Below are 1,017,310 nucleotides of genomic sequence, written 5' to 3'. Positions count from 1 at the left end.
ATGGCAGAAGAAAACGGCCTGAGCGGAGGGTGGACATCACCCCCTGGCCAACATCAGATCGACAATAGGAACAGGAGAGTGTGCTAAACACTGGCAAGGGGAAACTGACTATAATACCCATAAGCCCACCCCAAATGATACACTGCCTCCAGGAGGCTTTAAATTCCAATTGCCATTAGCTGAGGAAACTAGCTTTCAGAATACCTAAGTTTATGGGGGACACCTGAGTCAAACCACCACATTCTGCCCCTGGCCCCCACAAACTGATATCCATACGTGATGTAAAATACAATGCATTCAGTATGACTTTAAAAGTCGCTATAGTTTTTGTCCTTCCTAATGATGTTCAAACATCCCCATAATCCAAGGTCTTTTAACTGAGCCATAATAAAATCCCCCCCCCAAAAAAAACCACAATGACACCGAATAAACACACTGCAAAAGATGGCATTGGACATAGCAAATAACTATTCAAACAATACAAGATTTAAACAGGGCAAACAACAAACTATAATTCCAAGTCTAACAACTCTAGTCAGTGAAAAGGCCCCCAAATCGGATAATTCTAACCAGCAACAAGTCTCTGGCATTCCAATTCCGCCCCTCCAGCTAGGCTACTCACAGTCCTGGGAAACTTCACCCAGAGCCAGCAGCTCTCGTTTGCAGCCATCTTGTGATCCTGGCATCTCCACTGGGTCTCCACTGCAACCCATGGTTCATTCTCATGGGTCCATTGGGTCTCCATGCAGGCAACTAGCAAACCTGCTTCACACTGCCCATGGACATTTCCAAAACACAAGACCGTGTTGCAAACTCAATGACCCTCTCTTTTCTGAATTTCTTATTCTCCATAATACCAAGTAGAGTGTCAATTTGCTAATCTGGGGGTGGGGGAGGAATAAAGCAGACTTTGAAGAACAGGACACTCCTTGAGCATTCAGGCTCCTTCAAGAGTACATTCTTCTTGTGGCCCCAGTGCAGGTCAGCTGGCCCTATCTCAAAGGTTGTAATCTCTCCATTGTAGCTGAACAGACAGCAGTTTCGGCCTAAATATTTCATTTTGGGCCATATCCCTTTTCACACCCCAGTGCTGCCCAAATTCTCAGGATGGGGTATAACATCAAGCCTCTCAACAAACTGCTTCTAGCCTAGTTTAAGCAAAGCTCTCTCTCATCCTCATAAGCCAAACCTCACAGTCCTCATAGACCTGCACTCAGGTCTTTCAACTCTGACAAGAATAGTCCATCAAGCTGCTCCAAATCCTTCCACATTCCTCTTGAAAATCAGCTCCAAAAGGCCAAAGCTGGGCACAGTGAGGTATCAGCAGCAGTCCCACTCCTCTGGTATAACTGAACTATTATAGTCAGGTTCACATTGCTGGCAGAAATCACCCTTCCAACAGCAACTTGTAGGGGGAAAGGTTTATTTTGGTTAACAGGCTCAAGGGAAAGTTCCACGATGGCTGGGGAAAACGATGGCATGAGCAGAGGTTGGACATCACCCCCTGGCCAGCATCAGGTGGACAACAGGAACAGCGTGCCAAACACTGGCAAAAGGAAAACTGGCTACAACACCCAAAAGCCCTCCCCCAACAATACACAACCTCCAAGGGGGCTTTAATTTCATTTCCAATTGCGATGAGCTTGGGAAACTAGCTTTCAGAACACCTAAGTTTATGGGGGACACCTGAATCAAACCACCACGGGGGAGGAGCTTACTTATAAAAATCAGTTCTTTTTCTACTTCCTGACTGCTGTGAGGTGAGTAGCTCTGCTTTTCCATGTGCTTCTGCCTCCCACAGGCTCCGAATCAATGGAGCCATGATGTGGTTCTTGACATTTATGTATGTGTGCATGCACATATGCATAAGTACATGCATGTGGATGGACGGACAGCATCAGTTTCATAAAAACAGCCTGTTATTTCAATAACCTAGAAATCACTTTTTAAAAATCTTACCTCCATGCCCGAAAATAGATTCTTTGCTAGCAGCTGAAATTTATTTAGCAATTTTCTGGTTGATAAACATATTTTGGTCCTCTTTTTCACCATGAAAGCCAAATGTTTTGGTCACAGTCTTTGGTTGTCTTTTTTTTCTTTTTCAAGTTAGCATCTTACTCTAGGCAGGTTAACCTGGAACTCACTCTGTAGTCCCAGGCTAGCCTTGAACTTACAGTGATCTTCCTCCCTGTGCCTCCTGGAGTGCTGGGGTTAAAGGCATGTGTCCCCATGCCAAGAGGTTATACTCTTCCAGGCTAACTTTAGAATCAGCTATTCAGTCCTGGGACAATTTTGGGGGACTTTGACTGTACTAGGATTAAATGAATACATTCATGTAGGGAACATTGATATAATATCAAGCAATGCCTTCCCCTGGAAACTGCCGCCATGATAAGAGCAGGGTTGTGAGACTTCTGGTTAAGATGGCGGCGTAGGTACCACGCCAAAGCAGCCTAGGGGGGGGAAAGACCGAAAAAATTCAGCAAAATACACACTTTTACTAAAAAGTGAGGTGTATAGGAAATCGAAATGGCAGTGGAGAAGTAGAAGAGATCCAGAGCCCGCACAGGCCAGCTAAAGCGGACCTGGCAGTTCCGCTAACCACGGTGGCAGCAGCGCAATGGAAAGCCACTAGGTTCGGCTCCAGCTGCAAGAAAAGCCAGGTGAGGGGAGCTTCCGCAAACACTGGCGCTCTCCACTACTGGAGAAACGTGAAGGGAGAGCGGCAGTGAGCAACGGAGGAGCAGATCACAAGGTAGAAGGACACGTGGAACAGCGAGAGAACCAGAGCAGCAGCAGCTCCCTCCCCACCCCACCGCCTGTGCCCACCTCCAGCAAACAGAGCAGCAGTTCTGGGACTGGCCATGCCAACTTGAGCGAACAGCAGGACCCAAGCAGGAGCAGGGTCCCACAGCAACATCAGCGGCTCCAGCACAAGCAGCAACGGCCCCAGCAGCAGCAGATCCAGTAGCAGCAGCACTGGCAGATCCAGCAGCAGCAGCTTCAGAGGCAGCAGTCACAGATCCAGCAGCAGCAGCAGAAGATCCAGCAGTGGCAGCTAAAGCAGCAGCAGCAGCGGCAGCAGCAGTGGTGGACCCAGCAGAGGCGACAGACCCAGCAGCGGCACCTTCAGGAGCAGCACTGGCAGTTCCAGCAGCAGGGGTGCCGTTCTGCAGGGCCACAGTTGCCAGGCTCAGTTTGCCCTGCAGGAAAAGACAGTGCCCAGCTCCATAAATCAGAACAGCAGCCCAACAACACAGCCAGCAACTTGACTGAGACCAAATTCATCCAAAAAGGTAACTGGGATTGATTGCATCAGGGAAGGGTCTCACGTGGTCACAAGCTGACTAGGATCCCTCAACAGACCAGAAATCTTAACCTCTTTGTTGATAGAGGATCTGGTTGTTAGAATAACTACTCTTTGTCTTTTTCTTTTTTCTTTTTTTTTAATTTTTATTAACATTTTCCATGATTATAAAAAAAAATCTCATGGTAATTCCCTCCCTCCCCACCCACACACTTTCCCCTTTGAAATTCCATTCTCCATCATATTACTTCCCCATTACAATAATTGTACTTACATATATACAATATCAACCTATTAAGTATCCTCCTCCCTTCCATTCTCTTCCCTTTAGGTCTCCTTTTTTTTAAAATTTTACTTATTTATTTATTTGAGGGCGACAGACACAGAGAGAAAGACAGATAGAGGGAGAGAGAGAGAATGGGCGTGCCAGGGCTTCCAGCCTCTGTAAACGAACTCCAGACACATGCGCCCCCTTGTGCATCTGGCTAACGTGGGACTTGGGGAACCGAGCCTAGAACCGGGGTCCTTAGGCTTCACAGGCAAGTGCTTAACGGCTAAGCCAACTCTTCAGCCCTTATGTCTCCTTTTTAACTTACTGGCCTCTGCTACCAAGTATTTTCCTTCTCACGCAGAAGCCCAATCATCTGTAGCTAGGATCCACATATGAGAGAGAACATGTGGCACTTGGCTTTCTGGGCCTGGATTACCTCACTTAGTATAATACTTTCCAGGTCCATCCATTTTTCTGCAAATTTCATAACTTCATTTTTCTTTACCGCTGAGTAGAACTCCATTGTATAAATGTGCCACATCTTCATTATCCACTCATCAGTTGAGGGACATCTAGGCTGGTTCCATTTCCCAGCTATTATAAATTGAGCAGCAATAAACATGGTAGAGCACGTACTTCTAAGGAAATGAGATGAGTCCTTTGGATATATTCCTAGGAGTGCTATAGCTGGGTCATATGGTAGATCAATCTTTAGCTGTTTTAGGAATCAGCACACTAATATCCACAATGGCTGGACCAGATTGCATTCCCACCAGCAGTGCAGAAGGGTTCCTCTTTTTCCACATCCCCACCAACATTTATGATCATTTGTTTTCATGATGGTGGCCAATCTGACAGGAGTGAGATGGTATCTCAATGTAGTTTTAATCTACATTTCCCTGATGGCTAGTGATGTGGAACATTTTTTTAGATGCTTATATGCCATTTGTATTTCTTCCTTTGAGAATGCTCTATTGAGCTCCAAAGCCCATTTTTTGATTGGCTTGTTTGATTCCTTATTATTTAACTTTTTGAGTTCCTTGTATATCCTAGATATTAATCCTTTATCAGATATATAGCTGGCGAAGATTTTTTCCCATTCTGTAGGTTGCCACTTTGCTTTTTTTACTGTGTCCTTTGCAGTGTAAAATCTTTGTAATTTCATGAGGTCCCAGTGATTAATCTGTAGTTTTATTGCCTGAGCAATTGGGGTTGTATTCAGAAAGTCTTTGCCAAGACCAACATGTTGAAGGGTTTCCCCTCCTTTTTCCTCTAGCAGTTTCAGAGTTTCAGGTCTGATGTTAAGGTCTTTAATCCATTTGGACTTAATTCTTGTGCATGGCAAGAGAGAAGAATCTATTTTCATCCTTCTGCAGATATATATCCAGTTTTCAAAACACCATTTGCTGAAGAGGCTGTCTCTTCTCCAATGAGTATTTTTTGCATTTTTAGGAATATCAGGTGGCTATAGCTACGTGGGCTTACATCTGGGTCCTCTACAAAATAACTACTCTTGCATAAATATTCGGCGATGTTTTTGATTGAATGTGTACAGTGTTTAGTTAAATTTTAGAATCTACCTGTATTTTATTCCACTCAGCCTACATGAATACTTCCATAGCAGGGAAACTCAACCCCTAGGAACACCTTTGGAGACACTCTGAGAGCCTTAAGAGCCACACCTAACAACCTAAGTTCCTATCCTGAAGATATATAACATCAAATTAATTGATAAAGCTAAGAATACCTATCTAGATAGACAATACAACCATTAACTTAATCCAAGATGCAAAAATATATACATTATAACACAAGAAATACTAAAAAGCAAGACAATATAAATCCACCTAACAGTATTAATGCATCAAAAATGACCTCCAGTGAGAACAAGCTAGAGGAAATGCCTGAGAAAGATTACAAAAGAATGATTGTAAATATGCTCAAAGAAGTCAGAGAACAAATCAAAGGAGTCAAAGAGGAACTCAAAAGGATATCAAAGGAATCAAAGAAGATGCAAGACACCAATTTCATGAAATAAAGAAGGCAATATGGGCTGGAGAGATGGCTTAGCGGTTAAATGCTTGCCTGTGAAGCCTAAGGACCCCAGTTCGAGGCTCGGTTCCCCAGGTCCCACGTTAGCCAGATGCACAAGGGGGCGAATGCGTCTGGAGTTTGTATGCAGAGGCTGGAAGCCCTGGCATGCCCATTCTCTCTCCCTCTATCTGTCTTTCTCTCTGTGTCTGTCGCTCTCAAAAAATAAATAAAAATTTTAAGAAAAAGAAGGCAATATAAGACATAAATAAGGAAATAGAAATAATAAAGAAAAACCAGTCAGAATTACTAGCAATGAAGAACACAGTTAATGAAATAAAAAACTCTGTAGAAAATCTCACCAGTAGAATGGATGAAGGAGAGGGCAGAATATCTAAGCTAGAAGACCAGGTGGCAGATCTAATACAGTCCAACAAAGAGAAAGACAAACTTATAGAAAACTATGAGTGGGAATTTCAAGATATTCGGGACACTATGAAAAGATCAAATATAAGAATTCAGGGCATAGTAGAAGGAGAAGAATTCCACTCCAAAGGGATAGTAGGTGTCTTCAACAAAATCATAGAAGAAAACTTCCCCCAAATTGGTAAAGAGGTGCCAATGCAGATACGGGAAGCCTTTAGAAACCCAGCCAGACAAAACATGGAAAGAACCTCTCCTCGTCATATTATAATCAAACTACCAAACACACAAACCAAAGAAAAAATATTGAAAACGGTTAGAGAGAAAAATCAAGTTACCTACAAAGGCCAGCCCATCAGGATTACAGCAGATTATTCAACACAAACTTTTAAAGCCTGAAGGGCTTGGAGTGATGTATTCCAAGTTCTGAAAGATAACAACTGTCAACCAAGGTTACTTTATCCTGCAAAGTTATCCATTCAAATAGACGGAGAAATAAGGACATTCCATGACAAAAGCAGGTTGAAGGAGTATTTAAAGACAAAACCAGCTCAACAGAAAATACTTCATAGAATCCTCCATGCTGAAGAAAAGGAAAAGCACTCATATAAGAACCTGGAAGAAACAAGCAATACTCAAATACTAGTTAACACAAGAAAGCAAAGGTAGAACTGGAACCACAAAAAAAAAAAAAAAAAAAAAGGGCAAACATAAATACACACCTTTCAATAATATCTCTTGATATCAAGAGCCTCCATGCCCCAACAAAAAGACATAGGTTTGCAGACTGGGTTAAAAAGCAGGATCCTACAATATGTTGTCTCCAAGAAACTCACCTTTCTACAAGGGATAGACATTATCTTAGGGTGAAAGGCTGGAAAATGGTGTTTCAAGCAAATGGGCCTAGAAAACAAGCAGGGGTTGCTATCCTAATATCTGAAAAGATAGACTTCAGTCTAACCTTGGTCAAGAAAGATAAGGAAGCCGGGAGTGTTGGTGCATGCCTTTAATCCCAGCACTTGGGAGGCAGAGGTAGGAGGATTGCCGTGTGTTTGAGGCAACCCTGAGATTACATAGTAAATTCCCGGTCAGCCTGGACTAGAGTGAGACCCTACCTCAAAAAACAACAACAAAAAAAAAAAAAAAAAAAAAATAAAAAGAAAGATAAGGAAGGTCACTTTATATTGATTAAGGGCACACTCCAACAGGAGGATATTACAATTCTAAACATATATGCACCTAACATGGGGGCTCCCAAATTCATCAACAAACACTATTAGAACTAAGGTCACAGATAACACCAAACACAGTGGTGGTGGGTGACTTTAACACCCCACTCTCATCAGTTGACAGGTCATCCTGGGAAAAGATAAACAGAGAAGCATCTGGACTAAATGAGGTCATAGAAGGAATGGACCTAACAGATATATACAGGACATTTCATCCAAATGCTGCAGAATATACATTCTTTTCAACAGCACATGGAACATTCTCTAAAATAGACCATATATTAGGACACAAAGAAAATTTTAACAAATTCAGGAAAATTGAAATAATTCCTTACATTCTATCTGACCACAATGGAATTAAACTACAAATCAGTTGCAAGAAAGGCTATAGAGCATACACAAAATCATGGAAACTGAAAAATGCACTACTAAATGATGAATGGGTCAATAAAGAAATCAAGAAGGAAATCAAAAAATTTATAGGGTCAAATGATAATGAGAACACAACTAGCCAAAATCTTTGGGACACAATGAAGGCAGTTCTAAGAGGTAAATTTATAGCCTTAAGTGCCTATATTAAGAAATTAGAAAGGTCACAAGTAAACGACCTAATGCTTCACCTTAAAGTCTTGGAAAAAGAAGAACAAGGCAAACCAAAAATCAGTAGACGGGAAGGAATAATAAAGATTAGGGCAGGAATTAATGAAATACAAACAAAAAAAACAATCCAAAGAATAAGTGAAACAAAGAGTTGGTTCTTTGAAAGGATGAACAAGATTGATAAACCCTTAGCAAATCTGACCAAAAGAAAGAGAGAAGAGACACAAGTTAATAAAATCAGAGATGAACAAGGTAACATCACAACAGATTCCAGAGAAATTCAAAAAATCATAGGGACATACTATAAAAGCATATACTCCACAAAGTATGAAAATCTGAAAGAAATGGATGATTTCCTTGATCTATATGAACTACCTAAATTAAATCAAAATAAGATTAATCACTTAAATAGACCTATAACAAACAAGGAGATCCGAACAGTTATCAATAATCTCCCAACTAAAAAAAGCCAGGCCCGGATGGATTCACTGCTGAATTTTACCAGACTTTTAAGGAAGAGCTAACACCATTGCTTCATAAGCTTTTCCAGGAAATAGAAAAAGAAGGAATTCTACCAAACTCCTTCTATGAGGCCAGCATCACCCTGATACCAAAACCAGGCAAAGATAGAACAAAAAAAGAAAATTGCAGACCAATCTCCCTCATGAACATAGATGCAAAAATTCTCAACAAAATATTGGCAAACAGAATACAAGAGTATATCAAAAAGATCATTCACCCTGACCAAGTAGGCTTTATCCCAGAGATGCAGGGATGGTTCAACATACGCAAATCTATAAATGTAATGTATTACATAAACGGGTTGAAGGACAAAAATCACATGATCATCTCACTGGACACAGAGAAAGCATTTGACAAAATCCAACATCCCTTCATGATAAAAGTCCTACAGAGATTGGGAATAGAAGGAACATATCTCAATATAATAAAGGCTATTTATGACAAGCCTACAGCCAACATATTACTAAATGGAGAAAAACTGGAAGCTTTTCCACTAAAATCAGGAACAAGACAAGGGTGTCCACTGTCGCCACTTTTATTTAATATAGTTTTGGAAGTCTTAGCCATAGCAATAAGGCAAGAGACACACGTAAAAGGGATACAAATTGGAAAGGGAGAGATCAAGTTATCATTATTTGCAGATGACATGATTCTATACATAAAGGGCCCTAAAGACTCTACTAGCAAACTGTTAGAGCTGATCAAAACCTACAGCCATGTAGCAGGATACAAAATAAATACACAGAAATCAGTAGCCTTCATGTATTCTAACAACAAACACACAGAGGATGAAATCAGAGAATCACTCCCATTCACTATTAAATCAAAAAAAGTAAAGTACCTTGGAATAAACCTAACCAAGTAAGTAAAGAATCTCTACAATGAGAACCTTAAAACACTCAAGCGAGAAATTTCAGAAGACACTAGAAAGTGGAGAAACATCCCCTGTTCCTGGATTGGAAGAATCAATATTGTGAAAATGGCAATCTTACCAAAAAGCAATCTACACATTTAATGCAATCCCTATCAAGATTCCAAAGGCATTCTTCATGGAAATAGAAAAAACAATCCAAAAATTCATTTGGAATCACATAAAACCTCGAATATCTAAAATAATACTGAGCAACAAAAAAGAGGCTGGTGGTATCACCATACCTGATTTTAACCTGTACTACAGAGCCATAGTAACAAAAACAGCATGGTACTGGCACAAAAACAGACATGTAGATCAGTGGAACAGAATAGAGGACCCAGAAGTAAGTCCAAGTAGCTATAGCCACCTGATATTCCTAAAAATGTAAAAAATACTCATTGGAGAAAAGACAGCTTCTTCAGCAAATGGTGTAGGGAAAACTGGATATATATCTGCAGAAGGATGAAAATAGATTCTTCTCTCTTGCCATGCACAAGAATTAAGTCCAAATGGATTAAAGACCTTAACATCAGACCTGAAACTCTGAAACTGATAGAGGAAAAAGTAGGGGAAACCCTTCAACATATTGGTCTTGGCAAAGACTTTCTGAATACAACCCCAATTGCTCAGGCAATAAAACTACAGATTAATCACTGGGACCTCATGAAATTACAAAGATTTTACACTGCAAAGGACACAGTGAAAAAAGCAAAGAGGTAACCTACAGAATGGGAAAAATCTTCGCCAGCTATATATCTGATAGAGGATTAATATCTAGGATATACAAAGAACTCAAAAAGTTAAATAATAAGGAATCAAACAAGCCAATCAAAAAATGGGCTATGGAGCTAAATAGAGAGTTCTCAAAGGAAGAAATACGAATGGCATATAAGCATCTAAAAAAATGTTCTACGTCACTAGTCATCAGGGAAATGCAGATTAAAACTACATTGAGATACCATCTCACTCCTGTCAGATTGGCCACCATCATGAAAACAAATGATCATAAATGTTGGTGGGGATGTGGAAAAAGAGGAACCCTTCTGCACTGCTGGTGGGAATGCAATCTGGTCCAGCCATTGTGGAAAACAGTGTGGAGGTTCCTAAAATAGCTAAAGATTGATCTACCATAGGACCCAGCTATAGCACTCCTAGGCATATATCCAAAGGACTCATCTCATTTCCTTAGAAGTACGTGCTCAACCATGTTTATTGCTGCTCAATTTATAATAGCTGGGAAATGGAACCAGCCTAGATGTCCCTCAACAGATAAGTGGATAATGAAGATATGGCACATTTTTACAATGGAGTTCTACTCAGCGGTAAAGAAAAATGAAGTTATGAAATTTGCAGAAAAATGGATGGACCTGGAAAGTATTATACTAAGTGAGGTAACCCAGGCCCAGAAAGTCAAGCGCCACATGTTCTCTCTCATATGTGGATCCTAGCCACAGATGTTTGGGCTTCTGCGTGAGAATGAAAATATTTAGTAGTAGAGGCCCGTAAGTTAAAAAGGAGACATAAAGGGTAGAGAAAGGAAGGGAGGAGGATTCTTAATAGGTTGATATTGTATATATGTAATTACAATGATTGTAATGGGGAGGTAATATGATGGAGAATTGAATTTCAAAGGGGAAAGTTTCGGGGTGCGGAGGGAGGGAATTACCATGGGATATATTTTATAATCATGGAAAATGTTAATAAAAATTTTTAAAAAATGCAAGTACAAAAAAAAATTGTGTTTGGAGACTTGGCTTATAAACTTTCCAAAAACTACAAAGAACTTTGTTAAAACTGGGCTATTGACCTAAGGGCTGGCTATGTTCTACTGCCTAGGCCCAGAGAGTTTAGTCAAGATACATTTGTAATAAATTAATATACTTGGCTAAATATATTAAACTGAGAGATTTAAGATTTTAAGTTTAAAAACCTCAAACAAGCCAGGCATGGTAGCACATGCCTTTAATCCAGCACTCAGAAAGCAGAGGTAGGAGGATTGCTGTGAGTTTGAGGCTACCCTGAGACCACATAATGAATTCTAAGTCAGCCTGGCCTAGAGCAAGACCCTACTTCAAAAAACCAAAAAATTAAAAAAAAAAAAAAAAAAAAAACCTCGAACAGGGGCTGGAAAGATGGCTTAGTGGTTAAGGCACTTGCTTGTAAAGCCTAAGAACGCATGTGTGAATCTCCAGGTCCCACATAGCCAGACACATGGTGACACAAACATACAATGTCTTACATGTGCCACAAGGGGGTACACACATCAGGAATTTGTTCACAGTGGTTGAAAGGCCCTGCCATGCCCATTATCTCTCTCTGTCTCTCATTCAAAAAAGTAAAATAAGATAATTTAAAGATATATATATTAAAAAAAAACTCAAACAAGTGAAAAATACAGGCACTGAGACTGATTTTAGGTTGCTGAAGCTGCTATTGTCAAACACATTAACAATCTTAAGAAATATGGTGGGCTGGAGAGATGGCTTAGCGCTTAAGCACTTGCCTGTGAAGCCTAAGGACCCCGGTTTGAGGCTCGGTTCCCCAGGTCCCACATTAGCCAGATGCACAAGGGGGCACACGTGTCTGGAGTTCGTTTGCAGAGGATGGAAGCCCTGGCGCGCCCATTCTCACTCTCTTCCTCTATCTGTCTTTCTCTCTGTGTCTGTCGCTCTGAAATAAATAAATAAATAATTTAAAAAAAAAAAGAAATATGGTCCAACTGCTTTACATTAAGACAGTGGAAAGGATGCCTGAGGAAAGACTGTAATAAAAATACAAGCTCTTTTAGAAAAGAGTAGACTGAAAAATTTAAAAAAAAAATCTACTTTTCAAGGTTATGATTTATTTTGCCCCTAAATTAAAAATATGGCTGTTTCCTACATACCTGATATTGATTTTAAAACATAAAAAATACATAGAGTGGTCATAATTACACGTGGTTCCAGGAGCTATTGCTGAGATACAACATGAGGCAGGACATGATGATCCTCACAAATAGACTGAAAGAGCCTTTAAAGATGGACCATGGTTTACATGGAGACTCCAAAAATGTTTTGGATATACGAAGTCTATACAAGGGCTACTAGGGAGACTATTGGGTGGCTACTCAGCCCAGCTGGAGGGGCGAAATTAAAAAATCCAAAGACAGGCTGGAGAGATGGCTTAGCGGTTAAGCGCTTGCCTGTGAAGCCTAAGGACCCCAGTTCGAGGCTCGGTTCCCCAGATCCCACGTTAGCCAGATGCACAAGGGGGTGCACGCATCTGGAGTTCGTTTGTAGAGGCTGGAAGCCCTGGCGCGCCCATTCTCTCTCTCCCTCTACCTGTCTTTCTCTCTGTGTCTGTCGCTCTCAAATAAATAAATAAATAAATAAATAAATAAATAAATAAATATGCAGGTCAAGACCCTTAATCAAGATGCGGGTTTAAATAAGTTACCTTAAAAAAAAAATCCAGGGCTGGAGAGATGGCTTAGCGGTTAAGCACTTGCCTGTGAAGCCTAAGGACCCCGGTTCGAGGCTCAGTTCCCCAGGTCCCACATTAGCCAGATGCACAAGGGGGAGCACGCGTCTGGAGTTCGTTTGCAGAGGCTGGAAGCCCTGGCGCGCCCATTCTCTCTCTCTCCCTCTGTCTTTCTCTCTGTGTCTGTCGCTCTCAAAATAAATAAATAAATTTTAAAAAAAATCCAAAGACTATCAGTCACTGGTTATCTCAGACTTAAGCTACAAAAGTTTAATTTTTGCTTAATGGTTGTTGAGTTTACATTATTCCAGTATGTCCTCGCTTTGCCTTATAACAGTTAAAAATGTTTACTCTGTGCCTTTATATGTTGAAGGTATATAGCTTGTTTGATTTTACAAGACTCACAGGTATCAGACAATCTTAAATCTCAAGAGACTTGGGACTTTAGAACTATTGGGACTTTAGAACTATCTTAAGTTGGTAAAAACTATGGAAACTTTTAAAATTAAACTAACTGCAATTTATAACGTGAGATGGTTATTGGGGGCCAAAGACAAAATGTGGTAATTTAAATAGATGGCACCAATATATTCAATGTTTTATTAGTTTGTAGTTTGGATATATAGCCACCTGGCTAAAAAAAAATAAATAAATAAATAAAATGTGCCATTGGGCAGGTCTTAGGGTATAGCCCTAAGATATAATGGTAGATTCGTAATGCCAATCTAAAGATATACAAAACACCTAGAATTTCTAAGTGTGCTTGTATATGATATGGCTGTTTTTTTTGTTTTTGTTTGTTTATTTGTTTGCTTGGGACTTCTCTCTCTCTGCTTGGTCCTTTAAGAGGAGTTCTGTTTCTTCTGCAATTATAAAACTTCCCCTAGATCTGCAAACTTCAATAAATATCCTTTCTTCCATAAATGTTCCTGATTTAAAAGTTCATGTTAACCACCTAAAGCTGTCTACTACACTGGTCCTTGTCATGTAGAGACCTGTGAATCTGATTCTTGGCACACAACAACTGGTGCAATGTTCCATAAAAAATCCTAATTAAAATGACCCACTGAGTTTACCTCCTTCCTAGATACTCACTCAGATAGGAGTCTTTCCTTTTTTATCAAGCTCTAATAATCATCTAAACAATCTAAAAGAAAAAAACTCAAAATCCTATTTTTTTAGGGATTTTGTAAATTATGTGCATGTATGCATGTGCACACACATGCCATGGTGTGCGTGTGGTCAGAGGACAACTTCAGGTGTAGGTCCTTGCTCTTCAACTTGCTTGAAGCAGGGTCTCTCATTGATCACTACTGTGTTCACCAGCTTCCAGGAGCTTCTTCCGCCTGCTTTACTTCTTGCTGTGAGCATAGTAGGATTATATATCTAGCACTGCTATGTCTGGAGAGCTTGTTTTAGGCTTGTGTGGCAAGTGCTTCACCCATTGGACCATCTCTCAGCCCCTGACAGTATATTGTTGTTCAGTAGGACAAGGGTCCCAGGATAGAGTCAAGATGAAGGAGGAGAATGACTGCAGCCTTATTGATGTAACTTCTGATGTTTACATTGCCTAACCTTTACTCCCCTTACCTAACAGTGCCCTCAGCCACAGTTTTCCTGCTGATACAACCTGGCTTCTCTTCTGATGGCAATACATTCTCTGATTACCTCCTCAGCTTGATCTGTGGTCTCCCCTGATTTCTTCAGTCCTTTGTCTTTTATATCCCCCTTGCAAAAGACAAACTTTATAAAAACCCAAACTATCTAGATTTGTGCCAGCTATTCTCTCTCTCTTTCTCCTAACATGAGACAGCCTGGTAGGTTAGGCTCTACTAAACAGCTCTTTTCCTGCCTCAGAGTGGTCATGCATGATCTTTGGTCATTCACAAACCTTACCTCTTGTGCCATAACTCAGACCTCCTTTCCTCTGACCTGGCCAGCCACTGACCCTTTGATGGGCACAGACCATCCGCCAGGTGCAGGCTCCCGCACTCACCATGATTCAGCTTCACTTCTCCTCCTTCCATCATCCATTCCTCTTTGGGAACTGTCTCTCACAGATTGGCCTCTCTAAATTCTAAATTTCCATCTACATTTTGACCTTTTAATTGAGTCGGTAAGGCAATTTAAAGTCAGAGTTGAATTTTGGAATTTTTGTACTTAAAAGCCTCTGGCTAGGGCTGGAGAGATGGCTTATTTGTTAAGGTGCTTGCCTGCAAAGCCATTGGTTTAACTGACCTGCAAAATTACAATATAAGGGCTGGAGAAATGGCTTAGTGGTTAAGGCATTTGCCTGCAAAGCCTAAGGACACCAGTTCAATTCCTCAGGGCCCATATAAGCCAGATGCACAAGGCGGCACATGTGTCTGGTATTTGTTTGCAGTGGCTGGAGGCCCTGGCATGCCCATTCTCTCATTTTCTCTGCCTCTTCCCCCCCCCCCCCCGTCTCTCTCTCTCTCTCTCTCAAATAAATAAATAGAATATATTTTTTAAATTACAATATGAAATTAAACTTTGGCCACCTACTTAGTCTTAAACATTGAGTAGAAAAAAATATATAGCCAAAAAGTAAGGTATATCTTAAAATTTTTAATCACCACAGCCCAGACTATAACTTTAGATAGAAGTGCTCACTGTGACAAGAACAGATATAGACCACATCATTTGGTAAATTTCTAGATCTTCGTGATGATCATGCCTGTCATTTTGGGTAATAATTCTTCTAATTTTGGGATTGTGTATTTTACTAAAATCTTAGCCTTGTAGTTAACTCACACTCAGATGGTTGTGTGACAGTCCAACTCCAGCTACCTGGGACCTCCAAGGCCTAACATACTAATGGAAACCCTGGGTTCGAAAAGAGGATACTTGTAGTAGACAGCTCCAGACCAAGCACACTTATGAAGGAAGGGATTTATTGAAGCTAACAGATCCAGGGGAAGTTTTATAATGGCAGAAGAAGCTAGCCTGCTTTCACAGGACCAAACAGAGACAGAGAAGCACAAACCTAAAAACCAAAAGCCACACAGCACAGCACACTTCAGGAACTCCAGCTGGGCACACTTTGTATATCTTTAGATTGAAATCTCAAACCCACCACCACACCTTAAGATCTGCCCAGTGAAACTGCCTCCAGCCAGGTAGCTGCAGATGTAAACTACAAATAAAACACTGAATATATTAGGGGCTGTCTATTCAAGCTACTACATTTCCCCCCTGCTCCCCAATAGATTTATAACCATTGCACACTGTAAATTGTACTTAGTTCAATTTCTAAGGTCCCCACAGTCTTGACCAATTTAAGATAGTAAGTCCTGTAAAATCAAACAAGTTAAATACTTCCAGCAAATATAAGCACAGAGTAAACATTTTCAACTGGTATAATGCATAGCAAGGAGAGACTAAAACAATCAAGCTTAACCATCATCAAACAAACATCAAACTTTTGCAGTTCAAGTTTAATATAACCACAGAGTGACAGTCTCCAGATTTCCCAATTCCACCCCTCCAGCTGGGCAGAGTAGCCAGGGAACAGTTCCATCCTGGGCCAACAGTGCATTCTATGGCAGCCCTTGCATAGTCCTGGCATATCAAAAACATCTTCAGGTTTTCATGCAAACCATGATCCATCTTCCAAAGGTTCTTTCAGCCTATCAGGACATCACTCCCTCCCTCATGTCACATCTCAGCAGCAGCTCCTGGAACCATGTGTAATTTACTCATGACCACTCTATGCATTTTTATGCTTCTGAACCTAGTACCATGTGTGTGAGACACAGCCATATTCTTAATTCAGGGACAAAATAAATCATAACCTTGAAAAGCAGGTTCCTTCTCTAGTCAACTCTTTCCAAAAGAGTTTACATTTTTATGATAGTCTTTCTTCAGGTACCCTTTTTGTTGTTTTAATGTAAAGCACTTGGGCCATCTTTCTTAAGATTGGTAATGTGTTTGACAATAGTAGCAGGTTCAATAACCTAAGACCAGTCTCAGTGCCTGTAATTTTAACTTGTTTGAGGTTTTCCATCTTAAAAATCTTAAATCTATCAGTCCAATTATCTTTAGCCAAGCACATCACTCCATAACAAATTTAACCTTGATCAAACTCTCTGGGTGTTGGCAGCAGAATGCAACCAGCCCTTATGCCAGTAGCCCAGTTCCAACAAAATACTGTGCAGTCTTTTCTTCCCCTTAGAAAGTTCATAAGCCAAGCCTCAACATTCAATAGTGCCTGCACTTAGCATTCTCAAACTCTCTTCAGAATAGTCCATAAAACATGGCTTACTACTCCAGAAGGCATCTTCATTTGTAAGCACCAAGCCCATGTCTATTCCTCCAAAATGAAAGTTCCAAAAAACCAACATCCACATGATCAGGTTCATTTCAGACCACTTCTTTTTTTTTTTTTTTTTTACCAGAACATCACATAAGTTTATTTCAGATGTAACAGTAATGTTAAAATTGACAAGTTTAATTCTGAACTGCACCAAATAAACTTAGCCATTTAAGTATTTTTAAAGTTTTCCCTCCAAAAACTGAGGGAGCTTTTGTTTTCCACCACCATACACCACTGTTTCCCAATAGTTCTCTTATTGGAGGACTTTCAATTAATGAGCAAACTGCTTTGAGATGCTTCAGAACTCTTCCTTTCCTCAAATGAAAACTAATCTGGACAAATTATATATTGCATAGATTTCTCTATAGTCTTTTCTTTATAACCTAAATGCAAATACCATATAATAGTATAATTTTAACCTATTTGCCCAACAGTAAAAACTATTTGTCCTGAAAAATATGACAGATATAGCCTTCCAGTTAATAGAACTACTGTTTTACCTCAAAAATTTTTATCATTTACCAAAAAACAAAAATATGGGACAGGAGTCTTTACTGACTCATATGATCCTACATGGAGCAATGGCCAGCCTCTACCTCTCTACACCAGCCTCTTCTGCAAGTGGATGGAATTATTTGATACAGGGTTGATGAAGGATAACTGACCTTTACACACACTTAAAATTTAGGGTAAGTCACTGAGTACTGTGGAAAAAGAAAATGTAGTGATAGGGAGCCTACACACTCAATTCAAACTTTTAATGTTTTCCTACCTTTAAATAACATGTACTTAACTGTCGTGAGGCAGCTATTCGGTTTTCAATAACCACATTTAGGGATACATTCATTGGACTATTTTAAATAGTCCAGGTGAAATGGTTATAGAAATAGAGGCAGTGTCATCTCAGAAAACTTATTTATATATCAAAATCTATTATGATACCTGGAAGTTTACAAAATGGCTGACTTGTTAAAACTAATTATGCTTTCTGTTTTAAGCACTCTTCTCTTGGCAAGATCAAGCACAAGCTTATTCATGAATGTAAAAGTATTTAAACACTAAATTTTTCTAAGCTTAGGTTTGGACTGTTTACGAAACTGATATGCAAGAAACCAGCATGTCCTTTCTACATTTTCACTATTTTAAGATTATAACTCTACAAACTCATTCATCAATCATACTCCCTTTTCTATATTGTTCTTGGCACTCAAGGCTCTTTAAGTCCATTTTACTTTGTACTTTCACATTCTCAAATAAAAACTTAAGGTTGTAAAGTATGCACAAACATTTGTAAAATTTTTTTATCACTTAACCTATTTGGAAATGAGACTTTTATACCACAATTTTACATGAGGATAAATACAATGAGTCAAGTATTTTTAAAATCAAATGACAGAAAACTCAAGTTCTGTGTACAGTTACAAAGTGTAATGACAACATTTCTTGAGCTATAGACAACCACTGACAATCTAAAACACTAATGATTGGAGATGAGACAAAGGGAAGAAAATATAAGTATTTCATGTGTCACTCATCTTACAAAACACTATCAATCTGTCAAAGCCACTCCCTATGTACCAGAAAATGATTGGGCATAAACTAGACCTGTCAGTAGAGGAGGCCACAGTGATATTTGTATCAACACTTTATACTTCTACCTTCCCAAGAATAGAAGCAATTTTTTTAAAGATTCATCTTATTTCAAATTTAAGCTCAACATTGTAGGCACAGAGTGTAAGCAAATCTGGGATGTTCTCCACCAGATAAGCAATAGTATAGCTATGTAATTTTCAAAAATACTGTCTAGAAATTCTTTGATATATTATCAATGCTCAGTGGCCACACTTTTCACAGCCTGAACTAGTTGACATTAAATACAATTATTGTGCCACAAGTCCATCTAAGCTTTTTATGTACTTTTAAAATATGTCCAAGAGAAAACACCTGCTTCAGGTTTATTTAGGGGTATGGACCTATAAGGACCTAACTCCATTTTTTTAAAATTTCACTATTATTGGGCTTACTGGGGAAAAAAAGTGAAAAAAACTTAATAAGAAACTTCTTTAGGTCAGTCAAAGGCCTTATCTCTAGCTGGGATATTATAATAAAATTAACCTCACCAGCTCACACTCTAAAAGTTAAATGCCTTTAGTAATAATCAACGGCAGGAAAAAGAAGCCTGCCAGGAACCAGACCACTCATTAATAAAAATGCAGTTTAACTCAAATACTTGACCAAAGTTTAGCACTACCCAAACTGCCCCACCCATCAGCAAGTAGAGAAAAACGCTTTAAAAACCTAAATAAGCTTAGCATTTCTTACAAGGATAACAATGGTCCAACTCTGGACAGAGTGCTCAGAAGGACTAAAGGTAGAGTGAAGGCAATGTCTAGGGATTGACATCTCACAGATAGTCTTTACATTTAAACTCAAAGTACCACAAATACACTAAACTTGTCTATGAATTGAGAACAAGATATTGCTGCTGCTTCTTTTTGTCTTTTGAAATAAACACTATTGTAGGCTCTGCCCTTCAATGTGAAAGCAGGACATTAAAAAAAAAAAAATCAGCCAAAAATCTGAAGTTACCTGACACCTAAATTTTTGGGACCAGATATCTTAACTGAAACTACAAAGAATGTATTTACCTTCTCTTCCTTCCAATCCAACCATCTCACAAAAATAAGAGAACTAAAACAATCCAAACATGATCATTTTTAAGAGTCCTTGAAAGAATTAAAACTTTTAGAGGAAGGGTGGGGGAAGGAAAAAAAAAAACCAAGAACAAGGAGGGAAGCTTAAGAAAAGGGAAGGAGAATAATGGGCCTCTTTTATTTGGCAACAAGCAAGTGCAAGAAGTTTGTGTAATTTGTTTAGTTGTCTGTCTTTTGTGTGTCTGCGCTCTGACCAGAAGGGACTTTGAGGTTTTTCTGAAGCACATGAGCATCTGCAGGTTCTATCCTCTTATAGTATTTCTTCTTTGTCTCAATAATCTCAAAGCCAAACTTCCTGTAGAAGTCAATTGCTGATTCATTGCTGATCTGGACATGCAGATAAATGTTGTCAGAAGTGCCATCTTTCTCACAGATGTTCAGGACATGATTTAACATTTTAGTTCCTATTCCTAGTCTTCGGTAAGGTGCAAGACATCCGAGTGTCATGATGTAAAGTCGTTTCTGATTCTGTGAGTGATCCACCCTGCAACACACTGCACCTACAGCTATATCATTGAAATAGGCGAGTTTTGCAAGCTCGCCGACCTCCAGTACGTCCTTGTAGAACTTGTCATTATAGCTGACTGGGAAGATGACCTGGTTCAGTCTCTTCAACTGTTTAATATTGTGTGGCGTCACATCTCCCAGCTCCTTAAGATCTTCACAGTGACACCACCTCCAGCCAGGTGGCTGCAGATATAAACTACAAATAAAACACTGAATATGTTGTGGGCCATCTATTCAATACTTAAATACTTGAACTCTAACCCCATCCAAAGTTCAACTTTTTCATGTTACTTTTCTAGACAACCCAAATATTGCTTTAGACACCTGCTCCCCACTTAACCCAACTACCATTCTACCTCTACCTAAGCAACTTACACACTCCTGTCTTTAGAAGATCTTACCTACCACAACCCCAGAATTTCACTGTCTCCCTTCCCTGACCCTGACCACACATGGTAAATATAGATGGAAGCTCTTTTACCACTCCACACAGGGTCCCTGATTACAAGACATTTTATGGTTTCCAATGACCAGCTAATAGAGACTGGCCCTTTGCCTAAAGGAAGTATATCCCAGAAGGTTGAGCTTGTCACAGTCTATTTACTTATACTTTTACTTATAGTAATAAAAATACCTTGCCTTCTCTATAACAGCTACTGGACTGACTGCAATTAGGCTAGGACAACAGCCTTCCACAAAACTGAGTACAGCCATTAATGACTCTGCTGTGGCCCTTTACCTGCAACAGCAACAGGTGACTTCATTTACATCAGTAGTCCTTCAGAACCATTAAATTCTTGACTTCATCACAGCTGAGAAGGGAGGAACCTGTCTCTTCCTCTTCATGTAATGTTGCTATTTTATAAACCAATGAGGTAAAATAGAATTAGAGATTAAAAAACTCTAAACTCTGGCTGACAGACTCTAACCTGATGCCCCACTGTCTTTGAAACTATTTGGCCTTGGCTACTACTATTACTCAGGCCATTAATGGGGATATTTTATTTAACTCTTGATAGCCCCCTCTCTTTGAGAACACACCCAAAACCACCTACATAATCTCACACATCACTCATTCAACCAACTTTTGGTAACCTATACTTCTTCAACTCAGTATCAACTTTTAGCCACCTCAGACTCAATTCCCATCACCTTCTCAGAAGGGACTTGCCAGCTGCTGACACAGTATCCCATGAAATACTTCACAATGTCCCCTCACAGCAGGAAGCAGTAATAAGAGATGACCATGTCCCTATCCTTAACAAAATGCTGGAATGTTAGGTAGGACAAAGGTCTCAGGATGGAGTTGAAATGGAGGAGAACGACAGCAGTCTGACTGACACAACTTCTGATGTTTACATTGCCTAACACTTACTCCCCTGACCTAACAATGCTCTTGGCCATAGTTTTCCTGCCAAGACAACCAGGCTCCTCTGACAGCAATCCATTCTGTGATTGATTACCTCCTCAGATTGGTCCCTGCTCTCCACTGAATTCCTCAGTCCTTTGTCTTCTGTATCTCCCTCCCCAAAAGAAAAGCTCTATGAAACCCCAAACTATTCAGACTCATGCTGGCTGTTCTCTCTCTCTCTTGTCCTGTGAGACAGCCCAGCAGCCCAGGCCTCACTTTTTTCCTGCCTCAGGGTGGTCGTGCATGGTCTTCAGTCATTCACAAACCTTATAATTATTAGCTACAATCATCCTATTGTCTAGAGCACTTGGTGGTAGCCTTTCCCCCTTCCTCTCCACCCCTATTTGGTGTTGCATTTGAGTAGTGATGGTGATCATCTGTGTCTTGTCCCTGACTTCAGTGAGGTTGGATGGAAGGCTTTGCTACTTGCTACAGACTCCCAAGCAGGATAGCACTCTGTTCAAAATATGTCATAGACAGGTCGCTTACTGCCACACTCCCAGCTATTGCCTTTCTCCAGCCAGCAATCACTGTCACTGGGATGAATATATAGGGAGCTGGAATTCTTATTTTCCCCCACTCTCACACTTCACAACTTCCCCTTCCTCCAAGAAGCTCAAGTTATCTCACAAAATTATTTCTTTTTAATATTTTATTTGTTTGCAAGCAAGGGTGAGGGGAGTGTGAAAGGACATGCCAGGGCCTCCTGCCACTGCAAGTGAGCTTCAGGTGCATCTGGCTTTATGTGGGTAGCAGGGAATGGAACCCAGGCCATCAGTCTTTTCAAGCAAACACTTTAGCTGCTGAGCTATCTTTCCAGCCCCCAAACAGCTTTTTGCTCACAGCTGGCCCATGGCTTTTTCATCTCAGCCAGCATAAACTCCAAACTCCTTTTGTCACAACCTCAGCAAGGTGGCTGTGGGGCAGACTCTCTGGAAAAGATGCTGAGATGGAGGGTGGGCACATGCAGTTTTGTGGTGCTTCACTAGGAAGGATGGGCTGAGCAAATATGGGCAATGGAGGAAGGAAGTCCTATGCTCCAGCCAGCCTGGGGTCAGCATCAAGCATTCCTACAACCATGTATCACCCAGACTCTGACTCCCTTGGAAGAGGTAAGAACATGCTATGGGGGTGATTACAGGCTGCTTGTTATTTCTCCTGTGTTTTTCCCTCCTCCTGGACTCTATTTATGCCTTGCTGGAGTGTAATGACACCTTTTTCAGACACCCTTTGGACATCTGAAAATGGCTATCTTTACCCTGATTGTGATTTACCTGCAGATAGCTCTCCAGGTCACAGATGTTTTCTACAAAGGTCACAAACACAGTGTAAGTGTTTCATTCCTTTCAGGTTTTGTGGTCTGTGTCACCACCCTGAAGTTTCAGTGTAAAGTTGCAGCCATGGACCTCTCATAAATGGATACCACTCTGTTAAAAACAAACAAACAAACAAACTTCATTTACCAAAATACATGATGGAAAAAAAGTGATGACACCAAAACAGAAGAGAGACTAGTTGGGAAAAAGGCATTCAATGGAGAGGAGATTAGGGAGGGAGAAAAATGGAGGGTGTGGGAGGAGATTAGGATCAAGGTATGTTGTCAATATGTAGAGATGCTGTCAATAAAAAGCTAAAAAAAAAAAAAAAATACATGCCAGGCCAATTTTCCTGGGAAGCCACATTTTGCTGCCCTTTCATGCAGGATTTTGTTGTTATTACTTTATTACTTTAATTTCTTCCCTTGGGTTTTTATTTGTTTTTCCTCAGCTGCTTGCTCTTGGGCTAATCTTGGGGGTCATGGTTAAATTGACTCCAAGCGCACTGTTGGTACTTGACATTGCTCCATCCTTCCTGGAGCCTGGCGACTTTCCTCCCAGCTTTAGGTTGGACACCTGTTCATGGTCATCTACCCCTGTTGTGCATGTCTGCAGCGGGCAAGTGTTTTATATCACAGTTCTTCATGTCACCTTCCCAGAAGTCCCTATAGCTGCCTTTCTTCCAGTGGGACCAAAGCATGAAGAAAAAGGACTGGTACATGAGGCCTAGTGCTGCCATGCTGGTCTGGATTCTGCTACCTCTGAGGCCACATGCTCCTGCCATCTACTCAGCGACCTGGGGCCTCAGTGCAGGTCAGCTTGACTTTTCTGAGACCTACCAAGGTTTCAGGAGTCATTCAGAAGAAGGAAGGAGAACATTTGGGACTCAGGTTTTCACACTTGCTTGGTCTTTTGTAATTAGATGTAATTCAAAGCCAGACATATTGGCACATGCCTATAGTCTTAGCACCAGGAGGCTGAAGTATGAGGATTGTTAGCTTGAGGCCACCCTGGGCTATGTCTCAAAAAATATGCAGTGAAAGCAATTATTTATGTAACTTAGCCAAGGTATAATAGCTGCGTTTGGAGTTTATCCATCAAAGTTTATGGTGTACCTCTTATTTTAATTGAATTTCTTCATAATGACTCTCATTCCCTTTGCACTTGGCTGATGCTGACATGGCTTTAATCTGCAAAGTTCCTTCCAGCCCTGAAGAGCTTCAGCAATTCTGGGTCACCTCTCTGAGGTGGAAAAGACAGTTTATCTGAGAAAAAGCTCACTCGCAAACAAATACATGTTACAGAGATGGGCCTGACCTTTTAAACCAATTACCTGTACTTGCACAGCAAGCTGAGATAACCACCACCTATAGACCCACCATGTAGGTTTTGGAAAGTGAACCTGACACCTTGATCCATGTTGCCCTTTAGACTAAGAAGCTGTGGAGGGTCCTGAGATGCCTTCCTCCTAAAACCTATACCTCACCACAGCCTGTCAACAGATGACACAGATGTCCTCAACCAGACCCATCAGGAGGGGTGGCAGCTGACCTTGAACTGGGCTTCTCCTTGCCCAGCAATTGCCACTAGGACATGTGCTCATTTGGAGAACTTTAGCCTAGCCCTTCACAATGATAGCCATTCTGGGTTCTGGGCAGGAACAATTCTCACTAGCTTGCTATAGTCCTAAAAGAATCATGGCTTCTGAGGTGTGTGGCCTCAGGAGGCTATGGCCATGGGTAGAAGAGAAGTGCTGAGGTGCATGCCTGTTTTATGAAAGCCATTAGCCTCATCACCTCTGCTGTCCCACAGCCTCCAGGACCAGCCTCTGTTTTCAAGCTCATGTAGGGAGAACCTGTGTCCAGCCTGCTGCTGAGTACGCCCACTGCTGCTTGCCACTTCAGATAAGTGAATGTTGGTCTTTTGGATGTAAGATCAGGGCTCTTCCCACAGGTCATCAGGGATCCTAGATAAACAGAGGATTTGCTATTGGACAGGTGACCTGTAGGAAAAAGATCCCTCAGAAGGATCACAAGTTGCTGTTGTGTGTGGCCACTGACCAGAGTTGGTCCCAGACCTTACTGCTGGGGACATAGGATGGGCAATTTTTGGCTATTCCCAAGCAGAGAAGAGGTCTTTTCCCATGGTGTCCTCAGTACTATACTCTAGGCTCCTGGTGGTGGGAAGTGGTCAGAGAATGGGAACTATGGCTCATTCTCCTCAGTTGTGGGAAGTACTCCCAGAAACAGAAACATTGGCCAGTGGCTGAATGGTAAGCAAGCAGGTGGATAGACATTTTTACACAGTCAGCAGTTAACTAAAGCAAGCTGCTGTGACCACAGGTGTTCCAGGAGGGGTGCTCAGGACCTCTTTGATGCTGCTTCCTCATCTACCCAGGTCCTGATTTCATCTCCCTGTCATCACCCACATGTCCCTCATGGGCCACAGAGGAGCACTGGTATGTTTTGCACACAGCTCTGTAACTTGACTGCTCCTCTTCATTGTAGGCTCTCTATCAAGGAGTGCCCCTTTCTGCGTGTGTGTGTGTGTGTGTGTGTGTGTGTGTGAGAGAGAGAGAGAGAGAGAGAGAGAGAGAGAGAAGAACATATGCCTCTGTGTATTTGTGTTTCCTCATGCATGTTTCTGTGTGTCATTTACATGCATGTCTGTCTCTGTGTCTTTGTGTGGTCTACACTGGGCTCCTCACAATTAGTGTGATGGTTAATATTGATTATCAACTTTCTAGGATCTAGAAATACCTAGGAGATAGCTCTCTGGGTATATCTGAGGGAGTTTCTAGATTGAGTTAATTAAAGAGGGAAGATCCACCTGAACTATGGATGACACTATTTCATGGGCTGGGTCCTGGACTGAATAAAAAGGAGAGATGGAACTGAGCATCTGCATTCATCTCTCTCTGCTTCCTGACTGTGGACCAGCTGCCTTCAACTCCTGCCATCATGCCTTCCCATTATTCTGAACTAACTGTACCTCTCAAACTCTTAGCCAGAATAAACCCTTCCTCCTGTCAGTTGCTACTTGTCATATATTTCATCACAGCAACAAGAAATTAATATAGAATTTTGGTACCAAGAAGTGGGGCCATAGCTGTGACAAACCTAACTATGTGGTTCATAGGCCTTTGGAACTGGTTTTGTGAAAGAATGTAGAACTTTATGCTAGAATAGCCCTAGAATGCTGTGAGCAGAGATTAACATTTCTGGGATTTTGGAAGATCAGAATGCTGAGACAGATGAGGAGGATGGAGGCCCAGCTTACCTGGTTTCACAGAGGGGTACAAGGATTCTATGAAGAGTCCATTCATGTTCTGGCAAACAATCTGGTTGTATTCCAGTGTGTCTTGAGAACTTGGGTGAGGATGAATTCTAAGGTAGTACACCAATTTGTTTAGTGGAGGAAATCTCAAGACAGAATAACATTCAGACTATGTGATGGTTATTGCTCAATATTATATTCTGATCCAGGTGGAGAGAGAGAGAGAAAAGGGGGAGAGAAAATATATGAAAGATGTGCCATTTAGCAAGAAAAAACACAAATTTAATATTGCAGACAGGACATATGTGAGAGTAGCTGTAATTGATAAAGAGATTTGTATCACTGAAGAGAAATCTGGCACTATACATTGGGACAACAGTACAAGTGCACTGAGGGTAAGACCCCCATCAATGGCAGGCTTCATTTTATGAAAATGCAAAATTATGTGAAAGGAGAGACCCTAAACTGAGAATGTTGCTGAAGGGGTACCCTTATCAAAAGCACTTGCCTGAGAAAGTGTTTCCTCAAGGTCAGCCTTGCATCTGTGGTCCATAGGAGCCAAGCTCCAATCCAAGCAAGCAACAGAACTTGGCAGCTGTTGTAAGACAAATTCCTCCACATTGAAAGCAATAAATGATGAATGTCAGGTTTATCAAAAGCCACTGGGACAACTCATGAAAGACTTGCAAGATTGGGCCTGTTGGCATTCCTTTATGGAAGGAGAGGTGTGGGAGAGCCGTCAGGCTCCCACCTGGGATCTCAGGTATATGCAATGATGCTCAAGGTCTTGGGGCCTCAGGGAGAGTTAGAGTATATAGACTGTAAAAGATCAACAAGGGACAATGAGCTCCACTGAAGCGGCTACTTTGGGCTCTTCATGCTCTATAAGGAAGCTCTCACTCTGAGGCTGTGAGCAGAGCCTATGTGGGGGTAATCCTGACACAGGGAGCTCCAACCAACAATGTGGAGGTTGTCATCTATGCATGGATGAGACTTCTTGATGATATGGCTGTTTAGGGGGCTCCACATTTCTGTAAGTAACCCCTCTCCTGCTCTGAAAGTAACTCCATTAAACTCACTGGTTTACCAAAACTGGTTTTGATGTAATTGTGCTTTAGTCTGCCATCTGTGTCCTTTGTGGGGTGAATAGATGTGTGTTTGCATCTCCCTGTTTGACACAGCAGCAGCATTGTTCATGTGGTACTGGTTATTTTAGGTAGGAAAAATATAAAATTGATGGGGCCATGGGGTCTTTCTCTGTGGTTTGAGAGAGTCACTGTGGCTAGGCAGTGTGTTGCAGGTTCAGAGTCTGCAAGGTGACTGTGAGAGGTCACTGAGTGAAGTGGTGAAAGTAAAGTCCAACTTGTAGTGGAAACTCCAGGATACTAGAGATACTAGAACCACAGGATGTCTACTGAGCAAAAATGCAGGCATGGAGCGAAGCTGGCTCAACAGAGATGCTGTATACGCTAGTCAGCAGAGCTGGAGAGAAGAGGCCACCCAACGCCCTTGGAGCCCCGGTGATTCCACCATAAGAGCTGGACATGGAGCTGTAGGATTATGTGTTTATTCTGCTGGGTTTTGGTGTGGTTTGGGGTCTGATCTTTCTTGCTCTGCCCCTATTCCTCCCTTTTGAAATACGAATGTCTCCTCTATGCCATGGGATACTGGTACTATGTAACTTGTTTTTGCTTGTACAGATCCTCACAGTTAAAAGATTGCCAGAGTCTCAGAAGAGACGCAGCAACTTACATTTTAGAACAATGTTGAAACTGTCTTTTAAAAAAAAAAAAAAACCAAAAAACCACTATGGCCAGGCATGGTGGCACATGACTTTAATCCCAGCACTTGGGAGGCAGAAATAGGAAGATTACCATGACTTCGAGGCCATCTTGAGACTTCGTAGTGAATTCTAGGTAAGCCTGGGCTAGAGCAGACCTTACCTCAAAAAACAAAACAAAACAAAACCAAAAAAACAACAAGTATGGATTTTTGAGTTTGGGCTGTTGACTGAATATATTTTGCATTATGAGATGGCTACCAGCTTCAGGAGTGGAAAGTTATGGCTTAAAAGTGATATGCTTGGGCTGGAGAGATGGCTTAGCGGTTAAGCGCTTGCCTGTGAAGCCTAAGGACCCCGGTTCGAGGCTCGGTTCCCCAGGTCCCATGTTAGCCAGATGCACAAAGGGGCGCATGCGTCTGGAGTTCGTTTGCAGAGGCTGTAAGCCCTGGCGCGCCCATTCTCTCTCTCTCCCTCTATCTGTCTTTCTCTCTGTGTCTGTCGCTCTCAAATAAATTTTAAAAAAAAAGTGATATGCTTGAGGGGCTGGAGAGATGACTTAGTGGTTACGGCGTATGCCCGTGAAGCCTAAGGGCCTCAGTTAGATTTTCCAGGTCCCACATTAGCCAGATGCACAAGGGGCATATGAGTCTGTAGTTCTTTACAGTGGCTAGAGGCCCTGGCATTCCCATTCTCCCTCTCTCCCTCTGTCTCAAATAAAATTTTTAAAAAGTGATATGCTTGAGGACTGGAGAGATTGTTCAGTGGTTAAAGGTGCTTACTTGTTAAGTCTGACTACCTCGTTTTGATACCCAGAACCTACATGAAGCCAGATGCACAATGTGGCACATGCATCTGGAGTTCATTTGAAGTGGCAGGAGACCCTGGCACATTCATGCACACACACGCATGCACGCGCACACAGACACACACACACTCTTTATCTTTCTACTTATTTCTGTCTCTCTCAAATGAATAAATAAAAATAATTTTTAAAAACTGATAAACTTTGGGCTGGAGCAATGGTTTGGCAGTTAAATGCTTGCCTGTGAAGCCTAAGGACTTTGGTTCAAGCCTAGATTCCCCAGGACCCATGTAAGCCAGATGCACAAGATGGCGCATCTGGAGTTCATTTGCAGTGGCTGGAGGTCCTGGCACATCCATTCTCTACCTATCTGCCTCTTTCTCTCTCAGTTTGTCTGTTGCTCTCAAGTAGATAAATAAAAATAAACAAAAGTGATAAGTTTGGATGTCAAGTTGACAAAGGCTGGAGTTGTGATGGTTTATACTGATTTTAACTTGACAAGATTTAGAATCACACAGGACACAAATCTCTGGGCATGTCCATGATGCAGTTTCTAAATTAGCTTAGTTGAGGTGGAAAAACCTATTATAACTACGGTGTGGCACCATTCCATGAGCTGGGTTATCAGACTGAATACAAAGAAGAAAGTTAGCTGAGCACTAGCATTCATCTCTCTCTGTTTCCTGTGAACCCAGTGTGACTAGCCACTGCTTGCTTCTGACACCATGACTTCCCTTTGAGGCAATATAAGCCCTTGAGTTGCATCTTACCAGGTATTTGGTCACAGCAATGAGAAAAGAAGCTAATGAACATGGCACTCTTCAAAAACATGACCCACATCTGCTTCCTGCCAGGTTTTGGGCTCCCAGATGAAATCATGCTGTGCTTAGGACACAGGGAGCCAGTCCTGATGTGCTGTAACTGCTGGACTGTCAGGCTGCTGCATGTGTACTCTCCAGTATAGTCATCCAGTGTGGACATCACTGCTCTCCTAGGGAAACAGGAAGGGATCCTCAGCCCTGGGCACCCTCCCCAGGAAGACACAGGGAGGAGGGGGCCCTCAACCCTGGCATCCCTGGGTACCCTTTCCAGGGAATGGGTCTATATTTCCATGAGATACACATTGGAAATTAACAGGCCACCATCCCAACTAACCTGTCAGATGATCAGGTGAGCTCCTAATGCACAGTGCTAGCTCATTTGGGGAAAGTCAAGGACACTTTTGACAAGGGATTCTACTCCCTGGTACACTTCAAAAGAACAGAGAAGCTGGCTCCACTAGTAATTCATGTGGAGTGTGCACAGCAGCAGCACCTATGCAGGAAAGAGATGGAAGCCCTGCTCCAAGTGGTGAGGGGAGGGGAGAGTGACAGGCCCTATAGGGACGTGGCTCAACCTGTGGAGGAAGGGTATGTTGACAAGAACTGCAACCTCTTGAGGACATTATGCCAAGTGAAATGATCTAGTAGTAAAAGAAGAAATAGAATTTGACTTATATGAATAAGGAGAGAGAGAAAGAAAAGGGAGGGAGGAAGGGAGGGAGGGAGAAGAGAGTGAGTGAGAGAGAGAGAGAAAGAGATCCCTGGGGTAGAGGAGAATTAGTGTTCAATGCTCAGTGGGGACCGTTTTGGGAGATGGAATTTTCTGTAGATGGGGCACGTGATGGTTGCATGACACTGTGCCTGTACTCAAGGCCTCTGTATTGGACTCTTAACTGTGATTAAAATGACAGATCTTATGTTTTTATATATTCCCACAAGTAAAATGTTAGTAATGTGAAACAATGCTTGCCTTCTAGACACAAATTGGCCTTGATATTCATAACTGTACAGTGCCTGACATTATCTACACAGACCTTCATAATAGGAGGGGAAAATGATATCAGAATAGAAAAAGAACTAATTGGAAAGAAGAATAGATTCAAAGAAGGGATTTAATGGAAGATGAATCTGGGAGGTAGAAAATGCTATACTTGTAGAAGTTATCAATAAAAAGTTGAAAAAGGAGCTTAGTGGTTAAGACACTTGCCAGCAAAGCCAAAGGACCCAGGCTCAATTCCCCAGTACCCACATAAAGCCAGATGCACAAGGTGGAGCATGCATCTGGAATTCATTTGCAGTGGCTAGAGGCCATGGTGCACCCATTCTCCCCCCCATCAAGTAAACAAATAAATGCATAAAAAATAAATAAAATATTTTTAAGTTAAAAAAGAGGCAGAAACATACCTGGATGAGGCTGATGAGATTGCTCAATGGTTAAGGCACTTGCCTGAAAAGCCTAATGAACTGGGATTGATTAGTGCCCACCTAAAGCAAGACACAGAAAGTGGCACTTGTGTGTGGAATTTGTTTGCAGTGGCTAGAGGCATTCTCTGTGTGTCTGTCTGTCTTCTCTCTCTCTCTGTCTCTCTGCATGCAAATAAAATAAAATTAATAAAATATAAAAAAACACACCTGGCATAAATCTGTAAAAGTCTGTCAGGAGCAGAAAGAGCTTTGACCACTCTGGCTAAGCTGGAAGGGTAGTCTAAGCTCCTGGGCAATTCTAGCTTCTTCTAAGTAGTGATCAACAAACTCAAAGCCTCTCACAGAAACAAGAGTGATAACGTGTTTGGTCCATTTGCATAGTGGGTTTTTTTTTTTATGTGTTCACTTTTTTTACTTTATTTTTTTAAAATTTTTATTAGCATTTTCCATGATTATAAAAAAATATCTCATGGTAATTCCCCCCCCCACACACACTTTCCCCTTTGAAATTGCACGGTTAGTTTTTAACCAAGATGAGAAATAAGGGGTTGGGGATAAAGCTCAGTGTGTAAAGAGTTTGACACATAGGCATAAAGACCTGAGTTTAGATCCCCAGCACCCATGTAAAAATGCTGGGCATGGTAGTGTGTGTGCCTGTAATCCCAGAGCCAGGGAAGCAGAGGAATCAATGGAGCTTGCACCCACACTTACAAACAGGTACATGTAATGTACTCATAGTATATATACATGCACCCCCCCACAGAGAGAGAGAGAGGGGGGAGGGAGGGAGAGGCAGGCAGAGAGAGAGAGAGAGACAGAGAGAGAAATAAACCAAAGTTGGAAACCTGAACAGATGCCATGGGTGAACAGTGTCTCCTTCATGTGCCAAAGTTGAAGTCCTCAACCCCAGTTCCCTGAATGTGACCTTACTTGGAGATAATAAAGCCACTAGTAATTCCTGATTAAACACATGGATGTCCTCATGAAGAGGACCATTTGGACACAGATAGCATCCATGGAGAAGACTGGACAACACTGAAAGCAGAGACTGCCTTGATGCCCCAGGGATAAACAGCAGTCACAGAGCTAGAGAAAGGAGGGGGCAGACTGACTCCCCTAAACTTAATGATATCCAAATGCTAAATTTGTGTGCTTTCTTATTGGGAAAAGTTTTTATTTGCTCAGTAGAAAACTTATTATGGCTTTTTTTTTTTTTTTTTGAGATAGGGTTTTACTCTAGCCCTGGCTGACCTGGCACTCACTCTGAAGTCTCAGGCTGGCCTCGGACTCACAGTTATCTGTTTACCTCTGCTTCCTGAGTGCTGGGATTAAAGGTATACCACACAACCAGCTGTGAAAACCCATTCTAACAGATAAAAACTTAGACCAAATTATACAAAATTTCATTTACCTATGATCTTTTATCCTCTATAATGGAGGTTGCATAAACAACTGATTATAATAAATTGTTCCAATTAAACAGTTTTTAGCTTTCTCAACCTGACACACTTTCTTTAATTCCTCTAAATCTAAGATCTCTTTGATCTCTGAACAGGTAAGTAAAAACGACGAGCTTTCTCCATTAAAGACTATTATAAAAAACTTAAACCTCATAACTAAGAACTTAAAAGTTGGTTAATTTCTTAAATTCTTTTCAAGGCATGTTAAATGTCTCTTGATATGTTACATGTCATGTTAGATACATAAAAAATATCTAATTAAGACCTAAGTCATAATGGCTAATTAGATTAGTATGGTCCAGGAGTTTCTTTTATAACAACATTGTAGATTAAATTATAACTTTTCACTGAAGAACTACTGTAGTAGTTTAAATGTGTGGCTCCATAGATGCAGGCTTGAAATTTGAGTCTCCAGTGAGCAGAGCCCTACTGGGGAAGAGGTATGTCACTGGGCAGATCTTGAGTCCAGCCCTAAGGTTTGTGAAGAGCAGTTTAAGTTCTGGCTGTTTGTGCTTGCTGCTATTGATGTTTGCTGGTTGTTTGGTGGTGTCCTTCTGCTTAGATCTATGGAAGTGAGACAGCTTCTTCTGCCCTTGGTGGTGTTCCTCTGGATTCTGTAAGCCTGAAATAAAACCCTTTCTCCCATAAGCTGCTTCTGGTCACCTGTTTGTCCCAGCAATGAGGGGCTGACTACAAGTGCCTTTCTGCCTCTTCAGCTTCATATGGCAGACCCTGGGAGTAAGCTTCCTAGTAACATGGGACAACATACTTGGCCAAAAGGGAACCAAAAGCTGAGGGTCCCAGAAGCCACACTCATGTTATTAGAACTTCAACAACAAACTCTAGTAATTGTGGAGTTAAATGATATAGATCCAGAGCCAAAATTATCTTGGGTTATATTAGCCTATTTTTTTACATCATGTATGTATGTGAGATGTAGTATATGTATGTGTGTGTGCATTGCACACACCTCATACACATGCATGCATGCAGAGGTCAGAGGAGACACTGGGTGTCCTTCTTTTATCACTCAACCATTTCCTTGAATCTGGGTCTCAACACAGAGCTGCTGTTTCTCAGTAAATCCCAGTGATTCTCTGGTTTCTGTTTCCTGTGGATTGGGGTTACAGATATGCATGGCCACACCTAGCTTTTCACAAGGGTTCTGGGGAGTTGGAGCTTGAGGTCTATAGCCCAAGGGGCCTTCATGCTTAGGTAGCAAGTGCTCTTAACTGCCAAGCCATCTGTCTAGTCCTATATTAGCCTTTAAAAATAGTCAGTATGTTAGCTTTTCCTGTGTATGATTTGACATCTCTGTGACCAACTGAGACACCCCCTAGTCTTGAGTTATATTTCTAAATATATTCCCTGTCAAGCTAGACTATCTATGAAACCTTGCTGATGTCTGCTGAGATAAAATCATTCTTTTATTTACCGGGGCTCATATTTGCTGAGATTTTTCTGGTTTTCAGTGTTATGAGTATGTACACCATGTCCCAGTCATTTCAGTCCTTAATTTGCCTATTTAACTTATACAATTCATTTTGGCAATTCCAAATGGTTTTAAAAATACTCACTACTTCCTTAATAATAATTTAGATCCTTGTATTCATAGGCCCCTTTTTATCCCTCAGCTAATTTGATTCATCCAGACCACTCCTCAGCAGGCTACCCTCATCTTCCTGATGTAAGACAATCAGAAAAGAGGAAGTCTCCTGTCCCTACCATGCCCCAATTCAGCCTAAAGCAATTAGGAATATGATCACATTGTCTCCCACCAAGCTACCCCTCTTCTATTCCCTTTCCTATAAAATTGTTTGTTCTTTTAAAAAATGTTAACAAAATGTCTGGAATATAAGAGACCCAGAGCTCTCTTCTCTCACCCCCTTAACTCCCCTCTCCCATATGGCCATGCTCAGATTAGGTCTGGAATTCTGGAATTCTCTCCTGCTATGGTAATTGAGTACCCCTGAGCTGAATAGGGAGGATGCCATTTTCTCTCAGCCTCTACCTCAGCACATCATTCAAGTCCCCTCCCTTGCAGAGCAGTTCTCCTCCTTTTCCTGTGATCCTTAACCCCACCTTCTCCCTCTCGTTCTCTTTGGTCCTTTGTTATTTTCCTGGTGTGTGTGTGTGCCTTCTTCCCTCCTCCCCCCACCTGTCTTCCTCACCCTCTCCTCTTCTCCTCTTTGGTTCGATGCCTCTCTCCCTCTATGGTTTCAGACCCTGCCAGTCTCTCCTTAGATGGGCTGGAGAGATGGCTCAGTGGCTGAATGCACGAACTTGCAAAGCTTGTTTGCCTGGATTTGATTCTCCAGTACCCATATAAAGCCAGAGGCACAAAAAGGTGCATGTACCTGGAGTTCATTTGCAGTGGCCTTGGTGTGCCCCTTCCCTGTCTCTCTCTCATTCTTACTCTGTCTGCTTGCAAATAAATAATTTTTTAAAAAAAGTTTTAGACTCAAGGAAACTGTTTTGGTGTCTCTGCCTTGGACCCAAAACTGACAAATAAAATTGCTCAAAGTCCTATGAATTCCAGCATCGACTGTGAGTCCAGACTCTAATCCACAGCAATCCACAGCATCCCAGGGCTCTTCTATGAGCCCAGGCTCTCCTCTGAGAGGGAGTAGGCAGGTAGGGTGACTGGGCCCCTGAAAGTAAAAAAAAAAAAAAAAAAAAAAAAAGACAGGAAAGCCTGCGTTTCCTAGAAATCAATGATGATCTGATTTACTGCCTAGTTCTGTAGAACTGTTTCTCCACAAGCAACCTGGACCCCTCCTGGGAGGGAGGTCTTTCCTAGGAAACATTGTGTTGGTCAAGTTCAACCCCTGGCACTTGATGTCCGGACTAGCCTTTTCCTGCGACAGCCTCTAGCCTTAACCAACCAGCTGACCCTCTGGTTCACCTGAGCTGAAAGGTAGGGCCCACCACCATAAGGTTATAACTAAATTTGTGAGGGGAGGGCAGGCTCTCTGTGCTGCTTGACCACTTGGGAACTTCCAGCTGTTGGTGAGTTTCCCCTCCGCTAGGCCCTGTCAGGCTGAGCCCAGGGGAAAGCCCCCTAGTCCTTACTCTCCACACTGGCTCTTTATCCCCTCCAGCTCCCCAGAGGGCAGGAGCTCTTGAAGCTTTCTTTTCTCTCTTTTCTTTCCATGGTTTTCCCATGAGGGTGCCTTTCCTTGGCTTTATACTTCCTTCAATAAATATAATAACTTAATAATTATCTTTCTCAGTCTTTTTTTAGTCAAGTCTTTGATTAAAATTAGAAATGAACCTAGGGTTTAGGATTCAAGGGCTTTCCTGAACCCTGAGCACCCCATTAGACATCCACACACCATCCATGCACTATCCCAGGGCTCTTCTATGAACCCAGACCCTTATCCACACAGCATCCCAGGGCTCTTCTCTGTGGCCAGGCCTTGCATAGATTCAGTTGATGACTGATGGACACAGAAGCCCACATCAGGTCAGGTGTGGTTTCTGTACTACTTTCTTTTTTCAGTGCAAACCAGAACAGTCCTCACCACAGCCATTTATTCACTTACCTACTGTGAGCTGATCCTGGGGGTCCTGTGACAGGTCAGTCATGTCCCCTGAGCCTAGCAGTGAAGAATAAAGCAGAAACAAATCATCACAATAATGCTGCCAGGCGTGGTGACACACACCTTTAATCCCAGCTCTCAGAAGGCAGAGGTAGGAAGATTGCTCTAAGTTCAAGGCCATAATGGAGCTACAGAGTTCTAGATCAGCCTTGACTAGAGTGCGACCCTACCTTGAAAAAAACAAAATACAAACAAACAAAAAACCCCAAAAGCTAGAGAGATGGTTCAGTGCTTAAGGAGCTTGCCTGCAAAGCCTAAACTCAGGGTCCATTTCCCCAGTATCCATGTAAAAACAGATGTACAAAATGGCACATGCATCTGGAGTTCCTTAGCAGTGCCCATTCTCTCTCTCCCTCTGTCTCTCTATGTGTGCAAATAAAAAAATAAAATATTTTTTAAAAAGAAAAGAAAAACAATAAATATGTGCTAAGGTTTGTGACTCAAATGTCCTCCAAAGCCCATATTGAAGACTTGGTCCCCAGCCTGTGGTGCTATGGTAGTGAGACTTTCAGGGGGTGGAGTCTATGAGAGGAAGTTAGGTCACTTGAGCACGCCCTTCAAGGAAACATCTTGTCTTGGCCCTTCTTCTTATCTCTCTGCTTCCTTGCTGCCAGAGGTGAGCAGTTTCTTCTGCCATGTGCTCTTGTCATGATGTTCTGTGTCACTACAGTAGCCAGGTTGAAGGACTGTAGACTGAAACCTCGAAATCACAAGCCCAAACAAACCTTTCCTCTTCCAGAGCTATCTCCCGTAGCATGTGGCCCCTTCACTTGCTGTTCTGTAATTCTTTGCCTCAAACAACCTGCACAATACATGAGAGAGAGGGTCTTCATTCTGTGAAACAAAGCAAAACTGTCTCCTTGAACTTTCACCTCCTTCCTGAGACTGCACCTCTCTAAGGCCTGCCCAGCTGGGCTTTATTAGAGGTACCAGACTTGGGTGTTTAAAAATGTCTGTAGGGGGCTGGAGAGATGGCTTAGCGGTTAAGCATTTGCCTATGAAGCCTAAGGACCTTGGTTCAAGGTTCAATTCCCCAGGACCCACGTTAGCCAGATGCACAAGGGGGCGCATGCATCTGGAGCTCGTTTGCAGTGGCTGGAAGCCCTGGCGTGCCCATTCTCTCTCTGTCTGTCTGTCTCTCTCGATCTGCCTCTTTCTCTCTATCTGTCCTCTCAAATAATAAAGAAAAGTAACAAAATAAAATTTTTTTTTAATGTCTGTAGGACTAGAGAGATAGCTTAGCAGTTTAGGCACTTGTCTGCATAGCCTAAGAGCTCAGATTCGATTCCTCAGCACCCACATAAAAAATGTACAAAGTGGCACATGTGTCTGGAGTTCATTTGCAGTGGCTAGAGGCCCTAGTGTACCCATTATCTCTCTACTTCCAAATAAATAAATAAAAATTTGGCCAGGCATGGTGGCACACAGCTTTAATCCCAGTACTCAAGAAGCAGAGGTAGGAAGATTATTGTGAGTTTGAGGCCATCCTAAGACTACATAGTGAATTCCAGGTCAGCTTGAAACCCTACCTGGAAAAAACAAAAAGAAAATGTAAAAAAATAAGCAATGTATGATAATATTCTCCCTCCTTCCTGATATTGGTAACATGTACTTTCTCTTTTTGCCTAATCAGTCTAACCAGAGTTTGTGAGTTACCAACTTTCTCAAAGAGCCTGCTTTTGATTTTGCTGATCTTCACTGGTATTTTCTGCTTTTTAGGCATGAATTTCCACTTTGTTTCTGTTATTCCTCCTAGTTTAGTCTGGTTTCATTAGATCTTGTTTTTCTAGCTTCTGGAGATTAACATTGAGGTCAGTGATTTTATGCTTCTTTCTTTAAACATGTTAAAAACAGTTTTACTGAGGTCTAATACACATACACTTCACTCCTTTAAAGTAGCAAATTTATGGGCTGGGAAATGGCTCAGGGTACTTGCTGTGCAAGCTTGAGTGCCTGAGTTCAAGTCTCCAGACCACACATAAAAGCTTGAAGCCATGGCTAGTTTCTGTAATCCCAGCACACTGACTATAAGATGGGAAGTGGAGATAGGAGAATTTCCCAAAAGTTCTTGGACTACCACAACAGTGAACAAGAGACCCTGCCTCAAATGAATGACCTGAAGTTGTCCTCTGACCTCTGCCTGCACACTGTGGAACCACATACACATGAACATACACACATATGCCACAAACTATTCATATTCATTGCCTGTCACCCACTTCTCCTCCCCAGACCCTGGTACACTAACTTAGTTTCTCTCTGTCCTTGTAGAGTTCCCTGCTCTGGACCCTGCATGTCGATGGGTTTTTGAAATCCCTGCCTTTTTGTGACTGGCTCTTCCTCTTGGCATTAGGTTTTATGAAAGTTTCAGAACATTACTCCTTTCTAAGACTTAAAAATATTCCACCCTATCCCACTGTCTGGATAGAACACATTCTCTGATGAACATTTGGGCTATTTCCACATTGTGGCTGCTGCGGACAACTGTGCATACATCTTTGATTTGTTTTGTTTTTTGAGGTAGGGTTTCACTGTAACCCAGGCTGACCTGGAATTCACTATGTAGTCTCAGGGTGGCCCTGAACTCAACGGTGATACTCCTACCTTCTGAGTGCTGGGATTAAAGGTGTGCACCATCACGCCCACCTTCTGTGCATACATCTTTGTCAAAACATGTTTTCAATTCTTTTTTAAAATTTATTTTCCTTTTTATGAGTGAGAAAGAGAGAGAGAGTGAGGGAGAGGGGACAGAATTAGCGCACCAGAGCCTCTAGCCACTGCAATCAAACTCCAGATGCATGTACCACCCTGTGCATCTGGCTTACATGGGTCCTAGGGAGTCAAACCTGGGTCCTTAGGCTTCACAAGCAAGAGTCTTAAACACTAAGCCATCTCTCCAGTACTGTTTTAATTTATTTTTTAAGAAATATTATTTATTTATTTATTTAACAGAGAAAGAGAGAAAGAGAATGGGTGCGCCAGGGCCGCCAGCCACTGCAAATGAACTCCAGATGCATGCACCATCTTGTGCATCTGGCTAACGTGGGTCCTGGGGAACTGAACCTAGGTCCTTTAACTTTGCAGGCAATTGCCTTAGCCACTAAGCCATCCCTTCAGCCCCTATTTTCATTTATTTAGGGCATTGTCTTACTTTTCTCATTATTATGAGCAAATATATGACAGGAAGAACTCATGGAAGGAAGGGTTTATTTTGACTCACAGTTTGAAGGTATAACTCTTCATGATGGGGAAGGCATGACATAGGAGCATGAAGCAGCAGTTAGGAAACAGGAGTGGATGATGGTGCTCAGCTAGCTTTCACTTTCGTATTCAGTCTGGGACTCTAGCCATGGCATAGTGCTGCCCACATTTCAGATGAGTCTTCACTGGAAGTTAAACCTCTCTGGAAACACCCTCATGGACATGTCCAGAGGAGTGTCTCCTAGGTGACTCCAAGTACATTCAGGAGACAGTGAAGAGGAGCAATGGCAGGTAAGTATCTAGAACTGGAGAGCTGGGGGAGCTGCTTTTGTGGAGTGACCAGACTGGCTTACAAAGAAGCTGCCATTCTCCTCAGCCATGGAGAGGTGTCCTTATGCTTCTTTTTCTAGTTATCACTTGTGATGGTCTCATTGTGGTTGGATTTGCTTTTCTCTGAAGGCTAGTGACTTCTAATGTGTCTTCATACACTTCTGGGAAAGCATTTATTTAAACCTTTTGCTTATATTTAAAAATTAAGCTCTCTCCGTCCTTCCTCCCTTCTTTACTCTAGAACCTTGTCCTAATCTCCCTTTGTCTGGCTGGTAGTCATCTTCCTATTCAGGTGCCAACTTGGCTGGCACCTCCTCTGGGCAGCATTTCAGGAATGCCTAGTGAGTCCACTTCAGGTATCTCCTCTGTGTGTTGCTCATCAGGGCCATGCTGGGAGATCACTACCTTCTCTGGGCTGCAGGCTGTTGCCCCTGGAGCTCTGACTGAGCTGTCTTTCACCTCTGCCCTCCCTTCCTTGCTGAGAGTCTTCATCCTCCTTGCTCTGCTGATTTCCCACATGCTGGGATAATTACAGAGCTGGCAGAGAGCTCAGCAGAGCCCAATAACCCGCTGAGTCCAGCCCCCTCCATGTCTTCCATTCCTTCAAGCCAGCCTGATTTACTGGACTTGCTGGGCCCATTTGACAGATGTCTGGCTCTGTCTGGAAGCAAGTGGTTTGCTTTGGGGTGATAAACGCCTTCCAGTGGGGCTCGGCTTGCACACAGCAAGCATGAGTGGTGCAGCCCTAGCTGCCTCTGTGTCTGATGGCAGACTTCAGCCAAGAGTGACAGTTGAAATATACTCCCCCAATTCTTCTTTGTTCCTGGAAGTATCCTGCACATACTATTTGTTTTGAAAAATCAATGTGGCAAATTGCATTCAATATATTCTTTAGCCAGGAAAGATGGAATTCTTTTGGTTCCTCTGTTTGTATTCTTCCCAGAAGATGAATACTGACCTCGAGAGTGACCATAGCATGGCAGAGGGCGTCCTCAGGAAGCTCAGGAGGGGCAGGGCTTAGGCTGCTTTGTATTGTGGGGTTCCCCGGAGGGGTCCCCGCTCAGGGCTGTCTACGGGACCCCAAGAACACTCACGCAGGACGCTCTCAATGCAAACCGCACGAGGTTTATTGATTCCGATGCATCGGGGCTCAACACAGATTCCTCTCGCAGGAGGAAAGGTGAAGAGCCCCTAGCCACGTGTTTGGTCAGCTTATAAAGGCTGAAAACTATAGGTATGCAGAGTCATAGGGGCTTTTCAGCCGTGGGTTCCCCTGATTGGGTGGGGCCCACGAGGCGGGCTCGTGAGGGTCCCTCTGATTGGGTAGGGCGTACAAAGGGCCAGGTCCTTATGGTATACTTTTTACAAAATGGAGGTAGTTGCATACTTTTTACAAAATGGAGGCAGTTGCAAAATGGCAGTTCTGTGATTCAGTGCAGTAGCAAGCAAGCCATATTACAGAAGCTTAAAAAGGCAAGTTAGCAAAGCAGCTAGAAAACAGAGCAGCAGAAATATGGCAACTTTTATCCTTTCATTTCCCCCTTTTCTTTGTCATAATTCCAATCATGGAATTTCAGTTTCTGCAAGAGACTGGTACTGTTGTTTAAGTATCATGACTTGGACAGTGCTGATCCTTTCTCTAATAAAGGTAACTAATCTATTTATTATTCATGGACCAAAGGTGAAGAGGAGAATTAAGATGATAAGTGGCCCTAGCAAGGTGGAGATCAAAGTAGTCATCCAGGGGGACCTGGTGAACCAAGATTCATACCAAGACTGGTTCTGTTGTGTCTCCCGTTTGCGTTGTTCTAGGCTTCCTCGTACTTTCTGCAAGCTGTTTTCTACTAATCCAGTCTTGTCTGCATAGAAGCAGCACTCTTCTTTTAGAGTTGCACAGAGTCCCCCCTGTTGTAAAAATAATAAATCTAGGCCTCTTCTATTCTGTAACACAACCTCTGAAAGTGAAGAAACCGAGTCCTTTAGGTTCTGCACTCCTGACTGTAACTCTTGTAGATCCTTGTCTATTGCTAAGCTGAGTGGTTGGAGGTGACAAGGGAAGCTATGCCGGTGCCTGCTCCTGCAACACCCAACCCCATTATTAAGGGTCGAGATGGGGGGTTGTCTTGTTCTTTTGGCAGGTCAGCGGCAGATGTTTCTTCTGTGCGAGGCGATGGTAGTAACCAGCTTGATTGCAGAATCTACCTGACTCTTAATGAAACTGGTTAGTCATCTGAAGTCCCAGGGGCCAAAGGAGATAAGCAAAAGGAATCCAACAAAAGGGCATAAAAGACTGGGAAGCAAAGTAGTTAGCCAGGGAGATGTGGAAAACCAATTTTTCCTCTAGATTTTTTTTTTTTAACTTTATCAAGGCTATTTTGTATTAGCCCAGTCTTATCTAAGTAAAACAACATTCTTCTTTGAGGGCTACACAGAGTCCCCCTTCCTTTAAGAATACCAAATCTAGCCCTCTCCGGTTTTGAAGTACAACCTCAGAGAGCGAGGCCAAAGAATCTTTGAGATCTTGTATCCCCTCATGTATGAGGTTAAGATCTCTGTCCACTAAGGCACTGAGTTGTGAAAAATGCTGTTGGGAGGTTACCAGCGAGGCAATGCCTGTTCTTGCTCCCATAACACCAAGTCCCAGGAGCACAGTCAGGGTGAGGGCAGTTAAAGGCTCTCTATTTGGTTTAATGGCAATGCCTTAATCTATAGTAGATGTAAAACTTTCAGAATCATGAATGAAAAATCGTGGCAAAACTATAACTACAACACAATAGTCCTTAGTCTGTAAAAAGTCCTTGTTGACAATAAAGGGAGTCAGCCCCATGGAACAAGCAAGATAGGAGTTACTAGGGGCTTTAGTATATATAAAGGAGTCATTGATAATAGCAGTTTGGTTGCATACCGGTTCAAGAGTCAGAGGAGGGAGCATATCAGGGCCTAATAGACACAGTCCGAGGCCGGAAATGGATGCAAGAGTAATACCCCCCTCTGGGGCAGAGTGCCAGAATAATCCCTCTGCACTGTTAGTAGACACAGGAGATGTAAGGATGGCAATTCCCTCATAAAAGGGAGGTCCTAATCTGTATGGCATTTCAACCAAGCTCTATAATTTTATTTGAGGAACTTTAAATAAACTTATTTTAAGTAAACTTTATCTATGACAACAGGAACGTATGGTATAGACAGTCTATTTCCCTTTTATTTCTCCCTCTCATGAGAAGACACTCTAACTGCTTTAGGGGACTGGGTCGAAGACATCAGATCATTTACTACTTCCTGCTGAACGGGACATGAAGTGGAGACTTGTTGCAGTTAGAGAATCTCTCCTAGAGAGGGGAACTATTTTAATGTACCCCAGAGTGTAGGAAGATAATCTTGAAAGATAACTTTGGAAAGAATAAAAGTAAGGAGTTACTGAGAAGTGAACACACAGCAAACTGGTCTTTTTGCAGGTCGAGGGAATCCAGGTAGACAGGCTTGGATCATCTCAGGACCATCTGAGGATGAGCTGGCTGAGATCTTCTTTCCGAACTGTTCATTAAATGGCACAGTAGTATTTAACATGGCTTGTAAAACAGATGTGATGCTAGCAGAGTTATCAGAAACATATACATAACATTTAATCTTAATAATAAAGAGCTATTTTTTTTTTAATCTTTGGTTATACATTTCTCTCTGAGTGTTTAAGACCTTGTAGATAGCCAAAAGTTAATTAAGGATTAATTTTGGAGGTCATTAATGGCTCTCCAAAGAGACTTTAGGGACACAGGAGTAGCCCCATAGCTTACTGGTGTCTTTTGCCTGTTAGGATGAGTCAGGGCCATGCTGGCCAGGTAGTTTTCCCTTCTTTGGGAAGTCAGGAGGACTGATTGCTCCTCAATTGTGACTCTCCTGTTTTACATTGTACACCACTTTTGTTTGGGTCTCCATATCCTCCCTGCTCAGGAAGACAGGTGACTTACCAGGGGGCCAGTGTAGAAGTGTCCCATCATCTCCAGTGGCCTCATGACATGGGAGCACAGGCCAAAATATTGACACTTTTTACTCCGATGATTCCAATTGGCTTTGGCTTCTACATAGGTGATTAACACACTTAGAAAGGAAGTTACACCAGCTTGGATGTACATACATATAGAGCACATTTAATTACTGAAATAGACTTAACTAAAGAATGGCACAGGGCTTCTAAAATCATTTTGTCCTATCTTTAAAATTTTTGTTGTACTGTGGTAGCATAAGTCATATATATATCTGAGGTATAGAAAGTAGGCACATCTCCCATTTTAAATATCCAACATTTATAAGTATAGGCAGAACCTGTTACCAGTCTTGAAAACAGTACCAGTTGATTTACAAACTTAATTCATTTAACGTAGAAAACAAGTAGGACAATATAACATCTTAGCACCTGTGTGAAAACATCTTTGATTAGTTTAGATACCTGTGTGGGTACAAATTACCCAGAGAACATTGGAAACAGAACCGTGGAGTTTGATTTTTTTTTTTTTTTTTTCATATGAGGACCATTGTTTGAGCATGAGGCTGTGCCCTAAAGTAGGGAATATATCTTAAGGGTTAATTTTGTTATAAGCACTGGACTTAAGATGCCAAAATTGAGATAGTTACTTTACATACAACAAAGTAAAATCTGGTCTTTTCTGAGCCCAAACAGCTAGCTAAATATTAATATAACCCTTGATAAATCTTTTTGAAAGAAAAAAAAACATTATTTTACAACCAATGATTTTGGCTTAAACTTGATAACTATTGATTTCATGCACCACAGAAATTTTTATTAACATAAAACAATTTTATGTTTTACCCATGACTTAAATTTGATAAAGCTCAAGCAAACTATCCCAACATACTTCAGCCTGAAAATATATTTTTTATATACACATATATATATATATATATATTTTTTTTTATATCCACACATCTTTATTTACATACTTTAACATTCTGATCTAAGTACCACTCAAAAGACATTTTTAACAAGCACTCTATGTCCCAACATTGAAAAATTCCTTCCCAGTTTCTTTCCTTTTGGGGCATTCGCGAACCCAACATCCTCTTTCCTTGCAATACGTACATTGATCCTTCTCAAGGGGCTTCCTAAAGCCCTCGGGTTTTTTTTTTTTTCTTTTTTTTTTTTAATCACTGTAGCCAATATCCTATCTAAGTTCCTTTCTTGTCTTGCTTTTAATGTCTGGAGTGGACTGCCTTATCTATGTCATTGTTATCACTGCCTGTTGACCGGGAGAAGTAAGGTCAAAAGGAGTATATCTCTGGGAAGCCTCCATCAAGCATTCTAAAAAGATAGAGGGAGGTTACTTTAGCCAGATTCGTGGGGCAGCAAGCAGCCTCCCCTGAGACCTGCCATCAGAGCCTGGTGGTAGACTGTCAGTTGCTCCCTACCTTCTGCTGAGTTGTAATTCCATTCAGGTCGGGTGAGAGGGAATCCCACATCAATCTCATTTGGGAGCTAGGTAGGCTGCTCATTTGGGCCTGAGACATGCTAGGTCAGGGGGAGGACCAAAGGCTCATACGGTAGAATCAGGTCCTTCAGTTTCTAGTCCCTTCAGTGGGCCCATCTCCTCCTCCCTCAGCCAAAGCTGGAGCGGGGAGAGCAGGGGGCTAAGGTGGGGGAGATGGAATCGGGGCAGAGGGCCACTCGGGAGGGTCCTCTATTTCAGGATATATTTTGGGCTGAGCCGAGGGGTCTGTGGCCATTCGGCTTGGTTTTCTCGTGGCTTGTTGGGCCACTGCCAGGACTTGGGAGCCTGACCGTGGCGGGGGTGGATCCAGGGCTTGACCCATGCCGGGGGATCCATCATTAGGCTCTCCCAGACCAGGATGTATGGCTGTTGATCTGGGTGAGAATGGGTCCCTTCTGAAAAACAATATTCTTAACAGCAGAAATAATGGTTAGCTCAAATGCTCCCTCTGGCAGCCACTCAAAGGAGCAGAAAGTCTGTTATTTACCTTTTTTAATTTTTACAGATAAGTTATGAGCCTTACTTCTAACTTCAGAGAAATGAGATACCGTCAGAGTTAGGGGGGTCATCACAGTCTGTACCATAACTAGAAACAAGAGTCCACAAACAAACACAAAATAGATACTGACAAAAAGAAACCAAAAACCGTGACACCTCCGAGGCGTCCAGAACAGAAAACCAAATGCAGTTTCAGATGGAAGATGCCTCCGTGGTTTCTCCTGAAGGAGAAATACACAATCTTCCTTTACCAGATAGGAGACTGTCAGCCACCCTGACTCTCCTCAGATCCTGGGGCATCCCCCAGGATTGCAGCCTGTGGTCCTGCCAACCACCATTGTCAGGTCCTCACGGTCCTGAACAACAGCTGCCCAAACCGAAATTAAAACAGATCAGAGCAACAGAAATCACTCAAACACTCAGACAAACACTCAGACAAGCACTCAGACAAACACTCAGACAAACACTCAGACAAACACTCAGACAAGCAGCGCTGCAGACATTTACATTGTTTACCTCCAAGGGGGTCTCCGGAGTCCTGGGTGGACGTGCAAATCCCTGGACGAGTCCTCAATTGAAAGGCCCCCAGAGGGAGACCTTCACTCAAGTCTCGAGATAGCATGCACCCAAAGACACACAGGAGACCCAACTTGCTGCAAAAGCATGAGGCTTTATTCAGGAAACCAGAGCTCTGGGGTCGACACATATCTCACACAGGAGACAGAGGTGTTGACTCTTTGCCATTTTTTCAGTAGTAAGTTTTGTCATTTCTTGGGATGAATGTTAGGTCCATCAATCATAAACCATGGACATGTCTTATCAACAAAAATAAAAAACTGTATAAGATCCTTTTTCTTTACCCGTATTCCTTGCTCTCTGAGAGAGGCTTTTAAATCCTTTATGAAAGAAGCCTCTTTAGACAATGAATGGCCCATCTTGATGGGACGGAATGAAGAGGGAAAACTTACCAGGTCTTGCCGTCTTCTTGGGCGGAGAAGCGGTGACCCCGGAGCTCATGTGCTGGGGGCTTTCCGTCCAGCAGGGGTCCGTGCCTCGAGCCGCCACGTTGGGCGCCCGTCGTCACCAGGGACGTTCTTTCTGGCTTCCAACAGGATACGTTCCCTCTCCTCGGTCGTGAAGAGGGTCTGGAGTAACTGCTGGCAATCGTCCCATGTGGGCTGGTGGGAGAAAACTAGGGATTCCATGAGTGCAGTTAATTTTGAGGGGTCCTCCGAGAAGGGAGGGTGGTTGGCCTTCCAATTATAAAGGTCTGCGGAGGAGAAAGGCCAATATTGTAGGGGTGGCAGAGGTCTCTGAGTTGGATCATCCCCTGGTAAGATCTGGGTTAAAGGTCCCTCCTCGGGGCCATCCAACATTAAACATAGTCCCTTCTCCCTCACATAGAGTTTGCCATTTTCCTTTCTTTATTTCAACAGATAAATTATGAGCTCAGCTCTTAACGTCAGTCCAGTGAGCTAAAGTCAAGTCCAAAGGGGTTGAGATAGTCTGTCCCATGTTGGAAGGGGAATAAAAGAGATAGGAGAACAAAAGGATCTGGAGAACACCGAGAACAAAGAGACAAAGGTGGCCCGATCGCTGCTCGAGTAAAAACGAAACTGAAGCAGATGGCGGCGAGCGGGACCCAGATGATGCTTCCCGACAGAGGCGAACTCGATCCGAGTTCTTCAGATAGGAGACAGAAAAACCTGTCTCCTGGGGGCAATCAGGAGCGTCCTCCAGATTGCTGGGTGGTGGTTCTCAGGCCCGTCAGCCCCAACTCAGAGCACCCAAAGGGAAGGCATCCAGATACTGAAACCGGTTGAAATCGAGAATTTTTCCAGAGGACAGATATAAAAGTACAGACATACACAGACAAGACGGGAGGCGCCTCTTACCTCTGAGGGGTCCTAGATGAGGTCTGGGGTCCTGTAGAGACTCCTGGCTGGCTCGCCAAATGTGGGGTTCCCCGGAGGGGTCCCCGCTCAGGGCTGTCTACGGGACCCCAAGAACACTCACGCAGGACGCTCTCAATGCAAACCGCACGAGGTTTATTGATTCCGATGCATCGGGGCTCAACACAGATTCCTCTCGCAGGAGGAAAGGTGAAGAGCCCCTAGCCACGTGTTTGGTCAGCTTATAAAGGCTGAAAACTATAGGTATGCAGAGTCATAGGGGCTTTTCAGCCGTGGGTTCCCCTGATTGGGTGGGGCCCACGAGGCGGGCTCGTGAGGGTCCCTCTGATTGGGTAGGGCGTACAAAGGGCCAGGTCCTTATGGTATACTTTTTACAAAATGGAGGTAGTTGCATACTTTTTACAAAATGGAGGCAGTTGCAAAATGGCAGTTCTGTGATTCAGTGCAGTAGCAAGCAAGCCATATTACAGAAGCTTAAAAAGGCAAGTTAGCAAAGCAGCTAGAAAACAGAGCAGCAGAAATATGGCAACTTTTATCCTTTCATTATCATGGGAAAATTCTGATGCCCTTGGCTCATGAGTGATTTGGGTGGAAAACATGGTTCTTTGGTGCCCAGAATGTACTCTTACTGGGACTCTGGGCTGGTAGAGACTCTGCTGAGGAGGGCCTGCTAAGGGAGGAACCCCTCTGCCAGCCCTTCCTGGGCTCTTTTCTTTTTTTTCCCCCAAGGTAGGGTTTCACTGTAGTCCAGGCTGACCTGGAATTCACTATGTAATCTCAGGGTGACCTCCAACTCACATTGATCCTCCTACCTCTGCCTCCCAAGTGCTGGGATTAAAGGCGTGCAACACCACGCCCGGCTTATTTTTTTTTAATATTTTAATTATTATTTTATTGTGTGTATAGGGGTGTGTGTGTGTGTGTGTGTGTGTGTGCACGCGCGCGTGTGTAGGGCACTAGTCAATAGTGGGTGTTTTCCTCAAGTCCTCTATACTTTCTTTTTGATGCCAAGATTTCTTACTAAAACTGAAACTCACTGATTCAGCTAGACTGGATCCCCAGTAAACCTTGGGGATCCTCCTATCTCCACCTCCCCAGTGCTGAAATTATAGACAAGTGCTTTCACACACAGCTTTTTTTTTGAGATAGGGTCTCACTCTAGTCCAGGCTGACCTGGAATTCACTATGTAGTCTCAGGGTGACCTTGAACTCATGGTGATCCTCCTACTTCTGTCTTCTAAGTGAGGGAATGAAGGTGTGCACCACCACACCCAACTTTTTGGTGGGTGCTGGGGATCTGAAAACAGATTTTCAAGCTTTCATAGCAATCATTTTATCAACTGAGCCATCTTTCCAGCCTGTAACATTTTCCTTTGCTTCTTAATCCTATTGTGGTCTCCAAGAAGGCCCCTAAAGGAAGTGTGATAGTTTGAATCAGGTGTCCCTCATAAACTTATGTGTTCAGAATGCTTAATCCTCAGTTGATAACAATTTGGGAGGTGGAGTCTTGCTGGGGAAACTGTGTTGCTGGGCGGATCTGATGGTTTATTAGCCCTAGCTTGTCAGTGTTAGTTGGCTCAGTCTCCTCCTGCTGCTTTCTCTCTGATGTTCCAGAGGTGGCGTTCAACCTCTGCCCATGCCATGCTTTTCCCTGCCATCATGAAGCTTTCCCTCAAGACTGTAAGCCACATAAATCCATTTTTCCCATCAGCTGCTCTGGTGCAGTGTTTCATCTCAGCAATGTGAAGATAACTACAATAGGAGATTTCTTCTGTCATGCATTGCTCCTCTTAAGAGGGGGCTAGAGTTAGGGTGACTGGGCCCTCCTCCCCCAAGGTGAAAAGTGCAGGAAAGTTTACACTTGCTAGAAATCTGACTAGACCTGTTTTTCCACAAAGAACCAGGACCTCTCCAGGGAGGGAGGTCTTTCATAGGATTTAAACGTTGTGGTTGGTCACAACCTCTTCCTGAGATAGCCCCTAACCCTAACCAACCAGCTGGCCTTCTGGTTCACCAGAACTGGAAGACAGCCCACCCCCATAAGGTCATAAATACCTTTGCAAGGAGAAGGCAAACTCTCTCTGATCACTTGATTCCAGCTATGAGTGAGTTTTTCCCTTGGTTGAGTCTGGGCTGGCTTGGCCCAGACTCAGGCCCAGCCAGAAGGGGTTCTGCCTAGGCCCTAGCCCAAGCCCAGCAGGGAGGTCCCCCTAGCCCTTACTCTCCTCATGGGTTCTTTATCCCTCCCAGCTCCCCACATGGCAGGAGCTCCTTGAACTTTCTTTTCTCTTTCTTTCCATGCTTTTTTTCCAGGCCCTCCATGTGGGATCTCTAGCCACATGGGTACCTTTCCTTGGCTCTGTACTTCCCTCAATAAATATAATAATTTAATAATTATCCTTTTCAGTCTTGCTTTTTATTCTTTGATTAAAAATTAAAAGTGAACCTAGGGTTTGGGGTACAAGGACTTTCCTGGACCCTTAGCACAATCTGATCTGGCGTCATCACCCCTTTTCCTCTAATAGCAGTTACAGTGTCTTCTCATCAGAGGAGGAAATGCTGGGGGGGGGGGTTGCCAGAGTAGGCAGATTAATTAGACAGGACCAGGGCAGCCCTTAAAGGGAGGGGGCTTAGGATGCCACACCTATTCAGCTTGTCCCACCTGCGCCAGTCTTGGGATTTAGTGTTTATCCATCCAACCCAATTAGATCTCTCTCAAGTGTGCACCCTGCCCAGGTATGGGTGGATTTCTCCTCTAAGCCAAGGCTGATTGGCTAGGACACCTTGTGTAGGTGTGCTCAGGTGGGATGACACAAACTGTATCCCCCTAGATCCAAGGAAAGAGGGGCTCATTTTTCTCTCTCTTCAGAGGTGGCAGCAACATTTTCCTGATCTTCGGATGGGTAAGAGCTCTTTCCCACCTGGGTGGGAAGATCCTTCTAGAAACTCACCTTAGTTTTAAAATTCCCTCTCACATTTTTTCCTCTAAGATCCCTATCTGGTCACATGGACTCCTGAGCTACACGTGGCCCACATGGGATTTTGGGCTGTGTACCACATGTATACTTTTCTTCTTCCCACTTTATCTCCCCTTACCTCCCAGCCTTTCCCTTTCACCACTCCTTTATAAAATCTAAATAAAATGTGACATTTAAAAAATCATTCTCTTAAATCTGTAATTGCCAATATGTTGGGTTAGTTTACAGATAAGAACTCTGGACTTGAATTCCAGGAAGCACCCCAGAACCCTAATTCCCCTCTGATTCTAAGACCATCAGAGAGGCAACAATTCTGGGGCAGCTCTGCCAGCCTCCTAGTGATAATGATGTGCCCTATGATGGAGAAACAAGAGGGGAGGCAGGTGGGGGGTGTCTTGGAGATAGATGGCACCAGGGATAGTTTCCTAGGTGCAGAAGTGGCTTTATTCATGCTGCCCATGCACCTGAATTTGAACTCTCTTTTTTCCCCACCCTGAGTCACAGGCAAGCTCAGACTCTCTCAGATTTTTCTGTTGTAGTTACCTTCATATTACAAGGACAAAATACTCAACCAAAATCTGTTGGTGAGAGAAAAGGGTTTATTTTGGCTTATAGTCTCTAGGGGAAGTTTCATCATGGCAGAGAAAGGATGGCAGAGGATTGGCATCACATCTTGCCATAGCAGCTGACAGAAAACAGTAAGAGTGAACTGAATTCTGAAAAGGAGGAAGCTGGGCTATAGCACCCCAAAGTCTATTTAGCAACACACATCCTTCAGCAATATACCACCTCCCAAATTGCCACCAGCTGGGGACCAAGCATTCATGAGGCTATTGTGATAGTTAAGGTGTTGTCAACTTGATCTGTTTAGTAATCCACAGGCTGCTTCTAGGAAGGATCAACTAAAGGAGGAGGTCTTTCTCCCAGGGTGAGCCCTTCCCCCAGAGTGGGCGGCCCCGCTCAGAGAGGGACTTGATATAAGGAAGCTCTGGGTAGAAGAGTTCCCTTTTTTCCTTCCTTCCTTCCACTTGGTTGCCGGAGCTGCTCCCTACCTTCTAGCGTGGATTGAAGACCAGTACGGACTAAAGACCAACTTCAACTGAAGACGCACATGGATCGAAACCCAGCGGCTCCTCAGGAAGCCTCCAGGCTTTCCGGCGTCATCTGCAGTGCCGGGTTGGGACTGCTGAGGCATCCAGCCACGTGGACTGAGCAGCTACCAGGTTCAGTGATTCTCGGGCCTGCAACTGCTATTGGACTACTGTAAGCTAATCCAATAAATCCCCTTTTTAAAATAATTCATTCTAGTAATTCTGTTCCTCTAGAGAACCCTGACTAATACAGCTATGAAGACTATTGCAGAAGAAAGGACATTCTTTTTCACAACTTACTTTAATTTATTTATTTGAGAGAGAGAGGAAGAGAGATAGGCAGGTAGAGAAAATGGGCACATCAGGGTCTCCAGCTATAGCAAACAAACTCCAGATGCATGTGCTCCCTTGTGCATATGGCTTACATGTGTCCTGGGGAATTGAACCTGGTTCCTTGGCTTTGCAGGCAAGTGCCTTAATTGCTAAGTAATCTCTCCAACCCCAAAAGGAATTCTTATTCATTCATATTTTTCCCCTGGCTCCATAGACTCATGATTATCTCATGTGCAAAATGAATTCAGTCTAACTTTAAAAGTCCCTATAGTTTTTATCAGCCCCAATACCATCCAAAAGTCCAATGTTCAAAGATTTATCTGAGACAGTCTCTTAACTATAAGCATGCAAATTCAAAATGTAAGTTAAATACTTTTAGTATAGAGTAAAAATTTCCCCTGTAAAAAGAAAGCTTAAAAAAGTGACCCACTCCTGGCACCAACTTTTTATAGTTATTTTCTCATTGCTGACATAAAACACTCAAAAAATAAAATAAAAAAGCTGGGCATGGTAGCATACACTTTTTAAAAATTTTCTGTTTTATTTTTATTTATTTATTTGAGAGAGACAGACACAGAGAGAAAGAGGCAGATAGAGAGAGAGAGAATGGGCACGCCAGGGCCTCCAACCACTGCAGAACTCCAGATGCTTGTGCGCCCTTGTGCATTTGGTTAACCAGGGTCCTGGGGAATAGAGCCTAGAACCAGGGTCCTTAGGCTTCACAGGCAAGTGCTTAACCACTAAGCCATCTCTCCAGCCCAGTGTCATAAACCTTTAATCACAACATTCAGAAGTAGGAGAATCACTGTCAGTTCAAGGCCAGTCTGAGACTACATAGTGAATTCTAGGTCAGCTTGGGCTAGAATGAGACCCTACCTTAAAAAAACAAAAACAAAAACAAAAACAAACAAAAAATAAAAATAAAAAAAACAACCAAAAGCATCTGATGGGAGGAAAGAGTTTATTTTGATTTACAGCCTTAAGAGAAAGTTTTATTATGGAAGAAAACATGACAGAGCAGAGGCTGGGCATCACTTTTTGCTCCAGTAACTGGCAGAAAGCAGCAAGAATAAGTTATCTGGCCCTGGCAAGCTATAGACTAATAAATCTAAGGGTCCATCCCCACTGATACACCTCCTCCAGCAAAGCTCCACCTTCCACGTTGCCACCAGCTGAGCGTATACCCAATAGAAGTATACAAGGCACATGAGGCTATGGGGGACCTCTCATTCAAACCACCACATTGGTGAACATATTTATTTATTTATTTATAAATATATATTTTTATTTACATAGGTTTTGGACTTGTGTCCATTACCCTGAGGGTTCTCTTCAGTAGATTCCTTGGTGTTCATTGTGAGGTAATTAGGGCCTTTGTTAGTTTCTGTCGGAGGGGGAGGGGAATGGTGTGCCTCAGTATTCCTACCCACTCTCTTCCGCAACACTAATGTCATTATTTTTATGATCATTTGCCTTTAAAAAATGCTGTACTGGATGGGATACCTCCAGTGAGTTGTTGGCCAGGGAGGTCCTGATGCCCCCAAAACATTACAGGCCATTGCTGAGGCCTTTGTTTTTCCACCAGGAATCGATGGTAAGACCCTATTGCTGAAGACTCCACATACTTGAGCTGCAAGGCCACTGAAAAATCCTGCTGGAACTGAGCTGATAACCTCCTCCAAGTAGATCAGCTGACAGAAAGCTGGAAGAAGCCATTCTACATGTAGTTCAATGGGAGAAAGAGATAACACCAGTGAAGACACTCAACAGTGGACACTGCAAGCCTTATAATTGGCCAGCAGGCCAAATGAGCCAATGGGTGCAATAGAGGCACATCTGTCTTGGTGGAAACCAGCTGCCCTCCAATTGGACTGGAGGCCTGCTCCATGGGAGGGAATACATCGCTGATACTGAAAACTTAAATCAGGGGTAGTCATGAGCCCTAGGGGTGTAACATCTGCTGATGTCTGGATAAATGTATATTCTATGCTTATCAAACTGCCCAGTAAGCACTTCTCACTTTGGGTAGAGAATCTTCTCTTTTCAGATGGCAGTGACCTTGGGATGACTCAGAAGGTATCATGGTGCTGGAAAGAAGTGACTGGAGTACTGAGTAACATCTCAATCACACCTTCCAAGGCTCAAGGTCCAATGCAAAAGAGGTGGCGGAAAGAATATAAGAGCCAAAGGAAGAGTAGGACTCCTTTCAACATGCTCCTCCAGACACAAAATGTCCTATATATCAATGACCTCACCATGCCTGACACTACTTACACAAGACCATCATAAGAGGAGGAAATGATCATGACATCAAAATAAAAGAGAGACTGATTGAGATGGGGAGGGGATATGATGGAGAATGGAATTTCAAAGGGGAAAGTGGGGCGGGAGAGAGAGGATATTACCATGGGATATTTTTTATAATCATGGAAAATGTTAATAAAAATTGAGAAAAAAATGCTGTACTCCTGTATTTCTGCACTGAGATCATTTTCTGGTGTGAGCCCCCTCTCAGTTGCTGGCTTAATAAAAAGGACTCCCAATTGGCTACAAAAAACGTAGTGGTCAGTAATTCTCTCATGTGGACTATAACACTATAGAACTCTAGACTGCTCTGGGTGAGAGACCCATGGTGTAAATGGCTGAAGTTATGGAATATGGGAATCTTGCAGCCCATGGTGGGCTGGGAGAGGAGACAAGGTCAGGCCCATGGCCTGGGAGCTCCTAGGGCTATAAAGAGCCATATGGCCTCTTATGTGTGGCCCTCATCACCAGCAGTAAGCAAGTGAGGTTAATGGCAAAGTCTCTTCTCTCAGCATGAGTGAGCCAGATCATGGGATGTGTTCTCAGCCTAGCCCAGAATGCATCTAACCTCTGCTTACTAACCCTTCCACTGCAAATGAGGAAACTAATGCTGGTTGGGCTAAGTGGCCTGGCTAGGTTACACCACTGTGAGGCATAGGCTGGAACTGAGCACACATGTGTGCTCTCACATGTGCACACACACAGTACAGCACATGTGTGCATCTCATGTGTGTACACATATAGACTTCACATATGTACTCTCTTATACATGTGCATATACACAGCAAACATGTGTGCTTCCACACATACATACAGTACACATATCTGCACCTCTACACATGTGCACACTCAGAGAGGACCTGTATGCATTTTCTCACACATGTGCACATGCACACAGCACACATTGTATGCCCTCACACATATGCAGACACACAGCACATGACTGCACACCCAAACAGCCCACCTGCACATATACCCTCATACATGCATGTACATTCACACACCCACACACAGACCTCAAACAATCTATATTTTTAGCCGCCAGTAGCAATTAAGATGAACAAGAAACACACACTTGTGTAATAATGGCACACAGCCCATGTGGGTAACCAGTTGCCCTCTGATTGAACATGAGACCCACTCAGTGGGTGAGAGCTCATATTTGGTGCTGGGAACCAAGCCAGTGCCCCAGGGGTAGGAAACTCACAACCCCTAGAGAGAAGCCCCCATTGTTCTTTGGACAAAGTTGAGTGAGTGTTCTCATCAAATTGTCTCCAAAAATTACAAGCATAGCCTCCTGTGGTGGTTTGAATAGATGGCTCCCAATATATTCAGTTGTTTATTTGTCTGTAGTTTGCATCTGTTGCCACCTGGATGGAGGCAGTGTCACTGGGTGGATCTTAAGCTGTGGTGGTAGGTTTCAGATTTCAATCTAAAGATATGTAAAGTGTACCTAGCTGGAGTTCCTGAAGTGTGCTGTGGCTTTTGACCTTTAGGCTTGTACTTCTCTCTCTGTGCTTGGACCTGTGAAGGCAGACCAGCTTCTTCTGCCATTTATGGAACTTCCTCTGGATCTGTAAGCTTCAATAAATATCCTTTCCTCCATAACTGTGCCTGGTCTGGAAGTTCATCTCAGCGAACCTGAAGCTGTCTGCTACACCTCCTTAATCAAAGCTGCTCTCACCATTGGTTGGAGAATCTGTTTTATTTTACAGATGGTAGAGAATACTGGGGACACCAAAGATCCACCAAATTCAACAAGAAAAGATAGCTGACTTCTTACCACGAGATGTGCCACCTCTGCCACATTCACCAGGGTCCAGGAGAAACTGCAAAGGAAGCAGCAACAGGAATATTGTTCCTAATGCTAGCCTGATAGCTGCTTCCAGGGAAATAGCAAGAAACATGGAGATGAACAGAAATGCACTGTGTCAGAAATACAGAGTCTACAGTGAATTCAACACTAAAAACAGTCTGCTAACACAGCCAAAGCACAGGTCATCACACAAATCTAAACATTCAAAGCACAGCCATTGTGCCCCCTTCAGTGTTGAAAAGCATCAGTGCTATAAAGAAATATCAGTGAGCACTCAGGACTCAGTGGTCCCTGGAGCTGTGGTCTCACCCTGAGCATAGCTCTGGCTCAGCTGAGAACATGTGCTGAATCACTAGCAGCGACTGATCAGAGGTTCCTTGGGCCCCTCCCCCCTCAGTGATGGGTTTGGCCATTGTCCTCACCATGGTGACCTTTCATGTTGCAAAAGGCCACTTGTATGGTTTTTCTGAGTCAGACCCTCTCTGGATTTGGCCAGATGATGCTAGCCAACAGCTCATTTCTTTTTCTTTTTAAAAATATTTTTATCTATTTATTTGAAAAGTGAGAGAGGGGGAGAGGGAGAGAGAAAGAATGGACACACCAGGGTGTCTTCAGCCACTGCAAATGAACTCCAGACACATGCACCACTTTGTACATCTGGCTTTATGTGGGTACTGGGGACTCAAACCCGGGTCATTAGGCTTTGCAGGCAAATATCTTAACCACTGCTCTATCTCTCCTGCCCCATTGAAGGCTGAGGTCAGTTTCATTCCTCAGATATAGTCAGCTGAGTGGAGAAGGTGGGACACTCAGGTGGCTACACTGACAGCAAGGGTCCCTGAGCTGACAATGCTGCCTCTGTCCCTCACACCTGCAAGCAACATATCTGTTCCAGGCTCAGTGGCACCAGGAAGGTCCAGGCCTTTCCTTGTCCTCACAATTCTTTGGGAGACTGGCATGCAGACCAGAATGCAGTCTAGATTGTATCTGGTAGGAGGCAGGGAGGGAGTCCCTCACACAAGCCAGGCTCTGGTGAAGGCAATTAAAAAAGTGTTTAGGGGGCTGGAGAGAGATGGCTTAGTGATTAAGGTACTGCAAAGCCTAAGGACCCAGGTTCGAGTCTCCAGGTCTCACATTAGCCAGATGCACATTATGGTGCACGCATCTAGAGTTTGTTTGCAGTGACTGGAGGCCCTGGCATGCCCATTCTCTCTCTCCCTCTGTCCCTTTGTATCTAATATATAAATAAATAAAACAATAAAAAAGATGTTCTAAAAAAATAAGCATTTAGGGAAACGAGCCTAGGAACTACACCAAGGCCAGAAGTACACCTGCCCAGCTTCTCTGATTTCATGTTTGATCCAGCTTGTGGCTGGCAGCAGGGTCTTGCATCTCCAGATTGTCCTTGATCATGAAGAATACGCAGATCCCAGGTGCTTAGAAGAGCAATCAGTCTCCCTGGCTTCTTCTCTCCCTTACTTCCCATCATTCTACATACTTCCCTTCCTTTCTTCCTTCCTTCCTTCCTCTTCCTCTTTCTCTTTCTTGTCTTATTCTTCTACCCCCAAGCTATAAAAGAATCTTAATGAGAAACACCGTGAGAGTTTTCAGGGCCTGAGCTGCTCTCCCCAAACACTGCAGACTTACAAAATGATCTGTTGGCTGGTATCATCTAGCTACATCCAGGGAGCATCTGAGAAAAGAGCTCCCTCAGTCTCCATCCTTGTCTACTGCTAAGGACAGAACCTGCACCTCAGGAAGGTCTGAGGAAGCGACATAATTCTTCAGAGGGTGCTGTGTCCAGAGCTCCTTCCCGAGGGCATGAGAAAGGGATGCTGCTGTCCTAGGATGGAACATGACCATCCACCATCTTGCTCAGACTCTGCCAATGCTTGTGCTGTTGCCCCCTCTGCCAGGGTCTCATTACAGGGCCAGACTCTACTGCTGATGGTCCTAGGAAATGACAGGATGCCAAGCACTGAGGATGATGGAGAGGGAGAGGACTGGCTACATGTCTTTGGCCAGCTCATGGTGCAGATGGAGCCCTGGCTACAGTCTTCCTCCTGCTGTTGCAATAGCTTAGGTTGTTCAGCCTAAGGCTTTGCTTTCCCTCTGTGCTAAATGGTGCCCAATATATTCAGTGCTTTATTAGTTTGTACTTTGCATCTGCAGCCACCTGGCTGGAGGAGGTGGATCTTTGGGTCTAACCCTAGGGTGTGGTGGTGGCTTTGAGATTACAGTCTAAAGCTATGCAAAGTGCCTGAGTTCCACCTGGAGTTCCTGAAGTGCACTGTGTGGCTTTTGGCTTGTGGCTTCTCTCTCTCTGCTTGGACCTGTGAGAGCAGGCCAGCTTCTTCTGCCATTACGGAACTTCTCTTGGATATGTAAGCTTCAATAAATATCCCTTCCTCTATAACTATGCCTGGGCTGGACGTTCATCTCAGCGAACCTGAAGCTGTCTGCTACACCCTCCTTTCCTTTTCCCTTTGCAAGACAGAGGTGGGCTAAGAAGGGAAGCAGCTCTAGGGGCCACCTAGCCTGCACCTTCTAGCCTGTGGCCTCAGGTTCCTTCCTTGCCTCTTTGAGATAAGAGCTCATGTCCTCCCCTGCCCCTGGAGTAATTAATAATCATCAGTGTGGAAGGCGGCATGGGTGGGACAAGTCACCCCTTTCACCCACAACCTTGAAGCAAAGGTTGACTTTTGCTCCAACTCTGGCCTTGTAGGTCCATGGCCCTGTTTCTTGTCTTCTCATTCCTATCTGAGGTGGGCCCCACAACAGCTGACCTTGAAAAAGCTCTCTGTGTTAGCAGTGTATGGACAGATAACCCAAGACATGCCAGAGGGAAAGTAAACAAATTAGACAGACCACAGAGTGTGGCTGGACCCCTGTGGACTGCTGGGGCCCTGGGATACAATGCACTTTTGGCCTCATCCAAGGACAAGGAAGCTGGGGACGTTCGACCAACACTGCCAGGACCTGACTCCTATACTTGCAGCCCATTTGGCACAGAAGCACAGGCCCAGAGGGCTCAGCCAGGTTTTGGACTATGGTCTGTCCAGCCTGTCACCCATAGGTGGCCATGGTCTCATTCCAATGCTGTCTTGAAAGCTTTCACATGCTATAAGACAAAACAACAACAGAAAATACTTATAAATCCAGGTTCCTAACAACTTTGAAATCTGCAAAAACTGGGTTGTTTTTATTCCTACAGCCTCAAAGATGAGCCAGAGATTTGATACAAACTTCAAAGAACTCATAAGAGTTGATGTGTGGAGCCAGGTGTTGTGGCACACACCTTTAATCCCAGCACTTGGAAGGCAGAGGTAGGAGGATTGCCGTGAGTTCAAGGCCACCCTGAGACTACATAGTGAATTCCAGGTCAGCCTGAGCTAGAGTGAAACCCCACCTCAAAAAACCAAAGGGAAAAAAAAAAGTTGATGTGTGGACCTGTTGCCAAGTGGTCCTGCAAAACCATCACTGAACACCAGAGACATTGAAACTACAAATCCAGGAAGTCCCAGGAGTCTGAACTGCTATTTTAAATAAGTAAATATTGCTTCTGTGTCAATAACGACCAAAAATTGTTGCCCTAAGTCCTAGAGAGCTGAAGATGTTTTACAGTTGAGAGATCACAATCAGTGGAGCCAGTACATGTAGCTGGGGAGATCTTGGCTCTTGGGACCTTGCTTTGAAACCACCGCTGCTGTTTCCTCCTATCAGTTAGATTGATAATGAGCCCTTATGTGCTATATTCTCTCAAAAGTCACAAATGCTGGCCAGGAGGTGGGGAAATGGCTTAGCCGTTATAGGCACTTTGGGGGTCTGGAGAGATTGCTCAGTGGTTTAGGTACTTGCCTGCAAAACCTAAGGACCCAGGTTTGATTCCCCAGTACCCACATAAAGCCAGATGCACAAAGTGTTGCATGCATCTGGAATTTGTTTGCAGTGGCTAGAGGACCTGGTGTGCCCATTCTCTATCTGTCTGTCTTCATTCTATCTTTCTCTTCTCGCAAATAAATAAATAAATAAAATATTTATTTATAAAAAGGCGCTTGCTCTATAAGTGCCACCCAGCAGCCATGACTCACCAAGGCCTGCTGAGATTCTAATGTGTGACCTAGGATGTCCAAGGAAGAGAAGACATGGTGAGCAGCATCACTCTAAATCCCTTGGTCACATTCTCAGTTCCATTGGGAGGACAATAAAAGGCAGGAATCCTTGAAGAAAAATAAAAATGGTGGTCATTGTTCAAAAAAGCCTCGTGGTCAACTGCTCAGAACCACACAACAGAAGCCAAAGCCTTCCCAGTTTCTATAAGACAAACTCTGATCAGAACCAAACTCAAGAAGTTGCTTTGTCTTTCCCAGCAAGCTTCACTGAACTAAACCACTGGCTATAGACAGAACTGTTCAACATTCCTACTTGCCTTAAAAGGAAAAATTGAAAATAGCCAATCATAGGAAAGGGCACATCCTCTTCCTTCCTCATGTTGTACTGTAACTTGTGAGTGGGCGTTCTTGCCATAAGGTTTAAATTGCCATTTTTGAAATCTATTCATTTTTTTTTTGTTTGTTTTTTGAGGTAGGGTCTCATTCTAGCCCAGGCTGACCTGGAATTCACTTATTAGTCTCAGGGTGGCCTCAAACTCTCAGTGATCCTCCTACCTCTGCCTCCCAAGTGCTGGGCTTAAAGACATGTGCCACCATGCGTGGCTGAAATCCATCTTTTTGCCACACAGTAAACTTGCAATTTCTAAATGCAGTCAGACATCATTTATGATGGTACTAAGTGCTGGAGTGCTAAGTGACCCTGCTGACAGCTTTTGTTGATTTTCTTGAGTCTCATGCTGCTTTTGATATGTAAGCCTGGATGCTCTGCCTTAAATGCTTCACAGATTCCAAGACCTATCTCTGGGCTCTGAACAGCTTTGGATCCTGTCTGAAAACTTGTCCCCTTCATCTTCCAACCCCCCATATCAGATCTTCTAGATGCTGCTTGCTGTGCCCAGTGGGCCCCTTAGTGCATGTGGCACTGATGTGTCCTGCATGCCCAGGGGAGGTTGAGTAGCATGGTTGCTGAGGAGGAGGCTGGGAGCTGAGCCACCTTGTTCAAGATCTGGCTCAACAACAGTGGGTCAAGAGGGTTTGAGCATTCAGACATCTCTGTTCCCCAGTTTCTCTGATTCTGTAAAGGGCATCCCCTGTGAGGGTAAAGTGAGAGGGCATCACATGATTCAGTTCTGCCCCTGTGATACCCACAGGTGTTCATTCCTCAGGAGCACAGCCTGTACTGTGCTGGCCACCAAGACACTCACCGTCACTGTCAGCATTGCTGTCTGTCCTACCCAGCCCCTAGAAAGTATACTGCATGGCCTGGTGGGAGCCAGGGCTTCTGACGAGTGTGCTGAATCAAAAATAAACCACACCATCCTCACTGCAATGCGTGGAGCCTCTGTCTAGGAGCGAGGGCTTTGGAGAACACACATTTTGTAACAGGTTCTCGGAGTCCAGGAAAGTCCTTGAACCCCAAACTCTAGGTTAATTTTTAATTTTAATCAAAGAATTGAATAAAAAAGATGGAGAAGTATAATTATATTTCTTTAGGGAAGTACAAAGCCAAGAAAAGGCACCCATGTGGCTAGAGATTCCACATGGAGGGCTTGGTAATACCATGGGGGAATAAAAGAGAGAAAAGAAAGTTTAAAGAGCTCCTGCCCTGTGGGGTGCTAGAGGGGATAAAAAACCCATATGGAGAGTAAGGGCTAGGGAGCTCTCTCCTAGGCTCAGCCAAGGGAAAACTCACCAGCAGCTGGAAGTTACCAAGTCCTCCTTTGCACTTTCTCATTGTTGAGCTCAAATACCTGACAAAAGCAAGTTAGAGAAAAAGGGTTTATTTTGGCTTACAGTTTGAGGGGATTCAGTCCATCATGGTGAGGAAGGCATAGAGATGGGAACATGAAACAGATTCTCACATTATACTTGAAGTCAGGAAGCAGAGAGATTGCATTAATTACTTTCTTGTTGCTGCGACCAAATGCCTGACCAGAAGCAGCATGAGGGAGGGTTTATTTCAGCTCCTGTCTGAGGTCGCAGCTCATCATGGCAGGGAAGGCATGGTAGCAGGGGCTTCAAGCGACTGGTCACAGTCAGTTGTGAGGAAGCAGAGACTGATGAATACTGGTGCTCGATTTGCTTTATCTTTTTTTAAAAAATAATATTATTTATTTATGAATTTATTTGGGAGAGAAAAGGGGAAAGAGAAAGAAAGAGAGAGAGAATAGGCACTCCACAGTCTCTAGCCACTGCAAACAAACTCCAAACACATGTGTCAGCTTGTGCATCTGGTTTGCATGGGTAGTGAGGAATTGAGCCTGGGTCCTTAGGCTTTGAAAACAAGTGCCTTACCCTCTAAGCCATATCTCTATTCCACTACTGTGATAGTTAAGGTGTTGTCAACTTGATCTGTTTAGTAATCCACAGGCTGATTCTAGGAAGGATCAACTAAAGGAGGAGGTCTTTCTCCCAGGGTGAGCCCTTCCCCCAGAGTGGGCGGCCCCGCTCAGAGAGGGACTTGATATAAGGAAGCTCTGGGTAGAAGAGTTCCCTTTTTTCCTTCCTTCCTTCCACTTGGCTGCCGGAGCTGCTCCCTACCTTCCAGCGTGGATTGAAGACCAGTACAGACTAAAGACCAACATCAACTGAAGACCCATGTGGATCGAAACCCAGCGGCTCCTCAGGAAGCCTCCAGGCTTTCCGGCACCATCTGCAGTGCCAGGTCAGGACTGCTGAGGCATCTGGCCACGTGGACTGAGCAGCTACCCGGTTCGGTGATTCTCAGGCCTGCAACTGCTATTGGACTACTGTAAGCTAATCCAATAAATTCCCTTTATAAAATAATTCATTCTAGTAATTCTGTTCCTCTAGAGAACCCTGACTAATACAACTACCTTCTTATTTTTTAAATTTATTTGTAAGCAGAGAGAGATAGAAGACATACAGACAGAGATAAAGGGTGGGCCAGGGCCTCTAGCCACTACAAATGAACTCCAGATGTATGTGCCACTTTTTGCATCTGGCTTTACATGGGTACTATGGAATCAAACTGAAGTCATTAGGCTATACAGGCAAGCACCTTAACTGCTGAGCCACATCTCCAGTTCTGCTTTCTTCGTTTTATTCAATCTAGGAGCCTAGCCTATGAAATTGTATTACTGATAATTAGGTTGAGTCCTCCCCCTTCACCCTAATATAGACATTCTCACAGACATGCTCAGATGTTGGTTTCCATGGGGATTCTATATCCAATCAAGTTAACAGATTAACTACCCCATTAGCCATCATTCTTTGGTCAATGCTACATGACAGTGGTCTCCCAATCCTCCTCCTTTCTTTGATCCCCACGCTCACTTCTGGCTCAACTCTTTTAGCATTTATTGGAGCCTCTCCCCCTCCATCTGAAGTTGGCAGAAGAAAATGAACCTTTGCTCATATCTGGCTCTCACAGGAAGCAAGGTTCATGAGGCTATCCCATTCATGACCACGTGTGAAGGAAGCAGGGAGGTGAAAGGTAACCAAGTAACCAGGGAGAGGCCCTGAGTGCTGTCAATTCCTTACTCTCTAGCTGGGACATGATTCTGTCTAGCCCATACTCACTCCCATCTCTGAAACAGTCCTGTGTGCTCCGTCCAGTGTCAGTTGAAAGACTAAATCAAACAACAGCTATAGGAGATCTCTAGAAATAACATAGACCTCTTGAGCCTTTTGCTTCATTGAACCGAGCCTTCTCTTGTAACACTTAAAAAATACAAAACTGAAACACACACATTGAGAAAAGTTGAACCACATACAAGTTCATAAAATCCAAAGCCTCTGAATCTCAAATTTGGCTGCTGATCACATTTTACTCACTGCAAACATAGATACATGTAGAAGTGAGGGGTCACAGGCAGGGAGGCCATGTTTGTTCTGGCTCTAACCTCTCACCACATGTGTGTTCACAGCCTCCTAGGTAGGCCAAGGACCACCAGCTATATTGCTCCATGTGGGTGACCCACCCCGTCCCCAGGCTCTCTGACCATGGGCTCTGCTTCAATGCTACAGGTACAGTTTCATAGCCGGGTTGTGTTTTGCTGAGCCGGTGCCAGCCATGACTAGGGTTTAGCAAAGGCCAGCCTCCTGTTGGAGTTCCAAGAACAATTTTCCTGGCAAATAAACTGTGTTTTGGGCTGGCCTGTCTGGTTTGCTGAAGTTACTCAATGTGATTCATCCCATATATTTCAAGTCATGCTGTCCAGAGATTTTTTTTCTAAATTATAATAAAATACACATAAAATTTTCCATCATGGGCTGGAGAGATGGCTTGCAAAGCCAAAAGACCCAGGTTCAATTCCCCAGGACCCATGTAAGCCAGATGCACAGGTGGTGCATGTGTCTGGAGTTCATTTGCAGTGTCTGGGGGCCCTAGTATGCCCATTCTCTCTCTCTGTCTGCCTCTTTCTTTTTTTCTCAAATAAATAAATAAATATAAAATATTTTTAAAAATTTTTCATTATGACCCTTTTTAATGTTCTGCCCAGTGACATGAATCACATTCATACTGTGCAATGAGCACCTCCATCACTCTTTTGTTGTTTTGGTTTTATGAGACAGGGTTTCATGTAGCCCAGGCTAGCTTCACACTCTCTATGTAGCAGAGATGACTTCAAACACCCGAACTTCCTGCTGGGTTTACAGGTACATGATACCAGTTCTCTAGAATACTCTTTAATCTTGCCAAACTGCAACTGTCTTTTTTCATACTAACTCCTCACTGTGGCCTTGGCACCTGCCATCCTACTGAACATCGATTCATTCTGGCCCAGGCCTGCTCTCACAGCTTCAAGCAGATCACACTGGGTGCAGAGGAGCAACTGTGCATATCGGCTGTACTTTTTAGGTAGGGACACTGAGCCACAGAAATAGTCATGGAGCTGGTGTCAGAATTCAGTTCATTGAGTGGCTCTGGAACAGACAAACCTGAAATAGCTGCTTTGGCAGTGGCTGCCTGCCTATGTGCCAGGAAGGCAGCACACATTCGTGCTGCTCCCATTGTAGGGAGTCCATGGCTCATGTCATGGGGAGGTGCAGGTGCAGGGCTGGCATTAGGTTCTGCCAAACTGGGCTGTGTGTTGCCTCTGCTCCCTCACTTCCCAGAGATTCCTGCCTCTCATCCTGGTGGCTGGGGAAGCTGTCTGCCTGCAGGTCAAACTCCAAGGTTACTGGAACTCAGAGTCCAGAGCCAGCAGGCATCTCTCACCCTCCCAGGTCCACACACAGATGTAGGAGGAGTACCTTCTTTCCGGATGGATTGTTGCTCAGGCTCTGAGTCAGTGATGGAGCTGAGGGGATGGCTGCACTGGGGAGGTGGCCAGCAGTTGGCAGGCCCACAAAGAGTAACCTGAGGACCTGGGTGAGGGTGGAGAAGCGGGCTGGTTGTGGCAGGGAGTACAGAACCTGATTGAGGATGGAGTTTATATCTGTTTGGGCAACCAACACTGTGAAATGTTTCATCTGCAAACCAACTGAAGTAAAAACACCTCCTCTTTAAAGAACTTTGTGATGTTTTTCATGGAAGGGAGTTCTTTAGGGAGGACCCTGCTCTCTGTGGTACTTAACTTGGTTTATGTAGCACCCAGTTGCAGCCTTCTGCTGGCTCCTCGCACCGAAGAGCTTCCCAGGCCTTTCCTGTGTGTCATTAAAGGACTCAGTGCCACTCATCCCAGCAGACCTGGGCAGACAGCTTGGAGAGTGCACATGGCCAGAGGTTTGGCACAGGTTCTGCACTGCGCTAAGATGCTGGCTTGTGGTTTGTGAGTGGCCTGTCCATACCCAGATCTGTGTATGCAAGTGCTATAAATAGCTCATTGCAATGAGGCCTCAATCAAAATAATATCCCAAGTACTTGACAGGCTGGATGGAAATCCCTTCAATTTTGATCTCTCACGCATTCTCTCCAGGGAGTCAGGACCTTATGCCACCTTGCCTGGCTTCTATTTTTCAACTCAAGGCTGACACTTTTGATTCCCCCTCACCATTGCATTACTTCTGTCATCCCAGCACTCAGGAGGCCAAGGAAGGAGGCTCATTAGTCTGAAGCCAGCCTGAGCTACATAGCAAATTCCTACCCAGATTTAGCTATATAATAAGACTTTGCCTCAGGGCTGGAGAGATTGCTTAGTGGTTAAGGTGCTGACTTGCAAAGCCAAAGGATCAAGGTTTAATTCCTCAGGACCCATGTAAGACAGATGCCCAAGTTGGTGTAGGTGTCTGGAGTTCGTTTGCAGTGGCTAGAGGTCCTGGTGCGCCAATGCTCTCTCTCCCAAATAAATAAAAATAAAATATTAAAAATACTTTGTCTCAAAAAAGGGGAATAAAACCAAATGAACAAACCCAGCAGCCCTGCAGGTAGGTTGGAAGATTGACAAGCTATGCCTTTGAGCTCTGAACTTAGGGTGACATTCATTTTTCCTTTTAACATCACAGTAATGTCAAAAGACCAGTACATCATTCCCTGATGTTAATGTTGGGTGCCACTTTTAGAATAATTATTTAAACATTAAAAGAATAATGTCTTGGAATGACACAGAATTCAAAATGCACAAAGGTATCCACAAGAAGTGGTGTTCCTCTCTCTTAGCCTATCCATCAAGACCTTTTTCTTAGGGGCAGCTACGGTCAGTTTCAGAGCCTTGTATAATCCCTTGGTCACCAGCCCAGGTTCTCCCAGCCTGGTTTGGAAAGGATTGCCCGGCAAGATGAGTCTCCCTCTGCCAGGTCTGAGCTTTAGGTGACAGTGAGGACCTATCAATGCAGATGCCTCTTCCCCTGTGGTGGGTCTCATCTGGATTGTTGCTTTCCATCACTTTGCACGGCTACTTACGGCTTGAAGGGATACACGTTTGTATGCATAGTTCTGGAGGCTCAAGTCCCTATTTGGAGGCCCCATTGACATGGAAATGTGGATGAGTTGAGCACATCATAACCAGAGTACATGTCAGAGTGAATACTCACATCTCAAGTAAGGTGAGACTGAGAGAACTGGGTTCCCATAGTCCCAAGTAACCTGAGGACCTTCCACTGGACCCCATCTTTTCAAGGTCCCAGGTACCTTCTACTGTCACAATCCTGAGCCCAAGCCTTCCCAGATGAACCTTTGGGAGACATTTACAAGGCTCAGCACCATCAGGTTGAACATACCCTAATCTGGAAATGAATTTAACATACCTGACTGATGGCACAGGATGCTTTGATGTCACCTGGCCTCTGGTTGCTGTGGTTTGCTGCCATCACCTAGTATCTCAGAAGCATGACACATGTTTCTAGCTTTGGAAAATGCCCAGTTTCTAAGTACTGTTTCCATCAAATGGATACTAATCTTGCCACATTGTAAAGCCAAATATTACAAGTTGAACATTTGTAAATTGGGAACTGTGTAAAATTATATCTTAAATAATGTGTGGGATATACTTATACCAAATATTTTACCAGAAATTCAAACTCAACCAGGCATCCTGGATACTTTTTCTATTTATTTATTTATTTGCACATGTGTGCTTATGGGCACATGGATCCCACGAATGCATGTGGAGAACAGAGGACAACCAAGAAGTGTCTGTACTCTTCCACCTTCTCTGAGACAGGGTCTTTTGCAGTTACAAACAAATGGCAGTCTAGCTGGCCCTGGGACTTCAGATTCTCTTGGCTCTACCTCCCAAGTTGTAGGCTAGGTGTGTTGGGACCACAGATACATGTGCTGTTTTGCATCCTGCTTTATATAGGTGCTGAAGATTGAACTTGGACCAGCATGTTTTACAAGCAAGCACCTTTAACTGCTGAGTGATGTCCCCAGTTCCATTTTTTTTTTTTTTTTTTTTTTTTTTTTTTGCCTCTTGGTTTGGAATTTTGGAAATAAGGTTTCATAAACCACAGGTTGACCTTGAACTTGCTATATAGCTGAGGATGAACTAGAAATTTTAATCCTCCTGCCTCTTAGGATTACAGATTTGTGCCACCATGCCTAGCAAAGCGTTGTGTCTCCTCCCCCTCCTTCTTGTCAACTGCTATGTTTGTGAGTAATGACATGTACATGGAGCTCAGAAGACAACTTCTGGGTTGCTCCTTCCCAACGCCTCGTTAGAGGCAGGGTCTAGCATCAACAGCTCCGTTTGTGAGGTTCCAAGGAATTTTCCTGTCGCTACCTCCATTTCAGGAGCCCACCAAATTTTCTGGCTTTTATCTAGGGTCTGGTGATCTGAACTCCGGTACTGAGTTGCAGCTTCTCTTTTGTTTTTACTTATTGACTTTGACAACCCCACCAAGGCGAGGAAGAGGCCTGTGAGTAGTTGGGAGCTGGGGAGATGGCTCAGCAGGCAAAAGTGTTTGCTTGCATCGCCTGCTGGCCTGGGTTCAACTCCCCAGAACCCACATAAAGGCAGATGGGCATTTGTTTGCAGCAGCAAGAGACCCTGGTGCACTTTCCCCACTTGCTCTTCCTGAAGCCCTGGGGGCTGATGGTATTTCCTCCTCACCCTCCACCTCACTCTCCTCCACCACTGCTCTTGCCTCTCCTTTGGGTCCCTACTTCCATGCTGAAGCCCCATGTTTGCCCACTCCATATTACCTTCCACTGTTTATATCCCGAGAACCCTATTTCACATGGAGTAGCATTGTGATCATATAAAATACAGACGCCCTGGGCTCCCTGGCCATGTGACCCAGTGCTAGCTCCCAAAATACTGTGAGTTATGAGTGGATCTTCTAGAATATCTTCTGTCTTTGACTTTTTCTCTTTCTTCCTTAGAATGGTGATGTGATGTTTAGCATTCTGGTGGCCATCTTGTGACCATGAAGGGAGAAGTCCATGTTGAGGACCCTAGAAGAAGGTAACAGGAAGAACCTGGGCCCTTGAACACAGACTGAAGTCTACTGCACCTGGGACTGCTGCTTTCTAGTTTGCTTGCTACCTGAGAAAGGACAGCAGGACAGCCTTCTATGGCCTTTGTGCACAGGAATGGAGACAGGACTAGCAGTGCCAAAGACAGAGAGAGGGCATGCCTCCAGTCCCCTGGCTCCTTGCCCAGCACTCTGTCTGGCAAAGTTCCTCTTTTGCCCTTTTTATCCCTCACCAAATGCCATGGATGGGACCAGTCTGTCCCTAGCCACCACCTACCCTGCCAGTCCCCACATCCTTGAAGGCCCTCACTGCCTGTGATAACTCTGAGGCCTCTCTTGAACACCCCTTGTCCCTGATCACTGGGACCCACTGCAACCCTGCTACACCAGGCTGTCACTGCCAGAGCCAGGCTCCTAGCCAGGGATGTGGCAGATATTCAGGGCAGCGGAAACCTGGTAACAAGAGGAGGGTCACTCACCAGTCAGGAGTGGTCAAGCAGGGGGCACAGGTTTGCTGAGATCCAGTACTTGACGACTGATGATCATGTACTGAATGGAAGTCCCCAGGATGGCGTCCCTGTGCAGCCAGCTCTAGGTCCATACCCAACATGGAGAGAGCTTACCTGATAACCTCAGGGTGAGAGGGGCAGGCAGACTAGGTTCAAGGGCTTTACATCCCCTTGCCAGCTCTGTCAACAATGCTGTCATGGTTGCCCTGATCCCATTACCCACTCCCTTTATTGCACCACACAGCACAGCCACATTGTCCTTGTTGAGTGTGGGGAAGAGGTTTCTGCAGCTTTGGCCTGGAGCTGCTGGTCCCATGTGGAACCTATACTTGCCTCTGATGTCTGACTTGGTCTCTTTTTTCTAGTGTTCACAGCTGAGCACCCCCCCGTGCCACTTGGGAAGTGAATGTCATGTGAATGTCGCATCTGCATGTTGGCTGTGCTTTCTGGGAGGCAGACTGAGACTGGAGTGGGTAGTGCAGGCTCTGCTCAGGAAGTCCCTGGGAAATCAACCAGGGGTGTTGGGGGGGGGGCGTAGAAGGAGCAGCTCTCAGCAGGGGGAGGAGCCAAGCAGGATGCTGTCTGTGCAGTGGGCTGGAGCTCCAGGGCCCTTTTGGATTATGACGAGTTGGCTCTCATGGTCAGGCTGCCTTGTGAGGGGTGGCCTGAGTTTCAAGCACCTAGAACAGCTATGATTGTCCTTCAGAATATGAGAGAAGACGACCCTTCCTTCATAGGAAGGTTGCAGGGCATCCTCACACTCCCCAGTGTCCTCTGAGAGCCCACTTCCTCTTAGATCTGGGACCCTAGTACATGTGCTGCCCTGTGGGATATCCAGCCTGGTTGGGTCCCATCTTGGGGCTCTGATCAGTGAAGACCTGGCCCAAGAGGATTTTGTCACCACAAACTGACCACCCTAAGTCACCAAATCAAAATGTAGAGTTGGCTAGATGAGGAGAGGGAATGTGGCATTGTCCAGGCTTAGCACAGATGAAAAAGCTGTTGACTCCTGCTGTGCCATGGTGAATATTTACCTAAGTGTCCCCTGCTGTGCTCTAGGACTATGGCTATGTGCTGCTTGAGGTTGTATATGGAGGATGGAGAGAAAGGTGCTGATGGTACCTGAGGTGTCTTGCTCTGGGGCCCTAGCTCATGACAGACCTCTAGCAGCCAAGTGCAACAGTACACTTGTGCTTCAGACAGCTGCTGGCTTCATGTCCTATGATAGTTTGTGATGGTCAAACTCTGGTAGTCAACATGAAGAGATTTGGAATCCCCATGGAAACAAACCTCTGGAAATGTCTGAAAGAGATTTTCTAGATTAGGCTACTTGAGAATGGAAGACCCATTTAAAATGCAGGTGGTGGCACCATTCCATGGACTAGGGTCTCCGACTGAATAAAATGGAGACAATGAGGGCTGGAGAGAAAGCTCAGCAGTTAAGGCTCTTGCTCGTAAGCCTAATTGATCAGAGTTCAATTCCCCAGTATCCACGCAAAGTCAGATGCACACAATGGTGCATGTACCTGGAGTTCATTTGCAGGAACTGGAGGTGCTGGTGCACCCATTCTCTATCTCTGCCGGGCATGTTGGCCTGTGCTTTTAGTCTCAGCACTTTGAGGCTCATTGTGAGTTGAGGCCAGCCTGAGATTACATAGTGAATTCCAGGTCAGCCTGGGCTAGAGTGAGACCCTACCTTGAAACACACACACACACACACACACGAGACAATAAACCAGTGCTGCTTGTTTTCTGACTGCAGACTCACTTGACTACTATATTAAACTTGTGCTGCCATGTAACCTTGGAGTGTAAGCTCAAATAAACCCTTTCTTCCTTAAGTTGCTTCTTGTTAGGTATTTGGTCACAGCAATGAGAAAGTAACTAATACATTCATTGGCCAACACAAATCACAGACCAGGCAAGGTTAGGAGAGGGTGGTGGGGCAGAGCCTCTAGTACTCAGCTGATTTGCTAACATCTTCCCTGACTGCACTTCTCCAGGTTGCTCTGGTATGATCCCATTGCCAGTGAAGAGGAGAGTGGGAGCCCAGTCATGAAGCTCTGAGCCACCCCTGCTCCTCCAGGTAGGTCACCTTCCTCCTCACTCTTGCCTTCTCATGGCTGGCTCTGCCACATAGGGCCTCCTTCACTGGGCATGCCTTTAAGTGATGTACTGTCTTCCTCATCTGTCTTGTTGCTCAGTGTTGGTCTCTCTGAGCTAACTAGTTACTCTCTGATATAAGAGACAAACTGCTTCTCTTAATGGGAGAAACCAGCCAGCCATCAAGTATAAGTCCTTCTCTGTAGGGTACACTGGGGCATCACACATAGAGTAGGTATCAATTGTGTTGGCTGGCTGCGAGACAGAGCTAGGATGTGAATTACCAATTGGTTTGAGGAATTTTGCATGTGTAGAATGGGTGGTGCTGGCACATACTGGGGGCTTTATTAATGTTACCAGTTGAAAGGTAGAACTGGAATTCAAACCACTGCCTGTATTCAAGCACTTTAGGCTACTCAGTGAGTGTGTGGATGGGTCAACACAGTGTGTGCACACAGTGGGAGCTTTATCTTGTTGGCTAGCCGGGATTGATGCATCATGTGCTTCAAGAAGTCCTGAGTGTGGGTTCCCAAACCGGAAGTACCGGGTGCGGCTTGCACTCAGTAGGCACGAAGTGGCCCTTGCCTATCTGAAGCATAACCCTTCTACCCTGTCCCCTGTCTCTGATTGACATGCGCTGCTCTCCTCTGAGAACATCATTTCCTTTGAATGCTGAGGGACTCTGAGCAGAGGATGGATGAGGCTGCCAAAAATGCCGACTTGAAACCAGAAATGTTTTTCAAGAAGAAAAAGAATCTTAAAATACCTATGCAAGAGTTTCTTATAAGAAAAGACTCAGTTCAGCATGTGGCTCCCTCTTTTGGGATGTGGTGTGGAAACAAAGTGTGCCTTCATTTGTAAGCTTCTGTTTTGAGATAGGGTCTCATACTGCAGCCTAGATTAGCCGTGAACTTGGGGCAGTCCTTCTGCCTCAGCCCCCAGAGTGCTGGGATGACAGGCTTGTGATATCATGCCCAGATTTAAGTGTGTACTCTGGCCTCCCAGGAGAGCCCCGCGTGACCTCCCAGGCTCCCACAGCACTCAATGTCTGGGTGGGCATCACTTGCAGAGACCACGGGTCATCTCTGGCCAGGTTTAGTGCCAGGCTGTGTCCCGCTCTCCACAGCAGATGTGTGTAAAGGTGGGAAGGACATGAGTACAAGTTCCTAGCTTAGCTTGATGAATCAGAGCAGGCAACAGAGCTTAGCATAATGAGCAAGACATTCTCCACCAGAGGCCACTGCTGGATGGACTTTTCTGGGAAAGACTAATGTGGAAACCCATGGAGGGGATCAAGAACACCCCTCACTATCTGAATTCAGGGCCAGGGCATGTCACCTGTCTGTCTTGACACAAAGCCCTGCACTCAGTCTGGTCTTGACACCTTGGCCGCCCAGACAAAGCTGCTTGGGATCCCTGAAGACCTGTGTGGCTGGCATTGATTGCCATTCCTAGGAGATAGGATAGAGTTAGTCCAAACCCATACAGAGCCTGATCTTAAATTCAAATTCTCCTAAACAGAAAATTAATATGGATTTCATGTTTCATTTTCACAAGCCCAGCTGTGCCTCATGTCAGCCACTATGGCAGCCACTGTGAGGTCCTCCTAACGTCCCAGCGCAACTCCACCCACATACTTGGAGTTTAGGTTGGAGGAAGTCTCTCCTCCCCTTGTATTCCTTGTAGGTACAAGCAACAACTCAAAACCCCAGTACAGCCAATCTGCTCAGAGTAGGTACAGAGACATCTGGGGAGGGGCTCATGGGAGCTCAGTGCAGCAGGCCTGTTCCTTAGGTTTGCCTGGGATGGGCAATGGGCAGAGAGGGAGAGAGGAGACAGCTGCAGATGTACGGCTAGGAGGCCCTGACTAGGCCTGGGGTTGGAGCTGGGGAGTCCACATAGCCCCAGTAGAAGGTGTGGGAGATACCTTCAGAGGCTCCCAGAGTCTTCAGGGTGAGTGTGTCCATCTGTGGTATGGCTGTAGTCCTCATGTCACCTGTCTGTGCTGCCCCACGCTGTTCCTTACTGCCCCGGAACAAAGTTGTGCTCAGGTCTGCCGCCTGGTGTCTGGTCCCATCTACCATCTCTTCTGCTCTTAGCACCATGCAACCCAGCCACTCTCACACTCAGTGACCCTCAGTGGCCCCCTAGTGCCCAAGAGGTAAGAAAGTGTCAATACAGAATGCAGGAGCTTTGGGGGTTAAATCTTGGCTCAGTCATTTTATTGGCTCTAGATGAATGTAATAGACTCTGTGCCTGTGTCCTAGTCAGTTAGGTGGGGCTCAGAACACTCACTTCACAGGTCTGCTGGGGGGGGAGGTCAGGTGAGTTGGTGGGTGGGAGGCTCTGGGAAATGTGGTGCCCTGAGCTTGGCTGCTAGATTTCTGGGGAAGAAAGTGTTCTCACCATGTTGGCTGCCACGGCCCTGTTGCTTTTGTCTTTTCCTCACTGTGGACTCCTGGAGTACAGGGTCCAGATTCTCTTTACTGTCTCTGCCCTCATCATGCACCTGCTGTACACTTGGCAGTCATTAGGTCCTCTGTGGCAATTTCTATCTTTGTCTTCTCAAGCCGGTCCTCATGGAGGTGAATACTGAAACCCCAACCTCCCGGGCCCTGCTGACATCTGAGCACCTGAAGCAGATATTTAGGATAGGAGCCCTGAATACTACCCACTTCCCATTGGCCCTGCATCCTGGGCTCACCAGCTAGGGCTTGGGCCTCCTGGCTTTGAGCCCTGGTGCTATGCTGGGAGCTGCCACTCTGCCCCATGTGCAATGAAAGCAGGTGTCTTTTGTTCTTGGTCCATCTTGGTACAGGTAGGGACTGGATTGGTGGCAGAACCCATTTGCATGATGGGCTCCTCAGGGCAGGGAGCAAGGCCAAGATCTCTTCTTTCCTGCATGTCCTCATGACCCACCTGTGCCAGGCACTAGCAGGTGCTCAAAATGAGTGATGACAAGATTGGTGATGTCTCTCAAAAGCTATCTCCACTGTCACTTAACTGCTTAGGGTAGAGTGGGACCACATGGTGTCTGGGCAGAGGCAGAGGTGTTAGGGGATGTACACAGGGGGCAAAACTTGCTCCACCTGGCACTTGTCCCTTTTCACCCAGAAGCCCCTGCTGGGCAGAGGTTGCACTTTCCTGCTGTCCCCAAGGCTGCCAGCCAGCGGTATTTTCCTGATGTGTCATTAGTTGGTCCTCAGAATTGAGCTCCAGGATAGAAGGAATGCCTCCCCAGGGCCCAGAGCTTCACAGCCTCACATGGTTTTGGTGGCAGCCTCTGGTAAAGAAGGGCAGCCTGCCACTCATTCATCCTGAACTTGCCTCCCACTGGGGTATTCCTCTCTCAGGGTGGCCCTTCCCTCCTGCCATGCCACCCCTTCCTGGCCCCTGCATTTTAATTATGGACGCTCCTAAGTCCTTTTGGACTTGGCATGGACTGTCAGCTGCCCTGCCAGAGTGCATCCTGGCCTTGTTGTTCTCTTGTTCTCTGGCTGTGGTGCAGCCTTATCGTCTTGCACTCTTCCAGCTTTCAGAGGCCAGAGTGGGGGATGTCTGCCTTCTACAAGACTTACCATGGTCTGGCAACAGAGATGGTGGCAGGCCTCTTCAAGGCTCATGATGCATCCTATGTACCCATCTGTCTCTTTCTATATCCTCTGGGAAGCTCTTACTCCCTATCTGTAGAGGGCTGGGATGGAGAAGCTAAGGGTGGCAGGGGCAAAAGACAGAGTTGGGAGAGATTTGCTGTTGAATCCAGTGGATTGATTTCTAGGTAATATTTTTTTGTTGATGTTATGCATAGTATCTTTTTGGATTCTATTACTGCTTGTAGCTGGTGTATAGACATGTAATTATTTTTTCTATGTATAGTTTAAGTTTAGAAACCTTTCTGCACTCTTTTAGCACTTCCAATAACTTGATTACATGTTTTGTTTGTTTGGCTTCCTTCCTATGAAGCCTGCTGGCCTGGGTTCAATTCCCCCATATGCACATTAAGTGTAATGTGGTTCATGCATCTGGAGTTTGCTTGCAAGAGACCTTGGAGCACCCATTATCTTTCTTTCTGTCTGTTTCTCAAATAAATAAAAAAGATTTTTTTAAGAGATGGGGTTTAGTGGGGAGTCATCAATGGGAGTATGCCCTTGGGAAGGATTAAGGTTCTGGTAGAACCTTGATTAGGTTTCATGAAATGATTTTTATAGAACAGGCTGTCCCCTCCCTGGCTTATTGTCCCAACATCTACAGTCCCTCTTTCTGTCTCAGTCAGTTTCATGGTGCTGGGATGAAGCTCAAAACCAGACATAGTTATGGGAGGAATGGGATTTATTTGAAGCTAACAGATCCAGGGAAGTTTTATAATGGTAGAAGAAGCTGGCCCTTCGCACAGATCCACACAGACAGAAAAACCACCACTAACACCACAAGCAAGTACACTTCAGGAACCCAGACAGAGCTCAAGCGCTCTGCATATCTTTAGACTGGAATTTCAGAACTGGCCCCAAATACACCTTGGGCTGGACCCTACGATCCACCCACAGTTGACACCGAGTTATCAGCTTGAATAAAACTCCTGAATCTATTGGAAGACAGTGGGGTCTAGTGTGGAGTGGTCAGTGGGAGTGTGCCCTTGGAAGGGATTAATGTAGTTCTGTTAGAACCTTGATTACTTTTCATGAGAAGGTTGTTATAGAACAGGCTGCTCCCTCCTTGCCTTATTGGCCCAACATCTGCTGTCCCTCTTTCTCACACAACTCGGCCATGTTTCATTCACTGTGAAGCCTTCACCGGAGGCCAAATTAATATCTACCTGACCTTAGATATTCACCCTTCAAAACTAAGCTAACTAAACTTTTTTTTTTTGCTTACATATTACTCAGTCTGAGGTATTTTGCTATAGCAACAGAAAATAGCCCAGGGCTTGTGAACAGCTGCAAACTCTAGAATCAGTAACAGACTCCATCTCAAGGAAAAAATGGTGGGTGATGAAGGAGGACATCCAGTGTTCTCCTCTGGCCTCTGCATGTGCACAGAATACCATACAGCACATACATCACACACACACACACACACCACATATTACCTACTCCCTAGCCCACAAAATTCTACCTTGCGAGCTAAGGAAAGAAAAAAATCCTTAAGATACAGAGAAGACAAGCCAATGTTTGTCAGAATCACAAGAGGGAAAAATTCAACACAATAGACTATAACACAGGCTGCCCGGGCCCTGGGCGCGCCGGGGCTGGCTCAGGGCCGCCCGGGGCCGGCTCGGGGCTCGCCTGGTCGCCCAGCGAGGGGTGTCGCCGCGCCGCGCCCCGGGCTTCCTGCAGCCGCCGCCGCTGCGCCAGCCCCGGACGGCCCCGCCGCCGGGGGCCCAGAGCCAGGCCCCGGCCGGCCCAAGCGGCCCCCTCGGCCCCGGGCGCGCCCAGGACAAACGAGGCCCCTGAGTGCTCCGCCTGGTTCAGAGGATAAAATCCCCAGCAGGACTCAGAGTCAGCAAAGGCTAAACCCCAGGTGGTGGCGGCTCCACTGCTGATGTCTAAGCTGTCTGCGAACGCCCCCGAATTTTACCCGTCAGGTTACTCCTCTAATTACGCAGAATCCCACGAGGATGGTTGTGAGGATTATACAACACTATCAGACTATGTGCAGGAGTTCCTGGGTCACCTCACAGAGCAGCCCGGCGGTTTTGAAGCCGAGATGGCACAGTTTGCAGAGACCCTGAATGCCTGGGTCACTGCCGAAGACGCCCTGCAAGAGCTTGGGGCGCTCTTCTGTCAGCAGGCCACGTCGATGCCAAATTTCTCCTACATGGAAGCTCGCCTGGGTAATTACCTGTCCCATCACCTGACAATTAGCCCACAGAGTGGCAACTTCCGCCAGTTACTACTTCAGAGGTGTCGCGCTGAATATGAAATTAAAAACCAGGCTGCAAAAAGGGAACGAAGTGACTCGAAAGCGATTCCATGCATTTGTACTCTTTCTGGGAGAATTTTATCTTAACCTGAAGATCAAAGGAACAAATGGACAGGTAACAAGAGCAGATATTCTTCAAGTTGGTTTACGAGAATTGCTGAATGCTCTCTTCTCTAACCCTATGGATGACAACTTAATTTGTCCGGTAAAATTACTAAAGTTGACAGGGTCAGTTTTAGAAGATACTTGGAAAGAAAAGGGAAAATCTGATATACAAGAAATTATTCAGAGAATTGAAAATGTTGTCCTAGATGCAAACTGCAGCAGAGATGTAAAACAGATGCTCTTGAAGCTTGTAGAACTCCAGTCAAGTAACTGGGGTAGGGTAGAGTCCATGCAACTTCAACATACAGAGAAGCTACACCTGAAAACGACCCTAACTACTTTATGAATGAACCGACATTTTACACATCTGACGTGTCCCTTTCACTGCGGCTGATCCAGATTACCAAGAGAAATACCAAGAGTTACTTGAAAGAGAGGACTTTTTTTCCCAGATTATGAAGAAAATGGAACAGATTTATCAGAGGCTGGTGATCCATACTTAGATGATATTGATGATAAGATGGACCCAGAGATTGAAGAAGCTTATGAAACGTTTTGTTTGGAATCAGAGCCTAAGCAAAAACAGTAAAGTTAAATTGTTGTGCCAAGACCCCTGACCAGGAGCCAAGACCCCCGGTCACCCAGGAGTCACCTAGAGGACCGCCACAGAAGCTGAGACACTGGAATGTAAAAGCAACAGGTTTCTTTTAATGTCAAGCTTAAGCAGGGACTCAATCCACACAGACCGACGCAGCGGGAGTGGGAGAGAGCCCCGACCTTCTAAAAGTAGGGGTTTATAAAGGAAAAGAATGGGAAGGGGAAAAAGGGGTTACCTCACATAGCATCTTTTAAAATGATTGGTTCCAAGAAGGCGCGCGCGGGAACATTTCTAGTTGCTCATCTCTGGTCAGCAGACTGCTTGTAGATCGATCCTATCTTTTGCAAGGGACCGGAGGCCCCTTGCAAAAAAAAAAAAGTATTTCTGGAATGTCCTATTGAGCAAGTGAGCATGAGTTACAGAAGCAAAGGTCGGCACTTTAATCAGTTAGTTCCTTATCTGAGCCGAGCCCGGGATCCTCCTTTGTTCACAATGGTTTGTCCTACAATGGCAGTGTCATTGTTTAATTAGTTACGTGTCATTTCTTTTTGGTCTCTCATTTCCCCCTCTCTGTGTCTTGGGGAGCCTATCTAGGGCCCCTATTTGAGTGTTTAAATATTACCTGTATCTATGTTGGTTGTCACTGGTTGGTAGGAGTAATTTCTTTGTACCATCAATTGGATGGTGCCTAGCCGTTGTTTCATAAACTGTACCAGCTTATTTAAAATACAGGGGCCAAAAGTAAGTAACAGTAGTAGCATGAGTAGGGGTCCTAGGAGGGTGGATATCAAGGTAGTGAACCAGGGGGAGCGATTGAACTATGATTCAAACCATCCTTCTTGAAGTATGCATTCACGTTGCCGCTTCTCTAATCCCTCCCTTATTTTAGTCATTGATTTTTTAATTACTCCAGAATGATCAACATAGAAGCAACATTCTTCTCCTAAAGCTTGAAATAGTCTCCCTTGTTGTAGAAGGAGTAAATCTAGACCCCTTCTATTTTGAAGAACTACCTCCGCTAGGGAAGTAAGTGACTCTTGTAAATGGGAGATTGACTTTTCTAACTCTTGGATGTCTGAGTCTATTGCTATTCTGAGGTCAGTGTACTGTTGGTTCTGAGTCACTATGGAAGCTATTCTTGTTCCTGCTCCTGCAAGTCCCAAACCTAGTAGTAAACTAACAGTTAGGGCGGTAATCGGCTCTCTCTTTGTTCTGATTAAGTCTACACCTAGATAGCGGTCTATCTCTTCAGCTGAGTAGTAGGTTATTTTAGGGATTAATCGTACCTGAACACAGGAATCCTCAGCAGTGGTTAGCACGGCTGCATTAATGCAGGGTGTGAGCCCTGTATTGCAAACCCACCAAGAGTCTTCAGAGGGAATAAGATAGGAGGAAGAGGCATTGAGAAAAATGGTCTGATCACATAAGGGAGAGGGGATTGAGTTAGATTGGGCACCAGTGACACATAGTCCTTGTCCAGATACCTATTGGAGGGTAAGTTTTATATTTCTTGGCTGTTGCCATCTGCATTTGTTTATATCTGATGATACATTATTTGAATCAGAGACTGCGACCCCTTCATAAAATGGGGGCCTCGCATTATAGCATAACCAACAGGATTCGGTGAGATCAGGTCTAGAGGAGTTAAGGAAACGATAGGTAGAGTCTAAGAGTGAGAGAAGAGGGTTGTGTTCTTCTTGTATCAAATCCCTGCTAGGGTTTCTTTCTATGTCATCTATTTGTGTTTTCTTTTTATTGGCTTGTGATGGGGGGGATGGGGCTTTGAAGAAGGTAGGGTCCTGGTGTTATTATGTGGGGCAAGGGGTTTGACCTGTGTGGCTTGAGTTAAAGCCTTATTGGGTCCTATAGCCTGGGGTGGCTGTAGGGGTGTAATTTTTAAGAGAATGGTGAACAGGACTCCATTTTTATATCCTGACTGGTAGAGTCGCAATCCCCAAGTAATCCCTGCATCCCATTTTGTCTCCTTTTTTCCTGCTTCAGTAAAGGAAACAATAATGGGATTACATGTAGGTTGCCTCGGGGTACATTGAGTGGCCTTGCTCCTTTGGATCTTAATGAGGCTCGAGGGGGATGGCTTTACCCAAAAACAAGTCCCTGTCTGTTCACATCCCCACGCTTTACAATAAAAATCTGCTTCTCCCCCACATTTTGAGATTTTCCTCCTATCTGTGGGGACTGGACATACATAAAAGCAGGTGCCCTGTAAGGTTTGCATGGCAGTGTGAGTTCCACATCCTGGGATTCCTATCCTGCCTTGGTGATGGGGGTCCTATTTAAAAAGGGCACATTAAGTCTTAAGCCAGATTGGGCCACCAAGTTCCGGGGGGATGTGTTTCCCAAGTTTGCATTACCACCTGTTTGGAACTAGGGGTGATGATCTGCCAGAAAATGTTATGTGGGAGATGAGGGTTTCTAGCAGCCCAGCAAACCTGGCTATTAATTAAGCAAACAGTAAGTAACAGTAGCAGTACTTGTTTCAATTTGGGTCTTTCCGTTGGAGGTGGAGCTTCAGTGGGTCCTCTGGGTCAGGATGGCTCATCCATGTGTCTCCAGCCTGCCAGGGAAGCGGCTTTATGTGGGCCCAATGGGTCCATGATGTGATGCCATCTACCTTTATGGCTGTGGGAGTGGTCATCAGCACGATGTAGGGGCCTTTCCATCTGGGTTCTAAGGACTTCCATTGGTATCTTCTGACGAGTACTTTGTCTCCTGGTTGGAACCTGTGGGGTTTTGGGGGAGCAACAGTCTCATATACAGCCCTTAAATGTGGCCAGATCTCTTTGTGAGTGAGCTGTAAACGCTTTAAAGAGCGAATTAGGTCCTGGTCATCCATTTGTGCTAGAAGGTCAATTTGGAGGCTTGGGATAATAGGAGGCGGCACTCCAAACATTATCTCAAAAGGGGTCAGACACATATGATATGGGGAGTTCCGAACTCGGAACAAAGCAAAGGGAAGGAGAGACACCCAGTCAGCACTGGTCTCTAAAGCTAATTTAGTCAAGGTCTCTTTTAGAGTTCTATTCATTCTTTCTACCTGTCCTGAACTCTGAGGGTGATAAGCACAGTGCAACTTCCAACTGGCCCCCAGTGCAGTGGCTATTCCCTGACTTCCCTGAGATATGAAAGCTGGTCCGTTGTCTGAACCTAGAGAGATTGGGAAGCCATACCTGGGCAATATCTCTTCTAGTATCTTCTTAGCAACCACCTGCGCAGTCTCTGTTTTTGTAGGGAAGGCTTCTACCCAGCCTGAAAATGTGTCTATAAACACTAGGAGATACTTATATGCTGTTTTTCCAGTCCTAATTTCAGTAAAGTCTAATTCCCAATAGGCTCCCGGTCTGGTTCCTCTCAGTCTGGTTCCTGGATTGGAGCTGTAGCATTAGTCATACAGCAAGGCTGGCAATTAAATACAATTTGCTCAATGGTCTGACTGGCATTTTTTATTTTGAGGTGGGAGTTAAGCAGTAACTCCTGCATCCGCTTGATTCCTAGATGGGAAGAATGGTGGATCTTTTTTAGAATTCTCTGTCCCAATCTTTGAGGTAGAATCAGGCGGCCATCCTCTGTTTTCCACCAGTCATCAGACTGTTGGGCTCTTTTAATTGTTTAATCCATGTTAAGTCTTCTGAGGTGTATTTTGGAACGTCTGGAAATTTTCTGCCTCTGGGGTCTACCAGGACGGGCTATCCTAGTTGCCAGGGCCACACGTTTGGCTGTCTGGTCAGCTAAGTTGTTTCCTTGGGGAATTAGTCCGTCCCCTTTTGGTGTCCTGGACAGTGAATGATAGCCACCTGTGGAGGGCCCCAGAGGGCTTGGAGCAGATCTAGGATCTCTTGCTTGTTTTTAATGTTTTTTCCTTCAGCTGTCAAGAGCCCCCTCTCTCTGTATATTGCTCCATGGACGTGTGCCGTAGCAAATGCATAACAGCTGTCCATATATATGTTTAGTTTTTTATTAGCCCCTAGTTGTAAGGCTTTGGTGAGGGCTATAATTTCTGCCTTTTGGGCTGATGTGCCTGCTTTAAGAGACTCTGCCCAAATGACATCTGTCCCTGACATGACTGTGGCCCCCGCGTACCTGTGTCCATCCTGGATGAAGCTGCTGCCATCTGTAAACCAGGTTACTTCAGCGTCTTTGACGGGGGTGTCCTTGAGATCTGGCCTTATGCTATACATGTGAGCCAGTATCTCCACGCAGTCATGGAGAGGCATCTCCAAGTCCGGATCAGGAAACAGAGTGGCGGGGTTCAGAATAATGGGCGTCTGGAAAGTTATTCTGGCTGGATTCAGGAGCAGAGTCTGATAGTGGACCATGCGGGCATTGCTGAGCCAGCGGTCCGGCGGTTGCTTTAGCACCCCCTCAATGGCGTGAGGGGTGGCAACCGTAAGGTTTTGTCCCAAAGTCAGCTTGTCTGCATCCTTGACTAGAAGGGCTGTGGCAGCTATAATCCTCAGACATGGGGGCCACCCTGCTGCTACAGTGTCCAGTTTCTTTGACAAGTAGGCAACAGGGTGCCGCCAGGGTCCTTAGCTTTGGGTGAGGACTCCCTTTGCTATCCCATTATGTTCATCTATGAAGAGCATAAATGGCTTAGTCACATCAAGGAGGCTTAGGGCCAGGGCTTCTAGAAGGCGTACCTTTAAGTCATCAAAAGCTTGTTGGTGGGCTGGAGAGATGGCTTAGCGGTTAAGCGCTTGCCTGTGAAGCCTAAGGACCCCAGTTCAAGGCTCGGTTCCCCAGGTCCCACGTTAGCCAGATGCACAAGGGGGCGCACGCTTCTGGAGTTCATTTGCAGAGGCTGGAAGCCCTGGCGTGCCCATTCTCTCTCTCTCTCCCTTTATCTGTCTTTCTCTCTGTGTCTGTAGCTCTCAAATAAATAAATAAATAAATAAAATTTAAAAATAAAAAGCTTGTTGGTGATGATCTGTCCATTGGAAAGGCTGGTTTTCCTTGGTGGCTTCATATAGAGGTTTTGCCAGCTCCGCGAATCCAGGGATCCACAGACGGCAGAAGCCTGCTGTGCCAAGGAATTCTCTAACTTGCCTGGGTGAGGTTGGTGTCGGGATCTGGAGAACAGTCTCTTTCTGGGCATCTGACAGCCAGTGTTGGCCATCCCGGAGGATGTATCCCAGGTATGTCACCCGCTGCTTGCAGATCTGGGCCTTTTTAGCAGAGGCCCGGTATCCCAGATTGCCCAACGTCTGTAGGAGGTCTCTGGTTCCCACCAGGCATATCTCTTGGCTGACTGCTCCTATTAAAAGATCATCCACATATTGTAACAGAGTAAGTCCTGGGTTATGTACCTGGAAGTTTGAGAGATCTTCATGTAAAGCCTCATTGAAGATTGTAGGAGAGTTTTTGAATCCTTGAGGCAGCTGAGTCCAGGTGAGTTGATTCCAATGTCTGGATCATGCCATTCAAAAGCGAAGTATGGTTGGCTCTGTGGGGCTAAGGGTAGGCTAAAGAATGCATCTTTTAAGTCCAGGACAGTATACCAAATGAGCTGAGGTGTTAGGCTTCCCAACAAAGTATAAGGATTAGGAACTGTTGGGTGGATATCCATTGTTCTTTTATTTATTTCCCTCAGATCCTGGACTGGGCGGTAGTCGTTTGAGTTAGGCGTTTTCACTGGTAGGAGGGGAGTGTTCCAAGCTGACTGGACTGGCTTTAGGACCCCAAACTGGAGGAGCTGTCTGATGTGGGGGGTGATCCCCTGTTTGGCCTCCATTGGCATTGGGTATTGTCATACCCTGACGGGTGTGGCTCTGGGTTTTAGTTCCACCAGTATGGGGGGCCTGTGTTGTGCATATCCCATCCCACCAGTTTCTGGCCAACCTTGTGGATATTCCATCAACCAGGAAGAATCTAAAAGTTCCCCCTCCTTTGCATGTTTTTGGAAAAGTCTGTATTCTTCTGTTAGATTGGTAGATACAAGAACTTGGGCTATTGCAGCCTTTAATTTGGGTGAAGATCCACCCATGGCATAAACTTGTGCCCCTGTTCTGAAAAGGATATCTGGGCTTTCATTTTAGATAACAAGTCACGTCCCAACAATGGATATGGACATTCAGGTATGACCAGGAAGGAGTGGGTCACCTGGTTGGTGCCTAAATTAACAGTCCTCCTAGTTGTCCATTGGTAAGGTTTGGTGCCTGTGGCTCCCTGGACCCAGGTAGTTTTCTTTGTCATTGGCCCCTCTGCTTGTAATAGTACCGAATTCTCTGCCCCAGTGTCCACCATAAACGTTATTTTCTTCCCCTCCACATCAAGGGTTAGCCTGGGCTCAGGGAGGGGAACTGAGCCCTGTCCCCCTCAGTCACTGTCTTCTTGACTGGCTGCCAGAATATTAGTCCGTTTTTATTTTTGGGACAATCTTGGACCCAATGTCCTTCCTCCTTACAGTATGCACATTGATTCTTTCTTACCTTAGATTTTGTTCCTTTATTGTCTCCCTTCCAATGGGGTCTCCTCATGCAGGTGGTGTCCTAGGTGGTGAGATTTCCAGTGGCAGCCAGAATTTCCTTACGATCTTGACGATGCTTGGTCTGTTGTAGTTCTAAGATCTTAGTTAAATTTCTTTCCTGTCTCCTTTCTCATTTAATTTCTTTTCCTCTATGCTTTCTCTTTTATCAAAGACCTTTTCCGCCCCTGCTACTAAGTACCTAATATTTTTCTCTCCTGACCTTTCTAATGACTGTAACTTTTTCTTAATATCAGGGGCGGCCTGATTAATAAAAGCAAACATGACAGTGGTAGCCGCTTCCTCTGACTCAGGCTCATATGGAGTGTATCTACGGAAGGCTTCTTGGAGTCTTTCTAGGTAAGTGGCTGGACTCTCATCTGGTCCCTGTCTGACATCATATACTTGGACATATTGGCAGGCTTTCTTGCTGTTGCCCTGAGACCTGCTAACAGAATCCAGCAATAAATCAGGAGTCTCTCCCTACCTTGTGCCATATTGTAGTCCCAGGTGGGGTGGGTAGTCGGGAAACTGCCATTTATTATGGCAGGATCGGTGGTGGGATCTCCTGTAGGCCCTGGAACGAGTTTGCGGGCACTTTCAGTGATCCTGCCTCGCTCCTCAGTGGTGAACAAAACCTGTAGGAGCTGCTGACAATCATCCCAGGTGGGCTGGTGGGTGAAGAGCACAGTTTCTAACAGATTAGTCAGTCCCCTAGGATTCTCAGAGAAGGGAGCATTCTGAGAACGCCAATTGTACAGGTCACTGGTGGCAAAAGGCCAATAGTGAAAGGGCTGATTCCCATCCACATCAATGGGTCCAGCAGGGTGGAGCGGTAGAGCCACTGTCTGGTCAGGGACTTGTGGGGTAGCTTCCCTCCGGCTCCGTGTAGCCTGAGCTGGTCCCTGTGGATTTGAAGGCAGGCTGGCTGGGGTTGGGGCCTCTAATGGAGGTTGGGGAGGATTAGAGTCGGGAGGAGGTATATAGGGAGGAGGGAAGATGTCAATTTCCTCATTTCCTCCTGTGAGGATGGGGGCTATCACCTCTGCAGTGGGTTTGGTATCTCTTTTAGGAGAGGCAGCCAACACCTGTGAAGAAAGGGGTAGGGGAGGAAGGAAGGGCTTTATCCAAGGAAGAGGTTCTTCTATCAAATTTCTCCAGGTCGCAATACAAGGAATTTGGTCAGGGTGTCCACTCCTAGGACGAAAAACAATTTTTTCAACTTCTAATATGGTATTCAGGTGAAAAGTTCCCTCTGGTGGCCATCCTACATTAAAGGTGGGCCACTCAGAGGTACAGAGCATGATCCATTTGCCTTTCTTAACAGCTATTCCGTTCTCTTGGGCGACACTTTTGACATCCTTCCAGTGTGCCAGACAGGGTCCTAGAGAAGAAGAAGGTGTCTGTCCCACGTTATAAACATCCAGGGAAAAGCGTCCGTAGGATCAGGGTGAACGTAACACACAGACATACAAGTACAACACAAACACAGAGGGCCCAATAGAGAGTTATGTGCACTTCAGAGCTAAATTCAAATCTGTGATAGCCAAACGAGTCTGTGCCTTAAGGGACGGCTCAACAATACCAAACATGATACAAATGGGAGCTGGTCTCCCCAAATCTGTGATGGCCAAACGAGTCTATGTCCTTAAGGGATGGCTCAACAATACCAAACACGGTACAAATGGCAGCTGGTCTCCCCAGTAGGTTGTCTCTGTCCCCCGGGACAGGGTCCCCACTCAAATGAGGGGCAAGACGTCTCAAGCCTCCTCCAGGTCTGCCCTTATGGTGCATCCACCAGGGACATAAGACTTGTTCAAAATTACAGGATTACAAAGGCCATGAATGTGGCTTGCCAGCAAACTGAAAGTAAAAGGGAAGAAAAAGAAAAGGAAAAGGAGCGCTCAGTTACTCACCCGGCTGGTCAGAGAAGAAACCTTTGGGGTCTCAGGTTCGTTGGGGGTCTCTGGGGATCCTGGACGAGCCCCCAAGATGTTGTGCCAAGACCCCTGACCAGGAGCCAAGACCCCCGGTCACCCAGGAGTCACCTAGAGGACCGCCACAGAAGCTGAGACACTGGAATGTAAAAGCAACAGGTTTCTTTTAATGTCAAGCTTAAGCAGGGACTCAATCCACACAGACCGACGCAGCGGGAGTGGGAGAGAGCCCCGACCTTCTAAAAGTAGGGGTTTATAAAGGAAAAGAATGGGAAGGGGGAAAAGGGGTTACCTCACATAGCATCTTTTAAAATGATTGGTTCCAAGAAGGCGCGCGCGGGAACATTTCTAGTTGCTCATCTCTGGTCAGCAGACTGCTTGTAGATCGATCCTATCTTTTGCAAGGGACCGGAGGCCCCTTGCAAAAAAAAAAAAAAAGTATTTCTGGAATGTCCTATTGAGCAAGTGAGCATGAGTTACAGAAGCAAAGGTCGGCACTTTAATCAGTTCGTTCCTTATCTGAGCCGAGCCCGGGATCCTCCTTTGTTCACAATGGTTTGTCCTACAATGGCAGTGTCATTGTTTAATTAGTTACGTGTTATTTCTTTTTGGTCTCTCAAAATTTGAGTTTATCAATTTTGTAAAGGTTTAGGTATGGTGATTTAGCAGAACATGGGAAAGCAAGAAATGTGTTACACTTATACCAAATTAAGGATGTTGAGTTATGTTACTAATGTATGCAACTTTAATTTTGTTTAACACTATCTGCCATTTTTTATATATATAAAATTTTTTATATATATAAAAGTTTATTATGTAGAGTTAATTCCATTGTTTTGGCTGCAATAAAGTCGATTTTAAAATAAATGTTGCAAGTAAGTTTTGCTAGCTGGTTAGGTGCTTATTGTTTAGTTTGTCCTTTTCTTGAGGGAAAAAGTCTTAGCCTGGAAATACCTATTAATGCAAAAGTGTAGCATTCTTTTTAGATGTGACTATTATAGCTTTTATTTTAATTTGACATTATGTATCAAATAATAATCACAATCATGAAAATCTTTAGCACCAAAGTCTTGGAATATATCAACAACTGAGTTACACATGTAGATGCGATTTGATACCAAGGGCTTTTAAACTGACAGTAGCAGGATGGGGTGGGTATTAGAACTCCAGCTAAGCAGCCAAGACTCTGCATTGGAGATTTGTTCCAGTTCAAGAATGGTTTTTTGTTTTTTTCACCTGACTAACTTTGTTACCCTCAGTCCTAGTATATTATTCTGCTTTATAAGCTTTCTCATTTTACTTTGTAGCATGGGTTACATTGATTTTTTTTACTAGAGAATTTTACTAGGTATTTGTCATTCAAGTTTTCATCTGCTTTATAACTCATATACCTTGAGGGTCACTTTTCTAATACTTTTACTATAATGTACCACCTCAGCCCTATTTAAGTAATATTTTTACCTACTGTCAAATCTTTTTTTCCAACTGACTAAAAGTAAAACTTATGTGTAAAAGGGTTGCTTGTAAATATGCATGTAAATAGTTGTTAATAAGCCATTGTCTTACACTTGGCGCATCTGTGTCTGCTTATATGGAGTTAGCTTCCTCACTTTTCCGCTTGTTTGTTCAGTCTGAATTAAAATTAGACTTTGAAAATAAAAAAAAAATTAAAAAAGACTATAACACAGAAATGACATTGTCTACATGCCAGAAGATTTGGGACCATTTTCACAAAAAACAGTGTAGTAGCACCTTTTAATGCATGCGTGTACAACTTAACTGCTAAGCCATCTCTCCAGCCCCTGCTCTAGCAACTTCACTAAGTCAAATGAGGGTCCCTTAAATGCACACTGATAGCATAATAGCAATGTGATAACTGACATAGCTACCAAATGACTAATGGGTGGGTTGTGTATACAGTGTGGATGCCCTGGAGAAGAATGAATGGATTATGTTTTATTTGGGACAGAGCAAGACAATTTGAATTCTTGGTCTACTTAATCAAAAAGCTCATTTCCACTACGAAATTACCCTATCTGGAAAGTTTTATTTAAAGTTTTTGGACCAGAAATGATGGAGGATAACTGAAAGTGTGGAAAGCCAACCTGTGGACATGAAGGGACTTGTATACATCCCTCTTATTTGTTCTGTTACTCCATAGAACTCTGACCTGTAATGGGGTGCCCGGGGTCCAGGAAAGTCTTTGAACCCCAAACCCTAGGTTCATTTCTAATTTTAATCAAAGAATTAAATTTTAAAAATACTGAGAAGGCTGGGCATGGTGGAGCACACCTTTAATCCCAGCACTCGGGAGGCAGAGGTAGAAGGTTCGCCGTGAGTTTCAGGCCACCCTGAGACTACATAGTGAGTTCCAGGTCACCCTGAGCTACAGTGAGACCCTACTTAAAAACAAAACAAAACAAAAAGAACACAAACAAAGATTGAGAAAAATAATTACTAAATCATTCTATTTATTGAGGGGAGTACAGAGCCAAGGAAAGACACCCACATGGCTAGAGATCCCACGTGGAAAGCCTGGAAAAACCATGGAAAGAAAAGAGAGAAAAGAAACTTCAAAGGGAAAAGAAAATTCAAAGAGCTCCTGTCATGTGGGGATTTGGAGAGATAAAGAGCTCCTGTGGAGAGTAAGGGCTAGGGAACTCTCCCCTTGGCTCAGCTCAGCTGGGCCTGGGAAAACTCAACAGCTGGAAATTCCCAAGTGGCCAGGCAGCTCTGAGAGCATGCCCTCCCTTGTAAAGGTATTTATATAGCCTTATAGTGGTGAGTCCTGTCTTTCAACTCAGGTGAACTAGAGGGACAACTGGTTGGTTAGGGTTAGGGTCTGTCTTAGGAAGAGGCTAGTCCTGACACCAAGTTTGGGGGGCTGAACTTGGCCAACCACAATGTTTAAATGAAAGACCTCCCTCCCAGCAGGGGTCCTGGTTGTTTGTGGGAAAACAGGTCTAAGGAGCTAGGCAAGAGATAGGAAGTCAGAACGTCTTTGATTTCTAGCAAGTGCAGACTTTCCTGCCTTTTTCTTACTTTCAGGGGCCCAGTCTCCTTAACTGCCTATCAGACCCAAATGGGCCCTTCGATGGCTGGAACATCACTGTTCCCTGGGCCCTGTGTCCTCTGTGGTCCCTCCGTAGGAGGACTGGACCTCCTACCCTGGCCATTGCACAGGTATTCACATGTTAAGTGGCCTTGTGGAGCCAGGGGCTGCCTGTTCTTGTTTCTCATGGGGCGTTTCTCTGTTCCCTGGCAGGAGATCCCAAGTTGGAATCAAAAAGCCATTTCTGACATTCCAACTGTGTGTTCATTTATCATTTTTTCTCCACAGATCAGCCCCTCAGTGGAATTTCTCTGACCTGGTGTTCCTTCAGTTTGAGTTCCTCTGGTTGACATCACTCTCCCTCTAGCTACTCAGATTTGCTTTTCCTAATCTCCCCTCATAAATCACAGCTCAGTTATTAATCATTCTTGTCTCTCAGAGCAGTCTCTCTGCTTTCTCCTGAGGGTAACAATGCTGATCCCCCTTCCCTACCCCAAATGGAGATTGATTTTCTGCCTCTGGGCATGGGTGGATAGAGGTCATGCCCTATACTCCCTGGCTCTGGTCCGCACAGGCTCAGAGGCTCACTGGGGTGGAAGACTCCTGTGGCACTTGCCTTCCATAGCTCTCATCCACTCACTGCCTGGGTATGGGAGGTAGGAGCTCACTTTCCAGGGCGGAGGCCAGAGGACACAGATGGAAAAGATACTCCCAGTGTGTCTTGGCTGCTCTACCAGGCACCATTTCCTGCTGCTTCTCCCTCCCAAATAGCCCTTGCCTCTGTGGTATGCTCCTGTGTCCCATCCAGGCCAGGCAGCCACCATATACACCAGGTCCCATGTCCTCATCCCTCTTCTCGCCTCTCCCACTTCTGTGTCCTTCACACTTTAGTCAGAACAGTCCCACCACAAGCCCATCTGGGTGAAAGCCACTGTGCTTAGGAGGGTCCAGGTATGAAACCTGACTCTGAGAGGACCATCTTGGCCACATTCATCCACATCCCTGCTCTAACCAGGCCCAGCCTGGGGCCTGAACCTGCTGAGCTGCCCTCTTTATTCCATTCACAGACTCCTTCCCTCCGGTCTGAGCTGCTCCAGAACTGGTGTGGTAAATGGGTCTGTTTACTGAGCCCCCAGCACCAGACAGCTGCTGGAACTGGCTCTAGAGTCTTGATTTGATCCCAATGGTCATAGAAAGGGTGGGTGTCAAAAGCTACCCTACCTTGTATTTTTATTGCCAACTGTTAAAAAGTACAGACAGCAGGGGGACTCAAGGCTCTGCCTGACTAACCCTGACAATATTCAGGATGTCTATGTGGCATGAACTGTGTCCTTGGTGGTTCTAGCATTGTTCCCAATAAGTGTCCTTGATGGAGTAGGAATGCGACCTCCAGGCTAACAGCAGGGTGTCCAATAGGCCCTTAATGGGGTATGTTGTGAAGGCTGAACTTGCTTGTACATTTGGTTGGATTAGTAAATTCTTAGGAAATTAGCAGAACACAACTTTGGGTATGTTTGCATTGGGGCTTTGAACTACATTAATCCCTCCATAGATATACAATATGTTGGTGAAAAGTAGGAGACAGGGCCTAGTTAGAGAAAAGAGGTCATTGGAGGAGGGTCCCTTAAGGGCTATATATTGTCTTTCCTGGCCTTTCTTCAATCTCCCTCTCTCTGCTTCCTGGTTGCCATGATGTGAGCTGCTCTATTCCATTGTGCCCTCCAAGATGAACTAACACCCCCAAGAATATCTTATGCCATCTCAGCCTCTGTTTCTTTGGTTAAGTACCTCTTAGAGCCTTAGTTTCTTCATCTGAGAAATGGGGTGGTGATGCTTGTCACCTAAGACTGGAGGTGATGTGTCCAGGGCTGGCCTGCATGCAGCAGTAGAGCTAGTTCAGTAGAGACCCTGGCAGGTCCGGGGGTGGTCATATTATTCTCCAGCTGGAGGTTAGGCTGTGAATGGGTGGCAATTGTAGGCTCTTCAAACCACTCCAACTTTGTAGATAATGCATTCCTATTTGTGCCCAGAGCCTGGGACAGTACTAAGCCTGCAGGGGTGGGCCCAGCAAGGTTCTTGCTGAACTCAGTTCCATAAGTACCTGTTAGGCTGCTCTGCACAGTCTCATGTTCTTCCCTGCAGGTCATGTTCCAGTGGGGAGATTAACATGCACACAGACAGGGACCACAGAGTGACAGGACCTGCAGGAGGCTGCAGGATGGAGGAGAGTCACCCAAGAGTGAAGGTGTCATGACAGACTTCCTGGAGGAGGTGATGCTACAAGAGCGTGTAGCCAGGGGTCAAGGGCCAAGAAAACATGAGCAAGGAGATTTCTGGGAATGAGGATTGGATGTGAGGCAGTCTGAGAGGGGTGGTGTTGGTTTCTTTTAACCTTGAAGACTTCCTGGTGAGTGGCAGAGAAGTCTACTGCTCTCCTGTTGAGGTGACAGTGTCCTGAGATCTCATGTTAGGGCAGAGATGAGCTTGGGTAGCATAACTTAATACCTACCACTGATGGGTGGCTTAAACAGTGGCATTTATTTCTCTGCCTTCAGGGAGAGAAAAGGTATCTCTGTTTATAAGGACACTAATCCCATCATGAGGACCCCACCCTCAAGACCTAATCAAAATTCTATTCACTTACCAGTGGCCTTATCTACAAATCTTATTATCCCAGGGTCTAGGGCTTCAACATTTGAGTGTGTATTATGTCAGGGGACACACCTTTCCAACCATTCTAGGTTAGGTCCAGCATTCAGTTTGCTTGGCTCTGGGCCCCTGTGGCACTGTGAAGTCAGCCTTCTGTTGTTCTTGTACTGGAAATATGCCAATTTTGCTGGCTGTGATCAACCACTGGCAAACCATGACCCCAGATTCCCCTCCACTGGTCCTGTGATCCACACTGATTGCCAGTGTGGATGCAGGGAGTTGCACGCTGTGAAAGACCTGTGCTTTTGAGAGGATGAAACACCTGCTAAATGCATGTTATTGTTATTTTTATTATAGGCATCTGAGCAAAACTGCCTGATCAAAAGAGCTAATTTAGTTAGATCAGGAATGAGTGCTACTTGAGTTGAAACTCATTCTCCTTTGTGATATATCTTGGGGGTGGTATAAATCATGAGAAGGGCTTTTAAATATTTTTAGTACAAATGCATTTCAATTACATGGTCAGCCACCTCAGCATAGTTACTGAGCAGGGGATGCCTGTGATTATGGAGAATGGCGTGCCTTGATGTTCAACAGTCCTTTTCCTCCATTTGCACAGTATTGGATTCCATCCATCTGAAAAGGAAGATGGAAACTCACCTGTGACTTTGCATGGAAAGCTGCATGTCTTGTGGTGTGGTGGGCAGTTCTGCTGGAGACCTGTCCTGAGCCTGGAATTGGAACTAACTCTGCAGATGAAGGCTCTGTGAGTGTCCCCTCTCCTTTGTGTTCCTCCTGAAAAAGGCTTTTCCTTTTCATGTCACTCCTCAGCCTCCTATTAAAGTCAGGTATCCCTGTGAGGACGAATGTCTTAAGCCAGGACTGAAAACCACACTACACAACTGCAGGTCCCTCAGCCCATGGCAGATATTGCTAACCACAGACACAATTCTACTCAGTCTTGGTCTTGACTGGCCTCTTCTGGCAGACATTCCCACCTGGGATGGTTGATCTTGGTTTCCAGTTTAATTGGATTGGGACACACCTGATTGGTAAAGCACCTTCTGGGTGTGTCTGTGAAGACGTTTCCTCAGAGGATTTGGTCAAGGCTCTTGGTTGATGAGTGGTTTGATCCACTGATAGATTCAAAATCAGAGTAGAATACTGGAGATGGTGAACCCATGGAAGGCACCATCTGCTTGGAGGAAGTGGGTCACTGGGGGGGGGGGTGTCTGAGGGCATATGTTACCCTGGACCCTTACTGTTAACACCTGTCTGCTTCTTGGCTGTCATGATGCCTGGCAGCTGTGCTTTTCCACAGTCTACTGTTTGCTCCTGCTGTGATACTGTGTCTTACCACAGGCCCAAAGCAATGGGATCAAGGGATGGATGGGTGGATAGCTAGCTAGCTATTTTGTTTGCTCTGTTTATCTGGTAGTACTGTGACACAGCACTGCTTCTCTGCAGTTCCCTGGGAGGCTCATCGCACAGAGAAGCAATGCTGGGCCAGCCGGAAGCTAACCTTTCTGGTCCCCCACTGCTCAGTGGCATGAAAACCCAGCTGCTCTTAATTTTTTTCTAAAGCATTGTTTTGGGAACACAACTGCAGGGGCTTCATAAGGAAAGACAAAATATTTGATGATGGGTTCTGGGTATTCAAACTCACGTCCTCATGCTTGTATGGCAGGCACTTTCCCAATGAGCCATTACCCAGGCCTAATGAGAGATTTTAACCCTTCTCCTGGTTGTTTCCTCAGGCATTTTGTCACAATGATGAGAAGCTGACACAGCATCCCAGCCTGAATGCACAATAGGATTGATGAGGAGTTACAGAAGGTCATGGAGACAGTCACTCTGTGAGAAACACTGGGTGTGGTGGTCCTTATCTGTAATTTTAGCACATGGAAGGTGGAGACAGGGGGATTGTGAATTTGAGGTCAGCCTATGTAGTCATAGTGAAGTCCAGGTCAGCCATTCATCTATCCATCCATTTCTATTATCTATCAATGTATCTATTATGTATTTATCTACTTGCCTTTCTCCAGAATGGGATTTATTGTGAGGACTCAGTTTATGCAATTACAGAGACTGAATAGATCTATAGGTGCCACCTGCAAGCTGGAGACCTGGGAGAGCCAGTGGTATAGTGTAGTGCCCTGAGAACAGACAGTGGTGTGGATTACAGCTTGGGTCTCAAGGCCTAAGGGCCAGGAGCCATGAGGGCAGGAAAAGGTCCAAGTAGGTGCAGGCAGATAACCTTCCTTCTACCTGTTCTCTCCAGACCCCTGGGCAGTAACGAGTCCACCAATTCAAATGCTGTTCTTGTCCCAGACAAACCTGAAACAAGGCTGAACCAGCTATCCCTGCTTTCCTTAGCATAGCTGTGCTGGCATGGAACTCTTGTTATGAAGGTGCTAGGATGAAAATGCGCAGCAAGGATTGGGGAGATAATCAGTGTAGGTAAAATGGTTGCCATGCAAGCCTGAGAACCTGAGTTTGGACCCCTAGCACCCACATAGAAGCCAGTGGTTACACGTGCTGATAATCCCAGTGCAGGGGAAGAGACAGAAGATCCCCAAGGCTTGATAGCTATCTAGTCTAGCTGAATTGGTGAGCATCAGGTTCAATGTGAGATCTCATCTCAAAAAAAGAAATTAAAATAGACTGGACAGATGGTTCAGTGGTAAGGCATTTGCCTGCAAAAGCTGAGGACCTGAGTTTGATTTTCCAGTTCACATGTAAAGACAAACATGCAATGTAGCTCATGCATCTGGAGTTTGCAGTAGCTAGAGGCTCTGGCTCACCCACTCTTTCTGTCTTTCTCTCTCTTTCTGTCTGTTCACAAATAAATAAATAAACAAAAAAATTAAAAAGTACAAAAAAACTAAAATTAAATGAGGAAGAGATCAACTGAGGAAGACACTGATGTTGACCTCCGGCCTGAACACATACATGTACACAGAGCACAAATTCCTGCACAACATATACATCTCCACATGCCAAACAAGGAGAAATGTATCATGCTATCACAGACCTTTGTTGGAAAAGTTGATTCTAGTTGGATGTGAAGCATGTTATAAGTTAGGGAAAACTATTTTATGTTCATAATTCTTGGCTCCTTTGGAACATTTTTTAAATAGTTATTTATTTATTTGAAACAGAGAGAAAGAGAGAAAGAGAGAGAGAGAGAGAGAGAGAGAGAGAGAGAGGAAGAGAGAATAGACTCACCAGGGCCTCTAGCCACTGCAAACAAATTCCAGATGCATGTGCTAATTTGTGCATCTTGCTTTACATGGGTACTGGAGAAATGAACCTGGGTCCTTTGGCTTTGCCAACAATGCCTTAAATGCTAATCCATCTTTCCAGCCTGGAACCTTTTTGTTTATTTTATTTTTTAATTTTTATTTATTTATTTTGGTTTTTCAAGGTAGGGTCTCACTCTAGATCACTATATAGTTTCAGGATGGCCTCAAACTCATGGCAATCTTCCTACCTCTGCCTCCCGAGTGCTGGGATTAAAGGCGCATGCCACCACACCTGGCCTGGAACCTTTTTAAAAAGGCACTTGTGGGCTGGTAAGATAGCTCAGCAGTTAAGATGCTTGCCTGCAAAACCTAATGACCTGGATTTGATTCCCCAGTATACACAAAAAGCCAGATGAACAAAGTGGCACATGCATCTGGAGTTTGTTTGCAGTGGCTAGAGACCCTGGTGCAGCCATAATCATTCATTATCATTCTCTCTCCTTGCAAATAAATAAATAAAATATTTTTTTAAAAAGAAGGCACTTATGGTGAGGTACAGCTGTGTTGATCTTCACAAACTAAGCACACCCATGTAACTGCCCCAGAGCAGGAAGTGAGCCTCAGTTTCCACCCTTGCTTTCCTGGCTAGTTCATTTCACTTTGTGCTCAGAGTTCGTGTGTGAGCTCCTTCCCCAGGCTAGCCCTTTCTGATTTCTGCTCTGAGTAGGACTCAGCAGAGTGGTCTTTCTGTTAGTCCTGCTTTTACTCTGGTACATGAGCCTTTTGTAAAAGTGGGAAAGAGACCATAAAGATGGTACAGTAGAATCTGGGCAGGTAGGCTGGAGGGCCACTGTGCAGCAGCTGATTTCCTGGAGATGGTGAAACCCTCCATCATGCATTCCTGTCATTTCAGGGAGGGGCTCTGGCAGATAGACCAAAGAGGGACTGAGGTTTGGCCCCAAATCACATATGGTTTCTCTGGGCAAAACTGGCATGTGCTGAGCCTAAATGGGGACGAAGAGTGGGAAGTTTAGAGCCCTTTCTTTCCCAGGGACACCACAATAAACAGAAACCCCCTCTATCAGTTATGCAGGATAGAATGCCAAGGTCAAGATGTGAGCAAGGCCAAGTTTTCTGAGGCTGTGAAGGAGAGCCTGCCCAGGCCTCACTCTTTCCTGGACTCTGCTCCCTTGCTGGTGAGCCTGTGATCCTTAGGTTGTATGTACATTACCAGCCTTGACCTCTGGCTCCATGTGACCTTTCTCTCCTGACTTTTCTGTGTTTTATAAGGCTACGTGTCAGTCAGGGATTGAGGGTCCATCCTAAACGAGGTTGCTTGAATCTTGAAATCCTTAGGTAATCACATCCACAGTACCCTGCTTCTAAATAAGGGCATACTTAAAAAAAAACAAAACATTAAATTTATTATTTATTTGCAAGGAGAGAAAGAGAGATTGCATGGGCATGCCAGGAACTTTTGTCAGTGCAAACAAACTCCAGATGTATGTGACACTTTGTGATTCTGGATTTACATAGGTATTGAGACCATCAACCTTGGTAAGGAAGTACCTTTAACCCCTGAGCCATTTCTCCAGCCCAAGGGCGTACTTTTTTTTTTTAATTTTTATTTATTTATTTATTTGAGAGCGACAGACACAGAGAGAAAGACAGATAGAGGGGGAGAGAGAGAATGGGCGCGCCAGGGCTTCCAGCCTCTGCAAACGAACTCCAGACGCGTGCGCCCCCTTGTGCATCTGGCTAACGTGGGACCTGGGGAACCGAGCCTCGAACTGGGGTCCTTAGGCTTCACAGGCAAGCGCTTAACCGCTAAGCCATCTCTCCAGCCCTCAAGGGCGTACTTTTTGAGGGATGCATGTTAACTACTCTAGACTCCTACTGCTTTGGCCAGCCCTCTCGATCAGAGTAGACAAGCATCATAACAGCCAATGGCCAAGCCTGAGACCCAAAGGTTAAAGGAACCAGGAAGCTTAGGGTGGGAGGAGGGATAGGCCTGTTTTCAAAGGGTGGTTGGGAGCCAGAGAGGCAGAGGTCAGAGAAGTCACACCAGTAGTTGAGTGGACCGTGGGCACCAGCACAAGGGTGTGAGGAGAGGTGTGGGGTGCAGCAGAGGATTCCAGCTCCATCTGCATGACAGAGTGGGCTTATATCAGGAGAAGCTGAGAACCAGAGCTTCTGAAGGCTGGGGCACAGGGGGCGAAGGCAGGCTGGCTGCAGGCTGTGGAGTTTAAGGTGAGACTTTGAAAGCAGGTACGTGACCGAGCACAATCACTCAACATCTCAGAACCTCACTCTGTTCATCTATAAAATGGGATGAAAGTTCACAGCTCCCACAGATGTGAGGGCTGCTGGAAGGCAGAGGACACACTGACCAGCTGGCCATGTCAGCTTCTGGTGCTATTATTCTGCTCTGTGTCCCCGCTGCTGCATGGAGTGGACACAGGCATAACCATGAAAACTGGCAGCCAGACAAACCATGAAAGCCTCAGGCACATTTCTGTCTTAAAAAAGACACCAAAGCTTTATTGAGGCATAACTTACACACCAGAAAACCCATCCATTCTAAGTGTACCCTTCAATGGTTTTTAGCCAGTATATAAATGTGTGCATCCATCCTGTAATCCAGTTTTAGAGTGTATCCATCACCTCACCTTTTCCATTGGCAGCCAATTGCCATGCCCCCCTGGCCCTGGGCAAACACAAACCTGTTTTCTTTGTCTGCAAATTTCAAATAAATTCAGTCATACAAAGTGAGGTGTGGTATTTTCTGTCAGATTTCCTGTCACTTGCAAAACATTTTTGAGGTTTACCCCTGTCACAGCCTATTTTCTCATTTTTGTTGACACATGGTACTCAGTTGTATACATCTGCCTCGGTGGATCATTCCTTGTGCTGGGTATTCCCTTTGCTGTCTTCCAGGCTGCTGGGATCTGCACAGACAGTTGAGTAGGGCTCATGTTTCTATGTTGGTAATGCTCACGTTAACTTGAAAAAATATTTTATTTATTTATCAGAGAGTAGGAGGAAGGGAGAGAGCAAGAGAGAGAGAGAATGGGTGCACCAGGGCCTCCAGTCACTGTAAACAAACTCCAGATACTTGTGCCACCTTGTGCATCTGGCTTTATGTGGATATTGGGAAATACAACCTGGTCCTTGGGCTTCACAGGCAAGCACTTTAACTACTAAGCCATCTTTCCATCCATGATGTTAACATTTAAAACTATCAATTTCCCCCCCACCCAACGTGGTTGTGCCATTACACATTGCTATTAGCCATGCATGATGTCATCATCTCTACTTACTTATTTTTTTTTGCAGTTCTGAGGATTGAATGCAGGACCTGGCATTTGCTAAGCAAGTGCTGTACCATGCCACTTCATCTTTTCCCTAGAAGTCCTGTCATTATGATAGTTGCTTTAGTGGGTGTGGGGTACTTTAATTTGTATTTAATTTTTTTTATTTAAACCCAAAAAAAGCTGGGCATGGTGACACGGCTTTAATCTCAGCATTCAGGAGGCAGAGGTAGGAGGATTGCCTTGAGTTTGAGGCCACCCTAAGACTACATAGTGAATTCCAAGTCAGCCTGGGCTAGAGCAAGGCCCTACCTCAAAAAACAAAAATTATTTTAGACTCTGTAATTAATACACTTTGATCTTATTCTGAATTACTCTCTCTTATTGCGCTCTCACTAACACCCTTCTTCTTCCCCATCAGTCCTTTATTTTATTTTTCAGTTACTTACTTACTTATTTGAGAGTGAGAGAGAGAGAGAGAGAGGCAGATAGAGGAAGAATGGGTGCATGACAGGGCCTCTAGCCACTTCAAAGGAACTCCAGACACATGTGCCACCTTGTGCATCTAGCTCATGTAGGTTCTGGGGAATAGAACCTGGGTCCTCAGACTTTGCAGGCAAGCATCTTAACCACTAAGCCATCTCTCTAGCTCCCCTTTCTTGAAATGACTGAGTTATATTAAGGAGGATTTCATGATCATGGATTGTTTACTGTGGAATGAACAATTTACCAGTGGCTACATCACTAATAAACACGACACCTTCTCCCAGCACTTAGTAAGATTCCATTAGCTAATTTGGGAGGTGTGAGGTTTTATGAACCCTTCTCCATCCATGATGAAATATTGATAGCTTAGTTTTATCCAGGATAGCATAGCAGCTATGAATTCATGAGTGTAATGGCCATGGTGTATCCAAAAGCAGAATTTTGCCAGCTCTCTTCCCCCATTCTCTTGCTCTTACTCCACTCCTATTCAACATAGTACTTGAAGCCTTAGATAGAGCAATAAGACAAGAGAAGGGGAAAAAAGGAATGCAAATAGGAAAGTTCATAGAGTTAAAGTATCCTTATTCGTAGATGATATAATCCTATACATAAGGGACTCTAAAGACTCCATTTTTTAGTAAAGTGACATGACATAATTTGAATTATGTCCACTAAGGATGTTGAGTGTCTTCCTATTGTTAGTGGCCATTTGCATGTGTTTTCTTGGATGAAATATCTACTCTATTCTTTTTTCATGTTTAAGTTGTTTTTTGCCTTATTAAGTTTGCAAAGTTCATTGTATGCTGTAGATACATTTATGTCCTTTCTCTACTGAAGTTTTGGAATCTTTGCCAAAAATCACCTATGCAAAAACATTTGGATTGAATTCTTAATTTTTTGAATATTTTAATTTATTTATTAATGAGAGAGAGAGAGATAATGGGCACACCAGAGCCTCTAGCCACTACAAACAAACTCCAGATGCATACACTTACCATGTGAATCTGGATAATATGGGTTCTGGGGAATTGAACCTGGGTTCTTAGGCTTCTCAGGCAAGTGCCTTAACCAGTAAGCAATCTCTCCAGCCCTGAACTCTTAATTTTATTCCACTGGTCTGCATGCCTCATTATCTTTATTACAGAACATTGATAGTGATGCTGTCTAGAGGTTTGGGGTTCATTTTCTCTACTGATTAAGGAATTAAAAAGCAGAAAAGGGGGCTGGAAAGTGTTCAGCAGTTAAGGCACTTGCCTGGCATACCCATTGTCTTTCTGTGTGTTTCTCTTGGTCTTTCTCTGCTTGGAAATAGATTAATTTTTTATTATTGTTTTGAGAGAGAAAGAGAGAGAGATTGGGCCTGCCAGGGTCTTCAGCCTCTGTGAATGAACTCCAGACACATGTGCCCCCTTGTGCACATGTGTGACATTGCTGCTTGTGTCACTGCATCTGCTACGTGGGACCTAGAGACTTGAATGTCAGCTCTTAGTCTTTTTTTTTCTTTTTTTAAACAAATGACAGATGCTTTAGTCACATATTTACTTGTTTATTTGAGTGAGCGAGAGAGGGAAAGAGGCAGACAGAGAGACAATGGGCACACCAGGGCCTCCAGCCAATGCAAACGAACTCCAGATGCATGTGCCACCTTGTGCATCTGGCTTATGTGGGTCCTGGGGAATTGAACTGAGGTCCTTTAGCTTTGCAGGCAAATGCCTTAACCACTAAGCAATCTCTCCAGTCCCTGAGTTCTTAGTCTTTACAGGCAAGCACCTTAACTGTTAAATCACCTCTCCAGCTCGATAAAAATATTTTAAAAATATTTTATTTGTTTATATATTTGAGAGAGAGAGAAAGAGAAAGAGGCAGATTGATAGAGACAGAGAAAGAGAGAGGCACACCAGGGCCTCCAGTTACTGCAAACAAACTCCAGGTGCATGTGTCATCTTGTGCATGGCTTACATGGGTCCTGGGGAATCAAACTTGGGTCTTTAGGCTTTGCAAGCAAGAACCTTAACCACGAAGCCATCTCCCCAACCCTTAAAGAGTTTTATTTTTATTTATTTATTTAGGAGAGAAAGAAAGAGACAGCTAGAGAGAGAGAGAGAGAGAGAGATAATAAATAAAAATATTTTTAAAAAGCAGGAAAGGGTTTAAAAGAATAAAGTATATTTCAAAGTAAGAGGAAAAGAAAGCCGAGAGAACAGATTCCTCAGTGAGAAGGGGATACCAGAGCTGGGAAACCTGTCAGCCCTAATGGAAGCTGCACTTTCTACCATACAAGGAAAGCTCACCTGTCCAGAGTCCATGACTTGTCTGCTTAAATAAAGGTGAAAGTGGTGGTCGGTTCATGATCCATGATACATCCAGTACTGCAGAGGTTCCAGAAAGCCACATACACTTAGACCAAGAGGAAGTAAAGTCACCCTCTTTGCCATCTTGAGTTAGAATATAGTCATTTATCAAGGGGCCTTTCCCCCCATCTGTCCACCTATCAAGGAAATTGCCTACCATCTACAGTGTTTCAATAGTAACTTTGAAATGAGGTATTATAAGGCTTCCCTAGCCTTGCTTTTTCTTTTAAAAATGTTTTGACAATTCTTTCTTTTTTTTTTTTTTTCATTTAAAATTTAGAATCAGTCATTCAATGTCTGTTACAAAGCCTGATGAAACTTTGGTAGAGCTGGAACTGAACTTGTTGGCCACCTTAAGAGCTTTGCTCTTCTGGCTCACAAACAAGACTGTTTCTTAATTTAGATCTCTATCCATTTCTCATTACAGTATGTGGTCAATTTTTGTAGAGACCTTGCATTTGTTTTGTCAAATTTCTTCCTAGTCATTTTATTCTGTGTAATGGCACATGGCTTATTTTTTTCAATCCCAGTTTAAGATGGTATGTAAAAATACAGTTGGTTTTCACACATTGTTTTTGTGTGGTACAACTTTACTAAGCCTGCTGATTTGTCCTAATCATTCTTAAATTGATTTCTTGGGAATTCCTACACAAAGGGTCAGGTCATCTGTGGAGACCATTAAACTTCTTGGTGTTGAATGGCGATGGCTTTTATTATTTAATTTGCCTCATCATATAATTTAGGTGACTTGACAAATCATATTCATTGCCTGTTCCTGTCTGAGGAGCAAGCGTTCTCTTTCCCCACTGAAAGCCGTGCCAGTTGTGAGTTTTCTCTACATGCCCCTTACAAGGCTGGGAAACTTCTCTTTTTTTTTTTTTTTATTTATTTGAGAGCGACAGACACACAGAGAAAGACAGATAGAGGAAGAGAGAGAGAATGGGCGCGCCAGGGCTTCCAGCCTCTGCAAACGAACTCCAGACGCGTGCGCCCCCTTGTACATCTGGCTAACGTGGGACCTGGGGAACCGAGCCTCGAACCGGGGTCCATAGGCTTCACAGGCAAGCGCTTAACCGCTAAGCCATCTCTCCAGCCCTTTTTTTTTTTTTTTCTAATCTCTCAATATAACCTCAAAAGAGAAGTTTCCGGGCTGGAGAGACTCCAGCCCTTTTTTTTTTTTTCTAATCTCTCAATATAACCTCAAAAGAGAAGTTTCCGGGCTGGAGAGACTCCAGCCCTTTTTTTTTTTTTTTTTCTAATCTCTCAATATAACCTCAAAAGAGAAGTTTCTGGGCTGGAGAGACTCCAGCCCTTTTTTTTTTTTTTTCTAATCTCTCAATATAACCTCAAAAGAGAAGTTTCCGGGCTGGAGAGATGGCTTAGTGGTTAAGCGCTTGCCTGTGAAGCCTAAGGACCCCGGTTCGAGGCTCGGTTCCCCAGGTCCCACGTTAGCCAGATGCACAAGGGGGCGCACGCGTCTGGAGTTCGTTTGCAGAGGCTGGAAGCCCTGGCGTGCCCATTCTCTCTCTTCCCCTCTATTTGTCTTTCTCTCTGTGTCTGTCGCTCTCAAATAAATATATAAAAAATGAACAAAAAAATATTTATAAAAAAAAACTTTAAAAATGTTTTGTCATCAATGGTACGGAATTATCTTCAAATACTTTTTCTTTTAATATTTTTGTATTTATTTATTTATTTGAGAGTGACAGAGAGAGGAAGAGGCAGATAGAGAGCGAGAGAGAGAATGGGCATGCTAGGGCCTCTAGCCATTGCAAACGAACTCCAGACGCGTGCGCCCCCTTGTGCATCTGGCTAATGTGGGTCCTGGGGAATCAAGCCTCAAACTGGGGTCCTTAGGCTTCGCAGACAAGTGCTTAACTGCTAAGCCATCTCTCCAGACTTCAAATACTTTTTCTTTGACATAAGTATGTGTTTCCTCCCCTGATGATATATGTATATTACAGTATTTGATATTCTAATGTTAAGATAGCCCTACATTTCTAAGACAACCCTCACTTAGTATATAGTTTTTTTAAATATATAGTACTGACTCAGTTTACAGTATTTTGTTAAGGATTTATTTTGCAGCTGTTTAATGAGGTATCTAATTCTCTGGCTCTCTTGCAATGTGTTTGCCTAGTTTTACTGTCAGGATAATATTGGCCTCATGGATGACCTGGAAAGTGGTCCTTTATTTTCAGTAAAGTTGTAAAAGTGTTTGACAGAATTCACCAAAGAAGCCATGTGGGTCTAGACTTTTCACTGTGGAAAGATTTTAAATTATCAAGTCAATTTTCCTCTCTCCTTCCCTCCCTTTCTTCCTTTCTTTGTGCCTGTGTATGTGTGTAATGTAACATGTGTGTGGTGTACATGTGATATATGCATGTATATGTGTCTTTCTGATAGCTCATTCATTTGTCTGTAGTGGGGTGCACACATCCACATTGGCTTGACTGTTCCTGCTCCCTCATACTTCTGCCATTCTTGTTTTGAGCCAGGGTCTTACTGATCCTAGAACTTGCCTTTTTTGGTGAGCTCTGTTAATTCTCAGGTCTCTGCTATCCTGTGGGACTGGTATTACAGGCACACATGGTCACACCTAGCTGTTTATGTGGGTTGGTTCTGGAGATTCAAGCTCAGTAGTCTCAGGCCCCTCCAGGCCCTCAATTTACACAGAAAATAGCCAATAGTTGAGCCACCATTTTAGCCTCTTTTTTTTTTTTTTTTGGTTAGTGTTTCACTCTAACCCAGGCTGATCTGGAACTGGCTTTGTCAGCCCAGTTTAGTTTTGAACTCATGGTGATCCTCCTACCTCAGCCTCCTGAGTGCTGGGATTAAACCACTACGGTCAGGTTTTAATTTCTTTTATTGCAGGTCTATTAGATTTGGGGTGTCATCTTGAGTTAGTTTTGGTGACTTGGGCATCTTTAGAAATGTGCATATTTATCTAAATTGTCTAATTTGTTGTTGGAATTAAGTTGGTTATAGAATTACCTTTTTTATTTTTATTTATTTATTTTGGTTTTTCGAGGTAGGGTCTTACTCTAGCCCATACTGACCTGAAATTCACTATGGAGTCTCAGGGTGGCCTCGAACTCCCGACAATCCTACCTCTGCCTCCCAAATGCTGGGATTAAAGGCGTGCGCCACCATGCCCAGCTTTTAGAATTACCTTTGTTTTTCCTTTCCTTTCCTTCTCTCTATCCCTCCTTCTCGTCCTTCACTTTCCTATATAGCTGAGGCTAGCCTCAAATTTGCAATCCTCCTGTGTCGGCCTTATAGCTGTGGGATTACAAGCCTGTGCCACCATACCTGGCTCTGTTTATTGAACTGTCTTATGATTTATTTAATTTATATATAATTCGTAGTGATGTCTCCTTTTGCATGCCTGTATTTTTGTGTTCTTTCTTTCATCTAGCTAATAGTTTGTTAAAGTTATCAGCTTTTAAAAATATTCTATTAATTTATTCAGTTGAGAGAGAGGCAGATAGATAGAAAGAGAGAATGGGTATGCCAGGGCCTCCAACCACTGCAAATGAATTACAGATGCGTGTACCACCTTGTGCAACTGGCTATATATGGGTACTGGGCAACAAAACTCAGGTACTTAGGCTTTGTGGGCAAGTGCCTTTAACTGCTGAGCCACCACTCCAGACCTGAGTTTCTCATCTTTTTAAAACATTTATGTATATATATATACATTTTTTTTGAGAGAGAGACAGAGACAGAGAATTGGTGTGCCAGGACATCAGCTTTTGCAATCGAACTCTAGATGCTTGCACCATCTAATGGGCATATGCAACCTTGAGTTTGCCTCACCTTTGTGCACTGGCTTATGTGGGATCTGGAGAGTTGAACATGGGTCCTTAGGCTTCACAGGCAAGAATCTCAACTGCTAAGCCATCTCTCCAACCCTAAAAATATTTTTATTTATTTATTTGCAAGGTGGGGAATACTACTGCAAATGAACTCTAGATAGATGCACCACTTTGTTCATCTGACTTTTTGTGGGTACTGGAAAATCTAACTTGAATCTTCAGGCTTTGCTATCAAGCACCTTTAACTGCAGAGCCATCTCTCCATCCCAAATTTCTCGTCCTCTTAAACATCGTTCTTTTGGTGTTACTGATCTCTTTTTTATCTAACATGGATGTTTATATACTGCACACATTTTCATTTATTGTGTTCGTTTTACATGTAGTTCAGAATTTCTCTCATAATTTTTTATCTGCCTTAGCATTATTTAGAAGTGTAGTGTCCAACTTTGCAGTCATTGCCTTTTGCAGATTTCTTTCTATACTATCTGTTTTACTGCTTGTATGGTGAGAAGCCATGTTTTTATGCCTGCAGTCTTGTTACACTCATCAGGGCTCATTGTTTGTGTTGCTTACCTGCAACACCTAAGAGCACTCCAGGTGTGCTTGGGGAGAATGTGTCCCTGAAGTCCTGGGTTATTTGGATAGGGTAGGCAATGACACATTTTGGTTTTATGTTCCTGAGGAAGTTTTTCTTACTTAATTGCCTCATCAGTTACTGAGAAGGGATATTCTCAAATATTGCTGCAGAACTGCCTGCATCTTCTTTCAATGCTGCTAGTTTTCACTTCACGTATTTTGAGCCTACCTTATTCTGGGTGGATATGTTTATAAATTTTGTATCTTCTTGATGTTTTGATTCATTGATTATTATAAAATTACCTTTGGGCTGGAGAGATGGCTTAGTGGTTGAGCGCTTGCCTGTGAAGTCTAAGGACCCTGGTTCGAGGCTCAGTTCCCCAGGTCCCACGTTAGACAGATGCACAAGGGGGCGCACGCGTCTGGAGTTTGTTTGCAGAGGCTGGAGGCCCTGGTGCGCCCATTCTCTCTCTCCCCCTTTATCTGTCTTTCTCTCTGTGTCTGTCGCTCTCAAATAAATAAATAAATAATTTAAAAAATTACCTTCTCTGTTGCTAGTAATGTTTCTTGTCTTTAAGTTTATTTTGTTAAGTATTAAAATTATCACTCTCAGCTTAGTTGTGGTTATTGTTTTCATGCTATATAACGTTTTCATCCTGTTACCTTTAATATACTTGTGGTTTTAAATCTGAGCAAAGTCTCTTGTAGAGAGTATGTAGCTGTATCTTGCTTATTTTTCCCAACCTAAAATCTCTGCTTTTGATTGGGGGGTGTTTTGGCTATTCACATTTAGTGCATTTATATATCACTGCATTTACAGTCACCATTTTTGTTGTCCTTGTATACGTCTTCAATTTTTTCTTGTTTTTCTGTTCTCTTTAAATTTTTTGTTGTTGTTGTTGAGTGTGGTGGCACATGCCTTTAATTCCAGCACTCAGGAGGTAGAAGTAGGAGGACTAAATAGTAAATTCCAGATCAGCCTGGGCTTAAGTGAGACCCTACCTTGAAAAACAATTTATGTGGGCCTGGAGATCTAAACTCAGGTCCTCATGCTTACACAGCAAGTTCTTTATTCAGTGAATCCATCTCTCTATCCCCACTATTGTTTTTAAATGCTTTTAAACTATTACTTATTTATTTGCAAGCAGAGTGAGAGAGAAAAGAGACAGGTGGAGAGAATGGGTGTGCTAGGGGCTTAAGCTGTTGCAAACAGACTCCAGATGCATGGGCTACTTTATGCATCTGGCTCTAAGTGGATACTGGGGAATCAAACTCAGGTCTTGTTAGGCTAGGCAGGGAAGTGCCTTAACCACTGAGCAATCTCTCCAGCCTTTCTGCTATTTTTCAAGATAGAGTCTTGCTCTAGCCTAGGCTGGCCTAAAACTCACAGTGATCCTCCTACCTTGACTTTCCGAGTACTGGGATTAAAGGCATGTGCCACCGTGTCTAGCTTTATAACCTTTCTTTAATTTTTTCTTTTGTATTAAATAAATGTTTTTGAGGTCCCATTTTAATTATTTTTTAAAAGACCACATATTTTTGTTTCTTCTTGATTACTTTAGGAACTACAAAACACTTTATTATTATTACTGTTATTTTTTATGTGTGTATAAAGTATATGAGGTATGTGCACATGTGTGAATGTGTGCATGCATGTGTAGACATCAGAAGAGAACTTTGTATGCCATTCTCTATTGCTCATCCATTGCTTCCTTGAGATGGAAGGATTTCCCTTTGGTGGTTTGAATCAGATGTCTCCCATATACTCTTGTGTCTTCAATGCTTGGCCCTCAGCTGATGGCAACTTGTGAGTGGAACCTTGCCAGAGAAGGTATGTTGTTGGGGTGGTCTTTGGGGTGTTACAGACCAGCTTTTTCTAATGCCAGAGCCCAGCTCACTTTTGCTAGTATCTTCTACTTGTTGTGGTTAAATGTGATGATCACCTTCTGCTCATGCCATGTTTTCTCTGCCACTGTGAAGATTCCCCTATTACCCTTGAGATAGTAAGACAAAATAAACCCTTTCCTCACATAAGCTTCTTTTGGCCAGGTGTTTTGTCCCAGCAACCCAAAGGTAATTACAACACTCCCTCAACCTAGTGTTGCCATTAACTAAACACTTTTAACTTGTCATCATCTACTTTGGATTAATACTAACTTATTTCTGATCACATGTAGGGACTTTGTCCCAATGTAGCTGGATTTTTTGCTTACCTTTGTGCTACTATTGGTACATTCATTGCATCATTTTGTTACGAACTCTACAATGTACTGTTATAATTACTGCTTAGTCTTTAAATGATTCAAAAGGAGTATTTCACATTAACCTTCACATTTATCATTTTTAGTGCTTTTCATTTCTTCTTGTGGATTTAACTTACCACATCAGTTTTCTTGCTTTGTTTTCACTTTCATTTTTAATTTCAAGGTAGGAGCTCACTGTAACCCAGGCTGACTTGGCACTCACTCTGTAATCCCAGGCTGGCCTTAAACTCACAGCAATTCTCTTATCTCTGCCTCCCAAGTGCTGGAATTAAAGGCATGCACTGCCATGCCCAGCTTTACTTTCATTTTTAAAGGATAGTTTTTCTGGGTGTTGAATTTTTAGTTAACATACTTTTTTCCTTGGTATTTTTTTTTTATTTTTAAATTTTTATTAGCATTTTCCATGATTATAAAAAAAATCCCATGGTAATTCCCATCCCTCTCCCCCCACACTTTCCCCTTTGAAATTCCATTCTCCATCATATTACCTGCCCATAACAATCATTGTACTTACATACATACAATATCAACCTATTAAGTAACCTCCTCCCTCCCTTTCTCTTCCCCTCCTTTTTAACTTACTGGCCTCTGCTACTAAGTATTTTCATTCTAACGCAGAAGCCCAATCATCCTCCTGTTGGAGTGTGCCCTTAATCAAAAAAAAAAAATCAAAAAAAGTGACCTTCCTTATCTTTCTTGACTAATGTTGGACTAAAGTCTACCTTATATTAGGATAGCAACACCTGCTTGTTTTCTAGGCCCATTTGCTTGAAACACCGTCTTCCAACCTTTCACCCTTAGATAATGTCTATCCTTTGTAGAAAGGTGAGTTTCTTGGAGACAACAAATTGTAGGATCCTGCTTTTTAACCCTGTCTGCAAACCTATGTCTTTTTGTTGGGGCATTGAGGCCGTTGATATTAAGAGTTATTATTGAAAGATGTGTATTTATGTTTGCCTTTTTTTTTTTTTTTTCTGTGGTTCTGGTTTTACCTGTGCTCTCTTGTGTTAACTAGTATGTGAGTACTGCTTGTTTTTTCTAGGTTCCTTATATGTGTGCTTTTCCTTTTCTTCAGCATGGAGGATTCTATCAAGTATTTTCTGTAGAGCTGGTTTTGTCTTTACTCCTTCAACCTGCTTTTGTCATGGAATGTCCTTATTTCCCCGTCTATTTGAATGGATAACTTTGCAGGATAAAGTAACCTTGGTTGACAGTTGTTATCTTTCAGGACTTGGAATACATCACTCCAAGCCCTTCTGGCTTTAAAAGTTTGTGTTGAATAATCTGCTGTAATCCTGATGGGCTTGCTTTTGTAGGTAACTTGATTTTTCTCTCTAACTGCTTTCAATATTTTTTCTTTGGTGTGTGTGTTTGGAAGTTTGATTATAATATGGCGAGGAGAGGTTCTTTCCAGGTTTTGTCTGGCTGGGGTTCTAAAGGCTTCCTGTATCTGTATTGGCACCTCTTTCCCAATTTGGGGGAAATTTTCTTCAATGATTTTGTTGAAGATGCCTACTATTCCTTTGGAATGGAATTGTTCTCCTTCTACTATGCCCTGAATTCTTATATTTTATCTTTTCATAGTGTCCCGAATATCTTGAAATTCCCACTCATAGTTTTCTATAAGTTTGTCTTTCCCTTTGTTGGACTGTATTAGATCTGCCACCTGGTCTTCTAGCTTAGATATTCTGTCCTCTCCTTCATCCCTTCTACTGGTGAGATTTTCTACAGAGTTTTTTATTTCATTAACTGTGTTCTTCATTGCTAGTAATTCTGACTGGTTTTTCTTTATTATTTCTATTTCCTTATTCATGTCTTGTATTGCCTTCTTTATTTCATGAAATTGGTGTCCTGCATCTTCTTTGATTCCTTTGATTTCCTCTTTAAGTTCCTCTTTGACTCCTTTGATTTGTTCTCTGACTTCTTTGAACATATTTACAATCATTCTTTTGAAATCTTTCTCAGGCATTTCCTCTAACTCGTTCTCACTGGAGGGCATTTCTGATGCATTAATACTTTTAGATGGATTTATATCATCTTGCTTTTTAGTGTTTCTTGTGTTATAATGTATATTTTTGCATCTTGGATTAAGTTAATGCTTGGATTTTCTGTCTAGCTGGGTATTCTTAGCTGTATCAATTGATTTGATGTTATATATTTTCAGGGTAGGAGCTTAAGGTGTTAGGTGTGGCTCTTAAGACTCTCAGAGTATCTACAAAGGTACTCCTAGGGGTTGAGTTTCCCTGCTATGGGAGTATTGAAGTAGGCTGAGTGGAATAAAATACAGGTAGATTCTAAAAGTTAACTAAACACTGTACCCATTCAATCAAAAACAGCCCCAAGTATGTATGCCAGAGTAGTTATTATAATAACCAGATCCTCTATCAACATGGAGGTTAAGATTTCTGGTCTGTTGAGGGATCCAAGTCAGCTTGTGACCAAGTGAGACCCTTCCCTGGTGCAATCCCAGTTACCTTGAATGATTTTGGTCTCAGTCAAGTTGCTGCCTGGGTCGTCGGGCTGCTGTTCTGATTTCTGGAGCTTGGGCACTGGCTTTTCCTGTGGGGCAAACCGAACCTGGAAACTGTGGCCCTGCAGATCAGCACCTCTGCTGCTGGAACTGCTGCTGCTAAAGGTGCCTCTGCTGGGTCTGTCAGCAGCTGAAGCTGCTGCTGCTGGGCCCACTGCTGCTGCTGCCTCTGTTGCTGCTGCTGCTGTAGCTGCCACTTCTGGAGCCACTGCTGCTGCTGAAGCTGCTGCTGCTGGGTCCACTGCTGCTGCTTCCACTGAAGCTGCTGCTGCTGGGTCTGCTGCTGCTGCCGCTCCTGGGTCTGCTGCTGCTGGGGCCACAGCTGTTGATGTTGCTTCCGGACTCTGTTCCTGCTTGGGTCCCGCTGTCGGCCCAAGTTGGTGTGGCCGGTCCCAGGACGCTGCTCTGTTCGCTGGAGCTGGGCTCAGGCGGTGGGGGAGGGGGGGAGGGAGCCGCAGCTGCTCTGGTTCTCTCGCTGTTCCACATGTTCTTCTACCTTGTGATCTGCTCCTCCGTTGCTCACTGCCACTTTCCCTTCACGTTTCCTGAGTTGTGGAGAGTGCGGTGTGAGGGGAAGCTCCCGCACCTGGCTTTTCCTGTGGCTGTAGCTGAGCCTGGTGGCTTTCTGGTGCCCCGCCACCGCCCTGGTTGGTGGAGCTGCCGGGCCGCTTTTGCCAGCCTGTGCGGGCTCTGGATGCTCTGGATCTCTCCTACTTCTCTGCTGCTGCTTCAATTTCCTATACACCTCACTTTTTAGTAAAAGTGTGTATTTGGCTGAGTTTTTTGGTCTTTTTTCCCCCCAGGCTTCTTTGGCGTGGTACCTATGCCACCATCTTAACTGTAAGTCCCTCTTTTCTTGGTATTTTAAATAGTTACTTTACAACCCTCTGCCTTCCCACTTTTTTTTCCTGATGAAAAGTTAACTGTTAGTTGTAGTCTTATTCCCCAATATATGATTTGTTTTTCTCTTGCTTCTTTCATGGTTTTCTGTATTTTAATTGCTTATGATGTACTTAAGTACACACCTCTTTAACCTATTTGGGAATTGTTGAATTTCCTGTATGTTGAACATTTTATTTTTCTTTCTTTCTTTTTTTTTCAAGGTAGGGTCTCACTCTGGTCCAGACTGACATGGAATTTACTACATAGTCTTCAGGGTGGCCTCAAACTCACAGTGATCTTCCTACCTCTGTCTCCCGAGTGCTGGGATTAAAGGTGTGCACCACCACACCCGACTTCTATTTTGTTTTTCATGTAATTTATTAACTGTTTGAAGTTTCATTAAGCTTAGAACAAGTTATAGAAAAATTTTAATTAAGTCTTATGAAAACACTTCAACATTATATCGTAGCCATTTTGAGGGACAGTAGTAACCTCAGTTGTCCTTAAGGCTCATAAAGTGGCATCACTATTGCCAGTTGTTTCTAACTTTCTGCAGAAATACCTTCACATAAGCAAATTAATTGGCTGGCTATAAGTCTTAGGATATTTTCAGTATAATTCCTTTATGTTTATCTTGGCTTCTTCCTCCCTCTCCTCTATTTTTCTCTCCTCTCCTTTCTTCTGGAATCCCCATTACTTGTATGCTGGTGTGCTACATTTTGCCTGATAGGCAGCTGAGGTAGATCAATTTTCTTCACTCTTTCATTTGCTCTGTTTTTTTAAGGTAGGTTTTATTGTGTAATTTCACTATTTGTCTGAAATCTCAAATCTGTTGTTGAACCCCCTTAGTGGTTTCCCCTGTTGTTGGATTCTTCAACTCTATAATTTCTAATTTATTTGTTTATATTCATTTTCTTCTTTATTGAGACTTATATATTATATCATATATGCTTTTATTGACAACTTCCGTAATTATAGACAATAAACCATGATAATTCCCTCCCCTATTTTATTCTTTAAAAATCCATCCTCGGGCTGGAGAGATGGCTTAGCGGTTAAGCGCTTGCCTGTGAAGCCTAAGGACCTTGGTTCGAGGCTTGGTTCCCCAGATACCACGTTAGCCAGATGCACAAGGGGGCGCACGCATCTGGAGTTCGTTTGCAGAGGCTGGAAGCCCTGGTGTGCCCATTCTCTCTCTCTTTATCTGTCTTTCTCTCTGTGTCTGTCGCTCTCAAATAAATAAATAAATAAATAAAAAAAATCCATCCTCCATCATATCCCCTCCCCCCTCAATTAGTTTCTTTTATATTTTGATGTCATCATCTTTTCCTCCTATTATGAAGGTCTTGTGTAGGTAGTACCAGGCACTGTGAGGTTATTGATATCCAGAACATTTTGTGTCAGAAAGATTGCATTGTAAGGAGTCCTGCCCTTTCTTTGGCTCTTACATTTTTTCTACCACCTCTTTCACAATGGACCCTGAGCCATAGAAGGTGTGATAGAGATGTTTCAGCGTTGAACACTCCACTGTCACTTCTTCTCAGCACCATACTGTCTTCTGAGTCATCCCAAGGTCACTACCATCTGAAAAGAGAAGGCTCTATAACCAAAACTTAGAGTAGCATTAATATATGGGATGAACATTAAGAAAAGTGCTTATAGGGTAGTTTGGTGAGCATAATATATGCATCTAGCCAGGTACCAGCAGGTGTTACCCCCTAGGGCTCATGACCTCCCCTGCCTTTTGGCTAGGTTTTCAGTACTGGGCCTCTAGTCCACTTAGAGAGTGTTTCCTTTCTCCCATAACAGAACACAATTATTGCACCTGTTGGCTAATTTGGCCTGGATGGCCAGTCTTAAGGCTTACAAGTTCTATTGTGGTTTATCTCTGCTGATGACTTCTCTCTCCCACAGGTCTGCATGCAGCATAGTTTTTTCCAGCTTTTGTCAGCTGGTTCACAGGGAAGAGGTTTTCAGTTGAGCTCCAGCTTGATTTCTCAGTGATCTGCAGGCCAAGCATGTGGAATCTTCAGCAATAAAGTCCTGCCATCTAGTTCTGGTGGGAAACCAAGAGCCTTAGCAATGGCCTGTACCACTTTGGGTGCATCAAGGACCTCCCTGGTCAACAACTCACTAGTAATTATCCCATCTCTGTCACTAAATTTTTTCTAGTAACAATCTATGGTTTCTGTCTGCATCATTATCCAATAAAGTAGGTTTCTATACTGCTTATACATAACATCTTAAATTTTGATTAACACTTGCCCATCCTTCCTGAACTCAATCTCTTTCACTGACCTCACTTAGGCCATTTCACCTCTAATAATCTGTTCATCTACTTACATATATACAATACCTTCTCCCTAAGGCCTTCCCTCTCCTCCCTCCCTGATAGCCCCTTTCTAGCTTACTGGCCTCTATTACCAATTTTCACTCCAACTCACATACAACTGTAAACATTTGTAGCTAGTATTCACATATGCTAAAAAACATGTTGTATTTCACATTCTGGGCCTGAGTTACCTCACTTAGCATAGTCCTTTCCAGATCCATCCATTTCCCTGCAAATTTCATAATTTCATTTTCCTTTATTCTTGAATAGAATTCCATTGTATAAATATACTATATCTTCATTATCCATTCATCATTTGAAGGATATCTAGGATGGTTTCATTTCCTAGCTATTGTGACTAGAGCAGCAGTAAAAATGGATGAGCATTACCATGGGATATTTTTTATAATCATGGAAAATGTTTAATAAAATTGAGGGAAAAAAAAGAAAAAAATGGATGAGCAAGTTATCTCTAAGGCAGTAAGGTCTACTGCCATACCACCCTGAGTATGCCTGATCTCGTCTAAGGTAATGAGAAGAGTCCTTTGGATATATGCCTAGGAGTGGTACAGTTGGTTCATATGGTAAATCTATTTTTAGCATCTCAGGAACCTCCACAGTGAATTCCAAAATGGCTGTACCAGTTTACATTCCTACCAGTAATGTACAAAGGTTCCTGTTTTTCCACATCCTTGACAGCATTTATTGTTATTTGTTTTCTTGATGATAGCCATTCTGACAGTAGTGAGATGGAATCTCAAAGTAATTTTAATTTGCATTTCCCTGATGACTAAGGTTGTAGAACATGTTTTTAGATGTTTATAGGCCATCTGTACTTCTTTTGAGAACTCTATTTAGTTCCATAGCTGTTTTTTAATTGAGTTGTTTGATTTCTTATTATTTAGTTTTTGAGTTCTTTGTATATGCTGGATCTTAATCCTCTGTCAGATGAATAGCTGGCAAAGATTTTCTCTCATTCTGTAGGTTGCCTCTTTGCTCTATTCACAGTGTCTTTTGTTGTACAAAAGCTTTTTAATTGCATTAGGTCTCATTGATTGATTAATGGTTTTATTTCCTGAGCAACAGGGGTTACATTCAGAAAGCCATTGCCTATGCCAATATTTTGAAGAGTTTATCTTACTTTTTCCTCTAGTAGTTTGATATTAAGGTCTTTGATCCACTTGGACTTAATTCTAATGCATAGAGAGAGAGATAAGGATCTATTTTTATCTTTCTACATATAGATATATAGTTTTCCTAGCACCATTTGTTGAAGAGGCTATCTTTTCTCCAATGAATATTTTTGGCTTTTTGTTGAAATTAGATGGCTGTAGCTGCCTGAATTTATATTTGGGTTCCCTGTTCTATTCTACTGATCAATGTTTGTTTTTGTGCCAGTGCCATATTGTTTTTGTTATTATGGCTCTACAATATAGGTTAAAGTCAGGTAAGGTGATACTGCCAGCCTTATTTTTGTTGCTCAAAATTGTTTTGAATATTTGAGGGATTTTGTGCTTCCAAATGAATTATTTTAGAATTGTTTTATTTTTCTATTTCTATGAAGAGTGCCATTGGAATTTTGATGGGGATTGCATTAAATGTGTAGATTGCTTTTGATAAGATTGGCATTTTCACAATATTGATTCTTCTAATCCAAGAACATGGCTTTCCATTTCATAGTATCTTCTTCAATTTCTCTCTTGAGTGTTTTAAAGTTTTCATTGTATAGATCCTTCAACTTCCTTGGTTAGGTTTATTCCAAAATACTTTATTTGGGGGGGGGGCAATTGTGAATGGGAGTTTTTCCCTGATTTCATCCTTAGCATGTTTGTTAGTGATTTCTGTGTGTATATTTTGTATCCTGCTATGTTGCTAAATGTGTTTATCGGCTCTAACAATTTGCTGGTAGAGCATTTAGGGTTGTTTATGTATAGAACATATCATTTGCAAATAATGATAATTTGATCTTTTCCTTGCCAATTTATATCCCTTTTATGTGTCTTATTGCTTGCCTTATTGCTATCGCTAAAACTTCCAGTATTATATTAGATAAAAATGGGGACAGTAGACACCCTTATCTTGATCCTGATTTTAGTGAAAAGCTTCAAGTTTTTCCCCATTTAGTATTATTTTGGCTGTAGGTTTGTCATAAATAGCCTTTATTGGGCTGGAGAGATGGCTTAGTAGTTAAGTGCTTGCCTATGAAGCCTAAGGACCCCAGCTCGAGGTTCGATTCCCCAGGACCCACGTTAGCCAGATGCACAAGGAGGTGCACGCATCTGGAGTTTGTTTGCATTGGCTGGAAGCCCTGGCACGCCCATTCTCTCTCTATCTCTATCTGCCTCTCTCTCTCTCTCTCTCTCTGTCACTCTCAAATAAATAAATAAAAATGAACAAAAAAAAAATAAATAGCCTTTATTATGTTGAGATATATTCCTTCTATTCCCAGTTTCCTTAGAACTTTTACCATGAAGGTATGTTGAATTTTGTTAAATGCCTTTTCTGCATCTATTGAAATTATCATGGAGTTTCTGTCCTTTGGTCCATTTATATACTGCATTACATTTAATGATTTGCATATATTGAGCCATACTTGCATGTCTGGGATAAAGCCTATTTGGTAGGAATGGATGAATTATTTCTTATTTTTTTCAAGGTATGGTCTCACTCTAGCCCAGGCAGACCTGAAATTCACTCTGTAGTCCCAAGGTAGCCTTGAACTCATGGCTATCCCCTTACCTGTGCCTCCCAAATGCTGAGATTAAAAGTGTGCACTACCATGTCAGGCTTGATAGTTTTGATATATTATTGTACTCTGTTTACCAGAATTTTGTTGAGAATTTTTGCATCTTTGTTCATGAGGGAGATTGGTCTGTAATCTTTTTGTTGTTATTGTTCTGTCTTTGACTGGTTTGTGTATTAGAGTAATGCTGGCTTTATAGGAGTTTGATAATATTCCTTTCTTTCCTAGTTTATGGAAAGTTTGAGAACCACTGATGTTAGTTCTTCCATGAAAGTCTGGTAAAATTCACCAGTGAATCCATCTGGGACTGGACTTTTTTGGTTGGGAGATTTTTAAATATATAACATGCTCTCCATGCTTGTTATAGGTCAGTTTGAATGGTTTATCTCATCTTGATTTAATTTTGGTAGGTCATCTAAATCAAGGAAATCATCCATTTCTTTCAGATTTTCAAACTTAGTGGAATATATATGTTCTTCAAGTATGTCCTTGTGATTTTCTGAATTTCATTGATGTCTGTTATAATGGTATCTTTTTCATCTCTAATTTATTAATTTGGATCTTTTCTCTTTTCTTTTGGTCAGATTTGCTAAGGCCTTATAAATCTTAATAATCCTTTCAAAGAACAAACCCTTCATTTCATTAATTCTTTGTATTGATTTTTTTGGTTTCTATTTCATTAATTTCTACCCTAATCTTTATTATGTCTTACCATCTACTGATTTTTGGTTTGTCTTGTAATTTTTTCCAAGGTCTTAAGGTGGAACATTAATTTGTTTACTTGCAACCTTTCTAATTTCCTAAATATAAATTTCCCTCTTGGGACTGCCTTCATTTAGTTTCTTAGGTTTTAGTATGTCATGTTATCATTATCATTTGGGTCTATGAATTTTTGATTTCCTTCTTGATTTCTTCAATGATCTATTCATCATTCATTCAGTAGTGTACTGTTTAGTTTCCATGATTTTGTATATGCTCCATAGTTTTTCTTGTTGATTTGTAGTACAAGGTATTATTTTAATTTTCTGGTACTTGTTAAGATTTGCTTTGTGTACTAATATATGGTCTATTTAATAGAATGTTTCATGTACTGCTGAAAAGATTGTGTATTCTGCAGCATTTGTATGGAATGTTCTGCAGGTATCTGTTAGGTCCATTTATTCTAAAACATCATTTAATCCAGATACTTCTCTGTTTATTTTTTGTGAAGATGACCTGTCAATTGATGAGAGTGGGGTATTGAAGTCACCCACTACAGTTGCGCTTGGTGTTATCTGTGACCTTAAGTCTAATAGTGTTTGATGAAATTGGGAGCACCCATGTTAGGTGCCTATATTTTAGCATTATAATGTCTTCCTGTTGAATTGTTCCTTTGAGCAATATAATGTGACCTACTTTACCTTTCCTAACTAATGTTGGTTTGAAGCTTATCCTGTCAGGTATTACGATAGAAACACCTGCTTGTTTTCTAGAACCATTTGCATGAAATGCTATTTTCCATACTTTCACCTTAAGATATTGTCTGTTTTTTTTTCCCCCTGTGGAGAGATGAGTATCTTTGAGGCAACAGACAGAAGAATCCTGCCTTTTATTCTACTATGAAAAATTGTGTCTTCTCATTGAGCCATTGATATTAAGAGTTATTATTGTAAGGTATGAATTTATTCTTTCTATTCTTTTTATTTTGTAGTGCTTCCTGTTTTTCCTTTATTCTCTTGTGTTAACTATTATTTCACTATGGTTTATTTTTTCCTATTTTCTCATGTATGTTTTTATTTCTCTTCAGTATAAAAGATCTCTTAAGTATTTTCTGCATAGCTGGCTTAGCAGGCATATATCCCTTTGTCTTGTTTTTGTTATGGGATGTCCTTGTTTCTTCATCAATTTGGATGTATAGCTTTCCTGGATAAAGTAATCTTGGTTGACAGTGCTATCTTTCAGAACATGGAATACATCATTTCAAGCCCTTTTGGCTTTTAATCTGCTGTTATCCTGATGGGCCAGCCTTTATATGTGAGTTGATATTTCTTTTTTTCTTTTTCTTTTTTTTTCTTTTATTTTTTTTTAAAATTTTACAATTTTTATTAACTTTTTCATTGATTATAAAAAAAAATCCCATGGTGATTCCATCCCTCCACACCCCCACACTTTCCCCTTTGAAATTCCATTCTCCATCATATTACCTCCCCATCTCAATCATTGTACTTACATATATACAATATCAACCTATTAAGTATCCTCCTCCCTTCCTTTCTCTTCCCTTTATGTCTCCTTTTTAACTTACTGGACTCTGCAACCAAGTATTTTCCTTCTCACACAGAAGCCCAATCATCTGTAGCTAGGATCCACATCTGAGAGAGAACATGTGACACTTGGCTTTCTGGGCCTGGATTACCTCACTTAGTATAATCATTTCCAGGTCCGTCCATTTTTCGGCAAATTTCATAACTTCATTTTTCTTTACCACTGAGCAGAACTCCATTGTATAAATGTGCCACATCTTCATTATCCACTCATCAGTTGAGGGACATCTAGGCTGGTTCCATTTCCCAGCTATTATAAATTGAGCAGCAATAAACATGGTTGAGCACGTACTTCTAAGGAAATGAGATGAGTCCTTTGGATATATGCCTAGGAGTGCTATAGCTGGGTCATATGGTAGATCAATCTCTAGCTGTTTTAGGAACCTCCATTCTGTTTTCCACAAGGGCTGGACCAGATTGCATTCCCATCAGCAGTGTAGAAGGGTTCCTCTTTTTCCACATCCCCGCCAACATTTATGATCATTTGTTTTCATAATGGTGGCCAATCTGACAGGAGTGAGATGGAATCTCAAGGTAGTTTTAATCTGCATTTCCCTGATGACTAGTGACATAGAACATTTTTTAGATGCTTATATGCCATTTGTATTTCTTCCTTTAAGAATGCTCTATTGAGCTCCAAAGCCCATTTTTTGATTGGCTTGTTTGATTCCTTATTATTTAACTTTTTGAGTTCTTGTATACCCTAGATATTAATGCTCTATCAGATATATACCTGGTGAAGATATTCTCCCATTCTGTAGGTTGCCTCTTTGCTTTTTTCACTGTGTCCTTTGCAGTGCAAAATCTTTGTAATTTCATGAGGTCCCAGTGATTAATCTGTGGTTTTATTGCCTGAGCAATTGGGGTTGTATTCAGAAAGTCTTTGCCAACACCAAAATGTTGAAGGGTTTCCACTACTTTCTCCTCTAGCAGTTTCAGAGTTTCACGTCTGATGTTAAGGTCTTTAATCCATTTGGACTTAATTCTTGTGCATGGCGAGAGAGAAGAATCTATTTTCATCCTTCTGCAGATATATATCCAGTTTTCAAAACACCATTTGCTGAAGAGGCTGTCTCTTCTCCAATGAGTATTTTTGGCATTTTTATCGAATATCAGGTGGCTATAGCTACGTGGGCTTACATCTGGGTCCTCTATTCTATTCCACTGATCTACATGTCTGTTTTTGTGCCAGTACCATGCTGTTTTTGTTACTATGGCTCTGTAGTACAGGTTAAAATCAGGTATGGTGATACCACCAGCCTTATTTTTGTTGCTCAGTATTATTTTAGATATTCGAGGTTTTTGTGATTCCAAATGAATTTTTGGATTGTTTTTTCTATTTCCATGAAGAAAGCCTTTGGAATTTTGATAGGGATTGCATTAAATGTGTAGATTGCTTTAGGTAAGATTGCCATTTTCACAATATTGATTCTTCCAATCCAGGAACAAGGGATGTTTCTCCACTGTCTAGTGTCTTCTGCAATTTCTCGCTTGAGTGTTTTAATGCTCTCATTGTAGAGATTCTTTACTTCCTTGGTTAGGTTTATTCCAAGGTACTTTTTTTTTTTTTGATGCAATTGTGAATGGGAGTGATTCTCTGATTTCATCCTCTGTGTGTTTGTTTTTGGCATATATGAAGGTTACTGATACCTGTGTATCTATTTTGTATCCTGCTACCTTGCTGTAGGTTTTGATCAGCTCTAACAGTTTGCTAGTAGAGTCTTTAGGGTCCTTTATGTATAGAATCACGTCATCTGCAAATAATGATAACTTGTTTTCTTCCTTTCCTATTTGTATCCCTTTTATGTGTGTCTCTTGCCTTATTGCTATGGCTAACACTTCCAAGACTATATTAAATAAAAGTGGGGACAGTGGACACCCTTGTCTTGTTCCTGATTTTATTGGAAAAGCTTCCAGTTTTTCCCCATTTAGTAATATGTTGGCTGTAGGCTTGTCATAAATAGCCTTTATTATATTGAGATATGTTCCTTCTATTCTCAGTCCCTGTAGGACTTTGATCATGAAGGGGTGTTGGATTTTGTCAAATGATTTCTCTGCATCTAATGAGATGATCATTTGATTTTTTTTTCTTCAACCCGTTTATGTAATGTATTACATTTATAGATTTGTGTATGTTGAACCATCCCGACATCTCTGGGATAAGCCTACTTGGTCAGGGTGAATGATCTTTTTGATATACTCTTGTATTCTGTTTGCCAATATATTGTTGAGAATTTTTGCATCTATGCTCATGAGGGAGATTGGTCTGCAATTTTCTTTTTTTGTTCTATCTTTGCCTGGTTTTGGTATCAGGGTGATGCTGGCCTCATAGAAGGAGTCTGGTAGAATTCCTTTTTTTCCATTTCCTGGAAAAGCTTATGAAGGAATGGTGTTAGCTGTACCTTAAAGGTCTAGTAAAATTCAGCAGTGAATCCATCTGGGCCTGGGCTTTTTTTAGTTGGGAGATTATTAATAACTGTTCGAATCTCCATGTTTGTTATAGGTCTATTTAAGTGATTAATCTCATTTTAATTTAATTTAGGTAGGTCATATAAATCAAGGAACTCATCCATTTCTTTCAGATTTTCATACTTTGTGGAGTATATGCTTTTATAGTATGTCCCTATGATTTTTTGAATTTCTCTGGAATCTGTTGTGATGTTACCTTGTTCATCTCTGATTTTATTAACTTGTGTCTCTTCTCTCTTTCTTTTGGTCAGATTTGCTAAGGGTTTATCAATCTTGTTCATCCTTTCAAAGAACCAACTCTTTGTTTCACTTATTCTTTGGATTGTTTTTTTTGTTGTTGTTGTTGTTGTTTGTATTTCATTAATTTCTGCCCTAATCTTTATTATTTCTTCCCATCTACTGATTTTTGGTTTGCCTTGTTCTTCTTTTTCCAAGGCTTCAAGGTGAAGCATTAGGTCGTTTACTTGTGACGTTTCTTTTTTTTTTTTATTTTTTTATATTATGATCTCTTTATTTATCTTGCTGAAAATGAGAACAACATTCCAAAATAGGTCAAGAAAATTAGTGACAAATAGTAGAGAAGATGTTCCAACTCTCATTTCCTGGCTCAATGTGCTCATAGTGAAAGCAAAAAAGGCAAATGCATGTTTCATTTTATTTTATTTTATTTTATTTTTTTAAATTTAATTTATTAGTTTTCTTTTCAGTAAATACAGGCAGTTTGGTACCATTATTTAGGCTCATCTGTGATCTACCCCCTACCATTATACCCTCCTTGTTAATGAAAATATAGGCACCTAAGGCTATACATTTACCTCTTAGAAGTGCCTTCATAGTGTCCCAGAGATTTTGGAATGTTGTGTTCTCATTATTGTTTCACTCTATAAATTTTTTGATTTCCTTCTTGATTTCTTCATTGACCCATTCATCATTTATTAGTGTATTGTTTAGTTTCCATGATTTTGTGTATGCTCTATAGCCTTTCTTGCAACTGATTTGTAGTTTAATTCCATTGTGGTCAGATAGAATACAAGGAATTATTTCAATTTTCCTGAATTTGTTAAGATTTGCTTTGTTTCCTAATATATGGTCTATTTTAGAGAATGTTCCATGTGCTGCTGAAAGAATGTATATTCTGCAGCCTTTGGATGAAAGGTCCTGTATATATCTGTTAGGTCCATTCCTTCTATAACCTCATTTAGTCCAGATGCCTCTCTGTTTATTTTTTCCCGGGATGACCTGTCAATTGATGAGAGTGGGGTGTTAAAGTCACCCACCACCACTGTGCTTGGTGTTATCTGTGACCTTAGTTCTAATAGTGTTTGTTTGACGAATTTGGTAGCCCCCATGTTAGGTGCATATATGTTTAGGATTGTAATGTCCTCCTGTCAGAGTGTGCCCTTAATCAATATAAAGTGACCTTCCTTATCTTTCTTGACTAACGTTGGACTAAAGTCTACCTTGTCTGATATTAGGATAGCAACCCCTGCTTGTTTTCTAGGCCCATTTGCTTGAAACATCATTTTCCAACCTTTGAACCTGAGATAATGTCTATCCTTTGTAGAAAGGTGAGTTTCTTGGAGACAACAAATTGTAGGATCCTGCTTTTTTTTTTTTTTATTTGAGAGTGACAGACACAGAGAGAAAGACAGATAGAGGGAGAGAGAGAGAGAATGGGCGCGCCAGGTCTTCCAGCCACTGCAAACGAACTCCAGACGCGTGCACCCCCTTGTGCATCTGGCTAACGTGGGACCTGGGGAACCGAGCCTCGAACCAGGGTCCTTAGGCTTCACAGGCAAGCGCTTAACCGCTAAGCCATCTCTCCAGCCCAGATCCTGCTTTTTAACCCTGTCTGCAAACTTATGTCTTTTCGTTGTGGGCTCTGTATGCTCTGGATCTCTTCTACTTCTCTGCTGCCGCCTCAATTTCCTATACACCTCACTTTTTAGTAAAAGTGTATATTTTGCTGAGTGTTTTTGGTCTTTTTCCCCCCCTCGGCTGCTTTGGCGTGGTACCTACGCTGCCATCTTAACCGAAATCTTAAAGTGATATTTCCTTTTAACTGCTTTCAATATGTTTTCTTTGGGTTGTGTGTTTGCAGTTTAATTATAATATGGTGGTAAGAGGTTCTTTCCTAGTTTTGTCTGTTTGGTGTTATAAAGGCTTCCTGTATCTGTATTGGCATGTCTTTCCTTATTTGGGGGAAATTTTCTTCTATGAATTTGTTGAAAATGTCAGCTGTGCCTTTAGTGTGAAATTCTCCTACTATACCCTGAATTTTCATGTTTAATCTCTTCATAATGTCCTGAATGTCTTGGAATTCCCATTCATACCTTCCTATTAGGTTATGTTTCTCTTTGTTGGACTGTACTAGATCTGCTACCATGACTTATAGTTTAGATATTCTGCCCTTCCTTTTTATTCTATTGCAGAGATTTTCTACAGTGTTTGTAGTTGACTTACTCTGTTTTGCATTTATACTATTTAGGATTGGTATTTCTCCATTATTTCAATTTATTATCCACGTCTTGTGTTGACCTCCTTATTTGGTTAAGTTGGTTTCCTATGATTTCTTGGGATTCTTTTCGGTTTTTGTTTTCTTCTTTGATTCCTTTGGTTTCTTTAATTTCTTTGTACATAGATATAATTATTCTTTTGAATTCTTTGTCAAGCATGTCATCCAGTTTCACTGGAGGTCCTTTCTCATGGATTCATAATTTTTGATGGAATTAACCTGTCTTGATTTTTTCATGTTTCTTGTATTATATTGTAGAGATTTTTTGTTTATTTTTATTTATTTAAGTGCAACAGACAGAGAAAGAGGCAGAGAGATAGAGAATGGATGCACCAGGGCCTCCAGCCACTGCAAACAAACTCCAGATGCATGTGCCACCTTGTGCATCTGGCTTACATGGGTACCAGGGAATCAAGCTTTGAACCAGGATCCTTAGGCTTCACAAGCAAGCAATTAATTGCTAAGCCATCTCTCCAGCCCCAATGTAGAGATTTTTGCATCTTGAGTTAATTTGATGCTTGGGTTTTCTAATTATCTGCTGTATTCTTAGATATGTAAATCCAGTGTAATATATCTTCAAAGTAGGAACCTAAGATACCAAGGATGCCTCTTATATTACTCCCAGAGTAATAGCAGAAATTGCCATGGGCTGGCAAAGCTGGGACCACCAGTCTGAGGGAAAACAGGGCCTTGGGAGGTGGGCAAGGAGTCGGCGAAGTGACAAACAGATACACACACAGAGAAGGTTAATGTATCTGAGTATATTTTACTTAAGCAGAGCATCAGGTTATATACAATTCTGGCTGCATAAGCTTAACCTTTGTTTGGTACAGTTTTTATGAATAGCCTTTTCCAGAAATTGAGGCACAAATACATGACTAAAGATTACAATTACAAATTTAATAGTTAATATCTCACCAAAATCAGTGTTAGTCAGTGGTTACAAATGACGTTAGATTTTTAGCCTGCTTCAAGCATCAAGTATTTTTAACAAAAGTTCTAACAGGGCGACTTCAGAACTCTAATATATTTTTTTCCTTGAACCATGCCATAAAAATGTAAGCAAGCACCAAAGTGGCTTCGACCTAGCTAGTCTGTCCACAAAATTAAAGATTACCAAGAAACATGTTTCCCACCATTATTTACTAGTGTATCCCCATCCCTATACACTCCTATGTAAGGTAATGGTTCATCGATGGGTTCTGGTCCTGGGAATTTTGACTATGGCTTGAAACAACAGCAGGGTCTTTGGAGGAAGTGTCACACCATCAGGTGACTTGATTTTTGGAAATTGTTCCACATCTAATTTTTACTAAATTGTGAAAGAACATCGTGCTGCTGTCATGTGTCAGGAACAGAACAGTAGTAATGAAGAAAACAGCTATCAGAGAGCAGCAAAAGGCACTACAATCCTGGAGAATGCACATACTTCCATGAGGCTTTTGTCCTTGAAGCTTTCACCTTGGCCTGGTGAACAGGTCACGCAGACTCCATTGGAGTTGGCGTGGCAAGAAATGACCCTAGGTTGAGTTCGTCTGCTACACAAGTATTCTAGCAAAATATAGGCAAATTCTAAAATTCAACTGAGCAATATACACATTTAATCAAAGCCAGCAAAGAGTATTTATGCAAGAGTGGGGATTAAAGCAAACAGATCATCTAACAAAGCCAAAGTCTCCAAGGATGTGTGTTGATCCACTCCCGTAATCCTGTCAATTGGGAGGGTGAGATTTGTGGTCTAAAATGGGTTGCAGCCTGGGACTGAGTGAGACCCTACCCCCAAGAAAGACGGAAGAGAAAGGCACTATAATTCAGGAAATATCAAAAACAACACAAGTCAACCCCCAAACACAGCTTATTTAAGAGTGGTAAAGCTGACCACTAGTACATCAGTCAAATCTAACCCACAATCTGCCCTAACATGAAGGTGCAACTAGCACTGCCAGAGCAGGCCTATATATCTGAATTTGGGGCGGGTATTCATCCAGAGTATTCTGGCCCTGTTACCTTTTGAGATGGCTTTTGGTCTCACTTATGCTTTGTACTTGGCTAAGCTGGTTGGGCCAGTGGATCTGCTGCTCCAATTGGCTCTGTTAGAAGCAGTGTGGCTGAGATCCCTTGTCTCCAGTGGCTGCTGGTGCTGACAGCTGGGAGAGGGGAGGTTGTGGAGAGGGCCTACGTTCCAGAGCTGCTCAGTGGGTCCCATTTGTCTTCCCCTTCAGGAGCTGCTCAGTTGGTACCTGCTGTGTTCTCTTTCAGATTTTTTAAAAAAATTATTTATTTGAGAGCAACAGACAAAGAGAGAAAGAGGCAGACAGAGAGAGAGAGAGAAAATGGGCATGCCAGGGCCTCCAGGCACTGCAAACGAACTCCAGACGTGTATGCCCCCTTGTGCATCTGGCTAACATGGGTCCTGGGGAGTTGAGCCTCGAACCGGGGTTCTTAGGCTTCACAGGCAAGCGCTTAACCACTAAGCCATCTCTCCAGCCCTCTTTCAGATTTTTTTTGACTTTGTGGAGCTGGTGTGAGTGTAGAAACCCTTCCCTGTGATTCTGCTAGAGCTGGCTCAGGCAGGACCAGAGCATGTGTAGCTCTTTCCAATGGACCAGGACAACCAGCCCTCTGGTGGGAGTTGCTCATGTGATTGGTAGAAGCTCTGGATCTGTTCTGCTTTTCTGTTGTGGTTGATAATCTTATACACCTGCACATTTTGGTAGGAGAATCTATTGTGTTGCTTTCCTGCTTATTCCCCTCCCCCCAGGCTGCTTTGTGAGGCTACTACACTTCCATCTTACCAGAAGCCATCCTTGTCATGATAGAACCATTCATCATGGAGCTGCTGGTCGTAATCTGTGACTTCGTTGATAGGCAACAAGTCCTGGTTCTCCAGAATCTCTTCTCCAGAGAGCTTTTGGTCAACATTTAAATCCAGCTCCTCAATTAGCTGCAGCACCTTCTCTTGAGGAATGCTTGATGACTGAGCACTTCCCACCATAACAGCCCTTGGGGAGTAAAATTGCCATTATTATCTTTGTCATACTCATTCATGAATCTGTCTTTCTCAACAAGTCTGGTATCTTCATTTGCAGTTGGGTCTTGTCGGAAATCACCAAGAAATTCTTCTAAACTAACAGATCCATCACCATTTTTGTCATGCTCCTCAGAAGTCTGTTGAATGACAAATTCTGCCATATAATGAACTTCTTTGGGGTACTCAAAAGCAATAACTTCAAGCTCCTGGCTAGCTTTTTCAAATCTCGTCTTCTCCTGTTAATGAAGCTACCTATAGGATTCCTCTTCTGCATCATCTGGAGCAGTGTCCCCATCCAGTCACACTGTCATACATCTGGATGTGGTATGATAAACAATGTCACAGTGCATCACTGTGTCTATCATACAAGGTAGATGACTTTTTTGCTTCTTGCATACCAGAATTCTTAAGACATCTGAATCTACTAAGCTTGCTTTCGGTGGAAAGCCATCTGAGTCCAAGTCATTTTTTTTTAAAGTAGGGTCTCACTCTGGTCTAGGCTGACCTGGAATTCACTATGTAGTCTCAGGGTGGCCTTGAACTCACGGCGATCTTCCTACCTCTGCATTCCGAGTGCTGGGATAAAGGCGTGTGTGTGCCACCATGCTCAGCTCCAAGTCAATTTTAATTTGATAGCATTTTTTTTCTTTTCACAATTTTTATTAACATTTTCCATGATTATAAAAAATATCCCATGGTAATATCCTCCCTCCACCCCCCCCCCGCACTTTCCCCTTTGAAATTCTATTTGGTAGCATTTTTAATTGGTAGCAATTTTAATTTGGAAACAAATTATTGATTTCTGAAATCAGTCTTACAGGCAACAATACTGTGGAGAATTGTTAAAATGGAAGGCCTTGGAAGCCTCTCTTTCAGAGAAATCTAGAATGGCAAGGTCTTGGCCTCATGGTGAATGGCAGGGCCTGTAGAGTGTTCATTCACTTGCCAGTTGCATTCTGTTGTCTGTGTGACTCCAGGTAACCAAATGGGAACTAGAAAAACTCAGCAAAGGATGTGGATTTTTTTGTTTGCTTGTTTGAAAACAAATGACTGCATCTCTGGAAACGGGAGTTTTTGGCTAAATCTTGAATCATTCTCTGGAAATCCCTAAATACAACCTAGGAGAAAATTAGGGGGCAGTGCATCATCTTCTTGTTGAGTTCAGTCATCATGGTCAGGGTCAGGTCTTCACCCACTAAGACTCCTGAGCTCCCTGGAGCAGTGATGGTTGGGACCCATCCAATGTAATGTGCTTATGTATGACTCAGCCTCCTGCACAGGTTGGTAGAGGTCATGAACCCCAAGCTTTGGACAGTGCAAGGCCAGCAATGCTGAGGCTTCCAGATCCCAACTTCTGAAACATCCTGTGCTTTCTCTTCTCTGTCATGTGACATTGGGGCCACTAACTCCAGAAGGCAAGCGTACATATGGGTAATGGGCATTTCACCTGCACTAGCCTTGGGGAAAGCTTGGGTGGGGAAAGCATTGGGGAGAACAAGCAGAGTTGGGGCCAGTTTGGCACTGCAGCCACTTGTCATCTCTGATCAACTGACACCTTAGGCTACATGGTCAAAAAGACTCGGGCACTTTTATTACATTTGTAACATCCTAAAGAAGAGCAGCATCATGTCCCCAAATACCACAGGGCTTCCCAACTGCTCCCTCATTCTTACCCTGTGTCTCTTGGGTAATATGGCCCAACTCTCCCTTGTTTGTATAATCTGGACCTGACCCTGGTACACTGGCTTCTTTCCCTCCAGCTTTTAAGAGCTGCCAAAACTCACCCATCACTCCTTTTCTTGAAAAACCTAGGAAGTTCTCTTTGACATCAGAATAAAGTACAGGCACCTTAATATGGAGACCTGCAGCCTTTGGGCCCATTTTCCCCACCAGCCTCTATTTTGTGCTGTTGCTTCTTCCAGCATGGGCTGGAAACTTCCAGCCCATTCCTGTGTGGGCCAGGCTTTGCTTCCCCTGACTCATCACTCCAGGCCTTCAAGGATGTATTTTTCTCAGATGCTAGCACCTTAGGCAGAATGAATTCTTTCTTCCCTTCCTTCCACTGTACTCAGCACATATTTCTATAATAGCCTGTGTTCTCCAGGGTGTTCATAGCTGTTAAGCAGAAATAAAGAGCTACAGGGTCAAAAAGTTTGGGAGACAATAGGATTTATCAAAGTCAAACAGAGTTTTATTTTATTTTTAATTTTTTATTAATATTTTCCATGATTATAAAAAAATCCCATGGTAATTCCCTCCCTCCCGCCCCTCCCCCCTGACATTTCCCCTTTGAAATTCCATTCTCCATCATATCAAACAGTTTTAGACTGTAGAACCTTGCTGTCCTGATCATGCAATGTCATGCAACTGTCAGGAAGGACACGGAGTCCTGTTGCATTTCTGAAGAGTGCCTTGTGGAATAGAGTTCTCTGGGAGTCCTAAGAGAGCCCACCCTCTCATTAGACAGGAGGAAACTTCCCAGAGCACAGCTGGAGAATGACCCAGCTGAGAGAGGTAGAGAGGAGGCTGCTGCAGTGGCAGCAGGATTACAGCAGATTATTAAACACAAACTTTAAAAACCAGAAGGGCTTGGAGTGATGTATTCCAAGTTCTGAAAGATAACAACTGTCAACCAAAGTTACTTTATCCTGCAAAGCTATCCATTCAAATAGATGGAGAAACAATGACATTCCATGACAAAAGCAGGTTGAAGGAGTATTTGAAGACAAAACCAGCTCTACAGAAAATACTTCGTAGAATCCTCCATGCTAAAGAGAAGGAAAAGCACACATATAAGGAACCTGGAAAAAACAAACAATACTCAAACTCTAAATACTACTTAACACAAGAGAGCAAAGGTAGAACTGGAACCACAAGAAAATGGCAAAAATAAATACACACCTTTCAATAATATCTCTTAATATCAATGGCCTCAATGCCCCAACCAAAAGACATAGATTTGCAGACTGGGTTAAAAAGCAGGATCCTACAATATGTTGTCTCCAAGAAACTCACCTTTCTACAAAGGATGGACATTATCTTAGGGTGAAAGGTTGGAATATGGTGTTTCAAGCAATTGGGCCTAAAAAACAAGCAGGGGTTGCTATCATAATATCTGACAAGGTAGACTTCAGTCCAACATTGGTCAAGAAAGATAAGGAAGGTCACTTTAAGTTGATTAAGGGCAAACTCCAACAGGAGGATATTACAATAATAAACATATATGCACCTAACATGAGGCTCCCAAATTCATCAAACAAACACTATTAAAAGTAAGGTCATAGATAACACCAAACGCAGTGGTAACGGGTGACTTCAATACCCCACTCTCATAATAGACAGGTCATCCCAAGAAAAAATAAACAGAGAGGCATCTGGACTAAATGAGGTTATAGAAGGAATGGACCTAACAGATATCTACAGGACATTACAGCCAAGTGCTGCAGAATATACATTCTTTCAGCAGCACATGGAACATTCTCTAAGATAGACCATATATTAGGACACAAAGCAAATCTTAACAAATTCAGGTAAATTGAAATAATTCCTTGCATTCTATCTGACCACAATGGAATCAAACTACAAATCAATAGCAAGAAAGGCTATAGAGCATACACAAAATCATGGAAACAATACACTACTAAATGATGAGTGGATCAATGGAAATCAAGAAGGAAATAAAAAAATTTATAGAGTCAAACGATAATGTGAACAAAACATACCAAAATCTCTGGGACAAAATGAAGGCAGTTCTAAGAGGTAAATTTATAGCCTTAAGTGCCTATATTAAGACATTAGAAAGGTCACAAGTAAACGACATAATGCTTCACCTTAAAGCCTTGGAAAAAGAAGAACAAAGCAAACCAAAAATCAGTAGATGGGAAGAAATAATTAAGATTAGGGCAGAAATTAATAACATAGAAACCAAAAAAAGAAAAAATCCAAAGAATTAAAGAAACAAAGAGTTGGTTCTTTGAAATGATAAACAAGATTGATAAACCCTTAGCAAATCTGACCAAAAGAAAGAGAGATGAGACACAAATAATAAAATTAGAGATGAAAAAGGTAACATTATAACAGATATCAGAGAAATTCAAAAAATCATAGGGACAAACTATAAAAGCATATATTCCACGAAGTATGAAAATTTGAGAGTAATGGATGATTTCCTTGATTCATATGACGTACCTAAATTAAATCAAGATGAGATTAATGACTTAAATAGACCTATAACAAGCATAGAGATCTGAACAGTTATCAAAAACTGCCAACTAAAAAAGCCCAGTCACCGATGGATTCACTTCCGAATTTTACCAGACCTTCAAGGAAGAGTTAACACCATTGCTTCTTAAGCTTTTCCAGGAAATAGAAAACGAAGGAGGTCTACCAAACTCCTATGAAGCCAACATCACCCTGATACCAAAACCAGGCAAAGATAGAACAAAACAGAATATTACAGACCAATTTCCCTCATGAACCTAGATGCAAAATTTCACAACAAAATATTGGCAAACAGAATACAAGAATGTATCAGAAAGTTCATTCTCCCTGACCAAGTAGGCTTTATCCCAGGGATGCAGGGATGGTTCAATACACACAAATCAATAAATGTAATATATTATACAAATGGATAGAAGGACAAAAATCACATGATCATCTCCTTAGACGCAGAGAAAGCATTTGACAAAATCCAACATCCCTGCATGATAAAAGTCTTACAGAGACTGGAAGTAGAAGGAACATATCTCCATATGAGAAGCCTACAGCCAACATATTACTAAATGGGGAAAAACTGGAATCTTTCCCACTAAAATCAGGATCAAGACAAGGGTGTCCACTGTCTCCACTATTATTTAATATAGTACTGGAAGTCTTAGCCATATCTATAAGGCAAGAGACACACATAAAAGTGATACAAGTCAGAAAGGAAGAGATTAAGTTATTATTTGCAGATGACATGATTCTATATATAAAAGACCCTAAGACTCTACTAGCAAACTGTTAGAGTCCATAAAAACCTACAGCCCTGTAGCAGGATACAAAATAAATACACAGAACTCTGTAGCCTTCATATATGCTAACAACAAATACACAGAGGATGAAATCTGAGAATCACTCCCATTCATAATTGCATCAATAAAATAAAATAAAATAAGGTACCTTGGAATAAGCCTAACCAAGGAAGTAAAGAATCTCTACAATGAGAACTTTAAAACACTCAAGTGAGAAATTGCAGAAGACACTAGAAAGTGAAGAAACATCCCTTGTTCCTGGATTGGAAGAATCAATATTGTGAAAATGGCAATCTTACCAAAAGCAATCTTCACATTTAATCTAATCCCTATCAAAATTCCAAAGGCATTCTTAATGGAAATAGAAAAACATCCAAAACTTCATTTGGAATCACAAAAAGCCTCAAATATTTAAAATAATATTTAGCAACAAAGATAAGGCTGGTGGTATCACCATACCTGATTTTAACCTATACATAGTAACAAAAACAGTGTGGTACTGGCACAAAAGCAGACATGTAGGTCAATGGAACAGAATACAGGACCCAGATATAAGTCCAGGTAGATATAGCCACCTGATATTCGATAAAAATGCCAAAAATACTCATTGGAGAAAAGACAGCCTCTTCAGCAAATGGTGTTGGGAAAACTGGATATGTATCTCTAGAAGGATGAAAATAGATTCTTCTCTCTCTCCATGCACAAGAACTACAAATGAATTAAAGACCTTTAACATCAGACATGATACTCTGAAACTGCTTGAGGAAAACGTAGGGGAAATCCTTCAATATATTCATCTTGGCAAATACTTTCTGAATACAACCCTAATTGCTCAGGCAATAACCACAGATTAACCACTGGGACCTCATGAAATTACAAAGAGTTTGTAAAACAAAGGACACTGTGAATAAAGCAAAGAGGCTACCTATAGAATGGGAAAAAAATCTTCGCCAGCTATATATCTGATAGCGGATTAATATCTAGGATAAACAAAGAATTAATAAAGTTAAACAAAAAGATATCACAGTAGAATGGATGAAGGAGAGGACAGAATATCTAAGCTAGAAGACCAGGTGGCAGATCTAATACAGTCCAACAAAGAGAAAGACAAGTATGAGTGGAAATATCAAGATAATCAGGACACTATGAAAAGATCAAACATAAGAATTCAGGGCATAGTAGAAGGAGAAGAATTTCACTCCAAAGTCATAGTAGGCGTCTTCAACAAAATCATAGGAGAAAATTTCTCCCATATTGGGATGAGGTGCCAATGCATATACTGGAAGCCTTTAGAACCCGAGCCATACAAAACCTGGAAATAACCTCTCCTTGCCATATTGTAATCAAACTTCCAAACATAAAACCAATGAAAAAATATTGAAAGCAGTTAGAGAGAAAAAATAAGTTACCTAAAAAGTCAAGCACATCATGATCACAGCAGATTATTCAACACAAACCTTAAAAGCCACAGGGCTTGGAGTGATATATTCCAAGTTCTGAATGATAACAACTATCAACCAAGGTTACTTTATTCTGCAAAGCTATCCATTCAAATAGACGGAGAAATAAGGACATTCCGTGACAAAAGCAGGTTAAAGGAGGATTTGAAGACAAATCCAGCTCTATAGAAAATACTTGATAGAATCCTCTATGCTGAAGAATAGGAAAAGCACACATATAAGAAAGCTGGAAAAAGCAAGCAATATTCAAATACTATTTAACACAAGAGAGCACAGGTAGAACCGAAACCACAAAAAAAAAAAAAAGGCAAACATAAATACACACCTTTCAATAATATCTCTAAATATCAAGAGCCTCAATGAAAAGACATAAGTTTGCAGACTGGGTTAAAAAGCAGGATCCTACAATTTTTTGTCTCCAAGAAACTCACCTTTCTACAAAGGATAGACATTATCTCAGGGTGAAAGTTTGGAAAACAGTGTTTAAAGCAAATGGGCCTAGAAAACAAGCAGGGGTTGCTATCCTAATATTTAACAAGGTGGAATTCAGTCTAATGTTAGTCAAGAAAGATAAGGAAGGTCACTTTATATTGATTTAGGGCACACTCCAACAGGAGGACATTACAATAATGAACATATATGCACCTAACATGGGGGCTCCCCAATTCATCAAACAAACACTATTAGAAGTAAGGTCACAGACAACACCAAACACAGTGGTGGTGGGTGACTTTAACACCCCACTCTCATCAATTGACAGGTCATCCCGGGAAAAAATAAACAGAGAGGCATCTGGACTAAATGAGGTCTTAGAAGGAATGGACTTAACAGATATATACAGGACATTTCATCCAAAGGCTGCAGAATACACATTCTTTTCAGCAGCACATGGAACATTCTCTAAAATAGACCATATATTAGGAAACAAAGCAAATCTTAACAAATCCAGGAAAATTGAAATAATTCCTTGCATTCTATCTTAAACTACAAATCAGTAGCAAGAAAGTCTATAGAGCATATACAAAATCATGGAAACTAAACAATACACTACTAAATGATGAATGGGTCAATGAAGAAATCAAGAAGGAAATCAAAAAGTTTATAGAGTCAAATGATAATGAGAACACAACATACCAAAACCTCTGGGACACAATGAAGGCAGTTCTAAGAGGTAAATTTATAGCCTTAAGTACCTATATTAAGAAATTAGAAAGGTCATAAGTAAACGACCTAATGTTTCACCTTAAAGCCTTGGAAAAAGAAGAACAAGGCAAACCAAAAATCAGTAGATGGGAAGAAATAATAAAGATTAGGACAGAAATTAATGAAATAGAAACAAAAAAAAAATCCAAAGAATTAATGAAACAAAGACTTGGTTCTTTGAAAGGATAAAAAAGATTGATAAGCCCTTAGCAAATCTGACCAAAAGAAAGAGAGACACAAATTAATGAAATCAGAGATGAAAATGGTAACATCACAACAGATTCCAAAGAAATTCAAAAAATCAGAGGTACATACTATAAAAGCATATACTCCACAAAGTATGAAAATTTGAGAGAAATGGATGATTTCCTTGATTTATATCACCTACCTAAATTAAATCAAGATGATATTAATCACTTAAATAGACCAATAACAAACATGGAGATCTGAACATTTATCAATAATCTCCCAACTAAAAAAAGCCGAGGCCCAGATGGATTCACTGCTGAATTTTACCAGACTTTCAAGGAAGAGCTAACACCATTGCTTCTTAAGCTTTTCCAGGAAATAGAAAAAGAAGGAATTCTACCAAACTCCTTCTATGAAGCCAGCATCACCTTGATACCAAAACCTGGCAAAGATAAAAAAAAAGAAAAAAGGAAAATTACCGACCAATCTCCCTCATGAACATAGATCCAAAAATTCTCAACAAAATAATGGCAAACAGAATACAAGAGTATATCAGAAAGATCATTCATCCTGACCAAGTAGGCTTTATCCCAGAGATGCAGGGATGGTTCAACATATGCAAATCTATAAATGAGATGCATTATATAAATGGGTTGAAGGACAAAAATCACATGATCATCTCATTAGATGCAGAGAAAATATTTGACAAAATCCAACATCCCTTCATGATAAAAGTCCTACAGGGACTGGGAATAGAAGGAACATATCTCAATATAATAAAAGCTATTTATGACAAGCCTACAGCCTACATATTACTAAATGGGGAAAAACTGGAAGCTTTTCCACTAAAACAAGGACAAGACAAGGGTGTCCACTGTCCCACTTTTATTTAACATAGTTTTGGAAGTCTTAGCCATAGCAACAAGGCAAGAGACACACATAAAAGGGATACAGATTGGAAAGGAAGAGATCAGTATCATTATTTGCAGATGACATGATTCTATACATAAAGGACCTTAAGACTCTACTAGCAAACCGTCAGAGCTGATCAAAACCTATAGCCATGTAGCAGGATACAAAATAAATACATAGAAATCAGTAACCTTCATATATGCTAACAACAAACACACAGAGGATGAAATCAGAGAATCACTCCCATTCACAATTGCATCAAAAAAAAATTACCTTGGAATAGACCTAACCAAGGAAGTAAAGTATCTCTACAATGAGAACTTTAAAACACTCAAGCGAGAAATTGCAGAAGACACTAGACAGTGGAGAAACATCCCTTGTTCCTGGATGGGTAGAATCAATATTGTGAAAATCACAATCTTACCAAAAGCAATCTACACATTTAATGCAATCCCTATCAAAATTCCAAAGGCATTCTTCATGGAACTAGAAAAAAAAATCCAAAAATTCATTTGGAATCACAAAAAACCTCCAATATCTAAAATAATACTGAGCGAAAAAGATAAGGCAGGCTGTATCATCATACCTGATTTTAACCTATACTACAGAGCCATAGTAACAAAAACAGCATGGTACTGGCACAAAAACAGACATGTAGATCAGTGAAACAGAATAGAGGACCCAGATATAAGTTCAAGTAGCTATAGCCACCTGATATTCGATAAACATGCCAAAAATAGTCATTGGAGAAAAGACTGCTTCTTCAGTAAATGGTGTTGGGAAAACTAGATATATATCTGTAAAAGGATGAAAATAGATTCTTCTCTCTCTCCATGCACAAGAATTATGTCCAAATGGATTAAAGACCTTAACATCAGACCTGAAACTCTGAAACTGCTAGAGGAGAAAGTAGTGGAAACCCTTCAACATATTGGTCTTGGCAAACACTTTCTGAATACAACCCCAATTGCTCAGGCAATAAAACCACAGATTAATCACTGGGACCTCATGAAATTACAAAGATTTTGCACTGCAAAGGACACAGTGAACAAAGCAAAGAGGCAACCCACAGTATGGGAAAAAATCTTCGCTAGCTATATATCTGATAGAGGATTAATATCTAGGATATACAAAGAACTCAAAAAGTTAAATAATAAGGAAGCAAACAGGCCAATCAAAAAATGGGCTATGGAGCTAAATAGAGCATTCTCAAAGGAAGAAATATGAATGGCATATAAGCATCTAAAAAGTGTTCTACATCACTAGTCATCAGGGAAATGCAGATTAAAACTACATTGAGATTCCATCTCACTCATGTCAGATTGGCTACCATCATGAGAACAAATGATCATAAATGTTGGCAGGGATGTGGAAAAAGAGGAACCCTCCTACACTGCTGGTGGGAATGCAATCTGGTCCAGTCATTGTGGAAATCAGTGTGGAGGTTCCTAAAACAGCTAAAGATTGATCTACCATATGACCCAGCTATATCACTCCTAGGCATATATCCAAAGGACTCATCTCATTTCCTTAGAAGTAAGTGCTGAACCATGTTTATTGCTGCTCAATTTATAATAGCTGGGAAATGGAACCAGCCTAGATGTCCCTCAACTTATGAATGGATAATGAAGATATGGCACCTTTATACAATGGAGTTCTACTCAGTGGTAAAGAAAAATGAAGTTATGAAATTTGCAGAAAAATGGATGGATCTGGAAAGGATTATACTAAGTGAGGTAACCCAGGCCCAGAAAGCCAAGTGCCACATGTTCTCTCTAATATGTGGATCCTAGGTACAGCTGACTGGGCTTCTGCGTGAGAAGGAAAAATCTCAGTATCATAGGCCAGTAAGTTAAAAAGGAGATTTAAAGGGAAGAGAAAGGAAGGGAGGAGGCTAGGTAATAGGTTGGTATTGCTTATATGTAAATAGAATGATTGAGATGGGGAGGGGATATGATGGAGAATGGAGATTCAAAAGGGAAATTGGGGGGAAGGTTGGTATTACCATGGTTTATTTTTTTATATTTTATTTTCAAGGTAGGAATTCACTCTAGCCCAGGGTGACCTGGACTTCATTATGGAGTCTCAGGGTGGCCTCGAACTCATGGCAATGCTCCTGCCTCTGCCTCCTAAGTGCTGGGATTAAAGGCATGCACCACCATCCCTGGCTTTTAAGGATATTTTTTATAATCATGGAAGTTGTTAATAAAAATTTGGAAAAAAACCCAAAAGATATTATCACTTCAATAATTTAAGAACTAAGGACTTCTAATGAGGAAGTTGAACAGACAATATACCTCTTCTCCTTCCTGATGTAGGATGTTGTCATAAGACCAGCAGATGAGTGGCTCTGTGACAAAAAAGTTTGCATCAGGTTCAACAAGGCCCTATGGACCTCTCACAGTAGGCATTATTGTTGGGGTTTACTATATGCTGGGTTTTTGCATCTATTTTCTCTTGAATCCTTTAACTTTCCTAAATTAATTTTTCACCCCAAGGCAGGGTCTCACTTTAGGCCACGCTAATCTGGAATGCATTCTGTAGCCCCTGGCTGGCCTTGAACTCATGGTGGTCTTTGTACCTCAGCCTACCAAGTGCTAAGACTAAAGGCATGCTTTTTAATTTTTTTTGGTATGTGTATATAGTATGAATGCATTTGTTTGTACATGTTCACATGTATGTGGGCACATATGTGTGCATGTGTGTGTACAGGCAAGATAATGACGTCAAGTGTTCTCCACAATTTCTCTCTACCTTAATTTTGAGACAGGGTCCCTCACTGAACCCAAAGCTCACCAGTTTGGCTAGACTGTCAGCAAACCCCAGAGATCCCTTGTTTCCACCTCCCCAGCCCTGGGATTATAGGTGTGTACCACCACACTTGGCATGATCATCCTTGTATAGCAAGTGCTTTATCTCTTGAGCCATCTCCTCAGAGCCTACTTTAAAATTTTTATCTCTTCTTGTTCCTCTTCCTTTCTTTCTTTTTGATGGGATGTGAATGATGTGTAGCCCAAGCCTGCTTCAAACCTGCCATTCAGCCTTCCAAGTGCTGAAATGCCAGCCTGTACCATCAAACCCACTCTTCTGACTCATGATAAAGCCATGAGTGGGGGCTGGGTTGTGGCTCCATGGTGGGCACTTCCAGTCATGTGTGAGGCCCTGAGTCACATGGGAAAATAACCATGGTTAGGGGAAGTGAGTTGTACTGGCTGCCCATTTGAATTATCACAGGGATTTATAGATCATTGAATATAGTGGGGTTCTGGCTTCAGAAAGGCTGAGGGCAGGAGAGGAGTCTGGGAGTGGGGGTTTTCCTAGTGTTCCTGAGGCAAATCTAATGTGCAACCTGGGATACTGAGTGGCATTTAAAGTTGATATGCACCAGAGCTGTCATAGAGTATGTTAAGATGCAAATTCCTATGCCCCACCTGAGAGCTATTGGTTCCAGAGGTCTGGATGGGCCTGGAGTCAGCATTTCTAATCAGTTTCCTGTTAGAGCTACTGCTATGGTTCAGGAAGGACAAGTTGAGAATGGCTGCATCAGGACAGGATGGGCCCAGTTAACAGGTAAGGCACATGAGACAGGTGGAGGTGTGGGACATTGGGAAGCAGGTCATCCAATCCTTAAAGTTCCTTGCTGCATGCTGCATGCCTTCTTGGGGAAACAATCCTTACTGTCTGTGATGTGTGAGGTCAGTGATAGTGTCTACCTGGAGCTGAGTTGGCAGGGGAGGGGTCATGACTTAGCAACAGGCACTCCCTTGGACCCCTGACAGCCAGGTTCTCCCACTGGAGCACCTGCTTCCTTGGTGTCTCTGGTGAAGCTGTGAGGTCTCCCAGGAGGAGGAGGCACCTATGATCCCAGTGTGGGATACAGAACAGGGAACAGAACTGATTGGACAGGATAGTTTTTTGAATAGCTATAACTTCACAATCCTGGAGAGGATTTGGGTTGGTATTTGACTGGGTCCTGAGGCACCTGCAGAACTTCATAAATGACACTTTCAAAAAGCCCTTCATGCCCATGTCTGCTGAGTAGCTTGGTAGGCACTACATAAAGTATTCTGTAGTCTCTAGAAACATTCACTATTTCTTCCATCTGAGCATGTCAGATGCAACACGCAGAGGTGGCTGGCCTGCTCCCCTGGCTGTCTGTACTTTCCTGCATTCCCCTTTGACTTCTGAGTCCCTGGTGTATGTCACTGAGGAGAAGGGAGTGCAAGGAAGTGGGAGGCACCTGGAAGTGGAGTGATGAGTCTGCAGGGCTTCCCTCTACTCTTTTCTCCATCAGATCACCACAGACTCTCTCTGGACCTTTGGAGGAGTAGGTTCCTAAGGGGCTTCCCACACTTGCCCTTGGTGGCCAGGATGACAGCTGTAAAAAAGCCAATAATCTTACTCCCCCATTTAAAACAGTCCAGCAACTCTCCATGAGCCTGTGAATACCAATCAATCCCAGACTGCTGCCAGCTATTCCTGGGTATTCCAGCTCCCAAGATGGCATTGCTCCTCTGGGTTGGCTCTTCCCTCCACTGGGAGGGCTCCACAGTGCCCTTGACTGGCTTCCTCTCTTCACTGCTCCTCCTTGGTTTATAGCTCCATACTCCCTCCAGAGGACTCAGGCTTCTTTGATACCCAGAGTCCCTTCACCCTTCATTTTATGCAGATTCCTTTTCTACGGGAGGCATGCTAGTAGCTGAGATTGGCTTTCTTGAACATTTGTCCGTCCACTGTGACCAAAATGGTTTTCTTCATGTCTGTGTCTCTGTGTGTCCAGCCACAGCTGTGAACTGAATGTCCCAGCAGCTTTGAGCTCTACATTCACAGAAGGGATGAATCAACCCTGCTCTTCCTAATGCCTGCAGTCTCATTTGAATAGATGAAAGATTGTTATAGAAAGTTCTGGATGAGAGTTGTACCACCTGTATTCCAGACCTCTATCTGTGGGGGACCTTGACCAAGTCTTTCACTGCTCTGAGTGAGATGGGATGGCAATGGTGGCTCCCATCTCCTCTCTGCCTGGCCAGGCAGCCTGGATCCTGGCCCTAAAGTGGGAGGGGTGTCACATCCAAATGACAGACAATGCAGGTGGTGCCAAGAGTCCCCCCTCTGGTCAGAGATCTGGGTTGGAATCTGGCCTCTGACTTGTACTGGCTGGGTGACTTCAAGTGGTTACTCAACTTCTGAACTACTGAACTGAGTTTGTTGCCTCACCTGTGAATGGGAAGAACTGTACAGACTGCTCAGCATGTTCATGGTGTGACACATGACAAGATGCAGTGGCAACCTGCCAGGTTCAGCGGCTCTGAAGAAAATGATTAACACATTTTAGGTTTTCAGTAATGTTTTCATAGTCTGAGGCCTTCTTTTTATTGCATAGAGACCCTTTAAAATTTAAAACAAGATAAAACAAGTGAAGATGGTGACTCCTAGACCTGAGAAAAGCCCCAAGCGAGTCTAGGCTGGGCTGGGCTGGGCTGAACTAGCTGTCCCTTCCGACTCTCCCTGCCAGGTATAGCCCATCCTCTCCCAAGTCCCCTTTTCCTTCCCCCTCCCTTCAGCCCCACACCTACCTCCTTTTACTCTGCCTTCTTTGCTACACCAGATGTTCCTACAGGGACACACTCAGCCTCCCTTCCCTTCCCACCCCCCACTCTGGCACCTGAATGGACAGGTGGGGGGACAGATCACATTCCACAGACGGTCTTCTTAGACACCTGGCCAGAGCTTCCATCCTGTCCAATGCTGGGCACAGGGGCTGTACTGAAAGGGATCTCCTGGGCAGGGTGCTGGGGTTCAACCTTGATCTCCATTATCTTTGCTCTTCTGCTCTGTTTAGTACTCTCTGGAGTGAAGAGACCTAATGGGAGGCAGGGTGTGGCCTGGCGGGGGGTGTGCCTGGCAAAGGGTACAAGGATGACTCCAACCTCTGGCCTTGCCTGAGGAGACATTTGTCTTGGGTGTGCTCCCTGATGCCAATGTGGAGCACACTGTGGGTTAGTTTTATAGATAGGTGATTTTGTCTGGGGCCTTGATGGACTTTCTATCTCAGTGTCTATGGTGCTTTGCTGGTACCTCTTCACACTGGCCACAAACAGGCACTATCTGCTGTTGGGTGGGGGCGGTTCCTCTGTGACTTTTGAGGGCCGGAAATAATGTCACTGCCTCAGGTCCCTGAGCGGGAGCAGATGGAGTAGTGCTGGGCCATTTGGCACTGGTCTCCTCTGCCTGGAAGATCTTCTTTCTGGTGGCCTTCAAGCCCGTCCCAGCTCCACTCCAGAGGCGCCAAGGAGAGGGCCCTTACAACTCACCTGGTGGGTCACTCTGAATTTGTTTGGCATTTACTGTGATCTGTCTTCATCTGCTGTCACCATTGTATCCTCATGCTTGGAACTCAGGCTGGTCTAGAGTAAGGTGCTCAGTAAATGCTCAAAGAGAGGCAGGGAGACATAGGGAGGCAAGGTGTGCGGTCCCTGAGGTGGGGGTCCTTCAAGACCTTCTTGCTACGCACGCCCCTGAGCACTGGTGCTACCCCGGGCTGGACTGGGCCGGCCGGCAGGTGGCGGTGCGTCCTCGGCTGCGCGGCGGCGGCGATCCGGAGAGTCCCCTCCTCCCGCCGCTCCCTCCCCTCGCCGGCTCTTTTCTCTGCGCTCTCGCTAGGGCTCCCAGCGCCCTCCCACTCTCTCGGCCGCGGGCTCCCTCGCCGCGCCGCCCCGCCGCCGCCCCTCGGCGTCCATGGGTTACCCGGGCCCCTCGAACGCCCCGAAGGGCCGGGGCCTTGGCGCCCGAGCCCCGACTCTTCGGTCGCCGCCGCTACTGCGCTGGCCGCGCTGGCGGCCGCTCCTGCCGCCGCCGCCGCCGCCGCCGCTGCTGCTTCTGCTGCTTCTGCTGCTGGCCGCCTGCGGGGTGGCGGGACGCTCCCCGCAACCCGAGCGCTCAGGTCCCCGCGCGAGGCTCACCCGGGTGCCGCGGAGCCCGCCCGCGGGGTGCGCGCAGTCGGGACACGGCGAGGACCGCCGCGCGCACGGTGGGGAGCCCGACGCCCCGGGTTGCGGTCTGGATCCTGTTCTGGGTTCTGCGGAAGACAGCCCCCGAGCTCCCGGCCAGGGACGCAAGGCGCGGGCGGCGCCCGTGGCCGGAGCGGCTTCGCGGGCGCAGGTCTCGCTCATCAGCACGTCGTTCGTGCTCAAGGGGGACGCGACGCACAACCAGGCGATGGTGCACTGGACGGGCGAGAACAGCAGCGTAAGTGACCTACGCGCACCCCACAGCCTGCCCCACAAGTCTGGACACCCGGGAGACCCCCACAAGCCCCCACTTCCGGACCACCCGCAGGCACTCCAAGGCGTGTGTTCTCAGCTACTTGGGGGATGCGGGTCACTTAGGCTGAGCCCCTGGTCACCCACCGGTTACTTAGGGACTCAGAGCTACCCTGACCTCCATATGTACTCCATGGTACTGTGGGGAGGTCCCTGGTGACTTTAGGACTTGGGCAGCATGAGGTGCCCTTAGGTCCATTAGAGATACTGAGCTTTGTGTTGTGTGCTTGGTGGGTCGCCCTCATGCTGCGTGGAGCAGCTCAGTGTTCTTCTGGGATTTCTGGCTCTGGAGTCCTCCTTGCCCTAGTCCTACCCATGTACTCCAGGACATCCTGATCAGCTCCATGCCCTGCTGTGGGACTCTGTTTTGGGGGTCTGGGGGACTTTTCTAGGACTGCTCCTTTCCTGGGATTCTTCTAGTGCCTCCTGTGCCGTGCGGTCTTGTTTGACCCTGGGTGGGAGCAGGGAAGAGGTATGAGTTCATCATCATTATGCTGACTGTAGTGCAAAAGATGTGACCCCCCCCCCCCGCCTTCCCCTATACCTGCCCCCTTGTCCAGTCCCTTCAACCACCAGCTGTGGTCCCTACCCCTTCCTGATCCTGCCCTGTTCTTTAGTAGTGCCCCAGGGGCTTTGAAATGTGACACCCTTGGGCAGTCCCAGGTGAGGCCTTTCTAGGTTTGGCAGTGTGTACTCTCCAGGGAGGTGGGTTTGCTCAAGGACGGTGGAAGACTGGGATCCCCTTCAGTTGCTTGCATCACTATCCCCTCAGTGTCTCCTCTTGGGTTTCTTCCAATGGGGTGACTCTTGTCTTGCAAGTTTTGAGGAAGCTGCATAATACCATAGCCCTTACAAGTATTGGAAGTGGAATGGGTGGGATCTACCCTCTTGGCAGTCAAGAAGGTATAACCCAGTTGTGGGTGGTCACTTGGGCACTTCTACCCTCGTCTCTTCTCCTGGCATCCCTGAGTGGAATCCAGGTAGCTTCCGTTTATGTTGGAGAAGGGCCAGGGGAAGCACCCACTGGATTGGGTTTGCCATTTGTTCCCCGACCAGCTGGCTGCTCTCAGGGTGCAGGTACCTTTTTTGGTCTGGGTAGTCTTTGGCATCTCCAGGAAGACTAGCAGCCCTCAGAGGGCAGAGCTGATGCTGCGATGTGGCTGGCCAGCAGGGGGCAGTCAGGGCGCTGACTGGGGTGCCTTGCAGGAGATGGAGCATGCCCCTCCCTAGAAGGGCCTGCAGGTACTTTTCTCATGTGAACCTTGAGCAAAGGCTCTGTTTGCTGTGAGCGAAGACCTTCAGTACTGTGGACAAACCGGGTTCCCCAGAATTGAAAGGCCTTGAAATCAGGACGTCGAATAAACATTGAAAGTAAATCCTGTGGTTCTGGAAAGAGCTTGCTCCCCCCTCCCCTGCCTCCATGCTAAGGTTGTTGATCCAACATGATGACTCCTATGTCTTTGTCACTTAGCTTCATGGGGGAGGTGTCCAAGAAGGGCTGGTGCCCAGCTGACCCCCTTCTGGGCTCAGGGCCTGGACCCCTACGCAGCCTCCTTGAATAGATGAGGATGGAAAGTTTCTGGCCATGGAGCCAGAGAGGAGCTCTAGGGGCCCTTTCCTGTAGCCAGTGGGAAGCTGGGTGAAAGCCTATGTAGTGGACAGCAGCGCACAGCTTGGTGCTTAGCAGATGCTTTGTGGGCAGAACAAGCTCATTCTGGTGTCTATGGGTATGAGCAGGGTCAAAAGAAGGGGGCAGTGTGGAAGCACTGCCCAGGCATTTGGCTTGAACTCCGTCTCTCTTCCTCCCTACTCATCATGCTCTGCCCTGGGCAGTGGGAAATATGGGGTCCTCTCTGAAAAGCCCAACACTTGTGGCTGGGGACACTTTCAGAGGCTTATGTTGCTTGAAGGCTTACCTTACTCAGAAGTAGTGGAGGAAGACAGGTTAGGGCTGTGACCAAGATTGCCCCAGTCAAACTATTCCATATGCAGTTGACCTCACCTCTACTTGAAACACCATCTTCTCAAGCTCCCAGAAAGAAACTGACCTGAGGCTTCTGCTGACATTTTATTTCCACCATTTTGCTACTGCCCTCTGCAGATGTGTGGCCCACAACAGTGTTTACTTCATCCGCCCAGGTGCTGATCAGAATTAAAAAAGATCTGGATGAGGGGTTAGACTTTTGAAAATGGCATCTGAGAGTGTCCTGCTAAAGGCATAGTGAGATGCAAGCTGGTTCCAAGGCAGTCCTGTTGCTGCAGCTCTCTGTGAACATATGTGAGTTTTCCTTACAACAGCTTGATTCTTCCTGCTGCCATGGAGATATGGAAGGGGACTTGCTTGGAAGTTCAAATACTGCCTCTCCAGATGACGGTTAGCTGTAGAAACAAATAGTTATACGTGAGATTAATGTTTCACCAAAACAGACCTAGGTTTCCTTTAGATAGGCTCAGAAAGGGCTATGTACACAGTACTCTGTGTGTCCAGTGCTGCCCTTGGAGGCAGCAGGGCTATTTGATGGTAGATAAATACTGAGTGCCCTGGGATCCTGTTAGCGTGATGGGAATGTGGGGTGCCCTGACCCAATTGTACTGCTTCTGGGAAGTCTCCTGTTGATTTGGCTTATTTTAAGCACAACTCTTCCTGTATGGCACCTGAGCCTTAACTTCCTTGCATCCTTTGACTTGATCTTGAGCTTTTCCTAGCCAAGGTCCCACCCTTGCTCCCCACACTGACAAGCACTTCCCTCTCCTGCACATTCCTGCCATGTTCTGTGTTTCCTTGCTGGCTAAGATACGGGAGTACAGATTATCCTGAGCAGATTAAACACACTCTACTCTGGAGTCCTGACAGACTCCCTCTGGGCTACTTTATAGAAATTCAGAGACATGTCAGAAAGTGGGTTTCTCTGTGTTGGAAGGTCAAGGAAAGTTTCTTTTTTTAATGGCCAAATTGAAGCAAGCTTTTAATTTTGCCCAATAGAGCCAGTCCAGGACCTGCCTCCCTAAGACAGGGTGCCGAGAGCAGCCCAAGTCCTAAGTCAGTTTCTTGTGTGGAAATACTCTGCCCCCTCCCCTGAGTTGCAGGGGAATTTGATCAAGACTCCTGCAGGGCGTCCCTCCAGCTCCTGAGGGCAGCCTCTGTCCTGGAGGCTGGACTCCTTGGCTTGCTGACAGTGTCTTTTCTGTGTCCTCACATGTTGCCCCTCTCTGTGAGTCTGTGGTCTGATTACCCTTTCCTGTAAGGACATCACATCCTGTCCCACCACGATGAGCTCATTGTAACATAATCATCTTGTGAAAGCCCTTTCTCCAAATAATACATTTTGAGGTGCTGAGTTAAGACTTCAATTTGCAGATCATTTCAGGGGTGATGACACAATTCCCTCTTTAATAGCACCCCCTTACCTTTGTATTCTCCTGAGCTTAGCATGATGGAGCTCAGTCATCCAATGGGAGAAGTGAGACAGCTAGGTACAAGGAGGACATCACCAGGGAAGACTGCATGGAAGAGGTGGCACTGAGTATGAGGTAGAGCCCATGATAGGAGGGACAGCCTGAGTGAGGACTGGAGGTGGGAATTTGAAGACTTAGTGTATCTTGTGGAGACAGTGAATGCATCGTGTGGTGACAAAAACCCCAGGAAAGCAGCTGGGAGAAGAGTGAAGTCAGTTCCATTCCAGCAGACCCTGCAGTGCAGCCCAGGAGCTCCTGTGGCTGTGTGGGGTAGTGGGTAATGAGGCTTTCTAGCTACTTCGCCTGGCTTGTGTCCCAACCCCACCCCTTCTGGGTCTGGGTCCCCAGACAGATGGAAACCATTCTCTGGGCCTCACTGTCCACATCATGGAAAGGAAAGTGTGCAGTCTCATAGGTCAGTTTTGTGGGTGAGATATTCTGTATACTATATGCAGTCAGAGTATGGTGCCCAGGAAGAGATCAGCACATGGCATCCTGGTAGGGTGTGTGGGGGTGGGCAAAGTGTGGGGCTAGGGCTGGTGGAATACTGAACTGTGAAGGGAGGAGGCCTTCATCTGGGCTGTTGGAGGGAGAGGTCTAAGGGAGGTCTCTGGGTGGGGGGGTCACTGTGCCCCCTGCTCTACCAGCCTCTTGCTTTCCTGGGCAGTGCTGGACTTCAAGGTTCCATCTGAGTCAGCTCTACCCTAGGAGACCTGCAAGGAACAGGTCTAAACTTGGCCAAAAGCAGACCTGCAGCCTTGCCTGTGAGCTGTGGCTTTTTGGTGTCAGCTTGTTTCCTATTAACCACAGTTTGGTGCTCTAGGGCACAGAAATTCCTGAGTTCTGGCATCCAGGTGCTGGTGAGGTGGAGGTGTGGCTTTCCATTGGCTCTTAGCCTAGTGGCCCATAAGCACTGGGCATCTTATCTGCTCAGTGAAAGTGCCTCAATGTCCTGATGGCCACCACCAAGGTGTCCAGTGGCTACCAGGAGTGAAACAGAGGTCAAGGGACACTGTGGCTGGTGTTGACTGCCTATTATAGTGGCTGTTGGGAGCTGGCGGTTGGCCTGTCAGCCTGCTGGAACCCTTGGGTCTGGGGTGTGCATGCAGACTGATGAGGGAGACTGGGAACTATGTGCTATCGGATAGGTGACAGTGACAGAGCCTTTTGCAATATATAGGTTTATGTGAAGTCCTGGGTTTCTCTCCCACTCACCCTCAGTCACAAGCCACCCTTCCAGTGCCTGCCCCATTGAAAGTATGGCTTTCCTTCCATCTTTCTGACTGCATTTACACTTACTCGGGTCTCAGCTTCCTATCTGTAAAACAAGTGGCAGGGTCAGGTGATGTCCCTGTGGGTTACTATCAACCATGCTGTGTACATTTTGTATATATTTATTAATTATTTGCTCTTAGTTCATAGACTTGGAAAGCAGGGTTGCAGGGGAGGAGAGCTTGCAGGGCCCAGGGTGATGCACACAAGCATCCTTTTCTCAATGACTACTGTGAAGGCCTTGATTCTCAAGGACCCCTGCAGACACCACTTCAGGTGCAACTGGTCTCATCCTGCACCCGCTGTTCACTGTGAATAAGGACAGACCTTTCGAGCATGTCTTCAGTTGTAAAGCATGTTTAGTGTCCATGTGGTAAGGCCAGGTCTGGCTGGCATATTGCCAAGGTTCTCTTTTATTTTGTAGTTTTTCAGGACCTTGAAGTCACTTTCTCCATCATCCTCTTGTACCAGCTGGCTTAAGACTCACCTGCTAGTAGCCTCTTTCATGTGCTCAGCCCAGTTCACTGCCAGGGCTGCAGTGCTTCGCCTGCCCAAGCCCCAGGACTGGTGAGACTCTGAATTGGGATGAATTCTCAGCATGTCCTTGTGGGCTGAATGTGCTGGGGAGAACAGAGAGACTTCCTGGAGGGGGTACAGTGGGAGCCCATGTGAAGAACCTAGAGAGGAACATTATTCAACCTGAGGTGGAGGCTGGGACAGTGAGGAGGTGAGGGTGGGGGAGACAAAGGATCAAGAAGCCTCCTCATGGCAGAGTAAGGACACATCCTCCATCCAGGAGTCTGGCTCAGAGGCACCTGCACAGCTCTTTAGTGATGTTCTCTTCATGTCTTCCCAGCCCACTTGTGCTTTAATGAAGGAGCTGTTTAATCTGCCCTCGCAGAAGATTCCTGAGTGCCTGTTAAAGAGGTCATAAATTAGCTTGTCTGGGGCATACCCTTCGGGTTAGAGAGCACCTGTCCTTGCACTGGTCTCTCCAGAGTTGCTGTTATTTCAGTCGGGCTGAGACTTGCCAGGGAGCACCAGGGAAGACAGAATTAAAGCATGTGGACAAGCAGCCAGAAGCTGGGAGCTTGTACTCTGCCTTCTGGCTGGGCCTCCTGGACTTGGCATTCCTCTGACTCTGAGTGAATTCCTTATAGACTTTTACCAGTGGTGTTCATGGGCCTTAGTCCTGTGAGACAGGGAGGGAGGCCCTGATGTCACTGCAGTCTCTGCTTTGGGCCCTTGCCCTCCCTCTGGGGGAGTAGGAAGCAGAAACCTGCTGGACCCTCAGGGCAGCACAGCAGTTGTCCATTGCATTGGATTGCCTGGTGCACTGCTTTTGCTGTGGAAATACCTTGGGAGTCTTGTGTGGCGGTGAGCTGGATTCTGTGTGTGAAAGAAGCCATGCATACCTGCAGCCGTGGCTGAAGTGGTGGTGGGGACAGGCATGCCCTGCACCCCACCTGGCAGGCTTCCTCCAGTGCAGATCCTCCCAGACCTGCCCTGCAGGGCTGGACTATGCAGACTCTGGCATAGCTGGGTGATGGTGACACCCCAGGATCAGGGCTGCTGCAGAGTACTGAATCCCGGTCAGCTTCATTTCTCATTCTAAGCACTGACCAGGGATTTGGGGCAGATAGAAATCAAGAAATGAAAACTGTTCTTTTGAGGTGAGGAAGCCCCTTCCTAGCTTGCACTTCTGTTGCAGTCACCTTATTTGCACAGAAAATTACAATTTCTTTCACACCAGCTTGAACGTTGGAAAATAATAGCACTCTTCTTCCATAGCAATTTTCTCACAGAAGTGGATAATTTGCTCCAACATTGAGCTTGCCGTGACTCAAGCAGGCACATCTCTTGTGGACACCATTTCCTAATGCTCAGAGATAAATTAAGTAACAAAAGAGGCGGGCATAGTGTATCACTTTTATTCAAATGCATTGTAAGTGAGAGAGTTCTTTACGAGTTTTCTTGCCTATGTGTCCTTGTGAAGCATCAGATGTTGATACCGTTTTCTGGGGAGTGGTGGCCTCTGCCTGCGAGTGTCACCTCTGTGCCTCTGCCCCCATGCATTCCTTGCTGTTTACATAGTTAATAATCATGGCCCTCTCTGAGCCCACTGTCACCCAAGCGGGTCTCATGCATTAATACATGCTGTATATTATTACACACATCTTACAGATGAACACAAGTATGCACAGGGGTTGCCAGGACTTGCTCTGTCACTGCTATTAAACACCCCAGGTATGATTTGAATTTTATTACTCGAGTCCCAGCTCTTTTTTTAAAAAAAAAATTTATGTATTTTCAAGGAGAGAGAGAGAGAGAAAGAGAGAAAATGAGAATGGGCACTCCAGGGCCTGCAGCCACTGAAAATGAACTCCAGAGGCATGTATCACTTTGTGAATCTTGCTTTATGTGGGTACTGGGGATCGACCAGTCTGTGGGTACCAGTCTGGTCATTAGGCCTTGTGGGCAAGTGCCTTAATTGTTGAGCCATCTCCCCAGCCCTCTTTTTTTTTTTGGTTTTTCGAGGTAGGGTCTCACTCTGGTCCAGGCTGACCTGGAATTAACTCTGTAGTCTCAGGGTGGCCTCGAACTCACGGCAATCCTCCTACCTCTGCCTCCCGAGTGCTGGGATTAAAGGTGTGCGCCACCACGCCCGGCACCTCTTTCTTTTTTTAAGTACAAGACATTTTAAGTTTTCTTTGTTATTTAAGTTGTGGTAAAATGCAAGTGGCATAAAATTGAGTATAACTGTTTGCCTGTGCATGTATGTGTATATCTGTATTCACATGTGCATGAATGTGTGGTGTGCGCAAGTGGAGACCAGACTCAACTATTCTCTATTTTTTGGGGACAAGATCTTTCACTGAACCTGGAGCACACCAAATTGTCTATACTAGCTATCCAGAAAGTCCGTGGAGCCTCCTGTTTCTGCCTTCCCAGTGCTTGGATTATGCTTCACTTTTGTGTGGGTGCTGGGATGTGAATTCAGTACCTCACACTTGCACAGCAAGCACTCTTTACCAGCTGAGCTACCTCCTCAGCCTCATAATTGTTTTTTTTATTTTTATTTTTTATTAGCATTTTCTAAGATTATAAGAAAAAATCCCATGTTAATTCCCTCCCTAAACCCCACACATTGTCCTTTGAAATTCCATTCTCCATCATATTAACTCCCCATCACAATCATTGTACTTACATATATACAATATCAACCTATTAAGTACCCTCCTCCCTTCCTTTCTCTTCCCTTTATGTCTCCTTTTTAACTTACTGGCCTCTGCTACTAAGTATTTTCATTCTCACACAGAAGCCCAGTCATCTGTAGCTAGTATCCACATATGAGAGAGAACATGTGGCGCTTGGCTTTCTGGGCCTGGGTTACCTCACTTAGTATAATCCTTTCCAGGTCCATCCATTTTTCTGCAAATTTCATAACTTCATTTTTCTTTACCACTGAGTAGAACTCCATTGTATAAATGTGCCACATCTTCATTATCCACTCATCAGTTGAGGGACATCTAGGCTGGTTCCATTTCCCAGCTATTATAAATTGAGCAGCAATAAACATGGTTGAGCACGTATTTCTAAGGAAATGAGAAGAGTCCATAGGATATATGCCTAGGAGTGCTATAGCTGGGTCATATGGTAGATCAATCTTTAGCTGTTTTAGGAACCTCCACACTGATTTCCACATAGGCTGGATCAGGTTGCATTTCACCAGCAGTGTAGAAGGGTTCCTGTTTTTCCACATCCCCGCCAACATTTATGATCATTTGTATTCCTGATGGTGGCCAATCTGACAGGAGTGAGATGGTATCTCAATGTAGTTTTAATCTGCATTTCCCTGATGGCTAGTGATGTGGAACATTTTTTTAGATGCTTATGTGCCATTCGTATTTCTTCCTTTGATGCTCTATTTAGCTCCATAGCCCATTTTTTGATTGGCTTGTTTGATTCCTTATTATTTAACTTTTTGAGTTCTTTGTATATTCTAGATATTAATCCTCTATGAGATATATAGCTGGCGAAGAATTTTTACCCATTCTGTAGGTTGCCCCTTTGCTTTTTTCACTGTGTCCTTTGCAGTGCAAAATCTTTGTAATTTCATGAGGTCCCAGTGGTTAATCTGTGGTTTTATTGCCTGAGCAATTGGGGTTGTATTCAGAAAGTCTTTGCCAAGACCAATATGTTGGAGGGTTTCCCCTACTTTCTCCTCTAGCAGTTTTAGGATTTCAGGTCTGATGTTAAGGTCTTTAATCCATTTGGACTTAATTCTTGTGCATGGAGAGAGAGAAGAATCTATTTTCATCCTTCTACAGATATATACCCAGTTTTCTCAACACCATTTGCTGAAGAGGCTGTCATTTTCTCCAATGAGTATTTTGGGCATTTTTATCGAATATCAGGTGGCTATAGCTATTTGGGCTTATATCTGGGTCCTCTATTCTGTTCCACTGATCTACATGTCTGTTTTTGTGCCAGTACCATGCTGTTTTTGTTACTATGGCTCTGTAGTATAGGTTAAAATCAGGTATGGTGATACCACCAGCCTTATTTTTGTTGCTCAGTATTATTTTAGATATTTGAGGTTTTTTGTGATTCCAAATGAATTTTTGAATTGTTTTTTCTATTTCTATGAAGAATGCTTTTGGAATTTTGATAGGGATTGCATTAAATGTGTAGATTGCTTTAGGTAAGATTGCCATTTTCACAATATTGATTCTTCCAATCCAGGAACAAGGGATGGTTCTCTACTTTCTAGTGTCTTCTGCAATTTCTCGCTTGAGTGTTTTAAAGTTCTCAATGTAGGGATTCTTTACGTCCTTGGTTAGGTTTATTCCAAGGTACTTTATTATTTTTGATGCAGTTGTGAATGGGAGCGATTCTCTGATTTCATCCTCTGTGTGTTTGTTGTTAGCATATATGAAGGCTACTAATTTCTGTGCATTTATTTTGTATCCTGCTACATGGCTGTAGGTTTTGATCAGCTCTAACAGTTTGCTAGTACAGTTTTTAGGGTCCTTTATGTATAGAATCATGTCATCTACAAATAATGATAACTTGTTTTCTTCCTTTCCTATTTGTATCCCTTTTATGTGTGTCTCTTGCCTTATTGCTATGGCTAAGACTTCCAAGACTATATTAAATAAAAGTGGGGACAGTGGACACCCTTGTCTTGTTCCTGATTTTATTGGAAAAGCTTCCAGTTTTTCCCCATTTAGTAATATGTTGGCTTTAGGCTTGTCATAAATAGCTTTCATTATATTGAGATATATTCCTTGTATTCCCAGTCTCTGTAGGACTTTTATCATGAAGGGATGTTGGATTTTGTCAAATGCTTTCTCTGCGTCCAATAAGATGATCATGTGATTTTTGTCCTTCAACTCATTTATATAATGTATTACATATATAGATTTGCGTATATTGAACCATCCCTGCATCTCTGGGATAAAGCCTACTTGGTCAGGGTGAATGATCTTTTTGATATACTCTTGTATTCTGTTTGCCAATATTTTGTTGGGAATTTTTGCATTTATGTTCATGAGGGAGATTTGTCTGCAATTTTATTTTTTTGTTCTATCCTTGCCTGGTTTTGGTATCAGGGTGATGCTGGCCTCATAGAAGGATTTTGGTAGAATTCCCTCTTTTTCTATTTCCTGGAAACGCTTAAGAAGCAATGGTGTTACCTCTTCCTTAACGGTCTGGTAAAATTCAGCAGTGAATGCATCTGGGCCTGGGCTTTTTTTAGTTGGGAGATTATTGATAACTGTTCAAATCTCCATGTTTGTTATAGGTCTATTTAAGTGATTAATCTCATTTTGATTTAATTTAGGTAGGTCATATAAATCAAGGAAATCATCCATTTCTTTCAGATTTTCATACTTTGTGGAGTATATGTTTTTATAGTATGTCCGTATGATTTTTTGAATTTCTCTGGAATCTGTTGTGATGTTACCTTTTTCATCTCTGATTTCATTAATTTGTGTCTCTTCTCTCTTTCTTTTGGTCAGATTTGCTAAGGGTTTATCAATCTTGTTTATCCTTTCAAAGAACCAACTCTTTGTTTCACTTATTCTTTGGATTGTTTTTTTTTTGTTTGTTTGTATTTCATTAATTTCTGCCCTAATCTTTATTATTTCTTCCTGCCTACTGATTTTTGTTTTGCCTTGTTCTTCTTTTTCTAAGGCTTTAAGGTGAAGCATTAGGTCGTTTACTTGCGACCTTTCTAATTTCTTAATATAGGCACTTAAGGCTATAAATTTACCTCTTAGAACTGCCTTCATTGTGTCCCAGAGATTTTGATATGTTGTGTTCTCATTATCGTTTGACTCTATAAATTTTTTGATTTCCTTCTTGATTTCTTCATTGACCCATTCATCATTTATTAGTGTATTGTTTAGTTTCCATGATTTTGTGTATGCTCTACAGCCTTTCTTGCTACTGATTTGTAGTTTAATTCCATTGTGGTCAGATAGAATTAAAGGAATTATTTCAATTTTCCTGAATTCGTTAAGATTTGCTTTGTGTCCTAATATATGGTCTATCTTAGAGAATGTTCCATGTGCTGCTGAACAGAATGTATATTCTACAGCCTTTGGGTGAAATGTCCTGTATATATCTGTTTAGGTCCATTCCTTCTGTGACCTCATTTAGTCCAGATGCCTGTCTGTTTATTTTTTCCCGGTATGACCTGTCAGTTGATGAGTGTGGGGTGTTAAAGTCACCCATCACCACTGTGTTTGGTGTTATCTGTGACCTTAGTTCTAATAGTGTTTGTTTGATTAATTTGTGGGCCCCCATGTTAGGTGCATATGTGTGTAGGATTGTACTGTCCTCCTGTTGGAGTGTGCCCTTAATCAATATAAAGTGACCTTCCTTATCTTTCTTGACCAACATTAGACTAAAGTCTATCTTGTCCAATATTAGGATAGCAACCCCTGCTTGTCTTCTAGGCCCATTTGCTTGAAACACTGTCTTCCAACCTTTCACCCTAAGATAATGTCTATCCTTTGTAGAAAGGTGAGTTTCTTGGAGACAAGAAATTTTACGATCCTGCTTTTTAACCCAGCCTGCAAACCTATGTCTTTTCATTGTGATATGGAGGCCATTGATATTGAGAGATATTATTGAAAGGTGTGTATTTATTTTTGCCATTTTTTTTTTTGTGGTTCCAGTTCTACCTGTGCTCTCTTGTGTTAAGTAGTATTTGAGTATTGCTTGTTTTTTCTAGGTTCCTTATATGTGTGCTTTTCCTTTTCTTCAGCATGGAGGATTCTATCAAGTATTTTTGTAGAGCTGGTTTTGTCTTTAAATAAATACTCCTTCAACCTGCTTTTGCCATGGAATGTCCTTATTTCCCCGTCTATTTGAATGGATAACTTTGCAGGATAAAGTAACCTTGGTTGACAGTTGTTATCTTTCAGAACTTGGAATACATCACTCCAAGCCCTTCTGGCTTTAAAAGTTTGTGTTGAATAATCTGCTGTAATCCTGATGGGCTTGCTTTTGTAGGTAACTTGAATTTTCCCTCTAACTGCTTTCAATATTTTTTCTTTGGTGTGTGTGTTTGGAAGTTTGATTATAATATGGCGAGGAGAGGTTCTTTCCAGGTTTTTGTCTGGCTGGGGTTCTAAAGGCTTCCTATATCTGCGTTAGCACCTCTTTCCAAATTTGGGGGAAATTTCCATCTATGATTTTGTTGAAGACGCCTACTATGCCTTTGGAATGGAATTCTTCTCCTTCTACTATGCCCTGAATTCTTATATTTTATCTTTTCATAGTGTCCCGAATGTCTTGAAATTCCCACTCATAGTTTTCTATAAGTTTGTCTTTCCCTTTGTTGGACTGTATTAGATCTGCCACCTGGTCTTCTAGCTTAGATATTCTGTCCTCTCCTTCATCCCTTCTACTGGTGAGATTTTCTACAGAGTTTTTTATTTCATTAACTGTGTTCTTCATTGCTAGTAATTCTGACTGGTTTTTCTTTATTATTTCTATTTCCTTATTTATGTCCTGTATTGCCTTCTTTATTTCATGGAATTGGTGTCCTGAATCTTCTTTGATTCCTTTGTTTTCTTCCTTAAGTTCCTCTTTGACTCCTTTGATTTTTTCTCTGACTTCTTTGAACAATCATTCTTTGAAATCTTTCTCAGGCATTTCCTCTAATTCATTCTCATTGGAGGTCATTTCGATGCATTAGTACTTTTAGGTGGATTTATATCATCTTGCTTTTTAGTGTTTCTTGTGTTATAATGTATGTATTTTTGCATCTTGGATTAAGTTAATGCTTGGATTTTCTAGCTAGCTGGATATTCTTAGCTGTATCAATTGATTTGATATTATGTGTTTTCAGGGTAGGAGCTTAAGGTGTTAGGTGTGGCTCTTAAGACTCACAGAGTATCCACGAAGGTACTCCTAGGGGTTGAGTTTCCCTGCTATGGGAGTATTCAAGTAGACTGAATGGAATAAAATACAGGTAGATTCTAAAAGTTAACTAAACACTGCACCCATTCAATCAAAAACAGCCCCAAGTATGTATGCCAGAGTAGTTATTATAACAACCAGATCCTCTATCAACATGGAGGTTAAGATTTCTGGTGTGTTGAGGGATCCAAGTCAGCTTGTGACCAATTGAGACCCTTCCCTGGTGCAATCCCAGTTACTTTGGATTATTTTGGTCTCAGTCAAGTTGTTGCCTGGGTTTGCGGGCTGCTGTTCTGATTTCTGGAGCTGGGCACTGGCTTTTCCTGCAGCGCAATCTGAGGCTGGCAACTGTGGACCTGCAGATCGGCACCCCTGCTGCTGGAACTGCTGCTGCTAAAGCTACCTCTGCTGCGTCTGTCAGCAGCTGAAGCTGCAGATGCTGTGCCCACCGCTGCTGCTGCCTCTGTCACTGCTGCTGCTGCTGCTGCTGTAGCTGCCACTTCTGGAGCCACTGCTGCCACTGAAGCTGCTGCTGCTGGGTCTGCCGCTGTTGCCGCTACTGGATCTGCTGCTCTTGGGGCCTCTGTTACTGGTGCCGGAGCCGCTGATGTTGCTACTGGTCTCTGCTCCTGCTTGGGTCCCGCTGTTGGCCTAAGTTGGCATGGCCGGATCTGCTCTGTTCGCTGGAGCTGGGCTCAGGTGGTGGGGGAGGGGAGGGAGCCGCAGCTGCTCTGGTTCTCTCGCTGTTCCATGTGTTCTTCTACCTCGTGGTCTGCTCCTCCGTTGCTCACTGCTGCTCTCCCTTCACATTTCCTGAGTTGTGGAGAGTGCGGTGTGAGTGGAAGCGCCCGCACCTGGCTTTTCCTGCGGCTGGAGTTGAGTCTGGTGGCTTTCTGGTGCGCTGCTGCCGCAGTTGGTGGAGCTGCCGGGGCCGCTTTTGCTGGCCTGTGCGGGCTTTGGATGCTCTGGATCTCTTCTACTTTTCCACTGCTGCTTCAATTTCCTATACACCTCACTATTTAGTAAAAGTGTGTATTTTGCTGGGTTCTTTGGTCTTTTTTCCTCCCAAGCTGCTTTGGCATGGTACCTCTGCCGCCATCTTAACCAGAAGTCCCCCATAATTGTTTTTAAATGTCCAGCCTAGTGGCATTAGGCATACATGTCATTTTGTAGCCATCACTACCAGTTGAAACTTTGCCTTCGTTAAGTACTAACGCTCTTCTTCTTCCCCATCTCCCAATAACCATCATTCTGCATTCTGTGCTTGTGAGTTGGCTCATGTAAGCAGAATCCTGTAGTACTTGTCTTTCTGAGATTAGCTTAGTGTTAGCTTCATGTCCTCCAGGTTCACCCACATTGTAGCATGTGGCAGCATATCCTTCCTTTAAAAACAAATTTTTTTTGTATCCTTCCTTTTTAAGGCTGTATAACAGTTCATGGAATGGGCAAGAACACATTTCGTTTCTTCATGCATATATGGGATAAAGGGTTTTGGGTTTTTCCACCGTTATGAATAAAGTTGTGGACATAGGAGTTCAGTTATCTGTGTCTCTGCTTCCACTTCCTTTGCATGTATTCCTAGAAGTAGAAGTAGAATTGCTGGATCATGGGGCTAAAGACATGGGTTAGAAGTTAAGGTGCTTGCCTGCAACGCCTAAGGACCCAGGTTTGATTCCCCAGTACCTATGTAAAGTCAGAAGCCAGATGCACAGGTGGTGCATGTGTCTGGAGTTCATTTGCAGTGGCTAGAGGCCGTGGTGCGCCCATTCTGTCTTTCTTTCTCTCAAAGAAATAAATTAATAAATAAAATATAAAAAAGAATTTCTGGATTATATGGTGATTCTTAATTAAAAAAATTATTATATATAACAGGCTATACTCTTATATCACCTCACCCTGACTCCCATTACCCTGGTGGCTTTCCTCAGTGGGGTGGGTTATGGTATTCACTGCGGGGTCATGAAGGCCTCACTCCCCTCACTCCCTATGGGGTAGCAGAGGGACAGTTCTTATTTTAAAAAAAATATATTTTTTAATGTATTTATTTGAGAGCGACAGACACAGAGAGAAAGACAGATAGAGGGGGAGAGAGAGAATGGGCACGCCAGGGCTTCCAGCCTCTGCAAACGAACTTCAGATGCGTGCGCCCCCTTGTGCATCTGGCTAACGTGGGACCTGGGGAACCAAGCCTCGAACTGGGGTCCTTAGGCTTCACAGGCAAGCGCTTAACCGCTAAGCCATCTCTCCAGCCCTAAAAAATATTTTTATTTATTTATTTGCAAGCAGAGATAGAAGAGGGACAAAGAGAATGGACATACCAGGGCCTCCAGCTGCTGCAAATGGACTCCAGATGCATGCACCACTTAGTGCATCTGACTTTACATGGGTTCTGGGGAATTGAATACTGGTCGTTAGGCTCTGCAGGAAGATGCCTTAACCACCAAGCATCTCTCCAGCCTTTAATTTTTGGATTTATCCTAGAGTTTGACTTGTGGTAAAGTCCCTCTAATAGCTTCCTTGAGTTTGTACACTTGTCAAACAGTTGTATGGCTACAGTCCCCAAAGAAACCTCAGGGTTGGAGAGGAAATGACACCACAGCCATCCTGTGTTTAGAAAGGGCAGTGGCGCAACTGTCATGGCAGTCATTATCCTTCTGTTTTGTCCTAACCTCTGCATTCTGTCATGTGTGATCCAGGACAGGTGGAGGGGCTGTTACTGAGCTCAGGAAATCCACTCTGTCCACTAGGAGAGGAGAGCAGGAGGTAGACTGATATGGTGCTTGGCTCCTGAGGGATACAGGTTGTGTCTCAAGCTCATGCCCACTCTCCTCATTCCCTGCTCTTAGGCACTTTTTTCCTATTGACTTCCTTATTGACCAGCTAAGTAACTCAATTTTTACTCCATAAAAATAAAGCACTCAATAAAAACCCTATGTTTTTCTCAACTTATTCCCATCAATACCACTTAACCTCATCTAAGTTTATTTTCTGATTTATCATTTGATGGTTGAATGGGGCTTCTGGGTGTCTATTTTGATTCCTCCAAACCAAATAATTCCTAGTTGAGAATTTGTGGTAGCTTCTGAGTACCTCCTCAGAATCAGGTACCCTGGGGGACCTCAGCACACACACTGGGGGATTCTGGTCTTGGTGTACTCCCTCACATCTGGCATGGTAGATTTTAGATCTTTGTGTATAGATCTGTCTGTGAAGAAGCCTGTGGAACTTTCTCAAAATGTAGATTTTTTTCTTTCTTTTTTTTTAAATTTGTTTTAAAGAGAGTGAGAGAGAGAGACATAGAGAGGGAAAAGATAGAGTATTTGCCCAGGGCCTCAGCTACTATAATCTAACTCCAGACATTTGTGCCACCCAGTAGGCATGTACAACCTTGTGCTTACCTCACCTTTGTGTGTCTGGCTAACATAGGCTCTGGAGAGTCGAACATGAGTCCTTAGGCTTTGCACGCAAGTGCCTTAACCTCTAAGCCATCTCTCCAGCTCTTGAAATGTAGATTTTATAATTAGCATAAAAAGCATAGATTCAAAGGAGACATTATTTGGCAGTGAAGTCACTGAACTATCACAGCTAATTTCTTTAATATCACCACAACAAGAGCTAGTAGCCCTTCATGGTTGCTATAATCATGAAGTTGTAAATGTGTGATTAGTGTTTCTTCGTGTGTGAATGATGATACTTTGAGATGCATACCTACCCAGTGAAGCCCTGCAGTGCTCATTGGTGATGGAGGCTCAGGTCCCAGTGATGCTGTCATGACCTGCGGCCTGATTCATAAAGGGAGCAAGTGCTCATTGCACTGAGAGTCTATGAAAAGAAAGAGGCCATTGTTTCTCCATCCAAGTTCATGGGTTGCCAGAAGAGCTAGCAGAGAGGGAAACATGCAGAACTAACAGTCAAACAGGGTGGGATTAGGTTAGTGGCAAAAGAGAGGGAATAGACATTTCTCTCCTCCACCCAGAGTCCCAGAATTTGCTCTATATAGTCTCCTGCCTCCCCCAGGCCTCTCACTGCTTGGGGAGGAGTGAGCTCTCTGGAAGCAGGGACTGTGGTCATTTTGATTCCTACTGTCCTCTGGCATGGTATGTGGTAGATGCTTAGTAAACACCAGATGACTTACCGTGTGAAAACACTGACCCAGCACAGAGGCCTAGCCCATTGGTATAAGAGCAAGGATACAGAATGGAGTCCTGCACAGCCAGTGTGCCACAAGGCTGGGCTCCCTGGCTGGTTGCCCACACCATGGTAATCTCAAAAGCTGTTGGAAGCATTAATGAGTCTCCACCCAGTGCAGTGAGGCCCATGATACACCTCTGAAGAGAAGAGCAACTGACAGAAACACATGCTTCTGACAGGAGCCCTGTTGGAGTACAGAAAAGTTGGCAGTTCCTGACCTGTTGGAGGCTGTTAAACCAGGCCACAGTGCAGGCTGGGCCCCCATGGGCACAGCCTCTGTCCTCCCTCCTGACCAGGTCAGCCAGGACCCAGGACATTCATCAGGGAGAAAACACTAGTTCTGAATGAAGTTGGGGCATTTAAATAGCGTCCTTGTTCCCAGCCTCATCTTACTTACAAAAGGCAGAGCAAACCAGAAAACCCAGGGGGTGGGCCTATCCAACTTTCAACAAAGAGGGTCAGCAGGGAGAGGCTGTGGGGCAGGTGGAGCCACAGAAGAACTTTATTGGGAGAGCTGATGAGAGGAGAGGAGAGGAGAGGAGAGGAGGGGAGGGGAGGAGAGGGGAGAGGAAGGGAGGGGAGGGGAGGAGAGGGGAGGGGAAAGGAAAGAGAGGAGAGGAGAGGAGAGGAGAGGAGAGGAGAGGAGAGGAGAGGAGAGGAGAGGAGAGAACTTCCACTAGAGGTCTTGCTAAGTGTAGCTCATCTGCTATTTGCCTGCCTGTTCAGCCACCTTCAATCTTTATCCTGGACATGTCCTTGTAGCCAGCTCCCAGGGAAACCCATTTCTGATATCTCAGAGAGCCCTCTGGGGAGAGACCCCCACAAATGACCTTAGTATGTGCCTGAGGCCTCGCCTTTATTCTGTGTCACAAATCAGTTTGACAAATTCACAATGACACAAATCTGAAAAGGCTGAAAACATGCCAATCTTGGAACTGTGGTAGGGACACTTGCTGCTCCCCTTCCCACCCCCACCACTTGCTATGTCTTCTGGGCTGGGTGCTATGGTGAGTCACCTTGGTGGCTTTTATGTGCTGGACTGTGGTCTCCATAGTGGCTAGTCAGGGCTCCTCAAAAACAGCTTGGGCAGTTGTGCATGAGGCTGTGATGAGGAGCTCAATCCTTGAACTTCTGGGCCTCAGTTTCCTGGTTTGATAAGCTGCTTTGGTCCCATCAGGGGAGGGTCTGATGGTACAGTTGACAGGAATCAAAATTCACAGTCTTCTTATAAGGGGACTTCACACCCCACCTCTGGTGTAAAACAAAGGCCAGAGCTCCTTTGTGAGACATTCTTTGACTAGTCGGCCTTTAATGGAGACTCTCATTGACATCTGGTTTTTCACAACTTTCCTGATGTGCATTATTGCTTGAAACGCTGCCTCTTGTGAACCAGTTAGAATTTCTTTCCCTCTTGCCTAAAGCTGAGCAGAGGCCTGGCAGTGACCAGGAAATCGGAAACCTGGGACTCATAGGCCTTGTCTAGGGCCGGATGGATGGGCTTCAGGGCTGAATTTGCTCAGGATGCCTTCCCAACACTTCCCTTGACCGTGGGTTGGCGACTGGCTTTGTAAAGACAAGCAGTGACAGTAAGGTAGCTTCACCCCTGGCCTGGTTTGGCTTCTCTGGCCTAGCAGTTAAATCTGACCCCCTGGGCTTCTGAGCTGTGGGGATGGTCAGGACTGGATGTTGTTCAACCATGTGGCATATCAGGAAAAGTGATATATTGATCCTCTTTTTCATGACACAGGAGATCCCTGCTTCCTACTGCATTTCCCAGTGATCTCCCATGTGCACTGTCTGGTAGAGAATTTGGGCATGGTCTAGACAGGGAAAGCAGGGCCAGGGCTGTTCTCCTGCCTACTGCCTTCTTTCCTGCTCTTGAGATACAGTGTGTGTCAAGCTTTGTTAAAAGTTTGCTGAGCACAGAGAAGCAAAAGACCTTCCTGGCTCATGTGACTCACTTTTATAGGGCGGGGGGCGGGGGGATGTGATGGGCCAGGACACCATACATGGGAACATGGGGGCAGCAGTAGGGCTCTAGAATGGGTTCATTAACACATAAATCACAGACTTCCACCTGGGGTGTAGCATCCTTGATCCTAGTATGTGAGCTTCCACACTGGTTACTTGGTCTCCCATGTCATCCCTGGCATGAGACCACACTACCATTCTCCGTGGCTCAGGTTCTTCCTCCAAGAAGCCTCTGAAGCTTCAGATTTGCAGAAAGTCCCTGCAGGCCTGCTTCTGGCCTAGCCAGTGCTGCCTGGGGGCTGAGGCAGATACTGTGGGTGGCTCTGTGCTCAGGATACCTGTTGTGCCCTGACAGTGTCTGCTGCCTATAGCCACAAGGAAGGGATGACGAGGCTGCCATAAGGATGTGAGGTGTGGCTCTGTCCTCTGTGTCTCTTTGGTCCCGCATGGAGCTTTCAGAGTGCTTCTGTCCAGTTGATGCAGGATTTGGGGGTCCAGGGAAGAACTCCATAAAGATGCAGGAGATCCCAGGCTTGTGAACCCCAACTTTTGGGTCCTTATCCTATTTAGCAAAGAACTAAAATAACAAAGTACAAGAATGGTAAATTATGAATGACGAAATTCATTTTAAAGACATTAGGATACAAGGAAAGGCTAGATGAAGACTCAAGCCAGAAAGGGAATTCTCCTCTTTGCCTGGCTGGAGAGGGGATATTGGAGAGAATCTCCTCCATATAGAGAAATCTCCAAGGAAGGAGCCTTTGGAGAGGGCACATGCACATGTGCACGCATACACACACATACACACAGAGGAAGCAAAACATGAAAGCACAAGCCATTCACCTTCACATAGGGGGTTTGTGAAAGGATTGGCCAGGGCTGGAGAGATGGCTTAGTGGCTAAGGTGCTTGCCTGCAAAACCAGAGGACCCACATAAGCCAGATGCACAAGGTGATGCATTGTGTCTAGGGTTTATTAGCAGTGGCTGGAGGCCTTGGCATGTCCATTCTCTCTTTCTCTTTCATCTGCCTCTCTCTCTCAAATAAATATATAAAATACCCCCCCCCAAAAAAAAACAAGATTGGCCAGTGATTGGATAATAAAGAACTTAAAGAGAATTGTACATATAGCAAGGTGAAAAAGCACATGAAAACAAAATAGAAAGTGCCTGGACAAGAAGAACTCTTCCCCCAACTTCCTAGCTGGGAAGGGGAAAGAGCTTACTAAAGCAAGAATCAGGAGATTCAGGGGCCAGAGGAAAAGGAATGTAGAGAGAGTTAGACATACACATGCCAGGCCCATTGTATGGGTCAGACATCCAATCAGGATGAGCCTTGGCATCAGATTCAGGTGTGTGAGGGAGAGACCTGCTTGGTAGACTCAACAGGCTGACTCAGGAGAGGTCAGCTCATCCAGGTGTGCAGAAGAAGGAAGCTGCTCTGGGGAATGTTGCTTGCAGCCATCTTGGGTAAGACTAGGTCAGGTATGGGTTCTAGTCCTGCTAGGGCAGCCAAGGTGGCATTCATGTCCTCCTTCTTGGGCCTTTGTCCTTGGCTGACTATAATAAAACTATATGTCTCCAGTTTCTTCTCACAGCCATGACCTAGAATGTTTTGAGCACAGAAGGGGGCTCCAAGGCTGCCTGGGAGCCAGGTCCATGGTCTGTGTGCTCTCGATAGGCCTTGTAGAGGGGCACCTAACCCTGTCCATGGATAGCCTGTCCTGTTTGCCCCTGTGGCCCTGCTGCCATCATCTTCTGGGTTCACACTGTGCCCTTCTTGCTGTGTAGTATCTCGTAAGTTGCTATCCTCATGAACTGTTCTCTATCTACAGGGGACCAGTGATGAGACTGACCAGGTTTGGGGACCCAGTGTAGGTTACACTGTGCTGAATGGACATCACTTGCTCACCATACTGCTACCCTGTGCTTCAGGGCTGCCATGACTTGCTCTTGTCCCTGGGTGGCCTGGCCTAACCTGGGGTCCTAAGACTATCATCTCAGAGATGGCCGACGTGGGATGTTCAGGCCAGGCATTCTGTCTCTGTGGAGAGCTACTGAGCACTACCTACTTGAAAGGTCTTTGCCTTAAATGTCTGAGTGGGGCCAGCTATCTTGCCTGCCTCCTGATGCTGGAAGTTTCTCTGATGGAATGTTCTGGAGGCTGAGACCTTCACACTGTGTCTGGATCAGGTGGCAGCCAAGCTTTTGTGGTGAAGTGGCCTGCTTCATCTTTGCAGGCACTGGCTGATCTGTGAGTTTTGAGATCAGTTCTATCTGGTTTTTCTTGTCTCTGAGCTAACTCTAAGCTGTGGGGTCAGGGTTGGGCCTGCTGGGGGAGAATACCAGGTAAGCTCTCCAAGCCATGAGGCTTTGCACATTGGCTATACTTGGGTTTGGCCTACATGTGGGTTTGGTCCAGACATTGGTTCAGAGTGGTGGTTTGGAGTGGCTGATTCATCCATAAAGCAATGAGGGATAGTCTGGACCGGACCATCTGCCTGGTGCAAGAGATGACATATCTGGGTCAGTTCCTCCCTACCTGTGGCTACAGCCCAGTGTGAGGGCCTGGGCAGAGGCAGGTAGCACCTGAGAGGAGGAGGGTATAAAAGAACACAGTGATGAGGTGGGCCAGAGAGGGACCCTGGACAAGAACATGACAGTGTAGGAGGACATTCAGAGTCATTGTTAGGCTGAGGCCTGGTCACTCTACATACCTACCAGTCCCCTGCCTGCTGAGGATCATGGTCTTACTCCTGACCTTGGTACTAGATCCCAGGTGACCACACTGTTACCAACCCAACTTGCTGCCTTGGGCTAGCTGCCTGGCCTCTTTGAATAGATTTTCTATAACATAGGAATGTGAAATATCCACTTGGGAAACTATTGTGGTTGGGAGGTGTTGCAGTCAGGTTCGCATTGCTGGTAGAAATCACCCAACCAATAGCAGCTTGTGGGGAAAAAGGAGATTTATTTTGGCTTACAGGCTCGAGGGGAAGCTCCATGATGGCAGGGGAAAATGATGGCATGAGCAGAGGGTGGACATCACCCCCTGGTCAACATCAGGTGGACAATAGCAACAGGAGAGTGTGCCAAACACTGGCATGGGGAAACTGGCTATAAAACACACAAGTCTACCCCCAGCAATACACTCCCTCTAGGAGACATTAATTCCCAAATATCCATCAGCTGGAGAACTACATTCAGAACACCTGAATCAAACCACCACAGGAGGGAAGCTGGTATCCATGGTGGTGGGTTCCAAGCTAGGTACTCCTTCAGTGTGTGATCCTTGTACTCCTGGAAGGGACCAAATACCTATGTTCTGCTGAAGTCAGTGGCCATTCATGAGCCTATGGCCAATGAGTCCTTTGAGAGGGGCTTAGGCAGCCACCAACACTGCTGTGACCATTGGCTGTGAAGAGTGGAGCCGTACTCATAACTCCTCAGATCTCTGCTGGTTCATAGCCACAGACTTTTTTATGCAAGAAATTTCACATTTTTACATTTTTTTTCTCAAGGCAATGAATTCCCATGAATTCTCATTTTATGTCAGGAAAGAAAATCCCCAGTCATCTTGCTCGGAGAAGCCTGGAAGCTTTTAGAGATGATGAGAATGGGGGAGGAACCTAGAAGGGCATACCTACAGGGCAGGCAAGTAGTGACTTGTGTGATACTAACATTTGCTGTGGTGCTTTTAAAGGACATAGAACATTCTTGTGATATTCTACCCAGTGGGGGCATATCCTGATGGGCCATTAATAGGGAAGCAGGTGTGATGAGGTGGGGGCCACAGCCAGACAAGCATGTGTGACTAAGACGCCATCCCTAATCCTCTCATTCTTAATCCCCTTTATTCTTTCTCATCTGGAGGAAATTGAAAGGGAAATTTTATGGTAGTGAAAGTAGATAATGAATGTTATCAGGTGTCAGTTTCTACATAATTCTATCAAGAATGTCCTAGTCATCTGGGTAAGTCACTTGTCTTCTGTGGCCCCAGTGTCTGTGGTCTTCTGTTTATGTGGTGGCAGTGGGCTGGGGGGTGGGTTGTGGAAGAGGTATTTTTATAGAAAGAAAAGATGGGTGCAATGTCCCAGGGTTCCTTGGCTTTTGAAGTCTATCCCTAGGTGCCACCTCCTTTCACTAGGCTCAGTTCTCAGGTCTTCCTCTTATCTAAACCTCTGTTAGGATTTATGGTCCACATCTGCACTTGGGCTTGGGCCCCAGTTTGGTTTGAAGTTAAGTGAAGGTGAGGGGTTGCTTCCATTTTCTGCCACTCCTGAGTATCTCTTGAAGGCTGTGCAAAAGAGGTATTTTGGTCACAGATTCCAACTAGCTCATGGGAAAAAGTGGAAATCATAAGCACTCAGAACTGGAATGCCCTGGTATTGGCTTCAGGACTTTGGCTATAGACACCAGCCTAGATCCCTTTGTCCACATCTGAGCTTTGCCTTCCTTCTCAGCAGCCCTGCTGGGTACTTGCTCCAAGAGTCAAGCTAAAGATGGCTGTGTCTACTGCAGTTTATGGAGAAGCCCTGTTCTCTTCTTGTTGGCCAGAGGCTAAAATGCTGGGTGGCCAGTCCAGGCACATGAAACCTACCCAGGAACCATATGGATACAGGTTCTGGAGATGGACTTATTCTCTAAGTGCAGATCAAGTACTGCTACTGGAAGAGGATATTCTGGAAAGGACCCTATGTGGGAGGCTTAGCAGCCATCTTCCACTCCTACTGGCTTCCCCATTGAGTATCTTTGCTGCCTTGGGACAAAGCCAACCAGTACCTTGGAGGATGCCACCCCTCCCCACCACACTGAGGTGTCAGCTGTGGGCTGTGACTGCTGTTGGGAAAGGGGGCATGTGAGTAATCACATGCCCACCCCCCTTTGCACCAGCTCTTATAGTGTGCCCCTGGTGGTCCCCAAACCTGATGTTCTGAGATCATCCAGCCCAAGTGGAGGAAGCCCATTTGTGGTCCCCCAGCTATCTGTCTGTCTTGTTGTCTTTGGATCAGCATGCTGTATGGATTTGCTGTGGTGACACATTGATGGGGTGAGGTATAGTTGAGGTGACATGCATGCCTGTGGAGAGTTTTGTGCCCTGGGCATGCAAGACAGCCAGCAGAAGGTGTTGCAGTCAGGTTTGCATTGCTGGTAGAAATCACCCAACCAAGTGCAGCTTCTGGGAAAATGAGGTTTATTTTGGCTTACAGGCTCAAGGGGAAGCTCCATGATGGCAGGGGAAAATGACATGAGTAAAGGGTGGACTTCACCCCCTGGCCAACATAAGATGGACAATAGCAACAGGAGAGTGTGCCAAACACTGGCATAGGGAAACTGGCTATAACATCCATAAGCCCACCCCCAACAATACACTCCTTCCAGGAAGCATTAATTCCCAAATCTCCATCAGCTGGGAACCTAGCATTCAGAGCACCTAAGTTTATGGGGACAACTGGATCAAACCACCACATTCTACCCCTGGCCCCCATAAACTGATAACCATACATGATGTAAAATGCAACGCATTCATTTAACTTTAAAAGTCCCCATAGTTTTTATCAATTCCAATGATAGTCATACTTTCCCATAGTCTAAGATTTTTTAACTGAGCCATAATCCCCAAAAATATCCCCCTAAAGCCCATAATGGCACATTCACACTGCAGAAGATAGCACTGGGCATAGCAAAGAAACATTCAGCCAATACAAGATTTAAAACAACCAGGGCAAACATCAAACTCTGTAGCTTCAAGTCCAACAACTCTAGCCAGTGACAAATCTCCAAGTCCGATAATTCTAAACCAGCAACAAGTTTCTGGCATTCCAATTCTGACCCTCCAGCTAGGCTACTCACAGTCCTAGGAAACTTCATCAGGGCGGCAGCTCTCCTTGGCAGCCATCTCGTGGTTCTGGCATCTCCACTGGGTCTCCACTGCAACCCACGGTTCATCCTCATGGCTCCATCAGTCTTCATGCAGGCAACCAGCAAACCTGCTCCACACTGGCCGTGGCCATTTCTAAAACACAAGACCGTGTTGCAAATTCAATGACCCTCTCTTTCCTGCATTTCTTATATTCCACAATTCCAGGTAGGATGCCAATTTGTTAATCCGGAGGGGAATAGTGCAGACTTGGAAGAACAGGACACTCCTTGAGCACTCAGGCCCCTTCAAAAGAGTCTACATTCTTCCTGTTACCCCAGTGCAGGTCAGCTGGCTCAGTCTCAAAGGTTGTAATCTCTCAAACTATTTGGAGGTGAATGGGCAGCAGTTTAGGCCAAAATATTTCATTTTTCTGTGCCATATCCCTCTGCTCACACCAGTCCATTATATTAGACCTATTATATTAGAAACTAAGCTTTGTGTTGGGGGGAAGATTTTGCGGTTCCGGTTGTACGTGGGATAGTTATACCATGTTAAGCAGAATTATGAGCTTGTTACTGTTTTCATTTGGAAATTAAGTATGATGTAAAGAGATATGGTTTGGTGTCAACTTGACAAGGGGTAGACTTGTGATAGTTAAGATGTTATCAACTTGATCTGTTTAGTAATCCACAGATACCCCTTCTGTGTTGGTCTCTGAGGTTGCTTCCAGGAAGGATTAACTGAAGGAGGAAGTCCTTCCCCAGAGTGAGCCCTTCCCCCAGACTGGGTGGCTCCTCTCAGAGGGAGACTTGATATAAGGAAGCTTTGGGTGAAAAGAGCCCCTTCCTTCCTCCCACTTGGCTGCTGGAGCTGCTCACTGCCTTTCAGCGTGGATTGAAGACCAGCGTGGACTGCAGATCAGCATCAACTGAAGATCTGCATGGATCGAAACCCAGCGGCTCCTCAGGAAGTCTCCAGGCCTTCCGTCACCATCTGGGGTGCTGGGTCGGGACTGCTGAGGCATCTGGCCACGTGGACTGAGCAGCTACCAGGTTTGGTGATTCTCGGGTGTGCAACTGTTATTGGACTACCATAAACTAATCCAATAAATTCCCTGTTTAAAATAATTTGTTCTAGCGGTTCTGTTCCTCTAGAGAACCCTGACTAATACAGAAGGTGTCAAGGAAATGGGTTAGATACTGAGCATGCTTGTCACAGCTCTGGAGACAGAAGTACCTTGAGGCTTTGTTTAACATGATTGATGTATTTTGGCAGTTTCTGGTATACCCCTAAGATTACTGCATGGAATCAGTGAAAGTTGCTGCCAAGAGTCTCAGAGCCTGGATTTTCCTCTCATCAAACTGAGAATAGCCCCAAATCCTACTGATACTATGGGTATCACATCCATGATAAAGTTTAACTTATAAATAAAGTAGATACAGCAAGAGAACCTCAGCTTCTAGATGCCCATCTAACTGTGTACACGGCCACCAAGAGAATACCTCACACATGGGGAAGTCAGGCCTCAGAGGCCACCTACCCAGTGTCACTCCACTGACCATGTCAGAGGCAGGCCTGGCACCTGTCCCTGCAACTCCAACCAGCTGAGCTATCCCATCTCCCAGCCTCTCTGACTGTACACCCTAAAACACAGACATCCATGGAAGCCCTCAGATGTCTTCATTGTCCTTACTCAGAGCATTTCACCCCACGTGCTTCCAAATGGCCCAAAGGCCTCTGTCCTAATGAAAAGCAGGGAGTGCTGAGCCTCATTCTGTGAGTCTGCCCTACAGAACCACAGCAGATCTACAGTTGGAGGCTAGGCGAAGAAGCCCTATAACAGGAAGCCTGCTCAACGACTTCAAAATTTCCCTCTTTTCATTCAGTGGCAGCTCATTGTACCCTGAGCCATTTGCTAAGCACCACAGTGTCCATGTCCATAGCATGAATTGGTCTTCAGGCCTCAAGGTGGGCACAGAATGCAGAGGAGACAGCAAAGGCAGAGTGTCACTGTCTCCCATGTGCAGGACCATGGTAGGGCAAGAGTAGGGAGTTCAAAGGCTAGGAGGCAGGAAGCAAGGCAGCAGGGGACCTCAGTGCTGGCCAGTGCAAGGCCAGGAAGGCATGAAGGCAGTGTGGGTCAGAGGAAGGGAGGACTTGCTCCTAAGCCAATTAGAGAGAACAACTTGGAGGGATTTTAAGCCAAGAAATGATGAGACCCACTCAAAAGTTACTTGCAGTGTGGACTGTGGGTCACCAGAGGTGCTCAGGCCCAGAGTCCCCAAGAGAGGAATCATGGTAGCCACGTTTACCAGATTTTTGGTTTAGTCACTGGAAGGTTGTGGCAGATAGATAATATCCCCAAAGATGTCCACAGCCTACCAGGTACATCCAACGTTTGGCCCAGGATAGCTATGAATACAACACAACAAAATCCAAAACCATAAACTTACTTAAAACACTTTTAGATTTTATCTTGTAATTCAATTACAGTTCTCAAGCACAAACTTTGTATATGATAAAGTCATGGCACAATGTCAAAAGGTTGGACACATCTGGGTGCAGGAGGCCTACTGTCATCACAGAGTCCTTCCCAAGGGAGGCAGGAGAGTTAGCATCAGAGAAGGACCTGTGATGCTGGCAGCAGAGGTAGGAGGAAGAAAAGGAAAGGGCACAAGACCAGGAACTGGAGAGACCTCCAGCAACTGAGCCTCACCACCCCTCAGAGCCTCCAGAAGTTGCCAGCTCTGCCCACACACTGACTTTCGGCCTCAGGACTGAGAGAGGCCATGGGAAGAATAATGAAGATAATGCTTACTTCACGTAAGCAGCCTGATATTTATCTGACGGTTTCAGAGCAAGGCCACTATTCAGTATGACACCATACCCACCTCCAACTGTGAGCTCACTAGAATGGGGGTATGAGGCCTTATGTATTCATGTCCTGGGTTAGTGGGTGAAGCTCTGTTGGGGAGGCTGCTCAGTGCTAAGGACATGATGTCAGTGCTAGGAACTATCCTCACAGTCTCCTTAAGTAGAAACCAAGGCTTGGGGATGACAGGTGACAGGCTGCCCTCTCCCTGGTGTGTGTATAGTTATGTAGTGTAATCTCCTGCCCTCTGTGGGCAGTATGTGGTACAGATACCTCATCTTGTTCCGCTCTGTACCTCAATACCCAATTCAAGTCCTGGTGCATAGTAGGGTCTCAGAAACAGGGCATGAATGTGTGAAGGCATCATGAAGAGGGAGGAGAAGGAGATGGGCATGACGCTTTGCCAGTTCCTGGGTCTGGGTAGGGCTTGTATGGCACACTGTGGGCAGGGCCAAGTATCGAACTGGTTTTCTGGAAATTACTATTTAGTGTTCATTTAGATAGGTGGGCCTGGTTTAGACAAGAGGTGGGGGTACTTTCTGGCTCAGAGGCAGTGGGACCAATTGATACTCCCTCAGTTCTGGAAACTTCGATGTGCAGACTTGAATTAGGTACACCACAACTTCTTCCATTGCTACTTCTGCAATTCGCAAGTGGCCACTGTGGATATGCAGCTGACTGGCTTCTTCCTCTGTGTCAGCTTAGGCTCTGAGCAGTAACAAGCAAATTAAAGGGGAGTTTATGTGACATTTCCTATATGCCCAAGATGTTTGTGTTAGGGTCCTCTAGAGGAACAGAACCAATAGAAGAAATATATATTACAAAGGGATCTATTTTATTAGATTGGCTTACGGGCTGGGCAGTCCAACAATGGCTGTTTGCATGCTGGAGTGGCTGAGAACCGGTACCTTCTCAGTTTACAAAGCTGGAGGCCTTAGTAGTCTGATGCTGAAGACCTAAAGGATTCCTGAGAGCTGCTGTGTTCAGATTGTGTTGGAAGGCTGAGGAAGATGGGTTCCAGTGTCTTCAAAGGATGGCAGTAACAGGGATGATGCATTCTCCAGCAAGGAGCAAAAGCAGCAGACTTTTTCCTAATAATCTCTTGATGTATAAACTGCCCCCAGAAGGGCTGCCCACTCTGAGAGAAGGTCTTTCCCAGTTAATCTGTCCAGGAAAGCCTCTCATTGACCTGCCCAAAAGGCATGTCTTTTACTTGATGCCTGATCTGATCAAGCTGACAATAGAAATGTAATTGTCACATCATATTTGTTCCTTTTCTTTCCAAATTGCTATAGAAAGTAAATGATTAATTAAGTGGTGCCTACATAGACCTTCTGTTGTTGTTTAGCATATATTCTTTTTTTTTAATTTTTATTTATTTATTTATTTATTTGAGAGCAACAGACACAGAGAGAAAGACAGATAGAGGGAGAGAGAGAGAATGGGCGCGCCAGGGCTTCCAGCCTCTGCAAACGAACTCCAGATGTGTGCGCCCCCTTGTGCATCTGGCTAACGTGGGACCTGGGGAACCGAGCCTCGAACCGGGGTCCTTAGGCTTCACAGGCAAGCGCTTAACCGCTAAGCCATCTCTCCAGCCCTAGCATATATTCTTTAAGGGGTGTTTTATTTAATGACAAAGCAGGGGTTGGAGAGATTTCTCAGTGGTTAAGGTGCTTGCCTACAAAGCCTAAGGACCCAGGTTCAGTTTCCCAGTACCCATGTAAAGCCAGATGCACAAAGTGGTGCATGCATGTGGAGTATGCTTGCAGTGGCTAGAGGCCCTGGCACATTCATTTTCTCTTTTGCTGTCTCTGTGTCTCTCTTTTTCTCTGTCCCTTTTATCTCTCTATGCTTGCAAATGAATCAAGATATTTAAATGAAAAAGAAAGACAAAGCAATGCTCCAAAATTTGTCAGAGAGGGAGAAAGCTTGAATAATTTCAATAAATCACAATTACTCATGTGGGCAAACACATCAGGCCCCATTAAACATATTAGTGTTGACTTTGAGCTGGCCACGCCTCCAGGGGTGTTCGTGTGGGCACATATTGACACTTCTTTGCTCTTCTCCCTTGTCGTTGAACTGATGCCCTTGTGGAGTTAGGGTCTCCCCTCCAGAATCTCCTGGGACTTGTTACCAAGTTGGAGATCAGGACCACCTCAGCTGTCCCAGGGAGGGAGAGGACAGCATCCAAATGTGACTCTGGTCAGCTGTGTCTGCCTCTAACAATGTGGTTAGTGGCACAGGAAACTCTGCAGTGACTTTATGTGTGGCTGGCTTTTTTTCTTGTCTTTCCATCCAAGGTGTATGATAGTTACATGCAGCTGAGGGTCAGACAAGGGCCACCCCCAGTGAACACAGCTATTTCAATGGGAGCCATGTTGGGTATAACAGAGGCTTACCAGTGTTCTGTGCTGGGGTAGTCTATGCATGAGGGCCATAGGCCCAATCCCCTGCAAGTGGAATGGTGGCTGCTCCTTCCAGCAGCTTCCTGGAAGGGGAGGCCCCTTACTGAGCCTTGGGTTGGGGGTCCTGTGATGTTAAGATCACACTGGCCTGTGGAAGGAGATGGTAGCTCAATCAGGCCCTGTCAGACAGATACCTATCCTGTCTTCATGGAGTTGGATATGATATGAAAGAGAGACCTAAGAACTCCAATGAGATAAACTTGGCTGCTGTGTGGGGGACATCCAGCAATAGTGACCTGTAGGGCCCATGTGGTCAGGATGGCTCAGGAGCCTGCCATTTGAGGCCAGGGAGGCAGATTTCTAGGGTCTGAGGAGTGGGACACACTGGGGAGACAGAAAGTATGGCAGTGTGTTACCTGATATCCCCCCGCCCTGGCACATACCCCAGAGAAGTCAAAACCATGTTTATGCTGCAACGCGCTCAGGCATGTTCCACCCTACTTGTAATGGTTAAAAGGTGGAAACAGCCTTAATGTCCAGCCACAGGCATGTGGTATGGTCACACAATTGAGTGCTACTTGGTCATGAAAAGGAGCAAAGTGAAAACAGCTGCTATAACATGATGGAACTATGATAACCTCATGCTAAATACAAGTCACAGAAAACAACATAATGTTTGATTCCCTCCATGTGAAGCATCACAGTACAGAGCTCTAGAGACAGAAAATAGAGGAGGTGGGACTTGATAGCTGAAGGATGAGGATGTGGAAGGACTGTGGAATGGTGGCATGTGGGATGTGTGGATGCACTCAAAGCCTTGGACTCTACACCTCACTGTGGGGATGATGCTGGAGCCTCTATACATGGTGAAGTGACTCAGTGTGGCTAGGCCAAGGGGTGGTGTGACAGGCAAAGGGGGATCTGCATAGGGTGGGGCAGGCACAGTGGTACATTTTCCCATGGCAGCCCTAGGCTGCTGAGAGGGTCTCTGCTCCATTGTGCCTTGGAGTCCCTCACTATACCCACAATGGCTTTTTGTTCTTTTTGGCCTTGGCTTGAAACCCAATAGGATTCTAGAATGCTAACATCTCTGAACTCCTGAGCTCCGAGTTTATCCCAGCTTGGTGCTTTTTGCAAAACCACCATGCAGCCAGCCACAACCTCAGACTCACAATTGGATTAGGCCTGAAGGTAACATTCATTTTAGACCTTGCAAGAGGAAAGAGTTAAGAAAAAAGAAACCTACAGGATGTCAAATGCCAATGACAGCCTTTGGGAACTTTTGTTAACCATGGTTTGCCTGTGCAAAGATTAGGGCCTTGTGTGGGTAGAATCCTCTGGTAAATTGGGGTGGGCAAGGGCTTAGTGGCAGAATGCTGGGCTAGCACATGCAAGGCCCTGGGCTCCATCCACAACGTAGTATTTAAAAAAAAATAAAGGCTCCCCTGCGCATTACACCTAACATCCTTTCATGGCGGGTGCTTTCTACATTGGCAAGAGATCTTAGAAAGTGACTGTACTGTCACCTCCCCATGACTTCCATTGGCATGTATAACCAAACCAGTGCCCTTGAAAATTTCTCTGTCTTTGAAACTGGTGGATTCCTAGGGGTCCCTCCTGGCTTTGCATTGGAGGCAGTCTTGCAGCATCAGTGGTGGAGGTGGCATGATCTTGTAGGAAGCTAGATGTAGTAAGCTGAGGCTGTGGTCCCAAGTTGAGTGATCTGCTGTGGATGGGCAGATTGGGGCCACACTCATCTTTCCCTGTAGCCCACCTAAGCCTCCCTGTGAGTTCTGCAACTGCAGGTGGAGTCTAGCTCACATAGGTGTGGTATCTCCCTGTAGGGTTTCCATCTGAGGATGGCCTGTACTCATAGAAAGTTGTTTTTCACTTTTCTTTGAGACAGGGCCTCATGTAGTCTAGTCCGGCCTTAAACTTGCTATGTAGCCAGAGGTGACCTTGAATTCCTCATCCTCTTGTCTTTACTTTCCAAGTGCTGGGTTACAGGCATATGCCACCATGTCCAGTTTTTTTTTTTTTAAGTTTTTATTTATTTGGGAGAGTGAGAGACAGAGACACACACACACACAGAGAATGGGTGCACCAGGGCCTCCAGCCACTGCAAACGAACTCCAGCCGCATGTGCTCCCTTGTACATCTGGCTTACATGGGACCTGGGGAATCAAACCAGGGTGCTTTGGCTTTGCAGGCAAGCACCTTAACTGCTAAGCCATTCCTCCAGCCCCCATGTCCAGTTTTTAAATGTGGTACTAGAGATTGACCCCAAGGCTTGTGCATGGTACTGAGCTATACCCCTAGCCCAGGAGGCTGCTCTTTAGAAAAGAAACAGCCGGAAGTAGGGTTTGAGATTCCATAATCATGTTTCTCTAAGGCCCACTCTAGCACCTGTGTCTTCACCAGTACATTAGCAGGGATAGAGGAGAAACCTAGGAACCTGGTTCATTGAGGCCCTGTGACTTGCTGAGCCTACCCTGTGTACTGGTGTGTTGAGAAGTTACGGAGAACTATCAGATACAGCCTCTTCCATACAAAATGTGTGCATTCAGTGTCCACATCTGGTCAGCAGCTGGCCTAGTGAGTGACCATGTATCACAAAGCCCCTCCCTCTTCTGCCTGATTTCTGTCAGGCTTCTCTGGCCCTCTGAACCTGCACATGTGACCCATGCTCACCTAGCCCTTCCCACATATAGTTCTGTAGTCTCTCACTGGCTGGCTGAAGAAGATGGTGCCCTGGAAGGATGGTGGGGGCAGAACTTAGGTACTCCCCCAGCAGGTCCCTGGCTTCCTCAGAACAGCTAGTAATGTGCCAGGTCAGCAAGAGGCATGTTGGATGTTGTTGTGGGGCATGGCAAGGCTCTGATGGACCCAGGTCCCCTCTGTGCTTTGGAGGGCACAAACCATGTAGTCTGGCTGGGCTTCACACCTATGCCAGTTCTCCCCATGGCTCAGACAGGAGCTCTGAACCTGAAAGCTCATGCTTGTCACACTCACTGTAGCAAAAGTGTGAGAAGAAGCTTTGCATGGGACCCAATAGAGCCTCCGTAGAATATGTTCTCTGTAGAAGACCCTTTCGAGGCTATTGGAATGTAGGGAGTCTACAGGTTGGAGTGCAGCTGTCTCTGGGGTCTGAGTGTATTGTAAGGGACCAAGAAAGACCAAGCTTGGGGACACCAGTGGCAGGCCCCAGTGATCACAGATGACCTGGTAGGGCTGTTGGCTCCCTGTCAAATCAACATTCTAATATTCCCGCATTAGCATTTGCTCAGCCAGGCTGCAGGAGCAAGTTGATTTGACCCAAAGAGGCAAGTACTGTTCTCACCCCAGTTGCTGATGGTAGAGCCAAGATACAGAGAAGTGAAAGAACTCACACCAGATCACATAGCCCACAAGTGTCCATCCCTGGAATTGGAACCTGGCTGTCCAGAGGGGGGAAGCTGGCTTCAATCAGGCAACTCCAGGCCTGTGTGGCCATTGCTGTGGGGTCAGAACTTTGAGCCTTCAACCCTCCAGCCACAACAGTTCTGTGGTGGCTACTGAGTCATCAGGCATCCACCAGAGACCTTCTGCTTATATGACCCAAGGCCACTACTCTCTCATGGATGCTGCAGCTGGTCTGGCACTCCTGTAGCTAACTAGGAGTCTTCCACCTGCTGTTCAGGTCAGGGCTAAACACCTATGCCCTGCCGTCCTGGTCCTTGACGGGACTCATATGTAAGACCCACTCTGCCCTGCTCTGCTCCACACCTTACCTGCATGCAAGGTCCTTGGGCTCTGTGGCTTCTTTGGTTTTGTCCCTTTTGTCCTCCCCAGGGTCTAAGACTGGATCTGCATATGGGAGTGTTCTGCTTCCTGGATTTAGGAGATAGGGTGCCCTTTCTGTATGGGTGGGTCCATTTTTTTCTGTTTCCTCCAACCAGGACATAGCAATAGCTGTCCTGTGCTGTTGTGCCTTGGTAACTTAAGCCAATCTCACATCCTCACCAGATGCGAAGGACCTGAGGACTGTGTCTTCATTCCCCTATGCTAATGAGTCCAAGAAGACTTATATCATGTGAAGGTTGCTCTCTGGTCCAGAAAGCTCCACAAAGTGGTCTGGCTCCTCCGGGTACTGGTGTGTGTGAAGTCCTTTGGGGGTCTTCTCTGGTGTCTACTTTACTCACCCTTGGCTATAGAGTGAGTCAGTCACTCAGCAGACAGATGGCCCAAGGGTGGCTGTGGCCATCATGTTAGGTTCATATGTTATGTCATGTTCACATCTGTGCCTGGAGGTGGGAAACATGTTACCATGTTTATGTATGAGGGAAACAAAGACCCTGGAGTATCAGTCAGATTCTCCAGAGAAGTAGGACTTTTGAGAGATGGATAGATAGATGGATGGGTGATTGCAGACACAGTATGCATATTTTATTTTATTTCTTAATATTTTATTTATGTATGAGAGAGGAAGAGACAGAGAGAGATAAAGAGAGAATGGATACATCAAGGCCTCTAGACACTGCATACGAACTCCAGACACATGTGTTCTCTTGTGCATCTGGTATGTGGGTCCTGGGGAATCAAACCTGGTTCCTTAGGCTTTGCAGGCAAATGCTGTAACCACTAAGCAATTTCCCCAGTCCCCAACATGCATATTTTTATACATATACAAGGAAAAGACTTATTATCAGGATCAAGCTCACAGAATTATGAATGCTGCAAAGTCCACATGCAGTACAGCTAGTGTCCCAGTGTGAGCCCACAGTTGGCTGAGCCAGAAACGGTAGATGGTCAGGAGCTGTTGGTGGGAGAATCATTTTATAATTAGAGGAGGTCAGAATCCTCTGTTTGGTCAAAGACTGCCCACAGTATGGAGGGCAACCTGCCTCAGACAGCCCACTGATTTAAATGTTAATCCTATTCAAAAACTTCCTTATATGCCAGGCTTGCTGGCACATGCTTTTAATCCCAGCACTTGGGAAGCTGAGGTATGAGGATCACTGTGAGTTCAAGGCCACCCTGAGACTACAGAGTGAATTCCATTTTAGCCTGAGATAGAGCGAGACCCTACCTCAAAAACAAAACAAAACATACACACACACAAAATAAAACAACAACAAAAATCCCTCCTTGCAGAAACACTCAAAGTAATGTTTGACCAGATATCTGGGTGCCCTATGAATCAGCTAAGATCATACATAAAATTAATTACCATACTTTGTCATTCTTTCCATCTACCCATCCCTATATCTGTCATTCTGTCTGTCCATTTGTTCCTCTATCTATCCATCCATCCACTTATGCACTCACTCATCCATCTGTCTGTATATCTTTCCATCAATGCTGTGGTTTGGGTGGTCAGCAGATGTATTCTAAACTGATGTCATAGCAGAGGCAGTGACCAGGAAATATACATGGTATCTCTGGGTTTAGCAGTAGGGTCACTAAGACTCTTTGGGCTATGGAATGGTACTGGATCAGGGACATGGGCTGGTGCTAAGACACAGAACAGATAGGGTGTGTGTGTGTATGCTGCAGTGTGTGCATCTGGTTTTCTATAACTTGGCTCACAAGGGCTGTAGATGTGTGGCATCAGTGTCACCCAAGTGCCCTGAGAAATGGTGCTGCTTGAGTCCCCTCCATGACCTGTGCTCTGTGGAGGGCCAGTGGCTTCAGCAGGAATCTTAAGGTTTGAGAAGCAGAGCTTAGGCACTGAAGCAACAATGGCATCTAGAAAAGGTGAACTGGAGCCATTATCCCATATGCCCTAGCACTCAGCATAGAGAAGGACTGGGTGAGAGGAGCCTCAGGCTATGAGCCTTGGGGTAACTGTAGAGCTCTGAGAACTACCCAGGGCTTAACCCAGACTGATGAAGGAGAAGGCACAGAAAAAGTCATGTGGAGCCGGATGTGGTGGCATACACTTTTAATCCCAGCACTCAGGAGGCAGGGGTAAAGAGGATCACTGAGAGTTTGAGGCCACGCTGAGACTATAGAGTGAATTCCAGATCAGCCTGAACTATAGTGAGACCCTACCTTGAAAAATCAAACAAACAAAAGAAATGTCATGTGGAAGCTGAGAGGGGGGACACACTCTGGCACCACGTCTGCCTGGGGAGGCTGCTGTAGTCTAAGCCAGTGCAGGACCAGCTCCCCTGGGCCTCTCTCTGGGTACCAGTCCAACTCCAGTGTCCTCATTATGTCAGGGCCCAGGCAGTCCAGGATGGCTGGTTTATTCTTTTCATCATCTCTATGGCCCCCAAGGTTTGGGTCTCTTCATTTACTTTCCTGCCAGGTTTTGTAGTTCATGACCTTTAGATCCCTCCCTGCTTGTCTCCAGCATTTCATTTGGAGCCCATGGCTTGGGAGCTTTGCATAATGTGGGGACTTGTGCCTGCATCAGCTGCTGCCATTCCTGTAGGAGGGCGCCCTGCCATGCAGCTGCCCTTTCCTCATCCTGCCGCAAGCCACAGTGGACTCCTTTTAGCGGGGAGGGGTGTCTTTGGGCCTGCTAGTATTTAGTCTAAGCTCACCCAGATGGCGCAAGCCCAGGCCTGAAGCCCAGGATAGATAGGGCCCTGGTGACCCCTGCTCATGAGGACACTGGGCATGGTATTACTGATGGGGCTGTCACTCTAGGGACAAAGATCCCATCATCCTATAGCCCATGGGTGGTATTCTATAGATACAGACAAGTTAAACACACCTGCATGCTTTCATATGTGTGCAGCCCAATGCATATACATGTATGTCCAGGTACCCACATGACAATGGACATACATATGTGTGTGCAACAGAGGAAATGAATTAGGGAAAAGGACTCAGAAGCATCTGGACATGAAGGGAGTTGGCAGTAGGGTGGCCAGAAGACGTCTCACTGTAAAAGTGTCCTGAGATTACCTATGGAAGAAGAGGGGAAAGGAGCCATGGGGGGAATTTGGAACCCCAGCATTCCACATAGTGTCCCAGGAGCTGCAAATGTCCTGAGGTAGACAGGAGAACCAAGAGTGTGTCCCTTGGCAGCGAGCTGTGAGTATGTATGTGTGGGGATCTTAGCACAGTGATGGGCAGGAAGGCCGATGGCATAGGTGAAGGGCACTGACATGAATATACCTGGCCTCTTGGCTTCCTGCTGCCTGGCACACACTAAGTCCTTATGGAGGTTTAGACTCTAATCCAGGTTCATGTATCACAGAGTGAGAAGCTCCCTGTACTTTCTAGATGGACACCTGGCCTTAGGGGACTTGCATGATTTGGCTGGGGACAGGATCACTCATGAAGGGCAAAAGACCCTGTACTTGGTTTAGCCATGCTCACGATGCTGGCCTCTCTGGCCTCTGTAGACACAGACAGCTATTTTTAGTCCCTGGCAGAGGACATGAAAGAGTTTTGTCCTCAAGTCCAGGCAGGAACGGAAATAGAAATGTGAGGTTTCTGACAAGCGGCAGATAACATGGGCAATTTTCACCATCCTCTTTAGTAAATCCAACTCTAACAAAATTGATTGCAATAAAAATAGACGGCCTTTCATGATGCCCAGAGAAAGCCTGTGCTCCAAAGGGATTCCTGCTTCAAACAATTTTCCTTTGTTAGTAGGAAAAGGACTTTTTCTTGCAGCAGCTTTGCAGGTCGTGTCTAAGAGTGACTCTTTCTAGAAGAGATCTTGACTTCTGGCCTCTGGCCAATAGAGATGCTCCTTCCAGGAGCATTCCCACTTCTACATCCGTCTTCATAGTCTTGTTGGAGGAACCAGGATGAGCCCTAGACCCCACAGCTGGGGTCTGACCTTAGCATCTAATGCTTTTATTACTTCATTTATTCAGCCAAATTTCATGAGCACCTACTATGGGCAAGTGTGCTGTAGGATCTCTCAAGCCATTGTAGCAGATACCAGTTGCATGGGTGAGGGTTCCATGCAGCTTCTGCCCCTAGGAAGCGGCCAGTGTGAGAAAAGAGAGTGAAATTCTACATCCTAGAGTTGTCAGGCCTTTTACCACTACTTGGATGAGCCTTTGCCATTCCATCTGTAGCGCAGGAGAAATCAAACCTGCCTCAGAGGTACTAAGTTATTATGTGGAAAGCCCAAGGGGGACCTCATCCCCTGTTTGTTTTTTAAAAATATATATATTATTGACAATTTCTATACTTAAAGATAACAAACTATGGAATTTCCCTCCCCTCCTCCACTTTCCCCTTCAGAGCTCTGCTCTCCAGCACATGCCCCTCCCTCTCTCTATTAATCTTTCTTTTAATTTGATGTCATCATTTTTTTCTCCTATTATGAGGGTCTTGTGGGGTATTGCTAGGCACTGTGAGGTCTTGGATATCAAGGCTAAGTTCTGTCTGAACAGTTGTATGTAAGGAGTGGTGCCCTTCCTTTGGCTCTCAGATTCTTTTTTGGTTTTTCAAGGTAGGGTCTCACTCTGGTCCAGGCTGACCTGGAATTAACTCTGTAGTCTCAGGGTGGCCTTGAACTCACGGTGATCCTCCTACCTCTGCCTCCTGAGTGCTAGGATTAAAGGCGTGTGTCACCACGCCCGGCTTGGCTCTCAGATTCTTTCTGCCACCTCTTCCGCAATGGACACTGAGCCTTGGAAGGTGTGAGATGTTTCTGTGCTGGACACTCCTCCATCCCTTCTTCTCAGCACTGTTTTGCCTTTTGGGTCATTCCAGTGGTCATAACCATCTGAAAAGAGAAGCTTCTCTAAGCAGAAGTGAGAGATGCATTAACATATGAGTATGTACATTAAGTGTAGTACTTTCAGGGCAATTTGGTGAGAGTAATATAGGCATGTATCCAGACAAGAGCAGGCTTTATATCCCTAAGGCTCACGACCTCCCCTGCAATAGGCTTTTGATTAGGTTTTTAGTACCAGGCATGTATTCCTCCCATAGAGTGGGCCTCCAGTCCAATTAGAGAGCAGTTGGTTTCCCCCAGCGCAGACATGCCACTGTTGTGCTCGCTCAGTCATTTGGCCTGTCTGGCCAAACTTGAGGCTTCCAGTGTCCACTGTTTTCACCACTGATGACTTCTGTCTCCCATAAGGCTGCATACAGTGCAGCTTTTCCCAGCTTTCAGTTGGCTGGGCTGCAGGGAGAAGGTTTTCTGCTCAGCACCAACTTGATTTCTCAGTGACTCTGCTGCTCAGGCATGTGAAGTCTTCAGCAATAGGGTCTTACCATCTCTTTCTCATGGGAAACCAAGGGCTTTGGCAAAAGCCTGCGATGTTTTGGAGGCAACAGGGACCTCCTTGGCCAACAACTCACTGGAAGGTATCCCATCCCTGGCACTGAAAATTTTCTAGTAACAATCTGGCTTTTGGATGTGCCATTATTCAAGAAAGTAGATTTTCATATGTCTTATTCGGAATATCTTGAATTTTGATTGACCCCCAACCTTTCTTTTATACAATCTCTTCCCCTGACCTTGCCTTTCGCCTCTGTGTAATCTATTCTACTTCCATATATACAATACCATTCCCTTAAGACCTTCCCTCTCCTCCCTCTGCTTGGGTTGTTTTGTTGGGGAGTTCTTTAAGATTTTATCATGATCTACTCAAAATATGGGGGCATCACCTCACTGTTGGCCAGGCTGGCCTTGATGATGGGGTCTTCTTGCTTTCACTTGCATAGGGTTTGGATTCCAGGTGTATGTAGTCATACTTGGCCCAAAATGGTATTTTTGTTTGTTTTGTTCTAACTTAATAGTGAAAGAGGTGGATCAAGGTGTCTCATCTCAAAATGCTTATGGGTGGTGAGGTGGATAGGCTGAAGGATGTCTTCCACCTGGGCCAGGAGATGCTGCCCCTCTCAGACATAGCCTGCTCTCTGATTCTCAGCAGGAAAAGATGGAATTCTTTGAGACTTGTAGCTTATAGAAGGAATGAAGAGTCCATGTTTGTGGGGACAAGATGCAATTATCATAATGCCACTGTTCCATGAGCTAGATGAACTCAGAGGAATAAACAGTGGTTTTATTAATTTGGATGCTGGAACCAGATTAAAAATGGACTCAATTAGTTGTAATTACAGGAGGCTTTGGAGGTGGAGGAGGGTTTCTACTGAGCCCCCGGGGTGGGGAGGAGTGTCCTTGGGTACCAGGTGATGCTGTCCTTTATTTTGTGTAAAACCCAGTCCACATGTAGTCAGTCCTTTCTTAAAACTATCATAATTCTGTTGTCCAAGCTCGTGTCAAACTGAGGGTCTAGATGGAAGACCAATAGCGAAGCATGAGTAAGGCCATTCATTCTTCATAGTGGCCACTGAGAGGCGCTGTGGCACAGAGTAGCTTGGTTGTGCTCAGGTGTCAGCCAGGCTGGTGTGTGTGTGTGTGTGTGTGTGTGTGTGTGTGTGTGCATGTGCGTGCACATGGTGCACATGTGGGTTGGGGTGGGTAGAAGTTGGCTTGGACCAGACTCATGTTTTTGTGACAGTGACTGGTGTGAGTTGGAGCTTCCCCCTGGGCTGTGTCTGGATTTAAGCACAGCTCCTTCCTGTATCCAGCCAGGAGCTTTAAGCCTTTGCCTAGAGAAAGTAACTCCTTCCTTTCCAGTACTATCAGCACAGGTACTCTCATGTCCCCTCTCAGGTCTGACCTGGTCCTCTGGCTATACTCCATGTCACTGAACCCAAGTTCTTGTGCTTGGGCAGTGTGTCAGTGTAAGCCACTTATTGTGACAAATACCTGGCAAAAGTAACTTATGAAGGAAGAGTTTATTTGGCCTATAGTTCATGGAACTATAGGAACAGGAGGCTTCTGCTGAGGATGCAGAGAGATGGATGCTAGTTTTCTCCTTTTTATTCACTCCAGGACCCCAGCTTATGGGATAGTGCTGCCCATATTCAAGGTGGGCCTTCCCTCCTCAGTCCAACCTGTCTGGAAACACCCTCACAGACATGTTCAGAGGTTTGTCTCTTGAGTGATTCTAGATCCTGTAAGTCCTATTTCTCATGCTTGGGCTGTACCTGGAGACAGTGTCATCTTCTGGCTTCTGGAGAAAGGCCTGAGCCTGGCCCTGAGGTCCTTAGGGCAGGACTGTGTCCACAAGTGGTTCTGCTGATGAAATCCACCTGCCTGAGAGCCCCAGGCCTCGGCCCAGTCTGTGTGATCTCCCCGTGCCCTTCCTCTCTTTGTCTTCCTGCAAGACTTCTATGTTTATTAATCTTCCTGGCCATATCCTCTCCTAGGTCAAAGTCTCTCTATTCCCAGGTGGCAGATCCTGAGCCTAGAATCTGGGATGAACTTAGTGAAGACAGAGGGAGGTGGAAGCAGCCTTTGGGGAGCAGCCAGTGATGCTCTTAGGGCAGGATCACACTTGGCCTGGAAGCCCTCAAGTATGACTTCTCTCCTGTGAAAGAGAAAGTGGGAACTTTGGCTGAGAAGTTCTGAAGAGAATGCTGAGAGAGATAAAGGAACCAAGAAACAACCCTTTGATTTCTTTGTCTTTGTCAAAAAGGGTAAGGTCTCACCTGTCCTTTCTAGCTGAAACTGCTTAGGGAAGGTGGGTATTGTTGGGATGGTTTTTTACCTGGCTCCAGTGAGGAGGGCATGTGGCTTTGATGCCATGGGAAGGGACCACAAGTTGTCTTGGTGGGTGTAAGCTCCAATTTTACCCCTAGCCCATCAGAATGTAGGGATGGCACGCAGTGTCACTAGGCTGTGGGAATGGTCCTGACACCACAGGATGTCTTGTACCCTGAAGAGAATGTGTCATGCTGACAGGCTGTAGGTGGCTGTGTCTATCATTGTCTCTGTTATCAAAGAGCCTCCCATGTCCTGGGAGTGGGCTCTGGTGGTAGCCGAGGACTGGGCTCTGAGTGGGCTTGGGTTTCATCGGTTCTGGGAAATGGACTGAGGAGTGGAGCCCACCTGGCTCCCTGTCTAATAAGGTTTTATTCCTGTGAAAAATGTTTCACCTGCAAATTACTTTGACGGATCCTTCCTAGGGACTCATAATTTGTTTGATACAAAATGTGGTGTCATTTGGAATGAAAGATAAACTCTAATTTATTGGGAAATGCACTGCTGGAGTGATGATAATTAGAAGCCATTATCCACTCCATGCTGCGACACAACTGCCCCACTCAGAGTGGAGGTTGGCATCCCGCAATGGCCGGATCACAGGGCACTGCGCCTGGCTACCCCAGCAGCTGGGTCCTGCTCTTTCTCCACTGCCTAGGCCACTTTATAGCTGGGAGCTGAGGGGCACTACCTTCTAACATGGCCTTAACCTCTAAGCCCTGGCCCCTTCAGAGTCCTGAAATGGCAACTTACAGATGTCTCCCTGGCCATACAATGAGAATGACTGTGACTATCTCAGTTAGTGGACTCATGGGCCAAGCTTGCAGAATGACTTTGTGGGTACCTCTGGCATGGGAAGATGTGTTTCATATCAACCTTGACCATTAGCCTCAATTGCCAGGCACAACACAGAATGCTCAACAGAATCTTAAGTTTCATATAAACAATGAATTTTTGGAATAAGAATATCCCAAATATTACCAAGGGACAGACTTAAAGTAAAAAATTATTCACTGTTTATTTGAACTTAAGATTCAAATATCACATGGGATGGATGTTAAAATGATGTTAAAATGCATGACATCGTTTATTTGAAATTCAAATTTAAATATCACATGGGACATACTTACACTAAAACACTCTGAACAAGCTGTTGTTTGTTTGAAGTCCAAATTTCCCCATGCCTCCTGTGTTTTTATCTGCTATCCCTGCAACCTGGACCTGGATGGCCCAGGCCCTTGGCTCCCTCTATTGCTGCCCCAGAGCTCCATCCTTACTAGGTGGGACCAACTGTGACCCTCCACTGCACTGAAGGTCTTAGAGTGGCTGGAAGCAGCAAGTGAGTTAGCCAGCCAGGGAGGTCTGACTGCACACTTATTCTGCTGCTCTCTGCTCTGCAGGTGCTCATAGTCTCAGAGAAATTTCTAGTCCCTCAAGTTATGCTGGGAAGTAGATTGAAGCAGGCTGGGCAGGGGCTGAGCTGATAGTCCAAGTGTGCTTAGCTTTGCAAGGTCCTAATTTCTTCTACTTCCAAAGCTTTACCACTCTTTACCTCCTGTGGGACCCTGGTTAGTGCCATGAGAAGGGGCATCTGGTCTCCCATAAACTCCAGAGGGTCCTAGACATCCTATCATTGTGTCACACATACTGAGGAGTGAAGAGGGATGAGGAAGGAGAGCAGGCCCTCTGCCCTAGGGTGGACACAACAGGCTGCCTGTTTCCTTAGGGAAGCTTGGTGCTCAGCCAGTGGTGGGGAACCTAGGGTTGATGGGAGGGCTTCCTGTGTCTCTGTTGGCTGTGTAGATAAGGTGGCTCATGCCCACACCTGCTTTCCTTCAGGTAGCCTGGAATTTTTGTAGAGGGTACTTGCATGACAAGTAAAATCTCTGGACACCAAGTCTCAACTGGGTCTCTGGCTGGAGGAATTAAGTGCTTCTCTGTGACTCCCCACAGAGAACATTCTAGAAGCCTGATTTCCTCTGCTGATTTGCTCTGTCTTCAGTGGAATGAACTACAGCTATGATTATGACTGTATGCCTTATTTGGAGTCTCCTAAACAGTCATCCAACCTGGAGGTAATTTTGGGGAACCCAATACAGAAGCAAGCCACCACTCTCCTTTCTCTGAATCCTAGCCCAGTATAAGTAGGAGGATGCTCAGGGTTTGCCTGAAGCCCAAGTAACACACCTAAATCTAGCTGCTGCTCTTTCCTGGCCCAGAGAGAACAGCTCTCCATCAACAGGACCAGAACCGTTCATATGACAATTGAGCTCACTCCAGTGTGCACACTTGAGGGTGAGCACTGACCTTGCACAGGCTCCACAGGGGACCACTGCCAACAGCAGGGCAGAGATCCATACCTGGCATCTTTCAGACCTCACAGTGATATGCTGCTGCTGTTGCTGCTGTCCTGAACTCCCTTCCCACCAGCACTGCCAGGTCCTGACCTCAGGACAAGTTATAATTAGGGGGGCTTAGGGATGGTGAGGCATGGCTCCTTCCCAGTGTAGGGTGACAAGCCAGGGTCTAGACAATTTTATAACTAACTCTGATAGAAGCCCAACTAAACATGAGCTGGATCCCAGGGAAAGTCAAAGCAGCACAGCCTGAGCGGCAACTAGCAGGGTGGAGGAGAGTCTTCCCAAGAGCTGACTGAGCTACTACTGGGTTTGAAGTATAGGCAGGCTTGGAAAAGCAGAACAAAATTAGGACTTCAATCCAGAAAGGTGGAATAAAGGAAGGAAGAACACCGTTAGATGGGACATGGGGGTGGGATGAGCAGACTGGAAGTTAGACTGAAGTTTCAGGTCTCATTTAAGGTTCCAGAGACCACAGAACCAACAAGATGATCAGCATAGGTCAGGGGAGACTGAAGGGTGACAATATGCTTATACATTGCCCCTCGGGATCCTAGACAGTGCATCTGCACTATGCAGCCTGAGACACCATCAATTTTTCCCCTTATACACTTGTCTCTGGACACCAGAACACAGCACAGTGCAGTCCCTCCTCCCAATGGTGAGCTCATGACACCCCATCCAACTGTCATGAACGGAATTCATTTGTGCACCAAGCTTCCGTAAGGAAACAGGCAGCCTGTTGTGCCCACCCTAGGGCAAAGGGCCTGCTCTCCTGTCTTCAGGCACAAGCTCCTATCTGAGGCTTGGGTACATTTGGCCAGTGGTAGGGCTCTGGAGGGAACTGATGGTGGGCTAGGTGGGCTTAGGCTCATGTCAGGAGGGACACACATACTCTTTCCAGTTTGGAATTGCCCCTCTCTACTATGCTGAGCCCTGTGCCATGCTTCTATTTCCCCTTGTTTCCTTGGAGCAAGGAGACCCCCCCAACTTCCCAAGCACAGGGACAGGGAATCTGTGGGAGCCAGACTCTCCTCCTGGCCCATAAGGTGGGCCATTCATCCTTGAAGCTGGTAGTACCACAGGGGACTCCTGAAGTCTCCCCTCCCCCTGTGGAGGTTTGTGGAGTTTGTGACTTCCATGCCAGAGCCTCTGCTGTTGCCTGTGGCCTGGTGCTACCCATGAGAACAGCCTGCTGTTCTGCCATAGTTTCTAAGTGGTGTGTTCCTCCAGGATAAAGATTGTCCATCCTTAACTGAGGGCCTTGCTGCCTCCCTGCCCCAGGCCTCCATTCTGCATATTAACTAACACAGGGAGTAGCAGGCTTGCCAGGTCCAGTCAGGGCCCTGTTCCCAGGGTTGATGGAAAGTGGGGAGCAGGCACTATGGGGGATGGGTCTGGCCCTGCGCCCTTGGCTTTTATCCTTGGAGACCCCATAGAGCCACAGGGGAGCTGTGAGCCCTATACCCACTGTGTGCTGTTGCTCAACACTTCAGTGCTCCACACCTACAGACACTGCCCTTTGTTAACATCAGGGGAAATCTTTCTGAGCAATTAGGAAAAGTTCTGGAGTCAACACAGGCTCCGTCAGCAGGCTTTTGTTCTTGGGAGTTGGCAGTGTTGGCAAGGGAACAGTGTACTTTAATATGCAAGGTGGCAAGGCCTGGACTATGGGGCCAGGATGCCCAGCAGGCCCTTTGCCCTTCTTTGGCCAACTGAGTGGGAAGCCCACAGAGGAGAAGAAGAAGCCATGGGAACTAAGGTGCCATCTGCTTGGGGCCCTGAATTCAGGGCCAGCAACTGCGGATGAGGACAGAAGGCCAGGATCCTTTCCCCTGAAGAACCTAGAGGTTGGGCCTCTTCACCACCCTCAAAAATTCTATAGATGCCTGCAGGCAACTCCTTTCCAGAGTAGTGGTGGGGTGTGTGTGGTGGTAGGGGATTCGAGGTATGAGCCACCGCAGCTGGCTGCAGCTCCCTTTCAAATCATCACTTGTTCCTCGCTCCTTGGCAGCCTTGCTTGTGGCTGTCTTTACTGTAATGAAGGCAGAGTCACAGTAGTGCCCTCAGCCCTGTGCAGAGCAATGAAGAGGGTATTTGGCTTCGTAACACTGGTATTCTGTAAGTGTGGACAGCATTGTTCTTGTAACAACTTCTTGGGGAGGCAGCTGGCATTCCTCAGACACCTGTTTTGGAGCTGATGGGAGTCTTCATTGCAGAATTAATGGGTTGACCTGTCCTGATTTTATTCAATTTATAATAACCTGAGCCTTAGGCTCAGACAGACCTTGACTCAACACTGCCTTGCAACACATGTATTACCATGGCTCACTCCCCTTAAAACAAGGATAGTGTCAGTGCCTCCCAAGCTGGCTGGTGCTGTACAGTAGAATACACACAGGGTATTTAGAAAATGCCTTAACACTCAGATATATGTCAGAAGATGTGAATATTGGTATGTATACTCCTAGTCCTGAGGGGCAAAGCAGGGCCTGGTGAGTAGAGTTGAGGTGAGGGAACCTTTGCTGCTTGGGGTTCAAGGATGTGGGCTCTGTCCTTGCTATGGGGCTGGGAAACCCTTTATAGATTAGGGAATTGATGTTCAGAGATGGGTAGTAATTCACCTAGAGCCACACAGTCAAGCTCCAAGTGTTAGGACATGATGAGATGACACATGTTATGGCTATGACGTTGCTATCCAGAGTGTGTGTTGATGGTGATGTGGGATAGGAGCAAGCAGTCTATCTCCATGCTTACTGTACGCATAGGTGCATAGCTGCTGTAGGAGATGTGTGCAAGTTCATGAGGTTCCACACAGTTTAGATCCCTGGAAGGCCTCACTTCTGAGACTCTTGAACTCTGACTCTCCTTCTATAACTAGGCCTGCATGGCCTCTTCCTGCTTTTTGGAGACCGTAAGCAAGCCTAGTCACTACAAGAGAAGCCAGAGGTACTCTTGGTTGGTAGAGTTGTTCCTGGCAGGAGGGATGCAGAGCCCTAGGACACACCAAGTTCTCTGGGATTGGAGGCTGGCCTATGAGGCTGGGAAAGGTCTGTGAACTGTATGTGTGGCCAGAGGAGCAGCTCTAACCCAGGTAGCTGTATAGACAAATGTGGGGACCCTGGGGGTGACTGCAGGTCAGCAAGTGTGATCCAGCTTCATGGAGGTGGAGGCTGCTCCAGACCCTTGGAGCTCAAGTGGGGTGCCTCCATATCTTTTTGTAGCCCTCTCCACACCCTCACTTCTGAGGGTCTCCTCGGAGGAAGGAACCCCCAGCAGGTGGATATTGGCCTGTCATTTCCCCGTGCCCCAAGGCTACCAGGTTACTTGGCCTGGCAGCAGTAAAGGGACAGGTAGAAACCTGGTGGGATCAGAACCCAGAGCTCCATTTCTACAGAATATTCCATGGGCTAGAACTTCATAGCATAATTAGAAAGCAAGGGGTGAGCTGGAGAGATGGATTAGCACTTAAGGTATTTGTCTGCAAAGCCTAAGGACCTAGGTTCAATTTCCCAGAACCTACGTAAGCCAGATGCACAAAGTGGTACGTGCGTCTGGAGTTTGTGTTATAGTGGCTACAGGTCCTGGCATGACCATTCTCTTTATTTCCCTCTCAAATAACTAAATAAATAAAATATATAAAAAAAACACCCACCCTGGGTTCAAAGCCAGGAATGGTGGCACAAAAAAGAAATTAAAAAGAAAGCAAAGGGAGACTGAAGGGTGTCGACAGAGCTGTGGGAGCAGGGCCTGATATCAGACCAGTGTTGGACTGTGACAGCAATCTTGAGGCCACTGGATGAACAACAGTGAGCCGATGAGCGATGAGCTGCTGTGTTTGGGATCAGGGCTTGGGAACTCACCAGGGGTTATGAAGCATCCATTGTAGGGACTAGCTGCCCCAAAGTTGTTCCCAGGCTCTTGTGCTTCCTCCAATATGCTGAGAAGCAGAGAGACCCTAGGCTGTAACGAGTGCCACAGATGGGATGTGGGGGCCTTTGGTCTGTCATTGTAAGAGGATTGTTTTCAAAAGAGGGTTTGGAAAATTTGCCAGTTAATGTGCCTAGTCATCAGTTGTATGCTTAGTAAGGCTATTGGCTATGAGGAGGAAGCAGAGGTTCTGAGAGTCATAGTCCCACAGACTTGACCATTCCTGCTGCAGATGCTAGGGAAGGGCAGAGTAGTCTGGGAAGTCTTCCTGAAAGAGCACACGTAGCGGGGTGATGTTGTGTTGGTAGGAGAAGGATGGTGAGGTATGTCCAGTGAGGGGCTAGAGGTGCTGTGACAACAGGTCTGCTGGGTGGCCACATCTTCCCCATGCCTATATGTGCAAGGGTCATAGACCTGCTAGCTGTCTCCTCTGGAAGTATGGCTGGTCTTCAGACTCAGCTCCTGGGGTACTCAAGGAGGCTGAGGATAGCAGCCTGAGGCCAAAGCCTCTGTGCTATTTCAGCTTAGGCCTGCTGTACCAAAGCAGATTGGTCTGGGGTTCGGCAAGGTGCCCAATACAAGTAAGGCCTGCCTATCCAGCTCATGTCCTGGCATATGACTTCAATGTCTGACTACCAGGGAATGCTGGCCTGGCACATCCTCAGTGTCAAGTATGGTGCTCAGAGCTGTATAGACCTCACTCATTCTGTCACAACAGGCTCCCATGGCAGGGATGTTTCTATTTCAGAGAAGGTGAGGTGGCACTCTCTTGGTCCAGGGCACAAATGTAAGTGGAAGACCAGATTGAGTTAAAGATGTGCTGGTGAGTGTTTCCTCCCTGCTGAAGAGAGGCACAGACCATAGAGGCAATTACTCTGTCCTATGAGTGGCAAAAAGCCAGCCACACAGCATTGGGAGAAGGTGGATGTCCTGAGATCTGTGCTCTTGGCTATATAGTAGATGCTACAGCAGCCCTGTCCTCAACCTGCTGCAAGTTCAGGGCCATTTGTGTTATCCACAAACCCTTCATGGAAGCACAGTGTCTGGCAGGGGTAAAAGTTGTGATGGTTTATATTGATGGTCAGTGTGGCAGGACCTAGGATCGTCTATGAGCATTCACTGCTCTCTGCTTCCTCACTGTGGGCCTGCCCTCTCAAGCTCCTACCATGATGGATTGTAACCTAGAATAAACCGTTCATCTTTAAACTTTTTTTTTTTTTTTGGCCAGGTCCTTTGTCTTAGCAATGAGAAGATAACTAATACAGAAGTGAAGATTGCCAGGAGATGAGGGCATGTACCAGATGGATTTCTTGTGAGATAAAGATCACAGGAGATTATGGCATGGTGGGAAGTGAGGACAGAAGGTCCTGGTGCATCCAGCACTCTGTCCCTGTCTGGAAGGCATGTATGGGACATGGTCCCGGAAGCCTACAGAAGTCCCTTACTCAGCACTACCTCTACTGCTGTGCTGAGAACCCAGTACCTGACTGCAGGTTACACCGCACAGGTGAGGGGCAGTGTTTGAGAGAGTAGCGATAGGTGTTAAGGAGGCTATGGGACTTCCAAAGCCATGGGTCATAGGTTTGGTGTTGTGGGTCTGACTCCAGTTGTAGGACCCAGAAGCCCTGCCTGGCATCTGGGGTCATTGCCAGGCTGGTTCTCAGCACATATCTTCTGGGTAAAGAGGGGAGGGCTGCTGTCTTGGGCCTCCTATGGTCCCCAGAGTATGTGCACCTCTCTGCTCTGCTATTCTTTTTCCAAATCTCTGGGTGACTGGCAACTCCCTGAGGCTGCCTGGTAGTTTCAGTCCTGGGTGAGCATCCACAATAGCCTCGAGCAGGTGGAAGTGCCAGGGCTGAATACCAGCTCCGTCCATGTTGGGGTGCTCTGTGCACAGACCCCTTGGGGCTGATTATGGGGCACTTGGCCATATAAATCAGAATTTCTGCCCATGTCCTTACCCTTTGTGGACCCTAAATTCCTGTGTCTACCCCAAAGATATCAGGATCCAGAGGCCATGGGTCATGTGACATCATCATGACATTCCACCTCTTTGCTGGCACTCTGAGCAGACACACCTGGCCCTTCCATGTGTTGCTAGGAAACCATATCACCAGAGGCTCCAATGACACCCAGATCTCACCAGCAGCTCCAAGCTAAAGTGCTATGCCTGGGAGACAGTGGGGTCTGTCTCTGCTGACTGAGGGCCTTTGTGCTCATGTCAGAGGTGGTAGGTGTTCAAGACACTGGGAAGGGCCTGCATGCTGAGGTCCAGACGTCTTCCCTGACCATAGGAGAAGGGCTTGTCATGTGTGTCATTCGAGCTTTGGGTACTCAGTATCCATATGACATGTTGCTGAAGACGAAGGACTCTTCCTTCCCTCCAGTGCTGTGTCTGCTGCCCACTTTCACCCTACAGGCATGTCCTCTACTCTGGGGAGCCCTCTCTGATGCTCCCAGCAAATATATGTCCCCTGTCCTGTCCCCAGGAGTCTAGTGCTTACTTATCCTGCAGGAAGTGATGCTAGGGTGGAGCCACTTGAAAAGCTAGCTGGGATAGTGCAGGCTTGACACTCAGCAGAGTGCTGGTGTGCCCTGATAGCTTTCCGAGCAGTGTGTGGTTTTGTCTCTGGCGTGGATAGCTTTACTGGCAGCTCTAATGTTTCTGGGTAATGAAATCATTACCAGGTCTGTGGCAGAGAGAACACTATTGGAATGAATAAACAATGCAATATTTGTACCTCAACATTTCTTTAGAATGAAAAAAGCATTTCTTCCTTACTTCCTCTATGGGCTTGGGTGACCATGTGAGACACAACCAACTTTGGCTTGTTGTCTTCACCAGGGAACTCCATGCATGTTTTGTTTGGTAAATTTGGGATGGACACAGTGTCAGGAAAGCTGGTGGGTCAACTGGGTACATCGTCTTGTTATGGGGGCAATCTGGCTTATCACCCCAAGGGCCTGATCAGGCTATAGATTCCAGACCTGGAGAACCATTGTGGGATCAGTGAGAAGGTGGTGAGGAAGGGCTTGAGGAACCTGAGGGCTGAGCCACCACTGTTGACAACTCTACTATTACCAAAGAGAGTGTGACTGTCTTGTCACCAGTGAGCCCACCCAAGGTGCTTAAAAAGCAAGTTTTCCCTCCTGACGGGGTCCTCAGGGAAGAGGTACCCTGGGAAAGGGGCCCTGGGACTGGGATGTCTACCTCTGAGAAATGAACCCCATCACTTATGCTCTGATGGCATGGGGACTGGGCAATGTTCTCCAGATGGAGCCCAGGGCCAGTTTAGCCATACAAGCTAGGGAGCCTCAATCTATAAACCAAAGTGGTTCTGTGATTGTACAAAGTCTTAGTAGGGCTAGATAGGGAGGCGGTTCATGGAGCACATTCCTTGACTGGAGAACGCTTTACCCTTGTTAAGGTTGCAGGCCAGGTTCCCATTCTGGCAATGAGCAGAGCAGTGTAAGTGTAGTGGGTAGCTCAGAGTCCACAATCACAGCACTTGCTTTATGTCCTATTTATGCCTCTTTGGACAAGTTACTTGACCTCTCTGGGACTCTAGTCCCTAATCTGTAGAAATAGGATGGTAGCCATTCCTTGAAGATTTCTTATGAGGATTAGAGACTGCTTCCAAGAAGTTTCCTGCATGTGGAAAGTAATATAGGTCATCATGGAATGAAGACAGCTCATAGTGGAGCCCAGACCTAGTGGCTGGGCCTGGGGCAGAGGAGACATCATGGGCCTCAGTTGTCTCCTGAAGGGCCATGGGCCCATTCTGTGTATTATGGCCCAGTTTGGCTGTGGTGTGAGGGATTATGTGATTTATATCAGTTAGGTAACACTGCAATAACACACATCCCCAAATCTCAATGGCATAAAGTGATTGTTTGCTATTATTACTATTCATGGAGCTGTGGATTGGCTGTTTCACCTGCATGGCTCTTACTTGGTTTTGGGGGTCAGTGACAGGGACTGAGTCCTCCTCTGAGGGCTGAGGTAGCTCTACAATGGTGGCTCTTCTTTTTCTCTCTCTCTCTCCTTCAGATGGCTGTGCTATCTTCACAGCAGGGTGGGCCTAGGAGCCTGTGTTCCTCCAGACACAATGGAATTTGGTGTGTCATTGGAACCAGAAGCTAGCATGCTGTCCCTTTAGTTATCTCCTATGGTTAGAGTTGGCATGGAGTTCCTCTTAGGAGAGTGGACACAACCTTCAGCTCCTGATGAACATGTGGCCATTTATGATCAGCCACAGTTACCAGTTGTGAGAGCTTACAGGGGCCAGGAAGTCTGTGACTGGCCCATGTCACCTTGTTGAGACCTTAGACATGTCCTAGGAGACTGGTGCTACTGTGACCTCCACTTTACAGATGAGAAGATGAAGGTGGAAGAGGAGGGACTTTGCTTTGTACTTGACAGTGTGTGATGGAGCCAGACTCAGACCTAGAACCCTCCCTGCTGCAGTTTGGACACAGAGATGCTGGGACCCTCATTTCACCACTCTAGTAAGAAGGCCCACTAGTCACCATTCTGCCCTCGGCAGGCAAGGCAGGAATGCATCTTCTGTGAGAAGGAGCTCAGGTCTGCAAACATCCTGCCACCTGGACCTTGGCCTTTCAACCACACTGTGCTGTCGCTAAAGCAACATGGGTCCTGGATCCTCTGCCACAGGAAACTTTTGGCTCTCCTGGTGGGATTTCAAGTAAGCCAGCATGTTCCAGAGCGGGTGCACTGAGGGTATTAATAAAAACAATATGCGTTTTTATGTGTTTCCATAGAGACTTCCCAAGATTTTTGTCCCCAAGATGTGTCTTTGGAGTCTGTAGAATAATTATATCCCTGGTGTCCCCTGAGATTCTACAGATTTCCTGGACCAGGAGGCAAATGTTATGGCTGTTTGTGTGAGAGGGAGAAAGAATGGACTCAGGTGCCCTTGGCTTATGTGTGCCACAGGGCACCAAGTGCCACATAAAGAGGCAGAGTGGCAGCCTGCCATCAGCAACGTCTGTCTGCTTTACTGTGGAATAGAGGAAAGCCTGGCCTCTGCCAAGGCCCCAGAACAGCCTAGCCAGTGGACAAGAGCCACTGCAGTGGGAACAAGGAGTATAGAGTTCTCTTATCTGCCACTGAAGGCTGAACACTTAGGAGAAGACTGAGCTTGTTAAGCCCTAGTTTCCTTGTCTGCAAAGTGGGTTCATTAATGTGATAGGCCTTTTCTGCTGGTGATAGAAGCTGTGCTCACACTAGCATAAGATAGGCTGAAGCTCCAGGAGAGGATGCCTTGAGGCATGGCTCCATCTAGGGACTGCAACAGTATCTTCTGAGTTCTTTCTCTTGTCTCTGGGCTCTGCAGTGTGGAGGGCTTTTATTCTGAGGGGAGTAAGGGGTCCTCATAAAATTGAATTGGGAACTGAAAAGACAAAAAAAGTTAAACACATCCACACCCCATGGAGTATCTGAAGACCACTACTGATTTTTGCCTCACATAGCTGTTAGAGGAACCTGTATTGGGGGTGACAAGCTTCATGCTAGCCATATTGTTGGACTCACCGGCCAGGGAGCAGTGACTGAGGATCAGGGTGGTTACTTCATGGGGCTGAGAGGAATTCCTCTCTCCCTGCCTCATGATGGCCTACTAGTGCCTTAATGACAGGCTGGGAATACCCAGGGACATGGTATAGCAAGCTCTTCTGATCTTGCATCTGTCCTTGAATAACCCTTAGTCCTTTGACCCTTTTAATTTCCACTTTCTTCTTGTCCACATGACTGAATTTCTGTTCAGCCCCTGCTCTGGATGATGATCAGCCTCTGGTAGCTCAATAGGGCAGGAATTCATTCATCTTACATTAAAAGCTGCCTGGGATCCGCTCACTAGTCCCAGCATGGTGGCTTCTATCCTGGACTGTTCCTGCTTTCCTGCTCTGCTTTCCTCAGTGTGTAGCTTGTCACCTTGTCACAGGATGTTGCCATATCTCCTGGCTCCCTTCATGCTGCACACTTATTTTGGACAATTGAGATATGGGGGTGTCCAGAAAGGGTCTGCATTAGCGGCCCCAGACAGACACTGAATCAGGGAACATGGAGTCCTTTTGCATAAAGAGCAGGGGCTTGATCTGGCTATGGTGGATGGGTCCAGGCTGGGGGGGTGGGGCTGAGCCTTCTTCTCAGGGTTCAATTGGTTCTCAGGAATCCTGGATGCCCTGACTTCCTCTGCATGTGACTGTCCTCAACCAGAACTGTGTTGTCATCAGAAGCAGTGAGTGGTGGCACATCTTTCCTTCAGGCCACAGTGGGCTTATATAGAACCTGGTCATCTGGGAGATTTGAACCCAAACCTTCCATAATGAGGGACAGAAGTCCCTGTGCCTGCCATGGTTCCCTGAGGAAGGGGGCATAAAGCTGTCTCATGAGCAAGGGCTGTGCCAGTGACTATGAGGGCATGCAGGGAGAGGTGGAAAAGGGTGACCTTACCCCTCATCCAGGGAACCAAGTCTTGTATTAAAAGTGTCAGTTTCTGACTCAGTGGAATGAGGATGATACTCTCCTTCATGAAGTGTGGGGGTATCTTCCCAAAGGTGCACAGCCCCAAAAGGGTTATTACAGAATCCCCACTGAGGGACATTGGTATACCCCTTTCCCTGCTCCCCACAGCCACAGCCACAGGGTGGTTCTTATCCAAATACTGACACCCAGTGCCAGCTGCTGACCCCTTCTAGAGATTTCTTTCTTGCTTGTTCTTATAAGGGGCTTAAAGGATGGAAGTATGGAATGACCCACTAAGCCCTCACACTCCCTCAGGGGCAGGTGCTATAATGATTCTAGTCTTTATATGTATTGGGAAATTGAGGTACAGTTTTCCTTGAGCCACCCAGCTAGTACTGAGTGAGCTGAGCTTTGAGCCTAGACAGCTGCTTCTAGAGGCCACCATGGTGGTCATCAGTGTGATAGACACCTTTCTTGTGAGGCCTTGGCCTTAGTCACCATGTGTAGCAGTGCTGGCGAATGCTTTCAACCTGTAACCAAAAGATACAAAAAGGCTCTGTTTCCAGCCACTATTCGAGTTGTTGCCCAACTGGAACGGTGTACCTCCCTGCTGGACACCGCTGACCACGTGTGGTGCGTGTTTTACACAGACTTTAGGTGCTCACTGATGAGTGTAAGCACTGGCCCCAGACACTTCTTCCCAGCACTGTGTGCACATGGATCTCAGCAGAGCCACAGTCATAGACTCAGGGCTTTCCTCTAGTGCATGGACTTGTCACTAATTTTCAGTTCAGGTCTGGGGCAGCTCAGAAGGATGGGTTTAGCTGATGTACCTTCTGGGGACCTATGGGGCTAAAAGCAAGGACATTATTAGAGCATGTCGGTGGGGGAAGATTATTGGCCATTTTCCCTTAACCCTGATGTGGGCAGCAGGCCAGAGGACAGTGATATTTTTGGGCAGGTTAGTGAATTCCTATTGTCCACTCCCTTGCAGAACAGCAGGACACACACAGCTCAGGGTTAGCACCCACCACTTGGCCTGGGGGAGATCCTTGAAGAGGCCATGTCAGTATACTTCCATCTTTCAGAAGAGCCAAGGCTCTGAGAGAAGTCAGTAAAAGTGTGGTTCTGAGATGTAACAGGTTGGGATGACCCTCCCCAGCTACTGGCCACAGAGCAGTTCTTTCAGTGTTGGGTTGAAATGGGAATTTTTGGGTTCCTTGCCAATATGCCAAAGTACCAATAAATTTAGGGTACCCTGGATTCTTGTCTTGTGAATGTAAAGAATTAAAATCCATAGACTAGAGAATCAGGTTTAGAGAGACTATATTAAATTAAGAGAAGGAAAGAGAGAAGTACAGAGAGCTCCAAGCCCATGTGGGATTAGGGTGGGGAGACTTGCCAGGAGCTGGAGGTTCAGGAATGGTGCATGGGCAGCCAGGAGACCTTTCTCTCCCCCTGGAAATGGCTGCTTATCACCTCACTGTGGTGAACTTCACCTTCAGGCTCAGGGAGCCAGCGTGAGGGCTGAGTGGTCTGGGCTAGGGGCTGGCTCAGGAAGACGCCAGCCTTGAAGCCAAGTTTTGGGGCTGAGCTTAACCAATCACAATGCCAGGATCAGATTTAAATTCCAGGAAGGGGAAACTCCCTCCCAGGAGGGGCTCAGGTTGTTCATGGAAAAACAGGTCTAGGGAACTCCTTTAGTCAAGAGATAGAGGCGAAATCCTTCTCTTGAGCTCTAGTAAAGTAGAGATTGCATGGGCAGACTTAGGACATTCCTGCTTCTTACTTTTGGGGCCCAGTCACCCTAAACTATCTAACAAAGCTACCTGACTCCTTCCCAAGGTGTCTGGTCTTCTGTTCTCCCCTAACTGTAGTGTGTTTGGGGGAAACTCCTTCAGCCTTTTTGAGCTCCAGGTTTGTCACTTGTAAACCAAGGTGATAAGAAAAGTGGGCATGTTGGAAGCTATTGGGAGGTAGCAAGAGCTCTGTGCTTTGCACGGTGACAGTATGGCTCCCCAGCACTTGTCCCCTTGGTATGTGCCTTGGGAGGAGTGTCTGCAGCCCATTCCTCAACCTGCTCTCCCAGCTACAGAAGCCAGACCCACTGCAGGGCTTACCGCTTAGCATGGTGCAGCAGTCCATGGGCTCAGGTGCCCTGCCCAGGTCCATTGGCTGCTTCTCTGCTATGGAGCCCACCTCTGGGTCTCCACTGCACTAGGGAGGTATTGTGGGCCCTGTGAAGCTTTGTGTTTCCTCCAAGTTCTAAGCTTGCTTATTCCTTGCACCCCATGTGGGTTCATCACATCTCTGTGATGACAATGATCCTGGAGTGACAGGGAAGTCTTGGCTCAAGTGTGTGACCACAGCTCCTCCCTGAGCCGGAGATAGAGTGACGCAGTCCCTGTGATGGCCCCTGCTGGTGCCACGAGCGTGAGGACTGGAATGGGGTGTGAGGTGTCCAGGAAAGTCCTTGGACCCCAAACTCTAGGTCCATTTCCAATTTAAATCAAAGAATTGAATTTAAAAAAGACTGAGAAGGATAGTTATTAAATTTATTCAGGGAAGTACAGAGCCTAGGAAAGGCACCCACAAGACTAGAGATCCCATATAGGAAGCATGGGAAAACTGTGGAAAGAGAAGAGAGAAAAGAAAGTTCAAGGAGCTCCTGCCATTTGGGGAGCTGGAGAGGATAAAGAACCCATGTGGAGAGTAAGAGCTAGAGGGCCCTCCCCTCAGCTCAACCCAACTGGGCCTGGGTTGAACCAGTCCATGCCCCAAAGAGGGAAAAACTCACCCACAGCTGGAAGTTCCCTAGTGGTCAGAGAGCCTGCCCTTAGCCTTGCAAAGGTATTTATAACCTTATAGTGGTGAGTCCTGGTGAACCAGAGGGACAACTGGTTGGTTAGGGTTAGGGTCTGTCTCAGGAAGAGGCTAGTCCTGACACCAAGTTCTGGGGGCTTGAACTTGGCCAACAACAATGTTTAAATGAAAGACCTCCCTCCCAGGAGGGGTCCTGGTTGTTTGTGGGAAAACAGGTCTAGGGAACTAGGCAAGGGATAGGAAGTCAGAGCATCTTTGATTTCTAGCAAGTGCAAACTTTCCTGCCTTTTTCTTACATTCAGGGATCAAGTCACCCTAACTGTACTCCCTATCAAGGACCATCAGGGGAAAAGATAAGTTTGGCATGTGTGGAGTCAGTGTTGCTCACCCAAAGCCCTTTCCAGCCCTAAGCCTGGTGGGAAAGGGCAGGATAAGCTACCCTTCCCTTTCTCAAGAACTGGACACACAGCGAGAGCATACAGGGATAGGAGGAGAGTGGGCAGCCAGAGTGGCATGGGAGCACACTCTCTTGCTGCTAATTACCTCCAGGCTGGCTTTTCTCCCCTACGTGGCCACCTAAGGCCCTCCGTGTGGCTCAGTGATAGGAGGGCAAGGGCTGCATTACTCCCGAGAATGTGAGCAGAGCCTGCTATTAGGATCCTCTATCAGGTCAGCCTGTGGTGGGTCCAACACATGTGTGTTGCTCTCTGGGCCAGTGTGCAAGAGCCTCAAGGATGACAACTCACCTCAGTGTCCCCCTTCCCGAAAGAGTTTCTTTCTCTTTTTCTTTTTTACTAAAAATGCTCTTTTGTAGCTGGGCATACGCCTTTAATCCCAGTACTTGGGAGGTAGAGGTAGGGGGATCACCGTGAGTTTGGAGCCACCCTGAGAATACATAGTAAATTCCAGGTCAGCCTGAGCTAGAGTGAGACCCTATTTCGAAAACCAAACCAAACCAAAACAAACCAAAACAAAACAAAAAGCTCGTTTGTCCTTTAAATATATATATATCATATATATATTTAAAGGACAAACGAGCTTTTTGTAATTACAATGATTGTAATGGGGAGGTAATATGATGGAGAATGGGAAAGTGTGGGGGTGGGGAGGGAGGGAATTACCATGGAATATATTTTATAATCATGGAAAATGTTAATAAAAATTAAAAAAAAGAAACAAAAACAAAATAACATACAAACAAAAAACACTTAAACAGAAAAAAATATATATATATCTTTTAAATATATATATATTTTGTTTGTTTGTTTTGTTTTTTGAGGGAGGGTCTCACTCTAGCCCAGGCTGATCTGGAATTCACTCTGTAGTCTCAGGGTGGCCTTGAACTCACAGCAATCCTCCTACCTCTGCTTCCCGAGTGCTGGGATTAAAGGTGTGCACCACCATGCCTGGCTTAAATATTTTATTATTTATTTATTTGTTTATGTAAGAGAGAGAGAAAGAGGCAGATAGAGAGAAAATGAGAATGGGTGCACCAGGGCCTCTAGCCACTGCAGATGATCAAACTCCAGGCGCGTGCACCACCTTGTGCATCTGGCTTTACATGGGTATTAGGGAATTGAACCTTGTTTCTTAGGCTTTGTAAGCAAGCATCTTAACCTCTGAGCTATCTCTCTAGCCCTGAAAGAGTTTCTGGGGAGAATGTGAGAGGAGAGGCTTGACAAGCTACACCATGCCTTTCATGTTTCCCCTCTGTGCCCTACATAGTAGGTTTGAGCAGGTGTTTGTGGAGTACCAACATTGAACCCTAAACCAAGCAGGGAAGCTTGGTGTTTCTTACAGACACACAGAGTGGCTTTTGAGGGAAAGCTGGGTGAGCCCAAGGAGGCAGAGTGGGGGCTGGGGATGAGGAGGCTTTCTGGTATATTTCAACCTGGCCTTGGAGTCTCATAACCCATCCCTAGTGTGGATCAGTAGGATCAGATGCTGGGGTGGGGCAGGGGTGGGACCCCAGTGTGTGGGAATTAAAACTGGACAAGTTGGAGCTCAGTTCTGGTTTCTGAGAGAACTGAATGTGACAGTCTGGGAGTCTGTGCCTGGCTGCCTCCTGTTTCACTGTCTGAGCTCAGAAATAGAGACACTTGGCTTCAGACTCTGCAGCGCCTCTTTGTAGCAGGATGACCACTTATCTGGTGAAAACCTTAAGGTGACAGCGTGGGATCATGAGGATTGGCGGTCCTATCACATGCCTATTCCTAAGTAGGCTGTTGATGCCTGGCAGCAAGAACCACCCCCCCCCACACACACACACACACAGGCAGTGTCCCAGTCACCTGGTTGGAGTGCCTTGGCCTCCAGGCTGCTTAACATTTTCTTTGCCCTTTTCCTGCACAGCCCTGGTCACAGTTCTTTGGCTTACCACTCTGGGCCTGTTGTTAACTCTCACACTGTGACCCATGCCGGGATCAGGATGACTCTATTATGCTGTTGAGGGTGTCAGGCAGGTTGAATGACCAGCAGGGGAAGCCTGAGTGGCTGCTGGTCACTCTGTCCACCGACGTTTCTTGGTGCCCTTTGCCATGTGGAAAGGCTGTCACCAGGGTGACCCCTGGCATGTTAGCGTCCTGGTCTCTGAGCCCCCATGTTGGGCCGGCTTGGCTGTCTGTGGGGCGAGAGGATCCCTGTCTAGACTCTGCCCTAGGCTGACTAGCCTGCCAGGGCTCTAGAGTCTGTTTCATGAGCCAAATCCTCCCATCGATGCCTCTAAGAGTTCATTTTCCCACAGGCTTTCATTGCTTTCCATGGAAAGAGAGGCTCCAACACCCTACAAGTAGGTTAGAGAGGGCAATCTTATGGCCTTTGGTGGCTCCCATTTCTTTCACTGGCATCTCCAGGGTTTCACTGGCATCTCCAGGGTAGCTCTAAGGAAGCAGCTCTGCAGTCTCCTATTGGATTTGGGAGAAAGGCTGGGAAGGCTGTGGACATGTCTCAGAGTCTTAGTTTGCATAGTGGCCTTTAATAGCTCTTAAAAGTCATGCAACAGGTGGCCCTGGAGTGCCAATTCATTCTCTCTCTTTGTGTGTACTTGCAAATGAATAAATAAAAAATTTAAAAGTCCTGCAACAAAGAAATTTGCTAACTTTTACAGGTCAAGTGTGGGAACACTTAAAACACACTAACTCAGCAGTCCAAAGGTCAGGACACCCCATCGAGGGCTCTTGAGAAAGCTGTCCTTGGGAGATCTTGGTGTCCAATAGATATTAATAGCAGAGCATCTATTAACATGTACAGGACACTGTCTTACAGATTAAGTTATAACTTATGCATACTCTATGGATGATACTGGGGCATGGTAGCCTTTAATACTCTCATGTAGTTGGCAAGTGTTTGCTCTAGTATACTCTATGGTGCTAATTAAAAAATATTTATTTACTTATTATTTATTTATGAGAGGGGGCAAAGAGAGCATGGCATGCTTCTGGCTGGTGCACACGAACTCCTGGTATGTTGCAGTTTTCTTTGTATTGCTGGGACAAAACACCCAACCAAAGCAGCTGATAGAAGGAGAGGTTTTATTCTGGCTTACTGTCTTGAGAGGAAGCTTCAGATGACAGGGGAAAGCATGGTGTGAGCAGAGGCTGGACATCACCTCTGCCACAGCAGGGGAAAATAGCAGCAGGAGAATGAGCTGAACTATGGCAAGGGGGTGCTGGCTATAACACCCTCTAAGCCCGCCACCAACAAAACACCTCCTTCAGAAAGGCTCTACTTCCTAAATTGCCTTCTGTTCAGGACCAAGCATTCAGAAAACTTTAGTTTATGAGGGACATCTGATTGAACCTATCACAAGATGCCTGCACCACTTTGTGCATCTGATACTAAGGAATTTAATCTGGGCCAGTAGGCTTTGCAAGCAATTGCCTTTAACTGCTGAGCCTCCTTAGTGCCAATTTGTACAGGTAGGCCTTTGATCCAGTCTGTAGGGACCAGAGGAGCTGGTAGCCCCTCAGTGGCAGACTTTGGAGCTGCTCAAAAGGAAATTGATCCCCTGAGCAGCCCCATGGAGTATCATGACTTCCATAGACAAGTGATATTTAGCCGTTGACTTAGGCAGACTGTATGGCTGTGTTAGTAACTGGGCTGTGTCTGTGAGGGACGGCCCGCATGGCTGAGGAGCGAGAGTGTACATACTGAATGCAAGGCATGCCAAAGAAATGCATTTCCCTGCTCTGCCATTTCCTCCCTCCTCCCCTTCAGCCCAGATTTATGAAACACAGGGGTCTTCTCTTTAAACAACCCCTCAACAGCTCTGACTTGCAAATTAGTTCCTTGAATGATCAGCTGTATATATTGTGCATTTAATAAATTCAGTTATTAAGGAAGAGGAAATTGGTTATTCAATTATAGTGGATCAGGAGTGAGGTTCCTCCAAGAGCTGCCTGGGGCACTGGGGTGAGAAATAATAAAATGAGAAAAAAAACACCCTTGAACCAATCTTCATGCAGGCATTCCCTGGGGCTGAGAGAAGGCGCCAGGCCAGGCCCAGCACTGGGTCCTTGTGCGCTCAGTCTGGATGTCTTTGTAAAGACATCTGTGAGCACACTGACTGAGGATTCTTTCCATTTGATTTGTGTGGATTGGGGAATTTGCATTATGTATGGAATACAAGTTACATTTCATTCCAGAAAAAAGAACAATATTGATAAATATATTTTTGTGTATATAAAATAGATTTGAGCAAGATATGGGGGTCCTGGGAAAGGAAGCATATGTGAGGAAATTAGCTTTAATGTCAGTACTGTGGGAAGGAGGATGGAGACTCCAAAGAGCCCAGCAGAAATAAAGGGTATGATCCTACCTCCCCACTCTACCAAGCTGGTCTGTGCACAGTCATTCTGGGAATATCTCAAAGATCATCTCCTCCAAGGAGCTTACCTGACTTCCCTATCTTGCCTTTGAATTGACACAGCACTCTGGGAGTTGTTTTTGTAAAGGTGGCTGCAGATGCTGTTGTGCCATCCATTCTCCTCACTTCATTATACCTGTCTACTCATCTGTCTACCCAGTGACATGTCCTGGATGGGAACCAAATGCATCTATACATATACCCAATCACCTATCTTTCTACCCATCTATCCACAATGCATCCACTCACCCACTCATCCATCCAACAACTCACCCACTATGGCAGTGAATTCCATGACAACCTTTAATTGTGGTGACGCCCTGACTGCATTTTGTGTCTTGTGTGCCGTCTAGCCTGTCCTTGCCCAGCTATCCCCTGAGAAGGTATGGGAAAGTGGTCTTTGCAACTCACAGACCAAAAGTTCTTGGCAAAACTGTGCAGAGTGCAGGCAACCAGGGTAGGATTTGGTTGTCCAGAGCTAAGGAGCTCTCGAAATTGTCTCCCTGTGGTTTCTGCCTGCCTTGCTTTCAGGAGTTTGTCTTAACAGCTGTGCTCTCCCTCACTGTTCACAGAAGGCTTCAGAGAGAACAGGTGCTTTGAAACTAGAACTCTGGGATGATCTGTCACCCAGTAAGTCTTTGTGAAAGGTACACAACACCTCAACTCACCCCCAGGGCAAAGGCCTATGGGGACCCTCACACTGCTTTAGAAGTCAGCAACAATGGCAGGGTCCTGGTGGCATGTGACCTGTGACAATTCTTGTGGAACCCTGTGTAGTGATGTACTAGGAGTGAATGGATCACGATTTTGGGAGAGGTAGGTAGGAGTGCTGGGTCTCTTCTGCTGGCTGCAGGGCCTGCATAGGTCACATCCCCTCCCTGGTCTCTGAACTGTCACCTGGGAAAAGCCCCACCAAGAGGAGGGGCGAGGACCTTGTGCAAGAGAGTGCCTGACATTCTGTCCTTGGACACTGTAAAGTTGGGTGGTATGCCACCAGCTTGGGTGTTTGTCACTGTCTTTCTGATAGATTCCTGAAGGAGTCTGTGCTTCTGACCTTCCTGGCTACAGGAAGCTTTAGCTTGTTAACACTCTTTCCTGGGTACTGCTTTCTGTTGAACCCATAAGATCTGCTGACCAGCTTTGAAGTGGCCATGGATGATCACGAAGGTCACAGGCTGGTCTTCTGTACTAGAATCACAGGGTTGGAGAAACTCCATGATGGGCACCCCAGATGGAATTCCTTGATGACCAGGGCTTGCTGAGGGCCTGTGCTTAAGTTTTTATTGGATCTTGATGCCGTCTATAAGCAGGGTGTTGAACTCATGAATGCTTAGTTTCGGTGCTTTGCATAAAATACCTGCATGGGTACTTGGGGAAACCTCATGAGATAACTTATTCCAGCTCTGAGGGTCAGTTTGAGGTGGGGTCTGCAACCCCAACCTACCTGGAATAGATAGGAGAGATACATGGAGGGAAGATTAAAAGGTGGATGCCAGTTGATATCTGGGGCTGGGGCCTCTACAGTAGCCACATGGGCAGGCAGCAACTTGCATGGGGGACATTTATACCCTCCCTTGCTGGCCAGGGCCTGGATGCTGGTCATTTTGTTTCTGTGTGGAGAAGAGGTTTATGGACGGGATCCTGGTCTTCTTGTTTGCCCAAAACATGATGTGAGTGGTGGGCCTGATCCCCATAGGGATCCTCATATCTTAAGATTTTTTTCTGTTCTCCTGATGGCAGACTGGTGTTGGTGCCCCCTCCATGGGCACAGAGGGGCTGAAAACAGGAGGGATCAGGTGCAAGTTCATACCCTTAGAGTGCCTCCCTGTGGCTCCTGGCACATTGTTGAAAAGGCCTCCTTTTCTTTTCCTCCCTCCTTCCCTCCTGCCCTTTTTCTTTTATTTATTTATTTATTTTTTTGGGGGGGGGCTAGTGTATATTCACTTATAGAGATGCATGTTCTAGTGCTGCTTTTATTCAGCTGTATCAAGAGCTTTGTCCATATTCATTTCCTATACCTTCTCCTGCCCAGTGCTCTTGCTAGATACCATATTCTTCCCTATCTATTGTGCTATGTGTGTGTAATACCTAGGTTTCATATATGAGACAACATGTAAACAAGCTCGCCAGCAAGCCTTGAAATCTCCTGTCTCTACCACCCCAACCCTAGAATTATATGCTGCCACACTTGGATTTTGTTTTTATTCAATGCTCATGGTCTTCCTGCTTACATAGCAAGCATTTTATCCTCTGAGCCATCTCTCCTCTCTCCATATCCCCCCACCACAGCCGGCACGGTGTTATGTTGCTCATGATAGCCTAGGACTCCTGACCCATCTGCCTTCGCCTCCCAAGGGCTGGTATTACAGGTTGATGCCACCATGCCCAGCCCAACTCCTTGGTTTCTGCCAGTGATTCTGAGTCCAGACTTCTGCTCTCAGAGTGGTGAGGAAAGGAATGCCTGTGGGTCTCAGGTGCTTTACTCTTTGCAGCCCTTGGAACTAGTGGGGTTTAAAATTTCACCCAGACATCTGCCTTGCTAGGGGTCTCTACCCACCAGTAGGGCTGCAGAGAGGCTGCATGAGCTGAGTGGGCATGTGTGCATGTGCCCACAAGCATGCATGTTCAGGAACCAATGTGAGCATAGCCTGTGGTCCCTTCCTCTGGTGTGGGTGGTACCCTGCCCTACTTAAGATGGGGACGGCCCACCCCTCAGTGAAGACTCTACCATCTCTTGGAGTTGGATATTTTTAAAGTCATGTCTGGAAACTAATTGTTGCTGAGAAAATTGTGGCTTACAACACTTAACCTAAAATTAAAATGTGCCTTTGCATTGGAGAAGGATCTGGCACAGCTCTTCACAGCTCCTGTGAAGCCACTGTCAAGGAGGTGAAGACCAAAATAGTTTTCCTCTCACTTTCACAAAGTGCTTGCCAGTTGGAGAATGAGTAGAGCAAGCTCAGGACTTGGAGGGTGTCAGGAAGGAGGGACTACCTTCGGAGATAGAGCCCTGTTCCCCCAGAGAAGGAAGTCCAGGGTCAGACCAGCCTCTGTACTGGCCTTGCTTGGTCTGCCTTCCAGCCAGACATGGGACAAACTAAAAGGACAGTGGTATCTCTGTGCTGTCCAGGGTGCATTCCTTTGTTCATCCATTCATTCACTCACTCATTCATTCATTTGTGTCAGTGAATGAATTCACACTGTTGGATGGCTGGCAGACACAGGAGAAGTACAGAATGGGGATGAGACATTTTCATGATACCAGCAGGCCACACCACCATGATGTGCAACTGTGCAGCAGCTGCACAAAGCCCTGTAAGAGATGTTGGTGGAACCTAGCCAGTTTCTTAGCCAGCCTCCTGTTCCCACCTTGTCCCCTTCCTCTCCTCTGCCCCAGCAGCAGCTAGAGGAATCCTATAACCACTGCTCCTCTGCTCTGAACCCTTCCCCCAACCCCCTGTCATCTTAGAGAAAGTCATATGGTCTCAGTGGCTCACAAAGCTCAAAGAATCTAGCCCCCCTTTTCTCTTGATCACATCCTGGGTCCTTTCTCTGGCTTCGCCTCCTCACTGTAAACCTGTGAGCTCTGTGAACCTACAAGGTTCCTTCTAGCCACAGCCTGTGTATCTAGTGTTCCCTGGGCCTGGAATGCTTTTCCCCTTGTAGCTCCACAACCTCTCCTTCCTACTTCCTTCACATCTATGACATCATCTGCTCTAAAATGCCCCTGGCTACTCTAATGTGTTGTCACCTTGGATCCCATTTCTGCTCTTTCCTAATGTTGTTAACTCCAGAGTAGTCAGCTAAATATTAGGTGCCTGATCAAAGCATTTACCTCATGGTTCCTCTAAACTTCAGACTCTGTGGGGGCAGAACTCTGCCCGTATGGTTTGTGGCGTCATCCTCCATGCTTGAGACAGGTTTTGGCAGTGATAGAAGCTAAAATGATGACTGGTACACAAGTGAGTAGCCTGAGGTCTTGAGGGGTGAATAAGAGTTCACCCCTGGGTGGAAAAGAGCCTAGAGATGAACATATGCAAAAGGACTGCGGTGGGGAGAAAGTGTGTCCAGGAAACAGGGAAGTGGGCCCTGGGTGGGGGCCATGGCTACAGAATCTGGTCTGGAGGGTGGTGGGCTCTGGATGTTTGCTAAGGAGGCCTGGTCTGGCCTGGCCCAGAGGAAACAGTGAGGTCTCTGTGTTTAAGCCTGGCAGCAATGTGATTAGCATGTGGAAGTATGTGTGAGCAGATGTGTGCATGTGGAGGACACACACAGGCTGGAGGAAGGGAAGGACTTTGAGGACTCACAGAAATTGTCCCGGCAAGCTGACAGACCATTACTTATAATTCTTTTTCTCCAGTGAAGTCCATTGAAAAGGCATCTACTCTCCTTACCAGGAGGGAAGATAGCCTTAAAAGCCATGGCAAGTTTGTCCAGGCAAAGTGAGGTGGGAGGTCAGCAATACAAGGAAGTGCAGTTTTGCTTTGCCATTTTTAAACATTTCATCCAAGTTGAAAACTCACTCTCTGAATCCATTGTTATTTTGTTCACCAGTGAGGATCCCTGTTGATCACTGCATCATTATTTTACTCACCACTGAGGGATGGCATTGATCATCAGCCACAGTCTGACTTTAAAGATGTTAAAATACCAAACAATGTAGGTCCAAGAATCACTGAAATAGGGGACCATTGGAGCACACAGACACACCTTCTGGCACGCTTGCTTCTGCTGTTAAATGCGTGCAGTCGGGTTCATGCTCCGAGGCCAGTGGAACAGGCAGGGATGTGCCTAACCCCTAGGCTGGTGGAGGTGAAATCTCTGTGTGTGTCCAGAGAGCTAGACTTGCAGGGATGTCCCACCCATGTGAGCTGAGACTTGGCTCTTCTAGCAGAGGAAGCGTGGAGAAGCAGCCCTGCATTCTGGAGGCCCCAGCCTCAGATCATCACAATCAGATTAGATCCTGTGCTTGGGGATATAGGCTGAACTCTGAGTTGGGAAGGAATGTGCCTTCAAATAGAAGCTTGCAAAAGTTTCCAAAGTGTTTCCTCACTGACATCCCTCATCTGCAAGGCTTTCCAATAACCTTATGCTCTGTAATCATTTTTACTCACCCCTGAAGGCTGGTATTGCCCACCCAGTGAGCCTCTGATCACCATGGCAGAATTCAGGGACCTTCCATGTGGCAGAGCTATAGGTGGAGTGGAAGGCTACAGAGCTTCCTTCTCAGGACCAAGTCTCTCCTGTCAGCAGCCTTAACTACCTCTTAGAACACATGCTTTTGGAGTGAGTTTTGGGGCTCTGGGTTTGAAATTGAATCTTCCTGGCAGCTTCTGATGAGATTACCAGCACCTCCTATAAATATTTAGGAAGATGTCAAACAGATGCAAATATACAATAGTAAACCCACACACTAGCTGGCAGCATTACCTGAGTCAGGGAGGACTGCCATGAAAGGGGTAGAGACCAGAAATGCAAGTCGTTGCTTCAGGTACCATGCAGAAAGTCTCTTTTCCCCTCCTGCCTTGGGAGCCCTCTTAGAAACTATGTCTGCAGTCCTGTCTTCCATACCATCTAGGTCTGGGTCTCTAGAAGCAGATCCTATGATGAGGCAGGGGTGAGGTGGGAGGGCCAATCTGCCCGACATGCAGTATTTGGTTAATTTTCCCCGTGGGCAGTTGGAGCTTAGGTTCTTTGGGGGACTTTGGGATACAGTGGGGATAGTCATGGCTGTTATCTCACCTTGGTAATGAGGAAGTTGAAGTGCTTCATCTGCCCTCTAAGTATTACTGGCAGAGTGGTATGCCCAGGAGCACAGTCTCTCGGGCATGTGGATTCTGCCCAGGGGAGCTGAGGGTGGGTGTGGGAGACCCACTTTGGTTAGGAAACAGCTCTCCTCATGAGGAGTGAGTCTCAATGAGAGCCAGAGACTTCCAATAAAGAACAGGGCAAGATTAGGGTACCAGGGAAGTGTGCTGCCTGTTAGAAAAGTACTTTCAGTGGATAGAGCCCCAACTGTGGCTTTAATAGGTTCCTTGAATCCAGGATCAGGGGCAGGTGTGGGGGTGGGTAAGGCTCTGTCCTGAGGGAAGAAGTGCTCCAGATGGATGGCCACATGCTGGGTTCCAGGAAGTAGGTGGACCTGAGAGCTAGACACTTCCAGTGTGTTCCACACACATACCTCATACACCTGAGAGCACTTAGATCTTGCTTCACTGAAGGAAAAGGAGGAAGAGGAAGAGGAAGAAGAGGAAATTCAAGGTGTTGCCCAATACAAGGCAGGGAGGTATGCTTCTGAGGGTTTGGAAGAAGGGAGGAGCTGTGATCTACAGCAGCCAGAAGGGGAGGTAGTGGTCTTTGGTCTCCTAGAGTTCTAAAACATGTGGCCTTTGACTGGGAAGGACTAGGTGAAATTGCAGAGTGACCTAAGCTCAGGTGAAAAGAGCCTTAGGGAGAAGGAAGGACCATCACAGTAACTGCTGTAGCTGTGTCTCCCTACAGGGACAACCTTGAAGTGCTCACGCTCTTCAGTCTCTTTTGAAACAAGATTTCTTGGCACTGAAGATGAACACCATTCTAGCTGGCTCACAATATGTTATTAGGGAAAATGCCATGGTTTGAGTGTATGGACTCCTAAACATCTGGTGGATTCTAGCCCACTGGTGCCACCTTTCTGGGAGAGGCTGTAGCCTGAACACTTGCCATGCAGAAATGGTAGGGCTCATTTGCTTGGGAACCCCAGGCGGGGATGGATGAGGAGCTCAGGGTGACTGTATAAGCACACTAGGGTTGTGTCATGTGACTACTCTGCACCATGCTCCATGCTGACTGAATGAGGACGTGGTTGTGTGTTGCTAGGACCATCTGAACAGTCTGGCCTGAGCATCTGTCTCAGCTCCCCAGTAAGCGCAAGGGGCCCTAGGTGGGACTGATAGGGCAGGGCAGCAGAGCTCTCTACTCCAGAGCTTTCTGCTGTGTTACATAGCCAACTGTCTAGCTTCACACAGCCCACAAGTGGTGGGCCAGGGCAGCTGGGGCTATTAAAGTGCTTGTGCTGGGTGGGCCCAGGAACTTACCTGGTGTTGCAGTCATCTCCTTATTGCTGAGACAAACATCCAACCGGAAGCAACTTATGGAAGGGAAGAGTTTATTTCAGGCTTACAAATCCAGAGGAACACCATGAATGGCAGAGGAAGCTGGGTCCCTTTTAAAAGATCCAAACAGAGAGACACCACCAGCAGCCAACACTACAAAACCGCTAGAGCTCCAACTGCTCTCTACACACCTTAGGGTTGGATTTAAGATCCCCAAACACACCTTGGAGATGGACTCCAAGTGTCATGCCTCTAGTGACATGCCTTTTCCCAAGCAGGTCTCCACCCACTGGAAACTTGAGATTCAAGCCTGAGTCTATGGGTCTGCACATTGTACACCCAGCTGGGAAAGTGGGAGGCACAGAGAGCTCTGTGAGTTCATAGCCACAATCATGCAGCAGGAAGTGAGTTGATATGTTCCACTATTCTCTGGAGAGAAAGTCCAGTTTCATAAGTTTACAGTGCATCTGCTGCAGTCAGGTTTGCATTGCTGGTAGAAATCACCCAACCAAGAACAGATTGAGGGAAAAAGAGGTTTATTTTGGCTTACAGGCTTGAGGGGGAAGCTCCATGATGGCAGGGGAAACCAATGGCATGAGCAGAGGTTGGACATCACCCCCTGGCCAACGTCAGGTGGACCATAGCAACAGGAGAGTGTGCCAAACACTGGCATGGGGAAACTGGCTATAAAGCCCATAAGCCCACCCCCAACAATACACTCCCTCCAGGAGGCATTAATTCCCAAATCTCCATCAACTGGGAACCTAGCATTCAGAACACCTAAGTTTATGGGGGTCATTTGAATCAAACCACCACAACATCTGATTTATGTGTCTTTTAAAAACAAAGATACAACCCTGGTATTGACATTCTGTGATTTCACACTTGAATGAGAAGGAAGAGCATAGCTTCTTGGTGATGTTGGGTATATTGATTTAGCATTGTAGGTGGCCTGGGCTTATGGCTTCCCTGTTTGAGGGAATCAAAGAGCACAGGACGAAGGGATTTGCTCTTGCTGTGATGGTAAGGCTGCTTGCTTCTGTTACTTTATATTTTCCTGTTTGGAGGAATAGTTTTAAAACTGTGCATCAAAGCTAAGGGCTTCCCATCTCCAGGCTCTTCCCACTGTTTTGTTCAGCATCTGGACCTGTGAGGAAAGGAGGTGGGTTATTGGGGCACTAATCTGTCCCATGACAGTAGGGGGCTTTTATGAAAACCAGTCCATGCCATTGGCTCAGCTGCTGATTTCAGACAGCATCCCTGGGTTCTGATGTAGATTTGAAGACCTCTAAAGCATGGGTGCTAATGAGTTGTTAATCTGAGGAAATCCCCATGAATTGGCCACAGTCTTCTGCCATTGTCTTCAAGGTGAGCCCCCAAAGGAAGAGACCATGAGAGCCTGGACCTTCCATAGACTCAGAGCAGAGCCTCCTCCCTGCATGCAGGGGCCTTAGAGTGGGTCACCTTGCGGTGACAAGGTCTTGCCTTCCCATTTTGGAGGCCACTGGGAGTAGAGAAGGGAGCAGGGGGCTGTGGTAGCTGCCCAAAGAGGGGTTTCACAGTGGGAATCTGGTTCTCACCTGGAGAGTGAGAGGCTGGAGGTCTGAGGCCAAGGATGAAGGTTAGAAGAGCGAGAGTCTGGGTGACCCTCCTCTGGCTGGAGATAGCTGCCTTCTGCCTGTGTGTTCACATGAGAGAAGAGAGAACTGTTTGTGTGTGTGTGTGTGTGTGTGTGTGTGTGTGTGTGTTCATGCAGGTGCATGTGCACATATGTGCCTGTGCATATGGAGGTCAGAGGACAACAACTTTGGGTGCTATACTGAGAAAGTACCTATCACTGGAGCACACAATTAAGCTAGGCTGGAGTAGATGGCCAGTGAACCCCAGGGATTTTCCTGTCTTCACTGCCCCAGCATTGGGATTACAGGTATGCATCACCATGCCTGACACTTAAAAACTTTCATTAATTTATTATTGTTTATTATTTTTATTTAAATTATTAATTTTATTTATTATTTTTTATTTTCAAAGAAGAGAGAGAGGGAGAATAGGCACATCAGGGCCTCCAGCCGCTACAGTCAAATTCTAGATGCATGTATCACTTTGTGCATCTGGCTTTACGTGGGTTAGGCTTTGCAGCCTTAACCATTGAGCAGTCTCTTCAGCCCCACACCCAACATTTTATGTGGGTTCTGGAAATTGGACTCAGGTCCTCATGCTTGCAAGACAAGCATGTTACCAACTGAGCTATCCAGCCCCTGCTTTCAGTCTTATTAGGCTGGGCCCTACTGTCATGACCTCATGAGACCTTCAGGACCTCTTCATAGTTTGCCATTGCAGACAAACTCTAGACTCATGCACCACTTTGTATGTATGGCTTTATATGGGTACTGGGAGAATGAACTCAGGCCAACAGGCTTTGCAAGCAAGTACCTTTATCCACTGAGCCATCTCCCTAGTCCTAGTTCCCATCTCTTGATGGTCAGATGTGGATTGAGTGAAGGGGTTACAATTCTACACTATATGAGCCCTCCTTACTTGGGGTATCTATTGTCAGCCAGGTGCCACCTTCTTTAGGATGTCTTCTCTCCCCCGCCCCCCTGGGCTTCCATACTGTTGCAATGTCTGCATGGATCTGCTGGCCATTAGTCCTTCCTCTTTGGGGATGGTACTGAGATTAGACTGAAGGACAGTAGAAGATAATCTGTCTAGTCTGTCTCTGTAGAGGTGACACAGTGAAGTCTCTCACCTAAGGAACTAGGTATAATTGGACAAGCACTTCTGAGGACCTGGGTAGTTACCAGGGCTGTAATTGAACCATGTGAACAATCAGTGGCTCTCTGGACACTGTGAGGTTCCCTCCCCTTGGGCTTTCAGGTGGAGCTGTAGGTCTCTCACCTGGATGTCCTGCTCCTCCTTTCTTTGTCTGGATGTGTCCTGGGGCTTCCTCCTGCAGGAAGCCTTCCCAGAGCACATGGCTCGGAGCCCACCTCACCATATCTGAGTTGCTCACCGACCAGGCTGGACACACACCCCGCTGCTCCATGTACCTGCCCCCTAGCCTAGCACTGAGTGGGAGCTCAACAAGCATTTGTTTATGCAATGAGGCCTCCTGGTGTCTGGAATGGTGCTGGTGCTAGTGGCAGCGCTGGACACCTAGCCTGCATGTGATAAATGTTTGATGAATTAGCGTCATTGAAGTCAGCAACGTGGATCAACAGCAACTGCCAAAGACAGCAAGCCGCAGTTAATAAAGCCCTCGCAGTCCGGGGACCTGAGTGAAATATCACAATGTATATAAAGCTTCTCATCATAACTCTGGGGGGACTTTCCTCTTGCATTAGCATTTTCCAGATCCGTATCAGCAGCACTTCAAAAAGCTGGAGCTGCAGAAAGCGACAATGGCACAGGAGAACAAACACAGGCTATTTGCACATCCCTAATAGAGGGGACATGGTGCCAAGCTGCCCCCAGAGATGTAGTGGGGCCTTGCCCTGAGGTCACCTCATCATCATTACCATCTGGGGGTCTAAGGCAGGGGTCCTTTCCAGGCCTAGGACCCTGGGGTGAGGGAGGGTTTCCAGAAGGGGACAGCTGCCTTTGTCTCTTCTAGTGACTACTTTGGAACTGAGACATGGACCCCAGACAGCTGTGTGGCCCTGGGTGACAGGAAATGATGGGTACCACATTCCTTCCATGTGGCCCAGCATGCATCCCAGTGAGATGTGGACAATTTGATGGGCAGTATGGAGCTATTGTGCGCAGCACCCATTGGCTGGGAGACTGGCAGGACATGCAAGCCCTTAGCTTAGGGATCCAGCACAATGACAACCCTAGGTCCCCACAATGACATTTTTCTCTTCGACCCCTCCCACCGTGTGTGTGGGAAGGTTAGGCCAGCATTGGGTATTTTACTCCATTGGTTTCCACCTTATTCTTTGAGATGGGGTTTCTCACTGAACCTGGAGCTCAATGATTCAGCTAGACTAGCTAGCTAGTGAGCCCAGGGATTCCCTGCCTTTGCCTCCCCAGTGCCAGGATTACAGGTTTATGGCACCACACTTGGCATTTACATCGGTTCTAGGGATCTGAACTTAGGTCCTTGTGCTTGAGCAGCAAGCCCTTTTATCCACTGACCCATAGCCGTAACTCTTTACATTTTTCTTTAATGTCCTTTCACTGGAACAATCCTAGTTCCCTGTAGACATCCAGAGGGGGGAAGAAGATCCAGGATCTTCTTGTTCTGATGCCTAGCGGGTCCTGTGTGCTGATCTCACCCTTTTACTTGTTTCCTGTTTAGGGACTGGGAGAGAACCGCATTTTGGTACCAAAGGAACTTTAGCCCCTCCCTGGGACTGGACTTTCAAGATATTGAAGGTGTCTTATTGCTGGGCTCTGTCCAGGGCTGTGACCACGCCTTTCTCACAGACCTTGTTCATGTGTGCATGATGCGGGGTGGGCAGGGGTGCGGCTCAGCAACCAGACCTAATACTAACAGGGAGATATTGGCTGCTTCCAATGATTGCGGGCTGCCCTGCAGGACCTGGATCACTGGCGTCAGCCTGGGTGACAGTATGCAAGCCACGGCTATTTGTTTGCAAGTTTCTTTGAACAGTCATGAGCCCTGATCCCCACTTGGAATTATCTGCATTGTTTTGACATTCTGAGCATCACCTCACAGCTTGCCCATGCTGTGAAGGGAAATGGAATCACATGAACTATCTATCTGTGCTTGCTATGTGGCCTTGAGGAGATATTCTCTCATTTGAAGCCTCAGTTTCCCTATTTGTGTATACTCTGTGACATTGCTATGAGGGTTAAGGCCAACAATGGCTGTAGTATGGCAAGCCCACAGGGAGGGCACCATCCCTAGCCTTTATGGTCACTATCATTCTATTGTGTGTTAGCAAAGCAGTTTCCACTGCTGAAACACACCTCAGTGTATAACACAGTAATAATTTCCCTTGCTGTCATGAGGCCAGGCTCTTCTGAGCAGTAGGCCAGAATCTGTCAAGTATCTCCCCTTCTGTTGCATGGTCCCTCCTATGTCTTTCAACCTCAGCCTTATCATTAAGATGGAGTGGACTAGAGGGGAATGCTCACAGAGCATCACAGGGGCAGGGGCCCTGGGAGTTCTTAGACCTGAGCTTTTCTTCCTGTGAAGTAAAACATGGAGCAGGGTGGAAATGGGATGGCAATAACTGGTAAGGAGATTCTGGGGCATCACATGTGGTTATACTTGTGGGTAAGTCTCATCTATGCTCCCTCCAATGCCTCCCTAGACCCTGGGTCACCCCACTTACCCACTCCTTCAGTACTTACTTGGCTCCAGCTCCTGCAGGGCAGTGTCTTCCTGGCACCTCTGCTGCTGTGGCACCATGTCCTTAGGTTTCCCTACCACATATTTCCATTGACCAGATGGGACAATCAAAAGGCCATTCAGCAAATGTGATCCCTGTGGAGACCAGGCTTCAGATCTCAAGCTGATGCTTCTCACCTGTTGCTGTGCATGGATGAACATGTGTGTGTGTATATATATGCTTGTGGGGGTGCAGTTGTATTTATGTGCGCATGCACATGTGTGCTTGCATGTGTGCATATTGGGACTGAGGCTACCCTCTGAGTTGACATCTTGACTGTATGTGCTGTGTTCACTCACCCATTCCATGGTGGGCCATGGGATCTAACTGTGCTCATGACCTGGGGACATCACAAGGGACCAGGAAGACAAAGATGGCCCAGGTGGCATTAGTTGTCTCAACAGACTCAGCAGGTTCTGAGGAGGATGGGACCAATAGGAGATGGCTGAGTAAAGTGAGGCACTTAGAGGAATTCCCCAGAGGTGCAGCATGTGCAAAGACACTGAGGTGGAGAGAGGTCAATGCAGAGGTGCCTGGGACACAAGGAGAGGTGAGGCTGGGTGCACTTGATGCTGCAGAAGGGATGCAAGGATGACGTCACTGCTGAGCAACGGGGGGAGAGAAAGGGGAGAAGTTTGCACTTCACAGGAGCCCTGTGCTGTGGAGCCAGGCCTGACACAGCTGAGCAGTGAGCTGGTGCCAAAGCTTGGCTCGACATAGAGGCCCGGGGCCAGGATGAGGGAGCAGAAGACAGAAAACTGCCAGGACTGCTTGTGGCTCAAGGTGAGGGCAGGTGTCCCCAGAGGACTTCCAGGTGTCTTGCCAGATAGCTGTGGTGATGGTCCATTCTGTTGTTGTGAGTTTCAGAACCTGGCTACCATGTGCACCTCTAGGCTTACACATGGCCTGCAGTGTCTCAGTGTGAACACAGTCAGTAAACTGAGTCAGAGTGGGCATGAGGCCTGGATAAGGCCTACTCACCCAGAACCCAGTGTATGGAAGAATCTCTAATGGGAAGGAGCTGAGGAAGGCAGCCCAATGTTGCTAGCAAGTACAATGTGTGGCCAGCCACTCTTGTGTATCAATCTCACCAGATCCCAGAGAGCAACATTTTGTCTTTGCATTGGAGGTAGCTGATGTGTGGGAAGGAAGGTCACATGGGTTGCTGAAGGTCACAATGTGTAAATAGCACAGCTTGTTCCCACTTGAGTGGGACAAGCCAGACACCATCATTCCTCCAAATCCACAGAAGGGTGGAGGAAGTGGCTGCCTGGGTCTTCAGGCTGAGGTGAAGCAAGCAGAAGCTGGTCATGGGAGACAGAATTTGTAATTTATCAGGGGACCTGCCCTGCTGTGTGGAGGAGGCTTGGATCTTGACTGTTGGTGCCCCAGTGTGCCCTAGGGTCACAACTATCTTGGTTTTCACTTTGAGGTAGTTTCACTCTGGCCCAGACTGACCTAGAACTTACTATCTAGTCCCACGCTGGCCTCAACCCCACATCAATCCTCCTACCTCTGCCTCCTAAATGCTGGGATTAAAGGCATGTGCCACCAACACCAGGCCAGATCACAGCAATCTTTAGGGGAGTCTGCTCCTTGCAGAAAATCTACCTGCTCTTCCATGGCTCCTATCAGTGCAGTACCCAGGCTGCATTGATCAGGAAACCCAAGACACAGCCTCAACTATAGAGTGAACCAAACAAATACTCCCCCACCCCACAAAGGAAACCTAAGACAGTGGTGTCACACACACTCACTAGGAAGGTGGGGTAGTGGCCTTGTTTCTGGTTTGTGTGCTCCCAGGGGCCTGGTAGGAGGGAAGGGGGACTCACCCGCTGGCAGGAATCACAGGACATGGCTGTGCTGTGTATGGCTTTCCTTAGTTTGCTCTGCTGACATGATACTGAGAGGAGGCCTGGGCGGCCTTCAAGAGCTAACAAAAGCGAGCTCTGGGGTCTTTGATGACCTCTGTATACTGCCTGTTTGCATCCAACAGAGCTGGGTGAGCTGAGTCAGGTACAGCATCTGTGGCAGCTAGGATCTGTGACTTTTTGTCCAAGGTGCCTCTGTGTGCTGATGAAGATGACATTGGCGTAGAGCCCACACCCTGCCATGGATTTTGGCACCCTGCTGAATTTTTTCCAGAAGGCATTATTAATTAAAAATGAAAATAATGCATGCTCATTAGGAAACTCAGAGAGGCAGGAAGAAGAAAGCTGGTCCAGGAAGATAGCCACAGCTGGTTTCTCTGCTCAATTTCCCCTCTGGCTTTTTCAGAACAGAAGTTGGTAACTTGAACTGAGGTTTTCCAGACCACATACCTTTGTTTCTTGATCTACTTCTCTCTTGACTTAATGTCACACACCTTCTCTTTGTCCTCCCATGGTCCCTGGAGATGTGGCTTTTGAGTGTGGCCTAAATTTTCATTGAATGGCTATTCTGGAAAGCACTGGAGTCCTCCTTTGCTCTGGGTTATTTTGGTTTCCCATGTGTGGGAACATTTGGCTTCTGATTGAGGTATTTCCTTAGCAGATACTTCCAGAAGCTGAGCCCCAGTCAGAGGGGATGGGAATTTGGGGGATCAGGGTGAGGCCAGCCTCTTGCGTTCTGCAGAGCTGTCAGGCAAGGACAGCTGGCTCAGTGGGGGCAGCAGACGATGACCCCAAGCTGCTGGATGGAAGCCAGCGTTTGGAATTCTGGGACAGGCAGCCTCCATCAGGCAGAAACATCCTATGAATGGTGCACAGTGATGGATGGATGGCTCGCTAAGATGCTTCTTTGCATGCACCAGGGCACACCTGTTTGGGCTCATTTCCATGGCTTATGGCAGTAACTTCTTGGAGCATTGTGAGAGTCCCTATACAGGGAGTGGGGGGAGTCACACTTAGAGCTTGGTCCACTGGGATTTTTCCTGTATTCCACAGGTGCATCAGCATATCTGAGTTAATTGCGGCTCATTTTTCCCTTCTGCTCATGCTGTCTAGAGCCCCTACTGCCACAGCACAGGACCACGCTGAAGGCTGAAGAAGGGTGACATTTTGCTAGAGTGGGGTGCCTGGGCAGACAGGGTTTTTGTAGGCAAGTGTGGGGGCCTTCTTAAATAGGGAAGACTGGAGCAAAGGCACAAAGGTACAGATGAGGGAACTGAACATCTTGGGCTATAGGACAGTGGCTGGGAGCTGAAGGGAAGTAGGGAGGGTGGCTGGGATCAGACTCAGGGGCCAGTGGGAGGGGCTGGAATTTTATTGTATAGGGCACACTGAGTTCCTCTGCAGATGTTTAAGAAGCTGCCATTGAATAGAATCTGGCCTGATTTGATTTCATTCCTTACAAGTTGGCAAAAACAGTAGTAACACATGCTTATTTCCATATTATTTTCTGCCACCACCCTGTGTCATTCCCCCTGGCTGTGAGGAGCTTGGCTGAGGGGAGGTGGAGGTGGTATGTGGCAATCCAGCCACCCTGGGCTGTGCCACCTGTAGTCTTCTTCTCTCTTGTCTCCCACCATCTGAAGTTCCCCATAGAGCTCAGGCCTGCGATTTAGCCTACTCTGTGTGTTGGGACTGGTGTTTCTCAGGAAGTGGGCCTCAGTCCTGTGTGCCTCATGCTTTGAGACCGTAGGACTTGTCTTCTGCTGCCTGAATCCTGTGTGCCAGGCTCCACTCGTCAGTGTTCCATCCTGCACCAGGATGTTGTGCGGCCTGGGCATCACAGAGGCTAGTGCCTTTCCCTCCTCGCCACTCCCTGCCAGGAGCTCCCATGAAGCCCCCTTTTGGCTCCTGGGAAGTCTTTCTTTTACCCATGTTTGTTCCTTCCTTTGTCTGTGGTCCATCTATCTATTTCTTCACACACACACACACACATACACACACACTTGTTTATTGACAGCTTTCATAATTATAGACAATAGACCATGGTAATTCCTTCCTCTACTTTCTCTGCGCAACTCCACTCTCCATCATATCTCCTCCCTCTCTCAATCAGTCTCTTTTATTTTGATGTTATCTCTATCATACATTCCTTCTTTTTCCAGTTGCCTTAGTAGAGCTGTGTGCACTGCCCACTGCTGAGAAGAGCATGTCAGCTTCTGCCTGGAACCCAGTGGCCATCCTAGGGTGGCCCTTCTGCTTGTGCCAGCCTCTTGAGTGGGTGAGGGTGGCGAGTCAGAAGAGAGGGAGAGGCTTTGGGAGACGGTTTGATCACCTGATGCATGCCAGCTACTTCTCACCTTCCAGGTCATATACAGTTGACATCTCTGAGTTGGAGATAGAGAAACTTAGGCCTTGGTAGGTTGAAAAATGTGACTAAGAGCGGGAGAGATAGCTTAATGGTTAAGTCGTTTGCCTGCAAAGCCAAAGGACCTCAGTTCAATTCCTCAGGACCCACATAAGTTAGATGTGTCTGGAGTTCATTTGCAGTGGCTAGAGGACCTGGTGTGCCCATGCACTCACTTGCTCTCTCACTGCCTCTTTCTCTCTGACTTTCTCAAATAAATAAATAAATAAATAAATAAATACATAAATAAATAAATAAATAATTTAAAAAAAAAGTTAACTTAAAAAATATGCCTAAGATCTGAAGCTTGTCAACTTGAGTCTGTGGCCGCTGGGAGCTGCTGCCTAGCTGAGCAGTCTGGGGAGGACAGATGCTGCCCATTGTGCAGCTGGGGAGACTGAGGCTTCTTTGGGACTACTCGTATTGTGCCTGCTGGTTGTGGTCTGGGAGATCCCTCCCTATGGCCATCCTTCCAAGAGGTGATCAAAGAGATTTGCATGTCATCACAGTGCCCTGGGGCAGTGAGCCGGGAGCATAGCCATCGGGGACCACTCTCCCTATCCCTGGGAACTTGGCTTTTGAAGGAAGGGACTCCAGTCCCTGAGCCCAGTGGTAGCTGCTCTGTGCCTCCTTCCTGCACCCTCCTGCCTCCTCCCTTGTCCTCCCCTTCGTGTCCCTTCCTCCTTCAACCTCACATGTTCTTCTCTTCCTATCCCTATCCTTTCCTCCTACTCCTACTCATTTTCTTTTCTTTCCCTTAAACCCCAGCCCTTCTTCTCCCTCCTCCCCTCCACAGAGCCATCATGCCCCCCTATACAATAAGGGAATTGTGAACATGAGCCCATGGAAGGCCAGGGACATGGTGGGAGCCTGGTTTTCATGAATGACTAGACTCCCAGCCAGGACCCTGCAGGCAGCAACCTGAGCTCAGGCAGCCGGCTGGGTGGTTTGCTTCAAGCCTTTGTCCGAGAGTGAAGAGTTCCTGGCAGGGTGCCACGTTGCCTTGGCAGTGGGGAGGAAAGGCAGCGATGGCTGTGGGGTGTGGAGGGCAGCTGTGCTGTGGAGGTGTGAGTCACTCTGTGCAGGGTGGTCCAGGGGGTCAGAGTCTCTGCCTCTTGGGTTGACACTAGTTTTTCTTTCTGATGGTGTGTCATCATGAGCCTTGTATTTGATGGACATACTCTTTTTTTTAATTAAGATTTTATTTGTTTATTTGAGAGGGAGAGAAAAAGAAGAAATAAAGACAGAGAGATTTGCAGTGGCTCGAGGCCCTGGCTTCCCATTAGCTCCAGACACAAGTGCCACCTTGTGTATCTGGCTTTATGTGGGTACTGGGGAATTGAACCTGGGTCCTTTGGTTTTGCAGGCAAGCACCTTAAGTGCTAAGCTATCTCTCCAGCCCTGATGGGCATACTCTTATCTTTAGCTTAGGAGCCAGGACTAGGCTGCTGGGCACAAGCTCTGTGTCCTCTACAAAGGCTATGGGGTGGGCCTGGAGCCACAGCCCTGCACCCTGGGAGACCTCTGTCTCTCTTTGTCCTGTTCTATCCAGCAAAGACACAGGGCTCCGTGTGGCTAAGGTCAGTGGAAGGCCATTACAAGGGTAGACTGGGGAGCTACTGTCAAATGAGAGTCACAGAAGCCTCAGCTTCTCAGAACTGTGAGGGAGGATTACAGATACTAAACAGACCTCTCCCCAGTTATGCACAGAAACTCTTTGGGAGAGGCTGTAGGCACTCTGTGTTGTGGAGAAGCCTTCTTCCTTACCATTAATCCCTCTTCACTGCCTGCTGTTGGGGCCTGAGGGGCATGGGTAACTCCACTAACCAGTGTCCCTTTAGGTAAAATTTACCTGCCTGGCCTCTAATGTCTTTGCCTTGTGGCCATCTCTCCCCAAATGCCACCTTCCAGCCTCTGGGGATCTGTTCATATACTTGGGTCTATCCCTAAGGTGTCCATGCCCATTGTCCTGTTTATAGGATTCAGCTGGCCTTGTGTATCCATGGCCTGAGGGGCCATGTCCACCTCCTTTGGATGCCCATGGATCTTTGTGGGCTCTGCATCATGTGGCAAGGGCAGGATTTTACAGTATGCCTTCTTGATCCTTTTTGAAAGACACAGTCACCCTCATTCTCCTAAGGACACAGTGGCCAGAGGAGGAATCCATGAATGCTGCCTCCCCCCCATCTCCGCCAGGCTGGTGGGAGTAGCCATATCATTAGGGTGTGGCCCTGTCATCAGTATGAATGCCACTTTTGTGTTCATTCTGCCAGATCCTGCCCCTCCTCCATGCCAGAGGCCCAGCTCCATCCTTCCTCTGGCCATGACCTTTGTTGAGGGTCAGAAAGTCTGTGGGGCCAAGCATCTGAACCATCTAGAGCGGACATCTCCCCTTCAAATACCTGGACCCTGGAATTCTGTATCCTGTGGACTGAGCTGGCTTGCAGAACCAGAGGCTTGTGTCCTCCAGGGCTGTCCTTCAATGGGCAGTGTGGCCAGTGTGAAAACTTGGGGACTTAGGGCTGCCCAAAGCAGTTTGAGAGGGACAGGCCAGAAGGACAGAGCTTGGCTGTGAAGGCTGGCATCTACATGCAGGCCTATGATGTCCCTGGGATGGAGGGTGGGTCCGAGGTGCTGAAGGAAGGGGAGCTGGAATCTTCTGCTTGTATCTCATCCAGCAGGGATGAGTGAAGAAGGCTTGGACCACATACAGAGAGTGGGATATTGGGGTGTTGGAGGCCTCATCTTTGGAGGGTCTTACTCTGGAATCTGAGATGATTTCAGAGACCAGGACACAGACTTTTGTGGAAGATGCCAGATGCTTTTCCAGCCAGATTCCTGTCAGAACTGCAGGTCAGGACACACTGGTGTGTTTGGAGCTGGATGCTATGGACATGCACAAAAGATGAATGTCTCCCTCCTACATAGAAGGGAGAGCACTGGCTGCTCTGATTCTAGCCTCAGACCTGTCAGCTGAGAGTGTCATGTGGAAAGAGGAGGCCATGAAGTTATTAAGTGATAGAACTTGGCTCACTGTCCACATATGAGAGAGAGCATGTCATTTGACTTTCTGACCCTGGGTTACCTTGCTTAAGTATAACCTTTTCCAGATCCATCCACTTTTCTTCAAATTCAATTCTTTCATTTTTCTTTATAGTTGAATAAAATTCCATTGTATAAATATACTACATCTTTATTATCCATTTATTGGTTGTCGGACATCTAGGCTGGTCCCATTTCCTAGCTATTGTGAAGAGTACAACAGTAAGCACGGATGAGCATGTACCTTTATACTAATGAGTGGAGTTGTTAGGGTGTGTGCCAAGGAGTGGAATGGCTGGGTCTTATGGTCAGTCTGTTTCTGCTGTCTGCGTTCCCTTCACACAGACTTCCACAGTTGGCTGCACCAGTTTACACTCCCACGAACTGTGGAGAAGGCTTCTTCTTTTCCCACACCCCCGCCAGCATTTATGGCCATGTGATTTTTGTGACGATAGCCATTCTGACAGAGTGAGATGGAATCTCAAAGTAGTTTAAATTTAAATTTGCATTTCCCTGATAGCCTGATAGCTAAGGATGTAGAATGTGTTGTTAGATGCTTATTGGCTGTTTGTATCTCTTCTTTTGAGAACTCTATTCAGTGCTGTAGCCCATTTTTTGATTAAATTGTTTGATTTCTTATTATTTAGTTTTTTGAGTTATTTGTAGATCCTAGATATTTATCAGATATATAGCTGACAAAGATTTTCTATCATTTTGTAGGTTGCCTCTTTGCTCTGTTCACATTATCCTTTGCTGTACAAAAGCTTTTTAATTTCATGAAGTCCTAATGGTTAATTAGTGGCTTTATTTCCTGAGTGGCTGGGCTTCTATTCAGAAAGTCCTTGCCAATGACTATATGATGAAGTGTTTCCCCTACTTTTTCCCCTAACAATTTTAGAGTTCTGGAAAGATAAGGATCTATTTTCATCTGTTTTCATATACATAACCAGTTTGCCCAGTACTATTTGTTAAAGAGACTGCCATTTCTTCAGTATTTTTGGCTTTTTTTTTTTTGTAAAAAATCAGATTGTTGTAGCTGTCTGAGTTCACATCTGTGTCCTCTGCTATTCTTTTCTGGACGAGGCACAGGTTTTCATGAGCTCAGGTCCAAGACAAGTCAGAAGCAAACATTTGTGAGCTTGAGACCCTGGGCACTTGTCCTGCTCAGGCCTGTAGTAGTAGGGTGTTGCACATTTTTTGACTTGGAATCCTATCCCATGCCTGCTGTAGGTAGTTTGAGAATCAGGCTACAGATGTGGCTTCCATAACCACCTCTATAAAACCTGTGTCCTTCCTCCTCTGAGATACATGTTGTAGAGTTGTGTAGCCTGTGTGCTTGAGCAGGAAGCCTCACAAAAGACTGCCCTGGCTTGTTACCATTCTCTGTCCTCCAGGTGGGCACAGAAGCTGAGAGTGGCATATGACAGAGTGGGAGGGGAGCAGAGGGGTAGCAGGAAGAATTAATGAAACAGTGAGCTGAGCACAGGCCACAGGCTTTGCAGCCAAACGGGTCGTTCCTGGTGGTGTGCTGTGGAGTAGGTCTCAATGGTTGCAGGCTGGGTCCTTGTGAGGGAGCATGCTGTGGTCCCAGTAGTGGCTCAGGGCTGGATCCCTTCCTCCATGAAATGCTGGTCTGCAGAGTTGCCCCCATAATGATGCTGAGTTCTTTGATATGGATTGCATAGCCCTTGATAAATTGCTCTGGGAGACCATCTAGACTAGAACTGTTTCTCTTTCCTTCCTAAACAAAGTGCAAGTGAGCTCCCCCCACCCAGTCTAGAAGCATAGTAACTTGGATGCTGGGGCTTGCTTTGGGTAGGACCTCTTAAAGGTGTGTGCAGAAAAATTGCCCAGGGCCTTGGGACTCAAAACTGTGCTCGCCCTAGCGGTCTTCTCATCCCGACACAAGAGCCCTGGTCGCCACAGTGTGCGCTGCAGGAATGCTGGGATTTCAGGTATGTGCATGAACCACTTTGTGTCTGACTTTACATGAGGGCTGGGGAATTCAGATACAGGCCAGCAGCTTGCAAGTAAGTGCCCCTAACCACTGAGAAATTAATCTCCTGCCCCCTTTGCCTTATTTTAAAAAAACATACTATTTATTTATTTAAGAGAGAGAGAGAGAGCGAGAGAGAGAGAGAATGCCAGGGCCTCCAGCCATTGCAAATGAACCTAGATGCATGCGCCCCCTTGTGCATCTAGCTTACTTGGGTCCTGGAGAGTCGAACCGGGATCCTTTGGCTTTGCAGGCAAACGCCTTAACCACTAAGCCATCTCTCCAGCCTGTGCCTTATTTTTTGAGAGAAGGCCTTGCACGGAATCAGGAGCTCAGTAATTTGGTTAGACTAGGTAGCCAGGGAGCCCAATGGATCCTCCTGTCTCCACCTCCTCAGCTCTGTGTGTGCCATCACACCTGGGATTCATGTGGATACTGGGGAGCTGAACTCAGGTCCTTTTGCCTGTGTAGCAAGCACTTTACCCACTGAGCCAGCCCCTCTTTCTGTTTTTCTGTGTGATGTTTACCACAGATGGACCCGCCTGTGTCTTGTACCTATTGATTTTCATCTTCCTGTACAGCACTGTAAGCACACATTTGCCATTTTGTTCATGGTTATATCCCCAGCTTTTAGAACAGTGTCTGCACACAGGGCAATAAATAAATGTTTTCTCTCTCTTGTTTCTGTATTCTCTGATGCACTGAAGTAAGTATTGCATTGTATTTTATAGTGTCAGTAGACATAAAATTTTCACCTGCTGGGCACTTCCAAGTCTCCCTCATCATATGTGATTAATCTTAGCATGTGTCCCCCACTGCAGGAGGCCCCTGTACTGCCTTCACTTGAGTGCTCATCCTTGGAAGGGGAGGGTCTCCACACCTGGGCCGAGGTGTTAACAGGACATGCCCTTCTGGCTGCTCCTCCATGTGCAAGCATCAGAGCTCAGGCAAGGCAATAAACAGCAAGGCTAATTTGAGTTTTCAAAATGACTGTCCTTGCAGGACTTTTTTTGTTTTTAAAAAGCTGGCTTGGGGTCAAGGGGCAGACAGTCACAGTGAGGAAAGGGAGTTATGAAAGGAAATACAATATTTCATTAGGCATTCCCAGCTATGCTAAGTAAGAGATGGAGGCCTAACTGGGTTAGAAACCCCCAGGTCGAGGTGTGGCTAATGGGTGTCTTCTGTTGGCCACAGTGGTGGTTTGTGATGGGTCTTGTGCTTTTTGTGGTCGCTGTTCTCTGAAAAGAAAGTAGTCTCTTTGCTTCTCTTGCTCACTCCCACTTCTCTCCGCATGAGGACAAGTGCTACTCTAAGCAAACCCCTGTGCTCCCAGTTAGCTCTTGGAATGTCTTAGCATTGTTTGCCTATGCTCCATGAGCCACTGCTACTGTCACATTTAATGCCACTTGCTTTTCTTTGTAAGCCCAGAATAGCTTTGAACTTGCCATCTTATGACCTCTGTCTCCCATTGATGTGACTTTCAAAGGAAAGAGTTAATTCCTGCCTTTGGTGGTGGTCTCAGGACCCAGCAAGCCTCTTTGGGAAGCGTGGATTTATAGTGCTTTGTTCTAGGGGATCTATTTAGAGGGTGAGGTACCCACCAGCTGCTTTGCATTTCTATGGCCAGGAGCAGCAGCTTATAGTGAGCCCTTACTTACTGCTGTTGAATGCAGGGATGGAAAACACCTGTCAAGCCAGCTGGACCTCACTTCCAGGTGGTGACAGCAGCACTCACTATGGACCATCCTGGGAGTACTCTGAAACATGGACATCAGGGGCAGGAGGGGGAGGGCCCCCACAGCTGGGTACCCCAATGCTGGCTCCACACACGCGTGGGATCCTCCCAAGAGCTGTGTGTCACAGAACCTCATAACCTCAGTTCATATGTGGAAACTTGAGTGCTGAGATGTCCCACCATCCATCCTTTCCCTCATTCACTCACTCATTCGTTTATTTGTTCCACTTGTGAGTACCTACTATGTGACAAGCAGAGTTCCAGTGTGGACAAATGGTCAAGGGCACATTTAACTTTCTAGATTTCTCCACTGGCCCTGTTTTCTCATCTGGAGCTGCAATGACAGATAAAAACCAAGAGGCAGCAGGAATATCCAGCAACCTGGCAGAGGGGCATCTGTTTGCCTCAAGCTCTGTTTCATGACAAAGATAGGCAGGGTCACAGTCAATTCGTGTAGAGAGGGGTCCTCCCATGTCCATCCCTCCTTTGGTCCCTCTCTTCTCATCTTCCTCAGTGCACCTTTCCTCCTTCCTTCATGCATTATTCTAGAGTCTGCAGGGAGTGTGAGGGGGTGGGGAATGCAAGGGAAAGCTGGCCTTCAGCTTACAGTCATGAGTGCTGTGTGCTTATGGAAGGAGTGCTCATAGGAGGGTCTCGAGGTAAAATAGGCCTTGTTCCCAGCCTGTGGGGCAGGGCAGATGCTGTGGGCCATGATACGTCACGAGTGCAGTAGGCATGGATGCCTTCTGAGCTAGTTGTTCCTCAAAGAGCTGGCCTTGCCACTGGGAGGGGAGAGCAGAGTGTTCAAGGCGAGCAGGGCAGGAACAGCTGGCAGCCAAGAGCAAGAGCCTAGAGGATGGCAGGAGCCTGCTGTAGGCAGAGGCTGTGAGGAGCTCATGGGCTGGTGAAGGACTAGCCATAGAGGTCAGCAGATGCCTGAGGTGTGGGTGTGACTCAGTGGTAGAGCACCTGCCTGGCCCTTAGACGGCAATAGGTTCCATCCCCAGCACCGTACTCACAAAAAGCCGGTATAGCTCACTGTGTCTTGTCCCCACTTGTTCTTAACCTGAAGTTACAATGTTTGCCATGGGTGTAGCTGGGCTAGCCCAGCTGGGAAACACAGCAAAGGTTTTGTGCTAAATTCCCGCCACCAGGGTAACAGCTAGCTCAGGTACTGTTACCCTGCCTGGCAGCTCGGGAGTCAGGCTGGCCCAGGCCACCGCTGTCTGTCTGTCTATCTTTTTGTTGTTGTTGTTGTTGTTTGAGGTAGGGTCTCGCTATAGCTCAGGCTGACTTGGAATTCACTCAGTAGTGTCAGGGTGGCCTTGAACTCACAGTGATCCCCCTACCTGTGCCTCCTGAGTGCTGGGATTAAAGGCATGCACCACCATGCCCCATTATCTATCTATCTTTGAGAGACAGGATCTTTTCATGTAGCCTAGTATGGCCTGGAACTCTAAATCCTCCTGCCTCAGCCTCGTGAGTGCTGGAATGACAGGAGTTGCACCATCATACCTGACTTCTCCCCTTTCCAGCTTGTTTTCCCTCAGAATGGTCTTCTGATAGAATCCATTCCTGATCAGGAGGGTTGCTTGGCCAGGTCTGGAAATACAAATAGGGTCCACACAGTACTCATGGCTGTGAGAGAAGAACGCCACCTTCCCTGTGCATCCCTGCTCCCTCTAAAAGAGCCACGAAGATGTCGGGAATGATGCATGAAGGAAGGAGGAAAGGTGCACTGAGGAAAATGAAAACGGAGGGACCAAAAGAGGGAGGAAGCAAGAGAGGACCCCCCATGAAGCTTAGTCACCTGTGGGTTCTGTTTCCCTTTCTCTGTTCCCTGAAAGGGATAGCACGTAGTAGATGAGGATGGCAAGTGTGTCATCAAAGCTGTGGTTGCACCCAGTGTCTCAGAACAGAGGACAATAGAAGTGTTTTACTGGCTGGTGTACATGGCTCAAAGGGGCTGTCTTGCCAACTGCTCCCTAAGGCTATTTAGAGGCCTGGGACCTGTTTACCTACCCTCAGGTCATAATGGCTTCTGAGCCAAGTGGTGGACAATGGAAGAGAGTGGCATGATTGTGTGAAAGTGCACTTGGGCTGGGCCTGGACATGCCTGTGGTGTATTTCTGGACTGTAGAGTTACCCACCAGGCCCTTATGCAGTTCCTCAGCATCTCACCACATTCTTCAGGTCACTGGACAAACACAGATAGATGAGATGTGACCTCAGTGTTCTATTCCAGGGGTGACAAGACTTGTGCAGAGCATGCCCAGAACGGGGCAGTTAGAGGATAGATCAGAAACATCAGAGATTCCGAGCTTGTGGAAGTGGCTCTGGGGCTTGAGGTATAAGTGCCTCTGTGCTGGCTTGAGGCTAGCAGGGACAGGTCTCCCTTCATGCCAAGTACAGAGCTACTGGGAGGTCTCTGTGAAGCTGTACCTGGAGGAATGGACCAAAAGTGCAAGCCTGTCAGCTCAGGGGAACAGTGGAATAAGGAGTTGGAGAGATTTCTGAAATGGGGCTACAACCTTTTTTATGTAAAGCACCTAGAAACAATTCTTAGGTAAAATTAGGGTCTGCACCCCACCCACTGTGTGAGCCAGAGCAGGCTCTGTCCATGAAGTTTTGAGACATCCAATTCTTGAGGGCCTACTGTATGGTAGGGAAACCGAGGCTGAGTGCTCTCCCCAGCTGGGCTAGAAGCTAGACTGTGATTCTGAGACAATATTAGCCATATAGTGAGTCATATCCTACCCTTATCCCCTCCCCAAGGCCTTTCAAGGCCAGACAAAGGCAGTGCTGTGTCTGAGAAGGACTGTTCACAGGTCCTGGGAGGTCATTATGGAAGATCCATGCCACTCTCCACTTGCAAGCAGTCTGGAAATTCCTTCCATAAGGAATTCATTCAGAAAAGAAGAAAAAACAGCCCCTTCCTTGTTTGTGATCTGCATGCGTCCCAGGTTCTCACTGGGCTCAGAGTGTGTGCCGGGTTCTTACTGGGCTCAGAGTATGTCCCAGGTTCTCATTGGACTCAGAGAGTGTTCCAGATTCTCACTGGGCTCAGAGTGAGTTCCAGGTTTTCACTGTGCTCAGAGTGTGTCCTAGGTTCTCACTGGGCTCAGAGTCTGTTCCAGGTTCTGACTGCTCGGAATGTGACCCAGGTTCTGATGCCATCCCTTCATGGGCTTACAAGAGGGAGCACTTCCCTCACTTTGTGGAGCAGGATTCTAATATCTGGGTATTAGGTTGCTATACTGGACAGAAGGGACAAGGACTCAGCCTTTATTCCTACCTGGGCTTGCAGACATGGTTTCTTCCCTGGTCTCAGCTTGCTAGCTAGCATTGCTGGCATCTTCCATCTGAGGGAAATTTCTCAGGGTGGGTGCCAACTGCTTTTCTGTAAATAGCCAGGGAGGAGAACAGTTTAGAGGCAGCTGCAGGGCAGGCAGTGAAGCTGTGAGTTGGGAGTGTGTGTTTGTGTGTGCTCATTGGCATGGGTGTGTGTATGAGGGAGTATGTGTGTGCACATTTGCATGGATGCGTGTGTGAGGGAGTGTGTATATACACATTGGTGTGGGTGAGAGTGTTAGTGTGTACTTAGGCCTGCATATGTGCGTGGTGTGTGGTGTAGGAGGTGTTTTGCTACTTGTCAGAACCTGTCTTTAACTCCCTGGGGCCCATCTATGTACGTATCTGGTACAATAAAGACATGGGGAGCCTTTATTTTTCAGTTGCCAGTGACTTTCTACCAGTCCCCTTTAGCTAGCCAAATCCATGGGTGCTTCCTCAGCCTTGTCCCAGGTTGGTCTCTGCCAGAGCCCCTACTGGCTCCATGATCTCCAAAGAGGTCAGTGTTCACTGACCCCACAGTGTTGGGCCCCTACCTCACACTGTTTTTAACATACCTTCTTTGCTCTAGCCTTCCTGGCAACCTAGGGCTATTATGGTTGGAGTTCTGTCAGCTCAGAGGCCCTTTACTGTCCCTAGAGCCAACACTTGGTAGGGACTGGGATGTCAAGTGCTATTGGAAAGCACTGTGGCCTCCTTATCTTTATAGAGTTCTTTCTCCAGGGTGTAAGCATGGAAGCAGCACCAGAGAGGTTAAGTGATTCACTACAGGCTGCCCAGCAAATCAGGAACATTGGGTTCCTGACTTTGTCCTGTTTCTTAGCAACGGGACTCAGGGATTCAGTGCACTTTCCATGTGTCTGCTAAACATGCTGGAGCTGTGGTGCTCCGTGGAGCAGATTATGTTTTCCCAAGGTTGAGTGTGCACCACAGTGTGCTCCTGGGTGTCCCAATCAGAAGCTGGATTGGAAGTGGGCAGAGGGTTTGGACATCAGGATAGCTGAGTCAAGAACTCGTTGTCCAAAGCATTTTGACTACATGCATGAGCAGGCCTGCCCTGCCACAGGCCTGCAGTTCCAGCCCACAACTCAGTGTTCTTAGCTGTTCTCGTTATTCTTGGTTCTTCTGAAATGCATGTGACAGGCAGCAGGAATGGAGCTGGGCTGCCTCAGTGTCCACGCCACCTTCCTCTCCCTGGCTCCCACTGGCTGTTAGAAAGTGGACTTGGCCTGCCTGTACCCCTATGCAGATCCAGGACAGGGAGAGCAGAGGCAACCCAACTTCCCTGTGCTGACTTGACCTGGCCCATTTCAGTAGCAGCTCTGTGAGGCCACACTTGTGTTAGAACTGAGCATAGGGGTTCATGGAGGTGCTGGTCCTCAAACTTGCAATTTTCTACTTTGGAAAGCTTCTTAAAGAAAGGGACAGGGCAGCCACTAGGATTTCCAGGGCTCCTGACCCAGTCCACCAGAAAATGCCTTGCTCAGCTTGGTCCAGGAGCCAGTGACCCTAGGCCTCAAGAATAGCATATACAATTGGGCCCTGCCACCCATGTGTGGGGTTGTATTGGACTCTGGGGGCAGCCTTGTGGATGACTCCCTGCTGTGCATAGGGCCCAGATAGTGGGTACAGAATGATGAATGTCACTCAAGCAAATGACTACTGTGAGAGTCTACTTCCCACACAGTCATTAATCCACCCAATGCCCAAATAAACCCTTGGGGGTGTGGTCTGGTGGGATGCTCATGCATAATGCACTCAGACATTAGAGAGTCCTGGGATACTTGCTGAAGGCTAGGACTAGGGACATGAGGCAATGACATCATAGTCCCCTCCTGAAGCCCTCACCATGTAGGAGAGGGCAGAGAAGAACTTGCCTGTACTAGGGAATTGTTCTGAAGGCTAGAGAGGACTGGCTGGAGGTGTTGAATTAGTCCGGGTGGGCACTGGAGAGGATGCTCTAGGGGAGGGAGATCTGTATCTAAGGGTAGGGGAAAAGGGGGCCGAGCTGGATTCGTCCAAGGACTTCAAGGACAGCAGATGAGATGGACAGCCTAGGCAGTGTCTCCCAGGAATTTGTGTGGTCTTGACTGTTTGAGCTGCCTCACCACTGGCATTGCTGCCTGTGAGCCTCCTCGTCTCATCTGATGGTCATAATCTTCCAAATTGTGCTGCCAGAGAGGATTCTCAAACTCCTCCTGTGGTTCCCCATGCTCTGAGATCAAGTCTGAGTCTCTGCAGATGGGCCCCATTTGGCCTTTAGCCCATCTCCCCTTGTTGTTGCAGGGACCCTGTTCCTTTGGTCTTGAAGGCCCTTCTTCCTCCTTGACCTAGCACATCCCAGCACCTCTTTTCAAAGCTGGCTCCCACATCCCCTCCTCTGTGGGGTTTCTGAGTCCTCCCAGACAGTGGGTCCTATCCCCATTGCTTGGTTCAGCCGAGCCCACTGACAGCTTACCTGCTATGGATCTTGACCTTTCATGGACTGAGTGCTTGTGTCCCCCAAAATTTGGATGAACACCTTGTGAGATAGTGGGGTGAGGTCATGCAGTAGAGCCTTTAGGATTAGAAGCATTGTTGAAAGAGACTCCAGAGAGATGGGCTGTCTGATATGTGAGGGCACAGCAAGAAGATGGCTGTCTACAAGCCAGGGCAGGAGTGGGTGTCTTGTTCTTGGACTGGGGCCTCTTGGAGAGCAGCCTAAGCCGGGGGTGGCAATTGGGAAGGTGCCCATTTCCTGTCATGCTGCTCACCTGATCACATTGCTGCAGCCAGGCCCCATAGCCCACCCTACAGCAGGGCTAAGAATGGAAGTGTGAGCTCTCTTTGGGAGGCCCATGAGCTAGTAGCTGGGATTTTGTCCAGGAAGCTTCCAGAAACTAGAGGCTAGAATTCTCAGAGGTCCATCTTAAGGTGCTTTCCATGGCACAGCCACCTTCTAGTTTTTGCTTGGAGTTATACAGTGATATTGGTCAGAGATAGAGACCATGGCTCAGGGCCAGCCTGCTGGCATCACTTGGAAGGGGCTTGGGCAGGGTGACCTCACTCAATGACCACTGTGGCATCTCACAAGTGACAAACAAGGCAGCATGGCACAGTGTGAATGAGTCAGTTTTCACTCAGTCACTCTCTTCAGCTGAAGAAAATTAAGGGTTTTCTTAGTGCATCTTAACTAGTCATTTAAACATTGCATGGCTGGGGAAGGTGGTAGGTACATATCTATAGTCTTACTACTAGGTAGGCTGAAACAGGAGGAAACAATGGATTGAGGATTTGACTCAGTTGGTAAAGTGCTTGCTGTGTAAGCCTTAGGACCTGAGTTTGGATCCCTAGTGCCCACACAAGAACCAGGCATGATGGCATGCGCCTGTGATCCCAGTGTTAGGAAAGCAGAGACAGAAGTATCCCTGGGACGTGTTGGCAGCTAGTCTAGCCAAATGGGTGAGCTCAGGGTTCACAGAGAGAACCTGTCTCTCAAAAAAAAAGTGGAGAGTGGTAAAGGAACACCCAACGTTGGTCTCTGCTCCTGGCCCATGCTATGTCATGCCAGTAAAGCCAGCATCCCCACCTGTGAGTGTCAGGTGTGACCTTGCAGATGTCACTGAGATCTTGAATTTGGTGGCACATAGCAGGGCCTCTGCATTTGTGCAGTCCTGGTTCAGTTCATACTGCTGTCATTCTAATCAGCGGATGAGCAGCTGGACCTGAACAGAGCAGACACTCCCAGGCCTCAGCTGGTGTGCAGGCAGAAGGGTCCTTGACCCAGTGGAGTCCTTGACCTAAAAGAGCTCAGGGTTGCTCAAGGAATTAGATGAGGATATGAGGTGCCAAGGAGGTACTGGGTTCTTCCCACCTGTCACTTGCTCATGCCCTCCTTCCAACATGGGGATGTCCCAAACCTCCCAGAGGCCACTTCTGTTTGGAAGCCTCCTTTTTCCAGTGGGAACCCCCTTCCTCACATTCCTTAGCTCTTTCTTGTTTTCTCTAGTTATTTATGTCTATAGAATCTTTCCTCAGAAACTTGCTGCGGTTTCTGTGTACTGGCATCTCTATCTCCCCTAGCATGGACGAGTGATTGCCATCATCCACCTATCCTGCCATTTATGCCTCTACCTGCCACCATGTACCCACCCAGCCACCATCTTTCCATTAATCATTCCACTCCTCCCTCCCTTCTTCCCTCCATCTGTCCCTCCTTTCCTTTGGTACTTCAACCAGACAATAAATATTTGTTGAATATCTCCAGAATCCCTGACATTATGTTGGTTTTGAGACACAGGAAAATATAAAGACTTCACTGAGTTTTTTTGAGCACCTACTCTGTGCCAGTGTGTACACCTGTGAATGCAGACCAAGGGCTTAGAACAATCCCCATGCATGCTGGTGAGAGTGGGCCTCATTTGTATTTGGTAACATGACCCTGGACACATTAGCTGACCTTCGCATGAACTGGATGAGATGAGGAATATAAAGTACTTGGCTTAGAAAATGTCCACTCTTATTATTTGCTATGAGGGATGACAGGGTGAAGTAAGGGCAGTGGTAAAATACTCTGTTCATACAAGGAAAGACTGGGCTTGAAAGGCTTGAGTTCCTGCCCAGCTGCCAGCCATTCTGGATATGTTCCCAGAAGCCCAGTCCCCAGTTTTCCTGTGGAGGACCCATAAAAGGGTAGAGGTGAGATGCCACATCTCTTGGAAGGGAGGGAGATCCAAGGCTTTTAATGACTCTCAGACATGAGCCTTTCAGGGAAGGGAACTGAATTGGTCCCTAGAGCTCCTGTTTCTTCCTAGACCTGGGGTCCCAGGAGGTAGACAGGTTTCCACACACCCCTCTCTGTGGCTTTGCCAGTCACCCAACAGAAGCTGCTTGAGGACCTGGCACTCTTCCCAGGTGGCCAGGGGACCTGAGGCTTTTAGGGCCCTGAAACAAAGCTGGAAATCTCTATTCCCCTGAGATGAGTTTGTAGTTCATGAGTTGATGCATTTAACACATCAACAAGTGGCCACTATGGGCCTGGGATATCTCTAGGGACCCAACTGTGACAAAGATGCCAGAGACACCAGTGACAATAAGGAGTCCCCAGTGCCTGAGGACTGTGGGCCCCCATTCTGGGGTAGAGGGAGGGAGGGGCCTCCAAACTAAGACTCAAAGGATGAGTAAGGAGGGCTCAGAGTCAGCATGTATATATGTGTTGCATCCACACAACTGAAATGCTTCTGGCGCAAAGTATATCTTGCTGTGTGCCTGGGGTGGGGACTAGTTGGTATCTGGGGAGTGGTCTGTGCCTGTTCCTGGTATGTCCACTATGTCTCCTCTAGGGAGGCTATCATCATCCTCAGCCTGCCCAGTGCCTGGTCAGCTGACTTCCCAGCCTTGCAGCCCACACTCCCTCCAAATACATCCTCCTTACTGTGACCTGTAGCCCATCTTTTTCTCCAGCTGTCTCCCTGCCACATGGAGGGTCTTGTAGCTTCTTTATCCTCAGGAGCCCAAGTCTCCCTTTGCATAGGCCTGCTGTAGGACAGTGCCCTGTAAATGTCACCCATGTCATTTGCAGGTTTATAGAAGCACTATGTGAAGGTGAGGAGGGCTGTCAATGGGCCATTGACCCAGCCCCACCTTCACGATCCACTTGATTCAGCATGAGTACCCAGTTGCTCTGGGCAGAGTTGAGTCCCCTCAATCTATGTATTGAGACTCTGACATCAGGACCTCAGCATGTGGCAGAAGCTTTGCACATGTGATTAAGTAAAATGAGGTCACCAAGGTGGGCTCCAATCCAAAATGGCCTTCATAAGAAGAGGTATGGACATAGACACACACTGGGATTGCCAGTGAGGACCCAGGGAGAAGATACCAACTGTGAGACAAGGAGAGAAGCCTCAGGGGGAGGTGGACCTGGTGCACATGGGACTGACTAGGCTCTGCAGTTGGGGCAGTAGTAGACTTGTTCTGTGTGAGCCATCTGCCAGGGTTGTTTTGTTATACAGTCACACTCATTGCTACACCAGAGCTCTGCAAGCCCTTGCTCTCTGATGGTCAGATGAGCTGTGGGTTGAATTGGAACCTACTCACAGCTTCTCTTGGATGCCCTGTCCTTATGCCAATGTCCTCAGAGATTTCCCCTACCCACAACCCACTGTGCGGTAGAAATTATGATTCTCATTTTACACAAAGGCAATAGAGGCTCACATAGGTTCTGTCTTTTGCACAAGGCCACCCAAGCAGTGAACAAGTTGGGCAGATGGAGGACTTCACTATTGCAGATTCTATCCTGCCTTCCACCCCACCATGTCCCCAGACACCCTACATAGCTGGGAACCCACTTGGTCTCAAGTCTCCAATTGTAGCAAAGTTGCTATACCCACTGGTGACACATGGCTGGGCTGGGGACTTCCTCCCTCTTCTTGTGTGCTGTAATGGGAAAAGAATGGTAAAAATGGTCTAATCCCTAGTTCCTAGATCACATGTGGCAGGTTGTGCCTAATGGAGTTAGCCCCATGGCTGTGGGAGCACCTTTCATGTGAACTTCAGAGACACTGAGAAACACCTCAGTGAAATAGAATCTCTTTGTCTCACAGATGGTAAAGACAAGCCCAGGGAAGGCGGGTATAAGGACCCAGAGGAGAGAGGCTCCCCACAGCTTGCCTTGGGCATCTGGCCTCCCCGTCTATCTTGCTGCTGCAGCACCTCAGCAGGTGCCTCAGCTCTGCGTGCACCTTACTTAGCAGTTTGCAGACATGTAATGCACATGCTCATCTGTCTCGGGGGTGTGAGTCCATGTTGTTGCTGAAAACGAAAGGTCATGGCCGTCTGCATGATTTGCACCATCCAGAGAGACAGAACAACCTGGCTTCTGATCATGGCTTCGCTCATGGATCAGCCTTATAGGAAATTAACATTTCTGTCCTTACCTTTGAATTTCCAGGGTGGAGAGCTTCAGTCTGCATGAAGCCCAGGAACCCAAGTCAGTCTAAGCCACCCATACCAAGTACACAGCCGGGCACTATTCATCTACTGCATAGCACAGCACTCACCAAGCACCTACTATGTTCGGGCGCTGCTTGGTTGGGGGCCACAGCAGTGACTTCATCCCCACTCTTATGGAAGAACATTTCTAGTGGGTGGGGAGAGGTGGTGCACATAGCTGGCCACAGGACAGGCATCCAGGAAGTAAACTCTGGGAATAGGGAGGGAACAGGTAGCCATAACCCTGGAGGAGTCTCCCTGATTAGACTTCATGCTGCTGGTGCCTAAACATTGTTCCAACTGGGTGGACTGCTGGTGTGCGGTCCCTTGTAGGGTCAGGACACTGGGCTGGATACCAAAGATGTGGTGCAGAGCCCACCCTGCCCTCAAGTTCCCATTGATCTCACCCTATAAACCCTAATGCCTTCTAGAGTCCATAAAGTGTACGTGTGCTAAGAGAACCTGACTTCAGCTCCCTCTTGTGAGCTTGGGAACTCACTTTGCCTCTTTGGTGCCTGGTTTTGTCTTGAGATGTCTTTAGAATTTCTACTTTGGGCTGTGAGAGGATTAAATGAGTCTGGCAGCTAGCACTTGACTGGTCTACTCAGTGGCAGATAGTACTGAGAAGTTCCCTTTAGAGACCCTTTAAGGCAAGGTGTGGTGTTTTGAATATAAAATGTCTTTTGTAGACCCATGTGTTTGAATTCTTAATCCACAGCTCGTGATGCTGTATGTGATGTTTGTGGAGCCTTTGGGAGGTGGACCCTGGTTGAAGGAGCTATGTCACTGGGAGAAGGCCTTGGGGTATTAGAATCCAGCCTTGCTTGGTGTTTTTGTATTTGCAACTTCCTCCTTGCTGATATGAAGCAGTGACAGCACCTGTCTGCTCCTGCCATACTTTCCCCTGCCATCATGGTCACTTTCCTTTAAAGCTGTAAGCTGAAATAAACCTTTTCCTTTTGTAAGTTGCTTCTGGTTGTGAATTTTGCCCCAGTAATGAGAAAGTAACTGATATGCCAGACCATACACTCCTTTCTCTCCCAGTCTGCTGAGCATACCACCTCCTGGAAGGTGTGCTGGTTTTGGGTACTGTGATGGCATTAGACCAGAGTATGTCATCATGTCAACACAACCACCACTGAGATACAAACCACTTTTTTGCTTCCCCAGATTCCCTTGTGTGTCCTTGTTGACATGACTTGGTGTGCAACTTTAGGAGCAATTCTTTAGTGACTGTAGATGAGATTTACCTGTGTCATGAGTCTATCATCTACTCTTTGGTCTTATGTGAAAAAACCAGTTTGTTTCAAGCTTTTGGTAATTTCAGAGGTATATGCTTAGAAGAGACATTCCCACTTAGCAGGCTCATCCTATGGAAGTAGGCTGGGAGGGGGGTCTTTCCAGGTTGAGCTAGGTTAAGGTTTTGTGGCCTCATGACTGTATAAGTACTAAATGCTGATTGATTGCACAACGGTAGCTTTCCTAATGACTATGTTGGATCCTCTGACTTATCAGACTTATGTGGCATTTTCTAGTATTCAAAAAGGCAAATCTGGGATTCTGACTTCTCTTCAAAAGTAGAAGTTGGTGGGACTAGAGAGATTGCTTAGTGGTTAAGGCGCTTGCCTACAAAGCCAAAGGACCCCAGTTTGATTCCCCAGGACCCAAGTAAGCCAAATAGATACACAAAGTGGCACATGTGTCTGGAGTTAGTTTTCAGTGGCTGGTGGCCCTGGTGCACCCAGTCTCTCTCTCTCTCCCTCTCTCTCTTTCTCAAATAATTTGCAAGAAAAAGAGTAGAAGTTGGGCAATTATGGTGGTTCTATTTTGCCAGAGGTCAGAGGTTGGCCAGTATAGAGCAGTAGCTGCCTGCCTTTGGCACTCTGCTTTTCTTCTCAGTCCTTTATGCCTCAGGCTTCTCCCTGTTCCTGAAGGTGGTTGACTATGGCATCTGAATACTGAACAGTCATTGACATATGTTTTTTTGATAAGGAAATATATGCATCAGTTAGAGATAGAGTTTCATGCTAGTGATGAGAATTAAGTCAATAGCTGGAGCCATGCTGTAGGCTTTGGGGAGACTTAGCTCCAAGGAACATGTCTTCAGGGGTAGCTCCATGAAGTGTGACTTTTCTTGGTTCCTCATGGCCATGGCTTGGCTCATGGGCAGATATGCCTGCCACTAGGCAGATGTGTAGTTTCAAAGATGGACAGGGAGCCCTCTGGGAGAGAAGGTATTGCACAGCTGCATAAAAGGGTGGATGCAGAAGGCCAGGTTTTCCCATGTTCGCCTATAGCATGTGATGTAACCTGCTGGGAAGATTCACATTTGACATTTTATTTTGAGGACACAGTTTTCTGAGCCTGTTGCCAGATGGACGGAGAGACAGATGACATTCCCCAGACCTTCCTTGGCTCAACATCTAGATATGCAAACATGTCTGCACATTTTTCCCAGCAGTGTTTCCACACAAGAGGACCAGGTATGTGATTTCAGTGAAGTTGGCAAAAGCTCTGTGGAGCACTGCAAGCGGGCCCAGGTCACTGTCAGTTGTCTGTGGAAGCTGGGGACGGTCAGGGTGGAAGGAGTCACAGTGAAAGAAGCCAGGGTGTGGCACTCTGTTGATTATACTCAGTCAGTTCTGTGGGCACCAGTGGGTGGAGGCACTGGGGATGGGATGGTGAACAAGAGAAAGTTCCTTCTGTTATAGAACTGATACCTCAGCAGGAGGGAGGACAGTACTGAAGTGGGCACATCAGCGAGCATGGTGACTTTCAATGGACAAAAGGGCTGGGGCCACATGGAAGCAGAGCTGACTGGCTGGGAAGTGGAGAGGAGGGAGTGTTGATGACTTTAGACCCTGTGATGGCATCAAGTGGGGAGGGACATAGGAGACAAAGGTCCTGAGATGAGGACATTCATGTATCTGGGACCTCATCCGATGGGAAGGATTAGCATGGTTGTCTTGTGGCCAAGGCCAGGGAAGGTGTTGGATTCTACTGAAAGGAGGCTGTAGTGGGGATGGGGTTGTGGTTTCCTATATGGCTGGTAGAGGTCAAGCTCTGTTGACCTAGCTTGTGACCTTGTTTGATGAAAATGATAAAGCCATCCTGCCCATTAGTTTGTTCCAAGGACTCTACCACAAAGCAGGCCTTGGCTTCCTAAGCCATGAGCCACAGTGCACCTCTGCCATGAGACAGGCTGAGTTAGAGTCAGCTGTCCAAGGGAGTGGCCACTCTTCTGGCCCTGACCCTAGAAATACAACAGGTCCTCAGGGGTAGGGACAGACATGAGCACCCAGCCTTGAGAGAGAGCAGAGATGTCGGTAAGGACACAGGCTTGGTCCCAATCCCATCCTCCTTGGCCTTCCAATGTTTCCCCGGGAAAGAGTGAATTTCCTCCCCTGCTCCCTGTTGTTCTGATCTTGGTATAGCATGGCTATTCTTAGTGTTAGCCCCGCCTTCTCCAGTCCTACAGCAATGGTGTTGGAACAGGAGTCCAGGAAAGTCCTTGAACCCCAAACCTTAGGTTTGCTTTTAATTTTAATCAAAGCACTGAATAAGGGCTGGAGAGGTGGCTTAGCCATTAAGGTGCCTGCCTGCAAAGCCAAACAACCCAGGTTCGATTCCCCAGGACCCAATTAGCCAGATGCAGAAGGTAGCACATGTGTCTGGAGTTTGTTTGCAGTGGCTGGAGGCCCTGACATGCTCATTCTCTCTCTCTCTCTCTCTTTCCCTTTCTCTCTGTCAAATAAGTAAATAAAAATAAAATATTAAAAAAAGAATTGAATAAAAAGGAAGACTGAGAAGGATAATTATTAAATTATTGCATTTATTGGGGGAAGTACAGAGCCAAGAAAAAAACATCCATGTTGCTAGAGATCCCATGTGGAGGGCCTGGAAAAAAAAAGTGTGGAAAGAGAAATTTCAGGGAGCTCTAGCTATGTGGGGAACTGAAAGGGATAAGGAGCCCATGTGGAGAGTAAGGACTGGGGGAAAACTCACCCACAGCTGGAAGTTCCCAAGTGGTCAGAGCCCTTCCCTTCCCTTGCAAAGGTATTTATAACTTTATAGTGGTGGTCTGTCTTCCAGCTCAGGTGAACCAGAGGGACAGCTGGTTGGTTAGGGTTAGGGGCTGCCTCAGGAGAAGGTTAGCCCAGACACCAAGTTCTGGGGGCTAAATTTGACCAACCACAATGTTTAAATCCTATGAAAGACCTCCCTCTCAGGAGGGATCCTGGTTGTTTGTGGCAAAACGGGTCTAGGGAACTAGGTAAGAGGTAAATCTGATCATCTTTGATTTTATTTTTATCTTTATTTTTTTTAATACTTTTAAAAAAATTTTTATTTATTTATTTGAGAGTGACAGACACAGAGAGAAAGACAGATAGAGGGAGAGAGAGAGAATGGGCGTGCCAGGGCTTCCAGCCTCTGCAAACGAACTCCAGACGCGTGCGCCCCCTTGTGCATCTGGCTAACGTGGGACCTGGGGAACGGAGCCTCGAACCGGGGTCCTTAGGCTTCACAGGCAAGCGCTTAACCGCTAAGCCATCTCTCCAGCCCATCTTTGATTTTTTATCAAGTGTAGACTCACCTGCCTTTTTTACCCTCAGGGGTCCAGTCACCCTAACTGTACCCCTCTCTCAGTGTCTGATGTGCCAATTCCTCTACCCCATGCTGCCATGACCCCTGCCTAGGCAACAGCTATTCTCACTTCTACCAGTGTGCCTGGCATGGGCCTGGGGCCTGGCCTCTGATTCCTGGGAGAGTGCTGCTGAGTGACTTATAAAAGGGTGCTGAGATGGGCTGGAGAGATGGCTTAGTGGTTAAGTGCTTGCCTGTGAAGCCTAAGGACCCCGGTTCGAGGCTCGGTTCCCCAGGTCCCACGTTAGCCAGATGCACAAGGGGGCGCACGCATCTGGAGTTCGTTTGCAGAGGCTGGAAGCCCTGGCGTGCCCATTCTCTCTCTCTCTCCCTCTATCTGTCTTTCTCTCTGTGTCTGTCGCTCTCAAATAAAAAAAAAAAAAAAAAAAAGGTGCTGAGAATGCAGGAAGAATGGCTTTGGTCCAGCCCTCCACCACCTGCCCCCACCTACACATTCTCTACTAGTATTGCAAAGGGGTGTTTTCTGGGAAGACCTGATTCTCTGAATTCAAATGAGAAGACCTTCTGTGACTTGGAAATGCTGCAGTTTCAGGCCCTGGGGAGAGAGGACCAGGCAATGGGAGAGCACTGCTCTGTTGAGGCCTTCCGACCAGCTAGCCTCCTATTACCTGTCCACAAAGGAAAGGACTTGTCCTAGCTATAACCTTGAGGTCTGCCCTCCCCTCTTCTCTTTACAATCCTCTGCTTGTTATAGTTTGATGGGTGTTGGAACATATGGGAAAGCCATTATAAATCGTGTGTTATTACTCAAATCACTTAGCAATGAGGCAGATACCATTTATGCTTTCATAACTGCCTAGTTGTACAAGTGGCTTTTAGGTAGTTGGCTTAAAATATGTGTTTGTATTTCACTAAAATAATGAGTCACTGAGGGAATTAGCACCAAAGACACATTGTGTTCAGAAGAAAACCCAAGAGCAAGGTGGGCATGGTGGTTTTTGCCTGTAATCCCAGCATGTGGAAGCTGAGTCAGGAGGTTTGCTGTGAGTCCCGAGTCAGCCTATGCTAAATTGTATCCATTACTTTTATCCCTCCTATCACCATGTACCTGACAAAAGTGATGGATGCATGGAAGAAAGGAAGGGTTTATTTTGGCTCACAGTTTGAGGATTGTAATGGTTACTCCAGAATGTCAACTTGATTGGATCTAGAATTGCCTAGGAGACAGGTGCTCACACTCAGTCTGGTCAGGAAGCAGAGAGCAATAAATGCTGCTGCTCAGCTCACTTCTGCCTTGTATTCAGTCCAGGACTAGTTCATAGGATGGGCCCCCCCACAGTTAGGGTGGGTCTTCCCATCTCAATTAATCTGCTCTAGAAACTCCCTCACAGATATATAGACATGCTCAAAATTTTGTCTCCTAGCACAAAGGATGCTGGGTTGAGTGCAGCAGTCTGGCAACCCACAGGTAAAGCAGGCACATGGCCTGGAGAGGCAGGCCTTTCTCTAGATTCCAGGTACAGAGACTTGTGCTATGGGTTTCTGTGTGAAGCAGCTCACGGTACATGCTGGCTCAGGGGTTAAAGGTGACTCTATCCTGTCCTACCTCCTGCTGGTGTCCTGACTTGCTTGTCATTTTCACATTAACTCTCCCCCTTGAGTCTTGAGTGTCTATCTCCCCATCTGAGAAGCAGGAGCAGGACCCCATCTCCCAGGATCCCTGGGACCATGCGGGACAGCACATTGCTGACTCTCAGCTGGGTATGCCATCCCAGCATCGATTGTGTGAAGGTCTGTGCTTTTAGTTTTGCACCCCCATTTGTGTAGTGTGTGTGGCATGTGTATGTATGTATGCATGTATGTTGTGTGTGCAGATGTGTGCACTCTGTGCATGTGAATTCAGAGGCCAGAACAGGATGTCATCCTCCTCCTCTTGTTCTCCACATGCTTCCTAGCTCTTTTTTTTTTTTTTTCCAGGTAGGGTCTCCCTCTAGCCCAGGCTGACCTGAAATTCACTATGTAGTCTCAGGGTGACCTCAAACTCATAGCGATCCTTCTACCTCTGCCTCCCAAGTGCTGGGACTAAACGCAAGCACCACCACGCCCGGTATAGACAGTCTCTTACTGAACCCAGAGCTACTGTTTTCTGTCAGGCTGACTGACCAGCAAGCCCCAGTGATTCTGCTGTCTCTGCTTCCCACAGGATTAGGGTTATAAGCATGTGTGGCCACACCCAGCTATTTACATGGGTGCTTGGAATCGAACTCAGGGCAGATCAGGACCTCTCAGGCCCTTATGCTTGCTTACCTGCTGAGCCATCTCCCCAGACTTTAAAGGCCTCTATTTTTGACATGGTATATACCATGCAGTCCATGGTAGGGGTAGCTGGAGATGGACATTACCCAAGTTCCTTTTTGTACTCCATGGTGTACCTGGTTCTGCCACTCGAGGCATCCATCATGGGTGTGTAGCACATCTGCCATAGGGACCACCTTGTTGTTACAGGTTCTGGAAGTACCCAGACCCATAGGTGCAGGTGGCAGGTTGGGATTCTAACCCAGGAAGTTTGGCTCTAAAGCCCATTCCCTTTCCGCTAAGCCAGGCTGCCTAGGTGGAGTATCTGGCATGATGGGGCTAGTGCTGGGCTCTGCTTCCCCTCCCACCCAACATCCAACAGTGATGGTCAGGTGACTGTAGGGTGCCAAGCAAGCTGCTGAGAAACTGGGCCTTTGGAGGCATGGAGCCTTTATCACTCACTGAAGCTCCCTGCATAGTGGGTGCCCTGAAGCTTAGGCAGGGAGAGACTGTCTACCACATTCCCACCCCTGCCAGCCTGCCCAGCTGTCAGGAGGGAACATTGCTCCCAGCCACTGTGCTGGGAGCCCTTCTCAAGTGATTCAGCTCCTGGTGCTCAGACTCCTGCACATTTTAATTATGGTAGAATGGAGGGGAGAGGGGGCTCTTATTACCTAGGATGTCCTTGGGGCCCTCCTGGCATAGCTGGCTGGACAGCTTTTCCAGGTCATCAGACCAGGTGACTGACTTTGCCAGGAGGCTTTGTCATTCCATACCCAGACCCATTTCTACTTCCATTTACTTCAGAAGAGGCCTCAGAGCAAAGGTGTGGTGAATGACACAAAACTGTCACCTGAATGTCTTTTAAGCAAGGGAGCTCCTGTCACTTTCCTAGGCTATGCCCAGGAACCCTGTGGTTGACAGCACAGTGACTGGACCCACAGAGGGGACATCCACTTCTTTGATTGTGCAGGGCTCTACTGAGCTGCTAGACCTGGGAGAAGCCATTCTGTGGAAATAGGGGTATGGAAAGCCATTGTTCCTGCCACTTAAAGTGAATTCTTGTGTGGATCAAAGGACTGCAGTAGTATCTGGCCACTGTGTGAAGACATAGACCAGTGTGCACTCTCCCCTTAGGTCCCTTCAGTCCCTCTGGGATGGACAGAGGTATCAGCCCCATTTAAAATGAGTAGGTTCCCAAGGAGGAAGAACTAGGGGTGTTATATTGGGTCCTCTTCTGGAATGCAGATTCCTTCAGGTGTAGATGAATTTAACACCTTTATTTCTTTCTCCTGTATTACTGTTTGGGGTAGTACTTCTAGTACTATGTTGAAGAGCAGTGGTGAGAGTGGGCACTCCTATCTTGTTCCCGATCTCAGTAGGAATTCCTTGAGTTTTTCCCCATATAATTTGGGCTTTAGGACCTTTATATATAGCCTTTATTGCGTTGAGATATAAACCCTTCATGCCTATTCTTTCCAGTGTTTTGATCATGAAGTGGTGTTGGATTCTGTCAAAAGCCTTCTGTGTATCAATTGAGATGCTCATGTGGTCTTTATGGCTCAGTTTATTTATATGGTGTATTACATTGACCAATTTCCATAGGTTAAACCATCCCTGCAATGAAGCCTATTTGATCAAGGTGGATAATGCTTTCCTTTCACCCTGAGGAGGTATCTTTCTTTAGTTGAGGTAGGTTTCTTAAAGTCAGCAGATAGAAGGGTTCCTTTTTTTTTTTAATCCACCCTGATAATGTATCTTTTGTTGGGAGAGTTAAGACTATTAATATTTAAGGTTATTATTGTGAGGTTTGAATTAATCCCTGCCATGATGAGGTGTTTTATAGGGCTTGGTGCTTTCTTGTGTTTTGTACTATGTAGAGCCTGGTCTATTTTAGTTATTGTGATCTTCTTCTTGTTGGCTCTTGAGACTGGTTGTTTGACTGTTCTATGTGTACTATTCCCTCAAGTATTCTCTGTAGATTTGGCTTTGTGTTCATATAGTCATAGAGTTGAGTTTTTTCATGGAACGTTTTTCTTTCACCATCCATTATAGGGATGTTTTTCCTGGATAATGTAGCTTGTGTTGGAAGCCACAGATTTTTAGACTTTGAAATATTCCATTCCAGGCCCTTCTGGTTTTTAGGATTTCCATTGAGAAAAGTGATGTTACTCTAATTCTCTCTTGCTACTTTTTTTTTTTTGTTTGAAACTAAATACATTTTAATAGAAAACAAAATAACTCTTTTCAGAAAACAGAAATATTTAATCCGTTTCCACACATTAGAACTTGCTTTGTCCTTAGAGCATGGTCTGATATGCTGAGTGCGTGCTCGTGACTCACTACAGAGAGGCTGCAGTGGGGGCGGGAGCAGGTCACGGGGAGAAAGACACCGAAGCCACTTCTCAGCCATCAGTCGCTTGAAAGTCAACATTTCCTCAATCTGATCTGGTGACTTATTCCAAATCCTTTTTTTTTTGGTTTTTCAAGGTAAGGTCTCTCTCTAGCCCAGGCTTACCTGGAATTCCTATGTATGTACTCTCAGGCTGGCCTTGAACTCAGGGCGATCCTCCTACCTCTGCCCCCTGAATGCTGGGATTAAAGGCGTGTGCCACCACACCTGGCTCCAAATCAATTTTACCATATTTTTTTTCATGTGAGTGTGTGTTCACGCGTGCACGTGCTAGGGATGGAACCCAGGATGCAGCGCAGGTGAGGCAAGTGCTCTCCCACTGAGGGTCACTCCTTGCCCACCATAATCCTTCTCTCCAGGGGAGAGAATTACCATTGGAAGTGTAGTCAAGAAAGAATCTTTCCTACCATCACTGTATCTCTTGCTACTTTTAACATACTCTCTTTGTTTTCATTGTTGAGAGTTTTAACTATGATGTATCTTGGAGAGTTTCTTCTTTGGTCCTGTGTGTTTGGTGTTCTATGGGCTTTTTGTATCTGGATGGGCCTCTATTTTGAGAGATGCAGGAAACTTTCTTCAATAATTTTGTTGAGTATATTCTCTATGCCTCTGGCCTGAATTTCTTTTCCTTCTGGTATACCCATGATCTGGATGTTTGGACATTTTAGGGTGTCCCACAGTTCCACCATATTCTCTTCACTTGATTTTTTTGAACTTAGTGAAGTTTTTGGCTTCTTGATCAATTTCTTCTGTCTTATCTTCCAGGTCAGAGGTTCTGTCTTCTATATGAGTTGGTAAGGGGGTCTAGAGAGGTTTTAATAATTTCTATTTGATTTTTGTTTTCTGTTGTGTTATTTTGCATCATGTCTATCTCTTTTTTGACATACAATTTCAGTTTTCTGATTTTTTTTTGATGTTTCCTGGAATTCATTCTTACATTTGATCATTGCTTCATTAAGCTTAATTAGCCAGTTGTTGGGATCTTCCATTTCTTGACTCACTTTCAATTCATTCATATCTCTTTTGAGGGTTGTAATGTTTTCTTCAATCAAGTTAAGTCTATGGTCAAAAGCTGAATGCTCTAAGATATAATTCTGTTCAATTTCATTGATATGATTGTTGGCTCTCTGATGGTTTCCTTCCAGTTCAGCGATTCTTTTGATCAGGGTCTCATTGGTTGTTGTGGTTTCATTTTGGGATTGAATTTCTGTTGATTTCTCTATGATTTCATTGGCAGCTTCCATTGTAGGAACAGGCATCCTTGGTGGAGATCTCTCTTTTCTGACTTTTGTTGACTTTTTTTGCATTGTTTTTGCATTTTAGGGATACTCTTTATTTTATTGAGGAAGAAGCAAGCTTTTTTCCTTTGGCCTGTTCTCCCTCTGACTCAGGTGAACAAGGATGTTGGTACTCAGTGGCCAGTCAGGATGACAGAGCAACCCTGATTCCACAGCCCACAAAGGGACCAGGCCTCCCCAAGCAAGGTACAATGGGACCTACCAAGACAAGGGGACTAGGAGGAGCCAGGGAACAGGGATCTGCCTACTCACTCCTTGCAGTGCCTGCCCGCACATCATCCTGTGCAGGGAACCTGGACCAAGGAACTGGGAGGAGCAGGGAATCAGGGGTCTGACCTACTCACTCTGTGCCCACCGCATACTGTCCCTTTCAATTTTGTTCCTTTTTACTTACTGAAACCCAGTCTTTCATTTGAACCCCGAGCTTGCTAATTCAGCTAGACTGGCTATCCAACTTGTCTTGGGGATTATAGGTACTGGGATTATAGGTAGGCGGGCTGTTATGACTGCCAGCCATGTTGGGTTTCTGATGTGACCTCCCTGAGTCCATGGCCACACTAGGAGAAGGACTGTTTTTATTTCCATTTTACAGAGGAGGAAATGCAAGCTCTGGGAGCTAAGCCACTCAGAGCTCTGTAGTGGGTAGAACTCATATCTGCATGGGGCCTTGTAATGGCTGATCCAGAGGCAATCAAACATAGCACATCAAAACTAAAAGCCTACTGTGCTTGGCTCAACCTGGCCCTTAATACAGGGGTGGGCTGAAGTCCTGAGCCTATGGATCCCAGATTGACAATGACAGCTAGTCAGCAAGGTGAGTTCTCCCTGGCCCAGACCGAGAGAATCCAGTATGCATGAAGGAGGCACCAGAGGCTGTCCTTCCCTTATCCTTTATGTTGTCTCTAGGCGAGGATAATGCACCCTTTTCCTGTCTTGTGACTCACAACTCCCAAGCAGGGAGTCTGGGTCAGCACCTTTTCACTGAGGCCCTGGGGCTTGGAGCTCCCCTGTAGGTGGCCTGGGGCTAGGAAGGTAAGTGGTCAGGCGGTCTGTGCAGGCAATGAGACAGTTAGCCATTGGCCTGCCTGGAAGATCTGCTTCCTGAGGAGTGGAAACTTGGTTGGGCTTCAGACAGAGCCAGTGGTGAGAAAGAGAAATCCCACCAAGGCTATGTCCTGTTAGCCACACCTTGAACCTGGGAGGTGGGCTTTCTTTTGTAAAAACATCTAGCTCAGAGCTCCAGCCAGCCTCATTTCAGGGGACAACTGTAAGTGAATGCATGAGGGCTGTGTGACTTCTGTGGACATAGACTTAGTGTCTTGAAACAACATACCAGTGTGTTAACTCATACTTGTGGAGTCCAGAAATCTGCAATGCATTTTCCCAGTCTAAAACCAAGTTGGGGTGGTGAGTACTGCTGCTCTGAGGGAAAGCCCCATTCCCTGCTTTCCTCAGTGGCCAGAAGTCACCTTCAATCCAGCCCCTGGCCTTCCCTATCCTTATCAGTCACCTTCCCTCCAACTCTGGTGATATGAAAAAATCTTGATGTCATCTCCCCATCTAGGATTCTGAACGTGGTCATGTCGGCAGATGCCCCTTTGCTGTGTAAGGTGGCGTCACAGCTTTAGAGAAGAACATATTTGAATCCCAAACTCTAGGTTTCTTTCTTTTTTCGTTTTTTTTTTTTTTTTTTTTTGAGGCGAGCCCAACAGACTGGCCTTTTCTTAAAATGTGGGGCTGCGGGCAGGGTGGGGGGAGTTGGCCAGGGGAGAGAATTGGTGCTCCAGGGCATCCAGACAGTGCAATCAAACTCCGGATGTGTGTGCCCCCTTGTGTGCATGGGCAACCATGTGTGCTTGTGTCGCTGTGATCTGGCTTACGTGGGAGCTGGAGAGTCTATCATGAGTCCTTAGGCTTCTCAGGCAGGTGCCTTAACCACTAAGCCCTCTCTCCAGCCCTTGCTTCTAATTTTAATCAAATAATTGAATAAAAAAAAACCTGAGAGCATGCCTTTAATCCCAGTACTTGGGAGGCAGAGGTCGGAGGATCGCCATGAATTTGAGGCCACCCTGAGACTACATAGTGTATTCCAGGTCAGCCTGGGCTACAGTGGACCCTATCTCAAAAAACCAAAAAAAAAAAAAAAAAAAAGGACTGAGAAGGATAATTATTAAGTTATTATATTTATTGAGGGAAGTACAGAGCCAAGGAAAGGGACCCACATTGCTATAGAGGGCCTGGAAAAACTTGGAAAGAAAAGAGAGAAAAGTAAGTTAAAGGAGCTCCTGCCATGTGGGGAGCTGGAGAGGGTAAAGAACCACCCACGTGGAGATAAGGGTTAGGGGGCCCTCCCCTCAGCTCAATCCAACTGGGCCTGGGCTGGGAAAACTCACTCACACCTGGAAGTTCCCAAGTGGTCAGAGAGCCTGCCCTCAGCCTTGCAAAGGTATTTATAACATAGTGGTGTCTGTTTTCCCACTCAAGGGACCCAGAGGGACAGCTGGTTGGTTAGGACTAGGGTCTGTCTCAGGAAGAGGCTAGTCCTGACACCAAGTTCCAGAGGAGAGGGGGCTGAACTTAATGTTTAAATCCTATGAAAGCCCTCCCTCCTAGGAGGGGTCCTAGTTGTTTGTGGAAAACAGGAACTAGGCAAGAGATAGGAAGTCAGATCATCTTTGATTTCTAGCAAGTACAGACTTTCCTGCCCTTTTTTACCTTCAGGGGTCAAGTCACCCTAACTGTACTCCCTATCAAGTGGTTATGCCAAAGACTTCTGTGTGTTTTGGGAAGCAGGGCATTCAGCTGAGCCATGACTCCCACCTGCCCACTTACCTGCCTCCTGACCCAGGCAGCAACAGAGTCAGACACATCACAGCCAGCTCAATGGGAGCTTCGCAGCCACTGTAGCTGAGATTTCACTAAGGCCTCCTGCTCCTCCTACTTGGCACAGTAATCCTGGAATTTAGAAATGAGGCAAAAACTTAGCAATAATGCAGAATTTGGAAATACAGCTATTTGTTGCCACAGATAGCCCCACTTATCCCAGAACTTTGTAGAGGTTTCTTTTGGCTCAGATGATTCAGAGAAGAGCAACATCGAAGGAAGGAATGTTCCAGAGGCTTCCTGGTATCCCACAGTAAACTGAGGAGTCCCCAAGGACCCCAGGTGTCTCTCACCATGCTTATTTTACAGGTAACTTCAGAGCCAACCTGGGAGGAACAGTTCTTGTTGATGGGGTGTATCTATGAACAAAGGCCACTGCCCTGGCCCAAGGGTTCCCATGGGGGAAACAGATGGTGAGTGCTAAGCAGGGAAGGCAAGGAGACACAGGGGGGCACCTCTAGTCCCGAGGGATGATGGAGACAAACCCAGGGCGATAGTGCCAGAGTGCTCTAGGGACAGAGAAAGCTGGTGGCCAGAAGATGAGGAGTAGGGTTTAAGAATGGGGTAGGGAGGGTCAAAACCACGTTTTGGGAGCTTCATTCCTACGGAGGAGTTCTAGGTTTCCTTTTAATTGGGTTTAAGACCACTGTGGGAAGGTTAAGCTTGGGGCTCACATGGCTTTAGCCTGTCCTAGTCATGGTTGGAGATGGTCAGGTTTGGGGGATGAGATTGTCTTCTCAGACCCTGGCTGCCTAAGCTCAGGGTTGGTGGGATGGTGCTGGGTTAGGGTAGCTCAGATCTGGTCCACAGTGAAGCTGAGGTGTCAGCAGGTGACAAGCCTTTACTGTGAACCCCACAATATATGTCTTTGTGCAGCTGGGGACCAACAGAACCTACAGGCAATATAGGAATAGGGGTTCCTAAAATGCCTTTCCAGAAGGATCAGCTGAATCTTGCCACAGAAGGAGGAAAGGGTGTTGAGAGGAGAGGGAGCTGGAGTGAACTAACCCAAGTGGTGCATGGAGGGGCCTCCTGAAGTGTCTGTCGCAGCTCTTCCTCGTGGTGGTCCAACTACGGCCCCCGGGACCTTGTTAAAATGCTGGCTCTGATGCAGTGGGTCAGAGTAAAGCCAGAGTCTGCTTCTAATGAGGTCCCAGGTGACCAATGATGCTGGTCTGTAGAGTGCTGAGGGAAACAGGGGTTAATGGTTTACAGCTGTCATCTCTGTTATCTTCTCAGACCCTGCCTGGCTAATGTCTGTACCCCCATGTGACAGATGGGGACATTAAGGCACCCCAAAGGGAAGCACATTTGCCTGAGGCATCATGGGAAGAAAGGGGCTTAGGGTGCTCACATCATGAAGGTTCTTCCCAGAGGGTGAGATGAGGGTATAATTTTTTTTGTTCATTTTTTATTTATTTATTTGAGAGCGACAGACATAGAGAGAAAGACAGATAGAGGGAGAGAGAGAGAATGGGCGCGCCAGGGCTTCCAGCCACTGCAAACGAACTCCAGACACGTGCGCCCCCTTGTGCATCTGGCTAACGTGGGTCCTGGGGAACCGAGCCTTGAACCGGGGTCCTTAGGCTTCACAGGCAAGCGCTTAACCGCTAAGCCATCTCTCCAGCCCATAGGGTATAATTTTTTAAAGCATGAGCATCTTATAAGGCAGCTGTGCTCAGGAGGGACAAGAGCCTGTGTCTGGTGAGCACCTGGCTATGTGCCAGAAACTGCTGGGTCCTCAGTGCAAGTCAGCATCCTGCCCTTGCTCCCTTGGTGCCAATAGCTCAGAACCTCCCAGCCAGGCTAGAATGACTTTGGCACCTGTTAATGATGGAGTGCTGCTCCACATGGAAGCCCTGGGGACTTGGCCATGTTTTTGCCTCCTCTGAGACTGTCTGCTTCCTGGAAGCATGACCACAGAGGTACCCCGGGCCCTGAAGGTGAGGGGCTTTTCAGGTGAAGATGTCATTTTTCATGGTGGGCAGCTTCCATATTCACACGGCCTCTGCCAGGCTCAGGGTAGTGAAAGAGTCAGGCCAAGTCTGGGAGGTCCCCAGGGTGTCACTCTAGGTTGACCATGCAAAAGCATATCTTTATCCCACAGAGGCCATCTCCAGGACAGAGGCTGATGGACTAACTGGCACAATCACAGTTCTCTCCTCCAGAGTCACCTCTGCATGATGTAACCTGGCCTGTGCTGGGGCTTGGCTGCTATCATCTAGAGTCAAAGCTGATGGAGAGGCCAAAAGCTCTGCTTTTTGCCATAAGTGGTGCTTGGGCCAGACTCCATTCCCCCATTGGTGAGATGAAGAGAATCCTGCAGACCTGGCCACGTTTGCTGAGGGCTCAAACCCACACTGCCATGGCAAGCTCCTGGTAGAGGGCGGGTGCCTGGGGTGAGGTCTGAACTTACAGGGTACACTGGTATAGTGTAGACAGTCCTGACAAGGCACGGCAGGAAATGCAGTGCAGAGATAGCCAAGGCCAGCAGGCAGGAGGGTCAGCTGTCCCTTCTTGACCCCTCTTTAGTCCTCCAGGGCCCCCATAACCTCTGGCCTGGCTTTATTTGGGGGTTTCAAAGAGTTAATTGGGCAGGGGTTCTGGTGCCCACACCAGAATTGGGTATTGTCTCCTCTGCCCTCAGGACTCTCTTTTCTCGCCCTGCCTTTTTTTTTTTTTCCCTGAGGTTAAGATCTCACTCTATCCCAGGTTGACGTGGGGTTCACTATATAGTCTCAGGCTAGCCTTGAACTCGCAGCACTCTTCCTCCAGAGTGCTGGGACTAAAGGCGTGTGCCACCATGCCCAGCTTCCCCTACTTGTTCTTTACACTGAAACCAAGGGAAATTGGCTAGGCTTGGTAGGTCCACTGGGGCCTGAAAATCTATTCTGTCCTAGTTGTCAGTGGTGTTTAGTGGGTTCCTGGGTGTGAAGGAGTTTCCTGGTATCCCTGGACTCTGAAGGTGTCTGGGTGGGAGACAGACACACAGTGGTGCTCACCTGGGAGACCTGGGTCAGCCCCCGAGGTTCAAAGTGGGGAGACTGAGGGTCCATGCTGTCCAGCTTTAGCTCTGTGTGCTGCGCCTCTTGGTCAGAGCCCAGCAGCCTTCCACACTGGCTGTTTCCAACCATCTGTAAGTAATAATGGAGAAACGAGGGATGAAATACCTTTAACATGAAGTTTTATCTTGAGGGCTGTGCTTCTTGCTGTCAAAATACTTCTCCTAGTCCAGCTGCTGGGGGAAGGGTCAAGGAAGCTGCCTGTCCCAGGCTGGGCCTCACTAGGAGCAGCCAGCTGGAGCCTCTGTAGACAGCTTCTTACTTGGGGAGGGGCTCTTGACCTCTCTTCCCCACCTCTTACCCTTTGTGTCCCCTTCCTTGCACTGCTGGAACAGCTTCCTTAAACCAGAGTCCTTGGGCTAGGTGTAGTTCTGAACCTTCTGTGGTTCATCTTGCTTGTGGATCTGGTGTGGCCATAGGAGATGCTCCTGAGAGCTTCTCCCATGCAAGTGGGCCTGAATAGGGGTCTATTTAATTTTAAACCTTTCCTCCCCACCAGTTCCAGCTCTCTCTTCTTTCTTCCCTTGCTACAGAATCCTGGGTGACCTATGGCCCCAGCCTTCCTCCTTATGTACTATCTTCTGCTCTGGGTCCTGACCAGTACTCACCTTTCCCCAGGCTTCAGCAAACTCCATGGCCTCAAGCACCCCTCACATCCCATATTCAGAGTCTGCCTAACCTTCAAGGCCATGAATTCTGGTGACCAGGCCTTGGCTGTATTTATTACTGTGTCTCAGAGCTATGCTCACAATAATATCTGTAGCTGGTGACAGGGTCTCATTGCTGACCCTTTATTTGGAGCTAGTTAGAGCTCCTCACAGACACAGGAGGCCCAGGCTCAGTCCAGTCAGGTAGGATATTTGGATATTCCAAGCAGGGGTTCAAAGGATGCACATGTCCCTGAGGACAGAGAGAGGAAGAGGCCAGACAGGGCCTTGCCTTTAGTAGGACACTGATTGGGTGATGTTGATGCAGAGGTTGAAGTGCCCAGGGCACAGAGAAGGGACCTGTTCTGCTAGCTGCCTTGGGGAGGCTTTGGAGAGCAGATGGCCATTCATGCAGGCCTTGCAGGATGAGTAGGCATTGGCCCCTGGGGTGGGCGATGGGAATTCTTGGCAGACAGAGTAGCAAGTGTTGGAGTGCTGGGAATTTTCTGACAGCAGAGAGCAGGGTTCTGAGGCTGAAAGTTTAGAGATAGGGGGAGGAGGAAAGTGAAGGAGGTGGATTGAGATGCAGTGTGCTGGGCCAAGCTTCAAAGCTGGTCCAGGCATTAGTGGGAGCCATGGAGAGTTTTGCAAGAAAGCGTCCATCCATTTCTTCCCTTCAGCTCTGCTTCTGCAGCACCCAGGCTGAAGCTGGTTAGCTGTGCCATGGTCACATGCACATCTATTCCTCAAGTTTTAGGCCCTGTAGGTTTGTCTTTAGTGATCTGTTTGGGTCTCTACTTATTGTGGGAAAGGGAAAAAGAGAAAGTGCTTTTGTCTTGGTCCCTCCCTTGAGACTGAAGGGGATCTTGGGGGAAGAGGAACTTTGAAAGCCCAAATGTTTAACAGAGAACTCACAAACATGCCAGAAAAATTCCTCAGGCTCCTTTAGCCCCAAACAGTCTGGGGCTGCCTTCCTGGACAGCTCTGCTTCCTCCCCCGCAGGCTGGCCTCACACTTCCCTCTTGTTCTCATATCCTTTCTGCTCTTCCCGGACCCACAGGGTTGAGGTGTGGTGTTTCAGGGGCAGCTGTGGTCTTGCTTGGGTGAGCCAAGGCAGTTCCCAGGGCTGCATCCCAGGGCCGATGACCCAGGGTGTCAGCCTCAGACACACAGCTGCACTGGCTTTGAGTCCCACCTTAGGCCTTATTACCCAGGCAGAGGTCCCAGTGTGGATGGAGGGGGAGATGGGCTAGGGGGATATGAGTGGGGTGCAGACAGGGGGTTTCATGGGAGACCAGGACACTTGGGTTAGACTGTTCACATTTCAGCTCTGCCCCCTCCTGGTGGGGCTTGGCCAGTGTACCAGCTCTCTAGTCTGTGACAAGGTAAGGGCATCTTCTCCACCAGGCTGTGCCCAAGGACTGGCTTTCTCACCTAGACTCCCAGGAGGCAACTTCTAGATTCCACATATCAGTTTGTGGTCATCTGAGGTGCAGGATGAAGGAGGGTACAGACTGCCAGGCAGGGAAGTTAGGGTCGGCCCCAGTGTCTCTATACCTGCCTGCTGTTTTCCTCATCTATGGACCCTGGCTGTTCCCCATGGTCCTTAGTTCCCAGTGAACCCCTTACTGGAAAGTCAGGAAACTCCTGATCTGTTGCAGGGATGTGAGGGTGCATGTCACAAGAAGGTTGGTGCTGTGATGGTTAATCTCAGTTGTCAACTTGATAACATTTAGTATCACCACATAAATAAATCTCTGCACTGTACATGGGATTTTTTTAGATCAGATTAATTGAAGAGGTCAGACCCATCCTACCTGTGGGATGCACCCTTCTATGAAAATGAGCTGAGCACCAGAGTTCATCTCTGTGTGTCCTGACTGTAGACACAGTGTGACCAGCTGCTTCACAATCCTGTCACCATGCCTTCCCCACCATGAAATGAAGACTCTCTTCCATAGGTTGCTTTTTTTGTCATGCATTTCTTGTAGCAACAAGAAAGTAATTAATATGGCGATAAAGGCTAGTGGACAGGTAGAGTCCCAGGGCAGCTGGCAATTTGTCGTCTTGAAGGAACACTTTCTCCTGAAATCTAGAATCTTTTTCAGAAGGGCCAAGCACAACTCACACAGACAATGTCCGGATGATGAGAGGTGAGCTGTGCAGACCAGTGTGCTTTGGTCTCGGGAGTGAGGGGCTGAGGCTGCATTCTTGGAGCTGAGTTCTGCTTAATGGACCAGGGTCAGTGTGCAGGTCCTGTGAAGTCTCAGAGTTGCCACCAAGCTGCCTGGAGCCCCCAGGTCTCATCTGAGAAGTGGGACCAAAACTCTTACAGCCCAGCATGGGTATGAGGACTTGTGAAATTGATGTGTTTTAAGGTAGTGGGTACATGCCAGGAATTTAATAAGTGACCTTGGCTCAGTAGTGAATGGTTGACTCAGTCAGACAAGACACAGCTCTCACATCAGAGTCCTGCCATGCTTCCCCCTACCCAGGAGGCCCCAGAGGGAGGCAGAATCCCAAAATGTCACCCAAAGGACTTTGGCCTTCATGGGAATTCATCAGCTAGAAAATGACACTTGGGTTCCCAGTCTGTCTGGGATGTGCTATACTGGTGGGGAAACTGAGGCCCAGAGTCACCCATCATAACTGAGGAGGGGCACCCCCTCTGGTGCTCGTTCACTGTGCTTCCTGCCCATGTCCTGGCCCATCCCTCAGCTAGCATATAAAATGTTAATGCTCTCGTTTATTCTTTAAAAATTAATCTAAAAATATTTTATGCAGTGCCTCGATCACAGTTGGAAACCATTTAATTAATCCCAAGTGGAAGGGCACTAGACAGCTGCTCTAATTTGGTTACAATCCTATGGCCCATGCCGCCTATTTCAAAGCTGCTGTTCCTGCGAAAGGAAGGCACCATGGGTCCCAGCGCTCAGAAGTTACTTCTGCAAGGCAGGGTTTTCCAGGGGCACCTCCTTTCTGCCAGCATGGGCTTGCTCACCCGTATGTCTGGAAATTTATGAGATACTCTGCCTTCCCAGGCTTCTGTCAACCCACTACAGAGCTTTCTAGGGAAGTTAGTGTGTGTGGCTCTGACTTCTTGAGAATGACTCTGGGATGGACAACCTGGTATCACATAACATTTGGGGAGCTCAGATTGAGTTGTGCATCCCATGATGATGGAATGGGAAGGGCCACCCAGTGGGGATTGATAGCTGCTATCCAGGGGAGGGAGGCATTAAGGTGATTGGCAGGTGCTATCCAGGTGGAGGAGGCATAACTGGCAAGTGTCAGGTGTGATCCAGGTCCACTAGAGAGAGGCATCATGATTAATGACAGGAGTTGTCTAGGGGAGCAAGGCATAGGATGATTGGTAGGACCTTTGTCATATGAGCCAAGGATGTAGGCAGGAAGACTTATTTCCTCATCCAAATGTGAGGGCCGAGGGCTTGTGGCATGTAGCCAGGGCTATGTATGGGAGCACCAGATGTGGGCTTCAGCACAACATGTTCTTCTCACAGTTCTGAAGACCATGGCCTGAGATGGAGGCCTGGGAATGGCTGCTCCTGCCCCTGCCCTCCCCCACTGCCCTGTGATAATAGCCATCCTTAGTGCTCCTTGGCTTGTGGATACATCATCTGCCTCTGCCCCATCCTGCTGACTCTCTCTGTTGTGCTGGGCCAGTCTTAATGACTCCTTTTGCTCTCAGCATTTTCATAATGACCTGTCCAAATCTCCACCATCTTCTGGCTGTCAGGCTTCAGCCTATGGATTTGGAGATACAAGTCAACCAGTAAGTTGCAAAGGCAAGAACCAGTGCAGACCCTTTCATATTTGCCAGTCCAGGATGGGACACCTTGGGACAGGGGTTCCTAAGGGCTGAGGGACCATACACCTGAAAGATTGCCCTGAACCACGGCTGAGTCCAGTCCAGTGACTGCCACATGTCTTGAATACTTCTCACAATGATGTGTCCCATTAAGGGCCTTGAGGTCCCACTCACTGTGCTTAGCCTGCCAGGCTGTGGGTACAGGACACAGAGGGAAGTGACTACTTTTGTCCTTAATCCTCTAGCTGTGGGAAAGATAATAATGCTTAGGGATCTCCCAGCTAGAAAGAGATAGATCCAGGACTGGAACCCAGACCCATGTGCCCCCTTGCTTCTCTGAACACACCAAGCTCTGCCTCATGTGAAGGATAGTGAGGAGGCAACCGACATTAGAGGCATTGAGAGAGGCAGGCCTGGGGCTGGTGACTGAGTGATTCTCAAGATGTGAGACATTTGGTGCTAAAACTCGGGTGGGTGCAGGCAGTAGGGCTGACTACTTGCCCTTGCTGAAGCTGAAGAGACTCCTGATTTTCCCTGTACATGTGGGGAGGAGCCCAGAGCTCACAGACCTGGCTGTGGGCCATGCTGGCTCTGCTTAGGAAAAGAGGGGGGCCCCTGACAGCTGAGGATAAGTCAGCCTCTTCCTGAGGCAAGAGCTTTATGGACTCCCCCTACTTGATGGAGATACCCTGAGCCCATCTCAGAGCCAGAAGGAAGGCTGAGGGCAAGAGGAGGTGCCCATCAATGGAGCCCTGGAGATACCACATCCTGGTCTCATTTGAGACCCACTTGAGTATATGGGTGGCTTCTACCTCCTGTCTATTATAGCTGCTTTTTAGAAAAGTGGAGGTCATAGAAGCTTAGTTACTTGTCCAAAGCCCTGAGCCCCTGAGTAGCTGTGACCTGGTGTGTGGGACCCACATGTTGCTGACCCCAGAGGGTTTCTAGAGACGAGCATTAATGAACTCAGGGTTCCTTAGATCCTATGGTACCTCCCTATGCTGGGCACCAGGGGTCCCATCTGGAACCTCACTCTTCATGCCCTGGAGGGCTGGAGCTCTGAGGAGAGGAAGCTCAGCAAAGAGCCGAACAGGTGGATGCTAAGATCCAAACGCTCACAAGCCAGTGGTGCTGGAAAGCCACTGCATCTCCCATAGCCTCAGTGTTTTCAATTGTAGAACGGGACTAAGTTTGTAGGACTAACCTTTTCCTATAGGGTGGTGTGGATCTGCACAGTAGTGTTGTCTTTGTAGGCCTTAGGTAAAGGCCTTGTTACTGGGCTGCTATGAGGACCATCCTGGAAGCAGAGGGCTGAGCCACAAATACCTTTTTCAGAAAACACATCCTGCAAGGCCACTTGGAGACTAAGACCCAGTGAGCTGACATCAGGAGCTTCTCAGGGACTTCATGGGGTAAGTAAGACAGCCAGAGCTTCCAGAAGAGCAAGTGCTACATTCAGCCATTCCTGGGGAAGGACAGGGCATAGTAGGTGGGGCTGGGTAATCCTGGTCCTTGCAAACATTGGACCCTGTGCTTGTGTCCCACTTCAGACTCCAAAGTGGAGGCACTGGGGATGGCCATCCTGGTATCACAAGAGTCTTTATTCAGATTAAGGGCACACCTGCCATGTGTAAAGCTCATACACCATTGACTAGAACCCCCTCCTTCCTCCAGGTAGGGCAAAGCAGTGTCTTGAGTTGAGTGGGGCATGACACTTCCATCTGAGTGGTCAGAAAGGCCTTCATGGACAGAGTGCTCACCTCATGTCAAGCCCAGTGCTCAGAACACAGATCCTCAGCTTTCAGGCAGAGCTGAGGTGGGGTGGTGCCTCAGGTCATGGTAGAAAGAGGCCACTGGGTTTTAAGGCTCTATGATTTCCAAAGAACTTCCTTGGGGCTGGGATTAGGCAAGGGCAAGAGGTGGCCTGTTTTTCCTTTCTTTTTGAATATTTTATTTGAGAAAGAAAGAGGGAGATGATAGATAGATAGATAGATGGAGGTTGGGGGAGAGAATATGGATGTATAGGGCCTCTAGCCACTGCAAACAAACTCCAGACGCATGTGCCACCTTGTGCTTCTGACTTACATGGGCACTGGGGAATTGAACCTGGGTCTTTAGGCTTTGCAGACAACCATTAAGCCATCTCTCCAGCCTGTTTTTTCTTTTTGATAAATGCTTGTGTGTGTGTGTATATGTGTATGTACATGCAAGTGTGTGGAGATCACAGGACAACCTTGGTATTGCCTTCAGGAGCATTGTTCACTTTTCAGAGACAGGGTCTCTCAATAGCCTGGAGCACACCAATCAAGTTAGACTGGGTGGCCAGCTAGTACAGGGATTCTCCTGTTTCTGCCTTCCCAGTTCTGAGATTATGCTACCTCATCCAGGAATTTTATATGGGTCCTGGGGACCAAACTTAGGTCTTCATGCTTGCAGGGCAAGCACTTTACTAAATAAGCCATCTCCTTTGGGGTCTCCTTTCTATAGTGGACTGTGGCCAAAGCATGGTTGCTAAAGCCTGGTGTTCAAGGTGGCCACACTTCTAGGGGCTGCTTCCTGGCCCTCAGTGAGTCCTGGCTTCTAGCTGAGCCTGAAGGCCCATGTGGGCTTGCTGGTGCTGCTGTATTTTAATGTTTGGAGTCACTGGACATGGGGCTACATCTTGTTTTCCACCTAGCCTTCCCATTCTGCAGCTGCCCCTGGGCTCTTGGGAGTCCAGTGGGGAAGTCTGTTTTATTTCTTGCTGGAGAGGCTTCAGGGGCTCTTTTACAGGCTCATATATGTCCTGTGGTCCTTGACAATAGGGTCTGAAAGGGAAGTAGAGACACCATTGGCAGACACCCCTAGACCCAGCCTACTCTGTGCTCCTAAGCTAAACCTAAGAAGAGGCCACATAGTGACTCCGAGCTACCCTACGTGAGGACTTCTGCAGTCAGGGCAATGAGGTGTCCCTAGAAAGTTCCACATACAATGAAGTCCCTTCAAGAATGCTCAGGTGGCTAATTGGCCACTGATGTGGACAGTGATTATAAAGGCCATTAACTTCCCAGCTGAGGGTGGGCAGATCTACTAACTGGATGTCTCCTATTGTAAATAGCAGTTGGCCAAGGTAGAAGGAGGAAGCCCTTGAAGGTGGCAATGCCCTCTTCCCTGGTGCTGGCCTAGGTCTCTGCTCCAGCTAAACCGCCTATGTGTACATAGACTCAAGGGATGTCAGGTAATGCTATGGAAAGGTCTGTGAAGGTGATGGCAGGAAAAGGAACAATGTGATGGGTGGTCCCCTAACCCCCAGCAAGGTGAGCATGTGTGCGCGCTGCCTGTCCTTCATATGGAGATGTTAGATCTTTATCCAGGCTCTCCTCTTTGCAACTTTGCAAACAGGCTTCCCTGCTACTCTTAGACTGTGGTGGGAAGGTCCATAGCCCTGGATTCTGGAGACTTCTGCAGGCTCATGAAGGCCAGAGATGTATGTGGCCACCCATTCCATTGTCAGCCTATGGTACTAAAGGAGACACTTGGGTCTTTGTGACAGGCCCTCTGAGGATCTGCTTCCTGTCTGAAACTCATACTGCTGGCACTAGGCAGAGCAGGTGACAGGTCTGAGTCTCATCTTCTCACATGAGGTGGGTGACTGGACCTCCGAACTGGAGCATGGCTCCATGCAAGTGCTTAGGCCTTGGTGTGGTGCTCCTATTGGCTCCTGTTCTTCTGATGCACAGGACAGTGAGCTGGAGCTGAGGTTCTGTGTGGGGGACAGATGCTTGGCTTCAGAGTCCAGTGCGGCTGTCATTGCCTTCCACCTGGGTCATCTGCCTACCTTGGTTTCCTCCTCTGGATAAAAGGACTTGTAGGTCAGGAGGTCTGTGCTGGATGGGAGGTAACACCTCACTGGATCATTTGAGGGGCTGCCCTAACACACAGTACACAGTAAATACTGAGAAACAGTGGCTGCCGCAGCTTACGAGGCATCCATGGGGAAGGTTGGGAGGTCTCGTTAAGGTTCAGAGATCTTGGGGTATAGTAACTTGACCAAGGCTCCTCAGCCAGGAAGCGGCCCTTTGCATGTGATGGTCATCTGTCCTTATGTTCCTTGATAGCATATCTTGGGGAGGTGGCTGATGGGGTGCAGTGATCCTCTGGGACCTGGTGTAGATTGCAAGCACCCAGAAAAGTCTTTTTCCAGGCCCACACATATGGACATAGAGGGTTATGGGTACAGTTTGGCTTGGGTCCTCATTCCCACTGCCTTATCTGTAGGGATGAAGGCAGGGTTGTATTGTGTGTCCCTTGTCATTTTGACTGAATTATTAATCAGGCCAGTGCTCTCTCTGCCATCAAAATGGGGCTGGGACTCAGATTTCCCTGTCTTTAGGGTCCTGAGCCACTGGGTCTTCTTTTAGATAGCAATCAGTCACATCAGTGTGAGGCCATGGCTTCCCAGGAGGCCAACCCAAATATCCCATGGAACCTTTTAGAAGTCAAGGAAAACCAGCCAACCTGCCAATATCCCTAGGCTTTTACTGCTGCTGCTGACTGGAAGAGGAGCTATACAGAGGGCTGATACACTGTTCAGCTGCAACAGGGGCCCTGTACTTTAATCACCTGGGCCCACAGAACAGACCACTAGATGACCCCTAATGGAGGGCTGCAAGGGGGCAGGACAGGTGCTCATATTTCATACCACGAGGGCACATGGGCAGAGAGGAAAACATCATGTGGGGGTAGGACTGACTTTGACCCACTAATCCTGTTTCAAACTGGGACAGGAGGTCAGGAGGATATGCCAGGCTGGAAGGAGCTGGTTCGTTCTCAGAAATGAGGCTTGGATGGCAAAGCTAATAGATGTGTCTTGACTCCCTCCCAGAAACTCATTGCTTATCCTCACAGCCAGTGCACAGCCCACACAAGACTGTCCAGGGGAGGCAGTGGGAGTGGAGAGCTATTTGGAAGCCTGTGCCTTCCAGGGATGGGAGTCACCCAGAACCCCAGCTCCTTGCCACCATGGGAAGTGGGTGGCATGGTAGCCCTAAATCTCATTCAATATGCTTTTCCAAGGCACACTTAGCTCCCCAGTAAGTCCAGGGGGGAGTACAGCATCTTCTTTCCCTTGTTGCTCTAGGGGACTGGGGTGCTTGCTGTGGGTTCCCTTCCAGGAATGTGGATGGATCAGATGGGGATGGGTAGAATTTATGCAGTGATAAAAATGCCATGCATACCATGCTAGCAGATAGTGTTCAAAGCCGACCCCTAGAGCTGAGTGAGCTTGCAGGATTTATTTCTTCTCGGCATCTGACATGAAACCCTAAAACTTCACAATGTTGTGGCATGGAAAGATTGAGTTGCACTGTGCTCACAGACCCATATTAAGTATAGAAAACATGGATTAAATGTGATTTCAGGGCAGCAGGAGAGCGCCAACATGTCTCCTTATGCAGAATTATATGTGCTGTCAGGAGAGCCCACGGGGGAGGGGGGGCTTTGCCTGCAGCTGTATCCATTGGCAGTGGGGTAACAGAGTTCAGTGAGGGAGACTCTGGGTTCTCCTGGTCCCCCACCATGCTGTGCTCTGCAGGATGGCTGGATTGGATGTAGTCAAGTCAGAGCTCCAGCAATGTTGCTGGCTCATTGGCTGACCTGAGGTGAGTCCCAAGTACCTCTCTATGCCTCCGTTTCCTTTCTGTAAGCTACACTGACCTTAAAACGTGATATCAGGGCTGGAGAGATGGCTTAGCGGTTAAGCGCTCGCCTGTGAAGCCTAAGGACCCCGGTTCGAGGCTTGGTTCCCCAGGTTCCATGTTTGCCAGATGCACAAGGGGGCGCACACATCTGGAGTTCGTTTGCAGAGGCTGGAAGCCCTGGTGCGCCCATTCTCTCTCTCCCTCTATCTGTCTTTCTCTCTGTGTCTGTCGCTCTCAAATAAATAAAAAATAAAATTTAAAAAAAAAAAAACCTCATATCAGATCTGGTCCCTTCTAGTTAACATCTTGGAGTGATGGCTTGATGCTCTTGAGGTAGAACCTAGGTGTGTCAGCAAAGCCCCCAGGATCTTCAGTAACCCTGCTTTACAGACCAGTCTTCCCTCCACCACTACCCCTGCCACCAAACTCCAGTTTCTGGGGTATCTCTCTTTGTCAACCCTCTCCCATCTCTGGGTTTCCTCCACATGGAATGCTTTCTCCCTTCTCTGCCAGCTTGCCTCTAACCAACTCCTCTTCTCTAGTCTGGAGTTCCCAGGCCTTATACACACTGGTCTCTCAATTGTGTATTCCCAGGGTTTCTTGCTTGTCCATGGCCACACTCATCAAGCTGTATTATATTTGCTTGAAAGTACTGTAGGTCAGGGAGCATGTCATACCTACTCAGCTCTTTATGGCCAGCACCTAATACAAAGCCTATGCCCCTCTATACTAGTAAATCTTTGTTGACTAAATGAGTTAAGTTCATCCGCATGAGGAATGTCACGTTAATAGTTGGTGTGTGTGTGTGTGTGTGTGTGTGTGGTGTATGCCCAGGCATTCTGCCCATGCAGTGTCCCACATGCTTACCTGTGTTGAGCTGTACTCACCTGGAGAGTCTAGAGCTGAACATGTGGTATCCTGCTCCATCATTCTTCTGCCGGTTCTTATTTGAGCTGGAGTCTCTTACTGATCCCATAGATTGCTGTAGCTGCAATGATGCTCTTTTCTCTGTACGGGACTAGGGTTATAGATGGGTGTGGTCATGCCCAGCTGCTTATGTGGGTCCTGGGGATCAAATTCACATAGTCTCTCAGGCCTCAAGCCCTCATGCTTGCACAGGAAGTACTCTTTAATCCTTTAATCTCTTCAGCCCAATAGTTGTTATTTTAAAGCTTAGTGCATGCAATCGCTTTGACCCAGAATAAGGTGCCACATATGTGCTCTTGAACATGATTGAGTTAGTACACAACCAGGGAAGTGGTCAGGACAGCTCCCCCAAGTTCCCATGTTTGATCACCTGTCTGAGGTGGGGCACCTATCTTAGTTCTGCTTTCTCTTTGGATTTGATTTGGCACTGGTGAAGTTGCCCATCTGTTTATTCACAAGTGGTCTTGGTTTCCCTTGATCTATATATGATGGACTGCCTGTGTTCCACTTCTTGTATCAGATGTTGAGAATCAAACAGTGAATAAGAATAAAAGGCACCTACTATGTGCCAGGCCTTTTATTTTAGCCTCCTGCAATCTAATGAGCTATGGGCTCCCATGAGTCTATGCAGATAAGTAACTTCAAGCCTAGAGAGGGTAAGCAGTCTGCCCAAGACCACATAACACTGAAGTCAGGCAGAGCTGAAAAATTCATCCTTGTCTTCCAAATCCCATACTTAGCTCCTTTCTTCTCCTCTAAGAGGTGAGGATGCCACTCCAAATGTGTGGGTATCTGTGGGCACTGCCTCTCAAGATCAGAGCCCTGTGTATTTAGAGCCCAGTGTCACAGATGGAAATGAGAAATTCTGTAGTAGCTACATTTTAAGGCAAATTAACCTTGATAAGATCGTCAGTGTCATGTATTAGACTATTTCCCTTTGTAATGCATTAAAACTGTCAAACCCGATATGATTGCACAATTAATGAGATTACACATGATGTAAATTTCACTTCATTATGACAGTGTCTGCACTAATAGACTTGCGATTAACACCCGCAAACCACACTGGTTCAGAAGGACAAGTTTCTGTGAACCACAAAGAGTGAGCAGGCAGTGGCAAACACAGCATTGATGAACGGAAGTGGGGATGATTTCTGTAATTCTCTAATGACTTACATAGATAACAGTTAATTAAGAATGTACCTTAGTCGACCCTGGGCAGGAGAGCTGATGTGAGACACCATGGTTGGTCGTGGGTCTGAATTCCTGGGGAAACTGCACAGCATGAGTTCTGTTTCTTCATTGTTCCAATCCTGATGGCTTTCTCACAAGAATTATGGAACCGGAGTTCAGGCAGAAAGCATAGTCTTGCAAGGAAATTGTTCTGTGAACTTAAAGAATTGTTAATGCCTGGCTTTTGCTTTCGCACAATGCGCCTGGTGTGTTTCATAATTGGCTTTCTTCTTCATGGGTTAATTTATTCTGCCCTCCCTATACCAAGGCCACTGCATCACCCCGGTGCATAGAAGAGGAAACTGAAGTTCTAGTGGAAGAAGCTAGTTGAATAACACCACATGGCTAGTTGGGAAGGAACTCCAGTCAGGTCTTAAATGTTTGTGGTTTCTGCCACTGTGTTGTGGGTAAATGGGCCATCCTGGTGGGATAGTCTCACCTGGACAAAAACATGTTTGGGATATGACCCACTGTGCTCCCTGGTTACCGGGACTGCCACTGGGATTGTGGGTTAAATGCTACTATTTTGATGCTGATGTAGGAGGAGTGCAGCCATGCATAGACAACTGAGTCTACACCTTTGGCCTGGGGCATTGGATGCCATGCTCTAGAGATCTGGTCCTTCATGTCAAGAGTTATGCCTGAATGCCAGAGGACAGGTCACTTTTAGGGGAGTGGCATGGCAGGGCATGCGATTCCTGGTGTCCATTATAGTGCCAGGCACAGTGACTACTGACAGAATCTAGGACATGTGCAAGTATGACTCTGAAGGTTGGGACTTAGAGGGGCATCAGCTGTACATGGGTAGGGGTATCTTGCATTGGGGTGATAGGGCTGGTGAGAAGGGTGGACCAGGGAACTTTTAGCACAACCTCTTGGCAGCCCTTTTCTTCTGCTTTCCTAATAAAGTACCACCAGCCAACATTGCCTTTTTAATTTGTCTATGAATAATTTCTGACTATTAATTGCTGCTATAATGGCTGGGCTCCTGGGCAGAGTCAGACACACTTTGGAGCACACCCAAGGGGTGGTTCCTTCATCCGTGTTCACTCTGCACATTCATTCTATGCTGTGCCGGCAACTTATACCCTGCATACATCTCCCCTTGCTGTGCTTCCTGGAAGCTTGGCTGGGATGCTGCTGGAGTGCTCTCTTGGGACCAGTGTGTGTGTGCACATGTGTGTGTTCAAGGCTGGTGTTTTCAAACTGGAGTCTGCATGATCACATCTGCCTATGGCTGTATGCAGCCCTGCCTTACTCAGGCTGCCAACAAGAGCAAGTGGTCCCCATTCACAGGCAGACCCCTGCCTTGTGGTCAGCACATGCTGTGTCCATCATTCTTAGCCTCTCATGACCCCTGGCTCTTGGCTGGCAAAGGCCCTGGCCCTCTGCTGGCTGTGTATCAGTCACTTACAGTATTTTGAGAGCACAAAACAGCTTGACCTGCTCAGAATGGGACAGTACTCAGCACTCAGATGGCATTGGGGGCAACCATCATTTACCACCTGGCTGTGCCCTCCATGGCATAAGCTCTCTTCTTTTGGCTTTTCTTCCACCTGTTCCAGGCTCTGCTCTTTCTGCCTAGCTCGCCTTCATCCACTGTCCCTCTCTGTACATTCCCCTCATTTCTTTTTGTCTTGGCTTATTTTCCCTGACCTCTGTCTGCCCGACTCTCTCATTAAATGGGTTCTAAATCTCAGATATAGCCAGGCCTTGCTGAGGGAGTGTGTATGAGCCATAAAGAAGGAAGTGCTGATGGTCCTCTAAAGAGTCAGTATGGCTCCTGCCCATCCATTTTTATCTACCCACCCATCAAATCACTTGTCCATTCAATCACCCATCTACCAACATATACATTAGTCTACTCATCCATTTATCCAGTCATCTATTGCTCACTCACCCTTTATCCAACCATATACATGCCCAACTACCCACCCACACACCCATGAGTTCTCTCATTCACCCACTTATCTATTCATCTGTCCATCACTTCTACCCACCTAACCACATATTCACTTGCTTACCCATCCAGTCTCCCACTCAAGGTTGCCTGAGCACTTGCTTTGTGCAAGGCATTGGCTATTCAGTGATAGACCAGGCTCTCAGTCATAGTCATTCTAAATGTGAAGTGCTGTGTACAGTTCTGTATTTCTCACCATGCATCGAGCAGCTTCAGCTGAGCCAGGTCCTTATTCCCTCACCCCCAGAGCCAAGAACTTAAGTAGTAGCTAGCCCACAGTAGTTCTCAGTGTGCCCTAATTTGGGACAATGGATGAAGCAGCATCATATGTGATCTCAGAAATGCTTGAGGGCTACACCACAGGTCCAGAGTGAGGCTAGGACTCCCTCAGTCCTGAGTCCTCTTCCTGTGCTGTCTGCGGCACCCTGCCATCTCTTTTCAACTCTGAGGTAGGGCTGAGTGCGAATTGCAGGCATTATCCTGGGCTTAGTCTCCTACTTAAAGTCCTCTTCAGCTTGGCTTACTAGTGCTCTGGGACAAAGAGGAGGCTGGGCATGGAGTTGCATGGGCACTGCTTCTGAGTTCAGTCATGCCCCCTGAAAGGAGCTATCTCTGCTTCCTCCTGAAAGGCTTGCTCTGCACCACCTGACAAGATCTGTCTGCTCCCAGAAGCTCTGGCTTCCAGGGCCCGTGGTCTCATTTTCCTAGGGGAACTGTTCTGAGCAGCAGCTTTCTATTGCATATCACCAGCATGAGCTGAGGCCCAATTTTCTTTATTCTCAGCATGAATCTCTCCTTCTCTTGGCATTGGGGTACCCTTGTGAGTAGGCTCCCTGAGCAGAGGACAGAGGCCCTGCAGGTGGACTGGCAGCGGGTGAGGCCCCAGTGGGAAGCAGATTATGCATGTCAACCTGTAATGGGGGAAGACCTGCCTGTGTTCCTGTGACCTCCCACAAAGATCTCACTAGTGGGTGGCTAAGAGCTTTACAAGCTGGAGCTGGAAGGAACATGTATGGATTAGAGAATAAAGGTAACCCTACATGGGATGAACAAGTGACAGGATGAGTGAGGGAGGAGGAAGGATGATGTGGGCAGCAGCTGTGAGCTGGGCCTGGGCCTAGGTCCCATCACATGCACAGCCCACAGTGCAACCCAGACTGCCCTGCATCCACACCAAGCCATTGGTTTCCTCTTCTTGTGTGATAAGGAACGTTATTGAGCACATCCTTGTATTTATAAGATATAATGTGGCTTTTACTGATGTTTTCCATGTTGCTCTCATCTTTTGTTTCCAAATAGTTAAAAGTGATAGAAAAACACAAAAAAGTCCACGTTTTGCTGACAACACAGTATCCAATCCATAGATCTATCCAGCAATATTGTTTCTGTTTGTTAGTATGATTCTGGACTTGGAAGGAAACCTGGCCTTGGAGGAGGAATATGGGCCATTCCGCCCTCCAAACAAGCTCCAGAGCTATGTTAGTGTGAGACCTCTTACCCTTCACGCTCCTTCCCCACCAGACTTGTAAGTTCTGGGTGCATGGTGTCTCGAGTGCCAGCCCCTGACTAAGGACACATCCCCTGGCCCAAGGCCACCACAGAACTCTTTGGGACAAACAACTCTGATATACACTGTGCATAATCAGAGGAGGTTGGCTGCTGTTACGAGGCCTCCCCAATTATAGGCTTAGCACCGAACACTTGTTTCTTTGTTCATGTAGCCAAATAAGGCATGGTCCTGGTGGGTGGGGCTCTTGTAATGGTGACTTGAGGACCTTTGCCTTGTGATGCTGGTGTTTCCAGGGTCTCCCATGTGTGAGTGGGCAGAGGTTTACAACAAGGGGGCAAAAGATGAAGTGAGTGACAGCTTCAAACACTGGGGGCTGGGCCAAAGAGAGTCAGAATCCCATGGCTGAGAGGTGGGTGCTGCTTTAGGTTCCCAGGGAGGCTGGCAGATGTGGCACTGTGAGCTGGGAGGGCAGATCAGTAGCTTCTGGCTTCTGAGGCCCAGATGGAAGTGTGGGCTCTCTTTTGATAAAGGGGCCATAGTAGGGTCATTTTCCTGAGTCCTCAGTGCTTGCCTGAAATGCTGCAGCTGGTGAAGCAACCAGGGTGTACCCAGGCTGGGGAGTGGGCCACAGGGAGCTGAGGCCTCACAAGGGACAGGCTTGTGTCCGGCTCTCAGGAGACGCCAGCCCCACCCTCCCTGCTAATGCTGTGGCTCCTCAGTGCATGGAGTGATTCCAGTCTTCCAAGGTGGTTTAACCTGGCCAAGGCCAAGGTTGTCTGAAAAATTCCAAGAGATCATTTGAGCTCTGGTGGAGAAAGGAGAACTAGAATCACTCTAAATCTTTGCCTTAGTTTAAAGCCGGGAGTTTCCTTTCAGTGTGATGTCTGCTTCCCACATGGGCTCCAGGACTGGTCTGAGGATGGGGAGAGTCGTGTGTGAATGCCAGATGGCCTTCAGGCATTTTTCCTCTGCTCTCCCCCGGGTGGACGGCTCTTCTGTAAGCAACAAGGGTGGTGGTTAAAGGGGACTCAGCGCCTCACAACAGGTTCATGTGAAAAATCTGAGAGGAATGCAGTTCCTCTGGTTCAGGCTTTCAAGGCCTATAGAGCATCTGCTGCTCTCATGCCCCACCCCTTGCTGACAGCATTGTGTGCCCAGTTCCCAAGGAGGGGAGCAGCTGGCTTGGGTTTCCAAGATCAGCCAGAGAGAAAATAATACGGTAACCTCAAGTGTGTGGAATGCATGCTCCTAAGAAGGGTCATAGGGGCCACTTTTTCTCAGTACCTGTGCCATTTCAGATCTGTGGGAAGTACCTGGTCAAAGCATGAGGAAGAGGTTCTGAGAGGAGCGGGCCATCAGCAGACATTTGGGGAGCCCTAGCTGCATACCAGGCACCTTGTTTACATTACTTCTAGTCCCAAACCTCCTCAGTTAACATAAATATTCCAATAACCCATGTTACAGGTTAGGAAACAGGCTCCTGGAAGCTTCCGTGAAATTCCAGAGTCAAACAGCTGTTGAGGCCAGTATTTACTGACTGACTGGTCAGTACTCTACTTCATAGAAATGGAGGTAGAGGTACAAAGCAATGAGTGGCTTGTCCTGTGCACTCCTAAGTTCCTAAAGCAGTTTGTTCATCTTTCAAGTTACATTTCTGTTATCTAAATGGGGAGTCCAGTGTGCTGTCCCCCATGGGTAAGTGTCCTGGCAATCAAAGAGCAACTCTTGCCTCAGCATCTGTGAGGGTGGGGTACTCTTGAGGATAGTGAAGTTCATTTTTCTACAAGGAATTTTGGTACTTGTGGAGACTCCTCCTTGGAGGTTTCCCATGGATATCCCAGAAGGTACTGGCTTAGATTCAAGTTGTGAGTCAGTGCAAGGTCTTGGTAATACTGTTTAGCAGGACATTACAGGGCTGCGCTGCTCTGTGAACAATTGTTCCTTCTTTCCTCTCTGGAGTTCCTAGTTGACGAGTGCTGATTCTGGGTAGATTTGGTGACAAGATCTTGACTATTGCCTCTTCTTCATGAATTATCCCTTTGCGTCAGTCGTCTTTCCCTCTCTGTAACAAAAACATGAGGTGGACAGTTCATACAGGAAAGATGTTCATTTTGGCTCATGTATTTTGAAGCTCCATTCCATGGTTGGTTCTGTTGCTTGGGAACTGTGGCAAGGCAGCAAGTCATGGCAGGATCAAGTGGCTGAGTAAAACTACTTGCCTTATGGCCAAGGAAAAGCCAAATTCCTATTATCTTCATCAAGGCTGTGTTTTTTCTTTGTTTTGTTTTAAATATTTTATTTTTATTTATTTGAGAGAGAGAATAAGAAAGAGGCAGAGAGAGAAAGAGAGAGAGGATGGACACCAGGGCCTCCAGCCACTGCCAATGAGCTCCAGCTGTCGGTGCCACCTTGTGCATCTGGCCTATGTGGGTCCTGGGGAATTGAACCTGGGTCCTTTGGCTTTGCAGGCAAGCTTTTTAACTGCTAAAGCTATCTCTCCAGCCCATCAGGTGTTTTATTAAAGCTTGTAACTTGGATCTCTAGCTGCCTGGCTGGAGGAGGTGTCACTGTGGGAAGATCCTGGGGTCCAACCCTAAAGTGTGTTTGGGGGTAGATCTGATTTCTAGCCTGAAGACACGCAGAGCGGTCTGAGCCGAGGCAGGTCCCTGCTACTTGCTGCCCATTCGTCTTGCTGCTTTTGTTTTTTACAGACTGGTTGGTTGTTGCTCTGTGCTTAGATGCGTGGAAGTAGCTTCTTCCATCCGTGATGGAACTTCCCCCAGATCTGGAGCTTGAAATAAACCCCTTCTTCCTAAAACTGTTCCCCGGCAATGTGGAACTCAGTATAACAAAGGCCCCAATGACCTGAAGACCTCTGCCAAGCCTAACTCTTAAAGGTACACTTTTTTTATGTCACCTTGAGGACCCAGCCTCTAATACATAGCCTTGGAGGGCATTCCAAATCCAATCACTACAGAAAATGTTGAAAATGCACATACATAGTAGATGCTTCTCCTGCCTTGGTGCCGTTATCCCAACCCCACCAGGGAGGTGTTGTTTACTTGGGAGCAGGAGGTATCCAGGCTTAGAGTAGCAGCTAGCTTTTCAGGCTAGGTTCTATGAAATGACACATTGGTGTTCCCTGTGGGCTTTTGGGGGCCACTGACTTAGAACATAGGCATTGAGTTCTGAGACTGCTATTCCCTTATAGGAAGAGGCTCCAGTCTGGGACTTATCCTTTCTCCCACAGACTCTCATTACACCAGAGTGTCCCTCAGAAGTCATTGGAGGACAGACAAGGCAAACCCAGGCCACACTGCTATGTGTCACACAAGGGTTTCAGACCTCTTAAAATGAGTTGTTGTATTAGCCTGCTGAGATGGCTGTGACAGACTCCCACAGCTCAGGTGGCTCTAGAAAAGGAGACTCTCAGCCTCTGTCCCTAGTGTGAGCATAGTGTTTTCCCTCTGTATGCCCTATGTGTTTGTGTCCTGAGCTCTTCTTCTAAGGACTATTCAGGCTGGATGAGGGCCACCCTGGTGACCTTACTTACCTCTACAAAATCCTATCTCCAAACAGACACATTCTGAGTTCTGCATGTGGGTTTTGTGGAGACAGCTCAAATCATCACATTAAAAAGTAAGTGCTCTTACCTATGAGTCTGGGCAATATGTCTTGACCATACAGAAGGTGCCACCATGCAGGACATCATCTCATCCCAGTCCTGTCCAGTTCACCACAGGCCATCCTTTCTTCTTCTTGGGTCTGGCAGATCTTAATTCAAATCCTGGGTGTCCTCTGACCTGGAGATGTCTAGCAGGTTATAGAACCTCTGGCAGGCTGTGTATTAGCCAAGCACACTGTACCCTTTCCTGACTGATGCTGAGTTAGACCTGTGTGTGGTGCATAGGCTGCACCTAGGTGCCAATTTTATTAACACTGATAGCATGTCCAGGCCCTGGAATGGGTGAAGGTTAGGGGTTACAGCTAAGTGTTCAGGTACCCCACTGAAGTGTACTCCATTTAAAATTCACACATTGACATTTTTCCTCAATATATATCTGACAGTTGTGAATACCCACAAACACCAGGTCCAAAATACTGATAATTTATTTTTAGAACAAGCTACTCAGGATGTGGGCTGGGGCATCTTGGCTTGTTTAATTGCCTTTATAGAAGCAGAAGAATTTGCAGGATCTAAAAATACCCAGTCCACTTCCTCGTCAGTGTCCATGCATAGGAAGGCTCTATGGAGTTTCTGAAGACCTGTGCCAGAGACTCCTGTATTCCTTCAGTTGGCAGAGAACACACTCTGACTTTGACCTCTGCTGCAGGAGCATCCCTTTGTAAGAGTGGATCAAGTCTCCTGCTCACCCACTGAATGGCTGCAGGCATTAGGTAGCTAGGGTGAAAATCAGGTAACAGGAATAAAAATAAATAGCTCTTTGACCTGAAGAACACAGGTGGTCACCAAGGGGCAGCCTTCATTAAGAGGCCATTGTTCTGATGTCAGGATGGTGTATCCAGGGGCTCACACTGCAAAAGGTGACCATGGGCAGGTGAAGAGGGCCCACCTGAGACACAGGGGAGTCTGCCCCAAACACCACTAATGACTGCTGTGTTGTGAGGTGGCTGCTATGGAAAGAGCCCACTGCAACTGCTGTGATATGATGACAGTTGCATGCACAATTTAACAAATCCTTGCAGTATTATTTCAGCAATGCTCATGAGGTGCATAATTACCCTTTTAATATTCCCACCATCAACCATCTATTAAACACCACTGATTTGTTTGCTGCGAGTCTGGTGGAGCAGCTCTGTTTAGAGCAGCTGCTACCATCTTCACAGCTGGGCTACCTTGTTGCTGCAGCCTCTCCACTTCTATCTGATGGGCAAGTGTCAGAGAAGTCAGGTCATATGCCCCAGTCTCCCTGTGATACTGGGACAGTGAAGGAGTCTGGTACTACCTGACATCCCTCCACTCCTCATTCTGGTTCTGCATGCCATCCCTGGGGGTCCTACCTCTTGAGGCAGAAGGTAGCCCCTGCAAGACCCAAGCATCTTGAGCAGCCCCTCCTCCTCCCTCTGGATTCCAGCTATGGAAATATGCATTAGTGAGCACCTGAGCTTGGGAAGCTGTGGTCTGCACCTGACTGCTAAGTTGGGGACAAAGTGGGGGATATGGAGCCCTGCACTGTGGACAAGAAGTTTACGAGTGCCAAGCTCAGCTCAGAGCTATTGCTCTTAGAGTCCATCTTGTGTTAAACAATATCTGTTATTTATTTATTTATTTATGAGAGACAAAGGTAGGGAGAGAGAGAGAGAGAGCATGAGCCCATCAGGGCCTTTAGCCACTGCAAACAAACTCCAGATGCATGTGCTACCTTGTGCATCTGGCTTACGTAGGTACTGGAGAATTGAACCTGTATCTTTAGGCTTCAAAGTAAGTGCCTTAACCACTAAGCAATTTTGCCATCCCTCTGTTTTTGCCCTCAAAGGCAGCATTTGGATTAACAGACTGTTCTGAAAACTCATGTCATACATGGTATGGGAGGTAAAATGGGTAGTAGGGACATAAAGACAAATATGTCTCCAAATGGCATGATACAGCACCATTCATGGTCTGTGGCACCTCTGATTCCATAAATGCTGATAACCACTTAATCACTGGCTCCCTGGCTTGCTCTTGAGGCTATTGACCCTCCTGAGGCTGAGAGACAATAAAGGACCTTGAAGCTCAGGAGACTATCAACATATCAGTGGTGTATGTGTGTGTGTGGGTGGGGGGGTGTAAGGGACTGAGTTTGTGTGGGAAGAAATGCTCTCAGGGAACCGGTATTAACGTCTTATGATGGTTGCTTTTCTGTTTGTTTGTTCTTTTTATTATGAATATAGTTTGTATGGACACATCATATGTTGGTACCATCATTTCCCTCCTCCCTGCCCCTGTTCCGCTGAGGATCTGCTTTAATGGGGTTGCTGGTATTTATCATGGGGTTGTGGGTTATGAGTTGTGAAAGCAGCAGTCAGTCACTGGAGAGGGGCAATGCCTCTGGGCATGACATCCCAACTTGTGGCTCTTACAGTGTTTCTGCCCCCCTCTTCTGCAAACTCCCTGAGTCGTGGTGGGCGTGTTTTAAGTCTACTTCAGTGAAAAGCTCTCAGGAGCTTCTGGATCTCTGCTTTGGTAGGTGTTGAGTGTCCTCGGGGTCTTTCTGAGCAAGAGTGCTGCTTCTATCACTCTTCTGTCCTGATTAGTGGGTTTTGTTGCAGATTGATGTTTTCTGTCTGGATTCTAGTGTTTCCTTTCTTCCCTGAAAATGGAGCATCTGACTCTGTCTAGGCCTCTGGCAGCCGCCTACTGTACCCGGGAGCCCCAAATCAGTCAGTGCAACAGAAGTCTGAATGTAATTAAGGATTGAGGTCAGTCTTCTCAGGAGTTGTGGGCACATATCTACCAAAACAGGAGCTCAGCAAACAAGCAAAAGAGAGGGGTATTAATGTCAGGTAGTCTCCCCACTGTGTCCCCACTCCTGGCTTGAGCTCACTGTGGCTCTCCACGTCATCTTAGTCTAGGATGGAGAAGGCGTGAGCTCACTAGTCGAGCTTCCTACTTTGTTTTCTGTTTCCAGCCTGGAAACCTGATGGAGGCTAGGTGTGGGGAAGATGCTGCTTCCCTGCCCACCTGCCCTTTCTCTGTGCATCTTTTCTCTTTTTAAAAAAAATCTTTTATTTATTTATGTGCAAGCAAAGAGAGGTAGAAGAGAAAGACTGACAGAGAGACTGGGCATGCCAGGGCCTCTGGCCGCTGCAAATGAGCTCCAGATGCATGTGCCACATTGTGCATCTGGCTTTAGGTGGGTCCTGGGGAATTGAACCCAATTATTAGGCTTGCAGGCAAGTACCTTAACAACTGAGCTATTTCTCCAGCACTTCTCGTGCATTTTAACTCTGCTTTGGAGATGAGAGCCCAGATCCCAGGCAGTGCTGCTTCTGCCCACCCCTTTCCCATGGTTCTTGTCCTGACTCCTGGGTCCCTTTGCAACCCAAGCCCCTGAGCAGCAGTGCTAGCACAGAGCCTCTCCCATCGCTTTCCTGATCACTTTTTTTAAGTTTTTTAAAAATTATTTATTTATTTGTTTGAGAGCGACAGACACAGAGAGAAAGACAGATAGAGGGAGAGAGAGAGAATGGGCGCGCCAGGGCTTCCAGCCACTGCAAACGAACTCCAGACGCGTGCGCCCCCTTGTGCATCTGGCTAACGTGGGACCTGGGGAACCGAGCCTCGAACCGGGGTCCTTAGGCTTCACAGGCAAGCGCTTAACTGCTAAGCCATCTCTCCAGCCCTCCTGATCATTTTTAACCAGCTTTTCTCAGGCCTTCTCTTCATCATTCTTTCCCTTCCCCACACATTGCCATCAGCAGATTCATAATTTAGTGAACAAAGGTAACTTCATCAGGCTTAATTGTACCACATAGGTGCCAAGTGGCTTCAGAAGTGATGATTGATGTGAGTTTTCTTCTGGAAATATTACTAACATGATGACTTTGAAAATGAGTCCGTATCTTGGTGACTGCTGCCCCCATTAAAGTCACCTCTTGCCAAGCAGGAGAAAGTCAAGGTAGTGAGGGCTGATTTGGATATGATGTGAACGCCTACAGCTGTTACCCAAATTAGCAGCAACTCTTCCTGAGCACATGTGGCAGCCTTCCCTGGGCTGACCTGGTGTGTGTGTGTGGGGGGGTCACATGCCTTCTGTCCTGCTGCTTAATGTGGGCTGGACGATGGAGTGGCAGTAGGCCCCACCTCAGTTATTATCATCCTGGGAGTCATCAATTGTGAATAGCATTTGTTTACCAAGGGGAAAACTAGAACTTGCTTGCTAGGTTCCCACACAATAGGAGACATGCTCACACAGAGCCGGCATCTGTGAGGCTGTGATGGGACTGACCTGCCTGCAGCGGCCAGGGGAGAGGAGGGCAGCAGTGTAGCATACAGGCGGAGGCTGATACTGCAGGACTGGTGCTGGGACAAAGTAGGTTCCAGGCCCTGAGGACTACAGAGACAGGGGTACAGGGAACCAGGCTTGGTTCCTTTGTTGGAAGTGGCCCTCTTGTGACTCCTGTTGGTGCTGAGGTGATTTTAGGACATTTGAGACCTGTTCTCACCTGCCTACCAGCAAGATGGGTGTTGCAGTAAGATTTGCATTGATGGTAGAAATCATCTGACCAAGAGTAGCTTGTGGGGAAAAAAAAGATTTATTTTGGCTTATAGGCTCAAGGGAAGCTCCATGATGGCAGAGGAAAATGATGGCATGAGCACAGGGTGGACATTACCTACTGATCAACATTGGGTGAACAACAGCAACTGGAGAGTATGCCAAACATTTACAAGGGGACACTGGCTATAATACCATAAGCCTGCCCCCAATAATACATTGACTCCAGGAGGCGTTAATTCCAAAATCTCCATCAGCTGGGAACCTAGCATTCAGAACACCTAAGTTTATGGGGGACACCTGAATCAAACCTCCACAATGGGCTCAAAGGGGTAGTCTGGATTGGTCCTCCCTTTGGTCAGCTCTATGATCTTGAGAGTGATGGTTAATTTCCATTGTCAGCTTGATTGGATTAAGGACATTAATGAGACACAAGAGGCATTCCAGAGGTTAACTGGGAGGAGATGACCTACTCTGAATGTGGGTGGCCTCATCTTACAAGCTGGAGGCCAGGAAGGAAAGAGAAAAGGGGGCAGGCAGCCGAGCTCAGGTACCCCCTTCCTGATCTGTCCAGACGTGAGCAGGCAGCCTTGTGCTGCTACCAACTCCTGCTTCCATGTTCTCCCCACCGTGATGGACTGTATTCCCTGACCAGTGAGCCAAAATAAACCTCTCCTCCCTTCTAATCAGGTATTTGATCACAATGACAAGAAAAGAAATACATTGAGCAAGGGAGATAAGGTGTGGAAGGACAGAGGGAGCCATGTATATAGGCAAGGTCATAGAAAAGTTAAACTTATGTCTCTGATATCTGCCCATAGCTGTGGCCACCTCGGAATGCCCATCTCAGCCTGTCAAAGCATTATAACAGGTAAGCTATGGGGCTTGCCAAGAAATGGTATTCCTTTGTGCTAGAGCCCTCACATAGCGAGCCCCTCTTCATCTCCACACCTCTTCCAGACAGTTAATTTACCAATCTAGTAGATCTGACCCTCTGATCCCCAGGCCCAGAAAAGCCACCACCAGCTTTCTCTGCCACATTGGTCCTTTCATGAAGAAACCATTGGTAGACACTCACTGAACATCTGCTGCCACTGGCCAGCTCCTGGGCTTCTGGGACAAGCATGTCAGAGCCATTATCAGCTCCATCACTACCACATCATCATCATCATCATCATCACAACCACTACCATTATCACCATCACTACCCTGCCTCCTGCCTGCTCTCTTGGCACTATTATTGCTGTCACTGTTGTCACCACCTCACAGTGAATGCTTATTAAACAGCATCTGTGATCTTTGCACTCAGTAGATGGCATAGTCAAGTAGGGACCAGGATACAGCTGTGGATGGGTGGCCAGGACCTGAGAGGGATCATATTGATTGGCCTTTTGGAATTATGGCTCTAGTTGTAACAGAAGGGGGATCCAGATGTCCATGAAGATCAGAGAGTCCATGTGGCTGCCGTGGCCTCTGAGAGGGAGAGGCCCCACTCCAATGGAGCTGGAGTGGTATGGAAGGCACACAGGACTGAGGGAACTCTGGAATGGAGTGGGTGGCATAGAGTGTCAAGGGAGCTTAGGACTTTTTGAGGTCACCTGAATAACTGGAGTACAGGCTGAGATGGGCAGCTGGCCCAGGACTGGATTTCAGGCATCTGACATCATCAGATCTTTCAGTCTGGATGTGTGGCTAGCAGCTCTCAAATGTTCTGTTGACTGGAGTACTTTCATATATAGGTCTTAGAAAGTTCTGGTGTGTAATATAAGGCAATAGACTAATGTAGAGAGGGACAGTGGCCTGTATGCACTGTAGCACCAGGCACTGGAGTTCCCTAGAACCCCCATGTGTGGTGACTGCAGCTGTTGAGCCCAACACCTGGAGTTATGACTGTGCCTCCTGCCCGGGCTACTCAAATAAGCAACATGCACTCTGTCTTCAAATGTCCCAGGTGACTTCCTTGGCAGGTGCCAACTCAATTCACAGTAGCCCCCCTTCTACCCCCACCATCTGCCTTACTTCCCAGAGATCAGAGGTCTAGCCAGAACACCAGCACAGTGGGTACAAGACACAAGCTTACTGTCTCTCTCGCGTGTGCTGGGGGTTGGGCGGCAGCACGTGTGGAAGTTGGAGGCATAGAAGGCTAGCCAGGAGGAGTTGCCTTCTTGGTGCCTTCAGTCATCTGTGCATGGGACAAGGGAAGGTCAGAGAGCCTTTTGGTACTTTTTCTCCTTTCTTCCCTCTTCTTCCTTGCTCTGTCTCCCTTCTCCCACCTTTACGTATGTGGACAGTACTAACCTAAGCTGGGCCTCTCTATGTGGCCACTGGTAAGTCAGGTCCTGTGCAGGCCAGTTAGCCCTTTCCCCTCAGGCATGGTTTGATCACAGTGTTTGAATCTCCTGCTGACCCCGCCCCCATGTCCTGGAGCCCTTGTTCTGTGCTGACTTCTCTCACCTTCTTTACCACACAGCTGGGTCTGGCAGGCCATATGATCTATATGAGCCCAAGAATGAGTCTTCCACCATCATGGTGATAGCGTGGCATTAAGCTGTCGCTGTCCCTCCCTGTATAGTGGACATCTCGCCAGTGTCCTGCATCTGCCTGGATTCAAGAACCCCACTTTCCTCTGAGGTCTGACAACTGGGTCAGGCATTGATGCCCATTGTCTTTGAGGGGTTCCCTTCCATAGGAGGGCCAGGCATTCCAGGCCTCTTCCCCACATTTCTTTCTCCAACCAGAAGACCAGAAACAGGTGACAAGCTTTGCTGAGGGTATCCTTGGAGAAATGCCCCAAGAATGAGCCAGGTGATGTTGCCCCAGCAAGGACACCATCACCTCAGGCTGTATTAATGCACATATAGGGTCTCCAGTAACATAGGTGGTATTTCTGTGGTACCTGGGACTGACTGACCATTTAGGTGAAGTCATTCATTGGAGAAGGACATAACAACTTTGAGTGTGTTCAGAGAAGGAAGAACTGGTAAATTCACAGTGAAGTGCAAGAACCTGACAGTCTGCTTTGTGTTTCTGTTTGAGTTTCTGCTTTGTGAACCTGAGCAAGCTACTTAACCTCCCTGAACTCAAGTTCCTCCTCCAAGCAACCTTATCTAGGTTGCAGGGTTGAAAAGAGCTGCATTTAGCAACCTGTCTAGAGGAGTTGATGCAGTACCAGTGAGTGGGGTTCTGGGTGTATTTTAATAGCGCCCTGCTTTTTAGGTTGGTTGTTCAGGCTGTGCTTCTGCAAGGATGTTGTCTGCTCGCATAGGGCATGCTGCCAGCCTGCTCCTGAGTCTGTGTTGGCTCCTACTCTCCCTAGGAAATTGCTCATTACTGGCCATGAAAGCATGCATTGAATTCACACAGTTTATTTTTAAATAAATTTGGGGGAGTGGGAAAACAAAAAGAGACGATTTCAAAAGAATGTCCTCCAAGCATAATGAAGACATTGGCAGGGCCCCAAAACCTGACCCCAAATTGCAGCTCAGGAGCACCAGCCAGTGACAGATACCTCCCGCCCTACCAATGCTCTGGGCTGTGTGTCAGCTGATTTTCTTCTTTGGCTCAGCATAGTGAGCTTCCCCAGCCCTCCAACCCTGCCTCTGGCTTGGGAAAGGCTCCAGACTTAGAGCTCTACTGGGATCTTTTCTTCCACCCAGGGCCTGTAGCTTTTTCAGCAGGCGCTTTTATTAGGGATTTATCACAGCACCAGGGACCAGGCTTCAGAAGGACTTGGGCTTGAGAACTGCTCCTGGCCCCATAAACATCTAAGCTTGAGAGGCCAAGGCTGGGTGGAAAGGGATAGCTCAGTGAGTTGGCTCTGCCTGGGTCTATAACAGGTCCCTGCTCATTACCTGGACTGCTGGCTGTAAAATGAGGAAACTGAGGCTGAGAGCAGTGTGGGGTGACTAGGCTACACCTCATGCTACTCACAAGCCTTCTCTGTAAACTGCCTGCTTCAGAAATCGCATTTATAATTTCTAAGGGTTGGAGAGGTAGCCTGGGGAAATCATGCCCACTTCTCCTAGTGGGCTCAGTGAGCAGATGCTCGCCATACAAGCATAAGGACCTGAGTTCAGACACCAAGCACCCAAGTAAAATGCAGGGAGTGGTACCATGTGCCTGTAATCCCAGTGCTGAGGAGACAGAGACAGGAAGATCCCTAGGGCTTGCTGACTAGCTAGTCTAGCTGAATTGGTAAACTCTAGGTTCAGTGAGAGAGCCTTCTCAAAAAAAAAAAAAAAAAAAAAGGTGGAGAATGATTGAGGAAGACACCCTTTTGAACACATATATATACACATGCATATACATAATACACATGTACTTATGCAAAGGAAAAAAAACCCAAAACAAACAAGCAGGCGTGGTGGCACACACCTTTAATCCCAGCACTAGGGAGGCAGAGGTAGGAGGATTGACAGGAATTCAAGGCCACTCTGAGACTACATAGTGAGTTTCAGGTAAGCCTGGGCCAGAGTGAGACCCTACCTCAACCCCCCCCCCCGCAAAAAAACACCCAAGACAACAACAACAACAACAAACCAAAACAACATCAACAAAAAACCCTATTTTGTGGATGGGTTGGAGGAAGGGCCTGGCCTGGTTTGAGTTTACAACCCTTCTCCTCTGAGCTCTTTCCCTAGGCTTCATATCTCTGCTTTTTTTTTTTTTTTTTTTTCCTATATAGGACAGCCTCCTTCACAGCCCTGCACCTTCTCCCTATTCCTGTCTCCTCTGCTTCTAGAAGGCAGGGAGCAGAGCAGCTGTTTGGCCTTGGGCAAAGTCACCCTTCTCTGTGAGCCTTGGTTAGTTTCCTCACTAGTAAAGTTGGGTCACAGTCAGCCTCGCCAGGGCAGGGACAGAGTGTGGAGGCACACCCAGGGCAAGCACTTTCCGCTCTGCTCCTATGGGTTCAGCCCCACCTGCACCTGCCAGCTTTCTTGGTCCTCCATTGCTGCCTATCACTCAGTCCCTGGGCTCTTTCTAGGTAACTGTGCAGATAAGGCTAAAACCTCAGAGGTTACCAGCTATGACAGTGACCGGTTAGGTCCCTTGGGCTCTCTGGCTTTGATATGTGAACCTGGATGGAGCATGCAGCTGTAGCACTGGCCCTGAGGTTGTAACGGGCCCTGAGTTTGCAGATGGCTCTATCTAGGGAGGAGGGGAGAAGTATATTCAGGGGACAGCAGGGTCACCTGGGTCCTTGTCAGTAACAATTCTTGTGATGATTTGATTCTGGTGTCCCCCATAAACTCTTGTGTTCTGAATGCTGTATCCCCAGCTCATGTAAATTTGGGAATTGGAGGCTTGCTGGAGGAGGTGTGTTGTTGGGGATGGCCTTAGGGGTGCTATAGCCAGTTCCCTCTTGCCAGTGTTTGGCTCACTCTCCTACTACTGTTTTCCACCTGATATGGCAGAGGTGATATCCAGCTTCTGCTCATGTGCACTGTCTCCTGTCATTGTGGAGCTTCTCTTGCAGACTGTAAGCCAGAATAAACAACTTCCCATGAGTTGCTTCTGGTCAGGTATCTCATCCCAGCAGTGAGAAGGTTACTGTAGCAATTCTCAATGAGTTGTAAGAAAACTGAAAATAGAATTACTTCAGTGAGACTTACTTGAAATTAGGGCTGTCATAAGTCTATCTGACTAGTTTACCACTAGCTTGTTGGCCAGCTATTCTATTTTTATTTTTTAATTTTTAATTTATTAACTTTTTAATAAAAAGTTTGCAATCTTAGACCCCCTTTGCCCCCACCCCAATGTTGCTGAGGGTTTTCTTTGGTTGGGTTATTGGTATTCAATGTGGGTGCTAAGAGGTCTCAGTCAGTCTTGGGGGGGAGACACAGTGCCTCAGGCTGTTTCTACCCACCCTGAGACTCTTGAAATCTTTCCACCTCCTCTCTGCACTGTTCTCTGAGCCTTGGTGGTCAAGATAGGGATCTGATTTAGTATTGCTTTCTCTGTAGCCTCTGTATCTCTGGTTTTTCAATATTTTATTTTTATTTATTTGACAGAGAAAGAGGGAGTGAGGGAGAGAGGGAAGGAGGGGGGAGAGAGAGAGAGAGAGAGAAAATGGGCACGCTAGGGCCTCCAGCCACTGCAAATGAACTCCAGACACGTGTGCCCCCTTGTGCATCTGGCTAACGTGTGTTCTGGGGGAATCGAACCTGGGTCCTTTGGCTTTGCAGGCAAATGCCTTAACCACTAAGTCATCCCTCCAGCCCATGGATCTCTATTTTGATGGAGTGTGAGTGATCACAAGAAGAGAGCTATCTACTATGAGTTGGGTCACCTCCACCTCATCTGCCAGGATCCAGAAATCACTACAGAGGAAGTGGTGGCATGAATACTGCCCTTACAGCTAGCCTTAAAACCAATTCCAGGGAAACTTTTCATTTATTTTGATTTTTTCACTTTTAATTTTAATTTAATTTTATATTTATTTTAACAGATTGTACTTTTTTATCCCCGCATCCCTACTCCCATTACTATGGAAACCCTCCTCAATGGGTTAATGATATTCACTGTGGCATCCTGTGGAGTGGGTGAGGAGGCACCATGCCTTGGGGTATTCCTACCCACTCTGTGGATCTTACAATCTTTTCATTGCTCTTCCACAATTTTCCCTGAGCCATGGCAAACCTATTGGCAGTCTGATTTAGTGTTGAGTTCTCTGTGGCCTCTGTATTTCTTTGAGAGGTTTTGGTTAATCATTGTGTCTATCACCATCACCCTGGAGCTGGTTGTCAAGCTAGTAGTAAAAGCAGTATTCATGTTACACTTTCCCCTGCAATTTCTTCTGGGCCTTGGCCATTGTGGTAGAGGTGGCATGTCTGATGGTGGACAGTCAGCTATCTTTCTTGTCTTATTTATGGATTATGATTGTCCTCCATTTTCTCTGCCTTCTGTAAAATAAAGCAGGTTCTCCAATAAAGAGTGAAAGCCACTTTGGCTAAAGGTGATATAGAAAGTTATTTGAGATATTTTTAGTGTACAAGTATATACTTCTTCTCCAGAGAGCAGTCAGGGCTTCCCTCTGAAGTCTGAGTTTCCTGACCGTGGGATTCTGACTTGGTTTCCAGTACCAGGAATGAGTTCTCTCCCACTGAGCAGGCCTCATGTCCAATCAGAGAACAGTTGGTTACCCACAGAGGCTGTGTGCCACTAATGCACAAGTGTGTACTTCTTGTACAGCTAGTTGATTTTTTTTAGTCTGCAGGGTACCCTGCTTATTCATGCTGTTGGTGACTATTGTTTTCTAGCAGCTCCCATAGGGCTTTCTAGCACTATAAGTCTAGCTAGGAGGGAGCTCGTTTCCCTTTCGGTTCCAACATGGTGTTCTGATGCCCTGTGACTGCAGCCTGTGAGGTCTTTAACAACAGGGTCTTACCATTTCGCTCTCGCAGGTAATCACAAGTTTTGGCAATGGCCCACATTGTTTTGGGGACCTCATGGGTCTCCATGGCCAACAGCTTACCATGGGGGGAAACCCAGTTCCAGGCCTGGGATTTAGTGGCCATAGTCCATGATTTTACAGTTAAGCTCCCCCCCCATCTGTTCTGTCCTTCTTCCATCTTTATTGGTGGTTATATTTTATAGAATTCTAGGAAGAAGGAGGGTTTATAAAGAACTGACTCATGTTGTCTTAAGGTTTGTGTAATTCCTCCTTACCCTTCTAAGTCCCTGACACATAATCTGTCCTTCCCCTAACCTGTCCAGTAACTCCCCCTCTCCTTATTTCTTCTCTGTCCTCAACTCATTCTAGTTTCATGCCCATATTCCTGGTGCTAGCTCTCATTTGCACTCATCTCCAGTTGATCCCAGTTGGGAATTGCAAATGAGAGAATACATTTTTATTTATTTATTTATTTATTTGAGAGCGACAGACAGAGAGAAAGACAGATAGAGGGAGAGAGAGAGAATGGGCGCACCAGGGCTTCCAGCCTCTGCAAACGAACTCCAGACGCGTGCGCCCCCTTGTGCATCTGGCTAACGTGGGACCTGGGGAACCGAGCCTTGAACCGGGGTCCTTAGGCTTCACAGGCAAGCGCTTAACCGCTAAGCCATCTCTCCAGCCCGAGAATACATTTTTTAATTAAAAGAAAAAGTTTTATCAAATCATTTACATAATCCTCTCCTACCACCATTTGTCTTCCCCTCCACTCAAAATAGGAATTTTTGGGTTCCTTGCCAATACACCCATGCACTAATAAATTTAGGGTATCCCAGATTCTTGTGAATTTAAAGAATTAAAATCCACACACCAGAGGGTAAGGTTTAGAGAGACTTTATTAGATTAGGAGAAGGAAGAGGGGGAAGTAGAGAGCTGCTGCCAGTGGAGGCAGGAGGGGGAGGAGAGCCCCTGGGCGAGTAGGGAGGCTATCAGAATCGGAAGCTGGAGGTCAGGAGATGAACAGCCAGCAAGGAGAGCCCTCCCCACCTGGAAAGTGGCTACTTATCACCTCACTGGAGAACTTCACCTTCAGGCTCAGGGAGCCAGCGTGAGGGCTGAGTGGTCTGGGCTAGGGGCTGGCTCAGGAAGATACCAGCCATGAAGCCAAGTTTTGGGGCTGAGCTTAACCAACCACAATGCCAGGATCAGATTTAAATTCTAGGAAAAGGGAATGCTCTCCCAGGGAGGGGCTCAGGTTTTTTATGGAAAAAACAGGTCTAGGGAACTCGTTTAGTCAAAAAATAAGAAAGATCTTTCTGTTGAGCTCTAGTAAAATGGAGATTGCAATGGCAAACTTAAGATATTAAGATATGCTTTTGGGGCCCAATCACCCTAAACTACCTAACAAAGCTACCTGACTCCCTCTCAAAATTGTTATTTTTTTATGTGGTATGTGTGCAATACACATGCATATATATATTCTTGTTTGTGTGTGTATGACACATGTGTCTCCAGCCCCTAACTTCTAATGGTACAACTAAACAGGTATGCTATTAATGCAATCTGAGATTTTCCAGAGTGAGGAGGCCCTGTGGTCACCACCCTGTTTCTCCCTCCTGTCCCTTCTTGTCGCTGCACATACCTGCTCACTGGGCGGGGAGCCACCATGAGGATACCAGGGTCACTGTTCATTTTATCGCCATATCTCCATACAGCTCCACAGACCCAATGGTGTTCTTGCATGCCTCATTCTCAGGCCATTTCTCACATGCATGGGCAGTTACCTGCTCCAGATCTTCCCTGGCTGGACATCACTCCTTCTTGCATTCTAGCTGTCACTTCTTCTCCATGCCATCTATTTCTTTGTACTCCCTTGCCAGTAGGTGCCCATCTGTCCTCTACGCAACCATTGCTTGTCCTGCCAGACCTGCCCCAAAGCCTCTCTTGCAGGAAGATGCCCTCTACTGGCCTGGCAGCCCAGAGTACAACCTCTTTCTTCCCTAGAGCTGCGAGGGCTTGCCCAGGATAATATTGGGCAGTTGGTGTCCTCCTCTGGCTCTTGGGAGCAAACTATAGGAGGTTTCAGACACCAGAACCTATGCCAAGGCTACCATGTTCATAGTGGAGGCTAGGGCTTACATGGTTCTGCTTGCCCTTCTGTGGGACCTGCCATTCTTTCCTGGTTTCCATGGCAATGTCAGTTTCCCATGCTGTCTTCAGAGGGATTATAACTTTATTCATGGGAGTCTTGAACTTTGCCTGTTTCTGCTTCCAGATTTCAGTGTCTTGGCAGGGACTCTAATCATTTGTTATCTAATGAGGAAAAACACCAACAAGAGTCAGAGCCCAAGTGAATGTTTCTCCTGTGTAGTCTCAGATAAGCCAGCAGACCTGAAGGTGCCTGGTCACTGGTATGGAACCCCATGTCTCTGGAGCTGTCAGTTTTAATGACTTATAGATGAACTGAGCCTCCATACAGCCACCTGCATAGGGTCCTGCGAGCTGTTTGGAGGATAGGGTGTGGGGCTAGAGCTGAGCTGAGGCATCAGCATGTCACATGGGAGCCACACGCTCCATAGAGGAGGCAGCACTGACTTCGCCTCTTTGAGCCAGTTTACATGTGCACTAGCAGTGATCATAGCAGCTCCTTGCCTTACTGTTGTGATGGCTGAACAAGATGACAGAAATAGGGCATCTGCACCCTGGAGGTCCCTCGAAGGATGGAGTCATCTCTGGCTCAAAGCCATGGGTGGTGGGGGAGTTAGTGGTGTCTGGTGCTGGCAGGTGGTGAAGGACAGGGGACAGGAGGCGGTCAGCATGGGAAGCCTGCACTGACAGGGTGACCAAGGAGACAGTGTAGAGTAGATTTTGGATTTCCAGTCTGGCTATAGAGTGAACATGGGCTTTTGTACTCAGACTTTGATGATGTGATACAGCCAGTTTACCTCAGCTTTGAACATTCCAGAGGCCAGATAGTCAGAGATTGTGTGTGAATCTGGTGTTTGTAAATTGGGTGTTAATGGTTGAATGCAACAATAATGCTTTAGATTAATTAAAGGTGGGGTTGTTTGGGTATAATCTGTATGTAATTAAATGTGGCTTTAAACTATTGCTTGGGAGCTTCCAGTTAAGATGGCGGCGTAGGTACCACGCCAAAGCAGCCTAGAAGGGAAAAAGACCAAAAAAACTCAGCAAAATACACACTTTTACTAAAAAGTGAGGTGTGTAAGAAATTGAATTGGCAGCAGAGAAGTAGAAGAGATTCAGAGCATCAAGAGCCCACACAGGCCAGCAAAAGTGGCCCCAGCAGGTCCACCGAATGCAGTGGTGGCGGCGCACCAGAAAGCCACCAGGCTCAGCTCCAGCTGCAGGAAAAGCCAGGTGCGGGAGCTTTCCCTCATACCACCGTCTCCGCAACTCAAGAAACGTGAAGGGAGAGTGGAAGTGAGCAACGGAGGAGCAGACCACGAGGTAGAAGAACACATGGAACAGCGAGAGAACGAGAGCAGCTGCAGCTCCCTCCCCTCCCCCACTGCCTGTGCCCAGCTCCAGCGAACAGAGCAGCATCCTGGGACCTAGCCACACCAACTTGAGCCGACAGTGGGACCCAAGCAGGAGCAGAGTTCCGCAGCAACATCAGTGGCTCTGGCACCAGCAACAGTGGCCCCAGTGGCAGCAGATCCAGTAGCAGCAGCTTCAGAGGCAGCAGTGGCGGTTCCAGCAGTGGTAGCTACAGCAGCAACAGCAGTGGTAGCAGCAGCTTTAGCAGCAGCAGTAGCAGTTCTAGCACCAGGGGTGCCAATCTGCAGGGCCACAGTTGCCAGGCTCAGTTTACCCTGCAGGAAAAGCCAGTGCCCAGCTCCAGAAATCAGAACAGCAGCCCAACAACCAAGCCAGCAACTTGACTGATACCAAAACCACCCAAAAAGGTAACTGGAATTGATTGCACTGGGGAAGGGTCTCACTTGGTCACAAGCTGACTGGGATCCCTCAACAGACCAGAAATCTTAACCTCTTTGTTGATAGAGGATCTGGTCGTTATAATAACTACTCTTGTATAAATACTCGGTGCTGTTTTTGATTGAATGTGTACCGTGTTTAGCTAAATTTTAGAATCTACCAGCATTTTATTCCACTCAGCCTACTTGAATACTCCCATAGCAGGGAAATCAACCCCTAGGAGCACTTTTGTAGATACTCTGAGAGTCTTAAGAGCCACACCTAACACCTTAAGCTCCTACCCAGAAGATATATAACATCAAATCAATTGATACAGCTAAGAACATCCAGCAAGCTAGAAAATCCAAGCATTAACTTAATCCAAGACGCAAAAATATATGCATTATAACACTAGAAACACTAAAAAGCAAGACAATATAAATCCACCTAAAAGTATTAATGCATTAGAAATGACCTCCAGTGAGAACGAGTTAGAGGAAATGCCTGAGAAAGATTTCAAAAGAATGATTGTAAATATCTTCAAGAAGTCAGAGAACAAATCAAAGGAGTCAAAGAGGAACTCAAAAGGATATCAAAGGAATCAAAGAAGACGCAGGACACCAATTTCATGAACTAAAGAAGGCAATACAAGACATAAATAAGGAAATAGAAATAATAAAGAAAAACCAGTCAGAATTACTAGCAATGAAGAACACAGTTAATGAAATAAAAAACTCTGTAGAAAATCTCACCAGTAATGGATGAAGGAGAGGGCAGAATATCTAAGCTAGAAGACCAGGTGGCAGATCTAATACAGTCCAACCTAGAGAAAGACGAACTTATAGAAAAGTATGTGTGAGAATTTCAAGATATTCAGGACACTATGAAAAGATCAAATATAAGAATTCAGGGCATAGTAGAAGGAGAAGAATTCCACTCCAAACGCATAGTAGGTGTCTTCAACAAAATCTTTCAAAAAAATCATAGAAGAAACCTTCCCCCAATTTGGGAAAGAGGTGCCAATGCAGATACAGGAAGCCTTTAGAACCCCAGCCAGACAAAACTGGGAAAGAACCTTTCCTCGCCATATTATAATCAAACAATCAAACACACAAACCAAAGAAAAAATATGGAAGCAGTTACAGAGAAAAATCAAGTTACCTACAAAGGCAAGCCCATCAGGAATATAGCAGAGTATTCAACACAAACTTTAAAAGCCAGAAGGGCTTGGAGTAATGTTTTCAAAGTTCTGAAAGATAACAACTGCCAACCAAGCTTACTTTATCCTGCAAAGCCATCCATTCAAATAGATGGAGAAATAAGGACATTCCATGGCAAAAGCAGGTTAAAGGAATATTTGAAGACAAAACCAGCTCTACAGAAAATACTTGATAGAATCCTCCATGCTGAAGAAAAGGAAAAGCACACATATAAGGAACCTGGAAAAACAAGCAATACTCAAATACTAGTCAACACAAGAGAGCAAAGATAGAATCAGAACCACACACAAAAAAAAGGCAAACATAAATACACATCTTTCAATAATAACTCTTAATATCAACAGCCTCAATGCCCCAACGAAAAGACATAAGTTTGCAGACTGGGTTAAAAAGCAGGATACTATATTTTTTTTGACTCCAAGAAACTCACCTTTCTACAAAAGATAGACATTATCTTAGGGTAAAAGGTTGGAAGACGGTGTTTCAAGCAAATGGGCCTAGAAAACAAGCAGGAGTTGCTATCCTAATATCTGACAAGGTAGACTTCAGTCCAACGTTAGTCAAGAAAGATAAGGAAGGTCACTTTAAATTGATTAAGGGCACACTCAAACAGGAGGACATTACAACCCTAAACATATATGCACCTATCATGGGGGCTACCAAATTCATCAAAGAAACACTATTTGAAGTAAGGTCACAGATAACACCAAACACAGTGGTGGTGGGTGACTTTAATACCCCACTCTCATCAATTGACAGGTCATCCCGGGAAAAAATAAACAGAGAGGCATCTGGACTAAATGAGGTCATAGAAGGAATGGACCTAACAGATATATACAGGACATTTCATCCAAATGCTGCAGAATATACATTCTTTTCAGCAGCACATGAAACATTCTCTAAAATAGACCATATATTAGGACACAAAGCAAATCTTAACAAATTCAAGAAAACTGAAATAATTACTTGCATTCTGTCTAAACACAATGGAGTTAAACTACAAATCAGTAGCAAGAAAGGCTATAGAGCATACACAAAATCATGGAAACTAAATAATACACTTCTTAATGATGAATGGGTCAATGAAGAAATCAAGAAGGAAATCAAAAAATTTATAGAGTCAAATGATAATGAGAACACAGCATACCAAAATCTCTGGGACACAATGAAGGCAGTTCTAAGAGGTAAATTTATAGCCTTAAGTGCCTATATTAAGAAATTAGGTCGCAAGTAAACGACCTAATGCTTCGCCTTAAAGCCTTGGAAAAAGAAGAACAAGGCAAACCAAAAATCAGTAGACGGGAAGGAATAATAAAGATTAGGGCAGAAATTAGTGAAATAGAAACAAAAAGAACAATCCAAAGAATTAATGAAACAAAGAGTTGTTTCTTTGAAAGGATAAACAAGATTGATAAACCCTTAGCAAATCTGACCAAAAGAAAGAGAGAAGAGACACAAATTAATAACATCAGAGATGAACAAGGTAACATCACAACAGATTCCAGAGAAATTCAAAAAATCATAGGGACATACTATAAAAGCATATACTCCACAAAGTATGAAAATCTGAAAGAAATGGATGATTTCCTTGATCTATATGACCTACCTAAATTAAATCAAAATGAGATTAATCACTTAAATAGACCTATAACAAACATGGAGATCCGAACAGTTATCAATAATCTCCCAACTAAAAAAAGCCCAGGCCCAGATGGATTCACTGCTGAATTTTACCAGACCTTCAAGGAAGAGCTAACACCATTGCTTCTTAAGCTTTTCCAGGAAATAGAAAAAGAAGGAATTCTACCAAACTCCTTCTATGAGGCCAGCATCACCCTGATACCAAAACCAGGCAAAGATAGAACAAAAAAAGAAAATTACAGACCAATCTCCCTCATGAACATAGATGCAAAAATTCTCAACAAAATATTGGCAAACAGAATACAAGAGTATATCAAAAAGATCATTCACCCTGACCAAGTAGGCTTTATCCCAGAGATGCAGGGATGATTCAACATACGCAAATCTATAAATGTAATACATTACATAAACAGGTTGAAGGACAAAAATTACATGATCATCTCATTAGATGCACAGAAAGTGTTTGACAAAATCCAACATCCCTTCATGATAAAAGTCCTACAGAGACTGGGAATAGAAGGAACATATCTCAATATAATAAAGGCTATTTATGACAAGCCTACAGCCAACATATTACTAAATGGGGAAAAACTGGAAGCTTTTCCACTAAAATCAGGAACAAGACAAGGGTGTCCACTGTCCCCACTTCTATTTAATATAGTTTTGGAAATCTTAGCCAAAGCAATAAGGCAAGAGACACACATAAAAGGGATACAAATTGGAAAGGAAGAAACCAAGTTATCATTATTTGCAGATGACATGATTCTATACATAAAGGACCCTAAAGACTCCACTAGCAAGCTGTTAGAGCTGATCAAAACCTACAGCAATGTAGCAGGATACAAAATAAATACACAGAAATCAGTAGCCTTCATATATGCTAACAGCAAACACACAGAGATGAAATCAGAGAATCACTCCCATTCACAATTGCATCAAAAAAAATAAAATACCTTGGAATAAACCTAACCAAGGAAGTAAAGAATCTATACAACAAGAACTTTAAAACACTCAAGCGAGAAATTGCAGAAGACACTAGAAAGTGGAGAAACATCCCTTGTTCCTGGATTGGAAGAATCAATATGGTGAAAATGGCAATCTTACCTAATGCAATCTACACATTTAATGCAATCCCTATCAAAATTCCAAAGGCTTTCTTCATGGAAATAGAAAAAACAATCCAAAAATTCATTTGGAATCACAAAAAACCTCGAATATCTAAAATAATACTGAGCAACAAAAAAGAGGCTGGTGGTATCACCATACCTGATTTTAACCTATACTACAGAGCCATAGTAACAAAAACAGCATGGTACTGGCACAAAAACAGACATGTAGATCAGTGGAACAGAATAGAGGACCCAGATGTAAGTCCAAGTAGCTATAGCCACCTGATATTCGATAAAAATGCCAAAAATACTCATTGGAGAAGAGACAGCCTCTTCAGCAAATGGTGTTTTGAGAACTGGATAAATATCTGTAGAAGGATGAAAATAGATTCTTCTCTCTCGCCATGCACAAGAATTAAGTCCAAATGGATTAAAGACCTTAACATCAGACCGGAAACTTTGAAACTGCTGGAGGAAAAAGTAGGGAAAACCCTTCAACATATTGGTCTTGGCAAAGACTTTCTGAATACAACCCCAATTGCTCAGGCAATAAAACCACAGATTAACCACTGGGACCTAATGAAATTACAAAGATTTTGCACCGCAAAGGACACAGTGAAAAAAGCAAAGAGGCAACCTACAGAATGGGAAAAAATCTTCACCAGGTATATATCTGATAGAGGATTAATATCTAGGATATACAAAGAACTCAAAAAGTTAAATAATAAGGAATCAAACAAGCCAATCAAAAAAATGGGCTATGGAGCTAAATAGAGAGTTCTCAAAGGAAGAAATACGAATGGCATATAAGCATCTAAAAAAATGTTCTACGTCACTAGTCATCAGGGAAATGCAGATTAAAACTACATTGAGATTCCATCTCACTCCTGTCAGATTGGCCACTATCATGAAAACAAATGATCATAAATGTTGGCGGGGATGTGGAAAAAAAGGAACCCTTCTGCACTGCTGGTGGGAATGTAATCTGGTCAAGCCATTGTGGAAAACAGCTAGAGATTGATCTACCATATGACCCAGCTATAGCACTCCTAGGCATATATCCAAAGGACTCATCTCATTTCCTTAGAAGTACATGCTCAACCATGTTTATTGCTGCTCAATTTATAATAGCTGGGAAATGGAACCAGCCTAGATGTCCCTCAACAGATGAGTGGATAATGAAGATGTGGTACATTTATACAATGGAGTTCTACTCAGCGGTAAAGAAAAATGAAGTTATGAAATTTGCAGAAAAATGGATGGACCTGGAAAGTATTATACTAAGTCAGGTAACCCAGGCCCAGAAAGCCAAGCACCACATGTTCCCTCTCATTTGTGGATCCTAGCTACAGATGACTGGGCTTCTGTGTGAGAATGAAAATACTTAGTAGCAGAGGCCAGTAAGTTGAAAGGAGACATAAAGGGTGGAGAACGGAAGGGAGGAGGATACTTAATAGGTTGATATTGTATATATGTAATTACAATGATTGTAATGGGGAGGTAATATGATGGAGAATGGAATTTCAAATGGGAAAGTGTGGGGGTGGGGAGGGAGGGAATTACCATGGGATATATTTTATAATCATGGAAAATGTTAATAAAAATAAAAAAAAAACAAAAAAAACCTCAGAAATAAAAATGATTTAGATGAAAAAAAAAAAAAAGAAAATAGAAAGGTCACAAGTAAACGACCTAATTCTTCACGTTAAAGCCTTAGAAAAAGAAGAACAAGGCAAACCAAAAATCAGTAGATGGGAAGAAATAATAAAGCTTAGGGCAGAAATTAATGAAATAGAAACAACAAAAAAAAAAAAACAATCCAAAGAATTCATGAATCAAAGAGTTGGTTCTTTGAAAGGATAAACAATATAGATAAACCGTTATCAAATCTGACCAAAAGAAAGAGAGAAGAGACACAAATCAATAAAATCAGAGATGAACAAGGTAACATCACAACAGATTTCAGAGAAATTCAAAACATCATAGGGACACACTATAAAAGCATATACTCCACAAAGTATGAAAATCTGAAAGAAATGGATGATTTCCTTGATTTATATGACCTACCTAAATTAAATCAAAATGAGATTAATCACTTAAATAGACCTATAACAAGCATGGAGGTCCACTAAAATCAGGAACAAGACAAGGGTGTCCACTATCCCCACTTTTATTTAACATAGTTTTGGAAGTCTTTGCCATATCAATAAGGCAAGTGACACACATAAAAGGGCTACAAATTGGAAAGGAAGAGATCAAGCTATCACTATTTGCAGATGACATGATTCTATACATAAAGGACTCTAAAGACTCTACTAGCAAACTGTTAGAGCTGATCAAAACTTACAGCCATGTAGCAGGATATAAAATAAATACACAGAAATCAGTAGCCTTCACATATGCTAACAACAAACAAACAGAGAATGAAATCAGAGAATCACTCCCATTCACAATTAAATAAACCGAACCAAGGAAGTAAAGAATCTCTACAATGAGAACTTTAAACCACTCAAGTGAGAAATTGCAGAAGACACTAGAAAGTGGAGAAACATCCCTTGTTCCTGGATTGGAAGAATCAATAATGTGAAAATGGCAATCTTACTAAAAGCAATCTACACATTTAATGCAATCCCTATCAAAATTTCTAATCCATTCTTCATGGAAATAGAAAAAACAATCCAAAAATTCATTTGGAATCACAAAAACCTCGAATATCTAAAATAATACTGAGCAACAAAAATAAGGCTGGTGGTATCACCATACCTGATTTTAACCTATACTACAGAGCCATAGTAACAAAAAAAACGTTGTATTGGCACAAAAACAGACATGTAGATCCGTGTAACAGAATAGAGGACCCAGATGTAAGTCCAGGTAGCTATAGCTACCTGATATTCAATAAAAATGCCAAAAATACTCATTGGAGAAAAGACAGCCTCTTCAGCAAGTGGTGTTGGGACAACTGGATATATATCTGTAGAAGGATGAAAATAGATTCTTCTCTCTCTCCATGCACAAGAATTAAGTCCAAATGGATTAAAGACCTTAACATCAGATGTGAAACCCTGAAACTGCTAAAGAAAAAATAGGGGTAACCCTTCAACATATTGGTCTTGGCAAAGACTTTCTGAATACAACCCCAGTTGCTCAGGCAATAAAACCACAGATTAATCACTGGGACCTCATGAAATTACAAAGATTTTGTACTTCAAAGGACACAGTGAAAAAAGCAAAGAGGCAACGTACAGAATGGGAAAAAAATCTTCGCCAGCTATATATCTGATAGAGGATTAATATCTAGGATATACAAAGAACTCAAAAAGTTAAATAATAAGGACTCAAACAAGCCAATCAAAAAATGGGCTATGGAGCTAAATAGAGCATTCTCAAAGGAAGAAATACAAATGGCATATAAGCATCTATAAAAATGTTCTACGTCACTAGTCATCAGGGAAATGCAGATTAAAACAACATTGAGATTCCATCTCACTCCTGTCAGATTGGCCACCATCATGAAAACAAATGATCATAAATGTTGGTGGGTATGCGAAAAAAGAGGAACCCTTCTACACTGCTGGTGGGAATGCAATCTGGTCCAGTCATTGTGGAAATCAGTGTGGAGGTTCCTAAAACAGCTAAAGAGTGATCTACCATATGACCCAGCTATAGCACTCCTAGGCATATATCCTAAGGACTCATCTCATTTCCTTAGAAGTATGTGCTCTACCATGTTTATTGCTGCTCAATTTATAATAGCTGGGAAATGGAACCAGCCTAGATGTCCCTCAACTGATGAGTGGATAAAGAAGATGTGGCACATTTATACAATGGAGTTCTACTCAGCAGTAAAGACAAATGAAGTTATGAAATTTGCAGAAAAATGGATAGATCTGGAAAGGATTATACTAAGTGAGGTAACCCAGGCCCAGAAAGCCAAGTGCCACATGTTCTCCCTCATATGTGGATCCTAGCTACAGATGATTGGGCTTCTGCATGAGAATGAAAATACTTAGTAGCAGAGGCCAGTAAGTTGAAAAGGAGACATAAAGGGAAGAGAAAGGAAGGGAGGAGGGTACTTAATAGGTTGGTATTGTATATATGTAAGTACAATGATTGTTATGGGGAGGTAATATGATGGGGAATGGAATTTCAAAGAGGAAAGTGCAAGGGGGAGGGTATTACCATGGGATATTTTTTATAATCATGGAAAATGTTAATAAAAATTGTGCAAAGAAAAAAAAGTTAAAATTAACAAAAAAGTCTATTGCTTGGTGCGTTTGTGATCATGTGTGCAACATTAGCATCCACCCTGGGAGACTGGGGACAGTCCTAGCACCCCACGAATTTTCTGGTGTTCTTTTTACTTCATACTTTCCTCCCTGTTCACCCTGGTGAACAAGGGATCTGTTTCCCACTAGAAATTGCTGCCTTTTCCACAGTGTCATACGTGTGGACTCATACAGCATGTGCAGCCTTCTGAGCCATGCTTCTTCTACTCTGTGTTGTCATTTTTTTGGTTTGTTTTCATCACCATAACAAATACCTAAGAGAACCAACTGCAAGAAGGAAGTTCATGTTGGCTCACGGTTCCAGCTCCTGCTCTGCAGTCTGGTGAGGTGGAGCATAATGGCGGATCAGCATGGTGGAGTGGAGCTGGTCACTGCATGGCCTCCAGGAAGAAGAAAGAGGACAGCACCAGGGCCCTGGCTTCCCATTTAAGGATATACTCCTAATGGCTTTACTTCCTCCCAAAAGCCCCAACTTCCAATGTTTCCTCTTGGAATAGCACCACTGGCCAGACCATGCCTTTACCATATGCACTTGTAGGGGACACACATGGCGTCACATGTGTCCTGAGCTTGTTCCTCTGTGGTGTGGCTTGGTCTTCATTTGTGTGATGAACACAGTCTGTTCATCCTTCCTTCAACTGAAGGACATCTTGATTGTTTTCATTTCCCTCCCCCTTAAGCTTAAGCTGCTATGAACAGTGAGTAAAGGTCTGTGTGTGGACATAGCTTTCTTTGATCTTGGATAATACCTAAGGTGGGATAGCTCCAGCATGAGATAGAGTGTGTTTCATTTTGTAAGACATTTCTAGGTGCTTTCCAAAGCCACTGTATGGTTTTGCAACCACAGAACCAAGGCATGAGAATTCTAGTTGCTCCCTGTCCTTGTTAGCACCCTATATTGTCAACTTTTAAAATTTAGCCATTCTGCTAGGTGTGTACGTTTGTGTTTCACTATTATTTAATTTACTCCTCATAACTAATGATATTGAGTATATCTTCTATGGCTCATTTACCTTCTATACATTTTTTTTGTTCATGTGAATGTTCAGATTTGGGGGCCAGTTTTCTTTCCTTGTTATTCTTTGTATTATCTGATTGTGAGAGGCCTTTTCTAGTTTGCAGACAAATCCTTCAGTTGATGTGCACTGGTAAGCATGCTCTTGTAGACTGTGGGTTGTTTATCCTCTCCTCCTCTCTTCCTCTCCTTCTCCTTTCCCCTTCCCTCTGTCCTCCTCCCCTCCCTCCCTTCCTCTCCCCTTTCCTTCTTTCCCCTTCCTTTCTCTCCCCTGCCCTACCCTCTCCTTTCCTGTCCCTCTTTCTCCCACCATGCTGGGAATGGAACCCAGGCCTCCCGCATACTATGGATGCGTTCCCCACTCAGCCTTATCCCAGCCTTTCTATTTCTTAATTGTCACTCAAGCCCAGGTTTTCAATAGTGATATATCTAATTTATATTTTCTCATGTGACTTATGTTTTGTCTTATCTGAGAATCTTTCACTAACCCCTAACCCAAAGTCATGACTTTTGTGTCCCATTATACTGTGATTTTACAGTTCCACAATTTACTCTGATCATGATACTTTCTGAGCTATATTTTGTCCCAGGTACAGATGAGGAATAAATCTTGTGTGCAGAGCTGAGCACCTCACATTTGTTCAGATTTTTAAAATAATTTTTATTTATTTATTTGAGTGACAGAGAGAGAAAGAGGCAGAGAGAGAGAGAGGGGTGGGGGGAGAATGGGTGCACCAGGGCTTCCAACCACTGCAAATGAATTCCAGATGCGTGTGCCCCGTTGTGTATCTGCATGTGGGTCCTGGGGAACTGCACCTTGAACCGGGGTCCTAAGGCTTCACAGGCAAGTGCTTAACCACTAAGCCATCTCTCCAGCCCTTGTTCAGGTTTTAATGATCACCTCCACAGGGTGAGAAAAGATAGGGCCAGTTCCTTGGCAGTAACAGAGTGCTGGCTCAGGAAAGGCAGGTGGTGTGGACCAGCCTTACCCTAAGTGGGAGGAGGAGAGGTGTGTGGTGCTGTGTCCCTCCTGGATATGGCCAGCTGTGCATAGCCGCCTGTCTGGGGAACAGCACTGGCCTCTCACTCTGGGCCCTGGTTTCTCAGATATGCTGGTGTGATATACCTGCGTTTCATCCCCTGCCACATACTACCTTTGTTGGCAGGATGGCCAGACCCTGCCCCTCTTGCTCCTGAGGCCAGGTGGGCATCTTGGTGACCCTGGGACTGGGCATGATCCCTGAGCAGCCTTGTCTTCTCAGGGGGTATCAGAGGTAGCCTTGTAGTATCTGTTACTCCCTGACAAAGATTTGGGCTCAGGGTCCTGAAGGTTCATCCAGCTCCACAGTGCCTCCTTCTCTGGCCTGCCTTGGTCCAGTGGGTCCAGTAGCCAGAGCTAGGTACATAGCTGGACAGGAACATGAAAAAAAAGAGCCTACCTTCTCATTGGTAAGTTACAAACTCCTCCTCATCAGAGAAACATAGGAATCTAGGTATAGTGAAGAGGAGGGATGCCCAGGATAAACTAGAGAGTAGAGAAGGAAGGCCCTATGAGGTGACCCTCCAGGGTCACATGTGAGGTTCCTTGCCACCATGATCAGGTCACCAGGTCAGCATAGGTTTGCTTGTCCACCCCATACCCCATGATATGGCTCGGTCTTCTCTGATCAAGGAGAAACAGACTCAGTTGAACTACTGGATCTTTTCCCACCCATGGACCAAGGGTAAGGATTCAGGACTGTTGGATGGGTGCTCAGCATTTCATTTACAGGATGCATGGAAAGTTCTGGACTATCAAGGCCACTCCATGGGACTACAACTCAAACATGGAAAGGCTCATATTTTGGGTCCTTGTGTGGGATGAGAGATTGCAGGCCCATGACCCTGGACCTCACTGCACAGACTGGACTGGCCACTGCAATGTGGGTTATGAGGCTAGTTCTGGTCTCGCCAGTGCTGAACAGTGAAACTGTTCTTATGTGTGTTCAGTTCATGTTAACCACAGTGTGGGCAGCTGGCAGGTAGGGTAGCACATCTGAGTTCATGCCAGATTGTCAAAACCTACCTGGGCTTGCCCTGTACAAGTGGCAATGGTAAGTGGAAGCAACATAACAAACAAACAAAAAACAAACCACTACCACCAACAAGAAAAACCAGAATCTCAAAATGCATGTGCAGTGTATCTGCAAATATCCACCACACAGAACCCATGGCTATTCCTGCAAAAGTGAAGGCTGTTAGAAGCCTCTGCAGAGTAGTGGAGAGGGATGTGCGTCTATGCTTGCCCTGGGGCCACAGCTCCTCCATCTGTCTCTTTGCAGTGCTCTCCCTGTGGTCTGTGTATGGCATCCCTTCTCTCTGAGCATCCACTGTGGACTGTGGATCATATCCCTAATTGGGGAACTGTCATGTAGATTAGTTAGGTGGATGTTTATAACTTAGAAGGTTCTAATAAGTGCTTGTGACATAAACATGTAGGCCAGGTGACTGTGATGATTACATACAGGAAGGTCTGGAGGCAGTGCTTGGTGCAGAGTAGGATCACATCTTTGTGCAGCTGTCATGAACACAACCTCTCTTACTGCATGGCTTTTCCCCAGCATGCTCACCATAGAAACCAGGAAGGGACACAGAAGAGCGAGAGGCCAATGCACCATGGCCAGATGCCTCTATTTCTCACCCAGACACCATTTTTGCCTGTTTTCTTTTGGTGTACCTGTCTGTGTGCATACATACATGCCTCTGTGTGTTCTTATGGAGATGCACACACACACAGCTCTGTGGGTTCCTGTGGAGGTATGCACACAGAAATCTCAGTATGCCTATGGAGGTGTGAATGTATGCATGCCTTTGAGGTTCCTGTGGAAGTGTGCACACACACATGCCTTTGTGGTTTCTGTGGAGGCATGCACATGCACACATGCCTGTGCTCTGCGGAGGTGTGCACGCATTGCTGTGTTCTTATGGAGTGTGCATGTTCATGTCTCTGTAGGCTCCTGTGGAGGTATTCATGCACACATATGTCTGTGTTCCTGTGGAGGTACACATACAAGTGTCTGTTTTTATCGACGTGTGCTCACATATCTCTGTGTTCCTGTGAAGGTGTATATAGACATGTCTGTGTTCCTATAGAGGTGTGCAAGCATACATGTATGTGTTCCATGGAAGTGTGCACACACATCTCTGTTCCTATGGAGGTGTGCACACACATGCCTCTGTGTTACTATGAAGGTGTATATGTACACATGTCTCTGTAAATTCCTATGAAGGTGTGCATATATACATTTCTTTAAAGCTACCATGGAGCTGGGTGTGGTGGTGCATGCCTTTAATCCCAGCACTGAGGAGGCAGTGGTAGGAAGATCACTGTGAGTTTGAGGCCACCCTGAGATCACATAGTGAATTCCAGATCAGCCTGAACTAGAATGAGACCCTACCTTGAAAAACAAAACAAAAATGGGGCTGGAGGTATGTCTTAGCTGTTAAGGCATTTGCCCTGCAAAGCCAAGGGACCCAGGTTTGATTCCCCAGGACCCACATTAGCTAGATGCACAAGGGGGCACACTCATCTGGAGTTTGTTTGCAGTGGATGGAGGCCCTGGAACACCCATTCTCTCTCTATCTCTCTCTCTTCCTCTTCCTCTGTCAAATAAATAAATAAATAAATAAAATATTTAAAAAATAAAAATAAAAAAAAATGCAGAGATCATGCACTACATTCCACTTTCATTTACTATTCTGCCTCCTGGACCCTGACTCCACTCTACAACTGGGAATGAACGTGGTCTGTGCTCTTAAAAAGGAGGAAATATGTCAATAGACACACTTCCATTTCTGTGTGGAAGAGCAGGGAGGGCACACTGTGTATATAGCGTCAAGTGGTTTTTCATGTCATACTGCACCATGAATGTTTTCTCAGATCATTGCTTGCCATTTTCTCCATGATTTCTGTTTGTTGATTGAGTTAAGTAGCTCTGCTAGTTTCTGGAACAGTCCCCAACTAGATCGTCTCTGACTTGTTATTATAAACAAACAGCGCAAATGAGCTCAGAATTCAGCCTGGGATGTTGACAAACAGATGTGTCAGCCTGACCCCCAAGCTGGGATGTGATGGTGGTGATAGATCAGACTTCTGCCCAGGGTCTGATGCAAAGGAAGAGGCACATCACAAAGCCACATGGCTGGGCACGCTGTGGGATCTCGGAGACATCCTTCACACAGCTCACATCATGATGCATGCTGAAATAGTTCTGCCAAATTTGCTCCATCATTAACTTTCCATCATTGTTAATTTTAGACAGGGCTCTTAATTTCCATTTTTTATCTATGTCACATTGATAGAAATGGCTCTGTCTTTAGCCCCAGTGGGAAGGCAGAGGGACCCTCCTTCATCCTGGGGGTAGAATGCTTTCTGCCCCAGCTGGTGATGACATACCAGGCTTATGATTTATCTCAGTCAGCCCAGGAAGTTTATTTGGGACCCTGATTAGATGGGTCTGCTTTGTATCAGGTTACACTGTCCAAACCTTATGGGGCCTCAGCAGAACCTTTCCTAGCCCCATCCTTTGGTGGAAGATACATTGAATATGCCCTGGGAAAATCTTGTAAAGTACACTTAAGAAATTATTTTTGTGTGTGTGTCTTAAAACTACCCTTCTACCACCTTCTTTTCTCCTGGCAAGTCATAACATGTTTTGTGAACTCCAGTGTTCTGTGTATTTTTTCTGGTCTTTTAGCAAGAACTAGACTACTACACTACCCTGACCAACTTGGAGAAGTCGGGGCCACCATTGTTAATTACAAGTATGTTTATATGGAATACTAAAGGCTAGAAGTTGGCTCTGTGAGTAAAGTTCTTGCCTCTCAAACATGTGGACCCAAGTTCTGACCTCAGTATCCATGTAAATGCCAGGCATGGTGACATGTGCCTGTAACCCCAGTACTGGGGAAGCAGAGACAGGAGGACCCTTGGAGCTTGCTGGCTAGCTAGCTTGCTACTTGAGGTTGTCTTCTGGGCTCCTCAAAAACACATAAACATACATGTACGTGCACCCCTCCCACATATGTATACCTATACACATATGAATGTACATACACATGCATGCACACATGTACAAAAGTTAAAAAAAAAATACAAGGGGGGAGTGGTTTTCATGGCCAAGAAAATGGCTGTTGAAAGTTCTTCAATGTGTCCTTGCCTACTGCTCTCATGCCCGTAGGTCCTTCTGGGTAATCACCTTTCTGGGTGCTTCTGCCTCTGTGCTGTAGGTGCAGATGTCATCTGCTGTCCCTAGAGCATCACCATCCATCTTCACCACCCGCCTCACTCCATCACCCGGGTGGCTAAGAGCCAGTTGTGGTTTATCTTGTCTGTGTTGGACCTGCTCTGTGGCTGTTAGAGGAAAGCTCTTCATTCCCTCTTCCCCAGCCCACCACAGACAATACAGCAGTAGTTATAACTGGCCTTGGCTGAAATAGGCATCAAAAAAGCTTCATGTCAGACCCCTTTAATTCTCTAGTACTATATGTCCCCACTTTGTGTCTGCTGTCTGTATACTGTGTACACTGAAACAATTGAAACAGAAGTGTGCAGTTGTTGTGAGGTCCTGTCACCTCCTAAATCCTATGGTTAGACATGGTGGTAAGGATGCCAGCTTTCTGGGAACCCATTCTGGGTGTGGGCCAACTCTTCTTGCAAACCTGCTTTAATAATGAGGATTCTCATCTTACCAAAATAAACAAACAAAAAGATGCATTTAGACATTAGACATTGAATGCATGCTATAGTTTACTTCATTTATTGGTTTGTAGCATGTCTGTCAAGATCTGGGCAACTTGAGCTATGGATGGAGGGTGGTCGCAGGTACTGTGGGACTCGTATAGGACAGGACGGCGGGGGCGCAGACACAGTCTATGTGGTCTGCCACACAGAGTTGGGGCCGCTGTGTAGAACCACAGACAGTTCAGGTAGACATGCTGAGGGGATCCAGGAGGTAGGTAGTGCCTGTCTGAGGTGTGCAAATGGAAAGGCTGCTGACCTGGGGCACATCAAAGAGGCTTCTCTGTCCATAGGTGAGCCTCACGTGGTACTCACCACCCACTTAACCGTCTTTCCACCACAGGCAGGAGGATGTTCCAGCTGTCCACTTTACCACATATTACCAAAGGCTTGGAGAGATGGGTCACATGCCCATAGCCATGTAGTTGGGGAAACAGAACTTTCTAGGCCCTGAGGCTTTTGGATTCTTCTTCTGAGCAGAGGCAAGGGACTCATTAGAAGCATGCTGGGTTTGTCCCCAATCCCCTCTGAAGTGCTACATTCCTTTAGGCCACAACATGCTGCAGACAGCTGCAGAAACTTGCTTTTTAGAAACCACCAAACATTGTTTTAAAAAAATGCTCTTAAAATACTGAGTCTCAGGCATTCAGCGTGTGAATGTGATGAGTTTCCTTCTCCTCCTGTCCAGTATTCTGGCTACATCTGTCGCCCTGGCTGCCTTAGGCTTGGTTGAGGACATAGAAAGATTCCCAGGTCCCCGAGGCTCTCAGTAATGGTGACCTCCAGAAGCAATGGAAGCATCAGCACAGCCCAGAGAATTGGTCACCAGGAATGTCTCCCTCAAAGAGGCTCAGTGGTGACCTTCTAGAGAGGCTCATGGTTATGGCTACACAAGTATCATGGGCTCTTATTCACAAAGGCATGCTCAGCACCAGCGAGGGACTGGGGGCTCAGTGCGAGCCTCTGTGCAGGTCTGGTTCCATCTGAGATGAGCCTCCTGAGTTTGTGTGTTCTGCCTCTGAGCCAGAGACATTTGGTTTAAACAGCAGCAGAATTCCAAAGTGTATAGTTACTTTCTTATTGCTGTGACAAAATACCTGACAAGAGCAACTTAAGGATGGAGGGGTTTGTCCTGGTTCACAGTGTGAGGCAGCTTGTCACATTCCATTTAAAGTTAGGATGGAGAGAGAAAACGAGAGAGAGAGAAGACACAAACATTGGTTCATTTTTTTCCCCCCTCTTTATTTAGTCTGGTTTCCCAGCCCATGGAATGCTACCACACCCACCTCGATTAATTCAGTCTAGAAACTCCCTCACAGATATGTCCCCTAGGAGATTCCAGACCCTTCTAGCTGATGGTCAATATATATATATATTTTAAATTTTTTATTTATTTATTTGAGAGCGACAGACACAGAGAGAAAGACAGATAGAGGAAGAGAGAGAGAATGGGCGCACCAGGGCTTCCAGCCTCTGCAAACAAACTCCAGATGCATGCGCCCCCTTGTGCATCTGGCTAACGTGGGACCTGGGGAACCGAGCCTCAAACCGGGGTCCTTAGGCTTCACAGGCAAGCGCTTAACCGCTAAGCACTGATGGTCAATATTAATCATCATACCTGCAGATATTGGTGATGGGCTTTGGTGGGGGGGATGATGGGCTTTCTGCAGAAGGTACAGATGCCAAGTTTTGTCAGTCTTTCCTTAGAGGGACTCTAGGCACGTAGTGAGCTACTGCATCATTGGACTCATGGGTGCTGGTATAGTTTGTGTGGTCCCTGAGTGAGGATCTGGATGAGGTGCCGGGCCCAGCCATCTGATGACCCTAGAGCCCAGGGAGAGGACATCCATCTTATCCTTGACCTTCCACTTATGTAAGGAGCAGCCAGGCCAGGGCTAGCGAGTGCTGCTGTTCCTTCTTGGTGACACAGGGTGGCTCTTTCCCTCATTTGTCCCAGGCAATCTGCTGTCCTTTGTTTCTGTGGTAATGTCTAGGTTTGGTAAGTCATGCTTTTTCTCTTGTTTTTGATATTGATATGAAATTTCCTCTTCAAGGAAAAGAAACCAGCTAATTAGGAATGGAAGCTGTCAGTCAGCTCTGTTATTGTAACAGATGCCTGAGAAAGCCTTACCAGAAGAAATCTTTATTTTGTCTCATGGGTTAGAGTTTTCATTCCATGGTTATTTGGCCCTGTTACCTTGAGCCTGACGTGGCATCATGGTGGCATATGTGGACCTGTGGTGGCATCATGGTGGGAGCACCCGGTAGAATGAACCTGCTCAGCTCATGAACAGAACCAAAGGAGAAAGAGGAAGAGGTTGAACTCCCACAGTTCAAGCCCCAATGCCCTAAGGACTTCTAATTCTTAAAGGCTCCACCAAGTACAAATGGCTCACCCTGGGGACCGAGCCATTGACACATAAGTCTTTAGGGAACATTCAAGGGCCCAACTATAGTAAAACTTCCTAATATGCTCTCCTAGCCAGTGATTCTGATACAGGTATTTGAATAAAGTGGCTTTCTTTTTTTTCTTTTTTGCATATGTGTATGTATGTAGTGTGCATGCATGTGTACCTGCATGTTTTTATGTATGTGGGCACATCTGCGAAGGAAGATGTGTTCATGTGTGTATGGAAGCCAGAGGGAGACATCAGGGGTCTTTCTCAGTCATTCTCCTCCTTATTTATTGAGATAGGATCTCGCTAAAACTAGAGCTCACCATTTTGGCTAGTCAAGCTAGCCAGTGAGCACCAGAGATTCCCTGTCTCTATCTCCCCTGTGCTGGGATGAATCACATGCTGCCCCACTGGGCATTACATGTGGGTTCTGGGGATCCAAACTCAGATCCTCAAGGCAAGAACTTTACCCACTGTGCTTGTCCCCTCCTCCATATACTAGGTTTCTTGAGCTGATTGGTTATTCACTGTGATAATGACACCTGGCTATATGTGGAAAAAGTGTCTACTTTGACCTGTAGCCCAGCTGAGTGGGCATTCCCATGCAGGAGTTAAAAATACAGGCACAGAGAAGAAGGATGGGGCCCAAGGCCATAAGCATCCAAGGCCAGTCTTTCTTGGTAGGTAATATCAGAGCCCTCCATCGTTACACCCGAAGGACCCATTCCTTCAGGAAGCCTCCACATCCCTATGGCTTCCTGTCCTCCTTGTAGTAGGGCAACAGCCACAAGTTTCTGTCTATAGAGAGCTGGGATCAAGGACTGGGGGAGAGGCATTCCTCCAGCTGCCCCCCCTTCTGTAAAAAAATCATTTAAGCCTTTTCTTTGAAAGCATTTCCCAGAAAGCTGGGACTTCTGATCCCACACTTCTCCCCCGTCTGTGGGAGAAGCACCGTCATTCCCTAGGGCTCTGTTTCTGCCACCCAGCCAGTGCACAGGCCCCAGCCAGCAGCCATGCATAGCCTGGGGAGGTGCTATGTGGCAGAACTGGGTCCCAGGGCTCGAGAGAATGCAGTGCTAAGGGGAGTCTGGGAAGCAACTCAGAACCATCAGAGGGGATGATGTGGCACAGGCAGTGAGGGGATGGCCCAGTGAGGAACCCCATCCTCCCCCCACCCTTGCAGTTGGGGCCTGGGCTATCCCCTCTGCCTCTTCCCCATCTGGTACTGAAGCTTGCATCTTCCTGACCAATGTTCAGAGGCTGCTGTGACCAAAATCACACTCCTTCTAGCTACCTACAAGATGTCCACTTCTACCCCCACATTCTCCTCCAGCAAGCTACAGCCTGCATCTGCCTGGTAGTGGGCCCTCAGTTCTCACATGACAGCTTGTCTCACAGAAAGACTATAGCAGCAGGAAACCATATGGTTGTCTGGTGGCTACCTGCTAGGGTGGGTAGGGATTTCTGGTTTGAAACTGGATTTAGCAACCTCCACCCACCTGCAGGAGATCCCCAGGACACCTTATGTCATAGCAGCTGAGCAGAAACAGCACTACAGTTTGTCCAATTACTTCAGACCACCATTAATAGACACCCCCCCACACCCACCAAAAGAAACTCCAGCCCCTCCAGCCTTCCAGGTTGGAGACCAAGAGTGCCAACTCAAGCAGCAATGACCAAAAGGAAAAAAAGAAGGCCATGTAATTTCACTTGCAGTGACTATTAAAAAGGAGTGATGGGTGAAATCAAATCCAATCAGGTTATGGGAAATTGAGAGTAAATAATATTTTCAAAGGGCAGTTGGGATAGGAAAAGTCGGCTGAAACCCACCTATTAAAATACACATTACACCTTAAACAGGTTCACTGTAAAAATGCAATTTTCCACAGATCAGTAACGCTCAGACATTTTTTTATGCTGACTGATTTTGATTTATGGGGTTCTTTCCTAGCTCATTCTCAGCACTTTTTTAAAGTGCTGCTTTCATGAAAGGTACATGACTGATGGAGAACCAGGCTTTTGTGTTCTCTGTGCTTGGGGCTCCTCAGTCCCCCAGTGTCTTCCTCAGGAGGACATGGAAAGTGAGTGGGCAACCCCAACTTCCATCAGTTCCTGTGACTGGCCATTACCCAGGGAAAGGGGGCCTATATTTGGAGTCAGACATTTGCCAGTAGGTTGGCACCCCTGTTAGTTCCTGGCTGTACCACCACCGACAGGCTGAGCCTCAGTGTCACCATTTGTAAAACAGGTGGAACATTTTTATCAGTTTGTGAGAGCTATCCAGGCAAAGGACCCAGACTAGCAGCAGGAACAGATAGTACTGTCTCGCAATGCTGGGGCAGGGAGTCTGATAGCTGGTGTACCCGGGCTGGCTCCCTGTGGATGCCAGAGGAGAGAGTGGGCTCCAGGCTTTGTGGCTTTGGGTAGTTCTAATAACTCCTAGCGTTGCTTGGCTGTAGACCCCTCACTCCCTCCTTTGTCTCTGTTCCCTGTGTGTCTCTGATAAAGATACCTGTCAGGGAGTTTAGGATCATTTCATCTTAAGATCTTAAGTGACATGCACAAAGACCCTTCCAAACAAGATCACATACATTGGCTCAGGGCATACAGACCTGGAGGCACTGTTCTGTTCATCTCATCCAAGAACCACAGGACCCCAGAGGTAGCACCACCCTGGGTGAGGTGAGGAGCATGTCTTAAAGTCCTCCCAAGGAGAGTATGCAGTACAGTGAGCCTGGGATGGGTGGGGCAGAGGGAACAAGCTGAAGGCCCAGTAGATGGAAACCCCAGCTGTGGAAGGATGGAGCATGCTCAAAGTGAGCTGTGTGTCTGTCCATTCCCACGTCTGAGTAGAGCTTCAAATGTGTGCATTTGTTCATCTTTCTAGTTCCCAAGCATTTGTGAGTGACTATTAGCAATGCCAAGATGGAGGCCCATGGCCAGTCTGACCAGGGGCTTCCGGGATCTGGGAAGCTGGCCAGCATGCTACTTATGTGAGTGGGAGGGCATGACCTTTGCTTGACCTGCTCCTCGGAACTGCACTGGGGATGCTGGTACCTCCCCAGTCACGCTGAATGCAGACTTTTGGCTGTCAGAGGAATGGGAAAATAAGGCCCCACGTCCACTTAAAACTAGCACTGTAGACTCATTTTTGCAAGCTGATGGAGGCCTCATTGGTTCCTCTCCTGGGGCTGTTAATTTTCCTAGAGCAATGGAAGGGGAGCAGGTGCCATCAGTCCTAGGACCACCCAGAGAGACCCTGACCCACTGACCCTCACGGACCTTCAAAGGTCACATGGGATCCCTAAAGGTGTGTGCCTTGGGTACTGCCCTATCTGCTTAGAACTACTGTCCACTGTGTTCCCTTTTTGTCTTGTCTAGAGCATGGCAGTTTAGTATGTACATAGGACAGGCGTCCTTTATGAGGAGGTAGCATTGCAGAGGCCAAAGCCTGGTTATAGCAGGGGCTCAGTTTGCTGTTCCCTGGTCTACCACCTTGTATGAATGTGCCCAAAAGGCACTGTTTCCCCAAGGTGTCCTTACAGAGGATAGAAGAATGTGTTCTTTATTTTCACTGCAGCTCCAGGATGCCAAGTAGAGCACACAGTGGGCACTGGTGAGGCCCCTGACACACAGGGGCTTTGAGCAGCGTTCCTTGGTGATATATTGGAGGAGGGTCTGGTAGTGGAGAACCCAGGTGTTCTCTTCTGTAGACAGTTCACCAAGAACTCTGACTCTGGGGAGGATCCTGAGGTGTGTGTGGATGGCAAGTTGGAGACCCAAAGGGGCTTTAGGCTGTAGGGAGTGATAGGGCTTCTGGGGGTGGGGCTTTAGAGCAGGAGAGAGTGAGACAGCAGGGGAGAAAGAGAGCCCTGGAGGGTATGGGGCTTGCCACGGTGTTGACTGAGCATCTCTGCCTGGTTTTCTGAGCCTGGCTGGATTTCTCTACCTCACTGTTAAGCAGGGAGGAGTATAATTCCTCTTGCCTGTGAAGAATGCCCAATCAATTTATCTTCTAGCTAGCTAGATATTCTTAGCTGTATCAATTGATTTGATGTTATATATCTTCAGGATAGGAGCTTAAGGTGTTAGGTGTGGCCCTTAAGGCTCTCAGAGTATCTACAAAGGTGCTCCTAGGGGTTGAGTTTCCCTGCTATGGGAGTATTCAAGTATGCTGAGTGGAATAAAATACAGGTAGATTCTAAAATTTAACTAAACACTGTACATACTCAATCAAAAACAGCACCGAATATTTATGCAATAGTATTTATTATAACAATCAGATCCTCTATCAACAAAGAGGTTTAAGATTTCTGGTCTGTTGAGGGATCCAAGTCAGCTTGTGACCAACTGAGACCCTTCCCTGGTGCAATCAATTCCAGTTACCTGTTTGGATGATTTTGGTCTCAGTCAAGTTGCTGGCTGGGTTGTTGGGCTGCTGTTCTGATTTCTGGGGCTGGGCACTGGCTTTTCCTGTGGGGCAAACCAAGCCTGGCAACTGTGGCCCTGCAGATCGGCAAGCCCACTGCTGGAACCGCTACTGCTGCTAAAGCTGCCACTGCTGGGTCTGTCACCACTGCTGGGTCCTCCGCTGCTGCTGCTGGATCTGTGACTGCTGCCTCTGAAGCTGCTGCTGCTGGATCTGCGGCTGCTGGGGCCACTGCTGCTGGTGCCGGAGCCGCTGATGTTGCTGCAGGACCCTGCTCCTGCTTGGGTCCTGCTGTTCGCTCAAGTTGGCATGGCCGGGTCCCAAGACTGCTGCTCTGTTCGCTGGAGCTGGGCACAGGCGGTGGGGGAGGGGAGGAAGCTGCTGCTGCTCTGGTTGTCTTGCTGTTCCATGTGTTCTTCTACCTCGTGGTCTGCTCCCCCATTGTTCACTGCCGCTCTCCCTTCACGTTTCTCGAGTTGCGGAAAGCGCTGGGTTGAGTGGAAGCTCCCCTCACCTGGCTTTTCCTGTGGCTGGAGCCGAGCCTGGCGGCTTTCTGGTGCGCTGCCACCGCCGCGGTCGGTGGACCTGCCGGGCTGCTTTTGCCGGCCTGTGTGGGCTCTGGATGCTCTGGATCTCTTCTACTTCTTCTCTGCCGTTTCAATTTCCTATACACCTCACTTTTTAGTGAAAGTGTGTATTTTGCTGAGTTTTTTCAGTCTTTTTCCCTCCAGGCTGCCTTGGCGTGGTACCTAAGCCGCCATCTTCCAATCAATTTATCTTGACTGGAATTGATTTCTTTGTTGAGGAGAAGTGAGGAATCTTGGCCAGACGGGTATTCAGGTCCTAAGCTAAGCCCAGCTGCCTTCCTAGGTGTGGGTCTGTACTGTTGGGAGCACAGGCAATGGGAAGGACCAATGTTGGGAGTCAGGCCAGGAGAGCCCCAGGGCCTAATCCACAAAGGGTGGCCTTGACCAATGGGGTCTAAGCCTCTTGATGTGTCTGGGATGGCCCATGGTCTCCTGATGGGTGGGTGGGGTCATTCCCTCTTGGTGCTTTGGTTTTTGATCTGGAAAGTAGGGACTATGTTTTCATGACCTCAAAAGTGTCCCATTCTGTTCAACTACTCACCTCTAAGCCACAGCAGGAAACCTGGGCTTCTTCCTAGGTCCCCAGCTGTCCATGCATTGCAAGTGGATGTCCAGTTAGGGTTTAGCTGACCTCTTGATAGGAGAATAGCCACAGCTGCTTCAGGCCTGCACTGAGGGACAGATGCCAGCTTCTGGGCTCCTGCCTAAGTGTGCTCTCATCTAGACCAACCCTGATTCCACTTTGTGAGTGTATGTGCTTTACAACCATGTCTCTAGACCCAAGTTTGCAAGTGGCCAGCACTGGAAGAGAAAGGAGGCTGTCGTTTATTGAGTGCCAGCTGAATGCTTTCATTCAGATTCAGTCTTCCCCTGTCATGGCTGCCAGTGCTACTGCAGAAGACAAACATCTTCTCATGTTTCGGAGATCAGGAGGCAGATGAATGCTAGCTTCATTCATGCTAGCTCTCTGTCACCACAGACACACATCCTACCTCTGGAAGCAAGAAGGTGGTCTGCTGAAGGCTGTTCCAGCTTGCTTTGACCCTGGATCCCACCTGAGCAGCCACAGTGACCAGAGGGAACAAGGCTCCAGGAACCTCTTGGCTAGATTGCCTGTGGCTCATCTTGGTGGATCTTACCCAGCAGCAAGATTGACCTTGGGTGGTTTGGGCCAGAGAAAGAAAGCAACTTGCATTCTGGGGCTTCCTTGCTAGAGAAGGAAGTGATGGAGACCTTGGAAGGGGGCAGCCTTCTGATGTGCAGATTTTTCTTTAGCAAATGGAGCCAGTTCATGGTTAAAATATGGCAAGTGTCAAATGTTGTCTAGTAAAAATTTCCCCCTGCCTCCCTCAATGGTGTTGAGTTGGAAGGTCTTTCCCAGCATTTCTAAAGCACCTTTCAGAAAAAGAAAAAAGGGATCCTCACTCACGCTTGCAATTTTAAGCTGCGCTCAACACAGAGGCTCTTCCTACCCTGTGCTCCGTCATGAAAGGGGCACAGCATGGCCTTCCTAGGCCTTCCTCTTAACCCAAATCTACATCTAACCTGGGGGTCCCTTTTTGTCTTGTATAGCATTGTGGTGCTTCAGGCAAGGGTGCTTTCTCCCAGCTCGGGCTAAATGTGGCTTATTTTGAGTCTTAAGCTGTTACTACCATCATGGCTGGAGTCACTGAGAATCTGTATCTCATGTGGAGGGACACTCACAGAATAGCGTTAGACATGGAGTTGCCAGGACACAGGGCAGACAAGTTTGAGATTTCCTTAGCTGTTCTGTGTGTGTGTGGTTTTTTGTTTTTTTTTTTTTTTTTTTTTGGCATTACTAATTTTTGCACTGACTGCCTGTGTAAGGGTCTTGGAAAGAGCCTCATTGGTGGAACAGGCCCAGCTCTTCCATCCTGCCGGTGGCTCTTCAAGGTATTTCACTGCATTGAGGTGGCCCAGTGAGGGGGTTCCCTAGAATACCCTAGTTGGGCAGCTTCAAGAATAGTCTTAGTGGTTGGATGTGACATTGCTAGTTAGGGCTCTCAAATACAGTCAAGTCCTGCACCAGCTCCTGGATGGATGAAGACAGGTGCACAGAGGTCAAGTGTGTGGCACCACATACACCTGGGTCAGTGGCAAACTGGTACCTTACAGATGTGCCCTGCTGACAAAGCTGCCAGTCCTGGTGCCTCTGGAGTGATAGCCAGCCTGCTTTGTGTAGGAAGGAAAGAGTTGTGAGGGGCATTCTTACTCCCCAGTGACAGCTGCCTCCCTGGCAGGCAGTGGCTATTTGTGTGTCAGATGTGCCTTTGCTCCTTTGCAGGGGGAGGTAGTGCCTCAGTAAACTTAACTAGGCCGTGTCTAATTCTCTCGGGGCCTGGAGGGGTCTCTTGGAGCCCAGCAGCCCAGCACCCCCGTTTTGCTTTGAATGTTTGGGTGAGTGCTCTTTCCGGTCAGTGCAATCAAAGCAGTCTCCTTCAGTGTTCTGACGGCCAGCCCCTTCCCTGGGGACAGCACTTCTGTGTGCAACATCCTTGCAAAGCCATTCTCTGAGGGTCAGCAATCTTTCAATGAGGTCACCATGGAGCAAAGACTCCTGTGCTCAGTTTTACATGAAAAAATAGGGACTGAAGGAGCAGAGAATTTGCTGATTGTGTGAACAGCTACAGCTATGTAAATATGCTATGGCCCCATGCAGGGCCCAGGGGCCTCTTCTGTGGTGGCCCCAGAGGAGCCCAGGCCTCTCTGCAAGGGCTGTTCCTTTTGGAATAGTGTAGAAGGTACAGAGCTAGGGGAGGTCCCTGTGGAGACCCTTGCTCACCCAGAGCTCGTGGCTCACAGCTTGCTACAGAAAGCTCCCTCGTGGAGGGACGGGGTTTCCACAGCTTCTCCAGGACAAAGTGGTGAAGACCCTAGGTATGGGTATGAAAGATGTATGGCTAGAGAACCCATGTGGAAGGCCTGGGAAAACCATGGAAAGAAAAGAGAGAAAACTCAAAAAGCTCCTGCTATGTGGAGAGCTGGAGAGGATGAAGAGCCCATGTGGAGAGAGTCAGGGTTATGGGGCTCTCCCTTGGCTCAGCCCAGTCAAGGGAAAACTCACCAGCAGCTGAGAGTTCCCAAGTGGTCAGGTAGTTCAGAGAGCCTGCCTTCCTCTTGCAAAGATATGTATAACCTTACAGTGATGGGCTTTGTCTTCCAGCTCAGGTAGGGCTAGGGGCTGTCTCAGGAAGAGGCTAGCCCTGACACCAAGTTTTGGGGGCTGAGCTTGACCAACCATGATGTTTAAATTAAAGACCTCCTTCCCAGGAGGGGCCCAGGTTGCTTGTGGAAAAACAGGTCTAGGTAAGAGATAAGAATTCTAGCAAGGACAGACCATTCTGCCCTTTTTTACTTTCAGGGGCCCAGTCACCCTAACTATCTATTCCCTCTCAGAACATGAACACAAGTTCAGCTTCTTTTCTGAGTTTCTGTGTCACATGCAGATTCTGAGCCTGGGTTGGGTGGTCTGACCAGGTTGTGCATAGTCAGAAGCTCTGGGAATCCTGGTAACAGGTACTAGACCAGGGGAATGAAGTCCCAGGCTAGACTAGACCAGAGGTGTCACTTGGTCAGGTGGTTGCTGATGCAGGGGCCTCTGGGGCAAATGTAGGGGCTCTGGCCTCTCTTTTCCAGGGATATCGATTGCATGGTACGTTCTTGCTGCCTTTACTTCTTTCTCTCTTTTCCTTTTCTCCCTCTACTTCCTTCCCTTCTTTCCTTCCTTCCGTTCTTTCTTCCTTTTCCCTCTCCCTTCCCGGTGTCCCATGTCTATTAATTTATAATGGTGTTCTTAGGGTCCAGGAATATCCTTAAACCCCAAACCTTAGTTCTTGCCTGATTTTCATGAAAAAATTGAATAAAGAAGAGTGGAAAGATAATTGTTAAATTATTATGTTTATTAAGGGAAGTACAGAACCAAGGAAAGGCACCCACTTGGCTAGAGATCCCACATGGGGGCCTGGGAAAACCATGGAAAAGGAGAGAGAAAAGAAAGTTCAAAGAGCTCTTGCCATGTGGGGAGATGGAGAGGGTAAGGAGCCCATGTGGAGAGTTAGGGCTAGGGGGCTCAGCCCAGCTGGGCCTGGGTTGAGCCCAGGCTTAGCAGAGGGAAAACTTACCCACAGCTGGAAGTTCCCAAATGCTCAGAGAGCCTGCCCTCCCCATGCAAAGGTATTTATAAGCTTATAATAGTGGGATGTCTTCTGGCTCAGGTGACCCAGAGGAACAGCTTATTGGTTAGGGCTAGGGGTTGTCTCAGGAAGAGGCTAGCCCTGACACCAAGTTCCAGGGGCTGAACTTAACCAACCATGATGTTTAAATCCTATGAAAGGAGTGATCCTGGTTATTTGTGGAAAAAACAGGTCTAGGGAATAGGCAGAGATAAGAAGTCAGATCATCTTTGATTTCTAGCAAGTGCAGACTTTCCTGCATTTTTAGTTTTATGGACCCAGTCTCCCTAACTGCCTACTCCCTCTCATTCCCCACTCTCTTGAGAAGACACTCTAACTGCTGTTAGAGGAAAGAGAAAACTGGTTGCCTTCAGGGTTGTCCTTCTTGTGGACTTCTAAGCCTTGGGGAACATTTGAGGGAACCCAAGCAAATGGAGTTGTATTGTTTCAGGACCATCTGAGCATGAGCTGGCTGAGATTACCCCCCAGAACTGTTCATTGAATGGCACAGTAGTGTCTGACATGGCCTGAATCTGTTTCTGTATGGCTTGTAAAACAGATGAGATTTTGGCAGAGTGAAAAGGAACATATACACAACATTTAATCTTGATTATGGTGAATATATCCTATTATATGTAATAGCTTTCTAGACTGTATCTTTTTAATTTGTCCTGGAGATAACCAGGGCCAAAGGCTGGTACCCTAGTGCCATTGGGTGCCAGTAGGGGCTGTGCAATATATTTTTGGCCTCGGGACTTATTTAGTGATGTCATAGCACAAGTTAGAAAGGACTCACCATTATTCCCAGTATAAGGAAGTTTTTAAAACTAAGCAACCCTTGGTCAGAGTCATCCATATTTACTTTAGATTTGAAAACAACTGTCTTGACATCTATGGTTGTTTTTCTTTACTGTAGAATTATAACCATTAGAGAAGGGACAACATGCCTTAAGGACTTGTTTGTTTCCCCTCTTGGAAAGCTCTTGTTGTATTACTTAATAGGTCATTTACATAGTATTTGAGGTTTTCCTTTATCTTTGGTTATACGTTTCTCTCTGAATGTTTAAGATCAATTAGATAGCCAGAAATTAATCAAGGATTAATTTGGAGGTCACAATGGCTCTCCAAAGGAGACTCTAGGGACTTGGCTTCTCCAGTACTGGTGTTGTCTGTCAGGCTGAGTCAGGGCCATGCTGGCCAAATTCTTCCCTCCTTTGGGAAGCCAGGAGGACTGATTTTTCCTCAGCTGTGACTCTCCTGTTTCAGACTGTACACCAATTATTTTTGTTTTGTTTCTCTGATCAGGAAGACAGGTGACTTACCAGAGGGCCAGTGTAGAAGTGTCCCATCATCTCCAATGGCCTCATGACCTGGAAGCAGGGGCCAAAATATTGGCATTTTTAGCTGCAGTGAATCCAATTGACTTTGGCATCTACATAGGTTATTAGAACACTTAGAAAAGAAGAAGTTACATCAACCTTGAAGGGTGGACAGATGTAGCACCTTTTATTAGTAAAACATAACCAATCAAAGAATGACACAAAGGCTGGAGAGATGGCTTAGCCCCTAAGGCACTTGCCTGCAATGCCAAAGGACCCAGGTTCAATTCCCCAAGACCCATGTAAGCAAGGTGCACAAGGTGGCAATATGTCTGGAGTTTGTCTGTAGTGGCTGGAGGACTTGGTGCACTCCGTTCTCTCCCTTTCCCTCCTCCCTACTCGCTTGCTCTATCTCTCTCAAATAAATAAATATAATATTTTATATACAAAAAGAATGACACAAATGTTTTAAGTTATTTTGTCTAACCTCTAAGTTGAGTTATCTTGTGATGGCATAGACCATACCTGACTCATAGACCATACCTGAAGCATAAAAGAAGGCATGTTTTATCCTTTAAATGTCTAGTAGCTATAAATACAGGCAGAATCTGTTACTAGTCTTGAAAATAATACAAATCTAAACCAATTAGTTTAACCTAGAAATTGTCAGCGAAAAGACAAGTTAGACAGTATAAAGTCTTGTCACCTGTGTTTGAAGACATCTTTGATTAGGTTAGGTACCTGTGTGGGTACCAATTACCCAGGGAACACTGGAGGCAGAACCACAGAGCTTGAAATTATTTTTCTCAGATGAGGACCTTGTTTGAGCACAAGTCTGTACCCTAAAGTAGGGAATATATCTTAATTTTCTAATAAGCAATGGATTTGGGATATCAAAAAAGGAGACAGTTGGAGCAAGGTGTGGTGGTGCACACCTTTAGTCCCAGGACTCGGGAGGCAGAGGTAGGAGGAACACCATGAGTTCGAGGCCATCCTGAGACTCCATAGTGAATTCCAGGTCAGCTTGGGCTAGAGTGAGACCCTACCCCGAAAAAGAAAAGGCGGGGGGGATAGTTATTTAAACAAAATATTGATTTAAATTATTTGATTACGCATCATAGAGTAGAAACTGGTTATTGTTTAGCCAAAACAACCGAGCTCTAATACAACCCTTGACAAATCTGTCTTGAAAGAGAAAAGGCTATTTGATAACCAATGTTTTTGGCTTAATCTTGGACAGCACTTAATCTGATGTACATTAGAAATTTTTATTAACATAAAGTAATTTTATGTCTTACCCATGACTTAAAATTGATAAAGCTTAGGCAAGCTATTCCAACATATTTTATTTAACAGGAGGATAGAAGTTACAGTGACTGAAATTAAATCATTTAACCCTGGGAATGCACACCCTTTCCCAAAGGCTGTTCAGTAGGAAAGTTCAGGCCTTCAGAGGCAAGGACTGCCCTGGTTTACTTAGTTTTTTGGTTTTTTTTTTTTACTTAGTTTTACCTAAGTTTACTGGGTGCTAAGGAGGCGGCCAGGCTTACTGCCTACTCTCAGGAACCAGGCTGCTGGGTACTGGGTTTCTGGTCTCCTTGTTGTGAGAGGGGCCTCTGGAGCACAGCAGGCACAGGCTCAGGGCTTCAGGTCACCATGCACTTGGCCTCAGCAGTGAGGTTCTGGGAAAGCCCTCTGCTCAGTGCTCTGGAAGTAGCTGACCTGGTGGGGGATGGTGTGAAGCAGGAAGATGGACTTGATGGACTTGTACATGGTGATGGTATATTGAACAGGACATTGTTAGTGAGGAAGTCATTCCATCTAGCAAGTGGAGAAACAGACTCAGAGAGTTTAACTACACCACACTTGTTTTATTCTAACCAGTCTGAGGAGATCTAACTGCCCAGATGACCTGACAAAGGAAACATGGCATTCTCCCACCCCACCAAAGCTGTGCCCAGGGCAGACCTTGGCTATTCAGTCTTGGCCTTCATCAGTCCAGGGTGGAGGCTCCCTTGGTTCCTGCTATCCTCTCCACTGTGTGACCGAGATCTATTAATGTTGCTTAAGGACCCTGGACTTATGGCAGCTTCGTATGAGCAAGGAGCAGAGAAGCCATCCACCCTGGGCCTGGCATTGAATTGGTGTTGTAGGCAGAGTGGGCTGTGGGGACCAGGGCCCTGAGGCACTCTCCATGAATGAGTTGAGTGTGGACTTAGGGGTTCTTTCCCTTTGTGGGGAGAGGGCCCTTGGTGGCCACCCTGGGCTGGAATAGACCATTCCCTGGAATGCAGCCAGATTCAGTGGGTGCTAGGGTACATGCTAGATGGGATCTTGGGTGACTCTACCATTTGTGGTCCTTTCCAGAGGCTGTGGGTCAGATCTGGTAAGCACCCACACTTCCTTCCCTCCCTGCCCTCCATGGCCATGCTTTCTCCCAGGAGCAGGTGGGTGCCTAGCAGGATGGGTGAGGACTAGCATCTGGCAGACATGTGCTCTCATACCAGGTCAGTCCAGGGAGGTGTGGGGGGGGGTGTCACTGTCCTGTGAGGAGCCTGCAGGGACTGAGTTCCTCAGGACTAGCTGCCTGGTTGACAGTGTGCGGGACAAAGTAAAACCAGAGACCTCAGTTTAGATCTTGGTCAGAATTTTGGGATGGTGACAGCAGAGGCTGATAATCAGGTATGGGTGCTGCATGGCTGCCCAGCTTACAAACCAGTTGTCTCTCTCTGGCCTCTGGGGACTCTCCAAGCAGGGAGGCACCCGTGTGTAAAGAGGGCAGGGCCCAAGGCCCCCTAGGCCCTTAGGTCCTCAGTTTGGGTACAAGAGGTCCTCACTGTGCTGTGTGTGATGTCAGGCAGACCCTTTGGCAGCCTGATGCCTCAGTTTCCTCAGCAATAGAAGGAGAACAGTTGTAGAAGCTTCTCCCTGTGAGGTCTGATAGTGCCATGCCAGTCAAGGTTCAGGACCATGATGTGTGACCCACAGAGCAGGTATCCAGTAGCTGTGAACCAAGTACAAAATGGGGACAAATGGTTGCTCTGCACCTTTGGAGCCCAGAAAACTAAAAGTGAGATGAGATGCAGGGGTGACAGTAAGGAGTGATCAGTGATCCCTCTGCTGGAGTGAGTTACTGTTACTTCCCTGTCTTCTTGGTCAATCCTGCCAATGTGGGCAGGGCTTCTGTGGGCTGTAGGCATGGCAGCCTCAGGCAGGGGATCCCCATGATTGCCGTTCCCTGGGCCCACTTTCACATTCCTGCTTCTTTGCTACCCAGGTGAAAGCATCCACAGCTGTGGAGACCCACAGGGGCCTAGAGACTGCTTCTTGGAGGCTTATTTCCAAAGCTGTTAGCCAGGACCTTAGGAGGGCATGTCACAAATTTTACTTCTTTGAACCCTTCTAATACAATTTCCTCTGAAGCCACTTTGGGCATGGTGCTGAGGTGCCCTCGTTTGCATTCAGGGGCTCGGGATTGCATCCAGCTTGGTGGCTTATGGTGGCCTGTGGTTTTGGCAAAACACTTGTGTTCTCTATGCTTCAGTTTCTTCATCTGTGGAAGGGACAGTAAGGCCACTCACGGGCCCAGGTGTGAGGAATTAGGTGGGTAGGCCCTGTGGGTAGTTCTGGCACATTGGGGCAAGCCCATCACTTTTGGCAGTTATGCCTTTGGTGATGGGTCTCCCTGTGCTGCTTTGTCCCCACAGACCAGGGAAGTGAGCACATGAGGGTGGCAGGTCATGGGCCAGGGCCGTCCTGATGTTTATCTTCTCAAGCTCTAGATTGCATGGTGCCCTATTTGTTGTAATTCCTTCACATGGGTGACCCAGGTCTCCAGGCTTGGGAGCTCACACACTCATTTGGCTTACTGAGACAGGGATTAGATGGTGTGTTCTCTTCCTGGCAGGAGAGCAACTCATGACTACATGGTCAGAGTTTGTAGTATTGATTTTTGTTTCTTAGAGTAAAACAGCCCATGTTTCTTTGAAGAAGTGATGTGTTTGTTATGTGGCAGACACCGTACCCAGTACTGGGAACATAAAATCAGACAAGGTCCCCACCCTCATATGCAGGAAAGAGCTATGATCTTGATGACGTGAGAGAGCATAGGGGTGCTAAACCTAGTGTGGAGTCTGGGAGCCATCCTGGAATCAGCATGGTATAGACAGAGATGTGAAGATCATGAGGAATGACCAAGAGATGATGGGGTGGCATTGGGATGAGGGTCCTGTGTGACACACAGCCTGCGCATAGGCCTGACTGGCCAGAGTGTACCATGAAGTGTGGTCCCTAGTCAGGACTCTCCCTGGGTGGGAGCATGGAAGTAGACTTGCTCAGGAACCATTCCCAGCAGCAGAATAAGTCCACACAGGCAGGAGCTCTGGGGAAACCACTTACCTCCCCAAGGGCCAGCTTCTATGTTGAGCAAGGCCTGGGACCACAGCAGAAGGTAAGCTCTAGAATTTGTGTCTTGTTTTAAAATTTTATTTATTTATTTCCAAGGAGAGGGAGAGAATGGGCCTGCCAGGGCTTCCAGTCACTGTGAATGAATTCCAGGTGCATGAGCCAATTTGTTCATCTGGTTTTTACATGGGTTTTGGGGAATCAAACCCAGGTTGTTAGGCTTTGCAGACAAGCACCTTGACTGCTTGGCCATCTCTCTAGTCCTGGAATGTGTGTCTTAATAGGGCATTCTGGACAGGCAGGTAAAACCTACTTTGAGGTCCCTTCCAGCTGTCACACTCTGGCTCCTCAGAAACCCCCTGGGGATAGCATACCATATGAACTATAAACTAGTAGGTTAAGAACACACTTGTCTCCTGCCGCTTGGTGCTCTGTCACTCCCCCCTGCCTCCTCTTGTCTCTGACTTAGGCAGGCCATGAGAGGAAATCGCTTTGTTTGGCCCAAGGCACAGCCAATCTCGCCTCTGTTGACAGGACCTTGCTTTTCTCTTTAGTCATTAGTGCCTCGCAGCTGTGCACTGTCCTGCTCTGACACCCTCTCCTCCTAGCTTCCTGCTCTAATGATCTGGTAAATATAGACACTTAATCAGCTAGCTGGCTGGGCTGCCACAAAGATGTCCCAAGGACCTGGTTCCCAGAAATTTCTACTCACAATGAGGGAAGAGCACCAGATGGACATAACCTAATTAATTTGGGGTCATCATATTGGCCAATGGCCACTGTGGGAACCAGGGGGGTCCCAGTTCATCTTTCAGGGTTCCCATGACAACAGAATTGTGAGGTGCTACTAATATGGACTAGTAGTGGGTAAAATGCAATTTGATGTACATGAGGATTCTGCAGCTAGAGAAGTAATTGTGGATCAATCTCTCTTTCCCACTGGCTGATGACTCCTCTTTCCCCTTTTCTTTTGCTCTTGCACTGGTTTTGAAGAACATTGAATACTTTTAAACACATTTATTGCCATTTCCTAAACAGTTGTATTTTCTGCTTAGCTTTGTTGTGGCGGGGGTGGGAGTTCTCCATGAGTGTTGAGTAAATTGAGAACAAAATAAGTATATATTGCTGATGATGTATGGACCTTCTCTGGCTGCCTCCCCCACCTCCCAGCCCCGGTCATCACTCTGCAGTCCAGGACACGCAATGACAGCATGTTCGCAGGGGCTGACTTTTCTCTGGGGTGGCAGCCTCCTGCAGACAGCTGTTTCTGTGAGTTATAGGGGTACTGATGCATAAGTGGGGACAGCCTGTCTTTAGATGCTCACCAAGTGAGTTTGTGCTCATACCGGGATCAGAGCCTTGTGAAAACTTTAGCCACAATTCAGGATTGTCCAAGGTTAAGTTTAATGATTACTGGCAAAAATAACTGTGTGGAGCCCATCAGCTGGGATGTCCTCAAGTTATTCTGAAGAGAAGAAAGAAGTTACAGAGCAGAAACAAGCCTGTGTCTAAGCAGGGCCTTTGGGGAGCTGTATTTGAGAGGCCCCAAGAATGTGTGTGTGTGTGTGTGTGTGTGTGTGTGTGTGTGTATGTGTGTGTGTGTGTATCCCTTTCTGAGAACCTCAAAACCTGCTGATATCCACTTTCTTTTCTCTTGACATAACAGGTCATCTTGATCCTGACGAAATACTATCATGCAGACATGGGAAAGGTTCTAGAAAGTTCTCTATGGCGGTAAGTCAGCCCAATTGTGAGCCTTTCTCCTTCTACACCTACCTGTCTGTCATCATCTCCTGAGCTAGTGGCTAAGGACAGAGTCCCAGCTTGGCTCAAGCATCTCCCTACCACTGATAGCCCCACCAATTTTCTGTGACTAGAAAGGCATAAAGCAGATGTTGAAAGCAGATTAGGAATTTTGTCAGTGGGACAAAGGACGCTGGCGGATGAACAACTATTCTGAAGGCTGCTTTGCTCACTCTCCTTTTCTTTCTGTTGTCCTCTCTTCATTCCTTTGTCTCCTCCCTGGAGGAGGAGGCTTGTGTTGTGAATTCAGGTCAGTGCACAATTCTCTTACTCTGCTCTGGGCTCCACAGGCAGTTCCTGAACCCCTCAAAGCTTTGGCTGGCCTCATTGTTGGGATGGGCTTTCTTTCTTTTGGGATTAGCCAAAGAGCTGTAAATAAATAGCCCACCAAAGCAGGATATCTTTTTATATGTGAAGTGTGAATTCAGCCTGAGGACATTAGGCCTTCTTTGATGTCTTCAAGAGAGGAGGAGAGGAAGATTGGAGAGACCATTTTGGTCACTGTCATTGTCATTGCAGAGGGGAGGGCCTTCGTGATCTGTGCCATTGGTGTCCTCTTCCCCTGAGGATTTTGCTTCTTTTGCCATGCTCAGGGTGGAACTATTTTGGCTTTCAATGTGTATTTTTTCTAGTAGTGATTAAATTGTTTTTAATTCAAATTTAGAAAATACCTACTGATCAGTATTGTTTATTTATTTGTTTGAGACAGAGTCTTACTCTAGAGCCTGGGATGGCTGCAAATTCATTATCGTTCTGCCTTTGCCTCCAAAGTACTGGGATTACAGAACTGTGTACCCATGCCCCCACTCCTCAGAACTGAGAGAACCACCACACCTAGCAGAAATGGGTTTAGTTTTAGCTTTTCTTTTTTAACCTCTTTCAAAGTAGTTCCAAAACCCATTCAGTTGGGTTCTGCTAGAGAGACCTCTCTGTGATAGATATTGGGAAGATGTTGAGATGTTGTCTTGAGTTAGGGTCTTTCCTATGCAGGGAAGAGTGTCACCTGGGGCCAGGTGGCCAGTCACTGTGGGGCTCAGGCTACTTAGAGTCCTAAGTTTTTGTCACTCACCTCCTGACATAACATATTGCTCCTTCAATTCCATGGCCAACTCCAGGAAGTGGGGTATGCCATTGTCACATTCTGACATAGAAGACAAGCTCTCTTGACATGATCCTATTGTTTTCTATGTTCAGATGCTGACTCTCAAAAGGGTCTTGCTACTCCTGCACAGGGAGGCAAGTCTACTGTTGCTGTATAAGAGCTGAAGTAGCACAGAAGTTAAGTTCCACTGGTCTCAGCTTCTCTGAGGAGCTGCACTTGAGGGCTGGTTTGGGGCCATCACCACAGGCAGGGGCAGGCACAAATACCCCTTACTGGTAGGTGGATGGTTCATGGAAAAATGTTCCCCTTGGCTATGTGGATGGAGGTAATTTAGTCTTTTCCTTCCCTAAATAATATTCCTTAGTTACCTTATTGGAGGACTTGGCATTATAGTCAACACCTCAGGGGTGCCAGTATTTGGCTGTTTTACCGAACCCATCTGCTTGGATGCCTTCCCTAGGGATTTCCAGCATACTGGCTTCCTCCACTATGGCATCCATCTCATCTGGCTGAGGAACAGGAAATAGGACTGTCTGGAATGATGTTTGTGACGTGAGCAGCCTTGTTGGTGCAGTTGGCACTTGGTGTAATTCATGCCTCTATGGGACTTCATAAGGTGTAGGGGATGGTGGGAACAGGCTTCAGTGAGCACCCCTGAGTGACAGGCTCCAGGAAGAATCCTTTAGAATCAGGTGAGGAAGCCCTGGGGCTATCCCGCAACCCAGAGCTGGAGCTGAGCTCTGCCTCCTCAGTCTCCTTAACTATGGAGGGGGCCGAAAGGCAAGAGAGGGAGGCTATAAGACTGAACGAGAGATGAACAAAACATCCGAGAAGAGCACATCATCTAAATATGGATTTTTCCCCAAAGCGAAGCAACAGATTTTAATTTTCAATGTTCCTTTTTCATCACTGTCTCTCTATCCAGACGTTTCCTCGCCTTTATTAAAAATGCATGCAAAAACATTAGTCATTTCAAGAAACTTCTCCCACATCCTTCTCCACTGGCACAATTACTTTCTCTGTTTATATTATCTTTTTTATGCTGACATAGTTACATAGATGTAGATTTAGACTGAAATTCCTTCTTTTTCACTTACAGACCAACCGTGCTTCTAGCTTTGCCACTTTGCCCCTCTTGCATCATCATTTCTTGTATGGCTGCATACAGACCCTCGAGCTGATACTCAAAAACTCAGCCACGCTCAATTTGAAGCTCCTCTAGAGGTGAAGCCTACAGCTTTCCTTTTCATTTGTACCCTGAAATGTATCTAGCAACTTTGGCTCCTAAGCCTGACAGAGTGGCTTGACAGGGCTGCTGAGCACCAGCTCCTTCTTGGAGAGCAGTGGGGCTGCCACCGGGGCAGGACCCTGCACCCACAACGTCGGCTGGACACCTTGTCTGAAACTTGCCAGTGTGTTATTATTCTGGCTTGCATTTGCTTGACTCCTGGTGAGGAGGAGCCATTTCCCTGCTTAGCTACTCATCACTTTGGAGTGTTGTCTGCTCTTGAGTCCTTTCTCCCAACCTACCTTAGGATGGGAGATGGGAAGTCAGCTGTGGGTTATTCCTTGGTTTCCATACACCTCTATCTGCCTTTGAGGCCCTTGAGATGGAGTGTGCAAATGCCTATGTCTGGTGAGCATATATTAAATGGGATTATTAAAAACACACTTATTGAATGCACACAGAACCTTCCAAGTATTCTCCTGTGTAATCACAATAAATACATTTTTAATGACAGGTCTGGTATTTGCACTAGAAATGGCTCTAGGAAATCTAAGCTGAATGTATTTTTAATTGTCTTGTGTTTCATGGGTCTCACGTCAGCAACATCTCCCTTCTGGCCTCCATGACAGTGCCAGACTCCTCTTCCTGCAAGTCCTTTGTCAGCATCGGGCTTCTAGAACAGAACAAAGGGTTTGGCAGTGTGGAGCAAGACCCTTCACCTTGGAAGGCCCTGGGTACCACCAGTAAATTGAAAGCTTCCCACTCCTCTCTCCCTGGCTTCATGAGGCCTGGCTAAGCCCTCCTCACTTAAACCGGGACTGGCAAGAGAGTCCACACTGTCTAACTTGACAGCTGTCTGGGTATGCTGGACAGACCACCACCTAAGGAACTTAAACAACAACTGTGGATTCTTAAAGGCCTGAGGGTCAGAGGTCAAAACCATGGTTTCACAGGGTAGCACTTCCGCTGGAGGTTAACAGGGAGGCCTTTCCAGTCCCTGGCAGTTCTCAGTGCAACATCACACATCCTTGCCTCCATGCTCATGTGTCCCGTCTCAAGACACAGATTCAGGGCCTAGCCAGATAATTCAAGATGATTTTATCTCAAGACCCTCAACTCAGTCGCATCTGCAAAGACCCCAGGCACAGGTGTGGGGTCCAGAATGTACATACCTCTTTTAGGGGTCACCATTCTGCCCATGATACAGCCCATCACTAGCCTCTGGGGATTCCACCTGGATTGCATTTCCCAAATGGCCCATTTCATTCCATGTCCTCTGCCCCTCAACCACACTCTTTCTGCCTCTTCATCCACAGCTAGATCCGTCCACCCTCCCCAGCTTCCCACCTTACCACCACCCACCCTGTCCTAGCAAGGCTCAAGAGCTCAACATGTACATGTCAGCTCGTCCTGCTGACTCTGCTTCAGTAGCTTCTCATGGCCCACACGATTCCAACTCTTCCTCTATCCAACCTATAGTCCCCAGGTGAGGGGTTGGCAGGCAGAGTGTGGAAGAATGGGGGTACTCCTGGTATTTCTGGAGAGTTTATGTGACATTTGTATTGGCTTAGTAGGAGACCTGTAGCAGTTCTAGGATAGAGAAGCAGCATGAACTACAGAAAGTAAGATCACCACGTTCTATGACTGCCCACCCACCCTGCTCCACAGGGAGGGACTGTTAGGTAGGTCCCATGGCTCAGGTACTCAGGCAAGACGCAGAGGCATTCACTGTGGTGAAATGAAGACACCTAAGACTCCAAGTATTCAAACTAGGGCCAGCTTTAGGGACAGCTTGGTCCTCTGAAACAGAGGAAGACAGCCCTGCAGGCAGGCAGGCCCTGAACAAGTGCTCCATGCCTGAGATCTGGGTTTCTGAACCTTATTCTCCTCTATTGTCCCCAAGCTTTTTAGACATCATTTTCCTAATTGCCTCCCACTGAACTTTGGTCTTGTTGAAATACCACTCTGTGCGTGTCCTTTATGTCTGCAAATCACCAGATCTTTCACCCCCCCAGGACCAGTGTTGGCCACCTGGGAGTGCTGTTGTCAACAGGTAAAGGGCGTATCTTAGAGAAGCAGGCTCCCGTCTTCCCTGCCCAGAAAATGGTCTGGATGAAGTGTGAATTCGTTGTTTGGGTCTGGGCAGTGGCCTGAGACTGTGTTTTCAACAAGTTCAGGAGATACAGGTGCTGCTGGTCCATAGGGTAGTAGGTTGTGTTGGTTATGGGTCACCTAGAAGTCTCTACAGTGCTAAGCAGCCGTCTGTTGTAACTTGGATCAGACTAGACTCTGCCCACACAGGGGCCTGGGCATCCTGCCTCCACCTGCCTGGCATGCATATGGCATTTAGTGCTGACTCCTCACCTTCATTCAGTTCATCTCCTTTAAGAAGCCACCCCACCAATCAGTGTAGAGATCTGCCAGGCATTCTTTATCCCTTCTGTCACTGAAGTATTGATGTTCTTGCTTATGGTGTTCCGATCCATTAGGACATAAGCCAGTTGAGGATGGAGACCATCTTGTTGAGCACAAGATGTCAGAACCAAGCACTGAACTGGTACAACTGATGCATGCTGTGCTTGGGATACATGGACAGATGGAGAGGTAGATGAAATGATGGATAAGTGGGTGGTGGTAGACAGATGTATATATGTATGTGTGTGTATGTATGTGTATGTATGTATGTATTATGGTCAGCTCCACATTGCTGACATGAACATTGAAACCAGGTACAGTTTGTAGGAGAAAGGGTTTATTTCAGCATACAGATCCAAGGGGTATTCCATCAATGGCAGAAGAAGCTGGCTCCTACTCATAAATTCAAGCAGAGAGACACCACCAGCAGCCAGCACCACAAGCAAGCACAAAGGACAACAAGGGCCCCAGTCAGAGCTCAGAATCCTTTCTGTATACCTTTGGGCTAGAAATCAGATCCACTCCAGGTGATTCCTTAGGGCTGGACTCTAGGATCTACTCCTAGTGATACCTCCTCCAGCCAGCAGTGGAAGCAAGCTTTAATACAACTCCCAAGTCTATTGGGGGGCATACACTCAAACTACCACAGTATGTATGTGCTGGTAGGTGGGTGGGTAGTATGTAGATGGATGTATGGATTAATGGGCTGTAGGAAGATGGATATATGAATAGATGGATGGGTGTGCTGGGTGGATGGATGGATAGGTGGGTAGACTGATGTATGGATAAATGAGTGGATTGATGGATAGGTGGTATGATTTGGGGAAACATTTCTGGGATCTTGAAGACCCTCATGTTCACATGAAGCCAGAAGCACTGAGTTGGCTCTGATGTTGTCATAGACAGGCTGGGCATGTTCTGAGCCAGGCAGAAAAGTGACTATGACCCACCTTCCCATGTGCTCCCTCCTTCTTGGGAGATAGGCTCCAGAATGCTGGCTGTCTCACACTGAAGGTGGCTGTTGGGCAAAGTGGATTTGAAATAGGGACATGTTCCTACAGCTCAGAGGACTCTACGTGTGCCATGCCTGGACTAGGGTAGCATTAAAACTTTGTCAAGGCAGGGCGTGGTAGCACACGCCTTTAATCCCAGTACTTGGGAGGCAGAGGTAGGAGGATCGCTGTGAGTTTGAGGCCACCCTGAGACTGCATAGTAAGTTCCAGGTCAGCCTGGGCTAGAGCAAGACCCTACCTTGAAAAAGCAAAACTAAAAGAAAAAAAAAAAAAACTTTGTCAAAAACCAAAAAAAAGAAGAAGAAGCCGGGCATGGTGGTGCACGCCTGTAATTCCAGCACTTGGGAGGCAGAGGTAGGAGCATTGCTGTCAGTTCGAGGCCACCCTGAGACTATATAGTAAATTCCAGGTCAGCCTGAGCTAGAGTGAAACCCTACCTTGAGAAACAAAAACAAACAAACAAACAAACAAAAACCAACTTTGTCAACCCATCATGCCACAGTCACATTTGATCTTGGACAGGGCCTTTAGCCAGGGAGCATTGGGGTAGGATGGCCCCAAGTTTCTTTCAAAATCATGTGGCTTGGTTGTGTCCTGTTCTCTCTTCTAGTGCTACTTTAATTATGGAGTCTTTGGTATTTACAGAATTTACTCCAGTAGATCACATGCTTAGGGCCATTTAGTAGAGCAGACTAGTACTCATGAATGTTCAGTGATTCCCCTGCTCATCTCCCTTGTTTGGGGTCATATGATTGATGTGGCCAGTGGATGGTAATTGGAAGTAACACAAGGCAAGCACTGGAATTTACAGTGTCATTAGTTGCCATAGTGGAGCTTAGTCCAGCTCAGCTGGTTATGTAGCTTCTCAGTTTTTTCATCTTTGTGAGATCTCACCCTCTTTTGAATATGATGTATGTATGTGCATGTTTGTATATGTGTGGGTATACATATGTGTGCCTGTGCATATGTGCTTTTACACATGGAAATCAGAGGACAACCTTGTTGTCCTCCTCAGGTACCCTATCCACCTATTTATGAGACAGCGTTTCTAATTGGCTTTAGCTCACCAGTTAGGCTAGACCAGCTGGTCAGTGAGTCCCCAGGAATCTTCTATCTCCACTTCTCCAGTACTGGGATTACAGGCACATGCCATCACACCCTATGCTTAGAGATCAAATTCAGGTCTTTATGCTTGAGAGGCAAGCGGTTCACCTACTGAGCTACATCCCCATGCCCTTCATCTTTTTTTTTTTTTTTAAAGAAAAATACTATGATTGTAATGAAATGCACACTGTGTCTTACAACCCCACTGCCTACCTAAAAACAATCTCAATATTGAACTTGGTGTGGAACATTCCATTTATGTTTTGTATCTTATAAAACAAGAATTTACAAACATGAAACAAGATGTAAATCATGATTTATATTAATTCTGAACAAGTTCCTATATTCTGTCTGTCATTAGTCGTTCTCTGTTCAGCTCGCTTTAAAAGTTGGTATGAATGACATCATCCCACTCCTGGTGTTTGATTTATATTCCTAGCTTTCTTCTGGTGATTTACCCATGTAGTCATGTAACCTTGCTGATTTATGCATTCTCCTGCATGGGAGCAGATGGGTGATTTGGATTCCCTTGAGATGTTGCTATTCTAATCAGGAATGCAGCCAGCTTCAAGCCATGTCTGCAGGTAGGTATTGGGATGGGGTTGAGGGCCAGCTCAGCTTCCTCTCCTTCCCTTTCTAGCTTATCAGTGAGCTACTCCTCTTCCACATCCTTGAAGTCACCAGACTTTGCATGTTTGGACTTGTGCTTTGGGGCTGTGGCTCAGGGTCTGATGTCACATTTACTCCTGAGATGATGCACACCTTCCCATGTTCACTGGCAAATGGGTCTCCTTGGTGTGATATGCACAAACATGCACAGCTGGTCCCCATCCCCTGCTATTGGGCTTCTTAGCTCTTTCTTGATCCCTACTTCTCCTTGTGAGAGGTCCAAGACTTCCCAATCTCCTGAATATCAAGATATATCTCCTCTGAATGTGACCTGACTCCTCACCTACCACACTCTGTCCCTCACTCTTGCCCAGCACCTCCATGGAATGTTGTTTTTATTTTTATTTTTTTTTATTTTATTTGAGAGCGACACACACAGAGAGAAAGACAGATAGAGGGAGAGAGAGAGAATGGGCCCGCCAGGGCTTCCAGCCTCTGCAAACGAACTCCAGACGTGTGCGCCCCCTTGTGCATCTGGCTAATGTGGGACCTGGGGAACCGAGCCTCGAACCGGGGTCCTTAGGCTTCACAGGCAAGCGCTTAACCGCTAAGCCATCTCTCCAGCCCCATAGAATGTTTTATTATGCCACAGTTATGACTCCAAGTGCCAGTCTGCAAATAGTAATTTTGTGGGGCAGCACATCTGTCAGTATTCTGCCAATTAGGCCACGTAACAAGACACCCCAAACTCAGCTTTTTATTTTCTCAGCCCTTGGTCACCCACTCGAGGAAGGGTGTGGTGGGGCTTTCACTTTAAGCCATTGGCTTTGGCCTCCTCCTCCATGGGTGTTCCTCACTGACAGGGATGGGACAGAGGCAAGACATTTGTCCTCATGTGTGACCCTGGAGCTCCAAAGCCAAGGTGGCCACTGAAGCACAGGTTCATGGCTTCTGCTCACTTGGCATCTGCAGGAGTTCCCTGGGCCAGAGCAGCTTCAGGGTCAGGCCCATAGAAATGGGAGCAGGGCAAGGAGATAATGAGGATGAGGAAAGTTTTCTGATCGAAAAATATCATAGGTACATGGAACTGTTTCCAGAAAAAATAGTCCATGCTCTGTGCCATATTAACATGCTTACATGGAAGAAAGGTGACTGGTTTCCACAGAGAAGTTTGCAAGCTCTCCCAGGCCCACTTGATTTCACAGTCTTTAATTTTCATTCCATTGCATTTTAAAATCTTAACTTTAATTATTTGTTGATTTTTTTTTTCTATGTAGGGTCTCAGTCTATCCCAGGCTGACCTGGACTCACTACGTAGCTTTAGGCTGGCCTCAGACTCAGTGATCCTCCTACCTTAGTCTGCTGAGTACTGGGACTACCATGCCCAGCTACTTGTTGAATTTTTGTTTCTGTGTAATTTTACTTATAAGCATTAACACTTAAGTTTTATTTTTCTTCTGTTGATCATTTCCTGAGTCAGAGTTACACAGAACATGCACTGGGAAACTGTCTTCTTGAGTAATTCTGTCTTCTAAAAGAGCTGACATCTGTTGTTTACAGACCACTTTTAGTCCCCTTTTAAGGTTACCATGTTGTTATATCTTTGTGTTTAAAATTAGATTTGATCATCTTTCTATAGTGTCTCCCCTGATATTGTGTTATAGTTTGAACCCAGGGCCCGACACACACATAGCACACAGTCTGCCCCCTATTTTGATAGAATGCATCTCAGCATCCTGTGACATGGATGCCAAATGGGAGGCATTAGAGAGGTAAAACCCAACAGCGTGCCAAGACTACTAGAGCTGTCTGCTATCAAATTCCAGAGTCCTCTGTGGAGACAGATATCATCGAGGGGAAGTCCAGGGCTCACCAGTCTTGAGGATTAGGTAAACAGCTTTGAGGGCAGGGTATGCCCGCTGGGCATCTGAGACTCCCAGAGTATCCAGCATTGCCCAGAGTGCTGGCAAGGCCTTGGAAGTACTGGAAACTGAGTTCATGGAAGCCGTAGTTCTTAGAGGGAAGCATGGAAGGGTCAGGGTGAATTTGTTCTATGCTATCAGACAGGTGACAGTCATTGTCTGTTCCCTTGGGGTCAGGCTTTGGTGTGGTCTGTGCCCACACACACAGCTTGTCTTTTCTCGTGTTTCTGTCACTGCCCATCATGGTAAACTTTTTCCCTGGGGAGACACAAGCACTTGTCTTCACCCCCCATAGGGCTCATACAACAGACCAAAGTACAATTATGCCAACAGCAGCGTGGTGAACCAGTGAGTTTAGGGGGGTTACTTACAGAGCAGGGTAAGGGGTTGCTCACAGAGCAGGGAGACCCCAAAGCAGCTACTCCACCATGAAGTCTCATCCCAGCGCAGTGGCTACCACCCACCACCCCATCACCACTTCGGTGTTGCTCACTGTTGGAGGAGCCCTGTCACTGTCTTCCCTCAGCCTCGGGCGAAAGCTTGCTTACAGAATACAGAGACCTCAAAGCAGTGCTTCAGTGGGGCTCCTTGTCCCTTGACCTTTTATCCTGTATATACTCTACCTCCCCCTGAGGCCATAAAACATTGTGTGCTATTTCATAGAGCTGGCATGGGGGATGCCTAAGCTCTCATGTGGGGTCTGATGACTCTCCCCATGCCCTTCCCTCTATAGGGCAATGTCAACAGGCTCAATTTCAAAAGTCTCCTGTGAGTGGCCCCAGCTGCTTTTGATAAAGCTGGCAATAGTTATTTACTGTTTTCAGTGCAGAGGAATTTGCCATACAACACTGCCCTGCCTGGTGGCCTCATGAGCTTCCTATACAAGGCTCTGACTTGGATACAGACCCTATGGCTATTACAAAGATGGCTTTCCAAGCATACATGCACTTTTGAGAAGCAGTGGAGAGGTGATAGGGAGGCAGGAAACAGATCTGTGATCCCTAAATAGTAATATTTCTTGAGCATTACCAACACAAAGTTTGATTCAAAAAAGACTTGGGGCAGATAGGAATCACAAAAGAGGCCCTGACTTGAAAGCTTTTGGTGTTTGAGCCTAATCAATTAATAATAATTCAGTATGAAAAAATAATAATTCAGTATGAATCAACTATATGGGCTTTGTTCTGAGACTGTGAACTGGGTGTGGCAGTGCACACCTATAATCTCAGCACTTGAGAGTCTGAGGCAGGAAGATCACCAGGAGTTGGAGTTCAGCCTGGGCCATACAACAAGTATCACGCCAGCCAGTGATCAGGATGACTGAGAGGTGATAGGACTTTGTACATACCTATAGTGTCCCTGGTTTGTCAGCAATATCCTAGCTATCATGTCTTTTTATGTGGGGACAGGGGTGGTGGGGAAGGGGTTTTTGAGGCAGGGTCTCACTGTACCTAGGCTGACCTGGGACTCATTCTGTCATTCCATACTGGCCTCGAACTCACAGTGATCCTCCTACCTCAGCCTCCTGAGTGCTGGGACTAAAGGCATATGCCACTACACCTGGCCTATCATGTCATTTGCTTTGTTTGATTATTTGTTTTTGTGGCAGGGTTTCACTCTAGCCCATGCAGCAACTGACATAGTGTTCACTCTAGCTCGGGCTGGTACTGAACTATGATTCTACTTCAGCCTCCTGGATGAGTGCTGGGATTAAAGACATGAGCCACCATGCCCAGCTCTAACATTTTTGCCTGCTGAAGCTTTCTCCTTCTTTCATTCCTTCTTCTCTCCTTTTTTCATGCCCTCTATCGTCTGTTTGTCCATCTGCTCAATTATCAGTGTTTCCTTTCTCCTTAACTTCCCTTAGTTCTACTTTCTTCTACCTGTTTTCTTCCCCTTTACCTATCTATTCATCTGCCACTGCCACCTATCCATTACCTGCCTTCCATCATTCCACTCATCCATCTTTCCAACTTTCATTTACCCATCCATCATCCCTCTACCCATCCTTCCAGCTATTTGTCATCCATCCATCTATCTAGCCATGTCCTACCCATTCTTGCTTTACCTTTGTTCCATCCATCTATTCACACACCCGTTCATCTGTCCATCATCTACCCATCCACACATTCACCCACCATCCATCCATCATTTATCTATCCATCCATCATTCATCCATCCTGATAGTTGGAGTAAACCATAACTGGCCCCCACAACTCCTAGTTCATGATGGTACAGATGAGGGACCAGTCCATGATAGTACAGTGCAGTCCACACCTCTCATGAAGCTAAGAGAGATGTCCCACGGCTGGAGTAGAGAAGACGGCCATCAGGAAAGACTTCCTGGAAGAAGACTGTCCCCTGGCCTCATATACCACAGCCTCTGTTTTCCCCCAGGACAGATCTATCTGTGTGGTTTCCAGTGCAGCTCCTCCCTCCTGTCCCTGCCAGCTCTCCTGCAATGCTCTGTGAAATCTGCACAGCAGATGCCCCCAATCCTTTACTTTCCCTACACTGCATCTCAGAGGAACAGTGGGGGCAGCACTGGCCCTGGAAGGTGATGACATTATGTATCCTGGTTCTGGCTAGACTTGTGGTCTGGCTTCTCCATAGGGCCTTTCCTGAGACTCAGATCTGGAGGGTTCACTCTTGCCTTGGGTAACCTGTCCATTGTCCTCCCTCACCCTCCTGTGTCTTGTTTACTGGCCCAGATTCCGTGGACCACCCAGGGTGCCAGAAGTGCTCAACAGGGAAAGCTGTCCTGAGAGCCAGCAGCTGTCTGCAGGCAGAGAACTTGCCTAGAGTTAGCTCCTGGTAGGCGACTGGTTTCTCTCTTGCTGGGATGGCAGCAGGCCCAGGCAGGTGACCCCGCCTCCTTCCAGATCTGTGAGACCATCCCAGATGCTTTTCTGAGAAGACATCAGATGCTGCTAGAGGGAGCTGGTGGCTATATTGAGACCAGATCCTTCTTCTTCTTCAAGGCTTCTTCCTCTGGAGTTGTCCCATCATAGTCCCCCATCTCTGGGCTGAGTCCTTCCGGTAGCCTCCGTTCCTCCTTCAGGAGCCCTTCTTCAGCCTCACAGCCCACCCTGGCCAGCCAGGCACCTCCTCTGGGTCTTTCAGGCCTGAGGAACAGTACCCCTTCCTCCTGCATGTCCCTTGTGATATCAGGTCTGCCTCCCTGGAACTGTTTTTCTGTGCTCTCTGCTCTAGCAGAGGTTTGGACCAGATTTAAACCTGGGGTCTTGCTGAGTTGAAAGACACACACAAGATACCCCCCTGCCTTCCAGTATCAAGGCCTCTCAACTTTCCACACAGAGTTTTGTACAAGGCAGGGAATCTTTAAAAGGTCCTTGATGCAGTGTTAGCAAATTCTTCTTGAGATAATTCTCCCTCAAAAAATTCCTTGCTTTTAATATGACTCATGATTATCACAGGAATTTTGGAAACTATAAAACAGATGAGGCATAAAAACAATCCTCCAGTTAATCCCACCCCATGAGATTAAAACTATTAATATCAGAGATGAATATTCTTGCCAGGCTTTTTAAGATGCAAATATATACATGTTTTATAAATTTTGAATCCCAAAGGAATTATGTATTAAACATTTTCTTATGCTCCAACATATTTTCACAAACGCTATTGTTAATGGCTATATAATACGCTCTGGCCTGAAGAAGACATTATTTATTTAACCAAGTCCTCAACTTCAGATATCTAAGTCATTTTCAATTTTCGTTATTGTAAAGATATTTAAAGAAATAGCTGTAGTTACTATCTTGCATTTCAGATTCTTTTCTTGGGCTAAATTCTCAAGAATGAGAATTTCTCTTTTGGGCATTGGGTTTCTGGTGTGTATTTGAGCACATATAGGGTTCATCTTATGCTGCTACTGGGGAATGAAGAAATGGAAGAGCCCTTCAGGCAAAATGAAAAGAAGAAAGAAAAGAAGAAGAAAGTCTTGGCCTCCTTCCCTCTGTGGCTGTATCTTTTACTAAAGAAAGGCTTGGCAAGGCGAGACAGTTGCATTTGTGGCTCTTTTTCTTTTTTCATTACCTACATTGAAATATCCCTTGTGATGTCAGGTCTGCCTCCCTGGAATTGTCTTTCTGTGTTCTTCCAGGAAGTCTTTCCTGATGGCCGTCTTCTCTACTCCAGCCGTGGGGCGTCTTTCTTAGCTTCATGAGAGGTGTGGACTACACTGTACTATCATGGACTGGTCCCTCATCTGTACCATCATGAACTAGGAGTTGTGGGGGCCAGTTATGGTTTATTCCAACCCAAAACATGGATGACTGGATGATGAATGGATAGCTAAATGATGGATGGATGGTGGGTGAGTCTTTGTATATTTCTCTAGCCTAGGCTGACTTGGAATTTACTATGTAGTCTCGGGCTGACCTCAACTCATAGCAATCCGACTTGAGCCTCCCAAGTGCTAGAACTAAAAGCATGTATCACTATGCCTTGGGGGGGGGGGAGAGAGAGAGAAAGGGAGGGAGAACATGGCCATACAATGTCCTCTAGCCACTGCAGACAAATGCTAGATGTATGCACCACTATGTGCATCTGGCTTTACATGGGTTCTGGGGAATCAAACTCAGGTCATCAGGCTTTGCAGGCAAGCGCCTTTACTGCTTCTCCAGTCCCATGTGTGGTTCTATCTACTCCTGGAGGGAGGCCTCTCTATGATCACCTATGGCCCAGTCATAGGTCAGTCACTCTCTAGGGTTCTGCACAGACCTTAAAGAAAGGGTGATGAGGGTGAGCCTGCCCCCCTCAAGACTTCACAGAACAGCAGCAGCAGAACAGATAGTCCAAGGTAGCATCCATACCTGTGGGGTGGAGGTAGCATGGTAGGATATCAGAGGGTGTGGGTCCAATTCCTAGCAATCTTGGAAACGGGTTATGAGGGATGAACAGAAATTCACCAGACAAGTGGAACAGAGGAAGGTTATAATGGGGCAACAACATGGAGCTTGGGTCATGCCCAGGATGAGGGGCAGAGGGAGGCTCCATGCTGTCTAGCCAGGCTTCCAGGGAATGTGTGCCAGGATTTTAGGGCTTTGGTAACAAATCCCCATAAACTCAGTGTTTAAGGAAACACCATTTGTTATTTCACAGGCTGGAGGTCAGAATTCCAATGGTTCTCACTGGGTTAAAACTAGGTAGATGGAGTCATGTTCCCTTCCCCAGGTTCTGGGGAGAAGCTATCTTCTGCTTAGTTCAGCTTCCAGGGTGGGGTGTCTATATCCCACCCTCAGCTTATGTGCTTCCTTATATAACCGACCCCCCCCACACACACACACAGTGAAGGCCTTCCCTCTGACCCGCCATACTGTGCATCTTGTTCTCTAAGACCGACAGGTGCCTCTTAAGTGCCTGCAATAACATGGACCCTGTACTGATGCAGGGTAGTCATCCTACCTCACATCTCAAAGCTGAATACACAGGAATTAGATACATTTTTGCCCAACTCCATAACTACATCATTGATTATGAATGAGGCACCAATGTAAGGCAAGAGCATGGGACTTCTGGAAGCTAGCCTTCTAGCAATGAGGAACTCATATAAGAGTGGGGGGCCTCGAATGACATTTGAATGGGCTTTGAATGATGGTTAAGAATTTGCCAGATAGACAAACCAGGAGAAAGAAACGCAGTGTACAAAGACACAGAGGCCTGCAGTAGCTTGTGTAGAAGGAATCCTAAGGAATTGAATATAGCTAGAAAATGAGATGGGCAGGGGAGACAGTCTGGTGCCCATTAGGGATGAGAGTAAGAAAGCCTTTTGTGCCATATAAGAGCTTGAGCTCTGCATTGGAAGTTAAGGGTGCTATGCATGGGGATTGAACAAGGAGGGCCTGTGACATGGGCAAGTGCTGGGCTGAAGCATTCCCAGTAGGTGGCAAGAAGAAAAGGAGAGGCCATGGAATGAGACAGGTAAACCATTCAGAATTGAGCAGTTAGCCCCTAGGAAACAGCTTACTTCACAGAGCCCTGCCCCTCCTCACCCTGCAGGGCTGAGTGCAAAGGCCTTGTCCTTGAGTCCTGGGACTGTCTTCTCTCCTTTCATGTCCCATGTACATGCCTTTGCCTGTGGTCCACAGGCAAACCTGGATTAAAGTCACTGCCCTCCAGGCTCACTGCATGGGAATCACTGAGTGGGAATCATGAGGCAATGTTTATCAGTTACTTTCTCATTGCTGTAAATAAATGCCGGACCATAAACAACTTAGGGAAAGGAAGGGAGTTTATTTCAGCCTACAAGTTAAGAAGGTAGAGTCCATCATGGCTGAGAAAGCATGGCAGGAGCAGGAAGGCAGCTTCTCATCTTCACATAGGCAGGGAGGAAGTAGTGAGAAAGAGAACTGCAGGCAGGGCCAGGCTCCCACCTCAAGGCCACCCCCAGTGACACACTTCCTCCAGCAAGGCTCTACCTTCTAAAGGATCCACAAGCTTCCCAAATAGTGCCATTTTGTTGGCAACCAAATGTTCAAACACATGAGTCTATGGGGGGGGGGTCAGTGCATTCAAAGCACCACAGAATGGTTTTCTGTATGTAATGCAGCTCCCTTGACTGGCTGGTAGAGTCTGAGATTGCTCGCTAGCTCCAGGCTCCCAGTGCTCCAGACATTAGCAGTTCTGTGAACTTTCATCATGGGCCTGTAGGGTACTCCTGAAAGAGTTGGCTTAGCACAGGGGTCTAACACATGCATTTACTTTATTGACCCCACGTCAGCAGCTTTCTGCTCTGGCCCAGGGGTTTGGCTGAGGTATGCACAAGGGGAAAGGGGAGCTAGCTGCCCAGTGGTCTAGAAGCTTAGTCCCTAGAATCTTACAAGGAGGTTCTCTCTGGACTGCTCTCTGAGCAATCACCAAGGCCCAGGTTCCTGCTATCCTATGTCTCCACAAACTCCCTGCCCCCACTAGGCTAGAGGTCCAGTCTAGACCTGCCTTGGGCAGAGAGAGACTACCCTCACTCCATCAGCTACTTCCATGGCTGGGAAGAGTGAATAAACAGATACCTGGGAGCAGCCTGGCTATGACAACTTGGCCTCTCTGCTGGAATCCAGTAGTGGCATCCTATACCTTGGAGTCAGTAGTCCCAAATACAAAACAGGCTGTCCCACAAACTGGCTGCAGGACCCTGGGGAGTCTCCCGGAAGGACCGGCGTTCCTATCTGTACAGAAGCATGATAGGCCCTGCAGGGTCCTTTGGCTTCTGATGCACAAAGCTGTGGCCTAGCTAAGCACAGACCCTAATGCTCAGGGCCAACACAGAGAAAGTACCCTGATCTGTGGTCTTATTAGCAGAACAAGCCAGTGGGCATCTGAAGTGCTTGGATATGTTCTATAACTTTCTCTTTTGTCCAGCTAGAGGCAGATACCACGGGCTGCAGAAGGCAGTTGTTGAGCCTGGCTGTAGTGTCATCTACCTGCTTGCTGGCTCCTAATCTTACCAAGCCCGTCTCCTTGTACCTCCAGAGCCTCCCTCACCAGCTAAACACAGCTGCAGCACCCCAGGGAGTGTGTTGGGATTCAGGACTTGCAGTCAGCCAGACCTGCATGGTGTGCACAATGCCACATGAAGCTTAAGTAGTTCGTAGGCTTGGCAGAGAGCCACCAACAGCCTCCGTGCGTGCCATGCCGAGGACAGCAGGGGACCGCCTGTTCTTTGCACTCACCAGCCATCACTTCTGTTCGGTTTTGTTTCCCTGTGTGGAGAGGGAGCCCCTTTGGGTCCTGTTCCCAGTCTCTCTGGTGCATTCAGGCTCACACCTTTGTGCTGTGCCTTCTCTTGCCCACACAGCATTTGGTTTAAAATTCTGCTCAGGTCCCCAGTAGTTGCTGCTGGCCAGAGTCATTTGAAGGCATGGGTTATGTGGGGTCAGAAAGAATAGTCTTGCTCCTTACTGCATGCCTAGGACATCAAATGCGTTTCTAGGGACTTCCCACTCCCACAACTTCTGTCACCTTCTCTCTCCCTCTCTTCTCCTGAGAAATGTACTGAGAGATAGGCAGTCAGAGTTCAGGCTTTCCAATAGGAAATCTGAACTAGAGACTGTCCTACCTTTTTTTTTTTCCCCCCCTCAAGGTAGGGTTTCACTTTGGCCCAGGCTGACCTGGAAATCATTATGTAGTCTCAGGCTGGCCTTGAACTCATGGTGACAGTGATCCTCCTACCTCAACCTCCTGAGTGCTGGGATTAAAGGCATGTGCCACTGCACGCGACCTTTCCTCTTTTTTCAAATGTTATTTATTATTCACTTGAAAATAAAGAGAGAATATGAGAATGGGCCTTCTAGGGCCTCCTGCCACCAAATATGAACCCAAACATGAGTCACTTGTGTATCTGGCTTTACATGGGTACTGGAAAATGAAATCCAGGCCATCAGGTTTTGCAAGCAAATGCCTTTAACCACTGAGTCACACCTCTAGCCCCCTGGCCCTGCCTCTTATAAGCTGTGTGGTCATGAGGCAGTTGCTTTCCCTCTCTGAGCCCATGTCTTCTATGAAATGAAGAGGCTGATACGGCCTTGGTTCTTGAGTCAGATCAGTGGATGTAGAATAGACATCCTGGTGCTTGACCTCAGGGGCTGCCTGGCACCATTTCATGCCATTCTTTGAGCAGCATCTATTGCTGGTAGTGTTGGGACAGAGGTCTAGGTTTCTAACTCATGTGTCTTCCTCTATGTGGTGGTATAGGCTTCAAGGCCACAGGCCCTGCGTCCTCCCCACTGGCGGCAGTCAGTGACTGTGCCTTGCCCTGACCTTCCAGGGCTCTAGAGCCCCTGAAACTGGCCCATGTTCCCCTCACCTCTGTGAGGACAGTCATGTCTGTCATGCTTCCCTGTGTCCTCTTTCATCTCCTCTAGCCTGGGGGATCTAGATGAAGGTTGGCTGGTGTCCTCATGGCCTTCTTCACCTTGAGGATAGAATCCAGAGAATCACTTGCTGAAGAGGAAGGCACTGAAGGGGGACCAGGGCAGAAGTTCACATGTTCCTCCTGTGACCTTGGCCTCTGGCTACTTTCTTGATCCCTGACTTCTCATTTGTGAAATAGGGAGACAGACTAGAAAACCCAGCAGTGTCTAAGCTTGTTTTGTGGTGTTGTGACAAACACCTGAAACTAGGCGAGTCACAAAGCAGGAAAGTATTTAGCTCATGGTTCTGGAGCTGGTGGGGGTAGGGTCCCAGAGAATGACGTTGGCATATGCTCAGCCTCTGGTGAGGGCCTTGTGCCACAGTATCCTCTGACACCAGTCTCTCATGGTGAGGCAGAGCAACAGCTGGCCTGGTCTCTCCTCTTCATATAAAGTTACAATGCCGCCTCGGGGCCTTCCCTCACAGCTTCTGTGTACACTCTTGTGAAGGATACATTCTCATCACAGAAGGCAGCCTCCCACCTGGCCTTTGCATCATTTCCTCCATACACCCCACATTTTGGAAGACAGAGTGTCTCCACTGCAAGGATGTGCCATAAACTATCTAACCACTCACTTAACCTGCTAGAACCTGACTCCCCATCAAACAGATTCTGGCCTGCCCCTGTCTCACCCTCCTTATCTTGGGGACCCCCAAACCCCAGAATTCCTTGACAGACCTGGATTCCTTGAACTCTTCCCATGGGCCCTGCTGGGCATCCACAAGCCTCTGCCCTCCCTGTGGTGCAAGTGGCTTGCTGACTTGTGGGCTGTATGGTGGGGCCCTGTCGAGTTCTTGGAGCCCCTACAGCTGCCCAGCTTGGCAGCCTCCTCCATGGTCCTTCTCTGGGTGAGGGTTCCTCTTGGCCAGGGATGGCTGCCTGTGGGGAAGGGGTCTATAAGAGTGAGGTGCTTAAGGCTCCTCATAGTGCAGCAGTGCTGGGAGAGAAAGCAGGTGAGTGCTTCCCCACACCCCGTGTGCCAGTCCCAGGCCCCTCGTGTGTTAGGCTGTGCTGGGACCCCTTTATACCTTCCTCAGGTCCTTATCGCTCCCACATCTCAGCCACCATCTGGCTCTAGTGGTCCTATGGCCTGGGCCCTCTTCTCCATCTTCCAGCACTCCCAGTTGAACAATTGCCCCAGTTACCACATGGTCCCCTGCTCCCTTCTTGTCCCCAGGGCCACACAAGCAAATTTCCAAAGAGCAGGAGAGACCCCATTGCTGCACCCCTTGTTCCTGACACACGGCCTCCCATTGCACTCAGAGGTCTGTGTGGTCCCTGGACACACATCACACGATCCCCAAGCCCCTACTCTTGGGTCAGAGCCAAATATTCATTCACTCCACCCACCACACCACTCCTACCTTCCACCTCAAAGCCTTTACTTAGCTTAGCCCTGTCCTAGGCCCTCAGTCACTGACACCAGCTTCTAGCTGAATGCCTCTCCCCACAGCCATCGACAGACCCTGTCTTACGCCTCCTTCCTCCTGGAGATGCTACTACTAAATGCTGTTTTCTCTCCATTGAGTTGCTTGCAATCTTCTGGGATTTGAACAGTGTTTATAATATTGTTTTAATGTAGCTTTCATTTACCAGCATTGTTGTTAGCATTCTTTCTTCTTTCTCTATTACATACTTATGAGTGTGTGTTCCTGTGTGTTTGTGTGTGAGGGAGAGTATAGCTGTGTGTGTGCGCCGTGGTACATATGGGGAGGCTAGAGGACAACTTTTGGATTGGGTCTCTCTTGTTCCATTTTTTTTGAGGTAGAGTTTCTCACTCTGAATTGTCACTCTCTGTTCTTGCTGTGTTCAACAACAGCCTCCAGGAAATTTCTATTACCCTTCCATCTCATTGTCAGCTTTCTGGGATTACAGAAGCCTGCCTCTGGCTTTTTACATGTGGTCTGGGTATTGAACTTGAGTGATGAGCTTTTATCCACTGAACCATCTCCCCAGCCCAGAATTATTTCTTTTTACATGGCTCATCTGCCCTGCTTGTTAGGCTGAAGCTTGAGGAAGCAACAGTCCCGTCTGTGAAGAGCTTTCACTCCCACTGCCTTGTCAACAGCTGACCCAGCAGAGCGAGTAGAGCATCCCAGCCCAGCCCAGCCCAGCCCAGCACAGCCCGCCTCCGCTGCTGGAGCATAGCACGGGACCTGGGCTCCTCTGCCAGGGAGGCCCAGCCCACACTCCATTCAGCCCTGGTTCAGGCCAGCACTCAGAGCACCTGGGCTGCCCATGTTCTTTCCGGATATGGAACTTTTTTGAGTCCTAAAGCCTTGAAAGCAGTGAGGTACTGCTGAGTGTGTGACAGCCAGGAGGCTAAGAAAAGCAGGACACCCCTGATTTGTGGGGTTGGCCAGTGTCCCAGTTCAAGCTACTTGAGCAACATTGTAGAATAGAAAGCTGGAAAATGTATGCAAGTCATTGGCTGTACATAGCTGAGTGTAGCAACAGCCCAATAGCTGTGAGCATAGCTCCAGTGCACTGCTGGTCAGCCAGGCTCCAGCTTCTTGAGAGCTTGTGGGTCTGTGGACAGTGGCCTGGAAGGATGTACCTGGAAAATGGGATGTTGCTTGCTTTTTCTGGATGCTCCAGCCCAGTAGCTTGTCTCCTAGCCCCTGCTAGTATCCCTGAGCGTGTGTGAGGAGCAGGAAATGAAAGCTATGGCACTTCATCCAGGGAGGTGGGGTGGGGGACTCTGCCATTGCTAATGTGTGGTCCTGGGACATTCTCTGCTCATCCCAAACCTCTGCTCCCTCCTCCCCATCCTCACAGAAAGCACTTAGGGTCAGTATGTCCCTGGGCAAGAAGACTTGGGGGAACTTCCTTTGCCTTATTCATCTGGGCTTGTGAGCCATACCACCGTAGAAGTGTCACTTTACTTCTGTTGACTTCATACCTTTGTCTCTATGCATGAATGCTGAGCCTGGTCTTGGAGCTATATGCATCATCCTTTGCACTGGTGGAGGAAGGACCATGAAGAAAAATATGGATGTTTGACTGAACTTACCCTGTGTTTTGGTTACAGGCTCTTCACCACTGATTCCCACCTCCTCTTGTTGGCAGGAACAGCCATCTCAACTAGCATATAGTCCTCAGAAAGGGTGTCCACAGTGGCTTTGCCCAGGAGGGTCTCAACAAGAGACAGCAGGGGTGCTATGCATTTAAGAGCTCTGAAGTCCTTTTGCCAGCCTGTTACCATGTATGGGATCCCAGTTGCCCCCGTAGAGTGCCCTAGGTGGTATGTGTTAGGGCCAGCACTATAATCTCAACTTCAGGGAATTAAGACCGCATAGTCATCCCTTATATTGGTGCACGCTGGTAGGAAATTGCTGAAGAGGCAGAGGCAGAAGGATCAGGAATTTGAGGCCAACCTGAGGAGAAAAGACAAAAGTCTGCACAATCAGAGCTGGAGAGATTGCTCAGTGGTTAAAGCATATACATATACATATATATATATATATATATATATATATATATATATGCACATACATACATATAATCTGCCTCTTTTACTCTCAAAGAAAGAAATAAATCTTACATATATTTTTTAAAGTCCACCCCAACCCCTGTAGGGTCTCCCAGGAAGATGACTTGGGCTCTGCCTTGATGTGGAGGTGGAACAGATTCCTGCCCTTTTGTGGCCTCATGTGGCCCAACCAGCCAGCCAGGGATCAGGGAAACCAGATGTGCTGGTCAGGTCAGGGTGAGGCTCTTAGATTCCAGGCTGTGTGGAATACTCCCTAGGCTTGCTTCATTCCCTCAGATGCCAGAACAGCAGGCTTCCCTGAATCTGGTGCCCAGTGTGCAAGCCCCAAACTTTCAGCCTTGTTGCATGCCCCAAACACCAGTCCCTGAATCACTGTGGAGTAACTACTGGCTCCAGAGTCCCACAGGGCTGGTCTGGGTAACTTTAGGCAACTTCCTAAGTGACTGTTTCTTGTTCAATTCCCAAGGAGCCCTGCCTATGCAAGAAGTCACTCTCTCTTTTGCTGTCTTTGCAATTTCCTTTTCTTGTGGCCTTGGGACTGTTACCCTGAGAAACTAGTTGGGGAGTGGTGAGACTTTCCCCTGTGTTCTGCAACTATTCCCATTGTCCTAAATAAATGTGTCACCTTCCTGGGCTAGGAGCCTAAGTTCAGTGTGCTTTTGACCCCTCCCAGCTTGCTGGAGGCTTTAGGAGAAGCAAGAAAACTCCCAAGCTGCCAGGAGGGTGTTGAGATGTCCAGGCCTGGGCTCCTTCCTTCCACAGCAGGTGGCTTCCAGTTGGCCAAGGAGCCCAGATCTGACTTTTGTTTTGACCAGCAGAAAATTTTAATCTTCCTTTATATAGCTGTCAGTATGGAGGAATCAGGAGTTCTTGTATGGATAGCCTGGGGTTTTGGCCTTGCTGGAGACATGGGCAGAAGTCAGTAGCAGGCTGTCATTCTCTCAAGACTTCCCTATTGGGACTGGGTTGGGCCACATGAGAGACCCAGGTTTTGCTTCTGTTCACACTCAGGGGTTTCTGGTGACATTTCGAGCCTATGTCCCAACATGCCCTGCTATCTTTATAGTTATAGAAGGGAAATAGGCCCAGTGGAGTCATGATCTGGGCCTGGGGTATTGAGCCTGGAGCTCGGGCCTCCACAAGGACACATGAGTCTTATGAAGAGGGGCTTATTGCTAATAGAAAGATCCCTGCCTACCACTCTCCCAGTATGGTGGCTCTTGGCTGAGGAGGGAGGTGCCACTGCAGGCAGGCTGTGTTGTTCTTGGAGAGGGTCCCAGGGTGGCGTGGGTCTGCGGTTCTCTTCCATACGCAAAGTACAGACTGTGGGATCTGGCAGCTTACTGGCACCCCAAGCCACATGGATAGCTCAGAAGCCACCATTGCTCTGTGGCCTTGCTGGCCAGGGAGCCTGCCTGCCCAGCTCTAAGAGATCTCCCAACACACATAGCTCCCCTGAGGGTGACCTTCAGGGCTTGTCCTTGGGCTCTGTGTTCTCAAGTGTGCAGGTAGTGCTTCCTGGTGGGGTACTTCTGTCAGAACAAAGGAGATGAAGGAGGTGTAGGGTCGGAGGAAGGGGGCCACAGTGGCGTGTGTCTCCTTGCTTCTCTTCTGAGCCCCTGCATTGGGAGGATCTGCCATGTGGGCTGCTGTTCTGGGTGTTCCAGAACAGCTCTGGGTTTATATTCTTTTCAAAGAAAGCAAAAGAAAGGTAGGCATGCCTGCATCTGGCCCAATGTGGCTTCTGATTTATTGATTTAGTTTCCACCACACAGCCAAGAGCCAAGTCCTTTTCCTCCAGCTTTTCACACTCTGGTCCCATGAAGGACTCGGAAGCCACTACTAGCAAGTCTACTTATTGATCAGGCCTATTCCCAGAGGTGGCACCCAATGGACATCCATGACCTGTCTGGCAGAAGTTTTGGGTATCCGGCCACATGGGCAGCACTTGCAGAAGGCACCATGCTCAGCACCCCAGCTGCTCACTTCCTGCTTCTCCACCCTCACAGGCTGGGTCTCCCACACTTTTGGTTATGGTGGGGCACACTCCTCTTCATCAGGGTTTGTCTGTTCATGCAACTGGCAGCACAGTGGGACAAAGTAGCCATGGAGGCTACTGGACAGACTTATGGGGACCCGATGGCAGCTTTCCTGTCTCTTCCTGTCACTTTGCCTTCAGCCCTACATTGATGTTTGGTGCATCTACCATGGGGAAGTGAGAAAGACCCTGGCCTTGGCTTTGGTATGGGTCAGTGAGGATTTCTGGCTGGGTGGGGTCCCTGTGTCTGAGAGCAGGAGACTTTGCACTGCTCAGGAGCCAGATGCCCAGCCAATGCCCGTGGGCAATGGGCCTATAGGATCTTGCCAGGTGTGCTCCACAACACATGCCACTGGATAATGGATATGTGAGATACATTTGGACACTAGTTTGAGGGAGAAGCTGCCTCTGGGCCTCAAGGTGGGGTATGGGTAGAAGAAAGGGGCATGGCGAGCCCTCACCCTGACAGGCCCTCATAGTAGTTCTGGGTTGGAAGTAAGCTCAGAGGGGTATGTCTGGGGAGACACACATCTGCGGACAGAGCCTCTGGGAGCAGGGTGGGCTTTGGCCAGTGAGACCAGCAACCTCAAGGCCTCTGTATTGTAATCTGACTTGGATCTTCCTTCTTTTATTTTAAAAATATTTTTATTTTTTATTTATTTGAGAGTGACAGACAGAGAGAGAAAGAGGCAGTAGAGAGATAGAGAGGGAATGGGCGTGCCAGAGGCTTCAGCCACTGCAAACGAACTCCAGATGCATGCACCCCCTTGTGCATCTGGCTAACGTGGGTCCTGGGGAATTGAGCCTCGAACCGGGGTCCTTAGGCTTCACAGGCAAGCGCTTAACCACTAAGCCATCTCTCCAGCCCGGATCTTCCTTCTTATAATCAAATTTGGACTGGGTCCACCCAGTGGATAGTGTATTCACCCACCTCCATTACCCTCATCTTGTGCAAGGGTGACCAGTCGACTCAGGTCTATCTATCTATCCATGCCAGAATGAAGGAGTGCAGAAATGCTCAGTAGGCATACCTATATCTCTAAGTGATGGCCCATCCCAGGGCAGTTGCCTAAGAGCCCTTGGGAGAGAGCACCCACTCACATAGCTGCCCAGGCCAGCCAAGCCCATCTCCTTTGTGAGGGAGGACATTACCAGCCCAGGCTCTCAGGCAGCGGTGACCTATGCACATACATCCCACGAATAGTTCAGCCCCTACTGCATGCAGGCCCTGCCCTGGGCTTGAGGCTAAGGCAGATGCCGTACCCAGGGCTGTCCTTGAAGTACTCATGAGGGGCTGGCAGTCCACCAGTGTGAGAGGAAGCCAGTGGGTGTCTGAGACAGACTGATGGCCCACGGGAGGCTTTCCACTGGAGGCACATCAATAGGAGAGTTTGCAGCCCTGGGGAGCACAGCCTTCCATCAGAATAAAAACAGCAAACACCACTTGAAGAATGCTTGTGGTTTATATAACACTTGCTCAGTCAGACTCCTTGGGGACCCCAACCCTTCCCCCCACCAAGATGGGTTTTGCTGGTTTCAATGGGTGTTGGTCTCTGGGGGAAGGAATTTGAAAATGTCTCCTTGAATTGTCTCCACATCCCTATGAAGCAGTCATGGTCCTCCCATTCTATACAGACACACAAAGAAAACAAAACCCGAGGCTCTGACAGGCCTACTCACCAGACTTGCTCCTGCCTGTGCTTGTTGCCTCCTATATGCAGCAGCCACTCCACCCCTCTCAGGGCTGTTCCTAGGATGGCCCCAGACAGTCTGTCTCTCAATTTTGAGCACACCCTACTAAGATTTCTGCTCTGCTTGAGTCTGAGTGTGAGGACAGGGCCCCCAAAGTGGGCTCAGACATGGACAGACTATTCTGAAGCTCAAAATTCCCTTCTTGGGTGGTGGCCAAGGTCCAAGACTCCTCCCCAGAGAATTCCAGAGCCACTGGCACCTCACCTGCCCCTTGGGAGACATCCCCAGAGACCCTAGCTTCAGATGTGGCCTGAACAAGCAAGACGCAGCCCCCACCCCAAGCTGTTGGAAAAGAGCGATCAGCCTGACTAGAGATAGTCCCTTCCACCTTTCCTTCTGCTTCTGCCTTGACTCATGGCTGAGTGTTCACCCTGTTAGGAGTAGAAGTAACATTCAAGTCCAGTTCCCCAGGCCGACAGCATCACAGAATGAAGTTGGGGCAGGATCTGGCTAACTGGGATGCTGGGCTCTTCTCATTCATAGGATGTCTTCACGAAGGCAAAGCCATACAGCAGGATGTGAACACGAAGCTGATCAGGATCAGGAGGACATGGCTTTGAGTATCAGGTCTGCTCTGTCCCAGCCTCCCATCTCAGAGCCTCAGTTTCTCATCTGTGATGGGGGATGGGACAGCACCGGCCTCTTGGAGTCCCTGTGGATAGAGCTGCGGCCACGGTCATGGCTGCTCGTTGGCACGGGAGGGCTTCTCTTTCCACAGCAGGCGCCGGCAGTGTTCCACAGCTTCACACATCTCGGCAGCCTCCTGGCTTTTACACCAGAAGCTGGGGCCCAGGGTGCACTGATCGGTGCCTAGCAGTGGGGTCCTAGAGCCATGGCAGGCTCCCACCTTCTTGCACACGGCCGCGGGGTCCATCATGAACCTGAGGCTCTCGATGAGAACTGGCTCGTACTCGACGACAAAGCGGTTGCACTGGACCAAGTAGGGCAGGGGCAGGATGCTGCAGCCACTCTTGAAGGCCCGCAGGATGTCCCGCTTGGTGCTCTTGCGCTCCAGGTTCTGGGAAGACACACCCAACAGTCTCTTGCAGCCCTGGCAGAAGCTGCCTTGGTTTTCCTCATCCAAAAGCAGGGATGGCACAGTTGTCTGGGTCTTGGGAAGGGACCGGGCCCGCCTTCTGTTATTACACAGTCGAATGGTCTGGCACACTTGGTCTGGGGTGACCCTGGTCACAAACTGCACCAAAGAGGGGCTGTAGGTGTCCACCAGGGTGATGCACTGCTGGACTAGAGATGTGGGCATGATGGAGCACACACGCTCCAGGGCGTGGCTGATCATGGTCTCCGTGCTGTTCGTCTCCAGCCACTGGTCCAACTCCTGGATCACACTCAGGCACACCTCACAGGTCAGGCCAGACTGCATCTGGATCTCACTCTTCTTCCTTGACAGTCCCAGCTCCAGGGAGGGGACCCCATTCACAGCAGCCACTTGAGCTGACCAGTGGGCAGGTCCCTTCTGTGCCTCACAGAAGCCCCCCTTCACACAGACCTCAGGTGGGGGCAGAATCTGAAGCGTTTGTTCGGCAGGTTCAAAGAGCTGGCGGATGTAATTCTTGCAGAGGGCAGTCAGACCAGGTCCCAGGGACTCACATTGCTCCTGAACTGTCACCTCTGCCAAGGTCAAGTTGGATCCCAGAGTACCCTGGAGCCGGGAGATCAGCCGGACACAATCTTGGCATACAGCCTCTCCAGACAGCTGCTGTGGGTGGAAGCTGAGGGCTCCATTGGCCAAGAATGGAGCCACCACTTCTGATGCATCCTCTTGGGACAGTGGCCTCCCAGAGCCAGCCAGGTGCCTCTGCAATGGCTCACAAAGGGTGAGTGCAGTGCACACCTGAGTTGGAGCACTGTCCAAGGCTTCACCGAGCATGCGCAGGATGTCTGGGCTGTGGGCTTCCACCATCCACTTGCACCTGGCTGAAGACTCCTGGCTGGGAAGCCACTCGCAGGTCTTCATCACCGACGCCAGGATGTCAGACTCAGTGGCATCAGGGTTTAGTCCATTTCCAGCAGCGGCCACCACATCCTGGCACACAGTGCAGGGCAGGGACCTGGTAGTAGGCTTGCTCCAAACAGCACTTTGGCAGTACCCCACAGCCCCACAACTTGCAGCTGCCTGCAGGTCCTGGCACCACACCTTTGAGCCCTTGGCACATTCCTGGGGACCCGAGATGGGACTGGCCGGGTAGGCACTCAGGAAGCTGGACAGGAGAAGCAGTACATACAGCATGTTGCCCAGTGACTCCGTTCCACTGCCTGCTGCCACCTGCCTCCTATAAATCCAGCTCCTGGAGCAGGCGCAGCAGGATGCCTCGGGCCTCCTCCCCAGCCTGACTCAGAGCCCCGCCCACCTAGCGTGCCTTAACCAGCTCCCTGGCTTTTGTCTTTCTCTTTGCCTTCATATTTCAGGGAATACAGAGCTTCCCTACTCCCCTGGATAAACTCACTAGTTCCAAAACCCAGCTTTTATTTGAGTGAAGCTCGTTTCCCTTATCAATGTCACACCGAGGTCCCTGGCTGGGCCCTTCTTTCCTGGACTGCAGCTGTTCCAAGATGCATCCCCCAGTGCTGTGCCTTATACTACCCTAATGTCTTGATGTGGCCTGGGCCCTCCTGGAGTGGGATTGCTGGGGAACCTTGTCTCCTCCTGGGAGGAGCAGAGGTTGGAAGGCTGAAGTGAATGGCTTCTAAGGTTGGAAGAACTGAAGTGAATGGCTTCTAACTGGGTCACATGGTGATGAGCCTCCGCCACAGGCTCTGGTCCTAAGCTTATTGTTCAAGGGGTCATCCTGCTGATCATAGTGCTCACTTGTGGAATGAGTGGGCCCTTGCCCTCACAGCACCTGTGTGAAGCCTAGACACACGGAGCCCTTCATTCTGGAAATGCCTATAGAAGGGTGAGCGTGGGCTGCTTCTTGTTTGCTGACGTGCGTAAGATGTTTGCAGAAAGCACACATACACAAAAGGGATTTGTCTCACCCTGATGTCACTTGTTATCTTTATTTTTGCTTCCTTAGTTTTGGAAATAGTGTTAGGCAAGAGCATTGGCACTGGGCAAACACACAGGTGGCCTGAACTTCAGCCTGATTATTCCATGGAGAATTCTAGAGCCAGCCTTGCCTTTGTCTGATTACATTGCAGATCTTAACCTTCTCATGACCTTCCCAGGAGTGGACAGGTCAGGGGGCCTGGGAAGGAGTTCCATTCGGCCTCTGAGTGCCTCAGTGGTATGAGCCACACGTGGGGCTGTGTGCAGCTCAGGTGCTAGGCTTCTGGGTACCCAGAGGAACCCTCTTTCCAGCTATGTGGGGCAGACATCCCAGCTGCCCTTGTAAGAATCTTGTGAGGAATGCAGGTGGTGCTTCCCCTAGCCCTCCTTTCAGGAGGCTGGCTTATAGAAAGAATATGGAATGCGGCTTGCTGAGCCCTTTAAATGACTTCCAAGGACTCTGCTTCCTTGGGGCCTGGCTTGGGGAAGAAGTGGGGCTGGGTTCTCTTAGCTGTAGGGATGCAGGGGCCGGCTAGGCAAGTTTCTATGGAGGTGGGGCTGTAGAGAGGGCTCTCTTATCTAGAGGTGGAGGGGCAAGCCCGCTGACTCACAGGCAAGTTCCTTACCCTATTGCTGCTGTTTATGGAGCACCCATTTGCTTTGTTTTGGGGGTTAGATGTTTTATCAACCCCACAATCAACTCTCTGTTTGCCAAATGGGTGTCCCGCCATTCCACTCGGTTTTGACACCGAGCTTCCCCAGAGCACACACAGCCCCAGGTGGGCGGCTTCACCTGTGCTTCTGACCAGAGCTGTACACTGAGGCCTTCCTCACCGGTCTTCAGACTGGCCACTGATGGAAACGTTTATGGAACTCAGAGAGGGTCTGTTCTGAAGCTTACCAGTGCCGTCCTGCTCCAGGAGGGCCTGGGCCACACAAGCAACGGCACTACCTTGGGAACTCCCTGGGGAAATGCCAACAGAGATGGGCCAGGGTGTGAGGCTCTGTGGCTGCTCTGGGTGTGCCAGCCTCCAACCCCTTCACATGTTCTCCAGCCCTAAATTGCCTAATCTTAAGATTAAAACTTTTTGTTTTTTATAACTTTAGTGTATCGCCCTCTTCCAGATGGCTGAAAGTTCCAGCGCTCTAGTCTCTCTGGTGACCAGCCCAGTTTTGAGGCTACCAGGGACCCCAGCCCAAGTCATATACTAGCATCAACTCAGGAGTTGGTCCAAGGGGCTTGTTATGAATGTGAATGACCAGCCTGTCTGGGTTCCCAGAGCGCACGTTAGGCGCCAGATGCGGGCCTCCGCCGGCAGACAGGTGGTGCTGTGGAAAGACCAGGCCTGCTGGTTCCTCCCTAGGGGCTGAGGGGATGATGAGCATACGACGACTCAGAAACCTCTCCTGGCCACGGGAGAAAAACCACACTGAGTCGGGAGTCTTTTCGAAGCAGGAACTCACAAAAAAATCACTTTATTGCTATGAGCAGTTGCCTATATCATGTTGGGGACGAAGGTGGGGATTTTAGGATGGGGGCGGGGGGGTAGGGGTAAGGGCCAATAGTAAACTGTAACTATTGAAATGGTAATGACAATTGTCACGCGGAAGTAGCAGGCCAGAAGTCATTAAGCGTCTTGCTGAGTCCCAGCTGGCCAGAGACAGGTCGGCAAACTTGAGCTAGGCTCAGGAAGTTCTGCTAGGCCTCACGCCTGGGCCTTTCAGAGCCCAACAGAGACACAGAAAGAGGCAGAGGAGGAGAGAAAGAGAGAGAATGGGCACATCGGGGCCTCTAGCCACTGCAAACAAACCCCAGACACATGTGCCACTTTGTACATCTGTTTTACATGGATACTGGAGAATTGAACCCAGGTCATTAGGCTTTGCAGGCAAGTGCCTTAAGTGCTGAGCCACCTCTCCAGTCCTTGCACACAATTTCTAACTTAGAAGACATTCACAGAAATGGAATAGGGAGCTTTATGTTCCCTTTCCCAGATACACTTATCAAATTTGCTTTATTCTTTCTATGCCATCCTTTCCTCCTTCTTATCCATTAATCTAGAAATCTGTCAATCCATTAATCTGCCTCTCCATCCATCCCTCATCTATCAATCCATCTCTCCATCTACCTGTCCATCTGTCTCTCCCTTCCATTTGTCATCTATCACTTTTCTGTCATTTTTGTAACTGTTTCTCCACACACACATACTAAACATAATGGTTCATAACCCAACAGGTGTAGGTAAAGACATTGTCCCTTTGCCCATTTCTTCCATGTGTCATTCATAAGGACAAGGACATTCTTTCCCATAACCATGGTGCATTTATCAAAATCAAGAATTGCAGTGTTGACACAACACTGCTATCCACCGCACACCTGCGTCCAGGCTTTTCCTAGGTGCCAGTGCTTCCCTGTATGGGCAGCTTATCTCCAGGTCTGGTTCCAGCCCAGTCACACCATGTACTCACTGTACCAGTCACTTTAGTCACGTCTGCCTGGTGTCCTGGAGGACTCACTTTGTCTTCCATGAGGCTGGGGCACGGTTCAGTCCCCTTCTTAGTGACCCTCTAGGTCTGGGTTGGCCTGGTGATACCTCTCATCTGGTCCAGCTGGGTTCTGCAATGAAACCTCTCTTCTTCCCTGGGTCCTCTCAGTGTGGTGGGTCCAGAGGCACATTGTATTGGTTAGCATTTTTTATAAAAACAAAATAGCTTTCTGCTCTCCTTTCCCTCCTCATGCCTCTTTTCCTCCCTCCTCATGTTTCTTCCTTAAAAGAAAGGCCCATTTGGTTAGCGAGATGGCTAAGTGGTTAAAGGTGCTTGCTTGCAAAGCCTAATGGCCCAGGTTTGATTCCCCAATTCCATGTAATGTCAGATGCACAAACTGGTACATGTATCTGGAGTTTGTTTGTAGTGGCTAGAGTCCCTGGTGCACCCATTCCTTCTCATTCTTTCTCTCTCTCCCCTTGCAAGTAAATAAATAAAAATATTTTTATAAAAGGCTCAAGAATTTTAATTTTATTATTTTTAAATCTTACAATTTTAAATTGTGTTTTTGTATTGCAATCCACTCTATTCCTCATTTCTCCTAACGCACAAATTGCTCTAGTTTCAGAACAATTTTCCTGGAGCTTCCCTGTGTCTCTTCCACCCGTGCCATCATCCTGTGAGCCCTGCATCCTTCGTGCCATTGCAGGCTCAGCTTGTATTTTCCTCTGTCAACACAGACTCATCCTCTCCTGCAAGGAGAGTGGATTAGAAACCAGATCTGGATGCCAAATGGACCTTCTGTTACTTCTAAACCCTTGGGGAACAAAATAGTGACATCCAACCTTCCTCTTATTGGTGAGGGTAAAGGTTAAGGAGGTAGGAAGATACATATGTCAAAATGTGGGAAAGTATGTTCATCGAGAAACAAGTGTGTACCTACATTCTTTGTGGGTCCATGTGATATATTCACCACAAACCCATCCACCTACACATCTATCCTCCCTTCCATCTACCTTCCACACACCCAGCCAGGCAGCCAGTCACTCACTCACCCATCTTCATGAGCTTATACATTTACTTCCAGTATGGCAGTGAACAGTCCAGCTGTCTTCCTTTCAGTGTTTGTCACTCTTCTGCCCAGCAGTAAGCCTGGCCCTCCTTATCCTTGATGTATCTACTCACTTGCTGAATCCAAAATATATTTTAAAAATTAATTTCAGAAGCACCAGCCTATCCCAGTGTGAAAAGCAAAACCCATAAACTGGAATACTAGATTCTGCACTTGTAGACACTGCTTTATTTTGAGGTGAAATTTCTAAGAAGCAGAATGCACACATCCTACATAGGCCAATGTGTACACTTGTATAAATCATGCCCCAATCAAGGTACACTGTGCTCATTTGGGGTCCTTCCAGTTGCTTATGTAACAGAACACATTGTGTCTTCTGACAGTTCTCTGACATGGATTCATTCTACCTGATCTCGAGTAATGCCCTCCTCATCACAGTGGCCCCTGCCATAGCAGTATGGACTCAGTTTCTGTTGCTGGGTTGTGTCCACTGTGTGCCCACTATGAGTCCACCCTGAGATCACATTGCTGACTTCCAGTGTGGGGTTGCTGGACCCTTGCTGCTCTCAGCTTTCTTGGTGGCATGAGGTAGACTGTGTGACTTCTGTGGGATGTGCGCAGAGCTGTGGTAGATCACGGGGCTTGTGTGTCCTGAGCGTGCCACCCCACCCCCAGCCTGAAGTAGCTGGTGCCTGCCACTCCCCACGGCTCTGGTTTCAGCCTGAGGAATGTCATAGCAAGTGTGTACCTACCACCCATGCTGTAACAGATGCCACAACTGGCTTCAGTAATTCTTGGGATTTTTAGAACTCTTGTTTGCTTCAGAAGCTTTCTGAAAGTGATTTGTCTTTTATTCCCAAGGAAACACTAGCCTGGTCACAGTGGGATGCGGCAGGGGGGTGAGGATTGCCTTGTGGGTAATTCCTGACCTGAAACCTGGCCAAGGAGAGGAGTGGATGGGGGCTCTGGCCCCCAGAGAATTGCTCTGGAGAGGAGAGAGCTTGCTTATCAATTGCTTAGGTAGTGGATCTTAAGAAAAGCGTGGTGGATGCTGGTGAGACTCTGACCTGAGATGCTGGGACATTCAGGCCCTTCTCTACATGTTGTGCCCATCCTCTCGCCTCCATGGCAGCATCACTGTCAGGAGGACATAGAGTTACAGTGCCACTCACTCATTTGATGTCCCTCCCACAGTGCTCTGTGGCTAGGTGGGGAAGCCACCTGCCTCCAGCCCTAGCCAAGCCTCTTCTGGATGTGGTACCCCAGAGCCCACTTGTCTTCCCCAGCCCTCCACCTGTTCTCTTCTCCCATTCCCTCCCAGGTTCCCTTTCTTCTCCCCCTGCCATCCCTGGGTGTTCTGGGTGACACGCCTGGCTCCTGCTCAGGGCTCATCATCACCATTCAGTCATGTGTAGACCAGAAGGTAGAATCCACTTGACTTTTCCTTTTTCAAGTATTCTCCAGGCAGGCCCCTACTGTGATCTGGGGCCTGTAAGGTAGATTTAGTGCAGATAACCAGGTGCAGACAACTGGATCTGGGATGCAGCATGTGGAAAAAGGACCCCCTGCCAGGTTAGGTCAGTGGCAGGATAAGGGTCCCTAGAGACAGTATCACAGAAAGCGAGGCAAGGGCAAAGGCACCAAGGAGCACATGCTGCCCCTGCACAGCAGCGAGGAGGGGCTGGGTGGGCTCTAGCTGCTCAGTGGGCTCAGAGTCCAAGGTAAAGGTGATTGTCTTTAACATACGTCCTTTTGGAGGAGTTTGGGAAGAGAGGCACCAAGTGGGTATCTAGAGGAAGAGGCTGAGGTGGAGGTGGGAGCCTCCGGAGTGTGCCATCATAAGCTCACATGGGAGAGGGCGGTGGGGCTATGCAGAGCCAGCAGAGAGCTGGGGAACCTGGATGGGATGCGTGATGAGGAGAGGTGGGGCCCAGGGATCCCCTCCAGTGAGGGCAGAGTGTTGCAGCGAGGGCCCCAGGTGAGCATGTCAGGACAGGTCTTGTTGCTCTTGATCCCAGGCAGAGTTGGACCTATACATCGGCGAAGTCCAGCTCACCATCCACTATCGTCCTTGGAACAGTCAGCTCCTGGGGTGTCCTCCCCTCTGACACAGGCACCTCGGCCCCCCCAGAGGTGGCAAGGATTGTGTCTGGCCAGTTCACAGATGAGTACTGTGGGGGAATATGTGCCTCTACTCCTTCCCCTCCTGACCATCTCCTCTGGGACCACTGGTCTCAGAGGTCAAGTCTGAAGTCTTGGATTCTACCTGCTAGCCTTCTGTCTCACAACAACAAAACAGAGGCCAGCCTAAGCCCTGCTGATGAAGCTGTGGCTCTGGCAAGGGGCACTGGACTATGAGCAGAGAATGGAAGATATGGGGTTACTCAGCTGCTGGAGCAGGTTGCTGTAGGCTGAAGCCATTTGTGGGCTGGCTGAGACAAGAACAATTGACTCTCTCAGTTCTGAGGCCAGAGTCAGAGAATCAGATATTAGCAGGGCTGTTCCTGGGCTTGGAAGGAACCTCTCCCTCCTACTGGCTTCTGGGTCTGTAGCTGGTCACCCCCTGTACCTTTTACCTGATGGCTGTTCTCTTTGTCCCTGTCTTTACTTTGTCCTCCTGGTAAACATCCAGTCATGGACTTAGGGCCTGGGAGTAGGGAGGGGATGCATATAACCTTAACTAGTTTCTTCCTTGAAGAACCTAGGTCCAAATATGGTTACAATCCTGGGTACCAGGGTTTAGCAATTCATCATGACTTTTGAGGTCTTTGAAGATCTACATCAACCCACAACAGGTACATTCTGGGCCCTGGTGCCCTTGACCTTAATCTTATGCTGTGGTCCTGGGAAGTCTGGGGGTGAGAAAGCCCTGTGGTGGAGGATTGGTCAGGGCCAGGTATGCTTTGCAGAACCCCTGTATGTTGGTGATACTCTCCTTTACCCATGGCAAGTTCTGCATGATGGGAACTCAGGCCACACAAATCTGAGAGGCCAGGGTTTAGATGGAGAGGATCCAAGCTTGAGCCCCTGTTGTGAGTGCCTGTGAGACATGCACCCTCTAGGCCCAGAAGCCCATCCCAACTGTGAAGGTGAGGGAGGCCAAAGGTGGGAAACAACTAGAAGTCACAGAAACCAAGAGGGCTAGCTCTGAACACTTGGAACATGGGGACTTTGCAGCCACAGGACCTGAACAAGAACCCTACTGTGTGGGGCTCTACGTGATGGGAACAAGCCCAGATCCTCAACACTGGCTAAGTGCTTTCGTGCCAGCAGCTGGGCTGTGACTTCTTTCTCTCAAGTCCCTGTCCTCCCATAGTACCTGCAGCCTCCCATGGTGTTCCCCAAGGAAACCTGGCTGCAGCTGGGCTCTAAGCGAGCTCCACTGGCCTGCCCACTCCAAGCTTCTGGAAGGTCGCCACCCAGGGTAAAGTAGGTCACCTTACTGCAAGCATAGGGAGAGGCTACAATGGAGTAGCCTCTTATAATGTCAGAAGAGGGAAAATAAGCAGGTCCTCAGAGCTGGTGGCTGGGACCTATGTATTTCACTGATTTTTCATGTATGTATGCAGCAGTTATTCACTGGGAGCCAGTTCTGTGCCAAGTGCTATTCTGAGCACTATAGGTATGTGAGTTAAACAGATAGTAACCTAGTGCTTCTGTGACTTACACTCCAGACAAGGGTGCTGAAATTAAGCAGCAAACACGCTGAGTGGGGTTATATAGTAGAAAGTGATGCTTGAGACAAGAGAAATTCTATAAGCTGCAAGGGGGTTGGGAGGGTCAAGAGTGTGGGGTCAGGAAGGGCCTTGGTGACTCAATAGCATTTGAGTGAGGACTCTGGAGAAAGTGTGGGAGAAATCCGGGAGGGAGTCTGGATGTGCATCAAGCAGGAAGTAGTACAGCATGTGCAAAGGTCCTGTGGCAAGTGATACAGAAGGGGCAAGGAAGCAGGCAGCTGGAATAGAGTGAGTGGGGGAGGACACAGAAGAACCCAGGGTGTGGTGGCTTGAATAGAATAAATGGCCCCCAATATATTCAGTTGTTTATTTGTTTGTAGTTTGCATTCTACAGTCACCTGGCTGGAGGCAATGTCTCTGGGTGGATCTTAAAGCGTGGTGGTGGGTTTCAGATTTCAATCTAAAGGCCTAGCTGGAGTTCCTGAAGTGTGCTTGTGTGGCTTTAGACTTGTGTTTTCTCTCTCTGTCTGCTTGGGCCTGTGAAGGCAGGCCAGCTTCTTTTGCCATTATGGAACTTCCCCTGGATCTGTAAGCTTCAATAAATATCCCTTCTTCCATAACTGTGCCTGGTCTGGAAGTTCATCTCAGCGAACCTGAAGCTGTCTGCTACACGGGGTTACAGTGATCACATGCTGAGGACTCTGGCTAGTCTGGAGGGAAATGGAGAAACACTGCATGTTTTGAGCAGAGGAGTGACATGAGTAGGAGCGCCGCTACAGAGATGAGTCTGAGGCAAGGGCAGAAGCAGTAAGCAGTGGTGACCAGAGTCAGGGTTGACTGTGATGAGCCAGGTGAGAGGCAGTGGAACCCCAGGGATGAGGGCGGGTTGTGGCCTCAGAGTCTAAATCTGGAAGCTAGAGATTATAGATTTGCGGGGATTTGGATGTAGGTGAGAGAAGGCCTTTAGGAAAACACATTTGGCCTGAGCTATAAAGATTGACAGAAGGATCTAGGCAGGCAGACCTGTCGGGCTGTCATTGTGACATCCAGGGGAGAGCAGGTGTTTGACCAGGCGTGGTGTGGAGGAGGCAATGGGGCCATTGCTGTGGCAATGAGGAGACAAGGGGAAGCCCAGGCTTGCACTGGAGGATAGGTGTTCCTCCCCACAGGAAGAGACACTGGGCTGAGGAGGAAGTGGGACCTCAGGACTGTCATGGTGTGGATGATAGCCTGTGGGACTCTTGTGGGAGCCCCAACCCTCCTCACAGGAGCTGGGTCTCAGCAGGGTGTCAGGCCCCAGAAAAGGAGTGGAAATCATAGCCTGTAGTGGTAATTGAAGCCCAAGGTTGGGGATGCCCAGGGGAGATGGTAAGACAGAGCTGGATGTGGGGGCTGGAAAGGGTCCGGAGCTCTGGGAATATGAGGCTGTGGCAGGGAGGAGCCGAAGGGATCTGCATAGTTTGACTTTCAGAAGGTGTTGGGATGGTCCTGGCAAGTGGAGGCCTGTGGGCAGCCCTGGATGAACATTCTGGCCTTGCCCCAGAAGCCAGATGCAGGCCAAAGGTGGGAAACTAGAGGTGGGCAGAGGCACTGGAGCCTTTCTCTACATTGGGCCGTTTAGGATGCTGTGGCCACAGCCAATGCCTCACCTACCCTTTAATCTGGGTCACATTGATTCTCAGGGAATCACAGGATCCTGCATGGGCTGTTCCCAGTTTGAGCTTCCATCTAAGGGCAAGATAGGGGCAAGGCCTGCTTGCTGTGTGCCAGTGTCTTGCTGGGAAGGACTTCTAGGCTGACCTCACATACCTTCCTTTGTTCTGTCTTCCTCTTTTCCCTCTATACCTTCCTTCCCATACCTTCCCACTCACACACACACACCTGCCCATAAGCCAAGGTCTTTTGCCACTGCAGATGAATATCTGGCATGCTTTGCATGTGTGGCTGGGGAACTGAATCCAAACTAGCATGCTTTTCAAGTAAGCAAGGCCTTGTAACCACTGAACTATCTCCTGAGACTAGTGTTTTTGTTTATTTTCTTTTTCTTATCATCAGTGAGAGGACAGACTGGAGCGGGTAGGAATAGAGGACCAAGCCGGAGACAGGAAGGGGGGAGAGAGCCTAATGTTAGCACACAGCTGAGCAATCTGGTCTAGTTGCTGCCGACCTCAGCTGCCTGTCTCCCCAGCCCCAGGAGTTCTGGCAGTATCTGGACCAGGATGGCAAGAGGAACCCTTCCCTTACTTTGAGCATGCACCCTAGGCTGCTGTGACAAAGTCCACATACTTACTTCCATAGCAAAAGTTGCCTGTCTCCCAGTTCTGAGATGACTGTACCTAATCAAGGTGACTTCTTGGCTGGGGCTTTGGGGGCCATAGGAGAGGGGTGTCCCAGGCCTCTCCCTGTCTCTTGGCATTCCTTGTCTGGCACTCAGGGCTCCTCTGCAGTCCTCACAGGGCATTCCTTCTGTTTCTATGTGGCCAAACTCCCCTTTAGATTAGGATACCAGTTCTGAGAGATTACACCACTACCCCCCATCCTGAACACTGTCACTCTAGGCAATCTACATTTTATTTTTATTTTTTAAAAAAATTTGTTTATATTTACGTATTTATTTGATAGCAACAGACAGAGAGGTAAAGAGGCAGATAGAGAGAAAGAATGGGCCTGCCAGGGCCTCCAACCACTGCAAACAAACTCCAGATGCGTGCGCTCCCTTGTGCATCTGGCTAGTGTGGGTTCTGGGTAATGGAGCCTCGAACCGGGGTCCTGAGGCTTCACAGGCAAGTGCTTAACTGTTAAGCCATCTCTCCAGCCCTACATTTAAAATTATTATCCCTGCTATGTTAAGGACCTGAGGCCACATAAACTTGGGGGACACAGCTCCACAGGAAGTGAACAGTGTTTGGAATACTATAGAAATACTCCACCCAGCCCAGAATACTGCCCAGGGGTCACTTCTGTGACTGACCTTCCCAGAATCCTCAGGAGGATTGGAATACTCTTCTTTGCCCCAGCTTTGCGCCGAGTGTCCTGCTGGGGTATTGTCTGCCTCCTCCATCCAGGGAAATCAACCCCAGAGAAGGGGCTGTGCACACTGGGACATACTTCTTTTGTACCATGTCTCTGGTACCTGTGGATGAGCACAATCATTTGTGTTGACTGTGCGTGGCCTCGCTCCGAGGGCCACTGGGGGCAACCTCGTGACTATTGTTTGGGGGGCAAACTTGGGCATGGAGTTTTGGAGAAGCCACCAAGGCCATTACAGCCCAGGTTGTGGCCCCTAACTTCAGGGCAAAGATTTCCCTGCCCTCAGTGGGGGCTCTCCGTGACCTTCTTAACACCACTGTCTTACTTTGGCTGACCTGCACTGTTCTGTTCTAGTCAGAGTCAGAAGAGCATCCATGGGGGATCCCTTGCTCTGTCAGGGGGAGTGGGCCACATCTGTCATGGAGGGCAGATATCATCCTCATTGAAGAGGAAGGAGGTGGGGCCTGCTGGTGGTGGACAGTCAGTGAGCAGGTCACACTACAGGTGTTCTGTACCTCAGCACTATTGCTCAGCCTCTGTGCCCTGCTGTAGCTGTAGAGACAGCAGCCTCATGGCACCAGGTGAGGGTTAAGAAAATAAGAATACGCAGAGGAGATCCACTCAGCCCTCTCCAAGCCATGCCCTCCAGCACTTCCAACCTGGGGTCCCCACCTGCCTCAGAGCCTCCAGGGGCAGCAGTGTGGTGAGTGTCAGCTCCCCTGTAGTCAGGAGTTGAGGCACAGACACTGCACCTCCCCCACCCTCAGATGGGAGACTCACACCAGGGTCCCCAAAGCAGTCTGAGCTGTCTCCACAATTGTGACTTTCACCCTCTGTGCTGGCAGCCTCCCTTCAGGTCATCTTTTCTTCCCAAGTCTACTCCTGGCCCTCAGCATCATGTATGAGGTCTCAAGGGGTCCTAGCTGATGAGAGATTTATGTGACACAAATCTATCAATTTAGAACTTCTTAGGAAAGGACAGAGACAGTGGCTGGCCACCTTCTGCCAATGGATAAAGCTTGCTTGCCTCCTGTCAGAGGAGGCCCAGGGCCTGAGAATGTGTCTCCCCAGCCTGGATCTACCTCCCAGCAGAGCGGCGTGTACCAGGCCAGCTACCTAGCCCTGGTCCTTTCTGGGCTCCAGCAGCTCTGTGGATCCCCAGCACCCAGGATAAAGCCCATATTCTTCCAGGTCCTTCTGATGTATGAAGGATATGACCCTTGATCAGAACCTAAAGGGTCAGGGCTCACCTCCTTGGGTTCAACCACCAGTTTCTCCTTGGTAGATTGGGATGTTGTCCTTGCTCCTGGGCTGCCACTAAGATCCAAAGCAATTCGATGTATGAAGGACTACGAAGAGGCTAGTGCCCCCTCCTAGGGAACAGGAGCCATAGCATGGGGTCCCAGCCTTGCCTCCCCAGCTGTCACCAGTACTACACCTATTGGTGCTGGGTCCTCTTCCTTAGCTCACCATTTCCATTTGGTTTTTAATCCCACTCTGGAAAGTGTCATATTCCCAAGGGACAGGTACATGATTCACAGGGCAGCCATCCACTTTGGATACATGGCCTTCAAAATGTGGCCATCCCAGTGTTCAAGGCCTCCAGGTGCAGTGACTTGTCAAGGTGAGCTCAGGACAGGGACACGGCTCTTGCCTGCTCCCTGCTGCTAGTGCTACTGTGTGTTTGCTAGTGTCCCAGCAAACATGGAGCTGAGCATTAGAACCTACAAATAGGAAGTGATTGAAGGTACACAGTTGGTAGGGGAGCTAAAGCTGAGCTCTGCCCATCTCCAGCATTAGACAGAGGATAGCAAGCTGCAAATGTGCTGCATATTCTGGAAGAGGAGAAATGTCACAGGACCCAAACACCTCTCCACACCTTGGTTTGGTGACCCAGGTGGCCTTGATCTGTGTGGGGATGGGTGCCATGGGGGCCTGTGCCTCCAGCATGCAGGGTGGCTCTGTGGGGAGCACAGCTTCACTTCCTCTTTTCTGAGGGTCCTGTCCTTACCTTTCTACTGTCTTATATTTTATTTTATTGTAATATTTTATGTTTATTTATTTGACAGAGAAAGAGGGGGAGAGAGAGAGAATGGGCATGCGAGGGCCTCCAGCCACTACAAACAAAGTCCAGATGCGTGTGCCCCCTTATGCATCTGGCTAACATAGGTCCTGGGGAATTGAACCAGGGTCCTTTGGCTTTACTGACAAATGCCTTAACTGCTAAGCAATCCCTCCAGCCCACCTTTCTACTTTTGCAGTCAGCTCAGCCCATGGTGAGGAACAAAGTGCGTGAAGGCATCTCAGGACCTTGGGGCATCTGAGTTAATACAAGAACCAAGTGCTCCAAGCCTTGGGCCATCTGGGCTGTTTGTGAAGCATCAGAAACAATCTCATCTTCTCTCCCTCACTCCCTATCTTTGTACTCTCCCTCTTCTTTCCTTCTCTCCTTCCTTCTCTCCTTTTTTCCCTCCCTCCTTCCCCTCCCTCTCTCTCTTCACTGCCCTTCTCAGATGCCCATCATCAAAGTTACAGCCTGATAGGGTGCCATCTACCCCCTATTTTTGGGTGAACTTGCAACAGTGGCTAGTGCTCACATAGGCATGCATGTGGCATTGATAGGTATGCAGTCATGCTTCATACATGTGGCATTGCCATTGCTGTGTCTGGGGGTTCATAAGTCAATGGGAATCTTAATGGATCCTTCATAGGTATATGGGTTGAGCATGCTCTGTGCTAGGTCTTCAGTCCTCACCACCTCTTCCTCTACCACAGCACCCACCTTAGCTGGCCCTAGAGGGCACAGAATATAGATTTTTGGTTATCCCCTGGGGCTGTGACATGCAGATTTTTCAGGTCTCTCAGCTTCCTTATTGGTGGTTCTACCAGAGTTATCCATCCCCACTTGGGGCCCTGGGAGAACCTGCCTTCCAACCAGTATCCCAAGAAAAGTACTTGAGGCTGGCAGAAATGGGCAGGAACTAGCAGACATCTGAAATTCTATCTACCTACCTACATACCAACCAACCAACCTATCTATCTATTTATCTACCCTCTATCTGTTTTCATGATCTGGCGTTTACTATGTAGCCCATTCTGGCTTTGAACCCACAGTAGTCCTGCCTCAGTTAGAGCTGTGTGTGTAGGGCAGAAGGAACTGCGTGCTCTGTGCAAGCTGAGAACTTCTCCAGTGATGGAGTATGGGATGGGTGAGGGCAGGCCTGCATTTCCCTGGAACTCTGTCTCCAGGTTCCCTTCTTCTGCACATAGGTAAGACCTCAGGCCTGTAGGAACTGCCAGGAGGAACCTTAAGAACAGCCTGATCCTGGTGGTCCTAGGCTCCCTGTGTGGCACTGCTGTGCACCACTCTCCCAGCTGAAGGACCTGGAGGAAGCAGAGGTGATTGAGCAGCCTCAGCTCTGCCAGCCACTCTCTGGCACTTGGACTTGTCCCTAGGCTCATCAGGGGCATTCTGTGTCACTGTGACCTGCAAACCAGGGTCTCCCAGGTCAGATAAGGTATCAGCCTGTTTCTCAATGTCCTATGTATGAGGTGGTGTGGCTCCAGATTCACCATGCGAATGCTCAGTTGACCACAGCACCTGTCCTGAACCCCAGAGTCTGGAGTTGGCCAGCATGTAGGAAGTCACACCTCCCCCAAAGGAGCAAGTGAAGAAACGAATGAGTGAGTTCATAAGAGACTGAATGAATGCAGTGGCCTGAGTCTAGGGGCTTTACCACAGGGCTGTGGGGGCCCTGAAACCAAGTCCCTGCCCTCCAGGCCTCATTCCCCTTAAAGGAATGACTGGGGAACTGGGATCCGCCCACTTCACATTAGGCAGGTATCAGACCCTCTTGTCCAGTGCTGGACCCTGGGAATCCCCTGTGGTAGACCTCTCCCTGCCCAAGCTACTTAGTCATGATGTCCATCAAACAAGAGACCAGGACCAGGCCCTGCCACCAGGGGGCAGGAAGGAAACACCAGTATGGACCTAGATCCTGGACTGTGTCTACCTGCTGGTCCACTCCTGTTCTCCTCATACCCTGTCCCTGGATGCCAGGCCTCAGAAGGAGCCCCAGCCCCACCTGAGCTTGTCTGAACTGGTTGGGAGAAACGAAATGATAAGATGGGATGAGCAAAGGCTCAGCACAGAACCTGGCAACAGTGAAGGAATTCTTCCCTAGTTGTTTGCCTGGCCCTGGTGCAGCTGGCCTGTTCATTTCCTCCTTGTATAAGTCTGATGGTGCAGGAACACTACTCCTTCCACAGGCCAGGAAGCTTCCACCAGAGAAGTGATGTAGCTTGTAGGTGAGAGTGAGGATAAGTGGTGGGTTTACAAGTCGAGGTAGCAGCTGGCCTCAGACCAGGAGTCTGAAGGCCTCAAGAAAGTGGCTGCTGGAAGCCCCTCTTCCACCTCCTCACTGTGCTTAGAGCAACAGATAGGATGGAGTCAAGGTCCTTGTAGGCACGTGGTCTCTCCCACTGAAGGATATGAGGACACTGAAACATTGACATGTGGGAAGCCTGAGCCTGGAGTTTAGTAGGCTACCAACAAGATCAACCCACATCCTCCTGCTTGCCTGGGATGTGTGTGTGCCCTGTCTTGAGGTGACAGGCACTTACGGAGCAGGAATTTCCACATAGAACTGGCTTCTTTTGCTTTTATGTTAGGCTATGCTGCTCCTGTGGTCTCAGGTGCTCCTGATCCTAAGAACTGGAGCCAAATGCCACTTTACCAGAAAGCTTATGGACAGGATACTGAGTACTTTGGCTGTCTCCTGAGAGGTGGGCCTTTCCAAAGACCTGTCTCAGCAGCTCCAAGCTCCCAGGCCTCCCCCTGCCCTCCCCTGGCGCAGTCTACTTGGATACATTGTTCTGGGTCTGGCCCAGGGTATCTTTACCGTCCAAGACTGCAGCAAACACTCCCAGATGTCTCAAACCAGTGGTCACTTTTGTTCTGAGAATCAGACTGGCCCCTCTCTTAGCACGTAGCTTTGTCTGCTAACTCCTAAATGAGGCAAGTGGAGGAAGTCATAGCTGGTATACAGCAGAGCTGCACTGCAAGTACACAGCTGGCCCGGGGGGCCCCGGCCCCTGCCATGTCCCCTGCTGTGGCAGGTGCCCTACCCTCACTACAGGGTCCAGAAGCCCAAGCTGGGAAGGTGGGATAGGTACTGGTATAGAGGTGCCAGCTCCAGGTCCTAAAGATGTACAGGAGGTGTGGCAAGGAGGGGTGCCTTTGGGGTCTCTGCCTCTTCCCTTGAGGGTTCTGCCTCCTCCTTTGGGGTCAGGAGGCACCACTGCATGTCTGTGTGACCCCCTGCAGGTGCCACATCCTCTCTGAGCCTCCCTTCCTCCACCTTGGAGGAGTCCGGGAGGAGAGGCCTATAAAACCCCAGCGCCCTGGTTGTCTCAGGAACCTTGCACCTGCCCCTCTACATCCTACCTCTGTCTGGACTCAGAGGCCATCTTGGAGCCCAGGTGCCCTAGGTAGCCCCAACCCTCACAGAACTGTCCTGGACTGAAGCATTAAAGGCCCCTTGCAATTTGAGTCCATTTCTTGGGCTCTGTCTAAGTTCAGTCCCCAGCTATTTTAGGTGGACCCAGGCCAACCTTCCTATTACTCTGAGCCTTCTCAACCTGTCACCTTACACTCCCATTCTATGCCCACTCCCTCCTCTTTGTTGGCCAAGTATAGAGTGACTGGAGAGTGAACCCACCTCCTCACTCCCAGCAGTTTTCTGACCACTCCTGCCTAACTTCCTGGTCACATGTTCACCTGACACCTGGAGGTGCCTATGAGGGCAGGGACAATGTCCTAGCATGCGCCTCTAGCCAAGACTTTTCCACTCCATGGCTATAAAATAATAAGACAGAGTTGCTGGGAGAATGGGAGAATTGACATGTGTATCCACCAGAGCCATCCAGCCAGTGTGTGCCTGGATATGTAGCTGTCCTTCAATTGTGTCACAAAAGTACTGCTCAGGAGCTAGCATTGTGCAGGCTGATTTCTCTCTCTCTCTCTCTCTCTCTCTCTCTCTGTGTGTGTGTGTGTGTGTGTGTGTGTGTGTGTGTGTGTGTGTGTGTTGTGTTCGTATGTATAAGGGCAACCTTAGTTACCTCACTTTATTTTAGTAACCTCTGTAAAGATCCCATTTCTGACGAAGCCTCACGCTGAAGGGTGGAGCCTCAATATTGGAACCTCTGGTAGACAGCACAGTCAATGACAAGTGTCAACTGATTCCTGTGAAGTGAATGAATTTGCAAAGTGAGTGACATTCTCAAAGGGGAAGCTTCCTTGGTGCTGAGGAGGTCTGTTTCCTATTCAGGGCTGGCTTCAGATCTTTCTCTGAAGGTGGTTTTTCACCCTGCTTCCCACCCAGCAGGCAGGTGTGTGTGTGTGTGTGTGTGTGTGTGTGTGTAGTAGGTCTTCTTTGGTGGCTAGACCCTTTGCTAAGAGAGGAAGGAGGGAAGGTGGTCAGCTCCTATGGACCGCGGCCCTGGCTCTATGGAGTACTGAAAAACCATATGAGGTGCAGTGCACATGAGAGGAGTTTTGCTGGGCTGTAGCTTGGCAGAGTCCTAGCTCCCCGGGGCATCATTCCTCCACACTTGGGGTGAAAAGAGACGAACAGGGCTTGAGGTCCTGTCCCCTTGGCCTTGTTGGCCTTGGATGTGTGGCTTGCCACTCTGGGCTTCTCTTAGTCTCTGGAAGACCCCCCCCCCCCAGACTGCCGTGGAATGCTAATGGAAGATCAGTGTGACAGCTGTGCCCAATAACAGGTATGGATGGACATTAGCCTCTAGGGATGATAAACCCTGTGTGGTCCTGGGACAGCCAAGACCGCCTCAGCCCCAGCACACAGTGGTGCTGATGAATGTGTAGTAACCAGTGACAGGGCAGGAGATGAGCAGGAACCCCAAAACATGGGTCGGCTTTCCTCCCTCCCTCCCTTTCTTCTACCCATCTTCTTCCATTTTCCTTGAATCCCCACTGTCTTCTCTGTGCACTTTGCTCTTTAGCCTAGGAGACCTCATGCAGCAAGGACTCCATCTAGGCCTAGGGGCAGAGGTCTGAGCAAGGCAAGGATAATGGGTCATGGGCTGTCCTGACCTCAGGAGGCTTTCAACCAAGTAGCCATGAGTACATTGAGCATCGTCAATGAAGACTCAGCTGTCCAGCGTGACATCAAGTGGGGAGGTCTTTGTGTCTTGCTCTCTCCTCATGCTCTGCTATCCTGGTTCCAGGAAGGCAGGCCTGCGGGCTTGCACCTCTGAACTTCAGGAGCAGAATGTCGTCTCACTCATTCTGAGAGGCTGCAGGTTGGGGTCTCTGGCCTGCAGCTGTCTTGGTGAAAGGTAACCCCAAAACAAACCTGCCCATGGAGCTGGGTGAGCAGGTACCATAGGCTACACAGCACCCTTGAAATAATTCTAGAAGAGCTTTCCTCTGAGAAGAGATGACGAGGGCAGAGTGTAGAAGAAGTGCAGGCCCCCTGAAGGCGTTGTTGTGTCTCTGTGTGGGGCTGTTGAGCCAGGAGAGGGCTGGGCTCACATGCAGGGTGTGGAGACAGGTCCAGACTTACACATTAGCACTAGTACTCGTCCAAGGGCTTCCGTGAGCCCTCAGGGGACTCCCACAATGCAGAGATGTGGGGAAGCACTCTGAGACCATGCCCCTCCCCCAAGCTTCCCTGTGGGCTCAATCTGTACATTGTACTTCTGGGTAATACCGCATTTAACACTTGTTCTGTGTGTGTGTGCATGTGTGGTATGTATGGCATGTGTGTGCAGATGTGTGTGTCCTATGAGTGTGCTTGGAGGCCAGAGGAGATTATGGGATATCCTCTATCATTCATCCAGTTGTTTCCTTGAGATGAAGTCTCTCCCTGAACCCAGAGTTGCTTTTGCTTTGGGGGGGGGTCAGAGTGACCCCAGTGATTCAGGTTACAAGCATGTGTGGCCATACCCAACTGTTTACAGGGGTGCCCTTAGCACATTGGGCCCTCTTGGTTCTTGTGCTTATGTAGTAAGTGCACTTACTAACTGAACCAGTTCCCCAGCCTTGCATAAGTAGACTTTGTGATACAATTTAGCTCATTTTATCACTTACTCATCAAATGTAGCCCACATGACATCCTCTAGGCTGGGTCAGGCAGTACTGGGGACTCAGATGCCCCAGACAAGTACTAGCCTGACGGAGCCTGTGGATAGCCCAGGGATTGATTGTGTGGAGGGAAAACAGGGCACTATGGGGAAAATTGTCTTGGAAAAAGTGACACTTACCAAAGCCCTGAATAGGTTATGGGAGTGGGCTCTGGGGACCATGAAGAAAGGCACAAGTGACATGGGATGCAAAGCCATGCATGGGGACCTGGGCCAGGCTGGATGAGGTGTAGTTGACCTGGTCCCCAATGGATCAGGGCAGCAGGCAACAGCTAAGACATGTGGAGCCACTGGAGGTGATGGCCAGGTCCTCCCTGTCACTCAAGCCTTTCCTGCAAAGTTTGGTTCATCTGAGCTGCTGGGTGAAGAGGGTGAGCAGTTGCTACTATAGGGTGCTAGGCTCTGTGCCCAGCATCATTCCACATGGCCTTGTGTAACCCAGGAGCCTGTGAGGCCCTGACTGGGAAATCTGAGCCAGGCCCGTGCTGTGAACACCTCCCATCAATACATAGAAGTCTGGCCTGGGTCTTTACAAAGGGAGCTGTGGCCTCTTGGGGGTGCTCATGCTGAGACATGCAGTGTCCCTAACCTAAGGATGCTGATCATGAAACTACCACCTTTCCAGAGCTCTGCAGCTAACAAGGGGACCCTGAGCAGACCCTGCAGGTCTGACCAGGGGAGAAGCCCACGCAGCCACTAGCTCTGAGATGAGGGCTTCCGTCGGAGTCAAGCACCCTTGTGGAGTCAGGAGCTTCAGTGAAGATGCTGTTGTGAATAGCAGTGGCCCACTGGGCTCTGCTGGGCTCCACTGGGCACAGCTTTCACTCTGAAAAAGTGTTCTCTTGTCCACTCTCCATGTTTGGCCTGCTGCTGTTGTTGGTAGGAGCACATCCTTGGAGAGCCAGCTGTTCAAGCCCAAAAGCTTTTCCTAATGCCTCTCACTTATCAGACTCGAGGAGAAGGCGGGGGCAGCTGCTCCTGTCAGGCTGCTGAGAGTCAGGCTTAACCATGTCTGAACATCTTCTCCAAGCCAGCCCACACTCAGTAAGTCACTCAACAAATATCTCCTTTATCTACTGCAGGCCAGGCACCAAGCTTGGTTCTGGAAGCAAGAGGGACATGTTGTTATCCTACTTGACAGAGGAGAAACAGAGGCTCAAAAGGCATTGACACATGTTGATCAAGGCTGAAAGAAACACCCTCAAGCCTGGTGTTTGCTTGTTGCACTGTACTGCATGAACATTTCCTCCAGAAAGACCACCCTCCCCCAGGTGGCACTTTCCTCAGGGGTCCCAAGCCAGAGGGCAGTGGTGCCATGACATCACACCTGTTATTTAACATATAACAGGGCTGCATCCCACTGAGCTCTGTGCAGGTTGGAATACCATCAAGTAGGGGCTCCCTTGATTCTACCTTGCTTCTAGATGTGCCACTGAGCCATGTCGGACACCATGGACTCAAGGTCACAGGCCAACTGGGACCTGCAGCTTGCTGCTGCTGCCCAGCATCACAGGAGTATTATATCAAACATTACTATACTGGAGCTATAGCTAGGATCTTGAATGTCCCCTCAGGCCTAGCCATGGCACTATGGGAAATGGTAGGGCCTTTTAAAAGTTGTGGCCTAGTAGGAAGCCTTGGGTCAGTGGCACCCCAGCTCCTTCCTCTCTCTCTTTCCTGTCCTGGTGCCATCTCCTATAGAGGGTTAGAAGTAATGGTCCCTAAATCTTTGACTGAAACCTACAAACTTGAGCCCAAATAACGCTGTTCTCTTTGTAAGTTGATTGCCCTAGACATTTTGTCACAGTGGCCCCAAACTGACAAAAGTAACTGGGAAAAGAGCAAAATAGAGTTTAAGGTATGATTTCTGCCCAGTGAGATCCCTTTGTATCATGGGAGCCACCAGACACCAGGCTGGACCACCAATAACTGGAAGCCATGTGGTACTTGTCACAGATCCTGTCTTGGTTCCTAGCCCCAGGGCAGGCCAGGGCACAGCCAGAGCTCCAAGGATGCCTAGCCCATGGAACTCTGCTCTGTGGGGACCCAGCTAGGAAGGCACTGGTCAGCCAGAACCCAGTGGTCAGTGCAACCTTGAGGGTCTTATGTGTGTCTGAAGCCCAGGCATTTGGGTGCCAGTCCTTTCAAGCTGGTATTGGTGGGAGAGATGCCACCTGGGGCCCAGATACCAGGTGCAGTTGACTTCCAGTGGCACACAGTGTTTCCCTTTTGGCCGTCACAGCTCTGGTGTGACCTGTCATGGCTTTCTGGCAGATGGGTTGTATATAGTCCCAGGCCTTAGGTTATCCAGAGTCCTGGACCTCCAGTGTCATCTGGGCAGTGGGAGCAGCAGAGGGCTTGTCAGCTTCTGCTGTGCAGAGCTGCGGATTGTGACTCTGAACAAGGTCATCCTCATGAAAAGTGATGTGACTTAGCAAGAGCTGGGAAGTAACTTCACATACTCCCTGATCGTGGTTGTCACAAGGGACCACTTTGCATGGCCATCTAACAGCCTGGAGTTGTATTTTCACATCTGTGGCCATGACCCTGCTGTGAACTCACAGTGGCCTTCCGAGGCCTGTGACAACTTGTTCAACACACAGGGCTAAACTAGAGATTTTAATTTTTTATGATGCAGGCTTGTGAAAGGTACCTCATTGCCATCCAAGACTTTGATCTTTCTCTTCCCTCCTCCAGCCTGGAAGGCTCAGAAAGGCCCAGGCTGAAGGCACAACTCAAATGTTCCTGAACCTTTTTCATGATGCCCTGCCAGAAATGTCAAAGGAAATTAGTGAGAGGTGATGTCAGGCCCAAAGAAGCAACATTCAATCAGCCATGCCGTTCTTTCTCCAAATTAAATTATTCATCATTTCCTGGTCCTTAATAAAATAATTACTGCCTTTGCATGTTCCCCTCCCCTGGAAAGAGATTGGCTTCAGTCTCAGAATGTAAAAGAAGGGAGTCCCTAGAGTCTGGAACTGAAGGCCACCATCTTCCCTTCTCTAAGCCAGCTGCTTCCCTGCCCAGGTCCAGCTTCATCCTCTCCTTGTGACTGAGCATCTGGCTGACCTCTGGGCAAGCCTGTTCACCCAGACCCTTTTCTTCAGGGTGGTCACAAACTTTGTGATTAATGAAGGAAAAGCAGAATGCCGATCAGTATATGCCTCAAATTCAGAGACCGCTGTGGCAGAGTATTTATGCACTTGATAAAATCCTGCCCCAAGCAGGAATGTTCATAGAATGAGATATATGTTAAATAGAATTCTGCCATTTTCCACATCCTGAGGGTTATACTAATAATTGTGCTGGTGACACCATGGGCAAACCTACAATGAGGAGTCTTTCCTCTGGCCCCATGGCCTACAGCCATCCTCTGGGGACATTGCACAGAACCTCACCAGGGAATACTGGGCAGCAGCACCTCAGACCCTGTGTCTTGCCCCTGGCCCTTGGGAATGTGCATCATGCCCACTCCCATCGCCCAGGATTGCGAGGACATGGCTGAGAACTACTGCAGTACTTGCCTCAGTTTCTCCGATTATCCTGAACAGCAGGACACATCTGGCTCTGGGTCAGATTTTGTGGTCAGTACCATTCTGGAAAATTCATAGCACAAGCTCAGGGAAAGAATGCAAGAGATGCTACAGGAGAGCATTCGAGCATGATGCCGTACTGCACATCTTCTGAGCCCCAAACAACTGTGAAAGATGGAGGGTGTATCTTACTTACTTCATTGCTATGGCCAAATCCCTGACAAATGTAACTTGGAGGATGGAGGTTTTACTTTGGCTCCCAGTGTAAGGTTGTAGTCCATCATGGCAGAGCAGCTGATCATGTGTGTTCAGTCAGGACCCTAGCCCATGGGATGGTGCCATCCACACTCAGAATGGGTCTTGCTTTCTCAGTTAAGCTTCTCTGGAAATACCCTCACAGCCTCTCAGAAGTGTGTTTTCATGGCAATTCCAAATTCAGTAAAATTACCAATGAAGGGAGCCCACAGAGCCATTACTGGGACCTGCATTGGAGCCTCAGCATCTCACCCATGAGCTGGAGTGGGAACAATTGACCTGAATTCCCAAGCCTCAGTTTCTTCCTCCACAGAATGGGCAGAAGAAGACTAGCATCATGAAGCTTTAGCAGCTGGGTATGGGACTAAGTATTGGTCTTTGTCTTACGTTTCTTGTGGGATGACAGTATGACAATAACCCCTAATGTTAGGAAATCAGACAGGAATGTATGCAGCACACTCTGACAAGGCTGGTGCTTAACTGAATCAGGGTTCCTGTCTTCTTGTACATCACAGAGCACCCCCCCATGTCCCACATACCTGTGATTATCATTTGCTCTGCAGGCCTCAGCTATTCAGAGACCTTCTCTAGGAAAAGAGTCTCTTCTCATGGGTCTTGATGACTTCTGTGCCCAGTGCCAAGTCTGGCACTGAGAGGGTTCAGCTAGTAAAGGGAGGCCAGCTGGTGCCTGGCATTCACTTGGTTCGGTATATGGAAAATGCCCAGTGTCTAGCCGTTGAGTTAATGGGTTAATGGGCACACATGAGCACTCCCTGAATCTCACTACCCATCGCACTGTCTTTATGTCAGTCCCTCGTGGAGGTCTTGAACAAATGTCCTGTGTTCCCAAGCCTCGGTTTCTTTCTCCATAGAATGGATAGAAGACCAGCATAACACTGGCCTTTGACCTATGCTTCGTGGAAGCAGTGGGACAGTGACTCTTAGCAGGTGAAGAAACAGAGGCACTGACAGTGCATGACCCAGCACTGAGAAGCACAGGCCAAGCACAAGGCCAGGGAGGCTGGCACCATGACTCAGTTCTGAACCCCGGGTGGGTGCCTCTGTGCATGAAGGACTGCAGGAATGAGTGGTCTCAGGAGCACTGGGTCCCATGTCACTAGAATGGGCTGTGCAGCCTGTTTATTGAAAGGACCTAGGCTTGTACAAGAGATCTTATTTGAACCCTGGACAGACCCTGATGTTGACCTTGAGGAATGCATTGGTTACTTGGAACTCAAATCACATATTCTTAGGAGGGACTAAAGGAACAAATGCCCGCATGCAGTAGGTGCTCCCTGAGTGGTCCCTCCCCAGTGGTGGGGAGTGTGGGAGAGGCCCCAGACTCAAGGGCTTCCAATGATGGCAAACGTGATGGGCTAGAAGGCCTCTCCTTGCTCCATACCCCCACTTGAAAGGCAAGCATTGGAGGCTGGTGAAGAGCTTGGGGGATGAAGCCAGTGCCTTGTGCTTATTGAATTTGGAGATAGCAGGGAGGCAAGTTTGGTGGGTCCAGGGAGATAGTGCCTGTGCATGCCTTCACTGAGCTGAGTGCTGCCTCGTGCGCACAGATAACCTGATTAATCCTTCAGTGGGGCCCTGGACCATGGCACACTGATGCTCACCAGGCTGGAAGGAAATTGGTTCTCCAGTCACCACGCTGGGAGCCTGGTGACAACAGCTGTCGGAAACTTCTAATAGGAAGCCTGCACCCTGCCAACCATGGGCCGCGGGAAGCAAAATGGAGAGAAGGCCCAAGTGTCTAGTTTATTAGCTCAGTGTTTTGAGCAAAGATTAACTCGTTCATTGATGGAGCACATGAGTTTCTACACTGGACCACGAGTGAGCTAGGAGTCTGAACTGAACCTGTGTGTGTAACATTCTGGAGTAGAAGAACAAGATGGCCCCAAACAGTTTTACTGTCAAGTGATACCATAGGGCTGTGACAATGGGCAGGCACTGTGGCAGAGCTGCCAGCTAGTTGGGGAACTTGGAGAAGACTCTCTGTGAAGGTAGGCCGGGGGGGGGGGGGGGCAGCAGGCAGCTTCATGTGAAAGCTGCCCAGCTCTGTATAGACAGTAGCCGGGGCTTGAAGCCCAGCCTCACCCACAGCCTCATTTCCAGCTGTAGGCCAGGTACACAATAGCCTGATACTGTAGGCATGTGGTGGGGTCTTGACCATACAACTGCCCAGAACAGGGCAAAAAGCACACATGGTCCAGTACTTAAGTAACAGGAAAGTGATGGTTATTAGTATCCCACCTGACCATCAGGCCTGTGTGACCCAGCTGACTGGCAGCTGATGTTGGCCATTCTCTTGTGGAAACTGCTCCTAGTGGGGCACTGCTATCACCTGGCATCAGTAGCCAGGCCAGCAGCCACCTTTTCTTTGTGCTGCTGATGCTTTGTTCCCTTTGCAGCCCAGCAGTGGTGAGGTCTCCTCTGAGTAATGTTTGCAGCGTTCGGCTCCCTTCCTCCGAGGTGGGAGTGCGGAGGGGAGGGAGGGGAGGGTCTTTACAGGGTGAGTGACAGGCTGCCTTCCGAGGATGGGGTGGGTGCCGAGCATCTTTGGGGACCTGCAGCACTGGCATTTTCTCATTTCCTCTAATTTTAATGTTTGTCAGAATGCATCTGCCGTCTCAAAGGCCTTGTGCCAGATACAAGCATATACTTCTTTATAAACATACACAATCATCGCAGAAAATGTAGGCAACTCTGTTGGGCGTGGTGGCACACGCCTTTAATCCCAGCCCTTGGGAGACAGGTAGGAGGATTGCTGTGAGTTCAAGGCCAGCCTGGACTACAGAGTGGATTCCAGAGCAAGACCTCACCTCCAAATTAAAAACAGAAAATGTAGGCAATAGTAATTAGTGAAAGGAAAGTTTACCCGAAATCCTACTCACCAGGGTCATGGGCCTGCTTCTTCTAGCCATCACGCATTTATGCTCTCTGCACAGCTCTCAAGGGCAAGTTTCCTGGGAGGCCTGGCTCCTGGTAGCCAGCACTGATAAGCCAGGGGGTGGCAAGGGTTTCTGGTGGGGACTGTCCTTCCATCCTGTAGTGGGAACAGTGAGGAGCAGAGAGATTTGACTTCGGAGCCCCACTGACTTGTCCTGAGATGACTACCTAGATGGGAACATGCTGACTGCCTGGGGCCAGAGTCTTGCACAACCGGGATGTGTCTCCTCACTGACTCTCACTCTGGAGAGAGGACACCTGCCCTTGGCCTCAGCTGCCACATTTGTAAAATGAGGGCTGCACCCCACATTCCCTCATAGCCTGGCTGCCATGGCTTAGAGAGGTTCTAACACAGGCCCCCTGGTGTTTCCTGGGTGCATTCCCACCTCTTGGTGGTCTGTTCTGCCAGACTTGGGAGGTTCACACCCCCACCATTGCAGATAGTGTAAGAGTGGCTTTGAATGGCTCCTGCCCATGGAACTGGCTCAGCCTCCCTGGCTTTAGGTGCCAGGCCTGTGTCCCCTGGCCTGTAGAGCCACCACAGTGTGAGCATGTGTTGGTTCTCACCGTACTTCCTGTCCTCACACCTATGTTCATCTCAGCTGTCCCTTGCAGGGCCCAGGTCTCTATCCTACCACTCTTCACTCCCCTCTCGGAACAGGAGCTGGTTCTCCATCCTCCTGAGCACTGTCATAGGCTCCCATGTGAACCCTCTTCCAGGTGCACAGCTGCTTTCACTAATATGGCCTCGGATGCAGGCATGCTTATGGGGACCTCACCATCTTTGTCAGCCAGAGCCCGTTGTTTATGACCAAAGCTGAACTGTATCCATAGCTCCTCTTCTAAGCTTCAGGGCATGTCTATATTCCTTAGACCAGCTCAGGGCTTGGACTAAGTGGTACTCAAACATCCATTTACTTTAGAAGCATAACCCCCAATAGATGTTAGTATAAACATTGAGGGCTAATATAAGACACCCCACAGTTTGGGGCACTGGGGAAAGATGCAGCAAGTGCACCAAATTATGGAGTGAATGAAGGAGAGAATGAATGCTGTGTGCTGACACAATGTCAGGGCCCACATTTCTTCATAGCTAACCACTTGGCCAGTGGCAATGCACTATATCCTGCTGGCTCCTTCCAGGTTTCCTCATGCCTCCTACTCACCAACAGCATCTTAGAGTTAGTGTTGGGTGCAGGGATTGAATAGTTAAAGCCCTAGGACGTTCTCTGACAGCCAGGGATTTGCATGTGAACATTGTACCCTGTTACCCCTACTTAGTACACCACATCTGAAATCAGGTAGATCTGTGACTGAGCCTTGTCCCCTGTATCTGGGGAGGGAAGCAGAATGAAGTCTAGTGCTGTTGGGAGGCTCTCCAACTCTGACTTCAGGTTCCTGGAGCATTGTAAAGCAAGCTGTCAAGGATCCTCAATGAAGTATAAGGGGTCTGTGCCCACACTGCACACATGGGGCTCTGGCTACGGATGGAGACTCATTCACAGAGGGGCAGGTGTAGGAGAGGTGATCCTCACTGCTGTTGACTGCCGCCTTCTGTGCTCCTCCTCGGGTCTGGCACATGCTGCTATGGAGACACTTTGTGGGATGTGAGCTTCACCACACTGATCTTGCCAGCCCCATCCCACCACCACTCTGGCAAGCTCCAGCCTCCAAAGGGAGATCTGGGGTCCTGGACCCTGATGCCTCTGAGGTTGGGTATCCCATGTGCAAGGTGAGGTTGTGCAGCCCTGTGTGTTAAGACCAGCATGTAGTCTGGGCATGAGATCTAGGGCCTGCTGGCTTTTGGTCCCCAGTTATCTGAGCTGACTGCTGTGGGCATAGAGGGCTCTCAGATGCTATTACAAGATCCATGGATGGTGCCAGGGTTAAATGAGGCACTTTCTTGCCTGCACAATGTGGGGAAGATTCAGAGAAGCCTTCCAGGAGAAAGTTCATCAGAAGAATGAGGACTTTGGAGCATCCAGAGATCTTCCAACTAGTCAGGAAGGTGTGGTGGGGTGAGAAGGAAAACTGATCCTACAGGCACGGCCTCAATGCTGATGCTAGCTCCAACACCATATGGTTACAAGGGAATACCCACTGAGCAGATAGGAAAGGAACTACCTCTATCCAGTCTTTGGTGGCAAGATGGCAGTCCTGGGCTGCATTCCATTAAACAGGACAGTGTGGAGCCTGCTCCAGCCTGAGGGGCCTCATTACTTTCATCATTAGCCTCCCACAGTGAGGACTCCACTGTCTAGAGCTGGCTGGGCTCAGTCAAATCAAAGCACGCTTCCTCAGCTCAGGACATGCAGAGGAGCATGGCCCACCATTCCACCCAGTGATGGGGCTACAATACTGGTCACAAATACATTCTCCCATCACTGTCAATTATAGCCTACTTCATTGATTCCTTTCCCAAAAATTGTATTGAGCCCCTGGCATGTGTGGCCTTCATGCTAGACATGGCAGACAGTTTACCAGGCTAATCCTCCAGGATCAGCTAACCCTCATTCTGGGCTTGATTATTACCTTTCATGGTATTAAGACACCAAATAGAAGGGGCACTAGACATGCATATCACAGACATGTGTGCTAATGGTCAGCTGTGAGAAGCTGCTCCCAGGGCAATAAATACCACAGACAGTGTGCCAAGAGAGCATTAGGAATAGGGACAGTCTCAGGTGCCATGACAGAGGGTCTGCTGCCAGCTGGCCTTGAGTGATGAGGCAGAATGGTGTCCTGAGGAGCCACGGTCCAGTGTGAGGCTTGGATGACTGCAGGGTCAGGAAGATAGCAACATACACGTACACTTCCTGCCATGCAGGCTGATTTCCAGGGTGTTCAGGGTTATGTTAGGAAGAGCCTGCCTTGCTATGGGGTGATCCATACAATGGACTTAGCCCTAGGAGTCCAGTAAGGCTAGAACAGAGGTTCAGGGGCAGAATGCCCATGGCACCTTCTAGAACTTTATAAAGCATAGGTGTGGAGATTATGGGAGGATCCTGGGAGATGCTGGAAGCCCAAGGTAGAAGCAGGCCACAGAGACTTGGAACAGAAGGTGTCACGCTGGAGGCTGTGACAGTGGGTCAGACAGAAGCAAGGCTGGATGTGCTGCTGCTGGATGGCAGGCTGTGTCTTGGTGGGGCAGATCCTATTTGGGACACCATGTCTGGAGGCTGGTACAGTCATCTCCAGGCCAGTGGAGGAAGCCTGGCTGCCATGGTGGCAGGGGAAACTGGAAGATGCCCCTACAGAACAGCACAGGGCTTTACCATACCTGCTTTAAAATAAAACTCCACGTCAAGGTTAATGGTGCACACTTGTCATTCTAGAACTTGAGAGCCTGAGGCAAGAGGATCACTGCAAGTTTAGGCCGGGACTATTCAGTGCATTCCAGGGCAGTCTGGGCCACCACATGAGACCTGTCCAACACATGAAGCAGTCAAACACAAAAAGCTCCCTCTAGCTGTCTTGGGGTACGTAGTCTTAGTTGGGACTCCCCACTTTGCCTGTACTAATGTCTTTTGGTTGATGTTTGCCCTTGGGGACTGGACCTCTGTGAAGTCTCTGTCCATGCCTGCATCTTCAGGTCCTTGTAGAGCCTTGCCTGCTCAATGCTCAGTACTCAGTGATGAGTGAAAGCAGGGGGTGCAGCCTGGTTAGTGAGTAGGAAGCTGTAGGGACAACAACAGCCCAGGTTCCTTGTGGCTCCTGTTCCCTGTTCCTCAGCTTCTGAATACAGCTTAGTAAGCTGGTGGATATCCCACCTCTTGAGTTCTTAAGTAGACTTCCATAGCCCACCCTTGAGTTATTGTGTATATCTTATTCATTTTCTTTATTTTTGCATGTGTATATGTGTGTAATATGTATGTGTGCATGTATTGTGTTAGTATGTGTGTCTGTATTTGGGGGGGGTACATGTGTATGTCTGTGCAATGTGTGGGTGCCAGAGTTTAACCTCAGATATCATCTGCAGGTACACTGTCCACCTTTTTTTTTGACAAGGTCTTTACTGGCTTGAAACTCACGATTTAGGCAAGACTGGCTGGCCAGAAAGCCCCAGGGGTCCTCCTGTCTCTACTCCCCATGGGTCTGTAGGCATGTGTCACCATGCTTGGCATTTATGTGGGTGCTAGATCAAACTCAGTTTTTAGGCTTTTACAGCAAACACTATATTGACAAAACCATCATCAGTCCCATTGGCCAATTCATTGCTAGATAAAGACTTTGGGTTTGCCCTGGGACAGATTTCCACAGCAGGGCCCCTGTCCACAAGGAAGGCATGGGCCAGTGGAAACTCCAACCTGTGAGTCTTACCCTCCTATAACTGAATTCCCATATGTCCACATAGCCACCTTCCCCCATATTCACTTGACATTCTCACCAGAATCCCATCAGCCATTGTGTGATAGCTTACAATGCAAAGGCCATCTTTCAAACAGACTCATGTTCACAGGCACCAGGCCTAGGATTGAAGGTGTGTTTAGGGGATCCAGTTCCACATACAGTATTCCTTTAGGAAATCCCAAGTTGACCCTGGATTGTGGCAGAGGGCAGGCCAGCAGGAAGGGCCTAGGATGGCAGGTTAAAGGAGAGGGACACTGGGTCATGGATGAGCTGCTCATGGGGAGAGGTGGGTCTTTGGCAGCAAGAGCCCTGGCCTTTAGGCAGGAAGAGCTGGTCACAAGGTTTTATGTGGTGACATCCTGACTCTGCTGGAAAGCAGGGGCTGGTGTGTTACAGATTCTACTCAGTGTCTGGGATCAGATATGGGCTAGTGACCAACTGTAGCTTGTGGCTCTGTGTGGGGAAAGAGCAATAGTGATGGTGCTGGCTCGGTATTGGGAGTGGGGACAGAAAAGAAGATGTTGGATTCCAGATCTTGCCAGCCAGCTCTTCCCCCACTGCCTATAGAGCCAGAGCAGTCATGCACAGCACAGATTAGGGTCTATATGGTCTGGGCCCACCCTAGCTATGGAGATGGAGCCGGGAACTAGGGCCACACACTAGTCATGCAGTCTATGCCTGAAATGGGTGGCTGACCCAGGATGAGGGCTGGGGTCCAGCCTTTGCTCTACCCGTGTTGTCCTGGGCTGCGGCCTCACTGCCAGGCCTTTGCCTTCTTGTCAGTGGTGTGAGCAAAGCATTTCCATTCTGCACACTTGAATGGATCATGGGCACAGGGGATGGCATTCAGAAGTGATTCTTCCTGGAGCTCCAGGGAAGTCTTATAGAGCTACCTACAGTGGTCTAATGAGACAAGCTCCATCTACCTGCCTTGTCATGGCCACTGTTCTGTGCTTCTCCATGGGCCTGTGGTTCTCCACTCTGTGGGTCATGCCAAGACTGTTATTTGGAACTCAGTCCCCTAGATGTTGATTTCCATGAGCAATGCAGCTTTGATACTTAACTGGTGAAACAAGAAGGGCTCACAGAGAAAGACAAGGTGTCTGTGTCTTGCATACCTGTTCCCAGGTCCCTTTTTGAGGCCAAAACGAACCACCTGGCTCCCACTACTCAGATTTATCCCATAAAGCATCCCTGATCACTCCCCATGGAAATCTGTGAGCCAAGCCATATTCTCTCTGTCCGAATCACACTCCAATGGGTGTCCATGAACATGTGTCAGGGACACCTAAGTGACAGCTATGGTGAGGACAAGCCTCTAACCTACTCAGCAGGGAGGTTGCCATGGTGAAACTTGAGTCTTTGTGGGAGGTCAGAGGGAGATCCTTGGGGAGACCCAGGAATTTTCCCTCAAAAAGGGATTTGCACAGCCAGTAGAAATGTTAGTGACAGGAAATCCATGCCACAGGGTCACAGCCATGTCTCCTTCCCTATGAGAGCAAGCCTTACTTGCTGTGCTGTGCTGGTTAGAGGACTCCCCCAAGGCCAAGGCCATAGCCACTAGACCCTCAGATCTTTGTAGTTGGAATGTATTTCTTACTGAATAGGGTGGCATGTGACTCTTGTCTTTAGAAGAAAGGGAACCAAGCCATGGTGGTAGACTGTGTGACCATAGGGGCATAGATGGGGGGGGTTATGTCATGGCCAAGTATGCCCAGAATGTCGCTACTACCCAGAGCCAGAGGAAGGAGGGAGGGGCCTCCTACAGCCTCACCGTAGGTTTGAATTTCTTCCCCTTGTGTATGTGAGAACAGGTGTTGTCATGTCTGACCCCCTGAGTCCCAGTGCAGCAGCATCTCTGTGGCAACAGCACAGCACTCCCTGAGGTGAGTGAGCATCACCTTGTTCCTGTGCAGGCCCAAGAACCTGAAGTTGAAAGAGTTGGAGACATATTTGCTCAGGAAGGACTGCATCTAGAAGTTAAGCTCATATGTCTGTAATACTCAGAGAGTTCTGTGTCTGTGGGTGTTAATTTACCACCCTTTTCCAGCTTTTGAGTGTTTTTATATCTTTCTTTTCTTCCCCAGTTCCTTAGGAAAACATACTTCAATAAAAATCACAATATAACAACACATCTCAAAGTAATCTATCCCAAAGGCCCCCTATAATCCACTCTCAAGAACTCCACAGCCTCTGTCATCACCTCCCTCATCACAGAATCCAATCATATTTATAAGGTGATAGATTTAGGTATATGGAGCCTCATATCCTGCTGCTCCCACAAAGGGGCTCCTATACTCACCTGTTTCCTCAGTTCTCTGGTCAGGGACCAGAGTGGCTTATATGGTATCTGGTTCATCTTTCTAGTATTTTATGGACTCTGTCTCTAACACAGCCAGTAGAGCGCCAGATGGGGATGCATTGGGCCATTTGGGAGGGACACTGTCACAGATAAGCTGGCTTTAACTGGACTTAGGGAGCAAAATCACCAAGTGCAATCTCATAGAGACGTAAAAGGATATGGCCAGAGGCGTTAACGACACTGTATCCCTCTGCAGTGGTGAAGCTCTGCCCACTTTTCTCTTCTTTCTACCTCTGTCATGGGTCCAGCTTTCAAAGGAAAACCTAAAATGGTCCCATCTTCTGAGCTGGAAGGCCTTTACACATTGAATGATTAATGTCACTGCCCCAGGCCACTGTCACACCAGCCCTCTATAGTCTTTATTCATTTGTAGTGCACTGTTGCTTAGATCAGACCCTTGCATAGCCAAGGACAGCACTACTTACACACAGTATATGTTGACTGGCTGACCACACAACAGAGTAATTTGGCCCATCCTGGGCTTACAGACTCTTAAGTATAATGATTACATTGTTCTCACCCATTTAGAGGGCTTTGTTGCCTTCCTGAGGGGGCCTGTAGCCTGTGGTCCCTAGGTGAGATACTGGCCTGGTCTAACCCAGCCTGCTCCTTCCATCACTGTGGATAGCTCATCTTCGTGTTAAGCAAATTCCAACTAACATGATGACAGCACCTTCTGGTGGTGTAGCTCTCATCACAGCCCTGAGCCAATCGGTGTCCCCTAACAGAAGCTAGGGCTCCCCAGCTAACTATGCCCTGCCTGTTAATCCCACAAGGAACCTTCCTTTGGAAAGAATCACCCATGAATCCAGCCTGATCTACTGCTATTCTCCCCAGTTGTGGACATACCACACAGACACAGAGGGCTGAAGTTGCTGACCTCAGGTAGATCCACCCATCCTGGGTAGGGGGCACCAGAGTGCTGAGGACAGGGCTGGCTTTCAGAGGAGTAACTTCCTTCTGGGGATACAGTTGTCCAGGCTAAGAGAGTACAGGCATTCAGAGAGAGCCTCCCTGTGGCCAGCTCAGGGAAGCCAGTCAAGTCAGACCACAGAGGCAAAGAGAGGAGCTACATGGGGTGGCATTGGGTTGGAAGGTAGCTAGAGACAAGGAAGAAGGTGCCAGGATCCACATCCCTAAAACGAAGGTTCCAGGCTAGGAAGTGTCCACTCTGCTTCACTGCTCCCTCTCCATCAGGACCACTGGGGATGCCTGTAGACTTTGCCCTCAGCCCAGCTTTAGGACTGCATCTATGGAGAAATTCTTTGATCTTCCATGGAGTTGTTTAGTGTCTGGAGCCCAGCACCAACAGCAGGAACCCCAGTATCTGCTCTGGAAGCTTGCTGAAGTTAAGCCTCATCCATCTGAAGGGGCTCAGGTTTTCTACAGGCTTTGTTTCAGCTCTTAGTCAGCTGTCCCCAGTGGCTACTCTCTAAGCTCACACAGACCCTGGAGCTGTTGTGCAAAGCCAGGTAGCTGGATCCATGCAAGGCTAGACTTGGTCTCTCTCTGGGCCTTTCCCATGGCCATCAAATCAAAGGTCCAGAAACTTAAACCACAGTCTGTTCTTTCTCATTCAAGAGACCAAAAGTCAATTGGAAATAAAGGTGAAGGCTGGGCTGAGCTCTGTTGGCCAGCCTCAATGGAAGATCTTCTGGCCTGTCTTCTGCAGGTGCCTCCAGACCTGCAAGACTGTGGCCTATCACTCCCTTTCGCACCCTGCCACTGTTTCCCATGGCCTTCCCTCAGTGGCTTCTTCTCTCTCTCTCTCTCTCTCTCTCTCTCTCTCTCTCTCAAGGACACTGGTCACTGGATTTAAGGCCACTCAGGATAGTCTCCCTTTAAGGTCTTTGATCTGATTACATCTGCAAAGATGTTTTTTCAAATGAAGTGTGTTCAAGTTTGTGTGAAGTTTCATGTAAGGTTTCTTTTTTTTTCTTTTCACAATTTTTTTTTAATTTTTATTAACATTTTCCATGATTATAAAAAATATCCCATGGTAATATCCTACCCCCCCACACTTTCCCCTTTAAAATTCCATTCTCCATCATATTACCTTCCCATCTCAATCATTGTAGTTACATATATACAATACACTGACACAGGGTAAGAATGAGGGAGCAGTTGGGAAGCCCTGTGGTATTTGGGGACATGATGCTGCTCTTCTTTAGGATGTTACAAATGTAATAAAAGTGCCCGAGTCTTTTTGACCATGTAGCCTAAGGTGTCAGTTGATCAGAGATGACAAGTGGCTGCAGTGCCAAACTGGCCCCAACTCTGCTTGTTCTCCCCAATGCTTTCCCCACCCAAGCTTTCCCCAAGGTTAGTGCAGGTGAAATGCCCATTACCCATATGTACCCTTGCCTTCTGGAGTTAGTGGCCCCAATGTCACATGACAGAGAAGAGAAAGCACAGGATGTTTCAGAAGTTGGGATCTGGAAGCCTCACCATTGCTGGCCTTGCACTGTCCAAAGCTTGGGGTTCATGACCTCTACCAACCTGTTCAGGAGGCTGAGTCATACATAAGCACATTACATTGGATGGGTCCCAACCATCACTGCTCCAGGGAGCTCAGGAGTCTTAGTGGATGAAGACCTGACCCTGACCATGATGACTGAACTCAACAAGAAGATGATGCACTGCCCCCTAATTTTCTCCTAGGTTGTATTTAGGGATTTCCAGAGAATGATTCAAGATTTAGCCAAAAACTCCCGTTTCCAGAGATGCAGTCATTTGTTTTCAAACAAGCAAACAAAAAAATCCACATCCTTTGCTGAGTTTTTCTAGTTCCCATTTGGTTACCTGGAGTCACACAGACAACAGAATGCAACTGGAAAGTGAATGGACACTCTACAGGCCCTGCCATTCACCATGAGGCCAAGACCTTGCCATTCTAGATTTCTCTGAGAGGCTTCCAAGGCCTTCCATTTTAACAATTCTCCACAGTACTGTTGCCTGTAAGACTGATTTCAGAAATCAATAATTTGTTTCCAAATTAAAATTGCTACCAATTAAAAATGCTACCAAATAGAATTTCAAAGGGGAAAGTGCGGGGGGGGGGGTGGAGGGAGGATATTACCGTGGGATATTTTTTATAATCATGGAAAATGTTAATAAAAATTGTGAAAAGAAAAAAAATGCTATCAAATTAAAATTGACTTGGAGCTGAGCATGGTGGCACACACACGCCTTTATCCCAGCACTCGGAATGCAGAGGTAGGAAGATCGCCGTGAGTTCAAGGCCACCCTGAGACTACATAGTGAATTCCAGGTCAGCCTAGACCAGAGTGAGACCCTACTTTAAAAAAAAATGACTTGGACTCAGATGGCTTTCCACCGAAAGCAAGCTTAGTAGATTCAGATGTCTTAAGAATTCTGGTATGCAAGAAGCAAAAAAGTCATCTACCTTGTATGATAGACACAGTGATGCACTGTGACATTGTTTATCATACCACATCCAGATGTATGACAGTGTGACTGGATGGGGACACTGCTCCAGATGATGCAGAAGAGGAATCCTATAGGTAGCTTCATTAACAGGAGAAGACGAGATTTGAAAAAGCTAGCCAGGAGCTTGAAGTTATTGCTTTTGAGTACCCCAAAGAAGTTCATTATATGGCAGAATTTGTCATTCAACAGACTTCTGAGGAGCATGACAAAAATGGTGATGGATCTGTTAGTTTAGAAGAATTTCTTGGTGATTTCCGACAAGACCCAACTGCAAATGAAGATACCAGACTTGTTGAGAAAGACAGATTCATGAATGAGTATGACAAAGATAATAATGGCAATTTTACTCCCCAAGGGCTGTTATGGTGGGAAGTGCTCAGTCATCAAGCATTCCTCAAGAGAAGGTGCTGCAGCTAATTGAGGAGCTGGATTTAAATGTTGACCAAAAGCTCTCTGGAGAAGAGATTCTGGAGAACCAGGACTTGTTGCCTACCAACGAAGTCACAGATTACGACCAGCAGCTCCATGATGAATGGTTCTATCATGACAAGGATGGCTTCTGGTAAGATGGAAGTGTAGTAGCCTCACAAAGCAGCCTGGGGGGAGGGGAATAAGCAGGAAAGCAACACAATAGATTCTCCTACCAAAATGTGCAGGTGTATAAGATTATCAACCACAACAGAAAAGCAGAACAGACCCAGAGCTTCTACCAATCACATGAGCAACTCCCACCAGAGGGCTGGTTGTCCTGGTCCATTGGAAAGAGCTACACATGCTCTGGTCCTGCCTGAGCCAGCTCTAGCAGAATCACAGGGAAGGGTTTCTACACTCACACCAGCTCCATAAAGTCAAAAAAATCTGAAAGAGGGCTGGAGAGATGGCTTAGTAGTTAAGCGCTTGCCTGTGAAGCCTAAGAACCCCAGTTCGAGGCTCAACTCCCCAGGACCCATGTTAGCCAGATGCACAAGGGGGCATACACGTCTGGAGTTTGTTTGCAGTGCCTGGAGGCCCTGGCATGCCCATTCTCTCTCTCTCTGTCTGCCTCTTTCTCTCTTTGTCTGTTGCTCTCAAATAAATAAATTTTTAAAAAAATCTGAAAGAGAACACAGCAGGTACCAACTGAGCAGCTCCTGAAGGGGAAGACAAATGGGACCCACTGAGCAGCTCTGGAACGTAGGCCCTCTCCACAACCTCCCCTCTCCCAGCTGTCAGCACCAGCAGCCACTGGAGACAAGGGATCTCAGCCACACTGCTTCTAGCAGAGCCAATTGGAGCAGCAGATCCACTGGCCCAACCAGCTTAGCCAAGTACAAAGCATAAGTGAGACCAAAAGCCATCTCAAAAGGTAACAGGGCCAGAATACTCTGGATGAATACCCGCCCCAAATTCAGATATATAGGCCTGCTCTGGCAGTGCTAGTTGCACCTTCATGTTAGGGCAGATTGTGGGTTAGATTTGACTGATGTACTAGTGGTCAGCTTTACCACTCTTAAATAAGCTGTGTTTGGGGGTTGACTTGTGTTGTTTTTGATATTTCCTGAATTATAGTGCCTTTCTCTTCCGTCTTTCTTGGGGGTAGGGTCTCACTCAGTCCCAGGCTGCAACCCATTTTAGACCACAAATCTCACCCTCCCAATTGACAGGATTACGGGAGTGGATCAACACACATCCTTGGAGACTTTGGCTTTGTTAGATGATCTGTTTGCTTTAATCCCCACTCTTGCATAAATACTCTTTGCTGGCTTTGATTGAATGTGTATATTGCTCAGTTGAATTTTAGAATTTGCCTATATTTTGCTCCACCCAGACTGCTAGAATACTTGTGTAACAGACGAACTCAACCTAGGGTCATTTCTTGCCACGCCAACTCCAATGGAGTCTACGTGACCTGTTCAGCAGGCCAAGGTGAAAGCTTCAAGGACAAAAGCCTCATGGAAGGACGTGTATTCTCCAGGATTGTAGTGCCTTTTGCTGCTCTCTGATAGCTGTTTTCTTCATTACTACTGTTCTGTTCCTGACACATGACAGCAGCACGATGTTCTTTCACAATTTAGTAAAAATTAGATATGGAACAATTTCCCAAAGTCGAGTCACCTGATGGTGTGACATTTCCTCCAAAGACCCTGATGTTGTTTCAAGCCATAGTCAAAATTCCAAGGACCAGAACCCATCGATGAACCATTACTTTACATAGGAGTGTATAGGAATGGGGATACACTAGTAAATAATGGTGGGAAACATGTTTCTTGGTAATCTTTAACTTTTGTGGACAGACTTGCTAGGTCGAAGCCACCTTAGTGCTTGCTTACATTTTTATGGCATGGTTGAAGGATAAAAATGTATTAGAGTTCTGAAGTCGCCCTGTTAGAACTTTTGTTAAAAATACTTGATGCTTGAAGCAGGCTAAAAATCTAACGTCATTTGTAACCACTGACTAACACTGATTTTGGTGAGATATTAACTATTAAATTTGTAATTGTAATCTTTACTCATGTATTTGTGCCTTAATTCCTGGAACAGGCTATTCATAAAACTGTACCAAACAAAGGTTAAGCTTATGCAGCCAGAATTGTATATAACCTGATGCTCTGCTTCAGTAAAATATACTCAGAAACATTAACCTCCTGTGTGTGTGTGTTTGTCACTTCGCCGACTCCTTGCCCACCTCCCAAGGCCCTGTTTTCCCTCGGACTGGTGGTCCCAGCTTTGCCAGCCCATGGCAATTTCTGCTATTACTCTGGGACTAATATAAGAGGCATCCTTGGTATCTTAGGTTCCTGCTTTGAAGATATATAACACTGGATTTACATATCTAAGAATACAGCAGATAATTAGAAAACCCAAGCATCAAATTAACTCAAGATGCAAAAATCTCTACATTGGGGCTGGAGAGATGGCTTAGCAATTAATTGCTTGCTTGTGAAGCCTAAGGATCCTGGTTCAAAGCTTGATTCCCCAGTACCTATGTAAGCCAGATGCACAAGGTGGCACATGTATCTGGAGTTTGTTTGCAGTGACTGGAGGCCCTGGTGCATCCATTCTCTCTCTCTCTGCCTCTTTCTCTGTCTGTTGCACTTAAATAAATAAAAATAAACAAAAAAATCTCTACAATATAATACAAGAAACATGAAACGATCAAGACAGCTTAATTCCATCAAAAATTATAAATCCATGAGAAAGGACCTCCAGTGAAACTGGATGACATGCTTGACAAAGAATTCAAAAGAGTAATTATATCTATGTTCAAAGAAATTAAAGAAGAAACCAAAGGAATCAAAGAAGAAAACAAAAACCTAAAAGAATCCCAAGAAATCATAGGAAACCAACTTAACGAAATAAGGAGGTCAACACAAGACGTGGATAATGAAATAGAAATAATGGAGAAATACCAATCAGAAATACTATAAATGCAAAACAGAGTAAGTCAAATACAAACACTGTAGAAAATCTCCACAATAGAATAGATCAAGGAAGGGCAGAATATCTAAACTATAAGTCATGGTAGCAGATCTAGTACAGTCCAACAAAGAGAAACATAACCTAATAGGAAGGTATGAATGGGAATTCCAAGGCATTCAGGACATTATGAAGAGATTAAACATGAAAATTCAGGGTATAGTAGAAGGAGAATTTCACACTAAAGGCACAGCTGACATTTTCAACAAATTCATAGAAGAAAATTTCCCCCAAATAAGGAAAGACATGCCAATACAGATACAGGAAGCCTTTATAACACCAAACAGACAGAACTAGAAATGAACCTCTTACCACCATATTATAACTAAACTGCAAACACACAAACCAAAGAAAACTTATTGAAAGCAGTTAAAAAGAAATGTCAACTCACATATAAAGGCAAGCCCCTCAGGATAACAGCAGATTATTCAACAGAGCTTTAAAAGCCAGAAGGGCTTGGAATGATGTATTCCAAGTTCTGAAAGATAGCACTGTCAACCAAGATTACTTTATCCAAGAAAACTATACATCCAAATTGATGGAGAAACAAGGACATTCCACAACAAAAACAAGACAAAGAAATATATGACTGCTAAGCCAGCTATGCAGAAAATACTTAAGAGATCTTTTACACTGAAGAGAAATAAAAACATACATGAGAAAATAGGAAAAAATAAACCATACTGAAATAATAGTTAACACAAGAAAATGAAGGAAAAACAGGAAGCATTACAAAATAAAAAGAATAGCAAGAATAAATTCATACCTTACAATAATAACTCTTTTTTTTTTCTTTTCACAATTTTTATTAACATTTTCCTTGATTATAAAAAATATCCCATGGTAGTATCCTCCCTCCCCCCCCCACTTTTCCCTTTGAAATTCCATTCTCCATCATATTACCTCCCCATCTCAATCATTGTACTTAAATATATGCAATACCAACCTCTTAAGTAACCTCCTCCCTTCCTTTCTATTCCCTTTATGTCTCCTTTTTAACTTACTGGCCTCTGATCCTAAGTATTTTCCTTCTCACACAGAAGCCCAATCATCTGTAGCTAGGATCCACATATGAGGGAGAACATGAGGCGCTTGGCTTTCTGGGCCTGGGTTACCTCACTTAGTACAGTCCTTTCCAGATCCATCCATTTTCCTGCAAATTTCATAACTGCAATTTTCTTTACCGCTGAGTAGAACTCCATTGTATAAATGTGCCACATCTTTATTATCCACTCATCAGTTGAGGGACATCTAGGCTGGTTCCATTTCCCAGCTATTATAAATTGAGCATCAATAAACATGGTTGAGCACGTACTTCTAAGGAAATGAGATGAGTCCTTAGGATATTTGCCTAGGAGTGCTATAGCTGAGTCATATGGTACATCAATCTTTAGCTGTTTTAGGAACCTCCACACTGATTTCCACAATGGCTGGACCAGATTGCATTCCCACCAGCAGTGTAGAAGGGTTCCTCTTTTTCCACATCCCAGCCAACATTTATGACCATTTGTTTTCATGATGGTAGCCAATCTGACAGGAAGTGAGATGGAATCTCAATGTAGTTTTAATCTGCATTTCCCTGATGGCTAGTGACATAGAACATTTTTTTAGATGCTTATATGCCATTCGTATTTCTTCCTTTGAGAACCCTCTATTTAACTCCATAGCCCATTTTTTGATTGGCTAGTTTGATTCCTTATTAGTTAACTTTTTGAGTTCTTTGTATATCCTAGATATTAATCCTCTATCAGCTATATAGCTGGCAAAGATTTTTCCCATTCTGTAGGTTGTCTCTTTGCTTTTCTCACTGTGTCCTTTCCAGTGCAAAATCTTTGTAATTTCATGAGGTTCCAGTGATTAATCTGTGATTTTATTGCCTGAGCAATTGGGGTTATATTCAGAAAGTCTTTGCCAAGACCAATATGTTGAAGGGTTTCCCCTACTTTTTCCTCTAGCAGTTTCAGAGTTTCAGGTCTGATGTTAAGGTCTTTAATCTATTTGGATCTAATTCTTGTGCATAGAGAGAGAGAATCTATTTTAATCCTTCTACAGATATATATCCAGTTTTCCCTACACCATTTGCTGAAGAGACTTTCTTTTCTCCAATGAGTATTTTTGGCATTTTTATCGAATATCAGGTGGCTATAGCTACCTGGACTTACATCTGGGTCCTCTATTCTGTTCCACTGATCTACATGTCTGCATTTGTGCCAGTACCACGCTGTTTTTGTTACTATGGCTCTGTACTATAGGTTAAAATCAGGTATGGTGATACCACCAGCCTTATTTTTGTTGCTCAGTATTATTTTAGATATTTGACGTTTTTTATGATTCCAAATGAATTTTTGGATTGTTTTTTTTCTATTTCTGTGAAAATGCCTTTGGAATTTTGATAGTGATTGCATTAAATGTGTAGATTGCTTTTAGTAAGATTGCCATTTTCACATTATTGATTCTTCCAATCCAGGAACAAGGGATGTTTCTCCACTTTCTAGTGTCTTCTGCAATTTCTCACTTGAGTGTTTTAAAATTCTCATTGTAGAGATTCTTTACTTCCTTGGTTAGGTTTATTCCAAGGTACTTTATTTTATTTTATTTTTTCGATGCAATTCTGAATGGGAGTAATTCTCTGATTTCATCCTCTGTGTGTTTGTTGTTAGCATATATGAAAGCTACTGATTTCTGTGTATTTATTTTGTATCCTGCTACATGGCTGCAGGTTTTGATCAGCTCTAACAGTTTGCTAGTAGAGTCTTTAGGGTCCTTTATATATAGAATCATGTCATCTGCAAATAATGATAAGTTGATCTCTTCCTTTCCAATGTGTATCCCTTTTATGTGCATCTCTTGCCTTATTGCTATGGCTAAGACTTCCAAAACTATATTAAATAAAAGTGGGGACAGTGGATGCCCTTGTCTTATTCCTGATTTTAGTGGAAAAGCTTCCAGTTTTTCCCCCTTTAATTATTTATTGGCTATAGGCTTGTCATAAATAGCTTTTGTTATATTGAGATATGTTCCTTCTGTTCCCAGTCTCTGTAGGACTTTTATCATGAAGGGATGTTGGATTTTGTCAAACGCTTTCTCTGCGTCTAATGAGATGATCATGTGATTTTTGTCCTTCAGTCCATTTATATAATGTATTACATTTATAGATTTGCATATATCGAACCATCCCTGCATCTCTGGGATAAAGCCTACTTGGTCAGGGTGAATGATCTTTTTGATATATTCTTGTATTCTGTTTGCCAATATTTTGTTGAGAATTTTTGCAGCTATGTTCATGAGGGAGATTGGTCTGTAATTTTCTTTTTTTGTTCTATCTTTGCCTGGTTTTGTATCAGAGTGATGCTGGCTTCATAGAAGGAGTTTGGTAGAATTCCTTCTTTATCTATTTCCTGGAAAAGCTTAAGAAGCAATGGTGTTAGCTCTTCCTTGAAGGTCTGGTAAAATTCAGCAGTGAATCCATCTGGGCCTGGGCTTTTTTTAGTCGATAGATTATTGATAATTGTTTGGATCTCCATGCTTGTTATAGGTCTATTTAAGTGATTAATTCCATCTTGATTTAATTTATGTAGATCATATAAATCAAGGAAATCATCCATTTCTTTCAGATTTTCATACTTTGTGGAGTATATGCTTTTATAGTATGTCCCTATGATTTTTTGAATTTCTCTGGAATCTGTTGTGATGTTACCTTTTCATCTCTGATTTTATTAATTTGTGTCTCTTCTCTCTTTCTTTTGGTCAGATTTGCTAAGGGTTTACTAATCTAGTTTATCCTTTCAAAGAACCAGCTCTTTGTTTCATTGATTCTTTGAATTTTTTTTGTTTCTATTTCATTAATTTCTGCCCTAATCTTTATTATTTCTTCCCGTCAACTGATTTTTAGTTTGCCTTGTTCTTCTTTTTCCAAGGCTTTAAGGTGAAGCATCAAGCATTAAGTGCTGAAGGCTTGTTCCTCAGCTGGTGGCACTGTGGAGAGGTGATTGTATCATGAGAAGGCACGAGCATCGGTGAGCCAATTGCTTCACTCACAGTTGAATGACCTGTTAGAGGATGGGCCTGGGTGGTAGAAGCAGGTCACGAGGGGCATGATTTTGAAGGGTGCTGTCTTGCTTCTGGCTGCCATGAGGTAAACTACTGTCTCCCACCATGCTCTCCCACCACATCATTGTTCTGCCTCTCTGCACGACCATAGCATGGAGCCCTCCAACTATGGACTTTGAAGCCTTGAGCTCAAAAAAATCATTATCTCCTTAAGTTACTTTTCTCCGAGACCTGAATGAATGCCTCCTAATAGATTCAGGAGCTTATTGGAGCTTTAGCTCTCCAATTGCCTGGCTGGTGGAGGGGTCACTGTGGGTGGAACCTAAGGTCCAGCCCTAAAGTGTGGTGTAGATCTGGAACTCCAGTCTAAGGTAGGCAGAGTGCTTGGGCTCTGCCTGAGGCTCCTGGAGTGTGATTGCTTATGGTGCTGGTCATGGTATTTCTGTCTGTGTGGATCTGTGAAAGGAGACCAGCTGCTTCTGCCATTACAGAACTTCCCCTGGGTCTATAAGCTTCAATAAATCCCTTCCTTCATAACTGTGCCTGGTTTGAAAGTTCATCCCAGCAATATAAAGCTGACTACTACACTGAGTGTCATCAGGCCCCACTCTAAACTTGTGAGTTGGGATGTGCACATTTTGGGGTAGGAGCTAGTGTCCAGCCCTGGATAGGGCTGAGACTGCAGGCTTTCTCTGCTGGGTGTTCCCAGCCCTGGGCACCTCTAACTTCTGCCTCCTCAAGCACCAGATCAGTGGCCTCCAAGCCTGATGTGCTGTCCTCCTCCTAGGGTAGTGGCCATGTGACACCCTCTGTGTGTGCCTGACAGGTCACTCCATTTCTAACCTAGAAGCTGCCATACATTCCTGGAGAAGCCCTCCCGACACAGTGAAGCAGAGACAGACTTATCTAGGACCCTGGGCCTGCTGTTCTCTTGCTTGTCAACTACAGGGCAGATCATGTGGGAAAATTGTTGGGGCTGAGGTGTGACTCCCCTCTCATTTTCCTCTGTCAGAGAACAAGCTGAGTGCCCCTGGCCTCTGCTGCTCCTGCCTGGGGACTGCCAGCCTGCAGGGAGACACCCTGCTGAGATAAGCTTCTGCCAGACCCCAGAGTGTGGTGGAGCTAGCCAGCCCTATGCTGCACAGCTCGGGGGGCCCTTCAGTGGGACCTAGCTTGCCATTGCCGGTCCCCTGGTATCAGACTGTGCACTTCTTTGCATCTCTCTCTCAATTAAGCCCCAGCAGCTAGGAGCTGAGGGGCTCTGGCTATGTATTCTTTGCACTTTAATTAGGCTTTCGTTGTCGTGATTCTATTAAAATCTTTCTTTGTAGACATCAGGCCTTGGCCGATTCTACCCATGTACAAAGAAAACTGGAATCCAGGCAGAGCTGCTCACTCATTAGTGAGTCACACTGTTTCTTAGTTTTCTTCATTGGTGCTGGCTGCCCCAGAACCAAGCCTAGGTTTTGGCATTCAGGGAAATTTGGACATTCTGCTACCTGGACTCTGTGATGCTGGGGGGTGGGTAATGAAAGTAAAATAGTTTCAGCAGCGAAGAGTGTGTGTGGTGATCAATTAGTAATGTCTGCCATATCCCCAGGATAAACTAGGTCCTTTGGCTTCTGTTTACTGTCTCCAGTGAGGTCTGACTTTCTTGTTCTGCTATCACCAAGGGATCATTTCCAGCCTAGCTCAGCTCAGTGAGACTCACAGTGGTAGCCACAGCTGTGCAACCTATTGGGAGAGACCCATAAGTGGCAAAGAAGGGGTTCAAAACTGGGTTATGGGGCCTGGGTGAAACCCTTTGTAGCAGTTTGAGTCTCAGAGCGTGAGGCATTGAGTCAAAAGACAGAACAATTGCCCTCATGTGGTGTAGATCCCCCACCTATGTAGTTGACACAGACTCTCTTGCTTATGTGGACTTTGCCAGCCATAGGCCCTGTGCCAGCTTCTTCTGAAGCACTCTGTCCTTTAGTGGCTTCCCTGCCTCTGGCCTTCAGTAGGACCTAGCTCCCCACAGGGGGACTTGCTGGAACAGATAAGGCTGCTTCATATATAGCTACGGAAATGGAAGCTGTACGTGGGGGAGAGACCAGCAAGGGACAGAGACAAGACGAGAGCACATGCAGGCCACTGGGTCAGTGGAGATATAGCATCTCTGTCCCATGTTGTACAGACATCTGATGATTCAGAGCTTACTCTTCCTGTGGTCTGAGTTAACCAGATGAGCTTGTTGAAGTTTCATTCCTTATCAAGCTGTTCTGTGAGGTGTCCCAGAGCTGGGTGTTTCAACTTGGCAGATACGTCCCCACATTTTACCACACTGACAGGCCTGCTGGCTTTTACTGTGACGGACACTGACTTCATCCATGTAGTAATGCTATTCCATCCACCTCTGACAGGGAAGCTGTCTGCCCCAAGCAACTGAAGTGACACTTTCCATAGTCAGAAAGAAAGTTGTTTGCAGTATCTCCCACTCAGCCGTGTCACCACCATTCTGCTATTTCTCTCTGCTTGATCCCACACAGGATAGGGAGAAGTGGTGTCTGGTTTTCTATACCTAGTCTACTTCAAGTCCCCTGGGTATGTTCACATTATAACAAAAGACAGAATGATGCTCCATGTATATAGCACCCCGGTTTTATCCACTCCTCAGAAAAGGACACCTGGGTCAGTTCATGCCTGGCCATTGTAAAAAGAACTGCTTTGGTGAGTATGGTCATGTGGGTGGCTTATTGACATATCAATTTCAATTTCTTCAGCTACCTACGCTACAGTGAAGTAGGTGACTCACATGGTAGTCCTGCTTGTAATGCTTTGAGAAATCTCCACATTGTGTTCCATAATGGAGGTGGTTCTGTGAATTATTAATTAGTTCCTTCCCGACTGTGAAGACTGGGCCCTGACAGGTTGACCTGAAAGAAATGGGTTTGAAAATGGACGTGGATGTTTTATTTAATATGAGAGCTTAAAAAGCTTTCTTGATCATATAGCCAGGATTCTAGGAGCTGGAGTGCCAAAGAGAAGGCAAGTGCATGCTGAGCACTGGAGCCCAGGAGGCATATCCACTGTCTCCTCTGCTCAGTCAGAGAAGGAATGCCTGTCACTATAGCTATTAAGCCTGAGTTACAATGGCCTGGACTGTAGACATTCCCTTCTTACTCCCACAGTGTATTTGAGGCTTCCCCAAGAGTTTGTCTATCACCCAGGGACTCAGGCTTCTTCTGTTTGGATTGTGGCCTTCCGTAACCACCAGCATTAGGCTGGTGCAGAGGACAGTAGTAGGCAGTCTCAGCTGCAAGCACTTGGGCCCTGGCCCAAGAGCAGTATGTGCATGCCATTTTTGCCCTTGAGCACCTGGAAGGGACTCACCAAGTCCAGGATCTAGAGTGCCAGGAACAGAATTCCATGAAGCCTGGAAAATGCAGCCATGCCTATGTCTCAGGGCCAGGGGAAACTGACTGAATGAGGGGTTGCAGGATGGAGCAGGTCACTGTGACCTGATTCCACTGGCTCTGAGTACTCCTGCGTCTTAGCAGCTACTCAAGTCTGGGTGTCTTTGGGCGTACATCTGGATCATAGTATGGTCAGCCCCCCAGTTCAGCTTCAGGCCTTGGGTCTCCCAGCACTTCCCCCTCCCTGCACTGTGTTCCTCCTGGTATGCCAAGGATTGGGCATTATGTCTTGGGAAATCCAGCTCCCAGGTGATAGGTCAGGACCATGTGGGGTGGTGTAGAGGACGTGCATGTGAGAAGACTGTAGAAGATCCTCAATGTCAGCCTAAAGGGGGCAAGCAAGAGTTGTCTTCAAAAAATTCCTGTTGGTATTTTAATACTGACAAACCCATAGTGTAAAATTTAAATACCTCCAACAAAGCAGTAAGAAAAATGTGTTATCACTGGGACTTTAGTGGAAAGGGAGCCCTAGATCTGACAGCTGATTGTAACATTCAACACGCAAAGCCAGAGATACCTGGACCTTCACACATGTGCATGCCTGTGTGAGCATGCGCAGTGCTCAGTGACACAGTGCCTGCGTGCAGACGTCTAGTGAGATCTGTTCACTCAGCTTCGTGTGCTGCTATACTCTTACTTCCCATGGGAAGACACTTCCCAAAGCCTGTCTCAGGCATGTCCTGTCCCAAGCACCCATACAAGTGGTGCAGCTTTTCCCACCATGGAGACCTGACTGTTTCCAGGCTTTATCCCTTACAGCAACCCTGCCTTGAATGTCCTCAGTGATTTAGGTGGCCATGACAAAGTTTTACACACTAAAGTATGTTACTACAGCCATTGAATGCTTGCCACTCTGAGGTAGAGCCTCATGTGCCTACAGTGGTAAGGGCTCTCCCTGTCTTTCTCTCTCTATCTCTCTCTTCCCCACAGATGGTGCTTTCCATGGTATCTTGCTGGGTGAAAGAGAAAGCAAAATCTCGAAGGTCTCTTCCTTTTTACTTTTTAAAAATTTTTGCTTATGTGTGTGTAATGTGTTGGGGGGGTGTATGCTCATGTTTGTTCCCCTGTGGTACCCCATATGCTTGCCTGCAGTGCCGGAGTAGAACATCAGACTGCCTGCTTTGTTGCTCTTCTACTTGGTCTTGCTTTTGAGCTGGAGCCTCTCCTTTTACTATTTCCAGAGCTTTGGTGTTATGTTGAGTCTTGGGTCTGCTCCCCTGTGGCACTGGGGTTACAGGTGCATGTGGCTTTGCCTAGCTATTTTACCTGGGATCTGGAGATTTGAACTTGAGCAATCTCAGGCCCCTTCAGAGCCTCATGCTTCTGCAGGAAGTACATCTAAGTGCTGAACCATCTTTCCAACCTTGATGTCTTTTCTTATATGGCCACTAATCCTGTGGGATAGGGCCTCACACTTACTTCCTCTTCTGAATCCAGTCACACCCCAAAGACTCTGTCTCCTTCATAATCACACTGAGAAGACAAGATATTTAGTCCATGGCAACAGCTTTGAAACCTGGGGGCCACAACCTCGCCTGGTTCCTGGTATTCTTAGAATGGATTTATCCCTGGATCTTCATCTGCAGCAGGGCTTGGGGCTCATGGCTAGTGGCCATTCCCTTGACCCAGGGCAGCCACCGATTACCAGAGAACCTGGGTACTTTACTGAGGTTACCGTGGGTGGTAATTTGAGTGTAGAATTTCTCCCATATATCTATGTGTTTGAATATTTACTCCATAGTTGGAGGCAGTGTTTAGGAAGTTTGTGGAGCCTTTTACAGGTACAGCCTGGCTGGAGGAGGTGTGTCTGTAGGAGAGGGCATTGGAGTATTATAGTCCAGTTCTATTTGGAACACTCAGAGCTTTTCTACTGCCTACCTGTTGATGTGATCCTGGCTGCCTGTTTCTGCCATGCTTTCTCCTCCATGATAGAAACTTCCCTTTAAAACTGTAAGCCTAAATAAATCCTCTCCTTCCATAAGTCATGTCTGGTTGGGTATTTTGTCCCAGCAGCAAGAAAGTAACTCCTGTAGAAAATTAGTAGTGAGAAGTGAGGCTATGATAAATCTGACTATGTGGTTCTTGGTCTTTTAAAACTGGTTTGTGGGGGAACATGGAAAGATCCAGAACTCTGGACTAGATACAATGCTGTAGGCAGAACATGATGGATCATTCTAATGAGAGTTTGGAGGGCTGGAATGTGGACAATGGAGGCTCGAATTAGGAGATTTCAGAAGGGAAGAGAGATTTTGTCAGGAGCAGAGTTAGATGCAGTACATGTGGCAGAAAACTGGCTTCATTCTGCCAGTATCCTGAGATCTTGAGAAAAGTTGAATTTAAAAGTGATATATACTGCTGTGTTTGTTAGAGGGAATTTCAAGATAAAAAAAAAGCATTGTATGTGGTCTGGATTCTTTTTGCTGCTCTTTTGAAAAAGAGCAAAATATAGAGCAGAATGATATGAAAAATATATTCTAGCACAGAAAGAAATGTGAACAAGTTTCAGATCCTGGGCCTACAGACTGAATTGGCTTCAGCTGCAATTGTTAAAGAGCTGCCAAGATGGGCCAGCTGCTCTGCATTAGGACAATGGGAAAGATGCCCTGAGCATAAGACCCATCTAACTGAAGGCTCAAGCTAATGAGAATGCTAATTATTTTGAAAGGAAGGGGCCTAAGGGAAGAAGAGTTTTTTGCTCCTCAAAGTTGGGCTTCATCTCCACCTAGCATAAAAACTTTGGAGCTGGCTGGAGAGAGGGTTTAGCAGTTAAGGCACTTGCCTGCAAAACCAAAGAACCCAGGTTCAATTCTGCAGGACTTACATAAGCCAAATGCACAAGGTGGTACATGTGTCTAGAGTTTGAAGCAGTTGGAGGCCCTGGCATGCCTATTCTCTCTCCCTCTGTCTGCCTTTCTCTCTCAAAAATAAGTAAATTAAAATTTAAAAAAAATCCTTTGGAGCATTGCCCATGTAGCACTGGTTTTGGAGACATTAAAAAGTCAGGAAATAGGGTTGGAGAGATGGCTTAGTGGTTAAGTGCTTGCCTGTGAAGCCTAAGGACCCCGGTTCAAGGCTCGATTCCCCAGGACCCATGTTAGCCAGATGCACAAGGGGGTGCGCGCATCTGGAGTTTGTTTGCAGTGGCTGGAGGACCTGGTATGCCCATTCTCTCTCTCTCTCTCCCTCTGTCACTCTCAAATAAATAAACAAAAAACATGTTTTTAAAAAGTCAGGAAATAGAGGGTCATTGATTACACCGCAGTTCCAAAGAGCCACTGAGGCTAGGAAATGTGATGCAGGGTTGGAGGCCCTACCAGGTGGCCCTGTGAGGTCACTGTGTGAAGCTGTGAACATGAACTAGAGGTTGCAATAGAGAATCCAGGAAGTGGGAGCTGCTAGGACTGTGGGACATCTGTTTGGAAAAGCTGTGGACTAGGAACAGATTCTACCCGAAAACAGCACAGTTGGAGAAACAGAGCTGCCCAAGACTTTTGGGGCTCAAATAATTTCATCACAAATCCCAGGTGCCAGTCACCGAGCTGAAGGATTTAATGTTTGCCCTGCTGGGTTTTTGAGCCTACATTCATCTAGTCTTTCCTTACCATGCCTCCATTTTTCCCTTTAGGAGTGAGAATATTTATGCATTATATGTTAGAGGTGTGTAGCTTGTGTTTTGAGTTTGCAGGGCTCACAGTTAGGAGGCTGCCTTGAGAATAGAATGAGACTTTGGACTTTTGAACAGTGGGGACTGTGGGGACCTTGAGGTTGAGCCAAATGCATTTTGCATTGTGGGATGGCCAGTAGTGTTTAGAGACCAGGGGAGAAATGTGGCTGAATGTGGAATGTCCCCCATAGTGTTTGAATTCTTAGTCCCCCATTTGTGGAACTGAGTGACAATTTTGTGGAACCTTTAGGAAGTAAAGCCTCACTAAAGGAAGTATATCACTGAGAGTGGACCATTAGGTGTTGCAGTCCAGCCCTGCTTTGCGCTCTAGAGCTTTTCTAGTTCCTCTCTGCTGACCCTGTGATGTGATCCTGGCTGTCTGCTCTTACCATGCTTTCCTCACCCATGATAGACTGTCCTTCAAAAACTGTAAGCTGAAATAAACCCTTTCCTTCCATAAGCCACTTCTGTTGGATAGTCTGTTGCAGCAACAAGAAAGTAACTGCTACATTCTGTGATTGGGCAGCACCTTCCAGGACCTGGCAGAGCTGGCATGTGGGGGACAGTGCAAGAGCAAGGACTTGACTAGAATGAGACTCCCAAGCAGAGGGAGGGGTGAGGCTGAACACTGAGAGAAGCCAGGCTCAGAGTGACGTCTCCCAGAAGAGACTGCACAGGGACTGTGTGTGTGTGTGTGTGTGTGTGTGTGTGTGTGTGTGTGTGTATTCTTGGCAGCATATGTGAGATCCCAACCAACCACTAGATGTTTGCTATGAGGGCGTGTACCAGGGTTGGCACACTTCTTTTGTTTATAGTGTATCTGGAAGGTGATATTATGTAAACCTCACAGTGCACGTGTGTCTGGATGTAGAGACAGGGACAGGGATTGGTACATAGGTTTTATGCCAAGCAAGACCAATCCCTTCCCCTCACACCACCCATTCCCAGGAATTAGAATTTTCCAGAAAGCAGCTGGAGTCTGTCACCCCTTTCCTGCCCCCTACTCAGGGCAGTGGGCCAGTGCAGTGGTGCTCTGCATGGAGGCTAGAAAATTAGCAGCTAAATTCTGGTTGTCAGGAAATCAGTGGAGGGAAATATGTGTTTTCAGGGGGTTCTTACAAATCAGCAGGATAAAAATAAAAAGAAAGGCCAAGTCACAGGGAGAAAGGACACTTTCTAAATTTATGACTGGGATTCATTATTCATGAGCTGTATTTGAAAAGGCCAGAGCTTTGGAAAGCAGCTCAGCATGAGTGGGGAGGGCCTGTGCTAGATCCTAGAGACCTTCTCCCCTGAGCAGGAAGGCAGGAGAAGTAACTGTAACCAGGACAGAGGACTTGTGGATCTTGTGGACGAGAGAAGGGACAAGGTTGTGGATGGTACTTGGCTTCCAGTATAGCTCAGCTGCATCAGCAGAGTAAGATGGCCTCTCCAGATAGGGTCACACTCTGTGCATTCAGAAGTGTGTGTCCCCTCTGCACTTAGAATCCATGGAGTTGTCTGGCATGGAGGACATCATAGCTCCATGCTGCTGGGATGAATCTCCAAGCCAGACAGTTTATGGGAGGAATAGGATTTATTTGAAATTTACAGATCCAGAGGAATTTCCATAATGACAAAAGAGGCTAACCCCATTCACAGATTCATGAAGACAGAAAAAACACCATCAGAAACACAAGCTAGCTAGCTAGCATAAAACTGGCAGCAAACAGCAGGGAGCCCAGAGCTCAAGCACTCTGCATACCTGCAGGCTGGAAATCAGATCCGCCCCCAAACACATATGGGCTGGACACTTGGATTGGCCCATATTTACACCTCCTCCAGCCAGGCGGTTAGAAATCCAAGTTATAAGCTTTAATAAAACATCTGAGTCTGTTGGAAGACATATATTCAAACTACCACAGGGGAGTAGGTCAAAGTGAAACTGGGGTGGGGACTGTAATGATAAAGTGGCCTAATGCACACTAAACAACATGACAGGAGAAGAATTGGGGTTCCGAGAGGCAGGGGAGGTAGACAGTGCTGCATGATTGATTTCCACAGCTGAGGGCCCAGGCTCAGGCAGCGTCTGTCTTTCCTCTGCCTTGCTTCTCCTCACTTACCTGTTTCTTTGAGTCAATCTGTTAGAGAATTTAAGGACTTAACATAGCACAGAAGACCTACTGCGTGTCTCTCACAAGGCTAGGGCTCTCCCAAGGAGAGTCTCATCCCACCTTCCCACAGCCCTATGGGCATTGGTACCATTGTCACATGGGGAAAGCAAAGCTGAGCACTTGTCCAGGACAGTGCGACTTATAGCTGTGGGAACTGCATCTTGGGAAGGGCAGGAGAAACCTGAAACCACTAGGCTCACGTTACCAATATGGCTGCTGACCTCGGTAACCTCCATCCTCCGAAGCCCTGAATGAAAGTCCTGTGCTCTCTGTAGCTGAGATGAGGACTGGACATCAGAGAAGTGGCTGCTCCCCTGCTCTGCGCCAGGCTGCCATGGAATGAAGTGGATCAGTCTCCTGCCATGAGCAGCCCAGCCCTGGTCCCATGGAGATGCAGTACCTGGTAGGGGCTGACAGGTGTCATTGGGCTAGGCTTCTCCATTAGCTTGAAACTCTTGTCCCTGCCACACACTGAGTTCCAGTCCTGTTTCTAGCCCTCCCTTGAGTGACCAGCATACCCACATTCTTCTCCCATGACCCCAGCAGGGAGATGCTACCAAGTCTCCACTGAACAGAGTAGGCCCTGGGCATGCACCAGGTGAATGACTTGCCTGCATACCCAGTGTAGTGGGAAAGCCAGACCTAGGCTCTGTCCAGTCCTGTCTACAGAATACCCATTGCTTAACCTGTATAGCCACAAAGCAGGACTTTAGGGCAAATCTGGCTTGCATAGAGGAGAGGAGCGTTTGAAGAAATTAGCTTCTATGTGACTCATTACAGCATTTGAACCAGCCCCTCTGCCTGAGTAATGTCCATTTACTCCCATTTCATGTGGGGAAGGATGAGTCTGGGATCCTGGAAGTCAAAGGCTGGGATCCTTCCCAGTCTTCCTGCTCTACATCATGTTCCACCTCCATGTGGCCATGGCCAGATTCTGACATCCAGAATTCAGTGATCTGTGGATACCTGAAACCTAGACCTCAGCTGCATCAGCAGAGTAAGATGGCCTCTCCATACAGGGTCACACTGTGCATTCAGAAGTGTGTGTCCCCTCTGCACTTAGAATCCAGGGAGTTGTCTGGCATGGAGGATGTGCCTTGTGTGTCTAGTGAGGGATCATTATCCAGAGCTTCCCCACAGATGACTGGGAGAACCAGAGCCTGCCAGAGGCCTGTCTAGGCATGTGATCCTTGAATAATTTAGATGGCAAGTAGAACTGCTTGGAGAATGTGGCTTATAGCTGCAAACCTGTGCTAGAGGCCCATGCTTACAGGAACACTAGGAATAGCTGCTCACTTTGTCAGGAGGCTGAAGACCAATGTGCAGGAACACCAGGAGGTTGCAAAGTTACACACAGGACACACCTGATCCAGATGAGGCCATGTCTCCTGGGGACTGGGACCTGGGTCAGTTGGTGGTTGGTCCTTGCATGGGGCTGCCTGCTCATGGCTCTAAGCCCCTCAGCCTCAGGGTCCTGTGAGGAGGAAACCGTGACACAGCAGTATGTGCCTGTAAGATACCTGCTGGTATGGAACCTGTTGGCAACTGGGGACACAGACCCAGGAAACCCCCTCCCCCACTCTCAGGCACTGTCCTCACCTGTACAGAATGATGCTCTAAAAGGATGTGTGCTGATGGGACCCAACAAGGCCTGCATGTGGCTGTGCTCAGTAGCTTTCTGGGGGCTGTTCCCTGGCCAGGGCCCTGAATCCACAGCAGGGTGCTAGGCTGAGGCCAGGGAAGGGCACTTAGGAGGGGCCACAGAGACAGGAAGGAGAAAGAGGCACAATATGCGTAGGTGCATAGTCCTGTGCATGCACAGGTATGTTGCAGTGTTCATGTGTGAGTGTATGTATGTTTGCATGTTCTGTGTAGATATGTGTATGCATGCATTGGAGTGTGTGTGTGTGTTACCCACAATGGCCTGCAGCACGTGTCATATGACTCTGAGGCTTTGTGGGGCAGGGAGAGTGAAGGAGCTGGGCTCTGGAGGGCTCAGCTGTAGGTTTAACCCTGGAGGGCATGGGCAGCTGTGGCAGAGCCTGAGCAGCAGATATGATCACGCTGGTTCCTTCTCTAGGCCTGTGGACCTTGCTGACAAGAGGGGTTAGGAAGTGGAAGAGCCCTCAGCTAGAGGTGTCCAGAGTGGGAGGGACCTGAGCACTAGTCTGGATGGGAAGGGTACTTTCCAGAAGGAATGTAGCAGGTGGGGACAGCGTGGCAGCAACACATGCCCTGAAGTGTTTTCTCCAAGATGGGTACCATGGATGCTTTGAATCTGCCCTCTCTCACCCCACTGGGGCAGACAATGGGGGAGGTAGGTGCAGAAAAACCAAGAGCAAGCAGGGCCTGAGCTGGCCCAGGCAGGTGAGTGTCTGGGAGCCTGCACTGGTAAAGGGGGTGAGGGAGACTGGGAGAGGGAGCGAGGGCAGTGCCTGGCTGGAGTCCTTACACCTCTATTAATATACTCTAAAATTCTTCAGACACACCCAGAGATTTGCTTCCATGGTAATTCTAAATCCTGTCAAGTTGACAACAATATTAACCATTACACCCAGTGTGTCCAGACTAGACCTTGCTGCACTGTCTCTTCGTGGACACAGACTATATCCCAGCACCTTCCCCGGCTGCCCTTGTGCAGCATCCACGGCCACTGAGCATCTCAGCTGAAGGCATGGCATGTGGAGGTGCTTTTCCTTCTCTGTCCTCTTTTCCAAGTATGTTTCCAGTAGGGAGATCCTCCCCAGCTAAAGCACAATTACATTTCCCAAATTAATTAGTTATCTGGAGGCAGGGTGGGTGATTTTCCTAATTTCCACTGTAATTATACTGCAGGAGCTGCTGTTATCCTGGTCTCCATGGGGCAGGCACAGGCTGCACAGCCAGCACAGCCTGAGCACCTAACTGCCAGGCTGTTCATTGCAGGTGAATCCCCTACACTGATGCCAAGTGAGTCCTTGACCCATCCTGGATCGTGCTGTCCCTTGCTTCTGTCTCCCCAATGTCATGTGAGCCCAGGCAGTGAAAAGGTATAGGTCTAGTTACAAAGCATCATCAAGTAGCTGGAGAGTCATCCTGTTTACAAGGTGAGACTGTCTGACATGAGGAGATGGACCCTAGGCCATGTCTGGGGCTTAAGTTCTGCCTAGCCATCAAAACAAGGAAAGTATATGGTGAAAGCTAGAAAGCCTGACCATTGAAGCCAGCAGAGACCTCACAGGGCTCCACCTGACTGAATGTGCCCAGTGGAGAAGAGGATCCTGTGGTCAGGGTAGACTCTGCAGCGTGGTTGATGGAGACAGGACACCCAGGGAAAGAATGGCAGTGACTATGCCCTTCTATAACAGGAACCTTGGTGGGTTAAACCTACCTGAGGGTGGACAGTTCTTGTCATTCCTCCTCTTGTCCCAGTTCCACCATCGCTGTGTCACCCTGTGACTTCCATACCAAGTCTGAGGATAGGAGCACAGGTGCGAGGCAGTGTTGCCATTGCCCCAGGTCACATGGCCAGAGCAGCAAATCTGGGATTCAAAGTCAGGTATCCTATCCTTCAACCCATAGACTCAACCTCTGCACTCCAAAGCCGCTGTGCAAGGAGAAGAGAAGGGCTTTCTGGAGCTTGGCAGCATGGCCACTATGCATGGCAATGTGAGATTCGTTTCTTTCACAGCAGCAGTCCAGGCAGAGAAGAATATTAGGAAGGTATTAGGGGGTCAGTGACCCAGGGAAGCAGAACTGATTCAAATGTGATTTCCTTTCCTTTAGGAATCTCCTTTATCTCCTGCTGAATTGATTGGACAAATTCTACCTAACCTCCCATTTTAAACTCTAACAAACAGCTGTAGCGTTCTGGCACCTGACCATAGATGGACAGGCTCACATGTAGAGGGACTAGGACAGTTAAAAATATATCTGAGCTGGGCGTGGTGGCGCACACCTTTAATCCCAACACTTGAGAGGCAGAAGGTAGGAGGATCGCTGTGAGTTCAAGGCCACTCTGAGACTACATAGTGAATTCCAGGTCAGCCGGGCTAGAGTGAGACCCTACCTCAAAAACAACAACAGCAAGAAAAATGCATGTATGTGTGTGTATGTGTACACACACACACACACTCACATATATAAAATCTCTACAGTTGTCATCTTTTCCAAAGCCCCAAGTAGAGCAATTACTGTTTCTTGGTGCTAAGATCTGAGTGTAAACTCAAAGGGGAAAACTGCTCATTCTTTTTCTTTTTTAAAAAAAAGAATTTATTTATTTATTTATTTATTTAAGAGAGAGAGAGAGAATGGGTGCACCAGGGCCTCCAGCCACTGCAAATGAACTCCAGATATATGTGCCACCCTGTACATCTGGCTTTATGTGGGTACTGGGGAATTGAACCCAGGTCCATAAACTTTGCAAATGCCTTAACCACTGAGAAATCTCTCCAACCCCCAAACTGCTCATTCTTACATTGCCCATATTCATGGTTTCAGAGTTCCTGGCCCCTTTAAAGATAGTGATGCAAGGGGCTGGGGAGATGCTCAGCAGGTAAAGTACTTGCTGGTGCCAGCATGAGGACCTGAGTGTGGGTTCCCAGTACCCACATAAAAGGCAGGCATAGTTGTGTGCACCTATAATCCCAACACAAGATAGTCCCTAGGACTCACTGGCTACCTCGTCTAGCCTGTTGGGAAAATTGCTTAGTGGTTAGATGTGCTTCCTGCTCAAGCATGAGGGCCTGAGACTGTCCAAGTTCAAGTCCCCAACAGTTACATAAACATCTGGGTGTGGCTACATAGGCCTATAACCCTAGTCCTGTGGAAAGTAGAGATGTTAGAATCTCTGGGACTTTTGAAAAACAGAAAGCTCTGGAATCGGACAGATGAGAGATGGGAGGAGACATCTGACATTCTCCACTGGCCTTTGCAGACCTGCACAGGTGCCACATCAGCATATACATGTGCGTGTACCACAACACATGCACCACGCATATGCAAAATTAATTAGGTTGAGAGTGACTGAGGGAGACATCTGATATAGACCTGTGGCCTTCATATGGATGCTTAAATATGTACATGTACACCCCCACTCACGTGTGCCCACACACATATGGACATGCATACACACATGTTGTTTGTGTCTCAGGAATTAGCATGTGTGCAGGGATAAAATAAATGAACCTCTAGCACCAAGGAGCAGCTGTGGACTGTCCAGGGCTTGATGTGGCCTCAGTGCGAACCGTCTGGCACTGCTTGTGGGCAGGATGTGGCATCCTGCTGGGTTTGGCATGGCTCTGCCTGCTCCACAAGGGAAATTGGCTCAGTATTGGCTGTGGAAGTGGGTGTGTGCCCCTCTACTTGGAACTTTGCAGCAGTGGCAGGCAGAGCACTGTATATACAAGCACCCAGGAGGAGCCAGTGTGTGGGGTGTGTGGTTGGATTAGGATCCAGGGAGAAAAGCTTTATGGGGAAATGAGACTGAATTTTAACAGAGCCTGGATGAGGCGGGGATGGGTGGGGAGATGCCAGGACGCCCTCGCTTCTCATCCCACCTGTAGCAATGGTGAGTGTATGCTGCCACCACTTTTCTTGCACATTTATTTATCATGAGTTGTAGAATCTGGAATCAAACAACAAAGCTATTTCACAGCAGGTTTTGTTTTTTTTTTTTCCAAATGGCTGTTCTAGGCAGGGGCATGGCTTCTTCATAGAACACTTACTTAGCGCACAAAAGGCCTGGGGTTCTTCATCAGTACCCCAAAAGAGAGAGAGAGAGAGAGAGAGAGAGAGAGAGAGAGAGTCTGTCTGTCTATGATATTATTTGATGTGGGGCTTTAGCACCAAAAATAAGTTCAGACAAAGAATAATAGAGATGCTGTGTGTGGTGGCCACGGTTTGAGGCCAGTTGAGAGTGAGAAGTAGTAGGACTAACCAGAAGTTCAGAATACCACCCAGTGGTGGACATCTTTCTCAAGAGAAAGAGCATGGTATGGAAAGTGTGGTCACACTGTCACCCTGTGAGGGACATGAGACAGGGACATGAAGGATGCAGTGAGCACACAATAGCCCTGGTAACTGTGAACGTTGTTGACGATAACAAATATCAAGGCCAGGACAGGAAGTCCGCCCCTGCTTGCAGCTCTGCCCAGAGGGGATGAGGCAGTATGCTTGTGTGCACAAGGCTGAGAGCCGCTGGGGTCAGAGGGCTAACCCTGAGAGTAAGCCTGGGAGTTCCCTGCCACAGCTGCAGCCGACAGACGAGGGGAAGTGGGAGGGTTCTGTGGCTTTGGAGCACAGGCCACTTTCAGGTACCAGGATCGACATGGGGCTGTGCAGTGGAAGCAGGAGCTACAGGAGAATGGCCTCTGCTGGAAGCACATGCATGGGGCAGGGGACCCTCATGTCAGTCTCTGGCAGTGCCCCTGGTTGAGCCCATTAGGAAGTTGTCAGCAGACACCAGCAAGAGGTGGTGGATAGACTCAGAACAGAGCGGGGCACAGGGAGCAGTGGGGCAGAATGGCTACATAGATGGGTGCGTAAGTTGTTCACAGGCTTCCAAATCTGTTTTCTTCTTAGTTTTTGTGTGTGTGTGTGCATGGATTGTGTTCATGAGTATGCATATGCATGTTCTACATATGTGTGGTTGCACATGTGTGTGGGTGCACATGTACATGTGGAAACCATAGATTGGTGTCAGATGTCTCCCTCCATCACTCCCTGCCTTACTGACTAAGACAAGATCTTTCATGTGAACCCAGAGCTTGCCAGTGAGCTTGCGCCTGAGGCTCCTCTCTCTGCCTCCCAAGTGCTGGGTTCGCTGGCCAGTTGCCCTGCCTGCCTGACATTTATGTGGATGCTGGGGACACAAACGCAGTTCCTCCAGCTTGCTGAGTTAGCACTTTGTTGACTGGGCTATCTCCCAGCCCCCCAAGTCCATTCTTTTGTTGCTGTTGTTGCCTTGCTGGGGACAGATGCCAAAAAGTGCCCAACCCAGCCTCACCCCAGCCAAACCCATTCTTATCCACACCCACAGGGATTCAGTGTAGCCACTTGAGGAAACACCTCTTAGCTTCTAGATGAGACACATTGAAGCTCCTAGACTTGGACAACCCCCTAGGAAGAAGAGGCTTTGAGGGCTGAGGAAAGTGGGAAAGTAAGAGAAGGGAGCAGGCATTTTGGAGGGCAAGGAAGTTATGATGCTCTTCGCTGTTAGAGAAGGCTGGCACAGCACAGCCGCCAACCTCTCGGACATTCCAGAATCATAGTCAGACTCTGACTGTGCTCTCAGGCAGGCCCTGGCAGGGGAGCAGGTAACATGAGGAACAGAGGGTGGCCCCTCACCACAGCCCTGTCCTTCCAAGCCACAAGCCCCAGCAGGCAGCAGTGTCACATGGCTCCGGGACCACAAAATTATATCCTTCTCCAAGCCTTTCTTCTTTTTAATTGCCTGACTAGAATAATCCTGTTTATCTTCTTCTGCCCTTGACGGTGAATTTAACTTCATAGACTGTAACTGTGCCACACTTGATCATCAAAGGCTTATATGTTTATATGCGATATTAGCATGGCTTCCAGGTTGGCCAGCAGTATGCTGCTGTGAAGTGGGTTTCTCAAGGTGCCTGGCTTGTTCCCACCATCACTGAGCTCCAGTTCCAGACTGAAACTGATGTCAACCCAAGTACCTCCTTTCTCAGGGCTCCAGAAACATGCAGAAGAGCCAGCACTCCCTACGCTGAGAACATTTCTGTGGAAGGCCCTGCCCGAGGACTGCCTCGCCCTCCACACTGCCCCTGGCGCTGCTGGGCAGTATTTCTCTGCAGGGCCTCCTCTAGAAGGGTGTGTGCCCTGTCACCTGGCCATCAAGTTGGAGGGTGTGTGCCCTGTCACCTGGCCATCAAGTTGGTCAAAGCAACTGAAGTTAAACCCTAGATCGTGCCCAGTCTAGATGTCCAGAACCCAGAGCAGCAGCTCTCTGGGCAGCAATACCAGGCTCTACCTACAGGGGGAGTTCTGGCCACCACCTTCTACTCCCTGTGTGGAAGACCACACTGTTCTCAGGCGTCTCTGCTGTGGGGCACTGCTCTGCAGATGGTCTTAGCATGGAAAGGGATGACAACAACGGCTCAAGTGGAACATAGGAGCCATGCAGGGTGACTGGGAGACACAGACCCAGAGTGACAAGGAACAGAGCATGTTAATGGAAAACACAGAGCCACAGGTAGAAGGGAAGTGACAGAGAAACTGACATGGCTACAGAGACAGTAGGAAAGGCAGAGAGATGAAAAAACAGTGATGGAGCCGGGCGTGGTGGTGCACGCCTTTAATCCCAGCACTCGGGAGGCAGAGATAGGAGGATCACTGTGAGTTCGAGGCCACCCTGAGATTACAGAGTGAATTCCAGGTCAGCTTGACGTAGAGTGAGAAAAAAAAGGATAAAAGAAAAGACAGAGATGGCATCAAGGTGGGGTGGGGTGTCTGCAGAGCTTGTCCCATGTTCCTGGGGGGCAGGTGAGAACAGAACTGGGTTGGGCAGGTAGTGCAACCATCTACTGAGAAGCTGAGAAGTACAGCCCTTCTGCCCAGTGTCTGCTCCCAGCATCAGAGACTCTTGACCTTTCCCAGGAAGACTGTTCTTAAGAGCAGCCTCCCTATTGGATATGCAGGTCAAGAACTGAGTCTCTGAGCTTGGGTGGCATCTTTTCTAAGGGCCTGGAGAGCTGCACCCCGGGAAGCAGGAAGTATGTAGACTCAGGGTCTGTGCCTAGGTTTCTTCAAAGAGTGCTGAAGTTGGCATGTGTGTGCACTTCAAACAGGACTGTGATTCTTGAGGAGACCCAGAGGTGGCCGAGATAGGAAGAGGAAGGCACAACAATGACTGAGCATGCTACAGGCCTGTTTGTCAGTCACTCATCAAATATCTCCTGGCTCCTGGAAAATGGAGCCTCTCCAGGGCACTACCCATCCTAATACCCAGCTCAGGGTCACACACAGCAGGTACTCAGGTACTGTGGTGTTTGGGTTGGAGGGAGAGAGGAAGGAAAAGAGGGCTAGGCAGGTGGGAAGTATCCCTAGAGGCTGAGGCCAGCTAGAAATAGCATTCATTGGTCTTACATGGCTCCATAGCTAGGGCTTGCCTATAGCTCACCCTCAGACCTCATCCTCCACCTCCCCTGGTCTCCCAAGGACAATGAATGAAAGGAAACCTGCCTCTCCTCCTCCTGCTGCCCCTTCCTGCCCAACTCATTCTTCTTCTCCCTGGGGATAAGAAAGCCACCTGCTCATGGCTGGACTTCTGCTCAGCCCTCACTCACCTCAATGTGCCTGTCCTTTGGGAACCCTGCCCTGCCAATTATGGGCCCTTCTTTATTGGGCTTGAAACTGGGGTTGGGGCCTTCCCTGCCTCAGACTTGAGTATTGTTAGGATACTTTTCCTTGAGGATCCTCAGTGTGTCTCAGTCCAGAGGAGGCTGGCTGACTGCAGGGCAGGGCTATACTCCTTAGAGACACACTGACCTGGTCCAGCCACCTTATCTGGCTCACCCTGAGATCTGAGTAAGTCTCAGAACCTTTCTGTGCCTCTCTCTGTTTCCTAGTCTCTAAAGTGGGCGTAAGTTCACAATGTATCCTGGCCAGTGGGAGTCCTGGACCACAGTCCTGCCTCCCTAGTCAGCACTGGTAGAGCTTCCTCCCCTGCCCCACAGATGGCCTGTGGGCAGAATTCCAAGGAGTTTGGGGACCAGGCTTCACCTTAGTTATGCTATATCTTCAAAGTGTCTATGGAGTTTAGGAGCTAGAGTCTGGCTGGGACAAGGGGATCCACATGGCCAGAACTACTGCCGCTGGCACAGTGAGGCTAGCAGCCTGTGCCAGAGAGGGGAGCCTGAAGCTGTGGGGAGAGGTGGCTCTTCAGTGGAATGGGGTCATCAGCCAGTCCCAGGCTTACAGCCCTGTGTCTGGAGTAGCCAGCTCCACATGTCTGGTGGAAGGCGGGCATGCTTTGGGAACAGATGGAATTGGAGGAACATGTTCTGCCTATTGTCACTGTCCTTGGCTGGCTTGTCTGGGAGTGTAGCACACTCTGGATGGGGGTGGCCGGACACCCATTTGAGACTCCGTGGTGGGCAGATGGGTGCAGTGCTGCGACTACTGGCTGGTTAAAAGGTTTCACTGTTCTTTCCTGACTTATGGAAATCATGTGGGCATTGTTGATCCATTCAATAACTTCCCTGATGGGCTAGGCACTGGGGACACAGAAGCAGGGCTGGTGGCAAACCCATACACGCTAAGGTATAGCCTTCATCTATAGCTGGGTCTGGCAGTGCCACACACCTGGAGCCAGGGCTATGCCAGATCACTCACAGGGGCACCTGTTATGTGATCAGGGTCACTGGACAGAGCAGGAGAATGGAGACTTCCTGATGTAATGTGGACTCAGAAGATATCCACAGGGGCAGAGGATTCTGGTCCCACAGATATTGAGCCTGAGGGAGCTGCCAGCCACTGGGTCTGTAGTGCTGCTGCTGCCCGAAGTTGAAGCAGATATTATATTGGTATTCCTTCTGGGTCCCAGAGGCAGAGCAGGAGACATAGATGGAATGAAAGGAGAGTATGCTATCAGATATTTGGATGTGAGGGAGCCTTGTGTGTTTGTCCCAAAGCCAAGCAGAGTAATCAGAGGCATTGAGGAGCCCCAGATGGTTCAGCCAGATGCTGGGGTGCTTCCCTTGAGCAGGATGGGAATGTGGTGGGAGTCTCTTGGTAGGCAGAACCTGGAAGGAGAGCAGCAGTGCAAAGGTCTTGGGGTGGTGCCCCATGTGCAGTTCACATTCCTGGACGCCATGGCACATTGTTTATATCCCCAGCACCCATGTGCAGCAACAACTATGAAGTGCTGCCCCAAGGACGCTCCCCAAGCCTCCATGCGCAGGCAGTAATGGAAGAGGGTTGTGCTGCAGATAGCCTGAGGCCCTACTATCAATCACTACTAGTGTGAACTTTGCCTTGACCCAGGGACTCAGTAAGCAAGGCTCCTCTCAGGCAGGGTATCCCCAAGGGTTGTCAGGGTATTGGGGTTCAGGAATAATCTTGGAATCCCAAATCTTAGGTTGTGTCTGTTTTCTTTAAATATTTTATTTATTTATATATTTTACTTATTTGAGCGAGAGGTAGACAGAGAGAGAATGGGCATACCAGGGCCTCTAGCTGCGGAAAACAAACTCTAGACATATGTACCACCTTCTACATCTGGCATTACATGAATACTGAGGAATTGAACTGGGGTCCTTAGGCTTTGCAAGCAAGTGCCTTAACTACTGAGCCATCTCTCCAGCCTTCATGTCTGTTTTTGGATAAACCAGATTGAGAAGGATAATTTATAAAACATTACATTTTATTTAGGAATATGTGAGAGGGAGAGGCAGGTTCCAAGTAAGGAAAATGGGCACACCCACTTGGTCCATGAGCCCATGTGAGAGAGCAGACGTGAGCCTTGGAACATGAAAGGGATTAGAGAGGGAGGAGGAGAAACTAGAGCTCCTGCTATGTGCCAGGCAGCTGGGGAAGGTCGAAAGCTCATGGGGGCCTGGGGATCCCTCCTTGTCTCAAGTTCAGGAGACTTGAACAGCCAGCAAGGATAGAGCCTTGCCAACTGGGTAAGCACCTACTTATCACCTCACTGTGGTGAACTTCACCTTCAGGCTCGGGGAATCAGCGTGAGGGCTGAGTGGTCTGGGCTAGGGGCTGGCTCAGGAAGACGCCAGCCATGAAGGCAAGTTTTGGGGCTGAGTTTAACCAACCACAATGCCAGGATCAGATTTAAATTCCAGAAAAGGGGAATGATGTCCCAGGAGGGGCTCAGGTTGTTTATGGGAAAACAGGTCTAGAGAATTCCTTTAGTCAAGAGATAGAGGCAAGATCCTTCTCTTGAGCTCTAGTAAAGTGGAGATTGCAAGGGGGCAGACTTAAGACATTCCTGCATTTTTTCTTTTGGGGCCAGTCATCCTAAACTACCTAACAAAGCTACCTGAATCCTTCTTAGGGTTAGGTCCCTGTAGGTACCAGAGCTGATCATGCCTTGTGGTGTGCAGGATTGGGGCAACCTACACTGCTGTGTTAGGCTTCCTGTGCAGCTGCCACATCACATGCTTCTGCTGCTGGGAAGCATGGGCGGGAAGAGAAGCAGTGGGCTTCATTCAGGTGGCTCTTCATTCAGCTGTGGGATGACCCTGAGGAGGACATGGGTCTCCTCACTGTACAGGAGAGACACCAGGAGTCCTGTTCAGGGCCACACAGTGTATCACACAACATCTGTGCGAGTGTGATATCGACAACAGCTGCAGATCACTCCCTGCAATGATGATTCCATTGCCTTCTGGAGGTCTCCAGAAGACCGTTTTGGGGAAGACAGGGCTTGCCACCTGCCCTGCCTGGAAAGGCACTGGGTAAGGTATAGAAAGTACTGCTGGGTAGCCTCAGTCAGCCACTGGCATTCTCAGAGTCACCTTATCCCCAGTTAGATCTCTAGTGCCCTGCATAGAGGATCCAGCAGGGCCAGGTGGGCAGGGAAGGAGCCTTCTGTCTGTAAGCGGAAAGGAGCATGCTGGAAGGACACTTGTGTGCCTCACTGACTCCCAGAGATGCGGGGCAGTGCTGCTGCTGCAAACTGGCCTGGGCTTAGCACATGGAGGCCTGTTGAAGCTCTGCCTGCTGTGCTATTATCTTGCCACTCTGGGCTCATTACTTCCTGACCAGAACTTCTCCCCTTGGCATCCTCCATTGCCAAATATATGAAGCAACCAGAGACTGGGCGCACATCAGTTCAAGGGATGGGTCCCCATCCTTCCCCTACTGGGCTTCAGTTTTTCCTTATGCAAAGTGCAGGTGTTAGTACTTGTCTTGAGTGGTGAGGGGACTACCCAAGCTGTCCTGTAGGCTGTTACGTGCAGAACATGTGCCATCAGTGCCCTTTCCACATACAGAACCTAGGAGTCATAGGTTCTCCTCAAGCGAAGCCGATGTTGGCAGGTATCCTCAACTGGGAGGCACAGGGATGCCATCCTGGCCAGGGTACACTTGCCATGCTTGTGTATGCTTTTCAAGTTAGCCATGGAAGCCAAGTGGGAGGGCAGGGGCTCATCACAGGAGGAGGGCTGGGGTTTGTGCATGTGCTCTGTTAGTAAAATAATTACCAAATAGGAAAATGGCTTAATGAGATCATTTTTTAAAAAGTGAATGTGTGCAAACACTTGGCAATTAAGCAGCTGATTTGCAGACAGCAATTTTCCCACTGCGCTTGCCTTCCTCCGGGCCTCTACTCACCATTTTTAGGTTCTGGGTTTTAGTTCCTAATTTGAATGAACATAGATCAGAATGATCACACTGCTGAATGCAGTGAAAGAACTTCAGATGATATGCATACTGAGAGCCTGCCCAGGAAGGCCCCAGGGAAGGGACAAGCTTCCTGAGTGCTGATGCCCCTTCCCTGCTTCCCCTCCCCCATGTCTCCTTTTCTCTTTCCTTAGGAACTAGATCCACTCACGTCCCTGCCTGGCCAGCCTCTGAAACATCACTGGAGCACAGACCTTGCTGCACGTAGTGGCCCCTCAGCCAGTATGAGGAAAGAGTTGGAAGTGCACAGGGAACCCTGGCCCCTCACCATTTCCAAGGGTTCCCCTTGACTCTGTTCTCTCTGAAGCAACTTTGCCCTAATTTTATGCCTACATTGTACCTGAGTCCTCCAGTGGCCTGAGCAAGCTCCCCACCCCTTCTTGAGTCCTGGGATTTCTTGTGGCCCACATCTTCCCACCAGCATCCAGTGCTTGTGGGGGAGGAGGGGTCTGACCTGCTGGGCCATCCACCTTATACCCAATCTCTTTTACTACAGTGAAGACTGGGAGCTGCACATGAGAGTCAGGCTCCACAGGTGTCTAATTGCAGATACACACACACCTACAGATGTGCTCTCAGCTTTACGTGTGTCCCAAACCTGACTTCCTCACCCAAGTGTCTTCTAGGAGGAGGGTGTGAGCCTCATGTGCCATGAGAAATGGTCCAGTGCTCACATGACCAAGAAAGAAAAACAGCAGATGTAGAGGGAACTTACATGAGCATGGCTAAGGAAAAGAAGCCTGTCTAAAAGACCTTTACTGTGGGACTCCAGCCATGGATGGGGCATTCTAGAAGAGGCAAAACTATAGTGGTGATAAGATCATGTTTCCTGGAGTTTGGGGAGAGGAGGAGGAGCAGATAGAGATGAGAGGACATTTAGGGCAGTGAAGGGGCACGATTTTGTACTATACCCTAGTGATGGGTGCCTGTCATGATAGATCCATCTGGTTCAGGGCCCTCATGTAACCATGGGCTCTGTTGGCAATGACATGTGTACCAGTTCAGCCTTGTAACCAACATGCCCCTCTTGAGGAAAGGTTGGCAGAGAGTAGGTTGAGTGAGAGCCCTGCACTTACTGTTCAGTTCTGCTGTGATCCCAAAACTTCAATAAAATAAAGTCTATTAGTTAAAAAGAGGAACAGGTGAAATTAATTTTAGTAATGATTTTAACTCAATATAGAGTATTAATATATCAATATATGATCTATATAATAAATATCATAATAAAATATCTTGCATTCTGTTTTTCACACTGAACCTTTGGAATTATTGTATTTTTTATGTGTGTGTGTGTGTGTGTGTGTGTGTGTGTGTGTGTTTGTGTGAGAGAGAGACAGAAAGAACTGAGAGAGAGAGAGAATTGGCATGCCAGGGCCTCCAGCTACTACAGTAGAACTCCAGATGTGTGTGCTGTCTTGTGTGCATGTGTAACTTTGTGTGCCTGCATCACCTTGTGTGTCGGGCTTATGTGGGATCTGGAGAGTTGAACATGGCTTTGCAGACAAGGGTCTTAGCCACTAAGCCATCTCTCCAGCCCTGGAATGAGTATATGTTTTATAGTTACATTTCGGTCTAGCAAAAGTACTATTTGGCCTCAATGGTTGCTGTATTGAGGAGCATGTCCAGCTCTCTCTGTGATGCTGGGGTCAGTCCTTGCCCTCCCCCCTTTAACTTCCTGCCATGCTGTCCTTCAGAACCTACACCCACCCATTAGCCTCTTTACACTGATCCCCAATGGGCCCTTACACATATGTCAGACCTGTAAGGAAAAGTTTAGAGGAGAGTTTGAAAGAAGCAGGAAGACATCTCTAGCAGGAAGCAGCGTTTTATTCCAAGGTCGCAGTGGGACACCTCACCTTCCAGCAATTTGAGGGCTCTGGGAATGAAAGGAGCCCCCGTAGCTTTTTTCACAGGGCTTTTATCTGAAGGTTGGGATGTGCTAGCAGAAAGAGGAAGGGGGGTGAAGGGTGATGGAAGCAAACTTTTTCTATCAAGATGGCCAGCCAGATATCCAGCTCTCCCAGGGTCACAAGTGAACAGGCTGCTCTCTTTTGAGATAACTGGGCAGTTTTATGATCTCCAGAAAGACTCCTTGGGTCCAGGAGTTACCTGTTGAATTTCTGAGAACCTCAATAAAGAGATTTGTTGGCCTTGCTATCTCCTTCAAGACCTGGATCAAACATTCATTTGTGGGTGGCAGTCAGTGACTTTCACATCCCAAACCAGGAGCCTATGCAAAGGTTTCTTACCTGGTAGGGAGGCATATGGGATTGAGAATTGCTGGGGAGACTCCCCTGAACTGTCTGCATATACCCTGGGCTGCCATCAGGAGCCAGAGTGGCTTTGTGCAGGGGGGTGATGTTAGGATAGATGCTGAGTTCAGGCTTTGAAGACTATATTGGTGACTTCTCTCATTGTTGTGCAAAAACACTTAACAAAAGCTACATAAGGAAAGAAGAAAGGGACTTCTGGTTAAGATGGTGGTGTAGATACCATGCCAAACCAGCCTAGAGGGGAAAAAGACCAAAAAAACTCAGCAAAATACACATTTTTTACTAAAAAGTGAGGTGTATAGGAAATTGAAACAGCAGCAGAGAAATAGGAGAGATCCAGAGCATCCAGAGCCTGCACAGGCCTGCAAAAGCGGCCCTGGCAGGTCCGCCGACGGTGGCGGTGGCAGCGCACCAGAAAGCCACCAGGCTCGGCTCAAGCCACAGAATAACCCAGGTGCAGGGAGCTTCCACTCACACCGCGCTCTCTGCAAACTCTAGAAACATGAAGGGAGAGCGGCAGTGAGCAATGGAGGAGCAGGTCACAAGGTAGAACACATGGAACAGCGAGAGAACTAGAGCAGCTGCATCTTCCTCCCCTCCCCCACTGCCTGTGCCCAGCTCCAGTGAACAGAGCAGTGGTTCTGGGACCCGGCCACGCCAACTGGAGCTGACAGCAGGACCCAAGCACGAGCAGAGTCAGGCAGCAACATCAGCGGCGCCGGCACAGGCAACAGCGGCCCCAGCAGCGGTGGATGCAGTAGCAGCAGCTTCAGTGGCAGCAGTGGCAGATCTAGCAGCAGTAGTGGCGGATCCAGCAGTGGCAGCTACAGCAGCAGTAGCAGTGGCAGCAGCAGCAGTGGATCCAGCAGCAGCATCTTCAGTAGCAGTGGCGATGGACCCAGCAGCGGCAGCTTTAGCAGCAGCAGCAACAGATCCAGCAGTGGCAGCTTCAGCAGCAGCCGTAGCAGTTCTAGCAGCAGGGGTGCCGATCTGCAGGGTCACAATCGCCAGGCTTGGTTTGTCCCGCACGAAAACCCAGTGCCCAGCTCCAGAAATCATAACAGCAGCCCAACGACCCAGCCAGCACCTTGACTGAGACCAAAAATCATCCAAAAGGGTAACTGGGATTGCACCAGGGAAGGGTCTCACTTGGTCACAAGCTGACTAGGATCCCTCAACAGACCAGAAATCTTAAGCTCTTTGTTGATAGAGGATCTGGTTGTTATAATAACTACTCTTGCATAAATACTCGGTGCTGTTTTTGATTGAATGTGTACAGAGTTTAGTTAAATTTTAGAATCTACTTGTATTTTATTCCACTCAGCCTACTTGAATACTCCCATAGCAGGGAAACTCAACCCCTAGGAGTAGAGTCTTAAGAGCCACACCTAACACCTTAAACTCCTACCCTGAAAATATATAACATCAATTGATACATCTAAGAATACCCAGCTAGCTAGAAAATCCAAGCATTAACTTAATCCAAGATGCAAAAATATATACATTATAACACAAGAAACACTAAAAAGCAACACGATATAAATCCACCTTAAAGTATTAATGCATCAGAAATGACCTCCAGTTCGAACAAGTTAGAGGAAATGCCTGAGAAAGATTTCAAAAGAATGACTGTAAATATGTTCAAAGAAGTCAAAGAACAAATCAAAGGAATCAAAGAGGAAATCAAAGGAATCAAAGCGGAAATCAAAGAAGATGCAGGACACCAATTTAATGAAATAAAGAAGGCAACACAAGACATAAATAAGGAAATAGAAATAATAAAGAAAAACCAGTCAGAATTACTAGCAATGAAGAATACAGTCAATGAAATAAAAAACTCTGTAGAAAATCTCACCAATAGGATGGATGAGGGAGAGGACAGAATATCTAAGCTAGAAGACCAGGTGGCAGATCTAATACAGTCCAACAAAGAGAAAGACAAACTTATAGAAAAGTATGAGTGGGGCTGGGCGTGGTGGTGCACGCCTTTAATCCCAGCATTCAGGAGGCAGAGGTAGAAGGATTGCCATAAGTTCAAGGCCACCCTGAGACTACAGAGTTAATTCCAGGTCAGCTTGGACCAGAGTGAGACCCTACCTCAAAAAACAAAAACAACAACAACAACAAAAAACTATGAGTGGGAATTTCAAGATATTCAGGACACTATGAAAAGATCAAATATAAGAATTCAGGGCATAGTAGAAGGGGAAGAATTCCACTCCAAAGGCATAGTAGGTGTCTTCAACAAAATCATAGAAGAAAATTTCCCCCAAATTGGAAAAGAGGTGCCAATGGAGATACAGGAAGCCTTTAGAACCACAGCCAGACAAAACCTGGAAAGAATCTCTCCTCGCCATATTATAATCAAACTATCAAACACACAAGCCAAAGAAAAAATATTGAAAGCAGTGACAGAGATAAATCAGGTTACCTACAAAGGCAAGCCCATCAGGATCACAGCAGATTATTTAACACAAACTTTAAAAGCCAGAAGGGCTTGGAGTGATGTATTCCAAGTTCTGAAAGATAACAACTGTCAACCAAGGTTACTTTATCCTGCAAAGCTATCCATTCAAATAGATGGAGAAATAAGGACATTCCATGGCAAAAGCAGGTTAAAGGAGTATTTGAAGACAAAACCAGCTCTACAGAAAATACTTGATAGAATCCTCCATGCTGAAGAAAAGGAAAAGCACACATATAAGGAACCTGGAAAAAAACAAGCAATTCTCAAATACTAGTTAACACAAGCCAGCAAAGGTAGAACCGAAACCACACACACACACACACACACACACACACACAAAAAAAAAAAAAAAAAAAAAAAAGGAAAGAAGAAAGGGAGGGAGGAAGTGTGGCTGGCTCTATTTTGGCTCACAATTTGAGTTTATAGTCCTTCATGATAGGGAAGACATGGCAGCTGGAGGCAGTTGGTCGCATTGGGTCCCCAGGCAACAAAGCAGAGTGATGAGTGCTAGTGCTCAGCTTGCTTTCTCCTTTTTATTCCACACAGAACCTAGCTCATGGGATGGCACTACCTACAGTCGGTAGATTTTCCCATCTCAGTTCACCTAATCTCGGGACTTCCTCACAGGCATGCTTGGAGGCATGCCCTCCAGGTGATTGTCTCTATCCTAACAAGTTGACAATAGTAACCATCACAAAGATAGGAAGCAGGACTAAAATTAGCAAGGAGTCTTTAGAAAGTAGAGCAGGCAGAATAGACTGTGCCCCAGCATCCCTAAAATGCTAATACCTTGGCTCTAGCCCCAGAAGCCCCACTTCAAACTTGCCCACACTGTATGATGACAAACGCATCATGTTTTACGTGTTGTGCCCTGGGATATTGTTCTAGCAGCCACAGGACACTTGCACACCCTCCTTTTGGAAGCAAGCTGCCAGGACAGCATTTCTTCCCCACTGAGAGGAGCGCCAGCCTGCCCAGGAGGACTCACGTGTACAGGAAGGGTCTAGCCTGAGGAAGAGAGATGCTGGACAGAATGTGTAGGGTTAGGAGGAGTCAGAAGATGGGGTTGGGTTAGATGGGGTGAGGAGCAGCTGGGGGTTGAGGATGGGCCCTGCTTGACATCTTCCTTGGCATCTCTTAGAACCCATTGGATGTACAGCTGCTGTTGCTGCCCCACTCCAATGCCTCCTTACGCTTTCTCCTTGTCTCCCTAGCTTTAACTCACTGCTCAACCTTTTCTCTTTTCCTCTGTGTCTTTTTTAGGCCCTCTTTGTCTCTGTTTTCCCTTCTTTCTTTTCTGTGTTTCTGTCTCTGTTCCTCGCTCTCTCTCTAAAATCCTGCTTGGGGTTTAATTAACTGAAACTGATGCTGCACAGCTCTGGAAGCCAAAACCCAAGGTCATGGCATCGTGGGGTAAGCTCCTGTTGGGGAAGATGGAGAACCTGTTTCTGCCTCTTCTAGTCCCTGGGGCTTGCAGCCTTCCAGTGTCTGCCTGCCTTTTCACATGGTTCTCCCTGGTGTGTCACCTGTTGTCTCAATATCGCTGTTCTGGGACACTGTGGCCCAGTGTGGCCTCATCTCAGCCTGTTGACATGTGTGGGTGTTGTTTTCATACAAAGCTACAGTCACATTCTGGGTGACGTGTTCTGGGGACACTGCTCAATCCAGGACAGGTGCCTTCCCGAGCAAGTATAGCCCCTCCCTTCCTCCCTCAGGGCTCTGCTCACCCATCACTTTGTCTGAGGGTCCCTGTCTCTGTGAGACCATTATCTCACTGCCCCTTTGTCCCTTGTACTCATTCCAGCCCTTGTGCAGCTGACATTTCTGATGCTTAATTAGCATCCACTCACCTCCCTTCACCCACTGACATGTGTTCTGGACCATAGGACCTTTGTGTTTCTGCTCACTGTGACTGACCCACCCCTGAATGTGTGGCTTCAGGCAGCATCTCTTGGGTAGGGAGGAGGCCAGCTGGATTCTGGGGTGAGGTGGTGGGCGGTGAGGAAGGGTAGGATGGACTATGAAGGGTAGGATCCATAGGCAGGTCTTGGAGAGAGTTGGGGGAGACAATGCCTGGCTCAGAGCAAGTTCAGCTGCTCAGGCTGTGTGCAGCAGCTCATAAACAGCCGTTAGTTTGCCAGAGCTGGACTGTCCCAGGTCTCCAAATCGATCCCCTGCTAATAGGCCTCTCACTCCTACCTTCCTGAAGAAAATCAATTCTTCATGGTTTGTAGAGCAAATGTGCCCTGATTATACTACAGGGTGTGCCTTTGTTCTCTCCTGCCAGTCCACCAGGGGAAACCTGAAGCACCCAGATCCAGATGGTCCCCCAGCCCCTGGCGACCCTGAGAAGGGCTGTTCCTGCTGGGCAATCCTGAGGGGTCAGAGAGCAAGGGAGTGGGCTGATCCTTGTTCTGATCCAGGAGAGACCTTGTGATCCTGAGGCCTGTGGAGGATATAAGTTTAGGTGTGGTGTGACCAAGTGGCCAGCAAACCCAGCAATAGCACAGCCTGGCAAGTCTTCTTGGAGCCTGTTTTCACTTGAGGACTTGGGGGCATTCTAGTGAGGGAGAACACACTGTGGAAAGGGGTTGAATGTTCCTGGAAGTTTGGGTGTTTACTCCCTTGGGCCCCCGGGTAGCAGGGGCAAGAGTGAGAAACTTGCCTCCTCTGGTGCCACTGTGGGCCCAGAGAGGGGAAGGGGCTGCTGCTGCCACGCAGCAGGTGCAGGAGGCTTATGGCATCACAGGTGAGGTTCAAGCCCAGGCCATGGAAGACTAAGGCTTGAGACAAAAGCACCAGCTGCATCCAGCCTGGTCCAGCCTCATCCCCCAGTGTGCTGGCAGGGTTTGCAGTCCCTACATGTTATAGTGGGTTATCGTCAGAGGTCATGGTTTGGGGTGACTGGAAGCCTAAGTGTCAGTGTAGAATTAATTCCATAATCTGATGTATCACTGGCTCCCAACCGAAGCCTGGCATGTCTTTGGCAGGCTTCTCTCCTACTTGGCTTGGGGGGTTTGGTGCTCAGAGCAATAAATGCTTCTTACCCACCTCTCCCATGTTATGGATGAGGAGAGGGTCTGGAAGGGACTTGCTCAAGGTGGTGTGAAGTTACGGGCCTGCTCTCCCACCATGAGTATGTCAGGATCCTGCTTTGACAGCCCAGAAATTGGGACTGATTTCCAGGCAGGTGCTAAGCATGCCCTTGCCTGCTGTGGCCCTGTGCTTAAGGGGGGAGTTCCCCTGGATTTATGTGCTCCTGGAGGACCTGAGGGTCTGGAGAGGGAAGAGGTGAGTGGATGAGTGCTGTGGTGTCTCAGCATAGTTGGTGGCTGTGCTGACGACCATACGACATGTGGCTTAGCATCAGATGGGGTGGTGTTTGAATCCTTTACTGGCTGTTTTATCAGCTGGGTGGATTCAGTCAGGACACTGTCCCCTCGAGCTTCCTTTCACTCATCTGTTAAATATAGTAGCATAGTCTGTTAGGGCTTGGTAAGCATCAGAGAGATGGAAGGATCTAGAAGATGCAATATCCTGAAGGAGATGCCTGGCTGGGCCTTGGTGTCAGAAAGATTTTTATCTTTGTGTATGTGTGTTCATATGTGTGTGGACACATGTATGCACAGATGTGCATGCACAGGCATGCATATGTGTGTGGAAGGTCAGCACTAAGGTGCCTTCCCCAGTTTCCTTCTACCTTGTCTTTTTGAGGCAAGGTCTTTCACTGAATCTGGAGCTCACCAGTTCAGTTACACTAGCTAGCTGGCAAACCCTACGGATCCTCCTGCCTCCACTTCCCCAGTGCTGGGATTACAGGCCTGCACTACTGTGCTTGGTATTTTATGTGAGTTCTGGGAATCTGAATCCAGGTCCCCATGCTTGTGTGACAAGTAGTTTACCCACTGCGCCATCTTCCCAGCCCCAAAAGACTTTGTTTCTAAGCCTTGCTCTAGACCTGGGCTTTAGACTGCTGCTCCTTGGAAGATGGAGAGGATGACATTTGGAAATCTTGTCCCCTCTGCCAGTGCAGGCACGTATCCAGTGCTGGACAGAGCATAGGCTCCAGACAGGCTACACTGGGGTGGCCATGCTCACAGCTGTCCTCCTGCTCTCCTAGGTCTTCGGATTTCGGAACATCCTACACCAAACTCACCCTCCAGCCTGGCGTCACTACTGTCATCGACAATTTCTACATCTGCCCAACGAATAAGAGAAAGGTACGTGTTGGCCCAGAGAAGCTGACCCTGGGCCTGGCTCCCCAAGGCTACCTGTACTACCACCTGATTCCTGTTTTGGGACAGTGGCCCTGAGTGTGTGTGATGTCCATGTTGGGTGATTTCTGCACCATCCAGGCCATGGACCCCCACTTGTACTGCCCACTGTGGCCAGACACTGCCATCAACCTTGGTCCCCTGGAGCTAGTTATGAACACATAACTTTTCGGCAAGTCAAGCCTATTCATTTACATGCTGTTAGAGCAGTGTGAAGCGTCTGTGCTCACTGAGGCCCCTGGACATTTTGGGCTCTGTGAGTCTGAAGAAGGGTCTGAAGAATCGGAATCTAACCTGTTAATCACTCAGGTGTGGCTCTTCTTTGGGATTTTAAAATGCCAGGCAAAGGGAGAGGCAACAAGTGCCTCTGCCAAGGCCAACCCCAAAAGGCGCAGACAGTGTTAGAGTTAAGGGCCTATGTCTGAGCATCCCAGAAAGGATGTGTAGATGCTGGATGGCGGTATTGCCATGGGCACTGTGTTCTGTGATGGCCACAGAGGTGGCAGGTGTATAGGGGCTCTGAGGGGCCAGTGGGGCCTGAACTGAATAGGTTCTGCAGAGACTGAGAGTCCCACAGCAGATCAGTAGAATGGGAGGTGGCGCTTGCAAAGTCACTCACTGGGATGTTTGGAAACTTCAGTTGCATTGTGTATGTGGGGGTATGCACACGTGTATTTGCATGTGGGGACCAGAGGTCAACCCCATGTGTTATTCCTGTCCAACTTTTTCAAGACTGACCTGGAACTTACCAAGTAGGCTGGACTGGCTGGCCAACAAGCCACAGGGATCTGCCTGTCTCTGCCTCACTTGTACTGTGGTTACAGCTGTACTCCACCATACTCAGCATGTATCTGTTGGGGGGGAGTAGAAAAATAATGGGTGTACCAGAGCCTCTGGCCACTGAAAACAAACTCCAGATGCATGTGCCACCTTGTATATCTGGCTTTATGTGAATACTGGGGAATAGAACCTGGATTCTTAGGCTTTGCAGGCAAGCATCTCAACCTCTGAGCCCTCTATCTCTCCAGCCCCATACATGGCTCTTTTTAATGTGGGTTCTGGGGACTGAACTCAGGTTTCTGTGTTTATGAGGCCAGCACTTGACTTACTAAGCTATCTACCTAACACTCGCTACATTTTTAAAGGGGCATCCTCTTGCTTACTAAAGCAGGTCACCTTGTTTTGTTTTGCCTTCCTGGACTTCATTGCTGTGAAAGCTTCTGGGTGGACAGAGTGGGAAAGCACGGGTGGGAGGGGCTCTGCAGCAGGGGACAAGGAATCCCTTGTTTTGGGGCTCTGGAAGGCAGGGGACGAAGAGACTGCTGCTTCCCACACTCCACCTTGGTGCTTCACACAGGTGGTTTCACTAGCCACAGTGGCCCAAGGAAGAAGCATTGTTTGTTACCCTACCTTCCAGGGCACAAAATCAAGAGGGGGAGGTGAAAGTACCCAGTCACACAGCAGATGAGGGAGGCCTGGCTCAGAACCCAGCTTCACCTGAGTCTGAAACAGAGGGTGGAAGACTTCATGTATGCCAGAGTAGGCCTCCACTCAACAGGAGCCCTGAATACCTGCTAGGATAGAAGCACCTGGCCTGTAGCAACCATCTTTTGTGCTGCCTCTATGATTGTATGTGAGGCAGAAGCAACCTCTGGGGGCTGGTGCTGAGCTCTTGACTCCATCAGACAGGGCCAAGGCCATGCTGCCCTCACGTGGAGTATTCCTCAGATCACACCTGTGCAGCCGACGCAGTCCTGGTGGCAGGCCTGCACGAGGACACCCAGCCCTTTGCTCACCAGCTTCTGGGTCCTCAGGATGATGAGGTGGCTCCAAGGGCGTCTGCAGTCCTCTTCCATGTGTGGAAAGAGGTGGCTGAGGCAACTAAGGCACTAACAGGACCCAGAGATTCTCAAGGCTGGGAAGGTTTCCCTGAAAGGCTAGACAGAAGTGGCTGTAGATTGGGGGTGGGCCCTTGCTCCTGTTAGCCTCAGCCTGCAGACTGGGTACTGGGGGGCGGGGAGCAGGGAATAATGGGGGGATGTGCATACAGTGTGGGGGCCCAGCAGAAAGAGTTCTAGATGGAGGAGGGCTTCTCTACAGGCTGGCGGGTGGGATTCCCACTAGGGGAGGTCTGCAGAGCATCCTTCACAGACCACATTGGGACAGGGAATGAGGCATCTGCCATTTGAAAAACAGAAATGACTGGCAAGACCCAGTGAGAAGTGATTTGAATCCCTTCAGCCTCACTGGGCAACCTGGGGCACTCCTTGACACAATCCAGTGTCGCTGGCTTCCAATATCCATGCATGTCCGGCCCAGCCCAGCCCATGCTGCTGGAGACTGGAAGACCACAGCTCTTTCACATACTCCAGGCTCAGTTTATGGCTGCTGGCCTGTGTGATCTGGGTTCCATTCTGGGCCTTAGTTTCCCCATGTGTAAGTAAGGAGGTGAGCTGAAGGCTGTGCAAAACTTCTCCTAGCTCCAGCATCCAGGAGACCCTTGGGACAGAGACACTACTGGGGAATGACCAGTTGGGTAGAATCCCAACTTGGCTCCATCTATGCCTTGGACAGCTCTTCTGTAGGAGGAAGCTGTCTCTCCAAGCTGCCTCTCGCCACCCACACCGTCCACTCACAGATCTGGGCAGAGGTGTTGCAGTGTGCCAGGCTGCAGCCTGCTGGATACAGAGCCCTACCAAGGCCAGATACATGCTAAAGACCTATTCTGGCACAGTTCTTTGCTGGGACTAGGGAGCTGGATGAACAGTTAGAACCTTCTAGAACCTTTGAGGGTCAGAGTGGGCCTAAGAACCTGGAGCACATGTTGTATGTTTGCGAGAGGACTAAGAAAAGCCACCAAAGTGAAAGTCCCTCACCCCCGTGACCATGAGCAGGGGTGGAGAGGCCTTTTCCTGCAGAGGCATCTGTAGAGCCTGTGGTACTGGGTCCTCTTTGTATTGGGTAATAGATAGCTTTGATGGAATAGGTGAATCCTATTAGAGACATATTTAGCAACAATTGTAGGCTGAGCAGCTCTTTATAGTTTCTTAGGAGACCATTGCACACGCTGTCTTCCTGAATAAACTCCCTTTTATTTTTGCCTTGCCTGTAGAATAATCAAAACCTTCTGCCTTGGTTCTTTGGGGCCAGGTGTTCCACCATTGCCACCATAGGGCATGACTAGGGCCTCAGGCCCCTGACATTCCCCACCCAGATGCTATAGTTCCTACACTAGCTTGGGTGGCACAAGCACCTCGACATGGGCCCCAAGAGTGCTAGGGCATGGAGAAGTATGAAGTCCTAGCCTGGAAGGACTCTTAGCAGGAAACTGCTTTCAAGTACTCTGTTTTCTATTAAAAATTCATGTGAGTATTCATCTGAAACCATTGTATCCATGCTAAATTGAATACTAAAATCTCATACACACACAGATATTGTCACCCCCCAAAAAATCTCTGTTGAACTGTAACAGAATACTAGGGGTTAAGGAAAGTTTGTGCCTGCTTATAAGCAAGAAATTGAATAAAATAAGACTGAGAAGGATAATAATTAAATTGTTATATTTATTTATATTTTTTCCCAATTTTTATTAACATTTTCCATGATTATAAAAAAATATCCCATGGTAATGCCCTCCCTCCCCCACTTTACCCTTTGAAATTCCATTCTCCATCATATCCCTCATATCCCCTCCCCATCTCAACCAGTCTTTCTTTTATTTTGATGTCATAATCTTTTCCTCCTCTTATGATGGTCTTGTGTAGGTAGTGTCAGGCACTATGAGGTCATTTATATCCAGGCCATTTTATTTCTGCAGGGAGCACGTTGTAGGGAATCCTACCCTTCCTTTGGCTCTTACATTCTTTCCGCCACCTCTTCCGCATTAGAACCTGAACCTTGGAAGGTGTGATAGAGATGTTACTCAGTACTCCATTCACTTCTTTTTTTTTTTTTTTTTTTTCCGAGGTAGGGTCTCACTCTGGCTCAGGCTGACCTGGAATTTACTATGTAATCTCAGGGTGGCCTCGAACTCTTGGCGATCCTCCTACCTCTGCCTCCCGAGTGCTGGGATTAAAGGCGTGCACCACCACGCCCGGCACTCCATTCACTTCTTTAAGCACTATGATACCTTCTGAGTTGTCCCAAGGTCACTGCCGTCTGAAAAGAGAAGATACTCTACCCAAAATGAGAGTAGAGTTAATATAAGGGTATATATATTAAGAGAAGTGCTAACTGGGAAGTTTGATAAGCATAGTATATATATTTATCCAGACATCAGCAGATGTTACACCCATAGGGCTCATGACTACCCCTGTTTTAAGTTTTCAGTATCAGGGATGTATTCCCTCCCATGGAGTGGGCCTCCAGTCCAATTGGGCCTGGGTTACCTCACAGTATAATACTTTCCAGGTCCATCCATTTTTCTGCAAATTTCATAACTTCATTTTTCTTTGCTGCTGAGTAGAACTGCATTGTACAAATGGGCCACATCTTCATTATCCACTCATCAGTTGAGGGACATCTAGGCTGGTTCCATTTCCCAGCTATTATGAATTCAGCAGCAATAAACATGGTTGAGCACATACTTCTAAAGAAATGGGATGAGTCCTTAGGATATATACCTAGGAGTGCTATTGCTGGGTCATATGGTAGATCAATTTGTAGCTCTCTTAGGAACCTCTACACTGATTCCCACAATGGCTGAACCAATTGCATTCCCACCAGCAGTGTAGAAGGGTTCTTTTTTTTCCACATCCCGCCAGCATTTATGATCATTTGTTTTCATGATGGTAGCCAATCTGACAGGAGTGAAATGGAATCTCAATGTAGTTTTAATCTGCATTTCCCTGGTGATTAGAGATGTAGAACATTTTTTTAGATGTTTATACATCATTCGTATTTCTTCTTTTGAGAACTCTCTATTTAGCTCCATAGCCCATTTTTTAATTGGCTTGTCTGATTTCTTATTATTTAACTTTTTGAGTACTTTGTATATCCAAGATATTAATCCTCTATCAGATAAATAGCTGGCAAAGATTTTTTCCCATTCTGTAGGTTGCATCGTTGCTTTATTCACAGTGTCCTTTGCAGTACAAAATCTTTGTAATTTCATGAGGTCCCAGTGGTTAATCTGTGGTTTTATTGCCTGAGCAATTGGGGTTGTATTCAGAAAGGCTTTGCCAAGACCAATATGTTGAAGGCTTTCCCCTACTTTTTCCTCTAGAAATTTAAGAGTTTCAGGTCTGATGTTAAGGTCTTTAGAACATTTGGACTTAATTCTTGTACATGGAGAGAGACAAGAATCTATTTTCATCCTTCTACAGATATATATCCAGTTTTCCCAGCACCATTTGCTGAAGAGACTGTCTTTTCTCCAATGAGTATTTTTGGCGTTTTTATCGAATATCAGGTAGCTATAGCTACCTGGACTTACTTCTGTGTCCTCTATTCTGTTCCATTGATCCACATATCTACTTTTGTGCCAGTACCATGCTGTTTTTGTTGCTATGACTTTGTAGTACAGCTTAAAATCAGGTATGGTGATGCATCCCGACTTATTTTTGTTGCTCAGTATTATTTTAGATAATTGAGGGTTTTTTTTGTGATTCCAAATGAATTTTTGGATTGTTTTTTCTGTTTCTGTGAAGAATACCTTTGGAATTTTCTATAATGTATTACATTTATCAATTTGCATATGTTTAACCATCCCTGCATCTCTGAGATAAAGCCTACTTGGTCCAGTGAATGATCTTTCTGATATATTCTTGTAATCTGTTCGCCAATATTTTGTTGAGAATTTTTGCATCTATGTTCATGAGGGAGATTGGTCTGTAATTTTCTTTTTTTGTTCTATCTTTGCCTGTTTTGGTATCAGGGTGATGCTGGCTTCATAGAAGGAGTTTGGTAGGATTCCTTCTTTTTCTATTTTATGGAAAGGCTTAAGAAACAATGGTGTTAGTTCTTCCCTAAAGGTCTGGTAAAATTCAGCAGTGAATCTGTCTGGGCCTGGACTTTTTTTAGTTGGAGGATTTTTTTTTTTAATTTTTATTAACATTTTCCATGATTATAAAATATATCCCATGGTAATTCCCTCCCTCCCCACCCCCACACTTTCCCATTTGAAATTCCATTCCCCATCATATTACCTCCCCATTACAATCATTGTAATTACATATATACAATATCAACCTATTAAGTATCCTCCTCCCTTCCTTTCTCCACCCTTTATGTCTCCTTTTCAACTTACTGGCCTCTTCTACCAAGTATTTTCATTCTCACGCAGAAGCCCAGTCATCTGTAGCTAGGATCCACAAATGAGAGAGAACATGTGGCACTTGGCTTTCTGGGCCTGGGTTACCTGACTTAGTATAATACTTTCCAGGTCCATCCATTTTTCTGAAAATTTCATAACTGCAATTTTCTTTACCGCTGAGTAAAACTCCATTGTATAAATGTGCCACATCTTCATTATCCACTCATCTGTTGAGGGACATCTAGGCTGGTTCCATTTCCCAGCTATTATAAATTGAGCAGCAATAAACATGGTTGAGCATGTACTTCTAAGGAAATGAGATGAGTCCTTTGGATATATGCCTAGGAGTGCTATAGCTGGGTCATATGGTAGATCAATCTCTAGCTGTTTTAGGAACCTCCACACTGCTTTCCACAATGGCTGGGCCAGATTGCATTCCCACCAGCAGTGCAGAAGGGTTCCTTTTTTTCCACATCCCCGCCAACATTTATGATCATTTGTTTTCATGATGGTGGCCATTCTGACAGGAGTGAGATGGAATCTCAGTGTAGTTTTAATCTGCATTTCCCTGATGACTAGTGACGTAGAACATTTTATTAGATGCTTATATGCCATTCGTATTTCTTCCTTTGAGAACTCTCTATTTAGCTCCATAGCCCATTTTTTGATTGGCTTGTTTGATTCCTTATTATTTAACTTTTTGAGTTCTTTGTATATCCAAGATATTAATCCTCTATCAGATAAATAGCTGGCAAAGATTTTTTCCCATTCTGTAGGTTGCCTCTTTGCTTTTTTCACTGTGTCCTTTGCAGTGCAAAATCTTTGTAATTTCATTAGGTCCCAGTGGTTAATCTGTGGTTTTATTGCCTGAGCAATTGGGGTTGTATTCAGAAAGTCTTTGCCAAGACCAATATGTTGAAGGGTTTCCCCTACTTTTTCCTCTAGCAGTTTCAAAGTTTCCGGTCTGATGTTAAGGTCTTTAATCCATTTGGACTTAATTCTTGTGCATGGCGAGAGAGAAGAATCTATTTTCATCCTTCTGCAGATATATACCCAGTTTTCAAAACACCATTTGCTGAAGAGGCTCTCTCTTCTCCAATGAGTATTTTTGGCATTTTTATCGAATATCAGGTGGCTATAGCTACTTGGGCTTACATCTGGGTCCTCTATTCTGTTCCACTGATCTACATGTCTGTTTTTGTGCCAGTACGATGCTGTTTTTGTTACTATGGCTCTGTAGTATAGGTTAAAATCAGGTATTGGTGATACCACCAGCCTCTTTTTTGTTGCTCAGTATTATTTTAGATATTCGAGGTTTTTTGTGATTCCAAATGAATTTTTGGATTGTTTTTTCTATTTCCATGAAGAAAGCCTTTGGAATTTTGATAGGGATTGCATTAAATGTGTAGATTGCTTTAGGTAAGATTGACATTTTCACAATATTGATTCTGCCAAGCCAGGAACAAGGGATGTTTCTCCACTTTCTAGTGTCTTCTGCAATTTCTCGCTTGAGTGTTTTAAAGTTCTCATTGTATAGATTCTTTACTTCTTTGGTTAGGTTTATTCCAAGGTATTTTGTTTTTTTTGATGCAATTGTGAATGGGAGTGATTCTCTGATTTCATCCTCTGTGTGTTTGTTGTTAGCATATATGAAGGCTACTGATTTCTGTGTATTTATTTTGTATCCTGCTACATTGCTGTAGGTTTTGATCAGCTCTAACAGCTTACTAGTAGAGTCTTTAGGGTCCTTTATGTATAGAATCATGTCATCTGCAAATAATGATAACTTGATTTCTTCCTTTCCAATTTGTATCCCTTTTATGTGTGTCTCTTGCCTTATTGCTATGGCTAAGACTTCCAAAACTATATTAAATAAAAGTGGGGACAGCGGACACCCTTGTCTTGTTCCTGATTTTAGTGGAAAAGCTTCCAGTTTTTCCCCATTTAGTAATATGTTGGCTCTAGGCTTGTCATAAATAGCCTTTATTATGTTGAGATATGTTCCTTCTATTCCCAGTCTGTGTAGGACTTTTATCATGAAGGGATGTTGGATTTTGTCAAATGCTTTCTCTGCGTCTAATGAGATGATCATGTGATTTTTGTCCTTCAACCTGTTTATGTGATGTATTACATTTATAGATTTGCGTATGTTGAACTATCCCTGCATCTCTGGGATAAAGCCTACTTGGTCAGGGTGAATGATCTTTTTGATATACTCTTGTATTCTGTTTGCCAATATTTTGTTGAGAATTTTTGCATCTATGTTCATGAGGGAGATTGGTCTGTAATTTTCTTTTTTTGTTCTATCTTTGCCTGGTTTTGGTATCAGGGTGATGCTGGCCTCATAGAAGGAGTTTGGTAGAATTCCTTCTTTTTCTATTTCCTGGAAAAGCTTAAGAAGCAATGGTGTTAGCTCTTCCTTGAAGGTCTGGTAAAATTCAGTAGTGAATCCATCCGGGCCTGGGCTTTTTTTAGTTGGGAGATTATTGATAACTGTTCGGATCTCCATATTTGTTATAGGTCTATTTAAGTGATTAATCTCATTTTGATTTAATTTAGGTAGGTCATATAGATCAAGGAAATCATCCATTTCTTTCAGATTTTCATACTTTGTGGAGTATACGCTTTTATAGTATGTCCCTATGATTTTTTTGAATTTCTCTGGAATCTGTTGTGATGTTACCTTGTTCATCTCTGATTTTATTAGTGTCTCTTCTCTCTTTCTTTTGGTCAGATTTGCTAAGGGTTTATCAATCTTGTTTATCCTTTCAAAGAACCAACTCTTTGTTTCATTAATTCTTTGGATTGTTCTTTTTGTTTCTATTTCACTAATTTCTGCCCTAATCGTTATTATTTCTTCCCGTCTACTGATTTTTGGTTTGCCTTGTTCTTCTTTTTCTAAGGCTTTAAGGCGAAGCATTAGGTCGTTTACTTGCGACCTTTCTAATTTCTTAATATAGGCACTTAAGGCTATAAATTTACCTCTTAGAACTGCCCTCATTGTGTCCCAGAGATTTTGGTATGTTGTGTTCTCATTATCATTTGACTCTATAAATTTTTTGATTTCCTTTTTGATTTCTTCATTGACCCACTCATCATTTAGTAGTGTATTGTTTAGTTTCCATGATTTTGTGTATGCTCTATAGCCTTTCTTGCTACTGATTTGTAGTTTAATTCCATTGTGGTCAGATAGAATGCAAGGAATTATTTCAATTTTCCTGAATTTGTTAAGATTTGCTTTGTGTCCTAATATATGGTCTATTTTAGAGAATGTTCCATGTGCTGCTGAAAAGAATGTATAATCTGCAGCGTTTGGATGAAATATCCTGTATATATCTGTTAGGTCCATTCCTTCTATGACCTCATTTAGTCCAGATGCCTCTCTGTTTATTCTTTCCCTGGATGACCTGTCAATTGATGAGAGTGGGGTGTTAAAGTCACCCACCACCACTGTGTTTGGTGTTATCTGTGACCTTAGTTCCAATAGTGTTTGTTTGACAAATTTGGGAGCCCCCATGTTAGGTGCATATATGTTTAGGATTGTAATGTCCTCCTGTTGGAGTGTGCACTTAATCAATATAAAGTGACTTTCCTTATCTTTCTTGACTAACGTCGGACTAAAGTCTACCCTGTCTGATATTAGGATAGCAACCCCTGCTTGTTTTCTAGGCCCATTTGCTTGAAACACCATCTTCCAACCTTTCACCCTAAGATAATGTCTATCCTTTGTAGAAAGTTGAGTTTCTTGGAGACAACAAATTGTAGGATCCTGCTTTTTAACTCAGTCTGCAAATCTATGTCTTTTCGTTGGGGCATTGAGACCGTTGATATTAAGAGATATTATTGAAAGGTGTGTATTTAGGTTTGCCATTTTTTTGTGTGTGTGTGTTTCTGGTTCTACCTGTGTTCTCTTCTGTTAACTGGTATTTGAGTATAGCTTGTTTTTTCTAGGTTCCTTATATGTTTGCTTTTCCTTTTGTTCAGCATGGAGGAGTCTATCAAGTATTTTCTGTAGAGCTGGTTTTGTCTTCAAATACTCCTTTAACCTGCTTTTGTCATGGAATGTCTTTATTTCTCCATGTATTTGAATGGATAACTTTGCAGGATAAAGCAACCTTGGTTGACAGTTGTTATCTTTCAGAACTTGGAATATATCACTCCAAGCCCTTCTGGCTTTAAAAGTTTGTGTTGAATAATCTGCTGTAATCCTGATGGGCTTGCTTTTGTAGGTAACTTGATTTTTCTCTCTAACTGCTTTCAATATTTTTTCTTTGGTGTGTGTGTTTGGGAGTTTGATTATAATATGGCGAGGAGAGGTTCTTTCCAGGTTTTGTCTGGCTGTGGTTCTAAAGGCTTCCTGTATCTGTATTGGCACCTCTTTCCCAATTTGGGGGAAATTTTCCTCAATGATTTTGTTGAAGATGCCTACTATTCCTCTGGAGTGGAGTTCTTCTCCTTCTACTATGCCCTGAATTCTTATATTGGATCTTTTCATAGTATCCCGAATATCTTGAAATTCCCACTCATACTTTTCTATAAGTTTGTCTTTCTCTTTGTTGGACTGCATTAGGTCTGCCACCTGGTCTTCTAGCTTAGATATTCTGTCCTCTCCCTCATCCATCCTACTGGTGAGATTTTCTACAGAGTTTTTTATTTCATTAACTGTGTTCTTCATTGCTAGTAATTCTGACTGGTTTTTCTTTATTATTTCTATTTCCTTATTTATGTCTTGTATTGCCTTCTTTATTTCATTAAATTGGTGTCCTGCCTCTTCTTTGATTCCTTTGATTTCCTCTTTGATTTCTCCTTTGATTGTTTTCATGTGTTCTTTGACCTCTTTGAACATATTTATAATTATTCTTTTGAACTCTTTCTCAGGCATTTCCTCTAACTCTTTCTCACTGGAGGACATTTCTGATGCATTAATACTTTTAGGTGGATTTATATCATCTTGCTTTTTAGTGTTTCTTGTGTTATAATGTATATATTTTTGCATCTTGGATTAAGGTAATGCTTGGATTATCTAGCTAGCTGTGTATTCTTAGCTGTATCAATTGATTTGATGTAATATATTTTCAGGGTAGGAGCTTAAGGTGTTAGGTGTGGCTCTTAAGACTCTCAGAGTATCTACAAAGATGTTCTTAGGGGTTGAGTTTCCCTGCTATAGGAGTATTCAAGCAGGCTGAGTGGAATAAAATACAGGTAGATTCTAAAATTTCACTAAACACTGTACACATTCAATCAAAAACAGCCCCAAGTATGTATGCAAGAGTAGTTATTATAATGACCAGATCCTCTATCAACAAAGAGGTTTAGATTTCTAGTCTGTTGAGGGATCCAAGTCAGCTTGTGACCAAGTGAGACCCTTCCCTGGTGCAATCCCAGTTACCTTGGGTGATTTTGGTCTCAGTCAAGTTGCTGCCTGGGTCGTCGGGCTGCTGTTCTGATTTCTGGAGCTGGGCACTTGCTTTTCCTACGGGGCAAACTGAGCCACTGCTGCTGCCTCTGCTGCTGCTGTAGCTGCCACTGCTGGAGCCACCACTGCTCCTGAAGCTGCTGCTGCTGCTGTGTCCACTGCCGCCGAGTCTGCCGCTGCTGCCACTCCTGGGTCTGCTGCTGCTGGGGCTGCTGTTACCGGTGCTGGAGCCGCTGATGTTCCTGCCGAACTCTGCTGCTGCTTGGGTCCCGTTGTCAGCCCAAGTTGACGTGGCCGGGTCCCAGGCCGCTTCTGTGTTCGCTGGAGCTGGGTTCAGGCGTTGGGGGAGGGGAGGGAGCCGCGGCTGCTCTGGTTCTCTCGCTGCTCCACGCATTCTTCTACCTCGCGGTCTGCTCCTCCGCTGCTCGCTGCCACTCTCCCCTCACGTTTCCCGAGTTGCGGAGAGCGCAGTGTGAGGGGAAAATCCTGTACCTGGCTTTTCCTGCGGAGCCGAGTCTGGAGGCTTTCTGCTGCGCCGCGGCTGCGGCGGTTGGCCGAGCTGCCGGAGCCGCTTTTCCCGCCTGTGCAGGCTCTGGATGCTCTAGAACTCTTCTACTTCCCTGCTGCCGCTTCAATTTCCTGTACACCTCACTTTTTAGTAAAAATGTGTATTTTGCTGAGTTTTTTTGGTCTTTTTCCCCCCTAGGCTGCTTTGGCGTGGTACCTACGCCGCCATCTTAACCGGAAGTTAGTCAGGACTTTTAGTTGGAGGATTTTTGATAACTACTTGGATCTTCATGCTTGTTATAGGTCTATTTAAGTAATTAATCTCATCTTGATTTAATTTAGGTAGGCTATATAAATCAAGGAAATCATCCATTTCTTTCACATTTTCATACTTTGTGGAGTATATGCTTTTATAGTATGTCCCTATGATTTTTTGACTTTCTCTGGTATCTGTTGTGATGTTACCATTGTCATCTCTAATTTTATTAATTTGTGTATCTTCTCTCTTTCTTTTGGTTAGATTTGCTAAGGGTTTATCAATCTTGTTTATCCTTTTAAAGAACCAACTCTGAAAAGAAATAAACAAGAGAAAGACCAAGAAAAAAAAAAAAAAAAGAACCAACTCTGTGTTTCATTGATTCTTTGGAATGCTTTTTTGGTTTCTATTTCATTGATTTCTGTCCTAATCTTTATTATTTCTTCCCGTCTACTGATTTTTGGTTTGCCTTGTTCTTTTTCCAAGGCTTTAAGGTGAAGCATTAAGTCGTTTACTTCCAACCTTTCTAATTTCTTAATATAGGCACTTAAAGCTATAAATTTATCTCTTATGATTGCCTTCATTGTGTCCCAGAGGTTTTGGTGTGTTGTTTTCTCATTATCGTTTGACTCTAGAAATTTTTTTGATTTCGTTCTTAATTTATTTGTTGACCCATTCATCATTTAGTAGTGTGTTGTTTAATTTCCATGATTTTGTGTATGCTCTGTAGCCTTTCTTGCTATTGAGTTTTTGTTTGATTCCATTGTTGTCAGATAGAATGCAAGGAATTATTTCAATTTTCCTGTATTTGTTAAGATTTACTTTGTGTCCTAATACATAGTCTATTTTAGAGAATGTTCCATTGGCTGCTGAAAAGAATGTATATTCTGCAGCATTAGGATGAAATGTCCTGTAGATATCTGTTAGATCCATTCCTTCTATTACCTCATTTAGTCCAGATGCCTCTCTGTTTATTTTTTCCTGAGATGACCTGTCAATTGATGAGAGTGGGGTGTTGAAGTCACCCACTACCACTGTGTTTGGTGTTATCTGTGACTTTAGTTCTAATAGCATTTGTTTGATGAATTTTGGGCCACCCATGTTAAGTGCATATATGTTTAGGATTGTAATGTCCTCCTCTTGGAGGTTGCCTTTAATCAATACAAAGTGACCTTCCTTATCTTTCTTAACTAGTGTTGGACTGAAGTCTACCTTGTCAGATATTAAGATAGCAACCCCTGCTTGTTTTCTAGGTCCATTTGCTTGAAACACCGTTTTCCAACCTTTCACCCTCAGATAGTGTCCATCCTTTGGAGAAAGGTGGGGTTCTTGGAGGCAACAAATTGAAGGATCTGGTTTTTAACACAGTCTGCAAACCTATGCCTTTTGGTTGGGGCATTGAGGCTGTTGATATTAAGAGATAATATTGAAAGGTGTGTGTGGTGGTTTTAATAGAATAGATGGCCCCCAATATATTCAGTTGTTTGTTTGTAGTTTGCCTATGCAGCCACCTGGCTCGAGGCAGTATCACTGTGTACATCTTAAGGTGTGGTGATAGGGTTCAGATTTCAATCTGAAGTTATGCAAAGTGTGCTCAGCTGGAGTTCCTGAAGTGTGCTGTGGCCTTTGGTTTTTTGGCTTGTACTACTCTCTCTATGCTTGGTCCTGTGAAGGCAGGCCAGCTTCTTCTGCCGTTTATGGAACTTCCCCTGGATCTGTAAGCTTCAATAAATATCCCTTCCCCCATAACTGTGCCTGGTCTGAAAGTTCATCTCAGTGAACCTGAATCTGTCTGCTATAGTGTGTATTCATTTTTGCCATTTTTTTGTAGTTCTTCCAGTTTTACCTTTGCTCTCTTGTGTTAACTAGTATTTGAGTATTGTTTGTTTTTTCCTGTTTCCTTATATGTGTGCTTTTCTTTTTCTTCAGCATGGAGGATTCTTTCAGGTATTTTCTGTAGAGCTGGTTTTGTCTTCAAATACTCCTTTAGCTTGCTTTTGTCATGGAATGTCCTTATTTCTCCATCTATTTGAATGGATAACTTTGCAGGATAAAGTAACCTTGGTTGACAGTTGTTATCTTTCAGAACTTGGAATACATCACTCCAAGCCCTTCTGGCTTTTAAAGTTTGTGTTGAATAATCTGCTGTGATCCTGATGGGCTTGCCTTTGTAGGTAACCTGATTTATCTCTGTCACTGCTTTCAATATTTTTTCTTTGGCTTGTGTGTTTGATAGTTTGATTATAATATGACGAGGAGAGGTTCTTTCCAGGTTTTGTCTGGCTGTGGTTCTAAAGGCTTCCTGTATCTCCATTGGCACCTCTTTTCCAATTTGGGGGAAATTTTCTTCTATGATTTTGTTGAAAGATTTTGTTGAAGACACCTACTATGCCTTTGGAGAGGAATTCTTCTCCTTCTACTATGCCCTGAATTCTTATATTTGATCTTTTCATAGTGTCCTGAATATCTTGAAATTCCCCCTCATACTTTTCTATAAGTTTGTCTTTCTCTTTGTTGGACTGTATTAGATCTGCCACCTGGTCCTCTAGCTTAGATATTCTGTCCTCTACTTCATCCATTCTACTGGTGAGATTTTCTACAGAGTTTTTTATTTCATTAACTGTGTTCTTTATTGCTAGTAATTCTAACTGGTTTTTCTTCGTTATTTCTATTTCCTTATTTATGTCTAGTATTACCTCTTTATTTCATTAAATTGGTGATCTCTGTTTTCTTTGCTTCCTTTGAATTCTTCTTTGAGTTCTTTGAACATTTATAATCATTCTTTTGAAATCTTTGTCAGGCATTTCCTCTAACTCGTTCTCACTGGAGGTCATTTCTGATGCATTAATACTTTTTGGTGGGATTTATATTGTCTTGATTTTTGGTGTTTCTTGTGTTATTATGTATATATTTTTGCATCCTGGATTATTTAATGATTGTATTATCTAGTTATCTGGGTATTATTAGATGTATCAATCTGATGTTATATATCTTCATGGTAGGAGCTTAAGGTGCTAGGTGTGACTCTCAAGACTCTCAGAGTATCTACAAGAGTGACTCTAGGTGTTGGGTTTGCCTATTATGAGACTATTCAAGTAGGCTGAGTGGAACCAAATACATAGTTTCCAAAATTTAACTAAATAATATACACTTTCAATGAAAAACAGTACAGAGTATTTATCCAAGAGTAGGTATTATGACAACCAGATCCTCTGTCTGTCCCTTAGGCTGTGTGGTGGCTCACTCACTACCTTAATCCTGACAACAAGGCGGTTAAGATTCTGGTCTGTAGAGGGTTCCAAGTCAGCTTGTGACCAGGTGAGACCCTTCCCTAATGTATAATAGAAGAGGAAACATAGCCACTATAAATCAAGAAGCAACAAATAACAAGCTCAAAATGCAGCTTATTTACTAATGGCAGATCTGACCATCCATCAGATTTAACATATAATTTATCCGGATATGGAAGGTGCAGTTAACACTTCTGGTTCAGGCCTATATACCAGGTTTACTAGGCATGTACTGACCTGGTGTAATCCCAGTTACCTTTTGGGATGATTTTGGTATTAGTTATGCTTGGGTTCCACTGTTGGTTCAAGTAGGTGTGGCCAGGTCCCTGGACTGCTGCTCTGTTCGCTGGAGCTGGGCACTAGCAGTGGAGGAGGGGAGGCTGCCTATGCTGCTCTAGTTCTCTCATTGTTCCACGTGTTCTTCTACCTTGTGATCTGCTCCTCCATTGTTCACTGCTGTTCTCCCTTCACGTTTCTTGAGTTTCCAGTGCGAGTAGAAAATCGCCTCACTTGGCTTTTCCTGCGGCTCAAGCTGAGCCTGGTGGCTGGCTAGCATGCACCACTGCTGTAGCGGTCCTGCACGCAGACCTGCCAGAGGTGCTTCTGCTGGCCTGTGCGGGCTCTGGATGCTCTGGATCTCTCCTACTGCTCCGCTGCCATTTCAATTTCCTATACACCTCGCTTTTTAGTAAAAATGTGTGTTTTGCTTTTTTTTTTTTTTTTGGCTTTTTCCCTGTAGGCTGCTTTTGGTGTGGTACCTACGCCACCATCTTAACCGGAAGTCCCCCCCCCAAATATTATATTTATTGAGGGAAGTACAGGATCAAGAAAAAGAGAATTAATGCACCCACATTGCTTGAGAGACCACATGGTAGGACTGGAAAAGCCATGGGAAGGACAGAAAAGATAGTTCAAAGAGCTCCTGCCTTGTGGAGAAAGAGCCCATGTGTAAAGTAAGGGCTAGGGCCTCTCCCCTCGGCTCATGGGAAACTCATCAGGAGCTGGAGGTTCCCAAGTGGTCAGGCAGCTCAGAGACCTTGTTCTTTCCTTGCAAACACATATAGCCTTACAGTGGTGGGTCCTATTTTCCGGCTCAGGTGAGGGACAGATGATTGGTCTGGGCTAGGGGCTATCTCAGGAAGAGGCCAGCCATGATGACAAGTTCTGAGGTCTAAGCTTGACCAATGGCAATGTTGGGATTAGATTTAAATCCTAGGAGAGACCTCCCTTCCAGGAGGGGCCCAGGTTGTCTGTGAAAAAAACAGATCTAGGTGAGAGATAAGAAGTCAGATCATCCTTTGATCTCTGGCAAGTGCAGACAGCAAGGATAGTCCCAAAGACAGTCCTGTTTCTTACTTGCAGGGATACAGTAACCCTAACTGCCTCCTCCTGCTCAAAACTGATGGTCTGGGAGAATGCTGAGTCCCAGGAGCCTGGCCTCCCCACTGAGACCCTCTGGGATGACTCAGGGTCAGAGCATCATCAGTCACTTCACACTCACCCCACTCATTGCCCTGGTGCCCTCCCACCAGCCATTAACTCTGGGCAACAAGTGTATCAAACTACAGTTTATCTCCTCTGATAAGCTGCTAGTATCTCCAAGAGCCAACCTCTGCACTCCACAGTGGTGCCTACGATGGGTGGAAAGTTGCATATCTCATAGGCCCCCATAAATGATCAAACTACTGTGAGGAGCCTCTTGTGCACATCTCCTGTCCCCACAAACCCCAGAGTGGGGACTCCTGAACTTTTAGAAGGAAAAGGCAGTGGCTCCTCAGAAGCCACACAACAAGTAAGTGGTGGAGTCAAGGCTGCCTCAGCCCCATGAGTACCATGAGCCCCACCACACTGCTGCCCTGTGTGACCCTGAACAGTGTTTATAGAGCACATGTGTGGGTGAGCCTGCTGCCTCTGGGCTAGCTCTTCTCCCACCTGTTCTCTCCTCAGCCTCTTTATTTCTTCTCCACTACATCCTATCTCCTAACCTTAAAGCTAATTCCCAATGCTGAGCCCTGTCCTTGGGCTACCTGCCTTACCCCAGTGTGGACCTCTTTCCCTGCCAGGCTCACGGGTCCCTTGTTTCCACCCAAGGTCTCTTCTCCCCTCATGGGGCTAGAGTAATACACGGTGCCCCGATCAGCTCAGGTTCTGTGCTGGGAGGACACACAGGACAGGGCTCCTCCAGTTTACTGGGAGTACAGCAGCCTGATGTATGGCCATCCTCAGCTGTGTGAAGAATTTGGGAAGCCAGATTACATCTGACTCTGTGACCCTGTGGGTTATTGTCCCAAGAAGTTGGCCCTGCCGTTCCTTATTGAAATGCACATGTTACCTTGTTGTGTATTGATATGCAGGTGTATCCTCCCAAGGTTCTGATTAGCACCTTGCTGTCCTGGATTAGCATCTCCTAGCATGTGAGGAGAGGTGTGCTTCTGAAAGGGCTGAGGCATGGGAGAGAACATGCTTTGTGGGGGACTCGAATCCTAGGTTCTCCCTTTCCTGGCCTTTAGCCTCCATTCCAATACCCTTTTGGGGTATCAGATATAGATCATAACATTATCTGCCTTCTTTGGCCTATTGAGGATTAATTGAAATGATGCATGATGTTATACTACAGGTTCTGACTGCTGTTGGATGAAATTGTCAACTCTCTGAATAGTGATGGGAGTTAATAGACCCCCTCCCCCTACACACACACACACATACATACATGCTGCTCTGAGAGCCCCACTCAGTGTGCCACTCTGAAGGAACTGGCTGCCTACTACGTAGTAGTTTTCCTAGTCTTATTCTAAGTGACCCTGAGTTAAACGCCTAAAAACCAGCCATCTGGATGTTCTACCACCTCTAGAAGGATCTCTGGCTCTCCATGGAGGGGAAATGATCTGAGATACACATTTAGCTTTAGGTAGCAATAAAGGATGCCATGCCTGATCTGGGCTGTGGCAGAACAGGCACCTGGCATTTCAGGGTCCTTGGTGTAGGAAGTAGACCCTCCTGCAGTATGCTTGCACAAGCCTTTCATGCATGTCACACTCAGTGTGCATGGTCACATGCAAGGACGCTGGACTGTCATTGGCATGACCACTTGGAGGGCTGTGACACACCCTCATGGTGTGTGCTCCACTGACTGAGGAGGGTGGGCATGAAGGGTGAGATTTCCATTCTCTGAGGTGAGAGGCAGGCTGTATGAGTGCCTGGGATCACCTGCAGCCATTGTCTTACCACTCATTTGCAAATCAGGTTATTCTCAATGATGCTCCCCAGCAAGCTGTTGAGAAGGGGTCCCCAGCCTCCTGTGTAGAGGCATCACTAAGGAATGCAGTGAGTTCTCATGGGTAGGTGTTGCCAGGGCCTCCAGGGCCACATGGTGAGCCCTGTGCTTGTTGCAAGGCAGCTGGACCTCTCTGTTGTCTGCTATGCCCTTGCACCTGAGCAGTGAAGTCAGAACCTACTACAGGTACAGCTCAGAGTTCAGATTCTGTGTTCTTGTGGTGGTTTGGTTCAAGTGTCCCCCTATAAACTTAGGTGTGCTGAATGCTAAGTTACCAGACAATGGAGATTTGGGCATTAATGCCTCTTGGAGGCAGTGCATTGCTGGGGACTGTTGTCCATCTGATGTTGCCCAGGAGGTGATGGCTTCTGCTCATGTCATTGTTTTTCCCTGCCATCATGGAACTTTCCCTCGAATCTATAAACCAAAATAAACACTTTCTCCACAAGCTGCTCTTGGTCAGGTGTTTTCTGCTAGCAATGTGAACCTGACTGTAACAGTAAAGTTGGTACTGAGAGTGGGGTCACTGCTGCTTGAAACCTGATTATGTGGCTTTTGGCTTTTTGGAGCTTAATTTCAAGAGTAACGTATAAATTTGAAATCTTGGCTTAAGAAATGCCTTGCGGTGCTGTAAGTAAAGCTGGATGGACTATTCTAGTCAGAGTTGAAAGACCTTAATGCGTTAAGAACTAAGGACTGTGATATTTGGCTTCTGAGGGTGAGGAAGAGCTTTGCCTGGACTGGGCTAGAAGCAGTTTGTGTGACAGGCTTGCTGTTATGCCTGTGTCCTGAGAAGTTGTGCAGGGTTGCTTTGCATAGAAATGGACTGGTGTGAAAAGAGGGATATGGCACAGAAAAAAAAAAAATCTTTGGGCTGAAGCTTCTGCCTATTCAGCTGCAACTATGAGAGATTACAACTTTTGAGATTGGGCCAGCTGACCTGCACTGGGGCAACAGGAAGAATGTAGACTCTTTTGAAGGGGATTGAATGCTCAACGAGTGTCCTGTTCTTTAAAGTCTGCTTTATTGCCCCCTGGATTAACAAATTGGCACCCTACCTGGTATTATGGAGTATAAGAAATGCAGGAAAGAGAAGATCATTGAGTTTGCAACATGGTGTTGTGTTTTGGAAATGGCCATGGACAGTGGGTAGTAAGTTTTCTGGATGCCTGCATGGAGACCCCATAGGGCCATGAGGATGAACTGTGGATTACAGTGGAGATGCTGGGACCATGAGACGTCTGCTAAGGAGAGCTGCTGGCCCCAGATAAAGTTTTCCAGGACTGTGAGTAGCCTATCTGGGGGGTGGAACTGGAACTCCAGAGACTTGTTGCTGATTAGAATGATTGGACTTGGAGATTTGTCACTGACAAGAGTTGTTGGACTTGAAGCTACAGAGTTTGATGTTTGCCCTGGTTGTTTTAAATCTTGTATTGGTTGAGTATTTCTTTGCTATGCCCAAGGCTATCTCTTGCAGTGTGAATGTTTATTCTGTGCCATTATGGTTTTTGTTTGTTTATTTGGTATTGTGGCTTAGTTAAAAGATCTTGGATTATGGGGCTGTTTGAACATCATTGGGATTGATAAAAAACTATGGGGACTTTTAAAGTTGGACTGAATGCATTGCATTTTATATCATGGATAGTTATCAGTTTATGGAGGCCAGGGGCAGAATGTGGTGATTTGATTCAGGTGTTCCCCCTAAACTTAGGTGTTCTGAATGCTAGGTTCCTCTATGATGGATATTTGGGAATTAACATCTCCTGGACGCAGTGTATTGTTGGGGGTGGACTTATTGGTATTATAGCCAGTTTCCCCTTTCCAGTGTTTGGCACACCCTCCTGTTGCTGTGTCCACCTTATTTTGGCCAGGTGGTGATGTCCACCCTCTGCTCATGCCATTGTTTTCTTATGCCATCGTGGAGCTTCCCCTCAAGTCTATAAGCCAAAATAAACTCTTTTTCTAACAAGCTGCTCTTGATCAGGTGTTTTCTGTCAGCGGTGAGAACCTGACCGCAACAGTTCTATTGCTTGGTAGCTGTGAATGTGGTTGTCTTTGAAATGGAATCTTTGTGGCTCTTGTCTAGGTGAGATGAGGCCATGTCTAGCATGGCTGGTGTTCTTATGAAAAGTAGGAAAAATAAATAATAAAACAAAATTTTTAAAAGAAAGAAAAAGGGACTAGAGAAATGGCTTAGCAGTTAAGGTGCTTGCCTGCAAAGCCAAAGGGCCCAGATTCAATTCCCCAGAACCTACGTAAGCCAGATGCACAAGGTGGCCCATGGGTCTAGAGTTTGTTTGCAGCAGCTGGGTGCCCTGGCATGCCTTCTCTCTCTCTCTCCCCCCCCCCAACTCTCTCTATCAAGTAAATAAAAAAATAATTTTTTTTGTAAAACAGCAGTGAGTTTATTTCAGTGAGTTACAGAGCCCAGGCAATATGAGGTAGTTCCTGGAGGTTTAGAATCATCTTCACGCCCCTCCCCATCCCCAAACAAATAAGCAAAGCAAACAGCAGCCAGCCAGCCAAGTCAGAAAGGTTCATCTGGCAGCAGTTTATAGTGGCATGTGTCTGCCATTGTTCTGTCAGTTCTCAAAAATAAATTTTTTAAAAAGTGAGACTAGACAAGGAGACCCACAGGTTCAAAGAGAATGGGATGTGGGACATGCAGGGGGAGGAGACCTTCAATGACCAAGACAGAGACCAGAGGATCAAGCTACAAGCCCAAGAGCAGCAAGGATCACCAAGCCCAGGATTAATAAAGGTCACCAAGCCCAGTAGCACCAAGAAAAGCAAAGTACAGGTTCTCCCCAAGTGCTGGAAAGAAGTTGGTACTGCCAGCAGCCTGACTCCAGAGGTCTAGTCTCAGACTGTGAGAGAAGATATTTCTGTGGTTGTGATGCTTGGTCATTTCACCATGGGCTGTGGGTTATGAGTTGTAAGAGCAGCGGTCAGTCATTGTGGGGGAGGAGTACCTCTGGACATTCCTCCCCACTCTGTGGCTCCATAGTCTTGGTTGCCATATGATTCTGACTTGGTTCCCAGACAGAACATGGCAGCTCCAGATGCAGGCACAGCTGGGCCTCTTGAGTAGTCCTAGAACAATGAGCTCTGATGTGCCCAGTTCTGTAGCAGGAAGACCAGGGCTCACAGGGCTGGGTAGTAGCTGAAGGTAGCCTGCTAGGTCTGGTGTTCCTGCATGTGGGGCACTGCCCCTTCCTCTCCCACATGCCTCATCTGGCTTAGCAATAGAATGCTACACCTCAGGCCTGAACATGGTCTAGTATCACTCCTCATCCCATGGGTCTATGACTGTCACATTTGTGAAGAAACTAAATAACTCTCTTTATGACAACATGGTCAGGAAAAGACAGGGAGGAGGGGGCTCCCAATGCCTCACCATAGATAGTCCAGTGATAGACAGGGAGAGGCATTCTTAATCCATCTATCCACTCACTTGTCCATCCATCTGTCTGTCTATCCATATCTCCCTTCTGTCATCATTCACTCATTCATTCAATAAGTCAGTCAATCCATCTATCAGAATCTGTCCTATAACCATATGCAGTGCCCCTGGCAGCCAGCTGAAAGATGCTTTATCTGGCCCTGGGTGGGCAAAGACAGGACTTCTTCATGAGGTGATGTGTTCTTCTAAGTGGGGTGCTACTCCCTGGGATGAAAGGATGAGGAGCCCTTGGGGAGCACAAAGTCCCTGGGCTGGGACATGAGATGCCTAGAGCATCTGTTTGCCTCTGGTCATGATTTCTTGGTGGGCTCTCTGGAGACTTCAGCCTGGGATGGACCTCTTCTGCCTCTTTCCCCATTTGGTATTGAGTCTTCTAGACAGCCTCAGGACTAAAGAGGAAGCAGAACTTGATTACCCACCTGAAGGGAAAGGTAAAACCGTATAGGTGAAGACAACACATGCTGCCAATGCAGAATATTGAGAGATCTGGCTGAATCGGGAAGGAAGTCAGTTCGCATATGGCTAGCTCATATAGTGATGAAAACCACAACATGAAATGCTGGGCAAAAACGGCCAACAATGCTGTGAGCAAGCAGGGTCCTGCTATATGTAAGCTACCATCCTGATAAGATGTACACACCTGTGCAATAGTGGCACCCACCATAGGTAAGTAACCAATGGCTTTCTTATTGGCTAAGAGATCTACTTAGTAGAATGGAAACCATATCTGGAACTGGGAACCAAGTCAGAATCATATGGCAACCAAGACTATGGAGCCACAGAGTGGGGAGGAATGTCCAGAGGTACTCCTCCCCCACAATGACTGACCGCTGCTCTTACAACTCATAACCCACAGCCCATGGTGAATACCAGAAATTCTACTAAGAGGGGCCTCAGTGGAGTGGGGGCAGGGAGGAAGGGAATGATGGTACCAACGCATGATGTTTCCATACAAAGTTTTAACTTAATTAAAAAAAGATGAAGCAGAGGGGCCTGGGTGCTGATCCTCTGCAATAGGGGAGGGGCTCAGGGCTGTCATGGACCCTGAGCACCTCACCTCTTAGGAAGGCACAGGGCTTCTAAGTCTCTTTTCCTTGCAGGGGTCTGGGTACTGCCTGGTGGGGAGAGAAGCTAGAGATTGGGACTCCATAGAGGACCTGAGTCTGTAGTGGGCTGAGGAACTTGGTTTTGGTCACCAAGCTGTCTGATGGCAGAGCCATTGTAGGAGCATGGTACCAGCCTTGCTTCTTCTGCTGGGTGTAGGAATCCTGAGTGGGAATGACTCCCTTGTCCTCGAACCTCCCTGGCATTTGGATGCCACGTGTCTCTGTGATGGGAACCCCTGTGGGCTTAGCGCCAGGTAAATGGCCAATAGCAATGTCCTTAGGACAGGAGAGGAAGTGACAGGTTGTTTGTTTATTTCCTTCATGGCAAAAAGCAACTGCGAAGTCCCAGGCATGCAAGGTGACCATGCCATACATCCTGGAAGACCAACAGCTTTGTCCTGTGCAGCTATAGGCAGGACCTTGTCTCACTCCTGGCTTTGGGGGCACAAGGTTTTCTGAAAGAATACATGGGTGATTCTAATTCTCACAGCTGATTCCTGCTCCCATGGCTGATCCCTGCTTCTATGACTGATACCTGTTCCCATGACCGATCCCTGTTCTCATGACTGATCTCTGTTCCCATGACTGATCCCTGTTCTCATGGCTGATCACCGTTCCCATGACTGATCCCTATTCCCATGGCTGATCCCTGTTCCCATGACCGATCCCTGTTCTCATGACTGATCTCTGTTCCCATGACTGATCCCTGTTCTCATGGCTGATCCCCGTTCCCATGACTGATCCCTATTCCCATGGCTGATCCCTGTTCCCATGACCGATCCCTGTTCTCATGACTGATCTCTGTTCCCATGACTGATCCCTGTTCTCATGGCTGATCCCCGTTCCCATGACTGATCCCTATTCCCATGGCTGATCCCTGGTCCCATGACTGATCCCTGTTCTCATGGCTGATCCCTGCTTCCATGACTGATCCTGTTCCCATGACTGATCCCTGTTCTCATGGCTGATCCTGTTCCCATGACTGATCCCTGTTCTCATGACTGGCTCCTGTTCTCATGGCTGATCCCTGCTCCCATGACTGATCACTGTTCCCACAGCTGATCTCTCTGCTAATCCTTGTTGCTGCTGTTGACCCCTGCTGCCATGGCTGATGCCCACTCCCTCTGCTAATTCTCAGTCTGAAGTTGCTCCTTTTTCCCATGGCTTATCCCCATTCCCACAGCTGATCCCCACTCCCATGACTGAAACCCATTCTCATGGCTGACCTCTGTTCCTCCACAATTCACCTGCTTAACTTCCCTGTTAAACAAGAAATGTGATTTGAAGATACTTTATCTTATAAGCTGTGTTTGCTACAGTCCTGATAACCCTCTGTCTTTCTAAACCATTTATATAGAAAATAGTGGTGAACAATGTTTATCTCTTTTATCCCTTGTTCAGTGGGGCCACTTCTAAAGCTTGAAGGATCAGGCATGCTGAGATCCTCAGGATGGCCAGGATAGGGGAAAGGACAGACTCTAACTTATACTGTTTTTCCTTTTTTTTTTTTTTTAACATCAGCACCTGTTTTCTTTTACATGCCTTCTCCATCCGAAGGCTACTAAATCACTCCATATCTGTCTGTCAAAGCTGGTCTTCTCCAGGCCTTTGTCACATGGATGACATCATATCTACATGGGTGCATAGGGCTTGTGATTTGCATTATGGCCCTCCCATCCTGCTACCCTGGCCTCCCCCAACTCCAGGGCCTTTCCTCCTGCTCTGCTGCCTCAATCCACACTGCCTTCTCTACTCACCTGGATGACTCTAGTGCCTTCTTCCACTCACACACTCACCTTGGCACTCCTTCTGCTTGTAGACTGAGCTCTTCCTGGGACCTTACATCCCCTGTTACATGCTTGGAGCCCTCATTGGCTTGGCCTTGAGTTCCAGTCTGTGGGACCTGGTCTTGACCCCCTCCCCAACTGAGCTCTGTGCAAAAGCCTATGGTACTGTGGTGGTTTGATTCAAGTGTCCCCAATAAACTTAGGTGTCTGACTTCTAGGTTCCCAGCTGATAGAGATTTGGGAATTAATACCTCCTGGAGGCAGTGTATTGTTGGAGGTGGGCTTATGGGTATTATAGCCAGTTTCCCCTTGCCAGTGTTTGGCACCCTCTCCTGTCACTATTGTCCAACCATTGTTGGCCAGGGGGTGATGTCTACCCTCTGCTCATGACATCGTTTTATCCTGCCACCATGGGCTTCCCCTTGAGTCTGTAAACAAAATAAACCTTCCCCCCCCCCAAAAGCTGCTCTTGGTCAGGTGATTTCTGCCAGCAATGTGAAGACTGCAACAGGTATCCACTGCCAACAGACATGTCTCCCTGCCCAGAGCTTTTGCTCATACCCCTTCCCTCAGTTCTGAGTTTGGCTTCTCTGCAAACCTTCCCTGGCTCCTTACTTACCCCTACCCCAGCTCAGGACCCAGAATGGACTCTTTTGCCTTTCTCTGCTCACAGGCCAGACTGCAGCATCAAAGGTGTGGCTGTGGGATGTCCTTGGACTGCCCCCTGTGGTCCAGAGAAAGCACCCCACGGCAGGGCTATATCTCCTTAATCTTCTTGTTTACCCAGCACCTGGCCCTGTGCTGAGAATGATACCTTGAACAAATTAATGCATGCATGAACAAACTAGTTTCCAAAAGCAATCATTGGAGAGACGGCTCAGTGGTTAAAGGTGCTTGCTTGCCAATGCCTGATGGTCTAGGTTTTCTACCTCAGTACCCACATAAAGCCAGATATATAAAGTGGCATGTGCATCTGGAGTTTGTAGTGTCAAGAGGCCCTGGTGTGTCATTCCTCCTCTTCCTCTTCCTCCTCTCTCTCTTCTTGCAAATGAATAAATAAAATATTTTAAAAGCAATTGATGAAACAATCTAAAAATGCAATTCCCATATTCAGCCCATTTATTTCAAGTCAATGTCTAAAGGTTCTGTGCTGAATAGTCAGCTATGTTCTGCCTTCTTTATTCAGAGCAAAGAAATTACACTCTGTTCTTCAATAGCCATCATCATCATCACTTCCATTCTAGAAAGGAGTAGACCTTCTCTCCAGATAATCTCTATGAAGGGAGATTGGGATGATATTTCTACCTAGAGGTGCCTTCATGTCTATTACCACTTGGAGAAAGAGTATTCACTTCTCCACAGCCCTTTGTCCATCAGTCTGAGAGGGGCTGTATGATAAGGTGAAGAGATAAGGCTGGAGGTCAGATAGACCAGTGGCACCAGCTCTTCTGCCTGTTGGCTAGATCCTTGAGCTGGCTCTGTGATGGTCCTGAATCCTCAGTTCTCTGATCAGTGTAGATGGCTGATATCAGGCCACTGGGAAGCTTAGAAACTGGGCTGCTTTTGCACATTATGGAGGCTGGATGATGCCCCATCCTTGAAGATTCCATATTTTAATCCCCAGACACTGAGTGTAGCTTAAATGGTGGCTCAGACTTTCCAGGTGAGTCTGGGTTCATGAGATAAGGGCATCACTGCTGCAGACAGGGGTGGCTAGTGCCCCACTCCACAGTGAGACAGCAGAGCTGTTTTCTCATGGGCCTTGTTTCAAATACTTTGTTTCCAGAGTGAGATCTGGTTATTGTGAGCACCAGTGGCTTTCTGATCCTTCCTGGTTGGAACTTGTCAGGCAGGTGGTGGGGGGGGGATGCTGAGGGTGTGCACTGTGTTCCTGGAAGCTTCACTTGGTGGCCTCCATGGCACAGTATTCTGGAGCTGTTAAACAGAATGTGATTGAGATGCCTAAGAAAAAGCAACATTGCTAATGCTGGTCTAGACCTCAGGGTATCCTCCTCCACAATATACCCTGAGAAGCTTTGTTTTTATAGTTGTGGTTCTTGGCCAACCTTCTGGTTTGGTCTGGCACTGTGGGTGATTCTTTGTGTTTCTGAACATGTTGGGACCAACCAAGGTTCCTGCCAATGAGAAATATGTAAGTCAGGGGAGGATAGAGAAGGAAGTGGGTGGTCTTTATATAGGACCTCACCTGACTACTGGACAGAGCCAGGGCATGCAGAGAGGCCTTGGCCCAGCCCTGAGCAGCAGAGTTGACTGCCGTGGATTCAGTTCTGTGTGCTATGCTTGCTCCTGCCTTACAGCAGCCCTGAGTCTAAACAACCTTGAGAAACCTAGTGTCAGACGTGTGCTCACAACTGCCTTACCCCTGGGTCTTTGCCCCTCTGTGTTGGGCCATGAACACTGGCAGCTTGTCAGCCCAGCTGCCCACAGATGTCCATACATCACTCTAAATAATTAACACCTACTAGGCTGGCCTGTTCATGAAAGAAGACCATTACTAGGTATATGAAGAAATTGTCATATATAGGTAATGCCACTTTGTAATTACTGGGGTGTAAAGGAACAGTTACATGATTAGCTGTGCTTTGTCACTGTGCTGCCTGTTCTGCACCTCACCTTGAGGTGTACTTAATGACTGTAGGCACTGTAACTGTATGGGTCATAAATGGGAACCTACAGACATAGCCATGGCAGGAATTTGAATTGTCACATAATTAGAGAACAATTAAACAGCTATTTGTCTCATATAAATTAGCCATTAGTTGTCCTCCAAGACCTGTTGTGCTTTTAATAAGGTATGGCATCTCCCTTTGTGACAGGAAGATAACACCCTGCTGACAGGGAGCAAGTGAACCCCTGGGGCTCCTGACCAAGTGTCCCTAGGGTTTCTGACCTCAGTTTTCTGGGTTTGGGTCTAGAAGATAAATACTCACAGGACAATTTCTTTCCTCAGGACAGTGACACTTCATATGGAACAAAAAGGGTTGACTGTACTACAATCTTGTGTGGGGCACCTTCCCAAGAGAACATTGATTTCCTTATTTCTTGGAAAAAAATCCATGTCAGTTGCTGTTCCCATCTCCCCTCCAGCTCCCAGAGTTCACCCTACTATGACTATGAAGACAGAGCACCAGATAAATGCAGGAAACAAAGACAGACTTGCTGAGAATGGAGCTCTCCTCCTCCCTCCAGAGGAGCAAGCCGGAGCTGCCTGCCCACCTGCAGAGGCTCTACAGCACCACCCAGCGGTGCCTCTTTCTATAGTGTATCTGCTCCTAGGCAGCTGGGCAACTTTGCATCTACACGCTACCCTCCACTTTCTCCAAACCTCAGGGTTCATACTGGCTGTAAGGGGAGTTAGGGTGTGGAGAGAACAGGGGCAGATTGTGTCCTGCGGTGCACGTTCTGTGTGAGTAGGCCGCATGGGTGAGAAGGTGAGGAGGGAACAGGGACAGGGATGAAAGGTAGTGAGGAGAGGAGGCAGAGGTGGGAGTCAGGGGCTCAGGAACAAATTGTATTCTATGGCAAGGAAAAGTTGAAGGATAACGTTGAGCTGCTGTGGACACATGGGGTGCAGGACACTGTGGTAAAAGGTCCGTGGTGTGGAGGATATATGCTGAGGGAGCTTTCTGATGGGACTCTTGAGGACAGTAAGACAACTGGTACTGGATGAGGAAAGTGAGCAACTGCCACCCTGAGAGGCCTGGTGGCCACCAAAAGCAGCCATTGGAGGTGGACTGGGAGGTGGAGTTGAAACAGCACCCTTGCTGAGGGTGTTTGCACATTCTGGCTTTTTTCTTTACTTTTGAGGGGCAAATAACTTGTACTTTAAAAAAATTAAAAGGACATAGTTATGTATGAAAGACTAAAAATATACTTTCAATATTGAAATTCAAAGTAATAAAATGGATTTTGAAGCCTACAGATATGTTCTAAAAGAGCTCAGAATTTCATACCCAACAAGGCTGTTTTTGGAGGTTGAGATAAAGCTATGTACAGATAGCAGAACATTGTGAATTCCTTGCTCAAAGGCAACTCTTGAAAGGACAATGTTTTTTAAAAAAATATTTTTAAAATTTTATTCATTTATTTATTTGAGAGAGTAAGAGAGGGAAAGAGGCAGAGAGAGAAAGAGAATGGATGCACCAGGTCCTCTAGCTACTGCAAACAGACTCCAGATGCATGCACCACCTTGTGCATTTGTCCTACGCGGGTCCTGGGGAATTGAACCAAGGTCCTTTGGCTTTTCAGGCAAATGCCTTAACCACTAAGCCATCTCTCCAGGCCAGGGACAATGTTTTGGAAGCATCTGCTGCAATGGCACCCACATGGGGGAGGTGGAGGCACATGATGGGGGCAAGGGCCATGTGGACACCACACTCAACTGGAATAGCTTTAAGAGAGAGTAGGAAGCCAACAGCTATGCCATAGTACATGCTTGGAAGGGAAAAGCCTAGAATGTGTGATATTGATATTGTGATAAGGGTATAATATTGGGGAGATAGGATGATAGGCAGGTGAGAGAGGGGTGCTATAGCCCAGCGGGAATTCCATATATTAGTCACTGGAAAAATACACACCAAGAAATATTTTCAGCATGTGTGTGTGCAGATGCACATGGCCCATGAGCACACATGCGGAGGCCAGAGGAGACCACTCTTCTGCTTGTTTCCTTGGGATGGAGTCTCTCAACTTGCAGTTGATGCTTTGCATTCAGACAGGCTGACTAGCAAGCCCCAGCGATCCAGTTTCTGCCACACCTGAGAACTGGGGTTACAGGCATGCATGGTAATGTCCAGCTTTTTACATGGAATAGAGAGCTGGAATTCGGGCCTTTCAGAACCTCATACTTGTGCAGCAGCCAGACCTGAGAAATATCTTAGTAAATTTTCAGACAATGTTTGCTTTGTCCAGGCAGGATGTTTTCCATCTACACCAGTAAGAAGGCACGTAGTAAGGGCATAAAGCACACAGAATGACAAGGAAGTATTATAATCAGAATGTTTGTCAAACAGGAATGGACGTGAGCCAGAATCACTGATGATCACAGGGCAGGAGAGGCAAAGGAGCAAGAGGGAGGGGAGAGGGAGAAGACCAGGCCTTCTGTGAATTACTTCCTAGCATCCTACTGAACATGCTCCTGAGGGTTGACAACTGTGTCCCTGAAAAGTTGTTGATCGATGGTAAATGACCTTGTGATTATATCACAAGGATTATGAGTAGAACCCATGTGCTTTCAGCACTTACCTCCCTTGGCTCTATCCCAGCCCCCACCCTATCCAAGGATACTTTTCACATGAGGTGGCTCTGGAGCCAGATACTCCACTATTACAATACTCAGTCCCCATCTCTCAGAAACCACATCTTGATTATTTTTAACTTTATACTGACAGTTTCTGTAAGTATAGACCATGATGGTTCCCTCCTCCACTCCCATTCCCACCCTCAAATTCACCCTCCATCAAATCCCCTCCCCATTCCACTAGTCTCACTTTTCTCTTGATGTCTTTTTTTGAGACAAGCCCAACAGACTGGTTTATTCATTCATTCATTTATTTTGGTTTTACAAGGTAAGGTCTCACTCTGGCCCAGCCAAGGCTGACCTGGAATTCACTGTGGAGTCTCAGGGTGGCCTCAAACTCATGCCGATCCTCCTACCTCTACTTCCTGAGTGCTGGAATTAAAGACATGCACCACCATGCCCAGCCAGACTGGCCTTTTTTATGAGAGAAAGGGAGGGAGAGACAGTGAGAAGAGAAGAGAAGGGAAGGGAAGGGAAGGGAAGGGAAGGGAAGGGAAGGGAAGGGAAGGGAAGGGAAGGGAAGGGAAGGGAAGGGAAGGGAAGGGAAGGGAAGGGAAAGGAAGGGAAAGGAAGGGAAAGGAAGGGAAAGGAAGGGAAAGGAAGGGAAAGGAAGGGAAAGGAAGGGAAAGGAAGGGAAAGGAAGGGAAAGGAAGGGAAAGGAAGGGAAAGGAAGGGAAAGGAAGGGAAAGGAAGGGAAAGGAAGGGAAAGGAAGGGAAAGGAAGGGAAAGGAAGGGAAAGGAAGGGAAAGGAAGGGAAAGGAAGGGAAAGGAAGGGAAAGGAAGGGAAAGGAAGGGAAAGACAGGGCAGGACAGGGCAGGGCAGGGCAGGGCATTGGTGCACCATGGCCTCCAGCTACTGTAATCAAACTCCAAACATGTGTACCACCTTGTGCACATGTGCAACATTGCACATGCGTCACCTTGTATGTCTAGCTTATGTGGGACCTGGGGAGTTGAACATGTGTCCTTAGGCTTCACATGCAAGTGCCTTAACCACTAAGCCGTCTTTCCAGTCCAGGTGTCATTTTATTTAAAAACATTTTTTTTCGAGGTAGGGTGTTACTGTAGCCCAGGCTGACCTATGTAGTCTTGGGGTAGCCTCGAACTTACAGCAATCCTCCTACCTCTGTCTCCCAAGTGCTGGGATTAAATGCATATGCCACCATTCCCAGCTTTAAAACAGATTTTTTTTTTATTTGCAAGCAGAGATAGAAGAAAGATAGAGAGAATGGGTGTGCCAGGGCCTCCAGCCACTGCAAATGAACTCCAGAGGCATGCATCACTATGTGCATCTGGTTTTATGTGGGTATTGGGAAATCAAACCCAGCTTATTAGGCTTTGTAAGCAAGCACCTTAACCACCAAGCCATCTTTCCAGCCCCTTAATATCATTTTTAATGAGTATGTGTATTCATGTTTGTGTGTGGCTGCACATGTGTATGAGGGTGTGCATGCAGATTGCATGCTCATGTGTGTAGACTGGAGGCTGACACTGAGTGTCTTCTTCAATCTTTCGCTACTTTATTCTTTGAGACAGGATCTCTCACTGAACCTAGAGCTCATAGATTCCACTAGGCCGGCTAGCCAGCAAGCCCTAGGAGGCCTTCTGTCTCTACCTCCACAGTACTGGCATTACAGGCATGCATGCCACACTTGGCTCTTATGTGGGTGCTGGGGACCTGGATTTAGACCTCCATACTTGTGTAGCAAGGACTTGGCCCACAGAGTCATCTCTCCAGCCCCAGCATTCACTTTTTCAGTCCAGAGTATGTGAAGACAGAAATAAAAGATACTTTGTGCTTAGGGCCCTGTAGGTGGCAGGTAGAAGTGTGCAACAGTTCTCTGAGTCTAGAGTCAGTGGCTTAGGCCGCCATTCACATGGAAAAATTCCGTGAGAGATCACTGTTCCAGCCAGCCCCTGGAAACTGGAGCTCAGATCTAAAAATCTGTGAACATCCTCCCAAGCCCCTCCTACTGAACACTCCCCATGTGAAAGTGAAGGTGATTGCATGAGACAGCGCCATTCCAGAGCCTCCTGCTCTGGGCATGAGATCCTATTAAACTGTCTCATTTTAATGGTCACTTTCCCAAGGAGCATTTAGAAGCAATGCCTCCGAAATTGCCTAAGATGACTTAGGGCAGTCAAAATTCGGATGGAACTTTCTAACAGGGCCTTTTCCAAAGGCAGCCAAGCCACAGCTTGATGGGAACCTGTAGGGCACAGAGTAGGTTGCCTGGGCACTCCACACCTGCCTGCGTGGGCAAGGAGATAACAGACAGGTGCTCAGCAATACATCAGCCGACTTTAGTAGAAGCAACCCCTCCTCATAGATGTGTGCAGGTTTAGGGACAGAGAAAAGGACAGGGAGTGGGATGTGGACCCAGCCAGTACCCTCATTCTGTGGACAACGTAAAAGCTAGGTGTTACAGAAAGAGAGAGAAAACTGAGACCTAGTCGTGGTGTGCTAGGAATCTTCTTCAAGTCCAGTATTCAGAAGAACGGCATAGACATGATTACACACTCTCAAACCATCAGGCCCCCAGCTGTCTATTCTGCCCACCTGTTCTTCAGTGAACCTATCTATCCACCTACTTGTTTGTCCAGCTGCCCATCCGTCTGCCCATTCATCCGCCTTCCTTCTCTCCATCTACTTGTTATCTTTTGATCTAACCATCCATCCATCTTTTCAGTCATCTATACATCTATTTATCCATCAGTCCATCACTCTGTCCCACTTCTGTTCATCTACCCATCCATTTGCCTGTCCACTCACCTATCCATCCATTTGTTCACCTGTACATCTATTCACCCATCCCCTCATCCATATGTTCACTTATCTATATATGCAGAATGTATCCATCCATCACTCTATCCACCTTTCTTTTCATTCCCCCTATTTGCCTGCCCATTCATCCATCCAGCCTTCTTATCCATCCATCTAGCCACCTACTCATTCACCTCTGCCCCAGGCTATGATTGACTTGTTATCGGCTCAGTAGACAGACAAGTATGTTGAAATCATAAAGAAGGGCAATTATAGTGGTAATGGTACAGGAAATTTCCATGGGTACACCGGATAGGGCAGTTGAATCTGTGTTTAATCAGTCAGTTCTAGAGAGTGGCCTGGCTCTTTGCCTCTTCCTTTCTGTTATGAACTTGGATTCATCATTGGGTGGTGGAGTGGTGAATGACTTCTCATATCTGAGCCTGGATAGGAATCGGCAAATTGGGGTTAGTGTGGTGACCCTGACTATTGTCAGACCCAAGTAACATAGAGATAAGAAAGGACCATGATGACTGTCGTGTGCTTACAGACTGGGAAGTGGCCTAGCAATGCAAGGGCTCATTCTCTTTATCACACTTATTAAATAGCTAGAGATTAATAACCAACCATGGAGAATGAGAATTGAGTTAACTGCTGCAGGCTAGATTCCATTTCCATAATGATAATCATTTGTTCATTCAAGTGCTTTCCTGAGTCAAGCGCCCTTCACCAAGCTTCTTCCTATGTAGGAACCTGTGAATGTTCCATGCTCATGAGTGCTCCACCCCTGTGAGTGGTGATCCATGCTCATGAGTGCTTGTCCCCATGAATGCTCCACGTCCACAAGTGCTTTGCCTCCTATGACACGTTTGCAGATGAGGTTCAGCTCAGTGGGATGACTTGCTACAGATACAAACAGGGTAGGAAATGAAGTGGATTGGAGCCACAGCCAGGCCTTAAGGCTCCCTGCCACACCACAGGGGCTGAAAGTGCTGTTTGGCCAGGAGCTTCTGCTCCAGGTCCTCAGGGTTGTGACTACCCAGCGAGCCATGGTGATGAAGCACTTGATGAGAAAGCACTCTGGGAAGCACTGCCCTCAGCCCAGCACATGGGCACCCAGACCCTGTACCCTTATTGTGTGGGTGTTGTGGCCCTGCCAACACACAGAATCTCCCCCAGGAAACTTTAGTCTGGCCCAGGAAGCTGCTCTTGGAAGTATATGGATCAACAGTACAGTATTTGACTACATGAACCCACTCTCACACCCTGCTCTCCCCTCCTGGCCCCATTCTACATCCTGGGACTGTCATGGGGTAAGGGGCGCTGTGGTGCCACTCCTGGAGCTTATCTCTGAGGTCTTCAGATTCCCTCCAAGGGGACCAATCCCAGGCCTTTCCTACCATCTGTCCTACCCTGCTCTGGGCCTCCTACCTGCAAAGAGCTCTGCCCCAGGGCTTCTGGTCCTCTCTTCACATACTGAACCACTGCTTTTACCATGTGGGACTTTGAGGATAACAATGGAGGGTTGTGAGCCCTGGAGGTACTCCATTACAATCTTAGCCTCACTGTTCCCTCTGCCTACAATATCCCCATCACTGTGCCCTCCCGAACAAGCTTTGTGGGACCCCTGTGCCCAAGCCACATCCCAAGTTCCTGTGGCTCTCTGTTTGAGGCAGTTAGGGTGACTCAGCCCCCAAAGATAAAGACAGAAATGTCCTTAAGTCTGCCCTTGCCATCCTGCTTTACCAGAAATCAGAGAAGCTGGCTTCTCCTTATCTTTTGCCTAAAGGAGTTCCCTAGATCTGTTTTTCCACAAACATCCTGAGCCCCTCCTGGGAGGTGAGTTCCCCTTTCCTACAATTTAAATCTAATCCTGACATTGTGGTTGGTCAAGTTCAGCCCCTTGAACTTGGCCTCCTGGCTGGCCTCTTCCTGAGCCAGCCTCTAGTCCAGACCATCAGCCCTTACTCTGAGCCTGAAGGTGAACCACCACAGTGAGGTTATAAATGGACACTGACCAGAGTGTGTCAAGCTTGCTTGGCTGCCTGATCATCTCTCCAGAAATTCCAGGTTCTCCTGAGATGAGGAAGACCCCCTATTTACTCCCACATGGGCTCTCTACCCCCTTTTGCCCTCCACATGGCAGGAGCTCTTTGAGCTCTCTCGCCATTCCTTCTCTTACTCTAATAAGGACTCTCTAAACCTTACCCTCTGGTCTATGGATTTTAATTCTTTAAATTCATAAGAATCTAGGGTACCCTAAATTTGTTAGTACATTGGCAAGGAACCCCAAAATTCCCATTTCATGTTCAGGGCTCTGCAGACCCCATGAATTCTGCACAGACCTGGCCAGACCTGACTAATCTCTGGCCCAGCTCTGTGAAGCTGGATTGAAGAGGAGCAAGGCTTTGGATGGCCCATGAACACCATCCTGAGCCACCATGGAGGACTGATGGGCCTGTCAAGGAGTCAGTAGAGGGCAGGGCATGCCACAAGGCAGCCCAGAGCTCTCTCTGCTGAGATTCCAATGACTTCCCAGGGTTTTCCCTGAGCAGGGAACCCCTCAACAGATGTACTCAACAGAGTATGCTCAGAAGGCAGTCCAGCAGAAAACATGCCCAGGCAAGAGAAGAGGGCCAGCAAGGATCCAGGTTGAATGATCACAGCCGACAGCAGATCCTGCATCTCGCTGGACAACAGCCTGGCTGGGCTTGAAGCACCAGCTGCAGAGGTGATCCATGTATGAAGGGGCCTGGGTTTGAGCTCTGTGTTGCCACCATGCCACTGTGAGGCCTGTGAGTCCCTATCTCCCTCTGTGTCTCAGTCTCCTAGCCTCTAGACTGGGTATCAGCATTCCCCCAGGATGGCCAGTTGAAGAACATGAGGAGGCTGTTCCCCATGAGGCATAGCCCCACTGCAACGACAACTTCCAGGTATCATTCCTGCCAACTTAGTCACCTGTGTGTTGGGGAGGAGGTGAGGTCACACTGTGAGCCATGCTGTCCAGGGCCAACTGGACACACTGTGTGGTATAGTGCTGGCTGGGGAACACCGAGGGGATCACTTGAGCTGTCCTTGTATGGTGTGATAGCTGAATCAAAGGCATAGAGGCAGCCTGACTTCCAGGAACAGGAAATGGGCCAGACACTTGCATCCTGGGGCTTAGGAGCACGGGGAAAGTGCAGTGGCTGAGTCCACAGAAGCAACTGGTAACGACCTCCATTGATCTGTTTGCTCTGTTTCGCTCATCCTCATCAAGGTGGCGCGCTGAGAGGCTATGACCAGGCTGACTAGGGCTCAGCAGTCTTTACTCAGCTCCTCTGAAGAGTGACAGAGTATCCCCTGCATGGGGGTAGAGGAGAATGTGAGATATATTTCCACATGAAAAGGAATTTCTGAGGAGGCTGGACTGGGTGAAAGGATGACAGGTGGGAGTGGGGCTGCAGCTTGTCACCACCTCTACTGGGGAGGTGGCAGTGCACCTCCAGGTAACCATGAGAAGAGTGCGGGAGGGTGCCCTCTGCACCCGAGGCCATGCCAGCGTTCATCAGAGAATTACAGCTTCCCAGTCCCACCTTGGCTCTGCTAAGGCAAAGTATGGTAAAGAAACCATGCAGGCTCTGGTTCATGGTGCTGGAGCCTCAGAGCCAAGACCCTCACGTTGTCATCCTGCACTTTCTGCTGGCTGCATGGAAGGGGAGCAATCTTTATTTTGATTTTTTCCTGTTACTTGTATGATATTTGTGTGTGGTATGTGTGCAGTGTCATGTGAGGGATGTATGTATATGTGTATGCAGATGTGCACATCTCATACGCATGTGTGTGGAGGCCAGAGGAGAGTGTCCAGTATCTTTCACTGTGGCTTTTCCACATTATTTCCTTAACATAGTCTCTTGTTGAACCTTGAGCTGCCATTCTTTGGTCAGGCTGGTTGACCCAGCAATTCTTTGCACTACACTCCCCTTAGGACTGGGGTTACAGATGTGTGTGGCCATGTCCAACTGTTTAGGTGGGTGCTGGGGAATCAAATTCTGAGCATATCAGGTTCTCTTAGGCCTCATGCTCATATAGCAAATGCTCTTACCTGTTGAGACGTCCCCTCAGCCCCCAGAGAGAAAACGGCATCATGTTCTGCCCCTGTTTGGTAAGGTGGCATGCTGTAGCTCGTTAGCAGGGGAATAGTTCATGGGAGTTTAGCACATCTCCCCATAGGGAGAAACCCTGGTGTTGGGCAGCTAAGACATACCAAGTTGGGCAGAAGTGGGACCTTCTGGTTGCTCTTTTGGAGGAGGAGGAAGATGAAGAGAAGGAAGAAAAAGAGGAGAAGGAGAAAGAGGAGGAGGAGGAACTGATGTCTTGAATCCAGGCCCTGCAATGCTACATACAAGGATGTCACCTCCTGACCAGAGCTTTAGGACATTGAAGCTAGCATCTGGGTCTCATCCATCTTGGATCTCCCATGTCCAGCCCAGTGGTTTCTGAGCCATAGCAGACCTAACGACTCTTGTTCAATCCACCATCACACAGGTCCACTAAGGCCTGCAGGGTATCATGCAGCTGTTTGAAATGAAGTCCAGGGGAATATCATAGGAACAAGTGCAGACAGAGCAGAGACAGTGAAATGCAGGCCAGCTTGGGACCTTATCTGTCTATTCATCCATCCGTCCATCCATCCATCGTTCCATTGGTCAAGCAGTATTTCTATAGGGCTTGGTGATCTAACCAAGGCATCATGATGGGTGTTGGCAGAGCCTATTATGGAATTGATACTTCATGTGAACTGGAATTAAGAACTGCTCAATTGGTTACACTTAACTATTGCATTGAATTAATCATCACTACCTATTAATTGTATATAATTATTCTTTGCACGGTGTCATTTAACAAAAGGTCAGGGTTCCTTTGAAACAGACTGATAAAGCTCTTGACCAGGACATAGGGAGGCTGGAAGCTGGAGACGGAGCTGCTCCAAGAGCAAGGCATGAGTTGTGCAAAGGCCCTGAGGTGGGAAGAGATGACATGTCAGCATGTGGTATGATATGGTCATGATGTCAGTTGGGCTGGCAAAGAAAGGGATGGCCTTGAATGAGCCTGGGCAGTGGATTTCAAGCTTGTGACACTGACAGAAAGTCAGGAGTTTGCCTAGTAGCAAGGACTGTGAGGGTCTGAGAGTTAATGTTCTAGGCTGGTATGTTACATGCTGTGTCTGTTGTGTAGTCTACTTTGTTTTGCATTATTTCATTTCATTTTGTCTTATTGTAGATGTGATTTGCATTATTAACCATGGCTGCTAGAATAAAACCAGAGAAATGGGGACTTTAAATGCCAGTCATTGACTGTCCCCTTCTAGAGGCCTGAAGGCTGAGAACTGGGTAGATGGTAGACTTCTCCCTCTGGTCCTGGGGGGTATTCCTGCCTCACCAGCTTCTCATAGCTCTGCCTCTGTTATCACACACATAAGCGTGTGTGCACACATATGTGTGCACATGTGTGTGTATACATCTCTTGTCCTTAGGATGATGTAGTCCCTGGGGCTATGTTCCAGTCTATGTTAACATGAGGTCATCTTCCTTGACCACATCTGCAAAGACCCTGTCCCCAAATAAGGTCATGTTCTGAGACAGACAGTAGGGGACAATACTGAGTCCCATCTACAGTGCTTTAAAAATGCTGATGTCAGGTGAGGGGCCCACACAGGGCTTGTGTGGAGGGATAGACCTCCTCTCTTCCCCCATTAGTGGATGCTACAAAGTTATCACTGACTGTCCCCATGGTCCTGGGAACTCAGCTCCACCATGGACAACAGTCCCTGTCATGGGCACCATTTATTTCTATTGAGACCAAAATAAGACTGAGGCTCAGAGGAGCCCTGGCTGTCCTTGGCAGCCTTGGGACAGCTGCCCTTTCCTCATCTGCCAGTTTACTATCATCTCTTCTAGATAAGAATCATCTGAGGATCCTCTAGAGAATGGGTTCCTCCTTTCCTTAGGTGGCCCTCCTATCTGAATGAGAGGATCCCAGGACAGGGTTGGGGAGGGAAGTTGACTTGCCTCGACCAGACACCATCCACTTCTGCTTGCATACTCTACCTACATAGGGCAGTCACTGCCTCACCCCGCAGAGCATCTGGGAGCTCACTACACGCTCTCTCTGTACAGAGTGAGATTATTCCCTCTCCCCCACACAAACTGAGAACTCTGCTTGTTTATCTAATGTGCACTTACTACAATCCAAATGGGTCTAGTCATTTGTTTAACCGTTATGGATGCGAAGGGCCCTACTTCTTTGGACTATCACTAAGCAACCTAAGTGGGAACAATTTGGCTAAAATGTAAACAACCTAATTCTAGGGAAATGGTACTTGTTAGTAATTACTTTGTATCACAAAATGTCAGATTAATTTATTTGATGACAGGCCTCTCCTCTGCTTCTTGAGTTGGGTCAGCATGCAGCCAACCATGAAGCCTGCTTGAGAACTCAACCAAGGACCACATTCCCCTGCAGTTTGGTGAGAACTTGGTGACTCCACCATGAGCAGGGCCGTGTGGCTACAGACCTGTCTTTGACTCTGCCATCCACTGTTATACACTAAAATCTATTCAGCCATGAACTGGGATGATCCTGCCTGCTCCCTCTCGGGCCACACTCCCTCTGGGGGTACAAGAAGAGCCCTCCTTGCCTCCTGCTCCTGTCAGGTGTGGATGTCCTTGGCATTCACGGTGGTTCTCTTCCTTCATGGAAACAGGACTCTCTTTGTATCTCTCTCTCTCTCTCTCTCGTGTGTGTGTGTGTGTGTGTGTGTGTGTGTGTGTGTGTGTGTGTGCAGGATTGAGACCCACCCTCATGGCCTCATTTTTACATGATCACCTGTACAGAGGTCCATTTCACATATGGTCAGTCCCTTTCCTCAGTGGAGAGGTGAGGGCCGAGGACAGGGCACACTGCTGACAGCGCAGGGCCTGGGCAACAGTATGCTGCTCACCCGTCAGGAAGCCAGGCTCGGAGAAGGCACGACTTGTCTGGGCTCACAGCCTGGGAAAGGGCTGTTGGCTAGATTCAAATGCAACTCACTCACTGGAGTCCTGTTTGCACCTCCATGGCAACAAGAGCTTTCACAAGTCCTGTATGTAGAAGGAAGCTGTGCCCCATGGGGTCCAATCTAGTCAGTCTTACAAACATTCTCTTCCAGAAAGGAAACATGGTCCCCGTCACTAAGAGAACGACCCTATCTTTTGGCCTGCCTTGGGTTCAAGTATGCTGGATTACCTGTATCAGCAAGCTCCCTTCTCTTTGGATCCATCCAGATAAGGTAGCAAGCTTTCAGAATGACCTCTCCTCCTCCAGTTTTCTTCATCGTGTTCATTTCAGGCCTCACTTGTCAGCTGTTGGAGCCTACATGCTCAGAAGAGGGCAAGCAGCTGCCTGGTATTTTGGATTTCTGGATACTGTGGAGATTGAACTGGCTCAGTATGCATTTGTTTCTCCTGACTGAGGATCAATACAACAGGATTTTAAAAATAAACAACTAGTCCCTGAAGAAATTCAATTTTAAAACAGCTTTCAGATCACTCTTATGACAGAAATGCCTGACTCCTCCTGGGCACACCAAGAAGGAATAAAAGCCCTGGGCTCCTTATCAATATTGTCACTGTTATCCTTGTCAGAGGGAGAGGAGATAACCCTCAGAAGGCAGAGGCAAGAGGGTCACAAGTTCAAGACCAGCCTGGGCTACGTTGTGAACCCTGACTCATAAAAAGAGGGCCCAATGGATAAAGGCACTCACTTGCAAACCTGCTGACTGGAGTTGAATTCCAAAGCACCCATGTAAAACCACACACAAAGTGGCCCAGGTGTCTGTGATTCCAACACACCTATGGTGATGGAAGGCAGAGCCAGGACTATCCAAAGCTTGCCAGCCAGCTAGACTGGCACACACACAGTAGCAAAAACAACAAAGGAGACACTGTCTTTAAAAAATAGCAGAAAAGCCAGGCATGGTGGCATAAGCCTTTAATCCCAGCACTCAGGAGGCAGAGGTAAGAGGATTGCCATGAGTTCAAGTCCACTGAGACTACATAGTGAATTCCAGGTCAGCCTGGGCTGGAGTGAGACCCTACATCAAAAAACTTAAATAAACAGCAGAAAGTGCTAAAGAGATGGCTGAGTGGTTAAGGTGCTTGCCTGCAAAGCCTGAGGACCCATGTTTGACTCTCCAGATCCCACATAAGCCAGAGGCACAAAGTGCTACAAGCACACAAGGTCGCACACTGGCATCAGGTGCACACACATCTGGAGTTTGACTACAGTGGCTAGAGATCCTGGCATGCCAATCCCCCCTCTTGCTCCCTCTCATAAAAAGGGGCGCATTCTGTTGGGTTTGCCTCAACAAGAGCAAAAGATATCAGAAAAAGAGGACCAGCCCCCAAGGTTGTCCTCTGACCTCTATATGCACACTGTTGCCCATGTAGACATATGCACACATCTTACATCCAGTATAGAAAAGAAAAGAATATGATTATAATGAAAAAGTGAGGATGATGACAATGATGAAGAAGAAATTACGCTGTTGTAACAGGGCTTGGAATGGCATCGTGGATGATGAAGAGTATAAAGAGATGAAGGAGATGGTGAAGTGGTAATGATGATGGTGGTGGTCTTGCTGCTGAAAGTAGAGATGATGTGAGGATAAGGACAGTGATAGTCCTTTTCACAGTTTTTTACTGGCCTTTATGATGAGCCATGTACAATTTTCATTTCACTGCCTTGCTGATGAGGGAACTAGATGGTAGTGGTATGTACCCCAGCAGGTCAGAGATGGAGTGACTCACACCAGCTGTGACTTAGTCCGTCAGCACAGCACAGGACCACCTCCTGAGGAAAGCAAGACCCCACTTGGCCAGTATTCTCTTGCTCACTGGCCATTGGCCAGCAATGGTCACGTGCCTTGCCTCACCTCAAGATAGGCTGGCTAGGAATGCATGGATATTTGATGAGCATGGACTTCCTCACCATCCCCCTCTCTGAGATAGGGTCTCTCACTGACCTGGAGATCACCAACTAAGCTAGGGTAGCCTGGTGAGCTCCAGGGATCCTTCTGTCTCCACCTTCCTGGTGCTGGGATTACAAGTGTGCACTATCACACTTGGATTTTTATGTGGGCTCTAGAGAATCAAATACAGGTCTTTGTGCTTGCAAGGCAAGCACTTTATGGCCTGAGATATCTCCCCAGCTGCTCTAATGTATGTTTGTTAGAGTTTTAAATCTTTCATCAGTTTTAGAAATGATTCACAGGAATGATGATGATAGTACAGAGATTCACCCGATCCTTTGTGCACTGTGTCTTACAGTATGTGATGCTGGCCACAACTGAAGAAACAGTGCTGGTGTATATGGCTAAGTAGAGACCCTATTTATTCAGAAGCTTTGGTTTGCCAAAACTCCCTTTTTATTCCAAGACACTGCATTGCTTTTAGTCACCTTGTCCTCGTAGGCTTCTCTAGGTGGTGACAGTCTCTTTGATTTCCCTTATTTTGATGTGGAGTGCTGGTCTGGGATGTTTTAACACTGCCCCTCACTTAGGACTTGTCTGATGTCTGGTATTTGCAGGTTTCTCCATGTGTGACCCCTGTAGGGCCTACACCCTTTGGAAGAAAGTCACCATGCGTAGCCATAGGTACGGAGCACAACCCTCCACCAGGGCTGAGTCTGTGTGGGAGCGCATCTCTCCTCTCCATTATTTACTCACTCAATCATCTGCTTACATGAGGGTGGGCTCATGCATATTCATTGCATCCTCAGCCATAATCCAATAATGCTGTATTTATTTTATTGTTCAAATCGTTTCAGCTCTTATAGTGGGGAGCTCTTTCTCCTGTGTCCCTTTGACAGCTGCCTGTCGCGGTGAAGCGAACTTGGGCTTAGAGCTCTTTCCTGCTCCCTGGCTCTGCAGGCTGCTCTAGGCCTGCTGCACCTGCCTCTGCCTTGGGCCAAGCCCAGCAGTCCACACTTCTCTCAGCAGCTCTGGCTCCTATTACTGGAGAATGGAGTTACAAACCAAGACCGTGCACACTCCCCAACTCCCTCCCTGCCAGGGATTCCCACCTCGCCCACTCACAGTGCCCTCAGCACCTGTAAGCTACTAAGGTCTCAAAATTTGCCCTTCTTAGTCCAAACAATGTAATAAACGTAGATATCCTAAAAACATGGTAGTCATTTTAAAAGACACATGCAAACTGAAAGGGAAGGTTCTGTGTGTTTTCTTCTTCACCATTGTTTAGGGACAAGATACGAGCTTGCTGTGCCTGGCTCACCATCTCCACCCAGGACCACCGCCCTCCCCTGCCCCACTTGATCCCCTTGTGTCACATCTAAGTACCATCACCCTGACCTTGTGACTCTGGTGTCATGCAGAGGCATGTGATGCCATTTGAGTTGCACCTAGGAACAATCCCAAGCTGATGGTTGGTATGAGAGCCAAGAGGGGTCAAACATCACTGTCTTCATGGAAAATAACATTTCCCATGCAGTCCTGTGATTGGCTGATGGCTTGCAGGGTGCCAGGACCTGTAGTGCAGCGTGGGAACCCTGGTAGAAGGTGCAGGCCCACTACTCTTACAGGGTCCTGTGACACTGTCTGGATTTAATTCACCTGACAAACCCAGCACATTGCCTAAAGGTCCTGGGTCAAGCCTGCCCTAGATGGTGATATTCCCATCATGTTCAGAATGATCTCAAGGGCTGTGGGGGACTGCTCACTGAGGCTGGAGGCTGCTGTGGCCCAGAACTTGCCCATGTGTAATGTATCTGTGCAGATTCCACATTCCTGAGGGATCTTGTGTTTCTTGTCAGAGTTCTCACCCATGGCATCCATGGCTGTGATAAGCCAGAGGGACTCAGGATGCTGCTCAGGTTTCTAGGGCCTGTTCAAAGGTATATTGTCCTTGTTGTCCATGCTTTGAGGGAAATGGTTATGGAGTGAGTCATAGGTCAGAAGTCAAGGTCTTATATGTGATGCCAGAGGAAGGTCGGGGAGGGGTGACCCTGGCTGCTTTTTCACAAAGCTCCTAGCTGGTCAGGACCCAGGCTAATGTGTGGGGTGGGGCGAGTGGGGTTGGGGTTCTTGTCTATTGTACTGGTGGGATAGAGAGCCAGGGCTCCAGCCACCTGCAACAGATGTTCTTAGTGTTCCCAAAATGTTATCTAGAAAAGATAGCAGTGGACCAAAGCATCACAGAAAAGAAGTGACCCTGTTACCTATGTCACATCCTCATCACATCAGAGGGGACTGAGGCTTCCTCTCCTTATAGCAGACATTTCCTCCTTAGAGCTCTTCTGCTCACTGCAGGGACCAGAGACTTCTCCTGCCAGCATTGTGGTAAGGGCCTGCCCAGAACAATGCCCCACTGTGTTCAGGGCCTAGCTTTTAGATGTGAATCTGCTGAGCCTGGGTTGACATGTACTAATAAAATATTACTTCCTGCTGAAAGCCTTGGGGTCCTGTTCCTCAGGAGAGTGGCCTGCAACAGTTTGACTTTGGGGGATATGCCTCTGAGATCTTTCCCAGAAAAGAGTACTGAGGAATGGGGTTGGAGCCAGGGTCTTCCTAAGCTGCAGAGGTGCCCTCTCACCTTCCATTTCCCTGCTCTGGTCAGATGACCATGTAAATTTGGTAGTGGGTTTTTTTGTTTGTTTGTTTGTTTGTTTGGTGTCGGGGGTGGTTGTCCCAAACATAGTTGTGGCCTAGGCATGTCCTTTCCTCCTTCATGGGCTCTTATAACAAGCCCTCAACCAAGCCCCAGCTCATGACCAACAATCACCCCTACTCTCCCAACTACAGCCATGAAGAACTTGTTCCTATGTCCCTGAGCATGCAGGGTCTCTTTACTCCAGAAAGAAGCTGAGAGGTGGGCCACTGAGGCAGAATGCCAGCCTGCGCCATGTGCTGGGCCTCAAGTGTTAGGTTTCTCCTCAGCATCCTTGGGTGTTTCTGTGTCTGATAGGTTGAGTGCTGTCACTGTGTAGATAGCTATAATGTGGGGCCCTGCTTCTTTCCTTCAGTGCTTCTGGCTGGGCCCCGGGGAATGGGGGCGTGCAAAGGAGCTGCAAGCTGAGGGAGGAGCGCAAGGTACTTTCTGCCAGTGTCATCCAGGACAGTGAGAACACTGTCCTGCTTTATTGTAACTCATTGTAAAGTAGATAGGAATGTGCTATCCAGGGAAGTGGCCTTAATGTATCTAAATCTCAGGAACTCAGGGGTGCCCATGAGAAGAGGCAGGATGCTAGTGGGTAAGGTGGGCTCTAGGAGCAAGGATGCCGTTACCACTGCAGCAGAGGGCAGGCTGTATGGTGGATGACACAGGACCTCCACCAGGACATCATGAGGGAGCCTCACATTGGAACAAGGGCCTCAGTGCTCAGCTTTGCAGGGGCTTCTGCACTATACACTACACACCACACTCGTGCAGTGTGTGTGTGTGAGTGTGTGTGTATGTACGTACTTATAGGTCCATCATGTACTATACATTCAAATATGCATGTGTTCTCCATGTGCATAACACTAATAATGAACTGTATATGTACTGTACACAGAACACTACACTCCTCTGTGGAGAGCTTTCAAGACTTTTCAAGGGTCATTTTGCCTCTTGAGACCCTTCCCAGACCCTGTGAGGAAGAAAGATCCCACTCTATTATCAAGCTATTAGTCTAGGGCTGGAGATGGGGAGTCAGGTGACCCATAAGAAAGAGTGTGTCTCTGGGAGGCACTGTCAACTGTCCTTGGCCTAAATGGATAGTCCTCTCAGCCCCTGGATGGATGCACCTTTCAGCAGTGTCCTTCTCCCACCTTGATGGATGTGGCTTTTAGAGAGAGCCCTGGCCATCTGTTAGCCACCAGCCTGCAGGAAGACTTTTCATTCTCCAGCTCTGCCTAGAGCCCAGCCCACTTCCAAATGGAGGAAGTTCAACCAGCTGCTGTGGGGATGAGACCGGGGATGCCTCCCTCAGAGCAATACCACCTCTTGGGCTAATTACTATTAGGTCTGTTATAGAGCAGGAGAACTCCATTCATTCGATTTTCAGGGAGGGTGGCACTGAGTGCTGTCAGTATGGTCTGTTATCTGTGGAGTCTCCATTTTTGGGCTTATAAAACGCTGACTGGAGGAGTTTGGGGACAGACTGTCAACTGAACTCGTCCCCACACTTCTGGGACTTCAGGAGGGCCACCAATTTTTATTGCCATGGGCTATATTATCATGGGGTGGCCACCAAGGTCCCAGCCAGCACCCTCCTGTGCAAGCATGCCATCCTGCACTTTAGGTGCCCCTGTACAGCCCATCTCATTCCATGTCGTTCCTGAGAGAAGACAAAGTGATCTTGGCAGTTGGCTTGGGTAAGCAGCCGCAAAGAGCGGCAGCCAGACTCAGGAAGTGGCTCCTGGCAGGGCCTGTCTCCTTCTCATGCTCACCCACTCTGCCTTGTCTCATCCTCATAGCTGGCAAATGTTAACATAAATAGCATTTGGGTTTCAGCAAAGATAGAAATACCTCACTGTTTTATCTTTTCACCCTTGGGATGCAACAAGACTGGGTCTATGGTAGTTTTTACAATGTTTGATGTAATGGCCTTGAAGATGAGATGTGTTGTGCACACAGTGTGATTCACATGGGAGGGGTGCTATTAACATCATCCACTGAATCCTGGGTCTCCTTTATCAGTCCCCTCTAGCAGCTATGCAGAGCCATGTTGATGTTCAACTGGAAACCCTCATCCATCACCAATCTGTTTTCTTCAACTCATTGCAAGTGGTTGCATGTTTAAGTGTTTTCAACAAATAGACTATAAATACACAGAGTCCCTTTGTTGGAAGGTTTTTTAAAGGCTAAAGATGTTTGGATTCTATGTCTGCACATTAGAGAGATTTTATAAGCAGTGCTCATCTCTTCAGAGCACCAGGGAACCCAAACAGTGGTTTACAAAGCCCTCCCTCCACAGCCTGGATCTCTTGGAAAGGTTTTTCTCACTTATTACCAAAGTGGCTCAAGCTGCATGTTGATTCTTTCTGAAAGTACACAAGTCATGTGTGGATGCCAACAGCTGTTTTCAGTCCCCATTTGGAGCTCCCGTTTTAGTGAAAGAAAAACATTTCACCTTGGAGTTCAACAGCTCTTGCGAGTCCTGGTTTCTGAACCACCATCAACCCTCACAAGTACAGGAACCCTCCATACTGTTCCCTTTTGCTGCGGGAGTCTACCCCAGGAAGTGTCTGTCCTTAGCAAGTCAGCCACTCCAGGGACATCCCTTCCCATCCATCCACACGTTGATGGGTCACAGTGATGATGGAGAGAGCTCTGTGGGATTAGAACACCCAGACCAGCAGCTGTTGAGTCTAGAGTTCTCATCTATGTTAACAAATTGAGAATGCAGACTCAGGAAGGTGGATAATGAATTTTGGAGAAAGTTGAGAAAGCAAAGCAGGAAAGCACCCAAGAAAAAAATTCTTTGCCCTTCCAAGCCAGGCTAGGAAGATTGAGAACGTCCACCCTTCTCTAGTAGAGATACTGACCTCCCAATTCCTGAGGAGCCCTTTTCTTGGCTCCAAACATCCTGCATGACAGCTCCAGGTGCTGAGGAGCCCCAAGGTCTGACCTCCCGTAAAGGGACAGTAAAGAAGTACTTTCTGCTACAACATTACATGGTGAAGTCCTGGGGCTGGAGGTGGTACTGAGAGGGCTTGTGAACTCCCCTGGGCCCTGGCTCCAATCCACTCTTCTCCCTCAGTGGGTCTCCAGTCTGTCTGATCCTGGCACCTAACGTTCATCCTCATTCTTTCCCCCATGTCCTCATCTTTGAAGTCTAATGTGTTTCTTACACATATGCTGTTTTCACTGTAAATTGATTGACCTATGTTTAGATTTAACCAGTTAAATTTGAAAACATAGATTCATGAGCCTAAGTTATTTTAAATATCTTTTCAATACCACAGCCAAATTTCAGTTTTTCTAAATTAAACTTAAATTGGGTTAAATTAGCATTTTAGCTCCTCAGCCACACTCCTATGACAGGGCAGTCACTTCTCCATCTTGTGCTCTGGCTTCAGAAGGCACACTGGGATCAAAAAGGCTAGAGGGGCTAGAGAGATGTCCTGGCAGTTAAAGTGCTAGCCTGTGAATCCTAAGGACCCAGGTTCAATTCCCCAGTACCTCTGTAAGCCAGATGCACAAGGTGGCACATGTGTCTGGAGTTCGTTTGCACTGACTAGAGGCCCTGGTATGCCTGTTCTCTCTGTTCCTCCACACCTGTCTCTCTCTCTCTCTCTCTCTCTCTCTCTCTCTCTCTCAAATAAATAAATAAACATATGAATTAAAAAAAAATTGAGGTAGTGTCTCACTCTAGCCCAAGCTGACCTGGAATTCACTATATAGTGGCCTCGAACTCACAGTGATCCTCCTACCTCTGCTCCCGAGTGCTGGAAATAAAGGCATATGTCACCACACCCAGCTTTAAATAAAATATTTTTGAAAGGCCAGAGGGTACTCTGGCCTGGCTTGGCTGACCTACCATTTGCAGTAGATGAGGAAGCAAGGCTACCCAAACAAGTGCCTAAAGGACATGGTTGGTAAAATACATGATAGATACATGGTTGCAGAACATGAGCACATGTGTGCCACATGCAAAAGTCCCCTGCTGTCAGCTCTAGTTGATTTCCCCACCATGGGAATGAGCCTGGCATCACAGTGCTCTGGTGTTCAAGGGAAGTGAGAATGGCTGATAGGCTCAATCAGCTACTTTCTTCTTGTTATGAACAAATACTGCACCAGAAGCAGCTTAGGGAAGGAAGGGTTTACTTCCACTTACTGTTCCAGAGGGTATGGCACAGAGAGCATGGAAGGAGAAGGAAGCCAGTGTCCCATCATCACAGCAACAGGGAGGAAGAAGAGAGGCAGTAACATGTGGAACAGACCCCAAAGCCCACCCTCAGGGGCACACTTCCTCCAGCCAGGCTCCACCTCCTCAAGGTCCCACAACCTTCTCAAATAGCACTACCAGTATAAGACTATGTAATTTCATAGCAGTTTAGCCCTATGAAGGCAGGCAGGAGTATGCTCACAACACTGCTGTTGGGGTTGGGGTCCTGTTCTCAGAGGTCTCCAAGAAGGGTAATAGAGGACACAGTGGAGAACACAGGGTGGGGGAGGATATGTGGGAGGCCGTGGAACTGACCAGAGCAGCAAGGGAAGGGAGGGGCTATAGGCAGAATTAAGGACTGAATGCCTCAGATCATACTGTTCCCAGCATCAACACTTGAGTGGGCAAATGGGCAAAGAGAGAGCAAGTGGGTAGGGATAAAGGGAGGCCAGGTGGGCAGGGAAGCAAAGAATTCATGACTTAGAGCATTTTGGAAAGCCTCCTGGTGAGCTGCCAGGAGCTTCTTCCTGTGCCAAGTGCTATCAAGTCCCCCACCACTGTCACACATTCATTTGCTCTACTTCCACCATTATGACTGCAGTGCTTGGCCACATCCAGCTCCTCCATGCACGCAGAGTGTCTAAGGGGGATGAAAATGAAGAGGGCTGGAGAGTGGTTGAGATGCTTATCTGCAAAGCCAGAGGACCTTGGTTCAGTTTTCCAGGTCCCATGTAACCCAGATGGACAAGGTGGCACATGTCTCTGGAGTTTGTTTGCAGTAGATAGAGGCCCTGGCATGTCCATTCTCTCTCTCTCTCTTTCATAAATAAATAAATATAAAATATTTTTAAAAACTAAGGGTTCTGGGAGCCAAGGTGGGCTCCTGGGCTCTCTCCAGGTTTGGGAGGGGCTTAGCCCACTTGGCCTTCTGCCCTTGGCCAGACATGAAACCTCTCTAGACTCAGCTTCCCCATTTATAAGATAGAAATTGTGGAGGATACAAACCCAGGATTTCTTGACGGTCTTAATTTCGTGAACTTTGTAATATGTTGCCACTTGACTCTTACATCTCTAGGTACTGGCCATGAGCCCCTCAACTCAAGGCTTGTTTCTAGGAGTGTCAGGGAGCTTCAGGACTAGTTTCTGTGATGCCTTCCACATATGTGTGCATGGCCCCAGCTGTGACAAAGGACAGACATATGCACAGCTAATAGCCAGTGTCCAAGTATCCCCTTCCTGCCACCAACTCAAATCCGCACACCACTTGTCACATGGGCTCCCTGATCCAAGACAACATCTCCACCCTCCGTGTTCCCTTGGGGAGGACACTGGTTTTCTCTGTGAATAATGGAATTGATATCTTTTCTTGTATTATTCCATTTTATGATAATGACATGTACTGAGTGCCTACAGAATTACATATACTTAGCTATCTCTCACTCATGTTTGAATATTAAATGTGTGTATATGTACATATATGTGTGTGCATGGTGTGTGCTTGCATATAACTTCACATTCTCATCACACAGAGCTGACATCATCCTCTGGAGAACCACCCTTCAGTCATACACTGTCAGGCCCTCCACTTGGACTCTACTGAGGTTCTGGGTCTTCTGGCCTCCAGCTGTCCTCCTGATCCTCCTCACCCCCACAGCCCCTGGGGCTGCTTCAGGGCTGGTGGGATGTGTGGTGTGTGTTCTCTGCCTCTCCACCCAAAGCATGTTGGCTCTGCCCTGAGTTTCCATCTGTCCTGACCCAGAAGGAAGCACTGAATGGCAGATGTGAGACAGCTGTGCTGGGGAGCTTGCTTATCATAGGGGAGACAACCCAATACATACCTGGGCCTCCAAAGACTTTGGGACACAGTGAGAAGGAGATAGTAGATCTTTCTGTGGGGTTCAGGAGGGCTGCCCGCAGAAGGGAGGTATGGGCAGAGCCAGGGCCCAGAGTTAGTAGTCACAGTGTGTATTTGGAAGGACTGATTGATCTGAGCTTACAGGATGCATGCAGAACCCTTCCATCCACACTGTTAGGTATGTCATCTACACATAGACAAAATGATGCTTGTATTAGCTGATAGAAATTGCAGAAGTTGGGCTGGAGAGATGGCTTAACAGTTAAGGTGCTTCCCACAAAGCCTAAGGACCCAGGTTTCATTCCCTAGTGTGGTGGTTTGAATAGAATGCATGGCCCCCAGTATATTCAGTTGTTTGTAGTTTGCATCTGCTGGCTACCTGGCTGGAGGCAATGTCCCTGGGTGATCTTAAAGTGTGGTGGTGGGTTTCCGATTTCAATCTAAAGATATGCAAAGTGTGCCTAGCGGGAGTTCCTGAAGTGTGTTGTGGCTTTTGACCTTTAGGCTTGTGCTTCTCTTGGTCTGCTTGGGCCTGTGAAGGCAAACCTGCTTCTTCTGCCATTATGGAACTTCCCTTGGATCTGTAGGCTTCAATAAATATCCCTTCCTTCCATAACTGTGCCTGGTCTGGAAGTTCATCTCAGTGAACCTGAAGCTATCTGCTACACCTAGTATCCACGTAAGCCAGATGCACAAAGTGGCACATGTGTCTGGAGTTTATTTGTAGTGGCTAGAAGCCCTGGTACACGCATTCTCTATCTGCACCCCCCCCAATAAATAAATAAATAAATAAATAAATTTTTAAAAAAGAAAGAAATTGAAGAAGTGTGGTGGATCACAGCCATAATCTCAGCACTTGGGAGTTGGAGGCAGGGGATTGCAGCATGTTCAAGGCCAGCTTGGGCTATAATAGTGTATTCTAGACTATCTTGAGATTCAGAATTTCAAAAGCACAACCAGAAGAAATGGCTTTGTATAGTGAGCCACTTCTTAAAACTCATCGCCTGAGTTTTTCCTGATTCTTTCCTGAGAAAGTGCCCAGGTGTTGGCATGCTTTGTTGCCTGCCTGTTGGGAGCAATTGTGGGCTGCAGTAGATACCCCATGCACAGAGGATGTCCCTGGAGAGAGGAAAGGGCTGGGCCAACATGTGGTCTGGGCACTGCACATGGCAAAAACAGTAATCCTGCAGCCTTGAGCAGAGAGCTGGAGACCTGTGCGTCTGGGGCTCATCAGGAGTCTCCTGATGAAAAGCTGGTTGGAGAACAGCCTAGGGCATGCCCTATCCAGTAAGGCTGTAGAACTCTGCATTCCCACCTAGGCCAGCTGGATCACTGACTCCCTTAGCAACATCTGGCATCTCTAGTCTAGAAGCTATTGGATTGACAAAATGGACTTCAAGCACCATATCATCCTCACCTGTTGGCTCCCCTGGGTCAGGCCCTGCCTGCCCTGGGCCCATCCTTCACTAGTAGCTATGGTTTCCCAACCTGCACACTGAAGCTGCTTGGTGCACTGGCAGAAATAAAGCCAGGTGTCTCCATGCTCCTGAAAACCATGGCAAAGTGCCTGAAACAACCCAGGAAGCACTAGAAAAGACTTCCCAGGTTAGCATAGGACAGCCACTCTCTCTGTGGGCGAAGTGGGCATTCAGAAATGTTCTGTCATATCTCTCTCATCCTTCTGGCCCAACATTACCAGCCTCCAGGTGCTTGAGGTACCTCACAAGCACCTGGTCCTCTTTTCTTAGAGTCCAAGAAGCGCCATGGGAAGCATGCCCACCTTGCAGAGAGTTTGCTGTGGACACCCATTCAGGATGTACTGTAGCACCTCTTCTGTCCCAGCCACCCATTTGTAGACAGTGCAGCAGCCTTGCAGCCCCTATACCTTCAAACCCAGCCCCATCATTCACAAAGCTCCTGTATGCTTTCCTTCCAAACTTGGGCACAGCATGAGTCTGGGGTAGGAAGAACCATGTTCTGTAGCTCATGTGACTCAACTCACAGACTTGTCTGTGTGCTTCACTGGAGAAGTGGATGGCCACATTCTGTCTCCAGGGCCAGCACAATAGGGGATAAGGATGCTTGTGGGACATTTTTCCTGTGCTATTAAACGATCCCTGAGCTGGCTCCTACCACAGTGCCCATCATTTTGCAGGTGTTTTCTAAGTGCTGGGAGAATAAACTATTACTGTAAAAGTAATAAATGTCTGTGCATGGTAGCACACGCCTTTAATCCCAGAGGCCCACCTGGGCCTAGAGAGTGAGTTCTAGGTCCGCCTGGGCTAGAGTGAGACCCTACCTCGAAAGACAAACAAACAAAAAGTCACAAATGGTTGTTACGGGCAGGAAGAAGAGGATAGAAGCATAGGAATCCAGTGTTCATGGCGCAAAGAGGAACTGGATCAATCAGAAGATGGGAATCACGGCACATCCTAGCCCAGGGCTCAGGCACACTTTGGGAACTAAACTTGTAAACTGAGGAAGTGAATGCTTCAGTTCTGTGGTGGCTGGAAGCAGAGCCTCTCTGTGGCCATTTAAGTCTGCATGATCTTGACAATCTCCAGAGAGGACCTTCTTACTGAGTGAAGGCCAATGTCTGTAGAGTAGAGAGACAGCCCTCCACAATGACAAAAGCAGCTAGGCCAGGTGTTCCTGAGCGTCAAGCTGTCCTTCTACCACCCTTGTGCCATAAGGCCAGGCTGCTTCATGGGGCATGAGAAGACACCAGTGGGAGCTGCATCTGCTCCTTTCCACCCCAGAGCTCAACTAGAATAGGTCTTGTCCCAGACCAAGTCATTTGCAGACAGAGCTCCAAGAGCATCATTAATTGTCTTTCTGTGTCCCCCACCACCTCATTTGGAAACCCCTGTGGGGTTATGGACTGTGTTGTGATATTGGGGCCAGAAACAAAGCTAGCACACTGCAGAGCATAGGGAGATGCTGCTGGCCTGGAACACAGTCTGTGACTCCGCTGGGGTGTGTTCCTGGCCTGCTCTTACTTGGAGGGAGGTGTGTGACTTGGTGCTGGACAGGTGGGTGAGAGAGCCTAGGAGATTTCACTGCTGCACCATCAGGGAGGAAAGACCCGAGACAAGGGTCATGACAGTTAGGAAGGGCATTTCCCACACTGGGCTGCGGAAATGCCTGGCTAGGGTGCCTTCAGAAACAATGGCACTGAGCTTTGAAGTCAGTAGGGTGGCCCATGTTCTTGCCCCTCAAAACTGTCCAGCTTCAACAGAAAATGGGGTTACCACATGAAGGGCAACAGCAATTGAACTTCCAGTTCAGGAAACTGCAGTCAGCAGCTGCCTCCCAGCCTCCCCGAGTGAGACTGGTCACTGTTCCCAGGTGTACCTGCACTGCTGGAACATGCAGACACATGCCAGGAATAGCAGGACAGGGATTTCTTCCCATCTGCCCCTGGCATCACAAGGACTCTTTAGACCACAGTTGTTCAGTGTTCACTTCTTTGCCACATATCTATTGTGTTCCTGAGTTAATTGTGCCATAGTCATTGTTTAATCATTGTATTTACTACAGTTGTGAAGACAATGATTGATTTGTGCCTGCCAGTTCCACTCTCGAGTTATTCCTTTGATTCCTCTCCTACGGCTTAGGCAAATATGCAGGCACTGTGCTGGGGCAGTGTCCCTCAATCTAGAATGTTCCATCTCTTTTTTCCCCAGTCTGGTCCATTTTCTTTCTTTGATTATTATTGACAACTTCCATGATTATAGACAATAAACCATGATAATTCCCTCCCCCCACTTTCCCCTTCACATCTCCATTCTCCGTCATATCGTCCCCCTAATCATTCTCTCTTTTACTTTTATGTCATTATCTTTTCTTCCTATTATGATGGTCTTCTGTAGGTAGTGGTCATGTGCAGGTAGGTAGTCTGTGGTCATGGATATCCAGGCCATTTTGTGTCTGGAGGAGCACATTGTAAGGAGCCCTACCCTTCCATTTGCTCTTACATTCTTTCCATCACCTCTCTTCTGCAATAGATCCTGAGCCTTGGAGGGTGTAGTAGAGATGTTTCAGTGCTGAGAACTCCTCTGTCACTTCTCAGCATTCATCCCAGAGGTCACTGCTATTTGAAAAGAGAAGTTCTCTGACCAAAAGTGAGAGTAGCATTAATATATGGGCATGAACATTAAGAGAAGTGCTTACTGGGCAGTTTGGTGAGCATAGTATATACATTTAGCCAGACACCAGCAGACATTACAACCCATAAGGCTCATGATTTTCCCCATCATAGGTTTTTCAGTATCAGGCATGTATTCCCTCCCATAGAGCAGGCCTCCAGCCAATTTTAGAGTGGTTGTTTTCTCCATAACAAACATGCCACTATCGCCCCCATTGGCTCACTTGACTTGGCTGGCCAAACTCAAGGCTTGTAATATCCACTGTTGTTTATCTCTACTGATGACTTCTCTCTTGCCCATGGAGCTGCATGCAGCACAGCTTTTTCCAGCTTTCTGTCAGCTGGTCTACAGGGAGGAGGTTTTTAGCTCACCTCCAGCAAGATTTCTCAATGACCTTTCAGCATGTGGAGTCTTCAGCAATAGGGTATTACTATCTACTTTTGGTGGGAAACCAAGAGCCTTGCAATGGCCTGTAATGTTTTGGGGGCATCAGGGACATCCCAGGCCAACAACCCACTGGAAAGTATCACATCCCTGGCACTGAAAATTTTCTAGTAACAATCTACGGCTTCTGGGTGTGCCATTGTCCAAAAAAGTAGGTTTCCGTATGACTTATTCATACCCTGTTAGATTTTGATTAACTTGCCCCCACCCTTCCTTTACTCAGTCTCTTCCCCTGACCTCACTTAGGCCATTCCACCCCCTGTAGTATGTTCTTCTGCTTACATATATACAGTACCATCTCCTAAGTCCTTCCCTCTCCTCCCTTCCTGTTCCATCTCTTGACTTCATCACAGCCGAAGGGCAGCTTGACTAGATCTTATGGAGGAGCCAGAACTTTGGATCTGCTTTCCTTCCCTGTCCAGCTTCACAGGGTACTGAAACAGCATGGGGCACAGGTGGCCAGCTGCATGTCCTGCCTGAGCCTTTCGTTCTCAGGGTCACTCTGTCATCTGGCTCCTCCCCAGGAGCACTGAGATGCTTATTCCTGGCCTGGAAGCCTCACTCTCTGGAAGGTCACTGTGTCCCACCTTCCCTTCCATCTACTCAGTGTGATTTTGAGGCTGGAACTGTGTTCTGGTCCCCAAAGTTGTTTTTTGCCCAGGTCACTTCTGTGCTCTGCCTTTTTTGCTCTCTCCTTGAGAGTTTCACAGCAGGCCTGTCCACTGTCATACTTTTCCTGTGGTGTCATTCTGCCTTCCTTCAGTTTCAGCCCTCCTCTCCCCTGGGATCCCCATCCTGATATCTCTTGGTACCTTCTGGCCAGCACTTTCCTCTCATTCTCTGGTTTTGGCCATCAGTCCTTTTCAGAGATGGCATCTTTCCCACAGTCTCTGGGGCAACACTCCTTTCTTTGGTTTTCTACCTCTACCCCTTCCACAGGTGTTAGACCTTTTTATTTTATTTTTATTTATTTATTTTATTTTATTTGATTTGATTTGATTTGATTTGATTTGATTTGATTTGATTTTATGGCATACCCGTCTTGGAAGGAGAGGAGTTACTGGTAAGGGAAGTTTTCTCAGCTGCCACCCTATCCTCTTAGACTCCAATAAACCTATCCCCTCACCTCTAAGGCAGGACCATCTCAGAGGCTCTTCTTTTAAAGACTCCGAAAAGTCCCAACGTGCCATAATCCCCCCCTCTCAAAACATGACAGCCATTCTTTGGGACCCCTAATTCCTGACTTGTGTTGGAAGAGAGTCTGCTGGGCTTGGAGCAGAGCTTAGCCAGGTCTCCATGGTATACCAATGGCAGCCAGCTATTGATGGCCTGACTGCTAGGTCTGGTGGCAGATGACAGGAGTTGACTTCCCCTGACAGAGAGGCAGTACTACAGTAGTGTAGCCCTCCAGGCACACATGGTCAGCCAATATGGGCTCTCCCCTAGGTCTGCAGTACCGCCTGCCACAGACACACCCACACTTCAGTAATGAGCCAGTTTCTGTCTTTTTTTTTCCCCTGCTTTTATCGTCCTGGTGGAGGTCATGATGTCCTGGGCTTGTGGGAGCATGGCAGAAATGTCTGGAAAGTACTTCAGAACTCACAGGCCAAGTTTGGTTTTAAAAGGAAAGAGTTAGGCTGTGATTTAGGGTACATTTCCTACCACCAGACCATATCTTTGGAGCACAGCAGCCTCCATACTGAGAGGCATAAAAGGGCATACAGTTCTCATGGGTTGGTAGAGGAGGGGCTTTGTCAAAGCAGAATTCTAGCAGAGGCTGAGGAGGGGGGAACTCGTTGGCTTCTTGGAGAATTAATGAAGTGCACTCTGAATAGAGCTAACCCACACTGGCCCTAGACTAAGTCTGTCCCCATGCTGGGAAGGAAGGATGCAGAAAAGTCAACACCTCCCTCCCCATCTCAAAGCTGATAAACCAGTTAGAGTTTCTTGTCCCCAAAGATGACAGAATCCTGAGCCTTTGACAATATCTTAGCATCTGAGAGCCTGCAACCCTGTCTACCCATGGACTGTACAAACAGCCCAACGAACCCAGTGTCAAAGCCCTAGGATGCAGTGAGTAGGTGAGGCTTCTTGCTTCCATCCTTTCATAAACAGCTTAAGACTCAGAGATACTGGTGCTTCAGTAAACACCCAACCAGGGGCTGAAGTCCAAGTAGGTCTCAGTCTTAGTCCATTACTCATTTGCTGGCAAAGACATGCAGGAGTACAGTAAGACCAGTCTCACTCCTGTGGCCCGACTCCAGCTGAGGTGTGATGCTGTGTAGAGAAGCGCAGGCACTCAGTGTGCCAAGCCTTCCCTCTGCATGTAGTATTTGCTTCAGTGCCAAAATAACCATAGGAAGGGGCTGGATAGTGGTTAAGACGCTTGCCTACAAAGCCCAAGGATCCAGGTTTGATGCCAGGTGCACAAGCTAGCACATGTGTCTGGAGTTCATTTACAGTGGCTAAAAGCCTTGGTATACCCTTTCTCTCTCTTTCTCCCTACTCTCTCATAAATAAAAATTTAAAAATAACCCTAGGAAGATGTGTGTTAAGGGATGGGGAAGCTCTGTTCATCAACAGGAGAAATCTGTATGTCTTGTTGGGGCCCAAGTGTTGTGAGACATAGCCATGTGCTTGTTTTGTCTCGATTTCCATCATTATTTACTGCACTGCCAGTCCTGGGCTGGGGAAGGTGGGTGCTAAGAAGGTCCTGGTCCCATGGGGTTATACTATTATGAGTGGAGGGCGGAGTCTCAAATACACATTACAGCAGATGATTGGGGTAACTGTGGCATGCCATTTACCTGTTGTGTGAGTCACCCCTCTGGGCCTCTGTTCCCTTTCTATAAAATGAGGATGCTGGTGGCCTCTGCTTCCAGGGTTGACATCTGAGAAAGAAGTCCCTGCAGTTCAGTGCCACATGTATCAGCCAGGGTGGCACTGTTAGGAGGAAGACAGAAACCCCCATGCAGCACTCAGTTAGGCAGGGAGGTGCAGACAGGCTGGACTCATTCTAGGACCTCCTCCCCACATTCCCCATGGGAAGGCTCATCCTGTCCTACTGCCTCCTGGCTTCTTTGCTAATGCTACAAAGCCCCCAGGGCCAGCCAGAGAGCCACAGGCCATGGTCATTTTGAAGGGTGAGCATGGCGGAGTCATGCCAGGCTGGTCTTGTCTCCAGTGTGGGAGCTTGGCTTGCCTGCAGCCTCACAGATGCCAAAGGCTGGGGCACCTTTTGCAAAGCTCCTTGATCTTGAGAACTCAGCTACTTGCTTAGCACCCTAGGGCCTGAGCTGTTTCCCTCAGGGTGACTGGCTCCCAGGGCTGATGACTCTCCTCCAGACTCTGTGCAGCCTCCTAACCCTGCATTCATCTCCACTCTGCCTTGCTTCATCCCCACTATGTCCCCCATTGAGAGCCATGTTCCCAGCCTCCAACCTGTTGTTCCTACTGTCCCTTCTCAGCATGCCACTCCCTCCCTCCTAGCAGGTCAGCAAGTGAGGGTGGCCAGGAGAGGTGTCTGGGGGAGAGATGTCATCCCTGCCCATGGAAGCTCAAACGTGGATGAGGGCTAAGCAGGAGTGGAATTAAGTCACTTAGAGTGTGTTTGCCCAGCCAGCCCCATGGAGTTCAGGCAAATGCTGAGAAAGGTTTGAAGACCATTTTATTTATTGATTGATTAATTTTGGTTTTTCCAGGTATGGTCTCACTCTGGTCCAGGCTAACCTGAAATTAACTATGTAGTCTCAGGGTGGCCTTGAACTCATGGTGATCCTCCTACCTCTGCCTCTCAAGTGCTGGGATTAAAGGTGTGCACCACCACGCCCAGCTGAAGACCATTTTAGTACAGATGGCAGATCTGTTCTTGAGCCACAACTAGTTACCAAATCATACACCACAGTCTTCTAATCTCCCACAAGGAAAACATGCATGTAAAGGAAAAAAAAAAAAAAACAGAAACACAGAAATTGCCTCAGGATGGGGCCAAATCTCACTGAATTTCTTTTTTTTTTTTTTTGTATTTTTTTATTTTCACAATTTTTATTAACATTCTCCATAATTATAAAAAATATCCCATGGTAATACCTCCCCCCACTGCACTTTCCCCTTTGAAATTCCATTCTTCATCATATTACCTCCCCGTCTCAATAATTGTACTTACATATATATAATACCAACCTATTAAGTACCCTCCTCCCTTCCTTTCTCTTCCCTTTATATCTCCTTTTTAACTTACTGGCCTCTGCTACTAAGTATTTTCCTTCTCACTGAATTTCGTCCTGGTACTTTTTTCCTATATTTTTTCTGACTGGAAAGAAAGGACTGGCAAACACTGATACTTCACACACCACATTCAGTACTTGCTGAGTCAATTCACACATGGTGTCAACCTGAAGGGATGGTACAGTGTACAAGCATGAGGACCCAAGCTCAGGTCCCCGAGACCCATGTAAAGCACCGGTTATAGTGACACATGCCTGTAATGTAACCTGGCACTGGGGAGGTGGAGACGGCAATCTCTGGGGGCTTGTTGGCTGACTAGACTAGCTGAATTTGTGGCTCTAGGTTCAATGAGAGATCACTCGCATATGCACATGCACATGTACCACATACACATGCATATGAACATCACACACATGCAAAAGGCAAAACAAACAAAAAATCTGTTCTTGAGCCATGACTAGTTACCAAATCATACACCACAGTCTCCTAATCTCCCACAAGGAAAACATGTAGGCAATGGTATCAACCACTGTAAAATGCAGTTCCATGACATCTGAGGCATTCTTTTTTTTTTTTTTTTTTTTTTTTTTTTTTTTTTGGTTTTTTTGAGGTAGGGTCTCACTCTAGCCCAGGCTGACCTGGAATTCACTATGGAGTCTCAGGGTGGCGATTCCTCCTACCTCTGCCTCCCGAGTGCTGAGATTAAAGGTGTGCGCCACCACACCTGGCTATCTGAGGCATTCTTGATGCTAAGTGACCTCTGCTTTTCTTCCTGTTTGCCTTCCTTCACTCCCTACTCTTCCTTCCTCCCTCCCTCCTCTTCCTCCTTCCTTCCTTTCTTCTTTCCTTTCTTTATTTTTTTTCTCTCTTTTTTGAGCCAAGACACTTTTGTTGTAATAGTTTAATAATTACTACATATAGAAGTTTACAAGGTATCAATATAGAACTATTTCTATCCATAAGAAGTCATCTTAAATAAAATTAATCTGGAAATTTGGCAAGTGTCCAACAAGGTTTTATTTTATAGTTGAAAATCCACCTTTTTTAAAATTAGATTTTTAGTTTTATACAAATAGCACCATCATTTCTTCAGTTGTACTTTTTTTCCTAAGTATAATCACTTCAGTTCTCTGTATCTTAAACCTTTAGCAACTTTGACATGAAGATGTTGGCATATCATTAATGGATGTTAGTTTAATAGTTCTTTTATCAGTAACCAGTTATTAGACAAATACATGTCACATATTATTTGTGTTTTGTTGTTAAAATTCCTTGTTGTGAATCCCTTGGAGTGTTCCTGTGGGCTAAAATATGTCTCCTGTGAGATCTCATTATGAGGTCTCCGTATGATGCATTTGCAGATAAAGACTTTAAGAAGCCAACGACTATGAATGAGGCTGTGAGTGTGGTGCTTCTTGGGTACACTTAGTGTCCCAGCAAGAGAAGACACAGGAGCATGCGTGTGTTCTCATCCTCCCTTTCTTTCCTTCCCTCTTTCTTCCTTTCTTCCTTCCTTCCTTTCTTTCTTTCTTTCTTTCTTTCTTTCTTTCTTTCTTTCTTTCTTTCTTCTCTCTTTCTCTCTCTCTCCTTCTCCCTCTCTCTCCCCCTCTCTCCCTCTCCTTCTCTCTCTCCCCCAGGAGGGCATGATGAGATTTAGCCACCTACAGTCAGGCAGGGTGCCCTCCGTGCTGGCTCCTTCAAGCCCATTGTTCCCCAGCACTGTCATGAAGCCACTAGTGTGTGGTACCATGTGACATACCTTGAGCCAACAGATAGGGTATCTTGGTGTACATTTATTATGTCCACAGGACCCAAAGGCCTTCCTGGAGGAGAGGAAGGGGCACCCTGAGACGACCAGCCTCTAAGACAATGTGATATTTGCCTGGACTCAGATCAAAAGCAAGGGCCACCATTGTCCCTACTCCAAGAGGAGGAACTAAGGTTCAGATTTGACCAATACATAGCAGAGGTGGGACTTGAAAACTGGCAATAGTGGCTCAGGGTTCCCAGCAGGATGTGCTGGTTCTGATATAGAACCAAGGCAGACACCAGCAGGAAATAAGAGCAAACTGTTACCAGCTACAGATATTCAAATGGGAGGGCTGCTCTGGAAAGTGGCGAGCTCCCATTGAGGGAAGTATGTAAGCAGAGCCAGGCTGGACAGCCACAAGGAAGAGAGTGGTGGTAGTGTAGCCTGCCTTTGGAATCCTGCAGCCCCTGGGTGCTGACTTTCAAGATCCAGCACCTGTTTTTAAGAAATATTTAGTGTTACAGACACTGTGCTAGGCCACAGCCTCACTGCTGACATGCTCAATAGTGCAGGCACTTCTGCTGAGCCTCAATGTTCTCTTTGACAATTGAAGACCATGGCACCTACATGTATGGCCATTCATTGACCCGCCCTGCATCCACCTGCTGGCTCCCTTCTAGGAACACAGTGAGACAATTGAGGCCAGAGCCCCGCTCCTGTGGTTCAAGGGCATGACTGTTGGGCTTGGGACAGGACAGACTGGAAACAGGAAAGCACTTAGTCCTGGTCAGGCATTGAATGGTCCAGGTGGTTCCAGGTACAGTGGCAGCATGACCCATGTTTTCCATAGGGATCTATACTGCCTGGAGTCACCTGACCAGCTCCCAGCCCCTGTGGCCAATGACAAGTTGGCCTCCCTTCTGGGTGGGTGGGCTCTGTTGTGGGCTTGGCTCCCACAGCTTCCATGAGTGTCACTTTGAAAGTGTGAGCTCTATCCAGCTGCCATCTTTTCTGTCTTCATGTAAGTCTGTCAGGTCACAGTGGCTTTGCCAGCTCCAGCTCTGCTACAGCAGATGGCTGAGGGTGGATGGCCTGAGGGCCACTGCACCTGGGAGGAGGCCTCTGACGTGGTATCTATACCCCGCTCCTATGAGCCACCTCCATGGGGACATTTTTTAGAGTCCATTTATCATCTTAGTAGCAACAACAGTAAAAGAAGGATTGCTTTCTGGAACAGCCGAGTGCACTTTATTGAGCCTTAAAACCCATTTCTTTAACTGTAAAAGGTGGGATTTATCAGAGCCCCTGGGGACAGTCTTCCTGCCTCTCTGACAGTCACCTTCTTTTGTCCCCTGTCCCTGCTTCCCTGGGGAAGGGTTAGCAGGATTACAGTGAGAATGCCCCAGCTGCGGCTCTGCTGCTGAGAACACGCTGCCTGGGAGGTCAAACCACAGGAAGTCCCACATCCCCAGTGCTGCACCCATGTGTCCCTGTGGGGCTGGCCTGAGCTTCTCAGGGTGGAGGGTGCTGAGCAGCTGCTGTTTGTTACTGTCGGCGAGGCCAGTTCTCAGTGTGGACTCTGTGCAAGCGTCCCCTTGTACATTTACCTGCACCCTGGCATGGGCCAAGGTGCCTCTCTGTGCTGCTCATTCACCTGAGAAGGACTGGCTCCTACCGCATTCGGGGTGGAGCCCCGGCTGAGGGAGCTGTGCTGGAAACCCCACATGGAACTTACAGAATGATGGCAGAGGGTCTGAGGCTGCTCAGGGGTGTGGGGCATTGCTTCCTGGGTACTGGGATGCCAGGTGTGTCCCCTAGACTAGTGTTGGGTGCTGGCCCCTAGGAACTGCAGTGTAAGGCCTGTGGTAAGGTATGGCCCTGCCCCAGCACAGCTCTGCAGTTAGGACATGCACACAGGGGGCAGAGAGGCTCACTGGGGTCATGTCACACCCTCCTTGGAAAGTTGGGGCTGGCTTCCTTGGTGGGGGAGGGGTAAGTGGTCCAGCAAGAGGAAGTTGCTAGAAGAGACACGAGAAGACAGTCTTGCACCACTCACTTGCTCACTCAGAGTGGTGCAGTGACCACCTTTAGCTTTCCACCTGGGGCTTGCCTTAGGTCTGTCTGTTTTGGCTGTGCTAAATCCCTCTTTCCCTGACACAGAGCAGGTGCTGCTCAGAGCTGTGCTGGACCCTCACAGAGCGCACAGACCTCTAGTTGCTCCTGAAGGGTCATTGGTAATTAGAGGACCATGAACAGTGTGGGCCCAGGAAAAAGGAGTGTGAAGGTGCAGCACGGTTAGCTCTGCCCAGCATCCTGGTTTTCCTGGCAGGAGTCATCACACCTCTGCCATGAGGCTAGCTAGGAGGCCATTTCCATAGCCCAGGGGAGAAACATGGTGCTGAAGGGATGAAGGTAGGGTTCAGAGGTTGGCTCAGGAGAGAGAGAGCATATGGAGGGCCAGCTGTGACAGTGCTGGTGACAGGACTGTGGTGGTCACATCACTGACATTCAGGACTGTATCTGGAGCTAGGTTCCACTCTAAGCACATTGCACGCAGTAGTACTCATGATGCCAGAAGCAGTAGGAGCCATCATTATTTTGACTTTACAAGGAGAAAACTGGGGTTTCTGAGAAGTTAAATGCCATATAGAAGGTCACACAGCTGGGAAGTGGCAGGTGGACCTAGGAACTCGGGTGTCTGGATCTAGCTGCTATCCATACCACCACTGGAGCCCCAGGGGATGCTGGAGGTTTATAAGGCAAAGACTTTACATTTGACCACCACATATGGAAGGGCTTGGCAGGTGTTGTAGACCGCTTCCTGTTGCTGGGATAAACATCCAGATCAGACACAGATTATGGGAGGGAGGGATTTATTTCAAGCTCACAGATTCGGCGGGGTGGGGGGGTCCATCCATGGTGGTTCCATCGCTTCCATACGTCCAAGCAGAGAAGAAGCAACACCAGCACCAGCACCCGAGGCAGTAGCCCAAACACACAGCAGGAGCCTCTTTGCATGCCTTTGGACTAGAAATTGGGTCTTCCCCCAATGCACCTTAGGGCACCCCCAGTGACCTTCTCCAGCCAGGCAGCTAGAGAGCCAAATGACAAGCTTTAATAAAGCACACCTGAGTCTCCAGGGGACATGCGTTCAAAGTAGCACAGCATGGAAAGATAAGGAGGCGGAGAAGAGGAGTCAGGAGCAGGCGTCACTAGAGAAAGTGGAGCACTGACCAGCTACTTGTGGCCATTTCCATGTCTACCTGTGGAAACAAGGGTGGAGAGAGAATGTGTGCAAGCATGTTACTGTCACACATCTTCCTTGCCTGGGTGCCATCCTCCGTTAGTAAGAAGAAACATTAAACTGAAGACATGACCTTTTCCCTGTTTGTCCCAACATTAAATAATCACTACTTTGAATTTAAATATGTGGTAGAAAATTGCACCAGGCTCCCTTCTCAGGCAGAACTGAGTGTTTGATTGCTGACTGGGTCATGCATATTCATGGATGATTTTCATCCCCTGCTTGACCTCTAAAGGAGCAGCCTCTAAGGAGAGTTGGGGTCCCCTCTTAAAGCTGTAGGACTAGAGCACTCTGTGATTTGGGGTTCCAAGTGTGGACATCCCAGAGCAGGGTTGGACGCTGGTGTATGGTGAGTGTCACACTGATCATGAGACACTGTACAAGGGAGGAGATGGAAATCCAGCCATGTGCAAAGCTGCACAGGTGCTCTGTTAACAGAGATAGGGAATAGGCTCCACACCCCTCGGCCTGTGAACAGGAGGTGATTCTGGTGAGCGTTTGTGTTTGTGTGCATTACTGTTTTGACCAAGCACAGGTCAGCCTCCCTGTGGTCCTCCTGGCTTGGCCTCCTGAGCGCTGGGATCACAGCTGTGGGCCACTGCTCACTTTGCCGATGGGGAGGGAGCTGGAGCCAAGGCATGCACATGCAAAATGCAAATGTCCCTGGAAGAAGAGGGGTCAGGTTCAGGGTTCCCCTAGGGTTCCCAGAGAAAATGCAGTCACTATCACCGTGATTTTTAGTAAGACCAAGGTCAGGCTTCTGACCTCCAGAGTTCCAAGTTTGCTATGTCTGGTCTGCAAGTCATAGAAAACCAACACCTCCCATGCTTCTATGAGGGCAAACTTTTCCTGACAGAATGTAGCAGGTTCAAAGCAAAACATGGCTATGGTTCTGCATGGTCCACTCACCCTCACAGCAGGCTCATCATATAGTGGGGCCCTCATATACAAGCCTAGCTGAGGGGTGGATCACAGTGGGCAACTGGGTCTGGATCCATGTCCTACTCCTGCTCCTTCACCTGTCCTCCATCTTCCTCTTCTGTTTGTTTAAAGCAAAGTCACCTCAGCTTCCACCCCTACCTCCTCCTCCAATTTCTTCTCACTGGGATGGTTCCCCAACTCTCTCCTCTCACCATGCCCCCCATTTTCAGCCTGTGGAACACAGAGAATCTGTAGTTGGGATGGGCTGCCATCCTCCAGATCTCTGTTGACCCTTCTGGGTATACACAGACAGGAAGCTTTGAAGACTTTCTGAGGAAGGGGCTCCAGTGGACGGGCGGGTCCCCAGCCTAGCTTGACATTCTCTCTGCTGGGAGGCTTGAGCTCCCAGGCCTGAGTGGGCGGGCGCCTAGCCTAGGAGCCTGCCAGCGTGCTGCCACCGCCCCAGCCCGGAGGCCTCCCCAGCCCTTCACAGATTTGCCAGCTGCTTTTTGGAATTCAGGCTCAGGAGGATTAAAGATGACTAAGGGTGGCTTTGAAGGAAATCCCAGGCCTTCCCCATCCCCCTTCCACCCCCATGGGGCCTGTAGAGCTTTCTAAAGCTGCCTAAGACACCAGTGAATAGTGCTGACACCTCTGACCCAGAGCCCTCGCCCTTCGTTGGGTGCCTGAGCTCTGCTGGCTGGGTTTCCCACAGATACCCGCTGCCTGGCCATGCCCTGTCTGTGTTTATCTGGGATTAGCATCCCTGGGCGGTTGCAGCAGGCTCCAGGGATATTCAGGGCCTCCTCAAAGCATTATACTATATGGAGCCATTTCAGAGACTAACTGAACATCTCACCAGGTGGCAGATGAGGAAAAAAAAATCCCCTTTCAATTGGCAAAGAAGCCAGGAAGCAAAGCAGCTTCCGAGCTGAGTTTGAAGCACTGTGTGCAGCCTTGACCTGCCCCTTCATGCTGAGAAGGACAGTTTCTCAGAATTCTATGTGCCCCCCCTTCCCTTTGCTTCAGCCTGGTGTTTGCACCTCCCTTTCTGGATCCTTTTTTCTCGGGATTTCACTAAGTGGCCAAAGCCACCCACAACTGCTACTCTAATTTTCATTTTAAAACAAAGTAGCACCGGAACCACGAGCCCTGGCCTGAATGAAGCCCCTGGCCAGCGAAGTGTGTGCTACACTGGTAACGGCCTGGACCTTAGACATCCCACACTGGTGTCCTATGCTGTGAAGGGATACGGCCTTACTTCCCTTTGGCCATCTGGGTGACAGATCCTCAGCTCCTTTGCGGCAAGGTGAAGCCACATGGCCAGCTCTGGCCCCTGATGAGGAAGGAAGAGATAGTGATCAGAACCATGGATGACAGAGTGGCCCAGAAATCAGAGAATAGAGTCCTTGCCAGGTGGCTGTAGGGAACAGCCTTTGTCTACCCAGTGAAGTTCTAGAAGGGATGGAGCAGGGCCCAGGGTGGATCTTCAGCAAAAGCACTCCATTCCTTGCATCTGGAAGCTGTATTGTGGTGTGGCAAGGCTTTGTCAACAGTGTGAAAGAATGGCACAAAACACAGAGCAGAACCTGCTTCATGGAGGGTATAATTCTAACAACTGCCCCACCAGAAGGTAGAGGCCAACAAGGGGCTGCTTATGCCCTGTGTAACAGTGCCCCAAGATCGTTGCCTGTGCACCGGTGGGTGGGTCATCTCTTTAGCTAGCGTGGGCTGGGAGCTATACCTTGCTGTGTCACACATGGTCATTGTTAGATGTTAGCTTGAGCTACTGTTGTCTGAAGGCTCATATGGCTGAAAGTGATGCTGTCCACTGGCTAAGGCTCAGCTGGAACTCTACCAGGGTCCCTACATGAGACTTGGGCACCTCCCAACATGGTGGCTGGGTTAATAGAGGAAGGTCCCTCAATCCTCATGGGCTCAAGTGAGAAGACAAGCCTCCAATAACTGAGCCTCCAGACTTCTCCTTTGCTGCTAAGAAGTGGCTAAGACCTGCCTGGAAGCCAGGGGTTGGAGTCACACTGCACAAGAGCAGGTGGCATGGCAGGCATTGTGCTATCATTGGAAAATATATACGCTGCAGAGCCTGGAAGCAAGGCACAGCATACCTGTGAAGTCACAGCAAGTGCACTGTCTAGGTAGAGCCATAAAGGGACTCAGGTGCTTGGGTCCTGTCTGTCCAGCCTTCCTCACTTCATGCGGGGACTCTGCCATCTTCACACCTGGCTGAGCCTTTCTCTGATGCCCCTCATGGCAGCTCATCCCCATGTGACATGGCTACTGCCTGCCTATGTGTGGCAGGCCAGCCCCAGGCAGGCACTGGGGAGCCGCAGCAGATGTTGGCAGTTATAGGCAGAGGTGCCGTTTGCCAATTATTTCAGGAGCACTGCTGCTGAGCAGCTGTAATGTATTTTACAGGAATTGCCTGATTTTAAATGAATAATATTGTCATTATGGTTCAACTCATCAACTCTAGAGAACCCTGTGCCCTTCCTGGGAGCTTCTGTCTAGAAGGCGCCTGTTGGAGAATCACTGCTCATAAATCAAAATGCTCCTGCTACACTGAACAGAGGCCAAGTGTGCACTCAGGAAGCCATCCGGGCTCTCCACTTTGGACCATTTGGGCCAGCTCCTTCATTGAGTGTCCCTCTGTCACCTGTCTGCCAGGACCTGTCTGGGGTCACAGATTCCAAACTAAAAACATTTAAGTCCTGCACTCGAACATCCCCATTCTCCAGCACAGTGAAGCAAGAGTGAAGAGACCACGGATTGTGAAAAGCTAGGTAGATTTCCTCCTTCATTTGACCCAGTTGCTAAGCTTTGTGGGTAGAACTATAATTAAAGGCCATTAAGATGGGACCTATAAAGCCTAACGACCTGGGTTCAGTACCCACATTAAGGCAGATGCACAAAGTGGTGCATGCATCTGGAGTTCATTTGCAGTGGATAGAGGCCCTGCTATTCCCATTCTTTCTGTCTCTCTTCTGTCTCTCTACTTGCAAGTAACTACATTAACTAACTAACTAATTAATTAATTTAAAAAGCTGAGATCCACAAGAAGCAGAACTACCTGTAATAGTCTATAACTTTGGACACAGACTCTCCTTCATTCTCACTCTGTCCTTCCCTCCTTCCCTCCTTCCCTCTCTTTTATATGTGTGTGTGGTGTGCATGCAAGTGATATGCAAGTTTCTATGCATGTAGGCATATGTATGTGTGTGCTGGTATATGGAGCCAGAGGCTAATGTCATGTGTCTTCCTCAGTAGCTCCACGTTACTCTCTAAACCATCACTACAGTTTTGTTTTTTTGTTTTTTGTTTTTTTTTGAGAGCGACATACACAGAGAGAAAGACAGATAGAGGGAGAGAGAGAGAATGGGCGCGCCAGGGCTTCCAGCCTCTGCAAGCGAACTCCAGATGCATGCGCCCCCTTGTGCATCTGGCTAACGTGGGACCTGGGGAACCGAGCCTCGAACTGGGGTCCTTAGGCTTCACAGGCAAGTGCTTAACCGCTAAGCCATCTCTCCAGCCCTAAACCATCACTACAGTTTACCAATGTAGTTTGGCTGGCTGACCAGCGAGCCCCAAGGATCCTCCTGTTGCCATCTCCCTAGCTCTGGACTTACAGATGTTTTCCACCACATCCCAGCATTTTATGTGGTTCTAGGGATTGAACTCAGATCCACATGCATCTACAGTAAGCACTTTACCAACTGAGCCACCTTCCAGACCCTTCCCTCCCTGTGGGGGTTTGATTCAGGTGTCCCCCATAAACTTAAGTGTTCTGAATGCTAGGTTCCCAGCTGATGGAGATTTGGGAATTAACACCTGGAGGAAGTGTATTGTTTGGGGTAGGCTTATGGGTGTTATAACCAGCTCCCCCCTTGCTAGTGTTTGGCACACTCTCCTGTTGCTATTGTCCACCTTATATTGATCAGGGGGTGATGTCCACCCTCTGCTCATGCCATCGTTTTCCCCTGCCATCATGGAGCTTCCTCTCAAGCCTGTAAGCCAACATAAACCTCTTTTTCCCACAAGCTGCTCTTAGTTTGGTGATTTCTACCAGCAATGCGAATCTGACTACAACACTCCCTTTCTTTAACATCCATTTATAAAACAATTTCTGTTGCCCAACATAGCTAAGATTCCAAAGAGAATGGAGAGAACCTCTGGTCCTAGGAGGCAAAGGTGGAGCCATGGGGCTATACTGACTGTGGTCTTAGGCACACCTAATTGAGTTAGCCCTTTGCATTCTTACCTAGTGACTGTGTGCAGTCAAGGACTCCAGAGACCCAGCATCCTGCAACGTGGATGATGTATACCTGGACTGTCCCTCATAATGAGCCACCTCTAAATGACACCTAGGTGGACACTGTAGCTAGGGGTGGAGAAGCCAGGGGCTATTTCCTCAAACATGCATGAAGCCCTAGTTTGGGGCATCAAGGAGGCTTTCCTTTTCAGTGAGCCCCATAGGCAGAGTGCTCAGCATCGGAAAGCGGATAGGTTCATACCAGTGCATTGGAGCCATAGTATCTGTGTGCCTCAGTTTCCTCATTCACACACTCGACACAACAGTTGTGGCAACGTTATTGAGAGTTTTGAGGATTAAAGCAGGATTTATGGCACACTCGCTGGTTTACCCACAACACTGACAGCAAACTATCTCCCAATAGCACCTATCTGGTTGTGACTCCCAGGGAGTGTCTTGCAACTCAGTTCTGTTTTAATAGTCTGCCAGGAGTTAGTGTCCAATCCCATAGCCACATACCCAATCCTGGGAGGCCAGAGCAGGCCCAGATGTCTTCTGTGCTTTGGCTAGTGGTGTGTAAGTTCAGAGGTCCCCATGCTTCCACTTAGGCTGGAGAATTTTGTGGGACAGCACATAGAGCTCAGGGAACGCTCCACTCATAGCCAGCATTGCGCTCAGCAGCATTCAATGCAGAAGGCAGGTATGGGTGGAGTGGAACCTCCTGGCTCACTCCCGGTTGCCCTAGAGCTCCATGGTAGAGCCTGAGGGTTTTGTGGTAGCTGGCTGTTCTGATGAAGACAGCCTGTCTTTCCTGCTCTGAGGTTGCATGAGGCTGAAATTCCTCATACTTCTCCCTCCCTTGTCTTTCTGGACCAGCTTCCAACCTGAGACCATCTGGGGGCCCAGCCATCAGTCATCTCATTGGCTCACCAAGGCTCCATTTTACTTTGAAGACCCCAAGGAGTCTAGAACCTCTGGGCTGGGGACAGGGCCAAGATCAAGCATATATCTCTGGAAACTACAGTACAGCAATGCATTACATATGGCAGCTACCATGCACCTAACACAGCTGCATTGCCATTCTAGTATATCTTATCATCCAACATTGGTGGGGCATAGATTGCATTTGACCCACCATCGGTGCACCCCACAACCTTCATTGAGCACTAAGAGCCAGACACTGGGTGATTGCCTGTTCCCCTGTGATCGTGGTGAACTTCATGCCTTCCCCTAGAAAAGAATAGTGTCCATAGCTACTTCCACCTCCTTTCTTTCTGCATCCCTATGGCAAGAAAGTGGTGGCTTGCTGAGGCTGCATCTCTGCAAATGAGGGTTTTAATTGGCACAAGGAAACATTCCTCCTGTCAAATCTGTCTTCCCAGCATATGACATCTTTTGATCCTATGTCTGCTGCTATCAAAGGACACAGCACAGCTCCACATTGAGTTGGGCAGAAGTAAGACTCTGAAAGAGGACATTGTAGGGCTTGTATGGATATCTGTACTAGAGAATGCTTGGAAATAGGGTCATGTATTCTGGAGACATCCCTGGCCGCTGACTGGTGTGGGAGGCTGGTGGTCTATAGAGGGAGCCAGCTTCTCCTCTCTGAAAAGACAGTTCATGTCTAGTTAGAGCTCAGACAGCTTCTTCTGACTCATGCTGCTTTTTATAGGGACTTGCTAGACCTGCGTGTCAGATTCTGTCTGCAAAGTGCCCTTTGGGTGCCAACGCAGTTCTCTGACTCGGAGAAAGTGCTGTTTAATTAGCAGGCTCCAAAAGATACCCAATTACAAGTTAAACTGGGCTGGAAGAAACTGTTCTTTCAAATTTCCTCTCCTTTGTGCTAAAACCTATTTCCACCCCCCTAGCACAAGCTTATTAATTTCTTTCAATGTCCTTTCAACAGGGCATTTCAGGAAGGATCTGCATTCTTTGGGAGAGTGGGTGAGATATACCTGCTTCAGCGTCTCACAACTGGGCAAGGACAAATGTCTTTCCATGATGGGACATCCAGGGCTCCTCTAAAATTTGCAGAGTACCTACTACATGCCAAGCTGCACAAACGTGTCCCCTGATTCCGCTCATACCATCCAGCATGACAGGAGGGAGGTGTGGGGACAGGTCCTTGACTTGAGCTAAGCCCCACTGAGGAGGACCTTAGTCAGAGAGCCAGGAAGCCACCATATCAGATAAAGGGTCTCCTGGGAGTCCTGGGTGCTTTGGAGAGTTAAGGCTCAGCTCTTTAAACCTGGAAGGAGCCAAGTACAGCCATGACACACTCCTCAGTGAAGTGACTATACAGGCTTGTTCCTGCTTCTGGGCTAGAGGCTTCCTTTGGCAGCCAACAAAATCCAGACTTGATCATTTGAAGATTAGTGAAGTATGAGGAGGGGCTGTCTCAGTGATAGGAGGGCACCCATAGGAGGGGGAGGGGCTGTTGTGAGCAGGAGAGGCTGCTGGGATGGAAATGGGTTGTTAAGATGGGAAGGGACTGTTGTGATGGGGAGAGGCTATTGGGATACAGGACTCTTGAACCATCTCTTCCAGTGGTTCCAGCTCACGGACCACCCCTGGCCTCTGCCTAAGCCGCCTTTTTAGGTACATGCTTCTCCTGCATGTGCAAGTCCTTGTTGACTTCTTGCTTTGTGACTGGTATACCTAGGCCAGGTGGTTGTGGCCTGAGTTGTGTGAAAAAAAGTGACAGGTGCATGGGGCCATCCTGAGGCCAGATGGGATATTTTTCTAAATGCCCATGTTCTTAGGGGTTCTTCTAGCACAGTCTCTGTTCAAAGGATGTACTGATTTCTTATGTCTGTATTAACAAATGACAGTAGCCTTAGAGTTTTGGGACAACACAGTCTGGGAAATTGTCTGCCCAAAATGGTTTTACTGGCCAAAATCAAAAGTGTCTATACGGCCAGCTTCTTACTTCAGGACTGAGGGAAGAATACATTTCTGGTCTCTTCCAGCTTCCGATTTTGGATTCCCAGCTTGTGTTTCTTCCCCATCTCTAAAGCTGCAGTGTAGACTCCTCAGCCAGCTTTGGCCTTCCCACCTTCCCTCCTCTGACAGCTTCCAGCCTCCCTCTCCAAAAGATCCTTGGTGACATTATACTTACTCCTGTGGGTGATCCAAAGTGGCCTCATCTCATGACATTCCTGACTCATTCTCATCTGCCGAGACCCTTTGGGCCTTGGGTGATCCTGGGTGGGAGCATCTTTAGTGGCCCTAATTTCACATGGGTGGACAGGCAGGAAGCTTGGAGCCATGCTTTGGTGTCAGTAGAAAGTCACTTGTGACATCAGGTATGGAGTATTGTACTGAGTATTCTGTGTATGTCTAACAGAGTCCATTTTCCTTGGTGTGCTACACAACTCACACCCATTGTTGAGTGGAGCTTGTGAAAACTTATATAAATCATCTACCTTCTTGGTGACTTTTGCCCTACTTGACCCTAACTTTCAATAAATAGCAGATTTTGTCAAATTTTCCCTGGCAGTCCTATCAACTTTAAAATTTGTTTGGATTTTAGATGTAGAGACATGAGCACAGTATTATATATGTTATACTTTCTTGTAAGTTGAAAATTGTCACTATGTTGTTCCTCTGTTTCCTGCCTAGGAATGATTTTTTAGCCTTAAAAACGTCTCTCATGTTACTTACATAAGCTTATTTTCTTTAGTTTCTGTCTGTTTGAACTTTCTGCATTTCTAAACAACATTCCTTTGTCCTTGTTGTGTAGGTTTCCTTCCTTAGTAACCATATGTAGTTGGGTTTTTTTTAATGTAGTCTAGCAGACTTAGTAAACCCACAGGATGTTTGAACCATCTAGAATTATTGTAATTATTGATAATGTGGGATTATTTTTACCATCTTAATTTTGATTTCTGTTTTCACAAGTTTTTCTGTCTATATTTTTCTTGCTTGCTATTGGTCAATTTTCTATTACTATAACAAAATACCTTCCAGAAACAACTACTAAGGAGGAAAGGTTGATTTAGGCTCACAGTCTGGAGGATCTTATGTATGGTTCTGTTGCTTGGGGCCTGTTGTGAAACAATACATTTTCACAGGGTCATGGGTGGTAGAGTGAAGCCACTCACCTCCTGGCTGAGAAGCAAAGATGGAGGAAGGGGTCAGGGTCCCAGCGTCCCCTTCAAGGGCATGCTCCTAGTGACCTCACTTTCTCCCACTAGGCTCTACCTCCTAATTCCACCACATTCCCATAGCACCAAGCTAAATCCCACCTTTAGCCATGGCCTTTAAGGGACAGTCCAGAGTGTTCAAATATAATACCATCTTTAGTGTTATTTTTTAATTCTCCTTTTCCTTATAATTGCTGTAGAATGTGGGGCTGGGGAGATAGCTCAGTGGGTAAAGTGCTTGCCTTGCAAGCACCGACCCCAGAACCCAAGTCAAAAAGCCAGGTGTGGTGGCACATTCTTATAATCCCAGCACTGAGGAGGCAGAGACAGGTAGATCCCGTGGCTCTGTGGTCAATCAGTATAGCCTAATTGGTTAGCTCCAGGACAGTGAGAGACCCTGGTTCCCAGGAGGTGGACAGCATGCCTGAAGACCAGCACCCAAGGCTGTTCCCCAGCTTTCACATACATGTACACACACACACACACACACACACACACACACACCCTTATAATTTGCATCCTTACCTCCTGTTCACTGTACCCTAGAAGTTTGAACACCCTGTTTAACAGTCTGGAGTCACTCAGATCTTCATCTTCCCTGACATGCAGGGACTAGCATGTGTGAATTCTACAGTCTCTCTGGATTCTTATACTGCTTTGTCTAGGATTCTTGTTATGAAATAGAGATATACTAATTTGATACCTACATGCTGGGGAATAATGGGAAGAAAATATTTAAAATCTTTATCTTCTGTAATTAACCCTTTCAGTTTCTATAAGACCAGAAAACTGCATGTACTGTAAAAACACAGCAGTTCAGAATTGGGTCATGACCCACAGTTAAACTTTGGTCTAGATAGCTCACATGTTCAGGGGCTTTTCTCTCTGTACCTTCTATTTATTCAGATATTCTTCTGTGCAACTTTGCCTGTATGTCCTGATGACTAAGGTTATACAAGCAAAGTCATCCTGTCCTCACAGCAGCTGTGTGCCCAGAATCAGTGTCTCCAACTCAAGGACAAATCGGGGCTCAAGAAGGACAGACCTTCCCCTCTGGCAGCCACACCCCGTCGTGGGAGGGTCTGAGGTATATCTATGACTGGTTCTCTCTGGGCCCCTGGGCTTGGGGCAGCTGGGATCTTACCAGCATAGACCCTTGATCACTTGTTGATTCGAGGAAGGGTTCCCATAGCTAAGAAATGGCCAATCAGAACTGGGTCCTCAATCCCCAGCCCAGAGCTGTGCTCACATGCTGGCCTACCCCCCAGAGGTTCTTAGAGACTCCCCCAGTCACACTATATGAGCTTGGCCCTTATTGGCTCCCTGTGTTCTGCACTGTTTCCACAGAAGCAGACCCTGTGACAAGATCTGAGGATGAGTAGCTGTGTAGGTGACTCGAGGGATGGTAGGAGAGGGAAGTGATCAAGAAGGGAAGGAGATCACCATAGGGCCTGAGGTCAAGTGCTTAACCCCCTGTGAAACCCTAGGAATCCTCGCTACTGTCCTACTCCTCCTGCTCCACCCTCCAGATCCTGCCCACCTGTCCTTGCCCCTCTGCCACTGCCTGCCAACTGGGCCTTTCTGCCCACTTTCTTGCCCCATGACTCTGCTCTCAGCCTTCTGCCCCAGGCCACTCTCACCCCAGTAAGTTTCTCTGACACAAGTGCCCTGAGTCCCTTATCAGAGCCAAATGTTCAGCTGCCAGAGCCAAAACCAACAAGGGATTAAGTGGGTGGTGGCATATTGTTTTCTCAAATCAAGACCCTGTTTGAGTGGTCAACAGGAGTGAGGGACAGAGCGTGTGGGAATTCTGGGCATGAAGTTGTGGAGATCTGATGGCCCTAAGCAGTCTCTAGGCCTCTGCCATTCACCATGCTGTGCGGTAGTCCACAATTCTATGCAAGGAAGCTTCAGTATCCATTTCACTGGGGAAACTGGGGCATGAGGAGGTGAAATGGGTTCTGAGGAGATCCCAACTATATGCTTCCTTCTGAGCAGGGACAGGAGGAGAAAAGTGGGTGACTCCAGGGGAGAAATGTAGGTGACTCCAGGCCTAGAAGGCTATGGCCCAGGCCTGGGAACAACAGGAATCTCAGGCCTGGGCTTGGCAGAGCTTTGGGGTAAGACTGTTAATCCACAGAAGGGTTGTAACCTGAACAAAGACAGGAGAGGATCTGGACTCAGAGATTGGAGCTCGTAGGCCCTTAGGCTGAAATCTAGCATACACCATAGTCACCATGTGCCAGCCCTGCTCCAAGGCCAAATCTAAGAGTGACCCTGCCCTGCCTGGGCAGAACCCCAGCTCTGCCCCTTTCATGTCCTCCCTAGGCTTGTGTGTTCCAAGTGAGGTCTCTGGGTAGGACGTGGCTAGGTTGAGGAACAGCGAGGCCTTATTCTGAGGTGGAGCCTCCTGCTTGGGGAGCATTGATGTGTTCTTTCTCTTAGGAATCACTGTCTGAAGACACTGGGTCCTTCCTTCCTTCCTTGGAAAAGTGAAAGACAGGCTTGAGAGATTTCCCAGTGGTTAGGGCACTTGCCTGTAAGGCCTAAGGACTTGAGTCCAATTCCCTGGTATCCATGTAAAGTCAAATAGACAAAGAGGTGCATGCATCTGGAGTTCATATGCAATGGCTGGAGGCCCTGGCTTGTTCTCTTTCTCTCTCTCTCTTTCTCTTTACGAATAGGTAAGTAAGATGTAAAAAAAAGAAAAGTGAAAGGCAGAGCACTAATGTGGACCCCACAGTTACATTCTTGCACATTATGATTCTTGGTCTGTGCAGGCTCTGAGTCTGGATCAGTCTCCACTCCGGCATGGAACAGGTTCCGGCCCATGTGAACCCAGTGAGACAGAGCATACTGGTGCCATGCTCCATGCATGAGTAGGTTTATGACTAACAGATAGGAAGCTTGGAACAATAGAAGCTGGGACCCATCACAGCTGAGGCTGGAAAAGCTACCTAGAACAGGGTCTCAGCTAGTGACTATTATTGTACCCAAGTGCCCTAGGAAGCCCGAGTTTCATGCTCTGGGGCCATAGGACCCACTGGGCTGAAGCCTTGAAGATCACCAATTCTAGTGGGCTGGAGTAAAGCAGGATGCTGTGTCTGGCTCCTCTTTCCTTAAGATTATATATTCCATCACATTTTGTGGCTCTTACTAAGAATAACAAAAGAGACAGGGAAAACTAGATCTGTCTGAAGCCACAGAGATCTGATCATCATATTGTTAGGCCTCAGTTTTTGGTCCTGACCTGCAGCATCCTCTCTAATCCATGTGACAGTCTTAGACTTAATAGAATTGGAGCTCTGCACCACCTCCTCCAGGTAGCCCTCCAGATAATCTAACAGTTTAGAAATTCTCCCCCAATTCTCCCCTGCCCAGCCCCTGGGCCTTCTACCTTCTCAGTCCTCTCCATAACTCATAAAAAGTCTTCTCTCTCTCCAGACTGAGCTTTGCGCAGGACAGGGTCCATGTCTTACTTTGTATTCTTGACTCACACATGGGCTGCAGTTATGTCAGGCCAGAATAGCAGCACAGAGATGAATGACGGACCCTGAGAGTAGAAGAGGGAGCTGCTCACCTCTCTCCTGGCAGCCATTTTTCTTAGGGATCTCTCATTGGTGCCTGGTCCTGTGGGCAAGTGCTATATATGTGTTTGACTGTCACCTACTACAGCTGGCATCTAACTCCTTTTCTTCCTTGGCAGTTGTGCTGTGGTGGGCAGGCCAGTGAGGCCCTGGGTTACCATCATCTAAAAGCCACTCGGTAATGGCTAGCTGGTATTTAGCTCACCAATGCCAGGTCCAGGTTCCCCTCAGGGTCCAGAGGAATTACAAAGACATGCTAGGTAGACCTCACAACCTAGAGGCCTTCCTGGAAATCCTACAGTGTGGGGAATTAACTGACTGTCAGGTTCTTGAAGGAGATGCAACAAACTAAGATTGGACTGGTAATTGTGGAAGAAAGGGTCTTAGGAGTTACACCCACCAGCCTGGCATATGCCCTCCCAAAGTACATTGACACCATGTCACCAATGAAATAAAGAAGTCAACAGGAAGCAGGGGCCGCATCCCACAGAGGTCAGGGTTTCTCATCTTCTGGGGACATAGTCCTCTGTCCTGGCCCTCAGTCCATTTCTGAGTCTGCACATGCCCTGACAGAGCTGAGATTGGGAGTGAGGGTCACATGGTTCACTGTCATGTGGAGGACAGAAACTGACCCTGCTCTGGTGCTGGCTTGAGCATACCTGCTTTGTCTCAGGTCTTTTTATCTGTAGTGGGTTCCTTGGGTATTTTAAAGACTATGTCCGCTGCAGAAGAATCCATTTCTTCCTTCAGCTCAAAGGGTTTAGAACCCCAAAGCATGGAATGACCAGCTAACAAAGGCGTTATAGGCAAACTGGGTGACAGCCTGCACTTGGTACTGCAATGGGTGAAGCTCTGGGCACTGGGCAGCAGGAGAACAAACCCTTGACCACGTGGGAGAGTGAGGGTAGGAAAAGCAAAGTGAGCAAGCAGTGACCCCATGAAGTGCAGGACTGGTGCTGTGGCTTCCTTCATTGAGAGCAGTCACTGGTCTGCAAGGATGTCTAACCATCGACCTGACACTAACGCAGGAGGAGAGAGGAGGACACCATAGAACTGAGTAAGATAGAGACACACTGGTGTCCACATGCAGGACATAGTGGATCGCTGGCAGCTACTGAGGCTATGGAAAGCCAGCCAAGGAGGGAACATCCCTCCAGAGGATTGCTGCCTTTGCAGTCTAGAGCCTACATGGTGGGAGTTAGTGCTTTCAGAGCCCACAGAGTGCTGGTGAAGCTGGCAGCAAAATCCGAGGACCCAGGTAGAGGGTAGCCAGAGGGGCCAGTCTCTGTTTGGGCTGAGAGGACTGGGGACTAAGTATAGAGGGACAGCCAGTCCACCTGCAGATCTCAGCCTTGGCCCTCACACTCACTGCTCCTTCCAGAAGGTACTTGCTGGACCCACTGTGCATGCAGTAGACCTGAGCACAGGGAGGCTCTGCAGCCAGAGGGAGGGGCTTGCTCTGTGCTTGGTTCTGGTCTCTGATTTTGGGTCTGTTATTTGACATACTAAGGAACATGGAGTAGAACAGAAGGGGACATGAGGAACGTGATTCTTGGGACCTAGGATAGAGGGCCAAGTAGCTCTGAGTGACCTGGCCAGAGAACAGGAGGAGGCAAGGTTAGAGATCAAGCTGAGCACCCTGGGCTGGGACACTGGAACTGTGTCATAAGACAATGACATCAGCCCAATAGAACGTGACAGGAATCTGAGGTAGTTTTATGGCACTGTAGGAGTGGAAAGAAGGAAGCTTGGATCTGGGAGGGCAGAGAGGCATACAGATTGCAGAGGAGGACGTCTCCACTGCTAGATGCCCTGCAGCACCCCACTGCCTTCTCAAGGACAAGCCTTTGCTTGAGACACCTGTGTCCCCAGTGCATATAGTATTGACAGGCCAGAGCTAAAGTGTTCTTGTCCCCAGCCCATTCAGGGCTTCTAGAAGGCTGTTGCAGTCAGGTTTGCATTGCTGGCAGAAATCACCTGACCAAGAGCAGCATGTGGGGGGAAAAAAAAGTTTCTTTTGGCTTATAGGCTCCAGAGGAAGCTCCGTGATAGCAGGGGGAAATGATGGCATGAGCAGAGGGTGGACATCACCTCCTCACCAACATCAGGTGGACAACAGGAATAGGAGAGTGTACCAAAAAACTGGCAAGGGGAACCTGGCTATAATACCCATAAGCCCGCCCCCAACAATACACTCTCTCCATGAGGCATTAATTCCCAAGTTTCCATCAGCTGGGAACCTAGCATTCAGAACACCTGAGTTTGTGGGGGACATCTGAATCGAACCCCCACAGAGGCCAACCTGGCATGTGGGGTGGAGGTGTGCACAGCAGTGCAATCTGCTTGTGGACACAACATGTTTCACACTGCCAGGTTCTGCCATGTGTGTGTCATCCCAGTCAGCTCCAGCCATGGGGCCCTGGGATGAGGGGACAGTGTAAGTCAAAGCCTGGCACAGCCTGCCCCACAGCCCCCTATGATCATCAGCTGTGACTTGGGAGGAGCAGGAGGGGCAGAGGGCTGTAGGGAGAGGCCGTTCTTTAAGCTGGGTGAGGACCCGGCCTGCCGCCTGACCCATGCCAGGCCAGCACCACTCACCTGAGGGCAGGCGGCTCCCCCAAGGAGGCCACTCAGCCTGCAGGAATGCACGGCCAGGGATGTAGACTCTGGGACATTTGGCGGAGTGCACAAGCATCAGGGTGACCCAGCTGTAGACAGAGAGTCCCTAGCTGGGGAGGCCTTGGCTGTTAGCCTAACCCCACTGTCCTGAGACAAGCAGTGCATCTACCTACACACCAGTCACCATCCTACCTACCATGGATCTTCCATACAACCCCTCACACATCCATCCACTCACCCACACATTCAATTATCCAGCTACTCATCAGCCACCATGCATCTACCACGTACTATCTACCCATCCTTCTACCCACTCACCTAGCCATCTATCTACCACTGATCCATTATTCATCTTCCTGTCTGCCATCCTTCTACCCACCCTCATCCATCCATGCATCCACCCACTCTCCTCCACACCACACCGGTGTAGCAGCAATCTGTCTGTCACTAGTGCAACTCACATGCAGGACCAGGACACCATGGATGGGCAGGTAGCACACTGTACAAGCGTACTCAGTGGTGTACACACAGGCCTTTGCCCCTTCCAGGGTGCTGTATGCTCTGGAGCGGGCTACCTTGTCCTTGAGTGGGGGAAAGCTTCGTCCCAGCATGAAGGGTCAACCACCTCCAGGCATGCATCCAGAAGACTATGTCTCTAGACAGCCCCTTTCCATATGGGCATGGCTTCTGGTGGGGTAAGCAGCCTTGCTGTATCATGGGGCTTTAGAAGGAGGGCTGACAAGTGGCATGCAGCCACGCTGCTTCTGTTCCTCCCATGTCCACTGTCTCTGTGCCCACACCTCTCTTCTGCCGACCAGAGTCACTTTCTCCCCAAGCAACTCTCCTGTAACTCAGTGTTCTTTTTTTAAATCAGAGTATGAGAGAGAAAGAGGCAAATAGAGAATGGGCACAGCAGGGCCCAGTGCAAATTAACTGCAGATACATGCATCACCTTGTGCATCTGGCTTACATGGGTACTCAGGAATTGAACCTGGGTTCTTAGACATTGTGGGCAAGTGCCTTAACAGCTAAGCCATCTCTCCAGCCCTAACTCTATTCTTCAGTGGGACCTGCATAGAGCTCCCTCCCCTTTCCAGGGAACTAGCTGGATCCTCAGCACCCAACAGGCCTAAATTCTCCTCTCTCATGGGACCTGCTACTTACCTTGGCCAACAGGAGCCATGACTGCCCAGCCTCATGTTGACTAGAAAGACCAAACCTACTTTAATGACAGATTCATGTATGGAAAATCTGGGTCAGATGTAACAAAAAAAACCTGTTTAGAAATAACAGAGTTAGATTTGAATTTCATTTAGCCAATGAACTACTTTTACTGTGTCTCAGATATTGTGTGCATATACCAAATTACATGGTACTTGAGATTTATTTATACTCAAAATTTATTCATGTATTGGAAACTCAAGTTTAACTGGATGTTCTGTTTGCTGGCCACCTGCTTCCCCTCAGCTCCAACCTCTAAGAACAGTCTTATGGGATGGGGTCAAGCCTGCTGACAGCCCCCAAGCTACTTGGCTAAAGTCATGACCCATCACCATGATTACACACCCAGTAAAGAATTGCCTTCACCTGGAAGATTCCTGAGCCCACTCCTCCCCACTACAGGCTGAGACCTCTCTTCCCTGGTGCCTACCTTCACAGTCCCAACACTCAGCTCCCGTCCAGCCTCTCTGATCTATTTTGTGACCCCATCAGACACCCTCCAGGTGAGCTCCTCCCCCAGGAACCGTTGGAGATAACTGGATCACACCAGGCCAAAAGTTCAGCCAAGTGGCCTTGGCCCCAGTAGTAGTATGCACAGCCTAATTATAAAACCCTCTGCTCTAGAAATCACCAACCGAGCAACTTGGCCATGACGGAGATGTGTCTTATACTCATAACTCAGAGAGCTTGTTGTAAAAACTGACTATAAAACCATTTAATTACTGAGTTTTAAAACCAACCATGTGGAAATTATGTTCCCTCTGTGCATTCTGGAGGCGATTTCTGGCAAGAGAACTCCACAGAGGTTCAGAGCTTTCCAGGCTCCCCAAGGCGGACTCCCCGTGCTATTCCTAAGATACTCTCATGGTCTCTGATACCCACAAGCATGTCACTTGTCCCCCCTGTCTCCACAGCAAAGGTGAGGAGCCAGGCCCAGGAACTGGTGATGCCTGACTGGCTGCTAGTGAGCAGGGAAGCATGGCAAAATTCTGTAAGCCTGGTAGACCTTGTATTCTTACATCTACTCACCCACTCACCCATCTATATTTCTGCTCATCTACCCATCCACCCATCCATCCATTCACTCATCCATCACCCCAGCCAGCCAGCCTTTCACTCATCCACCCATTCACCAACCTATGCAAGTAGCCAGTCATCTGTGTATCCACTCATCCATTCATCCATCCACACTCACATCCACCTAGCTATTCATCCACACATCTACTCACCTACTTATCCCCTCATCCGTTTATTTATCTATCTTCTTATCTACCCACTCATCCATCCATTCATCTATCCATCCCCCATCTTCCACTGATCTGCATATTCATGAACCCACTGTCATATGTCTTTACCTACTCATGCTTCCACATCGGCACTCATACATACATTTATACACACCCATTCACTCGCCCATCGCCCAACTCCCAGCCCACCCATACATGCTTCCACACATGGCTACCTACGCCTCTATCCCTCCATCTAGAATCACTTTTCATATGTCTAGTTTCTGGGTGAATAGTCAGTCCCCACTCTAACCTCTGGAACGCGGCCCATGGAGGCTCACAAACCACTGTCCTGAGGAAGAATAACTTTTAAATTTTTTTGTTTATTTTTACTTATTTGAGAGCGACAGAGAGAGAGAGAGAGAGAAAGAGGCAGATAGAGAGAGAGAGAATGGGCATGCCAGAGCCTCCAGCCTCTGCAAACCAAACTCCAGATGCATGCGCCCCCTTGTGCATCTGGCTAACGTGGGTCCTGGAGAATCGAGCCTCGAACCGGGGTCCTCAGGCTTCACAGGCAAGCGCTTAACCGCTAAGCCATCTCTCCAGCCCGAAGAATAACTTTTAAAGTGGAAAAGTGTGTGAACTGCTATGTGTCCATGGTAAGGGGTTGAACACAAGTAGGAGCAAGGAGAGTTCTGTAGAGGGAGGGATGTTTGAGTTGGCCTGAACGGCGTTTGGAGCTAACTGTGAATATGTGGAGAATATTCTGGGCAGCACTTCCTGTTCTAAAGTTCAAAACCTTTGAGCTTGGGTTCTAGCAGGCCCCTCAGTGGATATTTTTAGGGACAAATTTCAGTATCTCAGGCACTCAGTTTCTTCATATATGGATGCAAAGAGGTTAAGCTTCCTCAGTTCTGCCCTCCTCCCCCAGCACACACCAGCTGTGCCTCACTTCTGGCTCCTGCTTCCCTTGGGAATGCCCAGGGAGGGGCAGTTTCTCTTCAACTCCCCACTTTCTGTTTTTCTCTCTCCTTTGTGATTCTATGGCTTCAAATAGCACCCCAGGGACCCCCAGTCTCTTGCACCCTCTCAGACTCCAGCTGAGGCAGCTGCCTCTTGACACCTCCACAGGCAGCTCAGGAAATAACTGCATGTGCTCTCAAGTGAAGGCAGGGCTACCCTCTGTCCCTGTATCCCACATCAGTGGTCAGGCTCTATCCTGCTGTCTCCAACAGGTGACAAGTGCCTGTTGTCACCAGGGCCTGTGGGTTGTTACACACTGGCACAGTGACTCCCAGTGGACCCAGGATGCGGGTGCCATGGGTTCTCTGCTTTCTTTGGAGCTAATGCTGACTCTGGAACTTGGTGCTCCAGGTGAAGGGCCAGGCTCACGCAAGATCTCTTCTCAGCATGTGGACTCCTGCCTCTAGCCTGGGCAAGTGGTCAGGTCAGTCTTCCTGGCCTTCGAGACTCTAGTTTTCCTGAGTGTTCCCTAAGCCCACCTCTCCTGCCTGCTACCCCAGAATCTGTTGGACAGTGTGACAGGTGTGTAGACAGTTCTGAGACCATCTGCTACTGACTATGGGGAGGGGACGTTTGACCCGCTGGTGGGGGCTGTGCCGCCCTGCAGTGTGTCCAGGCCCTCGTGGGGTGGACAGCTTCCCAGACAGAGCTTGGCCAGAGCCTGGCTAGGAGAGCACTGTGTGGAACAGGGTCCTCTAGACACCTACCTGTCATGCTGGCAGGACTTTCATATTTATGGTATGTGTTGGGCAAGGGGCAGTGATGATGAAATCAAAGTTGGGTGAAAATGTTTTCCTAAACCTCAAACCCCTTTTGCTGAATAAGATCTTATACCCGCACCCAACCAATAAATCAGATTAAAGTCACAGCTGAGGACCCTCAGGGGAGTGCACTAATATCTCTGGAAAAGGAGGCTCATGATGAGGGGCCACGTCTCAGGAGGGGCCAAGAGTGAACATGGCAAAGCATAGAGCATCAGGCAACAGTGTTACTGTATCACCTTATCATTCAGTGTCACCTTGACACTGTAGCTATAGTTCCACACAATGCTGTGAGTTATAACCAGTGTGATCAAGGATGGGGTGTGGTTGAAATAGCATCCAGGTCTAGAATGGCCCAGGAATCTCTGCTCCTTGTCCTGCACTCTAACCCCTACTCTGGAGGAAGAGGTGCCCCTGAACAGCTTCAAGTCCAGCAGGGACCACTGTCTTACCAGGCGGTAACCCCCTTATTCCCTCCCCTCCCAACTATACCTAAATCCCAGGGAGATAAAGAGACAAAAGAGAGGGGAGCAAGCATGGTCAAGGATGTCCCTCTTAATCTCAAAGGAGAGTGGGGACTGACTCCTGTGGGTTATGAAACTGACTCAAAGCTGTACATACAAAGCTAGAATTCACCACAGATCTGCTGGCTGCAAAGACTTACAAAAACCTTGCTGTGGTGAAATTGTTATGAAGAAAAGCAGTTAGAGGTGGGGAGCCTCCCATCACTGGGAGTACCCAAGCAAAGCTCTAGGATAATTGCAACAATTTCATCATCAGAAAGTGTCTGGGTCTGGCTGATGCTTGGCTGAAACCTCTGCAGCTTAGGCTATGCCCTAGGTTAGACAGGAGAAAGGTCACCTAGCCCCTGCCTTAACCTTCAGTTTGCACCTGTAGAAGGGCATAGCCAGGCCTCCACCGGGAGGGCTCTAGGTACAGGGTAACATCCACCCTTCTTATTCAGATGTAGGCTCACTGCCAGCTCTCCTGAAAATCAGAATATCTCCCACACTGGTTTCCATGTAGTAGCTGAGGGCACAGGGGAAATCTCCAGAACCTTTGTCCCAGGGACTTGAATGAAATCACCCTTCATGAGCAATAGGAAGATGAGAAAAAACTGACAAAACAGACCTTTCATCATTCCCACTGTCTCCATGCACTCATTCAACTCACCCATCCCTTCTGGAGCATCTGTCTGGGATTCTTCTTGGGGCTGAACACATTCCCCTTCCTGCCACCAAGGAGCAGAAGCCACAGAGCTGGCTGCTGGCACATGATTAGAGGGTAGAATGAAGGGCAAAAAGACGGCAACACCTGTCAGCACAGCCTTCCCATGATTGACAGTAACTGATGTCCAGAAACACAAAAAATCCACCACTGGCAATTAATGGTGCCCAGTCACCAATGTAGCACTATTTTTGGTCACTAGTATTTTGAGATATCAAGAGTCACCTAGCATTGACATTCAATGATGTCAGAGACTCCAGCATCCCAGCATCTCAGTCAGTGAGTTTCATAAGCACTTGTGTTGAACATCAGTGGAACTTCCCTCCACCGTGTTTAAGCTCTGTGGTGCTGCCATGTCTGGCTCTGTCCTGTGGCTCTGTCTTATTTGGTTCTTATCCTACCTCTGTCTACTCTTTCTCTGCCTCTGCTGGAGAAGAGAGAGCTGCACTGTCCCACAGGAGCCACCCAGGGCCTCCCATCCCTGTGGACTTGGGTCCTTCCTCTTCTACTGTCCTCACAGCTTCTGTGGTCCTCTCCTTCTCCCATCCCATGGCCTTGTTTCCTTCCTACTAGGTGGGCCATCTAGCTTATCCACATTCTATGAATCTTGCCAAGACCCTCTCTGACAAGAAAAGGTCTCCTTGTCTCTTCCCCAACAAGGATGCTTTTCACCGTCTCCCTGTTAAAGGACTGAGTCCTTATTCAAGTCCGCAGTCATCCATTTAGGTGACTGCGTAACGACTGCCTGTGTCTCTGCTATTCTGTGTCCTGAGCAGCTAAGTACCGGGCCTGTTCTTATCTGTGTCCAGCCCAGGTTAGTTTGGCTCAGTAGGACCCCCTCCCCTTCTTGCTCCCTGCCAGAACTGGTTGTTCTGCTTGCATCCTGGCTCATCTTTACCCAGCTGCATGTGGCTGGGGTGGGAGCAGCCCTTCTTGGGACCCACTGGCTTTGAAACTGCTGTGACCTGAGATGTTCAACTTGTAAGTAGGAAAGACTTGCCGAGTCTTACTGTCCCAGAGGTTTCGGGACATGGTCTTGTCTCTAATGCCCTACATCTGTGAATGAACAGTTGCCATGGCGAGGGCACATAACGAAGGAGGCCTGTTGACCTCACAGTTGCCAGGAAGCAAAAAAAGAGAGAAAACAGAAGAAGGGGTCTTGATCATGTCTCCTTCAAGGGCACACCCACAGTGACCTTCTTCCCACTGGACCAGTTCCCACTCCTTAGCTCCATCACCTCCCAGTAATGCCATCTCATGAACCTTTCGGTGTGTGTGTGGGGGGGTACTCATCCTAATGTTAGCAAGGTTTGACTTCCTTCAGCAGAATGTCCTTTAGAAGACATAGAAAGTGTTCCGCCCAGTCCTGGCTCATAGTACGTGCTCAGTACGTGCCAGGAAGGACCGCATGGTCACCAGTGTTATCTGCACTCAATAATCAGTATGTCAGCTGGCTACCACCACTCACGCTGCTGCCAGCTCCGGCTTTTTCTACACGAGGTTCAGTTTGATCTACCAAACAGGGAACTGTAACAGTAGCCACTCCGCTCCATCCCCGCTGGTTTCTCTGGCCAGACTGACACTCCCTATGTGGCTCTTCGTGGTTGTGACCTCTGAGGGCACCTTGACTTACTCAGAGGCAGGTCATCTGCCTCTAGAGACAGTGCTGAGAACAGCTTCCAGCTTATGCTCAGAAGCATTTTAGTCACCCAGATGGGCAGTGACAATAATGTCTTAGTCTCTGGTCACGAATATTTGAAGGGAAAGCCTTAGGGGTCCCCTGTCATTCCCAAAGCTGTCATCATTACCCAGGGGCCCACGTGTTGCTGCTAATGCCTACCACAAAGGAGTGGCAAAGTGTTCCCTCACCTTCCGCTGTCCAATTAGGGGCAGATAAATGAACAAATTGTTCATTGATCTAATCGCACACAGTTAATACAACTGTCCTGATAAAAGACAATCATCCAAAACACAGACACTCCAGAGAATTTGCTGCCCCCCACGCTCCGCCCAGGCAAACAAGCTTTTTAGCATTGTCTGCAAAATGTCTTCAGACAGCCAAACAAAACACAATTAAACCATATTCTCTCCAGAGCCTCCATGTGTAGCCCTCTCCAAGAACCAAGGTCATCAACATGATGGCTGGGCCTTGTGCTTCAAATTCTATTGACAAGATTGCCTACAAATCAAGGGCATAAAATATGGGTGAAGAGCTATGTTTATATCTCCCAAAATACGTCTGTTTTCTTCCATGAGTATCGATCCAGTGCTAGGTTTTGAGTCAGTCTCTGCCAAGGGAAAAGGCTTGCTTCTCTATTTAATTTACAGGTGTGCTTAGAGATGTTTCTTGGCATTTCAGCAATTGTCAGGCCAGTAATTAAAACCGAACCAGCCCTTTGCTGACAATCAATTCAGTAATTGCATTTGAGTGGCTGTTTCATTGAATCACAGTGGATACTTGTCCGTTCACATCTCCACTCAGAGGCAGGATAGCTAGGGAGCAGACAGAGCCACCTCGTGCTGATGCCACCAATGAACAAGACAGCTGGGTGGTCAGGACGGGCCAGTCTCCCTCCGGGCTCCTGCCTCTTGGTGTGGAAGAGCAACAAGGACATCTCCCACCCCAGTTATTGTGAAAGTAAGGCTAAGGCTTCTGTTTAAAACACACCACACCTCACACGCCCCATTCCAGAGAATTGGGTTTCTACAGAGCTAATCTTGGGAGACATTAGGTTACAGGGAAGGCACTTAAGCTGTGCATGAGGACAAAAGTCCTTGGACTCTAATTTTCTCCTGGAGCAATTTCATGGAAGGGAAGAAAAAAGAAGAAATGAGAGAGGAAAAAGGGAAGACATGAAGGACAATGAAGTATTAATAACTGGTGTCCAAAGATTGTCTGGGAGTTAACCTTAAGTTTTGTTTTGTTTTTCGAGGTTAGGGTCTCACTCTAGCTGAGGCTGACCTGGAATTCACTATGTAGTCAGGGAGGCCTTAGACTCCTGGCAATCCTCCTACCTCTGCCTCCCGAGTGCCGAGATTAAAGGCAGTCACCAGCAAGCCCAGGTAACCTTGACTTTTTAAGTGTTGCTCTTGCTCACAAACATTCTTGGACCTTGGTTTACTCTTTCAGAAAGTATCATTATTTATAGTTTTTATCTGATTAAAAATTTAGCACATCATTTAAAAAATATCCACTATTAAAATATGTTTATTCATGGAATGGAGAGGTGGTTTAGTGGTTAAGGTGCTTGCCTGCAAAGCCAAAGGACCCAGGTTCAGATCCCTGACACCTGCATAAAGCCAGATGTACAAGGTGATGTCTATGCATGTTTGGAACTCCTTTGCAGCGGCTAGAGAGCCTGGCATGCCCATTCTCTCCTCTCTTTCTCTCTCCCCCTTTCTCTCTCTCAAAAAATAAAATAAAATAATTTTTTAAAAGTTTATTCATTCCATACTCATGGATAGGTACATGTCTCAGACCAGGCAGCCCATCACAGACAAACAGCTCAAGGATATTGCTAAAGGAAGAAAAACCTGGAACCCAAGCCTAGAGCAGAAATGGACAGTGTTGAGAACCTTCTGGCTTGTGCATGCATTCTTGCTATACATTCATATGCATATAATATGTGTTTGTAGCTGTATAACAACGTACACAACACACACACACACGTGGGCCATCTGCCTGGCCTTCCTATATACACAGCTTCTCCATTTGACCTTGTCTTACTACCACATTGATTTCCCCACCTATCATGGCTCAGATGTGAACCCATGGTGGGGTTATGTGCCCTATGCTATTCACCACGATATCCCCAACACTCCGCACAGCCATGATACCCCATGGCTTTGTGCTGAGCCAATAGCTAAAGAGCAGCCATCCTGTATGTGTGATGTCCCATCCCCACCATCCCACATTCTAGTGAGCGCTGCCTATGATCACAGCCCGGTTCTCTCCACCTTTCCTCCTTGTTAGCTCCAAAGTAGTCCCTCACTGGGGAGAACAGTGAGAGTCACTGCTGAACACTGGAAGTGTCTCTGCTCTGACATGGATGGATAGCATCACCCACCCTCCTCATGAATTCCTAAGATTTAGTAGTAAGGAAGATGGGTATCTCCTGTTTTAGTCTATTTGGAGTGATTGGAGAATCATGTAGTGAGCAATATCATCTGGACCCTGCCCCACAGAGATTTCTATTTCCTTGCTTTGATGTGGGGAACTGAGTGTCTGACATACAGTGCGCCCATACTGCTGGTGGCCCCACAGGCCAGGAAGTGGATCCTGTAGGTCAGAAAGGAGGAATTGCAAACATGGGCCGGTGGAGCCAGAGGCAGGGCTTTACACAGGAAGTGGTTTCCATTGAGTGTTGTGTTGTTCAGCAAGGGCGAAGGAGCAGATCATCTCCTTGCATTTTGTTGGCAGCTGTGGTGGTTTGATTCAGGTGTCCCCCATAAACTTAAGAGTTCTGAATGCTAGGCTCCCAGCTGATGGATATTTGGGAATTAATGCCTCCTGGAAGGGGTGTATTGTTGGGGGCGGGCTTATGGGCTTTATAGCCAGTTTCCCCATGCCAGTGTTTGGCACACCCTCCTGTTGCTGTAGTCCACCTTATGTTGGCCAGGGGGTGATGTCCACCCTCTGCTCATGCCATCGTTTTCCCCTGCCATCGTGAAGCTTCCCCTCAAGCCTGTAAGCCAAAATAAATCTCTTTTTCCCAGAAGCTGCTCTTGGTTGGGTGATTTCTAACAGCAATGTGAACCAGACTGCAACAGTAAAGTGGTACTGAGGAGTGGGATTGCTGCTAGACACCTGACTATGTGGCTTCAGCCTTTTGTAGCTGATTTTCAAGAGGAAAGTGGAAGGAGTTGAAACCTTGGCCTAAGAGGTGCCTTGCAGTGCTGTAAGTACAGCTTAATGGACTATTCTGGTATGAGCTCTAAGACCTGAATGCAGGAAGAACTATGGACTGTGAGGTTTGGCTTATGAGGGTGAGAAAGAGCTGTGCCTAGACTGGGCTAGCAGTTTGTGTGAGAAGCTTGCTCTTGTGCCCATGTCCTGAGAAGTTGTGCAGGGTTGCTTAGCGTAGAAATGAACTGGTGTGTGCAGAGGGATATGGCACAGAAAGGAAAATCTTTGGGTGAACTGCTGCCCGTTCAGCTGCAACTGAGAGATAACAACCTTTGAGACTGGGCTAGCTGACCTGCGCTGGGGCAACAGGAAGAATGTCAGCTCTTTTGAAGGGGGTCTGGGTGCTCAAGGAGTTCCCTGTTCTTCAAAGTCTGCTTTATTCCCCCCTGGATTAACAAATTGGCACATACCTGGTATCGTGGAGTATAAAATGCTGGAAAGAGGGTCATTGAGTTTGCAACACGGTCTTGTGTTTTGGAAATGGCCATGGGCAGTGTGAAGCAGGTTTGCTGGTTGCCTGCATAGAGACCCCATGGGGCCATGAGGATGAACTGTGGCTTGCTGTGGAGACCCAGTGGAGATGCCGGGACCATGAGATGGCTGCTGAGGAGCTGCCGGCCCCGATGAAGTTTTCCAGGACTGTGAGTAGCCTAGCTGGAGGGGTGGAATTGGAATGCCAGAGACTTGTTGCTGGTTAGAATTATCGGACTTGAAGATTTGTCACTGGCTAGAGTTGTTGGACTTGAAGCTACAAATGTTTGCCCTGGTTGTTTTAAATATTATATTGGTTGAATGTTTCTTTGCTATGCCCAATGCCATCTACTGCAGTGTGAGTATTTATTCTGTGCCATTCTGGGTTTTTTGAGGTTATTTTTTGGTACTATGGCTCAGTTAAAAGATCTTGGACTATGGGGATGTATGAACATCATTGAGATTGATAAAAACTATGGGGACTTTTAAAGTCAGACTGAATGCATTGTATTTTACATCATGTATGGATATCAGTTTATGGGGGCCAGGGCGGAATGTGGTGGTTTGATTCAGGTGTCCCCCATAAACTTAAGAGTTCTGAATGCTAGGCTCCCAGCTGATGGATATTTGGGAATTAATTCCTCCTGGAGGGAGTGTATTGTTGGGGGTGGGCTTATGGGCTTTATAGCCAGTTTCCCCATGCCAGTGTTTGGCACACCCTCCTGTTGCTGTAGTCCACCTTATGTTGGCCAGGGGGTGATGTCCACCCTCTGCTCATGCCATCGTTTTCCCCTGCCATCGTGGGGCTTCCCCTCAAGCCTGTAAGCCAAAATAAATCTCTTTTTCCCAGAAGCTGCTCTTGGTTGGGTGATTTCTAACAGCAATGCGAACCGGACTGCAACAGCAGCATAGTTCTAGATCTACCCATTGTCACACCTTTCTCAGAAACCGTACTTGGCACCAAGAAGGGGTTTAATGCAGGGACCAGAGGGTTTTCCTAGTGGTAGATGGTCACAGGCTAGGATAAAGGCTATAGACTTAAACCTTAGAAATTGCTGCCTGCTCTCTCAGCTACCTCCACACCTCTGGCAGGGTCCCACTCTGTCCCGAGAATCTATCCGAGGATAGGGGACTTTGTTCTTGAACTTGTTGGCTCTCATGTGAAGGACAGTTAGTCTAGTATGTCAGAGGGTTGGGAGATGCAGCCTCCAGACCAATTGCAAATGACCTCCTTGGGCCACAGTCAGGCCCACAGCCACATATGCAGGAGTGGAGCACCCAAAAGCCTGCCCCAGCCCAGATTCCTACCAGCCTTGCCTTGAGGCTAATCCCCAGCCCTCCCGCCCATCAGAGTCTGGTCAGGCCTCAGACTGACCTCTGCTCCCCTTCCTAAACCAGATGCCCCAACCTACATTCCCATCTCTGTGAAGGACACCACCATCCCAGTCTGCCCACACCAGCAGCTCCTGGTATATATACTCCACCTGAGCTTTGAACCCCAACTCTGAGGCCTCCTCAGAACTTGCCCTTTCTTACCACCTCTGTCCAAGGCAGGTCACCCTTGGCTCATGGAATTAAACCCCAGCCTCCATCCCTACCAGCCCTAGTATCTAGGGTACCCAAGACCACATCTCAGGTAGACTGTGTCCTGAAAGTGACCCAAACAGGACCACCCCTGCCACTACAGAGATCCTGCTCAAGGGTTCCAGCCCTGAGCAGCATGGCTTGGGGGACAAGAGGAAGTACTAGGCAGGAGCATCTTGCCTGTGACTCAGGACCACAGGGGACTCTGGCAGGTTCTAATTTCAGCTCTGGGGGTGGATGCCACTATGTGTTTGCTTCCACTGTCTGCCGCTCCTGGTATCAAATCCAAGTTTTCTGAGTCCCCAGCTGGGCCCAACTGGCTGGCTAAAAATAGACCAAAGGGAGGAAGGCAATAGACAGGTGATTCCAGGAGACACCCCTCCTGGGGCCTTGGCTGGAGGATCTTTTGGATCTAAAGTTGATAAAGGGCAGACAAGTCCCCTCTCCCCATGTACACCCATTGGAGAGGAAAGAAAGATCTATGAATGTCCGGGCAGGCAAGAAACCTTTCTGGGTGCTGTTTGTTTTCTTTTGTATTTTTTTCTAAACTCCAAGTGTTGTGATTCCTATTTGATGAGCACCACTGTGGCAGGCTGGGATATTGGCACCACCTTTTGTAGGAAGTAGGCTGGAAGCCTCATGGCGGAAGGGAGTATGGGCCAGAGGAGTGACTTTGTCAGTATCTGTACACAGGGGCACCCACAAGTGGCCCTACAAGAGGTAATCATGGAAATGTGCCAGATAAGTAGTTGTAAGCAGGAGTCCCATGGGACACAACAGGCAGGTAAGTGAGATAGCTCAAGCTGGAGGGCCAGAGGCAGGCATGTAGGTCCCAGAAAAAGGAGACAGGGGTTGAGCTCAGGTCTCACCTAGCAGGTCAGGTCCTACCTCTGCAGGGACCCCCCTTTGTGTGGTTGGCCTGGCCTTTCCTAGAACCCCTAGTCCACCTTTGCTTCGCCACAGAGCAGCCTGGGCCCCACACCACTGAGGCCTTTTCCCTGTATCTGGGAGCCCAAGGGCAGGGTCCCATGGGGAGGGCTGGATGTAGTAGTGGTCAGGAAGTGTGTGTTGGCTACCAATGAATGTTCATAAAGGAACCCACTGGCCAAAAGGAAAAGAGAATCATGAAGCCTCCCTCTCCTACCACCCCACCACTTCATAAGTTCAGAAATTCATCCCAGAAGTTACTCTCGACTTGTAGACTTCCGGAAGCTATTCCTGGTCTTTGAGGGTGGGAGGGACCTTTCTAGAATTTTCCAACTCTATAGCATCAGGACCCCAGATTTCTTGCAATCTGCCTTCTCGACAGGTCCCTTGGCTTTGGCATTTGTCAGATAGTACAGGGGAACAGGAAGGAAAAGGCCTGGGTGGCAGCCAGATGTCACTGAGCTTCCCTGGCCTTGGCTTCCCATTTGAGAAATGGGGGATAACTGCAGCTTCCTAGCAGATATGCTGTGAGTCTGTGATACACGGGACTTCCCTGTCCCCGTACCTGCGCCTGACCCATGCGGGCTTCTGCAGCATATTCAGCCTTTTCTAGACTGGCCATTGGCCAAAATGTATGTGTCATGTCTTTCTTAGCATGTTTGAGTGCATTGCTGCTGATCTCAGAAAGCCCAGCCTTATGGGCCCCCAGAACCTAGTAGAGGTACCATATGTCTCCCCCAGAATAGTAAGCAGTAAAAATACACCATTGGAAATAGACTCTGCCTCCCATTTTGGAAGAGCAATCTGCCTACCTCCGCCTAGAGTTATGCTAATTGATTTGTTTTTTTCTCCAATAATCTTCCTCTTGTCAGCACTTTCTCTTCCTATCTTTCCTGGTTTACTCTTCCAACCTTGAGCCTGAAGAGAGCCCTCTGAGATTGCTGGGCCCTTGGCCAGGTGTCCCCTCCTTTCACCTTGGGGTCGCCCGGCAGAACTCTTGGTTTATCTGAGAATGTGGTGGCCCACATACAGAGCCCTTACTTAGTACGTGAGTGGCCCTGACATGGATATGGCCATAGAGGGGACCCAGCACTGCCAGGCTGAGAACAAGGCAGCCCTGGAAAGAACAGGAAGGATGCTGAGGCATGTGACATGTTAGGTGATGCACCGGGAAGCAGTTATGACTCTGTTGTGGAGGGCCTCCTGGAGGAGGTGGCCTCTGAAGGGAGTCTCTGTGTACAGGAACCTGCTCAGCAAGCAGATGCAAGCGAAGGCACTGCCCTTCGGCCCAGGCTGACTGGTGCTGTGCTCTCTACAGGCAAGGCTTTCGTGGGGTGGGATATGCAAGGACAGTCTTCCAGGTTTGTTGGTGTAGCCTGTACGTTTGTGCTAAGGACATTTTTGGAGGCAGCTATTTTAGTTTAATCACATCTGGACCCATGTCATAGTGGAAATTCAAGGTGGGATTCTGAACCTTCAGCAGGAGAGCTGGTGGCGGAACAGAGTGGGGGATGATCTTAGCCGAGCTGTGTGTGCCCACAGGGAAGAGCACAGTCCCGACCCTGCAGAGTGTGAACACTCAGCACTGAGCAGAAACACAAGAGTCCAGTGTGGCTGACACGGCAGCCTGGGATGAGGAGGTGAGGCAGGGCAGGCTCCTAACCCTGCCTGCCCTTGAGTGCCCTTTGCCACCAACCTGAAGCACCTTCCCTTACGACGGCAGTCAAATCTCCGTCCATTCGCTCAAGGCCCAACTGGGTGGCCTTCCTCCAGGAAGCTGCCTTCTTATTCCTCTCTGTCCTGCCCCTGGAAGAAGTTGTTCTCTTCGGCTCTTGCAAAGCCCCAGCAGAGCTCAGGACTTGCAAAGAGCATAAGGTTCAGCCATGGAAGAATGAACGAATGATTGAGACTTCACTGATCTGTGAAACTTGGAGCAGTGAAGAGGAATAAGTGAATGAGACTCTCTGGCTGTTGCCCTCTAGGCTACTTGCATATTCGTGAAGATGTATTCCTCCCAAAGAGAAAAAGCAAACACAGGACCCCAGAGGGAGTCAGCTGGGAGGTGGAGCTGTCCAATCTCTTATCCATATCCTATTTCCCTTATCCATCCAGCTCCGAATCACTTGCACGCAGGCCTGTACCAAGCCAGGTGCCTTTAAGCCCAGCACTCAGGAGGCAGAGGTAGGAGGAGTGCTATGAATTTAAGGCTACCCTAAGACTACATAGTGAATTCCAGGTTAGCCTGAGCTAGAGTGAGACCATACCTTGGAAAAAAAGAAAAAGAAAGAAAGGAGTTACCCAGGTCAGCCAGGAGGTATGAAGCAAGCAGCAGCAGAGTCTGCATGAGGACATCATGAACCCAAGTCATGGGCACAGTTCTTTAAGGAGGCCTGTTTGGACCCCGTAGGTGCAGGCCCTGCAGAGCCAAGTGTTGGATGAGCCAGAGATGGAGGGATTGCTGGGTGGTTTGTGTTGATTTTTTCATTGTCCAGGGGACCCATGTGTAGTGTGGACTGTTTAGACCAAGACAATGGGATGTGTCATAGGGACATGGGAGGAGCAAGCTGAAAGTTCCCAAGCACTCCAGCCAAATGCTTTGAGCAAAACAGTGAATTATGACTCCAAGTATGAAATAAATATTCATGAACCCGAGTGATATAAATGAATGATTAAGTGATGGCTGGGGAGGAGAAGCAAACTTCTGGTGCAGAATTCCAGGAAATTGTTGCTGTTGCACCATCAGGGAGGCAAAGCATAAAGACGACAGTGGGGACAGAAGAAAGGAGCAAGTCACAATGAAGGGTCCAGGCAAGTGCCACCTGCCAGCCAGGGTACTGACTCCAGTGTCACATCCCAAGGACAAATCCCCATAGAGGTACCCCCTTGCAGGATTCCTGACAAGTGAGCACACTGTACTATTACCATCAAAGTGAAGGGTGCTCGAGAACTGTCCCTGACAAGAGGAGCCAAAGAGATGTAATGGTTAGTCACATGGTGTCCAGGATGGGGTCCTGAGACAGAGATGGTGAAGCTGATCACAACTGAACACAGTGAGGCATTCAGACCACATTAATAGGCCTGCGTTGGTGCCCTGATTATGGTAGGTGCACCATAACAGCAGGACAGGAGCAAAGACTGCTACCATGTATAGATGCCCCCTCTGTACCATTTTCACATCTGTCTATGAGTCAGACACCATCCCAAATAAAGAGTGCTTAAAACCAGGCATCATTCTTCACTATGTGATCATTGTACACTCGCACATCACTGGCAGAGTGTCATGTGCTTCCATTTAACTTGGTCACTGTACCATGTGGAGGAAGTGTCCCTCCCTGGGATTTCATACCCTGATTTTGGCAGACTCGCGTACACTCTGTGCCCTGGCCTTCCTTTTTCAGCCCTTCCCCATGTTTCCCTGGCTCTGCACTGGGAGGCACATCTCAGAGGATATATCTCTGTCCCCATTGCAGGGGACCTTCTGCAGGCCTCTGTGGAACAGGGACCGAGGACTTCATGCTAGAGGAGGCTAATTAATGCTCCCAGAAGCTCATTAAATTTCCCTGGAAAGAAAGCAGATCAGATTACCATCTGCTCACTCTGTGCAGTACAGTGATCCCCGGTGCAGATGCTTAATGGTCTTCTAGAGATAAACACCCTACCCCGCCCCCATCCATGCATAGCTTTCTCAGTGCACACCCTTCCGAAGGCCATGTGCACCTCAGCTGAGCCAGTTGCACCAGTGTCTGTCCAACTCCAGATGCACCCGAGTGACCCTCCTGCCTTGGTGCCCTACAGAACATACCAAGAGCTGACTGCAGTCACCTGCTCAGGCCCTGATCTTAGCCTTTTCTGAAGGGCTCTTGTGACTTCGCAGTCTTCTTCCCCCCTCCATGTCTCAGTTTGTGCATCAATGAAGCAGAGATAGTAATAGTATCAGGAGAATTCCCTTTCAGAGTTCTATGACGACCACACCCAAGATAGCCATTCATTAAATGTTCATAGGTGTCTGGTACCATGAGAAGAGGCTAGGAACATTGTTTACCCCACTTGACAAATAAGGTAACTTATTTAGTAAGGCACATATAGAATTGGACAGGGATATTGAGGCTGGATGTGTATCTCCAAGTACACAGTGTTTATTTAATCACTCCTTCCTTCTCTCCCTCCTTCCTTTATTTTTTATTTGTTTGTTTGTTTATTCATTTTCTCGTTCAGTAAACACGTGGATTCCCAGCCTGCATCAGGCACTGGGCCCTGCAAGGATGGGGACAGGAGACCAGAAGGGGTTAAACTCTACACGTGGCCTTGTCCTAACAGGATGGTAGTTACAAAGAGGATGGAGTGGCTGGGTCCCCTGCAGCAGGTCACCCAGCCTGGCCTGGGTGAGGGAGGCCTGCTTGAGGATCGGAGGCTTTGAAATGTCCAAATGAGAACTGAGAAGGAGCCAGAGGGCTGGATGGGAGAGTGGCTACAAATAAGTGAGGACCACACTGACTGGAGACCACATGCAGCTGAGAGGCAAGGAGGAACCTGGAAGGGATGAGGGTGCCCTGATGGATCCCTGGCACCACAAAGCCAGAAGCTGTTGTGATTTCCACTCAGGGGGTCTTTGATAAGGTGGGGTGCAGTGGTGAGCTATCCACTACCCTATTCAGAGTCTTGCTCGCTGGTGTCACAGTCATAGTTCCCCAGGGCACTCTTTCAGCCTGTGGGCCTCCTGTTACCTCAGATGCTCCACTGTGATGTATGGTATGCACATGTCAAGGAGAGATGTGGCCATCCCCACATGACCAAGCTGCCGGAGCCTCCCAAATGACCCTCTCCTGTGAGCCTCTTGGAGATCCATCTCCAGTGGAGCCAAATGGATGCTGTGGAAGTATAAACCAGGTGGTCTTCTCCTCATACCCTGGCAGAGCTCCCCCAGAGCAAAGCATGTGTCCTGTGGCCACTTAACCAAGTTTTGCATGGGGGCTGGGATAGCATGAGCTTCTCTCAAGGTGGAGGCTGGACATCCATGCCAGGGTGTGGCAGGGTCTACTCTTTTTAGAAGCTCAGGGGACAGTCATCTTCCAGTGCTGCATGACCATGCCCACGGGGACAAGTGACATATAGGTGAATCCCTCATTCATTCTTCTCAGATTCACCATTTCTCTGCATCCCCGCCCCCCCCATTTCTAGTAAGCACATTATCATTAGACTTAAGGCTACCTTGAGTCCAGAATGTCCTCATCTGGAGGTCCTCCACCTCAAGATCAAGGAATCTGTTTCTAAGTACGGTCACTGTCCTGAGTGTCCTGTTAGAAACATAGACAGATGTGTTTGCATTTTCTACAATGTCAGAATGTTTTGAATAGCAATAAAATCACAAGGTACATTGGTTTTGTTAGTAGCAATTTGCCAAGTAAGTAGTCTTGAGTCCCTTGATAGCTGGCTGAGGCAAACACAGGCTCTTTTATTCCAGTCTTGACTACTACTATTAACTTGCAGATAACATGTTACACATCACAGAGCAAACATTTATATGTGTGTGTGTGTTGGGGGGGGGGTGTTACAGAATGACCACAATTGGTTAAAGAGGGCACAGAGCATTCAAGGAGTTTCAGAGAGGCCAGACAGGCAGAAGAGAAATGGACAAGGAGGCAAAGATTGTCTTCTGTGGTAATAAAAGACCTACTGCAGAATCAGGGCAGGGTCAGAGTTGAGCTGAGCAGATCATGGAGGATGTAGAGGCCAAGGGCTGGACTGGGTCCAGATGCATGAATGGGTGACAGCTTCAGATGCACAAACAGGTGTGCATGAGATAGTGATTTAAGTAAACCATGTCAGCAGCTTGGACTAAGCCCAGCTGAAATCCCTGAGACACTCAGGAGTTCTCTGCCTCTTGGTCCCTTGATGCACACACCAGGTCTAGTGACAAGTCAATGGGGTACCCTCCTCTTTAAGGGCCCAGATGGGGGAGTTGCACCCTTGCCTCCATCTATTATGTTTGATTTTCCTTATATGATTTGAATACACCCATGTACTCAAATGTTCCAGGTCTACTCTGATCAATGTATAGTGTGACACACTTTCTACTTCTAAAAATAAGTTAATCAGATAGTGGCTTGTGGATGGTGCCAGAAATGTCTGCCAAGATACAGTCATCCTCTATCCTCAAAACGGAGTCAAATACTGCTTATTAAATGGAGTTCTTCAGGCCAAGGCACTGTTAGAAAGACCACTGTCTTCCACAATATGGAGTCACTTAGGACAAGGCATAGCCTGATCTCAGTAGTCATTCTCAGGCATGGGGATTAACATGGGACACATTATTTCAGGGGACACAGTCCACCAGCTGCAGTCCCCCTCACTTTCTAGAACTTGATCTTGTCCTCTCCCTTCAGCACTTCTGGCCACTGCCCTCTTGGGTCAGTGCCATTTTTTCAGGCAGGTTGTCACACCCTTCCCGCCACTCCCTGTACTGCTTTGCCCCCTCAAGGGCATTGGTTGTCCCTGAAGCCCTAGTTCAGAACTGAGGGCTACTATATTCACCTGCCTCAGTTCCCCCTGCCCAGAAGATCCTCCTCAAGGGTGAAGAATAGAGCTTCAGCTGGCCAGGGACCTTCCATGAATGAGTGGAATGGCTGTGGTCAGAGCTGAGTGACAAGGGAACATCAGTGTGTTGAGCGGGCATCCCAACCCCAGCAATGGCTGGCTTGGACCTCACACCCACTTTGTGTTTCAGATCATCCTAGTGAGTTCTTCGCTTGGTGACCGAGAGCAGAGCCTCTTCCTGAGCACGGATGAGGGTGCCACATTCCAGAAGCATCCTGTCCCCTTCCTCGTGGAGACCCTCCTCTTCCACCCCAAGGAGGCGGACAAGGTCCTCGCCTATACCAAGGATAGCAAGGTAAAAGAACGGGGATCACATTGTCCAATCAGATTTTATGTTAAGATGGAAGCAGCCTTTCCCACTAGAGGGACTCAGAACTTCAGGCTGGTGCAAGGGGAGTCAATATTGTTCTTGAAGTCAATGTGTAGCCAGCAGTGAGAGTGTCATCGCCTAGCAGGGGTGAATGACAATGAAGGGCATGGGGTCCTTGGTAAGATCCTACATAACTCTGGGTTCCTTGTCTTCTGTCTCCGTCCTCCCTTGCCTAATGCTAGGAGTGCAGGGACTGAACTATAGCTGGAAGACTGAATCATGGTTGGTCTTCTGCAGCCACAGTGGCTCATGACCACAGACTTGGAGGCTTAAAATGTTCTCTCACATCCCTAGAAAGCAGAGTAACAAGTCAGTGTCCTTGCCTTTCTGGTTCTGGTGGCTGCTGTGCTGCTGTGTGTTTTGGCTTGTGGCTACAATCACTCCAGTGAAGCCTGGCCATGTCTCTACACCCATCTTCACAATCTGCATTGCATGTGTGCCTGGGTACATGGGTGTGAAACCACCCCACAGCCCATCTTTTTCATGAACACACAGTGACTGCACGTCATGCACATGAGACAATCTAAGAGTATCTGCACACCCTGTCAAGCACCTCTAGAAAGCCCTCTTTGGCCATATAAGGGAATAGTCACAGTCTAAGCATCCAGATATGGCCATCTTGTAGGGACATACACTTGAACCATGCTGTATCATGGGCATGGGAAAGGTCTCAGGAAGAGGGCCAGCCTGACAACAGTAATGCAGCCCCTGCTGCACTGTGGCTGACAGTCAGGGAGGAGAGCAGAGGAAGATCCTCAGTGCTGCTCCTCCTGTAATGGGGTGCTCAAGATCCAGGAGAGTCCTTGAACCCCAAACCCTATGTGTGTTTCTAATTTTAATCAAAAATTGAATTTTAAAAGACCAAGAAGAATAATTATTAAGTTATTATATTTACTGAGGGAAGCACAGAGCCAAGGAAAGGCACCCACATGGCTAGAGATCCCACATGGAGGGCCTGGAAAAACTGTGGGAAGAAGAGAGAAAAGAAAAAAACAAGTTTGAAGAGCTCCTGCCATGTGGGGAGCTGGAGGAGATAAAGAACCCATGTGAGAGTAAAGACTAGGGGGTTTCCCCTTGGCTCAGTCTGGTTGGGCCTGAGTCGAGCCCAGACCTAGCTGAGGGAAAACTCACCCTCAGCTGGAACTTCCCAAGTGGTCAGGCAGCTCCAAGATGGTGCCCTCCCTCCCAAAAGTATTTATAGCCTTATACTCCAGCTCAGGTGAACCACAGAGACAGTTGATTGGTGAGGGCTAGGAGCTGTCTCAGAAAGAGGCTAGCCAAGTTCTAGGGGCTGTACTTGACCAACTATAATGTTTAATCAAAGACCTCCCTCCCAAGAGGGGCCTAGGTTGCTTGTAGATAAACAGGTCTAGGTAAGAGATAAGTACAGACCTTTTTTACTTTCAGGGACCCAGTCACCCTAACTATCTACTCCCGCTCACTCTTGCCCTCCAGTCTCCTCTCCTACTTCTCTAGGGTATGCCCAGCCAGAGGTCAGAGCCAGGGAAGCCAGTACTCTAGTCAGCCCCCAGTGCCTGGGAGGGGCGATGCCAGCTATAAGAGAGGGAGGAGAGAGAGGGCCAGTGTGGGGCTGAATGGCAATAGTTGCTTTCTAGTTAGCAATCTTACCCACGCAAAGCCCAGCTAGTGTGAGCTCACATCCTGCTGGGGTCCCGTGTGTCTTCCTTAGCATTGATGCGCAACTGTGTGTCTGTGCTACTCTCTGACCATCCTGTGCATCCCCCACAAGGCCTGTATTTGATTTCTTTCACCATTAAACCTCAGGAACTCGGCTGAAAATATATGTGAGGTGGATGGATGCATGGATGGGTGGGGTGACAGATAGATGCATGGGTGGGGCGCTAGGGGGTGAGAAGTAGGTGGGTGAATAAATTAATGGATGGTGGCTGATTAAATGGATGGATGACAGATTTCTGCCGATGTCAGCCAGGTCAGAGCTTCAGGTGGAGATCTGTGGTGGTGAACCCGGCCGTCTCCAGGGCCTGGCCTTCGGGCTACTGTCTGCCCTGTGGCTGGCTGGCTGCTCCCAGCCCCTTCCCTCAGAGCCTGGTGCATTTCTGGGTATTAATAGCACTACTTAGCCTTCTATGTAATTAGACCAAAGCACAATCACGACAAGTTATTTTCCCGCAGAAACTGACTGCATTGCAATTGCTGTTTAATTTATGGTGCCCTGAAAAATTAATGGAGCTGAAATCTTAGTTATTTTCCTTGCTTCTCTTCTGTGACACAGGAAAGAAAAAGAACAAAAAAAAAGGCTTAGTTGCAGCTCTAAACTGAATGAGGGATTTGGAGAAATTAGTAAGAATGGCATTGGGGTTTGGTTTGGCTTTGGGAGGGGGACGTGACGGATTCCCAGCGTTCTGTGATGCCCACGGAGCTGGGTGGTGTGGCAGAGCAACGGCAGCTCTGGGCTTCACAAATCTGCTCTCTACATAGGCATCTCGGGTAGCAGCTGAGTGACACGTGGCCCCAAGGCCCTGAGGTTCAGGAATGGGCACTGGGAACTGGCCTGAGTCCTTCGGTGACTGGGGCACTGTGGGCTTTCTTAGGATCCCCGAGATCTGGCTCCTGGCTACTGGGGTTTAGGCCTCCAATGGTTCTTGTCATGTAACACGGACAGAGAAAACACGCAGCAGCATTTCCAGGTTCTCTTTGACCCCACTGACACACCATTGATCTGACAGAATCACATAGGATGCCCATAATGGCCAGGAATGCTTGTATGTGCAAGATGTGCAGATTCACACAGACCAAAGCTCTCTGCCTCCCTGCTTCGCACCCCTTTCCCTCTCTTCTCAGGTGCAGGCCCTTGCTGCTCTGGCAGAACACCACCTTTGGGCTGCTCTGTGCTTCCCTCTGCTCCTCCCTTGCTGCGTCCCTATGATTTGGGGCATTTCAAGGTACCTTCCCACAGCCTACACAGGCTTCCTGGATGACACCCCACATGTATTCCTTCCAAGACTTAGTAAACTCATGAGGATCCTGGGATCTGGCTCTGTGGGACCTCTGGCTTAGGACCCATCAGCCTGAGTCCTTGAACCCCAGACAGAAATAAACCTGGTTTTTTATTTCTCAATTTTTATTAACATTTTCTATGATTATAAAAAGTATTCCATGGTAATACCCTCTCCCCCTCACTTTCCCCTTTGAAATTCCATTCTCCATCACATTCCCTCCCCATCTCAATCAGTCTCTCTTTTATTTTAATGTCATGGTCTTTTTCTCCTCTTATGATGATCTTGTATAGGTAGTGTCAGGCACTATAAAGTCATGGATATCCAGGCCATTTTATGTCTGGAGGGAGCACGTTGTATGGAATCCTATCCTTCCTTTGGCTTTTACATTCTTTTCCGCCACCTCTTCTGAATTAGACCCTGAGCCTTGGAAAGTGTGATCGAGATGTTACTCAGTACTCCAGCCACCTCTTTCCAGCACTATGATACCTTCTGAGTCATCCCAAAGTCACTGCCATCTGAAAAGAGAAGATTCTCTACCCAAAGTGAGAATAGCGTTAATATAAGGGTATAAATATTAAGAGAAGTGCTTACTGGGTAGTTTGATAAGCATACTATATACATTTTTCCAGACATCAGCAGATGTTACACCCCTAGGGCTCATAACTACCCCTGTTTTAAGTTTTCAGTATCAGGGATGTGTTTTCCCCCATGGAACAGGCCTCCAGTCCAATTGGAGGGCAGTTGGTTTCCACCATGACAGATATGCCAGTATTGCACCCATTGGCTCATTTGGCCTGGATGGCCAATTATAAGGCTTGCAGTGTCCACTGTTGAGTATCTTCACTGGTGGTATCTCTTTCTTCCATTGAACTGCATGTAGAATGGCTTCTTCCAACTTTCTGTCAGATGGTCTACATGGAGGAGGTTATCAGCACAGTTCCAGCAGGATTTCTCAGTGGCCTTGCAGCCCAAATATGTGGAGTCTTCAGCAATAGGGTCTTACCATGTATTCCTGGTGGGAAACCAATGGCCTCGGCAATGGCCTGTAATGTTTTGGGGGCATCAGGGACCTCCGTGGCCAACAACTCACTGGAGGTATCCCATCCCTGGCACTGAAAATTTTCTAACAATGATCTATGGCTCCTGAGTGTTCTATTGTCCAAAACCGGAGGATTCCACATGATTTATTTGTATCCTCTTAGATTTTGATTAGCACTTCCTCCACCTTTCCTTTACTCAATCTCTTCCCCTGACTTCACTTTGGACCTTTTCACCCCTGTTAATCTATTCTTCTACTTACATATATACAATGCCAACCTATTAAGTACCCTCCTCCCTTCCTTTCTCTTCCCTTTATATCTCCTTTTTAACTTACTGGCCTCTTCTACTGAGTTTTTTCCTTCTCACACAGAAGCCCAGTCATCTGTAGCTAGCATCCACGTATGAGGGAGAACATGCAACACTACATATTTGCTTTTATGCCAGTACCATGCTGTTTTTGTTGCTAAGGCTTTGTAGAACAGGTTAAAATCAGATATGGTGATACCTCCCGACTTACTTTTGTTGCTCAGTATTATTTTAGATAATCGTGGTTTTTTGTGATTCCAAATGAATTTTTGGATTGTTTTTTCTGTTTCTGTGAAGAATGCCTTTGGAATTTTGATGTGGATGCATTAAATGTGTAGATTGCTTTTGGTAACATTGCCATTTTCACAATATTGATTCTTCCCATCCAGGAGCAAGGAATGTTTTTCCATTTCCTAGTGTCTTCTGCAACTTCTCCTTTGAGTGTTTTATAGTTTTCAATGTAGAGATCCTTTACTTCCTTGGTTAGGCTTATTCCAAGGTACTTTATTTTCTTTGATGCAATTGTGAAAGGGGGTGATTCTCTGATTTCATCCTCTGTATGTTTGTTTTTAGCATATGGCAATGCTACTGATTTCTGTGTATTTATTTTGTGTCCTGCTACATGGCTGTAGGTGTTTATCAGCTCTAACAGTCTTTAGGGTCCTTTATATATAAAATCATGTCATCTGCAAATAATAATAATTTGATCTCTTCCTTTCCATTTTGTATCCCTTTTATGTGTGTCTCTTGCCTTATTGCTATGGCTAAGACTTCCAGCACTATATTAAATGAAAGTGGGGACAATGGACACCCTTGTCTTGTTCCTGATTTTAGTGAGAAAGATTCCAGTTTTTCCCCATTTAGTAATCTGTTGGCTGTAGGCTTGTCATAAATAGCCTTTATTATATTGAGATATGTTCCTTCTCTTCCTAGTCTCTGTAGAACTTTTATCATGAAGGGATGTTGGATCTTATCAAATGCTTTCTCTGTGTCTAATGAGATGATCATATGATTTTCGTCCTTCAGTCCATTTATATAATGTATTACATTTATTGATCTGTGTATGTTGAACCATCCCTGCATCTCTGGGATAAAGCCTACTTGGTCAGAGTGAATGATCTTTCTGATATATCCTTGTATTCTGTTTGCTAATTTTTTGAGAATTTTTGCATCTATGCTCATAAGGGATATTGGTCTGTAATTTTCTTTTTTTTTGTTCTATCTTTGCCTGGTTTTGGTATCAGAGTGATGCTGGCTTCATAGAAGGAATTTGGTAGGATTCCTTCTTTTTCTATTTTATGGAAAAGCTTAAGAAGCAATTGTGTTAGTTCTTCCCTGACTGGTAAAATTCAGCAGTGAATCCATCTGGGCCTGGGCTTCTTTTAGTTGGGAGATTTTTAATAACTGTTTGGATTTCCATGCTTGTTATAGGTCTATTTAAGTGATTAATCTCATCTTGATTTAATTTAGGTAGGTCACATAAATCAAGGAAATCATCCATTTCCTTCAGATTTTCATACTTTGTGGAGTATATGCTTTTATAGTATGTCCCTATGATTTTTTGAATTTCTCTGGCATCTGTTGTGATGTTACCTTTTCCATCTCTAGTTTTATTAATTTGTGTCTCTTCTCTCTTGGATTTTTTTTTGTTTCTATTTCATTAATTTCTGCCCTAATCTTTATTATTTCTTCCCATCTACTGATTTTTGATTTGCCTTGTTCTTTTCCAAGGCTTTAAGGTGAAGCATTAGGTCATTTACCTGCAACTTTTCTAATTTCTTAATATAGGCACTTAAGGCTATAAATTTACCTCTTAGGACTGCCTTCATTGTTTCCCAGAGATTTTGATATGTTGTGTTCTCAATATAGTTTGACCCTATAAATTTTTTGATTTCCTTTTTGATTTCTTCATTGACCCATTCATCATTTAGTAGTATGTTGTTTAATTTCCATGATTTTGTCTATGCTCTATAGCCTTTCTTGCTATTGATTTGTAGTTTGATTGCATTGTGGTCAGATAGAATGCAGGGAATTATTTCAATTTTCCTGAATTTGTTAAGATTTGCTTTGTGTCCTAATATATGGTCTATTTTAGAGAATGTTCCATGTGCTGCTGAAAAGAATGTATATTCTGTAGCATTTGGATGAAATGTCCTGTAGATATCTGTTAGATCCATTCCTTCTATGACCTTATTTAGTTCAGATGCCTCTCTGTTTATTTTTTTCTGGGATGACCTGGCAATTAATGAGAGTGGGGTGTTGAAGTCACCCACTACCACTGTGTTTGGTGTTATCTGTGACCTTAGTTCTAATAGTGTTTGTTTGATGAATTTGGGGGCCCCATGTTAGGTGTATATATGTTTAGAATTGTAATGTCCTCCTATTGGAGGGTGCCTTTAATCAATATACAGTGACCTTCCTTATCTTTCTTCACTAATGTTGGACTGAAGTCTACCTTGTCAGGTATTAAGATAGCAACCCCTGCTTGTTTTCTACGTCCATTTGTTTGAAACACCGCTTTCCAACCTTTCACCCTAAGATAGTGTCCATGCTTTGTAGAAAGGTGGTTTGCAGGATAAAGTAACCTTGGTTGACAGTTGTTATCTTTCAGGACTTGGAATATATCACTCCACGCTTTTCTGGCTTTTAAAGTTTGTGTTGAATAATCTGATATAATCCTGATAGGCTTGCTGTTGTAGGTAACTTGATTTTTCTCTCTGACTGCTTTCAATATTTTATCTTTAGTTTGTGTGTTTGGTGGTTTGATTATAATATGATGAGAAGAGGTTCTTTCCAGGTTTTGTCTGGCTGGTGTTCTAAAGGCTTCCTGTATCTGCATTGGCAACTCTTTTCCAACTTGGGGGAAGTTTTCTTCTATGATTTTGTTGAAGACACCTACTATGCCTTTGGAGTGAAATTCTTCTCCTTCTACTACTGAATTCTTATGTTTGATCTTTTCATAGTGTCCCGAATATCTTGAAATTCCCACTCATACTTTTGTATAAGTTTGTCTTTCTCTTTGTTAGACTGTGTTAGATCTGCCACCTGGTCTTTGAGCTTAGATATTTCTCTCTTCATCCATTCTACTGGTGAGATTTTCTACAGAGTTTTTTTTTATTTCATTAACTGTGTTCTTCAATGCTAGTAATTCTGACTAATTTTTCTTTATTATTTCTATTTCCTTATTTATGTCTAGTATTGACCTCTTTATTTCATTAAATTGGTGTCCTATGTTTTCTTTGATTCCTTTGATTTCCTCTTTGATTTCCTCTTTGACTTCTTTGAACATATTTATAATCATTCTTTTGAACTCTTTCTCAGGCATTTCATCTAACTCATTCTCACTGGAGGTCATTTCTGCTGTATTAATACTTTTTGGTGGATTTACATTGTCTTTATTTTTGGTGTTTCTTGTGTTATCATGTATATGTTTTTGCATCCTGGATTATTTATGGTTGGATTTTCTAGTTATCTGGGTATTATTAGATTTATCAGATAATCTGATGTTATATAACTTCATCGTAGGAACTTAAGACTCTCAAGACTCTCAGAGTATTTATCCATGAGTACGAATTATGACAACCAGATCCTCTACCTGTCCCTTAGGGTGTGTGGTGCCCCACCCACACCCTTAATCCTGACAACAAGGAGGTTAAGATTTCTGATCTGTTGAGGGTTCCAAGTCAGCCTGTGACCAGGTGAAACCCTTCCCTGGTGTAATCCCAGTTACCTCTGCTCCTGCTTGGGTCCTGCTGTTGGTTCAAGTAGGTGTGGCTAGGTCCCTGGACTGCTGCTCTGTTTGCTGCAGCTGGGCACTGGCAGTGGGGGAGGGGAGGCTGCCAATGCTGCTCTAGTTCTCTCACTGGTCCACGTGTTCTTCTACCTTGTGATCTGCTCTTCTGTTGTTCACTGCCACTCTCCCTTCACGTTTCTTGAGTTTGCAGAGAGCTCCAGTGTGAGTGGAAAATCCCCCCACCTGGCTTTTCCTGCGGCTCAAGCTGAGCCTGGCAGCTTTTTGGTGCGCTGCTGCCGCTGCCACGATCAGCGGACCTGCCGGAGCTGCTTCTTCCGGAGCTGCTTCTTCCGGCCTGTGCGGGCTCTGGATGCTCTGGATCTCTCCTACTTCTCCACTGCCATTTCAATTTCCTATATACCTCACTTTTTAGTAAAAGTGTGTATTTTGCTGAGGTTATTTTTTGGCTTTTTCTTCCCTAGGCTGCTTTGGCATGGTATCTATGCCGCCATGTTAACCGGAAGTCCTAAACCTGGTTTTTGCAAAGCTTCTTTCTCTCTCTCTCTCTCTCTCTCCCTCTCTCTTTCTTTCATTCTTTTTTCTGTCTCTTCAGTATAGGGTCTCCCTCTAGCCCAGGCTAACCTAGCATTCACTATGTATTCTCAGAGTGGCCTTGAACTCACGGCAGTCCTCCTACCTCTGCCTCCTGCGTGCTGGGATTAAAGGCATGTGCCATCATGTCCAGCAAAGCTTATTTCTAACACATAGACAGGCTTGTTTTTATAACTTTCTTTTATTTTACTCCCATAAAGAGCCTCTTCTATCTCCTCGTACTGTGAGATATTGATTAGAGCCCAGGGCTACCTTCCAGGCACTTAGGGGAGCAAAGACATTCTTGGGTGGTAATCAAAGTAGTCTTCCTGGAGGAAGTCTGCTTGGCCAGGAGGTAGGTTTGACCAAAAGAATGCTCAGAATGGGTGTTACTTTCCAACACAACATTAGAGCAATCAAGGTGATCACACAGGGAAGGAAATGAAAGGTAAGCCTCTGAGTCCCCAGCCCCAGGAAATGGAGTTTGCATTTATCCACAGTAAAGACCAACATGCTGCAGTGGTCAACCCTGGCATGCAAAGTGGGAAGGACTTTATGTAACTTGAGGTGAGTTGTCCTATCCCTGCTGGGTGCTGCAACTATCAGCAGACATGCACATGAATGGCCAACAGGACTCTGAGCTTCATAGCTGTCTCTGTCCTCAGCCTTCAGAACCCAACAGAACTGAGACTTGAGTGATGGAACCATCTTGTGAGCAGTGAGAACCGCCCACTTTGGCACTGCTTGTTTTCACTGTGGTGTTTGTGTCTCTGGGACGGAGGCATGGACAGGGCCCATGTTGGACATTTAAATATGAAGGGGATTTCACAGGCATGATGGGTCTCTGTAAATTCTTAGCTGAATGGGGCTTTGAGGTGAATGGGTACCCTCAGATGCCCTCATAAGTCTGCAGCATCCTCCCAGTTGGAAGCCTCTGCTTGCTAACAGGTTGGGGACCAGAAGCCCTCTGTGCTCACCAAGATCAAAAGCATGTGGCTGGGGCAGACTCAGGACGAAGCTACCACTGCTGTAGTCATCCTTCCAGGCCTAGGGTGCAGTGTCTGCTGTGTCTCCTCTCTGCACTGTAGAACTGAGCATGCCCCTATGGCGTAATTGCAGTCAAAAATGTCCCAAGGTGGGCAGGAAAGTACCCACCTCATCTCACTGGAGGCCTTCCAAACCTTGTGAGTGCATTTCTCTGACCAGCACTCTAGCTACAAGGGAGTCTGTGAAAGCCTGGGTAGTAGCTTCGTGACCTGCAAGTGTGAGGTACCCTGTACAAGGGAGGACAGATGCTAAGTACCTCCAACCACAGTCATGGCCACTGAGAGCCCGGGGCATGGCTGTAGCTCCTTAGGTCCCCATGTGAGGGTCACCCTCTCAGTATCCTGTGATACACCCTCCCTTTGACCTTCCCTGCTCCTTTGCCTGAGTGCCTGCCCTGGCCAGCTTCTCACTGCTGTCTTGAGAAAAAAAATGTTCTGAAGCACCTTCCATCCACTCCCCTGAGATATGCTCGTGATCTCCTCTGAGGAGAGGCTCCATGATCCTGCCGTGGGCCACCACTGTGTGGGTTTTAGCTGTGGGTGACTGGGATGTCCCTACAGTGTTTGTTGTTGTGTATTTGCTCATGTTTATGTCTTATTAAACAGAAGTGTTCTATCCTCACAGCTATTGATCACCTCCTGTGAGACTGCAAACGAAAGGCTCACCAGGTGTGGTGGCTACGCTTCTAATCCCAGCATGGGAGGTCGAAGTAGGAGGATTGCTGTGAGTTTGAGGCCAGTTTTTTTTTTGGGGGGGGGGGAATGGTTTTTTTTTTTAATTTTTATTAGCATTTTCCATGATTATAAAAAAAAATCCCATGATAATTCCCTCCCTTCCCCCCCCCCCACTCAGTTTGACACTATATAATGAATTCCAGGTCAGCTTGGGGTAGAGTGAGACCCTACCTCAAAAAACCAAAAGAAAGAAAGAAAGACTCCATAAAATAGGTCCAGGACAGGTGGCAGGTGTCATAAGTGCAGATGCATCAGCAGTGATGACCATGAAAATACCAGCCACAAATCTGGGGCTTAACCTGGCCCCAAAACATGTCTGGGTATGAGTAATGCCCACTCAATTTGCAGATGAGTAAATTTTGACTTGAGATAGAAAGAGCCTGGCCTTGGTCACTCAAATGAACCAGAGGAAGAGCTAGAGGTGACCAGTCCTCCTTCCTCGGGGACTTCCCAGCCACTGATGTGGTAGTAAGAACTCAGATCTATGAGGTGGGGATGGTTGCTGTAAGTGTGTGCTGTGGAACTTCAACCACATGATTTATCTCTCTGAGAATAAGTTCTGTCACTTGTAGAAAGGAAAAATTCGTGCATGAGTTGTGTTCCTGTGTGCACATTAAGTCGGTGTGTATTTTACATGCATATCTCAGCTCCTGGCTCCATAAAAATCTACTGTGACTGCCAGGCAAGGTACAAGCTGTGTGTTGTGATCTTGCCTGTTCCTTTGCTAGGTAATACCTGGGCCCTTTCCGCATGCTTGACAGGCCAAATGAGCTCCTTGCCCTAGCAGATGGGAGCAAAACCTTGTTCAAAAGTCCTTTTAAGGATGAATCTCGGTTTGTAGAGTGTTTGCCAAGGAGGATGGAAGCCCTGGGTTCCATTTCTGTCACCACAAAAACTGGGTCCAAGTAGGAGGGTTGCTGTGAGTTCAAGGCCAATCTACAGCTTCTGCTACAAAGACCAAAGGTAAGGGCTGCCACAGAAACCACCTGACCACCTACATGAAAATACTTACTCTTTTATCCTTCCCAGCAAGCACTTGCCAGTGCTTGCCCTAGGGCCAAGTGTGCTCATTCATTCAGAAAACTCACCATGTGCACCTGCAGGAAAGGATCTGGCTCAGCAATGGTGCAGAGGTGAGCTAGGCCAATAAGTGCCCCCAGGAAAACAGGAGAAGCATTAAATAATGTGTCCTCATGTGGAAGGAAGTGAGCCTGTGGCCAGGAGCTCCAGCAGGCACATCTATCTTATGGCATATCTCAGCAGGCAGCCAGGGAACACACCCCAAAGATGCAGGCACACCTGGGCTGAGGGGACTTCAGAGGTGGCTGTGGAGGAGAGTGGATATCTGTTATCCAAAACAGGTATGAGGGTTGTCCCAGTCTCATCTCTCTGTGTGTCCTTAGAGGAAGAGGAGGTCTGGACATCCCTGCTCACAGAAGGGCACCCCTGAGAGGACATGGAGAGGAGATTCAGACCCCTAAGCCAGGGAGACAGAAGTCAGTCCTCTGTCACCTGGATCTCATGCATTCCACTCCAGGAGGACAGAGAATAGCTGTTTGAGTCCTCTATCTATGACATCTGTCCTGGCAACTCGGGCACAATGGTACAGCAGCCCACACAGAGAGAGCAGGGCCTGATGTGGGAAGGTGGTGTGCACTCACCATGGAGGTGCTTTATTCTGGTGGAATGTGGTTTCTGCTATGCCAGAGGGAGGCTCAGTGGTAAATTGGTCCAGGACAATCACTAGGTACCTTGATTGTCAGAGAGGAGGAGGAGAAAAGAGGGAGAGGATAAAAAAGAAGGAGGAGGAGAGAAGAGGAAGAGGATGGAAAAAGAGGGAGAAAAGAGGAAGAGTATAAAAAAGAAGGAGGAGGAGAGAAGAGGAAGAGGATGGAAAAAGAGGGAGAAAAGAGGAAGAGGATGGAAAAAAGAGGGAGAGGATAGAAGAAGAAGAGGATGGAAAAGGAAGACAGAAGAGAGGAAGGATGGAAAAGGAGGGGGAGGAGGTGACAATCTCAACCCAGGCTCGGACTGTGGACAATTCTGGGTGGACATCTCGATTACCACTAGCCACTAGGTCTATAGTGAAGCAACTATCAAGACATTAGATACCACATACCTGAGCTGAGAGCACCCATGCCCTGGACTCCTTTGTATACAGGACAGACCTGATCTTATAGATATTGTCATGGGAATGATACTGGCATCATTTATAGATTGTGCACAAATGCAGTCACTTTGCAAGGTACCTGGAAAAATCTCACCCCTTTAAGGCAGGAATGCAGAGTCCCGTTTTAAAAAGTAGAAAACCAACTGAGGCTTAGAACAGCCTTGGAATGTATTCACAGCTCTGCACTTGTGGGTGGAAGTCTCTAGAATGAGCCAGGTCTGATGGGCCTCAACATCTCTAGAATCACAGACTGTCCTTCAAAATGTCACTGCTGAGGATAATGTTTTGCAGAAGGGGAAATTGAGGCAAGGGAGTGCTGGGCAGGTACAGATAGCAGAGGGACATGGGTTTTCCCTCCATGTCCAGCCCTCCTCTCCACTCTCCCTGGTCAGCCACACCCACTGCACACCTGAAATCTCCAAGGCTAGTACATATAAGGAAGTACTTCAGTGTGGGGCCAAAGCAGCCACTGGGCTCACATGGCCTCAAGACCAGAGGGAAGTCTTCATTGTCTCAGTAAACCAGGGTTAGAGGGAATTCTGGCAAAACTCAGAAAATAGTGCAAATGAAAAATGCACCAGAGATACTGGTGACAGATTCACCTACATCCTGTTTGCTCTACATTGTGAACATGTAATTTGGCATGAAGCACATTCTTTGGATGACAGGAGAATATAGGGAATGAGGCAGAAGGGGATAGGAGGCATATGTAGTGGATCCACTATGTATTGGTTTCACACATGCACCTTGGCCATCACCCATTACAACCTGGGGTCCTAAGGCTGTCTGGCTCCAAGTGAAGCTTTAGCCATTGTTGAAATCAGCTCTATGTTGCTGAAACAAATATCCAGCCAGACACAGTTCATGGGAGGAAGGGTTGATTTCAGGCTTACAAATTTCAGGGGAACACCATCAATGATGGAAGAAGTTGGGTTCCTTTTATAAATCCAAGCAGAGAGGCACCACCAAACAGCCAACAAGCATCAATAAGCATGGTCCACAGAGCTCAAACTGCTACACTTAGTAAGGCTGGACCAAAGATCCATCCCCAACACACCTTAGACTCCAAGATCCACCCAAGTAACACCTTTTCCACAATCGAGCTCTGGCCACTAGAGACTCAAAATTCAAGTCTGAGTCAATGGGGCTATACAGTAAACTACCACAGCCACGATTCTGAACTTCTGGACATCGCTGTCAGGGTCTGTCCCAGTTAATCTAGAGAGAAAGGAGGCCAGTCTGCCTCTAAGCAGGGTCTTCTCTCCAGTCTCCTCTGTCACAGCAGACAGATGACCTGCCCAACTGTGAAGTCAGAGTCACCCTGCTTAAAACTCCTGCCTGACCACCCTGAGAGAAAAGTCACAGCCCTTACTGGCTCAGTCACCCTACAGCTATGGCCTGTGCCTTTGCTAGCTACAGAGGGCAGTCTGACTGGCATCCACGAGGACATGGGGACCTGTGCAGATGCAGCCTACAGAGGGAATCTGACAAAGGTGTTTGTGGGGCCTAGGAAGGGTGCAGGAAGGTGGGTTCAAATTGTGACTCTGTGAGACCACATCTGCCGCCCCAAGGCTGAAAAGGCCTTGAAAGGGAACCATGGGGCTAAGTGGCCACACATGGCTAAGGTTCAACCCATCCACTGCTTAGGATCCTCAGGCCTCCATTCTTCCTATGGAGCCAGGCACTGTTCTGCTGTGTTAACTAATACAATCTAGCTTTTTCTGGGCCTCCTAGGCTGACAGCTGCTGGTGGGGACAAGTCTTGCAGGCAGCAGGCTGTGGCTTAGGTGGGGGCCAACCTCCCAGGTTAACAGATGAGAATCCACATAAGCACACATAAGTACACATAGGCAAGAGAAAGCCTGTAAAGCATGGTTTGTTTTGTCTTTTGTTTGACACAGGGTCTCCTATAGCCCCGGCTGACTTCCAACTCGCTATGTAGCTGAGGATGGCCTTCTTATTCTGCCTCCACCACCTGAGTGCTGGGACTATAGTGTATGCCACCACACCTGGCACTGGCAGGTACATTTTGCAGGAGGTTGTCATGAAAGGGATCTGAGGGTTGGAGGCCCACTGAGGCAGGGGTCACAGGCTCCACAGTCAGCCATGAAGGTGAAGGACTATGATGGGAACATGGTGGACCTACGGGTCAGGTGCTGGAGGCAGGGCCAAGCCTATTGGCTCAGACTCTTTTTTTACTTTTTCAAGGTAGGGTCTCACTCTAGCCTAGGCTGACCTGGAATTCACTATATAGTCTCAGGGTAGCCTCGAACTCACGGCAATCCTCCTACCTCTGCCTCCTAAGTTCTGGGATTAAAGGCATGCACCACCACGCCCAGCTTCAGATTCTTTTTGATGGGTTCCTGCCCTCCAGAAATGAGTCAGAACCCCATAACAGGGCCAGAGTGTGCCCCTCCTGTATTTATGACTTGCCTCTAGGAACACAGAGGCGAGAGACAGAACTTTCTGCTTCTTCTGTCCCCAAAATTTTGCCTTCTGTACCCTGATGCCATTTCTGTGTGATTCCTAAGGCAGTTGAGTCCCCTGAGCTGTGAGGACCTATGAGGTGGCGCTGGACATAGGTGCTCTTCTGCTCCACTTGCCTGCAACTCAGGACTGTCTCACCAGCAAAGCAGGACACACCCCATCTTACAGGGAATAGTTTTTGGTTTCTGTGTGGTCCTAGAAACTTCTGCTTAGCACCTATTCACCTCTACCCAGATCCCTTTTCCAGAGCCCTGGGTACAAGCCCAGAGCACAGATGTCCCCACCCCTACCCAAGGCTCAGAGACCAACTCACCGATTTTGCCTCCCCCCACCCCAAACAGGGCCCTCTGCCCTTTCTTCTTTGTGTGAAACTAGATAAGCTTGCCACCGAGATGTGTCCTCAGCCATCTCACTAAGTTGACCAGGCTAGCCTTAAGCTTGTCATTCTTCTGCCTCAGCCTCTTCCTAAGCACTGGGGTTACAGGCCTGTGCCGCCAGGCCTGACCTTTTCCTCCTACCCATGCCACTGCTTCCCCAGTGGCCTGAGCTGCTTTGGGGTCCTGCCTCATCCCTGGTGGGAGATCTCCCTGCAACAACATCAGACCACAACCCCTGAGCTCCTTGCCTCACCCAGCCTTGGCAGGCTTCTGCACTGTGCCAAAGGCCTCAGAGTCAGGCCTAGTCCAGTCCCTTCTCTTCCTGGGCTGCAGTTTCCCAGCCTGCCATGCCCCTTACTTGCTCTAACACAACTGGCAGCTCACATGCAGACCCAGGCTTGGCTCAGAACTCAGAGCACCCAACCCTGACCCTTTCTGTGCCCAGGCCCCTGTCGGAGGAGAGGTCAAAGTGAGCACTGGGAGCAAGGGTAGTTGAGAACCTGCCCAGGGTATGGCAGTGGCAAGACTTTTAGACTCTGAGGCCAGCACATGCTGAGAAGTTCAAGTCTATACTGCCAAGCATCGCTTCCCAAGCCAGGGGTGCTTCTGGGTTACACCCTCCTGTGATGGGTGGCAGGCCTCAGCCAGCCTGTGTAGAACTCTCTGGATTCCTGAGCTGCTCCATCCCATGCACTGCTCCTCGGCCCTACCCTGAGCTGTGCCCTCTCACAGGTAACCTAAATGTCCTCTGCTGATGGCTCATGCACATCTTCTCTGGGAGGCCCCCAGGCATCTCACCTAGAGAGCCATATCCTCTGGTCCTTCCAGGCAGCCTGAACAAGAAGAACTCTACGTGGAGTGTACCCTCTGCCTTCAGTCCTTGGAGGTTGGTTTGCAACTCTGGTGCAAGCAAAGCTACTGTGTGTCTGCAGGGCCTGAGATGTCCCCTGGGGGAGCCACATAGTGAGTCACCCTCTCTCATAAGTGGCCTGTTCCTGACATCACAACCAAACCTTCTTTCCTCTGTCTTGTCTACCCTGCAGCTCTACGTGTCGACTGACCTGGGGAAGAAGTGGGCCCTGCTGCACGAGCGAGTGACCAAGGACCACGTGTTTTGGTGAGAGCCCTCCCCACTGGGACCTCTCTCCCCAGCTCTGCTCTCCCTCATTTTCAGGGATTCCCCAGAGTCCTCTGTCTGCCTCTGAAAGGTGGCACTGGAAACCAGCAGGAATAGAGGCCCTGGTTTTTCCAGTGACCCGGCTGTGTGGCTTTGCAAACCTCAGACTCCCTCTCTGGACCTCTGTCTCCTCCTAGTGGAAAAAAGTGTGATGGACAGGAACCCTGGCGTAGCACTGGCACATGGTGGCCCACTGTTCCTCAAAGCCCTCTTCTCAACCCTGCCCTGATTTGGCCCCACCTGCCTCCTGCAAGGTGTCCTGAGGCACAACCTTCCCTGGCTCCAGACTGCTTGTGCTCTGCCCACCTGGGCCCCTCTCCTGTTTGATCACCATCTGGGTTCTGTTCCCCTGGCCTAGCATGTCACCCTGCTCAGCCCTGCTCAGTGCCAAGGAAGGGAGTATGGTTAGGGTGAAGCAGGAGCATCATGCCCACCTGGCCTGCAGAGGTCCTAGACAGGAGGAAAGGGCAAGTTCAGGTGAGGTGGGGCAGAGGGAAAGCTTGGGGAAGGAAGCTTCTTTCAGACCAGGGAGTCTGTGTCCCCATTTGCATGAATTTGTAGGAGGCCCCCCAGGGACTTGGGCAGTATTCTAGGCCCACTGAAGCATTCACTAAATGATTGGGAGAAGCCGTGAAGGACAGGCACATTCCCAAGGTGGCATGGAGTGGGCAGCCAAGGCAGCTGGCTTGCAGCCTGTGTCCGCCCAAGGTGTGACCATGACTTCTTTCCAGACACGCAATTACCTACACTGTCTCCCCAGCCATCACTCTTTCTCCTGCATGCACACACATGCGCTTTCATACCCTTTCTCTGTCTTAATGCACATGGGTACCAGACTTTGTGCTGGTCTTCCAGCCAGGCTGCAGTCCTGTCTCCATCACGGACACATGGTTAGAACAGCCTCCCAGCCCCACTTACTTGTAACTGCATGCTGTCCCAGCAAGGGCTCATTTCCCTGGATACTGAAGGAGGTTCTGCCCTCCTCTGAGTGCTGGCCCCTTATATCTCTGCCTCTGCTCTGGGAAGAAGTGACAGTTGTCCAGCTTGCTGGCCCAAAATAGGCCCTGTTTCTTCCTCAAAACTAGAGCGCTGACACCAGCCACAGGTCTGGCACCTGTTGGGAATAGAAGCTACTGGTGTACGGGATCCCGGGAGTACAAGAGCTCCTAGGAGGTGGAGATGAGGGTCAGGAAGTGAGATTTCTTAGCTGGATGGGCCTGGGGACCTAGCAGAGCTCTGCAGCCTATCCCAGGCCAGGCCAAGGGGCATCTCAGCCCAGCAGGATCATGGAGATTCTCTCTGGCTAGACAAGGAAAACCCAGCCCAAGGGCATGAAGAGGAAATTGGCACAAACATGCTATTATCTCAGCAATCAGATAAGCTCTTCCCACATGTTTTTCCAAAGGCTTAGAGCTGTTATACTGTATGTGGGAGAATCACAGAAGCTGCAGCCTGGTCGTGGGATCCCTTCTGGAATGTGGTGACAGGCCAGGGATTGCTGTTGTAAGCAATGGATAATGCTCTTCTGACAACTTCGTCCTTGGGCAGGAATCACCGTAGCCCCTCCTCTGTCTCAGGCCTGCCTCATTAGCATTTGTGAAGCTGCACACTGCTTATTAGGGCTCGGTCTCCTTGCAAGTGGACAGCAAGTTGCCCGTTCTTTCCCCACCTGTCAGTAGCCCTGGAGAGAGTGAGTATAAATGAATAAATGAATGAATGAATGAATGAGTGAGTGAGTGAGTGCATGAGTACGTTAGTGAGTGGATAAATGAGTGAGTGGGAGTGAACAAATGAATGAGTGAGTGAACATGAGTACATTATTGAGTGGATGAATGAGTGAGTGAGTGCATGAGTAAATGAGTGAGTGAATGAATGAGTGACTTGAGGAGATGAGTAAATGAGTAAATGAGTACATAAGTCAGTGTCTCTGTCTCTCTTGTTAATGGGAAGTGGATTTGGGAGGCTGGAATATGAGAGGAGCCTGGCTGAGGAGGGCCACTGATATGAGGTTCCAACTCTAAGACCTCTGACCCATAAGTCACCTCCCCTGTTTCATTTATTTTGGCACTGAACACCTGGGGTGAGCCTGGCACAGGAGACTCCAGGTGGCATAGTGCCTCTCGGCCCTGTTCTCATCTCTACTTCCCTAGTGCAAGACACAGGCTTCTGAATAGAAACCAGGACAAGGAGTTGGCCTTGAACAGGGAGTGTGTGGGCTCTGAGAAAAGTGTGAGTTCAGGGTCAGGCAGAACTGGCGGGAAGTTGGGTTTTGGTGGGTCACAGACCCCATGGCTTCTCAGGTGCAAATGAGAACACCTGACCAGCCACACAAAGTTCAACCAGGGCATGAGAGATCCTGGTTCAAGCCTCAGGGATGATGATGGAGACACACAGCTCCCACCAGAGTCTGCACCCCATGAATGAGTTGGGGTCACTCTGGAGAGCTCTGAGAGGCTTGAGAGTAGAGAGCAGATCCTCCCAGCATGCACTATGGTGGGCAGCTTGACCAGTCAGCATCCAGGTGGAGGGGAGGGCAGCACTCAGATTTGGTTCTGGGTTGGAATCCTCTTGACCTTCTCAGCACTGTGCAATGATGCACAACTCATTTCTTTATTTGCACACTTAGGCTGGTGGCCCCAGCCCATGCTTCCTGGTGGAATGGGAAGGTCTTGGTGAAGAAGTGTGTCTTTTGGGAAAAGTCCTAGATAAAGAGGGTGCGATTTCCTTTCGGCTTCCATGGATTCTTGGCAGAGAATGGGTATGGCCTGTGGACCCAGAGAGGCCACATGGCCAGTGGGACATAGAGGACCTGCTGTGGAATGGCTTGGTGACCTCTTTGCACATGTCAAATTCTTTTCCAGGGCTGTGTCTGGGGTGGACACTGACCCCAGCGTGGTCCACATGGAGTCCCAGGACCTCAATGGAGGTAAGCAGGAGGTGGCTAAGGTGACTCTGAATGTCCTCTGATGCCTCAGCTCAGCCTTGCCCTTGCTCACTGGCTTGTCCTCAGTGGCTGGTTTTGCATAGCAACCTCACTGTGCTCTGATGTGGCATAATTCTAAACGTGCTTGTTTCCTGCTGGGGATAAATTGAAGCCAAGGAGCTGCACTCAGTGGAAAGTCTATTAAAAGGGCAATTTGTTCTGGCTCCTGAGCACTGAGCATTTTCTGCCCACATGACCCAACCTTGTCTGGCTTAGTGCCAAGGCAACTCAGGGCTTCTGCATTTCTCTCCTGTTGTCAGAGTTCAACCACTCTAGCTCTCAGGCTTTAAGCCACTAGAGCACAAGACCTTCAGTGTGTGAGGAAGTCCTCTGTGTCCTGGTGCAGAGACCACTGTGAAATCATGGCATGCCTACAAACATGGTACATTCTAGAGCCTTTGGGTGTTTTCAGAGGTATGAGAACCATAAATTATACCTTCATCCAACAAACATGTATGAAGTCCCTGCTATCTCAGACACTATGGAGACTCTGGGTTGATGGTAGAGACTTAATCCCAGTGGAAGGGGCAGGACCCCCAGCCTGGCAGTGAGCAGGCAAGTGCACGCTGAAGTCTGGGAGAAGCGCTCATAGACTACACCTGCTTTCACATGCCTGGCTGCTCCTTTGGCTTGGGCCATGTTGAATGCAGCCTCAGAAGGCATGATAATCCCTTAGGTTGTAAGGATGACTGGTTGTAGCGGGCCTCATGCTGACCAGGCTCTGTGGGATCTGCTAATGTCAACCAGCTAGAGACCTAAAGAATCGGAACCCCTCACCTAGAAAGTCCCATCACCTATAAAGAAGGAAGAGGGAGTGGGCTGACACAGCACTCAGCATAGGAGTCACACTGACCAGTGCTATGTACAGGCCACACCTTGTGAGGCAGGGCAGATGACAGTGTGGCTTCTATTTTTGATAAGCAGGGAGCATTGCTCAGAGCAGGTACCATCTGGGTTATAGGGCCCCATCTGGGTCACAGGTTCTTAAGCTACACATCTCTTGGAGCTATTCAGTGCCAGGCCTTATGCAGGGTGGCATGGAGATGACTCCTTGCAGGCTTATGTAGCAGTAGGGCTGGCTAAGGGGTAGGCCATCCCATGCCCACCATGAGGAAAGACAGGCTCGTTCCTGAGTAAGGGCTGCATAGACCTTCATGCAGCCTGCAGGCTGGGGAAGGTAGAGTCTGTGTACAGCAGCATTGAGCCTCAGGACTGACCTGGCTTGTGAGTGGGGCCTCTGCAGCCGCTTCAGCTTAGAGCCCACTGGAATACAATGTGCAGAGCCTAGTGGCAAGCCATTCAGGATCTTGAGGTTCATTTTTCTTACCTGTTGACCCCAGTACCCTCCAACTAGCATGACACACCAAAGGACCATCCTCTGAGCTCACTTGCATTCTTGTTACCCCAGTGATACTGCCCGGCTCTGTTTCTCCATCATGGAGTTCTTTTTCACCACTCCTGGCCACCCTCCCATCCACCCTGTCAGACACTTCTCTGCCACCCCCAGCATCCAGTTCCCCTGACACAGTTCTGCACACTTCCCTGATACCAGAGTTTCTTGAGAATCAAGGCTGATTGAGTCTCCTCAGGGTCTCCAATAGAACTGCCGAATGAATATACCCTAGCCAAAAACCACTGAACCTAAGTCAACCATGTGTGAAAGTGTCTAATGGCCATGAGACGGATAGAATGATGCTCTTTTCCCTCACACACTAGGATGGCCTTGTCTGTCTGTCTTCTCTTCAGAGGAGCAGCTTATACTGCTCATGAGAGCTAATTGCCCATACCTTGAGCTCTCCCTGTCTAAGACTCTTCATAACCATGAGACAGTATATAACCCAGAAATTGGCAAGTGCATTCAACCTTCCAGCTCTGTGATGGGTGGCCTTGGTCTGCCTGGCTGACACTAGACCTGGAACACGAGACACTGACAGTCATGGGAAGTGAATGAGAGGATGAATGAGGAAGGAGTGAGGAGTGAGTAAGTTAGTATTTTGGCTACTTTTATCTTTGCTGTGGTTAGATACATGACAAGCAGCACCTAAGAGAAAAAGGGTTGATTCTGGCAACCCATCCTAGTGGGAAGCCTGGCAGCAGGAGGTGGTTGGTTACACTGCAGTCAGGAAGCAGAGAGAGGTGAATGCTGCTGCTAAACTTGCTTTTTCTTTTTTACTCATTCTGAGACCCCAGCCCATGTGATGTGATGGTGCTGCCCACATTCAAGGTGGGTCTTCCTCATTTAAACCTCTCTGGAAACACCTAGGTGTGACTCCTAGGTGATTAAATCCTGTCAGGTTGGCAACCAGAGATTAACCATCATGTCTACCCCTTGTCAATTTGACAAACATATCACCTTTAAGCCACCTCATAGACTCATGGCCATCTTATGATGCAAAATGCATTTAGTTCAACTTCTAGTCTTTATCAGGCCACAAACTGTTCAAAAGTACAAAGTCTCTTCTGGGACTCAAAGCAACTACTTAACTGATAGCATCTATAAAATTCTCCAGTATATGATGGCAAAGAGTAAACATTCCCCTTCCAAAAGGAGTGAATGGGAACATAGCAAGGAAAGGTAGGATCAAAACAAGACCAAAGTGCAGCAGGGCAAATGACAAATCCTGCAGATCCATGTCTGGAATCCAGGGCTTAGTGCAGAACAACCCAGGCTCAAAAGGTCATGGGCCTGCCCACCCCTCCAGCTCTGCTGCTGCAGCACACATGGCCTCTCTCTCAGACCAGTTCTACTCCATGCTTGCTGCTTTCCTTGGCAGATGTCCCGTGGGCCAGTGCATCTGTACCTCCAGAGGTCTCCACTGCAACATAGGCTTCACCTTCACAGCCTCACCCAGCGGCCCCTCCTGGGCTTCCTTGGAAGCAGTCTGACCTTGCCACACATTGCCTCCTGGAGGCTCTTTGGAATCATGGTGCAAACTTCAAGCATGCCTCTTTCATGTCTGCAAAATGAGTACCATGTGGACAATACAGCTAAGTTCTGCCAGCTTGGGATGGAACCTGGACTTCTTAGTCTACAATTGCACCAACTTCTGAGTGCCTTCAAGGTGATCCTGGGAGAAAGCTCCCAAGGCAGCTGCTTTCAAGGAGGGACCCTTCAGGTACATTCTCAGTTTAGACTTTCTCCTTTCAAATGGATCTGCATTTTCATTAAATGGGGCCTTCAGTAGGTAGGACCTTGTCCTCTGTGTACCTTTCCATGTGTACTGCCAGGTTCTTAATGGCGCTACTGGTTTTTAACAAGTGCCCCTACTTTGCAACCTACCTCATCTAGAACTTTGAACTCACTCGTCCCCTTTTCCTGCCAAACTGCGCAATTGTCCTGTCTTTCTGCTCCTCTTGCAGCTCTCCTTCCCACTGTCTGTCTGGATCACAGCAGTGAGCAGTGGCCGCCACACGGCCTGTGTCACAGACCCTCCAAATCCTCTTCTGTGATGTCTCCTCTGCTGAACAAATGACTCATTGCTTTTGAATTGAGCCTCATTTAAGCTCCCAGGGTGGGGGAGGCAGAATGCAGCCAGGTTCTCTGCACATAGCATGGGCTGCTGCTACCCACAAGCCAGGGCTCTGCTTTCAGCATTCCTCTCATCATTCTGTTCATCCAGACTTTTACAAGAATGGCTCATTAAGCTCTGCTTACAGAATTCTAGGGTTTTTCTAGCTCTAATTTCCAAGCTCTTCCACATTCCTTTTGCAAACCAGTTTCAAGAGTCTGTGAACCACAATTCAGGTTTATTACAGCAGCAGCCCTAATTCCCCAGACAAATTTTATTAGTTACTTTCTCATTGCTGTGCTCAAATACCTAAAAGATTCACCTTATCGAGGGAAGGATATATTTCAGCTTCCAGTTCTAGGAAATACAATCCATCACAGTGAGGAATGCATGCCAACAGGAAGAGGAAGCAGCTGGTCATATTCAATCCAGTCAGGAAACAGAAAGATGAATGCTACTGCTCAGCTCACTTTCTCCTTTTATCCCAGCCCATGGCATGATACTGCCCACCCTTAGGGTGGTTCTTTCCACTTCCATTAGCCTAGTCTACAAACTTCTACATTTATGTCCCAGGTGATTCTAGATTCTGTTGACTATATTAACCATCACAGTGAGTGAGTGAAAACATGAATAAAGGATTGGGTGAGGGATCAGGTGAGAAGATTGTCCACCCAGCATGGACATGCCCACTAACAATGGAAATAGCAGGTGTCTGGCAAAACCAGTGTTTTATTTGCTCAGCTAGAAGAAAGATAAAGAGCAGGAGCTTTGAGTTTTGGGGAAAGAAACCCAGAACCAACCCCTTCTGCTCAGTTAGGTGCCAGGATCTAGGGGAGGATTGGGCCCAGGCGAAAGGGTGGCCTAGTTAAATGCCTATGTGTATGGAAATCCCTGTAGATGGCTCAGTAGTATACTGTCAGCCCTCCTCTCAGGGGTCAAAGGCTCCTCAAGTGTGCCTGGCCCCTAGTGGCCTCACTGGGCCTGCAGTTGGTGCAGGTGACAGTGAGGGTCTGGAGCCTGGAGGCTTATGTTCCATGTCTCCACAGCTTCCAGTGAGTCCCCATCTAGGGAGGGGCTGGAGCCTGGAGGCTTATGTCCCATGCCTCCACGGCCTCCAGTGAGTCCCTGTCCAGTGAGGTGCTGGAGCCTGGAGGTTTATGCTCCATGTCTCCACGGCCTCCAGCGAGTCCACGTCCAGTGAGGAGCTGGAGCCTGGAGGTTTATGCTCCATGTCTCCACGGCCTCCAGTGAGTCCACGTCCAGTGAGGGGCTGGAGCCTGGAGGCTTATGTCCCATGCCTCCACGGCCTCCAGTGAGTCCACGTCCAGTGAGGGGCTGGAGCCTGGAGGTTTACGCTCCATGTCTCCACAGCCTCCAGCGAGTCCACGTCCAGTGAGGGGCTGGAGCCTGGAGGCTTATGTCCCATGCCTCCACGGCCTCCAGCGAGTCCACGTCCAGTGAGGGGCTGGAGCCTGAACGCTTATTCTCCATGTCTCCACGGCCTCCAGTGAGTCTACGTCCAGTGAGGGGCTGTAGCCTGGAGGCTTATGTCCCATGCCTCCACGGCCTCCAGTGAGTCCACGTCCAGTGAGGGGCTGGAGCCTGGAGGCTTATGTCCCATGCCTCCACGGCCTCCAGTGAGTCCACGTCCAGTGAGGGGCTGGAGCCTGAACGCTTATGCTCCATGTCTCCATGGCTTCCAGCGAGTCCATGCCCTGGCAGCTCACAGCTTGTCTCTGCAGGTTTTGGGTACGTCACCTGCAAGATCCAGGACTGCTCTGCCCAGTCACGCAAGTCCCCGTTTGCCCGCCCCATTGACCAGGGGTCTCTCACCGTGCAGGATGATTACGTGTTCCTGAAGGTGAGTGATTTTGATGCTGAAGTTGGCAGTGGTGCCAGTGCATGAACCTCTCTGGGAAACAGAACCATCAAGAAGAGAGACAATAAAATGGCTGCTTTACTTAAAAGTGCCTCTTAGCAGGTCATAATGTTTCTGCATCTGTGCTGCAGCTGCAGGCATCCGCAGAAGCCCCCAAACACCAGAACTTTGGTGAGGATTGATGCTGGTTCTCTAATGCCCACTCGCTCAGTGAGACCTGGAACCTGGGACCGATGCCCATCCATAGGGGTTAGCACCGCTGTATCCCATGACTGAGGGGCAAGTGGCCTGAGGCCACCACTTCCATCTATCCTCCCAGCCCACAGGACAGAGAAGCAGCTCTAATAGAGCAAGTGTCTATAGGCTCCTGATCAGAGATTGTCATGTCTCTGCAATGATCCTCACACTGGAGAGAAAACCAAACCTCAGAAAACCTAAACAGCCAGTGTCACACTAAGGACATTTCTCAGGACATTTGTTCTCCTGTTGAGGCTAAGGTGATACTAGCAGGGTCAAGTAGGGCTCAGCCTCCTCTCCCTGCCTGGCCTCATCATCAAAGAATGTGGTGAATGTCACCTTCTAATTTGGACAGCTGTCATCTGGCCTTTCCCTTGCCTATGGCCACATCTTCAGTCTGTGCTGGCAGAAAATATGCTGGCTTGAGAGTCAGCAGGAATTCAGATCTTTCACAATAAGTCGTACCCTAAGCACACCCAGAGCCTTGTCAGCCTTGCAGGGAAGACTTGGGCCTATCTATCTCTATCTCTACCTAGAAACTCACCAAAGTGATGTCTTTGAGAGCAATTCTGGGGAATGGAACTTTCTTTACCTTGTCTCAAAGCTGGGATGCAGGGAGACAAGGTGATGAGAGATGGGGTTAGAGGTTGGTTCTCACTTGGAGAGGAGGGGCATTGCCCAGTGGGTTCTGAGGAATAAGAATCTGCCCACTTTAGGCAGAACCAGATATATGCTAAACTTTTTGTCACTGTGGCAGAGTACTTGACAGAAACAACAGAAAGGAAGAAAAGGTCTTTTTGTTCATGGTTTGGAGGCTTCCATCCATCTTGGTGTGGAGGAACAGAGTGGCTCACCTCATGGTGCCCAGGAAGCAAAGTCCCTTAAGTCTCCGTTTTCTCCCTCAGGCAACATCAGCAAACCGAACCAAATACTATGTCTCATATCGCCGAGGTGACTTTGTCCTGGTGAAGCTGCCCAAGTATGCCTTGCCAAAGGTAAGGTGTACCTGACCCAGCCCCCTGCCAAATCCCAAGGCTCTGCAGGCTCCCACACTGGGGTTCCCAGGTCAGTAGGGACAAGAACAGTTGTGGTCTTGCTTTCTTGGCCCCCCACTCATGCATAGTTTCAACCAATGAGGCTGAAACATGACCACTCGGTCCCTCCTGGGCCTCTGCAGGCACCCCCTGTGCCTGCTTCGTCTGGGCTCAGCAGCTCACTTCTGCTGTATCTCAGGATCCAAGTCACTTCCTAGTGAGACGTTGTTGGCCTGAGACTTGGCACTCTGCCATCCCATGGGCCACCTTCCTGATACCCAGGGTTTGGGGACCTCATCAATTCCCCTTGCTCCTGTCTGGTATGAGTAGGGCATGGTGGCAATCTGTTGTATTTTCCTGTACATCCCAGAAAGACACCAGGCACATAGTCAGTGCTGACCTAATGCTATTTCCATCCCTTGTATAAGAAGCAGAGAACGAAATCACAGGACTACACAACACTGTCCTGAGCCTTAGGACCCAACTCTCTGCTCCTCACCCTGATAGAATGCTAGTCCCATGTCACAGAAGAGGGTATTTGAGCTCATGGAAGCTGGGTAGTCTGTTGGAATTTGTGCAGCTAGTTAGAAACAAGAACAGGCCTTGAACCCAGGTCTAGATGAGTCTGAGCTCAGCCTCATGCCATACTTCCCTCTAGAGGCCACTCATATGGTTCCCTTTGCAGCCCTGTTCCCCCAGGATGATGCAAAAAGTCATGGCTCTCCTTCCTCCACACATATTCATTGAGTGTCAACAGAAGCCAGGAACTGGGCAAGGAGGGGCTGCTATAGCCACGAATCAGATGCTAGTACCTGTGCCGTGTTCACATAGGGGACAGCCAGCCCAGGTGGACAGATGTATAAATATGATAATAGATATGCATAAATATAATAATAGAAGTAACTATTAGTCATGATTCGTACTGTGAAGGGAGCAAGAGGCAGAGATGGAGAGTGATGGAATGTGCATACACATGCACTTGCATGTTTCTTTTTTTAATTTTTTTTGTTTACTTTTATTTATTTGAGAGCGACAGAGAGAGGAGTGAGAGAGAGAGAAAGAGAGAGAGAGAGAATAGGCACACTAGGGCTTCCAGCCACTGCAAATGAACTCCAGACGCATGCGCCCCCTTATGCATCTGGCTAACGTGGGTCTTGGGGACTTGCATCTGGCTAACATGGGTCTTGGGGAATCGAGCCTTGAACCGGGTCCTTAGGCTTCACAGGCAAGCTCTTAACCACTAAGCCATCTCTCCAGCCCCACTTGCATGTTTCTGCATGCATGCACTTGTATGTGCCTGAGTCAGGACCAGCCCCAGGAAAGGGAGGTCTGGGCATAGTGCCTCTGAAGCACAAAACGGAATAACACATGCAACTCAGACGTTCAAGGTGGGGTGTGAGCAAAGCCTCTGAGGCCAAAAGCCTGGTCAGGAGCAGAGTGAGTGGGCCAGGGAGACAGCTGCTCAAGGGCTTCCAACCCCAGGAGCTATTCAGCTTAATGTCTTTATACACCTTTATACTGAGTTTCCAGGCTAGGCACTATCAGACCTCTCGTGAGCCCAAAGTGGGAAAGTCTATGATGCCTTTGTTAAGCCTCCCTTTAAAAATAGAAAAGAGGAAAAAAGGAACAAGTTCCATAGATTAACTCCAGGCTTGGCTGAGTAAGTAAATTAAATGCTAATGTTCTCATTTCAGCAATGGCAGTTGGTGTCCCTGGGGTGAGGAGCTACCCTGGCTGGGGTACCCACCCTAAACTATGGTAAGAGGTTCCAGGGCTTGAGTCCTGGTCCCAGACTGAGGAGGGAGATATTAGCAGGGAGCTGGTCATCCAGTGACTCCCTGCTAGCCCTCAGGTGTGCCAAGGAACCTGTGGCCATCACCAAGCGACCTCTGTGATCTTGAGTGAGGCTGTCTCCCGAGGCATCCCATCACCCTGAGCCCTCTGCCCAGCAGACTGCCCACCTCCTTCCACTTCACCCAGCTCAGCAGAGAGCAGAACCAGAGTTCCCATGCACAACTCCCAGATCCAGCTAATTGAATTTCCTAATCAGATTTAGTTGTTTTATGGTGAATTGGTAACTCTTGCCTGCTTCCTCAAGATAACCCACCTTTTTTTCTCTTTGGTTTTTCAAGGTAGGGTCTCACTGTAGCTGAGCTTTTTTCTTTCTCTTATTTTAAATTGCCTGAATAATGCCATGAAAACTAGAATGGTTGGCACAGGGTAGGAGGCTCACCCACAGAGTCCCATCTCCCCTTCTTCCCCTGACCTGGTGTGGAGGTAGGGCACATGCCAAAGTCACTGTCATTCTGCTGAATCACAAGTAGGTCCCCTGAATCCCACTTCTGCATGGCAAGGTAACAGGAGAGTGACTTCCAGTTGGGGAAGGTGGGCCCTCATTAACAAGCCAGATTCTTTTCTCATTTTTGCATGTGTATGTAGGTATAGTGCCTATATGCATGTTGCTGCACCTGTGTGTGCATGCATGTGGGGCCAGAGAGTGACATTGGGTATCTTCCTGAATTGTCTACCTTATTTACAGAGGCAAGGTCTATCACCTGAAGCCAGATGTCACTAACTCAGCTAGTTTAGTTAGCCAGTTTACCCAGGGATCCTGTGTCTCCACCTCACAAGAGCTAGGATTACAGGTGGCCTGCCACACCCTCTAGGCATTTTTGTGGGTGCTGGGGATCTGAACTCCAGACCTCATGCTTATGTGTCTAGTACTTTATACACTGGGCCATCTTTCCAGCCCCCAAGCCAGATTCTTGTACAGACATTAGGGTTGAATCAGTTTTCATGACTACCCAAGGGCTGCCACCTACCAAGTCTCAGCATACTGGGCTAAATTCCATTTTACCATGTTTTCATGATCCCTCCCTGTCAAAGGGACAAGTGACACCATTCTGCTCTTTTACTTATCTGTTAATGAAAGCTCTGAGGGTAGACAGCTGTTATATGTCAGTCTCCTTGGTCTGTATTGTTGACTAGCAATTATTAAAAAGTACTAAAGGAGGGCTGGAGAGATGGCTTAGCGGTTAAGCGCTTGCCTGTGAAGCCTAAGGACCCCGGTTCGAGGCTCGGTTCCCTAGGTCCCACGTTAGCCAGATGCACAAGAGGGCGCACGCGTCTGGAGTTCGTTTGCAGAGGCTGGAAGCCCTGGCGCGCCCATTCTCTCTCTCCCCCTCTATCTGTCTTTCTCTCTGTGTCTGTCGCTGTCAAATAAATGAATAAAATTAAAAAAAAAAAAGTACTAAAATGCTGGAGAGATTGTGCAGTGGTTAAGGCGCTTGCCTAAAGCACAAGAATCAGGTTTGATTCCTCAGTACCCACATAAATCCAGATGCACAAGGTGGTGCATGTGTCTGGAGTTCCTTTGCAGTGGCTGGAGGCCATGGGGTGCCCATTCTCTCTCTCTCTTTCTCTCAAATATATAAAATAAATAAATAAAAATACTGAAGTTCCCCAACAGAAGAATTATTCATGGCTATAAACAAAGGAGGAAAAAATGTAAATAACAGGAATTATGTAAAAACATTTGTAAGGACAAAGTAAATGCAAATAACTAAGGATTATGTAAAAATATTCATAAGAACAAGGTAAATGTGAATTTACTTAAAGAAAAATATTCTTGCATTTGCAACAGACTTATTTAAAGTAAAATAAAATTCATGACATAGACTAGGAGAAAGAATAATGTCAGGGAAGATGCTAGGTACAGCCCCATGGTTCCATTCACCTTCCCCAGCCACATCTGTGCTACAGCCTGTATCCATGGAGCTTCTTTGGAACTCTGGAGTCTATTCTAAGGCTTCCAGTGTTCATGCACTGAGTGGTACAAGGTGAATTTTGACAATTTGAGCTCTTGGCCTGGGAACATTACCCATGTCCACCCTCACTTCATAACAGACAAATGTGTGTGCTCCAGGGCAGCTGGCACACTTCCTTCAGAGCCAGGGCAGGTCACAGGGACTTGTCCTCTATACATTGGGCCTGTCCTCTGATGTTGACATCTGTTATGATGAAGAACATGTGGCCACACCAGCTGAAGCCTGGATGGGGCCTTTCCCCCCCTTTGGAAACCAGGCATCAAAGGACCAAATCACTTAAAAGCAATCATGTGCATGTGGTGGAAAGGGCAGATACCCATGTCAGGATGAGCTTTGGTGCAGAGACAATCTGTGACAATCAGAAGTGAAAAAAAATAAAAGTAAACTTTTAAAAAGGCAGTCTCTGGAGAAAGGGGGCAATCTATTTCAAGAGTTCCCATATTATAGATTAAAATGTCCAAATTTAGCTGGGCATGATGGGACCACACCTATAATCCAAGTACCCTGGAGACTGAGATAGGAAGATCATTAGTTTGAAGCTAGCCTGGGCTATAGAAGGACACTTTCAAAAAACCAACCGAAAAAAAACCAAAAACAATGAATCAGCAATAACAAAAAGAAAACTCGCAAGGTACACAGAAAAACAGGTAAGTATAATCCATTCAAAGAAAAAAAATCTGTCTCTAGACAGAAACTTTATGGAAGCATCTTAAGTTGTTCAAACAACTAAAGAAAGATAAGCCAAGAAAATTATATATGGACAAAATGGAATGCTACTGAAGAGCCAGAAAGAAACCAAAGGAATCTTGAAGCAATAATTGAAAACAAGTAAGAATGGTAATGGGAAAGAAACATTCACTAAAGGTATACAAAGCAGATTTGGACAGCAAAAGAAAGAATCAGGGAACTTGAAGACAAGACCATGCAAATGACTGAGTCTCAGGGACCTTCTGAACATGTCTGTGCAGACCAGCATATGCATTGTGCAAGTACTAGAAGAGGAAGGGGAGAAGAGATTAGTTAAAAGAAACAATGGCCAAAATTCTCCCCAGATTACTGAAACACTAGAAAATAAACACCTGAAATGTTGGTGACATCCAAGTGGAATAAACATAAAGTCACACTCTAGTCAATATCAAAAGTCAATGAGAAGGGGTGGGGGGGGGAATCTGGGAAGCAGCAAGAGAAGACTGTCATATACAAGGGGCCCTCAATAAGATGACCTGAAGATTTCTTACAAGACACCCTAGAGGCCAAAAGCTAGTGAGTCTAATACTTAAAATACTTAAAAACAAAAAGAAGGGCTGGGGAGATTGCCCAATAGTTAAAAGCATTTGTTTGCAAAGCTAGATTCAACTTCCCAATACCTATATAAAGTCAGATGTACAAAATGGCAAGTGTGTCTGGAGTTCATTTGCAGTGACAAGAGGCCCTGGTGCACACATGCTTGCTTTCTATTTCTTTCTCTTAAAATGAATAAATAAAATATTTCTCAAAATAGGTGTAAGTTACTTGTTCACTATTGTCCTGTGAATTTCATATAAAGGCCCCTGGAGAAATTTCTGCTATCATGCTTCTTAAAATGTTTTAAAACCTGAGACACACTTGTCAGTAGCGCACTCAGAGCAAGAAGGACCAGGCCATGCAGCACTATGCCCTAGTGAGTGCGCAGTAGGCTCCCTTCTGCACACGACCAAGACTCCCATGTAGGCTGCCCATCCCTAAGCCAGGAGAACCAGGCTAGTTGGCACAGGCCTCTACCTCTGATTCAAGTAGGCTACCTGGAATTGTCCAGGCCCACGTCCAGTGACTTTGTGACCCAGATACATGTCTGTTACTGGAATAGGCCTGACACTATTCCACCCGGTGTCCCCCAGTAGAGTGGATATTGCTACATTCTCAGCAATGCAAAGGAATTATCTCCAGCTGGGCAAACCCCAGTGGAAATCAGATAAAACAGGAAGTCAAGGCAAGATATCCTCACCAAGCATGTCTATTCCCATGATGGAAGCCTCCACTGAGAGCTACTCAGAGGAAATGTCAGATGAAGAATTCTAAGACATAATTATGATAAACATACACATCATACATGATCAAAGAGATCATGAACAAACATCTGAATGAAATGCCAGAAAAACAACTAAAAGAACTCAATAGACATGATAATTAGTTCAAAGAGGACACAGACACCTGAATGAATTCCAGGAGAATTCATGCAATGAGAAAGTCAAACCCAGAAAGGAAAATGGAATGCAAAAGATAAAGATGTGGAAGAAAGACTTATTGGCAATCAAAAAGGGAACAACCCAGTTAAAAATCTCCCAGGGTTGGGGAGATGGCTCAGTAGTTAAAAGCACTTTCTTACAAGGCTTGATGCTCTGGGTTCAATTCCCAAGTACCCACATAAAGCCAATGCACAAAGTGACACAGGCATCTGGATTCATTTGCAGAGACAGGAGACCCTGGTGTATCTGTATTTTCATTCTCCCTCATCCCCTCCATCCTTCCTTCCTTCCTTCCTTTCTTCCTTCCTTCCTTCCTTCCTTCCTTCCTTCCTTCCTTCCTTCCTTCCTTCATTTCTTTCTTTCTTTCTTTCTTTCTTTCTTTCTTTCTCTCTCTCTCTCTCTCTCTCTCTTTCTTTCCTTCCTTCCTTCCTTCTTTCTTTCTGTCCTTCTCTCTCTTCCCTTGCAAATAAATAAATATAAAATTTTTAAAAATTTTATTTTCTGGGGAGGTAATATGATGGAGAATGGAATTTCAAAGGGGAAAGTGGGGGGGAGGGAGGAAATTACCATGGGATTTTTTTATAATCATGGAAAATATTAATAAAAAATAAAATAAAGAGCATAAAAAATTTTATTTTCAGAGGGAGAGAGAGAGAGACAGACAGACAGAGAAAAAGAATTGGTGTGCCAGGGCCTCAGCCACTGTAATCCAACTCCAGACACTTGTGTCACCTAGTGGGCATGTGTGACCTTGTGGTTTCCTCACCTTTGTGTGTCTGGCTTATGTGGGATCTGGAGAGTCAAACATGGGTCCTTAGGTTTTGCAGGCAAGCACCTTAACTACTAAGCCATCTTTCCAGCCCTAAATATAATATTTTTAAAAAATAAAAATAAACAAATCAAAAGCTCCCGGGAAATCCATATCAATAGAATAGATCATGTGGAGGACAGAATATCAGGACTGAGGACAAGACAAAGGAGATAGATTAGAAGGCCAAAATCAATGACAAGTTAGTTTAAAAAAAAATACAAGAAGAACTTGGGAGAAATGTGGAACATTTTAAAAAAGACCAAACGCTGAAATCATGAGCATTGAAGAAGGAGAAAAACTTCAGGTCAGGGTCATAGAGAATATCTTCAAGAAAACTATAGAATAAAAAATTTCATGCCTTACAAAGAGAGGTCATCCAAGTATAAGAGGAATACAGGACTCCAAACAGACAGGACCAGAGCATAAGTTACCCACATTACATTATGGTTAAAACACTAAACAAAGCCTGATGTGATAGCACACACCTTTAATCCCAACACTTGGGAGGCAGAGGTAAGAGGATCACCATGAGTTCAAGGCCACCCTAAGACTACATAGTGAATTCTAGGCCAGGCTTGGCTAGAGTGAGACCCTACTTCAAAAACAAAAACAAAAACAAAAACAAACAACAAAAAAAAAACACCAGAAAACAAGTACTAAAATCTGCGAGAGAAATAGCTTGTCACTTATAAAGGTAAGCCAATCAGAATAGCATTTGGTTTTTCAATGAAAACTCTAAACTCCAGGAAAGCCTGGAAGGAAATATATTTCAAATGTTATGTGAAAGACTATAGCTGCCAATCTATACCCAAATAAAATTATCCCTCATAATAGGAAGAAAAAAAGTTTTTCAAAGTAAAAGTTGACTATATGATTATATGGAAACTAAACCAGCCCTACAGAGAATACTGGATGGAATGCATTACATTGAAGAGAATAATAAATATACTAGAGTACAAGAAGGATAAAGCAATAATCAAAGCCAGAACATCTAATAAAGCAAGTGAAGATTTATAAAAAGACCAAACTCCACAAAATCATCCACATGACAGAGATTAACTCAGACCTTTCATTAATAATTCTGAATATAGGGGCTCAACTTCCCACTCAAAGACACAGGCTGGATCAGAAAATAGGATTCATCCATTTGCTGTCTTTAAGAAACCAATCTATTGTCAAAGACAAACAGCACCTTAGGATGAAAGGACCAAGCAAATGGAAATAGAAAACTAGCAGATGTGGCTATATCTGACATAATAGACTTGAAACAAAAAGTAATCAAAAGAGATAAAGAAGGCAACTTTATACTCATCAAGGGTATAATTCAATCAGATGCTATTACAGTGCTAAACATATATACAACACATACAAGTACACCAATTTTTTATTTTAATTTATTAGTTTTCTTTTCAGCAAATACAGGCAGTTTGGTACCATTGTTTAGGCTCATCTATGATCTACCCCCTCCCATTAGACCCTCCTTGTTGATATAAATGGGTCATGCATTGTGGAGTTAGCCCACAGTTATTGGAACGATAAATGTCTCTGCATATCATGACCCACATGTGACTCTGACATTCTTTCCGCCCCCTCTTCCGCAAAATTTCCCTGAGCCATGTTGGGTTCATTTTTGGTCTGCTTCAGTGCTGAGGTGTTGGGGGCCTCTGAGGCTCTGGCTCTCTGATTTGGTAGGAGTTGATTTTTCTCTGTGTTGGTCTCCTTCCTCTTTGTGCTGGTATCTGGTTCACAGGAAAACATCACCCTTGCTTGTTTTGCCAATTGTCCTTAGTTTCAGTCGGGCCCCTTTTGGGGTATGTTGGGGCAGCTCTCTCCTTAGGATCTGCATCTATCTGAAAAAGAGAAGCAGATTCTCCAATGGAGAGTAAGTTAGCACCCGGAAAATTGAGATAACACTTACTTTTTTGATAGAGAGTTTGATAGGTGTAGGCCCTCTTGTACCCCATGATTGATGGTAGCTTGATATTGGAGAGTGGGCTTATGTTTGGGTATAGTTCTGACTTGTTTCCCAGCTCCAGCTATGGGTCTTGTACCACTGAGGGGATCAGTTAGCCAAATCAAGAGCAGTTGGTTCCCCACCATGGCTGTGTGCCACTATTGCAGTTGTGTGGGCATCATATCAGGTTATTTGTTGCTAATTAGGTTAGACAAGGAGTTGCTTGGACAGATATTGGTCATTTCCCCCAGTCGCCCATGTAGCACCTTCTGGCACTAGACACGCTGACTGTCTGGGGACTGACTCTCTCCTGGCTTCCAGCCATGCCATTCCATTTTACGTGTCAGCTGCGTATGGAGTCTTCAGCAATAGGGTCTTACCACTGGCCTTTGGTGGGTCATCAAGTACTCTGACAGAAGTCTGTCATTGTTTTGGGAAACCTTGTAGGTTTCTCTGATCAAAAGCTCATTGTGGATGGTAGCCACAAGCTGGAAGTGGGGGTTATAGGTCAGTGCCCACTAAGAAATTGAGGAAAAACATATCTAATATACAAGAGTTAGAGAGGAGAGAGATAGAGGGGAGAGGGGGAGAGGGAGGGAGGGAGGGAGGGAAGATGTAGAAGATTTAGGTTAGTCTTGATCCTACCCTCTCCAGTATCTTGTGGTTCAGGTGTTTCCTGTAAGGGTCTAGTGAAGGTTCAGCCATTTGGTCTGTCTTTTAGGAAGTAGAATTTTATGGTACCATTGCCGTTTGGGTCCAGATTACTGCTTTCCACCCTTCGATGCCCTCCCCGCCCTCCCCATCCATCCTATTGTCTAGTCCATGAGGTGCTTGCTGGGTATGTAAGGTATCTTGGGTAGATTCAGGTTAGGTGTTGTAGATGAGTGAGACTATGTGTCAATTTTTTTTCTGTGATTGGGTAAGTTCACTGAGAATGATCTGTTCCAGGTTCAACCATTTTTCCTCAAATTTCTTTGTGTCATTTTTTCTTTCTGCTGTATAGAAATCCATTGTGTAGATATACCACATCTTTATTATCCATTCTTCTAATGATGGACATCTGGGTTGATTCCAGCTTTTAGCTATTACGAATTGAGCCACTACAAACATGGTTGAGCAAATCTCTCTGGCCTGTGGTTTGAAGGTTTTAGAGTAGATGCCCAGTAAGGGTATAACTGGGTCTGTTGGTATTTCTATAGTCGGCTTTTTCAGGAGTCTCCACATTGCTTTCCAAAGTGATTGTACCATCCTGCATGCCCACCAACAGTGAATGAGTGTCCCTGCTTCTCCACATCCTTGCCAGCATTTATTTTCATTTGATTTTTTGATGTTGGCTATCCTTATTGGGGTAAGGTGGAATCTCATAGTTGTTTTAATTTGCATTTCTCTGATGATTATGGATAATGAACATTTTCTTAAGTGTGTGTTTGCCATTTGTATATCTTCCTCTATGAATTGCCTGTTCAACTCTGTGCCCCATTTTGTGAGTGGGGTATCCTATAGCAAAGTAACAGGATACAAAATCAATGCACAAAAATCGGTAGCATTTCTGTATGCAAATGACAAAGATACAGAAAAAGAAATAAAGGACATAGTCCCATTTTCAATAACAGCAAAAAAAATAAAATAAAATACCTTGGAATAACGTTAACCAAGGAAGTAAAAGATCTATAAAACAAAAATATAAAAACTCTCAAAAAAGAAATTGAGGAGGACTTGAGAAGATGGAAAGACCTCCCATGCTCCTGGATAGGCAGAATTAACATTGTGAAGATGACAATCCTACCAAAGGCAATATATAGATTTAACACAATTCCAATTAAAATCCCTACAGTGTTCTTCACAGAGATAGAAAAAATGATCTCAAATTTCATATGGAAAGGCAGAAGGCCTCACATATCCAAACATATCCTCAGCAAAAGAAATACCTCTGGTGGCATCACCATACCTGATCTAAAGCTATACTACAAAGCCATAGTAATAAAAACAGCATGGTACTGGCATAAAAACAGGAGTACAGACCGATGGAATAGACTTGAGGACCCGGATTTTGGGTCAAGCAACTATAGCTACTTGATATTCGACAAAGGCCGGAACAATATAGGCTGGAAAAAAGATAGCATCTTCAACAAATGATGCTGGACAAACTGGATAACCACATGCAGGAAACTAAAACTTGATCCACACATTGAACCATGCACTACACTCAAATCCAAATGGATCAAAGACCTCAACATAAGACCAGAAAACTCGAATACTACTGGAAGAAAATTTAGGAAGTACTTTCCATGATATAGGAATGGAAAAAGACTTCCTGAACAAAACCCCAGTGGCTCAAGTTCTTAAACAGTCACTCAACCAATGGGATCATATGAAGCTGAAGAGTTTCTTTACAGACAAGCATATAATAAGCAAAGCCAATAGAATACCCACAGAATGGGAGAAAATATTTGCAGGTTATCCAACTGATAGAGGCCTAATCTCTAGAATCTACAAAGAACTCAAAAGTCTAAACAATAAGTACATCAATTTTTTGTTTATTTTTATTTATTTACTTGAGAGTGACAGAGAAAGAGGGAAAGAGAGAGAGAAAGAATGGGCATACCAGGGCCTTTTTCAGCCACTGCAAACAAATTCCAGGCATGCACCCCCCCCACCCCCCGTGCATCTGGATAACATGAATCCTGGAGAATCGAGCCTCGAACCAGGGTCCTTAGGCTTCACAGGAAAACGCTTAACTGCTAAGCCATCTCTTCATCCCAAGTACATCAATTTTTAAAAATATTTTATTTATTTGATAGAGAAGGAGAGAGAGACACACACAGAGTGATGAATGGGCATACCAGGGCTTCTAGCTACTGCAAACAAACTCCAGATGGTTGTGCCACCTTGTGTATCTGGCTTATGTGGGAACTGGGGACAAGAATCTGAGTTCGTAGGCTTCATAGATAAGTACCTTAACTGTTAAGCCACATCTCCAACCCCCAAATTTTTATAAAGTAAAATCTACTAGACATAAAGTCAAGCATAAATCCCAACACAATAGTGAGTGACTTTAATATGCCACCATTGCCTATAGACAGATCATCTAAGAAGAATATAAACAGCAGAACTAAATGGCACCATAGATTGAATGGACTCAACAAATATCTACAGAATATTTTATCCAAACTCTCTATAATATTCTATTCAAATTCTTTAGAATATACATTCTTCTTGGCAGCTTATGAAATCTTTTCTAAAATAAGTCACACATTAGGGCACAAACATACTGGAAAAAAACAGTAGGGCAACAGTCCCATTCATAATAGCCATAAAAATAAATATCCCAGACTATCCCTAACCAAGGAAGTAGAAGACCTCTACAATGAAAATGTTAAAACTTGTGCTGGGCGTGGTGGCACACGCCTTTAATCCCAGCACTCGGGAGGCAGAGGTAGGAGGATCGCCATGAGTTTGAGGCTACCCTGAGATTACAGAGTTAATTCCAGGTCATCCTGGACCAGAGTGAGACCCTACCTCAAAAAACTAAAACAAAACAAAAAAGAAAAGAAAATGTTAAAACATCTAAGAAGGAAATTGAGGAAGTCAGAAAAAGTTGAAAAGATCTCCCATCGTCATGGATTAAAAGGATTAATATCATAAAAATGGTCATCCTAACAAAAAGCACTATACAAACTCAATGCAATTACACAATCAAAATTTCAGTATCATCTTTCAAAGAATAGAAAAAATAATCTTAAAATTCATAAGGAATCACAAAAGACCTCAGATAATCAAAGATGTCCTCACCTGAAAGAATACTGCTGGTGGTATCACTATATCTGATTTTTAGATATGTTACAAAGCCATAGTAATAAAAACAGCATGGTACTGGCACAAAAACAGATACATAGATCAATGGAATAGAATAGAAGATTTAGATATAAGTTTAAATAACTATGCCCCCCCACACACAATCTTTGACAAAGAGGCCAAAAACTCACACTGGAGAAAAGACAACATTTTCAAAAAATGGTGCTGGAGAAGCTGAATAACTATATGTGAAAAAATGAATCTAGGTTGTATTTTCTCACCCTCACAAAAGTCATCTCCAGATGGATTAAGGACCTCAATATAAGACCTGAAACTGTGAAATGACTAGTGGAAAATGTAGCAAGATGTAGGCATAGGGAAAAACTTTCTGAATAAGATTACAATATCCCAGGGGCCTTCAACCAATGGGATTGCATGAAACTATGAAACTACTCTACAGCTCAGAAAACCATAAACAGTCAATAGGCAACCTACAGAATGGGAGAAAATCTTCACACCCAACAGAGGTTTAATATCTAGAGGATACAACGAACTCAAAAGCTAAGCAGTAAAAGTTGATCAACCCAGTTGAAAACTGGGGCAAGAAATTGAACAGAGAGCACTCAAAAGAAGAAATACAAATGACCAATAAGCATCCAAAAATGTTCAACAGCTTTAGCCATCAGGGAAATGCAAATTAAAATTACTTTGAGACTCTATCTCACTCTGGTCAGAATGGCTATCATCAACAACTCAAATGACAATAAATGCTGGCTAGAGTGTAAAGACACAGGAGCACTTGCCTTGGCATGTACCCTAAAAAAATTCTAGTTTCTTATAGAGACACTTGCTCAGCCATGTTTATAGCTGCTCTATTGACAATAGCTAGGAAATGGAGTTGGACCAGATGCCGTCAACTGATGAGTGGATAATGAAGATGTGATGCATATACATAATGGAGTTCTGCTCAGCTGCAAAGAAAAATAAAATTATGAAATTTGCAAGAAAATGAATAGATCTGAAAGGAATTATACTAAGTGAAAAAACTCAGGTTCAGAAAGACAAATTCTGCATGTTCTCTGTCATATGCAGATCCTAACATGGAATAGATTGATTTGTTTACAGGATGTAGGAAGTATCAGTAGTGCTGATAAGGAAGTTAGAATGGGGCTTGGGGAGAGGAGAAATGGGGAAGGATCTGGAGGAGATAGTAGGCAGTCAAGTGGAAGGACAGACTATAGGGGCGTGCAAAGTTATAAGCTGGGGGGCAGGGAAAAGGTGAGAGATATACAGAAGTAAGGTGCACTCCTTTCATCCCAGCACTAGGAAGTCAGAGATAGAAGATTGCTGTGAGCTCAAGGACACCCTGAGACTACATAGTTAAATCTATATCAGCCTGAGCTAGACTGAGACCCTACCTCAAAAAAAAAAAAAAAAAGCAAAACAAAAACAACAAAAAGGACAGTATAAGTACTGTAGAAACACACTTTATCATTAGCTAATGAGAAGATATAATTTTCTTAAAAAGAGAAAGAGATAAAGACATGGATGGAATTACTTCCTGAGGTAGAAAAATCTTTACTATAAGTGTTGGTTGTGAATCCCAGTGCTATAGATAGGTCTCCCACCCCCATAGTGAGTTGTTGATAAGGAGACCCCAGTGAGGTCCACAAAACAATGGAGGCCATTACCAAAGTGCTTGTTTACCCACCAGAACTAGATTGTAAGACCCTATGCTGAAGACACCACAGGATGTAGTCACAAGACATTGAGAAATTAAGCTGAAACTGAATGGAAGCCATCATCCTGCCAGCTAGCTGTCTTAGTGCTAGAAGGTGCTATGCAAGCTACTGGATAAAAGTTGTCAAGAGTGTGAAGAAACAGTGGATCCTGCAAGATACACAATCAACCATCCAGGCAAAATGAACCCATGGGTGGAATAGTGGCACATAACTTATGGGGGTAATCAGCTGCTCTCTGATTGGACATGAAGCCCATTCAGTGGGAGGGAATTCATGCCTGGAACTGAGAACCAAGTCAGAAGCCTATGGATTGAAATGTCATAGACCACAAAGGGCAGTTTCCACTTTGGCTAAATAGAGAAGTTATACCCATCAAAAGTCTTTTAAATTTATATCAATGCTGCTCTCACTATTGGTTAGAGAATATGCTCTTTACAGATGGTGGTGAATACCAGAGAGACTCAAGAGTCATCAGAATGACAAGGGAAAGACAAGTGTCTAGCACTGAATGAGTCATTTCTATCCCACCCACTAGGGACCAGGAAAACTGCAGAGGGTGTGGAAGATTAAATATGAGTGCTGCTCTCACTGCTAGCCTGAGAACCTTCTTTATGGAGACAGTGGTAAACACTGAAGAGACTCAAAACTCATCAAAGCAGAAAATTGGAGGCTGCTGAGAGCTCAACAGTAAAGGAGATTTGTAACATGCCCTCTAAGGCTCAAGAAACATTGTAGAAAAGGGGGCAGGAAGAATGTAAAAACCATAGGCTGGAAAGATGTTCCATGGACACTTTTCTCCTGACATGAACAAACTGGCATATTCATGACACCACAGTTATTACTGAGCCCCTGCTGAGGACCCTCAGTGGAATGGGCTTGGGGAGAGAGAACAAAAGAGAATAACCTAATGTCAATATGACCAATTTGAAGTATGTTCATATATTAAAGTTCCCACTAAAAATTAAAATGTTTTAATTCTTTGCCATATGTATTATATAAATTATAGTTTATATATAATTATATATACAACCATATAAATTATATAATTTATACATATATAGTTTCTACTTGCTTGGCTCTTCTTCATTCCTGTTTTTTTTCTGACAGCCCTATTTCTTCATTTTCAAGGTTAACATTTCTGAAATCCTTGGAGAGTTGTCAGTATCCATTCTACCATTCATCCCATTTAGCAAAACCCAAATTTTAGCTGCTGAATTGTTTCCCAAGGGAAGCTTCCTTTCCCATCATTCTCTGCAGTTTCTCATGGTCCTACTTCTAAACTCAGCCAATGAGATATTACTAAAGCTGTCATGTAAAACTACTGAAAATGCTATATAAAGGTCGGCTGTCCTCTTCCTCCTTCCTGAAGCTTTCAGTGTTAGTAAGATGCCCAGAACTCTAGCATTCATCTTGGGCCACGAATACAAGAGCCATGTCATGGGACAGTGCCATGGTGACCCAGAAGGAGTTTCTGCCCCTGCTGACTTTGTAGGCTTCTGTGCCTGCGTATTTACCTTTTGGTTCCTCTTACATGCAAAAGAAATGGACAACTGTCTTCTTAAGTTACCTTATGTCATTTGCCTCAAAATATTCTCAAAGCTTCCTTCTACATATTTCTCTAAGCCACGTGCACCAATACAGTTAGATATGAACATTCTCTGCAACCTCTGTTATGCTTCCTTCTTTTTTCACAAAAATATTTATTTTGTTTATTGAGAAAGAAAGAGAGAGTACAGGCACACCAGTGTCCGGCACTGCAAATGAACTCTAGATGCATTCGCCACCTTGTGCATCTGAGGAATCAAACCTGGGTCATATGGCTTTATAAGCAAGCACCTTAACTGCTAAGCCATCTCTCCAGCCCCTGCTTCCTTCTTAAAAAGAGAAAGAAAGTAAATGTGACCTTATGAAGAAGCTGTAGGGTATGTTCCACTCTCTAATTGGCAAGGATTTTAAGCAACCATTTTCCATACTGGCGATGGGTAGTTTGCAAGTATGTCCTCCATTAACTCAGGGGTTAAGATTAAACTTGAGTATAACTTGGATCTCCAGTTGCTGGGCTAGAAGGAGGTGTCACTAGTGGCAGATCCTGGAGTCCATGCCAAAGGTGTATTTGGAGGTGGATCTGAATTCCAGCCCAAAGGCATAATAGAGTAGTTTGAGCTCTGGGGGTCCTGCTTGTTGTCAGCTTGTGCTTGTTGCTTTTTGGTGTTTGCTGGCTGTGGTGGTTTCTGTCTCTGCTTAGATTTACGAATGGGAGCCAGCTTCTTCTGCCATTGATGGAACCTCCCATTGGATCTGTGGTCTATCCATAGACTGTCTGTGTGGAAATTCCTCCTAACTTGCAGAACTGACCTACAAGAAGAGAAATAAAGCCTGAAACCCTGCTGGGGAAAGAATGGACCTGAATTTTCAAACAGCAGCTAACAACAGTGCAAGCCCATTAGAGATGCTTCCAGCTTCTGACATGGTGGTTGCCCTTCTCAGAATTTATGGGAAGGAATCAGAAAGGCAGGGAGAGTCTGGAAATATTCACCACCATCTTGCAATAGTACTAGATATGCCTGAGGCTTGCCAGCAGGAACCCAGCTCGGTGAAGTATGGCTGGTCCATATGCAGTCATGAAAAGTAGTGTTTATAGGCTAGGCATAGTGGTGCATACCAATCCCAGCACCCGGGAGGGTGAGGTGGGAGGATCACTGTGAGTTCAAGGCCAGCCTGAGACTACATAGTAAATTCCAGGTCAGTCTGGGCTAGAGTGAGTCCCAATCTTGAAAAACCAAAACCAAACAAAACACACAAACAAACAAAAGGATGATTTAAAGTAACATTTATGAAAGCTCCCCATGCCATACATTGAAAATGTGTGAATCACACTTAGTAAAAAGGCCAAATGCAAACATGCTTAAGTGTTAGTGCCAGGTCTTTCTACAATCGCAGTGAGTCACTTTCGCACTTCTCTGTTCCCAGATTACAGGAAACATTCACCCAATGTGTTTAACCAGCTATGTACACAGTCTGGATGAGAGTGGTCATGTTAAATATCACACCCTGCTGTCCAGGCTCCTGTGTTCACTGGCTGTAACAAGCTCACGGTTCCCCACCACCCTGTCAGGTGGGAAGTAAGTGAGCCTCCCTGTGGACCCTCATTCTGATAACTTTGCTGTCTACCATGGCCTTCTGTATCTGAGTGGGGAACACAGGGGAGAGGAGGTGAGCAGTCAGAAGTGGTCATCTACTGGATCCTGGTATGGGTACTTCATGGATACTCCAGTCTCCTATCACCCTGCTATCCCATATCACAGATGGGAACTTCCGGGCCTTGGGCCCCTATAATCTGTACCTCTTGGTTCATCATTTCTGTCAGGTTTATAGCTGTAGACATAGGGCCAAGCTGTGTGTCTGTGTGGTCTCCCTGTTAACATGATGCATGCTTCGTATATAGCACCCTTTGTCTACAAAGCCACCTGACTCTATGAGGGTCTCACTATGTTTCCCAGTCTGGTCTCGAACTCATAATCCTGCCTCTACTACCCAGCTGCTAGGGTACAGGCCTGCATCATGACATCTGGCTTTTTAAAAAGGCCCTTTTGGACTCATAACACAGGGCACAGGCTGAGCATGAGGGGAAGGGCTACTTTCAGCATTCTGGAGCCCAGTGGACCGTGAGTGGCCATTTTCACCCTCAGCTGAAGACCTATGAGCAGAGGGACACAGAAATAAAAGCAACTCCCTTTACAGTGAGCATACGCCAAAGAGCCCCAGACACACAGTTGCAGAGGAGGGACTGAGTCTTTGGGCAAAGGTACCACAGCTCCTGCTCTTGTATCCTGGAAATCCAATGTCAGGGGCTCTAAGAGCGTAAGCACTCCAGCACCTGTACAGGTAACTTCCACAGCATTCGGCACTGGCTAGGACAGACACGAAAAGCATGGAGCCAAAGTCAGTCTGGATTGCCTTTCTTCCTTCCTTCCTTCCTTCCTTCTTTCTTTCTTTTTTCTTCTTTGTGCATTTGTGGTATGTTCATGCATGTTCACATGCATGTGGGTACACATGTGTTTGTGAGTGTGTGTGCACATTCATGTAGAGGCCATAGGTCAATGTCAGACATCTTCCTCAATTCTCTCCTCATTCTTTGAGACAGGGTCTCCACTAAACCTGGAACTCACCAATTTGGCTAAACCAGGGATCCTCCTATCTCTATCTCCCCATCACTGGCATTTCAAGCATGCACCATGGTGACACTTAGCTTTTAAATGGGTGCTGGGGATCCAACTCAGGTCCTAATGTTTGTGTAGCTTACCAAACTATCTCCTCAGCTCCCTGGCTTACTTTTCTATTTGTTTTGGAGCTCTTCTTTTCTGAATTGTACGTCTGAAAGAGATGCCATAAGCCATTGTTCTGAGTGCTGCTGAGCTACCTGACCCACAGGGAGAAACTGAGGGTGGGAGTCATTGCCCGGGTTGCTGCTCTTCCAGCACTGTCTGAGCATCCATGGGGCTGGGTGTGGGGCTGACACAGAGAAAGGTGGACATGTGGCAGCTCATCTGCCAGGGCTAGGGTAGTATCCAGAGGCACAGAGCTCTCAAAGGTTAAAACAAGGTTTCCCTTTCTAGAGTCCATAATAAGTAAGGCTGACACCAGGTTATGCTCATCAGTGCCAAGGACAGTGCTTGGCACATGGCAGGTATTTCATAGATAGGTATTGGATGAATGATCAAAAGAGTCACCTGACCCCCAGGATGGGATTGCCCATCGTTATGACTATGTGAGGTGCTTGGGAGACCTTCTCTCTAATACAGGGACATGACAGATGGTCTGGTAGGTGTGGAGGTAAAGAGCTATTCCTAGGCCACCCACAACCTGGTATGGAGGAGCCAAATATGACCCCTATTTTAAGAGATGTGACATAGACATCTAGGGAAGTGAACCCACTTGTCCAAGATCACAGAACCAAGTTTGGTTGACCAGATGCCAACTTAGATCAGCATGGCTCCAAGGGAGCACAGAGATGGTGGCGTGCACACAGACTACCATCTCTGACCAGTTCCCCTATCCCAGGACCTGCAGATTATCAGCACGGATGAGCAGCAGGTGTTCGTGGCCGTTCAGGAGTGGAACCAAGTGGATACCTACAACCTGTACCAGTCGGACCCACGTGGGGTGCACTACTCGCTGGTGCTAGAGAATGTGCGCAGCTCACGGCAGGCTGAAGAGAGTGTGGTCATTGACATTCTCGAGGTAGGCAAACCAGCCAAGGAAAGAAGGTTGCTCATATGACGCACTCTCCCCATCCCCATCCAGTCTAGGGCCACAGACAACAAACTGCAAAGGGCCTGGTGATCTAGACTTTGGGGCCACAGGCTATTGTGAAGGGATTTGCTTGGAGACAATAAATCCCCTCTTTTTATGAGTAATGAAAATGGAACTCTGGCATGTTATATTTTGCAGAATTGAGCTTGATGTTAGCCTGCAAGGTTTTTGTTGTGCCAAAAGCAGCTAAAACCAGGGCTGGCCTGAGTGTCCCTCCTTCTGGGAGCAGCTTTCTACTCTATTGCCCTCTTTTGAAGTGTCTCCTCTTCCCATTCCTTCTGTCCATGTGGCTGAGTCTACCTGTCTCTTCCCTGCTGTTTTTGTCCCCACTCCTCCCTCATCACCCCACTTCTATCTCTGTTCCTCATATGGAACTAGGCCTCTACAGTATTGTCCACCCTGGCAGGGCCCTCTCTTCTGCTTCTTCCTTACAAGTCCCCATGTGCTCTGGCATATGGCTCTCATCTAAACTCCCAGCATCTACACCAAGGTTCTAAACCAGCAAGGGTGGCCCAGGCCCAGGTCCAGTCTATGCTCTTAGACTCCATAAATGTCTTCCAGGTGCCTGTGGTGGGTCAGACCAACACAAGGCATTCACGTGCCTCTTTTGTCTGGTGGACACTGCCAGAGATGAGCTCATGTACAGGTCAAGAAATAAGAACCCCTCCCCCACCTGCTCAAATGGCTGAGCTGAATGGAAAAACAGAGTCAGCCAAGGCTATCTGTTCTGGGATCCCTCTGTCAGTCACTCTCCCACAAGATCCTCCCTCACGCCTGCCCTTGGGACACACTGGGCCAGTGCTAGGTGGGGAATTGGCCCTTAGCAGGCAATGGAGTTCATCCTTGTGAGTGGGAGGTAACCTCCCAGGTAGAAAGAGCCTCCATACATCTCCAGCTATCAGCAGCAGCCTGAAGCCATTGTCCCCAGCAAGTGATGAATGTAATCATTTGTTTGTGAGAAGAGCCCATTTGTCAGAGCTGCCTCTCAGTTGGGGTATAGAGGATAGTCCCTTCCTACAGCTGCCCCTCCCCCACCTAGAGCTCAGTAAGCAGGATGGCCCCAGAAGCTCCTGGCCACCGGCTCCTCACAGGCAGCAACTGCTGCTTGAGATGGAAGTGAGCAGTCACCAGCTGGGAGGATGTCACAGGGAAGTCCAATGGGGGATATGCTGTCTGCTTTGTCCAGTACGTGTATCTGCCATACACATACTGCCTGCCATGCCCTGGGCTCCACCCTGTCACACACAGTGTTCCTCACTTGCTCCCCACCAACAGGTAGACTCCTCCCTGCAGTGCTAACACAGCACTGGGACATAGTACAACGCACACTGGCCAGCCCAGGTGGGAGTCAGGGCAGGCTTCCTGAGGAGGGGGTGCAGTGCTGAGCAAGAAACTGTCAGGTGAGGAACTGGGGAGCTGTACAAAGTACCAGCAGCCCAGATCCAGCAAAAAGAATACCAGGGAAACAATGAGGAACTAAAGGAGGTTCGTGGCAGCTAGGTATGCACATGTGGTCCACTGCCAATCCATTGATGCCTAAAGGTGATTTCACCTGCTTGACCTCCTTCACACAAGGGTTAAGGGCACAGCACTGGACCTGGGTTTCTATTCAGGTTCTGATATGTGTTTTCTGTGTGGGTCCATGGCTGCAGCAGAGCTTGAGGCTCAAAGGATTCTCCAGGGCTCTCTGCTGAGTAATGGACCATAGAAGCAAGCACCCCTGGCCATGGGGCACTCCCAGCCTGAGAAGACAGGGGGTTACAATGTGACTGTTGCCTTCTAACTCTACCTGCCATACCAAAATGACACAGACATCCCAAGAGAGAGAACATCACTCCATGCCCCACACTCACCCATGGAACAGCCCACAGCTCGCAGGGTCTAACTCTAAATGAGGATTTAAGTACCCCAATCTCTCTGTAGGAGACAGAACAAAACCTCCTCAAAGATGGTCACACCCTAATCCCCAGGACCTGGGAGCATGTCCCCTTACATTGAATATAATCAAGAATCTTCAGCTGGGGAATCTTTGAGCAAAACAGAATGACAAAAGCTTCTAAAAGTAGAAGAAGGCTGAAGAGGAGTCAGGAACATGAAGGGCCTTCAGAAACCACAAAGGTGAGGGACAGATGGCCATGCCTCTGAATCTGCTGAAGGACCAGCCCTGCCACACCTTGACTGTCCACTCCTGCAGATCCACAGCAGTGACCAGTGACAGAAGGTCCACTCCTATACATCCACAGCAATGACCAATGACACAAGGTCTGCTCCTGCAGATCCACAGCAGTGACCAGTGACACGAGGTCCACTCCTGAAGATCCACAACAATGACCAGTGACACGAGGTCCACTCCTGAAGATCCACAACAATGACCAGTGACACGAGGTCCACTCCTGAAGATCCACAACAGTGACCAGTGACACGAGGTCCACTCCTGAAGATCCACAACAATGACCAGTGACACGAGGTCCACTCCTGCAGATCCACAGCAGTGACCAGTGACACGAGGTCCACTCCTGAAGATCCACAACAGTGACCAGTGACACGAGGTCCACTCCTGAAGATCCACAACAATGACCAGTGACACGAGGTCCACTCCTGCAGATCCACAGCAGTGACCAGTGACACGAGGTCCACTCCTGCAGATCCACAACAATGACCAGTGACACAAAGTCCACTCCTGAAGATCCACAGCAGTGACCAGTGACACGAGGTCCACTCCTGCAGATCCACAGAAATAACCAGTGACACAAAGTCCACTCCTGAAGATCCACAGCAGTGACCAGTGACACGAGGTCCACTCCTGCAGATCCACAGAAATAACCAGTGACACAAAGTCCACTCCTGAAGATCCACAGCAGTGACCAGTGACACGAGGTCCACTCCTGCAGATCCACAGAAATAACCAGTGACACAAAGTCCACTCCTGAAGATCCACAGCAGTGACCAGTGACACGAGGTCCACTCCTGAAGATCCACAACAATGACCAGTGACACAAGGTCCGCTCCTACAGATCACCAGCAATAACCAGTAACACGAGGTCCACTCCTGAAGATCCACAGCAGTGACCAGTGACAGGAGGTCCGCTCCTGAACACCACAAAAGTTACCAGTGACACAAGGTCCACTCCTGCAGACCCACAGCAGTGACCAGTGACACAAGGTCCACTCCTATAAATCCACAACAGTGACCAGTGACATGAGGTCCATTCCTGCAGATCCACAACAGTGACCAGTGCCATGAGGTCCACTCCTGAAGACCCACAACAGTGACCTGTGACACGAAGTCCGCTCCTGCAGATCCACAACAGTGACCAGTGACATGAGGTCCACTCCTATAGATCCACAGCAGTGACCCATGTCATGAGGTCCACTCCTGAAGATCCACAACAATGAACAGTGACATGAGGTCCACTGCTACAGGGGGCCTTTTTGTTGCATAAGCCACCAAGACCAAGTGGTGTAATGGTTCATAGCAGTGCTAAGACACTAATTCATATGAGCTTCGGGACAGGAAGAGAGTTACTGTCTGGAACTGTGGAGTAGACACTGAAATTGGCCATAGAAAAGTTCTGGATTGCCATGCAAAGCTTGCTGGTAGGAAAACGACCATGATGACTGCTGGTGAGCCTTAGAGGAAGCTAGAGACATGTTCTCCCAATCATAGGAAGGTGTCCTTGTTACAGACTAGAAAATGATCAAGTCAGACTTCATGAACAATGCATGTGCATTTCTCAGAGGAGGTGTGGAGACCAAGCATTGGAAGCAAAGCCTGGGACCCATTTGCTGCTCAGAGTGGGGGAAAGAGCAACATACCAATTACTTTTTTGTTGCTGACAGAATATGTATGTGACAGAATCCAGTTTAAGAGAGGTGTAGGGATTTATTTTAGCTTACAGTCCCAGGTTACAGTCCAGCACAGCAGGAAATGCATGGAGGCAGGTGCTGGTCACATTTAGGCCATCAGTAAGGATGCACAGAGTGATGGATGCTGAATGCTATAGCACGGAAGGAAACTGATATGCTGCCCACCAATGTCTCCTCCTACCTATCCACCCACCCACCCTACAATCCACTTATCCTTCCCCCTAGCCACCCACCCACCCATTCAGCCATCCATACATTTATCCTACTACTTACTCACCCATCTATCCACCCACCCTTCCATCCAACTGTCCATTCATCCACCCACCTGCCCACTCATCCACCCACCTGCCCACTCATCCATCTGTCTATTGACCCATCTATTCATCCATTCTCCCATTCCCTACCCATCCACCAATCTTGTCCATCTGACCCTGTGTCTCTGGTGTACTGTCTATGTGCATGGCCCTCACAGACCAACACATTGAGAAGAACCTCAAATCAACATCCCAAAGTTTTAAGACTTAAATGATAGAGCTGAGCCAAGGCCTAGACACAGAAAGCACTATTAATTGTGTTATTTCCATCTGCATAATTATAATCTTTGGCAGTGGAGCTTTGAGTAAATTTCAGAGTTCTCTGGGCCTCAATTTCCTGAGGTGCTTTGTGCGCAGAAAGGGCCCTGCCATGGTGCTTGGATGAAAAGGGCATGTCTATGGCTGTCATTCCATCCTAGTAGCTCTCAGAGAGGGTGGCTCTTAGTCCTTCATCAGGAAGGAGCTTGCAGCAAAGGCCATCTCTGTGAGGGAGCCACTGGGTTCAACTTAATGAAGTTTCCAGCCCTTGTCAGTTCTAGGAAATTGGAGCCTTATCCATTAGGTTACTGGGGCTTCTTGTGCATTTCTTAGGAGCAACTCTATGGCCATTCTTAGATATATAGGGACTTTGTCCATGGGCCTTGTAGGACCCTTTGAGAAAGGAACCAATGAGGGCATAATGGAGCCTTGTCAAAGCATGCTGGGATAAGTTAGGACCTTCCTGTCACCATCACTTGGCATATTCTAGAAGACTAAGCAGCAGAGTTCCCAGAGGCCCAGAAGCAGTTAGAAACAGAAGGCAAGGGGATCCTGAGCTCAGGGTGGGGATGGGAGGCTTGGATACATGGGTGGGTTGGAGACCAAGGCTGTCTCATGTGACTATCGGAGGTCCAGAGTGGACAACTCAGTGTGCCACAGGTCATGCAGGCCTTGGAGCAGACACACCAGACTAGGCCTATTTCCACCCATTTACACAAGCCCACTGGCCTCCAGTTCTGGCCAAGTGCAAAGGGGCAGAGCTGCATGTAGAGTATTCTGTAGCGGGTGGAGTGTGTGCAGTGTGTTCTGTTGGGGTAGGCTGTGTGGCCATAGCCACTCTGAGCTGGGTGGGCCTTATAGTCCCTCTTGTGTTTCATCAGGTCAGAGGGGTGAAGGGCGTCTTCTTGGCAAACCAGAAAGTGGATGGCAAGGTGACAACACTCATAACATACAACAAAGGCCGTGACTGGGATTTCCTGAGGCCGCCCAACACTGACATGAATGGGAAGCCCACCAACTGCCAGCCGGTAGGTGCTCTGTCTTGTCACATGCCCCCTTGGGGTGATGGGACCACCACTGCCAGGCTGCACCCAGAACATACCAGCTACCATTTTGTCAGGCGCAGAGAGGCACACAGTTAGAAATATGTTGGTGAGATTTGTCCACAAGATTTCTATGGGAGAAACCACCCAACACAACAGCCACTCACTTGTGCTTAGCTTAGGGGCCTTGGCCAGGTAGCCCTGTGTCTGGAAGCCACTGATGTAGGCTGGCATCTGCTGTCCTCCTGTTGGCCAGTGCAGGTGGATTCCTGTCGAGCTAGCAGAGGTCCAAAGGATATGAGGAGCAGATGAGCATCCTCCAAGCCTGCGTCTGTGGCATCAGTCCATCTCACTGGCTGACATCAGAGCTCAGTAAGGATGGAGGGGTGGAGCATGACAGCTGCCACCAAGGGCAGCACCCATCCAGTCATCAGGTAGCTGCCAAGTGTTCCAAGCCCCAAGGTTGGTCCCACTCTCTGTGAACTGCTGGGTCCTTTGACTGCCAGAGGGTCAGGCAGGGTTGCAAAGGAGTGGAGACAACCTGGGTCCATGTGGCTTCCTGACATCCAGGTGTTACCTAGACTGGGGAAGACATTGCTAAGAGGCCTAGCTGTTCCTGGCCCTGGCTAGAGGTGCGTTCTCAGAGGCAAGCAGCTGTGAGGAAGGGAGAGGTTGAGTGGACCACAGGAATCTAGCGTGCATATCAGTGTCCCCCACCTCCACGGAGACCCCTGTCCTAGAGCCTCTCCTTGTGTGCCATGGAAGCTCTTTTCTACCAGCGTTTCCCACCATGGCCCAGCACCAGTGGCTCTGGATGAGGCCAGAGCACAGAGCTGGAGTCTGATTGACTGACCTTGGCCAAATGAACCATGGCCTTCAAGCCTCTGTGGGAAAAGGAAGTGGGAAAATCCCTGTGGCATGAAATGATATAGCATGCCCTTCACAGACCCTGCTACAGAGCAGACAGGCAGGAAAAGTAAGCCTTCCGTTCTGATGCTATTTCCTGAAGCCTAAAAGAACCTGCTCCTTTTCCATACTGAGAAGACTCCTATCAGTACCCAAAACATTGTCCACATGCACCCCAATGCACACGGAAAACCTTCCAGACATTCTGGTTTCTCTGTACACTGTAAGCTCGAGGCAGGGACCACACACTGGGGTCGCCTGAGTCCACATCACTCTGCTTCCATATCCTTCAGTGAAACAATAAAGAAAAACTGCCCTGCTTCACAGGACTTCCTTCCAACAGAAGTACCAAGCTCTTGCATATGCTGGCACCCCAGTCTGGGTGTTCAGATATGGCAATAGATCTGAGCTGACCACTGTCTGGTACACAGCAGAGCTCAGGAAGTGGTGACCTCTGCTCCTGTCCACCATGGGCTGGCCCCATAGGAGCTCTCAGATGGAACGAATCGCCAGTCACCAGGAAAAACCCTCCCTGGCCCAGAATTGCTGTGATAGGCTAATTTTTATGCCATCCCCAAGAAAGTCAAGCCACATGAATCTGCCAAACCAGTTTCTGCTAAGGGAAGATTCGTGTCTGCAATTACACAGCTCAGTGAGGAGGCAGTCTTTGTGAGGTTTATGTCTAGGCTTAGAGACAAATGAGAGTTGAGGGAGCAGCTGAGTGGCCAGCACACAGGGAACCAAAGAGCAACGTGTCTAGGAGCCAGCAGGCCACAAAGACATCGAACAACAGCCTGTCAGGGGCTGCACCATTCTTCCAGAGCAAAACAGTGAGGGTCAGACAGGCGCCCACACCCATGGCCCCTGTACCTGATGGTGCAACTCTTTCAGCCATAGCCAATCATCATTCTAGCAACATTTCCCATAGTGAGACTGGTCCCTGATTTCCCAGAATTCCTGAAAATACAGGAATTTGTGGAAAGGGAAGTGAGAGGCTGGACGTGGTGGCACAAGCCTTTAATCTCAGCACTCGGGACGCAGAGGTAGGAGGATCACCATCACCATGAGTTCAAGGCTACCCTGAGACTCCATAGTAAATTCCAGGTCAGCCTGGACTAGAGTGAAACCCTACCTACCCCCCCCAAAAAAAGGAAGTGAGGTGGCCTGGAGCCACAGCACCCAGAAACAACAGTAGCTGGGGTTTCTGAACAGTCTTAGCACAGGTGTTTACAGTTGTCACTGAATAGAACTTCTTGGCCTTTCTTTTGCTGTGACTCACCTTGGCCATGCATCTTTCCCCAGCCCTCCAGCTAGCTCATCTGAGGATGCCTCCTTCCATCTACAAGAAAATAAGGACCATTTTAAGATTGGAGTGCTTGATCAGGTCTTTTACAGACAATGGACCACTGAGTGCCCAGTTTAAAAAAAAAAAAAAAAAAAAAAAGAAGTCTAAACTGGAGAACTTTTTACCTAGAAAAAATTTTAAAAGGGCAAGGAAAATGCTTGTCTATCTTCTAAGTAATAGTTAGTAAACAGTTCAGAAGGTGCTGGATGCCAGTTTGTGTTATAAATCCAACTGTCCATGGAGCAGAAGTTACTGCCCAATCTCACAGAGAAAGCAAGGCACAGAGGTGCTCAGCACTTTTTCCAGGCCCCACAACCATTCCAGTGAGTTGGAGGAGTTCCAGCCCAGCATTCCCTGTGGCCCATCCTGCCTCCCTACTCTGTGAAGTACCCAAATCAGTGAGGCAGAAATGCTGCCTGGATCAATGCCCCACTGTGCAGAGATCTCGTGCAGATTCTCTCCATCAAATTGGGCTCAGTCAGCCAGGCCGCAGCTGGGAGGGCAGAAGACATGGACTTTAGCATGGTACCCCTTACGTGAAGGGTGACCCGCGAGCCATAATATTATCTTCAGGTACCTGTGGTTACATAAAGGTGTTATTGCAAAAAACTCCTGGCACTAGAGATGGAAACAGAGTGTCCTCCATGATAGGCCAGGGCCTGCCACTAGCTATACTCCAGTCCTGGCCCAAGTGAAGGCTCTGGATGGAAGAAGAAGGGAGGAAAGCAAGAAGGAATAAATGTGTATATAAGTAAGGTCTTAGGCTATGTGGACCCTAGAACCCATTCCTTGGCCCAGCTCTGCTAGTAGGGTCCAAGGAGAAATTCATCCTGAAGTTACCCAGGCCACAAGGCCCTTCCCTTGGAGCAGCTGTAGCCACGTGCAAGTCCTCCAGCAGAGTTGTCAACCTTGGGCACCTCACTGCCCCCTACTCCACTCTCTGCTCTGCAGGTCCCCAGCGGGTCCTGCTGTAGCCGCTTTGTCTTTCACACCCTACTCCTAGCTGCCAGACTGAGTGCTCCCACTCTCCGTCCATTCCTTTAAGGCACCTTGGCTCTGTCTTCTCTACGAAAAAGCCACAGGGGAAGATCTAGTCAGAGGATGGTTTTCCTAGGATACTCCTGCCTGGCTCTGTTGATCATGTGTCCTCCTCTCCCCCAGCCGGACTGCCACCTGCACCTGCACCTGCGCTGGGCAGACAACCCCTACGTGTCGGGCACCGTGCATACCAAGGACACCGCCCCTGGTCTCATCATGGGTGCAGGTGGGTGGCTTGGTGAGGGTGTAGGGGGCTGTGCAGCCTGTAGGACACTCCTTCTTAAGAGGGAAGACTGGTGGTCTGTGGGCCTAGGGCCATGGTATGTCACTTAAGGGCAGTGTCACTGCCTTTGAGAAGAACTAGCTCTTCTGGAGAACTCTACATGAGAATGAAGGGTGGAAGATGGACGGAGAAGTGGAAGGACGGACAGTGGTTGGCTAGGTGGATGGTTACTGGTGGGAGGGATAGGTGGTGGATATAATGGATGGGTAATGGGTGGATGGCGGGTGAGTAATGGATGAGTTGGATGAGTAGGTAAATGAGTAGGTGGATGGGTAGAGGGGTTGTTGTAGTTACTATCTCATTGCTGGGACAAAGCACCCAACCAAAAGCAGCTGATGAAAGGAAAGATTTTTATTTTGATTCACAGTCTGGAGAGGAAGCTCCACGACAGCAGGGGAAAGCATAGCATGAGCAGAGGCTGGACATCCCCTCTGCTACCCAGGTGGAAAATAGCAGCAGGAGAGCAAGCTGAACTCTAGCAAAGGGGAGGTGGCTATACTCCTAAACCCACCCCAGTGACACACCCCTCCAGCAAGGCTCCACCTCCCAAATTACCATCAACTGGGAACAAGCATTTATAACACATAAGTTTATGGGGGACACCTAATTCAAACCAACACAGGGGTGAATGGATAGATGTGTAGATGGATGGATGGAAGGATGACAGTCAATCCTGAGGCAGCTCATTGAGCTCATCAGGAAACCCATGTTCCCCAGGCCATGGACACTCACTGAGGAGGGCAGCTAGGCCCAGTTCAGGAGACTACTGTGCCTGTCCTGTCTGTCACAGGCAGCCCTGTTCCTTCTGAGGCAGCCCGTTGGGGTTGGTTGCTCCTTTGTGAGCTGGATTAGCCTGGGTCCCGAGTGTGAGCAATCCCCATCTTGATTCTTTAGAGTGGCCACCAAGATGGGTGACCAGGCCAGGCCAGTGCAGCTCAAGCAGACCCTGCTGCCTGGTTGGCCCCTCATCTTCCCACCCATCCCCTTGGCAGGCATACTGAGCACCTGCTGTGTGCCTGCCTTTTTGCCTACAGGTTGCATGCTTCCCAGGTCCACTCTGGTCTCCCCTCACTTGCCTCCAGCATGCTTCCCCACCCACAGCCCTATCCTGCCCGCTTTAAGTCTCCATGGGGCCACAAGCCTATACTGACCTACCCGGCCTATATCCCCCAGCCTGACCCTGACCACTACGTCACATTGTACCTTGGAGCTATCCCTGGGAGCTCTATGGAACTTGAGCCCACCAACCTCCGGACTGAGCTGGAGCTGCCTGTGCAGGGGAGACCTGGGCCCAGCCCAGCAGCCACAGCAGGGCCAGTGTCACAAGAGGAAGAAGACACAAAGGGCCCCACTGGTCATAAAGATGTAGGCCCAGGCCTGGCACACTCCCCAAGGGACGGGGGATTTGGGGATTTTCTGGGTTTAGACTTTGGTCAAGATGGGATTTGATTGATCCTAAGAGGGATGCCACTCTTTTCTTTTGGATTAGGTAACCTGGGCTCACAACTGATAGAATATAAAGAGGAAATGTATATCACATCAGACTGTGGGCACACCTGGAGGCAGGTAAGGTGGCAGCAGTGCTTGGGATCCTCTGTCCTGCACCCAGCCCTCCAGGACTCTCCATCTCTTCAGCCACCTCTCCCTTTCCAGAAGTCTGAACCAGATGCTTCCACCTGTCCACCAGCCTCAGTGGCTGTGGCCACGGCTCCTAGAATAGCTGGTGCCTCTGGCAACATCCAAGGAGCTGTCAGGGAGTATGACCAGTGGTTAGCATGCTTTGTGGCCACCTGGGTATTAAAGATCCAAGAAGTACTTCACAGTCAGTCACATGTGTCCCTAAGAACAACTGAAGAAGATGAATAAGGCCAGGCCAGAGTTGCAAAGGAGGGCCCCACAGGAGGCCACTTGGCTACTTCCTGCCTGGCTTTGAGCTTCTTCAGCCCCCAGAGGCAAGGAGGTAGGGCCACAATGACCTCATATTTTTTCAGGGTAGCAATGAGTGGATGCTGAACACATGGTTTCAGGAAGAGGGTGTGGGGAAAGGTAGTTTTGGGGTCATGGGACCTAGGCTGGGTCCTTTGGGTTGGCCACAATGCTGATATAATGGAGCAGAGTGCCTCCAGATGAGAAAGCTGAAAGGAAGGAAGAAAAGCCTGCCTGCGGAAGGCCTCCTTCCAGCAGCAGGACCCAGGCAGCCCCTGTGTGCCCCAGGTGGAGGTCAGAGCCACCAGATAGAGGAGCACTGATGGCCTCCAACCTCCAGCTCAGGAACAGCAAGGTAGGGGAGGGCTGCAGAGGAACTGCAGGACCCACCCCACATTTCCCCCAGGAGGCTCCAATTTGCAGGACAGACACTCAGTACCTTTCTGGGGTGGATGGGGTCCTGGTCAATCCAGTCTGCCAACTTCGTGGAGAGGAGGTTTTGGCTCTAAACATTCAATGTGCACCCTCCCTGTCTGGGGACAGGCCTACTCCAGGTCATCTCCCTCACCCACCTGCACTGTCATACACATCCTCCAAGACGGACAAACATACTCACCTCACACTCACAGTTCACCTGCCGCTGAGGTCTCTGGCCGCAGAGGGTGTTAAGGGTTGATGCAAGAAACAAGGCATTTTCTATTTTGCCAAAGCCAGTGAGTGTGAGGTTTTTAAAGGTCACCCTCTATCCCTCATTAGGTCAGGCCACTGGGGGAGGGCTCCTTATTTTACAGGTATTCACAGTGGCCCCTTTCACAGAGTAGTTAGCTTAGGGTTCAACTTGAAGGCATCAGAACCAATGGGCGAACATCTGTTACTGTGCATGCAAGGCCCCTACATTGAAGTGCTGGGGGAGGTAGGGGCCCCGTGTGTGCACTGAGCATGCACTCCATCTACAGGTGTTTGAGGAGGAGCACCATGTCCTCTACCTGGACCACGGTGGCGTCATTGCAGCTATCAAGGACACCTCCATCCCCCTGAAGGTCCTCCGGTAAGGTTGTGAGCTGCTGGGGTGGGCAGTGGGCACCAAGCTCCTTAGAACACCTCCTAGCCTTCCTGAAGTGTCTCGGAGACAGACTGCTCAGCCTCCAGGAGCAAATAGCTCCACTGCTCAGCCAGGGGAAACCCAGAGAAGGCCTGAGAGGCCCCTGGTCCAACCTGGGAGACAGAGAGGACTTCCTAAAAGAGGGAACTTAAGCATTAGCAGGAATAAGTTCTGAAGGAAGATGGGGCCATACAAGGAGGCCAGCAGTGGTTACCCAAGTGAGTGTGACCTTAAAAGCAGCTTCAGACAGCCAAAGGACCCATGGTATCTGAAGGACTGTGACCTTGGGATCCACAAGGTAGAGCTGGCACTCTGTCAGGCCAGCAGTATTGCTTTATTCTGAAAAAGAGCTGTATAGCCCTGGAAATGGCAGCACTGTAATACTGATCCTGTCACTGGCCTGGGAGCCCTGAGCCAGGCTTGGGGCTCAAATGTACTGGATGTTTCCAAGGCTTGGATGCCCCTAGTTTTCAGGGGGAGCAATGTCTATGTGGTACCTAGACAGTATGTCCAGTGCACTAAGCATGATATTATTAATCAGCTGGGGAAAACCACCTGCCACTGACAGGTAGCTAGTGTGGCTTCACTCTAGGAAAGGAGGCTGGAGTGCAACTATTGTCTAGGCTCTGGGGACCAAGCTTGAGGGACAAAGAATCCCAGACATAGACGTGTTCACATTGCCCCATGGACACTGATGGCCTCTTGCAGGTTCAGCGTGGATGAAGGCCACACCTGGAGCACACACAACTTCACCAGCACCTCAGTGTTTGTGGATGGGCTGCTGAGTGAGCCAGGGGATGAGACACTGGTCATGACGTGAGTGCAAGGGTCAGGAGGTGGGCAGATAGGAGGTAGGCAGAGGTCAGAGCCATTCCAGGGTGAACTGAATTGGGTCTTCTCAGCCTCTGAGCTTGGGAGCAGATGCAGGCTGGAGCCCAGCTTTGGTGTGCACAGCTGCCTCCTCTGTCCCTGTCCCCAGCATCTTTCACCCTATTTCCTCTCACCCAGCCACATGAGGTGGCATTATCTGGAATGGGATTGAGGCCTACAGTCTGGCGCCTTTCCAGCTAATGGTATTAGAGAGTACTTTTATTGGCCGCATGGCAGAGCTGAGGCCCAGACACCCAAAGGGCTCTGCAGGAGGAGGGGCCTGGCTGAGAACCAGCATTAATTACCTGCCACAAGTGACTGAGGCTGCAGCGGCCAGTCCTTCTCCCACCTGCCAGCACATGCCCTGAGCCCACCCTGGGCCAAAGGCTGCTTAAGGCCCCGGGAAGGGGAATAGGGTGCCCAGGAGTCCCTGGTGCTCAGAGTGTCCTGGCCTAGAACAGCAGATACAGAGGACGGTGATGACATGCAAGGCTTCACCCGTACCCCTGTGGCCGCACTAGGAGAAGGCATTCTCTAGAGACCCATGAGATGAAGATGGACCGGGACACCCCTTATTCCTTGGGGCATTTCTACAGTGTTGGGGCCTATTACAGGACCTGTGGGCTGAAGCAGGCCCTGCCCCATGATACTGATAATGGTTTGAGAGTGAGCCAGATCCACCTCTGTGGTCACAGGTGCTCAAGTACAGAAGGGGCCACACTGGGTAGGCAGCCCACGGATTGTGTCCTGAGAAGAGGCAGGTACAGAAGACGGCCCTGTGGGGATGAGAGCCACACTGAAGCCACAGGCTCGAGCTAGGGAAGCAGGAGGCAGGGAGGGTCCACCACAGCATGCATCCAACTTCCTCCTTAGTCAGGGTCTAGAAAATGCATCTGCCTCCATGCATCCGGCACACACCAAGTCACATGAGGGAACGCTTCAAGTAGCCTGCGATGTGGGACTCTCAGACCAGCTTGCCCTAGGGGATTTGGCCACTGTGAGGACCCCAGCGCGTGTTGACTGCTCTAGTTCTCCTGACAAGTGACCTCTGCCCTGCAGACCACCAGCCCTGCCGGGGCCGCACTCTCAGAGCACTGTCTGCTCTGAGACAGAAGAGGGAGTATGGCCTGGCCTCACCCAGGACTTGTGGCCTCTAGGACTAACAGAAGATGTGTTTCTGTCACGGCAGAGCTATGTCACAGTGGCCCCAGGATACTGTCTCAAAACCCAGGACTCTTCCCATCCTGCTGCTTCTCCCAGGCCAGGTGACCACTGGTGGAACTGGACTTTGTGACTGTGGATGGCCTGTTGGCTGCTATGTCACCTGGGTCTCCCTGCACCCGTGACTGGCTGACTAGAGTGACCCCTTACCTTTTCTTGTCTTTGACCCAGAGTGGCTTCCTGAGTCCCAGCAGGCATGACTTGCTGACTGGAAGCAGTGCTCAGCGTGAGGGGCTGGGCTCTCAGCGGCTCCTTCGTCCTCCCACAACTCCTCTCAGCTTGCCCACTGGCTTGGCAGGGCCCAGAGAGGCCCACACAGCGAAGCTCCTAGAGCTCCTTACTATGCCCTGCCCCGTTTGTGTATCCACTCTCCTCAGATGCCCACAGGTTTCCCGAGGCCCAGTGGGGTCACAGCTGTGCAGCTAAGGCCAGCTCAGGTAAGCAGGTAGCAGTGGGGCTATGCCCCTGCCAGGACTCCTCTACCTGCCTGTTTGATGGTCAGTGATTGAGTGCCTGCTGTGTGCAGACGCTGTCTGAGGTCCCTACATACTGGCTACAGAGCACACTACGAACTGTCCTTAGGAACATCTTAGGATGAAGAAAGGAACCTTGTCCCCCGACCTTGACCCCCACATTGGAGACAGCCAATGTGTCTTCCTCCTGGCAAGGACAGATAGGATGTTCCATTGTACTGAGCAATAAGAGGCAGTCAGGATTCCAGGAGAGCAGCTCTAGCCAGGCCAGTGCAAGGAGCTGGCTACTAGGATCCAAAGATGGAGCAGGACAGAAGGACTTAGAGCCATGAGTCTGATACCCTCTCAGGCCTGTGAGGCTAGAGGTTCAGGGAAGTCAGGATTCCTGGGGCCTCCCCTCACCCACCCCTCCAAGGGCCCCATCCCTGTATGGGGCTCTGCCTGCTGTGAGGCCTTACTTTGACCTTGACATTCCAAGGTGGGGGTCTCTCCTTGCTTCTCTAATGTGCCCTGTTGAGCAGAGCCTGATGTGCAGTTGGTCTCAGTAGATAGAGTTTTAAGGAAGGCATGGTGGATACACTGGTGACGACCTCCCATGTGCCAGAAACTGAGGAAGGGGCAGGCTGGGTGACCACCAGGAACCAGGGCATGTTGACCATATGCATCTATCTGCTGCTTCCACCAGCCAGTGACCTCTTAAAGAGGGCCTGTGTCTCTCCCAGAACCCTGGGAGGCTTTTTGCATTCTGCCCCTCGGCTCCCTTTCTGCCTGTTCAGCACAAAGGAGGATCTCAGGAAAAGATGTATTCAGCGCTCCGGAAAGCCATTCCAACTGCCAGAGCCTCAGGTTTCCCTCTGTAGCCTAGGCACTGAGCCTATGGCAGCATATGCAGGAGCCTTGAAGCCTACAGAGCCCCACAGAGTTTCACAGGGACCATGGCCCTTAGAACTCCCCTGGAAGCCCTGAAATCTTTAGAACCCCAAGTAACATCTGTATTCCACAGATCATTTATGACCCCCATGGAACCCATGTACTATCCACAGCCCCAAAGAGCCCCACAGAGCATCCACACCCCCACAGAGACCATGCAGTGTTCACAGCCCCGTAGGGCTCATGGTCAGGCTATCGCGGAGGAGCCCACGGTGACACTAACCTTGCAGTTTCCTTCCTGGGTGGCCAGTAGGAAGCCAAGTCAGACTAACTTCCAGGACAGATGCAGCATGTCCACCCTTGACCTAGCTGGACAAACTGTCCTCTTGGCCTGGGTCTTTTGGAAGACTGTGCGAATCTAGCTCTGCTTCTGACCAGATGTCTGGTCCAGGGGCATATCCTTCTCCTCTTCTGATGGCTCTGGGGTATTGTCACAGGTGGTGCCCACTCACCATGTGGTACTGCTTCCTCAGGGCTCCCTGTGATGCTCTGTAACATGCCAAGGCTCTAGGGAGACCTGTACCCACCACCTTTGAAGACTATGGTCTGAGGCAGAAGGAGGCATGTGCCTTTCCTGTGGTATGGGAGGCTTGTCAGGAGGGGAAAGTGAGGAAGGACGACTCAGCCGGGGTCTGGCTGTATCCTAGTGCTTTTGTGAGGAGCTCCAGTGGTTTGCAGGACCAGAGCACACAAAGCCGGGGATTCTAGCAAGCCAGTAGCTTCCAGACCGCAGTTTCTCCAGCCCACATGGGGGCACTATCTGCCCAGAGCACCACAAGGCTGAGTTTCTTAGATGCTTTGGGACATTAGCCCTTTGTGCTGATCACCATCAAGTCAGAGCCAGGTCTGGGCCCCGAAACAGCTGCTTTCATCCCCCACAGATGTCATTTCATCTGGAAAGATAATGGAAGAATTCACAGGCAGGTGCTTTAGTACTTTAAGTTTTTAAAAAACATCAGAACGGTTGCTACAGAGCCTTTCATAGAGATGGCTTCAAAGGCCTCCAGATTCCAGGCAGCACATTGCAGAAGGGATGCTAGCTGCAAGAATGAAAAGGCTTTCTGCACAGGCCCATGTCGGAGTCCTCACAGCCCTGCCCAGTGGAGGCCAGGGGCTGCTTTCTGCTTTTCCCTTCTCTGTTCCTCCTCCTTCCCACATGGTTTCCACATGCCATCTTTGTCCCAATCCAACCAAAGGTCACATCTGAGCACCCCACTGCCACCTGTTCAGGGGCTTGTTCACAGCCTGTCTATAGTTGCTTCCCCAAGCACGATATCAGGGCTGTGAGGATCCCCTGGCCCTGAGCTAGGGGGCAGGGCTCCCAGTCAAGTGGGGCTGCAGGGCTCACTCCGGGTGGAGGAGTGGGCAAGGGCAGCAGCCCCAGCCATCTTCTGTGGTGCAGCCCACCAAAGATCTGCAGCGGTCAGTGGGCTTCTTTAGGGTCTTAAGAAGATTCTGTAGCAGTTGCTGAGGACTACATAGAAGGGCAGGACTAGACCAGCAAGACCTCTCCCTCCTCTGCCTGAGCTAGAAGCAGGGAGTATGGAAGAAACAGAGGTCCCCAGGGGCAGATCCATGGCAGGCATCTGTCTGGGCTGTCACACTCAGAGTGACCCTGGCTCTGTGTCCCAGTTTGAGGCTCATAGTTCCGGAGCTGCCAGCCCTGGGATCTAACCTGGCTCCTCAGGGAGGGCCACTAGGCGAGTTACTGGATTGGCCTGTTTCCTCCTTGAAAGCTAGAAGGCTTGACACACATTCTTCACAGAGAGCTGTGAGTCTTAAAGAGGACAGGCCTTGGGCACATGTCAGACACATAGTAGGCACTCAGGCATCCAGGCAGAAACCCATAGCCCACAGGAGAGTTGGAGCTCGCTCATGCTGTGTACAGATGCACTCAGGGCCCAGGCGTGCCTCTTCAAGTGCACACTGGTGATGTTGGAAAAAAAAATGTCTTTCCTTTGCCAGGGGATTTTCAGGGGGAGGATGGGGCCATGACAAGAGGGATGCCCATCTGAATATCAGGGTCCCTGGAGCCAAGCCACTGTGGTCAGCAGGAGAAGGCAGGTGGGAGGAGTAGAAGCCCGCTGCAGCCTCTGCTCAGCGGGCTGGGCGTGTGCAGTCGCAGCACACCGCAACGCTTCCTGCAGGCCCCCCGCCCCGCAGCCAGCAGGCCTGGCTGCGCTGTCCTACCAAACCCTTCTCATCCTGTTGTCGGAGCCATCACAGTGCCACAGCGACTCATCACTTCTCTGCAGTGCCAGCCCTACCTGGGAGTGAATAGCCCAGAACCTTCTGGGAAGCTGGCTCTGCAGAACGCACCCACATGGCCACGCAGAGGCAGACCGAGAGAAAGGCAGGGAGGTGACAGACAGCACCACACATGCTCCCCTCCACACATCACTATGCAAAGCACAGTGCTAGGCCCAGCCTGGGTGAGGCCATGATATGGCCACGACCTGAAGCAGGAGAACAAGGCTGCCCCATGAGGGTCTGCTTCTTTCCAGCAGGGGACCACGAGAGGTCAGACAAACACCCATACCATTGCAGTCAGGAAGCCACAGACAAAAGAGTGGTCATTTTGGGGATGCCATCATTAGACTAGTAAGTGCCAGTAGTGGACACACCATGTCATTGACTCCAGCAAGGGCAAGAGTGGCACCATGGATTGTGAGGGGAGTGCCTGCACGGAGGGAAAGCGTTCAGTCTAAGGTGGTTTTCCTTCCCCTCCTTCTCCCTCCCTCCACAGGGTCTTTGGCCACATTAGCTTCCGTTCTGACTGGGAGCTGGTCAAGGTGGACTTCCGGCCCTCCTTTCCCAAGCAGTGTGGCGAGGATGACTACAGCTCCTGGGACCTCACTGACCTCCAGGTGGGCCAGCACACATCCACAGCTACACATGTTCTCTTCCTCCAAGGAGCCTTACAGATGCCCACCCCGAGCATCCACCCTCCCAGGGGAGTCTGGATCCTTCCTGTCTTGACAGCTGCTGTGAACTGTGTCTGTGATATTCAGGGATACAGGTCCCAAACTACCCTCATCTGAGGAGTCTGTGTGCTAGAATTCAGGGATTTTACTGTTTAGGGAGGCACCATAGGCACAGACTGTATCTGACAGTGGGGTCTGGGGTGGGCTTGCACCACTGTTCCTACACATAACCATATGTCTCCATCACCAGTGTAACACACTGGTAAACAGGCCATCAGACCCACATCAGCTCCCAGCAGGCTGTGCTGCAGAGCTAGGCACTTCAGTGTAGGATCTGGAACTATAGGCAACGGTTAAAGCCACAGGACTCCTGGAGGGCTTTATTCTGTTCTAGGGCGAGGGTGTAGGGCTGCCTCAGGACTCACCGAGGAGCTTGCTTCCACAGAGAATGTGCCACAGCAAGTAGGGATTTTTACCTGTGGGAGGGGGCAGTCAGGCTGACAAACCGTAGGAGGAAACATCTAGGGTTGGGAACAGTGATTGAGCCATATGGCAGGATAGTACTTAAAGGCAGTCAGGGAACCAGGGTCAGAATCAGACATCAAGAGGTTCAATATGGAGGTAGAGATCTGGCTAATGTGACTTGGAAAGTTTACAGGTAGGACTAGGGAAGAGGCTGATGCTGACTCCCCTGTGGCCAAGCAGCATCCCTGACAGACCCTCCCTGTCACTGCCAGGGTGCTTGCTGTGGGCTGCTGAGTGCTGCCGGAGACTCGTGAGCACTTCAGGCTCCTCCCAGGCCTGGTACCCTTGAGCCCAGGGGCCACGTGTCTAGCAGTTCTGTGACTTCCCATGGCCTAGCCAACACTTGTAGCAGTAGATATACAGCGAGTGTTGGTGGCTTGGGGTAGAGGGAAGCTGTGCCATTGACCACAGACATGCCAGGTTTCCTTCTGGACCTGTTTCTGTCTGTCTGTCAAAGGGGACAAGACCCTGTCTTGGCTGCCTCCAGGGCAGGAGTGACAGGACAAGCCAATGGCCAGCTCCTCAATCTGGTGTTACTGCTGCAGGGTGACCACTGCATCATGGGTCAGCAGAGAAGCTTCCGGAAGAGAAAGTCCACATCCTGGTGTGTCAAGGGGAAGAGCTTCACGTCTGCACTCACATCACGTGTGTGCAAATGCCGGGACTCTGACTTCCTCTGGTGGGCACTGTGTGATTCTACCCATCCACTCCTCCCTACCTGGCTGCTCCCAGTGTCTTTATAACCTGCTGGCCATGTCCCCAGGACCAGGCACAGACCACAGTGTCCTTGAAGGCTTCATCTCCAGTCACACACTATCATCTTTGCTTTACAGTATACTGGAGGCAAGCCACGTCCACCCAGCCCCTCTCCTCCATCAGGGCCAGTGCTAAATGCCCTGAATACCCAATGCTCCACTCAGAAGCCCACTGCCCACATGAGACTGTGCTTCCCAAGGCCTCTGCCCACCACTTGCCTCTTCACCTGGCCCTCCTTACCTTGCTCTCCTGCATTCTGGCCTCCTGTGCCTGTCTCTGGGGTGCCGAGCTCTGACTACATGGCCCTTCCTTGTCACTCTTCTTTCTCCCTCACATCCTTTGAGCATTACTCACCTCTCCTGGTAGTTTGTAGCCTCCTCTGAGTTTTAGCACCCTGTCATCCTCTTCACCCTAGGGTGGAGCTGGCATGTTCTGCCTGTCTCTCCCTCTGGGACAGACTGTGGGCTCAGACCTGTGTCCCCACAGATGGGTCCTAGGCCCTAGGTATAAGGTTCCCCCATCAGCCTCACCCTGACTGTCACCTCCAATACCACTTGTTTGCCATGTCTTCCCTCCCCTAGTGACTACGGGTTTGAACGCTTGCCATCCTCAGAGTCTGCTGCCAACAAGTGCTCAGCCAACTTCTGGTTTAACCCCTTGTCTCCTCCGGATGACTGTGCCCTGGGCCAGACCTATACCAGCAGCTTTGGGTGAGTGTGGGTGGCAGTGACTCCATGACCACCTCCAAGGGCAGAACCAAGGGCACTCCATACTGTGCTATGGTTCCAGTGGAGTCTAGAGGAGAAGCCAAGGTCAGGGTGCTGTTCCCATGGGTTTGCAGAGCCTGAGTCATCAGCATCCTAGGAACCCACAGGTTCCATGACCCCCTGTGGCCAGTATCAGGAGAGCGGCCTTCAGTTGGCACTAGATGAAGAGGGGGGCCAGGCTTATGCCTCCTGTGGGGCTGAGACCCCCAGAGTGGGGTCCTCCCAAGCCTCCCACATACCCATGCTCAGCAGCCAGGCCCTCAGTGGTGTCTGAAACACTCCTGCTGCCAGGGGAGGGAGGTCTCTGCTTAAATGCCACTTCCTGCAGGAAGTCTTCCCAGACCATCTGCCCTGGTCCCTACATTTGCTTCTGTCATAACTTGTCTCAGTCACTGTCCCACTCACTTGATTACCCTCCCTGCTTGTTCCCAAGCCTAGCTCACATACTTTTTGTTCCTACAGTCGGTGTAGTGCTGAGTACAGCTGTGGAGCAAGAGACAGTGTGGCACAGGGCCTTGTCCTCCCCAGGGGCGGAGCCCACTGCCTCTAAAGTAGTAACTTCATGTAAAACCGAGGTGCATAACAGCTGTGAGCCTTCAACTCCAACAAATAGGACTAGGGAAGGTCCCAACATGTGCTACCTGAGGGCCCTATTTCCTCGTCCTCTGCGAGGAGCTCCCACTGCTTCCTTAGTGAGCAGAAGAAATGGAGCAGGACTGGAGACTGCAGAATGTGACCTTAGCAGCAGCATCCTGTGATCCACCATCAACCAACCCACCTACTCATCCATCCGTCATCCACCTACCCAGCCACTTAACCATCTATCCATCTACCTACTCATCTATCTATCCATCCCATATCCATCCAACTATCAGCCCTCTCACCCATCCATCAATTAGTCCACTCTTCCATCTACCTGTCCATCCATCCATCATTCATCCACCCACCCGTTCTTCCACCCATCTACCTACGGATCCATCCATCCATTCATCCATCTGTTAACTCACTCACCCATCCCTTCATCCATCTGCCCTTGGCACAGGCACCGATGGACACTTCTGCTAACAGACCCTGCTTGCCATGCCCCAGTTAGGTGCTGGGAAGAGTGGGTGGGTAGATGAGTGGTGGAAGAGTGGAATTATCCAAAGAGGAAAGCACATTTGTTCATGGCCACCCGGGGAGCCAGGGAAAGGCCTAGGCTAGAGCCCACCCCCTCTTGAACTCTTTGTCATCCATGTTCTCAGTAAGACCTTAGATTCAGACTGGGTCCTCTCATTATTATTATTGTTGTGGTAATGGGGTCAGCCCAAGGACACACTGGCTCCCTACAGCAGATTGGCTCTTCCTGTCTCTCCCTTCTCAACCTCAGTGTTCTCAGCTCTAAAATGGGCAAAAGTGGCCATGAGACAGAGCAAGGAGTGGAGAACAAATAGAGCTGATCGGAGCCAGGAGCTGCCTCTGGACCAGGAGCATATCCCTGTAGCTCACGTAGCTGTCTGCTACTACCCTGACCCTCACTTATTCACCCAGGTACCGGAAGGTGGTGTCCAACATGTGCGAGGGTGGCGTGGACCTTCAACAGAGCCCAGTGCAGCTGCAGTGCCCCCTCACGCCGCCCCGGGGCCTGCAGGTGAGCATCCGAGGTGAGGCGGTGGCTGTGCAACCTGGAGACGACGTGTTGTTTGTCGTGCGGCAGGAGCAGGTGAGTAGCTGACCTCCGGCCTGTCATCTCTAGGGTGGCTTTATCCAGACACCAGGGGCAGACACTGTACAGTGTGGAACACCCACAGAGGCCTTCCTGTCCCCAAGGGCAGAAGGGAAGTGGGGGGGGTGAGCTTTAGTGTGTTTGAGAAGAAGCCGACATACGGAGTGAGTGTGCCAGGTTGTCAGCAGGAAACATGGGCCCCACGTCATGTGTGGAAATACAGTTTACATGTCTGTGTGTGCATATGTGTGCATGTGTGTATATGTGTTTACAAAACTTACAAAAGATGGATTCTTCCCCATAGGGGGAAGTAAAACATTTTTATTCATGTTATTTATTTCTTCTCGTGCTAAGGATGGAATCCAGGGCCTTATGCAAAGCTAGGCCAGCACTCCACCGTTGAGCCACATTCCCAAACTGGCTCTGAGACAATTAAACTTCTAATTGCATTGATTTAGTTGGGTTAGAATCCCAACAAGGGCATAAAGCTAACAGAAATTAGTATTTATACAACCAAAGATAAATCCTGTGAGTGTGCATATACGGATGCAAGTATATAATAAATGCATATAAAGATATAAATACAGGCTTATATATACACACAGATATATATACAAATCTCTGCCCAGTCTCCCACTCTTTCTATTTTTACTTTAGAACAAATGTTACATTTTCTCCTGATTTTTAAAAATAATGTATGATCATTGTAGAATATTTGGAAAATATATTAAAAATATATCAAGGATATAAATATCACTCAAATCCTGCTCCCTGTAAGAACTGTTAATTTTTGTATTTCTCTCTGATCTTTTCAAATTAATAGTTAGCCTACTTATATTTCTAGTTATAAGTAACTGATGCCCAGTACAAGAAATTCAGAAAAAAACATGTGAAAAGTGCAGAAGCAAATGATGATGGAGTCTCCCCGTAGGCCCAGGGCAGGCCCCACTCACAGTCACCGGTCCCTCCAGCACTCGAGGCAGTCTCTCCTCATGAGTCAGTGGGACTCCAGATCTCTGGCCGGTTAACAAACATGCAGTATCATGTGTGGCTTTAAGATTTTGTATGCACCATTCAAATGTCCTCCAGAATACAGTACCACGGTGGGGTGGGCAATTGATGAAGGTCTTTGGTGTTGGAAGCAGGATGCTGGTCTGCAAATAGGGAGACTGAGGCTGAAGGCAGACTGGCCACACACCATCTGTGCACCAGCGCTCTTACAGCCACTTTACTCATAGCACTGCCCCACACTGCCCTGGCAGCCTATCTCACAGGTGCCGACGCCGAGGCTTGCACAAAGCCTCACATGACACTGGGTCCCAGGCCTCAGGACTTCCAGCAGATAGAGCCTAAGTCTGTAGCCCTAGACCTGCGTGGTCCACTGGCTCTGATTCCCTCTGCCCCCAGGTACTCCTGCTGATCAAAACTGGCCACAGGAACCAGCAGGTAGCCCTGGAATAGGGCTGGGTGTCTCTCTTCACAGCAATGCATTAGGGTGACAAGAGGACAACGCCCTGCCCAACCCGGGGTTCCCCAAGACCCTTAGAAGTGACACACTTGAGGCACCCATATTCCTGGTCAGATTCCTGGAAACATGATCATCTGCTGCCCCCTAGAGCCCCACTGTAGCATCTGCATCACATCTGCAGACTGAGGAGGAAGTCCAAATTGTCAGTCCCAAAGGCTAGCTGTCCGGATAGCTCAGGGGATTGGAATGATGTGTGGTGCACCAGAACCTTTCCTAGGGTTGTTCAGAAGGCACAGGCTGGGGTAGGCAGGGGCTAAAATAATGACCCAAAGATGCCTTGGAAAGGGGGCAAGGTAACTCAGGCCTAGCTTCCCAAGGAAAGTATGCAGGAAACTGGGACTGAAGGTGAGTAAAAATACATTCATGCACATGCATATCATGACACATGCACACATACATGTCCACACATTCACATACACTTGCAGGCACAGGCATGGCATGTCACAGACACACACACACACATACACACACACTTACTCGAGTACACATAAGTTGGGCTTAGGAACAGTGCTGGGTTTGGGGAAGCCCAAGTTTTGTAAGTTTGCAGAATTAATGTTATAGTTACCTAAGAGAAGACTTGTGAACATTTTCCCTGCACTTGAATGGTACAGAACAGATCAAGGCAGGGGGACAGTCTCTCCAAACAGAGACAACACCTCCCTCCACTCAGACCTCACAAGGATGTAGACATGAACTCTGAATGGACCACACACCTAAACAGATCATGAGAAAGAGTGCAGCTTTTCAAAGATGCACTACCTCAGCCAACCCCAGAGGCAGGATGGGAGTCCTTAGAGTAGATGAGGAGTCAGGCCCACACAGGGAAACCTTGGAACACTGGGCTTCAGGGTTGAAACTTCAGCTCTGGAAAAGATGTTGCAGTTACCTTCATGGGGAAAAACACCGACCAGAAGCAGCTTATGGGAGGAAAGGGTCTATTTCATGATTTTCCATTATGGCAGAAGAAGCTGGCTCACTCCAACATTCACAGCAGAGAAATGCCAGCACCAACAAACACCAGCCAGCACACAAACTGCTCAACTGGCTCTGCACACACCTTAGGGCTGGACACCTCTTCCCCAGCAGGCTTCTGCCCACTAGAGACTCAAGTTGCAAGCTCAATCTTAATTTAAAAGAATGCTAGAGTCTATACATTCAAACAACCACAGATGCTATCAAGAAAGTAAAAGGCTGCTGCAGAGGCAGAAGGCACATTTGCCAGCCACAGTCTAGCAGGTTCCCATGTTGGGAGGTGTAGAGAATTCTTAGGGTTCACAGTCAGAGTATAAACCAACCAATTCAAAAATGGGCAAGAGGCCAGGTGTGGTGGTACACACCTTTAATCCCAGCACTCAGGAGGTAGAGGTGGGTGGATCACTGTGAGTTTGAGGTCAGTCTGAGACGACATAGTTAATTCCAGGTCAGCCTGGGCTACAGTGAGACCCTACCTCAAAAAATCAAAATTAACAACAAAAATGGGCAAGAGGCATGATGAGACAGTGGACCAGCAGGCTTTGCAGGTGAAAAGTAGTCACATGAAGAGATGCCTGGCACGCATGGTCAGGTGCATTGAAACTGCATGTGGCACTCACATCCGGGACACTGTGCAGAAAACCTCCCTCACCAGAGCGAATAGGGGGTGGATGGTCCCCTCACTCCTCACCCTGCTCTGCAAGGAGAACAGTGGGCAGGGAGTCTGCCTCCCAAGCCTGCCTCCATCTTGTACCCTATAAAATGGGTGTGACAGAGCACCATACATGCTAGGTACTGGGGATGACATCAAATGATAAACTGACTTCAAACAACACGAGACTTGAGAGAAGGGCCCATTCGGCCTCAACCAGCTTCCACAGCCTCTTGGCTTGTGGCTGCCCTGCTTCTGGGTTTGCCTCTGGGTCCACATGTGCCCTTCCTGGTGTCCTTATCTCTTCAAGAACCCTACACTTGCATTTCCAGCAGTCATATTTTATTTGCTATTGAAGAGACCTCCTGGCAGAATCACCAAAGCCGTCTCCAGGGAGAGACTCTGGATTGCCTTCCCAGCCCTGTGGCCTGGCTTAGGCCTTACGGATCCCAGAGTGGATCCCACTCTGATTCAGATAACTTCCTTAAGTCACCTAGGGTATCTTCATCTAGCAGCTGGGTGACTGTTCTTCTTGAAGGACAGCCCATCATGATCCCCTGAGCTGCCTTCCAGCCTTCCATTGCAGGCTGGGGCTCCAAGCCCAGCTCCCTGTGGGAAGGAGGGAAGGAGTGGAATGTGGTATGGGTCCCCAGCCTCAGTGGCCACTCCTGAGAGGCTTTGTGGTATTTCCCACAGGGTGACATCCTGACCACCAAGTACCAGGTGGACCTTGGGGATGGCTTCAAGGCCATGTACGTGAATCTCACACTGACAGAGGAGCCCATTCGGCACCGCTATGAAAGCCCTGGTGTCTACCGAGTTTCCGTGAGGGCGGAGAACATGGCGGGCCACGATGAGGCTGTGCTCTTTGTCCAGGTCAATTGTAAGTTCATGGCTCCTTTGAGGCTGGGAGCCTCTCCTGTGACACAGAAATCCTGGGTCTTGAGGAAGCATGGGGAGTCCTGGGGGGCTGCTGCAAGTCCCAGTCCTCAGGGTACCAAAGCCCAGATTTAAACCATAACAAATGGTGATGGTGCGGGTGATCATGCTGACCGTGATGAGGAAGAGGTGGTGGTGGAGAGCGTGGTGCTTGGCATCCCGGGGTAGTTGCACTGGGTTCAGACCCAACCCCTGATGATCTTCATGGTACTGATATGGGGGGGTGGGCAAAGGAGTGGGAAGGTGGCAACAATTGTGATTGCAGTGGTGGTGACAATAGTGATGATGGTGGTAGAGACGTTGGTGATTGATGATTCTGGTAATAATGGTGATAGCAATGATGGTGCTGGAGGTGATGGTGGTGGTGGTGATCCAAATTCTATACACAAATAGCACCAAAGGTTTCAGAACCTTGTGGACAGTTTTAGTCTAAGGAACAACCTTACTTCTCTGCTACCAATTTTCTGGATTAGGTACTTTTGTGTTGCTATAACCACAATCTTACAGGAACAATGTAAGGGGGATTTGTTTGGGCCTTTATGTTTTCAGACCATTGCAGCTTGGAAGGCATAGTGGAGTTCCTGGTGGCAGGAGCACGCAGCAGCTTGAGGCTCCTCACAGTATAGGGTGCCAGGAAGCAGGGAGTGACGCTGGTACTAGGGGCCGAGCTGCAGCCTTTCAAGGCCTGCCTGCAATAGTCTACGTCCACCAGCTAAGGCCCACCTCCTAAGGTTCCCAGCCATCCAAAATAGTGTCACAAGCTGTGGAAGAAACACTGAAAACATAAGCATGAGGGGACATTTTAACTTTACCCCATAACAAATGAAGGTGCTGGTGACTATGCTAATGGGGATAACTATAATGACGGTGGTGGTGGTGGTGGTGATGTGGTGACACTGGTGGTGGTGGTGGTGGTGATGTGGTGACACTGGTGGTGGTGGTGGTGGTGATGTGGTGACACTGGTGGTGGTGGTGGTGGTGATGCGGTGACACTGGTGGTGGTGGTGGTGATGTGGTGACACTGGGGGTGGTGGTGGTGATGCGGTGACACTGGGGGTGGTGGTGGTGATGTGGTGACACTGGGGGTGGTGGTGGTGGTGATGTGGTGACACTGGGGGTGGTGGTGGTGATGTGGTGACACTGGGGGTGGTGGTGGTGATGTGGTGACACTGGTGGTGGTGGTGATGTGGTGACACTGGTGGTGGTGGTGGTGGTGATGTGGTGACACTGGTGGTGGTGGTGGTGGTGATGTGGTGACACTGGGGGTGGTGGTGGTGATGTGGTGACACTGGGGGTGGTGGTGGTGGTGATGTGGTGACACTGGTGGTGGTGGTGGTGGTGATGCGGTGACACTGGTGGTGGTGGTGGTGATGTGGTGACACTGGGGGTGGTGGTGGTGATGTGGTGACACTGGGGGTGGTGGTGGTGATGTGGTGACACTGGTGGTGGTGGTGGTGATGTGGTGACACTGGTGGTGGTGGTGGTGATGTGGTGACACTGGTGGTGGTGGTGGTGGTGATGTGGTGACACTGGTGGTGGTGGTGGTGGTGATGTGGTGACACTGGGGGTGGTGGTGGTGATGTGGTGACACTGGTGGTGGTGGTGGTGATGTGGTGACACTGGGGGTGGTGGTGGTGATGTGGTGACACTGGTGGTGGTGGTGGTGATGTGGTGACACTGGGGGTGGTGGTGGTGATGTGGTGACACTGGGGGTGGTGGTGGTGATGTGGTGACACTGGGGGTGGTGGTGGTGATGTGGTGACACTGGTGGTGGTGGTGGTGGTGATGTGGTGACACTGGTGGTGGTGGTGGTGGTGATGCGGTGACACTGGTGGTGGTGGTGGTGATGTGGTGACACTGGGGGTGGTGGTGGTGATGCGGTGACACTGGTGGTGGTGGTGGTGATGTGGTGACACGGGGGGTGGTGGTGATGATGTGGTGACACTGGTGGTGGTGGTGGTGGTGATGTGGTGACACTGGGGGTGGTGGTGGTGATGTGGTGACACTGGTGGTGGTGGTGGTGGTGATGTGGTGACACTGGGGGTGGTGGTGGTGATGTGGTGACACTGGGGGTGGTGGTGGTGATGTGGTGACACTGGGGGTGGTGGTGGTGATGTGGTGACACTGGTGGTGGTGGTGGTGGTGATGTGGTGACACTGGTGGTGGTGGTGGTGATGTGGTGACACTGGGGGTGGTGGTGGTGGTGATGTGGTGACACTGGTGGTGGTGGTGGTGGTGATGTGGTGACACTGGTGGTGGTGGTGGTGGTGATGCGGTGACACTGGTGGTGGTGGTGGTGATGTGGTGACACTGGGGGTGGTGGTGGTGATGCGGTGACACTGGTGGTGGTGGTGGTGATGTGGTGACACTGGGGGTGGTGGTGGTGATGTGGTGACACTGGTGGTGGTGGTGGTGGTGATGTGGTGACACTGGGGGTGGTGGTGGTGATGTGGTGACACTGGGGGTGGTGGTGGTGGTGATGTGGTGACACTGGTGGTGGTGGTGGTGATGTGGTGACACTGGGGGTGGTGGTGGTGATGTGGTGACACTGGTGGTGGTGGTGGTGGTGATGTGGTGACACTGGGGGTGGTAGTGGTGATGTGGTGACACTGGTGGTGGTGGTGGTGGTGATGTGGTGACACTGGGGGTGGTGGTGGTGATGTGGTGACACTGGGGGGGGTGGTGGTGATGTGGTGACACTGGTGGTGGTGGTGGTGGTGATGTGGTGACACTGGTGGTGGTGGTGGTGGTGATGTGGTGACACTGGGGGTGGTGGTGGTGATGTGGTGACACTGGTGGTGGTGGTGGTGGTGATGTGGTGACACTGGGGGTGGTGGTGGTGATGTAGTGACACTGGTGGTGGTGGTGGTGGTGATGTGGTGACACTGGGGGTGGTGGTGGTGATGTGGTGACACTGGGGGTGGTGGTGGTGGTGATGTGGTGACACTGGTGGTGGTGGTGGTGATGTGGTGACACTGGTGGTGGTGGTGGTAATGTGGTGACACTGGTGGTGGTGGTGGCGACAGTGATGAGTATGGGGATGATGGTGAGATGGTTGTGGTGGCAATGATGGTGATGATAGTAACAGTAGTGATGATGGTGATGGTTGTGGTGGTGGCAGAAATGGTGATGATGGTTATGGTGGTGGTTGTGGAAATGGTGATAAGTGGTAGTGATGGCAGTAATGTAGCAATCAAGCTGACCTAGACAGTGACTAGCAGGCCCCTCTGAAAGGCACTGTCCCTCACTGTCCTCTAAATGTGGACATTTTGGTGACCCTACAGCTCCTCTGCAGGCCCTTTACTTGGAGGTGGTCCCTGTCATTGGAATCAACCAGGAGGTGAACCTCACTGCTGTGCTGCTGCCTCTGAACCCTAACCTCACCATCTTCTACTGGTGGATTGGCCACAGCCTGCAGGTGAGTCCCACCTCTCCTCCTATAGGTTCCCACCTGGTGCATGAAGTGGGCAGGATGCTGTCTTAGGGACCTGGCAGCAAGGCACAGTGTAGCTGCCCACCCTAAAGACCCTCCTGAGTCCATTGTGAGGGACCAGTCCTGACCCTCCTCCAGGCAGCGCCGCCCTGAGCATCAGCTTGGGCTTTGTCTGCTCAGGGACCCAGCATGGGTTAGATAAGGCCCTGGATAGTCCTACCAGAGAGATGGGGCATGGGACCCAAGCTAGGGCATGGCATGTGTCACAAGGGGGCAAAGGTGAGGGATGGGGCGGCCATGTGTACTGGAGTGGTTGGGGAGGGTTCTGTGGAGGGCTGAGTGTGCCTGTGAGCAGTGGGGAGCCAGGGAGAGTTCTTAAGCAAGAGACAGTATGATTCAGCAGGGTGTCATTAACAGGACAAGGCTATTGTCCACAGGGAGGGAACCTCTAGACCCACAGGGGAGACCGCTTCCTCATCTAGCAGGTGGCAGTCCTGCTGGTGACAAAGAGGATGGGGAGACAAAGAGTAAGGCTGTAGACACAGGGTGCTCTGCCTGGGGGACAGCTCCAGAAAGGAGTAGCCACTTCAGCTCTGAGGCTCTTGACCCTGCTACCTCATTCACCTTCTACAGCCTCTGCCTCTGTACCTACAAGGGTGTGCCCTTATTGACAAGGTGACATCACCACCCATCCGCCTGCCCACAATGAGTAAGGCTGCTTTCTGCCACAGCTGGCACTGGGTCATGGATGGGAAAGTGAACCACGATGGGATATGGACCCCACTTGATGCCCAGTACTCTGCTAAAAGTCTCTTAAAAGTCTGCTAAAAGTATGGGCCGACCCTGGAATGGTGTGTCCATGCTATGGAAACAAAGCATGCTTCCCATACCACTAAGAGCAGGGCCCCTTGCCCCCCAACACCTCTTAGGCACTATCATAATGGAAGCCTCACCAGCCTACTTGCTGATGAGAGCCAGACCAGGCACAGTACCACAGTGGCCCTGGCAGCAGACTGAGAGCCAGCATCCCCATGTCCTGCCAGTCTGGACCTGAGCCTGCTTATGCCCACAGCCCCTGCTCTCTCTGGACAACTCGGTGACAACACGTTTCTCTGACACGGGAGAGGTGCGTGTGACGGTGCAGGCGGCCTGTGGGAACTCGGTGCTGCAGGACTCCAGGGTCGTCCGTGTGCTGGGTGAGCCCCACTTCCAGGGCATCGTGTCCTCAGCTTTGATCCTAGGGTTGAGCCCCATAAGTGCACAGCTCTAGAGAACATGGTCACCCATGAGTGGCCCTGGATTGGAGACAGTGGGCCCAGGTGGTTTTGATATCTGAACTGGCTGTATAGCCTTGACAAAGTGCCCTAGCTCCTCTGATCTCAGTTTCCATCTCTGTAAAGCAAGCACTATGCCTCATGACACTCATGAGCCACAGCACAGTCTGTTGCTCAAGTGACTTGACAAGATCATCCACAGAAAGAACACTAGGCCAGCCACCTCCACAGGAAGTCCATTTGTACCCACCACTCTAAAGACAGTCTATAAGAGAACTCCCAAAGATAGGTGCTCATTTATCTGTTTATTTATTTTTATTTATTTACTTATTTGAGAACAACAGAGACAGAAAGAGAGAGAGAGAGAGAGAGAGAGAGAGAGAGAGAGAGAGAGAATGGGCACACCAGGGCCTCCAGCCACTACAAACAAACTCCAGATGCATGTGCCACCATGTGCATCTGGCTTATATTAGTCCTGGGGAATCGAGCCTCAAACAGCGGTCCTTACACTTCACTGGCAAGTGCTTAATGGGTGAGCCATCTCTCCAGCCCAGGTGCTCACTTATCTTTGCTCCCTGGGGTGCTTGGCCCCTCAGGAAAACAGTTACCATAGAAGAACCCATCTTGAGGAGGAGGAGACCCCACACTCTGTTACCCCATCACCATACCAATGAACTTCATTTTGCTACCCCAGCCAGTCTTCCCTTTACCATAGAGCTGTGGCTATCTTCACTGTAGGACACTGGGTCATAATCCACAAAGCACTATCATTTGAGCAAAAGGAGGACTGAAAGTCAGGGCAGACGTGACAGCTTAGCCCTGTAATTCCTGTAACTCAAGAACAGAGCCCTGGAGGCTGGGAGATGTCTTAGTGGGTAAAGCACTTACCTTTCAAGCACAAGGACCTGAGTTTGGTCCTCAGTATTCACATAAAAGCTGGGTATGACAGTACATATTTGCAATCCCAGTACTGTGAAAGCAGATACAGATGGATCTCTGTGGGGCTCACTGGCCAACCAGTCTAGCCTAATTGGTGATTTCCTGGTCATTGAGAGACCCTGTCTCAATAGAAGTGGATGGCATACCTGAGAATGACACCGAGGTTGTCCTCTGGCCTCCATATGCACATACATGTGCATTTGCACATGAACATGCACACATGCATGTGCACACATACACAAAAAGAAAGAAAAACAGCTGTAAGCTGTGAGGCTTGGGAAATGTGGGAGAAGGAGAAGATGAGGCCTCTTAGAGGACCAGTGAATTGAAGTCCAGGGATTCCTGAGGAAGGAGAGGCCAACCTCAAAGGGGTGTATGTCTTTGTGAAGGGCAGATCTTGTAGAGCATGCTTTCACTGTGCCAAGCTGTCTTCTAAGGTCAGGAGCCATCGTCATTGTCACCAGGTGAGTGAGCCCTGCCTGGAACAGCTACACAGCTGTTGTCTTCCAAATACAGAGCCAGAACCACCCTGACCTCTTCAGAAGACCATGGGGACACATGACATGTACCACCGTCCTGGAGGGTCCAAGAACCATGCAGGCCTGACTGGCTCCTGCTCTGTCCTCTTTCCAGATCAATTCCAGGTGGTGCCTCTACAGTTCTCCAGTGACCTAGACACTTACAACCCCAACACCCCTGAATGGAGGGATGATGTGGGCCTGGTGGTCACACGGCTGCTCGCCAAGGTACTGAGTGGATTGGACATCAGGCTCCCCACACCTGTAGCCAGACTGTGGGCCAGGGCACCATGGGCAAGACAGGGCCAGTGGAGGGGGTCTTAGGACTGAGCAGGTCACTGCCTTGGCTTGGGAATGCAAAGAGAGAGACGCGACTCTCATCCTACATGCTAGCTGTGCAGGTCCATGTCCTCCAGCACTCTTAAAGCTGGATTCATCTTCTGAGATAAACTCTGCAGGCAGAGGAAGAAACCTGGGCAACCACGGCTTTCAGGCAGCTGAAAATAAAGGCAGTGCCCTCAAGTGTGCAGTGAGATGCCCAAGGTCTTTGGGCCCCAGAGAGAGAGAGAGGCCATCCCCTAGAAACACCCAAAGCTGTCACAGGCATAGGTCTATCCTGGCCTTATCCTCTGAAAAGTGCTGGTTAAATTGTGCTGGGCAATGAAAGATGAACAAGAGTCTATCACATGATAGTATATGGAGGGGGCCTCACAGGAGGCATAGTGACATATAGGAGCTAAGTCTGGTGAGTTGGAATATGTGGGTGTGGGCCTGGGGCAGAGCTGGAACAGGAATTGGTAGAGAGGGCCATAGTTGGAGGACAGTATCCACTCAACCTCAGGATGAGGAATGAGCCTAAGGATAGGCCTAGGCAGTATGAAGGCCATGGCCCAGACCCCACAGGGCTGAGGGACAGCAGCATGGGACAGGAGGTAGCATAGGATGCCTTGGGATTTCCAGCCAGGTATAGGTATGTATGGGACAGAAGCAATGTGTAAGACAGGTGAAGAGGATTTACCTAGCCAGGAAGGGAGAGCCGATGTTCCTGGAGGTCAGGCATGTGTCAGAGGATGAGAAAAAGGCAATCAAAGTAGCCTGTCTGTCCCCACAGGAGACCAGCATCCCCGAGGAGCTGCTAGTGACTGTGGTGAAGCCAGGGCTGCCCACCTTGGCTGACCTATATGTGCTCCTGCCCCCTCCCAGGCCCACAAGGAAGAGGAGCCTCACAGGCGACAAGGTATGGGTATAGCCACCTGCTCCCAGGTTCTCCCTGCACAGCAGGACTGTGTGGCCAAGTGTCAGGTGAGGCCATTGCAAATAAGCAGGGATATCTTTGTGGGGAATCACCTAAAGGTTTATTCGTGGTCATGTTGCAGTCTGTCTGGCTCTTCCCTCTGGAGGTCATGTCTCCTCCAGAGTCACTGAGACAGGCAGCCTGATGGCAGCAGGCTGGGCCACTGCCACTGGTGGGATGGTTTTACTTATCTCATACCATTGGCTTGAGCAGATCACATGATCAAGCTCTACTGCAAGGAGTACTGGGATGCACAGGCAAAACCCTGTATTGTAGGATCCAAGACAGACTAGAAATCAGCTCCATGTAGTTACCAAACATTCCACAGGACAGCTGCCATGTACAGCCCTGGTGGGAGAGCTGCTGAGTGACATGTCTGGGAAACCCTTTGTGCCCACTTGGGTAACAAACTTCAAAATCAGACACCACCGTAAGTGCAGACCAGGAGAAACCAGAACCTTACATGTTCTAGTGGTATTGTACAGCCGTTGTGGACAAAGGGCTCATGGCTCTTCGGTAAGTGACACAGAGTGACCTCGTGGTCTGGCATGTGCACTCCTAGTGAATACCCAAGAGAAATGGAATGTGCATGACACAGCATCTGCACACACACATATTATATGTAGCAGCCCAGAATGGGGACATTCAATTGTCCCTGAGCTGAGGAATGAATTAGCAAGCTAGAGTGTCCACGTGAGTGAGGCAGCATCTTCCCTGAGCCGTGAGCCATGCTAGTATGACAAGTCTGCAACACAGCAGGCCTGACTACAGTAGCCAGAAACCACAGGCTATTTCCATGATGCAGCAGGGTATGCAGACCCCTAGACACAGAAAGATGGGCAGTGGTTGTTGGGATGGAAGCTTGGAAGGGACAGATGAAGCACAGGGGTTCTTCTGCAGATGATAGGGGAACTGTATGATCCCACATGGCTGTTCAGGAGCACATATAGTAGCCCAGAACACACAAGGAGGGAAGAAGTGAGCATAGCATCTGAATTGGCCAGAGACATGACATGGACAGGGTGGCCAGTGACCTGAATGTAGTGTTTAGATCCAGATCAGGGCCTGGGCAGTGCAGACCCAGTGTTCCATGTAGGTCTCACAGTGCCGATGAGGGAGGGAGGCCAGCGAGCCAGAGCCCCGAGGCCCACAGCAATCAACAGTGCTTCTCCAGGCTACATCATCAGGAAACATCCCGCTTACAATTGCACCAGAACAGATAAAGCACTTAGGAATGAGCTACAGATGGGCATGGTGGAGCATGCCTTTAACCCCAGCACTCAGGAGGCAGAAGTAGGAGGATTGCCATGAGTTCGAGGCCAGGCTGAGACTACATAGTGAATTCCAGGTCAGCCTGAGCTACAGTGAGACCCTACCTCAGGGGAAAAAAAAAAAAAAGGAAAGAAAAGAAGCAAAGACATGAGCTACAAACACGGATGAGAAACCCAGGGTGACCTGAAATGAAGAGACCATCTGCGCTCATAGAGTAAAAGGATCAGTTGCCAAAATGTTTATCCTACCCAATCTATCTACTGAGTAATGTGTCTGCTGGGATTTTAACAGGATAGAAGGCAACTCTGACATTTCCATGGAGCCACAAAAGGCAATGAAAATGTCAAGTGGTCTTGAACCACACATGAAGCTAGATACACCACACATACTTCAAAGCATCCAAAATCATGGTTACCTAGCCCACACAGCATGGCCCTGAAACCAGATGCAGCAGCCCAGGGTGCAGAAAGGAGGCCGGAAGTAAATCCATGCATGTGTGCCCAATCGGCCTTCAACAAGGAACCAAGAACACACTGCGAGGAAAGGGCAGTCTCTCCAGTATAATGGTGCTTGGGAAACCAGACCTCCAGCCACATGTAGAAGAATGGAATTGGACCTTTGCCTCAGGCCACATTAAATAAAAAAAAAAAGAAACACAGAAATCAACTGAGCTGGGCATGCTGGTGCACACCTTTAATCCCAACACTTGAGAGGCAGAGGCAGGATTGCCATGAGTTTGAGGTCAGCCTGAGATGACATAATGAATTCCAGATCAGCCTGAACTAGAGTAAGACTCTACCTCAAAAAAATAAAAATAAAAACTGGACTAAAGACCCAACTGTCAAACTGTAAAAGTAAATGGAAAATGGGGGTGAAGAATGATATATTGGTTTAGGCAAGAGACAGTGACCATGTGTGTGGCCAGGGACTCCGCTCTTGTTTTATCCTCCACAGAAACAAAAGCACACATCCACACCGACACATGTCCACAGAGTGCACAGCTGTTAGTTGGCCCTACATGGGCCCAACTTGGTGGAGTGACCCTCAAAACAGGTAGCAAAGGCAAAGGAGACAATGGCTTCATCAAGCTAAGGTGCATGTGTAAGGAGATCATACATAGGGCTGGAGGGAAGTGCCTTGGACATGTAATTCACATGCAAAGTATGCAGAGGACTGAACCAACCACATCACAGAAAAACAACCCAATTCAAATAAGACTGAAGGCCAGAGCGGGGACAGTAGGCTCAAGAAGTACTCCATAGTGATGCTTATCAAATCCAACTCCAGAAGACGCTGCCCTTACCATAGGGCCACTCCCTGCCCAGACCCAGGACCCTCACTGGACAGGCCAGTGGTCCAGCCTGGAAGGTGTCGCATGTTCATCCATGTTTTTCACCATCTGGAACAGAGTCCCAGAATGTGCTTTACCTGTTAGAGGATCCCTGTGGCCTACCATCCCAAGGGGCCCCTTTCCAATATGTGGTGCAGAAAGACAAGCCCTAAATAACCCCTCTGGCCAACTGGCTCCATCCTGGGACAGTGTGAGTCACCTAGGCACCCAGGAGGCCCTTGGTTGGCTGCTCCCTGGGGTGGCAGTGTTCCAGGAGTTAGTGAGCCCTGTATTACCTCAGTGAACTCTGTGCTGAAACAAAATACCTGACCAAAAGCAACTTAGGAAAGGAAGGCTTCATGTCAGTTTTCAGATTGAGGTGATGGTCCACCGTGGTGTGAGGCAGCTGGCCACTCTCAGTCCGTAGTGAGGAAGTAGAGAAGTGATTAGCTCACTTTCCCTGATTCAGTCCAGGGAATGATGCCACCTACCATTAATATGGGCCTTTCTACCTAAATTGACTTAACCTAGGAAAAATCCCTCACATATATGCCCAGAGATTTGTTTCCATGGTGATCCTAAATCTTGTCAAGTTGAAAACCAGGATTGACCATCAAGGAGGGAGGGCCCAGAGTGCAGGGGGAGGCACAGCCCCCTCTCCCCAGAGGCCAGAAGCTGGGGGATGGCTAGTTCTGGGCCTGGGCCCATTACCACTTCCAAGAGCTCTGAGATCAGGGACACAGAAATGCAGGATGAGTGTCAGCAGAGACAGCCAGGCCTCCACTCTGAGGCCTGCACAGAGCCTCTGCATGAGCACACAGGGGAGCGGTGAGGCATGGAAGAGCCCTGCGAGGCTCTCAGTGCTGCAGCTATCTGCCATGTCTCATGGTGCCATGGCTCACCAGGCTCACTGTCACCTGGCTGTCCAGCCCAGACAACACCCTTCCTGCTCCCTCAGGTCGGGTATCCTTCCCTGCCTTGTCCTCTTTGTGGTCTTCCACCCCAGGAGCTCCACCAACCATGGACAGAACGAGACCTCCCAGAGCACGCTGAGTGTATGGACCCACATATACCATACACCTATGTCTCTGTCCCTACAAAAGCAAGAGCTTGCTGAGGTCCCTTCCATGTGCCTTCTGGTAAAGCTAGCTGGCACACTCTCATTCCATTCCCTGTGGAAGGCACTGAAGGACAGGTGGCATCTGTCCCCACCACCAGCACTAGTGTTGGGTGGTACTAACCCCACTGCTGGGTCTCTACACTGTTGCCCTGAGGCCTCACACTCCCTCTGCTTTCAGAGACTGACGGCCATCCAGCAGGTGCTGAGTGACCACAAGATCAGCTTCCTCCTTCGAGGCGGGCTTCGCATCCTGGTGGCCCTGAGGGACATGGATGCAGGTGAGAGGCCTAGCTTGGGGCCCGTAGGGGGTGGAGTGGAAGTGAATTCAGGGCCCTGGATAATGAGAGAAGCTGTGGTCGTCAGGCCACGACCTTCCCCTGCCCACTACACACTCCTGCTGGCTGAGGGATCCTGGTTAGATCCACTAACCCTCAGGTCGTCCTTCTGGGTTTCAACACCTCTGCCAAGGAAGCCACCCTTTACTCACACTCACAGGGACTTGAGAGGCTTCTGCCCTCGCTCCCTCATGGGGCAAGCCTCTAGGTCACTTCTATGTCTCCCCACAAGGCAAAGTGTCTGGAAGTTTGCATCTGTGCTGCAGGCATGATACCCATCAGGAACCTACTTACCCCACGTCAGTACAAAGGTGGAGGTGTCTGTCCCCTCAAGGGCCAGCCACAGCAGTCCTGCCTGCTGAGCACAGACAGAAGCCAACTCCTCCAAGGCCATGCAGCATCCACTCCTTCCTAACCCATGTCCCTTCAGCTTGTCCAGGGATGGGGCTGGGGATGGTGAGCCACAGCTGTCCCTCTCTCTGCTCTCTTGTAGGTTCTCAAAGGCCAAGTGGCAGCAGCGGGCACTGGGCAGTGGTGGTTCTCTTCGTTATCGGACTCTTTGCCATGGGAGCGCTCATCCTCTACAAGTTCAAAAGGCAAGGCCACAAGGCGGTCTTGACATACATGAGCAGCTCTAGACAATCAACAGGCCGTGGCCTCCCAGAGGGCCATGGAGGGAGGCGATGTGAGTCTGCACAACTCTGAGTCCAGAAAGGCAGGAGCTCCAAGTGTAAGGTTGGCAGCTGGCAGGGCCTATGCTGGAGCGGGAATGCCAAGTCTCCTAGGTGTGTGTGAGGGATGGCTTCTGGGACGATGGAGTCCCTCCTTTGTCACGTCAGTGTGCAGAGCTGGGCCAAATGAGCAGGCATCCCAGGGTGGTGACCACAGCAAGGTGCAATCCACTCCATGGGTATCCTCAAGGAGGTTTGTAGGCGCCATGGCAATGTCGACCATCAGGGCTCCTTGTGAAACCTACCTGGATTCCAAGGGCCCAGTGTCCAGAATTTTCTCCTCACATCCACACCCAGCATCCTCCAGCACCACAGGGCCGAAGCCCACAATCCAATAAGCAGCCCCATCATCCAAGCAAGTCAAATGCTGGGTCTGCTTCAGAGACCTGACCACGTGTGGCCCTGCCACAATTCTACTCTCAGGACACAACCCTGTTCTTGGAGCCTTGATATTCTTGTCTACAAAAGGGGCCCTGAAGAAGGGAAAAGAAGGAAGAGGAGGAGGGGGAAGGGAAGGAGTGGGCCCTGCTTCGCTCTGCAGCTGCCTACTTGCAGGCCCCCACAATGGCCAAAAGGCCAGGGGAGCGGAGTCCTAGATGATGGCGTAGGAGCCCTTGGTGCGACACCTATGTCCAAGCTTGTGAAGGGCAGAGGGGGCACTCCTCTGGGCATGGTCAGTGTCACACGACTGTGCAGGGCTGGGGATGTTCTCAGGAGCTACATGTTGCCCCAGGGAGGAAGAGGTTGGTATCAGTGACAGAACTTGGTCCCTGGGTGATGTGTCAGCCCCACTTTCCAACCTTCTGAGGGCCAGTCTTTTTACACACTGCAGTGATGTGGGTACAATACAAGGGTCCAGAAGAACAGGGTGCTGCCCACCACACAGAAACAGGGAGGGCCCAGGAGTGCCCAGAGAGAGACGCCAGACCTGGGCCGCGGCTTTCTTGCTGGGAGGGTGGAGAGTAGGGAAGTACTCCATGGAAATAGGTGCTCCTCCCTACTGGCTGAAGGCCACCCAGGGGAAGAGGGCAGAGCAGCGCCAGTGAGTTCCAAGCAGTCAGGCAGAAGGAGACTCCATCAGTACCCACCTGCCCGCCATCCATCCATCCATCCATCCATCCATCCATCCATCCATCCATCCATCCAGGGCTTTAAGCTCTGCAATAGGCCAAGGCAGCTGGAAGCTGGTTTAGTTCCCCCTATTATCTTCAACACAACAAACCTCCCTCACCTCTCCCTCTCTTCTGTACCCCTCCCTGACCCCCGCCTTGTCTCCTCCTCCATGCCCAGCTCTCTGGTGGCTTTCCAGAGTCAGGATGGTAGTCACTGGCCTAGAATGAGACTGAGGTGCCTGCACACCATATGGGCATCCACCAGTTCTTTCTGGGGAAGAAATGTCTCCCCACCAGGGGAAGGGGAAGGGCCAGGGAGGAAGCCTCATACCAGGACGGTGGATGCTTAGGCTTTGTCAGTGGATGGCCCTGGCACCAGACACTCAGGGCACAGATGGTACAGGGACCGCAGGCATCAGAGCAGCCATTGCAAGGGCACAGGGCTGGTGGGGGTGGGTATCCCAGGTATGCCCAAACTTGATCCCTTTCTGCCACCCCCTTGCCTCCAAGCATTTGTATTTCCATAGTGCTGTGTCCCCTGCAGGCCGGCAGGGACTGCCCTAGTCAGTGAAGAGCCCATATCCAACACTTGAATATTCCTGCCTGAGGGGACATATTCCACCCTGAAGCCACCCTCTGGGCATAGCTGGTACCCACCCAATGGATCTGAGTGCACACTCTGTCTCTAACATGACTTTAAGGGGTGCTTGCTACCACCTCTGGGCATACTCTTCTCTTCCTGGCCCACTTGTCTCTGGTATAGGACTGTGACCTTTCAGGGTCTGGACTGGAGTGATGGATTAGTCTCACACAAAAGGGGCCTGGCCTGCAGTCTCAGGCCCAGTTAACATAGAGACAGAGAGTGCTGTGCCACCCTCTCTACTTTCCCTGGTGCCTGGATGGAAGGAAAGTGGACAGTGGGGCCCTGGTACAGGGTTCAGCAGGTACCCCTCAGGACCAGGTAGGTGAGTGTATTATGCCACTGTCCCAGATGCCAGGTGCTGGGAGATAAAAGATAAGACTGTCCCTTCAGCAGCAGCATGTGTGCTGGCTCCAGAATGTGCCAATGGCCATGAGCAAACAGTTGGCAGCTGAATGCAGGGTGGAGGGAACACTAGAAAAAGCTCCTTGTGGGGTCAGCTTTGTGCAGCGTTGTCTGCACATGTCCCCCAGTTCCCACAAAGGACTTGGGGCTGGGTGAGGGCTCAGGCAAAGCTAAGTGGCCATCTCTACCCAGCAGGAAGCGCCCGGGCAGGACAGTGTACGCCCAGATGCACAATGAAAAGGAGCAGGAAATGACGAGCCCCGTGAGCCACAGCGAGGATGCACAGAGCACCATACAGGGTAGGGGCTGCTACACAATGGCTCTGCCTGTCCCCACCCCTTCCCAAGAGGCCTGGCAAGGTACAGGGGACAGGGGACCAGGCTGGCCCTGCTGGCAGGTCCCTCTGGACCATGTGTCGTCCTAGTACTGGGTTGGGGCTCCAAGGCTGCACAGGATAAAGTCAGAGGCCCAGGACACCAAGCTAGGCAGTGGCTTGCCAAGTCCACACAGCTCTGCAGAGGCACGGAGCAGCCCCAAGGGGAGCCCAATCCTGACCAATTATACCTCACACTCCCACCATGCTGTTCATTGCAAATCCTCTGAGCATTGTGCAGACAGATGCTTAGCATAGCTCTTTGCAGTTTGCACAACATGTTAACAAAGGTGACTTTTCACTCCTACCTGCCCACAGAGGGACAGCCAGGGAAGGTCACCAGTGGCTGTAGCACCTCTCCCTTACCTCCAAGGAGTAACACCCTCTATCCTATTTTCTCTGAACAGCTGAACAATGGCAGTTTAACTGGAATGGTATCCAGGCCTACCAGTCTGCCCTGCCCTGCCCTGCCCTGCCCATGCACAACTGCCAACCATTTTCCTTTTATGGTGAGAGTGTCACTGCCTGCCCACTCACAGTGGCCATGAACATTCTGCTGGGATATACAAGCAGAGCATGGCACCATGAGGTGTCATGAAGCCCAGCTGTCATGTGACTGGCATCTGCCTTAACAATTATGCACACCTTCGTCTACTGGTCCTCAGAGCTGTGTAGGACAGAAGTGATGGCCCTTGCTTTTGGAATTATTAATAGTGGTGCCGCAGCAAGGTCAGTAGTCACCAGGGCCACAAACTCTCAGTGGCTGACCTTGGATCCCCACCAGGCCAGCCGGACCCTAAAGCTAAAGCTAAAGTTCTAGCAAGCCTCCTTAGTGGTGGGGCTGCTTCTCCTCCCCATCCAGCCAATTGGGAAATTGCTGTCACCTATCATATCTGCCAGCCCAGGTGTGTTTTTATTACATGGCACAGCTATTGTCTCCTGGACCATAACTCCACATAACATATTGAGCATGCATGTGGCCACAGGCTCAACACTGCAGTTGCTATCTGGCTCTGAGTGGCAGCTTGTGCTGTGCTTGTAATGGGTACCCTCCCTCAGCTTCTCAGCTGCTGACGTGATCTCTGGGCACAGTACGGGTGCTTGTGCAGCTCCTAGTGCCCACGCAGAGGCTTGGTCTTAGGCCTCCCCACAGGCTCCATATAGCCTAGTACCATTTTTCTGCAGGCAGATCATAGTCCCTACCAGGAGGATTCCAAAGGTCAGGAGGGAAGGAGCTGATCCCCAACAGCTATTTGCTATAAAGCCCCTAGTTGGTAACAGTGGCAGAATAAAGACTGTAAGCCTTAGCATGTGCTAGGTACTGCCCATGATGATCCTTCCCAGAAGTGCCCAGGTGACTGTGATGTCACAGGTAGTAAACCACAGGTAGCAGCTCTGAGGAAGCATGGCATGGATGGCCAATTAGCCCAAGGCACTCCTGGATGCTGCTGTCCACTTTGTGCACACAGAGGGCAGGAAGAAGCACTAGACCTGGGTCCTTGGCCTGTCCCCTAGTCTCCAAATGCAGCTCATCGGGCCCCCTAACTAACCTCTGACCATCACCATGCCCTCTCTCCCCTCTCGTCTCCTGGCCTTACCACACCATGCCCTACAGTACTTGCTGCCAGGAGGGGCCGGAGTCTCAGCCCTTCCTGTACCCCATTGCTGCCAATACCAGGGGTGGCCCCCACACAGGTCAGTAGGTGCCTCACCTCACAGCCTTTGGGACCACTGCTTGTGGTGGCACTGGGCATGCCCCTCTTCAGTCACCACCTAGAACACTGGAGACCCCATCCTCACCCTGCACTCAGCACAGGTTGAGGGAACCTTGGGGTGACCACTGCATGTTTGCTCTATGTTTGCTAAGGCCATCACCTATGTCCCCATGTGGCCTGTTTCTCGGTGTCCTTAATCAATGGCTATGCTTTTCTGTTCCCTAGGCAACCACTCAGGCGTGGTCCTGAGTATCAACTCTCGGGAGATGCATAGCTACCTGGTGAGTTGATGGCACCTGGCCAGGACATGCTCCTCCTGTTTCACCCGTGGAGGGCACAGGACTACAAACGTGGCTGGAACAACATCCCTTTTGAGACCTCTGGAAAGGCCACTTCCTCTACCTGTCTCCACCTGTGGGACAGGCACGCCTCCCTCTGTCAGCCCCAACCAGCCTATGGGACACTCCTGACCCGTCTGGACACAGGCCTGCAGTGCCGCCCAAAGTCCCCATCCCTGACTCTGGGGCATCATTGCCCCTGGACCTGTACATGCTGCCTTGGCTGCTCCAACGTGCCACTGCAGCCCAAGCCTGGCTTTTCCTGGCTGAGGCTGGCCAGTGGAAGCTTAGGGTGGGCTTGCCTGGGGAAGAGGAGGGCTGCTCCAGACCTGCTCAGCCCTGGCGCACAGCTCCAGTCCATGCACAGCCCTCTGCCCATAAGGTCTTGGGAAATCTGTAGGTCAAGCCTACCCTGTGCCACCTTTCAGGAAGCCTGCCCTTCTCTTCACATTGCAAACAATGTAAATACCTGTCCAGGTAGCTGAGTTTCGGGCACTTTCCTTTAACTATTTCCTAGGCCAGGTGGTAGACATGTACATTTTCTCAGAGCCTCACTCTGAGAGCTTTTTCAGGATGCCCAGGGATCCTCACATGGGCCCAAAGGGGCAAAGTCCTTCCTAGTTTTCCCTAGGGCGTATGGGGAGCGTGGCCAGAAGGGAGGGATCTCTGCCTACAGTTCCTGTTCCCACCAGCAGGAAGCACCCTTCCAGTGTCTCTTGGCTAATGGCTCTGGCCTTCAACAAGGCCTGAGCTCTGGAAGAGGCTTGAGGCCCCAAAAGGCACAACAGCCTCCCCCAAGCAGGTTCTCTGTGTTTCCTTAGGACTTGAGAGACCCACATAGAGCCAACCTGGAGAGGTGTGGGAAGGCAGAGCAATAGGACTATTGAGAAGTATGTTCCCTCCTGGTGAATTGAAGCAGATGGGTGGCCTCTTCAAGGTCATGGCAAGACAGCAGCAGGGGTAGCCCTCTGCTGTCCCCATGCAGAGCAGCTTCTGCCCACTCCTAGCTACCCAGAGTCAGGGACCTAGCGCAGGTTGGTGCTGTAAGCAGACAGCTGCACGGCACAGTTCACCTTTTGCCTTCAAACTGAAGTCAGTCCCCTCCCCTCCATCACCACTCCCTTTCTTCTGTACCCCTCCCTGAACCCCATCTCATCTCCTCCTCCATGCCCAGCTCTCTGGTGGCTTTCCAGAGCTCAGGATGGCAGTCACTGGCCTAGAATGAGACTGGGGTGTCTGCACATCACAGGGGCACCCACCAGTTCTTTCTGAGGAAGAAACATCTCCTCACCAGGGGAAGGGAAAGGGCCAGGGAGGAAGCCTCATACCAGGACGGTGGATGCTCAGGCTTTGTCAGTGGATGGCCCTGGCACCAGGCACTCAGGGCACAGATGGGACAACAGGCACAAGAGCAGTCACTGCAAGGGCACAGAGCTGGTGGGGGTGGGGGTGGGCATCCCAGGTATGCCCAAACTAGCTCCCTTTCTGATCCCTCCAGAGGTGGCCCTGAAAGCTGTCCTTCTTGTGAGAGGCTAGGGACATGAACTCAGTGCCACTGAAGACTGTGACTGCCCAACTTTTGTCCTGTCCCATCTGCCTGCTTACAGGCTTGAAAAGACAGCTATGTGGGGACTCATCCCCTCACCCGTCCCCATTCCCACCAGTGTTACACACATGTGGGATGATTCTCACACATTGCACAGTCCCCAAAAGGCCCAAAGTCAGCACAGAACCCCTGGACACAGCCCCCAACTTAAGCTCACTAGTGCCTGGGGACAGCCAACTACAGGTCTCGGACCTTCTGTGACCACTAGTTTTAATTCTTGCAGCTGTTTGGTTAGATTTTTCTTAGCTATTTGTCTTTCCTTGTGTTTTATGTTATTATTTCTATTAAGGACATTTTGGGTGTGTAGACCCAGCAGCCTGGAAATAAGGCAGCACCTGATGTACCTCCCATGTGCCCATCTCCATAACTGCAGATATCACACAGGTGCAAAGGTTCCCTGGTTGTCAGCTGAGGTGCCATATATGTCAAGGTGCAATGCTGGCATAGGGACCAGGTGCCACCAGCTGGGGGTCTCATCACTCCACTGAATCACATACATACCCAGCATACACACCTAACAGGCAATGCATTCTTTGTTATTTTTTCCTTTTTAAAAACCAATAAATCATTGGTGATGCTTTTAACTGAGATAAAATGAACATAGTCAGCTTTTTGCCTTTAAGATTTTGATTTGTGTGTGCATGCACAAATACCACACACTACACAAACACACCACGCACATACAACACACACAATGTACACACCTCTAAACTTGCAGTTCCAGAAGCAGTATGGCCGAAGGGTCCTGAGAGGAATGGCAGTTGCTCCTATGGCCTGCAAAAGGGTGCAGGGATGACATCAGACTGCAAGGTGTGACACTGTCCCAGTCAGTCTGTCCCCATGAGTTCATTTCGTCCCTTGTGGTCAGCACGCAGGAAGCCAGAAGCCTCACTGGCACAGCTAATGAGTGAGGCTGTGGAGCTGAGAACCAGGCGACTCTGTATGGCACGCCCCACACCTAGACCTGCCTCCGTGGTCTCTGTGTAGGCAGGTGGAAGCCTGGCCTCATGCACCATAGCACTGCTCTGCCAAGCTTACCATCCCTATAGCCAAAGGGGCTGGGACTTGGTAAGTTCAAGTGTACCCTTGTAAAGAACATCTTTCCAGTGTTCTCTCAGGCTCACTGTCCGTGGTAAGAGACAGTAAGAGGTAGGAGAGACAGAAGAGAGAAGAGAGTGTTACTATGGCATTTCTGAGGTAAATGGGGTTGGAAGTGCCATGGGTGCTCCTCGGCACAGCTGGCCAAGGAGACAGTGAGCCAGCACCAGCCAGCAGTTCCACAGAGGCCTCAAACATAGTGGACTTCTGTGCAAGTACTTTAGGACTTTCCAAAGCAACCAAGCTGTTTTTCCAAGGAACAGGGGCTAGCTCCCTGTCTGGCCCTCAGAGTCATGTCTGAAGAGTGCTACTATGCAGAAAAATCCCTCCAGGCTGAGCTCCAATTGTCAGCAAGGCTGACTCCAAGTGGTTAATTGGAACAAGGGAGGTGTACAGAGGCATAATTGCATAAGAGTGAACACATGCACCCTTCCCTGTGTCACAGGATGGTTAGTGTAAAATTCCTCCAGGTTCCATTGAACTTGAGCCACTGTGGGTGAATACTGGGCTGGAGCAGAACATGAAGAGGCAGAAGCCTTGGCCTTGCAGGTGATCTCAGCCTGGTGGTGGCCACAGTTAACTAAAGAGCCAGAGGACCCACCTAGCCCAGGGATAAATGCAGGGTCTCTGTTGCATAGCAGGTGAGGACAAGGACAAGAGTGGCTGGAGAGGAACTTATAAAGGTCAGAGGTGTGTGTGTGTATGTGTGTGTGTTGTGTGTGTGTGTGTGTGAGAGAGACAGAATGCTCCAGAGGAAAAGAGAGTGTGCTTTGGAGAAGATGGGATTGTACCATGTTCTCTGCTTGTTCTAATGCAGTGATGGCACCGGGACTAGTCATTCTAACAATGTAGTTCCCAGTGGGTGTGTGATGAGGTTGGGCCACCATGGTTTGCTTGCAGATATGCCATGGGTATGCTGTGCATCTGCCACTGTAATGTGTCATGATGTTGCGATGATAGGCCCTGGGGCATATCTTCCTAGGAAAGAGTTAATGGTGTGACAAGGTACTTTACTGCCACATAGTCATCCGCTATGGAGCCCTTTCTCCACGACAAACTGTGGTTGGTGGCAGAAGCCTCACATAAACATTGGACCTGGGATGTCCATGTGAACTAATTAAGTCATCTCACATGACAAGGTAGCAGACCTGACCACTGGGTCTGTTTGCCCCTGCACAAGATGCAATCTATCTTATCTAGCACCCAGGGGCAGGTGTGCTTTATGGAGGAGGAGGCCTCATGCCACCAAATCTGTGGCTTATTTTTAGCCAAAAATATGAAACACTGCCTTAATCCCTGGCTGAGCCCCAAATACTGGGCTCAGTGAAAGCCTGCTGGGCATTGAGGGCTCAGTGGCCAGCTCTGTCCAAGAAGGTTGAAGTAGGCAGGGTAGGCAGGGTGGGATCCATCTTCTCAGGTCTTTTGGGTGATCAGCTGACCCACAGGCTAAGTGTCAAGGAACAGCTCCGAGTCCTCACAACTGTTCTGGAGCCCAGGTACTCCTCAACTTCAGTTTAGTTGTTTCAAGGGCGACCTGTCATCACTCATGGTGACCAGCTGGCTCCACTCAGCACAGTGGGGAGAAGGCTACAGTGAGCCCTGCCAGACTCACCCCACATGTCCCTAGGCCCCACAGACACATCCACATGGCAGCCTCCAGCCACACTTTCCCATGTGCTCATGCTGAGCCTCCACACTCAGCAGGCCCCAGCAGCAGCTCCTGTCCGCTTGCCACACTTCCATGCTGTGCCCATCTGCACGTCTCATTCCACCGCATCAGCTCAGGCCCCAACTATGGACAGCCTGTAAAGCTGGAAGGGTCAGCCTTGGGGGAGCCAGCTAGCCCCCACAGGTGGGCTGCCCACACATCCCTGTATGGGCTTCGGCTACTCTGCCAGCAGGCTGGGGTGTGCACCCATGAAAGCCCTGATGCCCTGAGTATGTGGAGCCTTAGATGCATTCCACCTTTCTCATGCCACAGGGCCCTCTTCAGCCTGCTTGTCACCCCATTTCCCTGTACCCTGTTTAGCTGCTCACAGATGCCTCACGCTCAACACTGCTACTGCTTTCACCTTGGACTGGAACATCTTCCCTGCCTCTTTTGGTAGCATTCCCATTTAACTGCCACCACCAACTAGCTCAAATAAACCCCACCACTCTGCAAACCATGCCAAATGGCCTCCAAGATAGCCACCCTTTTTAAGATCCCAGAAGTCTCCATGCAGTCCTTCACTGGGGAAGCCTGTCAGTGTTCTAGTCACATCTGTCCTGCCTTTCTGGCCTCCCCAACAACAGGCATCCTTGCCCATTCATTTGCTTCCAGCAAAAGGTTGGGACACCAGTATATGTGTAGTCACATTCCATGAGCTGATCACTCATGTCAGCAGACAAACAGCCACTGTGCCTCCTCTGCATTAGAGGAGTCGCATTCACACGCTGCCTTCCCCGTGACTGCCCAGCCCTTCAGCTGCCCAGTGACCTCTGCTCCCAGGAAATGAGGGCTCGGGTAACCGAGTAACGCCTCAGTCTGCACTACAAGGCAAGGTTGGGAGGGTTTGAGGCCTGGCCCCCTCACCCCATAGTTTTATTAATAATACACAAGTGGTTTACGCCATAGGCGCCAGTCAATGGGCTACACCATTACAACAGTAGAAAAATCAATCCATAAAGCAGAAAATTCAGATAAGGCTACTACAAAAGGGGAAAATGGGCTAAAACTTGTATTTTCATTGTGATTTTTTTACATAAAATTTTTACTTTATGAATTAAATACAGTGATAAACATAGCCAAAATATATTTACATCAGCTCAAATGGGCACTGCCAACAAACTTAGTTAAAAAAAAAAAAAAAAAAAAAAACAACTCTTCTTTGCCTGGTTCTTTCAAAGAGAATTTTAAATAGGACTTTAGTCTTTTAAAAATACAATAAGGAAATAATTACATTCTTAATATGAAAACATTTTACAACTTATAGTCATGTTCAATTAATTCTGAATAACTATCACCTAACATTGCTGTTAAAATGTAAAGTGAATCCTTTTTTGTTAGAAAATCAATCCCAAAGTCATCTTCTTAAAAACACCTTTGGTCCCTAAGACTCAAGAACTGCAGACCCCACTCTGGGGCTCTCACAGTGTGTGGGGAAGCTGATGTCACTGAAGATGGTAGTGGCATTTTGTAGCCACGCACCAAGGGAGCATCAGCTGGGGCATCCCAAAGGGATGAAGGTAGGCCTCTCTCTGCCAATGACAGTTCATACACAGCTGCTGTGGCTTCTCCCTTGGGGTGGAGCTATGTGTACATGGCACACACATTTTATTTTTACTTGCAGTTTATTTCACAGTGTGAACCCAGCCCACTATGGGGTCTGTAATAAGACAGTTGTAACAGACTCAAATATTCAAACACATATTTGAAACTATGAATTTGAAAACTGTTCTGGTTTAAAAACATTATTTTAGAAAAGTGAAGGTAGTAATCAAGTTGCCACAACCATAGGATATGGGGTGTTTTATCTGCTGGTGGGTATGGGTGGAGCTCCGATCCATGGCTGTGGCTGGAAGGGGCTGCCAGGCTTAAATGCCTCCCCCACCAGAGCACAGGCAGGTGACAACTGCAGAGGAGTCCTGCCCCGTTTTGGAGGAGAGGCTGGGACACACAGACAATGCTGCCATAGGGCAGCAGGTAAAGGACTTTTGCAGATGTGCCCATGACCACATGAGCTTGGCCCACAGCTCTAAGCCCAGTCCTCACCCCAAGCCATGGTGGAACCTGCTGCAGTTCTTCGCCTCAGGGCTTGGACATGCTTTTTGAAGCATACTTGCCAAAAGTGGCCAATCTCCAGCCCATAAGCATGTCGTTTAGTGTTTTGGAAATGGCCAAAGCAACTTAGGAAAAGTGGAAAAGATGAAGCAGATGACCAGGCAGGGAGGGGACAAGAGAGACTGACACATGACACTGAGAAGCAGTCACTGTGAGTCTCAAGGAATGGTTCTAGAAGAGTCCATATGTGGCAGGCTCACACCTAGCTGGATGGGCCTTCCTGGTATCTGCTGACCTGGCCATGATGATTACCCTTTCTGGGCACTGGCACAGTCTGTGTGACGAGTGTCTACAAATGAGCCTCTCAGGGACCAGGTGAGCCCTGTTATCAGTGCAGCTATTTCTATGCAAAGAGTTAGTCACAGAACACATTATGAAATAAAAATGGAGGAATTCTGAAGGTTGATGGTATCTCTCCAAATTATGGCTGAAAGTGAAAGCACATTGTCTTCAGAGTAACAGAGACCTGAAGAGGTAGGCCACCTTGCCTTACATATCCAGAGCCATCCTTCCCCAGGTCTGGCTGGCTCCCATCACCATGTGGCCAACAACCACTGATGAGGTTACAATGGTGGGATATGCTTCAAAAGAAGCTTATGGCAGCAAGGGGGTGGTCTTCTGCCAGTCTGACTCCAGACAAAACAAGACTGTAGTACTGACAACTGTCCCAGAGGCTGGGAGTTATGGCTGAGCACATTTTGGGCAAGTCATAAAATGAGATTGTTGTCAGGATTCTGACAAATATCTTCTGGGTGTTCAGTATGTACAGATATAAATTAAAACCATATTCATTGAACATATACAAATAAATAATTTCTTCTGAAGCACATGCTTTAATCTAACTTTCTGATCAAATCTAAGAATGTTGAGGTGAGCGCAAGCCAGCAGAGCCCACTTCAGAGCCCGCTTTAAAGAGCCCCTGCTTCTGCTTACAGCATCTCCTTCAGCTGCTCCTCCTAGACCCAGTTACGGGGTATTACAATTTTGGGGTTTTTAAACACTAACTACATATGCCAGGAGCCTGAGACCAGGGTCCAAACCAAAAGAACTGTGTTTTCTGCAGGACTAATATCCCAAGTCTTGGTCATCACATGCAATATGCAGCTGCAGTAGCAATGGTCCCTCGGTTAGGCATGGCATTCCACTCATATTCCCACTCTACTCCAGCATCTCCCAGGACTGAAGCCAGGACTGAAACTTCAGGCTGGGCATTTTCTCTTTCGTTTGGTAACAGTCCAGAGAAAACAGGTTGCCCATCAGAAGGGCCAAGAGCCTTGAAGGCAGCAAAAATCTACAGTAGGCAAATACTCTTCCCTTTATAGAATGAACATTCATCTCACATGATATGAAGTGGCCACAGCTCCCATGATCATGCAGGGCTCTAACTTGCTGCTATGGGAACAGGCTGGTTTATGTGGAGACTGCTTCCCCCATTCCTTACTTCCAGGTTCTCCCTGCGTGGTTTTCCAGCAGCAAGGAATGGCCACAGATGCTGGTACAAAGCGTGTCCATCTATTGCCCTGTGGGGTAAGGTGCTGCAGAGCAAGGTGCCTATGTGACAGCTTAAGAATCAGTCTCCTGGCAGGTGGCTCTACACTGAAGTAAGGATTCAGGGGGCTTCCAGTGGAGCAGCTTTGGATTTGTAGTAAGAATATCCCCATGCACTGGAGACAACCTTGCTGCTCCTCAGAACTACAAGGTAGTGCTATAGGCTAGAGGGCAACACACTGAACACTGCCCTCACCATGAAGGCTACAGATGCTCTGGCTGCCTAGAATAGGCCCTGGGGCACAAAGAGACAGAGAGAGAGAGACATAGAGAGAGACATAGAGAGAGGGGGAGGGGGAGAGGGGGAGAGGGATAGGGAAAGAGGGAGAGCAGAGGAGAAGAAGGGAGGGGAGGGGAGGGGAGGGGGGGGAGGGGAGAGGAGAGGAGAGGAGAGGAGAGGAGAGGAGAGGAGAGGAGAGGAGAGGAGAGGAGAGGAGAGGAGAGGAGAGACTATCCAATCACCCCTTCCTGTACAATAAGAGTCAGGACTGTGGCTAAAAGGCTCGCCTCCAACAGAGCTTTACCAAGTTCTGTACTTTTGGGAAAAAGCCTATAACCCATGTGACTGGACCAGAACAAATCTGCATAGGTGACTGATTATCTCTTCTCTGCAGTGCCTAGGGAGACCAAAATGCCAGTCTGCCTGACTCTCAGACCCACAGGGTGGAGGCCAGCCTGACTCCCGAGCTGTTTTCCTCTTTGCATACTGAACATCTGAACTACCCAAGGAACATGGTACTCAGTCCAAGCAGGAGAAGGGGGAAAAGGCCACCTGGCCCACAACACCTGGGGAAGTACCAGCAAGGCCAAGTGCATCCACGATTCATGGCTTCTACTTACATACTGAAGGGAAGAGGAAAAGCTCTGAAGGCCATCTGTGCTCTAAGATTGTCCTGGTCTGAACCTATGGGTTCCAGAACCTCCTTCCTTTGCAAAAGAAGCACTGACCACACTTGTCAGAGAGGGTCCATAAATGGATGATGAACCCAAGTTCACCTTTTCTGGAGAGTAGGGAAAGACTGGGGTACTGGGTCAAGGCAGAAAGGGGCATGCTAGACAAGGGCTAGCCTCTGCAACCTCTCCTGAGCAAAACAAATCAGTCATAAACAGGGACATTATCTTAAAACAAAACAACAAAAAAAACCAAACAAGGCTATAAAGAATGGCAGCTTTTCTTGTCCTGGTGACAAAAGCATCTGTCAAGCCCCACCCCCCCAACTTAAAGGCAGACACTTCACAGCACAAAGTCCCCATGGCTTCACCTCCAGTAGCGGGGGACAGGCATGGGAGGGGTGCAGAGACACACACAGGTCATTCCCGATGTTCACACTGAGGCTATGCAGCCCGACCTGTGGCCGACAGGGAAGGGCAGACACTAGGTGCTGGTCACATGCAGGGAGGGCGGCAGCAGAGGGTGCAATCTGCTCTAGGTCCTACTGAGCTCGTGGGAGCCATGGTGCATCTGTCTGCAGGCTGTGTATGGGCTGAGATGACTACCTTACCTGCCAGAGGGGTCTTTACAACAGTTTGTTGCCCCTTTGTTTCTCTCTCTCTTTTTTTTTTTTAAACAAATAAATGTGGACACCAAAGTCTGAAAGTAAACTTTTCTACAGGGCACCATTATACAGTAGAAAGAGGACATGTAAGCCAGGCGAAGATGTCAGCATCAGAGCTCGGCTTCAAACGTCTGAAGTCATGGTCAGACCACTTTGGGGGAGTATCCGAGGTTGCCTGTGAGGAGGCTGGTGGCAGTGTGCAGGCTCTGGGCACAGCATGGCCTCCCTCTATGTCCCATTCTTCAGTTCCCATTCCTAGAGAAAAGAAGAGCTACATCAACACAAGTGGCCTGGCCCTGGCTGGCACAAGCTGTATGGTCAGTAATGTGGGGACCTACACGCCATTGGTGTTCAACCACAGACAACACATGGACGCTCTCCAAAACTAAACTCCTAACTCTTCTAGGTACATATCTAACCAAAGACAGAAGCAACCCATGTAAATTGGGGTGAATGAGTGAGCAAGATGTGTTCCTTTAGATATGGGACACTAGCCAGCCTGCCCCCAGGAAGGCAATTCTGGCCCCTACTGTGGTGTGAGAGGCCTTGAGGACACTGCAAGTGAAAGGCTACATATTGCCTGTTTATATGGAAGCCCAAAACAGTCAAGTTCATGGTGACAGAAGGAGGCATGGTGGGTGCCAAGTGGTTAAGGAAAGCAAAATTGGGCATTTCAGGGGATAGGTCTAGGAAAATGAGTGGGTTATAGAGATGGATAGAGCTTATGATTACATGTGAGGGCATTCAAGACCACGAATACACACTTAGAAACAGTAAAAAGTTAAAGTTAATTTTGTCATAATGAAAGTTGTCCTTTTAAAGCATTAGGTCACTTAACCCAATCTCTATCCCTCAGTAGAAGGACAAGTCTATGGGAGGCAGGGTGTTCCCACTTCTGAGGTAAATCCAGAGCTTTGGGGATTCAGGCTTTGAATCCTAGTTCCTAAAAGTTGTCTCAGGAAATACTCAACTGGTACTTTCTGGCTAGAGGTGAGCACCAAGCAGTGATTCAGATCAACCTCCTCTTTTGCCCCAAGCCCGAGAGCAGCAGGGCTGCTGGTAGACTCACCTTGGCCTTCCGCAGCACGTGCCCACGGCAGGGGGAGCTGCCCGAGGCTGGCTGGCTCTTTTTCAGAACAGCTGCACTGTTCACAGGCAGGGGGCCCTCAGTGTCACTTGTGTCACAGCTGGAGATAGGCGAGTTTTCCAGAGTCCGATGCCTGAACCCAGGAGACTGTGAACAAAAGGAGAGCCCTGTGTGGGGAGTGGTTTTCTGGGGAAAATGACATAGTGGAAATAGGTTTTGGAACTAAGCACAACTACCAATGAGAACCAGCACAACCAGTGTCTGCTTCTCAGGTCCTTTTTGGAAGAGTTGCTTACAAAGAGACAAGGCTCCAGGGATGCCCCTCTTGCTGCCATGGTTGGATCCCACCCAGGGTTTTCACAACCACCACATCCACTTGTGGGGCACCATGCTTGCCTTTTCATCTTTCTGTGTTTTCATCTGTCCATGCTGCCCAAATTTGCAAAAGCTTGCCATGGCTGCCTGCCTTTGACAGTCTGAGGCCTGGCGGCAAAAGATGCCACTACCTGACCAGCTTGGCTTAGGGCTTAGGGACAAGAAGCAGTCCCAGTCATGGCGAGGGCCTCTGACCACTTGCAGTCCCCTTTGTATGTGCCAAGAGAGGTGTCTCTGGAAGGCTTAAAATGGAAAAATGCATGTCCTCAGCACCATGGGCCTAACTTTGGCTCTTCTGTATGGGATAACAAACCTCTCTTTGGGAAAACATGGCGGATGTCTGCACCCCTCCCCAATAATAGGGTTCCACGATACAGGGTGCTAACCAGCACACTCAATGCTATATTAAAATAGTGTTTTGACTGCCATTCTGATAACTGACAGCCCTGTGAGGGCTCACTGACCACTGATCTCCAAACACTATTTCTTAGTTAGGGTACACCTGTCCTTAGAAATGGAAGTGCTGTTTTGGGGCTGAGATCTGGTGGCTTGGACAAAGGCAGAACGATGACATGGGTCTTTGGGAGTGGCCACACAGCAGCTACCTACAGTAGCAGTACCTGCCTAAAAGCCACTCTTCAGAGGATGTGGTCTTGCCAAAATTATACAGAATCCTGCCATCCATGCCAGGAGGGTGACAGGTGACAGCACTCACCTAGTTCACAAAGACAGCAGTACTTGACAGGAGGGACAGGAGCATGACAATCCATACCAGAGCCTCCATAGGCTGGGCTACCTCCTGGCCAGGGGGCTTGTGGTGAGCAGAAGGGTCTATGAATGACACCAGGGAGACTCTAAAGACAGGGAACAGGGGTCTTGGCGCTCTGCAGCTAGAGGAAGTAAGAAACTGCCAAAAGCCTTCTAGAGCTAGAAGAAGGTGAACACTGAGAAGTTCACTGGCTCTAGAGTCCTGGAGGCTACCTTGGAGGAGGCAGGCCAGAGAAAAGCCATGCTACAGCTGAGCCCGGGGGGTGGGGGCAATTAGCTGAACCCCGTGAGTGCAGGGGTCTTGTACTTCCTGTGACCCTTCTCAACTGGAAGGGTAGGTGATCAGTGCAGGACAGGACAGACAATGGATAGGACTAGGAGCTACGATGCAATCCTTTAAAACACAGCAAACTAGATAGTCTCCCAGTGCTTGGGAGGGAAGCTGATTGTGGAAGGCTGAGGATGACCCTCACAGGCATACAAGTCAGGAGAGTGTGGTTCTCAGAGTCTTGCTTGAAGCAGGGACCACAGGTAGCACGGGCCTGTCCTTCAGACCCTCCTCCCACCACCCTGGTCTACAGGACAGAAGCCCAGGGACCACAAATCACACAGATGGAAGTTTCTGAGGCCCAGAACTCTGCAGAACTGAGGAGTTCTTTCTGAACAGAACAGCAGACACTCCAACATGCACACCGGGCCTCACATACACTTGGTCCCCATTCATGGTGGACACTGAGGCTCACCCAAGGTTCCAAGACATCCTCAGCTCTCAGATCCTAACCTATCTCCCTTGTGAGTACAACTTCTACCAGACTGGAATATTTAACCAGTGTGTTCACTGAAGAAAACCATTCCTGGCAGGGGAAATGAGAGGTGTGCATAGGATTTTATGTGCATAACATCACTTGAGTCTTATAGATTATATATCCTATAACTATATATCATAGTAATAAGTGATCTTATAATCACATGACTGTTGAGTTAGTGAGTTATATAAACACAAAGCCACATACAACACATTAATCTGTGCTTATAGGAGTGCATATGTAACTGCTAAGGAAAGGACAGATGGGTGAGTATTCACAGGCTAATGTGCAGGAACAAATAAGTGTGCCCAAGAAACTATGTCCCAACAGCTATTTCACATGGCCTCACACTGCAGATGTTATTGCCTGTCACAGATGCAAACACTAGTTAGACATGAGAGTGACTTTCAGGGCTGCTGCTGCTCAGTGGAAGCTCGGCACCGCTGATGCTGTAGGTTTGGTGATGGGGCAGCTTCCCTGGCTGCCTGAATTTGCCCTGCTAAGGTGTAGTATTCTGAGGTGAGGGCAGGTGTCCCTGTGGTGTAAGAGGATGCTGGAGATTAGGGAAGCATGGTAGAGCTATATACATACAGGCAGAGGTAAGGCAGGTGACCAGATTTCAGAGGTGCCACAAATTCATACATCTCCCCCACAACCCACCCTGCTGTTCACGTGGAGAGTGGTGGATTGTTACCTGTGGACTTGATGTTCCCGACCTTGGCTCAATGGCTAACCCCAGGGTAACACCACCAGCCAGTGCCTTCTTCAGGCTCTCCTTGACCTCAGTCAGCTCCAGCTCCAGACTGACCCGCTCCGCTTCCCTCTGCTTACACTCTTCCTCCAGCCTCTTCAGCTTGTCCTCCAGGACCACTTGGGTCTTTCTGCCTGAAAGCCAGACACACAAAGTCACAGCATCATTGGCCACAAAGGGGCGCCTTTGGCCAGGCATCTAGTGGAGCTCTGCCAGACATTGCTCCCAGTGCTCTAGCTCAGCTGCTCTCCAAGAAGCCCAGGTCCTTGTCTAGTACCTGCTACTGTGTGAGATCAGGGCCAGGAACCAGACCTGGTTACACAAGCCCAAGGGGCCTCAGGGCACTTGCTTAGGAAAGTAGAATCAAAAGTTAAGGTGGCCGGGCGTGGTGGCGCACGCCTTTAATCCCAGCACTCGGGAGGCAGAGGTAGGAGGATCGCCATGAGTTCAAGGCCACCCTGAGATGACAGAGTTAATTCCAGGTCAGCCTGGACCAGAGTGAGACCCTACCTCGAAAAACCAAAAAAAAAAAAAAAAAAAAAAAAAGTTAAGGTGTACAGAAGAGCCTTGCTCTCTCAATACCTTCTCAGAGAATGGACTGCTGCTTCTACTTAGGCAAGGACCTCTGAAAACTACTCAGACCTGGGGACTGCCTTCTTGCAGAGAGGCCTGACTCAGACAAGGTCAGAACCTGCCTAAGCTCACAGACTCAGGCTGGGAGACAGTAGGCAGTTAGGATAACTGGACCCCTAAAAGTAAAAGGCAGAAAAGTCAGTACTTGCCAGAAATCAAAGATGACCTAACTTACCTCTTTCTGAGTTCCCTAGACCCATTTTACAACCAGGACCCCCCACCCCCAGAAGGGAGGTCTTTCATAGGATTTAAACATTGTGGTTGGTCAAGTTCAGCCCCTGGAGCTTGGTGTCAGGGCTAGTCTCTTCCTGAGACAGCCTCTAGCCCTAATCAATCAGCTGTCCCTCTGGTTCACCTGAGCCAGAAGACAGCCCACCTCTATAAGGTTATAAATATCTTTGCAAGGGGAGGGCACACTCTCTGACCACTTGGGAACTTCCAGCTGTGGGTGAGTTTTCCCCTAGCTGGGCACCCAGCTGGGTTGAGCCAAGGGAAGAGCCCCCTAGCCCTAACTCCACATGGGTTCCTTTACCCCTTCCAGCTTCCCACATGACAGGAGCTCTTTGAACTTTCTTTTCTCTATCTTTTTTACATGGTTTTCCCAGGCCCTCTATGCGAGATCTCCAATCATGTGTGTCTTTCCTTGGCTCTGTACTTCCCTCAATAAATGTAATAATTTAATAATTATCCTTCTCAGTCTTTTTTATTCAATTCTTTGATTAAAATTGAAATGAACCTAGGGTTTGGGGTTCAAGGATTCCTTGGCCATCAAGTCCCATTACAAGGGCTTGCCCTCCAGACTGTCTCGGCTGTCAGCATCTGAGGCAGAACTTCTGGAGCTTCACTGAGCAGCTGGGCTCTTTGCAGTAGCACCATCCTACTTCACCGGTACCAGGAGCACCAGCACTCTAGGAGAATGACAGTCCCACAGATTACAAACCCCTACCTGCATTCACTTCAATGGCAGCCCTTAGGTCCTTCCTTTCCTTCCGGAGCTGTGCTAGCCTGTTTCTCAGGGCCTCCTTCTTCTTCAGCAGCTCCTCCTCTTTGGTTTGTAACCGCTTCGCATCTGCTTCCACCCGGTTCTTTCCGTATTTGTACTGGTCAGCATCTGAACAAGGAGCATAAGGCCTTAGCTCAGCCAGCACAGCCTGAGCTTCAGGGGTTGTGTGATCAACAGCCCTCAGGCACCACAGAGCTGGTCACTGCTGACTCAGGAGCCAGGAGGCCTTGGACAGGGAGAATGTGCCTAGTTCAAGTTCTCTAATGCTCTTATTCATTTGCTCTATGTCTGCAGACGCTTCCCTCACTGCCAATTGTTCTTAGAAAGATAGCTTGCTGGAAGCTGTTTACTCCTGAGTGGCAGCAGGTGACAAAGACTTCTCCAGTGAGGAAAGACAGATCAAACAGAGAGGCAACACAAATGGTACTTGAAGCCCCACTGCTTGAGGAGTTTGGAGCTGTGTGAACTACAACAAGTCTCTGTACCTCAATTTTTTCTTTTATGAAATGAGGATAAGGGTAAATAATTTATAAGGTTGCTACAGGGATTAAATTATTATTCACAATGTATTTAGAATAATCTCAAAAATGATCCCTATGTAAACGCTTGTTAAATAGAATGAATGGATGAGGAAACTAGTTTTGGGGGAAAGCTAGAGGCCTGGTCAACATCACACAGCAGTTCTCACAGTACTATTTGTGCCTTTCAATAACAGCAATTCAGAAAAAGCCTCTTTAGAAAAGGTAACAAAGAGACACAAATGCCAATGAAGCTGGCCAGGCTACTGACAAGGTTTCGTCACCTCTGCTTGTTTTATCACCTAATAGCTCCAAGGGTGGCTTTTAAAAAAATTATTTATTTACTTATTTTCAAGGAGAGAAAGACAAAGAGAGAGAGGAAGGGGGAGGGGGGAGGGAGGGACAGGGGTGGCACTCCAGGGCCTCCAGTCATTGCAAATGGACTCCAGATGCATGTGCCACATTGTGCATCTGGCTTTATGTGGAAACTGGGGAATCTACCTTGGGTCATTAGGCTCTGCATGCAAGCTCCTTACCGCTAAGCCATCTCTCTAGCCCCTACCTGCACTTTTTCATCACACACTTGCATGCTGCTTTGCTTCTGAGCAGAAGCCATGGAGGGCTCATGACAGTAATAAAGATGTGGACTCAGAAGGGGCATGTGTGCATATATGGCCCTTCTTTCTCTGTGATTCTGGTCAAGCTTCTCCCTCCACAAAGTAGAAAGCACAAGGATTGCTATGTGAGTTTTTAAAATGAGATACATGTCCAAATACAACATTTATCTAAATGATAAGATGTCCAGGGTAGAGTGGACGCTCACGAGCAGCCCTCCTCATGATCAATGATGACTGAGTCCCCAGAGCCCTGGTCACCTGGTCCATGGGAGCCACATACAGCACCCGCCTTGAATGCTGGTTCCATCGGTGCTTATAACATGAACCACCATCAGGGCTTCGTGACACACTGTGTTCTTGAAGACATATACATTTCTCACTTCCAATCAGCATTCCCTCCCTCATCAGAAAGATCACAGAATGACTTCAGCAAGTCAGGATCCCAAGGATGATCACAAAACCACATAAAAACAAGCACCAGGACACTGCTTTTCTGGCTAGGACAAACTGCCCTGGGCCTTTACCAAAACAGACCTCAACAAACCTACAGACAATAAATTTCCCTCCACTTGGTCCCTATGTAATAGGCCCCATACAATCTACAATAAAATCGACCAAATTTAGCAGACACACACAATACAATTATTGTTCATTTTTGTTACCATTAGATACCACCAAAGTTAATAAAGCATTCCCTATGTAAGGTCTCACAAGAAAAAAGGATAAATCATCCAGAAAAGAAAGTAAACAATGGACTGTGAGCACACTCAACTGAAGATCTCATGGGACTCAAAACATGCCTAACAAGGCTTTTCAGACTGACTCCTTCCTCCCACTCCTGAGTCTCTCTTGTTCTATACCAAGAACAAGAGTAACAACACATACAATGCATCTCCAATTATAAAGGAAAAGCACTGAACACACTGTGATGATGAGAGGTGTAAACAAGTTATGTCGAGAATGCACAGGGTTTCACGGCCGAAGGCCAAGTCCTGCTACCTAGTTTAAGGTTCATCATGCTTGTGGCCTGTTCCTCCTTTTGTGCACTTTGACTCTAAAGTGGATGTCAATCATGGAGGTCTCTTCCTCCCCTGTGAGCTCTGACTCGAAAGTGCATGTCACCATGGAGGTCTCTTTGGCACCCAGCCTGTACACAGGTCACCAGATAGAGGTGGCTAACTTACCTCCACTAAAACAGACTGCTCTACCAATTCCATGGCTGCAGATGTGAGACCTCAGGTAGGAATCCCAAGTGACAGTGGCATGTAATTTGCATGAAAGCTTCTCAGCCAGGCTTAGTGAGGAGGCTCCAAGACCTGAAGAGCCAGCACATCCCTTACACATTAGCTATGACATCATCATCTTAGGTCTGTGCCACGGCCTGGTTGGCTAAATGGGGGTGGAAGCAGACACACACCTGTCATGCCCAGGTCCACCTCACTGAAGAGGCAATGTGCTGTGCTCCTGTGCAGTCCACATATCCTTTTGCCTGCAGCCTCTCTGCTCTGCCTGTGGTAGCTATGTGGTCTGAGATTCTGGCCCACGCTCTAGCTCTGCAATTTGTATGCCATGAGACCTTTGTTCATCGTATACCACTTGGCTTTCTTTCCCTGCTTATACAATCAGTAGATGGCACCCATGCTGACAGTGTGGCTATGGGAAGTCAGTAGGATGTGACCTGTGTAGGAGAAGGGAATCCTAGCACACTCTTAACTTTCCCTGGTCCCTTATCCATGTCCTACCTTGACCCTTTTTACTGCAGCATTCACAGTGGCTGTCTATCTATGCATTGGACAGACAAAAGAGCTATACTCAAGGTTTTCGTGATTTGTCAACAGCACACTGGAGGTGCCAACTGAGGTTGCCTCGCACAAAGTCCAGGGACACATGCAGCTGCTTTTCCAAGTTCTTCATAGTTGGATATGTCTTATTAATGCCACAACTCAGGAAGGCAGCAACTCCTGTTTTTCTAGACAACGGTCACCTAAACTGAGTCAGAAATCCTAGCCAGGTGTGGTGGCACATGCCTTTAATCCCAGCACTTGGGAGGCAGAGGTAGGAGGATTGCCGTGAGTTTGAGCCCACCCTGAGACTACAAGTGAATTCCAGGTCAGCCTGAGCTACAGCAAGACCCTACCTCAAAAAACAAAGGAAGGAAGGAAGGGGAGAAAAATTAGAAAAGAAAGAAAGAAATCCTGGTCAGTACCTGCAGAAATAGTTCTGGGGTAGGAACACTTGTTGCACAATCACTAGAACCCATGTAAAAACCAGGCATGGCTGCTCATACTTTCACCCCTGGCATGGGTAGAGACAGAGCCTCTATCTTGAGAAAATCAGGCAGAAGAGAAATACCTGATGTCTTTCTCTGACTGCCACACACATGCACATGGGGGGGGGGTGCGCGTGTATGTGTATGCACATACATGCATGCACACATACATGCACACACACCACCAATCCTCCATAAATTATGTAACACACACACACACACACACACACACACACACACACATGCACCCTGGCCAGTGGCGGACAGAGGGCAAGGATGCACACTTGTATCTGGCACCTGCTACAGGAGTGGCTCATTCAGCCTCATCTCTGCAGAATGCACCAGTGAGAACATGAGGGATCATAAGGATACTCACTTGATGCTGTCCGCTTCACACCACCTGTAGAATCCACTTTTTTCTGTTGACTGCTTGGAGCCTTCCCTTTTCCAGGAATCCCATTAGATGTCGCTGGGGGCTTTTTGCCCTTGAGCTGTTGAAAACATATATATAAAATTAAAAACAAATCAAACAAACTCCCTTTATTCTGCAGACATTTCTTTAGCTTCTGACTCTTTAGGTAAAACTTAGTGTGCTCAGTGGTAGAAAGGAAGTGAAGGAAACCAACATGGTTTCTAGCCACTGGGCTGCTGTGAGGTTCACGTGATGGCTGCAAAGGTTCCACCACAACAGCAAGGCACCCATGGCACCCAGAAGTCTGTAGTGGGAAGGCTGCAGTGCTTCTACTGAGGGTCAGACATGCTGACAAGAAAATGGCTCTATGTGGTGGCACACACCTTTAATCCCAGCAGTAGGAAGGCAGAACAGAAGTGGGAGGATCTCTGAGTTTGAGTCTAGCTTGGAACTCCAGAATGAGTTCCAGGTCAGTCTGGACTAGAGTGAAACCCTACCTCAGGAAAAAAAGAAAAGAAAATGGCCTTAAGTGACCACCCACTAGCGTGCAGCAGCAATCATGGAGAGCTGGGGCCTGGGCTTCTACAGCTAATAGCTCCTTCTCTTGGGGACTATTTCCAGGGGAGGTGCCTGGTGGCAGCAAAGTTCCTGTGTGAAATGAGTGACTTACAGCTGGACACACAAAAACCACCTTTCAGGTCACTGATGGGTCTGAGGAGGGATATAAGAAACACTAATATAGAAACAGTATAAAAATAAAAGCAAGTCTTGACCAAGTACAGGTTTAAAAAGAATTCAACAGTACTCCTACTTCTCTGACTGCTGCAAGCCAACCAACAGCTTGCATCCAGCAGGTGACACTATCTCTATGTGCCACACAGTCAGCTGGTGACAGAGGGAGCCCTCCTTTCCTTCGGTTAGAAGCGGGTACTGCACAGATCTACCTGCAAAGTCTAGTCTGTTGTTTAGGAGATGCTGTGCAAGCCATAAAATGTTCTAATCTTCTGCTTTCTCATTTAAAAAATGTAGATACCAGTACCTTTCCATGGGGCTCCTAGGTGCCATAGCACAGTCATGCAACAGAGATGGCATGCATGGTGCTCCCCATAAAATGACCACATGAGGATGGGGAACTAAAGCTCCATACAGAACCATGAACAAATGATTCCTGACTGGCTGGGGATAATTCAACACACAACATTTACATATACCCACAAAAGGCCAGATAAATACATAAATAGATGCATGTTTTCTCAGTAAATGGAACACCAGGGCCTGGATTTTTGGTACTTCATAAAAACAATAGGGACCAATGGTACTAATGCCAGGCACACAGCAAGGCTGCATCTTCAGGCTTACAGAGTTAAGAATCTCCAGGGATGGCATCTATGTGACTGTGCTTAACATCTCAAACCCTTCATGGCAGTTCCGATGAAGCTGACGTCTCAGGAGGTTCTGCAGTGAGCCATCACTACCTGAAATCCTAGAACCTTGCCCAGTGTCCATTATGTTCATGACTGCCCACAGAATGGAGAAGATGTGGAAAACCTTACCCCTTGCTTCATGTTGGCAGAGTATTCTTAAATGAGGCACTTAGGGGTATGAGCAGAACACACAAATGATTAGGTTAAAAATTCATGAAAACATACTCAGTGTTTGCTCTGAAATGTTGTGTTGGCCACAAATACACAGTGTGGGCTGAATAACAGGTCAACCTGAAGGTTATATGCCATTCAGTGCTCACCAGAACCCTCCTACAAGGCACACTGCATACTCGTCTGGGAAACACCCCAGCTCTTTGCACAGTGTTAACCATGTTTAAGGTTGGAAAACAATCACTCCTTGACATTAGACCTTGCTCACTCATATACAAGGGGAGTATATTCTATCATTCCAGAAACTTTTGGAAAGTGTTATTGTTTTCAAAATCTTTGTCTATAGTTGACAAATTCACAAAATTCACTGGAGAATTTTCCAGGAGCAGACAGAAAGCCAGCTGTACACAGCATGGTATATAGATAAGATGGGAGCTGGTCACAAGTGTGAGTTAGACTGTGGTTAAGGATAATGCTACACTTTGTCCTTGGCATGTGTGAGGCTGTGACTGCTGTCACCATAGTGCTTTGCTGGTTAGGTCAGGGAGTTTGGAAACATAATCTGTTACCTGCGAGTGCAGCCCAAGAGATGCCCTCCCCACAGAAGAGGGGTTAGTGACAGATGGGGAGCAGGGTGGACTGCAGGAAGCAGGGGATTTGTAGTGGTTAGAAGACAGCCGAGAAGCCCTTCGGTCAGCAGGAGAGGAGCGAGCAAAGATTGTTGGAGACGGCAAGTTATCGTAGAGGCCCGCATTATCATAAAGCACCTCTTCTGCCAGGCCTCTGCTCCCGCAGCCAGGAAAGCCATCATCCATGTCCCACTGCAACACACATAGCCTGATTGTTAATGAACTAACAGGAGATAGCAGATTTAATTGATTTAGCACAGTGAGATGTTAGCAGCACCCCAACACATAGAACACAGGGGCCCCAATTATCTCACACACGCCCACACACACATAGACACACACACTTCCCTTACATACAAGTGGGTAGACTGATTCAGAAGAACCCCTTTACTTTGGGGGTCTTAAGGAAGGTTTCTTTTTCCTATATTTGCTCCCAGGGTCATTGGATTATGATGCTGTCATTTTGTTGTTTCTCTAAACAGAAAAACACTGCTTGTTTTAGACAACCAAAGTTCAGAAGCAGGAGGTAGAAGTGACAGAAAGTTAGGGAGCTGGGCAGAACCTGGAGGCATTAAGAAAGGGGATCTGGGGCTGGGGAGATGGCTTATCAGTTAAGACACTTGCCTGCAAAGCCTAAGGGCCCATGTTCTACTCTCCAGATCCCATGTCAGCCAGATGCACAAAGGAGAGGCAAGTACAAGGTTGCACATGCCCATTAGGTGGCATAAGTGTATGGAGTTCAATTTCAGTGGTGGAGAAATGGCACAGCAATTCTGTCTGTCTATCTCTATCTCTAAAATAAAAATAAATAAAGAAATGGGACCTAGGAGGAATTATGAAGGGACATGAGATCCTAACCAAATGTCTTTTACTCCACAGCACCTGCTGCACTCTGGACATACTGGCTTACATATCTCGGAGTCAGCTTAGGAAGCAGGCAGTTGAAACTGAGGCAGAGGCAGGTCACACAGCTTGTGAGAAGCAGGGCTGGCCTTAGGCAGACTCAAGACTACAAAGCCCTAGGCTCTGAAGAAGAAACAAGGGCTAGAACAGAGGCCGCTCAGACTTGTCCACACTACCCTCTGACAGCAACTCCAGGCCACTGTCAAGGTCAACATGAACAGTGCCCACACTCAAGAAAGTGCCACAGCCAAAAAAGTCTATTGACAAAAACAAACTATGGTAGAAAACAGAGTACTTCAAATACCAGTGTGGAAAACGGCACTATTTTAGCAGAAAACCTTGAACAAAGAACTAAAATAGCTAAAAGCTACTTCATGGAACACAGGAATTTCAAAGTATGGGCATTAAAGTATAAATAAAACCTCCAAACTCTAAACTACTGGCAGAGCCTTTAAAAATTTAAAGGTCATTATAAATGGCCTTGTATTTAAAAAGGAAATATTAATTCATATGTTCTGCTCATTTCACCCTGCTTTTAAATTCTTCTTGCAGCTCTCCTTTCTGCCAGACTATAATTATAGCCTTTGGTTGCAAGACTAGGAAAGGTCTAAAATTTCAGGGTGGGGGTATCTTTATTCCTCTGCAATCACTCCACTGTGTTTATCTTAGTGATGCAGGAGACCTATATTCAGTCTAAACATCTAGTGTATATCCACCCAGAGATGGTACCATGGTCTATACTAGACTCTCATTTTCCTAAAATTACTAAGGATCAAGTCACATTCAAAACTTAGCAAACAGGACCAGAAATCCCACAGAAGTTTCTAGATTAAAAGTGAATGTACACAGACTCTTTCCTTGTCAAAAGAATTGGAGGGGGGCATGGTGAATCATGACAGAAGCACTGCTAAAATGTTAGGTTCTGGGTCATAATATGTGGGCTTTATGAAACCTACAATCTGTCTGATAACAGAGACTTCCATGTAGGAACCAAGTTGAAGGGCCAAGCAATGAAGACCCAAGAAAAAAAAGGTCTGGACATATGCTCATAGGACATTATGCTACAGCTTCTACTGTAGTGCAGCCCATGTGCACAGGGACTGTTTCTGAGCACACAGCCCTACAGAATGACACATTCTTACCCCCAAAGCAGATGGAGCTGCAGGTGACTGACCCGAGAGAATCACCCAACATGAGCCAGTATGCATTGGGATTAACAGGTGAGCACAGTCCATTTCCATGGAGTCCTGTAACACCTGGCTGACCTGGTACTTTCATGAGTGTGTGTGGAAGAGGCCTGCTGAGGGACTTGCTGGAAAGGTCTGCAAAAGAGTGTTATCCTTTAAAAAAAAGTAGGCTACTGTGACTGAGGCTCAGAGGAGCAGCTCATCCTCAAGATGAGTGTGGATGCTGAAGCAGAGCCAGGGACAAAGCTATGAGAAGCTGGTGGCTGCACAGGTACAAGAAGGTTTCAGCACCAGGCTCCACTTCAAAAATGATGCAGTGGCCAGAAGGGAGGACAGAGGCTGGGCTGAGAGCCCAGCTTGTGCTGGTTACCATGTGTGGTCCCTAAGACTGGCACAGATCTGGCTAACAGGGCTGGAAAAGGCAAAGGATAGAGAAGGCCAGAAGCTCTTCCAAATACCAGGAGGGTGCTGGCTAGACCCACCTGGTCCCTAGAATGAGGTTGTACTAAGAAGGCTCTGCTCACCCCAAATACCTTACCCTAGGCAGGCCCAGCCCCCAGCCTGTTGACCACTACCAGCTATTCCAATCCCAGGTTTGCATGTCACCCACTAGAACAGAGGCCCTTTGAGGGAAAGGATGACGTCTGATACTCTTCCATTTCAATTTCCAGAACAGAGCCCACACATCAAGGAGACACCTGGCCAAGAAGCCAGAGAGGAGAAAGGAAGGAAATTCAGAGGAGGGAGGGGAAGAGAAGAGGTGATGTGCCTGGTGAGCAGAAAGCCTGGTTAGTGTTTACTGAGACCCTTGGGCAGTCTCTACCCCACCAGATCCAAAGAAGGACCCATGGGCATACCCAGTGTTGGGAGGGAAGAGAGCCTGTGGAGTTCAGTCAGGCCCAAGGACATGCTGCGTCAAGCTCCACACTGACTCTGGCAGCTCCAAACCAGATGCCACAGGCTCATTTCAAGTGTGACACCTGAGCTCCAGCATCCAATAAGGCAAGGCCTCTCACTCCCATCCTGGGAACCTGCGGCTTTCCTGATGACAGATAATAGGAGTTGACTATTTTTATCAAGATATAGGGAAAAAGAATGAAGATGCAAAATGGTAAGAAAAAGTGCTGAGATACCCCTTAAGATTGAGAAACTAATTATAAAGCCACTTGATGCTTACCTTTGATAGATGCCAACTACAAACCCACCCAGAACCAATAGGAATAAGGGGTTCCTACATGCCTCAACTCTTATCTGGTTACTGTGCAATCAGGCGTAGGGCCCGAACAGAAAGGATGGTCAGTACATAGCCATTAGACAAATAATATTGGAGACCTGGCAGATCAATAATCTCTGCAGAGCCAATGACACTGACAATACCAAAACAAACAAAAACTTTGTGAGGCCAGATAGTGAGCTTGGTATGAAGCTGACACGAACTGGCCCTAACATTCACATGTGGATAAGCCCACAGAGCACTGGCTGAGGTGGACCCCAGTTACTCTTTGTCAGCCACAAGGAGGAAATGGTCCCAAGCTGGCAACATGGAAGACACACTATGGTACTATTTCTGCCCACATGCTGGTCGGTCAGCAGTTTCATTGTCTTGAGAAATAACTATTCGTGTGTAATTTACACTGTATTGTGTTTGATTTATCCAAATTATAGAATTTGTTATTCTTTTATTCTATATCTCACAATATACTAAAACATATGATTAATGACACTGACAAAAACAAGCCATCTATTGGTGTTGCCTCATTAGGGGATGGAAAGAAACCATGGTACTCGAGGCAGAATTTTATAGACATTTACCTTTGACCAAAACGAAACATTGGCTTACCGAGCCATTGATGCAGGGGACATCATCATAATGCAGTGCAGTCCCACTAGGGTGGGCATAGCCATTGGAGGTGCTCCCCAGGTATGGGCTGGTGGACACTGTACGTCTGTTCATGAAGCTGAGAGAGAGAATAGTTGACACCTCCATCAATCAGCAGTCTCTTGTAAACCCTAACACAAGGTGTGTCATCAGGCTCAGGGCCAGGCAAACTTAGAGGGACTATGGTCAACTCCATACCCATAGCAACAACAGGCCTGCACCAGAGCTGCAGCAGATTGGTGATGCCATGTATGGAAATATGCAGCAGCACCTGCAAGTGAAGAGTGCTGGGTAGTCACAACCATTTTTACTGCTACCAGTCTGTAATGGGGAAATCCTTCACTAACCATGAGCCTGGGTCACTTTGCTGAATATAATTCTTTCTAGGTCCACCCATTTTCCTGAAAGTCTCAAAATTTCATTTTTCATACTGCTCAATAGAATTCTATTATATGTATGTGTCATATCTTCATTATCCACCCATCTGTTAATGGGCAGGCATTGGGGCTAATTCCATTTCTTAGCTATTATAGAGAGAGCAGCCACAAACATGGATGTACAAGTATCTCTATAGTAGTGTGTGGAGTCTTTAGGGATTATGCCCAGGAGCAGTGTAGCTGAGTTGTTAGGAATTCTAACTTTTTGATATATCTCCATACTGATTTCCATAATGGCTGTGCCAGTTTGCAATCTCATCACTAGTGGGTAAGATGTCTCTTTCCCACACCCGTGCCAGCATTTGTTGTCAATTTTCTTGATCATAGCCGTTCTGACTGGGGTGAGATGGTACCTCAAAGTGATTTTAATTTGCATTTCCCTGATGGCTAAGAATGTTGAACACTTTTGAAAATACTTATTGGCCACTTGTGTATCTTCCTTTGTTAACTATTCTCCTTCTCCTCCTCCTCCTTCCTCCTCTTCTTTTTATTTTATATTTTTGCCCATTTGGTAGTTGGCAAGGGGTTTTTTGGTGTTTTTTTTTCAGTTCTTTACAAATTCTGGTTATCTGCCTTCTGTCTGAAGTATAGCTCGCCAAGACTATTCTTCCATTCTGTTGACTGTGTATTTGCTTTGCTGATGGCTGCTTTTATTGTTCATAAACTTTTGACTTCATGTAGTCCCATTTGTTAATTTCTGAAACTACTAGAAGAAAAAGTAGGGACCATGCTTCAAGACAGAGTCATAGGCAAGAACTTTCTGAGCAGGATTATAATGCCATAGGAAATCGCCACACAAATTAACAAGTGGAGCTACATGGAATTAAAAAGTTTCTACCAGGTCTAGGTGAGGAGCAAGCAAAGAGCCTTGGAGAGGGCTGGAGAGATGGTGCAGCAGCTAAAGGCACTTGCTAACAAAGCCTGCCAACCTGGGCTTGATTCCCTAGGACTCACATAAATCTAGGCATCTTCTACATTTCTGGAGGTCATTTCAGTAGCAAGAGGTCCTTCTGTGCCCATACACTCACTTACTCAACCTCTCCCCCATAGAATAAATAAATAAATTTTTAAGGGTTTTTTTTGGTGGAATATAGTATTTTATTTCTCTTCTATAGTGTCTCACGTTTTTCCCCCTTAGTTTATCAGTAACTGCTCCTGAGTCCACAACTCACTGTATTATTCTTAAGCTTGAATTCTAAACAGAATTAAATTTAAAAAAAAATACTTAGTTTTTAAAAAGTAGTTTTGGGGACAGCTTCAGTCCATCTGTGGCTTCTCCTTCCAGAGTGCACTGCTGCCCCTTGCTGGGGAAGACAATGAATCTTCCAAGGTGTTCCTTTGATTATAAAACTTGCTATAATTATTCTATATTTAAATTACATAAATGTGTAGAAAACATGAAATGCATAGGAGGCGATAAATACAAGAAGGAAACACACACTATTTACTCAGGAGTTCTGCAATGATAGATTCATATTTTTTAGATATCTACTTAAGGCTTTGTTACTTGTTGGGAATGGCAATCCATATACTATGAGTGAGACAGTAAACAGGAAAGGCAAGACATGCTACGTGTACACCTGCTGGCCCAAAGCATGTGTTCGCTACTGTGCACTGAGTCTGTAACACAAATGTAAGCACAGTTTTCTCTTTCCAGCAGAAGACATCTCACATCTGGTTGGCACTGTCAGCTTTTGGCATAGTGCCCAGTACTGACACTGAGGCATACATGTGAGGAAGGAGCAGGGGCAGTTGAAAGAACAGAGGTCCCTACTGCCAGAATTCTGCTTCTTCCAATGGAGATGCCCAAAGGGTGATACCTACAGGTCACAGACACTGACAGAGACCTTCTCCACTGGCCAATAGACCTTACATTTATAGAAAAGCACCAGGCCAGAGAGGAACACAACTCTGAGGCCCAGAAGAGCATGTGGAGCCAAGAGTAAGTGTGGGCTCTTTCACAGACCCAAAGCACAAGAACTTCATAGGACATACTGTAAAATAACACAGAGGGATCCAGGTGAAAAAGCAACTGGAGAACAGCTCTCCTTCCATCGGCTCTCTCTCTTCAGCTAGACTGGTAAGTTTGCATCAGGTGACTCTTTAGAAAGGTCCATGAGAAAACTTCAGGGCATTTTACTTCTGTCAGCTCTAGGACATTCTTCAAGGATCCACCTTTATCCACATTCCTAAATGCCTGGGAGAATCCACCTTTTATTTTACTGTTCTATTTTCAAATTCCATTACTGTCTTCTTTCCTTCAGATAGATACCATCACTGATAATTCGCTTAATAACTTGGAAGAGGGCTGGAGAGATTGCATAGTGGTTAAGGCACTTGCCTGTAAAGCCATGTTCGATTCTCCAGGTCCTATGTAAGCCAGACACACTGTTGTGCCAAGACCCCTGACCAGGAGCCAAGACCCCCAGTCACTCAGGAGTCACCCAGAGGACCGCCACAGAAGCCAAGACACTCGAATGTAAAAGCAACAGGTTTCTTTTACTATTAAGCTTAAGCAGGGTCTCTATCCACACATACCAATGTAGCAGGAGTGGGAGAGAGCCCCGACCTTCTAAAAGTGGGGGTTTATAAAGGAAAAAGAGCAGGAATGGGGCAAAGGGGGTATATCACATTGCATCTTTTAAAATGATTGGTTCCAAGAAGGCGCGCACGGGAACATTTCTAGTTGCTTATCTCTGGTCAGCAGACTGCTTGCAAAACCTATCTATTGCAAGAGGCCAGAGGCCCCCATAGTTAAGTATTTCTGGAATGTCCTGTTGCGCAAGTGAGCATGGGTTACAGAAGCAAAGGTCAGTGTGTTAGTCAGCTAGTTCCTTATCTGGGCCGAGCCTGGGCTCCTCTTTTTGTTCATGATTTGTCAAACAATGGCAGTGCCGTTTAATTATTTACGCGTTATTTCTTTTTGCAACACAAGACGGTGCAAGCACGCAAAGTCGCACATGTACACAAGGTGAAGCATGTGTCTGGAGTTCAACTGTGGTGGCTGGAGACCCTGGTATGCCAATTCTCACCCTCTCCCTCTTACTCTCTCCCATTAAAAAAGGCTAGTCTATTAGGCTTGCATCAAAAAAATAAATTAAAAAAATAACTTGGAAGAGATTCATCAGCCAGCTGCCAAGTTTAAAAAAGTGAAGAAGTTAGCTTAATCCTAGACTATTTAGCACACTGGCAAGCTACCATATTCTGAATGCTGTTTCCTTATTAAATCCCATCCCTGTTAAGTTTTATAGTAATGCTTGGCTAGAAAACTAAAAAATTAAAATTAACTTTATCGTTAACTGACATCTAAAAAGATTTTTAATAAGGTACAAAAGAGTTTATGCTAAGTTTATGACATGCATCTTTAATTAAGAGTATTTTGATACTACAATCTGAATTCATTTCTCTAAATTGTAATGTTTAATTTACATGAAAATTCTACTCTTTTACAAAGTAAAAGCTGAATTGTATTCTGAGGGAAATATTTTTATCCAGAGTTTCTCCTAAATGTAGTTATCTGTTTGCAAGTTATAGTCAAAGTTGCATGTGGACTAGGAGAGATTTGTTTTATAATTTTAGTAACTTTTACATAGTTGCAGTCAATAAAATGATGAACAAGACTTACTGATACTACATTTCTTTAAAAGCCTCTCAAATGTGCCTTAATCACTGCATTGAACCACACTCAATGCTTAGGGGATGCTTTGCAATTTACTGTATTTTCTGACTAGAAAGAGTGCCTTTAATGAGTACAGCTCCCTGATTTTCACAATACTGGAGGGGATGCCTAGTGCTGTAGATAACCTCTAGAATGGCTGGGGATTTTATAGCAAACAAACCTACAAACAAGTAATTCACCTGCATTCCTAACACATACCTTTACTTTGGGAAAATGATTTCCTAGCCCAGAATATCCTACACAAGTGTTGAGTTCATTTTTCAACACCATGCAATTGACAAAGAATACATGAATTCTCATAAACACCACTGGTGTGGGAGCCTAGACCATGGTGTTCTGTTGATTTGCTTTTTGGACAAGGCTTGCTACATAGCAATCTACCTGTCTCTGCCTCCTGAGTGTCACGAACAAACTGGGATCACAGAGACCACCATGCCCTTCCCCAAGAGGGGTTGATCTGCACAGGAAGATAATAGCGCTTCAGAATTTCATCTCTGCTGGAAAGCATCTATGCCCCAGAGCTCTCAAGTTTATGGCAGCTTAGGTAATCACTGTTACTTCTCATCTTGGGTTTTCTTTCAGCCCAAACTCCAGACTGTTTGAAGATGAGAGAAATAATGGGCAGGAGCCAAGATAGCAATGACATCGAAGGCACTGTCTTGCCTATTCTCTATCTTCTATATGAGGAAGAAGAGCATAACCTTTATGAATGGGCTTATCCAGAGTTCTCTAAGTGATTAATGCATCATGCATCAAAGAACATTAATTTTGCTCAATGACAAAATCTTGTGCCTGGTGATCCATAAGCTGATAATGGGGCTGAAGGGTTCCTATCACTGAGCCAATAAAGAACACTGTAGTGCTGATTTTTCATATATCTGTGATGCTGTGGGTGCAAAGGAACCTACTTCACTGCGAGCCCAATGCAAGGAGGGCACACAAGGGCCAGGCTACAGCTCCAGAATGGCACAGTGCCTACCTGCTGTGTGGTAGAACAGGGACTAGTCAATCCTCAGCAACACAGAAAAGGGAGAATTTCTTTTTTTTTTCCTTTTTTCTTTTTTTTTTTTTTTTTTTTTTTTGGTTTTTCAAGGCAAAGGCAAAGTCTCACTCTAGTCCAGGCTGACCTGGAATTAACTATGTAGTCTCAGGGTGGCCTCCAACTCATAGTGATCCTCCTACCTCTGCCTCCCGAGTGCTGGGATTAAAGGCGTGCGCCACCACACCCAGCTCGAGAAGGGAGAATTTTAAAAGCCAGTAGAAAGCCAAGTTTTACAGTAAATAAAACTTGATAATGAGAACCAATGCCTATGTTACTGGGTTATGTATCCACCCTATTATGCTTTTGACATTATTTTAAGTAGATTCCTACTTGTTTATTAAAGATGGCCATGAAACTTCCAGTATACCTGGTAACATCAATACCAGCCATACTACACAGGTCCACAGCATCTCCTGAAAGCAGAGTCCACGTCCAGGGACTGATCTATGTGCTTGCGTGTGTGCTGGCATGTGGCAACCACCTCATGATGCAGTTCTCAGACGGCTTAGTATAAAGTTAGTCATGATTAGATCACAGCAGGTCAGACCAAGAGTTCCCGCCTACTGCCTACCTGATATCAAGGCCACAGGAGGGCCTGCCCTTGGGCCTTACCTACACCCTGCACTATGCAGCTTACAGAAATGCCACTCCTTGATCCTGCCACTTTCTCATTAGAAGGGACCCTGTGTGCTAGAAAGACAATGTGCTTACAGTGAAGATGCAAATATGCAAGGCCACTACTGAATAATAAATATATTCATTTAAAAATAATAGTTGTGGGGCTAAACAGATGGCTTAGTGGTTAAGGTGCTTGCCTGTGAAGCCTAAGAACTTATGTTCGAATCTCCAGGTCCCACATAGCCAGATGCACAGTAACACAAGCGTGCAATGTTGCATATGTGCACAAGGAAGTGCATGTGTCTAGAGTTCTTTTGCAGCTGCTAAAGGCCCTGGTGTGCCCATTCCCCCCCCCCAAAAAAAAATAAGTAACAAAAATATAGTTGTGGGATGGAGAGATAGCCTAGTGGTTAAAGTGTTTGCCTTCAAAGCCAAAGAACCCAGGTTCAATTTCCCAGGACCCATGTAAGCATGATGTACAAGGTAGCACATGTGTCTGGAGTTCATTTGCAGCAGCCAAAGACCCTGGTGCGCCCATTCTCTCTCTATATCTGTATCTTTCTCTTTTCCTTTCTCTCTTAAATAAATAAATGAATAAAAACTAATAGCTGTAATCCTCCAAAATTCTATACAAGGCAATTGTAAAAACAATGGAGTGTGGCTTTCCCTTGAGAAGCCAGTATCTCCCACCTGAGTATGATTTACTTTCAACAACCTTCACTTGTGACAGAAGCCCACACTTATCCTCTCAGGTGTGCTTTTGTCACAGTAATACTTATTTTTAATAAATTCAAATTTGCTTAATAAAAATAATAGTCTATCATAATTTACCATAGGTAACATTATATAATACATACATACATATATATATATATATACACACACACACACGCACACACATGCATATTTCTCTGTAAAACTGCTTTCTGAAATAACCATTAATGAAGAAAGAACACCAACTTCCACATTCAGAAACCTGTCTCAGAGGAAAGTGGCTGGATTCCCGTGCTAGTTCCTACTGGCTACTCTGCTGATTGGATGAAATATATGAAAATAGTGCAGCCTCACACAGGTGTGAAGTAGAAGGCAGGACCACACTCCTGCAGGTTCTCAAGTAGTTGTGCACATTCTTTGATACTACACAAGCTTGACAAGTGCCAGTCTCTTGGTGGTTTGCTGTTAGCACACTTTCTTGTGGCCTGATATCAAGGCCACAGGAGGGCCTGCCCCTGGGCCTTACCTACACCCTGCACTATGCAGCTTACAGAAATGCCACTCCTTGATCCTGCCACTTTCTCATTAGAAGGGACCCTGTGTGCTAGAAAGACAATGTGCTTACAGTGAAGATGCAAATATGCAAGGCCACTACTGAATAAGGTTCCCTGCACAGGCCCAAGCCTTGTTGAATGCTTTTCTGTGGTGACAGGAGCAATGGGTCCACTTTAAGACAAAGTCTGCAGGGCCTGAAGTCCGGACATCACAGTTTATGTGTGGGCTGTCTTTTGAGATAAAAACAAGAAAGTTAGACAGGGCAGCTAATCTACTAGCAGTTCTCTGCCCAAGAGCTCCTCCTTGTGCCCACCATGGAGCTCTGCAGCCATGGGTCTTTGGGGGGCACTCATCGTGGCACGTAGAACATCAGAGACAGAAGTTCTATTGGCTGGCTTTCCTGATGCATCCAGGCCTTCCCAAGGGAAGTTCTTCCTTTTATCACTACTATGTGATAAAATATTTTTAATTTTAAAATAATAATTTTAATAATGATTAATTTTAATTTTAAAATATTAAATTTTTATTTATTTATTTACTTGTAAGCAGAAAGAGGTAGGGAGAAGAGAGACAGGAGAGAAAGATTTGAGAATGGGTACATCAGGGCTCTAGACACTGCAAATGAACTCCAGATGCATGAGCCACATTGTGCATCTGGCTTTACATGGGTACTGTGGCATTGAACCAGGGTTGTTAAGGCTTTGCAAGCAAGTGCCTTAACCACTGAACCTTATGCCATATGGTAAGAGGAGCAAAAATTCCATCACAGACCACCAAGTGGTACCTCATGAAGGGCCTTGGGGTAGGTGCTCACACACCAGAAGTGCAGTGCTGAGGTGCTTACCCACCACTGCTGTTGCCAAAACAGTAACAAGTCAGGTCAGTATGAAAATAGTCAAGATCCTGCAGAGTGCAGGACAGGGTCTTGACTATCCTACATGACTGCTGCTGCTGCCCTGCCCTTGTTGCCATCATGTGAAGGAAGAGGTATTCCTGGCTCAAAAGATCGCTTTTGCACAGAACAGCATGTTGTTTAACCATTTAAATTTAACATGAAGCACTGGGGCTGACATCTGTTAAATCTTGGTCCTCATCACAGCAATAGGTAGAGTCATTCTCACTTCACAGAACTGTTTGTCTCATACATGGTTGGCAAACTACATCCCAAAGCCAGATCTGGCTCGTTGCCTGTTCGTGCAAATGGTGTTTGACTGGGGCCAAGCCACACTCATTCACTTACTGCACTGTGTTTAGCAGGGCAGAGTGACTATGGGCAGAGTTACTATCAGGGACACAGTGGTATTTGCTATTTTTATACAAGTTTGCCAAGCCTACTGTAACAGAAATCCTGAGAGGGCTGAAATGATAAAAATAGGTGAGCAAAATTAGGGTTGTCCTATTACAAGGGAAAAATTTTTGGGTGCATTTTTGGTCTATATAGTTACTCAAAACCTAAAATAACACATTAGAGGAGAAAAGATCTTTATCTTTATTAACACAGAGATCTTACTATAGATCTTTATCTGTATTAACTTATAGGACCATTCCACATGGTGACAGGTCTTACCAGAAGGTCTGTTTGGCAGTCTGAATGACATTTGCAGACATCTCCACATCTATGTAGTCATAGTGCAGGGCCCCTGGGTCTGTAGAGGACCCTGTCTCAGCAAGTAAGATGCCAATCCATCTGCCCATGTCTTCAGAAGATGATGCCTGCCATGGGGAAGAAAGTGTAGTTTATTTAACTAAAGATAAATAGTTGTTGAATTTTAAAGACACTGCCTGATAGGGAGGGCAATGAACAAGAAGCCCCAAGTATGAGAGCAAACAGATGCACTCATGACCTGAGTGAGGGGGTTAGCCTGGAGTTTACACCGTCCAAGGCTGGTGGTTACAGAACAATTACACAATTATTCTGTAGTAACAATATTAACCACCAAAATGCCTTCCTTTAATGAGGAAAAGCACTACATGATGGACATGGAAATTACAAGACTGATAAAACCTCTGCCAAAGGAAGTTGTTCAGAAAGCCTGCTGAGGGCCTACCCTGAGACCCTTCATGATGTACCACTTGGTGATCTGTGATAGTTTTTTTTGCTCCTCTTACCATATGGCATAAGGTTCAGTGGTTAAGGCACTTGCTTGCAAAGCCTTACAACCCTGGTTCAATGTCACAGTACCCATGTAAAGCCAGATGCACAATGTGGCACATGCATCTGGAGTTCATTTGTAGTGGCTAGATCCCTGGTGTACACATTCTCAAATCTTTCTTTCCTGTCTCTCTTCTCCCTACCTCCTTCTGCTTAAAAATAAATAAATAAATAAAAATATTTAAAATCAATCACCTTTATGGCACAGCATCTCTAGAGTATGATTCTGTTTTATAACTTGCTTTGAATAAACCATTTGTAAGATGTGTGCAAGTGCCCCCATTTGATCTATTTAATTTGTGTACCTGAAACATATCTTTAAATTATCCTAAGATTTTAGGACACCCTTATTAAGTCATTTAGAAAATCAGTAACCTTTGTAAAGTGGTATTTGAAAGGTTTAAATGATTCAGACTAATCAAATATGTCAACATTTACAGGTTGAAATCAGTCCATCAAATTTGAGTTAGCTGAAATGAATGTTGAAGAAACAATACACTTTTAAATAAAAATCACTACTTTTAAAAATAATGACCTATAAATTGATCTTTAAAAAAATGGGCTTTATTACTCAATTCTACAGCACAAACAAAAGCCTCTGGAGAAAGGGGGAAAACTATTAGAAAGAATTGGTTGCTTTCTTTACAGTGATGCTGACTAATGGCACTAACTGATGCTTCCTTATGGCAAGTTCCTTCTAACCAGTGCCAGTGTAAGAGAGGCCATTAGGCAAAATGAAGGCATTCTAACCTCCTGTCTTATAGAAAGAATGAAGTCAGTGTCTGCCAAACTAAAGCAAATTCATATGAACATCTGGATTTTAAGAACCCACAAATACATTCTCTTTACAGGTCTTTCATTATGGGTGTTAAGTACACGCTAGGGGCCAAGTTCCATGCCTAGTACCAAACAAGCATATAAAAAGAAGGCATGCACTACTAATTCTACACCTACATGTCTACAATCACTTCAGGGGAACACTTTTAAAGTACCTAAGCTGTGATTGATATGTCACACTAGAGTTTACTAATTGTCTTTAATTTTTTTTATTTATGTAGTATAAACATACACACACAGAACATGGGCATTCCAGGTCCTCTTGCCACTACAAACTCCACATGCATGTGCCACATTGTGCATCTGGTTTTCAAGGGTACTGTGGAATCTAACTTGAGCCAGCAAGCTTTGTAAACAAGTGCCTTTAACTGCTAAGCCATGTCCAAAGTCCTACTAACTGTTCTTTATAGCTCATTTTAATGAAATTTTCTCCTAAGCTTTTTAAAAACAATCCTATGGCATTAAACTGTCATATGGCTTTTAATTACAACACAGACATAGAAGTAGACAGAGGTTTGTGGGGAGTACATGTGTGTGCACATGTATAACACTAAGACATGCAGGGATTGGTGCACTTCCTGAGTTTACCTACTGCAAAAAGATGGAAACAGTAACAGTCTCAGCCTCAGCCCCTGGTTTCCTGATCCCGATGTGCTCTAGGGCCAAGGCAGGGAGAAGAGCCAGGGGGTCTTGAAGCCCTGGACTGTGCCATGCTGAAGGAAGGGACTGAAAGACTGATGATGAATCAGTCTCTATCTCAGGGCCAAACAGAGGACGAGAGAGCAAAGCAGAATAATACAGGCTCACATGTGAGTTGCTGGCTGAGCCCCTGATGTACCTGCATATACAATGAATGAGTAATTATGGAGAAAGTCTTCCTCTCAGTAGATCAAATGAATGCAATGGAGAAGGAATATGAGCAGAGTTCCCACTGCCATCACCTCCATTAGAGATTTGTCTAAAGTCTCAGATCAGCAGATGAAATTCTCGCTGTTAAGAGAATTGCATGGTCTCAAAGTTTCCATCCACATGACAAAGAGAAAATGCACCAACTTTCAGCAGGAATCAAAACTAACCTAGTCACTAGTGAAGACAGTGATGCCATATACCCACCTCCTGACTGGACACACCATAAAGTGTCACTGCTTCCATGGGAGAAACCAATGATGAAGGACTATCTTTAACAATACCTGGCTGAGATCCTTGGGAAGTACCAGCCACGAACTATTAGAAAATGCTGGAAGATCTAGCGGCTGAAGGCTCTCAGGCATGCTATTGTGTGAAAGGAGATGCCAGGATAAGTAGATAAGCTGGATTAAGGCCTAGGTATCCCATGAGAGTACTAAGTTCCATTTATGACCAATATACTGTGGTTATAACTAGGCAACACCCTTCTTTTTCTCAATTACACCAAATTCTTAAAAAAAAAAAAATCTTCAAATCATGTGGAAAACTTTTTACATACAGATACTGTGGGGATGTTAAGAGATACAAAAAACCATACAATTTTTGTACTATTTTTGCAACTTTTCTGTAGATTTAAAATCAAAGTTAAAACGGTATAGAAGGAAGCAAAGACTACAGTCCTATTGGCTCACTTAGTTTGGAATGGTTTGGATACATGTGCATTTGTGATATATTTATTTTTTTATTCTTTTCTTTCTTTCCTTTTCAATATTGGGGGATTGATCCAGGCCTTATGCTTGATAGGCAACCTTCAGCCCAAGTACGTGCCAACTCACGCTGCACTTCTTCTGGGACCTCTCTCTGCTCTACTGCCAAAGATTTCTTGGAGACCTGCATTTTAATTTCCAAAGGACAGCTTAGAGTTTTCAGTTTGTTTTTGCCTTGCCATCTACAATACAGTGTTGTCAAGAGCCTGCAAAAGCCACGGCTTCATGCAGCTACTCTGACCTGGGCCAAGTCAGTCTTTCTAGAGCAAGGGTTGCTGCAGAGTAGTCACCAGGGGGCGCAGTCTTTCCTCCACTCCCTGAGATTACTGGGCCAGTGAACCCCAAAAGAAGGCAGTCCCGCCCCAAAGAAGGGAAAGATGAACAGAATGGGCAAATGAGGGAAAAGAGATGAACTGAAGCCAGGTGCTGCCAGTGAGATCTAGGAGTCTGGGAGGGGAATCAAAACAGGGCTTTTGAAGGAGACACTGCAGGCACCTCTGTGGAGACTGGCCCCTGGGAGCCCATACCTCTAGCACAGCCACCTCCTGACCATTGCGAAGCAGCCGGAAAGTGAGCGGATGCTTGGAATCCAAGCCTGGGATCACCTCACAACCACGGAGGGGGATGGAGACAATGTGCGTCTTCAGGTCGGTCCTGTCTTTGTGCAAGATGAGCTTGCTGTCCTTCACTCTGCACCAGCGCTCCCTCCAGCGGCTGTTGGAGAGCACATTTAGGTAGCCTGCAAGGAGAAAAAGCCACACTTCAACCCCAAGGAAAGCTAAGGCTGGTTGACCTGGTCTGGGGCCAGGTCTGTGGTCTCCTCAAAGACTAGGAATGGCATGTATAAACAACTTCCAGCACACTAGTTTTAAACACAAGTTCACAAAATAAGAAGAATGGGTACAGTAGAATTCACTTATAACAAGGTGTAGAGACTTTGCCAGTCCAGAAGTCTCATTTCACTTCATCTAGTTCAGATGTTTGGTATTTACAAGGAAACCTGGAAAGCATCTTGAGAATGTGACAGAAACTAAGTCAGCAAGTGTGGGACGGCTAGAAAAAAGAGAACACAACAGCTGACTTCACATAACTGAGGGGAAATTACATGCAATGATTCAGGTGCAATTAAGCTGTAGGTAGGACAACAGCCACAGGAAGACAGATTTTGGGTTTACATGAGAAAAGAAAACTTTCTGAAAATGGAAAGTAGGAGGCCTTAAGAGTGTTAAGTTCCTCAGCATGGGAAGCTTTCCAGCAAATGATAAAATGCTGTTGGAATGCGAGTCCCACCCACAGGCCAAAGACATTTTTGTAGCCTCTGTTCCATTTCAGCATGCTGAGATGAGGATTTTTGTCTGACTGGGAGGTTGGCCCAAATGAAACCTGAACTCCTGAGTCTGGGTTGGCATGGTTTGATACTGATACCTCTGGCATGGTACTGTATCTCTGGCATATCACAAAGAAGTATACTGCTACGTGTGATGGAATTACAGGCAGAATTAGCTCCATTTTATTAAAAAGGGAAAGTCCTCAAATACAAGAAAACAGCAATGTTCAATTGTCACAAACACAAAGTTCGTATTTCCTAGCAACACCAAGGCATGGGATGTAGCTTCCACACTGGCTATAGCAACTGTGACCTCCAACTGCTCCTTGTGGCAGACACCACCCCCCAAAGATTAGAACATGACTAAGCAATGTAGCAAAGGTTGACAGGAGGGAAAGAAATAAGACAAGGATTCTGACTCATGTCACGGACTTCTGACTCAAAAACATACCCTTTTCTAACCCTGGGTTTCAAGGCTTGGGAGGCTAAGTCTTACACACTTTATTAGTAACAAATGAACAATTCTCACACACACACACAAGCACACGCACGCTTGATACCCAGAATGAGGTTTTACATCTTACTTTGAATGTTTTCAAAATGTTTGCTCACTGAATAGGCACATTTGCAAAGTTTAAGTCCTAATTTGGCTAAAGGTCATTTCTTTCAACACACACGGAAGAACAGTGCTCCTCTTTCTGCTGGAATAGTAACTGTAATTGAAGTGTGAGTCACCGGGTCTATGAAGTAAGTTGAGCCTGTGGGCTCAAGTATAGGGGCCTTGCTGCCCTCTTGTGTTGAGACAAGATAAGCTCTACCAAGTTCCCTGCACAAAGTTTATACATACAGGAGACTGTGGAAGGGGATGAAGTCTCAAAGGGCCACTCATGAAGTAGGAAGCACCTGTAGGCACAACAAGGCCTAATGCTCACATGGGATTGAAGGTGGCAGATAAAACAGGATTATTTTAAATATATCTGTGGGCCTTGTGAGTTTTTCATCCTGTCAAATACTGTTGGTGACTGATCCAGTTCTAACACATTATTACTGAAAAGAGAAAGACCTGCTTAAAAATGTAGTCAATGAAATAACTTTTAAAAATGTTTTGTAGTATTTTAAGTGTAACAACTATTTAGTTTGCTTTTTCATTCATTTTATTTTTATAATTCCCTCTTTGAAAAATGTAAAATAATTTAAATAGTATACTTATAAATTATAATGATGCAAAATATATGTATGTATGTATCTGTGTATATATGCACACATAAATGGCTTTTCTTAACCAAAGATTTTTTTGTATCTGTATAAAATGTTTTGTATAAAGGTTACTTTCAATAACAGTAATGTATAATAAAAACATGTAAAGTTGTTATAAAATGTGATCAATAGTACATCTTGTCACACTCACTAGAACTATTTGCAATGTTGTCTTTCACATAATCTATAGCAAATGATCATGCTGCAAGCCAACTGCTGGGTGCTGGGCTTTTACCAAGTGAATGTCATCACATCAATGGATTTTAAGGATTTTCTGAGCATGAGTCCACAAACAGGATGGTGGTTCTCAAAATAAATACAAGGCAAGAACCCTTCAAATAACTTCAAATAACTACATATAAGGCTCACACAGAAAGCACTGTTAAAGAGAAGGCCTAGGCCAAGAGCAGTGGCACAACCCAGTGACCATGTAAGGCAGCAGGCAGAGGCATGAGGACCATGAATTCCACTAGCCTGGGCTACCTAACAAGACATTGTCTAAGAAAAAACAAAAAACAAAACAATTAAATAATAACCAGGTATGGTAGCATATGCCTGCAATATCTTAGCACCCAGGAGGTAGAAGCAGGAGGAGAATGAGTTTGAGGTCAGCCTGGGCTTCATAGGAGACTTTGTGCCCTTCCCATCTCCCTACCCCCACCAAAAAAGCATTAAACTATAGAACACCACTGGCTTTATGTTTAGAGCTGCCGGGAGGAAAGGACATGTATTCCATAGGGCTTGGCTGGACCTGAGCAGGGAGCAAAAGAAACAGAGCCATGGGAGCCTCCAGTAACTCATATGGCAGATAGATTCAGATGGTATTGTCATTGTGATCAAGGAAGTGGGAGGCTAAATATCCACCTAGGAATTGAGGAACAGGACCCAGATTTATGGCTCTGTCATAGCATGGGAGCTACTTCTCCATGCACTGCCCACAGATCAAAGGAAGAGGCGCATAAGCGCTGGCACAGTTTTATTTCTAGGCAGATTCTGGCCCATAGTCACCAAATGCTACGAGTTCCCTGACATTTTAGCCACAAAAGGAACGATTATATGAGACAGATCCACACTTAATTTAGAGCATGACTTCACAGACATTACCACATTTAACACATTCCTGGGATTTAAGTTTCAAAACAAGAAAAAAGAAAATTTCCCTGAATAACAGACTGTTTACATTAACAGGATGCTCTAAGGCAATACATTCATGTGTCCACATCTGTCAACTGGCCACCCTGCAGAGTCATAGTACCCCACTTTCTCAAAAAGCCCCAAGTTATCATTTTCTGGTAAGGGAACATAGAGAACAGAACAGACAGGCAGAGAAAGGGTAATGCAGGGAAGGGATCTGGAGTCAAAGGGTGCATCCCTGCACGTCCACTATCCTCCCAGCCCAACACTTCCAGCCTCACTGATAAAATGGTCAAATCTTCAAGCAAGTGCTGACACTACAACCAAGAGGTGCCAGAGTGAAACCAGGAGCCACGGCTAGACAGAGAGGCTGGGGGACTTTAGTGAGCTGCATTCTAAGCTTCCTATACATAATTAGGTGGTGGTGGTGTATGCATGGGGTGTGTTGTTTGGTTGGCTGCTCATTTTGATCCTACTTAACACTATAGTATGGTGCTACTGTATCTTAAAAACTGGGGAATTTCAGTTTGATATTTTGAGATAATCTCTGCTCCAAATTCTAAAGAATCTATTAAGAGTACATGAGATTTCATTAGGACTAGAAAATAAACTTTACAGGCCTGAGGTTAAATAAACAATCTAAAAGTCAGGAGGGAGATGTTACTTACCCACCCTTTCCTCCCCACACTCCACCACTGTCAACTGTCCAGATGTCTGGGCCTCTGGTACTTGGACCAGGTGGCAGAGGGAGCAAGTGAGATAGGCAGGGCAGCCTTTCAAAAGTGGAGCCATACTTTACTCTCTTCTCTTTATGGAAAATAAGCAGCAGTGCCTGCCTCAGAGGCTGCTATGTCACAGTCACTTGTGGCCACATGGTGGGCACATTTGAGAGGCACTCTACTCATACACTTGCTAGTTGTGTCAGCAAGCACTCACAAGTATCAAGAGGAGCTGGGCAACATGTGGTGATAACACATGTCCGGGACTGCAACAGCAAATCCAGTGCTGCCAATGTTAGCAGTCACTTCCTTTTTAACCTTCTAGCATGTCCCCTACTAGGCCAGGGCCAAGGAGCTTGTACACAGACACCCATGTAGGCTCTTTGGACTCAGAAGCCTCCCATCTGGCCAAGTGACACTTGATTTTCTATGAAAGTTACCCTGGCACAAAATGGGAAGCCTGTAAAATTGCCAAATGCCCACTAAAAGCCTATTTGCTAGAAGAGTCATGAAATCATGGTATGCTGCTACTGTAGAATCCCACAGGTCCTCCACTCAGCTTGGGCTGTATATCTCATCTGAGTCCCTCCTCCCATCTCAGGGTTTCCTTGCTCTCAACTCTACATTTCTCACTGTCTACACAGCTCATATGACCCTGGATAGAGCTGGTGCTCAGGGTTTTTGTTTTTTTTTTTGCATTGAAGCATGTCAGGTGACCCGATGGATAGTAACAGTGATGGTGACTCAGGAGGCAGACACTGAGCCTGATGTTCACACATCTCATCTTACACGCTCAAGGAACCAAGAAACCTACTGCAGAGACCACTTTGCAGGTGAGGAAACTGAATCCACAAAGTATTGGCTACTGCTGCCATCTTGCAGCTGGGTGCCAGGTGGTGAGGATACAGCAGGTTCACAGCAAGATTGAGTCTTAATCTAGTAATGCATGAATTTAGAAAAGTGGGGTTTGGGCAAGACTGTTACAGGCTCTGATGTGGGCAGCAAAAGAAACATTTTTTGTTTTGTTCAGCCCAGGATGATATGGCCAGTTAAGGTTTTAGAAATTTCATCTGGAAAAGAGGAAGAATGCAAAGTGAAGTGCATTTCTTTTATTAAGTGACAATAATCCCGAGTTTAAGTGCACATGTGAGAGTGAATGGAAGACAGTTCTTAGCTAGGAGTCTTGGTGTATCTCCTGGATCACATTATCTAGGCAGCTGTGTGAAGAGGTGGCCAGACAGACCACTCACTGCTCAAGGCATCCTTCAATAGGTCTTGTGGAACAGAGATGTGTCAGTGCAGCCAAGCTGGTGCCACAGGTCCTCACTCCTCACCCCCACAAAAACTCTGCGGAGAGCACCTATGAGGCTACAACACCTCATCCTGCAGCTCTAGACCACATGCTGGGGGTCTTGGCTCAACTTGGTGCTTCATAGAGGCTTTTCTGCCTGCTCAGCTACTCTGTCTTTCTGGCCCATCAACTCCACACCACATCTTCCTGAAGCAGACAACAGCAGCTGCAGAGACTCTGGGAGGGTTAGCCCCTTGGGCCTGAGTCCAGCTCTTTTCTTCTGCCTGAAGCCCCACAGCTGCACTGAAATAGCTGAAAACAGTCATTGTTCTCCATTCCCATAGAAACCCTTTTCCTTGCCCCTCACCTGGCAAAGAACTGGATGACAGTTTTAAAGGCATGCAGAGCTGAGTTCTGTGTGTATGCTCCTCTCACTCTCAGAATCAACCATGCTTCCAAAACAGTACTGGGTAGTGAATATACTGCTTGGTCTCAGCACCAACAATAACAGAGCAATAGAGGCCTGCAAGTATAAGCGCTTTCTGGACAAGTCTGGGAAGAGGGTGTGAGCTATAGGCTGGGGCCAGCTCTGCCTTGGGGAACTGCATGACTCACAACAAGGCATGCAACCTCTCTAAGCACCAAGATGAGGACCTAGACAACAGCCTCAGAACTGCCTTCCACATTAGTTGGTAACTGATTGTGGTGGTTTGATTCTGGTGGCCCCCATAAACTTAGGTGTTGTGAATGCTAGGTTCCCAGCTGATGGAGATTTGGGAATTAATGCCTCCTGGAGGGAGTGTATTTGGGGGGGGCGGCTTATGGGCTTTATAGCCAGTTTCCCCATGCCAGTGTTTGGCACACCCTCCTGTTGCTGTGGTCCACCTTATGTTGGCCAGGGGGTGATGTCCACCCTCTGCTCATGCCATCGTTTTCCCCTGCCATCGTGGAGCTTCACCTCGAGCCTATAAGCCAAAATAAATCTCTTTTTCCCAGAAGCTGCTCTTGGTTGGGTGATTTCTAACAGCAATGCAAACCAGACTGCAACACTGATGTTCACAGAAGAATTTCTATTTCCTCCATGGGTTCAATAAAGAGAGCAGTTTAACCAACAAAAGATGAACTCACTTTAAATATTTTTATTTATTTATTTGAGAGATAAAGATAAAGAGGGGGGAGAGAAAGAGAATGGTTGCAACAGGTCCTCCAGCCACTGAAAATGAACTTCAGATGCATGCACCACCTTGTGCATTTGGCTTACAAGGATCCTGGAGAAATGAGCCTAGGTCCTTTGGCTTTGCAGGCAAGTGCCTAAACCATTAAGCCCTCTCTCCAGCCCTGAATTTACTTTAAAATCATTAACTTCTCTCTTGTCACAAGGGCTGATCATGTGAGAAGACAAGGCAATATAACCAAAAGCTCTAGGAAGGCGAGGCTAATAGAGAACAGCCTATCTCCAGACCCTCCTTACTGTAGCGCAGCTCTGTCTAGCTGGCTGACTTGCAATCAAATTCCCTCCTCATGGAAAGGACTGAGGAACAGAGGAACTTTTTCTTTTTCTGTCCCCCAAAGACAAACTGACAAGGGGCAGTCTAGTGGCCCAGGGTATATTAAGTCCCTAAACAAAGTACTGAACAAAGCCATCAGTGTTCCTCGAATCAGCCTCAAAGGCACTTACTTTGCAAGACAACATCTCCAACCTGTGAGTCCTTTCCCAGGTGACTTCACTGAATTCATGAAAACTCAGTGTCATGCAGTACCCTAGAACCATGACCATGAAAAGCCAGCAGGGACTCTCCCTTCTAGACCTAGCCCAACCTCTACTCCTTCAGCATCCCTTGTAGGCCTCTCTCTCTCAAATAAATAAGTAAAATATATATTTTTTAAAAACAAACAGCAAGTAACTATCCTTCTGTGGACTTATACAATCTCCTCACTAAAACAGCTAGCTACATGAGTCTCTTAAACGAAGTTGCTGGGGACCCATCAAACAGGTAAGATCTTCCCACGCTTCCCAGAGGCTGCTTTGAATGGCACTATTCAACCCAAATTGGGGCGCTACATACTCCACTACATCTTCCTCATCCACCCAGTTGTTCCACAGGTCCTTGCTCGCTCTATCTTCTCACCTCTAGACCAGAAGCCACAGCTATTCTGATGGCTGCTTTACACCACATGCTCCACCCAGTCCCTGACAGACAGCCCCTGCATAAAAAAAACCCAAATGGATCGAAGGCAAACTGAGGGATGGACAGTAATATCTATGGGATTGAAACATGACTCTGAAAAACACACTAAAGCTGCTGCACTCTGCCCATTCCCGGGAAGTGCTGGCTCACCCTGCCTTCGCTTGCAAATGGCTGGTGGCTGTGTCCTAGTTTGCAACACTGGAAAGGAACTGGGGAGAACTTCATATGTGACAGATAAAATGCTGTTTACCTTGAAAGAACCCCAGAGAGCACCTCAAGCCCTAGCCAGTTCTTTCACTAATAAGAAGAAAAACTATTTCCTACAAGTCAGATACCCACAAGCCCAACAAGGAAGTACCCCATAAATAAAACCTAGAAAATGCAGGAGCTCCAAAGCACACTCATGGAACATTCCCTGACACTGGCCATGTGGCAGGTCTTACCACAGGTGGGCACATCCTCCTCAGCAGATGAAGTCTGCTCATCCGTGGATGGCTTCTTCTTTCCTAGACCAATGATCTTGGTGATCTTTTTCCCAGTGACTTTAGACGCAGTTCCCTTGGCCTCTGACTTGGAACTTTTCTTTCTCTTCACTGTCAACAGCAACAGAAAATCATGTTTTAACAATTAACATTAAGTGAAAAATGAGTCCATAACCATCCTGTACTTATTTTTCTCCCAAATATTACTATTTAGGCACATGAGCACCTGCTGTCTATGTGTTAGCTGGGGGTCCAGATGCTGAGGTCACAAGAGGACCCAGGGTTGCACTCAGAAAACCTCTACTCAAAGGAAGATTAAAAACATTCATACTAATACATGCATTTTCACACAGACATGCATGCAGGCACATGTATACCCAACTACAAAGGATGCCAAAATGGTGACAAGGACTATATGGAGATCAGTTACATGGGAGAGGAGCTAGGTGTTCAGCGAGAGCCTGCCTGGGGCTAACTTTCAGCCGAGCACTCAAGGAACAAGACTATGCATTGCTCAGGGAAGATGTGCAGGTGGGATGATCAGCTGATGCAAGGCTGTCAGCTCACAGGGTTCAAGAAGCTAAGATGAGCTGGTGCAGCTACAGCCTGGCTAGTCAGAAGCACATCCACAGGGAGGGAAAGAGGAACTATGTTCTCGTTGGAGGTTCCTTCCCCCATCATTGGGCATTGCTTCTCCTCTGTGCTGTCCAGCGCTCTCAGACCAATGGCATAGCTTTCAGCTCCATGTGGCCAAGACTGATTAGGAACTAACTCTCCTCTACTCTCCAATTTGGCCAAGACAGTGTTCAATTAGAAGCTAACAGGATTAGGATACATAAATCCATAGACATTTTGCACAGAAAAGATTTCTGGCTTCCCTTGCAGAACAGAAGACATGACAAACCTTGACTCACACATAATAAGCATCTGGATATAGAGTCCATGCAGATGAGGACAGGCTGTAACAATCACCAACACAGGTCAGTCCTCATCTCTCCATACCCTGTGTCAGCTGCCAGATGGTATTTTCTATCTGTTCCCACTCAGTGAACTGTACCCCCCTTCTCCTACCCTTGGACTTTATCCACAAATCAAGCCAAGTTAGAAGGATAGGATCAAGGAAGAAGTCAGAATGGACTGGTAAAGCCCTGATCCTGACGTCAACTCTTAACAGAGGTGAGTGGGCCTATCTCAGTCTCTAAGAGTTGCCACACATGGGCTGGAGAGATGGCTTAGCGGTTAAGCGCTCGCCTGTGAAGCCTAAGGACCCCGGTTCGAGGCTTGGTTCCCCAGGTCCCACGTTAGCCAGATGCACAAGGGGCGCACGGTCTGGAGTTCGTTTGCAGAGGCTGGAAGCCCTGGCGCGCCCATTCTCTCTCTCTCTCCCTCTATCTGTCTTTCTCTCTATGTCTGTAGCTCTCAAATAAATAAATAAATAAAAAATGAACCAAAAAAAATTAAAAAAAAAAAAGAGTTGCCACACATGGAACCAGTGTGCAAGGCCTCTTCCCAAGTAACCCAGTAAGATGCAGCCTCACTGTGTCAAGGCTAAAACATTACCCTGACCCCAAGAACCACCCCTGATCCTAAGCACAATCACTCAGCCCTATATAAGAACACATACCCATTTAAAATGTCACTAAGGATCCCTTCTACTTCCCTAGGAAGAAATGAACACACAACATGTCCCATGGAATCATCTCAGAGAAAGGACATCCAGGGACACAAGGTAAACTATAGCCCAGTTATGACCCTTCCTCTAAACATACACATACTAATTCACAAGCATCCTTCTCCTTTCCTCCCCATCTGCCTGTTTTGTGGGAAGCAAAGAGTAGCCCTTTGCCTGCTTCTACTTTGCTGCTCCCAGTAGCCCAAATGGTCAAAGCCAAGGCAGTGGACCCTCAGGATGAGTCTGATGGTATGCCCTCCTTCACTCAGTACCTACTAAGGTAGACTCAGGGATTCAGACTGTGAGACCAGCCATTGCTGAAAGGCTGACCTCCTCTTTGGAGGGTATAGCAAGCGTCTGGGGCAAGAGATGCTATGCTATAGCTAAAAATGAAACTGTTAAATTTTAGGGCAAATAACATTCTAAACTAAATGTTGGTGCCCCACTCCCAGCAATTTCACAGGTTGAGGCTATGATCTTCAGAGTGGCTGTTCTAAAGATGGAGACATAAGGAAGAAGGCTAAATGAGGCCACACCAGGCAGGGTATTGATGCAAAATTTAGTGTCCTTTACTTAAGAAGAGATGTACATGCATAGGACCACATATGGACCAATAAGCCACAATAATGATAATTCCCAAAGGTGAATCTTGCTGTCACCTTGATCTTGAGCCTCTAGAACCATTAATTAATATGGTCTGCTGCTTAACTCTCTAGCCTGTGGAATTTTGCTATGGTGCCTTAGAGTTTTTGTATTATTTAAAAGAAATCAGATTTAGGACTCCTGGGATCTTAGGGGAAAAGCCCATGGGAATGTCTGTGAGCCCCTTTCCATGCCCCCGTGTACACATGGCTTTCCAAGGTCAGCACCAGGAGACGATCCAAAGTCTCAGGACAGGCCCAGCTGCTCACTCATCACCAGGCAGAAGTCCAGATCAGGACAGCTGTGTCATTCTGACTTCAGTTTGGCTAAGCCAGAAAGGGAAACAACAGTGGATGGCTACTCCCAGTGTTTTCCAGGAGTCTGCAGATGAGCTTTCATTACCTTGCATGCCAACCAAGCTCTACATCAGGGTGACCAGAGGTACTGTCCCCAAGGCTTGGGAACCTGAGGCAAAACTGCCATGTTAGCAATGCCATCTCCTAGGTTAGGCTTTGCATTTGCTCCCAGCTCCACTGAGATTGGCTGCTTGCTAGACAGTACTTGCTGGACTCTGACTACCAAGACAGAATACTGAATGCTTTTAATTCTCTAACCACTGATTTTTTTTTTTTTTCCAAAAATGAGGTCATCCTTGGGAGAAAAGCCCAACTATGTAAGGACATGAGCAAGAAGCCATCAAGAACCCTTTCAGAAGAAAAGTCAGAATTTAGTGCATTGGCAAACTCAAAACTCAGAATCCTCAATTCAGTGAAGGTTCATAGCAGAGGGTCCAGAGGGCAGTGACAGATGAGCAGGATACATTAGTGACATGCCCACTTAGCTCACCTTGTGCATATTTAAGAGCTATAAATGTCCTATAGCAATGGTAATTAGATGCTCTTTAATCTAGGCAGGGGTGGGAGAGGGGCTTAGAGGTAATACCATAGTATTGGTAATACCAATACTAGTTCAACAGGTTTCCTCACAGACCCACCAGCAAATACTAAATCTCAAAGGCATGTAGCACTAGTGGAGTATGATTAGTTTCTATACAGACTGGCCCAGGACCTAGATCTTCTCTCCTCTCAGCAGCTATAGTATGAGACATGTCCACTGATGCACAAGAAGCAGCACTGCACTGGTGCCTACATACAAGGTTCCACCTTAAAAGAAGAAATGAGTGTTTCAGAGCTAATGTCCAGCTTTGATCTGAGTCTGGACTGCTGCTACCTCTAGTGAGATGATAATGCGTAGGAAGCACTGTGAAGCTCAGGCTTCCTCTCTGTGGCCAGCACAGGAACCTGTATGAGTCATGGTCAAGCTAAAGGGAGCTCGGTTCACATCTCTCCATAGCAAAACAGACTAGAATGAGCAGCAAGAATGAAGATTACGGGACATTTAGGTTGGGTGCACTTGAACCATGAAATTCCTTTAGTGACCACTGATTGAGCAGCTACCATATACAAAGCACAATGCCAGACAAAAGGAAAATGTGTGGCTCATTCCAAAACACAAAAAGCTCATCTTGCTAAAAGGGACAGGAGAATTACAGGGACAGACATATAACCTACATGTACATCCAGACAAACACATACTTCATAGCCCCTAATCACACATGGGCTCACAGAGGAAGATATATTAAATGAGAAAGCAAGCTGCCAAACCAGTGTCTACTGTGCCTCACCAATAAGGAAGAGCCCATATGGTGGTATGCAACTGTGAGGTCCCAGTTCAGGGCGCTGAGGCTACATGATCACCTGAGCTCAGTAGGGCTAGATTAGCCTAGGCAACACAAGAACATCCATTAAAGGATTAAAAATAAGAAGAAGAAAAAAAGAAAGAAAGAAAGAAAGAAGTCACAAAGGAAGAAGTAAACGAAAGAATAAAGCAGGAACATGGAGATTGTAGGGTATTTTACCTCAGGGCAAAGGTAAAGATAGCTACCGGGTTCTGGGGTTTTCATTATAAAGAATGTGTCTGTGGACAGCACAGTTAATACATTATACTAGACAGCTTCCAACAAGCAGCACTAAAATTACACTCAGATGGGATTGAGTCGGAAAACAATAATGAAGAGGCAGATTGTGTGAACTTGCACAGTGAACTTCGCAACTTTGCATGATGGTCACTGCCTCAGGGCCCGGGCTGGTATGGTACAGTGACTTCATCTACCAGGCAGGCACAAGTGCTCTATTTTTGGAGCCACATAGGCCAGACCCAGGCAACTGACTATCCACCTAAGCTGTCAAGGACACAGAGGCCTCAGCAACTTGGCCTTATAAGAGGTCAGTTTCTTCTACTATTGACACGTCATACCCCTCAGTGAACACTCAGGAAATACAAAGCCTAGTCACAGAAGAAAGAATGTCTGTAGGAAACACACATTTGAGAGGGATTTGCATTCAGAATATGCATGGGACCCTCAAAGCTCAACGACAAACTGTAAGTATACTTACACACACAAACAAGACATGGGCATGGGATCTGAGGAGACAAAGAGAACATGGCTAGCCAGTATATTCAACTACACTGAGGATGCCAGGTAGTGGCTATGACATGGTGAATCTGCAATGTATGGAGCTGAGGGAAAGAAGCTCCGAGAGGCCACCCACCCAGGATCGGAGGCAGGGAACATCAGCAGCTACCTAAATGTGCACGAGAAACTCAGAGGAGCACAAAGGAACACTGGAGATGACAGAAACATCTTCTATCCTGATTGTGGTGGTTACTTGCCTGTGCTTATCAAAACTTACATAATAATAGGCCAAAACAGGTAGATTTTACAGAATGTAATTTGCATCACTATAAAGCTAAGTTTAGAAACAGGCTTCAACATCTGCACACCCAGTTTACAGTAGCACTGCTCACAGTATCCAGGAGGCAGAAACAATACTAGTGTCCACTGACATGAATGGGTGGCAAAATGCAGTCTCTGGATACAATGGATTATTATTATTTAGTCATAGAAAGGAATTTGGAAATGCTGACACAAGCTACAGTACAGGTGAACTTTGAAGATGTTATCAGCCAATCATAAAAGGATAAATACTATAGTGTTCCATTTTTACCAAGTCCCTAGAGTACTGAAACCCATAAAAACAAAAAGTAGAAGGGATAGGAAGGTACTTCAGTAAAGGCATTGCCTATAAGGTCTGATGGCCTGGGTTCATTTACCCAGTGCCCATGTTAAAGTCAGAGGCACAGGGTGGCATATGCATCTGAGTTCGCTGCAATGGCAAGAGTCCCTGGCGTGCCTGTTCTTTCTCTCTCCCCCTCTCTGTATTTCAAAAGTATAATGGCTGGGAAAGGGGCACGGCGCCCATGTTTCACAGTTCTGGAGGTGGCAGCAGATGATGGCTACACAACACTGTGGATGTGCTCAGTGTGCTCAGGATGTGCTTAGTGGACACTAAAAATGATAAGAGATAAATTTGTGGGATGTGTATTTGCTCAAAATTACCAATATTATAGATATAGATTAAAATAAAGGTATTTCCAGAAAAATCTTTACAAAAAGGACTTTAGAAATCTGTAGGCCTTGGCACCCTGGTTATAAAGGCAAGAACCTGAGGCTCACAACCCAAAAAACCAGCTAATCATTGGCTAATTCCAGGCAGAGTTGAATGAGAATGTGGGCCTCTAGCTCACTGAAAATCAGATATCTAAGCAAAACTGGTTGCTCCTGATACACATCTATCCCAGTGCTTAATCAAGCTAGTCTGTTGGCAAACTCAGTTTAAAATGCATGCATGGCAAAATGAAGATAGCAGCAAGCAACCCTGACAAGGTCTGGCAGGATGGAAGAGGAAGGTGCTAGGCTGGTGCCAGCCAAGGTGCCTTCCCTGTGTTATCAGCATGACAAAGACCATGAGTGACATCTGCACAACTGAGGCACCAAAGACCTTTCACACAATCACTCTTCTCAGCTACAACTGCTTTTTAAAGCTCATATGTTCTTAGCATGTGTGAAGAAACTCACCTTGTTCTTTTCCATTACACATGGTGACTCCATTTTCCACGACACCTTCCCCATCTGAGCTGGGCCTCTCTGAAGACAGTTTCTGTAAAATTAAAGTATTATACTATTCTCATAATGTGCACACCAGCTTACTGATATATGATGGATCAACTAAGTTCTCCCACAAGCAAAAGAGAATAGGGGCTGAATTTTCAACAATGCTCAGAAAGCACATCCACCCAGGTTGCTGGTGAGACTGCTATGACAGCTTTGAAAACATCATAATAAAGAAAACAACCTTCTGTTGGCTAAACCATATGAACATACCCATCATACCAGGCTGATTTCATCTACTTTTTCTAGCAAACAGCTGTAAAATTATAATACAAAATTTAACTTCCCTCATTACGACATATTCCTCAAACAGAAATAATAATCAACTTAATTTCCGCCTGACACACATTGGAAGCCTGTCAAGTTTTCTTTGGTAGTAAGTTTTCTTAGTATGTGCACAATGAGAAGCAAGTGACTAACAATGCCTTTAAAAAAGATGTAGGGACAGTTGTCACTACTTCAGTCCCATGTGTGGACCTAATGAGAGTTCTCCATATCTAGGTCTGAATGAGCTACCATGTTTACAGCTGGATCCCTTCCATTTACTACCCAGGAAGCCATTGGGGCCACAGCCACAGGACAACCTTAGAACAGGAGACAAGGAAAGGAAAACCCCACTTCAGATGGGGAGTATGTGAAAAAGAACTCAGACCCCAATGTGACAGGAAACACAGCTGGACTGACCTTTCAAGAAAGCAATTTGAATGAATCAAAATATTAGAGGAAGAAAAAAGGTCAGTGTAGGTATTTAGCTCCCAGGAGTCTATCCTTAGACAATGGGCCAAGAGAAGCAGGAAAGATTGATGCAAAAGTTATCAACTACTCTGTTATTCCAAACAGCCGAGAAAAGAAAACCAGCAATAAGACGGGAAGGACAGAACAGTTAGCTAAGTGATAAGAGCCAAACAGATTTGTTATTTAGTTGGTCTAAGTATGAAATTGTGGTTCCTTATTATGAATTTAAAACCTAGAAAATCCCTAATAAAATTAGCAGTGTAAGAAATCTTATTGCATATGATTAACAAAATTGTAAAACAAACAAATGAACAGGAAAACGTGATTAATAACACAAAAGGCAATTAAGAGGGGCTACATCCTTTATAGACAGACTTATGAGTGACTTATTTTCCTATTTGTGTTTTTCTGAATTCATTTTATACTTAGGAAAAAAACAGGGCTAATCTGTCAAAATATGAGTTGGTTGACTAGATGTGTCAATTGGGAGAATGCTTCTGGATAGCCTATATCTGAACTCTGAGCAAACAGACTGTTCTCCATGATGTGGTGGGCTTCAAGCAATCAGTTGAATGCCTGCACATAACAGATAATCCAGCCATCCTCAGCAAGAGGGAACTTCGTGTATTTGTAAACCCATTCTCTGGCTCTCTGCCTATGGCCCACATGGCAGATGTGGACTTGCGCCCCAACACTATGTGAACCAACTGCTATGACAAATCTTCTCCTGCACACATACATAGCCTACTGGTTCTGTTTCTCTTGTGGTCCCTAATATATAAGGGCAGACGAAAAAGGGGGGATCCACTTGTCCACTGGCTGGCAGCTGAGGGTGGAAGTTTGAGTTCCTGTGAGATGAGCTGCCAACAGAAGACATCATGGGAAGTGGGGCTCCAAGGAAGCAGTATCGGTTAGTTATAGACAAAACACAAGCAGTGCAGTGAGGTTCCATGCACTTGTGGCAAGTATGAGTGTGCAGACAACAGGCTCCCTAACCCTACCAGGACTGTGATCTTATATAGTCTCCCCACAGGAAAATGAGAACTCAGAGGGACATGGGGCTGTGTCCTGGTTGGCTAGTATCTTTTGGGGAAGACACATTTGTAAGGTGCCTGTGAGCAGATGCACTTATGCTCAGACCTCATTAGTAGTTCTATGACCAAACTAGAGCATTCACCCATGTAAGTCCACGTTTTCATTCATTGCTAGGAATGAAACAAATCACAAAGTCTTCATTATGAAAAATGACTACCTGCAGCTTCTTCACAACAAACATTTACTATGACAACAGATTATATTTTCCAAGTAGAATGTAAACTTCTCAGAGGGAAGTACTATCATAATGAAATGATAAAAGTCTGGCATACATACCAGTTAACCTGATCTGACCATTGCACTGTATTCATATGTTCAAATGTCACAGTGCACCCCATAAAATAGGTTCGATTAATGTATATCAACCTAAAATGAAATTCACTCACAAAACAACCCTGAGTGAGAGCCAAACCAATTGAGAGGTTCTAGACCCAATGACTAGCCCTTACCTTCTCCAGTTCTGCCTTGGGCACTGGGGCGCTGGGAAGGGGAGCACATTCTGGATCCACAGGACCACCACAGCCATTGTAGGCCTCCTTGATCACCTGTAGGAGTGGAGACATGGTCTGAGTCTACCAGAAACAGAGATACTCACGTGGTGGTCAAGCACTGAGTAAACGGAAGCCTATACTTTGTCAGGGAAGTTCTTGGGGTTAACAGGAACTGGTATTTGAATACATATGATACTCATTTGTTCAATCTTTCACTCATTCTCTTGGTCATCCCAATCATCTACTCAGCCTTGGTACTGACACCAATCCTGGAGAAATGGCAGGAAATGGCATTCAAAGTTTAAGTTTCATTCCACATAATGAGACATCATCATAAATATATGGGTCCTCAAAAAAAAATAAAGATGATTTCAAGATAACATGAAGAGCTACAAGAATAAAAGATGTAGTTCAGGTTGTGCAGTCCTTGCCCAGCACACAATAAGCTGGTGTAATGGTACACCCCTGGAATCCTAGCACTCAAGAGGTAAAGACAGAAGGATTAGAAGTTCAAGGCCATCTTCTACTACATAATAAGTTCAAGGCCAATCTGGGCTATGTGAGATGCTGTCACAAAAATAAAAACAGAAAGATAATGCTTTTTCTTTTTTAAGAAAGTAGGCAGCTACCTTATATCAAAAAGGCTAGAAAGCCTTCCCAAGTTGACACACAAGCCATGAGCTGAGTGCTACAAGGTTCTGACCATATAAACTGAAGAAAAATTCTTCTAGGCAGAGGGCACATTAATGGAAAGGTCCTGAAGTAGATGGCAAGTGTTTAAGTGCTGTGGCAGGAGAGGACAAGGGAGAGTGGCAGGTATAGAGGAGGGATGCTAGGAGCCAGGTGCATAGCACCCTTGGGCTTGGGAAGAAACTGAATTTGTATCAGTGTAAGGAGAGACTGGGTGCATTTCAAAGTGAGGAGGACAGGATTCCAGAGGCAAGCCTCAGGATTCTACTGTTGGGCTTTAATCCTGGCTTCCACCTTGGGAATTAACAATTCTTCTGTTGTATAGGACACAGCAACCAGTCACCATCTATGAAGCATAGCACAAGCCTTCACCAGTTTCTCAATCTCATAGCTCCCTCTGTACCTGAGAAATAACTTTCTGTTTTCTGTGAGTTTCCCAGTGTAAAGTACCTTTTACAGCAGAAGTAATCTATTACTAAGATACCTACCTCTGAAGACTGAGTGCCTTTACTGTCATTGAACCTAAAACCTATTGTGAGATCTAGGTATTGGAAGAAAAAGCAATTACATAGAAGCAAAAGAAAAAACAATATAGGAACTCAGGTGGCCCCTATTCAGGAGCTGAAATAAAGGACAGTGGTAACACAGGAAGCAGCCATGGCAGGGAGGCTGGGGAGGTGGGGCAGGAGGCACAGCTCCTGGAGCAAAAGCAGCAAGTTTCACAGGACCCTAGGGCAGAGATGGCTACAAGGCCACTCCTGTATTTCCATTCTTAGCAACAGGATGCTGGTGCAGATGGGAGAGACAAAGATATAGGATGCTGGAGAGAACCTCAGAGCCAAAGGTATATTCAGCCAGAGTTTGAAATATGCAGGTGTTACAGACATAGGCAAAGAGTCAATTCTCCCAAACATGAAATGTTGAGTTTATCAGGAGCTAGATAAGCCAGAAAACAGAATAGGATGACCAATCATGCCTTCTAACCCCTAGCATTTCAAGGTAGAAATAGAGAAGAAAAACTCACGAAGGAAACTGAACAAGATGGGACGGAGTGGCAGAAAGTGAGCAGGAAGGGTATGCTCAAAGGAATGGGAGAAAAGGCTCCAGGAAGGAGAGGTGCAGGAAAGGAATGGAAGCCGGGTAGCCCCCATGAGAAGAATCGTGGCGAGGGAAGCAGAGACTGGGAGGAGCTGCACAAAGGAAGGACTTCTCTGTATTTCTTTGTCAATCAGAGGCATCATACAGGGTGCCGTGTGAGCAAAGGAAGGCTGTTCATACTGAGGTTTTAAAATTTTTATTTGTATTTATTTATTTGAGAAAAAGAGAGAGGGAGAGAGAACGGGCATGCCAGGGTCTCTAGCCACTACAAACGAACTCCAGATGCATGTGCCACCTTGTGCATCTGGCTTACATGGGTCCTAGGGAGTCAAACCTGGCTTCTTAGGCTTTGCAGGCAAGCACCTTAACCTCTAAGCCATCTCTCTAGCCCCTTACTGAGGTTTAAGAACACTCCTATCTGACCAATTCTCTTTCCTCAATGAATTAGGAGGCAAGAACATTGTTTACTTATTTGGGGAAGAGTAATAAATCATCCGAAGCCTGTTTTCTCACTAGCAAACAAGGAATGAAGATGACCTATCTTGCATAACTAAGGCTAAATTCCAAGAGAGATCCTACATGAAAGGCTGTGTGTGACATATGCACACTTTCCAAGTGTGAGAGCCACCATGATGTCAACGCAGCCACTTTGGTGAGCCTCCTTCTGATTTCTGCTGAACTGAGAACAGGAGTCATAATTCTGGGCTACCACATAGAGGTGGGAACTGCCCAGCTATGGCTATGACCCTGACATGAATGACCTTCTCAGCCACCCCTCATGGTCAACTGCTTATTTCTTCATCACTACTGGGCTCATTCAATATCCACATGTGGCCTGGCCATGAGGACACATACTAAATAGGACAGGTGAAGTTTCAACTCTTGCAGGACTTACATCCTCACACATGCAGTGTGTGATCTTTCAGAATGCCCCCCCTGTTTCGAGAACCAAGCTACAACTGGATTCAAACCAAACTCCTGGGCAAACAGAACTGCCAGTGTCAACAATCTGCATGACCACATGGCAACTTGATCTCCACAGCCAGCCCCAGGTCCCCATGGCCTCACTGATGTTGGGATCTGACCCAAGATCTGGCAGGACTGGGATCATGCCTCCAGCCATCCTACTGCTCAGCTACTCCAGGACAGTAATGCCCATATTTGAGATGAGATGGGAATGAAAATCTCAGGCCTCACTGACCAGATTTCCTTGCTTGTGAAGAGCAGAAAAGGTGAAAAACATGATCAAATGTGACACTCCATCCAGAGACCTGTGCATTCTCCAGGCAGCAAGCCGGAGCAGATTAGCTCCTCATACTCCCATGCTAACTTCACTTCTGCTTTCTGGTAATAGATCTTTATTACTCCTTTTGCTAAATGTCGTGATTAAATCTTCAAGGGACAAGGAATATTTTTATTTGACTTCAGAACAAGACTATATCTTTTCTCCATGGAAGAAGCATACTTACAACAGGAACTTCTGAGCTTTTGGATTTAAGCCCAAGTCTCCTAGTTACATCCTGAATGAGGTTAGATTCTCAGTGAGACTTACTCTCCTCTAGATCACACAGGTATTACTGGGAAAAGAGAATGGTAAAAAGATGCAAAATGTCCCATCCAGTACTTCTTCCCTCAATAGGCCATAAATAAGCCTTGACTCTTTCCCACAATTAGAGCTTTCAATGAGGAAAGTATGCCACAATTATACAAACATGAACTTGAGAAATTCTTCATTTCCCACTAAAGGCTGCACCCCAAAAATAGAACCTGCAAAGACTTAGTCTTTGCAAAAACTCTGCTTTCCTTCCTTTTTCCCTCCCTCCCTACTTGCCTCCTTCCTTTCCTTCTTCCTTTTTGTTCTTAAATGGGACACTACTCCACTTATTCCTATCACTCTGAGCAGAGCTGGCAGTATATGTGCCTGGGTGTGCATGTGAGCCCATGTGTGTGGGTTCCCTGAAAGAACTGTGTACTTTCATTTAGCTAAACTGAGCTCCTCCTTTCAGATGCAGCCTTGCTCCAGCAAGCCTCCAGGCAGCCTGCTCTAGCCTTCTGACATAGTTTGGATCTTAAATGTCCCCCAAGGGCCATATGTTGAAAGCTTGATCATCACCCTATGGAATTATTTGGAGGTAATGGGACTTTAGGAGGTGGGACCTAGTGGGAGAAAGGTCACTGGGGTACTCTTCAAGGGGATATTGGGCCTCTGGCCTTTCTCTCAATATGTATCTTTTTTCTCTCTCTTTCTCTCTCTGTATCTGTTTCTCTCTGTGTCTGCTGAGTTGCTCTTCTATCATTCTAAGGTTAGTAGCTTCCTCCATCATCAGGCTTCTGCCATCACAATCTGCCCCACCACAGGTATAAAAGCAATGGAGTGAACTGACCATGAATTGAAATAGCAAGCCAAAAGAAAATTTTCCTCCTTATAAGTTCTTCACTCAGGCATTTACTGTCACAGTAGGAGAAGCTGACTAACACATTCTCCATGCGGTGCACATGGTCCAGCACCTCCACGCTTGCCCACAGAAAGCCAGTCAATGGTCAGTGAGATTACACTCACCAAGGTCTCTGTCTTCTACACAGTGTGCTACCTGAGGGACTGGCTATGCCTGGCTAGGTACTGTTCCCAGCACCTAGGAACAACTTCAAAAGACTGATTAGGGCTGGAGAGATGGCTTATCAATTAAGGTATTTGCCTGCAAAGCCAAAGGACCTTGATTTGATTCCCCAAGGATCCACATAAGCCAGATGCACAAGGTGGCATGTGCGTCTAGAATTCATTTACAGTGGCTGGATGCTCTGGCATGTCTATTCTCTCCCCCTCTCTCTCCTCCCCATCCTTTCTCTCTCCCTGTCAAATAAATAAATACATAAAAATAAAGTAAAATAATATAAAAGACTGATTAAAGGGCAAAAAAGACAAGGCAATAAAGAATGAAAGTGGACTTGGGATTTATTATAACTGAGATTTATTTTTAATTGACCAAGAAAAACAGAAGGAAGTGAACAGCTTCATGAAAAGCCCCCCAGTTCCTTGACTTAGGCTAAAGTCTTCAAAGAGGAAAAGACAGCAAGAAAATAAAAACAAATACATGTAGAGAAAAGCCACCTGGTACACACACACTTCCTCTAACCTGTCTGCTCCCACATACCCTAGGACTCTTAGAAGAGCATGGCATCCCTTCCTCCATACCTGTCCTTGCTTTGAAAGAGATGATGCCACTTGGCCATCACAGCTTCTCATGCAAACACCCTCCTGAACAGGCCACACAGTCCCAATGCTCATAAAATTACACAGAATAGCTTGCTTATACAATGATTCATTTCTCTCCCAGCTAGAACTCAAATTCCCTGTGGAAGAGAACCATGCATCCTATAGTTTTCAGGGAAGGAACAGGCACACAGAAACCCAGAAAGACCCAGATCCACTTAGAAAAATGCACGTGAGGCTTGCAGGCATCCTGTTCTCCTAGACTCAACACCATGTCCAGACCACAGAGAAGAAGCTGAGAGAGAAAAGGTGAGCAGAGCCAGCCTTGATTGCATGGAATCTCCACCAGTGGGAGAGATCAGGCAATTTCATGGAACTGTTCATCTCCCCTGCCTCACAACTGGTGCCAAAGGTACCTATGGAGTTCTCTCTAAAACAAAGCCTGTGTCACTCAAGGCCTTTGAATTACCTTTGGGTGAGCTCTTTAATGTCTTTCTATTTAAAGAACCATGTTCTGTGAGAAGCCAAACATGTATTTAAAATAATTGTATTCAAGTTCAAAAATCACAACTCCTCCAAACAAACTGTTCTATGTTTGTGGTATTTTGTTTGTTTTTAACTTGAACCCTCCTCTCCCCAAAACACAGTCTCTGCACATTTTTAAAGAAACTCAACCACTGTGCTTCTGGGAATACTGGCTCTTGTCTTTTATTTGACCTCTACACAAAAGCTCATGTTTGCAGCACACATACTCAACACAGTTGACTGTAGCAAGGACGGTTGATAATGAAGCCGCAGCAGACAGGAGAAGTGGCTCTGAAAGCACATCATGAAGGGCGTGCAGTCACACACTGGTTAAATGCCACCCTGCTTATTACACTTGACAAAGGCATATGTGTCCTAATTAAAAGCGTTTTAGTTGTTACACTAAAGCTGTATTTCTAAATGCCAAAGCCTGGATATGTTGTAATCAGCATGGGATAAAGCAGTCTACAATAATAAAAGTGCCAGTCTTTGTTTATAAAACAATTCCTATTAGAGAGTCATGATCAAGCCTCCATAGAGATTAACAGTGGTGACATAACAATATCATATTGCCATATTTCAGCTGTTTATGATAGCGATGAAAGTGCATTTCAATCATGTTTTCACTCTACTGCTGAAAACCTACCACTGAGATCTCAGGTGTCTCAACAAGCTCTAAGCACTGGTCATGCCCACGGAAATCCCCAACCTGGCACTTGTGCCATTCTGAAGGCAGGGTGACACAAAACAAAATAACACTGTCATGAAATCCATCATCTGGCCAGGCTGCACCCCACTCTGGAGAACACAGGGCACACTGTAGTGTCTGCTACTCTTTCCCACAGAATATAGACACCCAAGACAAATTCAGAGGCAATTCCTGAGCCAGCCAGGTGAAATAATCTCCCTTTAACTATGAAGGGAATGTTAATGCAGTCAAAAAAAAAAAAAAAAGAAGGCTATGCACAAACAGACCCAAGTAAAGAAAGAGGACAGGAAAATGCTAGAAATGGAAACCAGGATCGGAGGAACTGAAGCCAGTGAGATCAAGCTCGCAGAAGGAAGCTTCCAAAGAGGCCATTACAGGTCGTGAGGAGAACACACTTAAGAGGCCACCCAGAAAGTGAAGAGCAGTGGCACAGAGAACTCAGGACTGTGGGAATGTCCAAGGAGAGTACATGTACAGATGGAGCTGCCAAAGAACAGACAGAGAGAGACAGAAACATCTATGGAAGAGACAATGGCTCAAGCACTCCAAAACCAATGAAAGCAGAAGTAGGATACACAACCAACAGAGAAAGGCCAGGAAGACCACTCCTCAGCACCATGTGGTCACCTGCTGAAAATCCAAAACAATTCTGAGCTGCAGAGATAGCTAAGCAGTAAAAGGTGTTGCTTGCAAAGCCTGACAGTCTGGGTTTGATTCCATGGTACCCACATAAAGCCAGATGCACAAAGTGGTGGATGTGTCTGGAGGTCATTTGCAGTGGCAGGAGGCCCTGGTACATGCATACTCACTTTCTCTCTTCTTTCTTCTTTCTCTGCCTCTCTCCTTCAAATAAATAAATAAATACAATATTTTTAAAATTCTTTAAAAGCACAAGTGAACAGTGAGACATGAAACTCAGGAACAAACACCACAAACCTAGAAGCTGATTTCTCCCAGATACTGGAGAGATAGATGTTTACAGACAGCCAACCTGAAAGTTTATTTTCAGAAGGTTTATTTCAGAAATGATAAATGTTTTTAAATGAATGTCTTCCAGATAAAGGGACACAGGGTAGAGGATCAAATATAAGAGGATGAAGAAGACCAGAGAGAGGCAATGCTGAGTGGATACAAAAGATCCTTCGGTAAACACGTACCCAATCTTGACTCAGGAACTGCACTGACTCAGTAAGCTTGTACAGAAATAAGCACGTATCAAGACCCTATTGCTGAAGATTCTACAGGTAGTTACAGGACACATAAAAATCAAGTTGAAGTAGGGCTGAAGGCCTCCTTGGATGGCCAGCTAACGTAGTGCTGGAAATCCTATGATGACTCCTAGGAAGGCAAGTCATTAACAATCTTACCCAGCAATGGACTCTGCCAGCTTTACAAAAGAACCTTAAATAATCTCTTTTCCATACTCATATAAAAAATCCTAGTTAAACTCAGTGGGTCAAAAAAGATATAAAAAAAGATATAAAAGTAGAAGTGAGGCTACATGGAAAGAAGAAGGCGTTTAAGTGGGAGATGAAAGAGTAGAGGTAATGGGGATGAACATGATCAAAATACACATTATATACATGTATAAAATTGTCAAAAATTAAATAAATTAATAAATAAATAGGAATGAGCATATATCCAGGATCCAGGACCTGCACTGTTGCAGTTACTTTCTCATTGCTGGCACAAAGCACCTGACCAAGTAGGAGGAAAGGGTTTTATTTTGGCTTACAGGCTCGAGGGGAAACTCCACGATGGCAGGGGAAAACATGGCATGAGCAGAGGCTGGAAATCATTACCTGTGGTGGACTATAACAGCAGGAGAGTGTGCCAAACACTGGAAAGGGGAAGCTGGCTGTACATCACACCTCCTCCAGCAAGGCTCTAACTCCCAAGTCAACAATGGCTGGAGACTTAGCGTTCAGAACATATGAGTTTATGAAGAACACTTGAATCAAACCACCAGGTATACTGACAATGAATTTGGTAAACTTGTGATTCTTGAGTCAGGCAGATCCACCATGATACACTTACAACACATTAAAATCATTTGAAAAACACATTCCAACTGCTCCCCTAATGCTGTCTGGCACCACAAGGGGTACACAACCCTACCAGCATCCCCTAGTGTCCTTTAGTGGCTGATAAGCATAATGACTGGTATTTCATGAAATTGTGTGAGGTACACCTCCCTCAAACCTTATTATATTGTTGGCACATGTGGTAGTTTGAATAAATGCCCCCCAGTAGATTCAGGAATTTATTAAAACTTCTGGGATTTCCAGCCACCTGGCTGGACAAGGTGTCACTGGGTGGATCATTAGGAGCTAGCCCCGAAGGTGTGGTGGTGGATTTGAAAGTCTAATGTAAAGTTATGCAAAGTGCCTAGTTATACCTGGAACTCCTGAAGTGTGCTGTGTGGTGTGGCTTTTGGGTTTTTTGGCTTTTGGCTTCTCTCTCTATCTACCTGGTCCTTTAAGAGGGGACCAACTTCTGCCATTATGGAACGTCCCCTGGATCTGTAGGCTTCAATAAATATCCCTTCCTCCATAACTGTGCCTGGTCTGGAAGTTCAGCTCAGTGAACCTGAAGCTGTCTGCTATAGCACATGATGGGGGAGGCAGAAAGAAGAAAGGAGAAGGGGGTAAAAATGCAGAATTTTACTAACATACAGTATCAGTAACTCAGATACTGTTGGCAGGGAAATTGGAGAACCTCCTAGAAGGAGTGATTTGGCAACTTAAGAAGACTGCAAATGTTTTAAAACCTTCACATCAGCAGTAACTTGTTCTGGGAATGTAACCTACAGGGTAATGGAAGTGTGAGGTGATACATGCCTCAGTTACTTATAAAATTACCAAAAGATTAAACCACCCAGTGTCTGTGAATGTAACACTTGTTAGCTGTGGCTACTACACAACTCAAAGAGGAAGTACTCTACTCCCTGCAGTGTAAAATTCTCCAAGATGATTTGTTCAGATAAAAACAACAGAAGGGGAGGACTTGAGGGGTTGTTTTTTTTTCTGCATTTTTATCTGTTTCACATGTGCAAAGGAACTTAAAAAAGAATACAGCAAACGATGACCACCCTCCTTCACTGTTAGCAGAAGTGTGAATAAACAGACCACACTGGGCAGCAATTTGGCAACACCTAGTGACACAGCCACACATATCCTAAAACCAGCAAGGCCCATGTGAGGGGTATATCTACAGAAGCTGTGGACTCAAGAGACCACAGAATACATAGCAGAGTGCTTGTGACATACTCAGAGGGTATACACATAAGAAGCAGTATAAGACACACCTTAATGACAAGAGTCCTGCTGGAGTTTGAAACTACACAGGAGTGAAAGCATACTTGCAATTCCAGCACTTAAAAGTAGAGGTTAGAGAATGAGAAGTCCAAGGACAGCCTAGGTTGAATAAAATCCTATCTCAAACAAGCAAAAAATTTAAAAGTACATCGAAATAATAAAGACAGAAGTTCCCTTTGAAGAAAGAGTTAAATAAAGAAGGCATGTTTCAAACCCATCTGTATAGGATAGCATTTTGAACCTTAAAAAGATGTAAAAGATACAAAAGCAAAGAAATTTTGAAAGACTTAGACCCCTAATTATGAAATCATTTAGATTCTTCCTTTAAAAATCTCCAAGTGATTCCAAAAATGTAACTAATCTAATAATGTATCTGGAAGAAACTAGACTATCTTGAGCCTCTGCTAGACTAAAAAATAAAATCCTGTAACTACTGAAATGCTTTTGTCATTTGACTTCCATTTCTAACCAGAACTTCCTGGGCTGTGGTACAATACTATATAATATAGAAATAATAGCACAAACATTAGTATAAGCAATTCAAACTCTTTCAAAAAATATATTTACCTTATGTTATTTCCCTTTTAAGAAGTACTAGTCCTAAATTAAATTTTTTTTTGCAGTAACTACCATTCATAAATGGAGTCATCATACTATAATTAGCTAAGTGCCTTGGTTTGCAAGTTCCTCACAGCTGGGAACCAGGATACAAGATTATTTCACTCTATCAGCATCTTGGAATAGTGTTGTTTTGATTGTCTGTTTGCCAGCTGCCCAAAGGCTCATAGAGTGACTTCATGTTAGACCAACAGCAGTGAGAATGGAGTGGTTCTTCTGTACTCTGAGTTTCTAACAAACTGGAAAAAAAACAACAGGGACAATGAAAGGAGATTCATAGTGGTCCAATCAAATGCCCCAGTAAGGAACAGCAGATCACCAACCACAGAAGGGAGGATCCAGCAGCCAGGAGAAGGGCCCAGTGAAATAAACTATCACCATGAAAGCTTCTCACTCACTCCACAATTGTCCTCCTTCCTACTGAAGGAACAGGCCAAGACTATGAAATGAGGAATAAAAGAGAAAATGGTAAGCTGTCAGACTGTCCAGCAGAATGAGAATGAAACTAGTCAAGCCAGAAAACCTGACCTTGACTTCTGGCTCTATCCCTATAGATCGCAGCAACATGTAGCCTGAGACTCTCAACACTCAAAATGAAAACTGTAAGGCTGACAGAAATGAAGAGTCAGTGAAGGTAGGAAATTATTCTGTAAACCTTCAAGAGCTTTACAGATTCTGTAGCAAATCACATTTTCAGTCTGGCAAAGTTGCAATCTTGGCAGGAGAAATTTCTGAGCACATGAGGAGAGTCCAGAAACTCACAAACAAACAAAAAGCTCTTCTCAATCTCCTGGGTGTTAGAAATTTCAGGAAAGCCACAGCTACTGCTAACAGAAACAAAGAGCACAGCTTTGTGAAGCCGCCAGAACCCTGTTGTCCCAGCTCTGATCTCAGTGCTTCCTGGGGCAAAGGGACACTAGGCTTATGGGTTCACAGGTATCACATGTAATGTTTAATCTTCACTACCAACTTGCCAGACTTTAGAATCAGCTATGAGAGACACACCTCTGGCATTGTCTGTGAGAGTATTACCAGAGAAGTTTAACTAAGAAGAGAAGACCAATCCTGAATGTGAGTGGCACCACTGGGCTGAGCTGCTGGGCTTAAAAAGGAGAAAGCAAGCTGCACACCAACATTCATCACTTTCTGCTTCCTGACTGTAGATACAATGTGATCAGCCACCTTATGCTCCTACCACCATAACAGACTGTATGCATGTGGGTCACAATAAACCCTTCTTTCCATAAGTTGTTTTGGCCAGATATTTTGTGAAAGCAATGAGAAAAGTAACTGACACACCACATGCTGCTGGAACCATGAAGATGAAGTGTCCCAGTATGCCTCACTCATATGAGCTCCTTCTCACCACAGGTGCTGCAGGCCATGATGGAGTTCAGCATGAAGCCAACTAGCGCAGCAAGACAAGCATGTAAAGGATCTTCCTCAAAGTGGGAGAAGCTGCTGTGCTACTAAGGAAAGAGCCATAGAACTGGCCAAGATCCGCAGACCACGGAACCCAGGTGGACAGCAGCAGCTGGGTCACCTTGGCTACCCTGGACAAGGCAACAGAATTGAAAAAGTCTAACATACTTAAACACTGTCTCAGAAAAGGGGGGAATAAGGCAAAGCAGTATTTTTTTAAATTGCTGATGGTGATCACAAATTTTAAAACCCAGTATATCCTAATCATATGCAAAAAATAGTGAAACTGGAGAAAATAAAGTAGGGACTATGGAGATGACTCAGTGGTTAAAAGAGCTTGCTAGCAAAGCTTGTCACCTGGATTCAATTCCCCAGCACCCATGTAAAGTTGTGTGAAAAGTGGTTCATGCATCTGTGATCCCAATGCACCTATAACAATGGGAGGTAGAGTCAGGAGAATTTCAAACTCTCACACCAACTAGTCTGGTGTTTGTAGTCATGAAATTCATTTGCAGCACCAAGATACCCTGATTCACATATACCTCAAAGTTTTCCCCTAGCCTCTACATGCATACTACAGTACACACACACACACACAAACAAACATATACACACATGCCCATATGCACAAAAATCAATCAATCAATCAATAAAAGTTTTTAAAAGAATTATTAAAGTAAAAGAAAGTCCTAGAGGCAGCCTGCAAATGCTTCCTGCAGACAGGAGTCAGGTGAAATGCGACTCTGAGGACATAGTGCTCACCATCAAAGACAAATTTCTATTAATTTATTTGTCTATGCTACCCATCAGAATAACTAAGGACCCCAGAGAAAGGGTAGATAGAGGCTCTGCTACAGCCACAGCAGATGGCCTACCTTCAGCCACTGTTCGGCCTGCTCCTTACTCTGGACTGCAAGAACGAGTGGGTCTGTGCCTTGCTGGGTGATTTTCAACTCATGCTTCTTCTTTTTGCTGTCTTTCGGGATGTAGGTAATGTTGCAGCCTTGGAGTGGCAGTTCCATCTGAGGCTGCTGGTCCTTGGAACTTTTATAGCACTGTATTCAACACACCAAACCAATTTACAGCATAAAGAACTTTGAACAGAAATACTGACAAACCCCAGCATAGTGTTTTCCAGGTTTCAGGTCTGATGACACTGTGGAACTGCTTGACTGCTGGTGAGCAGGTGTGATACACACAATACCCTGCACCTCCTGCCTACTCTCCCTCTGTCCAGGAAATGCATCTATATTTATTTAGCAAAAGTTTATTGAGCAAAAGCTAATGCCTGACTCAAGAGAAAGGTCTCCATGAGGGTGGCTCTTATGTTCCAATGTACATTCTTCATAAAATTATCCAGGAGTATGTGCACACTGACATGGGTACTGCAGTATATAAATGTACTATAGCTTACAACTGTGCAGCCCTGCATTGCTTGGTGTCTGCCAGTACACTGATCTGGACCCTTGATATCTGCAGGTGTCCTTTCTGCCTCCCTCTCAAAGGCAAATGAGCTGCTTAGTGAGGGTATGAACATCAGTCCACAGTGGACAAGTGTCTAATTAGATGTACTTTTTTTGTGGACCCAGAACTCATGCTGCTGTGTGTGTGTGTGTGTGTGTGTGTGTGTGTGAGAGAGAGAGAGAGAGACTGACATCCCTCTTAACTGACTAGCTCCCAGCTGAGACTTTCATACCACTCCTGCTCCTCCCTACCTGTGATACAAAATGGACCTATGAATTATGGAAGTCTTATTATCCTAGATTTGTAGAACATTGCATTTTGTTAATGTATTCAGTTTATTTTTGACTGAGATATATTTTCTGTCTACACAGTACCACTGACCACATCCCTGGGTTCTAGCTTGGTTACTAGATCTGGGTCCCAGGAAATATCTTAAGCTTTTTGAGCTTGTTTCCTTATAAGTGAAATGTTATTTTTTACCACTTTTGCTATTGGTATATTAAGTAAGTTATCAGGGTCTATATCATCTGCTACAGATACTGAGTGTCAGAATTATATGAGGCATTTCATATGTCTCAATGTCCACTCACTGATTAAGTCACCCAATCAGGACAACTTGACAGACAGCAGCAGACTAGGATTCTAGTCCCAAACAGCATGTCTGCAGCACCTTCAACACTGATCATTTACAGGGCAAGAATAAACAAATAGTTACTTTCAGCAACTATTTCTAGAGCACCTTCTTAATTTAGTTTCAAACTCATGACTCTCAGATTCCAGGTAAAAAACATATCCCAATTAAATTAAAAAAAAAAATCAGCCAGTTGTGGTGGCACACACCTTTAATCCCAGCACTTGGGAGGCAGAGGTAGAAAGATTACCATGAGTTCGAGGACACCCTGAGACTACGTAGTGAATTCCGGATCAGCCTGGGCTACAGTGAAACTCTACCTCAAAAACAAATAAACAAACAAACAAGGAAATAGATAAATAAGTATCAACTAATAGTAGCTCTGTCTAAAAAGGGGGGAGAATACTCTGAAACCAACTAATTACACTTCACCTTTTTGTGAATGTTTGCCCTTTACCTAATCTTTTGCCTTTCTGAGTCAGGGAGGAGGGTGAAAGTGAAATTAACAGTAGAGTGGGAGCAGAGTGGAAGAAAGGGCATATTATCACAGGTTGCCCTAACCATGACAAGTATAGTCTAGAGGACAGGAAGGGTCAAGCCAAGGGACGCTTCCTCCAAACCATAAATACAAGGCAGCTCTAAGAGCAATGCCAGAAGTGGGGAAGAAACAGCATGCAGTTCAGGTAAAAGCTTATGGGACCCCAAGAGCTCTGGAACTAGCAGACTCCATGAGGCTGGCCTTTATATTCAGCATGGATGCAGACCTTGGGAAAGGGATGTGCTCTTGGTCTTTCAATGGAGGCACCCCCCCCCCCACGTGGTCCTGGCAGCACTCCCAATGAGCCAAGGAGTGACTGCTTCAGTCCTGGGTGTACAGCCACTTGGGCATGGAAAGGAAGGGCCTAGAGGCAGAGTAAACAAAGCAGGAAACTGCGGTGCCCACATGGCGCACTAGGGAAGAGAACACTTGTCTATATCACTGTTATTTTTCTGTGTCAACAGGGGTCATATGGGTTGGTTATTTCTGAATAAAACAACTTCCACAAAAGAAAAGCATTGAGCTATGTGCGGTAGTGCTTTCCTGTAGTCCTAGCTCTCAGGAGACTGTGGCAGGATTGAAAAGCTTGAGGCCAGCTTGGGCTATACAGTTAGTTTGAAGCCAACCTAAGATATATAGCAAAACCCTGTCATTAAAAAGAAAAAAGGGGCTGGAGAGATGGCTTAGTGGTTAAGATACACTTGCCTGTGAAGCCTAAGGCACATTCTACTCTCCAGATCCCATGTTAGGTTAGCCAGATGCACAAAGGTGAGGCAAGTGCAAGGTCTCACACGCCCACTAGGTGGTGCAATCACCTGGAGTTCAATTGTAGTGGCTGAGGCCCTGTGATGCCAATTTGCCTGCGCTCGCTCACTTGCTTATGCACGCTCTCTCTCTCCTGCTCTAAAATTTAAAATGTTGACAATTAAACAGGACTGGAGAGATGGCTTAGCAGTTAAGGTTCTGCCTGAGAAGCCTAAGGATCCAGGTTGGATTCCCCAGGACCCATGTAAAGTAGATGCACAAAGTAGTACAAGCATCATGAGTTCGTTTTCAGTGGCTAGAAGCCCTGTCATTCCTATATTCCCATATTCATCATATTTTCCCCCTCTCCTTTCAAAAAAGTAAATAAAATTTAAAAAATCAAATAAAAAACTAAGTTTGATTTTGCATTCTATCAAAAATAGTGTTTTCTTCTGGCTTTCCATTCATTGCTTCTCCAATATTTACTCCAAGTGGAAGATATTATCATGTTGGTATGGAAAGCAGAAACTTGCAGGAGGCCAAATGGCAGATAAAGTAGGGGAGGAGGAAGAAGACAAGCGGAGCAGAGGGACATGGACCACAAAATGCAAGCCTTACATACACCCATGAGGCTATAAAGAAGGAAGATGACAAATAATAGGGTGTGGAAAAGAGACCAGGAATCTATACACCAGACTGCTGCCCCCACATACAGCCATGAGGCTGCCTGCACAGTGTAAAAGTTCTTTTAAATGAGAGCTTATTGTACATTTTAAAACAGTTATATAATATATCTACATCTTGTAGCTATTACATCAGATTACAAATAAGGACCATATTAGTACTTTTCATGGTTTAAAATTCCCTATGGCATCATTTTTGGCATATTCTAAATTTGAATGTAGAGAAATACTGGCCGCACATGTGGAAAAAATATGTACTTTATTTTAAAAAAAAACTAAACAAAAACACTAAAAAATATATGATGTCCTAAGAATCTAGGAAAATAGACTCCCATAATTCACAGATGATCCTTAAAGTTTTTTTTTAATATTATGTGCTTCACTAAAATATGATATACAGAAACACAAATTCTCAAGTTTTCTGATTTAATGACATACTTCTGAGCAATTATTTCCTCAGGTTTAACTTGAAAGAAAGAAAAGGCAAAAACATACTGAGCACTTAATCAAATAATCAAATGTTTGCAAAAGGTGGGAGGAGGGCTGGAGAGATGGCTTAGCAGTTAAGCGCTTGCCTGTGAAGCCTAAGGACCCCGGTTCGAGGCTCGGTTCCCCAGGTCCCACGTTAGCCAGATGCACAAGGGGGCGCACGCGTCTGGAGTTCGTTTGCAGAGGCTGGAAGCCCTGGCGCGCCCATTCTCTCTCTCTCCCTCTATCTGTCTTTCTCTCTGTGTCTGTTGCTCTCAAATAAATAAATAAACAAATATTTTTTTAAAAAAAAAGGTGGGAGGAAAGAGGGAAGAATGTGACTGTCCCTTATGGCCAGGGTGCTGCGTTTTACACCCTCTGTTTCTGGTTACTTACTCTATCTTCCTGTTCTGCCTCTTGTGTTAAATAGAAGAAGAAAAAAAAAGCACTTGGCTTTAGGCTTTCCAAAAGAATTTCTTCCCTCTCTGCCTTCCTCCCCCTACCCCAAGGCCTCCTCCACAGGCTCCCCAACCCACTGCTGTGACCTGGCTGTGAGGAATTCACTGACTCACTACAATGAAGATATCTATCTTGTAGCTTCTGGTAAGTCAGAAACAGAATGCTGTGCATTTCCACTGACACAAGCCTCAGGATTCTGGGCATGGGGAAACCATGGGCCCTGCAGAAGTATCAGCCTGGCTGGGCTCAGCAGGGCTCATCTTGGAGGCTTCTGGTATGTCTGCATGCATCAGCCTCAGTCCAATGGCTTTAGCCTATCAATGGCACCTGACCCATCTCACAGACACAGACATGTGCCTGCTGGGTGCCTCACCAGTAGTTTGGTGTCCTTGATAACACAGAGCAGCTTGGTCCACTGGCCAAAGCGTTTCTTGCGGAGCAGGAAGGCACAGATCTTGGCATCCTTCACCAGGTCCATGGAGGCCTCCTCTGAGGGCCACTGGTGCCGGGTTTTCTTCCCCTTTCCGTCCTCCTCCTCTTCATCATATGACTCATAGGAGCTGCTCATGGCATCCGAGTCATAATCTGACCAAAAGATGGAGAGCAAAGATAAGAAGCTGACCTCGGTTGGAGTTCACCTTCATGATCACAAGTACCTAATAACATTTCTAACCACACTAATTCTGCAAGGGGCTGATGCCCCTGAAGAAAACAACTTAGATTTCAGCAATGGAAACTGAATGAAATGCTTTAAACTGAAGTGACTAAATGTCTGTTTTTATTTTATTTTATTACAAAAAAAAAAGCACATTTCTAGGCTCTTTTCCATGTAGACAGGACACTGAACAGCCTCAATGCTGCTGGCATCACCCCTTCTGGCAAACATTAGCTGAACTTTGCCAGGGGCACCACATAGGACCCTGGTCCATATAGGTTCTCAGCTCTATTGTGCCACATCTCAATGAAAGACCCTCTGAGACTTCTAGACGGCACTGCTATGTGCACAGACCTTCCCAACAACCTCTAGGTCACCTTGAACTGTCACAGGAATTCATCTCATTCTTCTGATAGAATGAACTTCATTCTGTGACACACTAGTATTCAGATTAGAGTTAGTCTCCCAAATACATCTTGTCTTCACTTGCCTTAGGGACTTGGCACATGCCACAAATTTCCTGTCCATCCCCTCACCCTCCTGCCAGCACTCAACTAGTATCAATTTAACCTACCGACTCCTCCAGAAAGCAACCTGACTCCGGAGCAGGTACCAGGGCTCAGGGGGGATGTTCAGTGCTCATGGGCTGAAGTTTTCATGCTAACACAAGTGTATTTAGAAATGGTGCTTTTAGGGATAATTGAGATTAAGTAAATTACCAATATGGTTATGATAATAAGGGTAAGATCCTAATTCAAGAAGCTTTGTGGGCTGGAGAGATGGTTTAGTGGTTAATACACTCGCCTGCGAAGTCTAAGGACCTAGGTTCAATTCCCCAGAACCCACATAAGCCAGATGCATAAGGTAGTGCATGAGTCTGGAGTTTATTTACAGGGCTAGAGGCTGGCGCTCTCTCTCTCGCTCTCTCTCTATGTATGTATGTATGTTTGTATGTGTGTATGTATGTGCGTGTGTATGTATGTATGTATGTATATATATCTTTCCTTCTCTCTCTCTCTCTCTCAAATAAATAAAAAATAAGTAGGAGGCTAGGTGGGAGATATCACTGTCTCCTGCCACATAAAGACACAGCAAGAAGGCAGCACCTGCAGCCAGGAAGCGGCCACTGGCAGAACCTCACCATGAGAGAAGCACTGTCTCCACCAGATGGTGTTTTCTGTGACAGCAGACTGACACCTAGTTAAAGGTTCTCCTGGTGCCCCACAACCCACCACAGAGCACCTCATGGCACACTATCACCACAGGTCCTGTCCACCTCCATGTCAGGCTGTGAGCCCTGGGGGAAGGATGACCATTTCACTGTTTGTGCTACCCCAGCACTAATGAAGAACCTGTTGACAGCAAGTATGAAACAGAAGGAAAAATCATTGCATGGATTAAAGGGCATGTGCAAAGCCACCAGAGGGACAGCAGCACATTCAGTATTGAGTGCACACAAACAACTGTCATCAACACAACCTGACTCTGGGCCATGCTGGGTGATGTGCTGCTGGAGGCAGCTCTGATGTACCTCTGATCCCCTAAACACCAGGGCTGCCTGTGATGAGTCACCGGGATGATGATGGAAGGGGTGAACTATGAATAACAAATGGCTAATAACTAAGAAGCAGCAGCAGAGCTCACCTTTGCTCCTAATGGACAGTGGGCTCAGCCTGCACTCAGCACTTACTGTTGGCATTTTAATTTTCTGGCAAAAAAATCTATATTCAAAGAGGGTAGAAAGAAGAACACTCTAGGTTGCATTTTCAGTGATGAGAAGATGACAAAGGATTTCAGACAAGCATGAGTCTGAGACAAGCTGGAATGAGGTGAACTGCAATGATATCCATGAGAGGTGCTATGACTGCTATGGGGCTAAGAAACCTACTGATTGGACAGGTGCTAAGCACTCAGAACTAAGTATCTGACATCCAGGCACTGACATCCATGGGCCTCCGTAGCCTCCACCCTACCAGCACAGACACCCCGGTGTCTGCATCTGCCTATTGCCTCCTCTTCACCCAGCTGCCATTAGGGCCATTTATACCTTCACTTTTCTCCCTGTTTACACTTGCCACACTTGAAAGTCCACAAAGCCCAGTGGCTATGTAGACACCATGCTGCAGAGCCCAGAGGCAGAACATGGCTACCATTCCTGACAAGACACTTTGGCACAGACAAGAGGTGTGTGGAAAGTGGGGAGAACAGTCTCATCATCCTGACCCTAGACAACTTGCTGGCCACCAGCCAGAAGTCCAAGGAGCAGCACCAGGAGTGAAGGCACACTGCAACAGCATGGAGCAGGCAGCCATGGGCTCAGGACTGTCAACAAGGGCTGGCAATGCTCTGCACCTGCGCTGGGAGCAGGTCACAAAGATGGCTTGCTTTAGGGAGGGCATACATCCACATTTTATATGCTTTTGGTAAATAGATATTTTACAATAAAGGGTTTTTTCAAAGTTGAGAAGGCAAGAACATGGGATGCACAAGAGGCAACAGAACAGGAAACACAAGTCAGGCATATGAACAGCACAGAAAGGTTATGTGCTCTCCCAGGTTCACTGAGGGACAAGTGTGGCAGTGGGCATAGTCCTACTTATAGTGAGGAAACAATTCTTAAAATGTCTAATGGAAGCCCTCAGAGTTCAGACCAATTTTTGGAACATCACACACAGTGATGAATAAATGAAGAAAGGAACTAATGAGTAAATCAGTCATGAATTAGAGGTTGCAGTTGATTTCATTAACTCAATAATTACAAGCCAAACACTTGCTGTCTGCCAGGCAACATTTCTTACATGTTTATTTATATGCTGGGTTCCAGAAAGAGTTGTAAAGACAGATCTGGAGACAGGCACAGCTATTCAGAGAAAAGGAAAAGTAATGCTCAGAGATGAAGAAATTCACCCAAGACCACATCCCTAGTGCATGACAGCTCGAAGGACAAACCAGGTCTCCTGACCTCAGACAGAAAGGGAATACCATGAGCACTCCTCATGTGGGAATGAATGGGCTGAGATCAAGAGTGCATAACAATGTGCTAGGCACTCCAAGCTACCTTCTGAAAGCAGAACTAATAGACCCACTGCTAGAACAATGTCAGCCAACTTAGCAGGAAGCAAGAATGGCCAGGAGAAACAGCCTCAAGGAAAGCAACTCTACAAAGAATGTCCCCAGCAGTAGCTCCTAAAGCCATCAGAGGTCTCATGGTCTTTCCCATATATTATATGGCAATCTAGGACTCCATAATGGAGTAAGACTTCAAGGATCCAAAGTGGAGAGGGTTGGGGTAGGAAAGCTCGGGGATCTATAGTGGGGAGGTGTGGTGGTTTGATTCAGGTGTCCCCATTGACTTAGGTGTTCTAAATGCTAGGTTCCCAGCTGTTAGAGATTTGGGAATTAATGCCTCCTGGAGGGAGTATATTGTTGGGGGTGGGCTTATGAATGTTATAGCCAGTCTCCACTTGCTAGTGTTTGGCACACTCTCCTCTTGCTATTGTCCACCTGATGTTGGTCAGGGGGTGATGTCCACCCTCTTCTCATGACATCATTTTCCTCTGCCATCATGGAGCTTCCCCTTGAGCCTGTAAGCCAAAATAGACCTGTTTTTTCCCACAAGCAGCTCTTGGTTGGGTGATTTCTACCAGCAATGCGAACCTGACTGCAACAGGAGGACCTCGGGGATCTACAGTGGGGAGGACCTCAGGTATCCATAGGTAGAGGACCTCAGGGATCTATAGTGGAAAAAGGACCTCAGGGATAAGCCAATGTAAGGCTTCTAGCCTAGTATTTCTAAATGGGGAGAATGACAGCTCTGGGACTACAGTTTGGATGAAGGTCTCCAAAGCCCATGTTCTAAAGGCTGGGTCCCCAGGGTGGCAGTGTTGAAAAGTGATGATATTTTTAGGAGATGGGTCCTAGTGGGAGGACTTTAGACACTGAGGATGTGATTTAAAGAGATTGTGGAATCCAGTCCTCTTCCTGTCACTTTGCTTCCTAGCCATGACATGAACAGTTTCCTGCCAAGATGTATACCTTCACCTTAGACCCAAAGCAATAGAGACACTTGATGGGTGAGAGCTTACAGTAAGCCAAAAGCCACCATCCTCTTAATTGCCTCAGGTACTTCATTTTCCTCATTTTAAGAGATGTGAGCACAAAGTTGAACACAGACAGTATCAGGTATTTTACAACATGGGAGGACAGCAGAGGGGAAGGGAGGAACAAGGGGGAAGAGAAGAGTAGGAGAAAGGAAAAAGGAGCAAACAGCCACAAAAGCAGCCACCCATTATTCATTCAACATGTATTTACTGAGCACTTATATGCCAGACACAAAACAGATAAAAAATTTACTTTCATTGGTCTTATATTTTAGTAATAAGAAACTGATGACAAGAATATGAATTCTCAAAGATGGGAATATGGCCAAATAAAATACCTTTAGAAATACTGCTTTTGAGATGTTCCTTCCTATGTACATGACAGTGTGCTGGAAGCCAGAGTCATTTTACCCACTCTACACCTCAACCCCATGATAGGCAGGGCTCTTGGATAGGTACAGTCATTGGGTAGAGCTAGCCATGGGGCCTTGTAAGCACCATGAGGGTCATGGATTCCACTTTTGAGTGAAGTGTCTTTTTTTTTTTTTTTTTTTTTTTTTTTTTTTTTGGTTTTTCAAAGTAGAATCTTGCTCTAGCCCAGGCATGTAATCTCAGGCTAGCCTTGAACACACAGCGATTCTCCTCTCTCTGCCTCCCAAGTGCTGGGATTAAAGATGGGTGCTACCATGCCCAGCAGTGTCTGATTATGTCTTGAGATGGCTGGTCTAGTGACACTATAGTCCCACTCCAGAAAAACACAGAGAGATACTTCGCATCTCAGAGACTCATATCTTTAAGACAATCTTATGCTCAAAGCTGCCATGAGGACCAAAAAAGGTCCAGAAGAGGGATTTTTGTGACCTTAAAACTTCTGGAAGCAAGTGCACTGGCCCTGTGAACATTATGACCCAAAACAGTAGAGCCTGAAACAGCCAGGAATGATCTCCAAACAAGTGCATCCCACAGCATACACCATGCAGTCATATGCCTGCACCCCACAAAGTCATATGGGGCATGTCAATTGGTCCTTTATTGAGGGAGAAGGAAGAGAACAATAGGGAAGGGAATTGGTGAGGTGAAAGTTCAAATGAAAGCTCCTTCTGATTCCAGAAAGCCAAGACTATTGTGTGGCACTTACTGTCACCTAGCAAAGCTAAAACTCCATCTCAGTTCCTTCTGTTCTGAGATTGGTTGGCCAAGACAGAAACCTGTGAGGTATCTGGAATAATGCAAAGAACTAGTAAGTGTTGTATTCCAAGGCAGCATGGGACACAGGCTGGCTCACCTTCCAACTCAGAGTTCCCTAGCCACTGTGGGACCAGGATCCTCCTTTTGTATCTTGGAATCCTGGGATACACAATCCTATAGCCAAGGGCACCAGCACCTCTAGTGACCTGTGTTGCCAAGCTAGGGGGAGTTAAGACAGATGAGCTGTGATCTGATCTCATATGGATTCAGTTGGTCCTGAATCTTGCCACTCCAAATGCAGCTGTTCCTCCAGGCTGTTGTTCTAACCAGAGGTGCAAGCAACAGCCAGCCAGCTGCTGATTTCAACAGCTCCTATGGCTGCATGGGGCCATCTATTCCATATCACCAGTGGTTGGCTCCTCTGAGCAAACCTTGTTTCAGAAAGTAGTAATGGGTACACTTCTAGAAAAAAATAATAGATACAGCTCAGTACAGACATTTGGGATATCTGACTACTATTTCACTTTTGGGAAATTTAGTCATCACCAGGTCAAGATGAAAGTTGAGCAGATCAGGATGGGCTACAGGATTTCTGATGAATGGAGAGCACTCCTCTATCCAGTTAAAGCAATCTTAGTATATGACAGAAGGCTCCATCAGGGCCCAAATATGAATGTGGAAATGAACTAGCAAAGCAAACTTTGAGAATAAAATAAGGGAAAGAAATATGGGAATATTACCTTTGGACCTTGCAAATAACTTTTCTGAGAGAATTGCTATGAGATATTTTTTCTGCTAAGTTTATGAGTTGTAATTTGCCCTGAAGTACTCTTAGAACCATGTAATCCATCCACCTGAAGGAATGTAACTAGCTTTCCTATGCCTTGATTTATTTTTGGACTGAATAGCACAGATAACCAATGCTGACAAGAAATGTTTAGAGATGCTGGCTGACCTTAAGCTGTGCTCTTTGCCCCACTTTCTCAGTGACCTGGTTGTATACTTGATCCAGAACCATGTGTGTATGCTTGAGAAGTGCTAACCATAGCATTGAAGACAACACAGTAAGTAATAAATTGCTCACAATACTGCACAGATCTATTGATAAAAACAATGTACTTAGTGTTATTGCATTTGAGAATGGAGTGTATATATGAGTTCTGGATCAGCAGAGTCCAACAGGTCATACCCCTAGAACCTTTCCCTTAACAAATGCTTAAAGGATTATTCAAAGTCAAAAGTTCCTTGACCTTCACACACTCATGTTGCCTGTCCTTTGACTATGTAATACTAATTCTTCACACATTACTGTTTTTTGCTATCCAATAAAAACACCCATGAGTGCCTGTCAGGAGAAGCTGCACAGCCACAGACAGAGGAACAGCGAGAGTATAAGCAGCAGGTTCACCCTTGGTTTCAATAACTTCAAGGTCCTCTGGCTCTACTTCTAGAAGCAGCTAGCCCACTCTTGGGCAAACAAACCCAAAAGTCACTTTCTGTAAATTCAGGGCCATACCACCCAATTGGGCAGATGGACAAGTTGCATAAGCCAATTCATTTATATGCCCCTGACCCCCATTCCTGCCACATTCCTTCTTTCTGTTGCACTGACTCACCAGCCTTGGCTCATATGGTCTGAATTCATGGTCATGACTCAAGGAAAACCAGTAACAACTGATCTACAGAAGGCCTCCACCACGGGCTCCATGTGAACCAAGTGCAGTGTGGGCATCAGTATGCCAGGCCAGGGTCTAGCAAAGCCTTCTCTGCAGCAGATCTTCATACTCAGATTAGTCATATCATCTACCATACACATCAGGCTGCCTCCTTCCCCAGACTTCTTGACCAAAAAGGCTTATATACAAAGGGTCAGGCTGGCAGAAAGGGGGTTAGCATAGAACTCAGCAACAGAGTTCCCCTCACAAGGGAAGCTAGCTCCAGGCACTTTGATACCCTACCTGAACTGACCACCAACCACATAACCATGTTCCTGTCAACTATTCATGTCATAGTAACTTTTCATCACTTGTCCCACTGGTAGCATGAAGAGAAAATCTACCTCCATAGCCCCAATATTCCTGCCATGAGCACCACCTGTGGTCTTACAGAAAGCCAGATTCACCATCATGAGATTCTACACAGTATTATCTTTCTAACCAAGGGACATATTTTGCAGCAAATATAGTTCATCAATGAGCTATGGCTAAGGACATCCAGTCTCATCACATTCCTGTTGGCCTAAAGAAGCTGGCCCTATAGGTAGGGAGAACTGAGTTTTGAATGCTATTATAGTATGTGGTGGTTTGATTCAGGTGTCCCCCATAAACTTAGGTGTTCTGAATGCTAAGTTCCCAGCTGATGGAATTAATGCTTCCTGGGGGGCAGTGTATTGTTGGGGGCAGGCTTATGGGTATTATAGCCAGTTTCCCCATGCCAGTGTTTGGCACACTCTCCTGTTTCTGTTGTGCACCTTATGTGAGCCAGTCCATCCTCTGCTCATGCCATCTTTTTCCCCTGCCATCGGGGAGCTTCCCCTTGAGCCTGTAAGCCAAAATAAACCTCTTTTTTCCACAAGCTGTTCTTGGTTGGGTGATTTCTACCAGCAATGCGAACCTGACTGCAATAGTAAAGTGCTACCAAGGAGTGGGATTGCTGCTAGACACCTGACTGTGTGGCTTTGGCCTTTTGGAGCTGATTTTCAAGAGGAATGTGGAAGGATTTGAAACCTTGGCCTAAGAGATGCCTTGTAATGCTATAAGTAAAGCTTGATGTACTATTCTGGTCAGAGTTGAAAGACCTGAATGCAGTAAGAACTGTGGACTGTGAGGTTTGGCTTATGAGGGTAAGAAAGAGCTTTGTTTGGATTGGGCTAGCAGTTTGTGAGAGACTTGCTGTTATGCCCATGTCCTGAGAAGTTGTACAGGGTTGCTTTGCATAGAAATAGACTGATGTGAGCAGAGGGATATGGCAAAGAAAGCAATGTTTAGGCCAAAACTGCTGCCTGTTCTGCTGCAATTGAGAGATTACAACCTTTGAGATTGGGCCCAGCTGACCCGCATTGGGGCGGAATTGGAACTCCAGAGAATTGTTGCTAGTTACAATTATCGAACTTGGAGATTTGTCACTGGCTAGAGTTGTTGGACTTGAAGCTACAGAGTTTGACGTTTGCCCCGGTTGTTTTAAATCTTGTATTGGTTGAATATTTCTTTGCTATGCCCAATGCATAGCATATGCAGTGTGAATGTTTATTCTGTGCCATTATGGTTTTTTGAGGACATTTTTTTGGTAGAATGGCTCAGTTTAAAGATCTTGGACTATGGGGATGTTTGAACATCATTGGGGTTGATTAAAAACTGTGAAGACTTTTAAAGTTGGACTGAATGCATTGTATTTTACATTATGCATGGTTATCAGTTTATGGGGAGCAGAGGCAGAATGTGGTGGTTTGATTCAGGTATCCCCCATAAACTTGAGTGTTCTGAATGCTAGGTTCCCAGCTGATGGAGATTCGGGAATTAACGCCTAATAGGGGCAGTGTATTGTTGGGGCAGGCTTATGGGTATTATTGCCAGTTTCCCTATGCCAGTGTTTGGCACACTCTCCTGTTTCTGTTGTCCATCTTATGTGGGCCAGGGGGTGATGTCCACTCTCTGCTCATGCCATCGTGGAGATTCCCCTCAAGCGTGTAAGCCAAAGTAAACCTTTTCCCCCACAAGCTGCTCTTGGTTGGGTGATTTCTACCAGTAATGTGAACCTGACTGCAACACCAGCTAATTAGGAAAACCTTGTGGGGTGGGGTGATGTCTTCCATTCTGGAATCATCCAGTGGTGTATGCTCTAGCTCCCACAGCCAGCACTCTTAAGTCCAAGAACAGGGAACTGAGAAGGGTGAAGGGTCCTCTCACCCTAATAACAGTTCGCTTTCCCTCCCTGAGTGAACTGCACAGATTTAAGGGCAAGATGTAGAGATGATTCCATGACATTGGAAGTGGACATTGCTTCACAGCCATGTTGTGCTCCTCAGATCAGTAACGTATGGCCTGGGAAATGATCCTGGCATTGGTCTTGAATATTAAGTAGTAGGACAGAAAAAGTATTTTGGAACTTAGGTGCTCCCTGGGATCCTCTTTGTCCTCTCATGCCCTAGGGATGAAGGTTGATGGAGCTACAGCCATCCAAGACAAGAAGTCATGCTGCTGGCCTAGATCTTTCCAGAAAGAGGCTACATCACCCTATAAGAAGCCGTGATCATCTATAGGCTTGCTTCAAACAAAGGAAATGTGGAACAGGGAGTCAGAAGGAAATATAAGTGCAAGGTATGGTACTGATCTGCAGCAGAAGAAGGACTGAGCTACTTAGGAATTTTTCTATTTTTCCATAAGGATATATTTGTAAGTGTATAAATTAATTCTTCCTCTCTACCCCCTCACCCCTCCCCCACTCCCAGTCCCTCATCATCTAAACAGAAGTGTATAGAGTATCTGAGAATCTAAGTTACAGAAGAGAGGGTGTTCACCTGGAAGTGAATTCTTTGAGAAGCTCAGGGGTTCCATCATATAGGTGACAGATGATGATGTGAGGCTCAGGAAGGACTACGCTACAACTTTCCTTGGAACTTTGGGGTGGCAAGAGGAGAAGGCATGTACAAGAGAAACTGAAATGTTTTAAGCTGTGTGTCCTTATCTGGACAGAACGGGAATGCCTTCTCTTGTAAGATTCGGGGTTAAGGGCTAGCAGAGGGTGCCAGGTGTTGCTGTTACTCATCTGCTGACGCTACACCCGCTATAGATCTGCCATGTCTGCTCCTTCAATGCCTGTGTGCTGGGCCAGGTGTGTGCACCTCTGTGAAGGCAGGTCTCCTAGGCAACCAGGGCATCAGAATAGGAGAAGTGAGCAGGAGACAACCTATCCCTTTTCTCCCCCAGTCCTCATCTATGTTCTTCCAGATGACAAGCCCACTGGACAGGGACAATATCCCCCCCAAAGGCTCTTTCTCCAATTGTGGAATGCAGCAGCCTTACTCTCCCACTCCAAAGCCTTCACAAAACCACATGGGCATAGGACTCACCCAGCCGCCTCTGAGGTCCTGCCTAACAGAAGCAGCAGCAGACCCTGGGGCACTGATAAGGAAGAGGCAACTGCATCACAGACCACCAGTGACACTGTAATGAGATAACCTGCTGAAGAGGGCACAGGCAATCTCTAATCACTGCCACTTTCCTGAGCAAGCAAGCTCTTCTGTCACCTCATCTTCTGGAATCAAGGTAACATGAGGTGCTCTGCAGTCAGCAGCTGGGGGAGGGCTTCACTGCAGCGAAGCCATGTGCAGCTTTTCAGGCGGAATCACCACAGGCCCCAAACCAGATAAAACCCTCATTTTCACCTTAGAAGGTGTGTAGGGGAGAAAGAGGAGAAGGATGGAACTAGAAAATGCCCACATGAAAGAAAGGAATCCAGCGCCATCAGTAGAAACATCAAACCACTTCATGTCTGTGTTTTCTAATAAACCAGCTATCTTAATAGTAGACACAAAGAAATCACTTGAATGCATTTTACCCAGTAGTTCCTAAAAGAAGGAAAAACCACAGCCTGTAACTAACATGTATCAGGGTCTAAATCAGAGACATTCTCTACTCACTGGAACTGCCAGTGTTCACAGCAGTGGACAGTGCATAAGCAAGACTGGGGTTCTGTGTCAGGATGGCCAGAGCTAGCAAGTGGAAATACACTTGTTTGTAATTGTACACCCCAGCTTCAGTTTTTGCTGACCGTTCACCTTCCCAACAGTGCACCACTGGGAACATCTCCTGAAACAATCACATTCACTATCAAATTAGATTTGATTTCCTGATACAGCCAGGCTTGTTTGTTTCTAGGGAAGAGGAGGACCTGAAAAGGCCAAGATTCCATGGAGCAGAGGCTTCAGGTGATATTGGATCATCTCACAGAAAGATAGACCAGGGAAGAGAACACAGCATGAAGTCATGTTCTGGGGGTTTTCATGACTGAAAGTCACCTTCTCCCCTCCCATGTATCCATCTTTTATGAAAAGTCAAGCTAGGGAATAGAGATGACTCAGAGCTTACAGGCACTTGCTTGCAAACCCTGATGGCCCAGGTTCAATTCAATACCTACATAAAGCCAGATGCACAAAGTGGTGCATGCATTTGGAGTCTGTTTGCAGTGGCAGGATGACTTGGCACATCCATACTCCCCCTCCCGTGGGTGCACACGCCTCTCCCTTTCTCTTTTTCTTTATGTCTCAAATAAATACAATATTTTAAAAAGCGAGCTAGACTCCTTAAGTTGACACATGCTCAGATACTTGATCTGTTTATTTATGAGACACTAAGACTATGTGTGACAGACAGTGAGAGGAGAAATAACGTCAATGATTCCAGCAGTAGTTAGAGAAGGTTTCTGCATTAACATGTCATCATGGATCAGAGTCTGAAAGGGGGAACTTCTCAAGCTAACAGCAGGCAGCTATGGGAGCCTGAAGACTACTGACTTGGGAGGAAAAATTCCAATAAAATCTGTCACACCCTTCCCTCAATGATGAGGCCTATTTGTTCTATATCCACAGACAGCCTAGAATAAGTAGAAACTATTCTAACCTTGGCCTGTGGAGGTGGTCTAGCAAGACTAAGGGTGCCCACCTATACAAATGTGCCACAAAGAGCCACTTGTCTCCTGACCTGACCACAGGGAACTCATCTCAACCACTCACACTTGCTTCTACAGCATAAGGCACTGTTGACCTTGACTCATAAGCAGATAGAACAGACACTGCCTTCCTTAGGTTCCAGATCCACTTCTGTAGTGCTAGGGAGGTCTGTCTCTCCATACAAAGAAAAGTGCCTGGGCTTACCACCACTGTTACAATTCAAGGGCCACCTTGGTGAGTGACTGGTACTCACTTGAGGTGATGTACTCTGGAGCTTTTCCAGGGCTCAGTGGCACAGCTTCCTCATAGTAACCCTCTGGAAGAGAGGACGTTGGTAAGGGTGGAGGCCCACTGTCAGGAGGCTGAGGGAAAAGGAAACCATGTCAGGATTAGTATAACCAGTGAAGGCAACTCTGCATCTCCCAGGTAGCAAAAGCATCTTCTTCCAATAAGAGGTCCAAAGGTCAGTTCTTCATGGACTAGCACCACTTTCCTGCTCACATCTGAGCCTTAGCCTCATCCTGACTAGACACAGACTGTTCAGCCCTTACCAGCATCTTGAAGGAGTTTCACATTTACCTCATAATACCTCACCTGAGTATTATCAACCATTAAAGCACATCCTCCAAATCCAGCTAGGCTGACTCACACCTGCCCACTCAGCCCTTCAGGGGTTGTGTGCTTCACTTTGTCCTGTAGTCCTCCCAGAAAAAAAAGGGGAAAAAAAAACTCTAGACCTACAATGGCTGCATTCATGGAGGAAGAGTGCCCACATTCCCATGTATTCCTCCTGGTGCTGGGAAATGGGTCTAAAGCCATGCAGACCACCCATGAGCCACACTCAGCTCTCTAGAGAGACATCTGCTCCTTTCCCAAATCCATTATTCCATCCCACCTCCCTACAACTTAGGTCTGCAACACAACTTCACAATGTGGGAAAGGTGGGAGTTGCCCCACTCCTCAACACTAAATAGATCCTACCCAGCCTATAAGATGCATCCCTGAACTCCGTGGCCATTACAGTGCCTCACATTCTACAGATACAGAGTAAGGCCCAAAATCTAAAGCATCCTGCTCAAAATTAGATGCTTGTATCTGCCATAGCCAAGACCTTTTTAATATTCACATTCTCTCTCCCTCTCTCTCATCTCATACTCTCTGTATTCTGTAAATAACTAGTACCTAGGGACATTACAGAGAATGGAGTGGAGATGTTGCAAACTGAACATCTACCAAGTAAAGGTTCTAAGTAGAACAATGTTCCAATGAAATCATGGAGTTTGGTTTTTATTTTCATGTAAATTCTTGAGAATATGACTAGACTGTTGAATCCAAAAGTCCCTTGTGAATGTCAATCACCTACCACCTCATTCCTCCTGCAGCTTGAGAGAGAGGATTTATGCCTAGTTCTTCCCACAGTCCCTCAGATAGCTGAGGGTAGCTACCACCCTTCCACCCAGACCTATTCCCTGGACTGAGCAGTTCCAATACCCTGGGTGGTCACTATCTTGCTGTCACCCATCCAGGCAAGGGCTACTGTGGTAGGTGGCTGTCACTCACTGAACGTGATTCACTCCAGAGCTATCTTGGGACCCACGGTAGACCATCCCCAGGCCTTCTCATCCTGCTATAGGTGCTGTCCTAAAAGGGAATCTGGCATACTGTGTTTGGCATAGGGCAAGGCTGGGTAGGACAGCCAGGTTTAAATCCTGCTGCTGCTTCAGAAAAGCTGCTTGATTCAGTAAGTATGTTTTATCTATGAGAATTTAGGCATTTCAACTTTTCAGCATGGTGAAATAGATTACTCATGTCCTGGACCACAGTAAGAAGAGGTAAATAAAACTAATGTTTGGTAGGTATCCAGGCCAGGCTTCCCTCCTTGCTTAACTGAGGAGTATGCAAACAGACACTATATGTACTTGGCATGCTTTAGACCTGATAATCCCACCTCTAAAAGTGTACACCAAGAAAGTCCATTAGTCCCATGAGGAAAAAAAACTGTACAAGGATGTTCAGGAAAAGTTTTTTGGCCAAATCTAAACAATCATCAAAAGAAGAATGTCCAGATGCATTGCTACATCCATAAGCAGACACAAAAAGGGTACCTCAGTCTGGTCACTCAGTTGAAACCCCTGCCAGACACTGCTGAGTGAAAGAGAGCAGCTGTCTCCCCACCCCTTCTTAGATCATTTGTGTGCTTCTGCTTACAAAACACAAAGACAGACAGACTTTTTTCCCCCAAAATTGTTAACAAAGGGCTGTCTCTTTCATACATACCTGTATAGCTTAGGTTTATACCTAATGCGTATCATTTTTAAAATTATAAAAACTCAGGAGGCTAGAACTATGGCTTAGCAGTTAAGGCACATGTCTGCAAAGTCAAAGGACCCAGGTTCAATTACCCAGTACCCATGTAAGGCCAGATGCACAAGCTGGCACATACAACTAGAGTTTGAGTTCATTTGCAGTGGCTAGAGGTCTTGGTGCACCCATTTTAAAAAAAAAAAAAGAAAGAAAGAAAAGTCAGAACACTTTCACATTGAAACAATACCCCTCAAAAATACTACAGAAGCAATCACTTGCCTAGAAGGATCATCAGTCCACTCTGCTACTGACTCCTGGAAGTCTGCTCAGGAGCTCCTGATGCATCAAATAGGACCAAGAGCAGAGGCTGAAAGGGCTGCCTGAGCTATCTGCATCTCTGCTTTCCAGAAAATCCTTTCAGATGCTTTTTCACATGCCACTTCCTCCTGAAAAATGAGGGTGCCCTCATGCTATCAGATTCCAACTCAGGATTCAATGCAAATAAGCACAAGCTGACCTTGTCCCCACTGAAGGATAAATGGCATGATGGTCTCCAGCCAGACCACAATTCTCAAAGGCTCCTGTAGTTACAATGGGAAACCCTCACAGGATTACTCTAACTGGTACCACAACTTTCCCTTGGTGTCAGTGCAAACAAGCTCTAACCCTGGCTCACTTCTATCCCATGTTTGCCTACACTTCTTCTCACAACACATATACTAATGAAATAAAGAACTGCAGCTTTGGATACCTGGGAGAGAAACTACCCTCCCTCCTTCAAAGGGAGGCTGACTTTGGCCTCCACTGTACTTAGGAATTCAATTAATCATACCATGCCAGATCCAGATACTTTCAATTTCCCTGAAGTATTTCTCTCTCAACTTAATACCTGAGCAAAAATGTCTTAACATTTTACTTGAGAAATCTTGTCCACCTCTTACCAGAGGAAATAAGTACTTAAAAAGCTGCACAGCAACATGTTCTCATTTAACTCACAGTACTTGGCATGATTTCAATTACATCTCTTTGGAAAGAAACTTCCATTAGGATATGCCTTTTCTCCTTTAGGGGAAAGTATCACAGAGAATTCTTTCTCTAGTGATAGCAATTATGTTCATAGAATTGTGTGATGTATATAGAATAAGAATTGTTATTATTACCATTACTTTAGCAACATAATAGTAATTACTATTCACTGCTTACCTACTATGTGCCAGACATTATTCTGAGACAGTGATTATGTTTTTTTTTTCTCTAGCTCAGAAAATAACATCAAGATATCAGTGTTACAACTACAATTCAACACAGGCAATGGGTGCAAAGGACCAAAGACCTTGCCTGGGTTGTATATGCCACAGAATTAACCAGAGTGTTCACTGGATCAGAGCTGTAGAACAGCACAGCCTGCACCTCTGTATCTCTCAGCACCTGATGCTACAGTACTGAGCAGAGAAGGATGGGAGGAAGGAACTGACTCCACTGAGGCTGCAAATTCAAGCAGACCTGCATTTCCTAAGTAGACCCCAATTCCCACATCAAATTTTATCCAGCACATTACTCCTTCCAACTTCATCAGAGCTAGCATCCTGCCTCTTACCTCCCTCAACCCCATCAATATTTTTCTATGCATATCCCATTTTTTCAGTTCCTTGCATGAGAAACGCCAATAAATTACCGGGCCTGATTTTAGCTGAGAAAATATGTTGAGAATGTGAGAGTATGTTTTTCTGGTTTCAATTCTATATATACAATGGTGCATCCAGATTGCTTTTGTGGTTATAGTAAATTGAATCTATTAATAGTAGCAGATACCAACTATAAAACCTAAAATAAAATCAAGGATTGGGTGAGTTTACCATGTCAGTAAATCCTTCTCCAGCTGACAAGCATGTGTGGCAGCATAGGATGCACAAGCCATAATCTGAATTTACCTAGCCAAGGGTCATACCATATTGTGGGGTGGTACAGAGATTGCCAATGGATAAAAACTGCAAAAATGGTTTCTCAACATTAAGAATTCTGAGTGAGTGCTCTTCTTGGAAAATAAGTCTTTGTTCTTTTTCCACCATTGCATCTGATTGCTACCTGACTTACATTCCCACAGCAACTGAGTTCACACTGGGAAGACCCACCCACATTTTCTCATGCTTTCTCAGCTTTACTAATGCACATTGGAAGTCCAGCCCATTTCCTTCCTCCTCTATCAGTAGCTGGTACTGAGATAGAAGGCCATCAGGAAGAGCCAATGGAAGTGGCAAGTGGCTACACATCTGGAATCCTGCAGAGTATGGAAGAGAATGATACCACCACATTACACAGAAGACCAAATTCTGAGATTCTCAAAAGACAAGAAACAAACAAGAATGCAAAGGTTCACAGCCATTAAACAGCCTGTGGCTGCACAGGGAAATCAGTGGCTTTCTGGCTTGAAATCTTGAGCTTCAGCCTTAACTCTACAACTTGCAAAGCTAATCCTAATCTCAAACAGCCTCATAGTCTCATCAATCAGTTAACAAAGGTGCTGAGGAGGCACAGGGACTTTAGAAGGGCAAGATGCAGCTCCAGACTCTGTGGGAAAGGCTGCTGTTAAAACCTCATCATTTCAATGAACAAAGAATGGTGGCTGAGTGAGGAGGAATAGGGAGTTGCTATTTACTGGGGACAAAGTCAGTTGGGAAGATAAAAGAGTTCTAGAGATGGACAGAGGGGATGGCTACACAGAGAAAATGTGATTGATGTCACTGAACTGTGCACATAAGAATAGTTAAGGGCTGGAGAGATGGCTTAGCGGTTAAGCGCTTGCCTGTGAAGCCTAAGGACCCCAGTTCAAGGCTCGATTCCCCAGGGCCCACGTTAGCCAGATGCACAAGGGGGCGTACGCGTCTGGAGTTCGTCTGCACTGGCTGTAAGCCCTGGCGCGCCCATTCTCTCTCTCTCTCTCTGCCTCGTTCTCTGTCTGTCACTCTCAAATAAATAAATAAAAATAAAACCAAAAAAAATTTAAAAAAAGAATAGTTAAAAAAGAGCCAGGCATTGGGGTACACAACTGTAATGCCAGCACTCAGGAGGCAGAGGCAGGAGTCAAGGTTCAGCCTGGGCTACATAGCAAGATCCCACCTCAAAAAAAAAAAAAAAATAGCGGGAGGGAGTTACGATCATGGTATACCCTATATATCTATGGAAGCTAAATAAAAAGCTTTTTTAAAGGCTCGATTTATCCAATGCAATAAATAAATATGTAAATAAAGAGAGTAAATTTCATGTTCTATAAATTTTGCCACAAGAATAATGTTTTTTAAAAAACATGTCTCTTATCTTCTGGCCTAAAGAGGCATCAAATTTACAGAGCGTCTGTCCTTAAGATTCCCTACATGGTGTAACTCTATGCCATGTAAGACACTGAATAAAAGCATTTACAAAGCTTCAACTGGGTAGCATGCCCTTTCTAAAGACATGACTGCACTTAAATTAGTAATGTCCAACTTCTCACAAACATGGAGAATGCCAAGTCAAAACCTGCTGCAGGTTGGTTTTATATTTATATGACTGATTAAATGAACATGCTTAAATGTGGCAAAAATCCCTTCTCCGCCTCAAACTCAGCAAGACTCAACTGTGTTTCAATTTGTGTTCATTGGCCTGTTAGGGAAAGTTAAAGATAAAAAAGCAATGTTTATATTTTTGGTCTTGACTATGCCAGTCTAGTGTGGTTTTTAGAGAATATCAAATAAAGGGTTGAAGAGATGCCTCAGCAGTTAAGGTGCTTGCCTGCAAAACCTAATGACCCTGGTTCAATTCCCCTGTACCCACATAAAGGCAGATGCACAAAGGGATGCATGCATTTGGAACTTGTTTGCAGTGGCTGGAGGCCCTTGGAACCCATACTCTAAGTTTTTCTTCTCTCTATCTCTTTCTGCTTACAAATAAATTTTTAAAAATTTTGAGGCAAACTCAATAGACTGGCCTTTTATGACAGAGAGAAAAAAACGAGAATTGGTACGCCAGTGGCCTCCAGCCACTTACTGAACTCCAGATGTGTGCACCACCTTGCAAGCATGTGCGACTTTACACATGTGTCACCTGGTACATCTGGCTTACATGGAATCTGGGGAGTTGAACATGGGTCCTTAGGCTTTGCAGGCAAGTGCCTGAAACACTAAGCCATATCTCCAGCACCTAAAAAACATTTTTTAAAAATAATATCAAATAAAGAATATTCAATGCTTCTCAAGTTTCATATCTTATCTGCAAGCTCAGATGTTTTTAAAAATCAGCTACATCAGCAAGTTACTTATTATTATTATCTAAGTCAAACTAAGTTAAAATTCAGTTCTGTCTTTAAACAGCTATTCAAAATACACTCTGGAGCTACTGCAAATGTGGGATCTGACAGTGGTGCTTTTTGCCTACTTATTAGAATTGCAATGTCCCTGCTTTGTGACCCTGTATTGTTGGGAAGAGGAGAAGGGGCTGCCACAGAAAGGGACCACAGTGAAATGGCTTCAGAGCTTGGTGGTGGGTACTACAGCCACTGTCAACACACGTGATCTGCTGGCAGCAAATCACTCACCTTTCCAACTGTGCTCTCAGTACTTGCTGCAAACCCAGTACAACCAGTACGAGGGCTGCACGTCTCCATGTAAACCACAAGCACAGCCTGTGAGCAGGGCTAAAGGCTGTATAGGTGCCCAGTATGAACCACAAGTGGAGTTCTTCCTTGAAACACTTGATTCCATTTATACCTGCTTTGGTCTACTGCAGTCCCCCTGAAAAGTGAGGTGCTAACATAAGTATTAACTACACTGTACATTGTAGGTAAGCTCACCAAGCTTCAGAAGTCTCCCATAGCCACCTAACACATAAACCAAACTCTCAAGCAGTTGAACTTCCAAAGCCACATGCACCATATGGAAGTTTCCACTTCACACTGCACACCCCAGGCTCTAGGCATGTTTACTTACAGGGACATCAAGAACCATTCCCTTGTTTCTAAAAGTACCATCCCCCTTACAAAGCTGGCTATTTCACAGGCACCCTGATCTGACATCAGTCCACAATTACAAAAACAGAAACATAAGAAACAGGTTCCCTCTTCAACATTTCAATGTAAGTTCCTTGAAAGATGACAAAAACTGCAAAGAGTCCTGATTATGCACCAAAGGGGAAAAGATTTTTAAAAACTGAGTAAGCAAGGGCTGGAGAGATGGCATAGTGGTTAAGGCGTTTGCCTGCAAAGCCAAAGGACCTCAGTTGGATTCCCCAAAACCCATGTAAGCCAGATGCACAAGGTGGTGCATATATCTGGAATTTATTTGCAATGACTGGAAGCCCTGAAGCACCCACTCTCTCTCTTTCTCCCCCCTCTCTCTGCTTCTCTCCCTCTCCCTCTTTCCCTCTCTCAAATAAATAAATGAAAATAAAATATTTTTAAAAACTGAGTAAGCATTTATAATACAAATAACTGACAGGAGGCAATATTTAAATCAAACCATCAAAGGGGGAAAAAAGAACACAGCAGTGATTCAAGTGTACAAGAAATAAAAATTAACTAGAGAAAACCACACACTCCAATGCTCACCTGCCTGCCCTTGTGATGAACTCCCAAGATCTTGCCACCCATCTGCCACTGTAGTCTCCTCTGCATTAGAGGTGTATCTGCATGGCTCCTACTATTTATCTGGCTCACTTTTGGCACATGGCTCATTTGAGAAACTCCAGCACAGTCTCATTCCACTCCTTTCCACCCTTATCCCAGCCCCACAAGAAGTAAATGCTCCCCCAAAGTCAATCTGCCAGGAGCAAATGGCCAGTGTCCAAAAGCTGGTCCAGCCATGGCAAACTGGCTCACCAAATGACTAGATCACCTGCCATATTCTGTATACACTAAAAATCCCCAGAAAGCCAGAAATGGTGGTGTAGGCCTATAATTCCAGAACTCAGGAGGTGGAGAAAGGAAGATCACAAGTTCCAGACCAACTTGGGATTACAGAGAGAGTTCTTGTTTCATTTAAACACAAACAGCTCATAAAATGTACTAGAGCTGTCTCTGCCAACTACTACTGATTCACTGGGTTGACACAAGTCTGTAAGTTCTCCTACAAAACACCTGGACTGACGGACATACATGGCTAAATGCTCATGTACAGCAGTCTCATCTCAGGGTCTACAAACCTCCGGGTGGTTGTACGTTAATAAGTCAGCTTCTTCCCTTCTTTAATTCTAACCATTTATTTTCACCATTACATAAGTAAGCCAAGAAAAAATGAATATAAAAGAAAAGTTGAAAATTTTCTGAGATGCTCTAGAAAGTGAGAGTCAAGCCAAACTGAGGGGGGTGGAAAACCTAACATTCATTGAGTATGGACAAATCAATGAAGATGGCAGCATTCATAAAACTTTAAAGATTCTGTGTTAGTCTGCTTTCTATCACTATAACAAAACATTTAACTCTTGAGACAAAAGTTTAAAGAAAGAAAAGGTCTATACTGGTGCTGGATCACACCTTTAGAGGACCCAGTCTACATCAGGTGGACCACAGCTGATAGGCCTCTGGTAGGATGGTGGATGACAATGGAGGGGGGAAATACAAAAGCCCAGACAGAGAGGGTGGAAGAGTGGAGGGTCCCACAACCCCTCTGGGGGCATATCTCCAATAACCTAAGGACTTCCCACCAGGCCCTCTTCAAAAGGTCTGCAACTTCTTCCAAGTAAGCCACCCTGGGGACTGTTAATATATGGGCCTGCAGAGGCAGTGGCAATCTAGAATGTCACAGATGACAGAGTCTTAGTTATAAAAGCAGCGATTATTAACAGTGTAGTCATGTACACAGATGGACTAGGAAGAATCCAATGGGCAGCCCATAGTTGTAGAATACATCTTCGTCCTACATGGAAAAACAGTTTGCAGCAAGTGGCAGCATCACTTGTATGTGGAGGGCAAAATCATCTTGATCCTCATGTACGAGGCACCAAAAGGAAAAATCACTCACTGGTCAAACTATTACCCAAAAGTAACTAAGTTAGTTAGTTAGTTTAGGCAGGGTTGCACTGTGTTACCCTGGCTGACCTTAGAACTCACTATGTAGACCAAGCTGGTCTTGAACCCATACAGATCTTCTTCTTCAGCCTCCTAAGTGCTGAGATTATAGATGTCAGCCACCATACCCAGCAAGCTTGAAATACTTAAAGCTTATATTTTTTAAAAGATTAAAATAAACCAGGTATGGTGGTACATACCTTTAATCCCAGCACTCAGGAAGCAGAGGTAGGAGGATCGCCATGAGTTCGAGGCCATCTTGAAATTACATAGTGAATTCTAGGTCAGCATGGGCTAGAGCAAGACCCTACTTCAAAAAATCAAAAACAAAAACAAAAAAGCTTAAAATATTTAAAGCTTATGTTTTTTTAAAATAAAATCCTTTATATTTTACTCAATATTTTTGACTAACCAACTCTTGCAGGACTAGGAGGTTTCTCATGTAACACAGGCCAGGCCAATCTGTCAAGGCTACTTGGTAGTCAAAGACTGAATTTGAAGAGAAATCTATAAAATGACATGATCACTCAAACACTGAAAATTACTGACCAAGCAATGAAGACTCTTGGTCCCTCTGTCCCTCAGCTGGCCCGGCAGGATGCACAGTCCAGGGTGGGCTAGCTGGGATGCTCTGGAGCTACATAAAAGCAGTCAAGTCCTTATGCCCATAACTACTGACTGTTTCTACTGTACCAGCCTCCTTCCTCAATCCTGAGATACTCCCAGATCTGAAACATAATAATGAAATACAACACCCAGCATGTTGAGACCAGTCACAAAGGACCACAGGTTCAAGAAAGAAAATCAAAATAATCATCTGTATCTCTAGGATAAAACCTACTTGGTAGGGGTGAATGATCCTTTCGATATATTCCTGTATTCTATTTGCCAATATTTTGTTGAGAATTTTTACATCTTTGTTCATGAGGGAGATTGGCCTGTAATTTTCTTTTTTTGTTGTCTTTGTCTGGTTTTGATATCAGGTTAATGTTGGTTTCATAGGAGGAGTGTGGTAGGATTCCTTCATTTTCAATTTTATGGAAAAGCTTGAGAAGCATTGGTGTTAGTTCTTCCATAAAGCTCTGGTAAAGTTCACCAATGAATCCATCTGGGTCTGGACTTTTTTAGTTGGGAGACTTTTTATTACTGCTTTGATTTCTCTACTTGTTCTAAGTCTATATAAATAGTCTCATGTTGATTTAATTTTGGTAAGTCATACATCTAGGAAATCATTCATTCCTTTCAGATTTCAAAGTTAGTAAATATATGTCCTTACTATGTCCTTATGATTTTCTAAATTTCTTTGACATCTGTTGTAATGGTGCCTTTTTCATCTCTAATTTTATTAATTTTTGTCTCTTCTCTCTTTCTTTTAGTTAGATTTGCTAAGGGTTTATCAAACAATCCTTTCAAAGTACCTATGCTTTGTTTCACTGATTCTTTGTATTTTTTGTTTCTATTTCATTAATTTTTATTATTTTAATCCTTATTATTTTCTCCCATTTATTCATTTTTGGTTTGCCTTGTTCTTTTTTCATCCATGTGAAGCATTAAGTTCTTTACTTGCAATGTTTCTAATTCTTACTATAGGCACTTAAAAGCTATACTTTCCCTTTTAAGAGTGCCTTCATTGCGTCCCAAAGGTTTTGGTATGTTGTATTCTCATTATCATTTGAGTCTATGAGTTTTTTAATTTCCTTCTTGATTTCTTCCTTAACATCATTGACAAAGTGTACTGTTTAGTTTCCATTGTTCTGTGTTTCTTGCTATTGATCTGTAGTTTAATCCCATTGTGATTAGATAGAGTGCAAGGAATTATTTCACTTTTCCTATATTTGTTAAACTTTGCTTTGTGTCCTAGTATATGGTCTATTTTAGAAAATGCTCCACATGCCGCTGAAAAGAATGTATATTCTATAGCATTTTGATGAAATGTTCTGTAGATATGTGTTAGGCCCCTTTGTTCTACGACCTCATTTAATCCAGATGCTTCTCTGTTTATTTTTGCCGGTATGACCTGCCATTTGATGAAAGTGGAGTATTGATGTTCCCCACTTCATTTGTGTCTGGTGTTACCTGTGACCTTAATTCTAGTAGTGTTTGTTTGAAGAAATTGGGAGCCCCCATATATGTTTAGAATTGTAATGTCCTCCTGTTGGAGTGTTCCTTTAATCAATAAAAAGTGACCTCCTTTATCTGTCCTAACTAATGCTGTTTGAAGTCTACCCTGTCAGATATCAGGATAATATCACCTGCTTGTTTTCTAGGACCATTTGCTTGAAACACCATTTTCCATCCTTTCACCTTAAAATAGTGTCCATCCTTTATGGAAATGAGGGTTTCTTGGAGGAAACAAATAGAAGGATCCTGCTTTTTAACCCAGTCTGCAAACCTATGTCTTTTGGTTAGGGCATTGAGGCTGTTGATATTGAGTTATTAATGAAAGCTCTGCATTTATTCTTGTCATTCTTCTGGTTTTTTAGTTATTCCTGTTTTTACTTTACTCTTTTGTATTAACTACTATTTGAGTGTGGTTTATTTTATCCTGGTTCCTTGTGTGTGTGCTTTTCTTTCTCCTCAGCACAAAGTACACATTCAAGTACTTCTGTAGAGCCGGTTTAGTGTTCACATATTCCTTCAGCCTGCTTTTGTTGTGGAATGTCCTTATTTCTCAGTCAATTTGGATGGATAGCTATGTTGGATAAAGTAATCTTGGCTAACAGTAGTTATCTTTCAGAACTTGGAGTACATCATTCCAAGCCTTTCTGGCTTTTAAAGTTTGTGTTGAGTGATCGGCTGTTATCCTGATGGTCTTGCCATCACATATATATGTGACTTGATTTTTTAAACTGCTTTTAATATATTTTCTTTGGTTTGTGTATTTAGTAGTTTAATTATAATATGGTAGTGAGAAGTTTTTTCCTGATTTTGTCTGTTTGGAGTTCTAAAGGCTTCCTGTATCTGTATTGGCAACGCTTTCCCTAATTGAGGAAATTTTTTTTTCTATGATTTTGTTGAAAATACTAAAGTAAATGAAATTCTCCTCTTTCAACTATACTCTGAATTCATGTTTAATTTCTTCATAGTGTCCCAAATATCTTGAAATTCCTATCCATACCTTCCTATTCGTTTGTCTTTCTCTTTGTTGAACTGTATTAACTCTGCCACTTGGTCTTCTAGTTTAGATATTATGTCCTCTCCTTCATTCATTCTACTGGCGAGACTTTCTGCAGAGTTTTCTATTTGACTTACTCTGTTTTTCATTTCTAGTATTTCTATTTGCTATTTTTCATTATTTATATTTCCTTACTCATGTTTTTTATTGACCTATTTATTTCATTAATTGGTTTCCTGTGTTCTCTTGGTATTCCTTCAGGAGTTTTTCTTTTTTGATTCTTTTGATTTTTTATTTGAGCACAGATATAATTATCTTTTAAAATCTTTATCAGGTATTTCACCTAAGTCAGTGTCTCTGTAGGTCATTTCTGATGGTTTATAATTTTTGGTGGAATTGTATTGTCTTGATTTTTTGTGTTTCTTTTATCATCATTTAGAGATTTTTGCATCTTGAGTTAATTTGATGCTTATATTTTCTACTTACCTGCAGTATTCTTAGATATGTGTATCCAACTTTATATATCTTCAGGAGTTTAGGTGCCAGGTGTGGTTGTTATACTACTCCCAGAGTAACAGCAGAAGTGACCCTAGGTATTGTGTTTGCCTACAATGCAGGTATTCTAGTAGGTTGGGTGAACCAAAATACAGACACAATCTAAAATTCAATTGAACAATATACAATTCAATCAAAACCAATTAAATCTCAGCTTTCTAGTTGAAAGGATTAAGGGTATAAGGCAACCTAAGGGGATTTGACTTTATTAGCCTGTTTTACTTTGGCGTGGCTACTACACTGCCATCTTAGCCAGAAGTCCCCTGCTTTTTTTAATAGCTAATGAGCCAAGGATACAGGCCCAAGCAGATGCCAACTTGCCAGGGCTAGGACCAGCTTCTGATCCAGACTGGCTCAAAATGGATATAAGCAACACTCCCCAGCAGCAGCTTCTTGCTTCTTCTTCAGCTCAGCACACCTGGGTATGCTGGCCCTGTGGGGCTGCCAGAATAGGCAGTTAGAATAATTAATATGATATGTATATGTGTGTATGTATGTACATGTGCATATGTATGTCACATATATGTGTGAGGATATGTGTGTATGCTAGGCACATATGTGGAGGTGTGTGGACAACTTCAGTGTAGGGGCATTAGTCATCTTCCTCTACCTTGCTTGAAATAGTCTACCTTGTTCTGTTTTGTTACTTCATGTCATGTACACCAGTTTTTAAGTGGCCTCCACACAAGCTTCTACATTCTCCTGGCTCCACTTTCCATTGCCATAGGCTTTATGTGGGTGCTGGGGAGTCCAACTTGAGCTGGTAGGCTTGCAAGTGAGAAGCTTTAACTACTGATCCATCTCTAAAGCCCCTTTCTTGGACATATTTTTTTAAGCCAGGTGTGGTGGCACACATCTTGAATCCCAGCATTCACTTGGGAGGCAGAGGTAGGAGGATTGCTTTGAGTTCAAGGCCAGCCTGAAACTACATTGTAAATTCTAAGTCAGCCTGGGCTAGAGCAATACCCTACCTCAAAAAAAAAAAAAATCTTCCTGTGTGTAGAACAGTTTCGTGCACTGTGCTAACAGCAGCCCCATCTCTGATGTTCTCTCTGCGTGCTTCATTGAATTTTGTGCCATTGGATTCATCACAGACCTTGGGCCCACAAGCCACATATATAACATAATGCATATAATATAAATATACCTGATATATATAAATATGTGATGATATCATGGGGCACACTCTGTGGTGTTTACAGAACAATACATGATAATGATACATTTGTCAATGAGTGATGCATACTATGTGTCTTCCTCAGTATATGCATGGTGCTATGGGTGAGCTCAGGACCTTGCTCAAGCCAGGCACACACTCTACCACCAAGGTATACCCTGGCCTTATTTTTATTTTCTTTAACTCAATACATCTTAAATAGCATAATTCAACATGTCATTGATGCAATAATTACTATTAAGATGTTTTAGATTATGTTTTCATGCTAATTCTTCACACACTGAGTATATGTAAACTTATATCACCCCTCAATTAGACTGACCACCCTGCAAGGGCTCAACAGCCACTCAAGCTAATGGCCCCTATAGCACAAGTAGAGAGCACAGACTAGAAAAAGACGTGCTAACAGAAACAATGGTTCTGTTGGGGAGAAGGGAACAGATATGACTTTGACTTAACATCACTTTGGTTTTGTCCATACTTTCTATAGTAATCTTATTAAGAAATGCAAGAGTTCTCATCCCATCCAGACTGAGTGAACCCAAACCTGCACTTTGAACCAGATTTTCAGTAATCTGGGTGGACATGAGTGCTTAAGAAACACTGCTCTAAGGGCAACGGCTTGTACAGGCTCTGCATGCAGCACATAGCTAAACCTGGCAAACATGCTGAGCCTTCAGTCTCCTTATGCTCCTACCCTACATATACTGAAGTTCTACTCCTTGGAGAAATGAACTCCTGAATGAAGTCAGCCTCACACGTATGCTTGCAAACAGAGGCAGCCTCCCTTCTGTGCCTGTGCTATGTTGCCCATGTTTCTTCCAAGGAGGACATTAAGGGAACAAGCACCAGGCCCAACAGTCCCCTCCCATCATGGACCATGCCTACATTGCACAAATGCCCTGCCTCCCACCAAATGTGTCAAAGATGCTTTGCCTGCATACCAAGTAGGCTTTAGCAAATCGCACACCTTCACTGAACTTTAATTTCTGTTTCTGGAAAACGATAAGTGTTTGGAAATTTTTTTAAATATTTTATTTATTTATTTATTTGAGAGGGGGTGGCAAGAGAGAAGGAGAGAGAGAGAGAGAATGGACACACCAGGTCCTCTAGCCACTACAAATGAACTCCAGTAGTATGAGCCTCCTTGTGCATCTGGCTTACATGGTACTGAGAAAACGAACCTGGGTCCTCAGGCTTTGCACAAAAGCATCTTAACTGCTAAACCATGTCTTCAGCCCTTGGGGAATATTTTTAAAGCCATGTTGTGAGTATTAAATGCAATAAGAGGGCTGGAGAGATGGCTTAGCGGTTAAGTGCTTGCCTGTGAAGCCTAAGGACCCCAGTTCAAGGCTCGGTTCCCCAGGTCCCACGTTAGCCAGATGCACAAGGGGGCACATGCGTCTGGAGTTCGTTTGCAGAGGCTGGAAGCCCTGGCGCGCCCATTCTTTCTCTCTCCCTCTATCTGTCTTTCTCTCTGTGTCTGTCACTCTCAAATAAATAAATAAATAATTAAAAATATATATATATATTTAAATGCAATAAGAGCTGTCCCCCATATGTAGTCTCACTTTCCACAGTTTTAGCTACCTGTAGTCCATCAAAAACATTAAGTAGAAAGCTATAAAAATAACTCCTAAATTTTAAATAACATTACAGAATATCATTGTACTCCATTATTATTGCTATTAACATCTCATTGTGTTCAATCATAAATTAAATTTTACCACAGGTATTTATGATGGAAAAGTGCAATCTGAGAAAAGCATGGCACTATGCAAGGCTTGAGCATCCCCTATGGATAAGGGGTGCTTTTTGCAGTTGCTTTTTCATTACTGGGATAGACATCTGATCAAAAACAGCTTATGGGAGGAAAGAGTTTATTTCAAGCTTACAGATTCCAGGGGAAGCTCCATCATGGAGGAAGAAGCTGGCTTACTTCCACTATACATGAGAGAAAAGCCAATACCACCAAGCACAAACAACCAGAGTTCCAACTTGCTCTCCACATATAGTAGGGCTGGACTCAAGATCCACTTTCAGTGACATACCACTAGCAGGGCTCTGCCCACTAGAGACTTAAGGAGGAAGCTTAATCTTAATCAAAACATACCCAAGGCTATGGGGGACATGCATTTGCATTCAAACCACCATACTGCTTTGGTGAAGAAATACCAAGTATGGCCTGTGGTAGGAGCTCAGTAAGTGCTCATTTCCTCTGTGCCTGGCTCCAGTAGTCATTCCTGAGAGCTCACTAGACACTACTCACTACACTAGAACCAAGGTGGACACAGATGAACAAGACATGATCCTGTCCTCCCCAGTTCACATACTAGCAGAGATAGAGGAAGATGCTTCACTCTAAAAGCAAATATAGAAAGAGAATAACTAAGTAACCCATTTGCCCTTACTCTGATTAAACTGCGTAGAGAATAACAAAACTCAGGAAATGCCAAATGTTCATGAGGAAGGAGCCACACAGGACAACATTGGGGAAATGGCAAAAAAGTTACAGCCCTGGACAAATTATAAATGTATAAAATCAAAATACACATTTGTGAATATGTTCATATTTCTCTCTCTTGAACAAAATAATACTTAACCCAGAAAGCACAGCAATTAATACTCAAGTCTCAGCCTAAGGCTCTAAGAATCAGCTTAAACTAAGGGCCAAGCCTTCAGGCCCTACTGACATTATTTTTCCTGCCAAATCCTCTGATTTTTGTTTTCATCATTAATCTAATTTAGAAGCAAATTTCCAAGAACCTGTATTTCTATCAGTCTTCAAAGAAATGCCAACTTCCTGCTCACCCCAACAACGAAAAGGTAACTGCAAACCAGTTGCTAGTGGCAGTTTCTGGATACTAGAAGTAGCAAGGAGCACCTCAAGCAAAAGGAGGCCTCTCATTCTCCAGAACAGTCTTCCAACATGGGTACTCACGAGCCATGGCTGAGGGATCTCTGGCAGAGGCATCTGAGGTGGGGCCGGCAGGCTGTTGGTCTCTGGCTTCTGAGCATGGTCCTTTACTTCAAAGCCTGCAAAAATGAACCAAAACCACAGAGCTGAGTGAGGAGGAGGACGAGGCCACCAAGAGTTAGCTTTTCCTAAGCTCCACACAGAATACTTTGCAAATATTTATTCTCTCTGATCCTACAAAGAGGTATCATCATTCTCTACATGTGAAGAATCTATGGTAAGACTACACAGGACACAACTAGGTATTAGGAGTGGTGAGGGAAGGAGAAAGTTAACTACTTAGCAAAACTAGAAATCAATGGATGGATTTTTTAAAGAATTAAAGAGTTGAATTTCTGAGTGGAAAGTCGGAAGACACATCACAAGGAAGCAAGAGAACCTCCTCCCAGGCTGTCTTGCATCCAATCTGCCTCCGGCTAACCTGGCTTAAATCTCTTCTTTAGCATTCTTCTAAGGGTACTCTCTATAGCAATTCTCACAGGCCTCTTTAGTCCTGCTTTTCCGTCTTATCCAGTGTACATAAGGAGTTCATATAGCAGACTGAGCTGCTAGCTGAAGAGGGGCCAGCTGAGATCTAGGGGTGGGGTTTCAGAAGTACCCCAACATTCCTTAATTAGTAAGGTCAGTATGTGGATTGTGCACTGTTTGCACAAGGTAGCTTATGTAGAATACCCACTTTTCTGCAAGTCTGGAAGTCTAGTGCATCACAGGTGGGTAGAGAATGTCTACATGGTCAGCCCAAGAAAAAAAACTTTGGCACTGGGCTGCTAAGCTGCTTCCCTGAACAACAATACTGCTTACAGCACACAGGCTGCTGCATTTTGTTGTAGAGAAGAGTGTGCTCTGGGCAAACCTCCTGGAAGGGAGAGCATGCAAATCCAACATACAGTCTCCTACACTCTCCTCCATCCAGTACAGCTGTGCGCCCTGGGCACATGCTAGGCTCTGGGAGGACCCAGGATAGTTAAGGCCAGATTGCTCTAGAGGCTCAAAACTCTTTTAACTCCTAAAGGGGTTTTTCTATCTACAACCTAGAGGTTAACAGCACCTGGCACAAGTCCAGACCTTCAATGAAAAGCTGATAAAGAAATAACTTCACAATTCAATACACAGATGACAATGTGATAGAAATAAGATATAATGAAAGAGGGGTTAGAAGCCAAAAGACTGGAAGAAGAAAGACTGGCTATCCAAGTGTCTCACCTTTGGACGACTGTATCCTCATTAGGATGTTAGTAAGTACCGCCTTTTTCTCTCTGACAGTTGATGTAAGATATTCATGGTCTAAGAGCTCAAGAAAGAGGCGAAGTTCAACTATTAGCTCTTCCATTGCTGAAAACAAAGGAAAGGGGAAGAAAGGCATTAGGGACATCAGTTTGCCATTATTATATGTAAATCTCAGCTCTACTTGAGGCATTTCACTTTCACCCTAATCACTGAGTAAAGAATTCTAGCATGGCCAGATGTGATGGTACACACCTTTAATCCCAGCCCTGGGGAGGAAGGGGGCAGATGTAGGAGGATTGCTGTGAATTGGAGGCCAGTGAATTCCAGCTTAGCCTGGTTACAGTGAGACTCAAAAAAAAAAAAAAAAAAAAAAAATCTAGCATAAAAAGCAACTTTTCCAGACCAGGTCCACTGAAGGCTCATGTATCATCTCAACAAAGGCACTGCTGCTTCAATCTCTCTGCAGAAGCAAAATTCAGCTGGGAGACAAACTGCCAACAGACTGTCATAACCCAAAGGCTTGACATCAGCATTTGGTTTCAGTGTGTGATGCTAAATTTCCATGTGAAGGAGATCAGAATTTAAGTTGCCAGTTTTCAAATAACTACCAGCATATAAACTCAGAAACTCGACACCAACACTCTGCTGCTGCAGGTTGCACCTCCAATGTCAGATTGATAGGAGAACATTCACACACAAGGACACTCAATACCCAGGCACCAAAAATACAAGTTCAAGAGCTGACCTCCCTCCATGCCTCTCTCTAGGAGTGACAGAAGGCATTTTGCCAAAGACTGGAACATGGGCTTGAACCAGCAATTTCAAATTGATGATGTAAGCCTCTAGGAGTCTCCAAAACCCTTCAGGAATCCGTACCTCCACGATTTTCATAATACTGAGATCCCACTTCTGCTGCTGCTATACTGATGCTTGCATAGTGACATACACTATGGCAGTGGTACCAAGCCACACTAGTGAGGCCCTACACAGTTGACAGCCACTCTCACAGAAGAGTGTCCTTCATATGCCCTTGACACTAATAATATAGTAAAAATCATTGCTTTCGTTATCTCCACCCTTAAGGTCAGCCCTTTACCTAACAGCATGAGAAGCATTTCTGCACAGAGCCATGCTTGTCATCTAGAGGAGAGACTGAGCTGGGAGACACCTTATGCCACTTCTTTCTTGCAGCATTATTTCATATGCTTGAAAGAAGGAAAGCTGGGCCAGCTAAGCCATTCATTCATGCATTCATTCTCTCAATTGCAGTTCTGGGACCAAGGACCACTTGCATGCTATCTCTGAGGTACAACTATACTTGAGCAGTTTTCAGATGTATTTTCAGAAATGACCAAAGTGCACTTATCAATTCAAGGTAAACAACTGACACTTTTTCTTAAAGACAAAATTTGAGATTTCAAGTGGAAATAAGTTTGTACCGCCACCGTGAGAGCCTGATAGGCTCCAAACACTCCCAGAGTATCTCCTCTGATGAGGTCAGGAGCGACACGAGCAGGCATGATGTTTGGATGTTGCCTGATGGTACGTGTCTACATCTGGAAGGCCTGCCTGGCTCAGATGTGGTAACATCAAGAGTGGCTAAATGATCCACATGGAATGATCTGACACAATCTTCTGGGCCCACAACAGGACAGCCTCAGATTTTACCTTAGAAGAAAGCCTGCAAGAAATTGCCAGTTGCCAATTTTGGAGTACAGAAACTTCAGAACTTAGACCTCTGTGGCTTCCCATTTCCTAGCAAACAGTACCTGCCTCTTCCAATTCCCCAGTGCCCTCTTTCTGTACTGTCAGGAGTGCCTTCTCAAGCCTTCTCAACTGGCATTCTACCCAGCAGCCTCTACGGCCTTCCAATCCATGAGCTCTTGACATTGCTTCCACTTAAGTTGGGGCCATCATCATGTACCCCAAGGCCACCAGCCAGGCTCCTCTCCTTCCTCCAGCTTCTACCAACACTCTAGATTATAGTCCCATTCCACCTCTAGATGAAGCCATCCCTGATCCTCTGCCCACATTGACCCACTCCCTTCCTCAAAAATTCCTCTACCCTGTCAACATCATCTACTCTTCCTTAAAAAGCCCAGGCTGCACAGGCACATACCCTTTGTGCTATTAAAATGTAATCTATCATCAAAATGCTGTGATATCACATATAAATTCCCAGTCAGATCAAGTTGGACAGAAGAGGAAATTGGGAAATACTCAAAATACATATGGAAACAACAGCAACTGATAAAAAGTATCAAAGTAGCCATGGTATTCATGACCTCACAGTGGCTGATGCTACCCTGCATAATAAGAGGGAAAAAATTATGACATCAAGATAGAAGAGAGACTGGTTGGAAAGAAGGAATTCAGACCATCCTCTTCACATTTTCACTTGAAACTGTGCCAAGAGGCAAAGGGATAGTGGTGAAAGAGGATTATGATCATGATGTCTGTATGTATGAAGGTTGTTTATAAAAAAAAATTTAAGTCACTGTCTCAAAAATCAATGAGAAAGATGTCTGTTAATAGCTCAAAATCATTGCAACTTGTAGGAAAATTTAAAAAGAAAATCGAATATGTAAATGTATATAATATGCCAAGAAAAAGAGATATTTAAGAATCCGAATATTAAAAATGAAAACATTCAAGTAGCAGAAGAGAGAGTAAGTTAAATCAATCCTTTCATAACCTGAGCATCAGTGAGGCCATGTAGAAAAGGCCTGAGCTGCTAGAGGACACATGTGAATGCATTCCCGTGTCCCAGCACAGACTGACACAAAGCACGCCTGCTCTAAACCTCACCAGACAGCTGGAAATCACATCTACTCTCTGCTGCCTCTAGAAGGCTGGGCCCTAGTCAGACCCTTTCCCAACTAAAAACAGCACACTAAAGAACTTTGTTCCAGAGCCCATCTTACCCTGTTGGATAAGGGCCTCTACAGGATTTGAGGCTCTAATTACAAGTTTTAAGACCAACCTGCAGTCAGAAACTCTCACCCCTTAGGATCTTCTTTCCAATGACTTCTGCAGACCCCATGTCAGAATCTTAATTCACTGGCTAACTGACCCAGATTCGTGTCTTTGCATTCCTGCCCGGGAACTCAGGTTCCCACATTGTGTCCAGCCTGCCTGCTCTGCTCACAGACATGTTGCTAATTACTGCCTACTGTGTCATGTCTTATCGCTAATGAAGACACACCACAGCCACACCATACCTGGCTCCCTTTCCCTGACAACCCTGTAGGACTAGAATGAGTGGTCGCCACCTCTAGACTGTCCTCTTCACATTTTCACTTGAAACTGTGCCGAGGGGCTTCTATCTCTTCCCCTTGACAGGAGGTAGTTTCTAGACAGGGACCACGGTTTGACTTTTCTCTACTGATATATCTAGCATGATGCCTGACAAACACTCAGTATGTGTATGTGAATCAATTCACTTGTGTTTCTAATTCTCCATAACAAACGAGACCCGTGAAATTGATCTTAAAGAGGAAATGACAGGGACAATACATTGCCTTTATAACACGAGTAGCTATGTCTTTTGTGACATCTCTAAAAAGTTTCAGAGCCAGATCAGACACATTCATTCTGTGGCAGTTGATTACACCTGGCCTGGGCCCTTCTCTACATGCTCAGAAACATATTTGGGGATCCAGTATGCATGGGGCATAGCAGCAAAGGGGCTGATATCCAAGCAAGGCCTGTGCATATTTTCCCTTATAGGGTTACAGCTCAGACTCCTCAGGCAGCCTCTTCCAAATATTTCCACAGGCCTCTGCAGATAATCTAAAGGGGCTGCTTGAAAGTTGATCTAAATAGCCTCAAAACAAGCAGCCTAGCTTTAAAGGCTGCCTGGGGAGAAAGTACCTCTGGGTTGGAATACATTTGATGGTCTTTAAAATTGGAGAAGACTATCATTTGAAAGACTGAGTGACTCTGAATGCAAGACATTAAACTTCTCGACTTCCCATTCTCTCATCTGTGATGCAGTGATAAAAATAGCTATCTGCCCAGCAGACCTGCTGTGAAGGTCCCAGGTGACTGTAAATAAAAGCCTTTCCTTTCAGACACTGAACAGGAGTTTAACCTGAATATGAAAAGTGAAGTTAAATGCCCTCTGTACTTACTGTTCTTGGATTGTGAGGAGACACTAACAATCTGCTGTTTCAGGGCACACTCTATATGGTGGACTTGTGAAAGATTCATCAGTATCCCAAGGGAAGTCTGATTTTGAAAGGATGGGTGTAGGGGTGTAAATTCTCTGTCTGAGCATCTTCTTATCCAGGTTGGACAAGGAATCCCCAAAGAAACTGGTATAAAAGTCCATGGAACCCATTCATGTGGGACACTATTATGATGTTTGAGAGTCAGACCAATTGAAGGATGAAAGATGGATGGCCTCATATAAAATATCCTTCCATGGCTGAAGATATGGCTCAGTAGTTAAGCATGCTTCTTATATAAGCATGAAGGCCTGAGAATGAGCTCAAATCTCCATATCCCAAATAAACCAGCTGGGCATGTGCATGTGCACCTGAAACCTCAGTCCTGCAAGGCAGCAGAGAACCAAGACTCACTGGAGTCCCAGAAGCTCTGGAATCAGTAAAAGGAGATTCTGGTTCAAAACTAAGACCAGGAAGAAAAGCAATGGAGCTAGACACCCAATGTTCCACTCTAGCCACTGCAGGTGAGCAACCCTTGTTGCAGATGAGTATGGGGTGGGTCACAAGGGCACATATACATGCATATGCCACATAAACACTACAACATACCTATACCCACAGATATAAGTTCCCACATGCATGCAAAAATTAAATAACAGTAATAATAAAACTTAAAAAGATATTTAAAGAAAATACCCTTTCATTGCTTTCCAGAAGCAAAAGACAGACTGGGCTCTAGATATGCTTTTTACTCCTCACAGTATGTGGTCATCTGACAACACAGGAACCAGATTTCCTGACTCCTGACATAAACCATGTAGGTCGCTGACAAAAGCATACATATGATATGGAGAGCACTGTACTTCAATCTTACTTGCATCTATTCAATTAATTCAGTTCAACTTAATCAACCAGTTATTAAACTAAACACCATGTTCAAGAAGTTGTGTTCAGACTTTAAAGACCAATGAGATCTATCACATTCAAAGGCTCACAACCTAGAGCCACGACGCTCAGAACTGTTAACTCTAGGAAAGGCAGTGACAAAAGCTCTTTAAGAAAAAGAGGTATGAAGGCTGGACAGATAGCTTAGCAGTTAAGCGCTTGCCTATGAAGCCTAAGAACCCAGATTCAAGGCTCCATTCCCCAGGACGCATGTTAGCCAGATGCACAAGGGGGTGCACATATCTGGAGTTCGTTTGCAGTAGCCGGAGGCCCTGGCGTGCCCATTCTCTTTCCCTCTCCCCCCCCCCCCCCCGCCTCTTTCTTTGTCTGTCACTCTCAAATAAATAAATAAAAGTAAACAAAAAATTAAAAATAGAAAAAAAGGTATGAATTTTGTCCATTTTATGGCGATATTACAGAATCAGCAGTAAAGATGCACTGGGGTGGTGAAAGGGCAGAATGAGAAGAGGTAAACCCATTCATGATGAAGATGGTAAAGAATGATAGTTAGAGGAGGATAGAAAGGGAAGTGCAAGTTTATTCAAAGCAAGAAATTTCAACACCACAGAAGTACACACTCACTACAGAAACATCTGAAAACCTAAGGGTAGAATGAACAATGATAAATAAGCAAAACAAACATGATGCACTCTGCTCAAGTAAAGAAACAACCAGCACACAAGAAAATGAAAAAGGTCTGAAATTATAATGACAATGATAAAAGCATCTAGGCTAGGGGGGTATGGCTCAGTGGTAAAGGGTGTGTCTAGGATGCAGGAAGCCATAGGTTGGCTCCCTAGCATCACAAACAAGGTATCTAGCCCATAATTCTATGTTTATTTTTCAAAAATCTCAGCTTTTTTCTATAATAAGGGTAAATGGGTAAAATTTGAACAAAGCCACCTACATAATGTTGTATACTCTATTTCAGACAAAAGTTAAACCAGCTGAACCAAAAATAGGACAGTGATGCAACCATCTGCAATGAGTACTGATGAGGCTTTAAATCAAGTCGGCACTTCTATTTTTAAGCAGCACTGCTACCAGCCTACATACACACTAGCTCCAAATATGCAATGTACATATGCCCTTACTGGCAACCCAGGACTACAGTGTTTTCTTACATACAATCTTTGGCTAGAACTATTATGGTTCATTTAATTGTTATACTATTTGTTTCCACTGCATAAAGAGCAGTTACTAACTTTAGGAAAACTGTGCTTTAATGCAAAAGCTTGGATTTTCAAAAAAAAAAACAGAAAGAATTTACATTATGGGGCTTAGTGGTTAAGGTGCTGGCCTGTGAAGCCTAAGGACCCATCTTTGACTCTCCAGATCCCATGTAAGCCAGACACACAAAGGTGAGACAAGCATAAGGTCTCACATGGTGCAAGTGTCTGGAGTGCGATTACAGTGGCTCATGTCCTGGTGCACCAATTCTTTCTCTCTCTAAAAAGAAAAAAGAAAAGAAAAAATAATTTATATTATGAATCACCTTAAACACACCAAAGTACTTCAAATCACCCAGACTCAGCCACAGAATCCCTGGCAGCCTAGTTCTTACACCTTCTATCAAATCCACAATTTCTGGTACTTGGATAAGCACTAAGAGATACTGGCCAGTGAGTTTTGAACTCCTGTCTTCCCAGTATAAGAAAAGAGGACATCACAGGGTAGGTAGACAAGCTGGGTAAGATGGAAAGAGGAATCCTATAACAACCTCATGCCTACAAAGAACACCTAGAGTGAGGTGAGTGGGTTCCCTGAGAAGCAGGCTAGAAGAAATGGACACTCTGAAGAGTAGATATTAAAGAATCTATGCCAAGGTGGCTTCACTAGTGAATCCTAGAACTTGGGAGGCAGATGTAGGAGAACCTGTGAGTCGAGGCCAGTCTGGGACTACACAGCGAGTTCCATGTCAGCCTAAGCCTGAGTGAGGCCCTACCTCAGAAGGAAAAAAAAAAAAAAAGGTCTTCTAGAGGGGCTGGAGAGATAACTGTGGGAAAAGTGCTAGCCTGTGAATTTAATCCCCAGTACACACATGAAAATGCTGGGTGTGGTGATAGGTGCTTGTAATGTCAGCTCTGATCTCTGGGGCTCAATGGCTAACCAGTCTAAACTACTTGGTAAGCGCAAATGAAAGATCTTGTCTCAAAAAAAAAAAAAAAAAACAGGCTGGAGAGATGGCTCTGTGGTTAAATGCAGTTGCTTACAAAGCCTTATGGCTGGAGTTCGATTCCCCAGTACGCATGTAAAGCCAGATGCACAAACTAGAACATGCGCCTGGAGCTTATTTTCATTTGCAGTGGCAAGAGGCCCTGGTGTGCCCATTCATTCATTTATATTCTCTCTCTCTCTCCTTGCAAATAAATAAACATATTTTTAAAGTAGACAATGGTTCCTGAAGAATGATACCCAAGATTATCCTTTAGCTTCTACTCAAACACACATGCACAAACCCAAACATACACACAAAATGTCTTCCAGATCATGTTCTATACAGTACTAGATTGCTGACTCATTTAACTAGCTTTTACTGAATTCCATATAAAGATCTTTGGAAAATAATGGCATACAAAAAAGAAGAGTGGGGGCTGGAGAGATGGCTTAGTGGTTAAGCGCTTGCCTGTGAAGCCTAAGGACCCCGGTTTGAGGCTCGGTTCCCCAGGTCCCACGTTAGCCAGATGAACAAGGGGGCGCACACATCTGGAGTTCGTTTGCAGAGGCTGGAAGCCCTGGCGCGCCCATTCTCTCTCTCTCCCTCTATTTGTCTTTCTCTCTGTGTCTGTCGCTCTCAAATAAATAAATTTAAAAAATTTAAAAAAAAAAAAAAGAAGAGTGGAAGGGGCAAGAAGGAGGGGTCTCCTTAGTTTGCAGGAAGAAATAAACACATAAGAGTTAGAGTCAGAGGCTGGAGAGATGGCTTAGTGGTTAAGGCGCTTGCCTGTAAAGGCAAAGGATCCCAGTTTGACTCCCCAGGACCCACGTAAGCCAGATGCACAAGGGGGCACATGCATCTGGAGTTTGTTTGCAGTGGCTAGAGGCCCTGGCATGCCCATATTTTTTCTCTCTCCCCCCCCCCTCTCTCCCTCTATTTCTGTATTTCTCTCTCTCTCAAATTAAAAAAAAAAAGTAAAAATAAGGGCTGGAGAGATGGCTCATCATATAAGGTGCTTGCCTGTGAAGCCTAAGGACCCAGGTTCGATTTCCTAGTACCCATCTAAGCCAGATGCACAGGGTGGCCCATGTGTCTGGAGTTCATGTGCAGTGGCTAAAGGCCCTGGCACGCCCTTTCTCTCTCTGTCTCTTCTCTGTAATGAATAAAATATTAAAATAAAAATAAAGTTAGAGTCAGCATCAATCCTGAGTTTTCTCAAGACATCCTGGCTGCTCTCCTATGGAGAGATGGGCAGCAGAGACAGGAGAATCCCCAGAAGCTCACAGGTCAGCTAGCCTGGCATACATAATGGCAAGACTTTGCTTCAAACAAAGATGGAAGGCAAGGCAAGGACTAACACCAGAGGCTGTTCTCTGAATTGCACATGCATGCCATGGTACACACATGCTTGAAATCACAAACAGAGTGTTTTAAAAGACAGGCAGTTACATGGCCATCTACTCACAGACTATAGGAGCAGGGAAAGGCTATACCTAATTTCCTTTCCTTCTCCAACACTTTCATCTCTGAGGACTTCTCATTATTTCTGGGTCTAAGTGTCCATAGATAAACAAAAGGCAGTGTATACATAATGGAATGTTATTCAGCTGTACCACCAGTCATAAAAGAGAGAAATGAGTAGCCACAATTGAGCAAACACCAATTATCCCACTCCTATGGAGTTCCTGGCATAAAAAAAAAAAAAAAAATCCATAGCAATGTAACAGCCTGATCCAAAGGTTTCCAAAACTAGGTAGGATTCATTAGGTCAATTTCAGGCTCAGCAACATGCTCATTTGGCTTCACAGACTAGGACTTTGTGAGTCAAAGCAACACATCAGGGTTGGACCACATGTCAACAAAAAATATCCCTGGTAGATCAAGGGGACAAAATTAAACAGAAAACATTGTAGTTTCTCTGGTTATCTGAGATGAAAAGACTGTACTTGGGGACTAAGAACATGGATTAAGTGCTCAGCTTGCCTCCTGTAGGAAGAAGGCAGGCTTCTAGCCACAAACACCTATGAAGCATGGACTGCTCACTACCACAAGTGCTATACTCAGGACTGGGGTTCTTCTAACCAGAGAGAGGATGTACAATACACAAAATGGAAAGGAAAGCACAAACTTAACCATGATCTCATTAAGGTGACAAATAATTAAAGCAACTTTCTTCTCATTGTTTAGGGAGGTAAAAGATCACACATGACTAGAGAGAACAGAAGCCATTAGGGCAAACCCACCTCTGTGTCTGTCCAGATACGCAAAGAACCCGCTGAAATGCTTGCACAGTTGGCTAGGTCAAGGAGAATAGCCAGTGAGATGTGAAGTGTCAGCCCACAGGTTGTAACCTCTGTGGGAAGGAAAGGCTGTTGACACCTAGCCACAGTACCTATGCCTTTTATCCCCTAGGTGTGAACGTGAAATAGAGGACATCATGTGCCTTCATTGGTCCACTCATATCCCACTAACTGAACTCCCTCTTGGTGACAAGGATTTTGCATTTCAGGGACTCCAAGCAGTTGTGTTCTGGGACTACAGTTTTACATATGTAGACACAGAAGCCCAGGAAGGAAAGGATCATTCCAGGACACAAGGCTCCATGATGGCCCAAAAAGGATGAAAATCAAGCCTGGTTCTTGAAAAGGTGCTTTGTGATACCCAGATTCTTAAATCACTACAGGGATAGAGCAGATGGGCACAATGGCCCTGGCATCACCTCAAAGCAGAGGAACATTCATACAGAAAACCACTCAGGGGGAAGGAATGAAAGATCAATGATACTGCCAGCCTGTGCTACAGCCCTTGTGCCCAGCCGGTGGCCCACCACCCGTGCTGCAGCTGGCAGCCTGGCAAACCGCCTGACCACTGGGACAGCAGGCTAAAGACATCCACAGACCTCCTCTGCATCTACAGAGGAAGGGCTCAGAGAAGAGGGTGTGCAGAACAATTCAAACCTCCAGGCAACTTGCGATGTTCAACAATGGGGATAACAGGTGCTTCCTAGTCAGCTCTATCTTTACAGATGTCTAACATGAACAAGTGACTCTCTGGCCACTGTTTTATTAAATTAAAAGCCTGCTGTAATTAAGGTCCTGAAACTGAAATTTTGGATCAGAGAGATACAGCAGCTTCTAGTATGCTGAGACTTCAGGCTTTCCTCTGAACATGCCTCTGTCACCTGTAACTTCCCTGACCACCACTTCCTATAGCAATTTACACTGTGCTCATACCGGCCAGCTGGGATGAAACTGTAGCCTGGCAGTCAAAAAGGGTTGGGGTAAGAGTCACAGATGAATAAGATTGGAAATGTGCTCCTTAGGTGACAGAGGGGTAGACAGAAGCACATGGCCTGAAAACATGAAAGAGGACACTTCATACTGGAATGCTTTCACCATTATGTCACAGGCATCTCCCACCAGAGACAAGAAAACTAAGGCACTAAGGGAACATAGGACTTGCCAGATGCACAAGGTGGACACATGCATCTGGAGTTCATTCGCAGTGGCTGGAGACTCTGGTACACACATTCTCTATCTGCCTCTCTCTCAAATAAATAAATAAATAACTTTTTTAAGGGCTGGAGAGATGGCTTAGCGGTTAAGCACTTGCCTGTGAAGCCTAAGGACCCCGGTTCCAGGCTCAATTCCCCAGTACCCATGTAAGCCAGATGCACAAGGGGGCGCACGCTCTGGAGTTCCTTTGCAGTGGCTGGAGGCCCTGGCACGCCCATTCTCACTCTCTCTAACTCTATCTGCCTCTTTCTCTCTCTGTCACTCTTAAATAAAAATAAACAAAAAAAATTTTTTAATAAATTTTTTTAAAAAAGAAATATCCTTCTCAGGTTGGAGAGACAGCTCAGTGGGTAAAGTGCTTTATGCAAAAGCATAAACAAAGACCCAAGTTCAATCCTTTGTGCCCCCCAAAAAAGCCAGGCACACACCTATAATCCCAGCCCTGAGGAGGCAGACACAAGAGGATCCCTAGGGCTTGCTGATGAATTAGACTAGGCAAATCAGTAAGCTCCAGGTTCAGTGCAAGAGCCTATCTCAAAAGAACAATGTGTGCAGAACAATTAAGGAAGACACTGAATGCCAACCCCTGGCTTTCACATACATGTACACACCAAAAAGAAAAAGAGAAAAGAAATGAAATGCCCTTCTCTGTCCTCTGGTCTAGATACCTTAAACTTTCCCTCCTCTGACTGACAGTGGAGTACCATTAGAGTGCCTGGACCCCTGAAGATATAAACGCTGCACATGGGTTCTTTATGCCCTCCAACTCCTCACATGGCAGGAGCTCCTTGACTTTTTTTTGTCTCTCTTCTTGCTCCATGTTTTGTTTTTTTCAGCCCCTCCACTTGGAGTCTCTAGCCACATGAGTAACTTTCCTTGTCTCTGTACTTCCTTCAATAAATATAATAATTTAATAATTATCTTTCTCAGTCTTCTTTTTTATTCAATTCTTTGATTAAAATTAGAAACGAACCTAGGGTCTGGGGTTCAAGGACTTTCCCAGACCCCTAGCATCCATTACAAGACTACCTCTAGAACATACCTTCCCTGGACATCTCATTAACATGACTCTTAACACCTTGGGTCTGGGTTGGGCCTTACAGTCAGGCATGATACCAATGCCACTATCTAGGGATCACACTAGAGAAGGCATTTCCTACGCAATACCAACACTGAGACAGCAAGGGAGAGAGACATGCAATGAGAATGGAGACTAGAGCAAATAGCCCTGAGACAATGAAAATGCTATTGTCATTGCTCACCCCATACCTGCGACCCCTTCCAGATCTTCCACATGGGATAAATCCAAATTCCCAGCAAAGGACTCAGGAGAGGAGACAGCCCAGTGTGCCAAGGTGTCTACCAGCTGCCCTGGGTATGTAGCTGATGTTTGCTATACTTTCTGGCTCAGATAGAGCTGAAGGGGCTCAGGAACAGCTGGATCTATGCACAGGCTGCTCCCTTCTCCTCCTTATTACATCAGAGAACACACCACAGCCCAAAGCTGGCCCACTACCCACTTCAGCCACACCTCAGGTTCCTTTCACACAGCAGAAATCTGTCATCTGAACCCCAAAATCATTGACAATGCTTACAGATGCTGCCTGCTTGTGAAAGTTAAAAACAGAAATTGATAATTATAATACTCCAACTATAGAGAACTTCAAATCAATTTGATAGAGTTTGGGCACCATATTGATACCAATAGAGGATGTTTGGCTTAGGATAATCTTATGACAATGATAACCAGACCCTAGTGCCATAGGAGATTGGATTGTGCCCAGATTAGAATAGAGTAGGAAAGGGATAGTACCCCATTCCTGGACATCTGCTCCCTTATCATTGAAAAATCCTAGTAATATCATGCCACACCCCTCAGAAAACAGGCCACAGACTGCCCATGAGACACCTTTTGTGACTTGGCTTCCCTTCTCAAGTACCCCCCCCCACCATTCCTTGCCTGATTGTAATGTCCTTCCAGCTACCACAATTAGTGGGTCATCTGTAAAACAGGGAAAGAACCTATGCAGTTGGTAACAATCTGACTCTTTACAGAAACAGCTTTCTCTCTTGCTTATGGCCTGGGTATTCATGTAAATAAACTCCAGAAACAAAAACCTGAAGCACAACACAAAGCATACCATTCTCAAGGTGAGAGCCTGGGAAGGGCATATGCACAAACAGAGAAATAATACATTGCCAGGTTAGCATGAGGAAAGCTGGAATTTGGTTGTGGGAGGGGTTGGAAGGGAGCAAGTAGCAATGAAAGGCCTGGTCACTTGGTTAGTGGAGCAGCTTTCTTCAAGAGCAGAGTCTGCAGACAGGGAGATGGAAGGCACAGAACTTACAGTGTCTGCTCCAGCTTTAAACTGGATCTGCACCCCTTCCTTCACTGGCCCCTCACAACAGCCACCAGTGGAGTTTGCACTAAGCGTCCTTTCATATGATCATGGGAAGTACTGAGGATGTGGGCTTTTTTCCCCAAGTCTCTTCTGACAGTGGGGAGGGAAAGCCTCAGGCTCTGACAGCAGGCCTCAGAGGAACTGCAAACCTCTGAAGAAGGAAGGATAGAGTGGCTCCCCAGGGACAGGAGGCTGAAAATCTGGCATCTGTCTCTCGGCTGGTTTCTCCTGGCAGATGGTTCCTCTTCCTGAGTGTCTGGGTACAGAAGGCAAGGCATTGGGCACCTCACTCTGGGTAGCATATGCCAGGGTGTTAATGAAAGCAAATTAGGGAGGAGGCTTGTCTCACATGCTGTTCTTCAAACTTTGGAGTTGCTGCACTTGCATGACGGGTGAGATCCAGGTTCCACTAAGCCATGAGGACAGAATGATCAGTAACAGAAATGACCACAGACTGTGGCCCTGAAGGCATTGAGAAGTTCTGCTCACAGCTCTCTAGATATGGCATTGAATGTACCGGCACATTATTTTACCTCTCTCTATAAAACGAGGTGACCAAAAGCTTGGCTACAGTTTATTTTTTAAATGTCCTAGTGAAGACTGTGGCACAGTCTGACATAGCAAAAGACCTTGATTAATTTGACTACTACATAATCTGTATAATTATCTATAGAAAAGACTCTTTTGCACATGTATGTGGTGTGTGTGCATATGTGTATATTCATTTGTATGTGGAGGGGGTGGGTGTGCACATGTGTGTGCATACATGCATTGGAAGGCCAAAGAATAATATACAGTGTCCTCTGCAATCCCTTTCCACCTTACTTATTGGGGCAGTCTTTTGCTCAACCTAGAGGGCACCAATTTGCCTAGTTTAGCTAGACAGCTTGCCTCAAGGAGCAGCCTATCTTCATCTCCTAAGAGGCAGGGATTACAGGAGCATACTGTCATACCTGGCATTTATGTGGGTGCTAGGAATCCAAACTTAGGCCCTCAAGCTTGCATAGCGAGAGTTTCTACCACTGTCCCAGCCCCTAAAAAGATGGTTTTAAAGGATAATCTACACCTTAGAGATTGTTTCAAGCTTTAAAGATAACATTCAACCTACCTACTCCATAGTCACCACACAGTGCATACTCAATAACTGTTAGCTGTTCCTTCCCCAGGGACACTGCATTAGAGACCCTTACATTTTGTTCTGAGACACCAAGAAGCCTGATATCTGCTCTTCTAAACAAGTCAATCGTTCCTTTCTATCATAATGCTTTCCTTAGGGAAAAAAGATAAAATCACTTCACAGGACAGCAAACACACTCAAAAAAATCAAGGAATTTACTTAAGGACATAAAATTCACTGTGGAAGTTTAAATGTAGCATGTGCCCTAGAGCCACGTGTGTTTGTGATTATGCTCCTACTCAATTCCCAGCTGGTGGCAATTTGGGAGGTAGAGCCTTGCTAAAGGAGATGTGTCACTTAGGGCAGGCCTTGGGGTTGATTAGCTCAAGCTCCACTTGCCAGAGGCAGGTCACTCTTGCTGCTACCGCCTAGATCGATAGCAAGATGTGATGTCCAGCCTCTATTCTACCACACCATGATGAAACTTCCCCCCTTAAATCCGTAAACTGAAATAAATCCTTTCTTCCTGTAAACTGCTTCTTCTGGTTGGGTGATTTGTCCCAGCAATGAGAAGGTAATTGCAACTACTGTGTCTTCATTAAACAATGGCTGCCTCTCAAAAATGTTTGCATTTTCAAGGATTACCACCTCAATAATATGTGCTTTAATAGGGAAGTCAGCTGACGAGATGGCTCAGCAGTTGTAAGAGTTTAGGTATTAAAAACTGTTGGGCATGGCCACGTACATCTATAATCCCAGTCCTGTGGTGAATGGAGACCAAAGAATTTCTTTTTTTTTTTTTAATGAGGTAGCTCAGGCTGACCAGGAATTCACTATGCAGTCTCAGTGTGGCCTTGAACTCACAGTGATCCTCCTACCTCTGCCTTCCCGAGTGCTGGGATTAAAGGTGTGAGACACCACGCCCAGCTGAAACCAGAGAATTCAGAGAATGTCTAAGGGTTGTTCATCAAAACAAACAAAAAAAAAACAACCCAGCAACTCTGGGTTAAGTAAAACTCCATCTCAAGGAAACAGGCAGGTGAGCAAAAACAGGAAACACCTCCAAATATATGCAGACACCTATAGACACTACACATATCACATCATACTACACATATATACACACATACACCAAAAAATTTTAAAATGAGTTTAAAAGCAAAAAGAAAACCAGAAAGCTGCTATTTCACTTTGCCATTTACACATGGCAGTGTGTGCACACCTGAGAGGTGCTTTCTTTCTTTCTTTCTTTTTCTCTTTCTTTCTTTCTTTTTGTTTGTTTTGTTTTTTCGAGGTAGAGTTTCACTCTAGCCCAGGCTGACCTGGAATTCACTATGGTGTCTCAGGGTGCCCTTGAACTCATGGTGATACTCCTATCTGCCTCCCGAGTGCTGGGATTAAAGGCGTGGGCCACCACACCCGGCATGAGGTGCTTTCTTAAAGAATCACTATAAGTGCCCATTTCTACAGACAAAATGTTCTTTGCAATACCCAAAACACATTACAATCCACCATCACAATATTTTGTTGTTAATACACATTTCATTTTCCAGCTAAAGAGTCTGCTCTCCAGTAAAAAGGCCCAGAAGCTAGTAGCTCACCTCAACCTCTGACCTGTGCCCACCATACTCCTAAGACAACGCTCATCAGAGTCACTCAATGCTGTTTGCAAGAGCAGCCATAAGACTCAGCCCTACTTCATGCAAGCTGGCACCACCTGACAAATGTATCTGACACCTATTCTTGTGGAAATAGCATCTTCTACCACTTACTAGCTGGTCCAGCTGCTTTCTTTCCTCTTCCTCTCCTTGGAAGAATCAGATGCCCCCCCTTATGGGCCACAGCCTTCTTTTCTTCTATCATGTCCAGCCCAAAGTGGTGTCATCCAATCTTGTGATTTTCAGTACCATCTGTGCAATGATAATGCCTAGAACTGTATCTCAGCTTAGAACTCAGTGCTGGATTCCAACAGCTCCTCTGGGGAAGTTGAACTCAGCATAACCTCACTGTGGAATGCTGATGAAAATGAAAAATCCCAGGTGTGAGACGCACTGCAAAACCTCGGGTAGTGAGGGAGAATTGCTAAAACAAGTCTCCAGGGAATTACGAACTAGAGGAAAAGCAGGACTTGGAACTTAGTGAGCATCTCCCATGTCTTCTAACAAACGACAGGAAGGTAACAATCAGTGTAGGCTTAACTCCACATAAACAGAGCAGAACACAAGGCATTTATAGCCATTCACCGTCCCTGTCCCCATGTATACCCAGAGTCTATTGTTCCTGTTCTTTGACATCTTGCTTTCTGCTTTTTCTCCCTAAAATTTCTACTTGTATGTCAAATTTAGCATGTTCCAAACCAAGTTCTTGTTCCTTCACTAAACTCCACTCCTGTCATTGTCTTCCCCATTCCAACCACAGCATCTCTAGCTTTTAGATACTAAGGACAAATCTGTGAAACTATTCCTAAAACTTTTGCTCACGCCCATCATCCAACCCCTGAACAAATCTCCCAGGCTCTCACTTCAACTGACCAATTCACCTCTCCTCTTCTCCCACACCATCTCCCTCAGCTGAGGCACCACCATGTCACCCAGGCTACCACAAAAGCCCTCTTTCTTCCTACCTCTGTACTCTGAATTTCATACTCAGGCATCTAAGAAAATATACATAGAGAGAAAGGTATAGTATTTAAAAAATCACAGTGAGGGGCAGACAGGAATTCTTTGTACTCTTTTTGCAACCTTTCCAAAAATCTGAATTATTTCAAAATAAACTAACATGAAGGGAAACCACTATGCCTTCCAGTTAACTTACTCCTGGTCTATCTTACTGTTGGTCAGTTTAAGGACTCTCCCCATTAATCCCATCTACTCTTCCATGAACCAGCAAAGTAGCCCTTACCTATTGTTGCAGTTTGGATTTGGTTTGAGTATGTCCCTCAGGGATTCATGGGTTGGAAGCTCTGTCCTCTGTATGGTTATGTCAAGAGGTTGTGGGACCTTTAAGAGGCAAAGCTTCATAGAAGGTGCCTACTGGCTCCAAAGTGGTCTTTCTCTGGCTCACTAAGTGATCACTTGCTCTCTTCTATGTTCCTGCCATGATGCCATCTCCCATGCTGTGATCAGTCAAGGGGCCATTCAACATGGACAAGTCAATAAGGCCATCTGATCTTCAACATTCAGCCATAAATACTATTAGCTAAAGAAGCTTCAAGTTTTCAGGCTCAGCATTATTTCCTCATAGCAACAGAAAACTGACTAATATGTCCATCTTTTGCTTTACTATGGTTACCAGTGGGAATATTATATATTATGTATAATAACAATGCTATCATGTAGTAAGGATATTAACCCCACAGCTTGTCCTTCACAGGTTCTCAACTTAATGGAAAGGAGATATAAATAAACCAAACATGAAGAATACTTTGATACAGGGATACGGATAATGTATGAGCTAAGCTCTGCACCTGAGAGGTACCCCACTAATGTCCTACAGAATCTTCACAGAGTGTACATTTGCTTACACCTAGACCCCCAACCTCATAAAGGTCAGTCAGGACCAAGCAAGGTCCTGCTAATAGGCTAATATGGCTGAGTGAATGGTGAAACTAAAAGCAGTTTACCAATCAGTACTCAGCCATACAAGATGCAAGTAAACTGTATTTTTCTTGTTGGGAACAAGGACAGGGTCACAAATTACCTTTTCCCAAGAGGGCAGATCTTTGTCCTATAGTACCATAGCTCACCATTAACAGTGGCCCACCACCTAACAAGCTTCAGCCTCTGGTGACACCCCTCCACCCACAGAGCTGGTGGAACAGGTTCTGAAAGTCCTGATAAGCATGCAGGTGTCCCAGCCATTTGTCTGGAATCCTAAATAAGGGTAGAGGCAGGAGTAAGACAGGCTGAGAAGCAGGTAAGAGGGTCTAGCAAGCCAAGTACTGGGGGCATAGGACAGGCTCAAAGCAGGATGGTAAATAGGCTTCAAATAAATAAAATACCAGCTTATTGGCAGTGGCTAATTATTGGAAGAGGTCATGATTTTAAGACAAAAAAAAAGAGTATATTGAAGGGCTAGGAGGCTCAAGAGTTCACCATCCTGCCAATGATTACCAGCAATGATTTGGACTATATTCAAACTCATATGCCTCCATGTAGACTAAGCCATAGCAATACCCCTTACAGTCCTGCTGGGAGAATGTGGATCTAGCTGGAAATACAGCTGTCTCTAGCAAAGTAACACAGAATAAGCCCTGACTTCAAACCTCCAAGAACGACATTCTCAACAACTAGGGACCACCGCAACCACCAGAAATCTGCAACCCTGACAGAAGTGTAAGAGAACACAGCCATGTGTCCAATAACCACTCTTTTTACAGCCTGAAGCTGTCCATCAAAATAGCTAAGGAGGGCTGGAGAGATGGCTTAGTGGTTAAGCGCTTGCCTGTGAAGCCTAAGGACCCCGGTTCGAGGCTCGGTTCCCCAGGTCCCACGTTAGCCAGATGCACAAGGGGGCGCACGCGTCGAGAGTTCGTTTGCAGAGGCTGGAAGCCCTGGCGTGCCCATTCTCTCTCTCTCCCTCTATCTGTCTTTCTCTCTGTGTCTGTCGCTCTCAAATAAATAAATAATTAATTAAAAAAAATAGCTAAGGAGACCAAATGAAGCTAAATGGTATAGATGTAAGGAAAATGAAAAGGCTAGAAGAGTGGAAGTAAGGACAGCAACAAGGCACTGTTTCTGCCACAAAGATAGTGGGTCCCTTCCCACTGAGTGATTAGGTCCTTATCAAGACCTAAATATACATATCCCACACAAGTCGCTTCTGAAGCAGGACCTTCAATCAACCAGAAACCAGAGCACAGCACCTAAGAGCAGAACACCTGGGAAAGAGTAAGTGCTACTCATTCCCACTTGGAGCTGTTGTCGCCTGGTGATGATGCAGTGACACCAAAACCCAGGAGTGGATTTATGTAGCAACAAGAGCAAATGTGACTCTGAGTTTACTTCTCTGCTTTTTCTGCTCCTGTCTGTTCAGCAGCAGCAGCTCTGCCTGCTGATCCCAGCTGTCTTCCAGCTACTCCCCACTAGGATTCCAGCCCACACCTTAGCATGGTTTTACCCCTTGATAATGAAAGTTTCTATGTACCAAGAATAATTTCTGTGTGTAATGTGGCTTGAGGCCTTCTTCATGTGAAAGAGTGCAATCATTCAGCTGGAAGTGTGTTCACAAGGTAAACTCATAAACAAGGATGCATAGTTGAGTGTGCCTACTAAGGAGACTGAAGAAATCAAATTCCATAAAACTAATAGGGTCCATGCACCCTACCTTCTCTAACTTCCTCCTGACATGAAATTGAGGGTATCACATCACATACTTGCCAATGCTTTCTAGCCATGATTAGAATGTCAGAGCACCTCATGAGGACATCACTGGAGCCATTATTTCCAGCTCGCTTTGAGCACAGCTGCACACCTTTGGTGCACAGACTGCACAGCAGACAAGGATAATGAAAATAACCCCACCAAGACAGCAGGCCCTGTGGTACTGCCACCCTGCTCATCACCCCAAAGCCTCAGAAAAACTATGGTTAAAGGAAGTTCCTGTGAGGAGAGACCCAAGCAAGAAGGAAGAGGTGGGAATGACTGGAAGAGTGCTTGTTTTGCAAGTATGAGAACCTAGGGTGAGAGCTGGGAGCACGCCAAGCATGTATATTTCCTGAATTTTATGAAGTAGGTGGAGCCTGGACAGAATGAACAAGAACATTCTTCTAAGTTCTTTGTTGACTTCCCAAATATATCTGAAACAGCCAAAGCTAAAAATCTGAATTCTGAAGTGGTCTAGACTCTTAAACTTTCTAAGCTTCCTGGAGCTCATTTTTGGATCAGGGATGTGCAGCCAGTGAAGCTGATGAAACATCTTAAGTCTAAAACATTCTGGCTCCAAACATCTCAGTTAGGAGAAATTGAAGCTGTCCTTTGTAAAATCTGACCACAGACAACACAGAGATGCTATAATAAATGTCTATCAGAAGCTACATGTCCTGCCTGCACAAACTCCTTGTCCTGCCTACAAACGTGGCTCCACATCCTCAGGCTCTCATCCTTGCAGAGCCCTGAGGATGGTACAGTGGAACATGCCTCTCATTAACATCAAACTTATACTACTGGGACTGGCTTGGTGAATAAAAGTGCTTGCTGTGCAAGAATGTGGACATGGGCTCAATCCCTGGTCTCCATGCAAAAAACCAGGCAAGGTTGCACATGCCTGCAAACTTTAGTGTAAGCACTAAAGGGATCAGGGAAAGGAAGATTGCTGGGTTGCTGGTTAGTCAGTCAAATTGAAAAACAGGGAGCTCCAAGTTCAGTGAGACATAGAGGAAGACAACCAACGTCTTCCTCTGGCCTCTACACATGTAAAAACAAGAAAGAGCACAGGATCTACACACATACACACAACATATACCATATACCACACAGGCATAAACACATATACACCACATAGGCAGGCAGGCAGACACACACACACACACACAAAACTACTAACCATAAAAGCACCTTTGTTTGCTCTTGTGATTGGAAATATAATAGGGACCACTTGGACAGCTCTACTTTCATTATTTTAGGTGGCATAAACAAAATTTCACAATTTAAAAATAATCAACAATAAGTCTTTACTGGCTGTAATAGGAGCAGTCTTTCTGAACCCAGCTTGAAAGAGAGCCCAGCTGGTCAAGAGACAAATAATAATCAGTTCTCAGCAGGCTTCTGGTCCCAAGTCCCAAGGCAATGCACAAAAGTGAAAAGCTATCAATGACCTAACATCTGACCACTCACTGCACCTCACCATCTGCTTCTCCTTCATGCAAATTTAAAATTAATAAGCCCTCTCTTAGAAGACAGAGCTTAAATGGCATCTGTCTTTTTAATACTACAGGTAATTATGCCTACCCAATAGCTTCTGATCAAATTTGAGTTGTCCTTAAAACAGAGTCTAAAGTGTCTTAACTTAAAACTCTAAACAGTAAATTCTAATGCTCTGTACTGACTTTTTTCTAAAAGGAAATGCAGTCATCCTCTAAACTTTTTTAAGTGTATGAGAAAATGTATGAGAAAAGTATAATTGAAGGGTCTTGTTAAAAATGCTACCTTTTCTAGGTACAAGGATACTGAGGGAAAAAGTCAAGTAACTGAGAAGACAAAGGGGCTGGGGACTGGGCTCAGCATGCCTCTGCTTAGAATGCAGAAGGCCCTGCATGTAATCCCTCAAATTAGCCATTCAGTCAAGATAGACAGACAGACAGACAGACAGATGATAGATAGATAGATAGATAGATAGATAGATAGATAGATAGATAGATAGATAGATAGATAAGATAGGTGGATGGATGGATGGATGGATAGATGGATGGATGATGGATGGATGGACGATAGACAGGTGGACAGATGTAGGTGCAGAAGTGCAGCAAACCTATGCCTCAGCCTTCACTCCTCTATGGGTACAGACACCAATGCCCAGGACTCCAGGTTGCTACACACATGCAGACATCACACCCCCATGTGAACAGCTATAATACACACCTTACTCCCTTAAAAGTATCTCCAGAGTTTTTGTTCTAGCACCACACTGTCTTTCAGCCAAACATCTGAGGAAGGTTATCCTCCACAGTGACCTGTGGATCCTCTACTTATTCCAGCGGCCCGCAAAGTCTCTTCTTACTACAGCCACAGAGCCCTGTGGAACATATTACAACAATCTGTGGAGACTCTGCTTACTCAAGTCCCTTACCATATGGCAGCTCTAACCATGAGGTGGCAGAAGAAGAATATGGCTCTTTCAGCCATGTTCAACATATTCATTAAGTATCTCTGTTTCAGGCACTGATCATATAATAGGGGGGAAAATCTCTTTGCAAATAGAGAAAGGCAAACCAAAAAGTATTTGTGAGTGACCAAGGCTATGGAGAAACAGGCAGCAGGAACCAAGTCCCTGCCCTGTAGCTGATGAGGATGCTGACATAAAATGAAGATAGGAAGTAGGACACAAAAGAAAGACCAGGGACCGTGGGGGATTAGCTGTAGCAAAGGTCTTTGTAAAGTGACACTTTCCTCCCCTTGATCTTACACTCCTCATAAATGCCCCATAAGGGGGTGGAGAGCCATTACAATTATGTGATGCTTAAAATGGCTTCAGATCTCAAATGTCTGATAGCTATCCTCTTGCACTTAAGGAAAAAGCTCTGTGCACCATCTGGCTAAGGACTCAATGTCATTTTTTAAGAGAAATGTGCATGTTTATTTAAAAGCTTTGTATTTGCATGCATGAAAACCGTGCTAACAGATTTCCCCACATTGGGCTGAATTTGCCAGCTTGCCATAAACAGGCTTCCTCATCTTTCCCTCATTGTTTATAAATAGCACAAACACCAAAGATGCAAATCAATGCAAGCTGTGCCTGCAATTACTGCTGCTGTGATGACAGCATGTGACAACTAGTCAGATGAGTACAAGGAGACCGAAGGCTATCAATGGATTCCACAGAGCGCTCACTTTCCTACAACAGTGCAGAAACAGAAGGAACCAACTCCCAGCGTGAGAAATGCCACTTTATTCTATAAATATATGTTTGCTCCATATTTTCCTGTCCTATAACATTCAGATTCCATGATGATCATGCATTGTGTAATAACACCCCTCCTCCACACTCACAGCAACACAAAAGTACTACGGAGCCCATCTTACAGACAAGAAATGAGCCACAGAGTCAAATGCACTGACCAAAATTTCAGGCTAATGAGTGATCCCAGTCCACAGCAATGCTGATGCCTGAGACTCTCTTATTACACTGGGCAGATGGGACAAGAGCAAGAAGTCACAATGACCTATTCACATTCTTTTCCTCCAAAACACTGAAATCATCATATGAAACACAAACTCATAATGCTAGGCTCAGATGTTTATTCCATATAATTCTCACAACTCCAGGAAATCAGTATATATTATCCATTTAACTGATAAGGAAACTGAAGTTGTCTATGGTCACCTGTTACATAGCATCTTCTTCAGATTTCAATATTGTTTTAATCTCAAATGTTAAAGTTAAAAATAACAAATACCAAAGGAGTCGGGCATGATGGTACACGCCTTTAATCCTAGCACTCAGGAGGCAGAGGTAGGAGGATCATCGTGAGTTCAAGGCCACCCTGAGACTACATAGTGAATTCCAGGTCAGCCTGGGTTAGAGTGACACCCTACCTTGAAAAAAACAAAAAACAAATAACAACAAAAAGTAATAATAGTAATAGCAACAATAAACATTCAAAATCATACAAATAGTGAAACCTTCCCTTTCCCATAATCTTCATTCTCCTGCCCTCCGCTGAGGCAGCCAACATTGATAGCATGCTGCATATTCCTTCAGAGCCTTTTCTATGCATTCAGAAATAACTACGCACACAGACACACTCACACATATTAGTGAACAACATATTATACACAAATTGTTCTTTGGCTTGCTGACTCTGTTGAAAACCATGCCCAAGAGTCTGCACCTCCTTAATCCATCAGACACATCCCACAGTCCTCTAACAAAGTAGAAAGATGTGGCCTGTAACACAAACACAGCTTCAAGAGGCAGCTTCCGGCCAATGTCTTCCCTGCCATCACCTACAGCAACCAGAAATGTGGTTGATGGGACTGTGCCATCCAGATTCCGCTACAGGGTGGGCTTGCTGCCAGCTCTCTGCCCCACAGGTCAAGCACAATATCAGATGGGTGACACACTTCCCAAAGCCATCAATACCTTGACAATGAATGAGGCACAGGTAATAGCCAGATCATGCTGGCCCATAAGGGACCCACTGGCAGCAACACAGGTTACTAAGCACGCTACCATGGCTGAAACTCTGACAAGCCATGGCACTGACCACTGTTTCCTCTGCCCACACCTGTCTCTTCCTGACTTCGTTTCACAGAGCTGATCCCTAATGCATTTCACCCAGTCACCTATTCCCGTACTCCCACCTGTAACAGCTTTACTGCTCCTCAGACATCCTTAGCACACATTCATCCTTCTCTGTTGCCCCATTACCATGGTGAACTGAGGTTGTAATTATGTGACATTTTTTAAAAACGAAAAAGCAGGAAGACATCCTGTAGAGAAAGTTTAACATGGCAGTGAACAGTGGCTGTGTCAAAGGCCTCACCTCCACTCTCCCCAGTGGAGATATCCACTACTGCCGCCACCTTCCCAGGACTCACCAGGATGCCCATGGCAACTGCTTCTGAGCACAAATAAATACCTTCTTTCTCCTGGCAAAAGATGTGGCATTTAAGCATCCAACACTGCCCCAAGACTGCAGGAGGTCTGCAGCACACAAAGCAGAATGTGTAAAACGATGTCCTTAACCTCAGACGGCATCGTCCCACAATCAGCACAAGATATTGAGGCAATAGGTTTAAAAAAAAAGAAAGAAAAAAACCTCCCACCATGCTCAATCTTAACAACATGAACAACAAAATCACAAAGAAAAGGGGGTCAAAAAACACATGACAAGTTACTCAACCTCACTCACATCCCAAACTGCAAATTAAAGCATAGTGCCATCACTTACAGATCAAACTGACAAGTAACTTTTTAAAATGAAAATCCTTAGCATCAGTGAGGGTCTGGTGAGCTGACTGCCTTGGACATCACTGAGGAGAGAATGGTGGGAGGCAGTCTCTCTCAGGAACAATCAGACCTATTCATGGACCATACCCTTTTGACATGCCACTCCAAAGGATAATCAGATGCACCCAACCTCTACATGCAAGGATAACAATATAATCCTATTGCCTAGGATAACAATAAAAATTCAACTCACTACATAAATGCCTGTTATCATCTAAGATCATTTTAAATCCTATATTGAAAGAGCACTTAATGGTGTAACAAAATAGTCGCTGACATTTATAAAATAAAACAGATTCTAAAGGTAATGACATAATAATCACCTTATTAAAAATATAGAGGGGGACAGTTGGAGAGATTGCTTAGTGGTTAAGGCACTTGCCTGAAAAGCCTAAGGACCCAGGTTTGACTCCCCAGCACCCACTTAAGCCAGATGCACACGGTGGCACATGATTCTGTAGTTTGTTTACAGTGACTGGAGGACCTGGCATACCCATTCTCTATCTGCCTCCTTTTTTCTCTCTCTCCAATAAATAAATAAATAAAATATTTAAATATATTATAGAGAAAGGGAGAACTGGGCCTTAGGTTTGATCCCTAACACTGGAAAGAGGAGATGGATGGATGGATGGATACAGAAAGAGAGAGATCACTATTCCTAATCCAAGTTCCCAGATCCAGTGAACATGTATTTTCTTAATAATCAGGAAATGGTGAACTCTTTAAAACAAAACTGTTTAACTTGTTTTATCTATATGATGCCAAGTCTCAGATTTACACTTCTCTAATATTCAGAAATAACATCAAAAAGACACCAGAGTGCTGAGGACATGGCACAGTTGGTAAAGTACTTGCCTAGCATGAACAATATACCAGAATTATGTGAACTGGGTATTAGTGCAAGCCTGTAATGCCAGCACTTGAGAGGAATTAGGCAGGATGATCAGAAGTTCATGGTCATGCAGAATTCAAGGCATGTCTGGGATACGAGAGACAGACAGACATACCAGAAAAGCAGCAAATAGGCAAGACAGAACAAGGATACCAGTGAGGAAACAAAAGAGCATGCAGAGCATGAGAGGTGAAAGAGCAGGGGTGAACAGTGATCTTCATCATAAGGTTCCAATTCTACCCCAGGAAATTCCCTGACAATGCCCTGAGTTGGGACTTTCAGAAGCACACAGACCTCCACTGGTGGATCCTCAGGGGAGCACATTTCCAGCTATCAATACAAGCTGTCTTCCTCACAAGCCTCACTGAATCTGAAAACCACAAACCTCTTTACCTGGACTTCCTCTGATGATCTCCACTAAAGAACAGAATTTTAGATTATTTGAAAGTCCAGGAAAAAAGACTAAAATGTGTAGCCTTGGGATACAGAAGCGCTTGATCTATGAGCCCACCACATATTGTGCTTGGGTTAGACTTCTTCCCGATGGAAGTATGGAAATACTATCTGCTTCATAACTGTAAGGGCCAAACAAAGATGCATGTGCAAAAATTCTACATATTAACAATAAGATAGAAACACTAGAAACTCCTAAGAAATCATTCAACAATGCCTACTATATGCTAGATTCCTAAGTCAGGCCCTAGAAATAAAGTACTGGATGAAACATAGGGTCTCCACAGCTCAGGGGGCTGCTGTGCATTAGACCAATAAGGAAGGTGTGCTGGCTGAGGAGAAGGCTACCACAGCTGAGACAAAACAACTGGGTGTGTAGGCCTGAACCCTAGAACTACTAGTTAAGGTTTCTGTGACCTTGGGGTTGAACCACCAAGTATGTGAAAACAGCTCAAAGGCAGAATTTTGAATGTTCACAACAAACAGAAATTATGTATGTAGAGTAGTAAATATGCCAGTTACAAGTTATGACAGTGTACACATCTACTGAAATGTCACTGTACCTTATCTACAATTACTATGTGTCAATTAGAAATAAAACTAAGGGGCTGGAGAAATGGCTTAGGCTCGATTCCCCAGGACCCACGTAAGCCAGATGCACAAGGGGGCGCATGCGTCTGGAGTTCATTTGCAGTGGCTGGAGACCCTGGCGTGCCCATTTTCTCCCTCTCCCTCCCCCTCTCCCTCTCCCCCTCCCCCTCCTCCTCCCTCTCCCTCTCTCTCTCCTTTCTTCCCTCCCTCCCTCCCTCCCTCCCTCAGTCCCTCCCTCCCTCCCTCCATCTTTCTCTCTGTCTGTCACTCTCAAATAAATAAAATAAAAACAAAAAATAAATAAATAAATAAAACCAAAATAAATAAATAAATAAATAAATAAAGCCAGACACAAAGGTTCACTCCTCTAATCCCAGCACATGGAAGGTGGGACAAAGAAGATCAGGAGCAAGATCAAGATCACTACAGAGCAAGTTGGAAGCCAACCTGGACTACAAGAAACTTTGTTTCAAAATAACAAAATACATACAAACATACACACATATGTAGATATATATATACATAATTTTTAAATAGTCCTGTAATCTTGGGCAAGGTACTCAACTATCCTGTGCCTTGGCTTCCTTATCTTTAAAATAAGGACAACAAATGTCAGGGTGCAATCCTCAGTATTAATGAGATTAACTGATTCATGTTTCAAAAGTACAGGTAGGCTGGCTCAGCAGTTAAGAGTACTTCCTGTACAAGCATGAGGGCCTGAGAGACTGTGAGTTCAATCTCTACTACACACATAAACAGTTGGGCATGGATACGCACGTCTGTGACCCCAATTCCATGGGAAGCAGAGATCCAAGAATCTCTGGGGCTTACAAAAATAAAAAAATAAATAAACCATAAACTCCAGAATCATTAAGAGACTCAGGTAAGAATGGGCAGAATATGATGACATCAAAATAGAAAAGATAGGCCAGGCATAGTGGTACACACCTTTAATCCCAGCACTCAGGAGACTGAGGTAGGAGGATCACTGTGAGTTCAAGGCCACCCTGAGACTACATAGTGAATTCCAGGACAGCCTGGGCTAGAGTGAAACCCTACCTCAGAAAACCAAAAAAGAAAAAGAAGAGATGGGCTAGAGAGATGGCTTAGCAGCTAAGGCACTTGCCTGCATAGCCAAAGGACCCAAGTTCGATTCCTCAAGACCCACGTAAGCCATATATACAAGGGGGTACACAAATCTGGAGTTTGTTTGCAGTGGATGGAGGCCCTGGTGTGCCTTATCTATCTATCTCTCTCTCTCTCTCTCTCATGAATAAATATTTAAAAATTAAAAAACAGAAGAGAGACTAGTTGTAAAGAAGAGATCCAGTGTAGGGGAGATTCAGGAGGGGGGAAAAGAAGAGTGGTGGGAAAGATTACAATCACAGTTTATTGTCTATGTGTGGAAGTTGTCAATAAAAAGTTTTTTTTAAAGGGCTGGAGAGATGGCTTAGCGGTTAAGCGCTTGCCTATGAAGCCTAAGGACCCCGGTTCGAGGCTCGGTTCCCCAGGTCCCATGTTAGCCAGATGCACAAGGGGACTCACGCTCTGGAGTTCGTTTGCAGAGGCTGGAAGCCCTGGTGCGCCCATTCTCTCTCTCTCCCTCTATTTGTCTTTCTCTGTGTGTCTGTCGCTCTCAAATAAATAAATAATTTTTTAAAAAAGTTTTAAAAAAGGAATGGGCAGCAGAGTAATATCCAACACTCCTTTGGCCACCACAGGCAAGCATCCTCCCTGCCCCCGCCTTGCAGGTGAGCACAAGGGAGGCCACATGGACACAGCACATGCATATAACACACACATACAGTAGCAAGTGGGTTTGAAATTTTTCAAAATTTAAAAGTACAAACAGCTTCCACCTACACTACCTTTTGACACTTGGGAAAACTCTCATATTAAAGCATAACAGAAAAGCAAAGGCCCTCAGTGAGCCTGTGCGGCTTACCTAAAGTGAGGGAGCCGTGTACTTCCTCCACACTATCACACACACATGGCCACCTAGCTCCTTAATGTCAGACGAAATACCAACCTAGAACCTCAGAAAAAACAATGCAGAACAACCAACCTGCAGAACTGCTCTTGGTTTTCCATCACCAAGAGCCTCCTCTCTCCTCATCTGCTAAGGCAGGAGCCCAGGGCCATGTGCCTAAAAGCATGTTTGGCTGCTGGCAGGTAAACTTTCTGGAAATCATCCTGTAGAATTAATGTCACACTTCTCAAAAAGGAAGTGCGACTTTTATAGAAAAATCTGTTCCATTTGGAAGAAAGGGCTAATAAAACCACAGAAGGATAATACACTCATACAATAACAAATTAAATTCATCTGTCACAGACTGAACTCCCAAAGCCCTCTGGGCACACAGCTGCTTTTCTGAGCTGAAATTAAACTCCAAGGGGCAAACAGGTCAACTCTTCCAGAGATTTCTTTTGCAAGTATCTCAAGTGAAAATTCCTTTAACTCAGTTGTTTTCCAGGTTGAAAGCCACTCCCAGCCTCATAAGCCATACACATAGATGCCATGTCTATCTTGGCAGGACCAAGCCAGACACTGTAAAGAACATAAATAATTATAGCAGGCTGTAGACCCATCATGAGAACACTCCAACGACCACAATTCCTAAACCACCGACCACTGCTTACAGCAACCCCAGCACTGCTCCTAAGCAGGGGCCTTCACAATTTCAGGTCCAAGCACCTGGGAGGAAGAAACATAACACTGGGTCTAAGAGCTCCAATAATGGACGGGGACACTGAGAACTCTTTCCCAAATGAGGCAGTGCTCCTAGGGGACTGATGTTAATGTGCCAGTCATGACTCAGAGGGATAACATCAAAGATGAATCACGGTCACCAGAGGCCAGGTCCTACTCTCAGGATGAATAGAAGCAGGCTAGGGCAGCAACTTCTGCGAGCCATAGGAAAACTACACAGAAAACAGAAGTTAAAAGGCCTATCAGTCCTCACTATACTGCTGAGGGCAGAAGATGAGATCATGGATGTTAAGTCTGTGCAATGGGGTGGAATTAAAATCAAGCATCCTCCTCCCCACTCCTACCCAAGCAAAGGAATCCCAGTGACAGCCAGGGTGTCTCAGTCATACACTTCCCTCTACTGCATCATTCCAAGTGCTCATTCAGATGGGAGAGAGAAAAGGAGGCTGATTGTAAATTCCAAATGGCTTGATGTCACCCAAATTCATCACATAGCTAAGCAAGCAAAGATTTTTTTTTTTTAGCATCAAATGCAAAAGTTAGCCTGTGTACATTCCCTTAGCATAAGTCAAAGAGCATTCAAGTGTCACAATATTAAATTTCCTAAGGATAACCCAGAAAAATCATACAGCGCTAGAACCCTTGAAAAATGTATTCATAAAAAAGACGCTGGACTTATGTTTAGACACACTGGGCATAATGTGTGACAGTGTGCCTGTTCTTTCCAGCTAGCTGCCAGCTGCGCAATGTTTCTACTAGTGTCAGGAAACTTAGTGCAGCTGTGTCCCCCACAGCTGAACAGAGACCACCAACCAACTTTTTCCCAGCGCTCTCTGAGCTGCCAAGTAAATACAGAAAATAATTCCCAAGTAACCATGCCCCTGTCCTCTCCTGAAAAAGGTAAAAATGACAAATCTCTAAGTCAAACAGAACTAAAAGAGGCCTTGTACATCGCAAACCCAGCCCCTCCTTCCATAGCCACGGGTCCAAAGCCCAGGTAATAGAAGGAATAGCCTGGGGACAAAGCCAAACCAAAAAACAAGGCACTCGCCTCTGCTCCAGAGGATGACACTGTCATGATATTGCACTTCTTTCCAAGTACTAACCAGGCCCAACCTCGCTTAGCTTCCACGATCAGATAAGACTGGTATGTTCAGGGGGGTATGGCCCTCGACAATTGCACTGCACTGCTTAGTAATGAAGGGGGAGAGGCCCAAGCCCAGGCCACCCCACCCACACTAAAGCTATTCAAGAGGTTACACTGCAGTTGTGAAAAGGCATGTGCTTCCCACATGAGCATGTAAAAAGAAGTTGTATTGTGTCTCTCTCATTGTCTGTGCTCATGAAGCACAGCCTGTACCATGTTCACAGTACACATGGGCAACTCTTATGTTACACTCAAATGTCTTCAGCCTTAGCCCCTGGATCTGTTCACTGCATAGGGCAGATGACATGCTCATGGGGGCAAGGATCCTGGTAGTCTTCTATACTGTATGGCTCTCAATAAGTGATCACTAAGCCAAGTTGTGAAGACATTGTAAACTTGCACTATGGAAAGGAATTTAATAGGTTTTGTTGCTATTTTCACACCACAGCTTAGGGATTTATCCTGTATTCTGCTAGAGCATGATTTGCTGAATATGCAGAGAATATTTAATGTGTATCAGATATTGCTAGAAAATGAGGACTCCTTGGTGACAAAAACAGAAAGAAGTGATAGTCTAATGAGGAGCAGAAGGATAAAGAGCATCAGCAGGCACAGAAGCACACACAGCAAAAAAGCAGGGGTTGGCAGGGGAGTGCCCAGCCATGCTGGGCAGCACCCTACAGACACCACCTGAAGGCTATGTTCAGGAGAAGTGCGTGTCCCTCAGGTGGCTGGTTCCCTTGTTTCCAGAAGTCATGGTCAAGGAATGCATACCTGCATGCTTAGCTCAGGAAGGGAGACCAATGAAATAAACAATCCCTAGACTCTTCATGCACAGAAGTTAAAATCAGCTTTTGGGAACAACAGTCCGATGATGAAACCCCTTGGCCATTTTCATCTGAAATTCAAGATATTCAAGGATAATGTTTAAGTAGTGAATTAACCGTGCTAGCTAAAGCTAAAGCATTCATTCATTCATTCATTCATTCCTTGGCTCAAGAGTAAAAGAAGCATTATGTTTGGCATGTTGACTACCTCTGAAGATGGTGACAGGACAATGATGCAATAGTCAACTTTGCTGAACACTGAGCACTTTCAATATATTTGCATTTCAAAGCTCCAGACAACCCTGTGGGACAGTGATGATCCCTGTGAGCCCATTTTCCAGAGGTACAGTCAGTTGTAGACAAAGCTCAACCATGTGCCTCAAGGTGCACAGCTACTGGCAAAGCTCCAGCCCCCAACTCCCTGTTTCTCCTGCCTTGCTGAAGCAGCATCTACAAACTGCCTGCACAGTGCTGGGCACACAAGAGTTCAGAAACCACCCAGAGACCACTTCATACCCAAGGTTATTTCACACTACTGAATCAAATCAACACCGGGCTAACAAAATTAACTGTCAAGCTATTGCTCCATGGAGAGAGAGGAGGAAGAGAGGTCAGAACTAATGGAAAACTGGGACGTCTCCTTCATGGAAGAGATCAGCAAGATGTAGCATTTTTAAAATTTTTTTTTAATTTTTATTTATTTGAGAGCAACAGAGAGAGAGAGAGGCAGAGAGAGAAAGAGAGAGAATGGGCGCGCCAGGGCCTCCAGCCACTGCAAACGAACTCCAGATGCGTGCGCCCCCTTGTGCATCTGGCTAACGTGGGACCTGGGGAATCGAGCCTCGAACCACGGTCCTTAGGCTTCACAGGCAAGCGCTTAACTGCTAAGCCATCTCTCCAGCCCAAGATGTATCATTTTTGACATTCCCATGTATGTCTGTAAGACTCTCATCATTCCAAAGCCAAGCTAAGCTAGTGACAGCATCAGATACTGTCTGTTCTTATCTGTGACTCCAGCCACCAAGGAACAGTTCTCAGCCTTCCCTGTGCTTCTTCATCTGGACAGCTCCTAGCCAAATCGTTGAGTGCTAGGTTCACTGAGAGACCATCTCAAGAAAATACATATATGGTGGAAGAAAACATATGGTGAGGAAAACACCTGGCCAACATGGACCTCTGGTCTTCACAGCCACACATAAGTGCATGTGTACGTTTATACAAGCATACCCAAAACATTGTTTTAAACTGTAAAGAATTTTAAAAAAACAGCTGCCAAAGCTCTTTTCTTATAGATTCTGTTTTATCTGGTCTGCTATGAGCAGGCATGCTTTTCTCAGAATCCCCTAGATGCAGCTAGGGTTTCAAACCCTTATCCCACATGCTCACTTCAGTTCATATCAACACTCACTGAGATTCCAGGCACTAGAGACTGGTGGAGTAAGACAAGACAGCCTCCACCCCTAACAACAGCTGAGTGTTTGCTCAGCTTTAGGATAAGGAGTCCAAGATATGAGATTTATTCCAGTCCAAACCAAATAAGCTCCCAGGTGAAAAAAGAACCCATGGGCTTCCATACAAAACAACTTCCTGTTTCTCCCTGCCAGTTGACCTGGAGGATTCTGAGGGAAAATAATTCATTTTTGAGCTGTAGATCGATGAAAAGTGCACAGGCACACCTTCATGTTTTGTAGTTTTCTTTTGCAAAACAAAGACAGCTCTGTGAATTCAAGAGGACAGGGAGTCTAGCCCTGGCCCTGATCTGAGCGAGAAATAGATAGACAGGCAAAGGACAGAAACACTGATGTTACTCCCGCATAGAATCTACAACAGGAATAAAGTTGCTCTGTAAAGTCTTTTATGATAGTGGGGACTGCACCTAGGACCTTGTACATGTTAGGCAAGGGCTCTACCACTCAGCTAGATCCCCAGTCCAAAAGGCTCCATAGAGGAAATCAAGACAAAGACAAAGCAAGACAGCAACTGAACAGACTCTCCCATTCTTAACACAGCGAAAGTGAAAGCAGAAATTTAGCAATCAGCACACCAAGTAGACTGATAGCAGATCTCTCCTCTCTCTTCCCTCCTGCTCTTCCCTCTTTTCTCCTACCTCTTTCCCTTTTCTCCCTGTCTCTTTTTCTGTCTCTTCCCCCCCCCCACATACACTATTCTTGCACAACCACCAAGGGAACACAAAAGGTGTCCCTACCTTACTACGCCTACACAAATTCTGCAAATACCAATTCAGACCTTCATTTGCCACAAACCTAGCCAGTTTCATGGCATCATTATCACCATGCCTTGTCTGATGATCCAAGGAGCTCTTTGTTGGTGAGAACTATGTGACAGATGAAAACCACCAAGTCCTGAGCTGGTCAAGGTGAATATCTCACATGGTAAGAGAGGGCTCTGGGGTCAGATACCAATTCCCAGCAGTCACTTCCACGCCACATCTCAGGAAAAAATGGCCTGCCTTCCTCTCAATTGTCTCAGCCTCTTGGCTGACCCAGCATTCTCCAGGAAGCCAGCAAACTGGCAGTTCTGTCACTGGCTGTTCTGAGACCACAAAAGCCTTGAAAGTACTGGGCTAACACAGCCCATCTGTCTCTCACAGTCTCCTACTTGTCATGTAGGTCACTTTGTGAGCAGAGAGGCTTTGGCAGGTTACCAGAGGAGTGATGCCTCTGGCTCTCTCATCCTTCCCCTGTCCCTTCCAAGAGTACAGACTGCCTCATGAGCTTTTTTCTGTAAGATCCAGTGCATATTTCGGTCCCACCCCACTGCAGATATCCCAGCAGACACAAGCAGGGGCATGTACTTCCCTTCCACAGCTATGGGGTGGGGCAGGCCGCTCACCATTAAGGCCCATCCATGTATAAGCTTGAGCTCTCCCGAGCTGGGTCTCACCCACAGCTTCACAGATGTGCACTATGACCCACTGGGGTTCTTGGCAGAACTACAAATGCACTTTCTGAGGTTTTCTCCAGTGATTCCAGAAAAGCTGCTTACACCATTCTCACAGGGGACTTGCCTGCCCTCCAAGCAACCTTGGTGATACAGTTTCATTAGCTCTAGTTTCTTAGAGAACAAAACCAAAACTCACGGAAATTCAGTGCAAAAACATTCCACTAGTATTAGAACCAAGACATAACAGTCTTTTGATTCTAGAATCAATACTTTTGCCAGTATGCCATATGACCCCTGAGGGGACAAGGAAAGGAGTTTTCTCTGACCTTAAGAATACAAATGTCAAACTTCTCTCTCAAGTCTTTATGCTTCCCAACAGAAAGCAATTTAGAGATCTGGAAATTTCATTGCATAGAATACTTTATGAAGCTCACTCATTTATGTCTTGGAAAGATTGTTCCACTGCAGTATGAAGAATGAAGAATGAAGTGCTGAGGCAGAAAAAAAGCAAAGCAGCTATCACAACCAGGTATACCATGATGAAGTGCCTTTGAAAGAAAAGTAATTAACATGAGGTCCATCCAGATGCCACATGAGAAAGGAGTTAAACAGAGTGATGTTTCCAGCTTGAAAGACAGATGAACCCAATCCATCTATCATCCATCATGTGGATGGACCACATTTTGTGGTCCCCAAAATGACATCTGGGAAGTTTTGAGAATAAAGCCACTAGGTGCATCCATGAACAGATTTTGAATGAACATGTCTTTACTTCTCTGGCATAAATGCACTCAAGTACAACTGCTTAGTTTTCTTAAATATGTCCAATTGTTTTCAAGGATGGCTGTACCATTTTCCATACCCTCCAGCAATGTATTTGTGGTCCAATTCCTAGCATCCACAACAGCATATGATACTGTCATTATTTTTCATTTTATTCTGGCAGGTATATAGTGATGTCTAACTGTGGCAGTTTTTTGTTGTGTTTTGTCTGCAGTGCTGGGTATTGGACACAGGGCCTTACCCACACTAGCAAGCACTCCACCACCAGGCACAGCCCCAGTCCCTGGCTATGGTGTTGCATGCACACAGGTGGCTCAAGCACGTGCCTGGAGCTCGTTTCCAGTGGTTATGGTCCTGCCAATTCTCATTCTCTTTCTCTCTCTCTATCTCTCACTCTCAATCTCACTCTCTCTCTCATTCTCTCATTCTCTCTCTCTCTCATAAAATAAAGAAAGGGAAAGGTTGAGAAAGCGGTATCAAACAGAGGAAAAGGTCAAGAGAAATGTACTACACAGTGTATGATTACTAATTTGTCAAGGGCAGTCTAGCTTTCCCACCAGCCTGCCTCTGATGCTGGCTACCTCACAGCATTCCTCCCAGTCCAGTATTTCTCCCTGCACAGGTTAAGTGCCCATTTGGAACCAGGTCTTGTATGATTCAGACCATTTGAGTTTAGTCTACCATGCCACTTCCTAACCATGAGAATGAAAAGTTCTATTAAACACTTAAGGCTATACTGATTAATCACTAACTGGGGATGAATGTCACTTGCCTCAGGTGCACTAGGACAGCAAGGAGACCAGCTATAAATCTGCTGCAAAGGTGGGGCAATTACAGTAGCAAGTACTATGGCTGAAGCCCAGAGAAGACTTCCCTGCTTTCCCAAACTCGTCCCAAATATAATCAGCAAAGAATACCAAATAAAGGAACCAAAATGACTACTTAATTTTTAATGTAGTCTAACATAGGGGAAGAGAAGGGAACAGAAAAATAAAGGGGAATAAGGTGAGAATGGCAGACCACAAGCAACAGCACCAGGCCAGAGCTGGCACAGGCTACCCTCATAGGCAAGTCATCCCACCCTACCATAGGGTGGTACTTCCCCTCAGCCAGCTTCTCCTGCTTAGAAGACCTCCCAGAAGGTATACAGAAACCAGAAAGACCTTGAAATGGGCAGTGTGGTTTGGGCAGGAGGACTGCAGACTATTTCCCAAGAAACCACAGCACAAAAGGAAGCACCCAATGCTTTGATGTCATTCCTCCTTTACAGGTGTCACTCAAATGAGACCTGGCGAGCAGCAGAGAGAACATACAGTGGGGGCACCAGTGCCTCTGCAGGCAAATACACACCATTGTTTCAGAAAAGACTCTACCTCAGAGATGGAGTTCTAATCCCACTGCACACTCTCTTTTCTTTCCAGGTCATAAAAAAGCTTTCCACGATATTTATCAGTGTTTTAACCAACAAACTCCAGCCCCTGCTTTAATAGTATATTAAATATACGAAATACATTATCAATAGTATATTTTCAGGTTACTTAACCTTTTATTTTAAAAAATTCTCTAAATCTGAAATTACCTTGCAGAGGAAAAAGCTTATATCCTAGGAGAACTAAAGGGCACACAGTTAAGTAACTGAGCAAGGACAATGTACATGTTCCAACCAGCCTGATAATAATGAAATTAGAAGAGAAATTCAGGTCCTAGCTTAACCACATACTATGAGACTAGGCAAACTACTGTTATTATTCACTTTTTAACCTATCTATAAGATGGCAAAGAATAAAATATTTGAGAATTCACTGAATTAGCAAGGAATAGAAAATTGGTAGTCTTGCATACTGAAGACAATGAGAACATAACAGTTTCCAGCACTACCAACCAAAGTCTTAAATGTGTACATGCCACTTGTCATGCACATTAATGCAAAACTACAATGATTATCGATGACACAGCATTCCTTGTTAATCCAAAAGAATGGTACCAACCTCACTACTGACAGCCAGGCACCAGCACAACTCGTCAGCAACTTGGAAACAAAGGCGTGTGATCCTCCACAACCACCTGCTCTGAAGCCACCCTCCTTGGATGGGTTCAAAAGGAGCCAGTGCCAGAATGAAGCTTTCTTCTCAGGAGCTAGGACCTCAAGGGTACTGTCTTCCTTCTCACATGCTAGGACCTTAAGAATGTTGTCTTCCCTCTCAGAAGCTAAGAATTCAAGGGTACTGTCTTCCTTCTCAGGTGCTAAGACCTTATGAATATTGTCTTCCCTCTCAGAAGCTAGGACCTCAAGGTATTGCCTTCCTTCTCACATGCTAGGACCTTAAAAATATTGTCTTCCCTCTCAGGAGCTAATAACTCAAGGGTACTGTCTTCCTTCTCACATCCTAGCACCTCAAGGGGGTTGTCTTCTTTCTCCTTTACTGTGGCCTCCAGGATGCTGTCTACCTTTTCTATGATAGGGTGAAGAGTGTCATTCACTGCTTAGATTTTGAGCATATGACTAAAGTAAATGCTTTATCCTAATTATAAAAAGAGGGAGTCTGGGCTGGAGAGATTACTTAGTGATTAAGGTGCTTGCCTGTGAAGCCTAAGGACCTATGTCTGACTCTCCAGATCCTATGTAAGCCAGATATACAAAGGTGAGGCAAGTGCAATGTTTCACATGCCCACTAGATGGAACAAGTGTATAGAATTCAATGACTGTAATGGCCATGGCCCTAAAGCACCAATTCACTCACTCTCTCTGAGCCCCTCTCTCTTTCTACAAAAATAAAAATAAAAAAAGAAGGAATCTAAGCCAGGTGTGGTGGCACATGCCTTTAATCGTAGCACTCGGGAGGCTGAGATGGGAGGATTGTTGTTTGAGGCCAGCCTAAGACTAATTTAAGGTCAGCCTGGGCTAGAGCAAGACCCTACCTTGAAAAACCCAAAACCAAAAAAGTAGAGTTTAATACTATCTAACAAACAGGACTGCTATAATAACTGAATGAGGGAAAGCAGACACTACCAGTGTTCTAAGGATGAGTGTGTGGCTCTGGTTTGAATGTTCATCAAGAATTGAGAGAATGTGGTGGTGCACACCTTTAATCCCAGCACTTGTGTGGCAGAGGTAGGAGTATTGAATTGCTGTGAGTTTGAGGCCAGCCTGAGACTAATCAGGTCAGCCTGGGCTCGAGTGAGACCTTATCTCAAAAACGGGGATCTAGAGAGATTGCTTAGTGGTTAAGGTAGCTTGCCCATGAAGCTTAATGACCCAGGTTTGATTCACAAATACGAACATAAGACAAATGCACAAAGGAGCACATGAGTCTGGAGTTTATTTGCAGTGGCTAGATCCTAATGCACCTATCTTCCCTCCCTCCCTCTCCCTCCCCCTCTCCCTCTTCTCTCTCTCATAAACCAATAAAATATTTAAAACAAAAGAACTGAGGTGGGAACAAGATAAAAGGAGCAGAAGTACTAAGGCAACTCCAGTAGAAGGTGGAGCACATGCCAGGTTGGAAATGTGAAAAAGAACAAGCCCTAAGTGTGGCCCTTAGAACTTCAGCAAAGGGCTTATAAGACTGCCTAGAGTTTAAAGTTGATGAACATCATTGAAAACAATGAGATACTGGGCTGGAGAGATGGCTCAGAAGTTAAAGTACTTTTTTACAAAGCCTAACAGCCTGAATCCTATAAACCACATAACATCAGATGCACAAAGTGGCCCATGCATCTAGAGTTCATTTGTAAGTGGCAGGAGGCCCTGGTATGCCCAAACTTACTCTCTCTGTGTTTCTCTCTCAAATAAATCAATAAAATTATTTTTAAAAAGAAAACAATGAGATACTAGCTTGGAATTATAAAGTGCTTTGAATGCCTAGCCAATGACTACACTTTACCTTAACAATGGACTGTCACTAAAAGGAGAAACAGATGTGGGATGCTAGAAGCATAAAAATCATACCATATATGATTAAATCAGCTAAAAAGGAAAGATCAGAGAGGAAAAGGAGAAAACAAGCAGCTTGTTCATATAGACATCCAAGGGACACTATACAGGTATGGTACTGGTGTCACAGTAACACCTTTACATAAATTAATATGCCAACGTGTTGTTTTTAAGGTATCATCAGTATTCTAGAACCATGTCTTTATTAGTCTGTCAGCTGCCATAACAAAACCTCACAGACTGGGAGGCTGAGACAACAGAAATGTATTTTTAGGCTCTGGAAACTGGAACACCCAAGATCAAGGCTCCAGGCAATTGGCTTCTGGTGAGGCCCCCTTTCTGCCTTGTAGACAGCCCCATTTTTCATTGTGTCCTCACACAGCAAAGACAGAGAAAGTTCTCCCATGCCCCTCACTGTATGGGAATTTATCTTAACATTAGACAACTCATCCCTAATCACCTACCAAAGGCCCCATTTCCTACCACACTAAAGGTTAAGGTGTCATCATATACATGGAGGGAATGACAAGATTCAGTTTCTGTCCTCTCAATAATGTTGAAAATAGCAATTAAGGAGAAAAAAAAAAAGTACCCTGCTAATAAACACACTGATACTTTATATTCCTAACACACAAAGATCTAAAATGTCTGTGATAATAAGAGTTGGAAGAAGAGATAAATGAAAGTCTTCCGAGTATGGTGGCATCAGGGTGTGTGGATGCCTGTCATCCCAGCACTTGGGATGTGAAAGCAAGACAGCTGTTCAAAGCCAGCCTCAGCTACATACTGAGTTTGAGGCCAGTCTGGGCTACATGAGACACTGTCTTGAAACACAAGTCAGTCCCAAAGCTATGTTACATTCAGCCACACAGTCAGCTTTCCTATAGCCCCACTGTAGCAGAAAGAGCTCTGATTCTATTCCTGGCTTGGCCATGAAAAAAAGCAGGACAGTGGATAGTAGATCTGATCCCACTTGATCTATACATCAATGAGCTGACCATGAGTCACTAGGAGCCCTTCCAAGTCACAAATTCCACAGATGCCTCAGTACCAACAACAGTTATAAAAATAAGTTGTACTGAGTAGATGGGAACAATGAGAAACAACAAAATGCAGAAAAGATGAGAGGTTTGGGGTTTGGGATCAGCCCCAAACTAGATGATAAGGAGCTGGCTATGGCCAAGAGCAGACTAACAATGGGTGGAGGCTATAATGATAGCTAGGCTATATACTGCTGAAGCCTTTGTGCTTCAGAGACAAAGAGAATGGGCATGCCAGGGCCTCCTGCCACTACAAATGAACTCCAGACACATGTGCCACTTTGTGCATTTGTACTGGGGAATTTGCCTTGGGTTGTTAGGCTTTGCAGGCAAGTGCCTTAACCACTAAGCCATCTTTCCAGCATGCCTTTGTACTTTAAATCTTCAATTTAATGGTAAACTGTTTACATCTGTTCTTAGAACTTCTTCCAGAGAGCACAGATTTCTAGAAGCTTCTAACATATCTATTTGTCATTTACTATTTTACAGACAAAAAAAAAAAAAGATGAGATGGCAGGCACAGTAGCTCACACCTATAACCCCAATACTCAGGAGGCTGAGGTAGGAGGATTGCTGTGAGTTTGAGGCCATCCTGAGCTACAAAGTAAATTCTAGGACAGCCTGGGCTAGTGAGACCTTACCTCCCCCATCCCCCCCCAAAAAATAAAGAGAGACAGAGAGAGAGAGAGAGACTGAATGCACAATGGCCAGAACATTCACTTACAAGAGAGAGAGTGCACATGTGCACTCAGACCCTGGCCTGCAATCATCTGCAGGGAATATAGCCGTGGCCACCACACAGCCAGGCTAGCCTGCCACAGTGTCCTTGTAGAAGGGTAGACAAATAAAGGGCAGCGTAGAGGCTAAACCACAGATCAATATGAATATGGCTAAGACAGAATTGCTCACTCACAGCTGCCCTGAATTTTATCTATGCCTCCCACATAAGTCCATCCAGAGAAGCCAAACACCCCCCCACCCCATCTGTCACTTAGACACCTGCTTCAAGGTGATGCCTCAGTTTGCACAGACAATGGCCACCATGAGGCCCACCTCTGGCTGCTCCCCAAGATGCTTTCCTACTCTTCTGTGGCCTATGCTGCTCTACTAACCACAATGATAGTGGCCAGCTCTAAGTAAGTACCCTGTGCCTTTCCTACATTGTTTGCCTGTTTACTTCCACAAAGAATAAGTCCGTGTATTTCAGAAGTCCACTGTGGCAAATTCCAAGTCTGGAGAGATCAATCACTTCTTCATGAATCAAGGAAGTATCCAAGCCTTACAAAAAGGCCAAGCAAACCTTTATGTTCACCAAGTACTTCACTTTCCTGCTTATAATTATGTACCTGGGAGCATCCTCTTTAACTTCTTTAAGCTTTGGCTAGTCCCTTCTATAAAATTAGTATTTACCTGTGATACAGTTTGAATCTGAATTGTCCCCCACAGGCTCATGTTCTGAATGCTTAGTCATCAGTTAGTGGCACTTTTTGGAAAATTATGGAGCCTTTAGAAGGTAAGTAAGGCCTAGCTGGAAGACATAGGTTACTAGGGTTAAGTTTTTGAAGATTATAGCCTGGCCTGGTTCCAGTCCAATTCTCTGCCTTCCAATCTGCCACAGTGTGAGCAGCTACCACCTCAGACTCCTGCCAGGATGGATCTCTCTGAAACCAGGAGCCAAAAGAAATCTTCTTGCCCTTACGTTGATTCTGTCAAGTATTTGGGTACAGGACACAAAAGCAGCAATATACTAACACTATACACACATCTGGCAAACATTGGGTATCAACAGCTATGGGCTACTCTTCCCACCACCTTACCCAGGGAGGATGCCAAAGGTCTTAGAAAAAGGCTGAGGCTCCTCCATCTTCACATCCTGGGTTCATGTCAGATACAGTTGAACCCATACTCACTAGTGTTTCAAAGAAAAGGGTATGTCTCCACAAGGTGTAGGTGCTTCTTGCTTATGTGCTATGCCCACCATTAAGTTTATGCCACCCTGTACTGCTTTTTACCAGGCTTAGATGGGCCCATAATATCTTTCTTTCTAGTCCTCTTCAGATTCAAAACCAAAGCTTCCATCTATAACACAGTTATCAGCAGTGCATTAGAAGAGGTATTTTGCCCACCCACAAAATGCTACCCAGGATCATTTGGGCTGGTGATGGGAATGCTATTCAGAGAGGGATGGACAAGGGTGCTAGTTAAAAGTTACATGGATTGGCCTCTGGAAAAAAGAAAACCCTTCATCCACCCTAGGAGAAGAAACAGGCAGCCAGGCCCAGGACACTGACTGTGCAGGGCTCATGACTACTGTCCTTTCTCCTCCATCTAAGGATTCAAGGAAGGGCCACTTCCTCAGCCATCCTGCCCTTGATTTCCTGGGAAGATTACTTTCTCCAACCTCTACCTTGCAAGTAACTCAATCATACCATGAGGCAGCCCAAAAGTGCTTCCACTCAGATCTCAAAGGGTCCTAAGCAGGGTTTGGAGCAAACTTCCAGTTTAGGATTAGCCTAACGGGTAAAAATTACCCTCAGTGCACTGCTTGGAGAAAGAGCAAATACTAGAGGCAAGCTTTAGGCAGACTATCTGTACCAACTTTTAAGAGCTCTGAAACCAGACTGTGGCCTTCAACACTTCTGGCTGTGAGAAGTTGGGCAGGTCTTTCAACCTGTTTCCTCACTGTAAAATGGTCACAATTATAGAGCTAATTGTCACATGCAAAGCATTTAGAACTGTGCCTGGCACATGAGGGAGAGGTCAATAACCATATGTTAAATAAGGGAATAAATATTAGTCATTGTTAAACATCTCCATACAGTCACACTGAATTCATACTGCATAAGAATGTCTGGAATTCGTGCTTAACTTTGAGGGAGTGAAGATTCCAACTCTTTAGTCTGCTTGTATATTTCTGTATCACCTGACATTCCTTTTTTTTAATTCTTAAATCATCATATATGTATAAATTTGCCCCCAAGCAGACAGCTAGACAATGTTATGCTGATTGAAAAATTCTCAAATTATGACAGACTTGTTCTGAGAAGGTTAAGTTACAGAAAGAAGTCATCTCCCTCCCATCTAAGTGCTCTGAGGTCCTATAGAGTGGCCTAGCCTTCATGAGGCCAGCACAAGCACTGTACTTTCCTTATGGCTCCTCTACAGGCTAGATACAGTCCCTGTTGCAGAGTCAGACCATGCATGCAGCTCTTTTTCCTACAGCCTGGCTCCTCACGTGTGATAGCAATACATTTTCTGCCAGCAGCCACAGCTGACATTAAACAGCCACCAATGCCACCACCCAACACAGGATGGGGCTCAGTGTTACAAAAGGTCCTGAGGTAAAGAGAGTGCTTGGTTGTAAATAGTCCACATTCCACACAGTAATACTAACAAATGTAGCCCCATTCCTCTGCAGGACCATTTCCAAGAAATCTTTTTCTAATCTCTTTCATTCAGCTCCACCACAAGCACCCAGGCTAGGTAAATACTCCACCCAATTTCCTCACACATTAAACTGTTCTTAATATCAGCCCAGCTCCACTTACTAGTAATATTTCCTGGGCATTCATTGCATGTTCAACATCATATGAAGCACTTTGGTTCACCAACTTGTTCCACTGTTCACCACTCTGGGCACAGGGCTCTTATGAAGAAGAGGCTCAGAGTCCCATGACTTATCCAAGACACCATGTGTTAATCGTGGCAGAGCCAGAATGCCTACGTAGCTCTAGCAAGCCTGGTGCATAAGGGACAGCTCATCACAACAGCCGGGAGGTGCTGGGGGTACTGAGTCCCCTCCACAAGTGCTACTCTAGTGCACATCAGTCAGTGGAAGTGGGTGGGTCATGTATGAGGAGGCAAAACTATGCACAAAGCCTACTGATAAAAGAACCAAAAGCCAAGAGAACACAAGAGGAGGACTAAAGTGAGCTACAGAGCTGGAAAGATGACTCAGTGATTAAAACACTTGCCTGCAAAGCCCTAAAGAATGAGGTTTGATCCCCCAGTACCCACGTAAAGCCAAATGCACAAAGTGGTCCATGCATCTGGAATTCGTTTGCAGCAGCTGGAGGCTCTATGTGCCCATTCTCTCTCTCTCTCTCTCTCTCTCTCTCTCTCTCTCTCTCTCTCTCTCTCTCTCTCTCTCTCTTCTCTCTATGCTTACAAATAAGTAAAATATTCTTAAAACATTTTTATTTATTTATTTGAGAGAAATAGAGAGAGAAAGAGGCAGACAGACAGAGAGAGAAAATGGGCCCACCAGGGCCTTCTGCCACTGCAAATAAACTCCAGATGCATTCACCACCTTGTCCATCTGGCTTACATGGGTACTGGGAAATCAAACCTGAGTCCTTAGGTTTCTCAGGAGCTTGCTAAGCAATCTCTCCAGCCCAAAATAATTTTTTAAAGTGAGCTATAATGTGGACACAGGGGACAGGAAATGCTGTGAACAAAAAGTAAAACATGTAGGAATGTAGATGTTATGTTCCATTATCTCCAAGGATGAAAAGGACCTCTTCTGTCTGAATTACAGAATAGACAGTGGACTGAAAGGTAATGTTTCCTTCAAACCAAGGCAGTGTCCTAAGCTACTGTCAAATGCGAGGCAAGCTGAAAAGCTTAAGAAGGAAACTTCTCCACAGTGAAGCCAGTGAAACCAAGCCTGGAGATCTCTCCTACTGCACGACAGCACCATGGCTGCAAGAGCAGAAGGTGATGACCACAGGGGTCTCCCCACTCTCATACTTTAATTTTTTTCTTTTTACTTACTTTACTTACTACATAAAGATTTCAGAATACCATGCTGTAGTTCATTAATGCATAGAATCTTTACTGGAAATTTAAAATAAATAAGATAGCTTTAAAATTTTCTAACCACTAAGGTGCTTGCCTGCAAAGCCTAAGGACCTAGATTCGATTCTCCCAAATCCCCTATAAGCCAGATCCACAAGGTGGTGTATGCATCTAGAGTTTGCAGTAGCTATAGGCCCTGGGGCACCCATTCTCTCTCTGCCTCTCTCTCTCTACAAATAAATAAATATGTAAAATATTTTTTAAAATCTAACCACATCCTTGAAAGAAGGATGGGGTGCAGGTGAGTGTGAGTGAATGAGTGAGTGTGTGTGTTCTCAGGAACAATAAAGAGGTCCTTAGAATTTAAAACAATAAAAAATGTCATGAGAGAACTTAGAGGAAAATATGGGAAAATTCCTGCCCCCCCCCCCAGAAAGAAAGATATGGTACTTCAGCCAGCTCCCTGGGCACAGCCACCCTCCCTGCATCTCTCCGGGAGTTCTACAACACAAGAGCTTTCTAAGTCCATTTAGGGGTTTAGAGAGGTTTCATCATGGAGACTGACTAGTCAAATCACTAGCCATAGGCGACTAACTCAATCTTTAGCTCAGGTACCCTCAACAGACTAGTGAATGGGGCTGAAATTCCCAGTTCTCTAATGTTGCCCTGGTCTTTCTGACAGCCAGCCCTCAGCCGAAAACAGTCAAGGATGTCTAGCCACTAGTCATCTCGTTTTGTAAAGTATTTTAATCACTGCAATTACACCAAGAGTCCTGCAAGCTTTGGGGATTGCGACCAAATATTAGAGGGAAGGATGTTCCTAACACTCAGGAAATTCTAAGTTTCAGCTCTGCGTCAGGAACCAAAACAAAAACCAAGTATGGATTTCTTATTCTATCACACTATTATAAGAACTATACCAGCAGGATGGAGGACAAAGATGTGGATAGCAAGAATAGGAAGCAAGATAAATACCAAAATCATCATCTCTTTCCACAGTTGTCTCTGCCTTTGTCTTTTCCTTCCTCCTCTGTCTCCCCTTCTGCTTGCCTTCTGTTCTCCCCTTCCTCTATCCTTTCTCCCCACCCAACCTTCTCTTGCCAAAAAAATTAAAAGTGATGCCCCAGGGGATCAGAATTAGGGTGGAGAAGGGTAGGGCAAGTGATTGCTATGTTGTTTTTTTTAGCTTTGAAGAATTTCTGACTTAAAAACATGTGCCTATATAACTTTAATTTTTAATAATTTTGTTTAATGTGCCTATATAGCTTAATTATTAAGTGGTATGTTCTTAAACTTTTGAGAGTCCAGATACTTTGAAGATATTATTTATTTCCCAAGAAACATATACTAGCATATACATACAAAACTGTTGCACAGGATTTTAAGAAATTCATAAATCCATGATAGCCATGATAAATATCTGAAGGTTATGAGTTCTTTACTATTATTTTTATTCTGTGTGGTTTTTTTTTTTTTTTTCCTTACAGTGCTGGGGATGGAACCCAGCCCTCCACCATTGAGCTGCACCCTAGCCCTAAATGTAGTTTCTTATAGAAAAATTATTTCAAAACAGAGCTTTTCACTTACTATACAGGGAAAAACAATTAATGGGAAGCAATCAAGAGCACCTATAAAAAAAAAAGAAAGATAAAAATACCTATACAATCAAACAGGGTCAGGCTTGGTCTTATACCTGGAATACATGATTAAGTGTCTCCTTGCACTGATTCCTATCAAGGATGGTACAAACTCTACTTACTAAGCTTCCCTCCAAGGCCTTGAAAACCATCAGACATTCTGAATCTGGGAAGTAGCTTCTGGGTTGACTCAGCTATGTCCATTCCAGAATCAGGTATGGACTCGTGTACTCTGCAACCCAACAAGAATCCCTCCATATAAACCTTGAGTAGGCAAGGTCTCTAATTCCCCACCTGGATGTTTCTTCCACTGAAGAAATTACTCTAAGGACTTTTGGCAAAACAATAATCAGAACAAACTACTTAAATTCGCCAAAGCAGAACAGAGCTCTGGCTGGCTGGCCAGTCTTCACTGCTCTGAGCCTCACAGCAGCCCCTCACTGACTCAGAACATTTTCTTTGTTTTTGAGGGAGGATCTCCCAAGTTAGCCTGGCCTCAAACTTTCTATGTAGTCCAGGCTGACCTTGAACTCATCTTGCTTCCACCCTCCCAAACACTGGGATTAACATTGTGTTATTTAAGAGGGATCTTGATGCTCTACAAACTTGTTTAAAGTTTTAGTGTCTTAATTTATATACCTGTCAATCTACAGTAAAATAATCTCATAGCATGCTGTAGTAAGAGGAGCTGGTGATTTTGGTGGGCAGAATGACTACCCCCATAGATATCCAGGCCCCCAATCCCACAGCCTGACAGTTTGTTCCATTCCAAGGTAAAGTGACTGTTTTGTTTTAATTTGTGTGTGTAGGTATGAGTATGTAAGTGTATGATGTGTGTATGGGTGTGAATTGTGCCATGGCACACATGTCAAGGCTACAGGATAACCAAAGGATGTGGTCCTCTGCTTCCATCTTGAAACAAGTGCTCTCTTTGTCTCTCTTTCTCTGTCTTCCCTTCTTCCCTCCCTCCCCCCCCCCTCATTGTTCCACTGGGAAGGGCAATCAGGTGACCACAGAGCTTCAGGATTCTGCTGACTAGGCCTCCCACTGCCATAGGCATGCTGGGATTACCGATGATAACACTTTTGTGTCAGTTTTTTATATGGATGCTGAAATACAAACTCTGGTCAGCAGGCCTGTAAAGCAAGAGTCTTTACCCACTGAACCATCTCTCCAGCCCCAGAGTGACTTTCCACAGATTTTGGATAGCTCTGAACTATGTAGATGTGCCCAGTCTAATCACACAAGCTTTCAAAAGCAGCAAACTGTTTCTCTTGAAAAAGCAAGATGCATAGGGAGGTGTGCATCTTGAACAACCAGTCTTGGCTGATTCTGACTTGAGGGACCACATGCAATGACCAGAAGAAAAAAAAAAAAAAAAAGACCTCTGGGCACTATTGGTAGTCTCAAGCTGGCAGAGGAAACACAGACCCAGTCCTACAAGTGCAAGAAACTATATTTGGCAATAGCCTGAGTGAGCTTGGAAACAATTCTTCTTGGAGTCTCAGGTGAGGAACACCATCCTGCCAACACTGATTTTTATACAGAAAAACCCAGGTCAGACTTGTAGCCTACAGAACTGTGAGATGGTGTGTGTGTTGGTTGATGCCGTTAAACTTGCAGTAACTTGTAAGAGTAGTGATAGGTACCTAATTCCATGACATTTATAAAAATATCTACAGAGTGTCTGGCACAGTGTAGGCATTCAACAACAACAACAAAAAAGGTCATTAAATCAAAAGACAGAGCTGGCCATATTCCATCCATAACAACAGATTAGACTTGCTCTAACAGGTATGGATTTGGGGAATTATAAAATTTCCAGGACACCTACAAAGTTTCATTTTCCCACTGCCTTTCCTTTAACTTATAAGCCTAGCAAAACCTGCCTTGCTGGTAAACTAGAAGTCACATAGGAGAACAAATAAATGCAGGATTGTGCACCATCCCAGGCCCCAAATCACCCAACAGAAACCTCTCCCTGCCCTTACTGGGCTGCACTGATCTATCCACTAGACTGTGCCCCAGCTCTTTCTGTAGAAGTCACCATGTCTCAACATGGTGCTATCTCATGTCAAGAAAATCTACATAATATGTGTTGATACTTCATAGGTGATACAATTAACACCTATATCTACATTTGAGATGTAAATTCTCTGTGGCCTACTGCCAGGTATGAGCCTTTGTGTTTCTCCTGCTTGCTGATGTCTAAAGGCAATAAAGGCCAGAAATCTGCAAAGGCGAGGGGAGGAGACAGGCAGCTAGACACCCAGTAGCAGTTAGGCAATACACTGCAGAGCTTCCAACTTGACTTGAGGAGAGAAGATTCTAAGGAAACCTTTCTCGTACTCAGCAGGGGTCATTCTGATACATGCTGCTACCTAGTGCTGACTGCTTTCCTGACCTTGACCACAAACTGCTCTTTGCCTTCCCTAAGCTTAAGACAAGTACCTTAACCAGAATATCAAGAAAGAAATTATTCATAAAAGGAATGCACTTGGAATGTAAATTGTGGCAGAGCCTATCAAGGTTTCAATTATACATATTCTTCCGCTTAGAAATAATTAATGGTAACTGGAATAGGAACTTGATGATTTCCCCAAAAAATATATCAAACAACTGAAGATGGAAAACAAGGGCTGGAGAAATGGCTTAGTACTTAAGGCACTTGCCTGCAAAGCCAAAGGACCCAGGTTCAATTCCCCAGGACCCACATAAGCCAGATACACAAGGGGTACATGCATCTGAAGTTTGCAGCAACTTAGAGGCCCTGGCATGCCCATTTTCATCCTCTCTCCTTCCCTCCCTCTTCCGCTCTCTCTCTCCCTCCCTCCCTCCCTCCCCCCTTCCTATTTCTTTCTTTCTCTCTCTCTCAGGGTGGCCCTGAACTCATGGCAATCCTACTATCTCTGCCTCCCAAGTGCTGGGATTAAAGGTTTGCACCACCACACCCCACTTAAGAAAAATAATTTTTTTAAGAAAAAAGGAAAACAATCCCAGATTAAGTTCCTAGCATATACATTCAGAATACTGAATCTATTAAGAACTCAAATTTTTAAAGAAAAATACAGATGTATTAAATCCTTAATTAAGCATTTTTTAAAGTATTTTATTTATTTATTTTAGAGAGAGAGAAGAGGCAGATAGAAAGAGAGAATGGGCAAGCCAGGGCCTCTAGCCACTGCAAACGAACTCTGGACACATGCAACCACTTGTGCATCTGGCTTATGTGGCTCCTGGGGAATTGAATCAAGGTCCTTTGGCTTTGCAGGCAAACGCCTTAACTGCTAAGCCATCCCTCCAGCCCTCTTTTTAATTTTTAATAGCACAGTATTCTACAACTTTAAAAATTCCTATAAATCATTCATAATTCATTTAATCCTTAAAAAAATCCTTTGTTTAAAAAAAAAGGTATTACTAACAACTAATTCCTGTTTTCTCATGAAGGAATTAAAGTTAAAAGAAACTGGACATAATGAAAGACTTAATAGGGTCAAGATCTAATTCAAGTCCCCCCAGCCCTCACCCAAGAGACCCAGAATAAGTCTTTTCTTTTTTTAATTTATTTATTTGAGAGCGACAGACACAGAAAGACAGATAGAAGGAGAGAGAGAATGGGCGCGCCAGGGCTTCCAGCCTCTGCAAACGAACTCCAGACGCGTGCGTCCCCTTGTGCATCTGGCTAACGTGGGACCTGGGGAACCGAGCCTCGAACCGGGGTCCTTAGGCTTCACAGGCAAGCGCTTAACCACTAAGCCATCTCTCCAGCCTCAGAATAAGTCTTTTATATAGTATTCATGTGTACATCCTATCACATGCAAAAAGGTTCTGGGGCCCAATGTGGTGACACACTTTAATCCCAGCCGTCAGGAGGCAGAGGTAGGAGGATAGCTGTGAGTTTGAGGCCACCCTGAGACTACATAGTGAATTCCAGGTCAGCCTAGGCTAGAGTAAGACTCTACATCAAAACAACCAAAAAAAAAAAAAAAACGGTTCTGAGTAGTAAAACAAAATGAGATGATGTGGACAAGGGAGACGTGATAACAAAGACAGACTTAGAGTCTAAGAAAAGTTTACTGAACTTCTAGGCAATGATACATAAAGGGTAGATGACTTATAGAAGCATAATAATCTAGAAGAGAGGAAGTGGCAACATTGCTTACAACGGTCCTGGCAGCCACCAAAATCTGGCACCAAATGTTGGGCATCTAACCAAGAAGGGCAGTGATGGGGTGCATTCCTTGCTCTGGTTGGGCCCCTGGACAAGGGGGCAATTCTGAAACAGAGTAGAGTCAAAATTATCTCCTCTGATCCCATGCAACCTCTTCCCCAGAGAATTATCTTCATTTAATCTGAATAAAGACCAAAAGTAAAAGCCACTCAGCACAGAACAAGCCTCAGCCAGCTAGCTAGACTTTAGCTTAAACATTACTAAACTCTAAGGAAACTACAAAGAAAACCCAGTAGGGTTTCAAAGACCCCTCCTCCTAAGGAAAACTGCTACCTTTGTTTGTCTAAATAGTTATGTTGTCCATATTGTCCATCAGATTTCCTACTAAATATCTATGTTTATAGCAATAGATTAGTGCCTCTTTCACACACCTCTGGTCAGAAAAGCTGCTTTTTGCAGAATGGCGGTGAGTACTTGGGAGCCTCAACTGGACTAAGTGCTGAGAATACTAAATGATACATCTCTGTCATGCCTCTGTCATGTTTAGGGAACACTGAATGAGAGGAGAGCCAGAGAATGGAGAGGAGTGCTTTGGAATTAAGATTTCTAGGCATGAAGTGGCCACTGCATTCATGACTTCACAGCAACTGGTATTACTTATACAAGACCTGCACAAGCTTGGGCCCATCAACATTCATCATGGATGATAAAGTGGGAAAAAACATTATCAAAGAATAAGAGAGACTAGTTAGAAAGAAGGAACTCAATGAAAGGGGAATAAAGGAAGACAAGAGAAAGAAATGGAAGGGGATTATGATCAAAATATGTACATGTATTATGTACATGTATGAAAATTGTCAAAAGAAGAAATTTTCTAAGGACTGGAGAGATTGCTCAGGGGTTAAGGCACTTGCCTGCAATGCCTAACAACCCAAGTGTGATTCCCCAGTACCAACATAAATCCAGATGCACAAAGTGGTACATGCATCTGGAGTTCATTTGCAGCGGCTAGTGGCTTCTGGTGTACCCATTCTCTCTCTTCTTCCCACTCTCCCTCCCTCCCTCTTTCCCCTTGTAAATAAATAAATAAAATATTAAAAATAAAAAACTTTTGGGCTGGAGAGATGGCTTAGCAGTTAAGCGCTTGCCTGTGAAGCCTAAGGACCCCGGTTCGAAGCTCGATTCCCCAGGACCCACATTAGCCAGATGCACAAGGGGGCACACGCATCTGGAGTTCATTTGCAGTGGCTGGAGGCCCTGGTGTGCCCATTCTCTCTGTCTAACTGCCTCTTTCTCTCTGTCTGTCACTTGCAAATAAATAAATAAAAAATTTAAAAAAAAACTTTTAAAGTTTTTTTTAAATAAATAGATATGGTAAGTAAATAAATAAAGACTCCTCCTAAAATAAGATTCTCTAGCAAGCCAACCTCTTGGAGTACAGAACAAAAAACTTTTTTAAATCAAGAAAAGAATGGAGGGCTGGAGAGTTGGCTTAGTGGCTAAGCGCTTGCCTGTGAAGCCTAAGGACCCTGGTTTGAGGCTCAATTCCCCAGGACCCACGTTAGCCAGATGCACAAGGGGGCGCACGCACCTAGAGTTTGTTTGCAGTGGCTGGAGGCCCTGGTGCGCCCATTCTCCCCCCCCCCCTGCCTCTTTCTCTCTATGCCTGTCACTCTCAAATAAATACAAATAAGCAAAAAAATATTTTAGAAAAGAATGAAAATCAAAAAGAAAAAAAAATCCCTGAATAACAATTATAATTGAGTAGCATCACTCTCATTATTTGGCCAAATAGTCTATAACTTGATATGCATTAAATATGACCCTGAACTCTCAACCCTCCTGTCTCTGCCTAATGAGTATTGAAATTACAGAAGTATACCACCACACCCCACTTATGTGGTGCTGGCAGTCAAAACCAGGGCTTTGTGCATGCTAGACAAGCACTCTTCCAATTGAGCCACATCACCATTTATCTTTAATCCTTTATGCATCCAAATAACTAAGAACAGCAGGGAAAATTGTGTGTCCTTTCTATAGACAGACATGTTGCTAGAAGAAACTCAAACACACCAAACTCCCACCTTATCAGATGGATGAACTGAAAAGGGTATTGGCCTTTTAAAAGATTGATTCCTATATTCCTTAGAATTAGAGTTCATTTATGGGTTAATTAATATATGATGTAACTTTTCCTAAGTACTAAGTTTAAACAAGGCTTTAAACGATTATACAAAACCAAGTGCATGTACTCAAGGCACCCTAGAAATTCCATTGGTTTCAGATTTTCCAAAACAAAATCTCTGGTATACATTGAGACATGGAGAAGTCTACAGTTGGCAGATTTCATATAACACTTAAAAGAGCAATGAAATGCTCCTTAAAAGAGATGTGAACCCAGCAACTTCATTAAGGGAAAACAAAAACAAAGTGACATGCTGAAGATGTCGTAGACAAACCACAATTATACAAAGTGCCAAGACTACACCAAAAAAAATGACATAAGCTTCCCTCATGGATGCCTGCCCTGGATACTGATAGTGTACTTAGGCAACAAATCTTTTTAAAAAAGAAACTAAAAGTAAAGGAAGTTTCTCTTTGGACCACATTTAAACATCCCCATTCTTTATACCATTGCCAGAAAGAACTTTCCTCTGCTTCATTTGGTTGAAAGCTTTGGAGCTAAGAAGGTTTTTAGAAATTATCTAGTCTAAGGCCCTCAAAGGAGAGGAAACTGAAATCTAAAGAAGTAGCCATCCAAGAATAAGCAATAAATTAATTCCAGGGCTAAAACCGGACTCAATAAATTGTAATCAAGCACTACACAACAAACACTAGAATACAAAATGAAAAAAATAAAATAAAACCACTTTTGTGAATCAATGATTTGCAGGGTGAAAATAACATCCAATCTTGGACTCATGGCTTAGGAAAAGGACTTCTTTCTTGATGGCACCTCCTGCCTGCTCCTGAGTGTGCTTCTATCTAAGCATTTTTCAAGCTGTGCTAGTTAACCACTTATTATTGCCCACATCCAATGTCCCTGAAAACTACATCTGACTAAGACTGGGAAACCTTCAGAGGGAAAGTACTACTAGGAGAGACTGGTCAGAAATGGTACTTGGAGTTGAGAACTGGTGGAAGGGAGGAAGACAAGCAGGGAGACACGATGTGGCTCTTATCACTGGGACAGCAGCACTAGGTCATCAGCACAGCTCTGTCTTGTACCTGGGTTATTTAGATGCTACCTCTTATTTAGGAAGAGTTGCCGATGTAGATTAGACTTCCTTGTTCCTACTCGGTTTTTCCCCTCTTACCATAATACTCTTTTTAAATTTTTTAAACCTGTGAAACAAGTTGCATGCGTGTACATAATGCATTTTGACCATAATCCCTCTGTCCTCACTCGTCCCCTTCCCACTGTGAACCCCTTGTTCTTTCCAACTAATCCCTTTCCGATTTTGATAGTTGTTGGGGTGTTTTCCCCCCTCCTACATCATACATGAGACAGGATGTTGGTGGGTCCAATACTGTGCCAATCTTGTGCAGGTAATGACAGCAGCTGTGAGGTCAGGAATGCAATGGCCAGTTCATGTCCACTGGACAGCGTTTCAAAGCACCCCTCCCCATCCTCTGGCTCTTACATTCTTTCCATCCACTTTCAGCAATGTTCTCTGAGCCTTGGAGAGGGTCATGTAAATGGGGACGATACCCTTAAAGGGGAAACTGTCCTGTCTGACTGCTTTCCCCAGGGGAACATAAGTGTGTTTAAAATGTTTGAAGACACTATGGTAAACTAATGAATGGCCCCACTTCAGTTAGTGTGTGTCACCATAGAGACTAAGGGACAGTATCAAGTCTCCCCCTCCCTGGACCTTACCCCACTGCTGCTTTCATAAATCTGACCTCCAACTGTAACTGTCTTGGCCCCATTCCCTGGGTGTGGATTTCCCAGATTCAAACGCATTTTCCAGCCCGCCAAATTCTTAGGAGAGTTTCCTCCATTTGCCAGCGCTGAGAGCTACAAAGTTAAATCTGACTTTCCAGATTGTTTTTCCTTCCCAATCTTAGCGGAAGAAACCAAAAAACGTCTGACAGAGGGCTCCCTCCAATCAGCGCCCATTCCCGGACCACCGAACCCAAGTCCCCAGCACGGTCTCCAGCAGTGACAGTCCCCTGCTGGGACGAGCCCGTCGAGAAGCAGGCTTTGAAAGGCCAGTGGGCTTCTGCTCTCCAGGCAGGGACAATAAATCTGAGAGCGGTGACAGTCCATTCGCCCCCAGCCAACTAAGCGCTGCACACACCGCCAGGCGCACCCCTACAGACACCCCACCGCCCAGACGCGCACTCAGCAGGGGGCTCGACAAGCCACTCGCGAGGTGGCCAGGATCCCAGGCGCGCAGATCCACGCTGTCACCTCAATGCACCGATGGAGGGATAGAAACAGAGCTTCCCCCTGGTAGGATGACCGGTACCCTCTAAGCGCAAAATCCACGCAGTCACCAGTGGTGCCACCCACACCCCGTAGAGGAGTTTACACGCACGGGTCCTAGCCGTCCCCACTCCGTGACTGTGGACACAGAGGAGGAGGACCGAAACGAGCCCCACTCGCAGAGTGACCGGGACCGGAGGCAGCCAGTTAGGTGCCACCCGGAGGAGACAATGCCCAGCGCACGAACCCGAGGCCGCATCCCTCGTCCCGGCTCTGGCCCCGTCCTCTACGTCCCTGGTCCCTGTTCTCTCCCCATCCCGTCAGGGCGGCGGCCACACACCCGGCACTGCGCGCTCCAACCCACCGCGGCTGGCTGCCGGGCCCGGGAAACCCAGCCCACCCCGAAGACGCCACCCAGCCCTGGGGTCACCGCCCGGCCCGGCCCGGTACTTCCTCCGGACAGCCGGACCTTCGCCCGTCGGGAGACCCCTCCCGGCCCCGGTCTGGAGACCTGGCGAGGCCCGGGGGACGTGGCCCGGGAACCCTAGCTGGCCCGAACTGCCCGCACCTCACCTCAACCCGCTGGCTCGCAGCTATGGCTCCCGGCAGCGCGGGCCGAGAGGATCGCAGCCCGAAGCCCACTGAGCGGCGGCCGCCTCAACAATGGAGCCCCGGGGCGGGGCCCTGCGCCGCCTCAGCGCTTCCCTGCGCCAGGCTCGCCGCGGGGCTGCGGCCGCCGGCACTGCGCAAGCGCGAGAGGCCCCGCCCTCCGCCCTCGCCCCTCCCCTGGACCCGCCGCCAAGGCCCGCCCCTGCCAATGGGGAAGGAGCTACGCGAAGGGGGCGGGGCCTGGGGAAACAAAGGGAGGCTGGGCGGTGCCACACGGGGCGGGGTGAGGGTCCTGCAGGCCCACCGGCCGGCGCTGACCCAATTCACCGCTCCTGGGATCGCCCGGCGCACCGCCCACTTGGAGTCAGCTCAGAAGTCTTTGAGCGTGCGAAACCCCAAGCTCTGGTTTATAGGGCTAAAAGCGAGAGACAGATCTGCTTTATGGATGGGGAAACTGAGAACGAAGTTCGCATTCATTCCCTCCTGTCTTTCACAGTGTCCTTGGACGTGGACAGCAAGCGAGCTTAGGCCTTCAAGGTGTGCGGAGCAGTCTGTTTCTAGGTCTCACTTTGCAAACTAAGGGTTAATCGTCCCCCTTTCCTGCCACAGAACTTTGGCTTTTTCAATTTCCCCCTCCCCCACCGACAAGCCCTCTGTCCATCTACCACCATAAAGCATCTACTCAACTTAGCTAACCTTCCTGGAAAGTGAACCCATGTTGTGAGTCTTTTGATTTACGTGGATACCCTCACCAGAAAACAACTGTACTGGTCACTGCCAGATACAATTCAGCCAGCCCTGACCTCCCTGGGACCCAAGCTGGGGCCCCCAAAAAGTCACAAACATCTCATTTTGTCTATCCTAACCCAATCTTTCTCACCTTTCCCTCTGTGAGCAACCTCTCTGGGAAACCTCATGCCTTTCTTCGATGTCTCCCCTCACTCATGCTCTCTGTTTCCCCAGGCACTGAGGCCACTGGGTAAAGACAGTAAGTAGGACTCTTCTGTTTGCCTGTGCCCATAGCAGGGCCTGGAGCCCTGAGAAGGCTGCTGGGCTAAGGTCTGGAAGATGACTGAGAAGGCCCAACCCATCTCCATGTCAGCCCTGACAAGAATGAAGAAATTCTTTAGACACTTGGGCCCCTCCCTGTGTCTATCAGACTATTACTAAGACAAAACAATGAACCCCAAGAAATTAGAATTTCCCAAGGAATCTCATACTATGAAAAGGAAAGGGGTGAAGCCTGGTGGCAGTCAGAGGGAGAGCTTGTTTCTGGGAAAGAGATTTACAACTTGTCAGACCACCTTACTGGAGAGACTAGGACCCTTGACCAGAACTGCTTAGTTATGCATACCACTGACCCTGTGTTTAAACCTGAACACTGTATCAGCACCCCAAAGAAGAATTGGGGGGTCATTTGACGTCTTTGTTTCCCTTCCCAATGTCCCCACATTGAATAAATCTTTTTCTACTTTTCACTATTTTTCTTTAATTGGACTACTGAGGACCAATGGTTGAACCTAAGTTGTTAGGGATTCCAGGGCCAAGCCTCTGACCCTAACACTTCTGGTAACATCTACACACACACACACACACACACATTTCTGCACACTGCAAAGAGCCTGCCTCTAAGCTGCTTTGTCAAAAATGTTCCCACTCAAATGTAAGAAGCTTCCAGACCCCTCTCCAGCCAAGGTGCTACTATAGTTTGGGATGTTCTCAGGGATCTGGAAAGGAAAATCTCAGGACTAGATCTGTGATTTGGAAACCACCTCCTGCTATGGTAATTAAGTATATCTCTGGGTTGAGAGATGGGAAATGCCATCTTCCCTGACTTCTGCCTTAGCACACCATCCAAGTCCCATCACTCGCAGGACAGTTTTCCTCCTCTTCTCATAAACGTTGAAAAAAATCTCTGTCCCTCCCTCCCATCATTTCTCTCTCTCCTTCCTCTTTCAGCTCTCTCACTCTTTCCTTAGCATGTCAAATCCCCAGAGTCCATTGACTTGCTTTTCTTTGGACCACCTGGCCCAATAAAGTATTGAACTCAAGAATGAAATATTGAACTCAAGAAATGGTTTGTCTAGGTGCCTCTATCTGAAGCCCAAAATCTGACAATTTGCAACTCTAAGGAACTTTAGATTTCTGCTTCTGCTGAGCCTTCAAAAGTCACCCTAAATGTCACTATCCTCAGGAAGGACTCATGGCCACCTTCCCAAGTATAGCTAAGGCACACCCTAAGGTGACACCATTGAGGCCATTTACTGGTGATAGGGCCCCAAAAGTAAAACCTATGAATGTAATGTCCTCGAGCCTGTCTTTGTAGTAAGGAGTTATCTCCTTAGATCTGTTTGTCTTTGAACTCAAAAGGAGCCCCTCCCTAGAAAGGAGTCAGTTGTAGTTACCTTCTCATTGTTGAGACAACCAATCAACCAAAAGCAACTGATGGGAGCAAAGCATTTTATTTTGGCTTATAGTATCAAGGGGAAGTTCTATGATGGCTAGGTAAAGCATGGGATAAGCAGAGGCTGGACATTAACTTTGCCACAGCAAGTGCAAAACAGCAACAAGAGAGTGAACCAAGTTCTGGCAAGGGACTATAACATGTGGCTATAATACCCCTAAGCCTACCCCCAACAACACACCTCCTCCAACAAGGCTCTACTACCCAAATTGCCACCAGCTGGGGACCAAACATTCAAAACACATGAGTTTATGGGGGGCATCTAATTCAAACTGCTAGAGAATTCCCTTCTAGAAAGAAGTCTCTCCCTACAAAGGAGTCCCCTAGATCTGTTTTTTCCTTAAACTCTTCCTGAGACCCTCCCTTAAAAGGAGTTCCCCCTTATTAGAATTAAGATACAGAAAGGATTAAACCTGAACCTGACATTGTGGCTAGTTATCTCAGTCCCCATTCAGAACCTGCAAAAGACCCAATCTGGAGCTCTTAGGTGCCTTCTCACGAGCAGAAGTTCTCTGTTCTCTTTCTCCTTCTCTTTATCATTAATTTCTTTTTTTTTAATTTATTTATTTATTTATTTGAGAGCAACAGACACAGAGAGAAAGACAGATAGAGGGAGAGAGAGAGAATGGGCGCACCAGGGCTTCCAGCCTCTGCAAACGAACTCCAGATGCGTGCGCCCCCTTGTGCATCTGGCTAACGTGGGACCTGGGGAACCGAGCCTCGAACCGGGGTCCTTAGGCTTCACAGGCAAGCACTCAACCGCCAACCCATCTCTCCAGCCCTATCACTAATTTCTATCTGTAATTGTGGTGGTTTGATTTAAGTGTCCCACATAAACTCATGTTTTGAATAATTGGTTTCCCACTGACAGCAATTTGGGGATTGGACCTTTGCTGGAGGAAGTGTGTTGTTGGGAGCAGGCTTATGAGTGATATATCCAGCTCCCCTTTCCAAGTGTTTGGCATACTCTCCAGTGGCTGTTGTCCACCTGTTGTTGACTAGGAGATAATGTCCAGCTTTGCTTTCCTCATACTTGCACAACCATGTTTATTGCTGCTCTATTCACAATATTACATATCAGATTACATTCCCACCAACAGTTATAGAAAGGTTCCCCTTTTACTGCATCCTCGCCAACATTTATTGCCATTTGTTTTCTTGCTGGTAGCCATTCTGACAGGAGAGACAAAATCTCAAAGTAGTTTTAATTTGCATTGACCTGATGGCTAAGGATGTTTATGTGCCATCTGTATTTCTTCCAGTGAGAACTCTCTTTTTCATTCTATGGCCTATTTTTTAAATGAGTTGTTTGATTTCTTATTGCTCTGTGTTTTGAGTTCTTTGTATATTCTGGATATTAATCCTCTGTCAGCTGTATAGCTGACAAAGATTTTCTCCCATTCTATAGGTTGTCTCTTTGCTCTATTCACAGTGTCCTTTGCTGTACAAAAGCTTTGTAATTTCTTGAGATCCCACAGGTTGATCAGTGATTTTATTTTCTGAGCAATTGGTGTTGTATTCAGAAAGTCACTGGTTTCTCCTAACTTTTCCTCTAACAATTTCAGAGTTTCAGGTCTGATATTAAGGTCCCTGATCCACTTGGACTTGATTCTTGTGCATGGAGAAACACAAGGATCTATTTTCTTCTTTCTACATATACATATCCAGTATTCCCAGCACCACTTGTTGAAGAGGCTGTCTTTCCTCCAATGAATATTTTTGGCATTTTTTGTCAAAAATCAGATGGCTGTAGCTGGATTAACATCTGGGTCCTTTGTTCTGTTGCATTGTTCTACGTGTCTGTCTTGGTGTCAATGCCATGCTGTTTTTGTTACCATGGCTTTGTAATATAGCTTAAAATTGGATATGGTGATACCACCAGCCTTATTTTTTTGCTCAAAATTGTTTTGACTATTTGAGGTTTTTTGTGCCTCCAAATGAATTTTAGGATTGTTTTCTCTATTTCTGTGAAGAATGCCATTGGAATTTTAATGGGGATTGCATTAAATATGTAGATTGAATTTTTTGAGATTGACATTTTCACAATATTGATTCTTCTAATCCAAAAACATGGGATGTCTTTTCATATCCTTGTATCTCCTGCAATTTCTTGCTTGAGTTTTGAAGTTCTCATTGTAGAGATATTTCACTTTCTTGGTTAGGTTTATCCCAAGATACTTTTTTTTTAGGCTATTGTGAATGGGAGAGATTCCCTGATTTTATCCTCTTCATGTTTGTTGTTAGTATATAGGAAAGCTACTGATTTCTGTGTGTTTATTTTGCATCCTACTACATTGCTAAAAGTGATTATCAGCTCTAACGGTTTACTGGAAAAATCTTTTATGTATAGTCTTTTATGTCTAGAATCATATCATCTCCAAATAATGATAATTTAATCTCTTCCTTTCCAGATTACATCCCTTTTATGAGTGTGTCTTTCCTTATTGCTATAGCTAAGACTTCTAGTACCATATTAAATAAAAGTGGGACAGTGGACATCCTTATTTTATTCCTGAATTTATTGGAAAAGCATCCATTTAGTATTGTTGCCTGTAGGTTTGTCATAAATAGTTTTTATTATGATGAGATATGTTCCTTCTATTCCCAGTTTCTGTAATACTTTTACCATGAAAGGATGTTGGATTTTGTCGAATGCCTTTTCTGCATCTATTGAGATGATCTTGTGATTTTTGTTCTTCAGACCATTTATATGATGTATTACATTTACCCATTTGTGTTTGTTGAACCATTCCTGCATCCCTGGGATAAAGCCAACTTGGTCAGGATGAATAATCTTTTGATATATTCTTGTATTCTGTTTGCCATTATTTTGTTCAGAATTTTTGCATTTATGTTGCATTTATGAGGGATATTGGTATGTAGTTTTCTTTTTTTCTTCTGTCTTTGTCTGGTTTTGGTATGAGGGTGATGTTGGCTTCATAGAAGGAGTTTGGTAGAATTCCTTCCCTTTCTATTTTATGGAAAAGTAATCTTGGTTGACAGTTGTTATCTTTCAGAACTTGGAATATATCATTCCAAGTCCTTCTGGCTTTTAAAGTTTGTGTTGCATAACCTGCTGTTATTCTGATAGGCTTGCCTTTGTAGATGACTTGCTTTTTCTCTCTAACTGGTTTTAATATAACATGGCAAAGAGAGGTTCTTTCCAGGTTTTATCTGTTTGGTGTTCTAAAAGCTTCTTGTATCTACACTGGCATTTCTTTCTCCTTTAGGGGAAAATTTTCTTCATTGATTTTATTGAAAACACCTACTAAGCCTCCGGGCTGAAATTCCTCTCCTTCTATTACACCCTGAATTCTTGTTTGATCTTTTCATACTGTCCTGGAATCATGAAATTCCCATTCATACCTTCCTATTAGCTTGTCTTTCTCTATGTTGTTCTGCAACCTGGCCTTCTAGTTTAGATATTCTTTTCTCTCCTTCATCCACTCTAGTGGTGAGACTTTCCGCAGTTATTTATTTCACTGACTGTGTTCTTCAGAGCTAGGATTTCAGCCTGGTTTTTCTTCAGTATTTCAATTTCCTTACTCGTGTCTGGTAATGACCTCCTTATTTCATTAAGCTGGTTTCCTGTGTTCTATTTCAGGAGTATTTTTTTCTTTAACTTGTTTTCTTCTTTGATTCCTTTCATTTCTTGATTTCTTTGAGTACAATCAGATTTTTTGAAATCTTTGTCAAGCATTTCATCTAAAACAGTCTCATTGTTGATCATTTCTGATGAATTTATAATTTTTGGTGGGACTGTATTGTCTTGGTTCATTGCGTTTCTTATGTTATGTAGCGACTTTTGCATCCTGAATTGATTTGATGCTTGGGTTTTCTACTTATTTGCAGTGTTCTTAGATGTGGCAATCCACCTTTATATACTTTCAGAATATGAGTTTAAGGTGCCAGGTGTAGCTCTTGTACCCCGATCCAGCTGCCGAAGTAATCCTAGGTGTTGAATTTGCTTGCTAAGCAAGTATTCCAGTGGACTGGGTTGAACAATTTACTGGCAAATTCTAAACTTCAACTGAGCAATATACACATTCAATAAAAACCAGCACAGAGTATGCAATTGTGAGATTAAAACAAACAAATAGTCTTATAAAGCCAAAACCTCTAAGGGTGTGTGTTGTTCTACACCCCTAATCTTGTCAGCTGGGAGGTAGATATTTGTGTTCTGAATTGGGTTTTAGGTCAGCCTGGATCTGGATCAGACTCTACTCCCAATAATGACAGAAGCAAAAGACAAAGGTCCTATAAATGTGAAAGCATCAAAGGTAACAATATTCAGCCCCAAAATACAGCTTATTTGAAAATGGTAAAGCCAACCAAGAATATATAACCCATAACCTGCCCCGACATGGAAAGTGATTAGCTCTTCCGATGCAGGCCTATGTACCTTATGTACCTGTTTTTTTCTGTTTTTTGTTTTGGGGTTTTTTGGTTTTTTTGGTCAGTCAGCCTTTTTACCTTTTTTTGGGGGGGGGGGCGCTTCCAATCTCACCAATGCTGAATGCCCACCTTGTATCCTCCATGTTGTGCTGTGAAGCCGGAGCTCTGATCAGCTGTGCTGGCTACACTGCCACTGGGGGTGAATATTGGAGGTTTGTGGATCTGATTGTTGGGGGATGGAAGAGTGCAGACTCCTGGAGTTGCTCATGCAGTTCCACCTGTATCCCTTTCAGTAGCTCCTTGGTTGATCTTCAGATTTCTTTACTTTGCAAGAAGGCTGATGAAGTTGAAAAATTCCTTTGTTTGGTCTCTGCTGCTGCTGCCACTTGGCAAGCCAGGCAGGTGGTGCTGGGCAGGTACACAGATGCTGCAGATCGGTGGGCTGCAAGTACCTCAGTGGGACTCGGGACATCTTCCTCCTTTTGGATCTTGGTCTCTCGGCTTCTCTGCTGTGTCTAAGAATAATCTATACTCCTTCACTTTTCAGAAGAACAATGTGATTTGCTTAAATCCCTCCCTAGGCTGGTTTGGCATGGCTCTTATGTCACCATCTTACCTGGATGACCCATACAAAAGCTTTTTAATTTCATGAGGTCCTAATGGTTGATACTTGTTCTTACTTCCTGAGCAATTGGGGTTTTGTTCAGAAAGTTCCATCTCTGCCTATATGTTGAAGTGTTTCCCCTACTTTTCCCCTAGCAGATTTAGAGTTTCAAGTCTGATGTTAAGAACTTTGATCCATTCAAATTATATTTTTGTGCATGTAGAGAGATAAGGATCTATTTTCACACATATACATATCCAGTTTTCCCAGAAATATTTGTTAAAGAGGCTGTCTTTTCTCCAGTGATTTTTTTTTTTTTTTTTTGGTTTTTATCAAAAAATCGGATGGTTGTAGTTGCCTGGGTTCACAACTGGGTCCTATATTCTGTTCCATTAATACATATATCTGTTTTTGTGCCATTGCCATGCTATTTTTGTTGCTCTGACTCTGTACTTTAAAATCAAGAATGATGACACTGCCAGCTTTATTTTTGTTGCTCAGAATTGCTTTGGCTATTTGAGGTTTTATTTGTGATTCCAACTGAATTTTAGTGTTTTTTTTCTATTTCACTGAATATTGTCATTGAATTTTTGATGGGATGTAGATAATTAGGGACAAATGCAGAAGAGGGGATAACTTGAGGGATGGTGATACAATATGGTCTGATACAAACAGAGTTTGTAACTCAGTGAACTCACAGGGTGAAATATGACTGGAGAAATATACAGCTGAATGGAGAGCCTGCCTGTTATTAAAAGGGATAGCACATTTTGTTTACTCTCAATGTTATAGGTAAAATATTCAATTAGTAGATGTTTAATTAAGATACTTTAAAAAAAAGCTTATCTTGGGATTGTTTATAAAGGCTAATCATGAAAGAAGTTTACACTTGAAAGAGAGCATTAAACTTACCGTATCTTGGAAAAAAGCAGACAGGAGTTACAGTTGGATTTGCCAATTGTACATGCACAGGTGGCAGAGATTGTAGCTGACATATCAGCTTTTTAAACAAAACAATAGCAGAGAATATATATGAAGACCAGTAAGTTAAAAAGGAGATATAAAGGGAAGACAAAAATTCTTAACAAAATATTGGCAAACAGAATACAAGAATATGGGCTGGAGAGATGGCTTAGTGGTTAAGCGCTTGCCTGTGAAGCCTAAGGACCCCGGTTCGAGGCTCGGTTCCCCAGGTCCCACGTTAGCCAGATGCATAAGGGGGCACACGCGTCTGGAGTTCGTTTGCAGAGGCTGGAAGCCCTGGCGCACCCATTCTCTCTCTCTCCCTCTATCTGTCTTTCTCTCTGTGTCTGTCGCTCTCAAATAAATTAAAAAAAAAAAAAGAATACAAGAATATATCAAAAAATCATTCACCCTTACCAAGTAGGCTTCATCCCAGAGATGCATGGATGGTTCAACATTGCTAATCGATAAATGTAATACACTACAAAAATGGGCTGAAGGACAAAATCACATGAGCTTCTCAACAGATGCAGAAAAAGCATTTGACAAAATCTAATATCCCTTCATGGTAAAAGTCCTACAGAAACTGGGAATAGGAGGGACATATCTCAACATAATAAAGACTATTTATGACAAACCTACAGCCAACATAATAAGCGGAGGAAAGTCTGAAGCTGTTCCACTAAAAGCAGGAACAAGACAAGGGTGTCCACTGTCCCCACTCTTACTTAATATAGTACTGGAAGTTTAGCTATAGCAATAAGACAAAAAACATTCATAAAAGAGATATAAATCAGAAAGAGATCAAATTGTGCAATAGTGGAATGTCTGTTATGGAAGAAACCAACTGCTCTCTAATTGGGCTGGAGACCCACTCTATGGAAGGGAATACATGCCTGGTATTGAAAACCTAATCAAAAACCTATTGTGTGTGTGTAGGGGGGGGGGTCATGAGCATTAGGAGAGTAATTCCTGCTCTTGTCTGGCTAAATGCATATATTATGCTCACCAAACTGCCCTGTAGGCAATTTACTTAATGATCATACCCATATGTTAATGCTACTCTCACTTATGATTAGAGAAGTTTCTTTCTTCAGATGGCGGTGACCACTGGGATAACACAAAGGGCACTATAGTGCTGAGAAGACATGATGGAGTAAGGTCCAGCACTGAAACATCCCTATCACACCTTCCAAGACTCAAGGACAATTGCAGAAAAGGTGGCAGAAAGAATGTAAGAGCCAAAGGAAGGATAAGACTGTTTACAATGCAATTGACCATACAAAAAAATGTCCTTGATATCCATGAATTCATAGTGCCTAGACCTGTCTTCACAAGACCTTCATAATTGGAGGAAGAGATGGTGACATCAAAATAAAAGAGAGTCTAATGGAGAGAGGGAGGGGATATGAGGGAGTGTGGATTTGTGAAGGGGAAATGGGGGAGGGGAGGGAATTATCATGGTTTATTTTCTGTAAGTATGGAAGCTGTCAATTAAAAGGAAATATAAATAAATAATTTTAAAGTGTGTACCACCATGCCTGGATGGATTTTAGAAATTTAAAAAATTATTTAGTTAGTTATTTGTTTGAGAGGGATAGAGAAGAGAGAGAGAATATAAGTGAATGAGCACACCAGAGTCCCTTGCCATGAAAAATGAACTCTATATGCATGCATCACTTTGTGCATCTGGCTTTACATAGATACTTGGAAACTGAACCTGGGCCATCAGGTTTTGCAAGCAAGCACCTTTAACTGCTGTGTGATCTCCTCAGCCCTGATTCTAAGAATTATTTTTTAACTTATTTACCAGCACACACACACATACAGAGAGAGAGAGAGGGAGAGAATGGGCACACAAAGCCCTCCTGACACTGCAAACGAACTCCAGACACATATGCTACTTTGTGCATCTGGCTTAACGTGGGTACTAGGAAATCAAACCCAGGTTGTTGGGCTTTGCAGGGAAGCACCTTAACTACTGAGCTATCTCTCCAGACCAAGGAATTCTCTTATCTCCTTATTGATTTCTTCAATGATTCATTTGCCATTCAGTAGTGTATTGTTTAATTTCCCCACTTATATCCTGAATCAATCTCCTTATTTGTTAAGTTTATTTTCTGTGTTCTCCTCCAGGAGTTTGTTTTCTTATTTCATTCCTTTGATTTCACCTTTGGTTTCTTTGAGAGTATATATACTAATTCTTTTAAATTCTCTGTCTGGCATTTCATCTAATTCAGTTTCACTCTGGAGGTCATTACTGCTGGTTATAATTTTGGAGAAATTATGTTTTCTTGATTTTTTGTGTTATTACTTTATTTTGTGTTACTATATTGTTGTGTAGAGATTTTTGCATTTCAAGTTGTTCCACTTCTTGGATTTCCTAGTTATCAGCTCTAGTCTTAGATGTGTACATCAGAAGTTATTTCTTCAGGGTAGGATCTCAAAGTGTCGGATGTGGCTTTTATATTATAATGTTAGAGGGGCCAAAGCTGGTGGCTATGTAAAAGTCCTAGTAGCTAATTAACAACAACACTACCTTTGACTTCAATAATTTCTGGTGGGTAAACAAACAAGGTTGGTATTGAGAGGGCATAGGCAGTTAATGTGACTGGATATATATATTAGCAATGTAGGTGAATCAGGTAAGGATTCATATTTACTTTGAAATAGTGGAGGGGGCACAAGTATCTGGGAGAGGAAAGTTGGGTACTGTCAGTTTCCATAAATTTCAGAGGTTGTTGAGGCTGTGGAAGGTTGTTGGTTACTGAGGAAAGAATGTGGAAGACAGGTTGGAAAGGGAAGGAAAGTAAACAAGTTGTTCATGGGAGAGATTCCAACAGTAGCCTAGGTAGATAAAAATACAGACCAGACTTGGGGACTTCTGGTTAAGATGGTGGCTTAGGTACCACGCCAAGCTGCCTAGGGGGGGAAAAAGACTGGAAAAACTCAGCAAAATACACACTTTTACTAAAAAGTGAGGTGTATAGGAAATCGAAACGGCAGTGGAGAAGTATAAGAGACCATAGCATCCAGAGCCCGCACAGGCCGGCAAAAGTGGCCCCAGCAGGTTCGCTGACCAAGGCAGCTGCAGCGCACCAGAAAGCCGCCAGGCTTGGCTCCAGCCACAGGAAAAGCCAGGTGAGGGGAGCTTCCACCACGCAGGCGCTCTCCGCCACTCGAGAAATGTGAAGGGAGAGCGGCAGTGAACAACTGCGAGAGAACCAGAGCAGCTGCAGCTCCCTCCCCTCCCCCACCACCGGTGCCCAGCTCCAGCGAACAAAGCAGCGGTCCAGGGACTTGGCCACACCAACTTGAGCGAACAGGAGCAGGGTCCCACAGCAACATCAGCGGCTCCGGCACCAGCAGCAGCTTCAGAGGCAACATTCGCAGATCCAGCAGCAGCAGCGGAGGATCCAGCAGTGGCAGCTAAAGCAGCAGCAGCAGTGGCGGCAGCAGCGGTGGACCCAGCAGAGGTGACAGACCCAGCAGCGGCAGCTTTAGCAGCAGTGGCAGTTCCAGCAGCAGGGGTGCCGATCTGCAGGGCCACAGTTGCGAGGCTTGGTTTGCCCCACAGGAAAAGCCAGCCAGTGCCCAGCTCCAGAAATCAGAACAGCAGCCCAATGACATGGCCAGCAACTTGACTGAGACCAAAATCATCCAAAAAGGTAACTGGGATTCATTGCACCAGGGAAGGGTCACACTTTGTCACAAGCTGACTTGGATCCCTCAACAGACCAGAAATCTTAACCTCTTTGTTGATAGAGGATCTGGTTGTTATAATAACTACTCTTGCATAAATAATCGGTGCTATTTTTGATTGAATGTGTACAGTGTTTAGTTAAATTTTAGAATCTACCAGTATTTTATTCCACTCAGCCTACTTGAATACACCCATATCAAGGAACCTCAACCCCTAGGAACACCTTTGTAGATACTCTGAGAACCTTAAGAGCCACACCTAACACCTTAAGCTCCTATCCTTAAGATATATAACATCAAATCAATTGATACACCTAAGAATACCTAGCTAACTAGAAAGTACAGCATTAACTTAATCAAAGATGCAAAAATATATACATTATAACACAAGAAACACTAAAAAGCAAGACAATATAAATCCACCTAACAGTATTAATGCATCAGAAATGACCTCCAGTGAGAATGAGTTAGAGGAAATGCCTAAGAAAGATTTCAAAAGAATGATTGTAAATATGTTCAAAGAAGTCAGAGAACAAATCAAAGGAGTCAAAGAGGAAATCAAAGAGGAAATCAAAGGAATCAAAGAAGACGCAGGACACCAATTTAATGAAATAAAGAAGGCAATACAAGATATAAATAAGGAAATAGAAATAATAAAGAAAAACCAGTCAGAATTACTAGCAATGAAGAACACAGTTAATGAAATAAAAATCTCTGTAGAAAATCTCACCAGTAGAATGGACAAAGGTGAGGACAAAATATCTAAGCTAGAAGACCAGGTGACAGATCTAATACAGTCCAACAAAGAGAAAGACAAACTTATAGAAAAGTATGAGTGGGAATTTCAAGATATTCGGGACACTATGAAAAGATCAAATATAAGAATTCAGGGCATAGTAGAAGGAGAAGAATTCCACTCCAAAGGCATAGTAGGCGACTTCAACAAAATCACAGAAGAAAACTTCCCCCCAATTGGCAAGAGGTGCCAATGCAGATACAGGAAGCCTTTAGAACTCCAGCCAGACAAAACCTGGAAAGAACCTCTCCTCATCATATTATAATCAAACTACCAAACACACAAACCAAGGGAAAACTATTGAAAGCAGTTAGGGAGAAAAATCAAGTTACCTACAAAGGCAAGCCCATCAGGATTACAGCAGATTATTCAACACAAACTTTTAAAGCCAGAAGGGCTTGGAGTGATGTATTCCAAGCTCTGATAGATAACGACTGTCAACCAAGGTTACTTTATCCTGCAAAGCTATCCATTCGAATAGATGGAGAAATAAGGGCATTCCATGACAAAAGCAGGTTAAAGGAGTATTTGAAGACAAAACCAGCTCTACAGAAAATATTTGATAGTATCCTCCATGCTGAAGAAAAGGAAAGGCACACATAAAAGGAACCTGGAAAAAACAAGCAATACTCAAATACTAGTTAACACAAGAAAGCAAAGGTAGACTGGACTCACAAAAAAAAAAAAAGGCAAACATAAATACACACCATTCAATAATATCTCTTAATATCAATGGCCTCAATGCCCCAACCAAAAGACATAGGTTTGCAGACTGGGTTAAATAGCAAGATCCTACAATTTGTTGTCTCTAAGAAACTCACCTTTCTACAAAGGATAGACATTATCTTAGGGTGAAAGGTTGGAAAATGGTGTTTCAAGCAAATGGGCCTAGAAAACAAGCAGGGGTTGCTATCCTAATATCTGACAAGGTAGACATCAGTCCAACGTTGGTCAAGAAAGATAAGGAAGGTCACTTTATATTGATTAAGGGCACACTCCAACAGGAGGACATTACAATCCTAAATATATATGCACCTAACATGGGGGATCCCAAATTCATCAAACAAACACTATTATAACTAAGGTCACAGTTAACACCAAACACAGTGGTGGTGGGTGACTTTAACACCCCACTCTCATCAATTGACAGGTCATCCCAGGAAAAAATAAACAGAGAGGCACAGGGACTAAATGAGGTCATAGAAGGAATGGACCTGTGAATAAAGCAAAGAGGCAACCTTCAGAATGGGAAAAAATCTTTGCCAGCTATTTATCTGATAGAGGATTAATATCTTGGATATACAAAGAACTCAAAAAGTTAAATAATAAGAAATAAGAAATCAGACAAGCCAATTAAAAAATGGGCTATGGAGCTAAATAGAGAGTTCTCAAAAGAAGAAATACAGATGGCATATAAACATCTAAAAAAATGTTCTACATCTCTAATCACCAGGTAAATGCAGATTAAAACTACATTGAGATTCCATCTCACTTCTGTCAGATTGGCCACCATCATGAAAACAAATGATCATAAATGTTGGCGGGGATATGGAAAAAGAGGAACCCTTCTACACTGCTGGTGGGAATGTAATCTGGTCCAGCCATTGTGGAAATCAGTGTGGAGGTTCCTAAAATAGCTAAAGATTGATCTACCATATGACCCAGCTATAGCGCTCATAGGCATATATCCAAAGGAATCATCTCATTTCTTAGCAGTACATGCTCAACCATGTTTATTGCTGCTCAATTTATAATAGCTGGGAAATGGAACCAGCCTAGATGTCCCTCAACTGATGAGTGGATAATGAAGATGTGGCACATTTATACAATGGAGTTCTACTCAGCGGTAAAGAAAAATGAAGTTATGAAATTTGCAGAAAAATGGATGGATCTGGAAAGGATTATACTAAGTGAGGTAACCAAGGCCCAGAAAGCCAAGCACCACATGTTCTCCCTCATATGTGGATCCTAGCTACAGATGATTGGGCTTCTGCGTGAGAAGGAAAATACTTAGTAGCAGAAGCCAGTAAGTTAAAATGGAGATATAAAGGGAAGAGAAAGGAAGGGAGGAGGGTACTTAATAGGTTGGTATTGTATATATGTAAGTACAATGATTGAGATGGGGAGGTAATATGATGGAGAATGGAATGTCAAAGGGGAAAGTGTGGGGGGGGGGTATTACCGTGGGATTTTTTTATAATCATCGAAAATGTTAATGAAAATTAACTTAAAAAAATACAGACCAAACCTAAAATGCAAGTGAGCAAAATACAAACACAAAAAAATCTAGCATGTAACTTTTTTTTTGCATGAAGTAGATTAAAACAGAAAAACTAACAAAACTAAAGCCCCTAAACTGGGCAGGTGTGGTGGCTTACAACTTTAATCCAGTCAATTGGGAGGCTAAGATTTCTGGGCTGCAATGAGTTCCAGGTCAGCCTGGGCTAGAACAAGACCCTGCACCCTCCCACTCCCCACCCCCCAAAAAGAAAGAAAAGGAACCATAAGTCAAGAACTATCAAATGTTAGCCCTAATACATAACTTACTTGAGAATAGCAAAATAGACTAAAGGTGTATCCATCATATCTAACAAACTAGTATTTTTGTCTTAGTGGGCTAGGTTTTGAATTCTTTCCCACCTTGGGATTTGTTTTGTAGCAACCTGCCCCAATGTGGAAGGTACAAGTAGCACTTGTAGTGCCAGCCTACAAACCCATCTTTGGGGTATGTACTACCCCACTTAAAATAGCCCAGTCACCTTTGGGGTGACTTTCTATCTCACCTATGTTGAGTGTGAAACTGGTTCCCTCTTTGGTGCAGTGTGGGCTTCGCTTAGTTGGTTAAGCCAGTCTGCTCTTTAGACTCAGTCTGTGCTGGATGTTGTGCTGTGCTGGGGAGGGCTGGCTCTGATCCCTTAGTGTCCCGAGATCTCCAGTGGTGTTTCCGGTGCTGGTGTAGCGGGGATGGAGGTTGTGGAAAGCTATCTGAAATTGTTCTGGAGCTTCTTAGCTGGGTCCTGTTGTCTTCTCCTTCAGGTAGTTTTACTTTGCAAGGTCAGTGTGATTGAAAGTAGTAGTAGGTCTGCTCTTGCTATTTCAGGCAGGGACCAGCAAGTAAAGCACTTGACAGTGACAGATGGAAGTTCACAGCTGCCTCCTGCTTCTCTGCAGTGTTAATAATTTCTCAAACACTTTAACTTTTTGGTAGAATAGTATATCTTATGCTTGCCTCTTCTTTCAGCAGATTTCTTTGCACCACTCCTATTCTTCCATCTTAACAGGAAGTCTGTGAATTTTCAGCTGCAGCATTTGTAGAAGTGAGCCATGCAGAGAAATGGGTACCAGGAGCTGAAGACACACTGCAGCTGGAAATTAGCACAAAGCTGGGACCTTGACCAGGCAGGTCCAAGGAAATAGATTTGTATAGAAATGTTCTACATCCTTAGCCATCAGGTAAATGCAAATTGAAACTACTTTGAGATTCCATCTCACTCCTGTTAGAATTACTATCATCAAGAAAACAAGTAACAATAAATTCTGGTGAGGAAGCAGGAAAAGAGAAATCCTTCTGCACTGTTGATGGGAATGTAGTCTGGTACAGCCATTATGAAATCAGTGTGGAGGTTCCTGAGATAGCTACTAAAAATAGATCTACCATATGATCCAGCTATACCACTCCTAGGTATTTATCCTAAGGACTCTTCTCACTACCTTAGATATATTTGCACATCTATGTTTATTGCTGCTCTATTCACAATAGCTAGGAAATGGAACCAGCCTAGATATCCCTCAACTGATGAGTAGTTCTATTCAGTGGTAAAGAAAAACAAAATTATAAAACTTGCAGGGAAATGGATAGACCTCAAAAGGATTATACTTAGTGAGGTAACCCAGACCCAGAAAGCCAAGCATTGCATGTTCTCTCTCATATGTGGATCCTAGCTACAAATGTTTAAACTTATACATGAGTTGGAGTAAAACTTGGTAGCAGAGGCCAGTAAGCTAGAAAGGGGCTATAAGGGAGGGAGGAGAGGAGAGGACTTAAGGAGATGGTATTGTGTATATATAAGTAGATGAACAGATTACCGGGGGTGGAATGGCCTATGTATGGTCAGGGGAAGAGATTGAGTTAAGGAAGGTGGTGAGGGTTATTAAAAATCTAAGATGGTATGAATAAGCTGTATGGAAACTTACTTTTTGGGGCAATAGCACATCCAGAAGCCATAGATTGTTACATAGATTGTTACCTTCCAGTGAGTTGTTGAACAGGGAGGTCCCTGATAGCCCCCCAAAAATTATAGGTCATTACCAGGGCACTTGGCTTCCTACCAGGAATAAATGGTAAGGCCCTATTGCTGAAGACTCCTTGTACTTGGGCTACAAGGTCACTGAGAAATCTTGCTGGAGCTGAGCTGAAAACCTCCTTCCTGTAGACCAGCTGACAGAAAGCTGGAAAAAGCTATGCTGCATGCAGCTCCATGGGAGAGAAAAAGGTCGTCAATGGAGAAAAACAGCAATGGATACAAGAAGTCTTAAATTTGGCCGGACTGTCCAAATGAGCCAATGGTGCAATAGTGGCATGCCTGTTATAGGGAAACCAACCATTCTCTAATTGGACTGGAGGCCTACTCCATGAGAGGGAATATGTGCCTGGTACTGAAAACCTATGACAGGTGAGGTCATGAGCTCTAGGGATATAATTCCTGCTCGTGTCTGGCTAACTTCATACATTAAGCTCACCAAACTGCCTGGTAAGCACTTTTTTTACAGAAGCTTCTCTTTTCAGATGGTAGTGACCTCTGGGATGACGCAAAAGGCACTACAGTGCTGAGAAGAAATGACAGAAGTATTCAGCCCTGAAACATCTCTATCACACCTTCCAGGGCTCAGGGTCCATTGCAGAAGAAGTGACAGAAAGAAGGTAAGGTCCAAAGGAAGGGCAGGACTGCTTACAATACAATCTTCCAGACACAAGATGGCCTGGATATCCATGACCTCACAGTGCCTGACACTACCTACAAAAATCCTTGTAATAGGAGGAAAAGATGATGACATCAAAAAAAAAAAAAGAGATAAAGATTAATTGAGAAGGGGGGAAGATATGACTGAGAGTGGAGTTGTGAAAGGGAAAGTGGGGGAAGAATCATCATGCTTTATTGTGTATAATTATGAAAGTTGTTGGTAAAAATATTTTTTTTTAAAGTTTGTTATGGTGTCCCTATCTTCAGCCTCAAATCTGACAAATAGTGAGCTTGAGGCTGTAGCATTTAGGTTTGAGAATGGAGGATTGAGACAGTTTTTGGGGGGCCCAAGATTTTATTTAACACCATTGGATTAGCCTCTCTTTGCCTCAGCATCTGCTATTATAAAATAGATGTAACAGTACTGGTTTTACAGAGCTGTTCTGAGACAAACCCTAGAATGTCTGTACAGCAAACAGCTAGCTTCCAGCATGTAGCTAGCACTGAATAAAAAAGGTAGTTCCTAATGAATGTGTGGGCATATTGATGATAATGAAGATAATGACATCTGAGAAGTGCTTAATTGGAAATGATGAGGCTAAAGTCCAGCATGATGGTGCTTACAAAGGAAGGAAAGGAAAGAGGGAGGGGAGGAAGAAGGAAGGAAAGAGGAAAAGAAAATGGTGAGTTTAACTAGCTCAGAGATGCCTTATCTCTGTGGAATTTTTTTTTTTTACTTTTACCAATAAAAACTAGGGATTTTTGTTTTGAAATGGAGCCGTTCTACATAGCCAAGGCTCTCTCAGAATTCTCTATCCTCATGCTTCTGAATACCAGTGCTCCAGATGTGTGGCATCATACCTAGCCAAAATAATTTCACTCTCTCTTTAAAAAATTATTTTTACTTCATTATATACATTTTATTTATTAGAGAGAGAGAGAATTAGAGCACCAGGGCCTACCAGTGCTGCAAACGAACTCCAGATGCATGTGTGACCTTGTGCATCTGGCTTATGTGGGTGCTGGAGAATCAAACCTAGGTCCTTTGGTTTTACAGGAAAGCACCTCAACCCACTAAGCCATTTCTCCAGCCCCTCTCTACCTTTTTTGGAGACAGGTCCTCATGTAGCCCAGAGTAACCTCAAATACACTACATAGCAAAGGCTGACCTTGAACTCCTGATCCTCCTGCTTCAGCTTCCTGAATGCTGGGATTTCAAGCTGTGCCACCACACCTTGATGAATTTTGTTAAGATAGCATTTGCATTTCTGATTCTTTTCGTATTTTGGTGCAGTAAGTATAGTGTTTTTCTGGAATTGCATTTCATATGAGACACTCCTCAAATCCAATGAGATTCTTGTGAATACTGGCAAACCAACATATCATGCTTTAGTGCTCCCAGGAACAAGGGGAGAGACATCTGATTTTTTTTAAATTAATTAATTTATTTATTTGAGAGCGACAGACACAGAGAGAAAGACAGATAGAGGGAGAGAGAGAGAATGGGCACGCCAGGGCTTCCAGCCTCTGCAAACGAACTCCAGACACGTGCGCCCCCTTGTGCATCTGGCTAACGTGGGACCTGGGGAACCAAGCCTCAAACTGGGGTCCTTAGGCTTCACAGGCAAGCGCTTAACCGCTAAGCCATCTCTCCAGCCCGACATCTGCTTTTCTAATTAAAGTAATACGTGTCTGCTGAGTTCATGTACAATTCCTTTTCCTCATTTCTCAGTTTTTAGAATTTAATTATTTTCACAAAGAACATAGATAACAAAAATATCCTCTCTAAAGACCTCTGTGAGATGCATTTTACTACAAACTAATCTCACTAATGAATGCTAAAGTAAAACTCTGAAATAAAACATAGTAAGAGAATTCAACAGTGAATCAAAACCAAAATAAGGCAGCCTATTACATTATATCTATTGCTATGTTCTTCTACAACAATAATAAAGAATAATAAATCCTGGCCAGATAGAATTTCCCACAGGAATGCAAAGATGGTTTAATATTAGAAAATCCAAACTGGGTATGGTGGCTCACACCTGTAATCCCAGTACTTTGGAGACTGAGATAGAAGGATCACCATCAATTCAAGGCCAGCTTGGGCTCCAGAGTGAGTTCTAAGTCAGCCTATGCTAAAGTAAGACCCTGTCAAAGAAGAAGGGAGAGGAGGAAGAGAAAGAAGATCCTTTGATATATGTGGGTATAAAAATCATATAATCATACCTGAAAATGTTGAAAAGGTCTTTGATTTTAAAAACACAATTAATAAAATAGAACTGGATGAATCTCTTGAACATTATAAATATACCAGTCCATAGCTTTGAGCTATGGACACCACTGGGCTTTGGGCAGGAACTCGAACTCGAAGACAGATCCTAATGAAGATGCCCACTTTCCTGGTATCTCTTGAAAACTGTACTGATTTTGTGATTTTGTACTGTTCATTAGAGGAGAGGCTGGGGACAAGTGGAAGGACAGTCATCATAGCTGTGAAGTAGCCTTTTCACCATACATGTCTTTTCACAATAAAATGTGCACATTGTGCTTTATGAGAACTTCTTATATATCAAAAACCAATCAAATTCATTCATTTTTCTACTGGGACCATAACATTTTATTGGCAGGTATTATGGTTTGGATCTTAAATGTCCCAAAGTTCCATTTGTGTGAGGCTTGTGCCTTGGCTGATGACACTGTTGGAAGGCGGTAGAACCTGCAGAACATGGTGCCTGGTGGGAGGAAATGAGGTCACTAGAAGGGGTGCCCTTGAAGACACTGCTTCTTGTTTTTCTCTTTGCCCTTAGCTGCCATGATGTGAGGGCTGCCTCTGCCATGTGCTCTCACCATGATGAGCTACCTCACCACAGGCCCAAAGGCAGCAGATACAACAGATCGCACACTGAAACCTTGGGAATCATGAGATACAATAAGCATTTTGAACCACAATAGAAACCTGATGAACTCATAAGGCCAGAGGAAGAGACAGGGGTAAGTGGCCCTTTCCCTTAAGCCTCTACCCCAGGGAACTACTTAGTCAGTGCCGAAATGGTTGCCAGGTTGTTGTAGTAAACATCATGGACTTGATGTCCATAAGCTTCTGATCACCCTGTTTCTGCCCTTCAGGCCAACACAGCTGGACTCCAGTACCACCAATCAGCCTGCTTCCAAGAGGGCCTCTCTCACTGAGAGTAGGCTTTCTTAGGTACTTGCATTCTGAACTATAACCGCAGCTCCATGTCAAGACCCTGGAGGGTATATCATATGTTGTAGATTGGTAACCCTGGACTGTGCCTCTGGGCTGCTCTCTATGGTATGTAAACTCTGATTGAGGTTATAAAGATTTTTACTTAGTTCACAGTTTTGGAAGTTCTAGTCTAACATCACATGGCTCTGTTGGTTTGGGATTTTGGTGAGAGTGGTACCCTGGCAAGAGCAGGTGAAGGAGAAAACTATTCATATTGTAAGCCAAGAAGAAGAGAAAGAAGACAGGCTTAGGGTCCCATAATCCCCTTTGAGGGCACATGAGCTGAGACACTTCCACCAGACCCTACTCTTAAACATCTACAGCCTCTCCCAATAGTGCTCTCTTGGAGTTCAAGACTTTATATGTGGACCTTTGGGAAATAGTATCTTTTGACACCATAGCAGAAATTAGCTGCTGCTAGCACAGTATTGTTAATCTGAAAGATGGTCCTGGAGTTCTCCATGGCAGTACAAAAGTCTTGTCTCACAGGTCCTCCATGGTCTTGAAGTAATGGATAGAGTTAAAGAAGAATCTGGCCCCTGCTTCTGAGACATGGTAGATCTCACCTGCAGCTCCTGCTGCCTGCTCCAGGGCATTCCTTGCTCATGTGGAAGGCAAGTGGTGATTGAGATTCCATGTAGCCATCTTCTTGCTGCTGTAAGAAACCTATCAGACCCAGCCAGGTCACCTGCCTAACTGTCACCACAACCTCCAGAGGAAACAGAGGACATTAATGTGCACAGCATTGACTTCCCATGGATGCTGGGCCCTCAGCCCCATAGGGCACAGAACTACTCCCCAGGCCCCAAACAGAAGGCAGCTATAGAAAATAATGGCAATGTGGAGGGTGTAAGGGACACTGGCCAGAAAACTGCAAACAGGAGTCATCAAATTAAAAACATTTTAGACCTGGAGTGATGGCTTAATGAGTAAAAGTGCTTGCATGAGGACCAAGGATAAGTTCACATACCCACATAATGAAGAACCCACATAATGCAGAACACAGCAGTAAGTGTGATAGGCAGGAACAGGAGAAGTCTTAGAAACTCACAAGCCAGTTGGTCAGCAATGAACAACAAAAAGATTCTGCCTTGGGCCTGGGGACATGGCTCATGGTTAAAGGCACTTGCATGCAATAAGACTCTGCCTCAAACAAGGTGGGAAGGAGAGAACTGACACCCAAGGTTATCCCCTGACCTACACACACACACACACACACACACACACACACACACACAATTTTACAAGATCATCTCATGTTTGAGGGCTAGGAAATTACCATCTATAGTCTGAGCCCAAAGTAGAAGAGCCTCATTGTCTTGGGTGTGTCCACAAGCCTCCAGGAGCCCTTAGTATAGGTATAGATCTGGGTTTTGCTACCAGTACCTGTCTAACACTAGCATCAGAGCCAGAGAGCCTAGATTTTGGCCTGGACATGTGACACAGAGTCATGCCATCTAGACGTAAAAACATGCTAAGAAAGGATACTTCTCCTCTACCCTACATCTTGGGGTGACTCGGATTCTTCAACCTTTCTGGGAACGAAACCTTTGTACTCCTGGTCAAGTGAGGCCAGCAGAAATGCAGGTGACTAAGGCCAGGTGCTCCCCTATTAGACCTTTGAGTACATGAGCTTAAGTGGGAAGTTGTTCTAGGAAGTAGCAGGGCAGAGGGCTGGGGCTGAGGAGTGGTATATTAATGAGCCACCAGGCACTGTGGGCCAGAAGCTTCCATTGTAGCAGAGAACAACCTCTAAGCTGCCTACTTACCCCTGTTGATGTCAAGGACCTCATTAGCCAATATAATTATGTACACCTGGCTCTCCAGGCCTGTCCTGACCTGAGTTGCAGGCATCTGTACACATAGCCCATGGGTAAGCCTGCAGTGGTAAGAGTGAGGGCCCCTAGGCAAGGTATATTATAGCAGGGCAGAGATCATCCTGAGCTGACCAGGAGGTGTCCCCTTGGAGATACAGGCAGGCCATGTTGAGGCTCAGAAGGAATGACTCACTCACTGCACTGGCCTGACTCCCACAAGCATCCTGTCCTCACCTTCACCTGCACTATTTTGTCTGCCCAGAAGCCCATTCATACCCTGTCCTGCACTCGTCAAATCTGCTCACTCCTCAGGACTCAACTCCAGAAGCACTTGGTGTTGGAGGTCTCCCAGATGCACTGCTTTGCTGCCACCATCCTTCTTCCACACCCTAGGTTTCAATGCCTGTTGCTTTGGTGTCTTTGTCCTTGAGATCAGGGATGTTTTCCTATTCACCTGTTTCATCAGCACCCAGCTGAGTAAAGTAAATGTTTGTTGATGAACTGGGTTTTGGTGGCGGGGGAAACCATGTGCTGCAGGTCTTTGCAGAGAAGTGATCATCTTGAAGGTTGAGTAGTTTTCCAGATGGGCAAACAGGCAGAAGGAAAAGCCTTTGCAAAGGACACAACATTTGGGAGGGAGATGGGAAGAAGCCACTCAGGGAGTACAAACTCAACAGGGGAAGGGTGCAGGTGGGCTGAGAGGGTGCTGGACTTCTTCAGGGAAGCAGTCCATGGTGGTCCTAGACTCATTTCATCTATGCTTCAGACAATGGCTGTACACTGGAAGGAGTGATCTACCCAGGAGTCAGAGCAAAAGGCAAATTGTTAAGAGGCCAGTCTCTCTGTGAAGCCTGGGAACGGAGTATAGCACAGGGGTGTTTGCTGGCCTTCAGCTTACGCAGGCGTGCAGGTGGCCTCTCACTCACAAAACTCTTTCCAGCCATGGGTACTCAGGGATGCACAGATCTCCTTCCCATTCTATTTATCAGAGGTGCTCTTATACTGGGGACTAGCTTCCCAGGTCTGGGGCCAGAGACTGCACCTAGCAGAGTTTATCTGCAGAACCTTCCTGACCTAGTTCAACCTGCCTGGAATAAGATAGGATGCTTGCTTGTCCCATATGGAGACACTTTCTGCTCTGGGAGGAGAAGACTAACTTCTGGAATGATTCAGCTGCAACCAATGTAAATTACCAGAGCATGATCAATAGTTTTCACCTCTGAGAGAGCTTCAGAGGGTGGGGAGTGGGGTAGACCCCAGGAGAAGAGCCAGCCCATAGCAGCTCCCTGATGCCAAAACCCTGGGGTTGGTGGAGACTCAGAATGAAGGATCAGGTCACTTGGTTTGGATGGAGGGACGTATGTGGCTGGGGTCAGTCGGACACCACTAGCATGACTGAAAGCGTCAGAGAGATGGGGCGTCCTCCAGTGCTGGGACCATCTGAGGTCTTGGAGAGAAATAAGGGGACAGAGATCAGTGTCAGGACGCCCTGGGCAGGCCTCCCTAGGAAGAGCCATGTTCATCACCCAGCACAAAGCTAGCCACCGCCCTCACTAACATGGGATCCCACTTGTCCCCATCGCTGCAGGTCAGAATCTAGCCTCACCTCAGGTAAGGAGGCAGGACCTCTCCTCATGTGTCTAGAAGAAAATGGCCGTATAGGACACTTCTAGTGCCTTGCCTCACTATCCCACCTGCTCCTCCTCAGGCACATCAGGATCTTATCTGATGGGTGACATGGGGAGACCAAATAGCCATAGCGAGCTGGTCTGCAAGCCAGGCTCTGTTCAGGCAAGGGTAGATGTCTCTAGAGTGTGGTTTTCATCTGACACTAGAAGCTGTATATTCCTGGACATGTTCATGATGCCTCTCTTGGAGACTCCATCTGTTCATGGAATAAGCATTTGGAAAAAGCTCCCTCCTGGGCTCCTCACTAATCCCTGAGAAGGACCAATGAAGAGGCCTGGCTCCTAAGCGAACTCACAGCAGGCTCACCAACTTCTACCTGGGTCTAGCTTTGGGAGTAAGGATGCATGGACCATCTCTGAAAAACCTTTCTGGCCTAAAACACTGTATACACATTCTCTAGCTCAGTGGTCTTAGAATGTTGGCATTGGTTTTGGGGATGGATGCACTGGAGACATCAACACTGTCCATGATGTATTTTCATGTGCCTGTTCCTACAAGACGAAGTGAATGAGCAGCATGGCAGCCACTCAGGATGTCCACTAGCTATAGCTCAGTTCCTGCAGCTCTATCTCCACGCCTGACACCACCTCTTCTCCCGGCCACTATTTTTGTCCTCTTATCTTACCCATAACCTCCTCTGCTCATAGCTGCTGGCTAGATGCCCCTGGCTCTGCACACTCCCTGACTTCTGAGGTAGTGTCTGGCTGGCTAGAACTCCCTGTAAAACAAAACATCTCTATGGGTCAGAGCCATTGCACCAGATCACCACTGACTCCTCTTTGTTAATGACCCACACACAACCCTTGTTTCCATTTGCTCTACTGAGGACAGCAGGTTACAGCAAGCAGTTCTACATGGGGGACAGGTGGACAGCTGCAGTGGTGGTCAGGGCTGCTGAGGATTTATATACAAAGCCACTGGTCTCAGGGAGGAGGAAACTTCACACAGCCTTGGCTATAGATTCAGTTATTCTCTAGGCAGCCCTGACCCTTTCCACTTCTCTGACACAAGATGCCATGCTTTCTGAACTCCTCTGTAATTGTGAGTCATGTGACCAATTCAGACCAATGGGCTGGGACACCACATGCCACTAAGACTTGCCACAGAGTTCCCATGCCCTCTTCTTGCCCCAGCAGGATCTAAAAGGTCTATATTCACAGTTAATTGGCTTCCCCTGCACAACTGCCAGGAAGAGAAGGGTAAGAAGGAAAGCACGCAGGCACTAATGTCTCTTTGTTCCATCTGTCCTGGGGATTCCCAACATAGGCACTAGCTGGTGCTGGTTCAGGAAGCTTGGTGCTATGGACAGATAGTAAAGCTGGTGTAGAAGACTGAGTCCAACCTGGCATTAGACCTTGGGTAGATGTGATATTGTGAAACACACATTCAGTCTTGTTTGTTTCCTTAAATTCTACTCCAGAAATCCTTGGAATCTCCAAAGTGATTATTTTGGCTAGAAGCCACCAGCTAGCTTTAGCATGGGCATTTTGGGCAAGACCAAATGGGGGCCACCACTGCCAGGAAGCAGAGGGGTTACAGGCTGAGTTCTCACCCGTGGTCATGATGTACTCAATCATGCATGGATATTGAAGGCACAAACCCAAAGGCCTGGGTGTGGAAGCTACCATACAGCAGAGCCCATGGAGATGTCTGGAAGGGGCACCCCAAGAGCACTTGGACTCTCCACACCCCTTGCCACAAGCCTTGCCCTGTGCCCCCTTCACTGGTACCTTCAGTAATGTCCTTCATGATAAACTAGTACTATGAGCATGTCCCTGCTGTGCGAGTCACCTGAGCAAAGGACTTAAACTGAAGCAGGGGATGATGGAAACCAAGATTTACAGCTAAGTCTGTCAGAAGCCACTTGGGTTGTCACTGACATCTGAGTGGGGAGTAAAGTCTTGGGACTGGCCAGGTAGATAGTGTTGGAATTGAGTTGTATCAGGAACATCTGGAAGATGTCTGTTACAGGATCTGGGTTGCTGATATTTTTGCTTATGAGAAGAAAGTCCCATGCTGCTTGGTCAGCTGAGGTCACAGCCTCCTTGTTAACTGTTGTGGTTATGATGAGGAGAGAGGAATATTAGTGTCATTTTACTTTTTATTTTGTCTTTTTGAGGCAGGCTGGTCTCAAACTCTTTAAGTAGCCAAGGCTGACCTTGGACTTCTGATCCTCCTGCCCCCACCTCCCAGTTGCTGGGACTACAAGTGTGAGCCACTATGCCTGGCTTCAGCGAGGTTTTTCAACAGGGACTTTAGAATCCAGCAAACCAGAGTTCAGATGGCAGATATTGACTTCTGGGATCAGGGGCTTGCCCCAGCTCCTCACCCCTGCGATGGGCCAAGCACAGGGTGCTCAGCAGGTTTGCTCATCCATCCTATGGACATACCTGTGTGCACACGCACTGCTAGACAGGACAGTGGACTCCTGGGCTCCTGTGAGTCAGGTCCCACAGGGGGCAGTGGTGGCTTCTGACCCTCTGGAGCTGCCTGGTTACAAACCACTGCACATGGCTACTTAGCTTATTGAGATTTAAAAGTCAGCCACACTGGCTGTATTTCAAACACTGGAGGCTAATGTAGCAGAAAGCATGGACGGAACATTTCCATAATAACAGAGAATGTAATTGGACCACACTAGTCTAGAAACAGCAAAACCTCTTGACGCTTTACGCACAGGGTGTGGGTGAGTGCAAGTGCTACACTCTAGGACAGTTCTAGCACACTGAGTGTATGCTACTGACATGCATGTCTGTCCTTGTGGGCTTAGAGCTGGATGAGAGACATAGTCAGTGAACTGAGGGAGACCTGAGGATGCACAGGAGATGTGAGGAAAGAGGCACCTTGAGGAAGTCTGGGGTCTGTGGTTCAGCAGAAGGGCATGGAGAAGGCTAACCGAAGGAGGAAGGGACCTGCTCTTAAAGGAGAAGGCATGTGGAAGCCAGACGGAGTACAGGAAAGGTTCAGCTGGCATTGTCACAACTAGTGGCCCAACTGGGGTGAAGACGATGAGAAGATAATGTGAGGCCAGGTTCACGGACCAAGGCCACTCACAGCTTGGCATGATTCAACTGCCATTTTCAGAGTATTGCTCTAGCTATGGGGTGGAAACAGGTACCTAGGATATGATTTGTGAGAGGTAAGGGTGGCCTGGGTCACATGTCTTATCTATCTAGGATGGGAAAGTCTGTAGCTGCAACCCAAGGTCCTTGGTCAGTTTGCCTTCCTTTCTTAGATTGTCTCACAATGGCTGCTGTGCAGATAGGAAGACGCAGAGGACATTGAAAGTAGGAACTTTCAAGGCTGGGTGATGGAAAGAACTGAGAAGAATATGACAACTTTTAGCTTGATAATGTTAGTAGATGATGCTTAAAAAGTACAAATTGGGAGCCAGGACTAGTGGCACATGCCTTTAATCCCAGCACTCAGGAGGCAGAGTTAGGAGGATCGCTGTGAGTTCAAGGCCACCCTGGAGACTACATAGTTAATTTCAGGTCAGCCTGAGCTAGAGTGAAAACCTACCTCAAAAAAACAAAACAAAACAAAAAAGTACAAACTGGGGCTGGAGAGATGGTTAAAGAGCTTGCCTGCAAAGCCTAAGGACCCATGTTCGACTCCAGATCCCACATAAGCCAGACACACAAAGGTGAGGCAAGCACAAGGCCACATATGCCCACTAGGTGGCATAAGCATCTGAAATGTGATAGTAGTGGCTGACACCCTGTCGTGCCAATTCTCTATCTCTATCTCTCCTCTCTCTTTCTGTCTCAAAAAAAAAAAAAAAAAAAGTAGAAATTGTGTCAGGCATGGTAGTGCACATCTTTAATCCCAGCACTAAGAAAGCAGAGGTGGGAGGATCACTAATCATTATGAGTTTGAGGCCAGCCTGAGACCAAATAGTAAATTTCAGGTCAGCCTGGGCTATAGTGAGACCCTACCTAGAAAAAAAAGAAAAGAAAGAAAGGAAGGAAGGAAGGAAGGAAGGAAGAAAAGTACAAGTTGTATGTTGGGTAGGCTTTGAGAAACCCCAAATCCACAAGAATCATAACATCATTGGAGTGAGGTTAGTGATTACAATGAGATAGGATGGCATTAGTTCTCCCCTATAGGATCCCTATCAGCCTCCTTGTTCCTTCTGGCCCTTTCTCCAGCCCTGTGCTCATCTATGACCATCCACAAAAGCTTCTAATCTTGTGAGAATGTTGCTAGCATCAGCATCCTATGCTTTAGGAAGACCTCCTGTCTTTGAAGACTAAGCCTGGGAAGCACCCTCTCTGAAGTATCCTCTGATCTTGGGGTACGAAGAGGAGAGTCCCTCTGGACCTGTTCTACACGGTAATGGTCAGCTTTCCCACCCTGGCTATGGCTTTACTCCTTTCTGCCGTTGGCACTATGCTGCGTCTCCCGGGTCAAAGCTCTAACCCTTGGGTGAGGGTCCCTTGCCAGGGGCCTGCACTGCTCTTTGCATACCTCCCGGGTTGCCCCACACACTGCTTACAGGACAACCCCCTTCATCCCATGCCTTCAGAAACCAAACATGCTCTGCACAAATGTCTTTGTCCTCTCACAAGTTACAGTTACCCTTTATTTTCCCAGGGATCAGACATGACAGCACACGATTAAAGACACAGGGGTTTCCAGTCGTGCACGCCCAGATTGCTAAATGGCGGGAGGTGGATTAGGTACCAAAGGTTCTCGGTAAGCAAGGCTGGTGAGAACCTAAATGCCAAATGGGACTGGGTGTGTTCCAGTATGTGAGGAAGCTGAGGAGGGACAGCTAGGGTACATTGAGGACATCATTGTTTATGTATCCCATGGCAAGTGCACCCATGACCCTCATCTGACTACAGACATGCATGCCTGACACCAGGGGCCCCAGTCAGCCAACCTCCCATCCCAGATGTTTGCTGGATGCCCAGATCTGAAGAGATACCACCTCTGTCCTCTCCTGGAGGCTTAAGAGCTATGTCAGGCTGTGCATGAGATTGTTCTGGGCATGTGTGGTTCGTGTCACAAATGGCTAGTGTGAATGTCTACACCAGGAGGAAGGAAGGTTTGTGAGGAACCAGGCTGCAGTGGGAAACCTCTATTCTGGGGCTTTGGCCATTGTGGGAGTTCTTCTCTCCAATACTTGAAAAACTAATGATGAAAACAGGTAGTTACCTTCCACATGTATTTACAGACGGCACTACTTAGCGGGTCTGTCATCAAGGCTGTCTGCGTGACACATACAAAGGAAAAAGAGGAAGGGAAATGAATGGGAAACCATGCCTCCAGGAACACTGAGGCCTGGAAGGAAGCACAGAGGCCTGCATGGCAGGGTATAAGGTGAGGCGCTCCCCTTCCAAGGGACCGTAGAACTAAACTCTGCATATATGTCATCTTATGTGTAAGGAAGCTATACTTTTTAATAAAATAAAAACTTCTGTGTTACTTGAAAGATATCACATAGGCATCGAAGGGGGTAATCTGGAAGAAGCGCCGGTGCATACAGCACTGGCAGTGCTGGGGGTGCCCAGTCAAGTTGACATTCATCCTCCAAAAGAGACTCATCACAAATGGCTACAAAGATCACAGCCTCATATTCAACACTGCTCCCTGGACCTCTGCCTGGCTTCCTGCCCCAGCCTGGCAGCCAGCCTGCCTGCCACAGAGCACGTGCTCTGAGGAGCTGAGTGCTCACCACCCCTGCCGTGTCAGGGTCTGCCACCAGCAAGCCGCTCTCAGCTTATGCCCCTACCACCTCTCTACCCAACTGCCTAGTATGAGGGTGGGCACCCCAAGGAGGCCTGGGTGTTCTGACTCATCGTCTTTGATAGTCGCTGGCTGTAGCATCGCCTAGATGCTAAGCCTTAGTGGGAAGGGGTGAGTCAAGCGGACACTGTGCCCTAAACTACAGGTGGAGCATCACGGGCACACAGGGGCCACATCTACTGAGGGCCTCCTCTTTCCCCAGCCCTAGTCCCCCAGGTACCCCCACCTGCCCCACGGACACAGAGAAGCAGAACAAGGTGCAAGGAGGGGTTTTGGGGGGCTGGCGGCCTTCAGAACAGCAAGGCCTTCTTCTTGAGGTCGTTCCTCTTCCACAGAGCCAGGCGGTCAAACTCCTCAGTGCTCATCCCAAACACTTCCCGGAACTCTTCAGGCGACAGGTGTCTCTTCAAACAGGGAAAAATGGGGTACAATAAGTAGCTTTGCAACAGTTTCTGAGAAATAGCTTTTGCTAAAAGGCACTAATCCTCACTGGGCCACAAGAGAACTAAAAGCGGAGGAAAACCTGGCACCTCTGCCTCATTCTATGTCTTTCTCCTTTACTTTTCAGGTCCTGCTCAACTCTGCATGTAAGCACGTTAAGTATTCAAGGAGTGTGTCTGTCCAAAACTCAGTAATACCTAACCTGCCTCAACCAGCATGAAAGGAGCATCTGCCTAAAAATCAGTGATTCCTAAGTTACCTTATCCTACCTAAGGCTGAAGGCACAAAGAGTGACTAAAGGAGTTTACTGTCAGTGTTTACAATGTCCTGTCCCACCTCTGAAAAGGAACCTGAAAGTCTCAGACATTGTCCTAATCCTGTGGCCATCTTGGATTCCAGGAGCCTCACAGACACATCACCCCATGATGAGATCACCCTGTCCCCAGACACCATCTCATGGGCACCACCAGCTGGTCCCTCAAGCAGAAAGGACTCCTTCAGACCACTTTGCAGAGCCAGAACTGAGATAATCATCAGCCAAACCGCACCTTGACCCTGAACACTTAACTCTGCATGCCTCTCACCCTGTCTCAACCCTTCCTCTGTTTAAACCTAAAGCTCACGTCAGTGCCTGAAGATGGTCTTCCCAACATAGCTGCAGATGAAATCTCTTCATCATTACCCATCTCTTTAATGGGCATATTGGGATGGGCAGCCAAGTCCAGTCTATCGGGACCCAGAACTTTGCAGCAATGCACCCACTGGGCTAGCTGCTTGCTGTGGCTCTCCACTGAGGTAGGTCTGGTACTGAGGCAGGACTGGTACTGAGGCCTGGTTGCCTACTTTGCATTCTTGACCCTCGAGTGGGTCTCCAGTTGCCTCTTTTCAGTGACAGACACAAGCCCAGAGGACCGAGGCTTGGACAGGAACCAGCACAGAGCTGCCCAGTACCCTTGACTCCAAACTTCTGCTGATTCCTTCTCTGAAGCCAAGTTCACAACAATATCCTGAGAGGTCTTCCATCTGCCTGGAGCTCCTTATAGATCTCTGTAGGTGGCTTTATCTATTACTTCACTGAACTGTCATAGCTGCTGCTGGAAAGCAGAAAGCAGGAGATGTTTACCCCATTTCCTGGCTGAGGAAGCTAAGAGGTGAACAGGCAGTACAGAAGCTTAACCAGACCAAGGCCATGGCACAAACCCTCTCTAGCCTTGCCTCTGGTGTGTGACTGCAAGCAGGCCATGCCACTGAGCCCAGCTCTCAGGCTTGGGTACCATGGGAAGACTGCATAACTTGGTGCACAAATGCCTGGATGCCAATGCTTCTGGGGGCTGCATGACTGAGATGGTCTCTGGGAGGCTCAGTCTGGACACCTGTACTATGGTTGTCCAGAGCCCACTGCCTGAAGTCATGGGCATGAAAGGATCAGTGCTGGTCACATCCAGCACTAATGCTGCTTGGGAACGTGCTCATGGATACTGGCTGTGTTCATGGTGGCCTGGGACAGTCAGGCAAGCACCTTGATGCCCCTTACCAACCACTATATTGAGCCCCTCCCTCGCCCATGTCTGTCCCTTTGCTCTCACATCTGGCTCTCACAGTGGGTTCTGGGAAATCACATCTCCACTGGGCATGGTGGAACATGCCTGCAACCCAAGCATTTAGGAAGTAGAAGCAGGAGCATCAGGAGTTCAAGGTCATCCTCAGCTAGACAGTGAGTTCAAGGGCAGCCTGGGATAGATGACACTCTGTGTCACCCCCACCCCAAGAAAAAGAAACCACCTCTCATCCATCAAGGCATGGCTCTGGTGGGTTCAGGCACCCTTCCTGAGAAGCCTCTCCAAGAGTCTTGGGTTTTCCTTGTGTTGCACTGTTTCCCTCCCAACAGGTAGTCTGAGAAACAAGGAGGCTGGGCATGGGTGTGGCTGCAGGAGGGCAAGGGGAACAAGCCCTGCCCAGGATGTCCTCTTGCACATACCTCCCAAGCGTGGCCTTGGGGCAGATGGAGAATGAGTAGGTCATTCCTCAACAACTGAGCTGAGCAGTGACTCAGCCATCAGGCCCCAGGTTCAAAACAGAGGAGGACTCACATAGGTATCTGAGTACCCACAGTCATGATCCTTCCCAAGACTCAAAGGCAAGAACATCTGGGTGACAGGCAAACAGGGAGTAACAAGAAAAAATGCACCCCAGCCACACAATATAGCACTATTCAACCCTAAACAGCCCCCAGGTTCTGACACACGGGCAAGTCAGACAAACCTCAAAGAACCCAGGCCAAGTGACAGAAGCCAGTCATAGGCCACATACTGTGTGACTCCACTCTAAGAAATGTCCACAGCCTGCAAGCCCACAGGGACAGAGACAAAGAAGTGCTGCCATGGGTGGGAGGAGAACAGGATGACTGAGATGGGTGTGGGTCTTTTCTTTTGGGGGTGATGAAAAGGTTCTGGAACTAGATGATGGTGATGGCTATGCAACGTTAATGAATGTAGAGAATGCACTGAATCACACACTTAAAAGTGGTAAAAATGGTGAATTTTACCACCATTAAAAAGTAATTCTTGCCAAAAATAAGGAACAGTTTCCTCAACTGGGGACATTAATACTAAAGGTCATTGAAATAATCAAGGCAGAAAATGGACAAGAGAGAGCTGGGTGTGGTGGAACATGCCTGTAATCCCAGCTCTTAGGAGGCTAAGGCAGGAGGAGTAGCAGTTTGAGACCAGCCTAGGGTACATAGCAAGTTCAAGGACAGCCTGTGCTACATTAGACTTACTCTGAAAGATGGGGGGAGGGATTTGGTAATCTCTGAAAAGTATAGACATTGATTGTGGCCATTTGTGTCTTTCATAAGTCACTGAATCTGTGCAGTAGTATGCATGGGGTTTGGGAACCCAGTTTGGGGGATACTAGAGGAGAGAAGACATGACATCCCAGTCACATTTACACACAGATGGGCACACCCATTGACTCGGCCAGCCTCCTCTAGGAGGCTCTTCACAGACATAAACTATCTTGAATTTGCAAACAAGGAAATAATTCTGGGTTGCATGGGGTTGTACTGAAAAACCTACCCCCAGCTCAGAGACTTAGAAAGCCAGTCAAGACACTGAGCGTGGTGTTCAACAGGGTCATGTCCTTCAGGTCCAGATTCCACTCCACCGCGTTATTGTGGATCTCGCTCAGTGAGGTCAAGGGAACAGTAAGAGGAACTTTTCCACTTCTACCATTACCCAGTCAATATTGATCAAGTGCCTATGATACACAGACCTGCTCTAGTCCCCCAACAGTCCCCTGATAGACCTGCTCTCGTCCCCTGGGAACCCAGGACGCAAGGTGCTTGGTAGGGCAGGATGAGAGTAGTTAACATGAAACATGAAAAAGAACCAGAAATGGAAGGGTCATGGCTCACATTCCTACTTCCCTGCATTGTGTGTTACTTCCTACTCAGCCCAGGCTTGCAGATAAGGTATGAGGCCAGGCAAGGAGCACACAGTGATGTTGGTAGCAGAAGACACGCTAATGGAGGGCTGGCAGGATTGATGTGGAGCAGTGCCCAGGGCCTTTGCTATCTATGATCATGTGGCAGAGAAGATGGGAAATGAGTAAGAGTGGACTCTGGGCTTCACCAGGGTCGGGTCTTTGCTGATGACTGAGATGGAGGAGGGAAGAGAAGTAGGGCCAAGGTCACCCACATCCACAAAGCTGGGGAAGGAGAGAAGGGTAGACAGGAGAGGTGACACCATGTGCTGCACACCATAAGAGCCTCGGAGGATGAGGACAAGGCTGGTGGGTGAGGAGCAGGACATGGGGAGGGGGATATGGGACATGGTGGCACTTGGGAGGGGTTCAGGTTGGTGTGGTTGGGTGGTGGCCAAGGTGATGGAGGGAGCATCTGTGTTATTAATTTACCATGCATGGTGGCAGATGTTCTCCAGGACAAGGACAGTGTTATCTGGGTATTGGAGTCTCTAGAGATTCCAGGAATGGTCAGAATGGTCAGATGACAGCAAGAGGGACAGCTAAGGAGTGTCTCAAACACACAGGCTGGTCATGAGCCCAGGACTTGGAGGAAGGAGGGAGGAGGGGAGGCTAAGCTGGAGTCCCAGTTGAACAGGCCAAGTGAAAGAAGCCAGTCATAGTTCCCAATCCTAGGACCTGACCTAAACACTGGAGACTCGAGTACTTTTCAGACTGAGCCCCACCTGAAACCTATAAGACTAGCTCATGGGTGCAAGGTCTAGGGTCCTGCATTTGTCCCCTGCCACCCCCGCCCCTGGAGAGGGTGATGTCTCTGGGTATGGAAAAGTTCAGATTCAGAGAAAGGCCTGCAGCTAACAGCATCCCCCACACTCCTACTCCACCATGCCCCCAGCTTCAGACCTGAGTCCTCATTGCAGAGGGCAGCCTAAAAATCAACAAGGATAAGAGCAGCCTGCATCTGGCAGGGGAACTTTTTGTGACTTCTGGTAAGGAATGGCTCGGACCCAGAGGTCCAACTCACCACATGCCCTCCATAAAGGGAGGAGTGTGGGGTGCCAACGGCTGCAGAGGCTAGAAAATCTGTCTGATCTCCATCACTACCTGGTCTCCGGCTCCTGAAAGCCCCTCAAGTGCCTGCCAAGGCCAAAGGCTCTTTGGGAAGCTGCAGGAAGGAAGCCAGGTGCCTTGCCCCTGGGAATTCTGCTGTCCACTGGCACCCGTGGGTTCCTGGCACAGGTGGTTGTGCCCTTTCCACTGTGTCACCACCATTCCTCATCCCATAGGTCCTGACCCAAATAACACCTTTTCCAGGGGCCTCTTGAGTTGTGCTACTCCAGCAAGCACTAGAGCCACACCACGTCTCATGCAGTGAATCCTGGCCTACTTGGCTGGCTCTCAGCTCTAGGGAGTCAGCAGGGCCTCTTTACTCACTGTGCCTTCTTCCCTCTCCTGGGGACAGTACATGCTGGCTATTGGTAACCTGCCCCTCTGCTACCAGCTCCTGCCCATTGCAGCACCAAGGCACTCTCCCTGCCACTTGGCCTCCACATGTATTCTGTCCACTGGCTCCAACCACATGAGCATCTTTTGCTTCTGCCAGAAAGGGCCAAGGAGCTCAGGCCTCTCATGGTTACCTGTGATTGTCAGGGGTCAGGGTGCTCGGTCCTTTTCTTTGGACAAGTTGAGTGTGTTTGAACAAGGAAGAGAGACTTAAACCACAAGGTCTTCACTTCCCAAGCTCAGTCCAGCCTGGGCTTGCTGCACATGAGAACATGTGTGATGAGTCTCAGCACCTGTGATGAAGGCCCTCAGGAGACCACAGCCCCTGCAGCAGCCTCCTCCATCATCTGACCCTGTTAGCACCTAGCAAGTCCCCTACCCAGGAGCCACCAACCCTCGAAGGAAGCACCAGACATGGCTCCAGATCTCAGAGCAGGCTGGAGCCTTTCTAGCACCTTCCTGCCTCCACTGTATGTTCCATTTCAGCTGGATCCTGGGGCTGGTGATGTGGTCAGTTAGGTGCTAGTGCAAAGGTGACTGGTGGCTATGTCTGTAAGCATACCACCCTAGAAAAGGTGGATGGGCCTCCCCTAGGGGGGTGAAGACTATAAGTGCAAAAGTGGGGTTTCCTGAGAAAGAGGAAGCTGGCTCCAAAGCCCTCAGCTCCCTGGGTTTCCAAATTTCAGAACTGCCAGCCCTGTACTTCTGTGTGTCAGCCTTCATGTAAGTTCTTCTCTATGTGTATGTCTGTGCATGTATGTGCCTATGTATGCAAATTTACACATATCTCTTATTTAAGTATGCATGCATACATGCATTTATTTATCTATGTCAGTTTCCACTGCAGTAATAAAATGTATCAGTAAAACAAAAGGAGGAAAGGTTCATTTGGCTCATAGTTTCAGAGGTTCGTTGGTTCTGCTATTGCTAGACCTGTGGACAAGACATGGTGGAAGGCATGGTGGAGCAGAGCTGCTCACCTCATACTGCCAAAAAAAAAAAAAAAAAAAAAAAGGGGGAGAAAGAGGGAGAGGAAGAGAGCAAGAAAGAAAGGGAGGAAGGAGAGAGAATATCTCTCTAGGTCACACCTCCAGTATCCCTATCCCTGAGCATTTCCCTCACTTTTCAGTAGAGCCATCTGCTCAGCCCTCAGGACCAAGTCCATCTGGGGACCAAACCTTTACACATAAGCTTTTGTGGAGGATATTTCATAGCCAAACCATAGCACTATGCATGTCTCTGTGCACACATGTATGTATCATGTATGCCTACAGAGATGTGGTGTATTTTTTTTAGTGTGTGTGTGTGTGTGTGTGTGTGTACAAACATACCACAACATGCTTGTGGAGGTTATACTCTTCAGGCTTCAGTCCTCAGTCTTGTTCCTGTGAGGCAGAGGCTTTCGCCAGGCTAGCAGTCCTCTTCCAGCTCGTGCTGGATTCTCCTGTCTCCACCTCCCTTCCTGCCTTTAGATATGGCTGGGATTACAAATGTCTGCCACAGCTTCTGGCTTTTTACATGGGTTCTGAACTCAAGAACTCATGCTTGCAGGGCAACACTTTATCCACTGGGCCATCTCCCAACTCCTGTTTATGCTTATGTATTTGTTTATGCCAACATGTTGTTTATATCTATGTATGTGTGCATTTGTGTGTGACTATTCACCCATGTATTTATATATGTTTCTAAGAATGTCACACAGCTAGACATTATAGAGACTAGATTCATACCAGGTCACCATGAATCCAAGTGTTCCCCTTTCCCAGGATGCTAGCCAGGGTAGCAGAAGCCAATTCAGGAGCAAAACAATGCTGCTGTTTGGTAACCAGAGAGGCTGAAGGTAGAAGGCATAAGGAGTGGCCTCAGACTAGAACATGTGATTCAGCCCTTTGGACTGAGAGCTTCAGGGTCGTGTGTCCTCAGAGCACACAGTGGGCAGAGACACCTCAGGCAGGGAGTCCTTGCATACAGCAGCCAGGAACTTGGAATTCAGATCCTCCAGGACAAAGATTCCGCATCTGAGGACAGGGCCCCATGCAGCTTCTATGGGAGTCCCCTGCTGACTTTTGCCCTACTCACTGGCAGCATAAGCTTCATCTGACCCTGCAGAGTCAAAGAGGATGGTCACATTTTGCTCATAACTCCCTGACACCGAACACCCACTGTGTGGAACAGGCACCTGCATGGTGTCTCTTATTGCTGCCAGGTTGGGTGTCCCAAATGCCTTTGGCCAGGTCTGAGAGGCCATAGTGTCTGTCACTGCCAGTCCAAGAACATGCTCCATTGTAAGAAACACCACATCCCCATCCCACTCAGACCAGCTGGAAACAAACCTGGAATGCCCCTGCTCTGCCACTATGCATCCATCATTGCTAAGTCCTGTTATCTGGACCTCCCCAAGATGGCCTGAACCCACACCTCACCCTCAGCCTATGCCACCCATACCCTGTCCAAGAAACCATCATATTTTGCCTGATAACCCGTTTTACCCCTAAATAGCCTCCCTGTATGCATGGAGCCAGCCTACATTTAACAATGCAGCCATGGGCCTGGTAAACCATATAGTCCCCATCTTAAATGCTGCTGTTCTCAGACTAAAAGCCAAGCTGCCTGGCACGGGCCTACGTCTTCCCCTGCACCTGAGTAGGCCCAGCCTCATAGCTTTCTCAGGATTCCTCAAACACCCCAGGTATCTTCCTGCCTCGAGTCTTTGCACATGTAGTTTGCTTTCTCTGGAATTCTCTATCTGCTGTCCTGCCTCTTACTCACAAAACTTACATGCACTTGCGCACACAAAGCATATATACTTGCTACACAGTTATAATTTACTTATTTCCAGAGACAGAAAGAGAGAGAGAATGGGTGCACTAGGGCCTTCAGCCACTGCAAATGAACTCCAGACATGTGCACCCCCTTGTGCACATGTGCAACATTGCATACTTGTGTCACTGTGTGTCTGGCTTATGTGGGACCTGGAGATTCAAACATGAGTTCTAGGCTTCACACAGGCAAGGACCTTAACCATTAAGCCGTCTCTCCAGCCCAATTTATTTATTTTAAACACACACTCACAGGCCCATATTCCTGTCCTTCAGAGCCCTAATGTATATATGTAGTTATGCATGCATATTTGGACAATGGGTTGAAGGAACTGTGTTTCTCATATCAGACTGTTTCTACCAGGGCAGCACTCAGGCCCAGATTTGCTCACAGGCCTCCTCTGTGGCCTGATCAGTACCAGTGATTATTTATAGAATAAGTAGAAGACTCGGACACTCAGCATGGGACTGAGAGTCTATGACAATGGTCAGTAGGCTGGGATGGACACTGAAAAGCTACAGAGAACACTATCCATGGACTCTTCCTGGCACATAATGATTCCATCTCCCAGCCGGCTTTGCAATGAGTATTGTCATGTGACTAGCTCAGCCAATGGTGTGTAAGCAGCAGCACTGTTCATTAGGGCACAGGCTGCTCTTGGGACATGCAAGAAACCAGTATAAGGCCACTTATAAAAAATGTCTGTGTCAAATTTCAGTGAAGGGCTGGAGAGATGGCTTAGCGGTTAAGCGCTTGCCTGTGAAGCCTAAGGACCGTGGTTCGAGGCTCGATTCCCCAGGTCCCACGTTAGCCAGATGCACAAGGGGGCGCACGCGTCTGGAGTTCGTTTGCAGAGGCTGGAAGCCCTGGCGCGCCCATTCTCTCTCTCTCCCTCTATCTGTCTTTCTCTCTGTGTCTGTCGCTCTCAAATAAATAAATAATTAAAAAAATTTCAGTGAAAATGTAGGATGTCACATTATACTGTGTGTCCTCTTATCCAAAAGATAACTTGTTTATCATCAGTGTTTGTACAAGAAAAGCCTTCTGGAAGCTCATCCATCACTCCAGCTTTGAATTGATTTTATTTCATTTTAAAACTAAATGTTTGGTTTCCCTACATAAAAACACCAGAGGTGCCTTTTGCTCCTGCTGGGAAGCTCCCACCAGTCCTGAGCCCGAGGCAAGGCTAACAAGCCAAAGAGGAAACAGGAATGCACCCTAACTTGTAGTAAGTGTTCCAGTTTCTCCTGGATGGGTGAGCTTGAGGGGGAAGAATGACTGAGAGCCATACCCTTGCAAGACTAAACCAGCCTGGGAATACAACTCAGGTAGAGTGCTTGCTTGACATATGTGAAGCTCTGAGTGCAACCCCCAACATTCCAGATAACTAGATATGATATACCTATAATCCCAACACTTGGCCAGTAGAGGTACAACGATCAAGTTCAAGGCCATCTTTGGCTATATAGCAAGTTCAAAATCAGCCTGGACTACATGAGACTGTCTCAAAGAGAAAAAAAAGATTAACTGACTCCTCAGGCTTCTATAGCAGATCCACAGAAGTCATTCAAGGTACACCTCACCCCAAAGGAAAACAGAGTCCTGGAAGGCTCCCAGGTGGTCATAGGAGTAGCTGGTCAATGTCACCTGAGATCTGAGATGCCTCCTGGGGTTAGGGCACTTAGAGCACCTCCAGTAGTTTATGAGGACAGCCTGTTTGGAGGAACAAATAGGAGCTCTCTGGGCTGGTCCTGATCTTGACTTGTGAGCCACCCCAGTGGCTAGCATCACCCTCTTTCTACAGCAGCAGTGCACCTAGGATGGTACAAGGGCCCAGCTATAGCAGGAGCCCAAGATGCTCCCTGTGGGCCCCTTGGTGCTGGTGTCAGCTATAGAAAGGGCTGATGTGGACACCACCTCTGCTCACATTTGACATCTAAGGAGGGCCTCTCAGGACCCAGTGCTCAGGATCACAGGGCAGGCAGGACTTCATAGGTATGAGGCAGTACTGTTTGATTCCTTGTCCCACAGGTGCCAGCCCTGCCTGCAGAGGATGTCCGTGCCAGCTCACACAGCTTCCCTGCTGCCTGTCCCTCCCATAGATGATGTGCACACTGCAGTGTATGAGAATGTTTCAGTGGCCTTTCTCTTTTGCAGGGTGAGGTCCAACTGTCCTGCTAATTGGCCAGCTTTGGCCCTGTGGTTCCTTGACTGGTACAAAAGGCATACCATGCACCTACTTGATGCCACTTGGTGAAAACTTGTGCTGTCCCCTCCTTGTAGTGGTCACTTGCTGCCTGTTGCCCAGCACCCTCTTTCCATCTTAGGTGGTAGGCCTCAGGTTCCTCCAGAAGTTACCTGTGTCCTTCCAGCTCAGTGGCATTAGCACCCACCTTAGCTCCAGATCTAGGTGGGGGATGAACTGGCTAGCTGGGTGCTGTGTCCCCTGGGCCAAACTGGTTGATTTAGAGGTGGGCATAGTGACCACTCAGGAAGTGAGTGAGGGCTTCACAAGAACAGATGAAGAGGAGAGGTGGGCCTGTAGACCTTGGGCCTGAAAAGGGAGGTGAAAATATCTCCCCAGAGCCAGCACTGTGGCCAGAAAGGACTAGAGTTTTACAGACAGACATTGCTTGACCAAGCTACACCTGAAGTCATGGGAACAAGTATATTCTTTTTCTGTGTAAGTTATTCTGGGTCAAGGGCCTATCAGTTACAACCCAGAAGGTTGAAGTACTGTGTAGCAGCCACAGCTGTATCCTCACTACCTTCTTACGGTCACTCTCTGCCCAGGGACTACCATTCTCAGGAAAAGGGCTTCACCTGACTTCTGTCTACACAGTGACCTAGGCAGGTGGGTCTGTGTCCTCATCTGAAGAGTGTGAAGATGAAGGCTCAAGCACATATGGCCACGTAGCCCAGGAAAGCTGGTGCTGCCACTATGACACCCTGCCTTCCCAGGGCCACAGCCTGCAGGCTCTGGCTGGAAGCCTCTACTCATTGTTTTCCTCTCTGCTGCCTATGAAAGCACTGATTGTGTTTTAGGGCCATCTCAAGCACTTTCTCCTCAACACAGACTGGATCTCCCCATGCCTTGTGCCCAGCACACACGGTCCCTCCAGACCTGTCTGTCTTGCTTTAGTGGCCAATCCTTGGCAGACCTACCTAATGGCTCGGTCCATCCTCCCAAGCCCTGGGCACTACCGGGGCACTTAACTGTACGTGTGCCTACACGTCCATCATCCAGCTACATACAGAGCCACTGTCTCAAAAGCAGGTCAGGTAGCATTGGACACTTGTACAGTACCTTATATACTTCCCAGCACGGGGCATAGGTGGACCATTGGCCTCTGCCCTTAGAAGCCTGGCAACCTCTCACCCCAGGGATAGGCAAGAAAGGGAGTGTGTTCAAGGCTCAGGAGGGGACCCCTCCACCCTGCTCTGGTACTGCTGACTATTGAGTGGTTTTAAGGACCACAGAAACATGGTACAGGGTACTTTGGCCTTGGTGCACAGTAGGTGCACAACAAAGTTTGTTTTTACAGCCAACATGACTACTGACTGCCATATGGAAACACACTCGCTTCCTCAGATGTGTTCCCTGTTCTAAATTTACAGAGAGCTGAGCAGCTGTGACTCACCCAGGGCCGTTTCTCCACGGCAGGACTGGAGAGGACACTGAGGGCTCCTTGCTGCTGCCCAGTCCCCGCCCCCATCCACAAGCCAGGTCTGTCTACAAAGCTAGGGTAGTTGGTTCCAGAGCCATATTCCTTAACCTTTGAAGCTTTCTAGGTCTTGACCCTGAGTTCTACATTGTCCCAGGGCAGCCCTGAGTCTGACACCATGGTTGAGGCTTGTGGAAAGTTACAGACACAGAACTTCCCAGCCCTCCTTACCTCCAGTCGCGTCCGGTCCACATCTTTGGGCAGTTTCACGCGGATTCGGTTTGTTACAATGAGGGAGTCATAAGGGTATATCTACAAGGAAGAAACCATGGGGTCACCTCGAGAAGCAAATCCTACTAGGTCAGAGTTGGCCAAAAGGAATACATACTTGCATGGGCTTCAGACATGCACACTTCATAGGAAAAGCACAACAAAAGAAACTTTTAACCTGGGCAGGTACAGCACACATGGTGGAAGAGGTCGGTAGCGTGGGCAGCCTCTCTTACCTTGTACTCTGTAACAGAAAGCAGAGAGCACAGGCCAGTTCAGTAAGCATAAGAACCCAGCCCAGGGTGGGAGAAACCCCCTTCTTAGGGGACACCCATGCCCCTTGCAGTTTTCTCTGTCATGCATGGTGTCTGGTCCCCTAAACAGCCTGCATGGAGTTCTGGTCTCAGGCTGCAAGGAAGGAGCCCCAAGGATCTCCCATGGGAAACTGAGCAGGAGGCATGGTCAGGAGGCTGGAGGCCAGACTGGAAGCTAGGCGGCGGCACTGTGCTCCTTGGCTTGGACACTGAGAAAGACACCTGCCTTAGTTTACCCAAATGTGCAGTAGGCACTCCAATGCAAACTTTTTTGGTGGGGGGGGGTGTTGTGGAGACTGATGTTTCTTTGCTGTGCCCTTTACACTCCAGCTTTCTTCTGTCTTTTCTTCTTTACTTTACTTTTACACTGCTGAGCTCTGCTCTCTAGCTTTCGACAATCTTTTTCTTCTAGACCCAAAGCATCTTAGTGAGAATACAATGGCACCAGTGGTGGGGCTCTCTGTACTCAGAACCTAGTCTCAAACTATCCTAGAAGGAAGATCCCTAGGATGGTAGTCTCTAGGTCTCCCCATGAGGGATCTCAATGGCTAGCTCTGTGGCCGGGCACTTGGGCAATTACTGTAGGACAAGGTTGTGATACGCAGATGCCATCATCCTTGTACTGAGATGGCTCACAAGAGTTGGAATCCCTCAGTATTCCAGAGGGTTACAAGAAGGTAAGTATAGCCAGGTGTGGGGCTCTGATCAGAGCTAAAAGTCCTTTGGGGGTATCTACTATAAAACTAAGTGGAATACAATCACACTCACCTCCCAGCCATCTCCTGGTTTGAAGCCCAGAGTAATGCATGCCAGCAGGCAATGGTGAGCAAGGGCAGGAAGTGGGGTTTGACCTGAACTGTTTGGCTAGCCCTGGAAACTGTAGCTCTGTGGCTGTGCCCTCCACCCCAAGAGATATAGAGTTCCTGACAAGCCAGGATGGGCCCTAGCAGCACAGGAGGGAGAGAACATGGAGGTCAATGGGTATGCCCTTTCCCAGGGACTCCACCAATGATTCAGAGCCTTCTGTCAGCAGGTTCCAAGGGGGGCCTCAGAATGAAACTGGTGGACATGTGTTAGGGAATCCCTGCCTAGCCAGAGACCCACAGGGGTCCCCACTGTGTGTACCTCGCATGCCCCAGCTGGCATCCAGGTCTGCTCCACAAGGGACCAGGTTGGCATTCTGGAAGAGAGAAAGAAAGAGGGCGGCAAGAGGCAGTTGCACGGGGCAGGCAGTGGTGGGGAGGGGACACATTCTTCCTTGCACCTTGGTTCTCTCACAGCTTGGGAAAGAGGGTGTCTGCAACAGAATCGTGGGCCTATGTGACAGATGGATGGCAAAGCCTAACTGGAAGGTGAGTGTCCAAGACACTTGCTCAACAGGCTGCTGCTGGCTTTTGCACCTGCCTCCGAGACCTCTGCAATCCCTGTCTGGACTCAGGCGTGCCAGTTCCTATTCTATGGCAGGCATGGCCCCCAGAGGGCAGTTCAACTCCATTTCCTATGTTCATACAATGCTGGGTGAGCATGTTATATTTCTGTTCCTGTGTCCATAGCCTGCTATCTTGGTGCTCTGAGTGAACCCAGGACCCACCCTCTGTGCCCACAAGACAGCCAAGGAGGATTCACTGACCACTGCCTCCAGGAACCCCTGAAACTCCTGGAACTACCTCCCATTCCATTCCCAGAGTCCCCAGCTCCAAGGCTGTGTGTGCCAATGTCTATCTATGCCAAGGCTGCAAGACAAGAGGGGCCTCTGCCTGGTCCCTGGGGAATCACAGGCAGGTCCATGGTGACCACTCTGAGGATGAAAGGAGCCCAATGTCTGAAAGTCCCCGGCACCCCCGTACAAAGTAGCTCTGTCCCTGACAATAATACTTAAGGAGTGACACTCTGGGGGGAGGCACAGGCATGGAGCTAAGGGCTCCTGCCAGCTGACTTGGGTACCTTCCTCACCTGGCTGTGGCACACATCGAATGTCAATGCATTATGATTACTAATGTGCTGAATTCTCCTTTGCTTCTGCCCGTGTGAGAAACAAGAATCTATATCACCTTTAGGGTCCTCACCACCTTCTGCTGTCCAACTCCTGCCCACCTCCCCATGCCTGCTGTCTGCATGGGCCTGTGCCTGAGTCTGAGCCCCACGAAGAAGGTATCTTACTCCTGCTCAGCTCCCAGCACTAGCGCAGGGGCTGAAATGGGGTCAGGACTGTTGGCCAGCATGTATGGAACTAAGCACGGGGATTCCATTTCAATGGCAAAGGCACTGCCGTGAGAGGGAGACTGGGTGCTCTGTCTGCAGATACCATTACCAGGACAGCTGCTTGCTTTCAGCATCTACTGGCCCCACAGCAAGTGGTCAATGGGGAGCTGGCTATGAACCCCAGAGAGTGTGAGAACAGGAAGACCCCACTTCCAAAGTGATTCATCTAAAATTGGGAAACTGAGGCATAGAGAGAATCCACGACCTTCTTGCCACACAGCAGGACCCAGCAGGCAGGGACCAGTCAGATAAGAGGGTAAGTGTACAAAGCAGAGGGTTGGAATGGGTCTTTGTTTAATTTTTGATATTTTGCTCTTCATGAATTTGTTTTTGTGTTAACTGGATTTCTAAGACTGTGGTATTAACATATGAGGTATCTCAACGATGCTATCTTTGGGTTAGTGTCTGGCAGGCTGCACCCTACTCTAGTCCTGGATGCTGAGCTAGATGTCTTCACAACTGCCAGTGACTCTCCAAGACCTCTCACACCACTTCTCCTTAGGCATTTTCAAAAGAAGTTATTGGGGACAAATTCTCGGTACTCCAGGCACATTTGTCCATCAAGGAGCATCTCTCATAAAGCCTGCCTTAGCACTGCCTTGGCAGCCTTGCCTGCCTGATGCAAAGGAGGAATGCTGCCACCTCATGCCTGGCATCCTGCATCATAGGCCATCAGATACCCAGGCCTCCACCTCTGTCTGGAACAGGTGAAGCTCTACTTCCAGCAGCAGAGCCAGCTTTGGCTGGCCTTCTAGAGGTGAGCTGTCTTCTAGGTGGAGAAGGGGGAGCACTGAACTGGCTGGACTGACCCCACTAGGCTCTGCAAGACCACCCAGTACAAGTGAGTCCTGGTTGCCGCCTGTGCGTACGGTCTGGCAGGTCAGCTGAATGTCCTGGGACCAGCCCAGGGCTGCGCTGTGTGACTTCCTGGCAACTTCCCTGCAGTTCTCAGGCAGATGCTGGGATATTATTCATCTCTCCATTGCCACACATCCTCTAATCTGTAGTAGCTTCAGGAGGTTGACAGTAACACCAGCATTTTACAGACAAGGCTCAGAGAAGTTAAGCACCTGGTCTGAGATCACACATCCTCACATGGGACTACTGACCTATGTGTTTCACTTCCCAAAACGTCCACCGTAACTGCTGTCAGAATGAGGCTGCACACCGCACACTGCCTGCCATTCCTTCCTATCTCAAAGCTCACGTTGGAAGGAGCCATCTCAGGGCTAAGTACTTGCTTTTGAAATCATGACTCATGTGGGAACCATGTTGTGGAACTTGTGAAAATATCTTGCAACCATATTTATCTTCATAATAACTCAGAGGTGATAATCTTATTTTTAATTCTAGGAAATAAAAGATTCAGAAGGTTTTAGTAGTCTGCCTAAAGATAGAGCTGGGATTTTCACATTCAGGGATTTTAACACATAATGTTTTTTCTGGCATTGTGATTGAAAATCTAGGACTGCTTATAGTAACATACATACTCTTTTATTCATTTTTATTTTATTTTTTTGAGGTAGGGTCTTGCTCTAGCCCAGGCTGATCTGGAATTCACTATGTAGTCTCAAGGTGGCCTTAAACTCATGGCAATTCTCCTATCTCAGCCTCTTGAGTGCTGGGATTAAAGGTGTGAGCTACCACGCCTGGCCCCTTTTATTTTTTGAGACAAGGTCTTATGTAGTCTATGTTGGCTTTGAACTTTATGTAGCCAAGGATGGCCTTATACTACCAATCTTCCTGTCTCTAGACATGAACATTTTTGTAAATGTTTTAGAAACATATAAAAACTAGATTCTGAGGATTTTTTCTACATGTGTATTAGATTATATAATTGTCAATTACTCTATGTAGTATCAAATTCTTTTGTTCACTAGATCCATTTATTTCATAAGAGCTATATTCAGATCAACAACATTACTTGTAATTTTACAAGATGTCTGGAAATTGTCATGTCATTTGGTGCATTTAAGTTTATGAATGCTGTATTTGCTCCACTAAGTTGGACCTTTATCATGAATTACTGTAACCTCCATAGTAACTACTGTTCCTGCCTCCCATTTGTGATTTCAGAATCTTATTCTTTTACTTCTAATTATTAAGAATAATTTTAAGTATATATCTTGTAAAGACACACTACAGCAAAATTATTTTTTAAAAGCCCAATCTGACAGCCTATCTTTTTTAACATTGAAATTTAGTCTATTTATACAATTAGGGTTCTCTTTCATGAGCATCTACAAGCAACCAGTATCCATTCTCTTAATAACCGAGCAGGTGGCACATCATAATCATTACTGTCTCTCACAGAGGACCTATAGCAGGTGGCTGTTAGTCTGCTCACAGGCAGGCTCCCTCCTATGGCAGGCTTGGTCATCAGGATATGGGACACTTGGTGCTTTGGATCATTGGACCCCCATGAAAAAAATCCTCTTGGAGCAACCCTGAAGAGGATCTTTGTCCTTAGAGAGCTGATTTTCTTCAATTGTTCAGACAAGTACTAGTATATAATGGATCAAGGTCATGATTTATCTGGTTTTATGCTATCAGGACACTTTGATAGCTTTTCCCATACAGTATCCTTTTGTTGTTGTTTTGCTATGTCCTCCCACAGCCAGTCTCTGTCCCCTCTTTCTGTCTTGTGGTGTGATGGATTTTGGTCCCACCAAACCTGTGCTTTTCCTTAGGCCTCCAAAATCCCTTCTGGAACTAAATCAAAAAGTCACCTAATATATGACTGTGGAGCACCACAAGCCATGTGAACAAGCACCCAGCAGGGACCCCAGGAAGAAGGACCAGGGTTGAGTTGCTGGGTATGACTGCACTGGTCAGTTGACAGATGAAGTGTCCAGCCTCTCTGATAAGAAAGAGGCATGGAAGTATATGAGGGTCTTGGAGGATATAAAAAGAAAACAGGAAGGAGAACTAGCATGGGGAAAAAGAATCCCAGAGCCAAGTGTTCAATAATATTCACAAGGGTCTCCCTTCGAAAAAGTTAGGATCATCTCATGAAGGTGAACCCCACCTTGGTGGACAGGAGTCCATGGGGAGGGCTCCTAGGCCTCCTTATGCTCTTCTGCAACCTGATGAGCCAGGAGAAACACATCCGCTCAGGGTCTGGCTGTGATCCTACACAGTCGAAGATGCTACTTCCAGTGGCTCCAAAAAGGAGTAAGGTAGTCCTGCAAGCATCCAGACCAGCTGTTCTCAACTGGACCACATGAAGCTGGTGGAGACCATGACTTCTCCAGATACCAAAGCATCAACCCCATTAATGCCTTGTTCAATCCAAGACTCTCCCAGGCAATGACATAGGGTGGGCATGCAAAAGGTGCCATTTCATATACTGAACAAACCCTCAGGACTCAAGCGGGTAAAACCATAGCTAGTGCTAGCCAGGAACACTCTATTTATAGGCTGCTTGGCTAGAGAGCAGCAGCTGTTCCAGGTGAGAAGAGAACCTTCTAGGCTGACAGGGTTCCCACTTCCCATTGACACCTGGCCTGGGTGGAGGGATTTCTGTCTCAGTGTTGCAGGAGTCCTGTGCACTTCCTTATGTGCACTTCCTTATTTCCTGCTCTCCCTGTGGAAGATGAAGTCAGAAAGAAGTCCTGTGGCAGAAGTTCAAAGAAGCATGCCACGAGAACAATGCATCCCAGGACAGGAAGAGAAGTTAGTGGAAAGGAGGGTCCCCTAGAGTCCATCCACGTAGAAGCATCTGGACTGGGGACATTGCTGGGTCTTGGAAAGAAACACACGGACAGGTCTGACAGCCTGGGAAGATTAAAAACAAAGGCTGGCCTCAGAGGACACCTGCAGCCCCTGGAGACACTATTCTGATCTTGGGAGTGTCTCTGTGGCTATGGAGAGAGAATGTGCCCCAGTGCCTGGCCCTGGGTTACACTCTTCCTGTGGAAACCCCCGTAGCACCACACACATCCAGACCTTGGTATTCAGTGACCTCTCCTGAGAGGTGAACTGCCTTGGTTAATGGGTACTCTTCCTTAAAGTATGGAGAGGCTGCCTAGGTGAGGGAAGGTCTCCAGGGGCTCTGTGTTCACATGTGTTTGGGGATCATCCCACCTTAGAGATTCTCACTGAGACCCCACATGGCTGTGGGGTAAGGCCTAAATGTGAATGGCTCTTTACAGGTATGACTGAGTCAGGGCACAAGCCCTGGGCGCCAGCAGGCTGCAGACCACCTGCACTTGGACTCAGATGTCCCAAGACTCAGAGCTCTGAGAGTGGCAACTGAGCCAGCTTTTAGCTGCAAGGCAGGATAGAACATGGACTTGCATAATGTCACATCCAATAAGAGCATTAAATACATGAGAATGACAATGGGATGGGATGCGCACCCTAAACCAGACTTGGCTCCCACTGGCCCACACAATAGAACACTCTTGCTTGATTGAACTCTAGTCATAGGGAAAGGAGGTGAAGGCAAAAAGCCTCTCTGAGTATCCTTGGCCATTTGGGTGGTCTCTATTTCTTTTGCCCCCCCCCCCCACTGGGGTTTCCCTGGCTCCTGGGGCAGAACAGAGAAGAGCCAGAGTGTGGCTAGGTATGGTCTTTTTATTCCTGGATGGAAAAAGCTATAGTGGTAGCAGCCCTGGGAAGAGCAACAAGTAGAGGGAGGTGGGCCAGCTCAGACCTCCTGGCTGAGAGGTCAGAAACTATGGGAACCCTGTGTGGGTCAGTACTCGTGGGTGGTTAGTGCCCCATGAGTGGGGAGGGTCTGAGTACCTACCCGGAGGTCCAGGCCATCCTTCCTGTGTCCTGGGAGAGAGTCGGGTTTGGAATAGGGGAAGCCTGCAACAGACACAGCACAGCTTGGTCATATACACACTCGGCCAAGCTGAGGGGACATGTGGTCCCCACATGCTTCCAGCAGAGGGACAGGACTGGGGTAGGGGACAACACATGGAAGGCCCCTGCCTCACCTGTGATAGTCTGTTTCCAGGACATCACTGAGGGTAACATGGTCAGCCAGCTCTTGACACTAGCAGGGAGAAAGTCCCAGCCCAGCTGGTACACAGGTTCAGAAAATGATGGACTGCATCATCATGCCGCACAGGCAAAGTCCCTCACACTACAGAAGGAGCTCAGATTTGGGACCTTTTCGGGTGCTTAGGGCTGTGCCATTTTGTGCTGGGTGGCCTGGAGTCTTTGCAGTTGGGGGAACCTCCATAAAACCCAAGTTGACAGCTCCACTTGTAATAAAAATGGCTAGAGACTCTGGGTCCTTGATGTTCACAAGGGGGTCTGGGTGGACCCTGAGAGGCAAAACCTCCCATTACCTCTTCCAACTCTCCCACAGAAAGCAGAGAGAACCCCATGTGGACACCTACAGGCTCAGAGGGATGAGGGAGGCTGTGCTCTGGAAGTTGGTGATACAGTGTTTCCATACTTGTGTGGGCCAGAACCCCCAGGCAGGAAGGCCTGCACGAAATCCCTAAGCTGCCTGCCCTTCCGGTTATAGTGCAGAGCCACGGAGCTCAGGGGAAGACACCCCGGGAGATTGGGCCATATCCCCCAGTGATCATGAGGCCACGTACACACACAGAACAGAGGTAAGCACCAGACAGAGCTGCCCACCCACCTTGCCCGTTCCTGGGAGGCCTCACTTCCAAGCATTCTGGGGCAGGCACCCTGTATTTGGGTCTTCATGAGCTCAGGAAGGACAGAGAAGTTCTGTGAAAGGTCACACACAAGTGGACACAGGAGACATGTCACAATCTGAGACCACTCTGCTAGTCAGTGGCAGGCCCCAGATGACAGATAGGATTCTCATTTACAGTCCTGGGGACCTTAACAGAAATACTTGCTTTTCAATTTACCCATAGAGCCAGTCATACTCTGGGGTCCAGAAGAACCTCAGCTGAGACCTCAGACCTTTCTGTCAACCAAAGATGCTAGAAGTGGTGGTTCTCAAAGTAGGTCCCCAGCTAGTAGCACTAACCTTGCCAAGAACTGGTTTGAAACACAAATCCTCAGCTCCGTCCAAGACCTACAATGTCATCATTCTGTGCTTTGGCAAGCCTCCCAGGTCACACAGATGCATACCAGGAATAACAAATGCCTCAGCCGGGCCCTTGCCCCACTCAGGCCAGGGGTCTTCACCCAGTTGCCCACTGTAGCCACCTGCACAGCAGGGACAATTCTCAGTGCCTGAGCTGCTGTCCTTGGATCTCTGCCCAACCTCTCACATGCAGTGTGGGGACCTTACTTCTATTCCAAAATCATTTTATGCCTTCCATGTCCTAACCACAATCATCTTAGGTCTTGTCAGCCTCACTGAATACTTCTAAGGAGAAATAGGCTGTCATTCTATTGGTATTTGCACGTAGGTAATTCCTGTCTTCTCACCAAATACTTCCAAGATTTTTCTTTTTCTTTTTTTGACCTTAGTATTCAGTTTAATAATGATATAGCTTTGGTGAGAATTTTCTTGAGCATATAGGTTTATTGGTAATTAAAAAAAATTTTTGCTGAGGTAGGGTCTTGTTCTAGGCTAGGCTGACCTGGAATTCACTAGATAATCTCAGGCTGGCCTCAAATTCGTGGCAATCCTCCTACCTCTGCCTCCTGAGCACTGGGATTAAAGGCGTGTGGCCACCATGCCTGGCCAGTAAGCTTTTATTTACTATTTCTTTGACTACTTTTTCAATACCATTCTTCTGCCTCTCCTATTGGGAATTCAAAGATACAAATATTGTCTGCCAAATTCCTGTCACTCTTATTTAATCTTCCTTTTAATGTCCTAATTCTTTGCTCTGTCAGACTCAGTTATTTTGTTCTTGACTGCATCTGTGGATTTTTTTCTTAATTTATTTTAGTTGTCTCATTTAAAAAAAAAACCCTTGTAGTTCTTTGATAAGATATTTGTCTTTTTTCAGTTGTTTCAAAACTATTTGAATTGCTTGATGAAGCACTTTTATGATGGATTCTTAAAATCCTTGTCAGATAACCTCAATATCTGATTCTTTTCAGTATTACTATCTTAAATATCTCATAGTGTTGAACTTCATGTGATGAATAATTTTCCTATTGTGTTATGTTATGAGACTAGATTTTCCATTTTAGCAGGCTGACATTCTGTTAGGCCCAGTGTTAGGGTCTGGTGTTGTCTAGGCTATGATTTCCAGGGTAATTTGGTTCTCAGAGCACTTGTCAACAGGTCATTCAAGTCTTCTCCACTTGCCTAGAGTTGCTGGTGCTTCCACGTGCGGGGGTGAAAGGTGTTTCCTTAGGTTGCCTTGTCCCACCAGGTGGAAAGCCAGAGAGCCCAGCCATGGATGAACACAATCTGCTTGGGCTCCTGTCTGGGCTGCAGGGTACCTGATGACTTCCTGCTCCACATTTTTGGGTGTGACACAGGGGAGCACTGGGACTGCTGCCCACCCTCTGTCCATATGGGAATCAGCCTCTTCCTTCCCCTGTGTGGCTGTACGCTCTGTCATCTGCCTTCCTTCAGGTTGCTGAGTGAGGAGCAAAGAGAAAGGACTCTATGCGATCGCACCACATCTAGGCCCAGTAAAACCAGTCTTTCAGCTGGGGAGATAGCTCAGTCAGTGAAGTATACTTGCCTCACAGTTGCTGAGAACCTGAGTTCAACCTCTAGTACCCATACAAGATGCTTGACATGGAGGTGCGCTCCTGTAATCCCAGCACCAGAGAGGCAGAAACAGGGAATCCCAGTCTAACATCTCCGGGCCAATGAGAGACCCTGTTTCTGAGGAGGTTCCTGAGGATGTGACACCTGAAGTTATCCTCTGGCCCCTACATGCACACACGCACAAACATGTGCTTGTGTATCCACATCTATATGTATATCCACAATGAGTGAGCATTCTCACTCATGACACTGCATGTACACATATGCATCTATCAGTTCTGCCCAGGACCATACAGCAAGCAAAGTCACATGATGGGAAAAAAACCAGTCTGTTTTGGGGAGGACCAGCCAATGGGGTGACTCTAAAGGTTCCAGAGTCCTATGGCAGAGAACCATTGTCTTTAAAATATCTTCACTTATTCAGACATTCTGTCCTCTTCTCACTGGCATGTGCCTCAATCATGAGCCCAAAGGGTCTGTGGCCTAGTGAGATTAAGGGACCTGCACAACGCAAAGCAGTTTCTACCTGGAGAGGGCTCAAGGCTTCAGACCCCGGCTTTAGCAGCTCTGCAATGATGGGTCTTCCAGGGACATGCTTGTCTCGTGAGCACAGATGGCCTTCAAGAATGTATGGCTGTGTATGGGTGTTAGAGACAGGAAGCCACAGGGAGAGGACTCCAGCCAAGTCCCCCTGGGTGATTATGACTCCAGATCACATCAGGCCCTGCAACTGTTGGATACCACTCCTGGCCAAGGCCAGACTTGTCCTAACCATACCCCTCCCCTACCTGCTATTCCAACTCTTCAAAGTTCACCTCCATCACTTCATTTGCAGCTGGGGCTGCTATTGGGTCCTGAGCATGCTCATGTCCTTGGTTCTGTTGTCTACATACATTGAGGATGAGACCCTTGTGAGTGGAGAGCAGTTCCTGAAGCACCAAGAGATGTAGGGCACACTGCAGCACCCCAGGGTCTTCTTGGACAGTGAACTGGTAAGCCACTCGTGCAGCAGATCACCAGTGCATCACTGGTGTCCCTCAGGTGACTTTACTTACTGTGTGGCCCTGGGAAGATCTGGGCCCTCCCTGAACCTATGTCTCCATCTGAGGCTGCTTTGCTCTCAACAGAGAGCTACAGGTCCTGAGCAGTGTGGGCTTTGTGCTCGGGAAGCCAGGGGGGTAGACCTGAGCTGTGGAGGCTGGCTGCAGTCTGGCTTGTGGATCTGAGGGCATTCCACTTGTCATCCCCTCAGGGATGTGCACTTACGGGTGAGTGCCACACTCCACAGAATCCCAGCCAGGAGCACTAGATCATTCCAATGGTCACAAATGGGAGAATTTCATACCCAATAGGTTTGTGTGCCAAAGTCACACAGAAATGACTAGCTGGGGTTCCAATGGACCAGAACACAGCTGTAGCACTCTCTGCAAACCACTTATACAGGCTCCCAGACACATATGCAGCCTGGAGACCTTTCCTGACCAAGTCCCACCTGCTCCCATTTCGTGTCTACCTAGTCCCTCTTCCATGATTTCGATGTATGTCTCTTTGATGGCCTGCCTGCACTGGTTCTAGAACCATACATTGTCCAGAACTTTCCCCAACATGGAGGCTGGTAACCATCTACTGTTGTCTTCCTGTCAATTCAGTCCTATTAAGATAGAACCTGAGTCACCGGAGATGAGAGTACACAGCTTTCCGGGGCCTTCCCTCCACTGGGTGCTAGTGACTTGGCCACACGGCCTACTGGCCCTGCCTCTTTTATTGGCTGCAGTGCCCCTTCCCAAGCATCTGCCATGTCCAGGGGCATACCTGAAGAGTTTCTGGCCACCAGGTTCCTGCATTTCATATCACGTTTTCCACAGTACCTCACTGCCAATGACTGTATACTCTACCTGACTTACCCTACCCTGCTGGAAACAGTTTCACAAGACAAGAGGTTTGCTAATTCCATGCCTGCTCTGTTTCCACACCCAGGACAGTTCTGAGACACAGAAGCATTCATGCCCACACCGGGTGACAGCACAGCTCATACTGCTCTCTCAGCCCTATTCTGCCTTTGGAAATGATGCCACTGATCTTCCCAGGTCTGAAAATCTCCAGATGCTACTGCTATGGGGTCTCAGTTACAGCCTCATGACGAGGTATGTGCCCTGCCACACCCCAGTAATCACACAAGATTGACAAGTGGCAGAACAGGAGTATGTTTCTTTCCAACACAGAGGAAATGAGAGGAGTCTCTTTCCCATCACGAATTCCACGGGGGTCAAAGAACAGAGGGGACAGCCCACGTGTGACATTTCTTCCTGCTACCAGAAGAGAGGAGGACCATGGAGGCCCCTTGTGTTCTTCCTCCTAATGGATGGCCCACAAGGAGAGCAATCAGTGACATCAAGTGCATCCTATCAAATGCAGATTCCGCAGGCCCTCACATAGGGGTACACACAGAGGTGGTACCAAATGCCAAAGCAATAGTCAGGTTTGTGGGAGAAGTGGCCCATGAAGAGATGTCCCCTGTGTTGCCCTAGTTAATAATTCAGGGTTCCTCTCTGGTCTTCAGCCTCAAGCTACCCCAAGTTCCACATCTTTCTCTGACCTGCTGTTTGAGGAAAGGGTTTGCTCCCATTCAATGTCTTGGGACCTTGCCGAAGACTATGAAGTCCTCTGGCTTGAATTATATCTCCACCTCTTTGATCACCATAAGTGTATGTCTGCAAGTATATATTCATGTGCGGGGGGACCTCAAAAGGGAGGCAGGGCCTGGTCAGGAATATGGGACCCAGAACACACATGTCCATAGGATGCACAGGAAAGGAGGGGTCTCAGGCAGTAAGTTTCATCATATAAGGCTTCAAGGCCCTCTTTAAACAAAAGTGAACCTAACCCCTTTCTATGCAAATCCAGAGCCACTGTTAATGCAGACTACTACAGAGACCCAGAAATATCCAGGTGGGATACGGAAGGGGAAAAGTGTCTGTAATCAAATATGCATTTCTTGTTTGTTTGTTTTGAGGTAGGGTCTCACTCTATCCTAAGCTAACCCGGAATTCACTCTGTAGTCTCAGGCTGGCCTTGAACTCATGGCAATCCTTCTACCTCTACCTAAGAGTGCTGAGATTAAAAGCATGCACAACCACACCCAACAAAATATGCAGTTCTTTAGAGAGGCATGGCCCACCTGAAACCCACTGCTCTGTGGGACAGAGATATTACACAGGTTTGCCATTCACCTCTGCCTCCCTACTTACTGTCTGTCTACCCCGTGTCTAGCATGCAATAGGTGTTCAGGAGTACTGGGTGGAGGGATCACAGCATGGCTGATGGTGTCAGATTTGGTGAAATTGTGGCCTAGTCCCTGTGAATCACAAGGCTCCCAAATAGGCTGGTGGTGGAGGACACATGAACACTTCTTCTGTTGGGGTCTGCCTCTGCCAGTTGTCATCCTCTGTCTCCTGTTGGTGCCCCACTCAGTGTCTGGCACACAGTGGGTATTCAATAAATACCCACTGAATTTAATGCATCTCAAGTCACCCAACGTTTACTGAGTGCCCACTGTGTTAGTGCCACAGTTCTACCTTCCTTGGGTACACTGCAATGGGTGTCCAATGTGTCTCACTATGTGAAACCACTGCTGAGTCAAGCTGTATGCAAATGGGCTCTGAGTGCTGGGGGTATTTGGTGGGATTCAAAGAACACCTCCAAAGAAAACAGCCCCATTTCTTCTGGAACTGTTCATGAGGCTGGCAGACAGCAAGGATCTCACAGGCAGGACTCATTGCTGAGCCCATACATGTGGGGGACAAGGCAACACTGCCATCAGGACAGAAAGACTCAGGTGCAATGCCAGATACATTGGATCTCCTGCTCAGGAGATCGGAAACCAGGGTGAAGTAGAGGCAGGACTCAGTCATGACCACATGTACATGGCAGGATAGTGTCCACGCTGTACAGCAACCTCCCCATCTAAAGCAGGGGCCCCAGTGCAGGCAGCTCGTTTCTGCAGGCCAGGAAGAGATGCACGACACTTCCCTTTCCATGCTCACTGCCCACACAGCTTGTTAGCTGAGCTGAAAGGCCAGCCCTTGCCACTGAGGGAGTGCAGTGGAGACACAGCTCGCCAAACAGGGACCATCATGGTTATGTAAACACTCAAGTGCTCCTGGAACAGCCCCCAGATGTGTAAATGAGGAAGTGGCTAAGGAAGGCAAAGGATGTGGCCAGGTAGCAGCAGGGGGCGCCCTAGCTGCAGCTTCCACATCTCAGCTGCTTCCCACACTGTGTTCCTCTTTCCTCACTCCTGGGCTCTGAGCAAGTCACAAAATCCAGGGTCACTGTGGGCAGAGGCTGGCCTTGCAGGGGAAGTCTGGGGAGGTTACGGGCATGGAACAGGCCCGCCTGCCCTACCAAGGGAAAAGCCAGAAGCTGGAGGACACCACCCTGAGATCCCCAAACATTCATCTTTGGTCCTAGGCTAATGGATGAATGCCAGGATAGCACAGGAGGCAGGGAGAGCTGTGGGTAGCTCCTGAGCTCAGATCTAGTAGGAGTGTCTACCATTGGTGCATGGGTCCATGAGGATTGAGAAGGATTGAGAGATTGTATGCAGCTGCCCTTAGGAGACAATAGGTTGGAATGCAAGTGCCCCTACTACCCCTTCATACTATGTACAGCTGGCTCTGTCCCTGGCAAACCCTGCAGGAGTCTCAGACCTGTGAGCCTTCCATGATGATATCAGCTCATGCTTATGCTCTGAGACACACAACCCCAGGGTTATCTAGATACTTGCTTTAAAAATGCCACACAGAACATGCCTTCATTTCCAGTTAGATTTTAACATATCACAGTGTCCAGGTGTCCCTATCTCTCCTCCTCCCTTCACAATGGGCGTTTCTGACAAGTAGGGTCACATAGTAATGCTGACAATCATGAGGGTGACAGGGAGAGTGGGTGAAGGGGATGCATGACTGTTCACTGTACGTCTAGTACTGGCCAGATTAGGAACTCATTCATGCCCAGTTCCTCCTAATGTCCCGAGAGTCATCCAGGAAGAGCTGGCCTCTAGTCACACAGCAGGTTATGGGTAAGCACACATCTGAGTTAGGCTCTGCATCATTGAGAAGTCAGGGGCTCCCTTTTCTTTCTTTTTTTTTTAGATTTTTATTTATTTGAGAGCGACAGACAGAGAAAGAGGGAGAGAGAGAGAATGGGCATGCCAGTGCCTCAAGCCACTGCAAACGAACTTCAGATGCGTGCGCCCCCTTGTGCATCTGGCTAATGTGGGTCCTGGGGAATTGAACCTGGGTCCTTCGGCTTTGCAGGCAAGTGCCTTCACTGCTAAGCTATCCCTCCAGCCCTCCCTTTTCTTTCTCACACATCCACCTCCAGGGACTTCAGTTCCATCCAGAACCCTGCTGCTGCTCAGCCTGGGAGACCTTGAGGTTGACTGTGGCCTGCACTGGTTCTCCTGTGACCTATAGTATCTTGAAGTGTTCATCATTACAGGGAGTTCCTCCATGTTTGAGGCTCCCTCCCAATTCAACCTTCACAACACCCTCAGGGGCAGACAGACATCATATTGAGTCAGGCCTTCTCATCTGAGACTTTTCAGTGCCTTGTTCAGGATGTCACAGGAGATGGGGAAAGTGCCTTGTTACCAGCGCTCCAGGTCTGGACTCACACCCTGGACCATGCCCACATCTGCTCCAAGGGAAATGGGCTTTTTTTTTTTTTTTTTTTTTTTTTTTGAGAACTATTCTTGCTGAGGAGCTCTTCTGGCTTTCCATTTTCTTGCCATCCCTTGGAAAGCCACCAGGAAGCACTGTGTGCCTGCTAGCTACTTGTGTCACTGATACAGGAGGCCAACAGGGCTCAGCTCTCTAATTGGCCAGCCTCATGTGGCATGCTATTTATTAAGGGTTTTTTATTTTTTTGGAGACAAGGACTCACTATGGAGCCCAGGCTGTCCTCAAACTCATAGCAGTCCACCTGCCTCAGTCTCCCAGTGCTGGAATTATAGGCATAAGCCATCACAGCCAGCTCTTGTTCTTAGGTTCTTAAGGAGGAAGGCTGAGATCTGTGGGATGGCTCAGGTGGGGCCCTTTGTTGGCAGCCTTTGGTGTGCATCAGAAGAGCCACTCACGTGAGTAGAGGCTATCTCCTTGCATTCTCTGGAGAGGGTCTCGGTCAGCTCTGCTACTGAGGGACACCGACTGGCTGTCGAGATCTGGGGAGTTGGTCCTTGTGTCTGGGTCCCCTTTAAGAAGCAGCCAAGTGGTCTTCTGCAGAGAAATAGAAAGTTGTGGGATCACTGAAGTCATCTGTAATGGTGAAAACACTTCACTGGAGGAACTTTCTAGTAGCTTCCATACTTCTAACCCATAAGCTGTCCTCACTGTGAGAAAACTCCCCATATGAAACTTCAACTTTTTAAAATTTTATTTTATTTTTTATTTTCGAGGTAGGGTCTCATTCTAGCTCAGGCTGACCTGGAATTCACTCTGCAATCTCAGGGCGACCTTGAACTCATGGCGATCCTCCTATCTCTGCCTCTTGAGTGCTGGGATTAAAGGCATGTGCCACCACGCCCAGCCCTAAAAGTTCAACTTTTAATACCAATCTCACTCTTTGGGGTACCTCAGCCATGTGCTCTGCAAGCATGGGAAACACTGTCATTCAATTCTCCCAACCAGACAACCAAGGTTCCAGGGAAGTTGGGGCTCTATAGCTTGACCCAGGAGAATAAGTTGAGGCTTTCCAAGATTCTCCCCCTCCTACCTTGAAGCCAAGTGAAGGGGGCTTTGACTGAAGAGACAGAGAGGAATTCACAGCTTTTGTGACTGCCCTCCCCCAGCTGTTTCCTGAGGGTATACAACTACATCGGAGAGGTATGGCTGGCAAGGTCAGAAATCTGGCCCTTAACAGAAAACACCTGCCAAGTCTGCTCTAGCACCTTTATGTCAAATGCCCCAGAATGCACTGGATTTGTTCCCCATCACTGTTCACCTCTCCTCAGTTACTGATGTGACCAGGCTGCAGGGCACACAGCTAGGAGACTGCCAAGCATGTGCCTGTCCTGAGATTAAAGAAGGAGGCTGATGAGTGTGGCCCTCACCTTTGGCTTTGCAGAATCCCAACAAACAGAGTAAGGGAGGAGCTGGGGAAGCCATCCCACCCCACAAGGCTGCAAATTCTTGATTACCTTCCTGCTATCCTGGTCGAAACTTTCATCTTCTCCATCCAATCGCCTCATGGCTAGAAGAGAAAAAAATTTGTAAAGGCAGCATGCCATGTATTTGGGGATCCTACTTCACAGTAATGCTCAAAAACAGAAATCAAAGAAAAGGTTGAATGAGTGCCTTTTGGGGGCCAGAAACAAGACAAGCTGGAGCAGGCTCCTTAAGATCGTGGCCTGGGAGTGCACTCGTGCCCCGAGCAGGATGGCTCCGGCAGCTTAGGAGCTGTGCGCAACAGCTGCAGGAGCGACAGCACCCTTCAGCCCTGCGGCCTCTGCCCCGAAGAACTGGAGACACTTGGCATTTGAAGGACACACTGTCTTCCCTTTCTCCTTTCAGTCCTTCAATCTTTCCTTCCTATATGTTTATGTATCTATCAATGTATCATCTGTTTATTGAGACAAGATTTATACAGCCCAGGCTGACCTCTAATTCACTATATAGCTGAGATTACCTTGAACTGCTGATCATCCCACTTTTACCACTAAGGGGCAAGAATTACAGGCATGTGTAGCACCACACCCAGTTTGATGTGGTGCAGGGGCTGGACTCCAGGGCTTCCGAGCCCCAGCCCCAACTCTGAAGTACACACCTTCTAACTTGCAAGTGGGACAAATGAAGGAACAAAAGGTCTTGGCTTCAGAGGCCTCAGTGTCAGATATAGCTGGGGCCTTCACATCCATCGCTGCCTCTCTCCCACCCTACCCCTGCATGGAGGAGCTTTGCCTATTTCAAAGACTGGGAGGACGAGGGTCAGCGAGATGCCTGGTCCAAGGTCATGGACTAGCAGGGGTGGAAGGAGGACAGAGGCAAAATCCCTCCCCTGCCTGCTGCTCACCCAGCTCTGAGCTGTGCCACTGGAAGGAGTGCATGAAGAACAGCAAAGAAAATGACAGAACACATCTGGCACCGAGGTCATAGAGCAAGTGCCACAGTAGTCCATTCACCAAGCACACTCTAGGCGGCATTTTGCCACCCACCGGTCTCACCCTGTTTCCAACCAGCACTGAGCAAAGAAACCACAGGAGGCAGCCAGGCGAAGTGGTGCATGCCTTTATCCCGACACTTGGGAGGCAGAGGTAAGAGGACCACTGTTAATTCAAGGTCATCCTGAGACTACATAGTGAATTCCAGGTCAGCCTGGGCTTGAGCAAAACCTTACCTCAAAAAACCAAAAAAAGAAAGAAAGAAAGAAACCTGCCACAGGAGGCATGCCAGTGAATCTCAGCACCCAGTCAGCATGGGAAGACTTATTGAGACCCCACCCTGCGCACAGAACAACTGTTGGGAACCCTGGGCTCTGTCCCAGCCCAGGCTCAGCTCAGAGGACACAGATGGGCTTCTTACCTGCAGCCCGTGGCAGGCTCGTCCCCGCCAGTCTTTTGTAGCGCCCTACCTCCTGCACCACCAAGGACAAGACTGACACCAGGCCAGACAGCTTGGACACTGGGGACTGGGCTACAGGACCTTAACAAGATAGGGCCAAAGCCAAGACTGAGCACTTCTACTCTGGACATGTGAACTGTGTTTTTCCTAACAGCCACCTATTTCTCCTTCCAGGAGACACTGACAACTGCTGTGGCTGGGCATCAACAATGACTCTTCACAGGTGACCAGCAGGATCTAGAGAGACATGCAGGTCATAATCACTCAAAGATCTCTGTAAATGTCCACCCCAAAGATTCAGGTCCAGAGACTCTTTGGGATGTGAAATTCTAGCCTACGAGTTCAAGCCATGGGGCACAGGGACTCTGGCTTCCAGGACTTCATATAGCCATGGAGGATAGGTGATCAGACACATCTGGTACTGAGCTACCTCAGAGATCCAGACAGTCCGGCCACCTGCCTAAATTCAGCAAGACCCTCTGACAATGTCGCCAGCTGTGCTGGGTGTGCAGCCAACTTGGCTCCAGGCCAGGGCTTCTCAGAGCCAATTTTGACAGCTTGCAAAACCATGACAGGTTCTCCTGAGGACAAGCAGCTTGGGCACGATGATATAGCAGACTGGTATTTTGCATTGTTGGTGGGTTGCTTCCATACTAGCCCTGTGTCTCAGTTTCCTGATCGTAAAGTGGGCAAATGCTATTTATCTCTCCAAGGTGTGAAGATCATGAGGTAATGTATATGAATGCTGGAATAACAGAGAAGCCAGCTAGGTTTGTTGAGTTGGGGATAAGCAAACAGCTAACAGGAGGCTAATTTGCAGTATGCTCTCTTAGGGTATCAGGAAAAGTGACATCCACTCAGGACACTCATCAATAGAGAGTTCGTATGTCTTCTATGTCACATAAGAGGGTTCTTCCTAAGTACTGAAAAGCATCTATGCTGAGGAATCCTCTTGGGAAAGACTGTCTACTCTCATGTCCCTTGGGGAATCTTGTTAGAGGTCAACTTGTGAAAGTGAAAGCTCTCTCCTTTCTCACAACAGGCATCTCTTTCCTCCTTCCCACATTTGACTTCATAATTCACTCATGTCTGAACACCCATGCACACATGTATATATCCCTCCAGCTGCTCATTTACTCATTTATATCTACCTACTTACTTTTAAAACTTCCCATTTACCCACACATTGGATCATCTACCCCCCACCCACTAATCATCCATCTATTCATGCATCCATCTGGCCACTAATCTATCTATCCACTAACCCACCCATACATCCCACTGTCCACCTACCGATCTTCTTATTCATTCAACCACCAATCCAGTCACCCCTTCAATCCATTCGCTTGCGCACTGATTTATGCAAACCCCCACCCAGCTCTTATCCACTAGTTCCCCCCTACTTTTGCTGACTGAGCTCTATTTGCTACTTAGCCCTTCAGATTTCATCCTTTCCCTTCGCTGAGGGCTCAGCGTGCACCTGCCCTGCCCCAAGCCCAAGGACGCAGGAAACCTCAGACTTGACCCTTTTCTTTCAGAAACTCCCTGGCCAGGGAAGTAGAGGCAAGCAGGTGAACTAGAAGGCTACAGTCATTATACTTTGACAGGGTGACAAAGTGAGCCCAGAGGTGGTTCCCAAGAAGTGCATGTTGCATATGATGAGTGCTTGCTCACAGGAAAGGCCTGTCCCCAGGTCTAGATGAACATATGCTGAGATGCTGGCCAATAAGAGAGGCGTGAACTGCATTCACACAAAAGCAGGATAAGGCCCACAGTGAGCTACGCAGCCGCAGCTGGCTGGCTGTTTTCCCTGCAGGACGTGTGCTGTGGGGCACAGCTGCATCACCTCAGCTTGCATGTGAGTCTGCTTCCCTGCTGCGCAGCTGTTGGCAGATGCATGAGCTCAAGGCTGCACTGGATATGTCTTGTGCTTCCTTGGGGCCTCAGATGACCTGTCCAGGGTGGGTAAACAGAGGAAGTAGATCGAGGGATGCCACATAGCAGGCCTGGGGCTTTCACCAGAGCTCATCACCTCCTTCTCAGTGGCACCTACACACCATCGCTCTGACCCCAGGGGCTCCTCTTCCTAATGTCCAGGGGGTAGTGGGGCTGTGAGATCACTCCAGCCACTGCTGTGGGGAGGGTGGTAGTCTCTGAACATCAGGAGGTTCTTGTTGCAGCTCTGTCTGCTGCCAGAACAGAGTTACTCCTGCCAAGACCTGTGAGTGACTGAGTACCAGGGCTGTGGCAGCGAGGTCCTGGCTAGCACCTAGCAGGTGTGCTGTCCAACACAACAAAAGAAGATGTTTCTAGAAGCTCAGAGAGGTGCTCAGGTAGTCAGGGGCACACACCTTTCCAGGGACCCCAGATGTGGTGGTGTGATTCAGGTGTCCCCCATAAACTTATGTGTTCTAAATGCCAGGTCCCCCAGCTGGTGGTGATTCGGCAATTGGAGCTTCTTGAAGACAGGGTATTGTCGGGGGGGGGGTGGCTTATGGGTGTTATAGCCAGCTTCCCCTTGTCAGTGTTTGGCACACTCTCCTGCTGCTGTTGTTCACTGGATATTGGCCAGACGGTGATGTCTACCCTCTGCACATGCCATCATGTGCACACCTCAAGTCTGTAAGCCAAAATAAACCGTTTCCTCCCACAAGCTGCTCTTGGTTGGGTGTTTTCTGCCAGCAATGCAACCCTAACTGCAACACCAAGGTTCCCAGAGGTTGTGGGGCATGCTCCTCTCTTCTACTCTAGAATGTGCTTCTGAGGACCAGATCTGTTGGTGGGGCTTGTCTTACTATTTTGAGCATGTACCAATCTGTACAGTTCAAATTGGACAGAAATTATACTGAGACAGTAAACGTGAGAATGCAAGTCCATTAGATCCTCAGCTCCATGGATTAGAGCCATGTTTGGTCACCCACATGTTCCTAACCCTGGGACAGAGCTAAGCACATAATAGGTAGTCAAAAAGATCCCTCAGGGGCTGGAGAGATGGCTTAGCAGTTAAGTGCTTGCCTGTGAAGCCAAAGGACCTAAGTTCAAGGATCGATTCCCCAGGACCTATGTTAGCCAGATACATAAGGGGGCATCTGGAATTCATTTGCAGTGGCTGGAGGCCCTGGCGTGCCCATTCTCTCTTTGTCTGTCTCTCTTCTCTACCTCTCTCTCTCTGTGCTTGCAAATAAATAAAATAAATTTTAAAAAGATCCCTTGGATAAATTAATCAAAGTCACGCATACTTCCTGGTGCTTAGCCTCCTGTCTACTGCATCAGGAGGGCAACACCTGCCTGCTGGTGACATCAGGACTAATAGCGACATGAGAGGAAAGAACGCAAAGTCAATGCCTCAGCCTCCTGCCCACCTCTTTCCCCCTGACTATCCTCCCCAGAGAAAAGGTGCTCAGCTTGTTCTTTGGATCACAAAGGGCAGTCTTAGCCCAGGGTCCCTTTCAGAAAAGCCTGACTTCCCATCTCTCTCTCATAGTCTTTGTGGACACAGTGGCTACCTGGCCACCTGCCCTTCCCTCACATCCCAGGAAAGGACCCCAAATCCAAGTGATAGTCAACTCCCTGAGAAAGGAACCCCAGAGAAGCTCAGAAAGCAATTGTTTCCTGTTTACGATCAGGGACTAAAAAACTAGCAAACTGTCACTGCCCCATGGTGGTACTTGTGCTGATTCACTCAGAAGGGTGGCTCTGAGAAGGCCAGTGGCCAGAGGAGTGCCCTCACAGATACAGTAGTGGCTGCAGTGGGGAGGCGCACACAAACCTGGTGAACGACCAGCCCTGTTCCTACAGCAGGGCAGCCAAACTTCCTGGGCAATTGTGGGGAAAACACTATGTCATTTTCTTATGACTTCACCTTAAACAGCCTAAAAATGCGTTGCTTCCCTCCAGTTCCTCAACTGAGAGACTCGAGCTCCAGAAAGTCCCCACTGTTCCTAACACCACTGTCATTTCAGAAACTTCCCTGAAGCTCTATGGTACAAGAGGCCTGACCACCATTTTCTATGGGGACAGACCCAGTGGAAGGAAGTACCTGTTCACCGTGGAGTGTCAGGATAGCAGTGCTGTTTGTCCCCTAGGCGCCTCCCAAAAGTGACATGGTTGGATGCTACAAGTAACTTCACATAGCACATGAAAACACAGGACAGTCCCCGGATGCATGTACATGGCAAAGCTTACAAACCCTTGGTCCCAGGTAGCTTCCAGGCCCCTGCACTGAATGCTGCCTGGTGCACACTACAGACCCAGCTTCATGTGGTGTCTGATGGAACAGATGGTTCCTATACCCTGGCCTCTTTCCTCCCCTTTTCTTGTCTTTTCCCATTCATTTGCTTTTCTTCCATTAAAAACAAGCATTAAAAAAGTAGGACTGGAATAGATGTAGAAACAATGTTGTGTCCTAAGTGCTATAAAATGTCATCCATCAGGTGATGGGGAAGGGGTCAGCAGACCGGATGTTCATTTCACCGCAAGGCTACAGCCTCCTCACCTGCAGGGATCCAGTATCATAAGGTGTGAGGAGAAACTGAGCCATCATGTAGCAGTGCTGAGCAGCAGCCACACATCAAATGACTGCTGGGCCTCAGAAAAGAGTAACAAATATTCAAGACAGCAACTTCTAGTGCCTTCGCAGTGGAGAGTTGGAAAGCAAGCACATTAGTAAAGAAGTTTGGTTTTTTAAACTGGATGAATAAAGTAGCTTAAAATAATGAATTGGGCCCATCACTGAACTTCATCCCACAGGGTCTGTGGCCACTCAAGCCCAGCTTGCATTCTGTGGGAGGTGAGGGGGCAATGGTCAGGCTGCTCTGGTGGATCAGGGGCTGTGAGTGATCCCAAGCACATTTGTGTACACACATGCATGCATGCACACACATACACATGCACACATTTCTATCAGGTTGCAATGTACCTGGCGGGAAAAGCAAAATGTCTCAAGTGCATGCACTAGCAACCAAAGGCAATCTTATACGTCAGTTATTTTCTGAGAGCTCCTAAGGAAGTCCAGTCAAACACAGTGTACAACCCCTGCCAAAGCTTCACTTATGTCTAGTTACGTACAACTTACATGGCCCACTTCCATTCCTAGTGTAAGTTTCACTTAGTTTAGCCTCAGACCATGACTGATCGATCACTTGGCAGTCAGTGCACTATCAGATCCATCTCCCTAATGAACAGTCTTGGGAGTGATGAAAAGATTTTGGAATCACTTGGGGTTTCTCAAATGGGAATTACCTTGCTGTTAGAGAGGGGAACATCTTGTATCTAATTATATGGATGGTTCAGCCATATAATATAGGTAGATGGAGCCTTGGCCTAGGATCAGGATACAGCAAAGGGAGCATTCAGAAGGACTCAGGTAAAGGGCTCCAAGTGGGTGCTCCATCTCAGCCTGCTCCTCCTGTGAGATGCTAATGAGCAATTTCACCTGGGGATTGGCCCTTGCTAAGGGGAAACTCCCCCTGTACATGTGGGAATCGCACACTTCAGGTGATGACTAAGGGCATGGTGCTGAGGGAGGCTAAGAAAGGCCTTGGAACTCAATCTCTAGCTTCACAACCTGTGGCCCTCTTTGTAGGCTGTCTAGAATGGCTCTGTGAGGGTCTCCTAATAGGGTGCCCTTTCCTCTGGCTGGGCCTCAGTTTCCCTATGTAACATGAAGAAGCTGGTCCTTGAGATGTCAAAGGGCCTGGGAGTCTACCTGAGCTCCCCTCCAAAGCTCCTCTGCTTGGATTCTGAGAGGCCAAGACTTAATTCCTTTCTTTCCTTTTGGGAAGAGGAAGAAATGTGTTAACCACAAGGCCTATCACCATGGTGGAAGAATAAAACCAGACCTCTGACCCTCTGGCTACCAAAGAGAGCTGGTTAGACTCTCATATGAGAGTACCCACCCAGTGGGCAGTGTGGGGCAGGGCTGCCTTTGTTGGGGGCATCTAAGAGGCAATGTCTTTATGGGGATCTTTCTCTCCGTCTCTAGTGACTGAGTTCACAGTTCTCACCATATACATTACTCTTTACAGCTGAGAGCTAGCTCCACACTCACTAATCTAAGACCATCTCTTGCCTGGCCTGGGAGAATGGAGGGGGAGGGAGAGAAGTAGAGGAGGAGTTTTGGTTTATAGACAAGGAAACAGAGGCTCAGGGTTGTGAAGCAATTTGCCCCAATCACCAGTAAACTCTAGTCCCAACTCCTGATGTTTGCTCTGTGGCTGGAGCAAAGTTCTTCCTCGCATACCGGCCCTGGGAAGGCTGCCATCCCTGCCAGTCATCTCCAGCCCCTACATGCTAAGGCGAGAAACCCCTTTGGATGAAGGAAAAGCAGTTTATTCTATCACAGATATTCTGAAGACACAGGGCTGAAATTCTTCACAACGAGTAAGCCACTGTTTTCCAAAGATCAGGCCTTGAGTAGGGAGAGGACAGAAAAGTCCCTGCCCTTCACCATCTCAGTTCAGGTCACTCAGTAGTCCTGTCAAAGCCTCTCAGTCCTGCTCCCTCAACTAAGCCCCAAGCGCTACGCATTGGCCTCAGTTCTCTAACACACACGGTGTTCCTCCACAGCCACTGGTGAAGAGAGGCCTCTAAGGCGCTTACTAGTGAGAAGACATATTTAATGTTCAGCCAGCAGGCAGCTGGAGCCTTGGCCCAGGATCAGGACACAGCAAAGGGAGCATTCAGAAGCAAGTGGCTGCAACAGACATGCAGGCAAAGCACGGCAGCAGAGTCCAACTGTACCGTGCTGTTTGTAGATAGGGGGCTTCCTATAGATGTTATCTTTTACGCCAGTGTCTGGGGAAGAAGGAAACAGGAGAGAATGTGAGGAGAAGCAGGGAAGCAAATGTGACTGTCTCTGCCCCATTGCTTTCTTCAGCTCACCTCACCCAGGTTAGAGTCACCAGCAAGACCCAGGCACCATCAAGTGGCCAAGGCTAAAGTCACAGATCTCCATCAAGCATCCCCCACCCAGACACCACCCATCATCAGAAGGGGACAGGGAGAGAGATGGCTAGGGGAAATGGCAAGCAAGAATCACAGGGCCACCGGGGTGCAGCCAGCTCAGACAGCCCCTTTTCTCTACCCTGTTTCTAGGATGAAAACTGTCTCCCTGGTATTTGTGGGCTTTGTAAGAACCTCAGAAACACATCAGTTTGGGGTGACATGAAAACCCGTTGCCTGTGCTTTTTTGTTTGGGACAGGAATATATATTCCAGGCTAGCCTTGAACTCACTATGCAGCCCAGGGGTATCCTTGATCTTGGATCCTCCCTCTAGCTCCTGAGTGCTGGGATTGCAGGCGTACACCACCACACTTGGCTCCATCAAATGACTTTTAAAGAAGCTTGGAGTTTGGGGGAGCAACAGAGAGGCTTGGGAATCATGTGTCAATTCCAGGCCATGGGGAAAACAACTATGACAACTCAGGTGTGGCCAGCATGGTGCCTGAGGAGCCCACAAGTATGCCAGGGCCTACCTGGGACATGGAAGTGGCGAGGTGCCTGCTGGTAGGTGGAGGAAGGAGGCCTGCTGTCCGAGAGAACCGAGAGGCTTGGCGTGCTGCGGCCACTTTCACTGCCTCCAGACGAAAAACAGCGATAGCAGATGAGGGGCAGAAAAGCAGAGTATTTCAAGCAAAAAGTCAGTGTGTGGTGAGCCCCACCTCTCCTGCCAGCAGGGAACCCAAATTTTGCCTGGGGAAGTCTGACCCCCCATCCCAAGACTTCCAGCCTGGGCCTGATGACTTTCTAATCCAACCTTGGTTGGAACCCGGCTCAGTGGCCCCACAAAGCAGTAGTGACCCCGACGCCTGGCAGCTTGCTAGTGCATGGAACGATGAGCTAGCTGCCTGGGGCCAAGCTCAGGGGAGAGGGTGAGGGGAGTGAGCCCTGAACACTGAAGGGTCATGAGAGCCCACGCTTCTCTGAGACTCTACCAGCTAGCTGTGAGAATGGAACCAAGGAATGATAATAGATAAAAGGTGTTCCACAGAATCATTAAGGAGACTTTTGTCACTACAGAGGGCATGGAGGTCAGCATCAGTCAATTGCTATGGTCTTAAATATAGCTTTTTTGTTTGTTTTGGAAAGCAAAATAGGATATGTGCTGGACTTCATCCCTCAGATGCAACTGCTTTGTGCTCTGTGAAGAAGGTTGGATTATCAAGTCATGGATGAGCTGAGACAGCTAGGTGACCTGAGTGGGTACCCCACTCCCACCTGTTCAGCATGAGGAGATGAACAGAATGCAATGGCACCGGACACATAGTGAGGAAGGAATGTGGCTCACAGTGGGACACACCAAGGCACGATGGGTCACTTCCATTAACCTCTGGAAATCCTGAAGGCCAATATATCTGACAACTTGGCAAAGGAAAGGACACTCTGGACTTGAGAACACACTCAAGTGGCTGGTTCAAGGACCCTAAAGTGACCTCAGAGTGAGATGGAAGCCAGACCCAGAAGTGGACCAGCCAGGGACTGCAGTGGACACCACGGAAGGCTTCTGCCTGGTGGGGCAAGCCAGTACAACAGTGGGGCTCAGCTCAAACAAACACCAGCCATGGCCACAGAGCGGACTGATGACTCCAACTTCGAGCGCCTTCTCCCACCTGGGCAGGGGCACTAACTCTAACTGCTAATGTTGATGCTGCATCAGAAATGTCCACTAAGTACTTCCACTTAGTGATCTTACTTAAAGCAGTATAAAACCTTCTAGCTTCAATGGTGTTAGCTTGTTACTGCCAGTCCTAGTGGTAGCAGGAGCCTTGACCCAGGAAGATGGACCCATGTTCAGGAAAAGGAAACCACAAGTCCCCTCTGCCTGTGACATCCATGACTCTATCAGTTTCTGGGGCAGCAAAACATGGTGGAAACAGCAGCTTGTTTTGTCTCTCGAGGTGGGGTCTCAGTCTAGCACAGATGGACCTGGAACTCACTCTTAAACCCACAGTGATCCTCCTACCTCTGCCTCTTGAGTGCTGAGATTGAAGGCGTGAGCCACCATGCAGGCTCTGACAGTGACTTTTAACATGCAGCTACACAAACTACCCTAGATGGAATATCCCTACCAAGTATCATCACCAATTAAGCCATGGTAACTTACCCAGGTCAATCCATGCCTTCATATGAATCAACCCATTCTTTCTTCTAGCTAGATTTCATGATCATTTCTGTCACTCCCATCCAGTTGGTTAAGAATTGTAACAAACCCCGATATTCCTATCTCCCCCAGAGCTCAGCCTATGGTGCAGTATACCCTGAAATGACAAGGAATTCTGACACACGTGTGTACACTCATCTCAGACATTTAGCAGGACCAAGACTAATGGAGCTGAGGCATAGGTGTGGTAGCCTAATGACCAAGTAGGCCCACAGTATGCTTACCACAAAGGGCCTCAAACCCTAGTCACCCTGATTCCTGCCTGGGACATCACCACTGTGTCCCTCCTGCATGACCTGCAAGGCCTTTTCCTGGGCTCACCACTGGCCCAAACCCTCCCAGGTCCAGGCTCAGTCTGTGTCTTACCTGCCAAGCCCTCTGGTGGGCAAAGCCACTATGGGCCTCTCCCCTTTCTGGATGCCCTATGAAGCTGACAAAACACAGTGCTGACCTGGATGACACAGTGCCACCTTGGAGCACTCTGCCTGTTTTTTGCATGGCACAGAGTGCCACCTGTTGTAAAAAAAAAAGAGACTGTCCCGTGAGCTGGGTGTACTTACTACATGAGGCTAACGTCCTCCATGAACTTTAATGGAAAAAGACCTCAAGCCAACAATGTCACCCAAGAGAATCCTTTTGCCAGGCTTGCGGCTTCTCCTAAAAACTTCACATTGGAGTGTTTCCAATATCCACCTAGGAGGAATCCCCTGTACTCGTAATTCTGAAGGGGCTCTGTGCAGAGCTAGGCAGCCCCAGGCATTAGTCTGCCTTTGTCTTCTTTTCAGTTTAAATAAATGTTTTATTAAGAGCTGGGTATTGTTCACAATCCTTTAATTTGGGAGGCAGAGATATGAGGATCACCCTGAGTTCAAGGGCTCCCTAAGACTACAGAGTGAATTATAAGTAAGTCTGGGCTACAGTGAGACCCTACCTTGATAAAACAAAACAAAAAAGAGGTTTTAGCTGGCTACATAGAGGTGCCAAACTTTTGATATTCCTCCAGCATCTAGGGACCACCTGTAACTCAAGTATACTTTATTTGGATTATTTGGATTATCTCTACTTTTCTCTGACATCCCAGGACCTGTCTAGAACACCACACTACACACGTCACATCTTGGTTCCTTGCATCTATGACCAAGGTCCTTGTCACAGATGACCCTGATAGCTCTGAGAAGTGCTGGCCAGGCAGTATGTAGAATCTTCTCTACTTGGACTGGTGGGATACTAGAAAACTGGGGGCTGGAGAGATGGCTTAATGGTTCAGGTTCTTGCCTGTAAAACCTAAGTGCCCAGGTTCAATTCCACAGTACCAAGGTAAGCCAGATACACAAGGTGACGCATGCATTATTTCATTTGCAGTGTTCATTTACAGTGGTAAGAGGCCCTGGCTTGCCCATTCTCTATCTGCCCCACTTCTCTCTTAAATAAACAAATATTCTTTTTAAAAAAAAACTGGACTTGGTAAGGAAGACACAAAAGTAACATGCCATCTTTGTCACAAACCCCCTGAGCATTGAGCTGGTGCTGATGGCCCCCTGGGGCAGCTGCTCTTCCCTCTCCTTCCAAACTCCTCTCGTAGGGGGACACAGAGGGGCCGGGCTCCCTTCATTGTCGAGAGCAGGAAGGACAGCCAATGTGTACTACCTGCCCTAGTCTCTAGCCATAGGCTAGCCAGGTGTACAGTCCCATCAGGTGCAGGGCCCAGAAGACACGAGGAAAGCCACATTTAGGGCAAGTGGGCAAAGTGAGGCATATATCCTCTTGGGAGACTGGCTTTATTTGTCTGGTAGTCAGGTTACCTCCAGGTTCTGGGTGCCACCCTCACCCTGAGATGCCCATGGACATGTGACACACATGCACCCAAGACTCTAGCCAGCCATTCTGCTGCTTTAGAATGTGCCACTTTGGGCTATGGATCTTCTCCCAGGACTCATCCCCTACCAGAGACCTGGAGCAGCAGAGGGCCCATGAAGGAGGGACGAAGACAGAAAGGATGTCAGGGGGCTGGAGAGATAGCTTAATGGCTAAGATGCTTGCCTTTAAATCAAAAGTACCCAAGTTCAATTCTCCAGGTCCCATGTAAGCCAGATGCACATGGTGGCACATGGAGTTTGTTTACAATGGCTAGAGGCCCTGGTGTCTCCAGTAAATAAATAAATAAAATATTTTTTTAAAAAAAGAAAGGATATCAGGGCTCTTCTCAGAGGATGAGGGGCAAGGTGAGTGATAAGAATGCATGTGAAAAACAACAGATCTGTCTGCTGATCTCTGGCCATGGGTGCTCCCACAGAAGGCCTTCCAGAGGCCTCGTACTCCATGGCTGAAAGGGATAGGCAACTTGGTGCATCACCTGGAGGCTGATGAGGACATCAGCTATACATCCTCTAATGCCCTCAGCAGCTTCTGGTGGTGTGTCCATAAGCTGGACTGCATAACAAAACTCCACAACCCCACTGATTCCTTGCACTTTCTAATGCTGGAAATGGTGATCAGGGCCCGGCAAATGTGGTTCCTCATGTTCTCTCTTCCTGGCTTGTCCATGATGACCTCTTCTCCCGCTGTCCATGTGAGGGACTTCTTCCTCATCTTACATGACTGCCAGCCCCAATGGATGACAACTCCCACCTTGTAGCTTCATTTTACCCCCATCACTGCCTTAAAGTCACATTACTATACTGTGGCTTTTCTTTAGATTGCATAAATCTTTTTCTCTTTTTAGATTTTTAAAAAAATTTTTTTATTTATTTATTTGAGAGCGACAGACACAGAGAGAAAGACAGATAGAGGGAGAGAGAGAATGGGCACGCCAGGGCTTCCAGCCTCTGCAAACGAACTCCAGACGCATGCGCCCCCTTGTGCATCTGGCTAACGTGGTACCTGGGAAACCGAGCCTCAAACCGAGGTCCTTAGGCTTCACAGGCAAGCACTTAACCACTAAGCCATCTCTCCAGCCCTTTTTCTCTTTTTAAAAGTCACATTACTAAATGTCACTTGGGGTGGGGGAGCTAGGCCTTGAATATGTGAACTTGGGGAAATACAAATCAGTCCTTATCACTGAGGAAACAATGAGGGCACCCATTTCTGGTGGGATCCATGTGTATAAGTCTATAGGGATATGGGTAGAGGTGGGTCTGCATCCTGAAAGACCCAGATGAGCTCTGGCCCTGATACCAGGCATGTGAGTATCATGGCCTCTATACCTCGGCTCCTGTTCCTACAGGCTGACACTAACAGAAAACCTTCCCATAGGGCTAACTGGAAATGGATGAGATGACTCAGGCCAGGCTCCAAGCACAGAGCAGGGTCTCAGAAGATCCCTGTCTCCTTTGCCTCGGCCCTAAGCTGCTCCCTCCGGCTTCAGTCTATTTGATTAGCCACCTGTGATATTCTGCCAGGAACACAGACACACTGACGAGAACAAAGCCAGATGCACAAGACACACAGGAACACAGGCACAAAACACGGGGCTCGGTAAGCCATGCGGTGACATGGGACTAGCACTCACGCCCGTGCACTGCAAGCCTTACCTCGGAAGTAGGGGATGTAATGATGTCTGAACACGGATGTAGGGCTTGGGTGTTGGGACAGGGACAGGCAGCTACTGGTACCAACACTTGCAGTACCAGCTGCAGGCGACAGAGAGCAGTCAGTAACCCTGGGCGCCCACCTTAGAGCCACAGTAGTTCTAGTCCCCACTCCTCTAGGGACAATGCTGCCCCACTTTCCAGTAGCTCATGTCTTCCCGAGGTACCTGAAGGGGGTTGCCCAGCAGGCTATGGGTCACTCTCCTCCAGGTGAGGTCAGGAGACCTTGTCTCTGGGATATAGGGTGGCAACCAGGGCCACATCCTGTGGCCAGGCTCAGAGGAGGACATTCTCAAAGCTCTGCCTGTGGCTCACTTTGGGGTACCCTTGAGGTCAAGGACAGTTGGAAGGCAGCTTTCAGAGGTTGGGGAGTGGTCTACCTCCAGTGTCCTTATGAGCCTTGCCACCACAGACACAAGGCTTAGCTTTCTGGGCAGTCAACAACCAGGTCCTCCTGGTGACACAGGCTCTGTAGAACTCAAGAAAGTCCCTGCTGTCCACTTACTGACTCACCTATGCACCTGCTCATTTACTCAGCCACCCACCTGCTCATTCATTCATTCATTTGCTTCTTCCCTCCTTCACTCACTCATTCACCCACTCATCACTAACTCATCTACCAATTCACTCACTCAGCCACCCACTCACTCATTCAATCATCCACCCACACATTCGCCTACTCACTAATTTACTCACTGACTCATTCACCCACTAAGTCATTCATTCACTCACCTACTCATTCACTTATCAACTTGTTCACTTACTCACTCACCTCCTCGTTGACTCATCCACCCATCTACTCACTCATTGACTCATTCACCCATTCATTCATTCATTCAGACATACACTTACCCACATCCATCCATTCACTCACTTAGTCACATACTCACCCACCTAGGCACTCATTCACCCACTCATCCATTCACTTACCCACTAATTTGCTTATTCATTCATTCATTCACTCACTCATTCATGCACTCATTGACTCATCCATCACCCACTCACCCATCCACTCACTCACTGACTCATCGACTCATTCACCCATCTACTCACTCATCCACTCACTCATTCATGCACACATCCATTCACACACTGACCCGTTCACCTACTCATCTACTCATGAATTCTCTTATTTGTTCACTTGCTCACTCATTCACTCACCCACTCACTCATTCAACGGTTTGCTCACTCACACACTCACACATGCTTTTCTTTGCACTTGCTGTGCAGGACATACCAATTCACTTATTTACTTTCTTATTCTTTCACATGCTACTCATCCACTCATTCATTCACTGTCCTGCTCCCTCACACACTCATTCTCACACTCACCCATCCCCCTACTTGATGCACAAGATATACTAGGCACAATGCCAGGACTCAGTGAAAATGACTGCAAATGAATGAGTTTTGATTTTTCCAAAGTTTGCAAAAATAAGAGCTGCAGTCCATGGGTGTGGAAATGGGGCCATGCACAGCTGGTCAGGAAGAAAGCAGCTTGGAAAAATCCCTCTGAAAGGCAGCATCAGTAGGCATTGCTCACTCGGACTGAGGAGCTTCAAAGCCAAAGGAGACAGTGCACAGCTGGGGGCAGGCGGGGATGAGGCGACACGGCAGAAGTCCTACATGGGACTCTCCCAGCTGAAAGGGTATGGGGACCTCTTGCCAATTTCCTCATGAGGACAGCTGTCTCTAGGGTTACCAGCTGAATGACAAGTACAACATCAATAGACATTCTGACTCCATGTTCTGACCCAGGTCTTCCCAGACTCCCATGGGCCGAGAATGAGCTACAGTGTGTACTCTTGTCTTGCCTATTATTTTGCCTCTCCAGTTGCTCTGCTACTGCCACAGCTGTCCACTCTAGCTGTGCCACCGGGGCGTCAGGCTTCCTAGGAAATGCACTATGCAGGTAGCTTCTGTACTTCAGGATTATCAGCTACCCCTGTGTTGGCCTCTTACCTAGGCATGAAGTGGCCCCTTTTATTAGAGCAGGAAGTGGCTGGTCTCTCCACTGCCCACTCCCTGGCACTTCCATCCCCTTCTGCCACATTTCTCATTGCATAGAGGAAACTTCCTATCAGCAGAAGCAGGGAGAAGAACATCTTCATCAGGGGTCAAAGGAAGTGGTGGTGGGGTGTTGAGTACCTGGACGGCTGTAGTGCTGGGGTGATCGCGAAGTTGGGGTATAGCGCCCAAGGCTGACAGAACCGGCAGAGCTGGGGCTGGAGGTCCGGCACTGTTTGTAGGACCGGTCATCCTGATCCCCCTGGGTGGAAAGACACAGCTTGTGAGAGCCCACCTTTGCCCTTCAGACTCCTGGCGCTGATTCCACAGCACCAGGAAAGGCACAACTAGAGAGTCAGATAAGGCCTGGGTGTGATGCTGACATACCCCTTGGCCTGAACATGGTCCTGTGCCCATTGGGTACCTACCTCTCCCACACCTCTGCACCTTCTGGGTGCTGGTGATTCTGGGTAAGGGTGGAAGCACCCCCACCTACATCACCCCATTCCCCTCCCATCTGCCCCTTCCCAACACCCTGAGCCACTGGGAATACCTTTTGAGGATCACAGAGAGGCCCTCAGTCCCAATGGGTGCTCCTCACCCGTGAGGGGCTCCAAGTGCTCTGGGGCACATTTGGGTGGAGGCAGGTAACCCTCTGGGGCCCAGAAGCCCAGCTGACGAAACACACAAGCACTGACAACATAGCCCCCATCTGAGGAGGAATGAAGGAGAGCTGCTGAGCGCAGCCAGAGCAGGTGGCAGTGGCATGAGATGGCATGGTATGGGAGGGTAAGGCTGCCCATATGGCACTCAGCCCACCCCAAAGGGGAGATACTGCTACAGTGTCCTCATGGCACCGCTGGGGCTAGCAGGGGCCAGATCTGGTGCGCATGGCTGCCTTGGTCTGTCCGAGCTGACCCTCTGCTCCTTAGTGCTGCCCGTACACTTTACCTTTGTGCCTTTGCAGGGCACATTCTCTCTGGCCTCCCCCGTGTCAGGCGCTCTCTCTCCTCAGCCACATTGCCCTGCTGTCACTGAAGGCCTCCTCTGCGCAGCCTTGATGGCAGTGCCCCTTACAGGCATCCTGTCTCCTGGCTTCTGGACGTAGTGCTTACAGGCTAACGAGGGTGGAAAAACCTGCTGGGAGCTCTCACTGCTATGTTAGGCTGTGCATGCTTGGATCCTAGGTGTGCTGCTCCACCACAGCTGGCGTGCAGGCAGGCCCTGCCTGTGCTCACCTGGGCCCCTGAGCACCATTTCCAAGGGAACATGCTCAGGAGCCTTGAAGCAACAAGGCAGGGGCTCAGTGATAGATTCTGCTGCAGAGGCTATAAGGAGTGAGGGGTGAGCCTTAGCCTGCAGAGGCTTAAGGCGATCCAGTGGGTTGGACTGGGAAGCCCCCACCTCCCTCCCAGGATGAGGGAGAAATAAAAGCAAATGGTCTCAGTGAGGTCCTGGCCATAGTCACTGCCTCAATCTGACCAGAAGCCTCAGGGTGAGCAGCCTCCTGCTGACCCAGCAGGAATCCATGCTTAAGAGCCACAGCCTGACAGAGCAAGGGCTGCAACAGGGCCAGCTCTTCCTAGGGGATTTTGCCTTGGAGAATCCTGATCTCATCTATGGGTAGGACTAGCTGGCACCCCTCCCCTCAGGCCTCCTCTGTGGGAACTAGGTGGTGGTACAAGAGTGCCCTGCTCAGCAGGCCAGTGGTCACTGTGCTTTGGTGGCTTAAATAATGCCAAGATGACAGCCCATTGAAAGCACCTCTAGCCAGGTAGGCTGGAACAAGGGACCAGGAGGCCCAGTGGTAGGCACAGGCCCTAGACCACCAAACGGGTTGGAATCCTGTCTCTTCCTACAGTTTGTGATGCTGGAAAGACTATCTGACTTCCTGATGCCTCAGTTTCTCCATTGGTAAAATGGGAAGGTCATAGAAGCTGACTCTGCGAGTTGTCACGGGGTAAAGGAATTAGGTACACAATGCTAAAGGCAGTGCCAGGCACACAGCGAATGCTCAAGTGTGTGCTGTGCCACTGGTCCTGGTTCCTGGCTACCATGACCTCCTCCTCAGGGGCACCAGGCTTCGTGGTACAGACTGAGTCTGAGGAGCAGACTCTCTACTGCTGATGAGGATGAGAGGCAGACAAAGCCTTGGGCTGTGAACACGAAGCTTGCTTGATAGAGGTGCTCTCAGCATGCTTATCCTCAAGGGCCCAGGGCTTCCGTACAGACCCCAGCTGACCCAAGGAAGCCATGACCCAGGCCAGGATCTCTTCAGCAGTACATGTCCTGGATGTCCGCAAGGGCCCAGCTGCACACACACAGGGGAGCATGCAGATGAGACATGATTATAAAAACAACGAGTGCAAGGAAGGTGCTGGGGTGCCATGGCAGCCCAGCTTCATGGCCCTTAGGGCACTGCACTGATTGTCTCTATAACCCTGTGGGCGGCAGCACTGAGCACACAGGGCACAGGCATGGGGCAGGCGTTACCTCAGTCGGCGTTGGTGAGAGCAACTGAGGCGACTGTGGACACAACAGAGTGGCCTGTTAGTGTGTGACATCAGGGGCTGCTTTGGGGTGAGGGGGTTGTTTGTTAACACAGGTACCCACATGCTCTCTGAGTCTCCAAATGAGTGGGAAATAGTCCTGCTATGAGAGATACATGTGGTGTTGTGAACTTGGCTCTTTTTCCTCCCTGGCCCACTTGCTATCTTATACCTTCCCCATAGACCTAGTTTTCTAAAAAGAATGCTGCTGGTGGTTCAGGGCCCAGTGCAGCAAAATCCTAGAAGCCTATTGCCTCAGGTTTTTCTGAAAAGGAAACAATAGCATGGAGGGCAACAGAAAGAGGGCAGCTGGGCCACAATCTGGGAGACTGAGGCTCAGAGAAGGAATACAGGTCACATGCTTCTAACCAACGACTTATTTCTCTGGTAGACTCCTCCCTTGTAACAAATCACTTGAGGACAAACCTTCTACCTCACTCAGGGGTATATAGACAGCAGAGACCAGAGCCAGGAAAATAGCCCCATGTGAATACCAGATGAACCTCACTCATCTTGGTTTGCTCAACTGTGCCTGGTAATTCTGAGAGGTGAGGGATGGCTTATTGGTTAAGGCACTTTTCTAGAAAGCCAAAGGACCCAGGTTCCATTCCCTAGGACCCACGTAAGCCAAATGTACAAGGTAGCACATGCATCTGGAGTTCATTTGCAGCAGCTAGAGGCCCTGGTGAGCTCATTCTCAGTCTCTCTCTCTGTCTATGTCTCAAATAAATTAAAACGGTTTTTTAAAAAAATGCAAATTCAGCTTGACTGTCTGGTGACAACAGATATAAGGAATGGCACAATGACAGTGGCAGTGAGAAAGTGATCAGCTACCCTGTAGTGTGATTGCTGAGTATCCTGAGGCTATTCTGGGCCCCAGGAGGAGGTGCAATTTTGGTGTGAACACCCCTGTCCCAGGACAGCCTAGCACTGTCCCATGCAGAGACAGGTCCTATGAGCATGGTGGGCCACAGGGGCAAAGTGTGGCAGAGCAGGTGCTGGGTAAGGGATCACTCCCAAGTCACAGTCCTCCCATTCCACTGCCCCTTAATAGCTCCTTGTGTCAGAAGTCATCCAGGGTTAATATGACCCTGCCACTAAAGGGACTGTGGCCTCAGGTGCTCAAAGAAACCTCCGAGGTTTCAGGGCCCCATGTCCATGAACACTCACTCTATGCTTCCCTCCATTCATAAACTGGTAATGCTGTGTGACCTATGGACATAGAACAAGGGTGTAGATAATCCATGGCCTCACACATCACCTGTGCTCACTCCAGCCCTTCTCAGCATCTAGGAGTGTCAGCACTCCAGTCCAGAAGGGCCCTGGTAGAGAAATGAGTAGAATGGGACTTGAAGCCAGTTGTCAGACTTGAAATGTGTGTCCCAGAAGGATAAACACCATGTGATGCAGGGGAGGGTGGCGGTCTGGCATTGGGTTTGAGAAAGGTGGAGCCAAGTCATTCAACCTGTGACTCTCTCCCAGTGTCTGCTATCTGCAGGCCAGATGGGGGACAATGAAGTCCTCACCCAGATTGGGTACATGGTATGTGGTGCTGTGGGGATGGCACCTCATCCCCCTCAGTAGTCACATGTTGCCTTCCTCCTCTGACACCTGTGCATCAGGAGTGCCACCTTCTGGTCTCTGTCCTTCTGTTCTCACATGGCCCTCATAACCCCGTAGGCCTGTCCAGCAGCTATGACCTAAGTGGCTAGGCTTAGCATCCTGGCACCACTACATGTACATGGCACATCAGGTCTGGGCCTTTACTCTCTAACAGGCCTTGATGAAGCCACAAAATGAGGTGGTCCAAGGGGACCAGTTTCCCCATCCTGGATAAGCACCAGCCCAGGCTCCACAAGCAGCCACAGTCACACTAAGATCTCATAACCACAAAAGGAAAATGTGACCCAAAGGAATTTAATGCAGACTGTCAGCCTGGAAGAAGATGTCACCAAGGGACAAAGGACACAGTCCTGCTGAATAAGAGCCCAGGGAAAGAAGAATTCTGGTAAGGCAGCATGGATGCAAGGCTGCTTGGTCTAGGTAGAGAAAACAATCTACTTCATGAGTCAATAAAACTCTTAGTGCCTGGGAAAATACAGTGATTTTTCACAATGTACCAATCATTTTCTCTAAACCCCAGACTGCCTCCTACTTGAGGAAAATGAGGAGTCTGAATGCACTGGGATTGACTTCAATAAAATGGACAGGTTATATGGAGGTGAGGAAGTGAGGAGCAGTACAGATGACTAAACTCTGTCCACAAGGGCCACAAACAAGATACCACCTGGGGCACAGCATGCAACACGTAGGGCAGGGCTGTACCTCAACGTAGCTCTGCCTGTCCCCTGCGGTCGAGTGGCTGATGTAGGGTGAGTAGGAGATCATGTCAGGACGGTCGATGTTATAGATAGCCTTGCTTTTGGGCAGAGCAGCCAAGTCCCTGTAGTCCAGAATCTCATCGCCAAGCTTCGCCTGACAGAGGAGAGAGCAGGGGAGAGGCGGTGAAGTGCAGACGAGAGGAGAGGGGAGCCGGTGAGGCACAGAGGGAGCAAGGGAGAGACGGTGAGGCACACACCAGGACAGTGGGGCTCAACAGCCAGGAATGAGAATGGCTGGGGTCACAACTCCAGCTGATCTATCTACCTATCTTTCCTTGCAAATAGATCAATAAATAAAATATATCTTAAAAACATACACACACAGGCATAGATACATGGCATAAACATACAACATAAATATGCATGTATCCAAATACACCTCCACACGCACATACAATTATACCATCTGCACACACTCTGTGCCTCTCAGGGGTGGTGGCTGGATGCACCTCATAGCTACCCACTCCTAAATGCTATCATACACTTGTCCATACCCACACACCCACATACTTACGTATTTATATAATCATACCTTCATACAATGGCATCTGCTTGAACACTAGAACTTGTTCCTATAAACACACACACACACACACACACACACACACACACACACACATCCCTAGTGTACTACTTTCTCCACCAAATGAGAGCCCACATGTGCATACACACAGCACTTTTGAGCATTACAGTACAGCAGCAAAATGGCCAGCGTTTGACAGAGTATACAGATGTGGTCTTGGGGAGGGGACCTCAGCTATCTCTGTGGCTCTGGCCCATGAGGGCAACCATTTGTGTTTACTGAGTGGGATTCTGTTTTCTTTAAGACTGAGGGCTGACCTTCTGTTGATATGTATGATATGACCTTCCCTATGTCCCCAGGCCAGGACTAGAGCACTCCAAGACTCTTTTTGCTTTGTCACCGAATCCCTCTCTCTAACTCTCTTACCCAGCCACTGCACATAAGGCCTCCTGCCAAAGAAAATTCAAACTAACAGGGCAGTTGCACAGGCTGAGTAGGTGCTCTGGGTCTGTCTCCTGTAATACTGCTGGACTGTTGAAAGCGCCCCAGGTAGGTTCCTGCAGACTCCAGTGGGACATGCCAGGAGCATACACTTCCCAGATCACTGAGGCTGCTGTGCCTTCCCCTGCTCACCTGTTGTGGTGGTTTGATTCAGGTGTCCCCCATAAACTTAGGTGTTCTGAATGCTAGGTTCCCAGCTGATGGATATTTGGGAAGTAATGCCTCCTGGAGGTGGTGTATTGTTGGGGGCGGGCTTATGGGCTTTATAGCCAGTTTCCCCATGCCAATGTTTGGCACACCCTCCTGTTGCTGTGGTCCACCTTACGTTGGCCAGGGGGTGATGTCCACCCTCTGCTCATGCCATCGTTTTCCCCTGCCATCGTGGAGCTTCCCCTTGAGCCTGTAAGCCAAAATAAATGGCTTTTTCCCAGAAGCTTCTCTTGGTTGGGTGATTTCTACCAGCAATGTGAACTGGACTGCAACACCTGTCCTCCGGCTGTCCTTACTCAGCCTACAGTGGGTAGCCAGGAAGCCACCTGGCCCAGGCAGACACTTCATTCTTCAGGCTCCTAGTCAACCTCATCCCCAGCAGCAGGGACCTCAGTGGGCAGCTTGTGTGATGCCATCAGGTCAGCAGTGTCTTCCACAAATGCTAGAGGCCTTGCAGAGCTATCCTTCCACACCAAGACCTTCTGTGGTTGCTATGGCAACAGGCTAAGCTGTCTCACTGACAAAGGTGTGTGCACACAAGTGGATTTTCTTTTTTCCTTCTTCTTCCCCACAGTCCGTGCAGCAAACTAAACAACAATCAGACCACACATGATACTGCCATGGCAATATGCTGCAGCTGACAGCCACACACAGCTGTGCCAATGCTGCCTCCACACTGTGCCCACCGCCATGGCCAAAAAGAAGTCGCCAAAACTGTTTGCCGGGCTTGGGTGGGGAGACTACATGCTGCTCTAACTTGGGTTCCAGTCTTGGTCATCTTGCTGTGACAGGTGGTGGGGTGGCAATGACAATGTCAGCAGAGATGCTGGTCCATAAGATAGAGCTGTGTTCTTGCATACTGTACAACAGACAGCCCTTGACACTGCACTGGGCTGCGGCCTGTCCCAGCTTGCAGATGAGGTACCAGAGGTCGCTCATAGGCACACAGCCAGCCTGTGGACCTTACAAGTGCAGGCTGACACTCAGAACATGTAACTCCAAAGGTGTTCAACCATTATTGGATGGAAGGGGCTGAAAAGCACATGGAAGAGAATGAGCCCCATTCCCACTGTGTTATAGCCAGTGTGGAGGGGGGATGGTGGAAGTGACTCGTCCTCTGTCACCTGCCTTCCTGCCTGGTTCTGGTCTCCTTTTCATGACATGCCACCCCTCATTGTTACTTACATAGATAATGCCATCAGATAATAACATACTGTCTCATCTTTAACCTGCCTTCAGAGGTAACCACAATAGCAACATAGCAACTTGTTAAAATGCTCAAGTACTTTTTATACACATATGCATGAGTGTACACACACACACACACACACACACACATACACACACATGTATATACTATCCAAAACACGTCTTGTAGGAAGTAGGGCAATGTCATTATATCCACATGACAGATTTTGCTCTGTGGATCACAGGCCTGCGTGGTCCTACCACGGCTTACCTATGGGAGGTCACCATCTTTGTAGCACTATGAACACTAACTGCTAGTGCCACTTCAGTCACCACCCAGTTAAGAAGAAGCTCCCAGTGGCTTTATCAGGCCATGCAGATATGTCCATAGCCTCCAAGTCCATGCCCATGTCTTTCCTGAAGCAGTGACCAGAACATAGGCTCATCTCTGCCACGCATGGTGGCCATCTTCAGTGGACTCTGCTATCCCCATGGCACTGGCTCAGTGATGACCCAGGGACCCCCAACTGTGTCTCTCTCCACAGGGCTCCACTTACATAGATCACGCGGCTCGGGGACCCTGAGGTACTGGAGGCGGGTACAGAGATGATGCTTTCAGAAGAAGTCCTGGTTTCCTAGAACAAAGAGGCTGAGCCTGAGCTGGGGTCTCAGCAGCTTCAGGAACCTTCTAGAGGCAGCTCCATGATACCAGCAGAAATGCAGTGCAGCTCAGCAGGTGGGCTTGTCCCTTTTGTGGGTTGACAGAATTGTCAGAACATACACATAGCCTTGAATGAAGAACTGAAGAGCTACAGTCAGACAACACAGCAGGCAACAAGTGACAGGTGAAGGGACAACATGTCAACACGGGTTGACTGGTTCTGGCAGTCCTAAGAGGCCATGGATAATCTATGACTCTAAGAGTAGACCCTCAAGCTCCATAGCATGGGAGCCTTCTATCACCCACTGTCCTGCTATGCAGAGATACCAAGAGCATGGAGGGGGGGGGGTATGTGGACTATGAGAGGCATAGATTCCTCAGCCAGTCTTTCCTGAGACAGACAGCCCCACCGCTGGGTCATCTATGGTTCTCCAGTCCCACCCTGTAGCTGCATCCACCACATCTCCTAACCGAAATTCACACCCTTCTCAGCGGCTCCCTTTCCACACAGCTGGACCCAGCCCTTTCAGTTTGTGCTGCGTAATGCCACGGTCACACTCTTGGCCTCATCCAAGCCTCTGCTCTATCTGTGGCACACACCACTCCTTGGACACCATGCTTCATGCTTACATCTCCTGCCACTGGCTTCTCGGTTCTGTCTCCTCCCTCCCTGCATACACATGCTCCTCCTGCACACCCAATACCTGGCTACCCATGCTTTCTCCTTATCTAGCCCTCATCCTGGGACCCCCACCAGATTGCTTTCCATACCTCTGACTCAGTCTGAGAGGAGCCCATCTTCAACCAGGGTGTTCTCATCTCTCAGGAGCCAAGAACCCTGACATCATTGTCCTCAGCCCATGTCCTCTACTAGGGCCTCATCAGTGAACCCCCACTGCCATCACCCCTGCCTCATTTTCCACAGCAGTCCATTACTTGCATCTCCCATCTGTCTTCATTCCCTAACCTACTCCTTCAGTGGCTGTCAAGTGTTAGGGACTAAGATGGGATCCTCCAAATTTCTATGTTGAGGCTCTACTCCGGGACCTCACTGTGACCATGTGGAGATGGGGGTCTTCACAGATGTCATGAAGATGAAATGGTTCACTGGGGTGGCTCATATCCAATCTGCCTGTGTCTTCCTGAGAGGTCACAACACAGACACAAACACAGCAACAAGCATGCAAGTTGAGAAGAGAGGCCTCAGGAGGAGCCAGCCCTGCCTCGTCTGGGGTTCAGACTCCATTTCCTCACTGAGAGACAAGAATCTCTGCTGCTGAAGCCTCAGGTTGTGGAACTGGTCAGCAGCCCTAAGAACTGAGCTTGTACCCAGTTCAGAGGTGCCTCACCTCCCGAGAGCAGCTCTTCCTACCTACACTCGGCATGACACCAGCAGGTACAGGTAAACACCAGGACCAGACGTGCCACGCAAGGCAGAGGCAGCAGGAGACACAAACCTGTAAGGCACAGGGTGAGGCACCCGGGCAGTCCTGGCTGCAAACGGGGTTATACATCTAGAAGGGAGAGAGGAGGGACAGCCTGACAGTCACACCTATTTCTCCCTCACTCCCCACAATCCCATCCGCCCCCTGAGCTCCTGACCCTTAGCACCAAGCTTTTCCCTCCTAGATCCCTTGCTTCCTCTCCCTCTCAGCCTGGGGATGAGCTGACCTTTGCCAACTCAAGGGGCCCAGCTTATTCTTGGCACTAAATGCTTTGGAGGCAATGTGGTGTAGGATCTTTTCCCAGACCAGGCCAGGCTGCAGCAGTGCTGAGGGGAGCACTGGCTGCTAAGGAGACCAAACTGTGCCAGTTCTGGTACTGGGCTAAGAGCATACTGTTCTGAGCTTTCCCAGCCTCTGCCCCAAATATTGGCTGATGGCAACAAGCACTCTTTTCTAAAATACTTAGTTCAGAAGTTGAGTAGACCACAGAGCCCAGGAAGCCAAATCTGCCTGTATAGAGCCAGGAGGACAAAGCTTCTTTCTTCCCTGGCCTGGCAACAATAGCCTTCAGGGCTTCCCCAGCTGGCAAGGGACTCAAGGATAATAGGGAACTTCTGCAGCTGGCATGGCCACCCTGTCGGGTCCTTGAGGCCTTGTGGCACATGGGCCGCCCTTTTCTGTTTGTCTAATACATACACATGTGTGAGAGCATGTCTGGGCCCTCCAGGTGTGCCAGGCACTTTCCCTTTGCATGGGGCACCACACAGAAATAGGGTCAGGCCCTGTGGTCACACCAAAGTCAAAGGTCATGGCCAAGGGCAAGGATGCACTGAGTGGCAGACATACAGTGTAGAGTGAATCAGCCCATGTCAGCCCTGGCTGGTGAGGACAGAGCTTATGAAGAGCTGCTGCTTACTGGCCTCCCAGCCACGGAGACCACACAGGAACTTAAGATCACGGTGCTGTGATGAAGAGAGGCAAAATAACAGAGTCATCAGGCCCAAGCATCTCCCAGCCAGACAGCTTCTGAGGAGGACTCTGGGGACCCAAGGAAGCAGCCTATTGCCTCCTCAGTCTCTCTATACTCCTCCCTTAAGCCTGCTTGTTCTTTCACATCTCTTCTTGCCAGATTCCTCCTCTTCCTCCTTCTCTTCTTCCTCCACCTCATTCATTTCTTTCTGCTCCTCCTTCCTCTCCTCCTCTTGCTCTGTACCCTGTCTAGGGAGAAAACCATTACAATAGACATCACCCAGGCTTAGCTCCCAGAGGCCTGGGTTCACGCTGTTCCGCATCCACCACTCTGAATGCTGCTCTTCTTCCCTTTAGCAGTGGCTGCTGTCTCCTCATCTAGCTCTAGGACAGGAACCCTGCCCTACTGCACACATGCCTCACTCAGCTTACTTAAGGGTTCAGTGAAGACGGGCTCATGAGCTGGGTGGATGAGACAAGTGCTCAGGACACCCTGGGTAGGGGGAAGCAGGAGATCAGATGGTGTGTCCCTAAAGAGGAAGCAGGAGATGCCTGACCCATAGGCTACACACCACCAGCCAAATGAGGCTCTGTCCATCTGGACTGTCCTGGAGGAGCCAGCTGGACCAGAAGGAAAACACTTGCCAAGAGACAGAAGTGGGCAGAGGTGCCCCAGCTTGACAATAGTTGCCCAGCTTCCTCCCAGTTCTTCGGCTCACTGGCTTGCTCCTGCCTCAGGGCTTTGACACAAACTGCTGGCTCCATCTGAACCTTCCTCCCACTAGTTCCACCTCCTCTTACAGATCAGTTCCCTGACACCCTGTGTGCCTCTGTGACGGTGGTGAGTTTCATTACTGTACCTGCCAAGACTAGTGAGCCGAGGCACTGCTTACACAGGGGTGCTGACTGTTGATCCTGGATGTAAGTTCTAGCAGGGGAGATCTGCCTACCTTGCTCCTGATGGACCTGGTGACTAGCCTGCAACAGAGTACCTGTGGGCTCTAGCACCTGGCCTTGCCAAGAGGCCTGTCTCTGCCCTTATCTTCTGGAAGGTCATGTTCATCTCACCTCTCAGCAGCATCTGTGTTCAGAAAGGGGCTGGCCACACCTGACTACCTTCAGGGAGGGGTAGCTATGTCAGAGACAAACCTGTGACCTAGGGCAGGAGCTTTAGGTCATACAAGGATCAGTTTGTCCATCATGTGGGTCAAGTTCAACCAATAAACTCCACCTCTGTAATGGAGCCTCAATGAAACCTTGGTACTAAGCTTGCCTGGTTGGCAGAGTTTAATGTGCCCTATCCCACATCCCTGAAGGAAGGAGGAAGATATGCCCAACTTCACAGGCAAAGAATGACAGAAGCTCTGTGTTGGGACAGGCTGGACTCAGCCCTACATGCCTTTCTCTGGCCAATATGACCATCCTCCCATCAAGAGCCATGACAAAGAACCTTCAGTGAGAGTGTGGGAACTGTCAAGTCCAGAAGCAATTTGGATCCTTAAATTTGCTGGTGTTTATGAAAACTGTTAGAGATCTCTAACAAACTTTCATGATCATCTGCATCCACTCACTGGACAAGGAGGTCAGCAGGGTCAGACTATGGAGGCTCTTGGGGCCTCATTACGCCTGTGTAATCACTCCCTGATCCACCTGCTCCCACCTTGCCAGTCTCTACCTCCTGAGCCTGGCTGTTCTCTGTCATCACTGAAGATTGGCTAAGGAACCTGTACAAGCTACCTTGATGTAACCCACATGAAGATGCATACAAGCAGAAAAGGACACATCGGAAGACAGGAACCCACCAACCTTGCTCTTGTCCTCAGTCCTGGCTGCTTGTCGACATGCTGGATGCCAGATGGAGGATCCTGTGGATGTATTACCAAAAGGAGGAGGTTAGAGGGAAGTTCAGTTCCTGGATGTGGGTTCATGTGGAAAGTCAGAGGAAATGGTGGTCCATGCATGGACACTTGCTCACCACCTCTGAGTGGCCCCAAGCCTCCTCTATACTGTGGTTGCCCAGGCCTGGGACACAGAGATTTGAGCCCCTGCACTGGATGGCCCACAGCTCAGATCAGCAATGACAGAAAGGAGAACATCCCACAGGTGGTAGCAAGGGATCCCAGCCTGGGAGAAGCAGAAGGACACTCTCAGAGTGGCTTCAAGTGCAGAGGCACAGTGGGAAGAGGCTCTTGAGAAGCTCCCAAGGCCAGGAGAACGTGAGAGTTGGGGAACTCACGTATGTCAGAGACATGGCTACCTCAGCATTCACCTGTCAGAAACCACCTTTATTGAGCCCAGTTGTGGGGGACCAAGTAGAAAACCTCAGGGGACTAGGCACTTCAGAGCCCCACAGAGGCTCTTGGCTGTAGGCTTCAGCACTCCACAAAATAGTGATCAAGCCACTAGCCCAGCCAGCCTCTCATTGTACAGTGTGGGAAACCCAAGGCCCATGGGAGGGGCATGTAGTGCTCCATGCCCATAGAAAAGCCCCAGTAGGCTCTGTTGCAGAGGTCAGGCCAGCCCATACTCATAAAAAGAACCTTTGTTTCCTAAGACAGGAGTACTTTCTATGTGAGCTTGTACCCTCAGCCGCTGTCCCAATGTGCTTGGCATTGGCTGGCCCACTGTCTGAGGGCTCCCGGCCTGGCTCACAGAACCCCTTTCAGAGTTCTCACACAGGGACTGGGAACCAACAGGTGACAGTGGGGATGAAGTCACCCCATCTGACATCAACTTCTGGGATTGCCTCAGAAAGGGAGGACTTTTTGTCACACAGCTCAAGACGCCACCATGTAAGTCACTTCATGGTTAATCTGGAGTCAGTGTGTCTGCCATCAACTGTGTCCCCTGCCTGCTCAGTTGCCTCTGAGACCCCATGAGAGTTCCACAAAGGAAGTGGCCTGAGAGTTAAGATCATAGCAGAAGACCATCCTTGCCTGGCCATATGCTGGTCTCCTGCCTCCCATAATAAACATTGTCTTACAGTCACCTGCCCTGGCATGAACTAAGTCTTCTTCCCTCCTGCCTCAGCCCCTGCCCTCCGTCCCTTCTCAGCCAGCCATGGAGTAGGCTCTCCCCTCCCCTATCCTGTCTCGTAAGCACCAGATTACTGGTCTCTGCCTTCCCTCTGTCCTCCCATTAACCCTGAAGCCTCTAGCCTCTTCCCACCATGGTCAGACCATGCCCTGCCATGCCTCCTTCTTGTATCTGGTATATGTTATATGTGTCCCCTCATACCAGCAGTAGTTTTCCTGTCCAGCTGTGCATACGCAGCATGGCGTGAACCACCTCATCTGTCTATCCCCAGCACTCAGTGGCAGGGAGAACAAAGCTTTGTTCACTCAGTCATCAAAATCTAGTTTAACCCCGGCCTCGACTTCTGCCCCAGGCCTTCACCTCTACCTGTCTCATGTCTGAGACCCACTTGGCCCATTTTTAGCAGAAACTCAACCATCCAGTTAAGTAAGAATCCTTCACTAGATACTCAACCAACCTCTCGGATATCTGAGCTGTGGCCTGCCTCCAACAAGGGTCTTCACCCTACACATGATTTTCCCTTTGAGGAATGAGGAGCTCAAAACACACTGCACTAACATGACCAGGAGGGAGGACATGGCACTCAATGTAACTCTTTGACAAAGAAATATTTTGAGATGATCATTTGGGGAACTAAATTCAGAAATGCTACAATGGGGCTGGCCTGGGAAGCTTCTTCTGCCATTATTGAACTTCCCCTGGATCTATAAGCTTGAAATAAATCCTTTCCTCCCATAAACTGTGCCTGGTTTGGATGCGCATCCCAGCAACATGAGACTGACTACAATAAGAGCCTTGCTCAAAAGCCATAATCTTGGGCTGGAGAGATGGCTTAGCAGTTAAGGTGCTTGCTTGTGAAGCTGAAGGACCCAGTTTTAATTCCCCGTTACCAACGTAAGCCAGATGCCCAAGGCAGTGTACACATCTGGAGGTCATTTGTAGTGACCATTCTCTTTCTCTCCCCCCTCTCTATATATCTATATATCTATATCTCTCTCTCTATATATGTACATATATATATATGCCCCTCTTTCTCTCTCAAATATGTGTGTGTGTGTGTGTGTGTGTGTGTGTGTGTGTGTGTGTGTATGCATTAAATAGTTCTAATCTAGGATGAGAAAAGTGGCTAACTGCCATGCCTGGCTTGTTCATTACCCCCAGTGGTCCAGAGAACTCTTCTCCTTTATTGCTCTATATTCAATAAAAGTAGCTCCTTGGGACTATGATATTGGACTAAGCTCTTGTATCAGGCATGGAGAGAACATGTTAAAAACCAAAATAAAGTTATTCCTAGTAAAGTTCACAGATGAAACTGTGCCATTTCTCTGACCTTCCCACACAGGACTGGAGGGAGAACACACATCTCATCACAAGGCCTGTTTAGGTTGGCAAGTTTGGTCTGCCCTGTGACCTCTGTCTTGGCTTGTGGATGTTCATTCTGTTTTAGGGAATGAGCCTCACCTTGCTCAAGAGTGGGAAATAAAGCTTTTAATGCAAGCTGAATCACTGATGCTGTCCTTTGACATTATTAATATTTTTGGTGTGTATGTAGTATGTATGTGTGTGTGCCAATGGTATATGCACATGTGTACACAGGTGCTCTTGCCCCACGTGTGTGTGTTCAGAGACCAGAGGAAGACATCAGGTGTCCTTAATACTCTTTTGCCTGATTTCCTTAAGACCACCTCTTGAACATGGAGCTCTCTCTTTTTTTGGTCAGACTGGCTGACTAGCAAGCCTGTCTGTGCCGTGCTCAGCACTGGGTTACAGACAGGCACAGCCAAACCTGACGTTTTATGTAAGTGCTGGAAATCAAATTCTGGTCCTCCTGTTGGCACAGCAAGTGTTCTTACCCACTGAGCCATCTCCCTAGCCCTTAAAATTATTTTTAATGGTGAACAGATTAGGGTACCAATGAACTGTGTTTGAAGTTGGCTGATTTCCTCCAAAACTTTCTTTTGATCAATGCACTAATGGACAAAAAGCCAATCCTCTTTCAATGTAGGAAGGAAGCCTCAGCTAGCTGCAGTGTAACACAAGAGAGCCTGGATGAGACTTAGATGTGACACAGCAGAAACTCTGGTAATTCCCCAGTGAGGATGACGTCTGAGAGGTGAGGGTGAGCCCTGTGTCAGCTCTACTGGTATGACCATAAGACCAGCTCTTCTGGGGCCTGATCTGTCCTCCTCACACCAACACCCTTGGCAGCAATGTGGCTGGGAAGCAGCTTCGCCATGTTCACACTCAGTGCAGTGTGCATAAGGTACACAGTGGTTTCTTGCCACCATGGAGCTTACCTTGCAGGTACATCTCCTCACCCTCCGCAAACATCTGGCCACACCTGACGCATAGTGCACAGGAAGGGTGGTAGTGTTTCTCCCCAGCCTGTGGAAGGCACAGAGCAGATGTGTTAGCACCACCATGGGACATACACACCCCTCCCACCAACAGGTCCATGGGAGACTGGAGAGTGAGCATGAGAGGTTCCAAAGATTCTAGATGAGCTGAGATGTGGGAGCTCCAGGCCATACAAGGGCCAGTGTCAAGGCAGGTGAAGCCCAGCTGCACCTGCTGACCTCTGACCTCTGGGGACCAGGTATAAAGCCAGCCCTGCTGGGTCTGGTGGTGGATGGGCCAATATCAAAGGAGGGCATGGTCCCCCCACCTCTGTATTTCCTGAAGGAGCAGGAGTAGGTGAAGGGAATGAAAAGGGGGAGGAAGAAGGGAAGTAACGACATTGTCTTCCCAAGTAAGAGACTGGAGGGGTGGGAAAATGAATTTTTCTTTTTGTGTCTGTGTATTCTTAAATTTGTTCCATTACCATTTGCTAGTTTAATCACTCTTAAAATCAATTAAATTAGATTACAGATAATAATACTGAAATAACCCAAACATATTTCATTATCTGGTATGTTCATTTCTGCATGTTACAGAAAAAAATATTGTGTTTACTACTCCTTAACAGCGATGGTTTCCCCAGAGCAGGGCTGGGAGAACCTGATGCTAAACATGCTACGAAGCCCAAGTCTCATGGCTTCCCAAAATCGGAAGAAACTTTACACTCACCCCCTGAACTTGAATCGTAACAAGCATTTTCCTGAATAGAAAGTAGGGGTATGTCTTATAAGTAATCAATCTCACTTCTTTCCCTTACCTGTATTTTTCCCTTAAAAAAAAAAAGAAAAAAATAGGAATAGAAATCCCCTGCCTATGGGAAGAAGAATGCAGAAGGTGCTCCTGTCCTGTGTTAACCTGTGGTAGGCTCTGCTACCTTCCAGCCACCAAGGTTCTGCACCCATGTTGCTGCAAAGGGACTCTCTGAGCAGAAGAGAGAACATCACATCCTCAGAGGCCCAGGTTCTTGCTCATGCTGACCCTGTCATCTGGGGTGGCCTTCCAATCTCCAAGTAGCCTGGTCCTCTCCTAAAGCCACCTTCTTCCTGAGAACCTTCCCAGTGCTTCCATAGCTTCATTCTCTCCAACCTATTTGGGCTTGTTTCTCCTAGCAGACAGTGTGCCTTGCTGGCAGAGCTGATGTTGGGCCCCTTCAGAGATTGCTGCTGGCAGCTGCATCAGCTCACACATAGCTGTATGCACAGTAGTCATACCCAGTGCTTGCTGGAATAAGGGAGATGGTCACTTCAGTGATCACAATTGCCAATACGACTTGTGGGCAGGGGACACTCTGTTTTGAAGTCTGAGTGACAGGTAGGAAGTAAATGTCGCCTAATAGCCCATGCTATACCTGATTTGATGGTTTTTAACACCAAAAACATAAACATGCAAGACTAAAAACTCTGTTCATCAAAGGAAATCAGCAGAGCAGTAAAAAGACAGTGTATTTCTAGTACAGCTGCAGGACCCAGGATACGCCAAGAACCGCAGCCGCTCAATGAGACCCACCACCCATGCACGATCAGGCAGCAGGACTGGAGAGACGGCGCAGCGCTGCGAGGCCACATACCCACGGGGACAGCTGGACAGCTGCCAGAGTCACCAGAATGATGGAAAGGGCCAGACATACTGGTGAGCCCATGGGGAACTGCACCTGTGACTAGTGGTGGGACAGAAGCAGAGCACAGTGGAGTCCCTCAGAAACTCAAACGCAGGGCTGGAAAGATGGCTCAGCAGTTCAGGCGCCTGCCTGCAAAGCCTGACCACCTAAATCTGATTCTCCAGTACCTACGTAAGCCAGATGCATGGAGTGGCATATGCATCTGTATCTCGCTGCCATGGCTGGAGGCCCTAATGTGCCCACACTATCTTTCTCTCTCTGTATGTGTGTGTATTTCTTTGCTTACAAATAAATAAATAATTCTGTAGAAAAGAAACTCAAACACAGACTCATCAAACAAACCAGGAATTCACTCCTTGCTGTCTAAGGATGTCAATAAATGAAAACAATGTCCACACAAAAACTCCAAATGACATTCATTTCATGCAGCAGGATACACACTGCCCAGATCCAACTTGCCCAGCAAGTGCAAAGCCCTGGGCTCAGTCCCCAGCACTCGGGGAAATAAAGGTTGAATGACCACATGAGCACCGCGAGGAGTGGGGGTGGGCATGGCACTTCCGCTCAGTAAACACCATGTAGCTGTGGGAAAGAAAGGAAAAGGTGTGCACGCATGCTGCAGCCAGCTGTGGAACTCCCAAGACACATCCAGAATCACCAAGCCAAGGCTGGGCGTGGTGGTACACGTCTTGAATCCCAGCATTCGGGAGGCAGAGGTAGGAGGATCTCTGTGAGTTCGAGGCCACCCTGAGACTACATAGTGAATTCCAGGTCAGTCTGGGCTAGATTAAGACCCTACTTCAAAAAAACAAAAAAAAAGTGCCAGACTCACCAAGCCCATAAAGACAGAGTCAGGGGCCAGGAGAAGGGAGCAGGGAGTAACCACTTATAGGGTGGGAGTCCTTTGGGGGTTGTGGGAAAGTTTTGGAACTAGAGAGAAGAGGAGGTTTGAATTCATTGTGCCATCAACTGTAGACAACCCTAATATCTGTAGGTATGTGTGTTTAGTAGCTAAGTGCAAGCTATAGCCTCCACTCCAGTATATGGAAGAGGCTGGTCCCCGATGATGATCTTGTCACTGTTGGTCACATGACAAGCACACAGGAGCTTCATGTGCATTCATGTCCATCTTCTGGGTGAGGACTCTCCTCTATTCCCACTGCTCAGATGAGAAACTGAGGCTCAGGGAGGCTGGGAGACCTATTTAAGACCAAGTAAAAGGAGGCCAAGACTCCAGCCAAGTGGGAAGACCACCATCCTGAGCCAGAGACTAACCCCCCAAAGGTGTCTGTGGCCTCAGGACACACAGATTCCCAGCCTGAACCAGAGACTGCCCCCTTGATGTGCCTGTGGCCGCAGACACACCGACTGGCTCTGGCTAAGCCCTTGTAAATTCTGAGACTGGCAGCATGGGTTCCCTGAGCCCGCCCTGTCCCCATGTCCAGTTGTCCTCCTACCTCCAGGGTGAAGATATGGAGATGGGCCTCAGAGCACCTCCTACTTGCAAGTGCCTTTCTACATGGCCAGCGCACGTACCTATCTCCACATGTGATTGAGTCAGAGCCACATGAGCCACTGTCCCAGCACCTCTCATTGACCATACCACCTCAACTTCATGGGAACAAGTATCTCCAGCCTCACAGCCAGGTGAGCCAGAGTCCCCACTCTTGGAGGATAGTATGCATCTGTAAAGTATAATAGTCAATGACTGAGTCACATCTTAAGGATGTCCCATATTATGGAATAATCCATCTGTGATAGAATCGTGGAAGGTCTTGGGCCCAGGTGTCACGAGAGACATCATGGGCTGTGAGCCCCACCAAGGTAATGAGCCTGCAGGGGTCCAGGCCCATACCGGAATCAGAGCCTAAGCTCCAGTGATGATTCCTGCGTGGAACACTCACTTCCTGCATGTGGCCTAGACTTTGTGTACTGACTCAGGGGTCAATGCCCATGACTATAAGATAGAGAGGTAGCCCCTACTACTAAGGCTGGGATAGGACAATGGGGCTCTTGAAGTCCTGGGAGCACTCTGTCAGCAATAGGTGAGTTTTGTGCTGAATGCCTGTACAACCACCCCTGGCTCCCCAGAAGACAGATGGCCCAAGCTTCTTGCCTGCATGGGGCTCAAGATGGCTTAGATTTGAAAAGTGAAGTAGAAACTGGTTTTTTTTTTCATTGTGCAGTTTTAGAATACCTGTGCCTTCCAACAAGGAACTATCATATTTAGCAAGACAAATGAAGGCTGGTGAGGGTGGTATAAACATCCTACAGGTGCTCAGGAACTCAGGAGCCCACCAGGGTCAGGCCAATGTGCAGGTCTTCAGAGACAGACCCATAGTGGCCCTGTGGAGAGGGCCAGCACACAGAAGTTAGGCAGAGGCCCCATGCTCTAGGACACTGCCTCACCACCCTGCAGGTCAGAGCAAGAGACCCCTTCCTGCCTGGGCCAGCAAACACAGACCAGCTCTTCTCAGCCTGGGCCTCATACACCTGAGGCCAGCACCCCTCCCCCCTTTGGATCCAACCATGGGATCTGATGAAGTCAGTAATCTCCACTCCCTAGAGACTCAGCCACACCACTTACTGCCTCTGGATCCTTGCTGGGTTGCCCATGGAGAGCAAGACTGGGCCTGCAGGTGGCTGCTTGGATCCCAGGGTTTTTTCTGTGCATGCCCATATTCTTTTTTTTTTTTTTTTTTTTTGGCAATGTTGCAAAAGAGTCTTGTCCTTGCTAGGCAAGTGCTTTACCACTGAGCAACAACATCTCTAGCCTGTAGTTTGTTGAGACAGTATCTTATCTTATTATGTAGCCCAGACAGTCCTTAGACTCATATTTCTCTGGCCTACACCTGCTAAGTGCCTAGCTTACAGGTGTGGGTGCCTTCATGCCTAGCTTCTAGATTCTTTTGTAATTTCCAGAACTGAATCCAAAGGTTAATAAAAGTCTGACATACCTGAATTCTTCTAGGCACCACAGAGCCAATATGTCCTTCCCTACCCTGGGCACAAAGAGCCACTTCTCTATAGTACATGGAGAAAACCAAATTTACAAAGAAGAGATTCAAGACCCGGGGATGTCTGATGGCAGTGGTGGCATGGAGTCCCCACATCTCTTCCATTTGAGAGCTTGTAAGAGCCACTTCTCCTCAAAAAGAGAACCCAGGGCTGGAGAGATGGCTCAGCGGTTAAAGGCACCTGCTTTCAAAATGTGAAGGCCTGGGTTCTATTCACCACTACCCACGTAAAGCCAGGTGAAAAAAGTGGCACATGCATCTGGATAGAGTTCGTGTGCAGTGGCTAGAGGCCCTGGTGTGCCCACTCTCTCCCTCCCTCTCCCCATTTCCCTATTTTTTAAAAGGAGAGAGTCCAACTTCCTGCATGACTGCCTTGGAAGGTCTGCAATCCCCTTCCCAGACCCCCAGCTCTATCTTGCACTCATCCCTCCCCAGCCACCTCACATGCTCCTCACTTCTCAGGATCTGTCAGCAATACAGGCATACCTGGTGCCTCTCTCCCCTCCTCTCCCTCCTTCAGTCTCATCATAGCTCCACCTAGAAACTCAGCTTAGGAAGCTATGCCATCCACCATTCCCCACATGCCAAGCAGGGACCCTTACAGGAAGGTATCCATAGAAGGTGTTCTGTAGGGGGACATGTAGTTCCTGTGGAGAGAGGTTTCTGCCAACCATGTGTGGAAACAGCTGAGGAACCCAGCTTAGGGTAGTATTCTCACTTGCATCAAGACTCAGGGCCTGCCACAAAGTGTCCTGGTTCCCTCAAACACAAGAGCCAGGAACATGACTGTGGAAGCTTCTGGGGTGGGGACTTGTGGGTGGTGTATGAGGAAAAGGACTGGAGACCCTGTGTGGTGTTGGTCACAGTATGAAGCAGGAACACGATGAAGAGGCTGAAGGCAAGTGTGCAGGTCTGCCTGTGTGTACCTATGTACGTGCCTGTGTGCCTGTACTGCCTGTGTACACGTCACTATGTATGCTTGTGTGTGGTATATCTCTGGGCATTGTACATTTATGTCTACAAGAGTCTCTGTGTGGACTCTCTGTTTGGGTATGTGCCCATACCTGTGTGTCTCTCTGTGGTGTGTGCACGCGTGTGTGTGTGTGTGTGTGTGTACATAAAATTAAAAGGATGGATTCTTAATGCTGGCTAGACTGTGGTGGGATTCACTAGGAGTGGCTCCATTGTTATTTTATGATAAGCTGTAACCATATTTGGGCTTCTTTAGAGGGGCCTCAAGAAGTTGCCTTTCTGCCATCCTCAGGAAATGCATGCGTCTGTTTGGAGACATGGCTCTGGCTCTGGCTCTGTCAGCGATGATGGGTGCATGCTTGTGGGGGAAGGAAAGACCTGCAGGAGGACCAAATGAGGTGACAGAAACCACGTCCTGGAGTACTGTGAACACAGGAGTAGGGTACAGAAACATGTTTGTATGGCCTGCGCCTGCACTCTGGGTGGCCCCTTCTCCTATAGGGCTTTATGTGTAACTATTCATCCTGCAGGTCAGGGCGTTGTCCCCTTTATTTCTGTGAGCCCAGCACACAGTAAGTGCATCAACAGTCAACCAGCTGGGCATGGTGGCACACACCTTTAATCCCAGCACTCGGGAGGCAGAGGTAGAAGGATCGCCATGAGTTCAAGGCCACCCTGAGACTACATAGTGAATTCCAGGTCAGCCTGGGCCAGAGTGAGACCCTACCTCAAAAAAACACACGAGAGTCAACTCTGTGAATGAGGAAGGAAAGGAGAAAAGAAAGAAGGAATGGAGGGTGGGGAGAATCGGGGAAGGAATTAATTAGGGTTCTCACAAAGACCTGGGCTTCTTATTACCATGGAGACAGTGCCGTCAGCCTCAGGGTTAACAGAGGGAGGAACTGAGTTAGAACCTTATCCCCCTCACTTTGGCAGGGAGAGGAAGCAGATCAGATGCGGTGAGCTGCTTAAGGACCAGATTCCTAGCACCTCCAGGGACAGCTCCCCTTATTCCTCTATCTAGCTCCAAGTGGCTCCCTGCGGTCATGCTTTGTGAATTCAAGCCAGACACCTATCTCTGTGGGGCGACCCCAGCCCTGTCAGTCAGCAGCCAAGCATGGGGGCAGTGCCCAGTCCTGACTGTCCATCTCAGTCCCTCTCCCGACCTTGCAGGAGCCTCATGGTGCAGGTTCATCAGGAAAGTGGCCAGAGACAGGACCCAAGAGGCACTGTGAGAAGTGGCAGAGATAAGCAGGAGGAGGAGGGTCCCCCACCACCAGGAGTGCCCACTTCACAGCAGTGCCGCGAGCACGTAGCGTTTTAAGATGGCACCATGCCAGCTTCACACAAGCACACAGAAGACGAGCCTGGGAGGCCTTCCTGCTCAGGCTCCACACAAGACAGCTTGGAGTGCTCATAAGCATTAGGGGGAAGAAAACAAAACAACAGGTGACTCTGGGGACCTCACACACAAGCTCACCTACCTGGTCCAGCACAGTGCCCAGCAGCTCCTGCCACCCTACCAGACTTCCTACCTGCATGGTGCCTGGACACTAGCCTCAGTGCAATTGCTGGGTCCCCAGCCCTCCTCCAGCGCTCAAGCCTGGACTGCCTGCCCTGATGGTATCACCTCACCCTCAGCCAGCCTCTGGACTCTGGTTCCTTTTTTTCTTTCTTCAGATCTGTCAGTTGTTCTTGCAGGTCCCCGAGAGCTCAATGTCACCAGCTGGATGCCAGTCTGCCTGGCCCGGAGTCAGGCAGTGCCACCGCAGCACAGTTCCCTTCTGCAGAGCTGGCTTGCCTCCGCCCGCCCGCAGCTCCCGCCTCGCACCAGCCAGGAGGCTGCTCAGAGCTTTGCAGAGTCTGCAGTGCTACTCAGCCACAGCACCACAGTGGCACATTTGCCTCCCAGCAGAGGGAAAACAAAAGCATCTCCCCTGGAGGCCCTCTATCCTGTACCTCCACAGAGAAAAAGCCCAGAATGCTAAGCTCCTAGCAGCTGGGCCACAGAGTCCACACAGTCCAGAGTACCCCCCCAAAATCCTTTACAACACCCAGTCCCACTTTTTTCTGAGGCAAGCCCAACAAACTGGCCTTTTTCTTTTTATGCAAGAGAGCAAGAGTGGGAGCAACCAAGAGAGAGAGAGAGTTGATGTGCCAGGGCCTTCAGCCACTACAATTGAACTCCAGACGTGTGTGTTACCTTGTGCACATGTGTGACCTTAGGTGCATCTGGTTTATATGGGATCTAAGAGTAATTTACATGGATCTGAAGATTTATAGGGATCTAAAGAGTTGAACATGGGTCCTCAGGCTTTGCAGACAAGCACCTTAACCCTTAAACACTAAGTCCTTTCTCTAGCCCCAATGCCAGTTTTTGACCCAGGGCTACATGTCAGGGATGCTTACACTGCAGAAGTGCGGTGCACTTGCCCTCAGAATGCATGGGGGCACCAATGGCCCCATAGGGAGGTCTTCTCCCCATGTGTTACTCTGAAGTAGCAGTGAGGAGCTGGGGGCAAGTCCTGCACTAGCCCTTACAGACTCCCTCGCTGCAGGGCTGTCAAGCTGGGCCAGGTCTGCCCGTCCAGGCCAGGACCTGTCTCGGTGAAGGTGGTCAGGCTCCCACACCTGTAGCAGCAATAGCAACAGTGACTGAGTCCTACGAACAAGGTCAAGTCATGTGACAACCCCTACATTTCTGGCCTGGCCTAAGCCAGGAGGTGTGGGGCAGCCTGGATGAGCTCTAGAGCCACCTGCATTTAAAAAGAAGGTCACAGACAGCTGCAGAGTCACCCAGGTGCACAGCTAAGTCTTACCTAACGTGAGGTTTCCTGGAGACTTAAGAAGAGAAGCAGGTCAGTGGAAGCCCTGGGACTGTAAAAGGAAACCAAGGGGACCCAGTTTCCTAGGTGGGAGGTACCCAAAAGAGAGGGCAGAGTGCTATGCAGAGGGATGCAGAGAGACAGGGAGGCAAGGCAAGATGCTAGGGAGGAAAGAAACTATGGACCCCAGCTGCAGCTGGAGCCCAAAAGGGACCTCTACCCTAGTGGAAGCAGCAGATGCTCTTTTAATAAGAGATACTTGGGCTGGAGAGGTGGCTTAGCAGTTAAGGCATTTGCCTGCAAAGCCAAAGGACCTTGGTTCAATTCCCCAGGACCCATATAAGGCAGATGCACAGGGTAGCACATGCATCTGGAATTCATTTGCAGTGGCTGTAGGCACTGGTGCACCCATTCTCTCTCTCTCTGAAAATAACAAATAAAAATAAACTATTAAAAAAAGAGATACTTAAGCTGTTTTAACACATGGTGGTAGACAGCCTCAGAGGAGGAGGCAGGAGTTCAAGTCCAGCTGAGGGAGATACATAGGTAGTTTGAGGAGACTCTGGCTCAAAAAATAAAAATACTAAGAAAAATAAAATTGCTGGGGAGGAAACCTATGTAGGGCTTGGAGTAGGGGAAGGCCTGGAGGAAGACGGGCAGGTGAAGGCTCCAGGGAAGGTGGAAGTGCTGCATGTGGGAGAAGGAAAGTGTCCCAGGTGTGTGGTGGAGGGGGACAGGCTGGCCATGCCCAGGGGATGCCTATGTGAATGTCAGGCATGTCACCTCCCAGGACACAGGGAAGACAAGAACATACAATCTTACCACACAACCCACTCACATAAACAGCTTGAAGATCTCAACACATAAATAGACAATGCTTATGAAAGAGAATGGAAATATAAGAACTATAAATGGGCAAAAGAGATGGAACAGACCCCACCTCCCCCCAGGGGTTGGGGAAAGGCAGAGCTGAGTCAAAGCAGTGTTTCTGCCCATCAGGTGGGCAAAGGCTGAGTCAGAAGAGGACATATACCATCAGAAGGGTCTGGAAAAGTAGTTGACAGTAACTGTTAAGAACCATGAAAACATCATAGTCTTGACCCAGATTCTACATGTCTAAACTGGTCTGGAGAAGGCTAGGAAGGCAAGCAAAGCCTTAGGAAAAAAGGTTCACCACAGTCTTATTTACTGAAATCAAAACCTAGAGAGCACCACTGTGAGGTTTGACACATGTCAAAACATGGTCACATATGATGAGCACGCCTATTGTATGGTCTGTCTACATGAAAGGAATGTGAACTGTGGATTGACAGAAATAAGCTCAGTGGCTATAACCAGCTCAGGGCACAGAAAAGAGACATCTAGAGGGCCCAGGGAGAACCTCAAGTAATCCAGCCCTCACAGCAGGTCCAGCCCAGGCGCAGGCCACTCACCTCCAGCACGCGGCCAGTGATGAACTTCTCACAGCCATCACAGCGGATACCAAACTTAGTGTGGTAGTCATCCTCACAGTAGGGCAGCCCATCTCTGCAACGAGATATGCAGTCAGGATAGGGCAGGGTCAACCCTCAGAACTGCTGGGCATTTGGTCCCCAAGGTGCAACAAGTCTCCCAGGATGACTTATGTCAACAAGGGGGCACGCCCGCTTCTTCCTATGCCAAGGGACAGTGCCTAAGCAGGTAGCATTCACTGGCCATCCACACATACCATCCCACCAGAACTATGATAACCATCCCACATCCCAGATGGACACATGGAGGCCAGCCTCGCCTTCACTGGAGGAGTCAGGGGCCAGCAGGCTGAGCTGAGAAATAAAAGCCCCTTGTGGGGAGTGAAAGGTGTTTCCATTAACCTGGGTTTCCTTCCTAGTCCTTCTGACCTGCAGCCACAGGAAAATGTTAGCCTGAGCGGGTGTAAGACAAGGGCACCCACCCTGAGAAACAGAGCACAGGTGACAAGAAGCTTGGTGGCAGGTGTGATGGGATATGGAAATGTTCAGGCACAGGCTACACATAGAGGCTTGCAAGATGTGTCCCTCTCGCACGTATTTTCAGCAGCAGGTGCTGCTGGAAGCAGGGGGAATGAGTGTAGAGAGAGCATGGATCTGGGAGCTGCACCTTGGGTGACTGAAAGTGCTCTCACGTTACGGTGGAGACAGCCTGTCAACCCAGAATCATGGGGAAACAGCGAGGGCAAGACACCTATAGCTCACCTCTATCTCCTCACCACTCTGAGCCTCACACCAGACAAATGGCTGTGCAGGAGGGACGGCTTGGGGCATCGGGGAGTGGCCCAGTGGCCGCACTAATGTGGAAAGCTGCTAGGCAGGAGGCAATGCCATGTTCCAGTGTGTACCACTAAGCCAGTCACTTAAGTTTCTCTGAGCCTCAGCTTCCCCAGCAGTAAAATGGGAGAAATAACAGTAAGGACTACATAAGAGAAGGTATGGCCAAGGCCTGACCCATGGCAAAAACTTGCAAGTCAGTGTCCAAGACCACCATTATTGTGAGCCATAGTTTTCATTCAGCCATGGACCACAGCCCAGCAGGATTTGAGTGTAGAAATGACAGAAAGGGGACACTTGCCACTCTTAATGCATGCCCTTCTCTTGGCTGCTATTGCTAACCTGGCCTTGATCTCCTACAGCTAAGACACAGGCAGAGACCTCTGCTGTTGGTGAGACTAAACTAGCACTACCTTCTTTCCTTCAAAGCCTTTGTGAGGTCCCAGAAGGCCTGCACCAGGGCTGGGTTCCCCGATGTGACTACCCTCCACTGGTCTCAGAGGCACCTTGAAGAGAGGGTGATGTGGCCCTTCCTTTGAGAAAGGAGGATGCAGACCTGCGAATCCACAAACCTGTGTATATGTAGCAACCCAGGAAGTTCCTAGATACCATCTCCATGGTAACACCAGCATGCCTACTGCCTTAATTCTGGCATGTTCTGGAGTTTGCTAAGTAACATGCTGGTGTGGGTGAGCCACCAACGCCATGGGGGGGGGGTGGTACCTGTGGGGCTGGTGCTTTTACTTCAAAGTGCTGGCATGACAGAAACCAGGGGACTGGGGTTTCACAGGTGTGTATACCTGGGTATACGTTTACCTTCGTCTGGGGATTTTGCCTTAGAACATTTCATTTTGGGATGTTAACTGGCTCACATGCTATTGTCCTGTGTCCTTCACCCAGTCCACTGTGACACAACACACAGGAGTATACTGTCAACCTGGACAAGATGCTGGTGTGGGGACATCCAAGACCCTGCTGGGACTCCATGTATATGCTCCTGTTGGCACACATGTGCACATGTGTGCTCCAACCTGTGATGTTTTGTCATAGTATTCCCCTGTCCCCGTCATCTCTGAACCAGCTCCAACCCATCAGGGCATGGAGAACAAGCAGGACAGTTTTTGGTCACAGCTGTCAGGAAGGCCCCAGGAGGACCCTTCTTTAAGCTCAGGGGGTTAGGTCACTCTTCCAAGTTTCCTCCTTAACTCACCTCACCCTGCACTGTGGGGATCCTCCTACCTCAGCTCCCTGACCCCAGGGTGAAAAGGCACCTCTGCTCAAGGCAGCTCACGCAGGAAACTCTCCAGAGCCTTCAATAACCCATGCTCCTCTACAACCAGCCCAGCCCTCTTGACTGCAGCCTGGGGAATGCTCAGCCAGACAGCAGGCTGCTGTCCCAAAGGCCAGCTCTGTGGAGCACAGGTGCATGTGCCTGTGGGTCCCCATCCCTGACTGTGGGGCAGCCAGCCTTCCTCTCTGGGTCCCTGTGGCTGGCACCTGCAGGCTGCTCCATCACCAGGTGGGTCTAGGTGGTGATATGCCAGGCCCCAAGGAAGGAAGAGGCTTTGCAAAGTCGGAGCTGGCAGACCCTCTCCTCTGCTTCTACCCACATACAAGCCAGAGACTCTGTAGCCCATTTAATCAAGGGCTGCAGGGGAGGAAGGTATAGGAGGTGAGGACAGCACAGGCCCTAGCCCTGGATTATGACCCAGCAGTGGGACCCCGAGATAACAGGGAGGTGGTTGGCACTCCCACCCCCGCAAGACTGCGCTGTACTGTGCCTGGCTGGCACCCAGCCCCTTACTTGCTGATGTACTCTGCATTCAGGAGCTTCCCACAGGTCTTGCACTTGAAGCAGCCCAAGTGCCAGTGCTTGTCCAAAGCCACCAGGGCCTGGCCATTCTTGATTTCTAAGCCGCAGCCTCCACAGCCTAGAAGAGAACAAAACAAATGCCCTCACTGTGGGCCCAAGGGCCTGTACTACATGCCCAAATAACTCCATCAAGGGCACACTTGGGGTGACCTAGAGAGGTGTGGTTCCTTCATAAGCACCTCAACCCTGCTGCTCTCAGATCTCACAAAAACACCTGGAGCAGTCCCGGAAGAGAGGGACAGAGGGACACCACAGTGGCATGCTGAGACCCTCTCAATGGCAGCTGACTGGTGCCCATGGACAAAGCATGGCGAAGCTTGCTCCTGCAGCCCCGCTGGAGTTGGGCAATGCATACAAAGAAGAGACCCTGCCTTCCAGAGATCATAAACATCCGGGCACAGAGAGGGGCCAATGGTGTGGAGCTGGCCTGAGGCAGGGCCGAATACTGTGGTAGTGTGTGATCTGAATGCCTCATCTTCTGTTGGGGGTAGAACTCTCCTTACCAGGGGAAAATGAACCGCCCGGGAGAGTTCTGAGACTCAGCCTGCCTCCACCACTTCTACTCCTTGTTCCACACACTCATTTACCTACATGCTCTTCCCAGGAAGCCTCTGTGGTCCACATGGACCCAGCTCCTCTCTGACCATTTGAGGCCCCTGTGTAAAGGATATTTCATTCCTCCACTCTCTTTCTGTCCCCTGTTCTTCTGGGGCCCAGCTCAGTCTCAGCCAGGCAGCTAGCCCAGAATTTCTCCCCTCTGTATACTGACCTGACCATCCCTCCAGGACCTCTTTATCCTATGGTCAACAGTCAGGTCTGAGTTCCTGACCAGCCTCCCCCATGTCCCGCCTCACTCGGCTGTGCTCCCCCAATCCATGTCCCTGAGACCCTGAGCCTGGGATCCTGGCCCTGCTCTGCTAAACCAACTGTTCCCAGTCCCCCCACTCAGGAATCTTCCACACTGGGGGACCCCACAGCCACTGTCACTCATTAATGGATGTATGGGTGCCTTCAGCAAGGGTGGGCAGACAAGAGGAGAGGGGGGCAGAGATCTAGCAGTATGAGCCACATGTTGTATAGAGTATGCAATGAAGATGCATGTGTGTATGGTATAATCAGGTGTTTTCTATGTGAAAGGACATTTCATATGTGAAAGGTATGTGTTGCAGGCATATGGACAGATACAGTTGTCTCTTAGTATCCAGGAGATTGGTTTCAGGCCACCCCCTACCCAGGATATCAGTCACTCTAGGAAGTGACATAGCATTTGCATGCAAACCTGTTCACACCTTCCTCATGTGTGAAGCCTCTCTGGCAGCCTGTGTTAGCTGGTGCATCCAGATGCCATTTAAGTAATCAGTACACTGTGTGGACTAGGAATAATGATAAGAAAGACATTTGCAGGCTGGAGAGATGGCTTAGCAGTCAAGCATTTGCCTGTGAAGCACAAGTACCCTAGTTCAAGGCTCAATTCCCCAATACCCACGTAAACCAGATGCACAAGGTGGCATATGTATCTAAAGTTCATTTGCAGTGACTGGAGGCCCTGGTGTGCCCATTCTCTCTATCTCTTTCTCTGTTGCTCTCAAATAAATTAAAAATTAACAAAATTTATGGGATGGTATTGTATATATAGAAGTAGAACAGATTATAGGGAGGGGAAAGGCCTAAGCAAGGTCAGGGGAAGAGACTGTATAAAAGAAGGGTGGGGGAGGGTCAATCAATATTCAAGATATTCTGAATAAGGCATATGAAAATCTACTTTCTTGAATAATGGTGCATCCATAAGCCATAGATTGTTACTAGAAAAAATTCAGTGCCAGGAATGGGATACCTTCCAGTGAATTGTTGACCAGGGAGGTCCCTGTTGCCTCCAAAACATTATAGGCTATTGCCAAAGCCCTTGGTTTCCCATGAGAAAGAGATGGTAAGACCCTATTGCTGATGCCTTCATATGCCTGAGTGGCAAAGTCATTGAGAAATCAAGCTGGTGCTGAGCAGAAAACCTTCTCCCTATAGACCATCCAACAGAAAGCTGGAAAAAGCCACACTGTATGCAGCCTTATGGGAGACAGAAGTCACCAGCAGTGGAAACAGTGGACACTGGAAGCCTCAAGTTTGGCCAGACAGGCCAAATGACTGAACGAGCACAACAGTGGCATGTCTGCTCTGGGAGAAACCAACTGCTCTCTAATTGGACTGGAGGCCCACTCTATGGGAGGAATACATGCCTGGTACTGAAAACCTAATTAAACACCTATGGCAGGGAGGTCATGGTCCTTAGAGGTATAAAGCCTGCTCTTGTCTGGATAAATGCATATATTACTCTCACCAAATTGCCCTGAAAGCCCTACACTTAATGTTCATACTCGTATATTAATGCTACTCTCACTTCTGGTTAAAGAAGCCTCTCTTTTCAGATGGCAATGACCACTGGGATGACCGAAAAGGCAACATAGTGCTAAGGAGATGGGATGGAGGAGTGTCCAGCACTGAAACATCTCACACCCTCCAAGGCTCAGGGTCCATTGTGGAAGAGGTGGCAGAAAGAAAACAAGAGCCAAAGAAAGGGTAGCACTCCTTACATACAACTGTTCAGACAGAAAATGGCCTCGATATCCAAGACCTCCCAGTGCCCAGCAATACCTATAAAAGACCCTCATAATAGGAGAAAAAGATGATGACATCAAATTAAAAGACAGACTAATGGAGAGAAAGAAGGGATATGAGGGAGGGCAGAATTATGAAGGAAAGAGAGGAGGGAAATACCAAGCTTTATTGTCTGTAAATATAGAAGTTGTCAATAATATATATATTAAAATAGAAAGACATTTGCACAGGTTCAGAATAGACACAAGTTACATTTCTTTTCCCTTCCTCCCTCCCTCCTTCCTTTCTTCTCATGTATTCCAGGCTGGCTTCAAACTCACTATGTAGCCGACAAGATCATGAACTTCTGAATCTCCTGCCTCCACTTCCTGAATGCTGGATTATAGGCGTGTATACTACCATGGCCACTTTTTATAGTGCTAGTGATCAAACACAGGGCTTCATGTGTGACAGGAAAGCACTCTACCTACTGAGCTCCATCCCAGCCCAATTTGCTTTTTAAACACTTGATTCAATCCATAGTTACAGAAATCACAGATGGCCAGCTGCACATGTATCCATGCACATATGTATGTAACCATATCTCTGTGCACGTGTGATTCTGTGTGAACGTGTGGGTTAATGACTTTGGACATGCAATTATTTCTGTGTGCACATGTGTGTCTGCATACATGTTTGTGAGCATCTATGGGTGTGAACAATTTGGGGAGGTTATACACTGGTGAGCATGTCTGTATGGCATGGCTATGTGCTGGAGCTTGATGCAGGTGGAACCCTAAGGTACCTTAGGGTAAGCATGCACAGGAGCCCCCACAACAAGGACTGAGCAGGACCAGGCTCAGAGGCTGGCATGCAGAATGGGGCTAAAGTCATTGCTTAGTACATGGTTTCACTTTGCTCTCAGAAAGAGGCCTCAGTCACTGTTTTTAAAAGTAAAAAATACAATTTTTTAAAAAAAGTAAAGATTCAAATCCCACAATGTTGTTGGGCAAGTTCTGAATTTCATAAATTATCACAGTGTTAAAGTGTATCTGTGACTTTGGAAAACAAGAGAAAACTAGACTTCAAGATCCAGGGGTCTGAGGGAAAGGGAGCCGAGGACCCCAGATGTCCAGCTCAGGCCAGGGATTGATGACTAACACTCAGTGAAGGAGTACGAGACTGAGTGGCAGCCAGGGTGAGGGGAAAGGGCCCCCTCCAGTCTAGACACTGCCCCATTCCACCTGCACCCTTCCCCACAGCCAGCTCCCACCAGGGGGACCACTATGGGACTTGGAGGCGCTATCTCCAGGATGCACACACTCTAGGTGGCTTTCCTCAGCTGTGCCCTTCCCAACCATGATCTGAGCCATGTCACTGGCTTCCAGAAGGGTGGTTCATTCCCAGGGGTCTTTTGACAATTTCTAGAGCACATGTTGATGGCTCCAAGAAGGGATAGGGCTCCAGGCATGCAGTGGGCAGAGTTGGGATGCTGCTAAGCCTCCTGCCTCACCCTGGACAGTCACCACCTCAGAGAAATCTGGCCCAAATGCCTACAGCTGGGAGTAAGCAGCCTCATCTGAGCCATGGTTGGCTTCTGTGTACACAAGGAAGTCAGATGATCCTATGCCAGGCTATCATGGACATCAGAGGACAGGTCACCTTAGGAAGGGTCAGAGAATTAGACCTGAGTCCACTGCTGGGGCTCAGCCACCAGCTCTTCCTCTCAACAGCTCTGTGACCTCAGGCATGTCACCTCCCTGCGCCCCTGTGAAAGGGAGGCCCTTTCCTTTCCCTTCCATCCTCCCCCTCCCTCCCTCCTGTGTATAGTATGTGCTGTGTGTTGTATGCACATGTGTGCAGATGTGCACTCATGTTCAGAGGTCAGAGGGGGACTCTGGATGTCTTCTTCTATCATTCTTCCATCTTCCTTCCCTGAGGACAGAGTCCCTCACTGAACCTGAAGTTTGTCATTTTATAGTTGGACTAACTGACCAGAAAGCCCCAGTGACCCTCCTGTCTCCCTCTCCTCAACGCTGAAATCACAGGCATGTGTGGCCACACCTAGCTTTTTGAAGAAAGTAAGTTTATTTATTCATTTATGAAAGAGGGAGAGAGATGGGGGAGAGAGGAGAGAGAGAGAATGGGTGTGCCAGAGCCTCTAGCCACTGCACACAAACTCCAGACATATGCACCACTATGTGCATTTGGCTTATGTGGATTCTAGGGACTTGAACCTGGGTCCTTAGGCTTCATAGGCAAGTGCCTTAACCATTACGCCATCTCTCCAGCCCTACATCTAGATTTTTTAAGTGCTGGGGTCCCATATAATTCTGGTCCTCATACTTGCACAGCAAGTGACCTTGCCCTCTGAGCCACCTTTCCAACCCCAAAAGAGGCTCATTTTATGGGTTAAAAATTGTTCCTAGAAAGCAAATGTTGGTGCAGGCCCCAGGTGTGAAAGGAACTTTTGATGAATAAATAAATGCACATAGGGGTGACACCTACTTCGCTGGCCTGGCTGCCTCCCTCAGCCTAATCTCAACCTCATCCTGCTGCAATAAGAGCTGGGTTACGGGGCTGTGTCTCTGCTTCTCTGCTTGGGTCCAGTGCGTGGGGAGTGGAGGGTCCTAGGTCAGCCGGATCTCATAACCATCCTACTCCCTGCAGATTGCAATAGAGGTGTTGTCATGGAAATGCAGTACTCACTATAAACATACCTAGAGCCCAACACAGCCATGTGCAGAGCCACCCATGACAAGAGTCCCATAAGGGCTATTTACTGCCTGCCTGGGATCTCCTTAGCAGACTGGGTGAGACTCACCAGGCATTCTAATGCCAGCTGTCCCCTGCCTGTGAGCACTGGGTGTAGTTCTGCCATCAGCTGTGAGGAGACTGGACTGGCCTCTTCCCTAACATGACCCTTCTGGAACTTTCTATTCCTGAAGTCATTCCCTCTTCCAGAAGATGTGGTTATGGAGTTCAAGCTCAAGGCCTACTGATGACTTCTGGAAGCAATCAGGACTACAGGTGGCACGGGCAGCCTCAGCCAGGAGCTTGAGAGTGGGCGTGGGTAAGAGCCGCCTGCTCCTGCTAGGGCACCACAGGTCCTCAGATTCTGGGCCAACTCTGACTCTGACCTTTGGCAGCTCAGACCTGCCACAGCTCTGAACTGGACAATGACCACAAAGTCAGACCATAGCTGGCAGCTCATGAAGGGACTATGTAAGAGAAGAGCCTAGGGTAGCTGTAGGGCAGGCACAGATCATAATCCAGCCTCCTGGGCTATGGGGCCTCACCAGACAGGTCATAGGCCCAGGACGTGTGGCCAGAGAGGTGGCGGGCAGGGGCCCTGACCCTGGACTCTCTGCCCCTGGCCTTGCAGCTGAACAGGAGGGTTTACCTCCTTCCAACGCAATGGGATGCTCAGCATGGCAAGGGAGGAGTCTCACTGGCTCTGGCCTCCCCAGTACCACTCCTGAGTTCTCATTGCAGCCCCGTTCACTCACATGGGTCTGTGATCACCCAGCACTCCCATAGGCTGCCAGTCTCAGTCCCCTCCTGTGGCTTGAAGGTTTGTGAATCCTCCAGCACCCATCAGCATTAGGAGATGTGGCCTTGGAACCCAGAGCCCAGACCCTATAGTAGGGCCGAAGGGCTTAGGCTGCAAGAAGCTCTCGGGCCTTCTGCTCCCCACCGTGCAGGACACAACCCAAGGTGCCAGGTGCTGAGCACAGAGCAGCCTCCGCCAGGCACCAGGGCAGAGATTTGACCTTGGACTTCCAGCTTCCATAGCTGCAAGACACAATGTCATGTCCAGATGAAGACACTAGCCACTGCAACTGGATCTGCATCCGCAGCGTCAGAATGGACCTCACCACCATAAAGCACCTCTGCGTATACTCTTGGCTCAGCTCTGGGAGTGTGAGACCTTTGCCCCCAAGGATCCAAGGTTTTGGGCCCTTCTTTTTTAAAAAATAAATATTTATTTATTTACTTACTTATTTATGAGGGAATATATAGGCAGACCAGGCCCTCTTGCCACTGCAAATGATTTCCAGATGAATGCACCACTTTGTGCATCTGGCTTTACATGGGTACTAGGGAATTGAACCCAGGCCAGCAGGCTTTATAAACAAGTGCCTTTAACTTCTGAGCCATCTAAGGAACCCCTCCCCTCTCCAAAGTGCTTTTCTCAGCCTGGAATAGAGAGAGAGAGAGAGAGACAGAGAAAGAGAGAGAGAGAGAGAGGGAGAGAGAGAGATAGCTGAGTGTGAATGCCACAGAGAGTGGACTGGGGAGGAGCTGGGAAGACTTCCTGGAAGAGGAGGTGGCCTTGACCTGGGCTACGACAGAAGTATGGGAATGAAAAGCAGAGATGGCACCTGTGAGGTGCACATAATCTGTGCAAAGGCTTAGTGAGTTCTGTTTATGTCCCCTTCCCTATATGGGTCCCCTACTGTTCACTGCCTGGCCCCTGTGCTGGTCTCACAACCTGGGTCCTGCAGAGGGCGCTCCACCCAGAGGCCCAACTCCACTTACTCCGGAGGCCCTGGGACAGGTGCGCGCTGCTGCCCACTGACGTGGGTGGGGAACACTTCTGGCACACGCATTCTTTCCCGTTGAAGGTCACACGGTCCCCAGGCGGAAAGGGTAGCCTAAAACAAGAGAGCTGGTCACCCAAAAGGCCACCTCTGTCCCTTCTCTCTCTTGCAGCACTGCTCTCTGGGGCACAATACCACTTGACTGAGTCAGCAGGTATGTCCTTGGGCCCCATCTGACCAGTCCTCACTCCTGGGGACAAAGGAGCCATGCAGGCTGGCTGGGCATGGTCCCAAAATTGCTGGCTGGTCCTGCAGCCCTTGGCTGCCCCGGACCCCTGCAGTTCAGGGATTCCAGCACTGTGGTCTACCTCCCACCCTCTGTCTTAGCAAGGGAATGGGGACTCTGGGACAGAATGGGAGTCCCTGACAGTCACTAGCTATGCTTGGAGTGCAGCTCTGCTGGGTAACCTAGAACAAGTTTCACAGCCTCTCTGTGCTCCTGTTTGTCATCTGCAAAGTGGGGGCTAGTAACAGCTGCATTGGGAACTTGCCTTGCATCGGTTGGTCCCCAGACATACCTCATGGAAAGTGCTAGCACACTGACTATCCAAGGGTTGTGAATACACAGTGGCCATTTCTCTAAAAGCTTGAATCACCTTGTGGAGATAGAGTCTGAAAAAGGGACACTCCATGTAATCACTATCCTTGTTCCATGGAACATATGACTACTACCAAAAATCTCTGTGGCCCTCTCCTATCACAGCCCTCAACCTACATCCCAGGCAGTCACATGCTGCATTCTGCCTCCAGGGATTAGAGCTGCCTTTGTTGGACACACAGCATTAGCTGGGGTGTTCTGTTCAATACCACACTCTGAGATTTGCCCATATGGTTGCTCACAGCACTAGTTTCTCCTTTTTAGGGCTGTGCAGTACTCCATTGCATGCAGAAGCCACATCTATTGAAAGTCAGCTGGGTTGTTTGCAACTGGAGTTAACTAGTAACACCTGCATTACAGAGTCACCATCCATGCATGGAAAGTGCTCAAACAACTGCCTGGACCCAGGTGTCTGAATCCAATTACTATTTAGGATGTTTGCTGACAAGTCTTTATAAAAAAAATTATTTATTTATTTGCTAGCCGAGAGAGAGAGTGAAGAGAGAGGAAAAGGTAGCATGGGTGGGCCAGGGCCTCCAACCACTGCAACAGACTCCAGATGCATGTGCCACTTTGTGCATCTGGCTTTACATGGATACTGGGGATTTGAACTAGGGTCATTAGGCTCTGCAGGCAAGCATCTTCACCATTGATCCTCTCCTCTCGCCAACTATGACAAGTCTTTATGTGCATGTGCTCTCATTTCTGGTCACACACTAGCTGAAAATGTCTCCATGGAAAACATACCTTCGAAGGCAACCCTTGCCATTATCTACCTTATGCTACAGCCATGCTAGTGTTTCATAGTGCAAGTAGCATCAGTGGCCCCAGGGGCTCGTGGTGTTAGCAGACATCTGTTTTATGAAGCTATTGCTCTTTTGTGTCCATTCTTTGGCGAAGTATCAACTAAACTGTTTGTTAACAGTTTCTTTACTTAATTGAGTTATGAAAGCCTTTTACAAATTTTATACAGTCTTTCATGGGACACCTGGGTCCTGGCTGCTTGCTACCAACTGGTGAGTTGCTTTGAGATTTTTTTTTTTTTGAGACAGGATCTCACTACATAGCCCAGGCTGGGCTCAAACTTGGGATTCTCCTGCCTCAGCTGCTTGAGTGCTGAGATTATAGACATGTGGCATCACATCCAGCTACCTTTGGGTTTTGTTGTCTTTGGTGCCATTTTCCCTTGGCCTGCAAGACTTCTGAACTGTTGCCGTGCAGGTTGCTTAGGACTTTACTAAAGCTGGACTTGTTCACATATGATACCATGTAGAATCCCCGAGTTTGACCATATCCAGAGCCATGACACCATCACCAGTATTAAGTTTGAACTTTTTAATGAATTAGGTCAATTCTGGAGCATTTTAATTCTCAGCAAAAGAGGAGGCCTTATGGCTGGAACAGACTCGCCTTCATTTTCAGAAGACTTCAGGAGGTGGTAAGGACTGTGTTGATGGGCTTCTTTCTTTCAGCACTGACTGATATATTCTTGTTGTTTCCCAGCATAAGAGATAGCTCTGGCAGCAGTTGGTTCATTCTGGTTCCTGTGAATTTTTTTTCCAGATTCATGGACCTGTGAGGCTTACAGTTTTCTTCACAATTGGAAAAATTGCACCCATTATATCTGCAAGTATTTTTTGGTCTCTGCTATCCACACAGGTAGATAAATCCACAAAGGCAGACAGTTCTATCTGCATCCACAGGTCTCTAAAGCTCCCTCTTTGTATGGTGATGGCTTCTGTTGTGTTCCAAGGTTCTGCTATGTTGTAATCCTTTCTTCCTTGAGGACTGCCTGCCTTACCACTAGTTCCCTTCCAGGGTATTTTCATTCCTGGAACTGTGAGTTTCATTTCTAGACTGCCAGTGGTTTCTTTTTGCACCTTCCATAACTCTCCCATTTCTTCCATCATGGTCTCCTTTAAGTTCTGTCATATGTCAACTGAGCTGTCCTGTGTCTTTCAATGTCACCACTGCTGTCATTTTGGGGCCAACGGCTATTACCTTTCTCCTGGTTGCAGGTCACAGTGTGTACTTTATGCGCAGTAGTTGTTGTCATTTCTCTATGTGGCTGAGTTCTGAGTTCTTTTACTTCGTAGGGAGCATGGGTTTGACTCTAGAGGCCACCAGCCTCTGGCTACATCTGTAGGAGCTTGTGGGGACTTTTCTCTTGAGAAGATCTATACAGTGTAGCCTCCACTTGGGGATGTTTCAGCACCATCAATGGGGACACTGTGATGACCAACAAAAACCATCCACTCTGTTAAGACCCTCTGTCCCCTGGGAACTGTGCATTGCATAGCATCTTTGCCCCACTGATGGTTCATCTCAACTGCCAGCATGACTTAACTGAGAGACACCTAGAGATCGTGAGCAACCTCTCTGAGGGTCTCTGAAAGTGTTTCCGGAAAGCCTTTACTAAGGGGGAAAGAATATGGTGGTGCCATATTTTGGGCTAAGGACCAGAGAGAATAAAATGGGAAGGGGAAGAGGAAGAAACTCCTTAGGGCAGGCATCCTCCTCTCAGCTTCCGGGCCACCAGCACGTAAGCTGCTCTGCCTGCCATGTCCTGTGGCCATAAGGCTCTGCCTCACCACAGACCACGATCCACATATGCCTCCAGCATGGCCAGAACCCTCTCAAACTGTGAACAAAAATACATAGGGAATAAAGCCTAGAGATATGGGCACTGGTGGGCAGGATGGGGAGCTAAGGGTTGTGGTAAGCTGAGCGTATGGAGAGGTTGGAGAACTGGAAGAAATGCAGGCAGATATACACTGAGAATGTTCCTGCACCTGCATCCCAGCCAGCTCTGCCTATCTAGCCTGCTGTACAGCCCAGACGAGATGCTGGACCTCTCTGTGCCCAGCACATAAAGGTACACTGGAGCCCGGGCTGGGTGGATGGGGACAGGGAAGGGCAGGGCCAGCAGGACTGAGGGTGGTCACTCACCGGCAGACGGCACACACAAAGCAGTCAGGGTGGTAGGTCTTGCCCAGCGCTGACACCACCTCACCCTCAATGAAACGGTCGCAGCTGAAGCACCGTGTGCCGTAGAGCCGCTGGTAGTCCCGCGTGCAGATGTGCTCCCCCTGCCGCACGAAGAAGCCGCCCTCGGCCAGGTCACAGCCGCATGCTAGGGAGAGGACAGGAAGCAGGTGAGTGGAGTGGCCAGCAGATGCCGCCCTGCCCACCTGATACAGGCCTCATGCCTCTGCACAAACCCAGGTGACTCATCCCCAGGCCAGGGACAGACACTGGCACCCTGCTGGCCTAGAACTGAATGTACATTTCTTGTAGAAGTTTCCTAAGAGAAATGCTGATTCAGGATGGGAACTGAGGGCCAGTCCAGCCTCCCATGGCACCTCGAGGCTCCTTGGCCCCTTCCAGGATGAGGCCCTGAGACCCTGTTAGTTCCTTCAGGTCATTTATAGCACTGGGCAGGAAAGTTGTGGTGGTGGTGGGGTTGTCTGTGTGATACCAGGGCTCTGATCTGGGACTAAAGTCCTGCAGAATCATAGGAAAGAATGTTTTCATTCACCAGTCCACATGGAAACTCTCCACCACCACCCCTTTCCCAGTCCTCAACCCCTGGCCATTGCAGCATGAATGACAAGGCCATGCCCAGGACAGAAGGAGCCAGTGACCCCACTTTGTCTCTAACAACACCCTTCCAGGAAGCTGGGTCCAGGAGAGGAGCTGATGGGACTCGCTGGGTGGGGAATAGTGTCCATCCTCAAGACTGCCAGTCACCATCAACTCAGAGACTTTTGGGGATACATGTGTGTTCCTCCCTCTCCCTGACACTCACTCTCCAGCCCCAGGGATACATGGCCTCAGAAGAAACAGCCTACTGTGTGTCCCACCAGCCTTGGACCTTCCTGCTGGATTCTTTGAGAAAGCCATTTGGTCCTACCAGTAACCTGGTCAGTTCCCATTCTGACAGGCTACTGGCTCAGTGGTTCTAAAGCCTTGTGTTTAAAAAATCATGTAGGCCTCACAGGCATAAAAAAATGGCACCTAGAAGTTTCTATGACAATGCTGTTTGCAGAGAGCAGATTATGGCATACGGCCATATGTCCTTCACACATATGTGGGAGGGCACTGTGGACCTGTGCAGAGGATCATCAAAGCCAAAGTGACCAGAGCATCCCGTACAAACCCACAGCTGAGCTCTTGGTAGTAAGCCATTCATGACCTCTTGGGCAGCTGGAGGTCCTTTGTTCTAGAATCTGTTGGCTCTTCCACTGAGGGAAGGTCTACAATGGAACAACTGAAGATTCTGTCACAGACTACCTCAAGCCCAGCCTCACCTGTAAACTCCCCTGTGTGCCGGGACCTGCTCCTCACCCACCTGAACAAAGTGAGGATGCCATGGGACTCTGCCAGCCCACCACCACTTCTACTATGCCTCTTCCTGAGGCAGATGCCAGCCAGGAGCAGGTGCTGGATTTCTTTAGCACACTCAGTCTAGGAATAAAACCCAGGGTCTAATCTTGATAGACCACACAAACGCATCCCTATTGGAAGTCCAGGCCATCACAGGACTCTGCCACAGCGCTGCCAGGGACACGATGGTCGCAGGCACTTGCAGTGCTGACTCCGGGCAGTGTCTGCTTATTGCACCACCATGACAGCACGGCCAGTCCTGGAAAGAGGTGGCCTCAGGGACACAGAGACATGCCAGTCACACCAAGAACACAGAGAGAGGGATACAGCCAGCTGTCCCACCCTGCCCGCCTCGTTGAGCCTACACTGGCACCTTGTAAAGTTGCTTCTGCTGCTGGCTTCCCTGAGCATGCCAAGGTCACTCAAACAAAGTGCCAACCCAGACCTCGGCTCCTAAAATAAAAAGTCCAAGTTCACCAGTAACTCGAGAGCCCCTTATCAAGACAATATATTGCTATTGTGTTACATCCTGCAATGGATCAAGTTAGCAGAAGACAGGGAGAGGCAGCGGTGGGGCAGTTGGCCAGTGCCATCTTTGGGGAGCACATGGTTGGCGGGGGACAGGGCCACCTCCTAGAATTGTATTTGTCTCTGGCTCTAAAGAAGAGATGCTTCTTCCCATTCACCCCAACCTCTCTAGGGCATGCACCCCAAAGAAACCACATGACCACCCACAACTCTAGCGCAGCCATGTTTGTGCAGCCTCTCACACAACTTTGGAGTCAGGAACCTGGGTTCCCATCCTCACTATGTGACCTTGTACACCGTACTTCACCTCCCTGAACCTCAGGCCCTCACTAGTGGAATCAACCATACACAGCGGCTGTAAGAATAAGTAAGATGAGCTGAGCATCTGGCTGGAAATGAGGTAACCAACCAAGAGGGAGAAGCATCTCTGTTTACTGTGGCCAGGATTTGGAAGCTACCTGGATGGATGGTGGGGAGCTTAAATGCCAGAGAAAGTGCTTGCATGGCAGTTGAAGCCAACACCGGACACGCGCTTATGCAAGTGCACACCTCCAGGTTTCAAACGAGCCGCATGCAAAGGGCAAGGTCAGAGCAGCACAGGCCCAAGTGCCAGTGGGAACTGCATGTGGGTGCTTCCACTCCTTCCTTACACCCTGTCCTTTTCGGAAGGGTATGTCAGTAATCATCAACACCCACAGCACCCCTGGAAGGGGGTCTGAGCCTCGATTTGGGTCCCTGCCACCTCTCACCCTCCGCACAAACACAGAAGGCACAGAATCCCCTCCCTGCCTACCTTCCATTAGCCGGTTGAGCCACAGCTCTTCCAGCAGCCCCACAAAGCTACACAGTACAGGATTCCATGTACCCTAGACAGGGGACCAGCTGCACTTGCTTCCCACACACTCCTGGTGACTCTTAGATGGCCAAGGGTAGTGCTGATGGCACTATGTGCAGTCCGGATGGGTGTGTCTCAGAGACCACCCAGCCTAGGCTACACACCTGGCACAGCTTAGGACTTCTTCTGGATCCTTTCCCCCACCTGGCTCTCTTGGCTTTCCACCCTCCCCAAGCTCCGAGACTATAGGTTAGAGGACACCTCTACTTTTCCCCATTCATACCATGCTGTGGCTACCTCTTATCAGCACTGTGGTATCCTCAGGGCATGTCACATGGTACAATAAGAAGGTCACAGTTAACATACATCCTAACTGGGTGTGGTGGCTCACTCCTACATCCCAGTACTCTGGAAGCTGATGAAAGAGGTTAGCTGAGCATTTGAGGCCAGCCTAAACTATAAAGTGGAACCCTATTTAAAACAAAACAAAATAGGGGCAGGGGATATGGCTTAGTGGTTAAGGCACTTGCCTAGAAAGCCTAAGGACCCAGGTTCAATCCCACAGTACCCACGTAAGCCAGATGCACAAGGTGGCACATGCATCTGGAGTTTGTTTGCAGTGCCTGGAAGCCCTAGCATGCCCATGTCTCTCTCTCTCTCTCTCAAATAAATAAATTAAATTAAATGTTAAATAAATAGATAAAACAAGTCTACCTCAAAACACAGAACTCAATCCTCTGTGGAGGTGCAGGTAGCTTTTCCCAGGCAGATCTTGAGTATCTGTGACAATGGGAGCAACCTGTTTTCAAAGGCCCTAAACTTCTTGCTCTGCATCAGGGGTCAGACTCACTCAGTATCTGAACTCACAGCAGTTGTCAAGGCTTGCTCAAGCTCATGGGGGCTTCTGTCAATCTTCAGCAGTACATGGGGCCACTTCTTGGGGCCCAGCAGGTGTATTGCTAAGGAGAGCTGAAAGAATTAAGCCAGACAAGTTGTACAAGCCATGGAAAGCAGAAGACATGTTTCCAGCATTTGGAAGATGCCTGGGTGAGGGCAGCAGGCAGGCTGGAATGAAATAGCCCAGACATTGGCTGTCTCTTCTCCTTAGGGAGCCACTGGAGCTGTTGCAACCCTTCTCCTGGGGTCTGAGGTTGTAGACACAATGCCCTGAGGGCAGCAGTTGGGTACTAAGTGGCCCAACTCATGCCAACTCATCCCAACTCACACCAGGTCCATTGGGGTTTGGGAGGCAGGCCCTACCAGGTGTGCTGGGAGCAGTGTCCATGTTACCCTTGTCCATCCTGGGGGGGGGGGGTCCAGTATTAATGCTGGGACTCTGGCTGCTTTTGCCAGGGAATAGTAATGAGGTGCCTGGGCAGGTTGGGTGCTATGGAGAGGACATTTTGGGGCTGAGGTGGCTGGGATGTCTTCGGTCCCCTATTCTTAGTAGCCCTCCGGGTATCAAGTGAACCTCAGTGATGTCCTTGACAGCTGTACATGCTCCCTGGTGGAGAACTCTGAGGGGAGGTTCTGGGGTCAGCCCCAGCTGGAGAGTGGGGTACAGGGTCCCAGGGTGGAGTGAGAGCTGGATGGGCTCCTCATCCCTAACTCACTGCTGACCTTCCTGGGTAGTGGCACCAGAGACATACTGGGTGCTACTTCCTGTCGCAGCAGAATCAGGGCTATGGTTTGCAGGTTTTTCTTACAAATGAGGTGACTTGAAAAAGGGTACTTGAGTAGATAGAATGGAGCTCCCTAGAGGGTAGTCAGGACTAATGTGAAACCTTCCTATGTACCCCTGTCCCAGGAAGTTGAGGCTCTCCATAGGTCCGGGGATCACCAAAGGGCTTGGAATCAAGACCCTAGCAAGCTCCCAGCATGTACAGGCCTCTTCCTCCACACTCAGAAATATAGTCCCAGGTCACTTGGCACAGCTGGCCTGGGACCATCCCTTTCCATCTAGAACAGCCTTGCTCCTGCCTGGTGGATGTCATCTGGTAACATCCAACATTACCTTCTCTGTGGAGTTCTTTCTGGAATGTCTACATCCTGCATGGATTCCATGTGCCCAGGACTTGGTTTCCACTGAAAATGGAAGTTTTGGGACCTGACAGGAGGTGTCGGTAGCTATTGAACATCCTACAAGGCTGACTGATCACAACTTCAGTGGTTGTAGAGCTGGAATGTTGTCGGTCCAGAGCCAGAGTATGTTAGGCTCTTAGTCCCCTTAACAGGCATCTATTGCCTACCTCTGCATGTGACCTCACATCCCGTGACTACCCTTTTTGGAATGCATCCACCAATCAAAAACTAATAAGAGCCAGGTGTTGTGGCACATGCCTTTAATCCCAGCACATGGGAGGCAGAGGTAGGAGGATTGCCATGAGCTCAAGGCCACCCTGAGACTACAGGGTGAGTTCCAGGTCAGCCTGGACTAGAGTGAGACCTTACCTCGGAAAAACAAAATAAAACAAAAAAAAACTAATAAGACTATCAGCAGACAGCCTCTGAGACCTACAGCAGAGCTTCCCCAACTTTGCTGTAACCCCCCTACCTGATATTTCCTCCAGTGTATTTGAAAGGGATCATGGTTTATGATTTCTTTTTGGTCTGTAACTATAAAACTTTCATGAAATGAATATGTTGGAACATGGAACTTGGGTTAACCTGTCTCTGTATTCCCAGGTCCTAGTCATGCATTTGGCTCCAGAATAAACTATTGTTTATTGCCTTTGAGTTGAGAGCTGTGGCTTTGTATTGACACTGGTGTAAAAAGTCAACTTCTCAAATTGTGTTGCATACTATAATTACCTAGGGCACTTTTCTCCCTCACCAGACTGAATCATCCAAGCTAGGTGTGCACCTCCTCCAACCTTAGCACTTTCCTGTACCTTCAACAGGCCTGGCTACAGCAGGGCCACCTAGAATGGCCATCTGGCAGAATGGATGAATCTAACTTGTGGCTACTGCACAGGGGATAGGCAGCTCCTGATAAATATCCCATGACATGTTTGTGTCAGTCTTCCCAAATCTGTCTCCCAAACAACAAACCTTCACTATCCCCACCATTCATCAAGGATGAAGGCAGTGTGAATTTCCAAATTGCCCAGGTGGACACTAAAGAGAACCTAGAGGACAATGCCACGTGCTACAGAGACATCTGTGGCTCAAACACACTATCCTTCCAAGATTGTCACATGTCCACTTGGTGTGATTTGCCTAGCACACCCCTGAATTTTATTTGCTTATTTAAAGGCAGGGTCTCATGCTAGCCCAGGCTGACCTGGAACTTACTCTGTAGCCCCAGGCTGGCTTGTAACTCATGGTAATCCTCCTACCTCAGCCTCTGACTAAAGGCATGTACCACCATATCCAGTTCTGAATGTTATTTTGTTTATTCTTTTTTTTTTTTTTGAGGCAAACCCAATAGACTGACCTTTTTTATGTGAAATAGTGAGAGAAAGAGAAAGAGAGAATTGGCTCACCAGGGCCTCCAGCCACTACAGTCCAGCTCCAGACACATACACGACCTTGTGTGCATATGCATCCTTGCACGCTTGCATCACTTTGTGCATCTGGCTTACGTGCAACCTGGAGAGTTGAACCTGGGTCCTTAGGTGTCACAGGCAAGCGCCTTAACCACTAAGCAATCTCTCCAGCCCTGTTATATTTTTTAATATTCTATTTATTTATTTGTAAGGAGAGAGAGAGAATGGGTATACAAGGGCCTCTAGCCACTGCAAACTCACAATGCATGCACCACTTTGTGCATCTGACTTTACATGGGTGGTGGGGAATTGAACCCAGTCATTAGACTTTGCAGGCAAGCGCTTTAACCACTGAGCCATCTCTCCAGCCCCAATTGTTATATTTCACATACTTCGGGGAAGTTGGGTGGAGGTGGGTTTTGTCTCCACTCCGAATAAAATGCAGGAGGAGGCCCCAAAGCCCAGCCACCTTGGCTAACTCTCTCCCTGTCTTACATATGGTGCCTCTGTCTTAATTTTTCCCCAACTTCTTGGTATTATTTAATTTTACTATGAAAATTAATGACTTTCCTCTGGAACAGTAAGTAACTCCATGTTACCACAGGTGGGGCCCAGTTTCTAGTCCATGGAGACCCTGTCCTCACAGGAATGAGATTCTCTAGAGACACAGATGTCCTTCCCATTGGCTATTAGACTACTAAGACTATGGAACCCCAAATTGAAACTTTCCCAGGAATCTCATGCTGGGAGAAGGAAAAAGTTGAAGCCCTGGTGCTAGTTAGAGAAGGAACTTGTCTCCTGGAAAAAGATTTCACACAGTTCTGACAACTTATCACCTTGTATGAGTCAGAAGTGGAGACATTGATGAATCAGTGATGGGCAGGACCACATGTTGACCAGGACTGCTGAGTTATATATACCTCTTGTTCTCTATTTAAACTGAAATCTCATGTCAGAACCCCAGAGGACTTGGGGACTTGGACCTCTTTTTTCCTTCCCAACATGGTCATATTGAGTACATCTCCTTTCTCAGCTTTTCACCATTACTTGTCTCTTTAACCTGGTTTGGTGAGGATGGTGGAGGAGCCTAGCTTGTGAGGGCTGTCAGCACCCAGACTCCAACCCCAACAACTTCAGTAACAACCTCACCTAGCTCACTGTTGATTTTTTTCAAAGGCCACTTCCCTGGTGACCCTGGGATTGGTTTCTATGATACCAGCCAGCCTGTAGGGTTAAGAAAGGTGGCTGGAAGCTCTGTTCAGAGGCCATGTTGTGGCCAAGCTCAAGGAACAAGCCACACTCACTCACCTTTGCAGACAAAGCACTTGATGTGGAAGTATTTGTTCTGCACACGCAGTACTTCCCCCTTGCACACATTTCCACATGTGTTACACAGGATCGCAGTGCTGGGCGGCTTCTCCAGGGGGCTCTGAGTGGTCTGAGGCTGTGACACTGTGGGAAGAAAGGAGCTGCGTTAAAGTGAGGGTTGCTTGGCACAGAGAAAGCAAGCCAATATGGACTGGCTTCACATTTGTTCTGAATCCTGGGACACTGACCTTAATATTTTGCTGTCCACTTAAGATTTAGCCACAGTATGAGCTACTTAAGAAAGTGCTGGAAACTATGAGTTCAAGGGTCAGAATGGCCACAGGGTGTGGTAGAATGCACCTTTCCCATGGCCTCCTACGGCCCCTGTAGAAGCCAGCATGCAAGAATCTGGGAGCCACGGCAAGAAAACCTTGGGCCTGCCCCTTGATAACCCTATAACAGTGTCGCCAAGGTGACTTGGTGTCTAGGAGGCTCTCCCAGAGAGATACTTGAGTTTTGAGGAGGGAAGAGTTGGTCAGCTGAAGAGATATAGAGCTATCAACATAGAACAGTCATGCAAGGGCCAGAAGGGTCTGTGGCTGAAGATGGGGGCTGCTAAAGCCTAGACAAGAGCACTTTGTGTGCAGGGGATGGTAGCAAACCAACGCCTCTGTAAGGGAAATAAATGGGCCTACAACTGAGGGTCCCTGGGCACAGAGCCCAGGGTCAGGGAAGGGGTTCCAGGACTAGAAACCACTGAGGGAAGAATAATGACCCTAAGATCCCACATTCTGACCTCTAGAATCCAGTGAGTTCCCTGATGTGCCAAGTAAGACTTTTGCAGGCATGACAGAGTGAACTACTTCTCCAGCAGGGAGAAGCTGCTAGCTGTCCAGTGTATCCCAGTCACTCCAGGTCCTTGACATCACAGGACATTTTCAGGTGGTCTAGGGAGACCTGGCTCCAAGTACACCAACCAATTACATTCTACTATAATCAGAACAATGGTGCTGAGAGGCACATGAACTGACATGGCCAGGCCATGCATAAATCAGGACTGGGAATCATAGCCTGCAAGTGCCTGCTGGAAACCCAGCCCTGCCCAACACCTAGCTAGAAGGCCAGCCTGCCACAGTCAGCAATGCAGAAGAGCAGACACCATCTCCAGGGGCAGCCTAAGGGCTAAACCACAGACCTGTAAGGATGGCTCTGACATGGCCAGGTTGAGACTGCTTACCCACAGCTGCTCTAATGTTGCCTTTACCTCCCCCCGCCCAACAGGACCAACAGGGAAGCCAAATATGTCCCTAACCTGTCTCTAGGACATCTGCTTCAAAGTAGCACCTCAACTTGTGCACGCCAATGGCCTCCATCAGGCCCACCTCAGCCTGCCCCTCCTCAGGATGCTTTCTCGCTCCTCCTCCGTGGCCTATGCTGCTCTGCCAGTTGCAGCCCCGGCGACAGCCCACTAGAGCATGGAGAAGCAGCCTTTGCCATCTGCTATGGCCAGTATCTCTATTACCATAACCTTTGAGTGCCAACGCCCTGTCTTGGCCAGGCTCCCTTGAAGCAAAGTTTGAGGCAAGGTTGGAGAGCAGACAGCATACCTGGGGAAGGGGACTTTCGGGTGGCATGGCAGTGAGGAGTGAGAGGATGGGTAGGAAGGACACAAACCAAAGTACCACTGAGCCAGTAACTGCTAGGGGTGATGGGCCCCAAGTAATCACATAGAAGTGACTCCCAGGGAGGGAAGGAAACCCGGGGCTTGGTCCCTCATCTCTTGTAGCCTGTGTGATGGTCACACCAAAGACAGAGCTCCCTGCCCAACTTGGGTTGTGGCCTGGACTGAGCAAGTTCTGTTGCCCCTGTGGCTGTGTGGAGGATCACAGGCACAGAGGTCTATGACAAGGTGGGAGCCTGCACGAAGGCACATGGCAGCTGCCAACCTGACTGTAGCTGAGCCCAGATGGGCCAAGGGAGGTCAGGCTTGGTGCCCTCATGCAATGTTTTGACCTGATTCATACATCTGCATACATACTGTACTGACTGAGCTCCTGGGTCTGGGGTCTGGGAGTTTCCTAGTCCCCAGATAAAAACCACACACAGGAAGACATCTCACCTGGCATCCAGCCTGCCCCCATGCTCCAGCACTCCCTCTGGTGGTGCCCATCTAGCCAGGGCTGGCAAGCCACAGGCCTCCTATGCAGATCCTGTCCTCCAATGAGGTAGATGAGCAGCAAGGAGGAGGAACCCAGCCATTCTGGGGACAGAAGGCCTTCTGAGGACAGGGATTCTGGAGAACTCAGGCCTTTGGGTAGTGGTATCAGCTGCCCGGGAACAAGGTAGGGTTCCAGCTTGCAAAGGGTGCAGGACAAGAGGTAAGACCTCAGCACAGCCTGGACACCTGGAAGCTCCGGGTCCATTCCTGCCCCTGTGTCAAGAGTTTAGGAAGCTAAAGCTGGGCATGGTGCCACACGCCTTTAATCCCAGCACTCGGGAGGCAGAGGTAGGAGGATCACCGTGAGTTCAAGGCTACTCTGAGACTCCTTAATGAATTCCAGATCAGCCTGGGCTACAGTGAGACCCTACCTCCAAAAAACAAAAAAAAAAAAAAAAAAAAAAAAAGTTTAGGAAGCTAAACAGAAAACTGGATGGGGCCAAGTCCAGCCAGAGCCGCTAAAGGCCTCAGCTGCAGCCCAGGGAAGCACCTTAACATGTCCCACATCAAGGTGAGAGTTACAGCGTGCTCTCTGCCTTCCCTATGAATCAGGGCAGAAACACATCATCTACAACTTCTGAAAGCTGGTGAGAAGCACAGAAAGCCAGGGCTCAGGGAGATGCTGAGACAGTGCAGCTAGGCCCTGCAGCTCTGGGTGGTAATGGCAGACGCAGCTCCTTGCAGCTGTGCATAGTTGGCCTACCAGGGCTCCAGTAAGTGACAGCCTCATGAGTCATCCAGGTCCTGCCTGAGCTCAGAAATGCCGGGATAGGGTAGCTCTTCCAGTTAGTAGCACAAAGGACAATGGGCTGCATCTCCTTGTGGACAGACAAGGCAGGGATTATACAATTGGAAATCTGGCTCAGGGCCAGAGTGAGGGAAACACCAGTTCCAGATTCAGTGGCTCCATGGGCTACAGGATTAGCCGACCCAGGGAAGACCCTCAGTTCTACCTTAAGAGAGTCCCATGATCCTTGCTTTTAATGTGTCCTTCCATCTGTCCTATCCATCCACCCACCCTCCGCTCATAGCATCAGGTCCTGAGGAAAACTAGGATCAAGAGAAAGAGGGTTCGCCTAGCAACCAGTCCAACAAACACCAAGTGCTTCATAAATAACAACTGCTGCAGTCTTCAGGAACACATGAGGGTGTAGCTCAGGGCAAGAGTGCTTGGCCAATGTTTACAAGGCCCCAGGTTCTGTCCTGATCAGTACAACAATGACAACAAAACATGGCCTGACAGCATTAGTTTCCAGGTGCATTTGGCTTGTGGAAAGAGTTCTTTTAAGAGTATATTTGGGGCTAAAGAGACGGCTCGGTTGGTAATGTGTCTGCCACATAAGCATAAGGACCTGAGCTTGTACAATCCCCAGCACCTAAGTGAAAGCTGAGCATGGAGGCACACTCCTGTCAGCCCAGCCCTAGGAGAGACAGAGCAGGAGGATCCCCGGGGCTGACCAGCCACTAGTTCAGCGAACCTGTCTCAAAAAATTGGACAGCAATTGAGGAAGACACCTAATGTCAATCTGTGACCCTCTACAGGCATGCGCATATGTACACATGTGCATATACCTGCACACATACATGTGCCCATGCACACATGGAAAATAAATAAATAAGAGTGGATTTGCTGGAAGACCCATCCTGCCCACAGGAGCAGCCTGGAGCCTCCAGGGTCTTTTTGTATGTCTGGCAGTGATGCTGCCCTCTAGTGGCTGGAGGCAGACCTGGGCCATGAGGCCTGGCACTGCTTAGCATCGGGACGGAGGCCTACAAACTGAGGAAGTGTTGGAAATTTGAGGGTGAACTTTTTGCCTCCTGAAGGGATGTATTCCTAACACCTGCTGTGGGGCTGAATAACAAGGTCAAGTGTTCCTACAGAGAGGCCAGGCTATGGCAAACCTGCCAACTTGCTTGCTTCCTCTTCCTTGCCCTCACCTCTAGCCTATCATTGGTGACATCCGTAACAGTGTGTCCCAGAAGGGACTGTCCTTCATGGCAGCAGACAGCTACTGGTGAGCCACTCGCACCTTGGTGACAGTACTCTTCTAGTGCCAGTGGGAGCGAGAGGACTTAAGGATTGGGTCAGAGTGGGACAAAGCCCAGAGTCTCCTCCATGGGACTCCACAACAGGTCAGGACTGCTCTGGCCAGGCCAGTTGTGCAGATGGGCCCTATGTCCTAGTGTGAAGTAAGTCCCCAACTGTCCCATGTTACCTGAGGCATCCTGTACAGGGGTGTAGGTAGGGCTGAATACAGGGGAGAGGGTGCCCAAGGATGCAGGGGCTGGGTATAGCTTATCCAGTGATAAAACCCACTCAAAAGACAGAGAGCCTGAAGCAAGGCTGAACAAGATGTTTTTGAAGGTCAAAGATAGCTTGGCAGCCAGGGAGTGCACAAACACTGATAAAAAGCAGTCTTTCCAAATAATAAATTAGTTTCAATAAAGCTGCCAAGGGCCCAGGCGCCTCTGAGATAGGTGTCTCCTGTCTTCTACACTGGGCAGTTCAGGTTGGTACAGTCACTGATCCCTTCCTGGCCCCAGGCTAGGCTCAGTGAACAGCAGGCCACCAGGAAATGCAGAAGTAGAGCCCCATGTCCTCCTTCCCCCCAGACCTACTGTGTGTGCTTTAGCCCTGGCTGAAGGGTGTTTATTCAGCTCTGGTAATACCTATTAGGTCATAGACACTGTTCCTTTAGGAGGACAGGTGTTAATCCTGTGAAGACAAATTACCGCCCCCACCACACACACACTGCAATTTCCTTCTGACCCCAGGCACAGAGAGAGAAACGCTGGCAACCTGGGTAGGGCAGCAGGACCAGATAATAGTCTGATTTATGACTGTCACCTGTCCGATACCTTCTCGGAGCCCCTGACACTAGTCATCCAAGTCATATCTACTTTGTAGCAAGGCCTTGTCTCCAGTTAGAGACCCATCCCCTTTTAAAAGATTATAAAAGTAACACATTTCTTTTATTCTGAGAACTTCTGCCTTTGACTATCTTGAGAATTGCCCATCACAGAGCATCCAGTATTAAAGGAATCCCACCTAAAAATCCTTTCAGTGCCTCTCCATTTGAACCAGGTCAGAATCTTTATCAGTACCAGGGCCAGTGTGGTGCCCACCTCACAGGTAAGAAGCAAGAGGCCAAGAGCAGCTGAATAAGCCCACTCAGGCCCAGGTCGAGGCTGTGGGGTTCCCAGGTGTGGAAGGGGAGAGCTGAGCTGCCAGCCCTGCAGTAGCATGGGAGGGGCTTCAGCACGTGCCATTAAGCAAAAACCACCAATCTGGAAAGGCTGCACGTCGTGTTTCCCACTTCTGCATTCTGGAAAAGGTGACGGATAACCACAATTAAAAGGTGAGTGGCCAGGCGTGGTGGCGCATGCCTTTAATCCCAGCACTTGGGAGGCAGAGGTAGGAGGATCATTGTCAGTTCAAGGCCAGCATGAGACTACATAGTGAATTCCAGGTCAGTCTGGGCTAGAGCAAGACCCTACCTCAAAAAATGGAAAAAGAGAAAAAGAGATAGAGTGTGTGTTTGCCTAGGGTGTGTGGGGTTGAACATGAAGTGCATGGAGGATTTGGGGACAGTGAAAACCTCTGTGACACTGGAATGGTGGATGCATGTCCAAAACCATAGAGCCACACTTGCATGGAATCTGATAGGCCCACAGGCTTTAGTTAACAGCATGTACTAATGCTGGCTTGTCAGTCCTAACACAAGCACAACAAGACATTACCTATCATAGAGGGAAGCTGGGTGGGAATTCCATCCTTTCTATAAACCAAAAACTCTCATAAGAACAGTCTGTTTAGGAATGCAGGAAAGGGATCAGCCATGCCCCCTGAGACTTAATCAGGGCCTACAGGTTCCCTTCTCTGTAGTTTACAGATCAGCCCTAATAGGTGGTTAACAAGTCTCTCACAGTGATAATTACAGAAATGTCAACTCAAGTGGTAGAGATCAGTCACACTGGGCTGTGATACTTGAGCTCTGTGTCAATGAATCTGGGGCCCTGGGGAGCCTCACAGAAGTAAAGAGAATGATCATAGAGATTGTCAGCTGTAGCTCTAAGTGCATGACAGTGGCCACAGAACCTCACCATAACCCGTTCCTGTTGCCCCAGCTGGACTCCTACTTGACGCCAGCCTCTGAGCCTGAAGAAGCCAGGATGAGAGCCCCATGCAGAGGTGGCTGTGTGACTCTGGAGAGCTCAGTGGGCATATCTGCAATGCCCACCAAAGTAGAGGAAGACCCTGACAGGTGGCAGTATCTGAGGACCCAGCTATTTCTACCTTCTGGTTCAGAGGTCAGGGCCATGATGGGCTAGGTGGGAGAAGGTCTACACACAAAAGGAGAAAAAAATCATCACCCACAGATCTCAAGGCTGTGAAACCTATAGTGGGGCCCACACAGATTTTCTTAAAAGGCCAGAGTAAATGTTCTAGGCTCTTCAAGCTCTTCAGTCACTGTCAAAACAGCTCAACTGCTGCTGTGTCTGAAAAGAAGCCACAGATAGGCTGTCAACAAGTGGACATGACTGTGAGCCAATAAAACTTTATTGATCTACTGGACCTTGTTGGCAGCCCCTGAGTTTCTGGTGAAACACTGTTGCCAGAATACTAGCTTCATCAGGCAGGGTTCTCACTGTGCCCTTAAGCTTGAGTCTACCATGGTGGGTGGCAGGTGGGATACTAGAAAGGACAGAGACAAGTTAATCCCAGGGGTGCTACTCAGTGGCTGGGCCACCTTGGGTCAATCTAAGACCTCTCAGCCTTGATTTCCCCATCTGAAAAATAGGAACTCTTTCCAAAACTCCAAGATGGACCTAACAAGGTGACAAAAGTGCCACAGGTGACCAGTCCAACACAGGAAGCAGACATGGGACAGGTTGCAGGTGAGGAAGGTGCTGCTTCCAGGTCCTTGGCTAGGTTCCATGGCTGCAATGGCCCATCAGTGACCTCGCAGGTCTCCTCGGCTTGGGTCAGCGTAGACTAGCGCCTCACCTACTGTGCCCACTCCTGAGATTGACCTAGTGCTGGGCCTCATAAAGGTCACAGTTGGCATGGACTTTGAGGCTGGCTCTTCTCTGTAGCCCCTCTTATAGCATGGCTGGTGTGGGCTTCCTGGTTCTGGTTGTCCGGCATTCAGGCCTCTATGTCCTCTGCCCTGTAGCTGGAGAAAGGCCATTCCCCAACATTTTATCCACACCACACTCCTGCCTCTGTGCCTTTCTGAGCTCAGTCTTCAGCAGGCAGCCATTCCCACTCTGTTAATAGAAATGCTAGTCCATCACCATGTCCATTGCCCAAGCAGACGTCCCAAGTCGTCAAACCCATAGTCACTAAGATACCATGTGTCATGCAGGTGAGTGCTATCTTCTTTGGGTTCTTCCTCTTCCACATGGTCCTGGCCAGGGCAGGAGCCCATGGCCCTAGCATCATCACTTATTCCTCAAGATGACTTAAGTCACTCTGCAAGGCACTGTGACCTTGTTCCAGAAGTCAGAACTAACAAGGCAGTACTCCCCCTCCAACTACTTTGACCTTAAGGGTACTATTAGTGTTTGCTGTTTCATTCACTCCTTTATTCACTCATTAATTCACTCACTCATTCACTTGGCTGACAATACAACCCTACTCTGTGTACTGAATTGCCCTAGGCCCTAGCAGGATATAGTGAGTAAGACACAGGAATGGCCAATGTGGTTGATTCAGGTGTCCCCCATACACTTAGGTGTTCTGAATGCTAGGTTCCCAGCTGATGGAGATTTGGGAATTAATGCCTCCTGGAGGGAGTGTATTGTTGGGGGCGGGCTTATGGGTATTAAAGCCAGTTTCCCTATGCCAGTGTTCGGCACATTCTGTTGCTATTGTCCACCTTATGTTGGCCAGGGGGTGATGTCCACCCTCTGCTCATTACATCATTTTCCCTTGCCATTGTGGAACTTCCCCTCAAGCCTATAAGCCAAAATAAACCTTTTTCCAAGAAGCTGGTTGGGTGATTTCTACCAGCAATATGAACCTGACTGCAACAGCCAGTCTCTGGCATGGCCACAGCTGGAGAAGGGTTCAGCAGGGTCTCATTTTCAGACCTCTGCTGTACTGAAAATCACAGATGGAAACAGGTGTGTCAGCTGGGCACCACAGAGACAGGTGATATGAGGAGACATACCAGATGGAAGGGGGTGTAGGCAGAACCAAATTCCTATCTCAACATGCAGATAGCAGAGAACTTATCATTCTGTAATCTGTGGGAATTTTTACCTGTTTATTCCTGCCCATTGTCTGGACTTCCATACTTAGTTCCATCTTGTTCTGAGTATATATGGTCCTTGGAACAGAAACTCTGGTTTTGCCACAGACCCACAGCCCACAATTGTCATGTCTCCTGTTCTCTGAGGTGGGATTTGGAAGCAAACCTAACAGGATATCGAGTCTCAGAGTCACAATAGGGACAGTTTCATCCCAGCAGAGGATTAGAAAACCCCAGCTACTATGTGCATTATGTAAATGACATATTTGAGGTTCCTGGGATTTCCAAGTATGTTTTAATAATAAGTTTTCTGTGACCAAGCACACAAACACAAACACAGCTCCAGTTCAACCACAGTGTGTGGTGTGATGTCCAGGTCCAGCTTTTGTTCTCCCATCTTTTTCTAACCAAGACAATGGGCACAAAGGAAGCTGTGGGCTGAGGGCAGACAACCATAAACTGGAAGCAGGCAGGGAGGGCTTCCTAGAGGAGGTGACATGAGGTGGAAGCTAAGGCTGGGGCGGGGGGAGGCTCTGGGGCAAGAGAAGCAAGTTTCACCATGTTGGTCTCAAGCCCTGCATGGCGATATGAGCGGCTGTCCTCCACTGGCTTGCCTGTGTCCCCTGTCTGGAAGCCCCTCTGGGTCATAGTCAGTTCTGAGAAGTTTGCCTCCCTAAAGCTGGGAAGACCACAGCTGGTACTGGGCTCTGTCCCTGTCCCCAGTAGTTGGCCAGGCCTGCTGGGAGACAGTAGGTACTCTGCCTTTATGGGCCTGGCTGGACTTAGCAGGTGTTTTCCATCAGGCCTATTTTCTCACAGTGGAATGAATGGGTCTAAAGGCACTTGTCCCTGAGCCTTGTCACCAAACTGTCCTCTAACTGTACCTCAGAATGTCCCCTGGACCTCCCTCATCGCACTGCAGGTGGAGTTCCTGGGTCCTGGCCTTTTCTTCTGTCCCCATGCTGCTTGTTGGGAAATCACATGGGATGCATAGCTGCCTTCCTAGCCTAACTAAGGAAGGATTACTTATTATAAATAACCACAGGCAGGAAACAGCTCTTTGGATGGCCCCCTCTCTCAAGGCAGTCACAGCCTAAGAGGCCCACAGAGCCAGATCTGCAAGCCTAGACTTCCCCCAGCCTCCCTTCAGTTCCTTATTCAACCAGGATGCAAGGAGACCTACTCCCTACCTGATGTGGGGCCACGTGGAGAGGCAGATACAGGCTCTGCCCCCACATGGCTGCCACACACCAGTGCCAAAATGGGTACAGACATGGATGAGTTCATGGCACCAGCAACACTGACCAAGGCACAGGTATGTGGCTCCTTGGATCCTACCACATCCACATCAATGGCCACCTGAGCTGGAGCAGACCTGCACAGCCCTGGAATACTGCCTCTGCTGAGGCTGTTCCCACATTGAGATGTGGCTGGCTTCTTCCCAGCCCCACAGCCTAGCAGACTCTATTTCTCCCTCCTGGACACCTGTCCTGCCCAGACTATGGCTTTCTGAGGATGACAGGCAGCTAGGCTCCGTCCTGAAGTCCAGAGAATGGACATGGGGCTTGAGCACAGATGTTAGTCCAAGGACCTTAAGGGAGAGATACCCCACAATTCCAACCTGCCCCTCTTAATCCCTCTGGGCCTTCTGGGGCCCTGACCCACCCCTGGGTCTCAGCACCTTGCATTAATCCAGCAGTACATGCTGATGGGTGACAGAGCCTGGCCTCTTTGGCGCTCACTCAAGACTTCGAATGTCCTTTGAAGTTGATTGGCTCTGAAGTCTAGGGGCTCCTTGCCTGCCTGACTCACCTGGTTCCTAGCAGATACTCCATGAAGGGGACAAGTCACAAGGGTCACACACAGTGTGCTACAAGGCATGCATGTGCACCCGTCCATAGCATATAGCATCCTGGTCTGGCCCACATACTTCTGGCTCTCCCACTGGCCTGGGCCCTTCTAGACATCTGTTCTTGCTTCACCCAGATTCCTGTGTGAGGCTGCCTGAACAGTACACCATTATTGTTGCATGGACAGACAGCTTCCAATGAACTTATAATATGACTAGCCCTTCTCTCTGTAAGTTGTGGGGTCTCCAAGTCCTGGTCTCGAGCCCAGAGACACCAAAAGAACATGAGAGGAGCAACAGGTAACTCCACAGCCAGGTCACAATATGCCACAGCCTCTGTCCTGCTGCCTCAGGATGTGCAGAGGCCCAGCTTTGAAGATGCACACACTTGACACTCAATAATGACCACTCAGAGACCATGTGAAACTGTCTGGCTGGAAGTCAACTGAGTCCCAGCTCACGGGTACACTGGCCACCAGACACATGAGAAAGGGTACCTCCAGAACATACCAGCTCCAGCTCCCAAGTCACCCAGGCCACAGACAGTGTGCAGGAGACAAGGCATGCCCACCACTGACACTCAGAATGCCTTATGCTACTGGGCTCAGGATAGTTCATTCCAGAGCCATAGACACCAGAATGCCCCCATGATGACATCTGTGTGCCAGGAGACCACATGGCTAAACTAGGCTCCTCATTTATAGGACATTCCCTACCCTGTGCAGGATAGAAGTGTGTCTCATGACTAGGAAACTCCATTCTTGCTGCTGGCCCTCTTCACCACACCTTTCTACCTTTATCACACCTGTGTCCTGTCCGGGAACAAATGATCTCATCAGTGCCCACAGCCATGGGGATTCTGTAAGGGTCCTGAAAGCATCTTGCACCTATGATGGGCTATGGAAGGACTACTTACTCTGCGGGGTTCCCATTGTGTGTAGATGCAAGGGGTGGACGGGAATGTCAAGAGTGCAGGATCTCTTGTGTGTGACAAATCCCCAGGGACTCCTGGGCTATCGTTCCAACCCATGTAGTGGATGTGGCTTCATTGAAAAGGGGGTTTTGGATCTGGGAAGATGGCCTAGCAGTTAAAGGCACTCACTTACAAAGCCTGATGGCCCAGGGTTCAATTCCTCAGTACCCATATAAAGCCAGATACATTAGACAGGAGACAAATTGGCTAAGGCAGTCAGGGTAACAGAACCCCAAAAGTGAACGGTTCATTATTCCTTGACTAAAAGCAGGAAATGTCACTATGTATGTAGAAACTTTGATGTTCTACCGTCCAGGAAAGATTTCATGATTAAGATTTCTAGATTTCTGTCATAGAGGACAGAAACTCTGATCTTTACCTAAGATTACTAGCAAAGCTGTAAAATTTGGTCTTTGTCCATGACCTATGAACCTGGTCATTCTCATGTAGCCACTCCCCATGAAAAACCCAGACCTGAGTCTTCAGGTGGGCTTCTCAAAACCCCTCTTGCCTCCCTGGGTGAGAGCTCACCTTACTTCCTTCTCTTACATTCTAGGCTTAGACCCCTTCTCTTCGTCCTCCTAAAACTTTAACCTGTAATAAAATCTTTCTGAAGCTTATCCTCTGATCCATGGATTTCTTTCTTCGAATTCATAGAACAAGGATCTAGGAACATCCCAAATTATTGGTGCAATGGCATACAAGGAACCCAAATTTCCTGTATCACATTATGGCACATGAATATGGAGTTCATTTGAAGAAGCAAGAGATCCTGTATTGTGTCTCTGCACACACAGGGTTGGGGGGTTGGAAGTTGGAATTCACAGCAGGGTAGCTATCTTCCCTGTTTTGCTCAGACCAAAGGGCAGAGTTGCAATTGCTCCTGAGCCCTGAACCCCTCAGTCAAGTACAGCTAGGCCCCATGAGGACATCAGGCCAGAGTTCTCACAGTGCCCCTGACATCCAAGACCCCGCACCTACTGCAGCTCCCACAAGACAGCACTGCCAGCAGGTTCTCTCAAAGAAACTCCACCCACAACAGACTCCTCACTGGCCCACAACTGGACCTCTGACTCCTCGAGAACCAGGGGATAGCACATGGATGTTGCTAAGTCACCCTGTCTGTGGCATTGTGTGATAAGCCATGTAAAACAAATACCATGGGCCCATGACCTGCCTGGTCACTGATAATTTCCCTGAATCTCTAGCTTTCTGCAAAATGTTCTTGTGGCCTTGCCCACTGAAGACCACTTTGGAATGATATAATATGGGTGATTGCCCTGAGCTAGCCTGTGGTAAGATGAGGAAAGGGCTTTTCCAGAGGTAGGAACTGAGAGCCAACCCTAAATGCTCCAACTGGTGTGGCTCCCAAAGGACGTTGGCTCTAGCTGCTGGCAAAACCCAGACTCTTTGAGCCTCAAGCAGCTGGTCCCAATGACCTGCCACCCCTGTCCCTGCAGGATGCCATTTCATCACTGGATGTGCCAGCACTTCAATGGAGGGTACCTGCTCTTACAGTGGCACCTAGAAGGTCAGGGCAGGGCAGGCATCTAGGCTGCCCTCCCCTACACACACCACCACCAGCAGCAGCTGGACCACACAGTAGGCCTGAGGCGGCTCCTGCCGAATATGTGCCCATGACACAATGCCTCGGGCTTCAGTGACAATAGATGCCCACAGATGCTCCTTAATCTAATGGGAAACAGGAAGCATGTCTAGGGTAATCAGCCCTCCTTTCCAGTCAATGCCAGGCCCAACACTGGATCGTTCCACCTGGGCCCACAGTTGCAGTAGACCAGAGCACTGATGAGGATCAGATCAAACCTGCTCTCAGCTCTCAAGACTGAGAGAGACCAACACATCCCAGCGTGGAGCTTGCCAATGGCCCTGTGCACCCTGGCCAGACCTCAGCACACCTTCCCACCCAGCCCTCCCCACCCCTGCAGCCATGTGCAGCAGGCACCACAAGGTATGACCAGACATCTGTGCTCCTTCATGAAGTTCAAATGGCTCTGGATGTTGCAGGATGGAAAGGAGTCCTGGCCTGAAGAGCACGTCTGGCCATCTGTGAGAGTAGCCAGAACAGGGCTAGGAAGGTACTTAGCCAGCAGACACCAGACCTTAGCTCCAGAGGCAAGAGCCCACAATGCACAGTCCATCCCAAGGCTCTGCAAGGGCTCCTCTGCTTTTCAGGAAGTGCCTCCTCCCTGTTCTCACAGCTGAAGATGTCTCTGGGTGCCAACCCTACCCTAAGGACATATGAAGATATGCTGGCTACAGCTCGAATGAAATGTCTCAACAGCACACACTTCTGACTGCTAGGCCTTTATTGCAAAAAGAAAAAAGGGTTGAGCTCTCTGTACAAAGATTCTCCTTTGCTGAGCCATGGGCAGATAAAGCACTCGGAGGCTAGAGTCCCTACCTGCACAGTTATGACAGGCTGAGGCTGCCAGGCAGGGCTGCTAGCTAGCCACTGATGTGAATCAACGGCTCTGAAAGCACCTGAACAGGGCTGAGGATAGAGCTCAGTTGGCACAGTGCTCAGTGAGCTAGCATGTATGAAGCCCTGAGTTCAATTCCCAGCATCAAGTAAACCAAGCGTGATGGCACACCCCTATAATCCCAATACTCGGGAAGGGGCAGCAAGAGGATTAAGAGCCCCAGTTCATTACTGCCTACACTGTGAGTTTGGGGACAGCCTGAGCTACATGAAGCTCAGTCTGGAAGTTAATCAATGTACTGGAGTAAACATGGCACCAACACAGGCTGACTGGGGCACAGGTAATGTCACCTGGGTTTCAAGGTTCTGGTGTTATGTGAACACAGGGTAGGCACATCATTTCTCTTGTCACCAACTTGTGTTCCAGAGGCATCATCACACTCAGGCTGTCTGAAGGAAACAAGGCTCAGAAAGTCTCAGTACCCTGGCAGGGCCACATAGTGTATGGAGGGCTAGACGGACCTTGTTCTCTGACCTCCTGGTCCCTTCCCTCAACCTTCTGGCTCTTGTAATGTTCTCTCTGGGGCCAAGGAGGACTGGTATTGGGAAAGCATTTCCTGAGTGGCTAATTAAAACTGGGCATCGGAACTGCTGGCTAGGAGCCAGGAAAGCCGATCTGTGTGGGAGGACAGGGCCATAGCCTGTCTATTTGAGTTAATACACAGGACATGTGGCAGGCCCTGCCCAAGACACCCAGGCTTCTGGGGCAATTTGCTTTTGCCAGCAGGGCCCAGATCACAGACCACATGCTGACCAAGAATGGGCACAGCATGCCCGCATCTTGTCACAGCCGACTATACCACTCTGACCAATCCTGTTCATCCTGTTCAAACCAGCAGGAGATTTGGAGACAGCCTGGGTGGCAGCCCAGCCCGGAACTACCCTGGCCTCCAGAGACGTGGGGCTTCTGGGTGCAGGGACAAAAATATCTAGTGATTACTCAATGTTAGAAACAAAGTATCAGTAAAAGCTGAAGGACATGAAAAGCCCTACTGTCCCTCAACTCCCCTGACCTATTGGCACTAGTCTACCTGTGATTTTACATGCCACACACTGTAGTAAGACAAGCTGCATGACACAGTATAATTTATTTCCTCACAAGGCAAAGCCCATGCCTGGCCCCTGGTATTTGGAGGAACTGTCAAATTAATATTCTAGGGCTGAAGATGTAACTCAGTTGGCAAAATGCTTACCATGCGAGCATGAGGACTTGTATCTGATTGCTAGCACCACGCATGTGGCAGGTGTGGCAGCACATGCCTGCAATCCCAGTGCTGGGGAAACAGACAGGGCGATCTCTGAAGCTTGAAGCCTTCAGCTGTCTTCTTACCAGGGTTCCAATTTCCTCGTGTCTTTGCTTTCAGCCCTGGGGACACAGTACCTTTAATTCCCAACATCCTGGCAGAGGTGAGGTGCTACCTCATGCTAAGATGCATTTCTCTGTAGCTCAAGATGTGGGCAACCCACCCTAGCCTACATATACGCACCTTCATGCTTCCTGCCTGTTCATATGTCCTCCTTGGAGATGTGTCTGCTCAGGCCCTCTGCCAAACTTCAGAATGACTGTCTTGTTATGAGTGAGCTTCCAAAGTTGTCTATATACTCCGGCCATAAATGTCTCATCAGATCTGTGGCTGGCAGACTCTGTCCCATCCTCTAAACTGTATTATCACTTTCTTCACAGCATTCTTAGCAGCATAAATGATTTTAGCTCAGATGAAATCCAATTTCTATGGTTTTTCTTTGGTGGCTTGTGTTCTTTGTGTCATTTCTAAAAAGCTGTTGCCCAATCTTTGACACTATATATCTACAGTGCTTTTCTTTTGATGTAGAGGTTTCATGTTTTAACTCTCTCTGTGTAACTTTCCACAAGTACAATCTCATCTGCCCCACCACTACCATCACAGCAGGCGTCAGCTCCTCAGTGTCTCAGCCCAGGACGCTGGTTCTTGATCTGACAGCAACAGTGCATTTGTCTGTGGCTGCCTTGGGCTGGATGCCTGCACTGTGATCCTGTTACTGTTGCCTGTTATTTGCTACTGGCGAGCTAGGTGTGATATCATCCCATGGAGGAGAAAGCTCAGGGTGAGAGGCCTCCCTGCCCAGCAGGCCTGAGGCCCATTCTCTGCTAGCTTGGAAATACCATCTAGGAAATGAATGTGGTCTCACACATCCTAGCTCTGGAATCCATGAATGTCTTCAGAAGAGAGCAGGATAAGGATCCAGGTGCCTGCCCCCATGCCAGCTGTCTGGTCTCTGGTGTTTGCCATGAGCATGCCTCTCTTAGGCTGTCTGTACTGCCATGGGGCCCCCACTGCTTTTCCCTTTGGGGGAAAAATAGTGAGTGTATGCTATGCTTGCTTACCCAGAGTATGAGGATGAGGGTCCCTGCTGTTGGTTGGAAATCTCCCAGACTGGACAGGAATGCCAGGGAAGGGAAGCTCAGGTCCCACTTTCCAGAGATAAGGTAGCAGCTAGACCTCCAAATCTGATGCCCACAAAAGGGTGGGAGCATTATGAAGTGGAGGCAGGGACTGGCCAGAGTTGGCCACTCCTAAGACCTACATAAATCCAGCCTCAACCATCTTGACCCTCTGTCCCAATGTATATATCTAACAGTGGCCCTGACTTCTTCCTTCCAGGTACCAGCCACTCCTCTCCAGCTAGGACTATCACAAATGTCTCCAGACATTGCCAAAAGTTCACTGGGGAGAAAAAATAAGCCACTTGAAAATCACTGCCTTCAAAAGAAAAAAAGAAGAAGACAGGCTGGGCTGGGGAGATGACACAGTGGATGACATGTTTGTCACCCAAGTGCAGTGTCTGAGCTCTGATGCCCAGAACCTACACAAAAGCTGGACAATGTAGAGCAAGGGCCTATAATCCCAGTGTGCCTTGGGCATAAAGGGAGGTGGAGACGGGAGAATCACTTAGATGATTATAGATCAGCAATCCTGGAAGACGAGATGGTCTCACCAAAGGTGTTCTCTGATTGCCATATGCATACAGTTATACATACACACACGAAGAGAGAGAGAGAGAGAGAGAGAGAGAAAGACACGAAGAGAGAGAGAGAGGAACAAGGGACTGAGGAAGAGATGTAGCCAGAAAAAGGCCATGGCTCTGCAACTCCATAGACCAGAGGTGCTAAGGCCCAGTCCTGGCTCTGATAACCTCCATCTTGTGACATTGAGCAATAGTATCCTTCTCTGAGCCTCAGTTTATTCATCCATAAGATGGTGACCCCTCCTCATTCCACACACTGTGAAAATCTCTAAAGCCTACATATGTTTGGTACCCATAGGTACTGCAACCACAAGACTCCAAACTAGACAACACTGCCTCTTCCCAAGCCTGACCCTCGGATCTCATCGGTGGGTCACACAACTTCAACTTCTAGAGGTTGAGTCCTTCTCCTTGCTGGATGTCTCAGTGAAGGCCACTCTTGGCTTTACCTGTCCCTCCTCTGTGCATCCTCACAGGACAGTCTCCTCACAAAGGACCAGCAGTTCTCAAGGCTGGGCCCAGCACCGTGGCAGCTTCTGACAGCAGCTGGACGAGCAGAGGGCCTCTGTTGGCTGGTACATCTCCTGATGACATGCCAGAGGGTCACATGGCAGCTACTACCCCTAAGCCCAAGGCAATGCAGGGCCAAGCCCTTCCCAAAACACCAAAATAGCCTCCCACCATGCTGCCAGTACAAAGATGCACCTGTTTCTCAGTGTCCGGAAAAGAGCCTCTGAAAATGCTCTGGCAGGGGGGGAGCATGACTGACTCCCAGGTATCAGGGCCAGCATACCTACAACCTCCAGAGCCCCATGTGACGGAGGTTCCAATCTGTACCAGCATCCCCAGCTCCCCCAACAGCACCACCAACAGGGTTTCTCACAATTGGCCCCAGTCCTCTCTAAGTCTGGGCCAGTCTCTGAGGTCGGTGTGGGTAGAGTGGAGCTCTCTGAGGTTCAGGGGACCTTGCTGCCTTCCTCAGCTCCAGGGGACCAGATGGGGTTTTTTGGCCTGTAGCTTAATCACTCCATCCTCTGTTACAGTCTCCACATGACCGTCTTTTCAGTGTGCCTGTGCCCTTTCTTATATGGACACCAGTTACTGGACTTGGGGCCACCCTATTTTGTCACCTCATATACATCTTTACCTTAGCTTCATGTACAAAAACCCAAAAGAGGGAACAATCTGAGGTTCCAAGTAGACATGAGTTGAAAGAAGCACTTTAAAATCTAACAGGGCCCCAATGTGCCATAGGGGAAACTGAGACAACAGGAGCTCAGGTAACCTACAGGGGGCCCCTTGGCACAAAAGAGGACTGTTCTCTTTGCTATACTTGGGGAATCTGGGTGGAACTGTTCTTTGGAGCCGTCATCCTTGGGAATAGTACAATGGTCTGGTACCCTTACTGCCTACTAGTGGCAGCCAGAGAGCTTCATTCATTATTCTGAGTAGCTGAAGCTCATGACTTTGTAAATCCAGTCACAATAAGAGGCTTTGGGGCCACTCTCTCAGACACCCATTTCTCAGCCTTTGGTCCACAAGGCAACTCTGGGTTAGTGGAATTAACCCTATAGCAGCACCCCACAAAGTTGCTTTATCCAGTCAGCTCTGAGGAAAGAATCAGGGAACAGATGCTGGTGCTTGGGGTGGGGGAATGATGACCCTGCCTTGGATGCCTGCTCTGACTGCCATTGACCACACTGTCAGACACCTTGGTCCACATCCACACAGGGACTCTGTGAGCCACCGTGACCATGGGAACCCCCAGGATGCAATGGAGAATTACTTCTCAGGGCCAGAGAAGCCACAAAAGAGCATGAGTTATGTGTCCATGGCAAACAATTCCACAACTCTTTGCACAGAAGCAGCTTTTCCCTATTCATGGATTCTGAAGCTCCCTTTGTCCTGCAGCCCTGTGCTCAGCTCAAGGTCAAAACCATGACGGTGAAGCCCACTGAGCATGCCAAAAGTCTCACATCCAGTGCCAAAAATGGTCTCCCTACCTTCCCAATGAGGAAGCTGCCACAGAGAGGCAGCTGGGTGGAGCCAGCTCTGGTGAACAAGAGGACCTGGGCTTTGAGCCCAGGCTTGTGAATGGAAGTGACATGGCAGGGGACTGGTGCCTGACCAAGGTAACTCCTTGAGCATGTGGTCCACAGAAGCCAACTTCAGCGATGTGTGGATGTGTGGGCGGGAGGCGCAGGAGCAGCTTGAAAGCAGGAGGGCATGCCACGGAGGAAAGACAGCCTGTGGAGCAAAGGACCGTCAGGGCGGATGGCAACAAGGGAGGCTGCATCAGAGAGGTGGAATGCAAGTGAGGCCCTGGGCAGCCAGTGCCCTCGAAGCAGCCTGGAAAGGAGGCATAAACTGCCTTACAGTAGTGCCTCCTGGGCTGCTGTGCTGAAGAGATGAACACGCACCCAAGGACCCTGCGTGCTGCAGACAGTGGCCTCCTCTGCACACGAGCACACACCTGCGGGTGGGTCTGGCCCCTCGTGCATCCACAGCCTTCCCAAGGGCCTCACCATGGGCCATGGGTTTTCCTGTCTGGTGACTACACAAATTCATGTGGCTGGTTTGGACTCATGGCTCACAGGCAGAAGGGACCATGAGACGATCTGACTCCAGGCCTGAATAAGCCTCACTGTCTCCACCTCCTCTCTGGTGCTCCTGCAGGCATGTGAGGAGGGTGAGGAAGAGCACAGTGCTCAGTGAGCCCTGCAGGGCAGCTTGTCCAGTCAGCCGTAGACCCTCACAGAGCGATGATGATTCACTGTCAACAGATACCTCACTGTCAACAGACACCTCCAGGACAAACCACCGCAGACTGGGTGCTTAGCACAATAGTTCTGAGGACCAAGGCCACATGAAGGGTCTCTGGAAGGTGCAGGTGTGGCAGTCCTGCATTTCTCAGAGGCTCTAGGGGGGAAGCCATCAGACTTCTATCTCCACCGCCAGCTCACTGTTTTTCCCTGTGGGTCTATCTGTTCCTTCCGCCCCTCTCTTGGGAAAACAGCTGGGACAGCATGTGGGGCTCAGTCTCGCGACCCAGGATGCAGGGACTGGGGAGTGATGTGCTCCGGAGTCACTTCTCAGCCTACCACACATGCAATAATTTAACTAATGTGACATGCAAACACATACCGGGTCTCTTTGAGGCAATGCTTGCGCTTATACTACGTGTGATGCGCCTCACTGCCTTCTATTCAGTTCAGCTCCTTATGTAAGGCATGCTGCTGCGACCCACTAAACTGATTTCATGCCCAAGAATGGGTCGCCATCTGCAGTGCGGAACATCCTATCCCAACCCCCGCAGCTGTCCTGGCAGAGAGGGGCAGGCTGGAAACTGAGGATTTCAAGGTGAGCTACTGACCCACACCCACAGCAGGAGCCCCGCTGCACCCCACATGGATGTTCTGCTAACTCTCAGCACTTGTCCTCATGCCACTCCCAATGGCTGCCTCCTAGCTGCCTGCACCCCAGGAACGTGCTGTAACCAACTCAGGACCCAGGAGCCTGGAGGTTTCTCTATTGGGCAAGGGCACTTGCTGGAGGAAGCAAGCCACTGGTCCCTGTGATCAGGCCCTGTGGGGCTGCTGTTCTCCACTTGCTCCCTCAAGCCCACGACAGGAAGTGATCCCTCCCTGGATACTCCTGGCTCCCTTTGTCACACAGTTCTCCGCCAGTCATAGGAACTCAGTGGCCGAGATTACATGGTGAACATTCATAATCCAAATGTTTGGAACCACAAGTGTTTCTGAGAGTTAATTTCTGAAGGTGCTTACGGCTTCCAGTATAGCTGACTGTAATGTTTGCAAATGTATATGTCTATACAGAGCCTCAGTCTGAACCTGAAATTCATTCATGTTTCATGTCCACCTTATGCACACAGTATGAAGGTAACATAATATTTTTAAATAATTCTGCCCATGAAACCAAATTTCGTAGAATGGAATTTTCCACTTGTGGCATTCTGTGGAGCCCAAAATGTTAGGCTCTGGGGCACTTTTGAATTTTTCATTTTCAGGTTAGGGATTAGTGTGCAGATATGGATTTTCAGATTACTATACTGTACTAACATCTTCACCTCTGAACACAGCTTAAAGTCAAGTAAAATCAAGGGCCTGAAAACTCTGTGACAGATGGCAAAGATTTTCCATGTACTTTAAAGCAAAGGAGACAGACAACACTTTTCCAAGGACATGGAAATTCAGGATTAGAGGGGCCTAAGACTTAGTCCAGTCCCTGGAGGAGGGTAAGGACACCCAATGCCAGCCTCAGCCACTCGTATGCATTAAGCTCCCAACTCAGCTGCACACTGGATGTCACCCCTGAAGCCCCCAGCCCCTCACAGCCAGGAAACAGCTTACCTCTGTCCTCTTTCACAAGCCACGTATCACAAACAACACCCGCTCCCAGCTGCCCCTCTTCTGCACTTCAGACAGTACTGGTTTTGTAAGAACTTTGCTGCTCAGCAGTCGATGACCCTGGCACAGAGGCCTTTCCTTGGAGCCTCTTGGCCCACTGGTAAAATGGGATGCCTCCTGCCTGGGCTGGAAGAGGGAAGCTGAGGAGAACAGATGTGTTGGTGTGCAACTGGCCCTCAGGGACAGGAGACCCTCTCTCTTAGCTCCTAACCCTGTTGAGGTCCATGCTTGCTGGTGCAAACTCCCATGTCCCACAGTTCTGGAGGACAGAAGCCCAGACTCAAGGAGTTCCAGGATATCATCCTTTCTGAGATACAGGGAGGGTCCCTCTTGGCTTGCTGGTCACCAGCCATCCTGTATCACTATCCCTGCTTGTAGCTTCCCAGCACTGTCTTCTAATGTCTTCATCTTCTTCTTAAGACATCAGTCAGCCTGCAAAGGGCCACTATGCATCAGTATGAGCTCCTCTTGCCTAGTGTCTGAGGTGGGACTGAGGCTTGGGACTTGGCATGCCTTTTGTGGAATGTCATTCCACCTAATACCCCATTTCCCATTTTCAAGACTACCTCTGTTCACAGGAGCCAGAGCTATATGCCGGCATCCCGAAGGTTCCCTCCCCCTGTGCCCTACAGGTCTTCAATCCCCCTGTCTCAATTGGTCCCTCAATCCCTGATGATTAACTCCAGGTCCCCTGCACAGAGGAACAACTTTATGTGACCTCCCAGATTGAGGCTAAACCCTTCACTCCAGATTCCAAGAGAGCTCTCTTTCTTTCTTCAGCTCTGCCTCCTTCCACTGTCCCTGGTGCTCTTATGCTGCATACGTGCCCAGGTGACCACTCCACCTGTGCTCATACCCATGCCACAGCTCCTTCCCACAGCACATGCAGGACAAGACATGGCACAATTACTCTGAGACAGCAACACCCAGGCTCGGAAGGTTCCCACCTCAGAAACAAAGTAGATGTCAGACTCCTTAGGTAGATGCCCCCCCCGCCACTAGAAACCCGCTCCTAGTCCCTGCAGGGAAGACCTGTGGTGGTAGGCACAATTCCAGATACATGATGCATTGGGTCTCATTCTAGATGGCACTCGTGGTCTGGCAGAGAGATAAATGACTCCCAAATGGCACAGTGAGCAGAATGACCTATCTGGCTGACCTGTGGCCACTGCAGTGATAAGAGAGCAAAGGGGAAGCTCAAAGCTGCCGGGGGGCACACGTGGCTGACCCTCTTTGGGGGGGACAACAGAGGTACAGACCCTGAGGCAAATAGGCAACAGAGGCAGGAGGCTGGGGTGGGTTTTAAGGGGAGCTCTGATCACTGGATGGCACTTTGGAGTTTCCACATGGGTGTCTCAGGTCCAGCTGAGCAGCATAAGCCTACCTGGGTTCCCCAAGAAGATGCAAACACGTGTATGAAGGATGCCTGGGGGTGGCTGGTGCTGAGGCATGGTCCTCACAAACACATGTATGAAGGACACCAGAGGTGGCTGGTGCTGAGGCGTGGTCATGCAACGGGCTTTCACTCCCCAGTTAAGTCTCAAGGTGGTAGAGCCTTTACAAGGTGGGCCTATGAGATATGGCCAGGCCACAGAGATTTCACTCCTGAAGGTGACTGAGGTCTCAGGAGATAGCTGAGATCACATGAAAGCTGCCTGCTGATGCAACGATACCCAATGTGCTTGGATGTCCTGCAATGACTCGTTCCCGGCTTCCTTTCCATCTCTCCACAATTCTGAGACATAATGGCACAGCCAGAGGCCCTTCCCAGGGGCCAGCATGCCAATTGAACTTACCAGCCACTACAGTTGTCAGCTCAACGAACTTTCCTTTAGAGAGTGGAGAGAGAGTGTAAACTAATGAAATGCGAGTTGCTAGTACATCTAGATGAGGTGGGTTACACGGTGTGTGTTGTACTTTTATTTTGGCAACTTTTCTGCATGCTTAACTTATTGTTCCAAAAATATTTTGTTAAGTTGTGGAAAAACTGATGAAGAAGAAAACAATTCCACTGGAAACAGGATGGAGCCTGACTCACTCGCTTTCCCTTCAAAGATCCTGAAAGGCAGGCTGTAGCAACAGAGACACATGAGACCTCAGAAGAGGCTCTTCTCACCTCAGGTTCTCCACAGGTAGCCAGAGTTGGCAAATGGGGACAGCATTCCACCTACCCCTTGCCCACCACTACTTCTGACATCCATGTCAGAGATGACCAGTTAACTGCCTATTTCGCCCCTGTGAGCCAGACCTCCCTAGCCTGGAGGTGAGACTGATCCACATAGGTCACTGGATTGGCCCAAGGTAGTGGAAGAGGGGAAGTGGAGCGAGTCAGTGTTGTCTGATGTCTGGAGATGGGATGAACCTCGCAGACTGATGCAGCCATCACTCAAAGCCCCAGCTGCTGGTCCAGTGCTCACCAGAGGCCAATGGTCAGGCAGGCTCTTCCACCCCCCATCCCTGAATTTACCATCTGTACATTGGGACACCAGGAATGCTTACCTCACAAGAATAAACGTGGGGGGATTGCAATTAAACAGCCTGTGTGTCTACTCCCTCATTCACAGTAGCAGGGAAATATGGCCAAAGGTGGAAATGCTCATTGGCAAAACCCGAGATAGACAAAACCATGTGACTTGACCACAAACACGAATAGCATCCAGCCTTAAAGAGGAAGGACACTGTGTTCTATGTTACCACCTAGGTGCCCCTGAGGAAATTATATCACTGAAATAAGGCAGTCACAAAAGGACAAATGCTGTGTAAGTCTTCTCATATGAGGGCCCAGAGGAAAAAAATTTATAGTGAGGATGGAAAGTTCTGGAAGTGGGAGTGGTGATGGTCACACACATTGCCAGTGCACTCTGTCCCTAAGCCTTCTACATACATGGTTGCATGATTTTTAAAATAGCCAGCAGCTGCCCTCTGTACCTGTGTCAATGAGGCTTACCCTAAGGGGCACAGCTTTGGTGGGGCCGGCTGGAGAGTTACACCCTGCAGGGGACCTTGTCCACCAGAGTCCCTGGGCTACAAGACAGCAGTTGCTGGTAGGATACTGACAACATCCACTCTCCATGCCACATGGGTACTGGGGACAAGAGATGTGCAGGAAGGCAGTGCAAGATACTTCCTCTCAGCCAGCTGAGCTCACACAACATATCCTGAGGTGTGGCCTTGGGTCCAACTCAACTTCTTGGAGCCAGGAGCCAGTTTCCCAGTTCCATCCCAGGCTGTGGAATGTTCAGATCCTTCTCCAAGTCTGTCATACTGGAGACCCACGCCACCGACTGCTGTGATCTGAATGTCCAGACTCTCCAACTACATGCTGGGATTCTGCCCCCAAGGTGATGTGTTAGGACATGAAGGCTTCAGGAGGTACCAAGGTCAGGAGCAGAGCAATCAGGATGAAATTAAGGCCCTTGTAAGAGAATTCCAGAACATTCCTGGCTCTACCATTTTGCAAGAGCACAGTGAGAAGGTACCATGCAGGAACCCAAACATGGGCCCTCTCCAGAGACTGCCTCCTCCTGAGCCTTAGAGCTCTGACTCTGAAAGATGAGAAGTCCACATTGGACCTCCAGGCCCCCTCTGTGGCCTTGTTCTGCCATCCCCAGTGGCTGTGGACTCAGCTACATGCAGCTGCCTGTGGGAACCAGATTCCACCATGTCCCAGGGGCTCCTGGAGTAGGGAGTCACAGCTGACAGGAGAAGTCCTCCTCCAATAGTGTCTGATCAAAGGAGGTAGACAGGAAGGACACATGCAGACCCTGGACTGGTGGGTAGGCACATACTTATGCAGGGAAAAATAGCAGGGGTGGCAGCTAGCAGCTGCAGGGGCATGGAAGAGTGTGCAGGAAGGCTGCCTCCAGAGCAGGTATTGGAGGGGTGTGTGTGTGTGTGTGTGTGTGTGTAAGAGAGAGGGACAGAGACAGAGGGAGGTCATGAGGTAGGGAATAGCCTATGTGTTGGGAGAGGCAAGTGTGGCCCAGGTCTAAATCCCCATAGGACAGTGGCAGAGACAGGGAGCATGAGGTGACAGGGAGCTTGGGGAAAAATAGCTGAGTGGCAACCCTCAGCCAAACTACTGAGCCACTTCTATCTGGCTCAGGGGTGTCCATCAAGTGTTGGACAAACAGTGCAGACACTGCAGCAAACAGCAGAGTGGTTCCTCCAAAGCATAAGCATGGAATCACCACATAACTCAGCAATCCCACGTCTGACACAGCCCCACAAGGACAAACAACAGGGCCACCGACAGGTATCCACACCCAGGTTCACTATGGCATTCTGTACTGCAGACAAGAGGTGGGAGCAGCATGTGCCTCTCATCACAGCAATGGGTGAACACAGTTATGTCTGGAATGCCATGGGATACTCCTCAGCCTTGGAAAGAAAGGATAACAAGATGGTGCATGCCTATAATGCCAGCACTCAGATGACTGAGGCAGGAGGATTACAATATTCAGATGAGTATGAGCTATATAGCAAGACCCTGACTCAAGAAAAATAAAAGTAAAAAGGAAGGGCATTCTGACACCTGCTGCAGCATGGATAAACCTCAACATTATACTAGGTGAGACAAGCCAGTCACGGAGAGATAAATACAGGATTCATTCCTGCAAGGTCTCTGGAGAACATGTCAGATGCACAGAGACAAGACAGAGAATGGTGGGACCGGAAGGGAAGGGGAGTTGATGTTTAATGGGGAAAGTCAGTGTGAGAAGATAACAGAGGTAATAAATAGTAAATAGTAAATAGATGGAAATGATGGCAGTGGAAGGAAGTTGAATGGCAGCTGAGGAAGCTCAGGAAACAGTGCTGGGAGGAGAGTGGGTACTCTACCCCACGCTGAGGGTGGTCTAGGATCTACTGAGAAGTCAGGAGGAAGTGGACAGCAGCACGGAGTCCCTTCCACTAGGGTACACAAGTTGTGCTCTTTCCAAAACAAATACATCTTTTGTATATTGCATCCCTACTCCCCCAATACTATGGCTGTTGATACTTAAGACAAACAGGAAATCTCCTACAAGAAACTGCAAGCAAGAGCAAGGCCCCTCCTGGATGAGGTCACCAGGGCCAGTGGAGGGTGCATCCAGACATGCACACATGATCGAGCAAGCTTACAGTACCCCAGAGAGCCCTGCACTTCCCGCAGCATCACTCTGGGGTCAAGGGCAGGGTGTGGCAGGCAAGAGGATCTTGGGAGCAATAAACATAGAGCAGGCGGGAATGTGTGGACAGTGCCTGTAAAAACTCTACAATTGCCAGATTGCAGGGTGTGGGGGCGCGCGCCTTTAAGCCCATCATTCGGGAGGCTGTGGTAGGCCAGCCTGAGACTACAAAGTGAATTGCAGGTCAATTTGAGGTAGAACGAGACTCTATCAAAAAAATAAATAAATAAATAAAATAAAATAAAAAATTCTGCCATCAACAGTAAAACCTCTATAGCTAGAGCATGCTCTCAGAGGTCTTTTAGCCTAGCCTCAGTTTAGTCAAATGTCATTCCCTTCATCACCTCCTCTGCTCAGCCTCACCCTGTCCACACATCTTCCTCTTCTGCAGGATATCACAAGGTTGTAGGAAGAGCCTGGGAAGGGACAGACAGCTCAAACCTCCAATCACAGCTTTGCCTCTTTCTGGCCAGGCACCCTTGGCCCTCCCTTTCCCTACCTCTAGAGCCCAAGTACTTTGAGGCATTTTCAAATAATACTAACAGATCTCAAACTTCCAAGAGCTCTGAAAACCACCTGGGCCTGAGCACAGAAGCTATAATCTTATGATTGTAAACCCCACAGGCCCAGGCCCCAGACTTGACCTGCTTTAATTACCAGTCCTCTTCCTGCTCAGCAAACCACAGCCAGCTGCCAAGCTCTCCCAGCAATCCATTTCTGCCCACCAGAAACTCATGAGCGCCAAGGGACATGGCCTTTGCCAGACACAGGAGTGCGATTTGGGTCAGGTAGTCGATGTTAGAATAATCCGGTTTCTGTAAGTCAGAAAGGGAGGGCTGATGCAAGAAATGCCAATTCTTGGTCTGACAGAACAGGCTGGCACAGGGGCTCTTGTAGAGTGACCCCGAGTTCCAAACAGGAGAGTCTAAGGTAGTGTGCTAGATTACCAAACCAGCATTAGGTCCTTCTTGCACTCTATTGCCTGCACACTAGGTGGCAAGTGTTCCAAATATCTAAACATCCAAATGTCCAAACGCCCCACCTAAGCAGCGAGTGGGTGGAGGACAGTGGACAGAGAATGGCCTGAGCAAAGCTGGGCATGGCCTCAGCATATGAACCCACTGTGCACCCCCAAGCTTGCTGGCAGGCAGGGTGCCTAGGGACTCAACTGCTGGGTAGGTGGGACAGCTGCTATGTGACTGTGCCCCACCCATGCTGGGAAGGCGGCTCATGACTACCCCCTCCAAGCTGCCACAGCCCCCAGGGCCAGGTGGCACCTTGGGAAGCAGAAGGTTCTATTCCTGGCCTGACTAACCCTCTTTTCTAGAACTGGGGCAGCATGGGCTGGCAGTGCCAGGGTCTCTGTGCTGGCCCAAGCCCACTCTATGAATGCCTGACTTTCAAGATCTGTGTGGTCCTGGAGTCCCACCATGCTGGCTACCTGCTCCCAACCAAGCGCTCCTAACCTCATGGTATCACTTAACCATGGCCTAGCAGGGACGAACACAGAGGACCCTAACCCCCGGGGAGAGTGACAGTGGCATGTTTTTGATGCTGAGCACTGCTACGCAGGCTTCTCCGTAACTTGGTGCTCTGATTTGTAAAATGGACGAAGGTCTCAGGAGGAGATGGCACCAGTGCTCAAAGCAAGGTGTGCCTTCCCTGAGGCTCTGCCCCCTGCGCCTGCGGAGGCGCCTTTTGCACACAGCTCATAGAAGCAGCTTGCTCCAGTGAGGAGACAGCCTGTTTCTGTCAAGCCACTGCCCCCACCATCTTCAGAGCATAGGAAAGCCCAGTGGGAGACATGCTCTGGGGCTGCAGGTTCGAACCCCAGGGCCCAGCTCTACCATCCACATGACCTTGGGTAGGTCACACCCCCTGCCGTGTTCAAGTGCCCTGCCTGCAAATAAGAATAATGACATCATTCCACTGGAATTTGTGGGGCTGGAAGTCAAGCTTACACCAGTCCACACTGTGCCAGGGGCCCAATGCTCCCTAACACCTCAGGCATTGATCGCTGTAAGGTACCCCAGTAGCTCCCTATGGAGCTACCCGAGCAGTGGCCAGGGTTTTGGAGGTTGCCACATGAACCCAGGATATATTTAGCTCTTTGCTGGGGCCATGCCAGGTAAGAGCCTTCCACCCAGTGGAGGAAACAGAATTTTGGAACAACTTCTAATTTCTCATCAGCAACCATGGGATTTGCTCTAGAGCAGAACTTGTTTTGTAGCTCTACACAAACATTCCCAGAGTTCACACAGACATAGTTTGGAGCCCTGAGCTAGAAACACACAGGTGCCACTCATAGCCCAGCCCCACCATGAGGAGAGCATGCTGGCCCCAGAGCAAGCCAGCGGGTGTGAGGAGTCCACCAGCTGTTCTCTGCAGTGTCCTTGAGCCCAGTTTAGAGCAAGCCTGCCTGTCACTCACACATCCCGGAAATGAATCAGCTCTGAAAATGTGAAGCAGTCAAACACTGAGAATAAAGGAAAGCTTGCCCATAACACTATTATCTTATTTTATTTTTTTTTTTTTTGAGGCAGTTTCATTCTGTCCCAGGATGACCTGGAACTCTCTCTGTAGCCCAGGCCAGCTTTGAACTAACAGCATCCTACCTCAGCCTCCCAAGTGCTCGGACCAAAAGCATGAGTCTCCATGTCTAGTTCAATGCTATTAAGTTTTGATGAATGTTCTTCTGTGTCATGTACCTTGCAAAGAAGTAACTGCACAAATGTGTATCCTGTATTCTTCATCCATCCCTGGAAATACTAGACACTAAACCTTCATGATCGTTTTGACTGCTCAGCACCTCATTCTTGATCTGAAGTTCTCAAAGTATGGCCCAGAGATCCCTCACTGGCCCCAAGACCCCATAAGGGCTTGGCAGAATCAAGAACCTTTTCCTAATAGGACCAGGGACCACGCCGTGGTTTGCTTATTGAGCAGCTTCCAAAGGCTCATGTGTTCACAGCTTGGTCCCCAGAGTGATACCACTGGCATGTGGAAACTTTAGCTGGTAGGGCCTAGCGGAGCTCCTTCAGCCACTGGAGTTGTGCCCTTGAAGTAAATATTTGGACCTCAGCTTCTCTCTCTTCCTCTCTGGCTTCCCGTCTGGATGTGAGAAGTTTTCTTCTCCATGTGCTCCATACTATTGCCACTGACATCCTATCAGAGGCCTAAAGGGACTAAGTCTCCCAAGTCATGGACAAGAACCTCTATAACTATGAGTGTACATAAGACTTTTTAAGTTAAGTGTCATTGGTACTTTGTAACACCAGTGAAAACTGAGAAGAAGGTCCATTGACTACAACGGAGTCTGAGGAGGGCAGAAGACCCTTCTGAATTAGCTTGGAAGGAGTTTAGGAGAGCCTGGAGGAGCAGGCTGGAGAGGGCCTAGGGTGCTGCAGCATAATGGGCCATTCTGGGAAAGCTCATAGACCAGAAACCTACAGGAAATGTGCATAATAAAGTCTACATTGAGCTAGATTCAGACAGCAATGAGAAGCCTACTGGGAACTGGAGTAGAGGCCACCCTTGTTACATTTTGTCATGCCCTGATTGTGGAAAGATGGAGCTTAAGAAGACGGGCAGGTTGATCTGACCTGGGGCATTTCAGGGCAGCATGGTGGTCAAGCTATGGCATGGGTTTTGCCAGCTGCTTTAAACAAAATTTATAGTGAGAATTAGAAGCAAAGAAGAGCAGAGCAGAAAGACCTGGAAAGTTTGTGGCTTGATCAGCAAAGGACCATGGGTAAAGTTTGAGCCAGCAAACATGGTTGCCATCTCTGAGTCAAGTCCTTCATGTAGGGACAGTGGTCATGATGCTCAGGGCTTCTCAGGGACAGGCAAGTAATATAGTCATTTCAAAGACACTAAAGGGCAGATCTGGTTCCTCAGAAAAGAGCCTCTGTATATGCTGTATGCCCCAAACCACTAGGGATTCAATTTCCCATGCTGAACTGGCAAGGTGTCCTGGGGACCCAGGTATTGCCAGGCTGGCAGTCAGTCTTGGAGATGGCTTCACAATGCATACAAGGGTGCAGAATGCAAGAATCACAGGTCATGGTGGCTTTCCCTGGCAGGTCAAAAGATGACCTGGGAAGCCCAGCACTACAGGGTTGGAATCCCTGCGATCCGCCCCTGGAAGAGTGATAGGTGGAAACAGGAGGCTGAAGCTGCAGCTGGGTGTCTCCACCTGGGACGTTAAGAGAGCCAGCAACATGCAACACCTGCCAGGGGGAGCTACAGGTAACATACAAACCCACTCGAGAGGCACCAGGGGCTGTAGCCAGCAAGGCCATAGGGGAGGAGCCCTGCTCCACCCCGAGCCCTTGAGGGCCTGCATCTCCATAGAGTGCCCCAGATGCTAGGCATGGATGTTTAGGACTGAATGTTTGCCTTGCTAGGCTCCAGCTTTGGTTTGGGCTGAGCCCTCCTTACCATTTTCCTGATCACTTTTGGAATAGGAAAATTTACCCTCTACTTATACCTTAGAAGGATGGGTTTTATTTTTGAAGGCAGGACTCTAGCCCAGGCTGACCTGGAATTCATCATGTATCCCAGGCTGGCCTCAGACTCAAGATGATCCTTCTACCGGCCTAGGTCTCCCAAATTCCAGGAATAAAGGTGTAAGCCACATACCCAGCTAGAATGTGACTTTTTAAAAATTATTTTTATGGGCCTGGGTAAATAAATCAGCAGTTAAAGGCACCTGCTTGCAAGCCTGCCAGCCTGAGTTCAATTCCCCAGCACCCATGCAGAGCCAGACATAAAGCCAGATGCAAAGTGGCACAAGCATCAGTGATGCCAGTGCACATATGGCAGAGGGCGGCAGAGCTGGGAGCATCGAAAGCTTGAGGACCAGCTAGACCAGAGCACACAAAGTGGCAAATACAAAGCAACCAGGGAGACCTGGTCTCAAGCAAAGTGGAAGGGAGGACAGACATCCCAAGGTTGTCCTCAGGCCTCTACATGTGCATCATAGCATGTGCATGCCCACGTACATACATCATACACTTACACACACAATAAAGTGTTTTTGGAGAGGATTCGAGGTAGTATCTCCTGTATCCCAGGCTGATCTGAAACTCATGCTGTAGTCTTTGGCCTCACGGCGATCCTCCTACCTCTGCCTCCCAAGTGCTGGGATTGAAGGCATGCACCACCACATCTGGCATAAGTTTTTTTTTAATTTTTTATATTTATTTGAGAAAGTAAGAGAAGGAGAGATGAGAGAGAAAGAGAGAGAGAAAGAATAGGCATGCCAGGGCCTTCAACTACTTCAAATGAGCTAGAGTTCATCTAGAGATGCATGTGCCACCTCCTGCATCTGACTTATGTGGGTCCTGGGGAATCGAGCCTCCATCCTTTGGCTTTGCAGGCAAGTGTCTTAACCACTAAGCAATCTTTCCAGCCCAGGCTTTTTTTTTTACACAGTGGCTCACAGCTAAGAGTTATGAGTCTCAGAGAACTTTGAACTTGAACTTCTAAGCAAAGCAAGTTCAAATGAGAATGAGGGCTCGTGGGAATGGAGGGAAGTATTCTGCACTAAGATGGACATACGTTTGTAGGGGCCAGGGCTGCATGCAATAGTATGGATATTGAAAGTGCCCCAGAGGCCCCCGTGGGGAAGGCTCAGTCCTCAGGGTAATGCTGTTGACAGGTAGTATGATCTTTAGGAAGTAGGGCCAAGGACTCTAGGTGACAAGGAGGTTTACCCTTGAAATTCTCTTTCTTCCCTGCCCACCAAACCCAATTACCCACATGAACCTGTATTCCTGGGTTCTTTGGGGAGGACCAGGACATCTTTGGAAGCATTATTCATGGTAGTTTCTGGAACATTCTGTCTCAGAGTGCCTGCCCACCAATGGTGGGAAACCACTAAAACTGTGAATCAAAGCTGTATAAGTAATTGTTATGGGTACCCCATGATGGAGTTGGGAGCTGACTAAGTCATCTTTTCTCTCTCCAGACTGTGCAGTAAATTCTGTGGTGGCTATGCCACATGTGATGCCAACACCACAATTGATCTGACATAGAGCCCCACAGAAGAGTCTGGTCAGCCATCACTGAAGCCAGATGCTAACAAGATTTGCAAACCTACAAAATGACATCACAGCCCCAAACACTTATGGATTCACATGTTGTTGCAGTCAGGTTAGCATTGCTGGTAGAAATCACCCAACCAACCAAGAGCAGCTTGTGGGGGAAAATGGCTTATTTTGGCTTACAGACTTAAGGGGAAGCTCCATGATGGCAGAGAAAACGATGGCATGAACAGAGGATGAAAATCACCCCCTGGCCCACATCAGGTGGACCATAGCAACAGGAGTGCATGCCAAACACTGGAAAAGGGAAGCTGGCTGTAATACCTATAAGCCCGCCCCCAACAACACACTGCCTCCAGGAGGAGTTCCCATCAGCTGGAGACCTAACATTCAGAACACATAAGTTTATGGGGAACACCTGAATCAAACCACCACATTCTATCTCTGACCCCCATAAACTAATAGTCCTAGAAGTCTGGGCACTGCTGCTGAGACAGACAATAGTTTGCTTGGTCCACATTCTCTGGCTAGGTGTACGGGCATGGAGCCCTCCTCCAATGGCTTCTCACGTGCAAACCTCACTGCACTTAGCAATTCCTCAGCAGCAACCCACTGGAAGCCCTCTCCTCTCCGAAGGCAGGAGTGTGTTTAAGGTTCAGCCTGTTCCCCTAACTGCTACCTTATCGACTGTACAAATCCATCCCTGCAGGCTGTGACCGTGTTGAGATTGGGGCACTCAAGAGTGTTTTTTTTTAAATTAATTAATTAATTTATTTGCAATCAGAGAGAGAGAGGTGAGACAGATGGAAAAAAATGGGTGCTCCAGGGTCTCCAGTCACTGCAAAAGAACTCTATCCAGATGCATGTGCCCCTTTGTGCATCTGGCTTTAAGTGGGTACTGGGGGATCAAACCTGGGTCGTTAGGCTTTGCAGGCGAGAGCCTTAAGTACTGAGCAATCTCTCCAGTCCCAGAGTGTTTAAAATTAGTGAGTTAACAGAAATATTTTTCATGTTTAGAGAAGTTAGCCTTATATTCTCAGATATATTGGAGGCACCAGAGACAGAATGTTCCAGAAGCTACCATGAATAATGCTTCCAAAGATGTCCTGATCCTCCCCAAAGAACCCAGGAATACAGGTTCATGTGGGTAATTGGGTTTGGGGGTATTGATTAGGGTAATGGTCATGAGCTGGGAAATGATTCTGGGTTGTCTGTGTGATATAAGTGCTGTCACATGTCACATGTCCTTTGCTGTAAGAGAAGTAGATAGAGGGAGTTTTGCACAATCAGAAGGCCATGGGAGGATGAAGCAGAGAGGGTTACAGGTGCTGGCCTTGGAGGCTGAAGTGATGTGGCCACAAGCCATGAAGACCAGCAACCACTAAAGCAGGAAGAGGTGAGTATTGGCTTTCCTAGAGCCTGTGAGGGATGCTGCTGGCTAAACACTGATATTAGCATAGCCAAGCCACTGGCCTCCAGAGTTGGGAGCAGATATGTTGTGCTATTTCCCACCCTCTCCACATGGCCACCAGTAACAGCATCCATAGAAACTCCTCTGGGGGCTGGAGAGATGGCTCAGAGGTTAAGATGCTTGTTTGCAAAGCCTAAAGACCCAGGTTTGACTCCCCAGTATCCATGTAAAGCCAGATGCACAAGGTGCCACCTGTGACTGGAGTTTGTTTGCAGGGGCTAGAGTCCCAGGCAGGCCCATTCTCTCTTTGTCTCTATCTGCTCCCCCAATAAATAAATATTTTTTTAAAACTCCTCCTGTGTCTTCACTCTGCACTAGGGGCTTGATGACCTGAGTCTCTAGGGGACCGGTGACAGCTGAGGAGGAGCTGGCCTACAGGGGCACCTTTCCTTTACTGTGAGCACTGAAAGCCAGCTAGAGCCCATGTCCCAGAGGAGGCATCAGGGCCCAGCTGACAATGCCAGAATCAAACTCTTGTGTGTTCCCCAGAACCTAGGTGACCAGGGACAAGGGCCACACCATGCTAGCCAAAGCCCTGGCTGAAACCAGCATCCCAGCTTATTCAGCCACTGTCTCTAACTCTTGCTATACAGCCTTGTCCTAGGGACCCAGAACCATAGTGAAGAATCTCTGGCTCCTGTCCTAAAAGTGACTCTGCCACACTGAGTGTGCCATGGAAGCCCATAGACACACCCAGCCCCAGAAGGGTGTTGGGGAGTGCTTCCTGTAGGAGGTGATACTTGAGTGGGCACTTACAGATCAACCACATCAAGACAAGATCTCTACCCACGAGAGAAAGAAAAGTCTAGGATCTTCTGGAGAGTCCCAGGAGGGCCTGCCCCTTGCCCTGAGAGCTTCCTGTGCCCCTCTGCTGTGGACCCTCCTGTCTCCAGAGCCAGCTGCTGCTCTCCTGCTTGCAGCTTCCACAGTCTCCCCTAACCGTCTGTCTCTCACCCATGAAGACCCACATTCCCCTGGCAAGGTCCTTAGTCACATCTGAATGCTCCCCCTGCCATGGAAAGCTAACACTGTGACAAGTTCCAGCAATTAGGACATGGATGCCTTAGGGAGCTGCTATCCAGCCCACATCCCACTATGCAGGAAGCATTTCAGATAGGAGCAGTACCCAGCCCTGGGCTGTACAGCATCTAGGACCAGCCCCAACCCGGAGAGTTCAAGGGTGGACAAAAGCCCCACGAGAGCTGAGAAGCTTTGTGACCAATGTGGAGCTGCAGCAAAGACAGGGGCTGAATGCAGACAGATGCGGGGGGAACCTAGATGAGGCAGATGGGGGTGAAGGTGGGAAGAGGGCAGGGAGAGGCAAACTGATGCTTAGAGAGCAAGGTGTTTGACTCGTGGTAGGTGTCAGTGAAGTCAGCAAGGGACTGCAAGGACGTCCTGGAATAGTTTTGAGGCTGCAGATGGGAAGAAGTTATGGCTGGAAACTGGGGAAGTCGTGACCTGGCTGAGGCTGAATATTCGGCTCTGCCAGGACCTCTGGGGTGTGGAAGCTTCAAGTGGACCCTTTTTTGTCCCACCCCCAACCCAGCATGCTGTCTTGCAGGCCTGTACCTGTGCCTTCCTTCCGCTCTGGGACATGGCTTCCCAGCACCCAGGCAGTCTACTCACCCCATGGGGGGAGTCCATGCTTGCAGAGCCAGCCTCCACCAGGGAAAGATGCAGCGTAGGAGCCCATCACAACTCCCTCCTGCCTCTCCCTCACACTACCTCCCTCTGTCTACCCAAGGTTCCCTCCAAGGGAGCTACCCATACCACCTCTCATGTGTACCCACTTGGAGAGCCAATGCAGAGACAATCATGGGCAAAAGGCCACAATGTCACCAAGACACCTAAACTTGGCCCACATAGGGAAGACTGTCTAGACAGTCCTCACAACTCTACCTTGCTGGTACTTCATGCCCACTGCAGTGCCATCCAGAGGCTTTGGAGATGTCAGTTGCCATGTCAGATCCTGGGAACAATGATGTCCCAGAAAAAACATGTCCTGGGCCCAGAGTAACAGAGGAGGCTGACTGTGGGGTGGGACCCAGCTCCATCCATCCTTCATCCTTTGCTGACAAGTGTCAGGAGATGCCATCCCTGTGGCTCACACAAGGGTCACTCTACCCTGAGGACAGACACCACCACGGCCAGGATCCAGTAGCTTGTACCGCATTGACCAAGTATCCATTCCAGTCTGCTGGCTGGAACTGCATTGCTGGCTCAGTGTCCCTCCCCTTGCTGGGTGTGAAGAGCCCAAAGCCCAATGTGTGTGCCTTCTGCAGAGGGCCAGTGGCCACTGATACTACAAGGAGCAAGCCTGCCTCGGGAGGCGTGACTCAACACTCCATGCCTCAGCCTCTAGAGGATGCACTGCTGGTACCCTGGACAGGTGCTCTCTGGAGACTGGAGGTGTAAACAAGGCTGAGGTAGTGCTAGGCTGGGAGGAGGTGGGTGAAAGGAAACCAAGCTTTAATCGGGCTCAGATGGGGAGCTGATGCTGGCATAGCACTCAAGGTGGGTTTCACCTGGTGATACAGACCCCACACATAACGTGATTCCAGGTGCCTACTGGGTCCTGGGCCATGACTTTTACTCACCAGCTTGAAGCTTAGGAGAATAGCAAAAGGTAGATGCTATCTCTACTTTGTAGGAGAAATAGGCAAAGAGCAGTTTATCAACTGGCTTGGAAGAGCACCGCTAGCAAGAGGCATACAGCCCCACTATGCCATGAGGCCACCATGCTTAAGAATGCAGATTGCGGGCTGGAGAGATGGCTTAGCGGTTAAGCGCTTGCCTGTGAAGCCTAAGGACCCCGGTTCGAGGCTTGATTCCCCAGGACCCACGTTAGCCAGATGCACAAGGGGGCGCACGCGTCTGGAGTTCGTTTGCAGTGGCTGGAGGCCCTGGCGCGCCCATTCTCTCTCTCTCCTCTCTCTTTCGCCTCTTTCTCTGTGTGTGTGTTGCTCTCAAGTAAATAAATAAAAATAAAAATAATTAAAAAAAAAAAAGAATGCAGATTGCCCTCAGGCTGGAGAATCTTTGACTCCAAAGCCAGTGGCACAAGCCCACCTGATGCATCATCCCTCAGCGTCTGCTCATGACACACCACCTCACCACCAGCCAGAAGCCACCTCCAGCTCTGGGGCAGGCAGCACAAACCAACTCTGGGCTTCTGAGTTAAACAGCAAAATCAAAACAAAAGACAACCTTCTACCTGCCCTGGTCCTGCTCAGGTGCCAGGCAGAATTCCACAACTTTCCCTTCCCCAACAGACTGAAGGAACCTCCCTTAAAGGGAACCCGAGCCCAACCTTAATTGCAACATGAAGGTCAAAGCACCTCCTCAGCAGGGAGCCTGTGAAAATGTCAGAAGAGAAAAAGTGACTGGCATGTTTCCCTGAAATAATACCAGCCTCAAACTCAGACCTTGAGAGCAAGAGCTTGCCAAAGAAAGTGGGACCACACATTTCTGAATGGCCCTGTTCTTACAAACTGGCACACTGAGGCACAGGGAGGGAAGACAGCTCATCCAAGGTCACATAGAGGGAGACCCTGGCAGAGTAGAGCTGTGAGAGCCAGAGAAGTGACCCTAGCACTGGTGGGTGCACTGCCTTCAAGTGGGCAATGAGCTCTGAAATGCCAAAGCCCAGGGGCTGAATCCTTGGGCTTGGACCAGGAATCAAGGTTGGGACAGGGAAGCATATGAGATTCATGAAGTGAGATGCTCGCTCATGGGTGGAGCTCTTAGAGTAGATCTCTGGGGCCTTCTGATGATCCCAGAAGAGACTCTGCAGAAGGCCGAGATCTGCTGGCTGTGTAGCAGTAGGCACTGCACTTGAGAAATGGAAGCAGTGGTGAGATGGCTCGTGTACAAACTCCTCCAAGAAGCTCCCCCACGACCCCCCAGGGCCAGGCCTCTACACACAGAGCACTTATCCACACATCACAAGGAAGGGGATGTGCACAGGTGGAGAGGCCAGAAGGGGCCTGCTTCCCTAGGTAGATACAAGCACCTAGGGCTGAGCCAGACCCTCTGGGGTTCAAATCATAGCTCTGCCACTCACAAATCCTATGCTACCAGGAAACTTCTGGGACCTCCTGAGACTCTGTTTCCCCCTCTGTGCATGAGGGCCTCAGAAGCAGCCCTGAGGTATAAGGAAGGTCCAAGAGAAAACAGATCTGCCATCTGGCCCAGGGCCCCGAGAAAGCACCCCACAAGCCACAGCTGCTGTGATATTTAAGCCTGTCCTGCCAGGGTGCTGTGGCGACACTCTAGATGCCCTGAGCCTCATGGTGATGGAAACATTCCTTGAGTAAACAAAGATGCAGCACTCAGGTTGCTCTGGCAGGCCTGGCAGCCTTGGGGCTTTCGGGTACCGTGGCAGCCTGATAGTTGAAGCCTACAGGGCTCTTGACAGCTCAGAAGCTCAGATCACAGCACATGACCACCACCAAAACCAGAAACTGCCACTGCCTGTCACAGTGTCTTCCTGCTGCAGTTGCTTTGCCTACTCTCAGAGGCTCTGCCACATGCCTGTTGGTGGCTGCAAAGCACCTGGCACCCTCGGTCCTCCAAGAACCTGGTAGATGGCAGCAAGGGAATGTCAAGAGAGGCAATGCCAGGCCCAGCTTCCGGGAAGGCCTCACCACACCCTACAAGGCAGGGAACAGCCGCAGGTGGGCTTAAGGAATGGCCCCAATAGGTCTGCGGAGGAGGGCCATGGACTCCAGGTCAGGGATTCCAGCAGCTGCTGGTGTCAGCAACTACAGCCTGGCCTGGCTCTGAAGACGGGCAGTGCTCTTTAAAGGGTCAGTGACAGGATAGGGCCTTCTTCCTGGCCACTCCTCCTCCTTTCCCTCCTTTTTGTCTTGGCTGTTCCTCCTCATCAGCTCAGAGCTCTATGGTCAAGGGTTGGGCAGGTAGCTTTTGCACACTTCAGGGGTCAGGGGGTCAAGGGACACTCCCTTTCCTGGGACTTTGGCATGGAATTTCCAAGAGTCATCTATCAACCTCAAAACCTGCCTCTAGAAAATACCAGACTACCTCACTGACAGAAACTATACATTAAAAAAGAAAGATGGGCTGGAGAGATGGCTCTGCAGTTAAGGAAGCTTTCTTGCAAAGCCTGATGGCCTGGATTCATTTCCCCAGTACCCATATAAAGCCAGATGCACAAAGTAATGCATGCATCATGCATCAGGCTTGTTTGCAGTGGTAAGAGACTCTGGAATGCCTGTTCTCGCTCTCATTTTCATTCTCTCATAAATAAAATTTAAAAAAATAAAAAAGAGCAAAAACAAAGGGTCCTGGGGTGGTCAGCTGAGGAAGTAAGTAACCTTAACCACCATGGGAATACAGGGAAGGGCTTGGGGGGGGGGTGTCCGTGTGAGGTCAAGAATTTCAGTTCAAGATCCCCAGGATTCCATCCACATAATTCCTGATGGATTTAAGGGCCAGGGGACTTGTCCCTGTGGCGCTTTGCCCAGAATGGAGTCAGAGTAAGATGACAGACACAGCAACGCCACCTGTGCTTGGCTCCATCCAGCTGTGGATGGGGTGACAACCCCTCTACTCTATGCTAAGGACAGCGGTTCCTACAGAATGAAATCGTCATCTCTCTCCCCAAAGTGTGCTGTCCTCAGAGCTGTGGGCAATACTTTTTTCCTCCTTCGTGCCTCACATTTCATTATAAGAAGAGTACATACCACAAGGAACGCTCAGATGGGCATCATGGACATGCTGACAAATTTCCTTCCAGTCTTTTTTCCTTTGCTGTGTTGTAGAGTGAGATCACACATGATGTGTGATTCTACCCTAAGTGTTTCTAAACTAAACTGCTTTTCTCAAATATTTTCTGCTCACTTTAAAAAGTCATCACATCTATTTGTTAAGTATGAAGTACCCTCCACATCTACCCAGGATGCAAGTTTCCAAATACCATGGAGTTCTCCACATTTTTATCCACTGCTGAGTTCCAGGGTCTGGAGCAGTGCGGGCACATGGGGGCGGGGGGAGGGTTGCTCAGGAAACATTTGCTGGATAAAGGAATGGTGCCTTGTACCCATTATTCCCAACCATGGTTGGTGGTTCCCCACCCAAGTGACCACATGCTATCTGCTCCCGGGCCAGAAGTGAGCATTACTGTTTCAAGTGGACTGGAGGACCAGGCTAACTCTAGGATCTGCTACATCATCTCCTTGGCCCTGGACAGGTGCTTTTCTTTTGTCAGATCTCGCTGTCCCGTGGGGTGATGGCAGCATTCAGAGCATCCTCAGGTCCCTTCCAGCAGCTAACACAGCACTGGTAGGAGCAGAAGATGGTTGAGCCAGACTCCCAAGCTGCCACCTGACAGTAAAGTGGCTGTATGGGGAGACAGGGTCTTTCCAGAGGTCCTCAAGACAAACTAGGGTGGTCCTCAACTAATTAGCCTGATATCCTTAGAAGAGGAGAAGATCTGGACACAGTGCAGAGAGAGAACCCTACAAAAACATACGGAGAAGACACTGTCTACAAGCCAAGAAAAGAGAAACAAGCCCTGCTGACGCCTTGATCCAGGGTCCAGTATTATCCAAAACCAAACTGCTCCTATAAAGTCCCCTGGAGGGTGGCACTTAGTTATGGAGCCACTACACCCACATATGCACAAACACACACCTCGCCCCAGCTGGAGGAACCCTATCAGCCAGGCCTGCAGACGTCTCCTAGGTCATCTTGACTCAGAGAGCACACAGGCCTTGTTGAAAGATCCAGAGCTTGGTGGCAGAACTGGCACTGGGTCTCCATATCCACTCTCCCCAGCTCAGGTGCCGTCTGCCCAGTCCCCTGCCCCATTGTGACCATGTGGGCCAAGGTGTCACCATTCTCATCACCATCTACAGGGTTTACTGTGTGGGGCTGGTACTGTGTACAGAGCTGAAGTATTCCCTCCATACACCTGGTGAAACAGGCATAGGAAGCCACATACCTAGCACACTGGATTCAGGTCAATGCCTGTCTACCATGGAATACCATCTTCCACCTTACATGGCACTGTATAAACCTCTCCCTAGCCACCCGAGATCAACAGGCAATCAAAGCCAATGTGGCTACCGTAAGAGCCTCCATGCCATACCTGAGCAAGCATGGAGGTGCCCTGTGCTTTCAGACCCCAGCCACATCCACAGCTCTGATGGCACAAGAGAAGATATTTCTAACCAAGGAGGTTGTACAGATGATTGTCGTGGCCTCATATCACCTGCCCATCTGGCTCAATCACACCTGCCACCACCAAACTCCAACATGCCAGCTTTCCACTGGGAGGTACAGGAAGTGTTGCTCTTGTTGACAGCAGAAGCTGCTGACATGCCAAATATACATGATGGCCACACACTAGAATCCACATGCTAGACATAGCAGATCACACTTGCACTCTCCCCCACTGTGGATGTGGGTGAAATCACTGTCATGCATGTAGGCAGGGCGACAGGTGGACAGGGGACAGTACTTGATTTCCCTTTTCAAAGGGAACTCAGAAGGGCTGTGGTGGGCTTGGTCACCCAGTAACGACCGTGATCATCCCACACTTCTGAGATAGCAGGTTGTGTGAGTCCCTTACTTGGAGCCAGTGCTACCTCCGTTCCAAGTCAGCCAGGCAAGACTGAGAGGGCGCCAAAGCGCAGAGGTCACCAGGCCCACACCGTAGCTCAAAGTCCAGTCTCATGAAAACAAATGATCATAAATGTTGGCGGGGATGTGGAAAAAAAGGAACCCTTCTGCACTGCTGGTGGGAATGCAATGTGGTCCAGCCATTGTGGAAAACAGTGTGGAGGTTCCTAAAGCAGCTAGAGATTGATCTACCATATGACCCAGCTATAGCGCTCCTAGGCATATATCCAAAGGACTCATCTCATTTCCTTAGAAGTACATGCTCAACCATGTTTATTGCTGCTCAATTTATAATAGCTGGGAAATGGAACCAGCCTAGATGTCCCTCAACAGATGAGTGGATAATGAAGATGTGGTACATTTATACAATGGAGTTCTACTCAGCGGTAAAGAAAAATGAAGTTATGAAATTTGCAGAAAAATGGATGGACCTGGAAAGTATTATATTAAGTAAGGTAACGCAGGCCCAGAAAGCCAAGCGCCACATGTTCTCTCTCATATGTGGATCCTAGCTACAGATGACTGGGCTTCTGCGTGAGAATGAAAATACTTAGTAGCAGAGGCCAGTAAGTTGAAAAGGAGACATAAAGGGTGGAGAAAGGAAGGGAGGAGGATACTTAATAGGTTGATATTGTATATATGTAATTACAATGATTGTAATGGGGAGGTAATATGATGGAGAATGGAATTTCAAACGGGAAAGTGTGGGGGTGGGGAAGGAGGGAATTACCATGGGATATATTTTATAATCATGGAAAATGTTAATAAAAATTAAATAAATTAAAAAAAAGTCCAGTCTCCTTGCTCTTCTCATAGCCACAACTGGGGCCATCCACTGGGGACAATAGGCACAAATGTGGAGGGGGCACCTGTGCTCCTCTGTGGGTGCTTGATTACAGGAGAGCCAGAGGCATCAATTATGGTCACCAAAAGCATGAAATTACCCTGTGTGCACCCAGCTATTATCCCCACTGGCATTAGATAAACGTCTAGAGGTCCTACCAAGTCTCAGAGTGCCCTTCCCAGGTAACAGGTTAGCCATTTCAAAAATTATCTTCCAAAGGACCCTACTTCCATCTTATACTTGCTGTCAACCAGGCCACCCTCCCAACATCCAGTACAGCAGTCTCATCGTTGGCTGGGGGGTGGGGAGGCAGTCCCTTGGAAGAGATTCACCCTAGGCTAGGAGCCCACAATGAACTATCACTGTCCATTTCCCCCTTAGAGGACGTTGCTGTTCCCACTGGTTTCTGCATGGCCAAGGACCACACTGCAGCCAGTGGCAACACACTCTTGGAGGGAAGCATGGAGGAGTCAGGGAGCCCCAGAATCAAATCCACACCAGTTTGACAGTTCTGAATGCGCCTCTTCCAGGTCACTGAAGCCTGGCCAACCTATAGCACCCTGAAAAATGGAACAACAGCCCCTCCCTGTTGGGGCATGCAAGAACTAGCTGAGGTCCCCCTGACGCTGTCAGACGGTATATCCTCGGGCAGCACTCCAGACTCTCACCAAAGCCTCTAGGCCTCAGTTTCTCCTAGAACACAGGGTTCAGCTGGATTTCCCAGAGCTGCACCAAGGCGGTCATATCCACTGGGTGGGTGCGGTGGGAGAGGCAGGACTGAGGGACTGACTGGATGACGTGCAAAAGTAGGGCCGGCCGGGATTGATACACGTATGGGTTCTGGGATGCCACATATGCCCCAGCAAACCTGGGGCGCTCAGGGTCGGCCTGATGCCCCCACCCAGGCGCTGCGGCAAGGGCGGCGTCCCCTGCTGCAAAGCTCCGCCTGCTATCACACCTCTCTCCATGGTAAGGGCTGCGGTGATCCGAGGCACCCTCACCGAGAGCCATAGCCCCTTCTGCAGCCTAGAACAACCCAGGACCCCCATAAGAAGCAATGGTGTGGCGCCTGCAAGACAGCCCTGCGCAGCCACCCGGGTTGACAATGTAGGACGGAATCCCCTGCGCGCGCGCTACGGGCCCAGGACTCAGGGACAGGTGGGCACAACGAGTCTGCCCCTCGGAAGTGCAAAACCCAGGAGCAAAAGTTGGGTGGAGCGGCTGCGTGATTCCCTTCGTGTGGCAGGTGCAGCCTCAGAATGCCACCCAGCCCTTGCGGAGGGAGGTGGGGGATGCATTTCAGCGATGCAGTTGGTCGCTGGGTCCCCAGCACTCACCTGCACTCATCTCAGCAGCAGCTCCTAGTCGGGGCAGTCCTGGACCTGCGGCAGCCCTGTGCCCCGGCGCGCAGGTGCCGCGATCGCGCGATGCTCCGTGCGCCTGCGGCCGGCGGCTCGGCTCCTTGTGAGCGCGCGCCCAGCAGCTAGCCGCAGCGCCCCTCGGCGCGCTGGCCCCGCCCCCGCCCGCCCCGCCCCTCAGTTAGCCCCGCTGGGTGCCGCGCCGGGGCGGGGCGCACCCTGGGAAGTGTAGGCACCACGCTCCCGTAGCCCGCCCTCGCGCCGCCACGGCCAGAAGTGAGGACTACAAGTCCCAGCAGGCTCCGCGGCCCGCGCAGGCGCAGGCTGGCGACAGCCGTGTAGGCCTCCAGCTTCGGTACCAAGGGCTCTGCAGAGCTGTCACCGCGGCCTGGGGGAAACGTTGGAGGCCCGAGGGATTGGGGTCGCGGGGGAAGGGGAAGGACTGCGGCTCTTGGGAGTCTCGGAATGGCGAGGGTGGCGAAGCACAGAAAAGTGCTTTGAGTAGCTCTTCGGTCGTGGAAGGCCTCTGTAGGCCAGTCCCCCCTCTTTTCCCTGTACACAAAAGGGGGAAACTGAGGCAGTGGGAAGGCAGGTGACAGGAAGAATTTATTGACACCTTCGGTGAGGCCTGAAAGGGTGGGGATTAGGGTGCGGGTTTCCCGTCTCCGGAGTTAGGCAGTTCACCGCCTCGCCACATGCCCCAGGCGCCGGCCATACCGCATCGGCTGGCGCCAGGAGGCTCAGACGGAGGAGCCGGCCTGCCATGCCCTGTCGCCACCTGGCCCCCACAGTGACCGAGTCCCTTCTGTGACATCAGGCACCCAACTCTGGGCGTGAAACCGCGGACAGAAGGGGAAGCTGGAATTGGAAGGCGCAGGTTTATCCTGCCGTGTAGCCACATCAGGTGGGGCTCCGAGAAGATTCCTGCTAGAGGGGAGAGTGCAGGATGCGCAGGTCCTGGAAGCGAAGCATCATCCGTGAATGGTGAGGCACCGCCAGGGACACTTGGCTTGGATCTAGGCTGTTCCACATACAGTGGCAGGAGCAAATTCCTCTCCAACCACTCGCAGAAAAGCCTAGAGAACAGAGGCTCCCAGGGAGAGCTGAAGCCCTAGGGAAGTAGTACAGCACCTGCCCCCCCCCCGCCCCCCGCACACACCCTGGAAAGCAGTAGGCCCAACTAGCTGCTGTAACTTCAAGAGCAAGCGTCAGTGCTACCTGTTGGAATCTCTTGCCCAGAATACAATTGGAATGAAATGGAGAGGCAGCAGAAGTGGGGTCAGGTGTCTTGCTCCAGCTCCCCAGCTCAGGGGGTAACCCTAAGCAAGTCCCTCCCCATGTGGGCATCAGGACTATGGATGTGATGTGACAGAATGAAATTTGGTCCATCACAGGCTGGTAATATTACCAGTGGACCAGAAGCCATGGAGGTAACCCTGGACCTGTCTGCTGTTGGGAAATAGCCTCCACCTGCTCCTGCGAGGTTGACTGCCCACCTCCATCCTTAAAGGCAGTCCCCCATCTTTTAGGGCAGTTCCAAAGACCTTGTAAGCTCATGTTTGCATGTCTCAGCTTGAGCTGAAACCCATGAGTGTCCTTGTTATTATGCTATGTGTACCATTCCCAGTGCCTCCCATATGCACATAACAGGCACATCACAAATATCTACTGAATAAACAGCACAGAAAGGAAGGCCAGCTGAGCACCCACCAGCAGAGGAGCAGCCCCTTTGAGAAGCTGTCAGCCTCTCCTTTTTCTTCCTGTCCATCACCCAGCCCTTGAGGCTTTAGACTCCTAACAACCTCCCCCAAAAGGCAGCCACCCTGAAACTGCATAGTGCAAAGCATGATGTCCTGGGTTCAATTCCCTAGTACTCACATAAAACCAGATGCACAAAGTGGCCCATGCATCTGGAGTTCATTTGCAGTGGCAATTCTCATTCATTCTCTCCCTCTATACAATATGCAATGTCTTCCATAGCCTCATGTGTTTGTGAATAAGCTTCATCCTTGATCCACAGCTGATGGAGCCTTGGAAGGGGAAGACCTTGAGGTTTATTAGTAAAGACCTACTTGGTATTAATAGCTCAGCTCACTCTTGCTGCTTCCTCTCTGCTGATGTGACAAGAAGTGACACCCAGTTTCTCCTCATGTCACGACTTCTCCACCATAAAATTTCCCATTTGAAACTTTAAGCCAAAATAAACCCCTTCTCTCTATAAATTGCTTCTGGTCAGACGAGTTTTTTTTTTTTTTCAGCAATAAGAAGTTAATTGTTACAGACATTGGTACTGAGAAGTGGGCCTGTTGCTATGATAAACCTGACCATATGTTTGTTTGTTTTTTTTTGTTGGTGGTGGCAGTTTGTTTGTTTTGCTATGTTTTTGTCTTTTAGAACTGTTTTGTGGTAGGACTATAGAAGTATTTGGAACTTTGGACTAGGGAAGCCTTGCAGTGCTCTAAGCAGAACTTATTGGACCATTCTAATGAAGTTTGAAAGGCCAATATGAAGAGGGAAGTATGGCCAGACATGGTGGCGCATGCCTTTAATTCCAGCTCTCAGGAGGCTCAGGTGGGAGGGTCACTGTGAGTTTGAGGCCACCCTGAAACTGCGTAGTGAATTCCACATCAGCCTCAGCTAGAGTGGGACCCTAACCTTAAAAAAAAAAAAAAGGAGGGACATATGGAGTATAGAGTCTCAGCTTATGAGATTTCAGAGGGAAAAGAGGACTTTGTCAAGACTGGACTAGAGGCAGTTGATGAGATGTTCCAGGGGAGAGGCTGGGTGCTTTGCCTATGTCCTGAGAACTTGAGCAAAGTTGAATTTTAAATTAATGGACTTGTGTGTTTGGCAGAGGAAAATGCAAAGCAGAGGGATATGAAAGATAGAAAGTGGCACAGAAAGAAGTGTGAATGAGTTTCAGGTACCAATGACTGTAGCTACTTTAGCTGCTATTGCTTAAGAGATTACCACCATTGATAATGGACCAGCTGCTTTGCACTGGGACAATAGAAGGAGTGCTGATTCTTTTGAGAGGAGGGTCCTGAAGGAGTGTCCTGCTCCTCTAAGTCAGGCTTTTATCCCCACCCCCCGTATTAAAAAATTTGGCAACACCACCCACCTGGTACTGGTTTTTGGAAGTATGACAAATGCGGGAAATAGAGGGTCATTGGATTGCAACCTGATTTTGGAGATGGCCTCTAGGCAACATAAAGCAAGGTTCAAGTCCCTGCATGGAGCTATGGCATGGAGCTATGAAGATGAACCATTGGGCTGCAGTGGAGACCCCAGGACTTTGGGGATTCCAGGACTATGGGGCAGCTGTCAGGGAAAGCTATTGGCTCCAGGTAGATTCTGTTTGGAAAGAAAGCAGCACCGAAGGAGGGATGAAATTTCCCATTTCTCTTTGGAGCACAGATTTCCTCGGGAGTCCCATGTGTCAGACATGGAGCTACAGGATTTGATGTCTGTCATGCTAATTTTCAATCTTATATTAGTTAGTATACCCTTTCCATGCTATGCCTCCATTCCTCCTTTTTAAAATTGGAATGTTTACTGTGCCATTGTATGTTGGAAGTATTTAACTTGTGTTTTTAAAAAAATATTTTATTTATTTATGAGAGAGAGAGAGAATGGGCACCCAGGACCTTTAGCCACTGCAGACAAACTCCAGACACATGCACCACCATGCATATGGCTTACGTGGGTTCTGGGAAACCAAACTTGCATTCTTAAGCTTTGCAGGAAAATACCTTAACAGTTAAACCATCTCTCTAGCCATAACTTATGTTTTTTAAATATATATTTTATTATTTATTTATTTGAGAGAGGGAAAGAGGCAGAGAGAGAGATCGAGAGAGAGAGAGAAAATGGGTGCATCAGGGCTTCCAGCCACTGCAAACGAACTCCAGACACAGGCGCCTTCTTGTGCATCTGACTTATGTGGGTCCTGGAGAATTGAACTAAGGTCCTCTGGCTTTTCAGGCAAGCACCTTAACCGCTAAACCATCTCTCCAGCCCCTAACTTATGTTTTGATTTTATAGGGGTCACAGTTAAGGGACTATGTTGAATTTTAGATGAGACTTTGGACTTTTGAACAATGTTGGGATTGGTAAAGACTGGGCTGGAGAGATGGCTTAGCGGTTAAGGCACTTGCCTGAGGAAACCTAAGAACCCAGGTTCAATTCCCCAGTACCCATGTAAGCCAGATGCACAAGTTGGCACATGCATCTGGAGTATATTTGCAGTGGCTGGAGGCCCTGGCATACCCATTCTCTCTCTCCTCCTCTCCATCTATGTCTGTCTCAAATAAATAAACAAATACATTTTTTTAAAAAGGTACTTGCTGGCAAAGCCTAATGGTTCAGGTTCCCTAGCACCCACATAAAGCTAAATGCACAAAGTGGTGCATGTGTCTGGATTTGCAGTGACAAGAGGCCAACACCTCATTTAAGTAGTGATGTCTGCAATGACCATTTTCCAAAAAAGTCACTCTGTGAGGTTCTGAGTGAATTTCAATACCTGAATCTTGGGGAAGCATGATTCAGACCTGACTCAGCACACAGCAACACTGATAGACACAGAGCTCACCTCCTAGCAACAAGTGGTATGTAGCAGGATTGACGCATGCCATCTTGGGTGGGGTTTGGGCAAGGGTGGCCCTGGCCTGAATCACAGAACCAGAGCAATGACAGCAGGCTATTAAGAAGGAGGTTCCAGGTGACCCAGAAAGTGAATACTAGCTTTTGTGTCCATAATGAGCCTCAGGAGAAGAAGGGCCTGGGGCTTCCTTTGTGAGCATGGTACTTGTCCTCAAGCACTACAGTGTCCCTTAGGCTTTGAGCAAGTATGGTACAAGGCCAACCCTGTTTTGGAAATAGTGCTCTCCTGTAAGTGCAAAGAGCATGGGGGGGGGGGCGCGAGCTGGGACAGGAGGAAGCGAGTAGGCCTTTAACACATCTTATTTGAGAAGCACAACATAACCTACCACATGGGGCCACCAGCATCACCAGTGGCTCCATGTGGTGGGGGACACTGACCTCCAGAGCTGTGGATGGCTCTCCTGCTAAAGGCCCCTGCTAGGTTCTCAGGCATCAGCCCAGTTGTCACTTCTTCCTGGAAGTCTTAGGCTTGAGTTGAGGTGGGTATTTCTCTGGGGTTTCACCTGGGTATGCCCCTCTCATGGGGTTTCAGTGAATTCTGCGGGCCTGTCTCTGTGGAAGAGGCTGAGGCTGAGTTGCAGACTGTTCTGGGTAGAGGGTGGAACAAGAGAACCATGCACATGCAGTTCAATGGGAGAAAAAGAAATCACCAGTGAAGGTACTCAACAGTGGACATTGCAAGCCTTATATTTGGCCAGCCAGGCCAAATGACCCAACAAGTGCAATAGTGGCATGTCTGTTATGGGGAAAACCAACTGCCCTCTAATTGGACTGGTGGCCTGCTCCATGGGAGGGAATACATCCCTAATACTGAAAACTTAAAACAGGGGTAGTCATGAGCCCTAGGGGTGTAACATCTGCTGTTGTCTGGCTAAATGTATATACTGTGCTTATCATACTGACCAGTAAGTACTTCTTTTAATGTTCATACCCTTATATTAATGCTACTCTCACTTTTGGTAGAAAATCTTCTCTTTTCAGTTGGCTGTGACCTTGGGACGACTCAGAAGGTATCATGGTGATGGAAAGAAATGACTGCAGTGCTCAGTACTGTAACATCTCTATCACACCTTCCAAGGCTCAGTGTCTAATGCGGAAGAGGTGGCAGAGATAATGTAAGAGCCAAAGGAAGGGCAGGACTCCATACAACATGCTCCCTCCAGGCACAAAATGGCCTGGATATCCATGGCCTCACAGTGCCTGATACTACCTGCATAAGACCATCATAAGAGGAAGAAAAGATCATGACATCAAAAAATAAAAGAAAGACTGATTGAGATGGGGAAGGGGTATGATGTAGTATGGAGTTTCAAAGGGGAAAATGGGGGGAGGGAGGATATTACCATAGGGTATTTTTTATAATCATGGAAGTTGTTAATAAAAAAAAATTTTTTTAAGGAAACCATGCAGAGATGTCTTTTATTTGGCTTTCCAACTGCAGGAGTCAAATGCTCATATTCTCACCATCCAAAATAATATATGGAGTATCTTCCCAAGGAGGCTTACTTTAGAAAGATTTAAAAAGTAGCAGTAAGAAAATTCAGGTTAGGGAATAGTATGAAAAGAAGAGACAGAGAATATGGAGCCTGTGCCTATCTCTGAGGCTTGCTTAGGGCTGCCATCAAGCTCCTAGCCCATGTTCTGGGCCTGAGATGGAGCTCCCAAACTATTCAGGGGCTCTGGTCAAGCTCCAAGCCTGGATAGAGGGGCTAAGGTTGGGCTCCAGGTTCCTGCTCAGAGATTGAGATATATCGCCGAGCCTGAGCCCAAAGAACGGGCTCAAGTTCCAGTCCTGTGCTCTGGGGCTGGGGTTGACTCTAACAGTGGGCTCAAGCCCTGAGGTCAATCTACTATACCCTACTCAGGGACTGTGGTCCAGATCAGGGCCTGCAGTCAGGTGAGAGGGTCAGTCTCCAATCTCCAAGCCTCTGGTCAGGGCTGAAGGGCCATCTCTGAGCCTTTGCTTAAAGATTGCACACAATCTGGGTGCCAGTACTAGGGTCGTGTTCTTAGCCCATCTTCAAGGAGCTCTGAATTCCTGTTCTGGGGCTGACATCCAGCTCCACTGGATTTTCAGGGATTGAATTTGAGCTTTAAGCTCATGCTTGGGGGTTGCAATCAAGCTTTCATCCTGTGCTGAGGGGCTGAGGTCAAGTTCTGAGCCTTGGGTGGAGAATACAGCTCTGCCTCCATCCTTGCATGGCCAGGCAGAGAGAAGAGCTCACTCAGGCATAGCATTCTTGGGCTTCAGGAACTAAGGCAATTGCTGCAAAGCACACAGTTCTTACCAGAGATTTGATGAACCTGCGCTGCTGTTCCAGATAGGGAGGCCAGTCTGAGTCATCCACAGGCCACAGCAAATATAGTGTATGTCCACAGGGCTGCTTCTCCTAGACATTTCCTCCTGTTCCTGTGCTGGACATAGAGGTTTGAGGCTTACTAGGGTCCCCAAAAGTGTGTGTGTCTGTGAGTATGTAGTTTTAACTATATATATATATGACTTTTTTTGATGTAGGGTCTCACTTTAGCCCAGTCTGACCTGGAATTCACTATGTGGTCTCAGGCTGGCCTTGAACTCATAGTGATCTTCCTACCTCTGCCTTCAGAGTGCTGGAATTAAAGGCATGTGCCACCATGCCCAGCAAATATATATATTTTTTTAAATAAAAATTGCTAATAATTTTTCAGAGAAAATATATACTTTCTACTCCTGGAATACTTGACTAAGGGGAGGTTTACTGTTCAGGCAAAGCTTTTTTTTTTTTAAACTTCACTCCCTGCTGGTAGTGTAATGGCCCCTTGCAGGGCCACAAAAGTCCTCTCGCCACTCAACTTTTGGCAGGGAGGCTGATACTGCTAGCTGTAGTACACCCAAGAATCTGTCCTCTGCTAGCACAGAGGGATGAAAGGAAGGCAACTGTTACTGTGGCCACAGCCAGAGGTTGTATCCACAGGAAAGCTAATGGACACCCCAGATGGACCGTCCAGCTACGGGGCCCGGCAGGAGAAGCATAAAGTTTACTCATGCTGCCTCCACCATAGCCTGTTTCCCAGGGTGCAGCACAGACACTGAGCCAGTGGGCATGGCTGGAGTCCTGAGCCCAGAGGCCCTGGCACCATCACTCACAGCAATGAGTGGCTCATAGAGTCTGTGCTGCTGTCCCTGTGGTCAGACTCTGTTGGGTTCCAGGCCTTGGTTCAGGTGAGGGCGTGGCAGTGCTACTGCCAGGGACAGAGCACAGGCTTTGCTGAAGCCTCTGAACTTGAAACTAGGGAATGTACTCATCACGCCAATGGGCTGGAGGCAGGAAGAGCCACTGCGCTGGAGAGGGCCATGGACATACATGTGCACATGTGTATGCATGTGTATATATTGTGTGGGAGTGGGTGCCTTTGCATAGCATTTGGCTTTATTTAGCCCAGGAGGTGGGGATACCACTCCCAGCTCTTAAATGCCCGGTCATAGATGTTGCAGCACCTTCCAAATGACAGGTGACCCTGCAGGACCCCAGCAGACATGGCAGTCACAGGAGAATGAACCCACATGGGTAGTGGAGGAGGAAAGTGATGAGGACCCATGGAGGCCTCAGGGTCATTGGAGCAATGGACACAGGGCTACCTACCAACCCTGCCAAGCCTGCTGGATGAGGCTGGAGAGACCTTGGACAGCTGGGAAAATAGCACGGAAGCTGGCTTTGAGGGCCCAGTTCCCCTGTGTGTGTGTGTCTTTGCTAGCTAGCCCAGAAACAGACAGTGCCCCCCGCACAGCCCTGTAAATGTCTCTCCTGTTCTGCCCTGGACATCACTGCTTGTCATCCTGGTGCAGGATGCTTGGGAATTTCCTCGTGTGCCAGTGGGTAGCTGCGGAAATAGTCAACCGCAAACACTCCTGACCATAAGGTAGAGATTCTGGTGGACAAATGGTCTCTCTTCCAGGTACCAAGTAGGCACTGTTTTTAAAAAATATTTTATTTATTGATCTATTTGCACAGTGGGAGGGAGAGAAGAGAGAGAGATAGAATGGGCATGCTAGGGCCTCCAACCACTACAAACAAACTCCCGATGCATATGCCACTTTGTGCATCTGGCTTTACATGGGTACAGAGGAAATTAACCATATCATTAGGCTTTACAGGCAAGCACCTTAACTTCTGAGTCATCTCTCCAGCCCTCAAGTAGGCAATGATGAGACCCATTCAGCACACTCCTCTGAGATCCAGCAGTCCAGTCCTGTTTGCCTCATGGATGGCCAATTCTACGATGTTCTCTGTGGGTGACCCCACTCTTGTCCCTAGGACCACATAAGAAGCTTTGCAAGGAGGGTTGGGTAAGGGGTGGGTGAGGGCTAGGGACAGGTAGGAGAGAAGGTACCATGGCTGGTGGCCAGACATAGTCACCCAGTGGTAGTCCCTAGTCCCTGCAAATGTTTCACTTTCCCGGGACTAGACTGAGAAGAAAAGAACAAGAACCAAGCAAGATTTTAAGATCATCAGCACCCTCACTTTCTCTTCCTTTCTGCCTCTCCCAGAATCCACAGAGTGCTGAGCTCTGATACCCTTAGGCATCTCACCCATCATTGTACTGAATAACCAACCACCCCTAATGGTCCAGACTGGCTCTGCCACTGAGTAAACAGCTCCTTGCCTTGTCCCAAGTCCTGTGATCAGAGTCTGGGGGTTCCATCCCAACCCCAGCCCCAGCCCAGTGTTTTCCTAAGTCAAGTGTCCTGTTCTTGCTGCCTATGTCCCTCTCCTACATGACACCTCATTATGTGTGCTGCCTGGCCTCTCTGAGGTCAAGGATGCCATTGTCAGTGCTCAGATAGCTCAGACTATGTTCTCAACCACTTCTATTGGCGACATTTCAAAAATCCCACCTGCAGGGTGACTATGCTTGGCCACCTCAAAGGAGTCCTGGCTTGCTCTCTTGGACGTCCACATGCTAATCCCCAGTCATGGCCAGCTCTTCTCTCTTCTGCCTTGACCTCATGGATGTCTCTTAGGCCTGTAGGCACATTACTAGTGTTGCCCTCTGGATGTCCAGAGGGGTAGCCATGGGCCAGATCCTTGGGATGAGACCTGTTAGTCTTCATCAGCAGTATGCCCCTAGCCTTGCACCTCCCTCTGGACCAATAGAGTGTCACAGGCCAGACACGGGAAGTCACCCCACTGAGGCAGGCATAACCTGGCTGGTTTATATGCTCACTGTGTGGCTGGCTGCTCCAGAGCTCTTCCCACTCACCAACATGAGTCACTGGCCCCTGAACTCAGTACTCTAAAGAGTGAGGCCAGACATGCCTGTCTGGCAGTGGAAACCAATGGGGCAGTTCATGGCAGCCACCAGGAGTCAGCACATGTTCCGCAAGCCACGGGCACAGTATGCACCCTATGTGCCAATAAACCGTTGCTAGGGCTGGAGAGGTGCCAGTTAAAGACCCACAGATGCATAAGGTGGCACATGCATCTGGAGTTCGTTTGCAGTGGATAGAGGCCCTGACATGTCCATTCTTTCCCTCTCTCTCTGTCTCTCTCAAATAAATAAATAAATAAATAGCCTGAAGAGATGGATTAGCAGTTAAGGCACTTTCCTACAAAGCCAAAGGACCCAAGTTCAATTCCCCAGGACCCACGTAAGATAGATGCACAAGGTGGAGCATGCGTTTGAGATTTGTTTGCAGTAGCTGGAGGTCCTGGGGTGCCCATTCTCTCTCTCTCTCTCTCAAATAAATAAAAATTTTTTGAAAACATATTTAAAATATTAAAGTGGCTGGGCGTGGTGGTTCACACCTTTAATCCCAGCACTTGGGAGGCAGAGGTAGAAAAATTGCTGTGAGTTTGAGGCCACCCTGAGACTACATAATGAATTCCAGGTCAGCCTGGGCCAGAGTAAGACCCTACCTTGAAAAACCAATATATATATTAAACTGGAGACTGTCATGCTCTAGCAACTTCTCCAGGTGAGTCCTTGTTCCCTTTACTGCAAAAACCCCACCCTGAGCACCACACCTTGTGTGTCTTCCAGGCTTCCACTAGAGGGCAGTGGCAGGACAGAAGTCTCTGGGCATGGTCACCATCATGAGCCTGAGACTCTTGGAAGTGTCCTTGAATTTGGTGAGTCTGGTTCTCAGAGCATAGAAAAACGGACCCTGCTTGTTACATGAAGTATCTGCTCGTGCAGTGGTTTCCATGCCACACTGAACTCACTTGACTACCAACTTTACTCTTAAAACTTAAGACAAGGGCTGGAGAGATGGCTCAGCGGTTAAGCGCTTGCCTGTGAAGCCTAAGGACCCCGGTTGGAGGCTCGGTTCCCCAGGTCCCACGTTAGCCAGATGCCCAAGGGGGCACACGCGTCTGGAGTTCGTCTGCAGTGGCTGGAGGCCCTGGTGCGCCCATTCTCTCCCCCACTCCCTCCTCCCTCCCTCCCTCCCCCCCTCCCTCCCGCTTTCTCTCTGTGTCGCTTTCAAATAAATAAATAAATAAACAAAAAAATTTTTTAAAAAAACTTAAGACAAAAGCATTTTTGAACGTCTAACTTCAGTACTTAGGCTTGCTTCCCGAGGGCAAGGCAGGGGGGTTGCACCGTTCCTGTAGGTACTGCAATAGCAGATCAATGCATGGAACAGATGGAGCAAGCTCCTATTAACTCCTACTTCCAAACCCCATTTAAAATACTGTTCTTGGATAGAGGACTGTCAAATATTAAACTGATCTTAGCCAAAAGGCTGAGAAGCTTTTATTATTTTTTAAATAATATTTTATTCACTTATTTAAGAAAGAAAGAGAGAGAGAATGGGCATATCAGGGCTTCCAGCCACTGCAAATGAACTCCAGGTGCATGAGCCACCATGTGCATCTGGCTTACGTGGGACCTGGAGAATTGAACCTGGGTCCTTAGGCTTTGCAAGTATGCGCCTTAATCATTAAGCCATCTCTCCAGCCCAAATGGCTTGCTTTTATTTTGTCACTTGGCATCTTTCTGGTGGGAAATAATCAGCTCAGGTCATATAGCTGGAGATTACAAATAGGGAAAAGTCAGCATTTCACCCCTGCCTCTTAGCTCTAGGACACAGCACATGATTTCATATTATTTGGTCCTTTTTCCCCTGAAGTATATTTTTAAAATATTTTTATTGATTTGAAAGAGAAATAGAGTATGGGTTCCAGGGCCTCTTGCCAGCACAAATGAATTCCAAAACATATGCATCACTTTGTTCATCTGGATTTATGTGAGTACTGTGGAATCAAACCTAGGCTGGTAGACTTTGCAAGCAAGTGCCTTTAGCTGCTGAGCCATCTCCCCACCCCAAAAGTAATTTAAAAAAACTTAACCTAGCAAGGGTTGGAAATATGTTTTAAAAATTGTGTCTAGCCAGCTGTGATGGTGCATGCACCTTTAATCCCAGCACTCAGAAGGTAGAAGCAGGAGGATTACTATAAGTTCAAGGCTGCTCTGAGACTACACAATGAATTTTAGGTCAGCCTGGGCTAGAGTGAGACTCTACCTCAGACAAACTCAAAACAAAAAAAAAGTTGTATCTAACCTTCCAGTAATTTGTTGGCTAGGGAGGTCCCTGATGCCCCCAAAACATTGCAGGCCATTGCTGAGGCCCTTGGTTTCCCACCAGGAATAGATGGTAAGACCCTATTGCTAAAGACTCCATGTACTTGGGCTGCAAGACCACTGAGAAATCCTGCTGGAGCTGAGCTGAAAGCCTCCTCCATGTAGATCAGCTGACAGAAAGCTGGAAAAAGCCATGCTGCATGCAGCTAAATGGGAGAGAGAGAAATCACCAGTGAAGATACCCAACAGTGGACACTGCAAACCTCATATTTGGCCAGCCTGGCCAAATGTGCCAATGGGTACAATAGTGACACATCTGTTATGGGGGAAAACAATGCCCTCTAATTTGATTGGAGGCCCACTCCATGGGTGGAAATATATCCCTGATACTGAAAACCTACAACAGGAGTAGTCATGAGCCCTAGGAGTGTAATGTCTGCTGCTGTCTGGCTAAAAGTATATACTATGCTCACCAAACTGCCCAATAAGCACTCTCTTAATGTTCATACCCATATATTAATGCTACTCTCACTTTTGGTTAGTGAACCTTCTCTTTTCAGATGATGGTGACCTTGGGATGACTCAGAAGGCACCATGGTGTGAGAAGAAGTGACAGAGTAGTGCTCAGCACTGAAATATCTCAATCACACCTTCCATGGCTCAGGGTCCATTGCAGAAGAGGTGGCAGAAAGAATGTAAGAGCCAAAGGAAGGGTAAGACTCCTTACAATGTGCTCCTCCAGACACAAAATGGCCTGGATATCCATGACATCACAGTGCCTGACACTACCTACACAAGACCATCATAATAGGAGAAAAGATGATGGCATCAAAATAAGAGAGACTGATTGAGAGGGGGAGAAGATATGATGGTGAGTGGAGTTTCAAAGGGGAAAGCGGGGAGAGGAAGGGAATTACCATGGGATATTGTTTACAATTCTGGAAGTTATAAATAAAATGTTGTATTTACACTGCACATACATAAACTATTTTGTCATTGATTCTTGAAAAGTATTGAAATTGTTCCCTAGCAGTCACGTGGCCTGGCTGTCAAGTCATCTAGAGATGAAGCAAAAAGTTGGAGAATGAACACTGAATGGGGAAGGCCAGGCTCTCTAGCCCAGTTCCCTGTGGATTGTCCCCTGAGAATACTCCTCACTAACTGTTTGGCTACTACATGGATAGCAGTGTTTTGGGTTTCCTACCATTCCTGGAGCAAGGCAGGTGCAGGCCTGGGCTGACATGGAGTGAGGGGAGGTTCCTGCTGTTTCCCAGAGTGTGGGCCAAATCACCCGAATCGAGTTCAGGTCATGAGTGGCCTTGAGCAGCACCCTTCACCCTGGCCTCAGCCTTCCTCACAAAATTCTTCATCATGGCATCCTGCTGGTCTGCCCTGCCGCAGTCTTTGCTCTGGCCTCAAAGCTGCTGGCAGTCCAAGAAGAAACAGGCAGAACACAGCTGTTGATGGGAGTTTTGCCTCCCCTATCTTTGCTTTACCACACACCTTCATTTTCTCTCCCTGTGGCTCTCGACTCAGAGGTGGTCAGGCCTGTTTGTCACCCCACACTATGTCACATGTTCCAGGGCATACTTATAAGCTGTTTGACTCTTATCTTAGAGGGTCCCCAGGCAAGTCTCCTCTGGACTTTGGAATTGCCTGGGCTGAACTCTGGGGACAGAGACTAGGCAGAGGAAGACGCACTGGGCTTTATTTACTTTGTACAAGATTTCCAAAAGATTTTTGAAAAGGATAGGGCAACTGATTTAGGACTCAGGCATGTATGTACTTTAGATGAAGCCTGTCTCAATGGTGAACTGTGGGCACATACATGAAGCCCTCATTCTCCTTGGTGAATTCTGAGCCTAGCTAGGTCAGAGTAATGGAGGTAGACATGAGGCTGCTGCTTGAAGCTTATGTCCCTGAGCCCTGGAGCATGATGAGGAGTGTGGCCCAAGTGCTCCTGGTGCACCTTCCTTGTCCTTGGTTCTGCAGTGTCCTGGGGAAAGCGGAGAGGTGTATGTTTTACTGTCACAGTCTAGATGGCAGGGAGGCTCTGGTGGAAAGATGTTCAGAGAGCTCCCTTCTAGGGTGAAGAAGGGGAAACTGAGGCCCAGAGAGAGACACATGCCATCATCCATGCAGCTGGGATGGATGGTAAAGGCAGGGTACTGAAGAAACTCAGCCCTGTGAGGGGACCTGCCAGTTCTGGGGGACAGAGGACAGTCACCAGCATAGGAACAATGAGAACCCCCTGAGGTGGGAGCTGCCCTGGTGTGTCTCCCCATCTCAGCCCACTTGGGAACCTCCAAGGTGACATTCCTTCAAGTGGTTCTAATACTCAGGGTGGTCTGTGTGTCTACAAAAGGGGATACACCGCAACGCTAGACAGGACCATCCAAATCAAAGGCACAGGATAGCCACCAGGTGAGGTGCCTTGGCTTGAGGGAGGGAGACGTAGGACTAAGCCCTGATCTCCCAGTCCAGTGATCAGAGGCATTCCATAGCCTCCAGACCCTGCTGGTCCTCACTGGATACCAGTTCCTGCTGGAGCGCTGGGGGAGGGGAACTTTAGGTCTCAGCAGCCTTCCAGGGTGAGTCACAGGGCTCTGCCACACCTTTCCCTGCAGGGTGCCCGCCAGCAGCACTCCTGCCACAGGCATTGGTGGGCAGGTGTGGGAGAGGTCACAGAACACCAAGTGGACAGCAGACCCCCCACTCCTGTCTCGAGGCAGGGCAGGAACACTGTCCAAGGGGCCTGGATTCTCTGGAGCAGTCAGGTGTCTAGGGTCACTGTGATCCCTCCATGTTCCAAAAGGCCAGCATGAAGTGGACTGGTGTGAGCAGAGGGATGTCCCAGTGATTCTGGGGTATGGCACACTCTCCTGTTGCTGTCACTGAGCTGACGTTGGTCAGGATGTGATGTCTACCCTCTGCTCATGCCATAGTTTTCCCCTGCCATCATGGAGATTCCCCTTGAGTCTATAACCCAAAATAAACCTTTTTTTCCCCACAAGCTGCTCTTGGTTGGGTATTTCCTGCCAGCAATGTGAACCTGATTGCAGCACCACTGGGATACCTAAAAAAACAAAGGTTAGGCGGCTGGATAGATAGCTCAGTGGTTAAGGTGATTGCCTGCAAAGCCTAAAGACCTGTGTTCAACTCCCCAATACCCACTTAAAGCCAGATGCAAAAAGTAGACCATCTAGAGTTCATTTGTAGTGGTTGGAGGCTGATGGGCCCAGGGCCCATTCTCTCTGTCTCTCTCTCTCTCTGCTGGTAAACAAATAAATAAATAAATAAATATTTAAAACAAAACCAAAGGTTGGAACTGTGTTTGCACCTGCAATTCTATGTGTGCATGCACACTCACGTGCAAGGCAACATCCTTCCTATCTATTAGCTCATCCATTCCCCACCAAACCCACTGTTCAGTCAAGTCCCTGTTCTTTCATTCCAACCCCAAGGAAAAAGAAGCACAGAGAGGTTGAGACAATTGTGTGGTTGTTGATCACTCAGTTAGCCAAGAGGCAGTGTCCTCACCCCTGGTGTCCAGGAGATTCACTGGGGGGTGGGCAGAGAGGCCTCAGGTGGCTACCCACCTATTTAGCATCTGAAAGTAGAACTCCTACTTGGAATGAGGCTCCCAGACACCCCAGAGGACAAGAGTCATATAGCAACTTGTTAAAATTCTCCGTGTCCAGCTCTACCCAGTCGGTGTGGAGTGGACCTCTATTGTAAATTTAGGGACATCCCAGGTGACTCTTCTCTTGAGGATGCTTGCGGGGGAAGAAATCTCTCTGGACACCACCTAGTGGGCCTACCCTGCCTGGGGAGAGAGAGCTCCGTTGTCCCTCTGTTGGTATACCGAGACTGGTGGCACACAGTAGGTGCTCACCCAGTGCTGGCTGAACTTGCTAGTCAGCGTCCACACCTTCTGAAAGAAAAGGCTACAGTGGCCTAGCTGTTTGTGTCCCAGCAAAGTGATGTCCCTGGTAGCTGTCCTGACATCTTGTTTCTCCCCACTCTGACCTGTGGGGCCCAGGCAGGGTTGCCTCTTCCCCCTCTGGCACACACACACACCTCTGCATACCAAAGCCTGGACAGTCTGGGCTGGGCTTGGGAGATCCACTCTCAGTTCCCAGGCTGCTTCTCCCCGCCCAGCAGGGGAATGCTGGCCCTGGGCTGACACTTCTGATGGCTGATAAGGAGGGATAAGGAGGAGGAAGGTCACAAGAAGATTGGGTCCTTTCCCAGCAGGGCGGGCCTACTACAGGATGACTCAGGCTGTCTGATTAGAGCCTGGGGGCCTGGGCAGGGCCAACTGTGCCACCGCCATCCCTAGGCCGCCACTCAGAGCAGGTAAGAGGCCTGGATGTTCCCTGACCTCCCTTCCTTTCGTCTTTCCCGGGCTGTGGCTGTTCTCCTGGCTGGGTAAGTTCTAGATGTCTCCTGGGTTTGTCCCAGGAGGGGTCTACAGTTTGGCTCACTGTAGGGACAGGGAGGAGGGCATGCTCGGAGTGAGGAGCCCTCAAACTAGTGCCTGTGCCTGAGCAGCAGGGAGGCAGGTTTCAGGTGACTCGGGTAAAGTAGTTTGTTGTCCCCAAGTTTGAGAAGTGGGGAGTGCAGAAGGTATGAGGTGAGGCTGTGGACTCCCCATGGTGAGACCCCTTTCTGGGCCGGATAGAAGAATGGAATCTTGCAGACCCCAGAAACAGCTACTAAGGGTTTCTGGTCCCAGTATGCCAAACTTCCTGGCTAAGTGTCTTTGGGCAAATGACTACACTCCTCTGAGCTTCAGTTTCCACACATGGTCAGTGGTATAATTGATGGTGGTGCTGGGTACCCTGGAGAGGAACAGTAGTCTGGGGCTGGGGGCCAGAGGCCAGAGTGGTGGCCCCCTGTACTCATGCCCACCCTGCCCAAAGCATGCACGAGGGTCTTGGGGGTCTCAACCTGCCACAGCCCCCACTCCTCAGAGGCTAAAGTCCCTGCCATCCCCTAGGGACAGTTCCTTTCCTGGGCTGAGCCTGGGGCAGAGGCCAGCCGGGCACTGAGCAAAGGAGCCTTACTGCAGGCAGAGGGATGGTCCTGCTGGGGCTGTCGGCCCTTGGATTCTTCGGCTGGCCTTGGCTGGCTAATGCATGGACTTTGTACAGGAGCTAAGGAGGCCAGTTCAGACCCCAGAAAGGGGGAGGGCCTCCCTGAACCTTAATTTCTCTGCAGGTTTGGTGAGTCTGGCAATGCCACTGCCCCACTCCACAGGGCTGTGCAGATCACCTGGCGTCCACACAGGCCTGTGTAGATTCTGCAGTAGGAGTTGGGCCAGGTGGAACTCTGTGCATGGCGGAGCATATGTATCCCTCCTCCAGGGGCCTAGCAGACTGAGGTTCATGGTGGCATGATTTTGCAAGGTCACTGGCAGCTGGAACAAGATGCCATTTCAAAAGCTTGTCAAAGTTTCTCTTACACTGTGGAATATTAAGAAGGAAAAAAAAAAAAAACCTAGTTTTTGCCCCAAGTGCAGTAAATAGCAGAAAAAGGTGTGGCCATGGACCCTACAAATGGGCTGGGTTGAGACCCTTGGACTTAGCTCAGGGTTGAGATCCCAGCCACAGTACCACCTATGCCAGTAGTTTGCCTCCAACATACCCAGAATGACCTACTTCCACCTACTGGGATCATTTTTATAGACTTCAGTATTTGGAACATGCTAGTTTTGCAAACAGGAAGCTAGAACAGAAAGTCCCCTAACCACCCATGTCCCCTGATGTTGGTGTCCCGGTGCAGGCTCAGGACTCAGGCCCTGGGGTTATTATCAACTAAAGGTACTGCATTCAGACCGTGTAATGTCCCTTTCTATCCAGCCTACAACCCCATCCTGCCCTTCCAGCCCACATTGATGAAATCTGTCCAAGATTTCTCACATGTTTGATTGTTTTATTACCTAGTCCCTCCAGGGATACAGTCCTAATTTTCATAAACACAGAGGTCTCTCTTTCTTAATAGTCTTTTAAAAATTAATTCATTAGTATTTTAACATAGGTCTTTCTCAGTAGGGTTACTGGGTTCACTGGGGGTAGCTAGGGCCTCTGGCTATGTAGGGGGCTATGCCTCAGGTTGTTTCCACCTGCCTTGTGGCTCTTAATTCCTCCCACCCCCACTTCCTCAACAGTCCCTGAGCCTTGGCAGGTGTGCTTTTGTCTGTTGGTGTTGACTTCTCCATGGTCTCTGTATTTCTGTTATGATGTGCTTAGGTTTTCCACAGGGTTTGTTGCTCTTTTCCTGGATGTAGATGTTGCTGTGATTGTCGGGGTGTCTCTTTAAAAATTATTTATTTATTTATTTACAAGGAGAAAGAAAGAGAGAGAATGGGCATGCCAGGGCCCCCAGCCACTGCAAATGAGCTCCAGATGCTTGTACCTCTTTATGCACCTGATTTTATGTGGGTATTGGGAAATCAAACCCAGGTCATTAGGCTTTTCAGGCAAGCAGATCTGCTGGGCCATGTCTCCAGCCCCGTCAGTGTGTCTTGAAAACACCATGGTGCCATGCCCACCTCTGCAGCCTCACTCAGGTTTCACCCCAAACTCCTGTGCGACCCCTCTGCTGGCCCTCTGCTCCATCTCCCATGGTTAGTCCCTTCTACAAAGGCAGCCTGAGTGGAGCGTGCACGTGCACAGGTGCCAGGCAGACTGCTCTGGTTTGGCTTCTTGGCTGATCTGTCTCCAGTACATTCCTTGCGGACGGTGTATGGCTTCTCTGACACCTGGCTCATTTCCAATGTGCTGGTATTGTAAACAGCCGGATTGGCACCTGTCCTCATGCCGGCTCAGCCACAGGCAACAGTCTGAGAATGAGCATCCAGCAATGGGGCCCGCTGGCCAAAGGTGAACATACCATGGTTTCATAGGTGTTAGTGACTTGCCCTAGGTTGGCTCTGTGGCACCATACTCTCGGATGCCTGCCAAGGGTGTGGCAATCCAGTGAATGGTGGCTTAGGGTCAGCTCGTATCATGTTATGCTCTGCAGCACAACAGACAGGAGCTGGTGGGTCTGCCCTCTTTTGGTCACTGTGGGCCAAATGTAGGTGCTTGGTGAGATCTGTTACCCAAATAGTCACTTGTCCCTACTGTGGGTCGCCCTTGCCTCAGGTTACAGGAGGGCTGGCTGGGGTGGGCATATACCCACTGCCTCCTCACTCTTCTGTTCAGCCTATTCTCTGCCAACTTGCCCATCCTCCCCACCCACTCTGCCACCAGCCCATACTACAAGGTCCAACTCAGGTTTTCCTGACTCCAGAGAGCCTTCCATTACTGCCAGAGTCAGTAGCCTCAAACTCACCACCCCATCCAGTTCCACACAAACTGGGCTGGTCTTGGTTGTTTCTCACCGTGGAATTAGGTGACCATGCCCAGGGCATACCTGTCACTAGGCCTAAGCCTGTTGTGCTGGCCAGAAACTTCCTTTATGAAGTCATTGCCCCCTCTTTCTGCACTGTCCTCTGAGAAGGAAGCCAGCACATGCAGCCAGCACTCAATAATTCTTCTGTCCTCTGCCATCAGGGCAAAGGAGTGACATGGTTGTGGAAATGCTCAGCACGGGAGGGATATGTTCTCCCCTACTTACTTAGCAGTCTTATTTATATCATTTGAACTTAGGGACAGTCCTTCATATCTTGGGTTATCATCCAATGCTCAAATTGCTCTTGCTGAGGCCCCTGGGACATCTTTCAGTCATCTCCCATGGCTCCTTGGCAGAGTCCCATCATAGTGGAGAGTGTTGAGCCATCCGATACCTGTTTCTATGATCTATGCTCTATCTACCTGCCTATCTGCCTATTATCTATCTACTTACCTACCAGCCTATCTGTCAGCCTATTTTTCTGTCTGTCTACCTGCTTATTTATCATCTATCTATCTATCTATCTATCTATCTATCTATCTATCTATCTATCTACAGTTAGATGATCAGTCTATCCATTGTACTTACTAATCTCCCAGCACTGCCAGATACTCCAGGCTCCTAATGTGCATTTTCTTCCCTGTCTGGCATATTTCACAAGCCAAGGTTGGCTGGCTCCCTGCCTCTAGGCCACCTCCACTGTCTTTATGCAGGATCATGAGGTGCTTGGTGCTCCAGCCTGGTCCCAGTCATAATGGTGGGATTGTCTTATCCCCGTCTGCGGCTGTTGTTGCCTTCATGTGGGAGCTCTGGAGAGTAGGCCAGGCCACATGGCTCAACCGTGTCCCCAGCACTAAGCTAGTACTGTCTTCATGACAATAGTGACAATTGCTCTCCTTTGTGAAGGCCCTTTCTTCATGCTTGACAAGTGTGGGACTGAGAAACCAGCTGAGGTGGAGCATAGAACAGCTGCCCAGGACAGTTTCCTGGCATCTGCTTTATATCACTATCACCTCTGAGCCTGGCTGTGCCAGCCATGTGAGACTGCAAAGAGGGGCAGGTATGTGAGGTGCCTGCCACTGGGCTGCCCTTTGTGTGTGAAGCCAGCTATGCTAGAGTAAAGGGCCCGTGAAGAGTGTGCATTGCTCTGTGATAGGTGAGGGAAAACCCTGCGGCAGTGTGGCCTGGCATCCACATGATGCCCCTCTGGCCACATCCCCATGACATCACCTGGGAAGTTTCACAGATGGGTGCCTGGGCCTGTGAAGGGTGCAGATGTAGCTGTCACCTTGGGGCTTGCTTCCAGAGTCTCCAGGGTGGACCTGCAGATGGATGATACCTAGTCCCTGTTGTAGTAGGGTCACACCCTGTTGTGACACCCTATGAGAGAAGGGAGAGAGCACAGGATCCAGCTCCAGCTCCAGCTGAGTACTTTCCCCCCACACAACTGTCACATGCTGCTGGAAAGGACCATGTATGACCGGAAGACTAGAGAGCTGGAGGAAAGAGTCCAGTGTCAGGTACCACTTGCCCAGAGTTAGGTAGGGTTAGCCAGGGGCCTGCCACCTCCCCCACACCTACAAACCACAACTCCTGCATACAACCATGGGGCCTCTGCTCCTATGGGCTTGGGCAATCTTGGTGCACATCGACTCAGTCCAGTTCTCCATTGGCACCTCTGCTTACTGGTCACTGGAAAAATACTCACAGAGCAGGAGATCTCATCAGCACTGCCAGAGGGGCCCTTGTATTAGGCAAGTGAGATGACATAGCACTGATGAAGGCCTCCAGGGTTCTGGGGTGGACAATGAGGACAGACTGTGGTCAGGGAAGGCCTGGAGGATAAGAAGGGCAGGACACTGAGGGACACTAGTGAGGACAGAGGGAGGATGCTGACTGGGGTGTCATGTTGGAATGAAGTGGGTCCTTCCTGGTGCTGAGTCTGGGAGGGCAGACACCTGGGGGAGCTATTGTCTCATTCTCTGTGATGCCTGGTGGATTTCTGCCACACAAAAGAAAAGAAGTCTGACAATGTCACCACAAGGCCTCCATCTGAGCTGGGGATGGGGGTGTCCTGGGTGGGCAGAGGGTTCTTTTAGTCCCAGTCTTGTGTGGGCCTTGGAGAAGTGACCATGATGCCAGAGGGAGGAAACCAGCAGGTAATTGGTACCCAGGGGAGAGTGTGACCACCTGGGCATGGTGACCATGGGAGAGACCAAGACAGGGAAGGGAGCCTTGGCCTACAACAGTGCTACAGCAGCTACAATGGGGCTCATGAATGAGGGAAGTTTGGAGTGGGGGGAGTGGCAGGGTTTAGCCCTTGCAAGAATGGACAACACTCAGAGTTTTGCTGGGAGGAAGCAGAGAAATGGGAAATAGTCTAGAGTGAGGGTATATTCCCACAGAGACGAAGCTGACTAGAACAGCCAGTGCCCCCATATGCCTTAATATAGCCCAAGGATGGCATTGAGGGGTGGGGATCAGAAATCCCCATTTTGAGTCCTTTGCCCCATTGGCAAACAGTGGCTTGGCCTGGGAACCTGTTTCCAAAGAGAAATCTTGACTGGGAGGACCTCACCCTCCAAGGAGGCACATGGGAAGTGTATGCTTAGACTGGTTAAATTTTATACAAGCTAAGGTCAAGGTCACACAGGATGACTGAGCTCTAGGAAATGCCCATAGTCCCAGTTAAGGTCCCACGCTCTGAGTAGGAATACCTTGGCTCTATCGACTGAGAACCAGTGGAGTCTGGGTTGAAATGTTCTGGCATCTCACTTATGAGCTGGGACCCATTTTCCCCAGGCTCTCAGAGAAAGGAGCAGCCACAAAAACGCCCATGTGGCTCTAGCCTAGAGCCTTCCATTACTGTTCTGCATACCCTGCAACTCACAGAACAGACTATCCATGGGGTACCCTGTGACCTGGGCTTCTAGGACTTCCATTCTTCACTGTTAAAGGCGAAGGACTGGAACCAGGCTGTGTCAAGGGTACAGCCATGGTATGACAACTGGACAAAAAGTGAAAAGCGGCCTCCATGGCCAGCTGCCTTCCTGTGGACATGTCAGATGACCTGGGATATGAGTAGCCTGTGCCCCTCCTGACCACACACTCTCCTGGGGACACGTCTGAAATGAAGATGAAGAGTGCTTATTCAGAGGAATGCTTGTCATACACACTAGGGACCTTTCCCACTGGTTCGCTTGTCCCAGGAAGAGAAACAATCATGGACTTTTTGGGCCACAGTGTCAGCAATTTCTCAAGCTACAGTGTGACGCCTGTCCTCTCAGAGCTGGACACCACTGGCCCATGTCACCACCCAAGGAGCACTGAGAAAGCCCTTTCCGGAGGGGCAGGAACAGGCGTCTTATAGTCCACAGAGGCACAGGAACTGCTGACTGCTTCCTGTGGACCTACGCCCCGGCAGTAGGCTACTCGTCCATCCGGCCCAAGTGGCCATCAGTCACCTAGGAGCCTGTTTGCTCCCAGTGTTCTTGTTTTGCAAAACAGCAATCTGGACCTGGGACATTTTTGGCCAGGGCCAGTTCCAGTGGACAGTGCCTGCAATAACAAACATGAGCATCTGCCAGGAAGACACTGTTCTAGTAATTTCCATGTGTCCACTCATGGCAGCTTCCCTCTAGCACCAGCCAGTGCTGTCCAAGGAAAGATGGTTCTCACTTTTGTCTGCCCTATATTCTCTGTAGGGATCAGGGTTGATGACCCTTAGGGGTACGAGGGAGGAGGGTGCCTGCCATTCTGGGAAACATGCGATCAATTGAGATGCCTCTGTATTTCACAGACAAGGTGTGAGGGTCAGGAAGGATAACGAGCACACTCATCCTGGTGTCAGGATCCATCTTGGCATGGGGAGGGCACAGACCTGGGGTGTATTCCCAAGGCTGCGCCTGCCTGGAGTGGAGGCCAGTCTCAGAAAGTCTCCTTTAAAATGAAGTACTATAAGAACTCTCCTTCCTATGCATATGAATGAGTGTGATTCGCTTTGGAATCTCTCTGAGTTCCAAGTTGAACACATAAGGGAATCAACAATTTATTGTCATTGTACTGGGTGTTTTCATGCCCTGGGTAGCCAGGGAAGGGGACTTGATGATGAGATGCTGCTCATCCCCAGATATTTTCCTCACACGAAATGTTTGCATGCTCCATGTTGGTGTTGTAGGGACCTCTCTAGTGAGTCACTGCTGTATAGTTCATGACCCATGTTCTTCCAGTCCTCTCTACAGCAGTCAGTCTTCAAAATGCACCACTCCTAGCCTCTGCTGTACAAAGTGGTACTGGCCCTGGCCATAGCCATCCTTGACTACTTCTCTGCTGCTTCATGTTGTTGGGGAAATTGTGTCAGACCTGATTGCCAGCAAAACCAAAGGTGGCATTTTCTCTTTGGACCTTCATGGTGTTCTTACCTCCATGTTCTTGAATGATCTTGAGGCTGTGGCATGTTATTTCCACTAGGAAGGGCTTATGAGAGACCCAGGAGACTGTTGGAGGCCCCTGCCTTTCTGAACTCAACATTCACAGCCTGTTGTAGATGAATCACAAGGTGAAGGGCCCAGGCTCTCTTGGGCCTAAGTGGCTTTGGGAGGCTCAGTCCTGTCTAGGATGCAACTGAACTTCAGTGCCCCACTGAGCTTTCCTATCTCCTTGAGCAGCCCTTACACTCCTTCTTTGCTCAGTTTCTCTTCCTCCAGGTGTCAGCCAGCGAGCCTGTCCTTCCAGGAAGCCCTCCCCTATTGTCCTCCTCTCTTGCCTGTACAGACTTCCTTGTCACCAAGTCAGACATGGAATCCTGGTGCTTCCTGGTTCTTCTCCCCAACTTCTTGAGTGGTGTTGAGGGGGCCCAGGACACAAAACTGAGTAGTGGGCTGCCATGGCTAGGGGGCTGGCTGGGGGGCTGTGAGGCCATCATAGCTAGATTCTGGTGGACAGGATGTGAACTCTCCCTTAGGAAGGACTTGGGGCAAGTGCACATGTTACTTGGTGTCATCTTCCAGGAACCTTTGAATGTATTCACATGAGGGATTCTAGGCAGACAGATGGAACTGGAGCAGAAGAATGTGTTCAGGATGACACAAGGGCATCAGGGGCCAGCTCAAAGCCAACACACCCTGAGGAGCCAACTCTAGGAGCCTTTCTTGTCTCCTCCCTCAGCAGTGAGGAAATTTGTTCCCAGGGAGAAGCCAACAAATACTTGCCCCCCACAGGCAATACACCCCAACAAACTAAAGGACAATTCCACCATAGAGTTCATCATAGAGAACTACTGAGCTTACTGGGCTTCCTTACAGGGCGTGGCACAGGGCTTACGTACAAGATTATGGAGACCTCTTAGCATGGAAATGTCTCAGCTCAGCTTGGACAATGACCACCCCCCCCGATAGCTGCATAGATGGAGCTCCCCATTCCTTGAGTTTCTGCCCTCTATCTACTCTATCTCCCCCTGAAACCATGAGACTGGGTGCATCATTGCATACAGCTGGCAAAGAAGGTGCCTGAGATCTCAGGTGAAGTTCTTACAGCCCTTCTTCTGTAAGGAAACATCAGCAGGCCCATCACAGCTGATTCTCATAAATATGGCAGTAGTTTTTCTCAGACATGACACTCAGCCTGGTCTTCCTGGTGTGATTGCAATGCCACGGCCTCTTGTGAGGGCTCTGTACCCCACCCAGAATGCAGCCTGCCCTTGCCTTCCATTTAAGGAGAAGTCCAGCACTACTGGCTGCTGTGCCCATAGCTTTGCATAGAATGTTCCTCTGGCCTCGCCGGCATAGACCCCTGAGAAGCCTAGACGTCATAGGGCAGAAAGTACTCACTTTGTTGAGTTAGCTCCTGGGAGGGGAGACCTCCCTGGGGCAGGTTAAACGCCTTGCTTGCAGCTCTATCTGCCTGATGTAGCTCAGGATCACTGTTATGTGATGGTGAAGAGAGAGGAGTGGAGCTGCTGTTTTTTAAGTTTGGAACTTAAGGCTGGAGTTTGTGTTACCTGGAGACCTCCTTGGGCAGAACTTGCCTGCCAGAGATCTTGGGTTGGGACCGTCTGACTTTGTTTCTGCATTGCAAATGCCAGGGAAAGCAAGGGAGCTGAGTGAGCAAAGACCCTGATATCTGTGATGGCCACAGCTGTGTGATGTTAGGCACACGTGCTGCTCTAAGTCCATTTGATGCCAGCCTGATAAAGGTTACAAGGATGAAAAGATCAGTTGGTTATCCTGAAGCCCCATAGGGTGACAATCTACCTGGGAGACACTTGGCATCTTAGTAGTGACAATGTTGTCTCACTACAGTGATATCAAGAATGGGAACCAGGGGCTGGAGAGGTGGCTTAGAGGTTAAGCACTTGCCTGTGAGGTCTAAAGACCTTGGTTTGAGGTTCAGTTCCTCAGGAGATCCACATTCGTTTGCAGTGGCTGGAGGCCCTGGCATGCCCATTCTCTTTCTTGTTCTCAAACAAATAAATAAAAATATACAAAAAAATTAAAGAATTGGAATCAAAGAGAGCTGAGAATACTTGGAGAATTCTATACCCAGAACCACCTTCTACAAGGGGGGAAACTGAGACTCAGGGAAGTGACAGGCGGCCCCAGTGGCACTCCAGGCCAGACTGGGGTTCAGATGGCCCAATGGCAAGCAGGGCCATGTGGTCCTGCTCTGAACCTTGCAGCTCAAGGTAGACCCTTCTTAGAAAGACCTGGCACTGGAAGGCACATGCCCCTTCCTCCGGAAGGCCACCAGTTCTTGGTGGCCGTGGGGTGCCCTGCACACAGTGGGGGAGGCTCTTGGAAAATCCCTCTGGCCTTGGGCCAGAGTGCAGCTGCAGAGACAAACAGGATATGGGGTCTCGGGCATAGTCAGGGACAATGACCAGGACAGGAAGCACCTCCAGACCCTTGGCTGGATATGGAGCCTGCAGGGACCTCTGTCAACACAGCTCCCAGAAAGACATACCCAGGGGAAGCTCGGCATCCTAGGATCTGCACTCTTTGGAAAGCATGAGCCACCCTTCTCCCATCTCTTCACAGAAGGAAACTGGTAGGGAAGTGGAAGGTATATGCATGTATCAGCGTATATGGGAGACAGGCCAAGCCCCTCCCATGGAATGGGTACAGTGAGCACCTGTGAGCAGGAAGCTGGCCCCATTTTAGTTCTTGCTTTTTGTCAGGACCCATATAAGGCCCAGTTCAGGCTCCTGCAGCAGGCAGGGCCAAGGGTCCCTCTTGCCTGACCTCTACCTGGGCCTGCTACAGCCAGCAGGGTCCTCATAGGCCAGGGTCTGAGAAGGGGCATCTGTGGGCTGTGGAGGAGGCTGGGCTTTCTCTTCCCTTAGAATATCCCTATTGATGGGGTCAGGGAGTCAGGACAGAGCTGGGCATGTGTGTGCATACATGTAGGCTACATCTGTGTGCCCATATGCATGTGTGCCTTTATACACACATATGTGTGCATGCATATATGTGCACATGTGTTGAAGGGGAAAGGGAACAGAGAGCTGAACTGGGTTGTCAGGGCCCGAGGGTTGGCTACTTATGGACTTCCCCAATCTCAGCGCCAAGGGTGTCCCTGGCCTCACCACAGAGCACAGAGCTGGCAGAGAGATGGTGGCAGCAGAGTCTGGCTCTAGTCCAGGAAGGAGCTAATGATCAACTGGCCAGTGGTGTCCCTGCAGCCACAATGGGTCTGCCCTGGGTTTCCAGCCCCCAGGCTCAGGGAGGAAGTAAGGCAGGAAACAGGGGGCGGTGGCAACACTGAGCAGTCAGTCGGCTGTGGGCGGCCTTTGCCTGCCCCGACCAGCTGGAGACAGTCCACAGGCCAGCCAGCAAGGAGCTGAGCCTGGAGTGGCCACCTGGTGCTGCATTTCCGAGGCCTGGTGACCCAGAGGTGTTTCTGAGGAGCAGAGTACAGGTACAGGGGACCGGGCAGGGGGCTCCAGGCAGGAGGCTGTGGACTTGCCAAGCTGGTTGCAGTGGTACAGCCAGGCCTTGCCACAGTTGGATCTAAGAATAGCTTCCATTTTCCTCTTTCTTGAATACTCTTCTGCCTTCTTTGGGGCCAAAAAAGGCAGAATTGTATTGGAAAGAGGGGGTGGCTATCAGAGGCTGGCAGGCAGAACCCCAGGGTACTGTTGGCTGCTAGGTTGATTCACAGGGATTGCTCTAATGTGACCATGTGCTATTCTGTGGCTTGGCATTTATGCTGCGATCCTGTCCTTGAAGTATGACCAAGACATGGGAGGTGACCAGAAATATGGGATTCAGAGGCCAGCCTTGGATCTGCACAGGCCGCGTGACAGTGCTAGTGTAGTGCCTATATATAGTCCACAATCGCCCTGTGGCATGACCTAGCCACGCAGAAGTCACTCTAGGTCTCTTTACGTCAATGGCTGAGATGAGTGATTTGACAAGAGCTGCTGACCAAATGTCCACAGGGACTTCAGCAGAAATAGTGCCCGTCCCATACTTGAAGGCGGTGCAAGGGCATGCAAGTTGGATGTGCTTGGGTTGGGGACCAGACCCTCACCCTCCTGACAGTGACCCTAGCCAGGCTGAACATCAGCTTGTATGTTTATGACATAGGCAAAAGGGCGCCTTCACCCTCCAGGTTAAAGGTTAAAAGTGAGGGCTGAGAAGGATGCTTGTGAGCAGCAGAAAGGTGTTGCCATTACTTGACTGTCCCTATGTTACTGACATGAAGAAGTTTTCTGTGTTGGGCACTGTGCCAGCATTGTAGGTATGTGAGGGCACAAATGCCATGACGTAGGTGAGTGAACTCCATTACCTAGGAGAGAAAGTTTCAGGGTATAGCTGTATCCTGTGAGTTTCATAACAAATGACGACTACCTCATGACATACATTGACAGAAACTGTTCTCTCAGTGTTCTGGAGCCCAGGGGTCAAAGACCCTTGTCTTTGTGGGTGGAGCAGGGCCCCTCCTGCCTTGGCCAGCTTCTAAGGCCAGTTGTTCCTTGTGTGGTGACTTCGTTGCTGCAGTCCCTGCTCCTGTAGTCAAATCCATACCCCTCTGTGTCTCATTCTCTCATAGGGACCCAGTGGCAGGTGGAGGCCCAGTCTAACCCAGCATGACCTGCAAAGCCCTGTTCCCACTTGAGTCCCCTTGTGAGGGTCCTGGTTGGCATGAATTTGGGAGATTCAGCATCTTCCCTAGTATAAGGAAACGAGACAACCCTCCAGGGGTGTTCCTTCATAAATCAGACAAGCTCTCAATGGTCCCCCAAGGTACTGGCCAGGTACCTACTGGCTCAACACCAGCCAGACTTTGAGGAGTGCAGGCTTCCTCCAGCCCACATTGATCCAAGCTGGCTGCACACCAGCAAATTCCATTCACTTAATCCATCCAACCTCCTTGTGAGTAGATGTTTTTGTTCTCATTTTCTGGGTGAGTAAACTGAGGCATGCAGCATTCTCTTCCCACTGAGACAGACCCAGGTCTTCATGTTCCAGAGGGATGTGTCACCTGCAGGCTGTGGTCTCTGGCTTACCTGCCTGGGGTTGCCTTCCACCCAGGCTTTGTCTCCACGATGAACTGAGCAGAGGACAAAAGCCTGGAAGAAACCGAGGCTCTGCAAGCTACTCTGCGGCCACCCATACTCAGCTAGTGCACCCTCGGGGAGCAGGATGTCTCCTGGGGCTCAGCATGGGGATGGTCAAGTAATGGCTGGGCTCTGGGCTGCTTTAGCAGTGGGAACAGGCCATAGACCAGTGCATGGAGGAGGCTGCTCTGTTAACAGGGAGGAGCTGTTCCAGGGTATAGTCCACTTCCTCCCAGGGCTCCCGCTGTGTGATTGAAACTTCTGGACCCTCAGCCAGCAAGTGGGAAGTTCCCTACCTGATAGCCCCTTTTCTCAAGAAATGCCCTGAGTACAGGCCCCCAGGTGACCTATGACCCCTTCTTGATGTTGGGGGGAGGCTGAGCAGGGAAGGAGGCAGACCTGCTGGGCTGTGGCCAGCTAGGGAAGAAACCTGCCTGCCTGGCTGCTGAGACATTAGACCTGACTACAGGTGGAACATTGACCTGCCTCTTGAAACAGCAGGGAGGAGAACCAGGACCCAAACAGGGTAGCGGTGGGAGCCACAGGCCCCATATGCCTGGACCTTACCTCTCAAGAGGTAGGATCAAGTTCTGGGTTGAGGGGCCTTATGAGAAGACAGATGCCCAGCCCTTGGGCAGAGACCTGGGTATCTGTGGTCATAGGAACTGGGGAGGCAGTTTGACCACATGAGGTGGGAGGAATGCAAAGTCCAGGCTGAGACTGGACTCGGACTGGGGGTAGGGCCAGGCTGGCCAAGCAGAAGCTTGAAAGATGCCCAGGAGGACCTCGTGCGTAACCAGCTGAGCTGGTGTCTCAGGACAGAGCACAGGAGGCAGAGGCTCAAGGTCTGGCCTGGCATACAGTCCTATAGCCCCGTTGTCAAGAACTTAACCGCAGTGTTGGGGTCCTGGTATCCCCAGTGCTGTTTGCTCCTTTCCTTCAGAGAGCAAGTGAGTGCCCACGGGTGGGCTGTTTATACGGGTCCGGGGTCCTTGTGGAGTCCTTGGTATGTATGCCCCCTTCCGAGCTTCCCACCCTGCTCCCTGGAGAAGAATGTAGCCACAAACCAGCCAATCCAGTTACATATGAGACAGATGTGTGGGTGCCCAGGTGGGAAGATGAGAGGCTCACTGTGGCCACTTCATCTAGGTGTGGCTGTAGCTTCCAAAAGCTCTGTGTCTTCTTGGCAACTTGGGGTCAAGGCCCTTTATCATGAGTTCCATTTCTTGCCTAGCTGTACAGTTACTTTCTGGCCACCTCCAGGACTAGGTGGCCCTCTTTCGCTTGCTTCCTGCAGCCATAACTGCCTGTTTTGTACCTGGATTCCTAGGTGCCAGCAGGCCTGGTCATTCTCTGGGTCCTGGCCACCTGCTACAAACTGGGCTCAGTAGTGTTTTCTGGAATACCAGAAAGCTCCCCTCGGGGGCTCCTGCTGCCTTTGTTCTATAGATGGGAAGATGCCATGAGTCAGTCCTCAGAGTGCCAGCTATACACATGGGTGCTCATGTTGACCCCTCCCACCCCTCACTCATCCCTTCTTGCCCAGTGTTGAATTCCTGCTGGCATCCCTGGAGGCAGCATCTTGGAAAGACCCCTCACCCAGGGTGGCCTGGCCAGCAGGTGAGAGGCGCTGGCACTGGGCTGTGGACAGAAAGTAGCAGCAGACATGTGGTCACTCTGTGTCTACCTGGTACTGGAACAACAGATGTTGGCATGAGGGTGTGTGCACGTGAGAGCTGCTATACCCTCAGCCCCAGTTTCACTGTCTGTAAAGTGGACCTACAGACTGTGTGGGCCCTAGATAGGGTAGCCTGGCCAAAGCCCCTGACGGGATGTGGGTGGCAAGCCTGTGAGTCCACAGCTCTTAGAAGCCAATGATATCCTGTGATCCATCCTTTCAAAAATGTCAGGCCTGTGTGGTTGGCCTAGCACCATGAACCTGGGCAGTTCTTGGGCCAAGAGCAGGATGGAGGAGGAAGGCCATGTTTGAAGTATGAGATGTGAGATGAGAATATAGCAAGGTCATGTTTTTGGTAGTAAGACACCAGCTTGGCTCTAACCTCTCCTCATCAGCATATTCTGCACACACACAAAAAAAATCAAACCTACAGAAGCATGAGCCAACCCCCTATGTCCTGGGTATAGGCTTCAATAATGTCTCTCGTTCTCAAGTATTGATGACCCAGGCTCCTCATCTGTCCTAGAACTGTGTCCTGCAGCCCAGACCCCAGAGCCCAGACTGTCTACCTCCTTATCTATCTCTGCTGGGGGAGTTCCTTGCCTGGAACCAAGTGGAGACAGATTGAAGACTCTTGGGACCATGCAACACCATGCAGTGGTATAGGCTTTATGGTGGGTGGTGGCTCATGTAGATACCAACCCCACACTGTGGCCAGCATTCTCTGGATCTTCAGCTGAATGCCTTAGTCTCAGTGTCTGCCAAGAAAGAGGAGGGTCAAAAGAGGCCAGGCTTGCACTTTGATCCTAAGAAGTACTCCACCTGACTCCTTCCCTCCCAAGGAGCCCAGGGGCTTAGTCTCCTGACTGAAAGGAGCCTCAGAGTAGAGGGACTCTAGAGGCCATTCTAGAGCTGGTTACACTGGCCTCTTGTGGCAGGAGAGACTGAACTCTCCTGATTCAACTCTGGAAGGATGGATGTTGTTAGGAGTAGCAGGAACTCTTGGGAATCTGTGGCCAGCTTAAGGTGATGTTGAAGAACCATAAATGACCAGTGGCTCAAAACTAGGTTCTCCCGGCTTCCTCCCAGGAGATACATTCTCCCCATCTCTCCCTCTCCCTTGGAGTTGATCACCCATCCCAGGTGGGTGAGGTGTGTCATATGTATGGCTAGAAACCATAGTCTGAGGGTTTCTGATGGGGACCTGGGCTCTTCTCTGTCCCCAATTATATGTATTTGGTCATCTGCAAGGATGTCTGAGCAACTGTCTCAGGTCAGACATTGAGTCATTTCTCTGGGGCCTGCTGGGCACCTGAAAGAGAGACTGCATATATTCCCGAGGCCCCTGATTTGTAGAATGAGGTAGCTGTAATGTATACATTGGTACAAACCTCTGCTGAGCTCATCCAGGAGTTTGACCAAGTTGTTCTGAGAAGTTAAGTTCTGAGAGGAAGAGGGAGTGGTGGGGAGAATGTACCTCCTAGGAGGAGGCCTGCTCATGCATCCCAGGCTATCCTATTGAATCACCTGCTACAAGCAAAGGTCACTGCTGGGTCTCAGAAGTCTTCTCCCTTCTCAACCTGACTCTGGTAGTGACATCATGTCATCTCTGAAACTCTCCCTGAGAGGCTTCTCTTAACTACCTTTCCTCTCCTCATGGAAGGTCAGCATCATGTCCAGCCTTCAGCCCTGAAGCCACTTTGGGTCATGAGGAGGAGCCCCACAGAGGTGACTGCTGAGGAGCCAGCCACCATGGGGCAGGGTCCTGTGGGGTCCCCAGAAGACTGCAGCCACAAGGACAAGGTCCAGAGCAGGGCCCAGAGCTTGCCCACTGGCCAGGAACGAGCAGGATCCAAGGAAGCCCAGGCAATGGTCAGAGGCGGTGAGTTTGGCTATTTAAGCCTGTCCCATTCTCATGTCACCTTTGTTCACCTTGTCCATCCACCTGTCTACCCTGATTTCTCATGCCACCCCTCCACATTGGAAAAGCTGACACAGACACCTTAGCACTTCTCATTTCTTGTGCGTTTGGAGAATATTTGTGTTCAGTGATGTTTCTGCTGACTGCTTATATTGTTTAAAGGATCTCAGGATAATCACACTGGCAGAGGGCCCAGGGCCAATCTGCTCATTTGGAGAATGTTCTAGAAATGCCTCCAGAACCACTAGATTCTGTAGTTCTGCCTGTCCTCATAAACCTCTGTATTATTCAGGGTGGGGTGCCCCTCACTCCCCAGGAAGTAAACCAAGGCCCAGACCTCACAGTGATCAGTGGTCCAGTCAGGCCTGGCACCCATTTCCTGAAGCTTGAGGAGTGACATACTTGCTACATGATGAGGTGGGCACCAGAGGGAAGCCAAAGCCAGATGGATGTACTCCACAACACCTGGTTTTGATCCCAGTGGTTCACGGGCCTCTGCTTGACTGCTACCTTGGTTTTCTCGGTTGGAAAGCTGAAGGGTAGCTTCATTGACCCCAGGGTCCTCTCCTCAACCATCCTTGGTCCCTGAGAGAGAGGACGGGGACATAGAACCTTGACTAGGCCCTCCCCCTTCCCACACCTTCTCTGTGTTGTCTCACTTGCCCTGTGCTTGCCCAGCTGTCCTGTCTCTGGGGTCCAGGGCTAGGCACATACTAGATGTTCAGTCATTATCAACAGATCAACAGAATGACATATTAGGAGAAGGGAGTATGAATGTCTCAGGCAGGTAGCCAGACAAGACCCTCCCTTGTGGATGCTGGGTGCCTACAGAGATTTAGATGTGTCCTTTTGGTTCTTTAGTGCATGAGTGGAGATGGGGTGGTGCCCATGGTCTCCCAGGTGCTGACTCACAAGGAAAAGTGGTCCTGCCAGGAGGGGAGGGCTAGGAAGGGCTCTGTACCTGGAGAACCCACCCTTAGCACTACTCTTCCAGAATAACCTGGGCAGGAAGACAGGGCTGGATCTCTCCCAGACCCATGGAGCCAAACACAGGCTAGGAAATCCCCAGAGCCTGTCCCAGAACCACTTGCCCAGGAAGGGGACACAAGTGTCAGAAATGCATGAAGCCTCAGCCAGTCAGTGACTAGAACTAAAAGTATTTGGGGACCATGTGGCCAGGCGCTTCTCTCTGGAGGCTGCTTACCACCTGGCATCAGAATGAACTTGTGGCCCAACCCACTCAGTCTTCAGACTTCTGTATTAGGAGGCTGAACTGGCAGCCAGTAGCAAGGCCACTCAGTGATAATGCTATGGTTTCTTGGTGTTTTTGGTATTGTGCACTCTATGAATATTTGGACATGCTAAATTTTTCTGAATTATTGAGGGCAAATTTAAGACATGCAGTAAGTTTTTTCACAAAGCTACAGTGTGATAACAGTGATGTGATAGCCATCTGTGGCTGTGATCATACTGCCCTCTGGCCTTGACCTCATGTGGAACAAGCCAGCTGTCTTGAGTGTCCTTGGTAGAACATGAGACCCTAGACTGATGCAGGAGAGAGCTCCATGGGATTAGAGCCCCAACACGAGCAGCTCTCATTTGACTTCTTATCCACATTGGCAAAGAATTGATAATGCAGACTATAGAGAAGGATAAATTATGAGATTAATTTTAGGGACAGTTAAGAAGGAGGGAAAACAAAGCAGGAAAGTGAGAGGAGGCAAGCTCGAGAGGACCCCCCCCCCCCATACAGGAAAAAGGAGAGGACTCACACATGTGTTTCAGGCTCATTTACATGAATCAGCTATCCAATTAGAAGAAGCCTTATCACCAGGGTCAGGTGCATAAGGATGGACATGATTGGTTGGCAGGTCTACAGGGCTGGCTCAGAAAGGGCCAATCCACAGGCGCTAAGCCCAGATGTTGGGGAAGAAACAAGAAACCCTTGCTGTGGAAGGAGCAGGAAGTTGTTGCTTGCAGCCATCTTGGATGAGATTGCATAAAATGAGGGTTCTAGTCTTGCCAAGGAAGGCAAGGTGACATCTGTATTGCTGTGGGTCAGTCCCTAGCCAACTACCTATCAGGAAAAAAGCTACCTTGCTCCTTCCTACTCCATGTCAAGTCTATGTCTTGTGTCTTGAGACCACCTCTTGTTACCACTTAATCCTGAGATTTCCATGAGAGGGACATAATCATGTCACCCTGAGAGTGTCCTCAGCTCAGTTCCAGATGGCATGTCTTCCTGTTCACATCAGCAAGTTGAGGCAGGCATTTTGTGTCCCTTAGTTACTGTTGATACCCATGAAGTCAGTTTGTCTGGTTCTGGGTAAGACTTACTGTGCTCAGCAAGTGCTTTGCTACCGAGCCATATCCTCAACTGTGAGGTTACCCCCTGTGTGAGGAGCTGTCTGGAAGCTTCCTCCGTGGGGAAGTTTTATTCTGTCCCTTGTCATTGCCCAGGAGACTGAACATCCTGGTCCCAATGCAATGCAATGCAGCAGGTCTGCCGTCCTTGGGCAGTTCTCGGCTACAGGAATGATAGTCAAGACAGCTGCAAGGGGATAAAGCTTCATCCCTGTGTTGACACAAAACACACAGCTTTCACTCCAAAGGGGATAAAACATAGTCTCTTCTGGGGCCAAATACGAGTGACCATCGCCTGGGAACATAGAGTTAGGTCACCCCAAATTCTGTGTTCCAATGTATTAACAATTTCATGAAGGTTTTACAATTGCAGAACAAAAGAAAGTCATAATCCAAGGCACTTTTCAAGTATGTTGGTGGAAACATCAGGCCATTTACAGAAAAGCAGGGGAATCCCTGGCATGGGCTTTGGATGTTACCTGATGACGTTCTTAGCCTCTGGTGGGTAGAAGCAGGGAGTCTGTGAGTACGTTCTTGTCACTGATCCCCTGTTAGTCACAAGAGTTAAGTTAGACACAGAGATGAATAGTAAATGGTTACTAAGGGGTCTAAAAACAGCCCAACATAATTTGGCTCTGGACTTGCAAAATTCTAATCTCTCCACATTAAAATTTTAATAAGTTGCATAGTCTCACAGGATAGAAACAGCATCTATTTTCTTTTCAGGAACTTCAGTTCACACCTTCCTTTGGCATTCACAAGCCTTCTTCTGTGAAAGGTCAGCCCCAAACACTTGATTGCTTATTTTAGAGAAATTTCATAAGTTTTGTCCTAGGACTGTCATGGTCATCATGTGTTCTATAAAGTCAGTGGCCCTAAATTTGGATTTGTGACATGTCTCCACCCTTTCTGGGGAACTGATGTCCTGGGCTCCTCTTGTACTCACTTGCCCTGCCTCCTAGAATGGTCTTTTCTGGAGAAACCCTGGATTCAGAAAGGTAGACCCTGGAGGATGGAGTTTAGAACCTACTCTCAGGGCACCATGGGCTTCCTTTTAAAAGTATATTTATTTATTTGAGAGACAGAAAGAGAGAAAGAGGTAGATAGAGATTTTAGAGAGAGAGAGAATGGACACACCAGGGCATCCTGCCACTGTAAATGAACTCCAGATGCATGCACCACTTTGTGCATCTAACTTCACATGGCTATTGGAGAAATGAACTCAGGTCAATAGACTTTGCAGGCAAATGCCTTAACCATTAAAGCCATCTCTCCAGCCCCATGGGCATCTTTTGACTTCTGAGTGCCCAGTCCCCAGCCTGGTCCCAGGGTCCAGAGACAGTGAGGCCTGAACATAGGCTCTGACCACACTGGGCCACCAGACTCCCCAGGGTGGGGAATGGGCAAGTGCCATGTGAAATTCATGGTCATCAGGCCCAAGGCCAGTATGGCCAAGCTGTACCACAGCCATACCTCTGAGCAGGACATGGTGTCCCCAGGGCCAACAAGCCACACATAGTGAAGTTTGGCACCTTCTGTACAAGCCAACCACCATCTCTTTCTCTTTCTCTTTATATTTCTATTTTGGGGAAGTTTCAAGGTAAGGTTTCACTCTAGCCCAGGCTGACCTAGCACTTACTCTGTAGCCCGAGGCTGGCCTCAAACTCACATTGATCTTCCTACCTACTAAGTGCTGGGATTAAAGGTGTGTGCCACCATGCCTGGCCCCAACCACTAGGAGAGATGAGGGGTCCTGGCCAAGACACAAATTTACCAGTACTGGGATCCCAAGCACTGTGATCCTGGCTGTGGCATGCTCAGGAGGCAAGCAGAATCTGCCCTCTACTCCCAACCCAGTGCACTCTTGTGCCCCACTGCTAGGGTCTCACTTGGTCCTCACCAGGAAACAAGCCCCACACAGCCCTCTTCACAAAGCCAAATTGTGGGCTTTGATATCCTCGCCCAATAAACAGTCTGCCAACAGATCTGGGTGTAGTGCTGCCAGCTTCCTGGCCCCCAATAGGGCTGTTGCCCACATCCGCAATCTTCAGAACAGAAATGTCTACTTCCTTATCTCACCTCTATAACTGTCCCTTCATATGGCTAAAGGACCTGCAGATGGGTTGAAGTGATGGGTTGTGAGGTGGAAGGTCACCTGGATTATATGGCTGGCTCTAGATGTCATCACAAGGGTCTCATGGGAGGGAGGTTGGAGATAGGGTTCAGTGTCAGATTTGAACTTGTACAGTTGGGCCAAGCTGTGGCCTAAAGCTGGAATGTCAGAAATGGGATCCTGCCCCAGCGCTGCAGAGGAAGCATCCCACCTCATCTTGGTTTACCTTGAGCCCTCTGTTAGATTCTGGAGTGACAGGAGAGCACACCTATGCAGCTATAAGCTGCTCAGTCTGCACTGGTTTCTTGAAGCCTGCTGGGGAGTCCACAGCCTCCCTCCTTGTTGGGCTTTGGTGAACCAGGCCAAGTGGCCAGTGGGAAAGGAAGCCAGTGGGTACCAATCCCTTACTCCTAAGCCTGAGGTATTTGGAGATGTGCTTGTCCCCTAACCACAGGCCCCTGCTGCATTGCAGATGCTGCTTCTCCCATCTGCATCACCAGGCTGGCTGCTGGGACCCCTCCTAGCCAGATGGCTGTGTATCCCATAGGTAAGAATTATGGCCCTGTATAATGCTCATGGATGACAATCCTACAGTGTTGTCAGTTGGCTTTCTGTTATTGTATCAAAACACCCGAGGCTTGTAGAAAGCAGGTTTCCTTTAGTCACAGTTTCAGAGGGCCCAGTACTTGTCAGTTGGCCCTTGCTTTGGGTCTGTGCAGCACATCACAGTGGAGCACATGGAGAAACATAGTGCTTACTTCAAGGTTGAGAATCATAAGAGAAAGAGGAAGAAATTGGAAACCACAATCCCCTCTCATCCCTCAATGCTTTAAAAGCCTCCCAGGAAACTGTGAATAGGCCCCACCTATTTTCTTCCTTCTTTTGAATTTTTGAGACAGGGTCTTACTCTGTCGTTCAGGCTGGCCCCAAACTTGTGGGAATCCTTTTGTCTCAGTCTCTCAAGTGCTGGGATTAAAGATACAAGCCACCATGCTCAGTTTAGTCCCTACCTCTTACCTCCTAGCAACACCCTACACTGGGAACCAATCCTTTAACTTGTGTGGCCTTTGGGGTCAGCCCAGACCTACTCTACAGCAGATGTGGAACATTCTCAGAGCCCATGAACACCCAGGTTCTCTAATTGTGGATTCAGGCTTCCCACCTTAATATCTCAAGGGGCTAGTGGGCCAAGTACAGATGCCCAAGACCTGAGGCCCTACTTCAGGCCCTGAGGAAGGCCTTGGACTTTGAGTATTCCCCCATGGGCCTGGAAAGACAGGCTCAGCCTGTGCTTGGCACTATGTGGCTTGGGCCTTTGGCTAAGGCTCCTGTTGTAGACAGCTTCGTGCTGCTGGGATGCACAGTTTATGGGAGAATGGGGTTTGTTTTGAGCTTATAGATCCAGGAAGGTCCATAATGGTGGAAGAAGCTGGTTCCCATTCATAAATCCAACCAGCAAACACCAGGAGCAGGAAAACAGCAGGGGCCCAGGCAGAGCTCAGACACCTCTTCATACCTTTGGGCTGGAAGTCAGATCCACCCCCAAACACACCTTAGGTCTAGACCCCAGGATCCACCCCTACTGATATCTCCTCCAGCCATGCGGCTGGAGAACCAAGTTATAAGCGTTAATAAAACACTTGAGTCTATGGGGGACATACATTCAAACTACCACAGCTCCTAATACAAACTTCCCAGGGAGTGGCTCTGATGACTGCAGCATCTGTTGAAGATGGTTGGGGAGCAGTGCATGCACAGTGGGGGTGAGAAAGCTCTCCCTACCTGGGGTGGTTTGATTCAGATGTCCCCCATAAACTTGTGTTCTGAGTGCTAGGTCCCCAGCTGATGGAAATTTGGAGATTTGAACTGACTGGAGGCAGTGTATTGTTGGGGACAGACTTACAGGTGTTATAGCCAGCTTCCCCTTGCCAGTGTTTGGCACAGTCTCCTGCTGCTGTTGTCTACCTAATATTGGCCAGGAGGTGATATCCACCCTCTGCTCATGCCATCGTTTTCCCCTACCATCATGGAACTTCCCCTCGAGCCTTTAAGCCAAAATAAATGCTCTCCTCCCACAAGCTGCTCTTGGTCAGGTGTTTTTGGCCAGCAAAGTATATTTGACTACAACAGTATCTTCAGCTCTGTGGTTGGCTAGACTTTTACCTTCCTCATGATAGCCATCCTTCTTGACTCTCACAGGGTGGGCACTGGTACACACAAGCTGGCTACTATGGAATCCTGGATCTGAGGCAAGAGCTAACCTTAGAAAACCACTGGAGGTGGTAGCTACAGGATCCCTGTATGGCATGAGATTAGAAGGGAGACCTTCCTAGGGCTGGGAGCTGGGCAAGGTAGCAACCAGCAAGAACCTGGCCTGAGAGAGGACCTGGGGCAGATGGAAGCCGTGGTGGGAGCACGAGATAGGTACAACTAACTGTTAAGGCCTTACAGGCAGTGTGGAGCAGACCTTGATCTCCACAGTGATGGCTAAGGAATATGGGGGTCAGGAGAAACACCCTCCACTGGGACCAAACACACTCCCTGACCCCTCATTGCATCTCCAGATCTGACCCTGCACCTGCAGGCCGTGTGGAGGAAAAGTGGACTGCAGAACCCCAGCCTACAGCAGGCCCTGCGGGACCGACTCCGCCTGCTGGAGAATGACAGCCGGGAGGTGGCCCATGTGCTTGGGGTGAGTGTGAGTCGGCTCCAGGGGAATGGGAGGTGACTCATTGAAAGCTGGGAGAGAAGAGGAAGGTGACAGAACTGGAGGGTAACTCCAAGGACCGTGAGGAATGGGGCAGGACCTGGTGCTCCTTCTCCACATGGCAGAGGGCCTGGCCTTAGGGGCTGGGACTTACCAGCATGGACGTAGGGGGCAGATGGCTTGGCCTCAGCCCATTGCTCAGCCTGTGTGAAGCTGCGCACTGGGACTACTTAGAATGATGTCCCCAGGGAGCTGCTGTGAGAATTAGATGAGCAACACAGCACATGTAAGTGCTCAACAAACTGGACCCCTCTGGGGAGCCAGGCCAGGGAAGAGGGGTGACAGGTGAAGCCTGGGGTAAGCCAACAGATGGAGATAACAGGCTGTCCCCTCCAGTGGCCTGCAGGCAGCCGGTGTTGTAATGCCCCATCACCACGAGTTCTGGAACGCAGAAGAGAAGAGCTGAACTCTAATGGAGGTCACAGGAGGCAGCCCGTCACTCCGGGCTGATCATGCAGACTGGGGCAGGTGTTGCTGGTGATCAGAGATTAAGGCAGGTGGAGTGGCCAGGGGGAGGTGTAGACGCTGAGGGACTAGAGTGTGGAGGGCACGCGAGCTCTGGGAAGCAGTGTGGAGCTTCTTCCACAGTCACTGGGGAGCCACCGCAGGCTATGCACAGCACAAGAGCAGGCTTGGGCTGTAAAGGAATCTGTCCTTCACTGCTCCTGCCAGTGTCCACGCTGCAAGCTGTTTCCATGCACAGCACCTCTTCTCTGGCAACTAGATGCCAGAGGGAGCTAGGGCAGATCACCAACTCCTGTATTTTTTGTTTTCGTTTTCCATCTCAAGGAACTGTCAGCCAGGCTACTGTCCATCCACAGTGACCAGGACCAGATAATGGTGACATTTAAGACGTTTGAAGAAATCTGGAAGTTCTCCACCTATCACCTCCTTGGTAAGGCAACCGCCTTCCCACCATGGATGGTGTCATCCCCTTGCAGGACGCTGGTAGCCACCTGGGTGTTATATCACATTACAGCCTCTTCAGAAGAAAATACAGTGACTGTGTGTGCATCTGGCTGTGTGTGTTGGGGGGGGTGTGCTGGGCTTGGGGTGCACTGGGTTGGGAAGCTGAAGTGATGTGACTTCCCTTCAGGATGACAGGGTGTGTCTGCCTGGTCCTTCCTGAGCTGCTTAGAGGGGAGCTGGGCTCTCTACCTGAGCACACCCAGGGACATAGGCCACTAGGGTGAATGCCTTCTCCCTGAACTGTGCTCTTTGAAGGCATTCAGAAGCTAGCAGCCTCTCCTTGGGATTTTGGGATACACCTTGCTGTGAGGGCTGAGGAGGATGCACAGTCAGACTCAGAGACTACTTCTTAGCATCTATGGGCAGAGAGGATGGGGGCCAGCCTGAGTTTGTGAAGGAATCTTGTTGAGCTCTTTATCCAGTTCCTTAAAAGTGAGCTTGTCTATCTGCCACACTTTAGCCAGGAGCTATTCCATGCAGAAGGTAGTGGCCCTTGTGGTCCCTCTCCTCATATATCCACCTACGTTTAATTAGCATAAGTGAAAGGTTCCTTTGGCATTGGCCTTGGCTTTAGTAATGATGTGAGGCCTGTATGTCTTCTGGCTAGGTGGTGCTTGATAAAAGGTCTGCCCCTAAATAGGGCATGAGGATGAAACATCCCTCAGGTCAGCGTGGAGTTGATTGAAATGGACACAGGGGATGTTGGCTGGAATGCTAAGGCCCAGGGTACTCACTGTGTCCAGTGTTTACCTTATTGTTGGCCTATAAGGCCACATGACCCTGTCAGCTCTGACTTATGTACTTGGATACTGAGTGTTGTAGCCAGCTTCATGCTGCTGGGACAAACCTCCAAACAAGACACAGTTTATGGAAGGAATGGGATTTATTTCAGGCTTACAAATCTAGGGGAAGTTCTACAATGGTGGAAGAAACTGCCTCCCTTTACACAGACCCAGAGAGACACAACCACAGACCAGTACCACAAAGCAAGCAAGCACCAGACCCAACAGGGAGCGGGGCATGTTGGTGCACACCTTTAATCCCAGCACTCGGGAGGCAGAGGTAGGAGGATCACTGTGAGTTCAAGGCCAGCCTGAAACTACATAGTTAATTCCAGGTCAGCCTGGGCTAGAGTGAGACCCTACCAAAAACAAACAAACAAACAAACAAAAAAATCCAACAAGGATCCTGGCAGAGCACACTCTGCTTACCTCAGGCTGGAATTCAGATCCACCCCACTAACACCTTAGGGCTGGACCCCAGGATCTGCCCACAGTGACCCCTTCTCTAGCCAGGTGGCTGGAGGTACAAGTTACAAGTGTTAATAAAACATCCTGAGTCTGTTGGGGACATGAATTCAAATGCCCACGCTGAGGCAGTGGGCCAGACACTGAGGGGAGGGCTGACGTGGTGGCCATCTCTGCTATGACAGTGACATGAGGAGGCACAGCTCCTCAAGGCAGGATATTTTTATTAGGGGCTCTGCAGGCCTGCTACAGGGGAATCAGGGCTCACAGGCTCTCATGCTCTCCCTGGAGCTTGCTGGTGACTGATCTGGTCCTGCAGGTTTCACCCACCACTGCTTGCAGAACCTCCTGGTGGACCAGAGCTTCTGGCTGCTCTCACCAAGTGAGGAGGAGGAGACGGCCGTCTTGGTGCATGTGAAGAAGGATGCTTTGAAACTGACACACAAGAACCTCCTCACCCAGGAAGGTGGGCAGATGACACAGGGCCCAGGGACATGGGCTGGACAGGGGACAGCTCTGGAGGCCATGGGCAGGGTGGGGGGTCCCAGGTGAGAGCCTGCCTGGTTCTATATAGGGTAAGATGTCCCAGACACTGTCACTGGGTTGTGAAGGTTTTTGACCCCTAAAGAGGTGAGGTGTGGGGAATCACAGGAAAGGATTTGTTTGGCTCCTGTATGTCTCAGCCTTGCAATGGGCACCAACTCCCCAGGAAGGGAGGTTGAAGCAATCTATGCCCCCCACCCCACCCCACCCCCCGGCGATGACTGGGGACACTTAGCTGAGACTGGGCTTCTTTTTTTTTTTAATTTATTTATTTATTTATTTGAGAGCAACAGAGACGGAGAGAAAGACAGATAGAGGGAGAGAGAGAGAATGGGCGCGCCAGGGCTTCCAGCCTCTGCAAACGAACTCCAGACGCGTGCGCCCCCTTGTGCATCTGGCTAACGTGGGAACTGGAGAACCGAGCCTCGAACCAGGGTCCTTAGGCTTCACAGGAAAGCACTTAACCACTAAGCCATCTCTCCAGCCCGTGACTGGGCTTCTTGGTCACAGTCCAGAATACAAGGAACATGGGCATCACGTTTCTATAGCCGGATAGCACAGATGGGAAACCAAGGTCCAGGATAATGAGACAACCTGCCTCACAGGGATAGGCAAGGTGGAGCTGGGACCATTTTGGCCCTGCAGAACTATGTAACTGGCTCCTGAGAAGGAGAGGGGGTCTCCTGCGGATATTGCCCTCACTGTGCCCCTGAAGGGGAGGGAAGACGGTAGCAGTCTGACCTGGTAGAGCCAGAGCTTCATTGGTCTGGTCACCGTGGATGACTATCTGTCCCTTTGAAGGGCCCTTCTTTGTCCTGTGTCCTGACAACCATGTGACAGCATCAACAGGACCCTGGGCTGTAGGGAAGGGTCCCCAGCCCTTCAGGCGGGCTTCAGGAAGCCCCGTGGAAGAGGTGGCCCCAGAAGCAGACTGTTCATCTCCCAAGCCCAGCAGATCCTCTGAGCAGGCAGCAGTGGCTGAGCTGGAACCCTTGACTCCCTTCCACCAGTAGGTACCAAGTTTGGTGCTCCTCTTTTCATCTCTGGGTCATGTGGGGTCTCACAGCCTTGTCTAGGCCTGGTTCTCTGTAGGTGTCAGGGTGGAGAGAGACCTGTGTGAAAAGACAATCTCAGACCAGGCAGCGGTCCTCTGGCTGCTTCCTCATATGTAGCCTCAGAGACAGTCCACCTCTCTGGGCCTCGGGCTACCACTTGCCTAAAGGACTAATTGGACCTTGTGCCCAGGATGAGAGGACACGGGAATGTGTGGTGTGCACGTCCTGCTATGCTTGCTCTGGAAAGCATCTGAGATGGTTTCATCACGTTCACACTGCAGGAGGGAGGCGTGCCCACGGAAGCTGGGCCACGAGGACGGGGAGCACATAAGCTCCTGTTAGCTTGCTGAGCAGGAACATGCTAGTAACAAAAACAAAGAAAGAAACTCAGCTTCCATATTTACCACATTCTTGAAGTAGCTGGGGTTAGCAGTGTCCCCACGGAAGATAGATGTCCTTCAGTGGCAGGTTCTTGGCAGAGGGGCCATAGCACCCAGTCAGCTTTCATGTATAGGCAGAGGAGCCAAGGCTGTGAGAAGATTTGTCCAGGCCACATGGCAGACAAGGAGGCAGGAGACTCAAGGCTAGATTCAGATCCAAAGCCTGGTCTGAACACCTCTCATGTTGCCTACTCCAGAAGAGCAGTAGGGGCAGATATTTGAGAATCTGCAGGGCTTCTAGATAACAGGGCTGACAGTGCCTCCTGAAACTGGGCACTGGGTTAGGGGGATTGGGCACCGGGCTGGGGGCAGAGCCACACATACCAATCTGAGGACCAGAAACCTGGGCAGGTGCACATGTGTTGGAGTAGGGGATGCTGTTGACCAGTCTCAGTGCAAAATGTACCTATCCCCTACCTGAACCCTGTCCCTGCAATACAGCCCTCTTGTCCCTACTGCAGGTGGGCTCTCAGGGTCCCCTGGGACCCCATCGAGGACTCCATGCATGAACCTGGGACTCCTGACATCCCACTAATTGGCAAGTATCTTTACCTCCTTTTCCTCTTTGGGAGCCTGATGAGAGGGTGGGTACCAGCATTCTGGAAGTTTCTGTGTGATCTGAATGATCTCTGAGGAGGAAGGCAAAATCTCATCCAGGTTGCACAGTGATGTCTGCAGCCCAGCACTCAGGAACCAGGCAGGGCACGCATCATGGACCCCTCCCAGGGGATACTTCAGTGAGACCTGCCCCATGGAAGAGCCTGTGCTGGGTGGGCCACACTCTGGTGGAATCTGCCAGGGCATAATGGAGGACAGAGAGCCCAGTCCTGTACTAGACCTTCTGTGTGAGGAGGCAACCCTGCAGCTGCCCTTTGGCTTGTCTGGGGCTCAGCACACTCTGGACCTCCCTCCAGGTGGTGCTTATACCACCATGTGCCTATTAAGTGGACACAGGCCTATAAGGGTGGAAGGACCTGATGCCTAAGCTGCTTGAGGGGAAGACTGGTCCTGAAGGCTGGTAGCCAGGGTCAAGTTCACCAACGACCCTGAGCCTCAGTGTCCCATATCCAGTGTAGAGATCAAATTCCCCTCTGGAGACCACAGTTAGCCCATCCCCGCACATCACAAGGGCCATGCTCCACTGCACACTCCTCTGACCATGTAATCCAGGACACCAACCTGTGTGTGGGCTACCCTGGCTGCCCATGGGGCTCCAGATCTAACCATGTGGCCTTCTTTCTGCAGGCCTTGGCCTAGCCTCCGCAGTGGAAGACTGCCAGGGCTTGGGGCCTGAAGAGATGTCCTTCTGCAGTGGTGATGTCATCCAGATCCTGGGTGCCCAGGTGCCTGGCTTGCCCTGGTGTGTGGGCCAGCACGTGGCCTCGGGCCAGGTGGGCTTTGTGAGGACTGGCCTCATCAGCACACAGGGCTCAGCGTCTGAGTGAGTGATGAGCCCCTCTCCTGGACGCCCGCTGTTACTGAAGCATTACTGCCACCCTTCACCAGTTCCCTAGGGAGCAACCTGGGTGCTGGCCAGAAGAGCAACACTATTCGCTCTTCAGGACCCAACTCAGCCCTTCCTCCCGGTACCACGAGGAGGCGCTGTGGGACTGCCCACAGGTGCCTTGGGGCTTTGGTAGTGTCAGAGCCCAGCGCTGTCAGGCTAGACATTTGTTCTCGCAATTCTGGGGCTGGAGGCTGAGGCCAAGGTGTGGTAGCCAGACTCCTCGTGGCAGTTCCCACTCAGCCTCCACTGACGATAGTGTCCTTGGCTTCTGGCCGTACCTCACCAGTCCCCATGCCTTGCCCTGATGGCCTACTCCCCTGTGTGTGCTGTTTCCTCTTGTCAGACACTTACCAGCATACGGTGGGTGGGTCCTGCCTGCTCCTGTCCAGGCCCAGCTTACCTGGTGTCTTAGTTACTTCTTGTTTCTGTGACAAAAGACCTGACGACGGCCACCAGAGAAAGGCCACTTACGGTTCCTGGGGACGCTGTCCATCATGGCAGGGAGTCCGTGGCAGGAAGCAGCTGCGTCTTCAGTCCAGAGAGGGATGCATGCTGGTGCTCAGCTCCTTTCTCCTTTTCACACAACCCAGCACCTCCAGCCCACAGAATGGGGCTACCCGTAGTTAGGGTGGATCTCCTCACCTCAAGGCAGAAAAGCCCTCACAGACTTGCAAAGATTTATTTCCATGGAGATTTAAAACCCTGTCAAACCGGCAACCAAGATTAACCAGAACTAGGAACATCCATGCAGACCCAGTTTCCAAAGCCAGTTGCTGTCCCAGGTGCCCAGAGAGTTTGCCAGTCGCTCCTTGCAGAAAGCCCCGTGAAGCCTCTAGGCCGGGCTATAACGCCTGCATGCTCCAGGCCCTGCTGACCCTGATTTCAAAGCCCCACTCACCATCAGCTTTCCTGAGTCCAATTATGCAAAACAGCTCAGCCCTTAACTCTGGATGGCATGTGGGTCCCTGTGCCCTCATCTGGATCCCTGGGGCTCTGTGTGCCCCAAGTCCCATCCATAATTGCCTCCTGACCCCACCCCAGCCCCTGTGAGACATTTGTATGCAGCTTCCCCAACCTGGGACCTCCTCTGTGCTATCTCTGCCAACCCTGGGCACTGGAGGAGTGGTCTTTGGGAAAAGGCAGAGAATCCCCAGAACACCAGGAAGTCTGAGCTTTCCTTTTCCTTAGGGAAAAAATGTTGCCTCAGAATCTTTTTCTTACCTTATGAGCCCAGTTGGGACCCATAGGACACTCCTTGGGGACACTCACTCTGTACAATACCCACCAGCTTTAAGGAAGGGCATATTTCTCTGTAGATGTCTGGGGTCCATGTGTCTTCAACAAATGTTGAACTTACAAAGGTCAGGGCTGGAAGAGCTGGGGTCTGTTCCAATTGCCCCTCTCTCTTCCTGGAAGGCATTGGGGTGGGTGCCATTGTTCTCTTTATAGTTCTCTACAGTCAGGGGGACTGTAACCACATATCCTGGGTATCTTTCCTGGGCTTCCTGCCTTTGGGTCAACAAACAGTCTGGTGGCTCTTCTTGTTCTCATCTCTCTCTTTCTCTTTAAAATGTTTTGCATGTGTATGCATGTTTGTGTGTGGGCACACATATAAATGTACATGAGGTTGATAATATAAATGCACATATAAATGTACTAGAGGTTGATGCCAGGCATCTCTCTCTGTCACCCTCCATCTTTATTTATTTTAAAAATATTTATTTATTTGAGAGGGAGACAAAGAGGCAAAGAGAATCTTTATTTTTAAAATATTTTATTTGTCTATTTGCAAGGAGAGAGAGAGAGAAAGAAAGAAAGAAAGAGAGAAAAGAAAGAAAGAAAGAAAGGGAAAGATAAAAAGAGAATGGATGTGTCAGGGCCCTTGGCCACTGCATACAAACTCCAGACGCATGCACCACTTTGTGCATATGGTTTTACAGGGGTATTAGGGAATTAAACCATGTCCTTAGACTTTGCAGGCAAGTGCCTTAACCATTTAGCCATCTATCCAGCCCTTTATTTATTTATTTATTTATTTATTTACTTATTTATTGCTTTTTCTAGGTAGGGTCTCACTGTAGCTCAGGCTGACCTGGAAATCACTCTGTAGTTGCAGAGTGGCCTCAAACTCATGGCAGACCTCTTACCTCTGCCTCCCAGGTGCTGGGGCTAAAGGTGAGCGCCACCATGCATGGCAAGCCCTTTATTTTTTAAGACAGGAGCTCTCACAGAACCAGGGCTCACCAATTATGTTAGACTAACTGACCAGCTTGCCTGAATATCTGCCTATTTCTGCCTCCCCAGTGCTGGCTGCAGTCATGTACCACCACCAAGCCTGGCTTTTAGTGTTAAGTGCTTTACACACTGAGCCATCACCCTAACCATCGCTCTTCTCTTGATGTAATTTCAGACTTACAGACAAGGTACAGGAAGAGAGCAACATTCCGTCTGCCATCACCCAACAACTGCCAGAATGTTCGTTTCTGGCCTCATTTGTTTTACCTTTTCTCTTTTAAAACATTATTTATTTATTTGAGGGAGAGAGAAAGAGGCAGATATATTTTATATATATATATATATATATATATATATATATATATATATATATATGTAAATAGAGAGAGAGAGAGAGAGAGAGAATGGGTGCTCCAAGCCCTCTAGCCACTGCAAACAAACTCCAGATGCATTCACCACTTTGTGTATCTGGCTTTATGTAGGTCCTGGGGTATTGAACCCAAGTCCTTGGGTTTTGCAGGCAAGCACCTTAACCACTGAGAAACCTCTTTATCCCCCCTAGCTTTTCTCTTTTACTACTATTTTTCTAGATCACTTGAGGATAAATTGCAAGTATCATGTTTACCCCTCAATGGTACAGTGTGGGGCTCCTAAAGTCTAAATGTCTCTTACATAACCCAAGACAAGGGTCAAAGTTGAGAAATTAACAATGACAGTGCTGTTGTCTCCAGACACAATCACACTGTAGGCTTCCTGTTTTTGCTCTCTTCAGCCAAAGAGGGTCCAGAACACATCTCACACGCCTGTCTTGTCTTCATCTCAAACTGTCCATCTGCCTTTGTCTTCAGGCATTGGATTTGAAGAATACTGGCTTGTTATTTTGTAGAATGTCCTGTGACAAGTTCTAAGTTTCTTTTTTGGTTTTTCGAGGTAGGGTCTCACTCTAGCCCAGGCTGACCTTGCATTCACTATGTAGTCTCAGGCTGGCCTTGAACTCATAGCAATCCTCCTATCTCTGCCTCCCAAGTGCTGGGATTAAAGGCATGTGCCACCATGCCTGGAATTTTTTAAATTTATTTATTTATTTTCAAGCAGAGAACGTGAGAGAGAGAATGAATAGCTACACCAAGACCTCTTGCCATTGCAAATATACTCCAGATGTATGTGCCTCTTTGTGCATCTGGCTTTACGGGGGTACTGGGCAATTAAACCCTGGCGATCAAGCTTTGCAAACAAGTGCCTTTAACTGCTGAGCCATCTCTCTAGCTCCTGATTTTCTTTATCAATTAGATATACTTTAAAGTTTTGTACTGTGCTGGTAATTTTGTCCTGTGGGCAAATATTACCTTCTCTCTCCCTTCCTTCCTCTGTTTTTTCCTTGTTCCATTCCCTAATTTTATGGAACAGATGAATCCTGGCTTTGTGGCAGGCAGTATGGGACAAATGGTGGCCACTGTCACTGAGTGTTTCTTGGAGTGGGAGACCTTTCAGTTGGGGTTCTAGAAGCTGCCTAAGAGCTCACCCTTAGACATCATCGTCTTTCTTACTGCAAGGCACCTGCTCCTGGCCACCAGGCAGTGGTCCCCTTGAGGATAGGATCTGTTTGGTTTGTATCTCAGTGTCTTTACTGACAGTGAGTGGGGACGAGTTGTTAAATGGGGGAGAGAAATGGGTCTCACCATAAAATGCTGGCTTTTGTCAAAAAGACAAAATCATAGCAAGTATTCATGATTCATGAATCCACATGTCTCCACTGTACCGAACAGAAGGGAACTCCTGTGGGCAGTGGTAATGTGGCTTTTGTGAGGGGGTGCAAGGAGACAGCAGTGGAGAAGAGGCATCTGGCGTGTGTGTGGCCCTTCTGTGAAGGCAGAGCAGAGGGGCTTCTCTACCTTGGGGCTGCAGCTGGCCTGTGGATCCCTGAACTCCCCAAAGGTCCGGGAAACTCAGTTTCCCCTGCAGGTGAAGGTCTTGGCCAGGGGGGCCATTCTGTTCTGTACTGTTGGGCCTCAACCAAGCTCACTCCAGCCCAGCCTCCTGAGTTTTATTTACTCTGTGGAAACACGTTATTCTAAATAAGGCACTTTATCTCCCCAGCCTAGAATGTGCGATTTTCCTCAGTGAGGAAGAAAGGCTGTTCTTCAGCAGCCAGGGCCGTTTCTCTGAGGAGGATGCCCGGCGGCTCCTGAGCAGGACATCGGGCACAGATGTGTGCACCACCTGTAGCCTGGGTAGGTATGGCAATGAGGGGCATATCCCACCCCGTCCCTGAGCTGCCAGAACATGAGTGGTCCATGCTGACTGCATCCTGCAGATAACCTAGAGACATCTTCTTGGGGCAGACCCCAGGAAGGACAGGCTCTGGGCTGAGGGGTGTGGGCCAAAGTGCTTTGCAAGTGGGTAGTAGCCAGTCAGTGCTGCATTCCTGTGCACCCTGCCTTGCCAGTGCTGCGCTAACACTAGTCAGTCTCCAGGGCTTGGATGCGCAGCCCCTGTCCATGCAGAACGAGCTGCATGGCTATCAGTCAACCTGGGCACTTGGCTGCAAGGAACCGCAGGGCTGCTGCTTCCAAAGGCGGTGTGATTGCCCTGTTCCCCTGCACCCCTCCAAGCATGCATAGGAAGTGAGTGGTACACAGGGAAGAGCTGTGGCAGGGCGAAGCATTGAGCAGAATTATTAACAGACTGCTGCAGGTCACAGGGACACACAGCCATTCACCGTGCTGCTGATGGGGTGACGCAAGCCTGCACACCATGACAGGTGTGTATACACACGTGCAGATACAGAACACCTGCACACATGCACACGTTCATATGAAGATGTGTCTATATACATACACACATGCACAAAAATGTTCATACACATCTTCCCATGCACACAGCCACACAGAGACATGCATGTATATGCACATACATACATGCACATATGTACACCTACATGCACTCCTATGTAATACACCGATATGTATATGTACATGTCAACATAACACTCACATGTGCAAACACAAACATGTATATATGTACCCCATGTAAATGCACACATGCTCACATACCTGTCCACAGCTATGCATGCATGCACACATACAGAAATACATTTCCCCACACATTTTCAAAATCCTTGGGACCATAGTGAATTTCTCTAGCTAAGTGGATAGGCTTCAGCCTGCCTACATCAGTTTCTTCCTCATTGCTGGAACAAGCTGTCCAAACCAGAAGCACTTTGAGGAAGGAAAGGGTTTCATTTCTGCCTCACAATTTTGAAGGTAATCCGACATGGTGGGGAAAGCCTAAAAGGAGCAGGAAGCCGACACGTCTGGTCCCTCCGCAGGGAATAAGCAGAGAGCAGTGAATGCTGACTGCCCAGCAAGCTTCCTCCTCATTCATACAGTCCAGGAACCCAACACCAAATCTAGAAAATCCCTCACAGGCATGGTCAGAGATTGGCTTTCATGGTGATTCTAAATCTAAATCCTGCCTAGTTGACAACCAGAGATTAACGTCCTCTCACTCTTCCAAGCTCCCTCAGCTCTTGCCTTTCTTGGGGAGCAGGGTGGGGGGCTTACTGGGCAGGAGGAGGTAGGCAGGTGCACTGCAGGGTCAGTTGCACCTGCTGTCATGGCACTCAGCTCATTACACTGCCCATGTCTTCAGCTCTTTTTCTCATTTGGTTGCTATGGTAATCCAGTATGCCCATTTCAATGATGGGAAAGCAGAGGTGGACAAGACTCAGCATCCACAGCTGTGCCCCTAACCAGGGTGGTGGGCACCCTTAGTGACAGCGTGGGGATGAGGTTCCATCAGGCACTGTGCCCCATGTCAGTCTGGAGACTCTGAATGAAGGACATGGATTCTCTGGCCCTGGGCCACAGTTCTCCCTCATGGGTGCTGGTGACTTGTGGCTTGTGTTTACCTGGTAGAATGAGGTAGGACGCAAGACGCTGGTGGAGGTGGTGACTGCTTCTCTTCCTTTGCAGACTGGTTTGAAGAAGCTGAGGGTGAGCAGCTGGAGGAGCAAGGTAAGCACTGCCCCGAGGCTTGGGTCCTCTGCTCATAGCAGGGTCTTGGGAGAGAGGTGCAGGTGAGGGGTGGAGGCAGCAGTGTTGAGTGCTGTAGACACTGGGCACCAGAGCCACTTATCTGCACCTCTACAGCTTGGGGTGTGGCATGTGGGCTGGAGGGATGGCCTGAAGCACTCCCTCCTGCACCCAGACCTCTCCTGATGAACGCACAACCCCAGCAGGGCTCCCAGAAAGGCGTTCACTTTTCCTCCTGCCTGAGCCCACTCCTGGCCATGGGTTCCTTTCCTGTGATGACCTGGGCCAGCTGAAGCTGCATGGCTTTGCTCAGTGGGCCACATGGCTAGGGACAGAGAGAGTGCTGGATTTGAAGCTTTGGATTGGAGAGGAGACTTTCCCCCAAAATCAAGAGCAGAGGGTCCTCTTTTTCGGGAGCTGGTTCTGGGAGTCTCTTTCCATCTCCCCCATGGGTAAAGGGGAGCTAGAGATGGTGAACCCCTGAGGGCCCTGGGAAGTTCCTCGGGTATGGGTCCATCAAAGTGTAAACTCTGGGATGTAAAGAGGTTGTTTAATCCTAATTTGTTCATCCAACATAACAACCAGCAAGCCTGTGATTTCCAGCAGGGAATGGGTCCTCTACCCTGATGCCCCCCCCCACACCAGGGGGGATGATTTTATCTGATTTGTCCATTTTTTTTTCTTGGTCACTCTCCACTTTATTTTTAAATTAATTTATTTTTTATTAACAACTTCCATGATTGGAAACAGTATCCTATGGTAATGCCCTCCCTCCGCCCACTTTCCTCTTTTAAACTCTACTCTCCTTCATATCCCTGACCCCTCTCAAACAGTTTTTCTTTTATTTTGATGTCATGATCTTTTCCTCCTATTGTGATGGTCTTGTGTAGGTAGTGACAGGCACTGTGAGGTCATGGATATCCAGGCCATTTTGTGTCTGGTGGAGCATGTTGTAAGGAGTCCTACCCTTCCTTTGGCTCTTACATGCTTTCCACCACCTCTTCCTCAATGGATTCTGAGCCTCACTTAGGCCTTTTTACCCCCATTAATCTATTCTTCTACTTACATATATACAATACCATCCTATTAAGCCCCCTCCCTTCCTTTCTATTCCCTTTATATCTCCTTTTCTAGCTTACTGGCCTCTGCTACTGAGTTTTCTTCCTAGTCACACATAAGTCCAATCATGTATAGCTAGGATCCACATATAAGAGAGAGCATGTGACATTTGGCTTTCTGGGCCTGGGTTACTTCACTGAGTATAATCCTTTCCAGATCCATCCATTTTCCTGAAGATTTCATAACTTCATTTTCCTTTACCGCTGAGTAGAACTCCATTGTATAAATGTGCCATATCTTCATCAGTTGAGGGACATCTAGGCTGGTTCCAGCTATTGTGAATAGAGCGGCAATAAACATGGTTGAGCAAGTATCTCTAAGGTAGTGAGATGAGTCCTTAGGATATATGCCTACAAGTGCTATAGCTGGGTCACATGGTAGATCTATTTTTAGCTGTCTTAGGAACTCCACACTGATTTCCACAATGGCTGGACCAGATTGCATTTCTACCAACAGTGTAGAAGGTTCCTCTTTGTCCATATCCTCACCAGCATTTATGGTCATTTGTTTTCATGATGGTAGCCAATCTGACAGGAGTGACATGGAATCTCAACATAGTTTTAATCTGCATTTCCTTGATGACCAGGGATGTAGAACATTTTTTTTAGATGTTTATATACCATCTGTATTTCTTCTTTTGAGCCCATTTTTAATTGGGTTGCTTGAGTTCTTTATTATTTAATTTTTTGAGTTCTTTGTATATCCTAGATATTAATCCCCTATCAGATGTATAGCTGGCAAAGCTTTTTCCCATTCTGTAGAGTTGCCTCTTTGCTTTATTCACAGTGTCCTTTGTCATAAAAAATCTTTGTAATTTCTTGAGGTCCCAGTAGTTAATCTGTGGTTTTATTGCCTGAGCAGTTGGGGTTATATTCAGAAAGTCTTAGCCAAGATCAATATGTTGAAGGATTTCCCCTACGTTTCCTCTAGACATTTCAGAGTTTCAGGTCTGATATTAAGGTCTTTAATCCATTTGGACTTAATTCTTGTGCATTGAGAGAGAGAAGGATCTATTTTCATCCTTTTACAGATGCATATCCAGTTTTCCCAGCACTATTTGCTGAAGAGGCTGTCTTTTCTCCAATGAGTATTTTTGGCATTTTTGTTGAATATCAGGTAGCTACCTAAACTTACATTTAGGTCCCCTATTCTGTTCCACTGATCTACATGTCTGCTTTTGTGCCAGTACCATGCTGTTTTTGTTACTATGGCTCTGTACTATAGGTTAAAGTCTGGAACGGTGACACCTCCCAACTTATTTTTGTTGCTCAGTATCATTTTAGATATTCGAGGGTTTTTTGTGCTTCCAAATGAATTTTTAGATTTTTTTCCTATTTCCATGAAGAATGCTTTTGGAATTTTGGTGGGGATTGCATTAAGTGTGTAGATTGCTTTTGGTAAGATTGCCATTTTCACAATATTGATTTTTCCAATACAAGAACAAGGATGTCTTTCCATTTCCTAGTGTCTTCTGCAATTTCTTGCTTGAGTATTTTAAATTTTCATTGTAGAGATCCTTTACTTCCTTAGTTATGTTTATTCCAAGTTGCTTTATTTTTTTTTTTGATGCAATTGTGAATGGGAGTGCTTCTCTGATTTCATCCTCTGTGTGTTTGTTGTTAGCATATAAGAAGGCTACTGATTTCTGTGTGTTTATTTTATATCCTGCTGCATGGCTATAGGTGTTTATCAGCTCTAACAGTTTTCTGGTAGAATATTTAGGGTCCTTTATGTATAGAATCAAGTCGTCTGCAAATAATGATAACTTAACCTCTTCCTTTCCAATTTGTATCCCTTTTATGTGTATTTCTTGCCCTATTGCTATGGCTAAGACTTCCAGTACTATATTAAATAAAAGTGGTGACAGTGGACACCCTTGTCTTGTTCCTAACTTTAGTGCAAAAGCTTCAAGTTTTTCCCCATTTGGTAATATATTGGCTGTAGGCCTGTCATAAATAGCCTTTATTATGTTGAGATATGTTCCTTCTATTCCCAGTCTCTGTAGGACTTTTATCATGAAGGGATGTTGGATTTTGTCAAATTCTTTTTCTGCATCTAATGAGGTGATCATGTGATTTTTGTCCTTCAGTCCATTTATATAATGTATTACATTATTTGTTTGCATATGTTGAACCATCCCTGCATATCTGGAATAAAGCCTAGTTGGTCAGGGTGAATGATCTTTCTGATACATTCTTATATTCTGTTTGTCAATATTTTATTGGGAATTTTTACATCTATTTGTCCATTTAAAAATGTTCTATTTTTATTAATTTATTTATTTGACAGAGAAGGAGGGGGAGAGAGAGAGAGGATGGGCACACTGGGGTCTCCAGCCACTGAAAATGAACTGTAGAAATGTGTCCCGCTTGTGCATCTGGCTAACGTGGGTCCTGGGGAATACAACCTGGGTCCTTTGGCTTTGCAGCCACTAAGCCATCTCTCCAGCCCAGATTTGTCCTTTTCTTGTGTGTGTGTGTGTGTGTGTGTGTGTGTGGTATAAGGATTGAAGCCAGAGCATGCTAATGACATGCTCTGCCATTGAGTTGTGTCCCAGTCCATTTTGTCTATCTCATGAGACAGGTTTTCAACTATACTGGTTTGTTGTTCCAGTTTGCTGTGGGGGAACCTATCTCATGGCTACTGGCTTGAGGTTCCTAGAGAATCACATACTTATGGTCAGAACACTGACTGGGATAGATAGTGATTTTGGTTCTAAAGAGAAGGGATCTGCCAGCTTCTCCTGGGCTGAGACACATATGTCTTTTGGATAACTATCTTATCCCAGGGCAGGTTGACAGGGGGATGTTGGGTAGAAAGGCTGACTAGAGGGAACCTCTGAGGAATCGGTGACTGAGCTGCTGCCATTAGTCTCGAGTGCTCTGGCAGTGGCGTGGGGCGTTGTCATCCACACACAGAGGCTTGATGACAGAGACAGGGGATAAGGGCAGAGGACAATGCCAGGACTCACAGCCATATGCTGATCCAACTAGGCCTTTCTTTAATGTCTTGCAGAAATGCCTCTACCTTGTCTGAATCCAGAGCCACATGACACCCTGCAGATGGTGAAGGATATTCTAGAACAGTGCAAGGCCTGCTCAGACAATTCCAGGGAACCAATGTCCTGGGGACTTGGGGAAACATCTAGCAGAGTGAACTCTCCAGATCCTGAAGAAGCCCCCTTCTGTCTGGACCCTGAAGATGACTGGACAGACCCCAAGGCCCTGGATTCGTTGCTGCAGGTCCTGAATGGCCCCAGGTATGAGGCCCACTTCCGGGGTCTGTATGACATCTCACTGCCTTGGCTGAGTACTGTGCTGTGTGGCTTTGATGATGAGGAGGAGCTGGCTGGACACTTGGCACAGGCCCGGGGGATAGCCAAGAAAGCGGGCCTGGGTATGGCCCTGGCCAGGCTCTGCCTCCTGCTGGGGAGGCTGTGTGCCCGCAAGCTCAAGCTATCCCAGGCCAGGGTGTACTTTGAGGAAGCCATGGGAGCCCTGAAGGGCAGCTTTGAGGACCTCTTCCTAGTGGTGGCAGTGTATGCCAGCCTGGCCACCGTGTACCTGAAGCAGAAGAACAGAGAGAAGTGTGCACAGGTGGCCCCCAAAGCTGCAGCCTTGCTCCTGGGAACGCCAGACCACGCCTGCAGCACAGAGGTGGAGCTCTTGAAGTATGCACTACGAAGGGTCATCTGTGGACGGAGCCTGCAGGCTGAGGCCCGAGCCTGCTTCTTGCTAGCCAAGCACCATATCCATCTCAAACAGCCAGAGGAGGCCTTGCCCTACCTGGAGAGACTATTGCATCTACACAGGGATCTGGGGTCCTCGCAGGCCTCATGGCCCAAGGACTGTTACCTGCTCCTGGCAGACATCTATGGCCGGAAGTGCCTGCCCCACCTGGCCCTGAGCTGCCTCAGGGTGGCTTCCCTGTGGACCCAGGGCTCCCTGGCTGGGTCCCTGAGGAGTGTGGACCTAGTGCTCCAGAGTGTCCCTGGGCCAAACAGCCAGAGGACAGCCCACAGCCTTCCCTCCCAGATTGCCCACTACCTCAGGCAAGCTTTGGCTTCCCTGGCCCCAGGCACAAGGCAGGTGCTGCGTGGCCCTCTCTACGCCAGCCTAGCCCAGCTGCACAGCTGCCACAAGCAGTATGGCCAGGCCATTGCCTTCATGACCCGAGCCGTGGAAGCTGACACTGCAGCTGGTGTCCGCACTGTTGTGGACCGCTTGGTGGTTCTTGCCTGGTTGTATATGCTTCATGGGCAGAGCTGCGTGGCCCTGGACATCCTGGAGTCCATCTCAGATGCCGCTGTGGCCAGTGAGGACCAGGATGGTATAATTTCCAACATGGCGGCCATAGCCCTGAAGAGAACTGGCAGGACCAGGCAGGCAGCTGAGAGCTACTTCAGAGCCCTGCGTGTGGCCCGTGACTGTGGCCAAATGAAGAACCAGGCTGTGGTCCTGGCCAACTTTGGAGCCTTGTGCCTGCAGGCTGGCGCAGGCAGCTTGGCCCAGCACTACCTGAGGGAGGCTGTGGGACTTTTCTCCCAGCTGCCGAGTGGGGCGTGTGGCCAGGACTTCACCCGGGTACTTCTGTGGATGGGGCACCTGTACAGCCGCCAGGCCCTCACCCAGCGGGCCAAGTGCTACTATGAATGGGCCTTTTTCGTTGCTGTGGAGACTGACCACTTAGAGAGTAAGTGCCACCCTTGTCCCTCTTGCACACCTCCTCAGGTCTGTGTCAGTCGGGCTGGCGTCCTGGAGAGGAAAGGCACTATGTCTGTTTGGAGCACCCCGGGGGTACGGCCGAGAGGCCAGAGGCCGGCTCTCTGTTGTTGACAGTGCTGAGTGTGGCAAGCCTGCAGCTGTTTGCCAATGCCTCCGAGGCAGGCTGCTCCCATGCTAGGCCTGACATAATCGTGGGGAGGGGTGTACAGAAAGCGCCTCATCATCCTGGGAACTTCATAGTCCCCTCACTGGGGTGGTGGTTCACCATAGGAATAACCTGGAGACTCAGGGTCCCACTGAGCTGAAAGGAGCCGGGCCTCCCCGAGCCTGGCCTCCAGTGCTGGGCGCTTTAGCTCCTGGGACTCCCAAGGTCTCCCTGCCCTACATACTCCACTTGCCCTCTTCACAGAACAATCCAAGCTAACCTCAAAGCATGTGGTCCTCGATGGTGGTTGGGGTGTAGCCATGGCAAGCAGATGACTGGGTCAGAAAAGACCCAGGAGGGTTTATCAGTGTGTTGGTGTGTAGTTCTGCACCCCAACTCATGGGTTAGGGAAGTCTCTTTAGTCCATGACTAGAGGGTTGAGGATGGTTTAGACAAGCGAGGAATGGTGGGTCAGGAGCTAGAGGTACAGCGTGTGCAAAGACCCAGGCGTGAATGAGTTCGCAGTGGTGGATGGAAAACCTTGGCTAGAAAGCTAGGCATGTCCCAGGGACCCCAAGGTGTGGTTTAGCCTTCTCTTCCGAGCACTGGGGAGTCTGAGCACTGTACAACAATCACTGCACCGTGCCGGCAGGCCTGGGGCCGCACGTCCCTCCAGCATGGGCCTGGCACCCGCTTGCAGTTTCTGAAGGAGCAAAACTCATGGCCGTGTATAAAGGGGCCAGGAAGGGAGCAAAGTTCCAACAACCAAGGCCTTAGCTGGACATGCACTGGCAGTGAGGGGACCCTGGGGGTCCTCTGGAGGGGCAGAGCCCTGTGGCCTCAGCAGCCTGGCTACACAGCAGGCCTCCCTAGGTGGGCTAGGAGGTGAGGATTAGATTTGGACTGGGCCAGCAGGAACTCAGCCATGCGTGTCTCTTCTTTGCTAAGCTGAGCATCCCAGAAGACCCAGAAAGGCTTCTGGGAGGCACCAAGGTCTCACACCAGGACATTGTTGAGCCACCATTAGTGTAGTATATTTCTTTCTGGGATGCTCTGATTTGTCAGTTTGTAATTGTTCACAGCGCTATTTCATAGGATAATTGGAATATTGGAGCTTGTGCAGCCTGTCACTGCAAAAGCCAATGAGCAGAGACAGAAATTGAATAAAATTAGGCTTTATTCAGAGAGCTGGCGATCTGAGAGGGCAGCAGGTTAACATCCAGAAAAGAAACAACAGCAACCCCAAGTCACCTTCCATCTCATCCGCAGCCAGTGGCTTCATAGGGAGGAGGCCAAAGGCAGTCATTCCTGAGCTCGGTCTCACGCCTCTCATCAAGTGGTGAGCCACTTTTCTGAGATTTGCCATGTCTGTGTCTCTCGTTGTCTTGCACTCTGCCCCTCATTCTGTGATGTCTGGGCTCAGGCTGTTCATGAAGAGCGTCTGCGTTATCACATCTGTACTCCTCCAGGGGCACCAGGGCTACAGCATTAACTCGGAGGAGCCAGCCACTAACCGCGTGTTGGTGCTCAGCTGTTCATAATGAGCACATTCAGGTTTGTTCTTCCAACATGGAATACGAACGTGTCTGCCCCACCTGTCCCCATCAAAGCCTCTCATTTCTGTGAGGCCAGCAGCAAGTCACTTTCTTTGTTTCTGATTTTAGTAATTTACACCTTTTAAAAATACTTGTGTGTATATATTTGTATATGTGTGCAGGTTTGCAGGCATGTGTGCGTTTCTTATTCCTCAGGAAAATCAGGTACATCTTCTGAGACAGGGTTTCTCATTGGCCTAGAACTTACCAAGTAGGCTAGACTGGCTTATGAACCCCAGGGACCTTCCAATCTCTGTCACCCCAGCAGTGCTGGGATTGCAGGCACATACCACTAGGCTTTTAAAATATACTCTTCTTTATTTATAAGCAGAAAGAGAGAAAGAGAAGAAAGAGAGAGAATATGGGTGAGCCAGGGCCTCTAGCCACTGCAAGTGAACTTGCCGCTTGGTGCATCTGGCTGTACATGGGTCCTGGGGTACAGCAGGCTTTGTAAACAAGTACCTTTAGCCACTGATCTCTCTACCCAGACCTCCATCTTTCTCTCCCTCTGTCACTCTGGTGAAAGATTTGTCCATTGTGTTAATCTTGAAAAGAATCAACTTTTGGTTTCATTGATTTTTTTTTTGTTTGTTTTCACTTGTCTACATTTTAACATTTTTGCTCTGATTATTAGTTTCTTCCTTTAGTTGTTTTGCGATAGGTAATTCTTAACTTCCTAGTTTCTTAAGGTTTGGGGTTTGAGGTTCAAGTTCTTCATTCATTTCCTCCTCCTCCAACTTGCAGTTCTCCTGCCTCAGCCTCCTAAGTAGTAGCTGGGGTTATAGCCTATGCCACCAGACTGGCTCTATCACTGATTTCATTCCCACATAGCTGAAGAACACACTTCCTGTGACTGGTCCTTTTACATTTACTGAGTTGTGGCCTGTGGCCTGACGCATGGCTGTCTTGGAGACTGCCCCATTGGAAAACCATGTTTAGCTGCTGGGGGCTGAGGTTTTACAGGTCTGGTTGGCTCATGGTGAGGCTAAGCCTTCTACTCCCATGTTGATCTCTGGTTATTTTTGACAGTTGGGGATTTTCTGTGGCCCCCAACCCCTGGGTTCAGCACAGGCCAGTGAGCTGTGGCTTGGAGCATGGCCTCCTGAATAAATCCAGGCTTGTGGATGCCATAGCTGGCGGCTGAATACATTAGTCCATGCGGTGGGCTTCGGGCAGGACACTGGCTGTGGACCATCCATGAGTCCATCTGCACCAAGGTGCTGCTGCTCTGGCCGTCCGCTCAGGGTGAAGGCAGCCCCATCTTGGAGGAAGAGTACAATAACACTAAAAGGGGAGGTGTAGAGCGGCGGGGCCCGGCCTGGCCTGGAGTTCCTCGAAACAGCCAGTGCTCTCTCTAGCTCTGTGCATTGAGCACTGGGGTCCTCGTGGTGCTATTCTCTAGGCCAAGTGGCCTGTCTCCAGGCCGAGGGTCATCATCTTGGAGGTGTGAGAGAGGCAGACATAGAGTAGGGCCTTTAACTCCCACACACATGCACTGGGATCTTTGAAGGTGATGGCGTCATGAGGCTGGTGTCTCCCTTTTGTTGCCCTCCCCCAGGCCAGCTGCGGGCTGTGCAGAAGTTGTGCCACTTCTATAGCAAGGTTGTGCCCAACGAGGCACAGTGTGTCATCTATCACGAGTTCCAGCTTGCGCTGGCCCGCAGGGCGGCTGACAAGGTGTTGGAGGGACAGCTCCTGGAGGTCATCAGCAGGCTCTACTTGTCGCTGGGCACCGAGCGGTAAGAGCAGCAGGCAGACCGTGTGGGGCGTTGAAGCTGGGGCGCCTCTCCCCTGGGGACCACTGGGTTTCTTAGCATTAGCCGAGCTACGACTTGGGCTTGGGGACCATGCCCTTTGTTGTCCCTGATGTGTGAGTCCCAGAGTGGACTTCCCTGGTGGGGGCAAACCCTTATCCAGTTCCTCAGTGGATGTCATTACCACAGGCATTTTGAGGCCACAGTAGCTTCTGTGAACTGACCTATGCCCATCCTGACTCTACAGTTGCCACCACTAAGGCCAGGGCAATCTGGCATCATTTATCTTCTTAGATATGACGACAGTGGCCACATGCACTAAAGGCTTCTCATCAAAGAAGGTAGAACCAGCTGTTTTGTCCACTTCCCTAGAGTGGGAACTCGGGGTCATGACCCCAGTGTGGCCCATGCTAAAGTCCTGGCTAGGCTACAATGCTCAATGAAATCTTTTTTTTTTTTAATTTATTTATTTGAGAGCGACAGACACAGAGAGAAAGACAGATAGAGGGAGAGAGAGGGAATGGGCGCACCAGGGCTTCCAGCCTCTGCAAACGAACTCCAGACGCGTGCGCCCCCTTGTGCATCTGGCTAACGTGGGACCTGGGGAACCGAGCCTCGAACCGGGGTCTTTAGGCTTCACAGGCAAGCGCTTAACCACTAAGCCATCTCTCCAGCCCCTCAATGAAATCTTTGCAGTGACATTCCTTTAGTGTGGAGACTCACAAGGCAGGAAAGGGGCCAGATATCCATGGGGACCCAAGACAGGCTTCTGTCCTGGCCCAGAACTCATAGCAGGAGCTGTGGTCTGCAACAGGACTCTCGGGTGTGCTCCTGGGCCCGTAGATGGGCTCCTGCCTCCAAGGGAGCTTTTGGAAGTCAGCAATCTTGGCTCCACCCCAGGCCTGCCAGGTCAGAAGCTTGCTGTAGGGCCAGAGGGCTGCTTAGGAACAGTCCTCAGGGCCACCCTGTGGCTTGTGTGAGTTTGAGAAGCACTATTCAGGAGATTGAATTCCACCGTGTCAGTAGCTCCGTGGTGTCCAGACTCTGGCTGCATTTGGACAGGTGTAGGGAGATGGTACACTTTCCCTTCTCCCCTCTGCTGCCATTCTCTGCAGAAGCTCCCCTGTCTCTCCATGCTGTGCTGGGAGTATTGGTTCCCATCTCCCAGTACCTGCAGAAGGGCAGAATGCTGTCCATGGTGAAAAGTCTCTTTGAGTCCCAGCCTTCCAGATTCTTCGGGAGGCAGACTCATGGTAGGCAGAGTCAGAGCTGCTGCCCAGGCTTCTCTTCTAATGTCCATGTCTGACTCCAGGGCCTACAAGTCTGCTCTGGAGTACACTAAGCGGAGCCTAGGGGTATTCATCGACTTGCAGAAGAAGGAGAAGGAGGCGTATGCCTGGTTGCAGGCAGGGAAGATCTACTACATCCTGCGTCAGAATGAGCTGGTGGACGTGTACATCCAGGTGCGGGTGCAGGGCAGGCAGGGTGTGCGTGCTCCCTCCCTCACACACCCAATTACCCAGCCACTCGCCTGTTCTCCCAGCCATCTGCCTACCCACCCACCTACCTATCCACCCTCGAAGCCATTCACCTAACTACCTACCCACTCACCTATCCACCCTGCACCCTTGCTTCCACCTGCTCACCCCTCTGTCCACCTACCATCTATCTCCCACTTACCCACCCGCCCATCCATCCATTCCAGAGCCTGTGTTAAGTACTACTGCATCCTAGGACCTACATCTTTCCCCCGTTGTCTCTCTGGCTCCTTCAGTCTTGCCCAGTGTCCAGCACTGTGGGCTTTTTACCTGGTTGGACAGTACTGTGCCAGTCTATGGCAAGTGCTCAATAAATGTGTAAATGATTTGGGACACACAAGAACTTGCTTCATTAGCACAGGACATACTCACTTTAAAAACACATTTATCATAGCAGCTGTTTTTATATACTTCCTAAACAGGGTGATTTGGACTATGGGATGGCAGTGGGGCAGGGGCAGAGTTAGGAGCTCTGTGAAGTTGAGGATCAAGGATCAGGATCCCAGAGATGAGGGAGAGGGGTCTGGGCTCTGGGCTGTGGCAGGCAGGTGACTCTGAGAGGGTGGACTGAGCATGGAGGGCCTGAGTCAATTTGAAGGATTACCTGACATCTACTAGAAGAGGGGGTGCTTGGCAGTGGGCCCTGCAGGTACCAAATGCAGAAGTTGCAGGGAGCCTCTGGCCCTGTCCTGTGGCACTGGTGAGCCCGAGGGTGACTATGGCTAGGTCAAGACTGCTTGGAGAAGTGGAGAGAGCTTGGAGAAATGGAATTAAAGGACAGGATATGTCAGGAGCCATGGGTGACACAGGAGCAGGGGTCTGTGGTCTGGACAGGGTGCACAGGGTCAGAGGCCAGCTCTGAGTTCTAGTTAGGCATCTTGCCACCCTACATCTGCCGGGTTTCAGGGCTGTGGCTGGACTCTCAGGCCCTGAAAGTTGTGGTCCTCAGCAGCATAAACACAGAGTCTAAACCGAGCTGCTGCTTCTGGGTGTGAGGGAAAGGAGGCTGGCTGTAGCTGCGTATGTCTGAGAGCACACCATCTCCAGAGAACTATCTGCTCCTGCAGGTGGCCCAGAATGCAGCCCTGTACACGGGGGACCCCAAGCTGGGGCTAGAGCTATTTGAGGCAGCTGGAGACATCTTCTTCAATGGAACCTGGGAGCGAGAAAAAGCTGTGTCCTTCTACCGGGTAAGTGGCCACTGTGCGCGAATGATGCAAGCTCCAGGTAGGCTTTGTTAGGGGGGCTGAAGCATAGGTATGGCACACAGAGGCCCCTAACCTGGAGGTGGGGTGCCCAGCAGATCTTGCTTTCTTAAAATGGTTTTGACCCAACCCCCATATGGCATAGCGTTTGTCCCGTACTTGAACCTGAAAAGCTAAAGTAACACTGGGGTGAGGGAGTCCTGTCTACATCTTACAGGTGGGAGAGCCGAGGCACAGAGAAGCATAGACACGTGTCACAGACACATGGCACACCAGGAGGAGACACAGGCTTCCCTCCTCTGTCCCCATAGCCTATGGTGTGCAGCTGGCTCTGGACTTACATCAGTGTGCATTTTTTGAAAAAGTGCTGAATCCTCCCACGCAGGCCCTATTGCCTGGGCAGTGGGCAGGGGCTGACCTGAGGCTGCAAGTGTAGCTGGATATGTGGGTGTCATCCCAGCTCCCAATGTGGAATCTCCATACCTCTTCTGGGAGTGCCAAGCTGCCACAGTGGGGATGGGGATGTGGAGCTCTTCATACGCATGTGGGCCAAGGAGGAACTTTACAATGGCAGGCACTGCAGAAGCCTGACCCCTGTATGTGGACAGGACCGGGCGCTGCCCCTGGCTGTGACTGTGGGAAACCGAGAGGCAGAGCTACGGATCTGTAACAAGCTGGTGGCACTGCTGGCTGCATTGGAGGCACCCCAGGAGGGCCTGGAGTTTGCCCAAGAAGCCCTGTCACTCAGCATCGCCCTAGGTGAGACCTCACCCAATGCCCTTCCCTGACCACCCCTCCCCCACTCTACCAGGACCACTGCCTCTGGTCTCCAGGGCCACACAGGCTGTGGGGCCTTCTCACATCTCCCGTGCCAGCTGCACCAGCCCTGCTAAGCCTCACCCAAGGCCCAGCATAGATGGGGTCTTGGAAAGAGCGAGGCTCCGTGTGCCCTCCCCTGCCTCTTCCCCTGCTGATCTGAGTGCTGGTCAGCTGAAATGTGCTGGTCCTCTCCTGTGTCTCCTCCCCACCCTCACCAGCCACTCTGGGTGCAATTTGTGTCCCATCTCCTGCAGTCTGTCCCTTAGTGCCAAAGCTACCCCCTGTCTAGCATGTGACTGCTAAGTAGGAACATGAGGAAAGAAGACTGGAGTAGGCTGACCAGGGACCACAGGCCTGCAGAAGGCCTGCATGTAAGCCAGCCCAAGGCCTCAGACCTGCAGCGACCCAGCTCACAGCGCAGCATGTGGGCCCGGAAAGGGAGGATGCGGACACCACCAAGACTAGCTGTCTATTTGTCAAGGAGAACCTGGGTTTCTGACAGCCATACTTCCCAAGGCTGTGGGCTGTGCTGAGTGCACACCCGGGCAGGGCCACTGCCAGGCCTATAGGCTGACCCTAGCCTTGTGCCTTGGACTGCACAGACCATGTGCCTTTGGAGTTCCTAGTTAAAAGCAGTCACCAGAGATGGAAGGGGATGACGACAAAGGAGAATGATGGTTGGAGGGGGTTATGATCAGGGTACATTGTGTATATGTATGTAGGTTGTCAATGAACTTATTTTTAAAAAATAGTAGCCAAAGGTACACACACACACACACACGCCAGTGGCTCCATGTGGGTGTAGACCTGGCATGCAAGTCAAGTCTAGGATTGGGAAGAGACAAGTGGAGGCTACCCAGGCTAAAGCTACACGTGGGCATGGATCCACAGTCAGCGCTACGGTGCTTGCATGCTTGTTTCCAATTGGGCTGTGCCCCACCCACTCTATGGGGATGAGTCCTCACACTTGGCCCTCCACTGTACCCCAGGTGACAGGCTGAATGAGCGTGTGGCCTACCACCGGCTAGCTGCCCTGCACCACCAGCTGGGTCATGGTGAGTTGGCTGAACACTTCTACCTCAAGGCCCTGTCACTCTGCAACTCACCCCTGGAATTTGATGAGGAGACCCTGTACTACGTAAAGGTGTACCTAGTACTAGGTGACATCATCTTCTACGACCTGAAGGTGGGTTGAAGAGGCGGGGCTCAAAACCTGGGTTTGGGCCCCATTGCCTTGCCTGGGTGTAGGGTCTGCACCTCCAATCAAGGCCCCCAGTTATGGCTGAGTGCTCTCCCTTAACCTCGGCCTGCTGTGAGGAGCCAGCAAGGTCAGCAGTCATGGACAGCCTCTTGTACTGACCAGATTCAACTTTCCAGAGCCCAGGCCAGCTGAGAGACGCTTCCTGTGACAGATGGGCAGGCAGCAAGGTCAAGGAAACCAGTAGCGGGATAGTACTTGGGTGGTCTTCTGGAGGAAGTGACTTCACAAAAACACCTAGGAGGACAAGGACATTAGTGAGCCACCACTGACCCCTGAGATGCACATTGTAAGAGCTAGTTCTCTTCCACCCACAGCTCTGACTTGTCTCAGTTCCTTCCTGGGACCCGGAAACACTTGTTCTATAGGCCACCCCCAGGGGCTGGCCGGCATGTTACCGGTCTGTTTCACAGGGAGGAAACAGGGCTCGGGGCGTGCAATGGCTCCAGTCTAGTTGGTTGATTCCTTGCTGGTCAGAGCTGGGACCTCTTTTCTAACGGCCTGTAGCCCTGTAGTGGTTGCTGAGCTGAACCCTGCAGTGTCTGGCCCCTGCCCTGGCAGGAACCCCTTCTCCACCTCCAGGCCCCAGGCCCAGCATTGCACGTGTGCAGTGAGAGTTGTCCTTCTGGCTGAGGAGTCCTGGTTCAGGGGCTAAAATCCTGGCAGGTTTGGGCAGGGAATGGGCGGGAGGCTGGAAGACATCAAGGAACCCTGCCCCAGGCCCCGGCCCCAGGCTTCCATGGACCTGGCTGGGTACTGGTGACACCTGGTGGCAAGAAGTGGTACATGTCGCCTTCTGCAGGGTGTGAGCCTGTTGGGGGGGGCGGGCTGCCTCTGGTGGCTGGGGACCTGCCTGCGACCCTAACACGGGGTCTCTGAGAGAAGGAAACTTTCACCACTCCTCTCAGGAGTAAGGAAGCGGCAGGGCTGCTGCCAAAGACCAGAGCAGGGAGCCCCCCCACTTTCTTCCTGTGGGCCTGGGCCTCCTACAACCTCTGCCTCACCGTGACCTACACTCTGTTACCCCACAAGGCAGCTTATAATCACCCCAGCTGGGGGTAGGGGGAGTAAAAAGGGGCTAGAATGCCCCCCAAAGGCAGGGGCCAGAGCGCATATTCTCTTTGACAATAGCATTCCTTATGAGTCACCTTCACTCTTGGCCTCTCAATGAATCCCAAGCTACACACACACACTGGACATCCTTCCTGCTTAGCAGGGGTGCCCCTCCTCCAGGAAGCCTCCCCCTCCTGCAGTGGTACTGGGTACCGTAGAACTATGCCTCACATGGCACTGTCTATCCTCAGCTGCCCAGGACTGAGCAGGGCAGCCTTGAACCTGGGTGGAGTATCTACCACCCACTCCATGTTATGCTCTGCTCAGTTCTTGGTCCTGTCTGGTGTAGGCAGACAGATACTGGTCCTAGGGAGCTGTTGCAAGATGCTAAGCAGGGAAGGACAGGCTGCATGTAGGTCTCAGGAGACCACGTGGCTCACTTGCATGGAGGAGAGGCTAGTGTAAGAGATGAGGTCAAGGGCGAATATTATATCCTGATCCTGGCATGTTGAGTTCGAGGCAAAGAGACACTTTACCTGGATGTGGCTGAAGGACAAAGTCCTCTGGAAGATTCCCTGAGATGGGTGTCAGTCAGGTGCCATGCACTGGACTGGGCCCATAAAAAGACCTGGAAAATGCTCATGCCAGTGTGTACCAATTGCACAATCACTCAACAACGTGGGGCCAGGGAACCCCCTAGAGCCAGTGGGGCCCTGCAGCCCCAGGGGACCCACCTCACCCAAGAAAGGCAGCATGGGTCCAGTAGAGCAGAGGGTGAGGCAAGTGGAGTTGTGGACAGGAGGAAAGGCTTAGGAGAAGGGGTGTCTTGGCTTGTGTAGGCAGGCAACAAGTCAAAAATCTAGAAACAGGAAGAAGTGGGAAGCAGGGGGAGGGGTAGAGCGCTGCTCTTTTTTTTTAAAATTTTTTTTAAATTTATTTATTTGAGAGCGACAGACACAGAGAGAAAGACAGATAGAGGGAGAGAGAGAGAATGGACGCGCCAGGGCTTCCAGCCTCTGCAAACGAACTCCAGACGCGTGCGCCCCCTTGTGCATCTGGCTAACGTGGGACCTGGGGAACCAAGCCTCGAACCGGGGTCCTTAGGCTTCACAGGCAAGCGCTTAACCACTACGCCATCTCTCCAGCCCGAGCGCTGCTCTTAAACACAGGTGCAGGTGTGCACTGGGCAGAACAGGCGGGGGCCAGAGGCTGCCTCAGGCCAGCTGAACCTTTGGCTTATGCTTGGGCTGGGTCTGGAGCTGCTCTAATCCAGCCTCTGAGCTGGTGTGGTTCCTTACTGAAATAGCTTCAAGGAACCAGGTCCAGTCACAGGTACGAGGAAGTTTTTTGCCCAGTTGAGGGCAGAGCCTGAGAGCCAGGCCTGTAGGTTAAACTGCAATGGTGGGTTATCATCACAATGGCACAGTGCGGTGCAACTGCATGTATAGAGGTGATGGAGTAACCCTAGGTCAGTGCAGTGGCCTCCAAGTCTCCCCGTAAGTCAGAAATCAACCCCACACCTGTTCCTCAGGATCCCTTTGACGCAGCTGGGTATTACCAGTTGGCACTGGCAGCGGCCGTGGACCTGGGCAACAAGAAGGCACAGATGAAGATTTATATGCGCCTGGCTACCATCTACCACCATTTCCTCATGGACCGTGAGATGTCCCTCTTCTTCTACCAAAAGGCGAGGACCTTTGCCTCTGAGCTCAATCTCCGGAGAACTAACCTGGTGCCCCAGCGTTTCTGCAGCCAGACACCCTGGCTGGCACCTGCCCACCCACCCTGACGCCCTCAAGAAATAAGATCTGTGAAAAAGAGACTTGCCTCGCCTAGGGGCTTGGGCAGCTTATTTTCTGGGAAAAGGAGACTTCAAGGGCCAAACTTCAATAAATGTTTTTTAGCAAATGTCCAGAATCTGCAAGGTATTGGTGTCCTCTGCCCCTACCAGGTGGCCCTCCCTCCTCCTGGGTCCACACTGTAGCCTGGCCTACCTTGGCTACCAGTGAGAACTGAGCCCAACAGACATGACAGGACCCCTTGTTTGCTCATTCACAGGGTGGCCTTGGTACGTCACTTTACCTCAAGCCTCTGTCCCCTTGCATGCCAAGTGGGGAGGTCCCTGGGCAGGAAGTGAAGTGGCCTCATCTTCCCTCTCTGATCTCTCATGTGTCCCATTCATCCTCAAAGCATTCCACCTGCAGGGAGGTCCCGACTATGACAGACTCCACTGACAGTGACAGACATGGGAGCCCAGAGTGTTTAGATGTGTTACCCATCGTCACACAGCAAGCCTCTGAGCCCAGTGCCTGAGACTGGGCCACCCTGCCAGCCTGCCTGGAGGGATATGCGGCCCATTAGGCTCACGGACATCTCATGGACTTCTCTCCTGATGGTGTTCCAAGAGTGGCAGGCCAGGGAAGAGCCATGCTTCTCACTGAGTTTCCCTTGAAACCTTGAAAGAAACAAAAAAGAAAACTGATAGATGTGGTGGTACAGGCCTGTAATCTCGGCGCTGGAGAGGCAGAGGTAAGTGAGTCCCGGGACTTGCTGACTAGCCGGTCTAGCCCAGTTGGTGAGTTCCAGGCTGCTGGGGCCCTGTCTCAAAGGAGGTGGATGGAGTACCTGAGGATTACACCCAAGATTGCCCACACAGGTACACATGCTCCTGCCCTCACAAACATACATACACACATGCTCTAAAAAAAAGAAAAAAGACTATAGCTCTTACCTTAAAAAGAAAATGAAAGAGTTTATTCTGGGGCCAAACATACATGACCATGGTTGGGGAACACAGATTCAGGCTACCATAAATAACATTCTAACACAGAAACAATTTTTGAAGCTTTTGTAGTTACAGAACAAAATCAAGTCAACGATCAAGACTCTTTTCAAATACCCTGGGAGGAAACATCAGGTAGGCGGGTTACAGCAAAGGGGGAAATCTCTGCTGTAGGTCAGAGGCTGTCTGATGACTTTCTTGGTTTTCAGGTTGGTGGAAGCTAGGGGTCTGTTCATCCATTTCAAAAAGATTTAGCTAATAGTCACAAGGTTGTTGGGTCATGCACAGAGGAGGACATACATTAAGGGGCTAAGATGGCTCAAGATCATTTTACCTCTGGATCTGCAACATTCCGACCCTCACCAGGGTGGAGTTCTCAGCAGTCAGCCTTATAGAATCTTTAACACAGAAATGCTTTCTCTGGGAACTTTGATTCATACTTCCTTGTGGTTGCTTGTGTTCTGGCACCTTGCCACCACCTGGTCCTCAGGAGTCCTGGCACCTGAGTGCCCCAGGATGATCTCATCACCATCCCAGGAAGGGAAGTCATTGTAACATGGAGGCTGTGAAAGTCTCATGAAGCTCACGTTCTCTGCACTGCTCCAAGCCCTCCTTCAAATGTGTGCTTGATGAGGTGGAATTCACCCCTTAAGTACTGTTGCTATGCTATTTGACTGTAAACATCCCCATAGCCTCTGGTGTTTTTGCTTAAATCTCCTACTTAGTCCCCAACTATTGGCGACTGTGGAGGTGGAGCCTTGTTGTGGAGTTGCATTTCTGAGAGTGGGTCTTGAATTTAGCCCTAGGTGTGCTCAGAGCTGGCTTGAGCTCCGGTCTGCTCTCTGCTGTGCATGTGTGCTGAAGTGAGCCAGCTTCCTCTGCCATGTGAAGCTTCCCCTCAAAACTGGGCTGGGGAAATGGCTTAGTGGTTAAGGCTGTGAAGCCTAAGGACCACAGTTTGATTCCCCAGGACCTATATAAGCCAAATGCACAAGGGGGCACATGAGTCTGGAGTTCATTTGCAGTGGCTAGAGGCCTGATGCACCCATTCTCTCTTTCTCTCTATATGCCTCTCTCTCAGTTAGATAAATTTATATATATATAATGTTTATAAAATATATATAAGCCCTCCTTTAAAGGTCCAGACACTTTGGGCAGAGCCCAGAAGAAGCTGCAGAACCTGGAGCTTACTGAGTCAAGGAGCCTCCAGCACCTTCCAAAGCCCTGATGGATCTGAGGGGCTTCCCTGCCTGCCCAGCAGGGAGCAGCAGACAGCTGTCCAGAACCAGTCCCCTCCCTCTATCCACATTTTCTATAGTCATTCCATGGGTAAACTGGGCAGCAGGGGAGACAGCATCACTGATGCAGGAGGACGTGGTGACCCATGATGGGCACTGCCAGACACCCTGTATAGTGGCTGAGAACACATCTGAGGTCACGGCCCCCTGGGCTGTGCCTGCCCACCATTCCCAGTGAGGTGGAGCCCAGTCTAGGCACACTGGGCTACAAGGAGTCTTGGGGTGTCCTGTTTGTGCACAGCCTGCTTAGCACTGAAATGAGGTGTGACATGTGGGTGCTCACACAGCCAGCCTTGCCACGGAGCCTGTTTCCTATTAGGATGCCACTGAGTGTGGGATCAGCTCCAAAAGCTACAGCACACTGTACCAAAGGTTGTGTAACTGGCCACTAGCTTAACCTCTCAGACCCTCTGTCCTCCATCTGCAACCCTCCCTTGAGGTTCTGGGAGTGAGGAACTGTGTGAGCACAGAGCAGCATGCAGAATCTGCAGGCAAAGTGGCGGAGGGCAGGGCTCAGACTTGGGCCTAGGCCAGTTATACCCCAGCCATGCTCTGTCTCTCAGAAGTGGGGCACTAGGCAGCACCCCTCAGTGACCAGTATTCTAGCAAAGTTGGCGTGATGTGACCCATGGCAAGGCCATAGCAGCCAATGGACCCACTGCCCAGAAGCAGGGCCGTAGAAGGAGGCACCATATACCCCCAGCTTGATCTAGCCACTCTCCCACACATGTTCAGTGGGCACCTAGCATGTCACTGTGTTGCTGCATACCTGCTGTGCCCAGCTCTATGAACTTCAGCAGGTTGGGGAAAGGCCAAGCCACAAGGGTGCACAGAAGAGGCTCCCAGGGCCAAGGCTTCTCTAAACAGGGAAGGAAAGCAATACGCCCAAGGCCACATGCTCACTCTCCTTGGAGGGCATGGCATTCTCTGCCCAGCTTCATTTGAGGGGCAAATACATGCCAAGGGTAGGCTCAGAGAGGGAAGGTGACCAGCCCAAGGGCACACAGCACCTCAAGCTATAGTAGTTTCTTCTCTGTCTGCAATAAGCAAGATGTGGACTGAGACTTAGTGGGATGTTGCCCTCTTCTGAGGGCACATGGGTGAAGCCAGCACACAGTGCTCCAGCAGGTCTTCTGAAGTGAGTCTGGGGTCATGTTGGTAACAGCAGTGACCTCTGATTCCTGGCAGCATTTTCTAGGAACCTGGGAGCTGTCCACCTGCACTTCCTTGGTGTCCAGAACCTGAATAGGTGCCAGTGGGACATGTCTGTGGCAGCAAAGGGCACTGTACACATTAGGCAGGTCATAGTTCTGTTCCAGCTCTGTTTCTGGTCTGTGATCTGGGCACCTGGCAGATGTCCCTCCTTCTCCCTCTCTGTCTTTCCTAGCATGTCCACTACCATGTCTCTGGAAGGTTTCATGATCTCTAAGGCCCAGTCCTGGACTTACAAGGCATTAAAGGAAGCAGGAATTCTAGACCAGGCTTCCAGAAAGGAGGGCAGACTTTCCAGAGCAAGTAGCCTTCCACTGTCAGAAACTGCACTGTGACCTGGTGTGCAAGGCAACCCTCCTGTGGGAAGCCATCAGCCAGGAGGGTGGGGCTGGCTTTCCAATAAAGTCTGCAAAGGGAGACACACAGACCCAACCCTGGAGAGAGGGCAGTGGGCAAGTGATCACTTTGCCTATCACTCTCACCATTCTCAGAGCCTCAGGGACATTCCTCACCTCCCTACCACACCTGCCTCTGGGGAACCATGTGTAACCTGTCCTCCAGGCAGCTGGAGAAGGCCCATGAAGTGATAAACTCATGCTTGGTGGCAGTCTCCAAGACCACAGTCAGCAGGAGGGACCCACCAGTGGCTCTGTAGAGACACCTATTTCCTGTACTGCCTGCATCTTGGTCAAATGGGAATGGCTAGCCTTGACCTCAGTCATGTCCTTGGGGCAGGGACCTTATGAACACAGTGATTCTGTGTATATCACCAAGTTCCAGCCATGGTGGTGGGGACAGGTCCAGAAGAACTGAGAGGACTTCTAAGTCCCATGATATAACTCAGTCATCAAACACTTGTAACAGCCACCTGACTCAGCAGGTCCCACCACTGCTGACATCAGGCATCTGAGCCCCAGTTAATCCTACAGGGCCTGGCACACCGATGTTCAGACACACTCATGTTGGTGGTCCCAGATAGCTCAACACAAGGGGAAGAAACCAACTGTGATGATGAAAACTAGCCTCTGGACATAGTTTTGAGGGAGTATCTAGATTATGTAAACCTCTAGTCATGCCTGTGAGGGAATATCTAGATTATGTAATCCTCCAGTCATGCCTGTGAGGGACTATCCAGATTAGGTAAGCCTCCAGTCATGCCTGTGAGGTAGTATACAGATTAAGTAAGCCTCCAGTCATGCCTGTGAGGGAATAACTAGATTAGGTAAGCATCCAATCATGCCTGTGAGGGAATATGTAGATTAGTAAGCCTCCAGCATGCCTTTGATGGAGTATCCAGATTAGGTAAACCTCCAGTCATGCCTGTGAGGGAATATCTAGATTAGTAAGCCTCCAGACATGCCTGTGAGAGACTATCCAGATTAGGTAAAATGCCAGTCATGCCTGGGAGGGAATATCCAGATTAGGTAAACCTCCAGTCATGTCTGTGAGGGAGTATCCAGATTAGGTAAACCTCCAGGCATGTCTGTGAGGGAATATCCAGATTAGATAAGCCTCCAGGCATGTCTGTGAGGGAATATCCAGATTAGGTAAACCTCTAGTCATGTCTGTGAGGGAGTATCCAGATTAGGTAAACCTCCAGGCATGTCTGTGAGGGAATATCCAGATTAGGTAAACCTTTAGTCATGTCTGTGAGGGAGTATCCAGATTAGGTAAACCTCTAGTCATGTCTGTGAGGGAATATCCAGATTAGGTAAACCTCTAGTCATGTCTGTGAGGGAATATCCAGATTAGGTAAACCTTTAGTCATGTCTGCGAGGGAGTA

At 47.2% G+C, this 1,017,310-nt stretch overlaps 6 protein-coding genes, 2 non-coding genes and 4 pseudogenes across 29 annotated transcripts; 5 read left to right on the top strand and 7 right to left on the bottom strand.

Annotated features, from left to right (window-relative positions):
* Positions 1–19,702: 19,702 nt before the first annotated feature.
* Positions 19,703–73,801, bottom strand: LOC101611385 (N-alpha-acetyltransferase 50-like). The gene is made up of 2 exons (XM_045161264.1): positions 73,645–73,801; positions 19,703–20,464 (listed from the first exon to the last, which is right to left on the bottom strand). Exons 1-2 carry the CDS (start codon positions 73,799–73,801, stop codon positions 19,965–19,967), a joined length of 657 nt encoding a protein of 218 aa, XP_045017199.1. The 3' UTR covers positions 19,703–19,964.
* Positions 73,802–74,124: 323 nt separating this feature from the next.
* LOC101611675 lies at positions 74,125–78,330 on the top strand (annotated as a pseudogene).
* Positions 78,331–112,382: 34,052 nt separating this feature from the next.
* Positions 112,383–112,513, bottom strand: LOC123453462. The gene has a single exon (XR_006632843.1). It is a non-coding gene; the product is annotated as a small nucleolar RNA SNORA33 (small nucleolar RNA).
* Positions 112,514–127,005: 14,492 nt separating this feature from the next.
* LOC123464384 lies at positions 127,006–127,784 on the bottom strand (annotated as a pseudogene).
* Positions 127,785–142,828: 15,044 nt separating this feature from the next.
* Positions 142,829–621,127, top strand: Sorcs2 (sortilin related VPS10 domain containing receptor 2). Its single transcript, XM_004655993.2, has 27 exons — positions 142,829–143,338; positions 325,619–325,686; positions 428,717–428,816; positions 529,550–529,714; positions 546,299–546,372; positions 549,294–549,358; positions 554,667–554,785; positions 555,946–556,035; positions 575,490–575,669; positions 581,062–581,208; positions 584,636–584,738; positions 586,285–586,361; positions 587,678–587,769; positions 588,532–588,639; positions 594,064–594,184; positions 595,312–595,445; positions 596,104–596,232; positions 597,820–597,991; positions 601,843–602,029; positions 605,370–605,503; positions 606,591–606,714; positions 608,365–608,477; positions 609,361–609,486; positions 613,444–613,543; positions 614,094–614,196; positions 616,684–616,787; positions 618,802–621,127. Exons 1-27 carry the CDS (start codon positions 142,829–142,831, stop codon positions 618,864–618,866), a joined length of 3,510 nt encoding a protein of 1,169 aa, XP_004656050.2. The 3' UTR covers positions 618,867–621,127.
* Positions 351,056–353,620, bottom strand: Psapl1 (prosaposin like 1). Its single transcript, XM_004655992.2, has one exon. The coding sequence runs from the start codon at positions 353,609–353,611 to the stop codon at positions 352,040–352,042; it is 1,572 nt and encodes a 523-aa protein (XP_004656049.1). The 5' UTR covers positions 353,612–353,620; the 3' UTR covers positions 351,056–352,039.
* LOC123464389 lies at positions 389,564–390,503 on the top strand (annotated as a pseudogene).
* Positions 621,128–624,158: 3,031 nt separating the features above from the next.
* Afap1 (actin filament associated protein 1) lies at positions 624,159–776,345 on the bottom strand. 2 transcript variants are annotated; one of them, XM_004655994.2, is made up of 18 exons: positions 776,234–776,345; positions 720,345–720,473; positions 719,106–719,200; positions 702,231–702,339; positions 689,741–689,952; positions 685,256–685,435; positions 672,749–672,844; positions 670,377–670,458; positions 664,045–664,194; positions 656,212–656,423; positions 652,590–652,735; positions 643,939–644,056; positions 639,949–640,200; positions 637,749–637,863; positions 633,912–634,076; positions 632,276–632,466; positions 629,615–629,779; positions 624,159–628,800 (listed from the first exon to the last, which is right to left on the bottom strand). In XM_004655994.2, exons 2-18 carry the CDS (start codon positions 720,469–720,471, stop codon positions 628,774–628,776), a joined length of 2,442 nt encoding a protein of 813 aa, XP_004656051.1. In that variant the 5' UTR covers positions 720,472–720,473; positions 776,234–776,345; the 3' UTR covers positions 624,159–628,773. The 2 variants fall into 2 exon arrangements, with proteins under 2 accessions (XP_004656051.1, XP_004656052.1); XM_004655995.3 differs by lacking the exon at positions 639,949–640,200.
* LOC123453478 lies at positions 681,156–681,260 on the top strand. The gene has a single exon (XR_006632857.1). It is a non-coding gene; the product is annotated as a small nucleolar RNA U13 (small nucleolar RNA).
* Positions 776,346–805,465: 29,120 nt separating the features above from the next.
* Positions 805,466–943,064, bottom strand: Ablim2 (actin binding LIM protein family member 2). Of its 16 annotated transcripts, XM_045130005.1 has the most exons (22): positions 942,947–943,058; positions 899,203–899,346; positions 891,607–891,790; positions 887,998–888,113; positions 880,798–880,924; positions 878,142–878,235; positions 868,177–868,264; positions 864,650–864,708; positions 860,326–860,403; positions 857,291–857,440; positions 854,910–854,942; positions 852,558–852,678; positions 850,353–850,451; positions 845,138–845,239; positions 844,403–844,456; positions 836,242–836,294; positions 835,183–835,321; positions 826,176–826,237; positions 820,286–820,340; positions 819,083–819,090; positions 818,808–818,888; positions 805,466–807,068 (listed from the first exon to the last, which is right to left on the bottom strand). In XM_045130005.1, exons 1-22 carry the CDS (start codon positions 942,954–942,956, stop codon positions 806,955–806,957), a joined length of 1,971 nt encoding a protein of 656 aa, XP_044985940.1. In that variant the 5' UTR covers positions 942,957–943,058; the 3' UTR covers positions 805,466–806,954. The 16 variants fall into 16 exon arrangements, with proteins under 16 accessions (XP_044985940.1, XP_044985950.1, XP_044985942.1 ...); XM_045130015.1 differs by lacking the exon at positions 887,998–888,113 and having other exon boundaries at positions 942,947–943,064; XM_045130007.1 differs by lacking the exon at positions 844,403–844,456.
* Positions 943,065–954,200: 11,136 nt separating this feature from the next.
* Positions 954,201–954,365, bottom strand: LOC123453503 (annotated as a pseudogene).
* Positions 954,366–959,422: 5,057 nt separating this feature from the next.
* Positions 959,423–1,012,147, top strand: Sh3tc1 (SH3 domain and tetratricopeptide repeats 1). Of its 6 annotated transcripts, none has more exons than XM_045130429.1 (18): positions 959,423–959,551; positions 975,494–975,712; positions 980,701–980,775; positions 982,793–982,920; positions 983,785–983,890; positions 985,531–985,677; positions 986,556–986,763; positions 987,711–987,787; positions 988,495–988,690; positions 993,089–993,222; positions 994,966–995,007; positions 999,160–1,000,836; positions 1,004,167–1,004,347; positions 1,005,675–1,005,825; positions 1,006,968–1,007,090; positions 1,007,714–1,007,864; positions 1,008,914–1,009,110; positions 1,011,767–1,012,147. In XM_045130429.1, the coding sequence occupies exons 2-18, from the start codon at positions 975,538–975,540 to the stop codon at positions 1,012,022–1,012,024; spliced, it is 4,026 nt and encodes a 1,341-aa protein (XP_044986364.1). In that variant the 5' UTR covers positions 959,423–959,551; positions 975,494–975,537; the 3' UTR covers positions 1,012,025–1,012,147. The 6 variants fall into 6 exon arrangements, 5 of the variants coding, with proteins under 5 accessions (XP_044986364.1, XP_044986365.1, XP_044986363.1 ...); XM_045130430.1 differs by lacking the exon at positions 959,423–959,551 and adding an exon at positions 959,553–959,623; XM_045130428.1 differs by lacking the exon at positions 959,423–959,551 and adding an exon at positions 970,379–970,507.
* The last annotated feature ends 5,163 nt before the right edge of the window (positions 1,012,148–1,017,310 follow it).

The sequence above is a fragment of the Jaculus jaculus genome, chromosome 11 (genome assembly GCF_020740685.1).
Source record: "Jaculus jaculus isolate mJacJac1 chromosome 11, mJacJac1.mat.Y.cur, whole genome shotgun sequence".
NCBI lineage: Eukaryota > Metazoa > Chordata > Mammalia > Rodentia > Dipodidae > Jaculus > Jaculus jaculus.
The sequence above is the reverse complement of the archived record's forward strand: the minus strand, read 5'-3'. Positions and strand labels throughout refer to the sequence as shown.

Bases quoted from the DNA above. Each gene is read 5' to 3' on its own strand.
- LOC101611385 (XM_045161264.1), bottom strand. From the start codon at position 73,801: ATGGTAGATGGGACCAGACACCAGGCGGCAGACCTGAGCACAACTTTG. The intron at 20,465-73,644 runs GTATCTCCCACA...GTCACTGTGAAG, and splicing joins GACTCTGGGAGCCTCTGAAG to ATCTTAAGGAGCTGGGAGAT.
- Sorcs2 (XM_004655993.2), top strand. From the start codon at position 142,829: ATGGGTTACCCGGGCCCCTCGAACGCCCCGAAGGGCCGGGGCCTTGGC. The intron at 587,770-588,531 runs GTAAGGTTGTGA...GGCCTCTTGCAG, and splicing joins ATCCCCCTGAAGGTCCTCCG to GTTCAGCGTGGATGAAGGCC. The intron at 597,992-601,842 runs GTGAGTAGCTGA...TATTTCCCACAG, and splicing joins TTGTCGTGCGGCAGGAGCAG to GGTGACATCCTGACCACCAA.
- Psapl1 (XM_004655992.2), bottom strand. From the start codon at position 353,611: ATGCTGTATGTACTGCTTCTCCTGTCCAGCTTCCTGAGTGCCTACCCG.
- Afap1 (XM_004655994.2), bottom strand. From the start codon at position 720,471: ATGGAAGAGCTAATAGTTGAACTTCGCCTCTTTCTTGAGCTCTTAGAC. The intron at 672,845-685,255 runs GTAGGCCATCTG...CCACTCCTACAG, and splicing joins AGGCCGAACAGTGGCTGAAG to GTGATCAAGGAGGCCTACAA. The intron at 629,780-632,275 runs GTAACAATCCAC...TTTTGTTCACAG, and splicing joins CGGGAACATCAAGTCCACAG to TCTCCTGGGTTCAGGCATCG.
- Ablim2 (XM_045130005.1), bottom strand. The intron at 854,943-857,290 runs GTACAGCCCTGC...TTGTGTCCACAG, and splicing joins ACAGGCAGAGCTACGTTGAG to TCGCCTCAGTTGCTCTCACC. The intron at 852,679-854,909 runs GTAACGCCTGCC...CTTTCCACCCAG, and splicing joins TCTCACCAACGCCGACTGAG to GGGGATCAGGATGACCGGTC.
- Sh3tc1 (XM_045130427.1), top strand. From the start codon at position 972,705: ATGCCTGGACCTTACCTCTCAAGAG. The intron at 986,764-987,710 runs GTAGGTACCAAG...TCCCTACTGCAG, and splicing joins CCCTTGACTCCCTTCCACCA to GTGGGCTCTCAGGGTCCCCT. The intron at 1,007,091-1,007,713 runs GTAAGTGGCCAC...GTATGTGGACAG, and splicing joins AAGCTGTGTCCTTCTACCGG to GACCGGGCGCTGCCCCTGGC.